The sequence below is a fragment of the Zalophus californianus genome, chromosome 1 (assembly GCF_009762305.2).
Source record: "Zalophus californianus isolate mZalCal1 chromosome 1, mZalCal1.pri.v2, whole genome shotgun sequence".
In the NCBI taxonomy this organism is placed as follows: domain Eukaryota; kingdom Metazoa; phylum Chordata; class Mammalia; order Carnivora; family Otariidae; genus Zalophus; species Zalophus californianus.
This window is the reverse complement of record NC_045595.1, coordinates 98,511,436-99,664,868: the sequence shown is the minus strand read 5'-3', so window position 1 is coordinate 99,664,868 and position 1,153,433 is coordinate 98,511,436. Positions and strand designations below refer to the sequence as shown.

The 1,153,433-nt window shown below is 39.4% G+C and overlaps 4 protein-coding genes and 3 pseudogenes across 14 annotated transcripts; 2 read left to right on the top strand and 5 right to left on the bottom strand.

The window, feature by feature from the left end:
• Positions 1–38,856: 38,856 nt before the first annotated feature.
• Positions 38,857–40,522, top strand: LOC113918407 (annotated as a pseudogene).
• A 151,076-nt stretch (positions 40,523–191,598) lies between these two features.
• Positions 191,599–213,258, bottom strand: DIPK2A (divergent protein kinase domain 2A). 3 transcript variants are annotated; one of them, XM_027584629.1, is made up of 3 exons: positions 213,130–213,258; positions 197,099–197,402; positions 191,599–192,426 (listed from the first exon to the last, which is right to left on the bottom strand). In XM_027584629.1, exons 2-3 carry the CDS (start codon positions 197,343–197,345, stop codon positions 192,095–192,097), a joined length of 579 nt encoding a protein of 192 aa, XP_027440430.1. In that variant the 5' UTR covers positions 197,346–197,402; positions 213,130–213,258; the 3' UTR covers positions 191,599–192,094. The 3 variants fall into 3 exon arrangements, with proteins under 3 accessions (XP_027440430.1, XP_027440429.1, XP_027440431.1); XM_027584628.2 differs by lacking the exon at positions 213,130–213,258 and adding an exon at positions 212,022–212,811; XM_027584630.1 differs by lacking the exon at positions 213,130–213,258 and adding an exon at positions 211,718–211,848.
• Positions 212,840–920,276, top strand: SLC9A9 (solute carrier family 9 member A9). Of its 6 annotated transcripts, none has more exons than XM_027584626.2 (18): positions 212,840–213,186; positions 218,962–219,176; positions 234,140–234,234; positions 354,892–355,094; positions 392,711–392,788; positions 394,340–394,416; positions 488,194–488,309; positions 519,719–519,824; positions 586,382–586,520; positions 590,989–591,094; positions 614,633–614,721; positions 672,258–672,371; positions 674,178–674,289; positions 704,539–704,692; positions 804,040–804,091; positions 816,346–816,425; positions 916,934–917,039; positions 918,598–920,276. In XM_027584626.2, the coding sequence occupies exons 4-18, from the start codon at positions 354,900–354,902 to the stop codon at positions 918,817–918,819; spliced, it is 1,746 nt and encodes a 581-aa protein (XP_027440427.1). In that variant the 5' UTR covers positions 212,840–213,186; positions 218,962–219,176; positions 234,140–234,234; positions 354,892–354,899; the 3' UTR covers positions 918,820–920,276. The 6 variants fall into 6 exon arrangements, 5 of the variants coding, with proteins under 5 accessions (XP_027440427.1, XP_027440428.1, XP_027440426.1 ...); XM_027584627.2 differs by lacking the exon at positions 212,840–213,186 and adding an exon at positions 213,357–213,399; XM_027584625.2 differs by lacking the exon at positions 212,840–213,186 and adding an exon at positions 213,465–213,799.
• LOC118357245 lies at positions 550,548–555,589 on the bottom strand (annotated as a pseudogene).
• Positions 815,172–815,675, bottom strand: LOC113917102 (annotated as a pseudogene).
• A 126,933-nt stretch (positions 920,277–1,047,209) lies between the features above and the next one.
• On the bottom strand, positions 1,047,210–1,049,807 carry CHST2 (carbohydrate sulfotransferase 2). Its single transcript, XM_027585600.1, is given in 3 exon segments — positions 1,047,210–1,049,244; positions 1,049,246–1,049,559; positions 1,049,666–1,049,807. Coding segments are annotated over 2 exon segments (1,602 nt in total). The 5' UTR covers positions 1,049,378–1,049,559; positions 1,049,666–1,049,807; the 3' UTR covers positions 1,047,210–1,047,774.
• Positions 1,049,808–1,096,044: 46,237 nt separating this feature from the next.
• On the bottom strand, positions 1,096,045–1,152,096 carry LOC113916672 (U2 snRNP associated SURP domain containing). 4 transcript variants are annotated; one of them, XM_027583405.2, is made up of 28 exons: positions 1,151,571–1,152,096; positions 1,143,506–1,143,550; positions 1,141,380–1,141,511; positions 1,138,689–1,138,787; positions 1,136,381–1,136,495; positions 1,135,846–1,135,979; positions 1,132,564–1,132,631; positions 1,131,895–1,131,989; positions 1,131,777–1,131,812; positions 1,131,603–1,131,685; positions 1,130,237–1,130,402; positions 1,129,846–1,130,057; positions 1,128,878–1,128,921; positions 1,125,688–1,125,792; positions 1,124,530–1,124,596; positions 1,124,292–1,124,455; positions 1,122,812–1,122,974; positions 1,122,368–1,122,447; positions 1,121,375–1,121,462; positions 1,120,293–1,120,415; positions 1,116,306–1,116,462; positions 1,115,487–1,115,582; positions 1,114,746–1,114,812; positions 1,110,413–1,110,572; positions 1,105,607–1,105,717; positions 1,103,167–1,103,285; positions 1,101,672–1,101,848; positions 1,096,045–1,100,514 (listed from the first exon to the last, which is right to left on the bottom strand). In XM_027583405.2, the coding sequence occupies exons 1-28, from the start codon at positions 1,152,069–1,152,071 to the stop codon at positions 1,100,376–1,100,378; spliced, it is 3,546 nt and encodes a 1,181-aa protein (XP_027439206.1). In that variant the 5' UTR covers positions 1,152,072–1,152,096; the 3' UTR covers positions 1,096,045–1,100,375. The 4 variants fall into 4 exon arrangements, with proteins under 4 accessions (XP_027439206.1, XP_027439207.1, XP_027439208.1 ...); XM_027583406.2 differs by having other exon boundaries at positions 1,131,780–1,131,812; XM_027583407.1 differs by having other exon boundaries at positions 1,135,846–1,135,976; positions 1,151,571–1,151,668.
• Between the last annotated feature and the right edge of the window lie 1,337 nt (positions 1,152,097–1,153,433).

Genomic DNA, 1,153,433 nt, shown 5'->3' with positions numbered 1-1,153,433 from the left:
ATGGGGAATTTAATGGCACAGTGTGTGTGTGTGTGTGTGTGTGTGTGTGTGTGTGTGTGTGTGTGTGTGTGTTTCTTAACTCCTTGTTAGGTAACCTGGTTTAGTTTTAAAAAGCTGGGAGGGAGTTTCACCACCTGCCAAAAATGTGTGGAGGTTTTCTTTTTGTTCTGGAAATTCAGTTTCTACCAAGATTTATTTGCGGTGTGTCATTTTTGTTAATTTTGTCTGCTATTAAAATCTGAAAGTTTGACAACATTCTGTCAATGAGGCTATAGGGAAACAGTCTCTCATATTTTGCTATTTTGAATAATAATACATAATTTCTCTGGCAGATAATTTGTTAATATCTAGTGAAATTATTTATATATTACCATCTGACCAGCAATTTTACTTCTGAGAATTTTCCCAAAGATACCTTGGCAAAACTATGAAGTCATTTACAAAAAGCTATTCATTGTGAGATTATTACCTTATAAAAACCGAAATGTCCTTCAATAGAGCTAATTGAAGAAAGTATGGGTATATCCACAAAGAGTGGTATGCAACTCTAAAATGGAGTAAGGGGTATCTCTAGATGCTAATATAGAGTGACCTCCAAGGAATATAGTTTAAAAAAGAATAAAAAAGAAAGGTGGAGAAAATTGCATACGGAATGCTATCATTCAGGTCAGAAAGGAAGGATATGATCATTATTATACATCCTCTTATCTTAAAAAGTAAACAATACTAAAATAAACTATAAAATAAAAGCAATGATTTCCTTTAAAAGGAGAGTAAGAATATAGAGTCTACATTTCCTTGGATATATCTTGTTTTTTTTAGGTTTTACATGATTATAAATAAAACTATATTTATTTATTTATTTATTTATTTATTTATTTATTTATTTATTCATAAGAGACAGAGAGAGAGAGGCAGAGGGAGAAGCAGGCTCCCCGCTGAGCGGGGAACCCCTTGTGGAATTTGACCCCAAGACCCTGGGATCATGACCTGAGCCAAAGGCAGACACTTAACGATCTGAGCCACCTAGGCACCCAGTAAAACTATTTTTAAAGCAATCCTTAACAAAGGAAAATAGAATTTGGGAGATAAACAATGTGCATTTAGTTGATGGCCCAGAAATTATTCCAAGGGAATAATAATAAGAACAATAATTTGTATATCTCCAGTAGGATATATCTCAGGAAGTAAAAGAAATTAAAAACACATTTTTAGTAATCATATTGGAGGTGAAATGTTGGCATTGTTCAGCTGAATCTGCTGTGGGTGTTTTTTGGGACAAAAAAATATGAATGTGATATTCTTATTCTGTAATTCTTCCGTATTACTGAGAAGCAGGATTCTCAGCATTTGAAAAAGGAGGTACAAATGTAATATTGAAATGGGTAAGTAAAATCCCTTATAATCTTGAATTGCAATTAAAAATACCAATGCAGGGGCGCCTGGGTGGCTCAGTCGTTAAGCACCTGCCTTCAGCTCTGGTCATGATCCCAGGGTCCTAGGATCCCTGCATCGGGCTCCCTGCTCAGTGGGGAGCCTGCTTCTCCCTCTCCCACTCCCTCTGCTTGTGTTCCCTCTCTTGCTGTTTCTCTCTGTCAAATAAATAAATAAAATCTTTAAAAAAAAACAATGAAAATTTGTGATGTTTTCCTTTGAAAAAAGCATTCCCTAACTCTGAATACCAAAAAGGCCAAGAGAGAATGACCAACCCATTTATAAAAAATGCCCTTTGCACCTAGATTATGGTAACCACATACTATTTCCTACTAAAAGGAATCAGGGCTCCTTGGAGAAATGGCTGATTTCAGGGCTGCAGCAAAAATTTTACAAGATTTACCACTATACTGTGTCATACCAGATAGCAAGGAAACTCTCTAACACTACTACGGTCACATTAAAAGACTCAGAAGTCAACCTAAAGAGACTCATAGAGGTCAAAGATGCAAATTTTCAGGATTAATAAGATAATAAAGTAGTTTGAAACTCATCACAAATGCTTAAAGTGTCTATGATATAAAAATTAATTTTATAGGATATTACTCATAATTTTAAAAAAGGGAAAGAATCATACGTCTATTCTGCCTTTCTTTTACAACTTTGTCTCTGGGTAACCAGATAGTAATGAGGGAGATTTTTTTTAGAGAACTATTCTAGCTAATAACTAAGGAATAAATGATAGAATTGTAGTATCACTATTTTACAAATCATAATGGATCTAGGGATTGATCAATGCTTGGAATATCACAAAAAGATAAAACCCAGACACCATATGCTTCTTGATAGAAACAAAATGTTATTCATGAAGTGGCCTTGCAAAAAGAAAGGAAAAAAAGAAAAAGAAAAAAAGAAAAGGAGGAAAAGAAAAAGAAGAGAAAAGGAAAGAAAAGAAAAGAAAAGAAAGAAAAGGAAAGAAAAGAAAAGAAAAGAAAGAAAAGAAAAGAAAAGAAAGAAAAGAAAAGAGCTCAACTTTTTTTCCTGCTCAAACCTACAGATCCATGTATTAACTTTTAGGAAATTCAGAGTTTAGAAGGTCTTTTTTATTGAACACAGCAGGGAAGTAATTTGCAAAATTCAGACTAGAAAACTGCAGGATAAAAAAAAACTTTGTTTCTTGAACAAATAATCATAAAAACAAAAAAAGAGATAGACAGAGAACCTATAAAAAAGGCACTTAAGACATATATTAGGCAATTCCTCTGTGAGGACCTCCTTTGGAGATTGATTCGAGTAAGTGGCAAAAAATATTTCATAATATTGAGAATAATACAAATTCAAACAATAGATTTAATATTTAATGATATTAAAGAGCTAGTAAAAATTAAATTTTAAGAATGATAATGGTTATACTTTTAAAAAGTTTTTGTTTTAGAAATAAAACTGGAATATTTATAGAGGAAATGATATGGTGCTTGAGTTTGCTTCCAAATAAATTGGGAGGATGAAATTGGCTTGGGTGTATATGAAACGTGATTAGCCAAGGGTTAATAATTGTAGCTGGGTGATGGGTGGATGGGAATTCAATAACCTATTCTATCTACTTTTGTATAGGTTTGCAATTTTCAATAATAAAAAGGTCAAAAGTATCTGTTATTTAATAAGTCCTATTAAGTCCTATAAGTTAAGATGTGAGAGTTTACATTTGAAGTCAACTAATTTAATAAGTGTTTGATTATGTTTTTCTATTTTGCCTTAGTTCTTGACATTTGGAATTCCTGTTGTATACATTTTGGATCTACTGGATCTGTCTTTATAGGTTTTTGTGTTTTCTCCTATTATACTCTTCTTTTCATAACGGCTTTTTCTCTGATTAAGTTTTTGAGCTTTCATTTAACCCTAATACAAAATTAAATTAGGTTTCTCTTCACTATCCAAACGTTTACTCACTACTTTTATTGCACTATTTTATTTGCTATTGTATTTGCCATCTCCAAAGTGACCAATTTTTTCTCAATATCATTGAGAGTATTATTTTCATTAAATAATAATAGTAAAAATAGTTTCACTAAATGCTATGTTTCATATAAATTTGCATACACGATACTTTTAGATTATTCATATTTAATAGACAAAAAACCCTGGGGTTTATAAAGCTGTAGTAATATCACAGAGTTGCAGGCTGGACTTGGCTGGGCTCACTCAAGGGTCTGGGACTTGGATATAAGTTGGCTGATCAGGGTGAAATTACCTAGGGTGGTTCTATTCTGCTCCATGTGTCTCTCCTCATCTTACTGGGACCTATGAGCCATCCCACACACGGTCATTTCATGGTAATGGTAAAGATGCAAGGGGACAAGCAAAAACATGCAAGGTCTCTTAAGGCCTATTCTGGGAACAGACACATCATCAATTCTTCACATCACATGCTTAAACTTAGAGTCAAGAAGCAAGGAAATTATCCTGCCCCTTTAATGGAAGGAATCTCAAAGTAACAGAGCAAAGTTCTCTGTATATGAAACAACAGAGCCAGAACTCTGGACAAAAATCTGTGCCCTTAACCACAATTTGACAATGAAATTTGTAAAGGTTTTTTTTGCAGTATCTTTCTTCCAAGGAAAGACACTCTCATTGATGCAAGTGATTGATCTGCTTGTTGGAATCTGTTAAATCTTTTCACACACTTGTGATTTTTTTCCCCTCTTTTCTCAAATACAAGAGTGAGGGACATATATTTTTGTACAGTATTATGAACTGGGATGGTCTTTTAGATTTTGTGCAATGTGTTGCTTTCATTTTTTTACATCAAGTAATTAGACACATTCCAACATATCTCATAGGATTATAAGAATTAAACACATCATCTGGAAATACCTGGCACATAGTAGTAACTTAATCTTCCCCTATTATCTCCCAAGAGTTCCTTCTCCTCCTGCATGTAAACATGAATGATGCTTTCTCAATGTCCCTCAAATTTTCATCAGCACTACCTTCCATTCACGTTCCCTACTTTCTCATGTCTCAATTATTTTTCAGTCAGACTTGACCCATCCTCCATCTCTTAGTCACCTTGAAAAACTGAGCTCTCAAGTGACACTAGTAATCCAATTTTAATCAATTCCCATTCATTCCTCAGACAGCTAACACTCCAGTAATTGCTTTTGGGCTCACCAATATCCTCTATATTGCCAAGTCCAATGATTACATTTCTTTCCTTGTAGTACTCAAACACTTAAAAGTATTTTACACAGCTGATCACTTATTCCTTCTAAAAACACTCTCTTCTCTTGCCCCATGACTTCGTACTCTTTGAGTTTTCGCCCTTACTCTCTGGCCATTCACTCTTTTTTTTTTTTAAGGTTTTATTTATTTATTTGACAAAGAGAGAGATAGCGAGAGCAGGAACACAAGCAGGGGGAGTGGGAGAGGGAGAAGCAGGCCCCCTGTGGAGCAGGGAGCCCGATGTGGGGCTTGATCCCAGGATCCTGGGATCATGACCTGAGCAGAAGGCAGACACTTAATCATCTGAGCCACCCAGGAGCCCCTCGCCATTCACTCTTACACTCTTCTGCAATTTTTTCTCCTCTACCCAATCTTTAAATACATGAGTTCCCCAAGGCTCACACCTGGAATCATTTCTAATTTTTGTAATGTGTTTCATGGTTTCCAATGGCTTTAGACAACTTCCAGATGCTGAAAATTCCCAAATTTATATCTCAGCCTAAATCTCTCCTTCAAACATCATGTTCTTCCCTGACATAACAAAGTACTTTAGTATGTCCATAGACAATTCTTGACTTCTACTATTGGCTCCAAACAATTCTGACAGCCATCTCTTGGAGAAATAACCTAAACTAAATATCCCAATACCCTATTTCACGTCACTTTGTTTTACTGTATTACCAACAAGAAAAAAAAATCTGAAATAATCCTTTTCCCCATTTATTTGCATCTTGCTTGGTTTCTATCTCTCTGGGCCATTAGCGTAAGCTTAATGAGAGCAGAAACCTTGCCTGTTTTGCTTGCTGCATTATCTTTAGTAGTGAGAATACTGCCAGACACATAATAATAATAACAGTAAATCTTTTTTGGATGAAAGAATGAATGTTGTCTTACTTTGGTTGGTTTTCTGAAGAACAAGCTGAGATATACTAAAAAGTCTATTAATTATTTATGATAATTACTCACTTATGCTGTTTTATGTTTTGCAAATATTTTCCTTTAAAATGTCTCACTTAATGATCATAGCAACCCTGAGAATAGGGATTATTATTCCCATTATAAAAGTGAAGAATATTGTGACTGAGAGGGCTCACACAGATGTGAAGCTGAATTTTGATTCCAGGTTTTGTGATTCCAAGTTCACTCATATTTCTATCATACCATCACATTTATCATTTCTTCCTATGGCATCAATAAACAAAGACAATTAAAAAATGCATTATTTAAAAGAAAAAAGTTATAAAATGCATTTATTAATATTCAATATTCATTCATATAGATAGAAACCATGATACAATAGAGTTTTTCTGTTTCTGTATTTTTCAAACTTCCCCAAAATAAAGGATGTTTAGACCTGCAATTTTTTTTTTAATGATTCAAAGAGAAAATTTCATGAATCCATATGACTGGATCTAAATAATGACAACAATCATAGTCATAATAACCATTATAATATTAATGCCTTTGTGTGATATTTCATATATTTTCAGGGTGCTTTTATTATACCTATCCTTTTGATTTTTTTTTAAGATTTTATTAATTTATTTGACAGAGAGAGACACAGAGAGAGAGGGAACACAAGCAGGGGGAGTAGAAGTAGAAGAGGGAGAAGCAGGCTTCCTGCTGAGCAGGGAGCCCGACATGGGGCTCGATCCCAGGATCCTGGGATCATGACCTGAGCCGAAGGCAGACTCTTAATGACTGAGCCACCCAAGCACCCCTGCCCTTTTGATTTTCACACAGACTATAACATAAAATACTCTGGCTAATCTAAGCAAAAGAGAAGTTATTGGAAGGTTATTAAAATCTTGCAATACAAAGAAATGGAAAAACATTCCATGCTCATGGATTGGAAGAACAAATATTGTTAAAATGTCTATACTACCCAAAGCAATCTACAAGTTCAATGCAATCCTGATCAAAATAACACAAGCATTTTTCACAGAACTAGAATAAACAATTCTGAAATGTGTATGGAACCAGAAAAGACCCCAAATAACAGAAGTAATGTTGAAAAAGAAAAGAAAAGTGGGAGGCATCATAATTCTGGACTTCAAGCTGTTTTACAAAGCTGTAATCATCAAGACAGGATGGTACTGGCACAAAAACAGACACATAGATCAATGGAACAGAATAGAGAACCCAGAAATGGAACCACAACTATATGGTCAAGTAATATTGGACAAAGCAGGAAAGAATATTGAAAGGAAAAAAGACAGTCTCTTCAAGAAATGATGCTGGGAGAATTGGACGGCCACATGCAGAAGAATGAAACTGGACCATTTCTTACACCATAAACAAAAATAGATTCAAAATGGATGAAAGACCTAAATGTGAGATAGGAATCCATCAAAATCCTAGAGGTGAACACAGGCAGTAACCTTTTTCACCTTGACTGTAACAACTTCTTACTAGACAGGTTGCCAGAAGCAAGAGAAACAAAAGCAAAAATGAACTATTGGGACTCCCTCAAGATAAAAAGGTTCTGCACAGCAAAGTAAACAATCAACAAAACTAAAAGGCAACCTATGGAATGGGAGAAGCTATTTTCAAAAGTCTTATCAGATAAAGGGCTAGTATCTAAAATCTATAAAGATCTTACCAACCCCCCAAAAAAACAAATAATCCAGTTAAGAAGTGGGCAGAAAACATGAATAGACATTTTTCTAAAGAAGAAATCCAGATGACTAACAGACACATGAAAAGATGCTCAACATCACTCGGCATCAGGGAAATACAAATCAAAACCACAATGAGATACCACCTCACACCCGTTAGAATGGCTAAAATTAACAAGTCAGGAAACAATAGATGTTGGGGAAGATGTGGAGAAAGGGGAATCCTCATGCACTGTTGGTGGGAATGCAAGGAATGCCAACTGGTGGTGTAGCCACTCTGGAAAGCATTATGAAGTTACCTTAAAAAGTTAAAAATAGGACTACCCTATGATCCAGCAATTGTATTACTGGGTATTTACTCAAAGGATACAAAAATACGGATTCGAAGGGATACATGTACCCTGATGTTTATAGCAGTATGATCAATAACAGCCAAACTATGGAAAGAGCCCAAGTGTCCATCACCTGATGAATGGATAAAGAAGTTGTAGTATATAGATATAGATATTACTCAGCCATCACAAAGGATGAAATCTTGCCATCTGCAGTAACATGGATGGAACTAGAGGGTATTATGCTGAGTGGAATAAGTCAGTCAGAGAAAGACAAATACCGTATGATTTCACTCATATGTGGAATTTAAGAAACAAAACAGAGGATCATGGGGGAAGGGAAGGAAAAATAAAATAAGATGAAAATTGAGAGGGAGGCAAACCATAAGAGACACTGAAACAAACTGAGGGTGGCTGGAGGGGAGGTGGGGGGATGGGCTAAATGGGGGATGGGCATTAAGAAGGGCATTTGTTGTAATGAGCACTGGGTGTTGTATGTAGTGATGAATCATGAAATTCTACTCCTGAAACACACACACAAAAAAAAAAAAAGAAAAGAAAAGAAAAAAGAAATCTTGCAACACAGTTTGAAGTTAGGAAGCCTAGTGCAGGAGTTGTGTAGGGAACAAACCAGGCTACTATAACGTAGACAATTAAGCCAATACAACACCACCACCATGATGAAATCTATTTCCAAACACAACCTTATTGATCAAGATTGAAGAGGGCATCCAAGTCACTTCTCTTGGGTCATGTGCTGTCCCTTGTCGAAGGGAGGATATGAACATTAAAACAGACGCACAAGACGATAGTTAGTAGAGAAGAAGTAATTATTTGTGAGTGAATAGGAGCCTGGTTTAAAAAAAATTATGCTGTATTAACAATGAAAAAAATTCTGCTACAGCCCACATCTTTGACTACACAATATCTGTATGTCTCAACAGTCACGTATACACTGCCAACAATATTCCTGTATGATGAAATTCATCTATTCCCCCAAAGACACAATCAAAGTTCATCCAGATCCAAGTCCACAGTTTCTACATTGTCCTTTTCCTCTTCTAGTACCTTCATGATCCCATCTCAATATTCTATAGCCTAAAAACTAAATGGAAAATGTAATCACCATCATAACGTCTTTTATAAAATAATAAACGAAAGAAAAAGAAGAGCTTTTGATTTAAAATACAGAGATGTGTGCATAACACATAAGGAAGAAAATAATGGTAAAGGTTAATTCCATAATATCTGCTACTGGTCATGAAGCTGTTTATTATTTCTTTCTTCTACAGGTTCTCATGGCCTTTAGCTAGTATCCCAGCTGGTAGAAGTTATTTGTTTTATAATGTAATCCAAACTTCCATTCTGAGAGATCTCCATGCTTGACAGTACTGTATATATAGGAATGTAATAGACTTACATTAACTGTTTCTTCTAGCCATACCAAAACAAGTTGATAGCCCAAATAGTTTCTGGTTCCTACCATCCATCTTCCCGTCCCCACCATATTGCAGAAACCCTAGTTCCCCTAGAGGGGGAGGCCTCTAACCCTATTAATGCCATAATTTTGTTTTTTACAATTTTCCCAGTTTCACGACAAAGACAAAATTACTACATGGTAGTCCCAGTGCAATGAACACATTGCTATGTTCCCTGGTGGAAACATCCCTCAAATGGAAACAAAACTAAAACCTGAATGACAAGAGTCATAGTGTCATAAAGTAAACATCAGCCCCCTCCACTTATTTTTCTTGATTACTAAATCCATATTTTCTGACATTAGGGAATCACCCATTTTATAATATGTGCCAAATGGAATCATAACTGAACATTTAATAGTTTATTAAACTATTTTATGACTCCATTTAATTCTATGGACATGAGCCTTTGCTTTACTTCTTTAGTTTAAACCAAATTCCTTGGTTAAAATTAATGAAATAAGGGACATCATTACAGGGTATTAGGAATTTCATCAATATGCAGAGTCATGATGTGACGAGTAAACAAATGCAAATTCAGAACAGATATCTATCCCACTGAGTATAAACTGCAAGCAGTTCCAAGCAACATTAATCTGCTACCATGGTCACAGAGGTACAAAATTATATTAAGGCCCCAGGTTAGTAGCTGTTTTCTTGCAATCTGGACTCCCAGTAGTTGTAATCACCACATCAGCCTTGGTGAGAAGTATATGCTCTTGAGCCTAAGCATGGAGTCTATCCTACCAATATGGCTACTTTCTTTATAAGTTCATGGAACAAACACTAGAACGGCAGTGGTTAAATGGCTGACTGAAAATCGGAGTGGACATCCTATCCACCTGATTTTTTGAACTTCCTTTATAAAGGAGACTTAGATGAGCATTTGGGGACTTAGTCTGAGAGATTCATCTAAATTTTTTTTCCAGAACTTCTTGTCACTGCTTCTCCAATTATACTCTTTCCAATTTTCCAAACATGTGGCCAATCCATTAGCTATTGCCCATTAATTTATATAAATCTCCACTTCATGCCATCATTCCTTCCAGGAAGAGTGAAACACTGTAACACTAGCTGCATATAGAACAATTATACAATTTTAGGCTGGTTATTTCTTGGAGAAGAGGATTGTCAGGCAGCCACAGGATTGGAGGGGTTGTGCCTGGCATTTGCTGAGCTTTTATCTTTTCGTTATCCAGATTCCTTTCTAACATCACCCCAGAAAGCTTGAGAAACTATTTCCAGTTGAACCATTTTTAATAAATTTTAAAACCAAAAAAAACAAGAAAGATGTGAGAGTAGCCTTACAACTTCCTGTCTTTTCCAGTTTGTCATGGTAAGAAGAGTACATGGGAACCAGATGGAGAAGCCCAAACCAAGAATAAAGAGTCTGCATTTGACCCAAACACTTCCTGTAGTTTATGAATAATCCTCAGTGTAGTAATTGGCAGTTCGACCACATCTACTTTACAAAAATAACCTTAAAAAACAACAATCAGGAGAATGGAACTCTAAAATCTAAGGAATCCTGACAACCATATTCCAAAATAACAGCCTTTTCTGCAGTATGATATTGATTCTTAACTCTCCTTGTCCATTATGTTGTCTATGTATAATATTTTATTCTTTATCATTTTATTTGCTTTCTCCAAAACTTGGAGATAGTCGGATAGTTGGAGATATTGGAAGTTACCTAGTTCTTATAATTTCTTATATTTCTGGAAATTTATGCATAAATTTTATTTTTTTGACATCAAAATGAATTATATTTCTAATTGTTCTAAGAGCACTACCATGTTTCCACGAATTTTAGTGAGAACATCAGTGAACTTTCGGGTTCTAGTTCCAATAGCACTTGAGACAAAAAGTTCTTTAGGAAAGTATGTGATTGAACCTCTATAAAATATGCATTGCATTATAAATCATGATCACCAATGGAAGTGTATTATTAAGTGTGCATAAAAGATGCAGCAGTTATTAATGCTACCGGGCATTCAGTCGTTGTTTAGGAATGGAAGCTGAAATACCCAAATTGTAGGTCAGGTTAATCTTTCAATCTAATGAGCAGATTTGTGTATCTATCATTTTTATATTTATCTTCATCTCTTAAAATTATAGATTATTAATTTCTTCTGGCATTAAGCCATCAGCCTTAAACTTAGTTTTACATTCTAAAAATCCTTTCAATGACTGTCTTTATTAGAGATTGCTGGAACTGTTAGAAAAGAATATATTTTCACCACTTTCCCCTTGAATATGTGACCTATTTCGAGGAAGGTGAACCATTTTCAAATTCTCAATGATTCAGATTTGTTTCTTCATTCTGAAATAGCTGCATGCAATCAAAATGAGGAAAATTTTTATCTACAAAATGGTGACATCTCACCCTGAAAAAATTTCAGCATCCATGAACATCTGATTTTGTACATGAAAGCTGATAATTGAAGAATTTCAAAGAGGTTCAAATTATTAAATAGTTAGACCAGATCTCTCTATCTCTTTTTATTACTAAGATTTAACTTGTATTCCTATAAAAGTAATTGAGGTTTTCAGTTTAAAAAACAAAGAACAGAGGTGCCTGGGTGTCTCAGTTGGTTAAGCCTCCGACTCTTGGTTTTAGCTCAGGTCATGATCTCAGGGTCGTGAGATGGAGCCTCACGTCAGGCTCTGTGTTCTGCGGGTAGTCTGCTTGAGATGGGGAATCTGCTTGAGATTCTCTCTCCCTCTCTTTCTGCCCCTCCCCCTCTAATAAATAGATAAATCTTTAAAATTAAAAAGAATGAAATAAAAATAAACAAATATACTAGACAAAATGATAAACTGCTGTCTGTCTCATCTCTCCCCACTCCTGAGTCTCCTCACCAGCAATTGATTTCCACTCAGAAGTAACCACTTTCATTATTTTTAGCTTTTTTTAAGCGTATTTACATCTATGTTTCAAAATAACATGATTATACTGCTATTATTTAATCCTTACATGGAAGAGAAAGATTAGCTGTCTTATGTGCCATTCTCCATACATGAGTACACACACACAGACACACACACACACAGACACACACACACACACACACTCAAACACTCTTCCCTCATCCTTATCCTCCAATTATGGTTATATCACTTTTTTGGGTTAAATTAATACTCAATGTTTACATTATTATGACCAGGTAAATATTATTTACAGTTAACCTGCTAAGTATGCTATTATTCCATTTTCTTTCTTGTACAAACTTTGCTTCCCTGCAGATAGACTTGCCATATATTTTGTATTTGCTTTAAAATGTATGTATAACTACAATTTATCCCAATTGCTCCAACTTCCTCTAAATACATTTACTCAATGTTCTAACAACATTATCTATTCAATGGAATATCCCTACTAAATCTTTTATCCATCTACTTCAAATTTCCTTATTTGATCTACAGATTTTATCCTAAAATTTCCTTTAATCAATTTCCTTGCAAATCCCCTTTATCGTTTTTAGTAGCATTCTGAGAAAGGGTGTTTGGGAGGTAAAATAGTCAAGATTTTACATGTCTGACAAACACCATTATTCTACATCCATGATTGATTTTTAGTGTGGCTGGGTTGCATTATCAGTTATAAATCATATTTTCTCATAATTTTGAAAATATTACTCAGTTGTTGTCTAGGTTTCCAGGTGCTGGCAAATTTTCTTCTATAAAGAATTGGATATTAAAATTTTAACCCTTGTAGTTTGTGATGTTTATTGCAACTATTCATCTCTGCTGTGGTAGCTCAAAAGTAGCCACAGAAGATTTATAAACAAATGGGCATGACAGTGCTCTAATAAAACTTTATTTACAAAAACAGGCCATAATTTGTTAGTTCTTGTTCTAGATTCCAGTGTTACTTAATGTCATTATGATTTCTAATTCATTTACATGTGACTTTTTTTTCTTTTTAGAAACTTTGAGCTTTAAAGATTCTTCAGTTTGGACTTGACATTTGAACTATCCAGATGATATATTTTGTTAGGCACTTGAGATTTCTTGCTGAAAACTCCGTGGGTTTTTCAAACTGGAGACTCTGGAGAAGATTCATACATTTTGATCATTTCCACCCATCCCCTTTCTTTGCTCTCTCCTTCTGGAATTAGTGAATGTCAGGCTTCCTTAATTTATCATTTTTAACTTGTCTCTATTATTTTCATTGTACTTCTTGGAAGATATTTTAAAATTTATCTCCCAACTCTTCTGTTTGGCTTTTAATTTATGTTACCATTTTTTTTTAATTTCTAAGACCTCTTTTTTTTATTATCTGACTGCTCTTTATTTTATGGTCCCTTGTTCTTATTTAATGTGTACAAACTCTACCAGGGTTTTAATTAAGGTAGGAGTGTGTGTGTGTGCGTGTGTGTGTGTGTGTGTGTGTGTGTGTGTGTGTGTGAGAGAGAGAGAGAGAGAAGAGAGTCTGTTTCAGGCTGCTATAAAAGAATGCCAAAGACTGGGTGGTTTATAAACAGCAGAAATTTATTTCTCATAGTTCTAGAGATTTGGAAGCCTGAGATCAAGGTGCCAGAAGATCCACTCACTGTCTGGTGAGAACCCACTTCCCAGTTCGTAGATGGTTATCTTCTCACCAGATCCTCACATAAGGGAAGAGCTTTCTGAGGTCTCTTTTGTAAGGGCACTAATCCCATTCATGAGGGATTGACCCTCACGACCTAATTGCCTCCAAAAATCCCACCTCCAAATACCATCCCATTGGAGATGAGGTCTCAATATATGAGTTTGGGAGGAACACAAATATTCAGGCCATAGAAGTGTGTGTGTGTGTGTGTGTGTGTGTGTGTGTGTGTGTGGTGTGCTCACGCATGTGCACATGTGTTTGTCAGCCTCTGTTACCTCTGCTTCTTCTGATTTTATCCTCCCCTTCTCTTCTTTCCTTTCCCCTCCCCCTACTCGACTTTCTTTCTCTGTTACAGAGGTTTCCTTGAAAGTTTAGTGATTTTTGGCTATCTCTTCACGTTAAAAAACAATGCACTAAAATGATCACTGGAAGCTCTGTATACATGATTAATCTTGACAATTGCTGGACTCAAGTGTAGCATGATCAAACTAAAACCCAGCAATCTCATTGAGGCCCCAAATTCAATATATAGGACTTTTACTTAGGCTAGTCAGTTTCCCCAGAAAGCAATTTTCCAACCTCTTACCTGGGGAAATCACCCAACTGAGAACATTCTAAGAACCAAGCAGGGGAGGAATGGCATAGGGATCTCACAGTGCAATATGTAGCTTTTCACATAATTCCTGCAGCTGTAGTGTGGCCCATCATAGTGTGCCCTGGGTGTGTTCAGTATTCCTCAATTCAGAACTTGTCTCACTCAGTATCCATAGTGAGAAAATTTTACTCCACTCTTCTTCATGGGTTGGGAGAAAGGTAGTCATGTGCAATCAGGAAGGGAATGTAGTAGTCTGATGCTTTCAAGACTTTCATCAGATCTTCCTTTTTTCAGTCCAATCTTATATCCTGTCCTGAGGTACCTGATACCAACAGCTCTTTAGTCTTTCCAAGCAGCCATGGACTACATGGGCTTAGTTCTTCCCAACTCTCCCATGTGCAGACATAGATTTAAGATTCCTGTAATTTGATACATCATTTACCACTCATCCATCAGCTTCCCAGAATTTACCAATTTTGTTTGTTTTTAGTCTATTGAAGTTTTCTCTTTTATTCTTTTTTTTTCCTTGCGGTTTTTTTTTAATCTTTTTTATTCTGTTGGTGTCGTTTTAGTTTTCAGGGAGGACCAGACATAAATTAACATGTTTCCTCTAACTTGTTCCATGTGATTATATTCCAGGGAGGACCAGACATAAATTAACATGTTTCCTCTAACTTGTTCCATGTGATTATATTCCCAATCTTAGGAAACTTATACCTACACCAGCTATTTAAAAATTCCAAAGGAAGGTCTGAAGCTGGGATGGCCCTGTAGAGTTGCCCTGAATTAGGAGGAGAGGACTGGGCTTTTATGCATGAGCATCCTCCAGTCAATGGATGCCAGATACCCTAGGGAGGGGATACATTCTTGAGCAAGGCAGCTGAGGGCAATTCCAGGACAGGCAATTCCTGAGGCCTGCTAACTCAGATAATGGGGATCCGGGCAGTACAGATGTGTCTGCTACATGTGCCTTTTAGCAAACTTGCATTTGAATATCTGTACCAATAAATAAAGGTGAAAAAAGATTTAAAGGATCAAGTGATTATTTAGCAAAGAGAACTGATGCTTCTTTCGAGACAGGCAGGGTTATAAACTCTTTAATTGTAGAGACTATGTATAATTCATCACTTTGTCTGCAGCATATAGGCTTCCACTTGGTTCATAGTTAATCTACACTTAATAATTATTAAATGATTAATTGACATTAGTAAGTAGGTTTTAAGAATTAGCTTCTATTCAAAACTTATCCCTAACATCGACATTATCTTTTATAAAAATAAAACATTTTTTTCCTGAACAAAAAATTCAGTGTGTGGCAATGACAAGAAGATTGTAACAAATGGAAGAGTTTGATCTGTGAGACACATTGAAATGGAAAGGTCACAAAATGTCACCATTGTCACAAGTAAGAGACAGGATAGAAGAGATACCATGCTATCTCTGACACCCACAACCATGTCAATTTATTCCTTGATAAAAATTAAATTGGTTTATTTAGGGAAGTAATCTAATGGCCAATAATATCATAGGGATAATTTCAAGTCAATAAATGGATTATCTTCTCATCTTCAATAAAAGCTAGGAATGGAAAGAGTTGGGATCAATGATCCTAAAAACAAAAGTGATATTTAGAATGCAGGAATAGATTCTCTAAGCCATTACTACATACAGAAATAACACTGCAGAAAAGGTATCTCTGCTTTCAATGATCTGTCCTCTACTGGCCAGTTTACTACCTCAGATGGTGAAGCACCATAGATTCCCCTGGGCTTGTCCAACTCATTTACATAGGCAAGTTGACCCAGACTCAATGGTCTCATGTTAAACTAGCAAATAGCTAGAAGAAAATGAATCCCTTTCAACATGTACAGTTCAGAGTACTACTTTTCTCATGTTGATGGCTTGGAGAGAGTGCTGCTTCCCAATTTTGTACTAGATGCTTAATGTTATGCTGCATCAGTCAAATCACATTATATCAGGTTACAGAGCAGGTCAGCACAAATGGTCATGTTCAAAGAAGTCTCTGTCTTCCTGCCAAGTCATTTGGCACTGCTTAAGTTGTCATCAATTTGAATTACTTGTAGATCATTTCAGGAGATATTAAGATGATTATTGGCTGTTCCCATAAGGATAGGAAGCCAGCAAAGCACTCACTGAACCTCTGCATTCATCTATAAATTGAGGAACAGATACTTTATACCATAAAACAATATAATTCATGTCATGTTTATGTATGCACCATTTCAGTTTATATTCTATTATCCCACTCTTAAATTATATATTTGGGCAATTTATCTAGTTGATATAAGAATGCATGCAGCCTTGTTGTATTTAAGATACTTTCTTTTAGTGCCTTGCTGAATTTTTCCACAAAATAGTTATTAGAGGATATATGGCACCTTAGTCAAGTTGCATTCAAGAAACAATTGAAAATTGGGTTTCAAAATTTACCTTTTTAAAAGAAATATGTGCACAACAACTGATACTAAGGAAATACTCTCCATTTATAATGAATTATATTCCAAAAGTTTGTCCCAAGGTTGATAGCCTAAAATGACATTTCACACAGAAACATTATAATTATGAATCCCACAATCTGGTTATGGTTCAATAGTGTATTAATAATAATGTCTTATTTACAATGTTGATGCTCTGAAGAAAGCCCCTCTATCCTAGAGTAAGCTCTAAGACCTCATCTCCTGGCATGATGTTCTAGCAATCTCTAGACCTTTTTCTTTGACTTCTTCAGGTGCCAGCAGTAGGGGAGTGAGTAAAGAATCTCAATTATCCCCAGAAAATCAAGGTAACAAGAAACAGAATGGAGACTAGCTCCTGGTAAAGGTGATTCAGATCCCTAAGTCAGTAAATTTTACATGAAAAATGGAACTAGTTATTTCCTCTCTCAACTTCAACACTTATTCCACAGTTTCCTGCTCTACTCCTTTGAACTTTATCTGTCTCTTCTCTTCTGATTACTTACTCCAGTTAATCAAAGAAAAGAAGTTAAAAGTACGGACGAAAGTCAGACTGGATTCAAAATAGGACTCCACTTTGGAAGACAATTCTCCATGGGTCTCTCACATTTCTGCACATCTCTCTAGCCAAGGCACTGACAGCCTTTATTTGGGAATATTTTTCAAAGCTTTTTGTATAGTGAACCACCTTGGAAAACAGAAATAGTCTACGTTTCTCTGAGCAGAGAGCATATTTATTTGCTGTCCACTACAATAAAGATAGTCTCCATCCAGGGCAAATGTTGGACAAGTTTGCATGCAACCTATTAATACCACCTGGGTCTGTGTCCACATTACAACCCAGGGATTTGAGGGGCAAAGGTGACCAACAGGAACATGAAACCCACGCTCCCTGCTCTGTCCTTTGTCTAACCCAGGAGGCTCATGTCTTTGCCAGCATCCATGAAAATGAGAGGCTAACACATTAGCTTACAAGTAGGGTAAATTTCAGACCTGACACTCTGCCACTTAATAGGCATGTGACCTTGGAAATAAACCTTCAGTTTTCACATGGAAAGGATGAGGTTAATGGTAGTCTTTACTTCACAGGATTCTTAGATTCTTAAATAAGAAAATGTACAAGAAATATGGGGTGCCTGGTTGGCTCAGTCAGTTAAGTATCTGCCTTTGGCTCCAGTCACGATCCTGGGGTCCTGGGATCAAGCCCCGCATCGGGCTCCCTGCCCACTGGGGAGCCTGCTTCTCCTTCTCCCTCTGCCTCCTTCACCTCCACTCATGTGCTCTCTCTCTACTTTCTCTCACTCTCAAATAAAAAATAATCTTTAAAAAAAAGAAGAAGAAAATATACAAGAAATATTTAGCATAGTTCCTGGTACTGTAAATGCTCAAAGGTAATTTAACTGTTGTTGATTGTGTATGTGTGTTTTAAAACATTTTTGGCTTAAAAGTATTTTTGTTCCTCTTATATGTGCAATTCATCGTTTTGGAAGTACATATTTATCTTTTCCTTTGTCTTACATGTGAATATTTGTATGGAAGTGGAAGTTAAAAGCATTCAATAAAAGATAAGAGAACCTAAGAACTGGGTACCTAAGCACCATCCAGAGATCTGCAGAGGTGAGAAATGGAGCTTACTGCTTTTGCTCTCATAGCTCACACAGCTTTGGGTTTAGCTCCAGATATAAATACAGAGAAGGTGTTGTCTAATAGAAAAAAATCTCAAACAAATGAAATGAGAGCACCTTACTGTGGGACCCCAGGTATTGACTGTCTCCCCTTATTCCCCCAGGTGACATAATGTTCAGCTGGTTGAAAACTACTTTGTTAGTCAAAAGGATTTGTCTTTTTTTCTTCTAAGATGGTGGTTGAATCTTGATTGGATATACCTGGAGAATTCTAAACAATACTCACGGATACCTATGCCCACCCCAAAAGTTCTGATTTAATTGGATTAAGTGACTTTGGCATCAGGATATTAAAAACTTCAGGTGGTTTCAATCTACAGCCAATGTTCTAAGCAAAAGGAGCAGCTAGAAGCTAGACTTCTCCTTTGGAATATTCCAAGGAGGTACAGCAAGGGATGTAATAAAATCATGAAAAATTGAAGGGATGAACCCACTCTTTCTCATACTTCAAAGTTTTTAATGTCCAAAATCAAGTTGAAGACTCTCCAAATCATCAGTCCAAATCAACTGGTTTTGCTTTCAATGTGGTCAAAATCGTGCTGCCATTCTTTCCCAACACAAAAACTAAATTGTGGCACACTGTAAAATAAGCATCGTGTATTTCTATGTTGATGAGTCAAACAATTTCTGTAGCCAAGTGTGCTATAGACATTAGTCAGACGAATTGTATAGACAAGTCTGTAGTTGATCCTCATGATTTGGGAAGGTTGTGTTTGTTCTGAATGAATGTGTCTTTGTTTTTTACATCAGCATGTTTCACTCATATGTTTGTAAAATATAATACTATCCAGGGCAGGAAACTCAAAACAAGATTGGTACTGAATTATCTGCAATATAAACAGTTTCATCTAAAACACTCAGTTTCAGACCACCCATAGACAAGACTTTTACAGGGATCTTTCGAGTAAAACCTGAATGTTTAAACCATAAAAATATGGTTTAAAAGCAAATGCTGTTTGAAAATGAGGAACCTGTGAAAACAATGCAGAAAAAAGCATTATTTAAAAACTTGATTGAACCTCATAATTCTCCTCCCCAAAATCAAATATATTGATCAAGACAAGTGAACCAATATTTCATCTTTTCCTTATTAGTAACATTAAAAGGGATAGGGATGGGGGGGTGGGGGGATGGGTTAGCCTGGTGATGGGTATTAAGGAGGGCACGTTCTGCGTGGAGCACTGGGTGTTATACGCAAACAATGAATCTTGAAACACTACATCAAAAACTAATGATGTAATGTATGGTGATTAACATAACATAATAATAATAAAAAATAAATAAAAAATAAAAGTTAATATGCTAAAAAAAGGAAGGAAGGAGGGAAGGAAGAAAGAAAGAAAAAAGGGATAGGGAATTAACTTTTGAACAATTTATGAATTTATACAGTTGGACACTTAACCAACATTGTTTCACTTTCATGCACACAATAGCCCTATTAGGTGTTGTTATTACTGAGGCTCACAGAGGTAAAATTGCCTGGAGTAGTGTGGTGAAGGTAGGAGTGGATCTCATCATTCTCATGTAAAAATCTCACTCTTCCCCATTACATCACTTGGCATTAACAGTGAGCTCAGGATGAGGAGTAATGGACTGAATTGCAGCTCCTCCCCCATTCACATGCTGAAGCCCTGAGTTCCAATGTGACTGAATTTGAGATAGGGCCTTTAAGGAGGTAATTAAAGTTAAATTTGGTCGTAAGAGTAGAGCCCCGATCTTATAGGACTGATGTCCTTTTAAGAAGGAGAGATACCAGAGATATCTTTCTCTCTCTTTTCCCCTGTGAGTGGACAGAGAAAAGACTATATGAAGACACAGCAAACCAGGAAGAGGTCCCTCACCAGAGATCAATCCAATTGGCACCTTTATCTTGTACTTCCAGGCTCCAGAATTTTAAGAAAGTACATTTCTGTAATCTAAGCCACCTTGTGTATGATATTTTGTTATGGTTATAAGAGCAGACTAATACAGAAGGAAATGGCTCTCTAATTCATTTATAATCCTGTTCTGTACAACTAGAATCATGAACTTCTGACTAGTGAAGAAATCCCTGGACCAGGTGTGGGAAGATCTCATACCTTCTCCTAAGTGTATGAGCCAATGAACCTGGACATGCCAAAAATTCTTTGAGCCCCAGCTTACTTATTTGTAAAATGGAGATCCTACTATTTGCTCAGCCTACCCTTCCAAGTTATTGTGAAGATGGAAGTATTAATGCTTTATAAATTGTAAAGAACTAAACAAGCATAAAGGAATAGCATCAGGAAAATTCTAAGTACATGTGTTATGTACCCAGAAAATACCAACTTCCCTCAAACAGACATGGAAAATATTTATAGTATCAAGGAATTGACTAGAGATATATTCAGAATAGATTTCAAATGGCCTATTCTAACATACAAAATTTAAATTTCTCTGTCAAGTGTTTACTCTCTAGATAGAACCCAGGAGACTGCTTAGGATTCCCCTATTAAGTGGCTGTAGGTGTGCAGACTTAACAACCCCTCATTACACGTCACTAGCTTTTACATTCCCTTATTAGTCCTCTTTTCAAGGGATTTCTCTTCTACCTGCAGCATATTTTAGGGTTTTTTCCTAAGTACCTAGGAATCAAAAGATCTGCATCCTTATCCCAGAAAAACTACATTCTAACTATGGATACTGGCATGTTTAACCTCTGTGAACATAGCTTCTTTATCTAGAAAATAAACCTGTTGGGCTATGTCTTGGGTTGCCAGATAAAATATAAGAAGTCCAGTTAAATTTGAATTTCAGATTAACAAAAAAAATTTTTTAAAGATTTATTTGTTTGAGACAGAGAGACAATGTAGCAGGGAGGGGCACAGACAGAGGGAAAGAGACTTAAGCAGACTCCGTGCTGTGCGCCGAGCCTGACGTGGGGCTCAATCTCACAACCCTGCGATCACGACCTGAGCTGAAATCAAGAGTCAGATGCTCAACCCACTGAGCCACCGAGGTGTGCCAATAATTAAAAAAAAAAAAAAATGAGTAGAAGTATATTCTGTATTTTTATTGACTACGGTTGACAACCCTAACTTCTCAGGTCCTACATTCGCAGTATGGTATTACTTCAGAAGATAGAAAATAATAATAACAATAACTGCTTTATTTGGGTTTACTCTGCACCAGGCACTGTTCTCAGTGCTGTAACATATATAATGTAAGTCAACCTTCAACAAAGCTCTATATGGTAGTATGAAGTTAGGACCGCAGTCCACAAGACTACCCTCACTGCTGACACTAATTCAAAGTTCAGAGGTCCTCAGGATAACTCTGAGCTTCAATAATTCACTAGAAGGACTCACAGAACTTATTAAAAGCTATCATATTCACAGTTACAGTTTATTATAAGATAAAGAATGCAAATTAGAATCAGCCAGGGGAAGAGACGCAGAAAGCAGAATTAAGGAGATTACACACATTGAACTTCTAGTTGTCCTCTCCCTGTGGAGTCATGGCTAGTTTTAACTCCTCCTGGCAATGATATATGGCAGTATGCATAGAGCTTTGTCAACCAGTAAAGCTTACCTAAGCTCTGGTGTCTTTACTGGGGCTCCATCAACTGCCACATAGCTGACATTAGTCTCCAGTCTCTTTATAGAGCAAGTTAATACTGTAGGACCCAAAGTCACTACCATAAATCACATTTTAGACTTTCTGACATGGCTCATTTACCCCCAGGTAAACGAAGACATTCTTATTAGACAGGACATTCCAAGGACCTAAAGATAACCTCTAGTCAAGGGCTAAGACCAGACCTCTCCTTGGGCAAGGTTAAATTCTAGTCTAGGATTAGGAATTCTTATATATTTGGCTAAAATAACATCATTATTAAAAGCCAATAGTTATCACTTACATGTATCATGCTACCAAGAGAATAAACTGAGGACCACAGAAGTTATGAGGAGGCCAGAGTCACATAGCAAGTCAGTGGCTCAACAAAGGCTATGTCACCTTCTCTACAGATTGGACGGGTAGGGACAGGGAAGAGGGAAGGGGGGAGAGAGAGAGAGAGAGAGAGAGACTTTGCTCCAGATAACAGAAGATCAACCAAAAGATAACATAACAATGGGAAGCACTCAGCTGGTACCCAAACATAAAGTAACTAAAAGTTTAATAGCTTAGGGAAGATTTTCTGAAACCAACAGTGGACTTCTTTTGCTATTGTTTACATTTTACATTTCTTTAGACAACACATCGATAAAATTGTCTCCAAAAGGAGCATTTTGTTGTTTGGACTGGATTTTTTGTTTGTTTGTTTCATTACTTTGTTTTTATTGGGAAATACAGTAAAAGGGTGAGAGGAGTAGAATTTGAAGTGTTGGGAGTTAAAGACTACAAAGGCTTCCCCCCCCCTTCTAGCTTTGAAATAGTCTAACAACAACATACTACTACATATGTGGTAGTTCAACCACCAATACACCAAGGACACCAATTAATTAGATTCAGACATCACCAATCAGTCCAGATGCTGGCCATAGTTCATGGGTTTGGAAAAATAAGATACTGAAACACTGGCTGAACATCAGTGTTTTGCAGCTCCTGGGTCCTAGTATTCACTGAGCATTATTATGGACTGAATATTTGTGTCTCCCCTCCTCCAAATCTGTATGTTGAAATCCTAACCCCCAATGTGATGGTGTTCAGATGTAGAGCCTTTGAGGGGTGATTAGGTCATGATGATGGAGCTTTCATTAATGGGATTTGTATCCTCATAAAAGAGACACCAGAGAACTCCCTTGCCACTTTTGCCATGTAAGGACACATCAAGAATATGGCCAACTATGAACCAGAAAACAGGCTCTTACCAAACACCAAATTTTCCGGCACCTTGACCTTGGACTTCCTAGCCTCCAGAAACATGAGAAATAATTATATGTTCTTTAAGCCACCCAGTCTATGGCATTTTTCTTATCACAGACCAAACAGACTCACCAATCCCTTACTTTGAATGGGCCACTATTTTACAAACACACTATAGAACTTAGTCTTCCCAACATCCCATTTTACAGGTGAAAAAACTGACATCTCAAGAGGTTAAATAACTGCCCAATATTTCACAGCTAGTAATTGGCAAAGTTTGAATTTGTACCCAGTTTCTGAAACTTCTGAACCCATAATATTAAGCACATAAAATTACCTCATTATATGGTGAAATAAAAAGATATATTGGCTATTGATAAGACATTATCGAGTGGATGGTTTGGCTTGATTTATTTTGGTTTGGTTGGACTTAGTTTGGTTTTCAGCCAGCAGTAAAAAAAGAAAAATTTTGGAATCAATATTTTGGCTTAAACTACTTTATTTGTCTTGCCTCAAAGCAAAGATGTTTCAGCACATTTAACTTGTCAACAAATATTCCATAGATAACATTTCACATAATAAAAAAGTTAAAATATTTAAACAAATTATAATTAGCACCTGTAAAGTACTTCTCATCTTCAAAGAGTTTACCAGCATTCAGCCTATTAATTTTCTCAGACCTCTACAATTATTCTCAGAGGGGACTGATGAGTAAACTCCAGAATGAAGAAGATGGGCATGGGAGAGCTACGCATTGTGGGAGCAACCATCTTCAAATCACAACAGATCTTTGTGCACCTGGTTCTCTGCCAAGGTTGTATAGCGTGGAAATGCCACATTGGTCTTCCTTCCTGCACCAAGTCCAGCTGAACTCAGACTCGTGAGGAGGGAGACAGCTAGTTAATGCTGCACTTTCCCCACAGATGGTGGGAGATGCAGTGCTCAACTCTATAATCATTCCAACATGTGGATAAATAGGGAGGATAAACTCCATTGAAATAAAAAGTATTACTGCAAGGCAGGACTTAACATTGAAACTAAATATGGAAACAATTTAAAGAATTGCTACATTAAAAAACAATTCAAGTATGAAGAAGTTAGTTACTTGGTGGAAGACCAAATCAGCATCTCTCTTTAGGTTTAGGTTTAGTATACCCATGCCTGGTATTACTTGCCTATGCTGCTTCAGCATACTACAGAAAAAAAGAAATGCTAAGAGTCAGCAACAGACCAAACAAAATAACATGGAGATGGGAGCATATTATTAATTACACTAGGGTAACAATCCTGTAAACATGTTGATAAAAATCTAAGCCAAGTGTTGAATGAATCTGAAACACTTTATATTTTCCCAGTGTTGGCTTAGATAGCAGTTTACCTGTAATCCAAGGATAAAAAGAGCAGAGTATTTCTACATCATCATCCCTATGGGTCAGATATCTGGGTCTCTAAATTGGGCAGTGGAGAATAAAATAAATAGCAACTGAAAGTAAAAGATTGCAAAAAAAAAAAAAAGACATATTCAAAAGTCATCAGCAATAGCTCATCTAACACCCATGTTTGGAACTGTGGGTATTAACCAAGTTGTAGTGCATAGCCAAATCCGAAGTTCACAAATCATAGACATGCCAGTTCTCACAGACGCATTAAGTTCACACATAAAATCACCTGATGAGACTGTTCATTATAATCTGGGCTCCAAAACCGAAGAACTGCCAGCAAAGAGTGACTAGTCTGAGTTGCATGATAATAGCAAGGTTCATTCCAGAGAACAACTGTTTGCTAGGGTATTTCTATGGCTTCTGAGGGAATCTAGAATATTCCTTTTCAACACAAATGAAGTCAGACTGGCGTGTTATGAAACAAGTGCACTACATATGGCTATTTTAAGCAAATGGACCACTTATAATTTATTTCCGTTATTCCCTATCAACATCCACTCTAGTAATCAGTACAAAATTGGTTCAGATAATGATGATTATGGTGAGGTTTCATCAAATAAATAGCAATGGTTAAAATTCTATGCCAACTTGCTATTGTATATGGGAAATAAGTAGATTTATTAGAGAGTCAGGGTTGAGGATAAGTGAGCCTCTTCACTTGAGGGGCAGAAATCATTTCAACCAAATTCACCAGAGATTGCCCCCAGCTGCCACAGCAACCCCAAACTAATCAACAAGAAAGTTTAGCTGGTTTTAGTCCCATCTGGACTCCAAGACTGAAGCCAATGAAGAGAAGTAAACATCACCACAGAATGGAGATCCCTAGAGTCTGATTAATTTATTTTGGAAATGGCCGATTGGTTTTGAAAAGGAAACTAAATTGACCATTTGTTTACTTATATCAGGGTGTTTTGGAGAGAAATTTACTGTAAAATGTGTCAACCCCTGTGTTTTTGAAGGTTGTGTGTGTGTTGTTTTGCTTTGTTTTAAATTACTGGTTTCACTACATATGTGGTATGAATCCTACTTAATCAAGAATGGCTTATGGGCTGACATTAAAGCCGTCATTTAGTTAAATAGCACTAACCTCCTGGGAGAGAACCTGGCGTTGGAAGAAGCCAGAGCCTTACTAGTAGGCAGCAGCAGCTGCTTTATTGAGAGCAGAGGCAGGCCAGGGGTGGAGGAGAGGGGCCGAATACAGATGTTCCAGAGGATCAAAACAAAATTACCCCATGATAAAAACATGGAAGTTCCTTAGATTGTTAAGAGTTAAATATGCAAACATCAGTAATTTAACTTTAATTTTTAAATGACATAAAATATGTTTTTCAAAAACTAAACAATATTATGTCCTAAAATTTAAACTCTAATTTACACTAAAATTCTGTCCTAAATGTCTGCAGGATATATTCCTTTCCTTTTGCTAGAATATCTTTGTTTCTTTTTACTCAGGTCACCCTTTCTCATTCCCAGCCCAATCTTTAGGTAATTACTATTAGCAGCCTGGAGTTAATTCTTTCACATCTTTCATTATAGATTCTGTTTATAAATATAACATAACAATTTGTAGGAACGCAGAGAAAAATAATTGGAAAAATCATAAACATTTAAAATGATTTAGTTTTTCTTGCCATTAAAAAAATCAAGTTTTTCTGTTTTAAAAGCAATCATAAAAATAAATTAGAAAAAGAGAAAGAAGACTTCCACAATGGCATCTCCTAATACAATTATGCTAATATTCTAGAAAATTTCTTTCTTGAATTATTTTTCTTCACAGATTTAGGTTGTTTTCCAAGGTTGACATATCTATGTCTATATATCTATCTCCCATCTATCTCTCTTCCTCATTCCCTCAGCTGAATACAAAGACCAAGTTGAAGACTCAGGAATTATAGAAGATGAAAAGAATCTGCATTGTTGAATCACTACACAAAAGGCCATTTACCCAATACCTGATGGGACTGTGACATGAGCAAGAATTAGAACTTTATTGTATTAGATCATGCTGGTGGCTGTTTGTTACATCATCAAGCCTACCCTGACTAATGAGTGGCTTACCTTAAAACTTTGCCTTATAGACATAGGGGCCCTATGCTGTCATGGAGGTGTACCGCTCAGATTTCCAAGAGGAACTGCAGCAGTTAGTAGAATTAACTGACAGCTCCAGCTACTTACTGTTCCTTTGGCTCTGCCATGGTGTTCACACCAAGGCCAGGGTTCTCCAGAGCTGTTCCCGGCCAATGACGGGGCATAGAGTGGACCTCAGAGTCAGGATATTCCTACTCAAAGTAGGAATCCTACAAGTCTTTCTCCAAGGACCCCCATCTTTATCGCCAGGATTTTCTAAGAACTCTACTCCAGTCTGAGGCTCATCCTATCCAATCCTTTGTTCCTCTCCTCCCTTCACAGGTGCCAGAACTATACCTCAGTCTGAGGGCTCTTCTACCTCCCGTATCCCTTTCTTTATCTTTCACAGGAGTTTCATCCAACCAATTTCTTACATGTATAGTCTTATCTTCACAAACTTGTCCTGTAGGATCCAAACCAACATAGGTTATTTCAGAAATTTTCACTACTATATATAAAATTGTGATGAAAAGAGTTATACATGTTCTCTTGAATTTCAGATAAAATTCTTAAAAGAGACTCTTCAGTAGGTAATATGAACATTTTTAAAAATTTTTGGCATATATTGTCAAATAGTGTCCCAAATTGTTATCATTTACTCTACTACAAATAAAAAACTGCTTGCATTACCACATCCTCAACAGAATTAAATATTGCAGTTTAAAAAAAATAATAAAAACTTTTTGATAATTAGAAGGGCAAAAAACATCATTCATAGTTGTTTTATTATGCAGTTTTTTTCAAACCCAGCAAAATTGAACATAATTCTCTATATTTATATATTAATTGTATTTCTTCTTTTATGAGAATTCTATTTGTATCTTTTGCTCATTTTTACCTCTTATAGATCTAATCATTTTTAATAGTTGTAATATTTATTTTTAATCACTGAAATCCCTCGTCCTTTCTTAATTTCTTTCAGAAAAAAAATTAAAACTAATTTAACCAAAGATATAGTAACTAAACAGAAAATGTTTCTTTGTAAGTACATCAATGTTACACGTGGCTAATGATAAAACATTAGCTGTTTTTAAATAACACCCTTTATATAAGCTCCTCTTTTACCAGAATGGCAACATCTACTTTTTGGAAAATTTTAAATTTTAACAATGAAGTGTGTGTAGCATTACCTCTCATGGAAAAAATAGACACCTCTGCTAAAGATACTTAAGAAAATATATTTTTTCTTAAATAAATTTTGTTTTCCTTTTCCAAATATAGCACTGTTGATTGATTTTTCTTTACCCATCTTCCATGTCTCCAAGGAACAAACTTAGTTGTGATCATTCTTCAACTGTATCTTTAGTTGAAGAGATCATAAGGAAAAAGATCACAAAACATCACAAGGAAAAAGGCTCAAATTTTAACACAAAATCTTTGTTAGACCGCTGAAGTAACACATGTTCTCGTGCGTACATATATACACATGCCCTTAATCCTAACGTTGATATACAAAATATAGAAAATAATGTTACAAACACCTTTGTACCCACCATCAAGTTTAAGAAACAGACACTGTAGATCATATCAAAGCCTCCTATAATTTCTGCATCTTTCCTGCCCATTCCCCCAGATAGCCACTATTATGAATCGAATGTTTATCAGTATTGTGCTTATTTTTACTCTTTCACTGCATATGCATCACACATCAATAAAAATATATTTGCACTATTTATATTTTATGTAAATTGTATCTTATCCTACATATCCTTCTGCAATGTATTTTTTTGCCTCAAAGTTATACTTTTGAGATTTATTTATCTTGGCAGGTGTGGCTCTGGTTCACTTTAACTCTTGGTAGAAACTACCTGCTCCAGGTAAGGTCTGTGGATCAGCAGCACTGTGTCACCTGGGAGTCTGTTAGAAATTCGGAATCTTAGAATCCACCCCAGAGCTACAGAATCAGAATCTATATTTTAACAGGATCTCTGTATGGCTTAGATGAACTCTAAAGTTTGAGAAATACAAGCATTCAATTCTATTCTATTAAAACTTTACGATTTATCCATTCTCTGCTAATGGATATTTAGGCTGTTCCTAAATTTTTAATATGCTGATTTGACATTTTGCTTGTTTTATGTCTTTAAGAAAACTTTCCCATCTACAAAACAATAAGTGTTTCCTGAGTGGTTCCCATTTAGGCATGTAAATGACTTACTGAAGGAGTAATTTTTTATCCCAGAATGAAATGGATTAGTAACATGTATAAAATCCTGCAACTGTTGACCAACATCAACACAATGTTCAATATCATAAATTTTTATGATTTCATCACCCTCACATCCATTATATTAGAACTTAACCTTGCAAAGATAAGAATGAAGCATCTATTTAGTCTACCATGTCGATGGTGAGGATGCTCTCCAACAAGTCCCACAAAATCATTTCCAAGGTCTATGGCTCCACCACCCTCAGCACTAAGCATCACCAGGGAAGAATTTGCTGAGCCTAGTGGCCAGCCCTCACACCCACAGGCAGACATTCACATCAAGGTCCTGCCACTTCCATGGTGCTGTGTCTTCCTTCATTGGGTCACCTGCAACCCTTCTGTTTTCCTTCTCAGTGTTTGAGGCATCAAACTCTCGGGTAGAGCAATTCCCCACTGAGAAAACAAAGTACCACCAGAGTTATCTCTTGCTCTTTGGATCAACTCTGGTGTGCCTGAAACTGTCTTTCATGAAAGTCTGTTACTTCTTCTTTGGAGACAAGGAGAGCTCAGACCTTGGGAAGAATCCCAACTTAAGTCCTCTTGTTTCTTTAGAGAGAACATACAAGATAGAAAAATAATGCAAGGTGCCAATTCATCTCTCCTCACTTATTCTACTACAAGCTTAACATTTGTTGTAGTTGAAGGATCTAATTCAGGGTAGACCAACCAAATTCTCTTCAGGACTGATTTCCCTTAGCACTGAGTCACTACATTTTGTTTTAAACTCATCTTCTCCATCTCAATACCTTCCCTTTTATAAATTAAGAATTTGGCTGAAAAGAGTTTAAATGGATTAACCAATGTCCCCAGCTTGCTCTGGAAAAGATGGAGCCAGAGTTCTTCTGGAAAATATCGCTTCAGAAACGGTCTCACTGTTTTGAAGCAGCATAAAGTCCAAAAGGACTCCTCCTTCCTGGGACTATATGGGAGTTCATTCAAAATGCTGCCTCAGCAATGAGGTTCTAATCACACAACCAGTGCCTATTACCAATGAATTACAAAGCAAATTTAAAAAAAATAGAACTTGTGATGCCTAGGCAAAGTAGAAATGGATCAGAGAAATTGTTAAGATTGACGTTGTGTGAAGGCAAAATCCAGTAAGTCAAAAATAATTAAACACATGTTAAAGTGGACAAGCTAGTTGATGGCAGAGCTGATAAAATCCTGAGTCTGGCTGCCCAGGCAACTCAATTCACTAAATGTGCTCACTTGCCTCCTAGGTGCCAAGTACTTCATACTTTATCTCACTCACCCTATAAAATCATCCTGTAGGGTAATGTGGCAATCATCGTGTTACATATAAGGAAGATAAAGCTTGCATTTAAAAAAAAGATTACATACTTGATAAGTAACATAATTGGGTTTGCTTGAGGGAGGATTTCTGGTTGCAGGTCAAGCTCTCTTTCCTGTGTACCTCACTAAATAATCAATAAAAATACTGGGAAGTTATCAGCCTAAAGTAGTCAAATGAACAGTAATCATCCATATCACTTCATCTTTTGGCCCTTTTCTGCTCCGTTTGACTCAGTCTACCTAAAAAGAAGCTAGCAGACATGCTCTGGAACATATCTGCTCCTATCTGGACACAAATTCTGAAGTATTTCTTCTGGTCAGATAGGCACCACTTTTCTCATCCGATATTCACAGGACGCTTTCATCTCTGGCCACGACTGAGACAACAGAGAATTCAAGATTCCAGACTTGCACTTTGCTCTATTGTGTTATCACAAAGAATTTCTCTGTCCCTCTCCCTTTCTTTTCAATCTCTCTCTCTTCATTCTTTGACAGAAATACCCAAATAAGACTACTAGTGTTCTCTACATAGGCCTTATAGTGAAATTGCTCATCATTTTTACTGGGATCTTTGTCCCTGCCTCCAGTCACCATCAGACTTGGGCACAAGTCAAATGAGGGCTCAGACAGATCTAAGGGACTAGTTGTCATTCAAACTCATTTCACCTATATTCTGACCTATATACGATGAGCAGGTGATATTTAATAGTCAGGCTTCTTGAACCCAGATTCTTCTTTTATCAAGGATCCCCATGTAAACAGGCTTCTGGACATCTTACCCCACCAGTGTTTGCCAGGAGTGTCTCAGTTCCAGCTGAGGCCAGCCCCAAGAGAGTCTCACGAGGATAATAAAGAGACACACTATTTATTGGGTTTCTGCCTTGAGTAAGCCCTGAGTCAAGTTTGTATCTATGTTAGTTATTCTTTTCATCAACTTCCAGGTAAGTATTATTTATCTTCAATTTTTTACAAGGAAACTGAGACTCAGAAACTTTAAACTCCCTGAGACTGTACAGATCATAAGTAAATCACTATTATTTTACCTCAAGCCCTCTGTCTCTGAAACCTACTCTGGGTTTGTGTCTCCCAAAATTCTTATGTTGAAGTCCTAATCTCCAATGTGACTGAATCTGGAGGTAGAGCCTTCAGGAGTTAATTAAGGTTAAATGAGGTCATACGGGTGGGACCCTAATCCAACAGGACCCTTGGCCTCATGAGAAAAGGAAGAGGTTTCTCTCTCGTCTCTTCTCTCTCTCTCTCTCTCTCTCTCTCTCTGTCTCTCTGCCCCTCTTCTCCTCCTCTCCCTCCATCCTGTGAGGACACAGCAAGGGAAGGAGACAATTTGCAAGCCAAGAAGAAAGGTCTCACCAGAAACCAAATCAACCCAGACCTTGATCTTCGACTTTGCAACTTTCAGGAATGTGAAAAATAAATGTCTGCTATTAAGTCACAGGTCTGTGACATTTTGTCGGAGCAGCCTGAGATGATGGCGACATGCTCCTTCTCTTACCTCTGTGTCTACGCCCATGTTATGTGTGCGTGTATGTGTCTCTCAAGTAGCTTTCAGACCATTCTATTCTCCCCCTCCATACTTTCATTTACCCTCATGTGCCCTGTGCTGTGTGTGGGAAATACAATGATGAGAAAAAACAGTCACGGCCTCCACCATCATGGAGCACAAGGTCTAGTAAAAGAAGTGAGCAGGAATCAAATCATCATATACATATATAATCATATTACTAATATTGGGCTCCCTGGCCCCCAAGTCCATCAGGCATATCTATATGAGTCTAAAGGCAATTTGTAAATTCAAGAGTTATTTTTCCTAGAGACTTGTTATTCCCAAGGTTAATTAATAGACACATAATGGTTTCATTAAATAGGGACATGATTCACCAAACCCTGCCACTCGGATTCATCCAAATCTCAGTTAGGGTAAATCTGGACCCTGTGATGTAGCAATTACTCTCAAAACAAAAATTACTCAGGAAGAGGTAGTACATGACTGTATAGGCACACTGTGGTATAAAATCCAAAAGCAGACATTCTTGAGAGAAATTTTGGTGACAGAATATGTGCAACTATTTCCTACTGTATCATTTTGCCTCAGGCCTGTCCTGAAGGAGCACTGTGACTTCAGAAACTCAATATGAGTTTAGAGTCTTACTAAGGTAATTGTATTGCCATTTTATAAGTCTTGTGTACATTTCAGATAGTTTCGACTGCCTTGGGAAAAAATATTAAAAATGAAGTTTGGAACATTTGTTTTGAAGGAAAACACTCATGCTATCAGACTGTTTTGGGAAAGGTTACTCATGGCAGAATGATTAGGAGAATTTTAAGATAATTGCTGCTCAGTGCTCCAGTTTAGAATTTGAGGTTGGAGTTTGAAAGGGCAGGGTTGGCAGAAACTTTATGACATCTTAAATAAATTATAAGAGAGCACTTTCACCATATTGAAAAGAGCATTATTTTTCAGAACCAGAGAGAGTCTCTCTCAAAAACATGTTATGCCTTTAACTGTTATGGCGTGAGTGAGTAACTTCATTTCCAAGACACCTGCAATGGAGGGATGTGGTTGCTGGTTTAGATCCCCAGGATTTTTAAGGAAAAAAAATAGAAAATTTGATTGGGTAGGTCGCGGAGGCTTGGCTGAGGCCAGCATCACATATAATAAAGGGTCTATGGATTGGTCAGGGTGATCCATTTCTTCCATGGGCCATAATTCGGTTTCCATTGGAAGGATGGAGATGAAGTTGGAAAGAATGTGAGGCTATCTTTTTCTGACTTGTGATAGCAAAACACCCAGAGATTTGATAGAGAAAAATTCTGTGGCTTCCCTGTTCTTGGAAGTGCTTGGAAGAAACAGTGCTTTCTCTTACAGTGAGTTACCTTATGCTGAGAGTTCTTGGGTAAAAAGACCCATGTTTAATAGCACATCGGTCGATAGGCTTCAGTAGGGAATAAGGATGCTGTCAGTGGGCAGAGAACTCAGTAAAATAGCTTAACCTACACATCCGGTCATGCCCCTCTCCTGTTCAAACTCCTTCCATGGCCTCCTGATGCCCGTGGAATAAAACCTAAACTCCTCAACATAGCATATTTCTATCTAAGTAGCCTTTTATCTGCCTCTGCTTCTTCCTATACCCAGTGATTGAGGATGCCACCATACTCTCCACCATACTGTCCTTCCTCTGGGTTTTTGTTCTCACATTTCCTCCCTCCCACCCTCCTCTCAACTTTTGAGTGCTTGTTTATCTTTCAGGTCTTGATTCCAGTGTAATGCAGTCTTCCCTGTCTGAGGATATTCTTGCTCTAACAGGCAAAGCAAGTCCACAGCCCCCTCCCTGCCTCCATTACATTATCTCCTTGTATGGTCATCATTTCCCTCGTCACAAAACTGTAAGGTCCCTGACAACATGACCCATGCTGTAGTCTTCTTTCTAATTTACTAGTTGGGTGACTATGGGCAAACTACTTAACCCCTTTTATCTCAGTTTCCCTACAAGAAGGTGAATATTTATGCCATATTTTCTTGCACTTTGAAAAATGTAAATAATTGTCCAACTTAGTGAGTGTAAAGAAGATGTACATAAAATTCACGACAGAGGAGGTGTAACTGAGAAGTTAGAACTCAAAACTAAAGTGAATCAGGAAAACTAAGCCTCTGAGATCACCGGAGATGTTGGGAAGGACCACAGGCTTGGGGTTCAAGGAAATCTGATTAAGTCTTGAGGCGTAAAGTTGTACAAAGAGACTGAAAGTTGGTTATCCATCCAAAAAATAGCTATATACACCTATATTCCCTAATACTATACTATTGGTTATGTCCTGATGGTTTCCATCTTCAAGCTTTGCCCCAGGAGTTAGCTCTAACATCTCTCATGCCTTGTGTCAGATTATGTTACACACACAAAAAAAAGACACTGGTAAGCCTTTCATAAAGCTCCTCTGGGTACTGGCTAAATGCACATGGCTCAGCACTAATTCATTCAGATAGCAGTCTCTTCAGAATGTACCCCAAGACTGTAGCCTAGAAATACCCCAGACTAGAAACAGTGAATCCCAGCCTCACCTGCTCCTGGAACATCTCTAAATCTTGATCTAGCATGACCTTTATATGATAAGTGGATACCCTATTCTGAGATGGTTGCATTGGTGTTTCCAAATCCATGAGGTTGCTTCCACTTTAGCACTTGTAGTCTCCTAAGAAGGATTATTGTCACTTTCATCTTGTAGTGTCTGAAACATCCTTAGGTTAGTCATCCAGTCAAAATACTAACCCTTGATATCTCTGGATGAGAAGGATGCTGCTAATGCGATTGTTCCTCCAGCCTCACAAAAATAACATCATAATTGAGGAAGAGCTCATTATCACCTTCGTATTGGCCCTCCATAACCTAAATTATAATGGCACAACCTCCTTAACCTCCACAAAAATGCAAACCATTTTGGGATGGAATCTAAGAAAAAAAGAAGTTTTTCCCCTGAAATGGTTTTTTAAAATCAGTAATGATTCTTGACTATTTTCTTGGTCACCTTGGAAATTTGGTGCTTTCTCCAGGTCTGAAGGTCAGTATCCTTTCCAGATCATGAGGCATTTCTTCTTGCTAATGTTTCCAAGTAAACAATATCTGGAAGTACTATGTATGTATGGTTAACATCTTCTAAAACAATATTTTTCTGGAAATAGAAAAGATGGTTTCATGGGTGGATAGTTCACATTGAATGCTTATGATGGCATGAATCTCGAAGCATGAGGGCAGGTGAGGTCAAAGTCTATCACCTGGAAAAAGTGGCAGAGAAGTGGGAGGCTTTACAGAGGAGAATTTACTTTCATGAGTCCATCACAGTCTTGGATTCGTATCTTTAGCTTGCTAGGTTCAAACTTCATTTTGCCAGCACACTGAGAGCATCCTTCTATCTGGGGCGGGTGGGGGGAGGGGGGGAATCCACATGAGCTAAGCACATGCTATCATTAAATAAGATTGAGTATTGTTTCTTTCTTACATACAATAATTCCAGAGGTAAGAACTAGGGCTGTTGTAGTGGTGGCACTATCATCATGGACCCAAACTCTATCTTTACTCCACTATTTTTACAATTGACTTCTACCATCAAGGTTGCCTCATTATGCAAGATGGCTGCTGGAGTGCCAATAATTATGTCTAGATTACAGAAAGAAATAAGGAAGAGGTAGAGAGAGAGGAAAAAAAGGCATGGTAGGTCTGCTCTTTAAGGAACATTTTGGAAGATCTACCCAACAATCATTACTTACATGTCCCGAATAATTGAAAAGGCAGTCTGGATATTTAACATTTTATTAATTCCACCTGGAATAAAATTGGTGTTCTATTAGTAGGGTAGAAGTGGAGAATGGAGATTATTTGGTAACTAACATCTTTTCCACAGATGTATGAATCAGAATATTAAGTTACTGATTTATATCAAGAAATATTACTGCATTTTATTAAGGAGTAGGCAGAATTGGGATGGAAAGTCAGATCAAGCCATTCAATAGGACCTGGCTGCAGGTATGAGGAAAGAAGTTGCCAAGAAATGATCCCAATCAAAACAGGTGGCCACAAAAGAACAAGAGAGAACAGAAGTCAGAGACAATAAATAAAAGAGGAAATTTGAGGAAAGGAATGTCAGTGTAACAGAATAGTAAGGAAGCAGAAACAAGAAAAGCAATCCAGATCAAAACTCAAAGAATGCATAAAAGAAATACATTTGCAGCACTAAAAATAATTCCGCTATAATAAGGTTTCTCAAATCAGTGTTACTGACATTTCAAACCTAATAATTCTTCATTGTTGGGAGCTGTCTTGTATTGCAGCAACATTAGATGCCAGTCATGACGATCAAATGCCAGTTTCCAGATATTGCCTAATGTCTTCCGACCTGAGGAGAACCACAGCACCCTGTGGAGTACCATTGTGCTGGAAGCTTTGCTTCCTGTTTCAGCAGGTTTTGTAGTTCCAACTCTGAAAATGCCTTAAAGGCATCAAGTTACTGCTTATATTTCATGTGTCTTATCTTAGGAGATGTGACTCTCAAAAGCACTGATTGTGGCATCAGGGAGTTGGAAGTGACCTAAGAGAGGTGTCACTAGGGAAGGGGTCTAAAAGTGGTGTGGAGGCATGCTCTCGAATTCTAGGCAGCTGTTAGAAGCAAGGAACTAGGTCGATGTATAGCAACATGAGTATAACTTTAAAACATGATGATAAGTTTTTTCAAAATTAAGGGGGATTGATAAAGTTTAAAGAAATTTAAAATACAGACACCCACATCATAACCCTACAGATTACAAGAATACAGACTACTGAAGTACAGGTATCAACCATACGAGAAGGAATGCCTACGTAGGGGTGGGGACTGGGATTGAGAATAATAGAAAATAAAATTAAATTAAGGATGAAGCCTTGTATAGTACAATGAGTTAGTATGCCATGAACCAAAGAGTATAATTAAATTAACCCTCGGCAGTTGTCCAATAAGAAAGAAATGACACTGTACAACTTAAATTCACATTTTCACTAGATGGTTGACATGTTGTCATGGCAAAGGCCCTCCTGGCACCAAGCAAGCTCATCGTTTGTAGATAAGTTATGCAGCATCATGCTGATACCTCCCTAATTATGATACAGCTCCTAGGCTTTCAGTTATGTGAATAATCAAGACTCATGACAGAATGTGAGCTAAACTTCTACAATATTAACTGAGCTCCATTTTGATCATTTTAATAATTAAGCCATTTTGTCACCATTCCTTAGGGTCTGTGTTCTTCCTCCCTGAACTGTACACAGAGCAGTGGCATGTCACTCTTTGCCCTAATGAGTAATTGTTACCACGAAACTTGTTCTCAAATAATGGAGGTGTCTATAACTCAGACTGTTGACCAGCATTAGCCCCTCTAAGGTTAGTAGGTGGTCATAGAGATGATGTTTCAGCCATGGATGGCTCAGGTGATGAAGCTTCTCTTCCATTTCCCTATCCTAGAGTGATGCTGTCCTGACCCTTTCTTGAGCTATTCATTACAAATGGCCAAAGTGATTGAGTCAGGAGGCATTGTTCAATGGCTTTATCATAAACTCAGTATGCAAGATAAGCAAATGAGGAAGATCTCCAAGAATGTCAGTGCTAACCTAGAGGTACAATTTTACAAGAGTGGCATAAACACCCACAGCTGGCTTTTATGGACCTATGGCAATTTAAACCTCTGAATGGTAGCTGGTTGTGGCAGACATCAAGATGCACCATTCAGCTTCCTTCAAGGAAGGACTCGATGCTCATCTGCAAAGACTATGATTAATAGATAGCTTCCAGCTTATATCTCCTTTAGGATCCCCTCTAAGAATTACCCCCAAGATCTCACTCTAACCCAGAAGGCCTTCAATGAGTGATAGAACAAGGCAGTAATGTAAGGGCCAAGCCATTCCTGCCCAGTGTGAGACTTCTCCAACAGACAACCTGAGCTGGAAAGTACCTGCCCCCATGGCATTAGCAGAGTTTTCTCAGCCCTACATAGTTATCTGATGGCTCCCACCTGCCCAACCCAATATTTCCCCTCCTATTATTTCTACAAGTGTTATCCGCCCCCCAAATCCTTTAAAACTTCTAACTTCATCTCAGCTCTCCTTCCTGGAGAATCCTACCTGTGACAGTTGTGGTGCTGCTGAAAATTATCATTGATGCATTTTCATATTCCTAGAGAATTTGGTTGGACTCAAGGGGAGAGAAAGTCTGCAAAAACCCTAAAATCATACTGAAATGTGTGTGTGCATATATGAATTTTTCTAAAGGGGTCTTAGTTTTTAAAAAGATTCTTAAAGGCATCTGTCACATAGAATGATGATTATCAACCTTCCCAATATCCATTCTTCCCTTCATTTCTAGCTGAGAACAGAAATGTCAAAATAAAGACTCTATTATTCAACTTCCCTCACAGCAAGGCATAAATAGGTGGTCTTGTCACTAAATAAGAAGAGAGGGTCTTCATCCTCCTTCCACCAACATGATGGCTGAAGCTTCACCAGACATCTGAGAATGTGAGGAGGAAGTCAAATGTTGAAGATGACAAGAAAAAATATTAGAAATCTACAGCCTTGGCAATCATGAGGGTGACATTCTAGTTACAGATTGCCCAGGTTTGCAGGAAGTAAAAATAAACTACCACTTTGTTTAAACCATAGTTATTTGGTATTTTCTGTCACTTCCAGCTAAATTGAATCCTAACCAACCCAAGGTCCATGACCCCAAAATGTTAAAAACTACACAACAGTTCCTCAAATCATCTAATTTGTAAACCTCTTGAAGTCAGAACTATCTCTTATTCATACTGTGCCACATTGTACCTAGCATCTAGTTGAGATTTGATATATATTTTGATCTTGAAAAATGTATGGTAGCTCCTGGCTATCTGTCCTCCTGCGAGAAAGGGCCGTGGGCTCTCCCTCTGCCCCAGCGGCCAGCAGGAGCCACAAGAAGCCGCCGTGGGCAACTTGGAGGCATTAGATTGCATTGACCCAGAGCTCTAAGACTCCTCAGTACAATGACTCGAGCAGAAATTAAACTTTGCTCTTTGTTGCTGCAAGAGCATTTTGGAGAGATTGTAGAAAAAATTGGAGTCCACCTAATCAGAACTGTCAGCCAGCCACTGAGAGTAATTGCCCACAACACAGGAACATCACTGGATCAGGTGAAAAAAGCCCTTTGTATGCTCATCCAGTATAACCTGGTGATATATCAAGTGCACAAACGTGGTGTAGTGGAGTATGAAGCCCAGTGCAGCGAGGTGTTGCAAATGTTTAGGTATCCCCAGTACATCTATACTGCCAGAACACTCTCCAGAGCACTGGAGAGCTCATTGTGGAGGAGCTGCTATTGAATGGCAAAATGACAATGTCAACGGCCAACCGACTCACGGAGACTATGGAGGATGGCAAGACCATGGACTATGCTGAGGTATCAAACACATTTGTGCAGCTAGCAGACACACACTTTGTACAGTGTTGCCCGTGGATACCTGTCACTGAGAATTCAGACCCGGGGCCACCGCGACCTGCCCCCATTCTTGTCATCAGTGAAAAGGACATGTACCTGGTTCCTAAACTGAGCTTGATGGGGAAAGGTAAAAGGAGAAGATCATCTGATGAAGATGCTGCTGGGGAGCCCAAAGCCAAGAGACCAAAATATAGCACAGATAACAAAGAGCCCATTCCAGATGATGAGATTTATTGGCAGGCCAAACTTGACAGATTCCACCAGCACTTCTGTGACCGAGCCATTGTCAGCAAAGTTGCCAACAGGATGGACCAGACCAGCAGCGAGGTCATGTGGACCATGCTTCGGATGAGTGAGATTACCACTCCCTCTACTGACCCCTTCACCCAGCCACTGTCTTCCAATGAGATCTTCAGATCCCTACCTGTTGGCTATAACATCTTTAAACAAGTTCTCGATCTGTATCTCACTCTACTGGCAGATGGTCCACTAGAGTTTGTTGGAAAGTCTGGCGACAGTGGTGGAGGAATGTATGTCATCAACCTGCATAAAGCTCTAGGATCCCTAGCCACAGCCACTCTGGAGTCTGTCATACAGGAGAGGTTTGGGTCTCACTGTGCCAGAATAATCCTTCTAGTTTTGCAAAAGAAACACCTGGAACAGAAGCAGGTAGAAGACTTTGCAATGATTCCAGCAAAGGAGGCAAAGGATATGCTTTACAAGATGCTCTCAGGAAATTTCATATCACTCTAGGAAATTCCCAAAATGCCAGACCATGCCCCAACCAGGACCTTCTATTTATACAGTGTGAACATCCTGTCAGCTGCCTGAATGTTGCTGCACAGGTGCTACAAGAGCATAGCCAACTTGATAGAAAGGAGACAATTTGAAACCAAAGAGAACAAGCGTCTACTAGAAAAGTCTCAGAGGGTGGAAGCCATCATTGCATCTATGCAGGCTACAGGTGTAGAGGAGGTACAGCTCCAAGAAATAGAGGAGATGATCACAGCACCCAAATGCCAGCAGCTACAAACCCTGAAGTGTAATGTCAACAAGTTGGATGCCAGTGAGATCCAGGCGGATGAAACCATCTTCCTGTTGGAGTCATATATTGAGAGCACCATGAAGAGACAATGACCCAGAAGAAGAGCCTTTCTCAAAAACTCTGGGGAGATTGGAAGGAAAAATAAAGGAGGTGCCTGATGCAAAAAAAAAAAAAATTGGTAAATGTCTAAGCCCCACATATTGTTGGGAATTGCACGTTTCAGCTCAAGACTTTCCATTTAATTTGTTTCTCAATTCAGTGAAAGCCTCTCAAGCTATAAATCCCAGGAGGTGGGCTTTTGTCATCAAACTGTTGAATATGTCCCAAGATATCTATTTTAACCTCAGAATCTGATCTGGTTCCAATATTATTTCAGGGTTGATTTAAACTGTATACAATTATCCAGCTTTTTAAAATGAAATTGCCTTTTTATAATGGAAAAGATGCTCCCTTTATTGAATCTCTGAAACAACTAAGCAGATGACAAGCAGTCTGTCCCGAGATAGGGCTTCGGCTGGGAAATTACCATACATTAGTGAAGGACCCCTTTCTCTACACTGGTCAAATCACAGCAGCCTAGGAACTCAAAGAGCTAAAATAAGGATATTGAAAGTTGATATTTTATGACAATCACAGCCAAGAACATTTTAAAGTTTTTTTCTTTTTTTTTTAAAGTTTTGGTATTCGCCCATAACTTCTTTTCAATCTATTTCCCATTATCCCACTAAATACCAGTTCTAGGTTACATTTGAGGTATAAAATCTCCCCGGTTTTCTACTAGTAAGTCCCATATATCATCAAGATGAAACAAGCTCAGTTCAAACCAAGAGTCTCTGGCTAGTTTTGTATCTTAGAGGGAAAATTTGAAATTTGAGTAAAGCAATCATTTCCCTCAAAGGCTTTGGAAATAAGTACTTTTCCTTTTATGGCAAGTTGTTCCAGTCACTCCTCTGTTCTCTGGCAAGTCTAAACAACAACCTAACCACTTTTGTACTTGGTTCAAATCTTGGATAAGAAAAGTTATTCAAGGACACAGTTCCAATGCTTGAAGTGCCATGGCTTTCGCCAGAATGAATTACAACCTCTGCAAGATGCAGAAAGAAAGTTAGAACCCCTGATGTTTTAACTTCCTTCCATGCCACCCCGGCCACCACAGAAGCCTCCTGAGGCTGACCAGCTGTGTCAGCAAAGCCACACGAGCACCCGTGCGCTGACTCTGCCCAAGCGTTCTGTCAGGGCTCCCGTCCCAGAGCCTTGGTTGTTGTGTCATGTTTGGCCGCAGTGGATCCTGTGCTGACACAGACTTGAAAATGTGTCCACTGTGCCAATGGCAGCTTCTTGGAGCCCCATGTGGTGCTTGTGACCAGGCTGCAGAAATTGCCAAAGGAAGCCTTGTGCTTCAGTAATAATTTTAAAAGAGAGAGAAAATCGCCCAGAACTCCGAACATGGCCCACACCCTTGGAGACACAGCGTGGAGCCAGGCTGACTGGGTTTGAATCTCAGGTCTGTCATTATTCCCTGTCTGATCCACCATAAGTGACTTGCCCCTCCATGCCTCACCCTCCTTATCTGTAAATTGAGGATAATAGGATCTACTTAGCTCTTAGGCCTATTAGGAAGACCAAAAGAATTAAAATTCGGAGAGCACTTGGAACAATGCTTGGCACATGGTAAGAATTACATAAGTATTAAATACATTTTTTTGTTTAAGTTTCACCCACTAGAGGATGCGCCCAAGTCCTACTTTCTCACATAGAACGGGGCCTTTAAATTCAAGTATGGCTTCTCGCGAGATTTTTGTCTTGCTGCCATTCTCCAAGATGAAAAGTCATCGCCCATAAGGAAGATTCAGTTTAGCTCATTTCAGCTGATTCATATGGCACCATCAGGAGAAGGCACCGCCTTGCGGAGCACAGCGCAGCAGGTGACACCACCGTTGTCCTCAGGGCTGCCCTAATCGAATAGAGGGAATGAGAAACTGTGTCATTTTAGGCAAGTCACTTAATCTTCCTCTCTGAGCTGGACTGCACATGTCCTGGGTTATAACAATCTCCGGGGTATCTTCCAGCTTCTCAAAATCCAATAATTTAAAATAAAAGGCTGACAGCGAAGAACTAAAGGAGAAATGCAACAGTGCCGGGTGGGCCCAAGGGGGGGAGGATTAGCGGCTAGTATTTCTCTCGGTTTAGTTGTAATATTTTGCACGCTGTCTCACCTTGAGCTGTTGTCCCTTCTCTACTAATCCAAATCATTGGAGGCATGTAGATGAGGGTCAGGGAGAGTATTCTTTAGGATAAACCAGTCCAATTTAAATTATGAGATATTTTCAAATTGTAACGACTGAGCTTTAAAAATGTGGCATTCATCAGGTAGAAGTGGCTTCTTAGCAGTCTAGGGGAAGGTTTTGCCCGTGGCCTGAGTCATATAGGTCTCTATCTGAAGGAATCTAAGTTGCCCTGTCTCTGGCTCCCATCAGCTCAAGCAAGAGCTCTGGTGCACTGGAAACTCCCCGTCTGAGGGGTCCCCATGAGGGGTCTCACTCGTGCTCACCCACCAGCCTACACACCACTGTCCAAGCTGCTTTCCTGGGGCACTGCTGTTAATCTGCTGAGCGTGTCTCCTTAGAACTTTAGCACTTTCTCTGGATATGGCAGTCTCTCCCTTAGCTGGGACTGGTACTCTCTGTGACGCCAGTGAAAGTTCCACCGAACACCCAAGCTGCCTTGTGTCGCTTCCACATGGAGGGTCTCCTCCCTGGAGCTCCCTCAGACTGCACAGTCCCGCACAGGTGCACTGCTGGGTCTGCGAAGTGCCCAACTGCGCGGTCATTACCACACAACAGGAGGAAACTGGTTCTCCCATTCATGTTAAAAACTACTGGAATGGTCCCCCAAAACAGTGTCTCTCAGGTCCAAAATGTTACAGGTTTAGTAAACCGTTCTTCTGGGTGTTACACAATGCTCTTCGTCCCAGTGACCCCAATGTGCTGTCAGTGGCTAGGGGATAATCACCACCCTGCACCAGCTGGGCTGCTCCCTTCCAAGGCAAAAGACCTCTTTTTCAGGCCCTGCTGGCTTTGGCAGGCTTCTTGCCTTCGGATGAGATCTCCCTGGGGAGATCCTTCCCTCTGCACAGACTCCTGTCAGGACATTCACCAGTTCCCACACGTGCCTGGAGGTTTCTTAAACTTGGCAGTGAACACGGGTTAAGTCCTTTCCCAGGCATCTCCTCAATTCTGAAGAAAATAGGCTTCAAAAAATACTGCTCAAGCTTTGACGGGGAAAAGAAACACTTACTAGAAACCAAATCTTCAGGTAAACCTCTAGAGAGGTAGCTGGCCAAAATTAGGAGGAAAGGAAAATGCAAAGGAAGTGTGGCAGCTTGCTAGTTATTCCTCCAAAATGCTTTCTTCCCTTCTTCCAAGTTATGAAAGCTTAGCTGGGCATGAGTTTGCCCAGCCAAGATGACTTTGCCCAGGGTCGCCTGCACCCAGAAGTCGCTATGTGACTGAGTTCTCACCCACAGGACATAAGTGAAAATCCTATGTGTAATACTGGAATCTATACTACCCCCCAGCCCTTCCCACTGAGAGTAACCAAGTTTCGGTCACACAGAAGGGGACAACACCCAAGGGAAAATGAAGCAAAGGGGTGGGAAAGAGGGATGGGAAGAAAGGAAAGACGAAAGGAAGAAAAGAAAGAAGGAAGGAAGGGAAGGATGGAAGGAGGGAAGGAGAGGGAGATAGAGGAAGGGAGGAAGGAAAGAGAGTTGCTTTCTTAAGCACCAGAGTTTGTGGGCTGAGATGAATATCTACCACAATTTCTTGTAAAGAGGCAGTGTTAACAATACTGTATTATATTTGAAAGCTGCTAAGAGAATAGATCTTAAATGTTCTCACCACATACATACACACACACGCACACATGCGTGCACACACAAGTTATTACGTGACATGATGAAGCTATTAACTAATCTTATCATGGTAATCATTTCAAAATACATACGTGTATCAGATAATCACACTGTACACCCTAAACTTATCCAAGATGTCAATTATATCTCAATAAAACGGGAGGCAGAAAGAGACAACAGTGGAGTCACTACTAGGAAGATCAACATAAGCATAAGAACGTCTCTAGAGAGCAGAAAACCTTTCCCTGGAAATCAAATATGTATGCTGTTGGTTCCCAAACTTCAGTGTGTGAATCACCTGGGGAGTTTGTTATATAGATTCAGAGCTCTATCCCCTGAGATTCTGATTTCAGTCAATCTTTGGTAGAGACCCTAGGACCACATTTTTAAAACTCTGCTCTCAGCAGCCACAGCTGTGCCATCAAACACCCAAATATGTTTGCAATGCCTACAAAAACCCACAGCAAAGTGGAATCAAAGAACTGAAGAGATCTTGAGGACAGTAGAAATCTATAAAAAGCCTCAAGAAATAATAGAGTCATTTATTACCTTCCAGTCAACTTTACTTGTAGGATGCTCTTCTGAGAAAATAGCATTTCCTGTATTTCCTCATAAAAAATATTTTCTACAGGGTATGAATTATTATTTCAATCTATTATTTGCTTGTTTACAAGTTCTTCTTATGACAAATACTACAAAGAAATTTCATTGCATCATCTCTCCAAATTATTCCTAATTATGGAAGCCTAAATCAATGAAGTTCCCTCCATCTCTTCCTGCCTCAATTTCTGTATCATTCATAGAAAATAAAACTACTTGGTGCTAAAAACCTTTTGATCTTAGTCCATATTAGAATCAGAGACTTGGCAAATCATGAATTTCCTACCTGATCACCTATTTTGATATGAGTTGCCTACAACTTGTTAATAAGATAGGCAGTCCAATTCTGTACTTGCCCCAACTTCTAAAATTTAAGGAAGAGTACCTTTAAACCATTGCCTATCCAAGGCAGAGTGGTGCATATCACCTAGACCGGAGGTCCTTCAAGTGTGGAACCCAGCCCAGCAGTAGCTGCTCCAGCATCACCTGGGAATTTGTTAGAAATGCAGTTAAGCCCCAGCCCAGAACTACAGGAGGGGGTGGGGGGCAAGGGGTGGGAGAGGGCTTTTATGTACTTCTGTTGCTTACTGGAGTTTGAGAACCACCACGCTATACTTCTCTCTCCTGCATTTTCTGAACACTAAGTGCAGCCCATCACTGTATGTCCCTCACTATTTCCGCTATCAGTCCCCCTTTTCCCTATCCCAGTCCAGTCCCTTACTATATGTCATCCATGCTATGGAAGAAGCCTCTATCTGGTCTCCCTCTCTTTAATCTTGCTCCTTCTGTATCCACCCTCCACAGGGACTCTGGAGTCATCTTTCTAAATTCTAATTTGCCCAAGAATTTTCCTAGCTAAAATCCTTCAAATGCCTGCAGGATGAAATCCAAATGTCCAAACTTGTAGAAAGAAAAAAAAAAGCCCTTTATTATTTGGCCCTCCTTCAAGGCTTTATGACTTGATAAGCAACACCCCTTCACCCATTCTAATGTCTCTTGCCTTTGCATATGCTGTTCCCTCTGCCTGGAGTGAAATACTTAAGCCAGAAACTTTGATACATAAAGTTTTTCAAGTATATTCACTGAAGAAGAGTTTCTCCTCCTTAACCTTCCCCACTCCAACCACTACTGTCATCTCATGCACACTCTGTAGCAAAAACAAAATCCTATTTATTTGTATAAGTCTGTCAAGTCTCACTTCCTCTGGGCAGCCTCCCATGATCACTCCTGGCAGATTCAGCTGCTCTGTCCTTTGGGCTCTAAGGCACTCTAAAAGATCTCTTCTGAGGCCTCTTATGGACTTTTTGCAATTTATAAATATGATGTTCTTTCTATTGAGGACAGGGACTGTGTTTTGTTCCATTCTAGAGTCTCAATAACCGCAGAACCTAGCATACTACACATGGACCAAAGAAAGCAAATGATGTTGTTAACTGGTAAAACCAATGAATGAATGAAGGAGTAAATGAATAACAATCAAGGAGAGGAGAGGAAATATCTTGGGCTTTGAAGTCGTTTACAACCTGGACTTCTATTTCCGGCTACATTAATTTCCAGGTTGCAAACCAGTGGCTACCAATCATATACTCTCCCAGGACATGTCTTATTTCATCAGTACAGTGTTTACATTTTTTCAAATGCCTTTAGATGGGGCATGTGCCCTCTTTCCAGCATCTAGTCCCCTCCATCCATTTTTGTCTTGCTTCTACCAGACCCACACATTCATGTTACCATCTTGGCTCAGGAAGTCTTGTGAGTCAGCCACCAGCCTTACGTGCTTTTCTGGACCTTGGATCCTTTGCTCCTGTTTCTGGGCCATAGCTCTTGTGCTGCAACCCAGCTGCTGCGCAGGTCCTCCCTTCTGCCACCGACTGGCATTCTTACATATGCAAGTACACATTCCAGAACTCTCAGCATCTCTCTTTGGCATCCACATTGAGCCTGTCTGAGTTTGAGACCTGCTGTTTCTCTAGGTTGGTGCCTTCCTGTGGTCCCAGCTCAGGGTTCTCTTATCCCCTGATGCATGTGGGGTGAACTTTAGGGCACACGTACTAGCTCTGACACATTCAAATCGTGTGCCCTTGGAATTCTCTATTGCTAAGCTTCAGTTTCCTTGTTTGTGAATGAAAAATCGTATCCTCCTTATAGATTTGTTGGAAGAATTAAGTGAGAAATTATAAGTTAAAATATGTAGTTTTGCAAGCTAGTGGAGCCTTATTTAATTCAATCTTCTTCAGGTTGCTCAAGGCTATGCAGCTCCAATAATATAGCTGAAGAGCATCTACTATGCGTTGCTCTGTTCAAATACATATTTCAGTGAATTCTCCCAAAGCAACAACCACAACTGTGAGCTGGTACTATTATTCCCATTTTACATAAAGGGAAATTGAAGCTCAGAGAAGTTAAAATATTTGCCCAACAAAATAAATCTTGTATGTCAGTAAGGAATGCTATAAGCAATGAAGGTATTTTTTTTTTTTTAATCATCTTGCAAGGAATTAGAAGCTAATGACCCCAGGGTTGGATCAATGAATTCAACCAGGTAGGGGCACCAGGTCAGGGTCATAGGCATCTTCTTGTTCCCCCTTCTTAGCCAGAAGATAGCTACGTCTATTTTATCCATTTACAGATCCAGTTCAGGAAGAACTAGGGGTGGTGGCAAACAGAAAATAACTTTCTCTCTCATTTTAGGAAAATATTTTCTAGAAATGCCCTAGGACATTTCCCTTGCAGCTGAATGGACATAAGTGGGTCACGCAGCCTAGTTGGAAGGGAGGCTGGGGAAACTAGAATCTTACTTTCTCAGCCTCTCTGTGGAACGTTGGGGAAAGCGAAGGAGTCTGGGAATGGGTTTGGACCGCCTGAACCAGAGTCCACCACAGGGAGACTGGGAGAACCAGGATTCCAGGACAAGCCTGTTTGACTTCAAAGGTTGCTTCCCTTTCACTACTCTATACTACATCTTTCGTTATATAAATGTAAATTATTTTATAGAAATTTAATATATTAGTAAAAAAATCCAACCTAAGGTTTTTTGTTTTTTCCATTCTGAACTCTTTCAAAGAAAGCTTGATTTATCTCTCTAGTGACCTATGATAAAAATGGCATGTTATAAATAAACCATTGTACCTTTATGGAAGAAGATATAACTCTCTTCAAATTTGTTTTCCCTTTGATATCAAAAATATAAGTGATGTTATAAAGCAAGAGTCATCAAATTGGCAACAGACTTCAGATATATTTAAATTGGAGGAGGACGGATTACACATTTTTCAAAGATCCATTTTTTATTTTTTATCATAAATTCATGTAACCTAGGTAACATGTTTCCACTACATCTTTCAACCAAATATGTCTTCAACATTTTCAAATTTCAAGCCAACATCTTTCTCCAAAGGATTTTTTGTGTGTTTCAGGACCAGAACTGCATTTCAAATGATTTTAGCAATCTACTAATATTCATCAAGATGTGAGTATATAGAAGACTAGAATATTTCAATCTAATTCTTTAAAGACACGTATTTACTTAATTCAATTGCACCGTCGAAATGCAATTCAGATCTAAATTTTATTTCAAAGTTAAAATTGCCATTCAGTTATGCAAGAAATAATTGTATTTGCTCTATTAAAAGCAAAAAGAAGTAAATGTCTGTTTATTTAAACCTTGGCAAGAGGTTAGTTAATTTAGGGCATAAGAGAACAATCCCCTCTTCTGGTCTTTTTTTTATTTTTTATTGTTATGTTAATCACCATACATTACATCATTAGTTTTTGAGGTAGTGTTCCATGATTCATTGTGCATAACACCCAGTGCTCCATGCAGAACGTGCCCTCTTTAATACCCATCACCAGGCTAACCCATCCCCCCACCCCCTCCCCTCTAGAAACCTCAGTTTGTTTTTCAGAGTCCATCGTCTCTCTTGGTTCCTCTCCCCATCCGACTTACTCCCCTTCATTCTTCCCCTCCTGCTATCTTATTCTTTTTCTTTTTTCTTAACATATGTTGTATTGTTTGTTTCAGAAGTACAGATCTGTGATTCAACAGTATTGCACAATTCACAGGGCTCACCGTAGCACATACCCTCCCCAATGTCTGTCACCCAGCCACCCCATCCCTTCTACCCCTCACCACTCCAGCAACCCTCAGTTTGTTTCCTGAGATTAAGAATTCCTCATATCAGTGAGGTCACATGATACATGTCTTTCTCTGATTGACTTATTTCACTCAGCATAACACCCTCCAGTTCCATCCACGTCGTTGCAAATGGCAAGATCTCATTCCTTTTGATAGCTGCAGAATATTCCATTGTGTATATAGACCACTTCTTCTTTATCCATTCATCTTTCGATGGACATCTTGGCTCTTTCCATAGTTTGGCTATTGTGGACATTGCTGCTATAAACATCGGGGTGCACGTACCCCTTCGGATCCCTACATTTGTATCTTTGTGGCAAATACCCAGTAGTGCAATTGCTGGATCGTATGGTAGCTCTATTTTCAACTGTTTGAGGAACCTCCATACTGTTTTCCAGAGTGGTTGCACCAGCTTGCATTCCCACCAACAGTGTAGGAGGGTTCCCCTTTCTCCGCATCCCCGCCAACATCTGTCGTTTCCTGACTTGTTAATTTGAGCCATTCTGACTGGTGTGAGGTGGTATCTCACTGAGGTTTTGATTTGGATTTCCCTGATGCCGAGCGATGTTGAGCACTTTTTCATGTGTCTGTTGGCCATTTGGATGTCTTCTTTGGAAAAATGTCTGTTCATGTCTTCTGCCCATTTCTTGATTGGATTATTTGTTCTTTGGGTGTTGAGTTTGAGAAGTTCTTTATAGATTTTGGATACTAGCCATTTATCTGATATGTCATTTGCAAATATTTTCTCCCATTCTGTCGGTTGTCTTTTGGTTTTGTGGACTGTTTCTTTTGCTGTGCAAAAGCTTTTTATCTTGATGAAATCCCAATAGTTCATTTTTGCCCTTGCTTCCCTTGCCTTTGGCGATGTTTCTAGGAAGAAGTTGCTGTGGCTGAGGTCAAAGAGGTTGCTACCTGTGTTCTCCTTTAGGATTTTGATGGACTCCTGTCTCATGTTTAGGTCTTTCAACCATTTGGAGTCTATTTTTGTGTGTGGTGTAAGGAAATGGTCCAGTTTCATTCTTCTGCATGTGGCTGTCCAATTTTCCCAACACCATTTGTTGAAGAGACTGTCTTCTTTCCATTGGACATTCTTTCCTGCTTTGTCAAAGATGAGTTGACCATAGAGTTGAGGGTCCATTTCTGGGCTCTCGATTCTGTTCCATTGATCGATGTGTCTGTTTTTGTGCCAGTACCATACTGTCTTGATGATGACAGCTTTGAAATAGAGCTGGAAGTCTGGAATTGTGATGCCGCCAGCTTTGCTTTTCTTTTTCAAGATTCCTCTGGCTATTCGGGGTCTCTTCTGGTTTCATACAAATTTTAGGATTATTTGTTCCATTTCTTGGAAAAAAGTGGATGGTGTTTTGATGGGGATTGCATTGAATGTGTAGATTGCTCTAGGTAGCATTGACATCTTCACAATGTTGGTTCTCCCATTCCATGAGCATGGAACGTTTTTCCATTTCTTTGTGTCTTCTTCAATTTCTTTCCTGAGTATTTTATAGTTTTCTGAGTACAGATCCTTTGCCTCTTTGGTTAAATTTATTCCTAGGTATCTTATGGTTTTGGGTGCCATTGTAAATGGGATCGACTCCTTGATTTGTCTCTCTTCTGTCTTGTTGTTGGTGTATAGGAATGCCCCTGATTTCTGTGCATTGATTTTATATCCTGCCACTTTACTGAATTCCTGTATGAGTTCTAGCAGTTTTGGGGTGGAGTCTTTTGGGTTTTCCACATACAGTATCATATCATCTGCAAAGAGTGAGAGTTTGACTTCCTCTTTGCCGATTTGGATGCCTTGGATTTCTTTTTGTTGTCTGATTGCTGTGGCTAGGACTTCTAATACTATGTTGAATAGCAGTTGTGAGAGTGGACATCCCTGCCGCGTTCCTGACCTTAGGGGAAAAACTCTCAGCTTTTCCCCATTAAGAATGATATTCGCTATAGATTTTCCATAGATGACTTTTAGGATATTGAGGTATGTACCCTCTATCCCTATACTCTGAAGAGTTTTGATCAAGAAAGGATGCTGTACTTTGTCAAATGCTTTTTCTGCATCTATTGAGAGTACAGTATGGTTCTTGTTCTTTCTTTTGTTAATGTATTGTATCACGTTGATTGATTTGCGGATGTTGAACCAGGCTTGCAGCCCAGGGATAAATTCCACTTGGTCATGGTGAATAATCCTTTTAATGTACTGTTAGATCCTATTGGCTAGTATTTTGGTGAGCATTTTTGCATCCATGTTCATCAAGGATATTGGTCTGTAATTCTCCTTTTTGTTGGGGTCTTTGTCTGGTTTTGGGATCAAGGTAATGGTGGCCTCATAAAATAAGTTTGGAAGTTTTCCTTCCATTTCTATTTTTTGGAACAGTTTCAGGAGACTAGGTATTAATTCTTCTTTAAATGTCTGATAGAATTCCCCTGGGAAGCCATCTGGCCCTGGGCTTTTGTTTGTTGGGAGATTTTTGATGACTGCTTCAATTTCCTTAGTGGTTATAGGTCTGTTCAGGTTTTCTATTTCTTCCTGGTTCAATTTTGGTAGTTGATACATCTCTAGGAATGCACCCATTTCTTCCAGGTTATCTAATTTGCTGGCATACAGTTGCTCATAATATGTTCTTATAATTGTATTTCTTTGGTGTTGGTTGTGATCTCGCCTCTTTCATTCATGATTTTGTTGATTTGGGTCATTTCTCTTTTCTTTTTGATAAGTCTCGCCAGGGGTTTTTCAATCTTGTTAATTCTTTCAAAGAACTAGCTCCTAGTTTTGTTGATCTGTTCTACTGTTCTTTTGGTTTCTAGTTCATTGATTTCTGCTCTGATCTTTATTATTGCTCTTCTCCTGATGGGTTTAGGTTTTCTTTGCTGTTCTCTCTCCAGCTCCTTTAGGTGTAGGGTTAGGTTGTGTATTTGAGACCTTTCTTGTTTCTTAAGAAAGGCTTGTATTGCTATATACTTTCCTCTCAGGACTGCCTTTGCTGTATCCCAAAGATTTTGAACAGTTGTCTTTTCATTTTCATTGGTTTCCATGAATTTTTTTAATTCTTCTTTAATTTCCTGGTTGACCCATTCATTCTTTAGTAGGATGCTCTTTAGCCTCCATGTATTTGAGTTCTTTCTGACTTTCCTCTTGTGATTGAGTTCTAGTTTCAAAGCATTGTGGTCTGAAAATATGCAGAGAATGATCCCAATCTTTTGGTACCGGTTGAGACCTGATTTGTGACCTAGGATGTGATCCATTCTGGAGAATGTTCCATGGGCACTAGAGAAGAATGTGTATTCTGTTGCTTTGGGATGGAATGTTCTGAATATGTCTGTGAAATGTCTATGTCCATTTGGTCCAGTGTGTCATTTAAAGTTTTTATTTCCTTGTTGATCTTTTGCTTAGATGATCTGTCCATTTCAGTCAGGGGGGTGTTAAAGTCCCCCACTATTATTATATTGTTGTCAATGTATTTCTTTGCTTTTGTTATTAATTACCTTATATAATTGGCTGCTCCCATGTTCAGGGCATAGATATTTACAATTGTTAGATCTTCTTGTTGGATAGACCCTTGAAGTAGGATATAGTGTCCTTCTTCATCTCTTATTACAGCCTTTGTTTTAAAATCTAATTTGTCTGATATCAGGATTGCCACCCCAGCTTTCTTTTGGTGTCCATTAGCATGGTAAATGGTTTTCCACCCCCTCACTTTCAATCTGGGAGTGTCTTTGGGTCTAAAATGAGTCTCTTGCAGACAGCATATGGATGGGTCTTGTTTTTTAATCCAATCTGATAGCCTGTGTCTTTTGATTGGGGCATTGAGCCCATTTACATTCAGGGTAACTACTGAAAGGTATGAATTTAGTGCCATTGTATTGCCTGTAAGGTGACTGTGACTGTATAGTGTCTGTGTTCCTTTCGGATCTATGCTCCTTTTAGGCTCTCTCTTTGCTTAGAGGGCCCCTTTCAATATTTCTTGTAGGGCTGGTTTTGTGGTTGCAAATTCCTTTAGTTTTTGTTTGTCCTGGAAGCTTTTTATCTCTCCTTCATTTTTCAATGACAACCTAGCTGGATATAGTATTCTTGACTGCATATTTTTCTCGTTTAGTGCTCTGAAGATCTCATGCCAGTACTTTCTGGCCTGCCAGTCTCTGTGGATAGGTCTGTTGCCAATCTAATATTTCTATCATTGTAGGTTACATATCTCTTGTCCTGAGCTGCTTTCAGGATTTTCTCTTTGCCTCTGAGACTCGTAAGTTTTACTATTAGATGTCAGGGTGTTGACCTATTTTTATTGATTTTGAGAGGGGTTCTCTGTGCCTCCTGGATTTTGATGCCTGTTTCCTCCCTCACATTAGGGAAGTTCTCTGCTATTATTTGCTCCAATATACCTTCTGCCCCTCTCTCTCTTTCTTCTTCTTCTGGGATCCCAATTATTCTAATGTTGTTTCGTCTTATCGTATTGCTTATCTCTCGAATTCTGCCCTCATGATCTGTAGTTGTTTCTCTCTTTTTCTCAGCCTCTTTATTTTCCATCATTTGGTCTTCTATATCGCTGATTCTCTCTTCTGCCTCATTTATCCTAGCAGTTAGTGCCCCCATTTTTGATTGCACCTCATTAATAGCCTTTTTGATTTCAAATTGGTTAGATTTTAGTTCTTTTATTTCTCCAGAAAGTGTTTCTCTAATAACTTCCACGTTTTTTTCAAGCCCAGCTAGTATCTTTAAAGTCATGATTCTGAACTCTAGGTCCGACATCGTACTAATGTCCGTATTGAGTAGGTCCCTGGCTCACGTTACTACCTCTTGTTCTTTCTGCTGAGGTGATTTTTTTCGTCTTGTCATTTTGTCCAGAGGAGAAGAGATGAATGATAGAACAAAATGCTAACAGGTTAACAACATCCCCAGCAAATATACTCTATACAAATCAGAAAAGACCTGAAACCAGGGGAAAAGAAAGGGAAAGAAAGAAAAAAGAAAGGGAAAAGAAAGAAAAGAAAAAGAAAAAAAGAGAGAGAAAGATAAAAACAAAAACAGAACAATACAAAAAAAACAGAATATGATCAAATATGATCAGGCTAGTGCTAGATCAGTGCCACACACTAGATTTTGGGTGTATTTTGGTCTGTTAGAAAAAAGTGCCTCCTAAAATTTTAAAGGAAGAAAGACTTATATATGTACAAAATAAGGGTTGATACAATGAAGGGATGGAAGATGAACGTAAAGATGAAAATTAGAAAAGATTTTATAAAAGGAATTGATAAGAAGTTGTTTGAAAAAAGAAAGAAGAAAATTTAAAAAAAAAAAAAAAGGGAGAGAATGTGATCAGGCAGGAGACTAGAACAAAGCCATACACTAGTGATTTAGGGTATATTTTGATCTGTTAGAAGAAATTGTATCTCAAAATTTTAAAGAGAGAACAACTTATATATATATATATGCCAAAAATAAGGGTAACTACTATGACGGGATAAAATATGACTAAAAATGAAAAATAAAAAAATGTTTTTTTTTTTAAAAAAGGATTGATAAGATGTTGGTTGAAAAAGGGAAAAAGAAAAATAAAAAAAACAGTTAAAAAATTAACTTTGAAAAACTAATGAATCATGGTAAAAAAAAAAAGCCATGAATTCTATGTGCAGTATTCCCCTCGCGCTGGAGTTCTCCCGTTCTCCTTGATCGGTAAACTTGGTCTCGGCTTGCTGGCTGTTCCTGCTGATCTTCTGGGGGAGGGGCCTGTTGCCGTGGTTTCCAGATGTCTTTGCTGGAGGCGGAATTGCCCCGCCCTTGTCAGTCGGGGCTAAGCAATCTGCTCGGGTTTGTTCTCAGGAGCTTTTGTTCCTTGCAAGCTCTGGTACAGCTTTGGAGGACCAGGGTGAAAATGGTGGCCTCCCAAACTCCACCCGGAGGAGCTGAGTACTCGGGGCCCCGCTCCTCAGTGCGCCCCCAGAGAAAAGCAGTCACTCCCGTCTCCCTGGTCTCTGGCCGCACTCCGTGCTCACCCGGCCTGTGACCGAGCATTTCTCTCTGGCTCCTGACCCCGTGTGGAGTCTCCAAACCCAGCAGATCCCTGCGGTGCGCTCCTGCGCCGCTCCTCCCAGGGGAGAGAGGGGAGTCTCCCTGGATCTGCCACTTGTTGGGTCCCTGCTGCAGGAGCAGTGGCCCGACTGGGCCACGGATCACAGTTTATGGCAACCCCGAGCTGAGAGCCCGCGCCTCGGCTCCGTCTCTGCAGCCGGCTTCCCCGCTTGGATACCTGGGAGCTCTGCCGCACTTAGGCACCCCCTGTCTTTCTTTGACCCTGAGGGTCCTGAGACCACACTGTCCCGCGAGGGTTCCACCCCCCGCTTAGCCACTGCAGTGACGTCCCTCAGCGGAGCCGACGTCTAAAAGTTCCGATTTTGTGCTCCGCGGCTCTATCACTTGCCAGAAGCGGCCGACGGAGGCCCCCTCCCCCGCCATCTATCCTCCCGAATATCGCCTCGGATTCACTTCTCCGCACGTCCTACCTTCCAGTAAGTGGTCTCTTCTCTGTTCAGAGAGTTGTTGCTACTCTCTTCTTCGGTCTCCTGTTGAGTTCGTAGGTGTTCAGAATGGTTTGATCCCTATTCAGCTGAATTCCTGAGAACAGTCGAAATCCAGGTCTCCTACTCCTCCGCCATCTTGCTCCCATAAAACTCCCCTCTTCTGGTCTTAAAAATCGTCACATTTAGCAATACTAGTTGTCAGTGATGGAGTAGTTTCTCTGGTTTAATATTTCACATTTTGATTCATGGAATCATTTTCTCTGTGCTATTGGTATAGAAGGAAGGGTGGATTATAAATATTGTGCTGAGATTTGTCATCTAAAAACAAGACATTTATAAGAGAACGTTAAAGCAACATCATCTGCAAGGGTGCTAAAAACGCCCCCATTAAAAGAAATTTTTTAAAAAAACCTAACTATCTGATGAAAACAAGGTTTATACTGAAGATGGTTACAAAATATTAGATGAATGCTAACTATGGTTATTGATCTCAGTACTCCTGATGAGCAGCACTAAGTTTAATGCTGCATGCCTTAGAAATGCCTTCAGCTCTTTGCAACAGAAAACTGAGTCGCTTCACTATGTAAGAATGCATTGTTTAAGGATGTGGGGGGTGTGCTAGAAAGAAGAAACAAAGTGCATTGTTTTACACAACAAGAAGTTGAGAACAGGCAAGATGGCCCCTGAGTGATCTCCTCAAGGGTTCAGGTCCACAAATCTTAATGTCCAGGCTTTCATCCTCATGATCAGAAAGTAGCAGCTTTGTTCCAGTTCCCTCATTTTTCAGTGAAAAAAAAAAACAAAAACAAAAAACTAATACACTGTGAGATCAAAGGGCTTGCCCTAGGTGGCGCAGCTGTTATATTCAGAACAAGAATAAGTCCTTTTAGTCCTAGGGCTGATTCCATCTGTCCTGCACCCACCACTCTCTGGCTCTTACGTGGGCTTCCTTTGGAATGCTAGTGATGACGGCATAGAGGACCTCTCCATATCCTGAAGGGGACAGGTTTGGAAAGGGTTGGGTCACTGATGCGTAAGAACCTTCACAGCATGGATACCAGGTGAGCAGGGCATTCTTCTCTCTCATCCTTCTTTATAATCCTGTGTGACTCTATCATCTATAGAGTCAGTTCTCAGCTCCTTGGCACCAAAAGGCCAGAGTGTAAGGAAACCTTGGTGAAGAGAACAGTGGTCACAGTTATGATGACAGTGATAGTGAAGGTGGTAGGACATGTGGAGGAAAGAGAATCCAGTTTATTTTTTATTTTTTTATTTTTTTAAAGATTTTGTTTATTTATTTGACAGAGAGAGACACAGCGAGAGAGGGAACACAAGCAGGGGGGAGTGGGAGAGGGAGAAGCAGGTTTCCCGCCGAGCAGGGAGCCCCATGTGGGGCTTGATCCCAGGACCCTGGGACCATGACCTGAGCTGAAGGCAGACACTTAACGACTGAGCCACCCAGGTGCCCAAGCCCAATTTATTTTAAAATGTGGATGTTCTCGGTATCTATTTTCCTTAGCTTTGTGTCCCATGTCAAAGCACAGGGACAAATGCAAAGGTTTCATGTGACATCCTTTTACTACATCAACAGAGAAGAGAGCTCATAATTATCACAGAAAGTATATAGGTGGCCTAATACCTCAGCCACTCCCAAGCAGGTTCAGTAGCTCTGGTTTGACCCAGATGAGGACTGAATTCCTGTTATCAAAAGAACTGGGTCGCGCAGCTCACTAGGATGACCGCTGACTGAGAGTGGAGCGATGTCCTTAGTCAGAGCTCCACTGGAGGAAGCTGAGACACATCCTGCTATGTGTAATGGCAGATGGCCTCAGCATGCCTTCATGCTTGGTCAGATGTTATTAATCTGTGACCGGAGGAGCAGGTGGTAACTCGCGGGCACGCTTTTTCCTTCAGAAGTCACCTGAGCTATGGAGAAGGATGAATTGTCTCAACAATCCATTGTGCTTATTTTTAATAATTGTACTTTTTAAGCAAATGGAAATGAGGACCTGACATTTTATCTCCATTTTCCCGATGTCTATGAAAGACTCATGGGATATTTAAGTGAGTAATCACTCACTTAAATACTCACTGGACAAAAGTAATTCTAAAATAGAACATTAACTCCACATTTAAAGAAAAATCCATTAAACCTGAGTAGTTTATTACCATGAAATGCATTTGATTATATTTTATAGCATGAATAGGAGTTTCCCCAGTATAAAGCACTCAGCCAAATGTTCTACAGATTAAGGTGCATTAGGAATGTAAATTATTCTAAGCCAAAGACTATTTCCTTCCTGGTTCACTTCTCTGCAGCCCTAGGATGTCACCCTAGGACCTGAGGGATCAACACCACCACCGTGAGTCTTCCGGGAGGAAGGGTCCTAATAGGCCTCATCAGTCCACATGGATATATTTCTGTAAAGCAGTTAAAAATACCAGCATCACAAGTTAAAACCTTAAATTTATTACCTACAGTTATTAAAATGCCATGGTCAGAGGCTGTTCAGCATCCCCCAAATAGCTTTCCTTTCATATTATTATTTGTATTAGTGAAAGCCATTTAAAAAGGAAATCCCATTTCAATTTATCTTTGTGTTAGATTGTTGTTCCAGCCTAGGAAAAGAAAAAAGAAAAGGAAAAAAAAAAAAAAAACTAATCCCTCTAGAAATGAAAATTGCCTTCTTGTGTCCTGAACTAATTTAATCTAAATTGTTAACTCTGCAGAAGGTGCATTCAGAAGAGAGAAATCTCATCCCAAGGGCTAGAGGGGTAACAGGTTTATCTTACTTATGCATCTGGTGCCCTAATTCACGAGGACTCTGAAACTCTGGACTTCCCACTCAGCTCACAGTCAGCAGCAGCCCCCTTTTATTCAATCAATTCTACAGTGGCAATGCAATAAGATAATAAGCTCAACCCAGTGGAATGTCCAAGATAAATTCAGAGCTACGGCATAAACCTTTAGCAATTGGAAAGGAGCAGCTGTTCAATATCATGGGAAACTGCCTGGGGTTGAAGTTTGGGACGTAGGAAGAAGGGGACCTAGAAAGGCGACAACTTCACTTCACCCAACTTGCAAAGGGAAAATGTAGCATTCCAAAGCAAACAGCTCTGAATCCTAAGTGTGGAGTCTGGTTTTCCTATGTGCACGATGACCAAAAGCTGTTTATTTGTAGGTCTTAGGCTCACCTCAGCAAAAACAAACATATGACTGTTACAGTTTTATATTTAGAGTAAAATGCTGAATGCTCTCTTAGATGAATCCACCCGAGGTCTGTTTCTCCATCTTGTATCAACAGAGAGCCCCCAGGTCGATGCCCGAGGTCACTTCTTTTCCACTCCACATGTAAAGCAGCATTATATTTGGGATTCAGAAACCAGACCCTGACAGGAGTTTTAAACAGCATCAACATGTCTCCTGTTCTACAAGGAATTCCTTGCTCTCCCCCTTCCTCTTTAAACTTAGCCCCTGACACAAACAGTTAGAAAACCCCACTGAACCAGATTGTGGAAAATATTTTCATCGTAATTTGCTTTCTAATTTCAGTTGAGTTGAAGGAGACATGGAAGTCATTGTTAAAATTTTCCCCAAGCCTAGACCTTGAATGAAGCGTCCCAGGCAAGTTTCTTCCTGCCTGAATATTTGTTTCATAGCCCTTGAGAAACTTCTGTCCAAGTAAAGCTGTTCAACAGGTTCATGTCTGGGAGCTTGGGTAAACTCCACGCACTTAGCCGCAATTACAGCACCTACTAAAAATAATTTACAGAGACACACAAAGCCAGAGTGTGAAGGAGAGCATTTGGGATATTTCTGCCCTCCTGTAAGCAAGATAAACAACGTATCATTGTGGTTGATGAAGTCAACAAAACTACTGAGGACTTGACTAACTCTGAAAGCAACTTGGATATTAAATAAGAAGATACTTGATGTGTTGCAGCCTCCAGGGTGGGTTCCACCCCCTCTTTATTTAAGAAAGTCTACATCCATCCATGAATTCAGTACAGTCAGGAATATAGGACAGTGTCTGGAATCATGTCTTCACTCTGGCTTATAATAAAGGTACTTTCAGCAGAAAACAAGGAGCTTAAGCACGCACCAGATGCGTCCCATGCTTCCGGGAAAGCAGATCACCTTCTCCTGATAACATAAGATCAGTGAGATTGTAAATACAATGTGATGTGACTGCTAAATACTAGGATTGTTGAAGCATCCGCCATTTGCCAGTTTTGCGATCTTGGACACATAGAGCTCTGTTTTACAGTGTCCTTATCTGTGAAACGTGGACGATAACTTCTGAGATTATTATCAGGAGTAAAAAAGACACAAAGTGCTCAGCACAGTGTCTGGTTGGGAGGATGCTTTACTAAAGCTTACCTTCCCGTTCAAATCAGATAACCCTCCCTCCCTGTGGGATGCTAAAAAAGGATCCCTCCAAACAGTATCCATATCCTAATGCCTGGAACCTATCAATGTAAATTATTTGCCAAAAAGAGTCTTTGAAAATGTTTAGGGTTTTGAGAGGAGGCGATTTTCCTAGATTATCTGTGTGGGTCTTAAATCCAATCCCAACCCTCCATATAAGAGAGAGGCAGGAGAATACACAGGCAGAAGAGGAGATGGCAATAGCCACACAGCAGAGATGGGAGTGATGTGGCCCTAAGCCAAGGAGAGCCGCTGGCCCCCAGCAGCAGGAAGAGGCAACGAGTGAGCCTTCCCTAAAGCCTCTGGAGGGAGCACGTTTCTGTGGACACCTGGATTTGGGGCTGGGAAACTGATTTCAGATTTTGGCCTCCAGAACTGCGAGAGAATAAACTTCTTTTGTTGTAAACAGCAAAATTTGTGGTGATTTGTTATAGAAGCTACAGGAAACTAATGACTTCCCTAGCTTCATCTGTGTCACACACCGTGGTAGCAGACATTGGCCACCCTCTTTTCAAAGCCCTTTGCTGTCTGCAGATACAGCCATCTTGTCTATGCTGTGAAATGTAGGGCACTTTGGTTGGAGCACCCAAATAAAAAGTGTTTGTTTTCCCTCTAATTGCATAGTTTTCACCTCAAGATAAAGAGGAAATCCTGGGTGGTTTGTGATCCACTACACCACCACTTATCAACACAAGTTAGGAGGCATTTTTGCAGCCTACACAACCTAATTCCAGCTGAAAGCCGACCATTTGTTTGCTGCTAAGCCCTCCATCGTGAGGGTAGTCCCAGCAGTGCTCCAAAGCATCTGGCTGGCTGTGGCAGGACCAGCTTAATCTGGGCAGAACATATAATTGGTATTTCTATGGTCGTCGACTAAATTCACTGAAATGATTTTAAGAAATACAGCTGATGGTTTTTAGTGGTACATGGACACAGAGTTAAAGAGCATCATTTCAATTCTCTTTCAATCCTATTTACATATGGAGAAAATCTAATAGCATTTATATTGATTATGACCTCCTAGTTATTACAAGGTTTCTTTTTTAACCATTTTTGATAATCATACAAATTTTCATTTTTAAACAAATGTACTTAAGTAAACATAGTGAATCAATTTAAACAAACGTATTAAACAAATGACACTATGGGTAGTCATAGTAAAGATAGTCTTCCAAGGCTTAAAGTTTGGGGCACACTACCCTAAAAAGACAGGAACTTCCATGAAGTCCCTGAAAGACTACATGCAACCCCAAAGTTTCCCAGACCATGTACCAACTCACAACAAAACCTTAACCACAGGCCTGTCTAGTCCCAAACTGCTCTCAGGTAATTTCAGTAGATTCTGCCTGAGAATCCCAAAGTATAGTTGAAGGCCTCTGTTCACCTGGAAAGCACCCTGGGCATTCATATGATCCTGCTGAATCAGGCTCTGGCACATCTGAACTGCACTGTCTACCCACTCCCTCAACTGTCTCTATAATAGTCAGGAGAGTCACAGATATATAGATAGATAGATAGGTAGATATGTCATATCTCTATCTCTATCTCTACTTCCTAAATTAAGCAATTGCCCTATATGATCTTACTATCCCTTATCTTTCCAGAAATAGAAAAGTAATTAGCTTCTACATTTGTCATCCGGAAAAATTGTGTGGCTGAAGGGACTTGTGTTCGAATGGTCATTTTAAAAGAAAAATGCAGTATAGTCATCTTAAATAATTCAGGAGTCATGTAATTATAGTAATTTTTACATAGAAAACAAAACAGAAACCACTTAGATAATTTTGATTGAGTCATACTTCCACTTTCCACTCTGGTTAGTGGAAAATGATCCCTAGAATACGTTTCCGCCTATGGATGGTAACAAAACTATGCTCCATTACCTTCAATGCACAGAAAAAGAAAATTACTTCCAGTCTTTTGGGTACTTACATTATACACATGTGCAGGAAAAATGTTGCTCCCTTAACTTCTCCATAAAGATTTAGCCTCCCTCCTGAGTCCCACCCACAAAGTGGCAGAGAGAATAGCCAGTCCAATAATTAGTCCAATAGAGTAATCCCAAGCCAAATCCATCATTGAGACATCAACTGAGGCCACACAGTCTTGTTCTGATAAAGGCCATTCTTTATCCTTATTCCTTCCCTCCTCAAGTTGGTGGTGGGTATGTGACAATGACCGATAAGCTATTAGAGCAGCAGGTGAAGGGGGTGGCATACATGTATTTGTGTTTCTTGTGTAATTCTCCTCATCGCTAAGCCTTCTAACTACTCATTGAATAGTAGAGATTAGTCCATTACTGATCTACCTCTTCATCCAACTAGGGTTCCATAAACTTCTTTAGTTGACTCTTGGTGATGGTCTGGGCAACCTGAAATCTGGCCCAGGGAGTTTGCACTATAGGCCTTGGTCAGAGGACCACTTCACTCTGAACAATGATCATTCTCCAGACTCAGACACCACATTGTCTGTTTCTAGATCACTGATTCCTATCTGAGACCTTGGGTAAGCTATTTAATATCCTTGTATCCGGGTTTCCACATCTATAAAATGGGGAAGAGCTAATAATAACAGCATCTACCTCTCAGAGTTGCTGTGAGGATGAATTAATGAAGATAAAATATTTTGACCAGTATCTGGCACATATGAGTGTTATATAAGTATTTATTACAAGTGCTATCATTGTTGTGCTAGGAAAGTATCCAGCCAGAGAGTCAGCTTACTTCTACATCGGCCATGCGAGCATGTGACAACCTCTAGATTCTATTGAGATCACGCACCAGCCAAAGGAAAACCCAGATCTTTGCTATGCTAGGCCATGGAGCTTTCTCAGTTGTGACCAGCTCTAGGTTAGTAGCAGGGCAAGCTGTGAGGCAGTCTTCTCCTGGAATCCCAGAATGAATCAAGGAAAACTCTGCCCACATCATTCGCTTTGGCTTGCCTGATCACCATGCCCAGGCCAACGCCAGAGGAAGGAGCTAGAGCTCAGTCTCACCTCATCTCTCTTACCTCTCACTCTCTTCCTCTCCCAGCAATCCTCAAAATGCTATCAGATACTTGCCCCTCACTTTTCCCTCCTCCCTTCCTTCCCTTGCATCGTATCTTTCTCTTCCAGATTCCGGGTTCGTTGGCTATGGCACGTTGGTGGAAGAGTGGAGAACTTACTAACAACGAGACCTAAATTAAGAAGTGCTCTAAATTAAGAAGTGCTCTATCATACAAACTGCACTAGTTTATAAATTAAAATATAGCCAAACCAAATTCAAATAGTCAGTGATAAAATGAAAAAAAGTAACAACAACTCTATTGGCCTGAGGTCTGGAATTCAGAGAAGTAGCAGGAATCCAGGATATTTCAGCCCATGGAAGAGATTTCCTGAAGAGATCTCTCCAGGCCTACTTCCAGTGATTTTTGGGGAGAAGGAAACATTTTAACTAGAAAGAAAGTGCTGATTCTAGATAACGATAAATTAAGATTTTCTGGGAAAATTGGCTGTGAGATGCATCTTTCAAAACTATCATGAACAAAACAGGAAACACAGCACCTTAATGAGAAAAAACCTGGAGTCAGGATTCTTTACAGACATTTTCTGCAGGGAATGCCAATTTCTAGAGTTTATTATCAAGATGTATTTTTTTAAATGATACCAAAAAAAATAGCTGAAAAAGGAGAATCACTTAGCTCCTGGTAGTGTCCTCCTGTGGTCTAATAAGGTAGACCACACATACAGGTTTAAGACCTTCCTTCCTGTTCAACATTCTGCAATACCATGAAGAACGATGCTGTTCTGATACCAAAAAAAAAAGTATTTTGGGACTTCTCTAAGACACTCCAACTAAAATATAAAAATAGAGAATATTCCATAGAATATATAAATCTAGAAATACAGACATCTCTAAGCTTCATAGCTGTAAATCACCATAAGAACCACCTGTCAAAAGCTGTGGTGTCTCCTTCTAAGCAGATGTCACTGCTAATGGTTTCAGGTATAGACTACTCTGTCTCTTCTATTAACACTGCAGCCACAAGTGTGTTGTACATTTAATTTTCAGAGGCTCTATGTGTGTGTCCACTCACAGGATGAAAAAGTTAAACAGGCACAAAGTCAGAAAGAAAACTTTTGTAACTCTAATTGTGTTGCCCATTTCTGTCTGCAAGGTCATTCATTAGCAGCAATTTTATGAAAGTGGCAGGCCTAACTCATTAAAGCTATTGGTGTTTTTAAAATGGAAATGGTTCATAACAGTTTAACAGAAAAAAAAAGCCCTGGGGTCACGCAGAAGTTTCTCCATTAAAAGAAAATTAACCCTGAATTTGTAGCACCAAGATTTAATAAGCAATGGTAATGCTTGCCCCAAATTTACAAGATCAAAAAAGTACCATATGGCTTGATTATATGCAGTAATTAGGTTAGAATTGGGAAGTAATGGAATCATAGAATTTTTAGGCCTGAAAGAGTTGTAACAGATAATTTCATCCAATCTCTTTAGTTTGTTCCTCCCAACCCTCGCCCCCATCCCTCTCTTCCCGCACACACATTTTACAGACAAAGCAACTGAGTCCCAGGGAAAAAAATCCTTTCTCTAGGTTACATATTTAAATATTATAACTCAAAACCAATATACTCATTTTAGCACAGAAAAAGACAAAAGAAATTCTAGTGTAAACAACAATCTAGAACAAAAGTTTGCATTCTATAAGATAAAGTGGCTAATAACCTTAATATATAAAGAACTTTGTACTAATCAATAAAATGTTTAACAGCCCAAAGGGAAAATAGAGAAAGCACATTCATAGATAATTGAGAAAATCATCCATAGGAATTCTTGATAAATGTTCATTCTTAATAGAAAGTAAAGAAGAAAAGTTCACGTTCACTTATCCGTTGCTAAAAGATTTTTAAGTAAGTTAATATTCAGTATTGCTGAGGGTTACAGAGAGGGGTTCTTTTATATGCTGCTGGTACTGATGAAATTTGGTACAAACTTTCTGAACAGCAATTTAGTAATATATCAAAAGCCTTAAAAATATTTATGTCCCTTGACCTACTAATTCAACTTCTAACCATTTATCCTAAGGAATAATAGAGATGTACACTAATAATTATGTAAAATGTGATGTTAGAGGAGTGAAGAGTTGAAATCATCGAAATGTCCAATAATAGGGATTGTGTAAATATATTTTTTACATTCTTTCAATTGAGCACAACCCAGGAATCATGTCATATGACAAAGTAAATTTCATGCCACAAAAATGTTTATAAAAATATTAGATTATAGAAGAAGGTACAGTGTGATTTAATACATTGTCCTATCAATAAAAAATAAAATATAAAATATATGGGAAATAGATAACAAAATGTACAGCAGCAGCATTGTAAATATTTCTTCTTTGTTTTCCATAATTTTTCAAAATTTTACCAATTAGCATGCATTACATAAAGACAGAATCCAAACAATTTAAATGCCAACAAAGCATCTATTAAGAGAAATCTGACTTATTTATCAATCTGGAAGTAGAATATTATAATCTCCAGGGACCCTTCCAAGGATATCATTCTATAGTCGAAATCTGAGCCTTCAGAAAACCACACTCTGGCTTTTTCGCAACAGGTTTGCCGCCAGAACACAGGTGTCATGAAAACCACCGCTCAACCTAAACCAAAATGGGAAAGGAAAAGACTCACATCAACATCGTTGTCATTGGACATGTAGATTCAGGCAAGTCTACCACTACTGGTCATCTGATCTACAAATGTGGTGGGATCGACAAAAGAACTATCAAAAAATTTGAGAAGGAGGCTGCTGAGATGGGAAAGGGCTCCTTCAAGTATGCCTGGGTCTTGGATAAACTGAAAGCTGAACGTGAATGTGGTATCACCATTGATATCTCCCTGTGGAAATTCGAGACCAGCAAGTATTACATGACCATCATTGATGCCCCAGGACACAGAGACTTTATCAAAAACATGATTACAGGCACATCTCAGGCTGACTGTGCTGTCCTGATTGTTGCTGCCGGTGTTGGTGAATTTGAAGCCGGTATCTCCAAGAATGGGCAGACCTGTGAGCATGCCCTTCTGGCTTACACACTGGGTGTAAAACAACTAATTGTTGGTGTTAACAAGATGGATTCCACTGAGCCACCCTGCAGCCAGAAGAGATACGAGGAAATCGTTAAGGAAGTCAGCACCTACATTAAGAAAAATGGCTACAACCCCGACACAGTAGCATTTGTGCCAATTTCTGGTTGGAATGGTGACAACATGCTGGAGCCAAGTGCTAACATGCCTTGGTTCAAGGGATGGAAAGTCACCCGTAAAGATGGGAATGCCAGTGGAACCACACTGCTTGAAGCTCTGGATTGCATCCTGCCACCAACTCATTCAACTGACAAGCCCTTGTGTCTGCCTCTCCAGGACGTCTACAAAATTGGTGGTATTGGTACTGTCCCTGTGGGCCGAGTTGAGACTGGTGTTCTTAAACCTGGGATGGTGGTCACCTTTGCTCCAGTCAATGTTACAACTGAAGTAAAGTCTGTTGAAATGCACCATGAAGCTTTGAGTGAGGCTCTTCCTGGGGACAGTGTGGGCTTCAATGTCAAGAACGTATCTGTCAACGATGTTCATCGTGGCAATGTGGCTGGTGACAGCAAAAATGACCCACCAATGGAAGCAGGTGGCTTCACGGCTCAGGCGATTATCCTGAACCATCCAGGCCAAATCAGTGCTGGATATGCACCTGTGCTGGATTGTCACACGGCTCACATTGCTTGCAAGTTTGCTAAGCTGAAGGAGAAAATAGATCGTCGATCTGGAAAAAAGCTGGAAGATGGTCCCAAGTTCTTGAAATCTGGTGATGCTGCCATTGTTGATATGGTTCCTGGCAAGCCTATGTGTGTTGAGAGTTTCTCTGACTATCCTCCTCTGGGCCGTTTTGCTGTTCGTGACATGAGACAGACGGTTGCTGTGGGTGTCATCAAAGCAGTGGACAAGAAGGCAGCTGGAGCTGGCAAGGTCACCAAGTCTGCCCAGAAAGCTCAGAAGGCTAAATGAATATTATCCCCAATACCTGCCACCCCAGTCTTAATCAGTGGTGGAAGAACGGTCTCAGAACTGTTTGTGTCAATTGGCCATTTAAGTTCAATAGTAAAAGACTGGTTAATGATAACAATGCATCGTAAAACCTTCAGAAGGAAAGGAGAATGTTTTGTGGACCATGTTTTGTGTGTGTGTGTGTGTGTGTGTGTGGCAGTTTTAAGTTATTAGTTTTTAAAATCAGTACTTTTTAATGGAAACAACTTGACCAAAAATCTGTCAGAGAATTTTGAGACCCATTAAAACAAAAGTTTAATGAGAAAAAAAAAAGAAAGAAAACCACATTCTGTTGATACTGCTTCAATGAGAATAAGACAAATGATCTCGCACGCACGCACACATGCACACGCACGCACACAGAATTATTTTCATACTGCATTTAACCTTTTGGCAGTGTGAGGGGTGAGGAGAAGGACCCAGTGTCCCTTTAAATCTTAAGCATCACTTTGTAACTTCCATCACTGAAATAAGGTCACTGGTTTAAATGCCTTTAGCACCTGATTAATTAGTAATCAGGACAGAGTAGATAGTTTTTCTGCTTCAGAGCCAGTAATTATCATTCCTGACACAGAATTCGACTTTTGGTAGGCAGCAAGCACACTGCTGTCATCATTCTACTCTGCTTCACACTCCAAATTCATTTTAAGGTTCTGTCTGGAAAAAAAGAAAGAATCCTTGTGAAGATTTTACCCAAAGCAGCCTCTTACTGGAGTCATTTTTTTTTTCCCTTTCTATCAGATCCCTATATTATACAGGTGATATAATTGATTACTTGCTAGAAGTAAAGAAATTGTAGAACACTAGTATGTAACTCAGGGTGATATTAAACATCTTTGAAACTCATATCATGACTATTAAAACAAAAAAAAAGGGAGGGGATGAAAAGAGTACCGTATTATAAGAAAGATTCCTAAAGTACTATGGAAAAATTAGAAAATCTGGCTTTCCCGTTTTTAATTTTGAATGTTGTAACTACAGTCAAACACGTGTACATCTAAGGCCTCTTAATTAAGGAACCATTTGGGGAAACACCAGTAATGAATGGCTAGTATCAAAAACACAAGAAATAATCAGTGTTGGTGAGGATGCGAAGAAAAGGGACACTTCACGCACTGTTTGGGGAATGTAAATTGGTGCAGCCACTATTAAAAACAGTATAGAGGTTCCTCAAACAATTAAAAATAGAAACAACACACAATTCAGTAATTCCACTACAGGGTAATTACTCAAAGAAAAAAAAAACACTAATTTGAAAAGATACATGCACCCTTACATTCATTGCAGTAGTATTTACTACTATTATGGAAGCAACCTAAGTATATATCAATAAATGAATGAATAAAGAAGATGTGATTCTCTCTCTCTCTCTCTCCTTCTCTCTCTCTCTCACACACACACACACACACATAATGGGACGTTACTCAGCCATTAAAAAAGAAGAAGAAAATCTTGCTATTCATGGTAACATAGATGATGGATCTAGAGGGTATTATGCTAAGTGAGATAAGTCAGGCAGAGAAAGACAAATACCATATGATTTCATTTATACGTGGAATCTAAAAAACAAAACAAAACAAACAAACAAACAAACAGAAACAGACTCATAAATACAGAGAACAGACTGGTGGTAGCCAGAGGGGAAGGAGGAGGGTGGATAGCAGAATAGTTGAAGGGGATTAAGAGGTACAAATTTTCAGTTATAAATAAATAACTCACAGAGATGAAAAGTACACCATAGGAAATATGGGCAATAATATTGTAATACCTTTGCATGGTGACAGATGGTGACACACTTAACCATGGTGAACACTAAAGAATGTATAGAATTGTCAAATCACTGTGTTGTATACCTAAAACTCATATAAAATTGTTTGTCAACTGTACTTCAAGAATAACTGAATAAATAAACAAATAAATAAATACACCTGTAATAAGTCAATTGCCATCACATTTGGAGTGCAGGTAACCAAACTACCAACTATAAGTCCATTTTCCCATTCTCAATGTTGGGTGCTGAAAAACACAAATGAAAAAACAAACAAAAAAACTAAGATAAACACAACAACAACAACAAATCTTAAAATCCCTGTCCATGAAAGGGTGGTCACAGCTGACACAGCCATATAGCCACAAACTAACAAAGAAACAGACAAATACAGTGCACCCTATGGCATGGGTGGTCCTTAATCTGTGGTGAACCTGCAGAGTTGCATTCTAACTACAATGCCGTACCTTTTGGCTCCACTGACATTTGCTGCCTTCAAATTGGAATCTTAGGATATGGGGAGCCAGGCTTCAGAGGCATTTTTTTAAAGTAGTGTAAGTAATTTAGGATTCTATGATCCAAAATTTCCTTTACAAGGGTCTAAATTCAGTGGCACCTGGCTGGTTCAGTGGGTAGAACATGCAACTCTTGATCTCAGGGTTGTGAGTTCAAGCCCCACATTAGTGTAGAGTTTACTCAAAATCCAATAAATAAAATCTTTAAAAAAAACAAATGAAAACCAAACAAGAGCCCAAACTCATAGACGCCAGAAATGACCATTACCCATTTCCTTCAGATGCTGATGCTCTTGAGGGAGAGCAGGAAGTGTGTGTGATGCAGAAGTGGTGGCCTGATGCTCAGAAACAGAAGAACAAGTCCCAGGTCAGAGCGACAGGGCAACACAGCAGTGACTACAGAAGCTAGACAATGGGAGAAACATGCTAAGGGACAGCACAACAACTCTGTGCCTTTGCGTTGAGCTTTGGACAAAGACAGTGAGCATAAGATAAACAGGTTGTCTTGGAATCTGGCATGGTATTAATTAGGATCACTCTAGAAAATGCTGGGAGGGCTGTTAAAAAAGAACTGTTGGAAGAAGTGTTCTAGTGGGAATGAAGGTATCAGAGATCTACTCAGGTAGCCAGGCATAGTCTGCCACGTATGTCCAGTTCTCTGACTTCCAGGAGCTTCCAGGCGTCCCTATGGGTAGAGCCATGTGACTATTTCTGGTTAATGTCATAAGCTTAAATGAAATGTGTCATTTCCAGGCTGGAGCATCGACTGGCTAGTGGGAGATGCTCAACCTTTTCTTCTTCTTCTTCTTCTTTCTTTCTTTTTCTTTTTCTTTTTTTTTTTTTTGGTCCTTCTGGCATGGTAGCTGGCCACATTCAAGGTGGGCAGTTACTCTCTCAACCTGAGTTCCTAAGCAGTTATGATGACTCTAACCTCTTGCAGATCCATAAACACACGATTGGATGAGGAATAAAACTTGGTTACTTGAAACCACAGATATTTGGAGTTGTTTGTTACCTCAGCATAACCCAATATCCCAACTGGTATATACAGTGACCTTCAAATGGATATGGCCTAGATAAAGCTTTTACTGGCCACTCAAAAAAACATATAAATTATAAAAGTCATAAAAAGGTCCAAAGGTCATAAAAATCCAAGAAGAGTTAGAAGTGAAGAATGTACAAAGGACAGCAAAGCAGCCTTGAACTGATAGATTGGGGGGGAGGTGGGAATCTGTCAGAAAAGGAAAGGAGTGAACCAAGAGCTACAAGCATAAATCCAATAAATAACAATTCCCTTATGTTTCCTATAGTTTTTCAAGCAAAGTAAAAAATAGCTCATAGAATAATGAATTTTTATAAGTGCTTAGAAATAACTCCTTACTTTTGGTACACTGTCCTGTACGTAAATGCACCATTTCATCATCCTGACACTACTGTCACTTTTTTCTGTGAACTACCAATTGAAAAATTATAGGATCATGGTTTTATTATATACTCAAAATAAACACACTGCTAACTAGTGAATCTTTCATCCTAAACTGACTCGTTTCTCAAAAAAATGTAAGATTAAAAAATAAAAATATGGAGGATATAGATTTCCATAAAACATTTAATTCTGCTTTTTCTTGTTAATAGCAATAAATTCTCTATGAATTTTGAGAGATCTAATTTGTGCTACTTAAATCTTGCGGTTTCAGCATAAAAATATATTAGAATGATGATACCTATGATAGCCCCATTTCATAAGTGGAGAAAGAGATGCCCAGAAGCATCATGAAAGCAGCGAAAATGCATTTACGGATCCACTTTTGAATATTTATTCAAAACTTCTGAAATGCTTGACATTCACTGGTCATTCAATAAATATTTAATGAGTACCTACCATCTATCAGACATTGGGCTAGGTGAGCAAGACATGCTCAAATGGATAAGACAAGCAACAGTGAGTGATTAAAAAGACCCAATGGTAAGCCCGAGGCTTCAAGTACAGGGTGGAAACTGTGGGAGCACACGGAGAGCCACGTAATCCACGATGAGGGCCAAGGGAAGGCTTCCCGGTGGCGATAACTAAAATGACACCAAACGACGGGAGCCAAGAGCAAGAACTTTCCAGGAAGAGCTAAAAAGAGAGCCTTAAAAAAAAGACCTGGAGTAAGAGAGAGTGTGGGCCATTGGTCAATAGCTTGGAGTCCTCATAGGCCAATGGGGACTGCCCAAAGACGCAACCAAAGAGGTAAGTTTGACAGGATTCCAATCTTGAAGCTCCTTTTAGACTACATTAAAGGAATTGTACTTTTGATTAAAACCCAGGAAGCCCTTGAAGGATTTTAAGCAGAGAGCCTGCTGTGATTGTACTTGGGCTTCAGCAAGATCACTCTGTCTGTGGTCTGGAAAATGGATTGCACAGGGCAAGCCTGGCAGCAGAGTGGCTGTTTGGGAAGCATTTTCAATAATCCTCGTGAGCCAGTGTCTTCCAAACTAGGATAGCGGTGGTAAGGTAGAGAAAAGTGTACAGTTTGAGAGAAAAAAGAGTCAAGAGAATGTCCAGAGGTCAGAGGGTAGGAAGAATGGTCAAGGACATCCCCCAGCGGCTCTGGGCTCACTCGCCTGGTGTGGGATTCTAGATGCACCGCTTACTATTTATTAGGTGATCTTGAGGACCTTTCCCAACCTCTTCTGCAATAGTTTCCTCACGTAACAAATAGGAGTAAAAATAGTACTTACCTTAGAGATTAGTTTGAGGTTAGCAGTTCCATTAAGGCCTAACACACAATAAGCCCTCGATAAATATTAGCTATTAGGTTGCAAAGGAAATGAAATAGGATTAAGACTGAAAATGTCCATTAATTTAGTGACTTTTAGGAAAGTAACTCTAACATTGGAGGGAGAGACTGAAGTCCCATTGCAGGGATCTGAGGAGGAAAAGAGATAAAGGAGAGATGGGCAAATGTGGAGAAGTCCCAGGAGGAAGAAGAAGAGGCAAAATAAAAAGGAAAGATGAGACCAAAGAGGGACTTTAAAAAAATGTTTAAAGGTGATATGTGTAAGGATTAGTGCTGATAATAAAAAGACCATAGAAAAGGTAATATAGAAGCTTCCAGAGACAAAGGCTCTATGTGATGGCATAAGCTCCAGAAAAAGGAGAGAGAAATGGGGATCCAGAGCACAGCTAGGGGAATCAGCCACAGGGGAAAGAGAAGAGCAGCTCTTTCAGATTCCAAAAGAGTCTTTCCTATACCCTTTCTCAGACAAATTGTTTATGTTTGTCCAGTCAACAGAATATTTTTGTTCAATTGTGTCATAGAAAAGAGGACATGAAGACATATGACACGTAGGACTTCACTAAAAAATCATATGAATGTAAACAAAGTGAATGAACCTGGATTGTAGGCTCCTTGCAGCTCACAGCCTAGTCCTCTGGATGTCAATTATAGAACCACGTGAAGCCACCATTCAAAGAGTCCTCGTGAAGTCAGGAAGAAGGGGCAATGATGGATTAGTGAGCAATCAGGATTCTGCAGCAATATAGTAAATTATGCCAGGCAAAGAAATATGCAGATATCCAGAAATTAATCTCAGAGAGCAAGGATTTACAATACAAAGAGAACACAGTATTTAGATACAGGTAAAGGTTAGGACAAGAACCAAGGTGGAATCTTATACAAAATATTTATCTGTATAGAATATTATGCTTCTATATTTTCTCAGAAAATAGTCTGCGAGGGTCCGTTACAAAGCCAAAGCTCTTCGTAGGCCTTGGCTCACAATGCCTTCCAGGGTCAACATTCTATCAGGGAAGATAGTAATTGAAACCTAGGTTCACATGGTCATTTGCAAGGCTGTTAGCAATGTAGCAAGCCAAGTGCCACTGGTATGCAGTTGATTTTCTAGACCACAGTAGACATATGTCAAACCTCATAGCCTTATTCATGATTATTTCAGGCTCCTTCATAAGGCAACATATTAGAAACCTACTTGAATGAACTTGGTTTGTATTTTTCAGAAATGTGTCTAATGGATCACGCTGTGAAATATCATGGGAACATGAAAATATCCTTTAAAATTATAACAGCACAAAAATAATAACAGTGCTTGAATTTTGAAAGATCAAAGGGTAATTTTTTTTCAAAATGTTAGGTACTTTATTATAAACAAATTTAGAAATCCAGTTAATGATATGCTTGTGGAAATATTTAAGGAGTGAAGTGTCCTAATACCTGCAACTTCTTTTGAAAATGCATCAAAGAATGAGATGCCTTGATGAACAGATAGAAGGATGGATAAATGAGATAGGTAATAAAGTAAAAATAGGAAAGGCAAAATGTTAATGGTAGAATCTAGGTGATAGACACAGGATTGCTAAATTCACAACTGTTTAGTTTTTCTGCATATTTTAAAATCATCACTCCAAAATGCTGTAAAAAACACTTGTGAGTAATTATTTCATTCAAGTTCTTGGTTTCAACAGCTACCATCCTTTTAAGGGCCTCGTTTCATAAATTTGGTCTGTCTTACACCACGTTCTCATTTTCTACTTGTTCTCTCTACCTTTCACCACTTTTAAGTGTGTGTGTGTGTGTGTGTGTGTGTGTGTGTGTGTGTTGTTAAAATAGAAATGTATTCCAGTTGGTCTCATAGAAGAAAGGCTTATGTACTACTCACAATTTTCAAGCTACAGAAACCTAACTCATTCTGACACAGGCAACATGGAGAATTCACTTAACTCACAAGTCCAGCTGCAAGGGGTGGGGAATCTGGAAGCTTCAGGCACAGCTGGATCCAGGAGCTCAAATTACATTGTCAATTATCTACCTTTTTCCATCCCTGTCCTCCTTTTACAATGTTGGTGTCTTTTCAGACACGACGAGGTTATTTGAGAAGCAACTGTATGAGGGGTAGGATTGTAGGACTGTCTGACATGTCCATTGTAAAAACCTCTCCTATTCTGGAAAAATCCCCCCTTGAACCTGTGTCTCCTTATAGCTATCACCTTATCCCTTGCCACATTTTTTGGAAGCTTCATCTGCATTCATTTTCCTTCTTCCCCATCTCAAAACCACTCCTTGGGTTCTCTGCAATCTGGATTCTGCTGCCACAACTTGGAAACTGCTCTTACAAAAGTGACCGATGACATCCCAATGGACGAAGCAGCAAAAAAAGTTCAGTTCTTATCTTACTGGTCCTTCTGTGCAGCATCTGACTGTACTGGCCACTTGCTTCTTTGCTTACTTTGTATTCTCCCACTAGCAGACCCTGAGATAGGACTTGGGTTCAAAGAGTTTATCGGAAAGATGATCTCAAGAAGCATCAGTGGGAGGAAGTAGAAAAAAGTGAGACACAGAAGAGAAAAATGCCAATAAAAAGGCGTTAATAAAAAAGGCCTTCCTCAGTTTTTCATCTGGACTGTGACAACAATTTCCTACTGGGTCACCTTGCCTGGGTGTTGCCTGCCTGAATCCATCCCTCAAAATGCAGCTCAGGAAACACATCTGACACCCCGCTCCCTGCTCCAAGCCTTTTCCTCTTTCCATGCCCCACCAGATAAATCCCCGTGTCCTTGGCATTCGGTACAAGGCCTCCCACCACTTAACCCTTATTTGCCTTTCTTGTCATTTCTTGCCATGGTCTCACCTATAGTTTTGTGTTTTGTTTTGTTTTAAGATTTTATTTGTTTATTTGAGAGAGAGAGCTTGTGAGAGAGAGGGAGAACACAAGCAGGGGAGAGGGTGAAGCAGACACCCCTGCTGAGCAGGGAGTCCGATGCGGGGCTTGATCCCAGGACCCTGGGATCATGACCTGAGCCGAAGGCAGACGCTTAACCAACTGAGCCACCCAGGCGCCCTCCACCTATAGTTTGCACTCTAGTACTCAATTACTGTGGGCCACCCAACACTCTTTCACACCTTCTTGTCTCCGGCAAGGTGATATTCCTCTGCCTAGAGCACTCTTCCCACTCTCCATGCCTACAATGTCTTACACAACCTCCCTGACTGGACCAGGCAGGCTTCTTCCATGTCTCATTGCATCTTGAGCAAACTTTTACATTGGCACCACTCATGCTATTGTATCAACACAATCTGTTCCCTTTTTCCATCTCCCGTACTAGACCACAGGGACCACAAAGATAAATGTCACTTTTTATTCAGTAGGCACTTAATAGAATAATGAGCTGAACTGTAAAAATAATAATAGTACCATTACTGACATCTCTCAACTCAAGCGTTTGAAGTTGATTATAATTTGTTTTTGGACAGGTACAAGAGCTATTTCCTGAGGGAGTGAGGGAGTGAACAGCAAGGAGGTCTGTTTCACTCTGTATACGAGTATGCTGGAACCAGCCAAATGCCTATGGGCTAAGTTGCTGGAGCTGGTGAAGGGGGGAGGCCAATAATCCCACTCTGTGCTCCTTGGCACTCTCTGGTGAATTGGCTAGGGTCTCCAAGATCTGGAATTGGCTCCAGCCCCTAGGCTGAAGATTTGCTTTTATAGATAAGTACCGAGAATTTAAGCTGTTCTTCAGCTTACCTACTTTAACTGGATGTAAACTTAATTCCACAAAACAGGTGACTTGATTGCATCTGTTGAGATCCCCAGAATAGGTTGTTAGAAAAGTGTTTAGTCAACATTCACCATTCATTCATTCAACTAATATTTTGTCTTAATTCATTTTTTGAAAAATAAATGTAAATAGTAAATAGTAAGCAAAGGATATAAACCAGTGCTATCTAAAACATCATTCTTCAATAATGAAAATATTCTGTATCTGTGCCTTCCAGTATGGGAGTCACTATCCTCATGTGGCTATTAAGAAATGTGGCTAGTACAACTGAGAAACTGAATTTTATTTTATTTTAGTTCAATAACCACATGGGACTAGTGGCCAATAGATTAGTGCAAGGTGGATAATAAAACCTCTCTTGCCCTTTGTTTCTCCTCAACCATCAAGTCCTTCTCCTCAGAGGTATCCATTATTATCAGCTTCTTAAACATATTTCCCGTAATACTCTGTATATGTGCACAAATAGCAGCATACAAGTTCCACAAACCACTCTGAATTCTGGGTTTTCCCTTAAGATATTTTGTCAATATTTCCATATCAGAATATAGGTTGCATCATACAGAAGTACTGCAGAGTATTCTTTTTGTGTGCGTCATAATTAGTCCTCTATTCATGGACATTTTGCTTGCTTTAATATTTTTCTGTGAAGACAATTTATCATGAATGTTTCACAGATCCCCAAGACCATCCATATATTTCATGATTCATTAGAACTTTCAGATCTCAGAATATAGTTGTGCTCACAGCTAAGGTTTATTACGGCAAGAGGATACATAACAGGCCGAGCAAGTGGAAGAGACACAAGCAGAGCCTGAAGAAATCCAAGCATAGGGTTACTACTATCTTTTCCTCCAGTGAGAGGACACAGACTGTGCTCCTTCCTTCAGCCCCAAAACATGCGGTAACATGAGTGCAAATGGTTCTGCCCAGGGAAACCCACTAGAGACTCACTGTTAAGGTTTTCCCTGGGGACTGGGCACATAGATAACCCCTGCTTAACAACCACCGAAGTTCCAAATTTCCATTAAAAAAGCAGGTGTTTGGTGCCCCAAGTGGGTAAAACAGCCTTAGCACTTTGGCAACATTTCATATCAGTTCAGGGAACTGTTTACCCCAGCCAAGTTACCAGAAGCCAACCAAGAGCCAAACTTGTAAGCAAGCCCTTCTAATGCAGAAGCTTCAGCCTTGCTATGTGTGTGCATAATGAATATCTTTGCACATACCTGATTTTTCACAGGTGCAAGTATATCTGTAGGACAAATACCTAGACACAGAAATGTCATATCAAAAAGCATGAACATTTCTAATATTGATAGATATTGCTGAACTGCACCAATTTATACTTCTACTTGCAATGTATCAGAGTACTCTCTTAATTGCCACAAACACAGTGAACCAAATATTTAAAAATATTTACTATGTACAAAGCAACATTCTAGGTACTGGGAATAGAGCATTAAAGAAGGGCAGAGGTTCTGGCTCACATTCCATAGGACAAAAGGCAGAAATAAACAAGTAAAAGAGTAAGTGAACAGAGTAATTTCAAATAACAGTAAATCATATGAAAAAAAGTAGAATTAGATCACATAATATATGAGGGCGAAAGGAACTACTTTGGATTCAGTAGTCAAGGAAGTTCTCTCTGATAAAATGATCTTTGAGGTAAGATCTCAATTATAAAAAAAAGGGATCCCAAGACTGCAGGCAGAGGCCTACCAGACGAGCCTGAGGGAATAGTCGATAGGCCACAAGGCAAGAATGGAAGGAAGGTCTCTATGACCACAACATAGTGCTGGAACAAAGGGGAGAATAGTTCAAGTTAAAGTCAGAGAGAACAGTAGGGGCTTTCTGTCAATGTAAGAACTTTGGGTTTCATTCTGAATGCTGCTGGGAAAAGTAACTTCATGCATGCAGTCTTTTGATCCTCTTTTGGCTACATAAGAATGGGTCTTGGGCCTTCCTTACCAAAAGCTGAAGAGTACTCAGCCTCACAGTCTGTGCTGAGCTTATCATCTTGTGTGGGTTTATCTTTCCCTGTTTCAAACTCATGTGTGTACTCTCTTGGTCTGTTTATGTGGGCGGGGGGGGCCTATGGCAGCCTCGTCAACCCCACTACTCTACCTGTGCCATGCAGTGAGGGGACAGGAAGTACAAGAAGGGCACACAGGCCAACTGCCCAGCATCGGCTGTGATGGAGGGACCCACTGGCCATCTGATGCCCACTATTGAAGCTGATCTTGCTCTGTTTCCTCCCTATGTGAGTAAAGCGTTGCTCCATCCAGGGCTCACCTGCATTTTGGTTTCCTTGGCAACCCTGATACCAAGATGCATGGGAGAGGAGTGTTCAGACTTCTACCTCTAGTGATGGGTAAGATGCCACTTGCTCATCAAGTCCAATATGAAACTTTTGGAAGATTTTAAGCAGGGGACAAATGTGTTCAGTAAGCAACTGTGTAGAGAATGGGTTTTAGAAAAGTAAAAAGAAAAGCAGAAAGAATTTGGAATTTATTACAGCGTTCCAGGTGAGAAACAATGGTGACTAAACCGCAGCAAGAGCAGGGGCATCAGAGGAAATTAAGCCAACAAGAGTAGCTAAGGGTTTGGGTGAGTGTGTGTTGGGGACTGAAACCAACATGATCTCTGTCCCTGGGTCAGACAATCCTGGGACCAGGCATATTTTCTTTTCCTTATGTTAAACACTAATGAGACCAAGGATAAAATAACTCAGCTAATTGCTTGAGAAAATACTTGCTCCTTAAACACAAGATTATGGAACTAATGAAATCGTTTACCCAAGGACACTAACAGCATCAACTACTGCCTCGATGCACCTACTTATCCAAAGCTATTAGGTCATAAACTCCATCTAATCTCAACCAGTTTCTTGCTTCGTAAAACCCACCTTACAAATCACCCAGCCCAGGCCCTAAAAACCTGTAAATATCCTCCCTGAAGGTCCAGAAGGTTTTGGGAGAGAAGGAGAAAGAAGCAAAGAGAGTCTTCCAGAAGATGATTATCCTACTGCTATTACTGTAGTTTCAAAGTCTTAGTATGGATCCTAGTAGAGTGAGTCCTCGGTTAATATTCAAAATGCTTGGTCTATGGCAAACCCATTGACTAAATGTCTCAATGCCCCAAGCTCCTATTCTTCTCAATAAGGTACACATATAAAGTTAAACCCCAGTCCACCTTCAAAAAAGGTGAAATAATGTTATGTAAAACATGGAATAGCTTGAGGGGAAAATTAAACTTTATGAGATCAAGAAACTGTGTTATTTTCTGAATGGAGTGGAACTTTTAACTCACATTCAACCATCTATCTCTTGAAGTACAAGATGAGACTTTCCGATTCCTTGGGAAGTGCCTGGAAACCAACCTAATCATGTTTTACATGAATTTAGATTCTATCAAAATAGGTGACAGAACTAGTATCTGGGTGTTAATTTTCCTTCAAATCGTAGGAAATAGATGATAATCCCAGAGCCATCAGGGCCTTAAAAATAGAAAGAATCCTAAATTACATAGAATAATGATATATAAAACAAGGAGTACACATACTGGCAGCTAACCATATAAGGCTTTACTCAGGTTAAACAAAGTTCAATTTTAAAATATTACTTTTGTCAAAAGAACCCATGCTTATTATCATAGGTATATTAAAGTTTGGGGCAGACTTTGCAATGCATAGAAATCTTTGTTCAAAAGGAGAGAAAATAACTATACTTCTCTGTGGTTTGAATTTTTTTTCCCCCATGAATATTTCTCATCCTGATACATTGCATGGACCAGATGCTACACCAAACCAGTATAAGTCTTTTCAATGAAAACCCAATAGTTACTCAGAAAAATGAAGGCCTATAAACAGTGTGTTCGGTATACCATCTTGCAAAATCTAAATATAGTACTGGGTCAACTCCTTTAGGTCACTAAACAGAACTGCTGGCAAATCCAGACCATTACTTTTGGTATTTTTTCCCCTGAACATTTTCACCACCTGTCTTCCTGTCTGACCTCTCCAGTCATTTCAAGCAGTTCACAAAAGGAAGAAGGAAAAAACCTGGCAAGCCCATATGCCAAACTAAATCATATCCATGAGACCAAATGCCTGCTGAATCCAAGAAATGGTTATTTATAGACTTGTAATTAGTGATCAAAACCCCAGGGAGTATTTTGTTTTCCTTTTAACCTTAAACTCCTCTCGGCTTCTATGTATTCGAAATGTGATGCCATACAGCTCTGCCATGTATTAGAAAACAACCTAGTAATTATCGTGGGAAATGTGCTCTTCACAGTATGTCTCATTTGCCTCATGGTTTTAGTGGTCAATTATTCTTCAAAATAAGATCAGAGCCTAATTTTCCCTGGTTGGCCATCAGAAAACTCAGCAATGTTTCACCATGCAGAAATTAGGAGATGTATTAAAAATAAAAAGCGACTTTTCATTAGTAGTGATATTTCAATATCTTTAAGCCGAAATGGTGTTACCAAAGAATCGGGTGTTCAAATAGGAAAAACAGAACCAGGCTTACTGTATTATCACAGATTCAATAACTGAGAAATGAGTAATGTAGGACTAAAAGTATGCCTCTCTATTATCAATTGTTCTGAATATTTAACAAGTCCAGGAGTCTACATTTGCTTAATTAAAATTTGCCCAGTAGAAACAGGCATTTTGCTTCTAGCAGTGAGAAAGAGACACCAGAAAGCAAAAGAAGAAAATGATTAAAGATCCCATGCAAAGAATTTCAAAGGATTCATGTAGATCCTCTCCCTTCCAGGAGGGAGAGCATAATGCCTCCCTGCTTAAGTATGGGCAGTGCATGGGAACTTTCTTCCAAAGAACCCAGCATGGAAAGGTCAAACGAGAGAGTACCTTTGCAGCGGAGATCAGCCGGGTGATCAAGGTCAATACCAACAGGGATGATGACTCATGATGACAGTATGTACCCCCAATATGATATGAGGAGAATGGCCCTTCGCCTCTGGATATTACTTTCCAAAACCCATAACCCCAGTCTAATCATGAGAAAAACACCAGACAAATTCCAGTAGAAGGACATCCTACAAAATACCTGACCAGTAATCCTCAAAACATTTAAGGTCATCCAAAACAATGACAGTCTGAGAATCTGTCACAGTCAAGAGGACCCCAAGGACAAATGACAACTAAATGTAATATAGCATCCTGGATGTAATTCTCTAATATAAAGAGGACATTATGTAAAAACTAAGAATATCTGAAGAAAGTTTGGACTTCAGTTAACAAGGTATCACTATTGGTTCATTAACTGTAATAAATGTACCATAGTAATACAATACATTAATAATAGGAGAAACTGGAATATATGGGTACTCCCTGAACTACCTTTCTAATTTTATCTGGAAATCTAAAACTCATGTAGAGTTTTTAAAGACATAAAATGTCTTTAAAATGATGGTAATACATGTGAGCACATGAGCTCCCGGATCTTGGTTTCTAGTACTAAAGTTTCCTTGGAGAAATAGCTGATTCTTGGACTAGAGCAAGAAATAAAACCTGGAGCACCTTGTAACATGAGAAAGTAAGAAAGTGATCACACACAGACATAGACACACAGACCCACAGGAACCAACTAACAGCACTCCAAATGGACAAAGCTGCAAAAATTAATCATTTAGCTTTTACCACTGTTACAAGGAGGAAAGAAATGAATATTGATTGCAGGCTGTTTGTCAACCAGGCACTGTGTTAACGCTGAGCATTCATGCTACATTTAATCTGAGGACAACTCTGTGAGCTAGATGTGATTACCTGAACTTTACAAATGAGGAAGCTGAAGGTCAACAAGTTTAGTTAACTTGCCCAAGGTCACACGTCTCAAGGATGAAACCTGGTTTTAAATTATAGGATTGCTTAGCTCCTACAACCATACTTTTGTCACTATCCAGTGCTACCTCTAATTCAAATTCAATCTTCTTTGGTCCTGAAATTTTGTCCTAAATCACCTAAAGTTTTCTGCTAAATAACCCATTAAAGAGCCTTAGGGAATGGATGGCAGGGGGAACCTTATTTTAGACTTTATTATTATTATTATTATTATTATTATTCTATTAGTGATCATGATGGACAAATCACAAACAAACAAGCTGCAAAGCGGAGGAAATGATAAAGCTCTCCACCCCAATCAAGGGACCCACGGGTCAACTGTTCTTGGAACTGTAATTTGCATCCCAGCAGTGACATCTAATAGTTAGTCTGCCCCTTAAAAAGCAGAATGTTTCTGCTTCATTTCCGTTTACATAGCCTCCAGGAGAATCAGTTTGTCCTACAAATTCATGAGTAAACAGCTAATAGAAACTTGGCGTGACCTCCTCAGAAGAAAGAACCCAACATACCTTGAAAGGCTGTTCCCATCAAGCTGTCACTCTAGAAAGGCCAAGAGGGATCTAGTTAAATAGAGCACCAGGAACTGGTGTGATGATGCACAGTAAAAAACAAAAAACAAAAAACAAAACAAAACAAAAAAACAACAACACCCAGCACAGCATATACACTGCCCAAGTTGGGATTACATTACCTACCGCACATCTCCACCCCCATCTTTCCTGCCTGTCCCCACCAGCCACATCATGTGTTTCTGGCTTACCTTGTCACCCAAAGGAAGGTCTCAGTATCCAGAAGCTGACCCAGTGACTTGTCAGTTTTGTGTTTAATCAATATTCTTCCACACTGCTTTCATTGAAGCTATTTCTTCTTTGTAGATAAGTAACTCACATTGGTTGGTTTTGGACTGTAGGAGTTTAATTTAAATGTTTTCTTCCTTTGACCTCTATACCTAGTGGTCCGGTCTAACTACATTTTCAAGTTCTAACCTAAACACTGTCTTGGGAATTGTGTAGCCCGGAAAGTTTAAGTCCTAGAGAACGGTGAGGTCTATGACACATCCCATAATATATTTTTCTCACTTGGGGAGTACATTCTTTCAGACACCCTTTTTGTCCTTCCAAATCATGCTCTTTATTATTATCTAGTCGGTTTTATATGTAGATCATTTTCATTATATATTTATTAACAAGCACTATATAGTATATGAAACAACTTTTTAAATCATCTTAGAGTTGGGCCATGTTATTTCCCTATTTTTTTGCATATGGAAACTCTAATCATTGAAGAATAGAGTAGTTGGTTAAAAAATATCAGGCCTTATTGAGAAGGCATCTGAGAAGGCATCTGAGGCCTTCCAAACTGGGCTTACAGACTCTGGGAAACTTTTATGAGTCCACAGCTCATGTTTAATGGGCTTGATGTACAGTAAACCAGTTTGAGTTTCCATGTCAAAGAAAAAGTCCTGCCATTTGGGATAATTTCTTGCAGGTGGGTGAGGGCGTCAGTTAATAAAAATTACTAATCTTTCTGCAAATAAATTATGAAACAATTTTAAACAATTCCTTTTCCTTTCTTAAAAAACTGTGTGGCTAACTTCCCAATAAAATGTATATTTTGCCTGCCTTACAGAAATCAGCAACAGTATAGGTGACAACGTTTTATAACCAGAGTTTGAAAAATATTATTTCTAATGTTTTCCCACAGTAACAGTCCAGGGAATATTTGTTCTTATGAGATAACCAAGAAGCTAACTCTGTATAATGCTCTGGCAATTTGCCTCTCTGGACAAGGGTGGGAAAAGCAAGTATTCAGACTCTGGGAAAAGCCATCTCCAAGGTAACCCCCATGTTTACCCTTCTTTGGGGAAGTTGTATGAGTGCAGGATGCTCCGTGTCTAGGCAGGTGACTGGCAGAAAGAGCTTTCAGAGAAGAGGTCAACAAAGCCCCTTCCCAGCAAATGCCTCAGGCAGCCATTAGCTTATTAGACTTCCTTGGTAATTAAATGTCTGTGTAACAGCCCAAAGCCACATGCTAACACGAAAAATGAAAGCTCTGGGAATTTGGCCCTGCATCTAATGGCTGACAGAGAGAAATGGCCAAAAAGAGAGATGGGGTTGAGGCAAGGTTGGAAGTAGTGGCAGAAGGAGTGGGATAGAGCTCAGAGCTTCTATCTCTCTCTCTCTCTCACACACACACACACACACACACACACAACGACCCAGTGTTCCTAATTAAATTTGGATTATTTGAGAGTCATTCCCTTTCCTGTCACAAACTGTTTTAGAAAGGATTAAACACAATGCTAAAAAAGAGATTGGGGGTTCACAAACCACTAAACAAACTCTTAATATAATAGGTCAAATTAAAGCCTGCTTCCCAGTACAGAAAAACCTGGGAAATGTACATATGGGGTCTTACCATAGTTCATATTAGATTTTGTACAAAAAAGGGTGGAAGAAATAGCCAAAATGTACCATAGATATAATTGTATGCTATTTGAGTGCCACTTAAGAGATCTGCTAAATTAGAAAAACAGCTTAAAAGGATTTTTTAAAAGATTAAGATTCTGTCTTTTTTCATCAAGGAGTGTGTTGTCTGGCAGGGTGGTAAAAGAAGCATATTTTACAATCAGAGTGGTAATGGGGAGCCAGGGAAGGATAGAACCCATATGTTTAGAACTAAGAGTAGGATCTTTGTGGATGAAGCATATTTGAAGTAAGCAACAAAAGAAAGGAACATTGAGTCTTGATAGGTGGAGGTAGGAGAAACAGTGTCTAGAAAAAGAGGCAATGGCTAAAAATTAATAATAATATAATCGACTATATTAATATTATATATAGTGTATAATTAATAATATGTTATATATAATTATATATAATCTATAATAATATATTATTATACATTACAATATTATATATTGTATTATATATTATATATTATAATAATAATATATTATTATTATTGATACACAGAATTGGCAATTTGTTTAGAGCAGTGGTTATCAAAGTATGGTTCCTGGACCAGCAGTACCAGCATCATATGGAAACTTGTTAGAAATGTAAATTCTTCCAAAGAAGGTATTCAAATGACCAGCAGGTACATGAAAAGGAGCTCAACATCATTAATCATCAGGGAAATACAAAGCAAAGCCACAATGAGATATCATTTCACACCTGTTAGACTGGCAATCATCAAGAAAGACAAGAGATAACAAGTGTTGGTAAGGACATAGAGAGAAGGAAAACCATGTACACAGTGGAATTGTAAATTGGTACAGCCATGCTGGAAAACAGTATGGAGGTTCCTCAAAAAATTATAAATAAGACTACCATCTGATCCAGCAATTCCACTTCTGAGTATTTATTCAAAGAAAACAAAAACATTATCTCAAAGACATATCCACAACTCCATATTCATTGCAGCATTATTTACAAGAGGCAAGACATGGAAACAACCTGTGTCCGTTAATAAATGAATAGATTAAAATGTGATATATATATATATACATATATATATACCAAAGGAAATATATATATAATGAAATAAAAGGGAAGGGAATCCTGCCATTTGTGACAACACGGATGGACCGTGAAGGCATTATGCTAAGTAAAATAAATGAGACAGAGAAAGACAAATACTGCACAATCTCACGTATATGTGGAATCTAAAAAAAACTGAATCATAGAAGGAAAGAATAGATTGGCAGTGGCCAGAGGCTCAGGGCAGGGGAGGGGAAGGGGAGAATGACACATTTATTCTCCGCTTGTAATGGTTTCTATTCCTGCATTCTTTTAATTCTCTTATTTCACAAATATGTGATTTTTATAGGGACATTCTAATTACTTTCCAAGGTAGCTAGAAATTAAGCATGTACATAAACATTATAAATATTTCCAGGTCTGGGAAACAAAAGATGCAAAGCTGATTATTTCATAGCAGACTGTCACATAATAAAGGGATGTTAGTATTCAGAGATTAATAACTTTTAGTTATTTTTAAAATAATTTAATGTATATACTATAAGAAACATGCAGGAATAAACATTGACATGAGCCTAAAGAATTGAAACTGTGATATTCAGTGCCTAAGTGCAGTAATCTACCCAGGTTTTTTGAGATGGAGATCAATAAAAGTTCTCAGTGGTGAGAAAGCTCCCTTAGCTAACAAGTTGGTAGTAGAAGACTATAACACCTGTGTAGAGAATTTGTTATACTTGGAAAGAAGAGGCCACTAGGAAGTAGGGGTAGGAGTTTTGGCTTGGAGTGGTTCCCAATGATTGCCCCTGGGAATATATGAGTCTCTAAATAAATAATGAAAGTAATGGATAATAATCCATTAAATAAGATAGGAACCCATGAGCCTAAAACTGTAATAAATGAATGAATGAGTGAAGGAATGCATAAAAGAATGAATAAGGGGCACCTGGGTGGCTCAGTCAGTTAAGCATCTACCTTCAGCTCCTGATCCTTCAGGTCATGATCCCAGGGTCCTGGGATTGAGCCCCGCGTCCAGCTCCCTGTTCAGCGGAGACTCTGCTTCTCCCTCTCCCTCTGCCTGCCACCCCTGCTCGCATGCTGTCTCTCTCTCAAATAAATAAATAAAATATTTAAGAAATTTTTTAAAAAAGAATGAAAACTTTGATAAGAAAGACTTACCTCAAATTGCCTTTGCAAAAATTACTTATTAATTACAAGAGGAAAAGAATAGTTTTATGGTGGAGAAGCCTGTCAGGCATGACCTTGATCAAGTGATCAAAATGAAAATCATTGGACATAGAAAATATCGAAATCATGTGCCACCTAAAGGGACATGATGAGAAGAGCACAGTATCACTTCTGAGATCGGCCCGACAAAGATGCCTGCATCTAATCAGAAAAAAAAAAAAATGCCCATATGAGGGGCATTTTACAAAATAATTGGCCTGAAACTCAAGGAAAGACTGAGAAACTGTCCCAGACAGAAAGACACACGACAATTAAATGCAACATATGATTCTGGACAGGAAACTTTTGCTATAGATTCATTACTGAAGAAAACTAAAGAAACTTGAATGGGATCTCAGAATTAAATGTTCACCATATGTTGATGCTAATTTCTCGATTCTGATGGTTGTATTATGACTCTCTGTGAGAATGTTCTTGCCTGTAAGAATTACGTGAATAAATATGCAGAGGTGACAAAGCATCACGCCAGCAATTTACCCTAAGGTGGTTCTGTAAAAACCAAGTTCCTTTACTGTACTTGCACCATTTTGAAACGTTTAAGAACGTTTCAAAATAAAAAACCACTAATAAAAAATAAAACAAAAAGTTTTGGCTTTGGAAAGGACTGCACTCATTGCTGGTGCTTGAAATCCAATGTGAGATTACAAAGCCAATGCCTATCCCAGACTGTCCCAGACTTCTGGTTATGCTAATAAGCAGGGAAAGAAGTTCCTGCAGTGGGGGTAGAACAGAGCACCAGGAAGCTAATCTGAATCATTAAAGGAGGCAAAGTGCCTGGAGGGCGAGTAGCCAGTCCCAGGACAAGTCAGGCAGGAATCAGAACTCTAGTCCTGCCTGGAGTTCAGCGAAGACTCCGTGGAGTTTAAGGAAATGTCAGGCACAGAAGGCCAGCCAGCCAACAAGATAACGAGCAGCACACAAGAGTCATGTTCAAAAGAGGAGCGGGAATGGTGAGAGGCTGAGTCCCAGAGCGTTCCTTCAGCTCTTCCCCTCTATTCACTGCAGGATTCTTTTTATTAGCAGAAAACTGTGGGAAAAAACTTAAAGGTCCATCAATAGGTGAATGCTTGAATAAACTGTAATACAGCCATACAATCTAATACTTCACAACCATGCAAAAGATGTGATTTAGCTATCTATTCTGACTGCAAGTCCAGGGAGCAGGCAATTGGTCTACACCATCACGTCCTGCTCTATCCCTGGTGCCTGAAAAGAGCAGGGCATGTAGCAGTTGTTCAATAAATATTTGTTGAATATATAAAGGAATAAATATTAATTTTTTTAAAAAAGTTTACAAAATAGGAGGAATAGTCCAATCTCATCTAAGTTTTATGTGGATGGCCCAAGTTCTCCAGTTTTTATCCTTTTCCTTTAAGTATTCAAATCTAACCACTCTGGCCCTAATCACTTTTAACTTTTTGTTGTTGCTTTCGTGGGGGCACATTTCTAGAGGAGGGGGGCTTACCCTCTCTTAGAGGCTGCCTGTCACCTCTCAGTCCAATTCCCTGCTCAGCCTCTTGCCAGCCCTCCCTCCAGCATGTCTCTGTCCTGTCCCCCCACCGCATGGCACAAGCATGGACTGTCCCTTACTCCATTCTCTGTAGCCATGAAGAAAAGGCTGTTTTATACAGTGTATTTTCAGTGGAGATCTGTGAACAAGGAATGGTCATCGCAACGTATTACAGAGAACAATTTGAAAATGAAAATGGGGCATCACTCACGATTCCGAAAAGCACAGGGCAGGCTTTCTGGTACTTGCGGACTTACCAATTCCCAGCATCCCCATGAAACCCCCCATCAGCTCTTTACTGCAGAGCCTGCACTCCCATATACTATTTCACCATAGCCTGGGCTCTCTTCATCATATATACCCCAAGCTCACGCTCCTGTAGCTCTTAACAGTGAAAACAGCACCTACTTTATAACACACAGCAGTCTTGGTTTCTTCTGGGTCCTAAGTGCTCTCATTCAGCTAATCCTTGAATCTTTACTTTTCACAGCCACTAAACCAACCCACCATTATTTTCTCCCACCAGTATGCAGGAATCTCCCCAAAATAATTTTTCTGCCCTCCTAGATCAATTGACTCAAAGCAAAGGCTGTTTTGGAAATAGTAAATGTCCTCGCCTCGTTGTGAATAGATAGAATCAGAAAGAATCTATAGCAAACCATTAACAGTAGCTGTGTCAGGCAAATGAAGCACCAGGGGTTGAAATCATGAATACCTACAGGACAAGGCAAGCAACGAAACCAAGTGAATCAGGCTGATGTAAGAAATTTCTTCAAGAGAAGCAACAAAGTTCACAGGAGCACTGCTTTGCCAGACATGTGCCTAATTTACTTTAAAAAGTTATGAATAGTCATATAATGTATTCAGGTTACCCAAATACAGGTAGGTTTCCCTAAAATCAATGTATAGATGCTTGCTTCAAATTTTCATAATTAAAGAATAGTCTACCCAAATCCTTAATTAGAGCCCAGAAGAACCAGAGCTGGTGATATTTATCACAGACATCTGAGATTCAGGTATATATGTAAACTCTTCTGACCTTTACGTAATAGCTCATTTAAAAGAATTATAAAATGACAAATCACCCAATTTAAAAAATGGCCAAATACTCTAGACAAACATTACTCCAAAGAAGAAATACAGATGGCCATGAACAACATGAAGAGATACCATTAACCATCAGGGCAAAATAAATTGAAACTACAAATTGAAATAAGATACCTCTTCACATTCACTAGGATAACTAAAATCAGAAAGTCAAATAATAACTGTTGGGGAGGATGTGGAGACATTAGGACCCTCATATACCACTGGTGGGAATGTAAAATAGTGCAGCTGCTTTGGCAAAGAGTCTGGCAGTTCCTAAAATGGTTAAACACAGAGTTTTACCAAATGATCTGGCAATTCTACTCCTAGCTACATATCCAAGAAAAAAGAAAACCAACATCCACACAAAAACTTGGACAAATATACTCACAATAGCCAAAAGTAGAAACCTCCCAAATGTCTACCAACTGATGAATGAAAAAACAAAATGAGGTCTATCTATACAATGGAATATTATTTGGCAATAAAACAGAGTGCAGTAGTGATACATGCTACAAGGTGGATAAACCTTGGGAACATTATAATAAGTGAAAGAAGTCCTCCTCAAAAGACCACATATTGTATGATACTACTTTAATTAAATCCCCAGAATAGACCTAGAGAGACAGAAAGCAGATTCGTGGTTGCCAGAGTTTGGGGAAGAATGGGGAAAAGTGGGAGGTAACTACTCATGGGTACACAGTTTCTTCCTGAAATAATTAAAATGTTCTTTTTTTAAAAACAGATTTTATTTATTTATTAGAGAGAGAGAGCACGTGCGCACATGAGCACACAAGCGGGGGGAGGGGCAGAGGGACAAATAGACTCCCTGCTGAGGGCAGAGCCCCATGTGGGCCTCAACCCAGGACCCTGAGATCATGACCTGAGCCAATGTCAGATGCTTAACTGACTGAGCCACCCAGGCGCCCCAATAATTAAAATGTTGTAAAACTGACTGTGGTGATGGATGCACAACTCACTGAATATACTAAAAGCCACTGAATTGTTCATTATAAATGGGTGAATTGTATGGTAGGTGAATCATATCTCAATAAAACTCTTTAAAAACTACCAAGTGAGCCAAACAAAATGTGTCTTCAGGTATAATGTCCCCTGCAGACCTTTAAGTTTGGGATCTTCACTTTCTACTTTCTCATTTATTGAATGTGTTATAACGAGTATTGTACCGGTAAGCTCTTGCTGCCATAACAAAAACCACAGAGTTGGTGGCTTAAAGAACAGAAATTGATTTCTTATCATTCTGGAGGCTGAGAAGTTCAGGTTAAGGTGCTGGCCGGGTTTCATTCTGAAGCTTCTTTCGGCTTGTAGGCAGCCACCATTCTCTGTGTGTTCATGTGACCTCTTTGTGCATGTGGGAGGAGGAGTGAACAACCTGTCTGGTGTCTCTTCTTACAAGGTCACTAATCCCATCGTGGGGGTCCCACCCTCCTGAACTCATCTAACCCTCATTACCTGCTAAAAGCCCCATCTCCAAATATTATCTCATTGGCAGTCAGGGCTTCAATTTTGGGAGGATACAAACATTCAGTCCATAACAAGCACAAATTATGCTGTAATTTTAAAACTATAGGATTTATTTATTTATTTTAAATTGAGAGAGAGAGAGAAAGAGAGTGTGTGTGAGTGGGGGGAGGAGCAGAGGGAGAGGGAGAGAAGCAGACTCCACGCTGAGCAGGGAGCCCAAGGCAGGGCTCGATCTCACAACCCTGAGATCATGACCTAAGCCAAAACCAAGAGTCAACTGTTCAACCAACTGAGCCACCCAGGCACCCCTGCTTAAAATTTTTTAAATAAAAATAATGAAATCTCTATTTCTTATCTTTTATCTTAAAGATTGGAATGTAAGCTTCATGAGGATGCAGATTTAGTTACTGGTGGAATCCTGGCCATCTGACATAGAGCTGGCACTAGGAAATATCTGGGAAGGAAGGAAGGAAGGAAGGAAGGAAGGAAGGAAGGAAGGAAGGAAGGAAGGAAGGAAGGTAGAAAGGAAGGAAGGAAGGAAGGAAGGAAGGAAGGAAGGAGGGAGGGAAGGAAGGAAGGAAGGAACAGACTAACATGCAGGGGTCTGGAGCTAAGCTTGCAGGTGGGGATTAAGAACACAAAGCTATAGAAGCTACTGCAGGGGCTACCGAGGCTGAGTCAGGCACTTTGGGAGCTTCATCCTAAATTTCACCTCCTTCATCAGGTGCCAGTGTTTGTCTCAGCCTAACCTCAATTTGGAAGACAAGCAGTGAACTAAGGTATAAGTAATTCCCCACAAGGCAATCCCCCTGCCCTGATTTAAACAATTTCGAATGACATCAATGTGGCAAGGCCACCTACACATTGACATGGATCAGCACATTGAATGAGAGGTCAGGTGGCAGAGAACCAGAGCAAGCTGCTGTGTGCAATGGGATGACAGGGTCTGGTACATGTCTCTTGGTGGTCCCTGACAGCTTGGGCAGCAGCGGGCAGTGAGGTCAAGCATGGCAGGTACCACCAAAAGCAGCCTGGGATTTTGTCTGCCACTGGGTGGTGCCTATAACTTGTGTCCCTCATCTGTCAAGAAACTCAGGAGTTTCACAGCATTGCCATGATGGGGGCATTCCTGTAAGCCAAGCAGCTGACCACATCTCCATTTGTTCCTTCGGTGATTTCACCCTCACCGCAGCTCACCTCCGAGTCTCACTTCCTTTCCTTCCCTCCCATTCCCCCTTGTTCCTTGAATTAACTTTCAGAGGTACGGTCTGACATTTTTTACTTAACAACAGTGTCACAGCAGGGTCTGAAGTGATATCCAACATGATTCTGCTTTCCAATCACACAAGCAAAGAACTCAGCAACAGGGGAGAAATTTCTAAGAAGCAGCAAAGAAATCAGTACTATGCTCAAAAGAGGCACTTTGAAAGAAATAATGCCTTATATTTGCATAGTCCTTTACACATAACAAAGCACTTTCACATATTTACCCCATCTGATCTCTTTGAATCCTACGGATATTAACATCTGGAATCTGAAGCTCCGAGAAGGGAGCAAATGCAAACATATGGCAGACTGAATTGAGTGTCTACACTGTACAGGCACCATTTGCTGTTGGTGTTTAGACCTTTGAACCCATTTAATGTCCACGACAACCTGGGCAGGAAGGGAGTTATTACCCAGTGAGGAATAGGGCACTCAGAGTTCAGTCAGGATCTCCCAAGCAGCTGGCTCTGAGAGCCTGGCCGTGGCCTCTGCCCTCACCCACCTCCAGCTGTGTGTGGCAGAAGCCCAAGTTAGAAAACCATTCTGTCAACTCCAGAACTTTCCTGCTATCCGTTCGTCCAGGTCATGACTGCCAGAAGTGATAGCGCTGCAGTGGTGGGAGTATTTGATTTGAGTTTTAATAAAGGTGGATGATTTATAATCTTGTCTTTCTGGACTTACATATCTTAAAACTACATGTTGTACCTGTATGAAAGCACAAGAGAGTTTTCTTCTGACTTTGGTAACGAAAATAAGAGGCATACTCATTAGTCTTTGGAGAAAAGGGTATTATGTGTCTTCCCAACTGCCCTCCTGAAGAAGAGGAAGGAGATGGAGGCTGAGCACAGTGGCTGGCAGGTGGACAGTTAAAGGGTGGGATGGCTGGAAAAATACATGTAACAATATGCACCTATTTTCTTCTATTATAATGTGTCACACTCGGACAACTATAAAAATGTTCTCTTTGAGAACTGTCCCTTAAGAACTTTGCATTGTCAAGGAGACAAACCTTGCAAATATAAAATAACTAGAGAACACCACTAACACAAGTGCTAAATTGTGTGGTGTAGACAAGTAAATCTCATCCTGGGCATGAGGATCTAGGGCCACGTGCAGTTTATTGTGTAGAAGCTATACAGTGGTATGTGGCAGCCCTGTAAGGATCCTTTTGTGTATGTGTGTGTGTGTGTGTGTGTACATGTGCACGTGTGAATGTGTGTGCGTGTGCATGTAAGGCAGCGGAAGATACATGATGGTAGGACTGTGATTATACTTTCAATCTCTACTGATTGAGCAAATACATGTAAGTGTAGATGAATTCAAGAACACCTTGGAATAAGAATGCAGCTCTTCTGAATATAGGACCTGCATGCTTTAAATTAAAGAAAGCAAAATGAGTCAGAAAGGATAGGAGACTTTGGGATTTAGGCTATACAAAGAACTAGTAAAATGTGGACTGAAAAATAAGCCTGAAATCATTCAAAGCAGAGGGAAGATGAAGCTAAGGCTCAGATGTAGGCATGAATTTTGAATTTGGGCGTTTTATATGGAGTAATGCTATTTTTGACCTCTACTTTTTTCATGGATTTCTCTGGTCATAATCTAATACAGTCATGCAAATACCTACTTGGAATGAAATTGTCCCTCATAATTTCTTGGACAAATAACCATGGAAGTTATTCATGTTGCTGTTTTTCCCATCACAATGTTTCTAGGCCACTTAGGTAATTCACAGTTGAAATGTATAGACCAGGCCAGATCATCTTCTTCGCATTGTTTATATTCTTACTAGTTGGGAAATTCTAAAGTGAAAACTGTAAAATGCACACTGATTTCGGTAACTACTCAAAGACAAAATTATGTATATAACTAAGATCCTTTTTAGCAAGATCTAGTTAAATTGATCCTGCCAGGTCTGGAATATTTAGCCCTCTGGAGGGATACAAAGGCAGCACTCCTTTTTACCACCAAGTAACCCGCCTATTCATTGTACAATTGTCCTGAGAAGTACCAGTGATTATTTCTGATTGTCTGAAGAACATGAAACAATACTGGAAGGAATTATTAAATTCTTCTCAGAGCACAGGGCAAACTTTTTAGCTTTATAGCTTGACATCTGAGATTACACACACACAGACAACATTCAGTTTCCTATAACCTCAGGCTCACTATATTTTATATCCTAAAAAAGACTGTGTTGTTTCCCAGCTTCAAGACAGAGATCCTAAGGAAGAACAGAGATGTTAGATTCTTTTTGGTGTCCCAGTGATCCAGAGAAATGGAGACACAGCCAGAGGTGCAGGGATTGTGTTGTTTCACAAGAGAAAGTACAATGGAGAAAGAAGGATGATGTATCAGTCAGTTCCTGCTACAATAATGCAGCATAACAAAATATCCCAAAACTCAGGGGACTGCAACATAAGCATCATTTTTTCTTATACACAGGTATTTAGCTTGGCAAGCGTTAACAGCTCCAGGCTGAGTTGGCTCCAGAATGCACACTGGGACCAGATCTACCCCAGATGTCTTTCATCTTTCTTGGAAAAGTGACTACCTAAAGCAAGTTCTTTGTGATACTCAGCAGTTAATTACATAAAAACAAGAATCAGATGTGAGAAAAAGCTGGTTCTTCTTAAGTATCTCTTGAGACATAAGAAGAAGAAAAAACATACCATTCATTACTTGGGAAGCATGGTTCTCTCCAAACAGGGTTCCTGACCTCACACACATGCTCCCACCTTCCATGTCTACTTTTATGATGGGCTTCTCAATTTTCTCTACTCCTTAAAATCTACTGATACATGGCTAATTTCATAACTCCAAAAATGTCAATATTAAAAGAAACAAAGAAAGAGAAAGGACACACTTTGATAATAAATAGCAGACCACTCTTTGTAACTTACTCAATTTTCTGTGAGCTTCAGTCTCTACAAAATGTGATTTTTTTAATGTCGACAATATTGGCAGCCTAAAAGCAGAAAAGCAACTCAGAAGGGAATAGAATTCCAAAGTCTTGAGTGTCTTGCTGAGAGAAATGCTAGAATTACACAGATTTAGCAACATCTTTTCCATAAATAAAAATCACAACTAAGAGAGTTTCTAAAGGCCTAGTCTGAACCCAAAATAAATATGTTAAGAGATACTTATGGGGGGTGGGGGGGAGAGGTGGAGAAAAAGAGAGAGAAAGATACTTATCAGGACAAGTGCCCTGAGAAAGAGATTTCACTTTGCAGCTGAATTTATGTTCTCTGAGGGTGGGTGTCTGGGTAGGAAGAGATATCAGGAACATAAATGAGGAAGGCCAAGAATGATTTATAGGATGCAGTTTTTTTCTTAGAATAATCACAGGTGCCATTAGAACTCTATTCCCATCCCCATCGAGCTCTGTCTCTTCCCCACACTCCATAGGTTTAGGCTCTACGCAAATGAGTGAAGAGGGGGATCAGAGAGAGTGAGCCAGCAGAGCCCATTCAGGGATGCTGGGTGCACCGGTCTACTTGGGTCGTGGCAAGTGGCTAGGTGCTACATTTAGCCCTCTACAGAACAAGTTCACCTGTCAAACAAACAAGCTGCTGTGAGTTTCTTCCTACAACCACTTACCTCAGGTGAGGCAGAGCATGGTGGTGAAGCCACCTTGTCCTTGCCACCTCTGCTTGTGCTGTTCAGTTTTGGAGGTGTTACTGCCATTGGCCTCCAGGCTCAGGACAAATACCCCAACCTGCAGGAACAGCACATTCTTATGTGAATCACCTGAGTCTTATCAACTGCTGGAGGAAGAGGAGGCTCGTAGGCCCAGACAGTCACCTTGGTAGGAGGCACCTGGTGGACAGCAGACACAGGTCTCTGGTATGGGGGCAAATGGAATGGGGAAGGAGTGGCCTCATGTGCCAGCTCTCATACCGCTGCCCTGAAGCTGGAAACTAGTTCCCTGATAAGGTGAAAGTATATACAAAAGTATGTCCCAGTCCTTTAGGACCACTGTGCAGGATGTGGATGGGGACAGACCCAGAGAGAAAACAAGCAAGACGAGAATCTGAAGACTGCCAGCTGGATGATGTCTGTGCTCTGGATGTTTTCTTGGTTTCCTTTTCTCGTGTTCTCCCTCAGGACTGACTAAAGTAATTGTGTCTTTTCATGCCAGCTTATCTCAATGGTGAAACTTTCCAGAGAAAACAGGACTCGCCCCCAACCAGGAGCTGCACAGAGTGGCAGTGGTCACGGCATGAGAGTGCATCGGAGGCAATGGGGTTGGAGTTGCTCTGTTCAGGTGGATTCCTGCAGGGTAAGACTCGTTAAGTTTTCCTTTTAAGGGAAGGATTTCCCTTTCACAAGCAACGACATCGTGTTTGTTGTACAGGGAAGGTCTTTTGGTGGCCAGGAATGTAGTGTCTGGAATAAGACCTGTTACTCTGGGGTGCCTGGGTGGCTCAGTTGGTTAAGCAACTGCCTTCGGCTCAGGTCATGATCCTGGAGTCCCAAGATCGAGTCCCGCATCAGGCTCCCTGTTCAGCAGGGAGTCTGCTTCTCCCTCTGACCTTCTTCCCTCTCATGCTCTCTCTCTACCATTCTCTCTCTCAATAAATAAATAAAAATCTTAAAAAAAAAAAGACCTGTTACTCAGTTTGGTCCCATCACTTACAGCTCTGTGTTCTTGGAAAAGCTTCTTAATCATCTAAACCAGTTTTGTCATCTAGAAAATGGAGATAGTTATTGTAACTTACAAGGTTGTTGTAAGAATTAAATAAAGTAATGCATGTAAAGTTCTTGGCACGAGGCCTAGAGGAACTGAATATATATTTATCATCACTATTATCATTATTATTACTCCCATGCTCTCTGGAAATTTGGAGAACAGAGGCAATATTCTCACTCAAAAAGACGTGGGATGAAAGGAATTGCTAATTCTTCCATCTCCCTCTCCTACTTCTTTCTCCCCATCATAAGTGAACTGCTGATTCCAAATACTTTAATAAAGGTCACACTTTCCAGGGTGGGAGAGAACAGTCACCAAACGTGAGGGAAGCTCTTTTGTAAGAGCAGTCGGCTCCTGAGATGATCAGGAAAGAAAACAAGTGTTCCTCATGCCTCCTGGTGCAGAGCTAAGGCCTTACTATAAATTCTCAGGAAAAACAAAAATGAAAAACAAATGACCCTTTCACCAACACTAAAATTTACTTTTGGAGGACGAGCTTCCTTTCTTAGGCATACAGTGTAAAAGTCCATGATTCACAACACATAGCAAAGGACTGTCCAGAGGAAAACTTAAATTGGAGAAGCTACAACCCCCACCCATGGAACTGAAACTCCTCCTCTCCCATACTCAAAACAGCAAGTTTCACAAATAAGAGAAGCGAGAAATGATCCAAGGGGCCAGATGTTTTGCTTTGAGGACGGGTATTTTTAGATAATGAGAAAAGGACGGGGGTGTCTGGGGCATGGGAGTGGAGAATCTGAGTGCAGGGGAGTCCGGTCAGAAGAAAAAGGAAGTGTCACCAGAGACATCCCCCAACATATTTTATACAGTACCTCAGACTTCACCAGGCTTTCCCCGTGAGAACCAGTAGAAAATCCAAAATAACCGCAATAGTCTTGCAGTAAAGAGAACTACTTATATCTGCAGAGTGTGGAATGCCAATTGTGGGGAGACTAAAGATACCGGGTGGAAAGACGAAGGAAGGGGGCCTGCTTGGTCCTATCGCTCTCCAAGCACAGCGGAGAGGAGTGGCCAACTATGAGGTGAAATGCATCTTGAAATTCTAGGTGATCAACGGTATAGGTTAATGAAGTCAATAAACTCAGGAAAGGTAGGAAGACTCGATGGGTCGGAGAAACACTGGCGGTGAGGGGTGGGGGAAGGTAGATATTAAAAAATGAGGAAAACTGAAATGAAACAATAGCTATTACAGAAACAATAGTGAGCCAAAATTTGCTTGACCAGAAGAAATCAGGCTAAGAAAATTATGTAGGTAGTTTTACCAAAACTTCAAGTAACTGATTGCAATCTTACAGGAATTGTTTCGGTGATCAGAAAAAGTAGGAAAGTTGCTTAACTTATTTCAGAATGCCAATATAACCTGGATACCACAAGTGGATAGTGACAATACAATAAAAAACTTCTGTCTCACTTATAAACATAGATTCAAAAATACTAAGTAAATAATAGCACATTAAATTTACTTTTTTTTTCAGCACGTTTAAAAAAAATAATGAGAAGCGTTACCTCTGTCTTAAAGTTTCAGTTTTTTGTCAAAAGGAAACAATTCTAGATTTTTGAAAATCAGAAACTTCCAGTTTTTGCCAACCTGACCAGATACTTCATTCCATAGTACAAAGATTGAGGGAACGCATAAAGTGCACCTAAACAGGACCTTAAAACCACTTGCCTGATGCTTCAGTCACCGTGCTCAGCCCAATAGGAAGGGCAAGAAGGGCAGGACCCCTCCTTTAAGGGCATTTCCTCCGAGCCTCACAGAACATATTCATTTACATATCATTGGCTGGAACTTAGTGAAATGTCCACCCCCAACTTCAAATGCAGCTGGGAAATGTGGTCTTTGTTCCAGGCAACCCTATTCCCAGTTAAGTCAGTAGATCCCCTACTAAATAGGTAGATAAGTAGAGAAAGAGAAATACAGATAGGCAGAAAATGGGTAGAAACACAATAGTAAAAATGTGATAAGGGGCCCCTGAGTGGCTCAATCAGTTGAGCAGCAGACTCTTGATTTCAGCACAGGTCATGATCTCAGGGTCCTGGGATCGAGCCCCACGCCAGGCTTCATGCTCAGCATGGAGTCTGCTTGTCCCTCTTCCTCCCTCTCTGCCCCTCCCCCCACTCACGTGCTTGCTCTCTAAAATAAGCAAAATCTTAAAAAATGTAATTAAAAACATGTTTCAACTGATAATGACAATGATATGGTACATAAGAATAAATCTAAAAATCAACAACAAAAAATATGTAGGCAAAGAGAGAAAATTATTAAAGATTATTAGAGAACGAAATAGAAAATTTGAATAAGTAGAGAGATAGACCATAGCCATGGATAAAATGACTCAGTAGCACAGTTTATTCTCACCATATTAATCAATAAGTTCAAAGCAATTTCAAAAAAATTTGAGCGGGATTTTTAATGAAATTGTCAATAAGTCATAAAATTCATGTGGGAGAATAAGAGGTCAAGAATCAATTTTGAAGAGAAATTAAATGGCAAGAATTATCCTACCAATTATCCTACCTAAATGGCAAGAATTTATCTGGTAGGATAAATAATAATAATTAAGTTGAAAAGGAGTAGAAAAATATATAATATTTTTATTTTTATTTTTATTATTTTTATAAAAAATATAAGATAAATAATAATTAAGTTGAAAAGGAGTAGAAAAATAGACCAATGGAACCAAATACAGAGGCAGAAAAGGAACTGAGCATACGCAGAAACTTAATATCTGGCCAAGGGGGGATAACCGAGCACACACATCAGTGAGTGTGTTAGGTTTCTCCTGAGAAACAGAAGCCGTAGGACCCATGTGTGCATGTACATCTGTACATCCATACATCTGTATGTCTATATCAATATTTCTATTGAAATAAATGGACTTTAAGGAATTAGCTCACATGGTTCTAGAGGCAGGCAGGTCCAAATCTTAGTAAGTAGGTCGACCAGTGGGCGGGAGGCCCATGGAAGAGTTGATGCTGCAGTTTGAGTCAGAAGGGCAGTCTGCTGACAGAATGCCCTCCTCTTCTGCGGAAGTCAGTCTTTCTTTGTTAAAGCCTTCAACGGATTAGATGAAGCCTGCCCACCTACATTACGGAAGGTAATTTGCTTTACTCAAATTCTACTGATTTAAATACTAATCTCAGATTAAAAAGTACCTTCACAGAAACATCTAGAATACTGTTTGGCCAAATTTCTGGGTCCTGCAGCCTAGCCAAGTTGACATATAAAACTAAGCATCATAGTGGAGTAAGAGAGAGCTATTCTAAATGTGATGCCTGGACAAATAATTATCCATATGGAAAAAAAAATTAGATCCCCACTCCCTTCACTCCAAAAATTCTAGATGAATTAAAGACTTATATGTAAGGCAGTAGAACTTTCAAACACTGAGAAAAAATATAAAATATTTTTGCTGCCCCAGGATAGAAAAGAGTTTATTAAACACAACAAAAGTACTAATTTGTGAACATCAGAAGCAACCTCTTACATATCAAAGGGAAAGGATTCTTAACATGTGATATATTCAACCTTCATTCAATAGTATATTACATAACAGCTAAAATGAATGACCTCTAGATCATGTATTACATAACAAGTAGATTTATCAAATAGATAAATCTAAGAAACACGATGTATACTCTGATACTATTTATAAGAATTTTGAAAACATGCGATGACGGTGTTATATACTACTTATGAGTTATGTGGGTGTACATATATACATAAATGGAGCAAAGTATCAAAATGTGAATGAGAATGATAAACACCAATTTCATGACAGAGGTCACCCTTAAAGCCTGAGGGGAAGGAATGGGATCTGGGAGTGTGACAAGAAATGCTTCACCTGTTTTGTGATATTTTGTTTAAGAAACAATATGAAGCAAGAAGGGCATAATGTAATCTGATAGAGCAGTGTGATGGGGACACGGGTGTTCTTTATGCTATTCACTGTACTTGTTTGTTATACTTCAAATTTTCAAAATAAAAAAAATAAAAATTTATTAGGAATCTATAATTTTTAAACTGCCTCTGTCACAAAAAGGCCAATATCTGTTCCCAAAACGTAATATTTTGGACAGAGTATTATAAATGTAAAGTAGTTTCCTGACTTGGTGAAATGACTTCCATTTAGCTCACTCTGAACATCCTTAATTTCCACTAAGTACATATTCTGTTTAACACCACACACTTGTGGATTCTTTTTTTTTTATTTTTTAAATTCTTTTTTTTTAAGATTTTATTTATTTATTTGACAGAGAGAGACACAGTGAGAGAGGGAACACAAGCAGGGGGAGCGGGAGAGGGAGAAGCAGGCTTCCTGTCCAGCAGGGAGCCCGACTCAGGGCTCGATCCCAGGACCCTAAGATCATGACCTGAGCCGAAAGGCAGCCGCTTAATGACTGAGCCACCCAGGAGCCCCTCACTGGTGGATTCTTAAGGAATGCTTTTGTTGATATGAATTTAGAGACCTGCCAATAAGCAGAAATATAGTAAATTGCTAAAGGAAGAGATAAATACCCATAGTGGTTAGCAAACTGGAAAAAAATATAGTTCTTTTAACAAAAATTTGTAGTATGTATTCATTTTATCTGTGTGTACACTAACTGCTATAATTGGAATGATATGTAAGAAAACCTTGCTAACATTCTCCAGTTAAACTCTATGTGCTATGAATTAAAGAGATTGCCACTTTCAACTTTAAAATACTTGAGTTAATATGGTGATATAGTCAAAGAAGCCTCAGTAAAACTTAGCTTCCTCCTCTCTTCATCTCTTGCATGGACCTTAAGATTTAACATGTGTGTGTAAGTGTTTGTGTGAAAACCATCAAGTGAGGCATCCCAGCCAGTAGAAAAACCACAGGCTGAGAAGTGAGATGCTTGGGTTCCATTCCAAGCCCTGCCACTTTCTAAATGTGTGACCTCACTTGAGAGATTTTCCCATATTGAGCTTCAGCTCCCTTGTCTCTCAAATTTAAATAATAATAATACCTTTCTTACAGGGTGAAGGATCAATGTGTATGCTCATGTGTAAAGTGTAAACAGCAGTCATACCATATATGACAGCAAGTTGAAGTGATTTTCACCAGCTTTCACATGCAGCTGTGTGTATTTCCACCCGTATTTAAATTTGGCAATAGCTTTAATCCAAGGCAAAATAAGCACTGTCCAAGTGAAAAACACTGTTTAGTCATTCGGAGTCAATGATTTATAAGCAATGCTTAAAGGTACTTGGAAATATTGGGAAAAGTGCAAAGTCATAGATTATGCTAATTCTCCAAATTTGAGCAATCAATACCTTTCACAGAAAGATTTGCTCATCTACAAATGGGCCATAGCATGTGCTTTGTTAGAAGCAATGAAGAAAACTAAATGCTTTCAATTTATATACTCACTTTCTTAAAGTTCTACTCTCTACAAATCTATGTGTTCAATCGCGTTCGTTGTGGCACTAAAGATGGAAGGAGTCACTGAGCTTTTCCTTCAAGAGAGAATTTGCTCCAAAAATACAGGTGGCTGACAGCACCCAGGTGCACCACCTCGTTCACTGACCGTAGCATTCCATTGAATGCTCATTCCAATCATTCCGTGATGGAGCATGGGAGATGTGAGGGCCCAACTATTTCTGCCCAACATGGACCTTCTCTGTGGTCCATCATTGCACCAGAGCTTTTTGTTGGTCTGGCTAAGACTTTCTTGGGGCTGCATCACAGTGCAAGGCTCTTCCTACCCAATCCTCCCTCCTTCCTACTCTCAAGTCACAGTATACTTGCTGTACACCCCAATTCGAAGGCTTCCCTGCCTACCTCTGCTCTTTATCACCTTTATCTTTCACCCCAGTAAATCTCCTGTACTTCTGTTTTAGCTCCTGCCTCTCGGAGGACCTGAACTGACATAAAGAGAAATAAATATTGTTGCTTCAAAGGAATTTTAATCTAGAATATAAATCTATAATGTATATATATATACATATATAATCCATAATATAAATTATATTACTATGGAAACATGTAAAATTTAAAAGCACATTATGATCAGCCCACTGAAAAACAATTATAGCTTATCCTCCCCCCAAAAAAGCTAATAAAATTCAATGACTTAATGGATATATTTCTCAGTCTTTCTGTCTTTCTATGATATCCTGAGAGCAGTGGGACAAGGTGGGGCATTAATTCAGAAAAAAAAAAAAAATCCAACTTTTGATTATTGGGTCCTACTATTGCTAGTAAGAACAGTAGCTGTAGTTTCTCTGACCAATGCTACCTGACACTATTGAAATCCTTTCCTTTTTGAAGAATTATAGGGTATAATTGACTCTTACTTTTCAATGCCAAGAGAACATTCTTGAGATTTATTGATGGCTAGCTGAATTGATACAAGTATATACAAGCAAGGTATAAAAGTGGTGTTTGAGAAAAATATGGCAAGATATCCAACATATTTATTCTACAAATATTTGCTACACCTCATGGGCAAGACTCGATGTTAGTGCTACGCTATTGGAGAGTTATAAAAATGAAGCAGATATGCATTTCCTCAAGGAGCTTAGAGTCCAGTTGGGGAATTCAAAATTATTTGGGTATTTCCTTTTTTTTTTTTTGGATATTTCTTTTTTAAAGTCATACTTGCAAAAATTTGGAAATATTTGAAAAGCAAGGAAAAGTGCCAGAAGAAAAATACATTAAAAAAATAAAGTTGAATACACAGCATTAATTTATTTAAAAGGCAAAGATAAAATGCTCTGGGAATTTAGAATAAGAGGCAATACTTCCAGCCGGGTTGAGAGCAGAGAAAGGGAATATTAGAGAAAATTTCACAGGGAGGATGGAATTGAAGATGGGAGGGGCAGGATTTGGAGATCAAGCACAGACAAAAAGCCGTGCCTACAAAGAGGGAAGTAACAATGTGAGGCAAACACAGCAGCAAGGACATGAGGAGATTATGGTGGGTGGGGTGGGGGGCCATTCATTCAGGTTTTCTGGCCCAAAGGATAAATCAAGACAAAGTGAGAAGTTGGGTTGGAGAGGTAAACTGAGGCTGGAATTGGCAGGCCTTGCATGGTACATGGAAGGCTCTTATTTTATATCATACATCCCACTGCCAGGAACAGGAGAATGCTGAAACAAATGCACAGATGTGATTTCTTTTGAAGATTTTTTTTTTTTTAATTTTAGAAAGAGAGAGCAGGGGGAGGGGCAGAGGGAGAGGGAGAGAGAGAATCTCAAGCAGACTCCCTGCTGAGCATGGGGCTCGACGTGGGGCTCAATCTCACAACCCTGAGATCATGACCTGAGCCAAAATCAAGTCAGGTGTTTAACCAACTGAGCCACCCAGGCGCCCCTCAGGTGTGATCTTTTACAGTAGGTGAGCACCAAATTAAAATATCAGAATTGTCTTGGACTTCAGTGTCACAAAAAGGCAAAATTTTGCCACCCACTTGGAAAAATAATTGTAATAAAGAACAAGTGACTTAGCCTGCCTGAAGAGAAATAATGGTAAAGAACTATGCATTTCATTTAGTTAACTTTGTAAATATGTATTTCTATACCTGGCTTATGTCCTGGAAAAAAAAAAAGTTTTTCAATATCCTTCTCCATAAAAATGATAAGATTTTCATATCTGATGTCTGTGTGCAGAGGACACAACATATTTGAAACTTCACTTAGCTTTGAGTAGCAGATTTAGGTTCTGGATTGTATCAGTTAGAAAGCTTTAAGCTCCTAATGATAAAAAAAAATGGAAAAGGAAAGGAAGGAAGGAAAGAAGGAAAGAAGGAAGGCTGGCCAACACAATTAGCTTAAACAATAAAGAATTAAACTGCTTCATATAACTAGGAATCCAGGACAGAAAGTTTCTGAAACTGGTTAATTCAGCAGCTCAACAACATCTTCCAGAACCGTTCCCCCCGCCCCCTGATTTCCTTTGCCATCCTCAGCATGCAGCTCCCTTTAGGCTAATGCCCATCATGGTGACAAAATGGCTGCCTCGGTTCTAGGCACTAAATCTCAGTCAGCAATGTGCAGCAGAAGAAAGGAGGGTATGTGTCTTTCATGAGTCAGAGAACCTATACAAGAAGCTCCTCATCAATGGACTCCTTCCCATTTCATTGTCCTCTCACCAGCATGAGTTGACAAGCCCCTTCCAAGGTTGAGACCCATTAGGATTAGCTCTGGGTCAGTAATACAGGGGTGGACACCTGAAAAATCAGAATCAGCCACCAAGAGTGAAAGGCCTTAGGTTGACAACCCACAACGTCTGCTGTATTGACTATCACTATGTTGCTGTATGATTGTGTATGACATTCTACATCTCTGAGCACAATATCTTCATGTGTAAAAGAAGGAATTTTGTAACTTCCACATGTTATGTATTTTCCTTTCTAGTTTTTTTTTGTTTTTCGTTTTTTTTTTTTACTCAAGTATAGTTGAAACAATGTTACATTAGTTTTGGGTGTACAACATAGTGATTTTTTTTTTAAGATTTTATTTATTTGACAGAGAGAGACACAGTGAGAGAAGGAACACAAGCAGGGGGAACGGGAGAGGGAGAAGCAGGCTTACTGTCGAGCAGAGAGCCCGATGCGGGGCTCGATCCCAGGATCCTGGGATCATGACCTGAGCCGAAGGCAGACGCTTAACAACTGAGCCACCCAGGTGCCCCCAACATAGTGATTTGATACATCTGTACCTTATGCTGTGCTCACAAGTGTAGCCCCCATCTCTCACCATACAATGCTATTATAATCCCTGTGCTGCACCTTTCATCCCTGTGACTTCTTCATTCCATAACTGGAAACCTGTATCTCCCGCTCCCCTTCATCCATTTTGCCCATTCCCCTCACTCATCTCCTCTCTGGCAACCATTTTTGTTCTCTGTGTTTTATGGGTCTGGGTTTCTGCTTTTTGTTTGTTTGTTCTGCTAAGTGAAATAAGCCACATGTTACTTTAAAATTTACTGTTAATTATCCCACATGAAAATTTATCTTTCTCTTCAAAACTCTTCCCTTTAGTTGTATGTCTTGTTTTTATTTTGACTGAAATTCAGTAAATTGGTTAGTTAATGTTGCAAAGGATTTCAGATAAAATTATGCGGAGCAGAAAGCAAACTGGTAAAATATAGCATTTGCCCTTCATACACAGGAAAGGGGCTGATTTCACATATACGTACAAAAGACAGAAAGAAAGAGAACTTCCTCAAATTGGAAAGGAAAGAAATCCAATTAAAAAATGGGCAAAGTTTATGAAGAGACAGATCCTGAAAGAAGGAATACAAATGATTCTTAAGCACAGAAAAATGACACAACCGCAGTTGTAATGAGAGCATTGATCGTGAAAGCTATACTGTCATGCCTTTTTTCACCTGTTGGATTGGCAACGGTCCAAGAGTTTGGTAATGCCTTCTATGGGCAAAACTTCAAAAACAGCAGGAACCACATGTGTTGCTTGCAGGACTGCAGACTGTGGAGACTCCTACAGAGGATAAATTGCCTTTAGCTTTCCAAATCACAAATGAACGTGCCCTGTCCCAGAAAAGCCAATTTCGGGAAACTATCCTGCATATGTACCTTTGATAGCAAGATAATTCATTGCAAATTTATTTAAAAAAAAAAACTGAAAAATCTAAGTGTCTGTCAGTAAAGGATTGGTTAAAAAAAAATAAACTATACAGTGTCAAAACGAAAATAAACTATACTACATACATGCAGAGAAATGGTATAAACCTGATAAAAAGCAAAGAAAAAAAGAATGACTGAGGTGATGATTTATATACTAATGTGGAAATATCTCAAAGAAGCACAGTAAAAGAATGCATGTAGTATTTCATTAGCTCCAGAAAAGGAGAAATAGCTTACAAACAAAGTACATTAATTAGGAGTGTGGAAGGGTCTTGACAACTGGGGGGACAGAGTCGGGAGAAAGGTATTTTTTACTGTAAATTATTTCCCATTTTTTGAGTATTTAACTATATGGATGTACTGCCTAGTCAAAGGTAAATAAAACACTTGTAAACTGTTATGTACTTTATGTACTTTCTAAATTTAAAAGTTTGCTTCATACCTTTCTCACCAAATGTCATAGTATTCATCACAAATGGAAAAAAACCCCAACAATAACATTTCTATCCAGGAAAGGTACATTTTTTTTTAATTTAAAAGAATATATAAATAGGCCTTCTAACTTAAAAACAGTCTTTTGCTCATGAATTTTTGACTGTTCCTAGGAACAACACATATGGGGTAGCTGATGTTGGTTCCTAAAACTGTGCATCTGGGGGGGGGGCGCCTGGGTGGCTCAGTCAGTTAAGCATCTGCCTTCAGCTCAGGTCATGATCCCAGGGTCCTGGGATCAAGCTCCTCATTGGGCTCCCTGCACAGTAGAGAGCCTGTTTTTCCCTCTCCCCCTGCTGCTCCCCCCTGCTTGTTCTCCCTCTCTCTCTGTGTCAAATAAATAAATAAAATATTTTAAAACAAAACAACAACAACAAAACAATTTGGAATTGTTTTGGAAATCGATTATGTATAGAAATCCAAACTTCAGTATCCTGCAATCAGCTGCTGTGGCAGACATGTAGTCCACTCTCAGGAGAAGCTTCAGGTCAGGAAAGATACCAGTACATTTCCCTGTTTCTTGGTTCATCTGCCACAAGCCAGCAAAACATGACTTGACCCTTGATAAAGATCAACCCTGAGCTTCACTTGTATCATTAAGGACACTGGATTTTTCTTAAACATGGGAATCAACACAACAGTTTAGGAGAGTACACATAACATTTATCTCTACTACTGGGCAACAAGAAACTCCCCTGATTTTCATTATAGCAAGATATTTGGGGAAATTCTAAAACAGTGGGAGTGTTGTCCAGAATGGTCTAGTCAGCCATGGCCAGAAATGGAACTCCCATACATTTCCTGTTGCATGCCAGCCCTGAAAATTTACTTCATATCCTTCGAATCCTCCTATTTACAAATGAATTCACTTGCGTATTATCTACATGTACTTCCTTACTGATAAATTATACACATTATAAAGCTTGCACAAGAAATAGCAATTTTTAAAAGATCAAGAGAAAAACATATATAAAAGTTCTAATCTTTTCTTCTCATACTCCAACATCATGCACTCCTTTTGGTGTGGACACTCTTACACAGGATATTATTTTGTCAAAATTGTCATACTATTAGACATTCTTCTTTGTGAGTAAAATTAATATCTGTATCTAAACAGATATGGTGACTTATTTATCCAAAAAAAATTTCATGATCCTGGACTGCACAGAAAGCAGCATTCTACATGATTTGAATAAAATAAAGATTAAGAATTCCTTTTCCTTGCCCTTAACAAGCATAGAATTTAGTAGGGATGTCGAAATCTACACTTTAATGTAAAATCTATATTATTATGAAGTGATAACAACAGTACACTCAAATGCCTTAAAGTTTAGAAGGCAGACAAAAGATCATTTCATTAGAAATCTGCAAGAAAGACTTGACTAAAGAGGCTAGGTTACATCTTGGCTTTGAATCATGAGAAGCTTTTCAACTGATAAAGAAGGACATAGGCAGAGCTGTCATTCCATGGGGGGAGAACGGCAGGAGCGACTTGGTAGAATGATGAGAGGTCTCCAAAGGACAAGGAGAGGTAAGCTGGAAGTGTGAACTGGGAGTCAGGTTGTAGAGGACCTCGAATTATTGGCTAAGGCTTTTTGGTGTTTATGTGACACACACTAAGAAAGTCCTAGAGAAGATGTGAAGGAATTGAAAGAATTCTAGAGTAAGAATTAGGACACCTGGTTCTAGCGTCACTTATATTTATTTGACGTCAAAAACATTTCTCAATTTCTCTAAACCTCATTTCCTTTCCTAGATGAACGCTTCCTTCATCACTGATACTTTATTCTTCCTCAAGGACTTTTGAGCCTGCCTTGGCTTAAGCTGGACTCTGGTTAAAAGCATATCATAACAATCCAGAGAAAGGTTACGGTGGCCTACACTAGGGAGGTGGCAATGGAAGAAGGCAGTGGGGTCTATAGTAAGGGAACACTGCTGTGCTACAGGCTTTACTTACAGAATTGTTCAAATAGAATTGGGAAAGAAGAAAGAATGTGAATGATTTTGCCAAGATCATGCCATTGGGTCATACTGAGTGGAAACAGGGCGATGGGGTAGAGAAAAATGCAAGAGTATTAAAAGATTGTTAGCCTACATTGCCAACAGAATTTTAGCACCATTCACAGAGAGATTGGGACATTAAAAAATATATATTCTAGAAGGAGGAGGTGAGGACAATTTGGGGCTTATTAAGTGGGTAGAAGATTGTTGAGATCAAAATGTCCAGCGAGGAGTTGGTAACTTGAAATTAAAATGATCAACGTGAGAGTCATCCTTAAGAAGGAAAATTGAAAATCAAACTATAATAAATAAATGTTTCAAAGAGTTTATAAAGACATAGGAATGTTTTCAACTTAAAAAAATATATATATAGTGGCAATGAATGCTAATATATGTTCATAGAAAAAGGTAGAAAGTAAATAACCAAAATATCAATTATTCAGTCCATATTATGAATATATGAGCAATTTTTATTCTTACACTTTTTTTTTGGTATTCTTCCAGTTTTCCATGATGTGCATATATTACTCTTATAAACAGAAAAGAGAAACAGTTAAAAAGAAAATGCAAAAATAAAGTGATGATCAAAAAGTTGATATTAAGTCTTGAAAAGATATTTTAAACGTAAATTTCTCTGAAAAACAGGTCTGTTGCATTAAGTGCTCATACCGACTAAAAATCACACTTACCAAAGTCCAATGGGGCATAATGCAAGAATCAATAATCCCAAGTCTATATAGTTCCCGTTACAAAAAATGAGCTGTTTACTCTCACATTCCTGGTAGAATCCAGCACATTCTGCCTGTCTTCTTCCATAACAGGTTTCTGTATACTTAAAGGAGATAGGGAAATATATCCGGACACGGAGAAGACCTCTGAGGGAGAAAAGATAACACTAAGTGTCAACGTAGAAAACATGAGTTTCACAATACTGCCCCATTAAATTAACTCTATCACCAAGCATTAAAACTGAAACTTCAATTTTCATTTTATGGTTTAATACATGTTGGAAGCATCTTGTTCCTTATCTCCTGACAAAAAGCTGTATCAAGTATAAGGCAGAGTCTTGAGCTATAAAAGAGACTTTTATTTTATTTTTAAAAGAATTTTATTTATTTGAGGGGCGCCTGGGTGGCTCAGTCGTTGAGTGTCTGCCTTCGGTTCAGGTCATGATCCCAGGGTCCTGGGATCAAGCCCCGCTTTGGGCTCCCTGCTCGGCGGGGAGCCTGCTTCTCCCTCTCCCGTTCCCCCTGCTTGTGTTCCTGCACTCGCTATGTCTCTCTCTGTCAAATAAATTAATAAAATATTTTAAAATAAATAAATAAAATAAAAGATTTTATTTATTTGAGAAAGAGAGAAAGAGAGCACAAGTGGGGGAGGATGAGAGGGGCAGAGGGAGAGGGAGAAGCAGACTCCCCTCTGAGCAGGGAGCTGGACTGGGGGCTCAATCCCAGAACCCTGCGATCATGACCTGAGCTGAAGGCAGATGCTTAACCAACTGAGGCACCCCAGAGAGACTCTTTTATTAAATCTAGAATTAAGCAACCTAATTTGTTAGGTCAAACGTAACCAAAGTATAAAAAACAAAATAAGTAAACTGGTTTTGTCTTTTCAGGCTCACATTTATGTTGACACTAACTATAATTAGGCTAGAGTAGAATACAGTAGTCCAAGAGATACAAAGTTCCAGGATTTCTCAGAAAGTGGTTCGTATTTTCCCTTCCCAGCTATTTGAAAGGGAGCCATTTGGGTTACACCAAGTGGTCTGAGACATTAATTTCTCCTAATGAGAGCTCTCCCATGGCCACTTGGATATAGGTTAAAAACATAAGTGGCCCATGTGATATCATGAATAAAGAAAATAGTGACAGAACCAATAGTCATTCTTTGTATAATATTCAGGTGGAAGGTAGCTCAGGTGCTAGGTGCTCATCTAGAATTTCTTAGCCCAATGGGTCAGCCTTGACTGCTGGCCCTACATCAGAAGCACCAGAGTGATGTCCAGCTTGATACTGAACCTAGCCTATAACAATTCCTCAAAACAACCACTGCACCATAATTGACTTTCTAATATCCTCTACTTGTGCTCTCTGTTCAGTTTTGCAAAACAACCGTAGCACATTAGAAGGACCACAGGTTTTGGAACTCAAGAGACAAGGATTTAAATCCCAGGGCCACCGTGTGTTATCACCTTACCATATGATCCTATAATAGTCATTTAATCAATTGGAACCTGAGCTTTTGCATCTGTAAAAGAGTTAAGAGGGAATTCTACCACAGGGGATAATCATGAGATTTAAGCGAGATAACAACATACAAATGTTGTAAATGTATCGACTCAAGGCTAATGAAGCAAACTGCCACGGAGCAAAGAACTATTGTATTAGTCTTCTTCTCCAGAGAGGCAGAATATACAGACACACATATATACATATATACACACCCAGAATATGTTGTGGGCATTTTTTTAATATTTCAAATTGAATGCAACTTTTTCTTTTAAATACAAATCTAACAAAGCCACTATTCCTCTTGGAGAGAGGGGCTTATTATAAGGAATTGGCTTACATGATAACGGAAACTGAGAAGTCCCGGGATCGGAAGTGAGCAAGCTGGAGACCCCGGAGAGCTGATAGTGTAAGTCCCAGTCCAAAAACTGGCAGACTCCAACCCCTAGAAGAGCTGATGTTTGATTAAGTGACAGGCAGGAAGAGACCGATGTTCCCCCTCATGTAGTCGGGCAGGAAGAGATTCCTCTTACTCACAGAAGGGTTAGCCTTTGTGTTTGATTCAGGCCTTCAACTGATTAAATGAAGCCCACCCACTTTAGAGAGGGCACTCTCCATCACTCAGATTCAAATGTTTGTCTCATCTTAAAACACCCTCACAGACAGACCAGAGTAAAGGGCACCTTGTGGCCCTGTCAGGTCGACACATAAAGTTAACCGTCACTACATAATCTTAGTGATTTACAAGGAGGATTCATCCTCCTTAGATCAGTGGCTACCCCAGGCATCAACCCACAGCGATGGCAGAAACACAGGAGAATGTCCATTGCATGCCCAAACACATTTAAGCATCTGTTCCCATCATGTCTGCTAACACTTGATAAGCTAAAGCAAGCCTCCTGGAAAGCCTCACATTAATGGAGCATGGAAATATATCCACCGCTGGTAGGAGAAAACTGCAAAGCCATAGAGCAAAGGGCAAAAAACTGAGGAAAATAATGCAATTTACTAAGGTAACCCAGTTTCTGGCACGTATTAAATATTCAACATATTTTATGCGTGTGCCTTTCCTATCCCTCCACTCCAGTTCTACTTGATGTTTTCCCAAAATTTTCCCATTCCTTATTGCAATGTTCTACATTGAGTGCAAATACCATTGACCTTGAACAATGCAGGGATTAGGGGTGCTGACCACTCCCACCTCCACATAGTCAGAGATCTACATATAGTTTTGACTCCCCCAAAACTTTACTAATAACCTACTGGTTACTAGAACCCTAACATAAACAGTTGATTAACATATTTTGTGTGAGTGGTGCCTGGGTGGCTCAGTGGGTTAAGCATCCAACTCTTGGTTTCGGCTCAGGTCACGATCTCATGGATGGTGAGTTCTAGCCCTGGATCGGGCTCACACTCAGAGGGGAGTCTGCTTAAAGATTCTCCCCCTCTGCCCCTCCCACCACTTGCATGCACACGCTCACACATTCTCTCTCTCTAATAAATAAATCTTAAAAAGAAACATATTTTATGTGTTGTGTATATTATATACTGTATCCTTACAGTAAACTACAGAAAAGACGATGTTATTAAGAAAACCAAAAGGAAGAGAAAACACATTTATAGCACTGTACTGTATTTATTGCAAAAAAAAATCTGCATGTAAGGGGACCCACACAGTTCAAACCCATGGTGTTCAAGGGTCAACTGTATAATATTTTTAAGAATTAAGATAAAGCTATTTTAATAAGAAAATGCTTTCACCCAGTGGAAGGCTTCAGATGCCAGTCAAGTGGCTTCTTTAACCCACAATCCCTGTTAGTTCATTTCCCTGAGATATTCTACAATCAATTAGGAATGTATAATGTGTGGAGGTAATCTGCATCCTTTTCTTCAGTGTGCCCTACTTCACATTTGCTTTTGTAGAATTTCACCTGCTCTTATTTTGCTCAATTAACTATGTTTGTTCCACAATCATCTAATCTATTTAGTATGTTCTGGAAGTCTTTAAAGCTCTTTTCTCATCTTTTCCCTGACTAAATAATTTATCATCTGTTAATTGTCTTAACCATTCAGCCCTGTTTGTCAGAGAGGTCTTTGAAAATATGAACATTTCAAATCCCAGTGTAGAAGGCAAAGATGTTGTACAATTAATTTCTTTTCATGCCGTGACTTGCCTTTTTCTCTTCCTTGTTTTACTAATCTCTCAACTCATTTTTAAATCCATAATAGAATTTTAAGTCTCGCCACAATGCTGCCAGTTTCTTTGTGTACTTCTTTATGGAACAAATATGGAGATCTTATCAAGATGTCAACAGTCACAGTTAATAACTTGAGGCAATGTGAAAATCACTTCTAAAGAACGGAAGGGTTCATATGGAATTTTAAACTTTAGAAGCCAATGTCTAACATGAACGTGTATTTAACCCTTAAGATCTCTTATTTCAAAGGAAGAACATTAATATTTATTGTTCCTTCTAGGATCTATCAGGTACTGTATGGGCATGGTCAGATAATTTATTTCAATTTAATTATCACCACAAACTTACCAAATTGTTATTTTTATATCTACTTTACAGATGAAGAACTAAGTTAATCTCAGTTTAAAGGATTTGACCGGGGCTACCAGCAAAGATGTGAATGTCCTAATGATTGATTCCCAAATCCATCTTTTCTCTTCTAAACCTCACTTAATAGCTCTTTCTCATTCTTTCTTGTTCTATGACTCTTAGTGATAAACACAAATTCTCACCATTCCATAGCTATATTGAAAATTATTTCATTTCAAAAATAAATTGAAGCAATAGGACAAAACATCACCTTTTTCAAACTCGACTCTTCCCTTAAAAAATTGTGATATGCATTACTATGGGAGTTTCCCCCCTTTCAATTTAAGAATCAATCCTTTATAACAGGAAAACCAGTTATAGGGGCACCTAGGTGGTGCAGCTGGTTGGGCATCAGACTCTTGGTTCCACCTCAGGTCTCCCCTCAGGTCTAGATCTCAGGGCCCCTCAGGCATGTGAGATGGAGCCCCGCGCCAGGATCTGTGCTCAGCGAGGCAGGCTGCCAAGAGACTCTCTCTCCCTCTGTCCCTCCCCCTGCTTTCTCTTTCTCTCTCAAGTAAATAAATAAAGCTTTAAAAGAAATAGCTATAAGACACATATCCCCCACACCACCTGCAAATTCACTAGGCTTACCTATTGCTCTCACGATACGGTATCTGCAAACATTTTTGGTCACACATCCCTCTTAGTAAAATATTTTGCTCCAAAAAATATCCATCTCCAGTGTAAGCATATTGATGTATAAATCATTTGTATGGACTACTCTGATCTGTATGCTAAATTTTTCATAAAGTTAATGTTTTCCCTATTTTTTAGAAAGTTTTTAATATCCCTTCTTCCACCTCACTGCGGAAGGAAGGATAGAGACCAGTGCTGAATTACAAGCTCCTCAAGATCCTCAACAATGTCTTGTTTGCCTCTTTGACTCTTCAGGACCCGGACCATGGTGGGCATGAAATTGAGACTTTTAAGATAAACAGTGAGTGACAGAGCTGACTTTTAAACATAAGATCAGATCCAAGCTTTTGTTGTACTTCCCTAACTCCAAAATAACACCTCTTGCCAAGGACACATCAGACCTTACATTCTTTCCCCAAATAATATGAATTTTTCCCATGAAATGAATCTGCCTTGCCTCCACAACACTCAATTCCCTACTCTAAGATGGAATGGTTCATAGGAAAGAGCACTGAAGTGAAACTTCCAGATTTGAGTTTCAACTCTGTCACTGGCTAACTTCATGCCTTTGTACAGGTCACTCCAACCCTCTGAGCCCCTTTCTTATCATGTATTAGAGAAGCTTGAAATAAATAACTATGAGTAATCCTGCAGCTGTACCAATCTAAATAGGAGAATCCTTGTGATTTTTGTCTAAAAGAAAAGTTATATTGTATATACCTAAATATTTATATAAACACCTTGGAAAAATAGTTACTTGAACCAGACTAATATGAGAAGAAAAATCCAAAAGTTGTTCTTCCTTCTTCATAATCCTTAGTAAATAAGCAAATGATGCCTAGGGGTGACTAAGGATGTGACTTGGTTTGATGTTCTGCTAGATCTAAACATACTAAGTGTTGTAAGAAATATCATCCTTCAGAGACTCCCACATAAAGCCAATGTCTATAAATTCCATACTCTGTTCCCCTATGAAGCCTACCCTTTTGGTGGACTCTAAGGAGAGATAAACACAATCAAATTAAAACTAATGGTGACGCAATAAGAACCAAGTCATAAATTTATTTGTGCTGGTCTGTTTCTTTCTGTTCAAGGAATGAATGCAACTTGATTATATTACAGAAATGCTAAAAGAGAGTGGGGGTCAGGGAAGGAGAGGCTCTTTCTTAGAATGGCTGAAAATTTCCGTTTCAGAAGAACTAACATTTATTTATATAATTAAGTATATCATATATAAATCATTCTGCTAGATATACATTGTATCTAAAAATTGCCTCTTGGAGTTTTATCAGACTTTGATGTTTCAAAAACCACACTAATATGAAAGATTGAAATAAGTTATACTGTAAAAATGGAAAATTCTGCCATCAAATGGCAATTTTCTGTCAGAGATCTGCCCTTTATCTCTTGAATTAGATCTACTTTGCCTTTCTGGAAATAAGCATTCTTATCAGAGACTGAAGCAATCGCCATACAAAAGAGAAAGTTTAAATACTCTAGAGTTTCACAAAGCAGACCTCTGACATCCCAGTACTTACTACTTTGACAGAAAGTAAAGTCACATACAGAATAGAGGTAAAATCAATAGAGGTAAAATCCTTCAGTTCTGAACTGAATCCTTCAGTTCTTCTCCACGTAATGGTTTACTTAAGGAACGCCACAATCAAATGTTCTCTGTGAGAAAGGCTGCTCATTGGACAATCTCTCAGAAAATAAAGGAGATTGGGAAAATTGTTTTCTTTGTTTAAATGTTGCATTCTTTGCAGGAAGGGTTCTATTGCTTTTTTCTATTCTACTAATTGCTTCCACCAAGGATGTAAAGCCCAGAGCAAAGAGTGCCCGAAGCTAACATGGGTACCTACTAACAGCCAAGAGCTTTCAGTATGTCCCTTAAGCGTGGATAAGCCAGTGTTAGCCCCTGTTTACAGCTGAGTAAGTGGAGGTTTGGGAAAGTTCAATAACTAGACCAAATCCAAACAGCTGGCAAATGGCCAAAGTCTACTTATCCCAGAGCTCACTATCTCCTGCGAGTTTGTGGACAACCTGCTGATATTCTGGATGTTCCAGTTTTGTTTTCGCCTCAGCAGTGGTGGAATAGAATAGAAATTCTTCCAAGCATTCCTGTTATCTCATACAAGATTAATCCTTACTCTCGATTTGACTTTATGTTGTGGGTATTTTTTTAATATTTCAAATTGAGCACGACTTTTTTCTTCTAAAACCAAATCTAACAAAGCCACAAGTCCTTAATCATATGCCTCCATAAAGTTTAACAACCAGAAAAAGTGTGTTACCCAGATGTATAAAGAAGACTATTGTAATACAGTAATACTTCTTACTATAGTAACAATTTTCTCCTGAAGAACTTACAGTGTATCCATTTCTATCATCCCACTCCTTACAACATCTCTCTATAAAATCTAATTACCACATCTCCTGATTAGTCATAGTTTCCAAAGACTGCTTTACCTAAGCTAGCTCATTCAAAGATGTGGGAGAATAGAAAGATTTATTTCATTTTAGCCTTTGCAAAGGCTTTCCTACATACAAACAGAACTGAAGGATGGAGAGTATATGTTCTAACTGAATATAATTCTAAGCCATACCTTCAACCTAGTGCTTTGTTCCATTTGGATTCTGCTGCCTCCTCATCCCTTTCCTCAAAGAAAATTAGGACGGAATCTAGATTCATGATCAAGGGAGTTTCTCCATCATTCTCACGGCACACAACACACTCGCATGTCCGCACACACACACATATGTTCACTTATTTTATTTACTTATTTATGTATTAGAAAAGCTACAATAATATGCCTTTCTTTACCAAAGCCTGGTGATTACACAAGCCCAGGCAAAAAGAATTTATCATTTTCTCTGGGATTCCATAAGCTTTGAATTTCTTGCAATTTTCTTTCCTTAAAAACTAGTGAGTAAAGCAACACCATTAAACAGAAGAGGCGGGGCTGATATCCATGTCTTTAAATAAAACTAGATCTACTCTAAATGCACAATGTGGCCCCACTCTTATGGCTCAGAGTTACCTGGAATAAGAGGCCTCATTGCTCTCCCAAAGCTGGTTTCAGGTTACCTTGAGAGTTAGTGATGGGTTCTCACGACCCATTTTCTTATTATCATACAGAATAACACTGCTGCAAATTACCCACACTGAGACCAACTCACCAAGTACTGTTTGCTCTTACTAAGAAACATATATTTCATCCGTTTGCTAAAAAGCTGTCTCTGTGCTTGAAAAAGTTTCTTCCTGAAAGGAATGCAATCCAAACTGGAAATAACTGTAGCTTGGTCTCCAGTTTTTCTTTTAGATGAGAAAGATATGAGTTTAGAAGTATCTTTATTACTTCTCTTCCAGATACCTATCAAAGAGGATATCACAAAGAAGGGGGCATACAGGCCTCATAAGAGGGCTACAGAACATCCCTAATTTGTATTTTTCATTGTGATTACTACCAATGAGTTCCTTGGCAATACACAACTCCTCTCTACATGATACATATGACACTGGGCAGAGCCATGCCCATTTTCCCAAGACATGAGTTAGTTTGCTAGGGCTACATAACAAAGTACTACAAATTGGATTGCGTCACACTTATGGAATTTATAGTGTCACACTTATGGAACCTGGAAATCCAAAACTCAAGGTGGCAACAGGCTTGGTTCCATCTGACGGCTGTGAGAGAAGGGTCTGTTCCAGCCCTCTCTCCTTGGTTTATAGGTGGCTGTATTCTCCTTGCGGTCTCTTCACATTGTCTTACGTCTATGTGCATCTCTGTGTCCAAATTTTCCCTTTTATTGGGAAACCAGTCATATTGAATTCGATTAAAATGACCTCATTTTAACTTGATCACTTCTGTAAAGATTCTATATATTTTCTTTTTTGCATATCTTTTTTTTTTATTTTTTTATTGTTATGTTAATCACCATATATTACATCATTAGTTTTTGGTGCAGTGTTCCATGATTCATTGTTTGTTCATAACACCCAGTGCTCCATGCAGAACGTGCCCTCCTCAATACCCATCACCAGGCTAACCCATCCCCCTACCCCCCTCCCCTCTAGAACCCTCAGTTTGTTTTTCAGAGTCCATCATCTCTCATGGTTCGTCTCCCCCTCTGACATACTCCCCTTTTCTTCCTCTCCTGTTATCTTCTTCTTTTTCTTTTTTCTTAAAATATGTTGCATTATTTGTTTCAGAAGTACAGATCTGTGATTCAACAGTCTTGCACAATTCACAGCGCTCACCGTAGCACATACCCTCCCCAATATCTATCACCCAGCCACCCCATCCCTCCCACCCCCAACCACTCCAGTAACACTCAGTTAGATTCTATATTTTTTTAAAGATTTTATTTACTTGAGAGAGAGAGAGAGAGAGCACAAGCTGGGGGAGAGGCAGAGGGAGAGGGAGAGGGACAAGCAGACTCCCCACTGAGCAGGGAGCCCAATGCCGGGGCTCGATCCCAGGACCCTGAGATCATGACCTGAGCCGAAGGCAGACGCTTAACCAACTGAGCCACCCAGCAGCCGCCAAGATTCTATCTTCAAATAAGGTCGCATTCTGAGATACTGGAGTTAGGACTTTCAACATAAGAATTTGGAGTAGACCTAATTCCACCCATAAGAAGACATTACTACTTAAATATTGTGTACAGTTTAGGAGACCTGGGCCACATTTTATGCAGTAAGTTATTGATCTTGATTATCACCAAATTTGAAGAAGAGCCTGGTGTGGGTACAGGAGATTCAAATAGCATAAGGGCCAAAAGTCTGCCCTCAAAAACTAACCAATCTAATTTAGAAATTAGATATACACACAAGATAATAATACAATGTGCTTGTGATGAATAATAAGATAAAATTTTATAAACTAATGACATTTTTCTATTTCTTTTTGATATTTTTTTACAATTTTTTTATTATTATGTTATGTTAATCACCATACATTACATCATTAGTTTTTGATGTAGTGTTCCATGATTCATTGTTTGCATATAACACCCAGTGCTCCATGCAGAATGTGCCCTCTTTAATACCCATCACGAGGCTAACCCATCCCCCTCACCCCCTCCCCTCTAGAACCCTGTTTGTTTCTCAGAGTCCATAATCTCTCATGGTTTGTCTCCCCCTCCGATTTCCCCCCTTTCATTCTTCCTCTCCTGCTATCTTCTTCTTTTTTTAAAAACATAAAATGTATTATTTGCTTCAGAAGTACAGATCTGTGATTCAACAGTCTTGCACACTTCACAGCGCTCACCAAAGATTTTATTTATTTATTTGAGAGAGAGAGCTTAATGGGGGAGGGGTGAGGGGCAGCCGAGGGAGAAGCAGACTCCACTGAGCAGGGAGCTGGGACACCTCAGGGCTCCTATTTCCTTTTGATTTTAATTATGCATTTGCCAGCCCAACCCAATGTGACTTGTTTGAGCAACCACAGCAGCAGCTGCAACCATGACTTAATCAGAGTAAGTCGAAGCCAAATACAAATAGAAAAAGCACCTGGAAATTGCCTGTAGTTATAGTAGGCCAGTATTAGAGCTCAGTGTACCATAACACAGCAGCGGAACCTTCACATCTGGTTTACTCGCTCTGGATGCTAGCTGCTATACTTTGTGCTAGCAGAGAATGCAATTGCCACCTGTTATATAGGTCACTTCAGCTGGTTTCCCAACACTGAGAGATGTGCTGAAAATTTACCAATGAGGACACTGAAATACAGGATCCCTTAGTTGATCTGGCCAAGGTTATACCAAAACTTGGCAGTAAAGACAAGTCTATATCTTGAGTTCTTCTGCTTCTCCACACCGATCTGCTTCTCATTAAGTGACGGTAGAGGATGCAAACCTTACATAAGTTTGTTTTGTACAGTTTTTCAGCTCATCTATACCTGATCCAGGCAGCTGACTCACAAATGTGTTTTGTGAGCCACAAGGCCTATCAGTAATAGGCTTTGTGGGTGAGTAAAAAAAAAAAAAAACCAGCTCAAAGTTAATGCTCTTCCAGTTTGGGGTCAGAAGCTATCTATGTATTTTCTTACACGAAAAATGTACTTATATGATAAACAGCCAACTCAAAAACTGGCATTCTTCAGGACTACTTCTGTTCCCACAGCCTTGATATAGAGTTTACAAATCTGTTGCTATAATTTCATGCAGTCCCCCAACAGTTACCTACTTTTCTGAGTCTTATTCCTCCTGATTGTAAGAAATAAATGCAGAAACAGAGCATTTGCAAAGTGGACGAAAGAAAAAAATACAATGGAATAGTCATGGGAATAGTTGAGTTTACACACTGGTGATTCTCAAACTAGAAGATTCGTTTTCCTAGGGAGCCCCCAGAATCACCTGGCATACTAGATTATGCCCCAAAAAGATGGCTGTGATCCCCTCACATCCCCCCTGACGCTTCACAAATGTGATTGTATCCTCCTCTCATCGAAAGGTGGTGTCTCTTTCCCTTCCTCCTGGGCTGGCCTGTGACTTACTTTGACTTCTGTGCTTTTGGAGTTTCGGACGAAAGTCTTCACAGAACTTACAATTTCTGTTTTAACCTTCTTGGAAGTGGTGCACCATGTAAAGGAGCAGGGGCTAGATGACTGACTGACGAATGGCCATGAGAATTTTCTCAGCCTTCTAGACATCCTCTTCAAGGCCCCAGACATATCAGTGTGGGTGAGGCCATCTTGGACCTTCCCACCCACCTCCAATGCCAGTTGAGTGCAATGACCTGAGCGGGGCCAGGAAAGACTAGTAGAACCACTATGTCAACCCACACAATCATAAGAAATCAAATCATTGTTTTTGGTTTTTGGTTTTTTAAACTACTCAGTTGTGGGGTACCTGGGTGGCACAGTCAGTTAAACATCCAACTTGATTTTGGCTCAGGTTGTGATCTCAGGGTCCTGGGGCTCTGCACTCAGTGTGGAGTCTGCCTGAGATTCTCTTGTCTTTCTGCCCCTCCCCACCCCGCATTCTCTCCTGTAAAATAAATAAATAAAATCTTAAAAAGAAAAACAAATAAACTACTCAGTTGTGGGGCAGTTTGTTATACAGAAATAGAAACCTGAGAAACCTGAGAATTTTTCTGAAATACCCATACATCCCTAACTCCTTCTCTTGGACTTGATTCACTACCTACCTTCCTAAGAACTTACGACTTATCATGTGAGAATCAATAACATGACATTTCTTGTCTTCCAGTAGTTCCAAGTGAAGATAATTAGTCATAGTACAAACCAGCTTGTGGTAAGTGCCATAATTTAGGAACATAAGAATTTTATACTTTATCAGTAGTGCACCTCACCCCTGATTGTCAAAATAAAAATTAAGAACGTCTGTTTTAAAGAATCATTAAAAGTGTTTCTCATTCAGCAACAAAAAGGCAAACAACCTGATTTCTAAAATAATAAGTATTGGTGAGGACATGTAGAAAAAAGGACTCTTGTGCACTGTTGGTGGGAATGCAAGCTGGAAAACAGTATGGGCGTTCCTCAGAAAATTAAAAATAGAACTACCATTTGATCCAGTAATTCTACTACTGGGTATTGACCCAAAGAAAACAAAAACACTAATTTGAAAAGGTCTATGCACACCTGTATTTTATTGCAACATTATTTACAATAGCCAAGATATGGAAGCAATACAAGTGTTCACCGATAGAAGAATGGACAAAGAAGATGAATGAGATCTTGCTGTTTACAACAATACAGATGGACCTACTGGGTGTTATGTTAAGTGAAATATGTCAGAGAGAAAAAGGCAATTAACATATGATTTCACCTACATGTAGAATCCAAAAAGCAAACCAAAAAAAACAAAAACACACACAATAAACAGATTCTTAAATACAGAGAATGAACCAGTGGTTGCTAGAGGAGAGGTGTGTAGGGGATAGGTGAAATAGATAAAGGGGATTAAGAGATACAAACTTCCAGTTTTAAAATAAAGCATGGAGATGAAAAGTACAGCATAGAGAATGTAGTCAATAATATCGTAAATAACATTGTTGGCGAACAGATGGTAACTACACTTCCAAAAAAAAGGACAATGGACTTGAATAGACATTTCTCCAAAGAAGATACTAATGTCCAACAAGCACAAGAAAAGATGCTTATTAGGGAAATGCAAATCAAAACCATGATGAAATAACATTAGTATGGTTTTCACCCATTAGTATGGTTATTATCCAAAAAACAGAAAATAACGTGTTTACAAGGATGTGAAAAAATTGGAACACTTGTGCACTGCTGGTGGGAGTGCAAAATGATATAGTCACTGTGGAAATCAGTATGGTGGTTCCTCAAAAAATTAAAGGATTACCATATGATTCAGCAATTTCACTCCTAGGTATATAACCAAAAGGTATATAGGGGTTCCTGGGTGGCTCAGTCGGTTAAGCGTCTGCCTTTGGCTCAGGTCATGATCCCAGGTCCTGGGATTGAGTCCCGCATCGGGCTCCCTGCTCAGCGGGGAGTCTGCTTCTCCCACTGCCTGCCCCTCCCCCTGCTTGTGCTCTCTCTTTCTCTGTCAAATAAATAAATAAAATCTTTAAAAAAAAAAAGAATTGAAAGCAGGGACGCAAATGAATTTTTGTTTACCCATGTTCACAGCAGCATATTCATAATAGTCCAAAGGTGGAAACAATCCAAATGTCCAACAACAGACGAATGGTTGTGGTATATACATGCAATGGAATATTTTTCAGCCTTAAAAAGGAAGTAAATTTTGATACATTATATGACATGGGTGAATCTTGAAGACATTGTGCTATGTAAAATGTTGAGAATCATTACGTTATAATTTTGGAGCTATCATCAGTTAAAATATGGAGAGGGTGGAGAGGATCACTGTAATTACAAAATTGTATTTACATTCTTAAAGATCTTTTCAAGTTACTAATGTAATCATTTGATTGAAGCTATATTCAGATGCTGCTGAAAACTAAAGCCTATGCATTCATTTATTCATTCTGCAGCAACTAGGGTTGGGTATAATTTTAGGAATAAAGCCTTACATAAATTGGTCCTGTCATATCACCTTTTATATTATATGTAATTAATGTCACCCTCTCACTCCTTCCTCACATTCTGTTCCCAGTTCTGAATTGGCTTCTGCCTCCCGTGAGGTTTGTCCAAACTTGATCCAACAGAACTGCCTAAATATATTAGACTCTGGGAAAAGAGGGGTTGGTATCATTTCTACTCCTGAGCCATCCACTTGGCCCTTGTTTTTCCTCATCAAGATCTTATCCCTATCTGTCTCCAATCTGATCCATAGTTTATCACTTTGCTGGTGACCTCTAGAGTGCTTGCCTACCAATCCCCCTCAAAGGCATGCACAGTCTCTGTACAGGCAACCATGGTGAGCTAAACCAGGTCCAAGCCATGTTTCCCAATATTTTCATGTCCCTCATCACTCCCCTCCACACACCATGTAGGGTTGAACAGGCATATCATAAATGACTGAGAATTTGGGGAGCTAAATGAAGTAACGTTGCAGCACTGAAAGCAACCAGAAAGAGGATGGTAGACATTCCTAGTCTCAAAAAGCCTTCAATGATGTGGAGCAATTAGAACTCTAGTAGGAATGCAAAATAATACAGCTACTTTAGAAAACCATTTGGTAGCTTCTTATAAAGTTAAACAAATGTTTACAATGAAATCCCAAAACCCACTCTTACATATTTATCCAAGAGAAATGAAAGCTTATCTTCAAGTAAAAACCTACCCACAACTATTTATCATTGCCCAAATCTCAAATATCCTTCCCTAATAAATGGATAAACAAACTATAGTATATCCCTAGCATGAAACACTACTCAGCAATTAAAAGGAGCAAACTGTTGATACATACAATAACATGGATAAATCTCAAATGCATTATGTTAGGCAAAAGAGGCCAGGCTAAAAACTCTACACGTTCTAATACTGTTTACATGATATTTTGAAAAAGGCAAACTCTAGGGGCAGATCGATGGTTTTCAGGGACTGGCGTTGGAGGAGAAGTAGACTACAGGGGGATACTAGGAAATGTTGGGGTGGGGTGATAGAATTGATTACATGACTCTTGCATTTATAGAATTCTTATAACTGTGCACTAAAATGAGTGAATTTTATCTTATATAAATTATACCTGAAACTTTGACTTAAAAACAAAAAACAAAAAACAAAAAACCTCTCCAAACATGGTAGGGACAATAGGCTTTACGTCCCCAGTGCTTATCACCATGACTAAAATACAGTCGGTGTTCAAATAATATAAACAGCCTCCTGGCATTACACCAAGATTTCTCGCTGGTCACCCAGCTCAGCTGGTTCCAGCTGCCTGTCATGTCCCCTCTCTTCTCTCTGCCTTCTCTTCCTCTTGCATTCTTTTCTTCCTCCCTACTTCCTCCAGTTCCTATTTGTTTCTTATGTTGAACTCTTTACCTATTTAAGATTTAATTATTAGCCCCATTACCTTGAACAGTGCCTAACATAGAGCAAGAGGTCAAGAAATATTTTTGAGAAAGGGAGGGAGAAAAGAAGGGAGGGAAGAGAGAAGAAGATAAAAAGGAAGGAAGAGAAGGAAAGGAGGTCTTCCAACCTTTGCCCTCAGAACCTTAGTTTCTACCTCCAATAAAGCTTAAAGAGGATTTTTCCCCCTCCAAACAAATTTCCCTTCCAAAGAAGAACACTTATGCAACTGATAAAATAATGTTTCCACCCTTACACACACACACACACACACACACACACACACACACACACACACACACACACACACATATATCTGCATCTTTACCCTAAATATGTATGTTTGTGTATATAATTTTGTTATATACTCATTAAAGAGCCTATATCAGGGACCAAAAGTAATAAATTTTGACCTTCAAAAGTTAGAAAAATAGGATATAGGATCTTGAAAGGCAGTAGTAGAATGGCCAACAAATCATCTCATCCATATATGCACTTCTAAGGGAACACTTTTGTTTTCTAGAAGTACTAAATGACATAAATAGAATAAGATAATAATTTTATCGGAGAAATAATAGAATATTATTCTATGTGGTAAAAGAATAAAAAAGTAGTTCTGGTAAACTGCCTCAATTTCCCCAAAGCAAATGAGGTCATATGAGGGGATTAGTTCTGAGAAGACTCAGACAGAAACACATAGAAAATCTTAATTTCATGAGAATGCTTTTCTAACATATCCCATCACACACCATGACCAGGAAGCTTCCTGGCAGAACTGAAAAGGGCAGGCCTATGTCATATGGATAATGGGTAATGTAAGGGATGTACTCTAATGGTTTGATATCAGTCTATTTGTAATCACAATGGAGAAATGAGATCTAGGTAGAAATGAAGAATGAATAAACAACCAATCTCTGTCAAACTCAAAGTTTAAGAAGGAATTACACACCAATAAATGGTGACTGTCCAATATAATACCTGGGGTAATAGTGACATGTATGGAGAACCATAAGAATACAAGAAAAGGGGATGATCCAGGCAATCAAAGAAGACCTAAGAGAAGAGATAACTGGGTTTTTTTTTTTTTTTGGTTTGTTGGTTTTGTTTATCTTGTGTGTGATAATAACTTTTAAAATTTACTCTCTTATCAACTTTCAAATAGGCAAAACAGTATTATTAAGCCTTTTATTTTTAACAGTCATGTTAAGCCATCAAGGAAATGTAACTGAGAGCCATGAGCTACCACTTCACACCCACCAGGATGGCTAGACAGATAATTACAAGTGTTGATGAGGATGTGGAGAAATTGAAACCCTCATATGCTGCTGGTGGGAATTTAAAATTGTAAATGCTTTTGAAACAGTTTGGCAGTTCTTCAAAAAATTAAACATGAAGTTACCCTAAGACCCAGCAATTCCACTTATGGGTATATACCAAAGAGAAATGAAAATACATGCCCACACAAAAACTTGTACACAAATGTTAATAAACGCCAAAAAATGAAAGCCACCCAAATATCCATCAACTGATGAATGCACAAATAAAATATGATATGTCCATGCAATGGAATATTATTTGGCAATAAAATGAAGTATTGATAGAATATGGATGAACCTTGAAAACATTATGCAAAATGAAAGAAGCCAGGAACTAGAGGAGGGAGGAATGGAGAACTTCTAACAGACATTTCTTTTGTAGTGATAAAAATATTCTAAAATTGATTAAGAATATAAATTAAAAAAACATTGAACTGAATAGCTTAATGGGTGGACTTTGTGTTTTATGAATTATATCTCAAGAAAGCTATAAAAATTTCTGAAGAAAATAAGACAGAGGCAATGTTTCTTAATCCTTGGGATGGGGGCTGGGTAGAGGGGAGAGCAGGGTATTAGTTTAAGTTCTTAAGAGCAAAACCTAGGAAGGGAATTCCAGCTTAGAGAAGAGCATTGTCCAAGGCATGGAGGCATTAAAGAGCATATTATACTGAGGGATTCATGAGAAATCCAGTATGGTGAGCATGCAAAGTGTGCAGTGATAAGAGCTGAGACTGGGAAGGGCTTTGTATATTTGATAAATGAATTCCAAATCTGTCTTGAAGGTAACTGAAATGGAATGTTTGTAAGCAAGAGAGTGAGTCCTGTTTTAGGAATAATTTTTCTGGTGCATGAAGTCAATTGTTGAGGCAGTGACTGGAGGCAGAGAGACTAGTGGAGGGGAGCTATAATAACCTACATGACAACTGTCAACGACCTGACACACTGTGGTAGTAGTTGAGATGAACAAGGGGAAAAGTTGAAAGTTAGTTATGAAAAAATCTAACAGACTTGAAAAGTCTCTTATAATGCTAATATTTCTAGGTTGAAAGACTAGACCGATGCTGATATCAGTTTTAACCCTTATAGTAAAAACCAGTAAAGACCAAATTTGGGGTGTAGTGTCCATGAAAATGCAGCAGTGAAATCTCCCCCTGCAGGGAGAGTAGTGACTGAGGACTCCAGAGGCTCTGAATCCCCCACTGTGTTAGCACCAAAGCCATCTTTCCCCAGGCTCAGTCAATTACTGATGTGGTAGGAATACTAAGGCAGGTCCGTTCCTGCAAAATGTGAAACTCCTCTGATAGGCAAAATTGACTCAAGAATTTCTTGCGGCAACTTTCTTAGAACTATGTGGTGATTTGAGGTTCAGCCAGTGCAATCCTTTTTCCTTCTGTCTTTCCTTCACAGAGGCCAGACCTGCATTGGTCTGACAGGTCTTTTAGCCTCTTCCAGATCCTTCCAAGTTTCCCCTTACAGGGTCCTAATGACTGAATGTGTCTCCCCCTCCAAATTCACATGTTGAAATCTGAACCCCCAGTGTGATGGTGTTAGGAGGTAGGGCCTTTAGAGTGTCATTAGATCAGAAGACGGAGCCCTCATGTGTGAAAACCCCCCAGAGACCTCCCTCACTCCTTCTTCTATGTGACAATACAATGAAAAAATGCCCATCTGCAATCCAGAAGAGGCCTCTTACCAGAATCCAACCTGCTGGTACCCTGATCTTGGACTTCCAGCCTCCAGAACTGTAAGAATTAAATCTCTGTTGTTCATAAATCACCCCATCTATGGTATTCTGTTATGGCAACCCACACTAAGAAAGAAATCAGTACTGAGAAGTGTGGGTGCTGCTATAACAAATACCCAAAAATGTGGAAGTGGCTTTGGAACTGGGTAACGGGTAGAGTCTGGAAGACCTTTGAAGTGCATAATTGAAAAAGCCTTCACTGCCATGAATAGCCTGGTAAGGGTGACTGTAGTGACAGCTCCCAAAGAGAAGAGGAGAGCTGTACAGAAGGTCTCCATCTTCCTAGGGAGTATCTAACTAATCGTGAGCAGAAGGTTGGCAGAAATGTGAACAGTAAAGGCCATTCTATGAGGCCTCAGACAGAAATGAGCAACATATTATTGAACAATGGATAAAAGGTAATCCTTGCAATAAAGTGGTAAAGACCTTGGCTGAATTGTGTTCATGTTCTAATGTTTTGGGGAAGGTAGAATTTGTGAGCAATGAGATTGGATATTTAGCTGAAGCAATTTCTAAGCAAAGTGTTGAAGGTGCAGCTTGGCTCCCCCTGACTGCTTATAGTAAAATGTGAGAAAGGAGAAATGACTTAAATATGGAATTGATAAGCAAAAAGGAACTAAAACTTAAAGATTTGGAAAATTCTGAGCCTATGGCTATTGCAAAAAAAAAAAAAAAAAAAAGAGATAGCCTGACAGAAAGAGAACACTAAGGGTATGGCCAAGTGAATAAAGAGATTAGTCTAAGTGTGAACCATGGACCTAGTCAGCTATCTCAACAGAAGCCAAGTGCTATTCTCCAAATAGAAGAATGATCCCAAAGGCCATTCAGAGAGCATCAGAGTTGCCAGAGCCACCATAGGCCCAGAGGCAAGGGTAGGGGTGAGAGGTGGAGGGACTGGGGAAGGGGGTGGGAGGGGGTGGAGGGCAGGGGCGCTAAGTAATTTCAGAGTCAAGAGACCGGTGCTTATGGGACCTCAGTGCACGTGAGCTGCCCAATGCTGCCTCACATCACACTTCCGTTCCCTGCAGTCCCATGGCACTCCTTAGCCACCCCAGGCACAGCTTTTGGAGGCCCTGGTGCATCACAGGCTACATTGGCTGCCCCTATAGAGGCAGACAGCACACTTTGGCAGCCTCCATGTGAGCTTGGGGTGCAGGGCTGACTCCACCTGGATCTCAAGGGACAAGGCTTTCCAGAAGAGCCTCTGGCTCAGGACCCTGAGGAGGGCACTGAGGCCCAGGCAGAGAGCTGCTGCAGGGCCATCCCACTGAGCCATGGAAGTGACATCGCCTTCTCAATGGGCCTGAAGGGTAGAGCAATCCTTCAGTCAAAGAGGATTATTTATAAGCCTTCAGATTTCATAGAGTTTGCATGTAATTTGGACTTACTTGGGATCTGTTAGCTCCTTTCTTCTTTCTTATTTCTCCCTTTTGGAATGGAAATGTCTAATCTGTGCCTACTCTACCATTATATCTTGGAAGCACATAATTTGTTTGGTTTCACAGGTTCACAGCTGGAGAAGAATTTGCCTCAGGATGAGTTGTACTTTGAATCTCACCCATATCTGATTTAGGTGGTATTTGGATGAGACTTTGAACTTTATACTTTTGAGTTGATGCTGCACTGTGTTAAGACTTCTGGGGCTGTTGAGACGGAATGGATGTATTTTGCATACAAGATGGATATGACCTGGAGGGAGGGCAATGGTGGGACACTATCAATTTAATGTTTGTATCCCCTCAACATTTATATGTTGAAATCTTACCCCCCAGTATGATATATTAGGAGGTAGATTCTTTGGAAGGTGATTGGGTCATGAGGATGGAAGCTTCATAAATGGGATTAGTGCTCTTATAAGAGAAGCCCCAGAGATCTCCCTTGCCCCTCAGCCTTGTGAGGACACAGCAAGAAAAACTACAAAACAAAAAGCAGGTTCTCACCAAACATGGAATCTGTGGCACCTTGATCTAAGACTTGCCAGCCCCAGAACTTTGAGAATTACATTTCTGTTATTTATAAGCCACCTCGTCTATGGTACTCTGTCATAGCACCCCAAATGGACTAAAACACAGGTGTTTTCTCCAATTAATTTCAGGCAATCTAAGCTCTCATCTTGGTATCTGCTTCTCTGAGAAGCCAAAATAATAAATGGTAGCATTTATTTATAAATGGTAGAAAGAGGTAAAAATAATGCTCCTTATTCCTTTAGCTTATTTTCATTGAAATTCAACATTCATTCAACAATGTATGTTTTGAGCACCCATACATACAAAGATCCATAGAATAACTGAAAGAATACTACAAAGAATTTCTTGGTTACAGTTGTTTTCCAAGGTTCTGTGGTTTTGTATTATGTATTAATGATTTGGCCTTGGGTCAGTACACTTTTTATATTGTAGAGGAATATTTTTTATCATATTAAAAAAACACTGTACCATACTAAGAGAAAGATAACAAAGTTAAAGCTTTAAGGTTGCCCCGAATATTTTAAATGCATTTTTGTACAAAGAGAGAAGACCAAAAGAAAATAACAACAAAGAAGAATGTTGATTTCTGAGTGGTAGAATTTTGAGTTATTTTTATGTTTACTCTCTTCATTGTATTTTTCTAAATTATCCAAAATTTATGCAATAAACATTTTGGTAATGAGCAAGATATCTATTTTTTGAAGTTACCTATAGAAAGAACTAAACTCTTGGAGGCAGATAAGAAAAGATTATTTTCTAGTTTCAGAGACCTTGGCTAGATTCTTTTAGTGTGTTGCCATGGGAATGAAAATAAAAATAAGAATTGCTATAATTTTTTAAAAATCTAGAAAGATCCATATATAGTGTTGAATCTCCTAGATAATCTGAATCATCCCTCTGCAGTTCTATGGGAATGTTTTCATAAGTCTTGTTATTAAAACCAGGTTTGATAACTTACCCCTACCAATTGTGCTATGAACTGCAAGAAACCACCCTTTTAAACACAAGAATAAATACACTCCCAGTGCTCATTAACGCTGAAGGGATATTTAAATTCAACTCAATTCAGTTGAATACTTCAATTCAATTCAAAAGAGAAAGTTTAGGGGCAGTGATACCTGCACACCAGGTGTATTTCAGTTCCCTTTCTACCACACCCCCACTTTTCTTTTCTTTTTGATCTTTTTCATAAGAATTCGTCCCTTCACCCTGGCTCCTTTTTTGCCCATAGCAAGAAAGTAAGATGTGGCACAAGCCTGCCCCTAAAAGATAAAAAGTAAAGGACATTACACTTTTATCCTTGGGAGATTTCATTTTGCTTGCTTCATTATGTCCACAGCAAGCTAGTCTTTCAACATTTGTGTCATTCAATTTCTCAACCAGAATCCAGTCAAGAATAAAATATAAATGCTTTATAACTCTTGCCAACACCCTGAACAACCATTCAAATGGAACTCCAGTTTAAAAGATCCACTAGCTACAGAAAAATGAAGGTTACCATTCAAGAACTTTGGAGCAAAAAAGCCATTAAAGTGTGAGAAATAATAGCATTATTAGAAATATGAAATCATTTTCCTCTCTTTGAGAAGACTAATTTAATAGTGTAAGAGACTATATTCTGTTTGAAGTACAGATCTCTGGGCCAAAATCTCCAACTTTAACCACTTGCTAGACTTTGAGCCAAGATCAGTGGGTCCAGGTAGCTCTTGGTGAATGTGAGAGCCATTTGACTTTGTGATTGTGCCAAGGAGGGAAATAAATTGGAAAAATATTGAGTCTAGGGTGCCTGGGTGGCTCAGTTGGTTGGGTGACTGCCTTTGGCTCAGGTCATGATCCCAGAGTCCTGGGATCGAGTCCCACATCGGGCTCCTGGCTCAGCGGGGAGCCTGCTTCTCTCTCTGACCCTCTCCCCTCTCATGCTATTTCTCACTCTCTCTCTCTCTCTCTCTCAAATAAATAAATAAAATCTTTAAAAAAAAAGAAAAATATTGAGTCTATTCTGGAGGAACCAGAGTAATATTTTTCACATTGCTACAAGTTTAACTATCGTTCTCACTCTCAAATTAACATCATTTTTTAAAAAAGTAAATGTTTCAATTACAAAAAAACAACAGGACTTGAAATGTAAGCGATCTCATTTCACAATACATAGCAAAAATGACAGCAAAAATAAAGCAGGTCATTATTGTAAAGTTCTACCTTAATCACTCACAAGTAATATAATACTGGACTGAGAATTAAAGAAAGTCAAATTCTAATGTCAGACACACCCTCTACTAGTTGTGCTAATTAAAGCAAACAAACTGAACTTTATCTCTTCATCTACAAAATGGGTTTAATAATACCTGCACTATCAACTTCAAGGAATTATTCGAGATTTTAATAAGAAAATGGCATAAAAGTGCTTTGAACATCATGAATCATTACTCAAAATAAAGATGATTACTATTTCCAGCTATAGTAAATTATTAATATACAGCAAATAGGAAAGGTGGCAATGTGAATCCACACTCCATTAGCAATGTCAAATAGATGGTAAGGGACTTAGGACAAAGAATTAGAATGCTCTCTCTCTCTCTCTGTCTCTCTTTCTCACACACACACACACACACACACACACACACACACACACACACACCCCATCCCTAATCAATCAAAATCAGCTATAAACACTGGGTGATAAAAGAAAGAGTAATACTGTAGAGCAAATTAAAGATATTCTTTAACTCATTAAAGAAAAAATTCTTAGTATTTAATATTTCGGTAGATAAAATATTTCTTTCTTCTTATATGCATACATGAGAAAAATAATAAAATTAGAACTCTACTTCATACCATTCACCAAAATAAAATCTACATGACAAAAAGAATGAATTTTTTCCATTTAAACCAACCAGAAAAAAATAGATGACTAATCTCTTATATGAAAATGAAAACTTTCTAAGCACAAAAGCAAAGGTAAAAATCATAAAAGAAATCATTGATAGAATTTAATGAAATTAAAACTATGTATATCAAAACAACAAAATCAAATCAACAATTAAAAGATGACAAACTGAGGAAATACCTATAACATATTTTTTATTTTATTAAGATTTTTATTTATTTATTTGAGAGAGCGATAGAGAGAGCACATGAGAGGGGGTCGGGTTGGAGGGAGAAGCAGACTCCCTGCTGAGCGGGGAGCCCGATGCGGGACTCGATCCCGGGACTCCAGGATCATGGCCTGAGGCGAAGGTAGTCGCTTAACCGACTGAGCCACCCAGGCACCCAATACCTGTAACATATTAACAAAGGATTAGCATTTGGGTTTTTTTTTTTTTTAGGATCAGTATTCTTTCTTTTTTTTTAAGTTGTTTTTTTTTTTTTTAAGATTCTATTTATTTATTTGACAGAGAGAGACACAGCGAGAGAGGGAACACAAGCAGGGGGAGTGGGAGAGGGAGAAGCAGACTCCCCGCCGAACAGGGAGCCTGATGAGGGGCTCAATCCCAGGACCCTGACACCATGACCTGAGCTGAAGGCAGATGCCTAAAGACTGAGCCACCCAGGCGCCCTAGAATCAGTATTCTTAACACACAAATAACTCAAAATCAATTAATATAAAGTAGACATTACAATCAAACATTTGATGACAGTTCACAAAAGAATATAGTCAATAAAATATATCTTTAAAACGTTCATTTTCACCATAATGAAAATGGTAAATTAAAATAAAGCATAATCATTTTTCCCCTCTCAACTTGGTAAAGGTTTCAGGAAGCCCAGCACGACCATAAATGGCTGATGGGAATTTAAGTTGTTACAGCGTCTGCAAAAGGTCATTTGGCCATATACATTATCTCACTTATTTAAGATATGGTTGCTGAGTGCTAATACAGGTCAGATACTCTGCTACAGACTGGGGAGACAACAAGTCATGCAAAATCCCATCAAAAACTCCCAATCTGGTGGGGGAAATAAGCATTAAATTGTTTGACAAATAGCAGTAGTAATGTATCACTGGTAAGAGATGATGACTGAAAGAAGGAAATGGGCTTGAGGTCTAGTTTGGATATAGAATTCGTAGACCTTGATGTGAGGTATTTGCTGTCAAGAACAAGTCTCTATAGCATGAGCAAGTGACCAACGAGTCTCCTGGGTAGGCAGGGGGCAAACCTCAGAGATGGAACAGGCTGGGAAAGGGAGGAAGAGATCGGGTCTGAAGATGTTAGGTGCACCATGCCTGTGAGACACTGAAAGTGAAGATGTGAAAAAAAAAACAGGTCAGGAAAAAGACCCGTATGGGAAATAGAAATTAGTGAACTGTCAACATACAGCTTATATTTAAAGCCAAGGGAGTAGATACTAGGCTAAGGAAAAAAAAAAAAAAAAATAGAGGGAGAAAAGGATGTTGCTGGTAAAATTGCTGAATTATGGAGGAAAAAAGGTATTGTGGGTGCAACACTTCTGAGAAGTCAGAAAAATACAAGAATAAAAGTGTCCTTGGGATTTTGCAACCTGGAGGTCATTGGTGTTTTAGTGAAACAGTTTCAATTACTCTACTTCTAGGAATTTATTCAAAGGAAATAATTAAAGGAGCACAGAAAGCAGTAAGTAAAAAGATGTCACAGAATCATTTATAATAAGAAACTATTGCAAATGATGTAAATGAGTGAAAATAAGTACTTAAATTATGTTTCTTCTATAAATAGAATACCATTTAACTAATCAAAATGTTTTTGAAGAATGTGAAAGTATACAGGAAATTTTCATGATAAAATGTTAATTTTTAAAAATCAGAATACAAAAATACGTAGCATGATTTCAAATTTTGTAAAAATGCAAAAGTAGAATAACACATAAAATATATTTGAAGGAGGGGCGCCTGGGTGGCTCAGTTGGTTAAGCCTCTGCCTTTGGCTCAGGTCATGATACTAAAGTCCTGGGATCAAGCCCAGAACTGGGCTCCCTGCTCAGAAGGGAGCTTGCTTCTCCCTCTCCTCTGCCTGCCGCTCCCCCTGCTATGCTCTCTCTCTCTCTCTCTCTCTCTCTGTAAAGTAAATAAATAAAAATCTTAATATATACTTTAAGAATATATATACATATTTGAAGAAAATATATCAGATTCATCTCTGTGTAAAGTTATGGATGATTTCTATTTTCCTATTTTTTTAAATTTTTCTCAATATTTCTACTGTGACTGTGTTTCTTTAATAGAGAAGAAACTAGAAGTTATATACGTATTTTAATAAGATGTTGCCCATGTTCCTCTGAGCTCCCTAGGGTTTTTAGTGACATTAAAACCAATTTTCACAATTCATACATAAGTTTCAAATGATGTGTCTGAGCAATCCAAACAGGTTTTTTATAACAAATGTGAAAAATATGGGTCCAGAATTTTTTCACATGTGTAAAAAATCCAGAAATAGCAAAATTAAAGCCACCAAGTCAATAAATAGTATTTAGTAAGAGTTTATTGCACATATAAGAATAGTTCCTGAGCTGTGAGTTTTCAAATTCAAAGACTGATATGAAACTCAAAGACATGAAGTTACAGGATGCCTTATACAGTGAAAATAAAGAAGCTATTAGCCCTTTACAATGATTGGTTATTACAGCTGGAGTTTTTAGAAGGCAGAGGATTAGTTAAAAGTGATCGTCTCATACTATTTTTAGGAAGATGACTTAAGTCCCTTTTATGATTGTCAGCGGCATTTACAAGTTAAGTTTATCTAAATTTCATGAAATAAGCTTGTTAGTTTTGCTTATGTGGCTTAAATGGTTTTGTCTGCTTGAGGGAATTCTCAAGTCTGGTCTCCATTTTGTATTTAATTTTAACACATCAAATAAACTTATGTTATAGGAAAGAGATGGGAGAGAATGAATGACCCAAGGGACAGTCAAGGAGAAATTCTAATGTTAAATAACAAAAATTTAATTGAGTAAATTTAGAGATCAAATTGACTTTATTCAACAATTCATGAATCAGGCAATAACCTATCTAGCAATGTAAAGGAACTTTACCAAGCTGTGGAAAAGGAAAGTTTTTTAAAGGTGGAAAGGGTGAAGAAAAAGGAAATTATTGGCAAAGAACAAATTGTTTCAGACCAAGTCACCTTTCTAAGCGAGTGGAAGGGGTCTTCGGAATAGATTATCCTACTAGTACTGACTAGGTAATTCCATGTTGACTGATTTAAGGTTATAATCCTTGGGGTTTGAAGCTGCAATTAGATTAGGTATTAAGTCTTGGTTTATTGACATCCGGTTTAGCACAAGTGACTCTATTTTGGGACCTGCCATGTTTCCTTTTAACACTAGAAAAGAAATGATCTCTTAGGTTTCTTACAAGTACCAAACCCTAAGCTCGGGAAGGCCAGCTCCTTGCCTGTCTATGAATGCCTTGGGAAGAGTTGCAGAGTCATGGAGTGAATGAGCAAGCCTCACGTCTCAAGTCAGGACACCTGCATTTCTATTTCTTTAGCTAATTCAGCTACTGAAACTGCTAACTGGTTGAAAAACCAGAAACTCCCTACCAGGAGTTAAACTTCTATATCTCTCTTTCTAATGTGGTATAAATTAAACTAGTAAACAACCGCAGAAAGAAAAGTACAATAATTGATCAAGGCTCCTGGCTTCAAAACTCAATGTTCAAATCCATTGCCTATCAAAATGACACTTTGGGGAGGAGGCTTAGACATTTAAATAATACCTTCTAGCTAAAAAAAAAACAAAAAGCAATAGAGTACATTTTGAATGGGTCATTGAGTTTCAGGCCTGAAGCAAGTCACTCTGCTTTTCAAAAAAAAAAAAAAATCAGTTTTCCACAATGTTAACATGCTTTCAAAATCAGAATTGGAAGTTTGTATTAAAAGACAATACCTGGAGTAAAGAATCTCATATAGTTTTGAGGGTTGCGAAAAGGGAGGTGGGTGGGGGGGATGGGGTAACTGCGTGACGGGCATTAAGGAGGGCACATGATGTAGTGAGCACTGAGTGTTATATGCAACTAATGAATCATTGAACATTATATCAAAAAAAATACCTAACTACAAAAAAAACTGTATATTAAAACAATTATAGAAAATAGACAAAAATTTTCATTACACCACCCCCATAACACACACACATACACACACAAACCTGTCAAAGATAGATGCCTGCCTCTGCGTTCCTGGATTGAAGAAACATTGACAACCTGGTGGCAAAAGTTACTGCCAGTATACAAAGACAAATTTTGAGATAAGAAAACCCAATATTTTGTTTCTGAGATTAAGAAGGATTTACAAACACCATACTTTCTTAGAACCTTCATATGTACTTTTCTCTTCCATCCAATCATATGCCCTCAAAAGTTCTCCAGCACTACTTATTAAGATAGAAATCCCTTGTTTCTACTTCAATCTACCTTAAACTAAGGTTATCCTTTATTATCTGCTTTACTTGCTTCCAAAAAAATTCTGCATCGAAGCAAAGAACTTAAAAAAATTTTTCAGTTATAAGTTCATCTGTTTTGTAATAACTTCAACCATACAGGCTAATAAGGAAAATCACTTTTTTAATGGAAAACATAAATTAGCACAACTAAGTTTGTAATGTGTTAGAATAGCTTGCTTGGTAATCTTACCTCCTTTCTTATTAAAAGTTTATCATTTTTTAGTTATATTTACTTTCTGCCTCAATTCTTAAGAGAAATTAAATATCCACCTTTCATTTTGACAGACTTCCAACTTTTAGATTTTCCAAAGTTTTCATCAAAGTGGGGTGTCAGTAGAAGCTTTGTTAAGATAATTTACTCAGCATCTCCTTTTCCTTTTTATTACTACGGGCTCAGTTTCCAATAGGGCTCTAAAATATATCTGCAAAGTATGATAATCCTTTCAACAGACAGAATTGCTTATTTTCTAAGTAATGGTTAATTTTGACCGTGGTAATACAAGAACTTACCTGTGATTTTAAAAGATTTAGCCAACTTATTAAATCTAAAATAATTTTTTTTGATTATTTAAGAGCTGATCTTTTCTAAAACTTTAGTTTGATATCAAAGCAGAATATTTAATTTAGTAGTTACTTTTATTTGTTCCCTAAATCTAAGAACAGGTGCATACACAGACCAACTACACCAGGATTTCCAAGTGCAAATGCCAGTCAGGGTCAAGAAGATCAAGAATATGAGACAAGTAGAACTGCACTTCTCAGTAAGAAGACAGGACCCCCTCAAAAGAGGCAGCTACCTCTCAGCATTTGCCAACTTTTGCCAGGAGGGAACCTGGCAAACTGAAAAACCAGCCAGCTGAAATCAAACTTTGGATTCCTAGAAAATCTAGGAATTCAAATTTATATATATTAGCTACTAATGATTACTAAAAACTCCAAAACTCCGAAGGTTAAACCAAACAAACAAAAAATGTTTGTGGCCCATGTCCAGCCACCATTTTGCTTCTTCTGGCATAAAAATCAATACATGAAGTAACTTGCTGAAAGTTCTTCTCAAACTATGCCTGAAATTCCTATTGTACTTCCTCCTTCAGACTACAAATGATATAAAAGATATAAATGCGGGGCACCCGGGTGGCTTAGTCGGATAAGTGTCTGTCGGGTCATCATCTCAAGGGCCTGGGATCGAGCCCCACGTCAGGCTCCCTGCTGAACGGGGAGTCTGCTTCTCACTCCCTCTCTAACCCCCCCTTCCTCGTGTTCTCTCTCTCTCTCCCCCGCTTTCTCCCTCTCACATAAATAAATAAAATCTTCTTTAAAAAAAGATATAAATGATAGTTAAATGTAATTATGTTATCTGAAAGGAAAAACATCAATAATAGTAGTTATCATACCATCTTAGCTTATAAAATAAAAAAATATATATATTAATCTGAAACTAACAGAAATGAGGCACAGAACAGCTAGGCTTCGATGATGGAGATGAGGAAAAGAACCTGGCTGAGAAAGCTGCAGCGAATTGTGGCATAAGAAAACCTAGATGTACATGAAGGAAGGGTCAGGGACTTTTTTCAGGGAAATGGGGAACCTGAGCTTAGGAGGCTTTGAGGATCTAGAGGCTCTGCATAAGTTCCAAGTAATAGGGATGAGGCTATAAAAGCTTCACTGATTTCTAAAAGTTTCCAGAGGCCAGCTCTGTTCTCAAACAACTATTTCTATTGGCAACTTAGAGTAGTAAGCCCCAAATCAATTAATCAACTAAGTACAGTATAGGGGGAGAGTTGCTCATTTTTATTTTCATAGATCATGTTAAAATTAAACATTACACAAAGCGGTCAAACGTTTAAGAATCATCTTATTAAACTACCACCAAGTCTTGGCAACCAGGACACAAGGAATCAAAAAGCAAAAGAGGAATTTTAATAGGACAGCAGCTGGTCTTTTTTGCAAGAAGCCAATTTGTTTATAGGTATTGGGTAGCAAACTAGAAAGTTCTTGTAGGGCTCAAAAAAGGGCCAAATCTGAGATAAATCTAAATTACATATCCCAAGTACCATGAGGCCAACTCCCCCAGCCCTCACTTCAATTATTTCTATTCTGTTTTTACTCTTTTGTTTCTTCTGATAAAGCACAAAATTCTCATGTTCCTTCATTATGGCACTTACCATAAGCTGGCTTGTACCGTATAATTGTCTTCACTTGAACAACTGGAGGGCAGGAAAAGGTTATGTAATTATCACTAACATACCTAGCAGGGTCCCTGATAGAAAACACTGGCTCCATAAACTCTGACATGAATCAGTCTGATGGTGGCATTTCCCTAATGCTTACTGGTAGCTCTTCCTTCTCCAGCTCCTCCCCACGAAACATCTGCTCTAGCTTCTTATCTGGTTCTGCTGCCAGCCTTATCAAGAATGGTCTCACTTCTCCCATCAGAATCTGCCATGAAAAAACTGTTTACAAAGTATGCTTTTCATAATACTCTTAAGCTGACTCTAATGTTGTGTCTTGGTATTGAAAATGGTCTTTTAAAAGCTAGCTTTTCCTTCACATTTTAGAAGTCATTCCTGACACAAAATTTTCCCAATCTCCTGTAAAACCTAAAAATTATGAAAACTGTCCAATATAGTCAATAATCTTCCTAAGGTTTTATGATGATGCAGACTTGAACTCTGTCACATTTCACCTCCAAATTTTCTAGTTTTGCAAATTCCTACCTCTTCATAACCATTATTTAACTCTCTCTGAGGACATGATTTGGTCCCTAACAGGTACTGACTCTTCTTTCCAGCTGTTCAAAGACACCTTCATCCACAGCAATAGACCAGTTTTAATTTCTTTTCTCTCGCTAAAATAGCTGCTAAGGGAAATGACATTGCTGAAGAGTGAATCCAATTCTTCATTTGGCCAGTGAATCCATGTGCTTTAGAGGGCGTCCTAAAAGCCTATCAGTGACCTCGGGAGAACACAGAAGCCCATTTTGCTTGAAAAGACCCTCGACAAAAGAAGCACGCAAGACCAGTGCTTCTTAAACTTTCGTGTACATCTGACTTACTTGGGGATCTGGATAAATGCCCGTTCTGACTCAGCAGATCCGGGTCTTGCATTTCTCACATGCACCCAAGTGCTTCCGTTATTGCTAGTCAACACACACCACACTCTGAGTACCAAAAGTCTAAACAGGGTGCTTTGAACTCTTCCCCTGATGCCTTTTCCATTTTTCTTTTCTCCAAACCACCCACCCTACACTTCAGTAACGTGCCCAAGCTTCCTGCCATGAACTGCCCCACTTCAGTCCCTTATTACTCCTTATCCAACCCCTGCATGGGTCCTATAGGGGCCTCCCCTTAGTAGGCTGCAACATTGCAAGAGAAAAGGAGTCAACTGACTCACATGAAATATTAATAGCTGTTTTTTGACATATGCTTTATTTTACAAATCTCTAAATGATCCAGAGGCAGTGAGAGAAAGATTCTAGAGCGAGGATAGGTGCTTTTTCTGGACTCCTTAAAGAGCAACTCATTGAAGCTACCTCAATTCACCTATGTCAGCTGATTCACTTTTGCTCTTGCATCACACTGGAAATTTCCATTATTTGGCACCGCTCAAGTTCACCTGCCTGGAGCAACTATGATTCTCCTTATTTTCTCCTAACCCCCAGGCTGAGATGCTGTGACAGCTTACTCAGGAACTGAGACTGTTAAAAAGGTTGAAGAGCTTCTGAAATCCTATCAGACTTGGCAATATTACAGGGATAAATCAGACACAGAAGAATGTTCAACTTTTGGCTGAAATGAGAATGTCTTTATCTAAATTCCATTAAACCTGGCACCTCTCAAAGAGTTCACCAGCAGGAACAAAACTCAAACACGGTGTCTGCAAGCCTGCCAAGTTCCCCTTATCTGAGTAACCTTCAGTTTAGGGCTGGTCTATATCATTGACTTTAGAAAATTACCTGTCATTCCATTTTTGCTTCTTGTGTAATTTAGGTTTTGTTATTGTCAAGTTCAAGTATCATTTACAGCATAACATTAAAATTCCTTTATGGTCGGGCACCTGGGTGGCTCAGTCGTTAAGCGTCTGCCTTCGGCTCAGGTCATGATCCCAGGGTCCTGGGATCAAGCCCCGCATGGGGCTCCCTGCTCCGCGGGAAGCCTGCTTCTCCCTCTCCCACTCCCCCTGCTTGTGTTCCCTCTCTAGCTGTGTCTCTCTGTCAAATAAATAAATAAAATCTTTTAAAAAAATTCCTTTATGGTCGTTATTTTAACTTCCATCAACATACATGTCCATGAATGAGAAGAGACTTTAAAATTGAAAAATTTAGAGACTGCATGATTAACTGTTCTTGTACCAACACAGAAAAAAAAACAATTTTGGATATATTTTTTCCTGAGAAATGTTCTGAAGCAGAGTTGAAGGTTGGGTTCTCCATGAACTGAATGAAAGTGTCCTCTTTCATAGGTTAACCATCGATAGAAACAAAGGACACATCAAGTCAACAATAAGCGAACTGTATCACTAGGCAATAAAAAATAAGAGGATTACCAGAATGGGAATCAGAGAAAGTAGGATATTTGTCTCAGGTTTCTTCCTAAATCCATTAGCATGATTCTGATTAAGCTCCTATATTTGCTTCTTTAAACAAAGATTATCTTAATTATCCTAATGATTTTTTTCAACAATTACTTAGAAAAGCATTGCCTCACTTTCCCAGTGAGACACACAAAAATAGGATCTGCTTTTACAGCATGGCCAGGATGAACTCGGCCACATGCCGTGGTCAGCAGAGCATTGACAGGCACAGACTGAGCCTTCTCTCCTGAACTCCTAAAGGCAATGAAGTGTTTCCTACATTTTCCAATTTTGGAACTCCCCAATTCCTTCTCCTTGAGCACAGAAAAGTCGAGACTAAAAATGTCAGTCTAAAATGGCATACAGTGGGCAAGGGAGAGCAAAGTGAGGATCCTCCTGTACCTCTGAGTTTGTCCGAAGCTGACTGGCCTTAAAAGTTGGCATGCTCAATCTCACAAAATTCCAGTCACCTTTGTGACTGAATTACCAAGAAAACTCCCAGCTAACTTCAAGGCTCTGGCTTGGAAGGACTAAGCAAGAAATCATTAGTTATGGAGCACACATAGCAAGCATGTGTTGGGAAGTTATATAAATCCAACTAACTCTCTAAATCACGGATTTAGAGCTAGTATCCTGGGATGACCTCTTAGCTTCCAACCAGCAGCCTCTGTGGGTATGAAAAAAAGAGACAGTGAAGCTAATGCAAGTTAGAAATCCATTGTGATGGATTCCTCAGTGACCTTGGAGGATGGAAAGGACTCTGTGGTGGAGAGCCCTGGAAGCCTGCAGCTGTGGGAACTGCCTAGCAGCTGGGAAACATAATCCCAGAGTCGGGAGCTGCCTCTAACAAGCATGAGCTGCTTGCAGGTGCCCTATGTCATCCTTCATAAATGCATGTTAGGTGTCCCTCATGTTCAGGGTTCCGGTCAGACAGAAAGATAAGTATAGCAAGCCCTTTCCCTGTTATCTTCTTGTTTACTGTATCTATAAACACCACTCAACCCCTTGGCCCCCCAGAAAACCCTCTGTGAGCATCTGTTGAAAAGGCACATAGCCCAGAACTGAGAATGGGAACATTTCAATAGATTAAAGGACAAGCGCCAACAGATCCACTTATTAAAAAAAAAAAAAAAAAAAAAAAAAATTGGAAGAAAGAATTGTAGACAGAAGTTGGCTTAGTGAGTTTGGAAATTAATCAAGTTACCATCAGTATTATCTGGATTTCAAAGACATGGCATTTTCAGAAATTGCCTTCTCTTAATTATAGAATGCCTAAAGTTTTCCTTTCTGAAAATCACCAATTCATGGAATAAAAGATGTTCTATATGCCGTGTATGAAAATGTATTTCTCCTCTATTCTTGAACGAACATGAAATCTGGTCTCTTCTGTTTGGAGACACACTTATCAAAATACAGCTTTACACATATCACCAAAACTATTATTTTATATCACTTCATCAGGAAGTAGGCCTAGGGTAAAATGACAGAAATATTCTTTACTACTCACTCAGTAAAGACCATTATATGCCTAAGGCAAGCAATTATTTGCCAGACTGAACTATTAAAATATTTTATGACTCAGAACCAATTGTCAACAGTATAATGCAAATATTTTAGAAAGCTTGATTACATAAGACTAGCTCATGAATGAGAAGTTCAAAGTATATTTATTTAATAAATATAATAAATATGTATGTTGATCATAAAATATTAGAGGTGGATTAAGTTTTTTAAAGCATTTCCATTGCAAAACAGAAAAATACTTATTGCCCTTATAGGGTATTTTGCAGTTCAATGCCCTCTGTGTTAGTAAAGTAGGACATCATCCAAGTATATGGAAAGCCATACCCTAGAATAGGTAAAGCCAAGGATAGGCAAACTTTTTCTGTTAGAAGCCAGATAGTAAATATTTTAGACTTCACAGGCCACATAGTCTCTGTTGCAACTACCCACCTCTGCAGTTGCCACACAAAAGCAGCCACACACAATATATAGAAGAATGAATGTGGCTGTGAGTCAATAAAACTTTATTAACTAAATAAGTGACAGGCCAGATTTGACCCATAGACCCTAGTTTGCTAACTCCTGAGTAAAGCCAACCCCTAGTAAAAAATCAGATCCAACGGTGTTGTTAATATTTGCCTAATAATTTTAGCATTTGAAATTTATTCCAACTGCATTTTCTAATTATACTAAACTCATATTTTCACAAATAGGTAGGGAATAAAAAATTCTGATTAAGCATAGAATCAGGTTAACAGTTTTTCAATTAATAAGTATCCATTAGGGGGCGCCTGGGTGGCGTCTGCCTTTGGATCAGGTCATGATCCCAGGGTCCTGGGATGGAGCCCAGCATTTGGGCTCCCTGCTCGGCAGGAAGACTGCTTGTCCCTCTCCCACTCCCCCTGCTTGTGTTCCTGCTCTGGCTATCTCTCTCTGTCAAATAAATAAAGTCTTTAAAAAAAAAAAAGTATCCATTAAACAAGAATACATCCCACAATATTATGCTACTGGATTATATAGACAATTGCATGAAAAGCGATGAAGATTCTGCCAAAACATTATAATCATGACACATATCAGGATCTTAAAGTAGTGCTGAAATGTAAGCATAAACAACTTTCATTATATAGTATTGTTAAAATATAATCTCAAAAAGGCAATTCATGGCTCTCAAGCAAAAATAGAATGAACACATGTTAAAAGATTTTATTTAACTCATTATTTAATGAGAAAAACAGTTAAGATGCCAAAATTCATCCAAACAGCATTTGAAAAGGTATATGTAGGCAATTTAACAAGAAAATGTTAGGATAAGATTACTGGGTTAGAATTAAAACTGGTTAATGACCAACAACAGAAGTTATCTCTTCCACTGGGCAGAAATTTTTTGCGTATCTACCTGACAAAAATCTGCAAGTTAAACTTTGTCTTCCAGAGTTGTAAATGGTTCAGTCAGTAGAAGCCCAGCACTGCACGGAAGAAACACCCAATAATCTCCTTTACCTATTTTGAAGTTTCACATAATTTTCCTGACAATATTGGAGATTAGCCTATATCTTCTCTACATCTATGAAACATCTTGAAATGTATTAAATATATTCTAAATCTTACCTTATGGTCTTATATTTTTTTCCCCATTAAGAGAACAGAATTAGGAAATAGGTGACCTTCTCTGCATCATAGCACTATGAAGACTCAAAAAATTAATGACAACAAACAGCCTTCTCCCAAGTTGCTCTGCACACCCATGTCCTTGGGCTTTACTGTTCTGAGAGTCTATTTACACAGCCAACAGTGGACAGCTGAATGGATAATGGTATATTAGCACCATGGAATAACAGCAGCTGTTGTCATCATGTTTTAGGATCATTTATTGGCATGAAAATATGTTCACGATATATTCACAGGTGAAAAAATTAAGCTCCTAAATAGTGCATATAGGCATTTCTTTCTGGGTGTACATTTTCTCGGTTTTCTGCATTACTTTTAGTTTAAAAGTTTATAGTTTTAAAAGTTTAAGATTCTCTCCCCATTCCTTAAATGTAGGTTGTGCTTAATAACTTCCTTGCAAAAAATCCAATATGGAAAGGGGGGGGGAGATAACTTTGCAGTGGAGAACCTTGACCAACACAACCTCAGCCAGGTGATCAAGGTCAGTATCAACAGTGATAACCTATGTTGGTGTATGTACCCTTATCATGATGTGATGAAATGGCAATTTATCCCTGTGGTCTTCCTCCCCAAAACCCATAGCCCCGGTCTAATCATGAGAAAAATTTCAGACTAACCCGAACTGAGGGATGGTCTACAAAATACCTGAATTATACTACTCAAAACTCTCATGGTCATCAAAAACAATAAAAGTCTGAGAAACCGTCACATCCAAGAGGAGTCTAAAGGAAACATGATGGCTAAATGTAATGTAGTCTCCTGGAACAGACAAAAGGACATTAGGCAAAAACTAAAGAAATCTGAATAAAGTATGGGCTTTAATTAATAATAAGGTATCAAAATTGGTTCATTAATCATAACAAATGTACCATACTAGGTAAGATATTAATAATAGGGAAATTAGGTGTGGGGTATATTGGAACTCTCTGTACTATCTTCACATTTTTTCCATAAACCTAAAACTATTTTGGGGGTACTTGGCTGGCTTAGTCGGTGGGGCAAGCGACTATTGATCTGGGGGTTGTGAGTTTGAGTCCTGCATGGGATGTAGAGATTACTTAAATAAATAAAAAAATTTTAAAAAATTTAAAACTGTCTTAAAGTTTAAAAGTTTATTAATTTTTTTAAATTTAAGAATCTCAATTTTTGCATCATTATTTTTTCACTTAAATTTCTTTAAGATTTTTCATTTATGTTTCATCTCCATAAAGTATATTTTAAGCAAGGGAGGCACATTCTGTGAATTTATGCTTCTGTATTTTCAAAGCTGCCTTCTCAAGTCTCAAAGTCTCTTTTCTCAGAAAAAGAATACTTCTATATGTGTCACATCACAATTTTTTTAACTTTGACTTAATCATTCCATTTGAGAGAATTTTCCACACAAATATGAAAAATTGTTACTTTGATATGACGAGATGTAGACTTCTTCATAAGGCTCACATGGTTGATTTCCTATCACATAAACTATCTTCTGTAATAATAGTTTACTTTTTTAATATCACCCTGATACCTAGGTTAAATCAATGCAGCTTTATTGGTAAGGTGAAAAATGATGAAACTATTAAATGCAGGTTTTGCTTTATAAACATTCCAGTACAGTCTAATGTGACAGAGGAATCAAAAATAAGAGGTCAGCGGTGCCTGGGTGGCTCAGTCCGTTAAGCGTCTGCCTTCGGCTCAGGTCATGATCCCAGGGTCCTGGGATAGGGCCCCACTTCGGGCTCCCTGCTCAGTGGGGAGTCTGCTTCTCCCTCTCCCTCTCCCCCTGCTTGTGCTCTCTCTCTGTCAAATAAATAAATAAAATCTTAAAAAAAAAAAAGTAAGAGGTCTGAGTTGATTTGTGTCTTAAACTTCACTCCATGCTTACTGAGAAGTCAAATTACCTGTGCGCTAGTTTATTTTAAGCATAAACAGTATGTTATATGTGTAGCTTAATTTTAATCTATATCCCCACAGTGGCTTGTTAGTGGTTGGAAGGCCCCCATTCAGAAATCTACATGACAGAGGAGTCCACTTCAAACGCCATCGTCAAAATCTGTATCAGAATATCTGTTAATTAAGATTCAGTATGTCTAGAAAATAATTTTCAGGGGTGAAATAAAAGATGTTCAATGGTATTTTGCCTGATCATACAGATTGCACCACCTTTGAATGAAGTAGGTATAAAGAGCCAGGAAGCCCAACACTCTAAGCCTATTGCTTCCTTGGGTTCTGAGTCCGCCCCACCTCCCAGATGACCTCGTGGCCTGACCACGCCAGAGCCCTGGTTGGTCCACTAGACTGGAGGATCGTCTTTTGTGTCCATGTCAGAGTAAACCTTTAAAATAATAAAAGCTAACATTTGTCAACCACCTACTGTGTGTCCGGCACCGACTGTTCTAAGCCTCATATATCTAGAAACTCATTCAGCCTCTCTAAACCCTTTAAGATATGCAACGCTATATATCACAAAAAAAGAAACAGAGGCACAGAGAGGTTCTATAACTTGCTGAAGTTCTCACTGCCAGTAAGTGAGGTGAACGAAAGAGATTTCCTAACCCACAGAACTTTATTATGTCCTGTATTCTAAAAGTTAGAAACTCCAATAATAAAAATATCCTCAAACCTTAAAATGTTGACTGCCTCGACTATATTAGGTAACATGACCCTTCCAAGTTCACATTCTCCTCTCTTCTTCTGAAGCAACATTAGAATCCCTTCTCTTTCGAATGTTTGTTTACTGTGAGGCTCCTTCTTTTTAAAATGCTTGTCTAACTCTCTTTTTCAAATGTGTATTTGACCTTTTTTACTGGGTCTCCTAAATTTGCAAAAGGAATACTTTAATTGCTTTTAAAGTGCTGTGTTGAAAACAATTGTATGATAATCCATGGACTCTGGTCAAAATGACTGGCCCATCATTTTAGCCTCTGAAGTGTCAAATACCGTTCTTGGTCTTTCCACACCGCACTTTGGTGTAGTCTTGGCCTGACCTGGCAGAACAAATCCTGACAAAGAACAGATTGGCTACAGGGAAAATCTCATGAAAAAAATACTAATTCCAAAACCCTACCTTGAGCAGTTTTCACTTCAAAAGGCTTTCATCATTTCAAGCAGGAATCATACTGAGCCTGTCTTCTATGTTTGCTTGTTTGGTCTATCCTCTGTTATCCCTTCCCACCACTTAACATATTTTCTGTAAAGATGTCATAAATCATTTTTTTTTCTAGGTAGCCTATTTTCATGTGTAGACAAGACCCACTTTTTAAAAAGATTTTATTTATTTGAGAGAGAGAGAATGAGCGGAGGCGGGGTGGTGGATGGGCAGAGGGAAAGGGAGAGACTGAATCCCAAGCAGACTTCTGCGCAGTGAGGGGCTGGATCTCACGACTCTGAGATCATGACCTGAGCCGAAATCAAGAGTCAGAAGCTTAGCCGACTGAGCCACGCAATCCCCCAAACAAGATCCACTTTTTATGGGTGTAGTCTGTCCAACATTCAGAAAAGTGAAGCCCCACCCTTGCTCAGTTATTTTTAACCAAATGGACTCCATTCTGCATAATTTGGTGTACCAGAGGTGACCCAAAGTATTCCCTTGATGACTTCTAGGACCATCATGACATGAATCACTTAAGAGAAAATAGAATTTTTTTCTCTAATAGAAAAATTTTATCCTGGCCAGATAAAGTCTGGTATCTATGGGAAGAAGAAGCATACAAAAGAGACCAAATTTTAGTGACTTCAGATGCCCAGGAGAGTCTGGAAACGCTACTGAGTACAGAGAGAGAAAATGCAGAGAGACAAGAGTGAGACACAGAGAGACAGAGACAGAGAGAGAAGGTGGGGACAAGCCTTGTAAAAGTACCTTTTAAAGACCCCAGGAGCAAAAGTCCCATTCTCCATTCCTTAAAGGCGTACAGGTCCAGGTGCCCCGACCAGACCATGTTAGGGAACACCGAACTGTGAAACACCTAGTATTGAGGAAAGAGCATCCAATAACCTCAATAACCTTTCTACTTTGTTCCTAGACTTAAAGAACCACCCATGCAGTGAGCCCCTACCAGCTTCAGATTTCCTTCTTCAGAGATGCCAGAAAAGTTTCTATACACTTACTTCAACATAAGATTAAATATTCAAAACGTTATTATTGAAGTTCCTAAGCCCTGAGGAGGTCACACCTTAGAAATAATGGCCCGTGGTGACCACTCTGCTTCATAGTGAATGGAATAGAGACTGATCCCCAGGAAAAGTCTGTTTTTCAGAAACTAATTCCTTTGCCGTCCATTCCTTAACTTTTAAATAATAAGTAGATCAAAACAACAATTCTCCTCAAGTAAGCTGAATTACAAAGGACTATGAAATAAGAAAATTATTAGTCTAGCAGGAAGCAGTGAGTAGATGTTGATATCCAAACAGGTTTAATTGTAAACAACTTTGCTTTAGGTTGTAATGTCATCTCCCTTTTATAGATACAAGAATGTGTTGTTCCTAAAAATAAATAAATAATAAATAAAAACCTGCTTGGATAGTTACAAATATAAACTTACTGAGTTACGAATGATGTTAAGAATTTTTTTTAAGAATCCTAAGAACTGCCTTTTTGAGAAGGAGTGCTCAAATGCATTTACCATACGAAATTTTATTTTTAAATGTATATGGTTAAAAAGTATAAAATGTGTTGAATTTATATTATAATATTTTGATTATATATAACAGTTGATTTTTTTTTAAGATTTTATTCATTTATTTGACACACTGAGAGAGTGAGCACAAGCAGGGGGAAGTGGCAGGCAGAGGGAGAGGGGGAAGCAGGCTCCCCATTGAGCAGGGAGCCCGACGTGGGGCAGGATCCCAGGACCCTGGGATTATGACCTGACCCGAAGGCAGACGCTTAACCAACTGAGTCACCCAGGTGCCCCAACAGCTGTTATTTTAATCAGAAAGACAGGCTGCAACATAAAGTGAGTGCATGAAAATTAAAAAAAGAAAAAATTATCTTAAGCTCAGAGAGAAAAAGTTATCTTTGGTCTGGTAAAGACCAGCAACAAACCAGTAACTGATAATAGGCTTGTGCCTGAGGCTAGCCTCTGAAAGTAAATAAAAAAAGAGGCAGGAAGGGAGAAAAGATGTCAGTTTATAATCTGCAAACAGCAAAGACTTCAGCTCTAGAAAACTGGAGAAGGGGGTGACCTAATTAGCTCCTTCTTCTTTAATAAAATATTCATATTTTATCGCACTTTTATTTCTTAAACATTCATTGCAAGTTTGAGGGTGTTTCTGTTGTTGCTGTTGTTGTTGCTGCTCTTTTAAACACCCCTGTTAGGAAAAACTTAATCCAGTATACGAAAATAAGGCAAAAGGCTGTGTCCTTTCATTGTCATACTGGAACATTGGCTAGCAAGTCAGCTGCCTAGGGGATTATACTTTTGTTTGACTTACTATTTACCATTGATTAAAGTTCAGACTCCACGAAGTTAGGTATTAACTTGTAGCTAACTGATAAATTGCAAATGATTTTGATCTGGCAAAGATGTAAATAATTTCTACCTTGTAGAAAATACAACCCCAAAAGATTAAAGCTTTATTGTCCCATTTGGCACCTATTTAATACTCTTATTTCAGCATTCTTTTTTGAATCCTCCTCTGATCCAACTTTGCCATCCTGCTGGTTCCCTCTTTAGTAAGTTTAACATATCTTTGACTCACTTTATATTTGCATGAGAATTATATTGTTAACTATTTAAGTATTATATTTTAAATCTAAAATTCTAATTTTAGAAAATATTGTATAATAAAAATGAAATTATTTTGGTTTACATAAGTTTTAAGAAATACAATTTTACATCGTACTCTATAGTTGCAGGGGCAATTACTATAAGATATGAAATTGGAAATCTTGGGCATAGCATATTTGTTTCCATTTAAGAATTTGAATTTCTGCCCTATAACTACAGAGCTAACATTTTATGTAAAACATGATATTTCTTTCGCTTGAAATGAATTGTAACTGAAATGTGTTGTAGTTGTAAACCTGCACGTTCTTTATGAATACCATTCTAATGGGACCCAGCTGATCCGAAAATTGTATGAATCCCTAGAAAAGTTTCCACTTGAATTTCTTGAGTATAAAATCTTCCACATTTTCCAGTTATTTTTTAAATCGATTGTATTTTTATTTTGATATACTCTTGATATTTTTCTAATATTGTTAGTTGGATTTTAGAAATCTGAATTCATAAGTCCTAAAAGAATATCTATTTGTATTTATCTAAAGGCTTCTGAAAAATAGCTGTGCTTATCAGACCTGTTATTAAACTAAGGATGCCAATAATATAAATGAAGTGTTTTTAACCCATTATTTTGACCTATTGTGACCCATATATAGAAGCATATTTATATCCATGTTTTGTTCTTTGATAGTCACCAAGAGTTGTAACATAGGAGTTATTGCCTTGATATTCCTGAAGCAAAATTAAAGACTGATGGCTGAGGCGCCTGGGTGGCTCAGTCAGTTGAGGGTTGAGCATCCAGCTCTTCGTTTTGGCTCAGGTAGTGATCTCAGGTGGTGGGATAATGCTCCCAGGCTGGCTCCAGGCTCAGCAGGGAGTCTGTTGAGATACCCACCTCCTCACACGCGTGCGCACACTCTCTCTCTCTCTCTCTCTCTCAAATAAAAAAATAAAATCTTAAAAAAAAAAAATAAAGACTTTGATGGTACTAGGTTAATATGATGCTAATTGGGAGATTTGGATTCGTATACTTTAAACTTGGTATCACAATGTAAGTAATGAGATGTTGGGCTTTTAAGGGGATGCTATAGATTATAAAATAAAAAAAGAATGTGTAGCTCAGAAAAAGAAGCAAAATAAATTTAAAAACTTGAAAGATCAGAAGATGATTTAGCAGAGTTTAAAATACATATAACAAAATATATAATACATATAGACTCTGATATTCTAGAAATTCAGTAATATTTATATATATAGTTTAATTATATGTTTTTTATTAGGGATGATGGTGTTATAGATGGTGTACAGAATTTCAAAGACTGAGCTATTTGCATTTTATTTTATCTCAAATAGAGCACACTCTTCTCTCTCCCAGTTGACAATAGCCACCAAGAAAAAACAAACAGCTAAAAGCTTCCACTGTTTTAGGAATTTGGATTATCAGCTGATAATATGCCAAAGCCCTCAAAATGAAAGCTAATGGGAATAATTGAACCCAACTATCAATCACTTAGTAATTATATAGCCACACAAAGACTATATAATTTCTAGGAAAAAGCAATTTGCTGCAAATCTTTAGAGTAAATATAGTTTAAAATTAAAAGGAAATACACAGAAATGTTTAGACTTTATTCTAGTCATTTTATTGTTTGTATTAATGTTGTATTTTTATGTTGGAACTATATTGTTAGTAAATAACTAATTATGTTGATTGTGTTAGGACTCTAGAATTCTGTAAGATATACATAAAAGTATACTATATACTGTATGGTATAAAAGAAAGGAGGTAGTATTTTAAAATCAAGGAAAAGTTAGGAACACCCTACTGATAGAATGGGATTGGAAATTTCCCATGGGAAATATGAGGCAAAGTTATCTCATGTCTTTATAAAATTTAAAAACAATACAAAATGAAACCTCCCCAAAACTTTCTTTTCTAGCTCTGCTTTGTCACTTCTAAAATGTCACTTCTAAAACCTAGAACCAGGTTCTATAGCTTCCAATACTATTTTCTCCAGACTTCTTAGAAAAATGGCTGATGCCATGTCTTGGGAAGGAAGGTACAAGGAAGTAAAGATCACTCTACTGGCCAATGAATAAGACAGCTTTCAAAGTTTACGGGGTCATGTCAAAATTACACCAGAGCCAATCAAAATGGGGGTCCCATTGGCTAAAGTTACGATAAGGTGAGCATCAAAAGGAGAAAACTGGCTCAAGTTGACTGTCATACTTTAAATCTGAAAAGCCATAAATCCATAATGATACATGGAAAAGGCTAACAAAAAATAATCTGAGAGAGAAGAAAAACAACAACAACAAAAAAAAATCTTAAAAAAAAGAATTGTATGATTTGAAGAATACAAAGGTATGTAAGATTCCATCAAATCCCAAGACTTTGTATTTCCCAGGATACCAGAGTGCGAAGATGACTTGGGTGGGAACTGAAGAATTCTATGGTTAAGCAGAAGAATTAGGCAATATAGAATAACTGGAATTCAGAGGAGTGGCCTATTGGATCACCACCCTCTTGAAGTTATAAGAATAATTGAAATAACAGTCATAAATGGGGCTCAGTATATCCCTGAAAAGACCTATGGTTGATGTTCCACACATATACTTGTGACAGTTAGTTTTATGTGTCAACTTGACTGAGCCACAGAGTACCTAGATATCTGGTTAAACATTATTTCTGGATGTGTGTGTGAGGGTATTTCTGAGAGAGGGTAAAGCAAATGGCCCTCCTCAATATGGACGGGCATCATCCAATGGGTTGAAGACCTGAATAGAACAGAAAGGTAGAGGAAGGGAGAATTCTCTCTCTTTGCTGGACTGCTTGAGATGAAACCAGTCTTCCCCTACCCTCAGACTTGGACTTACACTATCGGCACTCCAGTTCTCACACCTTCTGACTGGAACCTACACCACTGGTCTTTCTGGTTTCAGGCCTCCGGATTCAGACCACACCACTGGCTTTCCTGGGTCTCCAGCTTGCCGATGGCAGATTGTGGGACTTTTCAGCTTCCATAACAGTACAACAAGGCAGTCTGGAATAAGTACATGGAGACACAGGACAAATAACCTCAGAACTGTGTTGTAAATTTGAAAAACCAGTCTCTGATAGTGGCTAGAGGAGTCATTCTGTCTTTACCTCCTTTCTAGTTGTAGTTTGCTGCTGCCTACCAAGAGGTTCCTTCTAACCCACTTCTTACCAGGCTCAGTGTCCTCGAGTGTTTCTTACAGTGAACAGTGATAGCGCTTGGAAGGGCAGAATTAAGGCTAAAATATATATAGGTATAAATGTGTGGGCTCTTATATCCAAAAAGGAGAGAATGTGATGACAAAATCAGTCCCTACATAATCAACAGAAATGTTTATTAAATTCTAAAATTTAAAATCTCAATTCGTTTTAAAAAATCCTTTATGTTTACATATTTTCATGGGCCCTTCAATGTCATACTGTTTTTTGTTCTTCCAAAATAATACTGTGATTCCCATTCTTTTCAATGCGTATTTGAATTTTTCTCAAATCTATATTTACTTTATTTACTGTCTCCCTTTTTCAAATGTATATTTTAATTTTCTAAATTCACATTTGAAATAATTTACTGTTAATAGTCCCATTTTTGAAATACACACTTGAGTCACTTTTAGTGTCCAAAGAATTGAGGTGTCTGATTTCTGACTGATAGACGCTCCCTTGTTTCCTCTTGCGTGCAAATCTCATACAGATAACAAAAGATTAATCTGCAAAAGCCTGAGTCTATAATCTTTTCCCATATTCATGGCATAGTATTTCACTGATCAATTGTCTGATGACAGGGGATAGGATGTTTAAGTTTCAAGAATAGTTTATATGGTACCTCTTTGCTAGTAAGTAATGGTTTGCTTGGTAGAATTTTCCTAAGACTTCCCTTCATTCTAATATACCCCTGGTACATGGTGGTGGGAGACAGACATGGTCTACAAGATCTCGAATCACCAGAAGTTCCTAATATTTATTGAAAGACCTAACAATTGCTGAACAGCTCTGGTCATAGCACAAGGGCATTTTACTATATTAAATATTAATATTCTTACTGTCTATATCAAAATAAAGCAATAATAAAAATTCAGTCTTATTTTGTATAATAATGGTGGACAAAATGATTTTTCAACTATCTTTATAAGCATTTAAAAAATAAACAGGCTAAAATTTGCCATTTTATCAATAAAATATTTTTAAACTGAACATATGTTGATTTCTAACCATGTAGTCCAATTTTTTAAAAATGCATATGCCCCTGGAAAGCCAAGAGATCCCAGGTCTACCTCTCTTCCTGTATCAACTTGGGCAAGTATTTATTACCTTTATCTATCATTCCTGTTTCTCAGAGTATTGTGATGAAGGTCAAATATGGAAAGACATGGGACAGTCCTTCAAAAAGTTAGAAACAAATAAATAAGCCTACAGCTCTCAACCTTTTTTTTCTGCCAAAGCACACATAGCAGAAAATATTAACATATACTATTAACTCCTATAGGAATGTTTATATATTTTACAAACATTCACACAGACCTTGCTATATTCTAGACAGCATTCTCAGCAATTTGTAAATAACCACTCATTTAATCCACAGCCCCCAAAAGTAGACATCCTTATAATTTCTATTTTACAGATGAGGAGACTTAGGCACAGAGAGGTCATATAACTTGCCTAAGGTCACACAGGCAGATGAGTCACAGAATTAAAATATAAACCTAACACTAACTCCTTAACTACCACAGGAAGTTGCCTCTAACGAAAAAAGTTAATCATGCTCTAGTTTTTGGTTGTTTTTGCTTTTGAGTTTTCAGCAGTTATACAAACAAAGTCACAGGAGGGATAAAGTCAGCTATTTGCAGACCCCAAATGGTAATTTTTCATGAAAAAAATAAAAGGCCTATTTTTAAAAAATTAAACCTTTTTTATTTTTTATTTTTTTTAAGATTTTATTTATTTATTTGAGAGAGAGAGAGAGACACAGCGAGAGAGGGAACACAAGCAGAGGGAGTGGGAGAGGGAGAAGCAGGCTTCCCGCTGAGCAGGGAGCCCGATGTGGGGCTCGATCCCAGGACCCTGGGATCATGACCTGAGCCGAAGGCAGACGCTTAACGACTGAGCCACCCAGGCGCCCCTAAACCTTTTTTAAAATGTCAGTTTTTAAAATCAACTTCCCCTATCCTGGCATCAGGATATACTAATCAGACAATCACTTGGGAGGCACATGGCAAAAGGAGTAGCAAGGGAAGTTTCTGGAGTTAGACTTCAGAATGACTTAGCAATGGAATCTTTGAAAGATCTTGTAATTGAAAGACATGAGGATTTCAGGTCAAAGAATAAGTTTTATGATTTTCCTCATTCAAGACCTGCTGCTGAATCATTTCTCACAGAGTCAGGACCCCCAGGGCCTCTCTTTTATCTATTCTACACGGGAGGAAAAGGAATGGACAGAAAGCAGAATGATGCTTTTCAGACAATAACATAAAATTCCTATGGTCTTTTTTGTTTTCTTTCTAGTCAGAAAGATAACGTTTTACTCATAAAAAAAAAAAAAAAAACAGAAAGAGATCTTTCTTCCCAAGCAGAAGTTCTAGTGATAGCTGTTGGTAAGGTATTTAGTGAAGTTTAGGAACAATGGATTTCCTCTTCAGCTAGAGTTGTCACTGGCAGCCACTCCATTCTGTGCATAATTTCAACAAAAGGTAATGTTTCAAAAGTGATGCCTCAACACTCTTGTATCCTTAACAGAAACAAAGACCTATAAACACTAGAGCAAGAAGAATAACATCAGTTATTATTATACAATAACCGCTCATGCTAGTCAATGCCTACTATGTGTCAGGTCCTGCACTCATCAGGGGACAGCGAGATAAATCATGGGACATGTCCTAAAAGAGGCCCCACAGGGCAGTGGTAGAAACAGTCAGAGGAGTAAATAACCACAGGATGACGTGATTCGTGTTCTGACACCGGCATATAAAATATGGGAGCACTGCAGGTGAATAGCTCCATCATCCTGGGGAATCACTGATGAAATGACCTTTAGTTTTGCCTTGAAGGGCGGTAGAATTTTAATAGGCGCAGAAGGGAGGCAGAAGGTGTCAATATTTCAAGGAGGAGGAACAGCACAAGAAAGGGCACAGAGGAATAATAAACAATAATTTGTTTGTGGGACGGATGATAATTCTTAGCTGCTGGAAAACAGCGCCCATGGGAGGAGGCTGGTGGGAAATGAGGCTGGAGAGGAGTATGGGGATGACTCGTGGAGAACCTCGTAGGGCATTTTAAGGAGTTTGTATTTAATGCCATAGACAAATAGATTTTTTTAAGTTTAAAAGCAAGTCAAATAACGCTTTTAAAAATTGTAGTTTTTATAGATCGCTCTGGTGATAATGTGGAGGTTAGAGTAAAGGAAAAAATTAGAGATGGGAAGACCCACTAGAGTGCTGTAATAATCCTAATGGAAGATGATAAGGGAATAGCCAAGGAGGTCAAGACGATGATCTGGGAGCACTTCATGATGTAGAATCAGTGGTAGCTGGTGACCATTTGGTTAGTTGAGATGGGAGAAAGGATGACTCACAGATTTGTGGTTTGTATCATTGATACCAGTAGCCAAGCTAGGGAATATACAAAGAGATAAATGTAACCAGAAAGTAAAAACTGAAAACATCTGGAACTCATGCTCTGCAGGAAAAGGACAAGGAGGAGTAACTGAATCAGAGCATCTGAAAGGAATGTTTGCATGCAAAGCACAGAGAAACAGGAGGGGCTAGCAGAATCAGAGGTTGAGACACCCAGAATGAATGCAGGGAGAAGAAGGTATATATCTATCTAGAAGTTACCAGGTGGTGGAAGGGGCATCAAACACCATGCCTCTGAGAGGAGAGGGGAGAGAATCAACTAACAGAGGCAAGAGCAATCGAAGCAGAGATGGTGCTCTGTGGCTCACGGTCATACAGAGCCCCTCCAGAGTAAGGTTGCTGGCTTTGAGGAGAAGAATAGCTTCTAGAGTTTCCACTGGGCCTCCAGGCATGCTGCAGGCCAGCTGCAGACCGACTATGGTGCGCAGTGATTCCCGACCATATGGGTTCCTGGTCTTCCACACTTTTCCACGCATCCTGACGACAAACACCCATCACCTGAGTCAGCATGAGCATGTCCTTGTTTCTTGAAAACAAACAAACAAAGACCAAGAATACAATATGCAGCGCTTTTGAGAATTTCAGGACAATTATACTTTTTTTTTTAATTTCTTCTCTTAAATTTATTTATTTATTTATTTATTTATTTATTTATTTATTTATTTTTGAGAGAGAGAGTGCACGCACATGAGAGGGGAGGAGGGGCAGAGGGAGAGAGAATCCTAAGCAGGCTCCACTCAGCCCAGCACACAGCCTGATGTGTGGTTCCATCTCATGACTGTGAGATCAGGAGGGAGCTGAAGCTAAGAGTCGGACCCGTAACTGACTGAGCCACCCAGGCATCCCAACAATTATGCTTTTCAAATAGTAACTTACTTATTTTCTTTTTGGTGTTTTTTTGCTTTTATTTTGTTTTGTTTTGTCTTAATACAATGTTACGACACCAAATAAAAGGACAATAAACTACACTTATTATTGGCTTTAAACCCATGGCATTGGACTTTCTTAGCAAGCACCTCTAGAGATTTGCTACAGTAGTATATGTAATGCTATTCAAGGAATAGGCCCTTCTTAGAAATTAATTTCTGAAAAAGCTCATGCTTTTAAGTTTGAAATTTCATGATCACATGGACATGATTTTAATGCCAATGAAACTTCAGTACACAAAAGCTATCCTTTGGACACTGTGCATGGCTTGCTAATTATATTCACCTATAAATTCTAATTCCTTTGCCTCTCATGTTAGACCAGCGGTAGCTGTAAGCTCCGAGGTTTTATTTGAATCAAAATTAACAAAGAACTTGCTGTAGGAAAGTACAGGATAGAGGATGTGGTTGCTTCAACAAATAAATCACAAGGAAAAAAAGAAAGAAAGGGTATGAAACCCATAGATTGAGAGGCTTAAAATCATATTTATCACGTGTGGGCCCGATTTAAATTATTTAAATATATTCAAGTAAAAATGCAAATAAATACAGAAAAACTATGACATTTATAAGACACTTGGAAATTTGAACACCAGCTGGATTTTGATGGTGAGGAAGAATATCGTTAGTTATATTTATTTGTGATAATGCTTTGTGATTGTCCTTTTTAAAAAAAGAATCCTTATCTTTCAGAAACACATACTAGTATCTGGGATTTGTTTCAAAATCATACAGGAGGGGGGAAGTGGGTGAGGAAATAGATGAAACAAGATGGGTCATGAGATAATTATTAAGGCTGGGGTTGGAGATTTACACTATATTATAACCACTTCTATGTATATTTTAAAATTTCTCACCATAAAAACTTGAAAAAAAAATCAGTAACAATGTTTAGCATCTGCTCTTTTTTGAGCCTTGATATTATATAACATAAGCGAGAGAATTTTGTCTCCCTCCAAATATGTGTTTATGTGTGTGTATGTAAAAATATGATTAGAAATAAAATACCAAAAGATTAATAGTGACTATACGTCAATGTTATGTGCTTTAGACTTAATGTATCCTTCTCCCTGTCCCCACCAAAATTCCTATGTTGAAACCTAATCCCCAGTGAGATGGTGTTTGGAGGTAGGGCCTTTGGAAGGTGACTAGGTCATGAGGGTGGAGCCCTCACGAATGGGATTAGTGTCCTTATACAAGAGACCCCAAAGAACTCCCCTGCTTTGTCAGCCATGTGAGGACACAGTGAGAAAATGACTGTCTATTATGAGGAAGCAGGTCCTCACCAGACACTGAATCAACTGGCACCTTGACCTTGATCTTTACCTACTTCCTAAATATGTAGACATTCCCAACAATGCGAGTCCCACTGGAAATACACACACACACACACACACACACACACACTACATTTGTGGGAATTAAGACAGAAACACAAGCAACTATAAATATAAGGCAAATATAGCGGGGAAAATAAAGGAGGGACAGATTACTTCTGGTGAGATGCTTTTGGAATCTTCATGGAGTTGGTGGCATTTGAGCTGGGTCTTCAAATGTGGGTGGCATATAATAAACAGAAATACATAGAAGGACATTTCTCTCATTGTCTAGGAAAAGCACTTCTGTGTTTTCCTTTTCTCGCACATTTCATACTTCCGATACCAGATGTGTGGGTTTTCCACACATCAAGGAATTCTCTACAACACCAAGTGGATGCTCTATAATTCAATTCAATTCTGACACTATTTGAAGTTAGCATCACATCCCCTAGGTTAAATGCTCAGTCCCACAAGACTGCCTCCATTTCAGACACCATTCTCAAGTCCCAGATTGTCGACTATACTTCTGACCCATTGTCTATTATGTGGGGTTCCCACAACCCCCTCCTTGGGCTCAACACTCTGTTAGAATGGCTCACAGAACTCAGGAAAACACATTTGCTGGTTTATTATAAAGGATACTATAGAGGGTAGGCATGAACAATCAGATGAAAAGACATATAGAGTGAGGTCTGGAAGTGTCCCAAGTACAGGAGTTTCTGTCCCTGTGGATGTGGGATGTGCCACCCTCCTCACATGTAGATCCAAAACCTCTTCAAACCAGTATTATTGAGATTTTTATGAAGGTTCCATCATGTAGGCATGATCAATCATTAACTCAATCTCCAGCTCCTCTCCCCTTTCCAGAGGACAGGGGGCAGGGGGTCACAGTGTTGAAAGTTCCAAGCTTCTTAATCATAGCTTGGTCTTTCTGGTGACCAGCCCCTGTTCAGCTCACCAAAGGTTACCTTATTAGAACAAAAGACTCTCCTATCGCCCAGGAAATTCCAAGGGATTTAGAAGCCCTGTGTCAGGAACAAGGGCCAAAGATCAAATATTAGAACAAAAGATGCTCCTAGTGCTCTTATCACTTACCAAGGGTTTAGGAGCTCTGTTCTAGGAACCAGTGGCAGTGAGAAATATATATTTCCTATTATTTCATACTCTCTGATCAAGGGAAAGGACAAGAAGAAGCAGTCCAGTGGCACATAGCATTCAAGAGTCATGAAAGATAAGCCTGAAGAGATGAATTATAGTCAATCACAGTCAGCCTCGGAGGCCATATTGAGACGTCGATGCAGTTTTTTAAAAATGCAACTAAAAAATTAAATTTTACTCAAATGCAGTTTTATTGGTGTCTCTAAATGTAATTGTCTAGTTAATGACCATAATCAATACCACTGAAAATTTTACTCAAGTGGACCCCTCAAAACAATTGGACCCAATGCCTTGGCTGGATCAACTTAGTTTTCCACTAACAGGCTCATTCTTGGGAATGTCTACATAGTTAGGAAATAGGTAAAATGAGAGGGAAAAGCGGGCTAATTAAAGGACTATCCCTCAAACTTCTTGGGGTTTTGCTTAAAACTCATGCTATACCTCTCCTCCCCATCACATGTCTTTCTCCTGGTGTCTTACACATGCTTTTCCCGGACCTCCCAGTTCACATTCCTTCAACTCCACTGGGGTCTCTATAGTCACTGGGCACAGAAGACCTAGCTTGACTCTAAACACGCCATATTCTGACATGCTTCGATAACTAAGCCTTTGTATCTAAGCTCATATATGAAAGAAATACTCTCCTTCTAAGGATATACTTTTAATACTACCAGTCCCTGACAAATATTAAATTAGGAAAATCCCACCACCACATATCCCAGGTGAATAGAATAGAAAGCATTGTACATGATCCCTTCTTGAAAAGAGCTGATGAAGGAACGACTCAGGTGGGTCTATGTTTATTGAGCAGACGCAATTTGGGGCAGAACAGAAAAGCCCAAAGTGAGAACTTTATGATCAACAGGTTTCTAAAACAAGCAATTTTGCAAAGCAGCTTTAGATGGCAGTGTATGCAACTGTGTGTAAAAACAATGGGCAGTATTAAAATAAAATCCAAATGTCAGGCATAAAAATGCATTTTCTTGCCTTATTCTGAAAGAATGCACCTGGGAGAAATTCAGCAAATAAAACTTGTTGAAAATATGAGCGTTCCTACAAGCTTATTTCCAGTGGGACATTAACACGGACTTGCAGTAATACCTCTATTAATGAAGAGAATGTGTTCCAGTGACACACTTATTCATCAGATATTTCACAAGCAAGATAGAAAAAAATACGAAAGATCGAGATGTTCATTTCAGAACTTCATGTAGGAGGGTAAAAATATGGCATATAATATACAAATATGACAACATACTAAAGAAAATAGCATCAAATCTGCTGGAAAACATGAAATAGGACTCCTACGATTTAGTATAGAGGTAAATGAGGAGAAATCATGCTAACAGATTTTAGGAAATAAACCCAATAACAGCCCCATTGTCAAGACAGGTGGAAGGTGTGGGGAAGGTTGATGAGTAAAGGGGCCCCAGGTGACCTGCTGAAGAGCCAAGGCAGCACAGGTTTCGGGAGGTCACCAGTGATGAAGGGCACAATTTCATCTAGATGCAGCCACCTCTCTATCTGTCACTGGAGGGCCAGGGGAGTGGAAGGAGGGGAAGAGACCGGGAGGGGTAGTCTTGGGAAAAACCGAAGTATCCAATGGGAGTAACTCAACTTCGCTTGCATGACCAACACACCTCATGACTTGAGTCTCTTACATACTTGCTTCCCAAGATCTGTTAGTCTTTTAAGAGGAAACCGAATCTCCCTTCACAGCTTGAAGGAATAGGTAAAAACTTAAGTTCATCAAACATAAGTGCTATTTAGGTTAAAACTGTCACTAAATACAAGAGTCAAAACAAATGCCTACAAGGGCCAGAAGATGAAGCGGTTGAGGAGGGGGGAGGGGAGAGAACTAACTGCAGAGAACTCACCCTGTCAACAGTGGACAGATGTCTCCCAGCTTCAACTGAGGGTGGCCAAGGGAAAGTCTGGACGGTTACAAGCTGGTTCAAGAGAGATGCTGATCCCTATTTTTACTTAAAACATTTGTATCTTCAAACATTGGTAACTAACTCATAAAAGCCAACAAAACAAAACACTGAGAGGGCAAACAAAACAGTTTGGCCCGCCAAACTCAGGACAGAGATGGCCATTTTGCAACATGCTCATCAAAAAGTATTTAGTCATCTAGGCAAGCTGGGAGAAGTGAGAGTCACTAAAACTTCCTCTTTGGGCAAAGCTGAGAGGAAAGAGAACAAGAAGGCACTGGTTTAAGGGAGTAAAGCAAAAAGGAGGTGAAACATATTTTGAAAGCCTCATGATTTTGCTCATTGTAGCCCCATCTGCCTGTATTTAGATGGAACAATTGGAAGCCGTGTAGTACCATTTGTCAAGCCTTACTCCATACAAAGCTTCACTTCCCACAATTTTAATACTGCCAATTTCATTATAAAGGAGATTAGTTCCCAGAGTTTTCACTAATCAAGGTATCACACTATATGTTTTTTGGCACAAAGTGTACTTATGAATCACATTAAGTTCCATCTACAAGGATGATTTTTCCAAGATGTCACAGCTTGAGCGCTGTTTTTGATTCTGCAGCCCAAACAAGGATCTGAGGATCCTGGCATTTTTTTTTTTAAGGAATTAAATTGTAATCTGCAATGCAGTAATAATTTACTACAGAGCTTTGGGCAAAAAGCCGGCTTCAAATCGTCAGTCTGAAATGTTATTAACACATTAGCTGTCAAGGTCAGCAAAAGACACTATAGAAATTGCTTTTACTGTTATTAGATAGTGAAATATGTAAATCGCTTAACTGGTGCACAGAAGTTGCTTTAAGCAAATACATTCAACATTTGCTATCAATCGATTTCAAGGAAAGCAGGAAGCTGATGAATAGTTCTTAGGATAGTAAGAATCGTAAAGCTTAGATTAGTTAGTAAGAATCACCCACAAGGATACCTCAAGATACACATGTGCCTTTGAGTAAAAAGGAAGTATATATGTTTATAAGTATGTGCATGAGGTATCTGTAGTATATGTGTGAGTAAAGTATTTTCCTGGAGAAACTAGAAACATTCATATAGTTTCACTATAAACTTTTTAAAGCTGGTACTACTTGCTTACATGCTTTTTGCACTCTGCTGTAAATTTATTTTCTATATAAATAAATATTATCTCATTACCAACCATCTCCATTAGGATCTAGCAGACCATGAAATAGGCTTTGCAAGATCAAGCAATGCACTTAGGCCCCAAAAAACATTGTTTTGGCTTCTAGCTTAAGAGCTCATGGAGAAATAAAATTTTACATAACAGTTTGGAGAACATACACTATAAAATCTTTCCCAGTCAAAGGCATTTCTAAAAAGGAAAGCAGATTACTCATAACTGTGAAAAATAAATGTTTCTATTTCTACCTACTCCTTCTCTACCTTTCTAGGATTTCTAACTTTTACACTGTTTTCAACAATCCATATTTAAAAGAGCATATTTTTGCAAATGCAAAAATAACTTAAGGACAAAGCACCCAGAGATTGAAATCTGCTAAGTTAAACACTAAGTTAAGTGATCAATCTACTCCTCCACTCATTTTAAGCACATACCTTACAGGGATAATGCCACTAAAAATAGTATAAAATTCAAGAGCAAGTCAGCAGCCACATTCTAGATGCCCTTCTGAAATGCTGCTAAAATATCAACAAGTCTAGTCCATATTCCACTAATTAAGAAAACGATGTCTAAGGGCAACTGTGGCAAATCCACACAGTTGATTATGGTTACAGGCATTCATTTTAATCTTTATTTAAATTGCATAAATGTTAGCACCTTTCATAGAGTACATGTGCTGAGTTCAAGTTCAAAAGGAGTCTTTAAGTACTCTCCCAAAGAAACAAAGAGCTACATTTTTGCCCAGAATTTAAAGTGAGTGGGAAAATAACAACATAAATTGTTGCAGCATAAGTTCTATTGCCAGGTTCAGGAACTGGCAAAAACCCAGCAACCATGAAAGAGGCTGGCAGAGAAGGAACGGCCAGTTTTGATTGGCAGAAGGCGAGCTTCGAGTGGCGCAGGAAAGCACACAAAAGCACACTTGTGTCTCAGGACAGAAGAGACACAGAAGAGAGCCCCAGAAGAGAGAGAGTGTGAAGGCCCCTGGACATATAGACAGCAAAAGCCAGCAGTTCTGCAACATGAATGAAACATATCAATATTTTTATTTAGCACAACACACGGAAAGTTTTAAAGGACTGAACTTATACTTGAAGAAAAATTAATCTGCTAAATCATCTGGTCTAATACCATGTTTCTATTGCTCATTCTAAGACATTGATTTTGGGGGGCTGTATTTCAAAGTCAAAGACATTTTTCACATACTCCAAGGGATTTCTAAAATTAAGTGTATTTAAATATGAACTTATATAGAGGACTTCATTTTTTTAAAAGGTGGTCCATCTAAAAATTCAGCTACATGGTGGTGCTAAAGCATCACCGCAGAGACTATAGGTTGGATGGGAGAAATGTGGCTTTGTGGGGAGGAATCTGGCTGGGGCTTGTTTGACTCAGGCATCAGTCTTGGCATGACAATGGCGGGGCAACCGTACATCGTGCACTTCCTAATGGGACGTGTTAGGAGTTAGGTGGCTTCATTCATAAAATATTTGTGCCCCAAATGTTCAACCTGAATCTAATTACTCCTAAAGATCGAACTTCTGGTTTATAGAGAAACAGGAGCTGGAAGAAGGAGCTAAAGCAGCACCACCAGGAATCAATTAAACAAATTTAAAAAGCAGGTTGTTCTACAAGACAAGTGGCCCAGTCTCATGATCAAGTTAATATCATGGAGAGGGAAGGAAGTAAGGGAGGGAGGAAAAAGTGGGTGTTGTAGATAAAAACAGGCAAGAGACATCACAAAAAAATGCACTATGTGTTAGGATCTCTGTTAGGATCCTGGTTTCAACAACTGGCTATAAAAGACATGTTGGGAACAGGACAGGATGTTTGAATATGGGCTCAGTACTAGGTAGTGAAAGGTAATTATTATTACCTTTAGATATGCAAAGCAAGATAGTTTCTATATTGTATTTAACTATCTTCCTGTCCCTTAAGTTCTAATAAATAATTTTTTGGTTTCTATTTACTCATATTCTTTAATGCTTTTCAAAAAAGCAGCAGCTTTTTAGGCCTTAATTCAGTAACTTATACAAAACACATAGGAGCATATCTTATTACACTCCTCTAAAATACAAATTAAAAAATATATATTTTAAAAGATAGCAAGTCATTCAATACCATCATCCCCAAATGACCACTGTTAATTTTAATATTTTAGTCTTTTTTAAGGAGTAGATATATTTCGATATACTCAAGACATTATTTCATACAAGTTTCTATCTGCCTTTTTCATGTATTGTGATAGAACCCAGGTATTACAGTATTTTTCTAAATATTTTAAATTGTTTTAAAAGATTCTCTAACCACACAGTAGATTTTATAACTACAGTGCACTTAAGCATAAGGAAGAATTTTTTTCCTAGCCATAGCAATCAGACAGCAAAAAGAAATGAAAAGCATCTGGATTGGTAAGGAAGAAGTGAAACTTTTGCTCTTTGCAGATGACATGATATACTACATAAAGAAAACCCAAAAGATTCCACCAAAAAACTGCTAGAAATGATAAAAAAAAAAAACTCAGTAAAGTCACAGGCCGCAAACTTGCATTTCTATACACCGATAATGAAGTAGGAGAAAGAGAAATTAAGAAAACGATCCCATATACAATTGTACCAAAAATAATGAGATACCTAGGGATAAACCTAACCAAAGAGGTGAAAGACTTGTATTCTGAAAACTATAAAACATTAATGAAAGAAATGGAAAGACATTCCATGCTCATGGATTGGAAGTCAGGAAACGACAGATGTTGGCGGGGATGCGGAGAAAGGGGAACCCTCCTACACTGTTGGTGGGAATGCAAACTGGTGCAACCACTCTGGAAAACAGTATGGAGGTTCCTCAAAAAGTTGAAAATAGAGCTACCATACGATACAGCAATTGCACTACTGGGTATTTACCCCAAAGATACAAATGTAGGGATCTGAAAGGGTACATGCACCCTGATGTTTATAGCAGCAATGTCCACAATAGCCAAACTGTGGAAAGAGCCAAGATGCCCATCGACAGATGAATGGATAAAGAAGATGTGGTATAGATATACAATGGAATATTCTGCAGCCATCAAAAGGAATGAGATCTTGCCATTTGCAACGACGTGGACGGAACTGGAGGGTGTTATGCTGAGTGAAATAAGTCAATCAGAGAAAGACATGTATCATATGACCTCACTGATATGAGGAATTCTTAATCTCAGGAAACAGACTGAGGGTTGCTGGAGTGGGGGTGGGGGGTGGGAGGGATGGGGTGGCTTGGTGATAGACATTTGGGAGGGTATGGGCTATGCTGAGCACTGTGAATTGTGCAAGACTGTTGAATCACAGATCTGTACCTCTGAAACAAATAATGTAATATATGTTAAGAAAAAAAAAAGAAGAAGATAGCAGGAGGGGAAGCATGAAGAGGGGGAGACTGGAGGGGGAGAGGAACCACGAGAGACGATGGACTCTGAAAAACAAACTGAGGGTTCTAGAGGGGAGGGGCGTGGGAGGATGGGTTAGCCTGGTGATGGGTATTAAAGAGGGCACGTTCTGCATGGAGCACTGGGAGTTATGCACAATGAATCACGGAACACTACATCAAAAACTAATGATGTAATGTACGGTGATTAACAGAACAATAAAAAAAATTAAAGAAAAAGAAGGAAGAACAAATATTATTAAAATGTCCATATTACTCAAAGCAATCTACACATTTAATGCAATCCCTATCAAAATGCCAACAGCATTTTTCACAGAACAGAACAAAGAATCCTAAAATTTGTATGGAACCACCAAAGGCCCTGAACAGCCAAAGCAATCTTGAAAAAGAAAAGCAAAACTGGAGGCATCACAGTTCTGGACTTTAACTTATATTACAAGGCTGTAGTAATCAAAAGAGTATTGCACTGGCATAAAAAATAGACACATGGATCAATGGAACAGAACAGAAAACCCAGAAACCCACAACTTTATGGTCAATGAATCTTTGACAAAGCAGGAAAGAATATCCAATGTGAAAAAAGTCTCTTCAACAAATGGTGTTGGGAAAATTAGACAGCAGTATGCAGAAGAATGAAACTGAACCACTTTCTTACAACACACACACAAATAAACTCAAAATGGATTAAAGACCTAAATGTGAGATGTAAAACCATAAAAATCCTAGAAAAGAGCACAGGCAGTAATTTCTGACATAGGCTGTAGCAATTTTTTTCTAGATAGGTCCCTGAGGCAAGGGAAACAAAAGCAAAAATAAACTATTGGGACTACATCAAAATAAAAAGCTTCTGTACAGAGAAGGAAAGGAACAAAACTAAAAAGGCAACTTACGGAATGGGGGGAAGTATTTGCAAATGACATATCCAATAAAAGTTTAGTGTCCAGAATACATAAAGAACTTATAAAACTCAACACCCCAAAACAAATAATCCAATTAAAATTGGGCAGAAGATGTGAACAGACATTTCTCCAAAGAAGACATACAGATGGCCAACAGACGCATGAAAAGATGCTCAACATCACTTATCAGGGAAATGCAAATCAAAACTACAATGAGATATCATCTCATACCTGTCAGAATAGCTAAAATCAATAACACAAGAACCAACAGGTGTTGGCGAGGATGTGGAAAAAAAGGAACCCTCTTGCACTGTTGGTGGGAAGCAAACTGATGTAGCCACTGTGGAAAACAGTATCGATGTACCTCAAAAAGTTAAAAATAGAACTACCCTACAATCTCATAATCACCCTACTGGTGTTTACTCGAGATTACCAAAGTACTAATTCAAAGGGATACATGCACCCCTGTGTTTATAGCAGCATGATTTACAATAGGCAAATTATTGAAGTAATCTAACTGTCCTTTGATAGAAGAATGGATAAAGATGTGGTGTGTGTATACAGTGTGTATTCCACTGCATATATGTATATATATGCAGTGGAATATTATTCAGTCATAAAGAAGAATAAAAATCTCACCATTTGCAACAACATGGTTGGAGCTAGAGAGTATAATACTCAGTGAAATAAGTCAGTCAGAGAAACACAAATACCATATGATTTCATTCATATGTGGAATTTAAGAAACAAAACAAATGAAAAGAGAGAGAGAGAGAGGCAAATCAAGAAACAGATTGTTAACTATAGAAAACAAACTGATGGTTACCAGAGGGGATGGGGGTGGGGAATTAGTGAAATAGGTGATGGGGATTAAGGAGTGCACTTGCTGTGATGAGCACTGGGTGATTAAAATAAAAACTAAAAAAAGAAAGAAGAAAATACCATTAGGGGAAAAAAGAAAGAATTTTTTAAGTCAACATTTAATTATCATTTTCCATTAGTGAAATTCCTACTGGGGAAGCCATGGCAAGGAAGACCACAGTTAGCAGATAACCGCTAGGCTACGTCATAACTAGGATCATGATCTCAGTGCTCCTCACTTAGATGTGACCAAAAGCTCATTCCCTTCAAAGCTGCATGATACTGACACACAGTTGCTTAACTTTACACAACTGAAAGCAATTTACCCTGGGGAAATTCTCCTTTAGAAAGAAATAACTGTGAAGTAAGATAGTGAAAAATACAAACAGAGATAGGACTTAGCTGAACCTGGAAGAAAGCATGGCATGGATACTTGGATTGAGAATCAGGGTGAAGGTAAGAAAACAAGGAAAGGGACCGAGTTGGAGAAGGATTTAAAAATGGGCATCTCTGGCAGAGACCGTTTAAGCAAAGGCGTGGCATTGGGACATGTGCTCAGGACAGCCAGAAACCAATCTATAGCAGCGAGTATAGTCTGAGGAGATCTAAAAAACAATTTTTATAAGTAGTATTAGACCAACGGCGAAAGACCTGGAATGACAGCCACGTTCAATTGGATTTGAAGCGTCAAGCAATATGCAGTTACTGTGAGTTCTCAAGCCAAAGAAAGCCACATGAAAGCAATGTTTTAGACAGATAAATCTGGCAAATGTGTGTGGTGTGGTTTGAGCTGGGGGTAAGTAAAATCTGGGAAAAGAGTGACATAACAATGAGTCAGCTGAGGTTTTGTAGCCATGGTACTAAGAAGCAAGAGATACTGTAAGGAAGAGTAAACAGGACTCCATGACTAATTAAATAAGAGAGATAATGGAGAGGAAGAAAGTGAATGCTCCGTCCCTTAGCAACCAGGAGAAAGGCATGCCCCCAAATGAAAAGAGAGTAGATGATGGGGAAAAGTTCCAGATGGGAGGGAGGCTTGATTTGGAATATCTGAGTTTGAGCTGATAGAGGAACATGCATGTGAAAATACTCTGCAAGCATCTGGAAAGATGAACCTGGACCCAGTGTGTACAGTGAAATCCAACAATAAAATAAGATGAAGAGTTTCATGAGTAGTTTGTAGAATCCAGCATCTTAATGGTATAGAACTCCTTATGTAGGCTAATAGCTTAAGTGGTCGTTGAAACAAAAGTGAAAATAACTTACATTCATTCATTCATTCATTCATTCATTCATTCAACAAATACACATTTACTTTCATCATGAATGACCTATTATGTATATTCTACATCAATGACAGTCTAATCCCATTCTCGTTAAGAAGGTTGACAAGTAAAATTCAAAGTACCTGAGAGTCAATTCGGGATATCTAGGGAATGTGTGTTGTCCTCTTCTTTGCTGGAAATTACTTACATGTTGAAAAATCAAGGCAGACTGTTTTCATATCATGGAAAGTATCAGTGTGAGCCTGTCTCCACAGTTTGATAACACATTCCAACCTTTTAAAAATACCTATTATCAAACCTATTCTTAAAATGTTATTGCATTTAGACTCAACATTGCATTAAACCCACTTATAAAAAATTCCCTGCCATCATCTTTGTTATAACTGTCAATATCACTCAGCTCCCACTATCCACAATATGATGAAGTCCCATTGAGTTTATTCCAACTCTCTTACATAGTTATCTATGGGGTTTCTGCTAAGTCTCTAACCCAGATAAGTATGAGATCACACAACAATGTACAAAACTGTCAAAAAAAAAAAGTGAATTGAAAAGACATTAAGGTGAAGGCTTAATCATTCATTCAAAAAATGAGTGGCGGTAGCTTCAGACATGCAAGTCAACTGCCTTTTTGGCATTCTTTCCCATGGTATCAAATTACTGATTTTCTTTATCCTGTGCCATGATCTAAAGGTCTTACCACGTCTTTGTTAACTTTTTCGTGCACATGTTAATAAAAGCCAACTATCAGAAATAACCATTTTTTGAATAGTACACTAGCTGGCTGATATTGGCTAGAATGCTTTCAGCTGCAAATAAAAAACTAATTTAAGCTAGTTCGGATAAAGGTATGTATTGTCTCATACCCCTAGAATTCCAGGGAAGGCATTGTATTTTTGAAACAAGCCAATAGCTCCAGTCCTTTTTCTCTGTAATTCTCTCCACCCGGGTCCTCCACTGTGAATTAATTTCATCCTCAGCTTGGCTCCTGCACAACAGAAAAAGAGCTGTGGCACTTCTGAGCGTTTTATCTGCATCTCCAGGATGACCAGAGAAAGAGAGACTGGCTCTTTTTTAATAGCGAGGAAATGTCTTTCCTTGAAACCCTCAGCAAACTTTTCCTCACACCTCCCTGGCACAAACCGCCACCTCACATGCCCGTTTCTGAAGCAATTACTGGCGAAGGAGGGCGAGTATCTTACTCAATGACACTAATCTCTCGAACTGGGAAAAAGGACTTTTTACCCGAAGCCCATGGGTTGGAAGTGGCAAAAGGGATATAATAACAACAAAAATGAGAGGGAACTGTTAGAAGAGAAAAAGGAAGAAATGGATGCTGTGGCAGAGCTTGTTGGTCTGCCACTGGCCGTTAAGGGATTTTTGGTGTGGGGTAAAGGAGAAAATGGAAAAGAAGCCCCTTGACAGTTCTTATGGTTATCCACTCCTTCCAATTGCCTTAATTTTTCTCTTTTCATATTTCTCAAGATACTTTGCCTGTCACTGCTCTCCATTTATACATCTAATTGTAAGTGTAATTTCTCAGTAAGATTAGTGACTAGGATCCAATATCCTGGGACTACTTCTTTCAAGTAATTCTTTCATGTACGTACTTTTCTTTCTTCTATTTTTGGAAATATTATTCAAGTTCCTAATATCTGGAGGGAAAACTTATCAAGAAATAAAAACTTTTCTGAGTATCATTTCAAATTCTTTTTCAGGGATGGTAGTATGTGTGGTATTTTAAAAATAGCATCAGTTTATCTAAGGAGATCTCACACTATCACTGCTAGAGTAAAAGGTAAAATTTTAAGACACAATATCCTTGAGACTAGTTGGATTTACCCTTTCCTCTGTCTCCTATATACTGCCTCTGAAAAGGGTGTAGGTTCATCTATTGCCTTCCAAGGGCCCCCAGGCTCTGGGAGCATACCCCTAACGTGCATGCCTCATTCTGCAATGGGGACAAAGGACAAATCCCTTGGCCCCAGTAGAAAGGTATCTCAGTTACTCCTCAGATCAATCCTGCAACATAAATATTACTCATATAACTTACTCCTGAGAAAACCAAGGCCCAGAGAAGTTAAATCTCACAAAGTTATCAGGAAAAGGATCGGTAAAAATTCAAATAATGTTTTTCTGACTCAAGGGCCATGTTATTTCCAATGTGTCAAATGGCTTCTCAGTTCCAAAGCCCTCCAACATTCCTTTTAAATTAATTGACTTTATTTTTAGGGCAATTTTAGATTCAGAGCAAAACTGAGCAGAAGCTGAACAAAAAGTACAGAGTTTCCATATATCCTCTGCACCCCACATGCATAGCCTCCCCCAAGATCAGTACCCACAACCAGAGTGGTATAATTGTTGCAATCGATTCACTCTTGGTGTTGTACACTCTACGAGTTTAGACACATGGGTAATACAAGTACCCAGCATTGTAATATCATACAGAATAGCTTCACTGCCTTAAAAATCCTCTGTGCTCTGCCTGCTGCCACCCTACCTCTGGCAACCACTGATGGTTTTACTGTCTCCATAGTTTTGCCTTTTCCAGAATGTCAGATAGCTGGAATCATATAGTGTGTAGCCTCCTCCGATTATCTTCTTTCACTTAGCAATATGCTTTTTAGGTTCCTCAATGTCTTTTCATTGCTTGATAGCTCATTTCTTTTTAGAACTAAATAATATTCCATTGCTTGGATGTGTCACAGTCTATTCATCCGTTCACCTACTGAAAGACATCCTGGTCACTTCCAAGTTTTGGCAAGTATGGATAAAGTTGCTATAAACATCCACGTGCAGGCTTTTATGTAGACATAAGTTTTCAACAATTTTCAGTCACTTCCAGCCCCAACAAATCCTTTAGAAGATATACTGCAGGCTTGTCCTTGAAATGGAGTTTCCCAGGGACGTAAAGAATTCTCTAAATATAATGAAAATGTTATAGAAATATAGATTAGCAGTTGATATTTTATGAGAGAGCTTATATATCCTGATATTATAAAAATTCAATTTGAAGAAATCAGATTACTTTAGATTAATTTTCATTGTTTTTCAATTGATAGAAATGAAAGTCTCAATGCCAAATGAAAATGACAAAGAGGAATTATTTTCCAGGAATTATGTATTCATATACCATCCATTCTTGGTGCGTATTTTAGAGTAAACGTATAAAGGAAGAGAAGAAGGCTGTATAAACAAACACAAGAACCTTATCCTCAGAGGCCTTAGATCCTGTGCTCTCAGGCGGGAGGTGAAGGGTGTGATGTCTGCAGAGAGCAAAATAATTAATTCCATGTCAGAAATTCTACTGAGGGCTTAATGCCCAATAGGGGCCAAGACAATCATGTTAAAACAAGGACACATAGGATAAATTCCATTTTCAGTACAATTTTAGGATTTCAAATCCATTTGAACTGATGAATTATGTTTAATACAAATTTTTTTTGTAGAGTTCATGTTATTTTAGATCATTCTTTTTATTATAACTGTTAGAGATAGAGATAAAAATGGTTTATAGGAAAAGAAGTATTTAATCAAGCCCTTACAGCCAATAATTTCAATGTCACTTTGGAGACTGTGTAGCTATGCAAGGCAGCCAAGAGGGATCCAATGTGAAAGTTGAGTCTGGGGGAAGTCGGCAAGAATTGTGGGGGAGAGAACTGACTCCACTCTAAATAATGTGAAACATAAGCTTGACAATGACAGAAGTAGCCTGGCAAATGGAAATAGCTTTATTTCTCCTTTTGGACTTAGAACAGAGAGCAGTCAGGTAACTCACATTCCTGCAAGGACCAGGAAGAGACCAAGTAGGAACTGAAGAAAACTGGAAAATTCATGCCTAATCTAAGGTGGGAACTGCTATTCAGTTCCAGACAGTCGTTGCCATGTAGGAATGAGGACCCAGTGTGGTTAGATTTTATTACTTGGTGAATTGTATTTTCAACTCCTTTGCCCATTTTTAAAAATTGAGTTGCTTGTTTTCTTAGGAAGTATTGAGAACATTTATATATTCTGGATGTAAGTCCGTTATCAGATATGTGCTGTGCAAATATTTTCCCCAAGCCTATGGCTTGTCTTCTCACTTTCTTCACAGTGACTTTTGAAGAGTAAAAAGGTTTGCATTCGGTGAAGTGCAATTTATCAGTCTGCTCTTTTATGGATTGCACTTTTGGGGATATACAGTAGTCTTCCCTTATCTGCAGTGGATATGTGCCAAGACCCCCAGTGGATCCCCGAAACCGGGATAGTATCAAATCCTATCTATGCCATGTGTTTTCCTATGCTTATAAACCTATGATAAAATTTAATATTTAAATTAAGCACAGGCACGCCTGGGTAGCTCAGTCGTTAAGCGTCTGCCTTCGGCTCAGGTCATGATCCCAGGGTCCTGGGATTGAGTCCCGCATCGGGCTTCTTGCTCAGTGAGGAGCCTGCTTCTCCCTCTCCCTCTGCTGCTCCCCCTGCTTGTGCTCTCTCTCTCTCTGACAAATAAATAAAAATCTTTAAAAAATAAATAAATAAATTAGGCACAGTAAGATTAACAACAACAATAAAGAACAATTATAACAATATACTGTAACAAAAGTTATGTGAATGCAGTCTCTCTCTCAAAATAACTTATTGTGCTGTATTTGCCCTTCTTCTCATTATGATGTGAGATGATAAAATGCTGAAATGATGAGATAAAGTGAGGTGAATGATGTACGTATTGTGACCTAGGGTTAGGCTACATTGACCTTCTGACGATGTATCAGAAGGAGGAACATCTGCTTCTGGACCATGGTTGACAGTGAGTAACTGAAACCTCGGACAGCAAAACCACAAATAAGGGGGGACTATTGTATCTATGAGCTCTTTCCTTAACTTAAAACCACAAAGATTTTTTCCTATGCATTCCTCTAGAAGTTTTATAGTTTTAAGGTTTACACTTAAAACTCCATTTCAAGTGAATTTTATTATATTGCATGGTTATGAATCAAGTCCGTTTTTTGCATGTGATTTCAAACCGTTCCAGTAACATTTGTTGAAAAGACTCTTCTTTCTCCATGGCATCACCTTTGCAATCTGTCAACTATCAGTTGTCCAGATTTAAAGAAAATAGAGCTAATGTACTTTTCGCTATTTCTCCCTTGAAGTACAACTAAAGACTGTGAACATTGTATACAAAACAAACATAAGAAGACTCTGAGGGATGAGAGAAAAAGGCAGACTGGCTGGTGAACTTGGGACCCGAGGAATGACAAAGTGGTGGGTTCTATGGATTTTCTTTTTGCCTCATATAGCCCAGACTTGGAGCTGAAGAAGCAAGTGATCCAGAAATGCCAGTGGACGCAGACAATAAAAAGCCCAACAAAAGCCTGCTCCCTCTACCCAAAGGACCAGGAAAGGAACAAGGTAGACACTTAGACAATACCAAATACTCTGGCCAAACACCACAGAAAAAAGCAAGGCCCCATCCCCATGCTGGCTTGGATTCTATGATAATAGAATAAGTAACTCTTAATTGCATTATTTAATTTTAATTTCCCCCAGAATAGAGTATAAATAGTAGACTCATAATACAGGGAGAAGAAACTGTGGTGAAAACCACAAGTTACTAAAGTTAGACTCATTTGTTTGGGTCTGAGTTTGCTGAAACTCGACATTTAGAGTGCAATGTTTCCAGGATGTTCAAAAGCAATTTGTTCTTAGAGCAAAACAACTAAGGATGTGACTATTGCTGGGTGCCTAGGTGGCTCAGTCAGTTAAGCGTTTAATTCTTGGTTTCTGCTCAGGTCATGATCTCAGGATCCTGAGATTGAGCCCTTTGTCCAGCTCCATGCTCTGTGCAGAGTCTGTTTGAGATTCTTTCTCCCTCCCTCTCCCTTCTCCTCTGCTCCTCCCCTGCTTGCATGCTCTCTCCCTCTCTAAAATAAATAAATAAATAAATAAATAAATAAATAAATAAATAAATAAATAAATAAATAAAGTATTAAAAAAAAAGAAATGACCATTGCAGGAAAAAAAAATGATTTGCAGGATATAATAAAGGCCAACTTTCAACACATTTTTAACGCAGTGTTATCAAAGTATGCCATTCAAGTTGAAGTTCTAGTGAAAAAGTTAATGCTTGTGACTGACCAGCTTCTTTGCCTTCTTCCAAACATTACCCCAACTTCTTTTTCAGAGAAACTCATCCTGTTTAAGTGGACATATATCTTATATCCTCATGAAATTCATTCCTCAGAAACACAGCCAAAAAGGAAGAGAAAAGAAAGAAAACAATATACTTATATTACCTTGTTTTATTCCTTTAAAGAACCAAGGACCTTGATAAACTTTATGAGAAGACCATGAGGTCCTAACACTAATATTCAGGCTTAACTGCAGATATCCTACCTTTTCATAAAATCGAATTCAAGTCTTTCAAATGCGTAGAGATGATTTAAAATAAATTCTTGCTTCATTAACCAAAAAATAAAAAATCTCTATTAGAAACCCAGTCTGGTAAATAGCTACAGTCACTTCTTTCCTTCTCAAAAATTCTATATTTCTTCAGTTGAATCAGGGTGATTGGCAATAGCCATGAAACAATAACCCTTAAGTGATGGCTGAACACTTCCTCACAGAGCGTAGAGGTGTCTGATGTGCCCCAGACCACTTTACACTTTGAACACACAATCCCCTCTCTCGTACTAAGGTTGGACCTCAAGCCAGCTGGTAAGTCTTGATTTTCCAACCTTACTGAAGCATAGGTATAATAAGTACTTTAAGGCCCCCAATAACATGGGAAGGCAGATCCTGTCTCTGATAGCACTAGAAAGACCTTCCTTCTGCTCTGGAACATCAAAGTACTATATGATCTCCTAGATCCTAGTGCCACATACTGTTCTTAGCTCCAATTCTATAGTAGCAATCTATGCTCCCAGTCATTTATCCGACAGATGTTTATTGTGCACCTGTTATGTGCTTGGCATTGTGCTAGATGATAGAGACACAAAGGAGAAAAAGTCAGAAAAGGCCTATGATGTCACAAAAAGCAGAAGGTGAGAACAGACAATAGATTGGTATAGAAATAAGATAATCTCATAAAAATAAGCTCTTTAAAGGAGATAAAACAAGGTAATTGTATGAGTACTTTGAATGTGGTGTGGAGGTTTCTTTAAATAGAGTGGTTAGGGTAGACCTCTCTGGGTGGTGACATTTGGGCTAAGATGGAAAGCAAGCTACACAAGGATCCCAGATAAAAGCATTCTCCCAATTAAAATGGTAGGAAGGGCAAGGTAAGGCCTTATAAGACCTGAGCCAAGCTGCTAGTCCTTTTCTGGAGCCTTTATCTCCTGGACATTAGATCTTATGAACACTGACTTTCTGCCCTACGCTACCATGACACACCCGTTCTACCCCCAAACTCCTCCTATGTTCAGTGAAAGCCCTAAGGATTCCCATCTCTATCAGAAGAGTCACATCCCAGGTCCAACCTTCTGCTAACGACCAACATTCCATCCGCCACATTAACTTTATCTTCAAGTCTATGTAGAAACAATCTTTGTGTGTCTTCCCAGCCAAGAGTTAGACCTGTGCTCAAAGCACACTTACAGAAAGAAGTAGAGAGAAGAAATGGGAAGAAACTGATGTTTTCCAGTCCCTGGATTCACTCCCTTCCTAAAGCCTGGCCACATTCATGTTGTTGGAGTATGCGACACTTATATATAATAATATAATATAATAATATAATATAATATAATAATATAATATAATATAATATAATATATATTTCACATGTGATAGCTTGAGTTACTCTCTGTTACTTAAAATCAAAGAATATTAACCATAGCACTCTCTCCACTTCTCCCTCTACCATAGGAGTATTTCTCTTTAATGTCTGTTCTGAGCTACGTACCCAGTGATTTAATATACTGATGAGTGACCACATTTGGTCAGCTTTCCCATGTACTTTCTTCCTGATGGTAGAGAAGTTTCACTGGACAGTCTGCTATTTTTTAAAGGCTGGTGGTTTGTGCTCTTTTCCAAATAAAATACGGGAAACATCTAGGCTTCAAATTGCCCAGCTGCTATTTATAACAGATATTTCTTCTGATGGCTGTGCCCTTTGATAATATGATGTGTTCATTTTCCTGGTCCTGTCATGTTTGCATGTTTTTCTTAATGTTCACTTTGATTATTAGAGTCTTATTTTCCCCCTATAAATATTTTAACAAGCCTTCTTATAATATTGCCTTCATATCATTGAAAGTTTCTGAGTTCTATTGGAGCAAAATACCCATACTCTATTCCTTGATCAGTAATAATGTGTAAAAGAAATGTCACATTTTCCTTCCCACTTGTTAATTTAGTTCAGTGTATTTGGTAGGTATTATAGACTGTATCAATTTTGATCTCATGTAGAAATACATAGTGAAAGCAAAATCAGGAGTTGATGCTAAAACTTTGCAGGAAAAGAGGCACTAGAAACTATTTCACAAAAAAATAAGTTAGAATCTGTTCCTGGTAAGGACAAGGTCTCCTGAGGACACAAATTCTCTTTTTATGGTAGCCATTATCATTCCTGCTTATAAGGAACAATTTCAATAGAAGAAAAAGTTATTGAAAACAAACAATTGTTGGAAAGATTCAGACTTTTAAGTCAGTTTCCATCTTAATATGAATGAATGACCCTTTTCTAACCATTTCTTACCATTTCTAAGATGATTTCAGCAATCCACCTACATTTGACTTAATTATGCCAATACATATTCTTAATTCAAAAAATAAATCTCATTTAAACAAGTGATATCTCATGGAAACTCCAATTTCAAGTGTATAAAGAAAGACATTAAAGATGTGATATGCTCATATTTTGGTGTTTGAAGTTCACAGTGGGTGTGTAATAAAATAATCTAGTAATCTAGTGTGTGGGATTGCCTATTTTCAAAATATTAGACCAGCTCATTAGTCATTTACCCTATTCTCTTTCAAATGCCCCCCTGACACACTGAGCTGAGTTCCTGGCAGCCATTTTTGCAAGTGGCAAGAAAAAAATGAACAACTAAAATACATAGTACATAGAGGATAAAAAGCGCCATGGAGAAAAATAAACCAAGGAAGGGGCATAGTCATATTCAGTGAATCTTTTCCACAGGAAAACATTCATGTTCTGTTTCAAATGTGAGAGTTTTATATTACAAATATTTGAGAGAAATTTGATGAGAATCCTAGTGTGTTTAGGACCTAATAGAATGCATAACTACTTAGAGACAGAATAATGTGCAAAGGAAACACAATTTTATAATGCTTTAAAAGTGGTTCCTATAAATAAAAAGGATTTACCAAATTCTAGAGAATAGCACTTACCTAAAAACATGGTCATCCTCCACATTCATCTCCATCAACACCACATTCCCCTCAACACCACACACATACACAAATGTGTATGAAAGCAAATATGTTTCATTTAGGTACTAAAATCCCTTGCAGAAAAGTATGGAAAAATGGGTCTAAGAAGAACTTTATCCCTTGGTCTTACTGTCTGCATCAACGTGTTTCTCACACAAAGTGTGCTATGACCCACCACAGCTTCCAGAACATATCTAATCCTCCAGTAAGCTTTTATTCAAGTCATCTTGCTTCACACTTTAGTTATAAAGGGTCATCTCCCATCGTGCTGACAGAATTCCAGTTCCTTAAAGGCTAAGATATTTATTGAAAGAATAATATTTAACAACTTTTCAGTAACTTGTTCATTATGAATTATCCAATGGCATAGTATTTATTATTTTAGAACATAGTTATTGTTAGAACATCAATTTTTGAGACTTCTTAAAGTATGGTGTTTAAGTGTATTCTAAAGACCACAATAAATTTATATCAACTTGAAACTACAGGAAGCTGCAGCTGAAAATGTCCTTAGGAATTCTTTCATCCTACTTCCTTTTAAGAAGAGAAAGTTGAAAACCAAATAAACAAAGTGATTTTCCCATGATTATTCAGCCCACTAGTGGTAAAGAGATGCCTCAATCATGAGTATCCTGGCATCTAAATCATAGCTCCTTTCTTTAAAACTTAGTGAATTCCCTCGATCTTAAAATTTAATACTCTGAATTATTTAACGAACTAGACCTTTTTAAAGAATGGGATAAAATATCCTTAAAATGCTTAAATATACTCTGAGAATGTATATCTTTAAATCTGTACATAGGCACCACTGGTTTTATCATAGCAAAATAGCAGCATTTAAATCTTCTCTGGCAAATCATGTTTAACAGAAGTAAACACAGCCTTTGCCTTGAGGTTGCAGCCATCCTGACCTTGTTGCACGATTGTCTAAGATGAAGACATTTAGGTAGACATTGTAGTAGCTCTCAGCAAAGAACATCTATCTATTCTGAAATCCACAGAGCAGATTCAACCGTAAGGATGAGGCATTTTCTCATGTTATTCTCTAGGCTTGACCCAGCCTCAAAGACGAAGAGAGATTATTCATGGTGACTCAGCTCTAGAGTGGCAGCAAAGGAGCTAAAAGGTGAATGCAGATGGAATTTAAATCTGAAACATTATAAGACAGAAGATTAGAAAGAGTTCTTTTAAGACCTTAGAGTCCATATGGAAATCACATTGGAGACTTGTCAAGGACCGCCTCCTTGCATCTTGCTGAGTAAAGCACACAACTGGAATTTTTTGTTTCTGAGTAGAGATCAAAGAAATGTCCTAAACGCTCTCTTTCCTTCAGCCAACCCCTCTACTGACCAGGCATGCATATTTATTTACAAGGCAGCTGCTCAGAGGAATAAGGGGGAAAGGCAGAATTTCCCCAAACTTTCAACTTAGAGTAAACTAATGGATGAATGATTAACTGTGATAAGATAGCCCAAAGTGATATAATTTTAACTCTCTTTAAAGTGGTAAAAATGAAGTTGCTTTCCTAAAGACTTCAGATGAAAATAGAAAAAAAATTAATGAATGTGTCTCACTTTACCAGATTTGGCTTTTCCCTCCTTTAAGAATGATTTTTCAATAGTCTTTTATTTGGAAACAGTTTAAAAACTGTTAGAGAATTTCTTCTTGGTCTTGTTGGAGACAGGAGGCAAGTAGATGAAGGATAAGTTCCTGTGGCCACAACTCTTCTTCTTTATCTAGTATTTCATTTATGTAACTCTGGGTACATTCATCCACAAATAGAAATGCCCTCCAAAGAAAGGACAACCTCTCAAAGTGTGGCAACACGTATGAGCATATATTTTGTTCAGCTCAAGGCCTGTTACAAACTCACTTTTTAGTGTCAAAAAATAAAATGGTGTAAGGCAAGTATTGAAGATCACATCACAGACATATATTTTTTAAAGCGTCAAGTTGTCAGAAACTTGCCAAAAGGAAACAGGTATCACACACACTGAAAAATCTTGCCAAAAACTTGACCAAAGTTGAAAGATCTGCAGACCCATAAAATTTTTTGCCAATAGCACTAAATATAACCTGAGGTGGCATGTAAACTCAAAAGCTAATCTCATCTGATGGGTCATTTCCTAACATGTGACTTAAGAGTATCTTAAAAGGAAAAGCAAAACAGATATGAACAGTACTTTTAACAGTTGTCAATACTCAGATTTAGAATTTTTTATTAAAACCATACATGAGGGATAAATAAAAAACTCATGGCTTGAATGCATGGTTTTAAAAAAAAAATCACTCTTTTCATCCCTATAGAATACACAAAAAAAGAAGTAAGCAAATGTTTCTTAGTTAAAAATGTTTAATGCTAGTTTAGTAAAAACTCTTATGGAGAAAGAATTGCTGGGAATTTCAAGTGGGATCCAAACTACTGAACTGTTTTCTTAAAAGGTTTCTTCATGCAAAGCTATGATGTAAATAAATGTTTCTTCAAGGACCAAATAACCTAGATATGTTTTTGACAGCCTGGACAGCATGTCAGAATAACAAAAGTATTGCTAAAGATCTAGAGAACTTAACATTTTTCCCCATGATTGCCAAGATTCCTCTAGATGTTAGAGATGATAACAGCATACTTAAAATTTAGAATTTAGTTTTATGAATTCAGTTAATGGTGAACAAATCATTTTCTCAAAATCAAAACTGAAAAATCTGTACTTAAGTATGCATCACAAGAAGAAAATTAGAATCTAATGAGAAATTTAAAGATGCTTTTTTTTATAGATTAGAAATTACCAGGGCCTGGGAAAAGAGGAAATGGGTACAGTTTTGCTTGGGGTGATGAAACATTTTGGAAATGATGGTTGGTTATATTTGCACAACACTATGAATGTAATTAATACCACTGAATTGTACACTTAAAAATAGTGAAATGAGGGAGGCTGGGTGGCTCAGTCAGTAAAGCATCAGCTGAGGTCATGATTGGGGTGGGGGGTGGAGGGGTGGGTTCCCGGATGCAGCCCAGCATCTGGCTTCCTGCTCAGCAAGAGTCTGCTCCTACTTCCTCTGCCCCTCCTCCACCCTCGCAGTGCTCACTCTTGCGTTCTCTCAAATAAATAAATACAATCCTAAAAAAAAAAAAAGTGAAATGACAGATTTTGTTATATACATTTTGCCACAAAACATGAAAAGGAAGAAAAAAAGACTCATGACAGGAAAAAAGCACTCTAAATCATCAATTATAACAAACATTTCTTCGAATTTTAACATATCGCCAATCAACATTGTTGTACAATGAGTGGTGTCTTCCGTTTGCTGCCTGCCAGGCAGTAGTTGTGAAGTAGAGCCATTGCCAGCACATGTTCCAAATTGGTTGTTATTTACATTATTATTGAAAAGTGCAACCCCTTAACACTTCACTCAACACACTATTCAAGAACCATTTCAGGAGGAAAACATGAGTCGTGTTTTTTGTTCTGTCTTGTTTTTATCTGAAACCTTATTACATCTACTGATAAGCTCAAGAAAGTGCCAGCACTGAAACTTACAAAATTGATGATATGGCTTGAAAAAAAATTCTAAAGACAGTAATGAGGAAATATGGCTCTGAGGAACATGGCTGCACCGATGTATTTGATGATGCAGAGGATGATATACAGTGTGGAAAACCATGAACAGCAAGGGTTCTGAACAGAAAAACTGACTTGAGAGTGGGTGAACTCTGAATAGAAAATGTTTTGTGAATACTTTAGCCAATCTATTTTGCTTCTATTTTCCCTTTTAGTATGCATACCAAAAAAAGTCTAAGCAAGCTATTTCAATTAATATAAATTCTAAGTTACTTAACACTTTTTTTAACCTCCCTCCCCTTAGGAATAATATAATAATAGGAATAATAAAATAATGATGTCTTATAAGCAATGGCATCTTAGACTTTAATAAATACAGGAATTTCAGCAAATAACCAAAGACTAATATCTTTAATAAGAGGGGAGCACTCCTAGAAAGCTGTAGAAAAATGTGAACAAATCAGCTTTTAAAAATGGGCAGGGGGTAAGAATAAGCTGTTTACAAAAAAACTAAATGACCATCTAACTTATTGGAGAGATGGTCAGCCTCAGTAAGACTGGAGCTGGAGAGTTGGGGGAAGACACTGACTTTCCTACTCATGTTTCTTGGTGGAAGGACTGCCTAAGAGTGGCACTCCTAATCTGTCCTCCTCCCTTCCCATCTAACTGGGAAGTTTGGGAAAGGGAACTGGTCATGTGCAGTTCAGCCACTTTCTCTCTTTCCTTTTGGGATAGGATTGCCTTATGAATCACAAATTCTGTTTCTTCATGTATGTTTTCCAAGAAGAGACTGCTAATGGCAGGTCTGTTATTTTCCATTACCTGTGATAAAAGTTGGGAAGATTAGTTTTAGGATATAGTATTCGGAAAACTATTGTTATCACAGATACAGGCCAAGCTGTCCAACAGCTTTATCAGTAGCATAGGTAATATTCTCTATTTTGATTCCTCCATCTGTCCTTTAATTTAAGTCAGGCAGGAAGGTAAAGGGGTGTTATTAGTTCTCTCCAGCCTTACCAATGAATTATTAAGCAATTGTAAATAAAAACAGGAAATAATATTTTTGCACATAATATTGGTAAAAAATTTTATTATTTTTATTTTTTTAAAGATTTTTATTTATTTGACAGAGAGAGAGAGACATACAGTGAGAGAGGGAACACAAGCAAGGGGGAGTGGGAGAGGGAGAAGCAGACTCCCTGCTGAGCAGGGGGTGCCCGATGCAGAACTCGATCCCAGGATCCCGGGATCATGATCTGAGCTGAAGGCAGTTGCTTAACCAACTGAGCCACCCAAGCGCCCATTATTGGTAAAAATTTAAAAAAAATAATAGTGTTGGCAGGTGTTAAGAAGTCCATTTTCATATAATCTTTGGGAGTATTTGCTGGTAAAGGCCTTTGGAGAATTTAGAAGCTATATTTACATTTAAATATACACATCTTTGACCTGTCAATTTCACTTCCTACAGAACATACTCATACATGTACAGGATTATTTGTATAGGATATTCATTACAGTAGTGTTTAATAGTGAACCACTGGACATAATTAACTAGAGAAATAGTTAAAGTATGACGATTTTAATGCAGAAATACTATGTCATAATTCAGAACAGTTTGGCCAACTGCAACCCATGGGCCAAACTTAGCCTGTTTTTGCAAATAAAGCTTTATTGAAACACAACCATGCTTATGAATTTATGTGTTGTCTATGGCTGCTTTTGTGCTGTACAATGGCAGAATTTACTAACAGCAACAAAGACTACATAGCCTGCTAAATCTGAAATATTTATTATCTGATCTTTAAAGAAAATGTTTGCCATCTCAAGTTGTAAGAATGAAATAGATTCATTTAGACTGATAGGCTGTGAGGCCAATCATGAAAAACAAAACAAAAACAAAAACAGCTTAAGACTCACACACTCCCTATTTTATAGTAAGCATGATCTCTATTATATAAATAACCCGTATGTGTGCTTACCTAAATGCAATCCAACACAAACAGCATTAACAGCAGTTACTTATTTGAGGGAAAGAAGGGCTTGGGGTAGGGGAAGGGGGCTGATTTTAATGTGCATATAATCATGTACTCCTTTTGGACAGTTTTGTTTAATTATAGATGTCACAAAAGGGGGGGCAAAGAAAATTGATCTCTCCAGGAATTTCTCTTTGCCGCCCAGCATCCCCTGTCTCTCCACTAAATCCTTGCCTAAGACTCATGTTCAGCCAAGCCAAGAGGAAAATGCCATCTGACTCTATCATTTTTATTGGGACTGTCAACTTCCAATGAGGAGGGTTGAGATGAAGTGGTTTATTATTAGTAGTAAGCTTGCATATTTTGCCATGTCTCTCCCTACTGTGTTTCCTTTTTTGGGAATTCTCGGTAACACTTAAGTTATAGAAACTGGCTCCATTTAATTTTGATCAGATAAACTAAAGAAAATTTTAAATGAAAACCATGAACTGAAAACAAGTAGTCGCTATACCTGAAGTATCATGGTAACTGACATTTTTCCTTACTTTTGATATTTCAAAGAAGATGATGAAATTAAGCTTCAAGAATGAGAATTAACAGTCCCCCTCCCCAAAAGTTTGTGAATTTTTTGCCTGCTGATTATAAATTATTATCCTATGAAGCACAAGAAACTGGAACCCCTTACATTTATCATGCTGAATCACATCTTTGGCAATTTCACCTAAACACAAGAAGTTTTCCAAAAATATCTGCGGCCTCTCCTCCTGCTAAAACTGTTTAATCCTAGTTATAAAGAGGTAAAAGCCATGGTGGTCATGCACTGACAGCAGAAGCCATTTACTTAATTCTTGAACGAAGTTCCTTCTCTCTCTGGGCAAACCATCAGTGTTTAACACAATACACTTGTACAGTACTTTGCAGCTATAAAGTATTTTCCTATACATAATACTATTTGTCCAGTAAACTTGTAATAGAGTCAAAGAAGAAATTATGAGTTTCTTTAATGTGAACACTAACTCATAGATGTTAATTTGTCTAGGGTAAAAACTGGTTACTGGTAAAAGAGATTCAGACTTTCCCTCTCAGAAACATCTAAGTATACATTTTTGATGGTTTAAAGATGTCTATCTTTCCTCACTTTTTAATTGCCTTTTCTCAAATGACTTAAGAGAAACATTATTTTTCCATGGGAGATGAGTGTTTTTGAGTGTTAGAGATTCCTATTATGGCTTTAACAACAGCAAGTGACTTTTTTTTTTTTTTAGAGAGAGAGAGCATGAACAGGGGTAGGGTGGGGGGGGGGTGGTCAGAAGGAGAAGCAGAATCCCAGCTGACTGAACTGACTGAACCACCAAGCCCTGAGGGAGGAGAGAGGATCAAGCAGGCTCCACATGCAGCATGGAGCCTGTCACAAGGCTTGATCTCATGATCCTGAGATCATGACCTGAGCTGAAATCAAGAGTCAGACGCTTCACCAACTAAGCCACCCAGGCGCCCCACAAGTGACTTTTTTTTTTAAGATTTTACTTATTTATTTGAGAAAGAGAGAGGGGGGAGGGGCAGAGGGGGAGGGAGAGGGACAAGCAGACTCCAGCTGAGCATAAACCCCAATGCGGGGCTGGATCCCAGGACCCTGAGATCATGACCTGAGCTGAAATCAAGAGTTGGCCACTCAACCGTCTGAGTCACCCAGGTGCCCTGCAAGTGCCTTTTAAAAGAATAATAGATCCTCAAAACTTCATCTCATCTAAGAGTGCACCAATTATCATTAATTAGTTCCATTAAGACCAAAATCTGCTTGTAATTCAATTCTTTCCCAAACATTTGAAAATAAATTGTCTGAAAACCATTACATAAAAGGACCACAAAAAAATTATATATATATATTAGTGTCCCAGTAAAAGTGATAAAATCAAAGAAACTCAACCCATGGTATTACTATAAAAATACAGGCATTGATTTAAAATAAACTCTAAAAGGTTGATTTTTAGAGTTGCTGATGGCAGCTAAAAACACACCTTTTAAAGCAAATCTCAGAAAATACATAATTTGGGCTGGGTGTGTTTTCCTCACCACTCCCTCCCCACCAACCAAATATTACTGATTATTCAAAAAATGGAAAGATAACCTCCATAAAAATCCTTAGGATAATGCAAGTATAATGAAGTAATTTAGGTAGCTAAAAAAGTGGATAAAGACATAGTATAGGAAACTAAAATCAGTAAGAATGTATTTAAATACAAAAAGAAAAGAAATTAGGGAGACCACTTAATGACATTGGAGGGCCATTGACTGTTTCAGAATTAAAATGAAATACTGAAAGACCGTTGCTTTCTTTAGTCCTGTCTTCAGCTAAATAGCCTATGAGACTATTTAATTACCTAACCATGTGAGATGTACATAGAAAAGGAAAGCTAAAATTAACAAAACACCATGCCTAACTGTTGAGCTTAGTTTTTAATGTCACTTTACAAGGCGGACTTTCTTACGGGTCCATATTCTTAGAACTTAGGGTATAGGACATGGCTTACAGTTTCTACAATATCTGTGGGATAAAAAAAGGTGAAAATAAATAAAATTTAAAAGACTGGTAGACCCCTAGAAACAAGATATTAGTAAACTCATGATGGGAATAGTAATCTAACTCTATACAGATCTAAGAGAAGCTTAAACAAAGTGTTAAGGTCAAAGGGAAAAGATCTTACCCTTTTATGAGATTTTCTTTCTCTTGTTTTCAAACCCCTTTTTCCTCAGGTCTCTCTTAACCCTAACTTGCTCTCCTTTTTTACCTTGTCTGTATCTCATTCTGGTTTTCTCTGCCTCTCAAATCTTCCCGTCCCCTAATTTGTAACAATTGAGGAAATTTATATGAATGTTTTTTACAGTTATATATTCTTTCCTTCAACTATATGCTTCTGGTTCTCAAGAGTTGCAACATGGTATAGTAAAAAGAATGTTGAAGTCAATCAGAAAACCACTGTTGAGGCCCAGGTCAGCCACTACCTATGTTTTGTGATGGTGGGCAAATAACTTTTCAAAAGAAAAAGAACTAAAATATTCTTACTGAAAATTTAGACATATAGCTTTGTATAGAATGAACTATACCCAGTATAGAATTAAGTACTTTTATGGTTTTTCCACATATTAAAGCAAGTGCAAAATTAGTGAATGAGGTTACCCAAGACCTTACTTAGTTGTTCAAATCTGTTTCCAGTTTTAAAATTGATTTGTTCAAATCAGGATACAAAGGTAACATTTGCATTTACTCTATGTGTTACTTAAGATTCTTTTAACGTGAAAGGTCCCCCTCCTTTTCTTTGCAATTTGTTAAAATAAGTCATTTATCCTGTAGAATTGCCCATGTTCCTGATTTTGTTGACTGCATGCCCACGTTTCCTTGTGTCATGTATTTCCCATTAATAGATCTAGGGGCTTGATCAAAAATTTTTTTCTCTTTTCTTGTGGTGCTGTATACTTTTCTTCGAGTCATAGTATAAGGCATATCATTAAGATTGGCCAATGAGTTCAGGTCTTGTCATCTTGATCTAGCCATACAAGGTTCCTCATCAGCTTTTTAATTAATGGCTTCAGTAGCAATTGATGACCACTGCCTAGCTCTCATTTCATTAGGATTTATGAAATGGTGATATTCTAACACTCCTTCTGCATTTATTAACTGGAATAATTCTACATATTTTATAAATTTTTCCACTCAATTATTTGATTACCCTGGGGTAATAAGGCAGAATGAATGCTTCTTTGTTTCCAAGTTACCAGTTTCCAGAATAATACCCTAATATCCTTCCAAAGGTGACTGAATTGGTTTGTCTTTGTTTGCTATTAACATTTTGAACACATAATTTACATATTTACAATGTTTTGGTCCATGTTAGTTATTATCCTTATTGATCATCAAATTAACTCCATGTATATAGCCAGCAGTTTAGAACCCCCGCAGTTGGATATTGAGCTTTTGAGAAAAGACAATGGTATTTGAAAGCTTTCCTGCTTTGATGATACTGAGGTATTACTGTTAATTTTTAGATGTGAAATGGTACTGTGATTTTGTTGGAAGAGAAATATGTACCTCGGAATCAAATAACATCTCTCAGATTTGCTCAAAATAACCTGGGGTCAAGTAGATTGGGACATAGATGAAATTAGTTTGGCCACATGTTGCTAAGTTTTGAAGTTAGTATAACCATAGTTAACTATTGTTCATCATATTATGCTCTTGTATACATTTGAAAAATTCCGTAATTTTTTTAAAACTCCCGTATCAGCAGTAAAAGTTATCTACTATAGAAAAAACTTTCCTACCAAAAACAAACAAACAAAAAAAACAAAACACACAAACTTTAAATCTAGCACACAACCAACCAGATAGTTTCTGAAAATGGTATCAAAATACATGCAAGAGGAAAAAAAAATAACATCTACACAACCTCTCTTTCCATTAAAAAAAAATTTAGATATTTGAAATTAAGAGATAGTCTTAAAAGTGTGATTCTTAAAGTATTCTTTATTAAGATCATTAAAAGTTGTAGAAACAACTTTATATTATAAAGGCACAGGGAGACAGTTCTGATAAAATATTCAAATTAAACAGTAACTTACAGTACAAAAGACAATTTTAATGCACATACAAACCCCAAATGTCTGATTCAAAAATATTTTACTGTGTCTATTAATGGGCAATGATTAAAAATATAAATTGCTGCTGTATAATAAATATCTGATAGTGAATATCTTGATAGCAAAGTGAACAAAATATTTATTGCTTTTCACATACATATTTTTCCCTGTAATTTAAAATTCCTAATTCTTTTACTATCTTCTCAACTTTTTCCAAAGATAAAAGAAATTCCACATAATCTCACGGGGGAAATGGTAGTTGTAACAACTACCTCCAGTAGCAATCACTGCTTGCAGTGTTTTTCTCACTTCCTGGTCTGCAATCACGATCACTTTTCCAAAGTAAGATAGATGTTTGCTAAGCCACACAAAGACAACCCTCTGTGACTGGCATTCTAAAGTTTGTAATGAACACTTATCAAATATAAAAGGTGCTGTTTTGAAAATGTGTATTTAATTTGAAGTTCTAAGGGGTGAATTGTCAACAAATAATTTTACCTACACCCATCAAAAGTTTTCCGAAGTTGTAAAAAGCTTAATAAAATTTCTAGCACTTAAATGTTTCTTTGAGGGCTAATTGATATCTGTAATATATGGATGTATAAAAATTAATATAATGTAATCTATTTTATAATGGAGAGACCTTACCCTTCTCCTCCCAGTTTTTATACTGGGGTTAACATTATTGATTTCATCATGCTTTTTTGTAGCAACCCAGTTATAGATGGTACAAGGAGAATTTCTATCACAACAGTAAAATAACATGAACGTACCATCCTAACTCAATGCTATCTCATCTTAATACCTACATTAAAGTATTTGATAATCATTGTAAAGTTATTTAACCATATGTCACGTTTAGACAGTGTGTAGCAGCTAGTAATGTGCCTGGCACAGAGTTGATGCTCAATAAATAGTTGCTGAATGAAAGAAAAAGAAAAGAAAAACCTGGCTTTGGTTGTGCATATTTTAATCACTTTCTGATTTAGAAAAAGGTCAGTCTAGAACTAAATACTGCGCACTCCACCAAACTTTGCCATATGCTAAAGCGATAATTAAAAACAAAAAGTATCATCTATATTAGAGATAGTCAATTTAAATATTGTAACTTTTAAAAATAGCCCACAAATTTCACACGTTTGTTAATTTTTATCCACATACTTAAATTTGATGTTTTGATGCTTGACAATGGGGTTATGAAGACCAAGTTGGGCAGACTGGCTAAACTATGCTTTTCAATAAAAATGACTAGTCCATCAATAAATAAAAAGTTATGATGCCCAATTAAACTCAAATGATGACTATACCATGTTAATTTTAACTCCAAAACTACCAACGAATATAAGGTAGGATATCCTTAAGTCACATATGCCTGGAAGCAGCTTACCTTTGAAACATAAAATAACCAGGAAGATCTGAACATAATAATGACAGAGTTAGAGTACTGGAAGTGTGGTAATAAGAATACGTAGGTGACCAATTTTGAAATCTAACCATGACACCAGATCTAACATTTCTTTGGCATATGCATTACTATCTTGGACTAGTTAGCATTTAAAAAATACTGTGTTTTTTTTTCCCTCAATCAACATTAACATAAAGGTGTAGAATGCTTGTATACTCTTCTTAAAGCCTTTAAAAGGACAAGATGACATTCTGCAACATATGCCAAATTTTGTGTTTAGTGTACACTTAGAATTATAGGCAGAGAGGGATGTAACTATTAAATAACTGAATGATTTCATGCAATGGTGAAACCACAGAAAGTGGGGAGAAAAGTATTTACATGATAAAATATTCAGCTCTCTGAAAATACAGTAAACCTGGGAACCTTGCCCTAACAGTAAATGTGTACCGCATAGCACTGAACAAAAACTAGTTCAAATTTAAATAAACACCTAGAATAACCTGAATGTGTAAAATTTAATTAAAAAAAAACATAAAAATGAGTGGAAAAAAACACCTATACATCAGAAGGAAAAAATGGCCTATAAAACAGGCCAATCTAACTTGACATTCAAAGTAAATGCAAGAGATTCACAAAATCATGATAGTAATGCAAACTAAGTCAAATACCAAGTACCTTTTGATACACAAGCCAATGTAACTATCAGACTCATTTCCAATAGCTTCACAATATTCATAAATTCACTCAGGCATTCGGGGGAGCAAAGCAGTCAATGATGATAGCTCAAGTCTCCAAAGTGTAAGAACAAACTTATTTGCAGAAGCGTCACAAGATTTTTGAAGTAATGTCTTATTTTGATGTTAACATAAGATTTATCAGTGCAAGTTATCTTCTGAATGTATTACTTCCAAATTTCATTTTTCCAGATAGTTTTTGGTGGTTTAGTTTTAGTCAGTGCTATTTAAATGGAGAAAAGAAAAATTCACCATAGACTACCTCACATTGTTACTTAATTGTGCTAGGTATTCACGCAGTTCTTTTGCAGCCTGGAATCTGCCATAGCGCTTCTTTGGGTTGGCACACTCGTCCAGCAAGGCCTCTAGTCGGCCGTCTTTGGCAATTTCACTTGGTGGGTCATGAAGAAGTCCTCCAGAAGTGCCACGCCAGGTGGCATGTCTGGATAAGAGGTTCTGACAAACAGCATAGTAATTGTGGTCCACAGTCGCACGAGCACAAAGAATTTCTTTTGAAAATGATAAGCAAGCCTCCTTATCACAGTCATCAAATTTGCTTTCATACCATACATCCCAATTTTCAGGTTTATCTGTAAAAAGGAGGGAAGCAGAAAGAGAAAAATACATTTTAAAAGAGTTCTCATTCCTTCCCAAAATATAACATTTTACTAATTAACACAGTAGTATTGGTTCCTAAAACTGTATTATAATTTTAAACATTGAAATTTTAATACATTATATATAAATTAATAAATTTTAATTTATATATAAAAAAATATATACCAATGCCAGCCGAAAGATCAGACAAGGTCTCTAACTACTCAAGGGTTCAGTCTAGATGGAAACTTTCCAACACACAGAGAAAGTGCCATATAGAAGACTCAATGCTACAACAGTACAGAGGAAGCAGCACTTCTTCCTGGGGCTGTAGAAAGCTGCAAACAATTTCTGATTTAGGTCTTAAGTAATAGGCAAGTGTAAAAAGAAATGTGGGAAAATAGTATGCTAGGCCCAGTACAAGTATGTGCAAAGGCATGGACTTAAGGGCTTGTTCCAGCTGATTCAGGAGCCAATAAGTTCATGGAGGCTAAAGTGTGAGACAGCTACCTGGGGAGAAGGTACAAATGAGGCTAGAGAAATAGGTTGAACCTTGTGTGGTCAGAAACATGATTTGTTTTATAGAAAGTTAACTGGACTGAAGACTGGAGGGACTAAGATGATGATAGTAACTAATGGTCCAGAAAAAAAAGCCAAAATGTAGAAACACAGGAGTTTAGTTTTGAGTAAAGTTTAAGGTTCTAATTGGATGACAAGGTAGATATTATTTACATAATACTGTTAACATTTCATAAATAAATTTAGAGTAAATATAAAGTAACTACAAGGTATTCAGGTGGGCATATCACATGCAACTAGAAACACACTTGAAACTTACGACTTTGAAGTCAGAGGTACAGTACACATATTTAGAACACGTCAAAATACAAGTGCTTGATGGAACCAAGAGAAGAGCTGAATTATATTGGAAAGCATGTTGAAAGCAAAGGAAAGAAACAAAGACAGGATGGAACCTTGGACCTTAAGGGGTTGGTAGAGGAGTGGTTAGTCAAAAAAGCTCATTCATTCAGCAAATAATTATTTGAATGCCTACTCTAGGACAGGGAAGGGTATATACTGGTAAACAAAATAAATAATAGATGGTTCCTGCCCTCACTGGCTTACTATCAAGTATGAGAAATAGACATTAAATAAATAAACATTATCATAAATAGTGGGAAATGCTACAAAGGAAACAAACGTTTTTAACAGTAGAAAGGTTTATGAAAGAAACAACCTTCCCTAGCATTAGATACAGTGGTCAAGCGTAACATTTAAGTTACCGTTCAAAGGACAAGTAGCTAACTGTGTATAGAAGACAGATGAGGCATTTTAGGCAGAAGAAAAAGCATATGGAAAAGCCCACAAGCAAAAAGGTTCATTCAAGAAACAAAAGGACACTGTAGCTGAAGCATCAAGGGCAATAGACAGAGGGATATTAAAATTGAAGCAGATTGGGCCCTGATTAAGAAGGTTTTTTTTTTCCTTTCTTTCTCTTTAATGTTTCTTTTGTACACAGAGAACATTACTCAGTCTACTTTTGCTTGAAACATTCACATTCAAATATGTTACAAAACTGGGGCGCCTGGGTGGCTCAGTAGGTTAAGTGTCTACCTTCGGCTCAGGTCATGATCCCAGGGTCCTGGGATTGAGCCCCACATCAGGTTCCCTGCTCAGTGGGAAGCCTGCTTCTCCCTCTCCCACTACCCCTGCTTGTGTTCCCACTCTCTCTGTGTCTCTGTCAAATAAATAAATAAAATCTTAAAAAAAAATAAAAAAATAAAAAATGTTATAAAATTTTAAAAAATTGGTTCACCAAAGCTTTTTTTAAATTGAAGTATAATTAACATACATTGTTAGTTTCAGATACACAACACATTGATTTGACAATTTTATACATTATTCATTGTTCACCATGATATGTGGTCACCAACTGTCACCATACATTATTACATTATTGACTATACTCCCCAGGCTATACTTTTCATCTTTCCAATTTATTTAATAACTGTAAATTGTTATATAACTATAATAACTGTAAAAATAACTGTATCTCTTAATCCCCTTTATCTATTTTGCCCATCTCCCCTCTGACAACCCATCAATTTGTTCTCTGTATTTAAGAGTCTGGCTTTTGTTTGTTTTTTCCTTTGTTTTTTTTATATTCCACATAAGTGAAATCATGGTATTTGTCTTTTTCTTCCTGACTTACTTCATTTAGCATAATCCCTTCCAGGTCCACCCATGTTGTTGCAAATGGCAAGAGCTCATCCTTTTTTACGGCTAAACTTCCACTGTGTATATGTATATTAAATATATACACACACATATACACATCACTTCCTCTTTTAGCCATTCACCTTGTGTTGCTTCCATATCTTGGCTATTGTAAATAATGCTACAGCAAACATAGGGGTGCATATATCTTTTCAAATTAATGGTTTTGTTTTTATACACAATAGTGGAATTACTAGATCATACGGTAGTTCTAATTTTATAATTTTTTGAGGAACCTCCATACTATTTTCCACAGTGGCTGCACCAATTCACATTCCCACCAGCTGTGCATGATGGTACCCTTTTCTCCACATCCTTGGCAACACCTGTTACTTGTCTTTTTGATACTAGCCATTCTGACTAGTGTGAAGTATTACCTCACTCTGGTTTTGATCTGCATTTCCCTGATGATTAGTGATGCTGAACATCTTTTCATGTGCCTGTTGGCCATTTGTATGTCTTCTTTGGATAAATGGTTCTTCAGGTTCTCTGTTCATTTCTAATAAGATTGACTGTTTTTGTGGTATTGATATTATGTAAACAAGAGTTTGAATTTTACTTAAATAATGGGAACTCATTAAAAACTTTAAGCAAGGAAGTGATAAGATCAGATTTATGTTTTAAGAAAGAAACTAAGTGAATAGAAGGAAACCAAAGGATGGAAGAATTTCAGGAAGTTGTTACTAATCAGTCACTTCATAAATTTTGCAATTAGGTGGTAGCTAAGGGTAATGCAGAAATCTCAGTCAGGTTCTAATGGGTGGAGGAATGAAGGGAGTAGAAAAAGGCAGAGTAAGCAATACTTCTAACAACAGCTGAAAAGCATGGGAAAGCAGAAAAGGTCTTAGGACATACTTGTTTATGGGGAGGGAAGAGAAACTGGATTCTAAGGAGAGAGTGGGAAGTTGAAGATAACTAATGCAACAAGTTCTCAGAGAAGGATCTACTCTGTCCGAAATAGAAAGATGAATGTGTATTGTTTTTACTAGTTTAGATAATAAAGGGAAGGACACTGAGGAAGTTGCCACAGCAAAACCTCAGTTTCCCTGTGAAGGAGAAAATAAAGATCATTTACTAGGAAGAGTTCAGAATAGAGTGTGAATAAATAAAAACGGTGTTTTGCAAAGTAGATATTTAACCAACGCTACCATGAGACATTTGAAAAGAACTGGTCACAGCTAAAGTATCACCGGGGCAATGCTCACTGTATGAATATACTTGTGTGGTGGTATTCATCCAAGATTAGGAATTAGTTGGTATATAAAACTGTGACATGAATTCCAAGAATGTCTGCATAAAAAAATTATAAGAAATTTTAAAAGTTTAGGCAAGTTGCACAACTTTGTGAGTATACTAAAAACCACTGAACTGTACACTTTAAAAAAGAAAAGGATGGTGTAAGCTGCTGCAACATTAACAAATGTAGGAAGAAATAAGTGGAGTGCACTCCAGCAGGGTGTCTATTCCCTGTGGGAGGATCTACGTGGCAAGTCAAGAAATAAGAAAGTAGTTTGGTGAGTATGGAATCAGAACAAGTACTGAGAAAAATCAAGGATCAAGATAAGATCATGCAAAACCTAAGTGTCAACCTAATAAATTGCTGTTACTTTCACTGCATTCCCCAGGTGCCACACATTTTTGGTCCGAGTTCATCAAAAGATCCTCATATGACAGGAGAAGAGGGGATTAAAAATATAAGACCGTCACCATAGAACAACCACCTTTCAGTTTCTTTTATTAAGTAGATTAGTTATAGAGTTGCAGGCTTTGTCCCTGACATTTTAAAATTCCTGTGGCGTTTAATTTTCAAAACACTTCAGACAGTCTGTCCACTTACCCCTATGACAAGCTCACAAATAAATGGAGAGCAAAATTTTGGATAAAATGTAATAATGTCAAATCAAAGTTAGGGATCTGCAGTGCTAGAAATCATCTAAATGGTTAAAAGAAAATGAAAATCACCATAGGGACCCCAAAGAACACAGAACATCACTGTATAAGTGATCCCACAGAAAAATAAGACCTCCATGAGAGCAGAACAGTTTCTCTGATAGGCTGTAACTACATAAAAACTTAATTCTACATTACACTCCTAAACTACAGAATGTAGCAGACTGTAATAAAAAGACATGTGTACATACACACACACACACACAGACACACAGTATATCTGCGTCCGTTTGAATCCAAAGGATATTTTACTAAATATGGAGAAACTGATTAAGAGTACAAGTATAATAAACTGGCTTGCGTTTACTGATACTGGTCAAATAAAACAAAGAGGCAAGGCTTCCATCTAAGAAGGAAATTAAGGGTTTGTTTCATATAAATGTAAACTTTGACATTAAAAAAAAGTGTACAAGAAGCAAATATAAGTTATATACTTACTTTGTCTAATTAACCTTTTGTCAGCAACCAAAACATTTTCAGCATCCACAATGATTACCTTCCCATCTCTAGGACCAACTGCAAAATTGTCAAAACTGACGTCCAGGAGGTAGAGTGCAAATTCAAAGTCATTGTTTGTAAGCTGCTCTGCTATTTCCATTAACTGCCAAGCGAGGTCAACTCGTTTCTCCCATGGTGCATTAAAGTAACTCCACAGTTCTTCTCCAACATAACTTACAGCCACCATTCTTCCACAAGCTCCAAGATATTTTGCAAATGGCCAACCTTCATCAGATGGAAAACTCTACAAAAGAATTATCTTAATATTATAAGAGATTCTGATGAAAATATTCTAGGTCTACCCCCAGATCCTCTCAGCAGAGATTATTACTAGGCATGCACTTGGATTTCTTGTTATATTCAGGAGTTGGAGAGAGATAAATGGGATTTCTTTTCTAATTCATACCATTACTATGGACCTGAAAAAAATTTAAATTTGTAACTTTACATTATAAAGCTAAAACAGAATAAATCCTGCTTATAAATTTCAGAACCAAACTGATCAACAAACATAAGGCACCGTCCTTATTACCAAATCTGGAAGTATTTACATTTTCCTGTATCTTTTTGACTTGGTGTAAGTACAGTCAACCATCTTTTCTTTTGAATGAACAGCACTGCAGGCCTATTAGCCAGCAAGTATTTACCAGGCAACCATGCACTGTACTTGTTGGCAATTAAAGTGAACTAAACAGTCTCTAAAATAAAAATTTTAGAAGAGAAGACAGATATTAAGCAAATAATTTTGTGTATAAATGTTAGTTACTAGGAAGTGGTGTGGGTCCTAAGAGAGCATTTAATAGAGACCCTACCTAGTCTACAAGCAGGTGGGGGTACAATTTAGAGAGAGATTTATATAAGTGTTTCTTAACCTACACCCAAAGGTTAGTAAAGAACAATCTGATATCCTATTGATGCAACCTGCACTCCAAGTACCTCTGGTCCCAAGTCAGTCTTGTTTCCCTTTCTACTGCCACTGTATTTCTGTTCACCTTTAGCTCAACCTTAAAATTATTTATTCTCCTAATCTTAGCAAGGTTTCCTTATGGATTTTATAACCACTGGGAAAATTAACATCCTAAAACAAAAGTCTTTCATGTTGATAAACATCTCACTTTAAACTTAAATGTCAGGCTTTATCTAAGATACTTTCCAGTGCTAAAATGAGCATTGTGGTGCAAAAGGATGGGAAGTAATGTTTTAAACAACTTCTTGGAAGATAACATGACCAGAGGAAGTATAGAGGAAGCCTAGCACTTTTCCTTAAAATGGGGGGAAAAATTATAAGATGATATTCACATAAACACTGTAGGGGAAACAGAGCAAAACACTGCAGAATATAAATACAGATTACTTCTACTGCTAAAATTGAACAATCTACATACTTTTTTTTTTAAGATTTTATTTGAGAGAGAGCGAAAGAGAGATCACAGAGGGAGAGGGAAAAGCAGACCTGCCGTTGAGCGGAGAGCCCGAGGCAGGGCTCATCCCAGAACCCTGGGATCATGATCTGAGCCAAAGGTAGATGCCTAACCAACTGAGCCACCCAGGCACCCCAATCTACACACATTTAAAGAGCTAGAGATGAGGCTCTTTTTCTTGGACTGCTTATGATAATAAGTAATATTAAGTTTACCCTGAACATTCATAAAATTGAAAAAATTCAGTAATATCCTTAATATTAATGTTTATCAACTTTAAAACAAAATGTTCTTAGAACTAAACTTGATCCATAATCACCTATTTTCATTTGTGCTTCCTTTCAACTATAATTATTAATGCACAGAAACTGTACTTGTTTCTTTGTATGTGTAACTTTCTTTTAAATTTTAGTATCTGCAGTTTTGTGATAAAACACTAATTATGTAAATTAAAAATTTAGATATAATAGTATGAATCTTTAAATATAGTAAATGAATTGATTCATTTTTAATTCAAATGCAGCATCTGATTCTTTAGCAAGAAGGAAGAGGGAAGCACATTTTTCATCTTATACCTGAGAATTTTTTATTTCTTTTGGGTACTGGGAAAAGTGAGACAGCTCATGTCCAATGTGAACTGCAAAAAAATGTTTGCTAAGCATCTTATTTTCAACTTTTTCTCCCAATTTTAAAATACCTCCTCAACCTTGAAAATTTACACAAATAATTACAAAAGATTTAACTGTTTCCCAGAAGTATTCATGTATAAAGTCTATGACATTAAAAGAAAAAAAGGGAAAGCATTAAAAATTGGTAATATATGAGATTATATAGTTTTGTCCCACAAAAAGTAAAACAAAAAATTCCTCCATACATTATTGGTATATTATTCACATGCCATACTGTAGAACAGATACAAACATATCTTTGTGAAAATAAAATGGTCTTTGACAACAGGAGAAAAGGGAACCCTGCCAACATCTGCACATGTACAAATGCCTCCTTGTTTTTTGGAGCCTTTCCAACTGGCAAATGACAGTCAAATATACCCTTCATTACCCAAGTCCCTCATAGAAGAGGATAAAATATATGAACAAATGTCACACAGCAATTTTATATTTATACAGTGATTTCTGACAATGTTAACTGAAATCCTGTTATGCCTCATTTTAAGAAGAGCACTACAATTCTTTCATATAGCTTGCTACCTAATCTTTTGGAAGAACTTTAATAAATGAATCCACACCACTAGCTCAGATGACAGGAATTTTTAACAGTCAGATTTCCTTAATGAGAAAACAATTCTATTGAACACACTATGGCACAAAGAAAATGCCCAAAGGAAGCCAAAACATAATTTTTATTTAAAACAATTCTGGCTTAGAACCAAATTATCATGGTCAAGCAAAGTTTGAAAGACAAAATTTTAAGATGTTACAGTGTGGATTTGCTAAATATATCAAGCAACGAGAAACACAACTTCTTACTTTCTGATTACCAAACTCCAACAGGGCAAAAACAAACAAACAAAAAAACAAAAACAAAAAACCCCACAGTAGCTAGGATAAGAAGTTTATTGCTGAGATTCACAGTTTATTTTAAAACAAATCTTAAGATCAGATTTTCAAATTTCCTAGAACAACAGGCACACAGTTTAAAGTAACTGGACATAAAATGTGTGTATTTTAATGAGTTATTTACAATTGAAAAAATATGTACAAATACTTTTCATTTGAAGGATGGAGTCTTTAAATGTGGAATGGTTTAAATTCTAACTTGACCAGAGGCACTGCAATTATTTGTTAAGGGCTTTACATCAGGTTGAATATACATTGAAGTGTAACTGGTCAAATTTTAAAACTAAATTATTAGTTTAAAATTGTACAAAGGTACAAAAGAGTTATAAAATTATGTATTTCCTTTCCATTACTGTATTAAAAAAAATTACATTGGTAAGCACCCAAAGAAAACTTCTATGACTAAAAAAAAAAAAAAAAAAAAAAAACCTTCTATGACTATTCTTAATAATGTAAAAATTAAATATGGAAATTTAAGTATTAAGAGAAACATGGTTAACTGATAAGATTTTGAAAAATATTAAATGCCTTCAGTTAATTTAAAAAATAAAAAGTATTTTGAATATGAAACCTAAGATAAATCACTATGTCTCTATATCTCTCTCTCTTTTTTTTGGTAACAGAAAATTGCAAGCTATCTCTTGGATACCATAAAACTCAAATACTACTATGAATAATATTACAGGCATTGACAGTATCTTAAAGTCAAAGTTTCAGAAATAAGTAAACAAAATCACTAAGGTCATCTTTCATTTTAAGAGAAAATGAAATGAAGGTGACATAAAATGTATACGCTTGATATTAAAGATTAGAAAATTTAAATATTTTATATTTTTATGGTATATAACATTTTATAAAATTTGTATATTTAAAAGACAATAGAATATACAAGTAAATAATGGACTTGAAATCACTCTGCATCTCATGAGCTGTGACTATGGCAAAGCGAAAACTTCTTAGAGCTTTAGTCTTTTTCTCTGTAAAACTGGAATAATATTTGTACCACCATATATATTCATCAAGACAATCCAAGAACCAAAGAAAAGAGTATGAAATGTACTTTGCAGATTTATACTACTTTATAAAGAATTGCTTACCAAAACATTTTTTACTTCCTATTTAAATCCATTAAGAAGTCCAGATATTCATCAAGAGTTATGCTTATTTTCATAACACTTACTGAAAGTCATCTACAAATAATGAACACCTTCCAAATATAGTCAAGAACCACCAAATTAGAAAAGCATCATCACTGTCCTCTAGTAGTTTCTAATTTACAGTGAAATATATAAATTAGCAACCAAACTTTGGTTTAACTTTTGAGAAGGCTTAATACTATGAAAAATGTATAGGGCATCCACAAGCACTAAAAATACAAAAAAAATTAAAACTTGATAACATGTATACACATAAACTCAGCATTGTAATTTGCTTTTTATTTATAATAGTTAAGCACCACAAAATCCTAAGTGCTGAAGTAATCTATCATCTATTTATTGATCAAAACCAACCAAAACGATAGTTTATGTGATTTATAACGGGGATGTGAAATCTAAGAATTCTAGAGTTGGAACTACATGAGTTGTAAATCCAGTTCAATCTTACTAGCGCAGTTTACGTGATCTGCCTAAAGTCACACAGATAAAGCGGTAAAGTCTGGCTAGTACAACCCCTCAATCCATTATCTTCCCGTTTCAGAAGTTTCCAAGTTTTGCATATATTGCATTCTCATATTACAGAGAATCTGGGACATAGTATGCTGTAAAAATAATGTAAGCTTATACATCCTAAGTGGAATAAAGCACATAAATCTCGTGTTTTCATATTTTTTTAAATTTGACAAACCCTATATTCTACAGGTTTTTAAATTTGGAATTGCAGATAAGAGACTGTAGGTTAACCCACATTTCACTGACTACTGTAAGCAGCTGGAGTTAGAGAGTGAGAGAGTCACTGTGGAATGAAGAGAATACAAATTTTATATTAAAAAATTCTAGATCTAGCCTAACACCATCATGAAATGCTAAGCAAATAGTTGTGAAAAAAAACAGTCCCTATTCTCAGGAAGTTTTTTCAACCTGAGTTGGGAGAATGATTATTAAATAGACATAAATTATAAATTACATAATTTGTTACAAATTATGAAGTAGAGTATGCTGAGAAAGAGAGGTTGTGTGGTAAAGGGCAGCCTCTCTAAGGAAGTGTTACTTAGGCTGAGATCAAAAAGATGAGTATAATATTAGACAGACTGGGGAGGGGGCAGTAAATATGTTCCAGGCCATAGTAGAGTTAGAAACAGTCTTCTCAGTATTGAAGAAAAGGCCAAACCAGCTTCACAAAAATGAATGAGGAGGAAATGGCTTGAGGTAATAGAACCTGTAAAGGGAGGTAGGGACCAGATCATGCTTGGACTTACAGAATAAAACACAAACTCAACATGGTCTACATGCTTTGGGGAAAAAAAAAACAACCAAAAAAAAAAAAAAAAAGCCTTAACATTCAGAAACATTGTACATATTGGAATTAAATACCCTGTGATATATGTTATTCTTAAAAAAAAAAAAAACCACAAGCTTTTACAATATCGTAATATCCTTTGATCAATAACCACTGTCCTACCAGATTAACAAGGTCATTTTATTCTATTATGTCAGAACACATTTTAAAAAGACATACAATGTACAAATAAAACTGACAGATTTAGATAAGGTCAACTCTAGAACTTGTGACCTATTCTTTTTTTTTTTCTCCTTACATCACCAAAAATAGGGTTTGTATACTAAATTTAAAAGACTGGGACGCCTGGGGGCACAGTGGATTAAGTGTCCAACTCTTGGTTTTGGCTCAGGTTGTGATCTTAGGGTTTTAAGATCCAGCCCCAGCCCCATGTTAGGCTTCCCACTCAGCTCAAGAGTTTGCTTAGGACTCTCTCTCTCCCTCTGCCTCCCCACCCCATGCTCACTCCTGCCCTCTCACGTGCTCTTTCTCTCTCTCTCTAAAATAAATAAGTAAATCTTTTAAAAAAATAAAAGATAATACTTCCTTTAACACAAGAAATAAAATATTTTATGGTCATTTACTACCTCACAACATTCCATTAAAAGGAACATAACTTTGTAGCTCACCTAAAAAGATGTATTATAACACTTATTTTTTAAAGGAGGAAATTCCTAAATAAAAAGAAGCCGACTTAAAAAAAAAACTATTAATAATCAAAACATACACTCTAAAATCTGGTTGTAGGTTTTCTACAGAACTGGCATTTCTGAGCACACACTAATTTAAACTTGAGAATACTTATCGAAAGTTAATGTTATCAAAAGAATAGAAAATGCTTAAAAAGTTCAACTTAAGTTTCAAATTATTTTTAAAAGCCCAAATCTCAACAGAATCCCACTGTAGTAACGCATGTTATAACAGCTGTTCACAGAGATTAGTCAACTGTACTGGTGACAGACTAATGTGTTCACAGTTTTGTGAACTGTCTGGAGGGGGAATATAGTAAAATTACTGGGATGATTTAATGGTTACCTAATTTTTGCTAAAATTTCTTTTAAGACTTTAGCTTCTTAATTTATACTGCTAAATAGTGGCCAAAATCCATTGCAAATATTGTAGAATCTTAATAATCTCAAGATTTTTCAAGTTACAGGATATGTTCCATTTATTTCATTAAATGATTTTCTGAATGCCATTTTCCACCCACCTAGAATTCCAACAGTATTAAGCAATGCCTTGAAAATAACAAGGTTATGGTATTTCACTGAATATCATGTCCAATAGCTGTTTCTAAAATTGGAAACTAATGTCAAAATGCATCAACAAAAAATCTACATAAGTTTGATAGAAATTAATAATCTTTTAGAATAGTTTAAGAAATGCACCCCCCCCAAAAAAATCACTTGGCCACAAGTTTTAAATGTGCACAAATTTACTTGTCTCAACTGATGCTTTCTTACCTACAGTCACATCAGCCAAGTGTGATCCACATTTCTAAGTTGAAATACATATCTACAAACACCATCCTCAAACATTTGCTTCCAATAAGACAAAATTTCAAAGAAAAAGGATATAATATAATAAGCTTCTTTTGGACCCAATAACCTAAGAATGCTACCTTGCTTTCTTTACTCAAGACTTAATTTCTTTAAAGTCTGATAAGTAGAATAGTAAGTACTAACTTCCTCCCCTGGTTCCTTTAAAACATAAACTGAATTAACATCACCCTTCCAAAAAAGACCAAACTATCCTCTAAGTAGCAGAGTATCTCTCTATGTTAAACCTGATGCCTAGTTTTAGATTTGTATTCCTGTTACCACCTTAAATTCACTATAGACAAAACAAAACCCTTGGTTCCCCTACCCCAAAGCCATTCCTTTTCTGGGCTTCCACATCATAATAAGGAATTATTTAGTAGTTGCTCAGACTAAAATCCCAGGAGATATCCTTTATTTTTCCCTTTCCATCATATCTTTGCCCATCAGCAAGTCTTGTCAACTATTTTTCCAAAATATATTGGCTCTGTCTACTTTTTATAACCTTTATCGCAACCATCTAAATCCAAACCACCATTCTCTCTCACAATCTTGTGCAAAAGCTTTTCAGATTTCTCTCTTACCCCTTAAAATCCATTCTCCCCAATCAAGCCCCTACTAAAAACATTTCTATTGTTTCACACCGCCCTGAAAAAAAAAATCCTAAACTCATTAAGCATGGTTACAAAGCTGTATAGGATATGATCCTTGTCCACCTCTATGACCTTATATTCTATCAGGCTTCCCTACTCCCATGCTCCCTACTCCTCTGGATTTGCCATATCTCTTGTCCAAAAACACTCTGCCCTCAGATCTTTGCACCATTGGCCATATCTCTCATCATTTACACCTCAGCTGAAATGTGACTCTTCCTGACTGTCCATTAAGAGTAGTTTATCCCCAACCCAATTCATCACAGCAGTCTGCTTTATTTTTATAGTATGCAAAGTCTGAAATTATCTTGTTTTTTGTTTGCCAGCCACATCTAGTGTCCCAGAACACAAAGGCTGCACAAACTGTGTCCTGGCCTGCCATCTTCACTGTATCCTAAGGGTATATAGATCAGTTCCTGGAACTACTGAGCAATGCCACACAATTCTTGCCAGATCTTTTCCCTTCAGTTAAAACTCCAAATGTGCACTAGAAAGGCAAAATATGAAGATGACCCTGAAGCTTCATACCTACCTCAGATGATCTTTTAAGATTGTGTCTCAGTCTAAGAAATTAGACCAGACCTAACCCTTTTTTTAAATGATCACTTGTTACTGTACTAATTAGAACTACTGAACTATAACTTAGAGAAATATTGAATTATTTGCTTCGTATTACTGAATCTTTATCTAAACTCTATTTCCTACAATATTCTTTCTACAAGGTACTTCATATGGGACAAATCCCTAACCCTCCTTTTAATGACTATTCAAAAAACCTATAGCCTGCAGCAGCAACTACATAGGTATTTATGGTGTGTATATATGTAAATAAGTTAACATTTGAAGGTCTGTCATAGAAGAGTAAAATGTATATATTTCTAAGATAGATGTCAACATAATGTACTAAAGAACTCTTCAACTACAACTATCTAAAAATGAAATAAGTTGATTTGCGAATAACATATTGTAAAAAAAACCCTACAATTAAAGACATTTTGTGTATATTATCCGAATAACCGTATCTCCTTTACTTTTTAAAACAATCTTGTTATAGGTAACTACTATAATTCCTATTAAGAAACTAAGGCTCTAAAACATTAAGTGACCATTCAACAATTTTGAGTTAGTATAGAATGCTATCTCAATACTGCCCCCACCACTCTGCCTGGCCCCCCTGGCCCCATCCCTGGGCAAAATCCCATTTATCCTTCAGAACTCAATTTGCCTATAAAATCTTCCCTGGTATCCACAACTATAAAGATATACTCATGTCTCTCCTTAAATGAGTCATTTGACAGAGTGCAGGTATTTTTTTTATAGAATTTATTAGGCTACACTGATTGTAATTATTCATTTATATACCCACCTCCTGCACAGTACACTACTTGCTGCCTAGACAGATCCTTTGAATCCAATTGCCTTAAAACAGACTATTTACCAAATGAACAAAGTCCAATTCTTCTGATTCTAAATCCAGGGCTACAAGTTCAAACAGCTTCCAGATATTTCAGATAACTTCCTATCAAGAATCTACTTTAATAAAGACATACAAATTGGATTAAAGGTTTGATTACATAATTTAAAACCTTTCAGGGTCTATGAACAGGATGAATAACTATCCACATCTTACACTAATAATTTAAAATTATTTACTAAAGTTCATTGTACGTGTAGGGAAAATGCAGGGCCTATATTCTAAGGTCTTATTAGTTCAATATATGCATAATGAACGAAAAGTGAAGATAGAAAAAAAATGTCAGCTATTCTGTGAGGTTAACAGCAATGATTGAAATACAGGAAGTAGGCCAGAAACCAGAAACCAGAAAAACAGAAAATAAAAACCAGTCTGATGATCCTGAGAAACTGACTACCCATGTCTAGGAAACAAATCCCCAAAAAGTAAGCCTTCTTTCCCTACCAACATGTGTGAGGAATATGTACTGATCTATGTGGTGGAAATACAAAGGAAAATAGTTTGTAGATTAGACAAAGTACAGAAGGGACTTCAGAATTAATAATGGTGAGAAGATATGAATAAATCCAGAAAACAGGCCAGTGGGGCAAAATTATTTTGCTCCACTGATCTGGAAGTGGTGCTATCCTAAGGGTGATTGCCTGTTTCTATAATCTTTCCAAAATAAAAGTCTCTGGATGTGAATGAGGTACACAGAATTATTTTATTATGTTTGGTTTTTCATGAAGTACATTCAAGTGTCCATAAAACCTCTGATTTAAAAGAAAGAAAAAAGAAAAACACCAAAACCTCTAGATTTAAGGTTATGAATTAGATAAAAAGTGCTTTACTTAGAACTACCTACTCAGAACTATCTCTGAAAATCTGGGAATGCAGTTATCACAGTAGCATCCAGTGGGACAGAAGGAGGTGGCTCCCTAAGCTGTTGCTTGCAAAGAAACTCCCTGAGACAAAGTCTGGAACATTCTTTCAAAATGTTATTGCCCCACAAGATACTTGGCCACACTGAGCTCCGTATTTCTTTCCTTTAAAGGCATTCTCTGGTTTTTTCGTTTTGTTTTAATCTGATTTAGTGTGTGTAAAAATTTGGGAGGAATACAAGCTTGAAAATGGGGTTATCTATCCTGGCCTCCTTCCCATACCTTCTAGCAGGGACCAAGTACCAAAACCCCCAACCCCCTTTTAGAAGTTTAAACCCACCAGTTAAAGTCAAACTCAGAAAAGAAGTAGAAAAAAATAATTTCTCAAATCAAGGATTTGAGACTCAAAGGATATTGGGGCTAAAAAGGAAAGGACCTAATCTAATAGTCTCATTTTATAGATAAGTCCCATAAAAACGTTTGTCAACTTGTCCAAAGACAGCTAAATGGCCATAATCTTTTGTTTACTTCAAAAGCCGTATCTTGGGCCGTGCACCTTAAAAATATCTTCTCCTTTAGGAAGTATCTTTAAGGACAAAACAACATTCACTCAACATTTTCTGTAAAAATTCATCATGTGATATAGGGATGGACTAAATCAATATAACTAAAGGTATGGCTCACAGTCTGAATCATAACTATTTTAAGGTGATCCATATTCCAAACAAGCTTCAAAACAGCTGATTAACCACTAGGCAGTTAAAGTTACTTTTACCTTATTTAACTTCTAACACTTACTGAGTGCCTAACAGGGATTTGGCACTATATAATGCATTTTGCATGTACTTTGTCATTTACAAAAATTGAAATAAAAGCTAAAAATCTATAGCGTAAATGACAGTTAAGTACTGTAAAAATTAAGGAACTCCTATTAAAACCGTGATCCAGAAAATTTAAGACAAAGTCCTACAAATGTAGTGAAACAAATTCCCAATTTCTCCATCTTAAACAAACAAGAGCTTTCTTTGTTTCTATAAATAAGACCATCATCATTATCTCTAGGTCATCAAGTCAGAGATGGTTTGGGCTTCAGGAAATCCAGACAGTACTTTTCTCTAAAACAGTCACAACTTCTAAAATTCAAGAAGAGGTAACTACAAATATTGGTAGAAAATTTACCAATAATCTTGACATCTTGTCAAAACACTTCACCTTGATTTTCCAATATTCCGAGAATACTATTGCACAATAAAAAATCGACAAAGTCCCTCTCTCCAGTTTTCTTCATAGGGTTATGGCATACTTATAATTAAAACTACTTCTTGGTGAAGTAAAACTGTGAAGAAAAAAAAAAAGTATCAGTGTAGAAGATAAAGGTTCTAGCATTATCTTGTTTCTTGATGTTTATAATTTTTAGAAGATAATTCTATGGCCAAACAACTTTCCTTTGAACTAGATAAGCTGCTGTAAGCTAGTAAAACTATTCAACGATGGGAAGAGATTCGTACTTTCATACCATTTCATACCGGCTAAGTCTATATTACAAATCTATATAGCCTTACATAGATAAAGTGGGTGTATAATAAGTCTTACATACACTTGGTACCTTCCATGTCTTCTTTCAAGGCATAACAGAAAATTTAATTTGTTATTGTTTCTTAAAATCAGAAGATGCAAGTTTAATAATGGGCAAAATTTATATACATTTTCAGTTCTTTCTTTAGTACCTATCAAAGGAGATTTTTTTTTTAAGATTTTATTTATTTATTTGAGAAAGAGAATGAGAGAGAGAGAGAGCATATGAGAGGGGATAGGGTCAGAGGGAGAAGCAGACTCCCTGCTGAGCAGGGAGCCCGATGTGGGACTTGATCCCGGGACTCCAGGATCATGACCTGAGCCGAAGGCAGTCGCTTAACCAACTGAGCCACCCAGGCGCCCATCAAAGGAGATTTTTAAATATTTATTTTGGAAGTATGTTTATCACACTGGAACTTTTGTTAAGAATAGTTTGATGAAGTCAGTTCAAAAGACTTTTTTTCCCCCAAGGTAATTTTTGGACAATATAAGAAAAATCTAATTTGTCACTAACTGTCCAAAAATTCAAGAAGTAGCTCCCTCTCCTGGAAAAAAAAAATGCTGAGTTCCTCTTTAAGCTGTAAAATACATGCTTGGATCTTTAAAAATATTTTTTAAGGTACATGAACCAAAATACACAAATAGCCAAATTTGAGTGAGATTTTCTATCATTAATACCGCATACTACCATACATAGCTATTAGTTTTACAGAAACCCACATAAATACTAAACTTATATTCATTTGTCTAGTTAGCAGAAATAACAAACAATACGATTTGACTTAGTAACAGTCTTTGTACCTGATCACAGAATTTTAAGATTTCCTTTCACTTTAGTGGTTTTACTCCACCATCAAACCTCAATTGCATTGTTCATACTTAACTCACTAATTTTTCCCACAGATGAAGTGGTTTTATAAAGAAAGCAGCTCTATGAAAATTTATTTAAAAATAAATCTTATTCAACTTGCTTGTTCATCAGGTAAAAAATTAAACACACGAATATGGTATTAAAGACCCCAAATTTACATTTCACACAGCATTTACTAGCTATAGAACCAGGTTGCCTAAATATCAAATGCAAAATACAAAAGCCAAAATTAACCATGTTAACATATATTTCCTCACATACTAAAAACAAACTCTTATCCATCACCCACTCAGAACAACGGTGTCGCTAAGTTTAAATTACAAGAATATAACTGATATTTTTTTTAAAAGTTGTTTATCACTAAAGATGAAAACAGAAAGTCTGAGGGAAGAGTTAATCAGAAAGAAGGTACAAGTACATGTGCCTATCTCAACTAGAAAGTAAACTGAAAATGTCAAGACAACTCCAAACTTCAAAAATTTAATATAAAAGCTTCCCAAATAAAGCAGATTTTCCTTAGTGCAAATCAAATGCCAAGATATCTTTATAAAGAACTGGATATATAATGTTCTTAAAATATCAGTCCTAGTTGTTTCTAATATACCAATACTCAGAATTACCTGATAAAAACCTTTCAATAGGCACGCACTATTACAAGTGCAGAAAATGTGTACTACTACTCAGATAGCTCCTTACTAAATTTTTGGGTCCCAGAGAATTTGACAGATTATCTGCAAATACACTGCTAAAGTTTTCTACAGGGACCAACCTCCCTAATATAAACATCTATTTCTCAAAGATAAAAGATAGTTTAAATGGAAAAAAAAAGTTTCAAATCAAATGTGTATCACAAATACGGACTTAAGCTTTAGAGGCTGACTAGTTTTATTGAAACTACTTAATAAAATAATTTCTTAGAGAGAAGTTTAACCAATCTTATATACCATTCACTGTTAAAGAGAGCAGTGTTTAATATACAATCTCTACTTTAAATGTAACCTGTTAGGTACATCCTATGACAGCTTAAAATTTACTAAGACCCACACTAAAGTTTTGAGGCAAAGTATTTATTTCGTGTTAAAATTATTTGGCTGAATTAATCAAAGGAAGCTGGTTACTCTTAGCTAAATTGGGCAGCGGAGAACTTGAGAAAAGAAAGCAATGTAAATAAATACCGTACATTCCTATTCATGCACTTCAGATTAAAAAAAAAACACACACACACACACACCAAGAATCCTGTACAACCACACCCCCCACTAGTAACATTCTCAGCAGCACAGAAAGAGCATGAAGTATACCAAAGTTAGTTATTAATTTTAAGTCATCCCCCCCCGCCTCCGTATTTGATAAACAGCAAAACTGTATGGCAAAGGAGCAAGGTAACTTTCCTGCAATTAGAGGAAGGGTCACAAGCGCAAAGTTGTAACCACTATCCCAGGACACCACACTAAAGCCGGGCGGGAATGTGCAGAAACTCAGTAACTACTCCAAAGGTCAACAGTTTTTTGGGTTTTCTTTTTTTGCGGTCACCACTAAAAAGATACCAACCTACTCCCCTAAAAGGTGTGTTTGTTTTCAAAATAAAGTCACGAGAGAGCCAATAAATCAACTAGACGAGAGAGATAAGAATCTCCTTCCCCTATTTCTCACCCTGGCCTAATATTTCATCTTCCTGCAGCCAAATTACTAGATAAATAACAGCAGGTAAGAGAATCAGGATGAAAATGTCCGTGTTGGCCTCAAATCCTCCCAGCCCCAAGTCCAACGATGCCTTCCTTACTTTTTCCTCTTCCTAATGCTACTCAAAGCAGGGCTCAATGGATTAATCTGACCACAGTCTCAATTCCCCAGCTTGTCCCCAAATTAGCTGCCCCAATGATCCGCCAAGTAAGTGAGCTAAAGAATAAAACAAAGACTTTGGGGCCGAAGTTAGGCCAGGCACGAAGAGCACCAAAGGGGACAGCAAACGCGGTATAGAAACACTTAAGAACTAAGAAAGGTCCAAGGGCTCGTGAACAGACCGCGCTGTCGAAGTGCAGACGCCGGTGGATAAAAGCAGAAAGGCAGGGAAAAGAGCCCAAGGAAACTCACTGGAGAGACATTTTGGGAACGTACAAGACGCGCTCCCTCTGGTGTTAAAGGATCCGCAGTCAAATCGGAGATGCGTCCGTGTCTAGGTGCCAAGAACAGACTCTCTACCAGCCGGGTCGCCCTCCGCAATCCGACACAGCGCCCAAGGGTCCCCCAGTGCCGCCCCCTTCCCACGCCCGCAAGCTGGCCCAGCTGGGCCGGGTGCAAACGGGGCAACGAGCGCCGGCGGAGCCACTTCTCCGACTCCGGTTACCTCGCGCGGCCCTTCCCGGCAGGACGCCCCCCTCCCGGGCTCCGCGCCTACCTGTAGCACCAGCGGCTCGGGGTTGAAGGCCAGGGTCAGCAGCAGTTGCATGCGCTCCGAGTCCTTGAGGTTGCGCAGCAGGAAGCTGCCCGAGTCCTTGGTCTCGGCATAGCGGCGCACCAGGCGATCGAGCAGGCGCTGCGAGGGGCAGTGCACCAGGTCCGACCAGCCTTCCACCGCCTCGGGCGTGAGCAGCCGCACGTCGCCGTTGAGGCGCGCGAACTCGGTGCGGGGCATGGCCTGGAGCAGGTCGCAGCGAGGTCGGCCGGTGGCCCGTTTGCAGATGCTCTGGTCGAGCTGCGCCAGCTCGCGCTGCGAGCCGAGGCGCTTGAGCACCACTCGGCGGCGGCCGCCCTCGCGGGGCTCACCGTACTGCGCGAAGTAGACGTTCTTCACGTTGAGGAAGTCCAGCAGGCGCAAGCGGCCCCACGCCTCGAACACCACCTGTCCGTTGAGGAAGCGGCGGCACCAGCTCGTGCCGAAGCACGCCGGGCACTTATTGAGCTGCAGGAAACGCCGGTCGGCCAGCTCGTTGCGCTGCCAGGAGGCGAGCAGCGACGGCGAGTGCAGCACCATCAGCACCAACAGGCTGCCCAGCGCCGCCAGCTTCAGCGAGCGGGACAGGCGGCCCAGCTTCGGGGGCACCAGGCGCCACATCCCGCCCGCCTCCCGTCCACACGCACCCAGAGGGCGAGGGCACCCCGTGGGCGCCCCCGCCGCGCCGAAACCCGGAGAGCGACCGGCAGGGGCCCCCGGGCGAGAGAAGGAGCGAGGTCGCAGGCTGGGGCGGGAGGCGGAGTAGGTGTGTAAGAGAGAAAGACGGGGAGAGGGAAGGAGCCGACCAAGGCAGGCTGCGACTTCTCCCAGTCACTAGTCTCCACAACTCTCGAGCTCCCTCCTCCGAGCTCCCCGCCCTCCGACTCCGGCGGCGCCTCCTACACGCCAACCAAGTTATAGAGGAGCGGGAGGGGCGGGGGGGAAGCGCGGGGATCCGACGGCCGCGCGGCCGCGCGCGCGCGCACGCGTACTGCTCGCTGGGGGCGAGAGAGCTGCGGCGACCGCCTGTGGGGCGAACGGGGTCTCTGAGGAGAGAGAAAGAGGGACTCACGGAAGGGGAAGAGAAGCTCGAATGTCTCACACCGAAAAGTACCAACAGTGTAGGAAGGTGGGAAGGATGAGGTGCCCGCGTGTCCCTGACGCCTCACGCCCCGATTCGTACGCGCTGGCTCTCCAGAGAGAGGGAGAGGGGCCAGGGGGCGGGGCTCGCGGGGCGGAGCGAGCGCGTCGCGCGCCGCCCGGAAAGCGTAAGCGCGAGCCCGCGGGGGTGGCGGGGGCGGAGCTCCAAGCTCTTGGGGAAGGCGTAAGCGGGCGAGATCTGGTAGTGAAATGACTTTTGGTTAACAGTTAATCTTTTATGATTATTGAGTTTTACTGGGGCCTCTCTTTTGCTATCATGGAAACGGTCTTGTAAGGGGGGGTGGAAATAAATGAATTGCGGAATTGCCGTTCCTTCATCCCGGACTGCTCTCGCCAGGGCAGGAGGGGGGCGGGGCAACGTGCTACTCGCTCCTCACCCGGGTGGGGCGCGCGCCTGGGGGCGGGGCGAGGCGGGGTACGCCTGGCGGGAGTTCGCGTCTCCCAGCGCCCGCGCTCCTTTAGGCCAGGGGCGGGCCTGCGGTGAAAACGTGGGAAAGGCGTGAGTTGTTGGCGGACGGGCTGGGGACTGCATCTTTGGCGTCTGTTATTAGCTGTGGAGGCAGCTTAAATTTCCTGAGCGGGTACGGAAAAAACGAAGTTAAATGGAAAGTGTCATGAGAGAACCGACGCGGCCTGGTGTAGCTGGGAGTTCTGTCCTAGCCGCTGCGAAGAAGCGGGGATGAGCAAGCGGCGGGTTTGCCCTGCTCCCTGCCTGTTTTCACAGCGCGGCCCTGAAGCCGTTTGCTTCTGCTCGGAGAAGTGAATTTCCCGGTGCGGTCCGTGAGGAGCGGGCTGGTGTTTCCAGGCCCACCCACCCCCAACTTCGCCTCGCGGCGGCCGCGGAACTGAGGCCTGCCCCGCGGGCCACGAGGCGTTGCTGTGGCGGTAGCCATGGGGACCCGGGGCTGTCTGGCGCTCCACACAGGCACGTTGGCTTAGATTCACGCCACGACTGCAAAAATAACTCGGAAATGCTGAACTATAGCGCCTTGTTTTGGTATAAGTTTTAGGTGACCCGGACTCTAGCAGTAGCTGAGAACATATAATCCTTTTTTAGTCTTAGCGCTCGAATAGTTAAAATGAGGAGTACTTGTTCTGAGAAGGTGGTTCCTGATATGGTATTAAAAATCAGAGTCCTAACTGAGTTAACTTTAGCGATTGAACAATGATTTTTAGAAGACACTAGTAACTGGCATGAATAGGTCAACTCTACAGGGGCTTAATGAGAGACATCGCTTCTCTATATTCTTTTTTTTTTTTTTTTTTTTTTTTTTTAATTTTTTATTGTTATGTTAATCACCATATATTACATCATTAGTTTTTGGTGCAGTGTTCCATGATTCATTGTTTGTTCATAACACCCAGTGCTCCATGCAGAACGTGCCCTCCTCAATACCCATCACCAGGCTAACCCATCCCCCTACCCCCCTCCCCTCTAGAACCCTCAGTTTGTTTTTCAGAGTCCATCATCTCTCATGGTTCGTCTCCCCCTCTGACATACTCCCCTTTTCTTCCTCTCCTGTTATCTTCTTCTTTTTCTTTTTTCTTAAAATATGTTGCATTATTTGTTTCAGAAGTACAGATCTGTGATTCAACAGTCTTGCACAATTCACAGCGCTCACCGTAGCACATACCCTCCCCAATATCTATCATCCAGCCACCCCATCCCTCCCACCCCCAGCTTCTCTATATTCTTAACAGTTACTTGATTGTAAAAAGCACAGTCATCCTCTTGAGAAGTACTGTTGAGTTAATATTTTGTCCTTCCTGATATAAGAATTCAAACTTTAAAAAAACCTTTCGACAATTAAGTATATTCAACATAGAGGTGATTTTTAAGTGATACTACATTGAATACAGACAAATTGGAAGATTTAGTCTTCAGAGTCTTTATAAAGTGATTAAGAAATTTGGCTGCTACAGCTAAGGACTTTCTGCCACCTTTGCAGTAATTTTATTTAACTTGGCTTCAAGCATCCCCAAGCTCCATACAATGTGAAGTTATGAGCAAAATATCAAATGAGGATTTTCTAAGAAAAGCGTTTGGTGTGATTAGTCTGGAGATGTCAACTCTGCTGCTGCTGCTACTGCTGAATTGTAAACTCGGCAAGTCATTACTAAACTGCAAATTGCCTATCCCTAGTATCTTCTTACCTGTCCTGTAGATGTGTTTGATTAATACTAGATAATTTATGTGGAAATGCTTTAAAACAATAACAGCACTACATACATTTTTATATTTATAGCTAGAATGAATGATCCCATTAGCATTCGTGATGGTAAACTGATTAAACTGAGAGAATTGGAGCATAGTTAGAGACTAGGTAACTAGTAACAGGATTTAAGAGGTATTGCTTCTATGTATGGAAAAGATCTTTGGAGTTTTAAAATGATTCTGTCTCCAAATCCTTGGATTTCTTTTTTTTTTTTTTTTTTTTAGATTTTATTTATTTGACAGAGAGAGACACAGTGAGAGAGGGAACACAAGCAGGGGGAGTGGGGAGGGAGAAGCAGGCTTCCCGCAGTGCAGGGAGCCCGATGTGGGGCTCGATCCCAGGACCCTGGGATCATGACCTGAGCCGAAGGCAGACGCTTAACGACTGAGCCACCCAGGTGCCCCCAAATCCTTGGATTTCTAAGGCATCATCTGAAGAAAGGATGTAGAAAAGGTTACTAGTCTATACAAGTTGAATTTTGAAAAATATTTGCTTTGTCCCTAAATGTTTTGCATTTGTTTAAAAGCCCTGGTATTTTCAGTTAAGTTTTCCAGGCTTTTATCAAGAAAGATAGTGTTCAAGAATTTAATACATTTTTAAATATATTTTTAAAAAGGCTTACAGCTTTGGGCGCCTGGGTGGCTCAGTTGGTTAAGCGACTGCCTTCAGCTCAGGTCATGATCCTGGAGTCCCGGGATCGAGTCCCGCATCAGGCTCCCCGCTCAGTGGGGAGTCTGCTTCTCCCTCTGACCCTCTTCCCTCTCGTGCTCTCTATCTCTCACTCTCTCTTTCTCTCAAATAAATAAATAAAATCTTTAAAAAAAAATAAAAAGGCTTACAGCTTTAAGAGAAACTCACAGTGTTCTAAGTAGTGTATTAGGGTTTGGAGAAAGATCAGTAAAGTGAATGTTAAAGTACCTTACCCACCTGTCCTATAAATTACAGGATGCTTTTGGCTAATGGATTATAAACTCACATCCAAAGCTCTTCCCCATAAGTTTAAATAATGGCAAATAATGTAATTTCCAGTGCATCATAAAATGTTATTTTACATTAACAGTCAGTCTTTTACATGTGTACCACAGAATTAAATATAGTATTTTGATATCCATCATCCATTTTTCAAAAGTGAACTAACACTTTGAATGTCTAAGTATTATATTGTATTGCTGTTCTACCCTTTACAGTAGTGGTTTTCAGGGACTATTGCCTCCCTCTCCGGGAACATTTGACCATATCTGGACACATTTTTGGTGTCCTAGCTAGGAGTAGGGGATACTGGGTTTCTAGTGGGAGGAGGCCAGGGATATTGCAGAACATCCTACATTGCACAAAGCAACCCTCAACAACAAAAATTAATCAGCCCAAAATGTCAATAGTGGTATGCTACTGAGAAACCCAGACCTACAGAATTCTACTCTTACGTAGTATGGTTTTCAGCATAAAAGTCTTACTGGTTATCATTCTTTGCTGCCGCAAAAAAAGATATGTGTGTATTAATATTGACTGCATATCTTGTGGTCATAATGTTCTAAATGTTAAGTCAATCCAGGTAAGTTTTTTTTTTTTTTATCATTACAACTATTATTAGTATACAGCTGGTCAACCTATATATATTATAATTTTGAATAATTATGAAAAGTAATACTTTATTGAAATGTATTTCTTGGTGAGATGGGGCTTTTTATCATTTAGCTTAAGTTTTCATGGATAAATATTATTTATTGCTAGCATCTGACAGAGCTCAACATCAATTCTTTTTCTTTTCATTTTCAGAGATGTAAAGGCCAAAACATCTTGTTCTTTTAAGTTGAGAGGAATAAAAAGAATGTTAACATAGCAATGTTGTTCAATTCCTTTCATTCCTATTGAGTTATGTGCCAAAAATCTTGGCATATCATGATGCTGGTGGCCTCTCAGAGTATTTTCAATGACATATCAATTAGGTTCTTCAGTTTAGTTTGATTTAGAATGAAAGCATTAGGATCCCAACTTTGAAAATGATACCTTACCTAGTTATTAATTTTCTCAATATTGACTTTTAGGTGTCCTGGGCAGTTATATCCTGGAACAATGCACCATAGTGAGATTCAGGATAGATAAGAGGTGTTTATTTCCTTTGTAAAGGCCAAAAGGGCAATTCTCTGTGTACTGAAGTACCTCAAACATTATCTGATTTAAGTGGTTGTTTATTAGTAGTTATTGGATGGGTGGATGAATAAACAGTTGAAGGAACAATTGAGGAGTAAACATTATTGTAATAATCCAAGCTAGAAATAATGGTTGATAGCGAGGAAGCTGGTGGGAACACTGTATATATTCTGAAGACAGACCTAACATAATTTACACAAGGTTTGGATGTAAGAGAAGGAGAGAAGCATCAGCTATCACTGTGTGGTTTTTATCCTAAACTACTAGAAGATTCACACTTTGCTGAGGTGGGGGATACTGAGAAGAAAAGAATGAGGCAGCTAGAAATACACTTCCCCTTGTCCATTTTCTTTAGTGCCATGTTTGTGTTTCTAATTTTAAGGTAGTTATTGAAACCTATAGTTATCCATCAAAATATAAATAATCTTATGTATTACTCTCAGTCCAATTAAGACATCCCACAAAATGATGGAATCTTTTCCTTTGTTTCTAACTCCATTGCCTAAAATTCAAACACTTGACAATGTTAATTGTAACTCTTTACTAAGTAATGTTAATAATCTGATTTGTGTATACTAGATTACCTTGAGGACAGCTTTTGTTGTTGAAAGCTGTTCACTGTTTTATTTTTATTTATTTATTTATTTTAAACACATTTTATTGTATTTTAAATCAATAACTCTACACAGATATTTTTTAGGACAGGTTCAATAGCAAACATTTGGCTTCACTGGATGTATAAAACTCATAAACACCCAAATTATGATTTTGTTGTGATAATGGAATTATATAGTTTTCTGACTTGTTCAGAACAATGCAACTTAGCTCAAATGCAACTGCAACCTATAATTTATGATTTATATTAATTCAAATTAACATGCTGTGTTATTGGCTAGGCTAACCCAGAGGCACGTTTTTCTCTTAGTAAATTTTTAATACTTAGGGGTTTTTTTCGTTTGTTTCAGCAAAGAAAATAATACATGCAAAAATAGAAAAATTAACACCATTTCAACGACAAGTTACTTTCGTACCCAGTTGCTAAGGTGTTTTGAAAAGTCAACCCAAAATGTGTGACGTGTATAAATTAACATTATTATTACCTATTTTGTGGGCTGACAAACATACTGAAAGTGCCCCTTACTCAGTTTTACCCAAGTTCAAGATTCTGAGGGTTCTCAGAGTCCAGTGGATGAGACAGATACATACATACCAGCTTTATTACATGTCTGTGATAAATGTTGAAGAATAAGCAAATATTGAAGGAGCATAAACAAGTTAGAAATTCCTGTAGTTACCAGCATTATATTTGCATTGATAGCTCTCAGGAGAGGAAGTTGTGTGCACTATGATAATTTTGTTTCTTTCTCCTTTGACAGCCTGTTTTCTTCTTAAGCCTTGCATCCTATGCCTCTTGCCTCTCTGAATCTAATGGCTTGTGCAGATGATATTCCTGCCACCTCTGGTGGATGATGACAGCTGCAGCCCACTGCTCTGGCTAAGCAAGCATGCCAGAAAGCTTGGAGAACCTCAGCTGCCCTTTACAGAGCAAAAGTATCCTCTTGAGTAGCTAAAGCTCGGACTTCTAAGTAAGGTATCTTTACCAAGATCCCTTTATGGAAACCACATGTAAAAAACCTGCCATAGTCTTCAGCCTTATGGCTCTGCCATTTGTAAAGATGAGCCACAGCTGAAAAAGGCCATTATATTTTGTACTTGGGTATCAAACATAATATGTATTTAGTGTTCAAAATTATATGGTTCAGATGGGTTTTTTTTTGTTTGTTTTTTTCCTTACAAAAGGTCTTATAAACCCTGTGGGTAAATAATTAAGAATTCCCATTTTGGGGAATTCTAACATGTTGGCCACCAGTTCTAATATGTGTGTGTGTATGTGTGGGTGGAGGGATGGTTCCCCACATCAACATGCAATTCTCCCAACACCAGCTGGGTATCTGACAAAATTTAACTCAATTCTGACATTACCTACCTGGAGATAGTATCAGATTCCACAGGTTAAGGGCTTAGTCCCCAAAGACTGCCCTCTATTTTACAAGTGGTTGCCTATACTTCTGAATGACCAGCTATAAATCAGAAGTTCCCATGACCCCCTCTTTGGGTTACAGGTTAAGGGTTCAGTCCTACAAGACTGTCTCTGCTCTCACTTCAGATGTCAGTAGCAAATCCAGGTTATCATATGTGCTTCTTTTACATAATGTCTCTTCAGATTTGATTAATTTGTTAGAATGGCTGACAGAACTCAGAGAAACATTTTATACACTAGATTACTGATTTATTATAAAAAGATATAACTCAGGAACAGTCAGATGGAAGAGATGCATTGGGCAAGGTATGGGAAAAGGGCTAGAGTTTCCATGCCCTCCCCAAGTGTGCTACTCTCCCTTGACCATGTGTTCACCAACCTGGAAATTCTCTGAACATCTTTTTAGGATTTTATAGAAGCTTTATTACATAGGTATGATTGATTCAATCATTGGCCCTTGGTGACTGATTCAGCCTCCAGCCCCTCTCCCTTCCCTCTTCTCTCTTTTCATCAAGGGATGGGACTAAAAGTTCCAACCCTCTATTCCTGGTTGGTTCCCTTGGCAACCAGCCTCCATCCTTGGGTGCTTTTCAAAAGTCATCCATTAACATAAACCCAGTTGTGGTGGAAAGAGGCTTGTTATGAATAACAAGGCAGTCATTTTACCTTTATGGCTTTGAAATGCTTTCAGGAACTGAGGACAAAAGATGAAATATTATAACAAAAGATGCTTTCATTGTTCTTACGCTCAGAAATTCCAAGGTTTTGGGGACCTGTGAGCCAAGAACCATGGATGAAGACAAAATATATATTTATTATAAATCACACTGTCACAGGAACTAATTGTAGAGTTGTCCTGTCATCCATTGTGGTCCATTGAACTATAAGTTCACAACAGATTTACCATCTTCGAAATATTACTGATTCACTGGTCTGTCGCTTTGACAGACGACCTACTACTTTCTATCCTTGTGCTACCATTGTAGAAAGTAGATTTAAGTCTACTTTGTAGTGGTAGAAAGTAGACTGCTATATGGGCCTTTTCCTTTTTTTCCCCCCCCTGAGGAAATAGTCAAGCTTTAGTTATTTTTTTTTAAGAAGCCAGGAGTTAAGAATTGAAATCACAGAACTAATACATGTCTTTATTATAAGTTTCCTTGAAGATTTGACTGATACTTAGAAAGTAGAACTTGAGTATTTATAGATAAATAAAAAATACTGTGTGCTGAGCTAATCAAAATATAACAAGACCATTATTAGAACTTGTTGACAAATTGAAAATAGCAACTTAGTGGATTAAACTGCAATTTCATAATAATTTGTATTTTTATAGATGTTATATCATGCTAAGGTAAAATAGCATCTAATTGCAGTTACGAGTTTGCAGACTCAGGAGTAAATATAGTAATTGAAGTTCTAGAACTTGTTTAAAAACAGGCTTTAAACTCTATATAAGGGTAGGTTTTAATTTTTTTATTAGGTTTTAATTCTCAAGTCTTTAAGACACGAGTACTTAATTTTGAACTTTATGTGATGCAAAACAACTGAAAAAAACAGTTATGTGATCTCCAATATTAGGAAAGAAAGAAAAGAAAGTTCAGTGTTAAAAGTCTCAAATACCAAAGAGATGACCAATAGTAAATAGTAAAAACTTTCCTATAAAAATCATTAAATTATAACATGCCTGTTTATTCACTTTTTGGAATGTATGTTTCTACCAAAATGACTACCAGTGAATTACACTTCTTACATTGTTTTTCTCTTAAAACTGGAAATAACTGTAAAGGAAATTTCAGGGAAAATATTTTTAAAATTTTATTTTAAGAATTACTTTCAAATTCTACAGATCTTTTTAAAAGCCATATTTAAAGAGAAATATTTTTCTAATAAAAGATTAGCCTGTCTTTTTTATATTTGTTTCTTGTATATAGAAATAAAGTATTTTTGTTTATTGTCTTTATATTGGCAACAATGCTACATTTCTTATTAATTCTGATAGTTTGTAGATTCTTTGGATTTTTTACACACACCATTTAAAAAATAAGTTTTAGGAAAAATCTAAAGAAAATAAGATGGACAACAACTCTATACTGAAAATTACAAATCATTATTGAGAGACAAAAAAGATCTAAATAAATGGAGATAGGGATATACCATGTTCAAGGGCTAGTAGATTTAATATTGTAAAGATGTCAGATGTAAAGATGTTAATTTATAATTCACCCCCATTAAAATTCCAACAGGTTTTCTAAATTAAATTGACAAGCTGAAACTCATAGAGATACAAAGAGCCAGGAATAACCAAGTTATTCTTGGTGAAGAAAAAGCTGGAGGACTGAGTAAATAAAAACAGTAAAAACACACGCACAGGTGGTCAGCTGATATAGGACCATCAGAGAAAACACAGGTTTTCACATGCCAAATACCAAAATCAGTTCTAAAAGAATTAAAAACTGAATGTGAATGATAAAATACTAAAGTTTTCAAAGGTAACTGGTGAACATCTGCATGATCTTTGATAGGCTGTGATTCAGGAAATCCCTAAGACCACCCCCAGGTTCAATAATTGACTAGAAAAACAGAACTCAGCAAAGCTGGTATACTCATGGTTACAGTTTACTATAGTGGAAGAATACAGATTAAAATCAGCAACAGGAAAATGTGCAAAGGCAGGGTGCAGGAGAGACCAGGCACAGAGCTTCCAGTTGTTCTCTCCCAGTGGCATTATGTGAACAATGCTTGTTTCTCCCAACCGTGATGTGTGGCAATGCACCCAGAGTGTTGTCAACCAGGGAACCTCAACGAAGCCTTGGTGTCCAGGGTATTTATTGGGGTTCAGTCACATAGTCATGGCTCTCATCCCACATTGCTAATCGTGGTCTCCAAGCTCTTCCAAAAGTCAACGTGATACTACATGGGCCAAGGCCCCTACCATAGATCATATTGTTAGTATAGCCTATTTGGCATAGTTTAAGGCCCCAAGTGAACAAAGACATTTTTGAGGCAAGACATTCCGGGGGCTTACGGGTTACCTCCCAAGAGCCAGGGATAAGGTCCATACCTTTCTTTGGACAAGATTAATCTTTTGCTACACACAGGTAAAGAGTTCTTAAACAGGAAGTACCAAAAACTCTAAACATAAAGATAAAATGATAAATTGGTCTATATTAAGAACTTTTATTCATTCAGAGAATGATTAACTCAGAGTAGGAGAAAGTATCTCCAATACATATATTTGACAAAGACATATCTAGATTATGTAAAGAACTTGTAGAAATCAGTAAGAAAAAACCCAGTGATGGTGGGGGGTAAGGGGACAAGCAAAAGACTTAAGCCACTTTAAAAAAGATAAACCTCACCTTTATTAGTTACCAGCCTAACAAATTAAAGTCATAATATGATACCACTATGTACCTAGACAAAATGAATAAAATGAAAAAGATAGACAATACTAGACTTGGCAAAAATGTGGAGCGATCATACCTCTTATACAATGCTGGTGAGAATGTCAATTGGTACTTTGGAAAACTGTTTGGCAGTATCTACTAAAGGTGAACATATGCATACCCTATGACCTAGCAGTTTTATTTCTATGTGTATACCCAAGGGAAAGCTCATGCATTCATTCACCAACAGACATACACTAGAATATTCATTGCAACACTCTAATAGCAAAAAACTGAAGAATATTCAAATGTTCATTAACAAAGAATAGATAAATTGTGGTATATTCACACGGTGGAATATGATATAGCAATGAGAATTAAGAATATACAACTATGCAAAGCAATATGGATGAATTTCACAAAACGTTGAAGAAAAACCAGACAAGGCAGTGTATTCTGTATTATTGCGCTTATATAAAATACAAAATTCGAAATTAGGAATCAGGTTGTTGTTCCTAAGCAATACAAAAGGCATATAGTGACTGGAAGGTGCACAAGAAAGGTTCCAACAACAACTGTTCAAGGAAAAAGGACAACAATAATATAAATGGCAATGCAAATCCAAAGAGAAAAAGATACTTTTTCAAGGAAGCAAAAAAGTGCAGAAACCTGATACTTAGATACATTTCAATTTACAAAAAAAAAAAAAAAAAAAAAAGCTCAGCTTCTCTGTCTAAACATTCAAGATACCTGAAGTTTTTCCAGGAATAAGTAGATACTTGATTTGCATTTGCCTTATAGACAATTCTTAAAGAGACAAAGGTAATTAAGTTCTTAAGAGGCAGACATAACTTCTAAATGATTTTTTATGGTCTGTACTCATCAAGGTTTCAAAAGCAGTGTGCCACCTTTGTGCACAAATATGGTATGATAAAATATTTTATCATTGTCCCTGGTTCCTGACACAAAGCTCCTAAGACGTTTGGAGTTCCCATAGTGATAAGGCAGGCCTCTAGTAGCTTCAGGATGGGGGCTGGTTACCGGAAAGACCAAACCATGATTAAAAGCTGGGAACTTTCAGTCTCCTAAATTCCAGAAAGGGGAGAGGGACTGGAGATTGTGTTAATCACCAATGAAGGGATAATTTAATCAGCCATGTCTGTGTAATAACTCCATAAAAACCCCTAAATGTTGGGGTTCGGCATTACCAATTGAACTCATTTAAGGTGCTGAGTGGGTAGTGCACTCAGGGAGGGGTGGAAGCTACACACCATAAGCCACCCCATACCTTGCCCTATGCATCTCTTCATTTGATTGTTCCTGAGTTACGTCTTTATATTAAACCAGTAATCACAAGTAAAATGCTTTCCTGAGTTCTGCGAGTTGTTCTAGTTGAGTTATTAAACCTAGAGAGACAGAGGAATTCATGAATAATTTAGTGTGCTGAGCAGAAATGTAGGTACCCTTCGCACTCTATGTCCCTAGCTTCTGAAGTGGGCACAGTCTTGAGGGACTAAGCTCTGAAACTTGAGGAGCCTCATGCTAACTGTTAAAGAGTTGCTGCCAGAACTGAACTGAATTGAATAGTTAGACACCTAGTTGGTATAAGAGTTAGTTGATAGGAAATAAAAAACTCTCAACAGATATTTCTTTTTACAGTGACAGCTGTTATGGTCTGAACTGTGACTCTCCCCACCCCCAATTTGTATGTTGAAATGCTTACCCCTAGCACTTCAGAATGTAACCCTATTTGGAGATAAGTTCTTTAGAGAGATGATTAAGCTAAAATGAGACCTTTAGGGTGGACCCTAATCCAGTCTGACTGGATGGTGTCCTCATAAAAAGAGGAGATTTGGATGTATAAGCAGACACCAGAGGTGTGTACACACGGAGAAACGACCGTATGAAGAGGGAGCAAATGTGCAGCCATTTACAAGCCAAGGAAAAAGGCCTCAGAGGAAATCAACACTGCTGGTACATTAATCTTAGACTTTCAGACTCCAGAACTTTAAGAAAATAAATTTCTGCTGTTTAAGCCACCCAATCTGTGGTATTTTGTTATGGCAGCTCTAGCAAATTAACACAACAATTTGTTTTTCTCTGATTTTATATGCTTATTTCAGACCAGAGGTTTTAGCCTGGAAATTTAGGAGTGCATTAACTAGTGTCTCTGTCTCACACTATCCCAACCTAAAGATTTGAATCATAATTTTCATACTTAAAAACAACACATGAATCATACATCAGCAGTATCAAAATCAAGTGGAGGACTATCTGAAAGCACAGAACAAAAACAGAAACAGATGGAAAGTATGAAAGAAAAGATCAGAGACCTGAAGGACACATACAGAAGACTCAATAGTGAATAACACAGGCGTTCCTAAAGGAATAAAGTTGGGATAACATCAATAATTAAATATTTTATAGAAAATGTCTTGAATTGGAGAAAGATATGTGTCTACAGAATAAAAGAGCTAGGCAGGATTGATGAAGGAAAACACTGTTGTGGAAAATAAGACCATAGGCTCAAAACTAAAATAAAAACTTTGTTCTTTACTAAGAATGACATGGCAGAAAAGGAGGGGAGTTCGCATCAGTTATTGCAGAGCAATCATACCCAATTTCTTAATACATTAAAATTACCATGATTTGCTTCTACACAATAGTGCAATCACATTCCAATTCCAAGATTTACATTATAGTCAACAGGGAAGACAGGACCTCAGTGACCATTAATGAGAAAGGAAATACCAGCAGTCACAAATCAGCAGTTACCTGAAAGAGATGCCAGTATCATACAATGAAAAGATGTCATGGAAACTATTATTAATATCTCAAGGACCTATCATTTTGTTGAGCGTTCAGCTTTTTCCACACACTGATTCAATACTGTCTTATTATGGACATGTTAGAAATAATCTGGTTAAATTTCTGAGTCCAGAGGATAAAAAAAAGTAAAATTCGCTAATGGAGGAAGAATAATTATGAAAGAAAAAGAATCAGGAACAAACTCTTAATTTACAATATTAGAAGTTAGCTTACTGAGGAAATAGTACAGGAAAGGACTGTAATCAAACAGCAAAAAAAAAAAAAAAAATCTCAAGACATGGGAAGATAGAGTAAATGAAAGAATGAGGAGCTCTGACACATCTGTTACCTAAGGAGATATCTAAACAGATGCAGAGTGACTGAGTATTTGTAATATAAATACTAACTGGTGCTTCTTCAAATGAAAGTGGCATACTGCATAGGAATCCTGATAATAGACTCTAAAGGCAATTAAAATATATACTAGGAGTTTGTGGTGGGGAGAGGAGAAGTAAAAGTGTTTGTGGGTGGGGAGAGGAGAAGTAAAAGTGTTCTAAAGGGCTCATCCAGAGAAGGAACAGAGCACCCAGCAAACAGAAATAGTTGGTATCTTATTTGCATATAACCCTTACTTTCGTATGGATTTCATTTTGAATGTATGAAAATATAATCACCAGTTGCATGAAAAAGTGCAATAGAATTTCATAATTAAAAAGAGGAAAAGATAAGTAATAGTAATGATCAAACGGAAACTAAATAAGGGAAATACTTAAAATAAGGAAATATTTTTAAAAATGCAAACAAAGTAGCGTGAAAGGAATAAAACATGAATGATTAATTTCCCCAATATATAAAACAGCTTCTCGGATTGGGTTGAAAATAACAAAACCTATAAATATACTCCTTAAGAAAAAGTGTTTAAACAAAGTAGTGAAGAAATGGTGAAAATTTAAAAATGGCATAGGAGATAAGTAATTGCATACAAAAAATGGAGGAAAGACAACAATACCAGATAAAATGAATTAAGATTAAAAGTTCTAAATAAGATAAAGACTATGCAGTGACAAAAGGCACAGTTTACAAAGAGCATATAACAGTTATAAGCCAGTTTTTAAGGTATTATTGCTCAGCTTCAAATTTACTGTTCTATATTTTGCTTTGTAATGCTAGAATTAGAACTCTCAAAATTGCATTTCTGATTTGTCAGTTTGCTCCCTGTTGAGCTCTATCAATAGAGGGCAATAAAGGGTTATCACAAGATGGAAGATGAAAGAAACTTTTCTTTTTCTTACCATTTGTATCTTGTTCCTATTAGCATCACCCTAAAAAAGCTTTACTCTGCAGTGACATTTCCTTATAGTAGCAGCAGTTGACTCTAGTTTGCGGTTTTCTGAACACCATGTTATTGTGCTACTTCAGGTAAACCAACATTAATGGTCTACCAGCTTCTCTTAAGGTTGAACCCCAATCCCAGGAGTCCACTCATCTGAACTCAGAAATGCCAGCATCAACCAGGCAGTACACCCTTCTTTGGCATCTCAGCTCTAGATACGGTCATTGCTTCCTGCAGTTTCTAGCTCTGTGATATTCAAGGGTTCTTGTCATGCTTTTTGGTTCTTTAGTATCTAATTTTTTATATTAAATTATCTCATTTAAATAGCTTAGATTTTGAGGAGGTGGTCATGGAGATGATACCATAGGTTTGAAATTTTTTGAATTCCCACATAAAAACAGACATTACAATTATAACATCATATTATAAAGCCAGCAACAAACAATATTTACAAACAAATAAGATAACAGTGTATCCTCACAAGCTTCAAAATACAAGCAGGTGGAGAGAAGCCACCAGTATACATGAGACCTGTATCTTCTGGGTGTCTAGGGAAAAGCAGAGAGAAGTAATGGGGTATTTGATGGACCTGAAGACAGAAGAGCCCCACGTCAACTATAAAGTATTCACTGGAAATCATGGCAATTCATTTTGAGAACAGTAGCTAAAACTGGAAGAGGGTTAGCATATTTCAATAACCAGTATGTCTTAAGAACTGGCTAATTCCATAAGTTCTCATAGGGCTTCCTCCAAGTACAAGGCTTCATACTGAAGAGAAACTGCTGTAATAAAACAAAATTGTTCAGATTAGGAGCAACTGAAATGAAGGAAAAAAAGGTCTAGATAAAAGGGAAAAGGAAGCAGCTAGAAACTGCCCCACCAAGCCATTGTAGTTTTACTAATATGTGAAAACAACATAAAAAGGATCTCATAATTAGTTAGAAAAGCTATCTGAACTAAGTCTTCTAAGAAGTCATGAAAATTAAATCTACATAGAAATAAGCATCGGAAAACTATTGAAGTCAAATACTAGGCAAGTAACTATAAGAAAACACAACAATAATAGAATAACCCTGTAGGCAAAGAAAACACACTAGAAAGACATACTGAACATATATGTAAATTGAAACATACCATTTCAAAATGAGTTAAAAAATATTAGGAAAAGATAGAAGATATGTAAAAACAATAAGAATCAGAACTAGGAAAACTCAAATTAGCTGATATAACTCAAAAAAGAATTAAAAACCATTTCAGAATTGATGAGTAAGCTAGAGAAAGCATATACTCTGAACACAACAAATAATATTATAAATAGATTAAAAGAAGAGCCTTAAAAACAACAAAATGAAGAAATAAAAGGATTTTGAGAGAAAATGACAAATACTGAAGATATAAAAAGATTTGACATATGGAAATGGTAGTTCATGAAAAAAGGAAATCTAGGTAACAGAACAAATATTAAAAACTTGCTGAAAGTATTATTATAAAATATGCATTAAAAGAGCACACTGTTACCTGATAATATCAACCCAGAACAACCAAGACCAAGACTTTCTCTAATAAAATGGACTTAAACAGAAAAAAATTCCTTTGGGAATCTAGGGGAAAGAGCACATATTCAGTAAGGGCATCAAAATGATATTACCATAAGATTTTTTTTTAACATAAATGCTCTATGCCAAAAAAAAAAATAGAGTAACACATTTAAAATACTTAAATGTGACAAGGCATAAATGGGATAAAGCAAATGAGTAATTATGATATATTCTAAATCTATTCTTTTGTGTGGCCTCGAGAACCAGGATTCTCAGTGTGGAAGAAACAAAATACAGATGTAAAATTTAAAAGGTTATACAAAAACCCTATAGTTCTGAATTTGTAAAATCCTAGAAAAAAAATTACCAACCAGTAGCAAATAGTGGCCCTAGTTTCCAGATTATTGTTTGGACATAACTTTTTTTTTTTTTTTAAGGAAACCATAAGGATTCAGAAGTCAAATTGAGGCCCCCATTGGCAATAGATGTATAAAAATCACAATGGGATGAAACTAATATGTTTAATTTTGCAATTTCATAACATTAAACAGTATTTTTTAAAGACTTCATTGGTCACTGTGACAGGTCTCTAAAGATATTCAGTTCTTACCATTTTTACTATATGTGGAAAAAGGGTCTTTGCAGATGTGATTAAGTTAAAGATCTTGAGATGGGGAGATCCCCAATTGTCCAGGGAACTCTTAAATATAATGACAAGTATCATTATAAGGGAGGCAGAGAGAGATTTGACTACCAACAGAGAAGACCATGTGGTGGAAACAGTCCAGAGGAAGAAGATGGAGGTAGGGCCATGAGTAAAGGAATGCAAGAAATAGCTTTAATCTCTGGAAAAGAAAGAGATTCTCCAGTAGAGCCTTTGGAGTGAGTGTGGCCCTGCTGAAACCTTGATTTTAGCCCCAAAAGACTCAGACTTATGGCCTTTAGAACTATAAGAGAATAAATAGATGTTGTTTTAAGGCACCAAGTTTGTGGTTGTTACAGCAGTCAAAGAAAACTAATACAGTCACAAATTATCTTAAAACATAAATAAAAGAAGCAAGCATTCATTTCACCTTTCCTAAATGAACCATACCACTTGATAAGTAGTAAATGAGGGGATGTCTTCTTACTAACTTTTTTCAGCTAATAAAAACATTAGGATATCACCATTTTATAAATACCAATGAGTTAATTAATTTAGACATTGAGCACAAATGGCTGCTAACATCCAAACTAAGCAAAAACAAATTACATATGCCTTCAGATGAGAGATTATAGTTTTACCAAAGGGATAAAAAATATAGTTTTTTCAAGCTTCTAGATCCTGAAGACAGTTTGTAGGAAATAGAAAAAAAATAGAACCTTTTGAATTATACCATGAGTATGTAATCAGAAAAATCCAGATTATTATAAACTAGACAGGACAAACATCTCACTTCTTCAACAGATAAATAGTAAAGGAAGGGATGGCCAGAACACCTGTATATAAAAGGAGACTTAAAAGACAATTCAAGTTAAAAAATGGGTAAAACTAAACTATAGTGTCTAGGGATGTCCACTTGGATGATTTTAAAAACCATAACAACAACAAGGAAATGAGTATCATACAAGTTGGGATAGTGGATATGGGTGGGAGGGGGCTGGCTGTCAGTGGGAAAGGGCACACAGAGAGGCTTCTAGGATGGTTAACCAATTTCTCTTTCTTGGCCAGGGTGGTGGTTATAAGGGTATTGTCTTAGACCATTCAGGCAGCTATAACAAAATACCACACACTGGGTAGCTTATAAACAACATAAATTTATTTTTCACGGTTCTGGAGCCTGGAAGTCTAAGATCATAACATTGGCATACCAGTATGAGGGCCTTCTTCCCAGTCACAGACTTCTTGTATCATCAGTAAGCAGAAGGGGCCAGGGAGCTCTCTGGAACCTCTTATAAGAGCACTAATCCAAAGTCCCACCTATGGATACCATCACCTTTGGGGGTTAGGATTTCAACATATGAATTTTGGAGGAGGGGAACACAAACATTGAAAACATAGCAGGTATTTATAGTAATTCACTAAGCCACATTTTCTTTTATGTGTTTTTCTATAATTTTATAATAAAAAGACAAAAAAAAAACAATAAGTATTACATTAGTGTTCCCACCATAAACAACCAAAAAAAATTGGACAAAATGTAGGAAAGAACTGTTTTCAGACTTTGGAAAACAGTACAAGAAGGTGATCTTAAAGAGAAGGAAAACAAATGAAATGAGTTATTCAATCATTCTACTTCTCTAAATGGAGGCAGTTTACAGACTGGAAAGCAGGAAGGGAGAGCATGAACAGGCTTGGGAAATATTTGAGTTTAGAGCAGCCAGAATGGAGAACATTGTTGAGCAATCAAGGCATTCAGTAGAGATCCCCAAATGGTCTTACTTTAGTAACAGGGCTAGATTATGACCATATTAAGAATTCTATCATCACATGAACAAAGCTTTTTAAAAAAACTTGCATAGATGAAATAACCATGCCATGGGGAAACTCAGCATTCTTTAAAGAAAGATTAAAAATCCAGAGTCAGCAACATAAAAATCATATTTAGTGTTGGATCCAAAATTAACTACACATGCAGGGAAAAGTGACTAATAAATCGAAGTCTAATTAATTAATAGAAATAAACCCATAAATATAATGAAATTAGCAGACACATTCTTTAAAATAGTAATTGTAAATATTTTGAAAGATTTAGAGGAAAACATGAAAATGAGAGGAATGGAAGATATGAAAAAATTAAAATGAAACATTTAGATCTAAAAAATGTATCCAAATAAAAACAAAAACCAAAAATAATAAATGAGCTTAATAGCTGTACACTAAAATAAAATAAATGAACTGAAGATATAGCAAGCAACAAACTTTTCAAACTAAAGGACAAAGAGCAAAAGGGCTGAAAGTAAATGAACACATTGATTCTTGTGGCTGCGCGACAATATCAAGTAATCTAAACTAAGTATAAATGGTGTCCGGGGTTGGGGGGGGTGCAGAAAAATTTTTAATGAAATAACAGTCAAATATTTTTCAAATTTGAAGAAAGTTGTATATGCATACCAGCTTGAAGTCCAGTGAGTCACTAGCAGAGTAAACACCAAGAAAATCACACCAACAGACTTAAATTATTGAAAATTAATGACAAAGAAAAAAATTAAATGAGTCAAAAACAAAAAAGGCATTTTACCTGTAGTGCAATTAATAAAATAAGAATTAACATTGACTTTTCATTAGAAACAATATAAGATGGAGGGCAATGGAAAAACATCTTCAAAGGACTAAAAGAAAGAAAAAAAGATCTATAATCGGATTCTATATCTAGTTAAAATATCCTTCAAAAATAAAGGCAAAGTAAAGACATTTTCAGACAAAGCTAAGGAAATATATCACAATCCAGCACTATAAGAAATGATAAAGGAAGTTATTTTAGACTTAATAAAAATAATGCCGGATGGAAATTTGGACCTACACAGATGTTCTAACAATCCAATCAAAGGCAGAGATTTTCAGGCTAGATAAAAAAGCAAGGCAAACTTTATGGTGTGCACAATAATCACTTTGAATATAAAGACAATGGTAGGTCTTTAGTTGTAAAAAAGCTAACATGGCTATATTAATATCGAAAAATAAACTTCAGGTGAAATGGTATTACCAAAGTAAAGAATGTCATCTCATAATAATTAAAGGTTCAATTCATCAAAAGGGCATAAAAGTCCTGAATGTGTATTCACCTAACAACTGAGTTTCAAAATGCATGAAACCAAAACTAAGAGAACTGAAAGGAAGATTACATTAATCTATAATTATGGTTGAAGATTTCAACACTGTTCAGTAACTGATAAAAGAAGTTGACAGCAAATCACTAAGTTTATAGAAGATATGAACAACAATATCATCCTGCCTAATCTAATTGAAATATAGAAAACTACATCCAACAAAAAATACACATTCCTTTTGAGTGCATAGGAAATATTCATCAAGATATATTGTATATTGAGCCACAAAAATTCCAGTAAATGTAAAATACTCAATATCATACAGCATTATTCTCTGACTACAATGAAATGAAATTTAGAAATAATAACAAAATTTATCTGTAAATAAATTCTTAAATATTTGAGAATTAAACTACACAGTTTTAAATAACCCATGATTCAATGAATAAATAACATGGTAATTTAGAAAATATGTTGAACTGAACTGAAATGAAATTATTTTTGAATTATAATGAGAATACACATCAAAACTTGTAGAGTGCAGCTAACTAAAGTGATTCTTAGAAGGGAGTTTACAGCTTTAAGTGCTAATATCTAAACAAAAAAGGAAACATTTAAAAATCAATGATCTAAGCTTCTATTTTAAAGAGCTGAAAGAAAAAAACCCAATATAAGTAGAAGGAGTGAAACAAAGAATAGAATTATGAATTAAAATAAAAATAAATAGAAAAAATCAATTGAACAAAGAGCTAGTTCTTTGAAAAGATCAATAAAATTGATAAACTTCTTGCTAGACTAAGAGAAAATGAAGGAAGATTAAAAAATGTCAAAGATAGGAATGAAAAAGGATAAAACTCTATGGAGCTTATATACATTAAAAAAATAATGACCTACATTGTGAAAAAAACTGACTACTTAAAATTGATATCATTGAAAATCTGAAAGATCAAATTAACAAAATTGGCACAGAAAAAAATATATGTAAAAAACTCTTCCATTAAACATGAAATTTATTTTTTAAAAACCCACCTCCAAAACAAAAACAGAAACATCAATCCTACATGATAGGACTGGTAAATTTAAGAAAATATTGAAAGAAAAGTGACACTAGTCTTATATAGATTTGAGAAAATAGTGGGAATGGAATACTTCCAACTCATTTTAGGAGACCAACATTGTCCCAATACCCTAAAACCAGACAGAGACATTACAAGGAAATAAAATTACAGACCAATATCCCTTATGAAGGTAGATGCAAAAATTCTTATCAAAATATTATAAATCTAATCTAGTAATACATAAAAATAATGTATCATTACCAAGTAGTAGTTATCCCAGATATGCAAAATTGATTTAATTTTCAAAAAATACAGATATTTAACTTGAAATGGATCAGAGATCTGAACACAATAGCTAAAACATTATAAAACTTCTAAAAGAAAACCAAGGAGAAAATCATTACAGAACTGGGGTAGACAAAGATTTTTGAGATAAAACATCAAAACTCCCATCATAAAAGCAAAAATACTCAACTTATCACAATTAAAAACTCTTTAATTTTTTAAATGTCTTTTGTAAATTTTAATATATTATTTAATAAAATAAAGAATTAAAGTGACTGGGGAGCTGGTCAAATGGTTATTGAGAGAGTGGGCATGTGGGATCTGAGATGTAATTGTTTGAATATGTAAATTTCAGGCATCAATGAGGAGATCATCCTGACTCTGTTGACATCCTGAAGTAATGCTCAGTGCCAAGAAATCTCTTTGAACTTAAAAAATCTATTTGGCAAGGTAAGGCCACACTTTATCCCAAGGTAGAATGTGAAAGCAGCTATATGCCTTAGGACTAATTTAAAATCTATTATTCTTTTGTAAACATCATTTATTGTTTGATTTTGACTTTCCTACTCTTCTCCTTTCCAGTTTCTTCTCAATTATCAGCTATTAGTTTACAGTGCTCATCCAACTTATCCTTACTAAATTGTTTTTCTTTGCTTGATACTGTAGAGGTGCTGAAAGATCCCATAGTGATAACTGCCTTTCTTCTGTGCTTCTCACTCAGGATTGTTTTATTATCCATTTCCTAGGTGTAAACCCGTATTATAGTATGTTTTGTTTTGACACAGTTGCAGTCTCAGTTCCTTTCAGAGTGGTCTTAAGAAATGTTATTATTTTAGGTTTTGCAACAGTATTTTTATTTTTTCTAGTCTTATTGAGATGTAATTGATATACAGCACTGTATAAATATAAGGTGTATAGCATGATTCAACTTACATATTTGTGAAAAGATTACCACAATAAGGTTAGTTAACTTCCATCATATCATATAGATACAAAAAAAAAAAAAAAAAGAAAAAGTAAATGTTTTTTTCCTTGTGATGAGAACTCTTAGGATTTATTCTCTTAACAACTTTCAAACATACCATATAGCAGTGTTAACTATAGTCATCATATACATTATATCCGTACTACTATATATCTTATAACTGAAAGTTTGTACCTTTTGACCACCTTCATCCAATCCCACCCTCTCCGACCTACTGTCTCTGGTAACCACAAATCTGATCTCTTTTTTTATGAATTTGGAGGGGGTTTTTTTGTTTGTTTTTTGTTTTGTTAGATTCCACATATAAGTGAGATCATATGGTATTTGTCCTTTTTGTTTAACTTACTTCACTTATACTCACTTAGTATAATGTCCTCAAGGTCTATCACTGTTTTCCTAAATGGCAGGATTTTGTTCTTTTTTATGGCTGAATATTCCACTGAATGTGTATGTATGTTTGTATTATGTATGTGTGTGTATATATGTGTGTGTGTGTGTGTTTTTATAAGCATCTTTATCCATTCATTCATGAATGGTTGTTTCTGTGTCTTAGCTATTATAAATAATGCTACCATGAACAGAAGGGTCCAGATCTTTTTGTGTTTCCATTTCCTTCAAATATATTCCCAGATGTGGAATTGCTGGAGCATATGGTAGTTCTAATTTTCAGGTTTGGAGGAAACTCCTTACTGTTTTCCATAGCGGCTGTACCAATTTACATTCCCACCAACAGTTCACGTGTTCCCTTTTTTCCACATCCTTATGAGCATTTGTTATCTCTATGTTTTTGATTATGCTTTGAGGTGATACTGTGGTTTTGATTTGCATTTCCCTTTAGTGATGTTGAGCACGTTTTCATGTACCTGTTGGCCATTCGTATATTTCCTTTGGTCACATTTTTAATTGGATTATTTGGAGATTTTTGCTATTGAACTATATGAATTCTTTATATATTTTGGATATTAGCCCCTTGTCAGATATGTAGTTTGCAAATATTTTTTCCCATTTTGTAGGCTGTCTTTTCACTTTGATCAAAGTTTTTTTTGTTCCTTTGTTTTTGTTTTCTCTGTAGAGCTTTTTAGTGTGATGTAGACCTGCTTATTTATTTTGTACTTTGTTGCTTGTGCTTTAAGTGTTATATCCAAAAAATCATTGCTAAGACCATTTCAAGGAGGTTTTTTCCTGTGTGTTCTTCTAGGTATATATGGTTTCCAATCTTTAAGTCTTTAACCCATTTTGACTTCATTTTGTGAGAGGTGATAAGGGTTTAGTTTATTTTTTTTACATGGGAATATCCAATTTTTCCAGCACCATCTATTGAATAGACTGTCTTTTCTCCATTGCGTATTCCTGGCTCTATGGTCAAATATTTGTTGACTGTATACACATGGGTTTATTTCTAGGTTCTTGATTCTGTTCCATTAGTCAGTGTGTCTGTTTTAATGCCAGTATCATAGAATTTTGATTACTATAGCTTTATAATATAGCTTGAAATCAGGAAGTATGATGCCTCTACTTTGTTCTTTTCTCAGGATAACTTCTGCTCTTTAAAACATCCCATTAAGAAAATGAAAAGGCAAGCCATAGATTGGGAGAAAATGTTTTATATATATATATATATATATCAAATTATATTTGTGTGTAATTATATAATATACATAATATATGTAATATATATTTATAATTATATTTTATATAGTTATTTTTGTATAAATATAACTGGTAAATAAATGCTGAAAAAGTATTCATTGTCAGTAGTCATCAAAAAAATGCAAACTGAAACTCAAATGACCAAATGACTAAATACCATTTAATACGGCCAAGATGAAAAGAACTAGAAATACCAGGTATTGGCAAGGATGTGAAACAGCAGAAACTCAAACATTGCTGGTGGTATTGAAAAATTGCACACTTTAGGGGCACCTGGGTGGCTCAGTCATTAAGCGTCTACCTTTGGCTCAGGTCATGATCCCAGGGTCCTGGGATCAAGCCCCGCATCGGGCTCCCTGCTCAACAGGGAAGCCTGCTTCTCCCTCTCCCATTCCCTCTGCTTGTGTTCCCTCTCTCGCTGTGTATCTCTCTGTCAAATAAGTAAATAAAATCGTTTTAAAAAATTGCACACTTTAGAAAACTGTTTAGCAGTTTTACAACATCTAAGAAAACATTTACACAAATAAATCAATGTCAAGAAATAGCCTAAAAATTTACCTTATTCCAAAAATGAAGAGAAAATTATATAGACATTCATCCCAGTAACAATCAGTGCTGGAAGACTATGAAACATTATTTACATTTTCCTCAGAAAAAGAAAGAACATCCTAAGAATTTAATACAAAACCAAATTATTACACAGGTTTAGGCTAACAGCCATTTCAAACCATAGAAATCATAGGATAAATTATATTGCTTTTAAAAAGGAAACCACTGGGGGAAAAAAAAGGAAACCACTGAAATTATTATAAAGAAAATAAACAAGCTTAAAACTAAACCAAAGAAAAAACAAAAACCTGTAGCAAACATTTAAAAAAGTGAAAGAAGAAGGGGTGCCTGGGTGGCTCAGTTGGTTAGGTGTCCAACTCTTGATCTCAGCTCAGGTCTTGATCTCAGTGTTGTGAGTTCAAGCTCTGCATCGGGCTCCATACTGGGCATGGAACCTACTTAAAAAATCCATAAAATAATTTGACAGAACTAAGTCCAAACACATCTCTCAGATGAATAAATTTATATGGAATAAACTTACTATAAAAGAGAAAACTCTTAGATTGAATCACAAAGCAAAACCCACATATAAGCTATAGATTAAAGAGATCCAATCTGATCCAGAAAGGTTGAAAATTAATAGTTGGTACAGCCATAACTGCAAGTGCCCACAAAATAAAAATAGGGGATATTTTTGCATGTTTTTCCCCAGTTTTATTGAGAAAGAATTGGCATACCTCACTGTATAAGCTTAAGGTGTATAGCATGATAGATTGATTTACATATGTTGTAAAATGATTCCACAATAGGTTTAGTTAACATCCACCGTCTCATATAGATACAATAAAAAGGAAAAGAAAAAAAAAATGTCTCTTTGTGATGAAAACTCTTAGGTTCTACTCTCTTAACAACTTTCCTACATACCATACAGCAGTGTTAACTATAGTCATTATGCTGTATATTGTATCTGTATTATTACTTTATAGGATAAATATAAGATATAAGATAAACATAAGATAACTGGAAGTTTGTATCTTCTAACCACCCTCTTCCAATTCCCCCTCCCACCACCCCTGCCTCTGGTAAACCACAATTATGATCTCTTTCTATGAGTTTGGTGTTATTCTTTTTTTTGTTTTTCCTGGATTCCATATATAAGTGAGATAATATTGAATTTGTCTTTCTCTGTCTGACTTATTTCCCTTAGCATAATGCCTTTAAGTTCCATTCATGTTGTTGCAAATGACAGGATTTCCTCATTTTTATGGCTGAATAATATTCCACTGTATATATATTTATAAAGAAGTTAATTATATATATATATATATATATACACACACATATATATGTGTATCTATATCCCACATCTTTATCCATTCATCCATCAGTGGACACTTAGGTTTGTTTCCATTTCTTGGCTATTGTCAATAATGCTGCTATGAATATGGGGCTACAGATATCTTTTCAAGTTAGTGTGCATATATTAATATGTATCAATTTTTTTCACACTAATTGTTAGATGCTTATCAATCCCATTTCCTCTTCCACATGGGGCCACTACCTTTCCCAGCCCAAACTGCAACATGGATATGGCCTGGTGACTGGATTTTGGCTAAAGCAATGCGGTGGACAGGATACACTTACTTGCAGGCCTGACAATAAAAAGTTTCATGCAGTCTTCTCACCTTTTCTCTTGGTTAACAATAAGCAAAAGACCCAACATAAAATTCTGAGGGGGCCATAGAACATAACTTGAACTAATTTGCTCTTTTCTAAATATCAATATATGGTTGATAGATTATACTTACTCCTCTAGAGAGTATGGCCCTCCACACCAGAAGGTGACATCTTCAGGGGTGATTTCCTCATTCTGGGGCCTCTATCTACTTAAATCCCAACTATCATATATCCTTAAGCTTCAGGGGAAAGGTAATGTTGAAATATGGCTGAGAGTAGTGCAAATTAAAAACCATTTTCATTCACCTACTTTCCACCATGTAGAGGTTATGAATCATCAAATCTTGTACAACTATTAATATGTTCAGGTCAGTCCAACCATTTGATGAGAATGATCTCATTCCTGTCATATCCCTTTGTCTGGATAATTTCTTTTTCTATATTGTGTACTAACTCTTGACATAGGGTTATGATTTGAGGTTTCTCTGGTAGCTGATCTTTTAACTATAAACTAGTTGCCAACTCTTAGTTACCACTTTTATTGCTAAATATATCTTGTTACTATCTGCTGGAACCACTTTTTAAATCTCTCCTTTAACCCATATGCAATCCTATGATTTTCTTTCATACAAAGTGGAATTTTCTCATTTTTTTTCTCTTTAAGATGTAAAGAATTTCTGGGTATGACATTTATAGATTTTTTTGCAGATGATCTGGTGATTGTAACTAGTGATAAAGTGTTGAATTATATCAATGTATTAAAATGTATTTGAGCAGTAAAATACTACCACATTTTAGATTTCAAAGTCCTATTGAACTCTAAAATCTCAGCCTTAACCAATCACTGTTGACAAAATGATGGATGTTATACTCCTTTAAAAGTTTCCTTATGAGATTATTTAAAATTTCCCCTGCTTCCCCTATCCCATCTGTCTGGAGTGTCTGTACTTCCTTGGTCCAAATCAAATATTGCTTTAGGAGTTTGGGCAATATAATGGCCTCCTTTGTTTTTTAGACCCTTGGCTAAGGTAAAGTTTAAAAGTACATCATTGAATGTTAAATCATCCTCTGTTACACTTATAAAATTGGCTCATATTCTTCAAGTCTATTTGCCAATGTTATTCCATATCTAGAATCACCCTATTGTTCTCTTAAAGTGAGAAAATAAAAGGTGCTTTATTATAAAGAGCATAAACATTTTTTTCACTTAAAGATTATACTACCTAATTCAATTTTCCTTCTTGTTCCTTCTTAACTGCTTCTGAAAAACAGGAGACACAGCCTGTTAGCTAATAGTTCCTAGGAAATAGTAAATTCCTAAACAAGCGTTGGGCCTTGTTAAATGAAGAGGATTTATTAAATAGTGGTTGTATTACTTTTCTAAAGCTTCCATAATAAAGTATCATAAACTAGGTGGCTTATAAAGAACAACAAAATCTATTGTCTCACAGTTCTGGAGGCTAGAAGTCTAAAATCAGGTGTCTACAGGGTTATGCTCCCATTGAAGCCTATAGGGGAATCCTCCCCATCACATCATTCTAGCTTTTGGTAGTTTGCCAAAAATTTTTGTCATTCTTTGGCTTGTAGATGCATTACTCTAGTCCTCTATCTTCATGTGGTATTCTCCCTATGTCTCCTGCTGGAAGTTTTCCTCCTTTTGAAACTCAGACCTCTGGACCAGTAGAGTGTAAGATTGTGGGTACAGGAAGCAAAAAATTTGCTGGTGGATACCAGGAGTAATAGTGAGTGATGCCACTCCCATATCCTCTAGGAAGCTATTTTTGTCTAACTTAGTATTATGTATATGACGTTTTTCCCTTAGCCAGGATTCACAGGTCCAGGAATCAAGGGATAGAAATGGGAATGAATCCTGTGACTGTTTGATACAACTGTTTTCCATATTCCACAGGCTGACCACTAATAGTATTTTGCTGATTAGTGAAAATTAACTCTCTTAAAAAAAACTCTCAGCAGTAAATAATTAGTAAAATAAATACATAATTATATATTGCTTATATTGTAAATTTTATAGAATTAAGTTGCTGCTTATTTGCATCTTATCCAAATTCTTTATAGTTTTCTTTTTTATCCATCTGTCAGTTGTTACTCCTTAACCTTACCATCTCAAATACCTCATTTATCTCTATCAGAGAGGGAAAAAGATAAACCCAATCACCTTAACAACTCAAGAAAAAAATAAACTAATACCACCAGCAAAACAAGTCAAAAAAAAGAGGCAAGATTTTTGACTTTATATTCTTGAGCTTGCTATATCTTTTCACTAGCTTATCGTAGTGATGTTAGCATCATTGTCATTCACTTTGAGTTCTTTGAGTACAGGATATATATTTACCAATAGAAAAGTATGTGGACCCTATGCTATGGTTTATTTACCTATCTTTTGTGTGTAATTTTATCACTTTTGAAATATTTTTACATATATTATGTTGTTTAGACAAAAGACCTTTGAAGTAGATTATTGCCTTTTTAAATAAGAAAACTAAGGTTCAAAGCAGTTAAACAATTTGTGTTCTGGCATGTAACTAGTTTAGTGGCAAATATGAAGCTCAAAATCCTCTTTTTTTTTTCCTACTACGACTCAGCTTTGGAAAAACTTTACAGATGGAATACTCTATCAAATATTGTAATAAAGATTATTTAATGTATTAAAATTCTTTTAACCTTTTAAAACTAATGCTACTTGTATGAATCTCATTCTAAAAAACACAATAGCTTAAAATCTGATTTTCATTCATCATTTACTTCTGGTTTTTTTTAAGATTTTATTTATTTATTTATTTGAGCATGAGAATGTGTGAGCGAGGGAGGGGGGAGAAGAGGGGTGGGGGGAAGGAGGGGGAAAGAATCTCAAGCAGATTCACACTGAGCACAGAGCCCAAAGTGGGGCTCAATCTCACAACCCTGAGATCATGATTTGAGCCAAAACCAAGAGTTGGAGGCTTAACCGATTGAGCCACCCAGGTGCCCCTTTTCATCATATACTTCTAAAAAATACTTCTGGATTGTTTAAATATTAAAGTATCTGATAAAACAGTTTTAAGAAAAAAAAGCAGTTACAGCTGAAAATTATCATTTCTTAATCATGAAAAGTTTTTTTAGTTATAGTCTAAGAAGACCTCATGCGTCATCCAAAATAATTTTCACAATTACTTCATGTATTTATTCCAAGGACATTTAATAAGTTGTAGGGACAATATTTCCTTTTATATATGTTTTCTGTAGTGAAGGATGGCACATCATCAGGTGCCAGTGTTTAGGTCATAGGTATAACTCCCAAAAGAAGTAATCTACTTAGAAAGGAAATGACTGCCCACTTTGTTTAAAATCAGTCCAGTGTGTTAAGAGAGAAAAAAAAGTATACCTTTATGTAGAGATGATGACCTAAATGTATATCTGCAGCCCTGATTGCTTCTCTGAGCTCCAGATATACATATCTGCCATAATGACCCTATCTACTGGGATGACCACTAGGCACTTCAAACTTAACCTGGTCCTACCAGAACTCCTGTGTCAGCCCTTTATCCCTGTCTTCGTAGAAGCTAAAATCCAAGACATTCTTATTTCCTCTTTCCTTCACATCCTATATCCAACCTATCTGCAACTGTTGGATTTAGTTTCAAATTATATCCCAATCACTTCTTGAAAACTCTACTGCTGCTGCCCTAGTCCAGGTTGCCATCATTTTCTCACCCTAACTACTGCAGTGGTCTGCCTGTTTTTATGAGACCATTACCCTACCATCCAGTCTCCACATGGAAGCCAGGGTGATATTTTTACAAGGTAAATTAAACCATGTCTGTTACTCCACAGCCCAGAATATGGCCCAATATCCTTATCTTGGTTTAAGGACCTACATAGCCTTCTGTCTTGTACCACTCTCTCCTTACCACTGCTGTAGCCACACAATCTTTCCAGCTCTTCTTATGAACACACCAATCTTGTTCAGACCTCAAGGCCTTCCCACCTGGTATTTCTTTTACCTTTCACTGAAGATATTTGCATGATTCAGTCCTTCACATCATTCAGGTTCCCTGAGAAACTTTTCCTGGTTGCTCCATCTAAAATGCACCCTCCCTGCTACTTAATTGCTTTTGACTCCTTGATTCATTTTCTTCATAGGAAGTGTTTATTTTTTGTTTTCACACTAATTGTCCCTCCTGCATGAATAGGAGGTTTGTCTTTTTCATGGCTCCATCCCCAGAGCCTGGTGCAGTGCCCAGTGCTTAGACAGAAATGAGTATTTTTGAATGAATGGATGAATGCATTTATTTAAATATTCATAGTTCTAAAATCGAGGGAAAATAGTTTAATTTAAAAATATATAATGCTGGGGCGCCTGGGTGGCTCAGTTGGTTAAGCAACTGCCTTCGGCTCAGGTCATGATCCTGGAGTCCCAGATCGAGTCCCACGTCAGGCTCCCTGCTCAGTGGGGGGGGTCTGCTTCTCCCTCTGACCCTCTTCCCTCTCGTGCTCTCTGTCCCTCATTCTCTCTCTCTCAAATAAATAAATAAAAAAAATAAAAATCTTCAAAAAATATATAATGCTAGCTTAATAAGGAGTTACATTGCTTTGGAAAAATCTTAGTTAAAATTGTCTGCAATTTGCTTCCCTGAAGAGTTGATCTGCTGAGTGACTCAACCCTTAATAGGCACGCCTGGTGGCAGATGCAGGCATTGCAAAAATAAGAACTAAAAATATATAGTCTGTCTTCATCCACAGCAGTGGTTCTCAACCTTGGTCATACATTAGAATGTATGAACCGTTGAACACTACATCGAAAACGAAAGATGGTTAACTGCACATAAGAATAAAAAGCACATACAAGTTTCGGCTTTTCACTACAATTGTGGTCGCCAGCCACATCTCAGGGGTTGCATGTCGCCCCGTTTCCTTCTTGGTTCTTGCCCGATTAGCCTGGCACCGCCCAGGGGTGGTGCCACAATCCATCTGACACACACAACTAGGGTTTGGGTCTGGTCAGGGCCACGCCCAGGGCCAGGGTTAGGGTTTGAGTCCTGAAGTTGTAGTCTGATAATCAGTCCAGATCCCAGAACAAGTAATTCAGAATCTTTGAGGACTGTATTTAGGAATCTATTAACATTTAAAAAAAATTTCCCCTTAATTACAGTGGACATCCAAGATTGAGAACCACTGATCCATGAAGCAAGGGGTTTTGTAAAATTATTCCTGATGCCAACAACAGTATAGGACGTATTCCAGTACCTGTTGAATTAATTAATGAGTGAGTTAATGAATGAATGGGTGCATGTAAAGGGTGTTGATAGCCAGTTGAACTGAACACCACTTGAAAACCATTCGGAGGGCTTGACGGGTAGAGTTGGTAGATTTAGCAAATAAAAATATAGGATCCCTAGTTAGACTTGAAATTTAGATAAAGAAGGATCTTTTTTTTTTTAAAGTAATGTATGTCCCAAATATTTCAGGGAGTATACATATACTAAAAATATGTTCATTATTTGACTGAAATTGAAATTTAAGTGGGCATCCTGTATTTTATGTAGCAACCCTACCTACAAATGAAGAAACAGTTAAGGTTCTCTTGTAAAATTCAGCATGTTAAAATATTTAAAATAATTCACTGTTGAAGTAGTAATTTAGTTTTCTATCTTCAGCTGTACAAAGCTGCCATAAAGTCTATTATCCTTAGGAATGAATTTAATTTTGCCTTTTTAAGCTATTAATAGAGCAATCATAAAAATGAGGTGAGTTCTTGCACATCATAGATTTTCCAAATGAACTTAGAATTTAAATTCTTCAGTATTTGCTTTTGAACTATCGAATCTTATACTCTAGAGTAAAAAAAGAAAATTCAAAGTGTTTTTAAGACCTATGAAGTATACTCTCAGCATAACCTCTGAATCAGAGACTTCATCAGGTTCTGTATTCTGAATTCTCTTCATACCCTTATGAAGTATGAGAAAGATAGGAGTCCCTCAGGCTATAGACCTGTATTTCTCCCTAGCTATATTCTGCTCATTATACTGACCAGCTAAAACTAAGATTAAATGGTGTTAGTGAATAAAACTTAACTTTAATGCTGGAAAAATAAAATGATTGAAACAAATCAATTGAATAATTGGTCATACAAGCAGAAGTCTCAAAGACATTACCTTTTTCTTAAAAGATCCATTAAAGTTCCCATCTTTTGCAAATGGTGGATAAACACCTTTCCACCAATAGGTGGCATACTCATGTGTTCAGAAACTCTCCGATGGGTGGGTGACCCAAAAAAGTATCAATTATGGTTCATTATGAGTGTGGACAGAATGGAATGATGAAAAGATAAAACAGGAAAAGCTATTCACATTTCTAACATTTTCTTTCTCCATTTGGAGAAAGCACAGTATAGGCTAGATTCTATGCTTCCTGAAGAATTTGCAGGAAGTGGCTTGCTAAGAGTTAGATGGTCAAAAAAACATTTGGTTTTATTTGCACAGTGTCTTTGATTGTTTGAGTACCTCCTCTTCAAAACTTGCCCAGATGTTGTAACAAAAACCAAACTGTTGCAGCAATTTTCCGGGTTATATGCCATTTCTTTGTAGACATTTTAGCAACCATCCCTAAATCTAATAATGGATAAAAAAACAAAACCAAAAAATCAGAAAAGGAGAAAGTCTATTCAGATAGAAATTTTAATTCATCTATCCCATAATTCTGAGACTATTTCGACAAGGGTAAAGTCAAGCAAGCTATATATTTTTTGCATATTGCTCTAGCTGACAATCTGCAGTGAGGCTACAAGAACATTAGAACTAAAATTGATTTTTCTGACATGGAGTGAATCTGGCACCATGCTCTTTCATAAATATTATTTCACCTTTCTCAGAGCTTGAGATGACATAATTGCAGGATTTGTACATTTTCAGCAACACACACTATTTAAGATATCTGATGTAGGTATTATATGACTTTGAAATACAAAATTTCAAATTGTGTTTTTAGAAAGACTGGTCTTGTGGAAGTGGATCCAGGTGGGAGTGCTTAGCTCTATTTTGACTTTTAGTAGTCCTCATATTTACCTTGCAATTCAGTACAAAAATGAATGCTCTCAATTCAAGATATTATACCTGGAACTATATGATTCCCTAACAATGTTTGTCAAGTTTCAAACATATGCATAAGTATATATTTTTAGTGTATTGATTTTATGTTTTTTTAAAACAGGATACCTATGGTAATAATAATAATAATAATAATAATAATAGCTGTTCCTTGCTGAGGCAGTATAGTTAAAGTTAAAGGCATGGACCCTGGGTTTTTTCTTCTTATGTTCTGACCCCAGCTCTGACTCTTTTTTTTTTTTTTTAAAGATTTTATTTATTTATTTGACAGAGAGAGTCACAGCGAGAGAGGAACACAAGTAGGGGGAGTGGGAGAGGGAGAAGCAGGCTTCCTGCGGAGCAGGGAGCCCGATGCGGGGCTCCATCCCAGGACCCTGGGACCATGATCTGAGCCAAAGGCAGATGATTAACGACTAAGTCACCCAGGCGCCCCTCCTGGGTGTTAGTTTGGCAAAACTAACCTCTCCAAACCTTAACTGCCTCATTTGAAAACTTGAGATAATAATAACAGCTACCTGTTGGCACTGTGGACTAACTGAGAAAATGTATGTGAAGACCCCAGCACAGAGTAGGCACTAGATGGTTGGTAGCTGCTCTTCTATGGGTAGAATTTGTAAACTGGAAGTTAATACTTTAATGAACTCATTTCTGAATTAGAGATAATAACAGTAACTACCTTTGGGGCTTTTGTGAGGATTAAATGAGGTAAGGTATGTATAATACACTAAGCTTAGTGGCTGGTACACAGTAAGCAAGTCGATAAATGGGAGCCATTGTTTTATTATTATTATTCTCCAGTAAAAATATCATCCTCATTTTATTGAGTAGAAACTTGGGCCAAAATAGGCTAGAAGGTAATTGGGCCAGCATTCAAACCCTAGTCTGTCTCCAAAGACCCACCTCCTTTCATGACAATCTCTTTGGCTCTAACCAAAGGTAATTCTGACATTAAGACAGCTGACAGTGAGAGACCAAGAAACATGTTTTATTTCAGTTCACTTGCTCAGAGACGGGACATTCTTCCTACCACTTTGCTGATACTCTACTATATAATAACTGAAAAATACATTGTTTACTCTAAATTTTGAGGCCTTTTTTAAAAACATTATAATGATGTTTTATCATTCAATGAGAATATAGAGATTACATAACCAAATTAAAAAAATAAAGAAACCAATATCGTATTCTTTAAACTCTCCAAAATGTCTGATAAAATTATAGACTTAGTTGTACTTTTTGGTGCCTTTTAAATGAGTAAGAAAGCTAATATTTAAAACTAGTATTTTGAACAAAGATGTTACATGAAATTATTATTTTTATTTTTAATGTTTAGTTTTTACCTCAAGTGTTTACAAAATGCACCTGGCTAAATATAAATAAGTCAATCAGTTAGTGTTCCAGATGTCTTGGGAAATATCCAGATGTTTGTGATCTTAAAAAAGGATATTTTCAAAACAACCATTTTATTTTCCCACTTTTCAACTGCATGTGCTAGCCTAGCTATTACACTGACTTAGCTCTAATTTGCTTTTTAGTGTAAAATAACCTGAATCTTTTCATAGGGAAATCCAATTCTGAAAGTATAAACTTTAAGTCACTTTGAAAATATTTTAGAAAATTAGAATGGAAAGAAAAAAAAGGACTATTTAACCCAGGGATTGGTAAAATTTTCTATCCAAAAACTAGATAGTAAATATTTTAGGCTTTGTACGTCACACGATCACCCTTGAAACTGCTCAGTTCTGCCTTTGTAGAATTGATAGGCATGGCTGAATTTCAATAAAATTTTATTTACAAAAGCAAGCAGCAGTGGGCTGTGTTTGGTTGGCCTGGGTCTAACCACACTAAAGATACCAGATATATTCTATTTTGGATAAGTAAACATAAGTTAGGGAGAAGAAAATTTCAAAATAGTGGAATCTATCACTATCCAGTTGGCCTTGAAGATGTAATGATTATACTTCATTTGCCCCCATCTCCTTACTCCCCTTCTCTGACCTCCTTTGTCCCCCAGAAGCTGACTTTAACAGACTGCATCACCCTTGGACTTTTGGGTGACACGAGCCAGACATTAGAAGCTAAAGAGAGAAATTCTTACAACTTTGGAGTGATTCACCCAGGCATAGTTACTTAACTGCTTTCCAAACCTGGACTACTGTGTCCTAAGGGAAATCCACACTGTGCACAAATCTTTCCCCTCTCCTCCAAACGAAAAAGTGTATTGCTTTTCTATTCTCTCAGGGTAAGCTTCCTGTTGATTCTCACTTAGAAAATACCTGATAAATCTGCTGAGTGTTAACTAACCCTCAGGGAGGGACTTCTCTTTATTAGAGGATTTCAAGAAATGTCTTAAAAAGTAAATAAGGAATTTATGAAGATGGTACTGAAAGCTACCCTGTGGAACATGGGGCAAAAGAGTCTTTCTGGCAACTCCTCCTATCTTAGAGAAAATTCATTATCCGTAAAGTCAAACTTGATACTAGTAACAAACCAAGATTTGGGGACACAGGCATTTTTGTATCACCTCACCAAATGCCAATTAGGCCTTTTAAAACAAGTGGTGTAATGTTTATTCATCTTTGATACCACCTTAACTGATATTCTCTATATATTTTTAAATTAGTCTAAATTGTCAGGTGCTTTGGTATCCATGACATAATTGAGAGTTGATGAAATAGAACTAAAGTGGTAATTTTTTTTTCATTTAATCTTGATAATTAGAGATATTCCTGGTTTGACTAAGGATGTGTCTGCTAAGAATCTGCTGTTGAAAAAAAAAAATCATTTTAAAGTCTGTTGATGAACAATTTGTGTTTTTATATTTCCTGAAGTGCACTTCTTGGAACACTAATCTTATGAGTCTCTATAAAGGAGTGTGGACATATTATCTATAGCCTGCTCTTAAAGGATGGCAATGCACAGGAGCAGATTGAAGGCTCTGAGATGTATTGTAGTAACTAACCTGTTTAAGTTTCTTCACAAAATATTTACCAAGTCTAGTTAACCATGAAATCTTATTTTGAATGTGATTTAGTAACACTTCATAGAACTTACTTTGGGAAATGCTGGTTAATGGTATTAAAATATCTGGTTTTGGGACACCTGGGTAGTTCAATTGGTTAAGCAACTGACTCTTGGTTTTGGCTCAGGTCATGACCTCATGGGTCCTGAGATTGAGCCCCCCACCCCCAGCTCCACACTCAGTGGGGTCAGCCTGAAGATTCTCTCCCTCTACCCATTGACCCACGTGTGCACGTGCAAGCTCATGCTCTCTCTCTCTCAAATAAATCTTAAAAAAAAAAAATCTGGTTTTAATCGCTAGGAAAATTGCCACTATTCCATTCAATTATTTTTGGCATCAGTTGATTTGAATATTTTTTACTTAAAATTCTTGTCTTTGAAAAGATTTAGAAAGAAAAAATTAAAGAAGCCATTTCCCTAAATGTCTGGTAAACACAGCTTTTGCCTGCCTCCAGGTAATAGGCCTGCTGAAGTCGTCACCAATAGTGCTTGAGAATAAGTACTTCCTACCAATGTTCAACATTCAGCATCACCTCTTCTTGGAAGCATTTTTGACCCATGGATCCAGTTACTTGCCCCCTCCTTTACATTTCCCTTGCTATAACATTTAATGATTGTGTTTATAGTCCATGATTTACTTATCTAATCCCACACCCACTGGATCAGAAAATCCTTAAGGGTGGAAACTACAATTAATCATCTTTGTTCCTAATATCTAACATAGTATTTGATTTTAAGTAGATGCTTAACAAAGTGAATTCCTATTACAATTCTACATAGTTTGAGGCTCCTACAGAAATAGTTTACACTCTCACTAGATATTTTGGCAGTGGTATGCTGGAACTGGCATGTACCAACTCATCAAAGCAGATTGTCAGAGATTGTCAGAATTTTGCTAGCTGATTAATTTCACATTGGTACCTTGATATTAGCTAATGGTGAGAATATTTACACCACAGAAACTGGCAGAAACTATAAATCAAAGTGCTCTTTTTTTTTGTCCCAGAGAGCCAGTTGTTAAATATTTTCCAGCATACCACTATATTTAATATATTTTATTATTCTTCATTAAATTGCTATTTAATAGTAAAATAATTTTAACATTTTAAAATAATAAGTTCCAAATGAGTTGTTCTGTCTCCTCATTTGGACTGCAAATTCTCTGGGGAAAGGGCTATTGCTCTTTTCCTTTAATGCCCCAGTGCCTAGGAACTTGTAAGCCCTCAATAAATAATTGCATGTGGAGGCATTAATGTCCTAAATAGGCTTTGTGTTTTGAGCAGTGGGCAAAGGTAGGGTGGGTGTGGGAGTGTCTGAAAGGAATGAAAAATACAAGAAAATATTTTGAGTTGATCCTAGCACTGAATTTTATGTTCAGAAATTTTACTATACCATATATTATTTTTTCATTCTAATTTTATATTTATTCTCAAATTTTAAATATGGTGAAAAAGTTATATTAAAACCAGTGACATAATCATAGCCACAAATGATAATCTCAGGGATATAGGATTTTGTGGTGGTTGGACTACAGACAAAGACATACTTTTACTGCCACAAAACTGCAGCAAAATTAGCTGGAGTTGCAGTATTTCATTAATTCCCCATTTTAAAAAATTATCTTAAAAGGCCATTAATTTCCAGGGATATTATCCAACCTCATGAACTAAATTATTATATGGAGTGTGATTAGAATTTCAATACAAGTTTATGACCACACATGAAGAAAATACTGCCTGCACATGTACTATTTATGCTTATGTTGTTACAAATGAAATAATTCCTTGAAGCCAAAGGCATCTAATTCTAGAATTTCACCTAAGAAAAATGCATATTTTAAAAATATTTTAAATTAAGATATATTTTGTGTATAGTAAAATATACAGATATTAAAAGTAAAGCTTGGTAAATTTTTACATACATATAAAACCTCTATAACCATCACCAGATCAAGATGTAGACATTTCCACCTTGCCAGAAAGTTCTCTTCTACTCCTTTGTTGGCCTGTTGCCCAACTCTAATACCCACCCTTCCCATGGCATTATTTTGATTTCTATACCATAGATTAATTTTGCCTGTAAAATACATATTTTTAACAATGTATTTTTTGTTGTTGTTGTTACCAAATATATAAAAAGGAAAAATTACTGTTTGGGTACTAGTTCGGGACAAATGAATATAAAACAGATTAGTGGTTATATATTTAATAACAATAATGATTAGCTTGTACTTTCAGGCACCTAGGAATTCTTTATCAAAGTGATTTTTAAAATATCTGCCAAGACTTTAGGAGTTGTCAGTAGCTACTGATTTTATTTACTCTTTGCCTATAGTTCAGTTAAACTCATGACTGTTTCTGTATGAAGAAAATTTTTGTGTTCTTTTAGTCCATTGTTAGAGGACCAGGAGTACAGAATAGACATATATATATATATATATTTTAAAAGATTTTATTTATTTATTTGACAGAGAGAGAAACAGCGAGAGAGGGAATACAAGCAGGAGGAGTGGGAGAGGGAGAAGCAGGCTTCCCGCGGAGCAGGGAGTCCGATGCAGGGCTCCACCCCAGGACCCTGGGATCACGACCTGAGCAGAAGGCAGACGCTCAATGACTGAGCCACCCAGGTGCCCCTAGACATACATACTTTTGTCAAGAATTTTATAATCTAATATCTGTAGATTTTACATGCCTTTCATCATTCACCACTGTTTGCTTTATTAGGCTTTCTCTCCTAACTGGTATGTTTAAAGTCAGTCTAGGATTGGAATCTGGTTCTCCACAACTTTTACCCTATGGTTACATCAGCCTAGTAAAAAGAAAAATAGATCTTTCCTTTGACAGTGGGCCACAGAGATGTAGCCACAAAGCCAAATACTCTTGCTCAAGTGGAACTTTATTGGCCCTGAACAGATGGTTTCTGGGAAAAACCTAAAGGGCGTGATTTTCCACAATGTGTCTGCACAAACAAGATGGACTTCAGAGGCTGGAATGATAATAATTATATTTTGTATGGTCTAGGGTTTTCCTTCTTCCCAAGTTGTCTTTGAGAAGGGGCAGAATGTGAATGAAATAAGCTCCTCAAGACAGCATTCTCTGGGTGTTGCTTTTCTGGCCTGTTGCCCAACTCTGAACACAATTCTGTCTATAATTATCAATGGGGGTTCAGGCTAGAGACTGACTAGACCCTCTGTAACTTTAATGTCTTCATCCAATATTCTATACTGGCGATTGCTCTTGGTGGTCAACATCCCACCCCCACCTTATCCCTCGATTCCCCTGGTGGAGTGTAACAAAAGCATTATGAAAGAAAGGATAATAATTTTGTATCCTCTATTTAATTTTGTTTTAATTATCATTCTCTCTAAAAATTCCTGTTTTTTTTTTCAGAGATATTTGATTCAATCTAGTTCCCTCAATATCTCAAACTTGAAATTCAAGTTAAAAAATGTACACCTGGAATTTTGCCTAGATAATGATTTTTTTCTCTTAATTATTCTTTTTAAACTTAATTTAAATGAATTCAATTAAGCAAATCTCTTTTGGCTTCTATTATGTGCCTGACACATATCCAAAGTCCTGGGGAAACAACAACAAATAAGAAGATCATAGTCTATAAGGCAGAGATTCTCAGAGGAGCTGAGGTCAGGGAGAAGGGGTAGATCTGGGAATATTTTTCTTCAAAAAAAAAAAAAAAAATCCCACTACAAAAAATGTAGTGAATATTGTAGTGTGGCTATCTCCCCAGCATCTGTTTGTCTCTTCTTAGAAATCTTCCTGAACTTTCATTTTGGTAGCCACAACTACTTCATATAGCTCTGGCTTTAGGGTAGGGCAGGAAGCTCAGGTCTAAGGTAGACACCTTATTTTCATATTCTGATCTCAGTAATTGGTTAATGGTTGCACCACCATAAGAAAGCCAGCCTCAACATGAGGCTAATACATAAAAGACAGAAACCTGGAAAGGAATATGAGTCTTTAATCAAACCAATCCCGAAGCCCACTGATGCCCTAGACTTCCCAGTTATATTAGTCCATAAACCTCTTTTGTATTTAAACTCGTTTTGCTTTACAGTAAATATTAAGTTGTAACAAAGAAACAAAACCAAAAATTAGTTGTTAAAATAAGATGTTAGTTTATTTCTTGTGTAATAGTTTGACTTCATTATCTAAGGGTAAAGAGGTGCTGTTAAATGAGGTCTTCCAGAGGCTGAGAGATCCTATCAGTAGGATGACCTCCTTTTGGGGATGGTTGAAGCTGGGTCATTGCCATGTCTATAACCCATCCTATAGGAAAAGCAGAAAGAGAGATTGGGGAATATATCCCTGATGTTTTAAGGCCAAAGGCTAGAAATGGCAAAGATTACTTCTATCCACATTATCATTGGTCTGTTTCATTACCTAGCCACACCAAACTACAAAGTAGACTGGGAAATGTAGTCTCTAGCTAATGTCTATCTAAAACTTGATTACTAAGTAAGAAGGGGAAAATAGATTTAGGAGACAGCTAAGAATCTGTCACACAAGTTTAAGTTTTTTTCTGTTCCTTATAACATCATAAGTTCTGAGACATAAGAGGAGACATTCATGTTAGCATTTGTATTTAATGAGGTAGGTACTATAGAAACACAAAAAAATGAAGCATTTTTTCTTCTAGGTCTTGCCTTAAGGATAAAAATTGCAATTCTAGGGAACTGTTTCTTCCAACATTATTAGTAGGGCAGATTTAAGCCATTAGAAGGTTCTTGGGGATGTTCAATAATTTTTCCTTGACTCATTGTCTCACAGATCTCTCTAACCTGATCTATTAGTTTTTGTTTTTTGGTTTTTTTAAAGATTTTATTTATTTGACAGAGAGAGACACAGCGAGAGAGGGAACACAAGCAGGGGGAGTGGGAGAGGGAGAAGCAGGCTTCCCGCTGAGCAGGGAGCCCGATGTGGGGCTCGATGTGGGGCTCGATCCCAGGACCCCTGGCATCATGACCTGAGCCAAAGGCAGACGCTTAACAACTGAGCCACCCAGGCGCCCCTATTAGTTGTTTTTCATTCAGTCTCCTGCTTTATTTCAAAGTACAGTTTCTAAATGGCCTTTTATTGGATATGTTGAGTCATTGTCTTTCTGAGCACATGCAAAATGAAAACTGTTTTCCAATTAATCATTACTTTTACTTGTTTAAATGAGAGTACAGAAATAGTCAGTGGCATTTATAGAAAAGTACTTCAACCAACCAAAATGTGGTCAATATTTAATATACTCATTGGGCTATCTATGTGTAAATGGTTCACTTTAGTTATGTAATTTCATTGTAAAATTATAATAATGGAATGTTTTAGTTAAAACCTAAGGAAGTTATAGTTTCATTTGAAAAAAATTTTGCTTCCTATTAAAAATAGTAGCATACCAGAGCTTATAGATTTTTTTTATAGACTTTATTTTTTTAAGCAGTATTTAGATTCATAGCAAAATTGAGAGGAAAGTACAGAGAGTTCTCATATACTTCATTGCTCCCACACATGCATAGCCTCCTTCATTATCAACATCTCCCATCAGAGTGGTACATTTGTTATAATTGATGAACCTGCATTGACACATCATAATTACCCCAAATCCAGTTTATATTAGGATTCACTCTTGGTGTTGTACATTCTATGGGTTTTGACAAATGTATAATGACATATATCCACCATTACAGTATCATACAGAATAGTTTCACTGCCCTAAAAATCATCCTACCCTTGGCAACCACTGATCTTTTCATTGTCTTGCCTTTTCCAGAATGTCATATAGTTGGAATCATATAATACATAACCTTTTCCAGTAAGCTTTTTTCCCTTAATTATATGTATTTAAGTTTCCTTGAGATCAAGAGAGCTCAAATGTAGCCATAACCTTCTTATAATAGTCCAGCTGATAATTTTCACTTGAAGTAATTTTTTTTTCCATTTAAAATATTCTGATTCCACATCAGATCTAAAATGAAGCTTTTTAAAGCTTTGGTATCATTACTGAGGTTTCCCAAGAAGCCGTTTTCTCCCTTTTTGCCACCAATATTTTATTTTTATCCTTAATCTCAAAGATTTGTTCTCCAATGAAGGGAATTCCCCTTGTAGCATTACTTCTTTCTCTTTTCAAACCCTATGGTTTGTAGATACAAAACACACAAATTCATTTATTTAAAAATATGTATCTGTTTTTAAATTTTAAGATTTTAGTATCTTAAAAATGACAAGATATTTCACTTTACCCAACACATCCTTAGCAACTAGGTCCATCTATAGCTGTTGCCTTTTTCATTCATCTATAAAAAAGATTTTTTAAAGAATTATTAGTATAACAATAAGATGAATTATAACAACACCTCCATTATTTGTTAAGAGAAATTCATTAAAGAATCATAACTATTAATCAGTCAATACTTTATCAACTACATAATAGACACTATATAATGACTATCCTGTATATTTTATTAGTATGTGATTAAATTTAATTCATATTGATTAGTACAAAAGTAAAGAAATAGTACTATAAAATAAAATATATTCTCTGTCAGAGTTCCAAGCTGAGATATTTATTTCATGATATGTATTACTTAAGTTACCAATCTGAAATCATAACATAATTTGGTGTCTGGGAAATTGCATAAGTTTGAAGAAAAATATATATCTTCTTAAGTTGTTTTTCCTACATTGACATGACTTTTTTTTTTTTAAGATTTTTATTTATTTATTTGACAGAGAGAGACACAGCGAGAGAGGGAACACAAGCAGGGGGAGTGAGAGAGGGAGAAACAGGCTTCCCGCTAAGCAGGGAGCCCGATGCAGGGCTTGACCCCAGGACCTGGGATGATGACCTGAGCCGAAGGCAGAAGCTTACCGACTGAGCCACCCAGGCGCCTCTGATATGTAACTCTTAAATTCACATTACGTTTTGAAAGAGGTATATTCATCTGTAAGATGGTTCAATGAATACATTTGCCTTTATAAATTCACTGTTTAAATATCAAAGCAGAAGCATTAAACATTGGACAACAGGTTCGGTGGTCTTCAAAGTGAGGCATGTACACACCTTAGTTGCTATACAAATCTATCCAGAGGAATGTGGCAAGGAAATATTAGAACACATATTTCTTGTTAACTTTTGGAATCTTATTTATTTAAAATGGCTATTTTTATGAATTTCCATAATATATAAGATATCAGTACAGGAACACATGTATGTAATTTATAAATAAATATATTTAATGGGTATATTTTCTTTTTTTTCTAATAGCATTGCTCAGTTTGAAGAGTTTGTAGACACTGACTCTAGATATAAACCTCATTGATGTCTGTTGTATGGCTCGTACCTAATACAGTCCTTGATACAAAGTAGAGATGCTTAGTAAATATTTGTGAATGCATAATCAGAATGGGTAGGGAAGGGCTCCATGCATTATCTCAATCTTGGAATGCCATGGAAATAGACCCAATATATAAATAGGTCAAGTAAACGTTTTCTAGACCTGTTTTTTTCAGGACACTTAGACTTCTAGTGATTGCTGTGATACTCGATTATCCCAGGACAACACAGCCCTCTAAAATGCATTCCCCCATTGTTGTTGTTGTTTTAACTTTACCGCAGAACAAAAAAATAAAAACAAATAAGTAAACCACATAAGTAATTAATATGCTAGAATTGCATTTGGTCTTAACAATGAAGAGACAATTATGTAAGAACTTACTATTGAATCTAAATATGTTGAAAAGGAGCAAAATGAGGGGTTGAAAAGGATACTTACAAAGACACATTTTCTACTAATGTTCAAGCCTAAACCTTTAAGAACAAAGCCAATGTCATTAATTTAATTTATTAATTTTAATGTTATTAAAATTTTTATAAGACTTTATACCTTTAAGTTTCTATAAAAATTAAGTGAAAAGGAGAAATAGAAATTTAGAGAACAGTTCTTTTTAAAAAGGAATGAGTGACAGCATAGCTTCTTATACAGAAATTATAACCCTGTTATTTTGGAGAAAATGGTAGTATTTTCTGAGGAACCTGTAGTGTGGGCCTCAGCAGGGTGTTAGAAATTAAATAAGATTGCTTATTGACGGTTAAACTTGAAGGTGAGAGCAGAGAGGATAATTGCATAGGTATGCAAAGTCACTGGAAAGACAGTCTTAGCTGTCCCCAGACTGAATAAATCATTATATCCAAAGAAAGACTGTTGCTAATAAGGTGGGAGCTACTCAGTCAAGGAGCACAACTTACCTAGCTGCTAGACTTCAGAGTTATTTGTCTTTAGATGAGTTCCTGTGTAGTTATAGATGAGGGGGTGTTGCCAATGGACTTTCAAGGGTGTTTAGGTTGGTTTTTGGGTTTTTTTTGCCTTTTTTTTTTTTTAATAAGACCTTCCCCATTCTGAGTTTCCAAAATAGTATTTCTACTTGATCTGATTTCATCCCACCAAGGCGCCTTCTGAACAAGGGGCCTTCTCCTGATTTGCTTGCTCAGCTACACTCACCTACAAAAAGAAAAATATACTGATTATATGAATTTGGGTCCCTTTTGATTCCTGTGATAGTGGTTTATTAAAGTGAACTAATTAAGTGGTTTCTGATGATGTTTGGGGTTCAAGCTGAGAAGGTGACCATGCCGAAGATGCAGACACTCCCCTCTATGAGACAGAGTTTTTGTTATGCATGAACTGGTGTCTTCCTTCAGTTTGGATTCATTTTAGGAACCATGAAATTTGCTCAGGTCTTATCATTCCTGAATGAGGACAAAGCAAAGTATTTGGCATTTTGAAATGTTAAAAGGTTGACCTGAAGCCAGGATTTGGCAGACCAATGAATTCCACCCAGCTTCTGCTTAAAGAACTTAGTTTGGCTACCTCTTCTTTGCACTTTCTTGCTTACCCCAAAAGAGATTTGTACACAAAGCACAAAATACTTTAATGTCTACATGAAAGAACAAAGAAACTTGGACTTTGTTATTTTTTTTTAAAGGGGTGACCCAGTAATTTCACATTGTGCATTTTATAGCGAAGCTCCCCCCAAATCTATTAGCTCTCCTTCTCAATGTTTTCACCCTTGGAGCAGCTCTTTAAAAATCAGTTTCTCTCCCTACCCCCTTTTCTTTGCAGGCGGTCTTCTTTCTTGCATGCACACACCCTATATTTCACAGTTCTCAGTCTGGGTGGACCCTACCCCTTTCAAAGTCCCAACTAACCTGTTCTCCCCTGAGAACCATCTTGTCTCTGAGTGCTCTCCTTCTACTGAACAGCCCCCTTAAGATTCCAGAGAAAAAAATCCATTACCTAAGTACAGCAGTGAGAACAAAAACTTCCTTGGGAAGACAATTTGAAATGATATAACATTCTTGTTTTAAAAATAAGCAAGTATCAAATGGGTGATTTCTTACCTTAGCATAGGCACAAATTCTTTAAAATGTGAAAATTAAAGCAAGACAAAATAATTATTTAAACCTTTGAATTTGGTAACAAATGACCCTATCATGGGTAAAACAGGAAGGGCTTTGAAAAGAATTCCAAGGGAAAATTTGAAAATGTTGGGCAATGAAAGAATACATAAAGAATTATATTTATTTTTTATATTACAAAGCCAATTCCTAGACATTCCTCTTAATCTCAAGCCATTATTGAGGTTATTGCATTATTATTTTTTTAATTATTATTTTGGTGGTCTTTTGCTTTTCTATTATTGGTGAGGTCATTATACATATTTTCTCCCCCAGCTTTATTGAGATGTAATTGACATACAACATTGTGTAAATTAAGGTGTACAACATGTTTTGATTTTATACGCTTATATATTGCAAAATGATCACCCCAGAGCATTAGCTAACACTGCCATCACATCACATAATTACAGTTTCTTTTTTGTGGTGATAACATTTAAGATTTACTCTCTTAGCAACTTTGAAAGGTTACTATATTTTGTTTTTATTTTATTCTAAGGAAAACCACTTGGCTAATCTTCACCCAATGTCAAGCGATCTTGTACTAGGCAAATCATTACATTTCTTTGAACTTCAGTTTCTTCATCTGTAATATAGGACTAATATTTGTACTGTTACAAAGATTAAATGATATAATTAGTATATGAATACTAATGAAAATTTTAACAACTGGCTCCACAATCCTTTCCAAGGAGGAACTTAAGGGACAATTGCCTATATGCTAGATTTTAAGGTGAAAGTTTGGGGTTTTTCCCCTTAAAATCATTTATCCCTTCATAAAAGATAGCAACCTTAAATTCAAGTCTCATATTGTACATCATTCTTTCAATAGTTTCATGTTGGACAACAAAGAACTATTTGGGGAAGATCTGTCTGAAACAGCTTCAATCAATGTTAATTTCAGTTGTTGATAAAGGTCACCTGAGAGACTTGGTTATTTAAAAAAAAAAAAAAAAAAAGAGGCAAAGAAATTTAACCCAGCTATAATCATTATTTCCCAGGGTGACCTCTGAATTGTAAGTGTTGAATGTCATTGTAAATAATGCTTAAAGGTCACTTTAAAAAGCAATAAATTAAATGGTTACATTATGGAGAACATAAATAACATATTCATTCTTATGACTTGGGACAAAATTTCAGTATAAGCAGTCTGGCAGGATTAAACATGCTGTACTTCCAACTAGTTAGAAATAAATGAACTTGATGTGTTTTGAAGAACTGTGTTAAATGACTTAACAATGGCTCTATTGATGGCAAAGACATCCATGTCAAGTGTGAAGAATTTTCATGAACTGTGAGAATGAGGATAAAACCCTTGTATTATAAGAAGCAATATAGGTCCTATATCATGTATGTTTTTAAGTATCATTGTGTGGTTCAGTTGATAAACTCAATATTGTAAGAAGACATTTGATTGTTTCTCCTATATCAATCATTTACATACATATTTAAGTTGGTCAGAAACTTTTTAAAGGGCATCTTCTCTTTTGGAAAATGCATTTTCTTGGATCTCTTACTTTCAGGCACAGATAGTATCTTCATGAGCATCTTCTTGGAGAATTTGTGACTAGAAGATGAGAGGAGTTTGTTTGCCCCTGAGAGTAGGGAGCAAGAAGGGAGGGAGGCTATAATCACCCAAAAGTATGGGAAGATGCACCAGTGCACGTTCCCAGAAATGGAGAGACCGAGCCACAGGAAAAGAATAGAGATGAATATGTTCATCTAATATTACCTGTGTACTGCAATATAAACCCCTCCCAAGTCTTCCATCACTCCCCAAATCTTCGGAAATCTATATACTTTCACATGCTTTGTGAGAATATTTTTGTGGAACTCAAGAAGGGGGATGTCTTGCATCTGAGTTAATAGTGGAACCTGGGGCACAAGGAGCCTGGAGGCCAAAATGACCTTAAGAATATAGAATATTCCCTGTTTTCTCACCTCGTACTTGTGGAAAATTTGAGGAAAGCTCAGAGCTTTCACCAAGCCGGAGTCAGGTCAGTCTCTCCCAGACACCACAGGAAGGGGCCATCAGTGACAAGTGGGACAGAAGCATGTGTGAGTTGGGAGTTCTAAAGCATTGAATAAAGTTATTTATTATTTATTTTCTGTCCAATAACTTGTATCAAAAAGTCAACTACTTCTGATACAAATACAGTGGAGTATTTTAAGTGTCTAATTCTGACTTTAAGAAAATATATTATGTTCAAGACCTTTGTGTATTTTTAGAACTCAAGTTAATTTTCTCTTACCTCATTTGAGACCTTTTTCTTTTTTTTTCTTTTTTTTTAAAGATTTTATTTATTTATTCATGAGAGACAGAGGGAGAGAGAGAGAGAGCAGGGGAGAAGAAGGCTCCCAAGGAGCAGGGAGCCGATGTGGGACTCGATCCCAGGACCCTGGGATCATGACCTGAGCCGAAGGCAGATGCTTAACCATCTGAGCCACCCAGGCACCCTTGAGACCTATTTTCAAAGAAAGAATATTTGAATAGTTAATTATTAATTTGAAAATAAGTACTTTATGAAATAAGAATAGAGCATCACATTTTTATTGAAATCAAACCTGTCACTAAATGGGTTTAGATTTTCCTCAGTTTTTACATGAAATTTAAGTGCTTTGGCCAGTGCTGCACACGTTCTCAATTGTTCTGTGTACCAATTTTACAATTTACTTTTATTTTACAAAGGGTCATATCCAAAGTTCAACTTTGTTATTTATGTTATCAGAGAATTTTTCTGAGGAACATAAATATTAGGAGTAGAGAATGTCTAGCTCATAGTACCCAAGTGGAAGAAGGTCAAATAGAACATTTAGGAATGCTACTTTTCAAAATTAATGGTAAAAGCATTAGCTTCAAGATCATAACTTATTCTTAAAAATCAACAAGATGGAATTAAAACATGTTCTAATTTTTTTTCCTAAAATGATCTTTATATATCTCTAGTTTCCATAACAATAAAAAGAGCTTTTATCAATTTTGGCAAATGAAAGTAGCATTTCATAAGCTTTGGTAAGAAAAGCAGTTAGATGAAGTTGCTTCTGTTATTAAGCATTACTAATTTAGTCTTATTTGAGGCATTTTACTTCTTAAATAATTTTGAGCATGTATCTGTTTTGAAAGCATGAATCTAGCTTATGCAGGACTAAATAATTAAGGGGAAAAAAATCAAGTTAAAAGCTGGAAATGCTTTGCAGTTTACTGTCCTGTATAGTAAGGATTTCTTTTTGAGCATGTTTAAGATTGGAGGAGTGGGGAGGGGCAAGATGCCACTTTTTTAGTCTCAAAGGGCTTTTATTGTGATCTTTATGTTTCTTGTTATCTTGAATCTATTTCTGTAAAACTTGTAGTAGCTATTTTCTAAAAGAAGAATTTGAGGCACAACTGCTGATATATAATTACAGCTGTATTATTATGTCTCTTGGTATAATCCACTATAATCAAAGTTGTTTACTCCCTGATTATATATCCAATTGTTCTACCAACCGTGAAACAGTTGCTAGGAATGTTCTTGAGAACCCATTTTTTTCCTCCTTCTTAGTCCTTCATGAAATCTGCTTCTGCATTTACTGTAAAATCTGGAAGAACTTGTCTCTTAGACACTCATTATCTTCTATATAAAGTTTCATGTAAGGAATTTCTTTTAGAATTTAGTTTTGAGATCCCCAACTTTCTATACTGACAGAGAAGAATGAGAATTCAGAGAGAAGCAACCAGGGAGAAGCAACTCAAAAGAATAATTCTAAGAAAAAACAATTATCCTTGGTCAACCTTGTTTATAATATTTTTGTTCTTTACACTGAAAAGCTTTTTTGTTCATCCATGAGGCCTCCATTTTGTCCTAGGGGTTGGATTAGCATCTGTAATCCCAGGTTCACATGCTGCACACTCCACGTCCTGTGCCTGTGACCAACAATGCTAGTTAATCTAGGTTTTCTTTCCTAACATGACCTCACAATCCTTGTCAATACACAGGATTGGCAGCCACTGCCAAAAAATCAATTGGCTTACAAGATGAAACCCATCTGTCATCTTCAGGTTAGAAAGTATGAGTAACAACTACCCTTAAACACTTTTATTGATGTTTGTATAAAGACATTGCAACCTTCTTATCAGATTTGCAGATGACATCATGGTGTGAAGATTGATTGTTATGAGAGCAGCTTAGTGTTGTGTAGAGAACAATGACCTGGGTTCAAGTTTTGATTTTGACCCCCTTCCCCTGATGTGACACTGCACAAATCACCTTCCTTCTTCTGTCCCATTTCCCCTTCTGTAAATGCGTATTGTGATGTACCACTTAGGTCTGCAGTTAGAAACTTTTTAAATAGTGAATGTGACAACCTTTGTAGATTGTCTAATGATATACACATGGAAACCAGTGTTATTTTTATGTTTTCCTTGGAAAACAGACGGGCATGTGTTTTATTCTTTTGTCTTAGTCTGCTCAGGCCGCTGTAACAAAATACAACAAACTACATGGCTTAAATGACAGAAAATTATTTTCTCACATTTCTGGAAGCTGGAAAGTCCAACATTAGTGTCTGGTAAGGTTTGGTTTCTAGTAATGGCTTTCTTCCTGGCTTATAGACAGCCATCTTTACTGTGCCTTCACAAGGGAGAGAGTGAAAGCTCTGATGTCTTTCTTACAAGGACAACAATCCTATTGGATTAGGGCCCCCTACCTAATCACCTCATTTAACCTTAATTATTTCTATTAAGGCACTATCCCCAAATATAGTCACATTAGGGGATAGGGCTTCAACATACGAATTTTGCGGAGACACGAATATTCAGTTGATAATATCTGTGTATCTTGAAACCTTGACCCAGGAAGGACTGACAGTCACATCAACAAGTCTGAACCTGGGCACAGGGAAGCCATATCTATTTTACTATGCTGGAGAAACCAGGAGGGTCAGCTTGATAAGTGTAGTTCTTATAATACTAGGAGGAGCCAGAGAAATTGGGAGTTCTGTTAAGGTTCAAAAGAAAGGAGTGGGATCCACCTTTGGAGGCTGGCTGAGGTACCTGGAGATCAGGTCCTGGTTCACCTTTTCACAAGGTCCTTTTCAGGAATCATATAGTGGAAGGCTACAGGCCTAGAGAGACCCATGCCAAGGATAATGAAGCCCCAGGCTATAGCAGTCATCATGAGATCCTATACAAGGGGTAGATATGCTGTTATCTGCTCATTATCTAGACAGAACTGAAGTCAAACAGAGCATCCCCTAATAGGCAACAGAAGCAGATTAATCCATTAGAACCAAAGAAATTTTCCCTTCCTTTCTCTTCCCCCATCCATCTTCTTCCCTGTCTCCTTCCTCATCTCCACCTCCTTCACGTCTTTCTTCCAGAATATTTTAGGGGTATTTGGTTCAAGGTAGGGAAGACTCCCTTCTCTCTGCTAGGCCTCAAATAAATTAATAAATTCTTTTATACACCAGTGAATAAAAGTTTCAAAATGCTAAGAGATAGACATTAGTCAAGTTTTTGAATAAAGTTGCTTCATTGTCTACTCAAGAAAGGGTGAAATAATAATTGTCAGATATTACCTGCACTAGTTTTTTTATCCCTGATAGATGAGTCTTTGCTTCTTCAATTATTCAGAGATCTGAACAAAAACATATCTTAGGAGGGAGAGACCCAAATCCAAGATTAGTGGCACAACCTAGTTACTCTTCCTCCCCCTTGAGATATTTCTCTTTTTAATACCCCAAATGGATAATTAACAGCGAAGACATCATCTACAACTTTCCTGTTCTTGTTTGGTGTGACAAGAGGTCAGCTTCCTTTATTCCCTTTACTCTTGACAGATTTATAGGGTTCACAAGCATGTAAAATTACAGGACAAAGAGCAAGCTATAAAGAATATTATGCTTTTGTTCTTTTCCCCTTGCTTTCACTTATATAAATTACTTCATGGGAATGGACCAGGTTAAGCCTGCCATGTGAGGCTTTCCCGGAGAGCGGGCACCCATTGTATGTGTTCACGGACTGCATGGGGCTGGATGCTCTCTCTGTGTGCTTTACAGGATTAGGCAGAGGACTGGACCATTTGGGTGGAACATAGGAGCCCATTCTGAAAATGAAATCTCACACAGTATCCCCATGTGAAGAGCAGGTGGAAGTGGGACAGCTTTGCTGGGGTGGGGGGCAGGAGTGAGGTGAGTTCAGTGAGAGGCCCATTTGAGAACCACTGGCTTTGGGCAAGGGCTCACCAGCAGACTCACTTAGTGGATTCTATCTAGGATGATGGAGCTAAGAGGAGAGCCTGGATGTTATAAGACAGAATTTAGCTCAGTTTGAATGAATGAATGAATGAGAAAGGAAAGGAGAAAGAAAGAAAAGAAAAAGAAAAAAAGAAGGAAGGAAGGAAGGAAGGAAGGAAGGAAAGAAGAAGAAGAAGAAAGAAAGAAAGAAAGAAAAAGAAAGAAAGAAAGAAGAAAGAAAGAAAGAAAGAAAGAAAGAAAGAAAGAAAGAAAGAAAAAGAAAGAAAGAAAGAAAGAAAGAAGAAAGAGAAAAGAAAGAAAGAAAGAAAGAGAAGAAAGAAAGAAAGAAAGAAGAAAGAAAGAAAGAAAAGAAAGAAAGAAAGAAAGAAAGAAAGAAAGAAAGAGAAAGAAAGAAAGAAAGAAAGAAAGAAGAAAAGAAAGAAAAGAAAGAAAAAAAAGAAAGAAAAGAAGAAAGAAAGAAAGAGAGAAGAAAGAAAGAAAGAAAGAAAGAAAGAAGGAAAGAAAAGAAACAGAAACATCTTTGTTTATAGCCTATGTAAAAATGGAATAGGTTTTCCATTAAGCAGTGAACTTCCCAACACTGTAAGTATTGAAGGGATGGTGCCACATGGCAGTAGTAGAGTTTTCCTCATCGGGTGGGACTTTAGCTCAGATGACATCTGTTTATATAACTCTAATATTCATGGATTTCCTTATTCTGTAGGACATCTTAGCAGGGGACAGAGACCACAGGCAACTGAAATATAGAGAAGTAGTTTAGTAAAATAATATTGAGTATATAGAATATATGATTCTATGAAATTATAATGTGGGTACCAGTTCTAGCCATAGAAATTTATCAATACCAACCCACAAAGGCTGTCTGCTGTTGCTGAGGGCTACCTAAACTTCCCAGCATTTACATATTAGGTCATCTTCATTTGCATATGTCTAATAATAGCAAGAGTGTAAAGTGCAATAGTCTTAGATGAAAACAACCTTAGAAAGGAGAGCACCTCTCTACAGAGAGCGGAACCCAGGCTTCATGGTTGGATGGCATTGCTCTGTTTCCCACACTTGAAGGTTGAGACTCTAGGGCCGGAGACTCTGGATCCTACTTGATTCCAAAATACTGTTTGATCCATGAGACAACCAGGGAGTTTCTTGGGAAAGAGAAACATCCATACCTAGAAGATGACCAATGGACCAATGCAGCTATCCACCTAGAGACCCTACCCTAAGGAATGTATTATGGGGGGAGGGAAGTACATTAATAAAAATGTACCATTAATAAAAATGGTCTACATTTATAATATAAATCAGAATAACTATAAGAGAAGGCTACTTGGTCGATTTCCACTTATTACATCAAGGTCATGGATATTACACTATTCACTGTCCATCTCAGACCCACCAGAAGCTTTGAGAAATTAGTTTCAATATCTCAGTACTTTGGAGTCGTTTCCAGAGTCCCCCACTCCAGGGTTGGACTCTTCTGGCAATCGAGGATGCTCAGTGATTTTATTAACCAAGGCAAGTGTTACTCACCCCCAGACCCACTCTGCTGAGACACTGCGGCCATTACTGATAGATCTGCCCAGTTCTGTTCCGGTTGACTCTGACCATAGCAGGACCAAAGAAGGGCATTAGGAGCTTTCATCTTGCCAGTGGGGGGACAGTGGGAGGTGGAGTGGGATGTAGTTTTAGGTTCAATATTTAAGCAGCCTCGGGCTCTGTGTATTAAAAGCTCAGGTTCCATGCTGGTAAGTCCCTGCATTAAGGGACTAGTGAAAGTCAGTTCTGTTCCTACATCAATTTTCTGTTCAGCATTCCAGTTCTCTAGGGAACTATATAGCCTTGTATAGCCTTTAAGTCTGGGTGGAAAGGGCTCTTGGCCCAAGCCCTGGGTTTTGGGCAGCTTGCATATCACAAATATCAAATTGTGAAGACTATGAGAATGTTTTCTTTGAAAGTTTGATAACTCATAGAAAAAAATGGAAATATAAGAGAGGGATTTATGAGCTGAATGGACATCCATCAAAGCCAGAGGATGCAGGGCTGAGAACCCTCACCTGTGATAGTGGTGGGAGGGTAGGGAAGAGTGAGTAGACAAAAATCACAGACTCTGCCCTGGGAAACAAAGAGAAGGAGAGAGAGTAGTTGTTTTTATTGAAGCTGACCCCTATTCATTTAAAGTGGCATCTAACAAACTGGATTCCATAGATAATTATGTTCCTTTTTTTTTTCCTCTGGGAGGCACTACAAATTCTGAGAAGGAAAAATTCATTGTTGGGAGGAGAACTGGTCCCTTCAGCATTCTGGAAAGCTTGTGTGGGTCACCACGCATGGGCCCAGTTTCTGCTCTGCCCTGCCCTACTCCAACAGATCTGTGCTGTACCAGAAGAGGGGCCTAATCTCTTAGTCATCAAGGTTCCAGGGCAATATATGGAAAATTTGGTGGGGAGAGAGAGTGCCTTGGGGCCCCCACTACACTTTTTCTAATTCTCTGTGCTCGGTTACATGAGGGGGACTGGATCCTGCATCTGAGACTCTGGTCATGGCCTGGGGTTGATTCAAGAAACTGATTACCTAAAAGAACAATACTTTGTCAGCTCTTCTGGGTTTGAGTTGTTACTGCCTAGAACCTTCTACCGCTATTCCCTTCCTCCCTAGAACTCCCAACATCACTACATCACCACCATGACCCCCACATTGGGCCATCTTGGATAACTTGGTCAGCTGAGCTAAGTCCTAGTTTGCCTTAGCATATGGAATATTAGTAAAATTAATTCTCACTTAACCCCATTTCCTCCCAGATTTTTTTCTGGTGAAAAAATGATGATTTCAGGATAGTTGGAGACCAGATGAAAATTCTGGGTTGGTTATATAATTAGTTTCCTAGGACTATCATAATAGGGTAACACAAATTGGGTGGTTTAAAACAACAGAAATTAATTTTCTTGCAATTCTGGAGGCTAGATGTCCAAGATTGAGGAGTTGGCAGAGATGGTTTCTCCTGAGGCCTCTGTCCTTGGCTTATAGATGATTGCCTTCTCACAGTGTCCTCACATGGTCTTTCCACTGTGGATGCACATCCTAATGTCTCTCTCTTATAAGAACGCAATCATATTGAATTAGGGTCCATCCTAAAGACTACTGTGGGGTGGATGAATGTGTAATCAATAGCTTGGTTACACAAATCACTCATACTCCAGTGTCTATGTGTATATGCGAATGTGGTAGAAAACACATGACTTCTAGGTAACTACTTATGCATATGCCTTTTTAGTGTCTGATACGAGTATTTGTAATTTAGTTTGAGGAAATAGGTCTGCACAATTTCAGAAATGAAAGTTGCAATCAAATTCAGGTGTTAGAAAATGAAGGAAAGCTGTTTTCATTTTGCTGCAGTTGTTTTTTTTTTTAAATCTTTTAACACTTTAACTTTGGCGTGAAGCAATTCAAATTATGTTCTCTAATAATCTTTGGTGTGTATTTTACAAATTCAGAAACAGAGCAAAACAGAAGACAGAATGTACCATTGGTATAATGGAGTTCATTTTTCTTCTTTCTTTTTCAATATATTGTTTTTGAAGTGGATTCCCACAGGAATAGAATTTCCTGCATGAAAGTTGAAATGAAACTGAAGAGCTCTGGATGCCTGGGTGGCTCAGTTGGTGAGCGACGGCCTTCGGCTCAGGTCATGATCCTGGAGTCCCGGGATCGAGTCCCATATCAGGCTCCTGCTCAGCGGGGAGTCTGCTTTTCCCTCTGACCCTCTTTCCTCTTGTGCTCTCTGTCTCTCATTCTCTCTCTCTCAAATAAATAAATAAAATCTTTAAAAAAAAAAAAAGAAACTGAAGAGCTCTTCACATACAGAACATTGTGTGATTCCAAATGTGCTTCCTATTCCTCACCATGTTGAGAATGGATTTTCTGTGACATTATTCTGAGGAATGTGTGCATCATGGCTGGGGTTATCGAATAGGGGAAGGTCCATCTCCGGGAACAACAACAACAAAGAGAAAGTGAGCTAAAGAGAATTTGCCTTTCGTTAGTGCCCCTTGCCACGCACAGCTGGTAATTTCCAGAGGCTTTGGTCAAGGGCTCATCTGGGGACAGCACTGAGCTGAGCCCATTCTAATTCAGGTCAGCAGAGCAATTCAGGAGTGCTCAGGCCCAAAGCCTCTCCTGCAGCTGGACTCAGGGTGCAAGGTGTTTGGGCCTAAGGAAGGGTGTTCTACTCCATGGGCATGAGCACATCAAGGAGAGTAAGGAAGGGAGAGGCCCTGCATTGCTAGTTTGTTTTTTCTAAACATTCTGGGGACATTTTCAGGACATCTTGCACTCATTTTTGGTAGGCTTTTCCCATTCTATTTAATAAGATAGTCCTTTTGCCCTGGCAAATAGTCTAGTGCAGATAGCTTTCCTTATGCTTCCATCTACTGCTCCCATCTCCCTGACAGTCCCAGGCCCAGGCCTCATCTCTGGGCAATGGCTATGTCTTCTCACTGGTAGCCCCAGCCTTTTTCAAATCCATGCTCCACACTGGAACCAAAGTGTCCTACTGATAAAGCTCCAAATCACTGTTAGATCTCATAGCAATGCCAGATAAAATACAGGATACCCGGTAAGTATAATTTAGATAAACACTTTTTTGGTGTAACTGTGTGCCATTCATACTTATTTTAATCAGTTATTTGTTGTTTATCTGAAATTTAAAGTGTAACTGGGCCTCCTGTATTTCTGTGTGCTAAATATGGCAAATCAGGGCCCTACATACTCTGGCCCAACCTTGCTTTTACCTTTTTGCATATCACAAGTTAACTCTCTGTTGCTTAGCTGTTTGCAATTACCACAAACAGGCTGCTCAGTTTGAATTCCCCAAAACAGATCCTATGACAAGAACTGGTGTGCAAAGCAGTTTATTTGGGAAGCATAGAAAATACTGGCAGGGGTGGGCACCTGGGTGGCTCAGTTGGCTAAGCGACTGCCTTCGGCTCAGGTCATGATCCTGGGGTCCCAGGATCGAGTCCCACATAGGGCTCCCTGCTCAGCAGGGAGTCTGCTTCTCCCTCTGACCCTCTTCCCTCTCGTGCTCTCTATCTTTCATTCTCTCTCTCTCAAATAAATAATATAAAATCTTAAAAAAAAAAAAAGAAAAAGAAAATACTGGCAGGGAGTGGGGCAGTGACACAGGAAAAGGAAGTGAGTGCCCACAGTGGAGACTGGAGCCAAATCCCAGGGGGACGTTCTGGGAAACATTGTGAAACACACTTAGAATTATTCCATGTGAGGGGAGAATGACTAGGGGAATTTACATATCAACTGCACCACTCTGTCATTGGTTGAGGACAACTCTTGGGGATGTCATTCCTCCCAGGTTTTTTACCAGCATTTCCTAGAAGAAGGAAGAATGCCCTTCTGCCTCCTGGGAGATAACTCAGATGGAGATGCAGATACACGCAGGTGAAAGTGCACTGTAGAACAAGGATATTGTTAGGTCCAATGGACATTGGCAGGGTAGCCACGTGCTACAGAGGTAATACTTTTCCTCTTCTAGGTCCTTTTCTTTGCTATTCTCTCAGGCTGCTCCCATCTCCCCACTGCCCTTTGTTCTACTCATTCATAGTATTCAACTTAGATGTCACTTCTGAATGAATGCCTTCCTCCTCCACCCCACCCACTTATAAATCCAAAATTCAAGTGTTCCCTACATCCTTGTGATAACTTCTATTACAACTCTGAGTAATTTTCTATTGCAATGTTAAATAAGGCTTTTCAGGAAATTTATTTATGAGCATGTGTCAAAGGTTTATTAGAACTCTGTTGCAAGGAAAAGACCTATAAGAGAGTACATTGGCCTATTTAAAGATTTTTTTCTTGGTAAGAAATTTTAGAGTTTGAAGAATGATTAGATAACTATTGTCAATCAGATACCAAAAAAAAAAAAAAAAGAGAGAGAGAATGGTTAAAAATCACCAGATTCTTGATTGACAGTTGTCAGGGTGACTGGTCACTTGATTTCCCCAGAGCAAATTTTTATCTATTAAAATTTGTAGGGAAATCGTTTAAAAATTAATCAGGAGTAATACTTTATCCCAAAATGACATCATAAATTACATCACTCAAAACATGTTCTTTCTCAGATCAGGATTTGGAGAATTTTTTCTTTTTTAAAAATGTGATTACATGTTTCCTTCTATCTTGCCTCCCCCCCCCCAACTCCTTGAGGTTGGTAATTATAACTGACTTCTATTATATATGCCCTGTAACTAGTACAGTTGCAGAGCCCTCAAGACACAACTTGGGACTAAATAAATGCATGTTGAACAAATATTTAGTATTCTAGTAGTCTGCTACTAGCCTGGTAAGATAACTTTGAATCTTGCTTCTCAGCTCTTATGAAAAATGTTTCTGAAAAATAATTTCAGCAGGGACTTCTAGTATCCAGACCAGCATGTAAAGAGCCTAGAAGTTACCAATCTGTCCTAATAACAAAAAGCTGAACAAACAGGAAAATCCACATTTCTTCTTAGATCCACCAGAGTAGTGAGATTACAGGGTGATTCAGTGTCCTAAAAATCATAGTCATTTTGGGCTACTCTAACAAAAATACCATAAACTGGGTAGCTTAAACAACAAACATGTACTTCTCACAATTCTGGAGGATGGGAAGACCAAGATCATGGCAGCAACAAATTTGGTGTCTGGTGAGAGCCCACTATCTGGTTTATAGACAGCTGTCTTCTTCTTGTGTCCATACATAGGGAGGAAGGGCAAGAGAGCTTTTATAAAGACAACAGTCCCATTCATGAGGGCTCTATCCTTATGATCTAATCACATCCCCAAAGCTCCAGGTCCAAATACCATCACATTGGAGGCTAGGATTTCAACATGTGAATTTTGAAGGGACACAAATATTTGGTCTATAACTTTCCAACCCTGGTCTCCCAAAATTCATGTCCTTCTTGCATGTAAAATACATTCATTCTATCCCAACAACCCCCAAAGTCTGAATTTATTCCAGCATCAACTCTAAAATCCAAGTCTAAAGTCTCATCTAAATATCATCTAAATTAGATATGGGTGAGGCTCAAGATTTATCCGGAGGCAAATTCCTCTCCTGCTAAGAAGGTTATGTGCTTCCAAAATACAGTGGTGGGGCAGGCATGGAATAGACATTTCCATTCCAAAGGGAAAACTAGGAAAGAAGAAAGGACTTATGGGTTTCAAGTAAGTCCAAAACTTAACAAGGCAAATAATATTAAGCCTTGAGGCTTGAGAATAATCCTATTTGGCTCAAAGTTCTGCCCTCTGGACTCACTAGGCTAACAATAGCACCCTCAAGACTCAGTGGGGGTACAATCCATGTCTTGCTCTTTGTGGTAACACTGCCCTTGCTGCAGCTTTTTGCCAGGGCCCCACCACTGAGGCACCAGAGAGGCAGCTTCACTCTGAAACTATTCTGTTCCCTGGGCCCTTTCAGTCTGGGACATGGTAGAAATGGCAGCTCCAATGATCTTTAAATCACCTTGTGGGGAGGGGATGTCATTCTTCCCTTGTCTTGAAGAAAAGCACCTGGCTTTTGTTGAGATGGCTATTTATGTCCATGGTTTATATCCACATTAATCTTTTCATCAAATTATCTCTTGGCTGTACCCTTAGTGTTCTCTTCTGAACATGCTTTCTCATTCTTTTTGTGCAATAAGGATAGGGTGAGAATTTTTCAAATCTTTAAGTTTTGGTTCCTTTTGCTTAAAAATTCCATTTCCAAAAATTCCTCTTTTGTCACATTTTACTATAAAAAGTCAGGAGGAACCAGGCCACTCCTTCAACACTTTGCTTAGATGTCTCCTCAGCCAAATATCCAATTTCTACTTTCTATAAAACACTAGAACACAAATACAAATCAGCCAATTTTTTTTTTGCCATGTTATAACAAGGACTACCTTTTCTCCAGTTTCCAATACCATGTTTCTCATTTCCATCTGAGATCGTATCAGAATGGCCTGTACTGTTCGTGTTTCTACCAACACTTTGCTCAGGATTACTTCAGTATTTTTCTAAGAAGATTAAAGCTTTCTTTACAGCTCTATTTTTTTTTTTCTGAGCTCTTACCAAATCATCTTTAATAGTCCATTCATGGCAATGTAGCCTTTAACTAGCATGTACCTCAAAACTCTTTCAGCTTCTACCCATTACCCAGTTCCAAGGATGTTCCAAGGTGCCTCCACATCCTTGGGTAGTTGCAACAGCAGCATTCCCATTTCTTGGTACCAATTCCTGCATTAGGGTTCTCCAGAGAAACAAAATCAATAGGAGACTGTGTATATATAAATGAGGAATTGACTAACAGGATTATGGAGGATGGATAGTCCCATAATCTGCTCTCTGCAACCTGGAGACCTAAGAAAGCTGGCAGTATAAATCAGTCTGAATCTAAAGGCCTAAGAAGCAAGGGACCCAATGGTACAAATCTTAATCTGAGGGCAGGAGAAGATGAGATAAGATGTCCCAGCTGAAACAATGAGGCAAAAAAAAAAAAGAGCAAATTGCTCCTTCCTCTGTCTTTTGTTCTCTTCAGGACTTTGATTGGATGATGCTCATCCACACTAGATCAATCTACTTTAAAGATTCCACCGATTCAAATGTTAATCTCTTCCAGAATCATTCTCAGAAACACTCCGATAAATGATATTTAATCCAGGCACCCCATGGCCAGACAAGTTGACATAAAATTAAGCATCACAGTCAGAGACAATCAGATGGATACAAAAAAAATTATAATTTACTGGATTAGAAAACTATGAGCACTAGTGCCAGAGTAGAAAAATTTAAACTGTAATTGATGAATTGCTAGAGACTCAGTAATAGGGAAGCCCCCACAGTATTATAAGATTTACCTCCAGGAGCTCTATCAGATAGTGAATATCAGAGACAAATCCCCTCATGCTTCCATTAGAAGTAGATGAAAAGGAACATTTTCAAATACACCAGGTCATTCTGTTCTTATTAGCAAAACCTGCCCTCAGAAGGAAGTATTTTACAAGAGCCTAATCTGCTGGGATTTTGTTAGAGCCTAATCTATTTGGGGAAAGGGAAATAACCAAATCTAGCTGACTCTGACCTTCCATGTGGGGGATGGTTTAGCCTTCCATGTCACAGAAGGAAAATAACCAATTCTTGTCCACTCTGCTATCCTATCCCACCTATGGTAGGGGAGACTAACTGAAAAGCACTGGTGAAATTCACAGTCCAGAGTCACAGGCTTATCAAAAGACTGAAACCTAATCATTACACTGTAGAATGTTTCACACCCTCACACACCTTACTGCTCTATTACTAAAGGTCTATTTATCACAGTTTCTTTTACCCAATGCACCATACCAACCTTTCAAAATTATAAGGCATGCTGAAAGGCAAAAAAAAAAAAAAAAAAAAAAAAAAAAATTTAAGAGACTGAGCAAGCATCAGAACCAGTGTAAGTTATGGCAGAAATGTTGGAATTGTAAGATCAGGAAATTTATTTAAAACTGTGGTTAATATGCTAAGGGTTTTGAAGGAAAAGTAGATAACATGTAAGAACAGATTGATAATGTAGACAGATGGAAATTCTCAGAAAGAATAAAAAAATGCTAGAGATAAGAAGCACTACAACAGAAATGAAGACTGCCTTTGATGGGCTTGTTATTAGTCTTGACATGGCTGAGGAAATAATCTCTGAGTTTGAGGATATACCAATAGAAGTTTCCAAAACAAAGAGAAAAAAGGACTGGAAAGAAAAGCCAAAACAGAATATTCAAGAACTATGGGACAACTACAAAAAGTGTAACATATGCTTAATGATAATACCAGAAAGAATAGAAAGATTGGAACAGAAGATATATTTAAAGCAATAATGACTGAGAATTTCCCCCCAAATTATGTCAGACATCAAACTGCAGATTCATGAAGCTCAGAGAACACTAAGGAGGATAGATGTCCAAAAAAACCTACACTTGTACATATCCTATTCAAACTTCAGAAAATTAAAGAATAAGAAAAAAATCTTGAAAGAAACCAGAGGAAAAACATACCTTACCTAATATAAAAGCAAAAATAAGAATTCCATCCAACTTGGGCACGTGGGTGGCTCAGTCGGTTAAGCATCTGCTTTTGGCTCAGGTCATGATCCCAGGGTCCTGGGATCGAGTCCCACATCAGGCTCCTTGCTCAGCTAGAAGCCTGCTTCTCTCTCTCCCTCTGTATTTTTCCCTGCTTGTGCTCTCTTTGTAAAATAAATAAGTAAAATCTTAAAAAAAATTACATCCAACTTATCCTCAGAAAGCATGCAAACAAGAAGAGAATGAAATGGAATATTTTAAGTCTTGAGATAACGAAAAAACAACAGACAAAAACCACCACCAACCTAGAATCTGGTACCTTGCAAAATTATCTTTCAAAAATGAAAGAATAAATACTTTCTCAGACAAACAAAAGTTGAGGGAATTTGTTGTCAGTAGACCAGCCTTGCATGAAATATTAAAAAGGAGCTCTATAGAGAGAAGGAAAATGATATAAGACAGAAACTTGGAGCTACATAAAGAAAGGAAGAACATTGGAGAATAAATTGGTGAAGTTAAAATAAAATTGTTTTTCTTATTATGAAATCAATCTAACAGTTCAAAGTGATAATAGCAACAATATATTCAATTAGGAATGCTTATGTATAAATGAAAAGGAGGAATTAGGAATATTTTATTATAAGATCTTGCACTACTTATGGAGTACTATAGTTTTATTTGAAAGTGGGTTGGATTAGTTGTAAATATATATTGTAGGGTAACCATTAAAAATTTAAAAAAAGTATTTAATATGCTGAGAAAGGAATCATATGAAATCCTTAATTAAAGGGCGCTTGGGTGACTCAGTTGTTAAGCGTCTGCCTTCAGCTCAGATCATGATCTCCAGGTCCTGTCCTGGGATTGAGCCCCACATTGGGCTTCCTGCTCAGCAGGGAGTCTGCTTCTCTCTCTCTCTCTCTCTCTCTCTCTCCCTCTGTCCCTCTCACCACTCATTCTCTCTCTCTCAAATAAATAAATAAAATCTTTTTAAGAAATCCATAATAAAACCCACAAAAGGCAAAAAGATAACAAGAAACAAAAATAGGTAAAAATAGAGCTACCTTATGACCCAGCAATTGCACTACTAAGTAATTACCCCAAAGATACAAATGTAGTGATCCAAAGGGGCACCAGCACCCCAATGTTTATAGCAGCAATGTCCACAATAGCCAAACTATGGAAAGAACCCAGATGTCCATCAACAGATGAATGGATAAAGAAGATGTGATACACACACACACACACACACACACACACACACAAAATGGACTATTACTCAGCCATCAAAAAAGAATGAAATCTTACCATTTACATCAATATGGATGGAACTGGAGGGTATTATGCTGAGCAAAATAAGTCAATCAGAGAAAGACAATTATATGGTTTCACTCATGTGGAATTTAAGAAATAGTGTAGAGGAACATAGGGGAAGGGAAGGAAAACTGAATGGGAAGAAATCAGAGAGGGAGAAAAACCATGAGAGACTCTTAACTATAGGAAAAAAACTGAGGGCTACTGGAGCAGAGGTGGGTGGGGGGTTGGGGGTAACTGGGTGATGGGCACTAAGGAAGTCACATGATGTGATGAGCACTGTGTATTACGTGCAACTGATGAATTACTGAACCCTAGATCTGAAACTAATGGTGTACTATATGTTGGCTAATTGAATTTAAATAAATAAATAAATAATAAAAAAATTTTAAAAATCCACAAAAACAAGAACAAAGAACAAGGGCAGTGAATCAAAAACACTAAGTAATATTGTAGATATTAATCAAACTATATCAAGAATCATTTTAATAATTTGTAGTCTATATATACAAATAAAAGAGAGATTGCTAGGGGAGATAAAAAATCAAGACCCAACTATGTTTTCTAGAAGAAACCCACTTTAAATATGAAGATACATATAGATCAAAAGTAAAGGGGTGAAAAGATATATCATACTAATCAATATACATTGATATATTGTAAATATACAATACTAATTAAAAAAAAGTGAGAGTTATATTAATTTCAGACTGAGCACACTAAAGAGTAAGGAATGATATCAGGGATAAAGAGGGGCATTACATAAAGATAAAGGGGTTAATACTCCACAAAGACATAATAATCATTTTGTTTCTGCAACTAATGACAGCATATCAAAATACATGAGGCAAAAACTAATAAAACTTCAAGGAGAAATAAAATAATCCAACGACTTTAACACTTCTCTATCAGAAATGTACAGATCCAGGTGGCAGAAGATCAGCAAGGACATTGTTGAACTCAACAGCAGCATTAATCAATTAAATATGGTTGACATCAATAGGCTACTCTATCTAACAACAGCAGATTACACCTTATTCTCAAGAACATTCACTAAGATAAACTGCATTCTGGGCCTTAAAACACACTTAACAAATTAAAAAGAATGGAAATAATACAATGCTTCTCTTAGACCACAATCAAATTAAATAGAATAAGAATCAATAACAGAAAGATAATCATAAAATTCCCCAAACACTTAGAGATTAAACCACTTTTAAATAACATATGGACCAAAGAAGAAATCTCAAGACAAATTAAGAAATATTTTGAATTAAATGAAAATGAAAACACAACTTATAAAAATTTGTGAGATACAGCAATAGCAGTGCTTAGAGGGAAATTTGTAGCGTTGACTTCTATGTTAGCAAATAAAAAAAATGTAAAATAAAGCTTCCAGTTTAGGAAAGAAAAAGAGGATTAAATTATAGCCAAAGTAAGCAGAAGAAAAGAAATAAAAATTAGAGCAGAAATCAATGAAATTGAAAACAGAAAATCAATAGAGAAAACCAACAAAATCAAAAGGTGGTTCTTTGGGGCACCTGGGTGGCTCAGTTGGTTAAACGGCTGCCTTCGGCTCAGGTCATGATACCAGGGTCCTGAGATCGAGCCCTGCATCAGGCTCCCTGCTCAGCAGGGAGCCTGCTTCTCCCTCTCCTGCTCCCCCTGCTCGCTTGCTCTCTCTCTGTCAAAAAAAAAAGAAAGGTGGTTCTTTGAAAAGATGAATAAAATCAATAAACCTTTTTGGGTGGCGCATGGGTGGCTCAGTCATTAAGCATCTGCCTTCGGCTCAGATCATGGTCCCAGGGTCCTGGGATCAAGCCCCACATTTGGCTCCCTGCTCTGCAGGAAGCCTGCTTCTTCCTCTCCCACTCCTCCTGCTTGTGTTCCCTCTCTCGCTGTGTCTCTCTCTGTCAGATAAATAAACAAAATCTTAAAAAAAAAAAAATCAATAAACCTTTAGCTACACTAAGAAAAGAGAGAGGACACAAATTATTAAAATCAAAAATTAAGGAGGGGACATGACTACAGATCCCAAGGATATTAAAAGGATAATAAATGAATATCATGAAAAACTCTAGACCCACAAATTTGATAACCTAGGTGAAGTGGACCAACTCTTTGAACAACACAATCTGCCAAAACTCACATAAGAATAAATTGATAATCTGAATAGTCCTATAGCTTTTAAATAAATTGAGCCAATAATTAATAACCTTCAGGAACTGTACCAGGCTCAGATGGGTTTACTGGTGAATTCTACCAATAATTAAACAAAAATTATACTGATTCTCTACAATGTCTTCCAGAAGCAGAGGGATTATTTCTTAACTTAATCTGTGAGACTACCATTATCCTACTTCCAAAACCAGACAAAAATATTACAAGAAAATAAAACTACAGACCAACATCTCCTATGAACATAGATGAAAAAAAATCCTCAACAAAATATGAATAAAAGAAATCCAACAACGTATAAAAAGAATTATATACCATGACCAAGAAGGATTTATCTCAGGTATGCAAAGCTGTTTCAACATTTGAAAATAAAATAATGTAATCTATCATGTCAGCAAGCTAAAAAAGAAAAGAATCACATGATCATATCAATAAATGCAGAAAATGCATTTGATAAAATGCATTGCCAATTCATGATAAAAACTCAGCATATGAGGAATAGAAGGGAACTTCCTCAACTTAAGCAAAAATATCTACTAAATACCTGCAGCTAACATCATACTTAATGGTTAAAAACTCAAAGCTTTCCTGGTAAGATCAGTAACAAGGAAAGGATATCCCTTCTCACCACTCCTTTTTGATATCATACTGGAAGTATTAGCTAATGCAATAAGACAAGAAAAGGAAATAAAAGATATATAGATTAGGAAAGAAAAAATAAAACTTTTTGTTTGCAGAGGATATGATCATCTATATAGAAAATTCAAAAGAACAAAAATCTCCTAGAATTAATAAGTGATATAGCAAGGTTGTAGAATACAAAGTTAATATATAAAAGTCAATCAATTTCTTATATACCAGCATTAAATGAATTTGAAATTAAAAACACATTACCATTTACATTAACACCCCCCAAATTTAAATACATAGGTATAAACCTAACAAAATATGGACAGGACCTATGTGAAGAAAACTAATCTGATGAAAGATATTAAGTAAATAAATAAATAAATGGACACACCTTCCATATTCACGGATAGGAAGGCTCAATATTGTTAATATATTAGTTCTTCCCACTTGATCTATAGAGAATCAATGCAATCCCAATCAAAATCTCAGCAACTTACTTTGTGTATATCAACAAATTGATTCTAAAGTTTACATGAGAGGCAAAAGATCCAGAATGGTCAACAGAATATTGAGGGACAGAAAATTTCAGAGAACTATACTACCAAACTTTAAAACTTACTAGAAAGCTACAATATTCAAGAAAATGTGGTTACTGGTGAAAGAATAGAGAAGTAGATCAATGGAAAGAATAGAGAGTCCAGCAATAGACCCCTTTAAATATAGTTAACTTATCTTTAACAAAGGAATAAAGAATAAAATGGAGCAAAGATAGTGTCTTGAACAAATGCTGCTGGAAAAAATGGATACCACCTGCAAAAATACAAATCTAGACACAGACCATTCCTCACAAAAGTTAATTCAAAATGGATCAGAGATCCAAATATAAAACAAAAGGCTATAAAACTCATAGGAAATAACAGGAGAAAATCTAGGTACCTTGGTTATGGTGACCACTTTTAGATACAACACCAAAAGTACTATTCATGAAAGAGGCAACCGATAAGCTGGACTTCATTAAAATTAAGACTTCTGAAGGGGAGTGATGTCACAAGATGGTGACATAGATCATTCCTGACTTTTGCTCCCCATCAAAAGAAGGACAACTAGCAACTATTCAAGATAAGAACATCACTGAGAGAATCCTAGAACATGAGGGTGAGTCTGAAGCAACCCACTGCACCACAGAAACAAGACAGACTGCATTAGAATGGTAAGAGAAGTGGCTACATATTGATCTCATAGCACCTCCCCCAAGCCAGTATAGCACCACACCGGAGAGGTCTTCCCCAAGCCACCAAGCCCTCCAGTGAGAAAAGCGAACTCGGGGGAGACAACCAGTCCACCCCCCAACCACTGAGGTTGCTTTGTAGGAGCCTGTACTCTGATCTTACTCCATGGGGATTGCAGGGGAACCCGGGGCTTGACCACTGGGAATCTGACTGTGATGGAGAAGCAGGGAGGATCTCATAACAACCAGCAAATGGATCTTGATCGACTGAGTTTATACCTGCAGTGTTCAAGTAACAATCCCAACCAGTGGTTTTGCTCATCTGAAGAACCACATTGGTGATGCACTTTGACTGTGGAACTCAGCTGGGTGCAGATCTGCTTGATTTGGATTTTCAAATGAGGAGTATTGCTAGCCTTAGAGCCTGGTTTGTCTATGCCCAGGCAAGGAGCTGAATCACAGCCCTCCCCATGGTGGAGAGTGTCTCCTGGCTACATCTCATCAGAGGAACACCTAAAAGCTGGGTAGCACAGCGATGCTCAAGCTGAGAGGTGGGTAGATAGAGCTGATCACCTCCAGAGAAAAGCCAGTACCAGGTATGGAGGGTTTCTGTGCTACACATAGGCAGGAGGAGTAATCCATAGCCAAAGCTGAGGGCAGTCCCAGTCCCTCCCAACTGGACAGTCTGTTTGGGAAATCGAGAGTTGCCTGGAGTGACCCCTCCCCTTCCTGTCCAGACAAGGGAGCAAAAACATAGCCCACCTGCTGTGGCTCCCTGTCCTATCTGACCAGAAGGGCTGGCAAGAATGCTTGGAAGCTGTGTGGCCCAATAGTGCTTAAGCTAAGACACAGGTAGGCTGAACCAATAGTTTGCAGAGCAAAACTAGTGGCCCTTTTCAGCCAGGGAATTTGGGGCACAGGTTGGCTTGAGTTAAGACAACAAAGAACTTTATCAGCTGCTTCTCCCACTATGCCCAGATAAGGAAACTAAATTATAGCCCCACTTAATCCCTGAATATAACCTCCAGCCTGCCTAACCAGAGCACATGGGAAGCTTCATAGTCCATCCAACAGCCCGGCTTACAGTGACACTTGAACAGAGAGCCAGCCATCTGTGGCTTTCCCTCTCTGCAGAGAAGAACTTGTGGCCTCACCTAACAAGTGAATTTAGTGCACACTTTTGCCTGAATCAGGTCTCCAAACAATGAGCTGTACAGGCCCTAGATCCCATCCTGCTGACCAGCCAGGGCAGAAAAGATAATTCATAGCCCCATCAATAATGAATATAGTACCCAGTCCTGACCATCTAGTAAGCCTGACCAGAGAATCCAGGCAACCTGGGAGCCCATCCTACAGCCTCATTTGCGTAGTGAAACAAACCAGCTGTGCTATCCAACTATTCTTAGCCAGTGGCACACCCCTACCCCATCCCTGGCCTCAGAACTTGGAAGTTGCCTCACTCCAAGACAAATCATAATAGCAGTTCCCACCTTCCCAAGACATTATCAGCAGACATACCCAGAAACTTAAACTGTTGACTATTTGAATCTGACTGTTGAAGATCTATCTCTGCCAAAGCAAACCTGTAAAGCCTGGAAGAGGAACCTGATTACTCAAATGCACAGACACAAACATAAGGAATCAAGGATCACAAAATGCAGGTAAATATGACATCATCGAAGGAAACTAATAAAGCTCTAATAGATGATCTTGAAGAAGTGATCTACAGACTGTCAGACAAAGAATTTGGAATTATCCTTTTAAGAAGTTTAGTGGAATATAAGAACACACAGAAAACTAAACAAAATCAGGAAAACAATGCATGAAAAAAATGAAAAGTTTGACTAAACAATAGTAACCATCGAAGGAAGGAAGGGAGGGAAGAAAGAAAGAAGGGAAGGAAAGAAGGAAGGAAGAAGAGAAGGAAAAAGAAAGAGAGAGAGGGAAAGGGAAAGAAAAGAAAGAGAAGAAAAGAAAAAAGGAAAGGGGAGGGGAGGGGAGGGAATCTAGAGTTTAAAAATGTAATACTGATGCACAGGAAGATGGCTGAGCAGGTACCCAAGTCTGTGATGTTTGTGTGTCTGGGTAACATCTGTCAGTAACCCATTGCAGAAGCAGTTTTCAGAAAAGTTGTAACTGGTCAAAAGCTTTCAGATAATTGGAGGATAGACAATGCAGCAACAACCATATGAAATAGGAAACTCTCCTGATCATTGAGGGGAGAATTACATAAAGACGCATGGTATTGCTGTGAATCACATTGCCTGGCAGGTTACCAAAGATTTTTGTCACATTAGATTATATACTATGTATGAATGAAATCAATCTGAGAGACTTCAATAGAAAAAGTTATACCTAAACTGAAGAATTCAATAGTTTCAAAAGCAGACTCAACCATGCAAAAGAGTTAACAACCTGGAGGATTGGACATTAGAAATTATGAAATCAGAGAAGCAAAAAGGAGAAAAGAGAATGTAAAAGAAGAAGAGTCTATAAGACTTATAGGACACAATGAAAGGAACAATATTTGCATAATAGGAATTCCAGAAGAAGAGAAAGAGACAGAAAATATTCTTAAAGTATTAATGACTGACAAATGTTCAAAGCTGGGGAGAGAAATGGACATGCAAATCCATGAGGTCCAAAGGATCCCAAATAGATTGAACCCAAATAGGGCTACACTAAGACAAAATATAATTAAATTGTCAAAAGTTGAAGACAAAAAAAAAAAGAATTTTGAAAGGAGCAAGAGAAAAGAGAAGTATATTCAAGGGAACTCCCATAAAACTATTGGTGGATTTCTCAACTGAAATATTTCAGGCCAGGAGAGAATGGGTTGATATATTCAAAATATTAAAAGAAAAAACCCATCAACCAAGAATACTATACCCCATGAAGCTATTCTACAGAAATGAAGGAGGGATAAAGACTTTCCCAAAGCCTGAGGGAGTTCTTTACCACTAGACCTGCCATACAAGAAATGTTAAAGGGATTAAGAATTCCTCATATCAGTGAGGTCATATGATACATGTCTTTTTCTGATTGACTTATTTCACTTAGCATAACTCCCTCCAGTTCCATCCACGTTGTTGCAAATGGCAAGATCTCATTCCTTTTGATGGCTGCATAATATTCCATTATATATCTATACCACATCTTCTTTATCCATTTATCTGTCGATGGACATCTTGGCTCTTTCCACAGTTTGGCTCTTGTGGACATTGCTGCTATAAACATCGGGGTGCATGTACCCCTTCGGATCCCTACATTTGTATCTTTGGGGTAAATACCCAGTAGTGCAATTGCTGGATCATATGGTAGCTCTGTTTTCAACTTTTTGAGGAACCTCCATACTGTTTTCCAGAGTGGTTGCCCCAGTTTGCATTCCCACCAACAGTGTAGGAGGGTTCCCCTTTCTCTGCGTCCCTGCCAACATCTGTCGTTTCCTGACTTGTTAATATGAGGAATTCTTAATCTCAGGAAACAAACAGGGTTGCTGGAGTGGGGGTGGTGGGAGGGATGGGGTGGCTGGGTGATAGACATTGGGGAGGGTATGTTCTATGGGGAGCACTGTGAATTGTGCAAGACTGTTGAATCACAGATCTGTACCTCTGAAACAATGCAATATATGTTAAGGGAAAAAAAAAAGAAAAAGATAGCAGGAGGGGAAGAATGAAGGGGGGAAATCGGAGGGGGGCGAACCATGAGAGACGATGGACTCTGAAAAACAAACTGAGGGTTCTAGAGGGGAGGGGGGTGGGAGGATGGGTTAGCCTGGTGATGGGTATTAAAGAGGGCACGTTCTGCATGGAGCACTGGGTGTTATTCACAAACAATGAATCATGGAACACTACATCAAAAACTAATGATGAGTGGTGATTAACATAACAAAAAATTAAAAAAAAAGAAATGCTAAAGGGAGTTCTTTGAATGGAAATAAAAGGGTGCTAACATCATAAAAACATAAAAAGTTAGTGTAAAACTCACTGGTTACGTTATATAAAATCAAAATTAGATTCTGTAATTTGTAATTGTGGTGTATAACTTACCACTATGGTTTAAAGTTAAGAAAATGAATATAATAAAAATGACCATAACTGCAATAATCTGTTATTAGTTATACATTATAAAATATGTAAATTGCAACAGCAATAGCCTAAAATATGAGGGGGGTGGAGAAGTAAAAGTGTAAAATTTAGGAATTCTGAAGTTATCAGAATAAACTAGGGAATTATAACTTTAAGATATTTATGTAAGCCTCATGGTCACCACAAGGGAATAACCTGTAGAAATTACACACACACACACAAAAAGGATAAAGAAATCAAAGCATACTAATACCAAAAGACATTAAAACATAATAAAGACAGCAGGATAAGAAACATGGAACAATGTATATACAAAAGAACCAGAAAACAATTAACAAAATGGCAATAGTAAGTCTTGGTATTGCTTCACTTTCGCCTTAAAGACAGACACAAACTCAGAGTGAAGGAATGGAAAAAGTAGTTTCAAGCAAGTTGTAGCCAAAAAGAGAGAGAGAGAGAGAGAGAGAGAGGCAGGGGTATTTATACTTATGTCAGATAAAATAGATTTTAAACTAAAAGTGCTACCACTTTTATGTGGTAAATGTGTAATGTGTAAATGTAATATGGTATGTATGTATGTATATATGTAAATGTAATGTGGTAATGTGTAATGACAAGGTCATTACGTGATAATAAAGTGGTCAACCCATCAACAGGACATAACAATTATATATGTGCCCAACATCTGAGCACCTAAATATATGAAGCAAAAACTATTAGAAAGGAGAAACAAACAATAGTATTTGAGGATTTTAATACCCCACTCTCAACAACGGATAGACCATTGAGACAGAGAATCAATGAAGAAACAGCAGATTTGAACAAATTATGGACCAAATGGACCTAACAGACATATAGAACATTCTGTCTAAAAATAGCAGAATATGAATTCTTCTCAAGTGTACATGGAAAACTTTCTAGGATAGCCATATATTAGACCACAAGTCTTAAAAAATTCAAGAAAATTGAAATCATACCAAGTATCTTCTCTGACCATGATAGCATGAAACTAGAACAAGAGGAAAACTGGACAATTAATAAAAACATGAAAATTAAACATTCTCTTTAACAATCAATGGGTCAAATTATATGATTCCATTTAACTACAGGGTCCAAAATAGGCAAATCTACAGAGACAAAAAAATAAATTAATTGTAGCCAGGGAATGGGAGGAAGGTCCACAGATAGTGAGTGACAGCTGAGGAGTAAGGGTTTTTCTTTGGAGTCTTGAAGTTGATTGTGATGATGGTTGTACTAGTCTGTGAATATACTAGAAACTATAGAAGTATGTGCTTTGAACTTTCTGATATGCAAATATATCTCAATAAAGTTGTTTAAAAAAAAGAGGGTGAGGCGAACTAAGATCTAAAATGACCAAGGGGGAAAGGTGGAAGGGAGGGGAGGAGATGGAAAAAGAAGATTGAAAGGGAAGGAGTTTCCTGGCCATCCTCCAAATTCCAACCTCAGAGGAATCTCCACTTGGGGATACCTTCATAGTTTAAAAATTAAGCTTCAAGTTTCTAAGGAACTATAAACAAATAAAAGCCAAGAAGCCAATCCTGAATCTCAGTCTCTCTGTGAACTATATAGGGATTGGAATAATCAAATTTAATCAAAGGAAGAGACAATTTTGCACATGCTTCTGGACTCCCTCTGCATGCCTGTCTATCTAACAAACAGTGGGGCTGTTTGGGACCTGCTTCCATTCACTCTAAAGGGAAATTCACAATAGGGTGTTACCTATTTTCTAATTCCTCTTGATGTTTTAAATTTTAACACTGGATCAAACATGAACCTTGGAGAGCTGTGTACCCAGACTATATTCTTCAGTCCTCATAAAATTGCTTTTATTTAATTGTGCTTTGTCATTTTGCCACTGCCTCTCTTGAAGAGTTGAGAAAAACAGCACTTGAAACTCAACATTAGGAGCACCTGGGTGGCTCAGTCGGTTAAATGTCTGCCTTTGGCTCAGGTCATGATCCCAGGGTCCTGGGATCGAACCCCGCATTGGGCTCCCAGCTTGGCAGGAAGCCTGCTTCTCCCTCTGCCCCTCCCCCTGCTTGTGCTCTCTCTCTCTCTCTCTCTCTCAAATAAATAAATAATTTTTTTTTTTAAAGAAACTCAACATTATCCTTATTGGGTGGACCTTTAAAGCCTGTGTGTAGACCTGTCTACATCAAAAGCACCTGAAGCTCTTGTCAAATGCACAGATGCAAAGCTACTCAATCATAAACCTGAGACTGGGGCCTGGGATTATGATTCTATATGTTAACATATAATTGTATATATTAACAAAGGTCCCCTTTTGTTGCATATCCCAGCTGAAAAGCACTATAGTACATCACATGTTCCTCCTTTATAAGAAACCATGAAAAACATCTCTCTTACTTCAGTTCTAGGAACAACTATTCTGAGCACGTCACCCCATTCCCTCCCCAAATTCCAACCACCACCAGCATAGGACTTAAGAGACAGTGAATTTTATAACTGATCATATTTTTCCCTTTAATTCACCTATCAGAATAGTCAAAACCAAATTTTCTACCTGTTTATATTTGACGTGCTTATGTTAGACTAAACTTGTTTTCCTTTTACTCCAATTACCTCATCAATTTATTTTCTTCTGCTTGTTACACATCTCTGTAGGTCACCCCAAATACTTTTTGTAACAAGGGGGTATAAATTTGTTAATATGCAAGATCTTAGCCTAAAGCACCAGAGGCCTATTTCATCTAGCCCTGTACCTTTCCTCCCTTGAGTGTGTTATGGCATCATTGTCCCCAGGGAACAACTGTAGATCATTCCTGTCTGAGTAGCTGAAATGCATATAGGTTATTCCTGAGTTTATTAGCCATAATATTAATTATGGAGATACCATAACACCCCTAAATTTTTAGAAGAAACTGAGGCCCAGAAATAATAACTGGGCCAAAACTACTCAGGGAGTGAGAAGGCTGGGATAAAAAGGCAAAACTCTTAATTCTTTTCTTACGGTACTTATATCCACATCACTTACCAATTTGCTAATTTCTAGGGATCAACCAAGGAAGACTCTTACTTCCCATTACAAGTAGATGTATTCTAAACATCTCTAAACCTGAGAGGGGTGCTCTAGATGACACAAGACTTAAAAACTATCAAATAATACCCCCTTCTTTGGGGTTAGGACATGAAAAGAGTTGATAGCCAAGGGACTCTCGAGAGATCAGATATTAAACAGTCCAGAAGTGCACAAGCTTTTGCCTCATCCGCCCACTAGGCTTGTCTGGTCCTCCTCTGTGCTATCCCTTTAATGCCGGTGTCTCTTCTTCTTTCAGTGGGAGGATCTCTTAGAAATAAGAAAATCCTCATATTTCTGTTGAGTAGCTCAGTATAATATGAACATTTTCAAAGATAAGACACTTCTTTAAAGAACATGTTATTGAAGGGATTTTTCCCCTTAAGAAACAAGAAAGGTTTGGTCTGCAAAGTCTAGATATTAGATGGAATCGTCCATACTTTGGGGTTCCCAGGGACCAAAGTGTGTGCAAAATTACAACGCTCAGAAGGGCAATTTGTTTATATTGTATGTCAGTTGGTAAGATGTAGATGTCCTAAAGTTGGTTATGGTTATATATTACAATAATTTCTAATCTATTACTCATAAGGTGACCAGTGAAATTACAAAATACAGCAACAGACTTGATTCCTCTTAAGTCAGTCCACTCCCATTCTGGCTCACACGTTTACTTTTTCTCTACACAGAGAGAGATGAAGAGAGAGAGAGAGAGAGAGAGAGAGAGCGCAACTCAGTCAAAGATGGAGCAATTTGGAAATCAAAGTTTCTACATTTCCAAGTTTGAAGTTCTCTTAAATAATTAAACACATTCTGCTACTACTTAAGTTTTCATAAATCTCATTTGTGTTTTTCAAGCTCCAATCTACCTGGTTCATTGTTAATGTCCAGATGGTTTAAGAAATAAAACAAGCTTCTTCTTTGCCAATTTGAATGCCTTTTATTTCTTTTTGTTGTCTGATTGCTGAGGCTAGGACTTCTAGTACTATGTTGAACAATAGTGGTGAGAGCGGGCAACCCTGTTGTGTTCCTGACCTTAAGGGAAAAGCTGTCAGTTTTTCCCCATTGAGAATGATATTCACTGTGGGCTTTTCATAGATGGCTTTTATGATATTGAGGTATGTTCCCTCTCTCCCTATACTTTGCAGAGTTTTAATCAGGAAAAAAATGCTATATTTTGTCAAATACTTTTTCTGCATCAAATGAGAGGATCATATGGTTCCTGTCTTTTCTTTTATTAATGTGCTCTATCACATTGATTGATTTCCAACTGTTGAACCACCCTAGTATCCTGAAAATAAATCCCACCTGGTTGTGGTAAATAATCCTTTTAATGTACTGTTGGATTCTATTGGTTAGGATCTTGTTGAGTATTTTGGCATCCATGTTCATCAGGGATATTGGTCTGTAATTCTCCCTTTTGATGGGGTCTTTGTCTGGTTTTGGGATCAGGGTAATGCTGACTTTATAGAACAAGTTTGGAAGTTTTCCTTCCATTTCTATTTTTTTAAAACAGCTTCAATAGAATAGGTATTATTTCTTCTTTAAATGTTTGGTAGAATTCCCTTTGGGAAGCCATCTGGCCTTGGACTTTTGTTTTTTGGGAGGTTTTTGATTACTGCTTCAATTTCCCTGCGGGTTATTTGTCTATTCAGATTGTCTATTTCTTCCTGTTTCAGTCTTGGTAGAAGTCAAACTCTCTCTTTTTGCAGATGACATGACACTTTATGTGGAAAACCCAGAAGACTCCACCACCAAGTTAGTAGAACTCATATAGCAATTCAGCAACGTGGTAGGATACAAAATCAATGCACAGAAATCAGTTGCATTTCTATACAATAACAATGTAACTGAAGAAAAAGAAATTAAGAAATCGATTCCATTTACAATAGCACCCAAAACCATAAGATACCTAGGAATAAACCTAACCAAAGAGGTAAAGGATCTGTACTCTAGAAACTTCAGAACACTTATCAAAGAAAGGGAGGAAGACACAAAGAGATGGAAAAACATTCCATGCTCATGGATTAGAAGAATAAACATTGTTAAAATGTCTATGCTGCCCAGAGCAATCTACACTTTCAATGCAATACCTGTTAAATACCATTGGCATTTTTCACAGAGTTGGAACAAACAATCCTAAAATTTGTATGGAACCAGAATAGACCCTGAATCACCCGGGGAATGTTGAAGAAGAAAACCAAAGCTGCGGGCAACACAATGCCTGACTTCAAGCTATATTACAAAGCTGTGATCATCAAGACAGTATGGTACTGGCACAAAAACAGACACATAGATCAATGGAACAGAATAGATAACCAGAAGTGGACCCTCAACTCTATGGTCAACTAATTTTTGACAAAGCAGGAAAGAACATCCAATGGAAAAAAGACAGTCTCTTCAATAAATGGTGCTGGGAAAATTGGACAGCCACATGCAGCAGAATGAAACTAGACCGTTCTCTGACACCATACACAAAGATAAACTCAAAATAGATAAAAGATCTCAATGTGAGACAGGAATCCATCAAAATCCTAGAGGATAACACAGGCGGTAACCTCTTCGACATCAGCCACAGCAACTTCTTTCAAGACATGTTGCTAAAGGCAAGGGAAACAAAAGCAAAAATGAGCTAGTGGGATTTCACCAAGATAAAAAGCTTCTGCACAACAAAGGAAACAGTCAACAAACCTAAGAGGCAACCCTTAGAATGGGAGAAGATATTTGCAAATGATATTTCAGATAAAGGGCTTGTATCCAAGATCTATAAAGAACTTATCAAACTCAATACCCAAAAACAAATAATCCAGTCAATAAATGGTCAGAAGACATGAACACACACTTCCCCAAAGAAGACATACAAATAGCCAACAGACACATGAAAAAAATACTCCATATCACTCGGCATCAGGGAACTACAAACCAAAACCACAGTGAGATATCACCTTACACCAGTTAGAATGGCAAACATTAACAAAATAGGAAACAAGTGTTGGTGAGGATGTGGAGAAAGGGGAACTCTCTTACACTGTTGATGGGAATGCAAGCTGGTATAGCCACTCTGGAAAACATATGGAGGTTCCTCAAAATGTTAAAAATAGAGCTACCTTATGGCCCAGCATTTGCACTACTAGGTATTTATCCCAAAGATACAGATGTAGTGAAAAGAAGGGGCACCTGCACCCCAATGTTCTTAGCAGCAATGTCCACAATAGCCAAACTGTGGAAGGAAACAAGATGTCCTTCAACAGATGAATGGATAAAGAAGATGTGGTTCATATATACAATGGAATATTACTCAGCCATCAGAAAGAATGAATACCTACCATTTGCACTGACATGGATGGAACTGGAGGGGATTAGGCTAAGTGAAATAAGTCAAGCAGAGTAAGACAATTACCATATAGTTTCACTCATATGTAGAACATAAGGAATAGTGTGGAGGACCACAGAGGAAGGGAGAGAAAACTGAATGGGAAGAAATCAGAGAGGGAGACAAACCATGAGAGATTCTGGACCTCTGGGAAACAAACTGAGGGTTACAGAAGGGAGGGGGTGGGGTAATCGGGCAATGGGTGTTAAGGAGGGCACATGTTGTGATGAGCACTGAGTGTTATATGCAACTAATGAATCATTGAACCCTACAACAAAAACTAATGATGTACTATATGTTGGCTAACTGAACATGAAAAAAAAAAAGAAATAAACCAAGCCACATTAAAGGTAATGTACATTTGTAGCAATTATCCAACTAATTTGATTCAGTTGTTGTGATTCCAGAATTTATGCAACTGAATGTTAGAGCCACCCTTAGGGTTCCTTGTATGCTCCTTGGACTGAATATGTTTTGGGCTGTGGTGTTAGTTTAAATTCTTGAGCCTTAATGGAAATATTGGAAATGTGACCTTACTTCCCAGAACCTTTCCCCCCATGTATTAGTTTCTCTTTCAAGTTTGTAGTGAGAAGTAGAAATAATAGATATGAATCACTTAGAATAGTGCCTGGCGCATAATAGGAAGTTATTGTTATTATTATTACCGATAATAGCACCGAAGATCCTGTTCTACCATAATAAGCAAAATCAGCTAGGTTTATAGCACAATTAGAACAATTATACAGCTCTTCTTCAACTTACGGGATTACAGAGTTGTGTCCCAATAAAACCAAAAGTTGAAAATATTTTAAGTAAAAAATGCATTTAGTTCACCTCACCTACCAAACACTATAATTTAGTGTAAACTACCTTAAATGTGCTTAGAACACTTACATTAACCTACAGTTGGGCAAAATCATCACAAAGCCAATTTTATAATAAAGTGTTGACTTTCTCATGTAATTTGTTGAATATTGTACTGAAAGTGAAAACAGAATAGTTGTGTAGGTAGAGGATGGTTGTAAGTGTATCGCTTTTTTACCTTTGTGATTACGTGGCCAACGGGAGCCGGGGCTTGCTGCTGCCACCCAGCATCACCAACAGTATGGTACTGCATATCGCTAGCCCAGAAAAAGATCAAAACTCAAAATTTGAAGCACAGTTTCTGCTGAATGCCTACCACTTTTACACCATTGTAAAGTTGAAAAATCACAAATTGTTCCATCATAACTGGGGACTGTTTAGCTAGAAACTACTTTCCATGATCATTCCACAAGCATCACTTTCATTTTCCTTAAAATTCCCTAGGATTTCTTAAACAATTTTAGAGTATTTACACTTCAAAATTTTCTGTAAAATTATGCAGTGATAATATAGCATATTGACACTTTTTTTTCAACATGATGGTGTCTTACATCTACTCAAATAAATTAATGCTATCTTTTTTTAAAGATTTTATTTATTTGACACAGAGGGAGAGAGCATGCACATGCACAAGCAGAGGGGGCGGCAATCAGAGGGAGAAACAGGCAGAGAGAGAAGCAGGCAGAGGGAGAAGCAGGATCCCTGCTGAGCATGGGGCCCGATGTAGGGCTCCATCCCAGGACCCTGGGATCATGACCTGAGCTGAAGGCAGACACTTAACCAACTGAGCCACCCAGGTGCCCCAAATTAATGTTATCTTGATTAACACCTTTGGTAGAAGTGAATGTAGGAACCAAAGAACAAGCCAATCCATAATGTCTTCATTAGCAAAATTCTGTTTTGATGTCCCTTACTTTAACACACTTTGAGATGTGCCACGGTTTTCCTCTTCCTTTTTGGTTGTGCATGGTCAGTTTTGACTTTATTCTGGCATTTTGTATACTAGAACTGTGTCACTAGACAGGTATTTTTTTAATAGACTTTATTTTTTAAAAGAAGTTTTAGGTCTTCAGATACCAGTCCTGAGCGAGATTTGATGCTCCCTTCCTCCATGTGAGTTGGCACAAACATGACCAGTAGAAATGGTTGCAAACTGCCAAGATTCACATCCTAGGGAGATGACACAACTGCAACAAAATAAAAGTTTTGCCCAGCTTTTGATGAGTTATAGTATTTATAAAGATGAAGACAATTACACATTTCTTTTATATTAAGAATAGGAAAGCTATAACAACAAAAAGGATTACAAAAATATCGATGAATGTCATCTTTTTCTCTTAGTTCTTCTAGTATTCAATGATGAAATATTGACAATGAACACTGCAATATTCTATAATTCCCTATTTGGATACATTTCCAGAAATTAAATTTTGAAAATCAAAATCACTTAACAAGATCTAGAAATGTTAATATTAAGGTATTGTATTAGCTCAAGCTTCTGTAACAATTACCATAGACTGGGTGACTTAAAGCATATAAATTTATTTTACCACAATTCTGGAGACTGGGAAGTCCAAGATCAAGGTGCAGACAGATTCAGTTCCTGGTGAGGACTCCCTTCCTGGATTGTAGATGGCTGTCTTCTTGCTGTGGTCTCATATGGTTGAAAGAGAGAAGGATCTCTATCTCTCTCCTTTTTTCCCCACCAGGACTACCAATCCTCTCAGATTTGGACCCTACCCTTATAACCTCATTTAAACTTAGTTACCTCTCAAAAGCCCTGTCTCCAAATACAGTCACACTGAGAGTTAGAGTTCAATATATGAATTTTGGAGGGACACAATTAAGTCTACATCAGGTATGTTTTTAATATAAAAAATAGAGTAGGAGAGGAGGGCAAACAGGCAGGGAAGGGAGAATTTTTCAGGGTACAAAGAGGTAAATATTGTTTCAGTTTTTTAGTTATCGAAGTATGGGCTGCTTTTAAATTTATGGACTCAAGATTTACTGTACAAACAACTATTAACTAAGAAACATTTTCTGGCAGGCTGTCCTACAGAAAGGTGTGAACTAGCATCCTTCTCACAAGTTTCCACAGAATTCTCAGCTAACTGGCATTGTTATAGCAACTGGAGTGCCAGTGGAAGCAGTCCTGGTCTTTATCATCGTCATGTGTCACTATGGCAACGAGAGCCTCTGGAAAGTAAAAGAAAAAATCTTAAACTGTCAACTGGAATCAAAGAGGTTTGTGAGGGAAAAAAGGTGGAGGCTGAAATGAACATGAAGCTAGAGCAAAGGCCAGAGCAAAGAGAAATGATTGTACAGAAGCTGAACAAAAAAGAGAGAAAGGAAACAATAAGCAAAACAGAGGGCAGAGACGTGGCTTGCATAGGAAAGAGGACGGCAGGGAGAAACATGTAAACGAAAATAGTGACAAAACATTTCCAATGAGAAAGATTTATAATATTTATTGATTTGAATAGCTCAAAGATCCAGAGATAAATGAAATAAACATAGGATGTTAAGGTCTATGTTGTTGGAACAATCCAGTATGCTATTGTTAATATTAAAGAAATATTTAGAATGAGGCCACAAGGTAGTAGGAAAGGGCAAACCAATCTGTGGAGTACTCTTGGCATAGCATACTGTTGACTAGGAATTCTTATAATATTTGGTGTTCAGAGGTACCACATTTAAATGTGGATCTTCCTTTACTGGACGGTATGATTGCTTTAGACAAGGGCATGTGCCATTTGGTCCATTACAAATATATATTTCCTTCATTAAAGGATCTTAATGGATTTTTTTGCAAGAGAATTAAGATAATTACTCTAATACTTTTAAAAAGTAAGTGGCATGTCATTTAGAAGAAAACATTTTCACTTAATATTTTCTGTTTTATTAGTGGTCAGACAGATCAAAGTTTTTATGGCCCAATATTAATTTTTGTGAAGGGAAATGTATACTTTATTAAAAGGTGGCACTAAAATGTTGATACTTTTTTTAGAATTAAATGATTTTGAAAATTAGAGATTGAAGAGGGAATGGAAACAGAGGCAGGGAAAGAAGTGATAGTTGCAGTCAAAAGAAATAAAACAAAAGAAAATTAACAAAGCTTGAGATTAAATCACAGAAATAAAACCAGCAATCTGGGTGCTTTGCAGAAATTTGGTCCCAAGGATTTTAATAGGATTTAATTGTTTTTTCTATTTCTTTTTTAATTTTAATGGCAAGCATTTCTCTCAAGCACTATATTTTGGGTATCATTTGCTAACTTGGCAAGGGCTTGTTTGTGGCCATTTCTCTTCTGCTCAGGGTAAGCCAACTGGTTGACAGTAGGGATGAACGAACCTCTTTAAGATGGCCTAAATTTTCAGTGGCCAGAATCTCCTGCTGACCTGCTCCCACCAGAAGTACAGACCAAGCCCCAGCATACATCACAGGACAAATATCCACCTGATCTTTGGACCCATCCCCAAGACGTGGATACCAAAAACAATGATGCCTCTTTCTCCAAGTTCATAGTTTTCAAGCCATGGAAAGCTTTGTACTGGATAATCCTCACTCTCAAGTTCATTTTTCTTTTCAATAGTATGGCTATGTTTTAATTTTTTCCTATTTTTCTGCCAAAACACACAAAAAGCGTCATTATTTATAAAATATGTCCAGGGCACCTGGGTGGCTCAGTTGGTTAAGTGACTGCCTTTGGCTCAGGTCATGATCCTGGAGTCCCGGGATCGAGTCCCACATCGGGCTCCCTGCTTAGCGGGGAGTCTGCTTCTCCCTCTGACCCTCTTCCCTCTCATGCTCTCTATTTCTCATTCTCTCTCTCTCAAATAAATAAAATCTTTAAAAAAATGTCTAAAATTCAATAAAATGTGTAAATACAATAGCTAATTCTGAATGTTCTAGTTACTTGAAACATGAAACAAAAAAGTAAGGAAACATGCAAACAAGTCAATTTAGGGATTATACCTTTTAAAAAGTAAACCTTTTTTGACGTATAATATATAAACAAAAAAGTGCCTAAAATTATAAATGTGTTGCTTGCTGCATTATCTTGTAATGAACACACCACTTTAATCATCATCAAAATCATGATATGAAGCATTATATCTTTTCCTTGGTTTTCTGATAGTGTAAGAAAAGAGCTTTGACATATTTTGCAACCACATCCATTTACATTGTAAGATGGATAAGCAAAACAAAAATATTCCATTGCAAAGCTAAGAATTTTTGTACCATGTGCAAAGAGAGACCCCTGCTGGAAAAATTTCTTTCTTTTTTTTTTTTTTTAAGAGAATGTCTAAACTAACCCACAGAAACTATAGAGAAAAACAAATAGTTATGACTCTACTGGCTTTAAGATAACACTTCTGAATGCATTTTATTCTAAGAAATGGAAAATGTTTAACCTTTACCACAGAAAAATATCTACAGTAAGGGACACTTTGGGGTTTTCCTTGATATTTACCTCTTTGATTTTCTTTTGATCTCCAAGCTTGGGAAAAAATAGGGCCTTGAGATCCCTATTTCTGTGCTCTGAGCTGATCTCTCCATATACCAAGGGTGCTCCTGGAGTCCTGTACTCTATGGGGTGCATGGCCACTCCACAAGTTCTCTTTCGCACTATGACCTAGTTTTAAGATGTACTATCTGTGGAGGTGGCAACTGATTCTAAAGCATACACCATAGTTTCATAGGCAGAGGGATGCATATCACTTTTACTTTACCAACTAATTTAATTTATTCCAAGTTAGGTACTATGTACTTGCTCTTTATTGGGGTTCTGCTGGTGTTATATCTGGAGTCTGTAATTGCAAATCATGAAGACTGAATTTCCAGTCAGTCTCCTGATGAGGAGTACCAGCTAAGATGGGAAACCAAGAGAATCCAGACTTGACATGATAAATGCATGAGGCTGTTCCTCACCTTGAAGTAGGAAGGCGAAGGCTGGAGCAATTCCCTGCCCCAACTCCCACAGAGTTGGGAGGGTTTTATCAAAAGTTCCTTAGGCAGAGAATGGGGCATACCCAGAGGGATTTAGGCACACAAAATGTGGGAATGATGATAATTTTAGAACCTGCACTGCTTTAATTTCATTTAAATTTCCCTTCCCCTTGAACTCCATACTTATACTCTTTCTGTGTTTTCTGCCTCAGCAAAATATTACAAAACAGCTCTTCCCTCATCCCAAAATTCAGGATACCAGCACACTCATCTCTCACCTTTACATGGACAACTCTCAAAAAGTTACCAAGTTCTTGGTGGGGGGGTGGGAGGGATGGGGTGGCTGGGTGATAGACACTGGGGAGGGTATGTGCTATGGTGAGCACTGTGAACTGTGTAAGACTGATGAATCCCAAATCTGTACCTCTGAAACAAATAATACATTATATGTTAAAACAAAAAAAAAGAAGATAGTAAGAAGGGAAAAATGAAGAGGGGGGAATCAGAGGGGGAGACGAACCATGAGAGACTATGGACTCCGAGAAACAAACTGAGGGTTCTAGAGGGGAGGCAGGTGGGGGGATGGGTTAGCCTGGTGATGGGTATTAACGAGGGCACGTTCTGCATGGAGCACTGGGTGTTATACACAAACAATGAATCATGGAACACTACATCAAAAACTAATGATGTAATGTATGGTGATTAACATAACATAATAAAATAAAATTAAAAAAAAAAGTTACCAAGTTCTACTGAACTCCTATTCCTAACATGTTCTGTATCCATTCATTTCAGCTTCTGGAATGCTCTGGGGTTCCCAGTGGAGGTCATCATGATCTTTCACCTGGACCACCATGACAATCTAAGAATTAGTGTCTCCAGCTAATCAATTCTCCACATGACAGGACTAAAATAATAGCTCTCTTATAATAAAACATTCATAATGTATAAAAATACTGAATTACAATAATGTACACCTGAAACTAATAGGATATTATATGTCAATTATACTTCATTAAAAAAAAAGAGAGAGAAAACCTATCTCAGTCTTAAGTGCTTTTGTGGTCAGAATTTCTTGGTACAACATAAAGGGCCCTCCATTATCTAGGATGTTTTCGGATTTTTAGTTCCATCTCTTGGTAGACAATTCCTCACATCCCTAAACTCTGACATTCTCAGCTGCTTGGGGTTTTCTGAAAACATGTTTGCATAAGCTATTCTAATAGGAACATCCTTTTCTTCTCTTATTTACCATGCCAACAGCTTGTGAGGATCCTTTTTGAAGCTTTTGTAATCCTTCCCTTCCCACTTCAATTGAAAAGAGCCATTTCCTCTTTCATACTATTGTTTGAACCTCTACATTCTTTTATGGTCACTCCTTTGCCTATTTCTCAAATGTATTTATTTACCTGCCAATTTCTCTAAGCTGGAATATAAGAGTGAACCACACCTAATTGATATTCTTAGTGCTTAGCCCAGGGTCTGGCTCCTAAAAAGAGCTCCTTAAATATTTGTTAAATGTGTAGTAAGATGCTTCAAGCCTGAACCTTAGTGATTCTGAAGGAGTGATTGCAGGAAATGTAGATAATTTGTTATTTTAGCTAAGGGGCAGATGAAATTTATTTTAAGAAAACCTATTAATGGGCCTTTGTTATGCAAAGGTAAAGACAAATTCAATTCCAATATGTCTAAGTCAGAACATAGAGAAGCTGAACTGAGCCACATTAGTATATGCAGTAGATTGTCTTCATTTTGGTGAGAGTGGTATTTTGTTTTTTGTTTTTTTAACAGAGATTATCATGGTATTCAGTGGACAACAGGCTGGAAATAGGTTGGAGTAAGGAACTAATAGATCTCTACCTTTGTGACATGGTCAAAGGCACTTATAGGTCTGGGTAGTAGGCTGGCCCTAAAACATGGAATCTATCTGAGGTCTAAAGAGATAGTTGGGTAGTAGACAGGCCCAAGGTAAGGTAAGAACATTGATAGAGTCTTACTTTTCATTGTTTCCATTTTAATTTCCTCCATAAGGTCCCAGCCTCTAGTTGTATTAAATACTCCAGTTTGGATTTGGTTGAGCTTTGGTGATTGAATGGTAGTGAATGGTGACGTTCACTCAGGACCAAGCAGCTTAGTTAGAACAGTGGCGGTACCTCACCATGTGCCCAGAGAAGCTCTGGGTTCAGAACAAAATGACCTAGATAGAGCTGCTGCAAGCTCTTATGGCACCCTTATAAAAATTAGAAGAAGGTGCCCATTCTTTAGTACCCCTTACTTACCTCTGCCAGGAAATTCATCTAATATACTTGTGATTTTGTTAAATTAACATTTTTTTAAGTGGAGCATAGGGTGCCAGATGGTGATCTGCAGTTTAACAACAGACCACAAGAGAAATTCAGATAGAGAAGTTTATTATTCACAACCCTGGAGGAGGTATCTGGTACTTCCAACAGTGACGTAACAACGGTCCCCATGGCTAGCGAAAAATGGAAATGGACAGTCATTTTTTAGCTTTCTGTGGATTCTGTATGCTACTGGATTTCTTTCTAACAAACCAGCTTTCAGCATAAATAGAGTGGAATTTTCTTGCTTGCATCTGAAACCCCTGATCTCCATCATAACCAATTATCCTTTGGTTTATAAAGTGCAATACTCTTTACTTGGTCTGGATGAAGGGTGTGTATGAGCATATACATACATGTGGGGGCTTGGGATAGGCAAATATAACTTTTATGGCTTTAGAACAAACTACCAATGAAACATTCTGAAAATTTTTCAAATATTTAAGACACTATATTACAGGGTATGAAGAAAGGAACTAGCATTTGTGGGGGACATTGCATATACCACGTGTGTTATGTTTGTTATTTTACTTCAACTCCAGAACAACTTTTGTCATAGGCACCAGTGACACTACAGAAAGTTTCAAGATAGCTAAAGCTGCTTAGGCATACTTTAATTGCCATTTCTTAGAAATTTAAACCTCTATTTTATGTAATGCCCTCTCCCTTCAATATCTTTATTACTGTTTTTATTGTTATCTTTGAATTCTTCACTGTGTTTAATACAATACTTCTTACATAGTAGGCCCTCAGAAATGTTTAACAAATGGCATTGGAGTCATATGACATATGCTACCCCAAACTGCCTTTTTCAGAGTAAGTAAAAAGCTACTTTGTATTCACTCCCACTATCGTAGCAATGGATTTTCATTTTCTTATGGACCACATACAGCATAGCAATCTTGATGTCTCATCAAACTTATTAAAAGAATTTACCTGGGCGCCTGGGTGGCTCAGTTGGTTAAGCGACTGCCTTCGGCTCAGGTCATGATCCTGGAGTCCCCGGATCGAGTCCCACATCAGGCTCCCTGCTCAGCAGGGAGTCTGCTTCTCCCTCTGACCCTCCCTCCTCTCATGTGCTCTCTCTCTCTCATTCTCTCCTCAAATAAATAAATAAAATCTTTAATAAAAAAAAAAGAATTTACCTGTCTGTATATGTCTGTGCATGTATAGGTCTTTTGTTTTGGAAAATGACAGTGACTGTGATTACTGTCTGCAGATCATTTAAATGACTGCTGTATAATTAGCCATCATTTCTACATTGTACACACAAAGATTCCCATTTGATTTTAACCCATTGTTGCTCTTTGTGTGCTGTTAACTTTTCTCATTTAGATTGCAACACACCACTTAGATTCATTTTCAGGCAGATTATTTTATGAGACAATTGGGAATCTCTTGTCCCAATTGCTCCTAATGATGCTGCATTCATTCATTTAATAACTATTTATGAAGCACCTGCTGTGTGCCAGGCTCTGTAGGGACTTTGGCGCTATTTGGACTTTAATGAATTGTAAGCGTTGCTGTAATCTTTTACATGGGCTCTTGGTTTTTATTTTAGTAACATGAAATCTAAGTTGCTGTAACAAAGAACCCAACAAACCAGTGGACTAAGGAATATAATTTCTCTCATGGTCCAGGATAAGTAGCTGGACTCTGTACCACATGACCATTCAGGGACCCAGCTTCCTTCTCTCTTGCTTCTGGTATAGGTCAGCCCCCTTATTTGAAGGGTCAAAGGTGAGTCACAAGCACTTCCCTGTTCCATTTCACAGAAAGGAAAAGTAGGAAGGAAGCTGCATGTACATTTTTTTAAAGCCCAGGTCTGGAGTGACACACACACTTCTGTTCATACTCCACTGGCCACACCTACAAAGGGGACTAGAACATGGTAATCCTTAGCTAAGTGTCCACATGCACAGGTCCAGCTACACTTGCACGTAGGAAGGGAAGATGGAAATTGTTCTGTCACAGCCCCAGGACACCTAGGACTCTTCATGCTTCGCACCTTGTCTTTTGAACAGTGTAAATCACTGCCGTTTTTTAATCACCACTTTAAGGCCATTCTGAAGCCTCACTTTTTTTTCTATATTTTTATTGAATTATAATTGACATACAATATCCTGTTAGTTTCAGGTATACATCGTAGTGATTCAATATTTTCTATAATATGAAATGACCCCCACAATAAGTCTAGTTACCACCTATCACAAAGTTACTACAGTATTATTGACTGTATTCCCTATGCTGTACATTACATCCCCCCGACATTTATTTTAAACTGGAAGTTTGTACCTCTTAATCCCTTTTACCTATTTTGCCTGTCCCCAACTCCTCCCGACTCTGGTAACCAATAGTTTTCTATATCTATGAGTCTGTTTCTATTTTTTTGTTTGTTCATTTGTTTTATTTTTTAGATTTCACATATAAGTGAAATCATACAGTATTTGTCTTTTTCTGTCTGACTTACTTCACTTTGCATAATGCCCTCTAGGTTCACCCATCTTGCCACGAATGGCAAGATTTCTTTCTTTTTTATGGCAGAATAATATTCCCCTGTGTGTGTGTGTGTGTGTGTGTGTGTGTGTACCATATTTTCTTTATCCATTCATCCATAGGTTGTTTCCATATCTTGGCTATTGTAAATAATGTTGGAAATGAACACAGGGGTACATATATCTCTTGAATTGGTGTTTTTGTTTTGCTTTGTTTTTGGATAAATACCCAGAAGCAGAATTGCTGGTAGTTCTATTTTTAATTTTTTGAGGAACTTCGGACTATTTTTTGTAGTGCCTCTACCAATTTACATTCCCACCAACAGTGCAGAAGAGTTCCCTTTCTCTACATCCTTACAACACTTGTTATTTCTTGTCTTTTTTATTATAGCCAGTCTAACAGATGTAAGGTGATATCTCATTGTGGTTTTGATTTTCTTTCCCTGATGATAAGTGTTGGTGAACATCTTTTCTTGTGCTTGTTGGTTATCTGTATGTCTTCTTTGGAGAAATGTCTGTTTAGATCCTTTGCTATGTGAGATGCTTATGTTTTATATTTAGTGTTTATTTTCTGATTATATAGCCAGGCCTTTTCCTTGCCCTGCATTGAGTTATGATGGGTGAGCTATACTGAAACCTGGAAACAGAAGTTAGCTGATGCTCTTGCTTTCAAAAATGAGTTAATTGAATGGACTGTGTTAGGTCAGTCTTTCTCAAAATTAGCCTCACATCAGAGTCCCATGGAGGGTTTGTTAAAATACTTCCTGCTGGACCCCTACCTCAGCGATTCCAGTTCAGTAGGTCTGGGGAAGGCCTGATAATCTGCATTTCTAGCAAGCTCCCTTGGTGCTGCTGATGCTATTGCTCTCAGGATCACACTTAGAGAAGCCCTGTAAGAGAGATAAGATGGAGAGGGGAGTATTCCAATAGTACTTCAGAAGCAGCACAAGAAAGGAAAACAGTTTCCTTAGGCTGAGAAGGGGTCAAAGGTCTCAGGGACCTGAGGCTTTCTAGGTGTCCTGGGGAGATGTCAGATGCCAGGTAACGGCACCATCAGAGTCTACCATCTTAGCGCAAAAAGGAGCAGTGCCCCTGGCCTCAAGGGAACATGTGTGTTTTGCTAACTCACATAATAAAGAAGGACTGAACTCCTGGCTGCTTCCTGCCCTTCTAAATGTTTTCTTCTGTGTAAGGTCCCCTGGACCTTCCCATAACTCTCCTGAGGAGGCCTAATAATCCCAGAGTTCAATTTCCCAACAGGTCTGGCGGATTGAGACATAGACTGAGATAGAATTTGATTTGAGTGAAGAAACATGACATTCTTGCACATCTGGATCTGTAGGGTAAAATTCTCACTTGCTTCATTGACTAGGTTACTAGCCAGGAATTGGCTTAAGGCACCAATCCTTCTCTTTATCCCTTTAAATTTTTTTAAGGCCATAGGGAGAGTACCTCAAAAGATTACCTACAAGCCCTGTGATTTAGATCTGAAAGAGGTTTGGGGCAAGAGGACTACTTCCCGAACCTGTACCCATGACCCTGGCCCTCTGCCCATCCAGCCAGCATATAGTGTTCTGAGATTATGAGGGAGGTAACCTGGTACCCTGGTTCAGCAGCCCTTCATTTGCTTTAAACCTCAGGGCTACCCTCTGCTGCCATACATCTATAAACCTTTTTACATTTAAGCAACAGGTGGAAAACTTTTGCAAAAGTTATTGTTCCCCAATTTTCCCAAACAAAAGGCCATTTTGTATATACCAAGATGTTTAAAACAAGTGTTCTAAATCAGAAATGTTTACTATCGAAACACTGTAAACAAAGACACTTTCCCATTTGCCAGGTATTTACCTAAATAAAATGTTTTCTGGAACAAAATTTCTTCTGGGAAACATGTGTCAGGGAAATCTCCAAAATATCTGGAGTATGTCACATAATGTTTTTTTCTGTCCTTTCAAAATTACCCTTCATTTTGGCTTTGGTCTGTTCTTCATTGACTGAAGTTCTAAGCACAGCCAAAAATAATACCTGGTTTCTGAATTATTTTCTGACCGTTTCACAGAAGCATGGAAGGAGGGGGGGTCACTATATTTAAAGGAGTTGACAATGGAAAGAGACAGTGATGTAAATACAGTTTAAATACTCAACAGGTATTGACAGTGAGACAAACCACTGTGAAAGAAAATGGAAATGTCCCTATTATAAAAGCATGGTGTTCATAATGAATCACTCATTAATGCATATTTTGTTGTGTACACACCACATAACTATTTGACATAGAACTTGCCAAGTTCAATCTGAGGCTAAACTTTACATTATTTGTGTAGAAGCCACAACTCCTCACTTTCTGTACCTACATGAAATTTCAGGTCACATACTATATGGTTCTATTGGATGTGGCATAAATGGAATATAACATGCAGCACTCCTTCCAAAAGGCAATACTGAATTGTTATTTATCTACTTATATATTAGACCCAATACATTTTTGTTCTTATATGTGTCATTTGGTTAAGATATAAGGAATTCCTAGACATTGTGCTAGGAAATGCACATATATTTCTCACTTAATTCCTCCAATAATGCTATGAGGTTAGTACTTGTTTTAGTTCAGGCTGCCGTAACAAAATACCATATATTGGGTGGCTTAAATAACAAAAACTTATTTCTCACAATTCTGGAGGGTGGAAGTCCGAAGTCAAGGTGTCTTAAGGGTTGGTATCTGATGACAGCTCTCTCCTTGGGTATTATATTACTACTTTCTCACTGTGTCCTCACATGACCTTTCCTTGGTGTGTCTGGATGGAGAGAGAGAGAGTGAGTTCTTTCGGATGGAATGAAAGCAAGTTTTCTGGTGTCTCTTCTTATAAGGGCACTAATCCCAACACCCTTATGACCTCATCTAAACCTATCTCCTAAAGGCTTCATCTCCAAATAACATCACATGGGGCATTAGGACATCAACATATGAATTTTGGAGGATACAGTTCAGTTTGTAGCAGTACTACTATATATCCATTTTATAAATGGAGAAATTGAAGCTCTGAAAAGTTTAGCTAATCAGTGAAAGAACCAGGAATTGTATACTTTCTGATCCCTTAGAGGCCATACGACCCTTATGGAGCCATCCTTGGAACAATTTCACTAGCTGGTGTCAGTATCTCTTAATTCCTCAGGCCTTAGAGGCTTTTGTCTACAGTTCCAAGTCAACATCTCTTCCTGATAATTCAGGACCTCATCCCTTATAAGGTTTAGCCCTCAGTGCACCTGGGTGGCTCAGATAGTTAAGTGTCTGCCTTCGGCTCAGGTCATGATCCCAGAGTCCTGGGATCAAGCCCCGCATCGAGCCCCGCATGGTGGAGGCGGGGGCAGGGGGGTCCCAGCTCACCAGGGAGTCTGCTTCTCCCTCTGCCATTCCCCCTGCTTGTGCTCTCTCTCTGTCTCTCTCTCTCAAATGAATAAATAAAAAATCTTTAAAAAAAATAAAACTAAAGTGTAGCCCTCCAGTCCTTCTGGGAGATAGTAGGCAGATTTTTCCTATGGGCAGCAATAATTCACCTTTAGTAGGACTATCTCTCCTCAGGCACCTGTGCTCTCCATCCCCAGGCCCAATGCCTCACCCTGGGCTATCCTGGAGCCCTCGAGCTTTATGACTTCCTACTGGAAATATTTATTGAATATTTTCCGTGTCTACAATACTACATAAACAGGTGAAAAATCAAATATATATTGACTCCAAATTACGATACATGTTTACATGTGTGTTGCAGAGGGCAAAAGGCATCTTTCTTCCCCTTTTAATGAGCGTATTAAGAAAAAACGTCCCTACTCAGCCATCAAAAAGAATGAAATCTTGCCATTTGCAATGACCTGTGGAGCTAGAGAGTATTATGCTAAGTGAGGTAAGTCAGAGAAAGACAAATACCATATGATTTTACTCGTATGCAGAATTTAAGAAACAAAACAGATGAATATAGGGAAAGGGTAAAAAAAAAGAGAGGAAGGCAAGAAAAAAAGAAAGGGAGGCAAACCATAAGAGGCTCTTAACTAGAGTTAAGTGGGCTGCTGGAGGGGATGTGGGGGTGGGCTAAGTGGGGGACAGGTATGAAGGAGGGCACTTGTGATGAGCACTGGCTGTGGTCTGTAAGTGATGAATCACTGAATTCGACTCCCCAAACCAATATTACACTGTATGTTAACTTTAAAAGGAAGGAAAGAAGGAAAGAAGGAGGGAGAGAGGGAGGAGAGAAAAAAACATCCAAAACTTAGGAAAAAGAGGATAGTGTGCTCTTTTGAAATCATACTGACTAGTGGTTCTTAATCAGGGGTAGTTTTGTCTCCCAGGGGTCATCTGCTAATATCTGGAAACAGTTTTAATCATTATGATTGGGAGGTGAGGTGGTACTGATGTTCAGTGGGTAGAGGCAGGGGTGCTGCACAACATCATACAACCCACAGGACAACCTCCAACAACAGTTATCCAAGTCAAGTCATCCAGCCCGAAGTATCAATAGTACCGAGGTCAAGAAACCTATCCTAGAGCATTGTCTACCGAACCTGGTTAAGCATCATCTGATGCTCTAGGGGACTGCAAGTTTGACTTTCTATTTACTATTGATTATGCCTCCACTATGTGAAGTTGGATGTTAACTTCTAGAAGATTGAGGAGATGCCAATGATTTCCGTCTAGCACAAAAGTTTTATTGTACTATTAATTGTAGTCATCGCCAGTTTTTTTTTAAATCTAGCTTTGCAATTTTATTCCAGCATTCTTTTTTTCTCTGAATCTACATATAGTTGATGCTCAGTATTTGTGGCAGTTACGTTCTATAAAGTTACTGTGAACACCAAATTAGTGAATAATGAACCATTGGGTCTCTACTCTGTAAAGTTGGAGCTGCCAAAGATTTCTGTCTAGTACAAAACTTTTATTGAGGAAACACATGGTTGGATCCTTTCAAGTCTCTCATCACATTTTCATCAATTAGTCAACACATAACCCTGATTTATGTGTGTTTCTCTTGAAAGACACCTTATTTACTATATATTGTTGATTCATTAACATTGAACTCACAGCCAACATCACTATATATAACTCACGTTTGAAGGAAGCTTATCTAATACACGTATTTTCTCTGTAAGGCATATAACAGCTTTCTTGAGCTTAAAAACAATAGATGGCATCCCAACACTATGTGTGGGAGTCATTTGGAATAATCACCAAAAAAATAAAAATAAAAATTTTAAAAATGTGGCAATAAGTAGACTTCAAAAAGGACACTAATTTGTAGTATGAGAGCTGAAGCAAGAGGACATAGTGTCTTCCTCTTTGATGGCAGCTGGGAACTTAGGTGTTGGGAAACTCAAATTTTTTGCTTCTTTGCACCACACTTCTGCATGTCCATGAAAGCTATATAAATAACCACAAAAGTGCCGCAAGTATTGATTTTGGGGTTACAATTAAACTTTAGTGGGGAGGCAAGTTAACAAATATGAAATCTGTGAATAATGAAGATCTACTATATTAGTTTCTTAAATTCTTTTTTGAACCAGACTTTCATCCTGTTAGTTCCTTCATTACTGAATTAAATAAATATTTGATATATGCTCACTACATTTGTAAGAGAGTTATGTTTTTAGCTTTTTGAATATTTAAATAGAAAGTTTAACACTTTTGGGGTGTCAAGATTTATTATGTAGGTAGACAAATGCTTGATGTCTCATAGTGTTTTAGTGCAATAGTTATCCCAGATTTATCTTAGGGCCGTGAGTCCCAGGTGGGGACTAGACCCAGAGACAAATGTACATGGCAGACAGTTCACTATGTTTACAGCCTTCTCTCCCTCCCCGTGTTTCTGAGCTAAGTTCCCTGTGGCTGACACCTATTTCCCTCAGGATGAATTTTCCCTTAGGGGGTTCTTAGTCTTTGGGAAAACAAGCTTCTACTTGAGCCCACTGAACAGTTTCCGGAAATGTCACACATGTCTGAATTGCAGGCTAAACTCGAGCTGGGACTTCTAGAGATAGGTGGGAAGCTGCTCTTTGGGGTCACAACAAGAGTAAAGTCAAGGAGGCTGAGGTCAGAAAAGGTTCAACAAGATTAAGCCAAAAAGAATTGTGAGGGGAAAGACTCTCCCCAGAGTGAATCTTCTAGGAACTAAGGAAATTCTCTTTCATCATAGAACTTTCTGGAAACTAAAGAAATAAGGTCCATGGCCTGTAGCAAAATAAATGTATAACATCCTCAGCATACAATTGAGAATTTATCAGAAAATTAACGTGTAAGGAGTCTGTGCAAGTAGGAGGTTCTACATTATATTATGCTGCTAAGAGGAAGGCTGATGTCTTGAGAACCCAAAGTAACCTTATGGTCCCTACATACTTAGGATCCATGTGAGTTGTAATTTTTGATACTATCATACAGTTTTTGCTTGGGGACTCTTTATATTACAAATGGTATTTGCGATATTTTCCTTTTTCTTTCCTTTCCCTTACCCTTTCTTACCTTTTAGTAATCCGGATTGCCCTTAGAGCCTTGTGAAGATTGCAAAGGTGCTGTTTTCATCATCTGCAGCCCCAGGTCTCAATCTGGAGATACTTTTGTTATGGGTGGATAGGGAGTGGTCCAAAATATTATTAGCGCCAAGGTTTTGAAACTAGCTTACCTAGGGGTCAGCAAACTCTTTCTGCAAAGGAATGGATAGTAAGCATTTTAGGTCATATTCTTTTGCAACAACTCTACTCAGGTTGTAATGTGAAACTAGCTATAGACAATGTGTAAACAAACGAGCATGTCTGTGTTTCAATAAAAGTTCATTTATTTATAAATAAACAAGGAGGCCATTAGGTTGAGTTAGCTCTATTGCCATGGTGGCCTACGTAAGTAAACTAAAATCTAAGCCTATAAATGATTCAAATTTATGAAATTGAAACTTCAGGATAACCAATCACAAATAGCCAACTAGGCTTTAAGAGATGCTTAACCCAGGGAGCCACCCGCTGAGCCACTGCCCCCTTTTCTCTATAAAAGTCTCTCCCCAAGTTTCTTGTCAGTGGAGCTCTGCTAATAATTTCTGATTTGGGAATGCCCGATTACAATAGATTTTTGCTCAAATAAATTTTTAAAAAGTTAATATGCCTGTTTATCTTTTAGCAACATTGAAATTTGAACTTCATGTAATTTTCATATATCACAAAATATATTCATTTGATGTTTTTTCAAAAATTTAAAAATATAAAAGAAAAATGATTACTTAGCCGGCAGCCCATAAAATAAGAGGTCGTTGGCATGATTTGGCTCATGGTCCCAGTGAACAGAAAGTTTTTTGCTTCCATCGATTTTAGAGGAAGCACACTATTTTAATTCAGCAAAAGCATTTATTCTTTTTTTTTTTTAAACTTACAACGTTTTAAAAGTATGATTTGTTTTGGGTATTATATACCAGTGATTCAGCTAAGAAGAACTGTGGATGAAGAATAGTCCTTTTTATGTAAGCAATCATGTTATGTTCAGGTCATTAAGAACTGAATATTTAATAGGCTCACGGACTGAGGAAAATTATTCTTTTTCTTAAGTGTTTATGATTTGCTTATTTAATCTTTGTCCCCCTTTTCAGCCTTCTTGGCTTTTTTTGGCTCAGTACTGGATTTTCAGAGTGAGGCAGACCCAGTTTTCTATGGGCCTGATATTTCACCAGTGGTGAGTTCCTTCAGATTCTGGGTCATTTACATTTCAAGTCTGCAATTTGATCTGATTACCACTGGTTGAAAAGAAACACTAAAAGCTTTATTATGTGGAATGAACTGGATAACCCATCCCAAGGGCTGGGGTAAGAGTGGGAGAAATTGGGAGTCTGGAGGGTAGTTGCTTTCTTTTTATTTCTTAGCAGTGGAATATAATGGAAGAGTTTCACAAACATCATTTTTCAAAGAACAGCCAAAAAAAGCTTGAAATTTTTGCTAAAGAACAAAGGAGGGAGAACTGCCTTGTGCCAGGGCGAAAGGAAGAAAGAATGGGAGGAGAACAAAAAGGAAAGGCTGAGACATGCCTAAGAAGCGGAAAGGGGTACAATATTGTGCTTCCAATAATTTCTCCTTTCCTAAATGGTATAAAGTGTACCTGAAAAAAAAACTTCTAGAACTGATAAAGGAGTTTGCTACAGTGTCCAGATACAGTATGAAATATACAGAAATCAGCAATTTCTCTAAGTTTACCTATTAGAAGACATGGTAAGGAAAACACAGTATCCCGTCCTCCGTGTCAACAAAAGACATAAAACAGCTAAGAATTATGCCTATTAAGGGCGCCTGGGTGGCTCAGTCGTTAAGTGTCTGCCTTCAGCTCAGGTCATGATCCCAGGGTCCTGGGATCGAGCCTCACATCGTGCTCCCTGCTCAGCGGGAAGCCTGCTTCTCCCTCTCCCACTCCCCCCTGCTTGTGTTCCCTCTCTCGCTGTGTCTCTCTATGTCAAATAAATAAATAGAATCTTTAAAAAAAGGAAAAGAATTAAGCCTATTAAGAAATGTACAAAACATACATGATGAAAACTACAACATTTTACTGACGGGTACAAAGAAAGAATTGAATAAGTGGAGAGAAATTGTTTTAGTCAGGGTTGTATCAGTGAAGCAAACCCATTATGAGTGATGGAGAGTAAGGGATTTATTAAAGAGTTAGACCTTACCACTATGGGAAATCAATGTAAGGCAATTTTTTTTTTGCATCTGGCACTGGCCTTGTGCCCACAGAGTTGGCAAATGGTAAAGAAAGATGATCTCAAGTGGGGGGAAGAGCAGGGAAAGACTGGGAGTTGTGTTTTCCACTCATCATCTCCAACCTCAATGATGCAGGTGACCTGCAGGACAAGCTGGCCTTTCCCAAGGTGAGCCTTGGCACGTGAACTTGACCCAGATTCAGAGAGCTGAAGGAGGAAGTGTGGCAGTAACTGGAAGAGCTGTAGGCCCAGCTGGTGCTTCATTTCTTCCCTTCAAATCTTGTCTATGTTCCTTCTGTGGCCAACCCTAACCAGAACCATATAGGGGAGGAAAATGTGAGAAACATAGGTCCAGCTTAGCTAAGTTGACCCTGTATAAAGCAACCATACACACCATGTCTCTGGATAATAATAATAATGTAATAGTCAACACATAGCATGTGCTTCATGTTAGACACTTTTCTAAGAGTTTTTAATTTGTTAACTCATTTTAAACCTCACAACTATCTGAAGTAAGTATGATTATTAGCCTCATTTTATAAATGAGGAAACTGAGCTTTAAGAGGTTATCAGCTTGTCCGTGGTCACAGAGCTTACAAGTGGCAAAGCCATCATTCAAACCCGAGTGGTCTGGAAAGATTGCACTTTTTTAAAATGTCGAAGCTTCCCAGATTAATGTACTTTAATATAATCTCAATTAAAATCCTAATGTGTGAATATTGAGAATTTGTGAGTTTTTCTGCAGGGTATCTTGAAGAGTGAACATGTGACTACACATTATAAAACTTCAGTAACTGAAATACAGAAATTATATTTCATAATATGAAATTATGGAAACACCATATTTTTTAAGAATCAACAAAGAATCAAAGATAGCCCTGAACAGAGTTTAACATATACACCTAGAGAAAAAGAGATAGAACTTGGCAAATGCACTCTCAGATAACTGGCTTCTGGGTAAGAATCCAGCGAGACCTCATCTCCCTGCATTACACTGTGACCGACATTGAAAGAGGGGAGGCACCATCAGTCAGTTTCATACTTTCTCACTGCCATCCTTGTGAACCTGCCATGTCAGCACTTTTTTCCCCATGTACCTGGGTACTGTCCTGGGCATGTAAGTCCCATCACTTATCCAACCATTTTTAGATAATAAGTCTCTCAAGTCACGTTCAGTCATAAAAGTAGGAGTGGTGAGAAACAGAAAATTCTGACAGGCATCGGACAGGAACTCTGAGCCTGCTCCCCCTTGCTGTCACAGATGTTTAAAACTGACTCTTTGTCGTACAAGGGTTTTCGGGATGCTAATCTGAGTCCCCTGTGGGGCCCCTTCCACTGCAGAGCTTCTTATGGGCTAATTTTTACCTCCCACCTTAGCCTTTCTCCCTTCTCTTGTGACTTCCTGGTTAAGATGTAAGGTGAACAACCACCCTGATTTACCTGGGACGGAGGGGTTTCTCAGGATGTGAGACTTTCAGCACTAAAGTTGGGATAGTTCTGGACAAATCAGGAGGGTTGGTCACTGTAGAAGGTCCCAATTAAATAACACCTCTGCACCACCATGCCTGTCCAAATCTGCCCCCTGAGAAATAAGCACTTTTGCCCCACTATTATTCCCCAAATGCAGCCTTTGCTGCCATGGGTCACTTTGGTTAATCTGTCCCCAGAGACCACTGGCAAGTGGCTTGAGTCATTCTAGTTCCCTGAGTCCCCAGATGCCAGGGAACCACATACCATGCTCCCAGGATGGCTCCCTAGAAGTCCCCAGCTGGGCTTCAGATGAAGAGGAAGAGTTCCCAATTTGTCCCCTCAGGGTAGGTGTGGGACCTGCACCAACGACTCTCTCTAAAAAGCTACCTTCCTGTGGCTTTTTCATTGTCAGTTATTTTAGACCTTTTTCTATGGGTTGGCTAAGGGCCACACTCTGCTGAGGCACTTGGGAATGTGGGAGCACTTGCCACCCATTTGTTTTTGTCACAACCTCTTTAGACCTTAGACAAAAATATAACAGAAAAAATTAGAGTTTTAATATCGTGTTTCATAAACCCATTAACCACAAAAAAGAAAACATCAGGGCAAGAGAGGAGGAAAATAGCTGATTTGATACATAGAAATGTTAAATCAAAAATTATATGTCAAAAATCATATACAAATTTAAAAGTTAAATGACAACCAGCAATATATTTCCAATAAAATAACAAGAGGCTGATAAACATAATTATATTTTTAAAAGTTTACAAATAATAATCTAGAGTCCACATCTCACCACTTGCACCCCACTTCTCCTGTCCTGACCTCTCTTGACCAATTTCCTGGCCTAGAAGCACAGGAATTTAGGATAATGGATGTCTCCCTTACTTCCTTATGTTCTTTTCATCACCAATAGTCAGAATGATCCTTTAAACATGTAAACAAGATCATGTCAGTGCTCTGTCTGAACTTTCTTTATGGCTTTCCATTACCTATAAAATGAAATTCAAATTCCTTACGTAGTGTGGTACAGAAGGGCCAGGCCAGCTGATGCTGGCTACATTTCTGACCTTATTTACAACCTACCCCTCTGTGAGAGCAGGGACTTCGTTTATGACTATCACTCAGCACTTACAACTGTGCTTAGCACGGGGCAGGCATTCACTAAATTTTGTTGAATGAATAAATTAATGGATGGATGACTGGAAGAAAACACTAGTGAAACATAAGGAGTTTATTGAAAGAAAGGACTCATCACTGACTAGTTGATAAGGGCACTCTCATGTATTGCTTAAAGAAATATAAATTTAGAAACATTTTTGGGAAATAATTTGGAAGTAAGAATGTCAAATATATGAAGTTCATATCACTTTAAGATTTAGTAGTTTCAACTTTAGAAATCCAGAATACGACCTCTCAATTGATTTAGGTAAAAAGAGTTCATTATAGCATTATTAATCATAATGAAAAATTGGAAACAACCTAAATGTCCAACAGTACGGGAAAAGTTTAACACATTTTTATTTACTCACATGATGGAATATTATATAGATATTAAAATGGATTCCAAATAAATTTTTACTTCTAGGTAATTCTTAAGAAAATGTATGTGCTATAATGCTCATTTTAAAAATGCAAAATTTTAGATATCATGATTGTAATTTTAAAAAATTGTGCATAAATGAAAGATTGGAGGAAATCCTTACAATGTTAACTATAGTTAATTTTGGTTGGTGGGATAAATTTTCTTCTTCATACTTTTTAAATTTCAAATTTTGTTATGTGTAGAATCAGGAAAATATATAAAAGTTAATTTAAAAAAAATTATTGCGATTGCCAGAGAAACTACTGATCAGTGAATGCTTGTGGTCCTTAACACTTCCATAGACAGGTGTAGGGCAGTAGATTGATGAACATGAATCAAAGGTGCATAAAATTAAATTCATTTCCTTAAAAAACAGGCCAGAGAATGATATGACAGGATTTAATGTACTCCTATGGTCAACTGTGCATAAAAAGGAACTTCCTTTATTTTTTATATCTGGTCCCATATTATTCTACCTTCTTGCAAGCCTCTTGATGGTAGAAAATATTTGATTTGTTAGGTGAATTGTCTCCATTTCACCCAATTTAAAATGGTATATTTTGGATAATTATTCTGTGTTATTCCATCTTTTCCTTATCTGGTTTATTTAAATCTGGGAGCATGTTTCATGAGTTATCTCTAGAAATGTTTCATTTCATCCTTGTTGGCCCTAGTTACAGGATCTCACTTTATCTGGCCATTTGCCATATCTGCCACAATGTCTTTGCCTCTTAATGACTGGGGTCCTGCTCTGTGAAGGAAGGGAAGCTGGTCTCACCTAGTGTTAGGGGCAGTGTTTGCAGCTGATGTTTATAACAACTAGCTTTTATTGAGCACATACCATGTGAAAGTCATTGTCCCAAGAACTTGAGGTATACTAGCTTGTGTAATTCTGATACCAGCACTGTGACAGATACAGATAAGGAAACTGAGGCTCATAGAGACTAAGTGCCTTGCCCAGAGACTATAAAGTCAAAGTTAGAATGTTCATGAACCTTGGCACTGCCCCTCATTGTCAGCTCTCCTCACAATGCAGCCTACTCAGTTGACCCCAGGTCTCCTTGGGATCCCTTCCTCAAGGTTCCAGAACACTTGGCTGCTTTTCCACAGGCTAGTGGAGTGGTCAGGCTCTATGAAGTTCTAGATGCCTGTACCTTAATTCTCCAACCATTGCTGCATTACCTTGCCCAGGCTGGTTTGGAGGCGGGAATGACAGGCTGGCAGTTCTCCCAGAGTCCTCACAGAGAAAAGATAATTTGTCCCTTTGACTTCAGTTTTCCAGAGCCTGCTCTCCTGCAGCCTTCCAGGAGACTTGCTTTCTCACCAATTCTGTTCCTATAGCCTCTGTATGAGTTTTTTCCTTCTGAGCTTTGTCCTTTCTCCTCCTTGTCTGATCTTCAAACTTTAGATCTCGATGTGTGAAAATTCAGCTATGGATATTTGAGAAAACCATTGAAAAGTTAGGTTATTAGGAGAAAAAAAGACTCACTAGGAAAAAAGTTCAAACAAGTTTTCTTCAGATATTACTTCAGTTTGTTGCTTTTTTCTATTGGTCTTTACAGTGAATTGCTGAAGACGGGGAAAAAACACCTGCATTGTACAGAAAAGACATTGGGTGGTATTTGACAAAATTACCCTTCTCCTTATCCTCATTAACCCTAACAGATCCATGCTAGCTTGGCCATCCCCACCATCCTGTCTTAGTCAGTTGTTCTGCTTTCCTCCCGCCAATACACTCAGGAGCTATTAGTATTTAAGTTCAGACATTCACATCCACATTTGGAAAGCTCTTGGACTTCAAAGGACCCTTACTTAAACTTCACGATGGTGAAAGTAAAACCTTAAACATCAAAACTGACATCTTATCTATAATTAGTTTGTGTGTGACAAGTAAGAGCGGGAGAAAGGACTCAGAGAGGAAGCCTATAGAGAGCCCGTGAGAGCATCAGCATTTTGTCCAAAATACCCTCTTCTTTCTATTATGAATGTTATTGCACAAAGGGAATGTTGTGTTACCTGCGCAGAGAATTACTTGCACTTTAATTTATCTATAGGAATCACAAGGCTAATGATAACAAGCCTTAGTTGATATCTTTCATTTTGTCCACACATCTACATTCTAGGTTATGTTTTCCCCATACAGGGGAAATAATCAACATTCCCTTTTTATATCAAAGCATTCAGACTCACATTATAACTCTATTCGTCTTCTAAAACTCAAGGCTGCTATTTCTACTTCGAGATTAAGATCTATACAGTATGTTTGGATCACACCTCCCACCAACTAGAGCAATTGGAGTGGCAAGATTATAAGACACAATGAATGTAGACTACCAGTTTGGGGTTTACTGCCTTGTAAGACTCCCCAAGAGTATGGCAGAGCAAGGAAGGAGGAAGTCCAATTTGTCATTTGGGTTACTTATAAGGTCTCTTGGAAAGGCTTGAGGTAATGGGAAAGTGCTCTTTCTTCTGTTTTGTATTTGCTATGATGTCTACTTCCATTCTGTCCTACTAACTTCAGAATCATGGAAAATCCAAAGTTGGTCATGTCCAGAGTAGTTGCATCATAGCCTGGTAGAGACTGCTTTTTAGCCCTTCAGTTTTGGTAGACAGTCACCGTTCCCTTCTCCTGCTGTGTTCACTGCCACAAAGCACGCACAAACTGCAGCTGAACAGGATCCTCATCCTCAGTTAGACTTATAGCTGATGACAAGTAGCCCATAGAATCTTATTCTATAATTAAATATATATTTTCCAGTTTGGAAATATAATAAGGTGAATAAAAGGGAACAAAGAAGCAAATAAAACCCACAGAATGTGCTTATAATAGAAGAAAAATAAACAGAAGAATCACTTTTCACTCAGGTATTGTTACCTTAATAATTTTTTAAGATTTATTTAATTAATTAGCTAGTTAATTAATTAAATAATTTTAGGGAGAGATCAAGCAGGGGGAGGGGCAGAGGAAGAGGGGAAGAGAGAATCTCAAGCAGACTCTGAGCTGAGCTTGGAGCCCCACGTGGGGCTTAATCTCACAACACTGAGATCATGACGTAAACTGAAACCAAGAGTCAGGTGCTTAACCAATTGAGCCACCCAGGTGCCCCTACCATAATAATTTTAATCAAAACAATCTTGCCTTAAAACTGAGTCAACAGACAGTCCCTATCCCTGTGAAATTCATTTCTTTCTCGTTTTAAAAGTTAGGGGTGCCTAGGTGGCTCAGTTGGTTAAGCGTCTGACTCTTGGTTTCCTCTCAGGTCATGATCTCAGGGTCCTGAGATTGAGCCCCTCTTTGGGCTCTGTGCTTGACATGGGGTCTGTTTGTACCTCTCTCTCTGCTTCTACCCCCACTCTTTATCTCTCTCTTCCCTCTCTCGAATGAATATATAAATAATCTTTAAAAAATAGAAAAATAAAAGGCTCAACTAAGGGGAGGAACAATCCTTCAAGAAATCTTGTCCTGTCCTAGACACAAAGTTCTAGAAATTGGAAGTTCACCTAAGTTAGTCTTCAGTGGTCTTCTCCCTTCTTCCTCCTTTGAATATTGTCATGTACTTGATTCCTTAAGTTACTGAAAATAAAGAAAATTCCCCTCTTATCATTGGTTTGCTGAGGGATATTTTAATATGTGAATCATGAAGCTAAGAAAAGAAAACCCCTCTTTAAAAGATATTTCTTCTCTGATGTACATCATTTTAAGATCCTGCCCATCTTAGGGCCTGTCTCTGACCCTGCTTTAGACTTCTGCATTGGCAAAGGCATTTAGGGCAGGTTGCGGATATCTGCCAGTGGATCAGAGCTGGTTCATTGCAAAGAAGCAAGCTAACAGTGGTGGTGCTGGTGGTGGTGGTGATGAAGTTTTTGCTTGTTAAAATAGTCCTTGAGAGCAAAGGATACGAGTAGATAGTTCAAACAAAAGCAAATATAAATATCTCTTAAGTCACACATACACTAATTCTCAGCACCATTCATAATGAGAGAAACACATATTACTCAGATATGCTATTTTTCACCCAGTAGATTACAAAGATCAGCTATTCTGATAGTATTCTGTGTTAGGGAACATGTTGGAAACAGGTACTCAGAGTTGGTGCTGGGATTTGGCAAAAACTAACAAAATTGTCAGTGCCTATAAGTGTTAACCTGTAAGTTCCACTTCCAGTAAATTTATCCTATAAATATACTCATGTACATGCAAAGTGAGAGATACAAAAGATTGTTTATTGCAGAGTTGTTTGTAATAGCTTTATTGGAAACAATCTTAAATGTTTATTAATAGGTTACTGGTTACATAAATTATAGTACATCCTTATATTGGCATACTAAGTACCCTTAAGAACACTGAGAAAACATATATAGATACAATAATAATCTCTAAATATAAGTGAAAAGAATAAAGTACTGAAATGGGGCTACCATTTGCATAGAATAGTTGGAGAGGTCTATGTATATGTATCACATTTTCTTATAGCAGCAAAAAATAACTCTTGAAAGACTGACAGGAAACTGATAATATGTCTTGCCCCTACAGAGGGGAACTGGAGGGCTGGGGGGTAGGAAGGGAGTGACACTTTTCACTATATTTGTATCTATATGCATACACGCACAAGTTATTTTTTGTGTGTCCTACAAATAAATAATCTATTTAAAACTTAAACACACTTTTGTTTGTAAGTAGAAACACTTTTATTTTTAAGTAACCATGAGCTGTTTTTACTCACAACACTTCTGATACCAAATGTGTAGTATTTTCCCAGTACCAACAAATTCTCCAACTCTCCAGCCATCAACTGGGTATTCTACAGTTCAATTCAATTCTGACACTACCCAAAGTTAGTACAGACCCCACAGACTAGGGGCTTGTTTACACAAGACTACCCCCATTTCAGATACCATTTGCAACTCCCAGGCTACCCCTACTTCTGACCAACTGGCTAAAAATTGAGGGTTCCCACGACTCCCTCCTCAGGTTTGTAATTTACTAGAACAGCTCATAAAACTCAGGAAAACACTTTACTTACAATTACTGGTTTATTATAAAAGTTGCAACTCAGGAACCACCAAATGGAGGAGATGCATAGGTCAGGTTATGGGGAGGGAGAGTGTGTAGAGTTTTCATGTCTTCTCTGGGCCTGCCACCCTCTCTGCACCTCAATGTGTTCCTCAACCTGGAGGCTGTTGAAACCCCATTGTTGGGGTAATAGTAAGCACTATTGATTAAATCATCGGCCTTTGTGATTAACTTAATCACTGTCTCTTCTCTCCCGTAGGTCAGGCGGTGGGGCTGAAAGTTCCAACCCTCTAATCATGCCATGGTTTTTCTAGCAAACAGCTCCCATCCTGAAGCTATCTAGGGGTGCCCAGCCAGCAAGTTGTCTCATTAGAATATGAGACATTGTTATTCTAGAGATTCCAAGGATCTTAGGAGCTGTGTGCCAGGAAACAGGGACAAAGACCAAACATTTATGTCTGTGTTATATTGTAAATATGTAAATGTATCTATATCTGTAGCATCACAATAACACTATATCACCTTACAGAGGATGTGGCAGATCATATTTTCCAAAGATACCTACATCAATACGTTATAGGCCGCAAGCTCTTCTTACAATATGATGCTGACAGTCCACATAAATCTGGGTGGGCCTGTGACCATGTGGAGGTAACTATTTGAATTTCATGGTTAAGTCATAAATGCTGATATAGCCGCCCCAACTCTCTTCCTCTCCAGCGATGCTTGCCCTTGCAATCCAGCTAACTTGTTGTAAGGAAGTCAAGTAGCCTCATTGACTGAAGGGTTTTCTGAAGGTGTTCCCACCCCAGCTCCAACTGAGGTCCCTGCTGACAGCCAGCATCAACCTCCAGGCTTGGGAATGAGTGAGCCAGCCTCCAGACTCCTGTAGTCTTCAGGCTTCAAGCCATCCTAGATGGTGCTGACTGGAGCAGAGGCAAAGCCCTCCCAGCTCCGCCCAAAGTGCAGATTTATAAGCAAAGTAAATGATACATTGTTGCAGACCACTCAGTTTTGGGATGGTTTGTTGTTATACAGCCATGAACGAATAAAACAGGGGAAATTGTTGAAAGTTTTTGAGAAGACCTCTGGGGTACTTTCACGAAATAAAGACAGGGATACAGCTTGGATGTCAGGCACAGCTAGAATCAGATTGGTCACTTCCACAATTCTCTCTCTCTGTATTAGTTTTCTCCCTATCTCTTGGTCATTGCTGCTTCTCTTTTCCAGGGTATCATTTTTGCAGTCATGTGGCTTCACTTACATGGTATGCTTTCCTAATTCCCAGTTCATAGCTTGACGCCCTGGGAAGAACTCAGGCTCTTTTCTTAGTTAAAGGTTTCATAGACTGTGAAAAACCTTAGATTAATCAAATGTGCCTAAGGGGAGGGTCCTATAACATTTGGCCCCTCAGGGCTCCTCTGGAGAATTAGGGCCTTTTTCTGAGAAGAGAAAATTGTAAAATAAGTAGTCCTCACTTTTGACTTTGGGAAAACTCAGGAAAATGATAAATTTCTTTGAGTGTGAGTTTATATCTCAGAAAGAATCTCAAGAAAAATACAGATCTAATTTTATGATAGATATCAGTGGCAAATAGGATTAGCTGAACAGGACTTCGTATAACCATACCATCTTGGATTATTCCTATAAAAGTCATCGAGATTGATTGATTAGGGAGATAGCAGGGTCCTAATGGTAAATTGAAAGGGAGATTGTGAAGGGCAAATTCTGCCAGTGTGGTTTTATACTTAAACTAATTTTGTGGAGCCACAATGCATTATAGTTGTTAGGAACCTGGACTCTGGAGTCAGACTGCGCTGTTAACCGTGTCTGCAGCACTGGTATCTCTACACCATCCAGGGAGTTCTCTCTCTGTGCCTCAGTTTCATCATCTGAACATTGGCTCTAATAGCATTTCCTGCCATACAAGTTTATTTTGAGTTTTAATAAATTATACGTAGTGTCTGGCACAAAAGAAGTCCTCAGGAAATAATAACTGTTGCTTTTCTGTACCAGACAGTGGATCTGATAGCCTGTGGAATTTATGCTAAAATAAACCTTTGTCACTGGAACTTATGGCCAAATTAAGTTCATACAGCATGAGCAAGTCCTGGCCAAAAGTTAGACACGAATGGGAAACCCTTTCTATTGCTAACCTGTTGGTCCCTGTCTTCCATCTATATTTGAAAGGGGCAGCAATGTTATGGATATGGTAGCACTCAGCATCAGTTCCAACCTCCTCCATGTACGCCTAGAATCATTGCAGAGGCTGGCATACTAAATCCTGCCTTTCCTAAACTTCCACAGAGCTGGTGTTCTGGATGCAAATAAGACCCCTCAATCGAATGCACTTACACAGAGTCCTTAAGGTGAATGTGAGATGAGTGCCATCTTCCTGTTGCTTCGGATCTTTCTACTGGCAAACATGGTTGTGAAGACTTTGGGTTTTTCTGGAGCAGAAGTCCAGTGTCTGATCACTAGATCAGTGTGTGTTGAAAGGCAGCTGTGATGGGAAGGGAAGTGGCTGCAGCTTCCTGATCCCTGGATCACAGAATTGGCAGTGAGTTTTGAGGTGACCCAACCCAAAAGTCATCTTCTGAAGTCCCATGTCTCTGAATATGTCAGAGGTAGCAGTTCTCTTGGCAAGCGTGTTGTGTGATTTTGGCTGGGAGTCGTTTCTGTATCTTACTCCTCTAGTCTCTCCGACACTTACATAAGCACCCAGTTTCCTGCATTATATATTTTTAAGCTCTTTTTCTTGCAGACAAACCATGCCTGATTCAGACAGGGAACCACAGAAGGTGTCTTCCCTTCTGCTGTCCTCTTATTTTTTTCAACTTATTCAGTATGACCTTGCTGAGCTTCCCTTCATAATGGAGAACAAGAAAAGGAGGGCAGACTGAGTGTTGGACTTCTGATAAAAAATGATTCCTCAAAAACTAACAAGTTCATCATGTGCACGGGGGGGAAAGTCATTCTTCTGCTGTAGCACCATTATGGAGGTCCATGGAGTCATACAGTAAAAGTATCTGGAGTAGGCTTTGGCATGATCACCCCTTAAAATTTTTCAGTTGACTTTACAAGTTATTGTTGGATGTTTCCACTTAAGCAGAAAGATTCAGATCTTATTCTTCTTTGCTGTGCTATCTTGAAAAAATGACTTTTTAATTCTTCTCATTCTTCATCAACACTAGCACTGGGTTCTCAAAGTTGTTCTCAGTCCCCTTCTTCTTTTTGCCTTTCTCTACAGAGCCTAAAAAGCCATACACTCTCTGCCTTCCCTTTTCTTGCCCTAGCAAGAGTCATATGATCTAGTTTTAGAGAACTCTGCCTAGGGTAGCTTCTAAAAAAGCTTTTGTTTTCCTTATAAAGGAACACTAACAAAGGCTAGTGTGGTTTACTTCTACCTTGAAAATAAATATGTTATCTGGTGCCATAGCAGCCATTTTGTGAACATGGTGTGACAGGCCAACTCACCAAAGATAGCAGAGGGAAACGACAAAAGTCTAAATCTTTGATGACACCATTGGGCCTCTTTATCTGTCCTAAACTTCTTAACACTGGACTTCTCCTTAAGTGAGGATAATAAACCCCTATTTGTTTAAATTAGTGTTTTTAGGGTATTCTATTTCTTGCAGCCTCATTCCTACATAATATGTTATTTATACCTCCTCGGGTTTTTTTGAGGATCTGATAAGATAACTGGTGTGAAAATACTTTGGAAAACTATAAAAAGAGAACCAGTTTTAAAGTCTTATTTTTAAAAGAATCAGATGTTTTCTGAGTAGCTCAAGGTAGAGGAAGTTTCAGTGAAATGATAAATGATTGAAATAAATATGCCACATATTCCTTTCAACAACTCAGATGAAGGCTTGCTTCTCTCTTAAATTATTAATAACCCCATTTAGTACTTTCAAAGTGCTTTGGGCATCATTTGATATTGAAGCCTCAGAATTTCCCTAGCAGATTGTAAAATCTCATTTTACAAGGAAAGAAGTGAAAACAAGGTTTTTCAAAGACTTTCTCAGGGACATATATGCCTGTGGCAGACTCAGAATTAAAAATCAAAGAATCTAACAGTCCAGTGTGTAATTGGCCTTCTCATGTAAGTTTGATAGGCAGGATGTGACACAGCCCATGGAAGCCCTAAGCATTTAAAGTTACATCTTATATGTATACTCAAAATAAAGTCCAGTTAACCTATGAGACTTCTTATACTTGAGAATAAAATGGCTTTATATACATTAGAAGAGGGCAAGGAAAGAATACCTTTTACCAGTAGTGAACTTAAGTCTACTTGTATACTACCATAAACTGCATAATAGTTTTGTGTCTCCCCACCCGGTACCCTCCCCCGAAAATTCATATGTTGAAACCCAATCGTCAATGTGATGGTATTAGAAGGTGGGACCTTTGGAGGGTGATTAAGTCATCAGTGCTCAACCTAACGGGACTAGTGTCCTTACAAAAGAGATCCCAGAGAGCTTCCTTGCCTCCTCTACCAGGTGAATACATAGCTAGAAGCTGTCTGTGAAACAGGAAGTGGATTCTCACGAGACGTCAAATCTGCTGGCACCTTGATTTTCGGCTTCCTAACCTCAAACTATGAGAAATAAATTTCTGTTGTTTATAGGCCACCCAATCTGTGGTAATTTGTTATAGCTGCCCAAATTGACTAAGACACATACCAAGAACCTTATCCAATCCTGACGTAAAATAAACGAGGTCAAATTACTTTATTACTTTCTTGATGTACATTATTAAAGCAATAAAATGATTTTTTTGATTACTACATATTGAAAAAAAGGGGGGTCAAAATAAAGTCAGATTTCTAAGCAGGAAATGAGTTCATGCTCACCCTTAAAAATGGAAACAAAGAATAGTGATCAAAAGTTCCTTCAGAGGTGTGGTAGTCAGAATCTTCTTCCACCTTCAGCCCAAGAAAGGGTTCTGGCAACTTTAATCATATTTTTTTCTGATGAAACAGAAATTTCACTTTTAATTAATGGTGTTATTTTTGAGATTAAGTTTATGTGTTTCATGGCCTTTTATCAAAATTCTGACTTAGTAAGATTTGTGTGATAAGAGATTAAAGAGGGGAAAAAGAAGGAAGAGCTCCAACAGAAATACAAAAAGGTCTTAAATTAAATCTGTATTTTCACTATCATTATTTTCAAATCCAGAGATGGATAATACAAGGATTTCCTGTCCCTGTTCTACTACTTTCTAGCTGTAGGACTTTGGACAAGTGCCTTTCCTCTGCACTTAATTTCCTCTTATTGTAAAAGAGCACAACGATAGTACCTATTTCATTGGGAGAATGAGCTGATTTTATGAATTGGTATGGTAATAGTAATGTCAGCTATTATTATTATCTGTAAAAACCATGGAGCAATGGGCAAAACTATGAAATGGGCTCATAAGACAAATACTGTGAAAGTTGTCTGAACTTCTAGCCTGGGTGGAGTGGTAGTGAAGGGGGAATTGATTTCCAGGACAGCACTGCTGCATCTCCTCACTTTGGGAATTTAAATTATTATTATTTAGATCTGTTCTCTTGACTTAACAAGCCTCTTGCAGGACCTATGTCAAATACACTTTGTAAAATACTAAGGAGCAGATTGTTGAGAGGTGACAAAGAGCACATATTGGTCCAGTTCTGCCATCTTTAAGGGCAATAATATTTACTGCACATTGAGGCAGGGGGGCATGGGTGAATCTGCAGAATGAAGAGGGTGGTGTTCAGCAAGAAACAGATGTGTTCCTGAATAGAAATCCACTGGTAATGGAATAAAATTATAAAAAAATTATTGAGGAATTATTACTTGTCACAATAAGAAGGCTGCCCAGCAATGTGCTTTCCAGAAAGCTAGAATAGTAGAATTACAACATGCCCTCTGGATTTCTTGCTGATACTTAGGAATTTTTAGGAATAGTACAGTCCTTGGGAGAATGAGAATTCTGTGAGATGTTTAAATCTTTGTTACCTGGTGATTTAAGGCTGTTGCATATGTACATTTTGTTTGTTAACCACTCCTTCTGCAATAGTTTTATACAAATAAGAATAGGGGTCAGGGGCACCTGGGTGGCTCAGTCAGTTAAGTGTCTGCCTTCAGCTCAGGTCATGATCTCAGGGTCCTGGGGTCAAGCCCCACACTGGACTCCCTGCTCGGCGGGGAGCCTGCTTCTCCCTCTCCTCCCACTCCCCCTGCTTGTGCTCTCTCTCTCTCTCTCTCTCTTTCAAATTAGAAAAAAAAAAAAGAATAAGGGTGTAAGGTTATAATCTTGCCTATTTTATATAACAGATATTCCCAAGGTGTAGTGAGGTTGGAATTGGGGGAGGGATAGGAAACTGAGGCCAGAGAAAGCAAGTGCCTGAAACTAGAATAATTAAATGGAGTGACCTTCAGGGGAAAAAATGTGCATAGACATAAACATCAGGCCAATTCTGGCTTAAGATATTGTTATGGCTGGGAACACCTGGCACAGGACTTGAGCCTCCACCCTCAGGGCACCAAGTGTTCTCCGCGTCCCAAAAGTGCCTTGCATGTTTCCTGTCTGCTTCCCAGCTGGCTCAGCCTCTCCTGACTAAGTTGAGCTGAAAGGGGAAATAAGATGAAAGAAGGGTGAGAGAGAGAAGACAGGGGAAAGACAGGGTCTAATGAAGAATACAGAAAGAATGAAGGAAAATTAAAGAGAAAAAAAAAAAGAGAAAGCCAACAAAGGTAGAAAGTGAGAAAACATATGGGGAAGAAAGAAAAGAAAACCTGAGGATGGGACAAGCGTGGAATCACCAAGATGTCACTAGACAGCTGAGACAGGACGGTTGAGCTACAACCGAATGCATCAAAGGAGGAAGGGTACGTTGTATCTGGAGGAGCTTCCTCAGAGTAGAGGAGTTAGGGAGTTAGGAGAAAAGAAAGGATAGAGCTTTTAGTGAAAACCCTACTTGTTATCTCAGATATCTGGATAATAATCATCTTTATGTTTGTTGTGTCAACGCTCTTAGGGGCAATGTGGACAGAACCACATCGAATATTATTTCAAAACAGCAACAAACCTTTCCATGAGGCAGAGTGTATGGCGGGGAGGGGGGATCAGATAAATGAAGGAGGAGGAAGGGAGGAGGCCAGTCCTTTGAGACACTGCAGACAGAAGCTGAAGCTGAACCCTTGGGGATGGAAGTGATGCAATGCCTGGGGGAATGAGCAAGATGTTTACTGTCTTTTTGTAGGCTTAAAAAAAGAGAAAGAAAAAATTAAAGCACTGGCTACATGCAACTGTTTCTTAAAGAACAACACATTGGCATCCAATTTGTCCATGAGTGGGTTAATTAGTATCACCTCAAGGTTTTGCATGTGATATTATTTACCTGTTATTTCACTATGTATTTTTTTAATTTTATCTTATGTTAATCACCATACATTTACATCATTAGTTTTTGATGTAGTGTTCCATGATTCATTGTTTGCCATGTATTTTTAAATCAGACTTGAGCACCTTTTCATTTGTGTATTAGATCCTTTCACTTTTTGACATGAGTCGTTTATTGTCGTATCAATACATCCATCTATCCAAGGCATCTCTCGGACCAGTAGTTCTCAAACTTTAGTGAGCACAGAATCATCTGGAGGGCTTGTTAAACACAGATTTCTGGGTCTCACCCCACCAGAGTTTCATATGCAGTGGTCTGGGGTGGAAGAATCTGCATTTCTAACAAGTTTCCAGCTGATGCTAATGCTGCTGATCCAGACCTTGCTTTGAGAATCACAGCATTTGACAAATAATAGTGTTCCTACTATGTGAAATTACTATTACTGTAGAGATATTGAAATACAAGATTGTATTTCAAGGTTGGAATTTTTAGAGTTTAGAAAACTTTGTCAGAAGCACTACTATACAAAATTATCAATTACATTGTCATATGAATAGTAAAATGAAAGAGTTTTGTGATGTTTTGTAGGGAAAGCTTCTGAATTTGTGACTTTCTCTGATTAGATGACTCATTTGAAGGTCTCGCCTTCCCAGTGCAGTTTCTTCAGTTTTAAAACCTCAAAAGTTGTGGAGGAAAATTTCTCTTCTTCACATGATTCCATCTTGGCCCAGAGGGAAGGACACATTCACCAACACTTCTGTCCTTTTGGAATTGTCCTGGCCAGGAAGCTTGTGCCCCTCCCTCCACCCTCTTCGGACAGAGCATGATACCTATTAAGCCATATTGGACGCTGAAGGACTATACTCATAACAGAGGAGGAGACCACTTTTCTTTCTTTCTCTGACCCCCTGAGCTCTCAGGTGCAAATGAGCCCACCTCCACTTCTGTGGCAATGCAGTAAGCCCTCCTGGGTAGCATCCTTCCATAGGCAGCACTCCGACTGGAAAAAGCGCCCAGTGTAGGCTTGTCCTTGCAGCTGGCTGGGTCAGTGGACACACAGTCTTATCTGCAGCCTGGACACAGCCCCATTGTGAATGTGCAGATTCTAGATCTAAGAAAATTTCAGATCTAAGCTGCATTCTCCAATATGCTTTAGCAGAAGCACTGCTAAGCCATTATTACAGTTGGTTATATGATTTTTTAAGTGTTTACTTCATCGGACAGCACCCTGGAGGAGAGCAGGAGAAAATTTTAGACCCAAAATACCTCCAAAATATGGGCTGGGAAACAAGTATATACATAAGATGGGCACTTGGGCAGTATAAGGAAACCTAGGGAGACTGAGGATCTTAGTGTAAGACTTGGTGGCTAGCTTAGGCTGGGGCAGCTCATAATGGCTTATAACATATCCACGGCTGGTACATCAGACACAAGGATGCTCAGAAGCAGAGTTCCAGTTAGAGAGCTCCACCTCACAACAGGTGGTATTCACTATTTGAGGTCCTTTTATCCATTTACTTGAGAGAGAGAGGGTGGGAGCAAGCAGGCAAAGAGAGAGGGAGAGAATCTCAAGCAGTATCCCCACTGAGCACAGAGCCTGACAGGGGGCTCAATCTCACAACCCATGAAATCAGGACCTGAGCTGAAATTAAGAGTCAGACGCTTTACTGACCGAGCCACCCAGGTGTCTGCCCCTCCCCCTAATTGAGGCCATTTTAGACATTTGTGGAAAGAATGATTATTGCTTTCATGGCATCTTTTTTCTCCATATAGTGCTTATCAGCCAGGTCTGCAAATTAAGTTTCTTGTGGGGAACAGGGTACTACTGTGTTCATTCTGTCCTCTAGTTTGTCAGGATCAGGCCTTGGTAACAGCTCTAGATCAATTGCTCCAAATTCTGACTTCTGTACCTTGTTTTAAACTACATCGAGCCAAATAATTTCTGGGGCTCAGGAGGCTACTGCAGAGGGTCTGGAAACACCCCATCGCTACCTCCAGTCATAAATTGGCTCTGAACTGGGAATGTCTGGAATTCTGCTCATGGGTGGGGATTTCAGAAACTCTAACTATGGTTTTAACCACATAAGGGTCGTGGAACAGAGAAAGAGGAATATCGACCATCTCCTATAGTGACTATGTCATATTTTTAAGTGGAAGTAAAGGGCAAAACAAAACCATCCTTATTATGAACCAAAGGCTAAGGAGGAACAATTTTAAGATTTTCACCTAGAACACTGTCATTAGTAGTTTTGTTTTCTTAGTGACATGTCAAAGAAAGAAAACTCTGGAAAAAGTTTGATCTTGCAATCAGAGCATCAATGAGGAAAAGTGAAAGCAAAATGAAGGTATATATATTAAGCCAGAGGTGAAGTAAGATTGAATTCTCTGTAAAAAATGGGACTAGGAGAAAGGGAAATATTTTAGTTGTTACTCAATCAAGGGCTTTGCGGAGCTCAAGAGAACATGTAAAATAAGTAAGATGGAGATCGCTTAACTGGATTAACTCAATGAGAGCTCACATAGAGAACACTGTTAAGAGAAACTCTTGGGGCACCTGGTGGCTCAGTTGGTTAAACATCTGACTCTTGGTTTTGGCTCAGGTCATGATCTCAGGGGCGTGATCCCAGCATGTCAGGAATAAGCCCTGCATCAGGATCTGTTCTTGGCAAGGACCCTGCTTGAGATTCTCTGCCTCTCCCTCTGCCCCTCCCACTGCTCATGCACTCTTTCTCTCAAATACATGAATGAATGAATGAATGAATGAATGAATGAATGAATAAAGAGAAACTCTTCCTTTCCCTTTCCTTTTTCACTTCTTCTTCTTATTATTATTTAAAAATTTTTATCATAGAAATTTTCTAACATACACAAGAGAGAATAATATGATGAACCTTCATGTGCTCATCTGTGAGCTCCAACATTATCATCATATGGCCATTCTTGTTTTATTTGTACCTCTCCAATCCTTCCCTGAATCCTAGCACCTGCTGGATTATTTTAAAGTTAGTTTCATACACCATGTGATTTCATCTGTATTACCTTAAAGAAATAAAGATTTAAAAAATAAAATGTAACCACAATATTATTTCACATCTAAAAGTATTAATAACAACTCTTGGACCTAATAAATGATTATAGCAAGGTAGTAGGATATAATGTAAATATATAAAAGTCTATTGATTTTTTATATACAAAGGACAAGTGGAATTTGAAATAAAAAGCACAATATCACTCACATTAACATCTGAAGAAATGAAATACTCAGGTATAAATCTAACAAAATATGTATAAGTTCTATATGAGAAAACCTATCAAAAGTCTGATGAATAAAATCAAAGGAGAACTAAATAAATGAAGAGATATTCCATGTTCATAGGTAAGAATACTCAATATTGTCAATATTTCAGTTCTTTACAACTTGGTCTATAGATTAAATTTAATCCCAGTCAAAATCCATGTAAGTTATATGATGGATACCGACAAACTAATTCTAAAATTTATAAGGAGAGAGAAAGATTCAGAATAACCAATACTATATTAAAATAGAAGAACAAATTTGGAGGACTGACACTACTCAACTTCAAGCTTATTATAAAGCTACTGTATTAAGACAGAGTGGTATTGGTGAAAAAATAGAAAAATAAATCAATGGTAGAGAACAGAGAGCCCAGAAATAAATCCCCATAAATATAATCAATTGATCTTTGACAAAGGAGCAAAAGCAATACAATGGAGCAAAGATAGTCTCTTCAAAAATGGTGCTGGAAAAAATGGACATCCATATGCAAAAAGGAAAAAAAAAAGAAAAAAAGAAAAAAAAGAATTTAGGCACAGATCTTACACTATTAACAAAAATTAATCCAAAATGAATCAGAGACCTAAGTGTAAAACACAAAAATATTAAACTCACAGAAGATAACATAGAAGACCTGGAGTCCTTGGGTATATTGATACTTTTTTAGATATAACACTAAGGCACAATCCACGAAAGAAATAAATGATAATCTCAATTCCCTTAAAATTAAAATCTGCCCTGTGAAAGACAATGTCAAAATAATAAGAAGACAAGCCACAGACTGGGAGAAAATATTTGCAAAAGACACATCTGATAAAGAACTGTTACCTAAAATATACAAAGAAGTCTTAAATTCAACAATAAAAAAAATGAACAACCCAGCTGAAAAAAAAAAATGAGAACAAGATTTGAACAGACACCACATCAAAGAAGAGATACCAATGGGAAATAAGCATATGGAAAGATGCTAACATCATATGTCATCAGGGAAATACAAATTAAAACAACAATGAGATACCACTATGCATCTAGTAGAATGGCCAAAATCTGGAACACTGACAACATCAAATGCTGGTAAGGATGTAGAGCGACAGGAATTCTCATTCATTGCTGATGGAAATGCAAAATGGTATGGCTACTTTGGAAGACGGGTTGACAGTGTTTTACAAAATTAAAACTACTCTTTTCATATGATCCAGGAATTGGAGTTGAAAACTTATGTCCACACAAAAACCTGTGCATGGATGCTTAGAGAAGCTTTATTCATAATTGCCTAAATTTGGAAGACACTATGATGTTCTTCAGTAAGTGAATGGACAAATAAACTGTGGTACATCCAGACCATGAAATATTATTCAGTACTAAAAATAAATGAGCTATCAAACAATGAAAAGACATGGAAAACATTAAATACATGTTACTAAGTGAAAGAAAATATTAAAAGACTACATACTGTATGATTCTAAGTATATGACATTCTGGAAAAAGCAAAACGAAGAAGATATAAAGATTAGTTGTTGCCAGGGTTGGATGGAGGGAGTGGGAAGATGAATTTGCAGGGCACAGAGCTTTTTTAGGGCAGTGAAAATATTCTATGTGATATTATAATGATGGGTATATGTCATACATTTTTCCAAACCCATAGAATGTACACCACCACAAGTGAACCTCATGGACTTTGGGCGATTATGATGTGTCAGTGTAGGTTCATTCTTGGTAAAAAATGTACCATTCTTATGAGTGATGCTCATCAGGAGACTATGCATATGTGTAGGCAGGGGTATGAGGGAAATCTCTGTATCTTCCTCTTAATTTTCTTGTAAAGCTAAAACTACTCCCCAAATTATCTTTAAAAATATTAATAATAACTCCTTCATATTATATATGTGCATATATATAAATTTTGTGGAAATGCTGCACTGGTGCTTTCAGAAAAAATTGGACAACATATGATAAAAGGACTGGAAGATTAGCAGAGAATGCATTAAACATTGTTTGATAAGTTTGAAGGTGACACAATCATTTTAGTTGGCAAACCTCCTATGGCTATGGTTTGGGGGAAGATGTCCGGGCAATTCATAGGGTTGGGACTCTGAGCAAGGGTTTAGGGAAGATAAGGCACCATAAAAGGAACCCAGTAGTTTAAAAGAGATAATTTTCAGGCCAGGGTTGGCTGCTAGGCTGATGGAAGGTAACTTATTGGTAGAATTTTCCAACTTAGAATGAAGAAGGTGACTGGATATGTTTGAGCAGTGAACACACTTCATTGATCCAGAACTCATTGATTTCACATGGGGGACCCTAGAACAATTGTCTTGTCTTAAAGGAAGAAGAGGTGAGGAACTCTAATCCAGCTATCAGTGCTACCCAGGAGGAAAAAAATGCAAAGCTCTGCTGATCTTGTAGGATTCATGGAAGAACAGAAGAGAATGGAACATTAGGGGATTATCAAACTGCTGTAAGAAAAGATGTTCTTAAGGAAGAATAGTTCTACCACTGATTATGTGGGAAAAAAATGTATTCAAGGATTGGAAAGTCCAAAAGCCAAGGAAAGGCAAGGTTTCAGGGAAAAGCACATTAAAAAAAAAAGCATGATCAGAAAGCAAAAAGCAGCAATCAGAAATAAAAAATTCATTTGAAAAAAATTTTATTGTGGAAATTTTCATCTCACACAAAAGTGGAGAGAATAATACAGTCTTCCCGCTATGCAGCCCCAACAAACCATAAAATTGTTGCCATTGTTGTTTTAACTATTCCCTCACATGATTTTATGGTGGAGTATGTTAAAGATCCAGATGTTTATTATTTCATTAATAAATAATTAAGAGGTTTTCAACATACATGGGGGACAAATAAAGCTTTGGGTAAAATTGGAGGACTGGACTAGAGGTGTCCTCGCTGCGCATTTCATAGTTTTAAAAGAAGATAGTATTTTAAATGTTACTCTCTTATGGTGAGACAGTATATCCAAGTGAATTTCCCCATTGGTTTAGGAAACACAATGTGACAATGATAGCAATTTCTCCCTTGTGGGTTTAAATTCACTAGTAATGACCTTTGGACAGCATGCCCAGATTGATGTCTGTGTTGGTCAGCCTGATATCAAAATATTTTACCTGTAACTTCACATGCCTGCCTTTCCCAATGATAAAACTCTCAGCAATGTTCTGTGGGTGATAACAAAAATATAGACCTGCGTTGTACTATTTACAAAAATGGAGACAGATAATTTTGATTGGGATGATGCTCTAATGGCACAGGAATTGCTTGCTTGTATTTTCTTAACTTATTAGAGTAAGTCTGGTGCTGTGATTCTCAGGCATCCTGGCCTTTGGCACACCAAAATGAATCTGTGCCTGGATTAATTCAACTTCATAGTTGCTGAGGAAGCTATAGTCATTTCAGTGCCTCAAAGATGGCCTAAAATACCACAGCTGCTGGAGGAAATCTGGCCCCGTCAGAATGAGACCAATCCAATAAAATCAGAAAGTAGAAAAAATGAAGTTAGCTTACAAGGGGAAGGGGAATTTTATTTAGAACTTTAGTGCTTTCTCTTACAACTTAATAATCAAAGAATTAATATTCAAATTTGGGATGCTTGTTGTTTTATGGCTTTTCATAAATGACTTTTCATCCTTTGGTGTGAAGTGGAGTTAAGGCAAATTTATAAGTTCTTATCCCTTCTCACAGGTTTTGGGGGCAACGGTTAGACCATTCAACACACTGGTCCCAGGAGGATTTAAAAGAAGCATCCTCCAACACAGGAGCAGGACTACTTAGACACAGTGCTGCTTTCCTCTCTGGAGACAGCCTAATAGGCTTGGCAGTTAAGTACAACAGGTTTAAAGAACAAATCTCTCAGGAGAGTTAATGGGGAATCCTTTTGCTACTATCCTTACATTTTCACAGTGGTCTCTGCAACAGGAAATTTCTACCTATATATCTGACCTTTTGGAAGTGCCATGAGGGAGCTTCTGTCTCTCTCTTGATCCCTTGGAACAGGAATGTTCAGTGGGTGATCCTATTATATCAGTTGGGTCATACTTTACTGGAATGAGTTTCCCGGGCTGAGGAGCAGAGAAGGTTGAATCTTTTCTCTTTTTCTTTGATCATTGAAGATCAAGTGAGACCTGAAACTTGAGGGGTAGGTAGAGTCCTAGCATTCTTTTCTTCTTTTTCCTGCTGTGTGTTTGTAGGAGATCTCCCTTCTTAAAACAGCTATGTGCATGGATGTGGTGTCTGCCTTGCAGATCAGGTCTTACCTCAGGATCTGTGTCTCTGAATGTGCTCTCCTCACTTCCGTTGTAGATTTTGGGTGAGATGGGAGGCCTCTGGTCTAAGCCAGATTCTCAAATGTAGTTCACCAAAAGCCTTATGCTGTGGGTATGACTATATTCTTGCTCAACTATTTGTTTTTTGTGTATTCTTCTTTTGTTAAGATGATGGAAGGGAAGAACTGAGATTAAGCTGCTGAATCCTAATAGAACAATTCCATTTTTCACATGGATATGAATCTAATTATAAGAGTAAGTTTTGGTGGAATTCAACACTGTTTCAATCTTAAATTACTGACAACCAATTGATTCTGCTTTTTCTAAATTTAACATTTCTCAAGATTATAGTGCATTAACAGACAATGTTCAAAGTAGAGATAGGAAGACATCTTTGTTTTAAAAAAAGATTCTTCATTTAACATTTATAAACTGTATATTGTTTATATTCTCTCAACTGTGGAACCCAAATGTGCTGGAGAAAACTATTTTTGTAGAGGGAATATTAAGAGTGAATAAATATTCATAATTGTCTATCTTTTCAGGAATTTTGTTAAGGAATCTGAGAACCTGAAGAGCCTTTCTGATAACTGCTATAATACAGTGTTCTCTGTTACAGCTTTAATTGAGATTTGTAAGTCCTAATTATAGTTTGAGTAACAATTCTTTCCCCCACCTAGTGTCTTAGTCTGCCTGGGCTGTTATAACAAAAATACCATAATCTGAGTGACTTATACAACATTTATTTCTCACAGTTCTGGAGACTGTGGAACCCAAAATAAAGGTGCTAGAGATTTGGTGTCTTGTGAGAATCTACTTCCTGGTTCATAGACAGTTATATTCTAGCTGTGTCCTCACATAGTATAAGGGGAAAGAAACATTCTTGGATCTAATATCTAATGTAATAACAACAACAAGAACAAAAATGCCATCGAAAACCTCTCTCTTGCTTTGTGAATTTGTTGGTTTTTTTCCACAGTAACACAGGACATTTTTTCAGAACTAAAATCACATTGTCCTATGACATCCCTTAAAACTTGTGAGACTGGATTAAAATGAACATGTAACCACCTAAATTTGTCTAAACTTTATTTGGAGCAAGACCTTGGGGTTGTGTGTAATGTATGTTTGTATGTGCTACACCAAGTTATATAGTCTTCAAAGAGTCCCAGGGTAGCTTTAAACTTTTACTTTAAGACTTCGATATGACATAACCATCAAAAAATAACATTTCAAAACAAATTGAATTTCCTCTCCACAGGTGATATGAGACTTTAACTCTGCTGACTGTAGGGCATGATTTCCTTTCTTATCTAAGAGACCCATGTTGTTTGTCATGGAATTTATTATGGAATTAAGTTGCCTTAAGCATAAATAAAATTAATCTTAGGTGCTGCTTAAGGAATGTTTTCAGCATAACTATAAATTAGGTTATTAAATTTTCCAAAGTATACAGACCCTGTAAAGATATGGATGAAATGAGGAATGGATTAGACTACAATGAGGCTTAAAATTTTATTTCTGAATAATGATATTTCCTAGCCTCTATGCAAACTTCCTCATTTGTGATTCCTGGGATCATCTAAATAAACCATCTGCACCTGAGTCCTTGTCTCAGGCTCTGCTTTTGAGGAAACCCACACTGAGACATCATCCAACAAAGCCTGCCTCAAGGGCTGGATTTTGGATAGATTTAAGAGACACTAGAGGCATTTCTATCAAAATCTGCTTGCCATTTACATACTTCATTTTAGAAAAATATTTTCAAGATTATTCAACTTCACCTTGTTGAGAGCTCTGCTTTCTCTCCTTCTATGTCCCTTTCTCCGGAAAAAAAAAAAAAAGTGTAGAAATTAGGGAGAGGTAAAGGGCCTGATGCCTTTCTTTGTTAGTTCATATAAAAATTTTATAGCTTGACAGGAAGTGATAAGACAAAGTGTATTTTAGCTGATGGGGTCAGAATTATTAGTTTTTAAGACATAGAATAGAAATGACATCCTAAGAAGAATGCTAATTTGTCTTGTGGACACTTAATAGGAAATCAAAGAAATACATTTTCTCAGGTCTTTGATTGCAGGAGATTTTCATTAAAATAAGCTGCAACTTAGAGTGGCAGTTTTCCATTTTGTGCTCCCCGTCCTTGGCTCCAGAGCTCGTACTTCCCTTTCTCTCTGAAGCTTCCTTCCTAGTTTGGAGGAAGCCATTGCGGCCAGCTTGCGCTTACCTTACCTTGTGAAAAGTTGACAGAGATTGAACAAAATCAAAACTCGATGAGTGAAAAAGCCAATGAGTTTCTCATGCCTGACTCTTCCAATATGTGCAAGACAGAAGAGGGGACCCATGGACTGAAGCTGGTTATTTCTTTTTTTTTAACCTTTTAAAATTAAGATATAATTGACATGTAACATTTATTATTTCTCGAAGAGGTGTTCTCTATAAATAAAAAGGGGTAATGTGCTGCCAAGAGAAAGCTGGGGACAAAAGGGAAAGAAGAGACTGAATTAGGAATCGAGGGCTATCCATCTGGGACCGTCCTTACTCCTGAGGCTTTAGCTACGAAGCCATTGCACTTTGATGGCCCAGGGCTGACACAGCTAGATTACAGACACAATGCCAGATTTGCTTTCCTCCCACTCCGTACAGCTTTGGAACTCTTCAGTGAATAAATGCCGAAATAAAAAGTGGAATCTGGTATGTATTTGCAGGGGCAAGGCTAGCAAATGGCAAATAATGCAAGTGGAAGGGGATTCCCCTTCTCTCTGCTTATCCCTGGATGGGGGACCTTCTTATGTACTCCTGGGCATCAAGGATCAACAGTCCAGAAGTAAGTGCTCACCTGGTAAAACAGTGAGGTCTGTACCCCAGTTTTCCCACTTCAGAGCACTGAAGGAACACACCCTGTAGGGCAGAAGGAAGAGATCCTCATTCACGCCACACAGGGTTTCTGTACATGAGTTGTTTAAATAAAATTATACAAATTCTCTCATTTCACTGATTTGCAATGAATTTCACTTCCCACCATAATGAAGAGCAGTGGAAAGAACATGGACTTAAGCGTTATGTCCTTGGTTTATGGCCCTGCATTCCAGAGACCTTCACCTTCCCACCCTAATGAAGAGCAGTGGAAAGAACATGGACTTAAGCGTTATGTCCTTGGTTTATGGCCCTGCATTCCAGAGACCCAGGACTCTGCAGAGGTGGAAAAAGAAAAACCAGGTATTGGATAGTGCATTTTTAGAGGAGTTAATATTGTCTAAGTGTTTTTTATGGAATTTAACTTACCTGTGTAATTTTTGAACTCTCATTTCTCTGTGGAATCTAGTAATGGGAAAGGTAAATATTATTCAAATTAGGGACATTTTTGTGCTAATGTGACTTTTTTGGGGGTAGGAGAAGCTTAGATGTGTTAAAAGATAAGCTGAGGCACATTAAAATTTTCAAAAGTTTCTTTGAGTGTACATCCATTCAAACTGGGGCAGCACTAAACTGAAAGTGCTTAGTTGGAGTACTATACCAATAGGAACTAAGAAGTTTTTATAAAGAAGATGTGGAAGTGAACCCAGGAAATTGTTTGATTGACTATAACTTAAGTGATTGCCTTATTTGGGAAAGTCTAGGTGGCTGTTTGTAATTGATTGTTCTTAAGTTTTACTTTCTTGGATTTAGTGCATTGACTCTGGCTTGGGGATTTGGTTTGCTTGCATAGGCTACCAATGCATTAGAGCCACCCTGGCCTAATGGTCTCCTTATTTAATTATTTCAACAGATGGATTTATGATGAGTTTGAGAATAAAATAGGGGGTGATTTTTTGGTTCATGATATTGTATGGCCTTTAAGTAAACTTAATTACAGTCCTGCCCCGGCCCATTTCAGAAGTTTGGGGGGCAAAATATACAAACCCCATCTCACTGGTTTCAGAGAGGGATTAATATTGGGAGAGAGGTCAAATGAATGAGACGATGGGTTGATTTAAGTATTTCCTATTAAGCCCAATGGTTGAGAGAGAACTTGGCAGGGTGGGATTCCAGTAAGCGAGAAAGAGGAACTCTCAGCATTTCTCCTCAACCTTGATCCTTCTTGATCCTTCTTGATCCTCTGAGCCCACAGTCTGCAGTGTTTCTAACAATTAGGGACTCTCAAATGATTGCTTAGATTCTGAAATGCAGTCTATGGGTTCTAACTGGTCACATTGACTAGTAGGTGGGATGACTATGCTATACAGGGTTACCTGGACTGGGAGGCTCTTCTCTTCAAGTCTTTCCTTCTGTGGTGCTGGATGGGCAAGCCAAGGCAGGGCATACTCACTGCAATGGGCTGGGCCATCTTGTTTTTCTCTTTACTTCCTCTTACCAGCATGTTGCATCTTGCAGCAAGAACTTTTGACTCACTGGCCAGCAGGTGTTAAGATTGGGATTAAGGAACAATCAAGAATGTTTCTTTGGGCCTTATGCCTAAGTTTTGGGTTCCATTCCAACTTCATCAGAGAACCAGGCACTGAAGGTTATTGTCACCAGCTAACAAGACAGTGCCTTGATTTTAAATTGATTCTCTTGTTTGTGTGAATTCTCCCTCAGGAATGTCAGAAAGAACAGTTATTATTGACAGTACAGGATTTTCACATTTGGGACCCTGACTGTTAGGATGACTGGTTTCCCTGTGAGTAAGGAGTTTCTTGGGATACAGGACTTTCATTGCTAAAACCAGGAAAGTCCCTGACAAGCCAACATGAATTAATCACCCTGGCTGAGATGCCACCTTAAGGCCATTAAACCCCAGACATAAATTTAGCTTCTTCTACTAGTTGTGCAACCTTGGATATGTTACCAACTCTATCTGAGCCTTAAATTTCTCAGTTGTAGAAGGGTTTTTATGAATATTAAATTATACTAAATTAAATTTTCTAGAATATTTCCTGGTCCATAGTAGATGCCACATTAATATGTGTTCTTATTTCATTTTTTTCTTAACTTTTATTGGTGCAGCAGAAAATAAAATGATATTCTGAGGAAAAAACCCCACAAAATAGGAAAAATTGAAGTACTTCTCTGATTTAAAGAATTGGAGAAGTTTTCTGAGTCCCCTCTTCTCAGCTTTCCATCATGATAAGCAGCATCAGGATTGGACAATTGAACAGTGAATGTATTCCAATCCTAGAGTAAACCAGGGGCCACATATTCAAATGACTGCAGGGGCTATGCAGGAAACATGAATGAGTGAAATGGGATGGATGGGACTTGTGGCAAACAGGCACTAACAGATTGTGGCTACATGGGAAGGAGACCCCAGAGTGTACCAGATCCTACCAGTTTTTTTTTCTAGAGAAACCATGTGTATAATTTTTAATGTGAAATATACTTATTTGAATATGTTGACATCCAATTTAGGACTTTTGAAAACAATGTATTAGCCAATCAAAATATTCCAAGGACCTTTAATCCTCTCATTCAATTGTTTTACTGGGGAAAAGAGTGCAATTGGATGTCATAATAAGACAACAAAAGAAAGTTTTTTCTACTCAGATGGAATAATCACCATTATTAAAAGGAAACCAAAGCAATTAAATGATTATCGAAACAGAAAAAAAATGATATGGAATTGTCAGGCTTTGAATTTGGGATATCTTGTAAATCTAGCAACTTAAGACTAAACCTGTGGAGTTGCAAAATTATAAAGGTAGAACCTGCTAACAAAGCTTCATGAAATTCTTGCAAGCATTACCTGACAGATTTCAAAACAGTTTGAATATTAGTCATCCCAGATATGCCTGCCAAAAAAGGTAGTATGTTAAAAGAACATCTGCAGCCCACATAAATATCCCCTGCTGAATTAAACGCGGTGAGGAAATCAGCTTCAAAAGTTGCAGAAGGCAAAGAAGCTGAAACAGCAGTTTTACAGTAAGTGGTTGATAGGCTTTCCTGTGGGTGAAACTGTTACTGAGGAGCTAGTTAGTTCCCAATATGATACATGTTTGACCTTTAGCTTTTGGTGACAAGAACTTTGGAGGATATATTTGGACTCCTTCTCAAGGAATCATTTACACTGTATAAATTGAATACCAGTTCTGTCATGTATGGGGATACTAAGTGATTTATACTCCTCTGAGTTTCAATAATACCATGAAATGAAGAAAAAACTCACTGAACCCTTGAATGTATCTAATTGCACTGTAGAACCAATAAGGCAAACAAATCATAGCAGTTGCTCAAAAAGCAGCAGAGCCCCCGGTAGTAGTATTGTCTTGAATGTTTTCAAACGGCATAAAAATATAAATTCAAACAGAACCAGCCTGCCAAATGGAAGGTGATCTGAAGAATCATCACTGTTATGGTGTGAGCCTTGTGATTTCTGGAGCCTTCGTAGCTGATGGCAGACTATTCCTCAGTGACTAACCACATTGTTTTGCCACAGGACAGAGGTCTATGATCTGTGGCAGATTTCTGTGCATCCTGAAAGTCTGGGCCAGAAACCCTATAAAGAGAAATCCATGTATGAGATATTACTGAGGATGGCCGTATAGTTTCTTCCTTCAGAGATATGTGTTCAGTGTCTTTTCTTTTTTGACTCAACATATCCAAAAAGCACAGCTGTAGAAATGGGAACAGGATTTTCTTTTTGTCTTTTGCTTTCATTTATTCTTGTTAAAAGGGAAACAACTGATTCAGAGTTTAAACGCTGCTTTATATAACTGGTAGTTTAGACTACCAGTTATATAAAGCCAGAGAAAGAGAGAGAGAATCATATATTAAATTCTTTCTTGCTTCTCAACTTAAAAGAAAATTCCTGTGAAATCATTTCAGGTCAAATCAGAGGTATCAATCATTCCCTATTACATTGGTAGACTTTGGTTGGAGAGGAGAAATCTGACATATGAGTGAGGTTATGATTCGGGAATTAGCTTTTTGAACTTAGAAAATGTTACTGATGAAAGGTGATCTGTTTCATTCTTAATCTACAATTTACCATTTATGCAGCTTCAGGAGCTTATTTGAGACAGTAAGAATCATGATTCAAGATCTCAGAATGATTGCTTGTAGGTCTGTCCAACATGAAAGATAATTTCGTGGAATGAATCGTTTAAAGATAGTAAGAGTCCATGATGAAACTACACTCTGGAGTTTGAAAAGAGACAGGGCTGCTTTAAGAGAGAAACAGGAAGTTGTAACTAGAAGCCATCTGAATACTAAGCCAAGGCAGAACGCTCATGAAGTAGCAACTTAAGTGGCAGTGTTTATTCTGAAATCTTCAGGCAGCCAGACTGTCTTAGGCAAATCCTGATAAAATAGCTCTTATCCAGGTTTTTATCTAAGGAATCCCAAGAAGACTGGAGAATGGAGAGACAGCAAAGGTTTATGTCAGAGAAGGATGAGTATCAGTTTCAACATCAGGGAGCGGTGGAGCTGCTTGCCTTTAATTTTTTGCTCATCCTTACCATTTTGACAATCTGGTTATTTAAAAATCATCGATTTCGCTTCTTGCATGAAACCGGAGGAGCAATGGTGTATGGTGAGTGCAGAAATTGTAGGATTGATGTGAAACTTGTTGCTTGGGCGTAATTAGAGACTTGTGCTCAGATGGCAAAGTATTGAAACTGGAGAAAATGTGCTGATTGAAATGTCATTAGCTTGATGAAAGGTGCCGCAGCATTATGAATGCTCATCTCTTTCCAGATGAGCTGCCGAAATTTGCCCTGTCACAAGAGTAAATGTCACAGTCATGTTCTCACATGGCATCCATAATGTGATTCTGTTGACAGTTGCGAGTCCATTGTCATGTGGGGAGTCAAACCGAGCAAACTGTTTTTGTAATGATAGATATTGGGAAGTCATGGCTCCACAGTCACAAAGAGCAGCCCATCTTTCATAGGAGGAACTGATAAGCATTATAAAGTTCTAGAAATAACATCATTTAAAAATGTATGGAGTAAATCCTCTTTTGTCAACTAGTTTCAAGAAGGAAATGTTCAGAAACATATCCCACCCCTCCTACTGGAATGATTGTATCCAATTTTAATTATATAGGCAATATTTTATTTTCTTATAAGAGAGTCTCTTTATGCAATACTTTTCATGTCTTAGGCTGATTTCAGACTTCCTAATTTATAATTCTTGTCATTTTAATGTTATTTGTTATGTACCATTGTTGGGGGAAGAGGAGGCAAGATGTGGAAAAGCATTTAACATTTTAAACTCCCCAAATATTACTCTCTCTGTGCAATTTACCATGTCATGCCTTTCAGAAAGTTGATAAAATGTGACAGAGATTATCCATATTGTACTCTCATCTTTGAAAGTAAAATGCAAGACACTAGTAGTTTTAAAACTTACTCACTTTCACATTACCGTTCTGATCTCAGCCTGGTAATGGACCGGAACTTTGAATACAGTGAAAACAGGTGGGGCATTGCTATAATTTATTGCAAAGAAATGTACTTTTATATTCTGTTTCCCTCATTTTGGAAGTCTTTTTTTTTTTTTTTTTTTCATTTTGGAAGTCTTGAAGCCATTTATATCCCTGAGGTTCAGGGAACAGAATCAATGAACATTTTATATGCTAACCATGTGATGTCCTGATGATAACAATGTACAGTCATGATTTGAGACCATGAGAAATTCTATGCCTTAACCGAATTCCACTGTGAGATACTTAAACTAGGAACTAAAAGTTTTAGGCTAAGCAGTACAATTTATTTCAGGAGACTGATGTGCTGATCCCTTCAGAGCACAGAGTGAAATTCCTTTGTATTGAGGGTCTTAAAGCACAAAACTCTCTTTTGAGGGGAAAACATAATCATGTTGAAGAGAAAGTTGAAGAGAAAGGAAGTGATTCTGTCAGATGTAAAGCCCTGGGCAGCAGTCATTTGCCCTTTTCCATCAACAGTGAACCACGATCTTTCTTTCTCTCGACTTGGCTAATAAATAATCAATGAGGATATGGGATGTAATCTGAGAAGCCAGAAACAATGTAATTCTTGGCATTATATTAAAGGGCTATATATGGTTTTGCAAAACAATACAGATTTTAAAATTATAAACCTTCTTCTAATAAGAAAAGATTTCTTCACAGCACTGAGTTTGATTAAACTATGACTCATTTTGCCAATTTCAGTTTATCTATCATGGAGATACTGTTTTGTAAAACTTTTGATTAAATTTTGGCGATTTATTAAAATTCAACCATACTTTGTACTCACAGTACATAAATGCAACTTTTATTTTTGAACCTGAAAAAAATTCCAGATTACCTTTAATTCTCAAAACTTCATGAAATAATTTTAAGTTGCGGTTGAAGTCATATAATATTAGTGTATTGCACAATAGTTCAGATAGCATTTCTTTAAATTGCTATTCTTAAGGTTTATGGTTTATAAGAGTGGGATTAAGTTGTCTGATTTCTGTTCTTTCACGAACATTTTATTTGTAAGTTATTGAAAGCAAATTCTGAAACAATGCAAAGTAAAATGATTATAAAAATTATGAAAACAGGGGCGCTTGGGTGGTTGAGTCTGTTAAGCGGCTGACCCTTGATTTCAGCTCAGGTCATGATCTCAGGATCATGAGATCGCCCTGTGTTGGGCTCCACACTGAGCGCGGAGTCTGCTTCTCTCTCTATCCCTCTCCCTTTGCCTCTCCCCTCACTTGTGCTCTCTCTCTCTCTAAAATAAATAAATAAGCTTCAAAAAAATTATGAAAATGTGCATATAAATGCATAACTATTCCTTTACTAGAATTCTGAGTATCCCTGAGTTATCTTAAACTATATAAATCAATGAAAATACTTTTAGTGTTGTTTAATTTTTTTGTTGGTATAGAATTATAATTGTTGAAATTTAAGGGGATTTTAAAGGTTATCTTCTCCAGCTCCCTCGTTTTACAGAGGAGGAAACTAAATCTCAGAACAATGAAGTAACTTCCCCAAAATTGAACAGCCATTCATAGCAAGGTCCATGTGCTTTTATACATTTATACACATGTCTAATGAGGTTGGTTCCTGTTTATCATACAGGAACTCTTACCAATAGTCTCTGAAAATAGTCCATATGGATGGCATTAATGACATATCATATTTCTTCTTCAGGGATGATCTAAATGTTATATCTGAAATGTTTATTAGGGACTTTCTGTCAGTGATAAAATAGTCTGAGACTACAACAGGGGAACAAGACTGGACATGCTAATAAACACATTTAAATGAGAAGGGGAAAGGAAATGCCAAGTGAATGAAGTGCCCAGTGCTTAAAAATGAATTTGAAATTCCTGAATTGGGAAGGAGTCTTAGAGATGATAATTCCAGCATCTTAATTTCACAGGCAAGGAAAGGAAAACTTTTTGAGGTGAATGTCATGTAATCAGCTGCTGAGTTGGAATTCAACCTCCATCTCTACTAAGACATCCTGCCTTTCTGCTGGTATTATGCTGAAATGTATCTAATTTCCTTTAGAAGACACAATAGATGTTAATGCATTTTATCAGTATATCAGGAATCCAACTTAAAAATTCTAAGGATCAGGGGCTTAGGAAATGAGCAGTTAAAGAAAAGTGAGGGGAAATGTTATCAAACAGAACATTTATCTGCTCTCTTACAGTTATTGTTAGAAACAATTTCCAAGTTGTTAACTTTAAGATGTCATATGAAGGGTTGTACAGGCCAAGAAAAATCATGTGTAGTGTTTGGTTTGATTCTCTGTTCATTGGAGATAAGTCTGATACTCCAATTACAAATAATCTATTATTGAAAAATGTCTTCTTTTTTTTGACATGAAGGGTCCTAAGATGCTTTTGAAAATCAGTGACATCATTATAACTGTATTTTTACTTCAGGAGGAACAGTAATGGATAATTGTGTCTCATGACATACTATGGCTCTCATTATTTCAAAATTCAAGGATTGGAATCTATAACTGGTTTAATAGCTAAGAAATGACGATATTCATTTAAATTGGACTAATAGCTTAAATGACATTAATGGTCAAAATATTGATTGACAGCAGGTGGTGCACTTAGTGCTGCTCACTTAGGGCCTTGTATCCCATGTTCATTGTTCATAAAAGAAAAATTGCTCCTTGTTCCCCGGTAGCATTAAGAATTTCATTACACATCACTGGGGGCTCTCATACTTTAGAGGGCATTCATAATGCTATACGTTTGGGGGGTTGGGATCCAAGCTTATGGACAGAACAATTTAAACCTCTTACAATTCTATCTTTGATTTTATGGCCTTACAATCTAAGGGATACTATCTGAATTCATGTGGAAATTTGCTCACTATTTAGTGGAACAGAGGAAAATTCCAAACCACAAAGTTTAGATTTTGAATTCATTAAATTATGTCATATTAAACTCTGTAAACTATGTCTGATCCTCTAACAGCACACTTAGCAAGATAATAGCATCAAATAATTCACTCAGTAGCATGTTTTTTGAAATTTATAGGTAACATTGATACGTGATGAATCACTAAGGTTTTAAAAGTTATCTTTCTTGAAAAATCATAGGCCATTAATTTCATCCTAGCACTGCTTGGAGGTTCCTCGGGATAAAATTGTGCTGCTGAACGAGGTGTGGCTCCACCCTCCTGATCCATGTTGCTCTGCTCCACTCCCGCACTGCCTTCTTGGCTGCCAGGCCTAGAAAAGATGTTTATTACCACTTTGCGCTCCTCCCCCTGACTGGAAGGCCCTTCTGAGGCTTTGTACTTACTCAAACGTGGTGTGCTTTACAGAGAAAGCATTGGATGCTCTTTTGGGGATTTGGGTTTTTAATCCTGATGACTTTCTGTTTTTTTCAGTAGCTAGATGCATTACTTTGGGCGAGTGACTTAATCTCTGGCCTTACTTGTCTCATCTGTAAAATGATGAAGAAATGAAAGCACCCTTCTAGCTGCAAAAGTCTTTCAAAATTTAGGCCAAGACTAACTTCAGCCATCAGGCATCTCTCAGCCACTGCAACCCAAACCAGTAACTTTCTTTCCAGAGCCTCCCACGCAGGATTTTAGTTAGTGTTATTTCACCACTCTTAGTTCTTCCAGTTCTGCTCTGATTTTGTAATGAGTACTTGGTAAGTCTTATTGAATTCCGGTCAGAAAGGTAAGGAGAGCAAGTTATACCATCAGAACAGAGAGGGCGGGTTGAGGATGCAGGGGTTTATGGATGCATTCATGTGAAAATCAGAGTGCTTCTGGTTTAATTTGAAGGGATCTGCAGGAAAGGTAATTAAGGTTAAGAGCCCAGTGAACTGAACTTGCTCTCCCTTTAGTGTAAAAGGGTTGATTTTTAAGGAGCCTCAGAGATCAGGGCAAGGTTTTCCGTGCTGTAAAATGTTAACCAAATAAATGTTGAAAAAGTAAAAAAATTCAAGACATATTGCTCTCTGTAGGTTTTCAAAAGTTGATTTTAAGAAAATAACCTCCTATACATTCTGTTGTGGCTTCTGAATCTCTAAGGAACTACAGAGGAAGCCCTGAGTGCAAACTATTGTGGTGCCTCAGAAGATCCTCTCTCAGGGTATTAAAAGCTAAGTAAGAAGTGTACACATCAAGAAAATGAATCTATGATTCAAACTGTTTATGGAGACATTATATATAGTCTAAATTGGATTAAAATTATATGGTTACGGAAGTGGTGATATAAAGAATTAACATTTGTGAAACATCTATTACGTTAAAATATAATAGTAAAAATAGCTAACACAAGTAGTGTTTACAGTGTGAACTATTTTGTCAAAAGGGCTTTACGTATGTTCACTCATTTAATCCTCACAACAACCTTTTTTTAGATGGGGAAACTGAGGCACCAAAAATCAAGTAACCTCTTTAAGGTCACAGATCTACAAAGTGCCACAGCTGGGACTCAAACCTTGGTAGGTTTGGCTCCATGTGACCACGAGGTATCACAAACCTGGGTGTATTTGTGTGTGCATATATATGTTGGGGAGGAGGTATCATTTTCATGTTACAAAAGAGGAAACCAACCCTCAGAGACATGAAATGACTTGCTGGTAACAGGGCCGAGCTTCAAGCCCAGGACCATAAAACCCATGTCCTTTCACACACCTAGCCATAGGAGAGTTGCTATTATTTAATAAATGTCTACTCTGTGCCAGGTGATAGTATCTTAGGAAGTTTACAGAAGAAAGATAGAGACTGAGATATCCAACTATAAATACTATTGCTAATCCTTACCACATCCATGAAAAATACAATGATCTTCAGTTCGCATATAAGGACAAAGAAGCTCAGAAAATTTGCAACTTTGGCCAAGGCTTCACAGAATAATTGGCAAGAAGAAAATTTTGAAAACTAAGGCTCTCAAATTTTGTCCTCTCACCAAAGTCTGCTGCTGATGTGTAGTCAGGGGTGGGGAAAGGTTGGGGAAAGGAGGCAAGTAGTAAAGTTTTTCTTTTACCTTAAGGCCTCAGAAATACTATCTTATCGTAGCAAAAAGCCCAGCATGGGAAATACAGTGGGAGCAATATTGTGAAAGTACATCCATGCCAAGAAGCTGGGTTAAAATGTCCCAGGGAGAGGGATGAGGCTGCCCTGGAAACACCTGCAGCAGCATCAGGGAAAGCAGTGTTGCAAGTCCACAGTCACTCTGGTTTTAAATGTCTGTGGCTGTCAGAATGGGTGGAGAAGTTACTGTAAATGCCTTATTCTTGTGAATCATGCAAAATAGGCTTTCATCAGGTGTTAGTTTAATTGAATTGAATTTTTGGAAGGGTCTAAAGGTAGAATCTTTAATTATGCCTCTGGGCTCTCCATGCTGTTTGAAACCTGTGTGCATGAGTCTGGTGGCATGGACTTTGACAGAGTTCTGTGACTGCGGTGGCACTTGTAATGGTAGGAACTATTTGTTGTCTTATATGACAGTGCTTCTCATGGCATCAGCATCACTTGAGAACTTTTTAGAAATGCAAGTATGTGGGCCTTAACCCAGGCCTACTGAGTAGGAAACTTGGGGCAGAGTGCAGCAATCTGTGTTTAACAAACCTTCCAGAGATTTCTAATGCACTAAAGTTGAGAAATAATTCACTAGGAAAATAAAGTTGAACATGGCAGTTCCTAGTTTTGTCTCCTTTACTTTCTTCTATCTTCTCTTTCTCCATTACCTTCCTGAAATGAAAAGGGGGTTGGGAGAAAATCTTCACTTATTAGAGAGTTCCCTACCCCCCTCTGCTCTTTTACTATTTATATTACTTTGTAATATTTCCCCCTCTGGTTTGAGGAAAAAAATTGATTGTTTTGTGTAAACATTATAAAATAAGAAATCACTTTGTTTTAGTCAGTATGTGGCTAGTTAGATATCTCTATATATTTCTCCTGTAAACTTCCTGAGATGATGGCAAGGAAGGGTGTTAGCTATGTATAAGCTGGTGGCTGAGATAGTTTCTAGAGAAAAGTTATCTATAATCCTATGTTAGGAACCCCAGAGTGCTGTGAAATGTGTGCTGTGTGTATGTCTGTATGTGTTTGTGTGTGTATCGTGTGCATGTGTGTGTGCCTATGTGTGTTGTTTAGTAGTTTAGTTTCTCCATCCTTGGATGGAAAAAAACATTGGACACTCTACCATGGTAGAAGTTGTGATGGTTGGGTCTTTCTGTCTTTTCCCACGTAACTCTAACCTGTGAGAAGATAGAACTTTGAATGAGGCATCCTAAGGTGGGACAGGTTCATGGACCCCCTTTCCACCTTGGGACATCATGGGATACTCTTACTGGCAGGTGCCCCGGGCCTATTCTGAAACCCTTATAGGATTTTTTTTTCTTCACCAAAGCAAGTTGATAATGAGCCAGCACAAAGCAATAAACTGTGTCCTTTTTAGCAACACCCACACTCTCCTTTCATCCTTTGAATTTAGAAGATTGGTGGGAGGGTAGAGAAGGAATGAAATCCCTAAATAATCAGAGAGCATTGTATATTTTTACTTTTGGTTCTGTCTGTAATTAATCTCAGGGTAAAACTAAAGCGCTAACAGGAAAACGTTAGGAAATGCATTTAGCATTTGAAATTCAAACCCATATCATCTCTCTAAATCATTGTTCTGATAAAGATTTTGATATGATGGGGGAGGTAGATAACTATCAAGTAAAAAGGGAAAAATTGTGGCGATAACACTTAAAGTCCAATATTTGTGAATACTAATTTGCAGACAGTTCACCCCCATTGGCTTCCTTAAAATATTTGTCACACCCTTTCCTTCTTTATTTCCACATTTTTGAATCCCCAGTTTGTATTTTTTGAATCTGGGTGACTGAAATACTGTCTTAGATTCTCTGCTTTAAAGAGTCTCCCACTGTAAAAAGTCCTAATAATGGTAAACGATGCTCTTCCTTGGCTTAATTTTAGTACTGTCATCTTAAAGTTCCTGTACTCAGATTCCTTTGCTAGGTTCTTTCTCACGTAAATATAGACAAATTATGTTAACTTCCTTTCCATGTCCTCTCGTATGTCTTCCTCTCCATGTCCTATCTTAATTCTCATTTCTCCCTTCAGATAATTGTCTCCCAGTGCTGTTTCCTTAGCTGAAAAACACAGCAAGTCTTTCTCCCAACAAGAAGTTCCCACCATTCTTTCTCAAGACCTTCTTGCCAACTATCTCTCCCTCTTGAACACCCTTTTTGTTTTCAGCTGTGCTGGGGCTTTTGATCTCAGCTGCCCTAGTCAGCCATCCTAAACTGCTTGATGTGCCTGATTAGCACCATGCTCATTGATTTCTGAATACGTCTTTCTAGAATGTCCTTGCCCTCTACTCTACCTAGAGAATTCCTACACATCCTTAAGAACCTCCTGTGTGAGGCCTTCCCTAACACTGAGGGGGTGGAGTTTTAGTTGGTCTTTCCTTTAGGGTTCCTTAGGACTTTATACATTTACTTGTTTAAAAAAATAGTTTATATCTGTTAGGATGCATTCAGTTGCTAATAACAGAAACCTTGACTGAACCAGACTTAAGCAATAAAGACATTTATTATCCCCCATAAATAGGACTCCAGAGAAGAATGGTCTTCAGGGCTGGTTGATTCAGCAGCCCATTATTGTCATCAAGGACCCAGGTTCTTTCCTTTTCTTTGCTCTGCTATTCCCAATGCTGACTTTAACATCATGTGAAGACTAAGGTGTGTATGGAATTTCCTGGTATCCTAACCAGGCCCAATAACATCCTGAGGAAGAAGAGAGCTCATCGCTCCTCTCTCTCTGTCTTAGGATATCAGAGCTTTTCTAAGCTCCCTAGCCAGCTTCCCTTCACTTTTTATTGACTGGAATAGTCACATGCCATTCTAGTACCAATTACCAGCAAGGGAAATGGGAATACCCTTGGAGCTGAGGGAGAAGTCAGCTTACCCTCAGTACATAGCTGTGTGAGGAGGGGTAGTGGATAGCCGAACAAATCAGGCTTTGTTGGGAAAAAGTGAGGGGGTGGGGAGAGATGCTGGGTTGGCAATCAACAGTGTCTGATACACTAATCAAGTTGAAATATAATATATAGCTTAAGGATTTATCTTCTTGTTTTAGTAAGGGGCAATGCTTCATTTATCTAGATTCTTCATTTCTTCTTCTGTCTTCACATATTAACTACGTACATTTGCTTTAGACTTCTAAATTCTCTTCAGTATCATGTAGCACTTAAATATATACCCATGGACTAGTCTGATTAGATACATGTGTCTAGATGGTCTTGTTGCATTGTATGACTCCAGGGGAGTAGCACTTCTACAGAAAAAGAATCTAAAGGGAGCCTGCTGGGGTGTGCCATGCAGTGTGGCAGTGTGTCTAAGTGTATGAACACAGCCTAGGTCTAAACATAGCCAGAGAGATTTTGACACTTTGTGTTTTCAAAACCATTCTGTGATCTGTTTCATTATATATAAATATAATCATTATATATAAAAGTAAATCCCCATCCATATTCCTCTAAGAAAAGTCCCTTTAGGAAAATGCTTCAGCATCATGTAGAATGACTGTCAATAAGATGCAGGGGGATTGGTTATAAAACTCAGGCTTACCAGAAAAGACTTAGGAAATACTCGTACCTTATTCTTACTGGAAATCAGGATCACAGATTGGGCAAGAGGAAAAGGCCTGGTAGGATTAAAATATTTTAATCTTTTAGGGTTAGGGCCATATTTTATTCATTTTTATAATTCTCCCAAGTCTTAGAGCAATGCCTTGTGTGTCTGTGACATGAAAGCAGAACGAGAGAGGGAGGGAGGGGAGTTTTTAATATTTTCAATGGGGAGAATGAAGCGAAAGCTAGTCCAGAAAGACAAGGCCTGTATTTCTAAATGTTTCTCATTTTGAGTGCCCATGAGGCTTTTTCTTTCTTCCTTCTTCCCTCCTTTCTTCTCCTACAAACATCATTGTGTCAGTTGCCTGTCAGGCATCTGCTATGGACGTTATACCACAAGCTCTGCAAGGACAGGAACATGACAGCATTCAGTGTGATGTTCCTTACATGTGACATTTTAAAATGTTGGTCATTGGGGCGCCTGGGTGGCTCAGTTTTTGGGCGTCTGCCTTCGACTCGGGTCGTGATCCCGGGGTCCTGGGATAAAGCCCCACATCGGGCTCCCTGTTCCGTGGGAAGCCTGCTTCTCCCTCTCCCACTCCCCCTGCTTGTGTTCCCTCTCTCGCTGTGTCTCTCTCTGTCAAATAAATAAATAAAATCTTTAATATAAATAAATAAATAAATAAATAAATAAATAAATAAATAAAATAAATAAAATGTTGGTCACTGACCAACTACGTGAAGTTAGAGGATCTTTCCTTCTTGACTCCAAGGGAGTTTGTGGACTTAGAGAAAGTTGGGTTACAATTCTGCCTAAAGTGTAGCTTTTCTGAAGGAAAAAGAGATGAAGACTAGCACAGAGTCTCTGTCTTAAACAGTCTCATTGTCTAATGAGGGAGACAAAGCCAAGGTCTGCAAAGCAATGTTGAACAATGTAAGCCTTTATAAAATTGGGCCATAAAGGGTGTGGTTTAAACTGTGAGTGCTGTAAGAACTCAAAGATGAAGGAATTCATTGAGCACAGGCTGCATCAGAGCAGGGGCCCCCACAGGTGGAACTTGAAATGGAATTTGGAGGACTATGAGTGGTTTAGGAATGAGGTATATTGTCTAAGCTCTATCGTGGGGCTTGTATGCTGTTAGGGAGAGGTCAAGGTTCACTAAACGGCATGTCTATATTACAGCCCTCCTAGTTGCCCAAATGCCCAGACATGTAGGGGCAGGGATGCATCTGGACTAGAGTTTTTGCTTGGAGGGGCAGAGCTCAGGGAAGTGTCATGCTTGTGAGAATATAACCTAGAACAAGGCCTTTGCATGGTATTGCTTTGCCTGGACAAGCTGCCTCTTTTTCTCCTGGGAAGGTAAGGCCTGGGCTTGTGGCTTAACAATGAGAATGGTGGTTCGTGTCCATAAACTGTGGCAGCCAGTCTCTTCTTTCCTTCTGTGCACTGGTGGTTGGTGCTTTCTTTATCCTATACCTTTGTGGGAGAGTACAAACAACCCTTTTCAATAGCATTTTTTTTCCTACTAGCAGTCCTACTTTATCTGTCACCTGCTTTCAAACAATATTATGCTGGAGTGGCATTAATTCAAAACTCCATATTTGTTTCAACATATGGCTAAAGTGCTGAGTGGACATTTGGCTGTCAGAAGCATTGTCAGATTCTGTGGGTGGGTGTCTGGCCTCAGACATTAAGGATCTTTCCAGCCGCTGCTACTGCAGTGGGGGCGCACAAATGGGCATATGTGTTTGTCAACTGAGTGCACTGTGCAGCTGCTGTTTCCCCACTGGCCTTCACATTGTGTCAAGATGTTGCTTCCTCTCGAGACTTGGGGTGAGGGGAAGCAGAACTAGAGCCTTTTGTCAAGTGTGTTAATTTGGGTCCTCTGGGAAGCGGACACTGGGAAGAGATTAGTCATGTGAAAGATTTCTTGGGGAAACTTTTTTGAGGGAAAATGGGGAGAGAGAGGTTGGACGCTGGGACAGCTGTCAGACCTCAGTGCAGCTGTAGCCCCTGTGGAGGGAGGAGCGAGGGGAAGCCTGGGTAGGAAAAGGTTTAGGTCATGGCACAATTCTAAGAAAGGTTTAGCAAGGCTGAAAGGACATCCTTAAGCCATGGTCACCCTTCAGAGCGGCCCCACCTCCCTGCCTCGGTACCCCTACTGAACTTAGTCATTGGCTGGCCTCAGTGAATACGGTTGTGGACTCCGGGGCACAGTGGCTGAGACCATCGATCAGCTGCAGTCCTCACAGGGGGAGATCCGTCTGAGGGATGCTTCGTCATGACCATCACATCTGGTCCGCACTGGTGGCAAGCAGCTTACTCCATTTACTCCAGCGCACCTCTTGCTGAAAGCTGGCACCAGAGCTGATACAAAGGTCCAGGCAGGGCCATTTAGGTTTTGAGGACTTGTATGAATTTAACCACAGGGGCCCAGGGATAAGGCCCTCATTATGACAAATAATTGAGTTCCCTGATTGGGAAAAAACAGTAGACACTTCATATTTACTTGTTGCACTGAAAGCATATTGCAAAAATAAGCGTCTCACCTTCTGAGAACTTTGAACAGTATTAATACAGGTTCTCTCTATTCAGGCCCCATGCAGATAGTGTCTTGGGATTCCTTTATTTATATCCCACTTGAATAGAAAACACAGGTCATAGAATCACTCTATGATTCTAATCACAGTACCTGCCAAATAACTTAGAAAATGAATCTTTCCTAGACAAAGAGTGTTGGCAAAGTCGTGTTCTTCACAGGCACCCTAAACCACTTGCAGTGTAGATAATATGTTTTCCCTGCTCTTTCCTGACTAGTTTTATTGTAATCATTTGATATGACACATGAAAGTTTGCTCACTGTTCTATGGTGGATCAAGCGCTCATGGTAGTTATGTATCCATCACTTATTTTCTCTTGCTAACAAAGGTTAGGATACAGTATTTCTCACTATGATGGAGGAGTGGGCCAAATACTGAAGCTGGAATGAGGTAAAAATATTCTTGAAAGAAAATCTGTTTTTATTCTCATGCATCATTCTCTTTAGTTCTCTACATTGTTGCCAAAATGATAGCACTTACATAAACATTTTATTGTTTTATTCTCCTACCTGAAATATTTCAATAGTTCTGCATTACCACTGAGTTAAAAGTAAAAACTTTTCAGCATGACCAAGGAACTTACCTTATGACTTGGTCTCTGCCTCTGGCCTATAGTCTAGAGTTCTCAACCCCTCTCTTTTTCTCTTTCTCTCTTTTTATCTCTATCATCTTTCTCTCCCGCATTTATTCTCTTCTCACAGCACTACAGACTCTCTAAATCCACCAGGTTTCTTAAGTCGTTTTGTATTTATACATAATCTCCAGTAGGTTATCCTGGTGATGGTTAACACATTAACACTACAATTTCAGTGACAACACAACAGAAGTTAACTTTTCACTCACATAATAGTCCAATGTAGGTATTCCTGGTTGGCAGAGGCTTTCCGCCCACCTGCTATCTCAGGGACTAGGGCTCCTTCAGTCTAGTGACTCTGTTTACTTATAGGGCCTTTGTTTCCTCCCCATCTATCAGATAGATGGGGAAGGAGAAGGGGAAAACTCACCTACTTATTCAAAGCTGTGTTCCAGAAGGGGCACATATCACTTTTGCTTATATTCCACTGGGGAGAACTTAACCAGACACAAATCAGGAAACAATCTCTGACTGAGCATCCACTTTCCTGACAACTATGCTACACATTGGTGAACATAAATCCTGGGGATCTTTTAGCTGTCTCTGCTGTTATGTACTGCCACCCACATGTGCAACCTGGATCCCAACTTATTCCCTGATTCAGCTTATCTGGACAAATCTTATATGACCTTTTAAGATTCCTCTAAAGCTTTGCATCATTCAAAGGGCTTTGGAGTGTTTTCTGTCTATACTCATATAACACAGAGGGCTTACCAGCTGTCATAGCACATGTCACATTGTATTATAATTGTTTGCTTAAGGGTTTGTATTTTACAAACTTGAGCTCTTATAGGACTGGGGTTGCATTTTTAAGTCTAGAAATGTCTTGTACAAAATAAGCTCCCAACAAATTATTAAGTAAATGAAAGGCTATTAGGTGACTAGATTCACAAGAGTGGTAAAACCTTCCAACATTTGATGTTTTAAAGAGTGGGTTGTGGATTTATCTTAAAACACATACTTCAGCCCTCTAAAGTTTCTTTGCTATTTATTAATAAATCCATAATATTAGCAGAGTTTACAGTTAGCAGATTACCATCAGCATCCTAACGTATAAATGTGTAAACTTAAAAGTCAAGGATTGTTACTTGGGTTCAACTCTTCACTGAAAGGAATGTTGTATCTTTAGGATGCATTTGCTACAGGTAAGCAGAAACTTGATTCAAAGTTGTTTGAAAAATTAAAGAATGTATTGTATCACATAACGAGAAGTCTAGAAGTAGGTATCTCCTGAATCGGTTGATCCAGTGGTTCAGTGAAGTCATCAGGACCTAGGTTCTGTCTGTATCTTGGTCCTAAGATTCTCAGTATATTGACCATTACCTTGGACTGGGTCCCCTCAAGGTCACAAGATATCTGCCAGCAAAAAAAATGGGGAAACAAATTGCCTTTGTCATATCCCAAAGGAGAAAACAAAGAACATCTCTCTCCCAACCATGGACTATAAGTGCTTCCTTTTAGTTTGATGGCACTGTTTTAGATATGTGCTGACTTGTGGACCAAAAACTTTCTGGGAAATTTAATCCACTGACTGATTAGATTACTCGGTATCTGTTAAAGAGCAAAGGTTTTCTTGAAGCATTTGGTTGGATAGAAGAAGTAGGTAGCTTTTCTCTCCAAAATTCGTGGCTCCATTAGGAAGGAAAAACAGGGGAATATATGCTGGATATTCAAGCAATAGTGTCCACACCACAAATATCTTAATGCAATCTACTGAACTGGTATCTATAGAAGAGTGAACAATATTCTAAGCCAGGTAATGATATAACCTTTTCTCCTGCCACTTCTACAAGTTCAAAATCATATATTTAAAAGCATCCAATAGTGAACATTTTAGATTCAGTTCCTCCAATGCAATTGTTTATTCTTTATTCTAGGCCTCATAATGGGATTAATCTTACGATATGCTACAGCACCAACAGATATTGAAAGTGGAACTGTGTATGATTGTGGAAAACTGGCCTTCAGTCCATCAACTCTGCTGATTAATATCACTGATCAAGTTTATGAATATAAATACAAGAGAGAAATAAGCCAGCATAACATCAATCCTCACCAAGGCAATGCTATACTTGAAAAGGTAAGGATTCCATCTGATCATATATTTTTTAAATAATTGAGCCATCATATGCAATGTATTAACACACATGTATATGTCTTTTTTAAACACCACACTATTGGAACAATTTAGTTGACTAAGGGGGTATACTTAATATAATTGTTTTGCAAATGACAGATTCGATAAAAAGATAGTAATTCTTCTGACTCTGCCTTTCATGATACTTGTTTCAAGTTTTTTTTTTCTTTTTTAAGAGAGAGAGAGAGAGAGAGTGAGGGAGGGAGAGCAGAGGGAGAAGGAGAGAGGGAGAGAGAATCTTAAGCAGAATCTGTGCCCAGGACGGAGCCTGATTTGGGGCTCAATCTCAGGATCCTGAGATTATGACTGAGCCGAAATCAAGAGTCAGATGCTTAAACCAACTGAGCCATCCAAATGCCCCTACTTGTTTCAAGTTTTTACACATGTGTTCTAAGTGTCATTGTGTATATTGCCAGCTGGCTACTCAGATCAAATATCCCTTAAGTCAAAAGGAATATAGAGGGGAGTGAAAAAATTTGCACCTGTAAACCTTGATTTAGGATGACTGGCTTTTGGCTGCCAACACTGGCCACTTGGCTGTTTATAAATATACTGACACACAGTCAATCTCAAGAGATCTTCACTCCACCAGTTTAGTTAGGAAATCTTAGGTAGGAAAAAGAAAAATTGTGAAGTGACCCATCTTTTATTTTTTTAAAGATTTTATTTATTCATTTGAGAGAGAGAGAGAGCACAAGCAGGGGGAGAGGCAGAGGGAGAGGGAGAAGCAGACCCCTGCTGAGCTGGGAGCCCGACATGGGAATCAATCCCAGGACCTCGAGATCATGACCTGAGCCGAAGGCAGATGCTTAACCATCTGAGCCACCCAGGCATCCCAATGACACATCTTTTAAAAATGGTTTTATTTTTGCAAATTTGTGAACTGTTTCGGTTATTGGAAGGAAGTTTCCTTCTGCTCTCAGGACTCTGGGTCAGAAAATAGATACGATTACCCTTTTTTTTTTTTTTTTAGATTTATTTTAGAGAGAGAGAAGGGGGCGGGGCAAAGGGAGAGGGAGAAAGAGTCTTTTTTTTTTAAGATTTTTATTTATTTTTCAGAGAGACAGAAAGAGAGAGAGAGAGAGCCCAAATGGGAGCAGCAGGCAGAGGGAGAAGCAGGCCCTGCAGAGCAAGGAGCCCAATGCGGGACTCAATCCCAGGACTCTGGGATCATGACCTGAACCGAAAGCAGATGCCTAACTGACTGTGCCACCCAGGCATCCTGAGGGAGAGAGAGTCTTAACCAGACTCCATGCTGAGCACAAGCCTGCTGGGTGGGGGGGTGTGGGGGAGCTGGATCCCACCACTCTGAGATCAGGACTTGAGCCAAAACCAAGAGTCCAGCACTTAACTGACTGGGCCACCCAGGTGCCCCAAATTACCTCTTGTAGTGTATTATGCATTCTGGATCAGTCCTTGGAATAAGGAGTAAGTGAATTTGTGTTTAACCATACAAGTACATGCTAAGAACCAGGATCTTATATGACTCATTCCATAACATTTTGAGTCAGACCTGAGAGCTTCCTTGATACTAAGGAAGTTTGTTTTAGCACTTTCACTCATACAGACTTAGTTTTCTTTTAATTTATAGACATTTGTTTCGATTTTGAGAGTTCTGGGGTAGGAGGGGAGATACTTGGTCTATCATTTTTCCTCATTCAAGACAGATAATTTTTAATCGTTTTTTTTTCACATTATCGTCCACTAGCACATTTCTAGATTAACTTCCTCCTGGCACTTGATGAGGGCTCAGGAAAGTCAAACTAATTATAATATTAGCTTAAGTCAGACTTAGGAAAGTGAATTGAAACATGCAAAAAGCAAATCAAATAATGTATTTCTGAAATAAATAGGAGCAACTTCTAGATCTTCTGCTGTTTTGGATGATTTCTTCCACATGCTTCTTTCTGTTCACATGGGTAATAGAAAATTATCTATCTTGAAATAAGTAATTTTTAAATGACTTTGTTGGCAGCATAGGATTTTAATCAAAACATACTTTTCAATTTTACCTCTGGTTAACACCTGGACATAAATTATTTATTTTAAAAAAGGTATTTTTTTACCTCCTCACTCTCTTACCTATTTTTATCTGCATTTCTAAACAGCACTATTTCACCAAACAGGTTGACCCCCAAAGATGCTGATAATTATCTCTGTTACTATAGCAATTTTTTTCTAGCAGGATTGTCAGTAACTGATCAAAAATTTTGTTACTATGTTATTGACACATTGATTCCTTTACCAGCAGCCGAACTCCAGTGTTTGCTTTTGAAAAACTAAGGCAAGAGTTAGAGAAAATGTCCAAGTTGTTGGGGCCTTCTTGGTTTTTTTCATTTGGTAGATTATGAATTCTATACATAAAAAGTTCAATTGACCTTGAATGGCTCAAGTATTTTCTAGATTAATGTCTAAATCATGTGACTCATTTGTCGTACTTAGCATTTGCCTCTCCAGGCATCCAAGGTTGGCAGTAGACAACTCAGTACCCAGAATAAATCCTTCCCTCATTGCTGGTGGAGAAAGAGGCATCCACTGGTACACTTAACCATATTAGATAACTTTAACTGGAAAGGATCTTGTTATAAATGGCCAGAGTATATTTTAATGCACATTTGTTTTTTATATGTCGTTTGGGGGTGGGGCACCTAGTCTGCGAAAATAACAAAAACCCCATAGTCTTTCTTTCTTACTAGGAATTCTCCAGTGCACTCAACTATTCATATCAATCAATTATTCAACCAGTCTAGGTCACAGGCAAAAGGATTCCAAAAAAGGGTTTATTCATTGGATGGCCTATAAGGAGGTAACACGGTGAAATGGGAAAAAAACTCCAACTTTCTTATTTGTAAAGTGGAGAGACTAGAGTTATTTTGTAGGGTTGTTTTAATATTTAAATGAGATGACGTATCTAATGAGTCTGGTTCCCATGAGATCCTTTACATTGCACTGCTCTTACTGTCTCTGCTATTATTACCGCTGCCACTTCTACCACCACCGGTACCATCACCACTGCACCACCTCTAACACCAATGCTATCATTGCTACTACAAGATAATGTTTAAATGCTTCACAAATGCCAGGGATTAAGGAAATGTGTGGGTTTTTTTTCATTCATTTAACATTTGTTGGGGAGAAAAGATCAATATATAATATATACCTGTATATAATTCAGTTCTAAATTATATCACATAGATTGTGAGGACTATAAAAAACGATATGCCAGGCTTGTTTCAGTCATGCGCAATACATATAGAAGTGTAGAAAAGAAAAAAAATATCTTCACTTAAAGATTTATGAAAATAATATTTTCCTATATATTATGAGCAACTGATGATCTCAAAACAACCTTCTGGGAAAATAAAACTAGATTGTATTGCTTTGTATTTATCTAGTTAATGTTTCCAACACCATCAATTGTTCTGCGGACCCAAGATATGTTTAACTAGTTTTAGCTGAGTGGGGCCTATATTCTGTTACATAATGGCTTTACATTAATTTGTTATGTAACATCTAGGAACACCAAACTATATACTAAGAATTTCTGAATTTCCTATCAGTGGGAAGTTTAAAACTTGCTTTTGAAGAGCAGGTGATATAAGAACTTTCTCCATCACTCATTCATTCGTTCTTTCAACACAAAGGAATTGAGTGAGTCCCATAAGTTTCAGTTCTAAAGTAATTGTCTCAAGGAGTTTAATAATGGATCAGAGGAAAACACAACAAATAAATAAATGAGTAAATACACCACAAAGCTGGTACTAAGGGAGGGAGCCAAGTACCACAGGCACTCAGGAAGGACAATATTATTTCTTATTAGGGTGATAGGAGAGATTTCAAAGAAAGATAGTTGAATGACTCCGGTAGTAATGACATATATAATGTGTAGAGGCAGGAGAGTCTTTACAAGCAAAGGAAGTGGAAAAAAGGGGTAGAGAATATTCCAAGAAAGGAAAACAATTCCAATTTGTTGAAGTATGGAAGACCAATGAAATATAGGGCTAGAAATAAGGGCAAAGTTTGATTACAGAAGGCCTTGAATACAACTCTATTTGCCAGTGTTGACAAAAGCAAAGAGATAGATCAATATATAATATATACCTGTATATAATTCAGTTCTAAATTATATCACATAGATTGTGAGGACTATAAAATACCATATGCCAAGCTTGTTTCAGTCATGCTCAATACATATAGAAGTATAGAAAAGAAAAAAAAAATATGTGTAGAGGGTAGAGAGGGAAAGCAAGCAGACAAATGAGGCCTAAGCTTGGATGGTAACCAAGGGGCACATGGAAGAGAAGCAAGGAAGGAAGATGCTGTAGAATTTGGACCTAGTGGGTATGAGAAGGGAGAATGACTTACTCTGCTACCAGGCCATGTGGGTTCATAGAGGTGGTAGGGCAGAAATGGGGAAGTGAGAAGTTAGGGGAAGGAGCTGGTTAGGGGAAAATCACAGTTAGTTTAAAAATTGATGAATGAATAAATCGATTTATTATCATCACTAATTTATTATTGATTTACACATTATGTTTTTATAATATTGAGTTGGAGGAGTCAGCAGCCATTTGGCTGGACAGGTCTTGCAGATTTAGTCCACTTCCAAAGAGTTGTCAGCACAGTTAAATTTATACTTCCTATCATTCATAAATCAGTTGACTGTAATGTGAAAAGTCAAAGGAAACTACCCAGTGAAAATTTTGCCAAGTCTTCACTTCCTGTGTGACAAGTGACACTATCATTTGGTCAGGAAAGTTATTTTGGAGTAAGTTACCCTGCTGAGTAATCAGTCCTGTCTGTTGTTTCAATAAAGAGAATTGCTAGGCAGCAAATAGGTCACACTGAGGCTATTATTAATTGTGTTGGTTAATACTTTATATTTTAGAGATATTTTAAGGAAGTCTTTATAGCAACAGCTAATAGTGTGACTTTTATAAATAATCTTATATTTGCAGCATTAAAACCTCAAGTGTCTTAATTTATTCTCACTGTCCAAATTTTTCTAATGGTAATTTAGACTTTTTGTGGTTCAGAGTCTTAATTCTTATATATTTACTTGTGAACTATTTTTGTTATTTCCAGTCTTTCCCTTTGCTTGATTATTCTGGTTTCAGAGGCTGGAGGGCAAAGCTCTTCTGGTAACAAGAACAGCTTGACCAGAGTCACTGGACCATGAGATAAATATGCCCAGTTAATGCTAGGACCCTTTTGAGAAGAGTAAGAAAAGACAGGAAAGAAACCTCCTCCAAAATTGTTCTCAGCACACTGGGAGAAGCAAGCATCACAATAGATCAGCACTTGGGGTTTGGAGAAACATTTGTAGAATAGTATCAATTATTCCTCCATTCTATAGAGAACAGGGTTTCATGACCTATGTTTCTCTATTGTGACAAGTCTTGGATCATACAACATGGACCTGGGGGAATCTCAAAGTTGGCCGTGAATGGGATAAGCTGTTTGAATAGACTTAGCTACTTTCGTCTTAAACCTTACTATTGTTACTAAAGAAACTTATCTTTTTTTTTCATCTTAGGTGTTTTTTTCCACCCTTATCCAATTTTCTTTTCAAAAAGTTGGCCTGAGAAATAATTTCAAAAATGTCTCAAGACTTTAAGTATTCCATTTGGGTTGTTTTTTCCTCTTTTTTTCCCTGTGAAAGTATTTTTATTTATTTAATTTTTATTTTTTCTAGTTGTACTGAAATATAATCAACATGTAAGATTGTATTAGTTTAGGGTATACAACATAATGATTTGATTTATGTATGTATTGGGAAATGATTACCACAATAAGTTTAGTTACCATCCATTATCTCACGTGGTTATATATTTTTCTTATGATAAAAACTTTTCAGATCTACCCTTAGCAACTTTCACATATACAATACGATATTATTAACTATAGTCACCATCCCTACATTACATCCCCAGGACTTCTTTATCTTATAACTGCCAGCTTGTATCTTGTGACCGCCTTCACCCATTTCCCCCACCCTTCACCTCTCAGCTCTGGCAACCACCAATCTGTTCTCCGTTTCTGAGTTCATTTTTTTAGATTTGGCATAAGTAAGATCTTATAGTATTTGTCTTTTTTACCTTATTTCACTTAGCATAGTGTCCTCAAGGTCAATCCATGTTGTCACAAATGGCAGGATTTCCTTCTTTTTTATGGCTGAATAATATCTGTGTGTATATATGTGTGTGTGAGTGTGTGTGTGTGTGTGTGTGCACCACATTTCTTTATCCATGCATTCATTGATGAACACTTAGTTTTCATATCTTGGCTATTGTAAATAATGTAAATAACTGTAAGTAATAATACTGTATGCTGTAATGAACTTGAAAGGGCAAATATCTTGTGGAGATGTTAATTTCAATTCCTTGAATATATACCTAGAAGTGGGATTATTGGATCATATGGTAATTTTAATTTTTTGAGGAAACTCCATACTGTTGTCCATAGTAGCTGAACCAGTTTACATTCCCACCACCAGTGCATGAGGATTCCTTTTTCTTCACATCCTTGCCAACACTTATATCTTGTTTTTTTGATAATAGTTATTCTAACAGATGGGAAGTGATATCTCATTGTAGCTTTGATTTACATTTCCCTGATGATTAGTTCCATTCGGTTGTAATTTAGTCATCGAATTTATTTTCTTCATTCATTTAGTCATTCAACAAATATTTATTTATTGGACATTCATCATATGCCATGTGCTTGTTTTAGGTGCTGCAAGGACAGTAGCAAACAAAACAAAGTCCTTGTTCTCATGCAGCTTAGACTCTAGGGTAGAGATAGACAAGCGACAGTTTCACACAATCATTTATAATGTAATGTCAGGTAGAGATGTGCTGTGAAGAAAAGTTAGCAAAATGAGAGGATGAGGAATGAAGTGTATTTAGGTATGTTCTGCGGGAAAGGCCTCACTGAGGAGGTGAAGTTGGAGCTGAGATCTGAATGAAGTTGGGAGCGAGCCATGCAGATGTGGAAGAAGGGATTTTCAAAGCAAGGGCAAGAAAAAAACAATAACATTAGATGTCTTTGCTTTGCTAAGTCATTTTTTCCCTTGCCAGATCTTTGCTATATTTTTCATCAATATTCAAGATCATTTTGTGTATACCAAAAATCCTGGAAAAATTCTATTTGTTGTGGCAGATAAGGTTGGAGGAGATGAGGAGACATTGACTTGGAATGGGGAGTGAAAATGCACAAAATGCAGAATTAACAGGAAGCCTGGCAGGCTCTACTTGACGTTCTAGCCTATTTTTCAGGCTTACCTTTAGAAGGCACAGCCCAGCACCAAGGAGTTATTTTACTAAATAAAGAAGAAGTCAAACTCTCACTCTTTGCAGATGATGTGATACTTTATGTGGAAAACCCAAAAGACTGGTGTAAGGTGGTATCTCATTGAGGTTTTGCTAGAACTCATACAGGAATTCAGTAAAGTGGCAGGATATAAAATCAATGCACAGAAATCAGTGGCATTTCTATACACCAACAACAAGACAGAAGAGAGACAAATCAAGGAGTCGATCCCATTTACAATTGCACCCAAAACCATAAGATACCTAGGAATAAATCTAACCAAAGAGGCAAAGAATCTGTACTCAGAAAACTATAGAATACTCATGAAAGAAATTGAGGAAGACACAAAGAAATGGAAAAACATCCCATGCTCATGGATTGGAAGAACAAATATTGTGAAAATATCAATACTACCTAGAGCAATCTACACATTTAATGTAATTCCTATCAAAATACCATCAACTTTTTTCAAAGAAATGGAACAAACAATCCTAAAATTTGTATGGAACCAGAAAAGACCCCAAATAGCCAGAGGTATGTTGAAAAAGAAGAGAAAAGCTGATGGCATCACTATTCCAGACTTCAAACTCTATTACAAAGCTGTCATCATCAAGACAGTATGGTACTGGCACAAAAACAGATGCATAGATCAATGGAACAGAATAGAGAGCCCCAAAATGAACCCTCAACTCTATGGTCAACTCATCTTTGACAAAGCAGGAAAGAATATCCAATGGAAAAAAAACAGTCTCTTCAACGAATGGTGTTGGGAAAATTGGACAACCACATGCAGACAAATGAAACTGGACCATTTCCTTACACCACACACAAAAATAGACTCAAAATGGTTGAAAGACCTAAATGTGAGACAGGAATCCATCAAACTCCTTGAGGAGAACACAGGCAGCAACCTCTTTGACCTCAGCTGCAGCAACTTCTTCCTAGACACATCGCCAAAGGCAAGGGAAGCAAGGGCAAAAATGAACTATTGGGACTTCATCAAGATAAAAAGCTTTTAGAAATGCAAGAAGGAGGGGGCGGAGCAAGATGGCGGAGGAGTAGGAGACCTAGATTTTGTCTGGTCTCAGGAATACAGCTGAATAGGGATCAAACCATTCTGAACACCTACGAACTCAACAGGAGATCGAACAGGAGAGTAGCAACAACTCTCTGAACAGAGAAGCGACCACTTACTGGAAGGTAGGACGTGCGGAGAAGTGAATCCGAGGCGATATTCGGGAGGATAGACGGCGGGGGAGGGGCCTCCGTCGGCCGCTTCTGGCAAGTGCTAGAGCCGCGGAGCACAAAATCGGACCTTTTAAAAGTTGGCTCGGCAGAGGGACGTCGCTGCAGTGGCTAAGCGGGGGGTGGAATCCTCCCGGGACAGTGTGGTCTCAGGACCCTCGGGGTCACAGAGAGACCGGGGGTGCCTGAGTGCGGCAGAGCTCCCAGGTATCAGAGCAGGGAAGCCGGCTGCAGAGACGGAGCAGAGTCGTGGGCTCTCAGCTCGGGGTTGCCACAAACTGTGATCTGCGGCCCAGTCGGGGCACGGCTCCCCCAGCAGGGACCCAACAAGCAGCAGATCCGGGGAGACTCCCCTTCCTTCCCGGGGAGGAGCGGTGCGGGAACACACTGCAGGGATCTGCTGGGTTTGGAGACTCCGAGCGGGGTCGGGTGCCAGAGATAGAAACGCTCGGTCACAGGCCAGGTGAGCACGGAGTGCGGCCAGAGACCGGGGACACGGGAGTGACTGCTTTTCTCTGGGTGCGCACTGAGGAGTGGGGCCCCGAGTTCTCGGCTCCTCCGGGCAGAGACTGGGAGGCCGCCATTTTCGCCCTGGTCCTCCAAAGCTGTACCGAGAGCTTGCAGGGAACAAAAGCTCCTGAGAGCAAACTGGAGCAGCTTCCTTAGCCCGGACGGACAAGGGCGGGGCAATTCCGCCTCCGGCAAAGGCATTTGGAAACCACAGCAACAGGCCCCTCCCCCAGAAGATCAGCACAAACAGCCAGCAAGCCAAGACCAAGTTGATCGATCAAGGAGAATAGGAGAACTCCAGCGCTAGGGGAATACTGCACATAGATTCATGCCTTCTTTTTTTTTTTTTTTTTTTTTTTTTTTTTACCATGATTCATTATTTCATCAAAGTTAATTTTTGTTGACTTTTTTTATTTTTCTTTTTCCCTTTTTCAACCAACATCTTATAAATCCCTTTTTTTTAAAAAAAAAAAACATTTTTTATTTTTTTTTCATTTTTAGAGTCATATTTTATCCCTTCATAGTAGTTATCCTTGTTTTTGGCATATATATATAAGTTGTTCTCTCTTTAAAATTTTGAGGTACAGTTTCTTCTAACAGATCAAAATATACCCTAAACCACTAGTGTATGGCTTTGTTCTAGTCTCCTGCCTGATCACATTCTCTCCCTTTTTCCTTTTTTTTTTTCCTTAAATCTTCTTTCTTTTTTCAAACAACTTATCTTACCAAGTCCTTTTATAAAATCTTTTATAATTTTCATCTTTACAGTCATCTTCCATCCCTTCATTGTATCAACCCTTATTTTGTACATATATGTCTTTCTTCCTTTAAAATTTTAGGAGGCACTTTTTCTAACAGACCAAAATACGCCCAAAATCTAGTGTGTGGCACTGATCTATGCACTAGCCTGATCATATTTGATCATATTCTGCCTTTTTTGAATTGTTTTGTTTTTGTTTTTATCTTTTTTTTCTTTTTTTTTTTCTTTTTCTCTTTCTTTTTTCTTTCTTTCCCTTTCTTTTCCCCTGGTTTCAGGTCTTTTCTGATTTGCATACAGTATATTTGCTGGGGACGTTGTAAACCTGTTAGCCTTTTGTTCTCTCATTCATCTATTCTCCTCTGGACAAAATGACAAGACGAAAGAAATCACCTCAGCAAAAAGAACAAGAGGTAGTACCGTCAGCCAGGGACCTACTCAATACGGACATTAGTACGATGTCGGACCTAGAGTTCAGAATCATGACTTTAAAGATACTAGCTGGGCTTGAAAAAAGCGTGGAAGTTATTAGAGAAACCCTTTCTGGAGAAATAAAAGAACTAAAATCTAACCAAATCGAAATCAAAAAGGCTATTGATGAGGTGCAATCAAAAATGGGGGCACTAAATGCTAGGATAAATGAGGCAGAAGAGAGAATCAGTGATATAGAAGACCAAATGATGGAAAATAAAGAGGCTGAGAAAAAGAGAGAGAAACAACTACAGGATCACGAGGGCAGAATTCGAGAGATAAGTGATACGATAAGACGAAACAACATTAGAATAATTGGGATCCCAGAAGAAGAAGAGAGAGAGAGAGGGGCAGAAGGTATATTGGAGCAAATTATAGCAGAGAACTTCCCTAATGTGAGGAAGGAAACAGGCATTAAAATCCAGGAGGCACAGAGAACCCCTCTCAAAATCAATAAAAATAGGTCAACACCCCGACATCTAATAGTAAAACTTACGAGTCTCAGAGACAAAGAGAAAATCCTGAAAGCAGCTCGGGAGAAGAGATATGTAACCTACAATGGTAGAAACATTAGATTGGCAACAGACCTATCCACAGAGACCTGGCAGGCCAGAAAGGACTGGCAAGATATCTTCAGAGCACTAAACGAGAAAAATATGCAGCCAAGAATACTATATCCAGCTAGGCTATCATTGAAAATAGAAGGAGAGATAAAAAGCTTCCAGAACAAACAAAAACTAAAGGAATTTGCAAACACGAAACCAGCCCTCCAAGAAATATTGAGAGGGGTCCTCTAAGCAAAGAGAGAACCTAAAAGCAGCAAAGAACAGAAACGAACACAGACAACAGACAGTTAACAGTCACCTTACAGGTAATACAATGGCACTAAATTCATACCTTTCAATAGTTACCCTGAATGTAAATGGGCTAAATGCCCCAATCAAAAGACACAGGCTATCAGATTGGATTAAAAAACAAGACCCATCAATATGCTGTCTACAAGAGACTCATTTTACACCCAAAGACACCCCCAGATTGAAAGTGAGGGGGTGGAAGACCATTTACCATGCTAATGGACACCAAAAGAAAGCTGGGGTGGCAATCCTTATATCAGACAAACTAGATTTTAAAACAAAGACTGTAATAAGAGATGAGGAAGGACACTATATCCTACTTAAAGGGTCTATCCAACAAGAAGATCTAACAATTGTAAATATCTATGCCCCGAACATGGGAGCGGCCAATTATATAAGGCAATTAATAACAAAAGCAAAGAAACACATTGACAACAATACAATAATAGTGGGGGACTTTAACACCCCCCTGACTGAAATGGACAGATCATCTAAGCAAAAGATCAACAAGGAAATAAAGACTTTAAATGACACACTGGACCAAATGGACTTCACAGACATATTCAGAACATTCCATCCCAAAGCAAAGGAATACACATTCTTCTCTAGTGCCCATGGAACATTCTCCAGAATTGATCACATCCTAGGTCACAAATCAGGTCTCAATCGGTACCAAAAGATTGGGATCATTCCCTGCATATTTTCAGACCACAATGCTTTGAAACTAGAACTCAACCACAAGAGGAAAGTCGGAAAGAACTCAAATACATGGAGGCTAAAGAGCATCCTACTAAAGAATGAATGGGTCAACCAAGAAATTAAAGAAGAATTAAAAAAATTCATGGAAACCAATGAAAATGAAAACACAACTGTTCAAAATCTTTGGGATACAGCAAAAGCAGTCCTGAGAGGAAAGTATATAGCAATACAAGCCTTTCTCAAGAAACAAGAAAGGTCTCAAATACACAACCTAACCCTACACCTAAAGGAGCTGGAGAAAGAACAGCAAAGAAAGCCTAAACCCAGCAGGAGAAGAGAAATCATAAAGATCAGAGCAGAAATCAATGAACTAGAAACCAAAAGAACAGTAGAACAGATCAACGAAACTAGGAGCTGGTTCTTTGAAAGAATTAACAAGATTGATAAACCCCTGGCCAGACTGATCAAAAAGAAAAGAGAAATGACCCAAATCAACAAAATCATGAATGAAAGAGGAGAGATCACAAGCAACACCAAAGAAATACAAACAATTATAAGAACATATTATGAGCAACTCTATGCCAGCAAATTAGATAACCTGGAAGAAATGGGTGCATTCCTAGAGATGTATCAACTACCAAAATTGAACCAGGAAGAAATAGAAAACCTGAACAGACCTATAACCACTAAGGAAATTGAAACAGTCATCAAAAATCTCCCAAGAAACAAAAGCCCAGGGCCAGATGGCTTCCCAGGGGAATTCTATCAGACATTTAAAGAAGAATTAATACCTATTCTTCTGAAATTGTTCCAAAAAATAGAAATGGAAGGGAAACTTCCAAACTCATTTTATGAGGCCAGCATTACCTTGATCCCAAAACCAGACAAAGACCCCATCAAAAAAGAGAATTACAGACCAATATCCTTGATGAACATGGATGCAAAAATTCTCACCAAAATACTAGCCAATAGGATCCAACAGTACATTAAAAGGATTATTCACCACGACCAAGTGGGATTTATTCCTGGGCTGCAAGGCTGGTTCAACATCCGCAAATCAATCAACGTGATACAATACATTAACAAAAGAAAGAACAAGAATCATATGATCCTCTCAATAGATGCAGAAAAAGCATTTGACAAAGTACAACATCCTTTCTTGATCAAAACTCTTCAGAGTATAGGGATAGAGGGTACATACCTCAATATCATAAAAGCCATCTATGAAAAACCTACAGCGAATATCATTCTCAATGGGGAAAGGCTGAGAGCTTTTCCCCTAAGGTCAGGAACGCGGCAGGGATGTCCACTCTCACCACTGCTATTCAACATAGTATTAGAAGTCCTAGCCACAGCAATCAGACAACAAAAAGAAATCAAAGGCATCCAAATCGGCAAAGAGGAAGTCAAACTCTCACTCTTTGCAGATGATATGATACTGTATGTGGAAAACCCAAAAGACTCCACCCCAAAACTGCTAGAACTCATACAGGAATTCAGTAAAGTAGCAGGATATAAAATCAATGCACAGAAATCAGTGGCATTCCTATACACCAACAACAAGACAGAAGAGAGACAAATCAAGGAGTCGATCCCATTTACAATTGCACCCAAAACCATTAGATACCTAGGAATAAATCTAACCAAAGAGGCAAAGGATCTGTACACAGAAAACTATAAAATACTCAGGAAAGAAATTGAAGAAGACACAAAGAAATGGAAAAACGTTCCATGCTCATGGATTGGGAGAATCAACATTGTGAAGATGTCAATGCTACCTAGAGCAATCTACACATTCAATGCAATCCCCATCAAAATACCATCCACTTTTTTCAAAGAAATGGAACAAATAATCCTAAAATTTGTATGGAACCAGAAGAGACCCAGAATAGCCAGAGGAATACTGAAAAAGAAAAGCAAAGCTGGCGGCATCACAATTCCGGACTTCCAGCTCTATTACAAAGCTGTCATCATCAAGACAGTATGGTACTGGCACAAAAACAGACACATAGATCAATGGAACAGAATCGAGAGCCCAGAAATGGACCCTCAACTCTATGGTCAACTTATTTTTGACAAAGCAGGAAAGAATGTCCAATGGCAAAAAGACAGTCTCTTCAACAAATGGTGTTGGGAAAATTGGACAGCCACATGCAGAAGAATGAAACTGGACCATTTCCTTACACCACACACAAAAATAGACTCCAAATGGTTGAAAGACCTAAACGTGAGACAGGAGTCCATCCAAATCCTAAAGGAGAACACAGGTAGCAACCTTTTCGACCTTAGCCGCAGCAACTTCTTCCTAGAAACATCGCCAAAGGCACGGGAAGCCAGGGCAAAAATGAACTATTGGGATTTCATCAAGATAAAAAGCTTCTGCACAGCAAAAGAAACAGTCCACAAAACCAAAAGACAACCGACAGAATGGGAGAAAATATTTGCAAATGACATATCAGATAAAGGGCTAGTATCCAAAATTTATAAAGAACTTATCAAACTCAACACCCAAAGAACAAATAATCCAATCAAGAAATGGGCAGAAGACATGAACAGACATTTCTCCAAAGAAGACATCCAAATGGCCAACAGGCACATGAAAAAGTGCTCAACATCGCTTGGCATCAGGGAAATCCAAATCAAAACCTCAATGAGATACCACCTCACACCCGTCAGAATGGCTAAAATTAACAAGTCAGGGAACGACAGATGTTGGCGGGGATGTGGAGAAAGGGGAACCCTCTTACACTGTTGGTGGGAATGCAAGCTGGTGCAACCCCTCTGGAAAACAGTATGGAGGTTCCTCAAACAGTTGAAATTAGAGCTACCGTTCGATCCAGCAATTGCACTACTGGGTATTTACCACAAAGATACAAATGTAGGGACCCGAAGGGGTACGTGTACCCCAATGTTTATAGCAGCAATGTCCACCATAGCCAAACTGTGGAAAGAGCCAAGATGCCCATCGACAGATGAATGGATAAAGAAGATGTGGTATATATACACAATGGAATATTATGCAGCCATCAAAAGGAATGAGATCTTGCCATTTGCAACGACGTGGATGGAACTGGAGGGTGTTATGCTGAGTGAAATAAGTCAATCAGAGAAAGACATGTATCACATGACCTCACTGATATGAGGAATTCTTAATCTCAGGAAAGAAACTGAGTGTTACTGGAGTGGTTGGGGGTGGGAGGGATGGGGTGGCTGGGTGATAGACATTGGGGAGGGTATGTGCTACGGTGAGCGCTGTGAATTGTGCAAGACTGTTGAATCACAGATCTGTACTTCTGAAACAAATAACGCAACATATTTTCAGAAAAAAGAAAAAGAAGATAACAGGAGAGGAAGAAAAGGGGAGTATGTCAGAGGGGGAAACGAACCATGAGAGATGATGGACTCTGAAAAACAAACTGAGGGTTCTAGAGGGGAGGGGGGTGGGGGGATGGGTTAGCCTGGTGATGGGTATTGAGGAGGGCACGTTCTGCATGGAGCACTGGGTGTTATGAACAAACAATGAATCATGGAACACTGCACCAAAAACTAATGATGTAATATATGGTGATTAACATAACAATAAAAAATTTAAAAAAAAAAAAAAAAGAAATGCAAAAAAAAAAAAAAAAAAAAATTTAAAAAGCTTTTGCACAACAAAGGAAACAGTCAACAAAACCAAAAGACAACCAACAGAATGGGAGAAGATATTGGCAAATGACATATCAGATAAAGGGCTAGTATCCAAAATCAAAAAAGAATGTATCAAACTCAACACCCAAAGAACAAATAATCCAATCAAGAAAGTTGAAAATAGTTGAAAATAGAGCTGCTGTACAACCCAGCAATTGCACTACTGGGTATTTACCCCCAAGATACAAATGTAGGGATCCGAAGGGGTATGTGTACCCCAATGTTTATAGCAGCAATGTCCACAATAGCCAAACTATGGAAAGAGCCTAGATGTCCATCAATGGATGAATGGATAAAGAAGATATATGTGTATATATATATATATATATATATATATATACACACACACACACACACACACACACACAATGGAATACTATGCAGCCATCAAAAAATGAAATCTTGCCATTTGCAACAACATGGATGGAACTAGAGGGTATTATGCTAAGCGAAATAAGTCAGTCGTAGAAAGACAAGTATCAAATGATCTCACTGATATGAGGAATTCTTAATCTCAGGAAACAGAGGGTTGCTGGAGTGATGGGGGGTAGAAGGGATGGGGTGTCTGGGTGATGGACGTTGGGGAAGGTATGTGCTATGGTGAGTGTTGTAAGACTGATGAATCACAGACCTGTACCTCTGAAACAAATAATACATTATATGTTAAAAAAAAAAAGAAAAAAGAAAATAGTAGGAAGGGAAAAATGAAGGGGGGGAAACTGGAGGGGGAGACGAATCATGAGAGACTATGGACTCTAAGAAACAAACTGAGGGTTTTTTGGGGGGATGGGTTAGCCCAGTGATGGGTATTAAGGAGGGCACGTATTGATGGAGCACTGGGTGTTATAAGCAAACAATGAATCATGGAACACTACATCAAAAACTAATGGTGTAATACATGGTGACTAACATAACATAATAAAATAAAATTAAAAATAAATAAAAGGCAGAAAAGTGATACATACAAATATCAATATGGAATTAAGAATCAGTGATGCGAGAAAGTCCATATTTACTGAAGAGCAACATTTTCCTTATATTGTACAATGAAATATAATTATGGAATGTAAATTGTGGGATGTAATCCAAAAGCAACTTTATATTTGTCTCCTAATGTCTTTTTTTTAAAGGATACTCACCGGGGTAAGTTTTTCCCCTTACCAGTGAATTAAAACTCTAGCAGGCTTTATGATATTTCTGAACAGTCTTAGGCAGTAGAAAATTGCTTAGTTGCAGAACAGTCTCAATTTAGCAAATAAAAGGCTCAGTCTAAAACAAACAAACAAAAAAAGAATTACCGTAGACAGAATTCCCTTTCCAGATATATTTGGGAGAGTTTGGGTTAAGCCCTTGCCACACAGAATGTAGCTTAACTTTTGGATACAGGGCTAATAGACGTGGCACTCAGAAACTCTTCTGATCTCTAGATAGAGGACTTTTTTCTTCTTTGCTAATCATCACTTAGGACTTAAGTTCTAAGGAAACTAACCACTGGAACATTTATTTGAGGGCAGGGATTGTGTTCCAACTAGCTGTCCAATTTTATCCTTTAACAAAAACCCTAGCTACTCAAAATAATGTAAAGGCTGTTGGTGACAAAGGTCTCTTGGAGTACCATGTGATTCGAGCACAAAGTATCATACTCACTCTTGGTTGGGAAAAGAAAGGAGTCATGTGAAAGTGTCTGAGTAAGTTTTTTTTTTTAATTTAATTTTATTATGTTATGTTAATCACCATACATTATATCATTAGTTTTTGATGTAGTGTTCCATGATTCATTGTTTGCATATAACACCCAGTGCTCCATAGCAATACGTGCCCTCCTTAATACCCATCACTGGGCTAACCCATCCCCCCACCCCCTCCCCTCTAGAACCCTCAGTTTGTTTCTCAGAGTCCATAGTCTCTCATGGTTCGTCTCCCCCTCTGATTCCCCCCCCTTCATTTTCCCCTTCCTACTATCTTTTTTTTTTTTAACATATAATGTATTATTTGCTTAAGAGATACAGGTCTGTGATGCAAACAGAGTCTGAGTATGTTTAATACTGGGGTTAGTGCTCTTTCTAACATGACAAAATTTGGTAAGAGGGGAGTGGCTAGAAGGGAATAGCTTCTCAAATTTCTGGCTTCAAGCCCTAGAAAATATCTCAGACCACAATGGGAAGAAACAACTGGGATTCCCACTCATATCCCAGTCACCCCTGCCTTCTGACTATTGCCCGGTCTTAGACCATGTTAGGTCACCAAAAACATGATGGTGGTTCTTGGGCCTTTGCAGCCTTGGTCATGTATAGAAACCCAGGGCTTCATCCATCTGACCATCCACTTGCCTAGTCCCAGAAGTGACTGACAGTGGTAGCACAGACACATCTCTTAGGAACTATGGGAGCCAGCATTGCAGAACACACCAGAGACCAGTGCTTTGTGATGCAGAGTAGCTGCCACCCACTTAGGTATCAAAGGACAGGTTTTCACAGCTGTTTTGGGGGGTAGTGGGTATCTGGGGTCTTTGAAGCTGTTCTCTCCACTTCCCTACCCTACTCAGTTCAAGATCATGATGAAGTATGTTCCATGAGAGGCTGATCTTTAAAAAGTATGACTCATACCTTATTATTTGATACTGTTTTCTGTACTTATTAATAAGCCATGTATTTCTTATGTTATCCCCAAAATTTCCCTCCTAAGTAACCTTCCCCCAAAACCCCAAAATATTATTCTTTTGAACACATATGTGGTGGCAGTCAGGCATATTTAAGGCAGCACAAGATCAGAATACCTGGGTTCAAACCCCATGTCTACCTTTAATCTGCTGGGTGATCTTCAGCATGTGAACTAACCTTCGGTGCCTTAGCTTTGTCAAGTGAGGCAATACTCGTACCAACATCAAAAGATTATTATGGGGGCGCCTAGGTGCCTCAGTTGGTTAAGCATCTGCCTTCAGCTCAGGTCATGATCTCAGGTCCTGGGATCAAGTCCTGTGTGGGGCACCCTGCTCAGCGGGTAGACTGCTTCTCCTCTCCCTCTGCCCCTCCCCCTCCTCATGCTCTCTCTCTGTTTCTCTCTCTCTCTCTCTCTCAAGTAAATAAAATCTTTTAAAAAAAGATTATTATGAGAGTTAAATGAAATTTCATATAAAGGCTAATATGCCAGGCATATAGTAAGTTCTTGGTAAATATTTATTATTATCATTATTATGTACCAGCAAACTGCTAAGTACTTTAAAACACTGATTTCCAAGCTTTTGATTATATACCCATCAGTAAAACACTCTTGAGTGTATGTAACTAATATATGCCTATTTACTTACAAATGAAATGCAAGTACAAATATATTATGAACGTTACTACTATACCAATATATTATGCACATTATAAAGCAAATTAGAATTTTAAAAGGGTGAGATAAAAATGAAATATTAAAAGTTCTTTGCACACCCAAGTAGATCATCTTGTTCATTCCCTAGCATATGCACACCTCAACTTAGAGACCAATAGAAAAAGTCATATTTTTAAAAATTTTATTTTTATTTTAACTGTTTTAGATATCTTTCTTTAAAAATTCTGCTGTTTTCTGAAATCTTAAATACCGTATTCTAAGTCTCAGCAGTGCCAGTATATATGTGGGCTCTTGGCCTGAGATTAAGGATGTTCTTAAGGGTTGATTAGCTTTAGGGAAACACTAGTCCTCACCCCAAGTGATTCCATGCTGCTATACACCAGTATCCAGTTATTTTGTTTCATAGTTCCACCTATTGTTCTCTCACTAGTATTTTAGCTGAGTTATAAATTAATATTTATATCTGTAATGTTTGCATTGATGTCTATCTCCTCACTAGACTATAAACTCCAGGAGGGCAGGGACAAGTCTGTCTATGGTTATATTGTATTTCCAGCTCGAGGCAGGATGCCTGGCACATGGTAGATGCTTTGTGGATCCTGGTAAGTGAATGGTTGATATAATGAAGTATCATTCTCCTCTTGTCAGTTGCTACTTCTCACTGCTACTCTGCACTGTCTTACTTGCTGGCTATTTTACACCCAAGTATCTATCACAGATTTCCTCTCAGAGTGAAGAACCAGGACTCTGTGGTTGGTTGTTTGCTACTCAGACAGTTGAATTGCTACAAGTCTCATCTCCAAATAATCAAATTGGGATGGAAGGAGGGAGGGAAAGGAGGCTGGGCACAGGAAAAACAAACAGGAGGGAGGGAGAATGAGATATTTCCCATCAGACTTTTAGTCCAAGTAGATAAAATGGATCTTTCAATTCTTTCTCCCTTTGCTTTGTTCCTTTTAAAACATTAAACTGTGGCAAGAGTGCACACTTATCATTGCTGGCCTCTAGTGAGTAGTTATATAATGTTCCATCCCACTGTATTTCCTGTTTTTCCCCTAAGGTCAGTAAGAAGCTACTCATTAGTAGCTTATACAGTCTGAAGCTAGGATCCACATCCATCAGCACAGGAGGAGTGGAAACCATCAAGAAGGGTGGGGAAGCTGTGCATTTAAATGACTTGTCTCCCGTTGCTATTTAAGCCTATATTGAGTTAGGGGTCTCCCAGCTGTTCCTTTCAGATCCATTTCTGATTTAAAACTAACTGGACACTGATTTACAGAGTTGTGCCTCAGGTTTGGGTACGTGGAGCAAAAATGTCCTGCAAGTTTAGATGCTCTTCACCTTTATTTATGACTGTGGCATATTGGGTTCCCAAAGAAGTAGACTCTGAGGTGGAGTTTAGTGAGTGGGATGGTTAAGTGTCCCTGAGTTCAACACCTTATGAATGAAAGAGGAAAGAAGGCTGAGTGGGCTAAAGGACAAGTTAAGCCGTGATGCAAGCCCAACAATTTTGGCTAACCCCTTGGGAAGCTCTGGAGTTAGAAGGGCTCTTTAGCCTTATACCTAGTTGAACTGAGATGGCCTGGCCTCTAAAATACCAAATCATTCTGTCTTTGGATGTGGGCTACTCTGAAAAAGGGCTGACCTTGGGTGAGGTGGCTTTTTGCAGTGTTCATAATCCCTGAAGGGGTTGATACTGCTAGCAGCAAGAACAACAAGGCCTTCACTGAAGGAAACTCCCAGTAGTCAACACACTGACACTAGTAGGGGAGGAAAAAATTTTTTTTCTACGTGTCTAGGTTCTTGAAGTCAGGGACCTTAGTCAAAACATGTATTAAAATTCAGGCTTAAATACCACTTTCAGCTAAAACAAAGAAAGAAGGGTGTGGGGGAGGCAAGTTTTAGGAACGTGATCAGGAAAATTACTGTAAACTAGAGTAAGGTTGTTATGCAGATTTAAGTCTATGCCTTCCCCATTGATAAGTTTTTTATGAATTAGGGTCATACTTTTCTTCTTGGTACTGAGAAGGAGACAACCTTATAAATGGAGATTTCCTTAATGTAAATTTTCCTTACAAAAGGATATCTTCTAGTCTGTCTTCAGAGCAGGTCCTGTTTCTCAAAATAATCAGCTTAAAATAATCCTTAAGCCAAAAAGTATTTTATTTTTAATTTTTTTTTAATTGCAGGAAGGGGGGGTGCATATTCTGGTCTTCTATACTTCCCATAGGCTGGGAACCTTATATAGATTTTGTGCTCCAGAACAGTAGCCAAATAATGAGTTAACATATAGTTGGAGTAAAATGACATAGTAGAGTACTAGAGTAGGCTTGTCCTAGCCTTTGAGAGCTTATTATTTATTAAATATTCAGATATTTTGTAAGCCAGTTGTTAGAACAGTAAGTTGAAGTGGACCATGGTAGGAATATTTATTTACACCATAGAAATTGTCAAATCAAGGCTTGTGGGCTTTTTTTTTTTTTTCCTCCAGAGAGATGGTTTACCAGCACACCACTGAATATATTGCTATATAACTCCATTTTTAGGAGAATTGGAAATATCCAAACACCTCATTTTTCACCTCACCAAAAAGTCCTTTCCCACAAGCTGACTCTCTTAAAATTCTACTATTCAAGCTTTATATTGTCAGCTTAAACTCTAATTGCCTTCAAGATGATATAAGGAAGTGTGTAAGACTTTTGTCTTAGTCTGTTTGGGCAAAAATGCCATAGCCTAGTTGATTTAAATAACAAACAGGACTTCTCACAGTTCTAAAGTTTGGAAAGTCTAAGATTAAGGCACCAGCAGATTCTGTGTCTGGTGAGGGCAAGCTTCTTGGGTCATAGATGGCTGTTTTTCCACTGTGTCCTTACAAACCAAGATGGCTGTCTTTCCACTGTGTCCTTACATAGTAGAAACAGAGAACTCTCTTGTATCTCTTTTGTAAGGGCATTAATCCCATTCACAAGGGTTCTACCCTCTTGACCTAATCACCTCCTGAAGTTTCCACCTAATACCAACACCTTGGGGGTTGAATTTCAACATATGAATTTTTTTTAAAAGATTTTATTTATTTATTTGACAGAGAGATAGAGAAAGCAGGAGCACAAGCAGTGGGAGTGGGAGAGGGAGAGGGAGAAGCAGGCTTCCCGCCGAGCAGGGAGCCTGATGTGGGGCTCGATCCCAGGACCCTGGGATCATGACCTGAGCCAAAGGCAGATGCTTAATGACTGAGCCACCCAGGCGCCCCTCAACATATGAATTTTGAGGAGACACAAATATTTAGTCCATTATGGTTTTGCATCTAAACAGGCTGAATCCTATCTCTGCCATTTCTAGCATTGAGACAGTGGACAAGTTAACTTCTCATATTTTTGTTTATAAAATCTATAAAACAGGGATTAGTGATACCCACTTTAGAGGGTTGCTTTTCAAAATAATTGAGAAAAAGTTATGTTTAGTGTTAGGCATGCTGTAAATATTACTCTGCTTCCTAAACATCTGCCCTTGATGGGCATGGATTTCCTCTCTGGGATGTAGTTTGAGGTGGGCATGATGGAGGAAGTTTAGTGTTGTTTTTTAATGCACCATTTTTAAGGTGAATGCACCACTTGAAGACATATCATTTTAATTTTAAATCAAGCTGTTTGACATCTACTTTCTGCTGATTTCAGCACCTCTCCCACCCCATACTTTCTCAAGCATATCCACTATGACTGTGGTCCTTGCTGATTCAGCACTTCCCTGTCCAGCTTCCCCAGGTCAGTTGCTCCCTGGTTGAAGTCTTGTGATGGGGAAGCTGCACACACACTTCAGAGCTAAGGCCTATAAAGATTATGCAAACTGAGAAAAATTACAAGGCAAAAAGGAAAACTCTGTGGGACTGCAATGCTCCGATATATTTTGAGGATTAAAAGGCACAGTTTCTTTAGCCTATAAATAAAGATTGGCCAAGACTAGGATCAATTCCAGAGTGGGGGTGGAGGGGGATCAATCTTGATGCATAAATTTTCAATTGTGTTGGATGTTTCTCCTTTTGCAATTCTTACCTGGGTATTGAGGAATGAATACTTGAGATGGGATACCAGGCCCTTCTCACACCCACTTGTTATTTTCCCTTCCCCTGCTGATATCAAGTCAGTCTTAGAATGGAGTTTCACTGTCATGTTAGTGCCACAGGTAGTGAGGGAAATAGGCAACCAACACAATGAAGAGCAGGCCCATATGCAGCCAATCCAAGTTTTGCGTAGTTTGTTAAAAGGCCAGGAATCTGGACATTAGGATCAGGAGTAGGAAACCATATAATTTGTCTTTCAAACTGAAATCCTTAAGAGTGAAGGGGAGCAGGGCACGATGAATAATTAAGCGAGGACAACAGGCATTTCCTGGAACTGTTCTGGTGAAACCAGGATGAATGGCTACCTTAGTAAAGAGTCACAGAAGTAATAGAGGTAAGTTTATGTGTTAAGAATCTTATGCAGAAACATAGGAGACTCTCTGACCATCGATGACTAGGTGCCATGGCAACACTCTGGAAAACCTAGGTAGGCTTTATGTATTTGCAGCTAATGAGGACATATCCAGCAGTGGAGTAGGTAACCTGAACCCAGGAGAATGGCAGATGGAGTACTGTAGTTAAGAGGGTAGTTCCTGGAGCCATATTACCTGGTTCAGATGCCATTTACCAGTGTGTGATCTTGGGTGAGATAATTAACGCCACTATGCTTCAATTTCCCTATTTATTTATTTATTTATTCATTCATTCATTCATTCATTCATTCATTTATTCATTCATTCATTTCCCTATTTATGGGATAATCCTAACTACTCTGTAGGGTCATTGTGAGTTGCAAATGAGAAAGTACATGTAAAGTACTTAGAATAGTGCCTGGTTAAAGATACTACAGAACAAAACAAAACAAAGAAACAACTATAGGCCAATATCCCTAATGAACATAGATGCAAAATCCTCGACAAATTATTAGCAAACAGCATTCAACAATGTATTAAAAGGATTATTCGCCATGATCAAGTGGGATTTATTCTGGGGATGCACATTGTTTAATATTTGCAAATCACTCAACGTGGTACACCACATTAACAAAATGAAGGATAAAAATCATATGATAATTTCAATAGATGCAGAAAAAGCATTTGACAAAGTACAGCATCAATTCATGATTAAAAACTCAACAAAATGGGATTAGGGGGAACGTACTTCAACATAATACAGGACATATATGAAAGAGCCACACCTAACATCATACTTAACGATGAAAAAGGGGACCTTTTCCTCTAAGATCAGGAAAAAGACAAGGATGTCTACTCTTTTCACTTACATTCAACAGAGTACAGGAAGTCCTAGCCCCAACAATCAGACAAGAAAAAAATAATAATAAAAGGCATCCAAATAGGTAAGGAAGAAGTAAAATTGTCAATATTTGCAGATGACATGATACTCTATGTAGAAAACCCTAAAGACTCCACCAGAAAACTGTTAGAAGTAATAAACGAATTCAGTAAAGTTATAGGATACAAAATTAATATACAGAAATCTGTTACATTTCTTTTTTTTTTAATCTTTTGGAAATATCTACTTTATTGGGTTGTGTAATGCAATCAAAGATAACACAATTCTTTTTTCCTTTTCCTTTTTTTTTCATTCAAAAACTTAACAAATCCTTCAAGCTTATAATATTACATTTTGGCAAACTATAGAAGAAGCTCCATTATAAAGTCTATTTTGAAGCTGATTTGGGATAAAATCTATCAGAAAAGAAATATAAAGAGTGGAATTAACAAAGTAATGAAATACAGCAATCCAATTAAAATTAACATCACTTTCCCTCATCAAGTGGGAAAATGAAACAGTCTAACAGTTAGCTTACATTTCTAAATGAAATGTAACTAAAAATGAAGTAGCAGAAAGAGAAATTAAGAAAAAAAAAATCCCATTTACAATTGCACCAAAAAGAATAAATTACTTAGGAATAAACTTAACCAAGGAAATGAAAGACCTGTACTCTGAAAACTATAAAACACGTATGAAAGAAATTGAAGATGATGCAAACAAATGGAAAGATATACTATGCTCATGGGTTGGCTGAATTAATACTGTTACAATGCCCATAGTACCCAAAGCAATGTACAGATTCAATGCAATTCCTATCAAAATGCCAATAGCATTTTCACAGGACTAGAACAAATAATTCTAAAATCTGTATAGAACCACAAAAGATCCTGAATAGTCAAAGCAATCTTGAGAAGGAAGAACCAAGCTGGAGGTATTACAATTCCAGATTTCAAGATATACTACAAGATTATAACAATGGAAACATTGCAGTACTGGCACAAAAATAGACACATAGATCAATTGAAGTCCACAAATAAATCTGCATTTAAATGGTCAATTAATCCCTGACAAAGTAGGCAAAAATATGCAATGAGGAAGACAGTCTCTTCAGTAAATGGTGCTGGGAAAACTGGCCAGCTACCTGCAAAAGAAAGAAACTAGACCACTTTCTTACACTATAGATAAAATAAATTCAAAATGGTGTGAGACCTGAAACCATAAAACTGGAAGAAAATTTAGGCAGTAATCTCTTTGATATTGGCCTTAGCAATATTTTTCTAGATATGTCTCTTCATTCAAGGGATACAAAAGCAAAGATCAATTATTGGGGCCTACACCGAAATAAAAAGCTTTGCTCATCAAAGGAAACCATCAACAAAATGAAAAAGCAACCTACTGAATTGAAGAAGGTATTTGCCAATGATATATCCGATAAGTGGTTCATATCCAAAATATATAAAGAACTTATACAACTCAACACCAAAAAAACCTCAAATAATCCCATTAACAAATGGGCAGTGGAACTAATAGACATTTTTCCAAAGAAAACATACAAATGGCCAACAGACACATGAAAAGATGCTCAACATCACTAATCATCAGTGCAATGCAAATCAAAACCACCAGAAGCTATCACCTTATACTTGCCAGAATTGCTAGAATGAAAAAGACAAGAAATAGCAAGTATTGGCAAGGGTGCGGAGAAAAAGGAACCCTCATGCATTGTTGGTGGGAATGTAAATTGGTGCAGCCACTGTGGAAAATAGTATAAAGGTTCCTCAAAAAGTTAAAAACAGAAATACCATATAATCCATTAATTAATTCCATTACTGGGTATTCACCCAAAGAAAACAAAAACGCTAACTCAAAAAGATATGTGCATCCCTATATTCACTGCAGCATTACTTATAATAGCCAAGATATGGAAGCAACCTAAGTGTTCATTGATAGAAGAATGATTGAAGATGTGGTATCTATAGAGAGAGAATAGAATATTACTCAGCCATTAAAAAGAGTGAGATCTTGCCATTCATGACAACATGAATGGACCTAGAGGGTATTATGCTAAGTGAAATAAGTCAGACAGAAAGAGACAAATACTACATCCCACTTTTTTTATTATGTTATATTAATCACCATACATTACATCGTTAGTTTTTGATGTAGTGTTCCATGATTCATTGTTTGTGTATAACACCCAGTGCTCCATGCAAAACGTGACCTCTTTAATACCCATCACCAGGCTAACCCATTCCCCCACCCCCCTCCCCTCTAGAACCCTCAGTTTGTTTCTCAGAGTCCATAGTCTCTCATGGTTCGTCTCCCCCTCCGATTCCCCCCCTTCATTCTTCCCCTCCTGCTACCTTCTTCTTTTTTTTTCTTAACATACATTGCATTATTTGTTTCAGAGGTACAGATCTGTGGTTCAACAGTCTTGCACAATTCACAGCGCTCACCATAGCACATACCCTCCCCAACGTCTATCACCCAGCCACCCCATCCCTCCCACCCCCCACCACTCCAACAATTCTTAATCTCAGGAAACAAACTGAGGGTTACTACATCCCACTTTTATGTGGAATCTAAAAAACAAAGAAAATGATCAAACAAACAAATAGAAAAGATCCATAAATACAGTGAACAAACTGTTGGTTGCCAGAGGGGAGGTGGGTAAGAGGATGGACAAAATGGGTGAAAGGGAGTGGGAAGTACAGGTTTCCAGGTATAGAATGAATAATTCATGGGGATGAAAGGCACAGCATAGGGAATATAGTCAATGAAACTGTAGTCGCGGTGTATGGTGACAGAAGGTAGCTACTATTGCGGTGAGCATAGCATAATGTATAGAGCTGTCCAATCACTTTGTTGTATACCTGAATGTCACATTGTTTATCAACTATACTTCAATTAAAAAAAAAAAGAGTAGTGCCTGCTCATAGTAAGTGTTCAAAGTATATTACCTATTCAGCTTTGTTAGCATTATTATCAATAAAGCAGTGGTAAGGCAGGGTTTAAGTCTAAGTCTTACTACTTACAAGGTGTGTGACTTTGGGTAAGTAAGTCACTTAACTCTCTGAATCTTGGTTTCACCTCTGTAAAAATGGGTGTTCAGAATACTTACTTCAGAGGGTTGTTGTGAAGAAAAAATGAGAGACTGTATGTGAAAGCACCTTTTCAAACTGCAACAACTTTATGGAAATGTCAGTTGTTATTTTTATTATTAACTATTATTATGATTAATTATTAACTATTAACTATTATTATGATTAATTAACAAGTGGTAACTGTAGCAGTCTATAAGTGAGGAAGACAGACTCTGAACTTCGGCCCTCCCTAAATTATAATGACTGTGCATTCCCTCTTCCAAGGTAGTTTATTATTTACAAAGGCTTTTCTTATTGCACTGTCCATTTCTCTTTTTTTAATTATTTTATTTGAGAGGAGTGTGTGCACAAAAGGGGGGAGCGCAGAGGGAGAGGGAGAGACAGAATCTCAAACACACTCCCTACTAAGTGCAGAGCCCTACACAGGGCTCAATCCCATGACCTCAAGATCATGACCTGAGCTGAAACCAGAGTTGGTCACTTAACCAACTGAGCCACCCAAGTGCCCCTGCACTGTTCATTTCAATCTCATCGTTATTCCATGGGGTGAGCAGATATTACCCCCATGCTTCAGCTTAGGAAACAGGTTCTGAAAGCTTATGTGACTTGATCAAGATTGATCTGTGACAGAACTGGTTTCAGGACTGTCTTCTGACTCAGAGTTCAATGTTCTTTTCAAAACTCCCTACTGCCAAGTTAAATATTTAATTTTAAAAATGTTTTGTTCTCGATTCTCCACCTAATTTTGCCTGGAGTTGTAAACACTACCTACCTCCAGTGAAATGCCAGTGTTTATATCTGTGACTTTTGCATGTATGATGTTCAAAGTGTATTTCTAACTTCCGGAATTTTACTTACTTCAAAAGTGAACATAATTTTGTAGTATAATATTCTCATAATTTCTCAGTGATAACTTATGATTATTAAAATTTTCTCTCCTATTAAAAGTTCTCCTTTTGCCATTTCTCTGTAATTTAGTTCTGCTTCTACAAACTGCAGTGCAAAAATGCTTATATTTCAGTGGTCCACAATTTTTAACCATTAGTATTCATAATACCGGGTATTCTAATTGGGGGGGGAGGTATTCTCAGCTTTCCAGTAATATTGGAAAAGAATGAAAATAACTCAATAGATTGGACATGAAGTGGGTTAACTATTTAAGGAACACTTATTGCTCACTTGCCTGATTCTGTATCAGGCCTTTTAGATATTTTATCCTACTGAAAAATCATAACAAATCTGGGTCCTCAATTCTTAATTTTCCCTCACATAATATTTATCACCTTTTATTATCCCCTAATCTTTATAAAGGTTCCATTTTATTTCAAATGTTCATAATTCTAAATGATAACTTTACAAGATGTTCATTTGGGAAGGACTGGAAAGGTGGGTTTATTTTTCCTTTAAGGAAGAATTCAAATAATCCTACAACATTATGCAACCACTATAAATTAAATAAATTTCTATCTAGTCTTTTTACATATATTTTTTTCTGTATGGCTGAAATCAGATGGTCTCTAAAACTTTGTAACTTACTTTATTTATTATCCTAAACTTACCCTTTCCTCAGGCTTTTAATAAAAATTCAGGGTAATGGATATAAATGTGCTTGAGTTTTGAGTTGTTTCTAAATTTTCGCTAATGTAAATAATGCTTCAGTGAATACCTGTGTATATAAAGCTGTTCTTATATTTGAATCATTAAATAGGCTATTGAGTAATAGATATCAAATATTTATTAGAATGAATGTCTTATGGATCTTTGAAAAAGCACTGGACAGAAGAGCCAACTGAAATCAGTGGGAAAAGGATGAACTACCAAATACCTATGCATATTTCTGGGAAAATTGGCTGTCCATTTGGAAAAAAAGAATTTGACTACTATTTCACATCATATAATGAGTAAACTTGAGATGGATTAAAGACTCAATTATAAACAGCCAATTATTAAACTTTAGGAGAAAATATATTTATGACATTAGGACAGGGACAGGTTTTTTTTAAAGAAGTTACTAAAAGTGGAAATCACAGGTAAAAATGTAATAAATTTTACTACATTAAAGTAAAAAAAGTTTTTGGGATGCCTGTGTGGCTCAGTCAGTTAAGTGGCTGCCTTCGGCCTGGGTCATGATCCCAGGGTCCTGGGATCGAGTCCCACATCGGACTCCTTGCTCAGCAGGGAGCCTGCTTCTCCCTCTCTCTCCCTCTGCTTGTGCTCTCTCTATCAAATAAATAAAAATCTTTAAAAAAATAAATAAAATTTAAAAAATTTCTGCATGAGAAAGACCAGTAACAGCATTAAAAGACAAAAGTGAAAACTTTAAGGAGATGACAGAATAGAAGAATATATTTGAAATATAAATAACCAAAACATAATAGTAGCAAGATTTTATGACGAACTAATTAGCAAGAAAAAGTCATAGTGGGTAAAGATAGGATCCAAAAATTCACTAAAGAGATATCACAAAAGATCAATAAACAAGGAAAATATGCTCATTTCATTAGGGATATGCTCATTTCATAAAGGGAAATACAAAGTAAACAATAATGTAATAGCAGCTCATACTTATCCAACTAGCAAAAATTAGAAATTTGTGTTGGCCAAAGTGTTGGCTACAATGTGGGGAAATACTTTTATACTCTCATGTAGGAATCAAAATTGGTGTAACCACTTTAAAGTATTTGCCAATACATATTAAAGTTGAAGATTCATACACCTTATCATCCAGCCCACTTCTAGGTATTTTCCTCTTGTAGGGAATCTGTCACATGTATGCACTTAAGTACAAGGATATCCATTGCATTTTTTTAGTAATAACAAAAAATAAGAAATAAACTAATTGTCCTAATTCCCTTGTTGGAAAAGGGAAACAACAATGATGATACATTTACCAATAGAACACTATACAGCAGTCTAAGTGAATGGACAAAATCCGCATGTATTAATATAGATGAGCCTTTAAAAATAATGTTGAATGTAAGAAAGGGAATGCAAAAGGATATTTATGGTTAAATTTCTGTAAACTTTTAAAATACACCAAATGCAATATAGTATTTATATGTATATTTTCTGTAAAATTAAAAAAATACTGATTATATATAATATTCTATACTAAAAATAATATCAATTATTGCTTATGGACACATATATGTGAAGCATCAGAACACAGTCATGGAAAGAAAAAACACTTTCTAACTTCAGAGTATTGCTTACTTTGAGGGAGAGGTGGAGGGAATGACTTTAACTCAGACATCATTTAAGATGTTTGAAGCAAAATTAAGACATAAATATAAAAGAGAAACAGCTGTGGTTTAGGATTTTTAAGCTCAGTGCTGCCTCTGAGTGGCCCACTGACCCTCCACATGTTCCTTAAACTTTCTGGGGGACAATATTAGGTCAGGGCTTGAAACATTTTTTAGTAGAGGAACGCTTCATTTAAAGAAAATCTGACACTTCTTCACAATGTGTAAAATCAAAACTGCTCAGGCAGAAACGGGAAGGCAGATGCAGGGCAGGCGCCAGAGTAGTTGTTCTCACTTCCTGCCAACCTGCCCCCTTCACGCAGCCCAGGCATCGGCAGAGATCAGTTTGCAGACCCCAAGATCAGGTGACCTCCAAGGTAGCTTCTCCCTCTGACAGCCTGTGTGTCTGTGGTATTAAGCACTTCTTAAATATCAGCCTACATGAGGTTGAAGCTTGTATGCTTGCCACATACAAGAGCTCTGAAAGAAACATCTGGAGGAATGGAAGAATGCTTTTTACTGTGAATAACCATTTCGTAATGTGGCTGTCCCACAGATTTGAATGTCAAGGGTAGGATTTCTCCCCATTTTTAAGAAAACATGAATTATCTTTTTGTTGCTCATGTCACTTCCTTACCTCCCTAAACTTAAGCCCTTGCCATTCTATGTTTTGGTCTCCTCTCCTGCCTCCTTTTCTTGTGGTCTTTGTCTCTTTGTTTCCTCTCTATTTCTCCATCTCATCTACCAGCCATTTATCGGGTTCCCAAAGGAGCCCACCAAACCTCTCAAATGAGAGGCCGAGAACCCACTGCTTCACTTTTTCATCACTCACTTTTCCCTTAACTCTCTGTACCCACTTCTGGTTGAAAATCAATTGAAAAGGATCAGCAACCACTTCCTAATTATGAAACCCAAAGGATTTCTTCTCAGCTCTCAAACCCCTTTTTGCAGCCATGGACATCAGAGTTGGATAGGTAGAGTCAGCTGCTCCGCTGCTGTTCCCTCAGTCAGCCAGGTGCTAAACACAGGTTTAATGCGGGGTTTTTCATTCTTGTTTCTCTCTCTACTTATTGAGTTTCAGATACATAATTAATAATTGAGAAATGTATGTCCCAGATGTAGTACTAAGGAATTATTCTGAAAAAGAATTATTTATCTTAAGTTCCAATTTAACTGGTCATCCTATATTTTAAGTGGCTAAATCTGGCAGCCCTGAGTTAGAGAGTAGTACCTCCTTCTTACACTACACTTCTTCCTCTCTTTCTGTGGCTCTAGCTTCATTCTCTCCCATTCTCTGGTTATTTCTTCATTGTCTCCCTCCCTGGTAGTGCTCTTCTTCCCAATTCCACGATTCTTTCCTTGGTCCTCCTCTCTTCTCTATGATGCTCACTCTTTCAGAGATCTCAACTAAACTTGTCAAATCATTTCCTCTATGCTGATGATTCTGGATCATTTCTCCTTGGTCTTGACCTTTCCTCCAAGCACAGATTTTTTGAGTGTCTCCCAAACACCTTGGACTCAATAAGCAAAGGTGTCAATTAGCCCTCAGCTTTTCTGACCTCTCTTAATCTCTGCCACATCAGCTCCTCCCCAACCACGTTCTCTCAGTAATTCATCCAGGCAGCAAAAACATAGATTTCTTTTGGAGTTTTTCATTTTTGCTGCTCTATTTTACCTGCAAACCCTGCTAATCCTCTTTGTCACATGCCTGGCTTATTCTAAGTAAATACTTGTTGAATGAATGCATGTCTCTTGGGTTTGTTTCTTTCTTTCCATTCTGTCATGGCCACCTGAATTCACATGATCATTACCTTGACTCATTTTGGTAATTGCAGCTTCACAAGGGTTTCACTTCATTCAGGCCAGTCTTGAGGCCCCTCCAAATTAATCTGCCCAAGACATCTTCTTAAAAAAAAAAAAAAAGACTTTATTTTTTGAGTAGGTAATACATTCACATAGCTCAGTGTTCAAAAGATACAAAATAGTAAGTTAGAATCTTGAAGAGGTGATTCAATATCATCTTTTCCCTATTAATTACATTTATTTTATAACTGAGACATAGGTACAAAAGTGAGAAAGACGGAGATCAAAAACTAGTTGAAATAGTGAGAATTGGTTTTTGAGTTGGCTTGCTCATCTTTCTTTAGAACTAGAAAGACTTACATACCTAGCTACAGACTCAGCTGGAGTGTATGTATGGGCCTTCCTGCTGGGCTTTGCTCTTGTAAAGCTTAGGGCTGGGTGGAGCCAGGGACATCTACTCTCAGCAAGCAGGCTGATTCCAACATGGAGAGAGGACAGCACTGAGCTGCAAACACTCAATTCCTTTTTTCCAACTCAGTAATCAGAGTAGTCACTCTCTGTTTCCTGGGGTGAGTGAGTGGAAGGTGGGACCGGGGCCAGGAGTGTTAAATCCTGCACAGCACTCCTCAGCTGGTGTGCTGATGGGTTACAGGTGTGCCATGACATTTCAATCCCCTCATCCTTGGGCTAAGGATGGTCAGAGGCCCAAGTCTAATCCTTTCAGTCCTGCATAGTCTTACCAGGACCCTAATTTTTCCACAGTTTACCCCCATTGACCCAATATAATCATTTTCTGTGTCATGATGGGGAGAATGCTGGGATGTACTGTTCTAAGCTGCGGTCATCTCTATACTTATAGATATGAAGCCAGGACAAAGGTAATCACCTGCTCACTAAATATACAGAAAATCCTTCCTCCAACTCCTACCTTTCTTTTCTGCTACCAGTTTCTCTTTCCTAGCCTCACAGGAGGCAACCAATAGTGTGTGTGTGTGTGTGTGTGTGTGTGTGTGTGTGTGTGTGTGCGCGTGTGCGCACACGCATGCGTGTATGTGTGTGTGTATATAAATATGTATATATTTACATATATATGTAAATATTCTGCATCCCCTTTTTTTACACAAATCTTGGAATAGGCAAAATGCCTTAACAAACTATCCCCAAATCTCAATGATTTAACATGATAATGGTTTATTTCTTGCTCATGTTCCAATGCAGTATGGCCTTTGGGCCAGTGAGGGGAGAACTATAGTCTTCTCCAGTAGCCATTAATCACCCCAGCTTCTTTTAACCTACTGGCTCTGCCAGTCCCTAGGGATTTAAGACCTCTGCCAGATGTTCTATATGAGCTAACAAAGAAAGAGCATGAAAGACTTAGGAGGTTTTCAGGGACCAGGCTTGGAAATAATTTATATTCCTTTTGTCCATATTTAATTGGCTAGATCTCTGTCATATGACTACAAGAAATGAAGTCTAGGTGTCTGACAAGGACAAAAACGAAATGGGGTATGGTGAGCCCATAGCAATCTTTGTTATATGCACCAGACATGCCGATCTTACACTTTACTCTTTTGACTTGACAACAAATTATAGAGAGCAACCATTTCAATGCATAGACAGTTTCCCTGGCCTTTCTAAAAGTTGTATAGTATTCAGTTGTATGAATTACACCATAATTTATTTAACCAATTCATGATTTAATTATCCCCCCAATTTTTTTTCATTCTTTCATCTGCAATGAATGCTCTTATCCTTATGTCATTCCATACATGTCCAAGCATATCTGTAGGATAAATTCTCAGATGAGATATTGCTGAATCAAATGGTAAGGACATTTAACATTTGGATACCTATTGCCAAATCACCCTATTAAGAGGTTATACAAATTTCTCTTCCTACTGGCCACTTTATTGTTTAATCCTATTTGTATAAACCATTTCTACATTCTCCATGTTTGAATGAGTGTAGTTTAAATCCATCTCCACAGGGTCAGAGAGAGCTCATCATCTAGGTAATATCCCTCTGCATTAAATTCCTCCTCTATCCCTCAGGAGTTCTACATTGTCTATTTCTATTTCCCAAGTGTGCCTGGTACCTCCTATCAAAAGCATAACTTAGGGCAAAGGAAAACAAATGCACACTCTTGAGCTATCTCTAGGTATGTCCCAAAGCTGCCTACCCTGAGCCAGCCAAGTTTTCTTTGAAGTCTCCTATTTATAGTAAGAGCACATACGGACTTTTTGAGATTTTTTTACTATGTCTGCATTTATTTTAATATTTAAAATGTTTCAAATCATCTGCTATTGAGTATAACCGAAACTCCAGGAAGCTACCAGTTTCCTCTGCGGCTTGGTGAATTGGCCCACTGCTCCCAGGGCAGACAAAGGGTTATGTTCTGTATGGTGGTGCCCCATGGATAAGCTCCCTATCCATCCTTCAAAACCCAGTTCAGATGCTGCCTGGACATCAAGCTTCCCTGCAGGGTTAGCAAGCCCGGAATGGTGTTTCTGTCCTACAGAACTCTAAATTACAGCCTAACCCCATGCCTTTTACTGTGCTTGCACATCATTCCTTTCTTAGCTATAGCCTCCGTGAATTCACTGGATCTATCATATATCTTTAAGTACTTTGTAGCAAAGAAGAAACTTATTAAATTTTTAATGAAAAAAGCATTGAAAATTATTGAACACATTATTGTGTTAACCACTTCTGCTTTTCCAAAGGAATCAGGAATTACCAAAATAATAAAATCTACTTCTGAGTCCCAACTCCTCTTAAACACTCCTACATCTTGTTCTAAGTAGTTATGTTAGCCAGCTGTTTCCTCAGAAACTACACATTTAGTCTGCCTATGAATATACACTCAATTCTCAGTGATATGCCTGTCACATTAACACTGAGCATGCCATTCATTTCTTCTCCTGTCTCTGAAAAATGGGGATAATTGCATTTGCCAGCTACCACTCAGGAGATGCGAAAATAAAAACTTCAGTCCCTCAGTTGTACTAGCCTGCAATTCAGTTGCTTTACTAGCTTATGTGGCTAGTGGCTACCATATTGGATAGTACAATTACAGTGTATTTCCATCATCACAAGAAGTTCTACTGGACAGGGCTGGTCTTTAAATTCTCTATCTTAGTGGACTAAGGTCTTTAGCTGAAATATTTCTAGCTTTCTGTTTTCACTTGTCTTAGATTTTCCCCCTCAAACTATATTGAAAAATTTTAATTGTTTGGGCCTTAAAAACAGTCTCACCTCCAAGGCCATGATTTGAACACAAAATTTGAGGAAAATGCCATGTGGAATCGCCATCTGGAGATTGGTACAGCAGCAGATCCTGCCATTTCTGAGAAATTGTCTGGGTTTGGAGTTACTCCCAGAACTCTGATTTAGCAGTTCCTAAGCTTATAGCAAGTCTGAAAGGAACACAAATCTGTTTTGTATATACAAATAAATCCTCGTATGCTACATGCCATTCTCAGCCTGCCAGTTTCATCTGGCTGCTCCAGAAAATATAATTCAATAGCACATTAGTTAACCTGAATGCAGGGAATGGGGCATTCTGATTATTGAAATGTTCTGGTTGAGTGATTAACCTGATTTTTGCAGAAAAACTGCTGAGGCAAGGGATTTTCTGTCCAAAATGTTTGTGCCACTGTACTTTTTTCTTCCAGATGATCACAGCTGCATTGCTTCATTCCTGCAACACTCAGAAATATATCTCTTTGCTAAAAACTTTCAAATATGCAATTGATATACTTTCAAAGAGACCTCATAAAAATAGATCAGTAATGGTATACAGATAATCTTAGAAGAAAGAACAAACTTAGAAGGAAACGTAGTATCTTTGCCCAAATTTTACACAGCCATAACCTTCAAGAGTTCCTAACAACTTGAAAAATATTTTATTTTCTTTAGTACTAAATACTTAAAATGCTTACTAGATGTTAGGCAGTGGTACAAGGGCTTTACGAATATTAATTGATTTAATTCTTACAACCACCTTAAAATTAGGTATCACATTATTATCTTCATTCTAAAGATGAAGAAACTCAGGCACAGAGAGCTATGGATGGGCCATAGTTGATCTACCTGAATGCTCATTGATAACAAGCGGTTGTAGCATCAATGGATGACTAAGTTTATGAGAAGGGACCTGGCTGAGTTAAGTGACTTCTACTTCCCGCACCCACCCCTTCCCAAATATTACATGAGTAATGTTGAGGGACTGTTACAGAAAAGGAGAAGGAGGCTCCAAAGTGCTAAAAGAGCACAGAAGTAACTGGGGAAATCAAAGTGGATTTCAGAGGGGAGCAGCTTCTGAGATCCAACATCAGAGATGAGTTAGAATTAAGGCAAAAAAGGGAGAGAAAATTAAATACTATAGTTGTGAAACCATGTATCTGAAAGATTTTGATGAGTACTGTAATGGTTAATAAGTCCTAGTGGTGAATAATGAATGACTTTGTGTGTGTTTGGGGAGTGGGGTAGAGAAAAGACGATGAGTCTCAGTGAGATTTTAAAGATTAAAAGAGTTTCTTTTTCAGACTTCCCAGCAAATAGTGGATATTTGATTACATATTTCATTTCATTGTGTTTCACACCAAGTAATTTTTTTTTGGCCAATTTTAACATTTAAGTAAAAGCCAATAAACAAATACTAGAAAAATCCATTTGCGCTTTCCAATATATTTTTCCACAGAGTCTGGAAAATACTTTAAACTCTGGAATGGGATAAAGTAGGGAAAACTAAGACCAAATTTTTAAAAATGTTTTATTTGGGAAAAGTTTAAATAAACTCCTGTCAGAAATGTTTGAGCACTGCCAGAAAATTTCTTGGACTGGAAAAAAATAAAATAGAATGAAAACATTTAAAATGTGAAAAGTAGACAACTAACCAAAATAAATGCAAAGTTTTCTTTGCCCAGAGGGGTTTTATTGAATTGTTGTTGTTATTAGCTATAAAATCGGGTATAGGCTTTACATTGAAAATATTATTTCATGGTTACATTCATTTATGAATTTCTAAGTTTGCATTTTTTCTTATTCTTATCTGTGCTGATTTAATAGCATGTTAATATGCCTCATACAAACTTAGCCAAGGTGACTATAACTGTATTGTTAAAGCACATTTTTTAGCGACCCAAAGGAACATCTTCCTAACTGCACTTTTATCTTTTCTGGCAGATGACATTTGATCCAGAAATCTTCTTCAATGTTTTACTGCCACCAATTATATTTCACGCAGGATACAGCCTAAAGAAGGTAAATAACACAGTGATTATTTTCTTCTTTTACCATTAAGCAGAGAATTGTACCAGCACTAATGAAAAACAGTTATTTTATGAGCTTATTTAATTCATAAGGATATCATTATCTTAGATTAAGTGATACATATTCAAATCTGACACACTTAGAATTCTTCTAAATCTGCTCTGCTCTGCATTGGCCATTAGCCACATGCAGCCGTTAAACCCTTGAAATATGGCTAGTCTGAATGAAAACATGCTTTAAGTGTAAAATATGCATTGGATTTCACAGACTTAGTATTTAAAAAGAATGTAAAATATCTCCATTATGTTTGATATTGATTTCATGTAGAAATGATAATATTTTGGATATATTGGGTTAAATAAGACATATATTATCAAAATTCATTTTGCTTTTTTTTTAACTTATTTTAATTGGATACTAGAAAAATCTTAAATGCTATATGTGGCTAACATTATATTTCTATTGGATAATATTATTCTAGATAACCGTAACCAAAGAGTTAGCTGTTAATTGGGATAGACACGGGGTTTATCAATCAGAGTGAAAACTCAAGATACCTTGCTAATACTCAGCTGTTGATGTTCACAGAAAAGAAGTCCGGTTTTGTAGCTTCTGTGCTCTTGCCTGACATTATTTAGATACCGTCTGAATGTGCACTTTTCATAGATTAGTAATTCCCTTAATAGTTTAAGTGCTAGCATCTCCTGTGCCTCAGATTGAGGCTCTGGTGTGTTTGAATTTTGAGATGCAGAGGTAGTACAGCTGCTTTTCTGCTGCCCACACCCCACCCCAGAGACTCCTGAGGCTCTCAGCCCTTTGGACTGTCAGCTCCAGCAGTCAAGGCTGCTTGTTCAGAACCGACCTGATTTTCTTGTGTACTCCAGGCTCCCTCTTGCTGTCAGTTCTAACTACTCAGCTCCCACTTAGAGAACTGGAAGGGAGTTTTCCCAATCCAGCATTTGAGAAGACTTAGAAGGCTGGATTTCCTCAGTTCATCCTTCCTTATCCCTAGCCCTAATACTCGGCATCGCTTTGTGTGATTCGCTAAAATAAATTGTTGTAGGTGATAAAGTTTTGTTTCATCACACTCAGAAGAAATATAAGTCAGAGAGCCAATGAGTCAAAAGGCAACTAAAATCTTTTAGAATAGTATTTTTAAAATGCTAAATGGGTTCCATTGACAACTAAATTTCTTAAAAGCTTTGTCTTCTGTTAATCATTCCAGAGTCCTGCAAGGACATTGCCCCAGTTCCTTACTTTCTCTCTCAGGTCCAGCTGGTTTTGGCAGTCATTCTCTCCTCTTTACCCTGTCATTTTCTGATGTATTTGTTCCCGCATTTCTCTGAGAAACCTCTGTCCTTTGCAGTATAAATAGGTTCAGCCTTATCTGTACAATAAGGCCAGGAACTAAGGCTCAAAAACAAAATTTGCCTACACAGTGAGGGAAGAGAGGGGCTGTGAAAGTGCATACATTTATTTTTATTTCCTGTTACAGTAACCAAATATATGAATGTACTATATGAAATATTCTTTTCTCCCCAGAGACACTTTTTTCAAAACTTAGGATCTATTTTAACATATGCCTTCTTGGGAACTGCCATCTCCTGTATCGTCATAGGGTAAGTGACATTCAGAGCTCAAGTTCCAGGTGGCTGTGGGGCCAGTGATCTGTGGGAGGAATCTCACTTTTCCTGGACTCACACTGACTGGGTGAATTGTCCACCTTTTTCTGTATATTACATCTTTACATATTTTTTTCTGACTCAATTTCAAGGTTTATATGTATTCTGACAAACACAAGCCTTCAAATCAAAGCAAACTGAAATTAGGTTGCTGGATTTTCTCTGTGAGTTTTGGACCTCTGCTTTGGGAATGTGGATAACTTGGCTTGAGTTATGTGAATCACAATGCATTCGCCCCCCCTTTTTTTGCTTGAATAATGCAGGTAAACACATTACATTCTTTTCTCAACTTTTTTTGTAGGACCCTACCTGTATTAGACAGGAGTACAATAGTAGCTACATGTCAAGGGTTTGCTCTCTAGGGAAAGTTTATAGGAGGACAGTCTGAGACAGACATCTCCAAATATCAGCAGAGCTGTTTAATGCTAGGATGACTTTTCCTAGCTTATAGTTTCATTAAACTATAGCTTTTCTTCTTGATATACTATAGAATGCAGCTTTGTTCTTTTCTCACTCTATTTTATTGGTTATGTTGCTAAGCCCCCAAGTCTAACTATATAGACTCTGGCTTGCAGCTCATCACAAAGCAAAATATGATATAAAATGGTGAAGCCAATCCAATTCACTCATAATCCTATCCAATACATTAAATCTCCACTGCAGAAAACATGTTCAGCTGCTATGACTATGATGGTGTGGATGTCTTAAATTGTCTGATACTGCCAACTCTACCCTTGAATTTTACTGCATACAGCTGTTATAACCCTAATGTAAGAAACTGAAGCTAAAAACACATGCTAGTCACTTATCCAGCTCTTCCCTTATGAAGTATTTAGTGTGTGTCACTGGAAGACTAAGGAGGTATCATTACTTGGACCTGAAAGCAGGGGGGTGGGTTATGTTGAATTCTCTGTTAAATTTTTATTGCTTCAAGCCTAGAATGAGTCAGACTACATTATATGAAAATGTCCAGCATAGTTAGGGCAGTGAGGAAGCTAAAAATTTTAGCACTTGAAGGTGGAGGCTTGCAGGGATATAGATTAAGGAGTCTCATTAAGTCTGGACACCTAAGAGGTCTTTAAACTGTGACTAAAAGGCAAACATGGATTTTATCCTTCTCAAGGCATGTTTAGAGGAGAGCTGTTCTATTCTGTGGGTATGCCATAACTAAATATTCAAATTTCAAAGCTGGCAAGGGCCTTCCAGATTTGTGTAATTAAAGAACCTTATTCTGAAGATGAAGAAAGTAACATCTTGAAAGTCTAATCAGTTGTCTTAAGAAATATATATAAAGTAGGGCCATGGTCAGAACAGAATTCAGACTTTGACTCCTGACTTAGCAGGTCTTACCATCATTCCCTCTTTCTTTAGCAATTTCTTATACATTCCTCTACACCGTTCATACACAGTGACAGACGGCTCTGAGATGTGTGGACTCTCAACAATGTTCATCAGTTTCTAGCAAATATTGATGGTTAGCAGTTCTATAATATGAGGATCTGAAATGTATAATGGATCTAAATTCTAAACTTGTGGACAATGCTGTTAAATTATGTAATAGTCAGTTTTCATTATTACCCTGTTTCCTTTGTCTAACTGATTTTAAGTATACTTAAGTATACATATTTATACAATATGCTTTCACCATCATGAGAATTCTATAATCTATTTTTGAAAAAGAGCAACAATGTAGTGTGTGTGTGTGTGTGTGTGTGTGTGTGTGTGTGTATAATTGACTTTTCTAAAAAAATTCAGTTCAGGAGATTTGGTAAAGTTCATTTACTAGAGTTGATAACCTCTTCTGATTTTAAGGCTGCAATCAATAATTTTTGATGGAAAGTGATTTGAACAAAAAGTATAGCCCTGGGAAAACTTTTAGAACCATGTGCTTTGTATGAACTGGCATTATCTGAACAACAAAAACTTGTAGGGTGCCTTCATAATGTGGGTCATTAAAGTATAGAAGGGATAGGTAGTTTAAAGATTTTAAGGTCTTATCCAGTAAAGTAAAGGAAACCATTAAAGAGCTTTAGCTTGATGGTGACAAGGTCGGATTTATACTTCGGGAAGGTCATTCTGGTTGTTGTGTGAAGGAGAAATTTTAAAGTGGGGAAAAGATGGCAGCCAGGGGACAATTTAAGAGGCAATTTCCATAAGCTAGGTTGGAATAATAAGGACCTGGCCTCAGAAAGTGGCAGTAAAGATGGATGTGGAGTCATCAACATGTTGAAATCCTGAGAGATAATGGGGTAATCAAAGGTAAGTGTATGGAGTGAGAAGGGATTTTCCTGGGCAACAGCACTATCTGAAGAAAGGGAAGAGATAACCACAAAGGACTAAGAAGTATTGGGCCCAAGATTCAGGAAGAAAATAAGCAGGACATGTGTCTGGAAGTCAAAGGAAGAGGGAAAGGGAGGGTAGATGGTGTCTAACACAAGGAGGTCAAATGGGACAGGAATTGGAGTATCCATTGGATTCAACCCCTTGGAGGTGATGAGTGACTTCACACTTGTCCTATGGGCAGAAATAGAGTATTGGCAGGTCCTGTGTGCTGAGAAACAAGAATTTATTTTTATGCTGTTGATCTCCAGATACAATTTCAGAACTTCTGAAGGAAAGGCACAAACTTGCATTCAAGCCAAACTGACACTTACGCAAGTTAGTGACTCTCATTGTACGAGTCATTCAAACATACACTCAAACCTTAGAAAATGAGTGGTTATGCTCTCCTGATAAATTAATAGTAATAAGAACAACACAACAAACATTCATTGAGTGCTTTATATGAAATATACCCTTTTTAAAAGTGCATGGATTATCTAATTCAATCCTCAAGATAATCCTATTAAGTAGATACTATTATTACCCTCATTTAACAGTTGAGACAGCTGAAGTTTAGAGAGAACACAGTGTAAGTAATAGAGCTGGCATTAGAAAATAAGTAGTTTGTCTCCAGAGTCAAATTCTCAATGCCAAAAATGTGCTTTACTTCTGTTTATTATCATTACTAAAAAATAGAATGTAAAACATTAAACTAAAAAATAAAATTGAATAAATCAGTCAATATTCACTAGCATACCACAGTTTCTTCATTAGCCCCATAGGAGTTCTCACAGATATGAAAGATTTTTATTTGGGAATCCCATTCAAAAGGAATTCACTTTTTTGTGAGGAAAAAGGAATGCTTGGGTTTATGCGGATATATTCATACTTGCATGAAATGAGCAGAAGAAGAGATTCAGGACAGTCCTAGATTGGACTGAGAATAATTTCATAGAGGAAGTAAATTCTGGGTAGTCATTTAGTTGAAGGGGATGAGGTAGTTGGATTTTCCATGCCATCAAGTGCGTTAGTCCTGGTGGGTGTGGGGAACATTACGTCAGATTCAAAGCAGGAGAGCAGGTTTCTTAGAGCTGTATAAGAGAGTGTGGAAACTGAAATGCTGCCGAATCAGCTGACAGACAGCAATGAAGCCTGGCATCAGGGATTTATGAGAATGTGAAGGCTATGAAGAGTGATTATGGGACATGAATGAAAACTGAGCTAATGGGATGTGGTCTCTTATAGGTAAGGACTGGATCAAATCAAACTACAGGTTGGCTTTAGATCTGGACTCAGATGCTTTATAGGAATTGAGATCATTGGGTCCACTTGAATGAAAAGAATTCTGCCTTGTTTTATTAACCTCATGTCATTTCAGAAATCAGATGCAAACCATCTTTTATATTTCATGACAAAGTTTAACAATATCACTTCTGACAATAAAATCAGAGAAACTTTAGAAAAATTTTAATTTTAACTTTTTTAATGTTCTTAAAAAATTCAGCCACCTTTTATAGTCCTCTCCCCATCTTACCATTTAAGAAAAATATTAACTACATCTCTGTTTTTAAATAAAACCCATATATTTGAAATATTTCTTTATTCATCTCCTCCATCTTTGGAAGCTATTCCTTTATCTTTGGCACTATGTCTCTACACTTGTGTATGACACAGATGTATGTATCATCAAAAGGACAACTTATCTAATGCTCACTGTCAACATATACATTTTGTCCTTAGAACTCATTAGTTTCCATGAGATATTTCTTTAAGAGTAATGAAAATTATATTCTTTCAGTTTTTCTGTAAGTGAGGAATTAAAACAAATTCCATAATTTCAAAAATACTTGGAGAAAGGGACATGGATCTAAATAATGAAGAATGGGGTGTTAATTTTAAGAATAACTTACTTTTTAAATCTCATCCCATGTGCCAGACACTGACCTATGCTTCTTACATTGTCTCATTTTATTCTCACAGTGTCCCTGTGAGATAGGTATTATTATCCTTACTTTACATGGAAGGATGCTGTGGTTGAGATTTGCCCAAGATTGCACAATAAGTGAATGGTAGTAAATGGCAAACCCAGTCTTACTTCAAAACACACAATCTTAGAATCTCCTTATCCTGCTCCTTTTCCTAATATGATACATTTCTATAGTGTTTTGCAGTTAGTAATTATATATGTCAGACAAATCATAGCCTCAATAATTTCACATTCTTACATTTATCCTGATGGCTGACAATTATAAAAAATCTGAATATTTAAGAATGAACTGTAAATATAATTGCAAAGTAGAAATGGTACCTGTCTCTTCCTAATGGAGGTAGTTAGAGGTATGATATGAATTCATTTTACTTGGTTAGAATTGCTGGATTCTGGGTAATCTGCTCTGAATAACCTGGATTCATAAATGTGAGGTTGTTTATATTATTCATATCAACATTCCTCAGGAGTATTGATTTTCCTGTTGGGCTCCTTATATGCACACCACAGAAGCTGAGCTTGACACTCTGCCCATCTGTCCATCAGGCATATGAGTGAAGGGCCTCATGGAAGCTCTTGCCCTGCCTTCTGGTATCATAATGCCTGCTGACCTGGGGACCTTTAGGCCTAAGTACCCTTGGCTCTGGTTCTGGAATTGCTGCTGCTCTGTCCTTAACTAGGATAAGGTATGGTGAGTGTCAGTATTCTCAAAATGCTGACTCCTAAACCTGGAAGAAGGAACACATTTGCTAGTCTGGAATCAAAACCTGAACAGGTATAGTTCCTAGATGGAGGCCAAGCCATACCTCAATTCCTTAAATTCTAGCCCTGGAAAGAGAATGACCCAGAAGAGAGTTCTTAACCCAGAAAACATGGATCCTGAGATAGTATAGAAAGACTTTGGGGAGGCAGTGAATCTCCTTAGATTCTCCATGTATTTTCATTGGAGAAAGTCTGCATAGATTTCACTGTTTAGTCAGACTTTTCTAGAGAATTGCAACCCACAAACACAAAGAACTAGTATGTTTTCAAGAGCCTGAGCAGAGATAGTTGGGATGGGAAGGATTTTACATATTATCATATTTAATTAGAACTGAAGAAGTCTCTAGGCTGTATTCAGGGTGATCATAAAGTCTGGAAATATGCATGCCATTATTTTATCATGTGCTATAATATAATAACAATAAACTAGTTATTAGGTGTTTATCTGTGTTCCCAGACTTGGTGGTCGTCCCATATGTATACCTAAGAGTGGAAATGCCAGGTGAGAGGTGCCTGGGTGGCTCAGTTGTTAAGCGTCTGCCTTCAGCTCAGGTCATGATCCCAGGGTCCTGGGATTGAGGCCCCACATCAGGCTCCCTGCTCCGTGGGAAGCCTGCTTCTCCCTCTCCCACTCCTCCTGCTTGTGTTCTCTCTCTCGCTGTCTCTCTGTCAAATAAATAAATAAAATCTTTAAAAAAAAGACAAGGAAAAGAAATGCCAGGTGGTAGGGTCTATAAGTGAACATTCTTTTTTACAGAATAATGCCAGATCATTTTCCAAAGCAGTTGTACCAATTTTTCCTCTTAATTTTTTTGGCAATCTAATAGGTGTGAAATGAAATTATTATATTGTGGTCTTTATTTGTATTTCCCTGATTCTTAATGAAGTTGATTGTATTTTCATATGATACCTACTCAAACTTTTTCTCCATTTTCCTGCTAAATTGTTTTGTCATATTTTCATTAATTTGCCACATTTGTTTATATGTTTCATATTTCATTGAGTTGCCATGTTTCTTTATATATTAATCCATATTCCTATGTATGTTGCAAATATTTTCTCCTAGTTTGTGTCTTATGATTTTAGTTTGTTCATGATGTCTTTTATTGAACAGAAGTTCTGAAATTTAATGTAGTCAAATATATAAATTTTTTCTTTTATGGTTAGCATTTTTGTGTTTTGCTTAACAAAGCCTTTCTCACCCCAGAGTCAGAAATATATTTTCTTCTCAAGTGTTTTAGAGTTTTGCCTTTTACAGTAGTTTCATTTTCTGGAACTGATTTTTTTGTACATGATGCAAAATAGACAACCAATTTTTCTTCTTCAGATAGATGACCAATTATTCTAACATCACTTATTGTTTATTCCTGCCATTCCCCAGGATCTACTATGCCTCTTGTACTATGTGTTGTGGTTTCTGTTTCTAGACCCTTAATTCTGTTTGTTTGGTCTATAATCCATCTCTGCACTAATATCTCACTGTCTTAATTGCTATAGCTTCATTATAAGTCTTTGTATCTTATAGGATAAGGCAAAAAGGATGCTCTTCTTCAGGATTACCTGTTATTACTTTTTAACTTTTATAAATTTACTCTGATGTACATATCTAGGAGTATATAATTTTTAAATTTATAAATATATTCTTTATACTTTGTTCATGTTGGCATGCCTATAACTCTAATACTCTTTCTTAGTATTTTCCTTAGGAACCCACTTGCACATGTGCACTAGGAGACATATAAAAATATTTGTAGAAGCATTGTTCACAACAGCAAAAACTTGGAAATAACTCATATTTCACTAAAAGGAGAATGGGCAAATAAATCTATATAACATGATATTACCCAGCAGTAAAAAACAATGAAATAAAGTTGCTGTTGATAGTGTGGATGAATTTCAGAAACTTAATGTAAGATCAATAAATCAAGTCCCCTAAGACTACATGCAGTATGACAACATTTTTCTAATGTCCCTAGATGATGAAGATTAAACAGTATTAAGCATGCATACATGTAGGTAAGAAGGCATATATGCATCTGTGTAATAAGGAGGGAATTCAAAACAAAAATTCAGAGAAATGGTAATTTCTGGGGGAGAGGGAAAAGAATGGGATGGAAAGAAACACATAGAAGAAAGAAGCTATTGGTAATATTCTGGCTCATGGATTGCAGTGTGTTTTCAGGTGTTTTATATAACTTGCATATATTTTGTATATATTCTCTTGCATGTATCAATTATGTTAAAAAGAAAATAAAAGAAAAAACAAATAAAAGGAGTTATTTAATAGATTTACAAAACTCTGCTTGATAATACTGCTTCTTTCCATTTCTGGGAAACACTGATTCTTTTATTGTTTCTTTTTGTGTGTTTTAATAAGAACAAGTCAGTTTGGCAGGCAGTAGCAGTGAGGCAAAGGCGCCAAGAGTGTATTTGCCAGTATCCTCCTGGTTAATTCTTATCAACCACAAAACCCTATATTTTTCTTCTCTTCTCTCATTTATCTCCACCCTCTTTCTTCCTTTTCCTCTCTCCCTCCCTCTCCCTCCCAACCATGTTTTTCTCATTATCCCATGAGACAGTGTCTAGGCTGCTGCTCTTTGAGACTCCATTTTCAGTAGACTGCAAAACAGCAGAGTTCGGGGAGGCTGTGTTGAGTCAGACTGGAAGGCCCCATGCCTCCTCTGTGCATTCATTTATTCTCTGGATTCGGAGCTGGCACAGTAATAGCTGTCACTGGTGTCAAAGAGAAAAATAAATACACTGCTGCCCTGACACAGCCAAATAAGAAAAAATAATCTCTAATCTGTCAAGTATAGCCCAAGCTGCTTAGCAGTGTGGTTTCTCATCTCCATATCACAGCATGCATGGACTGTATTTCTGGCAGCAGAGAGGGGAGTGAAGTTTTTAATGAAAAGAAACAAAAGGTAAAAAGGAGCAAACTGTGGAGAACATCAGAGAGGTAGCTTGGAGGTAAAGGAGTTGTCAGAGCCATATGGATCTTTGCAAGAGTCACCAATTTAATGCATAGTTCTACTATCACACCCTTAGAAGATGTCAGGGATGAGAATGACAGAACAGGACAGAGAAAAATAAGTTCTGAAAGAATCAAAAAGGAAACAAATAAAACCTAACTCCAAATTAAGAAATGTTGAATGTCATGTAAAAGGAAAAAAATATGTTAGACTGTTAAGGTGAAAAAAAAAGTCTGCTAATGAAAGAAAAAAATGTATAAGAATAATTGAAACATACTCTTTCTGAGAAAATAATTTACCTGAGAAGTCTCATTATTAAACAATCTATACTAAAAGATTCTAGCTATGGGATTCCTTTTAAATGAATTATTCAAAGTCTTGGAATTATCCAGTTTACCTTCATTCTTCAGTATCCTCAAGCAGAGAATCAACATTTTTTTCAATGTGTCCAAAATCTGATGGAAGAGCTATAGTAAATGTGGCTAAGCCTTTATACACACACACACACACACACACACACACACACACACACACACACACACACACACACACACACACACACACACACACCACCACCACCACCACCACCACCACCACACCCCATTGGGATAAAAGATTAAAAAAAATAAGGGAAGGGTATCAGTTATCTATTGCTTTGTAACAAACCACTCCCAAAACTTAGTGGCTTAAGACAACAACCATTTTATTCATAATTTTGTGGCTCAATAGTTTAGGTTCAACTCACCTGGGCAGTTCTGTGGTTCTCATCTGGGGTCACTTACGTGACCACAGTCATCTGGGGTCACTTACGTGACCACAGTCATCTGGGGATTGACTGAGATCAGGTGGTCTAAGATAGGCTCACTCAAATGTCTGGTGGCTGATTCTGACTCTTGGCTAGTTGGTCTGGGGACTCAGCTCTGTTCCATGAAACCTCTCATCTCCCAGTAGGCTAGCCCTGGCTTTTTCCCATGGTGGTCTTGGGGCAGCAATCTAAGATGATAGGAACAGAAATGAAAGACTTCTTAAGGCCTGGTCCCAGAAGTCACACATTATCACTTTCACCATGTTGTATTGGTGGGATTATCACAAGAGCAGCCAAGATTCAAGGCGTGGGGAAAGAGGCTTCAGCTCTTGATGGGGAGGTATGATGAAATCACATTACAAAGGTGTATGCATACAGGGATGGGAAGAATTATTGTGGTCATATTTGCAAATAATCTACCACAGGAAGGAATTATAAAATATTTTCAGAGATTTCAAGGTAAGAGCTTGCAGTAGCAAATGGGATTCAGAACCTGGAATAAACCTATGGCTATAAAAGGAAAACATGTTGGAAAATCAAGTCAACCATAGAGGGCCTAACTCATTGGCCTCTTCTGTTAGGCTTCCTGATATTCCAAAAGCAGTAACAGTGGATTCCTAACCTGATGACCTAAGTGATTTACTAAGAAGTATCTTATAATGCTCTGTGTTTGGATATAAAATTTTTATGGAAAGATATATATAAAGCTCAAAGGAGATAAGTTTTATGCTCCTAAGGGACATTCATGGAAAATTGGCCTTTGCTCAGCTAGAGCAGGCAATTATAATTATGGAGAAGTTTTATTTAATTTGAGAACTTCAGTTGGCTCTTTTTACCACCAGTGATGCAGAGAATGTGGAGGTGGAAATGTGGCCATTTTAGCTATAAATGTAAAAGCATCTCCACTGAGGAGGTTTCTTCCATAGCTACACTTCCCTTGTAAGGGGCTGTCATGTCAAGTCTGGTTCGCATCCACATTCATTTGGTGGGTGGTGGTGCTTTGGAAAAGGGGGTAGATTTAGAGATGGAAAAAGCTTGATCTTGGCAACTTATTCACTTTTCTTGAATAGTTTAAGAAGAAATAAAGTTAAGGAACTATGCCACATGGGTTTTATTTCACCCTTCCAGGGTCTTGAAGAATTTCTTAAATATGGAAGCCCATGGAATTCTTCACCGAACTATAAACTACATTATCCAAACTCTCAAACTTACCTGTATATTCTTCCTTATTCTCCATTTTCTCCCATCCCTAGGGGTAAATCTTATCCTGAATTTTATTTATAGTTTTTCCATGTTCTTTTGAGCTTTATAAAAATATTATCATACTCTTTGTTGTCAAGCCATTTGCTTTTTTCCCACTCACAGTTTTTCTAAAATCCATCAATGTTATGGTTTTCAGCTATAGTTCATTCACTTTTGATTGATAATATACAAATATGTGAATATTCCACACTGTACCTATTCTCTGTCCTATGGACAGAGTTGCTTCCATTTTGAATATTCTTGTACAAGACCCCTGGGGCCCATGTAAAAGATCCTTTAAGTAATGAACTTGGAGTGGAATTTGCAATACTGAATTGTTTTCCAAAGTGGTGTCCCCACCAGCATGTGTAAGCATTTCCACTGCACCACATCCTCACTAATGCTTACTGTTGTCAGACTTCATGATCAATTTCTCTACCCTGGTGACAATACCACACTATTTTTATTATTACTGCCTTTTAGTTATTAACTCTTGATATCTAATAGGATAAATCTTATTTCCCTACATTATTCTTCATACCTTCTTCATAACTTCTTCATAACTTCATAACTTCATAACTATTTGGATCTTTTTCTTTTATTATAAAATCTTATCTAATTTTTTGACTCACTATGTTGGTATTTTGATTAGAATTGCATCAAATCCATAGATGAGTTTAGGGAGAATTGACATATGTATGATACTGTCTTTTTGTTCTTAAAATCTGATATCTCCCTTTTTTGTTTTCTTTAAGTCATTCAATAAAGATTGAAAGTTTTCACTCTAAGAGTCTTGCACAACTTTTATTCCATCTAGTCCTAAGAATATTGTATTATATTATAAATAGTTTCATTTTCAACATTTTATTTCCTGAGTGTTGCAATTGAGCAGTCTTGATGAGTAAGAAAATGGCCCAGTTCCAGGTAGCCTGGAGTTTATAGTCTATGAGGGGGGCAAAACACAACTGCAGTGAGTGTGAGCAAGAAGTGAATGGTGCAAAAGAGATCATAAACTTGGAGGATCTGTTTGAGGGAAGGGTCTGGTGTGGTAAGAGCTATGACAAGGTAGGTGGAAGGGGCCATGGGAGCACACTCAGGGGGCCAGAAGAGGCTTCTGGGGAAATGACTGCTAACCTGAGATCTTACATTTATTTCAAAGGAGGTAGCTAGGCGAAAATCTGGGAGAAGCCATTTCAGGCAGAGAGGATAGCATGTGGGAGGCTAATAGCAAGATGGAACTTCAGTCCTGCCTATTGTCCAGGGAGGCCGGACCATGGACAAGAAACAGTAGGAGATAAAGGTGACATGGAGGGGGAAGTTAGCCAATGAACCTGAAACCTTATTCAGGACTTTGGACGTGATTCTATAGGCTGCAGAGTGCTAAATGGGGGAGATGTATTTTTAAAAGGTCACTCTGACTAGAGTATAAAAATGGATGAGAAGAGGTCGAGGTAGTATGCAAGAGAGGAGTTAGGAGGTGATGTTAGTTTAAACCCAGAGACTCCTTGGTTGGATCTGAGAGCAGATTGGGAGATGAAACTGATAGGGCATGGCTACTGAACAGATTTAGAGAAATAAAGGCCATTATGAGTGACCATCAATTTTTTGGCTTTAACCCTGAGCTCACTCTGCATTTGACTTTCAAATCTAATTCAGTATGGGCCTCATGTGCTATTCCCTTCCATCCTTGTTTTATGTTCCCTAGTAGACTTAACCTCTTAGTTATGTCCTCACTTTTAGTAAGAGTCAGTAAGAATTAATGTATTGCCAAGTGAATCAATGAATTAATGAAAAGATTTGAGAAATGCATATCCTTTCACTGACAAAGAGGTAGTGGAAATAACAAGTTACAACAAGAGCTAGCTATGTGGTCCATTTTCTATGTTCCTGGCTTTGAACTACCATTCTGCGTTTATCATCTCATTTAATCTTCACAACAAAGAGTAGAAATAGATACTTCTATTGTTCCCTTTTTTTAAGTAAGAAGTCTGAAACTCAGATTGCCTAAGTAACTTCCAAGGTGTGACTGACTCCAGAGCTTGTATGCTACTACATTCACCATTGCAACTTACAATGCATCCTTTGACCTAGAGGAGCATCAGCAGCACCTGGAGTTTATTAGAAATATAGTCTTAGGTCTCAACTGAGACTTCTGGAATCCCAATCTGCATATTACCAAAAGCCCTAGGTGAAATTGCTATGTTGTACTCCCAAACTGGTAGAAAGATTTAATACCTTACTTAGGATTTAGTAAGGACAGACTTATAAGAATCAAGATAATTTTAAACTTATATTTAATCCATATTATTCAGGCATCTTTGAAACTAAACCAAATCAATTAATTTTATAATTTAAGCCACAAGATTTAAATGGCAATCTGTGTCTGTGTACATGTCTGGGTCAAATATTGTATGTGTATTATGTAGAAGATAATTGGTTGAACACTGTTAGGCACACAGAACCATCACAGTGAGAAATGCCCAATGTTCTGGTCTAAGGGTTTTAGCACTACCAGGGTGGGAGGTGCTTAATCTGATTTAGCAATTACATTCTGATGTCATTAAAATGAAATGGCCCCAATAAAAAGAATAGAAGTCAATCTTAACTATAGTTCTGAGATACTTTATTGCTCTATTTCACCCTTACTTACTAAATTCCACTGCATGAGAGGTAGCTATAAATGTTTCCAAATGGCAAGCTACATTATCAACAGAATCATGAATATGAATGATGACATCATTGTTTTAGCTTCAGTGAGCAAGTGTAATCTTGAAGGTCATTGCTACTGGATCATAGGTACCTACAATCTTTATTTTCATATGATTTCTTGACTCCTTCCTGTTGTTGCATTTTCTGCCACCAATATGTAAGTATGATTTTAACATCTATATGAATTTAACCTGATTTTTACTGGCTTTTTTTTTTTTTAGAACCTCTGTTCCAGTACTTTGTAAAGTAGATTACACAATCTTTTCCTCAGCTTCTCAAGGATATTGTATATTGCTTGGTCCCCCTCATTAAATAAGTTCTACAACTATGAGAAGTATTGATTATAGTGATGACAATTGCCTACATTTATTGAGTTTTTATTTTGTGCCAAGCACGACCCTGTGCTTTATATTAATTAGGCTCATTCATTAACCCAATTTCCCACTAAAATTTTTTCTCATCATAAGAGTATATATCTATATCCATAATAAAAATTTCCCCACTTTCTTTATTAAAACAATTTTTAATTTTTCTTTAGAATGCTGAAGAGTTTAGCAAAATAATTTCATAAATATTCTTATTTATAGAATAGACTCCTACTGAATATTTTGTTAACTTATAGCAAAAGCTTAGTGTTCTTAAGAATGTCCACAAAGAGTGAATCCTAATGTAAACTATGGACTTTAATTAATAATGATGTATCAATCTTAGCTTATAATAGGGGATACTGAGGGTGGGAGTGAGGGATTATATGGGTACATATTTTGAGATTTTGAGTACTTTCCACTCAATCTTTATGTGAATCTGAACCTACTCAAAAATAAATAAATAAATAAACTCTGTTAATGAAAAATGAATGACCACATTATAAATCTTTAATACAATCTCTTTCTTTGATGGCAAATAGAATATGTCAGATACTTCCTATGTCCCCAGTAGTCCAAAACTATATGAAAACTGGAGATTTTTAGTTCTTCTTTAAACCTAGGACTCTAATTCTTATAGACTCATGAAATTCCAAAGTGCACCTGGCCTGTTTTAGTGGTACTACCTGGGTTGACCAGTGTGGTAATGGCCCTACTACACTTCATCTCTATCGCTGTATCAGGGGTCTGAAGAATAGCACCGAAGCTGGACTCTTATGGCTAGTGGGAAAATTTTTCTCTGGTTAGCCTTTCCTATACAGTGATCTCCTTCTCAATCCCTTAGAATAGGTATTGTGAGACCAAAGGTTTCTTAACTGCCCAAGTTAAACTTTATGTCTTCTATTTTATAGAATGAATATTAGCCCTCTTGAGGGTCTTGCCTCTCCTCTTTAAGTCTCCAAACTACCCTATTGACAGTCATGATTGGATAAGAGATTTCATGAAGTGGTCATAATGTATTGTCAATGTATTGTCAAATTAATTGACTGTGATTCAATAATCACATTTCTAAAGATCATTTTCTCCATTGCTATGATAATAATGGCTTCTAATATATGTAGATAAGTTGCTGACATGATCGTCAGGGTGTTACTTTTAATTTGCAACAAAAAAAAAAGGTATTCTAGGTTACAAATTTAAGGCCTCTACAGTAGGCAATAACCTGATTATTTGATAAGTTACCCACTGTGCTTCACAGGGCTAAATGCAATTACAGCCTTATCCCAGAAGAGAGAAATTAAGAATGTAGGGAAAGGTAAACATTATCCCCTACGAGTGGAAAGTAAATGGAGACTCAGTTGGAGAGTGGTTATTGTGGATGTCATATGCTTTAGGAAAGAATTTCAAAATGCCCTGTTTATAGAGGAAGGATACTCTAATGTTAGAAATATAGGCAAAATGTACTATTGCCATAGTTTTTCTTCTCTTCACATAGTGTTTTCATTTGCATTTCACAAGCATACAATATAGGTAAGGACAGAAATGATCCTACTTTATGGATAAGAAAACTGAGTGTTAGAGAAGTTAAATTACTTTCTCCAGTACTGTTCATTAGTATTTGTCAAAACTGGGCATGGTATCTATTTTTTCTAATTCTTAGATCTCTGCAAATGCTTTTCATAATGTGTTAATGACCTACTTCATCCTTGAAACCCACTCTCTTGTAACAAATTCTTGTTAACCACCACTCAATACAACAAGTTTGAGATTTATGATAGAGGAGATCAATAATAACAGTATATTACATATACATTATATATATCTATAAACATACCTATACACACACACACATATACACATCACTTTCCATTTTTAATGAAGTGTTTTTTATATCTATTTTTTTCAATTGCATATTAAGTCAGCTGGGATATGAGATTTCCCCAAAAATCTCCCTGAGCCAGATCTAGAAATGAATACAAATCCAGGGAAATTGTTTAGGACACTGGAAGTCTAACTTCATGTCACTGTGAGAGTCCCACGCTGATAATAGTGCTATGTTCACAGAAGTTTGGAAAACTGTATTTAGGTAATCTCTAGAGGAAATTACATACACAGAGCTTGCAAGTCAATCAGCATTAACTCATTCAATTGCAGCCCAAATTATACTTTTTGGGAGTTGTGTCTCTAATCTTTTCTTAGACTCAACTGATTCATTACTTCGACTGATGTGCAGTTTAGCTTGGCTACTTCTAATGAGAAACTTTTTGTAAGGAAATTCGTTTTCCTGTTGGAAAAAAAAGAAAGTACAGAAGTCTCCCCAAAGATTTTTCTTTTTCCTTCTAAATTTAACTAATTTTCCATATATCCGATTAGGAAAATAGAGCTATTTTTTTTAAGCTGTTTTCTGACATAGATTTCTAACCCTCCTTTTCCTCTTCCCCCCTGTCTCCCAAAGGGGTAAGTTTACAAGGGACATACTTAGGCATTGATTTATAGTTCCAAAAGCCTTCTCTTATTCCATTTCTCCCATATTGAAGAATTTCAGCATTTAGTAATAGTCATGAGATTTTTGTTTTAAAGTTTCACAAGATGGGGGCGCCTGGGTGGCTCAGTCATAAAGCGTCTGCCTTCGGCTCGGGTCATGGTCCCAGGGTCCTGGGATCGAGCCCCGCATCCGGCTCCCTGCTCCGCGGGAAGCCTGCTTCTCCCTCTCCCACTCCCCCTGCTTGTGTTCCTGCTCTCACTATCTCTCTCTGTCAAATAAATAAAATCTTTAAAAAAATATAATAATTAAATTTCACAAGATGAAAGGGACTTTACTTAAACCTTGAGTTGTTCATAGCCATTTAGATACTTTGAAGCATATTTTGAATATTATTAGTACTCTTTGGACGATATAGGTAGGAGAGCACATCAAGTTTTTTACAACTTGGCTGTAAGAGGAAAGGCCATTCATATATGCTGTTGGAAGTGCTGTCTGCTGACCTGAGCTGATCTGTGAGCTAGGCGCTACCACAGTGGGCAGAAGAAGTACAAAACTGAGAATACACATTTAGGAATGTTCTCAGTGACTTAAAAGAATCATTTTATATCTGCTTAATTTAATAATGAATATCTGGGCTTCCATTTTATATAATGTAAAAATACCACTTATCCAGCATTTCAGTTTTATTGTATTTTACAAAAGTATCAGTGGCAATAGTTTTGAATAGCAATACTAATTAACTAGCTAATTACTGCTCCTTCGCCACAGAGAGTTTGAGAAGCAGTGCTCAGGGAAGTCAGTTCACAGCTTTTTTCATGATAGGGGCATTTCATACAGAAAAAGAAAATGGTTAGAAAATCATTTTTAGGTTATGGTTTAAAAAATAGTTTGGTTGAAGTTCACCAGGTAGATAACTAATTTCTCAGAACAAATCTTAATTTCATTAAAGCTCATCAGAAAATTACTCAAACATTTTTAAGAGATGGCATTTTTTTTTCTAGAAGGATATTCTTGATAAAAAAAATGATTTTCACTCAAGTAACTTTGCTTCAGATTTTCTTTTATTGGAGTCAGGGAGAAGAGGGAAGCAGTTCATTCAGTTGGATACTTGGAATCTGAGTTAACTACGTTCTTTCCTGCCTTAAGTGTTCCATAGTGAGTAAGTTTGTTTGAGGTAGCTGAGCTTCAAGTAATTCTGGTTGTCCAGTTTTCAATGAAAATAGCTGTTTTCCGGGAAGGGCCCAGTAGAACTGAACTTCAGGCATGACCTCTGTGATGGGTACAACAACACCAGCTTGGTATGTCTGGGATGGGGGGGTGGAGAATGAAGCCAGGAAGAGGGGACAAAAATGCCCTTTAGTGACATCTTTCATACCTCCAAAGAACTAAATTAATTTATCTTTCACCAAGTAAATATTTCGTTCCTGAATGTTTTAAGTTGCTTCCCCGAAAGATAATTTTTATATCAAGGGCAGATTTTAATGCTCCTTAACTGAGTTCACAAAATTCTTATGGTGGGAGGTGTTTAAAGCTTGCAATCTTTCTAAAATAACAAACATATGTAAGAATAGATATTCCTCAGTTGAAGCATTCCTACCATGGTGTGAAATTCATTCATGTTGAAAGGGAAATAAAATATTGCTTTTGATGATTACTTATGATTGCAAAGAATTCTGATCTAGAAAAACATCCTCTACTTTATAGATTCTCTCAGATTTTTTATTTTAACATCTAATAATATTTATGAGATTTTTGTTTTATTAATTTTAATTTTAGTCTTTTTTGCTCTGTTTACATAGTTTATAAAAATCTATGAGTCTATAGAAGTTCTGGCTATGGGAAATAGCTTTTATATTGTAAATAAATAATATGTAAATATTATATATATTTTAAATGACATATTGCCTGTTCTCTCCTTTTAAAAAGGGGGAGGGGAGAAAATATAACAAATTATATTCCTTAGAATACAAGTGTATTCTCTAAAGTATTATAAAGTTTATAATACTTTAGAGTTTATTTTCATCACCTGCCTTGCTGTTCAGATTTCCTGATTTCTAACTAGTCTACAACTGCACTGTGTAAGTCTATTAAATTACAATGAAAAACATCTCATACTATGGAGAAATGCCCCTGACAAAATCAGGTATGAACAGAGACAAGGAAAATTCCTGGCACAAAGATTGAAAGGACGTTTAATAATGATCTTTATACCTATTTCCTTCAAAGGATAAAAATAATATATAGTTTGCTATTATATATATTAAAATCATTTCAAACTGCCACTATTTTAAATAAACACACATTTTGAGAAAGCGGAAAGGAAAAGTAAATTAGTTTTAAAATGTGGTGTTTTAGATTTAAAGAACATGCATTAAAATTTTGAAGGTGATAGATTTTCTTTAGAGCATGTAAGGACGTGCACATTTCTTCAATGTCCCAAGGATTTGCATATAAACTAGATTTAGAGCACAAAACAAATCGATAAAGCTACACCTTGCTTTTTAGGCACTAACACCCACGCAAAGTTGAAGTCAGATTTTAGCGGTATTTAAAAGCACCACCGTGTGTTATTGTAAGTTTACATTTCAATATCATTTCAAAGTTACAATCTCTTGCCTATTGGAAAGAAAAGTTGGAAGTTTAAAAAAAGGTCTGTTTCAATAAGCAGATGTGAATAGCCATTTCGGTAAAATTATTTGCAGATTTCAGACTCAGGCAAACCCTAAACATGTGAAGAATGGATTATGGATTATATTAAAATGGATGTTAAACAGGAGGGGTCAACTCTCACCACCTAAGAAGCTGAAACTCTATTCCCAAATCAACAGAATGAAATAATTACACACAGTAAAATGCTGCACCAGCTGTAACTCAGCATCCATTGGCTTTTATATTGTGCCCTCTGGTGGGAAAATTTATAAATCACAATTTTACCAATTTTGAACCGACTCAACAAGGCTTTGTTGTTTCTTATTCCTGGACTTTTATGTATAATCAAACTTTAGCCTGAGGGAAAATACTTGATGACTTTTTGAGGCAGAGTTGCTTTAGATATCAACTAATCTAACCTCCCAATTTCATCTGGAGGTGATAAATGATTTAGTCAGGTTTGAACGAAGTGAACTATTTATTATTCAGTTCTCCTGTGTCCCAGGGAAAGTATTAATTATTGAATACCTCTTACATGCCAGACACTGTATAAACATCCTTTCACTTGACCTCATTAACTCTGAATTTAGTCCGGTGCTTTTCCTATTCATTTCCCTGTTACCTTCAGGTCTTCCCAGGGCTAAAATTTCATCTCCAGTCTATTCATACTTGCAGATACAGGCTTTAAATGTTATTTGATTCCTGTCTCCCTTCAGGCAGGGGCCTCTGAGGGTCAAGACTGGTAGGGGTGGGTCCCAGGAGGTGCTGCTGTCTCTCAGGCTAATGAGACCAGAGGCCTGAGACCTAGGGTCCTTCACATAAGTTAGTAGTGGGACAGAAATTTAACTCCAGGCCACCTATTCTAGGCCAGGTGAGGATAAAGGTCCATGGTGAAGTGCTGCAATGGGGTTTGTGAAGCCAGGAAGGCTGAGGAGAAAATGAACCAAGAAGGCAAGTGACAAGAGGCTGAGTAGGTCCAAGAAGGGAGTGGGAACACACTGGAGCATTTTCATTCAGCCTTGAGGTGGACTTGTCTACGTGTACTAGATCAATTTGAAAGGCTCAGAATGGGCAAATGTGGGTAGAATTTTCTAAAATTAGAAAATGTTGCAAAAATATGTAGTTCAACTTGTGGTTTTTTAAAATTGTCTTTTTTTCTTCTTATAATATGATACATGATTCACATAATAATATAATAGCTAACACTTATAGGCTATCTTTTATGTATTTTGTTCCAAGCATGTCATATATCTTAACATACTCAGTCCTCACACATACCCCATGAAGCAGGTAATGGTGCTGCCCTCAACTTGCCGATAAGGAGATTGCAGACCAAAGGGAATAAGTACCATGGCAGATGTCACATGCCCAGTAAGTGTAAAGACCTGAGGTTCGAACCCAAGCCATCTGGCTTCAATCTGTGCTCCTAACCAATACTCTGTGCCTACCTGAAGTTATGAAAACACAATAAAAAACCAAACACCTATAAACCTTTAGTTCAACTTAAGAAATAAAAGACATCGTTGGTACCAGCGAAGGCCCCCCAACAGCATGCTTTTCCCAGAAAAGCTAATAACTAGGCCACAGTTGGTTATTATATCTCACTGAGTTTAAAATCCAACTCTTAGGGGTGCCTGGGTGATTCAGTCAGTTAAATGTCTGACTCTTGGTTTCAACTCAGGTCATGACCTCAGCGTCATGAGATCGATCCCCACGTCAGGCTCCACACTCAGCATGGAGTCTGCTTGAGATTCTCTCCCTCTCCCTCTGACCCTCCCCCCTGCTTGAGCACATGTACACACACTCTATCTCTCTCAGATAAATAAATAAAATCTTTAAAAAATCCAACTGTAAAGCTATATTGGATGTTACATAGTAGCAAATGTAGCAGTTTATGAGTTGATTTATTGTTTATTGAGACCAACAAAACAAAATTTTTGCCTTATATGTCTTTTTGCCTTACTTGGAAGGGTTACCCCTTATGTATCCCTTATGTGATTTTAAACAAACCTGAGTCTTTTATTGCATTTGCATTTGGGAAACTTTTGGGCTCTGATAGTTACTCATTAATGAACTGATTTGCTCACCAAGCATGTAAAACACCAACTGGGTGGTAATCACCATGCTAGGGACAGAGTGGGAGTCAGTGGCACATGGTGCAGCTTATACTGGCTCACCAAAACCAACAGTTAATGTTTCAGGATTTTTGTCAGTTGTCAAATACATTATTAAAAATTAAATTACATAAATATATAAATTATATCAAAAACAAAGTTAGTAGACACCTCTTGGAGGCCACAGTGATGCCACTAATGTTTCCAATCACAACTTGGTGATCTGGCAGTTTTTCATAAACTGGCCTTTGGAACAACCAGTCAGCTTGCTAATTAGAACTTCACAATAGTGGTCACTACTCTTATTTTGAGGTGAAAAAGCATTTTGAAGTCTTTAATTAGTAGGGTTTAAAGTGCTACAGTTTCTTGTAGGGCCTGCTTTTCACTTCAGATAACAACTAGGCAGAGAAAATGCTCAGAAACAGCCAGAGAGCCTCTAGGCTTACAGAATAAACCACACATGACTTAACCTGGAATTTGAGGTCCTTTTGACTAGAATCTTTCTTCTCAAATATCTGTACTGAATTCTACTGACTGTTTTTTAATCCACGAGCTTTAGTGTGCCAGAAATAAAATTTTCTTTACTTTTTTTCTATAACTAAAATTATTTTCTGTTTTGAGGCTCTAGTATTCTGGGTGGCTGAAACTAAATTTGTCGACCTGGGATTGTGTCCAATACTAGAAGACTTTGGAGCACAGGGTATCAGGGGCAGGGGCCTCCTGGATTTTATCTGGGTATGCTGACATCCACAGAGACACCGTAGTCTAGACTTCAGGCCTTGGTCCACATGCTTCACTCCTTATACCCTTCCTTGTCCTGGCAGCAAAATCTCACCAGGGCTGCCAGCAGGGTAAATCATGTATGTGCCATTCTGGCGCCCATGGGAAACATTATGCCGCCCCCCACTGCCCAATGTGAGCATGGTGCGCACACACACACACACACACACACACACACACACACACACACACACATTCCCAGAGTCCTCTGATGCTGCCTTGGACCCATCTGCCTAGGCCTGAGGCCCAGCTGTGGCTCAGCAGACCATCTGGCCATCCTTGAGCTTTTCTTCTTCCATTTCTGCTGCCCAGCCTGGAGGGTAGTCCGGAAGGGAAACCGTTTCTTCCTCTCTATAAATTCAGCAATGGGATGTAGTCACTTCTCTGTCCTCTGGTAAGTGAAAAGAGGAAGTGAAGTCCTTCACAGGCTGCCTTCAAGTGATGCAAGAGAAGAAAAAAGACTGAGCCATTTCTTTCACAGCAAAAAATATGACAAGGAATGGCAACAGGCGTAGAAAGGAAATAATAATGTCTTATTAACTGCATCCACCCCAATGTCAATAAAATTCCTGACTATAATTAAGGGGTTTCCTGGAGTTTCAATTACAAGTTAGGCTTAAATGGGGCAGTTCAATGTAAAAAATAACTTCTGATTCAGTATCTTTAGCTATCCTTGAGCTTGAGATCTCAGCCTTCCCCCCACAGCATCTATTCTCTGCAAGTTCAGGGTGTCTGTCTCTGTGTATGTGTGTATGACTAATACAGATATTACTAATCTGGAAAGGCAAGCTTCACTCAATCTAGTCTCTCCATCACTGCCCTTCTTTTGTACACACCATGCACTACATGCAATTGAGTAGGAATCCTACTCAAAATGTCACAAAACCAAAATAAATATCACAAAGATCGCCATCTTCACATGGTTGGCATTCCGTGAATATTAGTTCTGTTCAGAGAACACTTCTTTCCCTCTCCCCTATTAGTTGCTCTTATCAGCCACTACAATTCAGACCTGTTAGGAGAGTCCCTTGCTTCTTTGCATTGTTGTATTATTATGGACTGAATGTTTGTATCCCACCCCCCAGTTAATAATTTTGAAGCCCTAACCGTTGATATGTTGGCATTTGGAGTTGGGACCTTTGGGAAATAATTAAATTTAGATGAGGTCACGAAGGTGAGGTCCCTATGATGGGATTAGTGTCTTTATAAGAAGAGGAAGAAAGATGAGAGCTCTCTCTCTACTTCGTGAGGACACAGGGAGAAAGCAACTATCCACAAGCCAGGAAGCAGGCTCTCAACCAGGAACCGAATCTGCTGGCACCTTGATCTTAGACTTTCCAGACTCTAGAACTCTGAGAAATAAATATCTGTTGTTTAAGCCCCCCAGGCTGTGCTATTTTGTCATAGCACAAATATATAATATAATGTGTACTTGCAATCAGGGATCCAAGTAGAACATTATAGGGGAGGCAGTTTTCCTTCTGCAAACTTTTGTTGTTTTGAGAGGTGCAAAATAATAGCTTGTAGTTTTCATTTCCATTTCTCTTATTGTAAGGCTGAGTATCTTTAAATTTGTATAAGAGCCGTTTATATTTTCTTTGGGTGAATGACCTTCATATCTTTTATCTATTTCATTTTGTTTTTTTCTTACTGAGTTGTAGATTTACATTTCAATGAGATTAGTCCATTGTGATGTGTTGCAAATATTTTTTCCCAGTTTGTCATTTGTTTATGATGAAGGCTTTTTTCCCCCAGGAAAATCCTTTTTTATAAAATTGATGTTAGGTACCAATACTATATTTTGTAGGGTTTAGGTCACATTCTTACAAAGGTATTTTCCAGTCTAAATTTTATTAGAACTTTTTTCCTTGTTTCCTTTAAGTGCTTTCATGTCTGTTTGTGTCAGGATTAATAATTTCATCTAACTCCAATTTCTGGTACAAAAAGTTGTGATGTAAGACTCTAACTTTATCCACCTTCCTTCCAACCTTACACATAAGATAGCCATCCATTGATTCCTATAACATTTGTTGAACAGTGGGGCTATTCCCCATCTATTTGAGATATGATTTTTGTTATATACCATACTCACAAGTGTATTTGGGTCTATTCCTGAACATATATTTTATTGATTGTCTTTCTTTTTTACACACCAGTACCTCACTATCTTAATTGTTATGGCTATAGAATAGGTTTTAATATCTGATAAGCCCTTTTTTCCCAGAATTTTTCTGACTATTCTTGCTTGTTTATTTTCAATATTAATTTATGAGTCACTTGTTTAATCTCATATCAAAATCATCTAGAACTAGATGATTTTACTGGGATAACATTAAATTTATAGAATAACTTTGAAGAACTCATATATCTATGAAGTTGAATCCTCCTCTTAAAGACATATGACATGTTGCAAGTAATTTATTATGAATGATAAAGTATCAGTGAGAGATAACAATTTATATTCTTTATCTAGTTAAAATGAATTCCATGCTACCACAAGCACTCGTACTTACTTGCATTCAGATACACCTTCCCTTGAATCAGAGAAAAAGGGACTACAGTTGCAGCTAGCTCTCTAGGAATTCCATGCACCTCTTGGCATATCTTATCTCTGCACTCAAACGAGTATATTCTGCATGTAAACACCATCCATCTCTATGTCATATGGTGGGGGGGGGTTGAATTTCAGCCAGAGCATATGCTCTTATTTATCGAACACAGATTGCTGTGCTTTATTGACCTTTTCCTGGAGTATTACCCCCTCACATCACTATTGGCCTAACTTGCTGCTGTATTTTTTATGTTTTTATATGCCTGTATGTACTTTTTATTCATTAGCTAACATGGAATTACGAGTTAGCATAGCTTCCTGGAGATTTGGGGGCCACAAGGCTACTCTTGGAAAATAACAAAAGAGATCATTTGTTGTATAGTGTGGAAAAGAAACAGTTCTCACATTTTCTAATGTTTTCTCCTGGTTTCGCCTTTGTTTCAGAAGAATACCTTAGGGACTGAAGAATAAAACATTAAATAGCCTGGGCTGGTATCAGCAACTGAATTCAACATGGACTTGTTTTCAATAATGTTAACATGGGTAAGGATTGTATAAATCCATGGAGGGGGAATAAAGAGATGTTTGGGTCTCTGGCTATAGAAAAAGCATGATGCTGTGCAGGGTCCAAAGCAAGTTCAGGCTGTAAGAGTTCAAGATACCACTCCTTATAAGCTTTTAAAAGCTTATAAAACACAATTTTCCTTTCCTTTACTTTAGCAACTCTGTTTCATCTTTAATTGCTAGTAGTAACAATATTTATTATACACTATGTGTCAGTTGCTGAATATTTTACATATATTTTCTCCTTTAATCTGATAAATCTATGTTGTTGTATGTAAGCAATGTATGAAAGTTGTATGAGGAGGAGGTGGTATGAAGAATAGGAGGGGAATGGAAATGAAGATGGAAAAGTCCAGTTGGAGGGATAAATGGGCTGATTATGGAGCATGTGTCTGTGGCTGTTATCTATTTATCTTTAATTGCCTGCTACAAACTTTGCAACAAGTAGAGCAAACATCAGAATTCATACCAGCTCTTTTCAAGAGAATATACTTTGATCATTAAAAAATTTCTGAGGGAGTGAAAGACTGGAAATATATAATTACTGTCTGTATAGTTAATTCTAAATCATTAGGTTTCCACTTTAATAGTGAATAATCTCTAGGTTATAAGACAGAGAGGTGTCACAGAAACACATGAAATAATAAAGATAATTGGGAAACTAGACATCTATCTAAATGGTCATTTCATTAAGGAAATAGGTTGTTATCTCTAAACCTTCATTGATTTTTTAAAAAATCATGCTATAAAGAATGAAGGAAGATTCATACTAACTTTTGAAGAAATTCTAAACCTTTTCAGCTCTATGGAAGCAAGGCTGCACTAAAAGTTCTTTACCATGAAAGAGGAGAAGCAATAGAACATATTTGTTGAGGGTATAAGTGCTCATTCCAATGGGCTTGGATGATACAGGTATATAAAAATGAAATGGGTCCCTGGCCACAGAAAGCTTTCTAGTTGAGATTAATGAGACATTTGCCCATGAAATATACTTCTTCTCCCAAAACACGATAGTTAATGCAGCCCATAAAACTAATTTATTCTTCCACTTTACACATACCCACACATATACACACACATACACATACTTTTTATTTCGGTATCAAAATCACCTTAAGGGCAGTGCCATTTCATACGTGTATATGATGGGGAAGGAGTAAATAAATTTATTCAGTAGGAGAAACTGCATGTAGGTGCGAGATCATCTTCATATTCAAAGCTCTTGTTACCCAGTCCTGTCTGAAGATACATGGGCATGAAGCTTGCCCATCTTATTCTAGTCAAACCTCGGTTCTTTCACTCTGTCCCCTGCCGAAATATCTAGAGGTCTAATCAAGGGGCTTGCCTCCTAAATGAGACAGGTGTCCTAAACTCCCTTACCATGTTACTAGCATAATTCTCATGAGGTATTCTTCAGCTCAGCACACCCAGATCATAGTGGTCTTAATGCTATCAATACTGCTATCTGATTGCATATAGCAGTTGTGGGATGACTACAATGCCTTTTAAGGATTGTTTCACAAAGCAATAAATTGGTATGCTAAAATAATAGAATTATGGGACATGTGGAAGGAGCTTTGGAAGTCTTCTAGTATATCCCTCCATTTACAGCTAAAAATCCCAAGACCTAGGTGTAGAAATGATCAATTTGCAAGTTTTAAAAGAAACTCATTATTTTTAAATCTGTGATGGGGGCAAATCTTGGGTGGTAGCCACCCTCCTCTATCAGAATCCCTTTCTTCCATACGTTTTAGCTGAGTATGGTTATATTGATTCTGGCCTGGTTCTCTGATATATCCTTTTCCACTTTTTTAAAATGTCCACTTATACTCCCCATGAGGAACTTTCATACCTTTGTCCCCTCTGGCTCTCATCTTTTAATATCCCAAACTATAGTTCTTTTTTGCTCACAGATTATTATTTTCCAATAAGAACTTCCTTTGGTTAACCTCTAAGCTATTTCAAAACTGAGTGTGTATCCTCTATCAGTTATCTATTTCCTCAATAATGCTGCATATATAACAAACCACCACAAAACTCACTCGCTCAAGGGTACCTAGGTGGTTCCGTCAGTTAAGTGTCTGCCTTCAGCTCAGGTCATGATTCCAGGGTCCTGGGATTGAGTCCCACATCGGGCTCCCTGCTCAGCGGGGAGTCTGCTTCTCCCTCTACCTCTCCCCCCTGCTTGTGATCTCTTCTCTCTCTCTCTCTTTCTCTCAAATAAATAAAATCTTTTTTTTTTTTTAAAAAGGTATTAATATCTCAAGAGTCTGCAGGTACACAATTTAGGCTTTGTTCTGCTGGCTGGTTCTTCTTGTGCCAGTTGGTCTTAGTCACATGTCTGATACTTGGTTGAGGTGACAAAAGTAATTAGGACACCTGCCTCTCATCTTCTAGCAGGCTTATGTGGACATATTTTCATGGTGATGGCAGAAGTGTGCGAGGGGAAGCAGAAATGTGCAAGTGCCTTGTTGGGCCTCTGTTTGACCCAAGTCTGCTAATATCCTATTGGCCAACAAGCCACAGGCAGAGTGAGAGGGTACTGCAAAGGGATAGCAAAGGGTTGGAAGGATGAAGAAGTGTAGCCATTAGTGCAATTATCCCATCAACAATCCAAAATAAAAACTCAAATCTAACATGAAAGTAATACTGAATTTGGCTAAATAGAGCCCAGGGTGACTATGAAGCACAGATTTATAGCAGTGATCACAGATTTATACCTTTTATGGATAGCAGTCTTTAGTACAAACCTTTATTTTTGTAGTAAAGAACAATTATCATGTAAACTAAATGTTATTTAATTCAATTTAATAAGTGTTCGTTTACCAAATATGCTAGTCATGAATGAACAGCTAGTCTATTGAGCAGTATAATTATAACTAGATGCTTGAATCCCAAATGCTCCTCATTTTTTGTAGAAAGTATATGGACAGTGTGATGACAGACTCATAGGGTCTGAACCAGAGGAGTTAGAAAACAGGGATTTCTCTTGGTTCAGTGATCTCTCAGGGATCATTGGTGATAGACTCAGGTGCCTGAAACAAAATACCAACATAATGAAAAGAAGATGGAAGATTCAGCAAGGAAATCCTTAGCTTTTCTATACCTCTGGACTAGTCACACGAGGTGGTAGCTATATACCTAAAGGTCTTCCAGAAATTACTCTGAGGGCAGCAGTTAGCACTACTTGTAGAAGTGTGACTTGCATATGTTTTACTTTTCAAGGGGAAAAAGAACTAGAAGTGGTCTGTCTGGAAAATGACATGCTGTCATTGAAATTTCTCCGGTTGGCTGCACAGAAACAGTCTGTATTCACCCTAGAAGTAGATGGAAGCCCCATGATTTATTATGTCTTTTTAACCTACCTGAAAGCACTTACGTCACTTGTTAGATACTATCAGCAACTTTCTCCATCAAACTTTTGATGACAATAACTAGGAGAAAAAAATCGCCTTTCCTGAGCAACAGTTACTTTCCCTCCCCAGTCAGAGTGGAATTTTTTAAAGGCAGAGAAATCCTTTGATATGGACTTGGCAAAGGAAAGGAGGAAGAACCCAGGTATCCTGCCTACAATGTGACAAAAAATAGCTTTCGAGAATCAGAGATCTTAGTAGAGAAATGTTTCTTAATAATAACCTAGGAAATGTGAATCCTCTCAGTTAAAAAGAAGCAACATTGACTCATTATATCAGACTCTCAGTAAATACATTTTGTGTAGAAAAAAAAAATCACTCATCTGAATTAATGGTTCCATCCCCAAGTTTCTTGTGTTTTAAAGGTTTTACAAGTTACCACCTGCAAGATTCCACTAGGTGGAGATCCTGAGCCATATTCATATGCTTTATTTAAAAGAAAGAAAGAAAAATGTAAAAAATATTTTATTTTGCTTTTTACTTCAGTTTTCAGGGCTTTTTTTTTTCTTTTTTGGCATTTTTTTCTTTGAAATACTGCAGAGTGGAATTATTTATCAGTTGGCATATTAAAGAAAATCTGGCATGTACAAACAAGCACTTCAAAGGTTTTTTTTGTAACACCTATCATAGAAGGCTGAACTGATACCAGAAACCAGGTGTGTAAAATCTATGATGGTGTTTTATTATAAAAGAGACATACAGGGGTTTGTACATTTCTTTAGAACCACAGTGACGAAATCACACATCAGTTATTTAAACTGATCTGTTTATAAAGACATTTACCTCAAATCAGACGACTGGATTCTTTGAACTCAAAATTTTGTTTTTCAAAGTCTGGTAAGATAAAGTCAAGATAAAAAAAAAAAGTGGAAGGATATAAATTTCCAAGGCTTGTGAACTACCTGGCTCTTCCTTTGGTGACTAACACAGAAAACTGAATATCACTGAGTGGGTTGTATCCCATGTACCTTATCTGGGTTCTTTTTTTGTCTTTTCTTTTCTTTTTTCTTATCTGGGTTCTGAAGGAAGAGAGGAGGGAACTCCCTTGGCTCACAAGAAGAGCATATAAATTTCTAGTTCTGCCCACTCTTTAGGAAAGCCAGTAGAAGCTGTTACCAAGAGTCCCAGTGGAGGCTAGCCAGATTTTCTAGAGGCATCTAAGGACTCTCCAGGATGTCAAGAAGTCCTTGGAACCAATAGTTCCTCTTTTTTATGAATAGAACCTCAAAGTACAACTCTATAAATGGCAGAGCCTGGACCAGAACCCCCCCCCCCCTCTCCAGTACCCAACTATTCTGATGGCTGTTTCTCACCTGAATTGGTCTGAGTTCCTCAGTTCTGAAGGTTATGAAACTCATAAAAGTCATCCATACAGCCTTCCCAAAGAGGTGAAATGTGAAGAGCTTTAAATCAGGAATATCAGCAGACTCAGGATCTAGTGCTAACCTGGCCACTAAATTGTATGACCCTGCTCTTTGGACGTTAGCATCCTTATCTGTAAAATGAGGAGGATGGAGAAGACAACCTTCTTCTTCTATCTGTGTTCATCCACAGGCACATTCATTGCTCAGACGGGTTCAGGTCAACCTGAGAAAATAATCACAGGTATTATCCTTGTCTCCATTTCCCGCATAAAAATATAGTTCATGTGGGAAAGTTGCTTTGAGGATCATCACACTAATAAAACAACTCACTGCAAATTTTTATTTGGAAATATAGCAGTTGAGCTTCCACTAGGGACTATTTTAATTATTTATTAAGGATTGCAATAGAATTCCATTTTAATGAAATTGGTAGACCATCAAAATAGCTCATTAAAATTAAAATACCAAAACATCAAAATATCACTAAAATCCACTTTACAAATAAAAAGGGCATTGATGACAATAGATAAGATGGTGGTGGTAGTTATGATTATTTTTTTAAACCATTTCCATCATGCAAATGTGTACTGTCCCCTCTGTATTTACAAACTCATCAGAAGATGATGTCTAAAGAGGGCTACTTGGGGAATTTCAAAGAAAGGCATATGAAAATATGGCTCTGGGTATATCCATTTGCCCAGTTGCTTTGTAGGCATATTCTATGAATGTTACAATAAAATGGGGGACGTCTGGGCAGGGAGTTCCAAACTGCACTGGGTTTGATTGGGTTATTTTGTTCCCGGTCTTTCCAGTAGGAGATGGAGGTCTGCTGGTTGCTATATTATTATGGTTCTAAGACTAAATCTCAGTGAGATTTAGGAAAGGACCCTTCTCTGAGAGAATACACTATTGATGAAAGGGAGAAATGTCAGACCTTAAAATACATAAGAGGGAATAGAAACCACAGATCTCTGTCGCTTTAGTTGTAACTCTTTGATTTAAGTGACAGAAATCAACTCGGGACAACTTAAGCAGGAAAAGGGTATTTATTATGAGAACAGAGGGCATCTTGTTGAATCTGGTGTCAGGAAAGGAGTTGGCCCCAGGAAGGAGCTGGACAACCACTAAGGACTTAGGAAGTACTCATTTTCTACCTCTTTTCTGTGTTCTTCCACTTTCCCCTCCTTCTGCCTTTCAGTGGAGCTGTAGGGAAAAAGGCAGACATGCTGTAGCCCCTACATTGATAGTTCTCAGCAAATAAGACCAATCCAAACTGACTGGGTTTCTAGGACCCACTATAGGGATGTAACCATAGTTCTCAAGGGGTCTGTCACCCAGGGAATAACAGAGTCAGACATGAAAGGAGGTAGTGTCACCTAATGGTTAAGAGCAGGGATTTGAAACCTTCGCACCCACATGACTAGGTTGGGCAAGTTGTTTAACCCTCTCCACACTAGTGTCTTCAGTTTTAAATTGAGGATACCCATAGTGTGGAGATGAAAAGAGCTAATCCATGTAAAGTTGGTAGCACATTGCCTACAACATAACTAATGAATATTAGTTGTTGATACTCTTGTAATTATTAAAATGTGCAGATGCTTAAAAAAATGTCCAGGGTTATTTTGAATCAGTTTCTGAGGTTATAGAAACTTGTTTGTAACCTTTTATTTTATAACCTTCCTTTCCTTGTCAATAAACAGACATTTCATTTAAGAGCTCGGTTTTATGCTGTCTTAGATGGCCCCTTCATCCTCCACCTGCCCCTGGTCCTTCTGTCTGCCCCCTCCCCTGCCTGGGTCTGCTGGTTTCTGCTAGAATCAGCTAGCTTAGTGTCATTTGTACATCCTGAACTTTCCTTGCCCTGGCCTTTATCCTGTGCTTTACTTTTCTCTGACTCTCCTCTATTTTGAACTGTTGAAATTGTCTGACACCTACTTCTACCTTGGTTCATTTTCTTTTCTCTATTAACAACTTTATTCCAAACATCTTCAAGTCTGCATATCCCTGAGACCTTCTTATTTCTTTAAAGATGTGAGGGTCATTAGTCTATCAGGGGGAGTCCCTACAGCCATTAAGTCCCCACAGGTTACAACATTCTGCACTCAAAGGAAACAAAAGAGCCCTATTTGAGAATTGATGCCAGATTTACGAAGGATATTATAATATGCAATCATCCAAACGTAATTTCTACTTTTCAATGCAACACTATATCTCAATAGTTATATTAACTAGGTTGACTGAACAATGACTTGAGAATACATCTGTTCTACATGAGTTTTCCATTTAAGGAAGCTAATTATATCCATAACAGCAAACTTTGGTTAGTGTGGCTGTTGACCATGAATTGGCAATGGCCTCATTATGTAGAACTGGATGTTATAAATGGTAGTAATTAGACAGGATTCTACTTTTATTTAGGGGCCAAAGATACAAATGCAAAGTTTCTCAAATTGGACATTCTGGGAAAGTTCCAAGATGATGGAAGAGGATGAAAGAGAGTAGCTTTGAAAAACTGTGTAGTGGTAGCAATAATAAAATCACTAGTCCAGCCTCTACTCCCACATACTTTCCCTGCTGTTTCCTTTGCCTAGTGACTGCATTAACTCATCCTTTGATCATTTCCTCCTCCTCGTCTCATTATCTTCATATTTCCTGCCAACCCCTTCATGGTACCCTTTCTAATTCGATGTAAGACAGGGGAAAGGGTTTGCTATTATACTGTCCATCTTCAATCCTGAAAATCATGTTACACCTTTATTGTGAAGAAGGAAAAATACAAGGTGAGATATGAAAATGTCAAGAGATAGAATAGGTTAGTTACAAAACTAGACACCATGGTTCTCACCTTGGGGGACAGGAGACACATGTTTGAAATTTGTAGGATTGGGAGGAACACTTTTAGTTATCTGAATGGTGTTATAGCTTTTGGTTCCTGGGAGATTCAGATGTTCATTGACTTACAATGCACATCAAAGTTCTGCTCAGTGAAAAATTGTTCCATTCCAAGTGCCAGTGGTTCTGTTGTTGAGATACTTAAGTGGAGTGAAATATATTGATTATTTAGATTGGGGGTCACAAAATGGCCATTGAGCCAACAACTATGGTCAACAGATGTGTTTTGTTTTCCTTGAAGCATGTTTTATAAAAATTTAAACTTGAATGGTGGAGAGGCATATTCTCCATTTACCCATAAGGCCCATCCCCTGTGGTTTTTCACCACTTTGTTCATTTATACTACCTACTTGAAACTTGAAAGCATTTGAATCTGGCCATTGATTTTTATTTAGATGCCACAAATCTGTATTATTGAAAAGAAAAGCAAATATTGAATTCTTCTTGTTATTGACTTGGTTTTTTGTCCTCTGGCATTTGGAAAATGTTTGGCCCTGTAGACCATGTTTGACATTGTTTCCAAGGAAAAGTTCCTGGGATATCACAAGTAAGAGCATTTATTCTCTTACTTCTCTTGTACCCTGATATGGATCTATTGGTTCATCCTACAATTTACCTCAGCCCCTGTGGAAAGCATTTTTATTTTCTTATATTTATTTATACATGATTTGCAGCTTTTGAAAAAGGCTTTGAGGCAGCTTATAGTAACATGGCAATTAGAAATACAAACAGAATGATTTAAGGTATCAATTAAAAGGAGTAGAACTACCAGTATTAATTTGTTATCCAGTCAGACATTCTATTTAACTTTGTGCTTCCTTAGATAAACCAAAAAATGGATTATATAATACTTATTGCCCAATTAAGGGAAGCATACAAAGAGACAGATTTTTTGAGCTAATGTTGAAGTCTGAAAATATCTTAATGCACAAATTCTTATAATGTGACTATTCTTATTAGTATTTTCATCCTATCTGTATTTATTGCTACAAAAACGGGTTATCCACCCAACAACCAACATTCTCTTGAGTTCCTTGGTTTCTGATGTGCAAAGGTGTGGACGTCCAATAAATACTTTTGAAAATAATTCCTTTGAAAATCTTTGGGTGTTTAATATTCATAGGGCAAAGATTATAAGGTAAATGGATGTTTGTGTTAACGTTTGTCAGGCAGTTTGGGGCATAGATATTATTAAGAAAGCACAGTAAAATATGGTACTAGAGTTTGATATGGTGTGGAGACGGTAATAGGTAACTCCCTTTTCATGGTATGGCCCTTGCCTGGTGAGTCAGTGGCTTTAACTGGTTTATTCCAAGGCTTTATCAGGCCTGGGTACTGCCAATGTTCTTGGAAAAGAGCTTTTCTTTCCTGAATCCTGAGGTCTAATTATGGGATTGTGGCCTTCTTGCTTTGTGACCACAGGCACAGAAAGGGCTCTAGATATTTTCTCTTTATGAGACAGTGTGATGGATGAAAAGTGATTTGTTTGACTCTGTGTGGGTGCAGAGAGGAGGAAGAAGACCTGATTGGTAAGAAATGGTGATTTATCTGCCATGGTGTTCTGGATACTTGGTCCCTAGAGCCTCCACTGCATTACCTAAGACATGCCACTGAGCAAGTTTCTTACCAGAACCTCAATTTCCCCAAGAGTTAAATGGTGTCCATCATCTTTTCTTTTCTTTTTTTCTTTCCTTCTCTTCTCATTTCTTTTCTTCTCCTAGGAACCTCAAAGAGAAATTTAGAACCAAGCAACTTTAACTTAATTCTTGATATCCAGCATCATTCTCTTGCACTCTTCCCCTGATACATTTTAAAAATTACATACACACAAAGATGCATATATATATATATATATATATATATATAGCCATATATATGTAATATGATATGTTTGACATAATATATATTGTGAAAGTTTATTCTAAGTGACTTCAAACTCTCTTTGGAAGTCAGAGGGGTATATATTACAAATAAATTAGACAAAGAATCAGGATATTTGTTTTTAGTGTTTTTTAGCGATCCTGCCATATTTATCTTCCACCTGACTGTTTAACAGGACATTTCTATATGGCCACATAGAAGCCTCACAATAAATAGTTTCTTTAATGTCTGAGCCTTATTGCTCTAACATGTTTTCAAAACAGAATTTATGCATTTTAATATTAAATTACCGTGACCAAAGTTGCATACTGATTTAGGCACTCCTTCTTTCCCTGTGCCCTTGGATGAAATGTGGAAAAATCCTCCTTGTTCTGAGATGCCTGTGAACATGATAAACACTTGAAAACACACTGTTGTCATTTTGGAGGTCACTATTTTGGAAGATCACTAAGTCTTAAGGATGTGTATACCAGTGTGTATCCAAATGTGTTCACCTTGGAGAAACTAAGGCAGTGGGCCTTGGCAACCTACTGAGAGGGGAAGTGTCTTCAGTTCCATTCTGAAGTGGCTTGGGGGGAGCTGGGGAGAGCATACCAGCCCCATGTGCTCTCTGACAAGGTCTGAAGTCTCCTAATATCACCCATTGTGCAAACCTACCTATTCACTGGCAAGTTATGGTTATGAGATTATATGTCCATACCAAGTTTGATGGTGCTGTAAACCACTTAAGCCCAGCTCTTATAATTTATTGAGACATCAGCTTCCCTCAAGGGAATTACAGGCCAGTAATTACCATTTGTCCAAGTACCATGAACTAAGTTGAGCAACTTTGGGTTTCTCCATGGCAGAATGAAATGCGATGTTGTAACGGGAAGGGAGAGAGTGTTTATTAAAACTAAACAACTTGACAGACAGAAACTATGCCACCCAGATACGGTACTTTTAATACACATACTCCCTCATCTCTCCTCAACATCCAGCCTTGTCCTAATCCCTGAAAATTCCTTTTTTGGAGGAACTTCTATGATAACCAGCTTTCCCTTTGAACATCTCAAGAAGAGATGTTTTTTCATCACAAGCTTTGTCTCAGGATTTCTGGCTCAGCTTCTACCCTTCTGTTTTCCCCTGTCACTTTCCTCTCCTGGTGTCTACCTCTTTCTGACTTGGCCTTTTCAGCGGCTCAGCCTTTTCAGTCACTAGCTCTCATGGGGAAAAAATCTATTCTGCTCAGGGACCCACTGAGGCTTCCATGTCAATAAAGCAAATTGATGGCAGGTTTAACACATTTCCCAATTATTGTCTGCAGATGCTTTTCAGAATAAACAGTCCCTGAAACCCTTCACACACAAGAAAACACTCCCTTGGCAAAATGATCTTGTTGGGAGCTTGAAAAGGAAGACCCTGACAAAAGAAGAATAGAAAATATTCACTGGCAGAACCTTCCTGGCCAAAGACTGCTCACTCCTGTTCAGAGGGATAAGAACAGGAAAAAGTCCCAGAGCATCATAACCTGACCCTGGGGTTACCATTTTGGGACTAACTCTTACAGAGAGAGAGGCTACAAGAACACTTTCCCTTATTTTGTCATCTCAGTGGTTATGTGTTTTGTTTTTTTTTTTTCTATTCCTCCATCTCACTGTTCCACCGTTGTGAATTCAGGTGATTAATTCTGCCAGCTGCTTGTCCCTTCTCCATATTTTTGTTTAGAGACTCTCCGACATAATCTCTGAAAGGTCTGTCCCAAACTGTGGAGGATGATTGGACTTTAAGCCCATCTTGGCTTCTAGGAGGAAGAGAAATCCAGAGACACCTAGACATGCCCAATTATAGGGGAAGATTCAGCACATGTGTAGCTCTGTCCCCTGTCAGCAGGCAATCTCTGGAAAGTTATTTACTTTATTAACCTCACTTTTTTTCTCTTTATCAAAAAGTTTTATTCTTCCATATCCCTTTTTCCACATAAGGAGTTAGGAAAAATGTTTCAAGACCTCTTCTTAGATCTGTTATTATTACCTACCCTCTGGGCAATGTTGGCCTACAAGGGACCCCAGCAGGGCTGGGGACAACTGAGCTGAAGGCCTGCGAGGACAAAGTCCCCTCTGCACCCAGCCACATCTGTCTACAGTGTGGGGCCATCAGGGTCTCACAAAGCTCCAGGGATTGCAATGGTGGAGGATAGCATCAATCCCCTTAAAACCCTCTGAGGTTGCCGCGGATAGTCCGCATTCTGAAACTCATTCTGTGATAACCAGCGAGGGTCCCGAAGGGTACTAGGAAAGAACAAAAGTCTGCTGCTGCAACAGGCCCAGGGGGACAGTCTTTGTTGGCTTCCTTTCTTTTCTTCTCTTGGAGGAAAAATGCCACCTGGTTCTCTCACCCATCTGAAGAAGGGGCTGGAACTCTGTGTGGCTGCAGTCAACGGGAGACAGGGAAAAGACAGTAGAGCTTTCAATCAATATTTGGTGTCTGCAAAATCCAGCTAGTCTGGGGCTCCCCAACTTGCATGCATTTGGAGTGAGCAAAGTGATACATCTATACTTTTTTTCACATAGGCTCAGTCCTAATTACAAGGAAGCAGAAAAGTTTTCCAAATGTGGCAAAATACAAGGCAAAGCTACAGCCTAGGGGAAGATGTGAGCTTTTTAAAAGCAAAGAAAACTTCTTAAGAGTCATTCTGTTAAGGGGAGTGGGATAAGAAAAGGCACAAAGGTCCGAACTTCAAAGAAATGTAAATAAAACATTCCTCCTGCTCTGATTTTAATCTTTTCATTGGATGCTTTCTGTGAGGGGGTACCTAAGTGAGTGGATTTGCCTACCCCTTCAATAAATCAAAGCTTTTTTAGAACAGAATCATCGGTGGGGACTCTTTACCCCAGGAAACTGTAATTGGAGGTAAATATTAATTCCAGAAGAAAGCCTCTGAGCCCAAGAAGTGCAGCAACAATGTGCCTCCAAGGAGCCACTTCTTTTTTTTTTTCTTTTCTTTTTTTTTTTCTATATCCTTTGGAAGCAGATTGTGGGAGCAAAGCTTATCTCCCATTTTTATCCGTTTTAACAATGCTCTGCCTACTGCTAGTTAAACTGAGCTGTCTTAAGCTCAATACAAAAAGCTCTTTTCAGAGCATCTAGCAGATAACTTTTAAAAAAAGAAAAGGAAGCTTTTCACACAGGTCTCCTGGTGCCTTTTTATGAGCTGAGGCTATGTGTAGACAGCCAGGCCTGAAATGGCTTTTGGGGACAAAGACATCACCAAGTATTAGGTCTATACTTATTCTTTATAAAGTTGCCGCTACACTTTTGCCTCTACCTTCTGCCTTTCTTATAACACCTACCCACCACTCCCCCTAGATGGGCAGGTCTACATTGTCAGCAGTTATGGGTTTTTCCTTGCATATTGGTCAGTAAAGTCCAGTGAGGATTTCCTGTATTAAAGCATGTGTCACCTTCATCAGGCAGTGATTTCTAAAATTCATGTTCTCATCTGGAGACTCACTAGACCTCCTGTGGTGAAAGTGATAAAAAGAATTCAAAATGGACAGGGTGGTGGCCAGATTCTACTAGAACTCTGTGACTCATTTGTTTCCATGTGAATAGTGCTAAGGATGGGCTGCTATTCTCTTTGCTAATGAATTAGATCCCTGGAATGCCCCTTCCCTTCCACAATAAGGGAAGGAGTGGTGCCCACTCTGCTCCTGCTGCTGAGGAGATTTCTGACAACTCTGGAGCTTATTTTAAAATCTCTGAACATCACTTTGAAGTAAGGCTTCTTTGAAGTAACTCTGAAGCTGTTACTGAAGAGTTTGATGAGTGTCTGGGAGGTGATTAAAAAGACTCTGGATAGCGGAATAGTCCCCTCCTCCCAAACCCAGTTTTCCTTTCCTCTCAATAGCAAGCCATGTTGGAGGGAATAGATTTTTCAACAGTCAGACTCACTGAGGATGCCCCAGACTGTGGTCCAGACACTACTTGACTAAACATGGTCTGAGGAGAAGGGAAACATTGCCTACTTCATTTTAGTATTCAGGGCAGCCTATTCTCCCCCTGTACCTCCAAGTACTTTCTTTCACTTCCTTTTAGCATTTGCCTCTTGATGCCCTGCCTACCATGTTATTCTGACCTTGATCAGTATTATACTACTTACTTCTTTTGGAATGGAACTTCCTGCCGTCTCTGTCATGGGTCAGTTCCCTAGGAAGCCGATTCTGAAGAAGAGGTTCATGTGTGCAGAGATTAGGAAGTGCTCTTGTGATGCAGGCCTGTGGAAGGAGGTAGGATGGGGCAGAGGAAGAAGTAGAGCTACAATGCAGTCCCAACAAAGGCCCAGCCAACCCCAGGGGGATGGGAGACCCTGGAGCCAAGATGGCTCTTTGGAGTTGTCCTATATTGACACAAGGAGGCCAGGCCTTTATACTTTTCATATCATTGGATGCAGGCTGCCCCTGAAACGAAGTATGCCCTTGGACAAGGTGAGTCTGTTCAACCAAGGCAATCCCTACAGGGGGCTAATAGCTGAGGGTTGTCTTTGCAACATCAGAGGAATAAGTTTTGCACTCTGAAGGGAGACTAAGGTGGTGCATTATTATATCATCTACCATGGTCTCCACGTTAGACCCTTATGGAGCCCCCCTGGGAACATCTTACTATGAATTTAAGGTAATAGATGCTTAGAGAGGAGGATGCCCTCCAAGAGTGTGCATCCTCCTTTCCACACAACAGGAACCTGATAGACTGACTGGTGGTAAGAACAACAATTTTGCCTCACCCTGCAATGCCATACTGGGGTCCCAGTTAGCCTGGCTTCAAAAACAGAACTGCCCGTTAATGATGACTTCATATCTCACTGAGGCAACATTTGATGTGAATCCTCTCCAGCAGGCCTGGTTCTGCCAGCTGGAGAGAAGAAAGCCAGCATTTAGACTCAACAGGAAGCCTGGATTTGCACAGACAAAAAATATATAAATATTTATCTCATCACATAATTAAAGGAAATCCACTGTCCCTGTACAGTTGCAACCTAAATGGCCCACTTCATTAAAATGCAAAAGTTTTTGTGAAATACTTTAAACTGTTCTCTCAAAGGTTCTTTTGAGAGATTGGATTATCTTTTCAAAGAAGAAACAAATATTTAGATTTATATATAATATATTTATATATTTAATATTTATACATTCTTTATAATATTTAGGGACTATATATAAAATATATATATTTAATTTCTCCTGTACCTTCCTTCTTCTCATTTTACCATAGAATGGGTATCAGTTACTGGTATTTAACGAAGATATTATCAAATAGCATCATAAAACATTTCTTCTAATTACCCTCATAGGACAGTGGGTAAATTTGTCTACACAGGTGAAGGAAGTGAAAAGCTGAATTATTCAATGACTTTGATTAATGTTTATGTCAGAGCAGGAACTAATGTTTCAGTAATAGGGAAGTTCAATTAGTGTTTTAATTAATTAGACTTCTGTTTTTAGCTCTATTGTGAACAATAATTATTTGTTAGCTTTGCCTCGGACCTGGGTGAAGGCCTTGATTACAGGTATTACAAAAAATATAATGCCATGAAGGTTGGAGTTCTTTGAAGAAATGTGAAGTTTATGAGAATAGAAAATGTCGGTAAAAATTCAAACATATTATAATTTATTGAAGCTCATAAAGCCTCCATTGAAAGTTAGAATAAGGGCACCTGGGTGTGGGTGGCTCAGTCGGTTAAGCATCTGCCTTCAGCTCCGGTCATGATCCCAGGGTCCTGGGATTGAGCCCCATGTTGGGCTTCCTGCTCAGCGGGGAATCTGCTTCTCCCTCTCCCTGGGCCCCTTATCTCAGCTTGTGCACAGGGTGCGCACACAAGCACTCTTTCTCTCTCTCAAATAAATAAATAAATAAATGAAATCTTTAAAAAAAAGTTAGAACAAATTTCAAGATAAATTATTATAACTAAAGATAGAATTTTAAGTAACACCCCTTTGATGCATTAATTTTCTTTGAATTTAGGGTTACTTTTACCTGCAACAATAAGACAATACAGTATGATGCATTTAACCAATTAACAGATGTGAGAGTCTCTCGTTCTCGCTCTCTGCAAGGATCTTTAATCCTTACAATGATAAATCTACTAACAAATATTAAGATCATGGAGACTTAATATTACAACAAAATAGAGTAGCACCTGTAGGGGAGCCTGCATAATTTAGATTTTTTCCCCCTACTCACTGCTAGGGTTTTTAATCACATCTGAAAGGCAGAGTAATTTAGATGCCTAAGCATCTGCATATAGATGTTCTTTATTTTAGTCTGCCCAACGGTTCTCAAACTTTAATGGTGTACTCAAGAATTATTGTACAGGAATACGCTCTTGAAACCAATATAGTTGTACCTCATGGACCAATTAAAAGATGTTCAAGGGCAATTTTGGCTGAGAATGACAATAAGAAGCAAATCAACTGTTGAGCCACTTAGGCCTAGAAATTAACTAAAGGTCAAAAGATACTAGCCATTTCCTTCAACTCTACTTTTAAGATGTGACACAAATATTAGGATATCATTAAAGTGTTAAACTTTATGAATGATTTGCTTTTTACTTTTGAATGAAGTAGAGAGCATTTAACATTGGTTTCATAAAGTAGCATGCTTAATCTTTGGCATCTGGGGATGTTTTCCCGAGTGGGACAGAAGGCATTTCAGCTAACTCTCCAGGCATGGAATTCTTAGCCTAGCTCTTTGATGCTATAGCATTTTGTTGTGGGTTGTGACTCTTTCAAATTACTGTAGTGTTTCTGAAATATGATTTTACAGCTAGCTTTCTTCTTAACCTTAGCCATAGATAAATTTTTCAAGAAAGAAGGAAACAAAGAACAAAGGAAGAAAACATCATGATTGTCCATGCTAAAGAATGACACCATAGCTATCTGTTTTTAACGTCACAAGAGTGGCAATGCCCCTGTAGGGGACAGACCTTTCCCTTCTTCCTTTCTAGATTATTTGGCTGTTTTAATTATTATATTGACATAAAACAGATTAACAGAATGATAAAAACAAATTTAATTTCATACATACAGAAACCCCAAAGACATGCAGCTCCCTGACAGTCAGGCAATTGAGGTTTCTATGCCCTTCTGAGCTTTAAAGGGAGTGGTGGTCTGGGGCGTCAAAGGGGAGGAAGACAATTCACAGGAAGATGGAAAGATCAAATGTTTGGTAAATTTTTTCTATGCCATACAGATAAGTCCCTCTGATGTAAAAAGTTATTTCTGGTGATAGCTTCATTTCTGCACCCCCCCCCAATCTAAATTATTTTAGGTAATTAAGGGAGAGGTAGAAAGCTCTTCTCAAGTCTCTTGAACCTTGTTTGTCTTTAGCTTAAAAGAATCCACATGCCAAATCCTCACTCTGGGGCAGCCTGCCCTGAACCCCATCACCCCCAAATAAGGCAAACAGGTATGTGAAGCACTTATGTATATTAATTTAAAATAATAAGCAAATAAATAAAACTATATGTTTACAATATTTAGAATAATGGAGTGCTTTAAAAATTTTTTAGTAGTCTATATTTGTTTTTATGAAGTGAATGTAAGTCCACAAAATCAAAACTTAAAAAATTAAGTTCAGTTAGAAAATAGATATGCCATATTTAACTATTTTCTGTTAGAAAAATAACACTTTTATTTCTCATATACTTATATAATGTTATTATGCCCATCTTTATTATGTTCGAGGTTTCTTGGTCTGCAATTTTAGCTTTATTCCTGTCTTCAGTTAGTACTATCCTTATTTTTTTTAAAGATTGAGAGCAAGAGCACAAACAGGGGCGAAGGTCAGAGGGAGAGGGAGAAGCAGATTCCCTGCTGAGCTGGGAGCCCGATGTGGGGCTCTATCCCAGAACCCTGGGATCATGACCTGAGCCGAAGACAGATGCTTAACCGATTGAGCCACTCAGGTGCCCATGCCATCCTTTTTTTTATATCTTCTTACACTTCATCTATTTCATATAGTTTAAAGAAGTCTTTCATGTTTTACATTTCCTCTGTAAGTCTGAAATCTTTTTTGTGAAGAAAGTGTATATACGTATGTGTGCATGTACGTGTGTTTGGGAAAGAGGATACTGCTAGAAAGAAATAAACAGACATTTTTAAAACCGTATAGACATACGTGACCTTGTACCTCTTACATGGCTATATTTGAATGAATAAATAAATACAATCAGGAAGAAAGCTCTTATTAGATTTTATATGGATTAAATGCATGTATTGAACATACATATTCATGGGCTTATTGGATGTACTTCTCACTTGCAGGAAAGGGGTCCTGAAATGATTGATAAGTTGTGACCCCTGCTTCTTATGAGTGGGGAAAAAAAGTGCTGCAGTATCAATAAAGCATGAACGTTTCTAAAGCAAGAGGTAGTGAGGCCAGAAGGTCATGACTGACACATCCTATCAGAGGGTGGGGGTAAAGGAAGACCAGCATTTATTAAGGGCCTTATGTGAGGTGGGTGACCAACTCATTTAACTTTCAGAGCAACTCTATGACGGGTATTCATTCAGGAGGCAGTTACAGAGCAAGCACTATGCTAGGCGCTGAGAATACAGCAGGAAACCAGCCAGCAAATCCCTGCTCACTAAGGGCTTCCACTCTACTAGGAGAAAGGGACAGTCTATAAGTAAGCAAACAATTAACCACAACGTTTCTAGTAGGAAGTGATGTGATGGAGGGAGCCAGGGAGTGGGACATCAGGAAGTGATAGTTGAGCTGAGAGGTTTGAAAGAAGGTATCCAGTCCTGAAGAGATATAAAGGTAGAATATTCCAGTCAGATACAAAGGATCCCCCAATGAAAATGAACATTATGTCATCAAGAAACAAAAGGAAGAAGGTAGGTCTAGAGAAAGGTAAACAAGGAAGAAGCAGAAAGAAAAGGAAGTGAGAGAGGAGCCAGACTCAGACTGTGGGCTATAGTGGAGTTTGGCTCTTCTTCTAAGTGTGATGGGAAGTACTTGGATAGTTTTCTGCAGAGAAATGATGTCAAAGAAAAACTAGAGCTGCATAGTAGTTAAAGTGGTTAAAACCAATTTGAATCAGGAACTATTGCAGTAGGTGTAGAGACCTCAATATAGAACTGGACTCAACTCCAAATACAAAGACAAGAGGCGATTTATAGCCAAGGAGCAAGGTGAGGTCAGTGGATGGAAAATTACTAGAGGAGACATCAGGGATGAGGGGGGATTCTGGCTAAATTAACTCAACAGATTTCTTGCTGAAGGCAGGTCAAGGTGATTAGATATTGAGGGTGGAGATTCTTGATAAACTGACTTAGGAGGATTCCTGCTCTTGAGGACAGTACCTAAGGACAGACCTAGTTGCAAAAGGGCAGAAGCCTGACTCAAGTTTGGTCTTTGTCAGTGACAGACCTGATTGTCTTGTTAAAAAGATTACTTAAGCTGCTGGGTGGGAAGTGCACTGGGTGTGGGGGTAGGCAAGAGTAGTGACTCTGAAGTTACTGCAATGGGGCAGGTAAGAGGCAGCTGATGTTCCATGAACTTAAAAGAATGTGCCACCAGTAGTGGCAGATTTAATGCCAGGCCTGGATAGGAGGGTTGTGGGTTTATAGAGTAGCCACATCTCCTTGGCTCCACACACTCTCTGCCCTGTGGGGAGGGCACCTCTGGGCAAGGTCAATAGTTGGGTCTCTAAAGCATAGGATCTTAGATAGGTGGTCATTTCAACAAGTCTTAGAGCAGTGCGGCTTTTCCAATAAGCTGAGATATAAACTGGGAAGCTACAGAGGACAGAAAGATCAAATCCCTAAGGAGAATTCTTAAAAAAAAAAAAAATCATCAAAGCGTAGCATTGCTATATTATTTTCCTATGACTGTTGCAAAAATTATCACAACTCTGGAAGCATAAAGCAACAGAAATGTATTCTCTCACAGTTCTCAAGGCCAGAATCCGAAATCAGTATCACTGGGCCAAAATCAAGGTTCAGCAGGGCTACTTTTTCCCCACAGGCTCTAGGGAGAATTGGTTCTTTGCTTCTGCCAGCTTCTGGTGCTGCCGGCATTTTTGCGGCTTGTGGCTACGTCATTTCAGTCTTCAAGGCCAGAATCTTCAAATCTCTCTGTGCTCCACCTTCGTATATCCTTCTCTCTGTGTGTTCAAATCTCTCTCTTCCTCTGTTTTATAGGGTTATATGTAATTGCATTTATGGCCCATTTGAATAATCCAGGATAAATTTTCCTCCTCAAGATTTTTAATTTAGTCACACCTGCAAAGTCCCAGTTTTAATATAAGGCAACATTTACAGGTTCTAGGGATTAGGACTTAATATTTTGTGGGCCTATTGTTCAGCCTACTACAGTATTGTCATTATCTGATGATTCAAGTTATAATATTTGGCCAAAAAGTGTTTTAAAAAATATTACTTGTGAAGGAAAAAGCAATTAGGCTTGTCACATTGTTTACTATGGAGAGAGAAATATTTTCATATTGGATGTAAAGACATCCGTGAGGACAAAAATTTTCTATTTGGTCATCTTTTTCTATGGTGAGGGAGGAAAACTGAGAGAGATGCCTGAGAAAGTAAGGATTTCTAGCCAACTGTTTTCTAATTTTGTTTATATAATTGGTGCTATTTTTGGGATGGGCAGGTGGCAAACCACACGATGTTAGAAAGGAATTATTTGAGCACTTTAAAAAAGGTGAATGCACACAAATAGGCAGGGCCTGATGACAAGCTTTTTTCTTGAGAATTTGAGATAGGAGTCTTGAATTCAATTCAACATTTCAATTAAACCCAAAAACATTTATTGAGAGACCGCTAGATGCCAGGCACTAGGCTTTGGGAATAGAAAGATAAATTAGATCCCATACATGGCCTCCAAGAGCTCACAATTTATTATGTGAGAGAGTCACAAAAACAAACAATTAAGAAAATAAAAATACAATGTGTTAGTTTTGTGAGAGGGGTGTGATTGAAGTGCTGGGGATAAAGGTTTAAAAGGAGAAAAAAAGAGAACCTAGGAAAGTATCTGACACTCAAGGGGCCTCAGGAAATATTTGAATGAATGGATCACTTCCCTGTCTACCCCAACACCTCCCCCACCCCACTCTGAGTTTGCGCTACCATCATCTCTTCCCTGAGCCACTATAATAGCCTCCAAATTTCTCCCCGGTTACCACTCTCACTCCCCCAAATCCATTTTCCATTTGGAAATCCATGTGGTCTCTGCCTAAAATCCTTTGTTTCCTACCATATTGAGAATAAGATTCCATCTACTTGCCACCGCCTACTAGCTGACATGAATTATCCCTGCTCACCTTTTGACTGTTGCCTATGTTCACCTTTACCCAGCCACACTGGCCTTCTTCCTCTTCCTGGAATCTCTGAGCTCATTCCTGCCTAGGGCCTTTGCTCTTGCCTTTTCCCTTGTTCTACCTTAGCTCCTTCTTTTTATTCAGTCTCTGCTCGGGTCTCCCCCTTTTTGAGGAACTCATTTGACCTTGATCTAATATTTTTTTCATAGCAACTATCAATTTCCAAAGTGATCCCTGTGTTTATTTATTTTCTTCCTTTTCTATTGAAATACAATTTCCCTGAGGCAGGAACCTTGTTAATTTTCTACAACATTTTATCTCGGTTGCTTATCACATAATAGATACACATTTTGGCACCTGGCATTGATATGAAAGTTCAAAATCTATACTGCCCCAAATCAGGGCCCTGATGAAAAGAATTTCCAGAAATATATACAGTAGCCCTAGTGTTCTAGGAACTGGTGATGTTATTACCCCTCTTAAACAGGCTTAAGAGTCAATCCCATAAAGGCCAAAGTAGACAGCTATAGTTTTCATGCAGGATGATTCTAGTGTTCTTTCCAGACTCCTAGGCTAGTCATTGAGCTAGAATTATGATACAGCAGTAAAAATGAACTTAAAAAATACAGTATCACTTTAAAATGAGAACAATTCAGGAGATAAAATTGTGATAATTTGAATTAGTTATTTGAAAATCTCTCTTCTTACTTTCTCTGGAGTCTTTCTCCTGTACTTCAACAATAAAAATATTTGTAAGTGGTTTGTAACCAGAGAAACTTATTATAAAAACATATCTTGGTTGCTTAAAAATGCTCACTGCTCAGTATTTTTCATTTATCAGTCTCTGTGCTGTGTTTTGTCTGGAAGCCTCATGTCTTTCTCCTTTGAGTTATTGCCTGAGCATCAAACTAGTATATTTTGTTTGCCAGTCCTATTACATTGAGGTTAAACTGAAAAAGCTCCTTTGTGTAAAGGTCAGGCTCTCTTTAAAAAGCTTCTGGCATTCAAAGTTGAAGCAGTAAACAGCAAAAGAGGATGGTGAAGTTGAACAAATGGGCCTTAATTGGCCATTAGACTTGGACTGATTTAAAAATGAATGTTTAACTCTGTGTTCTGGGTATCCACCATATGTATGGTCGTCTCCCTTTAGTGGGCTCACTTTAGATAAGTATCATCTAATTCCTTTCTCATTAAAAACTTCCTTTGGATGTTGGCATGGTAAATACCTGGTATAAAAAGCTACCCCTGGCTCACACCCCTTTCCTCTGATTCTCCACTTAATCAGGCTTAATCATTATTCATTTGCCTAATTCAGGAAACATTTAAAGCTGTTTTTCACTTAATCATTTTGACTAAAAAAGCTACTAGACCAGTAGAGATTTTTAAAGTCTGTTAAAACCATTAGAGCATAAAATGGTGAATTCTAATTATTATCTAAATAAGACAGGAGAAAAAAAGAATCAGGAAGTTCCTTTAATGGTGAGAGGAACACGGGCAGGGCCTGGGAAGACTGGTGAGTGAGTGGAGATGCCCCCCGGGGAAGTGGGGGCCAAGTTATCTCTTACTGTGGCTCAGCTCTGAAGGAGTCTTAGTTAGGGACACCTATGTAGGGAAAAGACTATGCAGGTAACTATCACATCCAATTAACACAGCCTGGAGTCCTGTGATGAGGGGGCCACATTATGGGCCTGGTGGAGAACTGGTCTCTCCAATCAAGAGGTGTCATGAGGGATGTCTTTGATGGATGTGAAGCAGCTTTTGCCAATATTCCGAAAGAGGACAAGGGCATCAGTAAATGTCTGAGGACAGGGAAATGAAAGGCACAACGGGGACATTGTTATGCTGTAAAGAACTGGCATTAACCTGGGGGTATTAAAGATTCTGGACTTCTCAAAAATTACTTTGAATTCTATATTGCTGGTGCCTGGGACATGATTAAGTATTTAATTGATGTTAGCTACTATTATTACTATTAATCGTATTAGCTATTCACTACCTACATCCACAGAATAATAAAACCTGGATGGTCATCTGATCCAAACTTCTGCCTTTAGGGGCTTAAAAGTGTCAGAAGATATTTGAGATGAATTTCTCACTTGCATTTATACCTAAAGAATTGTGCAGCAGGAAAAAAATAGTCTTCTCTTCACACTCATACTGTCATTGTTGAAATAATTAGGAATGCCATGGGAAATTAACACACACCAACAAGCACATACCAATACCTTTATGCAAATTATGCAAAGATGCCCCCCTCTGCAGTGGTGCAGACTATTACCTGAACTGCAGGCTGTATAAGCAGGGTGGGGGCTGGGTTTTAGCTCCTACTAAACTGGCATAAGTTGGCACAACCCTACAGAGCAGTGTATTAGAATGAACCAAAGAGAACCTCCTGGAAACAAGCAACAGGTTCTCTTGGAGAGTTGTGACATATTTATTTTAATTTTTAAAAAATAATAAGCTATATTTTAGAGCAGTTATAGATTTACAGAAAAAATGAGCAAATAGTACAGAGTTCCTATTGCATCTCTTCCCACCGCCACACATGCAGTTACTCTTATAATTAACACCTTCTATTAGTTTGGTACATTTGTTACAACTAATAAACCAATATTGATATATTATTATTAACTGAAGTTCATACTTTTTTTTAAATTTCCTTAGTTTTTACCTAGTGTCCTTTTTCTGTTTCAGGATCCCATCCAGAGTATCACATTGCATTTAGTTACCATGTCTCCTTAGGCAACTCTTGATTGTGACAGTTTCTCAGACTTTCCTTGTTTTTGTTGACAGTTTTGAGTACTGGTCAGATATATTATAGAATATCCCTCTACTGGAATTTGTCTGCTTTTTTTCTCATGATTAAGACTGGAATTATGGGTTTGAGGAAAGTAAATCACAGAGGTAAAGTGCCATTTTCATCACATCATATCAAGGATACAAACTATCAACATGATTTAGCACTATTGATGTTGACTTTGACCACCTGGCTGAGTTAGTGTTTATTTTTCAGGTTTCTGCACTATGAAGTCCCCATCCTCCTTCCATACTATGGTCTTTGGAAGGAAGTCACTATGTGCAGCCCACACTTAAGGGACAGAGAGTTATGTTCCCTTCAGTAGAGTATATCTATAATTTTTTTTGAAATTCATCTACATGGAGAGATTTGTCTCTTCTCCCCATTTATTAATTTATTCAATTATGTATTTACTTTAGTATGTACTCATAGATATTTATTTTATACTTTGGTTTATAATCCAATACTACTTTATTTATTTTGTTGCTCAAATTATTGAAATAATTTGACCATTGGCTTTCAGTTGTCTCCTGTGCCTTATTGACATATTCCCATCAATTGGGGGTTTTTAGGGAGGTGGGTCACTTCCTTATTTCCTGCCACTATAAGATGCTCCAGACTCATGTTGTATATTTCCTGATCAGTGCTAGAATTAGCCATTTCTCCAAGGAGTGCTGGTTCCTTTTACTGGAGAATGATTAGATTATTAGAAACCAAGATCTGAGTGCTAGGTGTACTCATTGCTACTGGTGTCATTTCATTTTTTTTTTTTTTAAGATTTTCTTTTATTTATTGAGAGAGAGAGAGAATGGTAGAGAGAGAGCATGAGAGGGAGGAAGGTCAGAGGGAGAAGCAGACTCCCTGCCGAGCAGGGAGCCCGATGCGGGACTCGATCCTGGGGCTCCAGGATCATGACCTGAGCCAAAGGCAGTCACTCAACCAACTGAGCCACCCAGGCACCCAGGCACTCTCAGCTGACAGAGCAAGAAATATATGCATGTTTCCTGTGTATATACATATAAGTATCTCTATATGTAACCATCTGTAACTACACTAACTTAGACATGAGTTCTTACCAATAATGTATCCAACTCTAATCCATTACCACATGGATCATGCTAGCCTCCTCCCCTTCTGATCTATAAATTTTGTCTCCAATAGGAAGAAACCATTTACCTAATTATTTAATTCTGGTATATATGTATAGCAGTATCAGAATTTTTAACCCATATCCCTGTGGAAAACAATCTTATCAACTAAGGTACAGTATTTATGTGCAGTTCTTTTGCCTTTAGTTTTATTTCACCTCTTTTCCCATACTCCCTTTAGTGAGGTTGTTTTATACATTTGTAATACAGCTAGATTCTCTTGTCACAGTCTTCATTTTTTCCTGGTATTCCTAATGAGGAGATGTGATATTTTAATAAATAAATTAATCTAGTGCTTACCAAACATATTAATGGTAAGCAAGGTGGTTTTTAAATAGATTTCTTTATTTTAATGGATATGCACTTATCTTAATTTGTACTAGAAAAAAAGTATGTAACTAGCTTCCAAAAAACTATAATTGTATAACTATTATTGATTAGGATGGAAGTAAACATATTTAATTTTAAAACTGAGTCATATTAATAAAAATTGATAATGACAGGGGAATGGCTGAAGTCTGGGAAAAATTAAATTAATCTATGCACAAGACCCATCATGGTACATCATACCCATATCAACTTTTATTTATTTTTTTAAAGGTTTTTATTTTATTTATTTAATTGACAGAGAGAGAGAGAGAGAGATCACAAATGGGGGAGGGAGAAGCAGGCTTCCCGCCAAGCAGGGAGCCCGATGCAGGGCTCGATCCCAGGACCCTGGGACCATGACCTGAGCTGAAGGCAATCGCTTAACTGACTGAGCCACCCAGGTGCCCCCATATCAACTTTTAATGCATCGTCAATTGAGAATCCTATTTCAGCTTCAATCCCAAACCTATGACATTCTTGATAGTTCAAAACAGTAATCATGTATAAAGATAATAATCATCTGATATACATTATTTCTTTTTTGTCTAAAGTAACAATGCTGTTTTTTCTGATCTAGTCTCATATAATTTTATACTACCTGAGGTAGCAGTCATTCCATAAATTTTGCCAACTACTCACTGAGTTGGCAGCTCCTTTAAATGGCATAGCCTAGGGAACTCCAGGATCTCCACGTGGAAGAAGATGGACTTTGTCAGAATCCTAAATAAGACAGTCCTGATGCCAGCAGCCATACTCTAACTTGCCAAATAGAAACCAACTGAGAGAAATAGCATCTCAGATGACACATGATAGGACCAAGACACCTTGACATGAATGAGGCTAAAGATTATTAAAAAAAAAAAGACAAAAAAATATCTTGGGAGGATTTATTAAAACAGATTGCTGAGCCCCATCTTCAGAATTTCTAATTCAGTAGGTCTAGGTGGGGCCCAAGAATTTGCACTTCTAAGAGATTCCTAGGAGATGCTGAAGTTTTGGGACTAGGGAGGCACCATACTGTGAAAACCATTGGTCTAGTTGTTCAGGCAATGGTTTAAGGAAAGCAAAAAGGCAGATTAACCCTGGGTATGTTATTATAGAAAATACCATTGCTTGAAGGTAAAATCCTCAAATGAAATTCTAGTTATCTAAGTAAAATCAAACACGAACCCTGGAGTTTCCTTAATTTTATTGTGGTTATTGATCATAAGACCAAGTAAGATTAATAAGGAAATATCAACCTGTTAAAAGTGACAATTATCAACATCATCATCTTTGTTGTAATTCTTTCCCTTTACATGGCAAAGAGCCTCAGATTTTTAATAAATATGAAATAAGAACTATTTGGTTTTGACCAAATCTGGTTTTTAAAATCAGGGATTTTTTTGTTAGTTTTGGAGATGGTAGTTGATAGGAGTAAGTAGTTGGGGCAGGAAGGAAATTTTTTTCAATCATTTTTTACTTTGTTTCATTTGAAAACATACCTCAAATTTGTTTCACTTTTCATTTGCTCATTTAAGAGTATCTTAAAATATAAGTATAAAAATCTTAAAGAAATTCATAGCCTGAGATCCAGTAACCCAAGTTTTAAAAATCTCTCTTTATGGTACAATGTGAAGTGCAGGCAAAGTTTGGGAACAGAGTTGGTCATTTTGGCACTATTTGAGAGTAAAAATTGTAATACTTCCCAATGTCCAATTAAGGGACTATTTAAATATGTTAAGTAAAAAGGAATGTTCTGAGGTTCTTACAGGTCAAATGTGTAAATGACAAAGACAATCTTGACATCATGTAAAGAATTGCAAATTGAGACATTTTATAAATGGCATGGGTCACAAATGGGTTAAATGCATAAAAATTACACTGGCTTAAAACATACCAAAGTGATATACAGTTTATCATAAGGGTTAAAAGTGCTGCCTCTGAATACAGACCCAATGGGCATAAACCTAAACCCTAATACTTTCTACCATGTGACCTTGAATGAATTTATTAATTTCTTTTTGTTCTCCACTGTGAAATGTCCATTGTGGTACAATGGGAAATATATATTTGCCTTTTTCCTGGGTTCCTGACACAGAGCTTCTAAAACCATTGGACTTTTTGGAGTGATAGGAGTGTCTTTCATTATTCATAACAAGATCCTTTCAATCATATACCTGAGTTTATTCTTATGAGGTGATTCTTTTGGGCCTCTAGACAGCTTTAGGATGGGGGCTGGTCACCAGAAAGCCCAAGACATGATTAGAGGTTTGGAACCTTCAGCCCCACTCCTCAACTTCCAGGAAGAAGAGAGGGGCTAGAGATTAAGTTTCGCCACCAATGGCCAATGATTTAATCAATCATGCCTATGTAATAGAGCTTCCATAAAAAACCCTAAATGATGGGGTTTAAAGAGCTTTCATGTTGGTGAACACATCAAGGTGCTGAGAGGATAAATGTGCCTGGAGAGGACTTGGAAACTCTGTGCCTCCCTCTTGACCCCATACTTTGTTCTATACACCTCTTCCATTTGGCTGTTCTCAAGTTGTATCTTTTATAATAAATTGGTAATTGTAAATAAAGAGTTTTCCTGTGTTCTGTATGCCATTCTAGCAAATTATTGAACTAAGAGGGGGTTTGGGGAACTTCCAATTTATAGCTGGTTGGTCAGAACTACAGGGGCCCCAGGACTTGCAATTGCAAGCTGAATTGGAGCAGTCTTGTGGGACTGAACCCTTTACCTTATGAGATCTGATGTTAACTTCGGGTGCATAATATCAGAATTGACTTAAATTGGACACCTAGTTGGTGTCTGGAGAATTGGAAAATTGGTTGTTGGTAGTGTAAAATATCCTAGGAGTTGTATTATTTTTTTAGCTTAACACTAGTGGTTCAGTTGGGGAAACAGATCCACTCTAGGTATTTCAAAAAAAGGATGTAATAATATTTGGGAGCTTACAAAACTGCTGGAAGGGCTGGAGAGGAAAACCAAGAGGGTGGTCATTAGATTTTGCAGCTGTATTCCAGAGGGTGAGGGAATTACAGAGCCCGTCCAATGGTGAGGGACTGTAAAAGACCTTGCTGTTGCCTCAGTTATGTCTAGATGGCATGTGGCTGGAAGAGGACTCAGATCATTGAAAAAACTAACTCCTGCTAAAGTCTACATATCTGCTACTGCAGGGGGAAAAAGAATGGATTCTGGTTTCTTCTTGTCTCCCAAATCTAATGCTAGAGCATTTTACCAGCTGGCAAAATGTAAATTGCATGCAGAACATAATGGAGTCTAGGGCATGTAGTTCTTGGTCTTTCAACCACTGTGACAAAGGGAAAAACACAAAAAAGAATGGGAATGGAAGCTAGTCCTTTAAAAATAGTTTTAAAAATCCAGCATACTATTTCATAGGGTTTTTGTGAGGATTAAATAAGAAATACATGTAAAGTATTCAAAGAGCATGTGGGCACGTTTTAAGTATTTAGTTACTGTAAGCATTTTTTATGCTGCTGCTGCTGCTGCTGCTGTGATGATGATGATGATGATGATAAGGTCTTAGCAGGTGAAGGAGACCATGGGTAGTCTGTCTTGCTGTGCATTTTCCCCACACTTTCAAATTTTCTATAGTAAAATTTTTATTATACACTTAGAAGAAAATTAAGTAAATACCGACATAACGCTAGGAAATCATGTTTCCTATAAGTGCATATAAAACATTAGCATAAGACAACATATTAGAAGAAATTATAATTAACTCGTAGCAAAATATGTTTTCTACACAAGCCAAGTACATAGGCCTTCATTCTGCACATGTTTAAAACTTGATATTGATATGTATCGTCAGCACAGTCCTTGCTAGCTTTGCCATTCCATGGGAGTTTAAAAAAAAAACTTTTTAGTAGGGTTCTTATTTTAGATATTGAGTGAATTCTGATTCAAGCCTTACTTCTGTGATTCAAACTTAATTATTCTACCTGCTGTCTTCCAAAAATAAAAATGCTTCCAATTTTATGAGAACATCTTGATAAAAATTGGAAAAGGCAAATGACTAACAGGAAGAACATTAAATGTACCTGGAACATTAAGAGTAATAAGAAAATGAAAAGAATTAATTTTTCAGTGAATGCAGGGAGACAATTCCAGTTAAAGGACTAATTAAAATATTGGCGCCTATAATGTTGTTTGCGTGATGAAATGATGTAAAAGACCTAGAAAGCATGATCCTTCCAGAACAAATGTTAAAAAGCAACATACTGCCTTGACATTTTTAATGTGGCATGAAATCTATTGAGTTATTATTATCTAAATCTTTAATAATATAAAATATTATAACTTGGTATTTTAATCAAAGAATATTAGTAGAATGACTCAATATTTGAGCTTTGCCCCACTTAGTGTAGTATTAAAATAATTCTTTCAAATGCACCAATTATGATTGTCAGAGTAAGTGGAAAATAATTTATTTAGGAAGTAACCGCATTCTTAATGTTCCCTACCCACTGACTCACAGCTGATTAATACTTTACAAACCAGATGTGATTAGCCAGCAGCCTGGCTCGGAAGAGTTGTCTCATTACTGGCCCATTATTGTGTTAGCCCTTTGCTCAAGAACTGATTAGTGAGCCAATTAACTACCCTCTCCTTAGTGTTCAGGAGCACAGAATTTTATGTTTTTCTTTTACAGATGTCACCTACCATAGTTATTTATTTTGAATATCATGAGAACTAAGAGCAAATAGAAAAAATATGTCACAGTCTTCAAGCTTTTCCCTATTGGGCTTAAAAATATCCCAGAAATTTAGGTAAAAATTGCAAGAGGTAGTAAGTAGTTACTTCCACAGAGCCCCTTGTTTAGGGTGAGCTCTGTGTCTGTTCAACATTTATTGAGCATATGCTTTCACTAGAATATACGTTCTAACAGGGCAGGATTTCGTTTTGTTTACCTTGGAATCCAAATGCTGAGAATTCTGCCTGGCATGTAGTACATGCTAAATAAACACGTCTATTTAATGAACAAATGAACACTTGGCATCATACTAGTGCATAATGGCAAAGAGAACATGGTTTTTGCCTAGAGGAAACTCTCAGGCTAGAAGAGAACCAACACACAAACAGATATAATATAGGTGAATTATTGTAATACATATATGATAATGAACTTTATAACACAGATACAAGGAAGAATATGGGACAGGAAGAAACTAAATTTGGCATCAGGACAAGGTGGAGGGTTGGGATAGGGGCAAAATTCCCAGGCATGGAGACACATAGGTTTTAAAGAATTGTTAGGAACTCAGCAAGCCAAATGGAAGGTTCCGGAAAAGGAACACAACATACATAAAGATATGGATTCTTGGAAGATCATTGCCTATTAGAAATATAAGAAGGGAAATTGTTTGCATAACCCACAAATGTTTGAGGTTTTATGGTTATGATTTTCAAAAAAAGAAATGACAACACATAGTTAAAAAACAGGTAAGTTGAAAGGAGAATCTGAAAGTGGCACATTAAAATCATTATTGAAGAAACTGAAGCTTGGGGAGGCTAAGTAACTTGCTCAGTGTCACATAAGTAGCAAATGAGAAAGTAGAGATTTGAACTCATGTCTCTCTTACTTTACAACCCATAATCTTATATGCTAACAATATATTGTTGGCACTATCTGCGAGGCATCCACTCAGTTTATTATTTCCTTGAATCATTATACCTGAGAAATCAAATTAGTTATTCAAAAACTTACCTGGTAACAGAGGATCACAGGGGAAGGGAGGGAAAAATAAAATAAGATGAAATCAGAGAGGAAGACAAACCATAAGAGACTCTTACCTATAGGAAGCAAACTGATGGTTGCTGGAGGGGTGGTGGTGGGGGCTATGGGGTAACTGGGTGATGGGCATTAAGGAGGGCAGGGGATGTAATAAGCACTGGGTGTTATATCCAACTGATGAATCACTGAACTGTACCTCTGAAACTAATAATACGCTATATGTTAATTAATTGAATTTAAATAAAATAAAATTTAAAAAAACAAAAAATGAAATTTGAATTAAAAAAAAACACGTGGTGACCATGAAATCTGACCAAAAGGAGGCTTATAGTTTGAATGTTTTTACAGAATCCTTCTTTCCCTTTAGCTTTCCTTAGATTCATTGCTTCTTCCTTTCAGTCAGCAGTTCCTGGCTCATGTAGCCAGGCACTTTGCTGAGCATTGATCCATAACACTCCTTGCCCTGAGCTTTGTTGGACAGACAATAAGAAAAGTCTTAATCTCCAACTTTCCTTTCCCAGACTCACTGGAGCGTTAATGCAAATCTAATTTTACAAATAGCGTATCTTTTTTAAATCTAGGATTCCAGGGTTGAACAAAATATTACTTGAGTAATTCCTAGAGTTTCCCGAAAGGCAGGAGTCCTTTTATTTGAGGACTTTAGGGGTCTATTGTCTATTTTTCTGCTTCACGTTATTGAAGAAGCTTTAATCATTATTAAGATTTTCATTTAGGTAGTTGGTTCTCAAAAGCCATTCCATTGATTGCTTTCTATTTAAGGAATGGGGAGAAATATGAGAGTTTGCTTTCATTTTTATTTTACCAACAGAACAAGAAGTGTGGCTTTCACATCTATGAACAGATTTTGCATTCTGTATCCTAGTGAATAGACTCTCCCTTCTAACCAGACCAAATGTTTGATTCTGAGTATGCTAATTATTGTCATTTATTAAATGGATCTGATTGGGCTATAACCAGATTAAATGGTGTACATTGACCAAAGTCCAGGTAACAACAAAATTCACAATCCGATCATCTTTATTATGACTTAGTTACAAGATACGTCACCTGGAACTTTCTTTAGCCATCTAGGGAATGAGAGTACAAGAAAGTATTATTTGACCTTAGTTCACCTCCCAACTCTGTCACCTCTGTGTCTTTGAACACATTACTGATCTCTCCATAACAAAGTTTACTTATCCATATGCCTCTGCAACAGGGTGGATTAGAGATAGTACTTACATGCAAAGTAACCAGACATCATAAGTCCTTAATAAGTGCTAAGTGCTGATATTATTTTCTAGGAATCATAGATACTTTATTCATTAGTGTAGTAGCAAATATGCATAGGAGGACATGAGAATATTAGAAAAGAGAGAACCACAAGATTATTTAGAAGGCTAAAGAATGAGCTTTGGATGGAAGATTAGAGAGATTGAAGTATGTGATATTAAAGATGAGAAGGAGAAGAATCATTTATTAGTGTTGTTGAGCAATATGAAGGGTCATTATCATAAAGATGCTAATCAGCTGTTTGCTATTTAACTGAATACAAGGTAGGAAAGTTGGAGCCTACAATATAGAATGAGGAGTAGAGGTTAGGTAAGGTGTTCTCATGGTGCTTGCACACACTAAACTCTTGATGCAGTAGTTTAGTGAAAGCATACGTGAATTAATGAGCAAATGTAGAATAATTTCCTAGTATTTATATTTCTAAAACTTTATTACAAAAAGGGGTTGGAGAACTCCTCTACCTGGTGAAATAAAGAGACTAGAGATGTGTTTGAAGAGGGGTCTTTGGCCCGATAACATTTTATTTCTGAGTTAGGTAGATATAGGCATGCGTTTATCATAGTTCTGTGTTGGTTTATTCTTTAAGTCTCTTTGGTGTCTGGCTTATTTTGCTTAACATAATGTTTTCAAGTTTCATCTTTGTTGTATGTAACACGTGTCAGAACTTCACTCCTTTTTATGGCTGACTAAATTTTGTTCAGTATAAGTCCATTGAGTATCTACATTTTCACACCTCTGGATTAGCTATACAAACATAAATAAATAACACATGTTTTGTGCTCTTAAGAAGTTCATGATGTAGAGCAGGATGAGGGAAGGACTCATGGAAGGTGGGAAACAAACAAGTAAATCAGTCATCATCGATTGTACCATATGCTAAGTAAGTACACCATGTTATAATGCTGCAAGTAAAAAACAAATGAACAAGAACAATTCAAAATGCCTTGAACAATAAAGGGATTTACTATCTCAAATAACCAGACATCTGGAGGTCTCACAGTTGGTTAACTGAGCAACTTAAATCTAGGCCAGTTTCCTCTCATCTTTTTGCTTTGCCATCTCCAGTCTCTTCCCATCAAGTTAACTCTCCTCCTCATGGTTGGACAATAACTACACGTTTCTGGGCAGCTATTTCTCACACACAGACATCCAGAAGCTGAAAGGAGATTATCTGGAGTCTCCTTTTAAGAGCTAAGAAATATTTTACACAATACCTACCCATCCCTTCGCATATTTCTTCTGATGTTTCATTGGCTTAAACTGTCATGCTTCACTCCTGGAGCTGGGCATGGGGCCTCCCTCAGCCAGGGTGCACTGAGGGAGGCTACTTGAACAAACTCAGGGTTCTGCTGGTCAGGAAGAAGGGAAGGAAAGGGCCTAGGGTGAGCAACCAAAAATTCCTGCTATATTCTGCCACAGAAATGCTTACATTAGTGTGCAGAGTGGGAAGCATTTGGATAGGCTCTTCTCTTATTGACGTTTCGTTTCTCTGAGGCTCACAGATTGGTTACTGACATTGAATTCTTCTTCTTTTTGTAACGGATAGTTTTATTTCTAATATTAAAGTCCACCTGCTTCTTGGAAAATGTTTAAAATTTTAAAAGTATGTAAAGAAGAAATAAAAATAAGACATAATTCTATCTGAGGTTTTTATGTATTTATTTCCTTTTTCCATAAATTATATATATAAATGGTTTCATGATTCCAAGTGTTAGTTTTTGCTCAGCATATTCAGTCTGAGACAGCAATGTGTTCTGGCTAAACTTGTTATGGTGATAATCATGTTATATTTTACCACCTTTTGTTTCTCTGATCCAAATTTCCTTTCTCTGGAGTTCATAAATTGGTCACTGTTATTTTCTGTAAGTAAGCAAAACTCCTTTAGAGAAGATAGCTCCGTGGTGCCTTGGATTCCCAGGAGGTATCACTGGGGAAGAGGTTAATGAAGTATTTAGATGGACTCTATTGAAGCATGGATTTGTCTATTGTAAAATTGGACATTAAACATTTAAGTGATGGCTTTGTTAATGAGAAGTTAAAGTCAAAGTGGTCAGAGGCTGCCCTCAAATCCTCATTCACAATTCCCATAGGTCTCTCTGAGACATTCACACATGCAGCTAAAGGCAATATTGTATAAAGCTCTTTCTTTGAGGTTAACACTATAAACACACACTTTCATTTATAAGAAAAGGGTTATTAATGTTGCTTGAGGTATTTCTGCCACATGGGGAGAGAATGATAAAGAGTTGCCCCACTTTTCGTCATAGACTCTGTACTTTGTCCATGACCAGATCACAGATTAAACACAAACTAAGATGTTTACAGATGGAAATATAAAATAGAACTTAGCAGGCTAAATTAAGGGACTAGATATTTGACAGAGGCATAAACTACCACCAAGTTTTAGGCTAAGTGAAATATTTTAAATTCATGGCACAGTGTGCTTATCTTTCGAGGTGTGAGATCTGGGCCTTCTGTTGTCATCAAGTTCATCTTCTGAATCAATGACACATGCTCCAATAAACATCAAGTGACAGCTCCTAGTCACTAACCAACATAGGGTTCTTGGAGCAGATCCAATCCTCAGGAACAGAAGCCATGTAAATAAACTCTGTTGGGCAGGTCATGCATGGAGAGCAAACCAGACAAAGACATCAAAGCAATTCCTGGACATATTGCTGTAGCTGAACAGATGGCAGGCAAGAGAAATGCTTAAAGCAGCCACTGGAGCACAATTTCAAGTGATGTCTCACATCCTTTGACAGTTGGAGAGTGATAGAAACAAACAGATCATGGGGATATATTACCACTTAGAAAGGAATGATTTGGTTCAAAGATGATCTGGGCAAAAGACATAGTGGGATCTGCTCAGAAAATGGTAGTAGATATGGAGGGGATACTATAACTTGGACACCAAAGATATAACCTGGGTCAGAAATATAGCAAGGGTGACTTTGTCACATCTTAAGAGTCTCATGTTTATTGTGGGGCAATGTACCCCACATCATCTTAACAGTAAGAATGCTTGATATTAGAGGGGGAGAGGTGCATTTCTGGTGAGGGTTGCAGCCATTTTATGACCACAAAGGAACCAGTCTATGTTGATCAGGTGAAAATGGCAGAGATGAAAAATTACCAATGAGTTAAGGATTTTTTTTTTGGTCACTTGTAGCCTATAGCATCTTAACTGGTTAGATTTTTTTTAAGTCATGCTGACTTCAGAAAGCTTCATAGACATGGGGAAGGTAGGTGGCTTAGTCTATAAGGCCTTATCTTCCACTCTAACCATTTATCTATCTATCTATCTATGTATCATTTATTACATGCTTATAATATTCCAGGTATTTAGGTGAACATTAAAGATATGAGGATGAATTGGAAACAGCCCCTGCTCTTGAAGTGCTCACAACCCTGTTAACAGATGATAATATGATATAATAGGAACATAGGAATGAACAAAATGTCTTGGTAGTCAAGAGTAGAGAGTGATGGGTTCCTGGGTGGCTCAGTTGGTTAAGCGACTGCCTTTGGCTCAGGTCATGATCCTGGAGTCCCGGGATCAAGTCCTGCATCGTGATCCCTGCTCAGCGGGGAGTCTGCTTCTCCCTCTGACCCTCCCCCTGTCATGGTCTCTCTCTCTCTCTCTCTCTCTCTCTCTCAAATAAATAAATAAAATTTTAAAAAAAAGAGTAGAGAGTGATGAGTTCTTATCATCAGGTCAGATGAAGAGAAGGACATACAGAGAACTTGCCCAGCGGAAAGTATGTTCTGGGGAGTAGGAACTGTAGAAGCAAAGAGAAGCAGTAAAGAAATTCCAATTGTCTCATCCCTGAAGGTAAATCCTTGAAGAAAGGCAGGCTATATAGAAATGTCTGCATCATAAGGGAAGCCCAAAAATGGTGAACAATAACAGAAAAAAGATCAGTTTATTTAGATACTGCAAGAGGGAGAAGGTAAGTTTGAGGAAAGAGGGGAGTTGGGTTAGAAGACAAATCCTTGCTCTTGAGTTACATAGTCATGCCAAAGTCTCCAAAATACTTCCCTTTCAAAGGGGATCCAGGAAGTGAGTATGTTCCCTAAAGTCTTCATGACCCCCTTTCTGGTTCTGATTGCCAGAATCACATAAGTACTTCTTTCCAGCCCACTTGGCTTTGACATGTGCTCTTCAGTTCCACAAACATTTATGTTACAAACTACCCTATATATGTGATACAATTTGAAGAATGAGATACAGAGGTAAATACCAGACATACCTCCTCCATACCTGAGGAGTCAACAGGATAAAAGAGAAAATACACACATAATAAGTACCTATCATACAAGAGGAAACATTATAATAAAAGTAAGTATGCAGGTGAAATCTTTGATGGATATAGTTGGGGCGGGGGGAGATTGGCCAGATACAGAGAGTAGATTATTATCTCTTGATTCTGAATGATAAGTAATGGTAGGAGTTTTCAGGCTGGGGAAGACCTTTAAGATAGAAGAACCAAAAAAACAGAGAACCTCAGAACAAGAGGGCATCCAACGTGAAAATCTTCTAGGGGACAAGAAGTCACAAGGAGGTGAGTTGAAGGGGTTGGCACAGAGGAGTGGATGGAGTAGAGTCGGAGGTGACAGGATGGGAGAGGGTTTACAGATCAATAAAAATATTATATGTCATCCTGAGGAATCTGGATTTCATTTATTATGTATGTGTTGAATATCTCCCATATGTCCAGAACTGTTTGGATTCACAGATAAAACCACAAGACCCAGTGCCTGCTCACAAGGAGGCCTAGAGCAGTGGAGGAGATAGATACACGGATCGGAGTAAGGAGAGCTAACATTTATAGAGCCCTGACCTTGTGCCAGTACTCTATCTAGATTATATCATGTATTCCTTGCAACATCCTGTGTGATACCATTCTGCTGATTTTACAAATAAGGAACTGAGGTATAGAGAGGTCAAGTAGCTTTTCCAAGACCTCACAGCCAAAATACCAGAGTTTTAATTCAAACCCAGGTCTCTTGAATTCCAAGGCCAACACCGTAATTTGTGAGTTTGGAAGCTCAGTGGAGTGGAACTTATCTCAGCCTGGGGGTCAAGGAAGGCTTAGGGAAATGATGCATAACCTAAGTTTTAAAAATGGAAGGGCATTGGCCAAATGAAGGGAGGGCATTCTAGGCAGAGGGAATAGCATGTGCAGATGTGTGGAAGTAGGGAACTGCCCGGTGGTAGAGGGAATTAGGTGTTGGCACAGCATACAGCATGAGGCAAGAGGGGAAGAAAATGAGCCTAAATATGTAAGCAGGGATGAGATTATAGATGACCCTGATATTATAAGGGGATTATCAGACACTGTCAATCCTAACTTACCAAGAAGCATTTCAACCATTTCACTGTTACCAGCTCCCTGCGAAATATCTCCACCATATTAGTTATCGGAACCAATAGTTGTTAAAGCTAGACCTTGAGAGTCACCCTTGATCTTTCCATCCCCCAACCCCTTATTCAGTGAATCAGAAGTTATTTCAGTGAGGCTATTTTTCCCTTCTAAATATAACTCTAATCTGCTCCCCTCCCTATCCTCACTGCCACTTCCCAAGTCCAAATTATTTCTCCACCTGGATACAAGTAAGAGCCTCCTTTGTGACCTCTAAACTTCTACTTGGCAGCCACAAAAGTCTTCTAAAAATATAACTCAGAAAATTAAAAAAAAAAAATTAACTCAGGCCATGTACCTTCCCACTCCTACTTGAAATCCTCCTGTGGCTTCTCTTACATTTCAGATAAAATCCAAATACTTGGTATGGCTCTACCTTCCTTTCAAAGCTTGCCTCACCCCTCTCTCCCTTTCATCCACTTTGTTCTACTTCTTTCTGGAAACCAGAAGATACTATACTTCTTGCCTTGAGGCCTTTGCCCACGCTTCTCTCCCTGCTTGCAATGATCGTCTTCTAGATCTTCATATGACTTTCTCGTTCCTATTCTGCAGATTCCAGCTTAGATGATGTTTTACTTGATTCTTCTTTCTTTTCCCTCTACCTCCCTCCAGTTTGTTTTCCGTCATTGATATTGTCATTTTCTTAGCATCCTTAGCATGAGCAGTCACCGTGTGTTTGATCATTAAATGTCTGTCTCTTCTGTTGATCTTTCAATTCCCAAGAGGGCGGCACCGTGTTGTTTTGTTCACATTCTACCCTGAGTGCCTAGCCCAGTATAGCCATAGTCCTTAGAAATGTGGTTGTCTTTTGTGAAGTGTTTAATAATAGCTCCACTTGCTGACAACCGGAGGCCCAAAAACAACTTTAAAGGAGTATAAGGTGTAGAAGAACATAGAGAAGAAATAAAATCTGTGCAGCAAATGGTGGGAAACATGGTGATAACTTTGATTTAGCAAGCATGGGGACATGGTGACTACTCTGGACAGTGCCTCGTACAAAATAGGCATCAACAAGTATTTGTCACATAAATTAATGTTAGCTAAATGATTGAATCTGTTGACAAATAATCCAATAGTAACAGCCTTCATAGTGGCAAGTAAAAGTAATAGCCCAAGATGATCATTGTGAAAAGCATTTTCTTCATCTGTGAAGGGAAAGCACTCAGTAAATTAATATGTTTTATTTACTCAGCTGTCTTTTCTTCTTTATTATACAAATTTGAAGCCAAGATGCACTTTGTTGTCAAAGCTGAACCCTGCTAGCCATACACCTCTGGCAGAATAGAGACAGAAGCCTTTTCCCTTGGTAGTAAAATAGAATATAATTCACTGAAGAGTAATCTAATAATACTGAGAGAAATAAGTGTCAGGCTTAAAGAGTGGCCAGGAAATTTTTGGTCCTCATAGACTAATGCCATGTAGATAGGGGTATATTTTAATTCTAAATGTTTATAATTCGAAAGTTTGTAACTTAAATGGCACCACACATCAGATCATTTGAGTTGGTTTTTTAAAAGATAACAATGGTTCCACTGATGACCCAACTAGCATTTTTAGAGAAAGTATTTAATAATGTAGATTTTCTTTATTGTTCACTATTTATGTTTGGAAATGTAATCTTATACTTGAGCTACCTTGGTTAGAAATAATGATAAGATTTTAGACAGTTGTATCCTTTTCTCAAAGTACTCAGAAACTTCTTTTTACTTCTACTTATCAGTCAACAAATATTTATTGAATATCTGCTATGTGCCAGACAGTGTTAATTAAAGTTTGTTTCTCGTTTGTGATGTTAAAACTCTAGGCTTGTATCATTTGTTTACCCTATAATTAGGAAGGCAGCTTCTTTTCTTACTATTCATTTTGTTTTTTTCCAATTACTTATGATTTTTTGTGGGGGTGGGGATCTCTTATGTTCAGAATCTTTTATGATTCATCTCAATCCTCAAGTGATTATTAAGAAATCCCACCGAAGCAGTAAATCCAATCTTAGAGGCACTGGGATGAGTCCTTTAAACTTTATGCTGTGTGCTTTTGCAATGATGGTTTCCTTGAGAATTAAAGAAAGATAACTACGATCCTCGTTACTGTATTTCCAATCAACCATATCCTCCCAGAGTATTTCCCTCAGGCATTTTAGAAAGGAAATGGATTTTTTTTTCCAGTCTATGAAGACGTTATTTAATTAACTGGGTCAATACTTTTTAAAACTCTGGGCACAAAATGTACATGCACCTCTCCATGCCTCTTATCTGAACATATTTATTTTATAGCTTATTCATGGGCAAATATTATCCACTGAAGAGATGTGTCACAGACTATATGCAGAATATTCAGGGGCAAGCATAAATCTAATGATGTGTTAGAAGACGAAAAACACAATATGTGTGATAATTATTTACCTGTTAAAATGTATTTTGTCAAATGTAATTCTCATAGAATAAAAGGCACCCATTTTAAGTGTACAGTTAGGTGAGTTTTAACAAAAATATGCACCATTTAAATACCATCTCAATTGATGCAGAAAGCATTTCCATCAATCCCAAAGTTTCCTTGGTGCCCCTGTGCAGTCTGTCACCCTCATCCTCATCATAGGCAATCACTGATTGTGTGTTCCTAACTTTATCCTAGTCACTAGGCAGAATAAAAGACAAGTCACATCTCCTGCCTTCAAAGCCTTTATACAATAGTAGGAGAGGGGAAAAAATGAACACTGAAGAAATTTAATAGCAAAATAGTGATATGCTAAAGTATGAAGGTCAAATATGGGAGTTCAGGCACCATCTCCCTGGGGTAGGAGGAGACCTGAATTCAGCTATACAAGGCCTGGGCTCTTTTTTGTATGACCTATTTCTAACTGTCTTGGTTTCCCCACATATAACACAAGGAGCTTGAACCATCTGACCTCTAAAGGTCTTTTGTCTATTGTACCTCTATGTTTTACTTGTGAGGAGTGAATGCTCTAGTCCCTGGGAATTCCATTGGTGTGGTACTCTTTAATTACTCTGTGGTAGGTAAAATGTCTGACTTCAGTCACCAAATACATTTTCATAAAAGTTAATTTTTTAAATGCTTTGTATATTAGGCTCTTCTCATCAGAAGCAATCAATGGAATTTTATTTTAGTTTATTTACATAATTCGAAATAATTTGAAAGTGCTATTTTTTGGTTCAGTTTTGAAAAATATGTTAATTGCTATTTTCTAGCCAGGAATTAGCTATAAGAGACTGTCCTTTACTGTCCCTCATCTCCCCTGTTGGCCAGTCTCCTTCACCCAAAGGTGGCTTTCTACAACGTTAAATTTCCAGACAGTTACAAGGTAAGGAATGAGATAGGGAGTGAAGACATGGAAAAAGAGATCTCCACAATGGGCTTCAATTCCAGCAAAGGCAAAAATTCCATTTCCAGAAGTCAAATGAATAAAGGGGCCATTATCTAAACATTGTTCTGGCATCTCTGACAATCGGGGTCCTTTATTTTTATTCAATAGGCAGTGCTTCTTAAAGTTAACTTCTAAAACTCTTTTCACCTGGGAATCTCGTTAAAATTCAGATTCTGAGTCAGTAAGTCTGAGGTGGGGCCTGAAATTCTGCATTTCTAACACACTCCTAGGTGATACAGATGGCCCTAGAACAGATACACACTTGGACTGGTAATTGGAGCGGTGAGGTATTTGATGGCTTGGCTTCTCTGGATAACTAATCTACTGACCACTCTTCTTCAAATTCTTTATGTTATAAAAGATGAATAGTTAAGAAATGCCATTTTATCAGGAAACATGTTTCCTGTGTGTTGAATTCAGTAGAGTCAACACTCTGACAGTGCTGAAAATGTCATTGAAATATACATTCAATAGTGCAACCAACCTGTTAGCCTAACCTCCTCACTAGAAAATGTTTCATCCTTTGGATTAACATGAAAGATAGCAAAATCATTTCAAATCCTCAGACACATGTATACCAGATGCAGAGGTCCCATCCATCACCATCTTGGCCTCCTAATGGACTTAAACTTGAGGCAATGGCAGATTTGGGTACCCTCTACCCAGAACACCTGGTTTTGGAGTTTAGCATCTAACTCTACATGTGTAGGAGTTGATCAAATATTTGTCCTGACCTTGCTTTTCAGGAACACAGTTTTGTTTTGTTTTTTCCTGCTTATTGGTCTGTTGATTTCTAAAAACAGTCTTCATTCCATCAATCACATACCCAGGAAGACATTTTATCACCTAAAGAAGGCGGATGCTGAAACTCAGAGCAGATTTGTATGTTGTTGGGTTTGTTTATCTGTAGGGGTACCAGAGCTCAGTCAGCCTGTTGGGGTGACTTAGAGAGGACTGAGGTGGAAAGCAATCATCAAACTATAGTCAGAAGACTGAGGGGAAAAAATTATAATTTGAAAGTTGTACAGAAAGAATAGGCAGCATTATCATTAGCTAAAACTGATGATATGGGATAAGGATTATATAGAAACTCATTTTTATTTTATTCTTAGTTTTATTGTTTTTTGGCGGAGGAGGGGCAGAGGGAGAAAGAGAATCTCCACTCAGCAAGGAGCCTGGACGTGGGGCTCGATCTCACGACCCTGAGATCATGGCTTGAGCTGAAATCAACTGAGCCACTCAGACACCCCTCAAGTTTTTATTTAAATTCTGGAAGGAAGTTAGGGGGATGCTCTTATAGAGAAGTTACCCACCTCCCCAGTCCATGTAGTAGTTCCCCTCTCTGGCGGGGATGGATTGTTGTGGCATACCTCTAGCTCTTCGCCTCCACTCTCCTTTTATTAATTACCTCTTTTCCAGAGGCTCCCTCCCTGAACCTTCAAGGCATCTCCAGGTTTAGTGAGCAGAAATTTATCACATCTAAGGGTTTCTTTATACCATGCCACAAAAAGGACTAAGAAATGGAAGTCCCCAGCATTTCTCCTCCTTCTGTCTGCCCACAGGACAGGTTTCTGACTTGGTCTTTTCATCGGACTCTCTCCCACACGCTCTGAGGATGTCGTATGTGATTCCAGTAGGTAGGAGATATAAGGGGGCATTTTATTTATTTTATTTTAAGATTTCATGTATTTATCTGAGAGAGCAAATGAGAGAGAGAGAGAGAGAAAGAGCATAAGTGGGGGTGGGGAGAGGCAGAGAGAGAAGCAGACTCCCCGCTGAGCAGAAAGCCCGATGTGCTACTCGATCCCTGGACCCCGGGATCAGACCTGAGCTGAAGGCAGACACTTAACCAACTGAACCACCCAGGCATTTTAAAAGGGGGAGCAATTAAAAGATATTGTTGGGAACCTTTTTAGGGTATGAAAATTGTATCTGATGACCTGGACTTTGTTCTTTTAACTAAGATAAGGCTTAAGGAAAATACTGAAGACTGAACTACACATGGGTTATAGCTTCAAAATATTAAATTGGCCTTTCCTGTACCTAGAAAGCCAACATTTTCATTTACCCATTCTTTTGCCTTTCTGAACTGGACCTAGAAAAGAGATTTGAACATAGAATCTAAGAAGGTACTTTTCATCACTTTGTCTATTTTTCTGTTGAAGGCTACATGTGTTCCTGAGGGACAGGTGGATGGAGGGTAGAAAGTAGCAGGAAGCTGAGTGACTGTTGGAAGCCACAGAAGGTGGAAGTGGAAAGGAATTCTGGCTCTTTGCAGATATAAAGGGTGTGTCAGGACACCTGTAGGCCTAGGAGGCATTTTGAGGAGGCTTTTACTGGCAGGAGAGCCTGCTTTCCTGACATCTCGTTATGTCTGGGTTGAATAAAAAAAAAATAGAACTCTGCACTTGCTCATTTGTTCTTTGCTCAGGAAGTGAGGTCCAAATGTGTCCTCCTCAGATGGCCTCCAGCCTCACAGTGAGTCCTGATTTTGATTGCCAAGAAAAGAACAGTAAAGAAAAACTCTGGACGTAGGTGGAAAACTATCTTGTTTTTTTCAAATTATTTGTCATGTGTATAGCTATGTGGATAGAACTCTTGGAATATTTGCCTCAAAATTCCAGTAAAGAACCCAAGTGTGGCATATTTATGTGTGTGTGTGTGTGTGTGTGTGTGTGTGTGTGTGTGTGTTTACAAATCTTTACAAATATCAATTGGACTTAATTTAGAACATTCATTTGGAAGCTTTTTGAAAAATGCTGCCAGCTATTAGGGTTGGGAATTACAGCTAATTATGAGAGAAAAAGTAGAGATTAGTTATTTAATTGAATAATTATTGGGCATGTACTCAATAGTAGGAACAATAGTAGAAGCAGTTTTTCAGGAGGAATCTTCAAGGAGTGTTCATTGGGAGGGCCTCTGATTCTCTGATTGAAAAGTTGGCCTGCAAAAATATTACCATATTAACCTACATACATATGTGTTGATGAGTGAAAAACGGAGGGTGATATTCCAGAATGAGAAGAGGGCCTACACAGGAATAGGTTTGGGGATAATTCAACACTACTACCATAGTATTGCTTTTTTTTTTTTCATTTATCATAAATGTTTTCAACAAGTAATTGTTCAGCACCTCTTAAATTCCAGGTACTGAGCTAGGAATTAAAGATAAGAAGAATAACATATGGTACCTGCCCTAGGGCACCCATAACTTAGTTATAGCAAGTAAACAAATGTTACAAGACAATATGACAAGTTATATCTACCATGGAATCATGGACAGGAGAAGGAAGGAACGAACACATATTACTACCTTGGAAGATCCAGAGTAAACAGTGAGCATGTCGAGATGGCTTCCCAAAGAGAGCAGACCCTGAATTGAGATTGAAGGATGAGTAGGACCATTTCAGATGGATATCAAAAGGTGGGAGTGGTAGAGGCAAAGATACTCCACTTGAAGACAATAGCAGGTAACAAGGTGTGATTTTATTAGCCCTATATGTTTTTGAACAAGGAACATCACACACATGTTTGCATGTATTTTATTTTCAGATAAAAATATGGACTCTGGTATTTTTTCAGACCACCATCTTCCACATTATTAAGACTTTTACAATGGGGAAGGTATGTGCTATGGTGAGTGCTGTGAATTGTGTAAGACTGTTGAATCACAGACCTGTACCTCTGAAACAAATAATTCATTATATGTTAAAAAAAAAAAAAAGCAGAAGATAACAGGAAGGGAAAAATGAAGGGGGGAAATCAGAGGGGGAAACGAACCATGAGAGACTATGGACTCTGAGAAACAAACTGAGGGTTCTAGAGGGGAGGGGTGTGGGGGGATGGGTTAGCCTGGTGATGGGTATTAAAGAGGGCATGTACAGCATGGAGCACTGAGTGTTATATGCAAACAATGAATCATGGAACATTATATCAAAAACTAATGATGTAGGTTGGAGCAAGATGGTGGAGGAGTAGGAGACCGAAATTTCGTCTGGTCCCAGGAATTCAGCTAAATAGGGATCAGACCATTCTGAACACCTACGAACTCAACAGGAGGTCGAAGAAAAGAATAGCAGCAACTCTCTGAACAGAAAAGCGACCAATTCTGGAAGGTCCCTTCTGATTTGTTTAGTGTATATTTTTCTGGAGCCGTTGTTACCCTGTTAGCATTTTGTTCTCTCATTCATCTATTCTCCTCTGGACAAAATGACAAGATGGAAATAATCACCTCAAAAAAAAGAACAAGAGGCAGTACTGACTGCCAGGGACCTAATCAATATGGACATTAGTAAGATTAGGAACTAGAGTTCAGAATGATGATTTTAAAGATACTAGCTGGGCTTGAAAAAAGCTTGGAAGATATTAGAGAAACTCTTTCTGGAGAAATAAAAAAACTAAAATCTAACCAAGTCGAAATCAAAAAGGATATTAATGAGGTGCAATAAAAAATGGAGGTTCTAACTGCTAGGATAAATGAGGCAGAAGAGAGAATTAGTGATATAGAAGACCAAATGATGGAAAATAAAGAAGCTGAGAGAGAGATAAACAACTACTGGATCACGAGGGCAGAATTTGAGAGATAAGTGATACCATAAGATGAAACAATATTAGAATAACTGGAATCCCAGAAGAAGAAGAAAGAGAGAGAGGGGCAGAAGGTATATTGGAGCAAATTATAGCAGAGAACTTCCCTAATGTGGGGAAGGAAACAGGCATGAAAATCCAGGAGGCACAGAGAACCCGCCTCAAAATCAATAAAAATAGGTCAACACCCCAACATCTAACAGTAAAACTTATGAGTCTCAGAGACAAAGAAAAAATCCTGAAAGCACCTTGGGACAAGAGATCTGTAACCTACAATCGTAGAAACATTAGATTGGCAACAGACCTATCCACAGACACCTGGCAGGCCAGAAAAGACTGGCATGATATATTCAGAGCACTAAATGAGAAAAATATGCAGCCAAGAATACTATATCCAGCTAGGCTGTCATTGAAAATAGAAGGAGAAATAAAAAGCTTCCAGGACAAACAAAAACTAAAGGAATTTGCAAACACAAAACCAGCTCTACAAGAAATATTGTAAGGGGTCCTCTAAGCAAAGAGAGAGCCTAAAAGTAACATAGACCAGAAAAGAACACAGACAGTATACAGTAACAGTCACCTTACAGGCAATACAATGGCACTAAATTCATATCTTTCAATAGTTATCCTGAATGCAAATGGGCTAAATTTCCCAATCAAAAGACAGAGGGTATCAGATTGGATAAAAAAAAACAAGACCCATCAATATGCTTTCTGCAAGAGACTCATTTTAGATCCAAAGACACCCCCAGATTGAAAGTGAGGGGGTGGAAAACTATTTACCATGCTAATGGACACCAAAAGAAAGCTGGGGTGGCAATCCTTATATGAGACAAATTAGATTTTAAACCAAAGACTATAATAAGAGATGAGGAAGGACACTATATCCTACTTAAAGGGTCTATCCAACAAGAAGATCTAACAATTGTAAACGTCTATGCCCCTAACATGGGAGCAGCCTATTATATAAGCCAATTAATAACAAAAGCAAAGAGGGTGCCTGGGTGGTTCAGTTGGTTAAGTGTCTGCCTTCAGCTCAGGTCGTGATCCCAGGGTCCTGGGATCGAATCCCACATCAGGCTGCCAGCTTTGTGGGGAGCCTGCTTCTCCCTCTGCCTCTCTCTCTCATTCTGTCTCTCATGAATAAATAAATAAAACCTTTAAAAAAAATAACAAAAGCAAAGAAACACATTGACAACAATACAATAATAGTGGGGGACTTTAACACCCCCCTCACTGAACAGACAGATCATCTAAGCAAAAGACCAACAAGAAAACAAAGACTTTAAATGACACACTGGACCAAATGGACTTCACAGATCTATTCAAAAAATTCCATCCCAGAGCAACAGAATACACATCCTTCTCTAGTGCCCATGGAACATTCTCCAGAATAGATCACATCTTAGGTCACAAATCAGGTCTCAACCTGTACCGATTGGGATTATTCCCTGCATATTTTCAGACCACAATACTTTGAAACTAGAACTCAATCACAGGAGGAAAGTCGGAAAGAACTCAAATACAGGGAGGTTAAAGAGCATCCTACTAAAGAATGAATGGGTCAACCAGGAAATTAAAGAAGAATTAAAAAAATTCATGGAAACCAATGAAAATGAAAACACAACTGTTCAAAATCTTTGGGATGCAGCAAAGGCAGTCCTAAGAGGAAAGTACAGAGCAAGACAAGACTTTCTCAAGAAACAAAAAAGGTCTCAAATACACAACCTAACCCTGCACCTACAGGAGCTGGAGAAAGAACAGCAAATAAAGCTTAAACCCAGCAGGAGAAGATAAATAATAAAGATCAGAGCAGAAATCAATGGAATAGAAACCAAAAGAACAGTAGAACAGATCAACGAAACTAGGAGCTGGTTCTTTGAAAGAATTAAAAAGATTGATAAACCCCTGGCCAGACTTATCAAAAAGAAAAGAGAAAGGCCCCAAATAAATAAAATCATGAATGAAAGAGGAGAGATCACAACCAACACCAAAGAAATACAAACAATTATAAGAACATATTATAAGCAACTCTATGCCAGAAAATTAGATAATCTGGATGAAATGGTTGCATTCCTAGAGATGTATAAACTACCAAAACTGAACCAGGAAGAAATAGAAAACCTGAACAGACCTATAACCACTAAGGAAATTGAAGCAGTCATCAAAAATCTCCCAACAAACAAAAGCCCAGGGCCAGATGGCTTCCCAGGGGAATTCTACCAAATATTCAAAGAAGAATTAATACCTATTCTTCTGAAACTGTTCTAAAAAATAAGAAATGGAAGGAAAACTTCCAAACTCATTTTATGAGGCCAGCATTACCTTGATCCCAAACCCAGACAAAGCCCATCAAAAAGAATTACAGACCAATATCCTTGATGAGCATGGATGCAAAAATTCTCACCAAAATACTAGCCAGTAGGATCCAGCAGTACATTAAAAGGATTATTCACCACAACCAAGTGGGATTTATCCCTGGGCTGCAAGATTAGTTCAACATCTGCAAATCAATCAATGTGATACAATACATTAACAAAAGAAAGAACAAGAACCATATGATCCTCCTCAATAGATGCAGAAAAAGCATTTGACAAAGTACAGCAGCCTTTCTTGATCAAAATTCTTCAGAGTATAGGGATAGAGGGTACATACCTCAATATCATAAAAGCCATCTATGAAAAACCCACAGCGAATATCATTCTCAATGGGGAAAAACTGGGAGCTTTCCCCCTAAGGTCAGGAACACGGCAGGGATGTCCACTATCACCACTGCTATTCAACATAGTACTAGAATCCTAGCCACAGCAATCAGACAACAAAAAGAAATAAAAGGCATCGAAATTGGCAAAGAAGAAGTCAAACTCTCACTGCTTGCAGATGATATGATACTTTATGTGGAAAACCCAAAAGACTCCACCCCAAAACTGCTAGAACTCATACAGGAATTCAGTAAAGTGGCAGGATATAAAATCAATGCACAGAAATCAGTGGCATTCCTATACACCAACAACAAGACAGAAGAAAGAGAAATTAAGGCATCGATCCCATTTACAATTGCACCCAAAACCTAGGAATAAATCTAACCAAAGAGGCAAGGAATCTGTACTCAGAAAACTATAAAATACTCATGAAAGAATTGAGGAAGACACAAAGAAATGGAAAAACATTTCATGCTCATGGATTGAAAGAACAAATATTATGAAGATGTCAATGCTACCTAGAGCAATCTACACATTCAATGCAATCCCTATCAAAATACCACAACTTTTCTCAAAGAAATGGAGCAAATAATCCTTAAATTTGTATGGAACCGGAAAAGACCCCGAATAGCCAGAAGAATGTTGAAAAAGAAAAGAAAAGCTGGCAGCATCACAATTCCGGACTTCAAGCTCTATTACAAAGCTGTCATCATCAAGACAGTATAGTACTGGCACAAAAACAGACACACAAATCAATGGAACAGAATAGAGAGCCCAGAAGGGGACCCTCAACTCTATGGTCGACTAATCTTCGACAAAGCAGGAAAGAATGTCCAATGGAAAAAAGACAGTCTCTTCAACAAATGGTGTTGGGAAAATTGGACAGTCACATGCAGAAGAATGAAACTGGACCATTTCTTTACACCACACACAAAAATAGACTCAAAATGATTGAAAGACCTAGATGTGAGACAGGCAAAATCCTTGAGGAGAACACAGACAGCAACCTCGTTGACCTCAGCTGCAGTAACTTCTTCCTAGAAACATCGCCAAAGGCAAGGGAAGCAAGGGCGCCTGGGTGGCTCAGTTGGTTGGGCGACTGCCTTCGGCTCAGGTCATGATCCTGGAGTCGCGGGATCGAGTCCCACATCGGGCTCCCTACTCAGCGGGGAGTCTGCTTCTCCCTCTGACCCTCTTCCCTCTCGTGCTCTCTATCTCTCATTCTCTCTCTCTCAAATAAATAAATAAAATCTTTAAAAAAAAAAAAAAAAAGGGCAAAAAAATGAACTATTGGGACTTCATCAAGATAAAAAGCTTTTGCACAGCAAAGGAAACAGTCAACAAAACCAAAAGACAACTGACAGAATGGGAGAAGATATTTGCAAATGACATATCAGATAAGGGCTAGTACCCAAAATCTATAAAGAACTTATCCAACTCAACACCCAAAGAACAAATGATCCAATCAAGAAATGGGCAGAAGACATGAACAGACATTTTTCCAAAGAAGACATCCAAATGGCCAACAGACACATGAAAAAGTGCTCAACATCACTCGGCATCAGGGAAATCCAAATCAAAACCTCAATGAGATGCCACCTCACACCGGTCAGAATGGTTAAAATTAACAAGTCAGGAAATGACAGATGTTGGCAGGGATGCAGAGAAAGGGGAACCCTCCTACACTGTTGGTGGGAATGCACGCTGGTGCAGCCACTCTGGAAAACAGTATGGAAGTTCCTCAAAAAGTTGAAAATAGAGCTACCATATGACGCAACAATTGCTGTACTGGGTATTTACTCCAAAGATACAAACGTAGGGATCCACAGGGGTACGTGCTCCCCAATGTTTATAGCAGCAATGTCCACAATAGCCAAACTGTGGAAAGAGCCAGGATGCCCATCGACAGATGAATGGATAAAGAAGATGTTGTGTATACACACACACACACACACACACACACACACACACACACACACACACACACACAAAATGGAATATTATGCAGCCATCAAAAGGAATGAAATCTTGCCATTTGCAACGACATGGATACTGGAGGGTATTATGCTGAGCAAAATAAGTCAATCAGAGAAAGACATATATCATATGACCTCACGGGATATGAGGAATTCTTAATCTCAGGAAACAAACTGAGGGTTGCTGGAGTGGTGGGGGGTGGGAGGGATGGGGCGGCTGGGTGATAGACATTGGGGAGGGTATGTGCTATGGTGAGCACTATGAATTGTGTAAGACTGCTGAATTACAGACCTGTACCTCTGAAATAAATAATATATTATATGTTAAAAAAAAAAAGCAGAAGATAGCAGGAAGGGAAAAATGAAGGGGGAGAATTGGAGGGGGAGATGAACCATGAGAGACTATGAACTCTGAGAAACAAACTGAGGGTTCTAGAGGGGAGGGGGGTGGGGGGATGGGTTAGCCCAGTGATGAGTATTAAAGAGGGCACGTACTGCATGGAGCACTCAGTGTTATACGCAATGAATCATGGAACACTACATCAAAAACTAATGATGTAATGTATGGTGATTAACATAACATAATAAAAAATTAAAATAAAATAAAAAATAGTGTTGCCATCAAAAAAAAAAAAAGACTCTTACCATCTCCCTGTTGGAAAAAAAACAAAAAAATACTCAAAAAAGCGACTAGATTAATTGAAGCCAAGGTAATTAAAAGCTGAAGATCCAAAGCTGCATTTTTTTAAAAACTAATTCCGATTCCTAAAAGGGCTTACTTGAATGCTATAGAATATGTTGTGATTGTATGGCTTCATCTGTATTTTTATTAAAGACACAAGAAAAGGAGACATTGTTCCCAAGTGAAAATGGTTTAAATTTACAATTTACTTTATCACTAAGCATCATGCCCGTGAATTTGGTGCACATGGGCTGCTGCAGCCCGGATGTCTCCCCACAGGAATAGAGGGGCCTTGAGGGAGCTAAAGTCTTGCCCCAAAGATCTTGTAGAATAGAAAATGGTAAGTCACCTGTCTGCATGAGGAAGGCCTGAGCTCTTTATCTGCCATGGAATATAAATTCCCACAGTTAGAGCCTCTCAGGAATTGTGAGTTGTGTTCTATAAAGAAGCAAATGTGAACTGAAAGAACAAATTAAGAAATTAATGTCCATGAACACTTTAGTATGAATTTTAAAAATCTGATTAAGATTCAACAGCCATTTTTTGAGCTACCTACTGTGTGTTAGCCTAACAGCCCTCCAGGTCAGTATTGTTATCCTCATTACACAGAGAAGGAGACTGACATTCTGAGAGGCTCAATTGTCCTATTAAACAGCTACTAAATAGCAGTGCTTGCAGTTGAACCCAGAATTTCTGACTGTAAATGCTTTTTGCTCTATATTCAGTTGTCACTTGGAAACTCAGAAAGCAGAGTCCTAAAGGAATGGAATTCATAATTAATAATTTTTGATAAAAGGACTGAGGAAAAGGAAATTTTCAATCCATGAGGTACCATCTGGGTAGCCTGATCCAGGTAAGTTGCTGCAGACCTGGGCCTGTACCTGTAGGGGTGCTATGAAGGGATTAAGAGCAACAGCAGAACCTGCCTGTGCAGATGGTTATGTGGAAATAGGCAGGGAAGGTGTTAGGATCGGGGCATTTCACTCCATAAGGGATTCAGGTCCAGGTAAGAGGTGCTGGTAGAGCAGGGAAATGACTGAGACTGATCCAGTTGTGCTGGCACATTGCTGCCTGCACTTTTCATTCAAACCTTGGTTCCAAAGCAAGGGCAAAGTATTCACTCTGCGAGGACTTTGTTGGTGTTCTGGATACTGTTTCAACAAAAATATGAAAAAATTATGCAAGGGAAACATTTTCCCCTGAGTTCCTTCTGGAAATCTTATGAGTGGGGGAGAGAAATATGTAAGAGTAGAAAAATGTAAGTAAACAGTGCAAATCAAACCAGTTAGGTGAGCTTGCATATCCAAAGATTGCATGAAGAAAAAGGAGTTATTTCAGCTTTATGTTGTTTTCTCTGAATGTTTGTTTTTTGTTCTTAATGTTTTCAAGTCAGGGGCTTGTAAACTTTCCAATTCCTAAGAAATGGCTTAGGTAGGTTGTTCTTTTTCTCTTAGCTTCAGTCATTTTTTCTCTCTCCTGTTTAACACACCATAACCTATTTGATCTTCAATTTCTATGGTTTGAAATTCCCATCGCTATCTGGATCCTTTAGTCATCAATGAACATGATTAGCTGCTTAATTCTTACCACTTGAGAATGTTGTGTCCACACTGTGAAGTATAGACCTACCAGCCCTGCCATTGTATATTCAACTGTTCATTTTTTTTCTTTCCTTATCTGCAAATACGTAAGGCCAACTTGCAACAGGAAATGTTTTCTTTGTGGACTGTTTCCATCCACAATGCCAGTGACATAGCTCTTCAAAAGTTGTGTTGATAACTGAAAAGATTTTATTGGAAGCAAAATGTTCTTCTAATAAATGCAGTGCATCTTGGTTCAAACTAGAATATCAGAATCCACAAACACAAATGCAAAGAGGGATAATGCAGGGAGTGGCAAAGATTGAAGCCACCTAGATGTAAGACTCGTTAGACTGTGGCAAGATAGAAAGTGCACACCTCATCTGAAACAGGCAGCCACCACTCAGCTCCAATGGATTGTTTCTATGAGGGAACGATGGTCTAACATTGCTAGATCTTATTTTACAAGAGAAGCTCACAGTCTGAATTTTTATGTGTAATCTTTTACTGTTAGCCAGCTATCCTAACAATTTTAAAAGCACTCAATTGCCTCTCAGCAGCAGATTACAACCTCTGTGGTAGGTGAGGAATAAAAAAGAGAACCATGCTCAGATAGTACCACTCACTGGAAAATGACTACCATGTATGTAGTTTAGGACCTTGCTACTTAAAAGTGTGGTCATTGACCAGCATCCATATCACCTGAGGATGTATTAGAATTCAGAATATAGGCCCCACCCCAGACCTACTGATTCCCCCTCAGTGATTGGTCTGCACATCAGAATGGAGAAGCACTAATGTCAGTATAAGGTCATGTTTAGTGTAAGGACATCCCTGATGCTCTGGAGGGGCACTTCACCATGGTAGGCCTACTCTGGGAGGCACCAGAGGAGGCTTTATCTCTAGGAGCTGCAGGTTATAAAGCAGCTGAAGGCTGTGATTCATTTGCAGTCTTCTCTCCCTCTACTCTTGCTTGTTCCTCTTTGCACATTCTTGTTCTTACCAGTTTTGGTCGATGAACACATTGCTGTTGCCCAACATAGACCTTTCAGACATTGAAGCCAACAGCAAAAGAACCACAAAAAGCGCTTTAGGAATTTCCTAGATTTTCACTCTAGAATTATCACTCCTTTCTTTTCTTCTGCCCGCTACGCATTCCCTTACTCACCATCTCCCCCCTTGATCATCGTCTTGCTTATTTTTTTGTTTGTTTGATCTTTTTGTTTTGTTTTGCCTCAGCTTAGTCCATTACAGTCGACCTCTGAGAGTCGGGGACCTGGGGCGGCAAAGGAACTGAGAAAAAGAGACGACAGTAGAGCGAGGCACAGGGGACCCCAAGCGAACAGCCCGAGGTGCCGAGGTTTATTTTCCATACTCTTATATACCTTCTACAGTGATATAGATCTATAATGGTTTACAGCAGGGGCGTAGTAAGGCACATTCCTCCATGTATACAGGATTAGTCAAGCATGTAAGAATCTTTAAAACAGAATAAAGGAACAGAAGGGAGTGCCCAGTGTTATGTTTACAGCTGGCTTCCTTTCTACAAGACATCTTCTGCTGCGTACTTTAGAACTGACCACACATGTTCCAAGGGCATTTCACTCTGATCCTTTCGGGTTATTTTTAATCCTGCAATCTCGAGTTTTTTCAGAGATCTGGGAGTCTGAGCGAACATGCACCAGTGGTCGTTGTGGCGTTCTGTTTCCCACACATTACCATTTGAACTGGCAACCCCATTATGAACTGATTTCCAAACCTTGACCTTGTACTCCCTTGGGATGCTTTTTCTGAGTGGTCTTACTCCTCTTGATTCTTACAACTTCATAATAGGAGAGACTTGCCTGATTCCTGCACATGCTCCCAAGCCAGTGGTGGCCACTCTTTTCTACTTGTCAGGAGTCTGGGATAAGACATTTTAATCTCCTCTTTGATGTGAACAGATAATTAACAGATAATACTTAATAAGAAATTAAGTATGTGTCTTTTTTTAGAGGGGGGAGGGGCAGAGGAGGAAGGAGAGAGAGAAAATCTTAAGTAGGCTCCATGCCCAGTGTGGATCCCAATGTGGGGCTCAATCTCACAACCCTGAGATCATCACCTGAGCCAAAATCAAGAGTCAGATGCTTAACTGACTGAGCCACCCAGGCATCCCAAGTATGTGTCTTTTCTAAAAAATATTGACAATTGTGTCTTGAAAAAATACCATTCCTCTTTGAAAATAGCTCAAGGTAACACTAATGTGAAATCCAGCCAAGTTGCTATGAACTGTGGTGACTTAGTGTATAGTAAGAAAGAAAATGACTTACTCTTTTGGATATAAATCTCTCACATTTTGAAAGTGCTTTTAATTTAAGATACCCTCTTTGACAAATAATATCCTTATAAGATGTATCCTGCCAAACAATTTTTTGATGTCATGCCTTCCTTAGCTTTTCTATGACAGTGACAGGACCAGTTTATGCTCCCATACTGCAAGGCCAAGTTGCAGTGTGAGAGTCCTTGGTTTGTGATGATTCTGGTCACTGTGACCAGGGCTCTCTCATTCCTGCCCTGGTCTTCCTAACTCTTCTCATCTCCACTCTCACCATCCCTTTTATTTGATAAATAGCTACTGAGCACCTATGTGTAAGTGCTCTAGAGATTTTAGGATAGCTAAGACTGAAATGGACCCTGGCTTCATCCAAGCGGGAGAGACAGACATTAAACAATTACATAGTTAATTAATTAATTCTATGATGGTGAGTAAATATAACCATTATAAAAGCTTCTATTAGCAGATCTGACTTTTGCAGGAGGGTCCAGTACGGTTTCCTTGAATGAGCGATGTTTGAGGACTATTTAAAAGATGTGGGCGGGGAAAAGAAAAACCATAAGGGGTAGTCCATTTTCCCAAGGTTAGTAACAGTAGGGTACAGTTATCTGAATGAGAAAGGGATGAAGTGGTAGTAGAACCTGAAAAGAGATCTGTGTGGACAGGAGCAACTGAATGGAGCTGTGACCTTTAACTAAAGGACAATGAGAGCCCATATAGGCCCTGAAGGGAGGGAACTAAAATAATAAAAAATAAATACCCCAACCTTACTCTTATCACCCATGCTGATCTCCTGCATTGGTCAAATCTAGCCAAAAGCCAGAGAATAAGGGAGCCCATCAAAGGAGCCCATACACGTCAGCCTCATGGGACACAGAGCAGGGTGAAAAGGATGCAGAATGGATCTGGAAAAGAATAACCACCCACAAATATTTTGGCATTTAATCTAAGAGCCATTGGGAAGTCATGAAAAGTCAGGTTTTGAGCATGGAGATAAATGGTCAGATTTGTGTTTTTAAATGATTCTGGCTACACACTGGCAGGAAGTGAGGAGATACAGGGACACCATTTCAGCAGACATAGAAATATTCAGAGGAGATGTAGTGTTAGCCTGAACTAGACAGTGGATGTATTTGAAACCAATTCAAGAGGTAAATTGGCAGTTTAGTGATGGATTGCATATGGAAAGGAGCACATCCGAGTAGAGATGTGTCCAAAATGACATCGAGTTTTCTGGGTGGGAGTTGGTGCCTTAGCTAAGAGAAACATCTGGGTTCTGGATAAGATCCTATATTCAGGCTCAGAACTAGTGAGTTTGAGGTGCCTATGGGTCTCCTAGAAGAATAGGAATCTTTGTATTAGATATGGTAGAGAGGCTGCTAGACATCATGTTTAGCGTTATCTGGGAAAGCAAAATGAGTTTTTCTCCAGTCCTGAGGAGTTAAATGAGTTTGGTGAATGCCTCCTCCTATCTTCTGAGAGGGTTAAGGTATTTGACACAGGGAAAACTTCATCTGTTCTCACTCTAATCCCAAACCAAGCATTTGTGAAGAATCTACTATCCAGTTAGGAAAGGAGTGCTGGTTAATACAATCAGTTCCTGGTGTCAGATTTTAGGTCCTGTCAAACTTGTCTTTATTTTTACTTTGATAACTGACTAAATTCTAGAAAATATTGTCAGTTACAAAGTTTTTCATCTTCTCTCTTGGTATTTGCTTGTATTTTTTTCCTTTAGATTTTTATAACATAAAATTTTAGAGTTTGAAATCACCTTAGAATCATTTAGCTTCTTTCTCCCCAATTCACTCTCTCAGTATACCTGTATCTTTTTAATAGAATAAACCAGCATCCTTTTTATAAACACTTAAGGGGATGCTTAAATTCCTCAAGGGAAAGAAATGAACAACCTCCAATAGGGCATTTCCACCTCATTTTTTGGACAGTTTTTCAATAGGCTGATCTGATTCTTTGTAATGTCCATCCCCTCCCGCCCCCCGGGCTTTCTGGAGAAACACAGATTAAATCCTCTTTCTCTCTACCTTATGACTATTTTCCAGTTCTAACTCTGGATGTCATGTTGCTCGTTGGCTCTGTCAGATACCAAACCCAGCTCTACACCTCTTGCCCATCTAACATGTTTCTAATCCCTTAGTTTCATAGGAGGCATTTTCCAAATGGTTGTTTTGAATAAGAAACTATTTTAGCTGAGATTTGTCCAATGTTGAATATAGTGGAATTAGTATGTCTCAAGGTCTGCACAAATATACTTCCATTGGGGGCAACTGGATGGCTCAGTCAGTTGGGTGTCTGACTCAGACTGCTGATTTCAGCTCAGTTCATGATCTCAGGGTCATGGGATCCATGGGCTCTGTGCTCAGTGGGGTGTCTGCTCAAGGATTCTTTCTTTCCCTCTCCCTCTGTCCCTCCTCCCACTCATGCACACACCTACTCTCTCTGACTCTCTCTCTCTGAAATAAACAAATAAATAAATCTTTTAAAAAGTTTATACTTCCATTGATCCAGATCTACTCTCTCAGCAACTTTCAAATATGCAATACAGTATCATTAACTATAGTTGCCATGAAGGTGGACTCTTTGATGTATGCCATGCCAGCCACACTAGATCAAGCATGAAGAATCTTTCTAATGATGTCACATCAACTTTCTATAGTGAAATTAGATGAAAACATGTTTCTACATTGAAAATAACTTATTAAAGGCTTCTCTTGAAAGCTCTGAATCTGAGCCTTTCTCAATTCACTGATTCTCTGACAGATGTTAATGCTAAATGCCCTTTTGTTTTTCCCAACAAAAGTGATAGCTGGAAGAACCAAGGAACCCCTTGGGTCATTCAACAGTGATCCTCTGGTAATAACACAAAAGGATGACTATTATTACACTCACTTTATGGGCAAGGAAACTGAGGAAATGAGATAGGTAACTTGCCTATGGTCAAAGAGCTAGAAATTGGCAGAGGCACTTGCCATGCTAGATTATAACTGTCTGTTTTTTCTCTACATACCTAAGCAGACTACCTATTACTTTTTTTTTTCCATTTTATGCCCAGAACGCTACCAGGAGCTGGGCATATAGTAGGCACTCAATTAAAAATATATTATGTGGCTGACTAAACAACTTTGATTCATTCTTTTTCCTCTGAACCTCCTTTTTATAAAGAAGGCACTTATTCCTTCTGTGTTGTGTCCTTAAAGATAAAACTGCACTTGATGATAGCATGTGCTTCATTCTCCAGAGAAAGAGTTGTTAAGAAATGAAATTATTAACTATTGGCCAATTCACCTGGCCCTCATCTACTGATGGTTCACTCCACCAGTTTCTGTCTTACAGCTAAATTCAAAGTCCTTTCAACTCAAATCACATGGGGACATGAAGAACTGTCTACATTTCAGTTCAATGCCCAGTAGTATAAAACCCCAGTCCATATGTCAAGAGCATGGGAGTTAGTAGATAGGAAGTAAGGGCATAGATAAAGACTAAGTTATATTAATTGTCTGGTGTTGTATACCAGATGAGTGGGTGATTGTCAGAAATATTTCCATAGATTGGTAAGGCTGGCCCCATGTACATCTAGCCCTAGAGTCTGTTCAGTTAATATGTCAGGGACACTTAGGAGTAATAATATTTAAGAAACCGAATAACCTTCTTTAGTAGATGTTTGTGTTGCTGAGGTGGTGTTGTAGGAGTAGTGATCTCAAAGCTCAGGATCTATAAAGGAATAACTCCTTCATGGTAGTAAATATTTTATTATTTTCTTGTTGTTCTCTAAAGCATTTTGTTGATTTCTTCTATATATGACTAGTGGGTAAACTCTGTTATTAGAAGAGAAGTCCATAAGAACAGTCTATCTGCTCTGAAAAGTGATTTGAAATGTTACAAAAGAAATTCACTTTACAACTACAAAGGAATTTCAAGTAGTAAGTTGTATTACATGCATCCTAAGCATTTGAAACTATCAATTCTAAATCAAAACGTTTTTGAAAATACATTGACATGGTTGAAAAAGAATTGGGCCAAAGAATTAGTATTTGATTTTCATCACTCATAAGATAACTTGTTCATTCTATCTTGTCACCAATAATGATAATATATCTTAAGACCATCAATCAAATAGTAGATAGTATAATGTCTTAATTTGAGCGAAATATGTTTTAAACATCTACATTATTTATGAGCTCCCTACTTGCTGAAAATTGATATGATTAGGGAAAATCCAGAGAGTTGCATTTTCTTGTTATTTACATTTTATTTCAACAAGCAGTTGGCTTTAGGTTTGCAAATGGTAGAACTGAAGAATATAAACAAATTTAGGCAATATGAAAAGAGATGGGGAATTTTCTGGGAATAAATTATCAAGTTATATTCAAATCACAGGTTTTATTCCCTTTGCTAAAATTCCAGGCAGCAGAGAATCTGAGAAAACTGCCAATGCTGCCAGATCTCTTTTGGAGAAACTGGCATTCCAGTTCTGGCTTGCTACCAGTCAGGCTCAGTATAATTTTGACCAAGTCATTAACCTAGATGGGTCATGGTTTCTATCTTTTTAAATAGGTGTGGGTTAAATATTTTTTTAAGTTTTTTCCCCTGATCTAAACAATTTATTCCAACCAGTGTTTCAGTTTCACACTTGAGGAAAACGGCAGAATAAAGGCTATATAACGTGATAGGTAGGCCTCTATGCATCTTGTGGTAGTTCTTCATCTGTGAAAGAATAATGGACCTTGATTTTAACCACCTTCCAGGAAGAGTGAAAGCAAATGAGGTAACAGTCATACATGTGTCTTTAAAGTGAAAAGTAGTGGCCAAGGGCCGCCATGTACAGGGCAGCAAGCACCATTCCTGCTGCTTTAGCATAGATGAATTTCATACTTTGAGATATTTTGTACAAGCTTCTTATTATTAATAAAAATTATATGTATGTATGTATGTACATATATGTACACACACACATATACATATACACATTGGTACTGCCATCAAAACTTCTTTGTTGTTATAGTTCATCCCAAAGCAAAGAAACCTGTTGTTTTATTTAAGCAGCACTAAACGGCTTTTAACAAACTTGCAGTTTCGGCTAGGATTTTTAAAAATATTTAAAAAGAAAAGCTTGAGGATTCTCTCACCACTTTTGAAATCTTGGTAGGAAGGACTTTGCAGTTACCAGCCTCAGATGAGACCAAAATAATCATCCAGCTCTTTCCCTCTGGCAGGGAAAGGGGGGGTCTCTGTACCTAGGAAAAAAGTCTCTGTGGAGCTGCACATCACAGGCATAATAAAGGTCTGTTAAACTTTATATTGTAGTGGATAAGACATTGTTTCACTCCCTGGCCCCCACCCCATTTTCATTTTCTTCTATAAGGAGTTCCAAATTGGAGCCAAGAAGTAATAGCACCTTGAATCCTCACAAGCTATCCATTAGTCTTCATCTTTCATCCATAAATAGCAGGGAACCCAGGTCACTAAGCAATAGGTATTAGGTGCTTTCTATATGTGGACCTGTAACCTAACTGCATCTCAGAAAGCTCCATTTATGAATTCAAAGTGCTGCCATATTAAGGAGTTTACCATCAGAACCAGGATGCACACCAATGACTGAGCCATTTTACTTAGTTGACGGGGTCCTCATTTAGAGTCTCCTACTCAAAGTGTGGCCTAGGACCAGCAGCAATGGCACCACCTGGGAGCTCATTAAAAATGCAGAATTTCAGGGCTTACTCCAGATCTGCTGGTCCCCAGGTGATTGGTCTGGACATTAGGGGCAAGATGTGATTTAGAACACTTGTTCTAGATTCTAGCTACATACCAGAACAGTGGAAGAACTTTTAAAAATACTGATGCATGGGTTCCATCTAGAGAGACTATGATATACTTGGTCTGGGATGTAGCCTGGGCATCATGATTTTCAAAGCTTCCTGTGTGATTCTAATATGCAGCAAAATTTGAGAACCATTGAATTAGACTAATAATACATAGTGGAAAAATTCATCACATTGAGTTACCCAGCTTTCACTACGTCTGATGTGTTACCACCCACTTGTTTTGTTGGTGCATGTTACCTTTTCTTGTGGTGACTATCCCTGTTCCTCCTCCTACCACAACTCTGGTCTGACCCCTTCTGCCTTTCAAGAAAGATTCATCTCTGATACCTTCTTCCCCCAGACCATGTTCTTTCTTCCTCCTTTGAAACCCATATCACTTTGCTTTTAGCTTTTTTATCGAAACTACAGTTTTTCAAACAGTAGCACAGTCATTTATACACATGACTTATCCTTTCTCCTAAGCTGTGAACTCCTAGTGGACAGAAGCCACATCTGATTTATCTTTGTAACTCTTAGGATCTAGCAAACCTGGCTAAAGTGTTCATAGAATGGAGGTGGGAGCAGAGAGGACAAAAGACAGAACCGCCCAGATATACTGTCTTCAAATTAGTTGCGTAATATGAGCAAACAAAGAATATATGGCTGGAATTTAAGACCTCGATGAAATAAAGGAGAGAGCTTTGTAAACCACATCAGAGGATAAACAATGGGGATACAAGTTGATAGAGGGATGGAGGCAAGAGAGCAGTGATTATATCCAGTGAGCACTAAGCATGGTTTTCTGAAAGGAGAAGGCAGAGAAGTGGAGAATAGAGTAGAGGTGAGGGAGTAGGAGAGAAGTGAGGAACTCAAGTTACTCAGAGAATTTTAGAGGCCACACATCCTAGGATGCTGGTGCAGGCTATCATCAAGTGAGTGTGGCTAAGTTCTGCACTTCCTTCATTGTTCCTTTCAGTCTTCTCAGAAGTGATCCCCTTTATACCTGAAGGAGCCAGCATGCTCCCAGATAGTGGTTATGAATAGACACAGAATGAGGATGGCTTGTTAAGTTCTTACCTGTGTTTAGTTCATCTTTTAGTAGATCTCTACTTCTTAGGGCATGTCAGTATTGCACTTTATACCCATTCCATATTCATGCTTGGGATTTATATCACATTTTCTCCAAGAACCTTGAAGTTCTTTACATAAGGGGGGATTGTATCTCTGCAGGCAGTTGCATAAGTTGCTGTAGAAGCAGGAATTGTCACAAAAGTGCACAGGTGAGTGAAGCCTCCAGGGAAGGCCCAGTAAGGTGGCAAGTTAGCAGGCAGATGGGCAGTAGAGTATTTGGGAAATGTACTCACTTAATTTTGTTCCAAGGGACCCACAGTCCCAGAGCCTTAGCCCTCAGCCATGGGTAAAGAATAGTGTATTGCATCACAACCTCCTCTCTCCTCCCACACTCCTAATGACAATAAGTAAAGTGATCCTGTTGGCAACATTCAACCCTATTCATCAATGCCCTTCTTCTTGAAACACTTGCTTCTCTTGACTCCTATGACATTCTACTAGATTTCCACTCACGTCTCTGACTGATCCTTGATATCCTCCACTGCTTCACCATCTTTACCTCATCTTCAAATGCTGGATCCAGGTCTCCATCATGGGCCCTCTTCCACTTTATGTTCTCTTCAGATTTTCATGCATACCCAAGGCTGCAGTAACATACACCATGCAGTGTCTGCTCTCAAATCTGTGTCCTCAGCCAATCCCTCATTGAGATCCAAATCTGCATACCAGTCTCACTGGCTGCTCAATCTCAACATTTCTAAAGTTGGACTTGTGATCTCTTCCATAAAATAAAGCTCCCCTTTAATTTTCCCCCACTGGAGAAGTGTGCACATGTGCAGTCTATATTTCTCTCCATTGGACTTAGACACAATACTAATAAAATAATAAATTATAAATTAGCTATTAAATGTCTCCTTCCCCCAATAAAATATAAGCTCCCTCAGAGGAAGAATTATATCTTTTGGTAAATTTTGTTTTATAAATGAGTCAGTGAGCAAATTAATGAATGCATGAGTGAATAAATAAATGAATTTGGCTAGAAGACCTTACCAACCCCATCCAGCCCAGCATTAAAAAGTTATTAATTCTTTCATAGAAACATCTATGATGGTGTTGCCAGGGGCAGGGAGGGAGATGGGAGATGTGAATGAAGATGATCAAAAGGTACAAACTTCCAGTTATGAGTAAGTTCTAGGGATGTAATGCATAGCATGATGACTATAGTTGATAATACTGTACTGAATGTTTGAAAGTTGCTGAGACAGTAGATCTTAAAAGTTCTCACCACACAGAAAAATATAACTGTGAGGTGATAAATATGTTATCGAACTTTTTTTGGTAATAATTTTGCAATATATACATGTATGAAATCATGACATTGTACACCTTAAATTTGTACACTGTTATATGTCAACTATATTTCAATAAAGCTCAAAGTTTTAAAAAAATAATTTATGAATTCTCCAGTGGGATATTGCTCTTGAGTGCGTGCTCCAGAAAAAAAAAGAAAAGAAAAGAAAATGTGAGATATAAACTATCCGTAAAATGTGAACAAATAAATAGGGAAAAATATTTATCTAAGGGAAAATGTTTGGGTATAGAAATCAGAAATCTAGATGTAGATTATAACCTTCATATTGCTTTAGAGCGTGTTGGTTCTAGATTTTCCCACTGCAGAGTGTGCTTCACACAGTGGCCTGTTTTACATGATTTCACAGGCAGGGATGTGGCTCTTCCAATGGTAAAAGAGACTGGTCCACACAACAGTATCTCCAAACTGACAACTCCCCTGACTTATACCTAGCAATTCAAAAAAACTGCCTTTCTCATAAATCTATTTATTGCTTGATCAAGACTATTTTTTTAAAAGAAGATATATTCTTTCTTTAAAATACTGATAGAGATTAAGATGGCATACTTAAAAACCATCCAAGCAATTGAGCCTTCTGAAACATTTTTTCCTTTTTGTGTTTTTTTGAAATTCTAGTTAGTTAACATACAGTGTAATAATAGTTTCAGGTGTACAATATGATGATTCAGCACTTCAATACAACATTCTATGCTTATCACAAGTGCTCTCTTTCATACCCATCACCTATTTAACCCATGAATGACCCCACCCTCCTCTCCTCAGCTAATCATCAGTTTGTTCTCTATAGTTGAGAGTTGGCTTCTAGGTTTTCCTCTCTATATCTTCTTTTTTCTTTGTTCCACTTTTATTTAAATTCTATTAGTTAACATATAGTGTAACATAGGTTTTGGGAGTCGAATTTAGTGATTCATCACTTTCATATAATACTCAGTGCTCATCACAAGTTCCCTCCTTAATACCCATCACCCATTTAGCCCATCCCTTGCCCACCTCCCCTCCAGCAACCCTCAACTATATGGTCAACTTACCTTTCACAAAGCAGAAAGTAATACCCAATGGAAAAAAAGACAGTCTCTTCAAAAAATGGTATTTGGAAAACTGGACAGCAACATGCAAAAGAATGAAACTGGACCACTTTCTTACACCATACACAAAATAAATTTAAAATGGATGAAAAACCTAAATGTGAGATTGGAAATCATCAAAATCCTTGAGGACAACACAAGCAGCAACCTCTTTGACATCAGCTGTAGTAATTCCTTACTAGACTTGTCTCTGGGGGAAAGGAAAACAAAAAGCAAAAATGAACTATTGAGACTTCATCAAGATGAAAAGCTTCTGCTGTCTATGAATGAAACAATCAACAAAACTAAAAGGCAACCTATGGAATGGGAGAAGATATTTGCAAATGGCATATCTGATAAAGGGTTAGTATCCAAAAATCTCTAAAGAACTTATCAAACTCAACACCCAAAAAACAAATAATCCAGTTAAGAAGTGGGCAGAAGACAGGAGTAGAGCTTTTTCCAAAGAAGACATCCAGATGACTAACAGACACATGAAAAGATGCTCAACATCACTCATCATCAGGGAAATATAAATCAAAACTATGATGAGCTATCACCTCACACAAGTCAGAATGGCTAAAATTAACAACACAGGAAACAACAGATGTTGGCAAGGATGCAGAGAAAGGGAACCCTCTTAACACTGTTGGTGGGAATGCAAACTGGTGAAACCACTCTGGAAAACAGTATGGAGGCTCCTCAAAAAGTTAAAAATAGAACTACCCTATGACCTAGCAATTACACTACTAGGTATTTACCCAAAGGATACAAAAATACTGATTCAAAGGGACACATGCCCCCCGATGTTTATAGCAACATTATCAACAATAGCCAAATTAAAAAAGAGCCCAAATGTCCACTGACTGATGAATGGATAAAGAAGAGGTGGCACACACACACACACACACACACACACACACACACACACACACACACAGGAATATTACTCAGCCATTAAAAAGAATGATATCTTGCCGTTTGCAATGATGTGGATGAAGCTAGAGTGTATTATGCTAAGTGAAATAAGTCAGTCAGAGAAAGACAAATACCATTTGATTTCACTCATATGTGGAATTTAAGAAACAAAACAGATGAACATAGAGGAAGGCAGAAAAAAAAGAGAGAGGGAGGCACACCACAGGAGACTATTAACTATATGGAACTTTTTTCACAATAAGTCTTTAGGTGTGGAGATTTAATAGTGTAAAATAAGCTCATGAAATTTAAAATCAGTTCACATGTCATAAACACTTAATAAAGTGAGTGTGTAGAGTATTGTGTTGGGCATTTCCCCAAATTCTCTGTTACCGAGTGCTTTCTTTTAGCATCAGTGACAAGACTGCCATCCTGTAATACTCTGCTCTTTGAGAGCAGGTTATGGATTTCTACTTTTGTATCCTCCATAGCTCAAGCACTTTGCTTTTCAAAGAATAGCACAAAGTGGGTATTTGTCAAAATCAATGTTATCAACAGTTCTGGTTTTTATGAGGCAGTTCTGTTTCTGCCCATCCCTGTAACCCAGGCTGTCACTAACCACAGACTGACCCCTGGAGGACATCTTATTCAGGTCCATCATCTTCACAGCATTGCATGCATTGGACTTCACCAGATTCCCTGTCCCCATCAAACCACATCTCCCCTGTTTCCTGAGCCATCTGAAATACTTTCTGTGAAGTGCTGATAGAATGTACCCCTCTGTGAGAATATGGTGGTTGCTAATGGTTTCGTTTTTTTAGCTTCCCAATTAATATAGTTATAACTAGTTGTTATTAATAATGTAACAACAATTAAAATAGCTACCATTTATAAAGAAGGGGTATGGCACATGGTATATTAACACTAATTATTGGATCATTATAATTACCTGTGATGATGACCATTGTTATTAGTATTAAGCTTGAACTGAACTGGACTTCTTTTTTCTCCTTTTTTGGTATTATCTCAAGTAAGCTATTAGAATTATAGTTATTTCATGTCCAGTAGTTGATTTGAAATAAATAAACAAATCGTGTGTGTAGGTGTGTGTGTGTGTACATCATGTGTGTTTCTGCTGATTTCAAAGCAACTCAAAAGCTTTACAGAGTTGGTGGTTAAGGAGCTAACTTCTGTGACTTAGGCAAGTTATTTAATGTTGCTGAGTTCTAATTTTCTCATTTGTAAAAAGGAATAATTATAGCACCTAGCTCATAGAATTTTGAAGATTAAGTGACATAATAAATATCTATTGTGTTACATAATAGCACTTGCTAATGTATATTGTTATTTGTTTTTTATTATTACTATTTTTTAAAAGAACTGGAAGAATGCAGAAATGCAAAAAGAAAAGTAGTCACCATTTAATTCCATTATTTAACCACCATTAACATCTAGACTATATACTCCTTGTCTTTTCCTGTTTGTATGTATGCCTAAGTATGTTAAAGTTTTTATAAAATTAGAAATTATTATTACCACTTTATAATTTGCTTTATCAATTTACTTTTCTGTGTCTAATATAAAGTCTTGTACATAATATTATTCATTGCAGATTAGCCCATATATATGTGTTTTATAATTTATTCACTGGATATTTAGATTTCTTTGAATTTTTCACTTTTATAAACAACAGAAATCTCATATAATTTGAATATACACCTTTTGGTACATATTTAATTAATTTTTGGCATAAATTTGTAGGCAACCATTTAATAAGCTATAGAATATTTAAAAATTGATACTTTAATTAAGACTTTAATTTCCATCAGTAGTGTATGAGACTTCTAGTTTCTATATAATATCCCCAGGCCTGGGTAGTATATATGTATATATTTTTTATTTTACCCAATCTAATGGCTTCTGTGCAATATGGGAAAAGTCATTTTAATTCTAATCCTAGATTCCCAGCCTGTAAAATTAACTAATGGGTATAAAATTCAGAAATATTGTCACAGGTCCTAAAGTTTATATTGATTCCAGTGCTGGTTGATGTTCAATATTTGAAGTGTAGCTCAAATGAGAAAGGACTGTGGTGAAGTTGGGTTAATACCCAAAGAGGCTGAAGGGATGACTATTGAAGAGCATTCCTGTGAATGTTGTAACTGTCCAGACTGTCTCAGTGTTGATCCCACTTGCAGATTCTAATTCAGAGAATGATATAATTAACAGTCATAATTCAAATTTATGATAATTTTTATTGCTGTCTATCAGGTAAAACGTATACTTCATAAGGGCAGGGATCTTTGTTTTGTTCACTCATCAGTATCTTAAGCACCTAGCACAGAGCTTGACACACAGTTGGGGTTAAATAATAAATGTCTACTGAATGAACAAATAAACTGGATGAAGCTACCCTATACCTGTCAAGAGGCTGAATGACCTGGTAACTGGCAGAATTCCCTTCCCAGCATGAGTGTGAGTAAGCTGCCATGATTGAGGCCTCTTGGACTTGCCTTTTCACAACAATCATGCTGTGTCCCATGACATACCCTTTCTCAGATATGTTAATATCTTCAGCCTAGTTAAGATTCAGCCTCCCCACTATAGTCCACATTTTTCACAGTGATGTTGGCCCTCTCTGCTCAAACCCATTATGTCTTAATAATTATAACTCAGAGGGTAGTATTATTTCCAAGTTCTTAGGGATACCCCATTGTTGCACCTTTGTACAACCTAGAACCACCACCTAATAGGATAGCTGTGAATATATTATATGGGATAATATATAATGTAAAATATAGAACTATTCATCTAGGCAATATTATGTAGTGGTTAAAAGCCCAGGCTCAGGAGCCAGTTCTCCACAGTTCAAATCTGGGTTTTGCAACTTAAAAGCTGTGTCATCTTAAGCAAGTTACCTGACGACACTGTGTTCAGTTTTCTTATCTGTAAAATGCAAATAGTAGTTTCCTTATAGGATTAATGTGTGGATTAAATGAGTTAAAGCATGTGAAGAAATATGAATAGTAAGTAAATATTACCTATTTTGATAAATATTATTAGCAGTAATAATAACCTCATTTTGAATGTCCTATGTGCCAGAAACCAAATGTACATTGTCTCAGGTAATCCTTAAAACAATTCTATGGACTAACTATTATTGTTATTTCTGTTTCGTTAATAAGGATATTGAGACTCAGAAAGTTTTAGTAACATCCTAAAACCGTATAGCTGGTGAGTGGTAGAACCTAGATTTAACTGCAGATGTGTCCAAAATATTTTCTCATGGAGAAATTTTTTTTAACAGAATCTGAAATATCTGCATTTGCATTGACAATATAATTTCTAATATCTGTTTTCTAGCCTTTTTAATCATGATCACAAACTTAGAACATTTTTCAAGAAATTAGCTTTCAAAGCATGTGAATATTTAAACATCCATCTATTGACCTGAGGATCTAGAATTTCTAAAGACTCTTAGAGTCACTTATAGTGATTTTACTATTGTCCAGTTCACCAATCTCTGTATTTCCTCTACGAGGATTTTGGCAAAAATCAGTCAGTTAAATAAATAAATACAATTTAAAAGCTATAGGGTGGCAAATGATGACCAGGACAGACAAGCTGTGTTCCATGATGTGAGTTTGGTAAGCTTATAAACAAACCTTTTACAATCTCATGGAAAGAATAGCTATCCTTGCAAAATCAAAATGTAAACCTTTCAGGATTCATTTTCAACAGCATACTGAAGTTACAGGAGCTCTTACCTAACAGTGATTCTGTACCCAGTGTGGAAGTCTTGACATTAGCAGTAGTAGAGACTCATCTATTGTGAAGTAACTGGTTGACTGGGTGTGCTGTGTGTGACCAAAATCCTTCTCATTGCAGTGACAGACTTGAAATTTGGACACTTTTCAGACATCCCTACCACACAAAACAATGAAAACTGAAAAGCAATCCATTTACAGATGTTAACCCAGCTGCTGTATTTGTGGGCATAATTACTATGACATATTTGACAGATTATTTTTTTCATCCTTGAGATTTAATTATTTTCATTGAAATATGCTATAAAATATTGTTACCTTTTTGCGGGTAAATGAATTGGGATATTTGGTTAAAGTGTCTTTCATAGTCGAGAGATTTAGACAATGTACGGAGAGCTAGCATGGCCATGAATTGGCAGAGTGGTGGTAATTTGTGCATGATGCATATTCAGTAAGCACATTAGAATGTTAGCTGTGATAGCATGGGTTTGCACAGGATTCAACTTGAATTTGAAGATCTTATTTTTCTCTTCAACAGGTTAATTATGTATGGCTTTGTGAAAGCTATGGTATATGCTGGCCAGTTGAAAACTGGAGACTTCCATTTCACTGACTGTTTGTTTTTTGGTTCACTGATGTCAGCTACAGATCCAGGTAATTGCTCAAATAGTATGTTTTTTTTTTTTTTTTTTTACTTTTTAAGAATCAAAAATTTAAATTAAATGTTTCTCTAAAGACCATCACCTGAGTTTACATCATAATAATTCCTTATTCGTCTTTACTTGCAGTTGATACATGTATTAGTGGTTAAAGAAAGAAAGAAAAGAAATAGGTGAATATCCTAATAGCTTTAAAAAAATGGATCTGAAAACAATTTCAGTAGTGGGAATTTCAGAATTTAAAATTCATTACAGCTTATTTCTCTAGAATGTATAGACATTTTGAGCTATAGACCTTATTTTTTATCCAACTTGTCTTCTTTCAAAAATGATCTACTGAATTAAAGGGTAAAAAATATTTTCAAAAAGATTGTTTACAGGCACCTTGGGTGGCTCAGCTGGTTAAGTGTCTGCCCTTGGCTCAGGTCATGATCCCAGGGTCTTGGGTTTGAGTCCAGCATTGGGCTCCCTGCTCAGCGGGAAGTCTGATTCTCTCTCTCCCTCTATCCCTCGCCCCTGCTCGTGCTCTCTCTCAAGTAAATAAATTAAATCTTAAAAAAAATTGTTTACTATGGAGTAGGGAGAATAATAAAAATAATTGTCATATACCCTTCAGCAATTACCAATATGGCCAATATTTTTGTCTATACCCCCCTATACTCCCTTTTATCATGACTGGATTATGTTAGAGTAAATCTCAGACATTATATCATTTTATTTATAAATACATTGAAAAATGAGCATTGCTATTATGAAACGTAAAAATATTTATAATTATTCTTTAATATTATCAAAGAGCTAGTCTGTGTTCAGACATCCTCAAATGTCTTTTTATCATTATCATTATTAGTTTGGGTAATAGGGCCAAATAAGGGCTGCATATTACAATTGATTAATATGACTAGTGAGTCTCTTTTAATTTATATGTTCCTCCTCCATCTTCTATTTTTGTCATTTATTTGTTTGGGGGGAAAATAGGCAATTTGTCTTGTGGTTGAACTGAATATGGCTCCTTAAAATGTTCCCTTATACCACATATTTCTTGTAAAACTGATGGTTAAATCTAGAGGTTTAATGAGATTTATGTTCATCATTTTGGGCAAGATTACTTTATAGGTTTCTATAGCAAAACATCACATGGTGATTAGTGACTCAGCTGTCAAACTGACTCATCACACTATTGTACAGTTTCTCCAACAAAAACCACCAGAACACACCTGTAGCTAAACAAGATGTGTTTATTACATGTTATAATGAGGGAAAATGCACACCAGAGGAAACATGGAAGCTTTCAGAGAATGTTAGAAAGGATTCATTACAGGCTTGGGCTTATGTTTGGTGATTTTAGGGAGGGTTTAAGGAATTGGAGCTTTGCTCTGGATAAGAGGCTGTCAGGAAACAGCAGTAATTGGGCATTTTAGTAAGTCTCATGTAGAATGAGGGAAGACTGGATTGAACCTAAAGTTAAAATTGGTAAAGTAGTGGCCTCTTAGAATAGCCAGGATAGAGGGATGTTTAGTTAATTTTGTAGTTTAGACAGTGTTCATTATTTCTGTTAAGACATGATTATGTAGTAGTCTTATTTTTGTCTTTTTTAAAAGATTTATTTATTTATTTGAGAGAAAGAGAGAGCACTCAGGGGAGAGGGGCAAAAGGAGAGAGAGAGAGAATCTTAAGCAGGGTCCATACCCAGCATGTGAGCCCAACTCGCAGCTCAATCCCACGACCCTGAGATCATGACCTGACCCAAAATCAAGAGCTGGACACTTAACTGACTGAGCCACTCTGACACCCCTCTTTTTGTCTTGATCCAACATGGTCATAGAGTGACCTTGTCTGATGTTGTTCTGTGAAATTGTCTGTGTGCAGCAGGAGAACACCAAGGCTCAGATGATAATACTAGGTCAGCCCCCAAATGTCAGGGGCTGTTTTGTCTTTCTTAGAATAGCCCTCTGACCAGTGGTATTGGCACCATGTGTTTGTCTGTTGTAAATGCAGAATCTCGGGCTCACCCCCAGATCTACCGAATTGGATTCTAGAATTTAACAATATCCTAAAGTTATTCATACGCATATCAAAATTTGGGAAGCATTACCTTTTAAAATTCCCCATTTTAGCTAATGATTTTAGTATGTATTGATGGTTACTGCTTAGTTAGTCCAGTGTTAATTAGGGGTTACAAGCTAGTGGTATGCTAATTCTATCCTACCTTTTGTATTTATTAGCTTGTACTTTCCTATAAATAAGCAGCTTTCCAGATCAACTACTTAAGTACCCCATGATATCATTTGAACAAAAAAGCAGGATAAATGATTGATTCTTTCCGTTTATTTACTAATTTTCAAACTAATGAATTGTTTCCTTAGCATCCTCCACATATGATCAAGGAGATTTTTCTTTTTTATTTTTTTTTATTTTTTTTTTTTAAGATTTTATTTATTTATTAGAGAGGGAGAATGAGAGATAGAGAGCATGAGAGGGAAGAGGGTCAGAGGGAGAAGCAGACTCCCTGCCGAGCAGGGAGCCCGATGTGGGACTCGATCCCGGGACTCCAGGATCATGACCTGAGCCGAAGGCAGTTGCTTAACCAACTGAGCCACCCAGGCTCCCGGAGATTTTTCTTTTTTAAAGTATTATTTCAATACATGGATTTTAACATGGTTGGTATGTTTCAATCTACTGCTGTCATTATTCTTTTTGATGTTCACAATACTCCAACTTGACAACTGAGAGCTTCTTCAAGTTTCTCCTATATTCTTTTGTCATGACCCCAATGGTCTTTTATAGGTTTCTTGTCTTTGGGTAGGACTAGATGTTCCAACCTTATTTTGTGTGTTTCCTGTACCCTGACTTGGAACCAGCCATTTATAAGAGGGAAATTTATTTAGAGACCAAAATTTGGGCACTATGGGTTTTCATTGCTATTGGATTGGTCATTGTTTCTAGATATTTTTATTTATTTTGAAGGAGAAATAATATCACAAATTTATGTTAATATTAGCTCAAATTTAAGATTACAGAAATTTTACTTAACTGCCTTAAATTTTTATTTTTTCTTCTATCTACTTTTCTTCTTCCTATTACATATATAATTTATTTCCTTAAAATAAACACTTTCAAAATTATAATATGCATATTATTATTTAAAAATATGATTATTGAAAACTGCTTAAGATTTCATTGTGGTTCTTTTTAACCTTTGGATATATCTGACTAGGGATGAACAGTTAAAAATTACTGTTTTAAGAGCTCTTGAAATCATTCCTCTGTGGATTTTATCTTGTGAATATACAATAATGCTCATTTGTTTCATTTTGTTTTTGACTTTTGTGTTAAAATTAAAGAGCTATAGAATTCCAAAGTGAAAGCCATAGAACCAAAACAAGAGACATCTGACTTCTATTCCTGTCCCCTCTACCCTAACGTTCCAACCATTTTGGTTGGTCTTTCACTTACCTTTCTATTTTTAATCTAAGTAAATACACAAACATACACACACTCTACTATATGATATTATACACATGGTTCTTCACCTTACTCTTCTTTAACAGTATTTTAGAGAGTACTCCATAGCTATATGTAAAGATCGCTCTCATTCTTTTTTATAACTGTGGAGTACTCCATGGTTTAATCAGCCAGTTGTCTGTTGATAGACCTTTAGTTTTTTTCTTATCCTTTGCAATTATGAATGGTTGTTGTAACTAATAACACCAAAATAAATACCTTTCCACATTTTGCCAGTGTTTCTTTGGTCCAGATTTATAGAAACAAGTTAAAAGGTAAATGGATTTTTCCTAGGTGTAATTTTCCTAGATGCCAAATTCTTCTCCATAAAGTTTGTGCCATTTTGCCTTCACACCAGCAACATAGGACAGTAGCTATTCTTCACAGCTTTGCCAATGCAGAATTCTATCACAGTTTTGTATTTTTACTTATATAGTAGGTGAGGATTTGTATCTCCCTCTGGTTTGACTTAGTACTTCTCTTATTGTGAGTAAGGCTAAATCTTTGTTCATATGTTTAAGGGACATATGCATTTTTTCCTGGAAATGAACCCTTTATAAGATGGCTTTGCTCAAGTAGGGTTATTAATTTTTATTTTTCAAGCTTTAGAAGCCTTTAACATATTAGAGATATTAACCTTTTATCTGCAATGTGTTACAAATATTTTTCCAAATTTTTTACATTTTATTTTGTTTATGGTATGGGGGAGGAAAAAATGTTTTAATGTATGATGTTGACTCATTTCCTGGAAGAAGATGAAATAAAAGTAGGTCTCAGATTAGGAATTTGTGGTGTAGATTAGAGGATCAGAGGCTCAGAATAGTGTAGAGGGACCAACTGCTCCATCTTCAGGGTTAGAGATGACCCAGCCACCAGGTCATTGCTGGAAGATCTCATGCTACACTCTCATAGCCCCAGGGAAATGTAGAAGTTCCTTGGTAGTGATGGGAAGCATGAACTCAAGATGAAATATTTTCAACCCATCAGTGATTTCAAGTTACTTAAGGTTGTTCTTTTCTGTCCATATATGGACATTTTGCTTTTAATGATCAGGTCCCATTTCGTGTCACATTTGCACAAATCTGCATGTTGAAAAGCATTGCATCCATTGTTTCCTGGTCCCAATGCCAAAGGCCAAGTTTGTTGCATTCTATTGAGTTAATCAGCCAGCTCCAAGAACAGTTGTATCATGTTAAAGCTTTGCTCCTTCTGTGGTGGGTGATATCCATGAGGTTATGTTTACATGACACAGGAAAAGTGATTGAAATAGAAAAATAAATCCAACTTGGTAAGATAGATATTTATCTGCATTGTGTCAAACAATTGGGTTGACTAAACTTTTTAAAATACAGAATTGACTCACAGCCATAAAGAGAATCTTAGGAGCCAAATCTACTTCCAAGTCTGGCACCAGCTGTGCACCTTTGGGTACCATTTAGCCTTTCTAGATTTTATGCATTCTTGGAAGTAGAAGATATTTGATCTCATTTCTCCCAACCTCTTCATTTTACAGATGAAGAAACTGACTTTTCATCTGTAAAATGAAAACTTTCAACTAGAGCCCTTTCCAGCTTTAACATTCCCTGTTTCTTATTTCTGTAAGGTTGGTTTTCATTTTAAAACAAGCTTTTGTTTTAAAAAAAAGTTAAAAATCAACCCAAAGCCCACCCCCCACACACACCCCAGGCATTCTTGGGTTCTAACCCTGATTCAGCAAATGTTAGAGAAGATCTTACATAGTAGAGACCCACACATGAACAGGAATACTTAAGCTTTCTTCTTTTACTAGCTAATTGTTCTATTAAAACACCCTGAACCTACTCTGCTAAATTGGTACAATTTAAGATCTTCAACAACCTTAAAACACCTAGTTAATCTTACCCCACAATTATTCATTTATTGCCTAAATTATTGTGACTCGCTAATTTATGAAAGAGAACCTATGCTCTCCAGGTCTGACTTTTCTTGGCCTTCTTTAAATTAATTCTTTCCCATTTCACCTTAGCTAAATCTTAGCCAAGTGTTATTAACTATTCATATTTTTCTTTTATAGACACATATTTAAACTTAAATCTAATTCTTCCTGCATGTTTCTGACTCTCCTTGGCCAACTTTCAGTTTACCTCCAGTTAGGATGACTTGACTATTATTTGATTGATTTAGTTTCCTCTTTTCCTCACTGACAGAGATCCTGCTGATGATGTAAAGGCCATCAGAAACACTTAACAGAAAGTGGATGATTAAAGGCAGAGCCCCCAAAGAGATCGTGTATGGTAAATGACAGAGTTAGGAGAGGAGAGAAGTACTTAGAGAGCTTGATCAATGAGCCAGCTCATCTCTTCCAGTGTGTTTAGATAAGGGAAAGTAGAAAGATGGGGGAGAGGGGAGAAAAAATAAACAATATGGCAACAACTGGAAATGATGCCTTAGTTAATATCCTTCAATTTACAAATGGCCAAAGCCCATAAGGGAACCCTCTAACCTCATACTATCTTCATGTCTCTTTCATCATTGACTTGGGTCTCAGTTTGGTAAATTTGACTATCCAAGATAGTGATATTTTCATTAATAAGTCTAAAATGTCCCTTTATATATGGAGTGGGTAAGATAAAGAGAGAGGTCATTAAGGTGTATAAAGACACTTTGGAGCCCCATTGTACCCGTGCACTGTTCCTCAGCACATCAGTATTTTTGCTGTCTCAGCACATTTACATTTGTTGTTTCTCCCTCCTTGCCTTCTTCAGGTCTTTGCCCAAATGTAGCCTTGATGAGGCCTTTCCTAACCATCCTATCAAAAATTATACCCCATCTCCTCTGCTGCACAGTCATCAACAAATCATGATGCTTCCCATCCCCCTTCCTTGCCTTATATTCTTGTACAGCACTAATCACTATTCACCTACTATTTATTTCCTTATTTTTTTGTCCCCTGTGAGGAAGGAGCATTTTTTTTCTGTTTTCCCCCCATTTTCCACACTTATATTTTTAGTATCTAGAACAATGGGTTTTTAATAAATAGTTATTAAATTAATGAATTAATATATTTGTAGAAGAAACTGCTAGAGCAAAGTGTAGAGCTTGAAAAGGGGTCTCTTCTCAAAAAGAATGTGAAGCATTTGAGTATTCCAGATCACTCTCAGAGATAAGGAGTCTCATGATCTCAGGAGGGACAGTGACTCAAGATGAGGGTGGAACTCACAGCACATGGCTGAACTTCCAACTGAGTGGCAATACTGGTTTCTGTCCTCCAAAAAGGATATATTCAACTAAAACAAAAATATGTGTCTTTCTTCTTATCTGGCCACACAGCCAATATTTCTTTCTCCCTGTTTACCAGTTGTGCAGAGGCTTAAAATTTTCCAGAGCACCAAGCCATAGATTGTAGACTTGCAGAAGCAGTTATAATAGTGTGGGGTTTTTGTTGTTGCTGTTGTTGTTGTTTTGGGGGGGTGGTTTTTGTTGTTGTTGGAAGATGTTAAAAATAGGAGCTTCCTTTAGGAAAAGGAAAAATTCAACACATTACTTTAAGTATTAATCACTCAGAAGATGCCAGAAACTCCTCCTGGTATTTACAGGGCTGAGATTTCTTTCAAGGTCTGCAGGAAGCCACTCATTCAAGCACATTTGGGCTGTGCATTTTCTTACTTCATCAATTTCTCTGTTTCTTATTTGGATTAAAATGTCTTCATTTTATATGATGCAGCTGCATTGAGACTCAAATACAGCTGTGCTATTTTGAACTCCAGAAGTATTAGCCCAGTATTTAAAACTAGAAAATAATTCTTACTTCATAGACTTGGCCTATTTTTTCCAAGAAAATTAATTCAGGTTGTCCTGTTTTAGTTAGGCTTACTAAAAAATTCTTCTGTCCAATATGATGGCGACAAGCCACATATGGCTACTTGGAATGCGGCTAGTCCAAATTGAAAGGCTATAAGTATAAAATATACCCTAGATTCAAAGACTTAATATGAAGAAAAGTTTAATATCTCATTGATAATTTTTACATTGATTACATTTTGAAATTATGAGATTCATTTAATATTGAGTTAAAGAAAATATACTATTAAAATTAATTTTACCCATTTCTTTTTACTTTTTTAAAGTGGTTACTAGAAAATTTAAAATTACATACATTGTTTACATTCTATTTTTGTCAGACAGAACTACTATAGAGGAATATAGATATGGAATGTTGTTAGTCAAAAAATATCCTTTTTTCCACCTTTGTTATTATTGACATATAAATATGTACATTTAAGGTGTACAATGTGATGATTTGATACCCATATATATTGCAAAATGATTACCACAATAAAGTTAGTTAACATCTCCTCACATAATTACCCGTGTGTGTGTGTGTGTGTGTGTGTGTGTGTGTGTGTGTTGTGGTGGCAACATTCATGATCTACTCTTTTAAAAACTTTCAAGTATATATTATAGTTTGGTTAACATATTAACATGCTATATCTTTCTAAAACTTATTAATCTTATAATTGGAAATCGATACTTTTTGACCAACATCTACCCATCCCCCCCAACTCCCAGCCCCTGGCCACCAACATTCTTGTTTCTATTGCAATGAGCTCAGTTTTTTAAGATTACATACAAAAATATGATCCTTAATAAAAATACCACAACAATTTTAAGTCGAGTAGAAAAATTAAGCACAAATACAAGGCACTGCACAGATTATGGCATTTTGGTGAAATATAGGCACTTTATTTCTATGATTTTGAACTAATATGTCTGAGATTTTCTTTCTAATGTTTCTTTTTCCAGTCTTATTTTTCTGCTCCAACACATAATAACCCATAAACTAGATTCACCCATGCTTCAGAAATAAAGCAAAGAGAAACAAGATTAATGCTCTGTATGATTTAAATATCATGTATATGCCATTCAAAACTATAAATACTGCAACCTCTGACTTGAGAGAAACAGATTAAATAAGTCCCTGTCCAAGTGTCTCAACTGTGTTTTTTTCCTTAATTGAAACATAAATCACAGGTTCCTAAAGTCTGACAATCTGAGTTGTTTTTTTAATGCCCATTACTGTTTTGTTTTATAGAGCTTGTCAGAAATCCAAGAAACTTGACATTTATATTATGTTACCCCTGTTTCAAAGTATGTTGACACATTTAATGGCCCTAAATTGGGTAGACTCAATAACAGAAATAAATATTTGCCTCAAAGAAGTAAATAGAAACTACCTGTGTGGCCAATTGGGAAAGTACAATTTATAATTCTTCTCATTAAGTTAATGTACATTATTATTCAATTCTCCAATAAGTCAAAATATATATAGTACTTAATAGGATCCATTTCTTTCTTTCTTTTTTTTTTTTATTATTTGTTTTAAGTAATCTCTACACTCAACATGGGGCTCAAACTTATAACCCGGAGATCAAGAGTTGCACACTCTACTGACTGAGCCAGCCAGGCACCCCACATTTCTTTATCTTTATCATCATCAACATTAAATAACATTTAATGATTAGATCTAGGAAAGCACCTACAGGCCTCAAAATATAAAAATTCTGTCGAATTTTACACAGGGCATAGTATATATTTACTGAATAAATAGAACAGTCATTGAGTATTAAGAACACTGACTATGGAGTGGGATAGGCCTGTGTTTAAATTTACATTCTGTCTGACCTATTTGAGCCTCAGTTTCTCCATCTATGAAACGAGCATAGGAGGACTTTTTAAAGACTTTTTATAAGGATTACATGAGATAATTTTATTATTATTATTAATATATTGTTATTTTTATCCTATACTAAGATGAGGCTACTATTTTATACTCAGCAAGTGAGACATGCACATTTTTGCCTGTTTTCCTGGTAGCCCAGTAATGGATTTCCATGAATCTATATTCTTTGTTAATAAAATGCTCCCTTGACCAACTAAATTCATCTGTGACTTGCTTGGTTAGAGTTGGGAGCATAATATATGCAATATGGTAATTTTGCTTTTATAAAACACAAATATACTTTATATTTATTTTCAAAGGTGGTAGATAGTAATATGTGAAAGCAAATCTCAGACATTGTCATTTTATGCACATATATTTTGGTATACATCTCTATAATTGTGGGCATTGTTCTTATGTAACCATAAAGCCATTATCAAACCTACAAATTTTCCATAATCCCTTGGTATCATCTAGTACCTATCCACATTCAAATTTCTCTGATTTTCTTTTTATTAAAGTATAGTTGACACACAATGTCACATTAGTTTCAGGTGTACAGCATAGTGATTCAACAATTCTATACATTATGCTATGTTCACCATAAGTGTAGATACCATCTGTCACCATTCAATGCTATTACAATGCCATTGACTATATTCCCTATGGTGTACCTTTCATCCCCATGACTTACATTCCATATGGGAGCCTGTACCTCCTTCTTTCCTTCACCCATTTTGCCTATACCTTCACTGTCTCCCCTTGGGCAGCCACCAGTTTTTTCTTTTATTTGTGAGTCTGTTTCTGCTTTTTATGATTCTTTGTTCATTTGTCTTGTTTTTCAGATTCCACATATAAGTGAAATCATATGCTATTTGTATTTCTCTGTATGACTTACTTCAGTTATCATAATACCTCTAGGTCCACTCATGTTGTTGCGAATGGCAAGACCTCATTCTTTTTTATGGCTGAGTAATACCCCATTGTGTGTGTGTGTGTGTGTGTGTGTGTGTATGTATCTCACATCTTTTTTATCCAAGTGTCCATTGGGTTTCTTCCGTATCTTGGCTATTGTAAATTATGCTGCCAGAAACATAGAATGGAAACCCAGAATCGATAAATAAAGAATAGACATATTTGAGTATATAAAAATATATTTAAATAATAAAAGATAACCATTAAGAAAATCACTAAGCAGACAACACAGTGGGGTAAAAGCATTTAAATATAGAAGACCAAGTATTACTATTTCTTTTTTTTAAAGATTTATTTATTTATTTGAAAGAGAGAGAACAAGCAGGGGGGTGCAGAGGGAGAGGGAGAGAGAGAATCCTCAAGCTGACTCCCCACTGAGCACAGAACCAGATGTGGGGCTCCATCCCAGAACCTTGAGATCATGACCTGAACCAAAATTAAGGACCTGCCACTTAACCAACTGAACCACCCAGGCACCCCCAAGTATTATTATTTCTAATATAGAAAGAACACTTTAAAATGTCAATCTGGCAATAAATAACAGAAAAATGGACAAAGATTATGAAGAGGCAATTTATAGAAGAGCAAGTCCACTTGGGGTACAAATGTGCAAAGTTGTTCAAACTCACCAGAAGTCATAGAAATCTAAAATAAAGTAACAGCATGTCATTTTATACCTAACAGTTTGGCAACAATTGTAATGACAAATAACAGTCATTGCTGGCAGGGAGGCAGGGAAAAGTACTGTTACACATTTCTAGTGAAAATTTAAATCATTAACATACTTTTGGAAAGCAGTGTGGCAACAGCTATTAGAATTTAAAATACATAGTTCCTTCTGACCCAGTGTTCTGACTCCTGGATCCTGTCCCACACAAGTAAAAATACTGGATTCTTAAGAATATATGGACAAGGCTGTCTATTGCAACATGTTTTTTAAGTGGAGAAAAACAAACAAAAAGGAGCAAAGTGAATCCTATCAGTAAGGGAATTGTTGGAAAGGTTGTAGGACATCAATACAATATCATGTAGCCATTAAAGAGGATAAATTAGTGCTCTTCCAGCTGACTTGAGAGATATCCAGGAGGCATTGTTGACTTTGTAAAGCAAGATATAGAAAAGTATATATAAAATATGATTCCAACTTTTAATATATAGACAAATATGTATGTGTGTATATAAAGCAGAACTCATGGGGTATAACCATAGAAACTGCTTTTTTTCCTCCCACTTCTCCTTTATTTTTTATTTTTAAATTTTTTTAAAACATTAAAATTTTAATTCCAGTATAACTAACATACAGTGTTGTATTAGTGTCAGGTGTACAATATAGTGATTCAACAATTCTGTACATTACTCAGTGCTCATCACAGTAAGTGTATGCTTAATCCCCTTCACCTATTTCACCCATCTCCTGACCCACCTCCCCTCTGGTAATCATCAGTTTGTTCTCTTTAGTTAAGAGTCTGTTTTTTGGTTTGTCTCTTCTTTCTTTATTTTTTTGGTTTCTTAAATTGCACATATGAGTGAAATCATATGGTATGTGTCTTTGACATATTTGTTTCACTTAGCATTATACCCTCTAGATCCATCCATGTTGTTGCAGATAGCAAGAGCTCATTCTTTTTTATGGCTGAGTAATATTCCACTGTATATTTCCCATTACATCATCTATTGATGGACACTTGGGTTCTTCATCCATTCATCTATCAAGGGGTATTTGGTTTGTTTCCATAATTTGGCTATTGTAAATAATGCTGCAACAAACATAGGGGTGTATATATCTTTGAATTGGTGTTTTTGTCTTCTTTGGGTAAATACCCAGTAGTGGAATTACTGGATGATGTGGTAATTCTATTTTTAATTTTTTGACTCCATACTGTTTTCCACAGTGGCTCCATACTGTTTTCCACAGTGGTTGCACCAGTTTGCATTCCCACCAATAGTGCACAAGGATTCCTTTTTCTCCACATCCTTGCCAACACTTGTTGTTTCTTATGTTTTTGATTCTAGCCATTCTGACAGGTGGGAGGTGATATCTCATTGTGGTTTTGATTTGCAATTCCCTGATGATGAGTGATGTTGAACATTTTTTCATGTGTTTATTGGTCATCTGTATGTCCTCTTTGGGGAAATGTCTGTTCTTTCTTCTGCCCATTTTTAATTGGATTATTTGTAGGTTTTTTGGTGTTGAGTTGTATAAGTTCTTTATATATTTGGGATGCCAGGCCCTTATTAGATATGTCATTTGCAAGTATCTTCTCCCATTCGGTAGATTGTCTTTTTGTTTTATTGATTGTTTCCTTTGCTGTGCAGAAGTTTTTTATTTTGATGTAGTCCCAATAGTTTAATTTTGCTTTTGTTTACTTTGCCAGAGGAGACATTTCTAGAAAAATGGTTTCTATGGATGATGTCAGAGAAATTACTGCCCCTGTTTTCCTCTAGGAGTTTTATGGCTTCTGGTCTCATATGTAGGTCCTTAATCCATTTAGAGTTTATTTTTGTGTATGTTTAATAAGGTTATCCCATTTCCTTCTTTTGCAGGTAGCTGTCCAATTTTCCCAGCACCGTTTGTTGAAGAGACTGTCTTTTCCCCATTGCATATTGTTGCCTCCTTTGTCATAGATTAATTGATCATATAATCATGGGTTTATTTCTGGGCTTTTCTGTTCCATTCTATCCCATGCTCCTCTTAAAGTATTCAATGAGGTTACATTTTTTTCCATCTGCTGGATAAAAATCTTTGGTCTTTAAGTTGCAGTTGGATTTTCAATTCAGCGGTGAACATTTCTAATCCCATATAATACTGGAAGTTTTCAATTTAATTTAAGACTCTACCCTACCTCCCCTAGCCTGTTGAAGGCAGGCTGCCTACCTTTGGGAGAAGAGATGTGGTTGGGTTCTTTATTCTTTCTCATGCTTCTCATCTACCCCTTGCTGGATGAAGTTTCTGACACCTACAAAGGTAGATGCAGAGATGAGGCAAGGGAATTTTTTATTTGATAGATAATTAGCTACCATCAGAGCAACTGGATAGCCATAGCCCATTAGATTTCTCAGGTGAGAGTCAAAGAGTATTTCACTGTGTCCCCAAACTCTAGTCACACTGTAAGCTGTCTGATGGCCTAGCCAAAGTCCCTCTCCATAGGCGTGAGATTCACAGTTCACAAGTAGCAAAACAACTCCCTTCACAAATCTTAACCTCTAGGTTAGAGTCTAGAGAGAGACACTTTCTTATTCTTAATGTAGGTGAGAGGTTTAAGGGAGTCATGTAACTTATTTTTGGATAAATATTTTAAAATTTTGCATCTTACTGTTGGATGTGTAATTTTTTTCTTTGTTCCTTAAACTTCTGATTTAACATCTGTTACAAATGCATGTGTATGCTTATTACAAAGAAAATTTTAATATAAAGAGATTTTGGTGGGACATATACTAGATTATAAATTGGGTTACTTAGGAGGAGGGAAGGTATGAGTTTAGGAAAGGAAGAATTGTGGAAAAGAGAGTCATGTTAAAAAGGAAAAGAAAAAAGGTAATTAAAACAAAGCAAGCAAATAAACAGAATATGTACAATGTGATCACATTTATGCATTTATATGGAAGCACATCTATGTATGTAAAAAAGAACTCTTCAAAATTTCACAGAAATTAGAAAATTAACCAATCATTTTTATATCGTTAGTAAATCACTGAAATGTGATAAGAAGATCTTAAAGGAAAATCATCCAACTCAATATATTATTGCACATGCCATGAAGTAAAAAAAAAAAAAAAAAAATTCAGTGACTTTGTGTATTACATGTAAGTCACACATCTTGACTTACTCTGGCAGCTAAAGTGTGCTAAGAATCCCGAGTGTTTGATGAAGCCCTGAGCACTGGATGTTGGCTTTCATAAGCAGACTACTGGCTCTTGTTAATTGAATGTAGAAAATTCACTCTGGCATTATCCTGTCTGGAGCCTAAATTAAATGCATGGATGATAATTCATTTCTTGAAATTAGAAGCCAAGAGGAATATAGATACAAAGTCAAAGTTTCTGCTTTGCTAATGTTGAGCCCAACCAGCCTCTCCTTGACAAGTGTCATGGCACCATGCTATTTTTATTACTGGGAGTTGGGAGATCTGAGGTCTAGTTCAGTTCCTGCTACTAACTCACAGGACAAATCAGCTGTCTACATTACCTTTCTAGGTTTAGTTTCCTCATATATTCTAGAGGAATTAGATAATTGCTGAGGTAATTCCTGCTCTACTTAGTGGTTCTCCAACTTGAGTGTACTTAAAACTCACTTGGAGAGTTTGTTAATATGCAGATTCCTGGGCTCTATCTCCAGATATTCTGATTCAGTAGGTCTGGGATGGGGTCCAAAACTGCAATTCTAAGTGTCCAGTTGATGCTGATGATGCTAGTCCAGAGACCTGATGGATATAAGAATTGATGAGTGAAATATTTGCATTTCTGAGTAAACTAGTGAATTATAGAATAAAGCAGGCTCAGTACTAATCTCTGAGACTTCCCCCTCTTAGAGTAGAGACTGCCCTTCTGAGATGCCACCAGTCCACCTGTCTCCTGGCATTCTCCATTACCCAGTGTTTCCAGTATATCCTACCTAAAATCACAAATAGGTGTCACTCTAATTTGGGGGCAAATTGGTCCTGAGAGGAAGTGTGAGTTAGGACACTGGAGAATATGTCACCAGCTCCTAATTTTGTGGGTTAAAAGTCTAAGAGAGCTCCTAGGAAGTTATTGGCAAAAAAATGATCACAGTTAGGGATGGATAATAAACTTTTAATCCCAAGAAGAACTGCCCCTAAAAACAAAATAGGCATGTGGTGGAGTAGGAGGGTTACCTAAAAATGAAGTCAAGATAGTGTCTTCTAGGGACCGAATTATCCTGGATATTAAAAGTGTCTGCTCATTAAAGCAAGATTAGTGTCATGGGTGAATGGAGCAGTACGTTTTAGTGCTTTAACTTCTCTGAACCTCACTTCCCATGTCCTTAAAATAGACACTATAAAAACAAAACATAATAGAAAATACCTCCGATTTCTTCACAGAATTGCTGTAAGATCAAATGAAATGCTGTATAGAAAATTTTTTGTAAATTGCTAACCTATAAAATAAATTTTTACTAACAATGAGTTCTTCTAAGTCACTTTATTGGCTTTTTAGATAACACTATCATGGCATTCTTATTTGTTTACAATTGAATGTAAAATTGCCAGATATCCATTGTTTTCTTAAGTAGCCATGATAAAATAACTGTTTTCTCATATTTCATTACTTGTTTACCCACTTTCGTAGTCAATCTCCAATATAAAGAGATTTAAAAGAAGAACAATTGAATTATATTTATCTTCATGTGGATTCCCTACTTTTTGTAATATCTTCTATACACTTAGATATTTAAAATTCCGAGTAGTTTCCCTATGCTTCCAGATGCTGCTCTTGTAGTCACATGAGGCATTACAAAATGTTGTATAAAGGCTTGCATAATCTATTTGAATTATATAAATCATAGTTCCTCTGATAGAATAATTGAGCATGGGTGTTCTAGGCTTTATTCCCTGCTCACGCATCCCTCCCCACTCCACCCTAACCCAACCACAAATTATAAAGCCAAACTCAGGTCTGTGTTTGGGTTGGTACTTCACTGCTTCTTAAAATCAGTTCCACTGTTTCTCTGAGGAAAAGCTCCTCTTATTCGCAGTTGGACAATGCAGACCCTGAGTCACTATATGTAGCTCATCCCATGTACTGTGTGTCTACAGTGACCACTGACCATAGCCGTCCCCCAGACACATGGACACAAATTATGGCTTCTCGTCCTGCAGGCCAACCAAGGGTGGGGTTTTCCCTACAACAAAATCTCCAGCTTGGCAAAATGATTATCATTGTCTCCTCGGCATAATCAGGTAGAAGCACTGGACAAATGTGTAGCATTGAGGTTTCATCTTTTCTGTTAACACTTTGAGGAAATAAGAGTCGTCCAAAATGAGAGACGTTCTTATACACTGTACTTGCAAGTCACTATTTTCATTCAGCATTTAAGTTGGAGGGGGGAAAAAAAAGCCACCTTTATCCTTTAAAGTTTTCCGCAGTGTAACTATTCCAGAGGCATATGAACTATCTTACCTTTGATCGTGTTGATAATCTGAAGACCCTTTCTATTTGGGGTTACTATGGTTACGGCTGCACGGGTGATGTGTGAGCTGCACTGCTGTTTTGATAAAAATAGGTATTAACTACCAGTCATAGTCTTCTCATTTCACATCAGTTCTTGCAGAAGAACAGCATATTAAAAAAAGAGAGAGAAAAAATCCTTTCCAAAGAACCATGAAGGAACATCTGCATAAATAATGGTGATTGGTCATGTGTATAAAAATATTTTTAATTAAATTCTTTTTAATTAAACAGGGCATTTTGCTGAATCTTTGTCTGTTATTTGCACCAAGCTTAACCTTGAGGAAGATGGCTGATTAACAGACCCAAGAACCTACAATTAAAAGTAGAACTGTTATTTTTGGAGGACTGCCTCTCCAGTAAGGGTGACTTAATAGGGCTGTCTCATATTTTTTTCATTTGTCATTGAATTCCCTGGTTAGAATTTTGTTTTTTTTTTTTTAACATAGGAGAAATGATTACCAACATTGTCATAATCAAAAGAGTTTTTATTTTTCAGCTTAGTTTTCCTTCAGTCCCTTTGATCACACTCTCACTGTCGTTTTTCAATATTTAATTGTGGTCTTCATCTATTTCTCCTGTTTGGGTCATGTCTTCTTTTCAAAGTCATGTATATTGTATTTTTTTCACCTCTGGCCCTCTCTGCCTATGCATTTCAGAGTGTTAGACTACAGTAAGTTTGTGGTTTCTCATCACTGGTATTATCAACATTCTACACAGGAATTCAAGAGAAAACTGAATAACTTTCTATTTGTAGTCAAAAATACGATGTAATGTACAAAGTAGTTCCTTCAGTACCAGTCTGGCTTAGAGAACAGAGACAACATTCATTTAATATCTGCTAAGCAGCATAAGAGGAGACTGAGATGGTTGTATGCCCACATTCTGAAGGAAAAAAAAAATGCTCACACATAGTTTAAGGTTCATGTCCTTGAACTATTTGTGCAGTTATTTGTGGACGTTGGGTGACTCTACATTTAGTATCATACTTGGTAGAGAAGTATTGTATTAGTGTTGCTGTGGGAGAAGGGAAATAGTGAGGGAATATTCAGGGTCTTTTCTCATGCTTTCTTTGAATTCCCAGAGGAAAAAAATTACACCTCTGAGGAAGTCAGAGGATATTAGACAGCGTACTTCCCATTGAAGGCAACCGGCTTCTGGAGACTGCAGAGCGACTGGCCGTTTTCACTGTGCAGTGTGTTTCAAGCCTGCATACAGTGTCATTTAACAGAACTCAACTGCATTTTCTGTGTCTATCCAATTCCATATTAAGTTCACAGAAATAGTATCAGTTTAAAAGCCTCTACATAAACCTAGGTCCATAAAACACCATCATAAACCCACATTCTATTCTTGAACAAATTTACTCAGAAATAAAAATAACAGCTTAGATTTATATTGTGTATCTCTTTCAAAGAACTCAAGACAGCTTCCATACGCAGCACTTCAGTTATTTTCACCTAGTTTTCTTGGGTAGAGAGGACGCATTTAAGTGAAATAATTGGGTGCAGAGAATTTTTTTAATTTTCTCAAGATTTCATAGTAAGTTAAAGAAAGATTGATACAAAAGCCAGAGCCTCTATTTCCTTAGATAACTAGACTATGTTTTTGCAAGATACTAACAGCCATGTGATCAAAATATATTATTGACTTTAGCTAATTTGCAGCTAGTTCTAAAATCAGTAACATCTTTATTCTACCATCAAAGCAATGGTGCACTTGAGTCAATATTTAGAAGCAACCCAAAGCCACCAATTGGCAGCAAATGAAAAGCTCCCTCTGAATTTTCCTGCTTCGGAGTATGTCATCTAGTGATAACAACCATTAACTAAGTGTGTACACATATATCATCTAATTTGATCATCACCACAGTCAATTATCTCCATTCTAATAAACTGAGGTTCTAAATACATAAGTGGTTTATTTAAATGTACAAGGCTTATAAGTGCCAGAAATGGGAGACAAAGCATGTCCAATATTCTTTTTTCTAGACCACTGCTGCTTCTCAAAATAGAACAGTGATGTGCCAATTAGGCTTAACACAAAATGAAACTCAATAGTCAAGTTCTCCTTTTTATGATTAATTTCACTTAGCAAACATTTATTCAGCACCTGCTATGTAGTAAGCACTGTAGGACTGGCTGAGGGAAAGGGCAATAAACCAGACACAGAGGCTGCCCTCAAGAAGTTCCAGTCTAAAGGGGGCTTTAGGGGCACCTGGGTGGGGTGCAGTCTGTTAAGCATCTGACTCTTGGTTTCGGCTCAGGTCATGATCTCAGGGTCTGTGATATTGACCCCAGCTTCAGGCTCCATGCTCAGTGTGAGTCTGCTTGAAATTTTTTCTCCTTCTCCCTCTGTCCTTTGTCCCCTCCCCCCAAATAAATAAATAAATCTTTTTAAAAAATCTTTAAAGAGGGCTGTAGATACAAGTTTAAAAGATAAGAGAGTGATAGTCCAAGAAACTTTGTAAGCACAGAGAAAGGGCCCCACGGACCCTGGTACCACTCTTGTGGAAGGGGACTGGGAGGGCTTAGAGCTTCCCTCACCGTAAGCCAATATTTTGCCTGATTGAAGGAGATAACATGTCATTTGGAGGAAATATGAACCATGTTTCCCTCCAGTAAGAGATGGCCCTACAAGTAGTGGTTTTCCATTCCCATATAGGACCACAGACAGTATGACTTGTTCAAACTTAGGAAGATCTCCCTGGGCTCAGACACCATTGGGGGTGTCCTGACTTGATAATCCTGGGGGTCAGGGTTAAGGCAAGGAGGGCACATGCACTTGTTGCTATTATAAGAACTCTCCCCTCACTCATGCAGACAAGAATCAAACTTACAATCATTTGTCCATAACACTATTCTGTATTTGCTGTTGTGTAACCCCTGATTTCAGTGTTGCATCCAGGTTCCATCAGCATAATTAGGAAAACATGTACACTCCACATCTGGAATCTTTAGTTTGGAGTTTGAGTCTGAGAGCCATAGAACTTTAGCTTTGGAAGGACCTAAAAGACAAACTCACTCAACCTCATTTTTAGATGGGGACCCTGAGTCTCTGAAAGAGAAAGTAAATGCCCAGTGAACAAGAATTAGGTATTCTTTCCAAGTGCAGAAATTCAAGAGGTAATTTCTGAGAGAGGGAGGTAGAAAAGAGTTTCCATTGTTTCTCTGCTTGATAATATCCATTTTCCTCTCTTGAAGTAATTTTTGAGGGTAAAAGAAGAAACACACAGGCAGAAGATATCATTCCATCTTACAGTGACAAACCCTCTGATGGTTTTGATGACATGAATAACAATAATCATACTCACCATTAATTGAGCTATAATTTACCAGACCCTTTACATGAATTATCCCACTTCATTGTTATCCAAAAACCTATGAGGAAGGGAATATTTTTATCTCCACTGTACTGACAAAGGTTACTGAGAGCATAGTGAAGTTAAGTAACTGGCTCAAGATCACCAAGTTTATTTGCATCACAGCTAGGATCTGAACACAGGTTGGTTTTACATCAGAGTCAAGTTCCAACCATTATCTCTATATTGGGACAAAGTTGTAAATAGCATGGTCTTGGCACAAAGGTCTTTCTTCATATATCGGAAGCCCAGGTATGGAAAATCAGCTCCACAGAACAGAACTGGAGAAGATAATAGATGACAACCTACTATATGAATGCTTCAGGATATTGAAAGTGGATAATGCAAGACTCCAGGTGTTCTGAGGATGAAATTTCAAGAACACGGTAAAAAACCCTTTGGAGCAATTCAATGGCTCTGTGGACAGCTGGGAAACAGCTGTGGCTGACAGACCTCTCTGGCTCGCTGTTTTGGGGAATGGAATGGCTCTGTTTAAATGAAAGCAGTTCATTCTCAGCTATATTCAAAGACAGACCTGCAGGGCAGAAGTTTTGAAAGCATCCAGCCCACACGTTCCCTTTACGTGCTAACGAAGATGTTGCACATTGTGGCAAATTGGATTTGGAAATTTCTTAGTATTTCCCTGGACAAGAAGCTGTCTGGCTCCCTCTAGGGCTCAGCTTGGCTGACTGAGGTCAAAACCATGGAGGAGTAAGGCAACTAGAGAGTCAGGTTGAAGATGGCACTTATACTTTTTCTTTTTTTTACAGTTTCTTTTTTTTTAATTGTTATGTTAATCACCATATATTACATCATTTGTTTTTGATGTAGTGTTCCATGATTCATTGTTTGTTCATAACACCCAGTGCTCCATGCAGAACGTGCCCTCTTTAATACCCATCACCAGGCTAACCCATCCCCCTACCCTCCTCCCCTCTAGAAGCCTCAGTTGGTTTTTCAGAGTCCATCGTCTCTCCTGGTTCGTCTCCCCCTCTGACTTACTCCCCTTCATTCTTCCTCTCCTGCTATCTTCTTTTTCTTTTTTTCTTAAAATATGTTGCGTTATTTGTTTCAGAAGTACAGATCTGTGATTCAACAGTCTTGCACAATTCACAGCGCTCACCGTAGCACATACCCTCCCCAATGTCTATCACGCAGCCACCCCATCCCTCCCACCCCCACCACTCCAGTAACACTTCTTAGGGTTGTGTAAGTGCAGAGTTAGCACCTGCACAACCCTGAAAGTGAGTGCCTCCTTAAGAATGAGATGCCTAGAGGAGCCAGGAGAGCACCCACTAGTAGCTGATTGGGATTGGGTCCTCTTGCCCTACACAGCCTCTCAGTGGCCCCTTGCTTTAGAATTCCTTGCAAAGTGGCTTCCTTCCTAGAACATAGCCAAGAAAGGACGGAGACTGACCTTTTACCTGGGTACTACAGATAAAAAGCATTGTGTTGTTCAATGTATTATTTTGAACTGAAATGGAGACAGCTTTTTAAAACAAGTGCTGCCAGGTCAGCGAGTGAGCAAAGAAGTGAGTGATCCCAGTGGGAGAACACCAGGCAGGCAGGAGCTGGTCTGCCCCTCAAGGGGTTAGTTACATGGCGCATGACCTTCAGGAGTCATTCATTCATTCACTCATTTAATCAACAGAATCAATTGTCTACTGCTTGCCAGAAACTATAAAAGGCATTGGGGAATATATAGATGAACAACTGATAACCAGTGATGACCAACTTTTTATCAAGAGAAGCAATTCATAAAAAAGTTAAAATGCTTGCAAGCTATTTTTGGGGGGGGTTGTTTTGTTTTGTTTTTTTAATGCTGCTTTCACATAAGAAAATGCATTTATCTACAGTCAAACTTCTGCATTCTTATATTACTTTCCAGTCCAGAAAGGATTACCACAAAGAGCTAAAATTTCAGATATGACAAAGCTAGTTCATGCTGCAGTATCTGATATAATATAGCACCTCTGGAACTGTTTTCTTTTTCTTTCCTTGACTGACCTTGTAAACTACTGAACTGCAAAGTGTGGCCTGCCTCTTGATATCATATCCTCTAAAGTCCAGAGATCTTCCCACTGCAAGTAAGATAAATCACAACATTTTTTAACACAAACGAAGAGCTTCTTGGTTGGTGATAATGCCATTTCTGAGTAATTCAAGAGTAAGAGCAGCAGATTGACTGGGGCTGGCTAGGGGGTGGGGAACACCCACACTCAGCATCAGGCACAGAGTTGGTGCTTAATAAGCATTTGTCCCAGTGAAAGAACTCCGGGTGGAGTTGTCTGGGCAATGGCTGGATATGGGAGTCTGTAGTTGACAGAGAGAAAGGAATGGACTGGAAATTAAGATGGCTGGGTGCAGATGAGATTGCCCAGGACACGTTGGTAGAATGAGAAGGGAACTGAGGAGGTATTCCTGGGCAGCATTTGTATTAAAGTGATGGGTTCACAGAAGAGAGAGTGAGAAAGAGAGGCTGGAGGGGCTGAAGGGAAGCAAAGAGAGGCTAGGCTCTCCAGTGTAAAAAAGAGAGCACGTGCAGAGACCTTGCAAAGGTCTACAGTGCCCTATACTAGAGGGCTTGCAGTCTGGAAGCCCAGGGAGGAAGTCCTGAGAAGGAGTGAGGAGGGGAGGGGTCCTCATGTGTTGCCTCCCGAGCTGTGGGAAGAGACTCCGAGTTCCATGCTTTATCTCCTCATTAAGTTTTGCCAATTTTAAAATGGCTTTTTTCCTTTCTGATTCTACAAGGAATCCATGCTTATTATAGTAAATTTATAAAATACCGAAGAAAAGGTTTAAAGAAAAAAAATAAAAATGGCCATTGCTTGCTTAAAAGCTGCTTTATTACTTTTGGCTTGCTCTCCTCAGACTTGGTTTGCCCAGTTGTGCTGACCCTCCATCCTGGTTTAGTCTTTGTTATTCCTATCTCAGCACCAATTCTTAATGCTGACCATGCTCAACAGTGTACCCCAGATAGGATAAACACTGGAAAATAAAGTGATTTGATGAGCTATAAAAGAATACATTCTGGGTAAATGAGTGATTTTTTAAAAATTTATTATTTGTCAGAGAGAGAGAGAGAGCACAAGCAGGGAGAGCGGCAGGCAGAGGGAGAAGCAGGCTCCCCGCTGAGCAAAGAACTGGATGTGGGACTCCATCCTAGGACCCTGGGATCATGACCTGAGCTGAAAGCAGATGCTTAACCCACTGAGCCACCCAGACATTCCTTAGTGACTTCTCTTCTACCAGTGGTTGGGTAGGGGCAGGGAAGACTGTGGCTTATGAGAGGTTGTTCTGGCCACATCCCTACTCGGTAACTCATGTATTAAAATGTCAAATGCCGGGCACCTGGGTGGCTCAGTTGATTAAGCAACTGCCTTCGGCTCAGGTCATGATCCCGGAGTCCTGGGATCGAGTCCTGCATCGTGCTCCCTGCTTGGCGAGGAGCCTGCTTCTCCCTCTGACCCTCTCCCCTCTCGTGTACTCTCGCTCTCTCAAATAAATAAATCTTAAAAATAAATAAAGGTATTGGGGGGAAAGAAAAGTCAAATGCCTGGGGGTTTAACCTGCCCATCATTTTGTAGTTCCTTCTGTGAGAGGGGAGCAGAGTGTACTGGTTTGCTAGGGATGCTATAACAAATGACCACAAACAGCTTAGGATAATGTAGATTTATTATCTTATACTTCTATAGGTCAGTAGTCCAGGTTGATTCAACTGGGTTCTCTACTCTGGATCTCACAAGGCCAAAATCAAAAGTGTTGATTGGCTGGGCTCTTAAGGGAAAGCTGTAGGAAGAATCCACTTCCAGGCTCATTCAGATGACTAGCAGAATCTGTTCCTTGCAGTTGTGGAATGGGGGGGTCCTTTTCCTTGCTGACAGAAAGCTGTGGACACTCTGGCCTCCTAGAGGTCTGTCTTCAGCCCTTGCAGGTGATCTTCTGCATCTCAGAGTCAGCAAGCGTATGGTATCTTTCTCACACATGAAATCTTCCTGGCATTCCTTTTTTTTTTTTTTTTTTTTTTTGAGTCTCTTTTTCTTCTCTTCAGTTGCATCTCTCTGAATCCAGGCAAAGAAGTTTCTCTTTATTTAAAGTCTAATGTGACTTTGTTGGAGCCACCCATATAATCCAACATAATCTACCTGTTTTAAGGTAAACTTAGTTACATCTGCACAGTCTCTTTTGCTATAAAGGTAATATATGCATATCTTCCAGACATTAGTGTATAGACATCTTTGGGGGACATTATTCAGCCTACCACACAGAGTGATGATGGGAATGAATGGATTCATGATATGATTTCTCTCCTCATGTCTTTTTTTCCCCCTTTCTCTCTCACATGCTCAGTGTAGACTCTTCTTAATACTACTTTCGTTCACTCTTAGCAGTTTTGCTAATCTGCTTAGAAAACAGGACTATTCACCCTTTACTTTGAAACCTTCCTGTTTTGTCCCTCAGGGTTTTGATCCACAAGTTGAGAAATTATAGTATATGACACTATTTGCTTCATATATTTTTGTAGCAAGAGAAAAATTTGTTTGTGAGGCCCACTTATTTGATGTGTACTGTGGTCATGACTAACACAATTATCTCTTTCCTTACAATTGTTACATTTTAAAGGGTCACAGTGATATCTTTACCCCCAAGTGTTGATTTTTTGGGACTCATCCAAATTTTGGCTGCTTTATGACTCCACTGATCTTTTTTTCTGAATTTATTTCATGATTTGTAGGCAAACCCTTGTCTACCATATTCATTTTTAAAATGGAAAAATGCTTAGGTCATAATCTTGATCAGAGAATCCTTGCACAACAGGGAGAGTCATCCTCACTCAGATGTTGGGCATACTGCAAAGATTCCCCCATTAAACTGCACCATGGCTCATTAAACACCATTGGTGAGAAAATTGGGTCTTCGTTAAATGTTTATGTTCTGTGCTAATGTTAAATTTAGAATATTCCTGTTGTAGGTACTTTTGGGAAAAATTTTAAAGTACTAGATAAAGTGCTAGCAGATTTCAGTCTATAAATTCCCAAACACAAAATCTGGAAAACATCCCCCAACACCAGATTTATTCTCAGGTTTCTCTCTTTTCAATCTTCATATATCTTATTTATTTTTCTCTTCTCAATGCCAAACGTCATGATCTTCAGATGACCTTTTTATACTCTTAGTGACTTCTAAGGACCTTACTTTTGGTTTTTAAGCACAAGAGAAAGTAAATTATTCTGGAACACCATTCAGCCATGTTTGAAGTCAAGGAAAAGATGTGTGATTGTCAATGTTTTGATTATGTATCTACATATTGAAGAAACAATCTCTGTCCACAAAGCACTTACATTCCAAAAAAAAAAAAAACAAAGACTTAAATAAGTACAAATACTAATGACAGAAATGTGATTCCAGAAGTGTACTAGTGGAGTTAATGTGAAAAGAATAATTTTCCTCATTTAAGAGTTCATAGAAATCCTCTATGTGCGTGCCAAAAGAATCAGCTTGTTACTGTGTGACAAGAGATAGTAAGATCTAGGGAGCCTTACTCAACAGGAATCCAACAAGAGAATTAAGCTCTACAGAAAATTATTTGAGGGGCTATTTTTTCCCTTTTCATTTCCTTACAAGATGATGCTTAGCTTAATGCATAGAATATAAGTTAATTCATTACATACAACAAATGCCTTAGGACAATGCTTCTCAAGCTTTTTGTTGTCACAAGCCCTTTACAACTCTTCAAAATGAGAGAAAGACCCCAAGGAGTTTTTGCTTATGTGTGTTATATCTATCAATATTTACCATATTAGAACTTAAAAAATTTTAAAACATATTTTGTTAATTGAAAATACAATCATAGGGGCACCTGGGTGGCTCAGTCAGTTAAGCATCCAACTCTTGATCTTGGCTCAGGTCATGATCTCAGGGTCGTGAGATCGAGCCCCATGTTGGACTCCATGCTGCCTGTGCGGCCTGCTTAAGATTCTCTTTCTCTACCTCTGAACACATTGCTCTCTCTCTAAAAATAAAAAATAAAGAAAATAACAACCATAAACCATTTACATATTAAATAACATATTTTTATGAAAAATAAATTAATTTCAAAGCAAAAAAAATTTACTAAGAAAAGTTACATTGCTTTACATTTTTTTAATGTGTGTTGTAAGAGAAGACAGCTGGATTCTCACATCTGCTTCTGCATTCAGTTGCACTGTCCTGCCTCATAAAGCCCCTGGAAAATTCCACTGTACACAGATGAAAGATTAAGAATGAAAAATACAAGTAGCATTTTCATATTACTCTGAAAATGGATTTGACTTTGGGGATCTTCCTGGATAGGTCTCAGAAAACCCAGGGGTCCCTAGATGATACTTTCAAAACATTACTTGGGGCATGAGAGCTTCTTTCTCCCAAGGATCCTTGGTGAAGAAGACTGTAATAGTGTTATTGCATATAGTATTTTCTCCACTACTAACTCTGTACCAAAATGATATATTGATGGCCAAAATAAAATTATAATGTTTTAAGGCTAAATCATTCATGATGTTTTGTGTAACTTCTCATTTAGAATTACCTCAATGTAGTAACTTCTAGTGATTAGCTTTCTAGATCTAGTATTGTTTCTCTGATCTATTTTAGAAGGTTGAGGTTTTCTAGTTGTATTTCTGAGATATGATTAGCAGAGCTTGACTGGCAAAACCAATTTGTGTACTGATTCTGCTGCCGAGTCTCCACTGAGAAGGTTTAGGCTCAAAAAATTTCCAGTATTTCAGCCTGTATTCAGGATACTTCAATTTTTTTGGAAGCTTCTTCTTGAAATCTCACTATGTACAATATTTCAGAAAAGTGGGGAAAGTTACAGGAGAATTTCCTCCTCCATCAACCCTCTGAGGAAAAGAAAACACATTTGCACAATACTCACTTTTGGAACTGGAAAAATGCTACCTTGCTTATGAGAATTCCAGGGTTTTCCACCTGTCAGGCCTGACACAATTCTGCTGCACAAGCCTGAGATATTTGGTTCTCCATGTGTCGGGGACAAATGTCGTACATACTGATTTGCACAGAAAACCACAGAAAGCACTCTCCAGGGAAAGCCAGCATTTGACAAGACTGAGTGATAACTTAGAACAACAGGGGTAAGAACTATTGTGTGAGGTTGTCCATGGACCCAGGCAGATCTTGTGCCAGGTTACTGAGAGCTGCTGCATTAAAATGTCATTTGAAATTTAGATTCTTTGTAAAACACTAAAAAAATATGGGTCAGAAAGCTACTAATGGAGATCCTAGGGAAGAGACTGTCACTAAATCACCCAGAAGGCTTACAAGTGACTGAAAGAGAAAGAGCATTGGAAAAGCGGTCAGTTAAAATACTACCATTAAAAGAAAAAGAAAAAAGGAAAATATCTTTTAAGAATCAGCACATGGTTGTATTGATGGGGTCCAGCAGTCATTATCTGTATTATTATCTCCAGTTACGCTTATTATATTTGAGATGAGAAAATACTAGTTTTGATGCTATAATAAATTGTAGGGGACAAGACTCTTGGTATGATGAAGAAATTAATCAAAATATCATATTACTTTACTGTTGGGGCTTTTCTCTTGAAGAATGAGAATTATCTTATATATAACCTTAATAATTTTTCATAAAACTTGAATCATCCCCCCCACCACCAGATATTCTGGCCATTTTCAACCCTCCTTTAGCCTCTAATTCATGTGTTGGTCCCCTCGCTCTCAGCAAATGATCTTGCTCTACTGAGAAGACAACTTTATTTCAACACTTCAGTTGGTCTCTGCCTTCTCTCGACCTTGTTCCACCAGTTCCCCTTCTTTTTCCTCTGTCTTCAACCTCTCTTTCCTCTGGCTTATTCTGTTCTGTTCCTATAAATTAGAAATCTAAGAAAAAGCCTCACCTGGCTTTATACCCCATAGACTACTTTTTCTCTCTCCATCCCTCATCACCAGCTTCTTAGAAGTGCAATCCACACCACGGCCTCATCATTCATGCCCCCCACTACCTCTTGCTGTTTGCTGAAATTATTTATTTTCTCAGAAATCTCCAGTGATTCAATGACATTTCTCAATCATCCACTACTCTCACCAGGAGTAGCTGTGTGTGTTTGTGTGTGCTCATCTATTTAAGCATAAGGTTATATGTGCTTGTATCTCTTACTACCAATTTGAGAGACCAAATGGGTTTTTCTCTAGCTAAAAAGTCAGGTAGGGAGAGGGTGTATGGAAGAACAGGAACCCCAAGCCCCAAATGGAGTGTTAGAACTTGCCACAAAGAGATAAGTGGAACTAAAGTGTGACAAAGGCAAATAAGACCAAATCCCTGCTAAAATCAGAGGTTTAAGAAATTGGATTGTGTCTCCATCCCTTCCTATCTACATGGTGTCCAGTGTGTTCTCCTCATACTCTCACAAGAAGTCTCATTGCTTTTTGGCCAGCCTTGGGCCCAGGTTGTCCTTACAAACCCAACCAGGTGTGCACAGAGCTGGTGTGAGCGTGTCCACCACAGTTCCAAGAGATTGTCTCCTGGGAAGGTGCCACAGAGTCTTGGACATTCTGTGTAAGATCGAGCCCTGCCAGTGAGCTAATTAGATGAGTTTCTTTAAGAGCTCCAAGCTTAGCAGTAAGAGTGGGTTGCTAATTTCCTGACTCACCTATTCAATTCATTTGTGGTCCCAGCAAATATTCCATCTTGTAGGTTACACTGCCTGGCTTTATTTCGAAACTGTTCCATTTCTTCACAGGGTAGATAGGAATGTGCAAAGTAATAGCTTTTCTCTTTTGTGTGGGATATCGCTTATGAAGTAGAGTTCAGTTCTTTGTGCAAAAGGAATTGTGGGAATGCCAGAACAATTTTGAACAAAACTAGATATTCAGTTAAAAGCCTTTCCCTCCAAAAGCCTAAAGTTCTCACCAGAAAGATGAAGAGTCCCTCTCAGCACAGAGGGTACCCCATAACTGGGGAGGCAGGGGGAAGAAACACAGGTTCTTCATCCCTATTTGTGAGCCTAGGAAACCTCTCTGGGAGTGCAGATGAGCTGCAAGTCATCTTCAGAGCTTAGAAATGCAAATAACTACAGAGATGAAAGTCAGCAATAAAGCTGCCATGTTAGAATTTTGTAGTTTAAGAATAACTTTACTTTTATTCCACAAAATCCTAGGGAAAGGAAAATGCTGTTAATTAAAACTCCCCAACTGAAGCCTCTTTGTTTTGATGAGATACAAGGTCTTGACTCTATCCAAGAAGGAGAAAGAGATTACTTAGCAGAGATGATTGCTACCTTCCCCTCCTACCACTACCTGCCAAGAGTAAGGGTTGTAGCAAATGTGAACACCTACCCACTACTAGAGAATACATCTCTGCCATTTTGCCTATCATCATTAAGGACCTATTCAGCTAGAATAATGAAACTGATTCTATATCTGGCAAAATGGGATCTGGCTAATTGTCATGCCAATGCATAACATTTTATTTCTGTTGTCCCTTCTATCCCAAAGCTGGTTGTTGAGTTCAATATTCCTTCCTCTAGGATAATTTTTGGTAAATAAAAAATCTATCTACAGAAATTCATGATGGATATAGTTTCCAGCTGACTTGTTCATACTTAGGGTCAGGTTTGGCAAATATACCACTTGTGTCTTTCACGCTTCTTTTTCTCCACTCACCCCTTAACTGTAAATGTCCCTAAGAATCTCTTATGAACTCTCTTCCTTGTCTATATACCTTGCCCAAGTGCTCGGCCATTCTTGTGGCTTTATGTTTCATCTATATGCTTATAATCCCCAAATTCTTTCTTCTGTCTTAACTCTGTATAGTTCCAGCCTTTTATTTCCAGCTTTCTTACTGAAATTTCCATTTGAAATTCCACCTATTTAAGTCAGCATGTCCAAAACCAAACTTACTATATTCCCCTGTCCACAAACTAATTTCTCTTATGCAGCCCCATCCATTAATTGTCTAGGATTGAAACCCAGAATCACCCCTTGCTGCCTGTCAAACACCAAGACTCATCAATTCTCCATCCCAAATATTTTGGACATACAGTCTCTTTTGCTGTGTCCTCTCTGACATTATCTTTTATTTATTCACTCATTAAAGCCTTGCTATATTGTAACACTGTCCTAAGGGCTAGTGACACACAGGGAAGATAAAAACCAATGAATTAAGTGAAGTACAAAGCACCATGGCCATTGACCTATCAGAACCCAGGATGGTGGATGTGCTGGGTGAGGCAGGATATACAGGAGTTTGTGAGTCTGAATCTAGGATTCTTTCTATTTCAGTATAGCTAATTTATTGGTAGAACATTTGGGAAAGCCTCTAGCCACGTGTCCATTCTGTCCTCTGCCCTGCTGCCTGTGCTTTATTTCCAAAACTAAAATCAGATTGTCACTCTTCTGATAAAAATCCTTTCCTGGCTCCCCACTGCAGCAGAGCAAGTACCAAACTTCTTGATTCTACTTACAAAATCTTCACACTCAGCTTTTGTTCCCCATAGCACTATTCTTTTATACAACATAGTTACCAACCTCACAGTCCATGAACTAGGAAAGGATAGAAATGAAAATGCCCACTCCGCCTTAAAAAATTTACCATCAGTATCATTCCCAGTCATCCTCTTTACCCCTTTGGCAATCAACTCAATGGATCATTTTCCTAATGATTGCTTTTCACACTTTGCATAACTGTTTCAAGTATCAAGACACTGAATGGTTTTGATGAACACAGATAATCAGTGTGTGATTATTTACTGTCCTGATGTATGCTCAGAGGCTCCATACAATATGTGTGCATACAGTAGCCAAGCAGCAGGCTGCCAGAAACAAGTCCTTCGGTCCTGCTTTTAGGAACATAGGGTTCATCTTTATAGATGAGTATAATCAGGTGCCAATCAGGTGCCAACCACCTCTCCCTTCACAGGAGTAGGCCATGTAACAACATTCAGTCATTAATGCATTCATTCACTCAGTCATTCATGCATCAAACACTTACTGAGCATTTGCCAAGTACCCAGTGTTGCAAAGATGTGCCCTGTCTCCGGGGAGCTCCCAGTGTCTTCTGTGATAAGTTTTGTGATTTCATTCAAATACAGGGATCAAAAAGCAGTGAGCCAGATTTCTGCTGAGGAACTGGGGTCCTGGGGGACACTTGAGAGGTTTTTAAAGAATGAAGAATGGGGCTTGGGGGAAACAAGAAGTTGTATGTGTGGGTATGTGTGTATACATTTAAGGAATTGGGGGGAATGGTAGCTCATGGATGGGAAAGAAATTGCTGCTCTGGTAAAGTGAACCAAAACGCAAATTTAAAAATTACATGATTTGGGTGATTTGGAGAAATTATGGCAAGTTCAGTGTGACTTGAGGCAGGCAGCAAAGGGTGAGCAAGGGATACAGGGGGAGATGCTGGAAGATAAGCAGGGTGCAGACTATAGAAGACTTGGACCAAGGAGCTCAAACTTTCTCTGAAAGCAGTGGGAAGCCCAGAGAAATCTCTAAGCAAGGGAGTGACCCATCAGATTTTTTTTAAATGAAGGTCCAGTGTAGAAACCAAGGATAGATTTGAGAAGATGAACATTTAATGAATCCTTTTTAGAGGTGACCACAACCAAGGAAAAATCCATGGCTGTGTTTTAGCTAACTCTGCATATTTGTGTGTGTTTCCTCCTAGTGACAGTGCTGGCCATTTTCCATGAACTGCACGTCGACCCCAACCTGTACACACTCCTGTTTGGGGAGAGTGTGTTGAATGATGCAGTGGCCATCGTCCTCACATAGTAAGTACCAGAACTTGGCCTCTGTTTTTTTGACCATGTGAAATATGCTTCCAGTTGGTGGTAATTCCCAGTGGCTTTAGAGTATCTTTTCTCTTATGTCATGGAGATGTGGCAATTTCTTTTTTTTAAACAATTGCTACCATAGAAAATCTCTAATAATGGGTATAATTCATGAAGTACCAAATTTTTAACACTATTAATGAGTTTCATGTTTCCAACCTATTACAAGATACTACCCAGAGGGTAACTTTTTTCCTCAGGTGCATATATTTAGCTGATTCACTTAGAGTTCCAAAAATGCACATATGAGCTTCCCTCATTTCAAATCAATATCATTTAATTTTTTCCTTTATGCAAACCATTTTCCAGATAATGGACTAATGCTAACCATTGGATTTATAGTAAGTTTGACATATTGGAGATAGAACCTGAGAGTCAGACTACCCTTTATTTCTCAATGCAAATTTTATGTATTATAGGAACACACATATCTTTAAATCCTCATGTGACATGTGACACTAATAGAGCTTCAACTAAGTGCTAACGTAATTTTCCCTTGATCCTAGAAGAATTTTCTTTTCGAGATGAGAACTGGTGCCCTTTTATATTTAATAAATGCCACTTTGGTGGCTTTCACTATGTCAGAGGTCTCTTCTTGGTTTTAGATTAAGACCAACATTTTGGGCAACTGTCAAATACCCCAAAGGAAAAATAGCTAGCTGACAATTAAATATGACAACAGGACTCAATTCACAGTGTTAATCACTTCAAATGCATTTGAAAATGTATTGTGAAGTAACAAAAGATGTTTAAAAGACAGATCTCACAGAGGAGAGTAGGAAACCGTAGAATAGCGCTACTCTTCTACCAGCTGACATTTCTTGAGGCCATCACCCAAAGTTGCCAGTGAATTCTGCAACTTTTAAGCAAGGTCTTCAAATAAACTTATATTTCACCTGGCCGAAGAGGTGCCTTTCCTACATTAAAGGAAAATATCAGGTGAACGGAAACTGAGAGCAAAAGCCATGGCAGATTCACAAATGCTAATGGATGCTTTTAAAGAAAACACCAAGAACAATTAATTAGAACATCAGGAATCTCTGTCCAAGAAATACGAGTACTAAAGGAACATTTGGAGTAAACATTTTTTCAAATCTGCTGAGTCCCTCATTTTTGCTTCTTGGGCTGCCAAGTTGTAAAAGGCCAAGCAAAACGAAACCACTAAAGCACAGATGAGCTTGGGAAAGAGTCACGCAACTACAACCAAGGGAGAGTTTGGCCTTTCCACTTTCAGCACCGTCATTCACTAGTTTCCCACTAAAAATGCAGACTCCAAGGATGAATATTGATGAGGTTGTGTGAAAGCCCCAGGGGCATTTGAAACAGTCTATTTATTATCTCTTCAGGTCAGTACATGGTTATTATGGCCGTGCCTTTTCGCTCATCTACCCACGCATTGCATGTCTTAAGAAGTGTTTCACACCATGACAAGATCTCTTCCTTACTAGGCACAAGACACTTGCCATTCTAGCCAAAATCTTATGTTTCCCAGATTTGGCGATTGAGGTGTCACACAGAGTGACCCGCAAAAGTTCCACCTTTAAAGTAAAAGGAAAACTAAAGTAGAAATACTTGACATGGAAACTTCCACACATTCAAACTGCAGGCTCTTTCTTCTACCTGGTGCACCTGGACCCCACTGGCCCCTTCCTTAGCTCTACTGAGACTGTGTACCTACACCATCCTGGACCTGGACTCTCTGTCCACCAGTGCTATCTGTGGTTGGCCACATCCTCCACCCTGTGCAATTTTCCACAATGTTGTACTCTTTGCTCGCTTGCTTATGTGCTTTTTAAAAGTTTTGCATGACTTTCAGACCAGAAGTTCAAACATTTGTCTCTTCACTTTCCTCTTCCTTCACATGAAACTGTGCACCCTGACACAACTCTCTGCCTGGTAACTCATGCCTTTTTTTTATACGCACAGAGTTTGCTCCTCCCCACCTTATTTCTACCTAATCGGGTCTTTCACCACTTACCTCAGTCTCCTTCAGGAACCACTAGCCCACAAGCTGAGCCCCTAATCTAGCCCTGCATGAACCTCCATCAATTCCCTTCCAGCATAGCAGGGCAATCTTGGGTTTACACTTATATTTGGCTTTTTTTAGATAGTAACTTTTTTTTAAGATTTTATTTATTTATTTGACAGAGAGAGAGAGACAGTGAGAGAGGGAATACAAGCAGGGAGAGTGGCAGAGGGAGAAGCAGGCTTCCCACCAAGCAGGGAGCCCGACACGGGGTTTGATCCCAGGACCCTGGGATCATGACCCGAGCTGAAGGCAGACGCTTAACGACTGAGCCACCCAGGCGCCCCAGATAGTAACTTTTTGAACAGAGTCTATGTGCTTGAAATGCATATTAAAAGTACAAATGAGGGGCGCCAGGGTGGCTCAGTTGGTTAAGTATTTGACTCTTGGTTTTGGCTCAGGTCAAATGATCTCATATCAAGGAATGGAGTCCAACATTAGGCTCTGTGCTCAGTGGGGAGTCTGTTTGTGGATTTTCTCCCTCTGCTCCTCCCCTCACTTATGCGCACGCTCACGCAGGCACATGCATGCTCTCCTCTCTCTCTAAAATAAATCAATCTTAACAAAAAAAAAAAGAACAAATGAAATCCCTTTTGTGTTTTCCTCTTCTTAGTTCCATCTTTGTGTAGTTTTGAAGTTTAAGAGTAGTGATAGAGCTCTTCTTGTACCATGGAAAAGAAAAGTGATGCATTTTGATGTGAAATCAAGTTTAATAAAGAACTCAAATCATCAACCACTATGGCCCTTGGCACAGCCTCCAGAGCTCCTTTGGAATGGCCACACAATTTCATTTACATTCCCATCTCCCATCACTAAATACTCTTGTGTCATGGGGCTCCTGGGTGGCTCAGTCATTAAGCGTCTGCCTTCAGCTCGGGTCATGATCTCAAGATCCTGGGATTGAGCCCCATGATGGGCTCCCTGCTCAGCGCGAAGCCTGTTTCTCTCTCTCCTTCTTCCCCTTCCCCTGCTTGTGTTCCCTCTCTTGCTGTCTCTCTCTCTCTCTGTCAAACAAAGATAAAATCTTTAAATAAATAAATAAATAAATAAATAAATAAATAAATAAATAAATATTCCTGTTTAAGAACCATCCTTTTCAGTTTTAGTATTTTTAAAATTATAATTGTTAGTATTGTGACAATACTGTGCTCTAGGATTTCATTCAAATATATAGTAATTTAGCCACATTTTAGATTAAGTCAGCTTTTCTGTGCTAGTCTAAGAAGCCAATGGCAAATTATAATACTGTTTCTTAGGTTATATGTGCTCCGAGTTTCAGACAACTAACGTACAATTGAATTTGATGACAACTATTATACACAGCAGCAGGTGGTGGATGGTGTCCCTATGGCTTAAAATGAGCCAGAATTGTTCAACTTAAAATAAAATTGACTTTATTTAACAAAAAATTTTGAAATTGGCTTGTCTTTCTCTGACCCATACTGTCATTTTAAGTATGTAGGGAATGCCATCCCCAAACACATAGAATGTGTATTGGTTCATAAATGAATGAATTCCACGTGATGGTTTTGCATTTCTAAAGATTGTTTAATAAGCTATGAAGGGAGGCAAAAGACATACTGAAGAGGTCTTGAAGGATGTGTGTTTTTGAATCCTGAACAAAGATATTGCTTTCAGAGGCAGTATGGTGGAGTACAAAGAGCCCTAGATTCAAGTCAAAAAAGAGCTGGTGTCAGGATTGCTACAGATTAACTGTGCAGTTGACAGGAAACCAACCCAAACCGGAGTAAGCAAAAAGGGAATTTGTGTTGGCTGATGTGACTGAACAGCAGGAGTAGAAATGGCAGCAAAGGACCCAGTGAAATGAGCAGGAACTCTTTTTTTTCTCAACTTCTTCAGGGTTAGCTCCCTCACCTGGTCAGTTGGTGCCAGTTGGCTGCCAGTATCTCTGAGGGCTGTGCCTTCTTTCAGGAGAATGGAGCAAGCATCTTTGTCCCATTATTCCCAGTCCAAATCTTAGTACACTTTATCAATTATAATGCCATTTCCGACCCACTGTGGCCAGAGAAATGTCCTGCATTTATTGGCTCAGCTCTAAGTCATATGCTTCATGAGTTTAAGACTGTACTCATTTTCACTTGAAAGCATATAAACTAAGCCTGGGGAAAGGTGGGATTATTGCTCAGAGTGATATTGCCACAAAAAAGAAGTGGGTGCTGTACAGAAACAAAACACAACCAAACCTAGAAGACAACAACAATGACTGTATGTGACTATAAATTTTCCGTGCTTGTTTCCTTACCTATGAAATGTAAGAACACTTGTTTTGTATACATTACAAAATTATTTTGAACAATAAATAAAGCATTATAGCTGGAAAGACTCTATAATCTCCAAAATCTATGTAATATATGCTATATAAAGATATATATACTTATAATTTATATAACCATTTATATCAATATCTTTCACTCTACTTACACATATCTCTTTGCTTTCATTAAAATGACTAAGGATAGACCTGCTTCTAGTGAAGCATTCTTTCATAAATATGGCATTTTATGATCCAAGGAATATAGAGAATAACCATTTTCACATGTGATTTCCCCAACTAAGAATGAAGCACTTAGTTAAGGCATACTTTCTAAAGTTTATAAATCAAGAAATAGAGGTTGAAGCATATTACTGAAAGTTATGAAGGCACTCACAACCAAAATTGATATTACTCATGGGAGTTAGTTGGAAAAAGGGAGAGGGAAAGGAAGGGATAAGTTAACTAAAATGTCACATCTCTCATAATAATAAATCAATATATACTATGTAGAGTTGATAAATCAAGAAATGGAGGTATATCCATATTATTTAGAGTCATAGGACAATCATCAGAAGAAGGAAAAACATAAATGGTTAAAGGAGATACTTTTGCTTTGTAGAACTCTGATTTATACAAAGGGGGAAAATGTAATTTAACTCTTTATTTTGTATCTTTTATACTGTTTGAATGTTTGAATTTGTTTGAATCATATCTGTTTAAAGTATTCTTTAGGTGATCAAGATATCAAAAGCAGAAACTAGAAAAGAAAAGCCAATTTATTTGATGGCAATAGAGTCCAGCAATCCTACCAAGCAAGAGTCAACACAAATAAATGATGAAGGAGAAACCAATGAAATCAGTTTCAACACACATGTTGATAGGTTGATGGTCTTTATAATGTACATGATGAATTGTTAATCTCCTTAATATACAAAATGTACTAGTTATGTTACTTTAGGTAAATTACTTAACCTCTCTGTGCCTAGATGCCTTGTTTATAAAATAGGGCTGGTAAAAGCCCTCACCTCATTAGATAAGATTAAACATAAAACACCTAGAACAGGGCCTGGCTCATAACACTCAATAGAAGTTAGATATTAGCGCTGATATTACTGCTGTTATCAAAGACCAATCAGGAAAAAGTAAACATAATAGAAAAATGGGCATAGGATGTAAGTAGATAATGAACAGAAGAAACACAAATGGCCAATAATACTGCTAAATAAGATCAGCTTCACTAGTAACGAAATAAAACAAATTAAACCACTAACAAAGTATTATTTTTTGATGAGCAAATCTTCAAATCTCCAGAACTCATGAAAGAACAAGCATCCTTCAGATAAACTGGAGTTTGAGGAAGTGGGAACCCTTCTACATTATTGGTGAAAGAGAAAAGCAATGGAACTTTTACAAAGGCAATTGGCATTATTTGTTAAGAATTATTAGAATATGTTAGTCTTCTGATCCACCTATTTCATTTCTAGAAATTTATCCTAAGAGGTAACTAAGAGCCTATGTAACAATTTCTCCATGGAGATGAGTGCATTGATTTGAGCAAGAAATTGTACATAAGTTACTAGTTGGTTGAGTAAATTATAACATATTAATATCATGTAATCCTTATGCAGTCATTTGAAAAATGACATAGGGAGAAAAATATATTGATGTGAAAAGATATTCACAATACAGTTTTAAAGAAAGTAAGAAATTTTAAAATGATATATACAGTAAGACCTATTTTAGTTAAAAAATCACAGCCAAATTTGTGTGTGTCTGTGAGTATATACATATAATTATAACATATTATAAATATAATTTATATATAAAATCAAAGTGTTAGGTGGGATCATAGGTGATTTTCATTTTCCACTTTTGGCTTATATATATATTTATTGGAAATAGATTAAGCTACTTCTGATCCACTCTGGTCCAAAGAATCCCCCATAAACATACTTAATAATAGGAAATCTTCACTTAAATACAGATTCTAGGGACACCTGGGTCACTCAGTCCGTTAAGCATCCAACTCTTGATTTCAGCTCAGGCCATATCTCAGGGTTGTGAGATCAAGCCCTGCATCAGGCTCTGCACTCAGCGGGGAGTCTGCTTGAAGATTCTCTCTCTGTCCCCCTTTCTCCCCCTACCTAAAATAAATAAGTAAATCTTTAAAAGAAATAAAACAAATACAGATTCTATAAAGGTTTAAGTCTAAAATTTTCTCTACCCATGAAAGAGCAGAAAGAGGCTTTGGAGTGTTCTCGGCCATTTATCTGCTTTCTCCCCCTACCTAAAATAAATAAGTAAATCTTTAAAAGAAATAAAACAAATACAGATTCTATAAAGGTTTAAGTCTAAAATTTTCTCTACCCATGAAAGAGCAGAAAGAGGCTTTGGAGTGTTCTCGGCCATTTATCTGCAAAACAGAAATATTGCCAATATTGTACTGAAAGACCTACTTGAGAAATAATTCCACAATGTACAAATGCCTCCAGATTTTCTTAGAGATAAAATAAGAACCCCATTAAACAGCTGGCTCTTGGATGACAATAAATACACACTAGGTGCCTTTGTTACCTTATAAGCAAATACTTCTAAGGAAATTCAATGTAGATCATTAAAAAGGAGGGAGAAATAGAGCACTAATATTCTTTTTTTAAATAAGAGTGTTGTTATGCTGCTTAGAGGTTCTTACTAGAAAATGTCATTTGAAGTGTGATACCGGTGAACGCTTGGCACTTAGAGTGAGTGACATTTTGAAAGACTACACTTTTTATATTTCATGCATCTTAAGCAAAATTTAACATGGAAGTTAATGGGATGGCTGTGAGACTCAAAGGAACCATGTGACTAAGGAAACTCAAGACATCTATCATCCATTCATTCAACAAAAATATACTGAGGATCTATATCTGCCAGACATTACGCTGAGCATTGATGATATAGATGGATAGGTACAGTCACCCATCCCTGCCTTCAACAGCTCCTCACTAAAATAGGCAAACAATAGCTTGTAGCTATTTAATTTAATATGTGCACAAACCTTGCTCTAAAAATCATCCCAGAAAGCAGTTGCGTAGGGTTGGTTATAAACATATATCACTAAAGAAATTCATTATTTCTCTTGGTACCATCATGTCTAAATAGATTGCAAGCTCCTTGAAGGCAAGTTCTACCTTTCTTCATCCCCCACAACACACAGCTAATTATTTGGAAGTTTCTTAAATAATTACTGAGGGAGCAGGTTCGTATACCTTTTCAGATGAAGGTAGAGACATTTTACTAATCCTCTCATTAAAATCTGTTCCAGAGGATGGATGTTTAATATTCTTTATACTGCTTCTTCTGAATATTTGAAAAGCTTGTTCATTATCTTCATTAGGTCAACTTCCTCTCCCATTTGACCCATAGTTGTAAACACAGAGGTGATACGGTGTCTCCTTTTGATGAGAATAAACCAAAACTGTTATCACAACCATAAAGTATATTTCTTACGAATCTGCTTAACTTAAAAACAAGTTTCTTATATCTTGACACATCTTTCTGAAGGTAATTCACTTTGATATTTGCCTTGGAAACTGATCATCAGCATGAAACCATTTATTTTGATGCCTGTCTAGATACTGCTGTGATATATAATTTAAAAAAAGAAAAAGTTAAGGCCCTTTTGCTTAAGAACTTCTCCTGGCAGTCAATTCCATGCCGACTTCATTTTTTGGACACCAGGTGGCATCACCTAGCAGGAATGGGTAGGCCCACACCCCTGCCGGCTCCTGTGCTGTTTGGTTTTTCTTATTCCTGATGCCCGGTGCCTGTTTCCTGGCTGACTCCCAGCATCTCCCTACCCTAGCTCTTAATGTCCTTGTTCAGAGTACTGGGAAGTGACTTTGGCTTATCCTGTTGACTCTGTTCCTTGTCTCTTGGATTAGATAGGATGATCACTCACTGATTCTCCAGAAATCAGCATCATGACTTAGAACTTCCTCTGCTCCACGTCAAGGCATGCATGACAAATTGATCTACCAAAAATAAACAAATAAGAGAAACCCATATTGATGCTTTCTTATCTTAATTCCATTGTACTTTAATTCATTGGTGTATTAGATGTAAGTGACAGAAACCCAATTCAAATTAGCTTAGGCAAAAAGAATTCATTGGCCTTTTTAGCAGGGGCAACTCTGGGCAAGCCAGGACTCAGGGATTCAAACATGTCTATTTTTTTTTCTATTGTCTATTCTTTCCTTTTTCTTTCTTGGTTCTGATTTCCTCTTAGTGCCAGCCTCACTCTTTCCTAGTATAAATACATGACTTATTCTAACAAGCAGGAGAGGGTGGCTAATGACATCTCCAGGCTTATATTGTTCTACCTCAAAGTAACACTTCATACTCCCAATATTTGCATGTCAGACACAGAGAAGGATTCGGATTGGCTCTGCTTATATCAGAAGATCGACCCTAGGCCAATCACATTGTATTACAAGGCAATTAAACATGATGATTGGCCAGATCTGAATCATTTCCCCATCTCTGTAGCCAGGGGAATGGAATCAATAATTAGAAGAAAGTGACTGGAGGGCAAGTATATGGGCATCCCAGAATAGTAACTATGGTATTTCATGATAATAAAATATTCAGAACATGGTGGATTAAAATGAAGCAGATAGGCCATATGCCATTATAAACTGAAAGAAATGCTTTGTTTAAAAAGACAAAAAAATTCCTTTCTAACTGTAGAGTTGATTTTGAAGAAAGAAAAGGAAATTCCCAGGTGTGGGAAACAAGAAAGAAATCACTTACTGTGGGAAGCTGCCATCATCAGTGGCCATAGGATTTTGTGTAGGATATAGACCCAGAGGCTTTGGAGTTGGAGTCTTATTTCCACGTGGAAATCATGGAAGTCAAACCTTTTTGAATAAAGCCTGGAGTCCAAGGTGCTCCCTCAGTCACATAAACTCTGTTCAACAGCCTTAAGGAATCGTGAGGAAGCTTGCCATCTATGTGGAATTTGAATCAAAATCTCTGATCTTGCAGTTGTGACAGAGGAAATAGAAGCCAATAAATTAATATAAAAGGTTTCAGTACTATTGAAATGCGTGCCCCAGCCTCATTTCTCTTTCCTTATTTCCAAATGTGCTAAACTGCTTTGAACTGAGACTTTCTTAACCCGGGCACATGGAAATCCCACAGAAAAAAAACCCACAATTTTTCCTGAAAATGAGTTCATGGTAAAAGTTTACAGGCCACAAAGGGAAAAAAATCCACCATGAAGAAAAGCCAGGAGATAAACAAAAAAGTAAATCAGAAGAACAAGGACCCTAAAGAACTAAACAAAAGTTACAAAAATCTGAGAACAATTATAAAATGGGCATATTAAAAATGACTGAAGAGATAAATGGAGAAGTAAGGAAAATATGAAGGAATAGTAAAATAAGAAACAAAAAACTTTTCAGAAAGAAAAATGTGGATATTGGCTTTAAAAACTGAATGACAAAAATGTCATATTAGATCCAGCTGGTGACCCAAAAGATAAAGTTAGCCAATGACCCAGAATGCAATACAGATTTAAAAAATATAAAAAGTTGGCTAAGAGACATGGAGGATAGCATGAAACATTTCAGAATATATCAATAAGAATTTCAAAAGGAGACACTAAAGAGAATCAATTTGTGACAATATTTAATGAGATAATGGATGATAATTTTTCAGAATTGAAGAAATTAAAACATCGCATTATATCCAGAGTTGGATAAATTAAAACTCATTCACACGCAAATATGTTGCAGTGAAACATGAGATCATCAAAGACAAAATGGAAATTTTAAAAGCAGAGGAAAGATGGATTACTTACAGTGGAAAACCACTTAGATGGCATCAGTTTTCTCACTAATGATAATAGCTACCAGAGGACAGTGGAATAGTAAGTACAAATTATAAAGGGAAAATAACCAAAAACCTAAATTCAAAATTCAACTGAGATATCATTCAAGGGTAAGAATGAAATAAGATATGTTCAGGTAGACAGAATTTACCACTTATGGATAATCGGTGATAGAAATAGGAAACTGAACTCAGAAAGAAGGACACAAGGAATAGTGAGCAAAAAAATTGAAACAATCATAAATTTAATAAGGAATGACTGTGACAATAACAATAATGATTATTAGTGGAGAAGGGTAAAATAAGGTGAACCAAGCACTCTACTATTCTCTATAATATTCAAAGACAGTGGACACTAAATGGTGGGGGAGAGATGATGTTATGTAGAGAAAGTGGAGATGGCAAAAGACATGTTTATTCACATAATCCAGTTTTCACTCAAGTAGCCAAGTTCTTCAGAATGTTTCTCAAAATGGTGTAAAAGAGTCTGACAACAGATTTCAATTTGGATTAGAAATGTTGAAATCATTTCATAGGTAGTATGAAATTCTGGATAGTCTTCAATAATTTCAAACTGTGCAGAGAATTCCTATATTTTAGGAAGCTGGTAAAGTATCTGCCCTGGAGTCCCTCTATTTTTCTTTGAGATTTTAGGCTCTCGCCTTAGTAGCTGTAGTGTTTCCAGTTGTGGAACTCATCATATTCTCTCTACAGGCTGTCTTTCATCTTTCCCATTGTCTTCCTAGTTTCTCTTACTCTCTATTCTCCTTACCTCCTGTTCTCTTATTGTCAGATTTATGATCTACACTAGGATGTCATCTGTTCAGTTCTCTCCAATTCCTTGGAAGCAGTTACCTCCATGGGTGGACAGCCGGGGACATTTTCTGCCATACCAGTTGATATGCTGTAAGATGCAGATGTCTTAAAAATTGTCCTTTATGTACACAAGTAACTTTGAACTGATAGTCTAGGCAACTAACCAGCTTTGAGAAAAAGTTGAAAAGTTATTTCTGTCTTCTGTTATATTCTATCACTAAGTCATAAGAAGTTCCTTAATCATTTTAGCCTCTGTTTGAAATTTTAGCTTTCCACATTGAAAGGTTTGGTGATGTTCTCTAGTCTGAGCCCAGGATGACCAGCCATGTAGTAAGAAAGCGACTTGTACTAAGCAAATTACATCTGAGGCAGAAGTGGACACCAGGGTGCTGACATAATAAACACCAAGAAATGACTGACCCAATGACCAGAATATAAATGCTGGCATGATCAGCTCATTTTCTTTCCAAGGTCAAGCTACTTAGGAAACAGAATCATGATCAGCATCTACTTTAGCAATTCACCACAGGAAAATACTCTCACTGGAATCTCAAGTACCCCAAAGATCATATGATAAAAGCAGTCTTTCCTATAGGCAAGCCTGCATATAAAGGCAAATAATATCCAGAGGGTTGTATGGTGAGCATGGGGACAGGTGACTGATAGATTGATGACTCAACTGTTTATCTGCATCCTTCACACAAAAGGTGTTTTTTTTTTTTCTGATGGACCTGTAAATTTTGAAATGCTTGGCAACTACCCCCAAATCCATACCAACATTTAGGATAACTTAAAACTACTCATAGTTTGTCAGGATAACTAAAATTTTCTCTCTCCCCTTTACATAAAGCTGGAATGGTCACTTGCAGTGTTTGATTCTGTGATTCTTCTAAATTCTCCCATGACTAATCTATCCTTCTACTGATTGATACATTGTACTTTTGTCACCATACTGAATACCATTGGTCTCTATCCTAATGTCCTTTAATACCTGGTGGGGGGATTGATAGTGATTCCCTCTTCTTCTCTATGTTGTGACCAGTGGCATACATTCCCAGGACAGTGGCCTAGTGACAGGGAATAGTTCATAACTAGATATCAGGCCCATCTGTGAGAAGCCATCTATGAGAAGAACCAATTAGGACTTTAGCCTCATGAGAGGGTAGACTTCAAGGCTGTTAAACTGGCTTCTATTAATAACATGATCTAAAACACTACACATTAAACTTCTGGAGAGGGGGTCATAAACTTCCTTTAGTGACTGAAGAAACCTTGGCTCTCACCTAAGGGGCTAGAGGGAAGTGCGTCTAAACAAAAAGATAAAACTTTATAGTTTCAGGAACTCTGGGTTAATATTTTTTTGTCCTAAGGCATATTTTCTCTCCAATGTGTTTAAGCCTGACTTCGTTATGAACAAGTGAGACAATACCTTTTATTTCAGGTGATCAACTCTGAATTTTTTCCTAAAAAATTTTTCCAGGGAACAAGGGACCAAATCAATATGCAATCATAATTTTGGTCTAAATTGAAAGTACTCTCTTGGCCTGAAGAATATAATCTGTTTATATTACTTGGGCTCCATAATGAATTTACATGGCAGGCTTATTGCAAGTTTTATGTGGGCTCTGCCTTACTGGGGCATGTAATGCTTAGGGAATCTGATTAAAACTTTGGGAAGCAGCAGCTGTTCAGCTATAGACGGTGAACTCGGGGCCCATTTTTCAGAGCCTGAATGCAAGGCCTGACACCCTCGCCAGCTATTGGGTGATATATGAACTGTCTTTGAATGCCCAGCTCCTGTGTTAATAGCCTTAAAATATCGGTTGTTTATGAGAAAGAAGTTGGGAGCTCTTATCAATTTTCCTGACCCAGAGGTCCTCAAATACATCATTATTTTTTCATTGCCAGAATGACAGGCAGTGCTGAGGGAAAAGGAAGAAATATTTTCACCATTTAGTTTGTTCTTCATGGGTTAACAGTAAGAGTTTCTCATTTCAAAAGATAAGTGGAATGAGTGCCAGTGAAATCACACACATAAAAGCCAGACTGCATACTTTCTGGCATCATTGTGTAGTGTCAGTATCATAATGTAGTTAAATCTGATTTTTCTAAAGATGCTTATTAATTCAAATTGGACATATGGAAGTTAAATTCTGAAGCCTGTGCCAAATGGATTACTACCAGAATGGCAGTTAAATGGTCAAATTCGATTTAAAGTTCAACCCTAATATGTTCGGAAATTTCTTTTTTTATCTTTAACCCCATCCCCATCTTCACCTGCCTACTTTGTCTTTATGGACATTAGAATATCTTCTAAGTGGGTGAATTCTTAATTATGTGACTGTTGACCATTTAGATTTTTAGGCATTATCTATTGTTCTTATAGCAGTCTACTTTTAGCCTTTTCATTAGCATGTTTATAAGAGAAAGTTCTGAAAAGTAGAAAAATATATACATGTATGCATTCAATTTTCTTTTTATTAGTAATTCTGGTAAAGGTTTTGTTGGAAAAAATTTTCATCTAGAACATACCTCATGTGTGGATAGTGTGTTTTACTTTTCCACGGAGAAGTGAAGACTGGTCTGGGAGTCTAGATGATGACTCTATCATTTACTAACTTTATACCATTGAGCAAGTCAGTCACCCTTTTCAAGTCTGCTTTCTGATTTCATCAAGATAGCAGCTTTAGTATACATATCTGTCCTAATCTTAAAAAATATAAATCTGTTGGAGCACCTGGGTGGCTCAGTCAGTTAAGCAGCTGCCTTTGGCTCAGGTCATGATTTCAGTGTCCTGGGATCAAGCTCCATATCGGGCTTGCTGCTCAGTAGGGAGCTTGCTTCTTCCTCTCCACTGCTTGTGCTCTCTCTCGCATGCACACTCTCTCTCTCAAATAAATAAATAAAATCTTTTAAGTTTTTTTAAATTAAAAAAAATTCTTAATCTCAGGAAACAAACTGAGGGTTGCTGGAGTGGTGGGGGCTGGAAGGGATGGGGTGGCTGGGTGATAGACATCGGGGAGGGTATGTGCTATGGTGAGCGCTGTGAATTGCGTAAGACTGTTGAAGAACAGACCTGTACCTCTGAAACAAATAATACATTATAGGTTAAAAAAAAAAAGAAGATAGCAGGAAGGGAAAAATGAAGGGGGGGGAATCGGAGGGGAGACGAACCATGAGAGACTACGGACTCTGAGAAACAGACTGAGGGTTCTAGAGGGGAGGGGGTGGGGGAATGGGTTAGCCTGGTGATGGGTATTAAAGAGGGCACGTTCTGCGTGGAGCACTGGGTGTTATGCACAAACAATGAATCATGGAACACTGCATCAAAAACTAATGATGTAATGTATGGTGATTAACATATATATATATATATATATATATATATATCTGTTGGGATTTTAGAAGTGAGATTGCACTGAAAACATAAATTATGAAAGTGGATAACACCAATGTTGTGAGGAAACAAAACTGTAGAAAACCAAAGCCTAAAACATGTTAATTATTTACTAAGATGGATACAAAAGACTATTTATATCCATAAAACAGGGATGAGTTGAAACTTAAAAAGTAGAAATTGAAAATAAGAAAATCAAAACAAAATTTTCAATAGGAAAAATGATAGGATATGATGAGCTGATATGATTGTTTACTTAAAAATATAAGAGACTTGGGGCACCTGGGTTGTTCAGTGCATTAAACATCTGACTCTTGGTGTCAGCGCAAGTCCTGATCTCATGACTCATGGGATTGAGCCCCACAATGCAGGCTCCATGCTCAGTAGGAGTCTGTTTGGATATTCTCTCCCTCTGCCCCTTCCCTCCCTCTCTCTTTCTCTCTCTCTCAAATGAACAAATAAATCTTTAAAAAAATAAAAGAGACTCAAATGGCAAAATATTAGAGAGCTCAGAAATTTGGCTAGACAGAAGATGAACACACAAAAATCAACGGCTTTCCTAGACTTCAGCAAAACTGATGATAAAATGTAATGAATTATTGCATGAACAAATTGTTTTGTTTTGTTTGTTTTGTTTGAAAAATGAACAAATTATTTTGTTCACAATAGCATTTTAAAATCTTAGGTCATTAGAATAGCCCTAAATAATAAACCTGTGAGATATCTGAGAAGACTAGTCATAACTTTAGTGAAGGACAAAAAAGACCACCTCAATAAATGAGGGGAACTGCTATGAGACAGGATGGGAAGATTCAATATTATTAAGTAGTCAACTCTCCCCCCAAGTAATCTATACCTTCAGTATAATCTCCCTCCTAAAATCCCAACAGATATTTTTAGGATGTTTCTAAAGTTCACATGGAGCTGCTGCTTAAGATTTTACTAGTCTCCCTCAAAACAAATTAAAATTATGAAAAACATTGAAAAATAGAAACTTTTTATAGCCCATGAAACAGAAATAGCCACAGTTCCAAACCATAAACTCTGAAAGATTTAAGTATGAAGTATTGCTGTCAATAATGTGAAATCTTGAACAAGAAATGGAAATATGCCAAGCCAAGTTGGCTTCTCTCAGACCTGACAGCAGATCACTTACTGAAAGGACCAACCAATATTCCCTTGTTTGGAGAACAGATAAGATCAGGTAAATGGGCCAAGGGTGAAATGGGGGAAATAGTCTGACCTTTCAAAATGAAAGATGAGTAGAAATCATGCTGACCCACATTCTAGTTTTCTAACGAGGACACTGCAGAGGCTATCTGCACTGGGGGTGGGTGGTGGTGGGGGCAGCAATTTCCAAATCAAAACATAATTCATTTGCAACTTGGGTCTTTTCTCTATGCCACCTCAATGTGAATGCTATGGACTGCAAAAAGATGTATTCCCAGCAGAAAGGAAATAGATTTGGTGACAGATGCTTAAGATAAAAACATGGCCCTCAAATTCTTTGACATTCCTCTCATAGAAGGAATGAAATCTATGTTCCCTCCCCCTTAGATCTACAGAAGGCAGAGGAAGAGATGCTGTGCCAGTTTCCAAGTCTAGGCCTTAAGAAACCAGCAGCTTCTACTTCCTGTCCCTTGGGACACTCCCTCTTGTGAGATGATTAAGCTGGTCTGTGGAGAGTACTACCTGGGGAGCCAATGATAGCCAGCAAGACTTCCCAGACACATGGGTGATCCATCCTTGAAGCTGACCCTCCAATCCCATTCCAGCTTCCCCAGCTGATACCAGGTGCCACAGAAATGAGCTGAACCTACGGAGCTCTGACCAATTTGCACATTTGCGAACAAAATAACTCATTATTGGTTTAAACCACTAAGTTTTGGGGTGATGTTATGCAACAATAGATAAACAGAACAAAACCCAAATTAAAATTCAGTCAGCCTCAGCTTATTCAACTTTATTTCATCCCTTACCTTGTATCCCTGTACTATTCTTTGATAAATAGCCAGTCTCTTTTAAAGATGAGTAATAATCATAAAGGAGGGCAGGGAACACGTTCATCAAAACTGCAAAATATTTTTTTTTAATTTAAGCCAAAGAAGAGCCCATAATCCCCAAATAAATTTATCAAAGAACTACAGAAATTTTAGACCAAAGAATTCTCCATTATCATGAAGGCCAATATAGATTCTATCTATATCATCTATATCTATACCTATATATCTATAATTCAGGATTTCAAAAAAGAGATAAAGTAATGAAGGGAGATTAAAAGTGTGCTAGCAGAGCTCAGGAGAAAAGCTGGAGAGATAAATAAAACCACTAAAGATATAGAAGACACTTTACAAGCAACAAAAATAGAATGAACTCTGAAAACACTGTCAGAAACATAAAAAATAGACTTGAATTAAAACAAAACAAAGTAAAATAGAACAAAGATGTAATAATGACTATAAAGAATATTATAGAAAAGGATGGCAGACATCTGGGTGTTTTTGAAGAAAACACATGGAAATATTTTAAAACATAAAACAATATTCCCCTGAAATGATATAATATGTGGATTGAAAGATGTAAAGAACTCACTGGATGCCAGAAAATTTTTATTTGGAATCATCAGCACCATGAGATTATCTGGCAGCCTTAATGAATTTCAAGTGTAAAGAAAGAATTACGGGGGCATCTAGGCAGAAAATCCAAGTCACTTATAAAAGCAGAAATAATCAGGTTGGCCTTGGACTTGACCATGATGACATACAATTTCAGAAGATGGAAAAGCAGCACATTTTCACTTATGAGGGAAAGAATGTGAAACCCAAGCCAAATTGTCCTTCCCATATAAAGGCAACAGATTGGATGTTTTAATAAACAGTGTGGGGCAATGAGCTATTCTTTTGGGAAAAAACGTTAAATGTCTAATTCACATCATTTCTAGAAAGAAACTCTACATTGGTTTCAGAGCTGAATGTAAAGAAAAAACTCTGAAGATATTAGGGGCCATTTCTATAATTTTGGAATGTTAATGATCTTCCTAAATAAAATTCAAAATTTAAAAACAATAAGGTAAAAAATTAACCAATTTAACTACACAGAATTTTAAAAGGTAACAGCAGAAATAGAAAACAAATGATAAACTAGAAAAAATAATTGCAACATTTTTTACAGTTACCATTTTAAATACACAAAGAACTACAAATCAATGTGAAAAAGAAAGTACAATAGAAAATTGGGTAAAATATGAATAAATAGGGGCACCTGGGTGACTCAGTCATTAAGCGTCTGCCTTCGGCTCAGGTCATGATCTCAGGGTCCTGGGATCGAGTCCCGCATCGGGTTCCCTGCTCAGCGGGAAGCCTGCTTCTCCCTCTCCCTCTCCCCCTGCCTCTGCCCCTGCTCCTGTGCTCTCTCTCTCTCTATCTCTGTCACTATCTGTCTCTCTCTATCAAATTAATAAAATCTTTTAAAAAATATGAATAAATAATTTATAGATCTCTCTGTATGTGTGTGTATATAAGTATACATATACAGAATACATATAGTCAAGTAAAATGATGTTTATTTACAAACAGGAAAATACAAATTAAAATGAGACATTCTTCATCCATCCAATTAGCAAGATTTAAATTTTATTCATGTTTAGATCAATGTTGGCAAGAATGAAGAAAATCAAGCAGTCTTACACACTTTTTGTCACTATCACCCCAAATTTTTAAATGTACCCAGTAAAACTACTTCTAGTGTTATGTAGATAAGGATACCTATACAGTGTATCAGTGGAATGACAACAAAAATGTGAACAGCCAGAATGTCTATTGATAGGGAAGAGATTAAATATATTATACTAGATATAAACTAGGGGAAACTTTGAAGCCTTTAAAAAGTAGATGACATAGAAAAATCTCTAAGACATTTTAAGTTACAAAATAATGTTTCTGAAAAATACATATTGCATGCTGCTAGCATTTATGCAAAAAATAACATTTGTATATAAATGTAAGGAAATGTCTTTTGCATTTTGCTCTATATACTTTTCCATTGCCTTAATCTTTAATGCAGATAGTATATTTTTGTTTTACTTCTGTAATAAAAATGATTTAAGTCATAAATGCCTTCTTAATGGAAATAAAAGTATCTCCTCTGCTTACCTAAGAGAGGTTTTAAGTTGTGTTTACTGTTATGTTCTGGCCTTCTATTGTTAGTAGGTCTCCATTTAATGAACGAATGAATAGATATGCAGTGAGGATCCAATTGGAGGATGCTTTAAAAGGCATATATAAGCACAGGTATTTATGTCACAGCAAAACCTGACTTTTTATTTTTTTTAATTTATTAATAAATTTATTTTTTATGTAGTGTTCCATGATTCATTGTTTGCATATAACACCCAGTTCTCCATGCAATACATGCCCTCCTTAATACCCATCCCTGGGCTACCCCATCTCCCCACCCGCCTCCCCTCTAAAACCTTCAGTTTGTTTCTCAGAGTCCATAGTCTCTCATGATTCATCTCCCCCTCCGATTTCCGCCCCCTTCATTAGCGCTCACCGTAGCACATACCCTCCCCAATGTCTATCACCCAGCCACCCCATCCCTCCCACCCCCCCACCACTCCAGCAACCCTCAGTTTGTTTCCTGAGATTAAGAATTCCTCACATCAGTGACATCATATGATACTTGTCTTTCTCTGATTGACTTATTTCGCTTAGCATAATACCCTCTAATTCCATCCACGTCGCAAAACCTGATTTTAAATTATGAGAGTAGATCTTAGGAATGTGTGTGTCTCTGATGCTAGTAATTGATGGAAAATTGAAATCTTTGTCCAACCAACGAGCTGCTTGACTGCTAATTTAGAGACTTGATCCACCACTTCAGAACAGAATAGGCCCAACCAGACCTGATAAAGCCCTAATGCCCCTGCTCAGAGTTGTGTCCAGATTTGTGGAAAAGTTGCATCAGGCTCCCAAACCATGGGGACAACTTATCAAACCAGCTAAATATAAGATATATATTACCCAATATGTGGACTTCCAAGAAATACAAATGAAATTTTCTTCCACCTTCAAACAAAACCCCCAATTTGCCATTTAGATTATTTTTTATTTGAAGTTCCAAATTCCTAATCATATAATATTTTTTAAGAGGTATTAAATGTATGTACCATGTACTTGACTCAGGAAAATACATTTACAAAAGTTAAAGTTATTGCTATGGGTGGGGAGGGAACAGGGGAGTTCTAACTACTTTGGGAGCTAAGCAGGTAATATAAATTTGTGATAGACCAGGACACAGGACAATAAGAAATGGTGGGACCAGTGGCTAAGTGGAGGGTGCATGCCCTCCAAAAGTACTTTAGGTTCAATTTTAATTTTAAACAGTATGATGGCCAAATATAACTGAAGGCAGCTGGTTTGAGACCCCAAGTTTAATTGCCGTAAACCAACTATTCCATCAGAATCTTCTCATTGTCATTGTCATCTGAGGCTACCCTCATTTCTACCTTTACTCTTTTGTGCTTATTGTTTTATCAGGAATTCTTTCGCAAGCCTTCTATCTCCAAATGGTAATTATTTTGCAAAATGGAGATCACATCCTACCTCTCCAATAAACAGTCTCAAGAACATCCCAACCATCGATCCCCTTCTCTGAACCCCAGGGAAAGCTTTATTTGGAACCATAAACTCTCAGAGTGAGTCAAGGCATTAAAGATCAATCAATCCAGTCACAGATAGAACTGTCTTCCAATATGACCAGCAGGAGGTCAGTCCACCCAGATCTCGAGATCTGTTGGGAAGGCAGAACAACTGAGGAGCAGTGAGTTCTTCCTTCTACTCATCTCTCAACTGATTCCCTATATCTTCAAGCCAATGGTCCTGGTCTAACCTTTGGGAATCATATGGTAACTAGCAGCCTGGTTTTGTTGGGTCTCCCCAGTGTTGGCTAGCAAAGTGGTTTTGTTGTTGTTGTTGTTGTTGTTGTTGTTTTAGAAACATCTGAATTTATTGCCCAAATTTAAAAATCAAGATAATTAACATAAAAACCCAGAGCTGGTTTCTTTTGAAAAGCTGTAAGATCTACTAATATTGTGTTGAAGAAGAGCACCCTTCACTTATGTATTAGAAAAAATAAAACCAGGGGCGCCTGGGTGGCTCAGTCATTAGGCGTCTGCCTTCAGCTCAGGTCATGATCCCAGGGTCCTGGGATCGAGCCTGCATCAGGCTCCCTGCCCCACGGGAGGCCTGCTTCTCCCTCTCCCATTCCCCCTGCTTTTGTTCCCTCTCTCGCTGTGTCTCTCTCTGTCAAATAAATACATAAAATCTTTTAAAATAAATAAATAAAGCCATTTATATATTAGAAAAATAAAACTATCAGAAGGAATTAGTTTTCTCCTCTGCAAATCCCTACTTCTGTTCTATATAAGACATAGTTTCAGTTCCATTCATCATCCTAGTTTCTCCCCTGTGAATGAGTTTGCTTCTATGTTTTCAAAAGTGAATTAGAATTTTTGACCCAAATGCAGGGATTATTTTTAATCCCTACTAAATTTTCTTAGGATTTATGCAAGACAATTGGCCTCTCATCAGAAACTTGGGACTAATATGGAGAACTTAGATGTAAGCAAAATTAAATAATTGGGTATTGATTAAAGTAGCAATAAAGGTCAATATTTCTAGTAGCTTGGCAGAGAGGTCTATTTACAGGCTTATTCTATTTAATATTTTTATCAATGACTGAGATCTAGGGACAGATCACAGGCTTGTCAAATTTGCAATTGATACGAATCAGAGAGGTACAGCAAATATACTGTATAAAATATTCAGATTCCAAGAGACAGCAACAGGCTAGAGAAATAAACTACCATATGTAGTTAAGGTTAGTTTGACATCACTAGTCTCTGAATTACTAATTATCATATCATAATCATCCTATCAGATTTTGTTTTAGGCTAGTAACTGATAAATAATCCTAGGTAAGAGCATTTCCAAAGAAATATACTTAAAGCAAAGTCTGTATTCAAAAAATACATAGGAATATGAATTTATTTTTAAAACTTATTCAGAGCAAATTAAAAATTGAGCTGTAAATCAGAATTTCATTGTTTCCTCTAAGAGTTTCATATAATGAAATCAACTCATGACCTGAAAGCTAATCTCAGATCCTCTTCCCCCATGAGCTGCATTATAATTAATACAATGGATATTATCTGAAAAATGTCATGGTAATTGTCAAGATAGAAAGAATTTATCTTAACTTCTGTGGTAAGAGGAATAGCTCTGTGCTCTTATCCATAAGAATCACTACTTTTCCCCCAAATAAATGGATGTTCAGAGCAAAAAGACAATTCACTGGAGTATGATCTTTAGCTCAACAAGGAATACTTTTTTAAAGAATATTTATGTTTAATAACTGGCAATTCTAAATACTGTACCCTGATCATTAGCACTTATCATGATTTGCAGTTATATATTCACTTGTTTACTCATTCATTGTTTATTATTTTCTACTATTTTGTAAACTCCACAGGGACAGTGACCATGTCTGTTTTCCTCATCAACATATTGTCACCACTCAGCACAGTTCCTTGCACTCGTAGATGCTCAATATGTATTTATTGGGTGAATAGTTTATAGAGATCAAGTTAGCTACCAAGCTTGATTAATGATTTTCCATTAGCTGATGAGTTGAGTGGACAGACCATTTATTTCTCAGTGTTTTCCCCATTGTAGTAACTGATTGCCGTCAGTTACATGTGAAGAATATTACATTTTTCCTTTGATGTTATCACCAGAAAGGTGACCTCTTTACATGCAGATGACCCAGAGGAAAGCAAAAATTGTCATGAATTTACTCAAAAGAGATTTAGTTAGTAAAACATTTATAGTGAATCTCCTCTGCTGCTGCTATTTGTGTCTGTTTAAACCTTTTTGTCAAAAAAAAAAAAAATACTTAACTGAGCTTGATTTATTGATTGATTGTACAAGAAGAAATTTTGAATATAATAATTTTGGAGAAAATAAAATAGTTTGACTATGACATTGCAAAGGCATATTTGAACATACTCTTTGGGCCTGATTAATGTCATCTGTAAAATGAGTATTGACTAAATGCTTCCTATTTTATGTAATGTAACTGATACCACCAAGTGATGGTTTAGAAAATAATTTCACAGTTTAGAAAATTATTGGTCTAACAAAATCTTAATCAATTTAAGTGACTCAAGTAGCTCTCCGTATTCCACTATATTCCATCTCACTAACAGTGAGTATTAAAGAGCGAATCATTATGGCATTCTCCCTATTCTTTTAGCCTTCCAACCTTCCACCCTCGTCCGTCTGTTTAGTGAAATATCTTCTCCCTAGTTTCTCACATTCTAAACAAGAGCATGGTATTTCTGAGAGATCACAAACAGAAAATAGTAATTTCCTAAGAAAGTAGTGTGCAGAAGTGATTAACACATACTAAGGGGGAGCCCCAAGGTAGAATCCAGACTACATTAAATAATTTATAAAATTATTAAATACAGATATGTTAAATAATGGCCTGTTCTCCTGGCAGTTCACAGTTTAATTTCAGAAGTATTCTTCACCTGAGCTTGTACATTACCACTTTCTACTAATTTCTTTTTGAATTTGAATATCTGTTAAGTATTTGCTATGTTATGCACTAAGTGATTTATATACATCATCCCATTCAGTCCTCCCAACAACACAATGTAACAGACAGTTCTTATCCCCATTTAATTTACGATGAGAAAACTAAGGCTCAGGAAGGTTAAGATATTCGCCCAAGACTCCTCAGCCAGAAATTGGCAGAACTTAGTAAAAGAGCCACTGTGCAGATGTTTATTAAATCTGAAGTGAGATCATTAGAATAAATGTCTAAAGAAAGAGGTCCTACAAGAGAAGGATCTTGGTGCACATGAACCAAGGGATCATGTCATGACTTCCAGACGCAGGAGCCACTGAGAAGAAGGGTTTCCTCAACCGCATTGCTGTTCCAAGGCCAAAGCACAGCTGTGACAAAAGGTTCAGTGGGAAGGGCATGAGGTGACCCAAAGACTGCTTGGGTTGAAGCCCCACCACTGCTACTTCCTAATGATCCTGGACAGTTACTTGACTTATTTGGCCTGCATTGCTGTCATCAACAAAATATAGGTGCAACTTTTATGAAAACTTAATAAGATGGGCTCCTTGTTAACAGTAAAACACCATGAATATGCTATTATTTGGCTTCTTCTGTTAATGGGACCAGAGGTTGCTGAGATACTGGGAAAGAAAAGGGTCATTCTTAGAAGTGCTTCACCTCAGTTCTTCCCCAAACCTCTGGCCATGTGAGTAGCCCTCTGGAGTCAGTTGGAGGTTAGTAGAGATTAAAGAGGACTAGTTTATCCTCTTATCCAAAGCTATTGTCCTGGTAAAATAAGGATTTGTATGCCTTTCCTCAGGATTGACACAGCGTGACACCACAAGATGAATTTTTATTGGGGACAATGCAAAATATCGTACACATGCGTTACACTAAATAAAAGGTTCTGTAAAGATTTTAATATTTGAATGCTGTGCATGGAAAATGTGTGTGCGTTATGTATAAAATGCAAATTTTTGCTAATTTGAAAATCCTGTTTTCATCAGACAAGCATAATGGTTCTGGTTTGCTTCGAGTAAGTTTCCTTTCTAAATATTAGTTCCTGTTTGGAAATGTGTTTTCTTCCTTTCTTTTTTTCCTTCATACACAAACAAAGTTACTTGCTTAGAGCATTTATCACAAGTTCTCTCAAATACTGAGCATTGTCTGGGACTTGGCTTCAGAAACTGTAATCTTTACAGTGACAACATTTTCTAGGCTTCCTTTTTAACCTCTTTGCTTTTTCTCTTGTCTTCCAGTTACTCCTTGTGGACATTCTTCAACATCTCTCTGTAACATTAATAAAATATAGGGCTTAGAAAATTGCCTCAGCAACTCTGATGAATGAATTAGATAGAGGTTTGTGGGTTGTTGAGGAAAAATCATTTCTCTCCTCTAAAGATTCTTTCAGCGTTATGATGGACTTGATTGGGGAAGACATCACAATTTTCAAAATGCAGGGTGGCATGGTATGAGTCCCTTTGATGTGATGCTCCATCGAAACTGCCGTTTCTCTTCTCCTCAGAGAAATGGCCTAAAACTTCTGTGTCTTTCATTCTCCATTTAGAGAACACTAGGCGAAAATCTACAGGAAATTCTATTTACTTGGGTTTTTTTTCCTCTCAAATAATTGTTTTGAGAGAATCTCACCATTTATAAGTGAAAGTAGCATTTTCAATTCTTTATAGTGATACTCCTTACTATTAGATGGGAATAGATCCTTACTGGAAGCCTCCTAAAGGGCTTTCCAGCAGGCAAGAAGTGAATCAGGGAGGCTGAGAAGATTAGTATGCCTCCTGTTACAGGGCCAGGTGGGTCCTGAGGCAGCCTCTCTCCCACCATCAGAAACACCATTGGTTTTGGAGACAGAATTACAAAAGAGCGGGAAGAAGCACATGGATTCAGTACTGTCTTGGAGCCCCTCTGGGCTCTCTACATCTGTCTACTAACTTTCCAAATCTAGAATGCACATTGGACTCCAAGGCTCTTGACAAAGCCATTCCTCCCTTCAATAGCCCCGATGTTCTGCCTCTATCTCGTATGCAAGGCCATGGCCCCTGACCCCACGCTTTTTATAGTCTCTTCCAGAGTTTCTCTGCCCCACTTCAGCATTTGTCATTCCTAAAGTTCCTGACGCATAAGCTGTCTTGATACAGGTTGATGAGTAGGCCTCACAAGGTAGAGCCTATACCTTCTCGACTTTAGGACTCTGTCGAAAATATCCAAGTGGGTTCAGGAAGTGGTAGGTGTTAAGGCCCTCCCCCACACCACGCCAGCAAGAACAGCAGTGGCCAGCTTCTTTCAATCTAACATCTCCTACTCGCATCTCAGTCCCAGCTATGCTCTTGGCTGCCATGCAAATATCCCTAATATTCATTTCTTCTTTACCTTCCCTCTGACACGAAGTTAAGTCCTTCCTCAGTCTTTTCCTGGACTTCTTCAGCAGCCTCCAAACTGGCCTCACTGCTTCCGATCTCTCTCTCCATTAGTCCATTTTTCTTGCTGCTACCAGAGTCTTGTTCTTTAAAAGACCAATCTCGTGAGGTCACTGGGCTGCTCCAAACCTTTTGGTGGTTCCTGGCACCTCAGGATCAAGTCCAAACTCCACAATTCAGGCATTCCTAGATATTCATTAAATCACCCCTACCCCCTACCTTTGTCTCCAGCTTCTTCTGGAATTTGTCAACTTAGATGCCTAAGGGCCGGAGTAGACAGATGAGTCAGGTAGGCTGGGAGTGGAAGGACAGTGGGAAAATGGAGACCTCACGTCCTCTGAGAGAGGCTGCTCCTACTCAGCTCTAACTCTTGCCATGCAGAAAACGAGGTCCGGAAGGGATAAAGTTTATTATTTTTCTAGGGAAGCTAGGAATCTGGATCTTTATGTGAAATCTCTTAATTTTTAAATGTTGACAGTATTTCATATATCTTTTGAATAAACAAAAGGACAATGTACAGGCCAAATAAAACATGGCATTCAGATGAAGCCCGTGGATCATCAGTATATCATCTGCCTCTCTGCCTCTATCTCCTCTAATCCAAAGTTCTGCAATTTTGTTCCCTATAAATCATCAGATGATAAATATTTTAGGTTTTACAAGCCCATATGGTCTCTGTGGCAACTATTTAACTCTGCCATTGTAGTATTAAAGCAGCCAAACACTCCATGTAAACAAATGAACATGGCTATGTTCCAATAAAACTTTATTTTTAAAAATAGGTAATAGGCTGGATTAGGTCCATGGCTGGCTGTAGTTTCCTGACTACTGCCTAATTAAACTAAGCTATCTGATATTTCTCTATAGACTCCATGTGATGATAAATTTCGTTTCTTTGCCTAAAATGTCATTTCTTCCTTCATCTGCCTGGTTGGCTTCTAGGCATCCATCAAGACTGAACTTAAGAACACCTGTCTTGGAAACTATGCTGGATTCTTTCTAAATCTCAGCTGCAGTAGAGGTCCTCTGGGCTCCCATTTTTCCTTGAACACTCTTTTTACCACACTGAACTTTCTGTGTTGTCTTATTTCTTTGTCTCTCTAATTAGACCATAATCAAGCAAGCATTTATCTAATATCTAATTTATTGAACAAAAAGAAGTAATTGATATAATAGATAAGTAAAAGTTAGATATTTAATTCAACAATGAGGGGCACCTGGGTGGCTCAGTCAGTTAAGCGTCTGCCTTTGGCTCACGTCATGATCCCAGGGTCCTGGGATGGAGCCCCGTATCAGGCTCCCTGCTCAGCGGGAAGCCTGCTTCTCCCTCTCCCACTCCCCCTGCTTGTGTTCCCTCTCTGGCTGTCTCCCTCTGTCAAATAAATAAATAAATAAAATCTTAGGAAAAAAAAAAACCAGTGAGAAACAATGTGATTTCTTTTCTTTATCCATATTTAGGGGAGGCTTCATGGGAGGTGTTATTTAGTGTTGTAAGGAGCAGAAGCCAGGAGGAACGGTCAGCCTCCTGAACCAGGAGTTGGGAAAACAAAGGTCTGTGCTTAGCTCTGCCAGTTACCAGCACTTGTTTGGGTCAACTCTGAAACCTTCTGGACCTCAATTATGTATATCTGTAAAGTCAGCTCAACATGTTGATCCATAAGTATCCTTTCTATCTCTAAAATTCTTTGGGAAGCTTTCTCAGCAGTTTAAACCAGAATAGAATGAATATAATTTAACCCTATTTAATGCCATAATCCAGTAATAACTTCAGAAATTATTGGGGGACATATAGAACTATTTTTCTCTTCATTTAATGTCTCCAGAATATTCATTTGGTGGGGGTAGGTTTTTTCTTTTGTTTTGTTTTGTTTTTAGTTTTCTATTCTCCTATATTTTCAATTCTAAGTTTTTGCACTTCTAGAAGTTTCTCGGCTCTTTCAATTTTGCCATTTCTAATATGTTTTACATTACAAAACGAGGTAATCAATTTCTCTAAACATCTTACAATTCTGTAAAGGGTGAGGGCAAATGGAAGCAGAATACTGTACTGAAAAGAAAACAAACTTTGGTCAATAAAGATTCAATTTCTACTTCTGTCATTCACAATATGCAGCCTTGGGGAAGGTACCTTCCCAAACAGGTTTTCCTCATCTGTAACACTGGGATAATTATACATACCTCACACAGTTGTTGTAAAGGTCAAAAATCATAAGTTGTTTACAGCACCTAATACATAGTAAAAACTCAGCAAATGATGCCTGCTACTTTTACTATTTTTATTGGTTCTGAGTTATTTCCTGTGGTCATTTTAATACATGGATTTAAGCTTTCGTAGCCTTTTCTAAAAATTTCAAATGTGTGGGTCCATAGCTGTTCTTTAAAAAGCTCAGACTGATATATAGTCAGATAGTATCTGGGAGAACATCAAGTATCCCAACTGACACGTAAAAGTATACCATAAATGTGGAATCTGAATTGGTAGTTCTACCACTCATCACAGGAGTGGAAACTTTCCAATGTCCTAACTATGGTTTATATCTTTTTCATTCTAATAAAGAGACAAAAAAAAAAAAGAAAAACCTTAAATCGCCCTGGATCCCTATTGAATGCCATGTGGGCAAAGACATGATCCAATTATAGCACATTCAGAGAGCAATTTCTCCTCATTTTATTAGGCAATCAGTAAGATGTACTCTATTGTCTGTTGGAGGACTATGAATTAAAGTGCCTGGAATCAGAAGAGAGCTCTGCACAGTCTATTTTCTCCCAAGCTGGAAGTATCTCTGAATACACTTTGTGGCTCATTAGAAAAGAGAGGCAGAAATGATTGAGAGCCAGAAAGACTGATCAAAGACCTAAATATACAGCTTACCAAATGATGCGTAGCAAGGGTGAGGGGGGAAAATGGGATTAGAAATTGATACAGGCATGGCACAAAGGAGGAAAGGAACTTGTTTAGAGAGCTAACCAGAAGCAGAACCATGAAATTGAGCCCAGGAAATACTCATCCTAACCCTCAGAGACGGTGTACTCATCACATGGCTTGTTGAAGACTCCCATAGGAAACAAAGGAGAACCCAGAATCAGTCAAGCAACTGATTGCTGCTTTGGGGCAGGTGGGCAATTGAAAACACACACGCAGTTAATGTTCAGAACCTACAGGAATGGAATTACAAAATTTTAATAGAAGAGAGATATACTGTATTCTTGCTTAGGAAAGCTCAATATTAAAAATGCTACTTCTCCACAAATTAATTTTAAAGTGTAATGTAATTCCCCCAAACAATATGACCACTCTTTTCTAAAATTGGATAAAATTATTAGCATTTCATATGGAAGAAAAATGAGTTACAATAATGTCTAAAGCAGTCCTGAAAAAAAAGATTAATAGAATGATACAATTACTATAATTATTGCAATGTGGTAGCAGTACAGGAAAGGACAGGTCAAATGAACAAAATAGAACACCCAGAAATAAACAGATGTGTGTCTGTGGACATGCATGCACATGTATTATATACTTAAAGCAGCATTACAATTCAGTGAAGAATGGGAAATGAGATGAAGTTGGGCCATGTAGCTGGCTAATTACAAAAAGACAAAAGAGAAAGTATAACTCTACCATTATAACTTATATGAAAACAAATTCCAGATGATATTTTTTAAATGTAAAAAATACATAAAATCACCAAAAATACTAGGATTACTACTTAATACTACTTAGTAGCACTTAATAAATATTTGGGAGAGGTTTAGTGGTCATACAATGTGATTGCAAAAACAATTGAGAAGTTTGGATTTATATTCTGAAGACTGGTTGCCAGGGTTTCAAACATATTGAAATTACAGAATATTTCACAAATTCTGCAGGATTTTATAGTTAATTTTCTTTTCAGTATTGTCTCTAGCTGCCAGAAAATTAGTCATTTGCTACTGATATTTGGAATTCCTTTTCTACAGTTTTCGATTCTAAGATGGTTTTTGAGAAGAAAGGAAAAAAAAAGAAAAGCATACTCAGACCCCCCCCCCCCGAGTTAGACATTAATCATGTGACTCTAACCACAGCCCAGCATACAGGAGGAAGATAATTGATCACAGTAAAAGCAGCTTGCCATAAGAAAATGTTTTGTATCTTTTCAGTAGTTCCTGGAGTCAAGGAATCAAACTGAGAAGAGAATACAAGCAGTATATTATTGGGAGACTATGGCAATCAGCACAGCTGTTCCCAAATTGTTTGTCACATATTTCAGCCCCCGCTGTTTTCTTTTTTTCTACATTAGGAAAAAAATCCATATTGCTCTGATTTAGCTTTCTTAAAGTGCTTCGGGTTTCTAAGGCAGTTCTTTAAGTAAGTTACTATTGGGGTACTTCCTTTTGTTTATGTGTAATATGCAAATTGAAATAACAGTACTCCCCTCTATGTGTCAGGCTAGAACATTTCAGTGAGAGGTGTCATAGAGTTTGCCCTCAGGAAAGTGTGAAAATGTAACTTGGTGCAAATCAGCTGGGAATTCCCGTGTGTGTCATTTCAAATCAAATCAGACTAGTTGCAGGTATTTTGGTCTGTTTTGCTATAAACAAAAGGACACTATGAAATTGAGGTTTGATAAACAATTCTGTCGGGGAACCTTGAAATCACCTCAAAGAAGCAATTATTAACCTCTGTTTTCTTTAAAAAAAAATATTTTATTTATTTATTTAGAGAGGGAGAAAGAGAGAACACAAGTGAGGGGAGGGGTAGAGAGAAAAGGAGAGAGAGAATCCCAAGCAGACTCTGCCTTGAGCACCGTGTCCCAGGACCCTGAGATCATCACTGGAGCTGAAACCGAGTCGGATGTGTAACTGACTGAGCCACCCAGGCACCCCTACCTCTGTTTTCAACTGGGCATCCATATTGGTGGTCTGGCATCCTAACTGCCAGGTTCCTCTTGAAAACCTGTCAGAGCATGAGGATACCGCCCTGAAGGTCAGTGTGACTGAAGGGCTTGGCTTTCAGCCATGCCAGCTCCTTGCTTAGTCATGAAAGATTATCCCATGAGTAAGAGAGATTGTCTGAAGGCAATAGGATCGCACACAGTTTCGTCCTACTTTGAAGGCAATAGTCCACTTAAATGGGCTGCATTCATACAAAATCACATGGCTTCAGAGTTTGAGACTGAAACAGGCTCAATGCAAAGTTTAGCTATTGTTCTGTCTTACACAGTGATATCTACTGCTCTTCAAGCTTGATGCTGCCGATGGCAATCACTGTCTATGTGGAGACAAGGCCAGCGCAACTCTGAAGTGACCCAGCCCATGTGGGGCAGGCTGAGATGCTGTCTTGGATTAAAGGCCAGCACTCACTGTCTTTTAGATGCTTCTAACATTGATGATTAACCCAAACTCAGCTCAAAAGTACCCCATGCTTTAATCTCTAATAGCTTCACATTGACCTCTATATCATTGTCCTTGACCTCTTAACTTTCCATTCAAGAACCATTCTAAGTTAACCTGCTGTGTATTTTTTCACTCGTGCTCCCGGGCCCTAGAACACTTCTTAGTCACCTTGAAGAAAACAATCTAATTTAAAACAACTTTGGAGACTAATTGGCTGCAAAGTGATCCATCAAAAATTTTTTCCATAAATGAATATTCCATTCTGGGTTTTCTTTCATGTATCAGTTTGATTTTTGAAGTGCCACAGATCAGGCTTATACTGCTTTGTTTTCTTCTTTGAGTATCTTTTTGGCTTTTTGCTGTTTTCTCCACCCACTTATGTCTCCATTCCCAGAATATAAGGGAAACTAAATGTTCAAAGAGTGTATTCATTTGAAAAAATCTAAATAATCAACATTTAGGGCTGGGTCTGATATAATTGTTTGGAAAGGTTTTTAATGGATCGTGGGTAAAAATTGGTTAAAATTGAATGTTTTCCTTTACTATGTTATTATATGATAACTTTTTATATAAAGGATATGAGGTAGCATAAGAGGAGAATGCAGAACAAACCTAATAACCCAAGAGACTAGTTAGCTGAAGTTAACTAAGGATTAACTTAAATTTCATAAATTAAAGAAAAAATATCTAAAGACCCAAGTCTGAAAAATTTTAGTATTTGTCCTTTTTTGTGTTTTTATTGCTGTCCCACTTTTAAATGAAAGTAATTTATGCACTTTAGAAAAAAATAACAAATTGTAGACAAGCAAAAATAAGTACATTAGAACCCCTGACCATGATCCAACCTACTTAAAGACAGCCACCATTATATATATACCATTTCTTTGCTCATACATATGCATAATATAAACATATAAACAGACATACCTCGGAGATACTGTGTGTTTGGTTCCAGACCACTGCAATAAAGCAAATATTGCAATAGAGCGAATATCACAATAAAGTAAGTCAAATGAATTTTTTGGTTTTCCAGTGCATGTAAGAGTTATGTTTATACTATATGGTAGCCTATTAAGTATACAATAGCATTATGTCTAAAAAATGTACATACCTTAATTTAAAGAATACTTTATTATTAAAAATGCTAACCATCATCCGAGTTTTCAACAAGTCATAATGGGGGGCGGGGTCATGTCTCGAGGTTGACGGCTGCTGGCTGACAGACCATGTTATTTGATGGTTGGGTGGCTATGGCAATTTCTTAAGATGACAAAGAAATTTGCTGCATCAATTGACTCTTCCTTTCATGAATGATTTCTCTGTAGCATGTGATGCTGCTTGATAGCATTTTACCCACTGTAGAACTTCTTTCAAAATTGGAATCAATCCTCTCAAACCCTGCTGTTACTTTATCAAGCAAGTTTATGTAATATTTTATATCCTTTGTTGTCATTTCAATAATCTTCACAGCATCTTCCTCAGGAGTAGATTGCATCTCAAGAAGCTGCTTTCTTTTTTTTTTTTTTTTTAAAGATTTTATTTATTTATTTGAGAGAGAGAGAATGAGAGACAGAGAGCACGAGAGGGAAGAGGGTCAGAGGGAGAAGCAGACTCCCTGCTGAGCAAGGAGCCCGATGCGGGACTCGATGCCGGGACTCCAGGATCATGACCTGAGCTGAAGGCAGTCGCTTAACCAACTGAGCCACCCAGGCGCCCTCAAGAAGCTGCTTTCTTTGTTCATCCATAAGGAGCAACTCCTCATCTGTTAGTTTTATCACGGCATTGCAGCAGTTCAGTCCCATCTTCAGGCTCCACTTCTAATTCTAGTTCTCTTGCTATTTCCACCACATCTGTCTTTATCTCCTCCACTGAAGAACTCTTGAACCCCTCAAACTTATCAGTGAGGGTTGTAATCAACTTCTTCCAAACTTCTGTTAATGTTCTATTTTGACTTCTTCCCATGAATCATGAATATTCTTAACGGAATCTAGGATGATGACTCCTTTCCAGAAAGTGTTCAACTTACTTTTCCTAGATCCATCAGAGGAATCACATTATCTGTGGCAACTATAGCCTTATGAAATGTTCCTTAAATAATAAGACTTGAAAGTTTAAATTATTCTTGATCCATGGGCTGCAAAATGGATGTTGTGTTGGCAAACATGAAAACAATATTAATTTTGTTTTATTTCTCCTTTAGAGCTCTTGGGTGCTCAGGTACATTTTCAGTGAGCAGTAATATTTGGAAAGGAATCTTTTCTGAGCAATAGGTCTCAACAGTGGGCTTAAAATATTCAGTAAACCATGTTGTAAACAGATGTGCTGTCATCTAGGTTTTGTTGTTCCATTTATAGAGCACAGGCAGAGTAGATTTAGCATAATTCTTAAAAGCCCTAGGACTTTTTGAATGGTAAGTGAGCATTAGGCTCAACTTAAAGTCACCAGCTGCATTACCCCCTGACAAGAAGGTCAGCCTCTCTTTTGAAGCTTTGAGACCAGGCATTCACTCCCCCTCTCTAGCTATGAAAGTTTTAGATGGCATCTTTAAGGCTGTTTTGTCTACCTTGCAACATTAATTATCTTAGTTAGATCCTCTGCATAGTGTGCTGAAGCTTCTACATCAGCACTCGTGGTTTCATTTTTTACTTTTATGTGATGGAGAGAGCTTCTCTCCTCAAACCTCATAAACCAGCCTCTGCTGGCTTCAAACTTTTCTTTTGAAAATAGCTTCCTCACCTCTCTCAGCCATCATAGAATTGAAGAGAGTTAGGACCTTGCTCTGGAGTAGGCTTTGGCATCTGAGAATGTTGTGACTGGTTTGATCTTCTATCCAGACCACTAAAACTTTCTCAATTTCAGCAATAAGGCTGTTTTGTTTTCTTACCCTTCATGTGTTCACAGGAGTGGCACTTTTAATTTCCTGCAAGAACTTTTCCTTCACATTCACAACTCAGCTAACTGTTTGGCACAAGAGGCCTAGCTTTCAGAGTATCTCAGCTTTCAACATGCCTTCCTCACTAAGATTAGTCATTTCTAGCTTTTGACTTAAAGTGAGAGATGTGCAACTCTTCCCTTCACATGAAGAGTTAGAGGCCGTTGTAGGACTATTAATTGCCCTAATTCTAATATTGTTGTGTCTCAGGGAATAGGGAGGCCCAAGGAGAAGGTGAGAGGAAGGGGGAAGGCCAGCTGGTGGAGCAGTCAGAACACACACAACATTTATGGAATAAGTTCACCATCTCACATGGGCACAGTTAGTGATGCCCCCAAACAGTTACGATAGTAACATCAAAGATCACTGATCACAGATCACCATAACAAATATAATAGTAATGAAAAAGTTGGAAATATTGTGAGAATTACCAAAATGTGACATGGAGACACAGAGTAAACAAATACTGTTGGAAAAATGGTGCCAATAGACTTGTTGGACATAGGGTGACCACAAACCTTCACTTTATTGTAAAAAAATACAATATCTACAAAGTATGATAAAGTGAAACACAACAAAACAAGTATGCCTATACCTTATTTAGAAATTGTATCATACCATACAAAGTGTTTGAGAATATTTAACCGATCGTCTATTGTTGGATATTAGTTTTATTTTACTGTGTATTGGCGAATTTTCACTATTGCAAAGAGGTACAATAATAATTAGTAAAAATAGAAACTAAAAACTTAAGAGAAAGGAAAGGACAGAAAATTATTCTGGAAATTGACAAAAAATATCTAAAAGCTAAACGTTATAAATCAGACTCAATGAACACCCAAGTTACCTGTTCATGAAAAAAAAATGTGTTGTTGATAATTATTTTCAGCAATTTATTCTTCTGACTAAATAATCCTATTCAATAAATTTCTTGTAAACTAATTGTTTTCTACCACCAAGTTCCTTTATTGGGTCCCATTAAAGATTCTGCTGCAAGTGTGTGGCTCTTGCGAGAAAGGACCACTTTCTGAGCCCCAGGTGTTCCACCCATTTAACATATTTCAGATCTATTTCTTGCTCCTTCAAACTGCTGTTCTTCTACCAACCTTCTAAGTTTCTCCTACAGACATCAATTTATAGGAATACCCAAATCATTGCTTATAAATTAACTTTTACACAATCAACCAGACCTTAGCATAACATATAATTGTTCCTACCTTTATCTACTTTGTCTTTTCACTAATTTCAGATAAATTATCCTTCTTTCTTGTCAGAGTGAGTCCCTTCACTTAGATCCTCATCCCTCTGTGCCCATTTTAAGATTTTATTTCTAAATTCATCTCTCCCTCTATTGTGTTGTATCTTTTCTTTTGCAACATCTCCTTTATTTCTTTTCAGATGTGCTCCTATTTCCCCCTTCTTAAGCAGTACCTTGGCTTGCCACTACTATTTACTTTTACTTTTAATAAATTTTTCTCCCATCACCAAAACTAGCAAATGAGTTGTATTACTCAGCTCTCTTATATCCCTCCTTAACCCCTATAAACTGGCTTTCTTCCCATGGACTCAATCAAACCTGCTTCTCCATTTCTTTTTTTCTTTTTTTTTTTTTTTTTTTTTGCCATCTTTTATTCTGTTCAAACTGCCCTTTCCAGGAACTCAGCCTTTCTTCTCTGAAACATCAACAACTGTTCAACGGGGCGCCTGGGTGGCTCAGTTGGTTGGGCAACTGCCTTCGGCTTGGGTCATGATGGCAGGGTCCTGGGATCAAGCCCCACATTGGGCTCCCTGCTCAGTGGGGAGTCTGCTTCTCCCTCTGCCTTGCCACTCCCCCTGCTTGTGCTCACTCTCTCTCTCTCTGTCAAATAAATAAAGAAAATCTTAAAAAAAAAAAACAAAAAACTGTTCAATGGCCTACCTTTGAGGACTCTCCTCATTTCCATCCGTTCCCTATCCTGCACTAACCCGGCTTTCTGTCTTTCCCTAGACCCCCAGCTATTTTGTCTTACCACCTTTCTTACTCCTGATCACAATAATGAGCCTTAAGAATCTATCTTCACCTTTGTTTCTCTCTTGGATATTATGCCCTTCAGCAACTTGTCTGTTTTCATAGTTTCACATCCAGTCCCTATTTCATGAATATGTGTTTCTGCCTGAATATAGGTTTCATGAATATAGGTTTCTGCAAAGGGAACATAAAGATCAATTATTTTGAGATACTGCATGGTGAACACAGTTTTATTGTCCTCTCATGCTTGGAATGATACTTTGGCTGGCTATAGAATTTTAGGTTAGAAACCGGGTTACTTCAAAGATTTTAAGACATGTTCCCTTGTCTTCCAGCTTTCAGTGCTGCTTTCAAAAATCCAGTGCTGTATGACTTTCATACCTTTGTGATTTATTTTTTATATCTCTAGGAATTATTTAAATTTTCCTCTTTATTCCTTTTGTTTTGAAATGCCACAATAATGTACTTGGTATAATGTTCTTTCCCATTCACTGTGCTTCATATTTGGTGAGCCCAATTTATCAATTGATATCCTCGGAAATTTTTTCATGCCATTTGTCTGATAATTTGTCTGATCATCTCATTTTCTCATCTTTCAATTCTTCACCTATATTGATCTAAATATCTATGTATCTATTAATATAAACATTTTCTAGGAAATTTACTCAACTTTATGTTCTAACTTTGAAGTTTTCATTTCAACTCTTGTTATTTTTATTTCCAAAAGCCCCTTCTTATGTTTAGGTTGTTTCTTTTTCTAGACTTCTATTCTTATTTCATGAATACAATGTCTTCTCTTGCCTCAGAATATTGATAACAGATTTCAGGATTTTTTTTTTTCGTGCATTAAATTGTGTCTGTTTTCTGCAAATTTTTTTTTCTGTCTTTTCATTCTCTTCCCTCTTTTTCCTCACCACTTCCGAGAGGCCTATCTGAATATCCATATTTAAGAGAAAGGGAAGTGGGGAGGCCTAAGAAGGCACTGGAAATGGGTTAGGGACAAGTTCTGAGCTTGTCAACCGGTGAACCTCCTTGAAGGGTAGTTGGGGAAACTGCTGTTTATTTGGTGGCACCTCCAAATTTAAGTATCTGCGAACCAGTTTTTCCAAATAGGAGGCATGAGCCAATTACCAACATTTTGAGAGACCTGTGTGTAAAAGGGTCTGGGGGTTCTCACAGTTCATTAGATGGACTTTTGCTTAACCCACCTCTGTTCAGTTCTGCATGTCACTCTTCGTTCTCTGTGCCTGTTGCGCCCAGTCCAGAACATTCCTGGTTCAGTCTCTGAAGAAAGAAAATCCCCATGAGGGAGGGTGTGTGATAACGGCAGGCTGCCCAGAGATTGGATATTCTAAATTTAACAAAACAATGTTAAAGTTTACCTAGAAACATAAACATTCAAGAGTAACAGGTAAAATTGTGAAAGTCCTGATTCATGCTGAGGAACGACCTCTACCAGATACTAAAATGTATTTTGAAGCTCTAGCCATCAAAGTTTGGTGCTTGTGAAGGAAAAGCCTGGGAGCTTCATGGGAGATTGAGTCGGAGAAAACCCGAGCACATGTGGGTATTTTGAATATGATAAAAGTGGATTTTCATATCTTGTAGGGAAAAGATGAATTATAACAGGATATTCATCGCATCCTTGTTTATGAAAGCAAAAAATTAAAAACAACCTAAATGTTCATCAAAATGAAACTTGTTTAATACACATAACTTCACACAACATTTGTAACTATTCAAAAGAACAATATAATTCTGTGTGAGCTGATTTGGGAGACACCCAACGCATGACTTAAGAAGCAATTTGCTGAATAATATGTATGGTATTATCTCATATTTGTTCTGAAAAAGAGAACATATCTATTTGCTAATCTGTGCATAAAAGGTCTAGAAGCATAAGAAATATTAATAGTACCCCTGGGACTGGGGGTTGGGGACTGGGAACAGAGGGGAAAAGTCTTTCACTTTTCACTTTATAACCTCTGTGCTCTTCGATTTTTTTTTCGTTTTTTCCCCCATGAGAATACATATCTTGTATAGCTAAACTTTTGTTAAAAATTAACAACTATAACATTGCTAGCTTCCCATCCAAATACTAGATTATGAAATAGTTTTTAAATGTAATTGAAAAAATATTGATCCTACGCTGGCCTACCCTATAGCAAATTGGCCCATGAGCTGGGATTTATTTATTCAGGCTTGTCATCATACCATATCTTTGCCCTTGACAACTCCAACTGCCAATCATCATGTTTTCTTGCTTGCTTTCTTTAGAGCCAGATGTCTAAAGTTCTTAGATCACTCTCTCCAGAATTTTTATTTACTTACCTTGTTGCAACGTAAGACTTTCCCAGATATCTGTCTCCTAGATCATTTGCTACAGTTGCAACAGATCTGTATGTAGAACAGTCTGACCAAGAATAGACTGATCTTCACCCCTGCTTTAACTCGCTGGAGTGGGGAAACAGATCAAAGTACCCACAAAGGACACAACAACCATGATCTATTTAGATAACTAGAGAATTTACATAATTTCACATTTCTTTTCTTCTAGAGAAAACTTTTTAAATGATTCAACTATATACAAGTAGATGGCAAATAAAATGTACTCATTACCCAGATCGTTTTAGAAGATTGATACTATTCCAGAACTATTTTTACAGGAATAAAAATACAGCTACTGTTGTAGTCCTCTCCCTATTCACTTCCTTTGCCTAACTCCATTCTCTCTGAGGGGAACCACTGCCCTAAAGTCAGTGTGTGTTCTTCCTGATGATTTTTTATATGCCCTATGTCTGTATGTACCTATAAACAATACATAACACATATCTGTGTTTTAAACGATTTACATAAATGGTATTATGTTGTACCTTCTTGTTTTAATTAGATTGCATTCATCTATAAGTAACCAAAAAATCCTCTACCAAGCATTAAATAATTGAGTTTTATTTGTCTCACATAACAAGAAATCTAGGGCAAGGTGGTTCAGTGGTGATCGAGTGGTTTAGTCATGTCATCAGAGATGATAGTGACCTTATCTATCATCTTGTTGCACCATCCTAGTGTGTGGTTTTCTACCTACTGGCTACAAGTTGGCTACCAAACCTCAGGAGTTCACATTCCAGGAAGGAAAAAGAGGGAAGTCAATGGCCAAAAACCTTTTCCTTGTTTTGACTTTTTATTTGGGAAGGGAAAGATACCCCAAGATTTTAGTACATCTCATTTACTGGAACTGATGCACCATTTGCTGCAAGAGAGGACAAGATATTGAATATTTTAGCTTTTCTGCTTCCTTAGTAGAGAAAATCATTGTGAAGGGTGCGGGGAGGGGGGACTATTAATGACTTCTAAGTTATCATTCATGATGCCTTCTATCTTATTCTTTTACAACTTCCTTTTTTCATTTGCCATTATGTTTTTAGCAACTTAGCCATATTGGTAATTCTAGATATAATCCATTCATGTTAATTGCTGTGTAATATTCTATCTATATATTACATACAAATATATTTATATTTGTTTATTTGTGCATTTTCCTGTTGATGGACCTTTAAGTTGTTGCCATATTTTCACTGTTACAAAAATGCCATGTGAATATCCTTGTATATATCTCTTTGTGCTTTTATACATGTAATACATATTACATAATAGTTTAATACACAATACATGCATTACACAATATATTATATATAGTGTATTGTATATTATACATAAATATATATATAAAGGGGTGCCTGGGTGGTTCAGTTGGTTGAGCATCTGATCTTTGGTTTTAGCTCAGGTTGGGACCTCAGATTTGTGAGATCAAGCCCTGCATCTGGCTCCTCGCTCAGTGGAGAGTCTGCTTGAGGTTCTCCCGCTCTCCCTCTGCCCTTCCCCCTGCTCATTCTCTCTCCCTCTCTCTGTCTCAAATAAGGAAATAAATCTTTAAATATATATATGTACATATATATAAATACACACACAGTAGAATAGGATGATACGTAACCTCATTTTCATCTCTGATCACACACATATACCTTATTTTGTGCTTTCAGTATAAATGCTTTTTGTTTTTGCCTTTTCTGCTTTCATTTAGACTACTGAATTCTTGATATCCCTTTGTTGATGTTGTTGTACTGCCAGTATGAAGTGATTCATTTTAGTCCCTTTTATTATTTTAGTCAATACCCTTAATTTAAATGCATAATTCACCTAACATACATAATCAACAAAGTCTAAAATAAATAAATGTCTCTGGCATCATCCTGGCTAATTCTGAGAAATTAAAGTGCTTTAACTCTTTTCACTCCTTCCATCATTTGTGTCATTAATCATCTAGTATTTTAGTAACCATTCAATAATTGATTATGTTTACAATCAGTGCTTGATTTGGTTTATATGTTTAATACTTTCTTTGCTTAACATTGCATGTACCTATTCTTCCCTCTGCGTCCAGTTTTCTTCTTTCTGAAGCCATTCCTTTAGCGATTCTTTTACTAAAGATATATGATTAGTAAATTATCTCAGTAGTAGTAACTTAGTAGTAAATTACTATGTTGCATCATTTCAATTTATTATGCGTGACTCTTAGCATGCTTTTATATTTTTTCTCTCTCTTTATCTGCCTGTGTTCTGGATGATTTCCTCAGGTCTCTGATTCTCTTTTGAGCTGTGCCAATTGAGTTTTTAGTTTTATTGCCTATAGTTTCTGTCTAAATTTTGGTCTGTTTCTTTTTCAAATTGACTACATTCCTTCATTATGTTTTATATTTATTTTTAAGGTATTATTAATCATTTTAAACGTAGCTGTTTTTTGGTGTCTTTTAGATTGTGCAGTTGTTTTTATTTCTTACGGTACTAGTTCTTCCTTTTAAATTTTTTTGGGGGCACCTGGGTGGTTCAGTTGGTTAAGCGTCTGCCTTGGGCTCAGGTCACGTTCCCAGGGTCCCGGGATCGAGTTCCGCATCGGGCTCTCTGTCAGCAGGGAGTCTGCTCCTCCCTCTGACCCTCCCCCCGCTCATGTGCTCTCTCTCTCTCTCTCTCTCTCTCTCTCAAATAAATAAATAAAATCTTTAAGAAAGATTTTTTTAATTTTCTGTCTTCCCTTCATTGTGGTTACTATTTTATATATATATATACATATATATATATTTTGTGTGTGTGTGTGAAACAAGGTTGTAATGAAAAGAGAGGGATGTTGGTTTATATTGTTCTTCAGTTCAGTTAAAGAAAACATACAAACTCATCTTTTGCGAAGCTTTTTTCTTTAATAACATCCAACGGAGCTTGAGTTTTCACTTTGTTTCTTACCCCCGGATAGCCCCGTTCCTTTATTTTGAGTTCAGTTTTGTGTTTAAAAGTTGTTATAACTTACATATAAATTTATATACACTAATACAGGAGGGAATTCTGCATTAGTTTAGTTCTACTGGTTGCTGGAACAACCTATTAACAACTTTCTGAAGACACTGAACTTGCTTAGCACTGCTCTGTACTCCTGTCAGCGCTTAATGATGTCATGAGGTCATTGAAAACAGAGGTCTTAAAAGTGGTTTCTGTAAAATTCCTTTAATATGTGCCAAAGATAATATCTGCTAATATGATTGTCTAAAGCTGCAGTTATAAACATGTAGGCCATCAGCCAGATTCCATCTGTAGACATATTTTGTTTTGTCCATGCATTGTTTTAAATAGTTTATGTTAGTTTCCAACATTTAAAAATTGGCTGATTTCACATAATAGTTAAGATGCTTAGTGTCTTTTAAAAACACACAAGCAAACAGAAAGAACCAGGAAAACACAGTTCCTCCTGCATCCCTGTGCTAGTACTAAAAGCCGCTGGTTCCGGTGTTAGAGTTCTCACTACTTTCCCGTGTTTCCACAGAGAGCTTGTTCCTTGACATTGTAGGCACAGCCTGGCAAGCACCCGAGTTTGCAATTTCTGGTCTAAAGAAGTAAAAAAAGTTTGTGGATTGCCATCAGATAAACCACCATTCAGATCCTAATAATGTGTAAGGGTCAATTAATCTGGTTAGCTGTTGAATGCTGTAGCATATAAACATTTCTTTTTTTTTTAAGATTTTATTTATTTATCTGACAGAGACAGCAAGAGAGGGAACACAAGCAGGGGGAGTGGGAGAGGGAGAAGCAGGCTCTCTGCCGAGCAGGGAGCCCGATGCGGCACTCGATCCCAGGACCCTGGGATCATGACCTGAGCCGAAGGCAGATGCTTAAAGACTGAGCCACCCAGACGCCCCGCATATAGACACTTCTTTAACTCATTAAGGTCGGAACGCTGATCCTGCTCTTTTGATATGCTCCGAAGGAAGTGTATTTATTTGGGGGAGTAATCCAAGGTCCTGGAAAGAAAATATATACATTAATTGTAGTAATATGAACATAATTTAGGCAGGCAGAAAAGAGGCTTTCATTTTTGCTTTGTACTGGTGCATTTGTATCTTTGTGAGGTTTGGTGGTTCCTTTGGAAGCAGAGGCTCCAGAACTCCCTCTAATTCTTGTTTCAATCAGTGGGCCTCTTGTTGGAAACTTGACAGAATCTGTGGGTAATTAATAAGAATTGGACATGCTTCCAATTCTAATTTATTTCTTCTTTCTAGTTTTGCAAGAAGTCAGCATCACAGCTGAGTGGGAGTGCTATAAACTTATTAAATAGCTTTATTATTCCTTGGTAGGTTAGTTATTTATTAATTCGGTCAGTACTAATGGGGAAAAAAATAGCCTTTATTGTCTTGCAATCTCTTCCATGTAAATCGTGTTCCCAGATACTCAGCAGCACGTTGTTTTTGATTTGTACCCCCACGCACTGCTACCTCCATCCCACCCCTTGCTTTAGCCACACTAAACTTCTCACCACGTCCTAGACAACTCTTATTGTCCCTGAGACCTAATGCCAGCCTCTTCTTCATCAAGACCAGTTCTGCTTGCTGTCTCATGTCAGAAGTCATTTTTTCTCATTGACGCTCTCAACCTGCTTTATTGACTCCGTGAAGAGCATGATGGCTGTCACCTAGTTTTATGGTTGGTCCTCCACATAGCTGTTCATCCCTAGGTTTTAACCTTTTTATGTTTTTGGTTTTGACCTCCTTAAGAGGAAGCCCCACTTCTTGTCTTATTCATCTTTGCATTTCTAGAGCCTAGCACTCTGCTCAGCACCTAACACACACTCAGCAACCTCATAATATTTTGAATTCAGCGTAATTACTTCAACAAAGGACTTGAGTTGGTTTATAGGACTGAGGAATATTTATTTTCAAAAAGGATAAGTAAACGTAAAAGATGATAAGACATCTCTTAAAAGAAACAAGAACATGGGTATCTGGCACAAATTGGGTTCTTAATTAGCACTAAATTTTGTTCAGAGCCGCCTGCCAACAAAGTGAAAACGGAAGTACATAAGTTTTATATAGTTCTCTAAGTTCGTTAAATAAAGCACACAGATCATTTGCCAGTGTTGTTTTGTTATTAAACTCTATGAAAAATAGGGCATAGAGTGGCATAGTAGGCAACGGCCTTGATTAGTCTTATGAAAGACACAGAAGTGTTTTTCAAATTGACCTTCTAAAATCCACCCTCAATAAAATCTAGAAGTAAAGCAACAATCCCCAAATGAACAAAACCACTACTATAATAGTTCTATAATAGTTCTTTAAAGAACTGATGATACGATGCAAAACAAAACTGGAGCCTAAGTAACTATTAGTTATATATTGCTGTGTAACAAATTACCTCAAATCTTTGCTGCTTCATAGGGCAAACATTTATCTCACAGTTTCTGAGGGACTGTTTAGGCTGGGTTGTCTCACAGTGTCTCTCATGAGGTTGTAGTCAATCTATTGGCCATCACTGCAGGCTCTGAAGACTCAAGTAGGAATGAAAGTTACACTTCCAAGCTTACTCACACGGCCATCGGCAGGATGCTTTACTTCCCAGTCACACAGGGCTGGGCATAACTTGGCGTACCCCAGAGAGAGCCATCCGAGAGAAAAATCGTGATATAGCACATGTGAGAGAATGAGAGAGCAACCAAAATGGAAGCCACAGTGACTTTTTAAATCTACTCCTGAAGTGACATACTATCACTTTGGCTATATTCTGTTGGTCACATAGACCAACCCTGGTACAGTGTGAGAGGGACTACACACGGGTGCAGATCCCAAGTGTTAGGGATCATCTCAAAGGATGGTCACCACAGTAAATGTTTGGTACTCGTATACCTTAGATGGTCTTTCTTAAATCTCTTTCTTAAATGAGCACTTTTAAGTATTGCGAGAAGATCATTCAGAGCTGATGTCTATGGCTGGAAGTCAATGTTTATGTTGTTGATTAATGAGAGATGTGTATATATTTCCAATCCCAGAAGACAAATGTTCTTGGTACAGTGTGAAAATGTGCAGGCCTAATGTGTGTATTTCTTTCCCATCTGTGCAATGATAAAGTCAACAGTTTCCTCAAAAGAAATCTGAATATGCGCAAGGGCTTAAAAGAGCTGCACATAGATTTCTGCCCATAGAATATGGAAGAGAAACTCCTGCCTTTAAATCCTTTAAGCTCACGTGTGGTCATAGGCCTTCTCAGGCACAAGTCTGGGAAATGCCATTTCAGATGCCTGGCTTTGGGTATGACTGCATCTTGAATGGTCCTCAGGGATGGAGCTGAAACTGAAAGAAAGAAATAGTCTTATAATGTTAGAGGGGCTCCCTTGGAGAAAGCCAGGTACTATGATCATCTGTACTGTCCAGTTGGATTAAGTAAGTGACCCAGTATTACAGAGCTAAGCATCAGATATCATATTCAACCAGGCCCTCTCATTTTAGACTACATGCAGAATTACCACACTTGTGCCTGTATTTCCTTGTAGCTTTTTAAAAGGAAATATTAAAACATTAAAAATGAATGAAATATTAATTAAAAGAAACAAAAAAAAAGCTACTGTTAAGTTAAAGTAATGTATTTGAGTATTAAGAATTTCTAGAGGGTAAAAGAATTGCTAAAATTTAACTAAGTCCTTTTATAGGCAGCTCCAGTGTTTGGAGCAACTGACCCGCTACAGCTGCCTTTCCTCATTTGTGCAGAACTTCTGAGAGAGTGGACCTTAGCTAAGATCTCACTGTTGAGCTCATGAGAGGTGTTGACCTAGAGCCCTTGGATCTGAGCCAGAGCATCCAGCATGGGTCAAGAGCATGCACAGGAAGGAGGCCCGTGGCTGTGGGGCTGGCTACGTGCTGCCGGTCCCATAGTGAGCGAGCCAGAGATCTGTCAAAGGAAAATGGTCCAGCTCGCCCCTGACTCTTGGCTGCTTTGAAACATTAGGTAGTACAACAGCAAACTTAATTTTTTATATGATCGTGTTAATGACAAATAAAACCTGTAGGAGCAATAAGTTTTTAAAAATTGAAGAAAGGCTTTGCCTAAGAATTTAAAACAAGTAGGGAAGGGCACAAGGAAGACTTTATGCAGCACACAGATTGAAAATACAAAACAGCAAGGGCTCCAGTCTTAGACAGGGTGGAGTGAGGGCAGGGAGGGATGGTGAGGCCTCCACAGGCACAGGGCCCTCGAGAAGGGGTGGGGCTTGGAGTAGTGAGGGGGAGCTGACGGAGGTGGGGGCGGGGAAACGCATGGAAACAGGGACCAGAATCGTGAGAGTGTCCTGGGCCCAGCAAAGTTGTTTCCTCCGGAAGAGTCTGAAAGAGGGGAGCAGTATTCTTGTGCAAACACATGGACACATTCCATCTGATATAGGCATTTATCAAAATATGTAAAACTGGGCCTTCCTTCTGGGTGATTCTACATAAGAGCTAGATAATGGGCTCAATAAATAGTCCCCTAAGGGTGTGGTTCATAGGCCTCTGGTCATGAGAACCTAGGAATTAGGCCACCTGATCTGTTAGCTAGAGGTTGGCTGACACCATGACCTTCATCCAAAATTTCAGCAGAACACTTGGGCTCTCTTCGTGAATGAAATAACGAGAAGCCGAGTCTAGTTATGTATCTTCCATCAAGCATCTGTTTTAGAGGATTCCTTTAGTGATAATTTTACTTCACCATTCACAATGTCTTCCTACATCTGTCCTTATGACAACTGTAAGAGAGAAAAAGAGTAAGCTAACCGCATTTTTGTTCCTTCTTTACAGACGAGGCAAAAGAAGCAGGGTAGTAACTCCTCGGGGTCGCCTACGCAGCCGTCCTGTGGTGGACGCTGTGCATTGCTGCTTGTCCCACGGAATCCTTACAGCAGCCTTGGAAGTTACCGCACTGAGAGGGGTCAAGGGACTTGCCCAATAATCTGCTGCCTCCAAGAGTGGCAGAGCTCACTCTCAAACCTAGAGGGTCTACCACCAACCCTCCTCTCTCTCCACAGTGAAATTCAAATGTGGTGGTTAAATCCGAACTCTGTAGTACATAGAGTAGCAGTAGGGGTGAGAGGGTTAAATAAATGCACGGATTTGGAGAACTGTTTGATTGTGGATTTGGAAACTCTACATAGGTACACACATTTGAAAAACAATCTATGAAGGTAGTATGAGACAGTGAAGAGTAGGGATTTTGCAGAACGGTGTCCTGAATTTAAATCCTGGCTCCCCCATTTACTGTTGAAATGGATTTGGCCAAATCACTTAACTGCTGCATTTCAATCCCCAAATCTACAAAGTAGAGCTCACCACAAAATGTATTTCATTGGAATGTGATAAAACTCAGATATTGTCTATGAAGTTACTTTATAATTTTTAAACCTAAATTATTTTGAATCTTTGTGTGGGGACGATCACAGTTCATTCCCCATCTCAAAGGACCGATCCTTGGTTTACACATATTTGTTGTCTGTCTCTTTGCTTCCCCACCTCCCCGATTCACCGGTATATCCCCAGGATCCACAGCAGTGCCAGGTACTTAGTAGGTACCCAGTAAATATTCACTGAATGAATAAAAATGAATCTCAATAGAAATAACCATATTGTAATTTCATCAAAGAGAAGATATTTTTGAAAAAGAGTTCCCCTCCTGTCATTATTGAGACTGTTTCCCCCTCAGCTTCCTGCGTCTAAGGGAAATGAAATATGTGCTTAAACACACTTGCAGCATTTCCGCTTACATTCCCATTCACCACTTTCTTATGATCAGTTAAAATAAATTACACAGACCTTCCTCCCCGCATTGTTTTCTGATATTTAGCAAGCCCTGCCAAGAAGGAGGGAGGCAGTCCAGTGGGTCTCTTCTCTCAGCCTCAGGCACAGTGAAAAAGAGGATTTGAAATAGTAGAAAGCACTTGTGGAGAAAATATTTCAGCCTTATCGTCTATTTAACAGTCTGTATCTCCTATATTTCATTATCTTAACTCCTCTCTATGACTGTGAAGCAATCTCCCAGTTCGTGCCTTAGCCGTGATTGCTGACCAACATGGGTGTTTTCATACTGATCAGTTTTTCTGATTTACTGTGCATTGAGTTTTAGGAGAGTGATCTCAAATCCGCTGCAGGAACAAGAATGTCATCAATCTCTGTACATCATTAATATTTAAAAATAGTAGAGTTATTAGCTTTAAGGATTGGCCTAATAATGTTAATATTTAAATCTGATAAATTAATGAGTTCTACTGTTTACTTTTCACATGCTTACAGTCCATCCAGAGGGAACTTCTCTCAGTTTTTGCTGCCTTTCAGGGCAATGGAATAACTGGAAGCAGCATTGGGCTGCTAGGTAAGAAACCAGAAAACAGTAGTTGGAACAGTTATTGATTAACTGCGTGACCTCAGACAAGTGACTTCGTTCTCCATATTTCCTTTGGTTTCTGAGTTAAAAAAAAAAAAAATTGGAAGAGCCGTTGATTGATTTCTTACTTTGAGAGATGAGAAGACAGATGAAATATCTTGGTACACTTTGATTTCTTACGGGTCTCAAGGGATCCATAAGGTGTTTGTTTTTTTTACTTATTTCCATTTCATTATATGTTTTATTCCGTATGACATTTTAACACTGAAGGCGCTGTGAAGGAATTCGGATTCTTTGTTTCTCCTAGAGTGCCATTTGCTTTGCAATAGCGCAAAGGAGAGATGTGGTATTTTGCTGGGTCACAGAGAGTGTCAGTGGCAAGTCAGGATCAAACTCAGGCAGTCGTTTACCTCATAAAGTCCCACAGCTTCCTGAGGATTATTTGTAGGTCACACGCATCTCAGCCTTACGTTTAATAACAACCACCACCACAAAGATGGCTGATTACTCAGATGTTAAGAATAGCCGTATTTCTTTGCAAACAAAGGCCCTCCTCCCAGAATAAAAGAACCACTTATGCCTTCCAAGTAAAGTCCTTTTATTATTAGATTCTGGGGCATTTGGCGATTTATACTGTTCATATTTCAATGCTCTTAATAACAGCAAAATAGCTGTAACTGACTGATAAACTACAAAGAAATCCAAAAACATAATTATGGTTTTTTAAGAATTAAATAGTAATATGAGCTGGGGGTGGAGAAATGACAGAGAAAATAATTTCTTTTCAAACCCTTTCCCCACGAGGCACATGCTGGGCTTTCTCTTCCCACTTAATCTGCTGCCACCGTCCCGCAGCACCTGTGTGACAGCAAGAACTATCGCTCCAGGTCAATGAGGGGGCAGCTAGTTTGAACCTTGCTCAGAATGAGGGATTGAGGGGCGCCTGGGTGGCTCAGTCGTTGAGCGTCTGCTTTCGACTCAGGTGGTGATCTCTGGGTCCTGGGATCGAGCCCCGCATCGGGCTCCCTGCTCCTTGGGAAACCTGCTTCTCCCTCTCCCGCTTCCTCTGCTTGTGTTCCCTCTCTTGCTGTCTCTCTCTCTCTCTCTCTGTCAAATAAATAAATAAAATCTTAAAAAAAAAAAAAGAATGAGGGATTGAGGCCATCACCATTTTGAAGCTGTGAGTTCTCCTCACGTAATTTTCAGCATCAGGTTTGCCAAGCAAATCAACACCCTGAAAACAAAAAAACAAAACAGCAAGCAAAAGCTGCCTGCCCCCTAAGAGAATGCCATTGTTCAAGAACTGGCAGCTCCACAGGTATCTTTCTATCTTTATACTATTGGTGCCTACTGGACCCCACACAGAAAAAAACAAACTCCTTCCCTAATGAAGGACAAGGACAACAGCAGGGAGCAAGCACACTCTTCCTAACTGGAAAGTGGAGAATGATTTTTAAAATGCCGTGTTGACTTTCTGGCAGCCTTTTAGTAACGTGTAGGTAGGAGGGCACAGAACTTCAGATAAACAAGTACTGGGCTAGTACTGTCTGTAGAGCTTGCTTCTGGAATGTCTTGGGGGTAGCATGTGGAGATTTAGGGGATGAGGGTGTCTTTTTCAAAGGCAGCTATCGGAGTAAGTTATGTAAACAGCCTAACCAGTAATGACCTGGAGCTAAGTATCTGCCTGAGAAAAATGGATAGAAGTTGAACTCTCATCGGCTCTAAGTGACCTTCAGAGAAGACCTATCAGAGCATACATAGCCACAGCCCCATCTTTGGCTCTGCTTGGATTTACAGGCATGTCCCCTTCATTCTGGCAAAAGACAGGAGCATCATTACATCCGGGCTTGTTTTATGATGCCTCATGGAAACAGCTGCGTTGCCTGTCTTTGTGTGGATACAGTCTTGTAAAAATGAAAATCGCCATGGCAACAGCTGCAGCCACTTATTACAGAGCAGTGGAAGGGACGCTGATATTTGTGAGGAAAGCTATGCTCTCAGAATGATGCGTCCCTTACAATGAAGTGGATTTTTCCCACTAACATTTCCATTTTTAAAAAACAAAAAGGTATCAGAATGTGTTCAAAAGAAATTTACTAGGGAACTGGAGCGCTCAGAGAATTGGTGGGCAGAAGTGGAGCCTTGGATCTGTGGCCCCTGAGTTAAAATCCAACTGTTCGTTCCTAGCTCTCAATACTGGGAATCTGGGAGGGCCGTGCTCGTTGTTTTCAAGCCCCCTAAAATGCCACTCCAAAATCGCTTCATAGCAGTAACAGTTATGATTAGAATTAATTGAGGCCAGTTTTTCTGCGTCTTTCATCACCTCACCTTTCTTTGAGCTTTGAGGAACCTCTAAATCTGAGACTATAGAAACCAATTTGTTTCCATCTCAGTCAGTAAGTGTGAAATAGTTTAAGAGTAAGCTTCCGCTTACTTTTAACTCAGTTCTGAGATAAAGTAACGTCTTTCATGGGCTCATGCTAAATAAAGGTTCTGGCGCTTTCTTTTTGCTGAGCTTCAAGAAAGGGAGTGAAGAGGATGGCTAGCGAAGAAAGATTTTTGCCATGACATGTGTTCAAGACTTATACATCATTGGGGGAATGTCTGTACATTGAGTGTTGAATGAGTTTTTCATATTCCCTAAGAATGATATCACATCATTTTAATGATCTCATAGAGCATGTCCTTGATGGAAGCAGCCAGATAATTCAACAGGAAGTGTCTAACTATGAAGGAAAAACAAAGTAATGTCAATATAGGGTAATTCTCTCTCACAAGGTTCAAATCCCTTAAATCAAAGTTATTCCATACGTTTTCAGTTGTGGGCCCTAAAACTTGAGAGTGTACATTTTACCACCAAAATGATATTTCATCCAAACTGTGCTGAACTATGTCATGCCCTGGATTGTTTTCCTCCCATCACTCAGAAGAAGAAGAGAAACCCGTGGAGAAAGTGTTTGCCCTGGGCTATAGTAAACATATTGCAAAAGGCTCCATCTCATCCTATTCCAGAAAATGACTGAGAAAACAAAAAACCTTCCCCCTTTAAGTTCAGCCACAAGGGATCGTTTTATTTTTCCTAAAGGACAAGGTAGCATGTTAGAATCTATTGTGCAGTAAGCAGTATATCCCGTCTCTCTCCTTTCTGCTGCCAAGTTTGTTTCCCATTTCATCCAACCAAGAACTGTTCCACACAAGTAAGCCAGAATTTCGGATGAGAATACCAGTTGATGGGCTCTTTCCAGAGAAGTCTTCACTGCTCTTTGATTACCCACATTTATCCCACATTTCACTTGCCCTGGCAATCAGGGTTAGTTTTTCAGTCAATATGAGTTTCAGTTCAATGCTCATAAGACCTCTCCTTCTCTCTCTCTCTGTCTCTCTCTCTCTCATTTCTACACTTTATTCACACTGCCCTAATCAATTTATTCTTGATATTGCATCACATCTTAGTTGAGAAACTCAAGAGGAATGTAATTCTAACAACTTTATTTTCCCTAAACCAGGCAAGAGTGAAGGACGTGCTGATTTAAATTCTGATGCAGGAAGGGGAAGTTGAAAGGAATGCAGCAATGAAGAAGGGGGATAATCAGTGTCTTCATAAAGAAGTCAGTACATCTGCCTGGATATGGTAGCCTTAGGCAGATGTTTGATAAGAGTAGAGAAGAGATCACCATCTGGCATGAGATGCATCTTAGTACAATGAATTTCTCATTTAATAAATGTTTCCAATGCTGAACCACCTCTGAAGCCTAGGGAATATGGTTCTGTTGGGGGAATCTTGGATTCGCAAGAAACATCAGGTCCACCAGCTCTACTTAAAGCCTCTGTTGGTGTGCCTAGGTTCACAAGGAACCAGTGCCCCGAACCCTTGTGTATTTCGAAGCACAAGTCAGCTCAAAGAGAACTTATCAAGGCTCCCATTTCTATGTAGTCAGCCTAGATGTCCCCAGGTTCACTTGGGTGGTATAGGTTTCCATCATTTTGCCCCCAGAGGAGTCTCCTTTTGGTAATATATTCCATTTTGATAGAAAAATGTTTTAATTATTTGTAAAATTTAGTAGCAGCCAAAAACAGATACTCAACTTCCTGCCAGATAATAAGCAAAACATTCTACCTTTCAAACAGAAACATTTTGTTAAGCCTAGGGGAAAGTCTGGAGGAAAGCAACCCTGCTCCAGTTCAGTTTCAATAGCTCTTGGGGCCACTTTTTATTGTTATTTATTTATTTATTTTTGTTGGTTTACTATTAAATAAATACACAAAGAAGGAAGTAAAGAAATATGTAGATACAAGTTAAACTAGACAGGTTAAAGACCTAACCCGTAGAGACTACCTAAGAAAAGCACTCACCCATTGGGGCCACCACATATAACTAACCTTTTGTCGATGTACGAACTTGCCAACATACAGTTTACTGGGTAGCAGCAAGGGAGAGGGCAACATAGGAGGTCTGGAACCGGATTGTAATGCCCGTCCTACCACTTGCTCACCACATGACTTTGGCCATGTAGCTTAACCTTCCTCAATTTCCTCAATTTCTCCTTGTAATACATAGATAGTATTATCTCTCTTCGGGATTATTGTGAGGATTACAAATAATGTATACAAAATGCATATCACAGTTCTGGCTTGCAAGAGACCCTCAATAAATAGCAGCTATTAACATTGCAATGTAAAAAGCACAAAGTCCAAGAGAATTTTAACACTGAACATATTGCAGAAACAGACCACACAGGCTTTCCGAATTCAGTATTTAACACTCTAAAATTAAGCTGGCATTGCACAGACTGGTCCCTCAATTTACCAACAAACTATCTTTTTATATCTTATTAGTTTATTCCATTATGGTTTGAAAGCCAGAAATTCTTTTTTCTCTTTCTCATCGTTTTGGTAACTTACTGCTTAAGTTCCTTTTTTAAAAAAATCCAGAATTTTAAAGGCTAAGCATTTTTGGTATAAACAATGTAACAGAACCAGTGCCCTCCTTCTCCTCACTACCACCTACACAGACTGCTTGGTCTCAGAGCCAAGGTCAATCAGGAAATTCCCAGGCAATAGACGGCAGAGGCATTTGTCCGCTCTTCCTACACCTTCCATTTCATTATAGTCCCTGAGTTCTGGCATCAGGTCTGCAGGGATTATCATACTTTCCCTGTGATGATGTTACCTTGGCCTTTACTATCACATTCCATAAGCATTTATGGTGCTATAATCTCTAATTATGCACTGACCTCCTCCTGATGAAGTTTCATTAGCATTAGGTGCTAAAGCAGGCTTTTCACACACAAAAACAGGGATTTCGCTATTTCTCAGCATAAGACTTTTTGGAGCTTCTGTCTCTCTTACACACACACACACACACACACACACACACACACACACACACACAACACCCCGTTAATGAATATGAATGCAGCCACAGTCCTTTATTATTTTCATCTAAATGGCATTCTCCTCTCCTATCACTGGCTCACCTCTGTTTCCATTTGGATGCTTTCTAACAATGGCCCTAAGGCATTTTTTAAAACTGGAATTTACCAAGAAGGTGGTAATACATTTGAATAAAAATCTAATGAATATACTTAATCTAGAGGAGACAGTAGGTATAATTATTGAATTCTGCCCTTTTTCTCAAAGACTTTGCAATTTCAATGTAACCTTAGGCCCAAGAAGTACAGTTCAACACTAGCCAGGAGCGCACCTATTAAACGGGTAGAAGAGTAATTCTATTCTTCGCCTCCTGACACACCCTGGCTATGTGCTTCTTCCTTTAACCCATTTTGGAAATGGATACCTGCATCCCTCCTGCTTTTTATTGCCATTGTGTTACTTATTTCATAATTTAGCCCTCAAGGGACATCCCTCCCCTAAATTTCTGGGGGAGCTTCAGCCCCTTTGTCCCATTTGTTCTCGTAACCTATAAACAAAGACAAGATCTTTTGAAGATCTTCCCATGGGCACACTGAACCAAGCCCGCTGTGTCTCACACGTTCTGGTGGACCTACAGAAAGCCAAGCCTTGGTAGTGGTGGTGACAGTGAGGCTTGGCATGCGACTTTGGATGTGTTCAATCAATAACATTGACATAAGCTAAACCACGAAAAGGAAGTAGGATTGATCCAGGCCACATGTTAACTTATGCTTCATGGTGTTAGCTGTTATAATTCCTAACTCTGTCATTTACTACTGTGCAAATATAACTCTCAAAACCTCAACTTTCTATCCAGATATACTTAGGTGTCGGGAATTGCCATGCTTTTTGACCTGTCATTATTCCCTTATGTTCTTCTGTACATTGCCTGCTAGCCCAGAGCAGCCATATATAGTCCCTACCCCAGCAGGATATGTGTACAAAAGGGCTGTGACTTAGGTATAAGTTTTCCTCCATTACCAAGGTGCTCCTGTTTCCTGTGCCTTGCATTGGTTGTCTGATTCTCCGTCTTGTCTTCCCTTCTGCAGATTCACTGTTTGACTCAACTTTTAACCACCCCCTCCTAGTTCCACCATTAGTATATATGTACCCATGCGTCAGTGGTTTTTAACCTTCTTGAGGTCATGAACTAAATGGAGAAGGTGATGAAAGTTAAGGAATCCCTTTCCAGAAAAGTTCCTGTGTGGATTTATGTTGGGTTCACATCCCTGGACTCCTTGAATCATTGATTTCCCAGGCCCCTTGTTGGCTGTTTATGTACTCACTGTGGCTTGCTTAAACTGGTTCTAATGTAAAGCCTTCCCCTGATGTCCCTTCACCCCAGTCCCTGACCAAATCATCCAGCTTGCATGTTCCCCAAGCCTCTGAGCTGTTGTCTGCCTAAATGTGCAAAAATCATTCTCCTGATCCTTCAAGACTACTTCAGGGCCCAGGGTGTTAGCTCCTGGTGCTGAACAGTAGCTTGTACTCCTCCATAGCTCAGCGATGGCCTTGGTAAATGAAGTGTTTATCCTATGCTTGGCTTCTGACTCCACTCTTAGTAACTATCTTTACTGCATGGGGTAAGAAAGGCCTATTAATTGCTTGAGTTAGGAATCTCCTAATTCTTACAGGTTGTATTGGTTTGAGATTCAATTATACTTCATAGTCCATGTTTTTATCCCAGGTAAAGTTGTGTCCTAAAGATCTACTATCAAAAATGAATCTTCTGTGAAACTTAAGGATTCGGCAATATTTACTTGATAACAACTACTAGACACATATAGTGTAATATGAAAACATTGTGTAGAAGCAAAACTTTGGTGGAACTTGTTGGTCTGTAGGTCCCATGCTTCAAACACAAAATTGAAATCTGTGGCAGTGAGGCAACTATCTTGGTAAAATACATTAGTTTAAGAAGATAACTATGTGCTTTGCCCCCATTTTAGGAGGCAAAGTATTTTCTTCCTTGAACTCAAGCAAAATTATCTTTAACTCTAAGGGTGCAGATTCTTAATTAAATTCATTTGTGGTTTGGGGCCCAGAAACTCACTTAAACGTTAATAAATAGAAGAGCAGGGAAAAGGGTCTGGGAGAATGAGCCGATCTCTGCAAATATTTTCCAGGAGTTGCCTTGTCGTCAGGTAAAACTCTGTCAGGCTGTCTCAGGAAACCACTTATAATGGGAGTGGGATTTGTCTAATGTGGGAATGAAAGGCACTCAGATTAGGAAGGCAGCCCATTGTCTATGAAAAGTCCTTTGACCCAGCCAGAGGAAACTAGCATTTCATTCAGCCGCTCTCTGTCCTCAGCACACAGCGTGTCTGAAACACTGCAGACCCCAAGGCAAGCAAGTGCCTGTTTTCAGATTCTTCTTTATCTCTGTGTAGCATGCAGTGAGCTGTGAATTGGTGATCGCCATAAAAGCAAACTCCACTGGTTTCATGATTTTTCCTTGATTGTTGCTAATCAGCAATCCCACACAACTTCATTAGACACCCTCTGTTCGTGAACTTTTTTTGCCTTCGGTATAGCAACAGGACTTCTGTGGTATGTCTACATTTGTGTCCCCTTCTCTGGCAAGACTGCTAGAAGTTCAGCTCCATTGGATTTGCAAGACAACCATGGGTCTTTTGTGCTTAGTTATGGTTAACGATTTACATGCATCTCCTTGTTTGATACTATCCCAGCAGCCTTCTGCTCTACAGGCCTCATTAAGAAAAAGATGAATTCAGTATTTGATCTAACTCTAAATGTATTGCTCATTTCACCCCCAGAAGATTCTTATGATGTTCTGACACATTAACTGGAGTTCCTAAATACCTCCATCTTCCTAGAAATAGAGCTCAGTTTTTATCAGCTTCTTTTGAGCAAATGGTGAACCATATAGCAATCATTCCAACAATAATACTAATACAAATAACAGTAACAACAGTAATAGCAGCCAGCATTTATGGGGTGCTTTCTATGTTCCAGGTAGACACTTTGACACAGGTAATATTGACACAGTTAATCCCGCTCTGTAAAGGAGGCGTAATTGTTATCATCACCATTTTTCAGGTGAAGGCCCTGAAACATGGATAAGTAATTACTATAAAGAGACAGAAGTCACCATGTGGGAACACAGGGTGAACAACCGCATAGGATGATGGACCTGAGCTGGTGTTGGTGTGAATGCCAAGATATTAAAGCCATTTAATATGGAAGAGGGGTCTCCATGAAAAAATCCTGGCCTGGAAGCAGCACCAGGTTGTCAGCAAAGCTCCTCATACTGAAATGAATACACTACCTAATGCAATTTTTTTTTCTTACAAATTACAATTAGAAGTCCTAAAATCTCAGCCTCCTGAGAGTGGTCTTTTCTTCATTCCTCTGAAGGTGAAACACTTGTTGAGTTATTTATCTGTAGACACACTCAGGTGATAGATCCCGATGTTCCCACTTTCTTGCCTGCGTTGTACACAGACTTGCAACTGATGAGATCTGAGTTGAATATCTGCTGCTCCATTTACTAGTGAGTTACCTTGGGCAAATGATTTACACTCCCTGAGTCGGTGTATCTCCAAAATGCCAATGCTTTCTTCATTAGATTGTTGGAAGGATTGAATGAGGTGAAACATATGAGGTTATTCAATCTAAGCCGTAATTCCCTCATCTATAAAATGAAAATCACAATAGCACTTACTTTAGGGGGTCCTGTGATGGTTGAATGAGATAATGCTTATAAAAATGCTTACCATAGTGCTTTACGCCTAGTGAATGCTCCATAGTAAGAATACAGGAAATAGTAAGTATTTGGAGTGCTGAATAAATGTTGGAGCCCCTGACCCCCTTCTCCATTTCAACCTTGGGGATTAATATTTGGTCCTGCTTGCACCTGTTAATGATTATATTTTAATTTGAACTAGATTTCCATCTTTAGTGGCTATTAGCCTACTTTTCTATATCTTTTTATATCTATTATGACTAAAAGTTTCACATATCACAGTACTCTTTGGAGCTAAGATTTCATTAGTGAGGATTAAAAGAATTGAAAAGTAGGAGAAAGGGTTGAAATTCCCATTAGATCATAAGAATTAGCCTCTCTCTTTTTTAAATAGGCTCACAGTAGTGGGATTCAAATTCCTGCTTCTGCCTCAGAAAAGAAAGAGAGAAAACAAAATAAAAGAAGAGTATTTGCAAGTTACTTTTATCTTTAAGACAATCTCAAATGCACTTTCCTCTCAATATTGGGTATAAGAGAATATTTCTCAAAGCCCACAGAGTAATTCAATTCTGACAAGACTTTTCAGACTAAATTGCAAAGTAATTTAAGATCTCCTTTCAAAGAAAATGCACACATAATTCATAACAAACCTCCTTTAACTCTTCTTCCCTTTTAACCAATTTTAAACTCAGGGCTCTCTTTGTCACCTTAAAGTTGGAACTTAATGGAGCAGAGCCACTTAGGAATCTGTCAAAGGCTTTATTCCGTGCTAAAATTTGTAACTGTTCTTGATGTCATTATCAACCCAGCTCCAAACTAAATCATCGGTGCCTTCATTGTGTCCCCATTGCAGGACAGTACTGCTTCTTACTCACTAAGTGCTTTGCCATTTCCAGTGGCAGGATTTGGATTAGCGCAGAAAGCCAAGCACCCTACATCTCTCTCCTGGTATTCTTGGAGGAAGTTGGAAAATAATAGGTAACAAATCAATAACTCTTGGGGTGAGAGGTCCCTAGAGGCCACATTATCCAATATGCAGTGCATGGATTTTCTCCACAGCACCCTGGGAAAGTAACTCTTTCATTCTATGCTTAAGTATCTCCAACAACAGAGAACTAACTACCCTTTCCTAGAACCCATTTCCTTTTGTGTCGGAGCTAAAAATTAGGAAATTTTGTATTCAGATATAAAGCTAAAATCTTTCTCCCTATGATGTTTTTACTTTTGGGCTTTATCTTGCCTCTGGAAACCCCAAAAACAAGGCCAGTCCTTCCTCTGCATGACTACATTGCAAATGCTCACTGAAGCTATTTCTACTAAATCCATCTATCTTTTAAACTCTCCTCGTTCCTTCCATCTTCCTCTTCACCACCCTACTCCTTCTCCTGTGGTCTGCTGTGGTTTGTCAGGTCTCATTCAGATAACAATCTTTCTCAGAAAAGCCTTTTCTGACCACCCTGACTAAAGCAGTTTCCCTGTCACTCTCTGTCCCATCCCCTCATGCTGCTTTATGGTTCTTTTCAACCTCTGTCATTAAATCATGTATTTATCTGCTTAGCTATTTTTTATGTTGTTTTCTCCACTGGAATGTAAGAAACGTGAGGTTAGAAGCTTTGTTGTGTTCCCTGTTAGATCTTTAGTGCCTAGAACAATATCTGCACATAGTAGGTGATTAATAAATTTGTTGATGGAGTGGATCAGTAAATTTAGCATGAGACTGTATTATTCTGGGGACAGCAATGACAGACCAACTCATACTTCCCACAGAATTCCCCTTGTCTTTTTCTTTTGTGCCAGATACCAAAATGGCAAAATATTTGTCAAGGATTTGGAAAATCACACCTTGGTATGAATTTGGATTCTCAGAGAGCAAAGTCATTGACTAAGTGGTCTTCCAGAAGCTGAAAGAGTTATTAATGTGCCCTCTGCAAACATGACTCTCCACCCTGCAGGGTTTTTGGCCCTTGGGAAGGTGAAACCTGGCGGTTCTAACTCAAGCTCAGCAAACCTCTGGCCAGAACCTCTTATTATTAAGAGGCAGCTCTTCTAACCTCCCAGGGTGCCTGGAATGCCCCCAATTCCTGAAGTCATTATGTTTTACAGCGGGTCCTCTTGACAGAGTTTCATTGGCCTTTGGCAGAACATAAGCCAGAATAATGGGCAGGCAGATGCCAGAATGAATTCCAATGTGTACACACAATTCTTGGCCCCATAAAAATCAATTCCTTATTCATAATTAAGCAACTTCTTGAGAAAGGGCAGGTTGGTACAGTTATTAAAAGATAAATAATAGATAAGGATCCACTTGTTTTATTTTTTATTTATTTATTTTTTTTTTTAAGGACCAAAAAATTTTAAACACAAAATAGTACTGTAATTAGTTTTCTTCTACTTTGTTTCTTACCTGTGACACTCAGGGCCAACTAAACAGAGGAGTTTTACAAATTTTCATTGCCCCTCTATGTTGTGTTTCTCCTTAAAAATGTATCTTTAAGAGCGGAAAGACAAAGCAATTCTAGATAGGAAGTAAAAGCTAGAAGCACCCTGATGTAAAGGTCACAAGCTGTGTCATCCTGTGGGCCTTTTCCTGTTTGCCAACTTGGGTTTAAGGAGCAAAGCTGCAAACAAAAGCTGATAAATGGCCCCATACTAAAAAGAGCAGCAGACTTACCCCGCAGTTAAGGCCACACCTCCCAACTAGCTTAATTGGCAACAGAATTAGCCTCATTTCCTTCAACCTCCCCACCATCTTTTTTGCCTCAAATTGGTATATAAAAGGGGTGGGGAAGGATGGGGTCATCCTTGGAGAGACTACAGTGTTTGAGGTGTGAAGCTGTTCCCTCTGTCCATCAGGGTGCTTCCTCCATCCTAAGTCAAGCGGAAGGGACTCCACTGGAAGGAATCACCCAATAGGCTAAGGCTACCTGCAGGAAGAGGCCTTGCCAGCTCATTCCTCAGTGGAGAAAACTATGGAGGGGCTAAGGCCCTCTCAAAACAGAATAAAGGAGGCAAGTTCTGGGATGTGGTTTCTTGGAGTGGGAGTACACAAGAACATGGGGACTGGCCTAGAGATCTCTAAAAGGAATTAGCTGGAATGGTCTGTGTCAGCAGGATCTGATAGCTCCCTGATTTGGTGTGTTTAGGAAGTGGCCAAGGTGAACACACCTGGCCCAGTGGTCCATGGCCCAATAAAGGGGATTGGAGGTCAAAAGAAGGATGAGAGCCACGACACCCCCCAAATGGCCCCAGATCCAAGCTGTAGCAAAGGGCTGGAACTGTACATAGCTGGCAGGGCAGATAGAAGATTGAGTGGTCGCTGTGAGGGGATTCTCAGCAAAATACAGGTGCTACCATATCAGCAGAGGTCTCTAAGAGAGGGGTTGAGCAGGAACAAGCTTGGTCCCCCATCCCTCCTCTGTGCCTCCAACACCAGGGGACACTGGTGCCCACAAGTGTGTTAGAGGAACACCTCTTCTGCCCCTCCTCCCTTCCAAGTCATCCTGCCTGCTGCTCTAGAATATTCTGCAGGGCAAAGAAGAATCCTGCTTTGAAGATTTAGGTTTTAAGCTAGACTGTACCAAATCTTAATAACTAAAAGGAATTGAATAATGGAATTTGGCTAAGACATCATTAATGGAACTGCATACCCACACAAAGAAGGATTTGACGTAGTACAGCTGGAAGCAGTAATTGGAAAAAAAAATAAACTACTTCATATATATAACCCAACTAATCAGGAATTCTATAATAAACTGGTGTCAGCAGTTAGAAATTTTTTGCGAGGGATTAAAGATTTGGTAGAGAAAAATGGTAGGTCCTTTTGTAGATCTTTGGCTATAGTAGTCATTTTCTCATTTTTTTCTTTAATGATTACATTAATAAATATTCTGAAAGGGAAATGATATGTTTGCTTAATATTTTCCTTTTGAAAGTTTTTGAGTGACATTGATTTCTTGTTAACAAAAGAATTGAGACTATCCTGGGGGCTAGGAGAAGCAGGTTGTCCCGGCCAGGCACCCAGGACAGAGAGTAGACTGTGGGAGCTGGGAGGGCCAGTGAAAGAATAGTTGCCCGGGAGCAGGATGTTGTTGGGTAGTTTAAGTGAGTAAGTGTGAGGCAAAATATTTTAGCAGTAGCAGTGAAAAATAACAAAGTGAATGGTGTTAGAAACCAGGCAATCTTGAGAAAGATTGTAAGAACCAGGAGAGAGAAGACTGGGTAGGATCCAAAATGGGAAGAAGGTCAGAGTCATGAGTCATGGAGGGGATGGCACTGGTGGCAGGAATGGTGGTACCATTTATAGAACACTTTCCCTGCATTATATCATTTTCACTTCCAGCGTAATTGCAATACCTTCTTCTCTTCCTCCTCCTTTTCTTCTTGCTCTCTCCTTCTTCTTCTTCTTCATCGCTAGTATTTACTGAGCATAGGTGTCATACACCATTCTACAAAAAACAATTTGTAAGATCAAATGGTCCCTGACGCTCCATGATCCTAGACCAGGGACGAGTCCAGGCAGGTGTCAGAGAGGTGATGGACATCTCAGTTCTGTTTCAGTTGAGGTGCTGATTGGACATCTAGTTTGAGATACTTGTTTTAGAAGTAAACCAAACTGTCAGTTCAAAAGAGAGGAAAAGAGAGAGAAAGGAAGGAGGAGCAGGGGGAAGAATGGGTTATTTGAAGAAGGATGATTTACTTAAGAAATGCTTGTCTACTTCTTACTATGTTACAGGTGCCATTTCAAGTGCTTTACAAACATTAATTCATTGAATCCTTGTAGCAACTTATGTGATAGTTACTATTGTTATCATCCTCATTTTATGGGAAACTAAGGCGCATATAAATTAAGTAACTTGCTCAAGGTCACACGGGCAATAAGTGGGAGAACTGAGATTTGAACCCAGATCCCAGATTCAGATTCTATACTCTCAATACTACCTAAGCTGCCAAGTGACTTCCCTGAAGGAACATCGTAAAGATTAAATAATGGGATGTTGAGAAACACCAGAGTTGCGATCCTCTCTGTGAACTTTAAATGGTACAGTGAGCAACATGATCCTTATTCATGTTGCTTTCATCAAAGGAATTGGGATAGTTCATCCATTTCAGAATTTTTGAATAAAAGATGCTGCCCACATTTATTTCTGAGAACGGATATAATATACTATCATCAAACTCATTTTTGCTGAATAATCTTTTCCTGAATAGAATGAATCAATAACCTGAACTTATTTCCAATTTATGACATGAATATTTAAACACCACTATGTATTTCTGCTCATAGCACTTTCAAGGATATTGGTTTCATCTAACTCAAATATTCTTTCCAGAAATATGGGGATTGTAGATCTATCTTTACTAGCTTGTGTTATAAACAATGCCTCTTCAGAGTAGTGCCCCAGAGAACAAGCACCACACAGGTTAGCAGAAAGGTTAATTCTTCTTCTTCTCCTCTCTCCCTTCCAATGTTTGCATACACGAATGGTCCAAGCATGTCCCTCAGTGCAGGGGAGGAAATATTTTCTTTTTAAGTCCAAAGGGCTGCAACTGCTGGAACAGCTATTTCTTCCTCTCTTGGGTTGAAGTTGGAAAGCTCTACATATGCTACCCAAACCCTTGTTTGTTTCCAGAAAGCACCCTCTGCAGCTGTTGCCCTACAATCCATAGGCTTAGTGTTGTAGCTGAAAACCAGAGCCCAAAGTGGTGCCTCCTTCACCAGGATTTAGAGCCCAGAAGAACAGCTTCCCAAAATCCTGGCAGTCAGGAGAGATGCAACCTGCCTGACTTTTCTTTACCTGCTCTCTTTCCCTCACTCCTCACCTGAAGCCAGAGGGCTTTGCCTACAGAACATCCAGGAGGGGTGAGCCACTTAACTAGGGATGAAGCAACACAAGCTCAGTCTCCTTGCCTGTTCTTGTCCTGAGACAGATTCCTACCCAGACTGCCAAGGACGCTCCTTTCTTTGTGGATCCATGGAGTGAAGAGCTCTGCAGTAAACAGAACAGATTTTAGCCTTACTTCAATGACCATGTCCTCCCAGGAGATCCTTCTGTTCCCACGCAAAAGTGACTAGTTCCGTGCTGCAACCTGGAAGCCTGGTAGGCCGGGAGGAGAGCCACACCCCATCTCTCTGTAGTTGGAGCTGGGGCCTGGCTCAGCCACAGCACTCTGTTCTCTGTCATTGTGAGGCTTATGGAAGTTCTTAACAGAATGATGATGATGGTGGTGATGATCGTCAGCGTTCAGTGAGTGTTTATTTTTCATGCACATAATCAGTACTCAATGAATGGCCCTACAGTCTACAAGATAAATATACAGGTTTTAAAAGTACCTCATATCCTCATGCATTTCTGGGAGATAAGTACTATTAATATTTCCATTTTACAGACTTTGAGACTGAGTCTGAGCATGATGAAATAACTTGCCCAAGGCCATAGAGCCAATAAGGGTCAGATCTCTGAAGCTCAAGTTGTCTCAAGTGTCACCTTCAGTTTGGGCTGATGAACTTAAAAGTACCCACAATGTAAATATATAAAGTCATTGCTTAATAAAGGAAATCTTGTAGGTGATGATTCATTTCAAGCCTGGCTTTTGCAGACCTCCTTCTTTCCTGTATTTCTTCTTTCTTTCCTTTCTACTTTCCAGTCGTCCTGCCTTTATTTCATTCATCTTTTTTTGGCCTGCCACGTGCCAGGCACCAGTCTGTGTCCTGGTCATATGAAGAAGAACAAGACCCAGGCCAGGCCCAGCAAAGCTCAAGTCCAGGACCCGGGCCTGAAAGCAGATTCCCATGAGAAGCCCCGAGTCTCGCAGTCTAGTGAGGTGGGGAAGAGGGTGCTGCCATCCCATACAGTGCAATCTGCTCTCTGCTTGCACACAGGAAGGTGTTGCCCATATTCCATCCAGGGATGAAATTAAAGGTTCTGGTACCTGAACTTCTGCATTTACAATCGGCGCAGCACTCAGCTATCCTGATTTGGGTTCCTGTTTTTCCTGTTTTCCTCCCAACAAGATCACTTTTTGAAGGAATAAACAAAAAATCTGCATTTTGAACTCCATAGCTCTATGATCTTAATTTCTCTGACCCTTGGTTTCTTTGTTTTATTAAAAAAAAAAAAAAAAAAGGAAGAAAAGGAGGGATAAAAATACCTGCCCTGTTTACCTGGCAGAAATGTTATAGGATCAAATGAAGTTATAAGGCAGGCTTAAAGGGGACAAAATGATATGTAAATGTGAGGACTTTTGTATATGTTTAACATGAAATTTAAGGCTGAGTGATGCCATCTAACTATCTTTACCTCCATAGGTGCCCACATACATGGTCCTTGTGTTCCAGCCATAACTAGATAGTTCTGCTTTGAAGTGTCCTCAACTCATCTGCCTTCTGGTCTTTGCTTACACTCTTTCTGCTGCCTGAAGTACCCTCTTCCCATCACTGTTGGTTGACTTGCTTCCTTGCTCAAATGCCATCTCCTCTCATCTAAAGTAGTGACTCTTGCCTCATTTGCACCACTAAATGTTACATATCTCTCAAAAAAATCATACTTAGCACCATGACTAGAGCTAGTTGTCATCTACATCTTAGGCCCCTGTGCCTAGATACGCCTTGTATATGTTCAATAAAATGTCTAGTTACTCAAATTCTGCTTCTCTTCTCTATGCCCTTTCCTGCCTGCCCCCCAACACCCTACACTTAATGCACCACCAGGCCCTTAGTGGATACCCAGTGCATACATCCTAGGGAGCTTTAGGGGCAGCACACTCAACAGACAAGTCTTCATAAGTCAAGGGAAGTTAAGTTTTTCCCTTAAGTTAAATCCAACATCACAGGGAAGAAGTATATGAAGTTTGCCTGTACCCTACTGGGTGAGGATCAGAGTGCAGGAAGAGAATATCTCCCAGAATGCAGGCTGAGAATCAGTGTGGTTACCCAGATGATTGTAGGTGACACACAGGTGAACTTTTCATCAAATGTAATAGTTACATAATCTCATGGGTATTAAGAAGAAAGAAAATTAGCACATCAAACCTATGACTTTATACATAAGTATTCTTTAATAAAAGCTCTTGCATTTGAATAAAAATGAGTTGATTTAAAGAAAAACATTACATTAGTAATGGAAGTAACATTACATATTGCTATGGCCAAATGATGTGATGATGGTACTCCAAGGTCAAGAAGTATAAGGACAGAGAAAATAATTTCTGGAGTGCAGAGGTGGAGATGGGGATGAAGAGTTACCTGTTCTATGAATCAGATCTATTGGTAGCCTCAGGAATTAATAGAATTATTCACAGAGCTGTGTTACTATGCAAAACTCTTTGTTTGGAAAAGCAGAATGCAAGTAGAATGTTTTCTCATCACTATGTTCCTTCACTGGAATGAAGAAATGTGCTGGTGAATGTTAACTCATACATCAAGCTTTGCAGTGTTGGGCACCAAGTTTCATAATGGCCGTGGGGTTATACACCCATTCTCAGGACTGTCAGATACAAAGGACCTAAATATGGGTTTGCTTTTCCATTTTTTTTCTGCAAAACACAACACTTTACAAAGAGAAAACACTTCAAAGGCAATCCTTTTCTCGCATACATTTCAAGGGCTCCATTTGAGATCCACATTCATCTTCCTTATCCAATTACATGATCAAAGTAGAAGTGTTTGGCCTACTTTAGGGGTTTAAAGACATCCAGGGAAAAACTAAGAACATTTAAAACTACTTTTTTAAGCACACATCTTCCTGTAGAAAAACTGGAATCCCCCTCCCCACCCCCTTAACTAGTCTCTAGATACAGAAAGTCAAACCAGAGAGTTAACATGCTCTAATCATCCAAACCATAAAAGATTCAGTTACATCTCTGTAAAATCCAATCTAATTTCAAGTCAGTGTGTCTAGTGTACTTTTTGCTCTCTATACTGCTACAAAGTCCCTTCCAGAGCCTATTACAAAACTCTTGATTTTCCTGATTAGTTTTAAAGACCTCATAATTAAAATAAAAACTATTTAAAAAAATGAAATGTTACTTCATTCGTCTCCCCAAAGCTACTGGTTCTAGCACATCTGTTCATTTTAATGCTACAATATGGAGTTCACATTTCTTAAAATAGGACACACCTTGTCCTTCTGGGATTTGAGGCCCTTGTTAAAAAAAATAACAAATGTGGCGTCCTCAAAAATATTTAAGTGAACGGGTTGCCTATTGGTGGATTGATTTTTCTCTATGGAAATAAATCTGTTGGCAGCCACCAGAATTGGGGTATAAAACATGACCTCGGGCAGCTGCTGCCATTTGTTTTGGTGGGAAAATGAGGGTTTTTGTCTCTCCCCAGGGGTTAATACTGTGATGCTCTAAGCATCCTCTGGGCTCTGTTTCTGAAGGGTTACACTGGAGAGGAGGAATGCTTTGTGGTTTATGACAAGATCACAGCAGAATATTTTGTGCACGCTGTGATTTGTATTGCCCATTTGTGCACAGGCCATAAAAGTGTACTTTTTATCAGGAGCATTTGTGAATATATTACAGCACTGAAGACATATGGCCACTAAATAATTCACAGTTATCTATCTCCTCAGCAGATTCCTTATACACCTACCATGTTTTAATGCCTAGTTTGCTCAGAAACAATATTCTTTATGACCCTTCCAATATAAAAATGTTTACTGACTGGCAGCAATATATGGATACCATGGGAATGGGCTGTAAGGGAAGGGAAAGCTCTCTACTTTCTCTACCTCTCCCTGTCCTCATCTGTTTCTCCTGAACTCTTCCAGCCAGCACCTAACCTCACGGGACAAGGTACCCTCCTCAGAAGGGGGTGCTAACTTTTGACTTCTGGTATTTGGGCTATAAGAGAGAAGTCACTGACTAACCTTCACCCTCTTTTCTTTCCAGTTCGATATCCATTTACAGCCCCAAGGAGAATCCAAATACATTTGATGCTGCAGCATTCTTCCAGTCCGTGGGGAATTTCCTGGGGATCTTCGCCGGCTCATTTGCAATGGGGTCTGCATATGCTGTTGTCACCGCACTGATATCCTTTGAACATGTGTGTGGAAAGCTGGGGACTGTTAAGAGCTGTACCTGGACTGTTTCTGAGGATGGACAACCTCCAGACCAAGAAAGAAATGGCTAGACAGTCTAGTTCAAATATGATACAATGCCACTGGAGCCATCTTAGTTCCCAGTCCATGAGGCATAGATTGGTACCAGCGGCAGAGGGGACCAGGATCTTTTCTTGTCCAAGGCCTGTTCTAGCACTACTGATACTGTCTGACACCAAGATAGCAACAGTCTTAAAAAACTGCCATGTAGGAAAATAGGTGGGCATGGGACATCGGGATTGGCTGTATTAGGGTCAAGAAGAAGCTTAAAAAAGTAGTTTTAAATGTTCTTAGTTTTTCCCTGGATGTCTTTAAGTGTTCTTAGTTTTTCCCTGGATGTCTTTAAACCCCGAGATCCAGGGTCAAGAACAAGACAGGATTGACTGGGAGTGATTAACTGGGTATTCTCTTCTTCCTTTTCAAACTTCTTGCAATCACTAGCTCACAGGACTGGCCAAGCCAAAAAATCACTGTGGATTTAAACAAACATCCCTAGCGACTTTACAGAAGGGGATGGGCAAGCGCGGTAGAAATGACATGTTTGCTATATCTGGACAGTTTTGTCATCTCATTCCTTCTTTTGCAGTAGTGCAGTGGAAGAATGAGCAGAGTTCCTAGAGAATTTGAGCTAGGGAATGAAGCTGGTCTAGTGAGCTGTTCAGTCAGAGCAGTTGGATGGGGCAAAAGTAAGCCAGAGTTGAGGAAGAAAGCCAGAAAACCAATGTCAAGTGTGAGGGCTTAATAGAGGCCATAAAAAGAGGCAGAACAAAGGATCAAGGACCAAAGACCTTGGGGAAAAGAGAAAGAAGAAGGGTACAAGATGTGTCAGGGATCTAGCAAAGAAAGCAAAACGTTGGGTACTTTCTCATGGGGACTGACCCAGTGAATCTCTATTCACTGAGCAGCTGCTAAAACACTAGGTTCTACTAAGAGTTTGTAACATGAGTTGGAAGATGAATAAAATATGGACTCTGTCTTCAATTAGTAACAAACTTGGAAAGACAAGCTCTACAATAAGATTTGTATAGAAGGTGGGTGCCAAAACCACAGCCAACTTATTAGGACTCTAAAAATTCAAATGTGGATGAGTCCATTGTTTCTGAAATAGTCCGATAGACTCTTGAACAGCCTATAATTCCGAAAAATAATTTGAAGAGTAACATTTACATGCAGAGAGGAATGTGGGCTTGGCCTGAAATATAGGTAGGATACAGACAAAGGCTATGCGATGAGTGGTTCAGGAGAAAACCAGCCTTCATCGAAGGGTAAGGCTGGGCTGAGAGGACCAGAATTCTCGGTTTGGTGAGCAGTGGAAGATGAGGAGACACAGGTGGGTTGGACTCACCCTGTGGAATATCTTGGAGTGTTATTCAAAGGAATCTGAGCTTCTGTCTGTAGTCTGCAATTAACTACCGAAGGTTTCTGCTCAGGAGAGTGACATACTGAAAGTCCTGTTTTTAAACAGTAAATGAGGAACTGGTTCATAGGATGAGTCAGAAAAGGATTAGACTCAAGAAAAACTGTGATGATGAACTGCGAAAGAAACATCAGGAAAGAGTCCAATGTTTAGAAGAATCTCTAGGACTAGAATAGGATTAGAAGAGGAGAGACTCAAAGGCCACTCCAGAATTTTGTCCGGGAAACCCTAGAGAATGTCAACTCCTTTGACAAAGAAATAAAGTAATTCAGAAAAGGTAGGGCTGATCTCTAATAAAAATAACGATTAATAATCTAATGATTAACATCAGTACTTATGATACACAGGCCTCTATTTGTTTTACACACTATACTTCATTCACCCTCACAACGTCCATGTCACGCAGATATTATTTTTGTTGGATACTGAAGCTTAGAAAGGATAGGGTATTACCCAGCATCATACAGCTTGTAAGTATTAAAGCCAAAATTCAAACCCAGAGATTGAAACCAAGAGACAGACCATACTTTTGATCACTGATCCCTATTTCCTCTTGATTATTAAGTGGAATTATGATGGAAGCCACATGTTGTTTTGCATAAGTAATGGTAATGATGATAGCAACATTTCGCATGTGCCAAGGCCTTTGTATGTATCTCCTCATTTGAATCAACCCTGTAAGATAGGCTATTATTATCCTCACTCTACACATAAGGAAACTGAGGCTCAAGGAGGTTAAGTAGCTACTCTGGGTCACATATCAGTAATAGCCAACACAATTATTATTACTGTAACATTTGTTGAGAACTTTACCATTTGCCAGCCGCTGTCATTAGCATTTTGCTAATGGATTTTCTCATATAGCTTTTATAAAAACACTGGGAGGAAGATACTGTTATTATCTCAATTTTACAGCTAAAGAAACTGACACATAAAGGTTAAACAACTTGTCTAAAGCCATACAGCTGAGACATTTCAGGGCTGGGATTTAAGTCCACACTTTCTGGCTCCAGAGCCTGCACTAGGTGAAAAAACTGAAATTGGAACTCTTTTCTGCTTGATATGAAGGGAAGGTATGGACACATAAGTAAACAAGTTGGCAAGGAAAGGGAAAAAATTCCTGGAGATTAGAAGTCTGCCATGGGATTGGATCAGATCTGGAAAAAAATGGTTGGAGAGAGAGAAGAGACAGGGGCTCAGTCTCAGGGGGAGGATCTGTCATACAGCACCTGATGGCCTTGCCTCTCCCAAACTCAGGCTGCAAAGGAGACAGGTGCACAGTTATTCCCTCCACCATGATGAGCCTTGATACCTTGTCCATAATGAGGTGATGCTCCTCAGGGTATAGGCTCCTGGGCTCTAGGCAAGCTTAGGTCTTGACCCAGAACTAAACTGCTTTCTGGTGAAGGTTGAAAGACACAAATGTCCTATGTCCACTTGATATCCTGTTACTCAAAGTGGTCTAAGCCTTCTCCACAACAAAGTAGAAGAGGGAATTCAGAGGAACAAACCCCACTAAAAACAAAAAGCCTGCCCTCCAAGTAATAAGAGGGAATGCTGAAAGGGTCAAAGGGCAACCTGTGTTTTCTTCCAGATAAAGAATTGCTTCCAGACGCTTACTGAATCTACGTCTGGGAAAGATGTATTACAAAACAAATTAATTTAAGTCACACTAATAGAAAAACGTATATATTCCTTGTTGCATATCTGGCACTCTTTTGAGTACTTAACACATGATAACCGGTTTATGTACCTAGGAGGTAGGTTACATGATTTTCTTCACTTTCAGACAGGGAAACCAAGGCACAAAGTGGTCAGGGGACACGTTGAAGCTGATACATTGAAGTAGAGTTGGCTCCCAGAGGCTACATTCCCAACCATGATATCATTCTGCTTCTTCTTGGCATTTTGTGCTTTCTATAATTTTGCAAAACATTCTAAACATACTTCATCTCATTTTACTCTCCACACTTGAGAGAGTAGGTATTATTCTCATTGACAATTCACATAGGATAGAAATGAGGCTCAGAGAGGTTAATATATTGCTCAGAAATCACACAGCCAGTGACTAGCAGAGCCAAGACTCAGACCTTGATCTTCCACTCCATGGGTCATGCTTTTTGCTTCCCTGCCCTACTGCTAAACATCTACATTAAGTAGAATCTCTTTAGATTTTGTCCTGAAGCATAAAAATGCAACATAACATCTCCTTATTTGTCAGGGTATTTTTTTGCCTAAGTGTGGGCACAATTGCAATGTAACCCTTTTCCATCCATCACAAATTCCTAATCATCTTCCCATAACCCATTCTCTGCATGATTTGGATCACTCTGCCTTTGCTCTATGTGCAATTTATAGGCTACTGACCAAGTGTCATCCCAGCCAAAATGAACCATTGCCTGCCAAAGGGCTGCTTACCTGACCTAGAAATAATACACCTTTTCCTCTCTCCTACTTATACTAAGATGGCATGGGTAGCTTCCCTACCACTGAACATGAATGTTCCTCCTGATCCAACTCCCATCCCCAAGAGAGGAGTCTTTTAAGGTGATCTGTCCACAGACTATCTCGCTCCCCAGGGAGCAGTGTTCTCCTTGGGTACTGAAGCACTTGCTTCCTTGTCCATGGCTTTGTTTTCCCTGATCCGCTGCCGTCCCCTGAGGGGCACGCCCCAAGGGCCAAGGCCAAATTCAAGAGCTTTTGGACCCACAGTTAGCTGATTTTATCTTCCTCCTCAGTAAGACACCTTTTTAAAAATGTGAACACAGGTTTGCCTTCTTACTGGAGCGTTCAGCTCCCCACGAAGCGTGAAATTAATGGTGGCCTTCCAAGCCCGCCCAATGAGAGGCACGGCCTCCCAGTCAGCGCTGCAAATCGGTTCTCTTACTCCGAAAGGATCTCAACCAGATTCGTTTTCCTCGGCCAAGGAGGAGATTTAGCTCTACCGGCATTTGTTGTTTCCCTTAACATGTCTTTGTCACTTGACCAAATTTACCAAACTCTGTGAGTTCCCTCTGCTGGAAACCGGCCTGTTTTTCCTCCTGTCTTGGAGCGCCTTCCTGTCTGCGGAGGCTGCCGGCCTGACAGGTCAGTGCTGCACCTGCGGGGCGCAGGCGGGGGTGCGGGCCGCGTGTGCGCTCCGGGAAGGACCCCTCCCTGACCCAGCGGGAGGCGAATGGACTCTCTCTCACACGGGACTTTCTGAATCAACCTTTCCTGGGTACCCCGAGGAGAAAAAAAAAAAAATCCCTCATCCGTTTTGTACGCAACAGCTTAACGGAAAGTCTCCAAAGTGGCATTTCCTCTCTCTCCTTGCTGGTCAGGAGGGGATGTTCACATCAACAAATGGCTGATTTATAGAGGTGACGGATGACTTTACGAATGGAAGTCTACTCCGAGTGCGAAGGGACGCGCAGCGGCTTTGCAGAAAAGGGTGGTGGTTTTCGGTTGGCTGCTAATGGCAAGCCCGGTGGAAGCCTCTCTGGGGTGTGCACATTTCCACACACATCAGTGTTGAGAACCCTTGCATACAAAAAACAAAGAGCTAATGTGGCGGCGCTACAGTCTAATATCTCTTACCATAGGAAGTCTATATATAAAATCCCTGTGGTGGAGCAGTTAATAGAGAAAGGGGCTGTCCCTAATGTCCCGAGGGCCACGGATTCGGTGATCTGGATTCAGCGATTAGATTGCCTTTCTGCAACAGCAAGGATTTGCCCTTGGATAGCTGCAACGATTGGGTGCTTTTCCGTGTAGAAGAATCACTGTGGCTCTGAGCAAAATGTCAAAGTCGTTTCTCTCCTTTCGCCTAGTTCCCTGCTTCTCCCAGGTTTCAATCCTGGATCCCTTGCTGCTGGCTACTGTCATCTTAATTGATATTCAGGTGGTGAGATTCGCCTCTCCTGCCCCCCAAGTATTAGCTGGTAACAAGGTATGCCTCTCTGGGTATTTACATTTTGTTAGGTGGTACTTTAAGTCTAAATAATAATAATAGAAGCTGACATATATTGAAGGTGTACCATGAGCCAAATGCTGGCTAACCGCCTTTCATGGACGTTCTTACTAATTCACAGAAAGATTCAAAGTTAGGGCCTACACCCAGGTTACTCAGCCAACAGTAAGTGGTGCAGCTGGGATTTAAAAGTAGGAGATCTGATTCCAGAGCTGGGCTCCTTGAGGACCAAGCATTGCTGCCTTGAATGAAACTACATCTGTGGACTATCAGGCAAGCCCTCATGAGGAGGAAGATATTTGGGGTCTCAGGAGCCTGCCTGGCCCACTTGCTCATAGACTGGTTTTGGCTCTCCTGTGAAAAGCATGGCAAGTCTTTCTTGTAATGATAACCTGTCCTACTGCTGAGTCACAGAGGTCAAGCTATTCCCAAAGGCTTTGAAGGCATTTGTTGCTGATGCGGAAAGCCATACTATATCAAGGCTACATTACCAGAGTCCACGCTTAGGGGCCCTTGTGTCTAAATCATTGCAACACAATGTCTGTTATGTTGGTGCCTTCTCTTGTTATTAGGGAGGTTGCTGAAGAGCCTATTCATTCCAGAGAAAAAGAACAATAGTGTCCCTTAAATGAAATAATGAAGGTAAAAAAATTATATCAGCCATTCAAAATAATTTTGGCTTCCTTTCCTCCAGATTCTATGCCCTTTTCAGCACTCAACATTCATAAAATAATGTAAGTAATGTTAACAATAAGAATATTTATTTGACCTTGTAGAAAGGTAAAGAAGTATCTCAATTCACCTGCTATTTTTTAGTCTACCTTTGAACATTGTAATAAACACACACACACATACACATACCCCAATACCTAAAAATTGTTTATTTTTATGTGTGAAAATTGTCTTTCTATTTCCTGGTCCATTTCAGCAAGATCTTGTTTTATTAACTAGTTAAAGGTTACAGTCCATGTATAAATTGCTAGTTTATCTGTACCTTGCTTTTTTGCCACCCTTTACAAGCTGATATCCTTATTGGATGTCACGCAGACCCCCTCTAGGGAGCAAGCATCATGGGATGGGTGAATGTAGTTGTGGGCCTCAGTAGCAGAAAGACCCAAAAGTCCATGGCTGCACCCAGGGGCATGCTCACTCCAGAGCAGTACTTCAGATTAAGCAATGTGCCCCTTAGGCATTTGATACAAACCAAACTCTAGGTGTAAGCATTTTCTACTGCCAATACCAAGCCTGCTTAGTCTAAATTACTTATGTGTTTGTTTGTTTGTTTGTTTATTATTTAATCCTTGCCTATTTCCAAATTGGACTTGAGACAACTTATAACATGAGCCATGCATATCATGGAACCATTTAGTTGAGAGTAAATACTCAAGTGCTTTGGGATAGAGTTTTTCTGCAAAATTAGACAGCTGTTCGTTGCTGTGGTTTGGCAATAAATATAGCTCTGAGCTTTCTGGCAGCCAAAGCCAAAAGGGAAACATGATGTGTTGTATAGGAATAATACAGCACTATAAAAGGAAATCATACTTATTTATAAAAATGGGCAAACTTCTTTTCTGGTACTAAAATTTTAGGGGAATTTATCACACGTATCCTTGTATAAAGGACCTTTGGACACTGCAGTGGACAATATATTTAATAATAGTTTTAGGGAAGATGGGGATACACTCTTCATGAAGTTATCTCTCATATCAACTTTCAATGAAATCTGAGGGAGTGGCATCAAATCATAGTTACCTACAGGTATTTCTGGTAATGATAAAATCATTTTCGTTCTAATACACAACTAAACTAGATATTGCAAAGCTAAAATCTAGAAAACTTCTTAAAAAGTGCTTAACAAATGAACGTATGGCAATGAATATAAAGAACTAAGTGGAATAAGCTATTAAGCAGTTTTTTATGAGTAACTATGGAGATAACCAGCAATCATGGAGCCTATCTGGGTTTCATGAACAACACATCATGTAGGTCCTAGGGATGGTGTGTGCGTGCATTCTTTTCTCAGCAGAATTCCCCTAGCCCTGACATTTCAAAGTGGTGCTCAAGGATGCCCCCCAAGTGAGCAGAGCTCTAGGCTTGCCACCCCTACACTACCCCTTTTATTAGTTCCATGAATTGGGTTTTCACATAAGATTTCATTTGAAAAAGGGATTTCTGTTGCTTTAAACAAAGTACATCTGTTTTTAGAAACATATTTTTTTTATTTTTTCTTACTACCAAAGTAATGCATAAACATTATAGAAAATTTAAGAAGTGAAAATTCACAGAAAGAAATAAAATTAGAATTACCTGTTTTCTTACTACTTATTAGTAACTATTGTTAATATTTGCCTGAGTACATCTGATTATATGAATATACATACACTTAATTAAATATATACATACATATATGAATGTAATTATACTTTTAAAATTTTAAGTAACTTGCTTTTTTCACTCAAGAATTTATAGTGACGCTAGAATAAATGAGGCAGAAGAGAGAATCAGCAATATATAAGACCAAATGATGGAAAATAAAGAAGCTGAGAAAAAGAGAGATAAACAACTACTGGATCACGAGGGCAGAATTCGAGAGATAAGCGATACGATAAGACAAAACAACTTTAGAATAATTGGGATCCCAGAAGAAGAAGAAAGAGAGAGAGGGGCAGAAGGTATATTGGAGCAAATTATAGCAGAGAACTTCCCTAATGTGGGGAAGGAAACAGGCATCAAAATCCAGGAGGCACAGAAAACCCCCCTCAAAATCAATAAAAATAGGTCAACACCCCGACATCTAGTAGTAAAACTTAGGAGTCTCAGAGACAAAGAGAAAATCCTGAAAGCAGCTCGGGAGAAGAGATATGTAACCTACAATGGTAGAAACATTAGATTGGCAACAGACCTATCCACAGAGACCTGGCAGGCCAGAAAGGACAGGCATGATATCTTCAGAGCACTAAACGAGAAAAATATGCAGCCAAGAATATTATATCCAGTTAGGCTGTCATTGAAAATTAAAGGAGAGATAAAAAGCTTCCAGGACAAACAAAAACTAAAGGAATTTGCAAACACGAAACCAGCCCTACAAGAAATATTGAAAGGGGTCCTTTAAGCAAAGAGAGAGCCTAAAAGCAGCATAGATCAGAAAGGAACACAGACAATATATAGTAACAGTCACCTTACAGGCAATACAATGGCACTTAATTCATATCTTTCAATAGTTACCCTGAATGTAAATGGGCTAAATGCCCCAATCAAAAGACACAGGCTATCAGATTGGATTAAAAAATGAGACCCATCGATATGCTGTCTGCAAGAGACTCATTTTAGACCCAAAAACACCCCCAGATTGAAAGTGAGGGGGTGGAAAACCATTTACCATGCTAATGGACACCAAAAGAAAGCTGGGGTGGCAATCCTTATATCAGACAAATTAGATTTTAAAACAAAGACTGTAATAAGAGATGAAGAAGGACACTATACCTACTTAAAGGGTCTATCCAACAAGATCTAACAATTGTAAATATCTATGCCCCTAACATGGGAGCAGCCAATTTTGTAAGTCAATTAATAACAAAAGCAAAGAAACACATTGACAACAATACAATAATAGTGGGGGACTTTAACACCCCCCCTCACTGAAATGGACAGATCATCTAAGCAAACAGTCAACAAGGAAATAAAGACTTTAATTGAAACACTAGACCAAATGGACTTCGCAGACATATTCAGAACCTTCCATCCCAAAGCAACGGAATACACATTCTTCTCTAGTGCCCATGGAACATTCTCCAGAATTGATCACATCCTAGGTCACAAATCAGGTCTCAACCGGTGCCAGAAGATTGGGATCATTCCCTGCATATTTTCAGACCACAATGCTCTGAAACTAGAACTCAATCACAAGAGGAAAGTCAGAAAGAACTCAAATACATGGAGGCTAAAGGGCATCCTACTAACGAAAGAATGGGTCAACCAGGAAATTAAAGAATTAAAAAAATTCATGGAAACCAATGAAAATGAAAACACAACTGTTCAAAATCTTTGGGATACAGCAAAGGCAGTCCTGAGAGGAAAGTATATAGCAATACAAGACTTTCTCAAGAAAAAAGAAAGGTCTCAAATACACAACCTAACCCTACACCTAAAGGAGCTAGAGAAAAAAAACAGTAAATAAAGCCTAAACCCAGCAGGAGAAGAGAAATAATACATATCAGAGCAGAAATCAATGAAATAGAAACCAAAAGAACAGTAGAACAGATCAACGAAACTAGGAGCTGGTTCTTTGAAAGAATTAACAAGATTGATAAACCCCTGGCCAGACTTATCAAAAAGAAAAGAGAAATGACCCAAATCAACAAAATCATGAATGAAAGCAAAGAGATCAGAACCAACACCAAAGAAATACAAACAATTATAAGAACATATTATGAACAACTCTATGCCAGCAAATTAGATAACCTGGAAGAAATGGGTGCATTCCTAGAGATGTATCAACTACCAAAATTGAACCAGGAAGAAATAGAAAACCTGAACAGACCTATAAGCACTAAGGAAATTGAAGCAGTCATCAAAAATCTCCCAACAAACAAAAGCCCAGGGCCAGATGGCTTCCCAGGGGAATTCTACCAAACATTTCAAGAAGAAATAATACCTATTCTCCTGAAACTGTCCCAAAAAATGGAAATGGAAGGAAAACTTCCAAACTCATTTTATGAGGCCACCATTACCTTGATCCCCAAACCAGACAAAGACCCCAACAAAAAGGAGAATTACAGACCAATATCCTTGATGAACATGGATGCAAAAATGCTCACCAAAATACTAGCCAATAGGATCCAACAGTACATTAAAAGGATTATTCACCATGACCAAGTGGGATTTATCCCTGGGCTGCAAGGCTGGTTCAACATCCGCAAATCAAACAACGTGCTACAATACATTAACAAAAAAAGAACAAGAATCATATGATCCTCTCAATAGATGCAGAAAAAGCATTTGACAAAGTACAGCATCCTTTCTTGATCAAAACCCTTCAGAGTATAGGGATAGAGGGTACATACCTCAATATCATAAAAGCCATCTATGAAAAACCTACAGTGAATATCATTCTCAATGGGGAAAAGCTGAGAGGTTTTCCCCTAAGGTCAGGAACGCGGCAGGGATGTCCACGATCACCACTGCCATTCAACATAGTATTAGAAGTCCTAGCCACAGCAATCAGACAACAAAAAGAAATCAAAGGTATCCAAATCGGCAAAGAAGAAGTCAAACTCTCACTGTTTGCAGATGATATGATACTGTATGTGGAAAACCCAAAAGACTCCACCCCAAAACTGCTAGAACTCATACAGGAATTCAGTAAAGTGGCAGGATATAAAATCAATGCACAGAAATCAGTGGCATTCCTATACACCAACAACAAGACAGAAGAGAGACAAATCAAGGAGTCGATCCCATTTACAATTGCACCCAAAACCATAAGATACCTAGGAATAAATCTAACCAAAGAGGCAAAGGATCTGTACTCAGAAAACTATAAAATACTCATGAAAGAAATTGAGGAAGACACAAAGAAATGGAAAAACGTTCCATGCTCATGGATTGGAAGAACAAATATTGTGAAGATGTCAAGCTACCTAGAGCAATCTACACATTCAGTGCAATCCCCATCAAAATACCATCCACTTTTTTCAAAGAACTGGAACAAATAATCTTAAAATTTGTATGGAACCAGAAGAGACCCTGAATAGCCAGAGGAATGTTGAAAAAGAAAAGCAAAGCTGGCAGCATCACAATTCCGGACTTCCAGGTCTATTAAAAAGCTGTCATCATCAAGACAGTATGGTACTGGCACAAAAACAGACAAATAGATCAATGGAACAGAATCGAGAGCCCAGAAATGGACCCTCAACTCTATAGTCAACTCATCTTTGATAAAGCAGGAAAGAATGTCCAATGGAAAAAAGACCGTCTCTTCAACAAATGGTGTTGGGATAATTGGACAGCCACATGCAGAGGAATGAAACTGGACCATTTCCTTACACCACACACAAAAATAGACTCCAAATGGTTGAAAGACCTAAATGTGAGACAGGAGTCCATCAAAATCCTAAAGGAGAACACAGGCAGTAACCTCTTCGACCTCAGCCGCAGCAACTTCTTAGAAACATCACCAAAGGCAAGGGAAGCAAGGGCAAAAATGAATTATTGGGATTTCATCAAGATAAAAAGCTTTTGCACAGCAAAAGAAACAGTCCACAAAACCAAAAGACAACCGACAGAATGGGAGAAAATATTTGCAAATGACATATCAGATAAAGGGCTAGTATCCAAAATCTATAAAGAACTTATCAGACTCAACACCCAAAGAACAAATGATCCAATCAAGAAATGGGCAGAAGACATGAACAGACATTTTTCCAAAGAAGACATCCAAATGGCCAACAGACACATGAAAAAGTGCTCAACATCGCTCGGCATCAGGGAAATCCAAATCAAAACCTCAATGAGATGCCACCTCACACCAGTCAGAATGGCTAAAATTAACAAGACAGGAAACGACAGATGTTGGTGGGGATGCGGAGAAAGGGGAACCCTCCTACACTGTGTTTGGGAATGCAAGCTGGTGCAACCACTCTGGAAAACAGTATGGAGGTTCCTCAAACAGTTGAAAATAGAGCTACCATACGATCCAGCAATTGCACTACTGGGTATTTACCACAAAGATACAAATGTAGGGATCCGAAGGGGTACGTGCACCCCAATGTTTATAGCAGCAGTGTCCACAATAGCCAAACTGTGGAAAGAGCCAAGATGTCCATCGACAGATGAATGGATAAGGAAGAAGTGGTATATATACACAATGGAATATTATGCAGCCATAAAAAGAAATGAGATCTTGCCATTTGCAACGACGTGGATGGAACTGGAGGGTGTTATGCTGAGTGAAATAAGTCAGTCAGAGAAAGACATGTGTCATATGACCTCACTGATATGAGGAATTCCTAATCTCAGGAAACAAACTGAGGGTTGTTGGAGTGGTGGGGGGTGGGAGGGATGGGGTGGCTGGGTGATAGACATTGGGGAGAGTATGTGCTATGGTGAGCGCTGTGAATTGTGCAAGACTGTTGAATCACAGATCTGTACTTCTGAAACAAATAATGCAATATATGTTAAGAAAAAAAAAAGAAGAAGATAGCAGGAGGGGAAGAATGAAGGGGAGTAAGTCAGAGGGGGAGAGGAACCATGAGAGACAAGGGACTCTGAAAAACAAACTGAGGCTTCTAGAGGGGAGGGGGTGGGGGGATGGGTTAGCCTAGTGATGGGTATTAAAGAGGGCACATTCTGCGTGGAGCACTGGGTGTTATGCACAAACAATGAATCATGGAACACTACATCAAAAACTAATGATGTAATGTATGGTGATTAACATAACAATAAAAAATTTTAAAAAAAGAAACAATTGCTTTAGAAAATCAGAGGAGAACACTAAAAAAAAAAGAATTTATAGTGACTGTTTCCAATGACATTATTATTCTGTATTATTTAATGGTGCCTGATATGATATCATATCAACTTGCTATAATTTATTCCACCCTCCCTCTGGTTGTTTATAGTTTTCAAAATTATTAATATGATTACAATGGTAACCCTTATAGATTGATTTTTGAATTTCTATTGCTGGGTTAATAAGAAGGCTAACATTTTAATGTCTTGGAAAATTCACCCAAATTATCCTCCAGAAAATTTGTAACCCTTTGTACTTCCAGAAACAATGAAAGAGAGCTCATTTACTCACATCTTTACCACTCTAAATCTTACTCATCCCTGCTAGTATGATAGTCAATTTCCAATTCATTGTGATTTATATTTATTATATTTGTACTGAGGAAAGCATTTTAGTCACATGTCATTGACAATTTATATTTCTCCTTTGGTGAACTACCTGTCTCTGCCCTTAGTCCTTTTTCCTACTGAGATGCTTACATTTGTCACTTTGAATTTTAGGAGCTTTTTATTTATTTAAAAAATTGACCCTTTGACTGTCATGTAAGCTATAAATATTCTCCAATTTGTGGTTTTATCTCTTAAATATGTTATATTTTGTTGGTTTAGTAAGGGAAAGGGATAATATGGACATTTTCAACTTCATGTGGTTAATTTTATCTCCAGCTTAGAAAGCCCAAGATTTTATTAATTTTTGCATAGGAGGCCAAAGTGTTTATCAATGATAATGCATACTTTCTTTTAGTAGTTTTGTTTTTGCACTGGAATCCAACTGGAATTTGTTTTGATATGTAGTACAGGATATAGCAGGGATTTGTCTTCCTAGAAGATACCTCCCACTTGTCCTAACACCCTTCAACCATAACCTATGTATTTATAATATAATGTCCTTGTCTGTAGATACATATATGTGTATTTATGTTCTGGGTTTTCTGTTGCACCACTGAAATTTTGTTCTTCACTGTTCTAATCATTTCAGCTTTATTGTTCATTTTAATATCTAGTAGATTAATCCCTCACCCTCTCTTCCCCATTTTCAAGAGCTTCTTTGCTGTACTCACATATTTATTGTTCCAGATGGACTTGAAAATAACTTTGTTAGGTTTTAAGCAGAAAATAACTGAGATTATGGTTGCAGTCGCATTAAATTTTTAGATTAATTTGAGAAGTGGTATTTTTACAATGTTGAGTCTTCCCACCCAGGAATATGTTATGTCTCTCCATTTATTCAAGTCACCTTTTATGGCCCTTAGTAAATTTTTATAGTTGTCTTCACATTCAACCTACAAATTTCATGTTAAGTACTTTTTAAACTATTTTATATTTGAGGGTATTATGATGAATCAAAACTTCTTCCATTATAGTTTCCAACTGGCTACTATTTGTTTACGTACACCTAGACTTCACTAGGCTATTGGATTTACTCTCTGTAGCTTTGAAATCTAGAACTAGAACTGATGTGTAGAATTAAGATTGATCGGCTGAAGTTGCATCAGACTATCAGGTCTGCCAGAGCTATATCAGCACCAGAAGTATGGCTGAAGCATTCTGGGCACTCACCGTCTTTTGAGCAATGGAATGAATGATTTTAGCTCAACAAGAGGAAAAATTTCCAAAATCTGATTAACAGACTGCTTTATAAGATAATGAGTGCCTTATGCCTGAGAATATACTGAAATATTGCATTTGTCCATCGGTCAGGATATTCCAGGGCAGATTCATACATCAACAAAAGAATATACTATAAATTACATCAATCTGCTTTCATTTCCCTAATTATTAAGTTAAAATAGAGACATGTAGACCTGAGGAAACAAGAGCCTAGCTGAGAGGAATATAGTAGACATATGTTGATTTGGGCTACCCAGCACCCATTCTCATTTTCACTGGTAATAGCATCCTGATGTTGCTTAGGGAACTATCCCTCCTCCATCAGATACCATCTTGTTGATCAAGGTGTCTCATCCTCCCCTGCCAAAGAGAATAGGGACATCGAAAGTGAGGTCAATCAGACAGTCTTTCCTTAGGATGTGATCCTTTAGGAGGGAGATAGAAGGATGTATGACTGTTTTGGCACCTGTTCTTTCCAACAGCAGAGCCCTGCTGAAACCCCCTATTTATTCCTGACACAGATTCCTGGGGCCGCCTTTGTGCATGTTTTCTGAGAGCTATCACTCTTCCCTCCAATAAATTCTTTTCTGATTACAGTAGCCAGAATCAGTGTTTATTGCTTGCAAACAAAGAAGCCTAAATGGTGCAAGGGAAGGAAAAATCCATGATGGATTTCCACAAAAGAAACTGCATAACTTGGTGACAAATCAGAAGGGAAAGAGGCTCAAAGACAGTGCAGCCTCTAGGCTAGGACACCTCTTATGCCAGATGCACAGTGATAGGCAAACAAAAGGATCAAGCTTTTAAAGACAGTTTGCATAGTGTTCATTATCATTTTCGATTCAGCTTCTTATAAGATTCATTATGAACACTTCGGGGGGGGGCTTGCTCATTACCACATCTTCTGCTTTCACTTTCAGTTTTACTAATTTGATGATGATCATTTGATTTATTTTGATTATCTTTCACTTCAAGGGCCACATTTGCAGCCGCCTCATCTCAGTCACTTGGAAATTGCACCTGCAAATGTTCAATAGTCACATAGAAGAACTTACTTAGTTTTATGGGAACAAGTGGTTTTTAGACATGCAAATGAAGGTTGGCATTTCTATTACCCAGAAGTTTGAGTCTCTGCTGTTGGAAATATACAAACGCAGTTTGAGAAAACTTTTATTTGGGAAGACTGGGCAGAATGTCAAATGCAAGTGAGAAGTCTTTCTAGAGGATGAGAGTGTATAGATAGAAATGGACTTTAGGGAGTTCTTACAAGCCAGGAGAGCATAGAAAGAGAATGTATATGGATGTGTCTGCCCTACTTACAAAATCAGCCACTCTAGGGATATGTCTCTAGTTTCTGGCTCTTTGGCTCACTGGCTGAGGAATTGGCATAAGTCATCCTATCAATTGGTATCTCAATTTTCTTTACTGCTAAGGTAAAAGGATTTTATTATTTTGTAATGGAAGGACACTGTACATGTTCAAAATGTGACTTTTGAGTAAATATATGACCCCAAGGTATTCTCTCTATGAGGTACCTGCTACACATGCATACCTAATTTCTGATCAGGGAGAATTTTTCTTGTGCAGAGTTCTATTTTCTAAAAGTCACTGGGTTACTGAGCCATTATTTTAAATTGAATATTGAAAATAATTCGGCAGTATTATTTATAGCATAATCTCTAATGGAATTGAATCCTGTCATAGAAGCTGCTTTTCAGTTTATAAAGATAACCAAAAAGCACAGCTGGACAGGTTGTTTGAAAATTCATTTTTATAATCTGTTTCCCAGCTGAGACTTTGGAGGTCAGGTTTTTGCCAGAAGCAAACTTTCAGAGACTGTCATTAAACACCCGAAGAGTAAGATTTCTAATGGCAACATTGACACCGTGTCTAATGATTTCTCTGCTTCCAGGCACTGCTGTAATAAAGACAGCTTCCATTTTTAGATTCCTGGGGCATATTTTATGTCCACTGAAGGCAAAGGAGGGAGAGGGAGGCCACTGGCATAGCTCATTTTCTCATACAAGAAGTTAGTATAGCTGACTATTTACTCACCTTAGAATGAGCTCCACCTAAGAAAATAAACATATAAAAACCTGAAAGAAAAAAAAGTCCTGATTACTAAGTAATGCTATTGGGTTTTCTGTGCCAATTCTAGACAGTAAGAAACTCTGAAAATTTTATTAAATGGATGGAAAGCATATGATGCTCTGGCCCATTTCCTAAGGAAATTGACAAAGATGTCTAAAAGAGGCACTCAGCACACACAGACATCAGACACAACATAAACCATTAATTCATCTCGATCCCATCACTCAAGGCATGTTCTCCTGTTGTTCTCAAATGACAAGGGCCTAATTACTTGTCACGATAAGCAAAAGTTGACACTTGGAAGCTCAGGTTCTGCTTATCTATCAGGTCAATTCCTGAAAGGCTTCTGTAGAGTAAGTAGTCAGGGAAAGGAGAACTTGAGAAAGTCTTTCTTATTTACAATAGACAAAGAAGTAAGATCTCCAAATGAAATGACTATTCCTGGACATGTTGAGACTTCGCTCGATCTGAGTAAGTTGGCTCATTACTTTTTATCTCCATGATCTCTCAGCTTGGAAAAAAAAATTGTCTGAAACTCTTAAGAAGGCTTTAGCTTAGAGGTGAACGTGTTCCATTTGGCTTGCCAGCGATGCATCGCATGACTTGATGGAAAATATGTTTCTAGATCTCAGTAAACAAAACAAATCACTGGGAGGGGGCTTGGTTTGAATTCCTTCTTAAAATGAAACCGGCCAGTTTCATCTTCTAAGGACATGTCATTAGGTGATATCTCTTTGCTTAAAACTGCTCGTGTTTTCGTATTGTCAGAACCATGTGAATCCAACTTAATTAGCCAACAATTCACCAACAAATGAGGTGCATTGAGAATTTTCCAAGGCAAAAATAAAACCTGGAGGCTCAGAATATTAGGCATTCAAACTGTAGTAATAGGCATCCAAAATTCTCAAGGGGATTAGTTAACCAACACACTGAACCAAGGGCAAACATGCAACGTTGCCATCTCAATAAACACAGGTGTAAAGTACATCTCCTCGCATAATAACTCATTAACTCACACCTGCACTTTCTTGAACTGAATAGCTCATCATTTCAATATTCAAACAACCTTGCACATGTAACTTGAGTAGTGGACAAATTTACCCCAGCTTTTTTCACTGTAAATGTTTTCAGTCATTGTTTAATGTCACCTTATCGTGCCAAGAGGCATAGGAGGAAGAAAAGAAAGTTCTTTCTTTCTCAAAAACTCGTTTTCTTCATAGGTATGTAGAAGACTGTCAGAAGGTAGATGGCACAAATATATAACACATAGGTGAAGGAGAAAGTACAGTCAAGAATAATTCCCATGTCCCTATATTAGTTTGATCAATGGTTCATTCCACCAAAATTGGGGATATACATGAGTGAATACATGCAATAGAAAGGGAGACACAAAAATTATTTCATTCAAAAGTCTTCTAGATTCTATGCAAATGTGGAAACTACATGGAATGGTATGATGGGCAATTGGACATGGACATCTTGGGTGAGGTTGTTCGTTAGACATTTAGGTGACGGGTGTAAATGTGTTAGCTGACTCCAAGGAAATGAAAACTGAAAGAAGGGTAAGCTTGATGAACACCAAGGCTTGAGATTGGAGTAGCAGGGATATAAATGAAAAAGTGTTTTTTCTTCTTCTCCAGACCCCTATTTAATTTGCATAAATACCCACTGCTATATTTTGAACGAGATTTTTGTTTTAAATGGAAATTTATAAACCTTGCAACATAGACAGGAAGTAACTCTTAAATGCATGCCCACACTGCACTGGAGAAACCAGAAATAAGAACATAGATTCATGCTGTTTTCTGTATTGATGTTCTTATATTCCACAGACTCATGATTAATCTGCCAACTGTGGCATTGTCAAATATGGTGAACTAGACAGTAATTGTACTCTTTGGAAACTTGGAATCTTTCATATTCCCTGAAGGAGTTTTCCATTTCTTTAAATCTTGGACTTCCCAGTTCCAGGTTCACGTTCAGTGGTGGTGGTGGGAAACCTGTCAGAAATGTCTCTTTTTACTAGATCAAAAATAAATAAAAGCGTGGCATGGAAAAATAACCCATCAACTTTAAAACCCCACAGAGTACCATCTGAGAGCTAAACACATTTTTTTTCTCTCTCTCACTCTCTTTCTGTGTTCTGATAATGTAATCAATATATCCTGTCTAAAAATGCAATATTCTTTAGTCTTAGAAACCCCTCAAGTCTGCATTTAATGTCAAAGAAAATCATGCTCCTTATGACAGACGTTTATCTTTCAGCTTCTGTATCTGAAGGCTTCATCAACTTTTAATGAAAAAACAACTACTGAATAATGTTATCAGTAACAGAGACTGTAGGTGACAATACCCTTGAATAAGAAAATTTAAATATTAGAAGAAAATGGACCCTGCCACTAATAAATCCAGATAAACATCTATTTGCATATGAGGATCAAAAACTAATTTCTCTTGCATTCTCTTTCACAGCAGATGAATATTTTTTGAAATAGAGATTCATTCTTTTGACCAACCTGCATTTCCAGGCGCCTGATGCCTGTCAGCATTGTTATGGGAGTTGGGGGCAATACAAAGAGGCAGGACGTAGACCCAGTGTTTGAGGAGATCTAGGTCAAGAGGGAGACTCCTGGTAATCTAGCTGGCAGGAGATCAACGTGAAGCTGAGGGACCCCATGTAATTCTTCAATTCCATATATGCAGACCTTGAAGCAAATGTAAAAACTGAGCCACTCAGATCACAGACATTTAAGATTGAAAAGTGCTTAGAGATCATCTAGAGCAGTGTTTGCTAGGGTTTCTTGACCCTTATTGGCAAAAAATAAAATAAAATAAAATAGCCTTATCATACACCTATCTGCACATAAGTGTAATTTTTGCCCACAAAAGTACTTACATATTTGAAAATACACAAAAATTCTAATTAAAAACCGATGTTTTTCTATTTTCTTCCATCTTTCAGTGGGTTTTCTTGTATATTCCAACTTGATGAATACTAATGCAGACCATCTTCTTTAATTCATTGAGAAGAAAACAATGGACCAGACAACGAATTTAAATTGCACAAGTCATCCAAGTGGATGAACTGTGACCAGATAGATCCCAGGCCTCTTGATGTCCAATGTAATACATTTTTCCTTATACAATTTACAACCACACACTGAACCTTGATCATGTAAGCTTATGTTTATATGTATGCATGTATATATATATATATATATATATATATACACAATATTGTTAGTACTAATGCTCTCTGAAAGGAATCGAGGAGAACAGTGTACATGGCATTCTGTTAACCATAGGTGTTAATTGTCCTATGAAAATTGATCTCTGTGGAAAGAATGAACTTGCCAGCAGAATCATTATTTTTCCCAAAGAATTATGGACGTCCTCATGCTGTTTCCTAAATTTCTTTGCTTGCCAATTAAATTGAATTTAACTGTGTACTTCTTTGTGGTTTCTCAAACAGCTCTTTTAGCTAGTGTCATAAAATATTGGTTCTACTTCTTGTTTAAAATGTCATAAGTGAGTCCCTGCAGCCAGCCCTTTCGGGATCTTGTACACCACTGAAGTCTCACTGTGCAAACAGCGAAAGGCAATACACATGAGTCAGAAAGTATTATTATTTTTTCTAGGCCACTTCTTGATATCTTCCAGAGCTCCTTTTTATTTCAGATCTCGGATATTTGTGAGCATGTTCCGCTCTCTGTGGACTCAGATGTATGTACTTGATTCCATCCATCATTGCCACAGGACCCCATAAATAGAACTTGAATCCAAGATCTTAGACATGCAACATAGCAGTTGGATTTAGTGATTGCTTATTTTTGCAGCAGAGATGGAAACAGAATGATCAGTTTTTACTTTTGTTGGGAAGGAAAATGTAACAATGTTTGCCTGCATAGGACATACATACTGGATGTTTCATATTTCTAATTTTTATAAAAGGACTAATAAAACATGTAAAATAAATGCTTTTGTGCTTACAGTAGTTTGACAATTAATACTTTGCAATAATTGTTTCTTTTATTAAGTTTTTTATTCAGAAAAATGTAATTAATCAATTAATTCTATTTGTATTTATGTCCTAACCTATACTTGATTAAAACCCAAAGTGTGCAGATAAACTGCATGTTTCTCACACATGCCCCACAGTCTCCTGCCTCTCTCCCTTCACTCACACTTCCCTACTCCTGACCTTGCATCCTCCAACTCTTCTCATCTTTCAAGGCCCAAATGCCTCTGTATCTTTTAGAAAAAATTTCCCCATTTCTCTTACACCTTCCCCAGCCCCAAAGAAATCACACTCTCTCAGGATTTCTGTTTTCTTGTCACCTACTACGTTATACCTGCTATTAGATGTCTTTGTGTACATGTTGTCTCTGTGAGAAGTTGTAAAGCTGCCTGAGGTCGAAGACCAGGTTTATTCATCCTTGTGCCCCCCATAGCCATAAACTGTGCTTTGCTCACTGAATGACCTCCATAGATAAATAGAATTTGAGTAGATGATAGCAGATACCCAAGGTAACTTGCAAAAATCTAGTACCTTAACTCTAATATTACTGAGAATTGTCTAAGTTTGGATTACTAGGACTAAGGAGCACATTTTCACTTGTTTTTCCTTGACACAGGAGTTACTGTGGAAGATATGGCAAAAAATAATGATTAAGGGTATAGAATATGCAAGACATGTACTAGATTCTTTGTACTTCTTCCCCCAGCAATGTATTAAACAGGAAGTATTGTTGTGTCTACCCATAGAATGAGCTTCTCTAAGTTACTTCTTCTTTTCATGTCTTCTTCTTTTCATCTACTTCTAGTAATTATAGTAAAATCTAGGATATACTTATTAATGTTTAGTTTATGAAGCATGTTAATACCCATGATATTGCTTTATACTCAGAACAGACCTGTAAAACAGATTGGGTGCTATCCAAATGAGAAAATTGACTCTTAAATGGGTGAAGCCATTGACCAATGTCACCACTTTTCTACCTGTAACCATGACCAGAGAATGGCAGCCTGGGAAGGGTGGTACCTGACAGACCCCAGGCCCTGAGAGGCATAAACCACACTGTTACTTTACAATTCTTAAATTTACTGACCAAGTCCAGTTTTTATATTTTCTCTTTGACTATTTTGTTTTCATTTTTCTTTTATTAGGTTTTTAATTCTACTTTCTTTGGGTCCATTGTTATGTCTCTTATCTAGCTTCTTGAGGTAAAAGAGTCCAATTCTTTTATTTTTTTTTTCTAATGGAATGCATGCAAGACTATAAACTTCCCTCTGAATAATCTGGTTTCATCTCATTGGCTTTGATAAGAAATGTACTCTATACTTACTGTTATTTATTTCCACATAAGCTAAAATTTCAAATTTGATTTCATCTTCAACTCCAATTTCATCTAGAAGAATACAGTTAAAAACCCCTAATGGTTACATTTTTGTTGATAAGCTTTTTTTGTTAATTTCCAATTTTATAGCATTGTGATTGAAGAATGTGATTTATTGCTTTTTTTGAGGGGGAAAATTATTAAACTGTTTAATAGCAAAATATATTATCAATTTTATTCCATGTAAATTATTTCTTTCACATTCTAGTAGTGCTGGGATTAAAAATAAATAATTCTAATATAAAGAAAAAAATTTAAACTCCTCAAATGTCCTTGATAGATAACTGTCCCATGAAACTGAAATTACTTCATGGAATCATGTCAATTCTGGAAAGTGACAGAAAGAAAAAATAGAGACTAAAACACAGAAATAAAATTTAAAAATCTTTTTTATAGTTAGCAAAAGACATTTTGGACCATGCAAGGTCAAAGCCAAGCCATAGCAAAGGTGAACTGATACTTAATACCAAAGTGTTGGTCAGGGATTTGCTTCTCAAAATGTGATGGAAGGACCAGTGCACGGACATCCCTGGTAGTATAAAATGCAGAATCATGGGCTCTGCTCCAAACCTACTGAAGCAGAATTTGCATTTTAACAAGATTCCCAGGTGATCCCAATGTACATTAACATTCCAGAGGTATTAGGTAGAGTTTTGAAATCTCTCTTGCCTAATCCAGATTCTTGGGCCATAGCTGAGCTTTCAGGTGGGGTCAAGAAGCTTCTGATGTAGGGGAAGGACAGTAGGATATGCTGTATGTTAAGCATAGCCTGGAAGTGACAAGGACAAGCCAAACAGAGAGGTGAGAAACAGCAAGAGAGAGAAGAAAGGAAGTGGGTTCCTCTGAGGTGACCTGCATCTGTCACTTGGACAGTGACATCAGAATTCACCGTATTCAATGTCCTTTGACCTGAAGGTTTGTGGTCTAAAGATTTAGAAACATCTTTCTACACAGAGGAGACTTCCTGAGTTTATCTTTAAACCTCAATAGGTCACTTGAAAAAATTAAGTTTTTGTGATTAGAAGGTATGGTAATGTTGTGTTTTAAAATTTTATTTTAGAAGAGTTGTCTGTCTAAAAGGATATTTGAAAGTCTGAAAGTTTATCTAGTCTTTACCTTTTGAGAAAGTTGGGCTGCCTCTACTCAAAATGTCTAAAGGTTTCATTTGGAACCAGCATTAGCTCCTCATCCTTTGGAAAAAAAAAAAAAAGGCTAAATTGAAGTGTTAATCCTAGTAAACTAATAAAATAGTATATAGGAAAATGACAGATCCAGGGAACTGGAAGATATTCAAACCCTTCCTTTATGAAAAGAATTTTTTTTCCCACAGCAGCTCTGGCAGACAATCATTCAACCCAAACATTTCAAATGATAGGGAACTTCTCACACTTCAAGGCAGCCACTCCATTGTAGGATAGTGCTCATATTTTGGAAAGATCATGTGATTGGGAATCAGAAGACACATGTCCAGGTGCAACCCATGCCTCTTTAATAGTTCTTGGCCTAACTTACTTCCTTCCCCTAAGTCTCTTGTTCCAATCTAGTGGCTCAAATTCACACTTTTTTAAAATGCCAATTCTAACCATAAGTAGGATTGAAAGGAGACTGAGTCCAGTCTTTCGGAGCTTGGCACAGCATCTCAGCTGCCACTGGCATCCTCCATTGTCCAGTTATAACAGGAGGGTGCAGAGCAAATGGATTTTATTCCCAGATGACAAACCTTCAATGGTTTCTGAGAACCATCAACGTTTAGGATGAGAAGGGACCCACAAGAGAGTACTGGTCAGGATTCAGTCAGGAAAAGAGAAACCGGCTGGGTAAGCCCAGAGTTTAATGCAGGAGATTGGGTGTACAGGTGGTGGAGAGCTGAAAAAGTACAAAGGGGGCACTGAGGCTATCCAGGTAGTAATTGCAGGAAGCAAGTGTAAACCCTGGGACAGGAGGAGCAAATGGAAGAGAATCTAGAAGTTCCTAAGAGGAAACTGCTGAGCTGGGACCCAGACCTGTGAGGTCATTGGCTGGCTATTGTTGCTTTCTCTGAGGGGGCCCATGGGGCTGGAAGCAACATGAAAGCTATGGTGAAGAACCACTGTGAGATGCCGCTGACAGGAGCCACAGGCAAGCGAGAAGACAGCAAGGCCTTTTCTCCCCTCCTAGCCTCCTTCTGGGGCCCCCATCCACAGAGCTCCCCAGGCTCTGGGGAAGAAAGATGTGGTCTGCAGAGCCCCAGCTCCAGAATCACAGGGAGAGCACCGGAAGGTGGGTTTGGAGCCAAGACGCTAGTTTGCTGACTCACACCAAACGGTGCCCCCCTTGTACACCTGAGAATCTGAGATACAGAGCATGTGAGAGCGTTGTCTAGGACCCTACATAACAGTAGTGCCAGCTAGTGCTGGCCAGCACAGGGAGGCAAAAATACAGTGACAACTAAAATCCACTCTTGCAAGAGAGAAAACTCTCAACTCTGAATCTGCTTAGATGGCAGAGAATTTATAGGTGTATTTAGATGAAACATTTTCAAAATATGTTTTGGCTTGTAAAAGTCATACTAACTACAGTAATTTGTGTGAGTTAATTAATTACTAAGGTATAGAATTATGATTTTGTAGGCTAATACTTAAGGTTAGATAACTCAGTTGTTTTATTTTAAGTACAACACCAAGCCTCTGGTCATATAGGCACACTTTTCATTGTTTGTTTGTGTGATGTATCTGTACACAGAACTCAAAAAAAAAAAAGTATTAGCAGAAACATTGCCTGTTAGTGTTCTAATGGATGCAAGGAAATGAAAACCCATGGAACTGCTGGGGAGTACATCCTCAAACAAGACGCCAGCCCCTCGGATATGTAATCTCCATCATCGTACCTCGATTCGCCTGGGGCATCGGAAATGATATTTTTTAGATGGTTTAAGATCACCTTAAAACATTCACAGATGGTCTGATACAGGCAGTAAAGCACAGGAAGTTTGTGAAATCTTGAGTCTCAGCTCCGCCCCTTTCAAGATGACCTTAAGTAAATTACTTTTGTTTCTTACATGTTACATAGGACTAGGAATATGCATTAATTTATTCAACAAATACTCACTGAATGCCTACCATGTGCCTTGCTTTGCTCAAAGGGTTAGAGACCAATGAATCCCCCTGTATTCAATGAGCTTTCCTTTGCCATTCTGGAAGGCAGAAAATAAACGCAGGAATTTATAAAACGTTAGGTGGCAGTAAATAATATTAAAAAGAACAAAGCAAGATAGGCAAGGAGAGAATGATGGGAGGGATAATTTTTATGAAAGGCACACAGAAGACCTATCTGATAGTGTAGTATCTTAAGGGGAGGAGGGAGCCATGTGGGTATCTGAAGAGCTTTCCAAACAGTAGGAACCAGAAACTCAAGGGCCCTGCAGTGGAATGTGCTTAGCAAGGATATAGTGCACAGCAAGGGACGAGTATAGTAGGAGATGAGCTTAGAGAACTGGGAAGGGAAGAAGGCGGCTGGACTAGATCCTACAGGGCCTTTTATTCATGGGGATCTATTACAAAGTTTAGGGAAGAGAACTGACATGATCTCATATGATCTCAATTGTCTTAAAAGAATCACTATGGCTGGATGGAAGCTAGACTGCAGGAGCCTAACAGGGGAGACAAGGGGACCAATCAGGAATCTGTAATCTAGGCAAAAAACAGTGATGGTGGCTTGGAAAAGGGTGTTAGGGGAGGCAGTGTTGAGAAGTGGCTGGGTTCAAGTAAGTTTCAGAGGTCAAGCCAACAAAATCACTGATGTACAGAGAGAGGAAAAGTAAAGGATGATCCAGAATTTTGGCCTAAGCAGCAAGAAGAATGGAGATGCTGTTACTGAGAAGGGGAAGACCGTAGGAAGAGCTGGTTAATAGTGCTAAGCCTATTGTGAAATAATAAATCAATGCAATAAATAAGATGACATAAAAAAAACACACAATGGTGCATTCTTGGCCCACTATAGGTGTTCAGCCAGTCTTAAATCTCCTCCCTATCCTTTATAACTCTTCTTTGTTACCACTTCTTGTTCTCAGAATACATTTATGCACTACCCACACACTCTCCCACCCTTTTTATTCACCACTTCTCTGCAAATCAATATACGATCAAAACGTGTCCACATCAGTTGGAGGGTCAGCTAAACCTCACCCAGAAAAATCTCCAACAGACTATAGAATCAGCAGAGATAGGCAAATTACATTTTTAAATAAGGAAAGAAAAATATTTGATAACAAAACAACATGCATGGCAATCTTCCTAGTGCCTCAAAGTATTTAAAGTGCTTCAGTACCCTAAAAGTTTCCCTGGTATTGGTTGTTTTTTAATAGAATTTTTGTGAAGAGTAATATATAATATTTCATAAGCATCCTTTTCTTAGAATTTCTGAAGAGAGACTAAGAAACGGAAAAGGCCAAAAATCTGTAGACTGCTTACTGCATATATATTTCTTGGCAAAATTTTCTAGTCATTTTTATTCTTTTGCCTAAAACTTTGAAGCACATTAAAAGGAAATAAGTAATGTAAATGCCTATGCACTTGTATTAGGTAAAAAATGTCTTAGCAATACTTTATCCAAAGCCAATCCAAGTAATAACCAACATATAAATAGAAGCATACAGTCTAAATATCAAAAAAAAAAATGCTTGGTTCTTAAAATTCTTTACTGTGGATTCATTTGCGATGTCAGTATTCAGTTCACATATCTCTATACTCTTAAGAATCATCAGCAATTAATTTATGAGTGTTTTTAGTTGGAAAGATTCTGCTGCTTAAAATTCAATTTGATCCCCTTGGTCTGACTTGAGGAATACTTACATCTTGTGTTTTTCCCAAAGCCCTCCTCTATGCTCAATTTCCCATAATTAATAGAATCTTTAATCCAAAGTAAAACGCCATCCTCACCACTTCCCTACCCCAGATCAGGGGTGATAACAGAGAATAACAGCCCAGAGACAAATAACAACATTTGTCTCATGGTTGCTACTCTTCTATCCCCCGGGTACATCTAGTGTATGTATGGCTTCATGTCACATTCAAAGCTGGGTATACTGATGGCTTAAGAAATCAATCCTGCAGGGGTGCCTGGGTGGCTCCGTCGTTTAAGCATCTGCCTTCAGCTCAGGTCATGATCCCAGGGTCCTGGGATGGAGTCCCGCATCGGGCTCCCTGTTCCGCGCGGAGCCTGCTTCTCCCTCTCCCTCTGCCTGCAGCTCTGCCTACTTGTGCTCTCTCTGTCAAATAAATAAATAAATAAATAAATAAATAAATAAATAAATAAATATATATATAAATAAAATCTTTAAAAAAAAAGAAAAAGAAAAAAGAAATCAATCCTGCTGCCAGCCTAGAAGCAGCTGAGGGCCCACTGTGGGTAGGACGCACACAAGAACAGACCAGCTTACCTGCAAGGAGTGTGTGCCTTGGATGTACTCACTAGATTCTTCAGCAGCAGAAAATAGAACACCTAGCCTTGTCAGGGAGGCATGGGGCCAACAAGGACCTTTCTCTCATGCTTGGCAAGGAGAGGTATTGGCAGGGGCAACAAAACCCTTATAGATTTCTTAAGTTTGTGACTCATGGTTTTCGATACTAAATTATGTATGACAGGAACCTCTTCAGGTTCCTCAGGGTACCCAGTGAAAAGCAAATGTTTGAGGGAATATGCCAGTATTGGGGATAAAATGCAAAAAAAAAAAAAAAAGCAGTTGGCACTGGCTATGAGAAGCCCGGAGTTCACCACATAGTCTTTTGTTCACCTTTCCCCAAGTATAACTTTCTTAACTCATGACCAGAGAATCACTTACCCTCAGGAAGAATGTACTTCCTAATACTTTTCTTGGGGTTAATCCTGTAGGACCCGTGTTTAAAACAAGTAGCAAGGTATACCCCAATACAGGATCCTCTTAATTGTGGAGACTGATAATTATGGTAATTACTAGCAGTTTTAACTCCACTGACACCAAGTCCCTGTTCTTCTAGCTGTTCTGGCCCTACCCTTTGGCTTAGGTGGGGAAGGACATTGGTTTTGACCGGTATGCTTTTTGAATTTCAGGAATAGTTGCTGTTCTCTTCTGTGGAGTCACGCAGGCACATTATACCTACAACAATCTGTCGTCGGATTCCAAAATGAGGACTAAACAGGTAAAAGAAAAAATTCACTACAGGCTTTGTCTCTTTTCACAGTGTAATGGTTATGTTGCAATTCTGCCAATGCACTCGGAAAGAATTTCATTAGTGAAGGAAGAAAGTAAGCTTAAGGCTTCATTATAGGTTGGATATTTATAGATTTTTTTTTCCTCCAGGATAACCATTAAAATTCTCTTGGTAAGCAAAAATATAGTTATAATAGTCTCTCCCTCCTGAGAAATGTGGAACATAGACTGTCAGTCTTGAAGATGAAAGGCCCACAGTTGGTAATAATTCACAGTCACCTACATCTAAAAGCATTATAAAGCATGTGAGATTGGGTAGTTATATAGAGAGAAGGAAATGAAGAAGAATAAGGAAGCAATGTTTGGTCTTTAATTGGGTGCTTTCACTTCCAAGTAAACTCAGCTGCCAGTTGTCACACTAGCGGAATGTATCTCTCATATGCCAAAAACGCATGTGTTTGGTTATTTGTACACCAACCTTCATAGATTGCTTACACAAACGTGCTGCACAGCTCCTCTGTGCCAAGCACTATGCTAGATAATAGGCATAAAAGGACATAGGCTATGACCTTGTCTTTAAGAGGTTCATTATCAAGTCTGTTGATGAGGATAAGGATGCGGAATGAACAATTAATTATCTACAGTGTGATACAGACTGTGATAGGAATATCTGTATAGGATGTTTGGGGAGCATTCATTAGGGCATCCTCTTTAGTTAGGATTGGGAAGGTGAAGAGAAAGTTTCCAGAGACGATGTCCAATCTGAAGCTTGAAGTACAAATAGAAATCAATTAGGTAGTCATGTGGGATCTAGTGGGTGGGAAGGTAGCATGAAGAGCATTTGAAGCCAAAGTTGAGGATGGACAAAAATCTCTGAAGCAATTGATCAAAGCACTGTAACTAGTTCCATGTGGCTAGTGAATGGGATAAGGCAACAGTGAGGGATGAAACCACAGATAGAGGCAGAGACCAGCTTATGAAAGGACTTCCATACCTTGCGAAGGAGTGTTTAGACTTTGTCCTAAAGGTAATGGGGAATGTCTTAACCAACAGAAATGTATCATATGAGAATGTAGAAGTCTAAGATCAAGGTGTCAGCAGGATTAGTTCCTTCTGAAGGGCTGTGAGGGAGAATCTATTCTATTCCTCTCTCTTAGCTTCTGGTGGTTTTTGAGTAATCTTAGGTGTTCTTTAACTTGTAGACACATCATCTTAATTTCAACCTTTCATGTTCTCATGGCGTTCTCTCTATGAATGTGTCTGTCTCCAAATGTCCCTTTTTTATAAGGACATCAGTCGTATTAGATTAGAGGCCCACTCTACTCTAGTATAACCTCATTTTAATTATATGTTACATGACCCTATTTCCAAATAAGTCCACTTTCTGAGGTACTAAGGGTTAGGACTTCAACATATGAATTTGGGGGGAGGCCCCATTCAGCCCATAATAGGAAGTCACTGAAGTGTCTGAAACAAAGTAATTTTAGGATAATTGGAGTTCCATTTTAGAAATATGACTCTGGTAGACAAGAGGAGCATGGATCAAATGACATCTGTATCAGTTACCTTTTACTGTGTAACAAATAACCATACAACGTAACCTCAGTAGCATTTATTTCTCATACATCCGCAGGATTTAAGTCTAGAGTGGGCTTGGCTGGGCATGTGCCAGTGCCATCTGTCTGTCACTCTTCTCCTAGCAGAAGAGCAAGTCTTAAGGTACAAGTCCATTTAAAGCCTCTGCTTGCATCACATTTTCACATCCTATTGGCCAAAGAAAATCATATGCCTGAGCCTATGGTCAAGAGACTGAGCAGGCCACCAGCCCACAGTGGGAGAGCACTGCAAGGTTATGTGGTAAGGAGTATGGATATAGAGAATAATGAAGAATTGGACCAAATGATTGCAATCTACCCCAAAATGCAAATGGAGGCAGAGAATCTTCTATAATAAGCCCAACAATGCTGGGTATTTAATATAATATTGGGACAGTGGGGGTAAAGAAAGCCAAAGTGACATCTGAGCAAAACCTATAATTGGCCAGGAATTCCTAAATAGTTTTTGAAGACTTACCTTAAAGCTCTCTAAAATGGTTATTAGCTTCCTCTTTCTCTTTGTCATGTCCCAAAGTCAGTGGGCCCTCACCCTACCTCCCACCTACCCAGGGACTCTCCGGTCACCCTTCCCCCTCTGACCATCAGAGGAATCATAAAGATGCAATTATAGATATTTTAAGGACCCACAGTTTTTAAAAATGAAAAAAAATGATAACAATACCTAGAAACTCCAATACAGTTTTAATTATGGAAAACTACAGCATTCTCTAGGGCTTAAAGGGAAATGTCTTGGGCTGGCTTTTTCTGACCTTGTCTGGTTCTCTGAACATTTGTATTCTGGGGAACTGAACTCTGATTAGGGACTTGCACTTTTAAGTCACGCTATCTAGACTGCTCAGCAGAACTTCAAAGATAACTCATCTCATGGCAAGACAGCAACCTAGCACCTAGGGGAGACGAAGCCAAAATCAGTGCCCCACAGACTTCTGTTCTCTCAATGACTTGACAAGCACTCCCTAATGAACTTCCAACATCCGTTTTTATAGCACTCTCTTTTAAGGAAGAAGGTTTTTACAAGTTCATTCTTTAACATCCAGATAATTGCATCCCTCCATCTTTGTTTCCCCCTTTACCTCCTTTCCTGGGTGTCTGATTCATAGTAGGATTTTAATGAATGCCTTCCCTTCCCTTCTCATACCTTTCTTCATTTCTTTTCTCTCAGGATTTATCATTTTTCTATTTCTTTTTCTCTCATAATATATGTATATCTCGCATATGTACATATTTAGACACACATGCATACCTCCATGCCCATATTTTCCACCCTACTGTACAGAGTCTGAGTTCACCCTTTGAAAGAAATGAGATCCAACCCTTTAATTAACTTCACAGATAAGAGGTTTGTGCCCATATCTGTACCAGTGTAGCAAGCAAAGTTCAAACTCCATGTGGGAAACCAATTACAAATTGTAAAGAAAGGCTAAGGCAGGTATTATAGAGGTTACCACCATGTCCTCTCTGAAACTGGGAAAGATTTGGAAAGTATTATATGATAATACATAGTTATAGAGAACAGTCCCTTCCTCTGTACCTCCCCACACTGTGTCCACTATCAGTGAGAAAAGTAGAAGTGACCCAGGCTCTGTGCCTCTGTCCCCAGAACTGTTAAATGGGAACAAAGGAAGTCAATTAGTGAAGTCTAGGGACTATCTATGAAAATCAACTTTGTATCGTAAAATGCAAAGGCGGTATGGTTTAGAAAGAAATTTTATTCATGGACTGTGCCTATATCAGCTAATCAAATAGCTACATCTGGATACAAAGACTTTGGAGAATTGTATATCCTTTATAGCTTCAAGAATTAGAGTGCCTTTTTAAAATTGCATTTTCACTTTAAAATATATTTTGTGAATTGATTTTCACTCCAACCTATGAAAAAAACATGTAACTAACATCACTATGTGTTAAGCACAAAGCAGCACAATAGAGACACTCAGGTGCTGTTACTCACCACAAGGATTTATATTTTGATAGCAAATCATTCTATTAAAGAGTATACGAACATGTGCAGCAATCCCTTTCCCTGGACTTGCAGTGATTTGCTTCCTTTAGGGTATTCACACCTAGCCCTAGGAATAGACAAATACTGTAAGCCCTGACTCTTGCCCGAGAAACTGTACACTGCTAGAGGTACTCAAGATGGACATCAGCACATAGTAGTCTGTGAGCCTAGAGGTTTCACCCTGAACCATCCAGAAGACTGCCTACAGACCATGATACTACTCACACAGATCCCAGCCTGCCTCCCAACCCTTTCCTCCTTTAGGCCCTCACTTGCTAAGCAGGCCTAGGAGCTGGTAATCTAGGCCAAATTCCAGGGTGTTTCCACAGCTAGCTTTACCTTGCCTGAGGCTAACTTGCAAAACCATGCACTTCTATACCAGCCCTTTAAACTAGAATTTCTCCTTCCCTTCCTGCAGTTCCCACCTAAAAATTATTTTCAACATATACACATTAATATAATATTAATTTAAATAATTAACATGTATTATGCATTAACATGTATGAAATACTTATTTCATTTACTTTCTACTTACTTTCCTACATAAGAAGTAGCTCTCCTTATTATCACTGCTTACCTTCATTCATTTAACTAATATTTTTTGAGAGCCTTTTTTGTTCCAGTCACTGTTCAAGATGCTGGGGTACAAGAGTGAATAAAAGAGAATTTCTTCTAGTAGAGGATATTTTTTGTAATCAGAACAAATGTGCTAAATACATAGTGTGTTAATGGCAAGTCATAAGGCCAATAATAAAGCAGAGACGGGAGTTAGGAGTGTAGGTATGGGGAGGCAGGGTTGCAATTTTAGATGGGGTGGTCAGGGAAGGTCTCAATAAGAAAGTGATAACTGAAAGAAGTAAGAGAGTTATGTGGACATCTGGAGCAGAGCTGTCTGGAAATTGGGAATGACAGATACAGAGGCCACGTGAGGCAAAATGACCAATGTGGCTGAGGTAAAGTGGACCGGGGGAGAATATGACAGACAGTATCAAGGCAGTGACAGGAAACAGGTCATGGAGAGCCGAAACAAGGTGAGGAAACACTGGAGGCTTTTACGTAAAGGCATGGCATAATATGATTTAAATTTTAAAGGATGGAGACATTATTTATTAGCCAAGGAGCACTGGAAGACAGCAGGTTTGAGGGACAATTCAAACAGAGTATTGACTTGTTACATTTGAGATGTGTATTAGTCAATAAAATGGAGCTGTTGAGTAGCTTGTTGGACAAAGAATTCTGGAGTTCAGGAAAGAGGTCGAGGTGAGAAGTATAATTTTGGATGTCATCAGCATAGAGATGTTATTGAAAGCATGAAACGAGATGAGATGTCTAAGAGAGTAATGGGGAGAGAGCCAGAAACCAAGCCTTGAGGCATTCCAATGGTAAGCCACTGGGAACCAGCAAAGGAGTTTGAGAGTTAGTAGCCAGTAGGGAGAAGGAAAATAAAGAAAATATGGTATCCTGGAACTCAAATGAAGAGAGTGTCTCAAGAAGGAGCATGAAGAATTGTGCCAAACTCTGCTGAATGGTCAAGTAAGATGAAGAGCATGAACATCATTGATGACATTGATAAGAGCCATATTGGTGGAGTATCAGGGTAAATGCCTAATTATAATAGGTTCAAGAGAGGATGGAAGGAAGAAAAATTGGAAACTGCATTTATGGACATGTTTTTCAAAGGAGTTTTGCTGGGAGCAGGGAAATGAAATGCTAGCTGGAGGGAGAAGTGAGGCCAAAAGAAAGATCTTTTTATTTTTAAGGTGGAAAAATAGCAGTACTTTTGTACGCTGATAGGAATAATCCAGAAAAGAGAAGACTGTGTGTTAGAGGGTTTGCCAAAACTTGTAAGTGGCAGAGGCAAATTTTGAACTTAGATCTTTTGACTTTGTAGTTCAAACTATTTTGTCTGTTAGTAAATATCTTTTTCTTTTTTAAAGATTTTATTTATTTATTTGATAGAGGGAGAGAGCTCATGAGCAGGGGGAAAGGGAGAGGAGGAAGCAGGCTCCCCACTGAGCAGGGAGCCTGATATAGGGCTCAATCCTAGGACCTTGGGGTTCATGATCCCAGGACCCTGGGGTTCATGACCTGAGCCAAAGGCAGATGCTTAACTGACTGAGCCACCAAGGCACCCCAGTAAATATTCTTTGATTAATAGATGCAATAGCAGCAATTGTGGGGCTTAGCATCATTTATTTCAGTAAACCTTGAATGGATGGATAAATGAATGAATGAATGAATGAATGTTTGGCGATCGTTATTATACTTTCAGCTAATTAAGGTAATGAGTCATTTATCTTATATTTAATTCTATAGTTTTTGAAAATCTAGCAATTTTAGTGCATTTTAATTTTTTTACTAAAGTACAGGTTGGGGTTGACATAGATATTTTCATGCATTTATTTTTGAAAGCTAGATTCTTTGTCTAGCATTTGTGAGAAAACAATAACATCTTCATTATAGCGTATTCTTTCCAGATGCTTATTTTATTTTCATTCCCCCCAGATGATATTTTGAGTGTTTATCACCATTGAATGGAAAGGCAACAATGCAAATCCAAATTTATATTTCCAATAAAAAAAATGGTGCCAAATTGGGTGTGCTGTGCATGACTTTGTAAGAAACTCAAGAAAAAGATCCGGAATGTGGGAGAGGTCAGATGATATGGTGGAAAGAAGACTGGGAGTCCAGAATGCTGGAGTTTGCCCCTCATCTCTATGACTAATGGTGGAGGACTTGGTTAATTAATTTAACACCTGTGAGCTTCTGTTTTCTCATTTGTAAAATGAATGATTGAACTATATGACTGGGTTTTAAGGATCATGCTCTAAACCTAACATCCTGTGACTTGACATAGAGCATAAGATATGCATCTGGTTCCTTCGCCCAGACTAGAATTGGGCAGCGATCACTTGCTTACAGACCACAATGCATGAAGATGAGAGGAGGGATCAGAGTTAGCCATTGATCTTGAGGACAAATCATTGGGTAGACCATGTGTAATAAATTGTCAAATCAAATCTGAGGATGAAGCGATCAAAAACCAAAGTCCCTGGTTTATCCTGGGGTGAAAAGTTTCACTGAGGGCTGGGTATTTCTTTTGGAAATCTCCCTGTTCCTGAGTGGTAGTAATGGCTTTTTCTAAGACTGTCTATATCCCTGAGGTGGAGAGTACAGAGCTTATATCGCTCCCACTGAGTCTCAAAATCTGACTGAAGGGCTTTCCAGCTTTTCAGTTCAAGCATGGACTGATGGTAGACTAAGAACCACATGATTGTGTGGCAGAAATCATGCTAGAAGCAAGAGAGACAAAGACAAATAAGACCTAAATCTCATCCTTAGGTGTTTCTGATATGGCAGGGGACACACACTTGCACATGTACACATGTGGACACCCGTGTATACATATGCTAGCACACACATGCACAGACAACAACCCCATGTGACAAACGTTAACTCAGAGGGATGTGCAACATGTCATGGGAACCAGAGGACTGAATTGCTTCCTGGAGGCAACGTGTTCATGGGAAGCTGATTGTGAGTTGGATGTTTGGATAATTAGATTATCATGCAGATTTCATGGGGGATGAAAGCAAAGAGAAAAGAGTAGGCAAAAGCATAAAACTAAGGAAGAGCTCAACAAGTCCCAGAAACAGAGGTAGTACGCTGTGACTGAGGTAGCCTTGGGGAAGTAAGTAGGAGTGTGTTGAGGCCGCTAGTATAGGCCTGGGAGCAGAAAGAGAAGGGTGTGGGAGAGAGCTGAACATTAAAATGGAGAGATGATTTCAGGCAGACCTCTGAGTGTCTCACTGTGCTACATTTAGCCTGTATCCTATAAGGCTAATAACTGCTTAAGGCTTTTAGGCATAGAGTTGATGATAATAATCAGATCTGTGCCTTACAAAGATAATGAAGATAACATCATGGAGGAAATGACATCAATCTATGACATCCATCTCACTACTCACCACACTTCCTTTTGATAAACTATATATATATATAAAACATCTAAATTTATCTTAACCTTCTATACCTCTAGACATATTTTTGTCCTGTCTAACCTCTTTGGATGTTGTGGTCTATATGAAAAGTTATGGAAATTTACCATTTGATTTTTGCCTTAAACTTAGAAGTTCATTAAATACTTGCTGAATTAATAAATAAATGAATGAATGAGTGAATGAGTGAATTATGACCATTAACATTCCCAGACAAAAAATAGAGGGGAAACAATATATGCTAATTAATGGTGTTATTTAATTCTGATATGATGCATTAATTTAAATGTAATGAGTTGGATGCATAAAGCGAATGTCTAGGGTAATCCTGAGATATTGAAAGAAAGATCAAGTACAATTCCATTACTTGTGTGAGTTTCCTGCAGTGTGCCTCCACCTTATTGATTTGCATTACAGTGGTTTTTGATTATGGTTTTGTGCAATTTTTCTCCGTCACTTTTAACAAAAGCAGGCACGTTCCATCCCAGTTGCCTGTTCCAAGGCACAGTGGAGAGAGAGAGAGAGAGAGAGAGAGAATGTCATGGGCAACAATGCCCCTGCTTCCTTGGTTTCTGAGAAGTAAGATCAAAGATATCTTCATAAAGCATAGAATTGCCTTTTTTATTTTTTTACTCTAATTACATTTCTTTTGTCAAGATTTCTACCACTTTTCTTCTTCCCTTCATTCAAAGTACCTTTAAAAATGCCATCCTAGAAGGGTTGAATTTATAAATGATGGCAAAGTGTTTAAATTTCTCCTTAGCTAAGCTGGTGATTCTTTTCAATGAAACTCATTATACTGTATAAAGGACATTTAGTAGTTCGGCTAATAAGTGTTCTTTTTTAAATGCTAATGAGAGTGGAGCTCCCACATCATGGCAAGAGCACACTGTACTTTCAAGTGCCCAGAAAGAATTGTTGTCTGTGAACCCTTAGTTAAGAAGCCTTACTCCACAACCAGTGTACATTATAGTAGGGGTCACAAATGACCATTTGGCACCCTCAGTAGTGGGTACCTCCTATATGCCGGGTACTGAGGCCCAGGGAGAAATAAAACTAAGTAAGACATTAACTGTGCTTCCCCTTGAAAATCTTTCATGTAAATTTTTTCTTTGATAAAACTCTAATTGTACTGTAACTGCTCAATTAAATCTTAGCTACTCTTTTAACCACACATCTGTGTTTGTTTATCATAGTATATAATTGCAGTTGAATTTTTTAAGTCACCAAATCCAAGAAGTTCAGGGGCACATGGGTGGCTCAGGTCATTAAGCATTCAGCTCTTGAGGTCGGCTCAGGTCATGATCTCAAGATCACGAGATCAAGCCCCAAGCTGGGCTCCAGGCTGGGCGTGGAGCCTGTGTAAGATTCTCTCTCTACCCTCTCCAACCCTCACCCCCGTGCATGCGCACTCTCTAAAAAAAAAAAGAATCCAAGAAGTTCAGAGTGAGGTGGGGCTATAAAGATAAGCTTTTAAACCCAGAACTGTATTGGAGGAAACTGAATCCCAAGGAAGTTCAATGACTTGGCGGGGTAGAGTCAGTTCTCCAACCCAGGGGCCAAACTAGACATAAATCCATGCTCAAGGGATAGGCACTGTAAGCTAAAAATACCTAGTACCTACCTCTAAAAGCAACCATTGGTGTATTAGTTATCTGTTGCTGTGTAACAAATTACCCCAAAACTTAGAAGCTTAAAACAACAAATTTTTATTATTTCGTACAGTTTTTGAGGGCTCTGAGTCCAGGAGCATCAGTTGAGCTCGCATCTCTCATGATGTTGTAGACAAGCTGTTGGCCAAGGCTGAAGCATATGAAGACTTGAGTGGGCCTGGAGGACCCACTGCAAGATGGCTTATTCACATGGCTGTTGGTAGAAGGTTTCAATTCTTCACCATGTGTCATCCATAGAGCTAGCTGCTTGAGTGTCCTTCATGATATGAAAACCTACTTTCCCTCAGAGCAACTGAAACCAGAGAGAGGAGAGGGAGCGAGAGAGCAAGAGAGTAGAAATGACTTTTATTAACTATCTTCTGAAGTCACACTCACTTCCACCATAATCTGTTTGTTAGAAACAAGTCACTAAGACCAGTCCACACTCAGTAGGAGGGGAGTTAAGCTCCACCTCTTGAAGGGAGATGCATTGAAGAATTGTGGACATATTTTAAAACTACCATGGTACCTGATGATATTTTTGGAAGCAATTGGTTTCAATTTCTTATATGGTTGAATGTTCAGGTTTTCTACTTCTTCAGTCAACTTTACTTTCCTAGTAAACTATCTATTTTCTCCTGATTTTCAAAAATGTTAATAACAATTGTTGAACTCCATATTGTGCACGGCAATATAAATATGTGTCTCATTAAATTATCCCAATTAATATTCACTGAAAGATCCATAAGGTAAATACCACTATTAGTCACATTTTGCAAAGGATAGAGTTGTGCATCATAACCCGTTAATATTTTTCAATATTGTTTTAATATGTTTGATTATATACCTTTCTTATAGAAAATGATGTGTATGTATTCCCCCCTTTTTCTTAACTTATGAAACTGCGTATTATACCGATCATTTTAAGAAACAGCTCGGATTTACTTATCCATTCCACTACTGTTTCCTCTAATTCTTTCTTCTCTTCTTGTCCTTCCTCTTCTCCTTTCTCAGCTTTAACACTGGCCCCAAAGGGCCTTAATAGGTAGAACCAAGAAAGTCTTTTCATTTTCCACCCAAGTATTGGTGCTATCACTTCTATTCTGTTCACCTCTTTATCTTGCGACAGATATTCTATTCCATTCTGCTACTGTTGGTTTTCTCTTTTTTCAAGATTCATCATTATTCCATGCAGCTACGAGTAATTGAGTATTGGGGCACCTGGGTGACTCAGTCATTAAGCGTCTGCCTTCCACTCGGGTCATGATCCCAGGGTCCTGGGATAGAGCACTGCATCGGACTCCCTGCTCGAGGGGAAGCCTGCTTCTCCCTCTCCTACCCGCCCCCCTGCTTGTGTTCCCTCTCTTGCTGTGTCTCTCTCTGTCAAATAATAAATAATATCTTTTAAAAAAAGAGTAATTGAGTATTATTAGTTGTTTTCTTCTGCTTCTTCATCACCATCATAAAAGGCTCTGTATTAAGAGTCACCTACCAGGACTATTTTTATCTCTACCCAATAGGCAATATCTTTGTGGCCCATATTAATTCACGTTTAAATTTCTTGCCAACAAGATTTCAAAGCCCTCTTTTACTTTTTGACTTTCTTATCTTCCAAAACTCCAAGAAAGTGTACTCATTTCATTTAGCTTTTTCTAACATTTAATTTTCTTTATTACATTTTCGCCCAAATAATGGCTTTGTATTCTTTTTCACTATGTAGAGCCTCAGGCCCTCAGAGAGATGATCCTCTGTCTCCCTCTTGCTCTCATTCTTGCTCTTTATCTCACTCTTTTTTCTCTCTTTTCACCTTTAGAAAACAAAACAAAATACCATCATTAATACTTGAATATCAACATATAAGTATATATTATCCATGTCCTTCTATGTATGTGTCTGATTCAATGCGTAATGGAAAAATTTATCTGAATAGGGTTTAAAAGATTGGCTGGCTTGGTCCTTGCTTTAATGACATTCAAGACAGATGGTTGCTCATTATTACCTTAAAATTTCTAAGGATGGCAATGGCATAACCCCCTTGAATAGCCCATTATAGTTTTATTACCCTGCTTGATAGGTGCAGGTATGAAGGGCTTCAGTCTCATAATGGCATTTTGGGATGATAAATGGAAATTACTGTAATTTTTCTACTCGTTTTAATTAAATTTTATTGATGCAGCATAGAAAACATCAAGGCTGAATACGTGTGCTGGAGTGTGTGTTTGTTAAAGAATGTTGCCAAATTTAAGGATGCCATTTCCTTGATGGTCTTTAAAAATGCAGTAAATGGATTTAATAAAATGTTAAGTCTTTGTGCAATTCCTTCAGAAGAGAAATTGAATTGCTTCTGGAGACAACAGCTCAAAAATCCAAAGAATCCCATCAGTGGAGATATGATAGAGAACCCTGATTAAAGTACTTGAAGGGGAAATCTAATAAATGAGAATAAGAATTTGGTTTTAGGAAAGTCACTTAACACAATTGTTCTGGGTTACATTGAGAAAGAATTTGATTGGTATCAGCAGTGACTGATCTGTTCTTAAGGGAGAAGAGAATGTCCTTTATAATGGACCTGCTTTAGCAGCGAACATCCAGGTAACAAGCTATTTCTGATAATATTTTTCCATTGGTTCCAAGCTGTTAAAAAATTATGCTTGAAGACTTATTTCATTTCCCCTTTTTTTCTGTGCCTTGCTCCATTCAAATTAAAGTTTCAAGGACAATTTAGAAGGGCAAAGATACCTGATCAAAAAATAATTATTCTGTTGGGAAAGAATGTCTAATCTCTTCCCAGTCACTATAGGTAACTGGATTTGCACAACTCTTCTCTTCCCCAGACATCTGTGAAAATGTGGTCGTTGGGACCCAGATCTGGAGAAAGGGTGTTTTTTGGTTTCTAGGACTATGACTTAATACCTTAGGACTTGTCATCATCCATCTTGGTTTTCCTTTCTAAATATGCTCTCTTCTGATGGTGTCATAGGGGTCCACAATATAGGGCCAAGGTAGGAGATCTCTTGGCCAACTAGAAACAGAGAGACAGAGAGGGGGTTGCAGCTAGCACATGGGTTGAGAACCAGCGAGTTTCAGAATTCTGAGTTCTGACATAACAGGTTTCTGGACAGTGAATGTAAAGTTCTGTGAGCAGCCCCCGGGTCTTCCCTAGGGCCACAAAGCAAACTTAGAGCTTAACTTTTTATGTCCTTATGCAGGTGTTCTCAAATGGTGGTCTGCAGGCTGGTGTTGTAATGATTCAGTTTTATGATACTGCCTGTACTCCTTTCTGGCATAAATTAATAATTTACCCTGCTCTCTCAGGGAAAACACCACCATTCTTCCCTTTGTGCTGATTTATTGATTGGTTTGGGATTTGCTTTTATATACCAAGTTGGGACAGGTGGTCTACAGGAGTCTTTTGCTTCATCCAAGTATATTAGAGACTTAAAAGAGTTTGAGACCATCTAAACTTCCAGGGGAAAATAGTCTGATTTTTAAGGGAACTTTTCTTCCTCATTTGGCCCTACTGAATGTTTCATGTAATGGATGGACTATTGCCAGGACTCAGATATATGGGCCTGTGCAATAAGGTGACAACATTCTTTGAGGTTGTTCCCTATGTTCTAGGCAGAAAACACTTTTTTAAGGCTCCAAAATGTTTTAGGCACTAACGCAGGTGTCTAGCCCTAGTTTCTGATTTGCCCAAGGTCCAGGCAACCCAAGGGAAGGAGCCTGAATTTTATCTGTAACTGGCATTTAGGCACATGGTGATATATGTGTGAGGAAAGGGTTAATGAAAGAAGTTAGACATAGAGAAGAATAAGTAAACACTTAAGAGAGCAATTCCTATAAATGGGAAGACATCTGGGACATCCTGAGGATCAGCATCCTCTTGTGGAACCCTGTGAGAATAAACATGGCCCTCCGGTCCCACCCACCTGCTGGCATGCCTGCACTCTGAGCGGGAGAGCACTAATGGTAAAACATTGTGCACTAATTGTTTAGCAACACTGTTTCACTAATGGGACCCTCCTTTTTATCTAGAATGTTGAGTGGTAAACTTGAAATAATTTAAGTTGGTATCTAAGTAACTCTACTAGACCATCTCTAAGAGAACTAGGCACAAGGGCGCCTGGGTGGCTCAGTCATTAAGCGCCTGCCTTCGGCTCAGGTCATGCCAGGGTCCTGGATCAAGCCCCGCATCGCATCGGGCTCCCTGCTCAGCGGGAGGCCTGCTTCTCCCTCTCCCACTCCCCCTGCTTGTGTTCCTGCTCTTGCTATCTCTCTCTGTCAAATAAATAAAATCTTAAAAAAAAAAAAAGAACTAGGCACAAGAAAATGAAGTCCTCCCCTACCGATTGGAGAGAGAGATAAGTGGCAGACACCAGGAGTCAGGCAGGAATAGAACTTAAGGTGCCCCAAGGAGTGAACTGCAGATGGCAGGCGGCTACAGTGTGGGCAGCACTGGAGAGCATGGTCAGCAGCTTGGAATAAAGCAAGAATAGACTGGTGTAAGGCAGGGTCACTGTGGCTCAGCAGAGCAATGATATGGACAGCCAGAACTGAGACATGGTAAGCTCTAGACTCTGAATCATATGTATCACTCCTACTCCCTCCTGGTGGAAGCTCCAGACCAGTCATTCTCAACTCTGGGTGCCTGTCAGAATCACTGAGGAGATTTCAAAAATCCCAGATGCCTGGGCTCCATGCCCAGGAGTTCTGACTTATTTACTCTGTGTTGGGGCCTGGGCTAGAGTATTTTAAAATTTTTACCTAAGTGATTCTAATGAATGGCCGAAGTTGAGAGCCTGCCTGGAAAGACACTGGACATAGTAGGACTGTAGACCTGTCATTTGACAGGTGGGGATTTTTATCCAGCAGATTGGAGACACACTGTCCAAGTGACTTCATGTGGGAACCACACAGTGGTGGGCTTCGGGAACTGATTCTCCAACCAGGTTGCACACTAGAATCACCCAGGAAGTTGTCAAAATCATGATGCCTGGTGCCTCCCCCAGGGAGTATAATTTAACCTGCATGGGGTGCGGCCTGGGCAGCAGAAATGTTCAGAGCTCCTTGGCTGGTTCTAATGTGCAGCCACACTTGAGAACCAGTGACCTAGGTAGGGGACATTAAAGTCACTCATAAGGCTCCCCTTTGGAATTCTCATAAATATTTAAGAGAAAAGGAAACTCTGGAAGGGTGAGTAGGTGGAGGCTTAGAGACATTAAAATTTGGATGTTTGTATAAATTACTTTATATTTGCAGGCAGAATGATTTGGAGACATTACCCAAATAAGTATTTCCACAGTTCATAGATCTGGGTAGGTAGTCACACTGCCCAAATCAAAAAGACAAATTGACAGACCCTCTCTTATAGGGTGACTTGCTCACCTATCCGAAGCAAACAAATGGAGGTGTCACTTTAAAATTCAGATTCATTACAGTAATCACAGCAGGTAAAACTGTTATACTACATAAAAAATGGGACTTCGACTGGAATGAGTTAAGGGTATCAACTTTCACTTCTTTAATCTTTAATTTAGTAGAAAGCAGATTTGATTAATATTTATTGGATATCAAATAGCTGCCAGTCTAAAGCAGTTTGGTGAAAATTAGTATATTTAATCTTCACAACAACAACTGGTGAGTTAGGTCTCATTAGCAGCTATTTTACTGAGGAGGAAACTAGGACACAGAGGGGGTAAGTAATTTACCTGGGCTCACACAGCAAATAGGTATAGATGGGGAACACGGGATTGGAACAAATTTCAAACCCAGGTTTTTTTCCCATCTCTCCTAACTGTCTTTCTTCTATCTCTAGTTAGTGACTTTAAAGTATCCCACAACTGAACTTTCATTTGCCAGTTTAGATTCACGTGACAATTTTTATATGACAAATTTCATGAAATACATTTGGAAAGTTGCTAAATATGGATCTATATGAATCTAGACTTATATACACTATCCTCTACTATAGGTAATTCTAGGAAAGAGAAATTTTTCCCACTTCTTCTCCACCTAAAACTATTTGGAGCTCCAATAAATAATATCTTCTTAGAGTCAAGCTTAAGAGACTACAGTCAAATCTCTAACTTCATCAGCTGAGGAGGTGGTGTTTCTTATATGTCAGTGACTATAATTACTCTATCGAGTATAAATTGGGAGAAAACTTGCCATGTCTGTTTCTCAGAAGCTATGGCTAAGGTACACTTTGATAAATTTTCAGACCTGTGCCAAAGAAAAGGGAAATGTTTTCTACATAATAAATGTGTAAAGAAGAATCAAATGTGTGTTTAAAGTTATAATCTATGTGCAAATATTATGTTTCTATTAGAAATTTTAGATTCTTTAATATTCTCAAGAACTTTCAACTTAGAACATCTTATTCTACCCTTTGAATCTCTTCCCAAAGAACATATTCATATCAAAAATCATAAGTACTTCAAAAGCTCATATCACTACAAAGAACATACTCAACTACTTAGAGATACAGAAAACCCTCTATCCAAAAGCATATGTTAATACTTAATTTTAAGCAAGAAATGCAATGTTTTTCAGAGTTAAGCAAAAAAATGGATGTAAATTCATTGACTGTGTTCAACTGGACATGCAAATACACCACCCAAATATCATTGGCGGAAAGTGATAAAATTGAACCCGACTCCAAGTTTCTGCTTTTAACATGAATCTTTTTGTTCGGAAACAATATGTACTCATGGATTTTGTAATGTAGAAAGTATTTCCATGACAGAACGCTAAAGTGTTATAAACTGTCTTTATGAATTGCTCCAGTCTGTATGTTCATCAATAGCTTAATTTTACTTTGGCTTGAAAATATATATATGCCTTCTAAGCACTACAAGTGCTTTTAAGTGATTCTTTTCTAAATGTTTTCCTTGGGTATGATTTATCGTTACAATATAAGTGGCAACCTATAGGAGTTAGGCTTCAGATCTGCTTTTATAAGAGAGATTGTTTCACTTCTATTGTTCACCTTATTGTTCAAATATTCTAATGATTTATGCGATCAAAGTTAAATTTTTTATCACTTTTTAAAAAGGCCTCAAACATGGATGCCTCAATGGCCCAGTCGGTTAAGCGACCAACTCTTGATTTTGGCCCAGGTCATGAGATCAAGCCCCACACTGGGCTTCGCACTGGGCATGGAGGCCTGCTCAAGATTCTCTTTCTCTCCCTCTCCCTTTACCCCTCCCCGCCCTGAGCATAATGCATGCTCTTTCTCCAAAAAAAAAGGAAAAGAAGAACAAAGCGTCAAACTAGGATTTCTATTTCAAAAGAAAATGTGTGATTTTAAATTACATCAGAAGCTTCAGCTTATGCCACAGAATACAAAAAGTGACTAAGATTTTTAAGCTTCTTTTTGTTTTTTTAAGTAAGATGTTAGGTGTACTGTTAGTTTCTCAATGACTTATGGGTTGCAATTCAAAGAGAACCATAAGCCAAACTGAACATATTTATCTCAAATATGTTTTTCTGATCCCTTGTCCAGCATTCTAGCTCTTCCACTAGTTTCCATATGTCAAGCCAAGCAGCTTCTAGGGTTGATAAAGAAACACTTATATGTACTATGTTGGTCAGCACACAGAACTTAGGAGGATGCCAGGGTCCCCAGCTCTGCACTGCCACCACTTTGTGAGAATAAACCCAAGCTCTGTGGATCAAAAGAGTCTGGGGCCTCTGAATGCTCTGAAGTGTAACATGAGCTAATGTTCTGCCTACTAAAACTTGCCCACCACTTGTATCCAAAAAGCATCATTGCCTGACCCTGGGGAGGAGCAGCCCCAGGGTCCTGCAAGAGGTGCCTAACGCAGTGGGCTCTAGGAAAGAGCCATTGCCACAGGAGTATAAGACTTCATGGTGGTCATGCTGAGAAAAACAATTTAAAAAATTCACATTTTACAGTCAGAGTTCATAAAATCAGACTTCACCTTTCAAATTTTGACCTTGATGAACATAGAGATGATTTGATTTGTGGCTGGACTAAAGTTACACACCATTTAAAAATCATTTTAGAATTTTCAAATTTTGAAAAGCACAAATAAGCAGATTTGACTTCCAGATTTACCTGATTCTTGAAACATCACCATCTTTAATTGCTTTGAGCAGTTGAACTTCAAAGTATTATCTGATAACTGAATTAATTTTCAATGTGTAAAATATGGGCTTTCTTCCCATAAACAGAACTGATTTTTTTTAGGTGAAATCTGGGCAAGGTAATTCTTACATTCACTTTTTACCATATGAAATCTTTAATAAGAAAAGCCTTTGCTGTAGCCTTGTGAATTGTTCCAAATTGCAATATATGACTCACTTTATTCACAGATGCTTATGTTAGAAATCGCATTATATTTTAGACAATAGGTTAGGTGGACTAAACCCAGACATTTATTGCATTACAGGAGAGATCGACATTATTATTTTTTGAAAAATATGCATAATAGATCTTCATAAATGTTCACCTCATTAACAAAGAAATGCCATTTCACTTTAGCTACAAAGACCTTTCCCTGACACATTCGCTACAAATGGTCTGTTTGAATTCTTTTTCTCTCTCTCGGATACATTTTTAAAATACCTCTACCTCAAATTGATTCAAAGATATATGATATTTAAAGATGCGAGGTTTTTTCTTCTCAGTTATGCATCAGTAACACAACAAAGGTCAGCTTTGCTATGTTTTGCATTTAGTATGCTCATATATCTGACTACTTCTATCTGATTAGCCTCCCTCACTGCCTTTTTCCAGATTTCAGTGTGTTTGTCCTTTTCAAAGCATCTTCTGCTGGGTTGGATCCCTGACTTTTTGAACTATTAACACCTGGCACAATGCCTCCCAGAAGTGAAAGAATAAAAGTAATGAATTATCCTGTGTGTCTCAAGGTCAGTCTATACACAACCTTGGCATCTGGGAAGTGAGGCAGGGAGGGGGACGAGAACTGAACATGGGCTCTCAGTCTGGGTCTGCTCATGCACGTCTGGTATCTCCCTATACAAAAGATTCTTCTCTTAACTATTTTTTAAGCTTTTTTTAAAAAAACTTACTCATGTCGTAGGTGATTTTCCGGGCCATGATATAGATATACTTCATTAAAATGAAACTCTTGGATGTAGGCTAACAACTACCTACATCATTTGGTCTTGTTTTTCCTATTGTTTCTCATCATTTGCACCCACATACTGTACTTTATAGAGTTAAGCTATAAAGAGAAGATGAGAAGGAATTCAGTAAAGAAAGGTTTGTGTAGACTGCTTCTTTCTAAAGATTTTTAAGACAATCTTCCTACATATTATGTCTTCCCTGGTTTAGTGCCGCTTCCAGCAGGAGGGATGGACTATGGACTGCCCATGGTTTCAGCTCCTTCATTTCCTCATCAGAATTCCCGTCCCCAAAGACATGAGAAGTCTCCCTCAGTACTCTTTTGAGGAGAGCTCAAATAAGTAAAACTCAGCCGAATTCACTGTAAGCTCTAGAGAGTTCTGAGCAGAGACCAGGAAAGAGGAAGTTTGGGGGTTGTGGTTTGCTTTCTTGTCAAGAGAGCATTCAGAATCTCAAGAGCTGAGTGAGACCAGGTTGCCCAAGAGAGAGGCGTGAGGGAGTGAATCAAGTTCATTCATGAACACAGATAGTCTCAGCTTCCACTTCACAGCATCAGAATAATAGTACTCATCCCATAACAGTACTCCCCAAAGAGCTGTTGATGAATGAATAGGACTGTTGTGAGGATCAAATGAGTTTGTACCCATTTGTTTTTCAGACTGTTTGTGGCACTATATGCATGTCAGGTTTTGTTTGGGTTATCTTGTTGTTTTGTTTTGGTTTTGGGTGCTAGATTTAGGACTTATAATTATATCTTGCAGTTCAAACTTCTGGTCTATATTGGGACTCTCTTATTCTATGAAATCAAACTTAAAATGCTAAAAGAAGACAGGTTGACATAGGCAACACCTGAATCATGTTATGGCAATTTTTCAATGAATTTAGAGAGAAACTACCAATCTGAATCTGGTTAGATCGGAAAACATGCAGTGAATAATACTTGTCTTAACAGAGCAATGAGAGGCCAGATCTGCCCTTTAGACTGCTGTCTGATCTGATTCCTGTCTCCCCTTTTTATGTGTCGCAACAACTATTTAGATAGTGTTTCTGAGATTTCTGATGGACTTGAGAATATGCATGAGCACTCTTCCATCTGGTCATTAAGGAGACACCTTGACTAGATAATATAACTTGAATATTTTACTACTCATGATAATTCACTAGCTGATTCGCCACTTCTTGTTTATTAGCCTCAGGTTTCTCAGTTCCTCAAAGGCAGGTATTCATTCCCTTCCCCTCATGCAGTGCATGTTACCAACTCAATAAATGCAGGCTGCAATAAACCATAAATCTGAAGTGCAGCTGCCTTCCTGAGTTCTACGAACAGGTGATGCTCAGATTAGACTCCAGGCAAGCACAACTCCAGGTTCCTCATTTTTGCTCCTCCATCCTGGAGTTGGATGGGGGTCCAGGGGTGGGGGGTGTCATCATTTCCTTTTACTGACAATTCAAAACAAAGTCTTTGACAGACCTCGTTTTGACAGACAAATCTTTGACAGACTTTTGCCAAACAAACACAGCATCAGATATAGTTTACAATCTTTCTAGTCGTCTGTGAATTCTTCACTTTTTAATGTTCATATCAGCAACTTTATATAATACTTTATAAATACTACACAAATTTATATAAATATAAAATCCTTTTTAAAATACTGTGGCTTTTCAATCTCTCCCTAGAAACCTGTAACTATTCATAGGTATTAGAGTCCTTGGAATTGAAAGCTATGACATCTATTTTCTTCTCTTTGTTAAAAGTTGACTTTAAGTTTTCTTAAGAGTTAAACGTCCTTGTTCTAATGTGCTCGGCTCACCCAAATATAAAACTATCCAACAAAACAGTATTGGATCCTTCCAAAATTGATAGGATGACACCCCCTAAACAAAATGTCATAATTCCGTTGTATTATCTAAACCCCTAAAGAGGAATATATGTCAAAAACAATTAAAACTTCTTTAGTAGAAATGGGGTCAAAATGTTTCAGATGAATTAAGAAATTCTCTATGTCTTTTCCATAAGCCAAGATGAATTTGGACTGCTTCTCCATCCTGTGTTTTTATAAAATAAAAAAGTGGTGTGTGTGTGTGTGTGTGTGTGTGTGTGTGTGTGTGTGTGTGTGTTAACTATCTCAATGTTATGATGCTGACTTCCTTCCAAGAAGGTATTTGCCACCCTGAAATGAGATACTGTGATTCCTGCTCAAGAGGCTTGGCTGGGTCTCTGAACCTCGATAAGTTAGATTATCCAGGAGTCAGTGCACCTCATTTGCAAGCTCTGTCTCTTCCCTCCATGACCTCGGCTCTCTCTTCTTCATCTTTAAGATGCAGACTTTTTTTTTTTCTTTTTCTTTAGAGTTAATGCTCTTGCTGGCTTTATATTTCTATCTTTTCATGTTTTTGATTCTCCTGACTTATGAGTCATAAAGATCAACCAAAGTTAATAAACTCCTTATTCATGAAATAGTCCAATGCCTAGTACACAGTCTGTGCTTAAGAAATATTTGTTGGCTTTTCTTTCTTTTGATCTAGAGGGACAAAAAAAAATCTAGAGGGAAGTTAAAGTATAGAAGTCCCCTTCTTTTCCTTAGCTCCCTCCTCGCCAGGTTAGGATTTTCTACAAAATAGGATCATATGAAATTGCTACCATTTGTTGGTTTGGGCTTACAAAAATGGCAATTTTATATAAGTCAATCAATATCATGCTGCTAAGCAGTTGTATGTGATGTTTATAAAGAGTTCTCACTCTCATTAGTAGGATGACCAACCAACAGTTTGCCTAGCAATGTGGAGGCCCTGGGATATGGGACTTCCAGCGCTAAAAGAGAAAAAGAGCCTAGAAAAGTGCTACTGGATGGTCACACTACTCGTTACATGGTACTAAAATTCTACTCTCTATGCTTTATTGTTTCTTAAATGTATAAAGAAAAAAGTATCTAAAACATGATGATAATATAATAATTAGTAAGATTTATAGAAGGCTCACCATGTGCAGACACGCCGGTTAGTTTAATCCTTCCAATAATTCTATGAGGTAGGTTCTAGCCTGTCTCCATCTTACCAGTGGAGGTTAAAGGGAGCACAGAAGAGCAAAGTAAATTGACCAAGGTCACAGAGCCAACAGCAGGAAGATGAACATAAGGAATCCGGGTCCAAAGTTAGTGCTCAGAAAAGGAATACCAACTCCTCCCTTCCCCGAGTGCCCATAGTTTCTGCAACACCTACCCATGGAAGTGGTTCCCGGAGGGATAGAAATAGAAATGTTTTTCTCTGTTTCTCTCTAGCTTTAGTCTTCCTCCTTCCCCTCCTGCTCCCATATCCTGAGTATCTACTTTTGTTATAGTCAGTTAGCCTTGGCCATCCACAGCCTAGCCCCCGCCTGGTGACATTCCTCTCACCTTGTGCCGGGTACACACTGCCCAACTCTTGACAAGAGATGCCACTATCTTTCCTGCTAAGCCTGTCCCTAACCTCTGCCTGGACCACCACTCCTCACAAAAGAGTTTCATCTACGGCCCCTACTACCGTGCTCCCACTGCTGAGGTCCAGAGGGCCAAGGAGCTAAGCATTGGGAGGTTGACCTGCAGTTAGATCTTGGAGGGTCTTGAGTCTTGAATGTCATCTGAAGCAGTTTGACTTTTATTTGATAGACAGTAAGAAGCCAGCTAAGGTCCGTAAGCAATGACATGACTACATCTATGTTTTAGAAAAATAAGATGGAAGATGGACTAAAGCAAGGAGTCTATAGGAGTGTCTTCATTATATGAGAGCTGACATAATTCTGAGGCAGTACTGCTAAACACGTGCTGTGTGGCACCAAGACAGCTAGTCAATTAAATGAAAAACAAATCAACCTAATTTAGTTACTTCAGCTTTCTGATAATGTTTTCTGACTTTTATTCTCCTGAACCAGTAGAAAATTCTAACCATAAAAAAAACAAAAACACACATTGTCAAGCTTTGTCACCTGCCAATTAAACATTTTAGCCATGTGTTGGAACCTACCATACTCCAATAGAGCTAATGCATTTAGATAGAATGATAGTTTATTAATCTTATGGTAAAGCCTAGAAAGAAGCGGCTGGAACACATTTCACACTATCTGTGAAAAATGGTAAAAAAAAAAAAAGAAAAGGCGATATTAATTCCATGAAAGAGAATTACAGGTGCTGAAATTTGTTATCAAACTATCTTATCACTGTCCTCTATATGCTTATGGATTTGTATAAAATCACATGGAGGTAGTTTCAGAACTAGAGATAGAAAAACCTACTTTAAAATAAGAAAATATCTCCTGAAATAATCCTGATCCTTATTACCAGGAGGATCTGCTTTTAAATGAATACAACAGTTATCTATGCACATGTCCAAAGTTCCCCAGGGCACCCAAGCTCCGCCCCAACCAGAAGCTTGATATATATTTCAACACATAAAATAACATATACTTTGCCCTGAGACTTCCTTTTATGCCTTGCAAGTTCAAGATCCTTACAATAGCTGCCAGCTCCTAATATTTCAAAGACTGTCTACATTCATTATCTTTCAAAGCCCCAAACCCCGGCAAGGAAGAAAAATTGTTTTTGAATCTGCTTCAAGAATTAATATTAGAGAATAGGAGGTTTTCCTCTCAGCAAATTGAAGCTGAATAAATTGTTCTCTGTCTCCTTAGAAATGGAATTGATTGCTGGAGGTGAGGGCTGCTGTGAGAAAGCAGGGTGCAAGGCTAGGGAGGGGGCCGTGCAGGCGGAGGGGGTCTTTGTTCTCTGAAAATTATTGGCAGCTCTGTTTCTTTAAACCCGGTGTGGATGCTAAAATACAGGAAGTATATTAGCTTGGAGTTACGTTAAAGACAACTGGAATTGCTGGGCAATTACTGCCTCTTTTCTTTTATTCCTGCATGCCCACGGAGCAGCTTGCTCCTGAGCCTTCCTGGGCGGCCACTTGTCCTCCCTGCTATGACACAAGTGAATTGAAGTAGTCGTGTGCATAGCTGCATGTGGCTTTTTCCCTTGAAACAAGACCACAAACCCAAGAGACTTTGCCTTGTGGTGCTTCTGGCATTTGCTTTGCCCACTCCCTGCCCTAAACAAGCAGGGATCTGTGGTTTGAGGGTTTGGTATAGGTTCCCCCTGTGGAATTATTTTTTTTAAGATTTTATTTATTTATTTGACAGAGAGAGACACAATGAGAGCAGGAACACAAGCAGGAGGAGTGGGAGAGGGAGAAGCAGGCTTCCCGCCGAGCACGGAGCCTTATATAGGGCTCAGTCCCAGGACCCTGGCATGACCTGAGCCGAAGGCAGACGCTTAACTGACTGAGCCACCCAGGTGCCCCCAAGCACCCCCCCACCCCGTGGATTTAAAACACCCATCAAACTACCTGCCAAAAGGTTTCGGTGATGGCCATGACTTCGTTATTTTTTTTTTCTATTTATAAAAACAACATCATTCTTGTAGTAAATTAATAAATATAAAACAGAATCATGATACTAAAAGAAAATCCTGCTGCCTAAAAGCAACCACCATAATTACTAATATTTTGGCATTTTTTCCTTCCATCTCTCTTAGCTATTTAAATTTAGTCAAGAAGAAAACTGTGTGTACAATTTTGTATCCTGCACTGCCTACTTGACAGTTATAACCTCAGCATTTCCCATCAGTTTTTTGTTTTGTTTTGTTTTGTTTTGTTTTTTTGTGGTCATGACTGGTCATGACAAACAGATATATCTAGAGACCACCAACTTTTCTTCTCTTACAACCTGTGGATTTTTATCATTTCATTTTTTCTTATTTATGCATCAATTTAAGTCAGACTCCACAGCAACCCATCTGTACTATCCAAATGAGAGGGTACGTTTTAAAAGGGCAAACTATTCCTTGGTACTCAGAGGCACAGAAAGATGCTCTAAGGTTGTGTTGATATTTGAATGCTAATTCCTAGCATAAACGAAGAAATGATTCCCCAGGAGACTCACAGAGCAAAGAGAAGATTGTGGGAAGATTTAGAAGGTAAAATTTATATAGTACTTCAGCATTCTACAGAAAGCATCTATCAATAAGCTGCTAGAGCCAAGTCCTTGCTTGTCACTTATTGGCTGTGAGATCTTGAATATATTAACCCCCTGAGCCACGGAGACCTCATCTGCAAAAGGGGAGAAATAATACTTATCTCACACAGGGATACAGTTTAGCATATAATTGATGCTTGCTGGATCTCTGTCCTTAGGATTCAAGAAGAGGTCTTTTCATAGGGAACCTGTGTTAATTTGAGTGATGGTTTATAAAAATTTTAAAAATGACATTTCCGAAAACCTTAAAAATGTGAGAACCAGTTTCTAAATTAACTGCCTCCTCTTTTGGCCAGCATTTTTTAAATCAGATAGCCCATATTTTGCCTCAGCTGACAATTTCTTTTGACATCTGTTTGGCGTGCAGGGTACTTGTTCATCTTCATCAAGTATGGAGGTAGATTTTTAAGAGATCTAATTCCATGAATTGTTCATAATGATGAGCACTCTGGAAAGACCATACATTTAGTGTAGATACACTAAATTCTGGCGGCTCATTTCAAAATATAAGTGCACAAACTGAATTTAGTTCTGTCAGGCTTTTTCAAAACGACTATGTAGATGTAAAGAAGCAACATGGTCACCGCACATTCTTCCCTGTTTTATCAAGCTGACCCCCTTTGTCCTCCTCTGTGAATTCTGCAGTCTCACCCTCCCTTGATCGAGACAAGTGAGGCCATCAGCTGGATGGGGACTCTGTTAACCTTGATCTCCCATCTCATTTCAACCTCTACCCTTTTCCTCCCCTGTGTTAGCAGAGACTTGGGTCATCGTCTCACCCCTTTGTGTCCTCAGCCTCCCAACCCCTTCTAGCTGTTTCTCCTCGCATGGTTGTTCACTGTAGGCAACGGATACATTGCTCAAACCTCCTCTTCACTTAATTTCTCTGACACAGTCAGTCCTTTCCTGATCCTTCTCCTACTTTCTGGTCTTTCCTTCTCAGTCTTCCATCTGCTCTGCCACCGCCCTGAAGTCTGCTTCAAAAAGGGCACCAAAATCATGTCTTTTCAGCCTACCCAAGAAATTTAACATTACCATTAGAATTCATCGCTTGACTTGGGTAAAAGAGACATCTGTATTCAATTCTTTCTTCTTTCTATATAGCTTATGTGGCAGAACTAAAAATATGTCTGCCATGAATATTTCGTTGTCATATAGCATATTATATAGAAAAATGCTAGACATCGAAGGGATTACAGAAAAATGAAACGATAATAATTACCTTTCATTGAGCCCCACATGTTTGCCAGAACGTTTACATAGTGACAAGCTTGCACAGTAGGTATTAAACTCCCCAGTTTTACATGGAATGATATTGAGGCTTCTAGCTCTCAAGTGCACCCATCTTGCAACCAAAGAGCTGGGATTCAAGCAGTGTCTAACTGAACACTTGCTTTTCATGACTCAGCACTAAGTATATGCTAACAACCTAAGAGAGTGGTAATTACTGGGGTTAGTTTTGAGTTTTGAGAAAATGAATTATATAGTTTTTAAAATCTGTTCATTTATTTTTCTAAAAACTAAGAAAAATATGAAACTGCAAAGTTTTAGAGTTTTGTAAAAGGTAAAAACAAGACACTCTTATCTATATTTTTCATACAAATCATTTTTTCCTACCTTACAAAATCATGTAACTTGAAAGCAAAGATAAGCATTATTTTGTGAAAAATATGAAAATACATTCAGAAAAGTAAAATATTGGCCATTTGCTAGTCATTCCTAAGACCCGTGGACTAGGGATTTCTCCATAGTTCAGGACGTGCTGAGCTGTGTCTCCCTGACAGCTTGTTAGTTATTGACATTGTCTCTTTTATTCTCCATGGAATTCTGGGACTGGGCAAAACCCTGTTACGTAGCCCCCATATGAAAATAAGCAATGATCTGAAAACAAATGAAATCTGAGCAGGCCTAACGGACACCTGAAAAAATGCTCAACATCACTCGGCATCAGCAAAATACAAATCAAAACCACAATGAGATACCACCTCACACCAATTAGAATGGCTAAAATTAACAACTCAGGAAACAACAAATGTTAATGAGGATGAGGAGAAAGGGGAATCCTCTTATACTGTTGGTGGGAATGCAAACTGGTACCACCACTCTGGAAAACAGTATGGAGTTTCCTCAGAAAGTTGAAAATAGAGCTACCCTATGACTCAGCAATTGTAACACCAGGTATTTACCCCAAAGATACAAATGTAATAATCTGAAGAGGCACGTGCACCCCAATGTTTATAGCAGCAATGACCACAATAACCAAACTATGGAAAGAGTCCAGATGTCCATCGACAGATGAAAGGATAAAAAAGATGTAGTATATATGTACAATGAAATATTACTCAGCCATCAGAAATGATGAATACTTGCAATTTACATTGATGTGGATGGAACTGGAGGGTATTATGCTGAGCGAAATAAGTCAATCAGAGAAAGACAACTATCATATGATCTTATTCATATGTGGAATATAAGAAAGAGCACAGAGGATCATAGGGGAAGGGACGGAAAATGGAATGGAAAGAAATCAAAGAGGGAAATAAACCATGAGAGACTCTTAACTATAGGAAAAAACAGGTTTGCTGGAGGTGAGGTGAGTGGGGGGATGGGATAATTGGGTGATGGACATTGAGAAGAGCTCGTGATGTGAACACTGGGTGTTATATGCAACTGATCAATTATTGAACTCTACATCTGACACTAATGTTGTATTATATGTTGGCTAATTGAATTTAAATAAAAAAAGAAAACACTTCTATCTTCATGAAAGATGTTGAAAGAAAGAAAGAAAGAAAGAAAGAAAGAAAGAAAGAAAGAAAGAAGAAAGAAAGAAAGAAAGAAGAAAGAAAGAAAGAAAGAAAGAAAGAAAGAAAGAAAGAAAGAAAGAAAGAAAGAAAGAAAGAAAGAAAGAAAGAAAGAAAGAAAGAAAGAAAGAGAAAGAAAGAAAGAAAGAAAGAAAGGAAGAAAGGAAGGAAGGAAGGAAGGAAGGAAAGAAGGAAGGAAGGAAGGAATCTGAACAGGCCTAATGAGAATCAGAAGGTGTGTGTGTTAATGAGGGTCAGACAGTAGTCCTAATGAGAAACTAAACAGACTATCTCTGCTTTCTATTACCCTTTCTGTATTTTTCAGGGCAATGTTTTAGGGTGTTTTACAAAAATTTTAAGCATATTTCCACTTACACTTTCTTATATCTTTATAGACTTCTAATATAGTGAATATAATGGCATGAAGTGGCAAGGTTGTATCATAGTGTAGGTAGATACATGGGGCAGTGTTAAAGTACCATGAGGAAATCCTTTGTAGATCTGGTTGTTTCAATGCCATCCCAAAGTTGCCCAATCTCTCCTGATCTTGGAAGCTGGTCATATTTGGTAGGAATACTAGATGTTTCAGGTCTTTCTCCTAGGTCAGAGAAGACAAGAAGAGATGACATGTGATGACTCAAATGAACTGATAACACAACATGGAGGTGAAGTTTGTGGCTCTTTCCAAAATCAATGGAAAAGAAAGCTGGGGTCAATTAAATGCCTGTCATGGCTATAGAAGGAAGAAGAAATTGTGGTGCCCACATTAGGTTTTGGCCATTTCTGCATAACAAGACTATAAATCCTTCTATTTGACTATTAATTCTTTGAAGACAAAAATTGTGTTTTACTTCTTATTGTATCCCCAAGTGGATAGGATAGTCTTAACACAAGGTAAATAGTAAACCAACATTTGGAAATAAATGGGAATTGAACTAAAGAATACAAATAATGATTTTAAACTGCTTTCAAGTCTGATTTATGGACTAGATTTGGCTAGTAAATAGCTCCTAAATGAGAATCACTATGTCTACAGTATCTCAGAAAACAGACAGGTTTTAGGTGGGGAAAGATGTATCGCCAGAGAAATTTAACAATCGGGCTTAACCTCATGAGAGTTTGTGGTTTACATTTATATTGCCTGTGATATCCAAAAGACCCAATCTTAAAAGTAAACTTAAAACCCAGTCTTAAATTGGAAATACCTTTGGAACAACTGGCAAAAACAAAGATAAAGCATCTTTGGGAGGCTACCCTCCAGGCCAAGGCCACAAAAGTGTCATCTCTGCTAAAGCTCCACCAACATTAGTTCACAGTTCAAAATTAAAAATACACAAGGAAACAAACCACCATAAAAGACAAGAGAGATAACAAACAACGGAATTAGAACCCAAGATTTTCACATAATGACTAATTAAAGTTTATAAAATATATATTTAAAATAATTAAAGAAAAGAAAAATGTAAGTAAAAATATAAGATAGGAATATAAATTATTAAAATAAGGAAGGGGCAAACAGATCAAAGGATTTTAAATTCTCATAAGGAAGTATTTACAGTAATTCACTTTATACAAAATATGTGTGTTGTAATAGAATGCATAACTTCCAACCCAGTGGAGAAATAAAGAAAAAAAAATAAGTCAACCAATAAAAAACGAAACAGGAAATGGGAACAACAACAACAACAAAACCCCAAAGCATAGAAAAGGCCGGGTAATTTGAAAGTAGATATAAAAAATTAATTCAGTTACATTAATAGTAAACAAAACTGTAATAGAAAAATTAATTCAGTTACATTAATACTAAACAAAACTATAAATGGGCTAAGCTCATGAGTTAAAAAGGAGAGACTGTCAGACTTAACCTTTTTAATGTATTGAAGTATAATATACACAAAGGAAAATGCATATAAGTGCACAGCTTGCTGAATTTTCATGAACTGAAAACTGTGTAAAAAGTACCCAGGTCAAGAAACATTACTAGCACCTTAGAAGCTTCTTTCATGCCCCTTTCAGCCACCCCTGCTCTCCCCAATAGAATAACCACTATCTTTTTTTTTATTGTTATGTTAATCACCATATATTACATAATTTGTTTTGGTGTAGTGTTCCATGATTCATTGTTTGTTCATAACACCCAGTGCTCCATGCAGAATGTGCCCTCTTTAATACCCATCACCAGGCTAACCCGTCCCCCTACCCTCCTCCCCTCTAGAAACCTCAGTTTGTTTTTCAGAGTCCATCATCTCTCCTGGTTCGTCTCCCCCTCTGACTTATTCCCCTTCATTCTTCCTCTCCTGCTATCTTCTTTTTCTTTTTTTTTTTTAAATATGTTGCGTTATTTGTTTCAGAAGTACAGATCTGTGATTCAACAGTCTTACACAATTCACAGCGCTCACCGTAGCACATATCTTCCCCAATGTCTATCACCCAGCCACCCCATCCCTCCCACCCCCGACCACTCCAGCAACCCTCAGTTTGTTCCTGAGATTAAGAATTCCTCATATCAGTGAGGTCATATGATACATGTCTTTCTCTGATTGACTTATTTCACTCAGCATAACACCCTCCAGTTCCATCCACGTCGTTGCAAATGGCAAGATCTCATTCCTTTTGATGGCTGCATAATATTCCATTGTGTATATATACCACTTCTTCCTTATCCATTCATCTGTCGATGGACATCTTGGCTCTTTCCACAGTTTGGCTATTGTGGACATTGCTGCTATAAACATTGGGGTGCATGTACCCCTTCGGGTCCCTACATTTGTATCTTTGGGGTAAATACCCAGTAGTGCAATTGCTGGATCGAATGGTAGCTCTAATTTCAACTGTTTGAGGAACCTCCATACTGTTTTCCAGAGGGGTTGCACCAGCTTGCATTCCCACCAACAGTGTAGGAGGGTTCCCCTTTCTCCGTATCCCCGCCAACATCTGTCGTTCCCTGACTTGTTAATTTTAGCCATTCTGACGGGTGTGAGGTGGTATCTCATTGAGGTTTTGATTTGGATTTCCCTGATGCCGAGCGATGTTGAGCACTTTTTCATGTGCCTGTTGGCCATTTGGATGTCTTCTTTGGAAAAATGTCTGTTCATGTCTTCTGCCCACTTTTTGATTGGATTATTTGTTCTTTGGGTGTTGAGTTTGATAAGTTCTTTATAGATTTTGGATACTAGCCCTTTATCTGATATGTCATTTGCAAATATTTTCTCCCATTCTGTCGGTTGTCTTTTGGTTTTGTGGACTGTTTCTTTTGCTGTGCAAAAGCTTTTTATCTTGATGAAATCCCAATAGTTCATTTTTGCCCTGGCTTCCTGTGCCTTTGGTGATGTTTCTAGGAAGAAGTTGCTGCGGCTGAGGTCGAAGAGGTTGCTACCTGTGTTCTCCTTTAGGATTTGGATGGACTCCTGTCTCACATTTAGGTCTTTCAACCATTTGGAGTCTATTTTTGTGTGTGGTGTAAGGAAATGGTCCAGTTTCATTCTTCTGCATGTGGCTGTCCAATTTTCCCAACACCATTTGTTGAAGAGACTGTCTTTTTTCCACTGGACATTCTTTCCTGCTTTGTCAAAGATAAGTTGACCATAGAGTTGAGGGTCCATTTCTGGGCTCTCGATTCTGTTCCATTGATCTATGTGTCTGTTTTTGTGCCAGTACCATACTGTCTTGATGATGACAGCTTTGTAATAGAGCTGGAAGTCCGGAATTGTGATGCCGCCAGCTTTGCTTTTCTTTTTCAATATTCCTCTGGCTTAGAATAACCACTATCTTGACTCTAACTGGCACAGATTATTTTTAAGGCCAGATTAGATTAAAGATGTAAATATGAAAGACAAAACTCATAGTTTTCAGAAGACAGTCTTTATGATCTCAGAGTTTGTAAAGACTTCTAAAGCACAAAAAAAATATATAAAGGAAAAGATTAATCAATTTGACTACACTGAAGAACTTTGTTCATCAAAAGACATCATAAAAACAATAAAAAGTCTAGTCACAAACAAGAGAAAATATTTGCAATTTGTCATATAGCTGCCAAAGGATTGGTATCCAGAATATAGAAAGAATTCCCACAAACCAAAAAGAAAAAGATAAGCTACTCATTAATTTGAAAAACAGACAAAGATATTACCAGATATTTAATATAAGAGGAAATCTTACTAGCCATCAATATATCACAAAATGTTCAAAATTCCCTATATTCACATAGGGAGTTCAAATTAAAACCACAATTAGCAAATTAGGGAAAAAATGAAATATTTGGTATAGTAGTTAAGAGCACAGACTCTGGAGTCATACTAGCTGGGTTCAAATCCCAGACCCACATACCTGTTGTATGCTCTTAGGCAAATTACATTTCTTTGGGCTTTGGTTTCCTCATTTATAAAATGAGGCTAACAATTCTTTCTACCCCATGGAGGCATTAACCTTATTAGAAGCAATCTAATTCTTCCATTTGTTCTGGCCAAAATCTTGCATCACCTTTGACTCTATCTTTGATCCTTCAGCAAATCCTCTAACTTCTACTTTCAAAATATATACAGAATTTTATTTCTTCTCACCAGCCCCACTGCAACCACTTTAGTCCAGGTTCACCATCATCTCCCACCTGGATTATTACAATAACCTTCTAATTAGCTTTTCTACGTCAGCACTGTCCTCTGTAAGCTATTTGCAACACAGCAGCCATAATTATGATGTTAAACCATAATCAGACCATGTCACTCAATTCCTTAAACCCCTCGAGTGCTTTCCCATCTTCCCCAGTAAAAGCCAGAATCCTGAGTCCTACAAGTTCCTAGCTCCTGGTTTTCATTCTGATATCTTCTTCCACTCTGCTTTTCTGCTCCAGCCACACCGGGTTCAGAGCCTTTTGTGTTGCTGCTTGCTGTAATTGCAATGCCCCTCTTCCAGATGTCTACCTGGCTTGCTTCTTCACTTTTTGTCTAATGTTTTTGCTTAAAAGCCTTTTCTCAGTGATAGCTTCATTGGACACTACCCAAAATTTCAACACCTCTTATTTTTTATCTCCCTTTCTGCTTTCTTTTTTAACTTTTGCTCTTATCACCAATATACTATACATTTTAATTATTTATCTTGTTTAGTGTCTCCTCTACAGAATTTATGTTCCAAAAGGCAAGGATTTTTGTCAGCTTTCTTCATTATTGCATCTCTAGTACCTAGAACAGTGGCTGGCACGTAACAGGACCTCAGTAGCTTTTTTTGAATGACTAAATAAATAAATGAATGTCAAGTTTGGCAAAAGTGTGGAGCAACTGGAACGTTTACATAGTGCTGGTGGGAGTGTCAATTTGAGCAACAGTGAGAAATAACTTGACAGTGTCCAGTAAAGCTAAAGGTGAATGTGCCTTCCAATCCAGCAGTTCCACTTCTGGTAGATACTCTCTCGCTAAATGCTTCTTATATACATCAAGAGACAGGTACAAGAATAGTCAAAACTGCACTATTTGTAATAACAAAGAATTGGAAATGTCATCAACAGTAGAATAGCATTTCCATTTTTTTCTCTCATGTACCATGGCAAATGAATGAATCAGAACTATGGGAAAACAAATGAACCTCAAGAACAAAATATTGAGCAATATATGCAAAATTATTTTATTTATATAAATTTTTAAAACATAACAACCAAATAATATATGTTCAGAGATACTAAGATATGCAACAAAAGTATAAAGAAAATCAAGGCGATAAAGGACACAAATTTTAAGATAGTGTTTACCACAGAAGCAGAAAGGAAGGGACTGGGCCACAAAGGAGCACAGAGCAACTTTGAAATGTAAAGGTTATTATCTTTCTCTTCATCTATATGGGAAGTGTGTAGATATGTTATATTATTTATTTTTATATTTCATAGTTATAAGTATCCCATAATGTCTTACTCAATATATAACAAAAATAATGTTAAACAAAAATCCAAAGAAAATATTTAAAGAAATGGATAGCCTATTCATTGAACATCAATTCCAGTGGTCAATAAACATGAGAAATTACTCAAACTGATTATTAATCAAGGGCTACAAATTAAAATAATAATAAGATAATATGAGGTGGACAAAAATGTTAAAAGTTGATCAGATTAGGTGTTCAGGAGGTATGAGAGAAACAGATATTCCAGTAAACTTTTCATGAAAAGGTAAAATGATATACTCATTTAGAGGGCAATCTTATAATATCTGTTAAATTAATGATGTTTAAAACTACCATCAATAAATTTTCAAAGCAATGCCTTTTTCTTCTTCAATATATTTTTAAAATAATACCATTTTTGAAAAAACATATACAAAAATAATATATTTGTGAGTATATCTTTATAGATAAAAATATACTACATGGGATGGGAGGGAGAGGGGCCAAGAGGAGTGGTCTTTACCATCTGTAATGTTTTAATTTTTTTAAGTATATTTATGTATTGCTTGTTTTTTTTAAGATTTTATTTATTTATTTTGAGAGAGAGAGTGCACATGAGTTGTGGGTGGGGGAGAGGAGCAGAGGAAGAAGCAGACTCCCCACTGAGCAGAGAGCCTGAATCAAGGCTTGATCCCAGGACCCTGGGATCATGACCTGAGCCGAAGGCAGGCACTCAACCAACTGAGCCACCCAGGCACCTGTATTGCTTGTTTAATCATAATTAATTTTAAAAAAGTTTTGGTATGCAGCTAATTAAATGTAGTATTTAAATGAAATTAAAACATTTATGTCCTTTAATGTTTATATTAAAAGTTAAAAGGACTTAAATTTAATATTATCATACTAAGTTAGGAGGTTATGAAAGGAGCAAGCAGAATAAACCCAAAGAATAAAATTAATTAAAAAAAAGAAAAAGATAAAAGCAGAAAAATACTACAATAGAGGGGATCAACAAAGCCAAAAGTTGTTTCTTTGAAAAGAGGAATAAAATAGACAATTTTGATAAGACAAAAAGAGAGCAAATATAAACAAGGTTAGAAGAGAAAAATAAGACATAACCACAGGTTCTGTAAAGGATAAAAAGTTAAGAACAACGTCATGCACAATTGATGCAAATAAATCTTAGATAAAATGGACAGTTTCATTGTCCATGGAACAAATAACTTATCAAAACTATCTGGAAAAAAAAATTGAATAGACCTATAATCATTAAAGAAATTTAATTAGTAGCTAAAAATCCATTCATCAAAGAACACAAGGCCCAGATTGTTTTATAGGTGAGTTCTATCTAATTTTCAAGGAATAGATCACCTGATTTTATACAAACCTTTCAAGAAAAAAGATAGAAGAATGATCCCCCAAATTACTTCATGAAGCTCCTCTAATATTCCTGAAATCAAAACTTGTCAGTGGCAGTAATAAAAATGAAATGTATATGCCAGTTTCACTTATGAACATAGATACAAAGATTATGAACAAAATATTATCAAGCCAAATTCATCAGTGTAAAAAAAAAGTACATTATGACTGAACTGGGTTTATCCTAGGGATGCAAGCATACTCTAATATTAGAATAATGTAAGTATAATTTACCACATTAACAAATGAAAATATATCTCAGTAGATATAGAAAAAGCATTGACTCTGAAAGATTCAACACATAGGTTATAAAAATTCTTGGCAAAGTATAGAAGGGAAGGACTTCCTTTATCTGATAGAAACTATCTATTAAAAACCCATAGACAACATCATACATGGTGGTGAACCTTTAGAAGTATAATTCCTTTTAAATCATTTAAGATTCTCCTTTTGATATGTTTTGATTGTTTTCCATATTTTTTAAATCAGTGAACATCCCTATATAAATCTATGTATACTTGTCATGTTATTTCTTTAGGATAAATTCCAAGAGGTAGAATTGCTCAGATCAAGGTTTTATGTACTATAAATTTTATTATATTTCCTAAATTTCCATGTACAAAAGTTGTACAAACTTACAGTGACATAAAGCACCAGGAATTCCCCTTTTATACATTTTATTCATTCAACACATTACAATATGCTAAGGTCTCTGGTGGGAGTTGGTGTTCACTGACAAATATCACAAATGTGGTCAGTGCCCTTCTGGAGCATACAGATTAATTTTGGGGTCATCTGTATATCTTCCTTAAGAAATTGCCTGTTTGAGCACCTGGGTGGCTCAGCCGTTAGGTGTCTGCCTTCGGCTCAGGTCATGATCCCAGAGTCCTGGGATCAAGCCCCACATCGGGCTCCCTGCTTGACAGGAAGCCTGCTTCTCCCTCTCCCAGTTTCCCTGCTTATGTTCCCTTGCTAGCTGTCTCTCTTTCTGTCAAATAAATAAATAAGATCTTTAAAAAAAAAAAAAAAAAGAAATTGCCTGTTCATGACTTTTCTCACTTTTCTGAGTAATCAGTTTGATTCACTGGAGGACAAGATTCTAGGATATTCAGAATCTGAAAGATAAGGGGTTCAAGGAATAAGATCTTTTTCACACAGTAACTTTGTTTTCCAAATCAGAAATAGAACAAATGGTGGAAAAGAACAATTGTACTTAGATGGGACAAAAGAACAAAGTATCTGAAAATAGGTTAGTCCCCAAAAATCTGAAATGTATGACTTTTTCACCCATGGAAGGGGAAGGAAGTGCCATACACAGCGAGGCTGAGGGCACAGGCCACAGACTACATCATTTCCCTAGTTTTGTCTTGAGCAGGCCCTACAGTACTCCTGATCTGGGCTGTAATTGAACTCAAATTAAACTCAGAAACCCCTATAGAGGAGAACCCTCAATACCATTTATCATTTTCAATCAGCAACTTTTAACTTTAAATAATAATACAAAAATCAGGGGCATGAGTGTGGCTCAGTCAGTTAAGTGTCTGACTCTTGGTTTCAGCTCAGGTCCTGATCTCAGGGTGGTGAGCTCAAGCCCCATGTCAGGCTCCGTGCTCAGTGCAGAGTCTGCTTGAGATTCTTTCCCCTTCTACTCCCTCCCCCTCTGCTCCACCCCCACTTGTGTGCTCTCTTTCTCTCTTTCTATCTAAAATAAAAATAATAAAACCTTAAAATAATAATATTAATAATACAAAAATCAGTGCTAATAAGATAGCAAACTAGCTTCAGCTACTGGCTCCTTCTTCCCAAATCAAACCTAGAAAAACTACATAATTGAGAGGAAACATATACCTGAACAAGTTATAAAAACTATAGGAACACCTGGAGAGACCAGAAGTGGTCTTAAAGTGGTATGGAGGAAGGACAGCAGCAAGAAGCAGGAGTGGGAAGAAAGATTCTTTTAGAGATTTTAACTTCTAAGTTAACCTCTTTTCCTGATTTTTGGGGTGGTCTTCACCCCCCTCATTTCAACAGTCTAGGGCATCCACTGTGGTATCACGGTTAGCATCTGGGCAGTAAAGAAATTGATGAAGTTCAGGATGACCAGCTGCCCTGCCCTTGGGCATCCTCTTCTCCATCTCCTGTGCCTCCACATCCCCAGGCTGATGAAAGACTACCTGAGAGATTACCTCTTTCCAGTTCTGAATATTTAAGGGTAAATCTCTTACAAAGAATTTGCCAGAGGAGTGAGCCCAAATCAATTTTTTTGGGTGATCAAAAATTTGATGATGCTGAGTGCTTTCTCGACCGTGGAGTTTATCCCCTCCCATCTCCTAAAAATCACTAAAGGGACACTCCAGTGTGTGTGTGTGTGGACCTTTCCTTATAATATTGGCAAACAGGATTGACCCCGGGAAAATATGAGCTCACGGGCCAAAATAACAATATACGCCATTAGCACAACTACTATAAAACAGAGACCAAAATCTGGACATAGGCCACATCAAGCAAAATTATTGAGACAGACCAAGAATTTTAAATAATCATAATTAGTATCCTTAAAGAGATGAAGGAGAATATTAGTAACATGAAGCAAGCACAGGAAGTTGTAGGAAGAACCAACGGAAATATCAAATACAAAAAAAAAATGTTGAAATAGAGAAGGAACAAACACTACTTTTATCCAACACAAAATCGGAATCAGTCAATTAATGGAAAATCAGTTAAAGCATGGAATCATTAAAAAAAATAACACGAATAGCTCCAACATTTAATTATCACTTATATAAATGCATATTTACCAATCTTTTGATAAAGAGTCAATGCTTTTTCTTTGAATCTTAGAGTTCTAGGTTGTCTTTTTTGTATAACACACACCCAAAATATATCTACCAGAACTTCCAGTTTCTGTTTTTAGTTCAGAGCAAGAATTTAAAAACACTGGCAAAGCGATATAAGCTAAGAACCCTTCTATATTTAGATATATATTTTTGCAACATTTTACAGTGGTCCTGCTCACTACTAATTTAGTAGCATTTTCTAAGGAACTAAATTTTACCAAGTCTTTTCTACACATTGAACTTAGTTTTTTTGAAAAACTTCAGCTATTTCTTTCGTATTCATACTTCATTAATCTATAAAATTAAATTATGCAATTACTAATACCAATTTAAAGCAGAGATAAACTGATCTTGGAACAAGTGGAACTGACCCTTGTTAATCCTAAATTTCATATGGTGGGAGCAGAACGGACCTGGGCACCCTGAACAGTAATTCAGCATTCAGTGTGCAGAAAGCCAAGGTCATTGTGCTGTACAGAAGGAATGGAGAGCTAGAGAGTGGCAACTGATAAAGAGCTTTTAGTGTGCATCTATAGTAGAGTCTTAACCTCGATATATGTATATTATGTTTTGCATATCATCAAATGTTTTATATATTATGTTAAAATACACATATAGCCCAAGAGAACTTTCTGAGGGATCTTTGTGGATTATTCTGACGTACCTAAACAGTTTAGAACAAGAATAAACTTAGCTCCAAACCACCAAAATAAGTCAAAGCTAAAGCTCTCATTCACATTGATTTATGCATGCATCGTTTTAATATGAAAATATAACTGCCTTCCCTGAAGTAAAAAGAAATACATTCTTGTTCTGTAATAATTCATATTTTTTGACATGTTACCTATATTGTCAAGGATGTGCCATAGCTTCAATACAAAGAGGCTTTAAGGAGGGGGGCTTTATAAATCTTACTGAAAAAGAAAGCTCATGAAGTTAATCAGTGTACAATAGAGTTTTCTAGAGTTCAATGCAAGTACTGACAATCTACACCCACTACGTTTTAACTGTCTATTACAAAGAAACAAGTCAAGCAAACTTAATTTTCATCAACTATTGATTTACTGATATTCGCACCTTCATAAAAATCTTTGATAGCTGTTCTCCAATTGAATGGCATTATTCAAATGTCATATAGTTTTTGTCTTTCATTTTCATTGATTTCTCTGATTTATAAAGACCCTTTCACACTCTCCAATTTCTCATCATGTTCAGCAGAATCAATGTTCTACTCTAAACTTCATTGAATGTCTTTCATTCAGTGAAAGTCTTCTATTGAATGCCTTTCCATATTCCACTCCACCATAGCTCAAAAGTTGAATTCAAAATCTTTTGCATAATGAAAATTATTTTTAACCCTTAGGTGTGGCTTTTTCTTTCCTTTACCACTCAAATCAATTAAACCTAAAGCCATATGGAGAACAAAAAATTAAGAGTTTGAATATCACTGTTTATATAGTAAAAAGTTGAGTGCTATGTACATGCATTAGACTTAAAATCTTACTGAAATGCACAAGAAAAAAAATCTGTACCTTTTTACCTTCTAAATTGTAAAGTATCTACCCCCATGCATTGTACAAAAAAAAAAAAAAAATGACCCAAAGCAAAAGAAAAAGTTGAGCAGAAAATTTGGCCAGCTTTTAAATAGCAAATCAGTTTAATTAGTCTGCAAATTATTTTCTCTCAAAAATGTGAAATTGGGGAGGATGGTAAAAGAAATTTTTCTGAACATTTCTGATTACTGCTGTACCATTACATACAGTAGCATATTCAAAAGCAGCTAATTTAGAAAGTCTGTCAAGGGAATTTGAATGCAGTAAATGCACTAGCATAAATGACAGTGTTTATTAGGAATAACATAACATGAAGGAAAGAAGTTCCTGAAATTTTTGAGCTAGTGATACAACTAAATGTTATTCCAAACAAACACTTCAACCACCTCTAAAATAGTGAAGGCAAAGCCTTTTTCAATGAATACTCGTTCAATTCTAGCATTCTGCATTTGTCCTGATGTTCTATGCATTTCACTTTGAAATAGTTTATATAAAACAACACTGGATAATGTCCTCAAACATAAGTATTTTAGTTTGTAGTGCTTTCACCAAGAAAATGGGATGCCATGGAGAGGTCAGACACAGCTCATGGTGTCTGGGGCTCAACATCCTTTCTGTCTGTTGCAATGGTAAATCTTCCTGTAGTAACAGCACATTGTTCTCATAATGAATGGAGAGGTGTATCCACAGCCATGTCGTGGGTGGCTGTTACTCAGATCACTAGCAAGAGTTGGGATATTTGTATGCAACTCAGAGGCCTAAAAAAAGTGACATCATTAGAAATCTTCCTTTTTTGTGTGTATTCTTCATACTTTCACTCAAGAAAGAATTTAGCATTGGCTAATTACAATGATAAAAAGACACACACGATGAATAAGAAAGGACATTCATCATAGCTAAATGAAAAAGATGAAAGAAATAGAATACTAACCTTTAAAATTTTTTGATAACATGTGAATATTTCATGCCAGTGCCTAATATTAATAGTAATGTTTCTCTTGGTTTATTCACTAAGAGAAATTTTTTTCAGCATGGTTTTCATTCCTGCACAGAAAATGTGCTGTTCCAACCAGTTTTCTTTAGCTAGTATTTATTGGCAAAACCACAGGGAAACTAATTACATTATGCCATGACTCTTTTTTTTTTTTTCCTAAGGGCCAGTACTATTAGATTTCCTGAGATGATCCTTCTAGAGAACACATCTTTGAACATAATTCTGGTTCTATAGCCCCCCCAGTCTTTGAAGTTTTTCTAGACTCAAGGTTCTATATGCCAACTACAAACTCCCAGCAAAATGTTTACTTTCAAGACTAACAAGACAGTAGAATGAAAACTAGCAGCTGCTGCCTACACTGTAGAACTGCCTACTACTGCAAGGATTCTGATAGAAATTCCTTTTCTGCTGTTAGAGCAAAGCGGTATGCAATAAATGATACTGTATTTGACTTCTTTCTGTGAACCAAAGAAGTAGTTGTAAGTGATAGACAACTACATTTCAGCTCAACATAAGGAAGGATTTCCTGAAAGTTACAAATGTCTAAAAATGCCATTTGCTTCCTGGGGAAGTAGTGGGGTTTCTGCTTTTGGCTGTGTTCAGTTCCATGCTGAGCAGTCCTTCACAAGAGTGTTGGAACAAGCAAGCATTGGCCAGATGTCTGGACATACATTACAAGGTGACTCTATCCTTGAAATCTTGTAATCCTATACTGTGTGTGTGTGTGTGTGTGTGTGTATTTCATCAAAATAGATCTAAGTCCAATTTTATTTAGGGGCCAATATTTCTGATCAATATCATGATAATCACTGTGAAGTTGCAGACTTGAGAAGCTATTCTTAACTGAATAGTATATTAACTTAAATGAAACCTTACAAAACTCTGTATTTTTACTTTAATATCCCCCCAAAAAGAAAGAAAAAGAATAAAAAATGGAAAACCTCCAGAAATAAGAACACTATTATCAGTATTTACTGGCTAAAGTAATTTAGCAAATTCATAGAAAATAACCTTCCCCTTAAGTTATAAGCTCAAGGATTTCAAGAATATCTGGCTATAGTATTTATTCAGTTTAATGAAGCTGAATTCCTTGTAGCTGTAACTACATTTATTTCCTACATTAACTTTCTTACTTAATGATGCCTATTCATCTTCCTAAAATGTGTTTTGCTGTGTTTTTATAGGCTGTGCATCTGAAATTCTCATGTTTTTAAAAAGTCAAATTAAGTTTAAAAGAAGACAATGAAATGCCGGGGATGGGAGAAGGTTGGATAGCAGCCAGGAGTGCATAGGGAGGCCAAGAATTCTCAAAGAAATATAGGACAAAGTAGAAGCTCTCGAACACTTAAGTGGTATACCTCCTCTACTTCAGACATTGTATAGTCCTAAACTGTAAAGTCCTTAATTAGGATGTGGAGCCTACCTCCTGCAGGTGAGGCAGAGAAAGAATACCCACACTGTGCGAAGTTTCATATATAAAATCTATATGCATAATAATACACATAAAACCATATATAATCATTATGATCGTTCTACAGAGCATAGTGCAAAGCATTTCTCTAGGGTTAGAAAGTTTTGTCTTAACATTATAAATGCAAGGCAGAAGTTTTGTTTTCACTTTTTTCACTTTTTGCTTTTTTGGGGGGATTGTTCTGGGTGACTGGGTGGTAGTAGACATTGGGAGAAGATAAGTATCCACCACCTCAAGCACCACCTGTTGCTTCCACTAGTTGGATACAAAGGAATTTACCTTTCAGGTTTCTTGGAAAAAAAAAATGTGGTCAGAGTCACAGATACCTTCCCTGCCAACCCCGGAGTTGCTCTGATGATCAAACAAAATGTATGAAAAATATCCTTTGTAAACTCTAAAGCCTTGTAAATATTCACCAATTCTATTGTTAACAAACATCTTGCTGTCCCCAAACCTGAATCTCTTATAATGGAGACACAATCTAGTCTGGCAAAAATGATTTGGGCCTTAAACTTCAAGAAAGCTCAGTTCTTCCCTTTATTGTGTTTTATGTGGGCAAGTGCATTAATACCGTTGAGTGCAGCTTCCCCAACTGTAAAATGGAAATAAAATTATCAATTTATGAGTTTTGTTGTCATTATAATATAAATTGTTAAAAAATTTTAAAGTAGGTAAAAGCCTTTAACGCATTACTTAGCATAATTTAAATCCTAAAAAAAATTAGTTTCATTAGTATTATTACTATTTTAAAAGTAGTAATACTGCTATTATTACAATGTCCTAAATTTAGAAGAATCTCAAAGGATTGCAGTTGTCCTCATATGTTATTATAAATCTTCAGCTTCATAAGAGAGGCTGCACTCTAGGAACCATGACCATGACTGGCAAGAAAGTCTTTAGATCATTTACACCCTCATTGTAAAGTCACAGCTCTTCAGTACAATTCAGTCTTATGCTACCTTTAAAGCCCAGAGGAATTACTGGATTTACCATGAACAAATTTCCTCAGGACTGGGACTAAGCAAATATTAGAATTGCAGAAGCAAAAGTTATAATTCCAGTAAAATATATTGTCATGTTTGTTTGTAAATCCCCCAATACAGGAATAAAAATTATTCATTTATATCCCAGCTTGACCAAAATATAGATATACTCAATAGTATATAAAAAATGAAATCTGAGATATTTTCTAAAGAAGGCTTCCAGTCAGGAAGAAAAACAAATTTTAAGGCAAAAAAATTAATCCTGGGACAAAATTATGGAGAAAATAAAAAGGCATTTTTAGTTCTTCCTTTCCTTTCATTTTTATTACAGTTTTGTAGGTTTTCACCTCCCAATTAAAATGGATTTCAGTGTATTACTTGGATGAGTAGATGAAAGTCAGTAGGTTGTGTCAAACTGTACTATGCCAAATAAAAGCTGTGTTGAGGAATCCATGTGAATTTCATTGGTATTAGTTAAGAAGGGTACGGGATAATGAACTGCTGTAATATTTTTCTATACAAACCATAGTAATATGGTAAAGTTTCATTCTTTTACTAATAGGAGAAAGAAGCCAATCAGCATTAGTGATGTGATTTTATAAAATAAATGACTTTTTTTTTTACTTTCTAGTAAGTACAGTAAATAACTTATACTAAAAAAAATAACATCTAGTAAGTCTTCAGAGAACACGGTTTGCTGAGTTAAGTTGTTTAAACTTTATTTACGTTATTTAATTAACATATGAATGGTTACCATGAACTGTCAGAGTTTTTAAACACTGATTGTCCTCTTAAGTAGTTTAAATATTTCCCTAGTCTTCTTTGCACTATTAACTTGCTTTTTATTTTCCTGAAGAAAAGCTTTGCTAAGCAAAGATTACTTAAGTTGGGTTCTCTCCAAAGGCTCACAAACTGAGAATTAATGGAAATAAAACAAATGTTGATTACTGTACTGGACAAATAAAATGTTGAATCAAGTTTTTTTTTTCCTTGACCCTGAGTGAGGATGAAGTAGATATGAGGTTATTTATAGTGAATACTGATCCTGAATCCACTAGTTTGACATTTGTTGTTGTTGTTATTATTATTATTATTATTATTAATATTATTGGTTTGGAAGTGGAGTTTTGAGGGCTTTTTTTTTTTCCCAAAATTGACCAATAAATCTATTCCCTCAGTAATTAACTACTCCAGGCCAGACTCAGGCAATACCCTCCTGGGGGCCAAATTGGTTGCTTCTGTCAGTGCAGGCTTAATGTAGATTCTCCTTTTGAAACATATCTTCAGGAGATTTTTGCACATGAAACAAAATTGAATTCACCCACACATTTTCATTAAGTGACCCAAGAAGGAAATTATTATGAAGCCTGTTCATTCAGAGGAATGTTGTCACATGATATAAATAGACAAAGGAGTGCTAATCAGTGCTGCTGCCTTGCTATGAAGGGAACCTTTTTTAAAATGCTAATAACCACCTACAATTTTGAATGAATAATTCTATCAGATAGTCAAAGGTTTTTAAAAATCAATAAAAACTACTTTTGGCAAGTATGTGGGGAAAGGGCACCCTCTGCACCATTATTAGAGGTGCAAATTGGTATATTCTTTCTGAAGGGCAGGCTGGTAGTATGTTGAAAAAGAAAAATTAATGTACACCCTTTGACAGAAGTAGCTCACGTCTAGGAATTACCTAAGGAGTCACTCAACTGGGGAGAGGTGTTTGCATAAAGGTGCTTAATGCAACATTGTTTAAGAGGGAACAATCTAGAAACAACCAAATGTCCAATTATGGGTACTTGAAATAAAATATAGTAGGAAAATACAAAGGGATATTTTGCTGCCATTAAAAATCATTTAGTAGATCCAAGTTTATTGCCATGCAAAGAGACATAAAATATTATTAATTAAGTTACATAAAAAATATGGTCAGGGTGCCTGGGTGGCTCAGTTGGTTAAGCGACTGCCTTCAACTCAGGTCATGATCCTGGAATCCCGGGATCGAGTCCCGCATCGGGCTCCCTGCTCAGCAGTGAGTCTGCTTCTCCCTCGGACCCTCCGCCCTCTCATGCTCTCTCTATCTCATTCTCTCTCTCAAATAAATAAATAAAATCTTTAAAAAAATATATGGTCAGATTTATATAACATTATGCATGTTGTCTATATATCTACAGATCTATGAAAAAGAAATTACTGAAAAAGACGTTCCCAAAAAAATGTTTTTGTCACTGTTGTTTGTATTTTTCCTCACTCAAAAATAATTTTGAACAAAATAAGAAAGATATTAGAAATGGGTAAGAAAGCTCAATAACCTCCCCAAAATAAAAAGATGAAAGTTTGAGAAAGGCTCAAAGAAGAAAATATTTGGAAAACTTTTTATTCTACTTTAAAAATTCTTGTTCTAACTTAATCTAGTTTTATAAACTATGAGAGTAATACAAGCTCATGGTAAATAATGACACAATTCAATATCCATAAAGTGAAGTAACAGTTATGTGTAAATGGATTTATTCACACAACATATCCTTTATTTCTTTAACTCACTTTTTATGATTTAACCATGGATCTTGGCTATCTTTCTATATCAGCATATATAGAACATCATAAAATTTATTCTATTATATGAATGTACAAAATTTATTCAACCATTTCTTATATTATGGCTATTTGTTTCCTGGCTTTTGCTAATATAAATACGTTATAAAATTTCTTGATTAAAAAATCATATACGAAATTACTGGTAGTTTCTTGAATACATTCATAAGTAGGTTTTGTTTTTGTATTTAAATTGTCAATTCTTCTGGAATTTATTTGGCTGTAAGGAGTGAGTTAGGAATCCATCTTTAGTTTTTTTTTCCAAATCAGTCAACTTTTCTGCAATCTTTCTCAACAATCTATATTTTCCCCCAATGATATTATAAAATTGTCATTCTCTCTAAATTGATATACATATATTCTGTGTGTTACAAAATAAAATACCATAAAACTCTGGGTAGGAAATTGACAGAAATGATATTTTTCACCTAAAAAAAATAAACATGCAAGAAGAGCTTGCTATGAGGGATCGCTGATGTCAAAACAGCTCTCCTTTAGAAAGCAAACAGAAAAGTTGGATAAAGAAAGCAGAAAAGCAGGTGTTCAAAAGAATTGTCATCTAGGTCTTGAAGGGCCAAGATACCAAATAAAAACAAATTAAAGTATGTTGAAAACAAGAAATAAAAATAATAAAGAAATTAATGAAATGGGGAAGGGAAAACAGAATACAGAAAAATCAACAAAGCCAAATTTGCTTCTTGGAAGCACTCATAAATTTGATAACTTTCTAACAAGATTTATCAGGAAGAAAAGACACAAGTTATCAGTATTGGAGGGAAAGATCTAACTACAGACTAAGACACTGAATATATCATGAACAACTGTATGCCAGTAAATGTGAACATTTAGATGTAACAGCAAACACAACTTACTGGAACTAACACAGAAATAAATAGAAAATCTGAATAATCCTGTAACTATTAGAATAATTGTATCTGTAGTTAAACATCTTTCAACAAAGAAAACTCCAAGCCCAGAATTCTTCTAAGTGTTTAAAGGAAGAGAACAGGAACCTATTTTATCAAACTTCAGTAACTTTTAATCATACGAACTGGTAAAGACTAATCAAGAAAGGAGCATTATAAAATAGTCTTTTGTGATATAGACACAAAAATCTTAATATTAGCAAATTAATTCTAGTGATGTATAAAAAAGGATGATGCATCATGACCAGGTAAGGTTTGTTGCAGGAATGCAAGATTGTTTCAGCATTTGGAAATCAATTAATGTAATTAACTACCTTAAAACAATGAAAGAAAAAAATACCATATGATCATCTTAATAAGTAAAGAAAAAGCATTTGATAAAAATAGACAAATGCTTGTTTTCCTAAAATATTTATTCCTAGTAGATTAGGAATAGAAGGAACTTATTTAATCTGTTTAAGGAGTTTCTATGAATTTAGTAAAGAAATATTGAAAATTTTTCCTTTAAGACTGGAAGTAAGAAAAAAAATGCCTCATCACCACTTTTATTCCACAGTGCACTGGACATGTGTTATCTAACAAGCGTAATCAAGCAAGAAAAAAAGATGCAAAATGTATAATGAATGGAAAGGAAAAAACAAAATATCCTTATTTGAAAACGTGATTGTGAAAATCTAAGAGAATCTACCAATAAGCTATGAGAATTATTAAATAAATTTAGGAAGACCCTGAGTATAAGATCAATAAAAAATTAATTGTAGAGTAGGTGTATCTAGCAACGATTAGAAAATGAACTTTGAAAAGGGTACTACTTACAATAGCAACAACAACAAAAAAGAGCAAATAACTAGGAATAAACCTAACCAAAAATATGCAAAATCTTTATACAGAAAATACTGAGAGGAATTAAAGAAAACCAAAATCCTTATAAGAATATGTGACATTGGGGAGGGTATGTGCTATGGTGAGTGCTGTAAATTGTGTAAGACTGTTGAATCACAGACCTGTACCTCTGAAACAAATAATACATTAAATGTTAAAAAAAAAAAAAAAAAGATAGTAGGCAGGGAAAAATGAAGGGGGGGAAATCAGAGGGGGAGATGAACCATGAGAGACTATGGACTCTGAGAAACAAACTGAGAGTTCTAGAGGGGAGGCAGGTGGGGGGATGGGTTAGCCTGGTAATGGGTATTAAAGAGGGCACGTACGGCATGGAGCACTGAGTGTTATGCACAAACAATGAATCATGGAACACTACATCAAAAACTAATGATGTAATGTATGGTGATTGACATAACATAATAAAAAAAATATGTGATGTTTATGGATTCGAAGTTCAATAGTGTAAAAATGTGCATTCTATCCAGATTTCTCTATAAATTTAATGCAGTTCCAACTAAAATGCCAGTGGGTTATTTTTGAGGAAAAGGACAAGATGATCCCTAATAAGTTCAAATGGCAATGTGTTAATTTAAAAAAAAAAGGCAACAAAACCAGGTGTTGACAAGAATGCGAGCCCAATGAGGACTGCTGATGGGAGTGCAAGTTGGAACTACAAACTTGGAAAACTGCTTGGCACTATGTCCTGACAATTCCACAGAAATGCAAATATGTATATATAGCAGCAAAATTCATCATAGCCCCAAACTGGAAACAACCCACATGTCTATCAGTAGTAAAATTAATAAGTAAATGATGATATATTCATATAATTTTAAAAAACGAACTACTTCTATACACAACAACATGAAGAATCTCACAAACATCTTTGAGTAAAAGATGACAAATACAAAGGAGTATATATTGTCTGATTCCATTCTTACTTAACTGAAGGAAAGGTAATTTGTGATGATGGAAGTGCTAATAGCAGTGCATTGGAGTGCGGAAGTATAAGTGGGAAGGGGAATGAGAGTAATTCTGGGGTGCTGGTAATATCCTTTTGTTTAATCTGAAATTGTAAACATACGATTTATACATTTTTCTAAGTGACTAAGCATAAAAATCCGTTCTTTTAGCATGCAAAAATGATCAGGAAAACTCAGAAGAAGGTAGAGTATGGAAACAATCTAAATCCATGGAATATTACAATGTATTATGGATCTACATTATTTACAAAGACATGGTATTGATAGAGGAATAGGTAACAATAGAAACAAAGAACAGGTCCAGAAATGGACCTAAACGGAAAATGGAACTTCTGTGCAATGTGTATATAAAAAGTTACTTATAATTTTGACCAGTGCTAGATTTCGATAAACTGAGTGACTACACATTAAAATCCTGAGTTTTCCAAAGGAAGCAAATCTCTAAACAAATATTTAACACCATGGGTCTCCATGTAAAATGGCAGAATGCCCAGGGGGGTGGAGCAAGATGGCGGAGGAGTAGGAGACCTGGATATCACCTGGTTCCAGGAATTCAGCTGGATAGGGATCAAACCATTCTGAACACCTACGAACTCAACAGGAGATCGAAGAAAAGAATAGCAACAACTCTGAACAGAAAAGCGACCACTTTCTGGAAGGTAGGACGTGCAGAGAAGTGAACCCGAGGCGATATTTGGGAGGACAGACGGTGGGGGAGGAGGCCTCCGTTGGCCACTTCTGGCAAGTGATAGAACAGCGGAGCACAAAATCGGAACTTGTAGAAGTTGGCTCTGCAGAGGGACGTCGCTCCAGTGGCTAAGCGGGAGGTGGAACCCTCACGGGACAGTGTGGTCTCAGGACCCTCGGGGTCACAGAAAGACCAGGGGTGCCTGAGGGCGGCAGAGCTCCCAGGTATCGGCGCGGGGAAGCCAGCTACAGAGACCGAGCCGAGGCGCGGGCTCTGAGCTCGGGGTTGCCTTAACCTGTGATCCGCAGCACAGTCGGGCCACTGCTCTTCCATCAGGGACCCAACAAGTGGCAGATGCTGAGACTCCCCTTCCTCCCCCAGGAGGAGCGGTGCAGGAGTACAACTCAGGGATCTGCTGGGTTTGGAGACTCCACACCGAGTTGGGTGCCAGAGATAGAAATGCTCCGTCACAGGCTGGGAGATCACGGAGTGCGGCCGGAGACAGGGGAGATGGGAGTAATTGACTGCTTTTCTCTGGGGGCGCACTGAGGAGTGGGGTCCAGAGTTCTTGGCTCCTCTAGGGCGGAGACAGGGAGGCCACCATTTTCACTGTCGTCCTCCAAAGCTGTACGGAAAGCTTGCAGGGAACAAAAGCTCCCAAGAGCAAACCCGAGCAGATTACTTAGCCCGGACTGGCAAGGGCGGGGCAATTCCACCTCCGGCAAAGACATTTGGGAACCACGGCAACAGGCCCCTCCCCCAGAAGAGCAACAGGAACAGCCAGCCAAGACCAAGTTTACCGATCAATGAAAATGGTAGAACTCCAGCGCTAGGAGAATACTGCTCATAGAATTCATGGCTTTTTTACCATGATTCTTTAGTCTTTCAAAGTTAATTTTTTTTTACTTTTTTTAATTTTTCTTTTTCCCTTTTTCAACCAACATCTTCTCAATCCCTATTTTAAAAAACATTTTTATTTTTCATTTTTAGAGTCGTATTCTATCCCTTCATAGTAGTTACCCTTATTTTTGGCTTATATATATATATAAGTTGTTCTCTCTTTAAAATTTTGAGATACACTTTTTTCTAACAGATCAAAATATACCCTAAATATCTAGTGTATGGCTTTGTTCTAGTCTCCTGCCTGATCACATTCTCTCTCTCTCTTTTTTAATTTCTCTTCTTTCTTTTTTCAAGCAATTTATCTTATCAATTCCTTTTATAAAATCTTATATAATTTTCATCTTTACAGTCATATTCCATCCCTTGATTGTATTAACCCTTATTTTTGTACATATATAAGTTTTTCTTTCTTTAAAATTGTGGGAGGCACTTTCCTCTAACAGACAAAATACATCCAAAATCTAGTGTGTGGCACTGATCTATGCACCAGCCTGATCATATTTGATCATACTCTGATTTTTTTTTTGTTTTGTTCTGTTTTTGTTTGTTTTTATCTTTTTCTTTTTCTTTTTTCTTTCTTTCTCTTTCTTTTTCCCCGGTTTCAGGTCTTTTCTGATTTGTTTAGAGTATATTTTCTGGGGATGTTGTTACCCTGTTAGCATTTTGTTCTCTCATTCATCTATTCTCCTCTGGACAAAATGACAAAATGGAAAAAATCACCTCAACAAAAAGAACAAGAGGCAGTACTGGCTGCCAGGGACCTACTCAATACTAGCATTAGATACTAGCTGGGCTTGAAAAAAGCATGGAAGTTATTAGAGACACCCTTCCTGGAGAAATAAAAGAACTAAAATCTAACCAAGTCGAAATTAAAAAGGCTATTAATGAGGTGCAATCAAAAGTGGGGTCTCTAACTCTGGGATAAATGAGGCAGAAGAGAGAAATAGTGATATAGAAGACCAAATGATGGAAAATAAAGAAGCTGAGAAAAAGAGAGATAAACAACTACTGGATCACGAGGGCAGAATTTGAGAGATAAGCAATACCATAAGAAGAAACAACATTAGAATAATTGGGATCCCAGAAGAAGAAGAAAAAGAGAGAGGGGCAGAAGGTATATTGGAGCAAACTATAGCAGAGAACTTCCCTAATGTGGGGAAGGAAACAGGCATCAAAATACAGGAGGCACAGAGAACCCCCCTCAAAATCAATAAAAATAGGTCAACACCCCAACATCTAATAGTAAAACTTACGAGTCTCAGAGACAGAGAAAATCCTGAAAGCAGCTCGGGAGAGACATATGTAACCTACAATGGTAGAAACATTAGATTGGCAACAGACCTATCCACAGAGACCTGGCAGGCCAGAAAGGACAGGCATGATATCTTCAGAGCACTAAATAAGAAAAATATGCAGCCAAGAATACTATATCCAACTAAGCTGTCATTGAAAATAGAAGGAGAGATAAATAGCTTCCAGGACAAACAAAAACTAAAGGAATTTGCAAACACGAAACCAGCCCTATAAGAAATATTGAAAGGGGTCCTCTAAGCAAAGAGAGAGGCTAAAAGCAACATAGACCAGAAAGGAACAGAGAAAATATACAGTCACAGTCACCTTACAGGCAATACAATGGCACTAAATTCATATCTTTCAATAGTTACCCTGAATGTATATGGGCTCAATGCCCCAATCAAAAGACACAGGCTATCCGACTGGATAAAAAAACAATACCCATCCATATACTGTCTGCAAGAGACTCATTTTAGACCCAAAGACACCCCCAGATTGAAAGTGAAGGGGTGGAAAACCATTTACCATGCTAATGGACACCAAAAGAAAGTTGGGGTGACAATTCTTATATCAGACAAATTAGATTTTAAACTAAAGACTGTAATAAGAGATGAGGAAAACACTATATCCTACTTAAAGGGTCTATCCAACAAGATCTAACAATTGTAAATATCTATGCCTCTAACATGGGAGCAGCCAATTATATAAGGCAATTAATAACAAAAGCAAAGAAACATATTGACAGCAATACAATAATAGTGGGGGACTTTAACACCCCACCTCACTGAAATGGACAGGTCATCTAAGCAAAAGATCAACAAAGAAATAAAGACTTTAAGTGTCACACTGGACCAAATGGACTTCACAGATATATTCAGAACATTCCATCCCAAAGCAACAGAATACACATTCTTCTCTAGTGCCCATGGAACATTCTCCAGAATAGATCACGTCCTAGGGCACAAATCAGGTCTTAACTGGTACCAAAAGATTGGGATCATTCCCTGCATATTTTCAGACCACAATGCTTTGAAACTAGAACTCAATCACAAGAGAAAAGTTGGAAAGAACTCAAATACATGGAGGCTAAAGAGTATCCTACTAAAGAATGAATGGGTCAATCAGGAAATTAAAGAGGAATTTAAAAAATTCATGGAAACAAATGAAAATGAAAACACAAGTGTTCAAAATCTTTGGGATGCACCAAAGGCAGTCCTAAGAGGAAAGTATATAGCAACACAAGCCTTTCTCAAGAAACAAGAAAGGTCTCAAATACACAACCTAACCCTACACCTAAAGGAGCGGGAGAGAAAAGAGTAAATAAAGCCTAAACCCAGCAGGAAAAGAGAAATAATAAAGATCAGAGCAGAAATCAATGAAATAGAAACCAAAAGAACATTAGAACAGATCAATGAAACTAGGAACTGGTTCTTTGAAATAATTAACAGGATTGATAAATCCCTGGCCAGACTTATCAAAAAGAAAAGAGAAATGACCCAAATCAACAAATCATGAATGAAAGAGGAGAGATCAGAACCAACACCAAAGAAATACAAACAATTATAAGAACATATTATGAGCAACTCTATGCCAGCAAATTAGATAATCTGGAAGAAATGGATGCATTTCTAGAGATGTGTCAACTACCAAAACTGAACCAGGAAGAAATAGAAAACCTGAACAGACCTATAACCACTAAGGAAATTGAAGCAGTCATCAAAAATATCCCAACAAACAAAAGCCCAGGGCCAGATGACTTCCCAGGGGAATTCTACCAAACATTTCAAGAAGAATTAATATCTATTCTTCTGAAACTGTTCCAAAATATAGAAATGGAAGGAAAACTTCCAAACTTATTTTATGAGGCCAGCATTACCTTGATCCCAAAACCAGACAAAGACCCCATCAAAAAGGAGAATTACAGACCAATATCCTTGATGAACATGGATGCAAAAATTCTCGCCAAAATACTAGCCAAAAGGATCCAACAGTACATAAAAGGATCACCACGATCAAGTGGGATTTATCCCTGGCCTGCAAGTTGGTTCAACATCTGCAAATCAATCAATGTGATACAACACATTAATAAAAGAAAGAACAAGAACCATATGATCCTCTCAATAGATGCAGAAAAAGCATTTGACAAAGTACAGCATCCTTTCTTGATCAGAACTCTTCAGAGTATAGGCATAGAGGGTACATACCTCAATATCATAAAAGCCACCTGTGAAAAACCCACAGTGAATATCATTCTCAGTGGGGAAAAACTGAAAGCTTTCCCCCTAAGGTCGGGAACACGGCAGGGATGTCCACGATCACCACTGCTATTCGACATAGTATTAGAAGTCCTAGCCACAGCAATCAGACAACAAAAAGAAATCAAAGGCATCCAAATCAGCAAAGAAGAAGTCAAACTCTCACTGTTTGCCGATGATATGATACTTTATGTGGAAAACCCAAAAGACTCCACCCCAAAACTGCTAGAACTCATACAGGAATTCAGTAAAGTGGCAGGATATAAAATCAATGCACAGAAATCAGTGGCATTCCTATACACCAACAACAAGACAGAAGAAAGAGAAATTAAGGAGTCAATCCCATTTACAATTGCACCCAAAACCGTAAGATACCTAGGAATAGATCTAACCACAGAGGCAAAGGATCTGTACTCAGAAAACTATAAAATACTCATGAAAGAAATTGAGGAAGACACTAAGAAATGAAAAAACGTTCCATGCTCATGGATTGGAAGAACAAATATTGTGAAGATGTCAATGCTACCTAGAGCAATCTACACATTCAATGCAATCTCCATCAAAACACCATCCACTTTCTTCAAAGAAATGGAACAAATAATCCTAAAATTTGTATGGAACCAGAAAAGATCTCGAATAGCCAGAGGAATGTTGAAAAAGAAAAACAAAGCTGGCGGCATCACAATTCCGGACTTCCAGCTCTATTACAAAGCTGTCATCATCAAGACAGTACAGTACTGGCACAAAAACAGACACATAGATCAATGGAACAGAATCGAGAGCCCAGAAATGGACCCTCAACTCTATGGTCAACTCATCTTTGACAAAGCAGGAAAGAATGTCCAATGGAAAAAAGACAGTCTCTTCAACAAATGGTGTTCGGAAAACTAGACAGCCACATGCAGAAGAATGAAACTGGACCATTTCCTTACACCACACACAAAAATAGACTCCAAATGGTTGAAAGACCTAAACATGAGACAGGAGTCCATCAACATCCTAAAGGAGAACACAGGCAGTAACCTCTTTGACCTCAGCCACAGCAAATTCTTCCTAGAAACATTGCCAAAGGCAAGGGAAGCAAGGGCAAATATGAACTATTGGGACCTCATCAAGGTAAAAAGCTTTTGCACAGCAAAAGAAACAGCCAACAAAACCAAAAGACAACCGACAGAATGGGAGAAAATATTTGCAAATGACATATCAGATAAAGGGCTAGTATCCAAAATCTATATAGAACTTCTTAAACTCAACACCCAAAGAACAAATGATCCAGTCAAGAAATGGGCAGAAGACATGAACAGACATTTTTCCAAAGAAGACATCCATATGGCCAATAGACACATGAAAAAGTGCTCAACATCGCTCAGCATCAGGGAAATGGAGTCAGGAAATGACAGATGTTGGTGGGGATGCAGAAAAAGGGGAATCCTCCTACACTGTTGGTGGGAATGCAAGCTGGTGCAGCCACTCTGGAAAACAGTATGGAGTTTCTTCAAAAAGTTGAAAATAGAGCTACCATACGATCCTGCAATTGCACTACTGGGTATTTACCCCAAAGATACAAATGTAGGGATCTGAAGGGGTACATGCACCCCGATGTTTAAAGCAGCAATGTCCACAATAGCCAAACTGTGGAAAGAGCCAAGATGTCCATCGACAGATGAATGGATAAAGAAGAGGTGGTATATATACACAATGGAATATTATGCAGCCATCAAAAGGAATGAGATCTTGCCATTTGCAACGACGTGGATGGAACTGGAGGGTGTTATGCTGAGTGAAATAAGTCAATCAGAGAAGGACATGTATCATATGACCTCACTGATATGAGGAATCCTTAATCTCAGGAAACAAACTGAGGGTTGCTGGAGTGGTGGGGGGTGGGAAGGATGGGGTGGCTGGGTGATAGACATTGGGGAGGGTATGTGCTATGGTGAGCGCTGTGAATTGTGCAAGACTGTTGAATCACACAGATCTGTACCACTGAAGCAAATAATACATTATATGCTAAAAAAAAAAAAAAGAAGATAGCAGGAGGGGAAGAATGAAGGGGGGGATATCAGAGGGGGAGATGAACCATGAGAGACTATGGACCCTGAAAAAAAAACTGAGGATTCTAAAGGGGAGGCAGGTGGGGGGATGGGTTAGCCTGGTGATGGGTATTAAAGAGGGCACGTATTGAATGGAGCACTGGGTGTTATAAGCAAACAATGAATCATGGAACACTACATCAAAAACTAATGATGTAATGTATGGTGATTAACATAACAATAAAAAAGGGAGAATTCCCATCACATCTGAACAACCAATAGAAGAAGAATAAACTTTTTTTCCCTTTAATGTGAGGAATAGGTTGAAATTGGGGGGTGGAAGTAGGGGTGGGGATGGGCAGGGGTAACTGACTTTGCTGCTATCTGAACAAAGTCAAAAGTTGATCACCCACCCTTTTTTTTATAACCCATATTGAGTCAGAGAGGTGTTTAGTTTTGTTTTGTTTTGTTAAACTGGTACAGGACTGTGAAGGAATATATGTCATTCCAAGTGATAGAAACCTCATCTCCAACAAAAAAAGGGATTTCTTGGTCTTTTTAATTCAATAGTCCAAGGGTAGATTTTGCTTCGGGAAAGGCTGAATACAGGTTGAGCAGTGTCGTCAGGACATGGCTTCTCGTTCAGACCACTGTTTCCCATGTGATCGCAAGATGGCTAGCAGCAGCTCCCTAGCAGGCATCCTACTTTCTCACACTGTGAAAAGGTGGGGGGTCTTTGTCCCAGCATTTCTTGCCAGGTCCCATTGTATTTCTTTGGCTCTGAATGCACCACACCCATTTCTGAACCAAACATTCTGGCTAGAGAAATGCATTGATTTGAGTCTGTGTCATAGCTGTGTCATAGCTGTGTCATAGCTGAATGTTTGTATCCCTCCCCCGACCAAATTCCTACGTTGAAGTCCTAACCTTCAATGTGGTGGTATATAGAGGTGGGGCTTTGGGGAGCTGATTAGGTAATGAAGGTGGAACTTCATGATGGGATTAGTGCCCTTATTAGAGGAGACAGGAGAGAGAGATCTCTGCCATGTGAGGATACAGCAAGCCGACTGCTGTTTGCAAATCAGGAAGAGGATTCTCACCAGAACCTAAATGACTGACATGACCCTTTGATCTTGGACTTCTCAACTTCCAGAACTATGAGAAATAAATCTCTGTTGTTTTAACCAGGCAGTCTATAGTATTTTGTTATGGCAGGCTGAGCAGATTAAGACAGTAGCCAAACCCCACTTTTTGAAAAAGTAAAGATATGAGGAGGGAGCAAAATGTTCCCCATCCCCTATATTTTCTCACATGTTTTCAAGTTTTTGTGGTTATTTGGGTGACAGTGTTTGATAAGATGAGCTGGTCTAGAATGTGAAACAAGTCCTCAGTATAATTAATGATCACTGCCACTGCAGAAAGACCATCTTGTACGACAAGAGCTATGTCTTTTTTAATCCTTTATTTCTATTACTGGCTTTAAATAATGTTTCTGACAAGACTTTGCTTTTCTTTCTGTCAACTGTTGGTAAGCAGGTATTGGGCATTATTTGTGGGGCTGTAAATACATTACATGAAAAAATAATGAGTCCTTAAAAAGTCAAGAGAAATGCCTCCAGAGACGTTTACCTAACATGGTGATTTATGTAGGGCTGAGAATGAGGTTTCAGAAACTTACAAATGAAAATTCTGGAACATAAACTAAAGTCTCTTCCAAATGTGTGTTTGTTGTGGCCCCTGGACACATTTCCCTTTTACTTCTAATCTGGAAGTTAGAGAACGTTTTTCAAGCTCAACTTAAATTGTTTAGTTAATGATCTAAGAATAACTCTTGGGAGCATCCCTCTGCATAGCATGTCATTACTCCATTCCTCTGACTGAATTTGATGTATCTATTGTGTTCTCATTGCATAAACTGATCCCTGGGATTAATCATTTTCTTTTTACCAGCTAGAAATTGTAGACATTTAATGGATATACCTACATCAGTCAATTTAATGAGTCTCATTGTCTGGGGTTTGAAATATACTGATCATTCTAATGTTGAAATATAATTGACATTCCTTCTTATTCCAAGCTTCCAAATTTTCCAAGTTTGTCCCTCCTTCCTGCCTAAGGAAGATAATTTAGCTAAAACTTCTTTTGAAAAGTTTTCAGGGCCTAGGAACTCAAGGGCATCCACTGAGTAATGTCAGAAGAAGCTAAACAGTCTTTGCTTCCTTTCCTATGGTATACCTTAAGCAATCATGTAAATTTCTATGACAAGGAATATTCTATCATCCTAGTAGGAATTGTTCTGTGGAGGATCATGCTGGCTAATAGAACCAGGTGTATCTCTAGCAGCCTTGCCATTGAAAAGGAAGATGGGATGTTGACATGGCTGCCACATCTGTCACTGGGTGGAGAGCCAGGGTAGAGTTAGAGGGCCTGACAGAGTAGTCAGGGGCCTTTTAACCCTCCAGAAGTGGAATACAAGGCCAATGGATGGCCTTCCCAGATACAAGAGGACCATTCACTTACCAAAACAGTTACAAGATATTAAGTGGATTCAAACCTGAGTCATAATTAATGGTTTTTGGTTTCTGTTTTGTTTTCAGTTGTTTGAATTTATGAACTTCTTGGCTGAGAATGTCATCTTCTGTTACATGGGCCTGGCGCTATTCACGTTCCAGAATCATATCTTTAATGCTCTTTTTATACTCGGAGCCTTTGTATCCTTTGAAATACAGAACATGGAGTGATGAGGGAAAAGAGCAAACTACTTACTTTTACTGATTATTCTGTTAAATGGTTAAAGTAATTTCCTCAAGTTTATTGCAAGGCTCAAATTCATGGCAGATATGTAATTTCTAGTAGGAGGGAAAAGATCCTAAGAAATTGGGAACTTTATTAAATGCTTCTGTTTCCAAGATAAGAAATTTGGAAAATACTGAGAGAAATACAGGGGGGAAACTGAAGGAGAATAGAATACTCAAAAAATGAATATTCAAAATATATTTATTTCCTGAATAGTCAAAGTATGTTCTTAAATTATGAATCATTTATGTAAAAATATATCAATCCATTCTTTACAGAGAAATATACTTAATCTGCATTAGAGTGTATCTGAATATAGTCAGGATTATTAAGCTTTAGAAATATTTTCATCACAAGATGGTAAAATCTCTTTTCCAGTGAGGACTTTGAAAATAGGATACACAGAGTAAAGATCAGATAAAATTAGCATTATAGATGTGATTCCAATGTCTTATGTAAGTGTACACGTGAGTTTATTTTAATAAGATTACCCTTTCTTATAAGTAAAAAAACAGATAAAATATAGACCCCCTTTTATTTATTTATTTTTTTAAAGATTTTTTATTTTTTATTAGAGAGAGTACAAGCAGGGGGAGCGGCAGGCAGAGGGAGAGGGAGAAGCAGGCTCCCCGCTCACGGGACTCAGTCCCAGGACCCTGGAATCATGACCTGGGCCAAAGGCAGATGCTTAACCAACTGAGCCACCCAGCCACCCCTAGACCTCCCTTTTAATGCAGAGGACTTTTGTAGCTCTAGGCCTGGGATGTAAGCATTCCCCAGTAGGAATGGATGTCTCTTTGATAGGATACTGAGCTGCTATGATTGTCTCCAAGTACAGTTAGCAACTGTTGTCCTTTGGAAAATGGGCAGATGCCCCATCAGATCACAGGCACATGATCCTGACAGCCAGGAGTTGACCGTCTTCTGTAAGCCCTGTTCCAATAAGCATCTGCATTTGCCTTCTGTCCTCTTTTCACTAAACATTCAACTGAACATTCCAATCTCATCCAAAACCTACATCTTAGATGGAAGCTCCCTCTTCCCACATAACTCCATCCCATTTGAGGACAAACTAGAGTCTACAGACTCTCAGGGAAGGAGTTCTGGGTGATGAAAGGGAAGAGATGACTACCACCAGTATTTTTGTAGATTTTAACCTGTAAAGTCTGAACTTTAGCAAAATGCTTCCTAAAGGAGTTGTATTATACATTTAGACAGGCAATTCCTGTCAAAATTAAATCCACTAAGAGAAAAAAAGTAAGTGAAGCATGCCAGATACAGGGAGTATAAACTGATGGAAGGTGAGATGGCAATCATGAGCAGAAGTACATCTATCCTTTCTAACGCGCTGCTTGAGAAGATCATGCCCCAGCCTCTGAACGGTCTCTGCCTCACATTTTGCAGCAGACTTGAGCAAAGAGTCAGTCATCAGCAACATAAATGTGCTGAGAAAATTTACAGTGATTGAAATGGTACAGGGTTAACAATTCTAAACCAGGTAGATATTCAAAGAAAAGCAGAGTTCTCTGCTATTTCTGGAAAGGAATTGACATTTAAGGATGAATTTTGGAAGCAAGTTGGACATACAGGTATTGACATATTTATCCCTGTTTTCTGGGCCATAAAATAGAGAAGCTTAAGAGCATAATAGTTAAAGCTCAAGGATTCGCAGCCTCATTGCAGCAATGTTTTCCTCAATGTTTCCCTGTGCTTCTCTGTAGCTCGCAATTTTTATTGCCAGAGCCTGCAACATATATCCCCTCTCCTTCCTCTTGAATCTGGGCCGGAAACAGAAGATCCCCTGGAATTTTCAGCACATGATGATGTTCTCAGGTATGTGAACTATGTTATGGGCTAGTACTCCTGTTGTCTCACACTTTTACAGCACATGGAAAGCAGCCTCAGGAAATGTAGAGATCTCCTGGTCCTCTTAACACATTGCATTTACTGCTCTTTACCCCATCATACCTAGTACCACACTGATACTCTAAGTTCTGAGAAACAGTAGGATTTCTTTCCAAGAAGAAAATGAAACTAAAGGGAATTTTGTTGGAAAATACAGTATCTGCCAGAAACTGGCATAGAAGAGGTATTCGACTTTCCCTTGACCTATTCCAGATCAATTTTCATATCAGGGAATTTGTACAGTCATTTCACATATTGTGTACTTGAAGATAAATAGTGTATAAGTGGTGCCATCTTTATCCAACGTTAAGACTTCTCCCTAGAATCCCTTTCCTTTCCTATGCAAAACTCCAGGAACTTCCCGTAGTTAATACAAAAGTGAATCATATCTAAGTATGCTCAGTTATTAGTTGAGAAAACAGGTATTAATTGCATACTCACCTAGTGCCAAGAGCCGTTCTAAACACTGGTAGGTGTAACTGACAAGTTCTCTGCTCTCAAGAAGCTTGTGTTCTACTTGTTTAAACCATACCTGAAAGCTCCTTTGTCCAAAAGAAAATAAACCAAATGAATTTTCTGACCCTGAACTACTCTGGGAATTGTGATTTCTTTCTGTCCAATCAATTTTCCTACCATCAGTCTTGCCTTATTCAGGGACCTTTTTCCTTACATGCCTTCTGTGTATGAATACACTTACTTACACTCAGGGCACTTCATGGGAATATACGTGAAATTACAATAAACAAACAAACACTCTCAGAATAGAGCAAGCAAATACAATTTGGGGCATGCAGGGGGATATGAAAAAACTGAGGAAACTATCACTTATTAAATATCTACTATTTTCCACTCACTATAGATCAGTTTTATGAAGCAGGTATTAAACCATTTTTTAGATGGAGAAACTGAGGCTCAGGACCTCAAAGAGGTTATATAACTTGGGCAAGGACAAAAGCATTCCTGAACCCTGAAGTGGTTCAGGAATTCCCAAAGGCGAGAGGAGACTCCACTTTGAACCCACCCAAGTGTCTCAAAATCCATATTTTCAGAAGTAGTACTAGGAGTAAAAGACTTGTTTCACTTTCTGTTGCATTCTAGCCTGTTCTGCACAGTAAAGGGTTGGTAGTTTCCAAGTTGAGAATGAGCTATTTAACCAAGTATGAAAAAATGGAGATCCAGAGTTTAAAATTGCCCTTTTGTAGGCTTCTGACAGTGCTTCCCTCCATTTCCAGATACGCTAGAATGAGAGAGTCATAAAGAGGATAAGTTGAACTGGTAGGTGATCTTTGACTTAGAACAGCAATGAACTGTGGAAATAAGTTGATTTCTATTATGGGAAAACAAAAGGCAAGTTTGATCACTTATAAGTAGGAAGTCAGTGCTGGGTTACCCTTTAGTAACTCATTTCTAGGAGCTGGAAAGCACTTTTCCTTCCTTCCCATCAAAACATCAGTAGTTTTACTCTGGAGAATAAATACTCTGGCTTATTTTTAAAACTTAAGTATTAAATTTTAAACAATGCTTTATTTTACAAAAATCACTTTGAGAAAGGTGTGAGGTTTTGAATAGCCATGTTGGGATATGAAGTGTCTACCCAAATGGCCACCTGACTTGATGGTTTCTCCAGGGTCTGGCACCTTCTATGTTTGCTTAGCTGTAGGAATTAGAACTGTGCTAAAAAAACTGAGGCCAGCAATACAGTATGTATGGCCAAGGGATGTGAGGAGGCCCAGAATTTGATGATATCTTTATGATATTCTAAAGCAGAGAGTCAGCAAACTATGGCCTTTGAACCAAATCTAGCCCAACTTTATTTGTAAATAAAGTTGAAACACAGCTATACCCCTTTGTTTACATATTGTCTTGTCTGTTGCATTACAAAGGCAGAGTTGAGTTGTTTCTACAGAAATCACATGGCCCACAAAACCTAAAATCTTTACTATCTGGCTTTGTTCTAAAGCCTCATCACATTAAGGGAGTTGATATCTTTAGTTTAATTCAGGAGAATGCTCGTCGGTTAGTTCCCATCATCATAAAAGACCATCATGCCAAATTTTCAGGACATCTACTACTATATATGATTATAATCCAGAGAGTGACACCCATTGTCTTCCATATTGAGCGTCCATGTCATCTGCCAGATATCAGTCACTCATTGTTAGCAGTTCACCAGCTTGACCTCAAGGGTTGCAGTCATCTTGGGCCAAAGTGAGCTTCTTTCTATAGATTTGCCTAGATTTTTGTTTTGTATGCTTTTCACATTGAAGTGAATCTGAACAAAAAAGAGATTGGGTTACTTCTATTTTTAATGCCATCTTAATTACAAATTAATAATATTGATGATATTCCCTGGCATGGTGGAAAAAACATTGGATTTTCCACTAAAAAGCTATCTTCTTAGCTTTAAAATGAGGAAATTGCAATGTTATGTTGTTATATAATGGAATCATAGATGCTCAACTCAAAAGTCACTCTAACCTTTCTAAGACCTTTTTTTAAAATGTTTTATTTATTTATTCATGAGAGTCAGAGAAAGAGAGAGAGAGGCAGAGGCAGAGAGAGAAGCAAGCTCCCCGCCTAGCAGGGAGCCCGATGTGGGACTCGATCCCAGGACCCTGGGATCATGACCTGAGCTGAAGGCAGACGCTTAACCATCTGAGCTACCCAGGCACCCCCCTTCCTAAGACCTTTTATGAACAATGTTTTGAGACTCAGATCCAGAGCAAGGTAGAATAGGCATTATTAGTCTTTTTCTACAGATTGAAGAGAGAGCCAGAATGAGGGAGACATGGAGATATTGGGTATCTTGCTCACAATCTTACAACCAGTTAGAGAGAAAATGAGACTTGGACCCTAGCCTCTTGACTTTGAATTTAGAGCCTTCTAACCTGCATGGCACTACTTCAGATTTACCTTTAAGGTCATGAGAATAAAAGTTAAATCAAAACTATGCCCTTCCTAACACAGGCCAACCCCAACATGTATAATATGTCTCTCACACAAACCTGATCCTCATCCGTTTCACAATAAATCAAACATGTGGATGACACCCCTCCCACATCAGTTCAAGTTCTACACTGCACCTACTGACCCCCATCAGAGTATAGGAGGCATCAGGTGAGTTCACCATGTGCAGTGCAGTATTTTCCTTCAAAAAATAATGCTCTAGACTCAGCTTTGATGTTCTGCATGAATTCTGTCATATTCTATTTACTCAGGATCTAAAGTTTTAAATGCATTTGCCAGGAAATAAAGAATTTAAAAGGTCAACTGAAGGTAACATAAGCCAGAGAGAAGGTAAAGAAGCAGATCACATAACATATTGTCTAGCATTTTCTGTGGAAACCAGAAGAGAAAGACAGTCCCTTTAAAGAATATTTGCCTTTGGGGATCTTGGGTGGCTCAGTAAGTTAAGCATCTGACTTTTGATTTTAGCTCAGGTCTTGATCTCAGGGTTGTGAGTTCAAGCCCCACAGTTCAAGCTGGGCATGGAGCCCATTTAAATTTTTTTTTAATATTTGCTTTAGAATATAGCCTAGTGCTTTTAACTATGCCTAGAATTATGACTTTTAGTAGCCCTCTGGAAGACTCTAGTTGTCCATGCTTCAACAATACATTTATATGGAGCCTTTCTTTACATAGCTCAAAACATTTTTCAGAGTCCTTTGGAGATGGTGAACAATGACTCTTTATCTAAAATGGGAGTATGTAGCTAATAGGATCCAACAGTACATTAAAAGGATTATTCACTATAACCAAGTGGGATTTATTCCTGGGCTGCAGGGGTGGTTCAACATCCACAAATCAATGAACATGATACACCACATTAATAAAAGAAAGGATAAGAACTATATGATCCTCTCAATGGATGCAGAAAAGGCATTTGACAAAATACAGTATCTTTTCTTGATAAAAACTGTCCACAATGTAGGGATAGAGGAAACATACCTCAACATCATAAGAGCCATCTATGAAAGACCCACAGCTAATATTATACTCAATGGGGAAAAACTGAGATTTTTCCCCCAAGGTCAGGAACACAACAGGAATGTCCATTCCCACCACTGTTGTTCAACATAGTACTAGAAGTCCTAGCCTCAGCAATCAAACAACAAAAAGAATTAAAAGGCATCCAAATCAGAAAAGAACAAGTCAAACTTTCACTCTTTGCAAATGACATGATATTCTATGTAGAAAACCCAAAAAACTCCACCAAACAATTGCTAAAACTGATACAGGAATTCAGCGAAGTCACAAGATATAAAATCAATGCACAGGAGTCTGTTGCATTTATATACACTAACAATGAAGCAGCAGAAAAAGAAATCAAGGAATCAATCCTATCTGCAATTGCACCAAAAACCATAAGATACCTAGGAATAAACCTAACCAAAGAGTCACAAGATCTGTACTCTGAAAACTATAGAACACTTATGAAAAAAGTTGAGGAAGACAGAAAGAAATGGAAAAACATTACATGCTCACAGATTGGAAGAACAATTATTGTTAAAATGTCTATGTTACCCAAAGCAATCTACACACTCAATGCAATCCCTATCAAAACACCACCAGCATTTTTCACAGAGCTGGAACAAACAATTCCAAAATTTGTACAGAACCAGAAAAGACCCCAAATAGCCAAAGCAATGTTGAAAAAGAAAACCAAAGCTGGAGGCATCACAGTTCCAGACTTCAAGCTAAATTACATCCACGCAATATGGTACTGGCACTAAAACAGATGCATAGATCAGTGGAACAGAATAAAAACCCCAGAAATGGACCCACAACTCTATGGCCAACTAATCTTTGACAAAGCAGGAAAGAATATCCAATGGAAAAAAGACAGTCTCCTCAACAAATGGTTTTGGGAAAATTGGACAGCCACATGCAGAAGAATGAAACTGACCATTCTCTTACACCATATACAAAGATAAACCCAAAATGGATTGAAAAACCTAAATGTAAGACAGGACACCATCAAAATCCTAGAGGAGAACACAGGCAGCAACCTTTTTGACCTAAGCCATGGCAACTTATTGCTAGACACCTCTCCAGAGGCAAGGGAAACAAAAGCAAAAAATGAACTATTGGGACTTTATCAAGATAAAAATCTTCTGCACAGCAAAGGAAACAGTCAACAAAACTAAAATGCAACCTAAGGAATGGGAGAAGACATTCACAAATGAAATATCAGATAAAGGGCTAGTATCCAAAATCTATAAAGAACTTATCAAAGTCCACACCCAAAAAACAAATAATCCAGTTAAGAAATGGGCAGAAGACAATAAACAGACATTTCTCCAAAGAAGACATGCAAATGGCCAACAGACACATGAAAAAATACTCAACATCACTTAGCATCAGCGAAATACAAATGAAAACCACAATAAGATGCCACCTCACACCAGTCAGAATGGCTAAAATTAACAACTCAGGAAACAGCAGATGTTGGCAAGGATGCAGAGAAAGGGGAACCCTCCTACACTGCTGGTGGGAATGCAAGCTGGTGCATCCACTCTGGAAAACAGTATGGAGGTTCCTCAAAAAGTTAAAAATAGAACTACCCTATGACCCAGCAATTACACAACTAGATATTTATCCAAAGGACACAAAAATAGTGATTCAATGGGGCAACTGCAATCCCAATGTTTATAGCAGCAATGAGCACAATAGCCAAACTATGGGAAAAGCCCAGATGAATGGATAAAGAAGATTTGATATAGATATATAGAGATATATAGATACACACACACACACACACACACACACACACTGGAATATTACTCAGCTATCGGAAAGAATGAAATCTTGTCATTTGCAACGATGTGGATGAAGCTAGAGGGTATTATGCTAAGTGAAATAAGTCAGTCAGAGAAAGACATATGACATGATTTCACTCATATGTGGAATTTAAGAAACAAAGTGGATGAACATAAGGGGAGTGAAGGAAAAATAAAATGGTATAAAAAGAGGGAGGCAAACCATAAGAGACTCTTAACTATAATAAACTGAGGGTTGTGGGTAGGGGGAGTAATTGGGGGATGGCCATTAAGGAGGGCACTTGATGTAATGAGCACTGGGTGTTATATGCAACTGATGAATCACTAAATTCTACCCCTAAGACTAATTAATACACTATATGTTAACTAAATGGAATTTAAATTAAAAATTTTAAAATAAAATGGGAATATGAACTTACGTACACACTTAGTCATTCACAGTCCTCCAGCTCTTCTTTCAGTGGACATTCATTGACACACTCTTTGGGTAGGTATTGGTCTTGCCCTTAAGAGGTTTGCAGCCTATAGAGACCTTGGCTTTGTGTGGCCTAAACTTGGTTCACTAAGACAGTGCACCTCAGGTGGCTCAAAGTCCAGTCAGATAAGAAATAGAACTTTCTGTCTTAGTCAACTACATCTACCATTTAATAAATCCTTTTCCATCATCTTTACCCTCACCTTATGCATACCCTTTTGGCAGTGGGCAGAACAGTTAGCAATGCCTGCCAAATAGAAGTGGATTCGCTTGTAAAGCTAACAAGGCTTAAGCCTCAGTCTTTTCATTCACACGGGCCCCTTCCAAGATCACTAGAGGGCCCTACAAGTGTGTTCTGATGTTGTGTAAAGTTGGCAAAAGGTATTCTTTGTATTATTTTTCCTAAAGAGGGTGCCCAAGATATATAAATTTCACCTCAAGGTGAAAGTCTACAAAGCAATCCAGCTGTTTATCACTCATTACCCGCCAGTGAGTGGGACCTGCAGCGAGCCTTGAAATAAGGGCTTGGAGCTGAGTAGATGATGTTTTTGAGGAAAGCCCACATTGTTCATGGATGACCCCACCACCCCTGCTGCCACCCGCTTCCCCGGCCTCCACCTTTTGCCACTAGAGCCAATTAAACCGAGTGAAGTAACTCTCAGAACCCAGATTGGGTTTCTCACCTAGCACAGACCTTACCCGATTTATTTTGTATAGACTAGTCATCTACACACACAAAGCCTTGGAACCTGAAAATGAGGAATGGTCTCAAGGTCCGTAGTTGTCTCTCTGCCTTGCAAAGCTTTCAATAATGCAAATTCTCTTTTTGGTAGCTAGGTTGCTGTTTAGAGTCAATTAGGGGAAGTTTACCCTGAGACATTTTTAAGGCCTTCTTTAAATTCAAGGCCAGGAGTTCAGAACTGCCTTGGTGTATCGTGTGACACCCAGCACAAAGGGCTTAAGAGGAACACTGAGCTCCCCTGAAACTGTTCCTGTTGCCCTCGAGCACAGCCCTAGTTAATGCCAGGAGTGAGTTGCCCCAGCCCAGCTCTCAGTTCCCTTGAAACCAAAGAGGCAGAATTCTGTGGTTTAAATTAAAGGAGGAGATGTGCTTCGCACAAATTAGCTTTCCTATTGATGTGGTGCATATTACAAAGATCAGCCTCTTGTTTTAATTCAAATCCATGTGCTGCAATTTTTATTTAATTTAAAACTAAAAAGAGCCGGGAGTTGCTGGAAGGAGGGGAAATGCCAAGCCCAACTGAGCCCTGGCAGCCTTCCTGAGACCGCTGTGACTCAGAGACTGTGTCCTGCTGGGCTACAGAGCCTCTGTGCAGCGCTGCTGTGCTGATCTGAACGGGAGGGAGTCCTGGAAGTGCTTGGGCAAGTTGAAGGAGGCTGACGATATGTCAGAGAACATGCTTCTCCAATTTGTCCATTTCTGCTGTGTTTGGAAGAGACGCGAAAACCCTGATGTGTACTATTGCATAAACTCGGAAGAGTTTTAACTGGGCAAATGTGGCCACAGTGTACAGATATAATATAAAACTTCATCCATGAACTCATGTTGCCATGAAGACAACAGCACCAGTGTCTCTAGGCTTTGCTGCTAATGTTGTTGTTGCTCATTCGGCTGTCCACCAGCACTCATTCTTAGCCTTCAAATAGCGGCCAGCATTGAAGGATTAAGAGAAAGTCATGGAAAAAACTTAAATTAAGAAAAATTTTCCATTAGCATTCATTTATTTCCCCCTGAGTGGTGAAAAGACTGCCACTCTTATTTAAGTGTTGGGGAACACTATGTTCTGCAGCTCACAGAACATATTCCTCGGAAGGACAACTTAAGAACCACTGTCGAGGTATAGGAGACCACCTTTCTCTGTGTCTTCTTGGTGAGCCACCAGTCATGCCATGGTCAGAGCTAATTTGAGACTGACTCAAAAGTGGCCTTATCAACTGCAGCCAGGAAGAAAACTAGAGGAATTCATGAAAATGAAGAGGGAAAGTCATTGTGTCAGCAATGCTTAGGAATTTGTGTCTATTACTGCCCAAGCTAATGGAACTCCAGTAAGCTACCAGGACTGCCCCACAATTACCAGTCATTGTGTAAAGGGACACTTCCATGCTTTCTTGATCTTGAACCCAAACCTGTCTTTTAATAAGATCTCCGGGTAATTCATGTGCACATGAAGGTTTGAGAAGCATGTCCCAGGACATCACAATTAACAGTTTTCTGTTCTGAATCTCTTTCTTCAATCTATTCCTCCTACCTCTTCTGTTTTGCCTTAGACCCTCCTAGATGCCAGTCTTGCTTCTTGTTCTTCCATTTGCCATCTGATCAGCATAACAAAGTTTACCCAGTTATTGAATTCCTTCCAGTTCCTTAAGCTTGCTAAAGTCTTTCCCCCTATTCACTCAGGCTCTTCCTCTGCTCAAAACTCTGGCCACACACCCCCTACCTTCAATTCTTTTATTCAACTAATTCCTTGTTATATCTCAGCTTAGACATCACATCCTGTAGGAAGCCTTGGTAACTCAGGTCTAGGTTGGTCCCCCTCATCTGTTTCCAATAGCACCCAATACTTCTCCTCTCCTAGTACCCATCACATTAGACTATGAATTTTGGCTTGCCTGCCTCATTCCCTTCTAGACTGGGAGCTTTGTAAGCCCATATACAGACCTGTTCGGTTTACTCTGTAACTCAGCACTCAGCACATTCAGTGAAACTGAGTATCCTTCCACAAGTAATTGGTGGATGAATAAGCAAATGAATGAACAACCTACAACATTTTCTACCCAACTAGAATTGCACATTTCACTAAAATGACCACTTAAGGGCTATCCATTCCTGTTCTGTGAGCCCTGGGAACTTCTAATCCCAGAATCGGTCCCATAGGCACCTCTCAGACCAAACTTTCCTGGTTCCACAGATGGGAGCTAAGCAACGATAACTTTAAGGAAAGAGATCAACAAATAAAACCTTTCATGTTTTCAATGAAAGAAAATATATTTCACCTACTCCTGGCTAAAAAACCCTTCTCTGAGTGTTGATAACAGTAAACATTGTTAATGCTTCATGAAAGTACCATTTGGATCTGAGAATATTTTTCAAATCTCTGCTTAATTTGTGTTGGAGGGATGTGTTTGTTTTTCAGTCAAAAACCTAAGATCTCATTAAAAACCCTGGCACTTTTATATCAGTCAGATGAATTGAATCAAGATCAGGCTACCTCTAACTTCAGCTTGAGAAAAGATCTCTTTAAATGTACACACAAGGGTTATTTGAGAGTCTGAGCCCTTTAGGCAACAGGCTCCTTCTTACCTTTCCTCTTCCCTTGTTCATAATTCCAGAGAGAGACAGCCTGGATGATGCCATCATATTTTCAAGCATTCCTTGCCAGGCCTACCCCTTTGCAGCCCCCTCACCCAGACTCCAGTGTTCCCTCACCCACCCATACTATATATCGTTTCTGCCCTGGGCACATCTTGTGCAATTAATTAGGCCACTATTTCTTCTTTACCACCACAAGGCCACTAACTAGCTAATACAGCACAGGCTCAGAACATTTTCTTCATTAGAGGAGATGAATTTCCACTGAGCCCTCATCTCTCACTGTGGCCTGGGGTAGGCATTAGTGAGCAAAGTGGACAACTGGAGTAGATCTTCTGAGGTCTTCAAATGGGACAGAGTTAATCAGCTTATGCCGGAAATGTATCAAGCAGTCACAGAAAAAGTTACCTTAAATAATGAATAACCATGAGCACCATTGCTGTGACAAAAGTAGACGGGCATAGTAGGTCCATATGAATTGCTGATCCCATTAAGTCCTCACAGTGTCAAATGCTGAGAAAAGTGTATGTGGTTATGATAAATTCAGAACATTTGAGAACTAGCTTAGACCTGTGGTCAGTCCCATAGGGTTGTTTTCTCCTATTATTAGGTCAAAACATTATCATTCTTCACTTTGCTCCAAAATAAATTTACAATAAAAATTATTAGCTCTTGCATTTTTAAGCAACAAATTAGATTCTGCTATTTGGCACACCACAATATTTTCTAAATATAAACTGCTTTGGTGCAGTGCAATGAGCTCAGGCTTTCAAGCTGGCTCAGCCACATGGAGCTATATGATTAACCCTCCCCAAATCTCAGCTCCCTTGACTGTAAAATGGGGATAATCATACTTACCTTAGATGGTCAGTGTTGAAAACCACTAGAAAATATATATAAAATGCCTGGCACTGGACTGCCACCTAAGAAACACTCAAAGGATAGGAATTTCTGTCACTTCCTTTAACCACCACAGATGAGACAGCCATTAGGGCTTCACAGAGACATGATTCATATAAACTCACAACTGCTGTCCAGAAAACCTCCTATCAGAGACTGGGGTTTTCATTCCAAAAAAGGTTTGACTATCAGATCACTGCCAAGGACACTCTCTGAGGCCAGTGCGGAAGCGTTAGTGACATGCGCATGGAAAACAAGACCCAATGCCCACCTTCCCTTCATTTAAGAACAATCATTGACATTCTACTCTTCATTCTAGCAGTATCGCACTAAATACATAAATCAAAATGTTACAACTCAAAGTACCAGTTTTTGTGAGCAAAATATACTGGAGCCCCCTCTGGGACAAATTGACCCATGCAAAATGTCACAATCAACTTAGACATTTATTGAGTGTGAGAAAGTGGCAAGATCTTGTAGAAAACCCAATCATCCTATCTAGTGAGACAGGGAAGCCAACAACAGCATGCCAGCTTCTCAAAGACACTGAGTAATGAAAGGAGACAATCCAGAATGCTTGTCACGTCTCCCTATTTCTTTTTTTTTTTTTAAGATTTTATTTATTTATTTGACACAGAGAGAGAGAGAGGGCACAAGCAGGAGGAGCAGCAGGCAGAGACAGAGGGTAAAGCAGGCTCACCACTGAGCAGGGAGTCCCATGCGGGCTTCGATCCTAGGACCCTGAGATCATGACCTGAGCTGAAGGCAGACACTTCACTGACTGAGCCACCCAGACGCCCCACCGCTCCCTGTTTCAAAGATAAGGTCCTAGGATCCAGGAACAGAGGAACTTTCTGTGTACATTTCAGTTTTTCAAGATGTCCAGAATGTCAGAGATATCACAAATATCTGCTTGACAATTTTAACTAAATTAAACTGTCCACTGAGGCAAACAAATAGACTACATTATTTTTCCCTATTTTCTGCCTGAATTTGCTTACTAACTACTTGCTTGTTTTGGCATTATGTAGACATAACCTTAGAAAACTATCAACACACATGAACAGAGTTCAAAAAAAGTAAGTCTATGCCAGGCACCAATCCTTCTAATTCTGCCCCCAGGTGCTGTGGATAGAGTTTAAAAGAAGTCAGTAAGATTGACTCAAGTAATTTATACGTGCAAATGAGCAAGAAGCAGTTACTTTTAAAATTGCCTGTGCTAAATTTCCATACCGCAATTAGGTAATTTAGGAATTTTCAGCATTAGTTCTGATATACTGGGGAGGTGCAAATGCTATTCAGGCAACCAGGTCCTTCACAGACAGACCAAACCTCTATGAATAGGGCTGGGTCTCAGCCCCACTGCCCAGTCTCCCCCTGATTTTGCCTGGAAGGCTCTTTCTTCCAAAAGCACCAGGAACTATTTTAGAAACCCATGGTTCCACATGAGGAAAGAAGTGGACATAAGGACAGGTGCCCTGTCTATGAATGACAACCTCACCCTCCTTTTACAGGATCCTCCGTCCCACTCACCACGCACTTCCCTTAGTGCCTGAAGAGTGTCACCAGACTTTCCTGGAGTTGTTTTTTAAATTCTACAAGTAAACATGAGAGCATGCATGTTAACAAGTATTTTTAAATGTATGCCGTTTAGGAGGATTGTGTCCTATCCTTTCTCAATAGACTTCTTCCTTCTGATTGTTTTCGATTGTTTTTTTTCCTGGCGGGAAGCTAATTTTGGCTGCACAAGGAAATGGGAGTTTTGACTGGAGAGTCTAAAATAGGTCATGTTAGACTAGGATAGACTGATCCTGAGAAAAGGAGAAAGAGAGAAGGAAGACAGGAGAGAGAGCTAGAGATGGTGCAGAATGAGTAGAGGAAGGGAAGCAAAAGGCAAAATATGTATTTCAAAATGTTGCCTCTAATTGTTCTTCTGCCCAGGAGAAGGGAAGAAAATTTTCTTCTTTGCATTTTTCCTTAAAATTCAAACTTAAGATAACCATGATTTTTTTTAATATTTGTTATGAGTTAAATATTCAATAGGGGGAATGAAACAGATTGAATAACCAGCCATAGCATTTACTATGTAACTTTGGCCACTCCATCCCTCCCAGCCCCTATTTGCTTTCCTGTTAAAAAAGTATTTTGTACCTCAATGAGATACCACCTCACACCCATCAGAATGGCTAAAATTAACAAGTCAGGAAATGACAGATGTTGGCGGGGATGCGGAGAAAGGGGAACCCTCCTACACTGTTTTTGGGAATGCAAGCTGGTGCAACCACTCTGGAAAACAGTATGGAGGTTCCTCAAACAGTTGAAAATAGAGCTACCATACGATCCAGCAATTGCACTACTGGGTATTTACCCCAAAGATACAAATATAGGGATCCGAAGGGGTACGTGCACCCCAATGTTTATAGCAGCAATGTCCACAATAGCCAAACTGTGGAAAGAGCCAAGATGTCCATCGACAGATGAATGGATAAAGAAGATGTGGTATATATACACAATGGAATATTATGCAGCCATCAAAAGGAATGAGATCTTCCCATTTGCAACGACATGGATGGAACTGGAGGGTGTTATGCTGAGTGAAATAAGTTAAGCAGAGAAAGACATGTATCATATGACCTCACTGATATGAGGAATTCTTAATCTCAGGAAACAAACTGAGGGTTGCTGGAGTGGTGGGGGCTGGGAGGGATGGGGTGGCTGGGTGATAGACATTGGGGAGGGTGTGTGCTATGGTGAGCACTGTGAATTGTACAAGACTGATGAATCACGGATCTGTACTTCTGAAACAAATAATGCAATATAGATTAAGAAAGAAAAAGAAGAAGAAGATAGCAGGAGGGGAAGAATGAAGGGGAGTAAGTCGGAGGGGGAGACGAACCATTAGAGACGATGGACTCTGAAAAACAGAGGCTTCTAGAGGGGAGGGGATGGGGGGGATGGGTTAGCCTGGTGATGGGTATTAAAGAGGGCACATTCTGCGTGGAGCACTGGGTGTTATGCACAAACAATGAATCATGGAACACTACATCAAAAACTAATGATGTAATGTATGGTGATTAACATAACAATAAAAAATTATTTTAAAAAAGTATTTTGTGATTCTACAGGGACATGTAAGGGAGAGAGAGGTGGGGGAGGTGGAGGTAGAGAGCTTTAGGATGTAGAGAGCTTTAGGATAAGTACAGAAACTCCCAAAATTCAGTGGTTGAACAACAACGGTAAAATCCTCTCTGACTCATATTAACATGGAAGCAAGGGAAAAGATGCTTCTCCTCTAGATGGGTGATTCAGATATCACCAGGCTCTTTCCATATTGTGGCAGCATGTCCCCAAGCCAAGGGTTCTAAAAGTGTGGTCCCTGGACCAGCGGTATCACCTCCATCTGGGAACTTATGTAAAAAGCAAATTCTTGCGCCCCACCACAGACCCACTCAATTAGACACTCTGGGGGTGAAGCTCAGCAATCTGAGGTTGAACAAGTCCTCCAACTGATTCTGATGTAGCTAAAGTGTGGGAAACCCTGCTACAGGGACTCATTGAGATTTATACCCAGCCAGTGGAAGGGGAAAGAGAGACTGGGGTAGGAACAGCTGTTTCTTAAAAGCCTTGGCCCAGGAATGACATCTATCACTTCTGCTTTCATTTCCCTAGTAAGAAGTAGCCATCTGGCTATACCTAGCTGCAAGAGATGCTAAGAAATGTAGTTTATGCAGTTACGGCAACATAGCATGGATGATAAGGATAGGTTATGGTAGACAGATAGCCATCTTTGTCAAAATAGCCCTCCACAGTAGGAACATTATCACCATGTATAACATTGCTCCTATGGGAAAAAGCAATCCAGTGTCACACTAGGGTTTCTCAACCCCAGCAACTATTGACATTTGGGGCCAGATAAGTCTTTTGGGGGGGGATGTCTTATACATTGTAGGATGTTTAGCAGTACCCCAGTCTCTACCCACGAGATTAAGTGTAGTGTCCCCTGCCCCCTAGCTGTAGACAAACACAAATGTCTCCAGACATTGCCAAATATTCCCTGGGGGGACAAAATCACCCAACTTGAAAACCACTGGTTTAAACAGAAAATTCATAAGGTGACTTTCAGAATGCAACCTGGCCATAAGTTAGGTACTACTCTTTGAATATTGACTTTTCTTCGGATCTCTGTTAACCTTTCTTTTGAAATTCTCTGTTGAAGATTTCAGCAAGTGGCAAGGGTTATTCCACAGTTTACTACTACATGCACCTTACCTACATAAAAATAAACTTCCAAAGCCAGAGGCATCTATGCATCTTGACTCAGAGCTGTGAGAGAGCTAATCCTATTTACAGTACCCTTCCTGGCTGCCCAAGGCATCCAAAAACAAACTTCATTTTATGCAAAAATATACCAAAGTCATGTTGCATTCCTTCTCAGTGACCTTAAGTTTAAATAATTCAAGTTCAGGAAGAGAGATGAAGGAAAGAAAGTTCTGCTTGTCTAATACAGACTTAGTTTCCAAAATAAACTCAATTTATTTTTGAATGCAGAAGACTTTTCCACTGAAACAATCTGTTGGCATCAATTCCACGTGATAAAACGATGTTGAACTGAAAATGGAACCATGTAGCAAGGTTGTACTATCCTGGAAAATGTATTTTGAAACCAGACTGACATTTTTGCTGAAAAAGTTTTACTCTTTGCAAGGTCATGGAACTTTAGCAAGGGTAAAAGCAATATATAATTCAATTGTAGATCCAAACTAGGGTTTGATTTATCAGATTGATCATGAGAATGTGTTAAATCTTTGAAATCAACTCCCTCACAGTACTTGAAATGAAAGGAAAAAAGGGATTGCAATTGATTATACCCCAAATGGAAAGGAAGTCAGCAAAATAACTCACTTAAGAGGCATTTCTTTTAAGGGATAGGTCAGTTTCTCCGGGACATTTCTGCATCCCTGTCCATTCACTGCTCATTTTCTTTTGGGTACCAATTGTGTTTCAAATGCAAAATATGACCTTTCCCTCATCCGTTCATTCATATATTCATCCAATACTGGAGTGCCTACTTTCCAGGAGTAGCACTGGATATGCTCTCATCAACCTTACTTTCTTGTGAAGGGACACAGATCTTAAAGATTAAAAGATAAACACGATAATTCCAGATGTTGGTAAGTGCATTAAAAAACATACAAAGAAGACCTGGCTGAAAGTGGAGGGCACTTAGGTGCCATGGTCAGAGTAGTCTTTCTGAGGACTGAGATGAGGAGGAACAGCCAAGGGGCAGTCTGGGAAGAGAGTGGAGGTGGGAGGAGCAGCAAATACAAAGGCCTTGAGGCAAGAACAGACTTGGCTTAAAATAAACTTTATCGGGGCACCTGGATGGCTCAGTCGTTAAGCGTCTGCCTTCAGCTCAGGCCATGATCCCAGGGTCCTGGGATCGAGCACTGCATTGGGCTCCCTGCTCCACGGGAAGCCTGCTTCTCCCTTTCCCACTCCCCCTGCTGTGTTCCCACTCTCACTGTGTGTCTCTCTCTGTCAAATAAATAAATAAAATAAAATAAATAAATAAATAAAATAAACTTTATCTTCCTACACTCTCAAGCTCCAAACTTTCCTCCCATCTTCCCACTCTCTCCAGTAAAAAGACCCTAACCTCTCCACTGAACTCCAGACTCTTAGATCTAACTACCCACTCAATCTCTTCATTTGGATGACCAATAGGCATCTTGGATTTCACATGGCCAGATCATGATCCTTGATCTCCCTCCATATACCAAACATGCTCTCCCCACAGTCTTCCCCAATTCTTCCAGTGGCTTAGGCCTTAAGCTCTTGGTGTTCCCTCTTCTTCTCATACCCTTCATCTAATTCATCAGCAAATACTGTCAACCTTTGACATTATTCCCGCATCTATAATGCTACCATTCTAGTCTGATCTCTTTAACGTCATACCCAGATTAATGCAGCAGCCTCCTTCACTGATCTCCTACCTCCAGCCTGTAAATCAGTTTTTTATACCAGAGCCAAAGTGATGCTCTTAAGCATAGAGTAGATCATATCACTACCCTGCCAAAAACCTTCCTAAAGTTTTCCATCTCAAAATAAAATGTAAAAGCCTTGCTATTCAATAGCCCAACATGATCTGGCTCTGTTACCTCTTTGGCATTCTCTCTTTCCACTCCTTGCCCCCTGCCACATTCATTCCATTCCAGCCATGTCAGTCCCTTGCCGGCTACTTGAACATATCAGACATATCCTTACCTCAGGAACTTTGCACCTACTGTTCCAGAAGCCCGGAATGCTTTTCTTCCAGATACCCACATGGTCTTTCTTCTATTAGAGTCTCTGCTCAAATGCCACCTAGCCAGAGTGGTTTTTCTAACCACCCTAAACACCCCCACTACATATATATATTTCCAACTAATCTGGAAGCTCCTTTAAGACAGAGACTATCTCTTATTTACTACTATCCCCTGGAGACTGAATGAATGAAAGGATGAATGAATGAGTACATGAGTAACACTATCTCATATCTAGAGGGTCAGAAACCTCTGCAGTTGTTCAGTTTAAAAACATTTACTGAGTTTCATGCATCAGGTACTATAAGTTTAAGGAAGATATAATTCCAAACTTTAAAAGATTAAGAATTGAGGGTAAATAACAGATTAAATTAAACTACTGATTCATTTCAGAATATCATTTACTGATGCAAGTGGCATGACAATATGTTTTCTGTATTTCTAAGAAAGAGAGAACAATGTGGACTGGAGTATTCTGGAAAAACTTCATGGGGGTGGAATATAGGCAGAAATAAGTGAAAGGGGCTAACAGTGGGGTCATGGCACAGATGTAAGGACAGCAACTGTTTATGGAAGAGGGAAAACCATCTTGTTGGTATGAAAAGTCCTTAGTGGAGAAGAGGAGGTAAATGGGGAAAGTGGGGTAAGATCCTGTTGAAAGATTTCTATGGGCTATGGGAAGCCATTTACAGCTGCTGAGTCAGACAAAAGCTAGGTTTTGAGGAAACTGTTCAGAGGAACATGGATAGTCTGAAAAGAAGAGAGGTTGAAGGCTGTGAGGCCAAAATACCAGAGTGTTGGCCAGCAGCGTAGTCAGGGTGTATGGTAATGGGCCTTGAAGCAAGGTGGTACAGTGGGAAATGAGAGAAGCCTGAGCCATCATGTAACCCATTCTCTGCTGAGTCCAAATCTCTAGAGTCAGGACATTAGCATCAATAGCTACAAATATTTTTAAGTTCCAAACTGATTTCTGATGTGTACTTCTAGTTAAAGACCATAAGTCTAATCCTAAAACCTTTGTCTAGATATGAGACAACACAGATCCAGATGAGGCAACCTGCTTATGATCATGCAACCTATTAGGAGCAGGTCTGAGAACAGATCCCTGGTCCCTTGACTCTCGATATAAGGCTTTAAGACTCTCAGTAAAAAATAAAAGGGCAGAAGCAGAACTGGTGGAAACAATTACTGAACCATTTCATTGAACTAGAAGGTATCAATCGTTTTGCTATATGTAATTGGGAACAGAAGAATCAGAACATTCATGCATTCATTGATCAACAAATATTTATTGAGCACTTATTATGTGGTTGGCATTGCTGTAGGTGTTGTGGATAAGCAGCAACTAGCCAATTGCAATGTAATGAATGTAATGTCGTAAGTCCCCGGATAAGGCAAGCATAGACTGTAGGCATATAAATTAGCCCAACCCAGGCCCAGACCTCAGAGGAGACTTCATAGAGAAATTGGTGGCTCAGGTGAGCTCTGAGGATCAGTTGGAATTAGGTGAAGTTTGGGTAAGAGTTATAAAAAGAAAGAATTGGAGAGAGTTAAGATGGGAGAAAATGACTCAGGCATAGAAAACCATGTATGCAGACTTCTTTTACCCCACCACTGATATCAGCTCCTTAAACATTGCTTATGTGTTGACAATAGTCATGATTTGGAACCTCATGAAACTTAACAATCTTACCTTTTTTATCAGACTATACACACAAAGTATACACTTCACATCTAATACACCTTATCCCCATTTACCTGTTGAAAGATTCACTTTTGCAGGACCATGAGCCCTGGAATAGGGAAGCCCAAACTTCTTCATTATTGCATTTACCCACTGTGTCTTGGGTAATGTGTAGCACACAGTGAGTACTCAATAAATGTTTAGTTTTTGACTAACACCGTCAGTAAGGATGCCCTAGGGAGTACTTACATTTCTGTGATTTAAATGTAGCTGTATCTAACTTTCAACCATTCAGAACACATTTGCCAATTTATAGCAGATTAAGTTTCACTTTTGCTCTTTAAAGATAAACAGGAAGCTGCATGGTTTCTGCAGCAGGGAGTCCTTGCTAGAAAGCTCTCCTTGGTTCAATAGTCCTCTATTGTTATGAATAGAACATCGACATAATTAACATACCCTTAGAGGCCAATTTTAAAAGAAACCACATTTAATTGCAGGTAATTCTTTTATTCCCCAAGATGATGCTAACTTTCCAACTGAGTATGTGAAATATATCATATCTCTGCAAAGTAAACCCATCTAAAATGAAATGGTAGAGTCTATCAACTCCCAAAAGCATAGAATCATTTCCATTAGTTGGCTAAAATAAAAAGAAAAAAGAAAGGCAAATTCAAAGGGTCAATGTACCCATAAGACAAAACAAAACACAAGCTTTGACAATGAGTTCTAGACTTTCTGAGTTTCCAAGCAAAGTAGATATTCTTTGGAAATAGTGTCTTGCTAAAAGAAACTCCTACATCCATATTAATTTTTCATTTCTAGTATTTTGCTAGTAGCTGAAGTAATTTATTTCAATCAAAAAGCCAACTGTTTCCTAAATCCATGATAAATAGTTAGGATAGGTGAGCATAGAATCTCCACAAAGCAGATGGACTGAATTGTGCCCCTTCAAATTCATTTGTTGAAGTCCTAACCCCAACATGATGGTATTTGGAGATGGGGTTTTGGGGGAGATAATTAGTTTTTGATGATGTTATTGATGTAGGAAAGATGTTGGAGTTCAGGGCCGATGGCCAAGAAAGAATTCTTGAGACGTCTTTGGTGCAAAAGTTGGTTTTATTAAAGCACAGGGACGGACGGGACCAATGGGCAGAAAGAGCTGCACGGAGGTCATGAGGAGTGGCCCATTATATACTTTCAAATTGGGAGGGTATTAGGGATAGCATAAGTCTCTAAGGAATTTTGGAAGCAAGGTTTCCAGGACCTTGAGGGGGCTAGCTATTGTTAGGAAAAAGTCATTTAATTCTGTCTAATAAAGCCTGAGTCATGAGACCCTTCAGATATATACCGGTGGGTCATATTCTTAGGGGATGATTACCAACATATATCTTGCGGGGTAGAGATAAAGGAAGTTTCCAAAGGAATTTTTATATGTTAAAGTAGACTTACAGTATCCTGGGGGGTCAGGCTAAGATTGCCTTTTGCCCTCAGCAAAGTGTTAACATAGAGGCAGCTGAGTTCCTAGAGGAATGTCACTCTTCCTGTTTCAAGGACTTGTCGGTGGGCTATAAGTAGTAAGGAAATTTAGTTTTTCTTTTGCCTTTGTTTCCCACATCATTATGAGGGTGGGTCCCCTACGATGACATTACTGCCCTTATAAGAAGAGACACCATATGGAGCATGCTTTTGCACAAGAAAGTAGCCTTCTAAAAGTCAGGAAAAGAGCTCTCATCAGAACCCAACCATGCTGGCACTCTGATCTTGGGCATGCCAGCCTCCAGAACTGTGAAAAATAAATTTCTGTTGTTGCAGCTACCCAGTCTATGGTATTTCAATATGGCAGCCCATATGGTATTTTGTTATGGTAGACTAAGACACATGTTTAGATATTGAATGAAGCAATGAATGACCATTGATTGACAATTGTCTAGGCTCCAAATGTGTGATAAATAACTTTGAAATCATAAAGGATGAGTTCTTATCTGGAGCTCTAAAATAGCTTCACTTTGTCCACTTAGCAACCTCAACTGTCTCAGTTCTATGCTTCCCATTGTGCCAGGCTATCACACAAGTGGTGTACGCCATATGTGCCACATGTGACCAGAGCTACAGACAAACAATCCCTTCTCTAAAAGCATCCTATATCTGTGGTTTTTCAGATGATCATCATTACAAAGACATCCTCTTGTCAACATTTTGGCGTTTGGCCCTTTCAGCATATTTCTCAACCCGCCATAACTAAAAGTCAGTGGCTAAACTTTTCCTTCTTTTTTCTTCAAAGATTTTACATTGAATCACCTACAAATATAAAGTTTTATATATGGGATATATATTTAACAAAAGTCAGAATAACAGCTATCTTTTGAGTATAGTTTTAAACCAAGAACTGCTCATGTATAGATAATTGAGATTTAAAAGCATAGTTATGCTAGTTTAACATAATAACAATATATTATTAAACATATTTAGGAAAATAAATGATTGTATACTTTCTTGTCCTTGATATCTAACATGAAAGAGTTTACAATAAGCATGATATAATAACTTTTTCTTTTATTCCAATCTCTATGCTCTTCTTTCTCACAGAAACTCCAAGTAAAAATACACACACATATTCAATAAAATATGAAATACTTAAAGTGTCATCACTTAATACTTCTAATACTCACCTTTATGAACATTTCTAACAATGCAAGCTTGAAGAAAAGAGAAAATGAAAAGATCACCTTCTATCTCCAACCCTGTACTGTGATTAAACCCTGCTAGGAGCTTTACCTTGCCCTCTAAATTCTCTCCTCTGATACAGAACTCTGTTGCAAGACTGTTTCTTTTAGTTTCTGTTCCCTAATGACACGATTTGTATTTCCGGGAGAGAACATTATGAAAATATTCCCCAGTATTAAGGGTTATTAATATCCCCACTCTTTTGTTCCCAGCTGGGCCTGAATTCACGAACACCTATGATGGGGAACTTTGCTTCTTGAGTACAGTCATCTCAAGTGTTCAGAATTTCTGATGTATAAGAATTTTTTATATTAATATCTACCTTATCTTCAGGCCATTTCCTTGTCTACATGGAAATTTAGAATAATTTCCTTCCCCATTACATTTTGTTCCTTCGAGGTATTTTATAATCAGAGTGCATGTTCCTCTCTCTTAGTGAGGTTTCCTTGTTTCAGGCAAAATATGTTAGGTCTCTCTAGCCTAATCCTCTGGATCTTGTGTTACGCCACTTGTTTCTTGTATATTGGTGGCGTGGAGATAAGAAAGGAACATTATATCTAAGTTGGGAACCCAGGGATAAAAACCAGGCTATAGTTTTCTTCATCCTACCCTGCGTCCAATTTCTAAAATTCTTTTAATGTATGAATAAAGATTTGGAAATTTAGATACAGTATATATTATAAAAAGTGGACAATTGAAATGTACGTGGTTCAAACCATCTTATAAAAACAACCAAATCCCTACCTCTTTGACTTATTCTTGCTGTCATTATAAATGGTTATTTGCCCTGTTATCTGATATAACAGGGCCCATAAGTGTCTTTTAAGTCTTGTGTTACCCAAGAGAGATCTTCCATTTTAACTTTATTACTTTACTATTTGTGCTTTTATTTATTCTTCGTTAAAGTCTTCATCTCTGTTTCTATTTGTGTCATCACACTTTGATTTGAAATTTTAACATACCTCTTCTTGCAAATGCATTTAATGTAGATTCAGAAAAATTCACTTAGCATACTGTTATTAAAGAAGAAAAAAACAAGAAAAAATCAGGTTTAATAGGTAGCTTAGATTATAGAATTTATTACAGTATGCACTCAGGCTAGAGTAATTCTTAAATGTTATTTAATTATTTATTAATTTCAATGGTCCCTAAGCTTGGTTTTCCTTGTTGTCTGACACATTTGATTTTTTAAAAGTAATTGTGCCCAGAAAAAAAATTTTGTAGATATACACAATATTATTCTAAAATTTTATGGAAAGGCAAAAGACCTATAATAGTTAAAATAATTCTGAAAACAAAATATAAGAATCATTCTATCCAATATTAAAGCCTACTATATATCTACGGTAATCGAGACACAGTGCTATTAGATGAGGGACAGACACAGAGATAAATGAAATAGAATAGAGAACCCAGGAATAGATCCACACACATATACCCAACTGATTTTTGACAAAGTTGCAAAGGCAATTCAATGAAAACATTAAATATCCATAGGCAAAAAAAAAAAAAAAAAGGGAATTTCAACCTAAACTTCACATCTTATACAAAAATTAATTCCAATGATCAGGGACTTAAATGTAAAATGTAAAGTTACACAACTTTTAGAAACAAATTTTAAAAAGATAGGGGGAAATCTTTGGGAACTAGAGCTAAGCGAAGAATTCTTAGACTTGACTCCAAACATGATTCATAAAAGGAAAAATCAACAGATTAGACTTCATCAATAAAAAGCTATGAAATGGGAGGACAGATTTGCAAACCATATATCCAACAAAGGATATTATCTAGAATGTATAAAGAACTCTCAAAACTTAACATCCAAAAATCCAATAACTCAATTAGAAAATGAGATTTAGGGGTGCCTAGGTGGCTCAGTCATTAAGCATCTGCCTTCAGCTCAGGTCATGATCCCTGGGTCCTGGGATTGAGCCCCACATTGGGCTCCCTGTTCAGAGGAAAGCCTGCTTCTCCCTCTCCCACTCCCCCTGCTTGTGTTCCCTCTCTCACTGTATCTCCCTCTGTCAAATAAATAAATAAAATCTTTAAAAAAAAAAGAAAAGGAGATTTAAAAAAAAGATTTAAAAAAAGAGAAAATGAGATAAAGACATGAGAAACCATTTCCCCCAAGAAGATAAAGATAACAAATAAGAGGACAAATAAGAGGAGCAAGACGGCGGAGGAGTAGGAGACCTAAATTTCGTCTGGTCCCAGGAATTCAGCTAGATAATTATCAAACCATTCAGAACACCTACAAACTCAACAGGAGATCGAAGAAAAGAAGAGCAGCCACTCTCTGAACAGAAAAGCGACCACTTTCTGGAAGGTAGGATGTGCGGAGAAGTGAATCCAAGGTGATATTCAGGAAGATAGATGGAGGGGGTGGGGGGGAGCCTCCGTCAGCCGCTACCAGCAAGTGATAGAACCACGGAGCACAAAATTGGAAATTTTAGAAGTCGGCTCCGCTGAGGGACGTCGCTCCAGTGGCTAAGCAGGGGGTGGAACCCTCGCTGAGACAGTGTGGTCTCAGGGCACTCGGGGTCACAGGAAGACGGGGGGTGCCTGAGTGCAGTAGAGCTCCCAAGTATCAGATCAGGGAAGCCAGCTGCAGAGACGGAGCCGAGGAGTGGGCTCTCAGCTCAGGGTTGCCATAAACTGTGATCTACAGCACAGTCGGGCCACTGTTCTTCCAGCAGGGACCCAACAAGCAGCAGATCTGGGGAGACTCCCCTTCCTCTCCCAGGAGGAGCGGCGTGGGAGCACACCGCAGAGATCTGCTGGGTTTGGAGACTCCACACGGGGTTGTGTGCCAGGGATAGAAATGCTTGGTCACAGGCCGGGTGAGCATGGAGTGAGGCCAGAGGCCAGGGAGATGGGAGTGATTGCTTTTCTCTGGGGGCGCACTGAAGACTGGGACCCCCAGGTCTCGGCTCCTCTGGAGCAGAGATTGGGAGGCCGCCATTTTCACTCTCATCCTCCAAAGCTATACGGAAAGCTTGCAGGGAACAAAAGCTCCTGAGAGCAAACAGGAGCAGATTGCTCAGCCCCAGCAAGGGTGGGGCAATCCCATCTCTGGCAAAGACATTTGGGAACCGTGGCAACGGACCCCTCCCCCAGAAGATCAGCAAGAACAGCCAGCAAGCCAAGACCAAGTTTACCAATCAATGAGAACAGCAGAACTCCAGCACAACGGGAATACAGTGCATAGAATTCATGGCTTTTTTTCCCCATGATTCTTTAGTCTTTCAGAGTTAATTTTTTAAATTTTCTTTATTTTTTTCTTTTTTTATTTTTTAGTTGAATTTTTCTTCTTTCATTTTTCAACCAACATCTTATCAATTCCTTTTTTAAAATCTTTTTTAATTTTCATTTTTACAGTCATATTCTATCTCTTCCTTGTATTTAACCTTATTTTTTGAGTATATATAAGTTTTACTTTCTTTAAAATTCTGCGATACAGTTTCTTCTAACAGACCAAAATATATATCCTAAATCTAATGTATAATGTTGTCCTAGTCTCCCACCTGATTCACATTCTCTCTTTCTTTTAATTTTTTTCATTCTTTTTCCAATCAACTTCTTATCAATTCCTTTTTAAAAATCTTTTTTAATTTTCATCTTTACAGTCATATTCCATCCCTCCATCATATTTACCCTTATTTGTGTGTGTGTATAGATAGATAGATAGATAGATAGTTAGATAGATAGATAGATAGATAGATATAGATACAAGTTTTTCCTTAAAAGTTTAGGAGGGAATTTCTTCTAACAGACCAAAATACACCCAAAATCTAGTGTGTGGCTCTGTTATATTCACCAACCTGATCATATTCTTTTTTTTTTTTTCTCTTTCTTTTCCCCCCGGTTTGGGGTCTCTTCTAATTAGTTTAGTGTGTATTTTTCTGGGGTCGTTGTTACCCTTTTAGCATTTTGTTCTCTCATTCATCTATTCTCCTCTGGACAAAATGACAAGACAGAAAAAATCACCTCAGAAAAAAAGTACAAGAGGCAGTACCGACGGCCAGGGACCTAATCAATACAGACATTAGTAAGATGTGGGAACTAGAGTTCAGAATGACGATTATAAAGATACTAGCTGGGCTCGAAAAGAGCATAGAAGATACTAGAGAATCCCTTTCTGGAGAAATAAAAGAACTAAAATCTAACCAAGTCGAAATCAAAAAGGCTATTAATGAGGTGCAATCAAAAATGAAGGCTCTAACTGCTAGGATAAATGAGGCAGAAGAGAGAATTAGTGATATAGAAGACCAAATGATGGAGAATAAAGAAGCTGAGAAAAAGAGACATAAACAACTACAGGATCACGAGGGCAGAATTTGAGAGATAAGTGACACCATAAGATGAAACAATATTAGAATAATTGGGATCCCAGAAGAAGAAGAAAGAGAGAGGGGGGCAGAAGGTATATTGGAGCAAATTATAGCAGAGAACTTCCCTAATTTGGGGAAGGAAACAGGCATCAAAATCCAGGAGGCACAGAGAACCCCCCTCAAAATCAATAATAATAGGTCAACACCCTGACATCTAATAGTAAAACTTACGAGTCTCAGAGACAAAGGGAAAATCCTGAAAGCAGCTCAGGACAAGAGGTCAGTAACCTACAATGGTAGAAACATTAGATTGGCAGCAGACCTCTCCACAGACACCTGGCAGGCCAGAAAGGGCTGGCATGATATATTCAGAGCACTAAGTGAGAAAAATATGCAGCCAAGAATACTATATCCAGCTAAGCTGTCACTGAAAATAGAAGGAGAGATAAATAGCTTCCAGGACAAACAAAAACTAAAAGAATTTGCAAACATGAAAACAGCCCTACAGGAATTATTAAAAGCAAAGAGAGAACCTAAAAGTAACATAGACCAGAAAGGAACAGAGACAATATACAGTAACAGTCACCTTACAGGCAATACAATGGCACTAAATTCATATCTTTCAATAGTTACCCCGAATGTAAATGGGTAAATGCTCCAATCAAAAGACACAGGGTATCAGATTGGATAAAAAAAAACAAGACCCATCATTATGCTGTCTGCAAGAGACACATCTTAGACTTAAAGGCACCTCCAGATTGAAAGTGAAGGGGTGGAAAACCATTCCATTTACCATGCTAATGGACATCAAAAGAAAGCTGGGGTGGCAATCCTTATATCAAACAAATTAGATTTTAAACCAATGACTATAATAAGTGATGTGGAAGGACACTACATCATACTTAAGGGGTCTATCCAACAAGAAGATCTAACAGTTGTAAATATCTATGCCCCTAACATGGGAGCAGCCAATTATATAAGCCAATTAATAACAAAATCAAGAAACACATCAACAATAATACAATAATACTAGGGGACTTTAACACCCCCCCTCACTAAAATGGACAGATCATCTAAGCAAAAGAACAACAAGGAAATAAAGGCTTTAAATGACACAGTGGACCAGATGGACTTCATAGATATATTCAGAGCATTCCATCCCAAAGCAACAGAATACACATTCTTCTCTAGTGCACATGGAACATTCTCCAGAATAGATCACAACCTGGGTCACAAATCAGGTTTCAACTAATAAGGATTGGGATCATTCCCCGCATATTTTCAGACCACAATGCTTTGAAACTAGAACTCAACCACAAGAGGAAAGTTGGAAAGAACTCAAATACATGGAGGCTAAAGAGCATCCTACTAAAGAATGAATGGATCAACCAGGAAATTAAAGAAGAATTTAAAAAAATTCATGGAAACAAATGAAAATGAAAACACAACTATTCAAAATCTTTGGGATGCAGCAAAGTCAGTCCTAAGAGGAAAGTATATAGCAATCCAAGACTTTCTCAAGAAACAAGAAAGGTCTCAAATATAAAACCTAACCCTACACCTAAAGGAGCTGGAGAAAAAATGGCAAAGAAAGCCTAAACCCAGCAGGAGAAGAAAAATAATAAAGATCAGAGCAGAAATCAATGAAATAGAAACCAAAGGAACAGTAGAACAGATCAATGAAACTAGGAGCTGGTTCTTTGAAAGAATTAGTAAGACTGATAAACCCCTGATCAGATTTATCAAAAAGAAAAGAGAAAGGACCCAAATCAATAAAATCATGTATGAAAGAGGAGAGATCACAACCATCACCAAAGAAATACAAACAATTATAAGAACATATTATGAGCAACTCTATGCCAGCAAATTAGATAACCTGGAAGAGATGGATGCATTCCTAGAGACGTATGAACTACCAAAACTGAGCCAGAAAGAAATAGAAAACCTGAACAGACCCATAACCACTAAGGAAATTGAAGCAGTAATCAAAAATCTCCCAACAAATGAGCCCAGGGCCAGATGGCTTCCCAGGGGAATTCTACCAAACATTTCAAGAAGAATTAATACCTATTCTCCTGAAACTGTTCCAAAATATAGAAATGGAAGGAAAACTTCCAAACTCGTTTTATGAGGCCAGCATTACCTTGATCCCAAAACCAGAAACAGACCCCATCAAAAAGAATTACAGACCAATATCCCTGATGAACATGGATGCAAAAATTCTCACCAAAATACTAGCCAATAGGATCCAACAGTACATTAAAAGGATTATTCACCACGACCAAGTGGGATTTATTCCTGGGCTGCAAGATTGGTTCAACATCTGCAAATCAATCAGTGTGATACAATACATTAATAAAAGAAAGAACAAGAACCATATGATCCTCTCAGTAGATGCAGAAAACGCATTTGACAAAATACAGCATCCTTTCTTGATTAAACTCTTCATGGTGTAGGCATAGAGGGTACATACCTCAATATCATAAAAGCCATCTGTGAAAAACCCACAGCGAATATCATTCTCAGTGGGGAAAAACTGAAAGCTTTCCGAACCCTAAGGTCAGGAACACAGCAAGGATATCCACTTTCACCACTGCTATTCAACATAATACTAGAATTCCTAGCCTCAGCAATCAGACAACTAAAAGAAATCAAAGGCATCCAAATCGGCAAAGAAGAAGTCAAACTCTCACTCTTTGCAGATGATATGATACATTATGTAGAAAACCCAAAAGACTCCACCCCAAAACTGCTAGAACTCATACAGGAATTCAGTAAAGTGGCAGGATATAAAATCAATGCACCGAAATCAGTGGCATTCCTATACACCAACAACAAGACAGAAGAAAGAGAAATTAAGGAGTCGATCCCATTTACAATTGCACCCAAAACCATAAGACACCTAGGAATAAATCTAACCAAAGAGGCAAAGGATCTGTACTCTGAAAACTATAAAATACTCATGAAAGAAATTGAGGAAGACACTAAGAAATGGAAAAACGTTCCATGCTCATGGATTGGAAGAACAAATATTGTGAAAATGTCTATGCTACCTAGAGCAATCTATATGTTCAATGCAATCCCTATCAAAATACCATCCACTTTTTTCAAAGAAATGGAACAAATAATCCTAAAATTTGTATGGAACCAGAAAAGACCCCAAATAGCCAGAGGAATGTTGAAAAAGAAAAGCAAAGCTGGTGGCATCCCAATTCCGGACTTCCAGCTCTATTACAAAGCTGTCATCATCAAGACAGTATGGTACTGGCACAAAAACAGACACATAGATCAATGGAACAGAATACAGAGCCCAGAAATGGACCCTCAACATTATGGTCAACTAATCTTCAACAAAGCAGGAATGAATGTCCAACGGAAACAAATACATTATATGTTAATAAAAAATTAAAAAATAATAAAAACTGTAACAAAATTCTTAAAAAGATAACAAATAAGCCCATTAAAAAATGTTCAACATCATTATTTATTAGAAAAATGAAAATTAAGGGCTCCACACTGGTTGTGGAGCCTACTTAAACAGTAAGTAAATTAAAAAAAGAAAGAAACATGCAAATTAAAACCACAATAAGCTATTACCACACAACTATCAGAATGGTGAAAATAAAAATAGTGACATTAAATGCTGGTGAGGATGCAGAGAAAATGAATGACTTCTATATTTCTGATGGGAATATAAATGGTGTCTAGCCATTCTGGCAGTTTGGTAATTTCTATTAAAAATATGCAATCAGTGATTACACTTCTGGGCATTTACCACAGAGAAATGAAAACTTATGTTTACGGACATTCACAGCAGCCTTTTTTGTAATAGCCATAAAACTGGAAACCCAGATGTCCCTTCAACAGATAGATGGTTAAACAAACTGTGGAACATATAGTGGAATACTACTCAACAATAAAAAGGGATAAACTATTGATACATTCAGCAACCTGCATGAATATCCAGGGAATTATTTTGAGTGAAAATGGCCAATTCCAAAAAACTACATACTGCATGATTCCATTTGATTCTTGAACTGGCAGTTAAAGAAATGGTGAATTGATTACTGGTTGCCAGAAATTAAGGAGGGAAGTGTGTGAGAAGGAAGTAGATGTGGTCATAAAAGGGCAACATGAGGGACTTTGGTGGTGATGGGAATGTACTCTATCTTTTTTTTTTTTTAAAGATTTTATTTATTTATTTGAGAGAGAGAGAATGAGAGATAGAGAGCATGAGAGGGAAGAGGGTCAGAGGGAGAAGCAGACTCCCCGCTGAGTAGGGAGCCCGATGCGGGACTCGATCCCGGGACTCCAGGATCATGACCTGAGCCGAAGGCAGTCGCTTAACCAACTGAGCCACCCAGGCGCCCCGGGAATGTACTCTATCTTGACTGCATCAATATCAAAATCCTGGCTGTGATATTATACTGGTTTTGCAAGATGTTATCACTGGGGGGAAAGTGGGGAAGGGCAAACAAGAAGTATGTTATTTCTCACAACAGCATGTGAATCTACAGTTATCTCAAACAGTTTAATTTTAAAAAAGTAATTGTGTTTTTTAGTAAATTGTAAAGATGAATACAGGAAAATGAGAATGAGATTCATGCAGATGTTCATTTTCTCTTATTCTCTCTCGGTTTTTCCTGTAAGGTTTACGAGGAGCAATAGCATTTGCCCTGGCTATTCGGGACACAGAATCTCAGCCCAAACAAATGATGTTTACCACCACACTGCTCCTTGTGTTCTTCACAGTCTGGGTGTTTGGAGGAGGAACAACCCCCATGCTGACTTGGCTTCAGATCAGGTGGGTGGCATGTTTAACAAAGGATATCATTACAAGGCATGGCTGCACTATTTCATTTCTGGTGTTGCTGATTTGGTCCAGAGTACAATGGCAGGCCTATAACATTAACTTTCCCTGGGGTGAAGTTGACCTTCATTCACAAGATAAAACATTCTGGCCTCTTCTAGACCTATCACCAACTGAACTGACTTTTCCAAGAGTCCTAGAAATCTCGGGGTGATGTCTGTTTATAGTCTGTCTCTAGACATGAATTTATTTATCTATGAATTCTTCCATTCAACAGTGTTTATTGAATACAATGTAATATGTTCTGGAGTATACAAAAATGAGAAACACATAGGTCCTGTCCTAAAGATATTCACAGTTCAACAGGATTTATACAAAAAAGCTGTAATACCAAGGAGAAAGTAAATTTGTTTTGTTTTTAATTCCTTATAGCACTTAGGATAGAATTAGGGACACAGAAAGTACTTAAATATATTTGATTAGTGAACCATGTTTAGCCAGAGGGCTCCTATAGACACAGTTTAGACAATTTCTCAAAGGAAAAGGCAATGAAGCTTCAGTCAGGGGAAACTCCAAGAAGTACCTGAAAGAGGATCACTATAAACCTAAAGTATATAGATAGTGGCTAGTGGCATTCATTGATTTTAAATAGATGTCATAGCTTATGCAGTCTCTTGATATCCAGAATAGCAAGGAGAGTGGAGTATAATGATGGGGCTTTAGGCAGGTTAGAATGATTATCTAGGTTATACAACAGGGCCCAATAAGGAAGGACAGAGATGACAACCATAGCATCCACAGGTGAAGGGTCTGGAGGTCCAACATTATTATGGCCTTGTCAGGTCATGGAGATGCCTCGGTGGGAATTGGCTCCAAATGGCCCAGTTGATTCAAAGCCAGACTTGGCGACCAGCCAGGAGCGGAGAGCATTAAAGGCAAATCTATTTTAAAATGGTGTTGTCTTTATTTAAGTATATCTTTGACCTGGGTTCTCATTTTCATATCCCCGAATGTAACAGTACTTTAGGTAAATCACATTTTATTTCTCAATGCCATACATCTTAATGATCTTGCGATCCTTCCCTGGTCTCCACCCAATCTCTGTAAGGCAATTCCATGCCCATCACATCTAACAAGAAAAGATCCATCTGACTGGAAAATGACTTCCAAGAAGATTAAGACAAGGATTCTTATTCCAGTACCAACACAGTGCCTAGGACACAGTAGGATTAAATAAATAATTGCTACATGAAACATTAAATGAATATAACCACAATGTAAATTGCTTTTTGTTAAGCACTTACTGATAATTTTCTATCTATTTGACAAAGAGGAAACAGAAACAGGACTCAAATCTTTAATAAAAGAGAGCTTATGCTTAAACTAGGCCAAGTAACCATGCATTAAACCAAATTCAAGTAAATAAAGAACATCTTGAAGTACTGTGACTATTGATAAACACATTAAAGGGCTTTGACCAAAGGTGAATGGAGAGTGTTTTGAAATGCTTGTTGAATTATTTTCTAGGCATATAAATGTGACCTGCAATTTCCTTCACAGTAGTAGCTACCCGTAGGTTCCTGTGGATGAGCATACATATTGCATTAAACTCTACAGCACTGGGTCCCCTGTGAACTGTTAGCAAGATAGTGGTGTGTTCAGGTTTCTGGAAAATAAATTTCAGTAGGTGGATCCATGCATGGAAATATTAGGGCTTAGAAAACAAAAGTTAGAGGATACTAATCCCTACAAGATAAAGGTATTAACTACCCCATCAGGTAAATTAGAATATTCAGAACATGAAGTACTGATATCAGCAATTTCCTAGAGTGATTCAAATGTAACTTATTTTCTACTGTTGTCTTTCTTTACCCTGAAGAGGTCCCCCCCCCAAATCAATAACATGTTTTACCCCAAAGTGTTTACCTAATTCTCCTATAGTGTTTTCCAAAGGTATCCATTGATTTCAAATAGATGTCATAGCTTATGCAGTCTCTTGATATCCAGAATAGCAAGGAGAGCGGAGTATAATGATGGGACTTTAGGCAGGTTAGAATGATTTATCTAGGTTATACAACAGGGCCCAATAAGGAAGGATAGTGATGTCAACTATAGCATCCACAGGTAAAGGGTCTGGAGGTCAGCTTAGGCGAGCGTTATTATGGCCTGCTGGGGGTTGTCAGGTCATGGAGATGCCCCAGTGAAAATTAGCTCCAAATGGCCCAACTGATTCAAGGCCAGACTTTGTGGCCAGCCAGGAGGGGAAAGCATTAAAAGCAGGGCTATGATATATTTAGGGAAAGGGGCTCACAGGGCTCCAGTATAATAGGCAAGGTGGAAATCTCAGCTGTGAACTAGAGTGTGAAATCTGGAATTGGTAAGAATCCAGTCAGAGAGATCAGAGACCCAGTCATGAGAAAATCAGAGAAGGAAAACTGAAATTCATAGATATGTAAGTACCCAGGAAGTCAGCTCAGGCAGACAGGAAAGACCAAGGTGAGACCAGTAGTTCTCAAACTTGAGTGAGCATCGGAATCACCTGGAGGGCTCATTAATCCCCAGAGTGCTGGGCCCCTGCCCCAGTGTTTCTGATCTAATAGATCTGGGTCAGGGCCTAAGAATTTGCATTTCTACCACATTCCAGGCAATGCTAACACTTCTGGTTCCAAGGCCACATCTTGATAACCACTGGGTGAGACTTCCTAACCCCAGGTGAAGATGGGGCTAATAATAAATACTGCCAGATTTGCTGGGAGTTGCCCAGGTCCAGGCACATCTAAGCCCTCAATTTACTCTTTACATCTATACTGGAAGGAGGCAGGGGCTAACTTGAGAAGGAAGAGTCACAATGCATTGATTAATGGGAGGGAAATAGAACATAATCGAATAAACATAAAAGAATAGGAACAGGGGCTCCTGGGTGGCTCGGTTGATTAGGTGTCCAGCTCTTGATTTCAGCTCAGGTCATGATCTCAGGGTTGTGAGATTGAGCCCCTCATTAGTCTCCACTTTGGGTGTGTAGCCTGCTTGGGATTGTCTCTCTCCCTCTCCCTATGCCCCTCCCCCACAAAAAAAAAAGAAAAAGAAATTTTATTTTTTATTTTTTTTAAGATTTTATTTATTTATTTGATAGAGAGGGAGAGACAACAAGAGAGGGAACATAAGCAGGGGGAGTGGGAGAGGGAGAAGCAGGCTTCCCGTGGAGCAGGGAGCCCGATGTGGGGCTCGATCCCAGGACCCTGGGATCATGACCTGAGCTGAAGGCAGATTCTTAACAACTGAGCCACCCAGGAGCCCCAAGAAAAAGAAATTTTAAAAAAAGAATAGGAACATAAGTTAATGTGTGTACAAATGCACACACAAACATGACATAAATTTGGTTCAACCATGTATTAGTGATACCATCATCATATGCTCTACTTCCCTATCATGGTTTATAGTGTTGTCAAAGAAATCTTCAGTTCCATCATAGCTTTTAAATGATAGTTGTCCTTTATTTAGACTGTATTTATCAAGGCTTTGCTTGTTTACAGAGCAACGCCTCATTAACCAACTTTCATGTCAGACTCTTTCTATAAAATACCAGAATATAAGTTAATTGGAGCTTTAATAAAATGACATGAATAGAGGAGCACAAGAAGCAGGAATGAAAATGTGATAATGAATAAACACAAACATCCTCACTTGGTATATAATTTATTTGTACACTTTACATTGCCCTCCTTTCTTGAATTCTTTTAATTTTACATCTTTTGTTTTAAATTATTAGTATTACTTGAGTTAGTTTTTACCCCCATAAAATTTTCCATTTAGCCTCAAACTACTATAGTAGGATGCAGATAAAATGTTTTAGATAAGGTAACAATTGATAGTATTAATATGAATTGCACTTTAGGATGATGGAAATGACTTTAAAACAGCAATGATCCTGTGCTTAGGGAAATTCAGAATGATCTTTACATAATCCAAAGCAATCCATACATTTAATGCAATCCCTATCAAAATACCACCAGCATTTTTCACAGAGCTAAAACAAACAATTCTAAAATTTGTATGGAACCAGAAAAGACCCCAAATAGCCAAATTAATCATGAAAAAGAAAAGCAAAGCTGGAGGCATCACAATTCTGCACTGCAAGCTATATTATAAAGCTGTAGTCATTAAGACAGCATGGTACTGGCACAAAAACAGACACATAGATCGATGGAACAGAATAAAAACCCCAGAAATGGACGCACAACTATATGGTCAACTAATCTTTGACAAAGCAGGAAAGACTATCTAACAGAAAAAAAGTCTGTTCAATAAATGGTTTGGGGATAATTGGACAGCAATATGCAAAGGAATGAAACTGGACTACTTTCTGACAACATACCCCAAAATAAACTCAAAATTGATGAAAGACCTAAATGTAAGAGAGGACACCATCAAAATCCTAGAGGAGAACACAGGCAGCAACCTCTTTGACATCAGCTGTAGCAACTTCTTACTAGACATGTGTCCAGAGGCAAGGGAAACAAAAGCAAAAATGGACTATTGGGACTTTATCAAGATAAAAAGCTTCTGCACAGCAAAAGAGACAGTCAACAAAACTAAAAGGCAACCTAAGGAATGGAAGAAGATATTCACAAATGACATATCAGATAAAGAGCCAGTATCCAAAATCTATAAAGAACTTATCAAAGTCCACACCCAAAAAAACAAATAATCCAGTTAAGAAATGGGCAGAAGACAATAAACAGACATTTCTCCAAAGAAGACATGCAAATGGCTAACAGACACGTGAAAAAATGCTCAACATCACTCATCATCAGGGAAATGTAAATCAAAACTATGCTGAGATATCACCTCACACCAGTCAGAATAGCTAAAATTAAGAATATAGGAAACAACAGATGTTGGCAAGGATGCAGAGAAAGGGGAACCCTCTTAACACTGTTGGTGGGAATGTAAACTGGTGAAGCCACTCTAGAAAACAGTACAGAGGTTCCTCAAAAAGTTAAAAATAGAACTACCCTATGACCCAGCAATTACACTACTAGATATTTACCCGAAGGATACAAAAATACTAATTCAAATACAGCTGCATCCCAATGTTTATAGCAGCACTATCAACAATAGCCAAATTACAGAAAGAGCCCAAATGCCCATCTACTGATATATATATCATATATCTGTAATGGAATATTACCCAGCCATCAAAAAGAATGAAATCTTCCCATTTGCAATGACATGGATGAGCTCAAATGTATTATGCTAAGCAAAACAAATGAGTCAGAGAAAGACAAATACCAGATGATTTCACTTATATGTGAAATTTAAGAAACACAACAGATGAACATAGGGGAAGGGGGAAAAAAGAGAAGGAGACACACCATAAGAGACTCTTAACTATAGAGAACAAATGAGTGTTGATGGAGGGGAGGTAGGCAGGGAAAGGGCTAAATGGGTGATAGGTATTAAGGAGGGTACTTGTGATGAGCACTGGATATGAGTGATGAAACACTAAATTCTACTCCTGAAACCAATATTACACTATATGTTAACTAATTATAACTTAAATAAAAACTTGAGGGTGCCTTGGTGGCTCAGTTAAGCATCTGACTCTTGATTTTGGCTCAGGCCATGATCTTAGGGTCAGGGGATTGAGCCCTGCATCGGGCTCCATGCTGGGTGTGGAGCCTGCTTAGGATTCTTTCTCTCCCTCTCCCTCTGCCCCTCCCCCTGCTCTCAATATAAATACATACATACATGCATACATACATACATACTGAAACAAAAATAAATAAACAAAGAAAGAAAGAAAACAAATTCTCCATTAAGTCTTGTCTTAAGCACATTCAAATTTCTTGTCCCGAAGCTATTTTGTTTTAAAAAATAACAAAATATTCTTAATGCAGCATTTCAAATAAATCACAGAACTTTATTTCTCAAAATTCTAGAGAAAAAGGAAAGACTCCTGCAGTATTATTTGGGAGGTTTTCATGTAAAAGAAAGAATGGTTTCTTGATTAGAATCCGGATCTCCTCCCTTCTGTGGAATACATTAATACTGGTGGTGAGGAAAACACAACCCTCAGTCTCTAAGGATTAGCTTTGCTGTTAGCCAGGAAACAAGAGATCAAGGATATCAGTTTTTTTTCCCTACAGAAGCCAGTTAACAGGATTATCCACCAAATGATCACACGTACTTACAAATAAACCTCAAAGACCAACAGGGCAGAACTCTCTGGCAGTAGTAACTGATTTGGGTTGGTAGCCCCATCCTTGGTTTAGGATAGGGCACCACATGGAGCTAAGCAAGCACATGAGAATGGAGCCTATACCATAGTGCAAACCTTTCCTGGGCTCTCCCACATAGGAATGCTGGACCTATCTCTTCAAAATATCTCAATCACCGTACAGAAAGCCTTACATACCAGAGCAATACAGAACTTACATTCCAGACAGCATTAGAAAGTGACCTCAGCAAGAAGATTTCTATAGCTTCCAGATTTTGGCTTCTCACATCTCAAACAATAATGGTCATTATGAAGTACTTAATCTGTGCCAGATACTAGATAACAAAGTACAAGGCACATAACCTCCCTGTGACTCAGCGTCTAATCTATAAAATGGGATAATAAAAACTACCTTCTAGGGTGGGCAAGGCCTGGCAAACTGGCCCAGGGTTGGGGTATTGGGCTGCAGAGCCAGACCCCAGCCCAGGCAGCCTGAGCCCATGACCTGCATGCCCAACTAGTTTATTCTTCTGTGGCCCTAAATAAATGAGCTTATTCCTGATGCCTGCAATCTACTTTGATTAACAAATCCTCTAGAGAAAAAGAGATGTGTTTTTATAACCAAGACAGGCCTGTTAAAAACAAACACAGGAAATCTTCATCGTCATGAGTGATTGGGTTGACTTGCTTATACAGCACAAAAATGTTTTGGTGCAGATTATCTCTTTGACCTAGAACAGTTAAAGGTAAACAAGGCTAACCCTGGTCCAAAGTAGCCAAGTAAGGAAGCTTGTCTTCCTCAGTTATAGGAATTTGGAATTGTAGGAATTTGTCACCCATACAGCTATCTCCCAATCCTATTCAGGATCCCAAGTCAGCCTTTTGTCAGCCTCTTCCACATATCACACAAAAAATTAATATACTGACCTGTGTCCTTTGCAGAGTGAATGACCTAGATAGCACAATGTCTCCACCGCTATCATTATTTTAGTTAAAAAATTTTATGCCATGCAAGAATGCTTTCTTTATCATTTATACATACTGACTACAAAGTTTTTAATAACAGCCATCATAGAAATACACACAGATGTAATGGGAGAACTGTCCTTTGTAGTATTTTTTAATTTTAAACAATAGCAGAGTTAAATACGCCTGCTTACAGACATTATTACTGAGGTGAGGAAATGTCAATTTAATATAATGGAGGAATTCTGATAATTAAGTTCCCTCAATATCTAGCTGTGTTCCATTGGGTTTCTTTTCTAGTAACCAAAGTCTGATGCATGCTTCATAATTTGCTTCATTGGTATATTAATATAGTAAATCAGCACACATAATCTGGAGCTGGACGGTGTGGGTACCAACCTGGCCTCCTTCTCTTATGAGCTGTGGGATCTTGAGCAATAAATTCAGCCTCTCTATCCCTCAATTTTCTTAACTGTAAAAGTGGAATAATAATACCTACCTCTTGGGATTGTTATAAGGATTGGATGTTGCATGTATGAAGAATTTAGGGCACACTTACTGCCGTGCTCAACAAATGTTTCTGTAACAATACCCAAATGACCAACTATGAGCCTTTTCTTATCCACTCTTTTTACTGCTTGTGGCATATGTATACACACACATACATACATATAAATATTATTAATTGTATTTATGAAAGCATGGTTTACATGGGAAGCAGAAAAAAAATTAGTCCCTGGAGACCTTAGTTCATTGTAACTAGTAACTAGATTCATCAATATTACAGGGAGCTCCTATTTCTGCATTCAAAATGATAAACCTGTTAAAGAAAAATACTCACAAAAAGCATTACCATTATCTAACAGCTCAGAAAGATTCTAGAGCATGCTTCTATTTTCTTCTTTGCATAAGCTTTGCTTAGAATCTTATCTGATACTTAATTTGTAGTGTTCCATCAATTTGTATAAATTTTATTATTTTACATTGATTTTGTACCAATTTGAATATTTTGTATTAATTTGTATCAATACGCAGACCTCAGAAATACCTCCTGTCATGAAACACGGAAAACCAATTTACTCATTTGAATGTAGACTTCATATTCCTTTATATTCCTTACCTTAACCCCCATGTAAAATTATGTTCTAGTTTCTGTAGGTTCTTCTAAAAAATGTTTCACAACTCCAGATACTTATTGCTCAAATCAATCTAGTTTGACATAGTCGATTAAAGATATTGGATAATAGTCATAACCTATTGTTGATCTAAAAATAGCCTAGGTTTATACCAAGTATATGAGCTAGAACCTCCTAAATTTGCTTCCAGGGCCATCTGGCTTCTTTAATATGCTTTCTTTCTGTACAGAATCTTCCTACCTCCAGAGATAACAGCCTTTATCTTCACACTGCCAGCTACCCTCCACTAGGCATGTTCTTATTTATCTTCCCCAACATGCTCTTGAGAACATCGATATCAACAAGCTTCACACATTTACTAAGTTTACCAAACAATGAACATTCTGCTCTATTGAAGAGAATTTATTAGCCTGTTATCATGAAGTATTATCCAATATAGGTGCCTTACTTTAAGTAATAGGTGTATCTTTACTTTAGATAATAGATGAAGTCTGAAAAAAAAAGTGATTTTAAATTCAATAGATAAAACTTATTATTCAAAAGTCTGTGGAGGGGGTTCCAGTTCTGGTCAAGATCAGTCTTGATCTTGATACTAGATCAGATACTAGTAGATACTAATAGTATCTACTCCCCCAGGTCTCTTTCACTAAGTATAACTAGAAGCCCTGAACAGAATACATGTAGAAGCTATCTAAGGGCTCTTAAAAGTTAACAGTAGCAGACAGATTGGGGAGGGAAACCAAAATTCAGAGTATCTACTATCAAACCGGCAGTGAATTTCCTATGTTTTTCCTCTCTGGAATCTCTTGACCCGGACTCAGAAGGAGTTCAAACACCAGAATTATGCAACAAGGAAGTCAGAACTGCAAAAGAAATTCTCTGTTTGGGGCACAAGGAAGAGGAAAGGAGCCCCCTGTGGGTCAGAAGAATGGGGGAAACCCCTTGGGTACGTTTTTGTTGTTTATTCCATTCTGTCTCATCCCAATGCCAGGCAATCCTGATGCAGCAGCAGTGGTGATGGCAACAACAGTTGGGCAGACCCCTAAAATCCAACCAGGGAACTCAGGTCCTAAGACCTTGGGAAGAATTCCCATTGAATTTTTTTTTCTCTCTCTTAATCCTCCCACTGCTTGAGTTCTGATGCAGGTGTAATATTATGGAAAAATTATGGGAAACATGTAACAGTGTAGGGAAATGAAAGCCCTGTGGAGGAGATTATAGAGTGGAGAGAGAATAAGAAAATGATCCAATAAAGTTGTGTATAAATTTTGGAGCTCACCTCTAAGTTGTGTATGCATGTATCTGACCCTAAACAGCACACCAAAGGCTTTGAGAAATGAGCAACAAGGTAGAGACTCACCCAAATTCCAGACAGGACACTGGATGGCACACATGCAGGACAGATCTGAACACATTGCGAAGACTTTGAAACACCTGGCATTGAAAGCACAGGCAATAGAAGATTAGTAAGACTTGTGTCTTAGAACTAATATGATTGATTGCCTGGTAAAAGACAATATCAACATTCACCATAGGATAATCCTATGTCACTTAACATATCTAGATCCAGAGTCACTTAACATAATATTTAAAATTTCCAGGATAAATCCAAAATTAGCCATCATTTGAAAAACAGAAAAATCTTACTATCTCACAAGGGAAAAGACAATCAACAGATACTAACCCCAAGATGACACAGATTTTGGAATGAGCAGATCAAGACTTTAAAGCAGCTATTATAACCATGTTCCAGGAAGAGCAAACACAATGGAAACAAATGGAAAAATGGGAAAAAGTCAGCTGAGAAATAGAAGCTACCAGAAAGAAAGAAATGGAAATTTTAGAACTGAAAATGAAATAACAAAATGAAACGTTCACTGGATTGGATTAATAGCAAAATAAAGGATGACAGATGAGTCAGTGAACTTAAAGACAGATTATTAGAAATTATCCAACTTGTACAAAAGTAAGAATACAGTTTAAAAAAAAAAAAACAAAGAAATTTCTTCGGGTAGAAGGGAAATGATATTAGAGGGCAACTTTAAACAACAGAAATGAAGGAAGAGCAACAAAAAATGGTAAATATCTGTTTAATAGAATAGGCTATACTTTTCCTCTTAATATCTTTCAAATATATATGATTGTTGTAAGAAAAATTTTAACATTGTCTTATGGCGTTTTCAAAAAGGGGAGTGGGTAAAGGGACCTGTAAGGTGGTAAGTTTTCTACATTCCACCTCAAGTAATAAAATATTAGTTCAAAGGAGACTGTGAAAGTTAAGTATTTATATTATAATTTCTAGATCAACCACTAAAAATGTCTAAACAAAAAGATATAGTAAAAAATCCAATGGCTGCTTTGGAGTACACAACAAATTCAGATAACACCAAAGAGGGCAGGAGAAGAAGTAGGAAAAAAAGCAACAAACAGAAAACAAGTAATAAGGTAGTAATTCTAAATCTTAACACATCAATAACTATATTCAATTTAAGTTGTATAAAGATATAAATTTTTTAAAAAGAGAGCATCAAAGTGAATAAAAAGAAGACTCAACTATATGCTGACATGCTGTCTATAAGAAATACACTTTAAGTATAAAAATATAAGTAGGTTAAATATGAAAAAATGGAAAAGATGTAAAATATATGTACCATACAAACACCAAAATAAAACTGGAGTGGTCATATTAATAGAAAACAAAGTTGTCTTCAGAACAAGAAAATTTCTGAAGGACAAAGAGGACATTACATAATGATGGTAAAAGGGTCAACTTACCAAGAAAGATATGACTATAAAAATGTGTCTGCACTTAATAACATAACCTTAAAATACATGACGCACACATGTAAATACGTAACACGGGTACATCTGAGAGGAAAAATAGACAAATTCACCCTTGGTTGGAAACTGCAATACTCCTCCCTAAGTAATTGTTATAACAAGTAGACAGAGTATCAGCAAGAGAATAGAAGAACTGAACAATACCATTAACCACTAGATATAATTGACATTTATAGAACACTCCACCCAAGAGCAGCACAATACATATTCTTTTCAAGCACTCACAGACACAGCAAAATAAACGATATCAATTAGAAATTTGAAAATATCTTGAAGTAAAGGAAAATGAAAATATAGCATATCAAAACATGTGGAATGCAGCTAAAGCACTGTTCAAAAATAAATTTGTAGCTCTTCTAAATGCTTATATTAGAAGACAAGGAGATTCTCAAATCAGAAATCTAATCATTTGGAATTGGAAGATGAAGAGAACAAACTAAACCCAAAGCAAGCAAAAGGAAGGATACTAAAAGATTTGTGCAGAAACCAATGAAATTGATAATAGAAGAACAATAGAGAAAAATCAATAACCAAAATCTGGTTCTTTGAAAAGATAAATAACATTGATAAATTTCTAGCCAGACTAACAAAAAGAAAAAGAAAAGATGTAAATCACTAATATCAAAAATGAAAGGGGAATATCATGACAGACCTTAAAGACATGAAAAGGATAATTAGAGAATACTGTGAACAACTCTGTGGACATAAATTCAACAAAATGGATGAAATGTAACAATCCTTGACAACCTGCCAAAAACCATTCAGGAAGAAATAAACTGAACTATCCTATAGTCATTAAAGAAATGATATTATAGTTTAAAACCTTCCAAAAAGAAAACTCCAGGCCCAGATGGTTTCACTGGCAAAATCTTCTTTGGAAGAGGATATAACACTAATTCTAAATAATCTCTTCCAAGATAGAAGAGGAAGAGGGTGCCTGGGTAGCTCAGATGGTTAAGCGTCTGCCTTCGGCTCAGGTCATGATCCCAGAGTCCTGGGATCGAGTCCTGCATCGGGCTCCCTGCTCCTTGGGAGCCTGCTTCTCCCTCTGCCCCTCTCTCTCTCTCTCTCTCTGTCTCTCATGAATAAATAAATAAAAATCTTAAAAAAAAAAGATAGAAGAGGAAGAAATTTTTTCCAATTTATTTTAAGAGGCCAGGATTACTCAAGTATCAAAGCCAGACAATAACATCACAAGAAAGTAAAATTATAGACAAAATCTTTCATGACCATAGATGCAAAATAAAATATTAGCAAATCAAATCCAGCAATACATAAAAAGACTAAACACAACTATATGAGATTGATTCTAGGAATGCATGACTGGTCCAATACTCAAATATCAATCAATGAAACCTATCATATTAATAGGTAAAAGATCATATCAATTGATGCAAGCAAAGCATTTAGCTAAAAACAATTTTCATTCATGTTAAAAAAGAAAACTCCTAGCAAACTAGGAATAGAAGGAAACATCCTTAAACTGATAAAGGACACCTACAAAAACCCACAGCTAACATTATATTTAATAGTGAAAGACTGAATACTTTCTTCCTGATATGAGGAATGAGTCCAGAATATCCAACTCATCATTCTATTCAACATTGTACTGGTAATCCTAGTCAGTGCCATAAGGCAAGAAAAATCAGTAAGATTCATCAAGATTGGAAAGGAAGAAATATAACTGTCTAGTTTGCAGACAATATAATTGTCTTTATAGAAACAAAGAATTTGGAAAAAAGAAAAAAACCTCTAGAAATAATAACTCAGTGTAACTAGGTTCTAGGATACTAGGTCAATATTCAAAAATCCTATATCTATATATGTATGTATATACATATATATATATCTTAGAAATGTGCAATTGGAAACAAATTAATTTTTTAAAAATAATAACAATAGCTCTAAAAATTTTAAGTATTTAGGAAAATAATTTAATAAGCCACATGCAAGATCTGTATACTAAAAACTACAAAATGCCAGTGAAAGAAATCAAGAAAGACCTAAATAAATGGAGGGTCATACTATGTTCACAGATTAAAGACTCAACATAGTCATCAATTCCCCATAAATTGGTCCATAAATTTAATGCATATCTAATCAAAATTCCAGCTGAATATTTTGTAGAGGCAGATAAATTAATTTTTGAGTTCAGAAAGAAAAGCAAAGATACTAGAATTAACTAACCAAATTTGAAAAAGAAAACTTAAGATGTAAACTTCCGTTGCTTGATTTTAAGACTTACTATAAAGCTGCTGTAACCAAGAAATGTGGTACTGATGAAAGGGACAAGCAAGTGAACTGAACAGAAAAGAGTCCAAAAATAGACCCACACAAATATGGCTCATTGATTTAACAAAGGTACAAAGGCAATTCAAAGAAATAGGGATAGTATTTTCCACACATGGCCTTGGAATAATTGGGTATTTGTGGTAGGTAGAATTCTAAAATGCCTCCCAACATTTCCTGTCCCTTCTCAATCTGTTGTGCATGCCTTGCATAATCCTTGGAACTGCAAATATGCTGTATTTTACTCCCAGGCTTAGGTTACATTATATGGCACAGTTGACTTTAAAATAGGGATATTATCTGGGGAGTGTTTACATGAGCCTTTCTACAAGTAGAGAGTTTTCTCTAGCTGGTCATAGAAGAGGAATTCAGAGATTCAGAACACAAGAAGGATTTGATGCACTATTGCTGCTTGAAGATGGAAGAAAGGAATGCAAGGAATGTGGACAACCTCTAGTTCCTAAGAGCATCCCTGACATAAAAAAGGGGGACTTAGGGATAAAACTACAAGGAACTGAATTCCACCAACAGCCAAGAATGAACTTGGAAGCAGATTTTCCCTTACAGCCTCCAGACAAGAATTCAGACCAGCTCATACCTTGACTTTAGCCTTATGATACCCTAAGCAAAAGATCCAGTCACACTGTGCCAGACATCTGATCTACAAAACTGTGAATTAATACGTAGGTGTTATTTTAAGCCTCTAAGTTTGTGGCAATTTGTTACACAGCAATAGAAACTTAATATAATATCCAAAGACCAAAAAAAAGAATCTTGACTTAAACCTCAGACTTTCTACAAAACTTAACTAAAAATGGACCACAGATCTAAATGTAAAATATAAAATGTCTAGAAGAAAGTATTAATAGAAAATCTTCACGACCTTGATTTAGGCAAAGGATTCTTAAATATAATACTAGCACCATCCCTAAAAGAAAAAAAAGATAAATTAGACTTCATTGAAATGAAATATATTTTGCTTAGCAAAAGACACTGTTAAGAGAATGAAAACATAAGTTACAGACTTGAAAAGAGTTGCTAGTGGGACATTGCTGGAACATTACCTGGAACATTGCTGGTGGGAATGCAAAATGGTATGGCCACTCTGTAAATCATTTTAGCAGGTTCTCATAAAGTTAAATATATAATTACTGTATGACTTGGGATCCCCCTCCTAGACATTTGCCCTGGACGATAAAATGGGAATAACAGCGTATATCTCCAAAGATTAAATACGTGAGGTTTAAATGACACAATAATGTTAAAGTCCTTTGAGCAGTACCTAGCACTCATTAAATAACCCTGCTTTACCCACAGCTTTTATTAAAAATGTCAGATGAATTTTAATAGCATTTTTAGCATATGTTGGGATAATCACATAGTTTTTTCTTCTACATTATTGATTTGATGAAACATATTGATGGATGTTCTGATAATGAATTATCCTTATAGTCTCAGAATAGCGTTTTTCGTACAGTTTTATATCTATAATAATTACTGAAATTCGTCTATAGTTTTCTTTTTCTCTTTTGGGGAGCAGCTGTCTTTATTGGGTTTAGATATTATTAAGGCTGTGCTATATTCATAACATGAACTAAAGCCGTTTCTACTTTTTTGTGGTCTGAAATAGCACAGAAATGATCGAGTCTTTAAAGGCTAGTTAGAGGTCAGCTGTAAAATCATCTGGTTCTTGGAGTCATTTTAATGGTAGGTCTTTAACTACCTTTCCAGGGTCTCCTATGGTAATTGGTGTATTCAAATGTAAAATTGTCATTTTGTACCTCAAAAATGGTCAAGTAATGGCAATTTCATATGGTTCAACCAATTAGTGAAATAAATATCCATATACCCTTCACCTCGTTTTATCCATTGTTAATAATTTTTCCATTTTGCTTTTTTACCCTTCTCTGCATATACATATATATCACAGATATTAAATATATAAGTGCTTTTCTTTATTTTTTTAGATTTTATTTGTTTGAGACAGTGTGAGAGAGAGAGAGAGAGCATGAGCAGAGGGAGGGGCAGAGGGAGAGGCAGGCTCCCAGCTAAGCAAGGAGCCTGATATGGGACTCGATCCCAGGACCCCAGGATCATGACCTGAGCCAAAGGCAGACGCTCAACTGACTGAGTCACCCAGACATCACTTTATTTATTCTTTTATTTTTCACTGAATCATTTGAATGTAAGGACAGATATCATACACTTCTTATCTAAATGCTGAAGCATACATCTTTGAAAAATAAGGCCATTCTCTTACATAACCAAAATACCATTATTATGCTTAAAAATACTTTAAAAAATCTGAATAGTTTTTATCATATCAGTACATATTCAGATTTCCCCAGTTATTGCAAAAAATATATATATTGTATAGATTTTTTTAAGGTTTATTTATTTATTTTAGAGTGCATGCACGGGTGGGGAGAGGGGCAAAGGGAGAGGAAGAGAAAGAGAGAAGCAGACTCCCTGCTGGGCATGGAGCCTGATGCAATGAGGGGTGGGGCTCAATCTCAGAACCCTGAGATCATAACCTAAGCTGAAATCAAGAGTCGGACACTCAACCCACTGAGCCACCCAGGAGCCCCATATAGATGTTTTTTTAAAATTCAGGATCTAATCAAGGTAATACACTGCATTTGGTAATTTTTTTTCAGTCTTCTGAAAAGAAGAAATCAGTTTCTTCTTTTTTTATGACATTGATTTTTAGAAGAAACCAGGTCACTTGTTTTCACACTATTCCACATTCGGGACTTGTTTGTTTCCTTGTAGCATCAATTAATGTATTTTTCTCTCTGCTACATTTCCTATAAACTGGAAATTAGGTCTAGGCCTGAAATTCAAGTTGAACATTTTTGGCAAGAATATTTATGGATGATGTTATATACCCAGTAGTGTATATTTCATGTCAGCAGGCATTTAAGGTCTATTGGGGATACTAAGTTTGTTCAAATGGTTATAGTGGTGACCTCCATTGTATAGGTACTGTTTTACCTTTGTAATTAATTTTAACCTATGGGGCAATACTTGAGTACTGTGTGAATACCCTGTTTCCAACAATCTTTTACCTACTGTTTTTAGCATCCACTGATGATCCTTGCCTGATCCCATGGGTACGTTTGAGATTATTCACTTTTTGTTTCTCTTTGAGAGCTAATTTTTTGAGAGTTTCTTAGTTTACCAAATGATTACAATATTTTATAACCTTTCTGATATTTATTTCTAATTTATCAAATTATGAGGATGTAACCTATAATTCTTCTTTTAAAATATAAGATTTTCTTTGTGATCAAGTATATGACTTATTTGGGTGTATGTTCCATGGACAAAAAAAAATGTATATTTGCTACTTTTGAGGAAGAAATTTCTATATAGATACATTACGTTGAGTTTCTTGATTATGTTACTCACATTCTCTATATCCTTGTCTATATTTTTACTAGATGTCAGATTCCAAATAAGGTACATTAAATTTCCCACTATAATTTTTTTTGTAATCAAGGTTTTGCATTCTGATTTCAGGCAGCCTTTTATATATATCCAATGTGTCGTGTGTGATATATCATTTTATGATACTTAAAAAATCTTCAAATTGTCTGCTTTCTCTTTCTCATCCCAGAAATAAAACTTAAAATGCTCATGTCCCTCTTACATGTTCATGCTTCTTTTCTATCCTCTAGTCCTGGTAATGTGAAATCCTAAAATAAAGAGTGAAAGCAATCTAGAGAAGTCATTTTTATAAGCACTAAACAGTGGGACTTCCTCTCCTTCCCCCCATCTTATTTTGGTTATAAGTGAGCAGTGAGCTAGTGTTGCTTGAAATAGATTTCAGTGTTTTGATCAACAACATTTAATTCCCCAGGGTCCTTAACTTCTCTTCAGAAAATAAAGTCTTATTTTTTAATCTATTATAATCTTTTATCTGCTAGTATGCATTTTATTTTTTTTCTGCTAGTATGCATTTTAAACCTTAATGAAATGGTTTAAGAAAAATTACTGTGTAAAATCCAAAGAGTTGCAATAAAACTCCAATTTTGCATCCACCCTAAAGATCAATTGCATAGCCAAAATATGGGATTTTAAGTGGAGTTTTTAAAAATAAGTGCTGGATTCTATCATACAGAGTCACTTTGAAGAAATTGCTGAAGACAGGGAATTGCCCATTAGAGGCAAAATATGCTTGAATGCAGGTTTCATTGTACTCAGTACAAGGAATGTTTGGAAGAACATTAGTTTTGTTTGTTACTTTGTTTTTGTTTTATTTAATGGGAAGAGTGTTCCACCCATCTCAGTGCTAGATTTGTAAAGTAGGATATAATTGGTCTGTACTGAGGTAGCTCCCATATTTGGAGATGATGGTACAAAAGCATCTCAATAGTTGGCTTCTCAGTGGCACTGGCTGCTTTTTTCTTACTTTTTGCAAGCTTCAATTTGGACATTAAGGGTCACCTGATGTCCCCTTGAGCCTTTTTGACTCTCTCCTCAGGCACAGCACCCACACATGAGGTCCGCCCCACCAAGCAAACTACTGCCTTCCAAAAACTCAAGCTGAGATGCTGGGAATGGATTTGTTCAGCCCATTCTGGGGCCACCACCACCTGGGTTTCTTCCCTGCCCCTCTGGTATGCCCCCACACTCCCCCCGCCCAGGTTCTGTCACAGAGTAGTGCTGCCTGCAGCCTTTGTCCAGGTAGGTTGTAGTTTATTCTGGTCTAGTCATCAAAATAATCCCACCTTCTTCTTTCTGCAATATACTGTCGTCATGGATCTATTCATGTTTGTATAGCACTCTTGTCATTTCAGTGGGATTCTCAAAGAAAGGGGAGAAAATGTATGTGTTTGAAACAGTAATCTGTTACTGTTTCATTAGCCGGTATTTAAGGCATTTAAGCAGGTGTTTAATTTTTATGAGTATAAACTAATATGTGCCTATTATATAAAATTAGAAAACTAAGGGGTTTAAGCAGGTGTTTAATTTTTATGAGTATAAACTAATATGTGCTTTTAAGCAGGTGTTTAATTTTTATGAGTATAAACTAATATGTGCCTATTATATAAAATTTAAGCAGGTGTTTAATTTTTATGAGTATAAACTAATATGTGCCTATTATATAAAATTAGAAAACTAAGGGGCGCCTGGGTGGCTCAGTTGGTTAAACCGCTGCCTTCAGCTCAGGTCATGATCCCAGGGTCCTGGGATCGAGCCCCACATCGGGCTCCCTGCTCATGCAGGAAGTCTGCTTCTCCCTCTGCCTGCCGCTCCCCCTGCTTGTGCTCTCTCCCTCTCTCTCTCTCTCTCGCTATCTCTCTCTGTGTGTCAAATAAAAAAATAAAATCTTTAAAAAAAAAAATTAGAAAACTAAAAAATTATTTAAAAAGATAAATTCACCTGAGGTCTTTTTACACAGAGATAATTACTGTTAACATTTTACTAAATTTTTCTATAAACCTTTTTTGGCAAACAATCTTTTTTACAAAATTCAGATCTGTTATTTTTTTTTTTTTTTTACTTAAAAATACAGCATGATAGGGGTGCCTGCGTGGCCCAGTCGGGTAAGCACCCAACTCTTGATTTCAGCTCAGGTCATAATCTCATGGTCATGGGATCAAGTCCTGCATTGGGCTCTGCGCTCAGCGGGGAGCCTGCTTGAGATTCTCCCTCTCCCTCTGACCTTCCCCCCACTCACACTCTCTCTCTAAAATAAATAAATAAATCTTAAAAAAAATACAGGATGATAACTTTCTAATTTTATTTTTAAGGACTGAATAACAAAATCATCCGAATATACCAAGATTATTTATTTAAATTGGTATTCGAATATATTAAACTAGAATTATCTTAAACTATCATAAATGATACTATGATTATTGCATGCATACATACCTGTATAAAAATTTTTGTATTTCTGATTATTTTCTTAGAGAAGATCCTTAAACATCAGATTAAGGAGTCAAGGGGTAGAGTATTTTTTAAAGTTCAAAATGTATTTTGCCAAATTACTTTCTACTGAGGTTAAATTAAACACTAGCAACGTAATTTATTCTTTTCTTGGTGACTTTCCAACCTGTGTCTTATAGTCTAGAGTTACTGCATGTTTTTGAGGATGCTGAATAGTTTTGTAAAACTTTGCCATAATTCCAGAAGCTCATTTCTTCTAGGTCTTCAGGAAGATGTTTCTTTTTCTTTACTCTATAGAATATCTTGATAAGCTCTATGCTACTTTTCTTGCCTTTGTTAGTATTTTAATATGGAGAAATTTCTCTAGACTCGGTCTTTCCCAATAGACAGGTGTGTGGATTGCCCTTGGCTCCCTCAGTGTCCATCTGGTTGTTCATCACATTCTTTTCTTGAAGCCATAGCTAGCAAGTCAATTTGCAACATTTATAACCCGGGCCCTAATATCAAGCAAATACTCATCTTTGAAGCTATGCTGAGTGTGTGTAGAATTTTCCGTTATCCTTCCTATTAGTTTTCAGTCCCTTTGAGCCAATGTAGCATACTGTACTCCTGGCATCTCCTCACCTTCATCCTTGGCTACAATTCTACGTATGGGACATATACTCCACAGAATGCAAATGCCAACTTCAATCCCCCATCTTTTCCTTCATTCATTCATCTTCATTCAACAAATATTTATTGAGCTTCTACTCTGTGCCAGGAACCAGTAAAGCATAGAAGAGACAAAAGTCTCTTTGTGTAGCTGACACAACACCCCCAAATCCCACCTTCCACCACTGCCCTCTGACTCTTTGCCATAGGTTTTTTTGGTTGGTACAAATTCCCTAGATTGGGGCAGATAGTGGGGCTAAGAACAGAGTGTGTTTCTGCAGTCTTGCAGACAGACAAGGATGTGATATAACATGAGGTAGGGAGAGGCCCCTGGTTGCTTTTCTCAAAATAGCTCTATAAGCCTTATGATTATTGAAAACTCTTAGGAGATTCTAACACTCACTTGCCATTATTTTGGGTTTTCAAAGTTATTGGAATTGCTTGCCTTTTCTGGGTATTCAAAAGTGTTTGAGTAGGAATTTAGCAGGGGTACCATTAGGGACTACTAACTGAAAACCATTTTAAACAGAAGTCACACAGGACATTTGTAAACTATGACTTTCACTGTTTCCTTTTTCAAGGTAAACTTTGAGGTGATAGTTTTGGGAGAATTTTTTTGTGGGCAACAAAAGAAGCACAAAGCTGTAGGAGTAAATGTATTTTGTAAAGCTATTGATGTATGTTGACAGTATAGTTTTGATTTTTTTGTTCTACTTAATATTTCTGTCTCCAGTCCTCAACATAAACATTTGGCTAGGATTTTTTTTCAATCACTGAGCCAAATCCCTAGTCGGTGTAACTCAATAGGACACCAAGGTGATGTGGAAATCTGGCCTGTATTTATATCTTACAATAACTTCTCACTAGGTTGTTCAGTGTCTCCTATAACTTATAATACATGCTACAAAAATAAATAACAACATTGTAATTTTGGCTTCTTCCAAGTGTATTTGCAGTAATAGGTGGGGCTTGGGGGGAGATACGGAGGTAGTTTCAAGTATGTGACACACACCATATGGAAATAGGAAGGCAGAATGCTGTTGATCATGGCATTCAATACATGTTATCTCTAGGAGTCACCTGGTCACACGTACACCCCTCCTCCAAACGTGCGTGTGTGTGAGTCCATACACATGCATGCATGTGCACATGTACACATGCACACACATAGCTCAACCATACTGAAATACTTCTATTTCCCCCAAACAGGCCACACTACCTCCTCAGCACAGACTTCTCTCTCTACCAGAACAGCCTGCCCCTCTTATTACCTAAATGACTCCTATTTGTCCTTCATGCCTTGGACTAGGAGTCAGTCTCCTCCTCTGAGAACTTTTGTCTCTTTAGCAGCATCCTACCCTCCAGCTGGAATAGGTTCTTCCTTGCTTTGTGCTCCCACCACAGTCCCCATGCTTCCTTTCCTGATAGACCATATCTTACAGAAGTAATTCATGTCTCACTGATGAATCTAAATGACAGCTCTCTACCTTAGACTGTGAGACTCCTGAGGGCAAGGTCTGGATCTCTTCCCTTTGTTTCTCAGCTCTGAGCATAATGTTTGGCATGCAGGAGGCTTTCAGGGACTTTGGTGGCTGCCCAGCAATTCTCCTAAAGTTCCCTAGCCCATCAACATTCCAACTCTGCCAGACATTCATACCTTGTCTCCTCTCCACCGCTCCCCTCAAGCCCTGTTATCTCTTCCCCAGCTTTCTCTATCAGATGATGATCTCCCCCATTCGCTAAGAGAATAGAAGCAAAAGATAACTTCCTCAAGTTCTCCCTATATCTACCTACATCCCTGCATCAGTGCCCTTAAGAGTCACCTTCCATTATTTCATGAGGAACAAACGGACCTTTCTCCGATTAAGGCCCATCTTTCTATTCGTGTGTTAGTCACATCCTCCCTCACTTATTGGAAGACATCATTCCAATACTGTCTCTCTTCTCTCTCACACTGTCATTTTGTCCTCTTCACTGAATAATTTAAAAACCTAGGTTAATTACTTTCATCTTTAAAAAGTAAAAATAAGGCGCGCCTGGGTGGCTCAGGCGTTAAGCGTCTGCCTTCGGCTCAGGTCATGGTCCCGGGGTCCTGGGATCGAGCCCCTCATCGGGCTCCCTGCTCGGCGGGAAGCCTGCTTCTCCCTCTCCCACTCCCCCTGCTTGTGTTCCCTCTCTCGCTGTGTCTCTCTCCATCAAATAAATGAATAAAATCTTAAAAATTAAAAAGAAGTAAAAATAAAAAACTTTCTTGCTCACGCATCCCCCTCTAGCCACAGCTTCATCCTTTGCTGTCCTTTATCTCTCAAGAGTTTCAGCTTACAGTGTCTACAAATCCTGTCCTCTCAATTTCTCTTGAACCTACTCTGAACACACTGTGGCCCCCATCATTCCACCAAAACTGGTCTCATTAGTCTTGATGCCCCCCCCTCCATGTTGCTAAATCCAGTGGTCAAGCCTCACTTTTCATTTTTATTGGACTTTCAACAACATTGCATTCAGTTGATCCTCCTTCTTACGTGAAACCTCGGTCTTCACTTAGACTCTAGGACATGCTCCCACTAATTTTCCTAATGCCTTTCTGGCCACTACATGGCCAGTGCCTGTATCAGTTTTTGCTGCAGAAATAATAGCCCAAATATCTAAATGATTTGCAATCACAAAGATGTGTTTCTTTTTCAAATTATACAAAGGCGAGGGGTCAGCTCCAGGGCTGCTTGACTCTTCTGGGCTCTCATCTGCGGCTCAGCTTGGCTTGACTCTACGTGGCTGCAGGTTGTTGGGTCTGCAGGCTCTGCCATCTGTTTTCTCATTCTAAGACCCAGACTAAGGAAGCAGCCCTACCTGGAACATGCTATTCTCTCATGGCAAAGGAAAGAGCAAGGGACTGAAACTCCCAAAGTTTCTAAAAGCTTCTATTTGCTCATGATGTGTATCATATCTACTCATATGCCACTGGCCAAGGTAGATCTATGAGTCCCATCTCCCATGAGAAAGGAACAACACAGGGAAGGTTTGCCCTTCATCTTAACCCCCATGAGACGGGATTCAGTGAGACCATTGGCAAGCCTGATACATGTCCCCAGAAGACTGAGAGACCTAGTGGCAGACCTGCTGCTTGATTCATCTGAGAAATCTAAAGGGCTCAGAGCTGACTGAAGCAGCCTGGAACAGAGTGAGATCCACAGTTTGGGGAGTTGATACATTCCCACCAAGAACATTTCTAAGTAGTATGGTTCTTATTGACTGGTTGTGTGATGTAATAACGAAAGCCTGTATGGAGTTGTCTTACACCCTGCCCTAGAATCTCAACTGGAGAGGTGAAGGGATCACAGCAGAAGAAACCAGGTCTATATAGTCAGATATTCAGGGCCAAGGGAGGAAAGGTTGGAACACATGTCAGGAATCCACAGATTAGAAAGCCCAGCTGTGGATGGGCCTCTGAAGAGCCCTGACAAATGCCTGCACCAGTCAGCTTCCAATATCTGCCCTAGCCAAAGGGAAACAAGGCCATAGTCGTGCCAGGCAGACATCATCTTTCTTCCACAGTTATCACTCCTCCTCCTCCTGTTCCCTGACCTTGGAGAGGCCCAGCTTGAAGTAGGAGTAGGGTGGGAAAGAAGAGGAGGATAGAAAGAAGGACTTGACCCTTGCAGCAGGCCCAAACTGGGGACTCACTGTGAATGAAATCACATTCTGGTATTATTACATGTAATTGAACATAGTTATGACTGAACTGTGACTGTGACCAGAGGACTCTTTTTTAAGCTATCTGAGATTAATAAAAAGTCACAGGAGACTGTAGAAGCAGGTGTGTGTGGCGGGGGGGGGGGGGGGGGCGGTGTGGGTGTGCGCACGCCCGCAAGCTGAGGTGGAGGGGAGGTGTTATTAAGTTGTTTTCTTTTGCATTCCGTGAGCCACATTTGCTCCAAGGGCTCTAGGCCTCTGTGCTAGTCCCTGGGCTGATTGCATCCATCTGCCTGGTTTCTCCATACTAAGAATTTGCATCACAGTTTTGGGGAAACTGGACAACTTCATTGGCATCTTTGACCCTGAGGGTCTGGGAGGCCAGAATCTTTAGTTTACAGTTGGTTGGCCTCACATTTGACCCTGTTTACGTAAAGGAAATCTAGGCATCTGGCCAATTCAGGACCAAAGAATTTTGTGGCTGGGGTGTTGAGCTTCATTTCCTTTTTCATTTATAAACGCAGTTGGAGCTGATTCCAAAGTGTTTTTAGGAAGTCAGTAAAAACATCTAGGCGTAACTACTACTGTTTTATGAAATTTCATCTATTGTTTTGACCTTGCCTGTGCTTAAATACGGAAATAAAAAGCTCAGTGTGGCTGTGGGCGTATGGAGGAGAGTTATGTCATTACAGCACCTACTTCAAGTCAGGAACTCCAAGCCAACAGTCCATTTCCTACTTTATTAAGCCAAGGAATGCTAGCAAGTGTGTCACTAAGGGCAACGTGACTCAGGTTAAGAACTGGGTCTCTGGAATTTGTTTCCTGGCCAAGAGAACTACAATTCAATTGCTACTAGAGTTCAGTGGAAAATATATACTTTTGCCTTCATTAGAGCTATTGTTACTTTTGAAGACTTGTTGAGGACATGAGATCAAACTTAAACATAAGAGCATGAATTCTAGTTATTGGAAACTGAGAGAACCCTTGGGAATATTGCCTTCCATTCCCAGTTTTACCCATGATCCGTGTCTGACCTTGGACGTCACTGCTCGGTCCTTATGCTGGAAAGAGAGACTACTGCTTGTTAGCACTCAACACCGGGCAAATAACAAATGCTCATTTAGACACAGGTTTGACTAATGCGATTCCTCACCTGTGAAGTTATTTGTTTATTTAATTCTTCATTTCTTAAAATGGTACCATTCACCAAAGCACCTCGGGGTACAAGCAGTACATTAAAACAGTAATTAAAATAGATAAAACGTTACAAAGCAGCAATTAAAAGAGCAGCAAATGAGGTTACATCTTAAAATACTATTACGCTTAAAACCTTAAAACAATGTTCACCTCATCAGTATAGCAGGTGCCTGTAGAAGGAGCGCAGGAGACTTTGTGGTTGCTTTGAGAAGTCCTAAATGGAAAGCGTGATGTGACACAAATTATTCTAAACCTTGCCTCAAAATATAATTCTCCAACCTTCCCCACTTCTGCCCTACTCTGTTCACCTCTAGGGATGGCTTGTTGTACACCGTGCTTCCCTGTGTCTGTTCAGCCAGAAAAGGTTACAGGGGATTCAAAAACCTCTTTCTTTCCCAGAGGCTGTAACTGGAGTCCTTAGTCATACTTCACGTGGCTTAAACGGCGGTCGATCATGCTCACATACTGGAAACAGTCAAAGGATCATAACCCCGGAGAACATTCTTCCAACTGAAGAAGGAAAATCCTTGTCCTTCATCCTCAGCTCCTACCAGATCAGGCCCCACAGACCCACAGTTTCCTTATACTGCACAGTGTCCTCTCCCATCCTGTACACACCCAAACAAGCTTCTGTTAGTCTCTACTAACTGGCCTCACCAGTCCTGTTTCACCTTACCGTACTAATAAAAATGACTTGAAACGTGGGTTTTAAAAGTTAGGATTTATATGGGTAGCAAGCCATTTACAAAAGCTGATAGCACTGTGTCTGGTTTTTAAGCATAGAGAGCTTGCTGAGCCTTCTGAACTGGGGAGCTGAAAATGTACTCTGTTTTATTAAAATGGGGGCATATCTTTACTGAGAAGCTGCTCTGTAGCAATATGTTGAGTCCTTTCAGAAAGTGTGAGAAGTCCATCTTGTTGTTGGTTTAAAGTTGTCACTGTATGTTCGTTTTGGTCAATATGTGCATCTACATGTATGCGTCGCCATTATAGTTACAAGGTAGAACTCTATCGAGCCGGTGACTGCATCTGCAGCCCTCATTCCCTCTCCACCTTCCCACCCTCTCCCACTCCAGCACGGCCAGACCACTCAGGGTGCTCAGCCCCCGAACACTTCATGTCCCAGTGCTTTTGCAACATGCTCTTTTTTCCTACCTAAAATGACCTCTCCCTTTTTTTTTTTTTTTTTTACATTTTATTTATTTATCTGAGAGAGAGAGTGAGCGAGAGAGAAGGAGCAGGGGGAGCTGCAGAGGGAGAGGGAGACCTCTCCCTTTCGTCTAACAAATATTTTCCATCCCAACTAGATTCATAGGTAGTTAAACATTTCCTTCTCTTGCCTTGTCCAGGTATTCACTCTTCCTTAATGTAGTCTATTTCTGTGTGGCCCCCCCTATTGCTCTGTGAACTTGCAATGGGCAATAGTTAATTGTGTCCCATTTGTCTCTATGGACCCAACAAAGAGTCTGGCAGTAGTGTATAGTTGAGTTTAGGGGTTAGAGAGTACTGGACCTGGATTTAAAATTAGATTTGGATCTTAGATCCACCACTTCCTGTGTCTCAATTACCTTCATCTGTAAAAGGTAAATTTTAATTACCTTCATCTATAAAAGGGGGATAACATAGCTCCCCTTTTGTGGGAGAAAAGCTGACAGACACAAAGAACACGGACTCAGCCAGGACCGCACATTCAAGGAGCAGGGCAGCTTGGGTTTGTACCCAGTACTTCATGCTCCAGAACCTAGGAAACTGCCAAAGATTTGTTGTTCGTTACTTACCTCAGACAATCATTTATACAATGAATACTTATTGGCTGCTTACTATTGTTAGGTGCTTCTCTAGTCTCTGGGGATAGAGCAAAGAGGAGAAAAGACTAAGATCCTACTTTCCTGAAGTTTATATTGTAGAAAGAGTGAGAGGTAGAAAACAAATAAGTATCTGTGATCTTATATGGTGATGGTCCTAAGTAAGTGTTGGGATAAAAAGTTAAGTGGGGTAAGTGGACACTATGGGGTCAGGAGTCTCTATTTTAGAAATGAAAACCTTTCGAGAAAGTGACTTTGGATCAGGGACCTGAATGTTGGTAAGAGTCTCAGTGAAGGAAGTTCTAAACAGGACAAATAGTGAGCAAAAAGGCCTTCAAGGAACATGAGAAAGCCCCTGTTTCTTGTGGAGGGGGAAATGCGCAGTTACAGGAGGGATAGGCAGGGGTTGGAGCTTGTTAGCCATGGGAAGGAGTCAGATTTATCATGAGGGTGATAGCAAACTATTAGAAAATTTGGGGCAAGGGAATGACAAGTGACCTGATTCAATAAAAGGATGGATGGATGGATGGATGGATGGATGGATGGATGGATGGATGGATGGATAGATGGATAGATAGATGGATGAATGGATGGATGGATGGATGGATGGATGGATGGATGGATGGATGGATGGATGGATGGATAGATGGATGGATGGATGGATGGATGGATGGATGGATGGATGGATAGATGGATGGATGGATGGATGGATGGATGGATGGATGGATGGATGGTGGAAGGAAGGATGGAGGGATAGAAGGATGGATACATATGTGACCTGCTGCCTAGAGGATATTTTAAAGAACACTTTACATATAGCTAAACTTAGTGTACAAGGTAAGGAATTCTGGGAAAAGGATCCACAAAGATGCTGGCACAGGAAAGACTCTTTCTGCCCAGGCCATCTTAAACACACAAAACCCACTTCAATATAAATCCATGCATTGAAAGATGACGAAGTTTGTTTGTTTTTTTTTTAAAGTACAGATATTGGTTCACATGAAATTAGCAATTACAACCTCAGGTGGTCCTAAAAGCTTTAGAGATATACCTGTTTACCTGCCAAGATGCGTTTGGCTAACTTGTGGATTCTTTAGGAAAGTTAGAGACACTGATGGCTACAAGAAAGTGGCTGTGAGTATGGCTAAGATATCTGACACAGTAGGAATGACACACAGTTTGATGCTAAAACTTTTCATCCCAGGTTTTCTGTGAGGGTCCCACCTTATTTACAAATACGTCTTTCAATTCCCCTAGCATGGCTCCACACTCTCTTTCACGTGGACTGAAACACCCTTTAAAGCTAACCAAGAGCACCTATTAAACAGGTATTCTACCACAAACTGGAGAAAGGGATTGGGAGAGGTACTGAGAGGGATTCTAGTTCATCACCTTTACTCATGAATACAGATGAGATTATCAGTTACTGTTTACCACTCCGGCAAACAGAAAGTAGAGCCCTGAGAAAATGAGACTTAGCATATGTGAGTTTTGATGGAAGGGAGGGAATAGAAAGATAAGATAAAAAGAAAAAACTGTACAAACAAGAATATCTATATCAGCACAGTAGGATCGTGGAGAAGGGTGAGCCTGTCTGAAAGGGCGCAGCACAAGAAGGCACAGACTTCTGACAGCACAGAATGGAGGTGACCGCAATTGAGTACATAGAATTCCCAGGAACAGCACCCTTAAATCTATAGTTCTAGACCACGATCCGTAGAACAGCAACTCATAAAAGTTATGCCAGGCTTGTTTTAAAGCCTCTTCTATATGAACATATTTAAACAGCTTCCAATTTTGCCAGCAAAAGTCCTTTGGGGGATGCACTGTTGAAGTGGTTTTCTACCACAAAGCCCTCTGTGATCGTTCTAGAATTTCACATCAAGAGACAGAATCACGATGTTCCGTAAAGACCCTGCCTTGGGAAGCAAAGGCTTGGAGAACTCCTCCAGGTTCCTATGGCTCATTTCATAAATGTCTTCCTGTACCCAGTGGGGTGTGTTCCCACGCTGCCCACAATAAACAATGGGGAAACCTCCCAGAATTCGAGCCACATTAGCAGCGCAGCAATTAAAGAAATCATTAGAATGCCTTAAAGACCTTTTGATTTCCTACAGGAAACATTATGGAATTCCGTGTTTTCAGAGCTTATAAAATCCTGAGGTGGGTCTCCCCTGCAGAGGAACGTGGCAAGCAAAAGTCAACTAACATTCTCGGCTATCATCGGCATGTGTTCCCCTTGTTTCCTGCACCATTTGTTCCATCTTAACTGTCCCTTTCCTGCTGTAAACACAGTTAGAATGTGGCTTAAGTGAGCATGAAGACAATGTAGCTTGCATTGGCTACTTCCGCTGCTCTGGAAAGCCCACAATGTCGGGGGCAGACTGGATTGGGCACCAGGGCAGCCTCTGAACCCTTGAACCCAGAGAGCCATTGTGGACTTAACTTTAAAAGCCCAGACTTAGATGCCAGAGCTTTCGAAGAGTCACCTCTGCCCCTGGCATGACCTGCTTCTGCTTTGTGATGCGCTCGTTGCTGCTCATCGCCCTGTACTGCCCCCACTGCCCCTGGCAGGGCCGGAACAGCCCACCCAGCCTCTTCCCGGAGCCCAAGCCTCTGTGTTCTCTGCCTTTCCCTTTCTTTTCATTCACCTCGTATATATTGGCTGCTCTGGGGGATGAGGGCATGGGGGACACAGAAACGAATGACATGATCCCAAAATTTGGCCCTTGACTGGGGGACAGATTACACCTGTGTGAAAGCTACATGACTCCACCAAGCCAGGGTGTGACAGGTAACCCACTGGGAGGTCCCTCCAGCCTTTGCCTCTGAAACCGCCATGGCTCAGGCTGCCTTTCTTGTCCAGTTCTTCTTCCTACCCCATCTTCCACCTGGTGCTGGGTTGTGGCTATTTCCCCTCCATGAACCTGTCCTGATCCCACAGACAACTGACCCCCCGGCTCCCTATGGCCCAGCCCCCCAACCACTCTGAAGGTATAGTGAACTTCACAAGAAGCAGTGGGAGTTGGGGCTAGGGAAATGGGTTCAGAGACCCACCTACTGGGTCTCCTTGGCTGGGTGACCTGAGGCAAGTTATTTCACCTTCCTGCACCTCTGTTTAGGCATCTGCAAAATGGGGACAATAGCACCTACCACGTGGGGTTATCGCAGGAGATTAAGTTAATAGAAAAGGCTCAGAATGGTGCATGTGATCAGTTCCTATAATGATTGTGTGTTATCACTGCTGTCGGGCTGTGTGATTCTCCAAGGTACAGACACTGCTCATTTATCTTTACATCCCCATCACTTGCAGCGGTGGGTAGCACAGAGTGGGCAATCACACAAGTTTAATGCTATAAAAATTGAACAGTTGCATAAATGACTTAATCAACAAATGAATGCACGTTACTAAGGACATAGGAAGCAGCATCTTATGGTAGCAACAGCCCTGGGCAGACCAAGAGGCCTGAGTTCCATAGCTTGGGCCACTGGACTGGACTGCCTTTGAGAACTCCTTGTACTCATCTCCCAGCCCTTAGCACGCACACGCACACGCACCAGGGGGTTACTCAGTAGAACCCGTTTCTACCCTGCTCCTTCAACACAGAACCTTGGGTACTGCCAAGTCCCTCACAAACCTCTGCTCTATGAGGGAGCGAAGAGTTGTTGTTCAGAAGCCACCACCCTGAGGAGACCGGGCCTCTCCACCCATCCCCCTTCCCCAGCACACACATGACAAGCAATAGAATGAATTACCACCTGCGATTGATCCATGCTAGTTATAAACTGTTATGGACCTGGTTAATTATTTTGCCTGTATAAGCACATTTTGCTTCATCCATTTGTCAAGCTGAAGGAAGGTTGTTTTATAAAAGGGGATTTAATTAAATGTTTTGTCCCAGCCTGGCCTTTCCTTTCCGCATCTGCATTATACTTGTGTCATATTTTCCCTGGAGGGCAGGAAAACAATTTAGTGAAAATGAAGGATCCATTGATTTACTATTGAAAAAGGAAATGCCAAGCTAACAACTCCCCTCTATAATTTTCTAGTGACCATAAGAGAGAACCCAGCCATTTAACTTAAAGACAGTGTGTTTTCTGGTGCACCTGGCTCTTTGTATCTTTCTGTACCATTCACGCGGGTATGTTCATAGCCTTGCTCTTGATTGCAATTATTTCATGAATACTCTTAAGAGCTGTTTTTCTTCCCTGAGCATAATAGATGTTTCTGGTAAGTAAAGTCCTTTCATTATTTCCCCCTCCAGTTGGGAGAGTGGGGGTGGGGAATCGTTCTTTCCCCAAGACCCTGTCAGTGGGATCTTAACATGTCTCCCATCATTTAGCCATGGATTTCCCCTGCTTATAGAATTTAACTTGACCTACTTTCCTGCCTGTTGAGCTGCCTCAGGCCCCAAATGTTCTAGTAGAGATCAGCTGTTTTCTGGGTTAAAGTCTTAGAACTTGAACTCAATACATTGTCCCAGTACCTCAAAGAAAGCGGGATGCATTAATGGTCTGAGGGAGCTGGATATGACATGGCTCTCGCTGGATTCCCTTTCCTCTAGCCACCCTGTGTCCACCGAGTACCATTCTGGAATCTGAGCTGAGGCCGTGGACCAGCATGGTCCTGGGAGCAGCTGTTTCATTCAGAGGTGAGGGGGCTCACAGGTGACTGTAGAAAGGAATGTGGGAGTAGGAATCAGGAAAATACGATTTGTCACAAGGAGCAGTGTGTCTCTGGGCAAACTGTGTCCTGTCTGGGGGCTTCAGTGTCCCTTCTGGTGCTAATGGTCTGATTCTTTCATTCAAAATGTATTGAGCAGCTGCTAAGCGGAAGCCACTGTGGCTGGAGCAATAGTGGGGAACCAAGGTAGACCCAGTCCTGCCATCATGGAGTTCAGAGTCTCATGGGCGGAACGGGTTAAGTCAATTGTGAGATGATGATATTCTGACAAGAGCTATACATGACTAGCACATAGTACCATGAGACGTAGAGGAAGATCTAGCTCCAGCCATATATAATCCAGGGAGTGGGGGAAAGCCTGTAGAAGGGAGTGATTTTTGAGTATTCTCATTAAAGATGTGTTAACTAGGAGGAAGATGGCCCCAGGCAGACCGCCTCCAGACAGAGGAGCAGTGCTCACACGGATATGGTCAGCACATCTCAGCTGAGGATGCTCATTCCCCCGTGATGAGCATTTGCCTTCTCTCTTGTTGATCCATTAGGAAACACACCGGCTGACCCCTGGATTAGAGTTGGTCAGCCAGAATGCATTTATACCTAATGGCCACAAATTACAGTCCATGAAGAGGAAACGTTTTATTTTGCTGTATTAAACCAAGAACCAGGGCAGCTGTACTTTTACTGTTTCCTCTTCCATCTGCACCATAAAGAAAGCAAAGGAGAGGACGTTGGTTCTGCTGTGATTTTTTCACAAATCATCTGACCCGAGTCGAACGGACTCATTGGATCAGGCCAGTAACTCACCTATCGTTTGCTGATGGACTGAACAAAACCTAGCTGCGGCTGTTTTGCATTTATAGCACTTTCCACCTGAAGGCCTCGAAATGTTTTGTGAGCAGTGACAGGCAACAGGGCCTCATGCTAATACTAAGTGCTCTCATAATAAATGTTCACAGGCCAGGATCTGGCTCATTAGCCAGCGGGAGTGAGGGAGGGGCATGCCCGGGAAGGCGGCCAGATGCTGAGCTCACCGGCAGTAGGACGAGACCCTTTGCCTGCCACTCAGTTCTCCCACCCCAGACACGGAGTGGAAGCCTCAGGCAGACTAGAACCCACTTCTCCCCATGTGAGGGGGAACCGCCACAGCCCTGGTATTTGGAGAGGTACTGTGAGGGCTGATTGACAGGAATTTAGAACAAGAGAAGGGCAGAGAGAGACTGGAAGTAAACAGGAAAGTCATGTCCTGAGGAAGAGGGAGGGTTAAGTGACACATGGACTGGGCCTTGGGGACTGGTTAGTTAGAGAGATACAAGCTGGTGCAATCATCTTAAAGGATTGTTGTCAATGTCTGTGACTTCCTTTGCTATTACAATTTCTCTTGGCCCTACCTCCAGCCCCAGTATGTCCCTCCAAAGAGGAAAGGGTGTAAAAAGTGCCGAGCAATCCTATTTTGTGTATAATTGTGTTTGCCCTCCAGGTGTGTTAGTGGTTTGAGAAGAGTAGAGAGAAGTATTCTCATGTGCCATTTTGAACTGAGTGGCATTCAGGCAAGGAACCTCTGGGAAAGACCTAAATGGGGCTTCTTGTCACCCCTCAAATCCTGCCACCCCACAGGCTGCTCTGGATACCTGCCCCAGACCTACACGCCCCTGGTTTTCTTATTTCAAAGCCCTATATCTTCTGAAAAACTTGGTTTCATTGATCCATTCCTTCAAGATAATTTAGTGAAAGTCTAATGTACCAGGCAGTGTGTTAGACTGAAGGTGAAGACATCCTCCCTTGCTCCAACTTCTGAATTTCCCAAGTATTCTGCAATGAGTCTGCAAATGTTTTTGGACAGTAGAGTTTTCTATGAAATTATATTTGGAAGTGGAAATATATAAGCTCAGCATTTTAATAGTATTAGAAAAACAAATTATTATGACTTTTTAAAAAAGATTACTTGAAACTCACTTTAAAACCTTGACTTCGATATCTTCTTCACCAAGAATACACAGGACTATTGGACTCAGGCTCTCTCACTATCTATTTACAATTGCCTTTCCTCCAAACTCAGAGAAATAAGGTGCTTTGCATTTGTAATGGGAAAACAAAAAATTTCTTTAAAAAGCAAAGACATATCAGTCATGCATTCCCTCCTCAAAATGTTTATAAGAAAATCAAATGGGAGAGTAAAAACATCCAAAACCAGAATTTTTTATAATACAAAATATTTATTAAATATAAGACAAGGTTGAGAGGAATAAATGTTTTAAAGGGATCTTCATAAGGTCTAAGGGATGCTGGTAGAAGGTGTTTACTCCAGTTTAAGGATGGGAAAGCTTGATGACAGAGAGGCGCAGGAGCCTTCTAAAAGAAAACAGGGTCCAGAGCTACAGACAAGGGCAGCGCTGAGTGGTCAGGGAAGAATTAACAAGTGGTAGAAGAGAAGTCAGAAGGGGCTCATGGGATGGACCCCATGAAACCCAGGGGGCATGAAAAAACGGAGAGGTCATGGAGTGTGCTGGGGACAGGGCTGAGGGATTTGATTCTATAGGCAGGGCCACTGAGGTGATAGGAACTCTACCCGAGTCAAATCGGCCCCATAGCAAAGGTTATGGATCCAGGTGGGGAGAGATGGAAATTGATGGGGCTGAATCCAGGTGAGATAAGAGGAGCACCTGACCTAGGGGAAAGGCTCTGGGGAAGGGGAGACAGGGCAGGCACAGAAAGCATTTCAGAGGGAGAGTCAGCAGATTCTGGAGAAATAAGGACTACAGAGGATTTTTCTTTTGACCTGTGCCCTCAAACTGGATGGGGGCCAGCAAGAAGAGGCTAAGTGGTTAGTGGTTGCAATAGAACACTGGAAAGGAAAACTACAGCACAATACAGAGGCTGGAAAGGAAAATTGCAGGATTTTCTTTCAAGAAGACTTCTTCAGCTCAGAGGAGCTGCAGGAGATGTCAGCATAAGGACAACTAAACATGAGATTTCCAAATAAGCAGAAAAGATAACCCATGAAGCTTCTCTTTTTCCTTTTTGCCTTTCTTTCTTTCTTTCTTTCTTTCTTTAAAGTCATCAAGTCACTCATATCTATGAAGCAGTCACACTGTGTAGGAAACCAAAGAAACACAGTTCAATACCTAGTCCTCAAATGACTCTCAATGTATTTGCAGAGATAGAACTGCATCCACATGTCAATGGAGCATCATATGCCATAGTTCATGATGAAGGTCACCTTGAAAAAGGTGCTAGGACTTGAAGTGAGCTTGAAACATTGCTTAAAGTAGGGGAAATGATGTGGGGGGGGGAAGGAAGGTGGGCATCATAGTATCATGCTACTATGTGCCATATACTTGACTTCTTATCTTGTTTTTGTGCCCACTTTAACGATAAAAAAATGAAGCCAAGAGAGGTTGATTTGTTCAAAGTCACACAGCCAGTTAGTGGTAGAACCAGGAGAGCCTGACCCAAAGACCATTTGCAGCTCATCACTCTCTAGTGAGATAGAGAGCAGGTAGGAAGGCATCTTAGATGAAAACTTGATATGCAAAGATATGGAAGATGTAGACTATTGAAACTCTAAAGGTTTGATATGTACCTCCCACTTACTTTACTTTCCAGTTGATTTTAACAAAGGTTTCTAAGAGATTCCTTCTGCTGCCAAGCATCTGTACATTTCCTCAAGATTTGGGGCAGGGTCGGACAAGATAGAAACACATGAGTAAATAGAATATAAATTCTTTTGCTTTCTAGAGTGTGTTTGAGAGTCAAACAGGTTTATTCTTGTGTTGTTCTTTATGCTTGCCTCCTGAGGTTTATAGGGTTAAGAGACACCCAACCTTTTATAATATCAGCAGATCTCGATTAATCTGGCAAATGCTATAAATCAAGGGACAGTGTGAAATTGGACACTAAATGTATTGGACGTTATTATAAAGAGAGAAATTGGATAATTTCTACTCATTTCTCTCTGAAAATGAAAAACCGCCAGGGTAATGAATCTCCTTGATCTGCTAAAATGCCCATCGGTTATAAAGTACTTTTCCATCAAAGGGATAAGCAGAGTCGAAACACACAATAAAAATTATTCACCACAATATTTTTGAATAAAAGTAGATAAATCTCCATGCTGCTTGTGGAGGACTTCTCAAAAGGACCAAGTGACCATCTCTTTCAACAAAAAGCCAAAAAGTTTAGATCAAGAGGAGCTCTGACTATCCTGACATGTCTGAGTAAAGGGAAGAAATCTTTGCAGCCATTACATGAACTGTCCATTTTTTACATAAAATCAAGAGCAAACTTATCAAGTTTAAATCTTATGATCAAATCTAGTGAGATTTGCATGAAAAGGAATGCTGGCCCAAGGGCTGTATTTAAATTCTTCCTTTCATTGTTAAATTCAAAGAAAATTACTAGAGCTGTAACTTCTTATCCAAAGGAGTTGGTTGATGTTGTTGGCCCAGTCAGATCATGTCTTGGATTCTGATTCCTCAGTCATAGTCAAAAAAGTGAGAAGTGACTTCAGTTGGGATCAAATGTGGGCAAGAGTGGCCTGCTGGCCTCCATTCTCAGGGAAGAGAACCCTGTAAATACGGACTCCTGGGCAACCAGCTCATTATAACAACATCTTTCTTTGTAAAGTTCTCCAAAATCTGGAACCATCTGTTTCCCTTTTCTGTATGAATTAGAGATGTGGTTGTAATCAAGTAGCTTTCTGGAAATCAATGTTTAAATTCTTATTTTTCCTTTATATGATAAACACCCTCTGCTTATTACTGAGATTAGTCTAGTTAGGTAACCAGATTCTCAGGGGCCAGGATGACATCTCATTCCCACTACAGCCCCAAGAGCTGAGAGAGTTTGGTGCATAGTATGTCCTCAGAGCCATGGTAATTTTATATGAATCAGTTTTTTTTTTTCATACACTCAACAAATATCTATTTGCCAAGCACTATTCTGGACACTTAAAATAAATTAGATAACAACAACAAAAAAGACAAAAATTCCTGCCCTCAGGAAGCTTATATTCTGGCAAGAGGAAATAAACCATAAGCAATTCACATAATACATAGGTAAATCACATAATATATTAGAAGATGATAGGTGCTATAGAAAAACAATAGAGCAGAATAAGGGGGGAGCAAGGGCTGGGTATAGGGAATGGGGTTAGGTTGTGGTTTGAATTGGGGTTGTCCAGATAGGCCTAAAAAAAAGGGGTCTTTTTTTATTTTTTTTATTTTTTTATTATTATGTTCAATTAGCCAGTATGTAGTACATCATTAGTTTTTGATGTAGTGTTCAACGATCCATTAGTTGCATATAACACCCAGTGCTCATCACCACATGTGCTCACCTTAATACCCATCACCCTGTTCCCCATCCCCCCACCGCTCCCCCCTCTAAAAACCTCAGTTTGTTTCCCAGAGATGATGTTTTTCCATCATCTCCCCCTCTGATTTCTTCCCATTCACTTTTCCCTCCCTTCCTCTGTGGTCCTCCACACTATTCCTTATGTCCCACTTACGAGTGAAACTATATGGTAATTGTCTTACTCTGCTTAACTTATTTCACTTAGCAGAATCCCCTCCAGTTCCACCCATGTCAGTGCAAATGGTGGTTATTCATCCTTTCTGATGGCTGAGTAATATTTTATTGTATATATGAACCACATCTTCTTTATCCATTCATATGTTGAAGGGCATCTCGGCTCCTTCCACAGTTTGGCTATCGTGAACATTGCTGCTATGAACATTGGGGTGCAGGTGCCCCAAGAAGGGGTCTTTTAAGCAAAGACTTGAAGGAGGGGAAGTGGGGAAACATCTTAGCAGAGGGAACAGCTTATACAAAAACCGAAAGGTGAGAGTGTGCCTGGCACATTGAAGGCACGTACGTGGGCCAGTGTGGCTGAAGAGCTAGAGAGTAGGAGACTAGCAGGAGCTGAGGTTGGAGAAGTAATGGGTGCAGAAGGATGATGCAGAGTCTCAAAGGCTGTAAGGATTTTGCCTTTTACTTTGAAAACAAAATGAGGAGGCAGTGGAGGGATTTGCAAAGAGGAAGGATGTGTCCTGACCGGTGTTTTAAAGGAGCTGCTCCACCTGCTATTTGAGAATACACTGTAGGAGACGAAGGTGGAAGCTGGGAATCGAGTTAGGAGACAGTTGAAAGAATCTGAGCAAATCAACAAATAATACATGGTTTCACGCGCTGTCATCAGTGGTATGAACAAAGCGAGAGCACAGGGCAGAGTGTGCAAGCAGTTCTCCCAGGGGAGACTTCTCAGGGCTATATGCCTTTCGAATTGGAGAAAAGTGGTTTGGAGAAGGATGGAAAGTGGCAGGAGGGGAGATGGGAGAGGTTCTGTGGCATCCGATTGGGAAAGGCCTTGAATCTCATCTTGGGACCATTGCTTGTCATGGAACCAGGAAAATACCTAGCCCTACAGCTTAAACAGGGCTTTATTTGTCTCATGTATTAAGATATGTGGAGGAAGCAGCCCAGAATGAGTACAGAAAATCAATGATGACAGTGGTAACAGGTACTTTCCATCATCCTTATTGTTTGTCATGGTCGTAAGCATGCCACAGACCGAGCTTCAGGAAGAAGAAGGAAGAGAGCATGTGTAACGCACAAATCTGCCACCTTTTTTTTTAAAAAAAAAAACAAGAAAACAAATCTCCTAAAAGCCCTACCCAACAGACTTCTACTTACGCATCTTTGGCCACATGGGGTCGCATGATCACCCCCTACCTGAAAGGTGGCTGGACAGAAGGGCTGGGGGACCGGGTGCATCAGTGACTAACGGTGCTGCCACAGGTTCTTAAGGCAGCTGCTGCAAGTGGAGAGGATGCTGCCCCAGGTTCCACCTTGACTGTGGTTGCCCTGTTCCCTCCACAGGGGCCCCGGGTGGGCCAGCTGGGGCTTCCGTGTCCTGCCTTTCTGCATGAGCATAACTGATCCAGTAGTGGGGTCGGTCCCTGTGCCGCCATTGGAATCTGCCTCTGTGGAGAAGAGAGATGTGTAAGTGGACAAAACACTCCGAATTTCCCTGAGACTGCAGGGCTTACTTCTGTTTTGTCAGAAGAGGTTTCTACCCTGTTGGCCTAAGTGATAAGGCATGAAGGCACGGGTGTGGGGAGACCCATGGCTATGCATGATGGAGTCACACTGTGCATTAGCAAAGCTTGATTTCAGTGGTCTCCACCTGCTCTCCCTCGCCCTAGGTGCCTACTCCCATCTCTTTTTACCCTCTTTCCAAATCCACTCTCTAAAAGGCTCCGATGAAGTCATTAACCCTTAAAGTATAAATGACTCATAAGACTGAAAATGCCGCATTCCCTAGGTGCGTCCTCCTTTTAATAGCTGTCAAGCCCCTGTGGCTCAGGCCTAAACATGGCATGGATAGGGCATCAGAGCATCTGGTTTCTATGTCTAGCTCTGCCACTCACTGCCTCATGAATCAGTACACCTTTGGGCTTTAATTTCCTCATCTGTAAAATAACAGATTTGGGAGAGATGACCTCTAAGGTCTACATAGCCCAGTATGAGCACAGGACACTCCATGACTCTGGCCTTGGCTGGGGCTTAGCTACCATCATGGGTGCAGTTGATACAGAGGCTTTGTCCTACATACTCTCTGAGGACCAGGACCCCACACACTCTGACTTTCTGCAGAGACGATCTCCATCCAGGGGTCATATCCTTCCTTCCAGACCTCTGCCTGACTCTCTCTAAAAGTGGGTATCTGGGTTTGGAAAGCCATGGAGATCACTGGTGTCACTCGCTAGGCCATAAGCTCATTGAGGGCAAGGATATGTCTGGATCACCATGGAACTTCTGGCATCCAGCACAGGACTGGCACACAGCAGGCACCCAATCAGCGTTTGTAAAGGTGAGGTGCTGTAACTATGGTTAGAAGGGTAGCACAGATAGACTTCTCTCTCCACTCCTCTCCTTGCTAATAGACTCAGTGGGGCTTGGCCTTCTACCTTCACCTGCATTCTTCCCTCCTCTCTCCCTAATACAAGGCAAAGGCTACTTTACACACAGTCATATTATGAGTCCCAAGTTGGGCCCCTCACCTCGAACATCTTCACAGCCTGCATAACTGCCTGAGTTACCATTTGCTTCAATTTCCTAGTTTAAAGTTATTACTGCTTTAAATGTCCCATTAATAATAACAATAAATACTTATAACACTTTTTCAAGTTTTCCAAGTGCTCTCATGTATTCTACCCCAGCCCTCCTGGGAGAAGTAGTTTCTCAAGCCGATATCAAGCTGTGGCTTCTAAGAGATGAGCTGACAGCCAGCTAAGAGACCCTGGAGGGAAGGAGCTGCAGCAGACACGCCTGAGAGAAATATCAGCATTAAGTGCCAGCACCCAGGCCAGGAACAAGGATAAAAGATGAAATCTCAGAAGCCAAGGCGCATTTCACTGTTGCACCGTTGCCTTGTTCTGGGCTCAGTTGTACTAACTGTGTCTGGCCCTAACTTTTCTGAAATCAGCATTTTCTACTCACCTTTCACTGCCCCCCACATTCCCTTTTCATGACATAACACTTGTCCTTGCTCAACTACCTGACCTATCTAAGTTGCCTTTACCTCTATCTTGTAAAAGGATAGGGTACAGCTAAGAAATAGCCTACTTAATAATTATTAACCACCATTTACTCCTCCACACAAGATGCTCTGAGGCAAGAGGAAGAAGACCCAAGAGTAGGTTTGAATACCTGAAAAGTAGCCTAAATATCTGAATATTAACAATAGTTTTAATTATGTGGCAAAATATGGCAGTTCCTTTTCTTAGATTTAGAGTCTAAGACCACATAAGGAGGTAGAGGCAACTTCAATAATCTCTTATGTTCATGAATGTGTTCCACAAGCATAAGTTTTGCCATTATTTTCCATGGATATTTTCTGGACATTTAACCCTCTTCACACTTTCACGTGGCACAGAGTAAGCAAATGGAACATTCCCTGGAAATCTCATCAGCATGGATTGTCAATCAGGATATGAAAAAATTGGTTTGACATTGCTTGAATAGTCATGTTTTACAGATACTAGTAGACTATAGTGGCTGAAAGCATGGAGTCTGGGGCCCGCTGCCTGGACTTGAACTCCAGCACCACCATTTGCAAGTTCTGTAGCCGTGGTTGAATTACTCAGTCTCTTGGCTGTTAAATGAGTTAATATGTGGACAGCGTATACAGTACTTAAAATAGTGCCTAGCACATAATAAGTATACCTTATAAGTGTTAGCTCTTATAATCACGAATAGTCATCTACTGTTACACTTAATAATTTCTATTTGTCATGCCTTTTTCCAGCACGGCACTTCTCATTATCTAAATTATTAGCTTCCTTCAAGTAGGTTGTCCACGTAAGGGTGATCATAGAAAGTCTAGCTGACCTTGAATAAAAATAGTTTCTCATGCATACTGCATGTGTGTGTTTGAAAAATATTAAGAATACGAACCTACGGGCGCCTGGGTGGCTCAGATGGTTAAGCGTCTGCCTTCGGCTCAGGTCATGATCCCAGGGTCCTGGGATCGAGTCCCGCATCGGGCTCCCTGCTCCTTGGAAGCCTCCTTCTCCCTCTGCCTCTCTCTCTCTCTCTCTCTCTCTCTGTCTCTCATGAATAAATAAATAAAATCTTTAAAAAAAAAAAAAGAATACGAACCTACATCGGGGTGGCTGGGTGACTCAGTCAGTTTAGTGCCTGACTCTTGGTTTTGGCTCAGGTCATGATCTCAGGGTCATGAGATCAAGCCCCGCATTGGGCTCTGCATTCAGCAGGGAGTTGGCTTGGGATTCTCTCCCTCTGCCCCTCCCCCTTCTCCCTCTCTCTCTCTCTCTCCCTCTCCTCTCTCAAATAAATAAATAAATCTTTAAAAAAAAAGAATATGGGCCTACACCGAGGTAAAATAATTTATTTAGGGATGAACAAAAGCAAAAAACGTGGTTGGGTTTGGGGGTTATGCAAGAAAAGTGTTGCCACATTTCCCAGAAAGGGAGAATCAATGAACTCTGAGAGGAGTATTTTAAGAAAGGAAACTGATAGGCTTCCACAAGATGCTTCTTATAAACCCAGATCAGCTTGGAAATTTCCAGTGGCTTAATTGTGAGGGGCCAAAATGTTTCCGCACTAGTGACTGAATATAAAAGAGTTGATTAAAATACTTCTTTAGTAGTTCATATCCTTGAAAGTAAAGTCTCTGCTACAACCTGAGCCAGTAATAGTCAGTAAACCGCTAATTACATTATAACGTGTGTTTTTTAATTGTTAATTATAATAAAGGAAGCAACAGCCCAACAATAATTTGCCAGTCCGTACATCTGTGAAGTTTAAATGGGAAAATTGCCTCTTGTCTCAGCAAGGATGTAATTGATTCTTGGGCACTTAACAATATAATACCAGTTGCTGCCTGTTCTTCCTTCAAAGAGCTGACACCATTATGTCACTGATATAAATGGAATCTTGAAGGTGCATCAAAAATTCTCTGCCTTTTGAGAAAAAGAAAGAAAAGCCAGTGTGGCTCTTTAGTTAGGAACACGGGCATATTCAAGTGGGCATCCCAGGGTCAAGGTTAAAGTTCAGCCCCACTGGAGTTTTTCACTCTTTTCTGTGGGGTGGGGTAGAGCCCATTTTGTCAGGTTAGCAATGGTCATTGTGAACCCCTAAAGCATTCTAAAGTAACGTTTTGAAAGACTGCTAAATGAGAGAGCAAAGAGGCTTTGTCAGAGGCCATCTGCTCTCATGTCAACCTAAGCTAACTGGAAAAGAACTCGGGGTTCTTAAAACTGAATTTCATTAGTAGAGAGGAACCAAAAAGTACACATTGAAAGATAACTTGCAAAATACCAGCCTTACTCCCCTTTCCCAAATTCACCTCCTAATATTGCATTATTGCAGCTTGATATTAAATATCCAAAGGCAGAAAAGAGATAAATTCAAAGAATCAACATCGAAGTGCTATCTATATTTATTTTCCAACCAGAACGTTGTTTTTATTTCAAATTTTAAATTTGCATTTTTTTATTGAATTAGCCATTTTTAGTAGTGGATTTACTTTAATCCTTTGTAATAGCCATGCATGTATATGTTTAAATGGCTTAAGAGACATCTTGGCAGTGTGATAATCACTTTTCTTCATACTAATGCCTAGATTATTCCTAACACAATATTTTGGCTTGATACAATGATTATGTATAGTCAAAAAAAAAATCTAATCCTCATTGGGCCCCACATCAAAACTAAGTGTATATCCAAAGATTATAAACATATTGGTTTGTTTGTTTTACATATAACATATAAAGTTATTTTAAACTTTCTCAGTCTATAAAATCTCTAGCCATCTGCCTGAATAATACAACTGATCATATAGCAAATGTTTTCTAGCTGAATTGTATTTGTAGCTGAACAAGTCAGAAGGGATACACCAGCCCTGTGGTCTGAGGGAAAAAATGGATCACAGAGAATCATGTTGCCAGCATGTAATAAGAACAACAAACAGTATTAAACACTGATATTAAGTACTTTATGGTTCCTAATGCATTTAAATCCACCAGGATCCAGTGTTGGTGCTTTTGTTATCCCTATTTTACAGACCAAGAAAGTAAGTCACAAATAACTTAGGCCTAAGTTCACATAGCTAGTAAGTGGCAAAGCTGGAATTCAAACATGGAGCCTATGTTTTTAACCACTTTACTATAACCCCTGCATGCAGCACCTGTGTTCCTTTTTATTGTTGCTTTTGTTTTGAGGTTTTTATTGTTGGAGGAGATAACTTTATTTTGAAAAATATCAAACTTAAAAATAGTTACAGGTACAGGAGCTCCTGGGTGGCCCAGTTGGTTAAGTATCTGACTCCTGGTTTCCACTCAGGTCCTGATCTCAGGGTCGTAGGATCGAGCCCCGCGTTAGGCCTGCACTCAGTGCAGAGACTCTCTGCACTCAGCTTAAGACTCTCTCTCCCTTTCCTTCAGCCCGCAACCCTCCCACCCCCCCACCCCCCGCTCTCATGGGCTCACTCTCTCTCAAATAAAAAATAAATCTTTTTTAAAAAACAGTTACAATACAAATGCCTTTTTTTCTGAACCGTTTGAGAGTAAATTGTTCACATGCTACATCATCACCTTGAAATACATTAGCATATAATTCCAACAAACCAAATCTTCTCCTACATAACCGTCATACAAACACCAAGATTAAGAATTTAACATTCAAATCATTTCTTCCATCTAATTCTTATACCCCCTTCAAGTTTTACCAATTCTCCCAGTAATGCTCTTTAAAGCAAAAGGCTGCAGTGCAAAAATCATGTGTTGTCTTCAATTGTCACGTCCCATTGGTCTCTTTTAATTGGGAACGGTTCCTCAATCTTTTAACTTTAATGACCTTGATACCTTTGAAGATTACAGACGAAATATTTTATAGAGATCTTTCATTTGGGAGGTATCTAATATTCCCTCATGACTGGATTCAAGTTTTGCATGTTTAGCATGAATATCACAGAAGGGATTCTGAGTTCTCATTGCATGCTATCGAGAGGCACATGATTTAGACTTGTCACATTGTTGGTGATCTTCACTTTGATCACTTAACTAAGATGTTGTCAACCAGGTTTCTCCACTGTGAAGTTACTCTTTTTACCCTCCATAATTAATAAGTATTTTGCGGGAGGTTCTTTGAAGCTATGTAAATATTCCAGTCCTTATTGACTTTGAAGTCATTATTGATATCAGTGTGGACTCATGCTTTTCTATTTTATTCAGAGGATTATAATGTGTCACTATTACTTATTTCAATTTACCTACTGGGAGCACCTTCAACTTGCCTGCTCTGTCTTTTTGATGTTTTTCCATCATTTTTAGAACACTTCCTTGCTAATTGGGACAATAAGATATATCAGGTTTATCTGGTACCCTCCCTGTTCCAATCTCCATTTCTCCAAGGATCCCTGGTTCCTTTTAGGGAAGAATGGTATTTAGAAACCAAGATCTTACAGTAGGTATGCTCATTGCTGCTTCAAGGCTGGCCCTATAGGTAGAAAGAATTAGGAACTTAGATGTGTGTGCAAAAAGAGATTTACATATATGTTCTTTTCTATATACAGAGTTCACACCAATACCTTCAGTTCTAGTCCAACACCATTCTAGATTTTCTCTTTCCATATTTCTGACAGTAAGAAACCTAAGAGCCTATGTTCTCAACCATTCCACTATATGGTCTACCTCCAGGGGCTCAAGAAAAAAGGAAAACTGGACTAAACATCAGAAAAACTGGGACTCAGTCTTGGGTCTCCTCTTCAATAGCTGAACCGTTTGATATTGATATTATGACTATATGCTATACGACCCTGAACAATCACTTAACTGCCCTGGTTTGCCATCCTTCATCTGTAAAACAGCTCTGACCGTCAATATCCGTGTCAGGAAGCCACACAGGATAGAGGTCAGAGCAAGAGCCTGGGCCAAACTGGCTCTGACACAAACTGGCTGTGTGACCTTGAAAAGAGTGACTCAACTTATCTGAGCTTTTTTTTTATCTTTAAAATGTGAATAATGCTATCACCAAGCTCCCAAGTTGTTGTGATATTTAAATGTATGCAAAGCCACTTGGCACAGTGCCTGGTGGATACAAACAATCAATAAAGAATTCTTCCCTTCACCTTTCTCCTCACCACAATGTTAAGCAATAGTAATAATAATAATAATAATAATAATAAGGGTAAAAGCATAATTATATAGATGCATATAGTAATAAAAAGTCCAACACAAGTTAAAATGATTGTGTAATTTCTTAAGTGCCGTCTAGTGATAGCCTTCTAAAATAACAACTGAGTATAATAAGTTGTGTTATGGCCTTTTCACCCTCTCTGAATATTCCCAAGGTTAGATAGAACCAGGAGGAATAGGTGATTGTTCCAGCAATAAAGGATACATTTAAGAAAATTTTGCCATAGCAAAATTGTCATGTTTAATTCTGTAATAAATAAATAATGATGGCTTTAGTTACTTTATAAACTCATTGCTAATCCCTACAACATCCCTGCAAGGAAGGTATTACTTTCTCCTTTTGTAAATTAGAAAACTGCAATTTGGAAAGCTTAAATGTCTTCCCCAGTGCCACGCAACCAGTAAACAACTGGGTCCAGACTGGATCCTGTGGGTGAGAGTCTCTAGACTTGATTTGTCTCTGTTCAGCCCACTGTCACATTACCCATCCCGAGAAACACTCCCAGGACATGACCTTGTCTAGTTGATGTGTAGAACTCCAGCCATGTCCCATTTGGTCAAAGAGACAAATTACAATTGCTAAAACTGAGTTCAGAACATCACCTCCAGTTCCCAGCATTCCATACTCCCCATGTTCAGGAAATTCAAAGCTCAATGATTGGAGTCCTTGGCATCTTATTGTCAGAGTAATTCTCCAACACAACTGGACCAGTTGGCATCTGCTCAGGAGCTAAAAAGGCTCCCACTGAGGTTGAAATAAATTCAACATCGTTGACCTGGTCTTTTTCGTTACGTAGCTTGTTTTTCACAGGATCTTGTGTCTTTGGGAGTTTACCTGTATCTTTTGTTGTACTTGCCCTGTTCACTTGTCTTATCCCCAGCTAGACTGAGCTCTGGAAATGCAAGGAGAGTGGTTTGGTCATCTTTATCTCATTTGTGCTAAAATAAGGTAGGTCCCTTCATAAATATATATTGGCCAGCTGGATAGATGATACTCCATAAACTTTATCCTTAGTGATGTGGGGAGTGGGGAGATAAATACAACATGATAGGAAGGTAAGGAAATAGCACTATTAGAGGTAGATAGATCTACTATAAATTTTCTCAGGAAGTCAGTATTTTAAAGAGATACAAATGTTTAACTTATTAACTTATTTTCAAGGATGCATTAGAGAAGCATGGAAGTACAGAGCATGGACTCTAGAGCAAGGCTGCCTGGTTTGAATCTTAGCTCTGATACTTACTCGCTCTGTGACCTCATGCAGGTTATATAAACTCCCTATGCCCGATCTGTAAAATGGGGCTGTTGTGAGATATGAATGAGTTCACATATGCAAAGTGCTTAGAACAGTGCCTGGTGCATAATAAGTGCTTTAGAATATGAGCCTCTGTTATCGTCCTGTGCCTTTGTTGTTCTGGCAGAGATTAAGACACCGAAAGGGTAATGAAAAGAAAATATAGTACCCAAAGCCACATAAACTAAGAAAATGGGTTCTTTGCCCAAGGCATTCCACAAATTAAATTACCATAAACTGGCAATTTACACATGGAGTCTCAGGAGAAAGGGACAAGGAAATAAAAACAAAGTTGCAACAAGGTGAGAATGCTCTAATATATTGCACTTCATCATTAACATAATGTGTTATGAAAAAAACTGGCACAATTGTTGTCTATAAAAGCAGACGCTAGTGCACAATGGACACCCCCACCCCCACCACAAATGAGGACAATCGATCAGAAAGCAACTTCATGCTTTCTCCCTGCCAACAACAGGGCTGCTGGATGTTGGAAGAAATTCGCACAATCAAGCCTCTGTTTTCACTTTAAATTCATGATCTCAAGACTCAAATTGGCACTCAGTATTGCTTAGCAAGCTTCATGTTCATGTTCCCCCTCTCTTAGACATTTAGTTCATTCCCTCTCCATCCCTCACAAACCCAACATGGCCCCTCCTCCTTGCTCTCATCCACTGATGACCTTGTTTCACAGTTCATTGAGAAAACAGAAGTCAACGGGCATGAACCCCTTCACCTTCAACCACCAAACCTGCCATCCCATCTTCTTCTCCTGATACAATCAACAGCACTTTCCTTTAGAAGCATGTGCCTAGGCCTGAGCTGTTCATGCATCTGTCCAGGAACTGCCACAGGTCACCTGCTGGTAAACTGGAGGAAGGGCGTCAGCAAAAGATAATAACAGCCCACACTGAGTGTTTACCACATGCTAAGATATTTTTCTGTATATATTAACTTTCTTGATCCTCCACAGTGAACCTACAAAGTAGATGGATAAGAAAACAAAGGCACAGAGAGGTTAGGCAACCTGCCCTAGGTCACAATACCAGTAAGTGATGAACTGAGGCATCTGACTCCAGAGACTGAATTCTTAACCAAGTACATGCTCACCACAAAGACTGGGTAGCAGATGTGGGAAGAAGAGATAATAAATCCTGAATTTTTATGACAAACTTTCGGTGCTCAGAACAGAACCTTCTGCTGGGTCTACTTTCTTCTTGGGGGATTGAGTAGGAATTAGCCAAATCGAATGCCATGGTAGAAGAGCACAAGAAATGCATGTGATAAAGCTCCTTGGACTGAGAGCAAGACTGCAGAATCCCAGCACCCCTTCTTCTGAAGGTCTCTCATTGTCCCAGCCTCTGTGACTATCACATAAAACAAAGATGTGCTTTTCCCAAAGTTAGAGTCTCTCTGGGCCTTGGAGGCCACTTTTCCACAGGCAGAGTTCTTGAGGGGTGTCTTAGTCTGCCTGGGCTTCTATAACAAAACACCACAGACTGGGTGGCTTAAATGCCAGAAATGTAGGTCTGGAGGCTGGAAAGTCCTAGCAGATTCAGTTCCCAGCAAGAACCCTTTTCTTGCCTTGCAGATGACCTTCTTCTGACTATGTCCTCACATGGCTTTTCCTCAGTGTATGCAGGTGGAGAAAGATCAATCTTCTTCTTTTTGTAAGGCCACCAATGCTATGGGATTAAGACCTCACCCTTTTGTCCTATTTAGTCTTAATTACCTCCTAAAAGCCTTATCTCCAAATACAATCATGTTGGTGCCTAGGGCTTCAACATATGATTTTGAGGGGGGCACAATCCAGTCCATAGCAAGGAGTATTTCAAGTCTGCTGCAGCCAATGCTTCTGCCCTGAGAGCAGTGAAACAAGGTCACTCCACCTGGGAAGAGCCTCCTAACCCAGTAAAAGACTTGCCCCTTCTTCCTATGGTAACCCTCCCCCGAGCTCTGGATTCTATCCTCTGTCATTTCTCAGCTCTTCCCTCCTTCAGCTCTCTCTCCTTCCTCTCCTGCACCATCCATATCTCTCTTTAGACTGGAAGGCTAATGTCAGCATCCAAAGCCCACTAAAGTACCTATTTCTTCTTTACTCTCCTCCATCCTCCTCCAGTAATGCTACAAGACTCAGGGAATGAACCCAAGCAATATGGCATTTAGACTTTTTTCAACTAGTTTCTGTGAAGAAATGGCTTGAACACTAGGCTGTATTGGGTATCTAATGCTTAGATATAAAATGTATGCACGCATAAACATACACACATACCCACATACATAATTCATATATATGGTGTTATACACATCTATACAAATATACACACATACATATACATAATAGATATATACACATACACAGACCTAGCCACACATATGGACACACAATTAAGAGATACAAACACGTAGATTGACAGGTATACACACAAATATACTCACAAATGCAGATATGTATACAAATATACATACATACACACAAATATAAAGACATACACACCTTTACCCCCAAAAGCACATAGAGACATACACAAACAAACACACATACACATAAGGACACATGCAAAAATACACATATAGTTTTGAGGGGGTTGTAAAAAGGAGCTGGGATGCAATTGTAAAAACAAATTGTATGAAGGCTAAAAGGGAGAAAATATCAGACTGAATCTCTACCTTTTCACTGAATACTGACTATTCATTTTTCAGCACATTTTTCAAGAGCCTGCTATGTGTCTGGCCCTGGGTGAGGCACTGGCCCTTGCCTTTAAATGGTCCCTTTAAAGCAACAGCATGCTTTAACGGGATTCTTAAAGGGAGCAATAGGCTCCTCTCCAGGAAGAGCTGCAGTATAGTCTCACCCAGGGAAAGTGCTTAGAGCATGTTAACACATCTTTACAATAAACACACACACACACACACACACACACACACACACACACACACAGAGTTAATAATACTGGTCTCTGTATTTTAATGCCTTCAACGTGGCTTCCAGAACAACAGTAAGAAAATGGCACCAGAGACCGGCTACTTCAAGGGGCCCCCAAGCAGAGAAAATGGTTAGACTAAGTCAAAATCAGACTGCTGCTCACCCAACAGCCCTTACTATGCTCACTCGCAAGTTACACAGAGGTCTGGTGACAGGTAAAGTGTTCTTTAGTAAGTTCCTGTTCCTCTTTCCCTCCCAATGACTCTGCACAGTAGCTCTCACTTCCCTGCCCTGTGTCTAGCTTCTGTCTGTGAGGTGGGAGTTTGTAATCGGGGATGAGTAGGGTGAGTCTTGCTTCATTATAGTGAGTCACCTTTGAAAAGAAGAGTCTTTTCTTGTGCACTTCATAGGACTACCCCTTACTTGTTTGTCTAATCTTTCTACTTCTTAACACACTGCATGTTTTCAACCTCCTGAAGTATCAGAGGCATTTCCCCTCCAAAGTACATCTTTTTAATGATTCATGTACAACAGGTTTTCTGAAAATCATAAACTTCTGGGATGTGATGCTTTAGCCAGCCATCTTTTACTTTGCTAACCTTCATGCTCCCAGGTAACCGAGGAGAAGGCTCCACATGAAATTCAATGGCTATGAGTGACCACGGTCCCTGTTACTCCACATCCCATCACTCTTTGTAAAATAACACCTCTGTGGGGTGGAAGAAAATAATTGGAAGTCCTTTCTGTGGGATTCAGAGGACTTTTCTAAAGTTGGAAGTCTGTAAACTGATGCTTAAGCACCTGTTAAACTTCAGCAGATCTTCATGGCTGTATCTCCTTCCTATAGTAAGAAAAGCTCAGGACTGGTCCATCAATTTCCAGTTTAATTGCTTTCCATTGTCATTTCAACACTGCAAAGATCAGGTACCCAACTCATGTAAGATACTGCAGGAAAAAATAAAATGGAACAGATCTGGAACCTGCTTCACGTTATTTAAGGTTTGGGGTGAGAGAGGGAGAAAAGTGCACAGATAATCTAAGAAAAGGCAGGTTGTGTTAAGTGCTGCCACTGAGGAACAAATAGGAGCAATAGGGGCACTGAGGAGAGAGGAATAAATTCCAACTGAGGCTTCCCGTAAAAGGTAGTATCTGAATTAGAGAATGAGAAGGATGCCAAAAGTCAGAGGCAGGGAAAGTGGTGGCACCACCAGATGAAGGGAACATGTACATCAACACAGAAGGGAAATACATGGCATGGGTTTAGAGAAAGTGAAGAGTCTAGTATGACAGAAAACATAGAGCATAGGATATGTGGCCTGGTTCAATGTATCCAGCTTGAGGAGGGCTCAGCTCGAAGGACTTAGGGTCTGGACATTGTGCTCTAGGAAATGGGGAGCCACTGTATTAGGATACATTAGCCAACATATTAGGATTATCATGCTTGCACTTTAGGAAGATAACTTGGAATCTGAGAAGGTGGCTGCCAAAGAAAAAGCATAGTCATTGTCCCCTGCCCTTTTCAATCCCTTCTCTGGAGTCAAAAGTGAAATTAGAGGAAGAGACCAGGGAACACATCAAGCAGAGAGCATGCTGGGGAGTTCTGGTTCCATGGTGTCCAGCAAGACCTGATGAGCAACAGCACAGAAGGAGCCTGAGAGTGAAGGCCTTGGATTTTGTGGCTCCCAGAAGAAGCCCATCTGGCAGACGTCTGTCTTTCTCTGAGAACGGGGCTATGTCCCTCCTGACTACCAGTATGGAATTCACACTCTTGGACCTCCATGGGGTTTCTCTGATAAGCCAGGTTGATCTCAGTCTATTATGTTAGAAAGGATCCAATCAGCATGCCAGTTACTAGTTTGCCTGCTTGCTGGCCACCAGCTCACAAGAATGGACACCAGCATGCCTACTGTCCCCTGCTCTGCCATCACTGATAGAACACCCCAACAGCCTGACAGGTACAGATATTGAGAGAACACACAAAATAAGTAGGTAATGAAAAATTACAACCCACTTAAGAGGACTCTAACTAGAAGGAAAAAGACGAGGCTGAGCAAGTAGAGCTGGCAGCTTCATTTATAGTAGAACTAATAGCAGAGAGAGAGGACATTAATAAAAGTAATTAGAACAAAGATATAATTAGAGCATAGAAAAGCTTTTCTGGAACTAAGAATGATATTTCTGAATTTTAAAAGTTCAGTAGACAAATTGAAAAAAATGAATGGTCACTGCTGAGAATAGAATTCATGTTCTGGAAGATCAAGATAAAAAAACATCTCAAGACACAGAGAACCAGCCCCCAACATAGAAATCACGTGGAACAAGAAAAGGGACTCAGAAGACAAATCCAGAGGATTTACCATGTTAACAATGGGAACGCCAGAGGATATGAAGTAACAACTGCATGGAAAGTATTAAGCAAAAAATAGAAGAAAATATTCCCTAAACTGAAGAAATACTTGGTTCTTCAGATTACAAGGCCTGCTGAGTCCTAGAAAGGATGAATTAAGAGGGGAAAGCAACAACAAAAATCTGAGACATACTCCGGTGAAATTCCTACATTTCAAAGATAAGGACCAAATCTTACAGACCTTCTGACAGAAAAAAATAGGTTATACATCGTCTGGAGTACTAGCATCTAAAGAATACTGAAATAGGGGTGCGTGGGTGGCTCAGTCGATTTAGCAGCTGCCTTTGGCTTGGGTCATGATCCCAGGGTCCTGGGATCGAGCCCTGCATTGGGCTCCCTGCTCGGCGGGGAGCCTGCTTCTCCCTCTCCCTCTGCCTGCCTGCCACTCCCCCTGCTTGTGCTTTCTCTCTCTCTCTCTCTGTGTGAAATAAATAAATAAAATCTTAAAAAAAAAAGAATACTGAAATAACACCTATACAAAGAAAGAAAGATTATTAATAGAAACAGATTACGATCCTAAAATCCTATCCAGCCAAAGTATATTCATCCAACAAGAGAAAAGAAAGAGTAATATACTCTAACTATAATACATTGACATTATAAATCAACGATAATTGATTACCAAAAATCTTTAATTAGTTGCAAATTAAGAAACATTCTTTTAAATTATCTTTTGTATACTAGGCAAGTTCTAGCTAAAATTTATCATTGTCAAGGGACTAATAAAAAAGAAAATATTTCATACCAAAGAGGATAGGACACAGCTAAAGCTGTGTTCAAAGGAAAATGTATAGCTTTAAATGCTTTTAGTATATTAGAAAAACTAAAACAAAAATAATGAAAAATAAAATGTGCCTATTCAACTTAAAAAAATTAGAAAAACAGGGGCGCCTGGGTGGCTCAGTTGGTTGAGCAACTGCCTTCGGCTCGGGTCATGATCCCGGAGTCCCGGGATCGAGTCCCACATCGGGCTCCCTGCTCGGCGAGGAGCCTGCTTCTCCCTCTGGCCCTCCCCCCTCTCATGTGCTCTCTCTCTCATTCTCGCTCTCTCAAATAAATAATCTTTAAAAAAAAATTAGAAAAACAATAGCAAAATGCAAAAGAAGACAATTTTGGCAGCAATGCCCTGGGATAAAGGATGAAAATAATTCTGCCGTAACATAACAATAAAAAATTTAAAAAAAAAAAGAAAGAAAAGAAAAGGAAAGAATTCTGCCGCAAAATGAAGAAAACCTAAAATACAGAAGCAGCTGGATCAAAAAGAAGAACTAGATTGAGCTGTTCTGGAAGTGGAAAGATCCTGGCATCTGGAAGTGGAGAATAGGAAGTAAAAGGAGTTAAAGATGAGTAAGAGTTTGAGATTGGGTAACTAGCTAAAGGTAGCACTACTCTAAGACAGAAAATGGAGAAGGAAGAATAAGTTTGAAAGGAAAGACAAACTTCGGTTTCAAATATATGGAGTTTGAGGTGTCTGAAATGGGCAAGGCACTGTATGAGGCACCATACTCATTATAAATCTGAATATATATCTCCTGTTCACCCCAGATTGTTTGGTTACCAGTCCAGGGCTGCAGTTGACAAATGCAAGGTGACAAACAAGCCAAAAAGTATATGTTTAATAAAGGGTGATCTTAGAAATGTCCAGCTCAAGCTCTGGAGTGAAGGAAAAGAAGGCTCCACCCTATCCAACATTCTCTCCTGCTGCAATTCAGAGGGACTGCCTTGGAGATTAGAAATGGAAGGTGGGGGCAGAGAGAAACAAGGAGGTCAGTATTTCCTCAGCTGGACTCCTTTATTCAACTTAAACACCTTAGTAAGGAAACAAGTAAGCTTCTCAAAAGACATGTCCCTAAAGTAATTAAACATAATCTCACACATACAGCTCAATGACTATTAAATATGACTTTAGCACGTTAGCCCAATTTATGTCTTTTTGTCCTTCTTCCCCCCACCTCTGGAAGCTCAGAACCCCAGCAACACATCACGGAAAATTTTAGATCTTGGGAATCAAATAAAAGAATTGCTGGTAAATACTGCTTAATATTCAAATAAATCTTTCAAACATTCTGTTAATATTCTGGATTCCATCCAAATCAGTCTTCCTGCATAGATTCTAGGAAAAGCAGCAGGTCAATGACGATATTCACTTGGAAAAAAAAGAACCAAGCAGAGAGCATCCTAAAAAAAACTCTAGTCTTCTATCTTGCGCCTCTACTTAGACCAGCTTGATTTTTTTCTTTGATGCAGAAGGATAGCTTCAGGCAAAGTGTATCTGCTTAATCCTTTGCCACTGATTTGTGCCATGTTAACTTAGTCCTTGGTGAGAAGGTTTAAACTGTGAATGAAATGGGAACTTTGAATACTGGCAGCTGATTTAATCAAACCTTCCTGTTGCTCTGTTCAAGGTTGTGCAAAAAAAAGACTGAGAGGCTAAGTCACTATTCTAGGCTTCCAGAGATGCTTGCAATGTGGAGACATTCAGTTGGTCCTCCTACCATGACCCAGTATCTGAAAATGTCTGTGCAGTGTCCCAACAAGCGTTCTCCCAAATTCAAGCCATGGAAGGTCAGTTTATTATTTTCATGCCTGCCACTTTTCAGTGAAAAGAAATAGAAGGGCATCAGGTTATTTACAAATGAAGCTTCCAAAGTTTTATTGAGTTAATACCAGTAACTGAATATGGGTACAGTAGCTTGACCTCACATCCAAATGAGCCCAATTCATGCTCAAGGAAAATAAAGACATGATTATCCAAAATAGTTCTGAGAGCCACTGACATATCACTAGAGAAAACTGGTATTCCTGAACCCAGAATTAAGTAGCCTCTTTTGTAGGAAATTGTCAAAATACATCTGGGAATGCCTTCTTTTATCTTTTTCTTTTCTTTTTCTTTTTATGCAGAGCTTTTGTGAAGTCAGTCCTCATTCCTACTGGCTAGTGATATACAAATTAGCACTCCAAATAAAATGATAGCAAAATGGCCTCATTTTTCATCTTTTTTTTTAAGGTGTGCCTATCTCTATAGAGTGAATAGAAGTATGAGTTTGGAAACTCAGATGGGATTTTCTTTCTTCTCTATATGCTAAGATTATTTTTCTCATATGATACTGATGTTCTTATCTCTTTCCATTAGCTGAAAGTGAACTTTTAATAATGTTCCAGAGAAGCAGTCTATGGTAAAAGACTTTCAGATTTGGAGGCATAAAGAATTTGACCTTGAGAAATTCACATGTCTTAGAAGAGGTCCAGAAATATGAAGGATACTGTTCAAGGCAGTTTCATTTGGGGTCCCTTGTTGAAGAATTGGCTGCCATTGGGGTAATCTCTTCATGTCTTTGTGCTTTCTTTGATGACATCTTACATATAAATAGGATGCAGTGCTGTTATTATTATCAGCATCATTTCTGAACAAGCCTTATTAACCTGATTAGCTGTATGTCATCCCATTCATTATTGATCACCCTCACTCTTTCCTAGAGCAGGGCCTGGGACCTTAGACTTTAGTTTCCTAATACCCAAAATGTGGTCCAAAGACCAGCAGCATCCATATCACCTGAAAGCTTTTTAAAAATGCAGAATCTCGGGCCCCACAAACTTACTCCTAAGGACTGCTTTTTTGTCCTCCCCCTCAAATTCATATGTTGAGGTTCTAACCCCCAGTGTGACTGTATTTGGAGATAGGGCCTCTTAGGAGGTAATTAAGGTTAAATGAGGTCACAAGGGTGGGATCCAGTAGGATCAGTGTCCTTATAAGAAGATTCACCAGAGGGGTGCCTGGGGGGCTCAGTAGGTTAAGCATCCAACTCTTGATCTCAGCTCAGGTCTTGATCTCAGGGTTGTGATTTCTAGCCCCATGTTGGGCTCCACACCCAACATAGAGCCTACTTAAAAAAAAAAAAAAAAATGCACCAGAGAGTTAATGCTCTTTCCTTCAACAAACACACACAAAGAAGAGATTATGTGAGCACACAGTGAGAAGGCAGCCATCTGCAAGCTAGGAAGAGAGCTCTTGCTAGTAACCAAATTAGCCAGTGCTTTGATCTTGGACTTCCCAGCCTCTAATAGTGCAAGCAATAAATGTCTGTTGTTTGAGCCACCCAGTCTATGGTATTTTGTCATGGCAACCCAAGCTGACTAAGACATCTGCTGAATCAGATTCTTCATTCTAACAAGATCCTTGGGTGATAAATATGCATATAATGAAAAGCACACTGCTTTAGTTAACCTTGATCATGACATTATTTAAATTCATTCCCTGTTGTCATTTTTCTATGTAAAGAACTTGAACCATGGATTTAGATGAACTTTTAAATGGGCCTTAGCCTTGGTTAGGCCCTGATTCTCATTCTAAAGATCCTGGTCAGCTTCAATTTGCCAACCAGTCTCTGAAAAGGAGAGAACCTATAGGTTGTGGTTAAGAGGGAAGAGGTGCTCCTTGAAAAGCCCTATGCATCTGTAACCCTAGAAAGTTACACTCCTTTTGCAAGAGGAGTCTATGAGAGGGTCACTAGGGATTGTATGGTTCAAAACTGAGACAACTGCACAGTTCTTTAGATTATACCAGAGGCTTCCTACCCTACAAACACATTTATTTTTATCTGTGGCATTGGCCTGCTCTTCAATCTATCTGGGGGGGGGGGTGTCCCTCAAGTTTATAAGACTCTGTTGTTTGGAACCACATTACTCACTTTCAGAAAACCTGTATATTTTTTCACTATAGAAGGTGATCAATAAATACTTGTTTCTTCTTTCCTTTCTCCTTAGTATCAATAATATTTGGTGAGGTAGGATGCATAACCAGAACACAATTAATGGACAAGTGTGTCTTTCTCAAAAAGAACATTACAAATAGGAATTGGCATCTAAAGTAACAAATAGACAAGAAATACATGTTTGCTATGGGCTGATACCAGAAAAATCCAGACCCAGTTGTGGAGTGGGAGGGAAGAAAGGCTCCACCCTCTCCAAGTCTCTACCACATTTAGTGGGAATGTCCTAGGTCAAGCTTGCCACCTGTTTTTGTATGGCACATGAGCTAATAATGATTTTTAAATTTGTAATGGTTGAAGCAACATTTTTCAGAGAATTTTTTAGAGAATAATATTTCTTGACATGTGAAAATTGTAGGAAATTAAAATTTCAAAGTTCACAACAAAGTATTATTGGAACATAACCATGCTCATTTGTTTACATATTGTCTATGGATGGTTTCATGCTACAACACAGAGCTGAGTAGTTGCAACAGAGTACGGCCCCAGATAGTTACTACTGGCCATTTACATACATTTGTTGATTGCTGTTCTAGGGTAATTGGAATGGAGGTGAGGAGACAAAATACGCTATATTTTTCTAGCTGGGTTTTTGGACTCCTGGTGAAAATGAAGATGCTTTTATTTTGGGTTTTACTTTAAATGCCAGTTGGATGATTTAATTTCGGAATCAATTCCCAGAAAGACTTTTGGTGCCAAATAGTATATGACTTTTACATACTGCCTAATTGTTCTCCAAAGAGTTATAGTGGTTTAATACCACTGACAGTTTTACCATATTTTTCCTAAATATTATGAAGTATGCCTTCCTAAAGCCAGAGAATACACCTGATTAAGTCTACCATTTCTGTTTCTCAAATTAGTAAAACCCAAGATGGACATGACAACCTCCGCATTCCTTCTATGTCATCACTGTTCTGCTTTCTTGGTCAGTAGTGAAAGCAAACTTGCAATCTCTTTTGTTGCTTCCATTTTCTTCTGAGTAATAGTAATGAAACTGTCAATAGGAAAAAAAACAAGAAATAATCAGATGCCCTGTGTTAAAAAAGAGAGAGAGAGAGAGACTTAAATTTCAACAGCTATCTGGAGCACTGAGGAACCAAGAATAGGAGCTCTTGTTTTCTCTCTATTGGTCTGTACACAATATTAAGAGAGCAGCACATCAAGGTCTTTATCAGGCCTAGAAATTTGTAGAATACTCCATAATATCATCCTTCCACTTCTCTTTCATTCACACATAAATATTTTTCATCTTACTTCTCCACTAAGATTTGTTTATTTTCACTTAATTTTATGCCTTTAAACACATGTGCACGTGCATACATGTGCACACACACGCACATACACACAGTGCTATTCCTCCATTTGGAATGTTTATTTTGAGTCAGACCTATTTTTCTATTAGTTATAATATATAATATAGTCATGCATCCTCCTCAACGAAGATTATCAATACTAAAGAGAAAAAAAGGAGGAAGCAAGCATTTATTAAGTACCTGTTTCCTAGGAAATATGCTGGATGCCTTGTCTTCAGCCCTGAATATGATGCTAACTCGGCAGAGCATGCTCTATTACCTTCTTTTTATAAATGAATAAATGAGGATTCATAGAAGGGAGGATTCTTGTCCATGTTTAGCTGTCACACAGCTAAAAGGAGTGGGGCCAAAATTAAAACTGAGTCATTTTGATTCCAAAACCATCAAGCATTCTAGCACATCCTTGTGCCTAAAGTGTCATTTACTTGAATGCAGGAGTATTTTAAGTGGTACAGTGATGAACTTTAATTTTTTTTAATCAGACATTTATGTTTAACAACTAGTATCATAGGAGAAATATTCACCATTATTTGCCATCTAGATTCAATGCACCATTATTTTTTTTTAAAGAAATTGGTCTTTTTTTTTAAAGATTTTATTTATTTATTTGAGAGAGAGAGAGAGAATGAGAGATAGAGAGCACGAGAGGGAAGAGGGTCAGAGGGAGAAGCAGACTTCCTGCTGAGCAGGGAGCCCAATGTGGGATTCGATCCCGGGACTCCAGGATCATGACCTGAGCCGAAGGCAGTCGCTTAACCAACTGAGCCACCCAGGCGCCCAATGCACCATTATTTTTTATATTTTAAGACATTTTACAAATAATTTTCAGAAGAATAAAAGGATAATGAAAAGCAACTTTATTCAAAATTTTGATAAAGATACAAACATCAAAACAGTATTTTGTGAAAGAAGGTGAAAAACCTGAAATGAACAATATCCTCAGAGTTCAACTAATTGCTCATCAACCGTCATACATGCACCTGGAAAATAATTTGTAAATACTTATTCCAGATTTCAAACACATAACTAAGAGCTTCTAGCTTATCATTACTTAGGGATCTTTTTCTTGTACTTTCAGTACCAAAATGAAAAACTTAAAGATTTGGGGGGAACTTTTGATTAATCATAATTTTGTTGAAGAGAAGAAGGCCATATTTTTAATTCCAAACTACAAGACATTTCCATTTTAGATTTACAAACAGCAATTAGAATAATTAATCTATTGAATTATTTTAATTTCCTTCCACTCATCTTTGTATACATGCCTGATTCAGCATTTGTCCACTTACAAATCATATTGAGTAATTTTGGCACAAAAACATCATAAAAGATGAAAGAATAATGGGTATGTCCTTTTGAAACACTGGATAATCTAAGTTCTTGTCGCAAAATATTACATGATAAAGTTCTTTCTGTTCAATGACTAAATAAATGGGAATGCCATATTTCCTTTGTGCTTTTAGGATTATATTCATCACTTATGCATTCTTGAGTTTAAAACAATTCATTTAGGATACTGTTATCTGAAGAGTTATGTTGTAAGATTTTACTAATACAATTTGACCATCATCCTTAGAGTACAGAGTTTTGGTGTCTCTTTGCATTTGGCTTCTCATTTGTCTAATTGTGAAAAATACCTTTCATTGTAATTTTTTTTCTTTTTGTTATTATGGGTGAAAAAAATGAGAAAAATCTTCATTCCCAATTGCATCCAATGAAAGTTAAAAGAAGACAACAAAGTGAATGTCTCTGGTCTTCTTTTTTTTAAATTTTTATCTATTTTTTAAATTTTTTTATTTTTTTTAATTTTAATTCCAGTATAGTTAACATACAATGTTATATTATTTTCAGGTGTACAATATAGTGATTCAGCAATTCTCTACATTACTCAGGGCTCTTCAAGATAAGTGTACTCTTAAACCCCATCACCTATTTCACTGATCTCACCACCCGCCTTCCCTCTGGTAAACATCAGTTTGTTCTCTATATTAAGAGTCTGTTTCTTGGCTTGTCTCTTTTTTTTCTTTGTTCATTTGTTTTGTTTTTTTAAATTCCACATATGAGTGAAATCATCTGGCATTTGTCTTTCTCTGACTGACTTATTTCACTTACCATTATACTCTCTAGATCCATCCATGTTGTTGCAAATGGCAAGATTTCATTCTTTTCTATGGCTGAGTAATATTCCATTGAGTATATATACAACATCTTCATCCATTCGGGATGGTAATAGACACCTGGCCTGCTTCCATAATTTGGCTATTATAAATAATATTGCAACAAACATAGCGGTGTATATGTCTTTGAATTAGCAGTTTTGTATTCTTTGGGTAAATACCCAGTAGTGAAATTACTGGATCATATGGTAATTCTATTTTTAATTTTTTGAGGAATCTCCATACTGTTTTCCACAGTGGCTGTACCCAGTTTGTATTCCCATCAGCAGGGCACTGGGGTTCCTTTTTCTCCACATCCTCACCAATACTTGTTATTTCATGTGTTTTTGATCTTAGCCATTCTGACAGGTATGAGGTGATAACTCATTGTGGTTTTGATATGCCTTTCCCTGATGATTAGTGATGTTGAAAATCTTTTTATATGTCTGTGGGTCATCTGTATGTCTCTTTTAGAGAAATGTCTATTCATGCCTTCTGCTCATTTTTTAATTGGATTATTTGTTTATTTGGTATTGAGTTGTATATGTTCTTTATATATTTTGGGTACTATCCTTTCATCAGATATATCATTTGCAAATAGCTTCTCCCATTCAATAGGTTGTACTTTAGTTTTGTTGATCATTTCCTTTACCATACGGAAGCTTTTTACTTTGCTATAGTCCCACTAGTTTATTTTTACTTTCATTTCCCTTGCCTTGGGGAACATATCTAGAAAAATGTTGCTACATCCAATGTCAGAGAACTTATTGCCTGTGCTCTCTTGTAGGATTTTTATGGTTTCAGGGCTCGTATTTAGGTCCTTAATCCGTTTCGAGTTTATTTATGTATATGGTGTCAGAAAGTGGCCCAGTTTCATTCTTTTACATGTAGCTGTCCAGTTTTTCCAACACCATTTTTTGAAGAGACTGTCTTTTCCCCGTTGCACATTTTCCTGCTTTGTTGAAGATTAATTGGCCATATAGGCATGCATTTATTTCTGGGTTTCTATTCTATTCCATTGATCTATGTGTCTATTTTTGTGCTAGTACCATTGAAGTCTAGAATTATGGTGCCTCCTCCAGTTTTGTTCTTCTTTTTCAAGATTGCTTTGACTATTCAGGGTCTTTTGTGATTCCATACAAATTTTAGTGCTATTTGTTCTAGTTCTGTGAAAAATGCTGTGGTATTTTGATAAGGATTGCAATCTGTAGATTGCTTTTGGTAGTATGGATATTTTAACAATATTTGTTCTACCAATCCATGAGCATGGAATCCTTCCATTTCTTTGTGTCATCTTAAATTTCTTTCAACAATGTTTTACAGTTTTTAGATTACAACTCTTTCACCTCCTTGGTTAAGTTTATTACTAGGTATTTTATTATTTTTGGTGCAACTGTAACTGGTATTGTTTTATTAACTTCTCTTTCTGCTGCCTCATTATTATTGTACAAAATACAATGGATTTCTATATATTGGTTTTGATCCTGTGACTTTACTGAACTCACTTATCAGTTCTAGTAGTTTTTTGGTGGAGCCTTAGGGTTTTCTATATATAATATCATGTCATCTGCAAATAGTGACAGTTTTACTTCTTCCTTACCAATTTTGATGTCTTTTATTTCTTTTTCTTGTCTGATTGCTATGGCTAGGACTTCCAGTACTATGTTGAATAAAAGTGGTGAGAGTGAACATCATTATCTTGTTCCTGATCTTAAAGGAAAAGCTCTGTTTTTCACATATTGAGTATGCTGTTAGCTGTGGGCTTTTTGTATATGGCTTTATTATGTTGAGCTATGTTCCCTCTAAACCTACTTTGTTGACAGTTTTTATCATGAAGGGATGTTGTACTTTGTCAAATACTTTTTCTGCATCTATCAAGATGTTCATATGATTTTTGTCTTCCTTCTTGTTGATGTGATGTATCACGTTGATTGATTTGCAAATACCAAACCACCCTTGCATCCCAGGAATCAATCCCACTTGATCATGGTGAATGATTTTTTTTTAATGTATTATTGGATTGGATTTGCTAATATTTGGTGAGGATTTTAGCATCTATGTTCATAAGAGATATTGCCCTATGGTTTCCTTTTTTTGAAGTACTTTATCAGGGTAATGCTGTCCTCATAGAATGAATCTGGAAGCTTTCCTTCCTCTTCTATATTTTGGAATATTTTCAGAAGAATAGGTATTAATTATTTAAATGTTTGTGGAATTCACCTGTGAAATCATCTGGTCTTAGACTTTTGTTTGTTGGGAGTTCTTTGATTACTGATTCAATTTCATTGCTGACAATAAGTCTGTTCAAATTTTCTGTTTCTTCCTGACTTGGTTTAGGGACATTATATGTTTCCAGGAATTTATCTATTTCTTCTAGGTTATCCAATTTGTTGGCATATAATTTTTCATAATATTCTCTTATAATCCTTTGTATTTCTGTGGTGTCAGTTAATTTCTCCTCTTTCATTTCTGATTTTGTTTATTTGAGTCCTCTCTCTCTCATACTCTTTCCCTTTCTTTTTAATGAGAGAGTTTAATGAGTCTGACTAAAGGTTTATCAATTTTGTTGATTTTTTTCAAAGAACCAGCTCCTGGTTTCATTGATCTGTTCTATTTTTTAGTTTCTATTTTGTTTATTTCTACTGTAATCCTTATTATTCTCTTCCTTCTACTAGTTTTGGGTTTTGTTTGTTCTTCTTTTTCTAGGTCCTTTAGGTGTAAGGTTAGGTTATTTATTTGTCCTTTTTCTTGCTGGATAAAGTATTCTTTTTCTTGCTTCTTGAGTTAGGCCTATATTGCTATAAAATTCCCTCTAAGAACAGCTTTTGCTGCATCTTAAAGGATTTGGACCATTGCATTTTCATTTTCATTTGTTTCCATGTGTTTTTTTAATTTCCTCTTTGACCCATTTATTGTTTAGTAGCATGTTATTTAACCTCCTTGTATTTGTGTTCTTTGCAGATTTTTTATTGTGGTTGATTTTTACTCTCATAGTGTTGGAAAAGATGTATGGTATGACTTCAATCTTTTTGAATTTGTTGAAACTTGTTTTGTGGCCTATTGTGATCTATTCTGAAGAATGTTCCATGTGCACTTGAAAAGAATGTGTATTCTGCTGTTTTATGATGCAGTGTTCTGAATATATCTGTTAGATCCATCTGGCCCAGTGTGTCATTCAAAGCCACTATTTCCTTGTTGATTTTCTGTTTGGAAGATCATTGATGTGATTATGGTGTGAAAGATCCCCCTACTATTATTGTATTACTATCAATTACTCCCTTTATGTTTTTTATTAGTTGCTTTATGTATATGGGTTCTCCCATGTTGGATGCATAAATATTTACAATTATTATATCTTTTTGTTAGGTTGTTCCCTTTATAATTATGTAGTGTCCTTCTTTGTCTCTTGATTCAGTCTTTGTTTTAAAGTTTATTTTTTCTGATATCAGTATTGCTACCCTGGGTTTCTTTTCACTTGCATTTGCAGATATATTTAATTTTTCTGCTTTTGTTCTTCTTAGTTTTCTTATTCCTGCCTATGGTCTTTCCTTTCCACTTACAGAGTCCTCTTTAGCATTTCTTGTAAGGTAATGAATTCCTTTAACTTTTGTTCATCTGGGAAAACTTTCTCTCTCCTTCTCTTCTGAATACTAGCCTTGCTGGATAGAGTATTCTTGGTTGCAGGTTTTTTTCCTTTCAGCACTTTGAATATATCATGTCACTCCCTTCTGGCCTGCATACTTTCTGCTGAAAAACCAGCTGATAGCTTTATGGGGTTTCCCTTGTATGTAGCTGTTTTCTTTTCTCTTGCTGCTTTTAAAATTCTCTCTTGATAACTCCTTTTGCCATTTTAATTACTATGTGTCTCTGTGTGGACCTCCTTGGATTGATTTTGCTGGGGACTCTATTCCTCCTGAATCTGGGTTTCTGTTTCCTTCCCTAGATTCAGGGAGTTTTAAGCTATTATTTCTTTGAATAAATATTCTGCCCCCTTTTCTCTCTCTTCTCCTTCTTGGATCCCTATAATGTGAATGTTATTATGCTAGATGGTGTTGCTGAGTCCTCCAAGTCTATTTTCATTTTTCATTTTATTATTATTATTATTATTAGCTTTCTCTCTCCTGTTCAGCTTGATTGCTTCCCATTACTCTGTCCTGCAGGTCACTGATCCATTCTTCTGCTTCATCTAGTCTACTATTTATTCCCTCTAGGGTATTTTTTAATTTCAATTATTTAGTTCCCCTCTGATTTGTTCCTTTTGTTTTCTATCTCTTTGTTAAGGGTCACACTGAGGTCCTCCACTCTTTTCTCAAGTCCAGTGAGTATCTTTATGGCCGTTACTTTAAGTTCTCTCTCAAGCATATCTCCATTTTGTTTAGGTCTCTTGCTGTGATTTTGTCCTGTTCTTTCATTTGGGACATATTCCTCTATATCATTTTATCTAACTCTCTGTGTTTATTTCTATGTGTTAGGAAATTCACTCATATTTCCTGCTCTTGAAAGTAGTGGCCTTATGAAGAAGAGGTCCCATAGTGCCTTGCAGTGGGCACTAGTCTCCTGTTCACCAGAACCTGGTGCTTCAGGGGTGTCTCCTGTGTCTGTTGGATGTACCCTGATGTTGTGGCCACTTTTGCCTTCAGTCCAGCCTCTGCAATGGCTCTTCACCTGTTGCAGGCAGGGTTTGGTTCCTGTGTTGTTAATGAGCCAGTTTGGTGCCACCTTGACCTTGAGTTGAATCAGAGCAGACATTTGCCAGAGATGTAGTAGCTATGAACTGCAGGGTACTTTTTCTGTTTTGTCCCCTGGAAAGCTTTCGTTGGTGGGTGTGGCCTATAGTCAGACCAGATGTCTGCCCCCTACCCACCGCTGGGGCTGCAGTCAGACTGTGTGTGGTTATCTTACCCTCTTCCTAGGGCAGGGGTTACTTTGGACTCATACTGGCCCTCTCAGAGCTGCTTACACACTGCTAGGCTTGTGGCACTGCATTGCATGGGCTCCAAGCAAGAGCATTTTGGAGGGGGCTGATCAGCAGGAGAACATGGGGGCAGGGCAAGTGGGATATTAGCAAGGTTTGCACAAGTCTGCTGGGGGTGGGAACTGGAGCAGAGGCCAAGCAGGAGGGGGTGTGTCCGCAGAGAATGTGGGGGTGGGGCACACTGTTAGCAACTTAGGTAGCAACTGTCAGTATCTTGCTAGTTCCCACAGGTATAAGTGTGTCTAGGTTAGGGCTGGAGGAAGGAAATGGCTCCCACTAGCTCCTTTGTTTCCTGGAGAAGTCTCCCAACGATCACTGCTCCTCCAGCATATGCTCTGAGATTAGTAAACAAATCTCCTTCCCATATACCCCAAGCATTTATCAAACTGCTGCTTCTATGCTTCATCTCTGCAGGGCTGTTTGTTGTGTTGTCTCCTTAAGGGTGAAGACTCCGTTTCTTCTTACCCTCCTGGCTCTCCCAAAGCTGAACCTGCTGATTGATTTTTAAAATAAAATTCCAGGTGTGAAGTCCCATCGATTGTAAAAATTTGTGAGATTTGACCCCTCTGGTTTTCAAAGCCAAATATTATGAGGATTCCTCTTTCTCATGTCAGTTTGCCGTGCCTGGGGCGCCTGGTGTGAGAGTCTGTTTCTCTCCTTTCTCAGAAATGATGCCATCCTCCCTCCAGCAGACAGTCCCACAAGTGCATTTAGCTCCTGCACATCTTCACACTTCCTATCCTATTACCTGTAGGCTTTTCTCTACATCTAGCTGTGGATATTGTTCTGCCAGGCTTCAGGTCATTTCTGGGTTATTTACACTAATGTGGGTGTTACCTAGTTGTATCCATGGAATGAGGTGAGCTTAGGATCTTCCTACTCCATCATCTTCCCCAGAAGTTGTCTCCTGTCTTCTTTTACACCCTTTTGACAGAAGTAACATAAGATAACCGAAGGATAATAAAATAATGGTGACTCATTTCACTATTATATCTAGGTATCCCATAAGTCTTCTTGTCTTTTTATTAATTTAGTATTTTTTAGCATTGCTGAGAATAATGAGCAATAATGACATAATTTTTGGATGACAAAATAGCAAATTTTTTCAAGGGATGGAAAAAATATCATCAGTTTGTAATATGTCTTAGATTTTTAAAAGGATCCAATAGACTCATGTAACAATTATAAGAAAAAATAGTATTTTATTTGCTTAAATAAGTAGGACCTCTCTTTGTATTTTAGAAGGCTTATAAGAAATAATCTCTAAGAGACATGAAATATCAGTACTTATAAATAGAACTATTCAAAAAATAAACTCAAAAACTAAAATTAGGTCCAATGAGGGGTGCCTGGGTGGCTCAGCCATTAAGTATCTGCCTTCGGTTCAAGTCATGATCCCAGGGTCCTGGGATTGAGCCCCACATCGGGCTCCCTGCTCAGCGGAAAGCCTGCTTCTCCCTCCACCACTCCCTCTGCTTGTCTCTCGCTGTGTCTCTGTCAAATACATAAATAAAATCTTTAAAAAAAATAAAAATAAAATAAAATTAGGTCCAATGAATCCTGATGGTACACTGAGGGTTAAGAGACATTAAATATATAACAATATATAACTAGCATAGCAAACCATGGTTTCATAAATATTATTTAAGATAAACTAAATTTATAAAATATCAGTTGACCAGAACTTCCAAAACGGAAATAGGCTTTACATAATTTGTCCAGGCAAGCCACTAAACAAATAAACTAACCAGAAAATGGTAACATCAATTTGCCCTGGGAGTGGGAGAGGAGGCTAATTAGAATCCAGAATTGTTACAATATATATCTATAATGTCCAGTTTTGACAAAATATGAAACAGAAAGAAACAGGATAGTGTGACCCTTGTACAGAAAAACAACAAACACAATCGAGCCATAAAACTGCATTTAGGTGGCCCAGATGAAGGCAACAAAGACTTCAAAGAAGCTATTATAAATATGCTCAAACAACTAACTGCAACCACATTTAATAATTAAAGGAAAGTATGATGACAATAACCTATCAAATAGGGAATACCAATAAGGACATAAAAATTATATTAAAAAACAGAAATTCTGAAGTTGAAAAGGCTTTCCGCTGAAATGGAAAATTCACTAGAGGAGCTCAACTAGAGATCTGAGCAAGAAGAAAGAATCAGTGAACTTGATGATAGGTCATTAGAAATTATTCAATTTGAAGAACTAAAGAAAAAAAAAGGAACAGATCTTCTGAGACACTGTTGAGCACACCAACATGCATGTAATGAGAACACTAGAAGGAGAGGAAAGAAAGGAGGGGAAAAAATTCAAGAAATAATGACTGAAATTTTCCCAAATATGAAGAAAAACATTAATCTATACATCCAAGTTCAATGAACTCCAAGTCGGAAAACCAAGATGGAGATGGTAAATGTAGAAAGTCAAAGAGAAAGTCTTGAAGGTAATAGAGAAAAATGATTTATCACATAGAAGAGAATTCTAATAACATGAATAACAGCTAACTTCTTATCAGAAATGATGGAGTCCAAATGATAACAGATAACATATTTGAAGTGCTTTAAAAAAAAAACAAAACTTGGCCAAGAATACTATAACCAGCAAAAGTACCTTTTAGAAACGAAGAACACATAAAGATACTCTAAGATAAAGAAAGACAGAGAATGTGTAGCTAGCAGACCTGCCTTGAAAATTCTAAGGGACTTCTTTAAGTTGAAAGGAAATGACACTAGACTGTAATTTAATACACACGAAAAACAAAAAATGCTAGCAAAGAAAATTATGCATTAACTATGAAAGACAGTATAATTACATACTTCCTTTCCCTTCTTTTTGTAATTAATTTAAAAACAACAGGATAGGGCTCCTGGGTGTCTCAGTTGTTAAACAGTTGCCTTTGGCTCAGGTCATGATCCCAGGGTCCTGGGAACGAGTCCCACATCAGGCTCCTTGCTCAACGGGGAGCCTGCTTCTCCCTCTACCTGCCACTCCTCCTGCTTGTGTTCTCTCCCTCTCTTTCTCTGGCAAATAAAGAAATAAAATCTTAAATAAAAAAAAAACAAGATAAAGCAATATTTCTAAAATTCAGTTGTGAGGCCTATAGCATATAGAGATATATATTTGACAATAACAACACAAAGAGGAAGAAAGGAAAGGAAGCTACATATGGCAAGCAAGGGAGTGACATGAAATGGTAACTTGAGTCCACAGGACGAAATGAAAAGTACCAAAAATGGTAAATAAGAAGATTAATACAGGAGCTCCTGGGTGGCTCGGATCATGATCCCAGGGTCCTGGAATCAACTCCCACATCAGGCTCCTTGCTTAGTGGGGAGTCTGCTTCTCGCTCTGACTCTCCCCACCCCGTTGGTCTCTCTCTCTCTTTACTTTCTCTTAAATAAATAAATAAAATATTTTTAAAAAAAGATTAATACAAGACTTTATAAATACATTTTTCTGGTTTCTTCTTAGTTTCTTAAAAAGATATGATTATGTAAATCAACAATTATAACACTATATCTATTCTGTTTGTAACATATATAGATGTGATATATATTACATTAATAGTATAAAGGAAGGGGAAGAGAATAGAATGGTGCAAATATTCTATATCTCACTGGAATTAAAGTAGTATAATTCTGAAATAGAGTCTGATAAGTTAAGATGTATCCTATATTTCCTAGAGCAACCACTAAGAAAATAACTCCAAAAGTATATTTTAAAAGCCATTCAAGGAATTAAAAAAGAACATTGGAATTATCCATTTACTACAAAAGAAAGCAGTAAGGGAAGAACAAAGGAATACAAAATACATGAGACATATAGAAAACAAAAGTAAAATGGCATAAGTAAATCTGACTATATTAATAAAACATTACATGTGAATGAACTAAACCATGTAATCAAAGGGTAGATATTATCAGACTAGATTTAAAAAACAAAAATAAGATCCAACTAGATTCAAAGATACAAATAAGCTAAAAGGCAAAAGATGGAAAAATATATACCATGAAAACAGTAACTACAAGGGAACTGGAATAGCATACTAAGAGCAGACAAAATGGACTGTGACACCCACACGTTACTAAAGATCCTTTATAATTATAAATAAGGTCAATGCATCAGAAATAACAGTTATAGACATATGTTCATAATAAAACCCCAGAATACATGAAGCAAAACTGACAAAATGGAAGAAAGAAAAGTTAAAGGGAAATATTGAAGAAATAATGGTACAAATGGCTTTCAGTTATGTAAAAAAATCACAAAGATGCTATGTGAATTATCAGAATTTGAGAAATAACACATCACACCACACTATAGCCATATTGCTTTCAAATTTCAAATTCACTCTGTATTGTTATATGCCAACATTTGGGGAATAAGTATCTTCTACTACTTTCCACATTTTAATCTTTCCTTTTCCTAAAAGTTCATTCTCACTGATGTGATTAAAAAATGTTTCATAATATACCTCATGCTTATTCACTTGTTTATTTCAGATAGGCAACATACAAAGTTGGAAGGAAATAACCTAAATTTAAAAAACTGGTTAGTCTTTCTTCTATTACTTACTACCTAATAACTTCTGCCAAGTAATCCCTACCAAGTGATCTTTATGGATCTTAGTATTTCATTTTTTTAATAATTTTTTTATTGTTATGTTAATCACCATACATTACATCATTAGTTTTTGATGTAGTGTTCCATGATTCATTGTTTGTGCATAACACCCAGTGCTCCACGCAGAATGTGCCCTCTTTAATACCCATCACTAGGCTAACCCATCCCCCCACCCCCTCCCCTCTAGAACCCTCAGTTTGTTTTTCAGAGTCCATCATATCTCATGGTTCATCTCCCCTTCCAACTTACTCCCCTTCATTCTTCCCCTCCTGCTATCTTCTTCTTTTTTTTTTCCTTAACATATATTGCATTATTTGTTTCAGTAGTACAGATCTGTGATTCATCAGTCTTGTATAATTCACAGCGCTCATTATAGCACATACCCTCCCCAATGCCTATCACCCAGCCACCCAATCCCTCCCAGCCCCCACCACTCCAGCAACCCTCAGTATGTTTCCTGAGATTAAGAATTCCTCATTTCAGTGAGGTCATATGATACATGTCTTTCTCTGATTGACTTATTTCACTCAGCATAACACCCTCCAGTTCCAACCACGTCGTTGCAAATGGCAAAATATCATTCCTTTTGATGGCTGCATAATATTCCATTGTGTATATATACCACTTCTTCCTTATCCATTCATCTGTCGATGGACATCTTGGCTCTTTCCACAGTTTGGCTATTGTGGATATTGCTGCTATAAACATTGGGGTCACGTACCCCTTCGGATCCCTACATTTGGATCTTTGTGGTAAATACCCAGTAGTGCAATTGCTGGATCGTAGGGTAGCTCCATTTTCAACTGTTTGAGGAAACTCCATACTGTTTTCCAGAGTGGTTGCACCAGCTTGCATTCCCACCAACAGTGTAGGAGGGTTCCCCTTTCTCCGCATCCCCGCCAACATCTGTCATTTCCTGACTTGTTAATTTTAGCCATTCTGACTGGTGTGAGGTGGCATCTCATTGAGGTTTTGATTTGGATTTCCCTGATGCCGAGCGATGTTGAATACTTTTTCATGTATGTGTTGGCCATTTGGATGTCTTCTTTGGAAAAATGTCTGTTCATGTCTTCTGCCCATTTCTTGATTGGATAATTTGTTCTTTGGGTGTTGAGTTTGATAAGTTCTTTATAGATTTTGGACACTAGCCCTTTATCTGATATGTCATTTGCAAATATTTTCTCCCATTCTGTCGGTTGTCTTTTGGTTTTGTGGACTGTTTCTTTTGCTGTGCAAAAGCTTTTTATCTTGATGAAATCCCAATAGTTCATTTTTGCCCTTGATTCCCTTGCCCTTGACGATGTTTCTAGGAAGAAGTTGCTGCGGCTGAGGTCAAAAAGGTTGCTGCCTGTGTTCTCCTTTAGGATTTTGATGTACTTCTGTCTCACGTTTAGGTCTTTCAACCATTTGGAGTCTATTTTTGTGTGTGGTGTAAGGAAATGGTCCAGTTTCATTCTTCTGCATGTGGCTGTCCAATTTTCCCAACACCATTTGTTGAAGAGACTGTCTTTTTTCCATTGGACATTCTTCCCTGCTTTGTCAAAGATGAGTTGATCATAGAGTTGAGGGTCCATTTGTGGGCTCTTGATTCTGTTCCATTGATCTATGTGTCTGTTTTGGTGCCAGTACCATACTGTCTTGATGATGACAGCTTTGTAATAGAGCTTGAAGTCCGGAATTATGATGCCACCGGCTTTGCTTTTCTTTTTCAATATTCCTCCGGCTATTTGGGGTCTCTTCTGGTTCAATACAAATTTTAGGATTATTTGTTCCATTTATTTGAAAAAAGTGGATGGTATTTTGATGGGGACTGCACTGAATGTGTAGATTGCTCTAGGTAGCACTGACATCTTCACAATGTTTGTTCTTCCAATCCATGAGCATGAAACGTTTTTCCATTTCTCTGTGTCTTCTTCAATTTCTTTCATGAGTATTTTATAGTTTTCAGAGTACAGATCCTTTGCCTCTTTGGTTAAATTTATTCCTAGGTATCTTATGGTTTGGGGTGCAATTGTAAATGGGATTGACTCCTTGATTTGTCTCTCTTCTGTCTTGTTGTTGGTGTATAGGAATGCCACTGATTTCTGTGCATTGATTTTATATCCTGCTACTTTACTGAAATCCTGTATGAGTTCTAGCAGTTTTGGGGTGGAGTCTTTTGGGTATTCCACATACAGTATCATATCATCTGCAAAGAGTGAGAGTTTGACTTCCTCTTTGCCGATTTGGATGCCTTTGATTTCTTTTTGTTGTCTGATTGCTGTGGCTAGGACTTCTAATACTATGTTGAATGGCAGTGGTGATACTGGACATCCCTGCTGCATTCCTGATCTTAGGGGGAAAGCTGAGCCATTGAGAATGATATTGGCTCTAGGTTTTTCATAGAAGGCTTTTATGATATTGAGGTACGTACCCTTTATCCCTATACTCTGAAGAGTTTTGATCAAGAAAGGATGCTGTACTTTGTCAAATGCTTTTTCTGCATCTATTGAGAGGATCATATGGTTCTTGTTCTTTCTTTTGTTAATGTATTGTATCACGTTGATGGATTTGCGGATGTTGAACCAACCTTGCAGCCCAGGGATAAATCCCACTTGGTCATGGTGAATAATCCTTTTAATGTACTATTGGATCCTATTGGCTAATATTGTGGTGAGCATTTTTGCATCCATGTTCATCAAGGATATTGGTCTGTAATTCTCCTTTTTGATGGGGTCTTTGTCTGGTTTGGGGATCAAGGTAATGGTGGCCTCATAAAATGAGTTTGGAAGTTTTCCTTCCATTTCCATTTTTTGGAACAGTTTCAGGAGAATAGGTATTATTTCTTCTTGAAATGTTTGGTAGAATTCCCCTGGGAAGCCATCTGGCCCTGGGCTTTTGTTTGTTGGGAGATTTTTGATGACTGCTTCAATTTCCTTAGTGGTTATAGGTCTGCTCAGGTTTTCTATTTCTTCCTGGTTCAGTTTTGGTAGTTGATACATCTCTAGGAATGCACCCATTTCTTCCAGGTTATCTAATTTGCTGGCATAGAGTTGCTCATAATATGTTATAATTGTTTGTATTTCTTTGGTGTTGGTTCTGATCTCTCTGCTTTTATTCATGATTTTGTTGATTTGGGTCATTTCTCTTTTCTTTTTCATAGGTCTCGCCAAGGGGTTTTTCAATCTTGTTAATTCTTTCAAAGAACAAGCTCCTAGTTTCGTTGCTCTGTTCTACTGTTCTTTTGGTTTCTAGTTCATTGATTTCTGCTCTGATCTTTATTATTTCTCTTCTCCTGCTGGGTTTAGGCTTTCTTTGCTGTTCTTTCTCCAGCTCCTTTAGGTGTAGGGTTAGGTTGTGTATTTGAGACCTTTCTTGTTTCTTGAGAAAGGCTTGTATTGCTATATACTTTCCTCTCAGGACTGCCTTTGCTGTATCCCAAAGATTTTGAACAGTTGTGTTTTCATTTTCATTGGTTTCCATGAATTTTTTTAATTCTTCTTTAATTTCCTGGTTGACCCATTCATTCTTTAGTAGGATGCTCTTTAGCCTCCATGTATTTGAGTTCTTTCTGACTTTCCTCTTGTGATTGAGTTCTAGTTTCAGAGCATTGTGGTCTGAAAATATGCAGGGAATGATTCCAATCTTTTGGTACTGGTTGAGACCTGATTTGTGACCTAGGATGTGATCAATTCTGGAGAATGTTCCATGGGCACTAGAGAAGAATGTGTATTCCGTTGCTTTGGGATGGAAGGTTCTGAATATGTCTGTGAAGTCCATTTGGTCCAGTGTTTCATTTAAAGTCTTTATTTCCTTGTTGACCTTTTGCTTAGATGATCTGTCCATTTCAGTGAGGGGGGTGTTAAAGTCCCCCACTATTATTATATTGTTGTCAATGTGTTTCTTTGCTTTTGTTATTAATTGCCTCTTATAATTGGCTGCTCCCATGTTAGGGGCACAGATATTTACAATTGTTAGATCTTCTTGTTGGATAGACCCTTTAAGGAGGATATAGTGTCCTTCTTCATCTCTTCTTACAGTGTTTGTTTTAAAATCTAATTTGTCCGATATAAGGATTGCCACCCCAGCTTTCTTTTGGTGTCGATTAGCATGGTAAATGGTTTTCTACCCCCTCACTTTCAATCTGGGGGTGTCTTTGGGTCTAAAATGAGTCTCTTGCAGACAGCATATGGATGGGTCTTGTTTTTTAATCCAATCTGATAGCCTGTGTCTTTTGATTGGGGCATTGGGCCCATTTACATTCAGGGTAACTATTGAAAGGTATGAATTTAGTGCCATTGTATTGCCTGTAAGGTGACTGTGACTGTATATTGTCTCTGTTCCTTTCTGATCTATGCTGCTTTTAGGCTCTCTTTTTGCTTAGAGGACCCCTTTCAATATTTCTTAGAGGGCTGGTTTCGTGTTTGCACATTCCTTTAGTTTTTGTTTGTCCTGGAAGCTTTTTATCTCTCCTTCAATTTTCAATGACAGCTTAGCTGGATATAGTATTCTTGGCTGCATATTTTTCTTGTTTAGTGCTCTGAAGATATCATGCCAGTCCTTTCTGGCCTGCCAGGTCTCTGTGGATAGGTCTGTTGCCAATCTAATGTTTCTGCCATTATAGGTTACATATCTCTTCTCCCGAGCTGCTTTCAGGATTTTCTCTTTGTCTCTGAGACTCGTAAGTTTTACTATTAGATGTCGGGTTGTTGACCTATTTTTAGATTTTGAGAGGGGTTCTCTGTGCCTCCTGGATTTTGATGCCTGTTTCCTTCCCTACATTAGGGAAGTTCTCTGCTATTATTTGCTCCAATATACCTTCTGCCCCCCTCTCTCTCTTTCTTCTTCTTCTGGGATCCCAATCATTCTAATGTTGTTTCGTCTTATCATATCGCTTATCTCTCGAATTCTGCCCTCGTGATCCTGTAGTTCTTTCTCTCTCTTTTTCTCAGCCTCTTTATTTTCCATCTTTTGGTCTTCTATATCGCTGATTCTCTCTTCTGCCTCATTTATCCTAGCAGTTAGTGCCCCCATTTTTTATTGCACCTCATTAATAGCCTTTTTGCTTTCAACTTGGTTAGATTTTAGTTCTTTTATTTCTCCAGAAAGCGTTTCTCTAATAACTTCCACCCTTTTTTCAAGCCAGCTAGTATCTTTAAAGTCATGATTCTGAACTCTAGGTCCGACATCATACTAATGTCCGTATTGAATAGGTCCCTGGCAGACGGTACTATCTCTTGTTCTTTTTGCTGAGGTGATTTTTTTTTTTTTTTCATCTTGTCATTTTGTCCAGAGGAGAATAGATGAATGAGAGAACAGAATGCTAACAGGTTAACAACATCTCCAGCAAATATACTCTATACAAATCAGGAAAGACCTGAAACCAGGGGACAAGAAAGGGAAAGAAAGAAGAAAGAGAAAAAAAAAGAGAAAAAGAAAAATATAAAAACAAACAAAAACAGAACAAAACAAAACAAAACAGAATATGATCATATATGATCAGGCTAGTGCATAGATCAGTGCCACACACTAGATTTTGGGCATATTTTGGTCTGTTAGAAGAAAGCGCCTCCTAAAATTTTAAAGGAAGAAAGACATATATGTACAAAATAAGGGTTGATACAATGAAGGGATGGAAGATGACTGTAAAGATGAAAATTATAAAAGATTTTTAAAAGGAATTGATAAGATAATAAGTTGTTTTTAAAAAGAAAGAAGATTTAAAAAAAAGAAAAAAGAAAAAAAAGGGAGAGAATGTGATCAGGCAGGAGACTAGAACAAAGCCATACACTAGTGATTTAGGGTATATTTTGATCTGTTAGAAGAAACTGTATCTCAAAATTTTAAAGAGAGAACAACTTATATATATATGCCAAAAATAAGGGTAACTACTATGAAGGGATAAAAATATGACTCTAAAAATGAAAAATAGGGGGGCGGAGCAAGATGGCGGAGGAGTAGGAGACCTAGATTTTGTCTGGTCTCAGGAATTCAGCTGAATAGGGATCAAACCATTCTGAACACCTACGAACTCAACAGAAGATCGAACAGGAGAGTAGCAACAACTCTCTGAACAGAGAAGCGACCACTTACTGGAAGGTAGGACGTGCGGAGAAGTGAATCCGAGGCGATATTCGGGAGGATAGACAGCGGGGGAGGGGCCTCCGTCGGCCGCTTCTGGCAAGTGCTAGAGCCGCGGAGCACAAAATCGGACCTTTTAAAAGTTGGCTCGGCGGAGGGACGTCGCTCCAGTGGCTAAGCGGGGGGGTGGAACCCTCCCGGGACAGTGTGGTCTCAGGACCCTTGGGGTCACAGAGAGACCGGGGGTGCCTGAGTGCGGCAGAGCTCCCAGGTGTCGGGGTGGGGAAGACGGCTGCAGAGACGGAGCCGAGGCGCGGGCTCTCAGCTCGGGGTTGCCATAAACTGTGATCTGCGGCCCAGTCGGGGCACGGCTCCCCCAGCAGGGACCCAACAAGCGGCAGATCCGGGGAGACTCCTCTTCCTCCCCCGGGGAGGAGCGGCGCGGGAGCGCACTGCAGGGATCTGCTGGGTTTGGAGACTCCGAGCGGGGTCGGGTGCCAGAGATAGAAACGCTCGGTCACAGGCCGGGTGAGCACGGAGTGCGGCCAGAGACCGGGGACACGGGAGTGACTGCTTTTCTCTGGGGGCGCACTGAGGAGTGGGGCCCCGAGTTCTCGGCTCCTCCGGGCGGAGACTGGGAGGCCGCCATTTTCGCCCTGGTCCTCCAAAGCTGTACCGAGAGCTTGCAGGGAACAAAAGCTCCTGAGAGCAAACTGGAGCAGCTTCCTTAGCCCGGACCGACAAGGGCGGGGCAATTCCGCCTCCAGCAAAGACATTTGGAAACCACAGCAACAGGCCCCTCCCCCAGAAGATCAACACAAACAGCCAGCAAGCCAAGACCAAGTTGATCGATCAAGGAGAATGGGAGAACTCCAGCGCTAGGAGAATACTGCACATAGATTCATGGCTTCTTTTTTTTTTTTTTTACCATGATTCATTATTTCATCAAAGTTAATTTTTGTTGACTTTTTTTTATTTTTCTTTTTCCCTTTTTCAACCAACATCTTATAAATCCCTTTTTTAAAAAAAAAAACATTTTTTATTTTTTTTTCATTTTTAGAGTCATATTTTATCCCTTCATAGTAGTTATCCTTGTTTTTGGCATATATATATAAGTTGTTCTCTCTTTAAAATTTTGAGGTACAGTTTCTTCTAACAGATCAAAATATACCCTAAACCACTAGTGTATGGCTTTGTTCTAGTCTCCTGCCTGATCACATTCTCTCCCTTTTTCCTTTTTTTTTTTTTCCTTAAATCTCCTTTCTTTTTTCAAACAACTTATCTTACCAAGTCCTTTTATAAAATCTTTTATAATTTTCATCTTTATAGTCATCTTCCATCCCTTCATTGTATCAACCCTTATTTTGTACATATATGTCTTTCTTCCTTTAAAATTTTAGGAGGCCCTTTTTTCTAACAGACCAAAATATGCCCAAAATCTAGTGTGTGGCACTGATCTATGCACTAGCCTGATCATATTTGATCATATTCTGCCTTTTTTGAATTGTTTTGTTTTTGTTTTTATCTTTTTTATCTTTTTTTTTTCTTTTTCTCTTTCTTTTTTCTTTCTTTCCCTTTCTTTTCCCCTGGTTTCAGGTCTTTTCTGATTTGTATACAGTATATTTGCTGGGGACGTTGTAAACCTGTTAGCCTTTTGTTCTCTCATTCATCTATTCTCCTCTGGACAAAATGACAAGACGAAAGAAATCACCTCAGCAAAAAGAACAAGAGGTAGTACCGTCAGCCAGGGACCTACTCAATACGGACATTAGTACGATGTCGGACCTAGAGTTCAGAATCATGACTTTAAAGATACTAGCTGGGCTTGAAAAAAGCGTGGAAGTTATTAGAGAAACCCTTTCTGGAGAAATAAAAGAACTAAAATCTAACCAAATCGAAATCAAAAAGGCTATTGATGAGGTGCAATCAAAAATGGGGGCACTAAATGCTAGGATAAATGAGGCAGAAGAGAGAATCAGCGATATAGAAGACCAAATGATAGAAAATAAAGAGGCTGAGAAAAAGAGAGAGAAACAACTACAGGATCACGAGGGCAGAATTCGAGAGATAAGTGATACGATAAGACGAAACAACATTAGAATAATTGGGATCCCAGAAGAAGAAGAGAGAGAGAGAGGGGCAGAAGGTATATTGGAGCAAATTATAGCAGAGAACTTCCCTAATGTGAGGAAGGAAACAGGCATTAAAATCCAGGAGGCACAGAGAACCCCTCTCAAAATCAATAAAAATAGGTCAACACCCCGACATCTAATAGTAAAACTTATGAGTCTCAGAGACAAAGAGAAAATCCTGAAAGCAGCTCGGGAGAAGAGATATGTAACCTACAATGGTAGAAACATTAGATTGGCAACAGACTTATCCACAGAGACCTGGCAGGACAGAAAGGACTGGCAAGATATCTTCAGAGCACTAAACGAGAAAAATATGCAGCCAAGAATACTATATCCAGCTAGGCTATCATTGAAAATAGAAGGAGAGATCAAAAGCTTCCAGAACAAACAAAAACTAAAGGAATTTGCAAACACGAAACCAGCCCTCCAAGAAATATTGAGAGGGGTCCTCTAAGCAAAGAGAGAACCTAAAAGCAGCAAAGAGCAGAAACGAACACAGACAACAGACAGTTAACAGTCACCTTACAGGTAATACAATGGCACTAAATTCATACCTTTCAATAGTTACCCTGAATGTAAATGGGCTAAATGCCCCAATCAAAAGACACAGGCTATCAGATTGGATTAAAAAACAAGACCCATCAATATGCTGTCTGCAAGAGACTCATTTTACACCCAAAGACACCCCCAGATTGAAAGTGAGGGGGTGGAAAACCATTTACCATGCTAATGGACACCAAAAGAAAGCTGGGGTGGCAATCCTTATATCAGACAAACTAGATTTTAAAACAAAGACTGTAATAAGAGATGAGGAAGGACACTATATCCTACTTAAAGGGTCTATCCAACAAGAAGATCTAACAATTGTAAATATCTATGCCCCGAACATGGGAGCAGCCAATTATATAAGGCAATTAATAACAAAAGCAAAGAAACACATTGACAACAATACAATAATAGTGGGGGACTTTAACACCCCCCTGACTGAAATGGACAGATCATCTAAGCAAAAGATCAACAAGGAAATAAAGACTTTAAATGACACACTGGACCAAATGGACTTCACAGACATATTCAGAACATTCCATCCCAAAGCAACGGAATACACATTCTTCTCTAGTGCCCATGGAACATTCTCCAGAATTGATCACATCCTAGGTCACAAATCAGGTCTCAATCGGTACCAAAAGATTGGGATCATTCCCTGCATATTTTCAGACCACAATGCTTTGAAACTAGAACTCAACCACAAGAGGAAAGTTGGAAAGAACTCAAATACATGGAGGCTAAAGAGCATCCTACTAAAGAATGAATGGGTCAACCAAGAAATTAAAGAAGAATTAAAAAAATTCATGGAAACCAATGAAAATGAAAACACAACTGTTCAAAATCTTTGGGATACAGCAAAGGCAGTCCTGAGAGGAAAGTATATAGCAATACAAGCCTTTCTCAAGAAACAAGAAAGGTCTCAAATACACAACCTAACCCTACACCTAAAGGAGCTGGAGAAAGAACAGCAAAGAAAGCCTAAACCCAGCAGGAGAAGAGAAATCATAAAGATCAGAGCAGAAATCAATGAACTAGAAACCAAAAGAACAGTAGAACAGATCAACGAAACTAGGAGCTGGTTCTTTGAAAGAATTAACAAGATTGATAAACCCCTGGCCAGACTGATCAAAAAGAAAAGAGAAATGACCCAAATCAACAAAATCATGAATGAAAGAGGAGAGATCACAAGCAACACCAAAGAAATACAAACAATTATAAGAACATATTATGAGCAACTCTATGCCAGCAAATTAGATAACCTGGAAGAAATGGGTGCATTCCTAGAGATGTATCAACTACCAAAATTGAACCAGGAAGAAATAGAAAACCTGAACAGACCTATAACCACTAAGGAAATTGAAACAGTCATCAAAAATCTCCCAAGAAACAAAAGCCCAGGGCCAGATGGCTTCCCAGGGGAATTCTATCAGACATTTCAAGAAGAATTAATACCTATTCTCCTCAAACTCTTCCAAAAAATAGAAATGGAAGGGAAACTTCCAAACTCATTTTATGAGGCCAGCATTACCTTGATCCCAAAACCAGACAAAGACCCCATCAAAGAAGAGAATTACAGACCAATATCCTTGATGAACATGGATGCAAAAATTCTCACCAAAATACTAGCCAATAGGATCCAACAGTACATTAAAAGGATTATTCACCACGACCAAGTGGGATTTATCCCTGGGCTGCAAGGCTGGTTCAACATCCGCAAATCAATCAACGTGATACAATACATTAACAAAAGAAAGAACAAGAATCATATGATCCTCTCAATAGATGCAGAAAAAGCATTTGACAAAGTACAACATCCTTTCTTGATCAAAACTCTTCAGAGTATAGGGATAGAGGGTACATACCTCAATATCATAAAAGCCATCTACGAAAAACCTACAGCGAATATCATTCTCAATGGGGAAAGGCTGAGAGCTTTTCCCCTAAGGTCAGGAACGCGGCAGGGATGTCCACTCTCACCACTGCTATTCAACATAGTATTAGAAGTCCTAGCCACAGCAATCAGACAACAAAAAGAAATCAAAGGCATCCAAATCGGCAAAGAGGAAGTCAAACTCTCACTCTTTGCAGATGATATGATACTGTATGTGGAAAACCCAAAAGACTCCACCCCAAAACTGCTAGAACTCATACAGGAATTCAGTAAAGTAGCAGGATATAAAATCAATGCACAGAAATCAGTGGCATTCCTATACACCAACAACAAGACAGAAGAGAGACAAATCAAGGAGTCGATCCCATTTACAATTGCACCCAAAACCATTAGATACCTAGGAATAAATCTAACCAAAGAGGCAAAGGATCTGTACTCAGAAAACTATAAAATACTCAGGAAAGAAATTGAAGAAGACACAAAGAAATGGAAAAACGTTCCATGCTCATGGATTGGAAGAACAAACTTTGTGAAGATGTCAATGCTACCTAGAGCAATCTACACATTCAATGCAATCCCCATCAAAATACCATCCACTTTTTTCAAAGAAATGGAACAAATAATCCTAAAATTTGTATGGAACCAGAAGAGACCCCGAATAGCCAGAGGAATACTGAAAAAGAAAAGCAAAGCTGGCGGCATCACAATTCCGGACTTCCAGCTCTATTACAAAGCTGTCATCATCAAGACAGTATGGTACTGGCACAAAAACAGACACATAGATCAATGGAACAGAATTGAGAGCCCAGAAATGGACCCTCAACTCTATGGTCAACTTATTTTTGACAAAGCAGGAAAGAATGTCCAATGGCAAAAAGACAGTCTCTTCAACAAATGGTGTTGGGAAAATTGGACAGCCACATGCAGAAGAATGAAACTGGACCATTTCCTTACACCACACACAAAAATAGACTCCAAATGGTTGAAAGACCTAAACGTGAGACAAGAGTCCATCCAAATCCTAAAGGAGAACACAGGTAGCAACCTTTTCGACCTTAGCCGCAGCAACTTCTTCCTAGAAACATCGCCAAAGGCACGGGAAGCCAGGGCAAAAATGAACTATTGGGATTTCATCAAGATAAAAAGCTTCTGCACAGCAAAAGAAACAGTCCACAAAACCAAAAGACAACCGACAGAATGGGAGAAAATATTTGCAAATGACATATCAGATAAAGGGCTAGTATCCAAAATCTATAAAGAACTTATCAAACTCAACACCCAAAGAACAAATAATCCAATCAAGAAATGGGCAGAAGACATGAACAGACATTTCTCCAAAGAAGACATCCAAATGGCCAACAGGCACATGAAAAAGTGCTCAACATCGCTTGGTATCAGGGAAATCCAAATCAAAACCTCAATGAGATACCACCTCACACCCGTCAGAATGGCTAAAATTAACAAGTCAGGGAACGACAGATGTTGGCGGGGATGTGGAGAAAGGGGAACCCTCCTACACTGTTGGTGGGAATGCAAGCTGGTGCAACCCCTCTGGAAAACAGTATGGAGGTTCCTCAAACAGTTGAAATTAGAGCTACCGTTCGATCCAGCAATTGCACTACTGGGTATTTACCACAAAGATACAAATGTAGGGACCCGAAGGGGTACGTGTACCCCAATGTTTATAGCAGCAATGTCCACCATAGCCAAACTGTGGAAAGAGCCAAGATGCCCATCGACAGATGAATGGATAAAGAAGATGTGGTATATATACACAATGGAATATTATGCAGCCATCAAAAGGAATGAGATCTTGCCATTTGCAACGACGTGGATGGAACTGGAGGGTGTTATGCTGAGTGAAATAAGTCAATCAGAGAAAGACATGTATCACATGACCTCACTGATATGAGGAATTCTTAATCTCAGGAAAGAAACTGAGTGTTACTGGAGTGGTTGGGGGTGGGAGGGATGGGGTGGTTGGGTGATAGACATTGGGGAGGGTATGTGCTACGGTGAGTGCTGTGAATTGTGCAAGACTGTTGAATCACAGATCTGTACTTCTGAAACAAATAATGCAACATATTTTAAGAAAAAAGAAAAAGAAGAAGATAACAGGAGAGGAAGAAAAGGGGAGTATGTCAGAGGGGGAGACGAACCATGAGAGATGATGGACTCTGAAAAACAAACTGAGGGTTCTAGAGGGGAGGGGGGTAGGGGGATGGGTTAGCCTGGTGATGGGCATTGAGGAGGGCACGTTCTGCATGGAGCACTGGGTGTTATGAACAAACAATGAATCATGGAACACTGCACCAAAAACTAATGATGTAATATATGGTGATTAACATAACAATAAAAAAATTAAAAAAAAAAATGAAAAATAAAAAATGTTTTGTTTTTTTTTTAAAAAGGGATTGATAAGATGTTGGTTGAGAAAGGGAAAAAGAAAAATTCAAAAAAAAAAAACCAGTTAAAAAATTAACTTTGAAAAACTAATGAATCACGGTAAAAAAGCCATGAATTCTATGTTCAGTATTCCCCTAGCACTGGAGTTCTCCCGTTCTGCTTGATCGGTAAACTTGGTCTTGGCTTGCTGGCTGTTCATGCTGATCTTCTGGGGGAGGGGCCTGTTGCCGTGGTTCCCAAATGTCTTTGCCGGAGGCGGAATTGCCCCGCCCTTGTCGGTCCGGGCTAAGCAAGCTGCTCGGGTTTGCTCTCAGGAGCTTTTGTTCCCTGCAAGCTCTCGGTACAGCTTTGGAGGACCAGGGTGAAAATGGTGGCCTCTCAATCTCCGCACAGAGGAGCTGAGAACTCGGGGCCCCGCTCCTCAGTGCGCCCCCAGAGAAAAGCAGTCAATCCCGTCTCCCCAGTCTCCAGCCACAGTCTGTGCTCACTTGGCCTGTGACCGAGTGTTTCTATCTCTGGCACCTGACCCCATGTGGAGTCTCCAAACCCAGTAGATCCCTGTGGTGTGCTCCTGCACCACTCCTCCTGGGGGAGGAAGGGGGGGTCTCCTCAGCTCTGCCACTTGTTGGATCCCTGCTGGAGGAGCAGTGACCCGGCTGGGCCGCGGATCACAGTTTACGGCAACCCCGAGCTGAGAGCCCGCGCCTCGGCTCCGTCTCTGCAGCCGACTTCCCCGCTCTGATACCTGGGAGCTCTGCTGCACTCAGGCACCCCCGGTCTTTCTGTGAACCCGAGGGTCCTGAGACCACACTGTGCTGCGAGGGTTCCACCCCCCGCTTAGCCACTGGAGCGAGTCCCTCAGCAGAGCCGGCTTCTAAAAGTTCCGATTTTGTGCTCCGCGGCTCTATCACTTGCCAGAAGCTGCCAACGGAGGCCCCCTCCCCCGCCATCTATCCTCCCGAATATCGCGTCAGATTCACTTCTCCGCACGTCCTACCTTCCAGAAAGTGGTCGCTTTTCTGTTAAGAGTGTTGTTACTATTCTTATCTTCAATCTCCTGTTGAGTTTGTAGGTGTTCAGAACGGTTTGATCCCTATTCAGCTGAATTCCTGAGACCAAACGAAATCCAGGTCTCCTACTCCTCCGCCATCTTGCCTGCACTCCAGCATTTTCATTTTTAAAATGATGTGGTAGGATGACATGATCTGAGGTCCCTTACCCTTGTAGTTCTGATCCTGATGTGAACTGTTTTCACCAAGCTCACCCTTAGGAAGATCAGCAGGGTCCAGATTGCTCAGTCTGAGCTAGTGAGCTCCAGCTTACTACTTCACTAGGGTACAATTTCAGTTTCTAGAAAAACTTCTGAGAATGCTTAACATTTCTACAGAATTCAGTAGTTTAGGTTGGAGCATTTAATAAAGCACAGTTGCCATCGGGTATAATAAGTGGATTCTGTTCTGGAACACTTTCATTCCTCCTGTTTAGGTCCTACTATATCTTATGGTATGATTTGCACTCCTCACATCTGCAATTGGCAGATGCCACAACTTATATATAAATTCCCTGTGAAAACCTGATCCTGCCTAGGGTTTGGAGCAGTGTATGTCAAATGGGCATGAATATTTAGGCACCCGAAAGAAACAGTAAGAAAAAAAAAAAAAAAAACACTGTAACTTTAAGGCTGGAAACAAAGCTCTGTTTAAGATTTATTATATTCAGGAGTTCCTTAAGAAATTTCAAATGCCTAGTTCCCAGTTCAAGTGAGAACTTTCTATAGCTGCATGCTTACCGATATGAAACTCTCTATGTCCAGGAAGGCAACAAGCCGCACATCCAAACTGAGTAATTTAAAGGAAATATTTACAAAGATACAGGCTGGTTTTAGAAAACCAGTGAGGGATAGTGCAGTACCCCAGGGCCAGAATCCATGGAGAGTAGTTACTGCTCTGTTCTCAAAAAGGGCAGGGAGAGTATTGACCGGAACCCAGAGAGAAGCTATATAAAAAAGGCTGCCAATTCCAAGCTGAGGTTTTGTGAGAGGGACATAGACAACCATGGTGACCTGGCAGGGAGGGAGCCTGAGGAATAAATATCCTGTCTTCACTCTCTTCCCTCTTTCCAATATCCTGCCATCACTTCCCTTCAGCCAAACCAATCCAAAGTTAGAGAGTAAGAGAATGCAATCAGTGCTATCCCATTGGTGAGCATCCTGGAGCCCAGAACAGTGTGGGGAAGGAGGCAGAAAAGTGGATCTAGAGTGGCAAATGGAAAAAGTCATACAATTCCCAAAGATCCCAGGGTGAGGCAACAAAAACAATTGTGAGGTTATTTCACCCAATGTCAGGGTTAGGGTGAGGCAAATATAGTACCTAAGATGCAAAATCTACACTCTCAGATCAGGCAAATGCTCAGCACTTGCATAGCCCACAGGGAGAGGGTGCCTCGCTTACCTCCCCTAGTCCCAGCTCTGATTTCACCTAGAGACTTGGAGTTGTTTACCATAGAATTAAGAACAGGAATGTATTATCTTTTAATCTGTAAGCAGTAAAAGAACATTTTGTTAAAAGATTTAAAAATATCTCTTTGGGCTTTTCCCCCAAGAGGCAGATAATATGCTACTCATATGTCCAGAGGCTGGTGTGCTTAATGGTCTGGCATTGTTATTGAGCACTGGATTTTGATTACTTTGTGTGGATGTGTCATTGATTACACCTGCACCTTTTTTCACGTCTTAACATTTCTAAAGTCAGGATGTGTCTTTATACTGAATGGTGTCAGAAATACAATTAGCAACATGTTTCCTCTTAGAAATACATAAAGTAATAGTGTGCTTTATCATCAATGGCACCTTTGATTCGATGGAATTCGGTGTAAGTACCTTGAGGATGTATCTGGTTTAACACATTTTTATATCCATCAAAATGTCTAGCATGTAATGGTCATGGTATATCTTCAACCAGCATTTCATGAATGAATGAAAGAAGTCAGTAAAGCAGGGAATTAATGAAAGAGTCCACCTATCCCAGCTGATATATACTTTTAGGGCTTAGATAGTGTGCTGTCAGGAAAAATATCAGTTCATCTCAATAGTTGTTTAAGCTGTCATCCTGATCTTCTGGAATGATAGACTGAAAAAGCCTGAATGTTGCATTTGCCATGAGCATTCACTTAACTCTCATTATTTCATTTTCTGCCAAACTGATGCTAATTCTGTTCCCATGCTGTGCACTTTCTGCAATCTTCGTGGTAATTTGAAAACCTGTTTCATAGCGATTTTTACCCAGGCCTTTCGTCTTCCTCTTTTTCATCTGCTCTAAGACAACTTCTTCCCAGTGGCATTTTCATTAATTCTTGCATCATGTCCCTGATTTTAACCCTTTAATTGTGAAATCAAAGTGCAGTTTTTCAATATAATTCTAGTAGTGACCACGAATTCTTTTACTTTTTAAAGCTTAAACATTTAATTTCATTTTAACACAGTCCTAAATGCAAGCCTGTGCCTCAGCTTCATCATAACAACAGCTGGTTTGGTCAGAGAAAAGCATTATTTTTCTAGTGATTTACTTTAATCCCTCTCAGCAAGAAACTAAAATTATTTTCTTCTCTTTTGATGAGTCATGCAATAGCAGCTTCCTAGCTTACCCATTATCTCTACCCGTCAATTTCCCTTTTAAAATTAAGATATTTATTCATTTTTAGCAAAAAGCAAGATAATGCAATATTAAGACTAGTATTTCTGATTTAACTTTTCTGGGAATAAGCAAAAAGTGTTTTTATTGAAAAAGTTAATAGGTGTATATCACAAAGTTGGATACTAATTTATTAATAGCATCACATGGCCTTCTAAAGTGGTAAGCACATGCTCTCTCTCTCATTCTCTCTCTCAAATAAATAAATAAATAAAATCAAAAAATATATATTTTAAACAAAAAAACGGCGCCTGGGTGGCTCAGTTGGTTAAGCGACTGCCTTCAGCTCAGGTCATGATCCCAGAGTCCCGGGATCGAGTCCCGCATCGGGCTCCCTGCTCAGCGGGGAGTCTGCTTCTCCCTCTGACCCTCCCCCCTCTCATGCTCTCTCTCTCTCTCTCATTCTCCCTCTCAAATAAATAAATAAATAAAATCAAAAAAAAATATTTTAAAGTGGTAAGCACCCCAAAGGAGAATAAGATTTCAGTTGTTTGTAGAGGTTATAGACAACAGTCTACTTCCAAATGTGAGCTAAAATAATGGTTTGGGCAATCATTATTTATCCCAAAGCTATTTTAATTTCTATTTTATTGATTTATTAGTGTTGTGTGAAACAATCTTCTTTGGCTATTTTTTCATGTTTTAAGTATACATGGTTAATAATTGTCTACCATCTATAGGATGTTGGTGATAGATGGCCAGAAGCAAAAGCTTTACAGGTGAAAAATTATTGTGGAACCCAGTTGCAAGTGCTTTTTCATGGCTAACTTACAGAAATGGATTATAAATCTCTCTTTTTTTATTTGTAATTACTAAAATGCATAGTGTTACAAGGATAACTTCAGATCTTCTTCCCAAACTCCATATGCTTTGGGTAATACATGAATTTTACCTAGTGCATGCTCTACCACTCTATAAGCACTCAATATATGTTAGCTGCTACTATTATAATTTTACACCTCCCACTGGCTTTTTGCCTCCTGCCTGCCTTACTTCAGTGCCCTCTCTTAAAACCTTGGTGTCCTTTTGCCCTTGGGATTTTGTTCCCACTTCTTTCCATTCTCAGGAATAAATGTGATCCACTCACTTCTACCTTGTGTGAATACAAGACTGAATATTACCTCTCCCAAGTTTTTGCCTTTAGGTCTAGTCTTCAATGAGGAATGAAGAGCTTTAACCCACACTAAGGAAATTTAGGCACTAGAAATTAGAGAAGGTCATGATTAGGGGAGGTAGCCTTCTCAAAACATCTTGTAGATCACCTGCCCTACTAACAAGTAAAGTCATTTTGGGGTGAAGAGTTCAGAAACAACCATTGGAACTGTACCTTTCTCATCACTTGTGCTGTAGGTAAACACCCTTCAGTTTTGCAAAGTTTTGTTGTTCTTTTCTTAGGATTACTTCCAGGACATCATCCCACATAAATGTCTCCTGGTCATCATTTACTTTGGCTGAGTCACCTTTTCTCCTGCATGATTGCTTAGAGAATTTTATGCTTCCTTAACTGTATGTTCCATTGTCAGATGTATGTATCCCTTCATTGTCAGAGTTCATTCTTGATTTCTGTAGCTGATTTCTCATGGAGAGAATACGTTCCTCGTATCCAAAGAATATATTCCCTCTGAAGCCCGAGCACCTCAAAGAATAGCAACGTAAAGACTTGTCCTGAGATGGTACTTCAGATCCACATTGTACACCAAGCATGGTCTTTAATGGAGAGCTGGGAGTCGGCCACAGTGAGACCTGGAGTTCTTAATAGCTTGGGATGGTTTGGAGTGAGAGAAGGAGATGCACTTCTGGTACTGTCATATGAGCCTGTTGGACTGGGAAGTAACCACAGTAGTTTCTAGGTTTTAAGTTTCCCACTTCTCATTCAGACTTCTGACAGTTTGGGATTTATTTTCAACCTCTTTTAGTTTCCCACCAACATAGAAAGCAGACTCCTACAACAAACTTATATTCAGTAATAAAATGTCTCTTTTCTTTCTCATACAACATCTTCACTTTGACATGGAGAAGATGCCCCACATGGAAACAAACTAGAATTTAAACAAGCTCATCCACTTGAAAGGATAGCTTTTCTGAGGAATGTGCACTTGGCTCTGATAAATCCTTAATTGCCCAAGCAGGGCACCCTGAGTGCAGCTTTAGAGAAGAAAGTCCAGATAACTTGATAAGCTATTGCATCTATCTTCCCACCAAAGGATGTTAGTGTGCTTGTGGCTTAGGTTAAAAGAAATTAGTCTAAGTATTCAGTCTCAATCCAGTTTCTGATTGACTGTTATCTGCAGCCTGAAATTAGCTTACATCTTGGCAGAACTAAGCACTCCAAATTCAGAAGAAGTCTTGCCAAACTTAAAGAACAGGATGTAGATCTGTATTTGTGTCTGTGACATGTACTTGTTTATTGGTGTTTATTTTTCAAAGAACATAATATTTTCAGCCTACGTATATGTTCCCAAATGTATTTCTAAATTGTCAGACATTATAAACACTGGCCCCACGGCTCATCTACACATCCAGAGCACACCTACTCTAATCAGTCTTTACACTGTAAGTAAGCCTTCAATGGAGCCAGAATCACAAGGAAAGCCTATTTTAAGATCAGGCAAGGAAGGGTAAAACATAACTCTTTCTTTTTTCAAGATTTTATTTGTTTGTTTGTTTATTTATTTGAGAGAGAGAGCACGCATGCAAGCGGGGGCAGGGGGAGAGGCACAGGGAGAGGGAGAGAATCTCAAGCAGACTCCATGCTGAGTGTAGAGCCCGGTGCTCAGCTCAGTCCCACGACCCTGAGATCATGACCTGGGCTGAAACCAAGAATCAGACGCTTAACCGACTATGCCATCCAGGTGCCCCTAAAACATAACTCTTATACTAGAGATAGTCACAGCTAAATCTTCATTCAGAAGGCCTACGTAGCAAAGACAACATGAACAACCACCTCAGCAAGAATAGCAGCTACCACTTCTAAGCACTTTCTAGGGAAAGTCCTGTGCTGAGCCCTCTGAGTGCATTACCTCACAGTCACCCCTGGCATAGTTACTATTCATATTCCATTTTATGGAAAAGGAAACTGAGGCCCAGCTTCTTACCTGCAGTCACACAAGTAAATGATGGGACGAGCGGGTTAAGATGTCTAACTCCTGATGATTATGCTATATGCCTCTTATTAGCTGTTAGCTGGTATTTTCAGGAAACTGTGCCAGCAGAAAGTTAGGGACGAGACCCTTCTTTACTCTGGTCAGCCTGATAGTGTCCCACCCATAATCTCTGGGAGATTATAAAAAAAAAAAGTCATGTGGGCAGCCTCTGGATGAGGACAGGAATGTCACATGAACCCTTGATCCAGCCAGTTTCAGTTTGGTAGTCAGACATATCCCAGGTGTGGGAAAGTATAACCTAGGAGAGCATTCAGGAAACCAGCAGATGACAGTGTGTCCATGCACCTGTGGAAACCCAGAGTGGCAGCCCTGCTCTCAGCAGCATCCCCAGACTTGTATCTTACTCTTCTATGGGGTTCGCGGTCATATCACATGCTTCATGTCCTCAAATTGTGGAACTACCTGTTCTTCCTTCACTGGCACATATGTCATCTTATCACTTCCCAAATTTAAAATCAGAGTTGCTTCTCAGTACCCATTAACCTTTATGCTCTAAAGCCAGTCTTCCGATAGTGTAAAATCATCTCCCCAGTTGCTGACCAAGAGACTCACTGTCACACTTCTGATATAATCCCTCATCCTTTGCCTGAAAGCAAGCAAGAAATGAGGGGCTGTTATTTTTCCTGATACTGAGCCCACACTGACAACATTTGGCTATCTCCCACGTGGTTCCGTCCCACATGGCGCATATTAATCCAAACCGAAATTTTCTACGTCTATTGCCACAACCTTCTTTCAGAAAATGTTCACCTCTTTCCAAGGTTATAATGAATTACTCTCCTGAGCCTCTTTCCTACCAGCCTTTCTGTAAATAAGATTCTCAAACTGTCTTCAAATACCAAATATGACATATCCTTCTCTAGCTTCCATTAACATTCCCAGTACACTGACCTTGACCTTGAAACATCAATTATACCTCCCTTATTCCTTGGGCTTTACTGTTTGGTCTCAGCCTCCACTTCAGACAGCAAAAAGCCAAAACTCCAGAGGAGGAGAGGCTATGTTTCTTGAGCTGATAAGAATGTATAGAGCTAACCTTGCTTCACTCACAATAGATATGCTCAGACCCTACCAACCCCGAGCTTGTTTCATCTTTCTAACAGGATGTATACCTCAGGGAATATTCCCACTTATACTTCTCCAGTAACATGGTTAATGGCAGGGGTGAAAGGTTCTGGTCCTGAATGGAAATTCAGAAACATTTCAGAACTTTCCTCTCCTTCACTTCACAGTCAGTCTGTCATGTGCCACCACCATCCCTCTAAGTATACATCTGTCAGATCCATCTCTTCTCTACCACTTCTATCTTCCTTTAGACTCTAGTGGGCTCTTGGGTAGAGCATCGCAGCAGTCTACTACTAAATGACCTTCGTGCTTCCATTTTCTTAATATCACAATTTTGCCACCAGTGATTTTTCTACAACACAAATCTATTTCAACCCCTATTGCCTACAGGAAACAAAAACAAAAGCAAAACAAAAAACAAAACACTTTTCCTAAGCATAGCATTCAAGGCCCTTTATAATTTATCCTCAAATTACTTTCTGATCTCACCCAAACTCTACCCACCTCATCGTGCATAACCTTCACAGTCTAGCCACATAATGCTATTTACCATGTCTTAAACCTCCTTGGTACTTTTAAACTTCTATGCCTTTGCCCATGCTGTGCCCTCAGCCTGGAGTGCCCTCTCCCAAATTCCTTTTCACTTACCATTAAACTTATCCTCTCTGTTGTTTTGGTCCAAGCCTATTGATAGTGATGCTGTGGGCCAGGAATACCTGAGACACACACCTGGTTGTATTACTCATAGAGCGATCCCACAGACATTTTCCCCAGCAGGGCCAATGTTGTGGCTGGACCAGCCGTTGTGGTCTTCATCATGATTGCAAGATGCCCACACTTCAGCAAAAACCATCAGGGAACTTTGAAGGCATAAGATTTATTACTCACACGTCCTGGCATGCTTGAGGCCACGCAGCTAGGATGTACATAGAAAGAGAGAAAGAGCATGGACCTAGGGTTCTGCCTTTATTAGAGTCCAAGGTAGAGTACCTAGGTTTTCACTTGTTCACTCTTGAGTGGCTAATGTAAAGCATAAGGGCAAGAATTAGGGCATAGGCAGTCAGAAGTGGGATCACCCAAGTGGTCAGTCATCTAGGTTACCCAGGACTTTCTGAAAGTGAAAACTTATGAATGGGACAGCTTAATTCCTTGTCTGGTTGTTTAGCTAGTAGCTGAATCACAGCTGGCAGTATGTTTATTCAAGATGGATGTATTTTGAAATGGATGCCTCAGCAAACAAAAGCTATTAATGTCAGGCACTTTCACTACAATCAAAAAGCTTAATGTCAGGCATTACACAACAGTCACTTTTCAATACCCTACTCCTCTGTGAAACGTACCCAACCTCTCTACAGCCCATCTTGGTTGGGCTATCTGTTGGTGTGTTCAAATAACTGTGTACAATGGTACAATGCTTATCTCACCGGACCATAGCTCTTTGTTTCCATGGTCTGTCTCCCTATTAGATCTTGGGTCATTGAGGACAGGAATCCTGGCATTGACCTTTATATCCTAGCATATGTAATTCATAGAAAAATCTACTCTTGGCTTTAACCTATATTGTGTTTACCATGCAATGCAGGGTACATCAATTTTTTTCCTTTTTTCCCTTCTTTTTAAAGATCTTATTTATTTATTTGAGAGAGAAAGCACGAGCAGGGGAAGGGGTAGAGGGAGAGGGAGAAGCAGACTCCCTGATGAGCAGGGAGCCCGACGCGGGGCTCAATCCCAGGACCCTGGGATCGTGACCTGAGCCAAAGGCAGACACTTAACCGACTGAGCCACCCAGGCACCCCAATTTTTTCCTAACAATAATAACAACAAGAACAGTAAGAACATCTGCAAATGTTTCGTGAGAGCTTTGTAGGTGGCAGTCAGTCTTTTACACACTTTATATGTAGAAACGTATTTTATCCTTATATTAGCCCATAATGTAGATACATACTTATCCCCATTCATTACCGAGAAAACTGAGGTTTAGAGAGGTTAAGGAATTTGTCCCAAAGTTACATACCCAGTAAATGATAGAAATGAGATTTGAACACACACAGCCTGGCTCCATGGTCCCAACTCTTAAGTATTGTGCCACATTGAAATAGCGAAATGACCTGAGGAGAGCTGTTTCATTTACTTTAGTTCATTTTCTTATTTCCCCCAAAACAGATTTGAAATGTTTGAATGATGGATTGGATTAATTTTGGTCATACACAAGCTCCACTAATATTTACTCAAGTGATATGGGATGGGGGTGGTGAAGTACTAGGTTTGGGCCCCTGTGTGATGTTCCCATAGCTACACAATAGTCCCCAAACCTCTGGGGGTGTCTTGCACACTCCTCCATTGTCCTGCTGTATGTATGTGCTCAAGTCACTCTTCCCTTCCTGAAAATGTCATTTTTTACACTTAGCCGTCAAACACAATTCTTAGAGAAAATGGTTTCTCCTCCCCCACCACCCAGCCCCTGTCAGCAGGGGGCTCAAAGAACCAAAACTGCACCCAGGACTATTGGGATTCACACAATAAGACTTAAGCCCTAGTAGTATTTCACTGCCTTTCTGGAGGTGCTAAGTGATAAAGATCAGAATGGATTTTTTTTACTTTAATGGGAAAAGTGAGCCTTTTGTTAGTTACTCACCTTGCTTCCCCTCGAAGAAAAACCCACCTTTGGAGCCTTCTTTTCGGCCGTGATTGGATGTGGAAGCATCCTGAGATTTCAATATGTCTAATAAAACTCACCAAAGAATGGAGGCGTGATAGGAGGGGAGGTGCATTATGGTAGCACGGAGATGAGTTTTGCTCTGAGAATGAAGCTGGATGTTCATTATAAATGAGGAACCCGGAGTGAGATGTTTGAGAGCACAGCTGGGAATATGTTCGAAGCTTACTTTCATTTTCATTTGAATACCGTAGAGGCAGCACTCAACTTGCTTAAAATTAAAAGGTACATCAGGAATGCAAAGCATTGTATAAAATTTTAACCAGTCTTTTTAATTGCTTTTTAATCTCATACTGGTTCTTTATTTCTCTATATTTTTTTTTTTAAAGATTTTTTATTTTATTTATTTGAGAGAGAGAGAATGAGAGATAGAGAGCACGAGAGGGAGGAGGGTCAGAGGGAGAAGCAGACTCCCCGCCGAGCAGGGAGCCCGATGCGGGACTCGATCCCGGGACTCCAGGATCATGACCTGAGCCGAAGGCAGCCGCTCAACCAACTGAGCCACCCAGGCGCCCCTTTCTCTATATTTTTATAAATGTTTTGGGGGCTGTGTGGTTGTTCATCCATCCACCCGTGGCTTCCCTTTTCTGAAGTTGCACACACCTTTCCAGTTATTTATCCACCACCTGCACTTGGTCTTTATAATCACGTAGTGCTTCCTTTCCACCTTCCTTCTCTCTGCTCTCCTTCTGCTCAGCTCTACCCATAATCTCTCTTCCCCTCGCTCTTCAGACACCTTCCTTTCCTTCTTCATTGCCCTCTTACTCCACCAGTCTACCAGGAAATTTGAAATAAATTCCAATCTGGGAAGTTTGGCCCTCTTTAAATAGAAATGATGTTTTACTATGAAATCCCTGATGTGCCCTGACTACTCACGATGCTTAGCTGTAGGTATTGCTATATATTCCAGGGTCGTCCCTTGCAGAACTGGGGCCTAGGAGGGCTGATCTTGAAACTAGTGAGCAGTGAGTATGGTAGTGAACACTGGCCCCAGTGATTTTTTAACTACTGATAATAGTAAAAATAATAACATGGACAATAGCTGCTAACATTTGTTGAGAGCTTACTAGGTACCAGGTCCTAAGCTAACCACTTTTATAAGTATTTTTTCATGTAATCTTCACCAGAACGCTGGAGAACATGTTCTGTTATTATCACCATTGTGCCAATGAGGAGAACGGAGCACAGTGAGTGACGCAGCTCACACAGCTGTGAGAGGCTCTTAAGAGGTGGGTTTCACTGATGCTTCAACAACCACAGGGTAGTTGTGAGTCCTGGGATTCCAGCTAGTGCTGGTACATCATGAGGAGCACTGGCTTGGCCTGCGCGCCTGCACATAACCAGACAGGTGAACACAGGGTGGGCCAGAGTTACCATAGCCGGAGCACGGTGATTGTAGGTGCCACAGAAAGGGTCAGGTCTGGGAACAGAGGACAGAGTTGGCGGTGTACAGCTATGCACAGTCCAAGTCAGTGAAAGCATTAAGTGATGGGGGATTTGAACCAAGGTAGGGCAATAAGATGGATGGTCCATGGTGGTGATCGGAAGGGGAGGGACAGTAGCGGAAAGTTCAGGAAAGGAGGTGTGCCTCAGAGATGCCCAGTGGTGACCATGTTGGAATCTGGAAGGAGGGGATTCAGTCGGTGGGAGAGGCATTGGCAGATCTGGGGAAGGCCACAGCTCTGGGATTGTGTTGGGTAATAGGGCTCAGCAACAAGGACAGGTCCAGTCAGCAACCGTGGGCCATTGTGTCCGGGTGAAATGAACAGAAAGGGTAGCTTAACACCACGGGAAGGGTGCTAAAGAGCCTTGGGTATCACCTAAGGAGGTTGGACTTCGTCCCATACACACCTGTGATCTCTCACCTGGAAAGCTGCTGTAAACACACATGGCACCGCAAGCTATGTGACATCATGTCTTCTTTCAGTTAATCTCTCAAAACCCATAGTGTGTAAATGATCTTTTAGACCTAAAAGTGAGTGGATTCAAGGTTAACCTGAACAGAATGTCACTTTCACATTCTGACTTGCTTTCTTGAACAGGAGAGTAAGAGATACAGATGCCACTGGCATGTTTGCCTAACCCTGGGGAAGCTGTGTGAACGTGCCGTGCGTGCTGATATCAGTTCATATATCACAATAAGGAAAAGGTAGAAAATTGCCCCCAGAGGCCACGGGGAGTTGGTGTGGGGAAGCAGGGCAGAGAGTGGGGCAGAGAATAACAGTGTTTTACTTGTAAGCCCTTCTATAACGTTTCAAGTTTATTATTTTGTTGTGTATGTGTGTATGTCTGTGTATTATAAACTTGAAAAGATGTATTAAGTTAGACTATCAGGTAATCAGTCCCGTACTAAACGAAAAAGTGGGAGGGAGCACAGAGACAATCTGCTAACTTATTGTTGCCGGCAAGAAATCAAGGCAATCTAACTGGCAGATATGAGAATTTTTAAAAGAGAAAGAATAGTAGCCAGGGGCTATTTAATGTGAGCATAAAGACGTTCATACAGCACTTGGAAATCATTATAATACCACAAGTGTTAGACTTTATCGGGCCAGTGGCGATGCTGAGACTTCCAGTTAAGATCCGAGTATCCCCGTCACTCTCTGTTTAAGGAGGCAGGGAGCCAGGGAATATAATTTAGCAAGATTTTTATCGAAAGGAGCTAAAATCACAAGAGAAAGAAGGCATTGTTCTTATGTGCCTTTCCTTCATAGCACGTAAATGATAGTAAATTTTTTAGATTTTTCTAATTCGACCTGCCAAAATGCATGCCCTGTGAGGGCGGGTACCACGTCTGTTTTGCTCACCCAGCTGCCCCAGGACGGAAATAACTTACATGGACTTTCTCTTTCCTCCAGCCACTTGAGACACTTTGTCTGCTCGAGGCCAAGAAGGGCTCCGGGCCTGGTCCCAGGAGCAGACCCTGACCTTCCATGAAATGGGAGGAGAGAGGAGGCATTCTTGCTCCCAGTAGAACAGCATTTCTTAGGCCTCTGAGATGCTCTTCACTGAGTCCCACATAAAACTGAAAAACTTAATCTGCTGCCATGATTCCTCAGCTCCATCTGGCTGCTGGAATAATTGAAACTAAAAATGTCTGCTTTGATGGCTGCTGGAAAGGAAAGCTTAAATTTTCGTGGAGAACCTCAGTACTGCCTCATACCTTAAACGCTGGGTTTCTTGGGAAATTCGATTTCTGTTATCTCCAGTTTTCTGGACAGGGAACCTGAAAAAAGCTCTAAACAGATGTGGCAGCGGGAACTTCAAGACCTTCTCAGCCTACACGGGTGCCAGGGGGCCCTCTGGGGGGTGGGAGGTGGGGGGCAGGGAGAAGGAGGGTCTGGGCTTACCCAGAAATAAGGGGTCCTAGGCCCCCAGCATCAGCCACAGAGCTCAGACCGAGCAGAGCCTTGAACGTGGCCCCGCCTCAGGAGAGAGGGGGCCAGGGTGTCTCCACACTCGGGCCTCACCATCCACAGAGGCTGGCCTCAGGCCGTCTGCGCTGCAGTGCCACTGCCTGGGCCTCCCTCAGGAGGCTGGGCCTTAACTCCCCTCCACTCTTTCTCCCCTAGCCCTTCCTCATCTCCTCCCTCCCTCCCTCCCTCTCTCTCCTCCTCTAGCCCTCCACCCTCAGTGACCCTCCTCTAGCTCCCCTCCTCCTGGGCTTCTCTGTCTCCTCTCCTCTCCCCCTCCCCCTGCACGGCCTCCTTCCTCCCTTCTGGCTTTGGGAGACCAGTGCCTTATCCATTAGGCCACAGGGTGACTCTCCCGTCTCTCTGTGTCTCTTTCCTCACCCTCCTTCTCTCTCCTCTCTGACCCCTCTCCCCCCACCCCCTTCCCTTCCCCTTCCTTCTCTCCCTCCGACTTCAAATAGATCAAATAGCTTTTTCTACTCTAAGAAAATCAAAGGCTGGTTCCCACCAGAGGCTCTTCTCAGTTCCACACACAATAAATAGCTACCCGTTTCACCCCCTGGGTTGGAAAGAAGAGGCTATTCATGCCCAGAAGACACTGATTTTTGAAGTATCAGAGGTATTTTAAACAAACTGTCTCCACACTGCTTTCCTTTCACATGCTAACGCATCTGCCCACTGGTGGCTTCTGACTCTGCCTTCCCCTCCTCCACCTGGAGAACAGAACTGCGAGGGAGCGAGCAGATTAAAGACGTGTTTGGGGGGGAGGGGGAGATGAAGGGAAGACCTGAAAGCTCTAGGAATTGTGGCGTTCACAGGAAAGGCCCTGGGGGAGCTTGAGCCAGGTGTGGGCGGCCCTGAGCTGCTCCGCCCAGTCCTCCCAGCCTGCCCCCACAACAGGCAGAGAGGCCCACGCTCTGGAGTGGAGGAAATTCAAGCTCCAAGCCCCTCGATTGCTCTAGCCCTTTTGAGGCCGTGGGAAGAGACCCAGCATTGTGATCCCATGGTCCTGTTTTTGCAAGATTTGCAAGAGGAATGTATTTTAACCACAGTTGGGTTTGATGACTGTTTCTTTCCACTACTGTTTCCCCTCTGTCATACCTCTCCTCTGGTCAGTTGGCCCTGGAGTGGGCATGTGGGGGACCCAACTAAGGGGAAGCTGAAGTGGGAATGCATTCAGTTTATATTTAGTAGTAGATTTAGTTTATACATGTGTGTGGTCCCCTGTCACTTCTGTGCGTGGGCAGGTCCCGGCTGGCCAACCCAGGGCAGGAATGGTGTCCAAGAATAGTGCCACAAGGCTGAATCAAAGATGAATACGACCTATAGCATTAGGCTTCAGAAGTCTGTGGGTAGTGGCAGAAAAACAAGGCTTGAAATGTACTGAGCCTAAAGCTAGTCTGTGGAAAATTCTTCCAATCATGAGAGGTGTAAAATTCCAGGTGGAGGATTCTATTCTCGTGGGTGCCCCACCAAAACATTAATCAGGAATATATTCAGTGATGCGCTATATACACGGATAAGCACACTGTGTCACTGCGTGACATGAAGTTGATCAGAAACCTTGTGTCTGCAGGGCATGGTGTCTGTAGCAGCACGGCACCCAGCAAGCTCGTCTTAGAAGGTGCGCTTTAGCGCTTCCCAATTATCAATAAATTTGATCAATCTTGCTGGAGAAAAGATTACCTCATCTTCCTATTCTCTCTTGTACAAAATCATTGCCATAGAAAGCAAGTATCGAAGTACGCAGGCAAAACTTACAGAGAAAGTTATTTTAGAAGTGTGTCAGGCAGTTAATTAATTTGAATATTATTTACTTTGTGGCTTTTGAGATGTCTGTTGCATTTGCCAGATTTTTAAATTATGAAATGTTTCGTAATTTATTTTTTCTTTCTCAAGAGCCTCTTCCAAACCTAATTTTGTAATTGTATTTTTGTATTAACTTTCTTAAAGAGAGGCCCCCAAATTGTTTAAGCCTTAGGCCCCACAAACCTGGATTGTCTTTACTGGCCGCCTTGGTGAGCATCTGGACAAAGGATTGTTTTTTTCTGTCTCCAGGAGACTGCTTCAGGCCAGGCCCCCACATTCCCAGGGCAGTTTGGCCAGTGAGTCCTGCAAGGGTAGCAGGTGGCCGTTCCTTCAGGATGTCTATTTTCAGGACTGTGGAGTCTTCTTTTTGAGGACTCCTATCCCAGCTTCTCAGGCTCCTATTCTTATCAGGAAACAGCAGTGAGGGGGCGCCTGGGTGGCTCAGTCGTTAAGCGTCTGCCTTCGGCTCAGGTCATGATCCCAGGGTCCTGGGATCGAGCCACGCGTCGGGCTCTCTGCTCAGCAGGAAGCCTGCTTCTCCCTCTCCCACTCTCCCTGCTTGTGCTCTCTCTCTCGCTGTGTCTCTCTCTGTCAAATGAATAAATAAAATCTTAAAAAAAAAAAAAAGGAAACAGCAGTGAGGAACAGCTGTTGGTACTCAATCTCACTAGCTGTGCTGAGGCCCAGCTGCACAAATTCTTATTCTGACATAAATCCATTTGAGGTTCTTTTGATTCAGGGAGAGGTAGGGTAGTTTTCTGCCAAACCTTTCCTCTGATGTGTATCATATTTGGTTCAGGGGTTCGGGCACACAAAACTGTCTCACCTCATCTGCAGCAAGGCCCTTAACCAGTTTTCTGATTTCCTTAACAGAGTTGGTGTGGACCTGGATGAAGATCTGAAGGAGGAGCCCACCTCACACCAGGCAAGTCAAAGAGACCAATTCATAGAGTGCAGAGATACAAAATGTTCTGTTCCATGGAATATTCCATGCTTGTCCAGCACGTGGCCAAGGGGCTCAACCTGAAGGGGGCTGCCTCCACTGATAAAAACACATCTGATGACTAAAAATACCTGGGAACTCAGGGTATCAGTAACCTTTGCATCACCTTTAGAATGCTTAGAACTAGCACGCCCTTGCACCCTCTCTGTGACAACAGGAAGCTGGAAACTCTCCAGTGTAAGAGCAAGAGCATGGCTCTTGGAATGAGGTAGCCTGGAGTTCAAATCCCTGCCCCAGGACTTGCTAGTTTAGATAATCTCAGTGAAATTTATTCAGTGCATGTCCAATGCATGTTGGGCACACAACAAATGGACCTGTTTCTCCTACATGGCTTCTCATTAATCAGGTCTAAGTGTATAGAAATATTGAAATATCGAAAATTTGCAAAAGCACAGCAAAACTGTCTAGGTGATCCATTCCAAACTGAGCTGTGGAACCGTTATCTGCAGAGACCTGAAAATCCTCGGGGAAATTTGTTCAGAACAATGTGCTGTTCCCTCGAGTAGGGCAAGTGTATTCTCCAAACTCTGAACTTGAACCTGACATTCCAGTAGCATCTGCCATTGGCAATTTTGCATCAGCCATTTTTAACTCAAGTACTTAAAACAAACAATTGTGTGGAAATGTTGCCTCTTTTGTTGAAATGGTAAGCGGATAGGCACGACAGAAAAATATCACAAATAAGTGATGTTGCTTAATGACTCGTGTTATGATAATACCTGGATCTGAAGAGGATCCAACTCTCTTTTATTCTGTGATTTTTTTGCCTATAATGCCATCAGTTGAGGCACAGCTGGTTAGTGCTTCTAGGCAAAATGCGGCTACTTTCCCGGTTTACATAGACATAAAGAAGGATCCTGTGCTCTAGAAAAAGGGCTGGAAAATTAAGTTGGTGATGATCCTGGCTTGTTGTACGTTCATTTTTTTTTTTTTTTTTGTAACATGTGTTTCAAGGCTGGTGCTGTTTTCACAGACTCGTAGCCCAGGAAACACACCTAACTGCAGGAGTGAGCACAGCAGGGGTGCCGGCACTCGGGATTGGGGCCAGCTCCGTGACCTTAGAAAGGAGATCAAAGCCCATCTCCTTATCCTAGTGGGCTGTAATGAGTAGTTAGTAAGGTCTGGTGGTGGCTGATTTTTGAAAAGCATTTTCATCTCATATAGGTCAACTAATCCATTCTAACTTCAAGCAAAACTTTTATCTAAATTCTATCTTTCTTCTCTATCTTTTTCTTTAAAGGAAAGGAGATAGAATAAGAAAATTCATCAAAGAAAATTCTTCATCTTTCTCTAGCTGCCTAATATTTTGAAATCACATATAATTATTGGGAAGATTACCTACTAGCCTAACTCTTTCCTTTTACAATTTAAACATTTCATTTCAGGTCATTCACGCCATTGTTAATTCAGTAATAACTCCTACCTGAAGATACTTAAACCGACAGAAAGTATTTTTCTGTTAGAGAAATGAGATAGTGCAACTAGGTACAGTGAAAACTACATTGTATTTGGATCTTGGACAGATTTTTTATGTCTTTGAGTCTCAGTTTTCCTATCTGTAAAATGTGGATGATAATAATGTCTATTTCTCCAGGTTGGTATGACAATCAAGTGAAATTATATTTATGAAAACTAGGTAACTTAATTAATTTAGTTAAACCCATCTCATCTTATGAAGGACTTGTGGCAGCTTATATGTATAATAAAATAATAGTAAAATATCTTATCAGATTTTAAAATTCAATAAATAATATTAATCAGAGCAAAAAGTCAAAACCAGAGGAGTAAAAAGATTCATGAATGAGCAGATCATAAGGTCCTATATACCTGCTTAGTCAAACCACAAGTAAGGTTTGGTAGCCAACGGGGAAAGGAAGAAAAAATAATCAACCATATACTAAAATATTATCATTAGAGGGACAAATCATACTCTCTCCTCAAGCAGTAGAAAACTTCACAGCCCGCTGTTTTAAAAGAAATTTCTCACTCGGGGCTTCCTGTACAGGACATATAAAGAGCTTATCCAAATGTTAGCTAACTAGCCTTATTATAAATTACACCGTTCCTACTGAACTCTTGCTGCTTAAAAATAACTTTGTCTTTAAGCAGTGTCCTGGCAGGGTTCTTATTCACAGTAATGTTTGGCTACTGAGGTAGGTAACATCTCAGAAAGCGATTTTCTCCAAACCTTGGAATAATTCTTATCTTCAGTGTCAAGTCTAGGAAACAGTGGGATGGAGCTAGAAATAAAAGAAAACACCAGTGTCCCTGCAGCTGCCACCTGACCTGGACAGTTTTTTGGCACTTTCCAAACCAGTGTCAAGAACCTTGTTGCCCTCACTTTGCCTGACAGCTCTTCACTTACTATCAGCATCTGTTGCTCTGTTGGACTGAAGAGCATAAACCCTAATTCTTAGGAGGATTGCATGTTTCCACTCGGTTTGCATTTATTAAGTCGGGCTTGTGTTACCAAATATGATTTTCACACTGGTCAACTTCTAAAAAAAAGAAGAAGAAGACTATTTTTACTAGAAGCTAAAAATTTTAGTTATGGCAATTACTGATCATACACTCTCAAAATCAATAATAAATGGGTTATTATATTTTTTAAGGAACCTCCTCTTTGTCGGTTTGTGGAGAGTAAAACAGCCTTTGGGAAATATGAATGTCTTGCTGTAATCAACTAGCAATGCCATAATTTTCCTTTTCGCCTTGTAACAACTTTAGAGTGTGAGTGATATTACGCTCTTGCTTGTACCAGACCCAGAAGTTCTAGGAAGTAGGTTCCACATGCAGTTATTAAAGTCTAAATATATTCTCTATGCAAATGCACTTCTTTGAGAAATGGGAGATAGTACAGTGGTGGATTTTATGTCTCTTAAATTTAAAACAAAAACAAACAAAGCAAAAAACCTCTGAGATTCCTCCCCTGCCCCACCGCAACCATCGGAAGTTTTCCTTGTAATTGATTCTGTGTCCTTGAGAGCACAGCAATGCAGAGAAGTTAAGAATCACTGGAGCCCCACGCTCGCCTTAATCTTTTAATAGAAATCCCTGCTGCCCAGGAAGGGCTGCCTATTGCTTCTCTTTTTCCCTCTTTTGCCATTTTTCTCATGATCATCCTAATATTTGTTGAGTACAGACTATTGTTAACACTTCTAAGCACCTTATCTATCGTAACTCAATTTCCAAGATAACCCTGGGAGCCGGTTCTAATATTATCCCCATATTACATATAAGAAAACTGTATACAAATGAGTTAAATAGCTTGCCCAAGGATACATAGTGGGAAGAGGTGCAGCGTTAGCCCAGACAATCTGGTTCCAGAACTTCCGCCCTTAGATGGTATGATCCATGCGTGCATTCATTCATCCATACAACCCACCATGTCTAGGTGGGGAGAAGATGCAGCCATTAGCAGTTCCACGTTTTCACCCTCACAGAGCTTTTACTCTAATGGGGGACGCTGGTAAGAAAAAGGTAAACAACTACAGGAGTTCAGGTAATGAGAGGAGTAAAGCCGGAAGGGGGTGGGGGACAATGGAGACGAGGCTAGTGCCTCCTGAGGGCTGGCCTTTCTGAGGAAGTGGCATTTGAGATTAGAGGTCTGAATGGGATGTGCAGAAGTGAGCCATGTGAGATCTGGAGACAGAAACAGTCCAGAAAGAGGCCACTGCAAGGATGAAGGCCATGGAGTCGCAGTGGGTTATGGCGTGCTCCGTGAGGAACAGGAAGGCCAGCGTGGCCGTGGCTTGGTGAGCCAGGTGGGAGCAGATGGACATGAAGTGGCAGAGACAGAGAGCGGCCAGACCATTGGCCATGGTGATGAGTTTGATTTGATTCTGCAGGCAATGGAGGTATAAAAATTCTTCAAGGTTTGGAGCTTGGAAGTAATGGAATTAACCCTTTTTAAGAACCCATCTTTCTCTCATCTCTACTCTGCCCACTGTTACAATGAGGTTAACTTCCATCTTTTCTAACATAATTTTTATCTTTGTAATACTGTGTGTGCTTCTCTCTGTGCTCTCTGAATGCTAACTTCCTTTTTTTGTTTTTTGTTTTTTTTGCTTCCCATAGTTTCTTCATTGAAATTCTGTCTTTGGTTGTCACTTGTGCTTGTGTGTAACCTGTGTGGATCAGTTCTGGTCACTGCAGCTCAAGAAAGTCAGAGCAGAGCTGAGAAAGGTCCAGAGAAGGGCAACTTCAATAACTTAGCAGGGGGAGATTAAAAGGATTACTATTTCTCCTGCAGAAAGATTAGCACTAAGAAGGAATACAATGAAGTGTCTATAAAAATATGAAGAGTGTGAGTAAGGTGAACAAAGACTCTTTGGCCAATTCCCAGAAAACCATAACCTGGAATACCCCTGAAGCCTGAAAGAGCTTGTTTGGGGAAGAATAAAAGGATCTGTTCTTCTGCACAATTGATACTTATTACTCATGGTCATCTAGAGTTGCAAGGGCTGGAAATATAAGGAGATTCAGGAGGAAAAGAGATTAATTAGCAGATGGTGGGGTCCTCTCAACATTAAATAAGAATTAATTTTTCCCTGTGAATATTTTCAAATATCCTAATAAACTTATAGAAAATAGAATATTCATATCTATATATATGTGTGTGTGTGTGTGTGTGTGTATATATATATATATATATCCCAAGATTTAACAATTATCAACATTTTTCCAAACTGGCCCCTTGCTGTTGGAGTTGAACTCATAGAATATAAATTCCATACTACACCTCCACAGATATTTCAGAAATAGAATACTAAGCTCTATAAAATTGACCTGACCCAGATGAGGGGTTTTTATGTTGCATTATAACTAGTAGTATTTTGAGGGGGAAAAAAAAAAAAGGCAATTTTCAGAGCAAATATCTTGGGTTTTCCCTTGGTAATATTAACTTTATTTGGGTTATAATTGCTTATGTTTTTATATATACAAAAGTATATTTCCTCACACTAAGTCTTTACTGCTTAGGACTAAATCCCATATATTTATCTTACCTATCCATTCTATCATTGCATGCCCTAGAAAGCAGGAATGATCATGAGAAAGAGGAAGTGGAAGAACATGGCAGCCACAATTTAGTGAGCACTTTTTATTTACTAGGTAGCATGTGTATAACCACGTTTCTTTACCTTGACCAATCAAGACATCCCTTATAACCCCCATTTTAAAAGTTATGAAATTGAAATTCAAAGAATTAAAGGAACTTTCCCAAGACAAAACCAACAAATTCCAGACACTTCAGCAACACCGAAACTCCAATCTCTAGTTCCTCGACTCAGTGAGGCAACTGCTCTCTGCTTGGACTGTTCTCTGCTCGGACTCTACCTTCTTGCACTGCAATTGGAATAGGGCCTCCAGGCAGAAAGTCAGGGAGAATAGAGGCTCACGTCATTCATTTTCCTTCTCTTGAGAGTCACAGCCCTTTGCTGCCAGTTACCTAATTCCTGAATTACATATTTTGGAAGTGGTTTTGTAGGGGGAGACATTGTTTTGTTTTGTTTTCAGACAAATGCATTATACTGTATATTGGAATCAGAAGTCTCAGTGTGAGACTCTTATCTTTGCTATGATGTTTGTGGTTGGGCACTGTCACTAGGGAACGTCATGAGTTAGGATCTTTTTATTCCAAAGGTGCATTTTCCATTAGGATGTGTGTACATGGGTGTAAGTGTGTGCATGTGTGTCTACATGTATATAAAGGAGTTAGCGTACTAACTAAATTGTGATATAAATAAGGCATTAATTAAGGATACTGTGAATTAAGTATAGTGAGATGATGTGAATTTTCTTCTGCCTGTAAATTGGTCCATCACCTTATGTCTTGCCATCAATCTGAAATCCATAAGATGGTATACCGGATCTAGGATAAGTTTTGATATACTTTTAAGGGGGGAATATATCTTCTGCACCTATGTATTAGCTTTCTATTCATAACCAGTTATCCCCAAAATTAGTGGCTTAAAACAACAAACATTTATTATCTCACAGTTCCTATGGGTCAGGAATTTGAAAGCAACTTGGAGGTGGTTCCATGGTGTAATGGTGAGGACTCTGGACTCTGAAAGCAAGTTAGCTGACTGTTTCTGACTCAAGGTCTCTCGTGAAGTTGCAATCAGAACATCAGTCAAGCGATCTGAAGGCTTGACTGCAGCTGGGAGAATCCACTTCCATATTGGCAAAATGCCACCAGTGTGCTGCTGACTACTGGCAGGAAGACTCAGTTCCTCACCACATGTATCTCTTCAGACAGCTGCTTGAGTGTCCTCCCAATATGGCCACTGACTTCCCTCAATTGGTCCAAGACAGACAGCAAGGAGGAAGCCACATGCCTCCTTATGACCTTGTCTTGGATATGACACAACATCACTTCTGCCCCATTCTGTTGATTAAAAGTGAGTCACTAAGTACAATCCACACTCAATAGGAAGGAAAATTAGGCTCCATTTTTAAAACAAAAAGTGTCAAAGAATTTATGGATACACATTTTTAAACCACTGCAATATCATATTATATTTACCTGAACCAAATAATTTATTTTCCCCTGGATTAACTTGAATCTCCTATCCAGAAAAGTTATTTGAGCAGGCCTTTTCTTTGTAGCCAAACCGTGAGTTTAGCCCATCTGGTAGTTTGTCAATGTCTACATGTCATCTTAACAGTTTTATCCATCCTTGACTAGTTCTTTCCTTCATTTTTACTCCCTAAGCATGTCTTTTCTGACTATGCCTTCTTGAGAACATTTATGAAGTTATCATGGCACGGGGAGGGTGAGAGTATTTGTATAAAGTAGTTTCTATGTGGAAGCTAGATTTCCCTTTTAAAATGTAAATTTGAAAAAATTTCCTACTGACCTTCAATTACATTATGCCCCTTCTTCAAAATCCAGAAATTCTTCCCTTTAGGGGCACAGAATCTGGTCCTCTCCCTGGAAATGAGAAAATCAAAGCAATAAACTCAAAGTCATTACCTAAATAAATTTCAAACTGTGGGGAAATGGTAGAGCAAAAGTACTGCTATCAAATTCTATTCACATGTACCACTTGAAAAAATGCTCTGGAACCCGTAAGGAGCTCTACAGGTTTGTTATGATAATTATTTGTCTTTATTATCATTCTGTGCAACTTCCACTGACATTAATATTGAATATGAAATCTCAAGAAATAGAAAGGAAAATCTCTCTCTCTTAATCCATTGAATCCCCCTGAAATGAGGAGCAATCCCACATGATTATCCCAGAGCAGGGTTCATCAGGTTCACTTAACAGAGGCCCCACATTTGAATACTGAGAGAGGAGTGTATTTGCATTTGCTTATTTTTTTTTCATTAAGGTTAATACAACAAACAGTCCCTTCTTGCTTCAGTGTCTGGTTTGCACAGATTTCTGGCCTGAGCCTTTTGTTTTCTCTCAGAGGTCCAAATGAGCATAAAACTAAGAGTACCTTCCTAATTTTCCTTTTGCTCCCTCTCTGGGGTTGTGCTAAGGGTTGAGGGGGTCACTTAAAAGGTAAGGACTCACTCCCTACTGTGCTCAGTCACTTCCCAACCCCTGGTCTATTCCTTTGTTTAAGGAGGAAAAAGAAAGATATCAAATGTCCCAGTCACTTTTACCTTTTCCCAGAAATAGAAGCTAATAAAGGAACCAGAAATTGCACATATATCAAACGCTCCGTTTCTTAGAAGTATCAAAGGCAAATAAAAGTTAAGATTCAATGCTCTTGAATCTCCAGTTCCCATTTACAGTGTGAAACATGAGGCTCAAGAGTTGATAAGTGTATTGTTATTAAATGCTAAATGGTAGAGAGTCAGAACTCAAATCTTGGTTTTCAGTTTCTGAATCCTCTGTGTGTTCCAACATGCACACCACTTCCCCTCTGGGATAAAGAACTCAAAAGAAAAGAAATACTGCTAGTGACAAAGAAAATACCATCAAGTTCCAGATTCTGCCTCTAATGATTGCCCACATCCATTGTCCTTGGGTGTGAGTTGATCTCTGCTTCAGAATAATCTAGGTAAATTAATGCTACCTGCTGTCCTCTGCCCATCTGGACCCTCCCAGAGGCTTGCCCTCTGAGCTGCCTCATCAGATACCTTCCCTGTTCCAGGGTGAATGCAAAGGCTGGCCTTCCCTTGGCACATTTATCTTCAACCCCCAGTGAACAAGCAGAGCACACAGTAGACTAACTCATTTATTTCTACTCATTTATTGATGGCCTTTCATAACCGAGTTATTAAGTCATCAATAACTTCAGGGAAATAAATGAACGGATCCAGAACTGGGCCAACAGATATTTAAGATACCCACTGAAAATTTTATCTAGGATCAGCAGAAAAGTCAATGCTGGGTCATCAGTGGCATTTCCCTCACCTGGGAAAACATGGTCTATGTTTTATTCTAATTAAAACCCGGTCTGTTTCTTTACAAACTAGTAAAATGAATATCTCCAGTCTCCCAAGTAAAATAAAGTTTGAAAAAATGATTACATTTGTTAACATTTTTCCAAAGTACTACCTAATATGTGTTGCTCTTCTCAGCTGTCAAAAAAATACCTCTGAAAATTTTGCCAGAAATAGAGTATAAGATCTTTCACGAGTGCCTGTGAGTTCTGGTATGTTCCCCCCGGGAAATAAAATAAAAAAGATCGGGAAAGGGGGAAGAAGGGCAGAGAAGCTTTCTAAGACCTTGGAAAATCCTTGAAACCCATATCTAGGGGTTTGGAGAAATTCCTAACACAGACGTTAAGTTTCCATAGGGACATTTTTCACAGCCCTCAGCACTTTACTCAGCTGGTGGGAGCCATGCATTTCCATTATGTTTTGGGGTGTGGGTAGCTGCTCTGTCTCAACCCACAGGATCACCCCAGAATCCTGACCTCATCTCCCTGTCCAGATATTTCTTTTCCTTAGTTTGCTCCCCACTTATACCTGGGGGCCCCATCTAGATGAGAGGAATCTTGGCTGCTGAGGGGTCACAAACATGCTTGGAAGCCTCTCTGTGCCCCAGTTTCCCCATCTGTCAAATAGGAATAATAATAGAACATACTTCATCAAACTGTTATAATTATTAGAAAAGTTAATACATGAAAAGCACTTAGCATAGTGTTTGGCACATGGTGAGTGTTCAAGAAGTGTCAGCTGTTGTTGTTGTCGTCATTAATAAAAAATTATGTTTTCCATAAGATTAGGACCTTGGAGTCCAGCCAGTCCCAATTTCCTCAGTTCATTTTTCAGGCAAGCAAACTGCAGCCCAGTAACTTATACAATGTCTGTGCTTTCCAGAGTTTAAAGACTAAGTGAGATAACTCACAGAAAAAAACATCATCTTTGGAGTCCTGCAGTCTTAACGTTCAGATTCCAGCTCTGTCCCTTGCTAGCCTGAGATTTTGGGCTAACTCTCTTCCCTTCTGTGGGCCTCTCTAGGTCCTCATCTGTAAACTAGGTATAACATGACCACCTTGCTAGAGTGTTTTGAAAACTGAAAAGTAACGACTGAAAAAGTTAATGACGGTGACTAGCGTGCTGCCGAGGAATCAACGAGCATTCAATAGCTGGGGACTGTTGTTCTCACCGTCATTCAGGGGGGCAGAGAGGGTGCTGGGCCCCCAGGCCCCTGACTGCCAGCCAAGCTCACCACCACACAGCCCACAGTTACTTAAAAACAAACAACGAAACCAAACACATGAATTTGCTTACACTATTTTCTCTCCTTTTTCTTCAATAACTACCTTGTCATCGGTAGATGTTATCAGCTATCAAAAATTACCTGTGCCTGCTGATGGGTAAGACTTTGTAAGCCCTTTGCTGTTCTTTGAAAAAGAAAAGGAAAAAGGGAGAGAGAAGCAACTCCCCACAGTTGGCCCAAGGTTTTTCTAACTTGCTTGGTTTGGGGTGAGCAGTTTTATTCTGCCAGCTGAGCCCTAACCAGCTGTGCCTGTTAGAGAGATGGTGACTCAGAAACAACTTGCAGATGTTACAAAATAATAAGAAAATCCTGTGTGTAGCAGTGATCTTGCAAACCTGATACCTTTGTTGGGTTAGAAATGGCAGGAGAAAGGCTCAGGGAAGGACAGAAATTGAACTGACACTCTGGTTTCCTTTTTGGACGAATATGATGAATAAATTCTAACTGGCGATAACAAGGCATGGCACTCAGGTCTATCAGAAAACAGATTTTTTTTAAAAACTTAATGTCCACGGGGGCGCCTGGGTGGCTCAGTCAGTTAAGCGTCTGCCTTCAGCTCAGGTCATGATCCCAGGGTCCTGGGATAGAGCCCCACATCAGGCTCCCTGCTCCGCGGGAAGCCTGCTTCTCCCTCTCCCACTCCCCCTGCTTGTGTTCCCTCTCTTGCTGTGTCTCTCTTTCTGTCAAATAAATAAATAAAATCTTTAAAAAAAAAAAAAAGTTAAGGGATGGAGAAAAACATGCCATGTTAACCATAATCAAAAGAACGCTAGAGTAGCAATGTTAATTTCAGGACTCCAAAGATGATGTTTTTTTCTATGAGCTATCTCACTTAATCTTTAAACTCTGGAAAGCACAGATATTGTATGATAAGTTACTGGGCTGCAGTTTGCTTGCCTGCAAAATGAATTGAGGAAATTGAGACTGGTTGGACTCCAAGGTCTAATCTTATGGAAAAATTATATTTTTTATTAATGACAACAACAACAATAACAGCTGACACTTCTTGAACACTCACCATGTGCCAAACACTATTCTAAGTGCTTTTCATGTATTAACTTTTCTACTAATTATAACAATTTGATGATTATTATTCCTGTTTGACAGATGAGGAAACTGGGGCACAGAGAGGCTTCCAAGCATGTTTGTGACCCCTCAGCAGCCAAGAGTCCTCTCATCTAGATGGAACCATACACCTGCAGTGAGGGCACAAAGATTATAGGCTATTTTTGAACAGATGGGGGTGAAGGGGTGCTCTCCTGAGCTAGAAGGAATGGTCTGGTAGTTAAGATAAAAAACAAGTCAAATGTATTAGATTTGTCCACAGTCAGCAATGGTGATCTTCTTGCTGGTTGTGCCGTTCCTGGACCCAAACCCATCCATGCTTCCACAATATTCATGCCCTCTTTTCACCTTGCCAAAGACCACATGCCAACCAGCCAACCACTCCATCTTGGCCGTGCAGATGAGAAACTGGGAACTGTTCGTGTTGGGTCCAGCATTTGTCACGGACAAGATGCCAGGACCCGTGTGCTTCAGGATGAAATCCCCATCATCAACTTTGTCCCTGTAGATGGACTTGCCCCCAGTGCCATAAAGGCATGTGAAGTCACCACCCTGGCACAGAAATCCTGGAATAATCCTGTGGAAGCAGGAACCCTTATAACCAAATCCTTTCTCCCCAGCACTCAGAGCATGAAAGTTCTCTGCTGTCTATGACACTTTGTCTGCGAACAGCTCGAAGGAGACGGGGCTCAAAGGCTTGCTGTCTGCTGTGGTGTCAAAGAACGCAGTGGGGTTGACCATGGCTGGCAACACAGGCGGCTCTGGGGTGGCGGTGTCAGCAAGGCTGAATGCTTCCTCTTCTTAATTCCTTATCTTCCTCCCACTTTGGCCCTTTGGGGAAAAAAAAATAGAAAAGCACATTCAGTTATTACAGGCTTTCTATAAGGAATATCTATTTCAAAACTCTTAAAAGGAGAAAGATATCAAAAATTAACCATAGCCTTCAGTAGTGATCAAAAAGAAAATGAATGAAAACTAGCTTAACAATTATTAGACTGTTATCATCCCTTTAGACTTGACCTTTTGGTAAGTCATAAATAAATACCATCCAAATTTTACAGAAGCAAACAGCAAAAATCATGCAACAGCAATGTGACAGAAATATCACTTTTATTGATGTCAAAAAGTGGCATTTCATAGCTGTTTAATAAAATAGGGATTATGAAGAAAAGTAAATGTTGAATTATGCCACAAGAGTCTCATCCACATGGCAAGATCTATGAGCTAATTTGCTTGGCAGCTGCTTCGCCATTTAGATAAAAATGCCTACAACTAGAAAGTTTTTTTTTAATGTGGTTAAATTTAATTTGGTTTGACAGGTATTTTTATAGTGAATATATTCTATATTAATGTTCATAGCATATATCAGGATTTTATATTGATTATTTACCTGGTACCTTTTTCTATTGTCTTTCTCCAGGAAGCAAATAACTTGGATAAAAACACAACCAAAACAGAGAGTGCTTGGCTCTTCAGAATGTGGTACAGCTTTGACCATAAGTATCCTTTGATAATGATGATCTTCCAGATCCTGCTGCCTGGCAGAGATTAACTTCAAGCACTTAGTCATTGCGGTGCATGCTCCTGCTCTTCAAGAAACACAGAAAGGTAAAGGGAATTCATGACCAAATTTATCAAAAAAAAAAAAAAATTAAAAAGCTGTGCAGTCCATACTTAAGTGTTACAAAGAGCTAAAGTGAAATCTCTCAGGGTCAAATGAACTGGGTGTATTCATGGCAATCTAACATTTCCTAAATGCCAGATGATAAAATCTTACAGTCCTAAGGACTGATCTATTTTACTAATTTTACTGTTCTTCCCTTTGCAAAGATTTTACTTCTGGTCAAGTTGGCCAAGGTAACTGGACAAAAATCCTTCACCCTTCTCCCAGAAACCCATGTGTCTGCTCTTGTTTCATGGTGTAAAAAAAATGGAGTGGGGCTGAAGGCGAAGGGAATGAATGTTCTGAAAAGAAGAATGAGTCTGATCACCGCATTACAAAATAACATTACTTTGTTTTCCAGGTAGATTTGAGTAAGTTCTTCCTAGTGAAGGCCAATTTTAAAATTCTACCAATCAGGGTAAACACAGCGGCTCGGATATACCTTGCCAACTGACTGACAGGGCTGAGAAGTCAGCCCTGAAGGCCTCTGCCATTGTGAGGGGCAGTAAACGGTCCATCTCTAATCCCAAGCAAAAGCGCACGGAAGAAAGGAAAGAACTGTGCTGAAAATTGAATGTGTTGGGTCTTTGTAGTCGGTTTTCCACACTCACAAATCCTCCTCCTTGCAGGGAGAGAATGTCAGTCTCTGGGTGATTTTAAAGTGCCTGAGCAATGATTAAAACCACAACAGATCAGTGTGAGAGGAAGAAGAATTAAGAACAGTGAAAAGAAATTCAATGACTAAGGTGAAGAAGAGAGAAAATGGAAAGGGGAGAGGAGGCAAGAGAAATACAGGAAATTCACAGTAGGAAGGAAAGGAAGGCAAATTGGGCGAAGGGCTATGTAAGAAAAAAATTAAATAAGAATGAAGAGAAGCCAGTTGAAGACTGCAGAGATAAGCCAAAGTAAAACAGGTGAGAATTTAAAGAGCAATTCTGCAGAAGTAGAGCATTCCAAGAATTACAAAATGGACATGTGGAAGGTAGAGGGTTTTTGAGGCTACAGTTTTGTTTTTCCACAGCTCCGCTCTCAGAGACCTTGCCTTGCTCAATCTTGAGCCTTTATGGGCAGGTTTCCACCACCTTAAAAGCCCTCCCTCTTGGCCATTATCTACCTCTTGGAGGTTCTGGTGTCGCATTAACTACCCATAGCCTTCCTGGTCTCTCTAAGGGAAGCCGGTTCTTAGCAGGTTATGCTGGTTTATGTTCCAGGTTGATTTCTCATCTGGAAACACAATTTTCCCCTGCCATTGCTTAAAGTATCTAATAACCAAATTTTAGGAAGTTAGAAAAAACTGACTGAAGAGTACACAAAAGGCTGCTTGATTATGAAAGATATACAGTAATAAAATGTCTTTTTGGGTTCCTGAACCCAATCTTCAAGCTCCCAAGATTGTTACTCGTGTGTCTGACCCACTGGCTACAGATTGGAGGTTCTCATGACTTCTTCTTTGGGCTCAATTCATCTACTACTAGAGTGGCTCACAGAACTCAATTTTACTTACTAGATCAACGGTTTACTATAAAAGGGTAAGAGATGCACAGGATAAGGTATGTGGGAAAAGTCACCTAGCGTTCATGCCCTCTCAACATGCACCACTCTCCCCAAATTCCATATGTTCACGACCCGGAAAGCTCTCTGAACCCTGTCCTTTTGGGTTTTTATGGAGGCTTCATTGTATAGGCATGATTGATTAAGTCATTGACCAGTGGTGACTGAACTCCATCTCTAGCCCCTCCCCCTTCCCAGAGGAGGACAGGAGGGGTGAAATGAAATTCCCAGCCCTCAAATCACAGGTTGGTCCTCCTGGCAAGCAGCCCCTATCCTTAGGTAGGGTCCAAAGTCCACCTCCTTAACATAACAAAGGATACCTTTGTTGCTCTCATCACTTCTGAAATTCTGAGGTTTTTAGGAGCTCTGTGAAAGACCAAATCTATATGTCTTATTATAAATCATAGTAACACAAAATAGTAAATCAGAAATGAGATGAAAAATGTTTTTGCTCAAACTCTGACAATGCTGTGAGGAATGCTTTATAAGGAAGAAAGAGAGTAAAAGTGGAAAAAATAATTTGGAGACCACAAAGGAAAACGGAAACTCACCCAAATTTTTAGCTTAGAGCAATGACACTAAATTCAAATGATGTCATAGTTTTTGTCTCACTTTTCACCAGGGATTTATTTCCATACGATTATGGACAGACTTGCAAAAAAATGAAGGCAGATTTACCCAGTCAGTAATATCTCTTCTCATGGTAATTTGTCCTCCTGTGCATTCATTCTAGAAATTGCAGTGCTACCATCACTGCACAAATATATTTTCACTTAGACAACAAAGTTTTTATATCCTAGTTACGCTCTGAATTCATACCCAGAGAGTAGCAAACCAACCGTTTTTACTCTGTGACTTCTTGATACATCTGTATTTCCAGAGACAAACTATCCACTTGGCATTTGTGTTCTTCCTGCTGTTCACCTAGAGCCCAAGTGATGTGCCTTTCGAACGTCATAGGTAGGCTGTTCCAGCCACCCTCAGTGTAGGTGATGTAGGAAAGACCATGCTAGGGTTTGAAGCCGACAGCCAAGAAAGAATTCTTGAGACATCTTTGGTTCAAAAAGGTGATTTTATCAAAGCACGGGACAGGACCTGTGGGCAGAAAGAGCTGCACTGGGGTCAGGAGAAGTGGCCCATTATATACTCTCAAGTTGGGAGGGGGTTAGGGACAGCGTAAGTCCCTAGGAATTTTGGAAGCAAGGTTTCCAGGATCTCGAGGGGGCTAGCCATTGTTGGGAAAAGGTCATTTATTTTTTATTTTTTTTAAAGATTTTATTTATTTATTTGAGGGAGAGAGAATGAGAGAGAGAGAGCACGAGAGGGAAGAGGGTCAGAGGGAGGAGCAGACCCCCCTCTGAGCAGGGAGCCCGATGAGGGACTCGATCCCGGGACTCCAGGATCATGACCCGAGCCGAAGGCAGTCACTTAACCAACTGAGCCACCCAGGCACCCCAGGAAAAGGTCATTTATTACTGTCTAGTAAAACCTGAGTCATGAGACCCTTCAGATATATACCGGTGGGCCATATGCTTGGGGGGTTTAGAGGATAAAGGAAGTTTCCAAAGGAATTTTTATACATTAAAGTAGACTTACAGGATCCTGGTGGGGGGGGGGGGGGGTGGTCAGGCTAGGATTGCCTTTTGCCCTTAGCAAAGTATTAACATGGAGGCAGCTGAGTTCCTAGAGGAATGTCGCCCTGCCTGTTTCAAGGACTTGTCAATGGGCTGCAGGTAGTAAGGAAATTTAATAATTTTTCTTCTGCCTTTGTTTCCCACACCATAGGGATGATCTCCACCCCAGGGTCAGGTTTCCTGGCCTAGGCCAAAAAGAAATTGTTGCAAAGCTGAAGGAAACTAACTATGCAGTTTGGAGCTGCTCAAGTTTCATTTCAGTAAAATTGCATCATAAAGAATTACTGACAAAAGGAAAAGAGGAATAAATAAGCCTTCATGTGCACCTGTATCAGTCAGGATTCTCCAGGGAAATGGAAACAGAACCAGTAGGAGTACACACATGTGCACACGCACGCGCACGCACGTGCACACACACACACACACACACACACACATGAATAGATATGCATACACATACATATACATCGATTTATTCTAAGGAACTGGCTTTGTGGGCGATGCAAGTGCAGAATCTGTAGGGCAGGCTCTCAGTCTGGAAACTCTCAGGCAGGAGTTGATGCTGCAGTCTTGAGGCAGAATTCTTTCTTCCTTAAGGAAACCTCAGTTTTGCTCCTAAGGTCACCCAACTGACTGGATGAGGCCCACCCACATGACTAGGATTATCTCCTTAAAGTCAACTGATTGGTGACTAAGATGGTGCCACACCTACTGAATAATTGGGTAGACTAGCCAACAATTAGGTAAACACATAAAACCAAGCATCACGGTACTCAATTTATGCCCAAAATTGAGACCCTAGAAAGACCCTCTTAATTCACCATTGGTATCAATAAAACAAGCCACTGTTGCTTGGATAGTTTTGTTCTCTTTTTTACTTTTTCATAGCATAATTAAGACACATATGCATTTCCATAACATTTCCCCCAAAACTACAGGGGAATAAAAATAATAAAAATTAACATTCCATGAGTAATAGCCCAAGTACTGTGTTGAGTGCTTTACATTTATAATTTCATTTTACCGCCACAGCTCTGTGGGACGTTGAGAGGGACTAATGAGTATGTATGGTGCAACCCAGGTGCATTGCTGATTGTGTTGGCCTTTGCTGAAACAACCTGGGCTCCGTTGTTCAAGAGCCTTGTTGGAAGCCTATGGTGCCAAAATTGAGGGTTAATTAAGATTGCATTGTGATTCATCGTGGGCAGCAATTCTGAGTCGTGCAGTGCAAAGGAGAAATTAGGAAGGGGAGAGGAGCAGGGAAACTGTGTTACTGACCACCAATGCTTTGCCGGCAGGTACATCATTTCACTTAATCTTCCTAACCACCCTTTTTGTTCTATTTCATTTTACAACCACCCACTTTGAGGTGGAAGAAACAAAGTCTCAGAGAACTTAAAGAACTCCCTTAAGTTTCCATAGGTAGTGTCAGTTCCATGATTCAAGCCCAGATCTCTCAATGTAAAGTCCATAAATATACTTAAATGAACTCTATATCCATTATATCCCTCACTTTACATGTAAAACCCCATCTCAATATGTTCATAAAGTCACTACTCAAGCAATGACTGTTATGACTGCTTGCATTATGTAGTACAGACCTCACATCTCAAACACCTGTTGAAGATACATGGGATGATAAAATTAGGAGTCCTGTGGGTCACCCTAAGAACACCACCATAAAGGAGTCCCCAGGTTTCTGAGTCAGGTCCCCAAATTTTCAAATATGCCAAAGACTCCAAGAATGGTTTAGGTTCATAGAGATGGATGCACCTCAGCCAAGCTCAAAGGAGGTACAAGTATCAACCAGACACCAAATTCCTAAATCATGGAATATCGTTTCCCCACCATGAGAAGGTTCAAGTCACAATCTGGCCTCTCATGGCCCTCTGTATACATCTTCTACTCTCACTCCCTGGCTCATCTGGCCTTCCTTGAGGTACATCAAGCCCATCTCTACTTCCAGGCCTTTGCACTGACTCTTCCTTCTGCTGGGGATGCTGTTCCCTCAGACATTCGGTTGCCTCCCTCCTTCACCTCTTTCATTCAAATTACCAATGAGGCCTTCCTGGCTCCATATTTAAATTAGCAGTCCCAACAAGAGCACTCCTTCAGCCCTCATTTGCTTCATTTTTCACCTTAATGCCTATCACCATCTGACACAGTATGTAGTTTATTTATTTGTTTTAATAGTCTCCTCCAACCAGGCTAGGTGCTTTCTTAGAACAGGGATGTAGATCTGTTCTCATTCACTGGTGTGTCCTCAGAGCACAGAACAGTGCCTGGCATACAGTGGACACTCAGTAAATATTTTTTTTTTTTAAGATTTTATTTATTTGACAGAGACAGCGAGAGCAGGAGCACAAGCAGGGGGAGTGGGAGAGGGAGAAGCAGGCTTCCCGCTGAGCAGGGAGCCCGATGTGGGACTCGATCCCAGGACTCTGGGATCATGACCTGAGCCGAAGGCAGACGCTTAACGACTGAGCCACCCAGGCGCCCTCAGTAAATATTTTTTGAACGAATGAATAGATAGATGAATAAATGAAGCAAGCCAGCAAGCAATATTTTCTATTCAGGGCACCTTCATTCTAGACATTGACGTAGCAGGAAAATTCAAATAGTTATTTGAAGGGTGGCTAAGTGAGTTTGAAAGCAGAGCAGGACAGAGTGGATAATTTTAGTGTTTTCACCCAGACTGCCATTTGGCACCCAAAGAACATCCACACCCTCAAGGCTCAGTGTCCCTCTCCCTAGGCAGGGACAGCCACCCTAGCACACTTGCATCTCTGTTTCTTCACTGACCTCCTTCCTACGGTTGGTTCATCCTTCCTTAGGTTTAATTTGTACACCTGGTCTGCTCTAGGCAAGCCTGGGTCAGGCTTAGAAACCATTCTCTTTCTGGGTGACTCTGAATACACCTTACCTCACCAATTGTGCCTTGATTTTATTAGTATCCAGGGCTCAAATTTTTAGAGCAACCTCTCATCCTTACTGACGATCGCTTATAATGAGAAGGTTAGAAGCAGAAATTGATACCCTCTTACTCATATTTTTAAGACATCAGATAAAATGATTTGCTTAGATCCACAGTGTTACAGCATAGGCATCTTAGGTGGCCTGATTCATAGGTGACGGATGATCCTGCTCCGCTGTCTGCCTACTACAGTCTCTTTTCATTCTATCATTTATCATCTTTCTCCTTAAGAGATGTGTATATATTATTCCTTAAGCATGTGTATTTATTAGTCTTACAAATGTGAATGACACGGGATACGAATGACCTTTTCCAAAATAAAAAGGGCAGCCAAAATCATTTTTAGCACTTCCTGTATACCGACATCAACTGAAAATAAGAAGTTATTATGTGGCTGCCAACATTTTACATAAGTGTAAGAAGGCTCAAAGATAACAATGGATTGGCAAGTTGACACGGTCACAGAATTACCTAAAGCCACATGGATGGAGACTTCCTTCCCATCACTGGTTTGGAATGAAGAGTGCACTGAGGTATTACCAGCAAAATGAAAGGCCCATGACAGATGTGTAGATGCTGCAGCTCTGGAGTTTTCCATTAAAGAGTCTGGCAAGGAAAGTGGCAGATACCAGACCCCCTCCTCTACTGAAGTGTGACAGGCTGGGGCTGCATTCCAGGAAAGTAAACACAAACATGGGGATCATTCAAAATGACACTTGGAACCAAGTATTTAATGGATTTAAATGGAATGGCATCATAGTCCTTAAAAAAAAACAAAAAGGAAGGGAAAAAATCTTCCCCTCCTAAAATTTGACAGAATTCATTATATCCCACACAGTCAAACTTATTTTAAATCGTAGGTATGAATATTGTGAGAAGCAATTTCCATTTTAAATGATAATCACTGCATTGCAGTTTTACTTACTCTGACTAGCAGAAGCACCCATGAATTATTTATTGGGGTAGGACTGTGGCCTTGTGAATGACTTGAGTTTACTTCACAAAAAAACTCTCAGAGGAAAATGGACCGTTGGCGCTCTGCTCCCCGTTATATATGAGGCAACAAAGCCCAAAGGAGGGAAAGGGCACGTCCCAAGGTTACTGATGGACTTGGAGCCAGCATTCCTAATCAAAAAGAGCAGGTCTTGTCCACCTAAAGAATCCAAGGATCCTGGTTTTGGTGGTCCATCCGCTGAGCATCACTATCGGTGCGATGTTGTTGTAAGTGTGTGCCTGGCATACAATAGATAGTTTTATATGATAGCTTCTTTGGTGGCTCATCAAAAGCTTCACCAGTTTGGAGGCAGGGTGTGTTTCACTTTCAGTAGCAAGAAGGAGGGCTAGCAGAGGGTGTAAGTAAGGTATCCTTCAGTCAGTTTTATTTAGTGCCTACTATGTGCCGGTGCCAGGTGCCTATGTGCTAGGTTCTGAGGGCCCAGCAGCAAACGGGGTAGATATCGTTGACCCTCATGAAGTCTTGCTTATTTGCCTCATTAAAATGAGTTATGACCCCCAAACCCCTTCAAAGGGCAGGTGGTCCTTAGTGTAGGAAGGAGAGACACTGGTATCACCAGAGTTTAACTGGTTGGGGGGGAGGGACAGGAGTGGGGAGGGTAGGGGGAGAGACTCTCTGGGGAAAATAACCCTCACTTTGCAAAATGTAACCAGATAACTCCCCAAGTGGTTTCAGAAAGCCGATTTCAAAATACTGGAAATATAAGTAATCAGCTTTCTAAAGACTCCCTTTGCATGATAACTGCTTCCCCCTGAGAGGCTGGCTGTGGGGAGGAGCTCAGCTCACACTGGGCAGCAGTGCAGCTAACACTCCCATCCAGGTGGATCATCCATTGGGCATTCAGCTTGGCTTTTGGTCATCCTTGTCTTCATAGGTGCTGGTGTAGAAAGAGCTCGTAGATAGCCCTTGACATAGCACCTAAGTGAAAAGAAATTAAAATTCACTAAAAGAAAACACTAGCTTCCTGGATCCTTGTGTTCTCACAACTTGTTGGTGAAACCAATGTAGGGGAATGCTAAGGGTACCTGGAAACATGAGCTGTCTTTTGTTTAGGTCATGCCTTGGGTCTTCCATGATTTCTTATTCCATGTAATGGGAATAATAAAAACTATCTTCTCTTTTGGCTAAATCTATGAGAAAAGTTGGTGAGTTATTAAAACAGTTTTTTACTAATGGCAACTTTTTCACTTACCTCTCAGAGCCAAAATACGAATAAGACAGTTAAATAGTACAGTTTTCTCAAGACTCTATAACCTAAATACGCTGGAGTGGTCCATAACTGGACTAAAACTCTTCTGGAGGCCTGAGAAGTGACCACAAGTATGACTTGGTGAATTGTTGCCCAAAAATATTGGATCCCCCACTGTGAATATGTAAAGTTGTGGGTCCTGAGATGATAACTGAGTTTTCAACAATAATCTTAGGATTCTACAAGAGTTGTGACATCCCTAATTTGTTTTGCCTTTTCTCCTATAAAAGTTTTAATAATATTCCTATCAAGTGAGAGTGTTTTTTCATCTTTATTTTAAGCAAATTATATGAAAATCTGGATTTATTCAAACAAGAAATCAGAAGGTGACTCCTCTTCTAGAAGGGATTCATAAAGTACATTCCTTTAAATCCAATTTAAAAAAAAATCTATTGAGCACTTTCTCGCTGTGAAATACTATATTAGATTCTCCTCCCTTAGTCATCACATGTTTATCAAGATCCTACCATGAGCTAGGTAGTGTTCTGGCATGAAGGATACGGCCGTTGACAAATTCTCACAAAACTTACATTCTACTCTGGGTCTGTTTTTAAATTACTCATTTACAGATGTCTTTTCAGGCACATGACTGTGATATAAAGAAAGATACACTTAGACATTCCACTACCAGTTTTTATCAAGTTGAGGAAAGTCTGGCTCACAAGTCAGAATATACTGATTTGCCACTTACTAGCTTTGTGATTTGGGGAAAGTTATTCACCATCTCTGTGCCTCAGTCTCTAAACTGCAAAGTGGGAATAACAGTAGTCCCCACCTCATGGGTCTGTTTTGGGAATTAAATGAGTTAACACAAAGCATTTAGAAAAGAGCTCAAAAATGTTAGCTTCATTATATTATCATTACTACCCCTTGATGTCTCCATCTCTTAAATGGAGACATCATGTAATCTGTTTAGTATTCATTGTCATTTATTATCTCTGAGTGACCAAAATATCTATTATTTAGTATGCTTATAATAACTCTCAGTTACAACAGCCGTATTTTAATACAATAAGAATATCTTCAGTCTCCACATAAACGAGAGTTCCCACGCAGGCTATAAATCATACATAAGTCTTCTCATTTGATCTTGAGTCAATGGATATAGCTGGATGCTAGGCAGTTTCTTTGTGTCCTCAGTTCTGCACATGTGATTGTTTCATTTATGATTTTTCTAAGTTATAGTCCATCATCCTATAGTTATTTTTCTGGAAATTACACCACAGATAGCAATTTTGACTTAACAGAGAAGTGCAGGCAATTTTTCTGTTCCACAATGAAAGCAATACAAGCCTTTGATGATAATTATTCCTCTTGTACCTTCTCGTGATAAAGGAAATCTTTCCATTGCACCTTTCAGGTGAAGCTGTGGTGTTTTGTCATTAGCAGTAAGATATTATATTTGAAGATTTCTAGGTCAGCATTGAATCATTTTATTTGAAAAAAATGAAGGAAAAAATGTGAAGACTGACAAAAATATATGTATTACCTTAACATTGCCAGTTTTGAATTTAGTTTTAATATTTCTTCCCTATGAGAACAAGAGTATTTTGCTTAAATTTTCTTCCACGGTTACTTGGTCACTCCTTCTCAACTGTAGGAGCCAAGGTGTTTACAGGCTGCCAACAAACTCCTGAGCTACCAGAGACATATCATTAGCATGAGCCGTTTCTACCGGCCCCACATATTATCACCTGACAGGGAGACGGAGACTGGTCTATCCCGTACCATTCAGCCCTTGTCTGCATGAGAAGCTGTGGTTGACACAACACAAAGCGTGTGGGTAGACATGGCCCTGCCTAATTAAAAGTTCACTTCACCAGGTGGATGGTGATGACAGATTCTCAATGTCTGTCAAACCAACTCATAAGTAAAAGTGGGCAAACAGAGGAGTATGCAGGTGGTTCATGGAGGAAGAGATTGTTGGCGAAGTAAGTACTGTTCTTTTAGGCATGTGGCAAAGAGTCCGTGGAGGAATTGGGAGTTCCTAACATGAAAGTAAACAACCGGAAGGGAGGAGAGCATTCTGAGCAGAGGGAATACCATGGAGATCCCATGACAAGTGTGGCATGAATAGCTGAAAGGAGCCTGAATGAGTCTGCCTGCCAGACACAGAATTGGAAGAAAGACAAGAAAGGAGGCAGTCTCCAGAGAACAGTGCAGTCAGCCTTTGAAGCCAAGGATGACACTCTTATTCCCCACCCCTAGTATTATCAGAATTCTCTCTTATTGGTATGAATTTCATATTTTTGTTCGGTAACTCAGGTAGCTAAAGGTAGAGCAACTGTATCATAGGCTGAAGGGCCTCTAAAGTTTCCTTTCTGTCACCAATCTGATTCATCTGTGTGACCGTCATTTATGAAGTACCTGCACGTTTAATGCTTCCAGAATTGGATTTAGTTTTAATATTTATTCCCCTGGGGGAAAAAATAAGTATTTTGTGTAAATATTCTTCACTTGTCTTAACCAAATTTAGTTTTAATCCTTCTTCCCTAAGAAAAAAATATAACTATGTCTTCAAGCTTCTTTTGAAGTCACAAAATAAGAATCTGTAAGATAAGTAAGAAATGCTGGTTGTCCTCAAGATGCCAGCATCCTAATGAGGTGGAGACGGCGGCCAGCAATGCAGTAAGAACCATATGCACATCATGAGCAAGGTGTTATGGAAGCCAGAGGCTGATGTAGCCAACTAACCAGCTGTGGAGAATCAGGGAGGCCACACAGAAGTAACTTTGGAGCGGGGTGGGAAAAAAGTAAGTCTCTGTAAGGAGTGGGGCTGAGGATGTGAGGCACTTCCCAGCAATGGAAACAGCTCAGGCAAAGGCACACACAGGACGTGAGGTGTTTGGAAAATGGTGAGAGTGTCAGTGTGACTGGATCAGTGGGAAGTGAAACGGGAGCGTTTCGTGTGGAGAGATTGGGCAGAACCACATGGGTCATGGTCAAGAAAATGGATTGTATCTTACCGACTGCAAGAAACCAATGTAGCACCTTAAGCACGGAGTCCCACAGTCCAATCTGCTACAATGAAGAGAGCTCGTGGCCTCGTGGAAAGTGGTGTGATGGGGAGAGCGAAAACCTTAAAATGATTCTGGATAGTTGCTTCCAAAGACACCCACCAGTTTCCCATGTGGATAAAAATGAGGACAGCAATGTTTTCATTCTTCTCTGAAAGATACTTTGAAACACTCATTACGTGTTTCAAAATATAAATGCAGTAAAATATGAATGTATCATTTCAGTAGAGACTGGTTCTTAAATTTCACTAACGAAAATGATCCAGTGGTGTAATCGTTAAGGTCTAGCAAAATATTTTCTAGGTTGTTTTTTTTTTATTACTAACATGCTACTTATTTGTACTTAAGGGGAAATAATAAACTGATTTCCTCTAACAAAGACAAAAAACAAACAAACAATCAAACAGGACTTAAATATGAGAAAGAGAAGTAGGGTCGGCGCAAAAAAAAAAAAAAAGAAGTCCTTCTGGAACACAAACTTTGATTTTCATATTTGGGGTACAATGCTGAGTAGCTGGCAGCCAGCAAAAAACCTGGTCAGGGGATTCTTCCCTTGAGCAGCCAGTGGCTCATCAAAAGAACCATTTCAGTTGTTTGTTTATTCTCCAGAAGACCCCAGGGGTTTAACTTGGACACTTACAAAACAGGCAGTCTCTGCATTCTGCATTATGTCCCTCAGTGTATCCTTTGTCAGCACCTCCAGCCCAGTTAAGGCCAGGTCTGCACAATTTCCTTATTCAAATAGTTCACTGGTCATCAAAAAGGTAAATCAAAGAAGCCAAGGCAATCCGGATTTTAAATGAAATTGCAAGAAAAAAAAAATACACTTCCCCTGCGGTAGGCGCAGGAAGTTATGATCGGGCTTGCTTTCCCACATGAAGACTGCCTCACCCCGTGCTAGCTCGCCTTTTCTCCACGATTAGCAATTGGGCCACCTTGTCTTTCTTCAAGGTGTGCCTGTGCTGGGTACTGTCAAGGTGACCACCTTTTTCCTGTTTTCCCGTTTCGGCACTGAAAGTCCTGCCTCCTGGGAAGCCCCTGAGAAACCCCTCAGTCCCAGGCACAGTGGGACAGTTGGTCACCCTAGTACATCCCCCCTGGATTGTAAAAATTAACTCCACACTGCAATGGTAATAAGATCCAAGAATGCTGCCCCTTGAAGAGGTTGCTGGAAGCGTTTTGCATTTTCTATCAAATTCTTGCGGTAATTTTTTTAAAAGATTTTATTTATTTATTTGAGAGAGAGAGAGTGAATGAGAGAGAGAGCACAAGCGGGGTGGGAGAGGCAGAGGGGACAAGCCGACTCCCAGCTGAGCAGGGAGCCTGATGCACGGCTCCATCCCAGGACCCTGAGATCATGACCTGAGCTGAAGGTAGGCGCTTAACCGACTGAGCCACCCAGGCGCCCCTCAGTAATTTCTTTTTATTGTGGCAAAATATACAATACATAAAATGTACCATTTACCATTTTTTATTTATTTATAATTAAATAAATAATTTCTAATTTTTTTATTTTTTATTATTTCTAAATTTTTTATTGAAGTATAATTAACACACCATGTTAAATTAGTTTCAGGTGTATACTATAATGAATCAACAGCTCTATACACTACTCAGTGCTCATCACACATGGATTCTTGATCCCCTTTATCTATGTCACCATCCCCTCCCCCACCTTCCCTTTGGCAACACACCAGTTTGTTCTCTGTATTTAAGAAGAGTCTGTTCTTTTGTTTGCCTCTCAATGTTTCCTAGTTGTGTTGTTTTTTTTTTTTTTTAAGATTTTATTTATTTGTCAGAGAGGGAAAGCACAAGCGGGAGAGCGGCAGGCAGTGGGAGAGGGAGAAGCAGGCTCCCCGCCGAGCAGGGAGCCCGATGCGGGACTCGATCCCGAGATGCCGGGATCATGACCTGAGCCGAAGGCAGACACTTAACGACTGAGCCACCCAGGCATCCCCAGACGTTTCCTAGTTTAAAAAACCAACCTACTCTTTCAGTGCAGCTCCTCATATTACCAATCCATGGTCAGAAATGGGAGAATTTCTGACAGAGGTTTTAACGATTCTAACAGAAATGTTGAATTCAAATGCACCTTCAAAGAAAAGGCCGCTTTTTATTCCTAAACTAATGCACTAGAATGCCACCAGCCCTCAGCCCACACTCAGCTTTTTGGGATAGCCACTTGCCAGTGGTTGCTGCTGCTATGGGCTTTTAAATGTAGGGGAAGAAGCGTAGGAAAGCTAACCTTTTTCCGAAGGAAACAGACACATCCTCCAACTATTACTTTTCACATCCCTTGAAACCATTTCCGCGGAACTTCTTGAAATCCACCAGTGTGTTGGATTTCACTGACCTGTTCCCTATAAACATGGCCAGAGCTGATTTCCAGCTTGTATATACAGGCTCCTAAGCAACTCTAACTCTAATCTTTTATTATGTTGTTAATGGCTGAAACAGGAAAGACTGTAACTGCTTCTCCCTTTCCTCACTACTCCTTCCCAGCAACGGAAAACACCTCTTCCCACATCCTGCACTAGTGCCTAGTGCTTGGATTGCAGGTGCCAAAACCTTTGCCTTTCTGTCCCCTGCTTCACGTAGACACAGCTCATACTTGTAGCTCCCGAAAGCAGTGTGCTAGCATCAGTCAGAAGTAACTGACCTGGGCTGGCTACATGCAGTGAAGACTCGGGGTGCTGAAGGAAGAGAGGGACACACTCAGAAAGCAGGTACCCCACAGCTATACAGCTCCAGCAGCACAAGCTCAGAAGCCTGGACTTTAGCTTGACCAATTTTATTTTTCTGTTTTGGGGTTTTTTGTTTTTTGGGTTTTTTGTTTTTTAATTCTTAGTTTGAAGTCCTCAGGGCTTCTCTGAACTAAAATGTTCAGGAGATGAACATTATGATAATTGGTAATTGTACAAGCACTTTGCAAACGTCACGTGCTTCATAAAGTTGAAATGATACTAAATTCAGTGACAGGTTTATAAGCCTGAAGGCCCTCAGACTCACTATGCAGATATAAACAAAGAATTTTATTACATTTTTATTATTTTTAAATTCTAGCTGACTTCCTACAATATTCAAGATTATGATGAGCATATAAGTCTCCTCTCAGTCTACAGATATGCCTTATTGAGAAATCTTCCTCCTTAGATATCTGGCACCTACAAATCCCATTCCTTTGAAGATGACCCACTGTGAAATGGATATACCCATGCCTCCAGCAATTAGCCCATGAAGAATCCCTATCCCTTAAATTCCTAGAAACATAAAATCTTCCAAACTCAATCAGGAAGAAATAGAAAAAATTTCAACAAAATGATTACTAGTAACAAAAGTGAATCAGCAATCAAAAAACTCCCAACAAACAAAAGTCCAGGACCAATGGCTTCATGGGTGAATTCTACTAAACATTTAAAGAAGAATCAATACCCATTTTTCTCAAACTATTCCAAAAAACAGAAGAGAAAGGAAAGCTTCCAAGTTCATTCTATGGGACTAGCATTACCCTGATACCAAAACCAGATAAAGTCACCACAAAAAAAAAAAAAAAAAAGAACTACAGGCCAATATCCCTGATGAACATAGATGCAAAAATCCTCACCAAATATTAGCAAATCAAATCCAGCAATACATTAAAAGAATTATTTGTGACAATTAAGTGGGATTTATTGTAGGGATGTAAGGGTGGTTCAGTATTTGCAAATCAATCAGTGTGATACATCACATTAACAAGAGGAAGAAGGAAAACCATATGATCTTCTCAATAGATGCAGAAAAAGCGTTTGACAATATACAACATCCATCTATTCACGGTAAAAACTCTCAAGAAAGTGGGTTTAGAAGAAACATACCTCAACATAATAAATGCCATGTATGAAAACCCCACAGCTAATATCATACTCAATGGTGAAAAACTGAAGGCATTTCCTCTAACACCAGGAACAAAGCAAGGATGTCCACTCTTACCACCTTTATTCAACATAGTACTGGAAGTCCTAGCTGCAGCAACCAGACAAGAACAGAAATAAAAGACATCCAAATTGGTCAGAAGAAGTAAAACTGTCACTATTTGCAGATGACATGATACTATATATAGAAAGCTCTAAGGACTCCACTGAAAAACTATTAGAACTAATGAAGAATTCAGTAAAGTTGTAGGATACAAAATTAATATAGGAAATCTGTTGTGTTTGTACACACCAATAATGAAGTAACAGAAAGAGAAATTAAGAAAACAGTTCCATTTACAATTGCACCAAAAAGAATAAAATACCTAGAAATAACTTTAATCAAGGAGGTGAAATACCTATACTCTGAAAACTTTAAGATAATGATGATAGAAATTGAAGATGACACAAACAAATGAAAAGGTACACCATGCTCATGGATCAGAGGAATTAATATTGTTAAAATGTCCATATTACCCAAAGAAATCTACAGATTCAAAACAATCCCTATCAAAATACCAATAGCATTTTTCACAGAACTAGAACAAATAATCCTAAAATTCGTATGAAACCACAAAAGACCTTAAATAGCCAAAACAATCTTGAGAAAGATGAACAAAGCCGGAGGTATCATAATCCAAGACTTGAAGATATTCTACAAAGCGATAGTAATCAAAATAACATGGTACTGGCACAAAAATAGACACACAGGTCAATGGAACAGGATAGAGATCCCAGAAATAAACCCATGCCTATATGGTCAATGAACCTATAACAAAGGAGGTAAGAATATACAGTGGGAAAAAGACCACTTCTTCGATAAATGGTGTTGGAAAAACAGGACAGCTACACGCAAAAGAATGAAACTAGACCACATTTTTACACCATAAACAAAATAAACTCAAAATGAATGAAAGCCCTAAATGTGAAACCTGAAACCATAAAACTCCTAAAAGAAAACGTAGGCAATAATCTCTTGGATATTTGCCTTAGCAACATATTTATGGGTATGTCTCCTCAGGCAAAGGAAACAAAAGTAAAAATAAACTACTGGGACTACCTCAAAATGAAAAGCTTTTGCACAGCAAAGGAAACAATCAACAAAACAAAAAGGCAACCTACTGAATGGAAGAAAATGTTTGCAAATGACATATCCAATAAGGGGTTAATACTCAAAATATATAAAGAGTTTACACAACTCAACACCAAAAAAAAAAAAACTAATTAAAAAATAAGCAGAGGACCCGAACAGACATTTTTCCAAAGAAGACATACAGATGGCCAATAGACACATGAAAAAATGCTCAACATCACTAATCATTAGGGAAATGCAAATCAAAACTACAATGAGATATCACCTCATACCTGTGAGAATGTCTAGAAGCAAAAAGATGAGAAATAACAAGTATTGGCCAGGATGTGAAGGAAAGGGGTGCTCGTGCCCCGTTGGTGGAAATATATATTAGTGCAACCACGGTGGAAAACAATACAGAGGTTCCTCAAATAATTAAAAACAGAAATACCATATGACCCAGTAATTCCACTACTGGCTATTTACCCAAAGAGAACAAAAACGCTAATTCGAAAGGATACATGCATCCTTATGTTTATTGCAGCATGATTTACAATAGCCAAGATATGGAAGCAACGCAAGTGTCCATCCATAGATGAATGGATAAAGAAGATGTGGTATATATACACAATGGAATGTTACTCAGCCATAAAAAAGAATGAGATTTTTGCCATTTGTGACAACATAGATGAACCTAGAGGGTATTATGCTAAGTGAAATAAGTCAGACAGAGAAAGACAAATACTGCATGATTTCACTTACGTGTGGAATCTAAAAAACAAAGCAAATGAACAAACAAAAAAACCCAGGCTCTTAAATACGGAGAACAAACTGGTGATTGTCAGAGGGGAGGTAGGTGATGAGATGAATAAACTAGGTAAAGGGTATTAAGAGGTACAAACTTCTAGTTATAAAAGAAGTAAGTCACAGAGATGAAAAGTACCACACAGGAAATATTGTCAATAATACGGTAATAATATTATATGGTGACTACATTTATTGTAATGAGCACTGAGTAATATATAGAATTGTTGAATTACTACGCCATATACCTGAAATTTATATAAAATTGTATGTTGACTATACTTGAATTTAAAAAAGTAATCCCTAATCTTGCATACCCTCCCTTATATGTGGAATCTAAAAAATTCAAGCTCATGAAAGTAGAAAGTATGGTGGGTTACCAGGGGCTGGGGTTTGGGGAAAATGGGAAGATGTTGGTCAAAGGGTATAAAGTCTCAGTTATGCAGGATGAGTAAGTTCTAGAGATCTAATGTACAGCATAGTGACTGCAGTTAACAATACTGCATTAAATACTTAAAATGTGCTAAGACAGTAGACCTTATGTATTCTCACCACACACACACACACACACACACACACACACACACACACACACACACACACAAATGGTAACTGTGAGGCGATGGATTTATTAATCAGCTTGATTGTGGTACTCATTTCACAATGTATTTGTACATCAAAACATCACAGTGTACACCTTAAGTTTATACAATTTTTATTTGTCAATTATACCTCAGTAAAGCTGGAAAAAAGGTAATAATCCCTATTCTTGACCTTCCAGCCAGTAGAAGCTGGTGCTCTTCAGCTGAGGCCCTTCCTTCCTGCGCTAGCCATTGTGAGAGCTGTTTGTGTTCCTGTTAGGAATTACAGATTAAATCCCTGATGAACAATAGCTCTCTCAGTCTTTTGCAAATCTTTGAAAATTTTGTCTAGGCCATTTAGAAGAAACAGATTAGACTTAAACCAGAGTTTTCCAAACTGCTGTTCTGAACTCACTAATGGTTCTCAAAATCAATCTGGTGGGCCTAACCAGCACTTCTTAATAGATAAAAGTAGACTAGAGAAAATATGAGCTTGCATTTCAAAATTAGAAGTAAATACTATTTCACGAAACTTGTTCGGGGAAGGAGCTGGTGTGCGCATGTGCACTAGTTTGTGCTATACAACGTGTTTCTCAACTGGCGTCGTGATCAAAAAGATCAAATACTTGATCTGTGCTGGCCTCGAACCCTTATCCAGGAACTTCCAGGCCTTTTCCCTTAATTGCTTTAAGCGCCAGGCAAGATGGAAGGAGCTGTGAAGAGCTCAGAGGAGAGCGAGCCATCAACTCTCCATGTGTTATTTCGGAAGAGTTCTTGGAGTTAGCAGATCTGAGCTGGACTTTGAGGAAAAGGTAGAATTTGACAGGTAGCAGTTGGAGGGAGGCAGAGAAAAGGCCAGATGCAGGAGAGAGAAATGCAACACAGAGCTATAGAATGGAACGAGTTTGAAGATCTGGCTTCTAGGCCCACCTCAGCCCCGCAGCTATGGAACCTCAGGTTCTAGACCTGCTCAGAGCCAGTATTTTCTAATCTGTGAAATGAGTATAATTGTATCTGTCCCACTCCATAACCATAATTTTTAAATGGAAAAAGTTTAAGTGAAACCACTTTGAAAACTATGAAGTACTGAATAATGCTTATTAAGCTTTTTAGGCAAAGCAAAGGTAAGAATGTGGGCAAGTACTATGTAAGCTTGGGATAAAATGAGGATGGTAACTTGGCACATTTAGGGTTGGGTATTAAGAGAAGAAGGACTAAAAAGCTGTGTTTATGGAACTCGGTAAAGATTTTGAGTATCAGGTGAAGGTGTCTGGATTTGCTTCTGTGGGTAATGGGGAATCTGATGATTTGTAGACATGGGAGTGACTCAGAGTCTTGTTTTAGAAAGATTGATCTAACAGCATTGATTAGGGAGAAGTCACAAAGGGCCTAAATGATGGTTCTTGCAATAGGAATAGGAAGGAAAGGGGTTGATGCTAGAAAACTCTGGCCCCAAATTCACAGAATCCAATGCTGTGTTACTAGGGGTATCAGGGCTGCCGAGAGGAAGGGCCCGGGAGGTGCAGTTACAAGTGAGTGGGGGGCTCTGGGTGGCTGGGTGGTTCCAGCCCTCCTGACTGTGCATCTATTTCTGTCAGTCACAGAAACAGTGGAGGCAGGAAGACTGCTTTTGGGGAGAAGACAAGTGGTTGGTTCACCCCAGGTGGAAACTTGTTTATATGAGCCTGCTCTGTCATCTTGCTGAGCCTGTTCTTTGGGATAAACAAGCCACTCACCCATTCTTGCCTCATAAATGGAGTTCTCTAGACCTCTGAGTGAACTTCTTTTTTCTTCTGAGCTGCTCTGTCATAGGGAGATGCTTTACAATTAATATCCTACTCAAAAGGAGGCAGAACACTTACTTTAGTATTTTAGAATTAAAAATTCAGTCACATCAACCTGTCTTGTTTATAGACTTCGCTTAAATGAACCCTCCAGTTAACTTATGTTATGAATACATCACTGATACTATATCCAACCAAGTCAAGTTCAAACTCATTGGTCTGGAGCTGCATGGAGTCAAATAACTAGGTTTAAACCTTTGCCAGTTACTAGCTATGTGATGCTGAGGAAATTACTTGAACTCTCTGAACCTTGATTTCCTAATCTTTGAAATGGGGATGATGATCGTGATAATACCTGTATTTCAGGATTGTTGTAAGAGTCCTTATATTAAACTTAGTAATTATACCTAACTTAGAGCTTAGGAAAAAAATAAATGGGCCCTCAATAAAGGGCTGCTATTATTATTATTATTTAAGGGTATGAATTGCTGTGTTCCCCCTTCCTTCCTAGCACACACTATGGCTTTTCCCTTGTTCCATGGGATGAGGCTTAACCAGGTTCTGCGCAAGGAGAGGAGCTTCCAGGGCTGACCTTGACTCACCTACCTCTGCAAGAGCAAAAAGGCTATCACTGCTCCTCTCCTCTCAAGTATAACACCTTTCAGCCCACCTACAGTCTTTTCAGACAAAATAACTTTGTTCCAGCTCAACAGTGGTCTGAAAATGCCATGTGTCCCTCACTGGGAGTAAACACACAGAGGTAAGACTACTCCATATGTACCACTCTGGTCTCCCAGTAGCCAGGAGCAAGGTATTTGGAGTGGGGGAAGACTGATTCCCCAGGCTGCAGGCGGCTGAGACCTGGAGCAGCTGCCTTCCTCCTGCCCCATGATCAAGAGACTTGTTGGAGATCCTATCTGGCCATGAAAGTGCCTGTTTTCTATCATAGAATATGAGTGCAAACATTATACTCAAGCATTACTTTCGGTGAATAGAGGGTTCCTTTGAGAAAAGTCAGGTATTCTCCAGATAACCCAGAAATCACTCAATGAGCATGCAGTCAGACCCCAGGGGGTCACAAAACAGCTAGATTACGAACTGGAAGTCATGGTTTTGGACCCTGGCTTTGCTGGTGTTTTTGAGCGAACCACTCCAAACTCAGTTTCCCCATCTGTACAGTACATGGAATGTACTTCCTGTGCTTTAACAATAAGAGAAACTCCCCTAACACACAGCAGTCCACACACAAGTCCAGGAACCCCTGAGGCCTTGACAACTCGTGATTCCCACACAGTATCCTCCATCTTTTTTAATAGGCTTTGGAAATTAGAGCTCCCTTTTCAGTCTTTTATGTCTATTTATGCTTTCAACCAAAGCCATATTGCACAATGGAAGAGCTTAAAACAAATCCTTCATTGAGAATTTGACCAAACAAAAGGCACTTTTATGAAAAGGAGTATATATTCTTTTGTGGTTTTGTGTGAAGAAAGAAAAGAGGTGCCTGGCTCTCTGTTGCACACTTGCAATCTATTTTCCAGAAATAGGGCACACTTGTCATGTTTTTATTCTTACAAACTTAACAGAATGCAATAGCCCATTTTGACGGCATATAGTTAATAAGGGTACTTTCCTAGACTCCCAGGAAGTAAATAATTGACCTTTTAACTTCCTATGATTCAATCACAGGAAGCATACATGAAAATGAAAGAAATAAATGGAATAAAATCCAATATGCCACCACCAATAGCTGTTTACCTTCTCATCTAGCTTCCAGAATGGCCTGATTTTTACCTCATTTCTGATAGAAACAAAGAAAGCAATCTTGCATTGCTCCTGACCAGCCATGAACACATCCTTTTTAGGAGGCTCCTTAAATTGTCACCTTACAAATATTTTTTCTAACTGGATCCTCTTCATCATCTTGGTTTTGGAATAATTCTTTCAAGACAGAGTAGAAATAGCTGCTCACTCACAGGTCATCTATGAAATACATCCCGAGCGTTTAGAAGAAGTGTTGAAAGGATAGCTCTCCTAAGTTAAATAGGGTGGCTGTGGATAAGGGTGGGCAGGTGACAACTCTGGTGGCCTTTTTGCTTTAGCACAAATCAGGAGGCATTTTTCTCTCTGTTCAGGTGGGGGAACTGAGGTTCAGCAAAGCCGAGGGCGTGAGATGTCCCCATCCAGGGGCCCTTTCCCTATCTTGTGCTTTATAACTCTGGACCACAACTGGGAGGAAGTTTCCATTTGATTTCGGTTTAGCTAAAAAAAAAAAAAGCCTACAATTTCTTATAAGAAATTCTCTTTGGAGGAATTTCATTTTTAGTCCTTCACTTATCTGAGCGATCTCCTTGATTTCCACTTTTCTATTTCGCACCACTCCATTTGTTAACACAGACAAACAATTCCTGTTCCTTTCACACACTACCATCTGATTGAACCATACTAAAAGCCCCTCTTCCATTAAAACCCAAAATCATTGGTTGTCATGCTTGTGAAAGTTCCTAAGCTAGTACATGGCCAAAGCCAATGACAGAATATACCTTGGGTGTTCCTCGCTGAGAAAAATCTTCTCTCTCATCTCATAGGCTCACTGACATTCTGGAGTTCTAGCAATTGCTGCAGTGTACATCTTCTACCAGATGCAAGTTCGGGTCCTTGAATTGTTAGATGCTTTTTGTTTATTTGAGGTTTCATTGGTGAGGAAAAAATTCCATTTCCTTTCATTTGCTTTTCCGGAATAACTAGTCATTTTCCTTTCTGGAAAAAAAGAAAAGTTAGACTTGCCCTTGGCTGTGAAATCACCTATTATGTAGTGAAGGAAATTGACAACAGTCATCTGAACATTTTTGTCAAGTTTGAATATAGAGTTCTTTCTCACTGTTTTTCTCTCGTGTTCTAATAGTGAGCGTTTTATTTCTTTCCCTTTCCTTTTTATCCAAAGGTTTTAACAAAAATAATATAGTTTAAAGTCACATAGTGCAGAAAAAGAAATGAAGACTTTGGATGATTATTTTTAAGTATTTTTTTTACACCGAGTGTCAGTTTTCTCCAGCATTAGCTCAGCACTCATTTTACTGAAAATAATGAGAAAATTAAATGAAGTTCCCCTTCTAGTCAAGTTATGGTTTTTTATCTTCTCTCCATTTTTTCCTCATCTGGACTACAGTTTTTTGTACACAATGATGTTCCTTTACCCTTAGCAAATGAGAAGAAGAGAGCATTTTCCCCACAAATTTATTATGCTGAGTTTCAGCTGGCATATAGGGAGAAATCTATATTCAGTTAAGAATATATACAAGCCTGAGCTTGTCTTTGAAATTTGTTCTGTCTGTGCTTGGGCCCTCCTACAAATTTGAGGGGAGAGGGAATAGTTAAAATTAGACCTAGTTTTCTTTTGCCCTTTAGGATAATCAAAAAGAAAATTTTTATAATCAGTGACTTTAAAGACTTACAACTTTACTTTTTTATAGATTTTATTTATTTATTTGAGAGAGAGCATGAGCAGGGGGGAGGGGTAGAGAGAGAGGGAGACACAGACTCCCCACTGAGCAAGGAGCCATATGCGGAACTTGATCCCAGTACCCTGGGATCATGACCTGAGCCGAAGGGAGACACTTAACCAACTGAACCACCCGGGTGCCCCAATTTATAACTTTAAATAAGACATTATTTTTTCTTCTTCTATAGACAAGCTGTATTAAGGGGGCAAGCATATGAATAGATGATCTCCTTCTTTGACACGATAGGGACTCCAGTTCACTAAGGTCTATATTTTCTCCACATTTCCTACATTGAAATCCATGCCCCATCACTTCAATAACACCCTAGCAAGCACTCTAGATTTCTTTGCCCATTCTCTTTGGTACACCCATTTGGCAAAACCCCAAGCAGTGATGAACCCAACTCTCTGCTTTTGGGGAGACCACATCTGAGTAGCTGAACCCTGTTACAGTTACATACCTGGAAAGACTGTTTCCCTTATAAATTTGATCACCCACCTCAAATGGACCCGTACTGCCCAACTATTTCACCTCACATCTATCATAATTTTTATCTTTAATTCCTCTTCAGAACTAATCTGTTCTTCTCAAATTTCAACTCTCTAACTGCCCACCTCATTCAATAAATGAGCTCACCTCCTACTTCACAGAGAATGTAGAAGCCATTCGGTGGGAACTCTTCTCATCAATCTATCAAACATTAAAACTAACCTACTTCTATACTTTTCTCTTTTCTTATAACATCAACCAATTCCTTCTCAACTAAATCCTTTGAAATGGCTTTTAAGCATGCTTAAGTCTTTTTTTCTTTTTTTTCTTTTCTTTATTTACTTGCTTATTCAGTTATTTTTTTACTATGTTATGTTAATCACCATACATTAATTACATCATTAGTTTTTGATGTGGTGTTCCATGATTCATTGTTTGCGTATAACACCCAGTGCTCCATGCAGAACGTGCCCTCTTTAATACCCATCACCAGGCTAACCCATCCCCCCACCTGCCTCCCCTCTAGAACCCTCAGTTTGTTTCTCAGAGTCCATAGTCTCTCATGGTTCGTCTCCCCCTCCAATTTCCCCCCCCTTCATTCTTCCCCTCCTGCTATCTTCTTCTTTTTTTTTAACATATAATGTATTATTTGCTGCAGAAGTACAGATCTGTGATTCAACAGTCTTGCACACTTCACAGTGCTCACCATAGCACATACCCTCCCCAATGTCTATCACCCAGCCACCCCATCCCTCCCACCCCCACCACTCCAGCAACCCCCAGTTTGTTTCCTGAGATTAAGAATTCCTCATATCAGTGAGGTCATATGATACATGTCTTTCTCTGATTGACTTATTTCACTCAGCATAATACCCTCCAGTTCTGTCCACGTCGTTGCAAATGGCAAGATCTCATTCTTTTTGATGGCTGCAGAATATTCCGTTGTATACGTATACCACATCTTCTTTATCCATTCATCTGTCGATGGACATCTTGGCTCTTTCCACAGTTTGGCTATTGTGGACATTAAGCATGCTTAAGTCTTAACCATTTAACAACATAAATGAAAGCTTCCAGTAACCTCAGACCCCTACATCAATCAGCTTCTATCCCTTCCCCTTTCACAGTCAAACTGCTCAGGTTGACTATACTCACTGTCTACATTTCTTTCCTTCTACTCATGCCTCAGACCACTTAGATCTGGCTTCTACCTCAACCACTTTACTAAAGCTGCTTGTTAGGTCAACCACGACCACCATATTCCTAAATTAGATGGATCTTTTTTAGTTTTCTTTTGACATGTCTTTTTAGCAGCATGTGATATTGTTGATTGCTCCCTTCTTGATGTAAGTCTTTCTTTGCCTCGTCTTCCCTGACTCAACACTCTTGAGTTTTTCCTACTTCTCTGGCCAGTCATTTTTAGACTCACCTTCCTTTGTCCATCAAACACTGGAGTTAATCAAGATTCTATCCAAGGCCGTCTTCTCTTCTCTATCCCTAAGTGATGCAATCTATACTCTTAGATTAAAATAACATGGAAACAGAGAGGAGTCCCAGATTTATAACTGCCAAACTCCAGCTGCATAGATGCAACTTACTTGATATCTCCATTTGTATGCCTTAAAGATTCATCACTGTCAATATATCCAAAACCAAACTCCAGAATCCCCCTCCAAACCTAATCCCTGTCCAAGTGCCCCCCTATTCTGTTATGCAAATAAAAAACTCAAGTGTTTTCCTGAATACTCTCTCTTTCATCCTGCTGTGATGTAAATCATCCTTCACTAGTTTTACTACCTTAAGGATTTACATTCAAGATAAAACCTTTAGAATGTTCTGATTGTTATTGTTTGGTTGAATTTTTTTTTTTAAAACTACATTGTAACACCTTTTTTTCCTCCAACACACTGAAACAAGAAAGAATTATAAATGGGAAATGATCTAAGTGTAAAATACTGCACAGAGTCAAGTATTTTTTGAAAAAAACAATTACATGCCAAGAAATATTTTTATGTTTTCAAAGAGGAGCTTTAATAGTGGGCATCATTCTTGTTACTTTCTCAAGGTCAGAGTCACTAAATTCAAAGAACTGAGGGCACATAAAGGACTGCAAACTTCACCAAGAGTTTCAAAAGGTCTAAATGGATTAGTAATTTACCTTCTTAGCTACATGTATTTCTTACATTTGGTAGAGCTATAAAACAGTTTTAAAGTTAATATTCTATCATAAAATCTTATAAATGGACATCATCATCATATTGGATTTCTCAAGAGATCTGTAACTTGGCCTATAAAAGAGATGTCTCTTAATATATTTTTAAATTATTCTAAGCAGAAAGCACTACTATCCTATTCTAGATTACATACTAGTGAGGAGAGAGATTCTTCTGCAAAGCCTCCTAAGGATACAGAATGCATCAGGATATTGAATTGTTGGGGAAAATAAGAGTTACATTTTTGCAAATAAACCCTGTACCTATATTAAAAGCTCAGTATTCACAGGAGCTTTCCCAGATAATATGCCTCCTTCTGCCAAAATACAAAGCAACCTCCATCAGTTAATAATGAGTATGACTAATTATTAACCTGAACAACAGATGACATCAGGGAAAACTGGCATAAATTATCCCAAAATGAACTGTGAGTGAATCTGTCCATTTAATGAATCTAATTTACATGATTCTTCTCCCTGCTGTTCCCTTTGTAAATAGTCTTTCATTTAAATAATTTTCAGCCCAAAAGCTAGAATCCTAATTATTCTGGGAGTTATGTGGGTTTGATGGGTAAGCCATTCTTTTAGCCATAACTTGCAAGCTGTTCAGATCACTGATCACTACACCTGGCTGATAGTTTAGATAATAATATTGCTCAGGTATTTGGCTCAGGACCCTGTTCAGAGCTCAGATTACAGATAAACTCCTTAAATGGGAACTCATGGGACACAGGACCATGCTTCCAAGGCAGCAGTGTTGGGCAAATAGCCTAGGTGATACAGACAAAAGTGTTCCCTTTTGTATACAACCATGAACCATCTTTGACACCATCTGATGAATCAGTGGTAGACAGGCCACCTTCACAGCCCTCCAAGTTCCAGCAGACCCTTTAAGTTCTGGGGGGACACAGTAGGGTCTCCTGCATTTTCTTGCTGAATCTGAGACCACATTATGAAGCCATGTCATTGATTTGATCAACTACTACTTGTGGCAGTTCTCTCCTAGCTTTTGAAAATTACTTTTTCCTCTTTGCATCTGGGTAGAACATCTCATTCTGAGAACTGACTTACTCTTGCCCTCTATTCCCACACTTTGCCTAGGGAAAAAAGGGGGAATTTTAAAAGACTACCCTGCTGTTCCTACCACCACAAAAGGAAAAATCAAAGGGAATTTAATATTTCCTGTCATACATGTGCTCATGTGCACAGGATCACACAATTAGTCTCCTTCATAATAAAGAGGAAAAGAACCAAGGGGAAACAAAATCCATAACCTCCTTTGGTAGTAAGTCTATGGGATACTCTGCACAGTTGAACCATCTATGAAGGCCAAATCCATAATCTCCTCTTCTGGGTATCTAAACTGCTCCTATCAGTCATTTCAGTGAATGAAGGAATAAAGACTAGAAAAAAGGATAGTTGCAGATTTGAGAAATAGTAGAAGGGCCGGTGCCATGGATGGCAATAGTACCACTTGTATTATTACAGTCATTTTTATATTACTAGCATTTGAGGATTATATTATCTAGCATTTGAGGATTGTTTTGACAATTTGTCCAAAGAGAGAGAAAACAGAAAGAAGGAGTAATCTTTTCAAGAAGAAACACACGTGTGTGTGTGTGCGCGCGCACGCGTGTGCGCGCATGCGTGCAGGCATATGTGTGAATGCATATGTACTTGAACACGCACTAGATACACCATAACCTGAGTGATTCAGTAGATCACCCGGTAGATAGAAAATGAAGTTAATTTTCAGTTTGCTTCATCTTTTGAAATACGATCGTATGTTGTGGTGTCTACAAGCATTGCTGGCTTTTAACAACTTGTTCAAGTTCATCTTGACAAATCTAGGTCCTAGCATTTATTTGGCCTTGAAAGTTATTTTATTTGTAGATACTGTTCTGGTTGCTACATGGATGGTGGCATTGGGTGGGAGTATTTCAAACCTAAGATAGCTCAGTGGATAAACAGGAATACATCAGCAATAAGCTTCATAAATGGCCTCAGGTGAAAAAAATCCACTAAGTACTGGATCAGAGCCTGCTGGTCGTAAGGAGGCAGAAATCCTGGTGTTTGTTTCATTGAGAGGTCCCTTCCAAAGGAATCAACAGCAGCTTTTAAGATGGTCAGCATAGCACTCAAATGTGCTAAGTGTGAACCTTAGAAATACAGTTTCCACATTTACCTTTGCCCTCCCCCTTCTGAGATCACAGGAGAGCTGGGCCCCGCCCATGACACCAGTTCCCAAAACACAGCTCTAAACATCCAGAGTAGATTCACTAAGAATCAATATCACTCAACTCTCAGGGCCCTCCACTTGAGGGAACCCCTGTGTAAGAGACCTGTCCTTATTTTATATTCAAAAGCTTATATTCTTTATGTGAAGAAGGGTCCCCCAAATTGGGTATCCTTCAGGTTCTACAAAATCTGGATCTGCTCCTATCTATGTGAGTAAGCGCAATAAAGAAAACATGATGAATTTATGGTCTTACTGTAATATGAAGTATTATGATATATTATATCATTGTGAAAGATTTCAGTCTCTAGCCTTCATATAGCCCACTTTTCTGCATTTGCTGTTGGTTTTAGTAAAAAATATATATTTTCCATTTATTTGACTAGAAGTTCCAAAGTTCCTCAGGAAGTTTAATTTTCACTTTGGTCTCTGAAGATGTTATTCCTCTCCACATTGCTTCCCAATCATTTTGCACCATTTCTTCTGCTCATCATACCATTAATTCACAGATGCCCAATAATGGTTATTACAGGATCATATAATACCACATTCTAACTTGGTATTATACAGCTATGACTGACCTCGAATCACTCTCTTGCCCTCCTTTGCAACTCAGTCCAGTTATGGATTGATGATTGCGTTTCAGTCCTATTCTGGATCCACCAGTCCACTCTTTAAAGTCTTTAATGTTAAGCACTGGAGCTCCTTACCTGGTTCCACCTTGGGTATACATTCTCATAACCAAAAGTTCATGGGAACTAGCCACGTGTGAGCCCTCTGCTCCAAAAGGCCTGCACAACAGAAGCACAAAAGAACGGGGGGAGAAAATCCTAATTAAAGAAGATCACCTCTCAATCATACCAAATTATGCTACCCTGAGAGAAACTCAGAGAAAAGAACTGATTATATTCAATGTAAGTACCAAAAGCCATTTGGACAGACTTCTCAGCCTAAAGGAGGATGGTGGGAGGGTTAGTCTTAAAAATTTTGTTAAAGATTTCTTAAAGAATTTTCCTAGAATTAAGTACCCTTTTCAGCTCTAATTATGATTCTGCTACCGGCAAGAATGATAAAGTTCAGAGGAACTTAACTGCACAAAACACCTAGAAATTAATAAAAACTTTTGTGCTGATGATTGACAAATTACAATACATTTCCCATCCCTTTATTACATTCCTCATACTGACCCATTCATACTGTTCTCTTAGAAAGAACAGATAAAAGGGTGCCTGCTAACAGGTTTTTGGACCTTATGAGAATCTTTACTGAGTGAAGGTCTAAACAGAAGACCTCTTCTGAGTATATTCTGAAATATAGACTGATGAATAGAGTAAGGGCAAATAATTATTATAAATTGCATTGAGAGAGGATTGATGCCCCCTTTCCAGCAGAAATCCTGAAGAAGTTGCAAATAAAGAGCACTGGGGAAGCTGCCAAAGACATGAACCGAAACCCTTTTCAGAGAGTCTCTGTAAAGACTCCACCAGCTATAGAGTGGTTGAGATGGGGACTCATCTGGTTTTCCATTGAAAAATTCCTGCCACTCATCAGTATCTGTTTCCTGACCATGATAGCCTCAAGGCTTACCACTGTGCCTGGCACATAGCAGGTGTTCTAGTATATGTCTAGTAAATGTTGACTCCTCAGGTAATCGGGAAAGTCCTTCAGTTAAATGATAGTAAAAACACTGATGTATTCCACTCAGAGGCTTGCTCTATTTCAGGCTGGTGTTGGGCATTGTCTTTTGACCTCTGCCCACTCTTCTATTTATTTACTTGCTTTTCACTTAATTTTTGTGCCTTGGCATGGTTGTGCACAGAATCTGGAACCTAAGACTGTATTAGGCCAGTCAAGCATGAAATTATAGTTTGTTGTCTGAAAATGCACAAGGGTACCCAGGAGACTAAGCATGATATAATAGTACTGAGGGCTTTTAACATGAATTTAATCAACCATGATTCCAGGTGACTTATTATTTTGTTTACAATGTCATGATGCAAAAGTTTTCATGTTGGGTCCCTAATGCTTTTGAGATTGCTCCCGTGCGTTAGTCTTTGACACGGGTGCTTTCTTTTCCATGTCAGTTAACACTTTTTTAGGAGATGTAATTGTATGTGGCACAGCCTCTAATTCAGGCAGCACCATCCTTTTCCAGAAGCAGTTGCCACTCACAGAGTCATGTTAATAATTGTAAGAAAACAATGAATTGAGCAACAGTTGTGAACATGAACCTAATGAATACAGCCAAGATCAGCTTTGGAACAGGAAAGGAAATCATCAGAGTAGATGTGATTGTTGAGAACTCCGGAGTACACCTCAACAATCTGCACTTTTAGTAATAACTATTGTTCACCAGGCACAACAACAGTTTTCAACAATGTGGCAATATCATGTGATGGAAAAGCCTTAAGAGCACCAGTAAAAAGGATCTGAAGAGTAATTTATTCATGTTAGAAGACAGAGTAGGAGGGAGTGGACATAAAGAGAGGTAGGAGGAAAAAAGAATGCTGTGCACTGAGCAAGAATTGCCACCTGGGACTCAAACAGAAGATCCTTATGCAGGGCTTGAACCAAATAGGTGAGCAAGAGAGCTGGAAACTGCATTTCTTCCCTCCAGCCACTCTGCTCATATGCAGCTGCACAAATTGTAATGAGTTAATTACAGAAGAAAACGATGGCAGCCAATACATACTAACAGTGAAGGAGGCTCAGGGCACCTATCCAAGGAGCTGCATGATGAACCTCCACACCAGGAGGGACACTAATGAGAAGACTGTGAGATAGAGCAAGGTGGACTTCCAAGGGACTCACAAATAATTATTGATGATGATTAAGAGTGAAACCATTGGTGGCAGATAGTGGCATGGGGAAGCCAAAATTCTATCCCTCGGGCTGTCGGATAACACAGTCTTGTGTAGGAGGAATCAATAAGATTTAAATTATGGAGTCTGAAGGTTTCCAGCATTCTCAACCACTCCTTGGCTATAATTCCAGCCAAGAATTGAGAGGAGAAGTGAGAAAATTTTCAGATCCCATAGCATTATGTTACGTTGTAAGTTAAAGGCGGTATAACACCATGGAAATTAAAAGGTCTTTGGATTCAGAACAATGGGTTCAGCCCCCTGTCTCTTTCACTTAATAACTGAGTGATTGGGCAGGTCACTTAACTTTTTCAAATCTGTTTCCTAATACTCAAAATCGGAAGAAGCTGTTGTTATAATGGTAAAGTGCCAAGCACCGTACCCACATTCATGATAATTTTAATAACTTGAAAGCTTAAACATATAATCCTCAGACTGTTTTAAGTTTGTTTGTTTGTTTTTTAACATAAAAGTGATTGCTTTGCCCTGGGCCATTCTAATTCTTGTCTTCTACCCAGTGGCTTCTGTGAGTGGAAGCAAGCTCCTGTAAGACCATCATCTGGTTTGGGGTGTAGTCTGGTGTGTCATTATTTTTTTTATTTTTTTTACGATTTTATTTATTTATTTGACAGAGAGAGAGAGACAGCGAGAGAGGGAATACAAGCAGTGGGAGTGGGAGAGGGAGAAGCAGGCTTTCCACTGAGCAGAGAGCCTGATGCGGGGCTCGATCCCAGGACCCTGGGATCATGACCTGAGCCAAAGGCAGACACTTAACGACTGAGCCACCCAGGCACCCCAGGTGTGTCATTATTTTTAAAGACCTATTTAAAAATATATGTATGCATGTCCCAAGATTTATACACACAATTTGGGCTGGGAATGAGTTAAACCAAGAAGAAATGATTAAACAGAGTTGACTGGCTCCTGCTTGCTTCCTTTTTCCCTCTGTCTGTGGGTTTCACAAAAGTGTTTGTTAAATATAACACTGCCCTGTCTGCCTGTCAGGATTTTCAGTCTGACACAGAAAAACACAAAGACCAAATGGGGCCAAAAATGTTTACAATGGCCTTCTCTTTGCCACACTCCTTGTGCAAACTGAAATATTACAGAATACAGGACTCAGTTTTATTTATAATGAAACCTCTTAAAATGTATTTAGGCACAACTGCATTGACAACCATAACACTTTGACATTGCAATCAAAATGAGAGCTCTTTTCTTTCTTGAAGCTCTCCAAGACCACGAAGATAACGTAGCCAGTTTTCAGCCTAGTACAAGAAGTATACATTCATACCGCTTCAAATATACATGAGTATACATTTTAACAGGACTGTTTATTTAAAGGGACATCCATATCCATTTCTTATATACAAAAGTCACTTAATTGGCATTCTAGGATCCTTCCTCACGTCTTTTACCCATTTCCTTAAGGATAGAAAAGCAAAAAGCATGTGACGCACCTTCGTGGGGACTTGACCGGTTCTATTCTAGCCCTGACATGAAGCAGTAATGAGTTCTAACTTTCAAAGTACCAAGGAAGATCATCCTCTGCCAACACAGAGGACACAGGTTTAGGAAGAAAGGGACATGGGGCCCGGGTCACCACAGACTGGGAATTCTCTTTCCGATTCTTTAGTTCCCCAAGAACATTTATAAGGGTTTGTCAAGTTCGCTCTAAAGTGGAGGCAGCTCAGAATCCACTGGGGCATTTTGGATATATGTTCAGATCACTGGCCTCTCCCCGAGCATTCTGATTCAGACAGTCTGGGAGTAGAAGATCTATATGTTTCACCAGTATCCCAGGGGATTTTACTATAGTGGGATGACACGAAAGCTCTGGGAAAGTCCAGAAGTTCTGTGAAAAAGCTGCCCTGTCAGATTCAAGAAGGACTTGACTACTATGCCCATTTTACAGAAGATAACACTGAGGCTCAAAGTCACAAAACAAATAAGGGGCCAAATTAGGTCATGAATCCAAATCTGTTAGCATCCAGAGTCCATATTTCACCTCACTATGTGATAATCCCTCCAGTGCAGTTGGTGACTAAATCTTAACACAGTTCCTTGGCTGTGGCCTCTCTTACTTTTCAGCATGTCACCTTCCAACAGCTCTGTGTTGATATATGCTGTTGCACTCTAGTAACCAGGATTGTGAAATCATAAATTTTCTCTTTACACCCATTTGAAGTTCATTGGCCATAGTGTAAGGACCTGCAGGTAGATCCAGACCTCTCCTGAGAGGCAAGTTCACGGGCTTTGTGACAACTCTTTTCTGCTATGTTCAGGCCACTTTTTCCAGACGTGTACGGGATCAAAACTGGATTTCCAGATGATTAAAACTGAAAGAAGTCCAATTGATTGACATATGCAAATGTTTTACCCAGAGATTCCTTATGTCTAGCGCTCTTCACACCAATTATAGCCTTTATTCTTCGGATAAAAACTTCTCTGGCTGAAGATGGGATGAATATTCTAAAGCCTAAAGGCCAACTCTCTCTTCCATCTTCTCCCCATGACATCCACTGAGGTCCCTCTTACCCACCAAGGAATCTTGGTGATCCACAAACACAGCTGGAAAGTTAGGGTCCTAGGGTCTCCTTCCAGTAATAAAAAAGCAAAGGCTTTTTTCACTAAAACGTGTAAGATTTTGCCAATAGAGTAACTCATAACAAATAAATAAAACACCCCTTACTTGGCTCCATTGCTAGGAATTAATATGGGCAGATAATTCGAAGGCATTGGACTTGGAATTAGGAATTCTGCCCTCTGCATGCCACTGCTGGCATCTTTATTATCAGGACAAGCTACCAGGCTCACCTGGCTTCAGAACTTGCCCCTCTTTAAGCCCAACCTTCATAGCTTATCTCCCAAGCCAGGAAGCAGTCTGCTGGCTTGTAGAGGAGATATGGGGTGTTTCATTAAACACACATCATGGGCGCCAGCTCTCGTAGCTGCCTTCATTTTGTAGAGATTCTAGAATTGCAGTTTCAGACCACGTAAGAACTTAGTGTTCACCGTGAATACTGCTGCTACCACTGGTTCCCTGCTTACTAGTTCTGAAATGATCCAGATAATGAGCCAGCCATAGAGCATTATTTGGTCGCCAAATAACAATTGGTGAAACAAATCCAAATTTTATAGATATTCGCAAAAGGACATGGAATGTGTGAATGAGTGGATGTGTCTCTTCATTTTAGAGGTTTCTTTGTACTGTTTGTTCACAGGAATCACAACCAAACAAAATGAACCTAATCAGGGCAATGACGATGTGTGTACAAGGAGAGTTTGAGCCAAACAGAACACAAAGTGAAAGCACAGTTCCTGATGGGTGGGACTGACCATATCCTGACCCAGAGAGAAATGCTCATGTTCCCATCAGACTTCCCCCAAAAGACGATAGGAGGTATAAAATCACCAATTTCCTGGGCCAAAGGGCCAGCCCAGCCTACTTCACAGCAAAGGTACTCAGGTTTTAGTTTCTGAAAGTGAATTTGATCATACCCAAACGTAACAACACACTCCCCAACTGCTGTTATTTCTTCTAACATACTTCCTGTGTTTTATATGTGATTTAAATAACAGTCCTGAAAGTAACATAGAGGAGTGAAAAGAATATAACTTTTGGCATCAGATTGCCTTACGATCTTAAGCAAGTTACTTAAGGTCTCTGAGACTTGGTTACCTCAGCTGTAATTTGAAGATAATAAACCCCTATTGAGAGGATTAATGTGGGGATTAAATGAAATGGTAGATCCATATATGAGTCAGCTGGCAGATAGAAGACACAAAGAAAGCATAGTCGTTATTAGTAATATTATTTGAGTAAAGATCAAACAATGGCAAATCCTTTCCCATCTTCCCCAAATTATCCTCTCTCCTGCCCAAGCTCATACTTTAGGAGAATAAAACCTCTTTTGTTTAATAAATGTTCTCACTAATTAATACCCAGACAAGGGATCTCAACCCTTGAGTACACATGAATCACTTGGGTTCATTGGTTTGGGGTAGGACCTAAGCATAAGGTATTTTTAACAAGTATATGAGTATTTCAATATGCATCTGCATTGAGAACCTATGGCTTAAGCTATTAAACAGCTTACTGTTAGTTTTCCTGCTTCAAGATTCCCCCCACTCCAATCCATTCTCTAGTGTACTAAAGTAGTCACCCCAACAATCAAATCTGACCTTGTCACTCCTGTATTTAGAAACCTTAGTTAGCTTCCTTTGGCTGTAGCAAAGTTGATGAATATACTTCTTCTTTTATGTACCAACTCCAGTAGGTTGGGGGTGGCTTCCAAAAAGCCTCGTGTAGAGAAGGATTCCATGGGTTGGCCTGGACTCAGCAGGAAAGAATGCCATTCATGGCAGATTGAGGACATCTGTCATGAGTATAGAAAGTGCAGAACTCTGGAATTTGCTGTGCCCGATATAGGAATACAGCTACAACTCTAACATGGCATAGAAGATCTTGCACAGGTTATTCCTCTAGCTGCATTTCCTGCCTGTGAGGCCACAAGCTATAGTCACAATCAGTTTCTTATTTTTCCTCCCAAGCATGAATCCTCAACTCCACGACTTCGTTCACACTATTCCTTTGCTAGGAATGGCCTTGTCCTTCTTCCCTCCTCACTGAATGCCCTAATCCTTCTTCAGGATTCAGGCTGAATGTCACCTTTTCCGGGAGAATTCCTATGAATATGACAGATATAATTAGTCTCTCTCTCTCCATCTCTATGCTTATGAAGCAGTTTTCCCCCATCTTTATAACTATATCCCCCATCTTTAATAACATTGTCATAATACCGTATGGTAATTTACTCTATGTTTACATATTCAAGTCCCCAAATATATGATGCACATCATTAATGCTCAGTAAATGTTGATGAATGAATGAATGAATGAATGAGTGAATGAATTCCTTGGATGCAGATACTATTGCTTACTCATCTTTGTTTCCCAATGCCCCGCTAGTAACTAACGCATAGTAGGAATTCAGGAGTCAGCTGAGTGACTGAGTCAGTGTCTACAGGCTCTGCTACCACCCATATGGCACAGTGATCTGGGCTCATTCTGAGTCACAAATCACAATCTGCCAGAAACCTCCCATCTGGGGAGATCGGTCCCCACAGCAGCTTTTCCTTTCAGTCTTTAGGCCTGTTTTGTTCCTTATTCAACAGGAAATAATTGAATGCTAGCACTGACTCAAAAATAACTTGGGAAGCTATAAAAATTGTAAAAGATCTATTAGTAATATTGTGCAGGATGCTTTACGGCAGCCCTGCAGAGCGCCGTGCATCTAGTTCCTGGGGTTTCTTTATGCTTTCATGTTGCACAGGCTCCTCTTATCCAGGTGGTCAAGCAGCCCACCAGCCCCTCACAACTCAGTCTTGCTGACTGCTCAGTGCAGCAAAACTGATCAGCTGGCTATATGTGGAATAAAGGGAAAATGCTCAGGGTATGCTCAGAATTATCCCTGATCAGGTAATGTTGTGCAAAAGAAATGTGACATCCCTTCTTTCTCACCCTCTCCCACCTGAAGCATAAGTGTTGTACTCTCTCTACTAAAGGTGAAATTCTGCCCTCAAAGATTTCTTCTCTAAGCATAATGCTGAGATGCACAAAGAGTTAAGCTTTCTCAATTCCGTGTGGTTTACTCATTTAAATCGGCATCGCTACAGAGCAGAAACTATTTTAGCTCTATGCATAAGTGGCATATCTAATATAGAATTACATTATAATGAAATATGCATTAATGCAAGCCTCATAAAATGCTTCTCATGTTCTGCAGGCATCCAAAAGTTGAAAATGCCCATAATCTTATTTTACTTGCAGCTCAAATGATGATATATCAGGTTAATATGCTTAATTAAAAGTCACATCTGAAACATTCAAAGGCATAGTTAATTCACTATTGACATTTGCTATAACACACTTAAGCATTGTGGAAACAAGACAATGGGACATGTCACTCCTGCTAGAAACAGAAGGATGGTATCTTATGATTTTCAGGAAAAAGCATGTGCTTGACACCCAAGAAAATGCAGCTAACCATGCCCTAAAATATTTACCATTAATAATAAATTTTTGCTTAAAGAGACATTCTCAAAACAATGTCCAAACCACTCCTGTGAATGGAGATTAATGAGAAAGAGATATTTCCAGGTGCCATTTATTCCACATGTTGGGTCTGATGAGTTGACTGCTGGGCACATTCCTCAGAAATGGCCAAAGGCTGCCTGAAGACTGTCCCTTTCAGCTTCTGATGAGCAAGTTGTCCCCATCTGAATGTGAGATGTGAAGCTAAGGGAGTCCCCTTCCTGCCACTTGGCACTGAATTTAAAATAAAACAACTGAGCTTATTCCATTTACAGACAGGTTGACTTCCCATTTATAAAGCTTTATCTTTTTATTCTCCGGCCCAAAAATCCATGTTGCTTTAAAATGCAGTTGGGTGGTCCTCTGCTCATCAATGCTCTTGCGGATGATTCTGGTCAGTCCATCAGAGGGCACACACCGTTTCTCACTTCACCATCTGTCTCCTCCACCCTGGAGTCAAAGCCTGGCCACATTCTGCGTCCCACGAGTTGCGCCTACAGTGTTTTACAAGTATTTTGAAGGCTCTTTCTCAGGATTTCCTCTTAATTACTCTCTGTCCTATATGCTGGAGGAAAAAAAAAAAAAACAGAGCTGGGCCTGCGGAAGTGCAGGTGCAGAAGGAGAGCTGGAGGAAAAGTGAGCGCCTGAGACTGGGCAGGTGCCACACCCAGGGACCTGGACCCAGACTCCGAGGCCCTGCCAGTGAGGACCCCTGCCAGTGAGGACCTCCCTGAGGAGGAGGGAAGGGCACTTCCAAAAGGGGGAAAGGCTGGGTGCCCAGGGAGATGAATGGAAGGGGAATGAAGCTCTTCCAGAGGGGCAGGCGAGGGGCGAGCACATTGGTCAGTCCCAAGAACTAGGAGGTGAGAGGAGCTGCCTGGTCAGAGAGGCCACTGAGAGAGCAGAGCGAGCTGGAGGCACAGGTGTCAGGCAGCCTGCCATATGAGCCTGGCGGGTCAGGGTGAGCCCAGCTGCACCTGTACATTCCGCACACACACACCCGAGAACTTGATGGAAAATCAAAATTGTTTTTGTTAATGATTTCAAATTTCCTGTCAATAGAGATAGGCTACCACTAACACAGAGGGGAGTTTCCTTTACAGGTTCTACAAGTTATTTATTTTTCCTCTTGGCTATTTTGTTCCTCATGGCTCTACTGAGTTCCCTGTTCTGCCCCTGGAATCAGGTTCTCACCTTTTTTTATTCACTCATCAACTCCCCTACTACCACTTCTCGCCCCAAACACACACACACACACACACACACACACACACACCCCACACACACCTTCAAGGGACAATAAATTACCAGATCTATAAGGTTGCTCTAAATAGGAAACATTCATTATACCACAGATTTTCTCTAAGTATTGTGGAGCAATGTGTTGTTTAGGTTATGGCTGCACTGAGGCCTCAGAAACCGCTCCCTGTCCTTTAGTGGTTGGATTCTTGAAAGTCAGCTGTTTGTCTTCCTGACCCTTTAAGAACAAATGCCACATGTAAAGGTCAACTTCAATGGAAAGTTCAGAGCCTACAACAGGCAATAAGGTTATATTTTCAAGGTTCTTTGACAAGATCCTTAAAGGGTCAAATGTGGTCCTTTAAAGGGTCAAAGTTGATGCAGAATATGAAACAGCATGTTACGTGCATACTCGCAGGCAGGCAAGAGCAGCCTTACCAGAGAGGGAAAACCCCATGTACTGTTGTAGCAGTCTTTGGGGCTCATAACAAAAAAGGTGTCAGGAGAATGGATCAAGCTAATCAGGTAGAACAACCCAAATATCCTCCGGCAGCTAAAACTAACTTGTGAAGAAAGGAGGGAAGGAAGGAAGGAAGGAAGGAAGGAAGGAAGGAAGGAAGGAAGGAAGGAAGGAAGGAAGGAAGGAAGGAAGGGAGGGAGGGAGGGAGGGAGGGAGGGAGGGAGGGAGGGAGGGAGGAAGGAAGGAAGGAAGAGAAAAAGAAAGAAAGAAAGAAAGAAAGAAAGAAAGAAAGAAAGAAAGAAAGAGAAAGAAAGAAAGAAAGAAAGAAAGAGAAAGAAAGAAAGAAAAAGAAAGAAAGAAAGAAAGAAAGAAAGAAAGAAAGAAAGAAAGAAAGAAAGGAAGGAAGGAAGGAAGGAAGGAAGGAAGGAAGGGAGGGAGGGAGGGAGGGAGGGAGGGAGGGAGGGAGGGAGGAAGGAAGGAAGAGAAAAAGAAAGAAAGAAAGAAAGAAAGAAAGAAAGAAAGAAAGAAAGAAAGAAAGAAAAAGAAAGAAAGAGAAATAAAGAAAGAAAGAAAGAAAGAGAAAGAAAGAAAGAAAGAAAGAAAAAGAAAGAAAGAGAAAGAAAGAAAGAAAGAAAGAAAGAGAAAGAAAGAAAGAAAGAAAGAAAGAAAGAAAGAAAGAAAGAAAGAAAGAAAGAAAGAAAGAAAGAAAGAAAGGAAGGAAGGAAGGAAGGAAGGAAGGAAGAAAGAAAAGAAAAGAAAGGGAAGGGAAGGAAAGGAAAGAAAGTACAGGTAAGCCCTATGTATAACACGCGGAAGCAAATTACCTCCAGGTTCAAGAATGATAAAATTACTTCCAGGTGGAGAGCTGGAAGCTCTGACAAGGAGATCAAAGGGAACTGGGGGGGGGATTTTTTAAGATTTCTTTTTATTCATTTGAGAGAGAGGCAGAAACAGAGGGAACACAAGCAGGGGGAGTGGGAGAGGGAGAAGCAGGCTTCCCGCTGAGCTGGGAGCCGGATGCAGGGCTCCGTCCCAGGACCCTGGGATCATGACCTGAGCCGAAGGCAGATGCTTCACCATCTGAGCCACCCAGGCATCCCAGGGAACTGGGTTTTGAATACCGTGTAGGGCTTTGAATCAAGGAGATGGAGAAAGGGGAGTGTGTCAAGCATAATCGGGGGCATCTATACTCCAGTGTTAACATCAGCATCCCATTAAGATGGCAGGAGAATTCCTCCTGTTTCTTTATGGTTCACTGTTGCAGTGTTTTCAGGCTGTTCAAAATAGTTCAGCAGAACAGTCTTCAATATCATCAAAGATCTTAAGACTGAAGGGATTATAAAGTACTTTGTATGTTTTTAATTACTAGACTTTACTTTTTAGAGAAGTTTTAGTTTTACAGAATTTTGAGCAAAAGTGCAGAGTTCCCATATACTCCATCACTCTCTGCACAAACTTTCTGCACAAACTTTCCCATTACTAACATTTTGCATTAGTATAGTACATTTGTTATGACTGATGAGCCAATATTGGTACATGGTTATTAACTAAAGTCCATAGTTTACATAAGGTTCACTGAAGTCCATAGTCAACATCAGTATGTGTTGTACATTCTATAGGGTTAGAAAAATATATAATGACATGTATCCACCATGACAGTACCACATGTAATAGTTTTTTTTTTTTAGCGAAAGCTCTAATTCTGATTTCTTGATATCTATTCTTGATTAAAATCCATGTAGGCAGGGAAAACAGTACTGTACCTGCAGCAGAAATAGTCAAACAGAAAAACTCACCCTGTTGACATGCATTCTGGCAGGAAGAGAGAAGGCTTTCAGAACTGTCTTAGTAAGAATAGCTTATCCAGGTTTGCAACTTTTAGTGGAACATAAAAGTTGGGGATTGGACAAGTTAGTGCTCAAAGAGTTTAGAACAAATTTGGAAAAATTAGCACTGGTTCCCACAAAATTTACTGCATGTACTTGATTCTCCCTCAATAACCTAGAAACTCTGGTTACTACCACATTGCAGAACAGTGTGGGAACACCAAAGTATGGGGGTTAGAATGTCCTGTTCATCCTATGTTACAACCAGAGTATTATCCCCAAGTATGTTGAACAGGAAAGATGTTAGATATTTCTGTATCTCAAGTAGCTGGCCATAGATGGAAGATGTTTGTGGAAGAACTAAGAATAGCGAAGGGGAGAGCGGCAAAGGAGGGGCCCAGAGGAAAATACTTCTAAGTTCAAATGATAGGAAACAAAAAAAGCCTCAGGGCACCAAAAAAAAAAAAAAAAAAAAATAGTATCAATCTAAGAGCAGCAATAAAAGGAGATGGAAAAAATAAAACAGACAAAAGCTATGTTTTCTTTTCCTCTTGAATTAAAATTCATGTTTGTTCCAGGGGCGCCTGGGTGGCTTAGTCGTTAAGCGTCTGCCTTCTGCTCAGGTCATGATCCCCGCGTCCTGGGATCGAGCCCCGCATCCGGCTCCCTGCTCCGCGGGAAGTCTGCTTCTCCCTCTCCCACTCCCCCTGCTTGTGTTCCCTCTCTCGCTGTGTCTCTGTCAAATAAATAAATAAAATCTTTTTAAAAAATTCATGTTTTTTCCACACAGCACCATACAAAGGGACTTCTTTTTGTGCTGTCTGATCTAGTGTCTATGTTGGCTTCCCCCCCACACACATTTTAAGAGACAAATGCCTTTACCATTTGTTCACCCCATTTTGCTACCATCCCCCAAGTCTACTTTTATGGATTTTTTTTTCTTTAATTGTGAGAGGTGGTGATTTTTTAAGAGAAGAAGTTTAGCACTCATTTGGATTTATCGTCTGCCATTTTTGGAGAATACTTCCTTCTTTTTTCTGTTCTGTCTGAAAGAGACTCTATAAGTGAGTTCTAATTCAAGTTCTAGAGGAATCTGTTTCCAGTTCCCCACTGTATTCTCAGAATACTTGCAAGGATCATTTCTGAGGTTTTTCAACTGGAATTATCCTAAGACTTATTTTGGAATGTGTGTCTGCTGACCGATTCAAGAAGATCATTACTGCTGAGGAAAAAAAATTATTTTACCACAAGATAGATGAGTGCCTCTATCACCATTCTTAGAACTATGAGCACAAAGCAAGAGAAAACGAGCCCCTGAAGGAGAGACATATGATCACTGATTTTAAGTGCACAAAGATATAACACCGCCGTTGACTTTACAATATTTATTTAGTACCTACTAAGTGCCAGGCACTGTACTAGGTGCTGAGGACAGAACACAACACCCCTGTTGTTACACAGCTTACAGCCTACATCTAGGGCGGTAGAAGAAAAAAAAAAATCAGATTCAAGTGGAATAATTACACAACTGGTCATTGTTTGCCGTAATGGAAAGTAACCACAGAGGGAAGATGCTACATTAGAGAAGGTAGTCAGGGAAGGGTTTTCTGAAACTGAAAATGAGAAGGAGCCAGCCTCTTGAAGAGCAGAGAGGAGAGGGTGCTAGGCAGAAGGAACAGATGTGTGAAGGCAGGGGAAGTGCTTCGTGTGTTTATGAAAAAGAAAGGCAACCCGTGTATCACAAGTGTGGTGAAGGAGAGAATGACTGAGGAGGAAGGTCCAAGGGAAAGCCCGTGAGAAGGACAGATCATGTGGGGCCTGTAGGCCAGGCTAAGGAGTGTATATTTTATTCTAAGTGAAGTAGGCATCCATCAAAGGGTTTTAAAGCAGGGGAATAATGTGATCTAATTTACTTTTGTACAGATCACTCCTGTTGTGCTGTGGAGAATTATAGGAAAGTGAGCATGGCATCTCTGGAAGGTCAGTTAAAAGGCTGTTACATTAGTGCAAGCAAGAGACAAGGGTGGCCTAGATGCAAGGAATCATGATGCTTTGAGATGTAGTCTGGAAGTAGCGTCACAGGACTTTCATGCATTTGGTGTGGGGAGGAGGGTGAGGGGAAAGGAAAACTCCGGACCGACTCCCAGGTTTCTGACATGAGCAATCATATGGATGGTGGTCCCAATTACAGAGATAGGAAGGACTGGGTGGGGGCAGGAAGGACTCAAGAATTCAGTTTTAAACATGTTAAATTTGAGATTAGCCAAATGGAGGTGGCAGGTTAGCCAGTGGAATATATAAGTCTAGAGCTCAGAATATATGTGAAGATATATGGATATGGATATATATATACATACATATGATTTGTTAATCTCTAGATAATATTGAAAGCCATGGATGAGATCAGCTAGGGGGATGGTGTTTGGGGAAAGAGAGAAAGTCTCAGGACAGACCCTCCAGGAACAGCACGACTTAGACCTAGAGAGAGAGAGATGGGATTCTGCAAATAAGATGGCAAAGGAGAGCCCCATGAGCAGGGTGGGGGAAGCAGGGTCTTGAGAAGTCAGGTAGGAGAGTATGTGGAGAAGAGTGGTCCGTGTGCCAGTGGGGCTGAGGGACACAGAGAGGAGTCCTTTGGGGCTGGCAACACAGAAGTCATTGGTTAACCTTGACAAAATCAGTGGAGTGACAGGAGCAAATCTAGTGAGGGTAGATTGAGGAGTGAATAAAAACAGAAGTAGAGACTATAAACATAAATTAAGCGAGCTCTCAAAAGAAGGAAAGAGATGGGGCAAAATGCGGAGGGAAGTTAAATATGGGAGACACTAGATCATGTTTGTATGCAGCTGATGGAAATGATTCAGTAGGAAGGGAGACAGCACTGACAACAGGTTAATAAAAAAGGAATTCCCTAGTGTGTCAGAAGATGAAATCCAGATCCCATGAGGAGGTACAAGCTTGGCGTGGCGGAGCAGGGGGAGGTGTCAGACCCATGAAGGAAAGAAGAGTAGGTCATGCAGCCCAGACAGGAAGGAGCGTGATGGTGGGAAGATGATGTGGCTCCTATTATATCTGAAGGCTCCCCTTTATTTGCAACAGAGTATACAGCGAGGTCATCAGCTGACTACAAGGGTAGAGCAGGACTAGAGGAGAGAAAAGCAAGTCATTTCATGGGGGAAAAACAAGTCTTCTAAAAAAAAACACACACACACAACAGGCTATCTGACAAGTTTGAGGACCCAGTTGAGGTTTGTTACCACGATTCAGTTGAACAATTTTCTCCAATGGTGTCCAGAAAGGAGATCATTCTTACTTCTTCCAGAAGAACGTCCTTTTACTTGCCAGAAAATGTGTTCCCGTTCAGGTGCTAACATTAGGTAGCTTCAGAAACGCCTACCAGGACTAGAAGCGCTCCATGAAATGAAGCCCAAACACTACCCAGGCACCTGGGAATACGGGAGAGCCAGCAAGGCCTGACAGATGAAATGAATGTAGGGAGGAATTTCTTCTTCTTTTCCCCATTGCCTTCAAAGTATTCATTTCTCCAATAATTGGATCCAAAGATAGTCAAAATCTTTCACTGCACATCCAAGATTTATATACTTTTTCTTTCCATTATTACTAAAAACTTTTTATTGAATTTTGTGTGGACATTCACATACAAACCACATATATATAAAGAGCTCACAGAACAGCTGCATGCACGAATAGAGAAACCAATATCAGGGCTTCAAACGTAAGAAAACAGATTTGTCCTTCTTAAAGCAATGCATTAAACCAGAATGCATTGTGATGCCTAAGCACTGATTGAGGGCATGTCTGTACATTCCAGAACATGAACGAGTGATGGCTGATATGTCCCTCTGTGTTTGTTTGCCCCAAGCTGATCCTATAGACAGAGACCAGGTCTACAGGATTCACTTTAAACAGTTACTGGCAAGGCACCAGTAGATCTTCCATAACTGCCCCATTTGGTGCTGAAAGTACTAACTGGCATTAGGCCCTGGGCTTCCAAAGATTTTAAAACCCCACAGAGCCCAAGCATGTTGTGTCTTCTGGAACTGGCCAAGAGTTTCCAGGAATGTCTGTGCTGCTCAGTTGCTCCTGCCCATAACATCTTCCCCCCTTAACAAAGGTAAGGAAGACATTTATGCTGATTTGCATGTGTGACATGTAAGGCAGGTTCCAGACTTGGGAGCCTCCAGTCCCAGACAGAAGACCAAAAGGACAGCCAGGCTGACTCTGCCAGAGGAAAACCCAACCTGACAATAAGCTCTATCTGAACTGAGGCCAAAGACAAGGTTTTGGGTTACGGAGGGTGAGGAAATGAGAGACATGGCTGAGTATGTTCCACAGATCTATTAACAAATACCTACCAAAGCCAGGATTTCAGGCACTTCCTGGGGCTCAAAGCTCTCATTACTTAAGCACCATGCTGGGTATTTTACACGTATTTTCCCATTTAATCCTTGTTCAAACTGTATCTTATAGGTGAGGAGAATCTGGGGTTGAGGCAGGTTAATTGACATGGTGATACGGCCAATGAGGACAAATTCAACCAGAGCCAATGGAGAGTGGGTTCAGAACTGTTCTCACCATCGTGGAAAAAGGAGTATTGGAGGCTTGTTTTTTATTTTTTTTTTTACTGGTCGGTGAGAAGAGATGGAATACACAAAAAAGAAAATAGCAATTTGCCTATAATCTGACCGACCCAAGTAAAAGATCTGGGGAATTTTTGCTTATTTTCCAAGGAAGGTTTCTGATGAAGGAAGTGACATTATTTTAAGTTGACAGTTGCGTACAAGGTGGGAAAAGTGCCTTTCGGAGGCTGCCGTGAGAGTTTTTGTGCAGACTAATGGAGATGCAGCTCCATTTACTAAGTAAGCACCTGCACTGTATCAGCACAGCCCTGGTCCTTTACATTGATGCTGTCCTCACTCAACGCTAGTATGCAGGTATTGCTTCCAGAGGTGGAGGAATCTACCAATGAGAGCCAGGCACTAGAAGAGGAAGGTCCCTGAATACAATTAAAGCCCAGGTTGGTCTGCCTGCACGGTGCTTTCCCACTGGGCTGTGTTGTTGGAGTTTCAAGCCCAAGGAGGCTGTGAGGATGGAGAGGAAGATGTAGACGAGGCTCACGTGTTGCCCAGGGAGGATTGAAGAGACTCTGTGGTGCTCCCACACTTGTTCACTAGGTCTTGTTCAAGGAAGGTTGATGCTGTTCTCCTGCCCACATCCCTGCCCCCTCCCAGGAGAGCAGGAGTTTTAAGCTGAGCAAAGGAGAGAGGTGGGGATAGCAGCAAAGAGCAGCAAAGGGAAGTAAGTTCCACCTGGATTGTCACCTCCACCAACAAGAGCAGACTGATAAATATAATGCAAAGAAAAATGGATACAGTGGGACCAAGTATATAGGACCAATTAAATAATTAGAAAATTAGGTAACCATTTTCTTAGGCTGACCAACTGAAGACTGACATAAGCCAACTTCAAGAATCCATTTTTAAAATGTCAGTATCCTCAAGGTGCATGTGTATTACAAATGGAGCCATATGCTGGAAACAACGTGAATATAACCATCGTTTATGATTACAATTATGTGAAGAACATGCCAGACACTCTGGTCTGGTAGACCTCTTTTTTTCTTTTAATCTGTAGGTATCCTATTTTGTCCTAATAAATACCTTAAAAGTAGCCCTTGGAATGTCTGGCTTCAGGACACAAAAAAAGAAAGGCCTAGATTCACTGAGGAAGAATGAGTTCACAGGCAAAAGGAGGTAGAGGTCCTGCCTCCTCTTTACCTGATTTTATTAGTCAGGGATCTTCAAAGAAACAGAATAAATAGGAGCTATATATAAAAAGATTTATTTTAAGGAATTGGCTTACATGGTTATGGAGGCAGAGAAGTCTCAAAATCTGCAGTCAGCAAGCCGGAGACCCGGGAGAGCTGATGGTATAAATTCTAGTCTGAAGGCCAGTAGGATCAAGACCCAGAAAGAGGACACCTGGGTGGCTCAGTCAGTTACGTGTCTGCCTTCAGCTCAGGTCATGATCCCCGAGTCTTGGGATCGAGCTCCACATCGGAGTCTGCTTCTCCCTCTGGCTCTGCCTGCTGCTCTACCTACCTGTGCTCTCTCTCTCTCTCTCTCTCTCTCTCTCAAATAAATAAATAAAATCTTTAAAAAAAAAAAAAAAGACCCAGCAAGAACCAGTGTTTCAGTTCAAGTCCAAAGTCACAAAAAGATTAGCTCCAAGGCAGTCAGGCAGGAAGAATTCCCGCTTATTTCTGGGAGGTTCAGCTTTTTTGTCCTCTTCAGGCTTTCAACTGATTGGGTGGAGCCCATCCACATTGGTTAAGGCATTCTGCTTTACTCATTTTGCATATTCAAATGTTAATGTCATCCAAAAATACTCTCATAGACATACCCAAAATAATGTTTGATCAGATACGTGAGCACCTTATAGCCCAGTCAAGTTGACACATAAAATTAACCATCACACTGGTAAACTATGTAAATTAGGGAAAAAGAGGTGGATGAGGTCAACCAAAAGGTCAGGTCTACTGTCTTCCCAAAGCCTGGAGGCCAGGACTCCATTGCACCCCCTTTATTCTTCTGAGAAGTCAGTGGAAGGATCAAGTGGCTTCCCCTTTTAACAAGCTGAAATGAGGGAGAAGATGATCCACAGGGGGCAGAGCACAGGTGTCTGATGTGGAATTCAGGGCTGAAAGGCATCATCAAGGTGTTGTATGGATGTTCACCTATACGGGGAGAAACTCCATAACATCATCAGACTCTCAAAGGATCTGTCACCTAAACAAATCACTGCTCCAGAGTGAGTAGAGTCTTCTTAAGGAGCTAAAATTCAGAATCAAGGAGCTAAAATTCAGAATCAAGAAACATCGACATTCCAAAAATATTTGAATTGAATTTATAAATATTCCTTAGTTACAAGAAAGAATATACTTCAGAACAATGTATGTACTATTTCAGCTAACTCCTTGGGCCTTAGTGATTAAAATTAAGGTGAAGGGCAATGTCCTAAAACATACCTGATGCACAGACCCCAGTGCCTATGGTGGATCCCTTTGTCTCTCTGGAAACAGAAAACACAGAGCGCACAAAGTAAGAACTTGAAGCTCCAGGATGAAGGGCAGCCAAAGAACAAATAGCTGGACGTGCCAAGTGAAGCTAACTGTGAGAGACACACCTTCTGGATGTGAAGGACTTAGGGAGGCCATATTCAAGTACCAGACAGGCTGGCAAAGATCAGAGGGCTCCTTGGCACAAAGGGAAGGCCTCCGTAGATGGCACACACACCCCTCGCTTCCTATCTTTATCTGTTACCCCTCTGACAAATCTAATCTGATTAAAAACATACTGCTTTACTCTTCAGTGGAAGCCATAAGTAAACTAAACTTTGAAGCAAAGGTGAGGAGACTTCTCGTCTCATTTCCGGAACAAAGGGTCTCTGGTTGATCTGTAATAACATTCACATGCTGGTTTCCTAGGGTTGATGTAACAAAGTACCACAAACTGGGTGGCTTAAAACAACAGAACTTTATTCTTCACAGTTCTGAAGGCCAAATGTTTGAAATCAAGGCATCAGCAGGGTCATGCTTCCTCGAGAGGCTCCAGGGAAGAATCCCTCCTTGCCTCTTCTAGCTTCTGGTGGTTGCTATCAGGTAATTTTTGGCATTCCTTGGCTTGTAGACGCTTCACTCCAATCTCTGCCTTTGCCTTCACATCATCTTTCTCCCATTTGTCTGTGTCTCTGTGTACAAATTTCCCCCTTCTTATATACACATCAGTCATTGGAATTAGGGCCCATTCTAATCCAGTATGACCTCGTCTTAACTTGATTAAGACGTCTTAACTTGATTAAGATCTGCAAAGAACCTATTTACAGATAAGGTCACATTCACAAGTACCGCGGGTTAGAACTTGAACGTTATCTTTTTGAGGAACACGATTCAACAATTCAGGTACAGAATTTACTTTTCTTCTAAACGGGTGTTTGTTGTCATTAGAGTCATAGCGTAGAGAAGATGGGCAGTAATTCATTCAAGCAATATTAACTGAGCAACTCCTAGGCACCAGGCCAGTCTCTGGATACCATACTGAGGATACTGAGAATACCATAGTGAATAAGGTGGACAAGATGCTGGCCTCGTGGAGCTCCCAGGGGAGTGAAGAGAAACAGAGTACAAACAAGTAACAAGGAAAATAACTTCAGAGTAGTAAAAACTATCCCCCCCTCCCCGTACTGCTCCAATGTGGCCATCCAGGTGGCAGTGAACTAAGTGGACCTCCAATGGGAAAATAGCTCATGTGTAGAGGGACATGCTGTGGCAAAGATCTTGAAGCAGTGGACACAGGCGATAGCACCAGCCCATACAATATGCCAGGAAAGCAAAGGGATAACCGAGGACTATCAACCCACTTCAGAGTCAGGAAAATAGAAACACAAAAGGGAAGGGCATTTACCCATAGTTCCTCTAGGCCTGCACTTTGCCGGCTACCATTTTGCCCTGATAATCTTGCAGATGTTTCTTGCAAGGTTTAAATTTCAATTTCAGTAGAAATCTTTAGTGGCTTGTCACTGTTGCCACTTAGCTTTCTCCCCAGTACATCTATCCTTTAGGAATTTGCGACTTGCAACAGACTGCAAATGTCAGCTGGGGGGAAAGACAAACGACAATAATACGCTGGGAGTTGTAGCCTCTTTGCTAATTCACAGAAGCTGTTTCCAGAAAAACATTGCCTGCTAATTAAACAAACCCCTTTCTTCTGACAGATAAAAACATGGGGTAAGATCTTATCCCATCAGATGGAAAGCAGCCACTGCCCTGCAAGATGGCCTCTCTTTCTAAGGGAATTGACTTCTCAGGAACAGCAATACAAAGCTTTTATAGTAGGTAGAGCTCTGATCTTCAAAGTACTTGGCAAACATGAACTAATTAATCTACCCACAACCTGTGGGTAGGTATCATTCATTAGCTACTGTTTGCAGATGGGAAACATGAGGCAACAGCCAAAGTGGTTTTGACAAGGTCAAAAAGGGAACTCACAAGACACCCAAAGAAAGATCCAAGGAAGCCCCTGCCCTCTGCTGCCCAGGGCCCGCCTCGGGGACCATAGCCTCTTACCATTCATTCTCAAGCTGCTTTTAAACTGCATCTCATCTTCTCCAGCAAATCACATACTAGGGACGTGGGTTCCAGCATGCCTAGCCACTGATCAGGTCTGCAATGAGTGAGCTCCCATTTCATTATGTGCCATTTCAAGAGCTCCAATTTATGGCAGTTTCCATTATCTTTACATCGTGGGTATTTTATTTTAGTTTGACAGTTATTATAAGAAATCAAAGTTATTTAGGGTGAGAAATTGAGGTCAAGATAAGAGACCTCGCCAGAGCCCAGAGCAAGTGACGTATGAAACCAGAAGACAACGGAAAACCAGCCTTACTCAGCAAACTCCCTTTATTTAGTGGCGTCACAATCTGTTGCCTTCTCTGCCACCTTCCCACTTCCCTCTCCACCTCGTCGGTCTCTCTCTAGCAAGGCCAAGCTCAAGTGTCTCTCTCCCAAGAAGTCTTCAATTCATGTCAGCATCTCCCATTGTCTCTAACTCCCTTTGTCCTGCCTCTGTCCCATGCAATTAGTCCCAAGAATCCTGGCAACAACTACGCTTGGGTAGATGGGGTGTCTTATACCTTATCCTCAGGCAGGCAACACAACCGGTTACTGCAGGCTGAGTAAAGACCGGAGTGACAACTGATTCGCCACCCCATGTCAGCGAGAACTGGTGGGGACTCTGGCAAGTCCAGAGTTCGTACGTACCCCATAAAGGGCAGCCACTTGTGACTGATGGTCGTTTTGTTTGATTTGATCCCATGCATGCTTCTAAACTGTTGATGATCACATTTACTGGCTAATTGTAAGGTTTGTGTGTAGTTACAAGTCCTGCTTGACTGCATTGTGTATTCTGAACAAGCAAACCACTTTTCCTCTCCGTGTTGTTTTCTCATGAGAAAAATGCACCTAGTAACATTTCTCTCATATTTACTTCACAGGGTTAATTGAATGTTACTTTGAGTTCCTCAAAGAAATAACACAAAATTGCTTGCTTATCTTACTCTAAAAATTGCAGTAATGACAGCTTCTTCCTAACACAGTTTTAATTTATTTCTCATCTTCCCTTTGAAAAAAATCCAGTCTTGATTTGTTGAAAGAAGGGTGAAATGCATTTAGGAGCATTTATTAGTCAATGGTACAACAACCTTAGGTGTAGTTTTTGAAAGTAGATTGAGAAAAAGTAAAAAACAAACAACAACAACAACAACAACAAACCACAGCAACTATATATCAACATCCAGCCCCACTGCTACAAATCCCTTTGGGTGGCAAAGGCCTACAAAGAGATTGGGATGGAGAGAAAAGGAAGAAAATGGAACAGGACATTTTAAATCTCTAGCAATAAATAATAAAATTTTGTACACACTGTTTTAAGAGAAAGAAAATAGATGTCTATTTTCTCCAGTGCCCAGAATGTTACATCTTGGAAAAAACTGGTGGGAAGTGTGGTTCACTGAATCTCATCTATCAACCCCCCCACCCCCAAAGACCTCACACCCTCCTGCTTGTGTGGGAATCAGGAGGATTCTGACTAAGGAAAGTCTTTTAATCTGGGTAACACTGAGATATCCAATCCAAGAGAAAAGCAAAAGGCAAACGGGGTAGGAGTTCTCCCAGCCATGGACTCAGGAGGAGCCTCACTGAGTTCTCCAAGAACAGCAAGCTCCTCAGACAGGAGCCTGGCTCTGAGAAGGGCTGCCTAGCAAGGCACACCATGTTCTCATTTCCCTGCGAGCCTGATGCCTGGCTGAACAGAGAGAGCAGGCAAGTTCCTGCCTCATTTCTTTTCTCCTTTAGAAGCAGATAATTAGTGACTTTAATCAGCGAGGGGTCTGCATTAGGTTGGTTATTTGAGGGGAGATCATTTGTTGTTCTCTGGGAAAGATCTGCAGGTGCGATTTATCTGTGTTAGTAATAATGGTTAACATTTATTGAGTGTTGGCTCTGTCTCGGGCCCTGTTCTGAGCACTTTGCAAGTATTAATGTATTTCATCCTCACAACAACCCTAGGGTCAGAACTAAGATTGAATCCTGCACCCATCACTTAGTATTTGTGTGATACTGTGCCCATGCAAGCTACTTGAACTCTCAGAGCCTCAGCTTGCTCATCTTTGAAATGGAAATAAAGATAATTCCTCTCCGGGAGGGTTGTTGGGAGAATTACGTGATGTAACACTTGTAAACAGTTTTCAGTACTCAACATGAATTTTCTCTTAATATTGTATATAATGTACTTCTCGACTCCTTCCCTGGCGTGTCCACTCTATCCTGCTGATAACAGCAGAGCTCATTTTCCCCACTGTTCTATTTTTGGTCCTTGTCAGATAGTTGGGGTTTTATCAAATGTCCAGAATGCTTTCCTTCCTATTTATAAGCCTGATATAGGGTCAACCAGGTATTTTCTTCATTTTTTTCCTTCCTTCCTTCCTTCTTTCTTTCTTTTTTTTTAATTTACTTTTATTGTTTTGAAGAAGAAGAAACCTCTTTCACTCCCCTTTACACAGAGCAGTATATGAAGGTGGCTATCTCCTGACTCCATATATCTCTGACACAAAAAAGCCCCCTCAAATATGCCGGGTTATTCACCCTATTTCAGTGTTTGAGAACTGGCAGTTAGTGGGTGGGGCAGAAGGCTTAAGTCTCAGGAAGGTTTTTTTTTTTTTGACACATTTTTGTGGGACGTTTTGGGTCAAGGGGAAAGATTAGACCCAAGAGTGGGTGTTCATGCCTCTGTCTTCCCGGGGAAGTCCAAATCCCATAGGTTTTCTGAAGCAAGGCACTTCTCTCAGCGACCTACGGAGGGAAAGAAGCCAGACCTTCTGCCTAGATGTCAGGTGGAGGCAGAGTGAGGACAGGGTTACGCGGCAGAGATTGCAGACCCAAGGCAGAGGGGTAAAACCAAGTATTTTCTTAATAGCATGCAGTAGCAATGTCCATGCAGTCTTAAAGGCTCATCTCCAAGGCAGTCGCTGCATGCAACATTGTCTGCTTGGCACTTTGCTGCAGACCAACTCTTATGAGAAGCTCCGCAGTGTAGGAGAGGTTATTTTGCCTCTCCTATTTGGTAATAACTGCTTTCCCATTTACTGCCAGAGGTTCCTATCTAGCTCCTCTCAGAGCACTGAACACAAGGAACAAAAGTTGCCTGTTTACTTTCTGTCTCCCACACTAGACTAGGAGCAACTTTGAGGGCAGAGACTATGTCATAATTAAGTTTCTATCCCCATTGGCTAATAAGCTCCTTGACATGTAGTAATTGCACATCATAAAAGTTGGGTGGAGTAATCAATAAAATAAAATAAAGCTGGTCACCCCCTGTGCCCATGGGTCAAATTTGTGGTCTTGTGAGTGGCAAGTGGTTCTCAATGTCTAAAGATGGTGGTGGGGGGGATGTCTTCACCTGTGTAATTTCAGCAATGCTTCATTTCCTCCTCATAGCTTAGCTTCAAACCCTCCAACTCCCCAAACCCAACATCTCTCAATTTTGACTTGATCCTCAGCCAAAAATAATCCAACCTCGCCTACTCAGAAACTCAGAGACCTATCCTAGAACCCTCTCGATATAGCTTTGGGCAAGGTGTCATCCTCCCTCTCTGCCTCCTGATTTCTTTTCACCAGCCAAAGACCCTTCCTGGCTGCCATTTGGAGGTCTTTTCTCTCTATCTAGATCCAAGATTCTGTCTTCTCTAGTACCTTCCCCAGCACAGGGCCAAGGGATCATGTTCACTCTACCAGTACACCATTAATGCACCTATTAGCATTCCCCCAGGAAAGCATTAAACACTCAGTTTATTTTAACTCTGCCCAAGTGGGACTCCTTCCAATTAAAGAAGATAATGTAAAAACCTAAAATTGGTATAGACAATAAGCAGGTGTCATCAAGTCTCCTTGACCGAAGGACAGGCAACCCCCTTGGTCTTTTTTCTCTTGTGGTTCTTACACCGTGATTCTTACACATGGCTTTAAACAAAACTAGGTAAGAAAGTGACTAAGCGGCATCTTTCAATTCTTGTCAGGGATGACATGGATGTTTGGCTAGGGCCAGCCGTGTACTTACTCTGTATGCTAAGCAGCAGTGGAAAGAGAATGGACCACTAAGTTTTGTTTTGTGCCATGTAGCAATCCATCAACTCTTGAAACACAAAGATGCTTTATAGAGCTGAACAGAACAGAATCTTCCCAGATGGAGTGTGTTGCTGCTGGAGGCTCTCACCACCCATCAGCCCTGTCAGGATGAGCCAACTATATCTTTGCAAAGATCTAATTTTAGAGAGATCAGAGCTCGGTAATATGTGCCCAGTATAATGGGAAGAAAATGTGACTTCCATTAGTTAGATGACCAGAAGATGTACTATAACTTGTCTTTGCTGAGGCCTATAGCTGACACATTTTAAATTTAATTTATTCTCAAAAATTGATTTTCTTTATTTGATTTGCCTCCTCTATCAGGCTTTCTACTAAGACTGCTCATTGTATCGTCATTAATAACCGCAGGACTCTCTGAAATTTCCTTAAGTATCACACCTTGGGGTTATTTGTTTCTGCGAATTAAACTCTTAATTCTCTAATGAGAACACTTCAGAAAACCAAACAGTATTTTATATTTAACTTTTTGGGTGCTAAAAGCCTAATGGAAATAGTACTGCCCACCAGCTTATCAGCTACTCACTTTTGAGTGCCATGGTAGACCAATGCTGAGAGTCCCAAGGGCTGCTCGGAGGTTCATCTCCAAGAACGCGGCTCTTGCCCCAAAGCAGAGGAAAACTAGCCTGGCTGCCTCTGTCTCGGGCGACATTTTACTTCCAGCCTTGTAGACAGTGCTGGGGCATTTGCTAGGGGCCAGTTAAAATTAGTCATGAGCAGCCAGCAGGACAGAATTGCGATGCATTTCATCTCTGTGATGTGGGGGACTGTAGCTTCCAGGAGGGCTGGCCAGGCGGGGGGGGGGGGGGGGGGGGGGGCAGGACTAAAGGAGAGCTTTTTGGTCTTCAGCTGGAGAAATCGTTTCCTTCGACCAGTTTAGAATGATTTAGAATGATTCGTTTCCATGGAGTTTTGTTTTAAATTCTGAGTTCATTTGTAGTGATACTTGCTAATCAATTTTAAGTGGAAACAGCTGCTGTGTGTCACTCACACAGTCCCCCCTTCAAAGCCCGGAAAACTCTAATTCAAACCAGTCCCTCCCCACCCCCAACCCTACTCATAATACTCATTCATATGGTTCTCTCCGCCAGGTTCCTTATTTCTGTTCGCTGGGGTCAGCCCCGATGTGGGGACAGGTCGGAGGGAGAGGTCCAGAACAATGTGAGGAGAGGCTAGTGAGCAGCGGGAGCATGGGATCCTGACATCTAATGGAATAGAGCAGTTCATGGTCTCAGCAGTTAGAGCAAGAAGCGTGATCCACATGAGGCAGCCACGTTTCTCCTTCCGTTTATCCAATATATACTTACTGAAAAATTACTACATGCTAACAAACTATGCCGCTTCCAACGGATGGACATGAGAAGCAGCAGACCCTGTTCTCAAGAAGTTCACAGCCCAGTGGGGAAACAGAGGCTTTAAAGGTCATAATTGAGGGAGTTAAGTGCTATGATGGAGGTGGGCACAAGGACAAGGTCACTGAATTCCCTCTCCACCCCACCCATGCGCACCCACGTTCTTGGTCCCACAAAGAAGCAGGTGTTGGCAGCCTGGTCAGCTCCACACCTGGGCCCCGCATGCGCATTCCCTGAGGATGAGTTCTGCCCATTGGAATCAAGGGGGAATGTGCCCTTCTCTGCCTCCCTGTTCTCTGCTACAGCGCTTCCCACTTTGGAGGCCAGCATTCCAGCCAGGGCCTCTCTGTAGGACAGTCTAGAAGAAGAGAGAGATGCCAGAAAGCAACAAGAAGGAAGACCCACGTGTTTCCTATAAGCCAAGCAGTCAAAAGATGGTGAACTTTCACTACTTCTTTGCTCTCAGGACATGGGTTTCTCTATCTGTAGAATGGGAATAACACCTGGAACATTCTGGGAGAATCCAGGGAGAAAATAGGACTGTTGACATTCCAGTGAGAGAGCCTGAAGAAATCTTATGACAAGTAGCAGTGTTTCTGGCCATTGTGGCTGCCAGGATTGAGCAGGGCTGTAGCTTAGATGACTCTTTCAATCTCAAACCAGCTGCTCCCTGGGTGTGTTCTGTGAATTACATGTGGAGCTACATTCCTATGGTTACAGGGGGAGAAATAATGACCAAAAAAAGAGTCAGGGATAGGATTTAACCTTTGGGAGGGAACCCTTCCCCATCACTGTGCACCCCTGCCCTCCATGAGTAGCCGTGCGGCCTTAGAATCAGCAAGACACTGAACTGCAGTTCTTCCATTCACAATGGACCCAAGGCTCCATTTCCCCACCTGCAAAAACAGCAACAGCCAAACCTACCTTGAAGGGCCATCCTGAGGCTTAACTGTGAGGGTCCATGTGGAAGACCTTGGTATGGTGCTGGGTCCACAGTAGAAGATTAATTCTAGTTTTTTTAGGTTTTTATTTTTTAACCTCCTCAACCTTTGTTCTGTTTCTTATGTAATATTACTAGCTTCATCATCAAAGAATAAGATGAATTAGTTAGCTCTCTTGCCCAGAGAATGAACTGAAGGAGGGTATTTGAAAGGAGCATGTTCTCTAGGATGGAAGATTGGGGAAGTCTTTGAGTCAGCAAGATAAAGCAGGGGTTATCCTGGAGCACGAGCTGCCATCTTGGTCTGAGCAATTGTCAGAGGTGTGAGGGGGATGATGTCAGTCTCCAAATGCCTCATATTATCAGTAAATAGCAAGCAGCTACACCGAAGGAAGAAGTAATGTGAGGGACTCAGTTTCAAGAGTGAGAAGACCTGCTAGGAACCTGGCATTGCTACTCCAAGGAATGAATAGCCTGAAGGAAGGTGTAGAATATTACTTCTCCGTCAGCTGTGTAAGGCAGGATAGGTTTTCATCTACTAAACAGAAAAGCAGGATGAGGGAACAGATGACTTCCCTGGGTCTTATCTCACCCTCTGGCCTGGTGTCCCATTTGGAAAGACCATGCTTACTGCCCTGGTGTGGCATCAAGCAGCTTACCTACTTCTTGCCTTTGGGACAGATTCAGAGATGGTCAGATGGAGGCTGGAGCAAAGATTTAAGAACAGCCTCTTTCCAGACAAATGCTCATCCTTCTGAAAACAGCAAGGCCAGACCTTTTGTAGAAGTGCTTTTGTGACATTACCATTGAGGGTCAACTTTTTGGCAACCATTTCTGTTTTTCCTCCAAAGTTTATTCCTGCTCCTTTGACTCGCTACTGGATGGAACCTTGCTGCAATGCATTTTCAACCACCCACCATCCTCCTACCCACGAACGCACACATCAGTTCTTGTTCAGCAAATGACAGAAGTAGGTTACACCATATCCTCTGACATTGTGAGAGGGCAACTGAGTATTTTCCTGGGGTGTTTTGATTATCTGTAACTTAAAAAAGATTTAACAGACCAAATTGCCAGCATTCAGACTCTGTTCCTCCCTGAAGATTGGGACTTACTGCTTTGTTTTACCTTCTGATAGACAAATAGAATAGTATGTCTCATCTTTCAAAATGACTAGCTCATTTCATGTTTCCCCCATTGAGTAGGGAAGTGTGATACATTTTCAAATTATTTTCAAAAGCTGAACTTAGAAGGCTCTCAAAGAAACTAAGATATGGAATGGCAATCCTCCTGCTTCAGTCTCATGTTTAGGGTTGGTGTTCGGTACACAGGGGAGCAAAGTCAGCCAGAGCAATAGGTAGAGACAGAAGAACATTCAGAACATAGGTCCTCTCCCCACCATTGTCGATACAATCAGAAAAGACATTTTTCCCAATATCTTTGTTTTATGTAATAAGATCGACATATCACCTGCTTCTAATACAATTTGATTTAGGCCTAATTCTCCTCATTACTGTTGTTTAGTTCTGCAAGGCAAAATGTGTTGTTATTGATAGTAGAAGCACTTAACCTGCCCAGGAGTAAAGTTGGCTTTCACCTGGGTCCTAGAGAAGAATTTCTCACAACCTGAAAAAATTGGATTATGATATGGAGGCGACAGAATTTTGAACTGGAATGAGAAGTCCCAGGGTCAAGCCCCCCATCTGCCACTTCCTGATCTGCCCTTGAGCAAGTCATTCTGTCCTGTGCTTTTAATTTCTTTATCTGTCAAAATGGAAACACATGCCTTACACAGCAGACATTTGGAATACATGAGATGTTGTGTTCTCATTGAGTGCTAGACAAAGGTATGATATCTGAATAAAACCATGATATTTACATGGTTTTATTCCATCAAATTTCCCAACTAATCAAAAGAGAGGGTCATAACCACTAGGGAAGGCAGGCAAATCAGTTTATTAATGCAGAATACTTATGCTCCTGTACCAGGATCATACACTGGGTCACTTCACCAGTCACATAACTTCTTCCCTAGGTAGACTCAAATTATCAAAATCTGGACCCTCAAGGCATATTCATTTTGGTTTCTGGCTATCTGGGTATTTCACTGTCTTTTCTGTTCACTGGGACATGGGTCCCTTTCCTGAGAAAGTGTAAACCCTCCCACACAAAAACAAGATGCTCCTACCTAAGAGCAAGATGTCCACAATGGACAAGGCAAGGATTAGTGCACAATGGACCTGCTTTTACAGAAAAGAACCGTCTCCCACTGACTGCGTGGGGCAGGTAAAAGGCCCCTTTTCGTCCTGGCTGAACTGGATGGGAAAGGTTCTCCGGAAATCAAGTTGTTTATACAGAGAGTCTTCCCTTTTACAACCTCAGCAACTCTCTTAACCTTTCTGGGCACCCATTTCCTGATCTCTAAAATAAGAGGCCTAAGGACATCCGACATCCTCCCAAATAAACAATCCAGTTTGACTTAAGGATGTTCTTAGCCCTGAAGGATTTTAGGGCCAGAATAATTTTCTAGAACTTCAATTTTCGTTCTGATTTTCTGTTCATGAAAATTATCACCACCCGTGTTATGAGTGTTTATACGATCTCATGAGCATATGAGGGGCCCCATGGCCCAAGTTCTTCTGGACGCGCCATTTCTCATCACTGCCTTCTCTGCACACGCAGGATTTTACCCACTAGCTTTCTTGTCCCTCTAGGGAACGCGCCATCCACCTACACAACTACAACTAGATCTCTGCAACTCTCCAATCTCTGCAATCTCTAGGAAGCATCCCTGTGTCAGGACAGTGGGCAGGAAACAGAAAGTATCCAATTCTGAAGTAGGTGCAAACCTAGATTCTAAATTAAGATTTTTTTTTTTTAAAGTGTAAGACTTTCCGGTTTTGTTTTGTAAAGGCCTCTCCACCCCCACATTTCACTCCAAGCTTCTCCAAGCTCTCATGTGACCTGATACCAGTTGAAAATTCATAGCAGCCCCAGATTTATGTGAATTTCTTCTAGAAAAGAGACTATTACACAACCCAACAGAAAAGGAAGAAAGTGCCCACTGGAAATTATCCTTAGTTTACAAACCTTATTCGCAGGCAGACTCAAACTGGTTGGCAAATCATAGTTCCTTAGAATTTGAGCCTTTGGACTTCCTTTCTAATCTGCTTGAAATGGAGAAAATGGCATATTGCCCTAAATCTCAGTGAATGCTGAGGGTGACACCAAAAAACTCTTTCCAGTTGACTCTGAAAGCATCTGTCAGTTCACTAACGTTGCAGCAGAAGGTTGAATTAAACTAAGAGAAGAGCATAAAATTACAGTCTTCACTCCCACTAAAACAATACATGTTTTATCTGGCCCTGAGCCAAGTCATGTGAAAAGTACAACTTCAAATTAAAAAATAAATCACTCAAAAAGTAAGCTGGATCCATTGTCCAGCCAGGGGTCCCTTGGTGAAAGGACCAGCACAGAGGAGGGTGGGCGTGATTTTAGGAAGCAACAGGATTTCCAGAGACAGAGACTTTTTTTTTTCTTTAACTCTCATCCTTGGGAAAACTCAAAAATTTCCAGCCACCAGGCACATGATCAGATGCCCATGGAGAGGTCTAATGGGAGTTCACATGGACCAGACCCAAGAAATGGCTGAGAACATTCCTTTCTTCCTTCCAACCTTTTCTTTTAAGGGAATTATTACATATCCCCTAAGGACCAGTTGTGATAGGAGGTAACAAAAGGTTACGAAGATGTGCCATTAAAGGAACATCTGCTTATTCTTTCTAGAGCACAGGAACATGGTGCGAGGGTCTAAGAATCCTACACTCAAATGGGAAGAGAGGAAACCTCTGTCCTTACTAAATAGAAACTGCTGGAGAAATCATGAACCTGAGCCTAGGTCAGATGTCCAGGGTTTAAGGAAAATGGGGACATATTTGAAAAAAAAAAATCACCTAGTGAGCCCAAATGGAAAGTTACTTTTTTTTCTTTTCTACTTCCTCTTTACTTTTATAAGAAAATTTTTAGGAAAGAATAATTGCAAAGTACAATTATAAAAGTACCCTATGGTGTTTCCTTAGGCAGGAAAGAAACATAATACTGTGGAGGACTTGGGTTTGATTCCTACGCTTCTCCATCTCATTACATGGCTCCAGGCAAGGTGTATAGCTGCCCCAAGCCTTAGACTGCTCAGGTGTAAAATGGGTTGACTTTTGAACTAGAAGAACTTTAGAAATAATTTAAGAATGCTTGATTTATTCAGGTTTGGAGGGAGAAACTCTTCAGTATAAATGGAACTTGAAGGCCAAATAGAATCTCAGCGAACACAGAGAGGGAGAAACTACTTTCAAAAGAACAGTAAGACCTTGCTCATATGTATAAATGTCACGGAGTTGGCCGAAACAGATTTAGAGCTGGTAAGCTCTTTAGAGATTTCCCGCAATCCTCATGTTTTATAGAGGGGAAAAAGCTGAGCCTAGAGAAGCTGAAGTGACTTACAAAAGATTACTGAATTCACGTTACTGTCAAGGTAAGAATTCAGGTGTCTGCTCTGGGAGAGGCTGAGCAAGCCGGTAGGAAACAGGATCAGACCTCAAAAACAATCACCACCATCTTCTGAACATCATCCCTGGGCCAGGCATCGTGCTCAATGCTGTTGATGCTTTGGACCATTGAATCCTCACAACTTTGAATGATCAGTGATATCCTTTATCTCCAGGGCCAGCTTCATGGGCTTGAGAGCATTGGAGTCACAGGGAGACTCCCATTCAGAAGGGTGCCACATTCTGTGGACACTATCTTGAAATTCTTAATAATTTGTAATTTATGCCTGGTTTACCTGGTTTCAAGTAAACCAGGATGAGTTGGTTAGCCTACTGCTGAGTCCTAGGCATGGGGCTCCAGAAGCGTCCCAGCCTTCATCTGTGTGCCATGTCCTCTACCTGCTGGGCCACACCCCAATCCCCAAAGGCAGGGCCCATCCAGAGGGCAGGCTAGACACTTGATCCAGGCAGAGGGTGGGCAGCTAACCGGCTATGATTGTAAGACTAGGGACCAGGCAAATGAATGCAGAAAGACAAATCTGCTTGGGAAAAGACAGGCTGCAGTCTGTATTTAGAGACCCAAGCGAGGCTGAAGACAGCGTGGGTGCAGACAGCCAAGAGCAGAAGGCAAAAGGCTGGAGCAATGCCCCAGGGTACAGGCTCAAGGGATCTTCAGCTTACTCCCTCCATGACATTGGGCAAATCACTTACTTAGCTGAGTCTAAATGTCCTCATTCAAAAAATAAGAGATGCAATACTAGCTTCATGAGATCACTGTCAGGATGAGAGATTATATATATAGTGCACAGTTCAGTATAGCCACACTGAAAGTCTCAATTTATGTTTATTTAATTCCATAAATATTTATAGAATCTTATTATGAGCCAGGCTCTGTGGGAGGAACTGGGATACCTTCAGTTCTTGTGGGAATAACCAGTGGTGTGCTCATAAATGTTTAACAACCAGCTATCTGGGGGAAAAGTTAAAAACTGCTTTGTAGCATATGCTAATTTCTATGGTATAAATCCTCCCACCATGGGAGTCTACTAATGTGAGGTCACTGAATACAGAGTTGGGAAAGTTGTGCTTAATCTGCTCTCTGGAACCTATACCAGCCATTCTCAGCCTAGACCCTGAGGTACTTGCTATTAGGAAGAACAAACTATATATCTATAAGTATTCTAGAAGAGGAAAGGGGAAAACAGGTCAATGTAACTTTGGCTAGAGAGCAAGGAGGACCCCCTCGAAAAAGTGAGATTGCTCTGAGATCTGAAGGAAGCAGAGATATAATCAGGGGAAGAAATCAGCATGTTTGCAGGCTGGGAGAAAAGAGAGGGAGGAAGAAAGAGGAAAGCATATATGAGAAGGGCCTGGAACAGGGAGAAACAAGGTGGGGAGGAACAGACAGTGCGGGAGCCGGGTTCACCAGGTTCCAGAGCTAAGTCTTATGCTAAGGAAGCCTCAGGCCTAATACTTATATTTTAGAATCATCACTCCAGCTCAAGTGTAGGGAATGTGTGAGGGGACAGAGGGCAAGCAAGGGGATCAGGCCATGGCAATACCCCAGGCAGAAGACGCTGGTGTCCTGGGGTCTTACCTGGAAGCATGTGGATGCTAAAGTAATGGCAGAAGGTGGCCAGGTTCTCTGGGGAGCCCTCAGCCACTGCTTTCCTGTTCAGTGCTCCTACTACCCCTCCTCACAGACCCCGATGGTGCTTCTGAGGTGCATTTGAATCCTTCAGGAAGAAAGTAAGGCTGGAGTGAGACAGTAAGGAAAACAATGTCCATATTTGTCACTGTCACATTTTAGAATGTTATTTAAAGGAATTCCATTTTTATGACTTTTTAGATCATACAAAGAAAAAAACAAATGTTCATAATCTAATTAAATTGCTGATTAGAATACACCACAAAAGGAGATTTTCTGAGACTTTTTGGTCCATTCTCAGATAAATATGAACCTGACAAATAGCAAACATTCTTCTCCACCGCTTGATGGCTGAAAAATTGAGACAGGCCAGGAAAGAAGCTGAGGAGACCGTTGTGTGGCTTGAACTGTTTCCTGCCAGCCTACTTCTGGTCAAAGACATACATTTTATCTTCAGTTATTTATTTTTTTATGAGGTAATGGGCAGTTAGTTTTGATCAGGGGGCTTTTAAATAGAATTGACCTCCATTAACCAGTTGTGTCAAATTTGCCAAAACATTTCCTTGAGAGCACTCCACACTGTAGTATTTATATTTTCATTGGCAGCCTCTTCCCTGGACTTTCTCTTCCTATCAGTTTGCTCTCCCCCAGCATCACTGTCATAAAGAGAGTGCAACCCAAGTGGGTGTGAACTTTTATCAAAGCAACAAAATCGCCTTCAGCTCTTTTAAGATCAGATAGACCCGGTTCAAGTCATGGTTTCCATCACTTACGAGATGTGTGACTCTGGGAAATAGACTTAACTTCTCTGAACCTCAGTTTCTCAGCTGTAAAATGGCATTGCCCACTTTACATGATTGTCAAGAAGAAATGAGATAAAGAATACAAAGTGCTTAGCACTCGGTACGTCTACTGCTGTCATCATCACCATCCGTCGCTGCTACAACCCAACGAAGTAATTGTGATTCAGTAAGAGGTTTAGAAGAGGGAACAGAGGTCACCTGCTAGAACATGGTGAGAAGCAACAGGAGAAATGCCTAATGGAGTTTCTCAAACAACTGCCCTCAGTTCTCCCTTCCCCAGTCTACCCAGAGGGCACACATCAGTTGCCGTTAGGAATCGTGAACACACACATCTTCATACAAAAGCTGTGACTTTGCCTGGTCACTGCGCGAGCAAAGGAAAAGGGAACCTTTTTCCTAATCCCCAAATTATTTCTCATTTTGACATCTGGTCCAGGATCAGATATCAAAATATAAAATATTCTCTAAAGTTATTTTTCATAGACCTAAATCTGTTGGTTGACCCGGAGTTATAAAGTTAAAAGCAGAGCTGAGCAGTCACCAGCAGGAGGAGCTAGAAGGCCAAAGTGTGTGTGTGTGTGTGTGTGTGTGTGTGTGTGTGTGTGTGTGTGTGTGTGTGTGTAAGGGGGAGTGGTGTGGAATTGTGGCCTAAGGGTGGAGATGCTTTTCACCTTGGCTTGCAGATACACAGTCAACCTTTGGAAAGATCTCTGTGTTAAAACTAAGATGTTTAATGCCACCAGACTTAATTTGTAATAAGAATACTCTAGAAAGAAGGGGAGGATATTAAACCAAACTTTTTTTTTTTAATTACTAATAGGCAATGGATTTTGAATGTCTAAGGGAACATTCTGGGAAGAGTCATGATTCACATTTTCTTCATTGAGAGAAACCTCAAAAAGTCTCAGCCTTATCAGCAGTGATAATAGTAATTTATTGGCTTCTCAGAAGATAGACCTTGGGTGTCTCGTTTATGAGACAGCCTTGGCTGGACTTTATCAAGTCTGTCAACTTGAAACCAAGTTCTTGAATGGGGCCTGAGTGTTACCAAGTTGAAGCCAAGTGTAAACAAGACATAAACATCCCCTATCCCAAAGTGCCTCCCTTATAAAACTCCAGGTAATTAAGAGACTTTGGGTTCCTCTCTGTTTGGTGGCTTAGACACGTGGTGCATCCCCTGTTAACTCAAGAGTTTCTCCCTGCTGGAGTGAAAACAAAGGCACTTCTCAGGTATGGCCATTAAGGCCGATGGGCGGGGGGCCTTGAATGGCTCCAACAACTAGAGATTTACAAGATCAACCCCATCAATTGAATTTTCAAGGCTCTTTCTCACCCCTCTTCTCCCTGAGGCCATCTCTCTGTTAGTAGAAATCTCACCTGTGTCTAGGAGGCAGGAAACAGAGAAAAACACAGAAGAAATTCCATTTTGTTACAAACAGAACTGGTATGAAGTTATGTTGAAGGAACAGACCAAAACAAGTGCATAAAACTTGGCTTCCAAATCCACCATTGCAGTAGGTCAGTAAGAATGGACTGTGGTTAGTCTTCCCGTGAGGATCTCAGAGATGGTTGAGTCCTCTTCTTCCCGTTCCCACTTTCCCTCTTTCAGCTGACAGTAGACACGTTTTCTGGAACTCAATGCCAATAAATGCCCAATGGAGGCTTTTGGTTTAGCTTTGTAAAGACTAACCTGGTATGAATAAAGTCTTCTGTTAAGAAATGAAGGAACTGGGGGCAGGGGGGGGTTGGTGGCGGTTAATCACTTTTTTGGAGGCCCAAAGAACAATATCTGTGCTGGCCTTTTTTGGCTCTTGAGTGAGGTGAGATGCAGAATCCAGCAAATTCTGCAGGAGAAATCTCACAGAGATCACTCAGACCTGAGGTGTGGGAGAAGAGACTCAGGTTTAGCACGACAAAATGGAGTCAAGTTCTCATTCTGCCATTAACTGTGGGACACAGAACAGGTCATTTATAAATACCTCTTTAAGGATGAGTTTGCAAAGCATAATACCTTTTTAAAGCAATCATTCTCAAATGCAAAGCTCATGCCTTATCCCTGCTTAAAACCAGACACTCACTATTTCCTATAAGGTGACATCTGGTTCTGAGCCTGGCATTCAAATTCCTTCATGACAGGCCCTTCCTACCCGTTCTAACTTTATACCATCACTCAGGCCCCCTTAACTGCCTTTTACATGAACACGCCAGTAATACTGTGTATCTTAACTTTTCCCACCTCCGCTCCTTTGCACCTGCTGTTTCTACCCTGCAAAAGGCCTCTACCCTCACTCCACTCCCCCCCAAAAAAAACCACCCAGAACAGGGAAAATACTTGCTCATCTTTGAAAAGTCAGTTCAAATATCACTTGCTATGAGAACTTTCCCCAAACACTGCTCTACCCGTGCCCCTACCCCCGTCACACACAGAGAGCCGCTTCTTAAGCGTCTCTGAATCTGCGACACTCGTCTTGTTTTACCCTGCCTGTACCTTTCTCTAACTCATCTGCCCAAGACCCTCATGGGCCCCTTTTTCTAATCTGCGCACAGGCTGTGGGTGGGCCAGCAGCGGCCCTGGAGGAACAGGAAGGTGGCCTAGATGGTAGTGCGTGGAAGTCAGGAAGGGAAATGCCTGGAGATGCAGTTGTGGCCTGTGGGGGAAGGGCAGGCTGTGGTGGAAAGGGAGGGCGGAGAAGCTGCCAAGGAGTTGTCCGGGATGTGAGTAGTGGATGTCTGGGGCTCAGCTGAGGTGGATTTGTACCATGGGAGGGACTCTGCTCTCTTGTGGAGGATAATTGAGAACAAGGAGGATTACGCAATTTGAAAACATCCAGTTCCAGAAAACGTGATCATCCCTGACAGTGACCCACTTCACTTGTCCCTGTTTGGCTTTTCCCTCCAGCTCTGTCCATCTTGGGCCAGAGCCACAGTGGGCTGTCCTCAGTCGGGAGAAAGACCAACTCTCCTGGACCCCGGAGGTTCTGTCCCCCGAGGTAGCTCTCCCTTGCTCCCCGCCGCCTTCTCCCCAGTTCCTCCTCCTTTCCCTCTCCCTTCCACTCCCGTCACTCACTACCCTGGATGCTTCGTCCCTGTCATTTTTCACATTCTCTCTGGCTGTTCCAGGGGCCCTCTCATTCTCCCCCTCCACACAAACCTCACTCGGACCTCCTGGCCTTTCCTTCATCTCCTTCCTTGGGCTTTTTTGGCCCTCTACTTCATTCCCTTTACTGTTTTTGGTATCAATACCTTATTTTCTCCTTTTGGGCTTGAATAGTGTTTCCTTCCTGTTTTCTGAAAGCCTCTGGCTCCTCTGTGCTGTCTTATTTTACTTCTTTCCGCCACTTTCTTCACTCGTCCCCCAGGCATTTCTTCAGCCCCTCCTGGGCAGTGTGCTAATTGCTAGGGACACAAAGCTGTATGAGCCCATGTCAGAAGGCTGAAGTCTCGGCAATCCTCCAGAAGAAATGTGGGTCCGGGCACCAAGAGGACCGAGTGGACAAGTGAGGGACATTTCCACTGGGGGTTCAAGAAGAAGACTAACGCTGCATGGCCAGTCTTCTCCACGCAGCTTTTTAAAGACTCATTTCCGTTTTTGTGCTGGTTTCCATGAATTTCTGGGGTGCATTAAGCCTAAACCTTGTGTGAATAGAACAGGAAGCGATTGGTACCATTAAAAGAGGGAAAGAGAAGACTGTAGTTTAAATGTGACAGATTTTCTCAAGACTCACAAAGTGTGCATTTGCATAAATGTCCAAAGTTAGTCAGCAGATCAGAACAATTGAGGAGATGTGCAGCAGGACTGTTTTTAAGTCACATCGGACCATACACCAATCCTGTGGTCATTTTGTAGGATTAGCTAGGTTTTGCAAATGAGGAAATATGGAAAATGAACATGGAAAGATTTCCCAAGGTCACACTGAAGACAGTGGCGAAGGGGATTAGGAGCTGAATGCTCTCTCGGGCCTATTTCTGAGCTACTAGACAACAGAGCTTGCTGCATGCAGATGTTAAACAGGTTTTTGCCTTTAAAATAAGGATAAGAAATGTTCTTATTTTAGCCATATTTCAGTGCAAACCTCCTAGGGCAAAGGGGGTCCATCTGAAGGGAAATTAATTATTTCAAGCTTCTGGAATATGAATCAACCCAATTTCTCCCTGTGCCTTACTAAAGAGTGCTTTGGACTTCAGAGAGAGGTTCTCAAACTTTGCTGCTTAGAGAATCATCTGAGAACTTTAAAAAACCGTAATGCTCAGGACTCAGCCAGACCAAGTCAGAATCTCTGGAAGTGGGACCCAAACAGCATTTTTTAAAAATTCTCCAATATGCAGCCAACTTTAAGAACCAGCACTGTCCAAACCGTGCACATTGGGATCACCTGGGGAGCTTCAACCATGGTATCCTACCCCCAGACATTGCGATTTAATCGGTTTGGAGTATGGCTGGGGTTGTGGAAAGATCCCCAAATGATTCCGATAGGCAGCAGGGTTCATGAGGGACTGCTGAAGAGTCTTGCTACTCAAAGCGCATCTCTGAGGACCAGGAATCACCTGAGAGCTGCTTAGAAATGCAGGCTCTCGGGCCCCATCCCAGACCAAAGGAAAAAGAACCTGCCTTTTAACAAGTTCCTCAGACGATTTGGATGCATATTAAAGATTGAGAAGCACTCTTTTAGAGCACTCCCCCTTCAAACAAATTTTTTTTAACTTTTTACATTCCTAAACAGTGAGGTGTATCCCCTTCCTCCAATGAGGTACGGGATAGGCACAAGGAGTGACCCGCAGAATTGTAGAAATGGAAATAATAACAGCTAATAATAATATTTAGTCTATATTAGCATTAACCAGGTACAAGTTATTCAGCAGGCCAAGCATTCTAGTATACATTCTACATACATCATTTGATATCCACCACAAACCCATGATATAGGTACAAGCACTGTGCCCATGTCACAGCTGACCAAACTGAGGCAGACTCCTAAGTGAACAGCTGCCAGGCCATGCTAGGCAGAAGGAGGGCTTACCCTAAGATTTTCAGGACGTGAAAGCACATGCTCTTAATCACTTGGTCAGACTTTCCCAGCCTGTATGCCAAACACTCTGGATGGGTTACAGATATGCCAAGATATTGATCCCCTCAGCCCCATCAATCTGGCAGGGCCTGGGGTGGCCACCCACTATAGAAAAAAAGATTAGGAAACTCTGCTTTAAATTACACTTTCCAAATCATATGTTTTGCCTGTTGTTGGACAAAGAAGCTGTGTCTCCTAGGACTGAAGTAACTTGACTGAAGTCAGGCAGCTACTTAAAGACACAAATGGGCCCAGAGCCCAGGAGGCTCAACTGCCTGCATGCCTTCTCCCACGAAGTAGTGTTTCTTCAAGTGTGGTCCCCAGACCAGGAGCATCACCATCATCTGGGAATTGTAAGAAATGCCAGTGTTCAGGTCCGACCTAACAAGCTGTCTTAAGAACCCGTCCAGGTGATTCTGCCATGGGCTCGTTTGAGAACCAGTGCGCTAAAGCAAACAGCCCAGATGGCCTTGCCAGCGCGCTTGCATGCAGAGCCTGAGCTTGAGCCCCTGCGACAGGCTACAGCTTCTCTGCAAAATAAAGATTTCTTAAGGGGCTTAGCTTTGAACTAAGCTGAAATGTACATGCTGATTTCATCTTCTTAGGGCCTTCTTTACCTCTCAGAAAAGCGCTGTAATGCTTTAGAAAAGAGAAAGTAAATGATGGATAACTGATAAAATATTAAACACTCTTTCCATGCCTTCAACCCACTTTCTGCTAGGACAGCAAATGCGTGGGCATCAGAAAGGGAAAAGAGAACTGACGTTGCTGGAACATGGACCGCACGCTAGGCGTCAGGCATACAGGGATACAAGCACACATGCTTTGCTGACCCATCATCTCATCAAATACAGGGATCCCTGGCTGAGAAGTAGGGAAACTGAGTCTCAGAGAGATCATAAAGATCATCAAGGGGCAATGGCAGCCCCAGGGTCTACCCCACAGCCTGTGCTCCTATGTTCCTTGCTCTCCAGTAGGAAAGGTAAAGAGCTTAGGACACCCAGTACCTGCAATGACTGGTTTCCACATTTCTCAGAGCAAGCTCCCAAAACGGATGCACCTCCTCAAAGCCCCCAGGATGCTTACTTCAACAACCCTTTCCTGTATTCTGTGTTTTCACTGCGCTGTGGAAGCTGCTCTCCAAACGTAAGAATAAACCAGCCAAGAAATAGTTCAGCTGTGCTTGAGCACCCCGAAACACTTAGACATGTAGCCCCTAACTGGCAGCTTCTGTTTCAATGCAGCAGGTCCTTTGTTGCCAATGCCCTGCTTGCTGCCTTGAGCTTTGCTCTTCAGAAGACCAGGGAACCTCTTTGCCACATTTCAAACTTGGGAAATGAACTCCCAAGAGAAAGAAACACACGAAGGTAGTGCTGATGAGCCACATCCTCTCCACCTCCCCAGTAAGAGCTCATGTTCATGCCATGAAATGCAACAAGGCTCTGAGCTATGATCCAACAAGCAGAACAGAAAGGAGGCTGGCTAACTCAACCACGGAACGAAACACACAGCTGGTTAAGGGCCAGTGCAGGGCTGTGAACCCATACAGACTTCCTTCCCCAACTGTTTGCCCCAGCGCCTGCCCGGCACAAGCTCTGAACACCTACTTCCTAGTCCTCGTGTTCTTCCACAATGTGGACACACAATGGTTAGTCTGAACCCTGCACTGAGGGAAGCTCTTTCAACACTTGGTGCAAACAGAGAGACCCTGCAGAGAACTCAGCAGGCAAAACAAAAGTCTTGTCTCACCTTTCTCATTCATTCAAGAGAAAGCCATTCTCCACTCAGAGTAATCTCGTTTGAATTTTATGCTTTTGCCAAAATGCAGTTCAGTTACTTCTCTCGGGGCCTCCAGGGCCCATTTTCTCTTCTGTTTGAGGTAAGTCAGGTCTGAGACTCTGAAAACCTGCATCCAGCCCAAGGGGTGCCATTTCCTTGCCACTATCAGGACTCCAAGCTCCGCTCCTCATCGCCGCATGCCAAGTGCGCATACCACCACCACAGCTGACACTTAGATTAAGATCAGGAGAAAAGTCATTCAGACACCATGGGCAATGCCATATTATTAATGACTGCAGGCCCTTGAAACAGGAGTGACCATCGAAAGATCCGCAATAGTAGCTACATGCCACAAAGTGCAGGGGCCTCACTTCTCAGCAGGCAAAGAAGGGTGCCAGGAGCAGCTGTGTGAAGGAGTGCTGGGGAGGTGGACAGGAGCCTTTGCACGTTTTGCTCAATTGTTCTACTTCCTATTATGAAAAAATGCTGCTATGTAATTATGATGGTGTTCAAAATGGTCTGAAGCACCATCACAAATCATTTGGCTAAAGAAAGCATGAAAGGGAAGGGAAAATGGTCTAGAAAAGGGTATAAGTGGTTAGAAAGGTTGGCTGCAAAGATGCTTAGGAGAGGTTGTGGGTACACTGTCAGTTATAGCATCCTCTGTGAATTGGTGGTGGGGGCAAAATTTCTTTAAAGAACGTTTGCAAGAATGCCTTAGGGTCAGTTAACATATACTGAGCATAATATCATGGACTATTTTATTTAATCTTTCCCAAACCATTCATCATGCCCCTGTAACAGAAGAGGAACCTGAGATTCAGAAAGGTTAATGGGCTAGCCCGAGATCACAGAACTGATAAGTGACGTGGTAGTTTCTTGAATGCAAGTCTCTATTCTTCTAGCTGCTCCTGTTCTCTGTATCATAAAACCCACCTAAAGGTGCCTACAGGGACAAGGTAGGCAGTGCAAATAAGGGGAGCTACCAGATTTGAGGGGGGGAAGAAGTAAAAGCAATCAACATACGGCTTCAGTCAGTGAACATTAGGGATTGTTGGGGACTGTGGCAAAGTGGAGAATTCTGGACAACATCTAAAGTGAACAGCTGGTACTCAGAAGCAACTGATGGTTACCTTTCAGGAGTGCAGACTCGATTGCCAGATTTGATGGTTGTTCAAGAAAAAACGGAAGTCAGATTTTTACGTAAATTTTTCTGCTTGTTTTAAAATGCTAGCTCAAAAAAATCTTAAACATCAGATGTTTGCGTGTTCCGTCGACAGGCAAAACAAAACCTATTTGCAAACCAAATTCAGCTCATGGACTGCCAGAGGTAACCTCAGCTTTTTCGAAGCCAATAATCTCAAATCGTTAAATTTTATCATACATAGGACCTCGATGATCTTCTGATCAGCATCCTTATCTTGCAGATGAAAATTTTACAAGTCATAAGCACAAATTGAAATTGTAAATATTAATACTCATGATAATGTTATTTGGACATCATTCTGTTTCCTACATGGGCCATGTGTAGAAAGAACTTGTTGTCCCACGAAGGCTGGAATCCCAATCCTGCTAAGTAGGAACTGTGTGACCTTAAGCAAGTAACTTAACCTCTCTGAGCACTCAGTTTCTTCGTGTGCAAAATGGAAACACTGACATATAAATTACAAAGCCGAGATAAGAATTCAATAAGGAAATTATTAGAAGCTATGAGATACAAGGCCTGTCAGAGAAGCGTGGGCAAGAAGCTTAGAGGTTGCTACTGCCCACCCTCCTCCCCTCCACCTGGCCTTGTCTGTGAATTCCTTTTCTATTAGGATTTGGCCAGCCCATTTAGAATCCAGCCAATTTCCTTAAAAAGTAATGTAAAATAGAAATTGGAATTTCTAATTTTATCTGATGCAGGCTCCTCCACTAGATTTCCCTGCTTCCTTGCCATGCTCTTACTGAGTACCTTGTTTGGCAATAGTCTTGCCTTGTCAAGATTTGAAAATGCACAGAAAGGATTTGAGTCCTACCTTACTGTAAAGGAAAAAACCAGATTTTTTTTTTCTTTCCTGAGTGGGAAAACCCAGTTCTTCCCTACTGTGTTTCATTCTTGCGAGCCCTCTGTGCTACTTACACAGCATACCTCCCTTCTGACACTTCTGGTCACCAAATGTGTGGGGGCTTTCCCCACAACAACAAGCAAGTCTCAGACAGCTGGATATCCAACAACTAATCTCAGTTCTGACACTCGACAACTAAACTCAGTTCAGACACTGTGTACCCGGAGACAGCATCAGAGCTCATAGGGATGGGCTCCGTCCCACAAGACTGCCCCTCCCCCACCTCCTATGCCCGTCACAAGTCTAGGCTGTCACCTGTGCTTCTGACCAACCAGCTATAGATCGGAGGTTCCGGTGACCCCTCCTCAGGTTCGATGTATTTGCTAGAATGGCTAAGAGAGCTCAGGAAAACACATAGGTTGACCAGTTTGTTAAAGGATACAGACGAACAGCCAGATGAAAGGTGCATAGGAGGAGTTCTGGGAGGGTCCCGAGCACAGAAGCTTCTGTTCCGTGGAGTTGGAGTGCATCATCCTCTTGATATGGATGTGTTCACCCACCTGGAAGCTCTCCAAGCCCCTGCTATTGGGATTTTATGGAGGCGTCCTCCCATAGGCATGACCAACTATTAACTCCATTTTGAGCCCATCTCCCCTCTCCAGAGGATGCGGTGGAGCTGAAAATGCCAAGCTTCTAATCAGGCCGTGGTCTTCCTGGTGACCGACCCCCATCCAGGAGCCCACCCAGAGTTGCCTCATTAGAACAAGCGATGTTCCTAGAGTTCTTATCACTTAGGAAGTTACAAGGGTTTCAGGAGCCCTGTGTCAGGAACCCAGTAGGGGGAGGAGAGGAGACAGAGGCCAATATATATATATATATTTTCTGTTATCTCACACCTCCTCTAGGTGTTTGTCCGTTGAAAGCAGGCAGAAAACCAAAGCCTACACCTCTCCCCCTCCCTCCCTCAGTTGCCTAAATTCAGCATGCTCTTTCCCACTGTAAACACCAACAATTAAAAGAGAGGGTGGGCGATTTGGGTTTAGTTTTCTTTAGTTTTACCTGAGTGAATCCCACAGCAATGAAAAATCAATACTGTATTTGGCCAAATAGACATTATTAAAGCACCTAGATTAAATGAAATATAAATAATAGTCTATTGATTTTTTTTATCTAACTTTGTAATTTAGTTTACAAGAAACAGAATTATTCTCAGTGCACCAAGTACTTGACTTGGTTGAGTGTATTCTACAACATTTTATACAAATTTATGTTTCATCATCCCATCTTATTTGTTCTATTGGTTTTTACAGATGTGTGTAAGATAAGAATTTTATAACATTTTTCATTTTTTTTTAAACTCTCTGGTCCCAAATTGAATGATTTTAACAATACCTCCTGCAAGGGTTACAGAGGAATTCAAAACATTGACTTTTGCTAAAAGAGGCAATTTTTCAGTATTAGTAAATACTGTAGGAATCATATTTTAAAATCTGATCATGGAGATTAAGCCAACTTCCAACTCTGAGACTACCCAATGCTCGAGTGTGACATTATTCAGGAATTTCCAATTCCAGGCCAAATAAAACTCAGATAAGCTCCTGTGACCGACACTAACCTACTAAATTTCACAACCGCCAGCCAGTCTCAGATCACATGCAACAACAGAAAGTGAACTTGCACAATGCCCAGTCCTCAGGTGGATTCCACCTTGAAGGTCCTCTCTCCTGTAAGCACTGAGGATACCGAAGGCAATTAGCAGGCAAATGCCAATTATGCCAGTAACAGGAGAGCCACAGAATGATAAACAGCATGAATTAGTCTCTCCTTCCCAGGTATTTCCAAAAGTATCTGTTCGTGACAGTTTCTCTGTCTAAAGGTGTTGATGGCAAAGTTAACTGTATGCACATGCTATTGATTTTTGGGAGAATGAAGTCAAATACTGCTTAAGAAGTCTAAAAATGAGGAATACATGCAGATGCACAGATCTGCCGGGCCACTTGTTAAACCCTGCCTGAACCAGTGCATACAAGTAGGTCATTGAAAGTCAGTGCAAACCGGGGCAGCTCCCCTGGCAGGAGACATTAACCTGCAACCTGCAAGAGGAATCTTGCAGACAAGTGATACATTTTAGCCAAGCAGCTATATATTTTATTTATGAATTGATATAAGTATAGAGATACATGGGGAGAGGAATGCATATAATACGTATCCTTAAACACACTCCAAAAGAAAGGTAGTTGGGAAGAGAAATTTACACCCACACATTCTCCAATTTAATGGGTCTTTCCCCCCACTCCTAACCCCTCAAAAAAAAAAAAAAGGCAGAAAAGAAAGGAAGAGATCAGAGCTCTAATTACAGCTCTGGAGCCTTAGTATAGTTACTGCCTTCTATTTTATACCCCCAGCAGGTGCAGCGTTAACCAGCCCCAGTCTCCTGTCTCAGTTATGACCGCGTTTGCTGTAGCCAGAGCAGTGCCCTCAAGCACAGAGGGATTGGGGGAATCACAGATGCCACTTGATCCAAAAGGTGCCAGGGGCTTGCATTTTGGAAAAGAGATCCTACAGGGGATAGATTTCTCTTCCTAGGTGTCCACTTGGGTGTGAACCCCATTTCAGACAGTGGATCATACTTTTGCTTAATCATGGAACGCAAGGTCAGGAAGAACCTTCAAGATCATCTAATCCACACGCCTCATTTGACAGCTCTAGGATGTCCTCCAGCCACAAGGGCTGCTCCCCAAACACAGGAAAGCACAGAGGATCCCCATGTGGCCAGGAGGATGCAGGATATAGTAGAAAGCACATGGGCTCTGGAACTAGGCACACTTGGGTTCTAGTCACAGATGCGTGAATTGAACCAAATTCCCTAACCTTTCTGATCTGGTTTACTCACCTATACCTGGAAATAAGAGTATAAGTCTACAAGTTGTCATCAGTAGTTCAGAAATCCAAACTGCCCTGAAAACCCAAGTGTTTCCTAACTCATGTGGCCGCAAAGTCAGCCCAGACCGAACTTACTTAGAGATAAAATCTGACCTGAAGTGATGAGGCCTCACGTCATCATTCCTTATCCCATAGCAGCCAAGCGCCATGGCAGGGTCTAGTGCAGGGGATCACAGACAAACAGAAGGCCTCTGGCTCTGTGTTCTCTTCCCATGTGCCCAATGGAGAGACCTCTGCTGCTTCTAACCCCCCCGCTCATGCCTGCTTTCCCAGTAGGAGGGGCAGGTTAGGCCAGGAAGGAGCCAAGAGGGTCACTCTCCTTTGTAGGAATGTGGGTGAGAGTCCCTTCCCGATCCCACCTTCACCGGATTAGAGCCGACCTCCAGGGGACCATCTCTTCCGCCGGACTCACTTGCAGCTCAGATGGGCTCAAATGCAAAATTTCACTGTGGCATTTCTTGACTTTTTCCCCCCTTGTAGGTGGGAAAAGGGCCGGTGGAAAAAAGAGGCATGTGGCTTCATGGAATTTTTTCATTTTATAATAAATAATAAATTTGGAAGAAGGAATGGTATCTCAGAAGAAAAAAAATCAAAGTTACACTGCAAAAAACCTCTTGAAGAGAGACTTTTTAAACCTGCTCCATGGGAGCTGGATTGAACTTGTGATTGCTATCTTTTTTCCTTCCATTGCTGGGTAGTTTTAAGTTGAGTTTGTGCTTGTCTTTCCTGATATCTCAAAGCCAAGATCCTCATTCTTTTCCTCCTGAATGCTGACCCATGAGACCTCCTCTAAGTGCTGGAGAGAACATTTGACTTTGGTACACCATCAGGGCCCGCCTCACAAGTGAGTTGGGTGAGAAATAGAATGTGTAGTAGAGGGGGCAAGATCCTGCTCGACATAAGCCTGGCCGCCTGGCCTTCTGCCACTCAAGCTGCATTCCTCTGAGGCCAGGAGAGCGTTAGTCAGTGGGAACCATCTAAGCAAACATCACCCAGTAAGACTAAGCCTCATCAGCTTAGCATTTTGGTAAACAGACACTGACAGTCAAATCCTGTGGGCATGCACGTTGGGAAGGTGGGATGGAATCAGGGTGGGAGGCCAAGGAGGGCACGGTTCACAGGGAGGGCGATGGGCCGTGAAAGAGAAGCTTCACCAGGTTCACTGCTTCCCATGTCTTCCTCAGGCAAGTCAGCCTCCCCCCTGTTGCTAAGGCCCCTGCGATGCTACAGGGCGGGGTTACCTGGCTTTCTCTAACCCCAAGCTCTTCTGCCCTCAGTTGAATACATGACATCCTAGTCCACATGCAACATTTTTTGAGCAGTGACCAGTGTAGGCGATGGAGAGACATAAATAAAGTACAGCCCTGCCCTTGAGGGACTCAAGCTTTCACCTACCGAGAGATGTCTGGCCAATGTGATTTTATTAATTCTCAAAGTTCCATAGAACATGAGGTCTGGGAGCTGGGAGACGTAGGAGGGATAGGCCTTATCTGAATTTGAGAAGCACCGCTTATTTCAGAGTGCAGAGAAGGGGCTTAGTAATAAAGAGATAAGCTTAATTTCATGACTTATTTGCGCCCAGAACCCATTTATCATGTGATGTGTCTTAACATCATAAGGTGCTTAATCTGCCATGAAACACACTTTGGGACCCAACCCATCTGCTTCATTTCAGCCAGATGTGCCTTGGAATTCAGAATTTGGGGGGTGTTAGCAAGGTAATCCAGTACACCCCTTCTCTGTGCTATTTGTGATGGCTGAGGGCTCCCTCAGAGAGGAAACAGAGAAGATCTAGCTCCATTAGACATCCAAGCCTGCAAGCAGGTTTGGGGACAAATGGCTTCCCATCACACACTGGAGTCTTTGACCACATGACCATACTCCTATTTGTTTCAGCTACATTCATCCCTTCACCCATCTATTTAACAAAAAATAGATATTGAGCACCTATTATGGAAGCAACTGCATCGAAACTGGTTATTCTCTGTCGTCAGAGAACTTGAAGACTGCCTTGTAGGGTGTGGGGAGGACCGACCAGTTGACAAACAATTTAAAGGTATGACAAATGCCATGATTAGGGTGCCTATACATCCTGGTTTGCCTGGGTCAGTCCCAATTTACACCTGTTGTCCTTGCATAATATATACAATTGCTCCCATGGGGGCCCTAGTTTTGACAATACATGACCCGGTCCCCCCAGTTATAATGGGTTCAGCCTGTGGAAATCCAGAGGAGGGAGAGCCAAGTCATGGAGAGCTTCTCCGAGGACCTGACCCCTGAGCTGAGTCCTGCATAACGGAGGAGGAAGAGGTAGCCAGGGCCAGTGGAGAAGTCAGAGCTCAGGTGGAGGAAATAGCAAGTGCAAAAGATGAGAGAAGACGGGACGTAGCTCATGCAGTCACATTGAAGGAGACAGGTCTCAAAGAATCCAGTTTAGACTCCTCAGGGCCATGGGAAGCATTTGACAGGGTTGTAGGCAGGGAATTACCATAATCTAGTCAACACTGCCGAAGAACCACTCTGGCTGTGAATGGGAACGGAGGTGGGGCAGCAAGCTGGGGCTGCTCAGGAGAACCCCTAGACCAGTGTGGAGAATGTTGCAGCCACCGAGAGGACAGTGATGGCAGCCTGAGTGACAGCAGCGCCTGTGGGCTAGAGAGAAGTGGGCGGATGGATGGATGGATGGATGGTTGGATAGGGAAGTCTCTAGCAGGTGGAATCAACAGAACTTGGTAAGTGACTGATTGACTGTGACCGGGAAGTGAGGAAAGAGAGTTAAAGGTCAGGCCCATGCCCGAGCATGACAGTGCGTGATGAGCCTTTAATGAAACAGCGGCGGGGAGGAGCAGGTCCTGGGGAGAGGGAGACAAGGAAGTCAGTTTTGGTCAGGACAAATGTGAGGTGTCCTTGCTGTGTCTTGGCCTTTCCCAGAGCTTCGGGGCTGGTCGGGTAAAGACAAAGGAACATTTTCTAAAACTATTCAGAAACATTCTTGAAACTGAATAAAACAAAAAGCCGAGTCAAAGTGTACCAGAGCAGCCTTGTTACTGGCACGACGTGTCACTGGCCTGTTGTTTGGGAGGCAGTAAACTGAGCCTCCAACACCAAGCTCCTCTGTTGGGCCCTACAACACAGCAGGTGTAGACAAGGGCCTTGTAAGCAAGCCTCCCACCCACCCTGAGCACAGAAGCCTCTGCCTCCAGCCTGTGCTGCCCGGACAGCCCGGCTGAGCAGACCAGCAGCTATCAAGGGGCCCCAGTCCCTCCTCAGCCTGAGGCAGGTTTACATTCTGACAGCGCAACGCCCTCAAAACCCTGAGCCACCCACCAGCCATGTCAGTTCTCTTGTGGCTACTCCCTTGTCACCCCTGGGGCTGGCATGCAAGTTGGATGAGGGCGGAAGCAAGGGTATTTGGTTTGTTCTTGTCCAAGAAGGATCAGAGCTTTTAATTGCCACAGCAGCCCTTGGATCATCCAAGGTCATCTGAAGTTCTCTACTCGACTGTCTGACCATTTTGGCCTTAGGCTCTTGGTTCACAGTTTATTAATATTATTCATATGGGTTACAGTCTGAGAAGTTAAAGTGACTGCATGTGTGTAATGATTCTACTCTTTCCACACAAAGAACAAGAAAAATTGCTTCATGGTACATCACGGTCAACGGGGCTCTGCTCCACAGTGACACGGTAGCAGGAAGCATCCCCTGTATAGCAGTGATGTAATCATCTCACTTAAAACTCTCTGGTTCAGGGACTGGAATGAGCCTATTGTCTGGAACTTTGAGCCATCTGCAGATGTATTATTCACCCCCAAAGGCTTCCTGTTGTAATCCAGAGGGCCAACCTTTGCATGCAAAGCAAGAAAATTCCAAATTCAAGTTTCATTTCATAAGTTGTTACAGTGACCCAGGGCCAAGGTACACCTTTTAAAGGAAGCCTAGATGGAATTCTTGGCCCTGCAAATGCAAATAAGTAGAACCTGAACTGTATATTTGTATTTTACTCAGCAGTCCCAATAAACCTACGGGCATTTGGATTTTATAAAGTGTGATGTGTTCTTTGGGTTTTGTTATAATGGGAGTCTAGGCTTAGCTTTTTATTCCATGCTCTCTTTGTGTATAGCTGGAATCACAATCATCATAATCAAGCATTTAAGCAAACAAAAATAATCATTTGAAAGCTATTTTCCATAAGCTCTTTAGTTCTCGATTCACTACAATTCTGTTCAGAAGGAAATGTTCCTTTTTTCCCTGTTGTAGTACTGTCCACAGTAGAAGCAATGACCAGTTCTGCACATATAAAAGTAATTCCATTTCAGCTTTTCTGAATAAAAACAAACTGGTCAAAAGCCTAAATTTGTTTTTCTTCCAGGGAGACATTTTTGTGGTACAGGCCAAAAATCTACCGGAAAACACCACCCTAGGTTATACTTAAAAGTAAGCACTTGGTATAATTTTGAGCCCTCCTGGAAAACCCAAATAGTTATCTCTGGGAAATATTTTAATGTCTAAAATCCCCTTTGGGGTCCATGTTATGCAATTCTCTTAACCTAGGCCATTTCTAATTAAAGTGCAAAAGTCCATGGATGCGACAGTTCTATAAACTAACTCACTCTTATTCCATTACCACTGAAGGACAAGGTGCTAAGCGGAAAATGAGGCAATGATTGTACTGGCCTGCATGAATAGCAGCAAAGGGAATTATTCCAAACCCGGAAGGAATAGCTATACAGTCAGCTCCTTCATTGTGTAGGCAAAGAGAGAGAGAATTTGCAAGGATAACTCAAAATGATGGGCAGTCTGCTCCAGGTTCTTCTTTCAACTTCAGGAACCTGTGAATCATAGAAATGAAACACCAAATCACAAGAGAAGCTGGCAATGGCAAGCACAGGAAAAGAAATTCCCAGAGTGTAAAGAAGGGGTAAAAGAATTTTTGCTCTTAATCTATAGCACCCTTTGATGTCTGCCCCTGAAGGGGCTATTTTTTGAGTCATCAAATAAATTCGTTTGCTTTATTAGCAATCTTCTAAATTGGCAAAGAAAACTCTTTTGCCCCAAATGTGAGCTGGCCAAGGCAAAGGTCAAGCACAGAATAAGACATGTTGTCAGCTTTGCCACCTCTTCCAGGTCGACACCAACTCTCCATCTAGAGCTACCTTGCTGGGTATTCTGGGGCTTTCCCTGCTTCCCAGCAATCATCCCCCATTTCATGCCAACCCAGTTACCAGGACAGAAAAAGACCCAAGAGATGGAGATGTGGACACACACCTTGTGAGGTCCAGAAATAGGGGAGCCACATTTTGCTTTAAGACTTCTAATGACATGGGCTATAATGACTCAAAGGTGACCGGCAGAGCCACATTTTGCTTTAAGACTTCTAATGACATGGGCTATAATGACTCAAAGGTGACCGGCATTGGCATCAGTTTTCTAAAGAGTTTGGAGTTCATCTGAGTTATTTGCTTCCTGGGGAACACCAGAAGATACCATCCTGATGGTTATCTGCAGTCATTGAAATCTGGTATGGTTGCTCTCCAGCTCCACTTAGATCTAGAACTGCATTCCTAAACTGGGAAGTGTCAACGGCAGAAAAAGAATATCACTCTACAGTGCGAAACAATGCATGCTTAGCTTAGCAAGAACACTCTGTGAGTCCCCAGCGGGAAGGAAGTCTGGGAGCTGGAGGGGACATCACCAAGAGGTAAACCTCAGTGATCGGTGGGGACCCTGGGCACTGCCTGTACTGAGAATGCCTTAGCCTCATTTCAAAATTTCAGACTTACTGCACGTACTCTGAATGGTGTCAGGAGTCCTGTGACTTCACAGGGGCCAATAGAAAGAGCCCTAGGATGCTTGGCTTGGCCGCCTCCAAATCCTCAAGAAGGTCACAGAGCCTCTATGTCCAGCGACACTGTGCACACAGGCCCAGGGCCTTGTCTTAGCTCTCAGGCAGGTCCTAGGAAGGTTTCTTCAGACCCTCACTCCTTCTCCACTACCAAATCCAGAGCACACATACACCCCTTTCTTTGCAAACAGTCCTAAAACCAGCAAAAACAACAACAAAAAAGCCCAATGAGCAGAAAATTACAACTATCATTCAATCAGCAGATGGCACGTGTAATATGAACATTCTCCAACTTCCAAAGTCACCGATTTTTGAAAGCCCTTGACCTCTCTTTTGTTGGATAAAAGAGAAAAGAATCTTTCAGTTCTGCATGCATTGCTAACCTCTATATTCCAACCTCTCCTGGGTTCTGGGTTATAAGCCACATCTCATACTGTCTCAACGGTGTATCCAATTCCTAAAATGCTTGAAACACTACTGCTCATGAATAGAACCTCAAAACTATCATAGAAAGTGGGGATGGTGAGAGACCTCTGTTCTTCTTCCATGGTGTCCCTATTTTTCTTTCCTTCTCTTCTTTTTCCTCAAACAACCAGTGATACATGGGACAAAAATGTTAAAACTCCAACCATTGCCAGTGGAAGTCTCCAGTAAATTCTCCCATGGCAAATACCAAATTGTGGGTAATTCTCCCAACCCAAGCCTGTGAATCTTGCCACAAATTGCCTGGGCTGCCGTCACCTGTTGGGTTGATGGCCTCAGGTATGAATGGTGCTGAAGGAGCCTCAGAGAATTCAGAAAAGTGAAGGTCTTTCCTAAGACCTCCTAAGAGTCGCTTCTGATGACTCTTTTCAAAAGGCCATCGATGTGATCCTGCTGCACTGAGCTCCAGAGTCAAAGAGATGGAGTAGTCAGGCTGACAGTACAGCACCCTGAGTTCAAATCCTGGCCTCACCACTTCCTAGCTGTATGGCATGGGCTGGCTCCTTTGCCTCCCTGTGCCTCAGTTTCCTCACCCATAAACTGGGGATGATGATAAAGCTACCTCCCAGGATTAAAGGAGGTTATTCATATAAAGGGCTTAACACAGAAATTCCAACATTCTTAGTCTTTAATAAATGCTGGACATCATTAACATTGCAATTCTGAGCCGGAGGGTCAGAGAGGCATGAACTTACTGCTTTTTATTTGAACCCAGGTCAGAAACTCAACAGTTTTGCATAGAATTTGAAATCGGAGAGGCAAGAAGAGTGGAAATTCATCTATGCTATAGAAAGGCCCACTGATATCAGCATATATTTACCTTTCCTATCCCTACTTTAAGTTGATCAGCAGGGATAGCAAGGGTATTTGAAACCTCATGTACAACCAAAGGGATGTGGCTGTCTGTATCACTCATGTTGTCAGCAGAAAGTTTTACTAGGTTTGACAGTTTACCCATAAATGATCACTTCAGTGTGGGGTGGGGGAGACCCCTGACAGCATGGCCGAAAAGCAAGGACCCTCCCACCACTGCAGAGTAGTTTCCATAGGCTTCAAGTGTTTGTCTAGACACCAAGGTGGAAATCTCCTAAGACCTAGTTTCCTTGCCAGACTCGAATTCCTAAGATTCAGGTTGAGCTGGAAATGTCCTCAAAGTAATCATATTTCTGAGAAATGGCCAATACTTCCCAGCCACAACCACTACTGAGTAGTAGAAGGATGTAAGGGAGGGAAAGTTCTCCATACTGCTAAAACATTTAGAGAGGAATGCTGACTGAAGGTCAAATCTATTCAAGCCTTCCCAGGTCCTCAGGGTGATTTCAAATTGGGTTTCAAAAAAGAGGCCAAGAGCCAAATCCCACAGAAATTTCTGGAGTTGGCATTAAATGAATCTTTCACAGAACTCCTAGCAGCGGTTAGATATTAACAAGGAGAAAAGAACAATTATCGTTTGGGACTCCAAGTGCCACTTTATGTCACTTTAAAGAATGAATAGACTTCCAGCTCCACTCAGCTGTCTGCTCACAATTAAAAGCAATGGTAAATAATCATAGCAAATGGAAGGTTTGATTTAGGAGAGTGAAGTTGTATAACAACTCAGTGCTTTCTCTTCCTTTCCTGTGGCAAGCGGGACAGCTCCTGCCACTGGTTTGGCATAGATCCAGATCTGTGACTTCCAGAAAAAGGCCCTGGAACTGTTGATTAAAGCAGGCACACAAACACACAGAGCAAACCTACCAAAACATTTCTTATCATTTTTACAAGGAGAGAATAATCATATTATGAGGCATGGTTTAATTTGCTCTCCAGTGGGGGGTTTTTTAGCCAAAAGATCATATTTGTCCATGCCAATAAAATTTTTGAGTGGTTTTTAATAGAAAGTACATCTTTCTTTCCATTTTCTCAGCACATTGGTTTCTGAGTACGCCATCTGAGCTCTCCTCCTGAGAAGATGTATTGATACGGTGGATAGGGGCAGTACTTCTTTCCTTTTGTGCCCATAATTCACTAGATGGGGAAAGCAGGTTTTGTACTTGCTCTGAAAGGGGTCTAGACCCCGAGCAGTGAAGACTTTGATGTAGGGCCCCAAAGCATCTTATCCAAATACGCATTCATTTAATCTTGCAACCCAAGAGTGACGGACCCTTCCAAAGTGGTTCAGGAGGACCAAAGGAACAGGGTTGGGGCACATAGGAGGGACTTGCAGGTATGCCCAAGGAGCCAGTTATCTGTGATACCCAGTCTCAGGAGAGAGGCTTTGCCTTTCAGAGAGGCAGGAGGGGCAACGTAAAGCATTCCTCATGCAGGCAGTCTCCTCTCAGGGCTTTCCAGGGGAGTGAGGTTTTATATACAGGAAAATGTAACAGCAAAGGAGAGGCACCCTTGGGAGATCCAGACAGACCAAAATCCATGGCTGCAGTTTTCCCACCTTTCCTTCCAGGGGCCAGTCCAGCCTTACTCATCTCTCTCACTGGTCCCTAAGACTCCCCCCAATGCCACTCCCCATGACTTTATTTCTTGCCAACTAAATCCCAAATAAGGTTCAGGTTTCAGATAATACCTTTCCCAAAATAATTTGCATGTTAACAGAAAACCGCAAATGCTTTTCAAGTCTCAATTAAATTCAACAAACATCAGTTGAGAACACTCATTTCTGGTTACTGGGCATTAATCATTGCAGACACGAGAAGGAATGAGAAAAGTTTTCTCCCTCAAGGAGCTCACAGTCTAACAGAAGAGGAGATATATAGGCAAATAATTCTGATAAACTATGATAAATGTAATCAGAGAGGTCTGAATGAAGGCCTGTGGGAGCCCCAGTGAAAAAATTCTCTAGTTAGAATACAGGGATAGACACAAAGAGGCACTATTTGCATTGAGCTATATGTCGTGTCCATTAGGACTGTGTTTGGCTGCATATAACAGAAAAATCTAAATAACCATGGCTTAATCAAAACAGAGTTTTCACCTCATGTAAAAGAAGTCCAGCATTAGACAATCAACAGCTGGTAATAGAGTTCCATGATGTCATTAATATTTCTCTGGTCCTTCTATCTTTCTCCTTTATAATCCTTAGTGTACAACTTCTATCCTCAAGTGTACTTTATGGCCCCAGTATGGCTGCTGGAGTTCCAGACAGCTCATTTAAGTTCCAGGGAAGAAAGGAAAAAGAGCAAAACTGATGCCGTCTTTAAGGAACTTCTCTAGAAATTCTACCCAACAAACTTTTTCCATTTCATTGACCATTCAATCTGCTGAGGAAATAGAATCTTCTTCTGTTGTAAGAGACTGGAGATTGGGTAGGGAAATATGAGCAATCTAGTCCACAGGCTTGAAAGAATAAACAGGTTTCCCTGAAAGACAAAGTGAAGAAAGAACATGGAAATGGAAACAGAGCATACCAAGATAAAAGTCCGTAAAGTATTTGGTGGATATGGGAACTGTGAGTTGTCGAGAAAGGCCTTCCATGTCAACCTTCTACTAAGTCAACTTTGTTTTTTTTTAAGTCCGTGGGTTTTCTAACTTTGGGGTATGCGTTGTGGTTATTGTTCACAGGAACCCTTTTACCTGGATAGAATTTTATGAAAAAAACTAGAAGAGAAGCAGCTCTGGCTCAAGGTGAGATTGGAGGAGGAGAACGATACTTTAAGAGCTGTAGGGTAGACAATGGTAAATCCTAAGGGGGCAATAAATAAAAGATCAATGGGATTTCAGAGGCAGTGACAGTTGAGCTATGTCTGCACGTATTTAAGATTTCCAAGTGCCAGCTGAAAAGAAAAGTTGTTCGAATAGAGGGAACAGCATATGCAAAGGCCCAGAAACACAGTGATACATAAATGGGAATCAGCGCTTAATTTTATCAGGAACTAAGGTTCGTGAGTGTGGGGAATAAGGTTGGAAAGGTAAGTGGGATGGGATCAACAGAGGGCAATGAAGTTCAAGGGTCAAGAATATATGAGGCCTGAATCTGGAACCACATACATCCAAAAGGCAAAAATCCCACAGCAAGGGTAAGTTTGCTACCCAGCCATCTTTGGAACTAGTCCCTGGCACCTACCCCACCCAAGCAATTGCAGCCTAACTCTCGAGGACCCTAGTCACACAATGACTTAGTCCTTATTCCTGATGTCAACCAACTCCAGAAAGTTAGGACCCTGAGGAGAGACAGTGCTGGTATATGTCCTCCCTCCACTATGGAGAGTCCTGTCTCTGTCTATACTTTGGGGCCATCGATATGGCAGATGCTTTGGGAAAATGATTTGCAAACTGTAGGAGGCTACCCATAATGGATCATGACCAGTATTTTTAAACAACAAATGAAACAGAAGAGAATACTGTATTAGTCAGAATAGGATAGACTCTACCACGGTAACAGGCATTTCCCAAATCTCAGGGGCCCGTCACGCAGTTTACTTCTCTCTCACTTAAAGGCTGCCAAGGATGTGGCAGTTCAGTGACCCAGCAGTTTTGGCCTGCGGCTCTACTATCTCAACCCGAGGCCTCCTTTGGTCATTGTAGCAGGGAAGAAGTCAGCTGCGAGGTGGCATGCCAGCCCTAAATAATCATGGCTTAGTCAAAATAGAAGCTTTTAGTCTATATTTCAGTATAGAAATGACACCAGTCACTTATAACCGTACACTTTGGCCATAATTAGTCATCTAACTACCTCCCCCTTCAAGAAAGCTGAGGCACCTACTTCAGGTACCTGAAAAGGGAGGCGGCTTGGATATTAGTGCACACTAGCGATACCTAGTACAAGCATAATAGAAGACACTTGGAATGGAATGGAGTAAGATAGTATAGGATCAGGGACTACGATAGGATAGGGAATAGGAATAGGAACAGATCTGAGTGCATCACCGAAGTATTTTTAGTGTTATATATGTATATGACGGAGCAGATGTTAGGGCATGTACTGAAGAGTAATTGTAAAATCTATTTCCAGGCAGGGGTTGGAGGTACAAAAAAAAAAATTTTTTTTTGAAAGTGACTGCATCCAAGAGAAAAATGTGCCTGGAGAGGAGAATGAGATTATTTATGACATGTGACCCCGTAACAACAAAGAGCTCTCCTCTTGTGTCTTGTCAGTCAAAGGAAATAGAGCTTCTAATGTCTCCTGAATGGGCTTCATTTCAGAGCTCAAAAATAACCTAATGTCACATACCCTGATTCCCATAGCCATAACAAACTCAGTGGGTTACAGCCGTCAGCATTTCTGGGGTGGAGTGGGGGGGTCAGGGGGAGGGTGAAAGAAAGTTTTGTCTTCCTAAAGAGCCACAGGGCATGCATTCTACTGAGTTTGCTGAACAGTCAGAGAAGGTGTGCTGAGAGTACAGGAAAGTTAGAGTGGTCTCAAGGACAACGAAGGCCCAGAGAAGCAAATGTGATGATGAGCAAGGTCTGCTCTCAGGTGATCTTAAAAAGAATGCCCACTATGAAAGCACCCACTTTCTGAGCAAGCGCCTCATTCCTATGGAGATGGGTCATTCCTGTGTTAGGACCCTCACAATATAAATGCTCCATTGAAATCCTGCTGTCCGGGAACAATAAGCAGTGCCTCCCTGGACACCCCGTGTGGGGCAAGGCTCCAAGAATAGAAGGGAATCTTCTGAGAGAAACTTTGCAATATCTGTCTCAGGGTTCCAGCAGCCAGCAGAAGAAATATTATGAACTCAGCAGGGTATGTGGTAGGTGTTTCGCGAGTAAATTGACTTGGGGACGTTTGAAATATATTTTTAATACTTACAAAACTCCTTAAGGGACACAGAGAAAAAATGATAATAACATTAACTAATATTTATTGAGTGCTTGTTATGTGCCCAAAACTGTGCTAAAAAATTGTATCTATTTTCATCTCACTTAATCCTCTTCCTGATGAAGTCATATTATAAGCTATTTCCATTTTAGGGATGACAAAAATGAGGCTCAAAGAGCTTAGGAAATTTGCCCACCCCTAGAAAATAAGTAGCAAACCTATGATTCACACCCAGCCTGTCTTTTTAACTACTACCAAAAAAAATTTTTTTTAATAAGTAGAGGACTTGGGATTTTTCAGAAGAAGAGGAAGTTATAAGCTGAATTATTTATCTCCCGAAAAAGATATATTTAAGTCCCAACCCCCGGGACCTCAAAATGTAACCTAATTTGGAAATAGGTTCACTGTAGATGCAATTAATTAAGGTGAAGTCATACTGGAATGGGGTGGCTCCCTAATCCAGTGTCAGTGGTTTGCCTATAAGAAAACTTTGGTCATGTGAAGACACAGGGAAAATAGCATGGGAAGATGAAGGTAGAGGTTGGAGTAATGCATCTACAAGCCAAGGAACACCAAGAATTGCTGACTCTACCCCGAAGCTAGGAGAGAGGCATGGGATGAGCCCTCAGAAGAAACCAACCCTGCCAATATCTTGATCTCGGACTTCTAGCCTCCAGAACTGTGAAACAAAAAATTTCTGTTGTTTTAAGCCACCCAGTCCATGGTACTTTGTTATGGCAGTCCTGGGAAACAAATACACAAAGTAATTGCAATATCCAAGTAGTTACCTAACCAGACCCAACACAGCACCATGTGCCTCCTTAGGAACGAGAAAACCAAGGGCATAAAGAGTTGGAGATTTTTGCTCAGACTGAGAAGCAGTCACGGCAGCCAGAACCTCGGCCATCTGTGTTTGCTGTCTGCTATATCCCACCCCATGGGAGTATTGAAGGTAGTTTCCACTTTAAGTTCATGCTCTGAGAGTCCTGACCCAGAGGCTCCACGCTGCAGTTACCAATACAGAGGGACTGTTCCTTTTTCCCCAGAGGTAGAAGATGAGTACAATTATGCATTCCCCACGGAATCTCTGCCTATGTGCACATGGAGATCAGTCCCCCTCAGGCACGCACTTTTCTGGGAGTTGAGGAAAGGGCCTGGCCCCACGGGGTACTGAATGAGCCAGAGAGGGCTTGGGTGGGACTGGCCAGCTGTGTGTTAAATGTGAACTCTGGGATAGTCAGCTGGGGATCCAGCATTCATAAGACCCCATCCCATCAGTGTTGGAGGAAGAAATCAAATAGAAATTCCCCTCCAAAGCAGAATGGAGACTTGGATTGCTGGAGCAGAGTTACTTCTCGAAGCCCAGTTCTCAGACACACCACCAGGGAGGTGACTCATAAAGGTCTGTTGTCAAATCACTGTGAGCTGTCAGAGGGGGTCTGGCAGTTCCGTTAATCAGATGCCACCAAAAGCCAAGACTCAGGCCACGTGAATAGCAGCAGCATTTTTCTCCAGAACTGTTTTCACTCAAAACAACTTGAGCCAAATGTAGCATTCCATATGGCACAAATGGATTTCAACTCCATGTGATAGGCAGCAAAAGTTCCTGGAAATCTGTTGATCTCCTGCGTCCAAAGGGAGAAGTCTTGAGGACACAATAGTAGGAGGAGAAGCAGTAGTAGTAAGAGCAAAAGTGATTAGCATTATCATTGTTATTATTAGTGTACTGTGCAGCTCATAGATGTGGCACCTCCACATCCAGAGTCCTTCAAGAGACCAGATACCATTGCTCTCTGCATCATTTAGCCCAGTGGTTTTCAGGGGACTGGTAAAATGCAGATCACTAGAACTCCCACCCAAGAGGGTCAGGTTCAAGGGCCTAGGAATCCGCATTTTAACAAGCAAACCAGGAAACTCTGGTGCAGATGCTCAGGTGACCACACTTGGAGAAACCCTAAGTCTAGGCTTTCTACTCTATTAAGATCTGAGGCTGTGGATCACATCTGAGTTCATCAACTCTCAGGTTTCCTCCAGCCTCATGATTCCAACATTCCCCCTTGTTTATCTGATGTTCACTTGTCCTACTTACGTCTGGTTGCTTTGGTATCCTGTCACTGTCATCTTTCCTTTAACCTTTCCAACAAACTCCACTGCCCCTTTTCTGTCTCTGGATTATCTGTCTGGAACCAAGGAGCCCAGTAGAATTATCTTAACATTTGATAGGTAGATCTTAGAGATATTACTGATAAAACCAACTCCCAATACAAATAGGGTAACAAGTACACCACTTTATCGGCCTCTAGTCTTCCCTCATCCTTAGTACTTAATCGCTCCTGACCAGAGTTTCCTAGCTTGGGACCTCTAGGGGAGCATGGATGTACTTCAAGTCATCTAGGAACTCTTTGAAATGTCATGTGAAATTGTATGCAAATGATAAGCATATGGGCATTTTTTCAGGACGCTCAGTCCAAGGCTTGGGAAGGTGAAGAACCACTTCTCCATTCTGGGAAGATGACAGTGGCATCAACAGCAGTCTTTCAATCTCTCCAAATCCCTAATAAAAATAGGCAGAATAATTAGATAATAAGAAAACCAAAATCCATGGACACATTTAAAACAAAAGTAGGGGCAAGTCTTCTCACAAACTCCAAATTACAAGTTAGTAGAGACAAACCACCATTAACCCAAGTGTCCATGAAGGGGGGGAAAAGGAAGCAATAAGGTAGTATCTGATGGACCTGAAAATAGGAAAACTCCTAAATAGCCAATAGCATTTCCTGAAAAGGGTAGGTGGGCTAATTTGATAAACATCTCTGAAACTCGAGTTGGGCCAGGGGTGGGAGGTATTGCCCTCTCTACTAGGAGTAAATGAAAGGTCCCAGTAAAAAGGACTGAAGGGCTGGAGCCATCAAGAGCTCTCAGAATGGATCCACCAGGGCTCCCTTTCAGGTCAGGGTCCTGTACTCAGGAGGAGCTACCTGGAGTGGAATCCAAATTGAGCTGGACATAGACGATAGTGATGAAGGAAAGACAAGGTCCAGATCAGCTCAGGAGGAAAACAGGTCAGGAAAGCCCAGTATGCAAGCCACCATGCTCACCACTCACAATGCTCACAAAAACAATGGAAGAGGAAACCCTATGAAGTTGAAAAAGCATTCCTGAACATGGCCTCCTTCAATGAGTTTAGGAAAACTAATTTTACATAAAAAAAAAAAAAACAGAAAAAGACAGAAGTCAAATCTCATAGAGAGTTATTTGAAAGAAAAAAAGAGGATTAAAAAACAGAATAACATCCCTATAGACAGTGAAAGCATACCAGAAGTAGGTCAAAAGTATAATATACTATAATAAAACAATTTAAAAAATTCCAAAAATGATGACGTGAAAGAACAACAAAAATCAGAAGTAGAAAAAAGACTCTGAAAATAATTTGAAATGAAGAAAAAGACTCATATCAGAAATGAATAGTAAATTAGAATAAATAAAAAAGCAAATAAAACACAATGGATAACACCTTAAAAGAAACAGCAGGTAAAAGGAAAGAAAAAAATTTTAAATCAGAAAGAAATGAAGAAAAAGATAAAAAGGACTCAAGGGAAAGTGACAAATACTGAAGACAGGCAAAGACTGAACATCCAGAAAATAGGAGTCCCTGAATCAAAAAAGCAAAGCGAAGAAACAGCACAAGTACCGATGCAAGAGAACATTGCTGAAATACAACACATTTAGCACATTTGCAACCATACATTGAAAGAGCACACCATGTACCAGCGGCTGTCAGCCTAGAACAATCAACATCAGGAAAACTTTAGTGAAATTAAAGAACTTTAAAGAAAAAGTCCTTTTTGGCATTTAGGGGGAAAAAAAGCCCATGTGATTTATAAAGGAAAGAAAGTTATCTTTTCATTTTACTTTTCAAGAGCAACTACTTATGTCAAAATAAACTAGAAATGGACGTAAGATAATCAAATAAAGAAAGTTAGAAGTCAATAATTTTATTGCCAGAAAAACAGACTTTCAAAATATAAAGGGCACAGATTGTTATCAATCTGCAAGAACTCAAGAATTTTTCCATGAGTCCTTCCTGAGCAATCTACTAAAGAACAAGCTTCAGGCAATCAAAATGACAAGAAAAGCATTGACATAAGGCCGGAAGGTTAGTATTAAGTATATAATGACTCAGGGAGCTAGGACTAAATAAGAGCTAAGAGAGAGAGTACAGAATGTAATGGCCATGTGATCTGACAATGCAGATACAGTATAACTAGGTATAGCTGCACAATATGGTTTTTTTTAATGGGAAGTTAGAATATAGGGAAGATATGCAAAAGTTTTTTAATGTATTATGTAATTTTTTATGGTGGTACTGTTGGTATTATTATTATTCTGAGAAACTATATATTTAACAAAGGATAAAACAAATGAGTAATTATGGACTATTCCAATTCTATCATTCCTTATGTACTTGAGAATCAGAAATTCTTGAACTGGAATCAGAAGCATCCTTAGTAACTCACAAGATATATAACTAGTGGCATGATGAAGCTCGTCTGCACTAGCTGGTAAGAACAGATTGTACACATCTTGTCCCAACTCCATGTTCAGTGACTTCATGTTGATATATCGAAATTAGCCATAACAGGAGTGTTTATACCAAGGAAACTGGGAAATGCTACAAATCCAGCTTTAAAAAAAAAAAAAAGAGTCCATTTGAACATTTACCAGTACCTCACTGTGTATCGTAACCCTTTGCACCCAGAGTTTGCTGTTAAAACACCATTTCTCACTAAAAGAAATCAGAGAATTTTGGAGAAATGGTTGGTTTGAGGTCTGAAATGGGCAATGTTCAAGATGAGCCTAGACCAAGTTGTCATACAAATGACAATGAAGTTATCAAAGATACTGACATCATGTCAATAGGACTCGGGAGCCAATTTGAAAAGACTCCTACTGACCAAAGATGGGTCAGTTGGAGCTTCAGCAATGATAACAATTGCAATCAAATTCATTTAAATTCATTACTTTTTAATGATATTTAAACAAAGAATCATTTTCAGAGGATGATAACGAATCATCTGGAAAACTGGTAAATAGATGGAATAAATCAAGCATTTATCTTGTCTTTCCTATATTGACTATTCCACTGAATACCCCAATAGAGTAAATGAAAAATGTCTCTTTATAAAAATATTCTAATAAAATTATCTATATGTGTGTGTGTGTGTGTGTGTGTGTGTGTGTGTGTGTATACATAACATTAGAATTTCACTATTGGCAATCCCCAGTAAGCAAATAGTTATAGGTAGGACCCACTAGTGGCTGCTCAGATCACACAAAGGGGCACAACCAGAGATGATGTACCTTCCTTAGTCTTTGCCAAGGGGACGGAAGAGAATCTGAATCTGATCTAATCTCTGGAGCCAGCTGGCAATTTACAGGAAATACCAAGGGCAGGGACCATGCTGGGCTGCACATGAGTTTGTGATCAGCAAAATTCAGACCTTGGGAAACTCCACAGGTCAAATGGCCCAGGTTCTTCACCAGGTAAATTGTAAAGAAATTAAAAGGCCGGAGGAGGAATCCACAGATTAAAAGGCATAACATATGTTTTAAATATAGGCAAGACTGAACTGTAGTTCAGTGTAAGAATGCACACTTGAGTGATAAAACTATCATACAAACTCAAGGAAGTGATTAGTATACAAATCAGGATAGTAGTTCCTTGTAGTTAAAGAGTGGAGTGTGCATTAGGATGAGACACCAAGAAGGGGCTTCGGGGCTGGGAAACCAAGTTCTGTTGCCTGGTCTGGGTGATTTCCTTGCTTTATAATGATCCATTAGACTGTACAGTGGATTGGTGAGGTTTGCTGTATCCCTTTTTCATCCTACAGTATAAATATTTCGTTAAAGTTCTTGCCCTCAAGTTGCTTAAAGGAAAATGGAGATGTAAACAATTAGGTTCCAGATGATGGGACAAAGGTTACCAGACAGATACATACACGTTGCTACAGAACAGCCAGGGAGCTGAAGCAGTTCAGCATGGCAGGTCTGAGAAGGCTACTGGGGGGAAGGGACACACCAGCTTGGTCTTGAAAGGAGGGCCCTTCACCAAATAGAAGAGTAGCAGAGCTCAGAGACCGGGGTGAAGGGAGTTGTGGTCACTCCATGCAAGCTTCCTTCAGGCAGTTCTGTTTACCCGTCAGGTGTTAATTCTGGCATTTGCGGCTCTCTTTCTGCCCCAGCGGTGGTCGAGAGCAATTTCCTTTAAGATGGTAAAGGTTAGGATTGTCAAACAAAGAAGCACGTGTTCACCTGTGCATGTGGATAGAGGATTTCCGCCTTTCCCTAGTTTTTAAACCATAACTTCATGGATAGTCCAGGAGGAGGTGCCATCTTGAGAGCTTGTTCTTGAAATAGTGTGGTGGCTGCAAAGACAGGATCCTATTCCTATGTTCTCTGCAAGTGCCTAGTGCAAAATTGGAAGTCCACCCTCGAGGCAGAGAGAACGGAGGGAGAGAACAGCTCGAAGAAGAAGACTTCTTGCCTGGACTCTTAGAGCCTTCCTCCCACCTGAGCCCTAAGCACCCAGCTCCGCAGAATGGCTCTTCACAGACTTGCCCAAAATGGCAAGAGAGTGAGTGTTCAATTATGAAATCTGATTTATGCGAAGGAGAGAAGGAAGACACATCCAATCTGCTAGGCCACATTTCCTGAGAAACAAAGCAGAAGGGATGTGATTTGTGTATTGGAATCAAAGAGTGATAGGGTGTGCGAAATGTGGGGCGTCCTCTGCTAGGTTTCGTTCACGAATGCTGTGTAAACAACAGTGTGGGGACTCGGCAAGTCAAGAGAAAGGGGGACCTGGTTTTCTGCAGGAATGTATGGGCTTGAAGGGCAAGGTTGACTTCCACTACGGGATGTACTTATCCTTCCCCACCCACCTGTCATTGATCCCTGACCATCTGGTGGTCAAGCCAGCACTGGAAGCTAAATGCACCTTGGAAAGGGGGGATAAGAGTAGATTAGAAGAGGGGCATCTATGTGGCTCAGTCGGTTAGGCGTCAAACTCTTAGTTTTGGCTCAGCTCAGGATCTCAGGGTTGTGAGATCGAGTCCTGCATCAGGCTCCACGCTCAGCAGGGAGTCTGCTTAAGATTCTCTCTCTCTCTTTCTCCCTCTCCCCCTTCTCTCTGCCCCCCCAACATGCTTTCTCTCTCAAATAAATAAATAAATCTTTTAAAAAAAAAAAAGAATAGATAAGAATTGAAAAACCATCTGTTTACACATTTCTTGATCCGTAAAATGGGACTATAGTTCTCACCTACAATTGTAAGGAGAAAAATAAGGCATATAGAAATGCTTTATAAATGAAAGAGTTCAGGGTCTATTCTTGAAAAGCCTGCACAGAGATAAATGTACTTTTGTTCTTTACACAGCTATCCAGGGATGACTACTTTATCCCAAATAATAAGACCATGTATCAAGCTTATGCATACAAACACATGCAAACCCTCCCAATAGGCACAGTCTTCCTACACAAGCCCAGACACTGACCCATCCCCCAGACAAGATGGAACGTTTGGCAGAAGCCATTATATTAGATAGACCCGGGTTCTGGGCCAAATGGGCTTACCTTATACCTACCCTCACCCTAAAAATGACGGCTTTGTAAATTTAAAAGACCGTGTTCTTTTTCTTCCTATTTAAAATTTGAATCTCCTATGGAGGGCAACACTCCAGAGAAAGAGCGTTGTGTTCCATCCTTGCCTAATCACCGGTCACCTGGGGCACTTAAAATACAGACTTTCTGTAAAATACATAGTCCCAGGCCACTTCCTAGACCTGCCAAATCAGAATCTCCCTGGAGGACTTGGAAATCTGAATTTTTAACAAATGTTCAAGATGATCTTCATGATGAGGTGAGTTTAGAGAAAGCCAAGATAGAACATAACTCTTCAGGGCTCTCAGAGATTTTCAAAGAGGGCCAGAGAGAGGGAGTGTGTTAAGTCTGCCCAGGCTGCCACAACAACATACCGTAGACTGGGTGGCTTACACAACAGATGTTGATTTCCTCACAGTTCTAAAGGTCTTACTACTTGGATAAAGTCTGAGATCAGGGTGCCAGTATGATTGGGTTCTGGTGAGAACTCTCTTCTGGGCTTGAAGCTGGTCACCATCTCACTGTATGCTCACTTGACCTCTTCTTTGTAGACATGTGGAGAGAAAGCAAACAGACTCTGGTATCTCTTCTTATAAGGGCAGTAATCCCATCATGGGGACCCCCCCTCATGAGCTCATCTAACCCTCGTTACTTCCCGAAGGCCCTGTCTCCAAATACAATCACATTGGAAGTTAAGGCTTCACCATACGAATTGGGGAAGAATGCAAACATTCAGCCCATGGTAGGGGGCAATGGGGCTTAGTCCCCTCAAAGGGGCAGACATTCATTTATGGAGCTGGCTCTTTGGTTGAGGTTTTTGCATCTCTCCAGTCTATGTAGGACTATGTCATAGGAAGCATAGGGGTGAGCAAGCGGTGTACTCATTAGTTTTGGCAAATTACAATGGGTAGAACATGAGGATTTAAAATAATTAAAACAAAAACTAACAAACAAAAGAGAGGAAGAAATCAACATTACCAGGAATTTTGGATGTTAGTTGAGCATGAAATTTAGCTCTGGACCTTCTGATAACTCAGGCCAAAGGAGAAAATGGCATCTGTTAATTGTCTTCCTTACTGCATGCATGTTAAACTCTGGGTAGAATTCTAGCTTTTACTTACATCTCCTGAACCAAACTGCTATTCCCAAACCTATGCCCTTTGGATGGGAAAAGTCATTGTTGCCCCCCCGCCCCAGAGCTTCACATTTCATCTCGATACATTTCTAGCTTATTAGAGAAGCAAAACTAATTGCACCAAAAATACCCAATGGGGAATTTGCCTCCCCGAACATATACTGGAACCCGATGAAAAAAATAACACATTTTGCAAAATCAGCAGTTGGGTTTTTTTTTTTGTAGATCAAAAGAGTTTTCTTACTCTTTAATAATTTAGGTAACCCTGCAGATCCAGCCACTTTCCAGACATTGCTTAGCAATAAAGAACTCTGAAAATCACTGATTCCTCAATTCCAAATCAGTTGTCCAATCAGACAAGACCTGTTACTCAGTATCTCTGTAGCAGAAGAAAGATGCCTCATGTGATGGAAACGTCCTTGATCCCGGGCCCAGCTCTGCCCTTAACTCTCTGGCTGGGTTCCACTGAGCAATTCTTTTCCTCTCTCTGAACCTGTTGTCTTCATTAATTCAGCAACTATTTCTTGAACATCTAAAATGTGCCAAGCACTGTATCCAGATGAATGGGACAGCCCTGCCCTCAAGGAGACCACAGTCTGGAGACAAGGGAGCTTTCCATTCTAAATGCAAGTGTCCATTTCCTTGTGTGGATGCCTCACTAGTTTGGCACATAAAACAAAAACAAAAACATGTGAGCATATGAAGGAACAAATGAATGAGTAAAACACAAGTTTATTTTTTAACTACTTTATTTCATGCCATTCCCACTCTTTTCATGGTCCCTTCAGCCTAATAACTCAGACCCAAGAGGTCCATCTTCAACTTTAACCTTTCTTAGCCTTTTATCCTCAGAAAAACCTCATTAGTTGGTTATAATCTGCCCCCTTTTTTCAATTTTATTTTATTATGTTATGTTAATCACCATACATTACATCATTAGTTTTTGATGTAGTTCCATGATTCATTGTTGGCATATAACACCCAGTGCTCCATTCAATACGTGCCCTCTTTAATACCCATCACCAGGCTAACCCATCCCCCCAACCCTCTCCCCTCTAGAACCCTCAGTTTGTTTCTCAGAGTCCATCGTCTCTCATGGTTTGTCTCCCCTCCGATTTCCACCCCCCTCATTTTTCCCTTCCTACTATCTTCTTCTTTTTTTTAACATGTAATGTATTATTTGTTTCAGAGGCACAGGTCTATGATTCAACAGTTTTATACAATTCACAGCGCTCACCATAGCACCTACCTTCCCCAATGTCTATCACCCAGCCACCCCATCCCTCCCACCCCCCACCACTCTAGCAACCCTCAGTTTGTTTCTTGAGATTAAGAATTCCTCATATCAGTGAGATCATATGACACATGTCTTTCTCTGATTGACCTATTTCGCTCAGCATAATACCCTCTACTTCCATCCACATCGTTGCAAATGGCAAGATTTCATTCCTTTTGATGGCTGCATGATATTCCATTGTATATATATATATATATATACCACATCTTCTTTATCCATTCATCTGTCAATGGACATCTTGGCTCTTTCCATAGTTTGGCTACTGTGGACAGTGCTGATATAAACATCAGGGTGCACATACCCCTTCGGATCACTACATTTGTATCTTTGGAGTAAATACCCAGTAGTGCAATTGCTGGGCCGTATGGTAGCTCTATTTTCAAATTTTGAGAAACCTCCATACTGTTTTCCAGAGGGGCTGCACCAGCTTGCATTCCCACCAACAGTGTAATCTGCCCCCTTTTGTCTTCTCTTGTCAAATTACTCAGAATCTACTTCCCTCACTCATATTTTCTGTATCAGAAATTCAACAAACACCCACTGAGCACATGATATATGGCAAGCACTGGACAAACCAAGAAATTCAGCATAGATTCTGTGCCACATCCGCCGTGGCTCTTTGTGGCGCTTGGCAAATCCCACTCACTGCCACACTGAGTATGCCTCACTCCTTAGACTCACGGCTACTGAGACACCAATGCAGTCAAAATGTCATTGTGAGTTTCCTAGAAGAGTCATACATCAACAGATTCTGCCCACCTCTCACCTACTACCTCATACCAGCTGCCTGCACAACAAATTTTAACCCAAATAGCTACTTTTGGGGAAGGAGCACCTTAACTTTCCCACCTACAACCTAGCCTGTGAGTCCCAAGGCCACACCAAATGCCCAGAGCACCATTTTCTCATCTCTACCCTCAGTCTCATTTCCCCATCATTATCTGAACAACAATTGAGACACCAATTTCTCAGAAGTATTCTTTAGAGAATAAATCTTTAAACTAAAATAAACAGCATTTGGATAGTACATAGAGTTTAAAACCATTTTTATGTAATGTTATTTCCCATCAATATTCACAACAATACTTGAGGCTCACAGGGGTAAATAACTCGACCATAGGTCATACGGTCAGTAAAGTGGTAGAGTTGGTAGTTAGGCCAAGGCATTCTGAGTCAAAAATCCCAGAACCTGTCCAGAAGAGGCCAAATGGTACCCCATTTGGTCCAGGCCCCAGATTCACAAAAAGCTAAAAACTTTGTCATTCAGTGTTAGCTCCAATAACATTACACATAGAGTTAAAGAAATACCTCATCAGGATTAAAAGAAAAAAATGTTCATTTAAATGTTAAATGTTTAAATTTGCGCTTTACTTTATAACATTATTGTGGCATTTTTTCATTTTAATTTTTCAATATTCCAAGAACCTCAAACAGTGGAAGTTGCCCCCGAAACAATCAGAACCTTGACGATCCTCTTCATTTTTTTTTATATGATGTCTCTAGAAACATAGCTTACCTACCTCCACTTTTCCATCTTGAAATAAAATTGGCTGGATTTTCCTTGATTTACACTCCAGTGGTACACATATGTTACCCACCTCACCTCCCCAAAAGAGTATTTTTTCGCTGACTTACACACACCATAAACCCTAATAAGACCACGTGTCCTCACATGCCCCTGTGTGAGAGGGTCTGCAGAGATGAGGTCTGCAAGCGTTTCTCTCTAGAGAACCAGCTGGTCGCATCCGTGATTCTGCCCTGATAATTTCTCTTTCGCTAGCAATGTTGGTGGTGGATTCAAATAGCAACAGGAGCCTTTGGATAATTTAAAATCATTCTAACTCTAGGCCCCAATTCCTCCATCCATAAAATGAAGGAAATGACAATATGTAATGAAAATTAATGGAAGGACCGTCACAGGACTTCCAGAGTCGTAGATATACTCAAAAGATGTTACAGGGCATGCCAGGCTCTGAACTTCATTATCTTCCCTGGTCCTTTGCTGGGCACAACAGCCACCCGTCTGAATGGAATTATCAAGTTTTCCATTTGCAGTTGGAATTATAGACTCTCTTAAGCATCTTTTCAGTCTCTCTCCTTGCATCATAACTAGGCTATGTTCAGGAGCATTGCCTGCTTTATCACCACTTTGGTGGTGAAGGATTTGAGGCCAGAGGCAACGAGATGCCTGGCCCCTGGAAGCTGCACCTGTTCTCTGTCCTCACACGCTCAGGGCATCACAGGAAGGACGGAGCAGTGTCCAGCTCTAGATGGGTTCTAGTCAAGCCATCTCCAAGATCTCCTCGTGTCCTCGGTGCCTGGGGGTGACTTCGGATCTTCACAAGCCAACCAATGTTAACTGCTTTCCGTTATTTCCCTTTCCCTATTTATTATAGCTTTTCAGAAAGTTGATGAGGTGAAATATTCTCCAGCAGAGGAAATAATATAAAGCTTAAAAGTTGTGTCTGATGGAATGGTGAAATAATTCCACTACTTTCCTTTGAGCAAAAAAAAAAGAAATAAGACAACCTGAGGCAGCCTCTAGGGGTTTCACTATTACTAGACTGGAGGGAAACATAATGGCTTTAGAGGAACATGGTTTTCTTTTAACTTGTTAGAGCACTTTGGGATGAAGAGATAAGAAAGACAGGTGCTAGAGAATAGAATGAACCTAGCACCAGTTTATTTACATAATTTTGTATGGAGACGCATTGATGTATGAAGTATAAAGTGACTGTATTGAATAGTGAGAATAAAGTATTTGGGAAAACAAAATGTTCACTACCCAGTTCTAAAATGACTGAGCATTTATGAAATACCTCTTGCTTCTTTGTGAAAATTACTGGTGGTTTAAGCTATGTGTGCAGTTTTAAGGAAACACAATCCTTTCTGTGGTGTTTAAGATAATTCTTACAAAATGCAGTCTCAAGCCAATGAGACATGGAGGGAGGGAGGGGAGGAGAAGAGGAACATTTGCCGCTCTCTCCGATGTTGGCTGGCCCAGCCCCCATTTCTTTTTGATTAAAGGCTACCAGGAGGGCTGGAAAAGTGTGTGGAGCAAAGATCATAAACAGCATTTTTTTGCAAGCCAAATTGCCTCCTAAATGAGGGAGTAGGGGATTTAAAGGTGAACATAACTGTCTCTTTTGCCGCATGCAAAGGTTTGTGCTGGGTGGGAAACTAAATTCTAACCTCTTTTTGACAAGTATTCCTTAACAGGCCTTACAGATATCTGAAACCAATTTTAACCCACGCTGGTCCTCCACTGACCACAACATTACCTGAATGGTGCGGTCCAATTTCCAGGTTGCTCACCAGTCCGCAGGCCTACGGGGTGAGTAACTACCCTGATGTGGGACAGGCTTGGTGGATACTGATGAGCCCAAGAACCTCAGGACCATTACTTCCCAGCTTGAGGAGGAAGCATTTTAAAATTCACCGCACCAAGAGGCATATCTCTTTTCTTTTCAGATATTGCTGATGTGGGCTCATTCTTCCTTTTTTAAAAAATGCAATTTTCTTTATTGTGACCAATATTTTTAACCATAAAATGAATTTAGAAAATGTAAAAGAAGTAATATGTCCTCACAAACTGCTGTGTTTTGAGGTTTTTAAATATTAGGCCTGTGCTTTATAGCTCAAGGGAGTGGAACAAAAAATGCTGAGAAGCAATTAGAATCATTACCAACAAACCAGTGTCAGGAATCGGAGAGGAGCAAAGTCTGGGAGTTTGTGGCACCCTTGGAGATTGTCCAGCTGGCCACCCCCTTGCATAAACAGAGAAAAAGTCATCTCAGATGTGCTCTGGGCACAATAGCCTAAGGCAGCAGTTCTCAAAAGTGTGTCCCTGGACGAGCAGCCTCAGCATCACTTGGGAACTTGCTAGAAATGCAAATTTTCAGCCCCCCACCCCCAGCCTCACCTCAGAACTCTGAGCTTGGGGCCCAGCATCTGCTTCAGTGAACCTTCCAAGTGATTCTAGTACATCCAAATGTTGGAAACCACTGACCTCAGTCACCTAGGCAGGGCTCCTTCTGTGAGTAATTTTGTACAGTCTTCCCAAAGCCAATGAAAGAGTGGAGATCTTAATTCTTTCCTTCAAGGAAAACTCCGTCTGAGGAAACCTATGTTGACCAGACCTAGTTAGTTTCTGCCATTATCTACTATCATGACTTCCAACCATGTTTAGCTTTGTGTTTTGTTTTGTTTTGTTTTTTAAGAATTTACTTACTTATTTGACAGAGAGAGAGAGAGCAGAAGCAGGGGGAGAGGGAGAAGCAGGCTCCCCGCGGAACAGGGAGCCTGATGCGGGGCTCGATCCCAGGACCCTGGATCATGACCTGAGCCGAAGGCAGACGCTTAACCGACTGAGCCACCCAGGCGCCCCGCAACCATGTTTAGCTTTGTGACACTCATCCCAAGAAACATGCTGTGAGGACACACTTTTCAAATAAAATACAACAGAAACTGCATTTTGAGAATTTAGTTATGGGCACGAGTGTTACAAAACCAACGTTGAGAATCATTCCGCACACTGACATGCCTCCTCTAACTCCTAACTCCTCTCAGCCTGGTTGGGTACCAGTTCAAGAAATCCACTGAATTTTATTTTGACTCCCTTAACCCAGGCACTCAGTGAGGACGCGCTCTCTACCAGCTCTCATGCCAGGCCTGGAGGCCTCATGTGACTGTGTCCAGGGGCCAGGTCTTCCATGGGAAATGCTCCATCACACCCCTGGCCATGGAAAGGCAGTGCCTGAGGCCGAGGAACCTCAGCCAGAGCAAGACAGGGCCATTAAGAAAGGAAAACAAGCACCCTCCATTCTTAACACTATTGGACAGCTCTTGTGTTCTTCTTCACGAAGTCACTTCTCTTTCTTCCCAAATTGCAGGAACAGCTCAAAGAGGAAGATGTGGAATGCATTGTGAATCAGGACGAACTGGCCATGAGTTACCAGGAGCAAGCCACCTCGCCCTGCAGCCCTCCTGCAAGCCTGGACCAGAAAGCTTCCCCACAGACTCCAAGCAAGGACAACATTTACGAGGGGGACCTCGGCCTAGGAGGCTACGAACTCAAGCTTGAGCAGACGCCGGGTCAGTCCCAGCTGAACTAATGGTGAATGGTGCAGATGTAATCCCAAGTCATGGGGGGCTCCTGAAGGAATACAAGCCAAGCTGGGGAGGCAGTGGTGAGGAGGGGCTGGACGATGCAGTTAAGAACATACATTGGAGAGAATCAAAACCTTGTCACAAGTATCCTCTGGTGCCTGAAGAAGTGAGAATTTATTATCATCCCTTTATATTATGCAACTGAATCTAAGTTTCTGACAGCAGCCATTTTTATTAGTGAATTGGGGGGGTAGGGTGGGGAGGGTTGAGACGGGAGGGAGTCAGGAATCTAGCTGCTACATGGATGGAACAGAGGTGCTGGGTCTGCAGGTGTTTCTTTTCGGTAGGTAGCTCTCCAGGCCCTTCGTTTCGATTTCGGATTTTATTCCCTTCATTAGGGAGAGTTTAAAAATCAGGGGGTAAAAGTTTCTGAGCATAAACATGTGGGCTCCTAAGCTGAAGGGAATGCCCAGTTATTTAGTAAGTGAAATTTGTATATTATAAAGACCTAGACTCTCACTTGCTCTTAATGACTTCAGAGCTATTTGCAAAGCCCACACAAGGGATCGATACCACTGCTGATGGCCTCACAGAACCCCTGCTGGGTGGTGGCCCGCTGTTCTCCGTGGCGTTCTTCTCAAGCCACTTCTCCTATTGAAGGAAGGGGTTGGTTGGTTATAGCTGGGCATACACTGCACTCAATGCAGTTCTACTCTGCAACTTGGTAGGACCCCCCCCCCCCCCAGGGAAAGCTGTTTTCTTCTCCCCATACTATATTTTATCTAAAGAATGAGCCTTCCTATCCCTGCTTGCATTTGAGTCACTTCTTGGCCCTTTGGCAGGTCCCCTCTGTATGCTGGGTAATGAGATTCACAGTACAGGTTGTCTCTACATGGCAGGAGCCAGTGCAGGAATCCCAACCTGTCCTCCGATTCCAACACTCACAGCTGATGAGCAAAAGCAGAAGCTAGAGGAGCAGAGCTGATGATGCGTAGACCACACTGAGGAGGCAAGGACGCAGCATCAGGACTCCCCTTGTGAGAGGTGGCTCATGGCCCATGACAGGGAGACCAACACAATAGCTTTTAATTCAGCTGCATGACCTGTGCCTTTGAAGCCATAAAGATACCTCAAACCTAGCTTTTCTTGAAATCTTAGATGTTAATATTAAAGTCCAAAAAAAGTAGGCTCCAATCTTCAGTGCCCAGGCTATGATGGGTCCGCTTCTGGAGGAGGTAGGAAATGATGTATTCCTCAGGCCCAAAGCTCAGAAGTAACATATGCTTTGCTCACCAGTTGTTAGGCTATTAACCACGGTGGTGTCAGGCACACTGCTATGTACATCGATTTTCTTACTTTCTAAACAGTACAGGGCACAAATTGTTTTATACTCAGCTAAGTATAATCTGGTCATTCCAGGTAAATATGGCAAATGGCAAAGCATGAAGTTTTCTAATGTGACTTAATCCTAATAAACTTTTGTTATAAAGTATGATTGTGTTGGCCAATGCTTTATTTAAAGACATCTTCTCTGCCCGTGCCAATTGGCAGTTTGAAGCCTTTCTACTTGAAATGCCAGATGAAGCGGGCAGTGAAAGATAACATAAGGGAGCTGCAAGAGTCCTAAGGCCCAGGAAGAGCCATGGGGGCTTGCACACCAAGCCACTGAAGGAACAAAAGAGAGTGCCATTGGGCTTGGAGGACATGGCGGCCAGAGACGGGGGGATCTAAGTCAGGCAGAGTGGGACAGCCTCCTCCTCCCATACTGCAGGTGAACAGAAATCATGAAGAGCTTCAAAAACAGAGGGAGGGGATACTAGAGGAGAAGAAAAAGGAAAGTCAGAAGATAAGGATTCATCTTATTTCTGCCCTTATCATGTGAAAGGAAGCAATGAGAACTTGTGGGTGTGTGTGTGTGTGTGTGTGTGTGTGTGTGTGTGTGTGTGTGTGTAGAAAGACACCAGGGAAAGAGAAGAGCCTCTCAAAACAGACAAATGTCAGTGAGGACAGGAGTGGAGAAAAGGGAGAAAAATATGACCTACGAGCTGGAAATGAGGAGGATGGGGAGGGGAAGGTACACAATCTAAAGCCAGCAGCAACTCACCGAGAGGACACAGCAGCAACAACCTCCTGCCCACAGGTAAGCCCCCTTCCTGCCTAGAAACAAATCTCTTTCCAGCTGAACATCATGAACCATTACCAACAAGGGGAATGAGGAGCTGTTCAATCTGGGTCAGGCCACTTATCCCCCTGACTCCAGGTAGGTAAAATATTGTGAGTCTGAGGAAACTGTGCCCTGTCTGATCTGTAAGACCGTGTTCCAGTTTCAAGATGCCATTACCAGCCTCCTTCCCTCTGAATCAGCCCAAGACCCAGAGAGAGGCTAGCTAGTGTCCCAGTTAGCAATTCATAAAACCAAATTCCCTTTATGCTCCTGTTGAGAGGGATAATAATTTATGATGTTAAGATCTTATGCTTTGATTAGCAGCATGAGGACTGTGAAATTCAAACCTATTATTTACTGCCAGTTTCTAATGAATAATAAAGGCAAAGCTTTATTCAAGCCACTAATGCTTGCACCCATTATTAGAGCTTTAAAGAGGACCCTAATTAATTAATTGACTGATGGTTTTTCCTTGAGCTTCTTACCATGCATACATCACACACACACACACACACACACACACACACACACACACACACACACACACACACAGAATTCCACTCACTGTCAGGCGCCCAGCTAGACCCTCTGTAGTGTCCCCCTGGTACTCAGTACATGTCTGAGCAAGTTGAAAACCTGGTGACAAGTGCCATTAAGGTCTTCATTCATGAAGTTTCTAGAAACTTCTTGGAGAGCAATTTAATGATATAAATCAAAGCTGAAAATTCAAATACCCTTTGACCCACCAATTTCATGTGCAGAACTTTTATTCTGGGTATTTGAGAATGTTATAAAGAATATTTACTGAAACAACTTTAATTGCCTTCCCGGTTAAATAAAACACAGCATAGCCATCTCATGACACAGCATCACGTGTACTGATGTAGAATGATCTCCAGGATATATGGCTAAATAAAAATAGCAAGGTGAACAGAGTGCATGGTATGCTGCCATTCTGGAAAATTAAAGAAGAAATTGGTAGTATAATTGCCTCTTAAGAACTGAGGCGAGACTTAATTGATCACTTCTGTACCTTTGGGGTTTTGTATGCTATAGACGAATTATTTATTCAAAAACAAATTAAATAATAATAAGAGTCCTATGAAATAACTCACTGAAGTACTGAACTACAATAGGAAGTGGAATAAAAAGTAGAAAATGTGTTATTTTCACCATGATTTTTGAGACCTTGAGCATATAAAGTGTAGCATCAATAGTGCCAATACCTTCTGGGTTTACTCATCTGCATCACCCAACACACATGGATGCAAACCATGTAAAAGGTTTTTAAAATTCAAAGATAAATATGACTCCGTCCCATCTGCCAAATAACTAGCAGAAGAAGATAGACTGCTGAGAAACAGTAGACTCCTTATAAGATACCAAAACATACGGCAAAGCTGTAGTAACCAAAACTGTGTGGTATTCACCCAGAAATAAGAAAAGAGATCAAGAAAATCTACTACAAACTGTAGAAGCAAACTCACGAATATAGTTAGAAATTTAGTTCATAAAAAAATGACATTGTAATTTGGGCTGAGCCATCATCTTGTAAGAATGGGAAGCTATTGAAATATTTTATACAGGAAAGATAATTACATGGATTGTGGGGAGATGGAGTACAAGTAAGCCTAGAGGAGGTATAATAGCCCAGTTGGGATGCTATTTCAATAGCCCAGGAGGGAGATAATGAGAAACTTAAGTAAGACAGAATCAGGGAGGATGGGCTGGAGGCCAGGTTCTAAATAAGTTTCAGAGCCAGAATCTACAAAGTTAACAACTGATGGGCTATGGAAAGTGAGGAAGCTGGAGGAGCCCAGGATGACCCCAACCTTAATGCTTAAATGATAGCAGATTGATGGTTCCATTCATCAGGGGCATTGGGAAGAGGAACAGATTTGGGGAAAAGCCAACAAATTCAGCTCTGGACATGTTGAGCCTGGGGTTCTTATGGAGAGCTGCATGGATGTGTCCAGATGTTATTGACATGGATCTGAAGTTTAAGGATAAGGCCTAGCCTGGAGATGTATATTTGGAGGGATGAGATGTACAACACAGCTTCACCAGAGTTTTTCAAATACCACATGAACTTCCTCACCTTTCTCTAACAAAGAAATTCTGGTATGCCCTCCCCACTAAAGGACCATGCCAGAACCTCTGCAAGGATATGCGTCATTATCTTCAAAGGCACCATAGGCACCAAAATCAAAGGTTTGATTTTCATTCACACCCTGGGGAGAACCACTGACAAAAAGAAAGAGGGAATAGGACAGAGAACCAGGGAGGGCTAAATCCAGTGGATGGACAGAGTATGCACCTGGGAAACCACCCTTGGAGAATCCCTTATATGGGGATCTGGCATTCCCGTGGGACAAGGGTTAGCTACAGAAAAATGCTGATTTCTGCTGTTACTGCTTTTGTGGACTTAAACAACTGCCCTACCTTTCCTCGGCTGTGATGGCTAAGTTCACTTGTCAACAAGGCCAGGATATAATCCCCAATTATTCAATCAAGCACTAATCTAGGTGTTGCTATGAATGTGTATTTTGTAGGTGTAATTAACATCCATAATTGGTTGACTTTAAGTAAAGGAGATTATACTACATAATCTGGGCACGTCTGACTGATTCAGTTGAAAGGCCTTAAGAGCAGAACTGAGGCTTCTGGGAAGAAGGAGAAATTCTGCCTTTGAATTGTCGTTTCGGCTCATACCAGAGAGTTCCAGACTGCCCATTCTGAAGGCCTGCCCTGGGCTGAGATTTTTCTTCCCTCATCTGATCTCTCACCTCTACCTCCTCCCCATCTCCCCCTAGACTGGAACAGGACAAAGGTTGTAAGAGGAATGCTCACACAAAATTAAGGAAACAGGTAGATTATTTGCTGAATTCAAATGTTTTTGAAAGGAGCACTTCAGGGATTTGTTTCTAAAACACACACTGCCTGCTATTTTCTGATTTACTCCTACCCTTCTCCATCTGTAGTACAATTCAAGGATAACTACTGTTCATAGGATGGCCCTAAAGTAAAACCTTGACGTACTTGTGAGATTAGCAAAGAAGCTGTTCAGGTATTTGTTATTCAGAGCCGGGTGGCTGTTAGGCTAGGTGGAGGGGAGGCTGCAAGGAGTGAGACGCTTACCTATCTCTCCCAAATATTGTCCATCAGCCTGTCATTCATTCAGTTTGACAAACATTTATTAAACCCTTACAATGTACTGCCGATAATCAAGGTTAGGAATTGCCAATGTCAGCATCATTAATGGGATAAATAAAGATGGAACAGATGAGCAATGAAAGAGTCCAGAAAGCACATCAATTCAGAGACATCTTGGCTCACCTCATCACACAGATTGATTCGTTTTAGCTGGGAGTGGGGAGGAGGGGAGCTCCGATGGCCAGCCAGGAGGGAAAGGAGGGGAATGGACCATCTGAACCACAGGACAGGGCTCAACTTCCCAGCAGGACAGCAGCTTCCCCAAGGCTCCCCACCCCTACAACCGGTCAGTGGGAGGGGGAGTGCCTCAGCAGAGATCAGCTTCAAATACCCTCTACTTCAGAACGTGGCCCAGGCAATGCAGCCCTACCGTGAAACTCACCAGCCCTCAGTTAAGCAAAATTACCTCCCTGAAACCCCATTGTCCACTCATCATCTTGCAGATGCAAGCATTCAGGACATGCCAGTTTAACAGAACTGAACTGAATTAAATCCTGGCCAGGTAGAGCTCTAATGTACCCGGCACTATGTCTAGAAAGAAAAAGGGAAAAATTGACCCTTTGATATGCACCTCGCTTTTCCGTCTTGTGATATCTCATTTCATCCTCAGGACAGCCCCAGGAACATCACATTTCAAGCCCTACTTTATGTGCATATAGCTTGGAGACAGAGATGTTAAGCCCTTGGCCTAAGATCACACAGATGATTAATGGCAGAGGGGAGTTTTGAACGCTCCATTTGAACCTATAGCTCCAAAGACCATGATTATTTTCCCTATACCAGACTGCGGGCAGAATTAGCCCAAGTCTGTCAGTATGCACTAAAAACCCCTGATGCCCCAGCCCGGGGGACAGGAAACTACACAGATACACTCAGCTTCCTAGGGGTTTCCAATGGAGAGACCAGAGACTGGAGAACGGCCGCACATAGAGCAATGTGAACCAAAGCGAGCTGGGAGGCCCCGAGCTTCCAGGCCCTGGATTAGTCGGGACTGATTTGGTACCAAGAGGCAAAAATCTAGATCAATGTAGCTGAAGACAGAAGTCTTCACTTGTATAATTTAGAACTCCAGAAGTCGAAGTTAGCGTTGATACAGCTGATTATAAGGGCACAAACTTGGCCGTTGAGATACTGAGTTAGGGACAGGTGGGGGTAGGCAGGGAGAGATAGGTAGGGGACCATGGGATCAGGCTCACAAAATTCAAAATTCAAAATGAAAGGAAACCAGAGCTAAGGGAACAAACCAGACCATGCTGTCCTAGGGGTCAGAGGTGGGGTCTTTTTATAACAGCTCCTTGTGACCGACCAAGAATTACTGGACCCTAAAAAGGAAGTAAGCCATTGAACGTGTTATCACTAGTCCTTACTCAGTGGTGCTAGCAATAGAGATGTTAAAAAGATTTAAGTTCCCCGGTTAGCTTTCTATAAAAGACCATCCCTAAAAGCCCAAAGTGGCAACCCTGTCGGGACCCCTCTCACTCCTGAGAGCCTTATCTGTATCCTGGCTTAATAAACTTCTATCGCTTTACTCACTCTCCGTTATCCTTGAGATTCAGAGAGTCATTCAACTCCGTGAGACAAGAAAGAACCTCGCTCTCCTGCATCAATACTGCCTCTCTCCCTTTCTCCCTCTCCCTCTCTCTCTCTCCCCCTTTCTGCCTCTCCCCCCTTCTCCTCCCCCACAAACACTCTGTTCTTCTCCGCTTTTGCCTTGTTCTCCCCAGGCCCACCCAACAGTTGCAAGGATGTCCACCATCAGCCCTGGACTTCCATTACTCCTACAGCCGATAATCCCCAAACCAAGAAGACATTTTTTCTCGATTGCTCTAGCAAAATCCTAGGAATGACAGTGGTTGGCCTAGTTTGTGTCCATCACATGCCCACCTTTACACCAATAATACTCACCCAAGGGACACAGTTATCAAGATGGCCAGCTTACATCACGTGCCCATCCTATAAAGGATCAAGCAGAATCATTTCAAAGACAGTTCCTCCAGTAAAGAAAAGCCAAGTCCTTTTTGTTGTCCCCTCCCATGTTGACCTGTGTACTCAATATGATGTGGTGGAGATAAGAGTACATAATGATAAAAGACGTTTCCCCTTGTGCCTTGCAATCTTGGATCACTCTGTGGAGAAATAAGTTGCCATGTTGTAGAGACACTCAAGCAGTCCCGTGGCAAAGAACTGAGGCTTCTTGCCAAAAATCAGCACCAACTTGTCAGTCATGTGAAGTCACGTCAGTCACGTGAATGAGCCACCTTGGGCATGAATCCTTCATCTCCTTCTGGCCTTCCTATGACCACAGTCCCTGTTGACAACTTGGCTGCAACTTCATGAGAAAGCCTAAGCCAGAACCACCCAATGAAACCACTCTCAGATTCCTATGGGAGTGAGTAAATGCTTGCTGTGGTTTTAAGCCACTGGATTTTGCAGTAATTTGTCAGGTAGAAAGATAATTCAAACGAACAGTTCCTAAACAGACAAAAAGAAATCTATAGTCTTCTACACATTTAAGCACACTTTTTCTAGCAGAATACAATTCTTTGCTTAATGGATAAAAGTCCTGGAATATCAGAGCTTTGGGCATATCTCAGCACATATATATCTGCCTTCCCCTACCTCTAATCACTGAATCCAGAAATGGAAGTGAGGGCAGCAACAAGAGCCACAGTCATTCCACCCCCTCTGATCAGGGTCGGCGGTCACCCAAGGGCCCCACTGGGGGCAGGGTGGGGGAGTGACTGGTAGGGAAAACAATGTGAGAGTTCCCTGAGCTGCATGCCAGATGCTATCGAGGGATACAGAGGTAAGCAAACTCTGCCCCTGATTTCTGGGAGCTTACAATCTGGGCACAGGGATAAAGTGAAAACAGTGGTCCCTCGTGTGATCCATAGCAAAGTTAGGTATAAGAGGAACCTTGAAGGGGGCGCCTGGGCGGCTCAGTTGGTTAAGCGACCACGTTCGGCTCAGGTCATGATCCTGGAGTCCCGGGATCGAGTCCCGCATCGGGCTCCCTGCTCAGCAGGGAGTCTACTTCTCCCTCTCACCCTCCCCCCTCTCATGCTCTCTCTCTCATTCTCTCTCTCAAATAAATAAAATCTTAAAAAAAAAAAAAAAGAGGAACCTTGAAGGGAAAAGGATTATGGGACTGCTCCTCCACCTGGCTTAGCACTGGACTCACCTGGAGAGCTTACAGTTTACTGATGTCTGGGTCGCAACCCCCATGATTCTGACTTCCTTGGGCTCTGGCCTGAACAGTGAGATCTCTTAAAGCTTCCCAGATGATTCTAATGTGCAGCCAAGGCTGGGAACCACTAGATTACAAGGACTTCCTAGGAAGGAGAGACATGATCCAGGTGCAGAAAGTCATCGAAGTCTTCCTAGAGGAAGTGGTGGTCAGGATGGGCTGCAAAAGCCAGAAATGTGGGGAGGACAATCATCTAAGGAAAAAGAAGAATGAACAGGAGCAAGCCATGATGGCCGGAGGCTTAGGGCCTGTCCAGTGGTATCACATTTGCTGGAGCAATAAGGAACACGTTGGCTAAAACTAACTGAGAGTTGCTGAGGACACAAATTCTCAACCCTCCGGCCATAACTACACGCATGGCTGAGACCACTGTCCAACTAGACAAGCACCACCAACTCAAAAAACCTGTGAATCATCAAGTTCTAAATCCCTGGCATACAACACATTTGGGATATCATTTATAGGGAGCCACAGCTGCTGCTTGAACAAAAGAGGAAAAAATAACTGCTCCCTACGAGCCCCCGTGACCACGCAACATCATCTGCCAAATCACTTCAAATTGCTCCTTTTCATAACACTGAATCCAAAGACGAGAACTGCATCAGAATTTGGCCCAACCTTGGCTCAGTCAACCTTGGCTATGGGTCTCCAAGTGCATCCTTTTCCTGGCGAAACCTTGACCAAGAGCCACCCCTGCCCACCACCCCCACCCCACAGGCTGTGCCCGCCAGAAATGAAGAGATGATTTGGGGGTCAGTCAGGGATTGCCTAGGGGCGAAAAACTTCCATTTTTCCCTTCTAGGTTCATGTGGCTGATCTAATTATTAAATTGACATGAAATGGATTAACAAGAGGAAAACAAATTCTGTACATACAGGAGCCCCATAAAAATATGAGACTCCCGTGCAGTCAGGTAATTGAGGCTGATAGAGCTCAGGAGAAGGGGTAGCGATCTGGGGCTTCAAAGGGGAGGAAGAGGACTCACAGAAAGATGGGAAGAGCAAATGTTGGTAAACTTTTCTATGTTATACAGATAAGTCATTGTTATGTAAAAAGTTATCTCTGGTGATAGCTCTGGGGGAGGGGGGTCTATGAAAATTCTTTAAGGCAGTGAAGAAGGAGGTAAAAAGCTCTTCCTGAGTCTGCTGAGCCCAGAGTCTTCAGCTCAACTTGATCCCCATGGCCAAAGTGGCACATTCGGGAGTGGCGTATTCTACTCCTCTTCGATTGCCAATTCAGTTGGTGTGGATTGACATCCTGAAAGCTGCGATGCTGCTCTTCTTTATTAAGAGAGTTAAGTACACCCTCCTGGTACCCATCTTAGAAAAAACAGTCTAGAATAGCTTCTCAGTCTTTAATGTGCATTGGAATGCTGTGAGGACCTCATTAAAACACAGATTCTGATTCGAAGGTCTGGGGTAGGACCCGAGGTTCTGTGTTTCCAGACAGCTGTCAGATGAGGCTGACCTGCTGGTCCCTGCACCACACTTTGTGTAGCTGAGGCCAAAGCAGTGTTTCTCAAGCTTGGGATTTGGTTAACAGGTGGTCTTTAACTATCTGTCAAGGGGTCTGCAGGCAGGTTGGTGGTTTTAGAAATAACATGACAGAACCATTTGGTTCACAGCCAGGCCATTCATTTTAAATGTAATATGAACTGTGATTTTCACAGAAATCCTTCTGCTTTAGAATTTGTCCATGACTTATAAGGATAGTTTGCTCCAGCAACCCTTCAGTTAGCTACTCTTCAGTTAACAGGATGCAGCTCATCTTGATTAACATATTTTCTCTTTCTTTGGGCATCAATCTTTACATTAGTCAAATATGCATTTTTGGTTGTTAGCATCCTGTCATCACAATTCATAAAAATGGATCAGTGATTCAAAAGTAGTTCACTGGAGTGTTAAAGTAGAGACAGACATAGTAATGTAAATACTATGATTCAAAATGGTGTACATACACGTAGGTAGCAAACAAGACTCGAGTGAGAACATGGACTGTGGCTCTAGTGGCTGGTCAGGTGGGTGAGTCCACGATGATGACACAGAGCAAGAGGATCTGAAACTCAGCAACGATCGCCTCACCCCCTCTCGCAGGACATCATCTGGTACAAAACTTGTCCGAGGTGGGTATAAAGCCTTACCTTCATCTTCAGAGCTCAAAGAGCTCTTCTTTTCTCTAGTAAAACCCTTGAATTTGTCTAGAACAAGTACAAAATAACACGTCCCAGTACAAAATGGACAGATTTGGCCCAAAGTTGAAAAAGAGTCATAAGCCACAGACACATTATTCAAAGTTGTGTGCCTAGGGGCGGAGCAAGATGGCAGAGGAGTAGGAGACCTGGATTTCGTCTGGTCTCAGGAATTCAGCTGAATAGGGATCAAACCATTCTGAACACCTATGAACTCAACAGGAGATCAAAGAGGAGAGTAGCAACAACTCTCTGAACAGAGAAGCAACCACTTACTGGAAGGTAGGACGTGCGGAGAAGTGAATCTGAGGCAATATTCGGGAGGATAGACGGCGGGGGAGGGGGCCTCCGTCGGCCGCTTCTGGCAAGTGATAGAGCAGCGGAGCCCAAAATCGGAACTTTTAGAAGTCGGCTCCGTGGAGGGACGTCGCTCCAGTGGCTAAGCGGGAGGTGGAACCCTCGCGGGACAGTGTGGTCTCAGGACCCTTGGGGTCACAGAAAGACCGGGGGTGCCTGAGTGCAGCAGACCTCCCGGGTATCGGAGCGGGGAAGCCGGCTGCAGAGATGGAGCCCAGGCGCGGGCTCTCAGCTCGGGGTTGCCATAAACTGTGATCGGTGACACAGTCGGGTCACTGCACCTCCAGCAGGGACCCAACAAGCGGCAGACCTGGGGAGACTCCCCTTCCTCCCCCGGGAGGACAGGCGCGGGAGCGCACCGCAGGGATCTGCTGGGTTTGGAGACTCCACACGGGGTCGTGTGCCAGAGATAGAAACGCTTGGTCACAGGCCGGGTGAGCATGGAGTGCGGCCGGAGACCGGGGACACGGGAGTGACTGGCTGCTTTTCTCTGGGGGCGCACTGAGGAGCGGGGCCCCGAGTTCTCAGCTCCTCTGTGCGGAGATTGAGAGGCCACCATTTTCACCCTGGTCCTCCAAAGCTGTACCGAGAGCTTGCAGGGAACAAAAGCTCCTGAGAGCAAACCCGAGCAGCTTACTTAGCCCGGACCGACAAGGGCGGGGCAATTCCGCCTCCGGCAAAGACATTTGGGAACCACGGCAACAGGCCCCTCCCCCAGAAGATCAGCATGAACAGCCAGCAAGCCAAGACCAAGTTTACCGACCAAGCAGAACGGGGGAACTCCAGTGCTAGGGGAATACTGCACATAGAATTCATGGCTTTTTTTACCATGATTCATTAGTTTTTCAAAGCTAATTTTTCTAACTGTTTTTTTAATTTCTCTTTTTCCCTTTTTCAATCAACATCTTATCAATCCCTTTTTTAAAAAAAACATTTTTTATTTTTCATTTTTAGAGTCATATTTTATCCCTTCATAGTAGTTACCCTTATTTTTGGCATATATATATATATATAAGTTGTTCTCTCCTTTAAAATTTTGAGATACAGTTTCTTCTAACAGATCAAAATATACCCTAAATCACTAGTGTATGGCTTTGCTCTAGTCTCCTGCCTGATCACATTCTCTCCCTTTTCTTTTTTAAATCTTCTTCTTTCTTTTTTCGAACAACTTCTTATCGTATCAGTTCCTTTTATAAAATCTTTTATAATTTCCATCTTTACAGTCATCTTCCATCCCTTCATTGTATCAACCCTTATTTTGTACATATATAAGTCTTTCTTCCTTTAAAATTTTAGGGGGCACTTTTTTCTAACAGACCAAAATAGTGTGTGGCACTGATCTATGCACTAGCCTGATCATATTTGATCATATTGGGTTTTTTTTGTATTGTTCTGTTTTTGTTTTTAATCTTTTTCTTTTTTTTTTCTTTCTTTCTTTTCTCTTTCTTTTTTCTTTCTTTCCCTTTCTTTTCCCCTAGTTTCAGGTCTTTTCTGATTTGTATAGAGTATATTTGCTGGGGACGTTGTTAACCTGTTAGCATTTTGTTCTCTCATTCATCTATTCTCCTCTGGACAAAATGACAAGACGAAAAAAATCACCTCAGCAAAAAGAACAAGAGGTAGTACCATCAGCCAGGGACCTACTCAATACGGACATTAGTACGGTGTCAGACCTAGAGTTCAGAATCATGACGTTAAAGATACTAGCTGGGCTTGAAAAAAGCGTGGAAGTTATTAGAGAAGCCCTTTCTGGAGATATAAAAGAGCTAAAATCTAACCAAGTCGAAAGCAAAAAGGCTATTAATGAGGTGCAAACAAAAATGGGGGCAACTAACTGCTAGTGAGTAAGTGAGACAGAAGAGAGAATCAGTGATATAGAAGACCAAATGATAGAAAATAAAGAGGCTGAGAAAAAGAGAGAAACAACTACAGGATCAAGAGGGCAGAATTCGAGAGATAAGCGATACGATAAGACGAAACAACGTTAGAATGATTGGGATCCCAGAAGAAGAAGAAAGAGAGAGAGGGGGGCAGAAGGTATATTGGAGCAAATAATAGCAGAGAACTTCCCTAATGTGGAGAAGGAAACAGGCATCAAAATCCAGGAGGCACAGAGAACCCCTCTCAAAATCAATAAAAATAGGTCAACACCCCGACATCTAATAGTAAAACTTACGAGTCTCAGAGACAAAGAGAAAATCCTGAAAGCAGCTCGGGAGAAGAGATATGTAACCTACAATAGTAGAAACATTAGATTGGCAACAGACCTATCCACAGAGACCTGGCAGGCCAGAAAGGACTGGCATGATATCTTCAGAGCACTAAACGAGAAAAATATGCAGCCAAGAATACTATATCCAGCTAGGCTCTCATTGAAAATTGAAGGAGAGATAAAAAGCTTCCAGGACAAACAAAAACTAAAGGAATTTAGAAACACGAAACCAGCCCTCCAAGAAATATTGAAAGGGGTCCGCTAAGCAAAGAGAGAGACAAAAAGCAGCACAGATTAGAAAGGAACAGAGACAATATACAGTCACAGTCACCTTACAGGCAATACAATGGCACTAAATTCATACCTTTCAATAGTTACCCTGAATGTAAATGGGCCCAATGCCCCAATCAAAAGACACAGGCTATCAGATTGGATTAAAAAACAAGACCCATCCATATGCTGTCTGCCAGAGACTCATTTTAGACCCAAAGGCACCCCCAGATTGAAAGTGAGGGGGTGGGAAACCATTTACCATGCTAATGGACACCAAAAGAAAGCTGGGGTGGAAATCCTTATATCACACAAATTAGATTTTAAAACAAAGACTGTAATAAGAGATGAAGAAGGACACTATATCCTCCTTAAAGGGTCTATCCAACAAGAAGATCTAACAATTGTAAATATCTATGCCCCGAACATGGGAGCAGCCAATTATATAAGGCAATTAATAACAAAAGCAAAGAAACACATTGACAGCAATACAATAATAGTGGGGGACTTTAACACCCCCCTGACTGAAATGGACAGATCATCTAAGCAAAAGGTCAACAAGGAAATAAAGACTTTAAATGACACACTGGACCAAATGGACTTCACAGACATATTCAGAACCTTCCATCCCAAAGCAACGGAATACACATTCTTCTCTAGTGCCCTAGGAACATTCTCCAGAATTGATCACATCCTAGGTCACAAATCAGGTCTCAACCGATACCAAAAGATTGGGATTATTCCCTGCATATTTTCAGACCACAATGCTTTGAAACTAGAACTCAATCACAAGAGGAAAGTCGGAAATAACTCAAATACATGGAGGCTAAAGAGCATCCTACTAAGGAATGAATGGGTCAACCAGGAAATTAAAGAAGAATTAAAAAAATTCATGGAAACCAATGAAAATGAAAACACAACTGTTCAAAATCTTTGGGATACAGCAAAGGCAGTCCTGAGAGGAAAGTATATAGCAATACAAGCCTTTCTCAAGAAACAAGAAAGGTCTCAAATACACAACCTAACCCTACACCTAAAGGAGCTAGAGAAAGAACAGCAAATAAAGCCTAAACCCAGCAGGAGAAGAGAAATAATACAGATCAGAGCAGAAATCAATGAAATAGAAACCAAAAGAACAGTAGAACAGATCAACGAAACTAGGAGCTGGTTCTTTGAAAGAATTAAGATTGATAAACCCCTGGCCAGACTTATCAAAAAGAAAAGAGAAATGACCCAAATCAACAAAATCATGAATGAAAGAGGAGAGATCATAGCCAACACCAAAGAAATACAAACAATTATAAGAACATATTATGAGCAACTCTATGCCAGCAAATTAGATAACCTGGAAGAAATGGGTGCATTCCTAGAGATGTATCAACTACCAAAACTGAACCAGGAAGAAATAGAAAACCTGAACAGACCTATAACCACTAAGGAATTTGAAGCAGTCATCAAAAATCTCCCAACAAACAAAAGCCCAGGGCCAGATGGCTTCCCAGGGGAATTCTACCAAACATTTAAAGAAGAATTAATACCTATTCTCCTGAAACTGTTCCAAAAAATAGAAATGGAAGGAAAACTTCCAAACTCATTTTATGAGGCCACCATTACCTTGATCCCAAAACCAGACAAAGACCCCATCAAAAAGGAGAACTACAGACCAATATCCTTGATGAACATGGATGCAAAAATTCTCACCAAAATACAAGCCAATAGGGTCCAACAGTACATTAAAAGGATTATTCACCATGACCAAGTAGGATTTATCCCTGGGCTGCAAGGTTGGTTCAACATCCGCAAATCAATCAACGTGATACAATACATTAACAAAAGAAAGAACAAGAATCATATGATCCTCTCAATAGATGCAGAAAAAGCATTTGACAAAGTACAGCATCCTTTCTTGATCAAAACTCTTCACAGTGTAGGGATAGAGGGTACATACCTCAACATCATAAAAGCCATCCATGAAAAACCTACAGCGAATATCATTCTCAATGGGAAAAAGCTGAGAGCTTTTCCCCTAAGGTCAGGAACGCGGCAGGGATGTCCACTCTCACCACTGCTATTCAACATAGTATTAGAAGTCCTAGCCACAGCAATCAGACAACAAAAAGAAATCAAAGGCATCCAAATCGGCAAAGAGGAAGTCAAACTCCCACTCTTTGCAGATGATATGATACTGTATGTGGAAAACCCAAAAGACTCCACCCCAAAACTGCTAGAACTCATACAGGAATTCAGTAAAGTGGCAGGATATAAAATCAATGCACAGAAATCAGTGGCATTCCTATACACCAACAACAAGACAGAAGAGAGAGAAATTAAGGAGTCGATCCCATTTACAATTGCACCCAAAACCATAAGATACCTAGGAATAAATTTAACCAAAGAGGCAAAGGATCTGTACTCCAAAAACTATAAAATACTCCTGAAAGAAATTTAAGAAGACACAAAGAAATGAAAAACATTCCATGCTCATGGATTGGAAGAACCAACATTGTGAAGATGTCAATGCTACCTAGAGCAATCTACACAGTCAGTGCAGTCCCCATCAAAATACCATCCACTTTTTTCAAATAAATGGAACAAATAATCCTAAAATTTGTATGGAACCAGAAGAGACCCCGAATAGCCAGAGGAATATTGAAAAAGAAAAGCAAAGCTGGCGGCATCACAATTCCAGACTTCCAGCTCTATTACAAAGCTGTCATCATCAAGACAGTATGGTACTGGCACAGAAACAGACACATAGATCAATGGAACAGAATCGAGAGCCCAGAAATGGACCCTCAACTCTATGGTCAACTCATCTTTGACAAAGCAGGAAAGAATGTCCAATGGAAAAAAGACAGTCTCTTCAACAAATGGTGTTGGGAAAATTGGACAGCCACATGCAGAAGAATGAAACTGGACCATTTCCTTACACCACACACAAAAACAGACTCCAAATGCTTGAAAGACCTAAACGTGAGACAGGAGTCCATCAAAATCCTAAAGGAGAATACAGGTAGCAACCTCTTCGACCTCAGCCGCAGCAACTTCTTCCTAGAAACATCGCCAAAAGCAAGGGAAGCAAGGGGCAAAAACGAACTATTGGGATTTCATCAAGATGAAGAGCTTTTGCACAGCAAAAGAAACAGTCCACAAAACCAAAAGACAACCGACAGAATAGGAGAAAATATTTGCAAATGACATATCAGATAAAGGGCTAGGATCCAAAATCTATAAAGAACTTATCAACCTCAACACCCAAAGAACAAATGATCCAATCAAGAAATGGGCAGAAGACATGAACAGACATTTTTCCAAAGAAGACATCCAAATGGCCAACAGATACATGAAAAAGTGCTCAACATCGCTCGGCATCAGGGAAATCCAAATCAAAACCTCAATGAGATACCACCTCACACCAGTCAGAATGGCTAGAATTAACAAGTCAGGAAACGACAGATGTTGGCGGGGACGTGGAGAAAGGGGAACCCTCCCACACTGTTGGTGGGAATGCAAGCTGGTGCAGCCACTCTGGAAAACAGTATGGAGGTTCCTCAAACAGTTGAAAATAGAGCTACCATACGATCCAGCAATTGCACTACTGGGTATTTACCCCAGAGATACAAATGTAGGGATCCGAAGGGATACGTGCACCCCAACGTTTATGGCAGCAATGTCCACAATAGCCAAACTGTGGAAAGAGCCAAGATGTCCATCAACAGATGGACAGATGGATAAAGAAGAAGTGGTATATATACACAATGGAATATTATGCAGCCATCAAAAGGAATGAGATCTTGCCATTTGCAACGACGTGGATGGAACTGGAGGGTGTTATGCTGAGTGAAATAAGTCAATCAGAGAAAGACATGTATCATATGACCTCACTGATATGAGAAATTCTTAATCTCAGGAAACAAACTGAGGGTTGCTGGAGTGGTGGGGGGTGGGAGGGATGGGGTGGCTGGGTGATAGGCATTGGGGAGGGTATGTGCTATGGTGAGTGCTGTGAATTGTGCAAGACTGTTGAATCACAGATCTGTACTTCTGAAACAAATAATGCAAGATATGTTAAGAAAAAAGAAAAAGAAGAAGATAGCAGGAGGGGAAGAATGAAGGGGAGTAAGTTGGAGGGGGAGAGGAATCATGAGAGACGATGGACTCTGAAAAACAAACTGAGGGTTCTAGAGGGGAGGGGGGTGGGGGATGGGTTAGCCTGGTGATGGGTATTAAGGAGGGCACGTTCTGCATGGAGCACTGGGTATTATGCACAAACAATGAATCATGAAACACTACATCAAGAACTAATGATGTAATGTATGGTGATTAACATAACAATAAAAAATTTTTTAAAAAAAAGTTGTGTGCCTAACAGCCAAATGGGTCAGGCCATACTTTTGTCAAAAGGTTTGTTAAACCAGTTTCATTATAAATATGCTTACAGGGAAAACAAGAGTAAACTTCAGCACACAATTTTCAAGGTGAAAAGTCTTTGTGATCATGTAAGTTTGCTAGTTGATATTTTCACTTTTCAGCTGGATAATACCAACAATGAATAGAGTATAAATCAGCTCTTGGCTTATGTTAGCCAAATAAGTGAAAAAAATGCCCTATAATTTTTCATTTTCTTTGTTACCGAAACAACTTCCTATAGAAAAGACTCCATTTTGACAATGACTGTTTTATGCCTCATCAGGCAGACTAGAAAGGTTGTATTAGGATCATACTGACAAAATACGGTTAGGTAGCCAACCCTTTGCTCAGCAAATTAAAATGTCCATCCACACACTGCATTATTTGGAGAGAACTTCAGTGGTCACAAATGTACATCTTGACTTTTATTCAACAGATATTTAATGAGTACCTACAATATATCAGGCACTGTTCCAGGTACTTAGTCTACGTGAGTGAACAATAACAACAAATATTTCCTACCCTCGTAAAGCTTATATTCTAGCAGAGAAAGACAGACTTGAACAATGAATGTACATATATTATGAAGCGCTAGCGCTATAGGAGAGGAAAAGCCTCTTCTATAGGCTTTTAGGAGCCTTTTTAGGTATAGCCTACCTATAGGCTACAGGTAAGGGAGGTTGGGACTATATGGTGAGGAGTAGTGTGGAGGTTGGAACTTCAAATAGGATGATCAGTAGGGTAGGCCTCTGTGAGAAGGTGGCATTCGAGCAAAGACTTGACAAAGGTGAGGGAGCAAACCATGGCGATATCTGTGGAAAAAAAGTTCTAGTCTTATCTGGAAAAGAACTGACAAAATCAGCTTCTAAAAGGATCATTCCACCTTCTGTGTTGAAAATAGATTCTATGAGGGTAATGCTAGAAAGGAGGTATTTTTGGCAGCTATTGCAGCATGATGAATGACTACAAAATCTCAGCACCACAAGTAGTAAGCATTTATTCAGCTTCTGTGTCTGTGAGGCATTTGGGGTCTACTAATCCAGGTGGGGTACCACAGGAGCAGTTTTGGTCCCACTGAGGAACCAGTCCTCTGCACTTCCCATGCTCCCCTGAGACCAGCAGGCTAGACCCACAATTTTCCTTTTGTGAGAACCATCGGCATATAGATGGTATTTTAAGCCATGGTCTTGATTCAACATTAAAAAAATGTATATCAAATTGTTGAGTTTTTCAGTGCACCTTGTAAAGAATGGACAGTGAATCCCTGGTGCTTTCACTCACCCAAATACTCTGTCAAGGGGAGGGGGGCTCGGGGTTTTGTTTTGTTTTGTTTTTTTAAATGGTGAATGTTTTTGACTTGTTGACTCTGGAAGCCAGTAGAGAGCATTTCTAAAATTGATCATTTAACTCTTGCTCAAGTTACGTATCACGGTCTTTTATTCAGTGTCTTCAGCAGCCTGAACCCATCACTTCAGAGCTGAAATACCAGACTTTTAATATTGGAAATCAGACATCTAAATTTTTGAGAAACAACCGGTGCGGCAGACAGCTCCATCCCTGGTAGTGGCTCTTTCCAAAAATGATTTTCTTCTCTCCTGAGAGAGAGAAATACATGGTTTATTCATGGCCACATTTAAAAAGCCATATCTAAATGCTACAAAAGAATATGAAGAAGACTTACAAAAATACCACCAAAAAATAAATAAGGTCTCCACTCACTATCGTCTTCCTTGCTAAAACATTCCTATTTCCACAGCAGGACATGCTCATTGAAAGAGGGGCTGATGAGCACCAAGCCAATAATGAGAACGCCCTTTGTAATTTGGGGTTTATGTTCCAGTCAGATACCCAGAACTGTCTGATAGAGACTCCCCACATGTCCCTCCATTACCGAAGACATATTCTGAATCCAGATTTCCAAATTTAGGAGAAATACAAACTAAAAAGCAATAGACTAGATAGAGAAATTCATTGGAGGCTCAGACACTCCACCACTGGACAGATATTTTAATAATAGGGTCTGTATATAAACATGGATTTATCAGTGAAGGATGGCAAACTCTATCGTGTCTCTCACTGAGAGAAAACTGTTGTTTTTTATTCTGAACACAGCTTTCATTTTACTTTTTTTAAATTTGCCTCGCATCTTTTTTCTATGACAATGGTGGTCCGTGGGTGTATCAAGTGCCTGCTAGTATACTTATCTGCTAACGTTTTGAGAAACACATGCCAAGAAGCTGCAAGCAAATCCACTTCAGTCACTCGCCTACCACAAGTCAGCTTATACTAAGTACTTTTGACAGATAACCTAGGAAGAGTTAGAGGAAGCTCGCCATTTGAAGGGAAAAAAAATTACTCCTAATCATTTTCAGTCCACGACACCCAGCTGTGCAAATAAGCCAAGCCGGCTATAAGAACGATGAAATGAGTACAACCATAAAAACTGTGACCCACCCACAGTAACAAGGAAAAAACACACACAACTCCACTTAGCAGCTCAATTAAGCCGACCTCCAGCCATCACACGTGTTACAGTGTCGGCTCCTCCCTCCAACACCCACTAGACTTGCCTTTCTTGGGTGGCCTGGAACCACCAAGGGGCTTTTGAGCTCTTTCTCACTAGGCATCAGCATTTCACAAGCACTTATGGCGGCTTTAACCTCCAAAAGGTTCCTGCTCTGAGAAGTAAACTTTTCTCCATTGTGTGTAAGTAGCCCAGTGATGCATCTCCCACACGGTGTGGATCCCCTGGAGAGCATCAGTAGTGGGTCAAGTTCAAGTGATGAAGACACACAGCTCAGCTGTGTCACATGAGAAAGCCCTCTATGGAGACAGGGTGGGTCCTGAGGGTCTCTCAACAGATTTCGAAATATCGATGCCCCCGGGAGACAGGACAAGCGTTTGAACCGCATGACTGGCACGTGACAGAAGTGTCGGGGTGTAGGGGGCAGGGAGCATGCGGTTGGGATGTGCTGGTGTCATCGTGCTTCCTCTTCAAACTTTCACAGAAATTCTGAGCCAGGTGAGGGCGGAGCTGGCGGTGAGGAGAGAGAAGCAGGAGCAGAGAGGGAGACCGGAAGCTACAATATCTGCACAGCCCCTGTAGGATGCCAGGGGGAAAGCAAACTATTGTTTTTACATCGATGCTAATTAAACACAATTACAAGAAAGAAGTCACAGCTAACCACAACCGAAATAGCAATTGATTGGAAGAGAATAAAAAATATGGGTCCTGAACCAAGCAAAGCTGAGTGAGCACAGTCTCACGGAAGACAGAGATGCGGGGACTGAAGTGTCATTATCAGGTGAGTTCTACCTGAGTGTTCAAGTTGTTTTTCCGTTCTAGATTGGTGAAAAACATGGGGGTTTTGCCTTGTGGTAGAACAAAGAGAACCATGACTTGAGGTTCTCAAGTTTTGAAGCTGAGTTTATACACTTTTGACCGTTCTAATTCAATGCCAACACTTACAATCCCCTCCCCATTCAGAAATTTCAGGGGGAAAGAAAAAAACATGCTCTCTGCCCCCCTCACAGGCACCCTTGCCAAGCTACTGGGTGGACTTCCCAGGAGGAGAGTAGGCAGCTGTACTCATAGCGGGACCATCACCACACATGTGAATAAGTCATGGGAGTGACCATAGTACTCAGCAAATATTCAGGAATAAATTTGCCCTCTGAGGCACCACCCATAAAACCCATACATAATGCATGAATTTAGCCATCTGTAGAAATAAGCCAAAAGATTGTAAATGTGTGACTGAAGAGATTGGGAACATTCAAAACCCCAATCAAGGGAACCAGGGTGTTATTTCAAAGAAACAAAACCGAAATGTAATTGTAATTTAGAAAAATAAATCCTAATCCATTGTATTGTACCCAGTTGAAGAACAGACTCTGGAACACAAAGGGGTCTGGCTGGCCTGGAGCACTCGGAGGGGAAGCCCAGAGACCCCCATCACGGAGTGTGTGTCCAGCGCTGTCAGTCTGGATGGGAGATACAGCAAGGCTGGCATCTACAAGGTGTATTCTGCCACGACACAGGGCTGAGCATGAGGCCCGTCCCTGCCGGAGCCACAGCAGCTCCCCCAGGACCTTCAGGGGCCACCGGAGGTAAAGAGGAGGAACCGCACCCCAATGCACCCAGAACAGCTCTCCCTTGATATCTCACATAGGAGACTTCACCAAGCATTTTTTTAATGTCTTCTTTTGAAAACAGCTGTCCTGAATTAAATATCCTCTAAACCTTTATATATTAACACTGCCCTTTGTGACTTCATAGTTGCTAAGCAAGCTTCTGCTAACAATAGTTCCCTTCTAAATGGCCCCCAAATGGCAAGTATAAATACCAGTCGCCAGCATTAAATATGCCCAGTATGGATGGACAAAAGCAAGCTTAATCACCAGTTTCTTCTGAGTTTAATTGGCTCCAATAACACCCAAGTCCTATCCCAAGTCAAGCTATTCTCCTGTCCAGCTGAGGCCAAGTACTGTGATGAAGTCATGGTCCTCAAGGCCCTCAGTAACCCAGCGCAAGCCGGCCTTCCACGGCAGTCTCCAAATCGCAACTTTTAAATGTGAATTAAATTGTTAACTTTGTATTAGTCAATTAACCAGAACTCTTCTATAGAGTAAAACCCAGTGACAGAGCAAGTGGACAGTTTTTACTGGCAGCTCCTGTGGTGGGGGGACCAATTTGCTAGTGAGACACAGGAAGTGAGTGGAGAATAAAGGCTTTCCCAGCGAGGGGGAACGTTTTTGAGGATGCACACAAATCGGAAGTTAATTCTTTTCCCCCTTAAAGCCAGAGGAACCCGTGAAACCCACCTAGACGGAGGAGGGGCGGTCACGGGTACACCTTCACAAGCACGTCACTAAAATACTGTATGGCAGGCATTTGCAGAAGGCATCTGCTGGAGGAAAAAAATCCGTCCAACATCTAAGCTTTGGTCTGGAGCATGTGCTGCTGTAACAAATTACCACAAATTTAGTTGCTTAAGACAACGCGAATTTATTATCTTACTGTGCGAGAGGTCAGAAATTCCAATCAGGCCCATGAACCTGAGGTCAAGGTGTCAGTAGAATAGGTTCCTCCGGAAGGCTCAGGGAGAGAGGCTGTTTGCCTTCTTCTGCATCCGGAGGTGAGGCAGTGCGCCGCTCACGGCGGCTCATCCGGGCTCATCACCCCTTCCTTGCTTCGCTCCAACCTCTTGCTTCTGCTATCTTGTTTCCTTCTACTGATGCTGAGCCTCCTGATCCTCCCTCTTATGAGGACCTTGTAATTACATTGGGTCCACCTGGATAATCCAGATAATCTCCCCATTTCAAAATCCTGAACTTAATCACATCTGCAAAGTACCTTGCGCAATGTGGGGTAACAGATTCCCAGGCTTCAGGGACTACGACACGGACATCCGTGGGAGTCACTTCCAGCCTACCACAAGCATATAGCCATGAGTGCCGCGAAAAGATAAACTGAGGCATATTAAAAACTTTCATTTTATTTGAGCAAAAATTGATTGTAATGGGGCACCAACCAACTCAGAAGTGGCTCAGAGCACTCTGCGGACTGGTGCTAAGGGGAAGACTCATCATGAGAAGGGATGAAAGCAAGAAAGTATTTGATTGCAGCTGAAAGTCGAGTTGGCTGTGATTGGTTGTCTTTAGCATTTCAATTGTGTAAGCTTGAGGCGTTTACAGGCTGAGATTTTGGTTTGCTACGTAAGCAGCTGTGGCATTAGGGCCATCTCAGTCTAATGGCCTCTTTGTTTAATTTAACACTTGGGACAGGAACAGGACTACATGGCATGACTGAAATGCAATTGATAAACCTTTAAGACTGAGCTCCAAGCGGTTGCATTCTAAGAGAACACTTTGTAACTTGGATATCGACTCTGATTCAGAAAGAAGAGTACACGTCTCAAGTGGGCTGGCATGGATCAATGCAGGACACAAATCACCACAGGACATTAGCACAGATCAACAGGACTCCCAGGACTCACACAACATAAGGAGAGAATACTAATAGGCCCTGGCAAGCACCCCCGAATCCCAGCCAGCTCTACATTTTACCAATTAGTAATTAACACCAGATGCTCAAATATAAGGAGCATCCAGTATGTTTATGATATGCGTGGGTTTATTTTACAATATATAGGCTGGATGAAAGCCGTGTTCTACATTGTGTCCTTAATTATTCCTTCTTGTCTTTCTAAAGTTCTGGGTAGAGAACTCCTTTAGATCTTGTTAAGCAAGAAACCTGATCAGACGTCCCAAATAAAGCTGACGGTCACTGAGCCAGGGCCTGAGGTGGGCAACACCATACATGATTTACTCCATTGAGCTGTTCCTCCCCTTTCAATATCAGGCATGCTGAAAGGCCATCCTTAGCCCAAAATATCTACCTGACCAGACCCATCACCAAGCCTATTAATGTGGATCTGTTTCATATCAAAATGCTTTAATTTTTTTTAACGATTTTATTTATTTATTTGATAGGGAGTGCACAAGCAGGTACAAGCAGGGGAGCGGCAGGCAGAGGGAGAGGGAGAAGCCGGCTCCCTGCCGAGCAGGGAACCGGATGTGGGGCTCCATCCCAGGACCCTGGGATCATGACCTGAGCCGCAGGCAGACGCTTAACTGACTGAGCCACCCAGACACCCCTCAAGCTGCTTTCAAATTGGGTCTGTCTGAATGCAGAGTTATCCTCTTTTTGAGCTGTGTGATGGTGAACTTAACCTTTCTGAAACTTGGTTTCATCATCCATAAAATATAGATTGTAATCTCTACCTTGCAGGTTATTATGATTATAATGGATAAAGTAGAATTAGAGTCAACATTAGAACATACCACTCAATAAATAGCAGCTATTATTACTGTTGATGGTATTTTCTGATCTGTAAAACAGCGATGCTAATATACATAAGATCTGTGTAAGGACTGAGGTAACGTGTGAAGCATCTGACACAGTACCTAGCACAAAGAAGTTACTCAGTAATGATTCATTCCCAATCCCTCCTTCTCTGCATTCCTCACAATCATTATGTTGGGTTAACCAAAAAAGAAGTGCTGGGGCGCCTGGGTGGCTCAGCTGCTTAAGCATCTGCCTTCGACTCAGGTCATGATCTCAGGGTCCTGGGATTGAGCCCCATGTCGGGCTCCCTGCTCAGCAGGGAGTCTGCTTCTCCCTCTCCTTCTGTCCCTCCCCCTGCTTGTGCACTCTCTCTCTCTCTCTCTGTCAAATAAATAAATAAAATCTTTAAAAAGAAGAAGAGGAGGAGGAAGAGGAGGAGAGAGAAGAGGGGGAGGGAGAAGAAGAAGTGTTAGCTCCAGAAAACTGCCATCAGAATGTAAACCCTTTTCCTGACAACCCCCCCCTCACAACATCCCTCTCCCAATGGCTCATGAGCACAGACTCATTTCTTGGGCAACATCCCCATGCACCACTTTCCTAAGAGCCTGTCCCCAGGGAGACAGGATAGACTAGTTTTAATTGGATTGTAAACTAGTGTGTATCGGAAAGTATTCACTAGGAACCTCCTATGAAAGGATCTTATAAGTGACAGAGACACAGCTTTAGCCAGCTGGAGGAAAGACATGTGGGAGGGGGGATCTGTTGACTAATAGAAAAATCCAGTGGGCATATCTGGTAAATATGATTGGATCCAGATACTCAAAAGACATTGTCAGGAAGTATGTCATGCTTCATCTCTTGATATTACTTCCTTCTGTTTTGTTTCCATTTCTAAAGAAACTACCCTCCTCGTGGTGACCCCTGGTCACCAGCCTGGCAAAGCAACAGACAGAAGGAACATCTTTCTCAATAGTTCCCACAAAATCCCTGGGCCAGAATTCATAAGATCCACTTGGGCAAGGTGACCAACCCCATACAAGTCACTGAGGACAAAGAGATGGAATGTGCAAATTGGACAGGCCCAGGGGACATGTCCGCCTTAAAGCTAAAATATGTAGATGTTGAGGGAACAGGTCAGTAACAGCTCCCACCAGAATTCCATGGATTGAATGGGTGATGAGTAGTTTGTCAAAGAAAAAACACAGTGCTAAGATTAAAAGAAGCAGGAGTGGATGGTGGAGAAGCAAATCCTCCAGGGGATCCAAGAGAGGGGGGCCTGGGTTACGTGGGCAACGAGGAGGTCTCCAGGGCAATAGAGCCGACCCTAAAAATGGGAGGAAAGGTGTGTAATGTCTAAGCAGCTCATTCTCTCAGAGTTCTAGCCCTATGTGCTTCTCACCAAGTGATCACCACATCCCATCAGCCTTTCAAAACAGTCTCTAGAATGGCTATGATTCATTTTTTTCAGTTCCCTCCCCAGTTCCAAATTCCCTTCTGATGAAGAACTTCTCAAAGGCTTCTGAAAACAACTAAATAAATGATAGCCACTGGGCCCTTTTATCCACTGCTTTATTTCAAGAACTTCTGACACGTTCAAGAGACAGGATTTTACTCACTCCAAAGGCATGCCGGCCTGTTCCATTCAAGCTCTACCTATCCAGCTGCTTTAGAAGATGAGAGATTCAGTTTGCTTCATTTGTCTGGGCCTCCTTACAGGGAAGTTATATCATTAGTCTGTGATTCCCAAGGATAAGCCAGCATTCTTCAGCATCTGCAGAGTACAATAAATGTGGCTTACATTAAAAATAGAGCAAAGTTCTGACCTGTTTGGCCACGGCTCTACAAAGCCTGCTTTTAAGGATGAAGAGGTTCTGCACCAGATCGGCAGGAGAGCCACGAATATTGGTCCTTAACCCTGGTCATACATTAAAATCATTCAAAGAGGTTTTTTAAAATAGCCATGCCTGAGCCTCATCTCAAAGCAACTGAATACAAATCTCTGAGGTCAGGGCCTAAGTTCTGGAATTTTCTTTTAAACATGCAGCCAAGAACTCCAGCACGGAAGATGCCAGGATTCTCAGGGCATCAGTCCAGGACATCATTTCTGGTTTGTCCGCAGGCTTGTGTCACCTGGGAAGAGACATCTGCAAGCATCCTAAGAACTGTGTGTCCCATTCATTGTGTCTTGAGTACCTGAGGATGACAAGCTTATGAATTAAAGGATCCTGAGGTCAGCTTTAAAGGAGGCCAAATCTCCTGTGCTTATGAGGAAAAAAACTCCATCTAGTCACAAAGGAAGACAGTGACTGATAAAGGAAGTGTGTCACCTAAGCTATAAAATATCAGACCATTAGGGTACAGTTGGCAAAATTTTGCAGTGACAGCATGTCAGGGCCTGGGTGTTTATTCTTCTCAGACTCTGACCCTTAACTTGCTATGTGACCTTGGATCAATCTATTAACCTCCCTTGTCAAGTTTACCCACTTGAGGAATAGGCATGGCCTTCTTGGTACTAAAGAGATCCTCTCTATAGAAATAAAAGGCATTAGCCCTCATCTAAAAGTAGCTTTTGACCTATAATAACTGAATGAAAAAAAAAAACAGGAAATTTTTCATCTAATGACTTCTTTTTTCATAGAAGTTGTTAATGGTCAAGAGAGGGGCAAGTCCTCCTAATAAATTCTAACTTTACCCTCTCCCCGTTGCTTTAATTCACTATTCACAGAAATAAGGGACAAAAGTACTAAAAATGCACCAAACCAGGCAAAGGACCTGTTCAAACTCCCTCAGTATGCTGAAGATAAATGCGTTGAAAATTAAGTTGATCAGAGCTACTCAGAACTGAAATACATTCAGGGTAAATTAGAGATGCAGAAGTCTCAGCCATCTGATGAAAAGCCTAAAAACCCACAAGCTTTAAAAGAGCACCCCAGATCTGTAGATAATATTCATGTGTTGTCAAAATTTCTCTTTTGTTACAGAGAAACAGGAAATGAGAGAAAGGAAGGTGGAAGAGATGTTATTAAACATTATAAGGCCACTTGAAAATAAAAATTGATACATAAAATCTGAACAACATCTTGTGAGAAAGGCTGGAATCGGGGCTGATCGACCGACACATCTGGGCATTCATTCTCTCAACATCTTCAGTACTTCGAGGTCAAGTGGCTGAAGAGGTGGACTTAGACTTTGTATATGACCTCCATAGTCAGAAGGACAGAACTTGGGAAGCAGGCTGATTCATTCCTTCCAGGCCCAGGACCTGGCCTTTGAGGGCAATGGTGTTGGATTCTGGAGGGCACAGTGGGGTTCTGTCCATGGGCAGACAACCGAGAGGGAACACAGGTGATGTATCTCCCGATGTAAAGTCCGCTGGGGCAAGTACTGAGATGTTGACATGGAGTGTCAGAGGACCATCTACCTCCTAGATTTATTCCCATCCAAATAATCCATTCCTTCCTTCCTTCCTCTGTTCACTCTTTCAGAAAACAGACTGTATTTCTGTTGTGTGCTTGACTTAATGCTAGGTATGGTGGATGCAGAGCTTAAAAATAAATTCCCTTCATTGAAGGAGTGTGTAAGAGTTATGATAAAAGAATGCATAGGGAACAATGTGCAATGGGAGGGAACATAACCCAGATTGGAGGGTACAGTCAGCAAGGACTTTATGGGAGAGTCAACTAAGCTGCAATGAATTACCTGATGAAATTAATGACCCAAGGAAAAAATTAGGGAGATTGCATTCCAAACAGAGGGAAGAAGTTATGCGAAGTTCAGGAAATGCCCATCGATCAGGAAGTATTCTGAGCATCCAGCCATATGGGAGTGTGAGGAATTTGAAGAAGAAGGGAAAAGTCCCTTTGTAGGAGCAAGAGGGGTAGACCAGATCAGGAAGGGTTTTGCACAGCCTAGTAAGGAGTTTGGATTTTACACTGAAGATAATGTGGAGCCACAGAAGGTTTTTAAAGAGGGTTGTAAATAGATAAGAACAACAGAGGGAAGGATGGATTGGTAGTGGAGAAAATGGAAATGAGGCCGGTTAAGAATGCTGGTTACAATAAAACTGCAGAAATCCAGGGGCCCCAGGACAGGAGTGAGGGGTTGAGAGGAGGGGGCAGAGGAACAGGAGTGTCGGTGAATCCCTGGGGGTGAAGAGTCAGAGAGCAAGCAGGGCTGGGATGTGCCCCAGTTCTGAGTGGGGTGACTGGAGGCCGTGTGAAAGAGAAACCACGGAGGAAAAGCACATTTGGGGAGAGGACAGTGAGTTCAGTTTCAGTATTACTTGCAAGCTGGGTCCCATCAGCAGGTGACTGGGTAAATCCGGGGCTGGGAAGAGACATCTCACCAGCAGTAGAGACACAGAACTCAAGGTACAGGATGGAGGACGATGCAATCAACCGCAGAAAGCCTGTTTGTGAGACAAGAACAGGGTCAAGGCCGGATCCTCCCTTCAGGAACATATGGGTTGACAGTGATGAAATTGGTAAAGACTAATAAGGAACTTAAAACCCCTCAAATGCATACATAGAATGTAGCAGTGTGGGCTACCATTTACTGAACACTTAGCAGGTGCCAGGCAGTGCATGAGGGAGCATGAGTGATGTCATTTCATCCTCCAACCATCTGGGAGGGGTTTCCCATGATTACCCTCATTTTTCAGATAAGCAAACCTAGATTAATAGAGGGTAAGAAATCTGCCCCGGGTAATACATTAGTAAGTGAAGGAGCCAGGTTTGAAATGTAGTCCTATCAGATTACAGAACATGAACATTTAACGAATGTGCGCCGATCTAATACCATACACTATTAGCAAGAAACAAACAAATGAACAAACAAACAAACTTTTCTTTTCCCCCACTCTTTACCAAGGTGAGAGGTGAAACTGAAAAACACACATATTAGAAGAAGAAACAATGATTCCAGGGCTAGGAGAAGCCTGAAGAAAGACGGGGTTTACTAAAATCATGTCCATGCCATCTCAGCCTCAATGTGGCTGTGCTGGGGGCAAAAAGGAATCCTGGGGGCAGAGAGATGTGTTAGTTCATTGCTCCCTTCCTGCCTCCGAGGCACAAGCTTTCTGTAGGGTGGGTGGACCAGGCACCGAGATGCTGAAGAACAACAGACTTTCAAGGCAGAGTGGAACTTTGCCAAAAAAGTGTTATTTTCTTCAGCAAACCATCAAAAAAAAAGAAAATGCATTCACTTGTTTGACATCAGATGAGATGGTTCTCACATTTCTTTCTTTTCTTTCTTTCTTTCTTCTTTCTTTCTTTTTCTTTCTTTCTTTCTTTCTTCTTTCTTTCTTTCTTTCCTTTCTTTCTTTCTTCTTTCTTTCTTTCTTTCCTTTCTTTCTTCCTTTCTTTCTTTCTTTCTTTCTTCCTTTCCTTTCTTTTCTTTTCTTTCTTTTCTTTTTTTTCTTTCTACCCTCTGGAAATCTGTATCTGCACAGGGCAGCCTGGCTTGGGGCCTGGTTTTGTTTTCCAGGATTTGCCGTGTTCAAACGCAGGCTCAGCAGGAGCCCAACCTATCTCAGAGATGGGGTCCTTGAGGGAGACCGTCCCCGTGAGCCCCTTCCGCAGAATCCCACCAAGGGCTGTGTTGTCTCTCTGATTTCACACAGCTGACTAGATCACAGCATTTCGGAAACCAACTCTTTTAAGGAGAGTGATTTTCTTCACTAACCTTAAGACTGGCAAGCCTCTCTCTCTCTCTCTCTCTCCCCCTCTCTGTCTCCCTTGCATGTGTGTGCATGTGTGTGCGCGTGCACACAAACACACCTCTTCATCTCCAGCAGTATCTTATTGCCCTGGTGAAGAGTGCAGTGAAGCAGAAAACAAATTCAGGAAGTGACAGATGACACAAGCATTTGTCCAATTAGCAATAAGAAAATCACAAGCACCGGTGGTAACAACTCATGTTGAACAGCAAGCTCAGCAAAGAGCCTGGCTCCACGTCTCTCTGATCTAATTAGGACCATTCAAGCCATGACTGACCAGCTTTTCCCTGCATTTCTGGTATACTGCAGAGTCTGTGCTCTCCTGGGCATTAAGGAGGAACATGAAGCCATCAATAGTTTTGATTAAGCCAAAAACTATTGCGCTATTTAGATGTATCCTATTTCATCCATTCTAAGACTTGCCTTTTTCCTCCCACATTTTAACATCTTTAAAATCAAAATGTGCCTTAGAATCAAGGCAATCATGATATAGTTGTTATTGCTTCTGCATGGCAAACTTGGTCACAGCTGTTTATATTGTCATCTGAATTTCAGCTGAGTTCAATATGTGGTTGCAACGACAGGCATTGAGGTTCAATGCCATTTAAAAGGCTCTCGAAAGATTAGCCTGCATTTTGGCGTTCAAATAATGAGCTATTGTGTATGCATAAAGAAGCAGAGGAGTGGGGTGTAAATTGACATTTGTGAAGCAAATATTTGTTGTTATAGGAACAACTGCAATTCCATACTTTCTCGCAAAGCAACAAGCAACTGCTTTCAAGACCTAAAAAAAGAAGAAATCCACAAGAAACGAAGCAGTTCTATTTGCCCCACACTAAGCAATGCAACTGAAAGCAGGAGTAATTGCAGAATCCCTCGGAAGAGATGGAAGAAATTTCAAAGCAATAAGGGGCTAGTATTACAGACTCAAGAGCCACATACAACCACGGTTAGGACATTATGTCAGAGTTTAAAGTAACTTTTTTATCTTAGAGGTTCATAAAATAATGGTGAATCTTATACTCTATGGTTTCTTAGGTTTGATGAAATCTAGTATGTCCAGAATAACTTTCACCCAAGAAAACCCACAGCTACCCTTTTAAGTGCTTGAGAATTTGCCAAAGGCAAGTCCACATTTCATGAGATGGTAGCCACTTGCAGACTTCAACTCGGAAGAGAACTGGGTCCGAGTCCCCAAAGGCATCACCCATCCTGTAGCAGATGTCATTGTTTGACATCTTGTCCCCTCTTTTCCCAGCTGACAGAACTCTGAGTTGATTCCAGCTTTAGGGGGCCCTGTACTTCAGAGGAGCCTTTGTTCTTCTCCACCCCAGGGAATCTTCATTAATCAATTCCAACATGCTGATCTCTTTCCCATTGGTTATTTTAGGGGTGACAGGTAACCCACTTTTGACCAGTGAGATATGAAGGAAGGGAAGAGAGAGGGTGGGATCTTACAAACAAATACGCATGAGAAGGGAAAAAAAAGGTATCTTTTCCACCTCTGGGCTTGGGGACGCCTGGAGCTAGTGCAGCCATCTTGCAACCATGAGGAGGGAACTGAAAGACAAAGACACACACTGAAGACGGCAGAGACAGAAGATGGAGAGGACCTAAATCCTTGATGACATCACCGAACCACTTTCTTAAGCAAGCCTAAAGACTGGTTTCTGTCTAGTTTCACTGGTTATGTGAGATATTGCATATATTTATCATTCAATCACTGTCAGTAGTTGGATTTTCTATGACTTGAACCCAAAGTCATGTAAGTGATCCACCTTCACCTCCCACTACTGTCATGATACCACCTTCCCTTCTATACTTCTTGAAACACAAAGAGCAGCTTACAGCAACACACGTTTACTATTGCACAGCTTCTGAGAGTCGGGAGGCCAAGAATGGTTTATCTGGGTCCTCTGCAAAGCTGAAATCAATGTGTCAGTCAGAGATGGGTTCTCATCTGGAGGCTCAACTGGAGAAGGTTCCCCTTCCAAGTTCCCTCAGGTTGATGGCAGAATTTATTTCCTTGTGGCTGTAAAATTGATGACAGCTTGATTCTTCAAAGCCAGCATTGGAGATAGCAAGACAGTCTGCTAGGGACACGAAGCCTTACATAATTTAATTGTGGGAATGACATCACCTTTGCCACGTAGTGTAATGTAATCAAAGTCACGACAACCCATTACATTAGCTTTAGCCTATTCTACTGGTTAGAAGTAAGTCACAGGACTCACCTACATCAAGAGAAGGAAATTACACAGGGGCATGAACACCAGAAGGCAGGGGTCACAAGGTCATCTTAGAGTCTCTCCAACTCACACAGTTAGTTAGTGGCTCTCACGGTTCTGGAGACCAGTTCTATCTTATTCCAGTATCCATTCTCTTTTAGTATAACTACGAAGCTTCAAAAATAGAACAATAAGTTTCTAAAAATGCAGAGCCCTCTGAAAATAGAATATACTGACTGCAGAGGTCCTAAACTCTCTGTCACTGAGTTGGACAGTCATTTGAGGTGGATGTGGCTAAGGGGCTTGCCTTCAGCAAGAGCATCCTGGAGCAGGAGACGGGGGAGGAAGTTGTTGAGTTAGGTGACTTCCAAGATGCTTCCACCTTGCACTTCTGATTCCTTCAGACACATCTTGGAATCACAGAATGTTAAGGTTAGGAGGACTGTCTGAGATGAAACCCCTGCACTTTACAGATGCGGAAACCGGTTTAGAGAAGTCAACACTTGCTTCAGGCTCATCGAAAGCTGCTGCTGATAGAAAATGAGTGGACTTAATACCTGTCTTCAGGAAGCTTATAATCTAACAGGGAGAATGCAGTAAAAATAAACAGCATTGGATCTTCATCCGTTTCCCCCTCATTCCATCATCTACTCTCTGGATAGGAACAAGACTGGAGGCGAGACACTGAGGGGATTTCCAGATAGGAGAACCTTCACCAGAAGGCCATTGTAGCTAGCCACATCACCCAGGAAGGGAAGATGCCTTTTAGTCAGTGCAAAGAATTCACCCACCATTTCTTACCTTCAACTCACGTTTGCTAACCCTCCTTTTTGAGACAAAAACAAATGGTTCAGCCTAGCACTGCAAGTATTTAATAATGCAGATCAGAGGCCCCTGGGTGGCTCAGTCAGTTAAGCATCTGAGTCTTGGTTTCAACTCAGGCCATGATCTCAGGCTCGTGAGATGGAGCCCTGTGTCGGGCTCCGAGCTGGGTGTGGAGCCTGCTTAAGATTCTCTCTCTCCCTCTGCCCTTTCCCCCCTCATAATAAGTACATAAATCTTTTTTAAAAATGCAGATCAGTGTGTCTGATTAGCCAGGACTTGTGGCCTTGAGTGCAGGTTGATATAACAGGTTTCAAAGCAGAGGGTGAAAACCAAAAGTGGATGGGGTAGGTGGGGGGACAGGACACTAAAATGAGAATCAGGGCTGAATGGAGAGGAGGCCCGAGCTAGAGGACAGTCTCCTAAGATGTTCTTTCCCTTTCCCAGACAGCAGCCAGGCCCACTCCTGCTAAGTTACGAGTGTGCTGAGCCCACAATCCTATGAGACTCTTTTCTCCATCAGGCACTCTAGGCCCAGTGCCCATGCCACAGTTCTTCAGAGACCTACAAAAATGTTGGAGGCCAGAATATAAAATCGTTGGCTCCGAAGTGTGAAAAGAAACCAGCAAATATAAATTAATAAATGTTTATTGCCAAAATATAATATTATTTTAATCTCATTAATTGTTGAACTTAGTATTCATAAAAATTTCATTACATCCAAAAACCACTTCTAAGTTAGTTTTGCTCACCTTGCAAAAACTCCTGAGTAGGCATAATGATTGCCAAGAAATCCTTGCAAATTGTCAATTTAGTAAGTTTCCAGTAGCCAGTAATTTCTAAAGCATCATGCAGAACTCTTTTTATCAATTTACAGCAAAATATGTATTTTTTTAATGCAAGCTTTGGTTTGGGTGTATATGAATACATGTAATGTGTTATATGAGGTCTGAGACGTGGTACTGACCAAAGGAAGTGTCAGCTCCCTGTGAAACACCTTAAACTGAAAAAGGAAGTTAGATCTCCAGGTGACAACAACTGTCCAGGTGAAAACTATGGAATTTCTAGGGTTTCACGCAAAGTAGCCTCAAGATAAAAAAAGACAAGTTAATTCACTCTTTGAACACTTGTACTGAGCATCTATTATGTGCCAGGCACTACTCTGGACAAAGGGATAAGACAGCAAGGAAGGTTGGTAAAGCAGCAGATGACTATGGGCCTTGAGACAGAGCTCCCTAAGCCACACTCAGCCCGCCCCGCTGAGGCAGGCCCCCGTGAGCTGACGCACAGAGGAGACGCTTCTAGGATGCGAAGGGAGGCCACCCCTGCTTCCTCAGCGAGAAGGAAGAAAATTTGTATCAAGTGCCGACTTTGCACCGGGCTATGCAAAATGCTGTCTAATTCTTTTCCGTTGAACCCCCTGACAGCATCCTGGGGTCTCTTAGTTCTCAAATTACCAGCAAGGAACCGGAGGCTCAGAGGGCCTGGCCACCTGCCTGTGACCAGATAGCTAGTTAGTGAGCAGTTCATTTGGGATTCAAGCCCAGGTACGTCTGACCCCAAAACCGTACTCCTGCTCCATGACACCATGCCTCAGGGCAGCCAGCCCTGACCACTTCACATTTGGGAAGTTCTCCAAGCTGGCATGGTGGGTGAGAGCGGGAGACATGCGGCTGTGCCTCTGTCACTAGCCGGGGACACAGGGCCCACCAGGTGCTGGCTGTGTCAGAGAGCCCCCCACAGCGCTCCATGTGCTTCGTCTCTGTTCATTACCAGCCCCTAAATAAACACCTCTCTGGCCTAGGGCAAGTTCGTCTGGCATCTGGGGAGCCTCCCATCCCTGGTCCCTGCCCTCCCCAACCCCTCCAAGTCCTTCAGCAGGTTATCTGTGGCTGCGACAATGCTCCAAGCTCAACTGTCCTTCGCGTCCCTGACCAGCGCAGAGAACTCCTTTCCTCCCTCTGGGTTGTCGGGGCTGAGCCTGGCCTCTTCCTGGCAGTGCTGCTCAGCCAGCCTCTGGTCCTCTCTCCTCTCCAAGCCCACTGCTTTTCTAAGGGACTCCTGTGCCTGGCTGTGAGTGCGAAAAGCACTCAGCCTTCTGCTTCATTTTCTGGCTTCCGTCCCCTATTTTTTCCAAAGTACTTAAGTATGAGGAAAGAGGCAGCAGTAATTACATTTCTTTTCCTTCCTGTGAGAGAGCTATTCTAGAAAGTTTGGGGGTTACAACACACCAACATAAACTAATTCTCTCTCGTTCCCTCTCTCTCTCTCTCATTCCCTCCCTCTTTTCTCACCCCCCCAAGCCCCCCCCACCCCCCACCCCCCCCCACCCCCCCACCCCCCCCACCCCCGCTCCAGCTGGCTTTCTTAAGCTGACAGACACACTATCGCGGGCTCAATGTCCCTTCTCCTAGCCTCTCCGCACCGTGTTTAAAGCCTCAATCCCAGGCTCCCTTGCAGCGAGGCCGATCATGCAGGCCCTGTCTCTGTCCTGCCAGCTTCTCTTTGGCCTGTGGGGATTTTGGATGGGGTGACAGAGATGTGGTAGCCAAAGCACAATTTCAAACAATGAGATCCATCAGTTTAAAGAGACCCTGCAAACTTCATTCTTTTAATCTATTTAGAATTTATTTTTATAAATGATACTAGATGAGAGTCCTCTTTAATTTTCTCCCAAACATAACCTGTTGTGCTCACATTATTTATTAAATAAATCATTCTTCTTCCACTGGGTCGAAATACCACATTTTCATATGCAAAATTCTCATATAATATGGGATCTAGGGGCACCTGGGTGGCTCAGTCAGTTAAGCATCTGCCTTCGGCTCAGGTCATGATCCCAGGTCCTGGGATCGAGCCCCGCATCGGGCTCCCTGCTCGGCGGGAAGCCTGCTTCTCCCTCTCCCACTCCCCCTGCTTGTGTTCCCTCTCTATCTCTCTGTCACATGAATAAATTAAATAAATAAATAAATAAATAAATAAATAAATAAATAAATAAACCTACTTAATATCTTCAATTTACCTCTTGAGTTGAAAAGCCTAAAAATACTACGTAGCCTTCTACAGAGAAAGTTCACCAACCCCCGTTCTTCATTTTCAAGTAGTTTGCTGATGATTTGCATGTAACATTCTCTTGTTGTTTTAATCTGCCTTCTCTGTAGCTCCCTTTTCTTACTCCTAATCTTCTGTCTTCTTGCTCTCACATTTTTTTCTTAATCAGACTCATGAAGAGTTTATGTAAACATTATTAATCTTTTCAAAGAATCTAGTTTTTATATCTATTCATACATTCTCCTCTTTTGGTTTTCTGTTTCATTAACATTTCACTTTTGGCTGTGTTACTGCGTTTTCATCATTATTTTGGATACCACTAAGAAAAATAAAACACTTTCACATAATTTAGGACATAAGGCCCTCTTATCACTTAGAATGTACTTATTAGAAGACTTTTTTTTTAATTCCCGAGGCATAAATTTTAATCATATTTCTCTTGTGTATCTCTAAAAGGAAAATACAAAATTGCTTAAGAGATTTCTAAGTTGTCTTCTCACTGAGAACCCAGTTCTTTTAAATCACTGCCCATTCACTCATTAGTGTTACCATTTTTCCATATAATACTGTCCTCTGTGCTGATGACTCAGCATTGTTTAAAAGGGTGATCTACCAAATTGCTAATCCTCGTTCCGCAAGTTTTGCTGCTAGTTCTCTCTTACTGGAAGTGTCATTCAAAATATTTCAGTCATCAAACAGTATTCACAACCCTTCCTCAAACAGTACTTACATGGGTTTTTGACTGACATGCCAAGGGATTTTAGTAGTGCTGCCAGGAAGAATAGCCAAGTTCTTATGTGCACAGGAAATCACAAGACCACACTGCTACATGGTCAAGACAAATCGAGAACACACTCTGATTTCAGAGATGTCAAAATAAAAAATAAAATGGGTCTGGGAGTCAATGAAATGTGGTACTCCTCACTTCCTGGTTTATTTTTGTTTATTAGGTTTTTTCCTTCTTTTTGAGATAGGTTACATGTTTATTTTTAGTCCTTCTGTATTAATGAAGATATTTGAGGCTGTAAATTTTTCTGTGAGAACAGCTTTTGAGATGATGTTTAAGTACAAAGCTTTATTTTTATTACTTTTACATAGATTGTAATTCATAGTTTTTACTTTTGATTGCACCAAGGGTTTTCTGTTTATTCTTATTCTCCATATAGCCATATTTTGGTTACTCTCCAGTATTTGGTTTTTTTTCTTTTGTTTTGTTTTCTCCAGTATTTGTTTTTAATTGTACTGGATCATGACCATACAACTGGCCTTGTAAAATCTCTTTTAAAATGTAATGTCTTTTTTGTAACATATATAACTAATTTTGTTTTTATGGACATACAAGAATACATAATATTTTTTCAAAGAAAATTTAATTTAATTAAAATAAAATGCACTCAGAATTAAAATCAGTTTGATAATTTCTCCATTCGATTCCTCATTGCCTTATTTTTTTTTCCTACTACTTATGAAAACTAGGAAATTAAGAAATTTCAAGAAGCCTAGAGTTTCTGGGTAATATGGAAACTTAAGCGGGCCAAGGGAAGGAGATTCTTTTAGAACCACATGGTCAAGTGGAGGTCAAGGTGCAGCCACAGCATTAGAAGTCAGGCAGGCAAGTCCTCCCATGCGCTTGTAACTGAAAAGGTCCACAAGGAGAGCTTCTGGGATCCTGGTAATGCTCTGGGTGTTGGGGCTTTTGTATTCACATGCCAGGCATGTTCCATTTGTGAAAACTTTATGGTTTTCCACGCGCTTCTGTCTATATTTTTTTTCAAGTTTTTTTAATGCAACCACAAAATAGAGTTATTTCATGTCATTTCTTCTTTACCTAGTCTCCGTTCTCTTCAACAAATATTGATAAAAGAAATATTGATTCCACCTTTAGACCTTTGTCTGTGAAAACTGCTTCATGTTCCTGTTCCTTCCTTTCTTCGTAGTTCTTTTCCCATATATTAGTCAGGATAATTTAACCTATGGTTTAACCCAACATCTCTATGGCTGAACTTACTCCTGCAAAGCCCTGTACAAGTCAGGAGAACTTCCTCCGTCTTGTCTCCATCTAGAAAGTACGACCCTTAAACATCACAGTAGCAGAAAAAGAGACATCTGGAGTGTTCTCCTGGTTTTTAAGAGCCAGGTCTGCAAGTGGTTTACACCACTTCTGCCTTCATCAGATGGCCAGAACCCAGTCATAGAACCCAGTCAAACTAACTGCAAGGGGGGCCAGAGAAAAGGGGCTGTCATTTGGCTTCTGGTCACATGTCTTTTTTTTTTTTTGATTGGTCACATGTCTTAATGGCCTAGAAGAGCAGTTTCACACATCAACCCCACAATCTTTCCAGCTATTCCAGATATTTCTTAATCCTGAAACCAGCTCTTAAACTCAAAACTGGTATCTTCATCCCTTTGTCTTCATCATAAAACCAAATGATGTATATAAACATCTTGCTTCATAGGGAAAGCAAGAAATTCCAGTGTTTGTCTCTAGTTGCATTTGGGGTGGGAAAGGGAGACTTCTACTTATCTATTTGATTATTTATTTAACCTCTCTAATTTTCCTTTGACATTCCATGGCACTTCTCCAATTTTACCCTTGATACTCCCATATGACCAATATGTTAAAAGAATCAGACTCATGTGATATAATAACAAATGGCTTGATCTTTTTTCCTCCTACCTACCAATTCAAACCCATTCTGGGGGGCTAATTTTTCCCCTGCCTGCTAGATGAAATGTAAGGCAAGTTTCATGGGCTTATGGTCAATCATCACCAATTAAAAAAAAAAAGTCTGTTAGCTACTTGTAAGTTGTGAAAATGGCCTTGGTTCACTAATTAAAACATCTAGTTGCTGGAGTGGTCAGGGGTGGGAGGGAGGGGGTGGCTGGGTGATAGACATTGGGGAAGATATGTGCTACGGTGAGCGCTGTGAATTGTGTAAGATTGTTGAAGCACAGATCTGAAACAAATAACGCAACATATTTTAAGAAAAAAGAAAAGGAGGAAGATAGCAGGAGAGGAAGAATGAAGGGGAGTAAGTCAGAGGGGGAGACGAACCAGGAGAGATGATGGACTCTGAAAAGCAAACTGAGGTTTCTAGAGGGGAGGAGGGTAGGGGGATGGGTTAGCCTGGTGATGGGTATTGAGGAGGGCACATTCTGCATGGAGCACTGGGTGTTATGAACAAACAATGAATCATGGAACACTACACCAAAACAAATTATGTAATATATGGTGATTAACATAACAATAAAAAAATTAAAAAAAAAACATCTAGTCCTATGTAACAGTCACAAGATTCAACTCCCTTCAGAATTAAATCTTTTACCTGTCCCCCCAGACAGACATGCTTTGAGAAGGAAATAGGTGTGGTGAACTCTCTTTATTTCTTCATCCTGGGCTTCTATTCTCCTCCTCCATTCTAGGCTGCTTCCACCTCTTCTAGGCTTAGAGAGCAGGGAGAGGTGAGGGGTAGAAACATTCTTACTAGACAGACAGGTACTCTCACGAGTTGATACACTATGAAGGTTAATTCCAGCAAGCCTGGAATACACCTGAGCTGTCTTACTCAGATAAGAAATATACATCAGCATGGCACTGAATCCTGGTCAAGGCACTGTTAATAGCCACTTTGTAACCATTTGTCCAAGTATTGGGCTGGTTTGTACCAGCTTGTCAACATTGTTTCATGATAACAGGGAAGTTGATGATTTGCGTCTAGTCTTAGTGAGACCCCCAAAAGTCTCAGCCATTGGAGCTGGTTGCATAGCAAAAATATGCCTCCATTACCAGAGGAGTATAAGAAATCCTGGTCAAGACTACTTTGGGCTCCCTGGTTCCTAAGCATTCTGTATGCACAACGTGGTTCCTACAGTGGCCCTTATAGAGGAAGACAATAAGAGCTTGCTCCGGGTCTCTCCTGGTCCCTTGCTCTGACACAGCCTGTGGCTGAGATGTATGTCTTCGCTTTAATGCTGGTGCTATATTTTATCCTTTTCCTGTAACAAACTATATATTTGTCAGCACTGACATTTGGTGACTTGGAGTCTTCTTTAGCAATTGTACCCCACCTGCCACCATTAGTGCAGTTGACACCAGTGCTTCCTAGGACTGGCAGTTGTAGATGACCAACTCTTTGTTTTGAGGAGCAACTTGTGGGTTCTTCAGAAACCGCCCCCCCTCCAATCCTGGTTTCTCCCATCAAATTGGATCTAAGAGTTCCCAACAGCACTCTGCTGGGTTCACCTTGCCCTCTAGGCAGTCTTCTTGATAGGTATGTAAGACAATCCTCCCCAGTCTTCTAATACCCTTGAGCAACATCCGGTCAAAAGGAAACATATTCTTTACCCCAGTCAACTTGGGAGTGAAAGTCCCCTTCTCTGTAGCAACATCTTTTCACTCCTCTCTCAGCAAAGCAAAGCAACAGTAGTCTGCCTTTCTGCTTTCTCAGGTACAACTCAGACACCAGTCTATTAGGACACACATCAGATTCACTGGTGCTTCCATTGAAGAACTTCTCCTTAGGCTTGAGGTAAAAGAAAAATGCTCCACCTTTCCAAGCAAAAATCTTTTTTTAAATCTCTACTCAACCCTTTTAAATCCTTGATAACTGAGGGGATAAGAGACCCAAAACTGGCTTTGAACACTTCTTGAAAGTCCTCATGATGACCTCATACCTCACTTTGTAATATAAGTTAATATGAGGTCTTGAAAACCTCACCAAAAGTGATACCATAAACATATTATCTTAACATCCTGTTTCACTGATATAAGTGGAAAATCAAGGTTTTGAGCCCACACCTACCTGATTCCAAAATCCATGTTCTTTCTACTATGCCAGCAACTTTTACTTATGTCAAATTAAGGATTTAATGTCATTTAAGTTTATGCCATTTAGAATTTATTTAGTACTTTTTTGATAGTCTTTGTTTTGGTCCTAGAAAAAGATGTCTTTCCAAATGTGTGTTTGCACCACACCCTTCTGTTCTCATTGATTTTATTTTATTTTATTTTATTTTTTACTTTTTACTTTACCAAGAGATTAAAAAAACCAAAGGAACCTCTTGGTTTCCCTTTTCTTGGTCAAGTGGAAAAATTTAATTAGCTCCTATGCTCAATAAATAGTGCAGTTTTAACCTTTGTCAAACAGTAGTCTTGTGGCATTCACTCTTAGAGAAATGGAGAGGTTTGGTGGAGTACAAAAATATAATTTTTTTTCTGAACAAATGCTTGGAAAAGGTGTTTGAAAGCTTTTGCTGCAGGTTACTGACTCTGAAGCTTGTGATTTCCAAATTTTCATTTCCAATTGAGCCAATATCAACAAATGTGCAAACCTCTCTGCATGCTGTGGGTGCATTGTGGGCAGTAAATACAGGGCTACCTGACTCTCTCTCACCTTGAGCTTTGGCCATGTGGTCGGCTGGTTAGAAGTCACTAGTGACCTGTCTTCCCACAGCTTAATTATTTCCCTCATTCATTCTGTCCATCTCTTCCCGTAACTGCTCCACAGTGGAAACTCAGGAGACAGTTTTGGAGAGCCTGGGTGGCTCAGTTGGTTAAGCGACTACCTTTGGCTCAGGTCATGATCCTGGAGTCCCAAGATCAAGTTCCGCATCGGGCTCCCTGCTCAGCAGGGAGTCTGCTTCTCCCTCTGACCCTCCCCCCTCTCATGTTTTCTCTCTCTCATTCTCTCTCTCTCTCTCTCTCTCAAATAAGTAAATAAAATCTTTAAAAGAGAGAAAGAGAGACAATTTTGTACAAAACAGAACAGTTCCTCTTTTTTAAATACAAAATAATCAGTCTTCCCCAATTGCACTTACCCAAGTACATAGAAAGAGCCAGCAGCATCTCTACCTAGAAATAACTTTGTGAAAATGATCCACAAATATAAATCTCTCAAGCCAGATATAGTACCCTATGGCAGAACCACATGGGTTTCTGACCCTGAACTTTGACCCCCAAAGTCTTCAACTATGTGGTTTAAATAAGCACTTTCACATTAGCTACATCAATTTCAGGAAGACTTGAAATAGTTTTTTCTGTAGATTAAAAAAAATTTTTTTTGTTTTAGTAAGTCTGAAAGAAAGAAAGAAAGAGAAAGAAAGAAAGAAGAAAAGAAAGAAGAAAGAAAGAAAGAGAAAAAGAAAGAAAGAGAAAAAAGAAAGAAAGAAAGAAAGAAAGAAAGAAAGAAAGAAAGAAAGAAAGAAAGAAAGAAAGAAAGAAAGAAAGAAAGAAAGAAAGAAAGAAAAAGACAAAGTTAAAGAAAAGTTGAACACTTTCTCCCTACCACACCTCTTAGGAAATCAAAGTCGGAAATGTGGCCATTTACTTTCCCTCCCATCTTTTTCATAATCATTTAAACATTTACAAGCACATATGCATCTGTACAAGGTCAATTCTTTCTTTCACAGATATTTTTAAATGACATCATGCTGTGCACATTACAACTGAATTTCTTTTCCCACTTAGCTAGGTATTAATTGTATGATAAATCTGGCTGCAGATAACAGAGCTCCAAATTAAGAAGACAGAAGTTTCTTTCTGACTTCAGAGTCCCTAGGGAGACAGTCCAGGGACCTTCTGGAACTCTGCTGCACACAGTGAGCCAGGCATTCAAGCCTTTTCTATTTTGTTGCCCATCCTCCCCAAACAGTACCCTTCATCCCCATGGCCAGTAAGTTTGCCACATTCCAGGAAATAGCCACATTCCAGGGAATAGGGTGGAGGAAAGAGGGGAAAAAAGGACATCCCCCACCCCCTTCCTCCTTTTCAGAACAGGACACAGAGGTTGGCCATCTCACACCCCCTCACTTCTCATTAACCAGGACCTGGTCACATGGCTGCACCTTGTTGCAAGGGAAGCTGGGAAATGTAGTCTTTCCCCTGGCAACTAGGTGCCCAGCTAAAAATCATGGAAAGGGGTAGACTTATTTGGAGGATGGAGGTAGTAGCTAGCAGCCTTTGCCCCAGATAGAGCTCTTACTGTAACACATGCTGCTCTGAATCATTTTTTTTAAAATAACTACTCAATTTTCTAAAGCGTGGGTGTATCATAGTTTATCCAACTGCTCTCCTATTTCTGAAAATTTGTGTTATTTCTAGGTTTTTGTTGTTTTCCTTTGCCACACAAGCAAGAGTACTGGAATTTGAGAGGAGATTTACCAAATTTATTTAAAGAAATGAGTCACATTTGGATTCTCCTTGACTGACAGGTGGAGGGACTATCAAGTCTCTCTTCTTTTATATTAAATAACCGTGAAGAAAGATGAAAAAAAACTAATGTGAAAGGCCACAACACTCTCCTGTCTTCCCTTGTCTGCTGGGTGCTCATTATTCCTTCTCATCGAAAGGAGCTGTTGGCAATCTTGCAAACAGAACCAGACATATGTACTTAACCAGAAGGAGGCTGCCTTTAGGGAAGACAATGACCTTGCTTATTTTCTTCAGATAAGAAGAGATGGTGAACTATATTCTGAGAGGTATACCCCTCAGCTTAATTTACCCTTCAGAGCTGAAGGTTGGTCGCTATGGGATTCTTGGCAAGAAAATGACTTTGGGTTAGAAGAGGGATTCTCTGTAACCTGAATTCACAATCATAATGCAGTCTTGGGGGTGGGGATTAAAAAGGAAAAGAAAAAGAGAGGGAAGGAGGGATGGAGCGAGAGGGGAGGAAGGGAACGAGGAGAGCTGTGCTGCAAGGTGCAGGCACCGGAAGTGTGTTTGGGCCGAAGGGCCTCTGTCGGTTAAGTCTCTTCGGTTGTAAGAACAGAAAATACGTCAAGTTAGCCTAAGGGGAGGAGGAAGGCTTTCTAAAGATCTAGGAGTATCTCAGAAGGCAAAAGGAAGGTGGAGGCAGGAAAGGGGGGAAGCCCAAAAGAAGAAAGCTCTCTGGAAATCTGTTCCTCTTTTCCATCTGAACACCTGCTTTTGATGCTTCTCTGCGCGTGTGTGAGCAGAAGATCACGTCCCAGCTCCCAAGATTCGGTCCTCTCCCAGCAAAAGACCAGCCCAAACTGACTGGATCATAGTCTCAATTCCAAGTCCCCAGGAGAAAACATCTGGATGGTTCAACTTGGGTCAGGTGCCCACCCTTGGTCCAATCAACTGTGTCCAGAGAGGCGGAGTCACATAGCGCAAACCTGGCTGTCAGACCCCCATCCCTGGGAGGAAAGGTGTAGTTCTCCCAGAAAGCTCGTGATTGGGAACTGGGAAGACAGCCAAGTACCTAATCGAGTTAAAGAAAAAAACCAAGTACCTACTCGAGTCTCTTAAAAAAGAAAGGATAAGATATTCTACCTCAAATAAAATAAGATGGCCATCTCTGGATAAATGTTTCCTGGATTAAAGATTCGGATTACACAATTAAGGCTTTTAATTATAATGGATGCAGCAGTTCTCATTGACAATATGTGCAAATCTTAGCATTCAAGCCAATAAATCAGAAAGGGATCATTAATTATTGTGCAATCATCTGAACACGACCCTAGCCCGCAGGGAGGGAGGTCGGGGGTTTTCACGCCACACTCAGACCCACCCACTATCAAGAAAGTCATTTCAATCTTAGACATAAATGGCCTACCTGCTCCTAAGAAGGTATAAGCCAGGACAAAAAAAAAGCTCCAGAAATGAGAGAGAAGTTAAATTTAAGAACGGTACTCCCCACATACAGCATGGAGGTGAACTGGTTGGAACAGAGAAATAAAATGTTCTCCAGTATTCACAGGATACACTTTGTGGCTACTGCCAGAGATCCATCCACATGCCTCTTTCCCAGCCCTTCCGGTCCCCAGTATTCTGATCTTTCCCCTGCAGGCCCCTGACCAACCAGTCAAGCCGTTCACCACTGCCTAGAGTCCATTCATATTCTTACCTTGAACCACTTCTCCCATAAAAGTATACAACTATATGCACCACTCAAAATTCTGCCCTTTGAGAGCGTTTAGGTCTTTATCAGTTATACTAATCTCTGTCATTCCCCCCACCCAGGATGCTATATTTTTTCTTTATTCACAATTGTTTATCTGTGAAGCAGCAACTATTTTAATTATTTAGCATGGTTCTGTGGGTTAACAGGGGCTTAACTGGATCGTTCTTCTGTTGGTCTTGCTTGGAGTCTCTCATGCAGATGCAGTCCGATGGCAACTGGGACTAGAATGTCTAAGATAGCTACACTCACATGGCTGGCCCCTTGGCAGAGATGGAGGGCAGGCTGAAGCCTCTCTTTCCACGTAGTCTCATCATGTAGCTACCTAGAGCTTCTCCATATGGCAGCTGGATCCCAAGAGCAAGCATTGCAAGACAAACCCCTCTGTGCAAACTTTTTTTTTTTTTTTTTTTTGGTCTCCAAGGCAAAACTAGATTCAAGGTCATTCACAAAAGCGTAGATCCTGGGGTGCCTGGGAGACTCAGTTGGTTAAACGTCCAACTCTTGATTTCAGCTCAGGCCATGATCGCAAGGCTAATTCAGGTTCCATGCCCAGTACAGAGTCTGCTTGAGATTCTCTCTCTCCCTTTCCCTCTGCCCCTCCCCCAGCTCCCACTCTAAATAAAGAAGTCAGTAAATCTTTTTTTTAATTCTTTTTTTTTTAAAGAATTTATTTATTTGGCAGAGAGAGCACAAGCAGAGGGAGAGAGAGGGAGAAGCAGGTTCCCTGCTGAGCAAGGCCCCGACGTGGGACTCGATTCCAGGACCCTGGGATCATGACCTGGGCCGAAGTCAGCCGCTTAACCGACAGAGCCACCCAGGCGTCCCAGTAAAATCTTTTTTAAAAAATAAAAATAAAAAGGAGTAGATCCTGCAAGGAACCAGTGAAGGACAAAGCAGCAAGAAATGAAAAAGCAGAGTCCCCAACGGGAACTGAGGAGAACCACTTTTTATAGGCAAGCCGAACAAGTCAAACAAAATAAAGCTGCAGGACTCACCCATTTCCCCAACTCCCATCATCCACTTGTGCAAACTCTTATCAAGCCTTTGCTTGTCCTATGCCTACTCATATCCATTTTCCCAAGTTCAGAGTCAATGTTGGAGGGGACTACACAAAGGTGTAAATATTGGGAGGCATAGTACATTGAAGGTCACCAAAGTCACTGCCTACTTGGTCATTAGGAGGAGAGCAGTTCCAAAGGCTTCCACTTGGCTTTTTCTACTGCAGTATCCCTTAGCTTAGAGGCCAAGGAACAAATACAGCATTTCTGCAAATTACCAAGGATATCTGTTCTAGGAAAATGGCCCATAGATGAGCCCATGGACTCAGTGTACACTGTAAGTTGGACCTAGACTTTCTAAGAGGGAGGGGCCCCAGGTATTAATGTCAATTCAGACTCTCTTGCCAACAGTCTTTGAAATGTTTGGGTATCCCCCCTTATCCAGTGTACAGCTGACTGAGTAAACCACTGGAAGCCCCTTGGGGGATTATTACCAGGAGGAATTATCATCATATTCACTTGCCATGGTGTTGCAGAGTTCTTCCTCCTGATGACTCTGCCTCTCCTTCAGTAAACAGGTTTCAAGTCCAAAATTGGCTCAGGTCTGGAAACTGGACAGGAGACATCATGAATTTTTATAGGAGTAGTTCCCTCAAACTCTTCAATATCTTTTGATTGTATGGACGGAGCAATCCTTTTTGGCTGCCCCTATATCACACCTGTAGGTACACTGCATTTTATTAACCATCTCCCTAGCTCTCCGTGGGTTGAGGCTTCTGTCTGCCACATTGACCTTGCCATTAGTTATGATGATTGTGTCCCCTTTGCTTCTGACAGCAAAGTACCAGCACCTGGATCCTATCAGCTCCATTGCTATCACCAGACTCAGTGCTATAACAGCACCTGCTGCCGGCCGTGGCCTTCAGAACACCACCACCAGCAACCTTCTCAATGACGCCAATGCCCTTCTTACTAGCTCATTCCTTTCTTTTGTGAAATGGATAATGCTTCTGGCTTTCCCATGGAACATAGTTCATTGTTGGGGATTTCTGTTTTGTTTCATTTTGTTTTGTTTTATCCTTACTTAGCATATTCTATCTAGCACACTCACTTCTCTGGGCCTTTGATCCCTTCTAATGTCTGCTACACACTTGTGGCATTTCTCCTTCACTTAGCATAGACCATCACTTTCCTCAAGCTTCTAAGAAAATGTGCCAACAGCATATTAGCATCATTTCCCAAGGGTCTTTCCAAGGTGTCAAGTCATGTGTTCTGTGAGAGTGTTTCCAAATCAATGAACTCTTCTGTAGCCAACTTTGTATTTGCCCTTCCCCCTCACCGTCCCCTCGACCCAGCAGAGCACTCAGCTCTTCCAGCTCGGGATACCACAGATCGGCAAGGCTTTGCTGATCCCTTTCCTCCTGTAGCAGGCCCAGCACTTCTCTGGCCAGGTTCAACTGTGACTCAACTCCAGTTGTTGGTCTAGAGAGGAGATAGAGATAGATCCTGGAGGCGGCTAGGATGAGTACCTCTGCCTTGTGTCGAGAAACAAGTGACCCAGCCTTTAAGAGTGAGGACTAAGACCATTTCTACAGGCCTAGAGAGTTCAGGGGACTCTAGGAATTAATATTTCTATTTACATTAACCCAGGTGATGCCATGCCAAGTCTCAGAGTTCCACACCTTTCTCATCGGGACCCTGACCTTGAGCTAGCGGACTTGTCAGTTTTGAGAATTTAACCTCTTCTGGAGCTCCATCACCCCTATAATTAAGTCCTAGACCTGATGTTGAGCATTTTCTGCCCTTTGGCTGTGGGAAATGAGAGTCTCTTTATATGTTGTCAAGGAGGCCCTCTGCTTTTTACACTTCACCTTAAATTGGTGATTAATCACCCTCAGCCTTTCATTTTCTCAATACCTTGATGTCCCTAGCCAAACACCATGCGATTTCATCATCCTAAAAATGTTTCCTCTCCCTGACCTCTCAAGTACTGAAATATGGCATCTGCTGGTGAATTTCCTTCTGCCAATACCCCATCTCAGTTCACCACATTTTAGCAATTGCACCATACTACATACCAGGATGCCACTTGATTGGTGGCATCATCTCCCAGATCTTATTTTCTAGGACTACACCTGGCACCAACCTTCATATGTGAGCTCCATGGAAACAGACTCTGAGATGGAAGTTTATCGGGGTGTCCTATTGGGCACAACTGCTGAAAGCAAGTGAGGGAAGCAGGATGGGGCAGAGGGGAGTGTCGAACTATGATGCAGCAGCAACTGCTCTAAAACTGGAATGGCTCTTCAGAGTTATCCCGGATTGAAGCAAGGTGATCGGGCACCACATCAACCTATCCGTGGAGCAAGGCAGCTTCCCTTATCCAAGGACAGTTTCCAAGGGAGGACCTTGCTATGAGCCGCCCAGCAGGCAACATGCCTGCCCTCTGGGGGAATGAGTGCCTGAGTCCTCTGGATGGGAGCTAGAAGGCACATCTCTGCATCCACCCTATAGACCATGCACTTAGTAATCATAATGAGATATTAGGAAATTATAACATGTTTCCAGTACCACATAAAGACCCTGCCAATATAAAATAATGGCAGAACAGTGAAAAAGAACAGACATCAAAAGCCTGAAAACCTCAAAATCCTACAAACCATGATGAGTGAGAGAAACAAATTAAAAATGGATCCAGCCCAGGGCCACTGACCAGGCTCTGGTTTAAATCATCTTGAACTTGAAAAACAGGTCCCATGCCTGGACCCAAACTCTGCTAGTTTATCCTGCCATCTAAGTTGCTCTCAGAAAATTACTGTTACCCTGGGAAGGTATAAGAAATAAGAGTGAGAATGAGGATATGGATATGGATAGAAACAATAAAACACTGACATCAATAGTGTAATTGCAAGAATAAGGCCTGCAATCTTTGCAATATTCCACATGTTTTATCTCCTTCTTGGGGTGTTTAGAACATTTAAGAGACTCTGATACATTGGATTCATGAAAATTAACTGCTTAAAATAGTTTCATCAAATACGTGTCTAAATTTGGGAGGGAAAATATGGTGTCAAACTCCTAAATTTTTTTTTTAGATTTTATTTATTTATTTATTTGAGAGAGAGAGAGCATGGGGGGAGGGTCAGAGGGAGAAGCAGACTCCCGCCGAGCAGGGAGCCCGACGCGGGACTCGATCCCGCGACTCCAGGATCACAACCCGAGCTGAAGGCAGCCACTCAACCAACTGAGCCACCCAGGCACCCTCAAACTCCCAAATTTTGACTGCTTAGTCATGTTAAGTAGCATGAAAATATTTGAGGAGTATTAATTATTGAATAAGAAATGTCTATTGTTCAGAAAGTCCAAAAAGTTAAGAAATGAGCATCAGTAAAAAGATAGATAGTCGCGAGGATTCCTCTCCAAGCCAAAAAGGCCTCCAGACGATAAATCCTAGAATCAATAGAAAGACTACCCCCAGTATGAAATTGCTTTACCCCAGGCTTGGCACAGAATACATACTTGGTATAGGTGAGTATTGTTTTAACCATAAAATCCCCCATATTCAAAAGACAGTACCAAACAAGAGACATTTCAAAGCCAAATATCAGTACTTGGGTATTGACCACAGCTTCTACCTGTTTAGATCCACCATGTCCCATTCACCAGGCAATTGTGGGCTGACTGTAATGCAAACATTTATGAAATGTTCTTGATTGGCCAGGATCTAGGAGGCACTCTTGATCTGGTTCTCAATCAACTCCTTCCAGCCTATGTTCTTCCAGGAAGGCAGCAGATAGAGCATGTTCCAGGAAGTGTCAGCTAGACTTGGTAATTATTTGAGACTTTATCCAAAGTCCTTTGCACAGAAAAGGCTGCTCGACTTCCAGGGTGTAAGGAAACCAGAAAAATCCAAACAAATTCAGATTTACTTGTATATGATGCAATAAACAGAAAACACTATAAGATTTACATTTCAGAGAAGCCAAGAACAAGGCAAAGAATCAGATTTTTAAAATCAATCCCTTCCCAAGTGTGTTTTTAAGTACTCAGGCTTCCAAAATTCATGCTGTACATTCAAAATAACTCTCCTGGAAGTATTAAAACAAACTCCAATGAGTTTATTTCCTTTTCTTTGTAAAGCATTTAAGCTCTGCACCTGCAGTGGGAGATCTCTGTCCCTGGACTAATAACCTCTCTTGGAAGTTTTTAAGCCTCAAATAAAATCTAGATGTGAGGGCTTCCTGGTCTGATTCAAAGCCACTTTAATGTTGAAAAGAAGTGCACGCACAATGTCCACTCTGTTCTCATGGATTTGTTTGTGTTTGGGGTTTTTTGTTTGTTTTTTCAGATTCTTGATTTCCTTTTCATTTTATGTTGAGTTAGTATTTACTTTTCAAATCACTTTCCTGAGCCAGCTTGTCAGCCCACATCAGCCAAATTGGCCTAGGGCCGCCCTGGCGAGAGAGTGGCTGGTGGCCGTTACCACACCTGACCACCATCCTTCAGCATGTCCTCCTTCCCTACAGAGCCACAAAACATGGAGACCTTCCCCTGGACAAAGGATGTTCTTGTCCTCCAGGGTCACTTTCCATGAGGTGCTGTGAAAGAGAAGGAAAAACATCTCTGATGTCACCAGGGCCCCCACTGCCACTACCTGGCCATGTGACCTTCGGCAAGTCACCTCCCTTTTCTATGTCTGGGTCCTCCTTGGTAAAATAAGGGTGCAGAATTGGACATGTAATAAGAAGTCTGACTCATTTATTATCAGCACTCGGAACTGACGCCTTTCACTTCCCCTTCTGGCCCACATTTGGGAAAGCTGAAAAAAAAAGGGCCAGCTGTTCCCTCAGGGCAGTTTTAGGTCACACAAGCCTCTGCCAGCAGGAATCCTCACCACAGTCCCGTTCCCTAAGCGCACAAAAAGCCCCAAGATAGTCTCCTTTCCCTCCTTTCTTAAGCCATTTTTGGGCCTGCCTGGGATCTACTCCACCCTCCCCAGAAAGACTCATTCCATGAAAATAAACATTTTCATACCCTCTTGACATGCGACTTGTCAGTCTTGACAGGCAGCATAGTCAGGCTTGACATCTGAGCCAAATTTGGGGGTGAAGGCCATCCAGTTTCTCTAAGGTGGTCACAGCAGACAATCTCTGAGAGCTTCTTCCAAAGCAGCGCTGTCCGGGAAAAATGCCATGGGAGCTGCACATGGGAATGTAGAGTTTCTAGTAGCCACTTTAAAAAAGTAAAAAGATGAAATTGATTTTATTTTTTTAAGATTTTATTTATTCATTTGAGACACAGAGACACAGAGAGAGAGAAAGCATGAGCAGGGGGAGAGGCAGAGGGAGAGGGAGAGGCAGGTTCCCTGCTGAGCCAGGAGCCCGATGTGGGACTCGATCCCAGGATCCTGAGATCATGACCTGAGCCAAAGGTAGACTCTTAACCATCTGAGCCACCCAGGGACCCCTGAAATCAATTTTAATAATGTAGTTTATTTAACCCAATATATGCAAAATATGATCATTTCCACACGTCATCAGTAAAAAAAAAAATGTTAAGGAGATCTTTTACGATTATTCTTTTCCATATGAAGTCTTCAGAATCTGATGAGTATTTTGCACCACAGCATGTCACAGCGGGGACTTGCCACATTTCAAGTTCCCAAAACCCCCATGGGGCTAGTGGCTACTATGTTGGAAGGTGTGATTCTAAGAGATCCCAATGAAAGCTCTAGATTCCCGACACTATTGTTGTTTATAAAAGGTATCACCAAACTCGGGGCGCCTGGGTGGCTCAGTCGTTAAGCGTCTGCCTTCAGCTTAGGTCATGATTCCAGGGTCCTGGGATCGAGCCCCATATCAGGCTCCCCACTGGGCGGGGAGCCTGCTTCTCCCTCTCCCTCTGCCTGCCGTTCCCCCTACTTGTGCTCTCTCTCTCTCTCTCTGTCAAATAAATAAATAAAATCTTTAAAAAAAAAAGTATTACCAAATTCATCAAAACTCAGATGCCATCAACTATGAGATACATTATTTCATACATCATTTAAAAAGTTGTCATTATAAATGCCATAAATTGTCAGATGAATTCAAAATTCAGAAAAGTTTAACTGTGAAAAAAGTGTATACCTTAGAAATGATTTTTTAAAAATCTATATATACATATAAGTCATTTACCCTAAAAGGCCCAACTCCAGGGAAATCTGCAAGGTGAGAAAAATCAATGTCTTTGGTGCTATCACCCATTTCCTACAAGATTCTGTCTCTTTCTTTTGACCCTCTCTACTTAATTCCTGTCAATCCTTGCTTTCATTATCATTAAGTGATGAAGGAGTTCTCATTGATAAGCACTTATTGTATTATAGGAATCCTTGATATGCACTTGTATTTTCAAGGAGCGCTTCTAAAATGAGACATTTATTGAGCACTATACTAGGCAGTGAGCTCATCTAATCCAACAACCCTATGAGTTAAGCATTCTCTTCATTTCAAAAAAAAAAAAAAAAGTCAGACTCAGAGAAGCTAAGTAACTTGCCCAAGGTCAGTGTCTGAACAGCAAGTTCAGCTTTCAAATCTAGATCTGTCCGACTTAAGAGGAGGTGTTTTCTCTATAACCAAAAGAAGGAGGTGGAACAGGCAGGATGACAGGTAGGGCCCCAGAAGCCCTTTCCTAATGAGACCACCCCCCCCTTCACAAATCCCTAAGGATAGAACTGCCAGTGGCCTCCTCCTCAGAAACATGAAATGTCAGCTCTGGCCACAGTATTTGGCCACCCGTGGTGATTCAGCAGGTTTTCTTTGCAAGACCGCAAGGAGCACTTGGAATCGACAAACCCCTGAAAACATGCAGCAACCTGAGCTCCAGGGAAATGCCTCAGTGAGCAGATACAAGTGCACAGAAAAAGAAAGGGTTTCATGTGCATTTTTGGAGGTGAGGCTCTGCACAGCTGAGTGGTCATGGCCCATCACTCATGACATGATGGCAACACAGCTGCTGTTCTCAGGAGCCTGGCAGCCTGGCAGAGCCTGGCTAGGCAGACATGACTTGCTTTTCTTCTCCATGGGCTTGGCAGAGGCAGCCAGAAGACCCCACTCAGGTCGCAGAGCTGCCCAGCAAACCAGCAGCCAGAATTCCGACCAGGCTCAGAGAGCCAAAATGTGAGAAGGAGGGATTCTTCAAGATAACCAGCGTAAGTGAGGCTTCCAAACACACAGGAACGAAGCCTTCAGAATCCATAACATCCTGTTTTCACAGTGGGCCCTCAACTAAGTCTGTCGGCTAGAGGTGTGGCTGGGAATCAAGACCACTCTTGAGCACTAGCCTCACTGACAAACCGTGACTGTTAGGGAGGAAGGAAATAAGAAAAGAGCAGTTGGACGTGCTCGTTGAGAAGTAAGACAGTGCAAAAAAAGTAGACGGGGCTCTATCGATGATGGGGATGAGACGCAGGCCATCTACTGAAAGCGTTTCTTGGCCACTTTGAGCTGGGAGTCAGGCACTCAGTAAGTACTTATTGAGTGAATCATTTTATTTTCACAAGTTGGTGATGAAAACCTCTTTATCCTAGTTTTACAGTTGAAAAAACAGAGTCAGAACAACTAAAAGCTTCACAGCGAATTAGTGACAGAGCCAAGATTGGAACCTAGATCTTGAGGACCAAAACCCGTGCTCCGAAATATCAAAGAGCAGTTAGGAAGCTTTGACTGAAGGTCTCAGAAGGCCCAACGCAAACAGGCTTAAACAACGAGAAAATCCCATGACATAACAGGAAGTGCAAAGGTGTTGGGAGCTCTGGGATGGAGCATCACCATTGTTGTGTGTCACCAAGGACACAGCTTCTCCATCCTTCTCTCTTTGACCTGGCACCTTCAGTGTGTGGCTTGTCCTCTTGGGCCGTTGACTCTCCTGATAGTCCTAGGATGGGTACCACAGGTGCTGGCATCACTTGCAGACAACAACATCCAAAAGTAGCACAGAGAATCCTGTCCTGCAAAGCTTGCTGAGGATAAGGGGAAAGGTCCCGAAAACAGCCCCAGCAAACTTCTCCACTCCTCTTACTGGCCAGGATTGAATCTCTGGGCCATCCCTAATCTAAACGTGGAGTAAGAGAGATGAGATGACCATAATTATCTTAGGCAAATCAATATTCATCCCCAGGGGTTGAGAAAGGACCACAGCCTCTCCTCCAGGACATAAATATGCAGAGGATGGTGAACAATTGAGGTTTCGTTAGTGTTCTAGTTATTATCGCTAGTTAGGAAATGTCCTTAGACTGAAACCAACATGTTAACAAATGTTTTACCATTCCACCCTGAGGAAACTCTGGCTAACCTGACTGATTTATGAGCTTCTTTTGCAGAAGTTGACCGACCACCAATAAGTTTAGTTAAGACTGGATCAAACGGGGAAGAATTCTTGCAATTGCACAGAAGGGACAAAGAGTGAACAAAAGTAACCTCTGTGACAACGCACCTTGGGATGCCCCCCCACCCCGTCCCGTCCCATCCCATCCAGTCCCGTCATGCTTATGTTGCCATTTAGTGAGCAGGTGTTCCACAATGAGATAAAATTCGGGACTGTGAAAGCTCAGAAAGGAGGACCCCCTACCTTTGTCCCTATATCCAATCAGCATGTTGCATTCAGCCTACATCCCCCATGACATCCTGACCGTTGCCCTTAAATAGTGCAACCCCAACACTTGGAGAGGTGGTTTTGAGGCCTGCCTCCCCTCTCCTCATTTGGCTGGCTCTCAAATTAACCCTTTCCTTGCTGCATACTCAGGGTCTCATGATTTGGCTTTGCTGCACTTTGGGTATACAAACTTGGGTTTGGTTATAAAACTTAGTGGCATAAAGCAACAACGATTTAATTATTCTTACAGATAATTAGGAAAGGCCACAGTAGGGATAGTTTGTATCTGTTTCACGGTGTCAGAGGCTTCAGATGGGACAATTAGAATGGCTCCAGGGCTGGAATAATTATCCAGAGGCTTCTTCACTTGCATGTCTGGTGCCTGGGTGGGAATGACTCAAAGGCTGAGCTCAACTGGGGTGATTAACCAGAGTTCCTACACACAGCCTTACGGTGTGGCTTGGGTTCCCAGACAGCATGGCAGCCTCATGGTAGTCAGACTCCTTACACGGCCTCCCTGGGCTCCCAGTGTCAGTGAACAAGGAAGAAACTGTATGACCTTATATGACTCAGCCTAGGAAGTCATATAACATAACTTCTACACTACTTTTTTGGTTGACTCAGTCATAAACCCACCCAGATTCAGGGGAAATTACAAAGACCTTATCTCTCAATGAAAGGAATATCGAAAAATTTGTAGCAATTTTTTCAAACCACCATTGTTAACAAGGAAGGCAGAGACAAACAACAGATCAGAATCATTTCAAATCAGAAATGAACTACATTTTCAGAAAACAATCACGGAAGAATCACACCTTTAGAAAACTATCAATGTCTTGCAAACTTTTCCTTTAGTTGATTCTCCATTCAGCATTGTGGCTGTACGATGGACCACCTGCCCATTGATTTCATCTATAATTTAGCAATCAGTAAGCCTGGTACTTTCCAAAACATATGACCAACACATTCTCTGCTCCCTAGGAGTTATAAAGTTTAATGAGAAAAAATGGGTTGGTTTACAGTTCCTTTTCTTTAGTTTTTGCTATTGGTTGGCCCTTCTTTCTGCATGATGCCCAGCTAGTTCTGTCACTCACGTGAAATGGACCCTTATACTCTGTTTGCTCTGGCATAGCCATCTGTAAAATGGAGCTAGCCATCCCGGGAGGAGCAAGTCTTGTGACTCCTTTTCTCTATTCACAACAGACTTGCAGGCCCTTGGAGACTGTGCTGTTTAAATGCAAAATGTTGTGACTATCATTTCATTATCGGAAAAGCTAAACAGGATGAGGATGCTTTTGTTGCCATGTTGCTAGGTTACTGACAGACCTCCCTGCCTGTGTGAGATGTGGAGCCTTGCTACAGCTTTGCACCAGGGCAGCCTTTCTCGGGCTGAGATGAAGGTGGGAGACAGAGGTGGCTGACTGGGAGTCAAATCGCTGTGGTCGCCACTGCGAAGGGAGGATCCTTAGCTTTCAGGTACCATGGCTGGATTTCCTTGCTCTTTGAATCCAACAACTCAGCTTGGAGTATGAATGCTGGAGATGGCTCAATCCCCAACTGATGGGCTTAATCCTTACCAAGTTCAGATTGCTTCTCTAAAGAGGCAAAGTCCAGACCTACTTTATCTTCCAGGGAGTGAGGGGTGAGATAATCAAATGTGACAAGCAGGCAATACTATCTGGAACACCTGTCATATTCTCAAGGCATGACGTCGCCCTTCTGACACGTTCGTCCACAATTTTTTTAAGGGGGGGAGTAGGAAATTTCATATCATTAATATTGTACCATTAAAAATACTCTTTCCGGGGCTGAGTAATCTCCTCTTGGCAGTCCCAAGGTGGATGCTATTGTAAATGTCTAAAGGAAGATAAGCTCCCCAGATACATTTAGATACGGTGACAAGTAATTACACACGCACACAAAAGAAGGAGCTCTCGCCCAGCGCACCTCCAGGTAAGTACTATTTATTGAATATACTCTACTGCTAAAGAAAACTTCCCAGCAGCTCTATCCTGGTGAGCCTTTGTCTCTTTAATAATGATTTAAACCCGGCAACAGCAGCGTCCCGACTCTCAAAAACCCAGGGATATTTTCTCCCTGGCCATGTAACCGTGAAGAATAATTTTAGAAAATTCTGAAATGATCTCATCAATGGGGATGTGATATTCAGTATTCAGCTGAAGTCCTCTACCCATCTGTTTCCTTCTAGAGAAACATGGGAGAAAAAAACAAGGAAACAAATAAAGTTGTTACAAATGAACAGGGGGAAGGGAGGAAGGACAGAGAAAGAGAAAGAGAAAGTAAAAAGACAGATGGAAATCAAGCTGTGGGAGAATTTTGCCTGGACAAGGCAGGAGAATGGACGTCAGTTGCCCCGGGAAAACCACAAAGTTCCCTCGATTGTCACCAAGGCTTACTGGGGTGCCTCTTCTATGCCCCGCTTGTTACAGGTGCTAGGAAGCAGCACAGAGCCCTGACCCCGGCCTGGCAGGGGAAACTCGTAAGCACACGAATAAATGCACATTTCAAGATGGCGGTGGGAGCCGTGAAGGAAACTGGCAAGATGCTATGAGCATATGGAACTGTGAGATATAACTTAGCTGGGCAGGTCTTGGAAGGCCAACCAGAGTTGATGACATTTGCTCTTGAGGAAATGTGAGAGCCAGTGGTGGGTGTATGAGAAAGACGTGGGCCAGCAGAGCTCACGGTGTGCACTGGGACCTGACCGCTGACGGTGACCAGAAAATAAAGTGGAGCCTGTCCACTTTCACCATTGCATCTGGACTGAGAAATCCCTGATAAGCTGTAACCCGTGGTGCTCGCTCTGCCCCTCCTTCCCTTTGCCAGGGCCCCTGAGGGAACAGTGGTTCTGTTGGCAGGATGATTAGTTTACAAGACCTCCTTCTTACATCTGGAATGAAGTCAAAGAAAATTGTCTGTTGGGTTTTATAATTTGGTGGATGATTCTCTCTTTCAGTCGTGTCACTTTTTCATAGCATTTCCATCATTTTTTTATCCACATGAAGTGCCCCTCCCTTGGTGTGTAATTAAATGCTTCCCAGAATCTGGCTACAAAGGAGGCTTTGCAGTAAGCTGTCTTCCACAGTGAAATGCAAGAGGATGTCAATGCGTACAAACAAGGTGAATTTATGTTGTATCATCCTTAAAAAAGAAAAGAACGGTTTCGGAGACTGGGAGAAAACCACTGATTTCTCTTGATGTTGAAAGAGTTACTTAAGTTGCTCACCTCACAGAAACCTCTAATAGCACTCTATCAATTAGTGCGTTAAGCTAAAATCATAGAAACTTTGTGGGGAAAACCTAATATTGTCTCTCAATCTCTGGAATCATTTTTCTTAATGCAGCCTGGTCATAATTTCCAGATGCCGGTAGCCCGGACAGAGATGGGACGCAACATCCACAGGAACTGGCTCCATTCATTCAGAGTCACATCTGCCATCCTGCAATAAACATTCTATATGCAAATTGCCTCAAGTAACTCTCCAGAAGCTGACAAGTTTCTTATGCTGTATCTTAACACCAAAAGAAATTGAAAACATTTTTATGGCTTATGTCCATAATACATTCCTTCAGTGTGTGCTGTGTTTTTATCTGCCAATATATTAAGCTCTTTTTTAGTGCTTGCTTATGCATCACCAGTTCATTTTTTGTGAAATGAAAGAAAAAAGAACTTTCAAAAATATTTGTCCAAATGAGAGTTATTAATGGCCACCACCAAAGAGGGTTCTAGTTTCCATTGTTCTTGAAATTGAATTGTTTTGAAAGCAGTAGGAAAGTTGTGCTGGTTAAAACCATTTATGGTGTAGAAATTAAGCCCCATTTGTCTAGAGATGAAAGGTCTTGGGTACCTGAAGCTCTACTCTGAGTTATTCTGTCCTGACCATAAAGCTTTGGCCACTTGGTCTCAAAAAAATTTCCATCTGTGGTTTATAGTCTAATTAAGGAGACCAGCAAAGCCACTGTCCTTCTGTTTTCTTTTTAACCATGAGATGAAGGGGCGCCTGGGTGGCTCAGTTGGTTAGGCGACTGCCTTCGTCTCAGGTCATGATCCTGGAGTCCCGGGATCGGGTCCCGCATCAGGCTCCCTGCTCAGCGGGGAGGCTGCTTCTCCCTCTGACCCTCTTCCCTCTTGTGCTCTCTATCTCTCATTCTTTCTCTCTCAAATAAATAACCATGAGATGAAGATGATTGTGGGGTTTTTTGTGGGTTCTGAGGGGGCACTGGATGTTTGGTCATGCTCTTAGGAACCTCATTTTCTTCCTAATCCTGTTGCTCTTCAGAGTTTGGCAGATACTTTCAAAACTGCACCGTTTCCTTTGTTTCACTTCTCTGGAGCTTTGCAAAATGGTAACAGTGTTCAAGGCTCCATGCCTCCAACAGGAGGCCCACCTCTTCCTATTGGGGGCTCACATCGCACCCCTGCTTTGGAAATGCAACAATGGCAAGATTTCAGTAAAAAAAAAAATTTAAATAAATTGTTTGAGCATATAGAGAGATAGATCATATAATTATAAGGAAGAGAAAAATTCTTAATCTATAAAAGTCTCACAGATACATTAATAAAAGAGAGGCACACTGACAGAATAACAGGCAAAAGATCTGAAAGGAAAAATGACAAAAGAAGAAATGCAAATGGGGTAGATAGACAGATATTTAATGTTGTTAAGAATTTTCAAAAAATGCAAGAGGAAAAAAACACTGAAAAATATTTTCTCCTATCATACTGATAGAAAATCTTTTCTTCCCAATCTCTCTTTCTCTCTCTTTTAAGATGATACGCTAGTTCAGTCAAAAGGGACTTTTTACACACTAATAAGTAAATCCATTGAGACAGCATCAACAGAGGGACAATTGGGCAGCATGTATCAAAAGCTTTAGCATGTGTGGAGACACTTAGGCCTATTATCTGCCATTCTAAGAATTAATCCAAGGAACTAAGAAATGCGCAAAAACAAAACAAAGGAAAACTTTACAAATGAGTGTATTTCTCATAGTACTATTCAAAATAGAAAAACTTTAAAAATATCCGAAACATCAAAAGTAGAGAAAAATTGAACTGTAGTGTACCCATGTGATAAATATCATACAATCATCAAGGATCATGTTTTGAAGAATATTTAAAAACACAAGCTAAAAAAAATTTTTAGGTCAAATAAAAACTATATACATTGTATGCTACCTAACTTTTTTTTAAGATTTTATTTATTTATTTGACAGAGAGAGACACAGCAAGAGAGGGAACACAAGCAGGGGGAGTGGGAGAGGGAGAAGCAGACTTCCCACGGAGCAGGGAACCCGATGCAGGGCTGGATCCCAGGACCCTGGGATCATGACCTGAGCTGAAGGCAGACACTTAACGACTGAGCCACCCAGGCACCCCTGTATGCTACCTAACTTTTAGCCTATTTTCTGAGTGGTAGAATATTGCGTGATACTTGATATTCTAGCTCTTCTGAATTTTTCAAATTTTCACAATGATCTTTTACTCCCAAGAGAAAAAAATATATGTTATTAGTAAAATAGGCACAAAATGAGAAGTTAGGAAGAGGCCAGAGCAGGTCCCACGGTAGTGTGCCCAGCTCCCTCTCTAGACGATTGAAATTTAAACAGTTGCTCTATATTCTGAGTCCTGGGGGTCTGCTGTGCTGCTAATGGTTATGGCCGGGCCATGACTTTGTAAGATAACCAGGGGCTCGAGGAGATAGTTCTGACAAAGTGGTTTTAAGAGAAGGAGAAAAAATTCACCACCATTATTAAAACTCTAGACTGGAAGCAACTGAAATGTCCCTCAGTAGGTGAATGGATAAACAAATTGTGGTACATCCAGACAATGTAATAGTATTCAGCAATAAAAAGAAGTGAATTATCCAGTGACTTGGAGAAACCTTAAATGCATATTACTAAGTGAAAGAAGCAAATCTGAAAAGGCTACATACTGTATGATTCCAATAATAAGACATTCTGGTAAAAAGATCAGCAACTGCCAGGGGTTGACAGGGGGTGGGAAGGATCAACAAGAGGCACAGAGAGGACTTTTTGAGCAGTGAAAATACTCTGTATACTATAGTAATGGTTACATGTCATTATACCTTTGTATGCCAAGACTTAATGTATACTATATACTTTGGGTAATTATGATGTGTCAGTGTAGACTCATCAGTTGTAACAAATGTACCATTCTGGTGGGGAATATTGATAGTGGGGGAGGCTACGCATGTGTGGAAGAAAGGTTTATATGCGAAATCTCTGTACCTTCCCCTCGATTTCACTGTGAACCTTAAACTGCTCTAAAAAAAATAAAGACTTCACTTAAAACAAAACAATACAAAAAAAAAAAAAAAAACCCTCTAGGGTTCCAGTGTACACAATCAGCAGCTTTCAATATGAACCCATGGCAGAACCAACACCTATAAGACAGACCCCCCTTCTTCACCACTATCCCTCAAGCCACACTTGGACTTTTCATAATGCCTTTTTCCCTAAAGCCTTTCCATGATACTTTATTCTGGTTTCAGTTGCATAAAAATACACAAGGTTATATATGGGGAGCAAGCAGTGTGAACTTCCCCCAGAGTATGAATAGCTCAGAGACATCTTTTTGGAAGGGAAAGATGGTAAGATCTGCTATAGAAACAGATCTACTCAGCCGCAAAAGAAATTTACCTTAGTGGCCCATATGGAAAAAAAAAATCTAATCTTTTTATTACAAATAAAAGAAGCCACTAAGTCAGCAAACATTTAAGGAAACCAACAGAATGAAAGGATCTCTAAGGTAAATAGAGCAGCTGATTACTAAAGTGCATGCGCAGGTTTGAAAAGAGACGGTATCCATCAAAATTGAACAGGATACTTGAACATGGTGCAGAGAACAACTGCAATACTTTGGAAATTAAATACAGAATCGTCAAAAGAAAAATCAAATGGAGGGCCAGAAGACAAAGTCATAGAAAGGCTGAGATTTAAAAAAGGAATAAAAAGGAAAGGAAATGAGAATTTTTTTAAAGGAAAGGAGGAGAAAAACTTAAGCAGAATGGTAGGTCTAACTTCCATCTAGGAATTCTAACACCAATCCCACAGGAGTTCCAGAAGGAGAGAAAAAAATAAGAACTGGAAGGAAGAAAATTAAATAAATTGTAGAAGAAAGTTTCCTAGAGCAGAAGCAAACCCAAGTCTTGGACCCACCCATTACTGAACACAAAGGTCCACACTTAAACATAATCTTATGAAATTTTGAAACATCAAAGATAAGGAGAAGAATATAAAACTTCTGGGGGAGGGAGGTGCAAGGGGCAGTTTGAAATATCGGCAGAGGAACTGGCATCAGACCTCTCATCAACTATTCTGGATACTGGAAGATAATGGAACAATCCCGGCAAAGTTCTGATAGATTATTTTCAACCTAAATTCTATAGCTAAGCAAACCACTAACCAGGTGTGAGCGTCATATAATGCAAGGATTTTTAAACATGCCAGGATTCAGAAATTTTACTTTCCAGTTACCCTTTCTGAAAAACTTACTTGTCCTTGTATGCCAGCAAAAACTTAAATGAAACAAAAGAAACAGAAGACATGTGGACCAAACCAGAAGTCCAATAAAAAATGTCAAGATGACAGCTATGCAGCAGCACTAAACCTAAAATTCACATTGAAACAGGAAGTCGGGAATCCCCTCCACCCACCTACCCTCCCCTTTAAGGCCATCAGTTTAAAAAACAAGGTTTATTTCAACAGCAGTGTAATTAAGAAGCTTGATATACTTAGAAATTGGATAAATACTTCACATGATTAAAATCTCCATCTCCCAAATCAGACTGCTTTTGTTCAAGTTACAAAAATTACAAATTAAGTACGTGACCTTGAACAGTTCCTTACCTGCTCTTTGGCTCAATTTTCTTGTTTAAAAATGGGTATAAACATAATTTCTACTTCATAAGGTCATTACGGGTGTTGAATGAAATAATGCATACAAAATATTTAGTGCTTGGCCCTCAGTAACTTCTACAAAAAGATTTATTTTATTATTATAATATTCATATCAACAAGAAAAAAGAGAGGCCATTAGAGATTTTGGAAAAGATCAGTAAAGCTGTCAAGAAATGTCAAATGTCAAATCAAAGCAAATTAAACTGCAGCCTGATTTTAGCAAGTAAAGTACTATGAAGCGGAAAACAGAGAACTCATCTGACCTTGAAGATTGGATCTTTTCTCCTGTGAGTCCATGAGTTTGGTAATTTAGGATTATTTTTCTTTCTCTACAAGTCTAATCAAACTACTTGGTTCTCCACTGAATAATATTTACATAATTATAATTTCCAATTGCCATTTAATGGTTTTCGGTTTTAAGAAACTAATCTATTGTCAAAGCATAGAAAACTTAATTATAGTTACAGATCAGATATAAATGTAATAAACCTTGATCAAGTAAAAGTAAGACCCAAGTTGAGGGGGGAGGGGCCAGAGAATAGGGGAAGGAAGTGTCTGTGGTGCATTTTCTCTTCTTAGGTAAAGGGGACTCAAGAAACAATTATAAAGGTAACCAAAAGAAGACATTCTAGACAATAATATAACTTTTAATGATAAAAGAGGAGAGGAACGATGTTCATGTGCTAAATTCTACAACTTCCCAAACCAACTTACTTCTTGGGAGTAGGACCCAGGGAAGGCAGGAGGCTAACTTTACTTTTTTTTTTTTTTTTTTTAATGCCTTGATGTTATTTGAAAACTTTCTCGTATGTTTGAATTACATTATTCAGTAAATCAAAAAGCACTGATTCCGTGAGTCCATAAATAGCTACAGAACACATACTCCGTGCGAGGCCTTGTTTTTAGACTCTGGGAATCACGAGATAAAGTCTTTCCTTCAACAAGCTAACATTCTAGTGAGGAAATTAACAGTAAACACAGAAGCAATTTGATGAATAAGCAAAATTTAGAGGGCGATTGCAATGAAGAAAATGGAGTAATATGATACACGGTGTCTACAAGGGGGCAGGTGAAATCTCCTTAACTAGGGTATTCGGAGAAGGCCTCTGGGAAGAATGATTTGAACTGAGATGTGAGCAGCCATGCAAATGTTTGGGGGAGTGTCACATTCAAAGGCCTGAGACTGGAAGGAGCGTGGCATGCGGACTTGAAAGAAGGCCAGCGGGTTGGAACTAAAGTTGGAAAGTTTCCATTAGAAAGGCAGAAAGTTGCACGATTTTTCTCCAGAAACATTCAGCTATTCAAATGCGGACATGGAGTGGATTAATGATTGGGTTTGACCAGGTCAGGATTACTGTCAGCAAAGAGGAAGGGGGAGGGGAAGGGAGGTACAAGGCCTTGCAAAGGCGAAATTGTAGTGCTATGTCACGATTAAATGGTGTTTCGCAAGATGGCTGCAACCATACCTCGTCCCCATGCGCATGCTCTTTCGTGGTGTGATCTTGCCACTCCCCCGCCAAGGGGTGGAGTCTATTTACCCTCCCTGCGGATCTGGCTCACCATATATTTTGCTTGGACTAAGAGAATGCAGTAGAAGTGGTGCTGTGTACCATCTGCAGCTTCTAGCTTTGCCAAGTACAATACTCTTGACATCCACTGCCGTGTAAAGAAGCCCAAGATAGACCGTGGAGGCAACGCTGCATGAATTGAGAGGAAGTGAGACAGAGCGAGAGAGAGATCCCAGCCGTCACCACCAAGGTTCCAGATCTGTGATGAAGCCATCTTGGACGCTCCAATCCCAGCCATCATCTGACTACAACAACCTCAGGAGAGATGCCGGCTGATGCCACGTGGAGCAGAAAACCCATCCAGCCAAGCCTTGCTCAAACTTCTGGCCTACAGAATTGTGAGCAAATAAAACATTTGCTGTTTTGAACCACTGAGTTCTGTGGTGATTTGTTATACAGCATTCGATAAATCAGGAAGCGCTCCCTCAGCTTGTTGCCATCATCTACTGAAAGGAAATGAAGATTTGGGGGGGGGGGGTGTGAATACTAGTGAAATACCACAGAGCCAATAGTGTTTGTTGGAGCTGAAGCTCTCTTGAGGATGAGGACTTTCTGAAGTGGGAGTACTACTGTGGAGGGTTAGTTAGAAAGACAGGAGGTGATGCCAAAGAGTGGAAAACTCGAAATCTATTAGATACTGCTATTATAACTGATGACAAGGCCCTGGGTGTGCCCATAGGGGCAGGTAGCTATGGTCAAGCTGAGGAGCCAGGAGGATCAAGGAACAGAGAGGCCAAGGTGTCAAACGGTCATCTGCATAGATGTAAATGTTGCCAAGAACATCGACAAGGAAACAGCTTAATATAATGTTTAAGTGCACTCGCTCTGGAGCCAGACTGCATTCCCAGCCCTGACTCCATCACTAACTGTGCATGATGCTAGGCAAAGTATATTACTCTGTGTCCCTCAGTTTACTCATCTATAAAATGAGGGTTGGAATCATAGCTATCTCAGAGCATTATAGAAATTAAATAAAATAAAGCTTTCGGAGGGTGTAGAGGAGTTCCAGGAGAAGAGAGAAAACTCGAGTGCTGTCATTGTCATTATCACTGGCAGGAGAGACGAAGACAGCAAAGCAGGTGCAGGAGGCCCCCCGGGACTGAGGTCAGTGATTGACAACAAGGTGGGGTAGCAGGTGGTAACATCTGATGATGTGCTTCAAAGGGGCTGAGGGCTTTGAAGTTGGAAGCAAGAGCAACGATTAATTAGAAGCAGCAAAGGCAAGTAAGGAAGAGATTTGCCCTTTTTCCAGGCTTTAAGGTCCATGGGGTATGAAATCAAAAGTCTCTCCTTGAGAGGACTGCTGAGGAAGCATGGAGAGCCAGGTTCTAGCCAGAGTGAGAAGGTAAAGGGAACATCCAGGGCAGGGGATGAGAATGTGTGTGTGCCGATGACAGAATCCCAGCCCCGGGGCTCCAAAGGGCATAGGACAAGGGCTGGCACAGATGAAGAGAAATGGAAGGGTTGGGTTTCAGGATGTACAGAGTAGTGCAGGAAGAAGGGAACGTGCGTTGAGGGCTTATCTGATGGGGATTAAAGATTAAGGCAAAAAATATTCATGACCCACATGAGGCTGGTCCAGGAAGTCTCTCAGGAAGGAGTGTGGGAAGACCCAGAGTCGGTTGTCCATCCTGTGGCTCGAGGTGGTATATGGGTCTAGGGGGTGGCAGGGGCCTCCTCAGAGCTGTTCTGCTGGACAACTCACTTCCCTATGCAAGTTTTTAAATGTACAGGGGATGGTGAAGGTGAAGGGGGTATTGTTCCCTTCTAACCCTAGATGGAAGAATGAAGAATTAGAGCATCCCATCTGTGATTCATTCATGGAAACCTAAGGGGTGATTATTTCTCTTTCCAGGGCAGAGAGGCTGGGCCAGCCACCTCTGGGTGATTAAAGGGTACCAGGGGCTTGACATCACGCGTGGCAAAAAGAAGGACCATTACTAGCGTTTATAGTATGTCTTAGCCCATTTAAGCTTCTCTAACAAAAATACCATAGACTGGGTGGCTTACAAACTTTTATTTCTCACCGTTCCAGGAATCTCAGATGTGGGCACCAACAAATTCAATGTCTACTGAAGGATCATTCTCGGTTTGTAGATAGCCGCCGTCCTTACTGTGTCCTCATGTGGCGAAAGAGGCGAAGAAGCTCTTGGAGGTTTCATTGATAAGGGCATTTATCCTCATTTCTTACACCTTCCCTCACCCTTCCTGCTCCAGTCACACTGGTCTCCTTCTGTCCTTGCCCGCACCAAGCATACTCCCACCACAAGGCCCTTGCTCCTACTGTTTCCTTGTCTCTGAAGTATGCACATGGTTCGTTTCTGCATTCCCTCCGCTCTACTTACCCTCTGGTTAGAGATGACTTCCCTGACCCCTTCCCACATAAAATAGAACTGCTGTCCACACAAAGGCTTTCCATCTCTTTATTCTGCTTTATTTTTCTCCATTATACTTTTCATCATCTAATATACTCTGTTCATCTTCTGGGGTTTTGTTCCCTGCTATATCACTGGCACCTACAACTGTTTCTGTAACAAAAATATTTGTTGGACAAATGAATGAATTTGTACTCTCATTTCAACACATTCTCTGTGCCTGACCTTAAGTATGAGACTTAAATTCTCTAAAGTCTCATTTCCATGAAATGGTGATATCAAAACACCTATCTCATACTGTTTTTGCTAAATTGGGTGACATAATATGTTTGAAGTCTCTTCCACTGTGCCAGAATTCTATAGGAGCTAAATAAACACTTGTTGCCATTGTTGTGGTTATATCATTAGTTAATGCTACTGTAGCAAACTGTGGCCAAGAATTTAGTTTCAGTGTCCCCAGAAAACCCTCTGGACCCACTTCTAGAAGCTTTAGGGACCAACCACGATGCCAGTGCTTGCCCTGTCCTGGCAGATCGCCCCTCCCAGCATCCCCCCACCTGACTCAGTCTCACGTATCTGCCAGAGCCCTTTGTAGAAGTACTACTTTGTCTTGGGGAGAAAATAGCTCACCCATGTGACACCAATTCCATCTTCCAGGACACCAGGGTGGTATTCTGTGCAATGAAAGTAATTTACTAAATGGTCCTCTGGTGCCGTCGAAAAGTGAATTCATTTGGCACAGGTCACAAGTTTATTTCCAGAGAGCAGTTTCCTCCCTGCCGGAGCAGGCCCAAGTCTAATAGAAAATTGAAGCACAGCGTGGAGGGTCCATGCAACAGTGGCTCCGGAGCCAGTTGGGGGAGAGAAACAGGAGGAACAGTGATGACTGTGAGAAAGCCAAGTTGTTCTCCATCTTGCTCTTGGGACTGGTAACTTGTTGTCCAGAGGGACCCAAGGATTGGAGGGGGGGCTACTACCATGGGGAAGGTATGGGAGGGGAAGAGGGCAGAGCCACCGTCAGACACCGTGGTCAGACCCAGCTGTGCACACATGCAATAAACCCAAACCTGACCAGTGTTGAGAGAGAGAGGGTTATGGTAGAGAGAATACAACGCTCTTCCCTGCATTCTTAGAAGGTGGTTGGGAATCCCAGCCCAGACGTAGATAAATTATAGCCTGCAGTGATTACCAGGACTGCAGAGCCATCAACAATAACAAATTCTCACATCAAGTTCTCTCTCTCTCTCTCCTCTCATTTCTGTTTTAAAAAAAAGATCTCCTTTTCACATCTGTGTGTGCACTCCATGGCTGTTCTTCTCAGATAAGTAACAGCGTTTCTCACCAGATCTGGATTTAGAATCTGCCCTTTTTGAACATTCAGAAATCACTCTAAAATGTCACACAAAGCAAGGCTATTTGAGGAGATCTCTACAGCACACACAGGGAAGGCAAGTGAGATTCACCGCCCCTTTTCCCAGATTTGCATTGAGAGCTGCCTCAGATCAGAAAGAAATCCAGCGGGCGACGGTATTCAGTGACGGGAAATGCCCGTTTAACAGATTATTGTAGACCTTTAAAGTGAATTTGGATAGTGTAGGCAAACAGATGACAGCCTATATCCTCGTTTTACTTGTTGGCCATTTTCTTCAGCCCCTCTCCACTTTTCGCTTGCCTTCTAGAAATCTCAGCACCAATGCTTTCGTTTTAAGGAACCAGCTCAAAATTGTACAACACTGGCTCTATAGGATGTTAATAAGTGTTTTGTGAAAAAATAATATTTTGGTCAATTTAACTTGGTAAATTGTAGGTTGAAAAAAAGTTAACCAGGTGTCTTTTCTGAGGACTTTTTAGTACCTTTAATACGTGAGTTGTGGATCTCAAAAATATAGATATAGCACGTGATGTTCTCCAAACTTACTTGATAATAGAAACTTTTTACAGGGAGCATCCTATAGGGGCATTCCAGCAGAGAGCTCATTTTAAGAAATGCTGATTAAATTTTTTCTTTTATTGGCCCAAAGAAACATTAATGGATTCTGCAAAGGTGATATTCTCATCAGCAGTATTTTTTATATATTTTTATTTTTTATTGTTATGTTAATCACCATACATCATTAGTTTTTGATGTAGTGTTCCATGATTCATTGTTTGTGCATAACACCCAGTTCTCCACGCAGAACGTGCCCTCTTTAATACCCATCACCAGGCTAACCCATCCCCCCAACCCCGCCCCTCTAGGACCCTCAGTTTGTTTTTCAGAGTCCATCGTCTCTCATGGTTCGTCTCCCCCTCCAACTTACTCCCCTTCATTCTTCCCTTCCTGCTATCTTCTTCTTCTTTTTTTTTCTTAACATATATTGCATTATTTGTTTCAGAAGTACAGATCTGTGATTCAACAGTCTTGCACAATTCACAGTGCTCACCATAGCACATACCCTCCCCAATGTCTGTCACCCAGCCACCCCATCCCTCCCACCCCCCACCACTCCAGCAACCCTCAGTTTGTTTCCTGAGGTTAAGAATTCCTCATATCAGCGAGGTCATATGATACATGTCTTTCTCTGATTGACTTATTTCATTCAGCATAACACCCTCCAGTTCCATCCATGTCGTTGCAAATGGCAAGATCTCATTCCTTTTGATGGCTGCATAATATTCCATTGTATATATATATATATATATATATATATATATATATATATATATATATACCACATCTTCTTTATCCATTCTTCTGTTGATGGACATCTTGGCTCTTTCCACAGTTTGGCTATTGTGGACATTGCTGCTATCAACATCAGGGTGCACATACCCCTTCGGATCCCTACATTTGTATTGTTGGGATAAATACCCAGTAGTGCAATTGCTGGATCGTATGGTAGCTCTATTTTCAACTGTTTGAGGAACCTCCATACTGTTTTCCAGAGTAGTTGCATCAGCTTGCATTCCCACCAACAGTGTGGGAGGGTTCCCCTTTCTCCACATCCCCGCCAACATCTGTCGTTTCCTGACTTGTTAATTCTAGCCATTCTGACTGGTGTGAGGTGGTATCTCATTGAGGTTTTGATTTGGATTTCCCTGATGCCGAGCGATGTTGAACACTTTTTCATGTGTCTGTTGGCCATTTGGATGTCTTCTTTGGAAAAATGTCTGTTCATGTCTTCTGCCCATTTCTTGATTGGATTATTTGTTCTTTGGGTGTTGAGGTTGATAAGTTCTTTATAGATTTTGGATACTAGCCCTTTATCTGATATGTCATTTGCAAATATTTTCTCCCATTCTGTCGGTTATCTTTTGGTTTTGTGGACTGTTTCTTTTGCTGTGCAAAAGCTTTTCATCTTGATGAAATCCCAATAGTTCGTTTTTGCCCTTGATTCCCTTGCCTTTGACGATGTTTCTAGGAAGAAGTCGCTGCGGCTGAGGTCGAAGAGGTTGCTACCTGTGTTCTCCTTTAGGATTTTGATGAACTCCTGTCTCACGTTTAGGTCTTTCAAGCATTTGGAGTCTATTTTTGTGTGTGGTGTAAGGAAATGGTCCAGTTTCATTCTTCTGCATGTGGCTGTCCAATTTTCCCAACACCATTTGTTGAAGAGACTGTCTTTTTTCCATTGGACATTCTTTCCTGCTTTGTCAAAGATGAGTTGACCATAGAGTTGAGGGTCCATTTCTGGGCTCTCGATTCTGTTCCATTGATCTATGTGTCTGTTTCTGTGCCAGTACCATACTGTCTTGATGATGACAGCTTTGTAATAGACCTGGAAGTCTGGAATTGTGATGCCGCCAGCTTTGCTTTTCTTTTTCAATATTCCTCTGGCTATTCGGGGTCTCTTCTGGTTCCATACAAATTTTAGGATTATTTGTTCCATTTATTTGAAAAAAGTGGATGGTATTTTGATGGGGCTCGCATTGAATGTGTAGATTGTTCTAGGTAGCATTGACATCTTCACAAAGTTTGTTCTTCCAATCCATGAGCATGGAACGTTTTTCCATTTCTTTGTGTCTTCAATTTCTTTCATGAGTATTTTATAGTTTTCTGAGTACAGATCCTTTGCCTCTTTGGTTAAATTTATTCCTAGGTATCTTATGGTTTTGGATGCAATTGTAAATGGGATCGACTCCTTGATTTCTCTCTTCTGTCTTGTTGGTGGTGTATAGGAATGCCACTGATTTCTGTGCATTGATTTTATATCCTGCTACTTTCCTGAATTCCTGTATGAGTTCTAGCAGTTTTGGGGTGGAGTCTTTTGGGTTTTCCACATACAGTATCATATCATCTGCAAAGAGTGAGAGTTTGACTTCTTCTTTGCCAATTTGGATGCCTTTGATTTCTTTTTGTTGTCTGATTGCTGTGGCTAGGACTTCTAATACTATGTTGAATAGCAGTGGTGATAGTGGACATCCCTGCCGTGTTCCTGACCTTAGGGGAAAACCTGAGTTAGGGGAAAAGCTCTCAGCTTTTCCCCATTGAGAATGATATTCGCTGTGGGTTTTTCATAGATGGCTTTTATGATATTGAGGTATGTACCCTCTATCCCTATACTCGGAAGAGTTTTGATCAAGAAAGGATGCTGTACTTTGTCAAATGCTTTTTCTGCATCTATTGAGAGGATCATATGACTCTTGTTCTTTCTTTTGTTAATGTATTGTATCACGTTGCTTGATTTGCGGATGTTGAACCAACCTTGCAGCCCAGGGATAAATCCCACTTGGTCATGGTGAATAATCCTTTTAATGTACTGTTGGATCCTATTGGCTAGTATTTTGGTGAGAATTTTTGCATCCATGTTCATTAAGGATATTGGTCTGTAATTCTCCTTCTTGATGGGGTCTTTGTCTGGTTTTGGGATCAAGGTAAGGGTGGCCTCATAAAATGAGTTTGGAAATTTTCCTTCCATTTCTATTTTTTGGAACAGTTTCAGAAGAATAGGTATTAATTCTTCTTTAAATGTCTGATAGAATTCCCCTGGGAAGCCATCTGGCCCTGGGCTTTTGTTTGTTGGGAGATTTTTGATGACTGCTTCAATTTCCTTAGTGCTTATAGGTCTGTTCAGGTTTTCTATTTCTTCCTGGTTCAATTTTGGTAGTTGATACATCTCTAGGAATGCACCCATTTCTTCCAGGTTATCTAATTTGCTGGCATAGAGTTGCTCATAATATGTTCTTATAATTGTTTGTATTTCTTTGGTGTTGGTTGTGATCTCTCCTCTTTCATTTATAATTTTGTTGATTTGGGTCATTTCTCTTTTCTTTTTGATAGGTCTCGCCAGGGGTTTTTCAATCTTGTTAATTCTTTCAAAGAACCAGCTCCTAGTTTCGTTGCTCTGTTCTACTGTTCTTTTGGTTTCCATTTCATTGATTTCTGCTCTGATCTTTATTATTTCTCTTCTCCTGCTGGGCTTAGGCTTTATTTGCTGTTCTTTCTCTAGCTCCTTTAGGTGTAGGGTTAGGTTGTGTATTTGAGACCTTTCTTGTTTCTTGAGAAAGGCTTGTATTGCTATATACTTTCCTCTCAGGACTGCCTTTGCTGTATCCCAAAGATTTTGAACAGTTGTGTTTTCATTTTCATTGGTTTCCATGAATTTTTTTAATTCTTCTTTAATTTCCTGGTTGACCCATTCATTCTTTAGTAAGATGCTCTTTAGCCTCCATGTATTTGAGTTCTTTCCGACTTTCCTCTTGTGATTGAGTTCTAGTTTCAAAGCACTGTGGTCTGAAAATATGCAGGGAATAATCCCAATCTTTTGGTATCGGTTGAGACCTGATTTGTGACCTAGGATGTGATCAATTCTGGAGAATGTTCCTAGGGCACTAGAGAAGAATGTGTATTCCGTTGCTTTGGGATGGAAGGTTCTGAATATGTCTGTGAAGTCCATTTGGTCCAGTGTGTCATTTAAAGTCTTTATTTCCTTGTTGACCTTTTGCTTAGATGATCTGTCCATTTCGGTCAGGGGGGTGTTAAAGTCCCCCACTACTATTGTATTGTTGTCAATGTGTTTCTTTGCTTTTGTTATTAATTGCCTTATAAAAGTGGCTGCTCCCATGTTCGGGGCATAGATATTTACAATTGTTAGATCTTCTTGTTGGATAGACCCTTTAAGTAAGATATAGTGTCCTTCTTCATCTCTTCTTACAGTCTTTGTTTTAAAATCTACTTTGTCTGATATAAGAATTGCCACCCCAGCTTTCTTTTGGTGTCCATTAGTATGGTAAATGGTTTTCCACCCCCTCACTTTCAATCTGGGGGTGTCTTTGGGTCTAAAATGAGTTTCTTGCAGACAGCATATGAATGGGTCTTGTTTTTTAATCCAATCTGATAGCCTGTGTCTTTTGATTGGGGCATTGAGCCCATTTACATTCAGGGTAACTATTGAAAGATAGGAATTTAGTGCCACTGTATTGCCTGTAAGGTGACTGTGACTGTATATTGTCTCTGTTCCTTTCTGATCTGTGCTGCTTTTTGTCTCTGTCTTTGCTTAGAGGACCCCTTTCAATATTTCTTTCAGGGCTGGTTTTGTGTTTGCAAATTCCTTTAGTTTTTGTTTCTCCTGGAAGCTTTTTACCTCTCCTTCTATTTTCAATGACAGCCTTGCTGGATATAGTATTCTTGGCTGCATATTTTTCTCGTTTAGTGCTCTAAAGATATCTTGCCAGTCCTTTCTGGCCTGCCAGGTCTCTGTGGATAGGTCTGTTGCCAATCTAATGTTTCTACCATTGTAGGTTACATATCTCTTCTCCCGAGCTGCTTTCAGGATTTTCTCTTTGTCTCTGAGACTCGTAAGTTTTACTATTAGATGTCGGGGTGTTGACCTATTTTTATTGATTTTGAGAGAGGTTCTCTGTGCCTCCTGGATTTTGATGCCTGTTTCCTTCCCCACATTAGGGAAGTTTTCTGCTATAATTTGCTCCAATATACCTTCTGCCCCTCTCTCTCTTTCTTCTTCTTCTGGGATCCCAATTATTCTAATGTTGTTTCATCTTATCGTATCACTTATCTCTTGAATTTTGCCCTCGTGATCCTGTAGTTGTTTCTCTCTCTTTTTCTCAGCCTCTTTATTTTCCATCATTTGGTCTTCTATATCGCTGATTCTCTCTTCTGCCTCACTTATCCTAGCAGTTAGTGCCCCCATTTTTTATTGCACCTCATTAATAGCCTTTTTGCTTTCGACTTGGTTAGATTTTAGTTCTTTTATATCTCCAGAAAGCGTTTCTCTAATAACTTCCACGCCTTTTCAAGCGCAGCTAGTATCTTTAAAGTCATGATTCTGAACTCTAGGTCGGACATCGTACTAATGTCCGTATTGAGCAGGTCCCTGGCAGACGGTACTACTTCTTGTTCTTTTTGCTGAGGTGATTTTTTTCGTCTTGTCATTTTGTCCAGAGGAGAACAGATAAATGAGAGAACAAAATGCTAACAGGTTAACAACGTCCCCAGCAAATATACTCTATACAAATCAGAAAAGACCTGAAACCAGGGGAAAAGAAAGGGAAAGAAAGAAAAAAGAAAGAGAAAAAAAAGAAAAAGAAAAAGATAAAAACAGAACAAAACAAAAAAAAACAGAATATGATCAAATATGATCAGGCTAGTGCATAGATCCGTGCCACACACTAGATTTTGGGTGTATTTTGGTCTGTTAGAAGAAAGTGCCTCCTAAAATTTTAAAGGAAGAAAGACTTATATATGTACAAAATAAGGATTGATACAATGAAGGGATGGAAGATGACTGTAAAGATGAAACTTATAAAAGCTTTTATAAACGGAATTGATAAGAAGTTGTTTGAAAGAAGAAAGAAGAAGATTTAAAAAAAGAAAAAAGAAAAGAAAAAAATGGGAGAGACTGTGATCAGGCAGGAGACTAGAACAAAGCCATACACTAGTGATTTAGGGTATATTTTGATCTGTTAGAAGAAACTGTATATCAAAATTTTAAAGAGAGAAGAACATATATATATATGCCAAAAATAAGGGTAACTACTATGAATGGATAAAATATGACTCTAAAAATGAAAAATAAAAAATGTTTTTTAAAAAAGGGATTGATAAGATGGTTGAAAAAGGGAAAAAGAAAAATTCAAAAAAAAAACAAACAAAAAACAGTTTAAAAAATTAGCTTTGAAAAACTAATGAATCATGGTAAAAAAGCCATGAATTCTTTTTTTTTTTAATTTTTTATTGTTATGTTAATCACCATATATTACATCATTAGTTTTTGGTGCAGTGTTCCATGATTCATTGTTTGTTCATAACACCCAGTGCTCCATGCAGAACGTGCCCTCCTCAATACCCATCACCAGGCTAACCCATCCCCCTACCCCCTCCCCTCTAGAACCCTCAGTTTGTTTTTCAGAGTCCATCATCTCTCATGGTTCGTCTCCCAAAGCCATGAATTCTTATGTGCAGGATTCCCCTAGCGCTGGAGTTCTCCTGTTCTCCTTGATCAGTAAACTTGGTCTTGGCTTGCCGGCTGTTCGTGCTGATCTTCTGGGGGAGGGGCCTGTTGCCGTGGTTCCCAAATGTCTTTGCCGGAGGCAGAATTGCCCTGCCCTTGTCGGTCCGGGCTAAGCAATCTGCTCGGGTTTGCTCTCAGGAGCTTTTGTTCCCGGCAAGCTCTGGGTAGAGCTTTGGAGGACCAGGGTGAAAATGGTGGCCTCCCACTCTCTGCCCGGAGGAGCTGAGAACTCGGGGCCCTGCTCCTCAGTGCGCCCCCAGAGAAAAGCAGTCAATCACTCCCGTCTCCCTGGTCTCCGGCCGCGCTCCGTGCTCATCCGATCTGTGACCGAGCGTTTCTATCTCTGGCACCCGACCCCGTGTGGAGTCTCCAAACCCAGCAGATCCCTGCTGTGCGCTCCCGCGCTGCTCCTCCTGGGGGAGGGAGGGGAGTCTCCCCGGCTCTGCTGCTTGTTGGGTCCCTGCTGGAGGCGCAGTGGCCCAACTGGGCCGCGGATCACCGTTTATGGCAACCCCGAGCCTCGGCTCCGTCTCTGCAGCCAGCTTCCCCGCTCTGATACCTGGGAGCTCTGCTGCACTCAGGCACCCCCGGTCTTTCTGTGACCCCGAGGGTCCTGAGACCACACTGTCCCGTGAGGGTTCCACCCCCCGCTTAGGCACTGGAGCGACGTCCCTCAGCGGAACCGACTTCTAAAAGTTCCAATTTTGTGCTCCGCAGCTCTATCACTTGCCAGAAGCGGCCGACAGAGGCCCCCTCCCCCACCGTCTATCCTCCCGAATATCGCCTCGGATTCACTTCTCCGCACGTCCTACCTTCTAGTAAGTGGTCGCTTCTCTGTTCAGAGAGTTGTTGCTAATCTCTTCTTCGATCTCCTGTTGAGTTCGTAGGTGTTCAGAATGGTTTGATCCCTATTCAGCTGAATTCCTGAGACCAGAGGAAATCCAGGTGTCCTACTCCTCCGCCATCTTCCTCCGCCCCCTCATCAGCAGTATTTTTAAGGTCAGGACTTATGTACTGGGCATTTTTAAAAATGTTGGTTTAAATGTTTGGTACACACTTCAATTCATAATATGGAAATCTCAACCCCACAATAGTGGAATTGCCGTGAACTCAAGCCTTCATCAGATGCAGACAGCCTGGCATAGTGGTGCAGGCCACAGACTCTGGAGCCAGATTTCCTGAGTTTGAATCTCAGTTTTAATCCCATTTGTTAACTGTGCAGCCTTGTGTTAGATACTTAACCCCTCTGCACCACAGTTATGCTTCCCCATATGTATAATGAGGATGATAATAATAACAGTACCTACTTCACAGAGTTGCTTGAAATTTAATGAGTTAACAATTGAAAAGATAGAATGGTAAATACTGAGCTTTTGAAAAGGAATATGTGATATAAATCATTTCAAGCTCTCAAGAACAAAATGGTACGCATACCCTTTGATCCAATAAGATGCATTCCATGCCCTTCCCCATCTGAGAACTTTCCTATTTTCATTGTCAGAGAAACAAAGGAGATTAAGTTCAACATTAACAAAAATGTATTGACTGAAAAATTGACAATATTCAGGTGTAGAATGAGAGGTTATTCAGTTTGGGAAATTTTAGACAAAATATCAGACATGGACTAAATACAACTTAGCCCAAATCCACCAAGTCTCTGGGCCTGGGAACATTGACATTCTATGGAGGAAGGTAAACAGACAAGTATGTATGGGTGTCTTTGTATATGCTGAGCAATGACATTTGAAGATTTTGCTACTTTTAATTGCTGAATTGAAAAGATAACTGTTTGAGTGTCTTAAAACCACACTCATATCACTGTCACGAACCTTTCATTAGCAAACAGATTTTCAGCATATGACTAGGTTTAAAGAAGCTTTGGGGGGCATCAGTGGTTACACACTGAGCGATCCATGTCCCCCCGCAGGGCCCTTCTTCCCAGTCCCCCAACCCTGACCTGCACCTTCATTCACGCCCTCTCCTGGTCCATCCCGTCCTCCCACCAGCACAAACACAAGAATCTACCTTAAAACAAGCCTTCAAAACTCCACTGAGAACTCCCCTCTCAGAGTCTCCCAAGCTGATTTCAACTTTCCTTAAAGTAAGTTTCTACCCTTAAAGACATGACTAAAAATCTTTCAGGTTCTCTATCTTTGGTTGGGGAAAGGCACTTTATATCACACAGGTCCTAGTGAGGCTGGAGCTCCAAAGGAAGCCTATGAACTCACTTTAGGCCTATTATCCTTGTTATTTCAAAAGTGAGCATTTGTGCACTGTGGCTCGCTCACTTCCTCCCACTGGGTCTATCCTTGGCCTTTGTCCGTGCAGCTCTGAGCCATGCAGACCAATGCTGTGGCCTGTATCACCACTCCCAGCTACCTCTTGGCTGGGTTTGGTCAAGGGAGGCACCTCAAGATGAGGCAGGAGGAAAGAAAAGACAGGACATGTCTTTCCTGCTCCCTTCCTGCTCTGGGCCATTTGATCTGCCAGTGGCTGCAGGCTTCCCTGACTTCAGCTTGCACTGCACTGAAGGAATGGACTTTGTAACACCCCTTGTCCCTTCAGGCCTGGGACAGTAATGGCTCCGAACCACTGCTAATCCCTGGGTACCTCACCACCCTTCATTGTTCCCTTTGCCCTGTCCATACCCCTGTAAGCAGCCTCTTATTTGCCATCTCTTGAACTGTGTGAATTGGATTTTGTTCTTTGCTAAGCTCCTGACTGATACAGAGCCCTAGTAAAAATATAATAATTTTATGTAAATAATGATTAATGTGATTGATAAACAAAAAGTAGCATATTTGCAAATTCAGATAACCTCAAAGACAAGGAAAAATCAGTTCTTGCTTCCACTCAGCTCTGCCACCCTGGTGGGTGAGGGACCCTCCTGCAGCAAGTTATGCCTACCGCAGATGTCTTAGTTCTTTCGGGAGCTGTAAGTAATATTCATGATTCCTAAATGACTGAAGTACTTCAAACATGGCACGCACTTACCACTTATAATTAGAAGCCATTTCAAAATGTATAAAGTAATGTTCTCTTTTTTCAAAAAAAAAAGAAGTTTATGTAGACATTTTTAATTTAGAGTCTCACAAAGTTAATCCACTTTAGCACACACCTTGGGTCCTTTGTCCCTGGTCCTCCCTCTCCCTAGATCTACTCCAGATCTCTTCATGCCTGACTCTTTTTTTGTCATTGAGACCTCAACTTAATGATGACCCACTTAGAGAGGGCTTAAGTAGCCACCTGTCTTCCATCCCAGCATCCTAATTTCAATACTATTCATAACAACTTTTACTATTTGGTATTTTTGCTGCTATTTCCTTGTGCACCTTCTCCTCCATTAGAACATAAGCTTCACTGCAGCTAAGACCTTGTCTATCTTATTCATCGATACATCTTTTGGCACTTAGCCCATCGTGGGTACTCAAAAAATACTACGAGTTAATGAATGAATTGGCATTTTACAAGAAATAAATGGGATAAAAATGTTATTCCTGGTCTCAAGTAACTTATAAATGAGAGAAAGAAACACACCTAGAAATGTATAATAGAAGAAAGTGCTGTGATAGAGAACCCCACTTTCAGCTATAGCAGATTATTGTATAGAAAGCAATCATCCCACTGAACAAATTAAAAAAGTGCGATAAAATGAAAAAGTCTCCGTTTAAAGACTTTGGGAACTCTCAGGGAAGCCAGGATTTGCATGGCCAGGAGCCCAGAGAAGGGAGAGTCACGGAGGGGAGCCCAGCATTCCTTACTTCATATCTCCTCAGGGCATTTGCTGATCCATACATGGCATGACTGGAAAGGCTGAGAAGCCAAGCAGAAGGCAACTCCTAAGAGGCAAAAAAGCTAAGCAGAGCTTTTATCATCTCACAGAGACATGGAGACAAAACTTGGAGTTCAAGGCCAGCAAGACAGCCAGGACTTAAAGGGCCAAGATCCAGGAAAGGAGGAGAGCTGAGAGTGGAGAACCCAAGCAATTGGAGTAGCATTTCCCCCTGTGGCATTTGCAGCCTCATGAGGAGCCGCCATGAAGAAGCAGCCAGTGGCCTCTAAATCTATGAAAAACTGAGCAGAACTGCCAGCAGTGTCCCGGTGCAGGAAGATTTTTAATATTCCCTCTGGAGGAAGAAATTTCCATATGTAACCTCTGCAGGTTTTTACATACACGGCTAGGATTTAATAAAATGTTACCAGATATCCAAAAGAGATGACCAAGAGGCGGGAAAAAAAGCCAATAGAAACAGACCCTCAAGAGATGCAAGGAGTTATTTAAATACTTTAAAACCCAATGATTTATAGATTAATGAAAATAAATGATAAGATAATTGTAATCTATAAAAAAGAATCAAATCTAAGTTCTAAAATTCATATCAGAAATTGAGAACTCAATAAATAGATTTGATAGAAGATTAGGCACAGCTGGGAAAGGGACTAGTAATCTGGAAGATAGATTGGTGGGAATTAACCAGAGTGACGCACAGAGAAGGAGGAGGTAAAATACAGAAAGAGACATAGGGGACCCTGTAAAATTACATGGAATTAGAGTCCCAAGGAGGAGCAGGGGGAAAAAAGGAAGGCAGAACAATATTTGAGGAAATAACAACCAAGCATTTACCAAAGCCAACAGAATACATCAAGCCACAGATTCAAGAAGTCCTTCAAGCCCCAAGCAGGATAAATACAAAGAAAAACATACCAACCCCCATCATTGAAAACCAAATGCAAAGAGAAAAACCTCGGAGATAAATACAAATTGGTATAGTAACATAAAGGAGAGAATAATCTTGCTTCCAGGATCAGAGAAAGATTCACAAAGAAGGCAACAATTCAGGGGGAACCTGGCTGGCTCAGTTGGTAGAGCATGTGACTCGTGATCTCAGGGTTGTAAATCTACACCAAACAGTGGGTGTAGAGATTACTTAAAAATAAAATCTTTTTTTAAAAAAAGGCAACAATTCCTTTATTCATGCACTCAACTAGAAGAATTAATATATATCTATCACTAAGTTGAATCTTAAAAAAATAAAGATAAAAATGACATACTCCCTGCTTTCTAGGAGCTCAAGTTGATGTGCAGGAGAGACAGAAATGTAAACAAGGTCTCCATAAAACCTGCCAAGAGGGATTGTTTTTTTAAACCTGAAATTAAAAATGGTGCTTGGGGCAGGAGGGGGTGAGGGCCTAGGGGAAGTTGCAGGACAGTGTATGTTGTCTTGCTGGAGGCTTTCGGGGTGAAAACAACCCAACCAAGGACAGGGGGTCTAAGTGAGTATCTCACTGAACAGTAGTGAGCTGTTCTCTTGGGGTTCAGTGTGGGGAGATGGGAGGGAATTGCAGAAAATGAGATGGAAAGTTAAATTTGAAGCAGATTCCGTAGGCAATGGGGATCCACCATGGGTCGTTAAGAAGAAGAAAGGCATCATCTAAGTCATTCTTTAGGAAGAGCACCAGGGTGGGTTACATGAAGGGCATTTTTTGAGAGAGAATCGTGGTAGCTCATGAGACCAATTAGACAATCATTAGTTGCCATGACCCAGGCAGGCGCAAGAGCGTGTGACCGAACTAGGACAGCAGAAACAGAAATGGGAACCTCAGAGAGTATTCTCTAAACATTTCAAAGTCTGAATCAATAGGACTTAGCCACCATTGACTGTAGGAAACAAAAAAATAAGTCAAAGTTGATTCAGGTATGCAGAGAGACATTAATGGCATTCATGCAAATATTGCTAGGGGATCTATCATGAGGTCACTTTTAGCTTGTTGAGTTAGAAATATCAATCAGAGTTTTCTGAAATGTTTATCAGGGAGCTAAAAAGTTCAGTCTGGAGCCCAGAAGCAAGATCAGGAACTGACACCAAGCTGTATGGACTCAGAAGGGAAAGCCTGGCTGAGCAAGAGCCAAGAAAAGACCAGTGACTCCAAAGTGTACACATCTTGGTAAATAGAGATTATTCTAACAAACTATTCTTGGGCTTCTCATCCTGAGATAAATGAAAATATATTAATTGAAAAAAATCATTAGGATGTTCATTACACAGGAAAACTATTTGAGAAACAGATCTATTATCCTTCATATTTTAAGTTTTCCTTGGTCTTTGCTAAGTTGCATCCCAATTTTTTCTGCTTAGACAGGAGAAACACTAATGATGAGAGCTATAGTTAAAAGTGCTTTCCAAGTTGGCTGGTTACAAGCTTCAGTATAAATAATGTCAGAGGCATGGGGCAAAGGGTGGTCTAAAGACTATGTCTGTGTCATATTTTTAAATACTACACATCGGAGGGGGAGACGAACCATGAGAGACGATGGACTCTGAGAAACAGACTGAGGGTTCTAGAGGGGAGGGGGGTGGAGGGATGGGTTAGCCTGGTGATGGGTATTAAAGAGGGCATGTACTGAATGGAGCACTGGGTGTTATATGCAAACGATGAATCATGGAACACTACATCAAAAACTAATGATGTATGGTGATTAACATAACATACATACATACATACATACGTACATACATACATACATAAAATACTACACATCACATTGAGGAAAAACACCACTTAAAACTGAAATAACGTTTCCATAATATTAACCAATTACTTTGATTTAAGTATACACACACACACACACACACACGCACACACACACATTGTCTACTGTCACTGGGGAAATTTTTCTCTGCTATCAGTCAAATTCTCTAATTCCAGATATGATTTACAGATAAGAATGTAACTTTGTCAGTGAGATTAGATGCATTTTTGCCTCCCCCAAATTATCACAGAAGAGTAAAGTTCAGGTCAAGAACACAAACTTCCTTCTGCTGCAAAAATTCTCTCACAGGCTTACACCGGATACAGTTTGAACTTTGGTGTTTTTCAGCTACTGCGGTTTATTTCTTGAAAAGTCTGTTGATCTGTTTCAAATCCCCTGAGGACTAGAGAGAGAGAGGCGACTTCAGTTAATATTTACACGTTTGGTCTTTGGAGATGACTGCCCCAAATTACTTTCCTATACCCCTAAAAACTAGTTCCTGTAGTAGCTACTCCACAGTGGGTCTAATTAGATAGCAAAACAATGAATAATCGCTGACTTCCTCTTACGTGTTCAACTGCTTCATGTGACAAGGAGCAGAGAAGCAATGGGAGAGATGAGCTCTGAAGCAAATAAAGACAGAAGTTATTAAAGAAACTAACTAAAAATAGCAAGACATTATAGTCAAGGACTTGAGCAGCACCAAGTAATAAACACTGTAGGATATTTTGTAAAGGAGTAATGTGTGTAGACTATACAACCTGGAAGATCCCATGAAGGAAGGAGAATTTAACCCCAGAAACACTAGCATGTCTCTTGCACTCTCTTTGGTCTGGGTGTACCATCTGTGTTTATTTTTTTTTTAAGATTTTATTTGATTCTTTGAGAGAGAGAGAGCGCACGCACGCGTGCACGCAAGACGGGGAAGGGAGAGGGACCAGCAGACTCCGAACTCAGCCCCGAGCCTGACACAGGGCTCATCTCATGACCCTGAGATCATAACCTGAGCCAAAATCAAGAGTCAGATGCTTAACCAATTGAGCCCCCTGGCACCCCCCATCTATGTTTAATTTGCCAAGCAGCCAAGGAAGATTGTAGTTATCATGGACCTGGTATTTAGACCTGGCTGAATCTGTTGAAAATTCAAACCCTCTTCTGCCCATACTAGAGTAAGTGGTCAAAGCCACAACTTTCCTCACTCCCAAGCCCATGTTTGAGCTGCCTGCCCCTATCTTACACACACACTTGAGCATGCATGAGGAAGTACAGCAAGGAGATGGGGGTGAAGTTCCCTCCAGGCTGCACATCTATAGCCTTCTGTGAACAGTGCTATTGCAGCCTGATTACATGCCAATCTCAGGCCAAATGGCAGCATGATGGAAGTGGGTCCCAAGAGGCTCTCATTCCTCACCCCTTCTTTTACTTTCATTTAGCTTCTCTCTGGAGTTTTTCCCCTGCAGATTTAGATCTCATAGGTTAGCATTCACCAAACATTTAAGGTAGAATGTGTACACCCAATGAAGGGACTGCCTAGAAGTCTACAATCTAACAGGGGAGCAGACAGAAAATTCTAAGGCTGGTAGGCAGTACAGTGTGCTAGAATTGTATACAGACAACACTATAGGATGATATAACCATTAAATCTCCAGATACAGAAATTTTTAAAAAGACTTGTCCTCCACCAAGAGCTGCAGGGTAGATAGGAGGGAAGTGTTCATCAGCCATTTCCTTAACATATAAAATTTACAAGAGAACTCCTCTGAGAATTACCTTGGGTCAGCAGGGGAAGGAAACCTGGATGCCTCTCAAGGGAGAGGAGAGCTCCTTAGATTCAATATGAAAGGGAAGGGTAAACCTTAGAGCTGTAAAAATTAAAAAATAAATCTAAAAGGGAGGAGGGGTACTGATGACATATGCTTGAAGGAAGTCCCAGTGTTTGCCCAATAAAACTACCACGCATTGTCATTTTGCTGAAACCGTACCTCTCTTTCTCTCACTCTTGATGTGTAACGTCCTCTTATCAAAGCAGGGGCTGGTTTCTGCATTAAGGATCACTAAGGGGAGAGAAATCAATTGGGAGGTAAGAGGAGGACTTTAGATAGAAAGTGGCATTTTAACCCAGCCCAGTGGGTAGAATTTTTAAAGACAGTGATGGAAAGAAGAGTGTGGTGGGAAGAAGAGAGACAAGTGAGTAACATGTTCAAGAGGAGGCATGGACTCCAGAGGAGCTATACTGACCTATGGAGTAAGATGGGAGGAGTTAGGAGTCCAATCCAGAAGGGTAGCCTGAGACAGTTCCTGGAGGGCCTGTGTGTCAAGCTACATTGTTCAGACTTAATTACATAGACCCTGGGGAGCCACTGAAACTTTCTGAGCAGGGATGGGGACTTGATCCCATCAGACAACCTACCGAAGTCACTGACTGAGACTAATTCAGGTGCTGACTGCCTAGAAATATTTATATTTCCATTAGAACCTTTTTAGAGGCAAAAAAAAAAAAAAGTGTTCGCTAATCCAAATAAATAGAAACCAAATGAGATAGTGTCTACAGGGAATGTAGCTTGGGACAGGGGCCTCCACCTACTCCCTAGACTACTCCTTGAGCACCAGGATGGCATTTCCTGAGGCTGAGATATAAAAAAGTTCTAGCCCAAAAGTTCTTTACCCCTTCTTCCCTGAAACACTCAGTACAGACGATGATCACTGACAGGATATACTTCCATGGGTGCACCCAGGCTGATGTGGGAAACCAGCTCTGAATGGCCTGAATCAAGCCGGATTCAAACGGGAAACAGCTCTGTTTTCCTCAGCCACTGCCTTTCACCCTGTCCTATCAGATCTCCTTTGTCTACCCCTTGACCACACCTAACAGATCTCATAACTTTCCAGTCATTGCCAGTTCTAAGAACAAGCCTCATTTTGATAATCAAGGCTCTCTCTGGCCTGGCCCAGTCTCAATCAAAATATCAGTTCCATGGAGCACCTGGGTGGCTCAGCCAGTTATGCGTCTGCCTTTGGCTCAGTTCATGATCTCAGGGTCCTGAGATCGAGCCCTACATCAGGCTCTATGCTCAGCTCGGAGCCTGCTTAAGGATTTTCTCCCTCTTCCTCCCCCCCCGACTCGTGCTCTCTCTCTCACTCTCTCTTGCTCTCCAATAAATAGAATCTTAACAAAAAAAAAATCAATCCCATGCAATTCAGTGCTCAGCCACCTCTCCCTGAACAACCTGATCACCCTCTCTTACACCTAGCCCTGACCTGCATGGGGGTGGGTGGGAATCTGTACCTCCCAGCCCTTCCACACTTTCTCCATCTCCACCCAGCTCTCTTCCAGTGTAAGAGCAGGGGAAAGGGGATGGTGCAAAGTGGACTTACATTCTACCTCATTGGTGCTTTTGTGATACAGTGTTGATTTCCTGGAGGAACCCCCACCCCAGGCTTGGAAGGAAAAGCCCAGGGCATGGGATTCATTTCCTTGATGATCCCCGTGGAATTTCCAGTCCTCCTCACATAGTCTAGAGGTCGTTGTTGGGCTAGAGATCACCGAGCTGGTTTGGCCACATCATTAACAGGGCTACAGGGACCTCTCTAGCAGCAACTCCCTAGCAACTTATTATCCAGTTATTGGCTTTGGGGTTTTAGCTAAATTTTTCAAGACAGCAGAAAAAGTGTCATCCAACACTGGATGGATGTATATGCAATTTACCATTGACTAATTGTAACAAAACCTTCCTCTCACGCACAAAATCATATCAAATGCAAGTCAGTGAGAATGAAATTATTTAACAGTAACTCCTGAATATGCTCTAATTTATTTTTTATATATTTTATGAGCAAACTTGGGTGGTTTAAACATGACCAATAGGCCTCTTGTTTTGACACAGCTCACAACTGATGTTTTGCAACAGAAACGGAACCCTTCCTTTACTGGGGCAACTATCATCTTATTCCAAGGTGAAGAACTCAGCAGAGAGAGGTCCATTTATGCAGCTATATAAGTCCTGAGATGTCACTTTGCATCCCTGATTCACCTTGACTGAGGCAAAGAGGAAAGTGATGGGGGAATTGAGACTGGAAAAGGGGAGTAAAGACTGGAAAGTGATGGGGAATCAGAGAGCATGTGGCAGAGAGGCAGTATTGATGGTCACATGTGCAACCCCCACAGCACACTTTGTAGTGTTTTCTAGCCACTCAGTTGTGAATACCTTTGGTCTCTGTGGCCTAATGTGAAGTGTACCAGCATTATAGGAGCTGCCTGAAAACCTGATCAAATGCACTGGTGCTTAGACACCAATACCCATCCTCAACCCTCGGCCTTGGGCAGATTAGTGCCCTCCTCTTCACAGTAATTTCCAAAACCACTGCAGTGTGCATTAGCCTCTGCTTCTGCTGAGCAGGGAGAAGTTGATAAAGGGTAGCCAATTTCTGTCAGTTTTTTCATTCCTTCTCAGTTATCAAAAATATATAGAATCACAGGCCAATCAATCGACAAACATCTAAGAAGGACCCACTAGGCCCAAGACCCTGCAGGACCCCCACCCAGTTCTATGAAAAAGTACAAGCCAGTCTACCCCTTAGACCAGAGACCCTGGACCCTTATCCAAGGACACTACAGTTCACAGCATATTTTCTTTAGGTATGGACTTCAGGGTTAGGAGGAGAGGGAAGAAAGGAGAAACTCAGCAAGACGTGGAAGAGATAATAAATTTCTAACAGAAGATGCTCAACAAATAGCTAGAAACTAGGAGCTATGAAGATTGAGGCTTCTTAAAAGAAGGCAGGTCCAGCAATATAGTCAACTCTGACATTAGGAAGTATGATTCATAAGCAAGTCAGATTTGTCCTTTCAACAGATCAGGTTTAAATGACTTCTAAGTCCTCACCACTCAAAGCATGTTCCAGAGACTAACGGCATCAGTATCACCTGAGAACGCATTAAAAATACAGACTCTCATGGCCCGTCCAACAAATACTGGCTCAGAATCTGCATTTTTTAACGAGATATCCAGGGGATTCACAAGCGTGTTAAAATGTGAGAAATACTGGTCTGAGCACCAAGCACGGACTCTACGTACACATACAAATGGAAACCGGGAGATCTGCCTGAGCAGACCCTTCCGAGCTGCTGAGGAAGAACTCGCCCAAAGCTTGTTCTGCTCCTCTCCCAATCTAGAGAATTCTCAAGTGGCCCCCGCCTCCCACCTGTCACCTATTTGCTTCAGTGGTAGCCATTGGCTGCCACAGCTGCTTTAGAATTCAAGACAGCCCACTCTTCAACCACTAAGACAGGAGGAAAGATGCAGAATTAGAACTCAATACATTTTTCTCATAGAACAATGTTTGTTATGTGTTGTTATGTGTTGGCATTATTTATACTTCCAAATTAATTTGTACAAATTATTTATAATTCCAAAAAAGATCTGCAACAACTTGAGCCAACAGAGATATATTCAACAAGACTATTCAAATGCAAAAGAAAAGTCAGACATCAGGTAAGGAAAAGAAGCAGCAAAAGGAAAGCATGTCGGATATCGTAGTTATTTAGACTAAGCGATAGTTGTAGCTTTGAGGTTCTTGGTAGCCAAAGCAATAAGAGAAACATGATGAGGTATGAAATTCTTGTTATCTGAAACATACCACTCAAGGGAGGTAAGAGATACCTCAATATCAATGTCAGGAGGAAGAAGTTAAGTTATTTAGAGAAAGAAAGATTAAAGAAACAAGTCTGGCCCCAAATCTTCATACAAAACGACAGACTTCAGATGGGGTTTCAAGAGTAAATGTTTTGCGGGATGCCTGGGTGGCTCAGTCAGTTAAGTGTCTGCCTTCGACTCAGGTCATGATCGCAGAGTCCTGGGATCGAGTCCTGCATGGGGCTCTTTGCTCAGCGAGGAGCCTGCTTCTCCCTCTGCCCCTTCCCCCGCTTGTGTGCTCTCTCGCTGACAAATAAATAAATAAGAAATTTAAAAAAGAGAGTGAGAAATGTTTTGCATTTTACATACATCCTTCAAACTCCATCTAAAACTCTTCAGGACAGGAAATATGTTTCCTAATTCTTGTGTCCACCTTCCAAGGCAGAGTACAACCTGAAAATTCAATCCTGGTGAAAATATCTGTCCTTCTTTTCCTCTCCCTTACAGACTAAAAATTTAAAGCACTCAGATTTTCAAAGCACTTTCAAGTGTTATATCTTATTTGACCTTTACAACACATTCTGAGACTATTTCCTCCACCGCACTATGAGGAAAGCAGGTCCAGGAAGTTTATGTCACTCGCCCAATATCAGCCCCGGCAGTTAACCTGGAATCTATACCCCCAACACCCAGTCTGGTGTGCTTGACACCTACAACAAGTTCCCCATTCTTGGAAGTCAAGATTTCATCCCAGGGACCAGTCCGAAAATCTCATTTCCAGCTACCAAATGGCAGATTCAGAGGGAAAATAACTCTTTAAGAGGAAGATGGATCTGTAGTATATTGCAAGACCAGTGACTGCTTGCACTTGGGGAGCTCATTCTTAAAAAAGGTCAATGGGAGAGGGTTCTCCATCGGAAAAAAAAAAATGTCTACATCCAAGTACTTGATAGCTCCAGCTGAAACGCTAAGAGGTTTTAAAGTCTAAAACAACTCTGAGAAGGGGAAGGAAAAACGTAAGTCTACCATAATCAAAGAGAAACAGCCAAGATGAATGAAAGGGACCTCCGCTGGGATGAGCCTTTCAGCAACAAGCTTGTCTGGTCAGAATTTAATTCGAGAAAAGGTGTCAGCATCAAAACTGAAATCACAGAAAAAAAGCGTGAAGATAAACCATGTAGTGGGGACAGGCTGAGCACACAGAGGATGACCACAGAGACTCGGAATACAAACAATGCCGTCTCCACAGCAGAGAGTGCCCCAGCGCCTCTCACTTCCAAAAGGAAACTCTTCAGCGTCTCCCTGCCAGGAAAACCAGCCAAGAGCGAAAAACTCTGGTTCCTTCTCTCTTCACCACTAATCCACCACTCAGGCAAACAAATTGGAAACCTGGGGCTCTGAACAACAGATATCAGCCCAAGACACTGCTTTGTGATAAAATTAATCTGCTCTGTGTGCTGTTGAGTAACCAATACGCTTCTCTTTTTGTTGCTGTGACAGGAAGCTCAGAGCCAAATGTGTAGCCTGCCTCTAGCAAGGATTCAGGACCAAATGGTGTCTATTTCTTTGTGGCTTTGTTTTTACATTTACTTCCTACACCATTTTATCCAGTGGGTGACATTCAGTTGGCTTTGGAATGAGGTGGGATAAAGATGATAAATGGTAGGAAGGAAGGAAGGAAGGAAGGAAGAGAGGGAGAGAGGCCCATGATTGTGTGTGTGAGAGGTAGAGAGTGAGAAACAGCAATGAGGGAAGAGCAAGAGCGTATGTGTGCATGAAGAATTCGGGTGCATCTTTGTGGGTAACAATAAGAACGTCCTAGCACCTGCCAAGAGTCTCACATGAGTCCCACAGGACCCCACTGGCAAAGACAATGACTGACCAAGCCACTGGCTTATTGGGCAGGAGATCAAAACTAAAACTGCTGATATCATTGTCCATGCCTGTAATACCCATGGCCATCATTCCTGAGAAGTCACCACGCACTGTGTACTTCACCATAATGTCCTTTTGTATTTAGGAGTAATTTGCATACAATAAAATGCACAGATCTTAAATATTCAGCTCAGTGAGGGTGTTTTTATGTTTATTTTCTTACTGAAGTATAATTAACATGCAGCGTTATATTATTTTCAGGTGTACAATACAGTGATTCAACAATTCCATACATTAGAGTTTTGACAGTTATACACACTCACATAACTCTCAGTCTAGTGGAGACAGAGACCATGTTCGTCATCCTACAAAGTTCCTTTGTCCCACTTTCCACTCAGTTCCCTTCCACAAAGACAATTGTTTGATTTCTATCACTATGGATTCCTCTTGTCCATCCTAGAATTTAACATAAAAGGACTCATGCTGTAAATTCTCTTTTGTGTCTGATTTCTTTCACTCAGCATAATGAGGTTCCCCCATGTTGTTATGTGTCAGTCATATGTCCTTCTTATTGCTAAGTAGTATTCAATTATAATGGATATCCCATAATCTGCTTATCTTTTCATGTTGATGAACATAAAGGTTTCTGGTTTCTGGCTATTATGAATGAGACTGCTCTGAACCTTCTTGAGTAAGCCTTTTTGTGGATATAAGTTTCCACATCTCTTGGATAAATAGAGAAATTTAGTGCTGAGTCATAACATAGATGTATGTTTAACTTTGTAAGAAATTGGCAAACAGTCCTCCATGGTGGTGTGCCACTTAAATTCCTCCCAGCAGAGTGTGAAAGTTCCAGTTCTTCCACAAGTTGGTATTATCAGTGGTTTTAATTTTAGTCATTTTAATGGATATCTAGCAGTATCATATTCTGGTTTTAAATTGCTTTTTCCAGATGAATAAATGTATTGATTATCTTTTCATGTATTTATTGTACATCTATATATCTTCTTTTTTTTTTTTTTTTGAGCTTTCTGTTCAAATCTTCTGCCCATGTTTTTATTGAGTTGTCTTCTTATTGTTGAGTTGTAAGAGTTCTTGGTATTTTCTGGATATAAGTCTTTTGTTAGATTATATGTATTACGAATATTTTCTCCCAGTCTGTGTCTTGCCTTTTTATTTTCTTAACAGTATCTTTCAGTGAGCAGAAATTCTTAATTTTGATATAGCCTAACTTATCAATTTTATCTTTTATGGTTAGTGCTCTCCACATCCTAACATAGAAGTCTTTGCCTGGCCCAAGGTGACTAAGATATTCTCCTATGCTTTCCTAGATTGATGGCTCTGGTTTTATATGTTACATTTATAAACCATCTCAAATGAACTTTTGTGTGTGGAGTGATGTAAGGGCAGAAGCTCATTTTCTCACCATATGGATATCCAGTTTTTCCAGCAGCATTTGTGGAAAAGTCTTTCTTTTCTCCCATTGAAACAACTTGGCACCTTGGTCCTTCACCATGTCATCATATATAATCTTCATAACCCTGTAATATGTTTTCTGTATTTTACAGATGAGGAAACTGAAGCTCAAGAAGATGAGCTAACTTACCCAAAGTCACAGGACCTCCGAAATGAAGCATGTGATTCACACACAGTTCTGCCTGTCTATGAAGGCAACACATTTAGATACCAACGATGCAGGCTCCTTCCTTCAAAGACCCCCTCAAAGCCACTTCCCCCGGGGAAGACCTCCCAACAATTTTAATCTTCTTCTCTCTCACTTTTCTAAACTCCAATTGCACTTAGCACTTGCACTTAGTTCTGGTCACGTGGCTGTTATACTGAGGTGCACCATTTTCTAATTGATACCTACGTCAATTCCCAAAACCTGTTCTTCTCTTTCCAACAAGACTGTTTCGAAGTTAGCAGAAGCCAGGTCTTAAATTTAGTTATGCCTTCTGTATCACCAAGCACAATGTTGGGGGGGATAGTGAGTGCTCAACGAATACTTTCCCAGAGTGGAAAAATGCATGCATTTGAACAGTGGATCCCTGTGCCCATCCTACCTTGTTCAAGGCATGTTGACTTCCATATGATGTCACCAGATCCTGCCTCAGTTCACCCAGACATGAATAGTGTCATTGCCCTCACATGCAGAGGTTCAGAAGAGACAGCAGGGCAGAATCCTCATCGGCCTGCCCCCCAAGTCTACCCATTGATGGATGCCTCCAGTTGTTTGGGTACACAGGTGATGAAGCTACAGATTAGCAAAAGAATGGTGGGCTCTGGAACTAAAAGGAATTACTTTCAAGAAGTTTTCTAAATGCCCCAAACAATTCATAAGCAAAACTAAAGTTATGAACATTTTGACAAACACAATGACTTTTCCCCATAACACATGTCCTTCCTAAAGCCCACCCACAGTTTACAACTTGGAGAGATTCAGGATAGAAGAGTAATGCTGAGCTTTTTTTTTTTTTTTTTTTTGCAAAATTTGCTCTTTTAGTGGGAGAATTCACCTAGGTAAAACTTGGAAATTAAGGAAGTAGGCAATTAGCCATTAAATAAATGGAGAGTTTGAAATAGTGTGACCCTTTCAAAAACAGTTAAATACCCAGAAAACCATAGCTTTGTCATAAATGTGAAGCATGTATATGCTACTATACACAGAGGAATCTCAAAAGGGATTGAAGACTGAATCACAGGCATTGTTGGACAGGGAGGCTTCCGAACCATCCCAAGGAAGTCATTTTGAAGAACTAAAAAGGCCAATCTCACCAAGAACTCAGGTTCTTGAGCTGAGCTGCAGGCCCCAGAGGCCCAAACTGGAAACTCAAAGGGCACCAAGGAATACAACTAAGAATCAGCACCTTCCTAGGGCAGGGGGCTCTGGGGGTCAGAGAAACCATGCACCCAGGGCCCACCCAGGGGTGATGTGGTTAGTCAGAAGTTAAATTAATTTTTCAAAACAGCCTATCCCTTAGAGGAGTGGATGGAATGGTTTCCACCCCAAGAACATTGTCAGCATGAAATCACGGGCTGGCGGGAACAGACACTGAGGTCACCAGGGAAGAGATCAGGCAGCCTCTAGAGAAGCAGGAGGTGATAAATCGGGAGCACAGAAGGGTAGTGTCCAAGAATCCAAAAGGAATGAGAAAGCAGAATGGTAGAACTCATGATGAAGATATGAAATCTAGGTCATAAAAAGGAAAACACTCCTGATGGCGAAGCAAGGAAGGAATCTAGCTCTAAAGTCGCTTTCGTGGGATCAGTGGTCCACCCCTAATCCCGGGACACAGTTGAAATTTCGGTTTCCACAAAGTTAAGTGGAGAATTCAGCAAATCTCTGGGAAACTGGGGACAAAGAATTCAGGCTTTAAAAAAAAAAAAAAAAAGACTGCCTGTTGTTTTCTTCATCTAAATTAGACTACATTTAGAATATATTTTCAGCTCTACCTTTAGAGCTCTCCAAATAGAAACTTGCAGTTAAGGGTGAGTCTTGCCACTTCAGTAACTCAAGAGGAAGTTAGATTGTTGAGTCAAATCCGTTTATTAAACGGTTTTCCAAAAGTCTCCTCAGGTCTTTACAATCTTTTAGAATTCTCTGAAGATAAAAAAAAAAAAAGCAGCAGCAAGTCTCTCACCAGATACAAGGCAATTTGCTGAAAATATATGTATGTACACAGAAACTCAATTACCCACACAAATAAAAGGAAGCGCACATAATTCACAAACAGCCATTAAGCCACGTGGTATCAATGGTCACCCTTAGGAAAGGTTGGCCATAGGAGGGAAGGCCCTATGCCATGCACCTCACAAACAGGAATTTAATCCTCAAAGAAAAGTCTGGGCTAATAATAACATTGGTGACTTATATAAATTACCTCATTTAGTTCTCAGATCAAGCCTTAGAAAGAAGCCCTGCCATTATTCCATTTAACAGATAAGGAAAGATTTGAAAGACACTAAAGAATGTTCCCATGGTCATGTGGCTATTGAGTGTGGGCCGGGAAATTAGTCCAAGTGTCTCATCCTATCGTTTGTGCCTTTACCGACTAGACCTTTTGTATATTTTACAGATGTGGAAACTGAGCCCTAAGGAAGGTAAATAACACCAAAGAACATAGAGAGAGTGAGTGGCCACATCAGAATTTGAATTCCAGTCTTTCTAATTCCAAACTTCCATGCTTTTAAACTTGGTGTTGTATTAAATTGACTTCCACACCCAACCTAACTTCTACTTGGATATTATTTGAGGATTGCATAAAATGTGAAATCAGGGAAATTCCAAGGGCTTCAACCCAATATCCAAACTCCACAGTAAAGGGCTGTCTCAAAAGAAGCTGGATAGATGTCCAAGGGACCTGCCCTGACCATGTACTTCACACTGTCCTGGAAGATGGTCTACAGCACCTCTTGGACAACAGCAGAGCCAACCACATACCACAGTCCATTCACACCTGCCCTGGCAGTGAGGGTATAACTATTTAGGATTTAAAGTGAATACATGTAGGGAATGTGGGGAAAGGTTGTCTATTGCTTTGGATTTTTTTAATTGATCAATTAACTTAGAACTCACAGCAGATGGATGGAAGATGCATACATCACAGGAAGTAGTGGACATCTGCTGCTTGCCATCTACCACCCTCTCCCCATTGCTGGGTTCATTCATTCATTCAAGGTTCTCTGCCTTCCCTCAACCCAGGAGTGAGCATGTGACCCAGACTAGACCAATGGAACCCTCCCAGAAATTGAGTCTTGAGTGGAAAGATGCAGAGAGGTTTCTGCAAGCGATTCATTCTGGCAGCCATGTCCTGGACACAGTGGCAATTGGTTCCTGCTACCAAACTTCCCAGAGCTTCTAAGTCCCTGTGGTTCAGAAACAGGGTCCAGCAGCTTTCTCTTCAATTCTGTCATCCAGCACATATCCTCCCACACATTCCTGTTCTGCACAAGTTAGGTAGGGTGGGTTTCTGTTGCCTGCAACCGTAAAATCCTACCTGAATCTCCAGTTGACCAAGGTGAGGCATCTCGACACTGGAATCTCAGCATCAGAATCCACTGTAGAGATCAAGAGGTGAGTGGCTGATATGGAAAGGGGAAGGAGAGGAGAAATGAGGGCTGTTTTGAGACATTTTGTTGGGTTTCTGTAGAGTTTTACACTCCTGAAATCTTCTCTATCCTTGGTATGATTCACACCTTTCACTGTTACTCATCATTTAAACCTACAGATTTATTGTCCTGGGAGAAGTATCTCAGCTGTCTAAAGTGCGATGTTAATGAGGGCAGCTTTTCTGACTGGATTTCTGTGGGCTGGTTCCCCTAGTTCTGAATCACAGACAAGAATGGTCCTCGAAACCTGATCAAAGCCCTTTTGACACTTTATAGGGCTGGAGTAATGAAGCCGATGGACAACACTAATCACTGCCACAAACTCAGGCTCAGCTCACATTCCTTAAGACCCTGTTTCATACCAGGTAGTGCATTAGGCACCTCACCTGCATTATCTCGTTGGCCGTCAGGCAGGCACTGTGACAAATGAATCCAAGTGTATTACAAATAAATGACATAATCACAGTGAAGAGGGTAAGGGAGGAAGGAACTGAGCTAAGTAACTTTGGAAAACAGTATCCTGACTCTGTACTCTGAGGCTAAAGACAAAAAGAAAGTACATAAACACCGTACTCTAGTTCGTACATTTGTTTCTCACAGGGGTATTGGGTTAACAATTCTGGACTTACTTTCTCTGTATACCAGCTTGGAACATAGAAGAAAATATGTTGCAGATGATGAGAACCACGAAAGAAGTTATAAGTAAGGCAAGGGGGACAAGTAAGGCAAGGGGGAAGCTGGAGTAAACAGTTGTGGTGCTTGGTGGGAGTGGGAGGGAGCAGTGTGAACTTATGGCTATGTTTTTTGTTATAGTCAAATATACATAACAGAAATTTTTACTTTTTTAACCCTTTTTAGGTGTATAAGTCAGTGCCATTAAGTACATTCACACTGGGGTGCAACCATCACCACAATCCACCTCCTCAGCTTGGCCATTGTCCCAAACTGAAACTCTGTACCCATTAAACAATAACTCCTCACTGTCCCACTGCTCTGCTCTTGTAGTGTCTTTGGCTTTCGTATCAAGTCTCATACTTATTTTAGGCATTAAGAAGATGATGATAGTTGATAAATGATAGATAGGTAGATAGATAGATAGATGATATTCATGTTTGCATAGGTTAGGATACACACATGTGTGTTCTAACTCTGTCTGTCTCCTAAGACAGCCTAGAAGTAGGAATAGCCCACTGAAGGAAACCAGTGCTCCTTGGAGAAATGGTTGATTCTAGGGCTGGAGCAGGAAAAATCCAAGATGACCTGGTGGTAAAATGTAAAAAGGTGATTATAAAAAAGAAGAAAAGAAGGCATGTTAAAAGGCACAGGATTCAACCTCAAAGAGCTTCCAATGACTGAAGCTGGAGTAATTTGGGCAATAAAATAAATAACAGTACTATTGGATTATAACCCAAAAAAATAAAATAAATACCCCTGAGTCCATAGTGGGTAAGTAAATGATTGAGTGAATGAATGAATGAATGGATGAATACATACATACATACATACGAGAGAAAGTACAACACTTCCTTACAGAAGAATTCCAATTAATAAATGTAAACAGAATGAGAAAAATAGAAAATCACTATTAAACACCACAGTAGTACCTACTGAAGTACTGAGAGACACTGAGAGACACTGAAATTAGTGAGTGAAAATTTAAGAAGAAACAAGTTATTTCCATAATCTCAAACGATTTCCCCCTGAAATAAATATTTATTAATTTCAAAGGTAAAACACAGTTATTTTACAGCAGAGAAACCACCTTAGCCAACTGATCAAGGCTAACATTGCTAGTGATGTCATTATGATGGCATGTACCACCGGATAGGATCCACTCAGAAGGGCAGGAACATCACCCTTGTGGTATTCCTCTCCCAAATCCAAAACTCATATGATCCTGAGAAAATGTCAGACAAACCCAAATTGAAGGACATTCTACAAAATACATGATCAGTATTCTTCAAAACTATCAAAGTCATGAAAAGCAAAAATGACTCGGGAACTGTCCTAGATCGGGATGGGGGGAGGCCAAGGAGACACGATGCTTAAGTGCAATGTGGTGTCCCAGATTGGATTCTGGAACAGAAAACATCAGTAGGAAAACTGGGAAAATCCTACCATCATCTGTAGTTTAGTTACTAGCATTGTGCCAGTGTTAATGTCCTAGTTTTCTTAATTATACTGTTATTTATATAAGATTTTAACATCAGGGAGAACTTGGTAAAGGGTATACTAGGGAACTCCCTGTACTGTTTTGGCAACTTCTCTATAAGTTTAAAATTATCTCAAAATAAGAAGTTTTTTAAAAAATAGAAGTTTTTTTTAAATACCTGAAAGAAAATCAAAGCACACAGAGTAAATACTTTGAGAGTCCTGAAACACCATCCTTCTAGACAAAGAAGGCACATCTTCATTTTTCATGAATTAGTTACTCATAGTAGGAGTTCACCACCCCACCCACCCAGGAGTATAGAATCTAAGGGGCAATTGGTTGGTCAGGCGATGAATTTAGGAAATCACTGTGGCATGTGGTGAGGCAGATCTCAGCTTGAGTTGGGGGAATTTGCCAGGGGAAAGTTGTTTCATATCTCCGAAAGGTAAAAATATCTTTCCAGGGTTACTGTGGAAATTAAATGAGGTCATGCTAAGAAAGCATTTTATCCATAATTGGCGTTCAATAAAAATCCTTCCTTTTCTTTTCTCTTGCTTTAAACGTTCTGGAATACAAAATGAAAACAACATCGGGTAGCTTTCACATCCAGCCCTTATAATCTAGATTGAGACAAAATAAACACATGTGTGAAACAATTACCAAAGAACAGATTTACACTCTGATAAATCAAATGCTGAGTTCACCTGAGTGGGGCGGGGGGGCGGGGGTAGTGGGAGGGGAGGGGTCGGTACATTCCAGAGCACAACCCACACAAAATCAGAGTTGGGAGCCACAGGAGCTAGCGTCCCCCTGGCAGTCTCCAAGAGGATAGGACCGTCCTGGGTGGTGTGCACAGATAAAGGAAGGATGGGACTGGGAGGGACAATTGAGCCCAGAGGGGAAAAGCAAAAGCCTGAAGACAGAAGGACCTCTGGGTGGGCACCAGGTATTCGCAGCCCGCAGATTGGAGCGGACCAGGGGGAGATACACTCATTCGGAGCTCAGGATGAATGTAGGAAAACACCAAAACCAGACTAACAAGGGAATAGAGGCAGATCCTGGGGAGGCTGAAAAGCAAGCTGAGTCATTCTTGATGCCAGAGGCAGGAGAGGCTGTGACGGGTTGGTGAGTAAAAGTGGGGCTCACGGAAGCATATGATGCTGTAGTTTGAACTGGATTTGCTAGAAGTGTTTTAAGCAGAGGAGACGTGTGATCCTAGCATGGTATCTCAGGCAGGGTTCTGTTGCAGGAAATCACAACCACTGTGGCAATGTTAAGTGGAAAGAGAATTCAGTGCCTAGAAAACCACTGAAAGGCCTAGAGGATTGAGCCTCTGGGCTGTTCTATTAGAGACACTGCCAACTGGTGAAGCCCTTTTGGAAAGCTGCAGGATGGCACCTACCAAAACTAAATGTACATAATGTTCGACCCAAGAATTCCACACAAGAACAAACTCAATTCCAGAAACATCTATTCTGGAAAAGATATGTACCTATGAACACAAAGATAAATACACAAGGCTATTTGTTCATAGGAGCATTTTTTTTCTACTAGTGAAAAATTAGAAACTTCTAAACGGGAAAGGTTAAGGTATGATACAAAATATTATGTGCTCATTAGAGAATATATGGAGCCTTTATGGAAAGAAATCCCAGGCACATTGTTACTTAAAAAAAAACAAGTCACAAAACAAAAGTCAAAGTATGTCCCAATTATGTGTTTTAAAGTATATGGACTGAACAAATGCAAAGCAGCGTTCATCATTCCTGCCACGTGGGGCAGGAGGCAAGATGATGGGACCGCTGGCCCCGAAGCCTACCGTGTGTTCCTCTGAGCTTTCCTGCATTGTTTGAACTTTTATGGGGAGCACGGATCCATGCATGACCTGTGGGCTAAAAATATCAGTCACCAGGGGCGCCTGGGTGGCTCAGTTGGTTAAGCAACTGCCTTCGGCTCAGGTCATGATCCTGGAGTCCCGGGATGGAGTCCCACATCGGGCTCCCTGCTGAACTTCTCCCTAAAATGCAATAAAGTAAAGAAGCTTGGCCTTGATTCAGATCACGATAGGGGTGGGTGAGCAGTGACATTCCTCTTGGATAAAAAATGAACTATTGTCCATCTCAGGTAAAAGTGATGAACTGAAATGGAGCGCCAAGCCCAGGTCTTCCGATTTTTCTCTAGTGGCTTTCATGGTGGACAGAGGGGTGAGACAGCTCATGTTTCCTTTGTGTACCGGTTAGGTTGTACCAAAAGGGACGTATTGAAAGGATAAGGGAAGACTGAGGATCTAGGCTTGGAAAATAGACAGAAAACAGGAAGCCAGGCAGCCCAGGGCCACAGGCAAGCCCCGATCCAGGCAGAGTGTTGTCACCATCCCCACCAGGGCCAATGCCACCCAGCTCCACCTGCCACAGCACATCTCCAATGGACTGGGCGTCCTGCGTCACTCCCTGAAAATTCCAAGTTTGGGTGGAAGTGTCTTATTTGCCAAGCAAACAAGGAGTAAGGAATGAAGAGTATTTGTCACCCTCCTTGGTTTTATGGTAAGCATCTGGGTCCCGCCCCTCCCCAAGACCCCTCAAGGAGAGATGTGTCTCCAACAAGAAGGATGCTCTGATGCCGAAAAGGCCAACAGTGGCGAATGTCAACCACACTTGGGTTGGCTGAAAATTTTGCCTGATTATGAATCTGATCCCCTGCCTGCCCGTTCATTTAGTCATAGCAAATTCATTTGCTTCTGATTTCTGAACACTTCACATTAGCTGAGCACTTTACAAACTGCATGAAGGAAGAAGGCTCCAGAGAGAAAAGGGAGCCCCGCTTCTGAAGAGGGCATCGGTAGCGACATCCACAAGACATTTATTTATTGAGCTTCAGAACAGAGGAGGTGACTGATGCCCTGTTCCACAGGCCTCAGTTGAAGCTATGTGCCCCATTTCAAGTGCCCCATCGTATCAGGAAACGAAGCAGATGATTGGAAAGAGTCTAGGCTGGCTGGCTGGGAGGGCTGGGGCAGGGGCGGGGGTTGGGGGTCGTATTCATTGCCTTCAGCGGGCTGACAGGTTATATTCCAGAAAGAAGCTATTCAGCCTAGACAGGGAGACAAAAAAGCAAATTCAACTGAGGTTCATAAAACTTATGAAGCATATGCTGAAAAGTGCCTTAGCAACTCACTCCTCAGCCTTGTCCCATAAATAACACAAGGACAAAGGGGTAAGGGAAATGAAATTGGAGACCAGGAAAAATAATCTCTTTTGCACAACAAGGAGTTTAGCTGAGGAGGAGCATGCCTGCAGAGAGTAATAGTGGCCAGAGCACACAGGATACAGTGTGTCTTTGGAGGGGCCCGTTTCTTTTTAATTTTTTTTTTTTTACCACTTTTGGCATTTGCAAGTGTGTGGTATTGGCACTTCTTGATTTAGAGCACAATTACATGTTTATTGGAAAAGGAAGGACTCGGAGGGTGAGTATTTCCCACATGTAAGAACAGTTCATAAATGCCATCCTGGCTTCTGCTTGTCACCCCAGGCTCTCCGCATGACCCTCGGCACGCTGAGAAAGGAACTCTGTGAATTTTTTTCTCTCAGGGAAGTCCCTGGCAGATGGTGGCCCCAAGCAAAGAGGGGTCGGGAGGTTTGGTCACCTCTCGACACACATCCGAGTCCCTGTGTGCTGATGGCTGAAGGAGCACGTACATGCTGTTTCCAGCACTCTCTTGCTTTTATCAGGCCACACGGAGAAGTGAGCAGGGGAATACCAGCCTCCAAACTGTAACCACACACCAGAAGCCCCTTGCCTAAAACCACATTCCACTTTCTCAGCCAGTACACCAGAGGCCAAAATAAAGGAGCGAGAAGATACCATTAACAACGAATGTTGTTGAACTTTTTTCTAACGGGCCAAGAAAAGCAAAAAAGACTATGGCCCATCTCTCTCTCTGGCCATTCTCTTGGCTTTTGGTCAAGTCACTCCTGGTCAAAATGAAGGGGCAAGAGTCGCCTCTGAAATCATAACTCAGGGAGAGCAGTATTTGTGTGGTAAACACAGCCAAGAAGTTGAGGCATGTGATCAAAAAGAAGAGACAGGACAAGAAATCAGGCTAAATAGGAACAGAACGAAGCCTAGCCAGATCTGGAAACCCCGTGGCTTGTCAGTCAGCGTCCTCACAAAGGATTGTTTCCATTACCTTTTTTTTTAAGGAACAAGAGACACAGGAAGCCTCAGGCCATAATCTAAGACAAAGCAAGGGCTAGAAAGGCCAATTCTCCTGCAGAGAACTAGACTATTGTTTCCATTACGCACTCATATTGCCCTCTGTTTTCACATAAAATCTAGTGCCTATTTAAAAAAGAGGAAATGTATTTATGTCAGCTAGCCCATTGTTACGGAAGTTATTTTTATCAGTTACAAATGTGTGCAGCTGCAAATAACAGAAAACCTGAGTACCAAAGGCTTAAATAGATCAGGATTTATTGGTCTTCTGCGAAAAGCAGTCTGGGGGTCAGCAGTCGAGCAAGAGCTCAGAAGCTCAACATTGGCATCGGGATCCCAGGCTCCACTCTACTGTCTGCCCCACAGCCTTCTCCTCATTCTTGTTGCCTCATGGTTCCAAAATAGCTGCAGCACCTCAGTCATCCCATCTATGTTCAGGCAGGAAGAAGAGAAAGAAACAGAAAGGGGAAGAATTTGAATTGAGAAAGCAAATACTTTCCCCAAAATTGCTTAGCAGCATTTTCCTTACAACTTAGTGACCAGAATGTTGTCATATAGCCACTCTTAGCTGCAAGGGAGTCTGAGAGGTGTGCATTTTTAGCTGGACATATCGCCAACCCCTAACAAACTTACCATCCTGTTAAAAGTGCAAATACATGTTGGACAGACCAGCAGCAGAGCCACCAGAATGGTTGGGCTGTGTATCTGTCATTTAGTGCCAGTGTTGTCATCTGCTGAGTTCCGATGGTTGTGTGAAGAACACTGGCATTTTACAGTAATGTACAAATGCATAATGCTGATAATTTTGCCTATGGATTCATCTTAATAGCTCAGTTTTCCACACCTCTAAAGCGGGTCTAAGCAGAGCTGGAATTACCTGGTGTGAAACATGCATTTCATTTAGTTTTCTCCTCAGTTGCACAGAATCTTCCATTTTCATAATTACCCAGTTTCCAATTCCATGAAAAGCCCCTAAGCTGCCTCATGAAAGTCTGCCTTTGCGATTGTTGCTGTTAAGTGAGGGGGCACAGATCACATGGACCTTCGAATCATATTGTCAGAACTCCTGCATCCCCACCTGCTCCTGCTGCCGGCCCCTGGGCACTTCCAGGTGGAGGTGGAGGGAAAAGAGGAAAGAGAGAGAAGAGGGTGAGTGGGTGGGGAGCTGAGACAGCTCTGGCACCCGGTCTGACTGCCCAAGCAGTTCCTAGTCCCAGCTCCCACGGCCAGGGCTCGCCAGAGAGACTCTCAGCCTGGCACTGGTAGCAGCTACGGAGTGCCCAGGAGAATCAAAGTCTCTTGGCCACGGTCCCTCCCTGGCCATCACCTCCTCGGTTCACACCTCCAGAAAACAATGAGCCATCTGACAAGGAGGGCATGGGCTGCCACTTTGCATTGTCGTTTCTTCCAGAGAATTCCTTTTTGAATGCACTCCACTCTGTGTGGATGACCTGCCGACAGGCCACTGCCGGTGCTCATGAGGTTGTGGAACAACATAATATCTCAGAGAGGTCCTGACCACAGGACCATGTCACAGGTCTGGAACCCTCTTGAAAGTTAGTCTTTCAAGGGGCGCCTGGGTGGCTCAGTCATTAAGTGTCTGCCTTCGGCTCAGGTCATGATCCCAGGGTCCTGGGATCGAGCCCCACGTCGGGCTCCCTGCTCTGCGGGAAGCCTGCTTCTCCCTCTCCCATTCCCCCTGCTTGTGTTCCCTCTCTCGCTGTGTCTCTCTCTGTCAAATAAATAAATAAAATCTTTTTAAAAAGAAAGAAAGAAAGAAAGAAAGTTAGTCTTTCTCTACCTCCAACTCTTGCTATTGGCTCTAAACACACCAGGCATCCATCATCTGTCATATCAAATGTCATTTTCCCTGGCCACCCTCCCTAACACATTAGGTGTTTCCTGGCTCTCCTTTATTTTCCTTCGCAGTGCTTCTAGTATACCTACGTTGCTTACATGTGTAAGAGCTCCGTGAGGGCAAGCATCTGCCGGTTTTGTCCCCTGTGCCTAGAGCAGTGCCCAGCAGAGAAGATGTGCTCAGTAAATGTCAGCCCAATCATTTGGAAGTAAACATTCATTGAGTATGCTTAGTCATGATTTTAAATGCTTTACCTATATTAATTCATTTACACTTTATAGCAACCTCTGAGGTAAATGCTGTCATCCCCTTTTTCAGATGAGAAAAGTAAAGCTTGGAGAGGTTAAGGTTGCACCATAAATGGCAGAGCTGAGATGCAAAACTAGACAGCAGCTGCAGAGCCATGATGTTGGCCACTACTCTGTTCTGCCCCCACATTGTAGTTTCCATAACATAGTGGGCTGGGCTGTAGCAGGGCCTATCCATTAGCATGAGAACCTCATTCAGCTCTGCAGTCATCTTCTTCTCTCTTCTCAGACGCCGCTTCCCCACAGCTTGAAGTGACCCCAGATCTCCATTAGTACTTCACTAATTGGGCACAAAAATAGACACTGGTACATGTATTTAAAACAGTCTTAAGGTCCTTAAATGCTTGGGAGAGTCCTAGGTTTGTTGGAAATAATAATATTTTAAAGCCAGCTGTGAAAATGGTTACCCTTTTCTGCTCAAGGAGTTTCAGTGACGGCACATAGAATTTATTGAGTACCTACTGCATGCGCACAGGAGCAATGCTAATGCTTTTCAAATCCTTTCAACAATCCTGTAATGAAGGCAACATCATCCTGTTTTTGAGTTGGGAAACAGAAGCCTCACGAGTTTCAATTAATTGTCTAAGTTTGTGTCATAAGTGGAGGACTGGTATTCCCACTCACTGGGTTTCACCATTTTGTGAAAGAAATAAGCACCTACCCAGGCCTGAGGTCCTCACAAAGAAAATTTATGAAGTAGTAAACATTCAACCATGGTCTCAAAGGAAATAAAGATCCACAAGGCATCATGCGATCCATAAGAGAGTTTAACAACCTGAAATTTTCCATCCCGATGAGAGAAAGTGTTACATTTCTTCCAACAATTGTGCTGTTTCTGAAATTATCACAGAGCCAGTTGATAAATTGCATGGGGAAAGGAGCATCGTGACTGGGCCCTCACATCTCTGCCCAGCTTCTCCCAGAGAGACAGCCCACCTTATTCACAGCTCCTTTCTGCCAAGGTTTTTTAGCTTTATTCCAAAGACCAAACCCATCCTCAAAAGATAACTGGCCCATCGCTGGAGATGATGATGAGCTTGTAATTACCTCCATTTTACAAAGGAGGAAGACTCAAGAGTTTGAGTAAATTGCCTGAGGTCATTTATTTTGTGGTCAGTGCTGCCCAGGCTTGAGCCTCCACTGGATGACACTAAATCCTGTGCTTTTCCTCCATTTCTAAGAGGAGCTTCATTGTCTAGCATAGGATGTAGAGGCCAAGGAAAAGGAGGAAGAGAGAACATGTTGTGGGCATTAGCAGCATCATTGGAATTAACTGATCTGGCTCGGATTTTGACTTTGGAGGATGCCATATCTACACGTGTTAAAAAGCCATTGATTTATTTCATAGTCCCAACTCATGAGGCTTGTTATGTGAAGCCTTGGAGGTTCTTGTCCCCACAGAGAAACGTCATCAGGCTCTCTCTGTAAAATGTATCCCCCTAGATATCAGGGTTTAGAGATTTCTAGGATTCCTGTTCATTTCCTCAGTCAAGCAAGTGGTATGACTAAAGGACATCTAGGGCCTTTAGATGACAAGCCACATGTCATGATGGCTTGGAGTCTTCCATTGGCTCTGAAGTCTGACTTCCAGGACCAGGTTCCATCTCTGCCACCAACCAGATGAATAACTTCAGTTTCTCCCACCAATAAAATGGGGTTAGCTGGCACATTCTTTGGGGTGGGCATGAGGGCTGGACAAGTTCATGGATGCCAAGCCCTGAGCACAGTGCTGGCACTGAACAAGCTCCGCTATTTTTTATTTCTGTCCCTTCCAGCTGGAAGTCAAGGTTCCCACAGAAGCCACTTCTGCCCAGCTGTGGGGAGTTCACAGGGCAGAGGAGGTAGAACCTCCTCTTCCTTCAAAGGTCAGCAAGACATTGCCTCAGGGCCCTCTGACTTCAGGCTCCCCGAAGGAATCACTCAGTGTAGGTGAGCCGGGAAGCAGCCCTGCGTCCTGCCACCACAGCCCGTGGGCAATGTTTGCCGAGGAACACCATCACTCAGGGAGAAAAGTGAGGTGAAGGAAAATACCCAGGAGCAGCTTGTTTGCAAAGCAACCATCCAGACTCTAAGTACACTTTTTCAATAAAAATGTCTGAAAGTACTGTTTTTCTTTGTTTACACCATTTCTAGCAAGGAAACGTTGTCTAAGAGACACATTACCATAACTGTGGTCACCCTCTGTGCACATAACCTGCTTCTTTCACAAAATATAATTATTCCCGCTCTCCATGCTTTTAGCCCAAAATTAACTTGTAGCAATTTAAAAGGTCAAAGCTGGGATCAAACTGCGTGTGTTTTAATCTCCAAAAAAATGTAAATTGGGCAAAAATTTCAAAAATAACAAGCCCTGTGGGTAGACTATATATTCACGAAAAGATTCCCATGACATAGGAACTGGTCTTTGGATAACCAGCTTTGCGTCTGAGCAGCAGATGTAACCTCTGATGAGGTATTAGCCATGGTACAGGAAATGCTGATGCTTTATTGAAAAGGAACGCGCAAACAGAATAGAAACATCATGGCCTCCAACACATTCCATGGTTGAAGTGAAGGTTGTTTCCAGTGCAGTGGCCACAGTGATTTATTCGGCCAAATGTTTAAAATATATGCCGCGGTATGTTTGGAACTGGTTGTACTTATTTTCGCCGACAGAAACCATATCTGCCAACTCCATGTCTGGGTAGAGGAGTTGGGATCTGGGGATATAAATTCCACCAATGGGCACCATAAACCGTCCTGAAAAAATGAGCTCCACTTTGTACAGAAACAAAATGCATTCCTTTCCACATGGCTGTTCTTCAACAAGAAATAATGAAGGAAAACAGTGCTGAAATGTGCTGTGCGATTCTTAACGGCATTTTAATAGTTCAAATTAGGAGCAAAAGGCCTCTCGGCATGCGGTTTTGCATAAACATTGCCCTTCCGTGAGAGTAATTGGGATGGGGAGAGACGAGCAAGGGGAGAGGCGTCAGACGGCAGGCCGCGGTCCCCGCACGGTCAGGTGGCTGGCCACACAGGCTCCCCTCGGCCCCGCAGTAGCGGCAACCAGACCCAGAATGTCATGGCAGAGCAAATCTTCTCAGCACCCCTCCTTGGGAAACGACTTACAGTGTGAAGTGCCCTCCACACACAGCTGACCGCTTGGGGGCTTGGACGCCGCAACCGCTTAATTTATGTAACATTCAGCTAGGGAAGAGGGCTTGAAAAGTAAGAGGCAAATGACTCCTCACTTGCCACCAAAATTCATCTTTTCTAATCGCTACAAAGAGGGCGATCATAATAATGAAATTCCAAGAGGCAGACAGCCACAGGAATGTGTGGATTTATAATCTGGTGATGTACCTGAGACCACAGCATAGCAACGAAGGAGGCACGTGGACTTGTTTCTCCTGGGTATAGTTGATGGCTCTACGTACGAACTGACACAGGCATCACAGACCTGTTCTAAGACAGATTTCACCATTCCTGTTCTAAACCTTGGGTACACACTCACGGCCAAAACAGACAAGGTCACGGCTTTCAAGGAGTTCCCATGCTAGCCCCGAGGTGTCCAATAAACAACTCAACCAGCGGAATAATATCAGATAATAAGTGCTAGGAAGAAAATAAAACTGGAAGATGGGAAAGAGAGCACCTGCAAGGTCAGGGAAGCCTCTTTGAGAAAAGCATATTTAAGCTGAGACCTGAACGGCAAGATAGGAAGAGCCGTGAAAAGATCTCAGGAAATAAACGTTCTTTGCAGAAGGTACTGCAAGTGCAAAGGCCCTGGGGTGAGTCTGTGCTAGGTTTTCTTCCTTTCTCCATTCAAGCAGGTCATGTTATATCACACCTTCTCACTACAACTTTTGTTGAACAGGGTAGAACATACAGAACATGACCACCTTAGTGAAGAAGTGAATGTAGGGCACAGAATCTCAAGAGAGTAGGAACATATAATTGCTGTTGTCTGGGTGCAAGAACTAGTCTATAGAACTCCCTCTGAACCCTCTAGGGCAATTACCAACAGCAACAACACCTGGAATCAAAAGGTCTGAGTGGGGGAGGGGGGTGGAGAGGGTGGAGGAGGGGGATCCTGAAAAGGCATTTGACAAACACCAGGCTGTTTGTTAAGTTTTTAACAAATACTGAGGGATGTTGCCAAGGTGGCTGATCTGGGTCAGTCATGCGTTTTCCTCTGTCCCACAGTTCTCATGATGGCAACAATACCTCCTGTTGGGGGTCATCTGTGAAGGGGCGTTGAAATTGAGGATTATCAGCTGGAGCGGAAAGGGCCACCAGGAAGAGGAGCCTCTGTTCACTGAAGAGGGAGAAGTTGACTGTCTCTACATCAGGAGCCCTGTTTGAAGAAATGATGCTCCCAAGTGGCTTCAAAATGGTATTATATTGTGTCTTGAGAGGCTAGGATGGAAGCTGAATGGACCTTAGTTTTTCAGAATACAATTTTAGGGGAAGAACTATCATATGAAGCACTCTTCTGTTGAAATAGTCCCTTGAGGCACAGAGGAAATAGTAGAGATCTCTGGATGGCCTTTCCAAGCCTGTTGGGGATGTTCTTCTCTTTGGAATGGCAATGCCATTGTCAAGTCTGGTAAACATCCTATTCAGATGTAGCTCTTGAACAGCGACTACTTTTATAATGACAACCCGGGTTTGATCATTTTTCTTGCTGCTCATCTTTCGGGGGAACTGGCTCAGGCAACAGTAACAACAAAAATGTATTTTTTAAAAAAAAAGAATAAATAGAATTCCTCCTACCTTCTCTCTTGAAATCTTGCATTTTCCTTCTTAATCTCTCCCTTGGCACCAGATACATCAAATACAATGTAGAAAAGTCTTTGACTTTCTCAAGAAGAATTAGGTGTTTTGATTTATATGATTGCTCTAACTGCATTACCCATGTGGGAAATTGTTGGCTAAATCAACATGATTAAATCATGTTCCAAGGGTTTCCTCACTGCACTCTTGTTTGAGCTATAGAGTGAATTTGTTGAGGAATCCATAGCAAATGAAATAGAGACAGCCCTCACCAAAACAGAATGGATGAGCTTTGGCACAGGGACATTTGGCCTTGGAGTTCATAAATTACCTGTTGACTATGCATATAACTCTACGATATCCTTCAGGGGAATAGGTGCTCCAGTGTATCTGAAATTTGATATGATTCAACCATCTTGACAAATGCATTACAAACTGGGAAATTGAATTTCTAACTAAAGTCAGAACTACACAACAGCACAACTGTTTAAAAAATGAAAAATGCAGCTCGTTAATTGGGATCTAACAATGCCAAACATCTAGCCAAACTGATTTTTGCTCCACTAAATTGAACAGTAGCTTGAGCAAATTATTTGAGTTAGCCAATTGATAAGGAAATAAGTAGATACAGTCTATTCACAACAAAACATAAGTGTATAATCGGACTTAGATCACCCATAATCTCATCTGTTTTTGGCTACGGTAGCAATAAATTTTGGTGCTCACAGGTAAAAAGATGAATTGTTAGAATAGTAAGTGTTCTGTAAATATTTGTTGGAACATAGTAAATAAAAATAAATATATACACTGGTATCTCTGTAACTGTTAGAACAATAGCTTATATTCTGACACCTCACGGGTAAAAAATAAGTGGATGAGAAAGAAGTGACTGAGCAGGAAAGAATGAAAAATGGCAACACACAACCAATCCCATGTATTGAGGTTTCAGTTATTCTGGTTTATGACCAGATCTAGCACCCAGATCTTAATTTCTAAATACCATTCTTCAATAAAAGGAATCTTGGGGAAATGGCTGATTCCAGGACAGGGGAGGAAAAGTAAAAGACGAGCCTAGAGCATCTTATGCCAAAAAGTAAGACACGCTCAGGAGGGCCTGGCTGGCTCAGTCAGTAGAATAGATGACTCTTGACCTTGGGGTTATGTGTTCAAGCCCCACATTGGGTGTAAAGAGTACTTAGAAAAGAAAAAAAATCAAGACATGCTCAAAAAATGATGGATATGTCAAAACAACACAGAAACCAACTGACCAAATGTGGGACAATTATGACAACAAGGTTAATAGTAATAGTAATAAATAATTGCCCATACAATAAAGTAAAATTTGTTAATCCATACCAACATACATAACTGAATAGACAAATAGATGAGAGAGAAAGGAAAGCTCTTTTTTGCTATTGCAAAAATTAATGTAGAACAAATGATGGTAATAGAGAATTACCATGTGACAAATACTGTAAAAAACAATATATTTACATAGGTCTCAGAGTATCTCCCCATAAAGTACTTACTAATTGCAAAGGGGAAAATAGTAACTTGCCACTGGAAAAATCTTAACCAAGTTATCAAAGTTAATATCACAATTTATGAAACAGGTCAATCTCATGCCTTCTGATATGTTGCACAAGAAGGATACACTATCACTTTTGTGGTGTTCTTGTCAAAAAAGCATAATGTGAATTTAATCATCGTGAAAACCGGACAAATGCTAGCTAAGGGACATTCCACAAAGTAACTGGCCAGTACTCTTCAAAAATGTCAAGGTCATGAATGACAAAGACAGAGGAGCAAGCTGTCACAAATTAAAGGAAACTATACACACTTAGTATTACAACTAAATGTAACATATTAACCTCAGTTGGATCCTGGACCAGAAAAGAGATATTAGATGGACAACTGGAGAAATGTGAATAAGGTCTCTAGGTTATACAACAGTATTGCATCAGTGTTACATTTCTGATCTTCATAATTTTACTGCGGCTATGTGAGATGGGTTAACATTTGGGGGATCTGGGTGAAGGGGTTCCAAACACTGTTTGTACTATTCCTGTGACATTTTGTCAGTCTGAAATTATTTCAAAATCAAGTATTAAAAAATAAACTGTTTATAATGGTTCTGGTTGGGGTTTGGCTGGAGGTGGCAAGCAGGGGGCAGGATACTATTAGAACCAGCTTTGTATGGGGCGCCTGGGTGGCTCAGTCGGTGAAGGTCTGCCTTGGGCTCAGGTCATGATTCCAGGGTCCTGGGATGGAGTCCCGCATCCGGCTCCCTGCTCAGCGGGGAGCCTGCCTCTCCCTCTCCCTCTGCCTGCCGCTTCCCCTGCTTGTGCTCTCTCTCTCTCTCTCTCTCTCTCTCTCTGACAAATAAGTAAATAAAATATTTAAAAAAAGAGAGAGAGAGACCAGACCCTGTGGTCTGCCAGAGAGCTAAGAAGTCAGCCACCAACAGGAGGCAGCAGCGACCTGAAAGTGCAAAAGTTTAACTAAACCCTACAGAAACCTAATCCCATTCCTTTGGCCACACTTACCTATTTATACCCACAGGTGTCTCAGACCCCACCCTGCTTCCAACTGCTCTCAAAATGGAGAATAAACTTCTTAATGGGGCTTGAGACGAGTTACTTAATCTCTTCATTCCTCATCTGTAAAATGGGGACACAAACGCAGTTAAGCCATAGGGCTATGGTGGGGACTACCTGAGGTGATGTGACAAGTACTCAGCACGGTGTCCAGCAGACAGAAAGCTCTTGATAAATGTTGGCTGCTCTAATCATCTTCATCATCATCATCATCATCATCATCATCATTAGGCTTTGGCTTACAAAGCCCACCACACATCGCCACACGAGACTCGAGTTCCATGGGAGTGGGTGCTCTGCCCAGCCTGGTCACCACCGCAACCCCAGCACGTCACACAGCCCGTCCACAGAGCAGGCCCCCAGTAAGCATGCTATTCAGATGGAGGAAAGAAACATCTGGCCCCAGCTTACCGCTTGAATGACTGTGGACATAAATATAGCTGCAATAACAGAAACCCCAATTACCAGTAACTTCAATAAGACAGGAGTTTATTTTTCTTTCGCATAACCATCTGAGCACGAGCAGTCGGTGACGGGAAGGTGTCTCCAGTTTCCCAGATCCTTTCTTGGGTACGGGAAGGTGTCTCCAGTTTCCCAGATCCTTTCTTGGATGACCTCATCCACATTCCAGCCCGCAGGAAGCAGGAAAGGGAGGAAGGACACACTCTTTAAGGGAACAGCCAAGAGGATACACGCATCACTCCATTTCCTTTGCAAGGCCCGAACATAGATGGGGACCGCACCCCGAGGTGAGGGAGGCAGGGAAATGTAGTCTTTATACTGGGTAGCCACGTGCCTCAGTGAAGTGTGTGATGGTTCTGTGACGGTCGATGAAGAAGGTAATGCTGTTGGGAAGCCCCCGGCAGTCCTGCCAGTCTCTCCAGCTTCGTCACGCACCCCCCACAACGCCAACCCTACTGCTCTCCTCCCAGGCGTTTGCACACCCTGCTCCCTCTGCCGGACACCCTAACCTGGTCCCAACTCCACCCCTCTCGAGAATTCCTTTTCCAGCTTTCAGACCCCTGGAGAGGCATCACCTCCTCTTTGAAGCCTTTCTGAACCACCCCCCAATCACCACCACCACCCAGTAAGAATCAGCTCCTCTGCCTTCCGTGTAAGTTTTCCTTCTTCCACGAACTTGTCCCATGGTGGCACTTGTCACACGGTATCTGGACTGTTTATTAGTCTGTCTCTCTTACTCCTACGTACACTCTAAGAGGACCGAGGATATGACTCTCTGGGTCTGAATTATTAAGTATATACTTCTGAGAATCTGTATTTCAATTTCCAAGCTACTGTTGCTTTCCCCAGTGGAAAACTGTTCTTGGCATAAATATGACCACACCACCCCAGACCCAGGCAGGTTGTAGAGAAGGTACCAGTAAAATGAGACCCACTGCTTAAGAGAGCAAGGCATCCAGATGCTGTGGGTTCCACGGGACCCTGGGAATGCTTGTCCTGCTCCTCGCTTATGTTTATGTCCAACCGAGCTAGAGGACAAAAGAGACCCGTTGCCAAGGCCTCCCTTTGTGAAATCAGCTGGGCTGGGGGTTGTCTTTGGACTCAAGACATTACATGCTCACTTCCTGGGCAAGGAGACCTGGTGTGGCAACATCAGGACTCTGCTGGTTGAAGTCACAGCACAGATGGTTTATGAACATGAAAAGGCTGTTTAATGTTAAAAGCCTTTGATTTTTTCCCCCAGATGAATTCCTTCAGAGCCCTGCAAGCTGTAGGCAAAATTATATGAGCCAAGGAAAAAGGGCATTTCAACCAAAACACTAAATTTCCTTGCTTAATACCATTTCCGTGAGTTCCAAGTCAGAGTCTTAAATACATGTTTGTGGATTCCAGGTTAGTTTTGTTTGTTTGAGAAAGGGGAGTGAAGGAATGGGTTTAGGCTGTTTTGTTGCCCAAGTTTTCAACAAAGGGGAAGAGGGAAAAATATCAAGCTCCGATGGAAGAACAAAGAGAAGTAACCATTTGCTAAAGATGTCCTAGCAACGAAACCTAATTTTAAACCTAATCCTAACTCGCTATGACTGAGCTTAGAATTCCTGCCTCACCTTTCTCTCCTCGCTTAACACTTCCAGATCAAACATATGTTTACTAAGTTCCGGGATTGGGGGCGTGCTTTATTTGTTTAAGAAAGAGTTCCTTCAATATTAGGCCATCAAGCACTCTAAGTGTTGGCTCTCCTACGAGTTTCATCTCATCTAATTTTCTTGCCAACTCTATAGAGTCAGTAACAAAACAAGGTTCAGAATGGTCCCCAGATGTTTAAAAGCAGTGTCTTCTCATCAGAGACCACCACCTGGAAAAAGAAACTAAAGACACGTTTTCTCTGGATATTCAGGGAAAGTTAAGGGGAAGCCAAGAACTCTTTCATGAGGAAGTAAATAAGCCATAGATCATTCTAGGTCCTTTGCCCAAACTAGTCTATGATGTTATCACTTGATAACATCACTTTTCATAAACAGCTCCCTGACTTCTTGCCTCTCACTGGCTGCTCTATGGGCCAGAGTGATTTGGGTCTGTGCTCTGCAGCCACCTCCTTTGTCAGCGAGCACAGAGCTATGGCATGAAACAGTAGTAGTTGTCACACACACACAGTGTCTGCATCCTTATTTTTAAGTACATAATACTGTGGATTTTGTTTCAACCTACTCTAAACATCATACGATATCTTCATAATGCCTTGAGGATCCAATCTCTGAAAAACAATATCTGTGTGCGACTATGTTTTCAATGTGGATCTTTATTAACAGTGGGGTCACTAAGGTCCCCTGCTTATACTTCTGATTAAGAAAACATGTAAATAAGTCTCCCTAAATCATTCCGTGTTGGCTGACTCTATATGGCACCAAAACAGAAATAATTGCTTTCCTCATGTACCCAGATTGGACATTCACATTAAAACCATTCATTTGATTCAAAATATGGATGACACATGATGATGATTCAAATCAGAAATTAGAGGGGTGCCTGAGTGGCTCAGTCAGTTGAGCATCTAACTCTTGATTTTAGCTCAGGTCGTGATGTTGGGATCATGAGATCGAGCCCCGAGTTGGGCTCCACACTCCGCACCAGGTCTGCTTGAGATTCTCCTTCTCCCTCTCCGTCAGCCCCTCTCCCCCCTGCAACACCACTTATGCATACTCTTTCTCTCAAAAGTAAATAAAATCTAAAAAAAAAAAAAAATCAGAAATTAGATCCTAATGGGGACTCTGGATTAGATAACTTGTTTTCTTTTAAAGATTTATTTATTTATTTTACAGAGAGAAAAAGAGCACAAGCAAGAGGGGTAGTAAGAGAGAGAAACTCAAGCAGACTCTGCTGAGCATGGAGCCCGATGCCGGGCTCGAGCCCACGACCCTGAGATCACGACCTGAGCCAAACGAACAGCACCGCCCAGGTGCCCCCTGAACTTTTCTTAAAAAAAAAAAAAAAAAAAAAAAAAACCTGAAAAAGTGAGAAACAAAGATTCCTCAGTCAGTATCCACTGATGAGGAAGGAGTTAAGTGATGTTTTCCTCTTCTCAGCAAACAATCAGGCTTCGTCTAGGCTTTGTTTTTAACTTGACAGAAGGTAGCCATGTCCATCTGAGGTGAGAACGATCTTTCACTGGGAAAAGAAAGTTGAATGGTGAGAGCCTGGGCTCTGGGCTGAGACGGCTGGCCCTATGATCACTAGTGTGTGAAGCTGGGCGGGTTATCCCACCTGCAAATGGATATGAGTAGTGGCTGCCTCAGAGACCAACCTCAGTGAGGATTAAATATGTGCACAGCACAGGGGCTACAACAGTACATTCAGTCAAGGTAGGCAAACTATTACCATCCTCTGGAAGTCAAAGGAAGACCCTTTTGTACCCGTTCTTTGCAAATATAAAGTTGCTTTTGAAAAGTGAACCAACCACCAACTTGGCAAATCTCAAAGGGCTGGTATCTCTCCTGGAGGAAGAAGGCATTATCTGCCCCAGCTGGCTGTTAGGTTAGGTACCTGTTAGGTGAGATACCACCTGTTAGATGTGCTTAAGCCCAAAGGGGGGTGTTTAGCCCCACCTTGTTCAGCTCTGACATATTAAAATGCTATTTGTCCATGAGATAGTTTCCTTAAAAATCCACATGTGTATCTATATAGACAGATATAATGTGTAAATAACCATCTATTGCCATGCTCTTGATGTTTCCCCACACTTGGGGCTGTCCTCAGCCTTCACTTGTGAGAGCCAGCATAGCGAACTGTACCGAACTCTTGCCCAAGGAGTGTTCTCCGGGCTGCCCCTGGTTGAGTGTGTTGCACTATGGGTCTTGTTTAGTCAACGGTGGCTTTGCTTTCTCCCATGTATTGAGTTGTAAACCACACTGGTTGTCAAAAATGGTGTAAACGAAGGCACTTAGAAACAAAGGATCCCACAAAGAAACAAAGGATGAGTAGCATGTTAGATTTTAACATGCAAGTTATCACACTGGGATATTTTTATCAGAGTGGGAAGGTCACAATCTATAAACAATTAAGAGCTCACAGAAGTCCTCCGATAGTATCATCAGAAAATTACTGCAACCCAGAGAACCAATGCACAACCCACCCACAATTGTGGACTGGAACCTGGAAGAAATGGTGGCCAAAGTTCTGAATTATTTCAGGCGTTTTGAAAAGCCTAGAAGAGCAACTGCCCATGGCAATGCCAGAACCAGCTCCCCGCAGGGACAATGCTGAGTCAGTCATTGCTCCCCCTTCCAGGAGAGGAACCCGCATTTGGAGGGATATGAGCGTCTTCTTCCCCTCACTTAAAGTCCCCTAACAGCCAGTTTTAAACAAATTCTTAATTTGCAGAAAAGAAATGACTCATTCCTTCTGCCCTGTGTTATTCAAACGTTGTACAGATCATTTATGTCACATGTACACATGTATAAAAACATGCAAATATGATCCTTACATGAGACTCTGTCTTTCTAAACTCATTCAGACTTCGTGTGTTATGGTTGAATGTAAAACTAATGGTAAAATATATTCACACTAAATGGAGTGAGCAGAAATTAGGGGGGTACCCCCGGGGAATCTACATTGTCCTTTAATAGCTAACACGCAGTATTTAGGGGGTCTGGGAAGCCAAACTTTCTCATCACCTGAAAATAAGCTAAGAAATGAGAACGTTCCTCGTCTTTTCTATTTACACAATGCTTGTTTGCCTTCACCTCTCCTAATAATACACGCTCAAAAAGACGCCTAAAAACCAAATTCTTGAGTCAGCCACATGACTAAAACACCGCAGGATGGAAGCCCAGAATTCATTTTAATGTGTGGTATTCCCTAGACTGTGACAGAATTCAGGTTTCAATTAGCCTTCTCCAGGCTCCCCAAACCAAAAAGAATCTAGTGGGTTGTTAACATATTCATAAATAAACAAATGCTCCGTCTCTTGGCAGGCTGCCAGGATGTGGTGCCAGAGAGGGATCCAGGCCTCTATGGTAAAGCCATGGGGGTCTTTCACTTCCCTCCCTCTATGGGACTGGACCAACAACGGATGCCACTCCTGGCTTTCTGAGCATCTTTATCTATACATTTATGGAACCTTGTGGGCAAGATGTCCACAGGAGAGGCCTGACATGCAGCCAGAATTGCTGAACGAGGTGCTGCTTCAAGTGCACGAGCACTCCAGGCTGGGTGTTGGCAAAAGGAAGTTGTCTATAGGTCTGCGGAGCAGTCCTTCCCAAACATTAATGTGCATACACATCACTCAGGGATCCTATTAAAATACAGATTCCCATCGGGCAGGATAATGGTGCACTGATGCTGCTGGTCTGAGGACCCCACTTTGAGTAGCAATGTTGTAAAGTCAGCACAAGACCATTCGGTTCACGATTAAATAAACATGGTTTGGAGACATCCCAGGTGCCAGGCAGTGTGCCCTCCACTGAAAACACAAAGACAATAAGACAAGGGCCCTGCTTAGAGGACCCTGCCATGTAATAGGAGAGACAGCTTATAATGCAGTATTCATTGAGATTCTTTGCATTACAAGGAAGAAAAAGCTCATCCAAGATGGCTCAAGTGAAAAAAGGGAATGTCCCTGGCTCCTTGTACTTGCAAAGCCCAATTAAGGCCGACTTCAGGTCCAGTTGGAAACAAAGTTAAAATGTCACCAATACCTAGTTTCCCTTTCTCCACCAAGACCTAGTTTCTCTCTCTCCATCGTTTTGCTCTTCTTCCTGTGGTTTGACTCCTTTCTTCTTCTTTTATTTTTTTTAAGATTTTATTTATTTATTTGACAGAGAGAGACACAGAGAGAGAAGGAACATAAGCAGGGGGAGTGGGAACGGGAGAAGCAGTCTTCCCGCCGAGCAGAGAGCCCGATGCGGGGCTCGATCCCAGGACCCTGTGATCATGACCTGAGCCAAAGGCAGATGCTTAACGACTGAGCCACCCAGGCACCCTTTGACTCCTTTCTTCTTGAGGCAACACGATGTCCTGAGAAGTCAGACGTTCAGCCTGGCAAACCCTAGAGTTTAGGATGGAGTTAGCTCCCGCAGAACCACCTGTACCAAGAGAGCAGAAGGCATGGATTCCCAAAAGAAAATCAAGGGTTGGATGCTGAGCAGCCAAAGCCCACAGTCACCACTGCAAAGGTGTGATAGAAGCCTTAGAGGAGCCTGCCATGTAATAGGATTGTGCAGGGGGCAATGAGAGCGTGGAGAAAAGCACTGATACTGGATAAATATACACAACGATGTGGAGGGAGGGGGACGGACCAGCTGCAGGGCAAAGCATGCAGAATCAGGAAAGGACCGGGCCCTGGCTGGTTCGTTGGGGGCCTTCAACTCAACACTGCCCCACCTCCCCCTCAACCGTGGTGTAATTCAGTCACTCCAGAAATATTTCATTACATTACTTTCTGTGCAGATGAGAAATTAGAAGTGTGGTTAAATTGCTCCCGAGATTAGAGGTAAATTGGAATGTAGACTAGCTTGACACACATCAAAGACTTAAAAGCCAGTGTAAGTACTATACAGCTGAGTGCTAACTGGTGCTCACAGGAAAAAGGCACTGGTGTGAACTGAAATAGAAGCTTCCACAAGGCATGAACACACAGATGCTGGTTTGTGCATTGGGATGTGATAAGACCAAACAAGTAGTGGGCGAGGACAGTGTCATCTTCAGAAACCAGGGACACCTGCATGATGTGAGCACCCAGGTCAGTGACCTCTCCACCATGGCCTCTGCCACCATTATCCGTGACTTCAGTATTCATGTTGACATTTGACATCTTAGCCCTTCAGCTTCTTAACATCTCCACCTTCACTCCAACACAACTACCAACTGCCTTAGCCCTTGACCAGTAACAACTACAGAAATGTAGGTTTCAGGAATTCCTGACCAACATTCTACATTTTATCCTGACCGAATTACTTGTATTTTTTTATTTTATTTTTATTTATATAAAATCTCAAATCTTGGATCTCAGTGACAGTCTCAATCAGCATCCCTCCTATTTTCCCCCCGATCCATTACGCATCATCCAGTAAGCCATCTTCTCCACACTTAACTAAAACAGCAGGATGTAGCTAGAGAAACATGCAACTTGTAAATTCATTATCACCACAAATGCCAAAAAATAGCAGTGATAATTATACTGATGACAATGGTGATATCATTATCATTTCACATGTATTGAGTATCATTTATGAGCCAGCCTGATTCTCGATTTGGAGTCAGTAAGCACATAATTCTCTTTGGTTTAATTTAGCGCAGTGTTTCTCAATGGAACTACTATTGGCATTTCTAGTGGGACAATTCTTCATACATGGGACTGTCCTGTGCATGGCAGAACATTCAGCATTACTCCCCAGTCATGGCAACACACACACACACACACACACACACACACAGCGCCCCCAATCCACACTCCCAACCAGATTGTAGGAACAGTCCCACACCCATTTGAGAACCACTGGCTGAGTGAAAAGAGCACTAACTTGAGCATCAGAACTGACATTGACTATACTTTGAGACCTTGAGCAAACAACTTAGCCTCTCTGACTACCAGGTTATTCTCCTATAAAAGGTGGATCATAATCTTACTTCTGCCTAGAGGTGGCAAGTTTCAAGTGATCTCATAAAATACTAGTGAGAATATTTAGTGTATTCATTAAGATTATGTTTGGCTGTGACAAAAAAGTGGCAGCAACAGCATAAACAATTAGATGTTGATTTTTCCCACATCACAGGTATCCTGAAGGCTGGCCGTCCAAGGCCGGTGCGGTGGTTCCCCTGCATCATCAATGTCCCCAGCTTCTGTCTTTCTGCAAGTCGCCTTTACCTTCATGGCTGCCTCTCAGTCATGAAATAGAGTCCCCACTTCCAGACTCAATCTGCAGGAAAGATAGAAAGAAAGGGAGGGAGGAAGGAAGGAAGAAAACAAAACAGGCAAGAAAAAGCTCTGTCTATATCAGAAACATAACACTTGCTCCAAAATCCCCAGCAGACTTCCATTTACACCTCACTGGCTGTCACATGATTCTTCCCACCTACAAAGGAGACTGGAAATATTTTCAGCTGAGTACATTGCCTCCTTGAACAAAATGAAGGTTCTGTGAGTGAGAAAGAGGGGAGAATGGATAGTGGGTGGGAAACCAGCAGTATCTGCCATCCTGGGCAAGTTACAAAGCATTATGGAAGTATAGCGTGGCATTATGATTAGAACCTGAAGGAAGCTCATACCAAAATACAGTATCTACATGAATTTCACTACATAAATTCCATCTGCAGTCTCATTTATCCACATTAGTTAAGACTAAATAAGTGAATGTTCTTATATATGTCCAACAGGCATGGTGGCCCAATTAGCTAATGAGGCACATCTCTGCCTCATTTTAACATAACAATGCAGAGTGAACAACCTTGTGTGTAGTGGACTCTAAAGAAAATAGCCCCCAATTATTCAAGATAACAGGAGAATAATACGTGTGTAAATGAATATAAAAAGACATTTATTGGTTTAAGGCCACCTGACATCCACCTCCCTACTTTTAATAATGGCATTCTGATTTTCTTGTGGGAAAATGCTTCCCCACATTGTATGCTCGTTGGTTGGACTGTCAGTCAAAGTGCCCTGCTCAGGTGCCAAGGAACAGACACTTGACCTAACCTCAGCCAATGCAACTCTCTCATCCAGCCCTTTGAATATTGAATGTGTGAAGCAAGACAAAGAAGGGAGCGAGGGTGGGAGGGACAAAGGGAAAGGGAGAGGGAGAGAGAAACGGAGGGAGGAGGGAGACAGGGAAAAAGGAAAGAAAAAAGAAAGGATTGAAGAAGGGAAGGAAGGAAGGAAGGAAAGAAGGAAGGAAGGAAGGAAGGAAGGAAAGAAGGAAGGAAGGAAGGAAAGAAGGAAGGAAGGAAAGAAGGAAGGAAGGAAGGAAGGAAAGAAGGAAGGAAGGAAGGAAAGAAGGAAAGAAGGAAGGAAGGAAGGAAAGAAGGAAGGAAGGAAGGAAGGAAAGGAAGGAAGGAAGGAAGGAAAGAAGGAAGGAAGGAAGAAAAGAAGGAAAGAAGGAAGGAAGGAAGGAAAGAAGGAAGGAAGGAAGGAAGGAAAGAAGGAAGGAAGGAAGGAAGGAAGGAAGGAAGGAAGGAAAGAAGGAAGGAAGGAAGGAAGGAAGGAAGGAAGGAAGGAAGGAAGGAAGAAGACAAAAAAAGGGGGAGAGAAAAGAAGAGAGGAGACAGGTGGGGAGGGCATGGGAGGGGAGAGGATAGGACTCCAAATTGTCCAGCCTTGCTCCTTAGCTGTTCTTCAATTCTGTGGGCTCCCCACATCTTTTCCAGTTAATTTCTTATTTTTCTCAATGTAGATGAGTCAGTTTTGCAACCAAAGAACCTTGACCGATGCCTACCAGAATGACATTTTCAGACCACCCAGAAACTCAGCTGTTGGCTTTGGTTTCAACCTCATCTCCTGCTAAATCTTGACCAAAAGCCCAAACAGCACTCCTTCCCTGATCCCCAGACATTCTATAGAGACTTTGAGAAATACTGGAGTGGTCAAAAGACTGGTAAGAACCAAGAAAATAAAAAGTCCTAGGATGAGAATATGTCAAAGAGCCCCCCACTGAGAATCAGGAGCTGTGATTTCTAGTTTGTGCTCTTCCTCCACCTGGGGACACAGAGCACATCTCACAGCCTTTCTGCACCTCAGTTTCCACACTTGTAAATGACTGAGCTGACTCTATCACATTTGTTTTTATAAGATACCAACACTTCTTAACTTTGTTAGGTCTCCACATGCCCACTGAGTTCCTACCCTCAAACAGCGAACAAGCCATAAATACCAGCCTCCTGACATTCTCCCTCCTTGAGCCCTGCTCCTCCGCCTACCTTGTCCTTTATAATTTACATAAGATTGCCTGGAAGCCCCATCTCACACTTGGAGAGAAATTCCCCTCCCTTCCAAACTCCCCCCACCCCCCGGGGTCTCCTGGGGTAAGTCAACACTTCCAGGGTGGACTACAGAATTTGCAAATTCTTCTCTGCATTTCCCCTGTTGTGGTTTCTTGACCCATGCCATCCTGGCTGGCACTACTCTTATCCCTTCCACCTGCAAAGCCCCAACCACCCAAGGTGAAGCATGTAGCAGCCTTTACTGGAGGTTTGGGCGACAGAGGCAGCTACAGTGCAGCTCAGTGAGGCAAACGATGCCAAGCTGAACATCAATCCCCCTGCCCTTGGCCATTTTCTTCCTGGGAGCATCGCGGCAGTGTCCCTTCCTTGGGTGCCAGCATCCTGAGCCCCCTGTCAAGTTACTTATCCCCTGTCAGTCCTCCCTTTACCTCTCCCCTCTCCATTCACTCTTTTTCTCCCAAACCCCAAATGTCCTGTCCAGGTGTCTTCTTCCCACCACCTAAAGGGCCTGTTACTTGTTTGGCCAACAAAGGCCATTCTGAAAGGAATTTTGTCCAACAGCACTTAAACCAACAGTTAACCTTCCTCTTTCTGCTGCATAAGAATGCATCTCTAAAGATACGAATAACACCTGTTCCTTGGCGGAAGGCATAAGGCCTCAAGCATTCAGGAGGTATTTCTCAGAAAGCATTTGGCTGGGACAAAAAGACTTGCTATTTTCTTGGTATCCCTTAATGGAAACAGTGTGATCTCTGATCTACCAAGCAAAAAGAAAGAGGCTTTGTCACTTACTAGCTACGTGACCTTAGGAAAAGGACCCATCTAAACCTACATTGTTCTTCTGTAAAATAAGGACAATAATAATACTTATTCCATAGGATTGTGGTGAGGATAAAATAGAATCACACATAAAAAGCACTGTGCACAGTGACTGGCCCATAACAAATGATCTACAAAGGGTAAATGATGGTATTATGATTATTACCATCATTACTGCTACTTACGGCACTTAAAAGTGAAATCAAAATGGTGATAGCAAGTTATAAAGAGCACAGCACATCAAGAAGTCACTTGGGAAGTGCGGAAATATAAATGAAAAACTATGCGCAACAAAGACTTAACCTAAATAAAGGGCACTTGGAACTCGCGTCCTGGGAAGGATACAGGTCTCACTAGCAAGTAGGGCTGGTTAAATAACAGGGCTAAAAACTATAAATGTGAACACCGTTATTTCAGAAAGAAAATGTGTTTCATTTATATTTTTCTTTGAAAAAGGAATCACATAATACCCTCCTTCATCTAAAGATACTGAGCACCAAGATGAGAACATCAAATATCTTAATTCCTCCCAGGAGCTTGTTCAGCCCTAGAGAGAATAAGAGTTTGCCAGAGTAACTGGGACATCTGAAAATGGAAATGGAATATTTAGACCTCCATGTTGTTTCTTGAAAATTTCCAGTCCCTGGAAAGGTTAAAAGAGAATCACAGTGGAGGTGAGCACCACACATCAAAAACAGATACACAGCCTCAGCCTCCTTTACAGTAATACATTTTCCTACTGGGCTCTTTAAAAATTGCATCATTTCTGTTGGAACTGTAGTTGAGTTGTTACTTTTCTTGGGGGGGTGCTTCATTATTGTTTCTCTGTTTCAAACACTAACATGGAAGGATCACATTCGAGGCCTTCCATGGGCATGATTTGATATATTCCTTTTGCCCATATTAATTTGCCTTCTTTTTCAGCTTTTGTGTGCCACACATACGAAGTTCAAGACATCGTGGAATGTAGCATACTACTCTAAAGCCTCTTGGACAGTGTCTGCCCCTCAATCCCTTTTGCTCTGTCCTCTTGGGCTACGTCTTTTATTTCGCACTCACTTACTAAAGACCTGTGAGCAAGACACTGCTTCGGTGCTGGGGAGATAAACACACACACAAACAGGTTCCGGTCCCTTCCCTCCTGAAGAACCTAGACTAGGAGAGGAAGTAGACTATGAACCAAGAGTCTCGATCTGCAGTGACTCCCACTGATAGATCTGTGCACAAGGCAGTAAGGGGAAGGGGGGACAGAAAGACACTTCTGCATCTTAGAGCAAGGCCAATACATAAAACCTTCGGAAAGATCTAGGATCTTCAATAATGAGTAGGAATTCACAAAGCAGAGAAGAAATGGGAGGCAGGAGGTGGAGAGGGTAGAGAACCTGCTACCCAGAGGAAAATGGGACGTATCACACCTATAATAAAAATAAACTTAGCCAACTAAGCACAATGAGGAGGCACACCATTTGGCTTAATACATCTTGCACCTTTACTCTTTGAGTTTATTGTGACTTGACCTTCTGCTCTTCCACACATAAGCTTTCCCTCTCTATTATACACAAAGCAAATACAGAGTCCCACGGTAGTTCCAGGGGTAAGGGAACATTGTCATTAGCGGAACTCGCCACTATCCACATGCTAAGGACAAGGAGGGCATGCTTGCCATCCTCATGGAAAAGGTCTAACCTGTTCTTAATGGGGATTCCCACAATAACACAAGCTGTCTTGCGCCTGACCAATCCCGAGAACACTCAGTCTCAAGTGTTCTCAAGCCCAGCTGATGACTCACAGGGACTTGTCAATCACTTGCCGCAATTACTAAGTATCATTTGTCATGTGTGCATGCACCTCCTTAGAATTCCATCATGCAAAGTGCATTTGTCTCGCTAGGATGTCTTTGCTTTAATTATAGTTACACACGATAACTCCTACCCTTGCACCGATTTCCCAGGAACTTGCAGGCCACCATTATTTGCTGTCTCCTCTAGCTGGGCGCTTCAGTCCCTGCACCCGGATCCAGGAGTGCCTCCAGGGCATACGACCTGGGCAGTTGGCCAGCCCCACGCACAGAAGGACCCCGTGCTTGGCTTAATTCTTATGCTATTGCTGAACTGAAATGCTTAAAAGCTTTTTAACAAGGGGTTCCACACTTTCATTTTGCACTGAGCTCCGCAAATTATGTAGCTGGTCCTATCTAGGGGACGAACTGCTTGAAAGTGAGTTTCTGTCAAGCCCTTGCCTAGACACCCAAGATGGGAGCCATTTTGATCATAGCTATCATTTTCACCCTCATTTTCATGGCAGGGTGACTATCACAAACTTGCAAGCTCAGGCAGCCCCAAAACACCTTTTGACATCTGATTACGAATAACCAGTTCAACCAAAAGTGAAGCTTTGGCCTTGGCCATACTTGATCATTCTTTATCATCCTGCCAAGTCTGCGGATAGGCTCCTACTCCTTCAAGGCTCCTCGAAGTTTACAAACAATACCACCTCCAAACACTGGTTCATAAAGTTTCCCATTCTATAAACTTAATGTGTTATTCAGGATTTAACAGTTTCCTTAGCATAATTTGATTAAGGGTATGCGGAATTGCATCAGTTGTAATAAAAGTCAAGCCCTGTGATTTCAACTATTAAACACCTGTACGAGAGCCTGTACCCAAACAGCTCAGCAGCTGTGAACTTGAACCACAAAAGTATCAGCTGGGATGCCCAGAAAAGTGGGAACGGATATGAGCAAATTATGTTCTTCCTGTGACAGATTCGAAAGGGCCCCCCTCAAGGTGAGTGACAATGGGGTCTGTAAACTGCGTGTTTGCCTCAAGCCATCCCCTCACACAGCTCGGGCCATTCCTCACGTTGCGATTGTCATTTACTACCTGTCCACACTGGATCCTGACACCGAACTGTCATAGGTTGTGATATAGAATCATTGGCCACTCTCTCTCCCAAGGCCTGAAATCAAAAGCATCACTCCCCACATACCTCTATGCAGGCATTAAAACATCCTCCTCCCCTCCCCCCCAACCTGAAGACAATTCAGGAACTCAACTGCATGTGTGGGTGTGCGCGCGGGGGGGGGGGGGGGGGGGGGTCATGTGGAGGGAGGGAAGACAGTTGGGGGAGGATGGTAAAGTGATACCTCGGCCTTATTCACAACTACAGATAAGACATGCTTTTTATTTCCCTCTTGTTCTTTCTGAAGTCATCTCTAGAGACGGGGTTTCAAACATGATCTTTATTTCATTGCTGAGACCCAGGGAATATTAATTAACAGCCTCACTCAGATTCACATTAATTTCAAACCGACAGCATAATCCAGCCGCAACTACACCGTCTGCAACAAGAAATCCTGGACGGGACTGGCCACAGCCAGGCAGGGACGCGTGGGAACAGGCAAGCATTGTCTCATTCGGCATCCACAAGAGGCCAAACTTCCTGAAGGTAACTATTCCTCTGCCTGGTTAAACTGCACATTCAAAGCCCTCAAAATAATAAACAAATATAACCCCAGAGCCCTCCCTTAGGTACCAAGGCAGCATTTGTTCTGCAGGGATGTTTTGGTCCCTGCCTTTATCTTGTTAATGCAATTGGGAAAACAAATAAAAAACGTCAAACCCTTCATTTGGAAATTCTAACTTCTCCACCTTCAGAAATTCTGAATTTTCGTTTCTAATTCCTCCGTGGGAAATATGAGCCTTTACCCGGTCCCCCTGGAAATCTTGAAGATGTTCCTGTTGCCCACTCCCCACATCTAAATAGAGCCCAAGGCCCCCTTCCTCCAGCAAACTTTGGTGAACAGCCTGGCAATTTTTCTAAACAGGGAACACATTCTTCCACTCTTCTTCCCTTCTGAGCGCTTTGAACTTTTGATAGTTCGATATTTCATTCACTTACTTACCAAGTGTTTATCAAGTACTCACTATGCGGTGGACACTGAAGGGTCCGGGATTTGCCCCAGTCCCTGCCTGCAAGGTGCCCACGAGTCAGCCTGAATGAGGCCTTTGAGCGCCTCTGAGCTCCCTGAAATTCAAGCCCCCAGCCGTGCCACTGCCTTGTTCCAAACTCATATTTGTTGACTAAATGCACCGGGTAGACTTCGTTTTACAAATAGAGCTTTCTAATTAACAAAGGCATTCCAAAGTCACAGGGGTCAGTCAGGCGTGCTATCAGCTGAGCAGAATTTGAAAATAAAAATCACTCTGATAACCTGCTCTGAAGAATATTTCCTCCAGGCTGATGGACATATTGCCAAGTTGGAAAACGTGAAAGGATCGCCTTCACATCTGCTGCCGCAGAAATGGTCACGGGCACGGTTGCAATTTGCTGTGGCCCAGGTCTGCTCGCACCAGCGGCTGACAGAAGCTTATTAACGCCAAAAAATGCTCCGCTCTCTCTCAAACCCGTGGAGGCTGAATGTCACTGATACGACTATCTCGGCCGTTAGTGGGGGCTACACCTGTCTTGCCTTCCTAGAAGGCAGCTAGGTACAAAGCTGCAGGATTCACAATTTGCCTTTCCCAATTCCAGCGTGGCAGAGTGGAGAGAAAGCATCTGCCACAAACAAGGGTATTGGGCAGAAACCCCGTTCGTTCAAACACCGCAAGGGGACAAATGTTGGCGTTTATGCTTAAAATTTCCTCTGAGCAGAGGCCACGAATGCTCTGCCGGCTGCAGAGGCTCCACGCAACACCCGGGATTTTTTTAAAAACAAGATCCAAACACATCGCAATTCTACTTTAACACAAAGTCCTTAGATATACTAAGAGAAGAATGAATTCCACTGTTTTAAAAAACGCTTCGCTCAAAAACGAAGCATGAATTTTACTGTGATTAAGTGAGAAGAGCTGATTCTAACGCCACATGAAATTGGTTTTTAAATGGTTATTTTATTCAGAATGGTTGCCTTTTAATGACGCTGTCTTGATTTCCTGTTAAACCTGTTTCATCGATAGTCATCCAACATTAATATTTATTTTGTTCATTGAATTTTAAAGTATTCTTAAATTAAAGCTATTGCAAATATTCTACAGCTGCCAATGATAATTCCGCAGAGGCGCTACCATGAAAATATCATAGAAAACATGATCAATGTGTTATAGCTGTCATCTGGCTTAATAAACACAATACTCTAAACTATTTTAGGAAATTAAGAACTAGAGCCATCCTAGAATATGTTATAAAATCCACTGCTAAATACAACTCTTTTTTTTTTAACTTCTGTGCTTCTTTATCTTGAATTCTTAACAGTGTAATTAGATTTCACATTGTAATGAAAATTATACTTAAGATTCTTACATTCTTATACTTAAGAATCACCTTGGGTTAAAATCTTTCCCATGTACATATTATTTTTCATCATATCTTCCTTCAAATCCCCCGCACTTAACCGACACGGGTTGACCTGCAGAGATTTCACAATAAATTATAGTAAAATAAAGTTATGATGATCTCGAACTTGTACCGTCTATAATGAAATATATAACTACACTGTCTCTTGTACCTATTTAGGCTTTAAAACTTCGTACTGTAATATGACATTCTACAGAATGCTTCAGTAGAAATGGGCTCAGGACGGCAGCACACCATTACCATTGCCAGAAAACTGGCATGGTTTTCTCCCTGGAAAATACCAAATCTCAAAATCCAACACATTTACTCATAATTCATTTTCATTTCCTCTTTCCCAGAATTCATTTTCATATCTAAAAGAAGCTCTTGGCTGAAGCCTTCTACTGTCTGCAACATGTTATAGCTTCTTTGCAATTTCACTTTTAGGAAACACAGTAAGGAAAAGTAATGCACCCTCATGGGCATCCCACGTAAGCCATGATAAATTCATATTCTTGTTTTGCACTGATTTGAATGGGAAGCAAGAAAGAAAAGGAAAAGCCTGAGTGCCCTTATAGCTCTCAGGTGAAACTTCCCTTTTCAAATGCCTCCATGTACTGGGTCACAGGCAGGAAAACACTCCAGACATACAGACTTGTCATTTTTCTAACCAAAGAAGTTGGTACCATCGTCAACAACACATTCACGCTCATTTTTGAGGTCTGTTTTAATCATCAGACATTTTTTTTTTTACTTACATACTTTTCTTCCCAAAAAATCCTTTTTCTGAACTAACCTCAGAACCAAAACACCTCTCCGCTTCAGGGTTCCCCAGTCTTAACTGAACAGTAATCAAAACCCAATGCTTCAAACCCCCAAGGGAGTTGCTTCTTCCTTTCTGTGCTCAAAGTGGAACAGGAAAGGAGTGCGAGCTTTTCCCTCCACTGCCTTGCTTGGTGTTTGCCTTTAGAATTCGAAGGTTTGTCCCCATTCCTGCGCACCTGACAGGCTGTGATTTATATGTGAGAAAACAAGTCCAAGGTTCTTATTAAGGAGTCAGAAGCTGCTCCCACCCACCTTAGCGGTTTTCTAGGAAACAGACTGGGAAAGGGGGGTGGGGGGAGGGGAAGCAAATTCTGTCTAAAGCTACCCAGGACAAGTAGCACAGGTAAATCCAAAGTAATGGAGGCAAATATTAAAAAGAATATTATTTATCATCTTTTTTATTAATACTCACGGAGAACCTTTGCTTTTTACACAAGTCTACTTTTAGAAGAATGCCTCCTTGGTCATCGTGCCCAATGGAGCTCTGTGCTCCTGGCCAACTTCCAACTTCCCCTTTCTCCACCCCACTCCTCACGACCAAATTACTCTTGTACATGTTCACAGATACCACGAAAATTTTGTAAACAAGATTTAGGTTACTGGATCTTGATTTAATCAACATCCCACTTCAAAACGGAAGGCAGGTAGGAGAGAGGGTAGGAAAGGGGAGAAAAACGAAGGGAGAAAAGGCAGGGGAGAGGAGAGGAGGGGAGCTGGTCAGAACTTTCAAGTCTTGCCTTTGCTGAGATGTGTGCGTATTGTGGCTGTTCCTTGAAATTCAATGACTCAAAACATTGACAGCAAGTGCCTGTGTGGTTATTTATACTATATATCTATAATAGAATATGTGGGCTTCCTCAGTTTGGGTCTGGGCTGTTTTTGTTGCAATACACCACAATCCTGCTGTGGGTGTCTCCACAGGGAGCCGGGTCTCCCAGGAAACCCTCTCAGAGCCGGGGCTTCCGGAGCAGGGTCTTGCTGAGGTCTTTGACCTCCTCGGGACTATTGACCCGCTCATAGCCCAGCACCGCCATGGGCTGGTAGCAAAACTCCTCCACCTGTTTGATCTGCTGGAAGGTGAGGGCCGTCCGCCAGGCGTTGGCGGCCTGCGTGGCGTTGCGCGCGGACACCACGAAGGGCTTAGAGGAGGAGCCTGAGCCACTGGTCATGTTGAGGGCAAACTGTTCCATCTCGGGGCTCACCAGCAGCCCCACAAAGTCGTACACCCTCCGTAGGGTCTTGACGGGGTCTCCCACTAGGTCCTCGTACCGCACTACCAGGTAGTGGCCTTGCAGCCAGTCAGGGGGCTGCAGGGCTGTCTGCAGTGTCTTGGCCATGCTGTTGCAGATGACCTCCATAGCGCCAAGAGCGTGGTAGTCCGCCGGGCCGCCCACACCCTCCTTCTTGACGCCCAGCTTGTGGCCAGCGGCCTCCAGGAAGGGCATGCGGTGGGCGCGCGGGTCCCGGCTGCGCACCACCTGAAGGCTCTCACGGATGAGACCGTGGCGCGAGCGGATGCGCGAGCTGGCCACGGCACGCGGATCGCGCACTAGGTGGATGACCTTGAGGTCCAGGGCAGGGTCGCGCAGCAGCGGCGCCAACACGGCCACGTCGAAGACACGCACGCCCTTGATGACCAGCGTGCGGTACTTGCGGCACTCCTCCTCAAAGCGCGCCAGGCGCTGCGGCGGGCACTTCTTGCACACGCGATCGTCCACCAGCCCCACGACCTCCTTGCGGTAGGCGGGGCAGAGTGGCGAGGAGCACACCACCTTGTTGGTGGCTGCACCGAAAATGCCCAGCGTGGTGAGGTTGCGCCCCCCGCTGCCCGCGGGGCTGTACAGCTGGAAGACCGAGAGGTCACAGCGATAGAGAGCGCTCAGCATGTCCCGCGCCGCCCCTTGCAGGGAAACAGCGTCCCCTGGGTACAGTTTTTGCCACACGTGCCACACTGGCTCGTAGAGAAAGAACACCTCCGGGTTCTGGTTGAAGAGCTCACCGAAGAAAGATGAGCCCGAGCGCCACGTGGTGAACACATACACCAACTGCCTCTTCTCTCCGCCACGCCCGGTGCCCCGAGTGCCATTACGGGGAGGGGCCACCGCCCCCGCTGCCCCTGCTGCTGCGGCAGGGGCCGCCCCGACGGCGGCGGCGGCGGCGGCGGGAGGGCGGTACGGAGTACGGGGGTCCAAGCGGGTGTGTGCGCGGGGCGGCACTGCCGGAGGCGGCCCCGGGCGCCCCCAGCCGCCCCCAGCCGCCCCCGCCACGGCACCCAGCGGCCCGTCGGGGCTGCACTGCTGCAGCGGCTCCTTGTGCCACTTGTAGTCCAGGAGGTTGAGCATGGTGAGCACCAGCAGCAGCGCATAGCCCGCGCACAGCACCAGCGCCTTCCTGCGGAACACCTTCATTCCGAGCGGGGGACGCGGGCCAGCGACGGCCCGGGCGCCGGGGCCACGGCGGGAGCAGGGCGCGCGGCACGGCGACGGGCGCGGCCGGGAGCAACCGGGGGGGCGCGCCCGGGGGCAGGGCTCGCGGCGGGCTGCGGCTCATCACAGGCACAGCCGGGGCCCGCGGCGCGGCGGAGGCGGCCCTGCAGCCCAGGAGGGGGACGCAGCGGGCCGACTTCGGGCGCGGGGACTGGGGCCGCGGCTCCGAGGCGGGCGCGGCAGCAGCGGCGGCTGGTCCCCGACGCCCAAGGCTGGCTCTCCCATGGCAGCGGCTCCGAGAAAGACCTGCGAGGGGAAGCGGAGTAAGCCGATGCGCCCCAATCCTCCTCCCCATCCGCCTCTTCCACCTAAGTAACGCCCACCCTCGGGTCAGCCGGGCTCCCCCGCTCACCTGGAGCCGCGGGCGCACCCCGGAGCCGCCCGGGATCACGGCCGGGTGGTCTGTCCTGCTGTCACTCGTTCCTCGATTTCTCGCTCACAGTCCTTCCTGGGAGTCCCCGCGCCTAAGAGGCGGCCGCGGGACTCGGCAGCCCAAGCCCTGGGCAGTTTCCGGGCAGCGGGCGCCCTGCGGCTTTGGAAGGGAAACTTTCACCGGGCCTGGAACCCTGCTCCGCGCTCCGTTGAGCCCAGCGTGCCCAGCTCCAGCGGCGTCTCCACCGCCCTCTCGAGACCGCAGCTTCCTTCCTCGCTCCGGGGGGCGAAGCCGGCTGGGGGAGGGGGCTTATACAGGACCCAGCTCCCGGCAAAGCGGCTCCGCCTTTCTCGCTCTCGGCCTCCGCGCCCGGAATCTTCCCATCTCTCTGGCGGCGGTGGATGGGGCGCAGCGCGACCCTGCAGCGACAGCAGCTGCTTCTTCCATCACTCGGAGGATGCCCGGGCCGGCATAGCCGGCAGCGCCCGCCGCTCCGCAGCCTCCGACTGGCCCGGGAGGAATCCTACACACACAACAATCGGCCAAGGAGCCCGAGTCTGCAGCGCTCCCTTGCCGCCGCCCCCCTCCCCCGCCCCCGGCACCAGCCGCTTCTGGCCAACGAGGTATCGGGGCAGAAGAAGCCCCCGCCGCTGCCGCCGCCGCGCGAAAGCGGCGCCCGAGAGGATGCTGCTACCCGACTCCCCCTACGCGGAGCGGCTGCAACGCGCTCGGGCCAGCCTCTGCGCGGCTCCTGCCAGCCTGCGCCGGGTTGGTGCGCGCCGCCGTCTGTCGCTGCGGCTCCTCCCCTTCGCCGCGCTGCCCTCCTCCTCCGCCCGACCCGTGCCCGCCCCCCTCGCAGAGTCGGGCTCCAACCGCCGCCGCCTCGGGGGCTGGAGATGCGGGGCTCAATTCACCGCGACGCCGCTCGGGCTACCATCCACACGACCGAGGCCGTAGCAATGCGTGCACAAAGCGCCTGGACGCGGACGCGGGGTTCGGAGAGATCGGGCGCCCGGGGCTCTGAGAAACTTGGGAGTCTCCTTGCGGCTGCCGGGCTCAGCCGCACGTTTTTGCTCTCGGAAAGAGTTGGTGATAAAGTTTGGGCAGAAATCCCCCAGCGGCCGCTCTCTTCCCTTCGGCGTGGACACCGCCCGCCCCTCCGAGAACCAAGGACGCACCCGCATCCGGGTGCGCTCGGAGGACGCCGAGCGCCGCTTGCAGGCTTTGTACTCCCGGCTCACGCGTTCCAGCTGGTCTGAAGCTTCTCCCTCACCGAGGAAGTAATAAATCTTTCTGACCCCGGGGTCAAAGAAAACTCATCAGTTTTAGGGAGGAGTGTGCAGGCGGGGCGCCTCGCCCCCCCCCCGTTTACTCCACCTACGGGGGGGGGGGATAGCGCAGCTTGGGTTTCACTACGCCCCCCGCAGATGCTCTCCCGGTCCCCGCTCGTAGTGACGCGTCCGCTGTGAGCGAGTGCTCGGGAACTGGGGTCGTGGGGGGTCGGGGAGTGACTCTGTGTTGTTCTGCTATACAATAAAATACTTGTCTCTCTTCTTGCTTTTTTACAAATGAGTTTAAATCATTTGGCTAAAGGAAACACGGTCGTTGGAAGTAAAAAAGAACTCATTTTGAGTTGGTTTAAGTTAAAGTTCTTTTTAAAAAGATGAAAAATCGCTCGCTCGCTCGCCCTTCCTCTCTCGCTCTCAAGAGAACCAAAGGCGACTAATACCCTCAACTGCATCCGTAAAATGGGGCACTTATAATAGCATTCAGTAATTCAACGGTGATTGGGTGTTAGATGCCCAGATGATTTAACCCTCTGGAGGCCTTGCCTAAGTTGCGGCGAATCACTAGGGGTCTTGAAGCTCGCGGGCTGCGGATAAACAGAGCGCTCATCTCCTGGGGGCGTATCTGTTGCCTCCTACCCCATGAAGTCTTTGGAAGTTTGACAAAGTTACTACAAAAGTATATTTGTATTATTTTGGGTGCCTTTTCTTAGCCAGAGGATCCTAAATTTAAAATGTTGCTGTTTGAGCTATTATTCCTCACTGAGTTTTATAGAATTTTATAAATGCAAGGGCTTTTAGAAAGTGACTTAACTCGCGGGTTTTCGGGATAGAAAAATATTCAAAGAACTTGACTTAACCCCGTTTTCAAGAAAAGAAATCCACAACGCCCGGAGTCAGTTCAGATAATTATTCCCTGTGGTTCTGATAAAGTATAAGGATGAGGTATATCTAGGACAGGTTTTATGCAAATGGGAAGAGGCAGAGTAGAGTTTAGGTGGGGCTTTCTCAAGTAGCAAGCGCATCACCTCTCTGAGCAGGTCAGGACAGACGTCTTCAATCCCTGTTTACAGAGGAAGGTGGTAGAATTTAATTGAGTGACTTACATCTCTCCATTTCTGGACCCACCCACCTCCCTTCCCCTGCTGTCTCAAAAGTCCCTGTCCCTTCTTCCCTCTTCTCTTTCCCTGCCCCAAACAAAAAATAAGTGATACTGGCTCATTAAAAGAGTGATGGAAGAGAAGGAGTTGTGGAAGAGAGAAAAATCTCAATCTTAATATTCAGCATGATTCCAAGGAAAATAATTTCTAATACTTTTAATTTAGTCTCTGGCTTTGTGGTTACTCAGAAAGCACCATGAATTGCAGTTACTTGATGTAAGACCCTTTCTTAAACAATTATTTGCATAGAAACAATTTTGTTGCAATTTCCTAACACTTTACTAGAGTTGGCAAAATAGTAAATCCATTTGCCATACGCCCCCACAGTGAGTGCTCAGCTGTGAGTGCTCAGCTGGCATAAATTTACAGCTTCCAGCCTCTCCACCCTCTCCTTGCTTGCAAATATTTTACCATTTTGCATGGTGTCATGATTAATTCCCAACTTTGTTACAACTAATGACATCCAAAGACTTGATAATGTCTTCCTTCCCACATCTGTTCAGAAATTCTTTTCATTTTAATCCATTTATCCTTTTTGCATAGTAATGACCCAGACATATAATAAGTCACATAATAATTTCACTGGCGGGGGAGCCAGTCATGCCACTAGGCTGTCCTTACTTAATTCAGCTGGTTGTTTAGTTCGTTGCAATTCAGGGTCTCTTCCAGGAATGCTCCTTCAGTCTCTTCTTTGGTGCCTGTGATGTGGAAAGGAACTGCCATTGGAAACTTGCTGTGACCTTTGCCTAATCCTGGACAAATAAGGGCCTAACATCCAGGGGTGCTGTGGGCCCAGTACCCAGCCTGTGGAATAGGGCAGAGAAATCTTCCAAGACCTTCCTCCATAATCAGGATTGGGAAAAAAATGTAAGGCAGCGTTATCTGGACAGTTTCCAGCCAAGCCTGTCAGCGTCACTGGGGGCCTGCAAGATTCATCTTTGGGAAATATCTGCCCCTGGCAAGATAGATTGACTCACTCAGATTTTCAACAAATATGCATTTTCAATGGAACTTAAGCACACAGAATTGGATTAATCATAATCCTTGATTGAAAACATACTGTCATTAGCCCAAGGGTGGCCCTTTTCTATTTTATATGACTTTAAATAACATAATGAATACTCATGAGCCCTTTACAGAGCCCAAAACCTCCAGAGATAACCACTCTACTTAATTTAGTTTAAAAACTTCAATGAAATGTTTAAGTTCAAAAAAAAAAAACTTGCCTTAAATTGTCAAAAAAAGAAATAGCCTGAATAGTCTTATGATTATTAAGGAAATGAAGCAGTCATTTAAAATCTTTCCATAAGAAAAACAACAGGCCCAGAGGGCTTTATCAGATTTTCTACCGGACTTTCAAGAGCTAAATAATTTCTATCCTACTCAAACTCTTCCAGAGAACAGAAAAAGAGTGAATAATTCCCTCCAACTCATTCTAAGGGGAAAATAACTAGAAGGGGTTTTCAGAGGAGGCAATAGGTCCTTTTCATTGATTAGTATACACATCAAACTCCTAAATAAAATACTAGCAGAGCAAATCTAAGTGAGTGTGGGGAAAAAAGACAAGACTGGCAAACAAAGCCTTGGAATTTCTTCCTGCAGTTTTTCCTTCCCTACCTTAAGGACAAGCTAACTGGACAAGGAGATGTTTTCCTGCCACAGCAAGCGACACCACCTCCTCGAGTCCACCAGCCATTTCTCTGCTACCTGTATGGGGCATCCTCCTGGGTTCTGCCTGACTCCCATCCAATCTCCCTTCCTTTGGGAACAGTGTCTGAATCACCCCACCCCATTGAGTGTGGCTTTGATGAGAACTTCGGCCAAAGTACTCCTCTTCACCCCCCCCACCCAAACTCAGCAAGTTATATGTTCTGTCCATGAAAGTTTCACTCATTCATTCATTCTTTTCTTTTTAAAGATTTCATTTATTTATGAGAGAGAGAGAGAGCGAGAGCATGAGCAGGGGGGAGGGGCAGAGGGAGAAGCAGACTCCCCACTGAGCAGGAAGCCTGACGTGGGGCTTGATCCCAGGACCCCAGGACTATGACCTGAGCCGAAGGCAGACGCTTAACAGACTGAGCCACCCAGGCACCCCCATTCATTCATTCTTTATGTATTGAACTCCTACTATGTGCCAGACAATCCAAGTCTTCATCAGGGAGACTGAAAAATAGAAAACAGTTGCAGCCCCCTCATCCCAACAGTGAAGCCTAGAGAGATGCTCCATTACCCTTTCAGGGGGCCCTTTCTTTAAGCCTATGAACTTGGAGGGGTTTTTTTAGATCCTGTGAGTTACTCCAAATGCATCCACAAATTCTCCCTCCTCCCCATGAAGTCTGTCGGAGTCTGTTTTGTTACTGACAACCAAAAATTCCTAATTGACGTGGTGGCTTACTGCCTAATTACAGATTTGGTTTCATTCATGCTTTGTCTTTGTGCCTTATTCTCCACCTGCCCTTAAAGCAGTGCTTTTGCTTTTGAGTTTCCACCTTTAAAATCTAGGATCTAGCCACGCAGTGATCATACGGAGCTCCAGCCCAGCCCCCACATTGGCATCAGTGACCTCACCCCTCACACCTTTCCCTGACCTTGTTTAGCACTGACACTGGCTGGGCTGCTCACTTGTAACCTCTGGCCCCCTCAGCCACACAGCCAGGACTGCTCTTACACTAATTAGTATAAATTTCCAGTTAGATTTACTCTCAGAAACCACATCTAATCATCAGTATTTCCTGAACTTTGATCCTAAGGATCTGCTGGGCTCTTTTATTATTATTTAATTATTGCCCCTTATTGAAAGAAAGAAATAAAGAATGAAAGAAAGAGATAGTAGGGATATGAGATGGCCCACAAAGATAAATACAAGAAAATTGATCAAAGGGAAAATAACATGAAGGCAAGGGTGTGGTTCTATATAGCAATTCATTCCATGAGGTCCTATTCGATTGCTAGAGGTGAGCCAAAAAATAAAATTAGCTCTGAGCTTCCTAGTAGCCAGAGTAAAGAAGGAAAGTTGCTCAGGAGCTCAACAGCTTTACCTAACACAGAAAACTAAGAAAAAATTTCATCTGCCTTCTCTTGTAAGCTTCATTCATGTGTTTTCTTTGTTCACTACTCTTTTCCTCATACTAGCATAGTATCTGGCATGTAAGTGCTCAATAAATATTTATTGGCTGACCTACTGTGGGTCCTTATAAAAGAATTATGCAGTATAGAAAGTGGACTAAGTCCTTAAATGTCTCTCAATAATCTACAATTAAAAAAAAAAAAACAACAACTATAGACTTGGGGCAGAAAGTGCTCGTTCTTCTAAGACCAATCAATGCAATCCAATGTCATAATGTCAATGCTCAGTTCACCAAAGGCAATTTAGGGTGGGCTACATCCACCCCTCTGATGGTCTCGCCTGCTGCTCATCTCACCATGCTGAATGAAGCTGTTTATCACGCTGAAGTGTATAAGGATGAATAAGTTCTAGGACAAGGCTTCTTGGAGAAACTATGACCTATAAACAAGAGATCCAGCTTCTGTTATCTCTTTCCACACATCCATGCCAAACATTGCCCAGTAGTCGTTAAAGCTGTGTCTTTTTTTTTTTTAGATTTTATTTATTTATTTGAGAGAGAGTATGAGATGGGGGAGGGTCAGAGGGAGAAGCAGACTTCCCGCCGAGCAGGGAGCCTGATGTGGGACTCGATCCTGGGACTCCGGGATCATGACCGGAGCCGAAGGCAGATGCCCCACCCACTGAGCCACCCAGGTGCCCCAAAGCTGTGTCTTGTACTATCCTCAGCTAGAAAGTGATCTTGAAGCATTTGAAAATCATTTCGTTTCCCTGGCTTTCCCCCTCGGTGTGTCAGGACTCATGAGTTATGAACACACTAAATAGGGTTGAAACTGGGAGTGTGCTTCAACAGTGTTGAAGAGTGCTTTGCTCTGACTACGGCCCCTCATCCCCAGCGTGGAGCTCCAGTTCATAGGAATTCCTCCTTGGAGTAAGCTTGTTCTCTCCACAGTGAGTCTGTCCCCTGATAGCCAGGTGGTCAGAGGCCAGGCCTCCTGGTATCTGCTGAGAGATGGCCTCTGCCTCCCTGTGGACCGTCCGGACCCAACTCCACCCAGCCACCCATCCTTATCAGTCAGCACAGATGACTCGCAGAGTATTTTGAAATACAACGTTTGAAAAGGAGAGAAGCTTTGACCCTGAAGTTTTAGTGCATGATCAGAAATGCTTTAAAAATCATCAACCAGTCACCGAAATCAAAAGTCAGGAGGACACAGAGATAACATCGCATTAGCAGAAACTCCATGGGACATCCACATGGCTCTGCACTAATAGAATTCTGTTTAAAACAAATAAAGTGATGTCTACCGTAACACCCTCATGCCTTCAATGTGACTTCTACCTCAGGTGCCACAGTATCTGATAAAAGGCTGTCAGCTGGAAACCCGTCTCTTTATTAACAGAAAGAATTAAGTTCTTTGAGATTTAAAAACAGAGTGGCTCGTGTACAGAATTTGGAACTAGCCCTGGATTTAATTCCCCACAAGTTTACTTACAAGTCCGATGTTCTTGGACAAGATATGCATTCTCTTTGGGCCTCAGTTTCTCATCTGCAATATAGGAAAGTAATATATGGATAATAATATCTGACTCATGGAATAGACAGAAGAAGCCAGGGAGGGTGCAGAGGTCAAGCACACAGCATGGCTCGGAGTGGTTAGTAAATAATAACTCCTGCCTTCACCCCAGGGGAAGGGCCTTTTCCCTCTGGGGAAGAATGAAGCAAGTTGAAAGAACTTAGGATGTACAGGAAAGAAGGATGTCTTACCACTTTCTTTCCCCTTCTTTTGTTAGGGGTATTTGGGGATTTGGTTTGGTGAGGGCTTTGTTTCAGGATGGGGAGGGTTCTGGTTGAGGTTTGTAGGGGCAGAAGGATGGGGAGAAGTGTTCAAGTGGTTGGCAGAGAGGATGGAGCCCATCACAGCTGGAGTTGACCTGTGTTTCGTTGGCCTTGATGTCCACTGAGCCTTGCTACCCAAAGTGTGGTCAGTGGATCAGCTGAACCGAGGTCCCCTGAGAGCTTGTTAGAATGCAAAATCTCAGGCCCAGACGTCTTGCACTAGTATCTGCATCTTAGCAAGACTCCTGAGTGACTGACCCACACATTGGAGTTTAGGAAGCAAGGTAGCAGCCACTTTGATGTTTAATGGTGGGTAAACACCTACAACAAATTACTCAGGGTCATGCGGTTGGGTGGACTGGTTTCCCCCACATTCCCGCCTCTGGGCTACATAAGATTATCAGATGGCTAGCAGAAGATTCTTCTGGAGCAGTGCAAATTGAAAAGAGATGCCTCCCTAACCCCCTTCCCTGCCCCAGGTACAGCCCCACGTCAGGGTACACAGCTAATAAGCAGACGCTGGAAATCATATGGGAGCCTGCGCTTAGCACCAAAATAAGTAAAATAATGCATACAAATTCCCAGAACTAGTCTGTCACTTCTGTATTTACCGAAAGCCATAGAAATTGCTGCTTTGCTTGCATTTAACAGAAAGAAAAAGAAATCATGGCAGCACTTAATTACAAGAACAACATATTGTGACATCGGCTCTTCCAGCAGAAAAATGAGTGTTTGGGGCATATCATGAGTCTCACGGTACACATTGCCACACACAAAAGCAAATTCCACTTGAGGCAATGTTATCTCTGTTCCTGTAACTTATGGACAAACTAGTATGCAGAAACATCACACTTTTCCTTAGGTGACCTTGGTGCTTATGCGTGTAATTTCTCAGATGTACTGGTGAACGAAGTGGAATGTACAATTTCATACGTGCATTGTTTGGGCAGGCACAGGGGAAGAAATTGGATATAGAAAGTAGCCTTCAGGGATGCCTGGGTGGTTCAGTCAGTTAAGCGTCTGCCTTCGGCTCAGGTCATGGTCCCAGGGTCCTGAGATCAGGTCCTGCATCGGGCTTGCTGCTCAGCGGAGAGTCTGCTTCTCCCTCTCCCTAGGCCTGCCGCTCCCCCTCCTCGGGCTCTCTCTCTGTCAGATGAGTAAATACAATTGAAAGAAAGAAAGAAAGAGAGAGAGAGAGAGAGAGAGAGAGAGAGAGAGAGAGAAAGAAAGAAAGAAAGAAAGAAAGAAAGAAAGAAAGAAAGAAGAAAGAGAAAGAAAGAAGAAAGAAGAAAGAAAGAGAAAGAAAGAAAGAAAGGAAGAAGAAAGAAAGGAAGGAAGGAAGGGAGAAAGAAAAGAAAGAAAGAAAGAAAGAAAGAAAGAAAGAAAGAAAGAAAGAAAGAAAGAAAGAAAGAAAGAAAGAAAGAAAGAAAGAAAGAAAGAAAGAAAGAAAGAAAGAAAGAAGAAAGAAAGAAAGACAGAAAGAAGAAAGAGAAAGAGAAAGAGAAAGAAAGGAAGGAAGGAAGGAAGAAGAAAGAAAGGAAAAGAAAGAGAGAAAGGGAAGAAGAGAAAGGAGAAAGAGAAAGAGAAGAGAAAGAAAGGAAGAAAGGAAGAGAAAGAAAGGAAGGAAGGAAGAAGAAAGAAAGAAAGAAAGAAAGAAAGAAAGAAAGAAAGAAAGAAAGAAAGAAAGAAAGAAAGAAAGAAAGAAAGAAAGAAAGAAAGAAAGAAAGAAAGAAAGAAAGAAAAAGAGAAAGAGAAAGAGAAAGAGAAAGCAAGCAAGCAAGCCCTCAGCCTGGATAGTTTCATTCTGCATCTTCTTGGCTCTAGAGTTCATCCTTCACCCCCGTTCATTTTCTTTTTTTTTTAAGATTTTATTTATCTATTTGACACAGAGAACACAAGCAGGGGGAGTGGGAGAGGGAGAGGCAGGCTTCCCGCGGAGCAGGGAGCCCGATGTGGGGCTCAATCCCAGGACCCCGGGATCACGACCTGAGCCGAAGGCAGACGCTTAACGACTGAGCCACCCAGGTGCCTCCCTCTCTGCCCTGTTCATTTTCTGTCTGAATTCCGAATTCCCGGAGTTTTACGTCAACTCTTTATCATCTGGCTCCACTCTTGCCTAGTTACATGCTAAAAAGTTGGATGCCACTTTGGCTCAAAGTGTAACATCTCATTAGTTTTCAGATGATTTATCTTTGTCTTACGGATTCCTCTTCTCTCAGTCACGACACAACATGTGGTTTTACTCACTTCAAAGGAGCAACCTATCGGCTCAAGTGCAGTTTCTGTCACATTCGTTTCTAGAACACAAAATGTTTTGTTGATTTGTTGAACTGTTTCTTTTCCTTTGCCTTGTTAGCTGTCTATTTTTATGCACGGTATCATTGTTAAGGCACACCTTCTTATGCAGAAAAATCTCTTCTGCAGGTCTGTGTCCCACTTACAGTTTTTGGGAGACAATCTGCATCTTAATGCCACAGGTCAAATTTCCATCCAATAAATATCTAAACTCCTAGCCTTCCTATGAAAATATATTGCTATCGTCATCTCCAGCCAATGCCCCATTCGTCATTTATTTCGGGATCTAATCGACTTGATGAAATTTCAGCACAACGTAAGAAACTAGGGATTTATTGCACTCAGATATCTGTTTTGATTTTTATGACAAACACCTGGGTTCATTCAGACTCATTTTCCCACTGTTCTTTTAATGATGGATATGTCGTTTCCTTTCCCCCTCCCCACCCAGATCTCCTCTGCACAGAACATAAGAGACTGGGGGGCTTTAGACCTACTGGTTCAGTTCATCCCTTTACATTCATTCTGGAAAACCAGTGTTCCACCAATGCCATGGCCTGGACTCTGGGCCTAGAGAATGAAGATTTGATGAGCAGCTTCATAACACATCCTATTGACACAAAAGCAGTGCCAACAAAGTGGGAATAACAGTCACTGATGACAGAAAGAAGCCCTCTCCCTCTGGTGAAAATTAATTGTTCTCAATTAATATGCATGGCATGGCTCTGGAAGCTTTTGGATCCCTAGCTTGTTTAATTCTGTCCATAATGATGTGGAGACCACAACACCTTCACATATTTACAGCACTTTTGTTGTGTCACCAGGTCAGGACCCCTGGGTGTCCCTCTCTCAAATTTTACCCTCCTGCTTGACACGCCATATTGGAAATGAACCCAAGAAAGATGATGCCATTTGGTATGTGTTGGCTGAATGGCTTCGTTTCTGTAAACACCTGGTCTTGTCCAACCATTTTGGCCATCAGCTTGGGTGTTTATGGCCCTTAGGAAACTCAGGCAGGCAACTGTTTACTTATGTTTTGCTGGAAACCCTTAGAAATATGTGCTCAATAGCTGCAGATGTGCCCACAGCTTGCATCCAGTCCCAGCCTGGGTCAGTAATATTTTCTATCCTTTTAAATAACCCACACAGAATATCCCCTAACAGATTATTATCCATCTGGTCGTTCAAGGCAAAGTGCTGAATAGGCACTGTGTGCATTCGGGGCTCACATTTAGTTTAATCCCATGATTCCTTCCGATTCAAGGCCTTTATTTACCTACAAGACGCCCCCCATGGCCGATTCTTGCTGTCAGGAAAGGGTAGATAATGTCATCTTCACAATCATGATTCACTTTTAAAGCAATTTACAGATGCTCATCCTTATAATCGCTCACCAGAGAAGGATACCTATTTCAAGAAGACTGGAGATGAGGCACTAATTTTGCCCATGAATAACTAGGTCCGGTAGAATTTTAGCATCCTGACTTCATGGCGTTCCCCAAGGACCACTTGAGAGCCGAACACTGCACTCGGTTTAGATAGAAAGCACGACCAGAGAATTCAGATAAGATCTCTCCCCATTCTCCCACATCCAAGCATTCTCCTCCTAATCTCTCCCACAAAAATGCCACCCAACTGGTCACTAATATGCACGGAAGCCTCACAGGCAATGGGAAAGATACATAAATATGCTGAAACCGAGCTTCCTCGTTGATGGCAGGGAAGAGCTGAGAAAGTGGAAGCACCTAGTTGAACTGCAAGTCCGTGACCACAAGAGGATGCACACTCTAAGCTCAGGGGGTCCTGACCTCCAGCTCTGTAGTCATTCTCTAGATTCACAGGCCTTCTCAAATTGCCATCCAATGACTTTCTCAAGATGAGGTTTAAACACTCCCTTCCTCCCACTCACTGAACATTACCTCCAAGGGTGATTCCTGGAAAAGTCCTCCTGCTGATTCTGATGTGCACTTATCGTGGGGCACCACCAGCACCTGCAGTCCACACCTTGACCCTCAGGCTTCTCCAATCATTTCCACCATTCGGAAGACCCTTTGCTCCAATGCCAGTCTCCGTCCACAGAAAGACTGAAAAGCCTCCACCAGGGAGCTTCCACAGTTTCCACGGGAAGGAGAGGTGGCCAGTGCCCAGCGCTTTCTGTGGCTCATGCTTGAACCACTGAGTTAGCTGAGCAAAGAGTGTGTGCATGCCTTATTTCTCCTTTGCGGTTTCCCAAACCTTGCTCATTCCACTGACTCTCCCCCTCTTTCTTGCCAGGTGCACACACTACTTATTCTATGATGTATTTACTATTTTCTTTCATCTGACTCCTTGTTCAAGACCTAACCTATGTTTAAATAAAGACTGTATATCATATGGAAAACCATTATATTCCAGAAATATAACCCAAAAAGGGTAACCAAAAAACAAAAGAAAGTCATTAAATCCTAGTTAGATTACTGCCTATAAAAGGTTTAGACATGATCTCTGGGATTTTTTTTAAAGGAGGGGGAGATTAGCAAGTATTAAAAAATGTTAAAGACAGACCAACCCCAGACTAAAATTAAAAATCACCCCCCATTCTTCAAAAAACTTTCTGATATACCATGAGTAGTAGGGTTCTAGTCTTTCGGAAAACACTGTCCCAGAAATGAAGTTTCTTAAGACAAAGACCATATTTTGTGAGAAATGTAACAATTCAAAAGTAGACATGTTGCCACTTAAGGAATCCATGTGGACATTTATAGCACTGTCCACGAGCATCTTTAAAACTGCTTTAGGACTTAGCATGAGTGCTTTGCCTACGGTGTACACTGAGCAAATATTTGTTGAATGAAGGAAGGAAGGAATGTACAAACATCCTGGTTGTAACGATTTTGCAACTTTCCTCAGCTGAACTGCTCCATTAACCTTTAGTGGTTCAGTTCAGTGTCTCCCTAGTACACTCCAAAATCAACCCTACGAATTTCTACACCGCCCCCCACCCCTTGTGATGAGTTCCAATTACACAATTCAAGTAGACAGCACCTGATTTGCATGTGATTTGATTGCGGTCAGAATGCTCATTAACGGGGGCTTTTTTTGTTTGTGTGTTTGTTTGTTTATTACACTTTCCATCTTGTGTGCCAAATCACCCCTTTCATTTATATGGTAGGTAATGAACCACACGGTTTATTGGAGCCACTGGTTGGTTTTTATGTTTGGATTTTGGTTCAGGATTGTGTGTCTAATATTAATCCTTTAGTCGCCAGCTTCCCTGCCGCTAAGGGTTTGTGTTTATGCCTGTGCACCTAAAGTGGTTTCACTCAGCCTGCAGCTCTGGCTCCAGCTCACTGAGCAAACTCTTCATGCTATTTTCTTATTAACTTAACTGTAAATATTTTCATTTCTGGCTCATGAGCATTGCAAAGGTGCTTGCAGACTCCATGCACCCAAAATCCGATAAATCCTTTGAATGCTTCTGCAAACTATATACATACATACAGTTTGCTCTTGCTGTTGAGGTTTAGAGTTAACAAAGAGTTTTTTAAAACACTCACTTTGTCTTTAAGTGTGTCTGGGCCTTCTTTTCAGAATAGTATATAATCAACTATTTTCAGATATCAGATCCGCATGGGTATCACACACGCAGCTGCAATGATAAGGGAAAATAGGTTCTGCTTGTCATTACCCTTGGTATTTTTATCATCCAAAAGTTCATATATTCAGCACATACTTTATGAGCAGCTACAAGAGGTGTGAGGTCAACATTGCACCCCCACCCAAACTAAACCACAAAACATCATATTTTCCCATTCCAAATCTTGTTATGACCCACTTGCGGGACTGTACCTTGGTAGTTCACATTTTGCAGAGTGCCATTTGCTGTGATATATCTAAATCTAAATTTAAAATGTTCTACCCAGAAAGTACTGCTTTCACTAATAACAATTGTGGTTATTCAGATCAGCACCCCCACAAACTACAAAAGCTGGTGGATATATAACGTAAAGGGCCAAGAAAAGGCCAACAAAAGCTCAAAGGAGAACAAGTAGGAAGACTTGCTTTTGCAGATATAAGAACTTGATAAAAAGCTCTCATTATTAAGACAGTATGATATTGGTACAGGGACAGAAAAATAGACCATGGACCAGAATAGACCATCACAGACTCCATCACAAACTCATGCATATATGGACCCTGAGCTATGACAAGGTGTCACTGCAAAAGAAGAGGAGAGAGACAGTCTTTCAATAGATGATGCTTGGACAACTGGATGTTTATACGGCAAAATGACAATGGACACCTACCTCATGTTATACACAAAGCTCAATTCCAGCTAAATTACAAATCTGAATGCTAAAGGTAAACACAAAAATGCTTTTAGAAGATAATGTAGAACAACTTAATGATCTCGATAGGGGAAAAAATGTAACACAAAAGCCCTAACCATGAAAGAAAAAAATGTATGTATTTAACTACATTAGAATTAAGGGCTGGGGCACCTGGGTGGCTCAGTCTGTTAGGCATCCGACTCTTGATTTCGGTTCAGGTCATGATCTATCTCAGAGTCGTGGGATCGAGCCCCATTCCGGGCTCCACACTGAGCATGGAGCCTGCTTGGGATATTCTCTGCCCCTCTCCCTCTGCCCCTCTCCCTCCGCCCCCACCCCCCGGCTCGCACACATATAAATAAATAAGGGCTTCCGTTCATCAAAAAAGAACATAAAGAAAGTAGAAAATAAATGGAATGGAAGAAGATATCACAACACATATAAATGACAAAAGATTTCTAACCACATGACAAAGACTTCCCACAGATCCGTAGGAAAAAGGTAGGTAACCTAATAGAAAAAAACTGCAGACCTGAATAGGCTCTTCACAAAGGAATAAATTGAAACTGCCAATATACACGAAAAGGTGCTCATTAGCAATCAGGGAGATGCAATTAAAAACCACAATGAAATATTACTACACACTACCAAATTGCTGAAGATGTCAAAAAATCTGGCAATGTCAACTGTTGGTAAGGATGGGAACTCTCATTCACTGCTGAGGAACATCATCAATTATGCATATTATAGGGGAAAGTTTTTGGCATTATCTAGTAAACTTGAAAATGCTCATACCCTATGACCCAGCAATTCTACTCATAGGGCATATTTGCTAAAGAATCTGTGGACATGTGCACCAGGAAAGAGACCAAAATCTTCAAAACGACACTGTATATAAAATCCAAAACATCAAAAGAGATAAATAAATTGTAACAGTCAAACAATGGAACATGAGATGAAAAAAGGTGAACTAGAGTACAAACAAAACATGATGAATCTTACGTGCACTGCTGAGTAAAAGGAGCGAGACATAGAGTATTATTTATATGAATTCCAAGAACAGGTAAAATTACACAATATTCTTTGGGGATATATACATAGGTGACAAAATTATATTTTTAAAAACTCAAGGAACTGCTTTCCACAAAAGTCAGATGGGGTCACCTCTGTGGAGGAGAAGGCATTTGGAAGTGCTCAAGGGAGACTCATGACATTACATTTTTTTTTACTTAGATAATGGTACATTGCTCACCTTATTAATATTAATTATAATACACATTTTATGTACTTTTCTTATGTGTGGTGTATTTTATAAGATAAAAGGAAATAAAAGGAGAATGAAGGAAGACAAAGCCGGGAAAGAACAAAAGGAGGAAGAAAGGAAAGAAAGAGCGAGGGAGGAAGAAAACGAGAGAGGTCAGACACAGAAAGACCAACATCTCTGACTAACATCTGACTTTAGAAATGTGTGCAACAAAAATAGTAAGGATGTGTCTAAAGTTTTAGTTACGAATGTTCATTATGACACCGTTTCGAACAACAACTATGGGAAACCATCTAAAAGTCCAACAATAGGGAAGCAGATGTGTATGCTCATATGTTGTGGTCTATCTGTATTACCAAAGCCTAGGTAACTATTAACTAACAGTGTTACAGAAATACACTTGCTGACATGGTGGGTCGTGTCATGTGATACACAGAGCTGCACTGCCCACATACCCCTTTGTGGAAGGACTTGCCTCCCGGCTGCAGGGCGTGTGGTTGGCCGACTTCCCGCAACTGTCAGGTTCTTCGGGGTTGTCCTCAGCTGCAGGCAGCCTCTGGATCAGAGACAGGCCCGTGACGCAGCCTTGGTCATGCAGCTGAGGATGATACCCTAAGGGGTGGCAGAGGAAGATGGAGGGAGCGCTGGTCCCTGAATGACCAGATGCAGCAGAGCTGGTCCCCCACCTTCCCGCCCTCCATCTTCTTCAAGGCACTGTATTTTGAAGTGTATTTGTTCCAGCAGTCTTCCCTTTGAGTTGTCTACATTGCAATTCAGGAGATTTCACATAAAAATGCAGATTTCTGTTGGAAATGTGAATCTTAGCAACACTGGACCTGGATTCTTGTAAGATGATCTTCCAGAGCTCAGTGGTAGCTGCCCCCTCAGAGAGGCCACGAGATGGATATCTCACCAGAGTCTCCACCTGGTTGGTCCACGTCATTCTCTCATGGTACCTGACTGGTTTCTGAGAAATTTGCAACTCCGGAATTAAATGCACTTTTATCAATCCATTCTCCTAATCCAGAGATTTCATTCATTCCACACTGCGGATAGACCTTGCCCAGCCTCCTAGGCCCAGTGTGGGAAGCGCTGTGTTCCTGGCCCACCTGTGCGGCTTCAGAGCTGTAAGTGAACCATGAGAAAGGAGATAGGGATGTAAAGAGAGTGTTTGAAATGACAAAACCAGGTAATCGTTGGTTTCTGGAGCGAAAAACCTCAACTCCCCAACGCCTAGCCCTTTTCACCCCCGCTCATTCATAATCTCTTCCAAGCCAGAGTTTTACAACTATTTTTTTAACTTTTTATTTATTTATTCATGAGAGAGAGAGAGAGAGAGAGAGAGAATGGCAGAGGGAGAAGCAGTCTCCCAAGGAGCAGGGAGCCCGATGCGGGACTCAATCCCAGGACCCTGGGATCATGACCTGAGCTGAAGGCACACGCTTAACCATCTAAGCCACCCAGGCGGCCTATAACTATTTTTTTTATCACCATACCCAGTTGGGAACCAATTTTACCTTATAACCATGTACAGACACATACACAATTCACAAAACATGAGGTGTACTCTGATATTCTCTAGTCTTCCCCCCATTTTCTTTCTTTTTTTTAAGATTTTTATTTTTATTTGTTTGAAAGAGAGAGAGCACGCACAAGCAGGGGGAGCGGCAGCCAGAGGGACTGGGAGAAACAGACTCTGCTGAGCAAGGAGCCCAATGCGGGGCTCCATCCCAGGGCCCTGGGATCATGACCTGAGCCAAAGGCAGATGCTTAACTGACTGAGCCACCCAGGCATCCCAACTATTTTCTCAATGTTGTCCTTAAACCCCGGTTTCACAGTGACATTCATAACCCATTAAGGGTTTACAATTCACAGTTTGAAAAGCAGTCTGCTCCGTGATTCCTCCTTGTCTGGCCAGGTGGCAAGGATCTCTGCTTACCTCCAATCCTGGATCAGCCACTGAAGGAGCTCTTGGGCCTTGAGCAAATACTTAATCACTTTGGGTCTCAGTGTTCTCATCTGTAATATGGGATAATCATGTTTACTTTACTGGATTGTCGTAAGGATTCAAGACCATGATAGAGGGATTTAGCACACAATGCCTTGTACATCTCGAGTAGTCAATCAACGGTGATTTTGTTGTCAGTTTTTCTTTACATCTTGGTGCAGTGTTCTTCAACTGCAGGGCACTTTGTTCAGAATGCCATGGCATCCAGAACACTGCTGTGCACCTGCTACGATCTTAGTATGTGCATCAGAGACAGTGTCCTGTCACCTCTGGATTCCTGCCTTGAAGACACAGGGGTCAGCTGGTAGAGTCCAAATGGGAGCCAGGGATGATGAAGCGTGGCAAGAAGGAAGGAAAGAAAAGGCAGAGTTTTCCCTCTTCTGAAGCCTGTGAGCGCTGACCATTCAATCCTCCTGGGCACAGATTCAGAGGCTGTCAGAACTGCAAAGAGTTTTCAAGATGATCACAACACAATTCTTACCGTGGGGTCCCAAGGGAACATTACCTGGCAGCAGCAGGAAGCTGGGCTCAGAACCGTGGTGCTCAGTTTGGAGAGGGGCAGTTTTCTGGGGGGCAGCTCTAAAACTGACAACACACAGGCTAGCACAGACACACACGCACACACACGCACATGCTGAGCTGGCTGGTGAGAGCCATAGCATAAGGCAGCATGATGGCCGCGTTTGCTAGATGAGGTCCGTGGAGTGGCTGGCTGAAGGTCACGATTCCCCAGGACCCGGCCCGGGACCACAGTTCTTTTCTCAGCCACTGCCTTTCTGTCTGTGCACCTGCCAGCTGGCTCCTTCCAAACCCGGCTCCCAGTTGCCCACTCCGCCTCTCTGCCCTGGATCCAGTCGGGTTTCAGATTGGTTTTGGAAAGCCACGGGCACTTAACCTTCTGTTGCCGTTTTTATAAGAACTGAGGTTGGTTTTTTGTTCATTTTTGTTGTTTAAATCTCTGAGGACAGTAACACTGATTACATGTGATGCTGGAAGTACCCAACCATTCTCCTGGCATTGGCCTCTGCGTTAGCAGCCATGAACAATCAACAGTGAAAATGGGTGGCCCTTTCTGAAGGCACTGCAGTGGCCATGGAAAAAGTATCTCTTTTCCCATCCTCGCATTTGCCTCCTCTGAACTCTGGAAATCAGAAAATAACAGCTGAACCATTAAAATACTGCTAAATCCCTGCGTGATGAGAAACCGAGTAATTTCACTGGCAGCTTGTGCGGCTGGCTCCCCACCCAGTCTGGGGAAATGCAGAATGGTTAGGCTCTAAAGCACGGGGCCAGGTCCAATCCACTGTCTGCAAAACACAGGAATTTCCCAGAGACAGAGGCCGAACAACAGCTCAGGCTCTAAGTTTCTGAGCCTTTGTCAATTTAAGTTAGTACTTTAATGCAATTTTAATAGGTAGTGATTTTATTTTGTACCTAGTGAAATCAACGGAGCATGAAAACAGACATCAGAATTTGGAAGCTAATGAGTCTGTTAGCCCTGCTGCCAGTGTCGCTGAGCGAGGTACAGTACTTAAGGTACGAAGAATAGACTGCTTCAGAAGAGGCTTTTATTAACTTCACTGGGGGGGGTCATCAGATGAATGATTTCATAGCAGATCTAATTAACCAAAGAATGTACAGGAGCTGCATCTTCTTCCTGCTAATTGGGCATAGAGACACAAGGCATATTAGCCACCTCAGAAATTTAGCATACAGATAAACCTGATAGATTCTTTGCGGGTAAGCACTTTCTGTGGGAGGATTTCAGGCTAGGATTTTGAACAACTCAAGATAAAAAAAAAAAAAAAACTTTCCAGCTTTTGGCTCCTGACATTGGGCCGAGGACCCAGGGCTACTTCATCTCTCTTTCCCAAGCCACCAGGAAAGCCAACATCAGCAGACAGAAGTCTTGATGGGTCCCCGACAAATGGCCAGACTGAGGGAGAAAGAGAAGAAAAGGCAGTGCCAGAGAGAGTAGCCATGCAAGTGAAGGGTGCAGGTCTTCCTAAGGGAGCTCTGGAGAAGGGGCCAGTTGTGCCAGCCTGAGAGGGCTGGAGCAAGTCATGGGATTGCTGAAAGGCAGGCGTGGAGGGCAGGCAGGGCTCTGGGCAGTGCGCGCTCAAACAGAGCCGCGGTGAGCTGGCTACTCTGAAACACTCCGCCTAAGAATGAGACCTCCTAATTCGGGCAAGTGCGGGTTACCGGCCAACTTGACCCATCAACATTCCTATCTGGTCGGCCTTTCAACATGTCCCACCCACGTATGTGAAAGCACCAGGCTCCTGCTTCGGGAAAACTCAGAGCCCACCCATCTCCAAAAGAAGTTCATGCCAGCTACTGGGTGCTATGGAAAATGGTCAACCCGGGGGGAAAAAAAAAAAAAAGATTTTGATTACATTAAAAATACGATCATCGATATAAAAAATAGAAGGAACAGTGGACAAGATTGAAGAATGAAGGGTGCCTGGGTGGCTCAGATGGTTAAGCGTCTGCCTTCAGCTCAGGTCATGATCCCAGGGTCCTGGGATCGAGCCCCGAATCAGGGTCTCTGCTCCGCGGGAAGCCTGCTTCTCCCTCTCCCTCTGCCTGCTGCTTCCCCTGCTTGTACACTCTCTCTCTGTGTCAAAAATAAAATAAAATCTTTAAAAAAAAATTGAAGAATGAGTTATTGATTTTAAAGACAGAGTCAAAATCCCCCCCCCCAGAATATATAGAGTAAAAAGACAAAGAAATAGAAACTAGAGAAGGAGAATATATTTAGGCAGTTTGACTTAGATCTAACAGTAATTCCAGGAGGAGTGTACGGTCACACCTGAAGAGAAGAAATAATCAAATTATAATAAAAGAAAATGCCCCTGAACTGAAGAAAGATGTGACTTTTCAGACTGAGAGAGTTCACCAAGTTCCAAACAAGATTAAAGAAAGAGATCTTCATCAAGACACATTCTGCTAACATTTCCTGATTCCAAAGATAAAGAGAAAAATTCTAAAAGCTTCCAGGAAAAAATAAATGAGATTACCAAAAAAAACAAAAATTGGGCTTTTCTTAAACAACACTGGATTCTGGAAGGCAATCTAGCAATGTATTTAATAGTCTAATGAAAAATGACTTTCTACTGAGAATTTTATGCCCTGGCAAATTGAGTCAAATACTAGAGTAAAATAAAAATATTTCCAGTCAAATAAATACCAAACAAATACCAAAATATTTATCACACGCATATCCTATATGAAAGAACTAAACAAGCAAGATTAGATGAAACAAAATAAATCTATATTAGGCAATAGAAGAGTGGCCACCGAATATGATGGGGACGTAGGAGAATTTAAGGGAAAATCCACTGGGATGAGATGCTTGGAAAATTCTTCAATGAGCAAAGTTTTTGTTGTTTTTTTTTTAAGATTTTATTTATTTATTTATTTGACAGAGAGAGACACAGCGAGAAAGAGAACACAAGCAGGGGGAGTGGGAGAGGAAGAAGCAGGCTCCCGGTGGAGCAGGGAGCCCAATGCGGGGCTCGATCCCAGGACCCTGGGATCATGACCTGAGCCGAAGGCAGACGCTTAACGACTGAGCCACCCAGGCACCCCGAGCAAAGTTTTTTTTTTTAAAGATTATGCGTTCCAACTATATGGCTCAAATCATAGTTGACCCTACAACGACCAACACCTACCTAATAACTTTATTGTAAATGCCGTCCATAGGTTTTCAGTTTTTAGAATTAGCCTAAAGACAGGATGGGAGCCTTAGTTATACAGATGGTCCCAACTCACAATGGTGCGACTCAGTATTTTTTGACTTTATGATGTTGTGAAAATGATACGTTTTTCATACTTCCAGTTTTGAATCTGGATCTTCTCCAGTGCTAGGGACGTGCCGTGCGGTCCTCCCTGGTGATGCTAAGCAGCAGTCGCAGCTCCCAGACAGGCACGCCACCACAAGGATGAGCAACCACTACACTAACAACCGTTGTGTTCCCTTACAACCATTCTGTTTCTCACTTTCACTACAGTATCCAACAAATTAATGAGACATTCAACACTTTATTCTAAAACGGGCTTCGTGTTAGACGATTTTGCCCAATGGTAGGCAAATACAAGTGTTCTGAGCACGTTTTAAGGTCAGCTAGGCTAAGCTATGATGTTTGGTAGATTAGGAGTATTAAATGCATGTTCTACTTAATGACATTTTCAATTTGCCATGGTTTTATCAGGATGTAAACCATCTCAAGTGGAGGAAGATCTGGACTAACGTGAAGAAAGTGCACAGTGTGTCAGACAGTGACATTGTAACTAGAGCAAGGGTGTACTGGGAGGTAGAGAAAGAGGTCAAAGAGATAGAGGAGGGGCGCCTGGGTGGCTCAGTTGTTAAACGTCAGCCTTCGGCTCAGGTCATGATCCCGGAGTCCTGGGATGGAGCCCCGCATCGGGCTCCCTGCTCCGCGGGACATCTGCTTCTCCCTCTCCCACTCCCACTGCTTGTGTTCCCTCTCTCGCTGTGCTTCTCTCTGTCAAATAAATAAAAAAATCTTTTAAAAAAAGAGAGAGAGAGGAAAAAATGGAAGGAAGAGTAAGTGGGTCACCTGTAGGGATTCTCTCGGCTGAGGTAGGCAACCACTGGAAGGATTAGGTAAAATCACAGGCAGCAGGTAGCCAGTGCGGGGAGCGGGACGTGGACAGAAGCATGACTGAGCTAAAGTCTTCTTTCTGGATGGCAGGAAGTTAAACGATTCCGTTTAAAGATGATAAATCAAGAAAGAGAGGTAGAAGCATAGTACATGCAGTGAGGATGGTAAGTGCCAGAAGAATTATTTTGTTTGTTTGTTTGTTTGTTTGCTCTTCATGAGGTTAATAGGAACATACTGAATTGAATAGCTTCATGGCTTTCACCAGATTTCAAAATCCACTTAGCTTTAGAGAATTTTATTTAGCGGGATGTTAAAGGTCAAAACGAAGTCTTACAAATGTTTCTTTCTTCCTCTTAAGAGAAGAAAAAAAATGAGTAGCTGTCTGTATGAGAACTCCAAACACACGCATGCACACGACGAATACAAGCTTTTAGGCTCTATTATAAGTCGAAGTCTCCAAAACTATTACTGTTGCCCCCAAATATTTTGTGCCAGTATTAAGGAAAAACATGTGCAATGTTTTATCCTGTTTCTCTCATTCTGAACGGTAAGCTCTTTGGAAGCTTAATGATGGTGATGATGATGTGAGGACGTGTATATGTCTCCTAAATGGGGTTGGATGAGACAGCTGGAGACTAAGGAAAAGCCCTAAGGAAATCCCAACCCGCTGTGACGTCGAGGATCTTCGCAAATAGTATCAGAAGTCCCCTCTCCATAATTCCTCTGATGAAATCATTGGAAACTGTTTCTCTCTTCATAGCTCCATCAAAACCCTGGCATGGTTTTAGAACAGCAATAAAAATGTATTGTCTCACTATATTATAAGCAAGGCTCTTTTTCTGTCTGTTGTCAGACGGTTTCAAGGCCTTAAAATCTCGGCTCTGGAATGTAAGTCCTGGCCCCAAAGCGGAAGGCATACCTGTTGCTCCCCACCCCAGACGTATGGCATCCGAAGGCAGCTGTGACTCCGGGCAGGGGAGAAAGTCAGGTGGCTCAGATCATCTACCTGAGAATTTTTTTTTAAATCTCAGTAACTACCTTGATGGTTGTGTATACATGTGGCAAGAGAACAAAGTCAATGTTGAATTGCCATTAGAAAAATACGATTTTGTGCTTTAGTTGGGAGTAAGGGAAAACATCCATCCTCTGTAGTTATTGCAAGACAAAGTGTGTTTCCAATTGTGGTTCGAGTTCCAGGTACCACTGTCTAAACGGACTCCAGAAATCTTCATGGGAATACCTAACATTTATAGCACACTTACTTTGCAACTGTTCTAAATGTTCTCAATTAATAGGGGTCACTCAATATCCACATGACCCTGTGAGGTAGGTGTTGTTATTATTCATGCCCCCATCTTTTAGATGAGATAACTGAGAAGTAGAGAGGTAGAGTAGCTTACTTGAGGTTACACAGCTAGAAAGAAATGGAGTTGAGATCTGAACAAGGCAATTGCCTTCTCCCTTAAGCTTCTCCTCCAAAAGCAATGCTCTCATATCTACATTTTTAAGAGCAATTGATTTTTTAAGAATCATAGTTTGTGCCAGAAGGGATTTTAGAGATTAGGCAGGTCATTACAATGATGTCCAGCTCTCTCTCCATGATTCACACCTGCTGGGTCTGCACCCCTTTGCAATGTCCGTTGGATGCCCCCTTCTAGAGAAGGAATCCATCTCCCTACTCGTATCTGGGCTGACCTTATTATCTGTTGCTTTGACCAAGAGAATGCAGTGGAAGTAAACCTTGTGATTCAGAGCTAGGCCTCAAGAGGTCTTGCAGCTTCCAACCTCATCCTCACCAGAGACCCTGTGAAGAAGCATCCCAGGATGAAAGACCTCACACGGAAAGAGTGTCCCAGATGTCCCAGCTGACCCCAGTCCCCGGCCAATGCCCCTGCTGTGGGCTGATCCTGAGTGCACATAGGGAGACCAGCACACAAAAACCCAATTAACAAATTTTGCAAAATTGCTGTTGTAGGCCACTAAGGTGTGAGATGGTTTATTAGCAGCCATAAAAAAACTGATATAGAGATCAGATAGCACAGCCCACCAATTTTACAGCTAAGGAACTAGAGATAAAGCAGTTTACGAGGTCCTTAATGGTGGAATTAGATAGAGCCCCTGTGACTTCCCAGCTGACCCAGTGTCTTGTTGTAGGCAGAATAATGTCTGTGTTGAGAAAGCCACTAGGTATTGGGGGGTTTGCATCCACCATGCCCTGGAAGGGTGAGCAACCAGCCGGGGGAGCAGAGCCACAGGTGGAGGAAAGTTCCAGCGTCAGGCTGCAGTGGTCAGACCCTCTCCTTCTCTGCAAAGTACCAGGAAACTTCAGGATTCGTGTGTGGGGTGGGTGGTGAGGGGTGGTAGGGAAAGGGGCCTGCCTCTGGATGCTGGTGGGTTCCCTGCCTTAATCATGGAGCCTGAGTTTAGAGTTTGGCAAATGGGAGAAACAGCAGAAAGCATCTACGGGCCCCTCCTGATGACCTGAGCCTCAGCTGAGAGGTGCAGAATCGGAGTTACAATCCACATTCACCCCTTTGTTGGAAGCAAAGGGGCCTTGGAAGCCAGATAGGCCTGAGATGGGGGTGGGGGGTGGAGTCAGGGCGCACTGAAATAAGAGCGGAAAAAGAGGGGGGACAGGAGAGAAATAGAAGAAGCCCAAGGAACGGCCCCCGGAAGTGCCCTTTCTCCCACCCTGTCTCAGCTGACCTCTGTACACCTGCAGGGAAAGCAGAAGATAAAGGATCACTTGGTGGTCTCAGAAGTGGTTCAGCCCCTCCTCTCCAGCCCTACTAGGCCTTGCCTGCTGCCGCCCCTGGGGCCCTCTCCCTGGCAGGAGGCTTCTCCTAGGCTCTGGCTTCTCCTCTCTCCAACCTGCCCCCACAGTGGCACAGACGAAACTTACCAAACTCAGATCTGGTATCCCCTTGCCTGCAAAACTGTGGCAGGCCACCACGGCCTCCACCAGCTATCCAACACCACCTTTGAGAATTGTGTTGCCCACGGCCACAGACACCTCTACCCTCACTCAGAGCTTTTCTTTAAAACGACTCACTTTCTGACTTAAATAATTGTGTTCTCATTCTAGGAGATAATACCCATACCATTGTGGGGTTGATGTGCTGTTTACCATTTTCCCCAATAGGCATTAAAACAATTCCATAACTGAGAAATGTCAGCGTTCCTTGTGTACCGTCTCAAATCATCCCACTGACTGTATTTCACTCTGGAGCCGTATTGGGAGTACGTCAGAATACTTGCGTTGCAAGAAACGGGAACTGAACCTGATCCATAAATTTAAAAAAGATTTTATTGGCAAGCTATGGGGGCATCAAGCAGGGGGTGGGGGGCGGTGAACAGTCACGAAGGACTGGGCCAGGAGGTCTGGTCAGGGGGTAGCGTGCCCAGGAAACTGGGCTCAAGCCCCATCCAGGCACCGACATTGGTGTGAAGGACAGCCAAGCATTTTCTGTCTCTAAGTCACACTGTGATTCAACTTCCAGGAAGGGAATTCCCACTGGCTGGCTTGGGGCCCTTGCTCACCTCATAGCTATTGGCTCAGGAGCAGCTCTACAATGGCTACTGCACCATCCAAAACCACTGTCTGCTCTGTTTCCTTCTTAACTGAAAACTGACACTGCACCAATACTCATGTGACGGTATTCCACCAACTTCTCACTGAAGGTGGAAGTAATGTTGTATCTTTTAAGCAGATTTTGTTCCTTTTGGGGATTGTCATCATGTTAACTTGTTTGATGTTGGGGCTTTTTAGGAGGAAGGACAACAGAGAATAATAATAGCACTAAAATTGTCTAGTTTTTAAAAGTAAATCTGATTTGCGACGCCTGGGTGGCTCAAGTCAGTTGAGCATCTGCCTTAGGCTCAGGTCATGATCTAAGGGTCCGGGGATCGAGGCCCATGTTGGGCTCCCTGCTCATCAGGGATTCTGCTTCTGACCCTCCCCCCACTCATTCTCTCTCTCTCTCTCTCTCTCTCTCATTCTCAAATAAATAAAATCTTTTTTTAAAAAAAGTAAACCTGATTTAAACAGATTAAAATTACTTTTATCATTGTAATCTACTAGATTACCTTGGCCCAAGCGAAATTCCTTCTGACTCATGATCTAAGACCGCCTGGGTTCCTCCTAGGTTGACTAGAAAGCTCTGAGCCAAATGTTGGCCCACTGATAGTAACTGTGTGGTTTTTAGCCACACTCCATGTTTATAGATCCATACTTATTTTTCTTTTTTCCATCACTCCTTCTCAGCTCCACCTACATTCTTTTATGGGTATTGTTTGGTTTTTGTGTCCTTGGAAAGTACTTTAAATTTGATACATAACATGTTGGGAGATGTAGATGATGATGATGAAGACTTGCATACACACCCGCACACAACAAGATGTTAAGATGGGCCTCTTTCAGTCTCTGTTCTGGTCAAAGCTCCATATGATCAAGAACAAATCAACAGGTGTCAAGGACTCCCACATTTCACACATTAGTACTAAATCATTCATATAAGACTTGCAAAAGAGGGGCTCCAAAATTGCAGTCCTTGGCCCGATACCATGTTGAGAATATTAAAGGATTGAGATGAAGAGGTTATGGAGAAAGCCATTAACAGAATGAGAACATTTTCCTCTCCCCCTTTCTAGGGGGAGAAGTGAAGGGAGAGAGAGCTTATAGGGGACCAAGGGCAAGAGGGGAGAGTAAGTGTTTCTTGTGAGTCCTCAAGGCTCCTAGTCTTCCAGCACATCAATTCCACAAACTCAGTCTTAACACTCAAGAGTTGAGATCATAGGGATCAATTCTTTAAGCAACGTTGGTCCCAGGATCCCTGTGTGCCAGTCCACATGATTTCCATGAGAAACCCTATCACCGGAAGTCGATGAAAGTTCTTACTTGCCATCGGACCATAGAATTGTTCTAAATCTAGCAGAATACCACTCTACCCTGATGCCTAGACTCTCCCTAGGGGCCTTTGGATTTTGTTTTCTTAATCTGGGAGCTCTCCAAGATCTCCCTTGTTTTGCATTTGGTCTTTGGAGGTAAGATCTGGAGAGTTCCTTCCCCTTTCTCATAAAATCTACTGACAGAGGTCACTGCCCTGTGGCAGGCAGGTGTGTGTCCCAGGTACGTGTCAAGTACGTGTCCCTCTGGAGAGGGAATGGGTGAAGGAGAAAATGGAGCGCCAGAAAGGTGTGGGCCCAGGCAACAGGGGAATCCTAAGATGTAAATCTTAGCAAAGACTGTGAAATATCTTGACCAGATCATCAAGGCAGAAAGGTGGTAAGGCATCCTTGCCTGACTGCTCCAAACGCTGGGAGGTTAAACAGCTCTGCTCCTTCATGAAATGTACTAACTAAATTCTCTCACAGGGAACAGGCCCACTTCACCTAATTAGTAAACGCTTCAAGATTAGGTCTTTCTACATCTCCTTAATGATAGGTTGTACTGAATTTTCAATACATGTTAATAGATGTGGTAGGAAGAATGGATTGTGCAATTTAAAGCAAGAGGTATGAAATTCTAGCAGATCAATTCACTCTGGGTTAAATGTTTTATTACAATTACAAAGAAAACTAAGGTATTCAAATAATGGGCTCAAAATAAACTGTTCCTAGGTTCTCTGAGGTTCTGGCTTTAGAACATTACCTTTTCTGATAATCAAAAACACAAAAATCAGATTTGTTTTCCTTAATTGTTTAATTATTTTCCATTCACCTCCGGGATTATGCCTGATAGCTAGAAAAACGAGAAATCAAAGCATCCCAGGGCTCCTTATTAATTCTGCACACCAAACATTCCCAAATAACCTTATGTAATACACTGCTGACAATAAATACATTGGTGTGAGAAATAAATATTTTTGGTTTTAAATTTATAGTTTGGAGATGACCTGGCTCTCAGCTTCTTAAGTTTTTACTGTTTCCCAGAAATTTCCCAAATACAGATGTTAAAGAAGGGCTCTTCAAAAGGAATTTTTTTTTTTTTAAAGATTTTATTTATTTATTCATGAGAGACAGAGGGAGAGAGAGAGAGAGAGAAGCAGAGGGAGAAGCAGGCTCCCAAGAAGCTGGGAGCCCGATGCGGGACTCGATCCCAGGACCCTGGGATCATGACCTGAGCCGAAGGCAGACGCTTAACCATCTGAGCCACCCAGGCGCCCCAAAAGGAATTTTTTAATGAGTTATCAACTTGATAAAGAAATAAGCAAAAGATATGAACAGACACTTCGCCAGCAATCAAATCCCTTTCCCCTCTGTGGAAACTTCCCCAGAGTGAGTCCATTTCCGTAGAGAAGCCAAAAGGGATGACACACACATTCCCAGTCTCCACATGGAGCACCCAGGCCTGTGACCTCGTGCAGCTAAGAACCGTGATATTTTTCAGTATCAAATCAGGAATGTGGGGACATGGTGCTCGGTCAGACAAGGTGCCAGACCTCATCAAGTGTGCCCCAGTTTCCCACCGAAAATATGGAACTGCTAACACCAGCTTCTATTTCACTGAATTCTTGAAAAGAAAAGCTTTCAAGAATGCAAAATTTCTTAGGGATTCTTTTTTTAAAAGATTTTTATTTATTTATTTGACAGAGAGAGACAGACAGACACAGAGAGAGCACAAGCAGGGGGAGCAGCAGAGGGAGAGGGGGAAGCAGGCTCCCCACTGAGAAGGGAGCCCGATGTAGGGCTCGATCCCAGGACCCCGGGATCATGACCTGAGCCGAAGGCAGCTGCTTAACAACTGAGCCACCCAGGCGCCCTGAATTTCTTAGGGATTCTTAAGTGAGATGGACAAAACCAGTGTGGTACGTGTTTTCGAACCAGCGTGTTTTAATAAAAGGAATGCAAATTTCAAAGCCAGAAGAGAAAAAAAAGACTCCGTGCAGAAATGCCATTCCGTATCCGAATTCCAGTTCCTTTAGGCAGGGAGTGGAAATCCAGCCCCCACGGCAGCCGGACTGGATTTCAGAATTTATGGAGCCACCCTGGAAAAGAGCTTCTTCACGGACCCAACAATACCATCTAACGCTTTGCAAAGCATTCCACGTAGCCAGAATTCCACCTGTGTGTCACAGCTTCTGTGTGCTTCCTCGCCCTCTATCTTTTTCAAGCAATGGAGATAAATACACGATGTTGGTCTCCTAAGAATTCATCTGTTTGAGCCTTTTTCTTCTCACCAGCTGTCAGCTCCAATCGTAGACATCCAAGGCAGAGGCTAGGGACGTGGTCGTCATGGTCATCATGTCACGAAGAATGAGGCCAGAAGGACAAACCGCAGCAAACATGGGGAAACCCTGCACGTCCGAGGCCCATTCCTAAAAGAAAAAAATCACTTCCGAGGACAAAGAAAAAAAGAATATTGAGGGGCGCCTGGGTGGCTCAGTCGGTTAAGCGGCTGCCTTCAGCTCAGGTCATGATCCCAGGGTCCTGGGATCGAGCCCCGCATCGGGCTCCCTGCTCTGCGGGAGGCCTGCTTCTCCCTCTCCCACTCCCCCTGCTTGTGTTCCCTCTCTCGCCGTGTCTCTCTCTGTCAAATAAATAAATAAAATCTTAAAAAAAAAAAAAGAAAGAAAGAAAAGAAAAGAAAAAAGAATATTGAATGCAGAGCATCTGGAGAATATTCCGTCATTAAGACATTGTTTTTAGTCTTGGGAGGTTGGGGTACCCACAACCTTTAGAGAATATCACCCCCTCTTGTTCGCCGGTCCACCCAACAGCATCATGTCCCCTCTCCGTGCGAACATGCTGGAGAAGCTGAGCAAGAGTCAGCCCCTGGGCTGCCACCGCGGGTAAGTGCGGAGCCCCCGGGGACTCCGGGCCATCAGACCAGAGCAAGCGCCCGGGACAAGTTAACATTTTCCTGCCGGTGTCAATGACTTGGAAAGTCAATTCTGTTCCGCTGAGTCTTTTCATCAGTGGTGATACCCTGAACCCATCTTCTTTTCACACCTGCTGCTCAGAGAAAATTCTGCAAGTCAGTGTGTCACCAACCCGCCCTGGGCATGCCTCCAACAGGCGCGGAGGCGCTGCAGCCAGCTGGCCTAAGGCAAACACGGAGACTCCTTTCAGGGGAAGGTGCTACCGAGAGAATGTCAAAGTCTGGGTGCACAGAAGGGAGACCTGCGGGCCTTCCGCTGTCTTCGTGGAACCAGATGCCCCTTACACGGCCCGGAGGGCAGGGAGAGGATGACTGTTGTCCAGCTGCAGAGGCTGAATCGGTTCCTCCTTTCACACTCTTGGAGGGCATGCTCAACACCCAGAGGAGCTCACAAAGCACCCGGGCTGAGCCCTTCCTGCAGCACAGAAGGCACCCGTCAGATGTGGCTCCCGAAGATTCCGTTCAGGCCTGTGCGGCTCCCAGGGGAGGGGATATGGGGCACCCCAGGGTCGCTCTCAGCCCGCCATGCCCCTCACTCAGGGCGCCATGAAAGGCCTCCATTCAATCAGAGATGGGCATTTCCTTCGCACAGTTCCAAAGCGTACGCAGCCCCCCGAGCTTCGGCCACTGCAAGTGTGAGTGGCTTCGGCCCTTTGTAGCCCTAGCCCGTGGGCAAGTGGAGGACAGCGGTGCGGACCTGGCCTCCACCACAGAACCCAACATGGCCCTGTAATATCCATCCCATGCAGTGTACCCACAGCCCGTTCCCCCGGTTCCAGCAGAGGGTTTAAACCCCACTCTTCAGGGGGTTTAAACAGTTTGTTTTAGCATTTTTCAGTATTATTCCTAGATGAGACACAACTTTATTACCATCTCTAGCTGCCCTTTCCAGTTCTAATATTCTCATATTCTGTGCATCCCAAGAGGCCCCTTTCCTGACAAAGATATTTACCTTAGATATGTGTAACTTCCAGGAGTCTAAAATATGATCATAAAGCATCTGCTAACACGGTGGCTTTTAGCTTCTTCAAAGCAGAACTCACATCATTAATGTCTTTTAGGATACGTATCTTTGCCAAGCTTTCCTTTATCCTCCAGTGTGGGGAGGGCTTATTATAGACTATATGTTGGCCCCACCAGGGGACCACAGAAATGAGGCCTGCATGGCATTTTATTAGCCCAGTAGATTATGTTCACGATGGAGAGGGAGAAATCGCAAGTTAATTCCCCCAAGAGACTTGTAAAGGTCCCAAACTTTTCCTTCAGGCTGAAAAAGTGGGGAGAAACCCCAGCCTGGACAAGGAAAATGTCAGGCTCCTGGGTTTCCTCTCGTAGGGCTCACTGCCGCCCTTGAGAGGCCAGAGGTATATACTTTTCTGGAAACCAACTCTGAGAAGTCCTCTATGGATTCAGAGTTGGTTTAGACCGCAGTTCTCAGACTTGAGCACCTATCAGAATCCCCTGGAGGGCTGGTTAAAACCCAGGTTGCTGGGCCCTGCCAGATTTTCGGGCTCTACTGATGTGCAGTGGGGCCCAAGAACCTGCATTTCTAACCAATTCCCAGGGCTGCCGCTGCTGCAGGCCTGGGGACCACACTCTAGGATCACTGAAGTTCCAAGACGGGTCCCTGGTTCAGGACACCCTAAGGGAGCCAGGGAATACAGGTTCTTGGGGATGTCCCAATCCAGCTGCTCTTCGGGCCCCTGGTTCTCACTGTGACACCTCTCCTCAGAAGTCCAGACTTCCCTGGACCGGCCCCAGGTCTGTTCCCTTTGATCTCAGCGCCAAGTGCTACCCACACAGCAACTCCCTCACCACAAGGCTGCTGGCTCTTTTCCTCCCCCTGCAGGAACCAGCTACATAATTTGTGTGGCCAAATGGAAAATGAAAATTTAGGGCCCCTTGTTGAAAAATTATTAAGAATTTCAATACACTGGGGCGCCTGGATGGCTCAATTGGTTAAGTGTCCGACTCTTGATTCCAGCTCACGTCACAATCTCAGGGTTGCAAGATCAAGCCCCACATGGGGCTCTGCAGTGAGGGTGGAGTCTGCTTGGGATTCTCTCTCTCTCCCCACCCCCACTCACATGCTCTATGAATAAATAAATAAATAAATAAATAAACAATAAATAAATAAAATATTTTTTTAAAAGAAGAATTTCAATACACTGACAAGAGACCGTTAAATTCAGCATGTGTCTTTTTCCCCAGGGCTTGGTCTCTGGGCCCCCACAATTTGGACCAGAGAATTATGACTCTTTCTCGGTCCATCTTCCTGTTCCCCTCACGTCTTCATACAAGAACTACGCCATCTCCCGGACTGCACAGTTTCTGTCTCTCAAAAAGAGGGTATTGGTATATATTTGGAGGGAAACCTAAATATCTATCAAAATTATTAAATATTCCTACTCTGTAATACAGCAAGTCCACTCCAAGGAATTTATTTGTCTTCCAGTGGATAGATTCTTTGAAGTGCTCTTACAGCGCTCAAAGGATGTTCGCTGATGTAGTGTTTGTAATAAGAAAAAAAATGGAAACAACTTAAATGTCTATCGATAATAGTTAATGAATAAAGGATATTTACAGGCAATGACAAGGAAGTATATTCAAGATGGAGCAAGTACAAAAAGCAATTTGAAAGTGTGTGTGTATGTGTGTGTTAGCACGTGAATAGGAAAGCATTCAGGTAATCTAAACAACAACTTGGTAGCCATTACCAACGGGAATTTTCACTTTATAGCACATACACTTTAAATTTTAAAATGTTTTATTATTTCTTTTATTATTTCTAAGTATATATGGAACTAAAAAGTGCCTAAGACTTCCACCAAAACTGTTCTCAGCCAGAAACCTTGACTACCAGGCAGGACTGCTCCTTGGCCCCGGCCCCTTGTCCTTCCAGTTCTGTCCCTCCTGCACTGTGACATGTCCCATCCCTGTCACTCTCCACGCCTGTTGCCGGGAAGCCTCTCAGGCACCTGATCAGAGTGAGACCACAGCTGGATCTGCTCATCTAAATATCTTCAGTTCTCCCCAGAAATAGGCTCCTGTGAAAACCAAATAAAACTATGGAAGGGAGAGCATTTATGAAACCTCTTTTAGACTATTGCCTTACTTAGTTTTCACTCTGAGGTAATGGATTCTTATTTATTCTTATTTTTGTGTTTGGAGATGGAGCAGAACGCCACCCACCCAAAACCTTCATCAAAGCTGTCTCAAGGTATACCCCAAGTTGAATTTGTATCTTGACTAACAGCCTCCAGCCTCCCCACCTCCTGAGGCTCTAAACCGTCTTCTTCCTCACTCTCTGTCCTGAACAATAATCAGTTAGTTGAGGGGCACCTGGGTGGCTCAGTTGTTAAGCGTCTGCCTTCGGCTCAGGTCATGATCCCGGGGTCCTGGGATCGAGCCCCGCATCGGGCTCCCTGCTCAGCGGGAAGCCTGCTTCTCCCTCTCCCACTCCCCCTGCTTGTGTTCCCTCTCGAGCTGTGTCTCTCTCTGCCAAATAAATAAATAAAATCTTTAAAAAAAATCAGTTAGTTGAGATACTAGGATGAGTAATGCTAGCTAACAACAAACTCCCAAGTTTGGGGGCTGAACACAGAGGTTTCCTTTTCACTCAGTTGGGGGTCCAATGTGGAATGTTCCAGCGGCGGACAGTGTTCTGCTTGGTCATCCACGCTCCCAGGCACCTCCACCTTCTGGCCCTGCCCTCCTTTGTATCACCAGTGCCAGAAGCGGAGCGAGCATGAGGACCACAAGGGAGATCTTATGGGCTAGGCCTAGAAGGGAAGAATAAAAATCATATTCTTCTGGTCACATTCTACTGGCCAGAATTTGGCTTCAAAGGCCTGGAACTCTATAGGAGACAAGGATGAGTGGTGTGGCAGACAGAAGAATGGCCCCTCAAAATGTCCCTAGAACCCGTGTTATCCGTTCCCTGCCAAAGAGGACTTTGCAGATGTGATTAAGACTCTTGACATGAGGAGATTGTCTGGGCTTACATGGTTGGGACCAATGTAATCACAGTGTCCTAATAAGAGAGAGGCAGAGGGTCAAAGTCAGAAAAAGGAGATGTGAGGATGCAAGCGGTGCCTGGGGTGATGTCCTCGAAGATGGAAGAAGGAGCCCAAGTCAAGGAACACAGGCGGCCTCTAGACGACAGAGATGGCAAGGAAATGCATTCTCCCCGGAAGCCCCGGACGGAACAAAGCCCTGCCAACACCTTGATTTTAGACTTCTGATCTCCCTGAATTATAAGAGAACAAGTTTGTATTGTTCTAAGCTGCCAAGTTTGTGGCATTTCCTTACAGCAGCAACGGGACCAACACAAGTGGTCAGGCTGTGTGCTAAGGAGGAAAAGGTGACAGACTCCGGTGAATAGCAGCCCTTTCATCGGTGGGCAAATCCATCCTGCCCTTCCTGCTGCTGCCACCTCTCTTCAAGCTCCTATGGCCTTTCTTCACCTGACCTGTGGCTTTGGCTGCCCTCCCACTGACTTTACCTCATGCCAACCTCTTTCCTACACAGCTGCCAGAGTGGTTTTCCTAAATTACAGGTCAGATTGTATCACTCCCTTGCTCCAAACCCCAGTAGTTCCTACAGGAGAAAATCCAAATGTCTCAGCCCCGCATTCCATGTCCTCTGTAATGCGGCTCCCACCTGCCTTTCCATCTTATCCCTCACAAGGTCCTCTCTCCCAGGAGGTAGAAATACTGACAAGTGTGCGTGAGGAGCTGTCAAGAGAAGTTGGGTCAAAGAGGCCTGGGTAGGTGGGGCTCATCTGCTTCCTCAGCCTCAGCTTCCCCTCAGGCACCACCTCCTGTCAAGAGAGAGAAAGCCCTGGCTTTCTCAGGGCAAGAACTTCCAGATGTTGGGGGCCATGGGGCTTGAGAAAATATGCCACACATACCAATAAATACAACCAAAAAGAGCTTGTTCTAAGGTCAAATAACAAAAAGGGCAAGCCCCAAACTAATTTTCATTGACATGCCCTTGGTTACTTGAATATATTGAAGCCAAATTCCTCAGCATGCCAGGCTGGACAATCGTCCTTGCCATCGAGCCACATTTTTTCAAATCCTTGGTGTGGAAACTCTCCACGTACTCCCAATGAGCAAACGCCAGAGATGTTCAACAAGGAGACTGAAGAGCTTTTAAAGACCGCTCATGCTCATAGGTGAACCGTTTGTGAGCCTCACGAAGCAAAGCTTAGGTAAGACTGAAGGAGAGGCATGGTCACGTCCACTGTCACCACCCCCTCCACCCTGGCCCTTCTCAGCCTGCTGCTCATACCTCCTTTGTTGCTCCCCAGATAATACCCCAAACTCTGGGCTCTGCCCTATGCTCTGTTGGCCCTCCTCCCTAAGCCCTGTTGTTTCTAAATGACAAGGGAGTGCAAGTCAGTTAATCAATGTAACATCACAGACTTGTAGAATGTTCAAATACATGTTTAACTCATTTGGGGGCAAAAAAAAAAAATGGAAGAGGAGGTGGGTAGAGAGAAATCAACCATTAGGCTACTAACCAACTGCTATCACTTTGGTATATTCCATTTTAAACATTTTCATGTGCATATTTTAACATAATGCCGTAAATACAATTTTGCATCGGGCTGCATGGTCCTCCCAAGCATCATTTAATAGCCTCATGATAGCCCTCCCAGTAAATTCTCTACAATCTACCTAACTATTGTCCTATTTTTGGATGCTTGAGCCATGTCTAACTTTTTACAGTTTGCAAATAAAACTTTGATGCATGCCTTTTTCCATTTTTAAAATTATTTCCTTAGACCAGATTTCTAAAAGTAGGGTTTCTGGGTCAAAGTGTATGAAAATATTTAGGGAGTGATAGATTTGATCAACTGCATTTTTAAAAGTCGTACCAACTTGAAGTGCAGAGAGTAAAGGAAAAGAATATCGGTTACTGAAATGTATTTTTATTTCATATGAACATTTAAAAATCATTTCAAATATATTTCTGCTACTTTAATTGGCAAAAGGAAAACAAAATGGAATTTTACAATTGGAAGGAACCTCAGATTTAACCCAGTGGCTCCCAAACCTGGCTGCAGGTCAGAATTAACTGAGGAGTCTTTTAACGATATGTGTTCTGCTAAAGCTTGAGAAATGTTTTAGGTCTGGAGTAAATCATGGACAAGATGAGCCTGGAGAACTTGTCATTTCCAAAAACAAGGAAGCTCTAAAAGACCTTTGTCATGTGTCAAAAGAATTCAAGAGGCAACTTGAAGAAGCTCCTACTGGCCAAAGACAGAAATTCTAAGAATAAGAATTGCAATGGACCAAAGCACATCAAATACGTTAAAATCCATGAGGTTAGAATGATACTAAAAATAATTAAACTTCAATTCTCCTTTTGGAGGATAGTGATATCTCAGCATCAGAATGACTTTGAAAATTAGAAGTAGAGGGAAAGAATTTAGGCTGTATTTCCTATTGAACTGTACTGTGAAATAAGTAAATAGCAGATGAGGGGAAGTTTTTCTGTATTATTCCAGCTAATAAGTGAAAAAGGAATGATAAATTTAGGAGATCATCATTTGCAACCATAATGAATTAATGGACACAGGCAATGACCATCAGTGGCTGCTGATGTTATAAAAAGAGACACAACTAGACATTATGTGACCCTAATGAAAGTGCACACCACCTCCTTTTTTTTTTTCAGAGTCCACAGTCTCTCATGGTTCGTCTCCCCCTCCAATTTCCCCCCTTCATTTTTCCCTTCCTACTATCTTCCTCTTCTTCTTTTTTTTTTTTTAACATATAATGTATTATTTGTTTCAGGGGTACAGGTCTGTCATTCAACAGTCTTGCACAATTCACAGCGCTCACCATAGCACATACCCTCCCCAATGTCTATCACCCAGCCACCCCATCCCTCCCACCCCCCACCACTCCAGCAACCCTCTGTTTCCTGGGATTAAGAATTCCTCATATCAGTGAGATCATATGATACATGTCTTTCTCTGATTGACTTATTTCGCTCAGCATAATACCCTCTAGTTCCATGCACGTCATTGCAAACGGCAAGATTTCATTTTTATGGCTGCATAATATTCCATTGTATATATATATATATACCAAATCTTCTTTATCCATTCATCTGTTGATGGACATCTTGGCTCTTTCCATAGTTTGGCTATTGTGGACATTGCTGCTATAAACATTGGGATGCATGTACCCCTTTGGATCACTACATTTGTATCTTTGGGGTAAATACCCAGTAGTGCAGTTGCTGGGTCATACTGTACCTCTATTTTCAACTTTTTGAGGAACGTCCATACTATTTTCCGGAGTGGCTGCACCAGCTTGCATTCCCACCAACAGTGTAGGAGGGTTCGCCCTTCTCCACATCCCTGCCAACATCTGTCGTTTCCTGACTTGTTAATTTTAGCCATTCTGACTGGTGTGAGGTGGTATCTCATTGAGGTTTTGATTTGGATTTCCCTGATGCCGAGCGATGTTGAGCACTTTTTCATGTATCTGTTGGCCATTTGGATGTCTTCTTTGGAAAAATGTCTGTTCATGTCTTCTGCCCATTTCTTGATTGGATTATCTGTTCTTTGGGTGTTGAGTTTGATAAGTTCTTTACAGGTTTTGGATACTAGCCCCTTATCTGATATGTCATTTGCAAATATCTTCTCCCATTCTGTTGGTTGTCTTTTGGTTTTGTTGACTGTTTCCTTTGCTGTGCAAAAGCTTTTTATCTTGATGAAGTCCCAATAGTTCATTTTTGCCCTGGCTTCCTGTGCCTTTGGCGATGTTTCTAGGAAGAAGTTGCTGTGGCTGAGGTCGAAGAGGTTGCTGCCTGTATTCTCCTCTAGGATTTTGATGGACTCCTGTCTCACATTTAGGTCTTTCATCCATTTTGAGTCTATTTTTGTGCACACCACCTCTTATGAACTATTCTCACCAAAATTTTTGAACCTAAGTCAGATCAAACCTCTAGGTCAAATTATTGCTTTATAGAAAATAAACATGGGGGGGTGCAAACAGCAAAATCCAGACTATGGGAAAGTCCTCAGGACAAACAACCCGGTTTCTTCAACAAAAGATTTAAAGGGAAAAAAGTGAAATTAAGGAATGCCAATGGATTAAAATTTACTTAAGAGATATATTAACCAATCATAATGCATGATCCTTACTTGGATTTCAATTCAAACAAACTGAAAAAAAAACCCACTTTTTGTCAGACAATAGTGGATTTGTGAACATTGTCAGGAGTTTTTATGATATTAAGGGATTACTGTTAATTTTTTTCTGGTATACAGTGGTATTGTGAATATTTTGAAGTCTGTATCTTGGAGAGAAGCATACTAAAATACATACACGTAATTAAAGGATAACTATTGAAGTTGGGTGATATATTCAAGAGGGTTCATTATACTCCTTTCTCTATTTTTGAATTTCCTATAATTAAAAGTAAATACATATATTTTAGGCAGAAGGTCCTACCCCAGACCTGCTGAACCAGGATCTCAGATATGGGAACCAAAACTCTGAGTTCTGAGAGCCCCCATGAGATTCTGAGGTAGCTGGTCTGTGGACTAGTGTCCAGGAAACAGTGATTTGACCTATAAGGAAACTGAGGCCCAAAGACAGTACATTTCTTGCCCAAGCTCACACAGCCAGTTCATGGAAGAACCGTAGCCCACGGTCCTTTTCAAGATAATAGGCAGCCTCTTGAATACAAATACCCTAGATCCAGAATGTGCTCCCCTCTTAGGCAACATGATGCTCTGGCCCAGTTTGAATGCATGTGTCCAGAAGGCACCCTGGGAGCTGTCTAGGATTTTTTATCTCTTCAAAATCATAGAGCCATGGGGCTACCCATGAGATCTCACTGTCTATTACAAAAAAGAAGGGGGATTTTTGAGCTGCACCTGCACATAGGAACACAAACTTAAGATCTCTGATGTTATTTCCAAATGAGATCATACATGGAGATAACAGACTTTCCCCAGCTGTCCTCCAGGATTCACAGTCCAATAGTAGCAAAGTCCCCTAGAGCTTCAACCTCTTTTCTAGATGGAAACCAGAAGGCAATAGGAACATTCAGAAAGGAGGTTGTGGACATAGGGAATTCTGCTACTGTTGGACTGTGAATCCTGGACAGAAAGGGGAATATTCAGCCTGACACGTATTCAGCGTTAGAGGCGGTGTGAGAGTCTGGGGCTTCTTGTGAGAGCTGACAGCACCTGGGATAAAGAATTAGATAAATTCAGTTTTGGTGCATTAAAGAAAAACAATGGTAGGAGTGGTTGTGAGAAGTTGTGAGGAGGGAAAGGAGAGGTGTCTGTGGTTCTCTCCTGATCACTGTTTAATATGAGGACTTCTTGACCTTTGAGCATGGGGATGGAGAATTAAGGGAAGTCCATTCTTAATCTGACCTCTGTTGTTAAAGGGGCAAACCCACGCCACAAGTACTGGGTCCTTCATGGCCCAGAAGCTGGAGGTGTCTCATTGCCCATGATGATGGGGGGTAGGAAGTTTAGGGGAGATATGCCCCACTCTCCTATCTTGCTACCACATCTCATGTTCAATGTTGCTACTGTTTTAATCAAACACAAGATAAGATTTGGAGGATAAGAGGCTTCAGGTCCAATTTTTTAACTCTTAGTTCGGGAAGACATGACAGCATCCTATCTCAAGAGTCATTTGGGAGAAGAAGATGGCCCCTGGGGCGCCTGTGTGGCTCAGTCGTTAAGCATCTGCCTTCGGCTCAGGTCATGATCCCAGGGTCCTGGAATTTAGCCCCACATCGGGCTCCCTGCTCCGTGGGAACCCTGCTTCTCCCTCTCCCACTCCCCCTGCTTGTGTTCCCTCTCTCACTGTGTCGCTCTCTGTCAAATAAATAAATAAAATCTTAAAAAAAATTAAAAAAGAAGAAGAAGAAGAAGGCCCCTAACTATATACCAGGATATAGTAGAAAAATAGACACCTGTCTAGACACTTGTCTAGAAAAAAAAGAGACACAGGGACGCCAGGGTGGCTCAGTTGGTTAAGCATCCAACTATTGATTTCAGCTCAGGGTTGTGAGTTCAAGCCCCGCATCGGGCTCCACGCTGGGCATGGAGCCTGCTCAGTATTCTCTCTCTCCCTCTGCACCCCCCACACCCACTCACACCCTCTCTCTCTCTCTCTCTCTCTAAAAAGTAAAAATAAAAAAAGAAATAATAAGGACACAGCATTGCTTGGCTTGATTTTTTATTTTTTTTAATGTACCAGAAATATATTCCTCTCTATCACCCCCAATCCTCATCCTGGAACACACAAGCACACTCCTACACTTTTACACATGAAAAACCAACCTGAAAAAAATCACACATAAAAATTCAAAAACAGCTAAGGTCACCCAAAAACTTACATTTAACTTATTACATGATCTCTCATCCAAAAATAGTATGAAATGTGATTTTTAAAAAAACTGAGTTATAATAGATTCATACTGGGAGTCTTTGACCTTTCGCCTCAGCTGTCAGAGGGCATTAATGCAGATCTAAGGACACGGCTATCACTTGGTGTGGCTGATGCAAGTGGGGTTGCTTTAGACCCACACGTTTCTTCAGATGACTAGACTAGTTACCTCACTCGTCCATATAGCCTGCCAAAATCACTCTCTGTTTTATAGATTCCAGAAATCTCCCCAGCTGGGAGCAAGTAATTTCATCCAATTTTGAATTTCTTTTAAAGTAGTGTGTCACAAACTCCCAATGTTGGCAAAGGTGTGGAGAAATACCCATCCCCCAACATCACAGAAAGTCCAAAATGGTACATTTTTGGAAAGAAAGTTGGCAATACAGAACACATGAGCTTTAAAATGTTTATGTTCTTTGACCCAATAATTCCATATCCGAGAATAATCCAAAACTGGTTTAAAAGAATGAAAACAAAAATATCATGCATTTTGTGATATTCATCACAGCATTATTGAGAACAGAAAAAGGTAGAAACCACCCAAGTCTCTAACAACAGGGTCTTGGCAAACTACAGTAAATGTTTGTAGCCATTAGAGTTTTATTTTCTAAAAGGTGATAACTTGGGAAGCTAGGTCCATCTGTTGCTGCCTTCCGGGAATCCGAAGCTCCCGCAGAAGGACCAAGTGGCTGCAGAAGGCTGGGGCTGTGGTCTTCTAGGTGGGGAGCCTGGCCAGATTACCGCCCCCTCCCCTCCGCGGGGTTCTGGCTTCTTGAGCCTACTGCTTTCTCCTGTCCGGCTGATTCCCACATCTGGCTTGCCAGCTACACTGTCAGTTCTCTGAGATTCCATAGGCTTCCACTGAATTCCTTTTTGCTGAACTTAGCTAGAGATGTTCTCTGTTGTTTGTGCCAAAGGACACTGACACGTCTAACTAACCCATTAATCAGATCATCAGACTCTGAAACATAGTTGCCCAATCACAGCTTGAAAGTGTTTTCCAGAAGTCTGTTCGGCGGAGCCTTAGCCTTCTGGGATCAGAACAGTTGGGGCAATATGACATAATGTCTCCTGCCTGGGGGGGCACAGAGTGCATAGTCTCAGTACTTTCTGAGAAGTACTGCTGAAAAAGCCTACTAGCCCAGGGCTTCCCAATTGCCTTGACCACACAACTCTTTTTTCTAACACCTAGTAACACGCCGCAGCGAGTGCGGCAGTGGGTGTTAGCACACAGAATGTGTGAGGGAATGCTTATGCAGGCCTCACTTACAACTCACAACTCCAGAGCAACAGGGGTGCTTTGTCCTGATCTCTTCGGGTCAGGTTAAGGGAGGCCAAGCGATGTTAATCTTAGGGTGAATACTTAGCCTTTCTTGGGGGAAAAGAAATCACAAGATCCAAGAAAATGATGAGAGGAGAGGCTGAATTATTTATCAGGGAGCTGCTGTTTGCTGGGGGCAATGCTGGATACTTATTACTGACGAGACCATTTAATCTTCACAGCCGAGAACCTCCTAACTGGTTTCCCTGCTTCTCCCCTGTTCCTCTCCCATTCTCTGCACAGTGACCAGAGTGATCTGAGACTACATCCGGTCACTCTCTTGCGTCAACCGTCAAGTTCTACGGAACCTCATTTCAAGCCACACCTTCCTTTCCCCACTGCCCTTGAGCCATACTGATTGTTTTCCTCAACCGCTGTTTCCAACATCGTTCCCCGTCCAAGTTCCATACTTGCAGCTCCCTTGGCGCCGAGCGCTCAGTGCCCTGTCTTCCCATAGCTAGCTCCACCTTATCACTCAGGCCTCGGCTCAAACGTCAGCACCACTGGGAGGCCCTCTTTGACTACCCTATCTATAAGAGTACCTCTCACCCACTTTCTGTCTCACCCCGGTGTTGTTTTTCAGGACATTTTACCATCTGAAATTATCTTGATTTTTTTGTTTGTTTGTTTTTTTATCTGATGCCTCCCACTAGTATGTAAATTCCAAAAGACCTTGTCTGTCCTATTCATCACCATATCATTGGTGCCTGGAACAGTGCTTGGTGCACAGTAAATGCTCAACTTGTTGATGACCTCTGTAACAAGTGGCCGGGACACTCATGCTGCAGACGAGAAAATGGGCCCAAAATGCCTTGGGTAAGCATCTTGACCAAAGCCACACAGCTGGAGAGTCATCAGAACCCATGCTTTGCGATGGTGGAAGGCTGAAGGGAGTCTTTGGGGTTTTTGGAGTCCAGTTATTATGTTGCATGGTTGGCCTATTCCTGCTGGGTCACAGAATACAAAGAGCTAGATTTTCCAGGAAGCCCTCAGCTTCTATAAACTTTCTGCCTGTCAAGCCCTGTAGGAACTAATCTAGGTTTATTAAAGAGGATCAAGGTCAGAAATTCACCTTTAGAAATCATGTTCCACCCAAAATATCCAAAGAGCTCTCTGGTCTTGGCGTTTGACAACTGGACTCATTCATACAGGAGATTAGGGCAGTGATTACATCTAATATTTCATGCCCTTGCCCTGGTCTTTCTTCTTGCATCGGGCAGTGTTTTGGTCAAAGGTAAGCATCTGTACAAATTAATCAGCGACAAGTATCACTTTAGCCAAAATCAGATATTTTATCATACTTGGTCGGCAACACATTCTGCAAGGAAAGAACTAAAAGCTTGAGAGAAAGTGAGGGGGGAACAAAAAGCACCAGTCAACCAGAGGAGGCAAGGAGGCTAGGACAAGTCCTCTATTTTTGCCGAAAGCACATTAGAGCCTCCTCCATTTTCATCAAATGGGTCTGTTTCAATGGAGGTAAACCATCTTCCACACAGACACAGGAAGCTTTGCAAGGTCCTCAAGGGCCTTTGGACCCCCGATGGGTGCATGTAAGGACACATCAAGGAAAACTGACAAAAGGCCAAAGCCAAGGATATAGAGGTGTAGGCATTAGTTACTCAGGCACTAAAAATAAATGGAAGGATTTTTTTCCCTGTGACCCGCTGTAGGACAGATGAGGGACAAAGGAAGCTATGAACAGGTGGCGATCTGTGGGGCTAAGGATGCCACTGTGATAGGCTATGGCACTTGAAGAGAATCATTTAAACTCTTCACTGGGTAGGACAATTATCAGTGTATGTACCTTGATTAATCATGAAGAATATTATAAGGTAAGCTGTTCTAGAAATACTAAACAGATCTAGATAGTGGAATTCTGCACCTTACCACAAATACTATTACAAGCTCTGAGATACACAGTAGGGAGAGATTCTTTCTCGGCACCAAACCTTTCTCTCATTCTTCATACATTGTTCGTCATGGCTTTATTACATAATAGGCAAAGTAAAGAATACACTGGATTTCATTACAAAATACATGCAAATAAAGAATATTCTGAGAGGTTTTGACAATTTCCATGTAAGGAGAACAGGTAAACAGATCATTCCCTGCTTAAAGACTTAACATACACCTGCTATTTAAGTAAAGTAAATCATGCTTTTAGGGCAATCAATTCAGAATTAAACCAGTATTTTTAGAGGTTGATGCCTCTTAAGTACTTGATGAGTGGTATTTCTGCTTGGTGGCACTTACACATATATAGTATTTGGCACAGAGTTGGACACGCTGCAGATTTTTCTGGGGAGGACATATTCTTAAAATAAGATGGGATATATCAGAAGTTGTGGATAAGCACCCTATGAAACAGCACCCAAGGGTAGACATAATATGTAGTCTTGAGAGTTGAAATTCACATTAGCCGAATGTTGAAGAATATAAAGATTTAAAAAATCCACTTAGAACACCTCTTGAGTTTTGATACCTCACTTTACCATGAGGGAGGCCTATATTAGACTCAAGAGTTTACTTTTCCAGAAGTAAGTGAACAGTTCGACAGATCCTTTAATAAAATGTGAGCGTGGCCAAAAACCATCCGAAATGCATTTTCCTAAATGCTCTTAATAAACTGCTCACACCTAATAGCTATTGCAACGCAATAAAACAAAATATGCTGAAACAAGAAAAATCATCTAATAGCACATCATGTAATAGGACTATTTAGCTGCTAAGGTAGCCAATGTACAGTGAGGTGCTTATCCTTTTCAATTTCAATGTTTCAGCTTTATGGAGGACCAAATAGTGCTTTGAATCAAAGTTTTGCTTTTCCAGATTCGTTTGTGCAGTTGCAAGAACTCCAAAGAGTTTTACAAAGGTCCTAAGGACATTACTTCAAAGCCATTATTCTTGAGCAGAATTTAAAGTGTAATTTCCTTTTCAAATTCTATAGTTTCAGTTCTCCAGTCTTGTTTAGGGTACATTACTTATTTCTGCATGATCTGAAAATACCAACTGTAACCCGCAAATATACACCAAATACAAGAGTCCAAGTCCATTCACATCACTAACCCTCTTCTCTGTTCTCTGCCCACTCATTTTGTGAGAATTCCCACATGACTGCTCAGTTCTGATAATTTGTGATTTGTTATCTTTATATGTTTTACTTTGAACTTGGGCAAAAAATCCAGTGCTTCATCATATTTCATACTATTCTTCAGGCTCCTTCCCCCATATACCCTATTTAAGTTGTTCACACTTTTTCCTTTATGGGCTTCCTTTCAGAAACCTTGATCATGGAGTTCTACAATAATAAGTAACAACTAATAAGTATTTTTAAAAACAGTTAATAAAAGTTTTTCTTAAAGGAGATTAACAATTAAATGTCATATGTACGACTGGGACAGCAGATTACCTACTGATACTCGGTGTGCAATACACCAATATATCCCCAATATGAGTTTATAAATTCTATTACAATGCTATGGAATTGATGTGTTACTGTTTTAAAGATGTTCCCATCATTAGCTTTCAGGAATACTGTTACTAATTTTAAATACCACTGTGTGACAATATGTGTCAATGATTTACATGTGATTTCACTCTTACGATAAACACCCAAGGTTATTACCCATTTTATAAGTGGGAAAATTAGATTCCAAAACACGACACAGCTAGTAGCAGAGAAGAGCTGGTATTCCAGTCCAAACAAGACTCCACAGCCCAGGCTCTTCCTCTCCCTCCACACTAGGCCATGCACATCTCATTTAAAAAATCAAAAAGCATATAGGCAACTAACGAATCATTGAACATTAAAAAAAAAAAAGCAAGTTTCTTAACGCTAAACAGTTTGAAGCTCTGTGTCTTCTTAGGGTAAAACAAAAGAAAAGAAAATGGGGCTTTTCTTCTTTTCTTTGTGGCAAATGAATATCTAATCCAAATACTACATTTACTAAATTCCAAAGTTTTATTTTCCTTTTCATCAAGCAATAACTTAAAAAAAAAAAAGGCATGAGTATGGTCATTAATATTAATACATTACAATTTCAAAATCACATAGCTTGCTTTGAAAGTATACTTTGTACTCTGTGCTATGAAATGTTGATGTGAAATTACACATAACCATTAAAAGAGGACACAGCATAAAAGGTGGTAAAAATGGTAAAGAAAGTGGTGTGTAGTTGGCCTATATACTTGGTATTACATTGTTTTCTTTTGGAAGTTTTTACTCAAAATAGAAAATGCTAATGTGCCATTTGGGGAAAATCCTTTTCAAATTCTGTAAGGAAATAAGAGAAACTTTAAAGAAAAAGTAGGTTTTTAAAAAAGAATCAGTGCACATGCTACCACATGGATGAACGTGGTGGACATTATGCTAAGTGAATTATGCCAGTCACAAAAAGACACTGTATGAATCCACTTGCTTATCTGGCGTAGTCAAACTCCCAGAAATAAAAAGTAAAATAGTTGCGGGGTGGGGAGATGAAGAGTTGCTTAATTGTTACAGTTCCAATTTTGTAAAATGAGAAGTTCTGGAGACTGGTTGCACAATGTGAACACACTTAATCCTCCTGGATTATACACCTAAAAATGGCTGAGATGGTCAATTTTGTTATGAGTATTTTACAATTAAAAATTTTTAAATTTTAAAAAGAAACCAATGGATTATTTTTAATGTAATAATGATATTGTGGTTATGTTAGGTTTAAAAAATGAAACATTTGGAGATACATACATGCAAAGTGATAGTCATTTGGGATGTTCATTCTACCTTTTTTTGTGTTTGAAATCTTCCCCAACGAAATAAGATGAACAAAATAACCCTTCAAAAAAGGGGAGACCGATAATAAAATTTCCTATTCAAGAGAATCATCTATCATGAAAATATTTTATTAGAGTTTAAACATAGAAAATGTAACATTTTAACTACAACTGATAAATGTGACACATCACTTATTTCACTTGAAAGAAAGCTGCTGAAAACCAGACATGGTTTACTGGGCTTGCATTAGAAAAACTACATGGAGAAAATTACATGAACAGGCTAAAGTTTGCTATGAAAACAACGTATTTTTATTAAAGTAATTAAAAGTCAAAAAACAACAACAAAAGGGAAATTCCACAACCTTTGCAACTATATAATCTTTATGTAGAAAAACTATAAAGTGACAGTCTGGAAAGCAGCTCCACAATAAACTTAATCCTTACATCAAGAGCAACTAAATTATGGAATCAGTTCACCCAAAAGAAATTGTCTTGCTGTAAAGTATTTCAGCTGAGCTGATTTCAACTATATTATTCTCATTCCTGAAAAAATTGTCTTTCCTGATATTTCAAATCACCAGAGATGTAACGTACAAGAGCCTGTTGAAGTAAAAGGATAAAACAAATACTCCAAGCACAATTACATGTGAAAATGAATGAGGGCATTTTATCTATAGAGCTACAAAACTATATAAATAACCAATTATACACATAATCCATTTACACCGAAGCTCCGTGAGGTGGTACTGAATAAACACTGAGGCATTGAATTTTCAACAATGGAACATGGCTTGCTCCCAACAGCAGCACATTCCCACCTTTTAGTCTATCATCACAACACTTCCCCTAGGATCTGCATTTGTGGCTTATCTAAGTCCTGGGAAGTTTATACCAAAAATGAAGAAAAAAGGCCAAAAGGGCAACAAATTAAATACCCCTGACAATCTAAAACCTGCATGTGAAAAAGGAAGAAACCAAGCACTTTGTGAGTTTTTACAGTCACGTGTTCTTTTAAACTTAGACTAGCGTCTTCATTACTATCTGAACTGAATTTTTTGTGATTTGCTTTTCCATTAAAGTATAAAAGGAAAACAACAAAGAAAAAAGCTCATATTTTGTAAATGTACAGTCTTAGAAAAGTGGTACTATTTATTTTTAAAAACAACCTTCTCTGTTGAAGAAATCACACTGTTGTGGTCATCAGAATAGCTTAAGTCACTTTGGCAATACAGGGATTTATTTGCTCTCATTTTCTAAAAATCATAATGATAGGCTATTATCACCGCCACATAACTTCAGAATTTATATGATCGCAAAGGCAAATGTGTAGAGAACATGTCTAATAAGCTTAAGTTAAATCATGATTGGAACTTCTTAAAAATATTTTCAAGACTATTAAAATTTGGGGAAAAAATACAGAAGTCATAAGCAATTATTTCTTCTAAGATTCTTTAATTGGGATAAAAGTCTCAGGGTTAGCTCACAGGAATGGTCTGCAATAAAGAAAAATTAGGTCAGTGTCTAGTGGTTTCTGCAAACTTTAGCAGAAAAGCCGAGAACATTCTGAGCATCATAAAAGCATTCTTTTGGGTCGGGGCTTTTTGTTGTTTTAGTTCTTTAATCTCTAACTTCTCAACATGTTACAATTTAGAAATGCCCATATGCTTAACTAATGGTAATAAGGAAATACAATGTCAAAGAAAAGATAAACAAACATGATCCTTTTCAATCATAGGTCTCTCTTTGGTAAGAAATAGACCACCATTTATTTACTTTCTCTCAGTGTAGGAGAAGGAGATTAAATGGTATTAACCTGTTAAGAAATCCCTGTGTATAAATGTTAGGATAGAGGGTAAAGAGTTTAAGCCACGCCCTTTATAAGAAGAGTAGGTAACAGAGGATTTCCTCTTATTTGTAGTTATGGTAGAGCATAATAACCATCTATTACAGAGCTGGAACAGGGTATTTCCTATAACTAGAAAGTCACCCTATGAACATTTTAGTCAACCTGTAGAAATTCTGCTCTCTAATCAAGTGTTCTTTTGATGTGAAACATGAATGTTATTTAAAAAAAAAAATGGTAAAGTATCTCCCTCCTTAGAATTCACCAATTTCTGATCCTGTTAAACTTTCATAGAAACCATGAAGAATTAAACAGGCTTACTCTAGATATTTTCTCATTAAGCAAAATTGGTAATAACTGTTTGCAATTCCAGGAAAAAAAATCCAGTACAATCTAATACACACATTAGTAAACTTTACAAAACACATATTCTATCAACCCTAAGCAATTCCCACCCACCCACCCAAAAGGAAGCCAGCCTTATCCTCCGTGAGATATTCGTTGTATCTGGATCCACATTAAAAGAACTGCTAAATTCCACTGCAGTAGGAAAAATACCACAAATAAGCACCCCAAACTGACCTAACAACTTCTACTCACTCCTCCTTCTTCAGGATATTTTTTAAAGAGAAGGAAATAAGCATTCCTTGTAATTTGACTCCAAAAATCGTTTCCTGCCCAATTATTTCTAAGCCTATACTAGATACCAAATACTGATGGAATGCCCAAATCACCAGGAACTCAACATTACTGTTATTTTTGCAAAGAAAGGTAATATATAAAATTCCCTCCCCCCAGGCAATGAACAGGGGAGAAAAAACACGTTACTTTAAAAATGGCTGTATCTGTAGGTTTTTAAAAATGGCTGTATGTATCTGTAGGTTTTTAGAAACCAGCACCAAATGTTCATGTTTAATTATTCCGAGCAACATTTAGGAATTAACATTCCCTAACATTACGGACAAACAAAAGAGTGAACAATAAGGGAATAACTTTCAAGAAATATTGCATGTTGGTAAGAACCATTAAGTCAAATAATCAGATTGGCTCATTTGTAAAGCTGCTGTAGGTCTGCCCAGTTTGGAAATAGCACACCTCACCGCCAACTAATATACCTACTCCCCAAATCATCAGTACAGCTTATTTTATTTTATACCTAGGCAGCATTAAATAAAACTTGAAAATACAGTTTTAAAAAGATAACTCAAAACAATCCATTATTAGAATAGTTTTCTATGCTCTCTATTAAGGGAAAAAAACAAAAACAAAAACAAAAACCATCAAACCACTGCATAAAGTGTCCAGAAAAACTGAAAGATTCACAAATAGTAGTAGTGTCCGTTCAAGTCTACATAACCCTTTGTTAAATTATACTGATAGCAATATTATGACCAACATTATACAAGTTTTCTTATTTCCTCCTCATACTGCAACAACTGTATTCCCATTGTATAAGATTTTAACTAGGCAAATCGTTTAAATCAACTTTTTGCACCTTGAATTTACAAACCACCGGATGTTAAGTTTCCTGAAAACTATTTTACTTTTAAGCTTTACTTAAAGATAAACCTAAAACTCAATTCTAAAAAAAGAAAAGAAAAAAAAAAACCTAAGGTGCTTTAAAAAGAACTCTGTAGAAATATACTGATACCAGTGTTTGAAAGATAACCTACAGGGGGCTATAAAAGGGCAATTATCATACAAAAAACTTCTATGGCCAACTCTTGTTAGAAAATTTATTTTATAAATAAACTTCTTTCATGATAGAAGATGAAGTCAAAAGATGGAGATTTAATTTTTCCCTAAAAAAAAGTAGTTGCTCAGGACATACAGGCTGAGTACACTGAAATTATATTGCTTCTTTGATAAAAGAAAAAATGTTTTAGCCAGGCATTCCATTAACAAAAAAGACCATGCCACCTTTCCCTAGTCTTTTGATCTCTGGGTACTAACTAGTATTACCCAAGATAACCTCATCAAAGAAGTTGGTTGGCAAACCTACCAAATAGGAGTCTTAGGTCCCTTAATTTTGATAGTCATCTTAGTAAATATAAAACTTTAGCTACTTGAACAATGGAGCTTATAAAGTGCATTAAGTATAAGAAACAACAGAAGTGCTAAACTCACTTGGTAGAACTTTAAGGGACTGACTTGATGTCACCAATAGGGCAAAAAAACAACATTATAGTTTTCTGTTCAGATTTTATTTGAAATCTAATTCAAATTGTCAAAGCTACAAAAGGGGGGAAGACATCTGTATTATTTTTGCTAAGTCACAACATCCTAAAACAAAATACTACTACTGCCAGCAGATCCATTATACACATTTCTGATGAAATTCATTAGCACAATAAAAATTTCATCTTGAGAAAACAGCCACAACGAAAGTAATTTATACAATATAAAACAATGACAGGTCTACAGATGCAGTTACTCATGAGTTTACACATGCATTCACAAACAAATAAACAAAAAATCCAGGAATGCTCTTTCATTTGATTTTTTGTTGTTTTTTTTTTTTAAAAAAAACAGACCATTCAGGCACAAAACAAAATTGCATTTCCAATAAGTGACAGCATCTTAAAAATTTATGTCAGTGTTTGTTTTTCTTTGACTTTTTATGAGACCTGTGTGGAGATCGGGACTGGGATCTGGATTTCTTCCCTGACTTTTTAGGGGATCTAGACCGTGATCGCCTAGACCTTTTAGGTGTCCTCGAACCAGATGGTGATCTGAGGAAACAAACAAACAATTTATCAAAGCACTCATATGACCATCCTTTAATTACCTAAAATGATCTTTAACAGAGCACAATGAAAGTCAGAAATAAAGAAGGCTGTAAACTTCCCAAATTCGTATTTTGCCTACTTTACACACACACACACATACACACACAAAATTTTGCACCTTCTGTGCACTGCATCAATGATTATGAGTGGTGTGCTTGCTTAAAAAGACTGATTCCTGAGCCCTACCACTGCTCTATTTAATCAAAATCCCAAGAGGTAGGGACTGAGAATTTGCAATTTTAACAAGCTCCCCAGGTTATCAACAGATCCCTTAGTCTGAACCTCTAAATCTGCAAGATAAAGTTCAAAATGGCATCTAAGATCATTCACAAAATTTTTGAAAAACAATGTTGCAGGCTATCTTCTTGAAGGAAAAAGCACCAACTACTGCATATCCTTCAAGGGACTCATTTAAGATACCCTAATTCTTAAGTGCAGTTCATGAAGATTACCAAAACAAATAAATACACTTTATATATATGCAAGTGCCATTTAGAAAAGGAAAAAACTTATCTTTTATAAAAATTTTACTAAAAATGGTCACAAAAATAAATTTTTAATATATAAAGCAGTTTTAGTCCTCAGGAAAATTCCACTATGTAACACCAGATTAATAAAACATTTCTTAACCACTTTTCTGGAACTACAAGGAAAAAAACGATATAACACACATTTAAATTACCTACTGAAGAATGGTATTTATTTCCACAAATCTCTACCCAAGAACTTGCTAATAAGATGCAGGGGCAGGAGGGAGGGGGTAAAGTATTCTCCTTTCAGCCTTGACAAAATCAAAGAATATTTTATAGAAACTGAAGAACAGAATGAAAAGTAAAGCAGCTACCCCTAGTCCACAGAAAACACAGGATATAATGTTTAAAATTCTTGGCTGGTCTTTACTCGTTGGAAGCCTTCTTGTGCTTTAATCATGAGGAGACCGGGGTGGGGAGGTGGGAAGGAATAATCTAAAATGAAAGTATACTTCTCTGGTTTTCTAAAGCCCTTTAAAAAATGGTTGCCAGCCAAATTATTTTCAAAAGCTGGTGAAATGACAAGGAAACTGGCATTTGAAATATTACAAAAAAATAATTTGCATTTACCTTTTGGCCTTTTTGCTAACATCTCTAGGAGAATCTTTGTGAGATGACCTGGATCGTGAGCTCTCTTTATGAGATCTTTCTGAACGCTCTGATCGCTCCGATTTGGGTGAAGGGGATTTCACTCGTCTACCACTGCTACTGCGAGATGGGCTAGGGGATGTGCTGTGTCGCCTTTTCCTATGGAACAAAGCCCCCAAGATATCCCACAAGTAAGCAAAGGATCAGGTATTCATTCTCCTTCTACTGAATCAGCTATTAATTCCTATCAGTTTACACTAACTTTATTTTCACTAACCTTGTTAATGTTATTTTCCAACAACATTCAAAGCCCTTTATAAAGAACAAGAAAGTCTTAAAGATAGGTTGATCAAAACAAAAACTGAAGTCAACTAAATTGGATTTTCTTTTGCTCTAAGAGATCGGGACAATGAATAAAATCTCATTAAGGTCTCTGGTTAGGTAACAGTATTTAATGTTAATCCTCCAATCTTGAAACTTTTATTGTGCTTATATAAGAAAATGGGGCATCATGTTGGCAAGTTATTCTTAAATGGTTGGGAGGAGGGCAAAGGAAGGGGGAAAAATTAAGCAAAAGTAGAAATATTTCAACAACATTTGGAGAATGTGGGTGAAGGATATCTGGGAATTTTTTATACTATCTTTGCAACTTTTCTATAAATCTGAAAGTATATCAAAATAATAAATACAAGACAAACAAGTGGTAAATTTAGCATTTAACCAATTAGTATACCTATGTTATTTGTAATTACCTGTAGAGTAACTAAGCCAGAATTTTTTTATTTGCATTCACATGGATATTAGGAAAATCTTTGTTAACTAAAGCAATTTTCTCTATTAAATGAGAGATTTAAGAACTGTGAAAGTAAAATAAAAACTAAAAGAGAAATGATTTTGATTAGAATGAAGACTTAAAGTGAGGAGTGAGTCCCTATGGCCTATGTACACAGACTCCTTTTAGACAGGATTGGGAGACTCAAGTTTACAAAGGCAGCAGTCTCAGCACAGAAGAAAAGCTTATACCAGAGTCAACAAGGAAGATGTAGCAAGCCTGTTTAGTTATTTAAACCTTAGGTTTGATACCTAATATGGTAACTGAATTCTTGCACTTAACTAAGGCTAAGGTACCATTTGAACCATGCAATGGGATGATGTCCCAATTAACTAAGCCAAGTGCCAACTAACTGCCCCATTTCTCAAGTTAATTCTGCCTCCTACAGGCAGGAGCCAAGCATGTTTATCATGAAAAAATACTTTTCAAGTTTGTTGGCATCAGTGATGAAAACATTACAAAATGAAACATTCTAAAACTTTATTTATTGGGGGGGGCACACAGTAATGTCATTTATTTTTTATTTTTTATTATTACTATTACTAGTACTATTACTACCTGAGTTAGCCAACATACAGTACACATTATCAGTTTCTGATTTAGTGTTCAAAAAACAGTATAGGCATTTAAATGAGAAATGTATACCTTTCTTTCCTTGTTGGAGTACATTCATCTTTTTCCTTCTTGTCTTTGGATCGAGATTCCAATTTTTCTTTATCCTTTTTATCTCTTTCTCGTTCTCTTTCTAATTCTTTCTCTTTCTCCTGTTTTATTTTTTTAAAGAAAATATTTAGTCATTAAAAAATACCTATCTAGGCTAATCTCATTTATGCAACAATATTTTAATTTTTAAATCACTACTGAAGGTATAATGCCATTTTTAAAAAAAATACCTACTCTTCCAGGAAACCTAGTTATTTCTTCTACTTATACTGAGTGATAATAGTAATACCAGTTACTAAGTCCGTACCATAGACCAAATAATTACTAAACAACTTTCCATATACCACTGCATGTAATACTTCAAATATTCCTTAGGAATACTACTATTATTCTCAATTCAAGAGATGAAAAATGAGACTCAGAAAGGTTAAGTACTATGCTCACAGTCACACTGGATGGTGAAGTCAGGATTTGAGTCCAAGCTGTAGAGCCAGGGCTCTTAACTACTTCCTCTGTCACTCCACTTAAAAAAAAAGGAAAAAGCCAACAATACACTGGCCTATCTTAAACTATAATAAAATAGTAGTGATACTATAGCAAGTGGATTTAATCTAAAGAGAGCTCTCTCCAAAGCACTAGGCTGAAAAGGAAAAATAGTTATTCATAATAATCATCCATCAGAAAATCTTACTAGTAACAAGTACCATTTTTATTGGAAATTTCACATCCTAATTTATAAAAGTACAAACTGACTACATGACTATACAATTATATAAACCAGAAAGATGACCCATCTATTTTTTCCCACTGCTACAATCGCCACTTCTCACTTGAAATTATTTCTGTTGATAATATACTTAAGGGAGTGGCTACAGAAAATGAACCCACAAAGCCAACTTAGCTCTTCATTAACAGGAATTTAATTTCTCTGATTTGTATTCATCAAGAAAGCTATCTGGTAGCTGATAAAAAGCCTATACCAGAAGTTACAAACAGAAATGTTCTGTAAACAACCAAACAGTAAATATTTTCTGTTCTGTGGGCCACATACAGTCTCTGTCCCAGAATTCAACTCTGTCACAATAGTCCAAAAGCCACTATCGATAATACGTAAGTGAAGGCACATGGCTATGTTCTAATAAGCTTATTTAAAATGAGGTGATGGCCTGTGAGGTGATGAATCTCCTGACCCTCAGTATATACCTTCAAGAAACACATCCTCCTCTCCAATTACAATCATGGAATGCAAAGAGATTAAAATGATATTGCATGCATTACAACCATCAAGACCAATGAGTATCTCAAAGTGTCGTCTTCCATGCAGATCAGATACCTGCCACCAACTCCAAAGGGACTCATGGAGTACAGATACATCTTTTTTAAAATCTCATTTTTCTTTTTTTGAAATACAACATATAGATTTAAAATGTAATGCAGAGGACACCGTCTTCCTCTGGTGATCTATAGGATGTATTTTCCTGATAATTTTATAGGAATCAAACTGGTTAAAATACTCAAAATATCTTAAACAATTTAATCCAATAAAAGAGTAATAGTAGCTATTATCTCACAATCCTGCAAAATTGGGACTATCGACCCAGTTTCACGAAGAAAAGCAGGCCTCAGTGATTCGCCTAGGAGCAGAGAGCGAAGGGCAGCACCAGGAACACACAGGTCTGTGCAGCGCCAAAGCTATCTGACTAGACTGCTGCTCCCGTCACCAGTACTATGCCATTAACAGCTTTTAGAGATTCTAACTTCTGTTCCAGCTTGTTATTTCTCTCTCCCTTTCTCTATATATAATGTGTGTGCGTGTGTGTGTGTGTGTGTAGTCTTTTTTGTAATGATAGTCAAGATATAGGTAAAAATCAATAGCAGTCCCAATAAAATTCCTAAGTTTTTCCAAAAATTAACATGTGTTCTAAAATTCTCTGTATATCGCTACATATTTTTTATGCATAAAGAATACGAGGCTTAGAATTCACTGATGAGGTATTCTACCACTTGGTGTCCTTCTTTAGAAACAGTGGAAAAGGAGCCCTCGATCAACTTCCCAAACTAACTCCATCTTTGTCTTTGTGCCACTTCTGAGGGTTGCTGGTGTTTCACTGTCACAAATGTTGAAGCTTCACAGACGGTCTTCCAGTTTTGAAAGCATGGTCTTAGCAGATTTTCTAGTCCATAGGTAGATATCCAGAATAAAAAAGTGTGCTATTGCCCTAAGACCCTTTTCCAAGTTGAACTAAATGCAAAACATCAAATTTCAAATGTTCCAAATTGTCTTACCAGTAGTCAGCATTTACACATGAAAGGGTGTAATTTGAGACATACTTTTCCTTAAGTATACCAATATACCAATATTCTAGGTAGTCAAACAAATAACTTTGGAAAATGCATATTATTGAATACACTCATTCCTTACTCGTTGAAGAAGTTTATCTCTGTAGTGTTCTACTTGCTCCTGAAAGCTCTGGCCTGGTTTTTTAGGTCTTTTTCCAGATTCCAATTCATCCTGAAACTTCATAACTTTGAGCTGTGAAATAAGACATTTTAAAAAAATAAATCTTTTCATCACTACAGTTTTTCAAGCAGTGCTTTGCTCCTGTAAAAAAAAATTTTTTTCTTTGAAATAAGTGTATAAAATGGAAAAAATAGAAACATAGCAAAGTAGTAAGTGATGAGTACTCAGTCAAAATATAACATCAACATAAAACTCCCTTATCTGAAGGCCAATTGTTAGACGAGTCCAATCATGCAGAATTCAAGTGATCGTGCGTGGGCCCACATGCCCTCTGCACAGCCACGTGAGATGACTCATGAACTATAGTTCATGCCCTTAAGAATCTACTTATTATCTCAATGATAATGAATTTGCTATCTGGCTCCCCAAATGTGAAAGGCAAGGTTGCTAAATGCAACCTACTTCCAACAAGATAGGACAGCGGGCAGAACACAAGTAACTAATTTTTTTTTAAAGCAGCATTCTTTACAGTTCACGTAGGACCAAAAACACAGAGCAACCGAGTTTGAAGGTTTCACTCTATTTACAGTACAGTGCAATCACTGAACATCAAAAAAAGGCTAAATCATAGTAGAGATATACTAAGAGTATATACTAATAAAAAAAGATTAGAAAAACTTCCGATTCCATTTCTTGTAATTTATCCATATGAGCACAAAACTATTTGTACAAAATTATCCAATTTTGCACTGTGTATGTATTATATATTTTAAGTATTTTATGTTAATATATATCATATATTAACACATATATATTTCTAGGTTCATTTATGTTACATATGTAAATATAATATATACTTTATTATTATATAAAGATATATATACGTCTTTACGGAACTAAGGGAACAAGTAAGGTGAAATGCATGAAGACTCAGATGACGTTGGAAGTGGAGGTAGAAAACACATATGGATCCACCGGGTTGCAGTGCCAAACCTGTATACCTTATTTCACTCAAAGAGGGAAAGAAAACAGTCTTGCCTAATGGAATTATTGTATATGCAAACATCTTAACCTATTTTATTGAGCACTGATATGTCCTTTAAATGGACTAAATGCTACTATAAATGTTTTATTGGTATTTGGAAACAAGACCTCATTTGTTTTAGGTTTTCTCCCCCCTCACTACAGATGAGGCTTTACAATAGAATGGGAACAAGTTACAAAAACCTTCTTCCATTCAAAGCGTTATTTTCATTATTTTTGACTTCATGACCATTTCTCATACTTTCCCCAACTTTTGCCCTCTTTCTACCTAATTCCACTTCTATAACCAGGTCATTTATAATCAGCAATTTGAGGTTCTTGCCTTTTTCAAAACTCTTAAAAAATCTTTGCATTGTTGTTTTAATGAGGACTACATTTTGAAACACAGAAGATATAAGGGTAAGAGAGAGGGGAAAAGGGAAAGAAATGTAAATGTCTCACTTCACCACTGTGTGAAGCCTTCTATGACTAAAGTGACTCTGTTCTACAGAATGCATTCGTGGCAAATCAGCTTAAGAGTTAAGCGCTGCCCAGTGTTACTTTGGAGAAAGAAAGGCATTCCTAGAGAATCTTTTTAAAAATCATTATAAAATCCTTACAGTTCCTGCTCATGTGGCCTAACTCAGACGCAAGCACAAGTCCAGGACACCCAGAAAACAGGTGACAAAGGGTCCCAACTCAAAATGAGAGCAGCACCATGTATTGGCTTGTTTGTCAGCTAGCTATCTCCCTGTTGCCCTGGGACAGTGGCAAGTATCACCTTCCCACTCAACTATCCACTCTTTCCTCAGGGGTCAGGGCAAAAAAGGGATCTTTCTGCTCCAACAACATAGAAGACACACCACCACCACACCAACCGACCCATGTGTTCCACGCCTCCAACCCTTCTTGGTAGAAGTGGGGATGCCAACAGACTAGGAAAAGACAACTCCAGCATAGGCCAGGCTCTAAGCAGTATATCTGAAAGATTAAGAACTTCCTTCCAGCCAACACCAGTAATACCTTATGCCTGCCTGTTTTCTAAGTGCTTTGTGAAGAATGTCAGTATTTTATAATACATATTCTTCGGTTTTTATTAATCCCATGCTAAAAAATGTTCAGCTACATAAGTCAAACCAGTCAAAAGACAAATACCATATGATTTCACTCATATGTGGAATCTAAGAAACAAAACAAATGAACAAAGGGGGGAAAGGGGGGGGAGACAAACCAAGAAACAGACTCTTAACCATAGAGAACAAACTGACAAACTGACAGTTACCAGAAGAGAGGTGGAAGTGGGGGGATGGGTGAAACAGGTGATGGGGATTAAGGAGTGCACTTGTGATGAGCACGAGCTGTTGTATGGAAGTGCTGAATCACTGTATTCTACACCTGAAACTAATATTACACTGTGTGTTATCTAACTGGAATTTTAAAAAAACTTAAAAAATGTTCAGCTATAGACATCTTTATTACGATGTATTTGGGGAAGAGAAGAGCTTTCAAAAAGAAAAACTACAGTGGGGCGCCTGGGTGGCTCAGTCCTTAGGCGTCTGCCTCTGGCTCAGGTCATGATCCCAGGGTCCTGGGATCGAGCCCCGCATTGGGCTCCCTGCTCAGCAGGAGGCCTGCTTCTCCCTCTCCCACTCCCCCTGCTTGTGTTCCCTCTCGCTCTGCCTCTGTCTGTCAAATAAATCTTAAAAAAAAAAAAAAAAAGAAAAACTATAGTATGTATTGTTATAATAATATATAGTAACATAACAAATATAGTAATAATAATGACCATATAGATATATCCTTAAAGAACATATAAGGTGAAAAGCATGAGAACTTAGAGGATGCTGGAGGCGGAGGTGGAAAGCACATGGATCCTGGATCATTTAAATGTAGGGGCAGAAAGAGGACAGGAATAAATCTCATGAGCCCAGAGTTCTAGTTCAAATTTGCCACCAGTTGTGAACCTTTATTCCACATGACTAAATCTCAGAGTAAACAATGGAGAAGAATCAGGTAACTCTAAAATGAAGCTAAGACCTAGATTTTAAAATTAGGGATTTGGTTCACAATTTAGATCTCAAAAGGGTAGTAAGTTGTGAGAGGTAGGCACTACATGAAGAGGAGAAACAATCACTGAGTATCTAACAACGGAGAGGCCAGATTATCAAAGAGCACAGGAAGTATGGAAATGTATGTATGTAGATGCATATATATCACACACACGCACACATATATAGAGATAGATACAGTGTGGAAATAATAAATGTTCACAAAAACCATCCAAGTTACCAAAAAGCTAAATTATGTGGTTTTCTTCTCTAATCTAAGCCAATAAGGAAAGAGAACATTTAAAAACTATCCAACAGGGACGCCTGGGTGGCTCAGTCGGTTAAGCAAGCTGCCTTCAGCCCGGGTCATGATCCCAGGGTCCTGGGATAGAGTCCCACATTGGGCTCCTTGCTCAGCTGGGAGCCTGCTTCTCCCTCTCCTTCTGCCTGCTTGTGCTCCGTCAAATAAATAAAATCTTTAAAAAAGAATAAAAATAAAAAAAAATAAAAACTATCCAACAGTCGGGGGGCACCTGGGTGGCTCAGTCGGTTAAGCGGCTGCCTTCGGCGCAGGTCATGATCCCAGAGTTCTGGGATCATATGAGTCCGACATCAGGCTCCTTGCTCAGCGGGGAGCCTGCTTCTCCCTCTGCCTGTCCTGCTGTTCTGCATGCAGCTCTCCCTGTTTGTGCTCTCTGACAAATAAAATCTTATTTAAAAACAAAACAAACTATCCAACAGTGGTTTTGGCATTTGATAACTTCATTATCAAGAAAATATAATTTAGGGGCGCCCGGGTGGCTCAGTCACTGGGCGTCTGCCGTCGGCTCAGGTCATGATCCCAGGGTCCTGGGGTCGAGTCCCGCGTTGGGCTCCCTGCTCAGCGGGGAGCCTGCTTCTCCCTCTGACCCTCTTCCCTCTCGTGCTCCCTATCTCTCATTCTCTCTCTCAAATAAATAAATAAAATCTTTAAAAAAAAAAAAGGCATTAAAAAAGGAGAGGGGATTGAGGGAGGAAAAAATTTGCTTGAGATAGTCTGGATTTCAGACTATCATAAGGTTTTCCCCTTCTTACTGTTAAGTCCTACTCAGTGTCTACTCTCCCCATCACAAAAGGATGCATACACTTAAAATGAGCCCACTGTAATAAAACGTACACATAGCTTGAATGTGCCAGAAAGTATCTCACTTTTCCTTGTTATACAGTATGTGCACTCAGATGTTATGGACTCTTCATAATGCTAGATGTGATCTATTCATCAGAAGAATCAAGATCTTCAGAGAGTCTCCTCCGTGCCAGGCACTGGATTTATGATGATGAACAGACAACAGACACAGCCCTTTGCCCTCATGTGAATCACAGCCTCGTAGGGAATACAGACATTAAACAAGCAAGATAAGAAAACAAAAAACATACACCACAATACATGTAAAATCACAAGAGAAATAAATAGGGCGAAGTAAGCAAATACAGAAGTTTAATAAAAGGAGAGCAGGAGAGAAGGGATGCTTGAACTAAGAGGCCCGCGGAAGTCACAGCCCGTGTGACGGTTCCCACGGAAGTCACAGCCCGTATGAAGGTTCCCAGGCACAGAAAACGCAGCAGGCCAAGGACGGACGCCACGAGGGAGCGGAGGTCAGTGGGAAAGGGAGAGAAAGCCAGCGAAGTAGAATTTCAACTTCACTGCAACACTAACCTCAATTTCACGAAGTTTAGCTCGTTTTTCCTCACTCATTTCAGAGTACTTAGAGAACTTGGACTCAGTCATTTCTTCTTTGATTGGATTAGAGTACAAATGATGTTCTTCTGATTTGGAACTCTGAGTATCTTCTTCATCTTCACTTTCTTCTTCTTGACTGGAAATAAGCAGAATATATCATATGTCAAGGCAGAAAAAAAATGTTACATTTTACAGTCTGGCTTTATTTTTCACTGTCTTAGACTGTAAATAACGTTAACAAAACTTAGGAGGCCAATTCATTACTAAAACATTTCTAGAAAATATTTTATAAAATAATACAATTTTATAAAACTTATGTTTCTTCCACATAAAAAGTTGAGCTTCAACATAATCACTTTTTAAAATTTTGTGTATGTTAATGTTATCTGTGTGCCTTTCATTCTGCAACAAACTTCCCTTGCAGCATTAAATGAAATGAATTATCAGGCAATGATTCCCCACATTTTCCAATTCAGCGTGAGTTCGGGAAGCTTAACGTTAAAAAAGCCAAACGTATTTTACTCTTTCTTCAGCAGAGGCTATACACTAGAAAATACAGGAGTTTGTGTTACACAGTTAACTATGAAACAATGTGGCATGTGAAGACCTTATCTGATTAGCATATAACCCTAGGAATAAAGCAATGTATAAATTTTAAATATTATCACACATTAGTACTCAAGTCAGAATTAATTCTAAAAATTATACTGACTCTATAGCAGATAAGAAGAAGAAAATGAAAAACTAAGTGACTGCCACAGGTAAGGATACAAAGAAGAAAAAATCTATCCCTCCAGTAGCACTATAGTGGAAAGACAGGCAAGCAACTATGTGCAAAGTTGGTCCTCACTGCTAGACTCAGACTGACAAAATGTTCTTGAAACACAAATGAAGGGGCTTTAAAAAAAGAAAAGAAGTTGTATGCTCTGGGACAGGACTTTGGTATGCACATATGTCAAATCTGGGCAAAACATGTCATCCACACACAAACTCAGAATGTTTATATGTATATATGTGTGTGTGTGTGTATATATATATAAACAAAATTCCTTTTATAAACAATATTGATTGTGACATTAACATTACTGGCATAACCTAGAAAATATGCCATTTTCCCTTTAATATCTGAAGCTTATTTGTTGGGATTTGGGTACTAAACGCATTCTACCACAAGCAGGAGTCCTTTCAGTATTTATTTAAAACTATTCATAATAATGTAAAAGTAGTTATCACCAAATTCGTTCCAAATAAAAATTGAGAAACTGATAATAGAACTCACACACTGATGAGAAAAATGTAAACAAGGCAGATAAAAATAAAATGTTGGCAATTCAGAATCAGAAACATGGTACTAAGAGAAGACTATGCTACTAGTTTTGTAATTTCTTACCCAAAGGTCCTTTCCTGAACATTACTCAAGTGCTTTACAAACTTTATACTCTCAGAGCCCCACAAATCATTAGTACCTCATAAAGGTACTATAACACTTAGATAAAGAAAAAAATAGTAAAAGCAAACCATTTTAAAAAACTGTATTTGTTTTGGAAATAAATCTTTTACTTATACTTAACACTTCTCATTAATTTGTCAGAAACTTCTGAAATGCAGGGTTTTTTTTAAAGATTTTCTCTATTTATTTCACAGAGAGCGACACAGTGAGAGAGGGAACACAAGCAAGGGGAGTGGGAGAGGGAGAAGCAGGCTTCCTGCAGAGCAGGGAGCCCGATGCGGGGCTCGATCCCAGGACCCTCGGATCATGATCTGAGCCGAAGGCAGACGCTTATCGACTGAGCCACCCAGGCGCCCCCTAAATGCAGTTTTTAATTTATTTTTTTAAACACAAGAATTTCTTATTTTATGGTGCATAAATTTTTTACAAGTGTTTCAGATGCTTTTAAATGGTTAAACTATATGCATGCGTATGTGTAAATAGAGGTTTGCTGGAAGATTATTCCAGAAAGGGTGACTCAAAAAGAATGAGTCACAAATGTGGTATCTATGCAATGGAAATTACCTAACCAATTCCAGCCTGTTATTTACAAATTTTCAATAATTTTTTTGCAAATTCAAATATTCCTTAATAAATATCCTTGAACACTTATCTGAATGCTTTCAACTACAGATAAATACAGAGCAGATAACTATATGGACACAAAATAATGCCTGTGACACTTACGTGAAAAATGGGGTCAGAGAATAATATTGGCAGTATTATATAATTTATGTTTAAAATAAACATACATGGGGCGCCTGGGTGGCTCAGTTGGTTAAGCGACTGCCTTCGGCTCAGGTCATGATCCTGGAGTCCCGGGATCGAGTCCCGCATCGGGCTCCCTGCTCAGCAGGGAGTCTGCTTCTCCCTCTGACCTTACCCCCTCTCATGTACTCTCTCTCTGTCCCTCATTCTCTCTCTCAAATAAATAAATAAAATCTTTAAAAAAATAAAAAATAAATAAATAAACATACATGTTTTACATATACAGAGAAATGATCCAGATGGCAAGACACCAAACATTAACCATATTATTTACTTTTCAAGTAAGTTACACTTGATAATCTAAAATACATATTCATTTTACAATTGCGATTTTAATTTTTCAGGACCTGAGCAGTCTGTTCTAACTGGTTTTGACTTTAGCTCTCAGTAACCAGTTCTAGGTTCAGATCTCATCATAGCTTCATCTTACTCTTTTAAAGAAATGGAAATTCAAGTCTATAAAACCATACAGGATCCATTATAAATGAAATTAAAACTACTATTTGGAAGTTTTCTACAAAACAATAGTAGGGCTATATTTTTTTTAAAGGTGTTTCTGCCATAAAAAGTAATTACTAGTTTCAAAATGGCATTTTGGATTCAGCCACTAGAGAGCAGTAGTGAGGCATAAGAAAATTTCAAAGCCCAAAAAGTTGTATATGAAAAAATACCTTATCCTTGCTTTGTACTTTCATAGTTATTTTTATGTTATTGTGATTTGTTTGGAGCTCTTAAAAATAAAAAATAAAAATTACATTTCCCGTGATCCAGGTCTCGCTGTATAAACATGATTACTCTGTCAACACTAAAATGCAGTCACATTCCAAAACATTAACACAAATATCAAATTTATAAAAAAAAAAAAAAACGTTAATACTTTTAGAAACAAAACCAACTGAAGAAATATTTGAGTTCTGCAATGGCCTTTTCTAACCTTCCTTCCCCCTAAATTATTATCTCATGAATACATATAATTATTTTAAGCCAGTGATGCTACAATAGTGAGAGACATTAATAATGATGTATTATAGTCATTAAAAAAAGGTTAAAGCACTATTTTAAAGCAAACTGGGCTGTTTCCATTCCTGTACTCCTCAACAGCTCTAGAGAGGTATTTCCACAGCAAACCACATCTATATTTTGTAAATATTTTGTCATTATCATTGCTGATTTGTTCTGACCATCCCAGTGTTTCTGGAAGGACATCACTGCTGCCAAGTTTTCCTCAGGATATCAAATTGTGCTCCCACATATGCTGATCAGTCACATTTCCTTCACAATCTAAATGCTACTAATACCCATTTTCTGAATCCACACAAATGCCCAAATTGTGCTGGGACACAAAAGGGACTTTTTCCTTTGTTCACTCTTCCATTTGATAACTTTTTTTAAAGCAGAAACCTCTGCTTTGTGTTCTTGAGGTCATCTATTCTATTTAATAAAATCAACTTCCTCCCAATGATTTAAAAAGGTGTCAAGTTCTACCTAAAAACTACCAATACAAACTTGCCAGGAGAAACTGGTAACAGTATTCCTATAGTCACAATCTTGGGGTGATTACCAAAGAGCAAATTCAAAATTGTAATTTCTCTACATGTTAAAAGCTTTCTTTCTGTTATTTATTCTTAGTTCTTTTGAGGTGTTTACATTTAAATAACAGAATGGCCATAATGCAATGCTTAGCACCGTACAATCAAATAAAAAGCAGCATAACTTTCCCATTCACATTTTAAAAATCACTTTTTGTGGAACCAAAACAACACCTGATGACAAAGATCTGAAATAAATGCAGTCGACCATTTAGTAACTACCGAGAGTATACGCACCTAGCGTAGAAAAATCAACTCAGAAGCAAAGTGAAACCAGAGCCATCAAGACCAGAAACTAAAAGCTCTTTATTCACTGGAAAAAACAATGACAACTAAAAATGATCCTCTCGAGTTTTTTAAGAGTGAGTTTTCCTCTTCACTATTATTTCAAGCATACCTCTTAATGAAAAAGGGAGTGTATATGCAATAAGAAACTAAGTATATTTGAAACTTAGATTCTTACTTTTGATTTTCTTCTTCTTCTGATTCTTCATGTTGGTCAAATAACTCCCATTTAGAAGTTGTTACAGCTGAGTGGAAGGAAAAAAAGGATGTAATTCTATAAGGTAAATTAGCATTTTTGCAGTAGCATAGAAGCCCAGCTTTAGAACTGAAAGTTTTTATTACAGAAATTATTTACAATTATCTATTTTTTGAATAGCCATTTCTATGTGCTAAATTTATTTCTTTCCTCACACCTATGCTTTAATTTTATTCAAATTCATGAAGTGACAAATTACTTTATCATTCTTATTTCTGTGCTAGATGGTTAACATTTCATTAGAACCTACAAATACTAACAATTACGATTATAAACACTAAGGACACATGTCCAAGTAATTATGAAAGGCAGGTCTAAACTGCATCTAGTAAGTCAAGCACTATGGGAAGATCAAAGCCTGGTTTCTCTGAAAGTAACCTCTAAATAGATTTCCAAATAGGTATATCTTCCCATTTACATTTTCTACTGAAATGCCTTAACCTGAAAGGTTTTAGTGACTTCTCTGATTTACTCTCAAAGCATCCAAACTGAAAGATCTAAGAAAATTGTAACAGCAACCATAATGAAAATTTAGCCCCTAGACATAACTCTGGGTCTTAAGGTTGAAACATCATAAAATGCAAAAAGGAAACACACACACTAATGATTAATTTAAAGTACTCAATTTTTTAAAAGCTTAATATTTATTGCACTTTTACTCACCCTGTGCTTCCAATTCAGATTCATCTACAGCTTCCCATTTTGATGGGGCAACTTTAAATATGGGCTCATTCTTCTTTGAGTCCTCAGTTGCATCCACTATTGAGGAAAGATAAGCCATTAACCCTGACTACTAGGGGATGACTTAAGTAGTTCATGGGTATTCAACTATATTATTGAAAAGTAAAATAAGGCCACACATGGACTAATAATTGCTAGTGTCAAGAATTATGATTAATCCAATTCTCTACACGTGAGGTCCAATTTTTAAACATGTATGTGTCAATTCAGAATATACAAGTTATTATGATTTCAAGCAAATGGAGAAGTTGGGGCAGTAAAAAAATCTTTATTATCTCTTAATTACTGTTTAAACTTCACAATTCTTATACTGTTCAATCTTTTCATGTAATTCAAATGTACTAAAGACTGTGTACCCTTATTTCCAAAAATGATTTTAGGCATCCAGGAAAACTGAACCCATAAACTATGAATAAAAAGAGAACTGATGAAATGAGGAATCTGGGATTATGAATAAAATTGAGCACAAGATTTCACCTACAGTTTTCCTGACAATGAAGACAAAAAGAGAAACTAATAATATACGAGGCTGACTATCCCAACAAAGAAATGTGACCAGAAAGAAAACCTTTTTCTTGGCAGAGTCAAATGTATTACTGGGTATTTGAATTTTGTAAAGTCAGAAATAAAAGAAAAAAGTTAAAGACTGACACCTTAAACCTTTTCCATATCGGCATGTGTGGAAATTAAAGAGTTTTGGAATCCAACTTATTAGATCATCAGTTTGAAATCTGAACTTACAAGGCACTCCATCAAGATCATCATCAAGACTCTTTATAGGGACCCCATCAAGATCATCAATGGGAGTAGCGTCAATAGGAATTCCATCCACATCTTCTAGAGGTGCACCATCAAGCTCTTCCTCAATGGGGGCACCATCAAGGTCATCTGGTACATCCTACAGAAACATACATACTGTTGTAACATTTTCCTTTGCTTACTAGTCATATTGCTACAAGATTAATTTGCAATCCAGTAAAAACCAACCAGCTGGATACCCACATTCCCAGGCACAATGTGAGGACATAACTAGGATATAACTTATCCTCCTGATAAAGAAGCAGTCTTTCTTTCATTATTTATGAAATATCTACCAAGTGTTTACTGAAGCCAGGTACCATGTAAGGCACTGAGCATACAATGATGAGCAAAAATGAGTTTGTCCCCTTGGTCCCTCCTGTAATAGGGCTTACTAAAATTTTTTTTGGGGGGGGGAAGCAGGAAATCATATAATCACAATATACAAAGAACTGCAACTATGATGACCGTACAACAAAGAGGTATATCATACTATTCACATGTATGATAAGTAGGTTTCACCTACAGAGGTCTGTAAGTTTATTTTTTAGAGGGGGGGGATGGGCAGAGGAAGAGGGAGAGATAATCCCAAGCGGGCTCTCAATTCAGATCATGACCTGAACAGCAATCAAGAATCGGACGCTTAACTGACTGAGCCACCACCTACCCCTCTACCAAACACTTTTTTTTTTAAGATTTTATTTATTTATTTGAGAGAGAGACAGACAGCAAGAGAGGGAACACAAGCAGGGGGAGTAGGAGAGGGAGAAGCAGGCCTCCCGCTGAGCAGGGAGCCCAAAGCGGGGCTCGATCCCAGGACCCTGGGATCATGACCTGAGCCAAAGGCAGACGCTTAACGACTGAGCCACCCAGGTGCCCCTCTACCAAACATTTAAAGAAGAGTTAATACCTATTCATTCGTCTCAAACTATTTCAAAAAACAGAAAAGGAAGGAAAACTTTCAAATTCATTCTATAAGACCAACATTATTCTGATACCAAAATCAAAGACACTAAAAAAAAAAGAGAGAGAGAGAACTATAGCCAATATCCTTGAACACAGATGCAAAAATCCTCAATAAAATATTAGCAAACCAAATCCAACAATATATTAAAACAATCTTTCACCACAATCAAGTGGGACTTATTCCTAGGATGTCAGGGTGGTTCAATATTTGTCAGTCAATGTGATACATCACATTGAAAAGAGGAAGGACAAAAACCATATGATTATCTCAGTAGGGGCAGAAAATGCATCTGACAAAATATAATATTCATTCATAATAAAAATTCTCAGCAAAGTGGGTTTAGAGGGAACATACCTTAATAAAGGCCATATTAAGACAAGGATGTCCACTCTCAACACTTTTATTCAACATAGCACTGGAAGTCCTAGCCACAGCAATGAAATAAGAAAAAAAAAAAAATAAAAGGCATCCAAATTGGCAGAGAGAAATAAAACTGTCATTATTTGCAGATGACACCATTGTATACACAGAAAACCCTAAGATTCCACCAAAAAAACTATTAGAACATATGAATGAAGCGAAGTTGCAGGATATAAAATTAATATACAGAAAATCTGTGGCATTTCTATACACTAATAACAAAGTAATCAAAAGAGAAATTAAGAAAACAATCCCATTTACAACGGCACCAAAGAGAACAAAATACCTTGGATTAAATTTAACCAAGGAGGTGAAAGACATATTCTGAAATCTATAAAACACTGATGAAAAAAACTGAAGATGACAAAAACCAATTAAAAGATATTCCATGCTCATGGATTGAAAGAATATTGTTAAAATTTCCATACTATCCAAAGCAATCTACAGATTCAATGCAATCTCTATCAAAATACCAATAGCATTTTTCACAGAACTAGAATAATCCTAAAATTTGTATGGAACCACAAAGACCTCAAACGGCTAAAGCAATATAAGAACAGGGTAGAGGTATCACAATCCCAGATTTCAAAATATACAAAGCTATAGTAATCAAAATAAGATGGTACTAGGGTGCGTGGGTGGCTCAGTCGGTTAAGCGTCTGACTCTTGGTTTTGGTTCGGGTTGCGATCTGGGGGTCGTGGGATTGAGCCTGGCATCAGGCTCCATGCTCAGCAGGGAGTCTGCTTGTCCCTCTCCCTCTACTCCTCCCACTGCTCCTGCTCTCTGCTCTCTAAAATAAGTAAATAAAATCTTTAAAAAAAAAGCAAGATGACACTGGCACAAAAATAGACACATAGATCAATAGAACAGGATAAGTACCCAGAAATAAACGCACACCTATTTGGTCAATTAATCTATCACAAAAGAGACAAGAACATATAATGAAGAAAAGACAGTCTCTTCAATAAATAATGCTGAGAAAACTGAACAGCTACATGCAACAAAACTGAACCACTTTCTTACACCATACACAAAGTCAACCCAAAATGGATTAAACACCTAAATATAAGATCTGAAACCATAAAACTGCATAAAACACAGGCAGTAATCTCTTGAGCACTATCCTTACCAACAATTTATGGATATGTCTCCCCAGGCAAGGGAAACAAAAGTGAAAATCAACTACTGGGACTATACCAAAATAAAAAGCTTTTGCACAGAAAAGGAAACCATCAACAAAACAAAGAGCCAAGCTACCAAAGGGAGATGGTGTTTGCAATAAGGGGTTAATATCAAAATATATAAAGAACTTACACAACTCAACACCAAAATAAAACAAATAATCCGATAAACAAATGGGCAAAGAACCTGAACACACATTTTTTTCAAAAGACGACACAGAGATTGCCAACAGACACATGAAAGGAGGCTCAAAATCAGAGTATCAGGGAAATGCAAATCAAAACCACAAGGAGATGTATCACCTCACACCAGTCAGAACGGCTAGTATCAAAAGATAAGAAATAACAAGTGTTGGCAAGAATGTGGAGAAAAGGGAACCAACGTGTACTGTTTGTGGTGAGAATATAAATTGGTGCAACTACTGTGGAAAACAGTATGGAGATTCCTCAAAAAAATTAAAAACAGAAATACCATATGACCCAGTAATTCCACTGGTGGATATTTACCCAAAGAAAACAAAAACACTAATTCGAAAAAATATATGCACCCCTATTTTTATTTCAGCATTATTTACAATAGCCAAGATATGAAGACAACCCAAGTGTCTACTGACAGATGAATGGATAAGATGTGAGGTAAACACACACAAATATTAGTCATCAAAAAGGATGGATTCTTGCCATTTATGTCAACAGAGATAGACCTAGAGAGTATTATGCTAGGTGAAATATATCAGAGAAAGACAATACGATTTCATTTATATATGGAATCTAAAAAACCAAACTGAACAGACCAAAAAAAAAAAAAAAAAAAAGAAACAAAAAAAAAAAACCAGACTTAAACACAGAGAACTGGTGGTTGCCAGAAGGGAGCAAAATCGGTGAAGGGGACTAAGATGTACAAACATCCAGTTATAACGTAAGTAAGTCACAGAGATAAAAAATACAGCATGAAGAACATAGTCAATACTGTAATAACATTGTATGGTAACTACACTTATCATGATGAGCATAAAATAATGTATAGAACTGCTGAATCACCATGCTGTACACCTGAAACTAATATAACAAGGTTTGTCAAATATATTTCAAAAATTAAAAAAAAAAAAAAAATGCAGGGATTGGGGGAAAGAAACCCAGTCACCCAGTTTTCACATAAGGCCACAAAACAGAGAAGTCCTGTTACACACCATTTCATCTTCCGGGCTCCAGCAATTCCAGCAACAAAAACCCACAAGTTAGTGTTAAACAGCAGGTATTTTTCACAAAGAAATGTTACTCACATCCGTAACATATCACACCCCTACAGCATCCCCAGAAATAAATTCTAAAATAATCACCCAAAGACACTGAGTGCCTACCTCTGTTTCCTTTTCTTCAATAATATTTACAAGTCCTAAGAAAATATTTTGTAGTTTGATCAAAAATGGTTCTGGATAAATTGCCCAATCCTCCCATGCTCTGAAGCAGGTCATTACCCGTTGCTAAATAAACAGGAAAAAGACAACAAATTATTATTTAGGGCAATACGTCTCAAACTTCATCTCATGAGAATGGCCATCACAATTTGCTGAATTTTCCTTTAAACCAACATCCTTGACAGAAAATAACTATCATTATATTTTTAAAAAATCAATGTCACCTTCTAACTAAAATGGGACAAATTAGAAATAAATATAATGAAAAACAAACAGTAACTGTTTTGCTCTTCACCACCTAAGATCAATGTCCCATAGCACTAGTGGTACACATGAGGCCACATTCTGGGAATAATAGCTTAGAAATTTATGAAAATTGGTATTAAGGTAGTTTTGAACCAAATTCGTTTATGGTCCAATGAAGTACTTTTCTGATTCTAATACTTTTTCTCTGTCCCATTCCTAAACTTTCTATAAAAGTTTGAATTTTGGTCAAAATTTAAGGTCAAAAAATTTTTAAATGGAGTTTTTTAACTTCCCAGGCTAAAAATTTCTTTAATAGAAGTCTTCCTCCCATGAAAGTAGTATCTATTTATTCCATTACATGCAAGGTATTTTGTTTGGCTTTTCTTAACACTGGTCCACAGCTAAGAGGTTATAAAAAGTAACTGAATATATCTTCTAAACATGAATAACTAAAATTACGATCCTACTCCAGCCAAATTATATATATTATTATGAAACAAGTGATGTTCTGAATGTTTTTTGTGAAAAAACAAATAGAACATTCAAATAAAACACTTCGAACTAAAACAAATACCCAACAAAATAACACTACATAACGTATTTCAAACTTTCAGGCATTTTTGATACTGAAGATAAAATGGCAGTAAATGTTAAAGCAATACTTTCTGAAAGATGCATGTTATGTCTTATAATCGTCCTATGTTTTCTAGCCCTCCAATGTGCTTGCCAGCCCCTACCTCCCGTTTCACATTAGGGAAAAAATAAAACAATAAACATACCTTAAAGTTTTCAGACTGTAAATGGCCTTGAATTGTACGATAGGTAGCATTGAGGTCTGAAAATATCTGACATAACTTTGTTTCAAAACTGAAATTCAAATAATACATATTTACAATAGAATTTATTTTAAAACCCCTATCTACTTCAGCATGCTAGCCAATGAAAACCTCTCTTGAACTTTAAAAAAAAAAAAAACATAAATAAATTAATCAAGTAATTCTTTAAAAATCAAGAACTACGTATCTAAACTCTTAAAACTATAACTGAACGCCTTATTCTGAGTTATCCTCCTGCAAAGAATTAGTTCTCTTGATTAACAAGAAACTTTACATTTAGGATACTTTATGCTACCTAAACTAACCTCTTTGTTTTATAATAGGAAAAGTGACTTATCCAAGGTAAAAAAAAAAAAAAAAAAAACCCTAATAACAGAGCTAAGATTAGGACCCACATCTCCAAATTTCATTTCAGAGTCAGCTCCTAAAGTTTCCCTGATTCATAAAATAAACACCAAAAACGAACTCTAAAGAAGAATTACATATTAATTAGAATAGAGCAACATAATTTCCTACTGCCTAGGAAAACAACCCAGTGAACTACACCAATACAATGATGATCAAAAGAGAACATAGATTCTATAAACAGTTAATGTTCTGTCTTTGGTCTCTTCCTCTATGCTTGCCATTAGTTCTATTGTTTCAGTTTATTTACTACACAAGTGGCTAAATATGCAATAAAAATAAAGTTATTTTTTTAACTCTTAGTTGTTCTAGTATAATTTACCAAGAAACTGATAAGAAAACTTTCTAAACATTTAGCTTAAAGTGATGAACGCAACCCAATTTTTTAGAAAATTCTATGAACTACGAAGAAATACAAATTATTTATTACTGACATTAATACTGATTGTATTAACAAAACAATCCTCTCTTCTGAATTCCTTACCCTTAATGTTTTATTTCAGGAATATCAGCTTACACCATTATACTTACAATTTTCTATAATATGAAGCATTGGCAACTTTGGCTGAAGAGTTATACAAAACATCAGAAACCAAATATAATCTGGCAATCTAGAATACCAAAAGATAACATAAAAGAGATTAAAAATAAAAACCAGCAGCAAATAATGTATCTAGAAAAAATTCCATATTGAAATGTTTTGTAATCAGTGGCATACAGCTAATGTTTGGCTACAATAATAACAGCTAATTAGAAGAGTTATAAGAAATTCAACATTACCAAAGCCACTACTTTGGCAGGGATAAAATATGTAACTCATTTACATTTCAACCTGTTGATAACCTGTGTGTTGATTAACATAACAAGTTTCCCAAGACAGGAGGAAAATAAGCCTGCATGGGAAAGATCTCTTCAGTCAAGTTCTTCCAAATGAAAAAAACACCAATGTTCCATAAAGAGAAATCATTCCCATACCTTTTTGGGGAGGGGTGTCTTTAAGATGGACAATGACTCAGTAATGCAATCCACTATTTCTTCAGCAGCTTCAGCATTATTAAGACAGAAAACCATTGCATCTCCAATATCATTTTTCCTTGGAGTTAACCCCCGCAGGATTTCTTCTAATTTGTCCCTCTGTCTGAACACAAAAGTTTTTAACTTATAAATATTTATAGATATAAATTTCAAATGCCATTACAGTTTCTGCTCACAAACTAATTTCTTTAAAACCTATTCGGATAAAATTCTGAAGACTAAATTGTGTTAAGTCTGATTTAAGTCCCCCAAATATATTACATTTCTTTGAAGAGCTTACATGGGAGAAGAATATTTTCTCATGAATAAAGGATTCCAGTGATTTTTAGTTTACAAATAAAGTAAATTTTAAATTATGGGCATTTTTTTAAGTGTCTGAGAATGTCCCCAGTACTATTATCCCATTACAGTGAAAAATAAAAAGACTTCATGTTTTTCTCTTTTGAAGAAGTCAGTTACTTTAGCACTTCTGCATCAGATTAGAAACAGGCTAAAGCAGGTGGTGGCAAACTTTGCGAAGAATCAGAGAGTAAGTATTTTAGGCTTTGCAGGTCATACAGTCTCTCTCATAGTTACCTGACTTCACTGCTATTAACACCAAAGCAGCCATAGACAACATATAAAAGGGGAGGGGAAGCATGATTATGTTCCAATAAAACTTTGTTTACAAGAACAGGTGGCAGCCAGATTTAGCCTTCAGGCTGAGTTTGCAGACGTGGGCAAAAGTAATGATGAAAATACATCTGCAGAAGCAAATATGCTTCAAATATATATAGCTCTCCATTAGCAAATGCTCTCACAAACAATCCATCAATGCAACTAGTATAAAGATTTAGACTACACAGTGGAGTACGTAATCCTATATGCCATAATCTTTTAGCCAATTTTTCCCCATAAGGTATACAGAACTTACTCTTAATATTTAACAGTTACATTTGTTTCTGCTTCTTAAACCAGACTAACTTCACTGTACCCATACTGACTGAGCACTAATAAATACGTTTTCATGGTTGCCACACATTGCAATTCTTGTGGAAAGACTCTGCATAATCAACCATCTGACTTCACAAAGCTCTACAGTAATTTTTTCCTCTTTAATGTTGCATTCAGAGAGGCTAGAATTCCAAGGGTCCCAAGGTAATTTCTGTAAGAGTCACAAGTATTCCACTGCTGGAGATTCATTGCTTAAGAGATTATCACTACTTAACAGTAGGAAGAGATAGAGGTCAATAGGACATATACTTATACTTGCCAAGATGTTTAAAATTACAAAACACAAAATGAGAAATGTATTTTAAACATTCACAAGTAAAAGAAAAAACATTTTCTTTTAGGTTAACATCTTAGTAAGATCATTAATTAAAGCAATTATTAAAGCAACTTTTCTGAATATGTTAACAGGAAAAGAAAAAATTCTTACTCTTCCTTAAGTGCTCCCTTTTTACTAGGCTCCTCTACAAAAGCTTCTGTTTCTTGCTCTTCTGACATCCCATGCAGGTATGGATTTAATGGTGGTGGTCTCCAAAAAGATCCATTTTTGAACATACGAAAATCTTCTGTCCGCCACTTAGTCGGAGAATCTCCCTAATAAATGTCCAGAATGTTATTAGGTGAAATACCTCAGAGTCGAAATTAACAAAGTAATTGATTCCACTTGCCTGCAGAATAGAATAAAGCTTCCACCTATAGTAAACATGGGCTGGTGTCTGGTTTTCAAATAAGAACCTAAAACAAAACGAACAAACAAAAAAATAAATATATTCTTTAACAAAGGAGTGTCTTCAAGTAAATTTAAACAAATGAGAAATACTATTTGCCTATCTCATTTGAAATAAACCAAAAGCAAAGATCCCTGAAGAAAAATCCTCACCCACTGCCTTCTGCCATCTATCCCCTTCCTCAGCCTAGCCCCCACACTGCCTTTGTGACTGACACTGGTACTCAGAAGGTATGTATGCATCTTACTGAGTCTTACAATCAATTTTATTGAATGCTTATATGTCAGATATTATATCTGGCAGTGGATTTTCCCAAGATAGAAATTTCAAAAGCAGTGGTTTTTAAGTGACTTAGAAGTGTTAAATGAATGTCTTAGATATCATATCTGTTCAGAAGATAAGCAATTTTCTATAGCACTCTATTATTCTACTATGAAGGACCCTTTCACTGAAAACCATAAAAAAAAAAGAGTAGTATTTTCCTCCTAGAGACTGCTAAAAACAATGTTACTTAACTTAAATCAAAATCAGATAGAAAACTGACCCAAGATCCTCGTCTAATTACTAAAACTGCCTTCTCATCCCATTGCAAAAATAACCCCATACTTACAGAACTTTATTCTAATAAATATTTTTAGCTCCAAAAAATAAGTAAAAAGTATTTCTTAAATGCACACCTGAGGATAAAAAAAAGTATGTACACGCAATGGACTGTTACTCAGCTTTAAAAGGTAAGGAAATTCTTACACATGCTTCAACATGGACGAACCCTGAAGACATTATGCTAAATGAAATAAGCGAGTCTCAAAGTACTGAATGAATCCACTTATATGAGGTAACTACAGCAAACAAATTCAAAGAGACAGAAAGTAGATGGTGGCTACCAGAGGCTGGAGGGCCCAGGGAATGGGGAGTTATTGTTCAAGGGGTACAATTTCAGTTATGGGAGATAAGAAAATTTCTGGAGATAGACAATGGTGGTGGTTTGCACAAAAATGTGAATGCACTTGATGCCACTCAGCTGTACATGTTAAAATGGCAAAAACAGTACATTTTCTATTATATGTATATTTTACCACAGTAAAAAAAAATGCACACCTGAACATAGGATTGTTGATTTCTCTGTTCATAATCATAGCTTCAAACATTGGCCCTTCACGTACAACAAACTCTATCATTCGATGTATCAGGGCGAGCAAATTCCTACAACAACAACACAGTTAAAGAAAATGGATTCAGACCTACCACTATATAAAACTATACTTGACCTAAGTTACTATAATTGTGCAGAAAAAGATAATTCTGCTGACTAATACAAAATTTTATACCAAAAAAATAACCTGGAGCATATGTTAATGCCTTGTGCATTAAGAGGGAGTGGAACAATGGGGATAGGGGAGTGGGAGGGGAAGGAGAGATGAAGGGAGGGTGGGAAACCACAACACAGCTTCATAGCAATAAAGATTTTTTTCTAAATGCCACTTAATTTTATTTTCCAAATGCAAAACATTATGAATCACAACTAATTGGAAAGCTGCAAATATATAAAATGAGTAAACTTAGAGCTTACATGTTATCATATCCATCTAAAAACTTAACACACTATCTCAGTTTTAAAAGAAAATATTCCTAAACCAAGCACTTTTGTGGTGGTATTGAAATGTTATATACATGACTATAATTTATAAAAAATGCAAAACTATTTAACAAGTTTAAGGCCTGATTTAATAAAAAATCCATCCAACTCTTGTGTTTTTCTGGTACACATATAGCAGATGGAGTTTTTATTGAATCTGACCTTTAATGAGGCAACATCCCTTTGGATCACACGTCAAACTGGTTCACACAACTCATGACATGTATAAGTCTGCCTGCGTATTATGACTCAATGAAGCAATTATATTGCCAAAGCCTTAAATGGAGTCCTCTTTCCAAAATATTCCAAAATAAGGGACATGGTGAGATGCCTCTCCCATTTTTCCTAAGAATTACTTTCCAATATTTAAGCCAAGAAGAACCTTGTAACTTTTTTAGTACAATCATTTTATTGGCTGGGCTCATAGAAAACCTTTATTTTTAAAATCTAGGTCCTAAAACTCATGTGATTTAAACACTATTTTAGACATTAATTACAGCATCAAGTAAAAATGACTCAGCTTATTATAAGCTGCTTTTGATTTCTCACTTCACCAGTCCCCCAGCATACAGAGTAGGCAAATAGTAATTGGGAAAAGCAAAAGGATATTGGCTCTTGGTACAAGGCACACACTAAATTACACCTTTAGCATTCCCAGCTCAAATTAAGTTCATGTAATTGCTAGAATATAAATAAATAAATAGTTATAGAATAAGACAGATTTTTTTGGCTCTATAATGCCCTGGCTTCAGAGTACATAAACAATAAATTTATCTCATGGTCACTGTAATTATTTTCTCCCATTTCAAACAAACCTACTTATTAAATGGACACTAAAATCTCTATATGGTGAAAAAAAATTTTTTTGACCTCCTCCAGGTCAAAAAAATTATATGAAAGTTTAAATCTTTAATAAAGGGGAAACTATATATTTAAAACTATTAATTCACCTCAAATTGCTAAAACAAAAAACCAAAAGCATCACTTAATTTTATATCTAAAAATTATTTTTCTTTCACAGAACTATTAACTATTCTGCAAATATGCAGTTTTTGTTATCCAAATGACAATGTATTCTCAGCATCCATATAGTTAATGATATTATTTGGAGGGAAGGGAGATAATGTAAAGTTATGATTCAGTTCCAAAACTCCCACTGGTATGTGTCAAATTAAAGTGAAGGGAAATTTTATGTAAATATCATAAGATATAAAATCAATTACTGGGGGGACAAATACTATACATCCAGAAACTTGTATGAATTAAGTCAAATCCAACTTGACTTGAATATTATAAATGAAAAGTGGTTTAGCAAGTTTAAAACAAAGGATTTATTGTAATGGTGAGTTAAGACTTTTCAACAAAATATATACTCAAAATTTAGTTTAGAAATAAGCTGAGCCACATGTAGAGTTACTACTGGAATATGCTTTTTGAATGCTACAAAAATACTTTCCTGTGAATACTTTATCAGTGGAAAAATAACCCACTATAGTTTTAAACAGGCTTGTAAACTGATAAAATGTATTTTTAGAAAATTTAAAGTTTAAAGTTTTAAAATATTTCATGTGATTATTTAAAATCAAAATCTGACAATTAGTTGTTGCTAAGCTGAATTCAAGATTATTAAAGAATTGTAATCACACTTTTTCCTTAAAGATGGTGTATTTAACATTTTTAAAAGGCTGACTTTTCTATCAGAATGAAACAGTGTAGTACAAAAAGATGATATATTTTAAAGTGCATTATTTTATTTTAAAATGGCAATTATCTTACTCTGGGCAACAATAACAAAAAAAAAAACAAAAAATTGTCTCTCAGTTATAATAAAACCACATTTATTGGAGTCGATCGTACCAATGTCTGGTCAAAAACTGTATACTTTCCCAATCCATCCCATGATGTTTTCCTGGTCCCCCGCTGCCGCAGACAGTTCAGCTGGTGTTGCTCACCAAGGCCAATGTCAAAGAGAATTTGGTATTCTTTTGTGTTCATTTATTATTCAACCAGTGTTGTGTTCCTGTGTTTGGGAAAAGGCTTAGCTTGACTGAGCAAGAGCATACCTAGAGCATGAATTCTTCTGCTTTATCATTATGTTGAAAAAGAAAAAAAAGGAAGAAAGAAAAAAGAATTCCAAATACCTTTGTCACCATGAAAAAAAATTTCTAGTATGTTGAGTGTTCATGAAAATAACAGGAATTCCTAATCAATTAGAAAAAACAAAGCTATGCCCTTCAGTAAGAAGAACTCAAACTAAGGTTGCATGTTAAACACAGATCATTCAGGAACCAAAAGAAAAAACAGATTGGGTCAAATTGTAACATTATATACAATTTAAAATACATTTAAAACACCTATTTTCCCATCACAATAGTCTAATATTATTAAACTAACAACTCCAGATTAAATCTATCAAATACATTCTAACTACTAAAACTATAAAATGCCCTACTTTGGTAACAATAAAAACAAAAAGATAATGACATAAAATTGCAAAGTATATTAAAGTTAGTCACATATCCCCCCCAAAAAGTACTGGGAAGGAACCATTGCTCAGTCAAGATATTACCTTTTCCTCAACACCATTTTTTTTTAATTCAGAAGGGGATATTGTCTATATTTAGATCAGTAATAATAAAGAAAAACATGTACCTTTCTGTTGGGATAACCACTTTGACTATGGCTTGCGACAGAGTCTGTATATGAAGTCACATCAGATAATAAACATAGAATATGTGAGTATTGTTAACAAGTAACAAGCAAAAATATACATAATGCATTGAAAACACTACACATCTAATCACAAGTTTTGCAGGCAATCACTGCATTTGAAGTAATTATACACTAAGCAATTACATAAATGCAAATGGATGTGTTCAGTGAACAATAAATGTTCACCAAATGCAAAGAATCAGAACATTCCTGCCAGAATGCACATCAATGCACTGAAATAGGTACTACACTGAGAATTATCAGATAAAGATTTTAATTTGTGAAATAATTAACTGTTTGCCTCTGACCATACAGTTTGCTACTTTGTTCCCAAGCCTTTAAAACCAGCCCTGTCATTTTAAGTGTAATTATTTCATAATAGAACCAACAAATTCTTAAAACTTGAAATTAAGTTGGTTTTATGTTTAATAAAAAGAAAATACTCACCCTTTGCCTTTACTAGAGTAGTTAACTGCTTTTTTAAAAACCACATATGCTCTCAAATACTCTAATACCTCAGATCTTGAAAACTAAGTTAGCTAGCAGCCATCCAAACAGTTTAACTATTTAGGTCTTTCTAATTGAAAAGTCACTTAACCAAATACAAAGTAACACTTTCTCAGAACAAAGTAAATTAGATACTGCACTTAAGCAAACCTGGATACAACAGTGGACAAAGAGAAAAAAAACTTAAGTGGTCAAAAAAGGAATGGTAGCCACAAATAAAAATATGACCTAGTATTTCAATACAGGGTTTCCATGGGCTAAGGCAGGGAACACATCTACTTATTTAAGAGTTGTCAAACAGAATTACACACACATTTTCTATAAAATTATTGAAAAGAAATACTACCACAGATTTAGTATTTACAAATTAGATGCGGCCCTATGTACATTTTTTAAATTACCTTCTCAAAATCCTCCTTGTTTTTAGGTGGCGGTAACATTGGAGCATTAGGGTTTTTTAACCTCTCTCTAGGCTGCGCATTAAAAGGCAGTCCTGATGGAGGTGGGGGAAGCGTATGTTCCATCATAGAAGGCGGAATGTATATTGGATGTGGAGGAATAGGCACAGCTTTACCCCAACCTAACTTCATTTCAAAAGACATAATCATCTTTCCTGCAAAACAGAAAAGAAAGGTCACCCTGGTAATTCTCAAAACAAAACATCTCTGTTAATTTGAATTAATTTCCATATTTAACCTTTCCATTTGTGGTCCATTTTTTCCCTAGAGTTTTTATACTTTTCAGAACCAGAAAAAAAGTCTGAATTCTGTAGCAGACAGTAAAAAACTTTACCATTTAAATTTTTTAAAGCTCTTTCAGCATCTCTTCTATTCATAAAGGCCACAAAGCCACAATTTCTCTCTCTTGCTCTTTCTTCATCAGTTCTAGGCCACATAATTTTCACACTGGCTAATGGTCCAAATCTTCCAAATTCTTGACAAAGCATTTCTTCATTCATCTATTAAAAGGCATAAAAATGTATAAATAGATAAATAAATAAATATAAAAAGCATAAGAGTTTTTTCGGCATGCAGAAAAAAGGAGGGAAGAAGTCTGTGAGAGAGAGCAAATTTTTACAAAATGAACAGTAAGTCATATTAATGCTACAAGTTTCCATTCAAGTACTAGGACCCTAAATAGGTACAATCTTGCCCTCAAGGGACATTCACAAATCTTTTCATACCAGAAACACAAGTAAGTGGTCAGGGTGAAGAGGCTGGGTGGCTAAAGAAAAGCACATCTCTATCTCCCCTGCTGCTCCTTTTGAGATCCTGCATCTAAAATAAGCTGTTCTTTGGCAGTGGTTTGTTTAGACATTTAGCAACATTTTTCAGTCAGCTCTGATTATCACATTTAAGGCAAGGAGAAAGTACATGTTGGTGATGAAAGAAAAGAAAACATCTAATCACTTTTTCTTTTTCCAGCACCCAATGTAATTAAGAAGAGAGAAAAAGAGAAAATGGTAAATACACAATGAGGTCCAAAACATAATTTTGGGCGCCTGGGTAGCTCAGTCGGTTGAGCGTCTGCCTTCGGCTCAGGTCATGATCCCAGAGTCCTGGGATGGGGTCCCATGTCATGCTGTACATGTCAGCGGGGAGCCTGCTTCTCCCTCTCCCTCTGCCCCTCCCCCACTGCTTGTGCACTATCTCTCTCACAAATAAAATCTTTAAAAAAAAACATAATTTTTTTAAAAAGCATATTACGTATAACTACCACTATATTCCTCATAACACAAGTAACACTGAAATGAGGGAAAGAATTCACAAATTACTAACTTGCTATCATGAAGAGAAAATCGAAAAAGGATGTCCATTAAGGAAGTAAGCTATGCACAAGAGGGCAGTCTCAAAAGAACACTGTCCACCACTGGTCAAATCCTGATTTGATAAATAAAATCAGTACACAGTAAGATATTTCAAATTCAGATAGCCAAATTACAGAAAGGAGATAAGTCCTTAAGAATTGTAGCAACACAATTCAGCCCATACCAGTAAGGCTCAATTTTATAAGATAATTTTAGAGACTTCAATAGTCTCTAGGTTCCTTCAAATTTGCTTACTTCAGATTCTTGACTTTATTTTTTGTTGACAAAGCAATTTTCTTCCATAATTATAAAGAATATGAGCCAACATTCATCTAACTTTTCTAATATTACCTGTGGATTAATGTTTCCAAGATATAAATTAGTAGTGCTTGGATCGCCTACATCATGTGAGCCAGGTGCATAATCATCAAGAACTAGGATAAAGAGGGGAAAAAAAATTATAACCTGCATAATACAAAGTTTGAAAAATTTCTATTAATTAAAAAAAGCAAAAAACTGTATTACCACCAGATGATCTATTTCTTCTTGAAGGCGCATCCACTTGAAAAGGGGAAAAAGAAAACAATTCTTAGTTTTTAGAAGAGTTAATCACAATATAAACATTAAAATAAATGCCACTTACTAGAACGACGCTGACCATCAGAATCTGACTGAGGAGGCTCAAATCGGCTTAACCTGCCTTTTGTTTTATGTCTCTCATCACGCTCTTCCTGAATTCTGTTGAAAATATTTATAATCACTAATAATGAGGCAAAAGTTGTTCATTCACATTTATTAAGAATACAATTTATCCAAGTACTATGTTCATATAACTTGAAATATTTGTGAGTAATTAAATGCCAGTACTAACACCCAAGATGAGAGTCCCTCAGCTATAACAGTCATAAGCAAATTTCTGACATGTCATGCAAGCATTAGAATAGAAAGCTCACTTCTAAGGTGAGGAGGAAATTCAACATTAAAACCAATGAATTTGTCCTTTCTTGGGTAAGTCTGCTCACTCCTCACCCCATCTCAGTGACTACATTGTTTCCACTGCAAACAGGACTCCGGACATTAGATAAATCAATTGAATTGCATCCATATTATGCTACCAACCTAGATGCTGGATGAAATGCTAAATCATCTTCAAACATACCCTAAAAAAAAAAAAATTACTATCATACTTAAAACAACCTCATCATAGGTAAGGCAGTTAGTGATAACCAAGACACTACATTCTTCATACCTGCATCTGTACGTATCAGCTCAATATACTATGGACAGCCATTCTCCACACTATAAAACTTACTGTTTCAATTCTTCTTTGAAGAGTTCCAAATTGCTTTTTTTCTTTTCTTTCTCCCCTTTCTTCAGTGGCTATGAAGGATATGACAAGTTATACTTCAAACAAAACACGGTAAAACAAAACTAATGGTTCAATAATCAGATCATTTTAAATAATTTTTATTTTAGTGCCAATTATATTCTAATTATTTAAATTAAAAAGAATGCTTCTGTTCTCATTACACTTCCTTCCTGTTCTCTGGAATTAAGAATTTAACAATTTGTGGGCGTCTGGGTGGCTCAGTCGTTAAGCATCTGCCTTCGGTTCAGGTCATGATCCCAGGGTCCTGGGATGGAGTCCCGCACCCGGCTCCCTGCTCAGCAGGAAGCCTGCTTCTCCCTCCCTCACTCCCCCTGCTTGTGTTCCCTCTCTCCCTGTGTCTCTCTGTCAAATAAATAAAATCTTTAAAAAAAAAAAAAGAATTTAACAATTTGATTATTAAAGCAATTAAAGAAAATGACAAGCAGTAGTCTTAAAGTAAAGGAACCACAAACTTTATCTTTCAAAAGCCTGTGATACTTAGGCCTGAATACTGCTGAGAGGGCAACAGGGAGCAAAACTAATGAACATAAAGTAACTGAACTGCCAAGTAACTGCCATGAGCAACTACCAAAAATACGCACTTCTTCAAAACAGTCACCTTAGGAGGATCATGAATGATTGAAATAATCAGTAACATCTTTGGAACTCCTCTTTTAAAACTGCTTTTGAAAGCCCTCTCTTAAAAGTGCCAAAATAATTCAATGGGGAAAAATAAAAAGTCTGTTTTCACAAATAGTGCGAGAACAACTGAATATCCACATGCAAGAAAAAGTGAAGTTGGACCTCTTTACACCACACACAAAAATTAACTCAAATGACTCACATACCTAAATTTAACCACTAAAACTATAAAACTCTAAGAGAAAAACATAGGAATAAATCTTCATGATTTTGAATGAGGCAATGGCTTCTTAGATATGACATCAAAAGCACAAGTGACCTAAGAAAAAGCTGATAAACTCTACTTCATCACCATTAAAAACTTTTGTTTCAAAGGGCACTATCAATAAAGGACAAAGACAACTCAGAATGGGAGAAAACATGTGCAAATCACACAACTGATAAGAGACTTGACTCCAGGAAGTGTAAAATACTCTTACAACTTAACAATAAAAAGACAAATAGACCAATTAAAAAATGGGCCAAGGATCTGAAAGACATTTCTCCACAGAAGACTACAAATGGATGATAAACACATAAAAAAGATGCTCCACATCGTTAGGGAAGTGCAAATCAAAACCACAATTAGGTACAACTTCACACCCACTAAGATGACTACAATTTTAAAAAACAGACAATTTTAGGGGCATCTGGGTAGATCAGTCGGTTAAGCGGCCGCCTTCGGCTCAGGTGATGATCTCAGGGTCTGGGGATTGAACCCCAAATCAGGCTCCCTGCTCAGCAGACAGCCTGCTTCTTCCTCTCCCTCTGCCTGCCACTCTGCCTACTTGTGCTCTCTCCTTCTCTCTGTCAAATAAATAAATAAATAAATCTTACAAAAAAAAATTTTTTAACAAGTGTTGGTAAAGATGTGTTAAAATTAGAACCCTCAGGGCGCCTGGGTGGCTCAGTCGTTAAGCGTCTGCCTTCAGCTCAGGTCATGATCCCAGGGTCCTGGGATCCAGCCCTGCATCGGGCTCCCCGCTCCGCGGGAAGCCTGCTTCTCCCTCTCCCACTCCCCCTGCGTTCCCTCTCTCGCTGTGTCTCTGTCAAATAAATAAATAAAATCTTAAAAAAAAAAAAAACAAATTAGAACCCTCATATGATGCTGATGGGACTGTAAAATGGTACAGCTAATTTAGAAAAGAGTTTTGGCAGTTTCTCAAAAGGTTAAACAAATAGTTGCCATATGACCCAGCAATTCTACTTCTAGGTATATATGAGAGAACTGAATGCGTAAGTCCACAAAAAAAGCCTATGCAGGGGCGCCTGGGTGGCTCAGTCGTTAAGTGTCTGCCTTCAGCTCAGGTCATGATCCCAGGGTCCCGGGATCGAGTCCCACATCGGGCTCCCTGCTCAGTGGGAAGCCTGCTTCTCCCTCTCCCACTCCCCCTGCTTGTGTTCCCTCTCTCACTGTGTCTCTATCTGTCAAATAAATAAATAAAATCTTTAAAAAAAAAAAAAAGCCTATGCACAAATGTGTAGCAACATTACTCATAATGGCTAAAAAGTGGAGACAACCCAAATATCAACAGATGGATAAACAGTATGTGCTATACTCATAAAACAGAATATTATTCAACTATAAAACAGAATGAAGTATTAGTATGCGCTGGAATACAGATGAACCTTGAAATATTATGCTAAGTAAAGAAGCCAGAAACAAAAGGCTACATGTTGTATGATTCCATCTGCATGAAATGTCCTAAACAGGCAAATCCAAACAGACAAAAAGTAGGTTAGTGGTTGCCAGGGGTAGGGGATGACTAAAAATAGGTGTAAGGTTTCTTTTTGGGGTAATAAAAATGTTCTGAAATTAGAGATTAGTGATTGTTGCGTAACTGTGAATACATTTTAAAAACTAATTGTGTACTTTAAAAGTAAATTTTATGGTATGTGAATTACATCTCAATAAAACTGCTTTTTTCCATTGCATTGCTTTCAGAGCTATTTTAAAAGTCACACAAGAAAAGTCAGTCTCACCGTTCAGTGTAATCATACCTCTTCACCAAGTGTGGCTCCAAATGACATGACCCACATCTATCTTCCAACCCCCATGAAAAATCCCATCAAAAAATAAAAAATTTTCTAACACTGAGAACATTTAAAAGAAAGTACCACTAGTTGACAGTTAATTCCAAATTAATTCCATATATGTTCTAGGCAAAAGATACATTACTGGAATACATATAGTCTTCCAAGGTAACTGCCACTACACATGCTGATATTATTTAAATACCTCAGTTCAGAATTGCTTAAAAAGACAATCCCATTATTTTATATTTATACCTAAAATATAGTCAACTTTTTACTTGTAGTATAGTATGAATATAACATCACCAAAGGTTCATTGCTCAAAGAACATAAAAAAACAGTCTACATGTCCTACTCTAATTTATTATAAATTAAACACCAAAACTCAACATCTACTCCCAAAATAATTAAAAACAAGAAACCAAAGTCCTGCTTACAGTGGAAGTAGTGAAATATCATTGGCAGTATCATCTCTGAACATAAAAAGTCACTTATTTGGGTATGACTTACAGGTTTTTTGGTTTCTATCACAAGAAGAGATGGTGGTCTTTCATTGGATGACTGATTTGGAGGATTTTTCTGATCTGCAAATCTTGAAGACGGCTTATAAATTTTACCTCTTTTTTCATCTGTTTCATGTTCTTCTGAAATTTAAAATAGTAAGTTTCAAAACTAATTTTCAAAACTAATTTCCTATTATTTGATTTTTTATTTGAAAATAAACATAAATTAGTAAAATGCTTTTAGCACTAAGATATATCACTACTGACAAAATATGAAGTTAAATTCATATTACCTTACTCTCCAAAATACTAGTCATTTTATAGTAAAACTATGAAATTTTTTGCAAAGTGTTTGGCTCCAATTTATCATTAATCCACATCTGGCCATTTATTCTGCTAATTAACAACTAATACCAACACTAGAGGGTGCTGGTAGAAAGGAAATGTGAAATTCAAAGCCACCAAACATCTTTCATAATTACCTACAATTATTCTACCAAGACTTCTGGGGTTTGCTCAAGGACTGTAATATTCACACTAACCTTTAGCTGCATTAACAACACCTCCACGCACAAATGTCTTCACTTTATTACCATCACTTCCTTCAAAAGCGGCAAGAAATTCCTCATAAATCTCAGCAGCTGCCTTTTCATCTTCCTAAATACACATGAAAATAATACTACTTCATATGAAAAATATTATTGTACATAGGGCGAAACTCATTAAGGAACAATGGAAACAAAACCTTTCTCTTCGCTAGGAAAAGCAGGTTAGGCAGTCCTAACAGGTAATATCTAATCTTTGGTAGATATTAGATACTAATTAACACTGAAACTAAGACTTTGATCCTCTACTGGCAATTTATGGAACTAGAAAAGGATCCACTAAGTAAATTTAGAGACATTAGAGTCAAAATGTATTATTCTATTACTGTTTTTGATGTTTCCAAAGCATGATTTAATTCAGTGATTATAAAGATTTCCTTCACAAACCACAGACATGAGTATTAGAAGATGAAGCAGCAATAACTCCACAGCTGGCATTAGAAAAAAAGCTCCAAAGAATCTTGACAATTTCAATTATAACTCTTCACAATGTCCCCAAAACATGTATGCATAGAAGGCCAATGGAACAGAACAGAAAATAGAGAAATAAATCCAGCAACACTTGGAAATTTAGTATTCAATAAAAGCATCTCTAATCAGTGGAGAATAGATCAACTTTTCAATGAATGATGCCGGGATAACTATTTGAAAAAAAGACAAAAGTGAACCAATTCTTCACATCATATACCAGGAGAAACTGCAAATGAATCATATTTAATTTTTTTTAAATGAAACAATTTAAGGAACGTCTGGGTGGCTCAATTGGTTAAGTGTCTGTCAGCCTTCAGCTCAGGTCATGACCGCAGAGTCCTGAGATCAAACCCCACATCAGGCTCTCTGCTCAGCGGGAAGCCTGCTTCTCCCTCTCCCACTCCCCCTGCTTGTGTTCCCTCTCTCACTGTCTCTCTCTCTGTCAAATAAATACTTTTTAAAAGAAAAAGAAAAAACATGAGGAAATTCCTTTATAAGCTGAGAGTAAGAAAAACACTGAAAACTAGAAATCATAAGGAAAGACTGATAAATCTGATTACATAACAATAAACAGTTTCTGCATGGAAAAAACACCAGAAGCAAAATAAAAAGACAATCGAAGACTGGGAAAAAACACTGCACCTTGTGTCATAGACAGTGTTAATATACTTAATACGTGAAGTTTCTAAAAAATAGAGATACACTACTAACTTCTAGAAAGATTGGTTTAGATATAAGCAGACAGCTCATAGAAACAAACTCAAAAGCTTTTGTGTAACCTTTTACACAAAATGTAAAGGCAAAAAAGTAAGCTTTTCAACCTTACTTACAAGAGAAATGCAAATTTAAAACTACACTGAGATACCATTTTTCACTGAGCAGATTGGCAATACTTCAAAAACATTCTCTGCTGGCAAGGCTATAGGGAAACAACCTCTCATACATTACTGAGATGTGAAATGTCCCTGCCCTTATAGACAGCAATTTGACAATATCCAAGAGAGCTACATTTATGCATTTACCATTCAACCCAGTAATCTCACTTACAGGAATATATCCCAAAGATAAACTAGCAAAAAAACCATATGCATAACACTATCCATTAACAGCACCATTTCAATGGCAAAAGACCAAAACAAAAATGCCCTCAACAGAATTTTACTGAATAACTACTGTATGTCTACACAGCTATTTAAAAAAACAAGGAATAACAGGCGCCTGGGTGGCTCAGTCATTAAACATCTGCCTTCAGCTCAGGTCATGATCCCAGGGTCCTGGGATCGAGCCCCACATCGGGCTCCCTGCTCCATGGGAAGCCTGCTTCTCCCTCTCCCACTCCCCCTGCTTGTGTTCCCTCTCTCGCTGTGTCTCTCTGTCAAATAAATAAATAAAATCTTTAAAAAAAAACAAGGACTATTTCATTATACCTGCAGTAATCTCTGAGCTATAATGTTAAGTGTAAAAAGCAAGATGGAGAAAAGTACACTGTATATAGCATATTATTGATCACTTAAGAGAGAGGAATACAATATATACTTATACACACTTGTTTATACAAGATGAAGAGACCAGAAAATAACCAAATCTTACATAGAAGAAGCAGTGGCGGGAACAGGGATACAAACCTCTAAATGTACCTTGTGTTACAGATGTGACTTGGTAGTGGGAGCTGAAAATATCCCGGTCAAGAAACTTTGAAAAGCATTTCCCTACTGCCCATACACTTATTTAGACACACTTCCAAGGATAACTCAAAATACAATTTAAATATTACCTTTTTCTTTAATTCTTCTTGCTCCTTCTTACTTAAAGTTCGCTTAGCTGTACTCATTTTTCCAATACTGAATGCTTTAAGTTTGTTTTCTAGAAGAGGCTATGAAAAGAAAAAGCATACCTTTACATACACATTCTTAATACTATCTAACTCAATTGGTACAGCTCAACTGATAACCAAGTCTTCAGATTAGATGACTTTTAAAAAGAAATTTCACCATAAAGCAGAAAAGCTGAGGCTACTTTTAAGCATCAAGTGCCTACCGTGGGCTTGATTCTGATTTAAGTATTCCTTAAGGAATGTCTTCATTTGCTAATTCAAGGTCAGTAACATAAAAAAGCCATTTTCTTTAAAAAAAAAAAAAGTGAAAAAGCAGAGAGAGATGCCAAGGCTTAGAACTCATTCAATCGACTTGCTGGCAGCAAGAATAAAAGCACTTGAGAAAAAGTACAGATGGTTCTGAGCAAAAGAAGCAGTGAGGGAAAACATTCAAACAGGGAGAAGGCAGCATATATTTCCAAAGTTCAGTGGCAGGAATCTAAATACCATCTATAACCTCCATTTCAGGTACTACAAATCACATCACTTCCTTCTATAATTCAGTAAATAAACTCATTCTTCAACAATAATACTGATGTTTAGGAACATAATAATAGTATTTCAGGTTACAGCAGAAGTAAAATCATCTACAGATCTTTAGTTGTTCAGTTATTCATGTAAATGTTAGATTTTGATTCATAAACTTAAAAGAGAGTAATGTCTATTAAATACAACCTAAACTATTAATCTGTAATTGAAATCCGAAGGTTTCGCTCTTGCCTACCAAAATGAGAAGTTAACCAATTACAAATTAGACTTTATCAATCCCCTCGTTATAAATAGGCTTGCCCCTGAGAAGCAGAATAAAAGAGTAATACCGCTCAAATTATTTTAAAGTTACATTAAAATCACCTTGAAAAAATAAAAGTTTATAACCCAAAAGTCAAAATGAGGTTTCAGGAATAGATTCAAAGTAAATTTTTTTCCCAAAGTAGAAAGAAAAATGGTCATCATCCAGCATCTTTGGTTTTAATTTTAAAAGTTTAAACAAATGGTAAAATTACATATAAATTCAATGAAAAACATAATTTTACAAAACAAAATCAGAAGGGCTCAAATTTTATTTATATCCTAAGAGCTAAACTTACACACCAGAGAAAAATGGTTAAAGGAATTATGGAATGTTTACACAAAGAAATATAATCATCCATTAAAGTTTCACAGAATTTTTGCTAAAATTAAAAAAAAAAGAACTGAAAACAGAGTATTTTAAAATGTATTCCTGTAAAATGGATCTCAGCAAAGTAAAAATATATTTATGCTTAGAATATTAAACAATAAAAATAAAGTGTTACCAATGTTAATACTGGCTGGTGATGACTGCCTTCTCTATATTTCCAAATTTAATTTTTATTAATTTATTAATTCCCCAACTTTAGTAACAAGAAAAATTATATGAAATAGAAAAAATAGAAAAAAGACTAAAAGAGCATGAGAACGCTTTGCAGATACACATAATAAAGATGCTCCCTCTCTGTTCTCATACTGCCCTGGGCACACTAATTAGAGTGAATAGTACCTATCTGTTTACTTCCCATGGTAAGACTGTAAGCTCTCCAAGAGCAAGAACTGCATTTTACCCACCTATTTATTTCCAGTGAATGGCATGTGGTATTTGATTCAGTAAATGTTTGGTATAAGGGAGGAACAATAAATCTGACCCTTAACTATTTTATATCCAGGGATGCCTGGGTGGCTCAGTCGGTTAAGCGTCTGCCTTCAGCTCAGGTCATGATCCCAGATTTCTGGAATCGAGTCCCATATCAAGCTCCTTGCTCAGCAGAGAGCCTGCTTCTCCCCCTGCCTGCCACTCCCCCTGCGTGTACTCACTCTCTCTCTCTCACTCTCTCTCTCTCTCTCTCTCTCTCTCTCTCTCTCCCCCTCCCACGTGCTCTCTGGCAAATAAATAAAATCTTTTTTTAAAAAAACCACTTTAGGGGCACCTGGGTGCCTCAGTCGTTAAGCGTCTGCCTTCAGCTCAGATCATGATCCCAAGGTCCTGGGATCGAGCCCTGCACCAGGCTCCCTGCTCCGCGGGAAGCCTGCTTCTCCCTCTCCCACTCCCCCTGCTTGTGTCCCCTCTCTCGCTGTGTCTCTGTCAAATAAATATATAAAATCTTTAAAAAAACAAAACATTTTAATCCAAACACTCCTTGGTTTTATAATTAAAATTTTAAATTTTAAATGAATCCTATCTCACATATAAGCTAAAAAAAAAATTTTTTTCCGTACATGAACTTGAGTTTATCATTAACCCAGATACAAAAAATAATGCTAGGGGTACCTGGGTGACTCAGTCCCTAAGCGTCTGCCTTCAGCTCAGGTCATGATCCCAGTGTCCTGGGATCAAGCCCCCCATCGGGCTCCCTGCTCAGCAGGAAGCCTGCTTCTTCCTCTCCCATTCCCCCTGCTTGTGTTCCCTCTCTCACTGTGACTCCCTCTGTCAAATAAATAAATAATCTTTTTTAAAAAATGCTATTTTCAAATAGTACATAATGAAAGAACCAGTATAAAACCAAAATATTCAACCACCAAATTCAATCCAGGACAGATTAAAATTATTAATCCTTTCTTATCTTTATCAACACTTACTCTCGAGAGATTCTGATGAGGAGAATCACAAAGGCTTTCACGGGCACTCTCATTCCTATAATTATGTTTTCTTGGGCTCTTAGGTCGTGTCCGACTTGGCACATCACTATCTGAGGGTCCAGATGCATCCATCTTCAGGAAAAGTAAAACAACTTTTTAAAATCACAGATGTAGTACTAAAACTACAAACAACCCAAATGTCCAAATAGTGACAAATTTCACTATACACTATCAAAACTCTCATCCCTTAATATCACCAATGATTTCATCAGAAAAGTCCTTTGGTACAGGGAAAGTTTTCAATAATTCTAACTTGTACCTGAAAGCTCAAATTTTATATCATTAACAAATACTGTTTTCGGGGCACCTGGGTGGCTCAGTGGTTAAGCCTCTGCCTTCGGTCAGGTCATAATCCCAGGGTCCTGGGATCGAGCCCCACATCAGGATCCCTGCTCTGGGGAAAGCCTGCTTCTCCCTTTCCCACTCCCCCTGCTTGTGTTCCCTCTCTCACTGTGTCTCTCTCTGTCAAATAAATAAATAAAAAATCTTAAAAAAAAAAAAAACAACAAATAACTGTTTTCTTTGAAGTAACAGGTCTGTTTCCTTCTATCTGCCAAACATCCAAGTCTGATTAACCACAGTTTGTCAGCTGTTCCTTTCAAGTAAAAACGGTATTCCATCAAAAAACGAGCCAGTTTGGGGCGCCTGGGTGGCTCAAATGGTTAAGCGTCTGCCTTCGGCTCAGGTCATGATCTCAGGGAGAGCCTGCTTCTCCGTCTGCCTGCCACTCCCCTTGCGTGTACTCTCCCTCTCTCTCTGGCAAATAAATAAAATCTTTAAAAAAAAAAAAAAAGGAGCCAGTTTTCATTTCTCAACTTAAATAATCCATCAAGTACCTTTCCTCAAGATAAACATACTTTGAGAAGAGGTAGTGCCTTACATGTTTTTCCCATTTCATCATACAAAACATTAAAAAGACCCATACACAGGACAAAATTTAATATTAATAATTTTCACTGCTTCATCAAGAACATTCTTAAGTGAAACTAGCATTTCTTTACCTTACTGTGCCAAGTAAGGAAGAATACAATGACTACTAATACATTTTGACAACACTAGCTTGATTCATATTAGATGCCAACAGTTTACCCATCAATTGCCTTTGCAAATGTCAACATGATGAAAAAGGCAAATGTCTTTGTCTTATTATAAAATAGCTGAACTCACAAAACCCATGAAAAATTCTCAGTAACCCCCAAGGGTCTGAAAACCATACTTTGAGCACTGCTATAATAACATGTAATGTTTATTGAAGAATTATTCAAAATGTCAAAAAGCTTTAAACGACAAGTATATGCCCATCAACAGAGAAATAGCTTTAAAAATCATGTGTACTTTCCCCTATGGGATATTACAACGGCAGCAGAAAGACTATATTAGAGCTCTAACTGCTGACTTGCAGGGATTTCCAACAGGTATATCGTGCAGTGAAAAAATAATGAGTGTGTATAATGCAAATCATAGTCACTGTACAAGTATACACATTTGTATATGTACAGAACTTTATAAGCACAATAAAAAAATAAAGATACACACATACTTGGTTTCTAATATGGTCTGAGGGGGCCAACTTATACAAATAGAACACACACACAAAAAAGCGCATCTAGCAAAAACATTACAGAAAATAGACATATAATACAATAGTATTTACCAAGTAAAATCATAAATACAGGGATACAGAGAAAAATTAAATGTTAAAAAAGACGAGGACGCCTGAGTGGCTCAGTCGTTAAGCGTCTGCCTTCGGCTCAGGTCATGATCCCAGGGTCCTGGGATCGAGTCCCCCTTCGGGCTCCCTGCTTGGCAGGAAGCCTGCTTCTCCCTCTCCCACTCCCACTGCTTGTGTTCCCGCTCTCGCTATCTGTCAAATAAATAAATAAAATATTAAAAAAAAAATACAAAGACGAGAGTTGCCTGGCTGGCTCAGTCTGTGGAGCATGCACCTCCTGATCTGGGAGGACATGAGTTGGAGCCCCACGTTGGGTATAGAGATTACTTAAATAATAAATGCTTTAAAAAAAAAAAAAAAGAAAGAAAAAAGACAGATTGCCTTTTATACTCACATGTGCATCTGAAGATCCAGATGAATGAACATCTGATGATCTGGTCTGCAATTATTAAAAAGTCAATATTTAAATGATCTAAAAATGTATTATGCTAACAAAACAAGTATGTCTCAAGTTATACAGACTTAATCTTCCCAAACTTGTAGCAATTTCCCCTTAGCTAATAAAACCAAAGGAAATCTAGGACTTACAAAAAGATTGTGATCCAAAATAAATGTGCAAGTCAATTCTTTAAAATTCAGAATGCATATGTGCCAAAATATGATACAAATGAGAGTAGGATATATTTGAAGCATAAACTTTTTAAACTGTAGACTGGAAACCTAACCACTATTTTTACAACAGCATTTTCCTGCAAAAGCTCTTCCCAAGTCATAAGATACACTGTTTACTGCCACAACAGTGACAAAGCAGCAACTTCTTGCTATACAGCAAAGAAACTTCCCCTCCTTCCTCCAACTACCCAGTCATATAAGAAGCAGATTCTAGTAACAAGAAAATCCACACATAACCCTTAATGTAAAAGATCAAATGCTGCTGCAGAAAGAGTTCAAAAAAAAGAAAATGCTTTTATCAAATCCACTGCTGGCCACCATTTACAACTTGTTTTAAAGGAGGCTGCTTCTAATTCAGCATGCCACTACTGCTTACAGTTGCACAGAAAAAGTTCAGTCTTCAAATAATGGCACTTCCCAACAATGTCAACTGTTAAAATTTCATCTTATTTTTTCTTAATTATCTACAGATCAAATTACATATGGCATACAATATTTTGTTTTTTAACTATGCAGACAAAGAAGCCAAGCTACAAGACTATTAACTAAATTAACATGTGGTATGTCTGAAATTTTTACTTGGGAGTCCCAGAATTTAACTCTGTCATTGAGCTGTTTTTATTTTGCAAGGTATTGGGTAGTGAGATTTTACTTATTTTTATGTACAGTCAAATGTTAAAAAGTGAAACCAAGAATCTTAACACCACAAATATCTGACCCTAGCTCCGAGTTCTAGATTTCAAATAAAATGCACAAGACATTATATTAATTTTTAAGAGAAAACTAAGGATTTGTAAGATATATAAAAGAGCAAATACAGTAAAACTCATATAAGTCTACACAGTATTGCTTTACTTACCTTCTCTAAACTTAAGGCTAAGAACAGCTGGTCAGATTTTCGCACTGAATCGATTTGTTCCTCTGAACTCCACCATACTGGGCCCTAAGCAAAATAAGCTCAAGACAGCTAAGCACTGAGATACCTTCCATCACTATTCTTTCTAGCCATCCTTTTCTATCTCCAACTTTTACTGTGTCCTTCCTCATTCACTTTCTTCTCCCATCTAACCTTTCTTAAAAGGTAAGATGGTATGGAAGAAGACATTTTTTAATATTTAATTCCCTGAAACACACTCTGAGACACAGTTTGAAATGTGCCCATTTGCACACACTAAGAAATGAGAAAATCCAAGAAAATAACTACTCTTAGAAAACAAAAAAAAAATTCAGTCAAGACGCTGAACAGATTGAAAGAAAAAAAAATCAACTGCTTGCCAATATACGAGTATTAACCTGTTAGGTAGCAAAAATGATATCCTATTTACAATAGTCACAAGAAGTATAAAACATCTAGAAGCCAACAACAGAAATGTACACAACCCAGGTGAAGAAAACACAAACTTTACAGACGGATTCAGTTATTCAAGTCACCTTTTGAAAAGACTCATCATATGCCTGGATTGGAAAACCCATTATTAAGACAATGTCAATTATACCCAAATTTATTTACATATTTAGTGCAATTTCATTCAACAGCTCTATACCCCAAAGGAAAATCTTTGCAAGGGGGCACAGGGGTTGCCAAAAATAATTCTAAAGTTCACCCAGAAGAATAAGCATGCAAGAGCAGCTAAGACAGTGCTACCCTTTTTTTCTTTAATCTTCTATGCCACCACATCCAAATCATCATTTCTAGGATTTAAAAATAACAGCAACAGCTTACGAAGGTGCATCAGCTGATTTCAATTAACCTAAGATGGCACTGGTTACATCTACTGCAAACCAGACATATTCCACCGATTTGCAGCTATAACTACACAGTGTTCAGAACGGAACTTCTTTAAGCTTGAGAGACACAAACAGTAGTTAATAAGATTTTTTAAATAACCAACTTCTAAAGCTAGTGGTCCAAGTAAACAGTAAATGTAATGCTACTTCAGAAGCTGAACCTCTCCCTCTTCCTAACCTAGACCTGACTGTATTATTTGTCTTAGGTTTGGTTTTTATGGTTTTTTTAACTGAAGAACAACAAATTAATGATGCTTACAGATCTTCTGAAGTCTAGAGCACAATTCTTCATCTATATGAAAACACCAAAAAGCAAAATGAGTGGACAGAATTAAAGGAAGCTTAAGACAATAAAGAAGCAGACACAACTGGGCGCCTGGGTGGCTCAGTTTGTTAAGCGACTTCCTTTGGCTCAGGTCATGATCCCGGAGTCCCAGGATCGAGTCCCCCATCGGGCTCCCTGCTCAACAGGGAGTCTGCTTCTCCCTCTGACCCTCCCCCCTCTCATGTGCTCTCTCTCTCACTCTCTCTCTCAAATAAATAAATAAAATCTTTAAAAAAAAAAAGCAGACACAAGACAAATTTATCTCAGGATAGAGAAAGCAGATAGCATAGATGTGGTGAAGGATGGCAAGAAAATCCAAAAGAAAAAAGGATCATTCTTATGACTGTTAAGGAGATAAAGGCTAGGCCAACTACACTATGGCCCTATATGTTGGTGGCTGAGAATAAAAACTTTTCTCAAGTTATCAACCTGGCCACAGGAACATTCATTCCTCCAACACCACCATTTTGTGTCATCAGCTTTCCCTTCCCATTACTGACTCCTAAAATGTCTTTCTCCTCTTGTCCTCTAAAGCATCAGCTTACATCTCCACAAGTTTAACAATCTCTCCCATAGGAAGCATATCAACACCTTATTGTACTGAGATGACTTCTAATTCTTTATTTTCAACCTTAGTCCCTCTCCTGGGCTCCATTCTGTTCTCAAACTATCTCCTGGACATCTTCATCCGAATGTCTGCAAGCTCCTCAAACTCAATATATTTAAAATTCCTTCCAAACTAGTTTCTCCTATTGACCTTATTTCTGACAATGGATTGTATCTCTCAATCACTCATAATATGGAAGTAGTAAAATGTTTTAAGAGCACAGATTCTGGAATCAGACTTCCTGGTTTTAGGACTTAACAGTTTTGTAACCTTGGCCCTAGCTCCTTTCCTCTGTAAAGCTGAATAGCACCCTGCCTCGTACGATTATTGTGAAAGGCAAAAACAGGTAAAGCACTTAGAACAGTGTCTAGCAAATAATAACTGCTCACTAAGTGTTAGCCAGCAACAAGCATTACAACAGGATCATCCTGGACTCCTTTATCCCCTCATAACCACATGAGTCAAATTCTGCTCATCCCACCTCTAATCACAGCTCTTCAATGGGGACTCTTCCTTTCTAAAGACACAATGGTGGTCCAGATCTTCCCTTAATTCAACCATTTACTGGTACTATGCCTTACCTTAGAGATATAAGATATAAAGTAAAATAAAGCTAATAAAAGAGTCAAGTAAAACAATGGCCACTAGAGCAGAGGGGGCAGGCAAATCTTATTGGGAGTGGGGAAGTTAAGAAAGCTTCCCAAAGAAGATCTGAGGTGAGATTTCTGCAACAATCCTCAATATTTATCAGGAGCACTGCAATAATCTTCCAACTGGTCCTCCTCACTCCCAAATTCTTCCTAAAGTATGCCCCAAGAATTCTTTCCTAAAGGATTTTCCTGCCTCAAATTTTCCACAGCTAATTTTACTCCGTAGCATTCAAAATCTCCACAATTTATCTCAAACTTATCTTTCCATCTCAGCAACTTTTATTCCCTATGGCAGTGCTCTATGCACTGACTAAACAAGTTCACTTACCAATCCATTTCCCAGATTTATTTTTCTTTAAAAATCTCTTTTTATATCCCTATCTCTATCCTTCAAACCTCTGCTCATTGTTCAGAAGAACTCAAATTCCTCTATTCTTTAAGCCTTCTCCTTCCCACCCTCCATTTAACCAGCTGTCACTTCTTTCTAAACTTTTAGATACCTCTACTTTGTACTATTATATGTTGACTTTTCTTCACTAGACAGCACACTGCCCAGTTTGTATAGTCTCATTTAATGTTTTCTTCCTCAAAGTCAAGCACAAGATCTGCCAAGTGACGGAGCCTCAATATACTTGTTGACTTAACCTACTGGAACAAGTACCTACCCAACAAAATTAAGTTACACTCCACTGTCAACATACTTTGCTGTCCACACACTAACAAGTAGCAGCTACCTACCTTAATACCACTCTCCAAAGCAAACCAAGGGCCACCTCTCGAAAAAAACCCTATAGAACACTAAGCCATGTACTATTTAAGATAAAGTTAAAAAAAAACCTGAAATGATCTTGAAAGTTACATTCCAAACACTACCAATACATGAAAAGTTGTAAGTACATTTTGAATATCCTGTAGTTAATCTAAACTAAAGAAAGTCTAGTGAAAAAATTTAACTCCTGAAGAGACAGCTAACAGTACCAAATAGCCCTGAGTACTACTGGCAAATGCATTTTGCTTTTTGAAAATTTATTTCAGCACAATATCTAACACATGGCTGGTTTGCAATAAAATATTAAAACTACTTAAAAACAGTATAAAGAGGCAAGTTATTTGTAATATTAATATTTTCAAGTTTAATATCCTGTAGCCAAGTTTTTATTATGTAAAAAAAATGATGATCTTTGTGAAAAAGTAGTAGAGAGGCAGCAGCCTTCAACTTGCACACCAAATGAACCCCTCTTTCATATGCCACTAAGGCAAATGAGAATGTTCCATAGGTTTACTTTCCAGGAAGAAAAAAGCTTCAGGAATAAAATCAAAAAATAAAAACTGGACTTTCAGAAAACAATCAATCTAATAAGATGGGAATTTTTAAAAACCATATCAAGAGTCATATTCAAGAACCACTGCTGCAAATACTCAAGTTTCTAAAAAAGTACCAATCAAGAAAACAGAAGTTCATAATTTCACTCTCCATCCACCCATAAAACTATCCACCTTATATTTTCAGATAAAGTTACAATCATACCATAACAAACTTTCACTCTAAACTAAAAGTAGCAAACCATGAAGAACCTAATTTTCAAGATTTGTGTTTCATTTAGAGTATTTTACCATATTTAAATCTTACATATCTTCAGGTACCATCAAAAGAATGTACACAAGCAGTAATAAATACCTAAGGATCACAAGCTTTGAATGTATCCTCATTTTACTTATTTCTTAGAAATGAAATACTTTTGTTAATCAGCAATCAAAACAGTTCCTTAACCAATTCAGCACTAAATGCCCAAGGAAGCCCAGCTTTATTTTTAATTTATTTATTTTTCTTGAAGTACAACTGACATACAAAATTATATTAGTTTCAGGTATACAACATAATGATTTAGATTTGTATACATCACGAAATGATCACCACAGTAAGCCTAGTTAACATATTTCACCATGCAGAAATTTTTTTCTTGTGATGAGAGCTTTCAAGACCAACTCTCATAGCAATTTTCAAATATGCAATACAGTATTATTAACTATAGTCACCATGCTGTACATTACATTCCCTTGTACACTTTTAAATTAACATTTTTTCCTCAATGTGTAGAAATATGATTAACAAGCATCCCAACCTATATCAATGGGAATTTAACTACCAAAGAATGAGCATGAAACAAAAGAATCTGTTCATTCCATCTGTATTGCAAAATGGGTCACTCATCTGATCTCCCAGAGGAAAGAAAATCAAACCACAGAGATCAAAGACTAGAAATTCCAAATACTGTAGTATTAGCCAAAAAGATCTGATACTCTCTCCAATAAAGTCTGGACTTGTGTGAGAAATAGAAAGCAGCAATGTGGGCAGTCATTATAAGATAGCTGACAACTCAGATTCTAAACCTTAGGATTTGAATTATCCAACATTTTGAAAAGTAAGTACTTTTTAATTCCTCTAGGAAGAAAAAGGAGAGGGAAAAAGGAACTAAGATTTATTATGTACTTTATAAACATTAATTAATTTAATCCTTACATCAACCCTGTAAAAAAAAGAGATTACATCCATATTACAAATGAGAAAACTGAAGCTCGAGAGTTTAAGCAATTTGCCTTATCACAAATATAAGCAATTACCAATTCAGGATTTGAATCCAAATGTCTTTTGCTTGTTATCAAAATCCATAATCTTTAACTGCATCATGCAGTCCCCCATATTAATGAAGAAAATCACATCAATTATCACTGGAGTCCTGAGATACTCTCCTTTTACAGACTTCAGTAAGGAATCTCTTAATAGCATGAACTGATGATAATCTAAAGCAATATATAAACTGAAAAGATTACTGGAAGATCCAACAATTTACTTATAGGAACAGCCACACACAACCATAAGAAATATATTTTAGAAGGAAGCCTGAACATATACATTAAAATATTTTCAATGTATCCAAGGCGTCAAGTAGGAGATACTTTTAAACTATTACTTTGAAAGAAACTAAAATTGTGAAGCTTATACGCGAGTTATTATGGGTGTAGTAGCTTTAGCAATAGTTCCCTAACAGCAGCAAGCAGGGCTGTTTTTGTGAATCTGTTGAGGAAGTGGCCTGAGTGATGTACCCAACTATTCCGCTCCACACCGACGTGAAACGTACTGGGGAGTGAAGAAACTAACAAGGAGTAAAAGTAGAATGTAAAACAGACAAAACTGGCCCTCTACCATAGTTTCTACAAAATTAAAGGATGAGGGGTAAAGACATTACTAATTACAAACTATGAATATCATTCACAAAATGTCATAAAGATTATGATCTGACACTGATAAAGCAAGTACAAAATGGGTTGTTTCTCAGAACAAACTAAACGCAGGGCTCTCCCAGTCCACCGTAAACTTAACTTCCTAATAACCGATTTATAATCGTACACGCTCCGCAAGATGTAACAGTCCCTAGAACTTTTAAGTGTTTCACAGCTTCTTGCATTAGCATCAAAAAGCTTAATAACTACTTCGGGCAGTAACTATTACTTTTAATATCGTGTTCGAGAAACTCAAAAGTAAAAAATGATTAAATGACCGGCCCAAGATGGCAACAAAGACCTGATGCTAACCACCACCTAACTACTGTTAAACTACTTCTACAGCTCAATGGTTTCACAATAGTTACACACGGTACCCTGTTAGCTCAGAATCTATTTAACAATCTTGAGTGGCTGCCAAGTCTTTGGAAATTCTCTTTTCGGTGGAACACACAACATGGAGATGAAGGAGACCCCGAGTCCTTGAAAACGCACCCTCAAAAAAAAGTGCTTTTTATACTTCCTCTTAAGTGAGATAAGACCACGTGTAGAGCGTAGCATTAACCTTGGCGATGCAGCTCTGCAAAGGAGAGCTGCTCCCGCCTCTGCACTTCCCACCCCGCGTCCCTCCACCATTGGTCCTCCCCTCACAACTTGCAGCCCTAGATGTTATTTATTCCCTGGAGGGCAAGAGGGAAACTGAGGGAGACTGGAAGCGTGTGAGATCTAAAACTAAAGAACCAAAGAAAGAGAGGCAAACAAGCACCGGGAAGCGATTCCCGCCTCTCCCAGGTGCTGTCCGGCGGCCTCAAGAGATCAACAGGAATACAGGGGCGCGTTTTCACGGCTTCAAACCTCAATCTAAATCCCTGACTTCACTCCAATGCCAAAGGTAGGCCGAACTACTCACGCCACCCACCCTGGGCCCGCCAGTCTCGAGCCGAATCCAGGCTGGGACTATGGGGAGACACCAGGCCTCTCAACCTGCGCACCACAGTGCGTCGGGGCCCAGGCCTACAGTCGTGACCAGAACATGGAATCCCACCCCGATCTCCTCCCGCTGGCCAGAAGCGTCTGTAGGCCCCAGATGACAGTGATAAACTCCCTGACTTATGGAAGTCCTCTAAGAAATTACCTTCGAACTGGCCTTCTGAGATCCGCCTGGCGTTTTGTCCGCCATCTTGAGCTTTGCCCCTCCTTCGGCGGCCGCAGCAGCACGAGCGAGTCGAGCACCGAAAGAGTGGATTTCAGCGGAGCCCGCCAGAGGCGCCTGCAAGACTGAATAGTCGACTGCCGAGATAGGGAATTTGGGCGGGGCTGTACCACGTGACTTCCGGTGGCAGTAATTTCCTCGGCCCAGACCACTCCGCTGGGTTTTCATGGGTCTTTCGGTTGCCTCTCGTACTTGTGGGTCCGGAAATTTGGAGAATCTCCTTGCCCTGGCTTCCAGGGCCGGCTGATATTTCACTTTTCTCCCAGCGCCCGCCCTTGATAGGTGCGAGCCTATCACCCAGGCTGGGTGAGGAGGGAACGGCTCCTTAAAGAAGTTACGGACCGGTCGGCTAGGGAGGTGACTGGAGGTCCCGCGCTCCACGGCCAAAGACGGTGTTTGCACCAACTCCGGAGCTAACACCATAGTGCGAAAGGCAAACGTGCAATTTGCTCAAGTTATTCTCAGAACGGTGCCTGGAGAGTGGAGAAAAGGAGCATTTGACCCAACCTGAGAATCCGGCAATGGAGTTATCCGATAGACTGTTAGGGTATAATATTAATTCTATAATTATAATATAATAATATTAATAATATTAATTCTATATTAATATTACAAACTGGGTATAAGCAGAGAGAGGGAGGATGAGAGAAAATTATAGACAGACAGTATTCCAAATCTAGCATACATATAAGCTGTGTGTCATTTAAAATTACACTTCATGGTTTAGTGTTTGCATTTTTAATCACATAAATGGAGGGGAGCACCATAAATTTTTCTGTACTTAGTACCTTTTTAATAGGATCTGTATTCAAAGAAAGAAAACTTGGGGTGGCTGGGTGACTCAGTGGGTTAACCGCATCTGGCTCCTGATCTCAGCATATGTCTTAATCTCATGGTTGTGAGTTCAAACCCAGCGTTGGGCTCCACAATGGGCATGAAGACTGCTTTAAAAAAAAAAAGAGGGAAAACTTGCTTGAGAAGGTCATGCCTGAACTGAGCTGGCAAGGAAAATGGAAAGGGCATTTCAAGTAGAGGGAGTAGTTGAAATAAAAGCCTGGTGACATGAATCAGTACAGCCAGTTGTGTAGTCACCATAAGCAGTCAAGTTTTATTAGAAGAGGTATAGAAAGGGTCGCGACTGGAGAGATGAATGGGAGCAAGTTCACATAGGGCCCTAAAGTGAGCAGGGTGCTTAGGAGGTAGAATTCTAGTCTGAGATGAAAAGTGGCCTTCAACAGGATTAAGTAGAGCTGTGATGTCAAACTTAAAGTTTTAAAAGATTGCTCTCAGGACTGCAGGAAGGGAAGAAGGATTCACCACTTTCTCTCCCTAATTAATTTATTCATTTTTGAGCCCCGTTTTTTTGTATAAAATCCTGTCTAAAGTGTTGAGAAGTTTACAGAGACGAATAAAAATCACTGTCTTCCTATGATTTAAAACTTAATGAAGAATGGGGGAGAAAACAGAATTAAACTGATGCTGCAAGGAGAGACCAAAGTGGTGGGAACCCTGAAAGAAGTAATTCTGAGAGTAAGGGTTGGGTAAAGAGATGGGGAGGTTTCACAGAGAAGGGAGCATTTAAGCCAACTCTGAAGAAGTAAAATTTTGTCTGCTGGTTGGTGTTGGGGGGAGACAGAAGGGAGGCTGGGGTGGCCATGAGGGAGTACTTATTAGAGGATCTGACCCATGGCAGGCCCTCAGTAAAGGTTAACAGTCAGTCGTATGTGCCTGGCACTGAGGAATCAACAGGTTAGGGCTTCTGTTCTGTGTGAGCAGATGGGGATG

Excerpts from the sequence above, each read along its gene's own strand:
- DIPK2A (XM_027584628.2), bottom strand. The coding sequence starts at position 212,678 with ATGTGGCGCCTGGTGCCCCCGAAGCTGGGCCGCCTGTCCCGCTCGCTG. Across the intron at positions 197,403-212,021 it reads CCGAGCCGCTGGTGCTACAG|AGTTTTCCATCTGATGAAGG; the intron begins GTAGGCGCGGAG and ends ATTCTTTTGTAG. Across the intron at positions 192,427-197,098 it reads CAAAAGGTTAATTAGACAAA|ATAAACCTGAAAATTGGGAT; the intron begins GTAAGTATATAA and ends TCCTTTTTACAG.
- SLC9A9 (XM_027584623.2), top strand. The coding sequence starts at position 340,112 with ATGGAGAGACAGCAAAGGTTTATGTCAGAGAAGGATGAGTATCAGTTT. Across the intron at positions 355,095-392,710 it reads GCAATGCTATACTTGAAAAG|ATGACATTTGATCCAGAAAT; the intron begins GTAAGGATTCCA and ends CTTTTCTGGCAG. Across the intron at positions 586,521-590,988 it reads ATGCTGTTGTCACCGCACTG|TTGACCAAATTTACCAAACT; the intron begins ATATCCTTTGAA and ends TGTCTTTGTCAC.
- LOC113916672 (XM_027583405.2), bottom strand. The coding sequence starts at position 1,152,071 with ATGGTGTTAGCTCCGGAGTTGGTGCAAACACCGTCTTTGGCCGTGGAG. Across the intron at positions 1,130,058-1,130,236 it reads AGCTTTAAAAAATTTAAATG|GAAAGATGATTATGTCTTTT; the intron begins GTAAAGTTTTTT and ends TCTGTTTTGCAG. Across the intron at positions 1,115,583-1,116,305 it reads TGATCTTGATGGAGTGCCTT|TGGATGCAACTGAGGACTCA; the intron begins GTAAGTTCAGAT and ends TTTCCTCAATAG.